The sequence below is a fragment of the Calliopsis andreniformis genome, unplaced genomic scaffold (genome assembly GCF_051401765.1).
Source record: "Calliopsis andreniformis isolate RMS-2024a unplaced genomic scaffold, iyCalAndr_principal scaffold0014, whole genome shotgun sequence".
Lineage (NCBI taxonomy): Eukaryota > Metazoa > Arthropoda > Insecta > Hymenoptera > Andrenidae > Calliopsis > Calliopsis andreniformis.
The window spans coordinates 13554368-14707800 of NW_027480427.1; positions in this window are offsets into that span (position 1 = coordinate 13554368).

Consider the following 1153433-nt stretch of genomic DNA (forward strand, 5'->3'; position numbering starts at 1 on the left):
AGTAGAAATGACCATAAGTTTCATACTGGTTGCAATTATTCGTTTTATACGATGGAAAAACTGTTGTATTTATATTGTATTTTATGCTTCTGGCGTTGACTTCTCCGGCCCTAATTATTCGATCTGGTGGAACAACGCCGTAGAGTGAAGCCTAGGTTGCCCGAATGTAGAAATGACCATTACTTTCACACTGTTTGCAATTATTCCTTTTATACGATGGAAAAGCTGTTGTATTTATATCGTATTTTATGCTTCTGGCGTTGACTTCTAAGGACGTAACTATTCGATCTGGTGGAGCAACGCCCTAGAGTGAAGCCTAGGTTGCTCGGAATGTAGAAATGACCATAACTTTCACACTGATTGCAATTATTCGTTTTATACGATTGAAAAACTGTTGCAACTTCATCGTATTTTATGCTTCTGGCGTTGACTTCTTAGGCCGTAACTATTCGATCCGGTGGAGCAACGCCCTGGAGTGAAACCTGGGTTGCCCGGAACGTAGAAATGACCACTACTATCACACTGGTTGCAAATTATTCCTGCTATACGATGGAAAAACTGTTGTATTTTTATTGCATTTTATGCTTCTGGCGTTCACTTCTTAGGCCCTAACTATTCGATTTGGTGGAACAACGGCCTAGGGTGAAGCCTGCGTTGCCCGGAACGTAGAAATGACCATTACTTTCACACTGTTTGCAATTATTCCTTTTATACGATGGAACAGCTGTTGTATCTATATCGTATTTTATGCTTCTGGCGCTGACTTCTAAGGTCCTAACTATTCGATCTGGTGGAACAACGCCCTAGGGTGAAGCCTAGGTTGCCCGGAACGTAGAAATGACCATAGCTTTTACACTCGTAGCAATTATTCGTTTTATACAATGGAAAAACCGTTCTATTTATTTTGTATTTTATGCTTCGGGCGTTGACTTCTAAGGCCCTAACTATTCGATCTTGTGGGACAACGCCCTAGAGTGAAGCCTAGGTTGCCCGAATGTAGAAATGACCATTACTTTCACACTGTTTGCAATTATTCCTTTTATACGATGGAAAAGCTGTTGTATTTATATCGTATTTTATGCTTCTGGCGTTGACTTCTAAGGACCTAACTATTCGATCTAGTGGAGCAACGCCCTAGAGTGAAGCCTAGGTTGCTCGGAATGTAGAAATGACCATAACTTTCACACTGATTGCAATTATTCGTTTTATACGATTGAAAAACTGTTGCATCTTCATCGTATTTTATGCTTCTGGCGTTGACTTCTTAGGCCGTAACTATTCGATCCGGTGGAGCAACGCCCTGGAGTGAAACCTGGGTGGCCCGGAACGTAGAAATGACCACTACTATCACACTGGTTGCAAATTATTCCTGCTATACGATGGAAAAACTGTTGTATTTTTATTGCATTTTATGCTTCGGGCGTTGACTTCTAAGGCCCTAACTATTCAATCTGTTGGAGCAAAGCCCTAGGGTGAAGCCGAGGTTGCTCGGAAAGTAGAAATGACCATAATTTCATACTGGTTGCAATTATTCGTTTTATACGATGGAAAAACTGTTGTATTTATATTGTATTTTATGCTTCTGGCGTTGACTTCTCCGGCCCTAATTATTCGATCTGGTGGAACAACGCCGTAGAGTGAAGCCTAGGTTGCCCGAATGTAGAAATGACCATTACTTTCACACTGTTTGCAATTATTCCTTTTATACGATGGAAAAGCTGTTGTATTTATATCGTATTTTATGCTTCTGGCGTTGACTTCTAAGGACGTAACTATTCGATCTGGTGGAGCAACGCCCTAGAGTGAAGCCTAGGTTGCTCGGAATGTAGAAATGACCATAACTTTCACACTGATTGCAATTATTCGTTTTATACGATTGAAAAACTGTTGCATCTTCATCGTATTTTATGCTTCTGGCGTTGACTTCTTAGGCCGTAACTATTCGATCCGGTGGAGCAACGCCCTGGAGTGAAACCTGGGTTGCCCGGAACGTAGAAATGACCACTACTATCACACTGGTTGCAAATTATTCCTGCTATACGATGGAAAAACTGTTGTATTTTTATTGCATTTTATGCTTCTGGCGTTCACTTCTTAGGCCCTAACTATTCGATTTGGTGGAACAACGGCCTAGGGTGAAGCCTGCGTTGCCCGGAACGTAGAAATGACCATTACTTTCACACTGTTTGCAATTATTCCTTTTATACGATGGAACAGCTGTTGTATCTATATCGTATTTTATGCTTCTGGCGCTGACTTCTAAGGTCCTAACTATTCGATCTGGTGGAACAACGCCCTAGGGTGAAGCCTAGGTTGCCCGGAACGTAGAAATGACCATAGCCTTTACACTCGTAGCAATTATTCGTTTTATACAATGGAAAAACCGTTCTATTTATTTTGTATTTTATGCTTCGGGCGTTGACTTCTAAGGCCCTAATTATTCGATCTGGTGGAACAACGCCGTGGAGTGAAGCCTAGGTTGCCCGAACGTAGAAATGACCATTATTTTCACACTGTTTGCAATTATTCCTTTTATACGATGGAACAGCTGTTGTATTTATATCGTATTTTATGCTTCTGGCGTTGACTTCTAAGGTCCAAACTATTCGATCTGGTGGAGCAACGCCCTAGAGTAAAGCCCAGGTTGCGCGGAACGTAGAAATGACCATAACTTTCACACTGGTAGCAATTATTCGTTTTATACATTGGAAAAACTGTTCTATTTATATTGTATTTTATGCCTCTGGCGTTGACTACTTAGGCCCTAACTATTCGATCTTGTGGGACAACGCCCTAGAGTGAAGCCTACGTTGCCCGAATGTAGAAATGACCATTACTTTCACACTGTTTGCAATTATTCCTTTTATACGATGGAAAAGCTGTTGTATTTATATCGTATTTTATGCTTCTGGCGTTGACTTCTAAGGACCTAACTATTCGATCTGGTGGAGCAACGCCCTAGAGTGAAGCCTAGGTTGCTCGGAATGTAGAAATGACCATAACTTTCACACTGATTGCAATTATTAGTTTTATACGATTGAAAAACTGTTGCATCTTCATCGTATTTTATGCTTCTGGCGTTGACTTCTTAGGCCGTAACTATTCGATCCGGTGGAGCAACGCCCTGGAGTGAAACCTGGGTTGCCCGGAACGTAGAAATGACCACTACTATCACACTGGTTGCAAATTATTTCTGCTATACGATGGAAAAACTGTTGTATATTTATTGTATTTTATGCCTCTGGCGTTGACTACTTAGGCCCTAACTATTCGATCTTGTGGGACAACGCCCTAGAGTGAAGCCTAGGTTGCCCGAATGTAGAAATGACCATTACTTTCACACTGTTTGCAATTATTCCTTTTATACGATGGAAAAGCTGTTGTATTTATATCGTATTTTATGCTTCGGGCGTTGACTTCTAAGGCCCTAACTATTCAATCTGTTGGAGCAAAGCCCTAGGGTGAAGCCTAGGTTGCTCGGAAAGTAGAAATGACCATAAGTCTCATACTGGTTGCAATTATTCGTTTTATACGATGGAAAAACTGTTGTATTTATATCGTATTTTATGCTTCTGGCGTTGACTTCTAAGGACCTAACTATTCGATCTGGTGGAGCAACGCCCTAGAGTGAAGCCTAGGTTGCTCGGAATGTAGAAATGACCATAACTTTCACACTGATTGCAATTATTCGTTTTATACGATTGAAAAACTGTTGCATCTTCATCGTATTTTATGCTTCTGGCGTTGACTTCTTAGGCCGTAACTATTCGATCCGGTGGAGCAACGCCCTGGAGTGAAACCTGGGTTGCCCGGAACGTAGAAATGACCACTACTATCACACTGGTTGCAAATTATTTCTGCTATACGATGGAAAAACTGTTGTATTTTTATTGCATTTTATGCTTCTGGCGTTCACTTCCTAGGCCCTAACTATTCTATCTGGTGGGACAACGACCTAGGGTGAAGCCTAGGTTGCCCGGAACGTAGAAATGACCATAACTTTCACACTGGTTGCAATTATTTGTTTTATACGATGGAAAAGCTGTTGTATTTATATCGTATTTTATGCCTCTGGCGTTGACTTCTAAGGACCTAGCTATTCGGTCTGGTGGAGCAACGCCCTAGAGTGATGCCTAGGTTGCTCGGAATGTAGAAATGACCATAACTTTCACACTGGTTGCAATTATTCGTTTTATACGATGGAAAAACTGTTGCATCTTTATCGTATTTTGTGCTTCTGGCGTTGACTTCTTAGGCCGTAACTATTCGATCTGGTGGAGCACCGCCCTGGAGTGAAGCCTAGGTTGCCCGGAACGTAGAAATGCCCACTACTATCACACTGGTTGCAAATTATTCCTGCTATACGATGGAAAGCTGTTGTATTTTTATTGCATTTTATGCTTCGGGCGTTGACTTCTAAGGCCCTAACTATTCAATCTGTTGGAGCAAAGCCCTAGGGTGAAGCCTAGGTTGCTCGGAAAGTAGAAATGACCATAAGTCTCATACTGGTTGCAATTATTCGTTTTATACGATGGAAAAACTGTTGTATTTATATTGTATTTTATGCTTCTGGCGTTGACTTCTCCGGCCCTAATTATTCGATCTGGTGGAACAACGCCGTAGAGTGAAGCCTAGGTTGCCCGAATGTAGAAATGACCATTACTTTCACACTGTTTGCAATTATTCCTTTTATACGATGGAAAAGCTGTTGTATTTATATCGTATTTTATGCTTCTGGCGTTGACTTCTAAGGACCTAACTATTCGATCTGGTGGAGCAACGCCTTAGAGTGAAGCCTAGGTTGCTCGGAATGTAGAAATGACCATAACTTTCACACTGATTGCAATTATTCGTTTTATACGATTGAAAAACTGTTGCATCTTCATCGTATTTTATGCTTCTGGCGTTGACTTCTTAGGCCGTAACTATTCGATCCGGTGGAGCAACGCCCTGGAGTGAAACCTGGGTTGCCCGGAACGTAGAAATGACCACTACTATCACACTGGTTGCAAATTATTCCTGCTATACGATGGAAAAACTGTTGTATTTATATTGCATTTTATGCTTCTGGCGTTCACTTCTTAGGCCCTAACTATTCGATTTGGTGGAACAACGGCCTAGGGTGAAGCCTGCGTTGCCCGGAACGTAGAAATGACCATTACTTTCACACTGTTTGCAATTATTCCTTTTATACGATGGAACAGCTGTTGTATCTATATCGTATTTTATGCTTCTGGCGCTGACTTCTAAGGTCCTAACTATTCGATCTGGTGGAACAACGCCCTAGGGTGAAGCCTAGGTTGCCCGGAACGTAGAAATGACCATAGCTTTTACACTCGTAGCAATTATTCGTTTTATACAATGGAAAAACCGTTCTATTTATTTTGTATTTTATGCTTCGGGCGTTGACTTCTAAGGCCCTAACTATTCGATCTTGTGGGACAACGCCCTAGAGTGAAGCCTAGGTTGCCCGAATGTAGAAATGACCATTACTTTCACACTGTTTGCAATTATTCCTTTTATACGATGGAAAAGCTGTTGTATTTATATCGTATTTTATGCTTCTGGCGTTGACTTCTAAGGACCTAACTATTCGACCTAGTGGAGCAACGCCCTAGAGTGAAGCCTAGGTTGCTCGGAATGTAGAAATGACCATAACTTTCACACTGATTGCAATTATTCGTTTTATACGATTGAAAAACTGTTGCATCTTCATCGTATTTTATGCTTCTGGCGTTGACTTCTTAGGCCGTAACTATTCGATCCGGTGGAGCAACGCCCTGGAGTGAAACCTGGGTGGCCCGGAACGTAGAAATGACCACTACTATCACACTGGTTGCAAATTATTCCTGCTATACGATGGAAAAACTGTTGTATTTTTATTGCATTTTATGCTTCGGGCGTTGACTTCTAAGGCCCTAACTATTCAATCTGTTGGAGCAAAGCCCTAGGGTGAAGCCTAGGTTGCTCGGAAAGTAGAAATGACCATAATTTCATACTGGTTGCAATTATTCGTTTTATACGATGGAAAAACTGTTGTATTTATATTGTATTTTATGCTTCTGGCGTTGACTTCTCCGGCCCTAATTATTCGATCTGGTGGAACAACGCCGTAGAGTGAAGCCTAGGTTGCCCGAATGTAGAAATGACCATTACTTTCACACTGTTTGCAATTATTCCTTTTATACGATGGAAAAGCTGTTGTATTTATATCGTATTTTATGCTTCTGGCGTTGACTTCTAAGGACGTAACTATTCGATCTGGTGGAGCAACGCCCTAGAGTGAAGCCTAGGTTGCTCGGAATGTAGAAATGACCATAACTTTCACACTGATTGCAATTATTCGTTTTATACGATTGAAAAACTGTTGCATCTTCATCGTATTTTATGCTTCTGGCGTTGACTTCTTAGGCCGTAACTATTCGATCCGGTGGAGCAACGCCCTGGAGTGAAACCTGGGTTGCCCGGAACGTAGAAATGACCACTACTATCACACTGGTTGCAAATTATTCCTGCTATACGATGGAAAAACTGTTGTATTTTTATTGCATTTTATGCTTCTGGCGTTCACTTCTTAGGCCCTAACTATTCGATTTGGTGGAACAACGGCCTAGGGTGAAGCCTGCGTTGCCCGGAACGTAGAAATGACCATTACTTTCACACTGTTTGCAATTATTCCTTTTATACGATGGAACAGCTGTTGTATCTATATCGTATTTTATGCTTCTGGCGCTGACCTCTAAGGTCCTAACTATTCGATCTGGTGGAACAACGCCCTAGGGTGAAGCCTAGGTTGCCCGGAACGTAGAAATGACCATAGCTTTTACACTCGTAGCAATTATTCGTTTTATACAATGGAAAAACCGTTCTATTTATTTTGTATTTTATGCTTCGGGCGTTGACTTCTAAGGCCCTAATTATTCGATCTGGTGGAACAACGCCGTGGAGTGAAGCCTAGGTTGCCCGAACGTAGAAATGACCATTATTTTCACACTGTTTGCAATTATTCCTTTTATACGATGGAACAGCTGTTGTATTTATATCGTATTTTATGCTTCTGGCGTTGACTTCTAAGGTCCAAACTATTCGATCTGGTGGAGCAACGCCCTAGAGTAAAGCCCAGGTTGCGCGGAACGTAGAAATGACCATAACTTTCACACTGGTAGCAATTATTCGTTTTATACATTGGAAAAACTGTTCTATTTATATTGTATTTTATGCCTCTGGCGTTGACTACTTAGGCCCTAACTATTCGATCTTGTGGGACAACGCCCTAGAGTGAAGCCTACGTTGCCCGAATGTAGAAATGACCATTACTTTCACACTGTTTGCAATTATTCCTTTTATACGATGGAAAAGCTGTTGTATTTATATCGTATTTTATGCTTCTGGCGTTGACTTCTAAGGACCTAACTATTCGATCTGGTGGAGCAACGCCCTAGAGTGAAGCCTAGGTTGCTCGGAATGTAGAAATGACCATAACTTTCACACTGATTGCAATTATTAGTTTTATACGATTGAAAAACTGTTGCATCTTCATCGTATTTTATGCTTCTGGCGTTGACTTCTTAGGCCGTAACTATTCGATCCGGTGGAGCAACGCCCTGGAGTGAAACCTGGGTTGCCCGGAACGTAGAAATGACCACTACTATCACACTGGTTGCAAATTATTTCTGCTATACGATGGAAAAACTGTTGTATTTTTATTGCATTTTATGCTTCTGGCGTTCACTTCCTAGGCCCTAACTATTCTATCTGGTGGGACAACGACCTAGGGTGAAGCCTAGGTTGCCCGGAACGTAGAAATGACCATAACTTTCACACTGGTTGCAATTATTTGTTTTATACGATGGAAAAGCTGTTGTATTTATATCGTATTTTATGCTTCTGGCGTTGACTTCTAAGGACCTAGCTATTCGGTCTGGTGGAGCAACGCCCTAGAGTGATGCCTAGGTTGCTCGGAATGTAGAAATGACCATAACTTTCACACTGGTTGCAATTATTCGTTTTATACGATGGAAAAACTGTTGCATCTTTATCGTATTTTGTGCTTCTGGCGTTGACTTCTTAGGCCGTAACTATTCGATCTGGTGGAGCACCGCCCTGGAGTGAAGCCTAGGTTGCCCGGAACGTAGAAATGCCCACTACTATCACACTGGTTGCAAATTATTCCTGCTATACGATGGAAAGCTGTTGTATTTTTATTGCATTTTATGCTTCGGGCGTTGACTTCTAAGGCCCTAACTATTCAATCTGTTGGAGCAAAGCCCTAGGGTGAAGCCTAGGTTGCTCGGAAAGTAGAAATGACCATAAGTCTCATACTGGTTGCAATTATTCGTTTTATACGATGGAAAAACTGTTGTATTTATATTGTATTTTATGCTTCTGGCGTTGACTTCTCCGGCCCTAATTATTCGATCTGGTGGAACAACGCCGTAGAGTGAAGCCTAGGTTGCCCGAATGTAGAAATGACCATTACTTTCACACTGTTTGCAATTATTCCTTTTATACGATGGAAAAGCTGTTGTATTTATATCGTATTTTATGCTTCTGGCGTTGACTTCTAAGGACCTAACTATTCGATCTGGTGGAGCAACGCCCTAGAGTGAAGCCTAGGTTGCTCGGAATGTAGAAATGACCATAACTTTCACACTGATTGCAATTATTCGTTTTATACGATTGAAAAACTGTTGCATCTTCATCGTATTTTATGCTTCTGGCGTTGACTTCTTAGGCCGTAACTATTCGATCCGGTGGAGCAACGCCCTGGAGTGAAACCTGGGTTGCCCGGAACGTAGAAATGACCACTACTATCACACTGGTTGCAAATTATTCCTGCTATACGATGGAAAAACTGTTGTATTTATATTGCATTTTATGCTTCTGGCGTTCACTTCTTAGGCCCTAACTATTCGATTTGGTGGAACAACGGCCTAGGGTGAAGCCTAGGTAGCCGGGCTCGTAGAAATGTCCATATCTTTCACACTGTTTGCAATTTTTCGTTTTATACGATGGAAAAACTGTTTTATTTATTTTGTATTTTATGCTTCGGTCGTTGACTTCTAAGGCCCTAACTATTCGATCTGGTGGAGCAACGCCCTAGAGTGCAGCCTAGATTGCCCGGAACGTAGAAATGACCATAACTTTCACACTGGTTGCTATCATTCGTTTTATATGATTGAAAAACTGTTGTATTTATATTGTATTTCATGCTTCTGGCGTTCACTTCTTAGGCCCTAACTATTCGATCTGGTGGAACAACGGCCTAGGGTGAAGTCTAGGTTGCCCGGAACGTAGAAATGACCATAACTTTTACACTGGTAGCAATTATTCGTTTTATACAATGGAAAAGCTGTTCTATTTATTTTGTATTTAATGCTTCGGGCGTTGACTTCTAAGGCCCTAACTGTTTGATCTGGTGGAGCAGCGCCCTAGAGTGAAGCCTAGGTTGCCTGGAACGTAGAAATGACCATCCCTTTCACACGGGTTGCAATTATTCCTGTTATAGGATGGAAAGACTGTTGTATTTTTATTGTATTTTATACTTCAGGCGTTGACTTCTCAGGCCGCAGCTATCCGGTGCGGTGGAAGAACGCCCTACAGTGAAGTCTAGGTTGCCCGGAACGTAGAAATGACCATAACTTTCACAGTGCTTGCAATTATTTGTTTTATACGATGGAAAAGCTGTAGTATTTTTATCGTATTTTATGCTTCTGGCGTTGACTTCTTAGGCCCTAACTATTCCATCTGGTGGAACAACGCCCTAGAGTAAAGACCAGGTTGCGCGGAACGCAGAAGTGACCATAACTTTCACACTGGTAGCAATTATTCGTTTGATACAATGGAAGAACTGTTCTATTTATTTTGTATTTAATGCTTCGGGCGTTGACTTCTAAGGCCCTAACTATTCGATCAGGTGGAACAACGCCGTAGAGTGAAGCCTAGGTTGCCCGGAACGTAGAAATGACCATTACTTTCACACTGTTTGCAATTGTTCGTTTTATACGATGGAAAAACTGTTGTATTTTTATTGCGTTTTATGCGTCTGGCGTTCACTTCTTAGGCCCTAACTATTGGATCTGGTGGAACAACGACCTAGGGTCAAGCCTAGATTGCCCGGAACGTAGAAATGACCATAGCTTTTACACTCGTAGCAATTATTCGTTTTATACAATGGAAAAACCGTTCTAATTATTTTGTATTTTATGCTTCGGGCGTTGACTTCTAAGGCCCTAACTATTCAATCTGTTGGAGCAAAGCCCTAGGGTGAAGCCTAGGTTGCTCGGAAAGGAGAAATGACCATAAGTTTCATACGGGTTGCAATTATTCGTTTTATACGATGGAAAAACTGTTGTATTTATATTGTATTTTATGCTTCTGGCGTTGACTTCTCAGGCCCTAATTATTCGATCTGGTGGAACAACGCCGTAGAGTGAAGCCTAGGTTGCTCGTAAAGTAGAAATGACCATAAGCTTCATACTGGTTGCAATTATTCGTTTTATACGATGGAAAAACTGTTGTATTTATATTGTATTTTATGCTTCTGGCGTTGACTACTTAGGCACTAACTATTCGATCTTGTGGAACAACGCCCTAGAGTGAAGCCTAGGTTGCCTGCAACGTAGAAATGATCATTACTTTCACGCTTGTTGCAATTACTCCTGTTATGCGATGAAAAGACTGTTGTATTTTTATTGTATTTTATGCTTCAGGCGTGGACTTCTGAGGCCGTAGCTATTCGATGTGGTGGAAGAACGCCATACAGTGAAGCCTAGGTTGCCCGGAACGTAGAAATGACCATTACTTTCACACTGTTTGCAATTATTCCTTTTATACGATGGAAAAGCTGTTGTATTTATATCGTATTTTATGCTTCTGGCGTTGACTTCTAAGGACCTAACTATTCGATCTGGTGGAGCAACGCCCTAGAGTGAAGCCTAGGTTGCTCGGAACGTAGAAATGACCATAGCTTTTACACTGGTAGCAATTATTCGTTTTATACGATGGAAAAGCTGTTGTATTTATATCGTATTTTATGCTTCTGGCGTTGACTTCTAAGGACCTAGCTATTCGGTCTGGTGGAGCAACGCCCTAGAGTGAAGCCTAGGTTGCTCGGAATGTAGAAATGACCATAACTTTCACACTGGTTGCAATTATTCGTTTTATACGATGGAAAAGCTGTAGTATTTTTATCGTATTTTATGCTTCTGGCGTTGACTTCTTAGGCCCTAACTATTCCATCTGGTGGAACAACGCCCTAGAGTAAAGACCAGGTTGCGCGGAACGTAGAAATGACCATAACTTTCACACTGGTAGCAATTATTCGTTTGATACAATGGAAGAACTGTTCTATTTATTTTGTATTTAATGCTTCGGGCGTTGACTTCTACGGCCCTAACTATTCGATCAGGTGGAGCAACGCCCTAGAGTGAAGCCTAGGTTGCTCGAAATGTAGAAATGACCATAACTTTCACACTGGTTGCTATCATTCGTTTTATATGAAGGAAAAACTGTTGTATTTATATTGTATTTTATGCTTCTGTCGTTCACTTCATAGGCCCTAACTATTCGATCTGGTGGAACAACGCCGTAGAGTGAAGCCTAGGTTGCCCGGAACGTAGAAATGACCATTACTTTCACACTGTTTGCAATTGTTCGTTTTATACGATGGAAAAACTGTTGTATTTTTATTGCGTTTTATGCGTCTGGCGTTCACTTCTTAGGCCCTAACTATTGGATCTGGTGGAACAACGACCTAGGGTCAAGCCTAGATTGCCCGGAACGTAGAAATGACCATAGCTTTTACACTCGTAGCAATTATTCGTTTTATACAATGGAAAAACCGTTCTAATTATTTTGTATTTTATGCTTCGGGCGTTGACTTCTAAGGCCCTAACTATTCAATCTGTTGGAGCAAATCCCTAGGGTGAAGCCTAGGTTGCTCGGAAAGGAGAAATGACCATAAGTTTCATACGGGTTGCAATTATTCGTTTTATACGATGGAAAAACTGTTGTATTTATATTGTATTTTATGCTTCTGGCGTTGACTTCTCAGGCCCTAATTATTCGATCTGGTGGAACAACGCCGTAGAGTGAAGCCTAGGTTGCTCGTAAAGTAGAAATGACCATAAGCTTCATACTGGTTGCAATTATTCGTTTTATACGATGGAAAAACTGTTGTATTTATATTGTATTTTATGCTTCTGGCGTTGACTACTTAGGCACTAACTATTCGATCTTGTGGAACAACGCCCTAGAGTGAAGCCTAGGTTGCCTGCAACGTAGAAATGATCATTACTTTCACGCTTGTTGCAATTACTCCTGTTATGCGATGAAAAGACTGTTGTATTTTTATTGTATTTTATGCTTCAGGCGTGGACTTCTGAGGCCGTAGCTATTCGATGTGGTGGAAGAACGCCATACAGTGAAGCCTAGGTTGCCCGGAACGTAGAAATGACCATTACTTTCACACTGTTTGCAATTATTCCTTTTATACGATGGAAAAGCTGTTGTATTTATATCGTATTTTATGCTTCTGGCGTTGACTTCTAAGGACCTAACTATTCGATCTGGTGGAGCAACGCCCTAGAGTGAAGCCTAGGTTGCTCGGAACGTAGAAATGACCATAGCTTTTACACTGGTAGCAATTATTCGTTTTATACGATGGAAAAGCTGTTGTATTTATATCGTATTTTATGCTTCTGGCGTTGACTTCTAAGGACCTAGCTATTCGGTCTGGTGGAGCAACGCCCTAGAGTGAAGCCTAGGTTGCTCGGAATGTAGAAATGACCATAACTTTCACACTGGTTGCAATTATTCGTTTTATACGATGGAAAAGCTGTTGCATCTTTATCCTATTTTGTGCTTCTGGCGTTGACTTCTTAGGCCGTAGCTATTCGATCTGGTGGAGCACCGCCCTGGAGTGAAGCCTAGGTTGCCCGGAACGTAGAAATGACCACTACTATCACACTGGTTGCAAATTATTCCTGCTATACGATGGAAAAGCTGTTGTATTTTTATTGCATTTTATGCTTCGGGCATTGACTTCTAAGGCCCTAACTATTCAATCTGTTGGAGCAACGCCCTAGGGTGAAGCCTAGGTTGCCCGGAACGTAGAAATTACCATAACTTTCACACTGTTTGCAATTATTCCATTTATACGATGGAAAAGCTGTTGTATTTATATCGTATTTTATTGTTCTGGCGTTGACTTCTTAGGCCCTAGCTATTCGATCTGGTGCAACAACGCCGTAGAGTGAAGCCTAGGTTGCCCGGAACGTAGAAATGACCATTACTTTCACACTGTTTCCAATTATTCTTTTTATACGATGGAAAAACTGTTGCATCTTCATCGTATTTTATGCTTCTGGCGTTGACTTCTTAGGCCGTAACTATTCGATCTGGTGGGACAACGGCCTAGGGTGAAGCCTAGGTTGCCCGGAACGTAGAAATGATCATAACTTTCACACTGGTTGCAATTATTTGTTTTATACGATGGAAAAGCTGTTGTATTTATATCGTATTTTATGCTTCTGGCGTTGACTTCTAAGGACCTAACTATTCGGTCTGGTGGAGCAACGCCCTAGAGTGAAGCCTAGGTTGCTCGGAATGTAGAAATGACCACAACTTTCATACTGGTTGGGATTATTCGTTTTATACGATGGAAAAACTGTTGTATTTATATCGTGTTTTATGCTTCTGGCGTTGACTTCTTAGGCCCTAACTATTCGATCTTGTGGAACAACGCCCTAGAGTGAAGCCTAGGTTGCCTCTAACGTAGAAATGACCATCACTTTCACACGGGTTGCAATTATTCGTGTTATAGAATGTTAAGACTGTTGTATTTTTATAGTATTTTATACTTCAGGCGTTGACTTCTGAGGCCGTAGCTATTCGATGTGGTGGAAGAACGCCATACACTGAAGCCTAGGTTGCCCGGAACGTAGAAATGACCATAAGTTTCATATTGGTTGCAATTATTCGGTTTATACGATGGAAAAACTGTTGTATTTATATTGTATTTTATGCTTCTGGCGTTCACTTCTTAGGCCCTAACTATTCGATCTGGTAGAACAACGCCCTAGGGTGAAGCCTAGGTCGCCCGGAACGTAGAAATGACCATAGCTTTTACACTGGTAGCATTTATTCATTTTATACAATGGAAAAACCGTTCTATTTATTTTGTATTTTATGCTTCTGGCGTTGACTACTTAGGCCCTAACTATTCGATCTTGTGGAACAACGCCCTAGAGTGAAGCCTAGGTTGCCCGGAACGTAGAAATGACCATTACTTTCACACTGTTTGCAATTATTCCTTTTATGCGATGGAACAGCTGTTGTATTTATATCGTATTTTATGCTTCTGGCGTTGACTTCTAAGGTCCTAACTATTCGATCTGGTGGAGCAACGCCCTAGAGTGAAGCCTAGGTTGCTCGGAATGTAGAAGTGACCATAACTTTCACACTGATTGCAATTATTCGTTTTATACGATTGAAAAAAAGTTGCATCTTCATCGTATTTTATGCTTCTGGCGTTGACTTCTTAGGCTGTAACTATTCGATCTGGTGGAGCAACGCCCTGGAGTGAAACCTGGGTTGCACGGAACGTAGAAATGACCACTACTATCACACTGGTTGCAAATTTTTCCTGCTATACGATGGAAAAGCTGTTGTATTTTTATTGCATTTTATGCTTCTGGCGTTCACTTCTTAGGCCCTAACTATTCGATCTGGTGGGACACCGGCCTAGGGTGAAGCCTAGGTTGCCCGGAACGTAGAAATGACCATAACTTTCACACTGGTTGCAATTATTTGTTTTATACGATGGAAAAACTGTTGTATTTATATTGTATTTTATGCTTCTGGCGTTCACTTCTTAGGCCCTAACTATTCGATCTGGTGGAACAACGCCCTAGGGTGAAGCCTAGGTCGCCCGGAACGTAGAAATGACCATAGCTTTTACACTGGTAGCAATTATTCGTTTTATACAATGGAAAAACCGTTCTATTTATTTTGTATTTTGTGCTTCTGGCGTTGACTTCTTAGGCCGTAACTATTCGATCTGGTGGAGCACCGCCCTGGAGTGAAGCCTAGGTTGCCCGGAACGTAGAAATGACCACTACTATCACACTGGTTGCAAATTATTCATGCTATACGATGGAAAAACTGTTGTATTTTTATTGCATTTTATGCTTCGGGCATTGACTTCTAAGGCCCTAACTATTCAATCTGTTGGAGCAACGCCCTAGAGTGAAGCCTAGGTTACCCGGAACGTAGAAATGACCATCACTTTCAAACTGGTTGCAATTATTCGTTTTATACGATGGAAAAACTGTTGTATTTATATTGTATTTTATGCTTCTGGCGTTGACTTGTAAGGACCTAACTATTCGATCTGGTGGAGCAACGCCCGACAGTGACGCCTAGGTTGCCCGGAACGTAGATATGACCATAACCTTCACACTGGTTGCAAATTATTCCTGCTATACGATGGAAAAACTGTTGCATCTTTATCGTATTTTGTGCTTCTGGCGTTGACTTCTTGGGCCCTAACTATTCCATCTGGTGGAACAACGCCCTAGGGTAAAGCCAAGATTGCGCGGAACGTAGAAATGACCATAACTTTCACACTGGTTGCTATCATTCGTTTTATATGATGGAAAAACTGTTGTATTTATATTCCGCCGGCGACGGCCCACCGCCGCTCGAGGAACTCCACGGGGCATTTTAGTTTATAATACACTTTATTTACACTTGAGTATACAGTTAGTTGGCCGATAGTTTCGCGTACAACCAATTCACTCGCGATCGCGGTCTCCACTGACAGCTTGACAGCTGTCACTCTAATCGATCTCTTTCGATTTTCGATTATTCTTCTCGCGAGCACCAGTTGGCCGTGGCTGTGTACCGGGTGCTCGCAACATTGCTCCCCTCCTTCTAGAGCGGGCGTCCCGACCGCTTCAAGTCAGTCCTCTGGAACGGTCGGCACTCGGAAACTGCTGCCTGGAAAAAGAGGTATACAAGAATAATACCTGCGTGGCCTTTCCAGACAGATGCCACCTTGGCATTCGCCCTTTGTCCCAAGGAAAACCACGCAAAAAACCTTGGGCAAGGTGGTGGTTCTCTGGGACCTGGTCCTGTTTCCATGGGAGTTTTCTTCTTTGGTTCCTCACCCTTCCTCTTGCTTCTTGTGACTTGCGTGCTTCTCTCTTGACGTTTTCTCGGGTCCTGTTCCCTACGGTCTCTCCCGACGAAGCAACCCCGCCGGACGCACCTCCTTGTTTCCCACCGAGGAATCATCATTCCTCGTATGGCAAGGGGATCTCTATATAGATCCATAGGTGCGCCGCAAATCCAGGGACCGGCCCCGGAGGCCCGCCTTCCCGGGAAAGCGAGACTTCTCCGGTGTGGGGAAGCAGACCCGCGTACGGTTAAGTCCCCCACCCGCTGTCGGCCGGCCCGCACTGCGGACCCCGGGCGGCACACGATGGTAGCCGTTGTGTCCCTGGACGGCGAAGCAGTACGAAGGGTAGAGAAGGGAAACTCACCCTAGTCTTCTTCGATGGCGCATCTTCTTCTTGGGTGAGGACGGTCCGAAGTTTCGTGAACTCCCATTCTTCCTTGATTGTCTCCAGGTCCCTCCTTCGACTTCCTGTCGGTATTGTGATTGATCTCTCTTCTTCGGCGGTGACCTTGGACGTGCGTTTGGCCAGAGAAAACCATCCGGCATCCCGCGGTGGCAGGCGACGCCCTCTCGTCTCTGCGTCCTGCCAGGAGCGCAAGACCTGGCTTCAGACGTCTTACGGAGACAGGCGTCCAGTCCTACGGGACCCACGATGACGTCCTCCACATTCTTGCTCGTCCAAGTGGGGATTCATGGCTGCTTCGTTCGTCCTCTCGTTGCTGACTGGGGAAACTATACTGTGAAGGGTTTTCCTCCGGCTTCCCTTAGCTCTCCTCTTGCCTCTTGATGTTTCTTGCGACCTTGTTTCTTCTCTTCTTTGCATGTTATCCTCTTGAAGTCATGCTTGCTAAGGGAATGGGTGTTCCTGCCCTTCATACTTCGCCAAACGGTTCACGTGCACGATCTTGCATTTGCACCTCGGCGAGCGTCGAATACGGTAGATGATGTCATTTAGTTTGTCTTCCACCGTGTACGGTCCTTCCCAGTCGGACTGGAGTTTTGGACATTTTCCTTTGGTCCTCCGTGGTTGGAACAACCAGACCTTTTCGCCTGGGACGAAGACGATTGCTCGGACGTGGCTATCGTACCAGGTTTTCATTTTTGTGCTGGTCAAGTCCAGGCAATGACGAACGAATCGATGGATCCTCTTCATCTTCTCTCTGATGCGAGTGGTGTATTCTGTCTCTGCATCGTCATGCTCCTCCTCTGGTGGGGATCCTCTCCAGAGATGAGCTGGGAGGCGTATCTCTTCTCCATAAAGCACCATTGACGGTGTCATCTGTGTCGACTCGTGTTTGGAGGACCGATACGCCAGTAGGAATAGCGGGATCCATTCGTCCCAGTCTCTTTGGTGTTCCGAAACGAACATGGCCAGGTACTGCAGCAATGTTCGATTCAGGCGTTCCACCATTCCATCTGACTGGGGGTGCAGCGGCGTAGTCCGAGTCTTCCGGATTCCCAGTATCCGCATCAACTCCTGGAACACAGCCGACTCGAAGTTTCTTCCTTGGTCCGAGTGTAGCTCCAAGGGGACTCCGTGTCGACTGATCACGTGCACCAGGAGGGCCCTGGCTACGGTCACGGCTTGCTGATTCGGCATGGGTATCGCCTCTGGCCACTTCGTGAAATAGTCGGCCACTACCAGCAAGTATTTGTTCCCTGCATTTGACTTTGGAAGTGGACCCACGACATCCAGTGCAATCCTTTCAAAGGGGGCTCCCACGTTATAAGTCTTCAGGGGTCCCGCTCCTTTCTGTCGTGGCCCTTTCTTCGCCGCGCATATCTTGCAGCGCTGGCACCACTCTTCCACGTCTCGGCGGCAGCTCGCCCAGTAGTACTGTTGCCGTGCCTTCGCAAGTGTTTTCTTGATGCCAAAGTGCCCTGCTATAGGGGATCCATGGCATTCTTGCAGGACCTGCGGTACTTTCCCTTGGGGCACAACCAAAAGCCACGTGGACGCTGTTTCATTCGCGGATTCCCACTTCCGGAATAGAAGCTCTTCTCTGACTTCCAGGGAATCCCACACCGTCCAATAGAATTTGGTCAGGGGCGAGTATTTTGCGATTTCCTGCCAGTCGGGTTTGTGCCTTTGCTGTTTCCAACGGAGGATATTCCCGACGTCTTCGTCTTCAGACTGCGCTTTCTTCCATTCTTCTGTCGTCGCAGTCTCGCATCGGGTTCTCAGGACTCTCGTTGCCTTGAGTTCCTCCTCGTTCTTTTCCATGCGTAAGCATCGCTTGCAAGCGGAAATCTCACACGGTCTCCGGGATAGTGCGTCGGCGTTCCCGTGTGCCTTTCCGTCTCGATGGCGAACTTCGAAATCATACTCCTGTAGTCGTTCGATCCATCGGGCCACTTGTCCTTCCGGATTCTTAAAGGACATCAGCCAACGCAGCGCTGCATGGTCCGTCCTTAGCAGGAATCTCCGACCGTACAAATAATGGTGAAAGTGCCCCACCGCCTTCACTACTGCGAGTAACTCTCTTCTGGTCACGCAGTAGTTGCGTTCTGGCTTTCCAAGGGTCTTGGAGAAATAGGCGATGACCTTTTCCTGTCCCTCCTGTATCTGAGAGAGAACCGCTCCAATGGCGAAAGCGGAGGCGTCCGTATCCAGCACGAAGTCAGCTCCTGGCACAGGATACGCCAGAACAGGGGACTCAGTCATTCGCCTCTTCAATTCTTCGAAGGCTCTTTGTGCCTCTCCTGTCCACTGGAATTGTTGCCTATCCTCAGTTAAGCGATGCAGGGGCTTTGCGATGTGAGAAAAGTTCTTTACGAATTTCCTGTAGTACGTGCACAGTCCCAGGAAACTTCTCAATTCGGTTATGTTTTGCGGGACTGGCCAATCTTGAATTGCTTTAATCTTCTCAGGATCCGTCTTCACTCCCATCTCCGTCACAACATGCCCCAAATACTTCACCTCCTTTTTGAAGAATGAACACTTCTTCGGTGACATCAGGAGCTTCGCTTTTCTTAATCGGGAGAACACCAATCGCAAGTTATCTAACTCCTCTTCGAAGCTTCTTCCGTGTACGATGACGTCGTCGAGATAGACCAGGCAGATCCGCCAATTCAGCCCCTGTAGCACGTTCTCCATCAACCGCTCAAACGTAGCCGGCGCGTTGCACAAACCAAAGGGCATGACTTTGAACTGCCATAGCCCTGCGCCTACGCAGAAAGCAGTCTTCTCGCGGTCTCTTTCGTCTACCAGGATCTGCCAATATCCGCTTTGCAGATCCAAGGTAGAGAACCAGGTTGAATCGACTAGGGCGTCCAACGTGTCCTCGATCCTGGGCAGGGGATAGGAGTCCTTCTTAGTTACATCGTTCAGCCGGCGGTAGTCCACGCAGAATCTCGTGGACCCGTCCTTTTTTTTCACGAGGACGATTGGCGACGACCATGGGCTCAGCGACTCTTCTATTACGCCTTGAGCCTTCATCTTCTTAAGCAAATCTTCGACTTCTTGTCGCCGGTTGAACGGTAGTCTCCTCGGCGCCTGTTTAATCGGGGAATGGTCGCCGGTGTCAATGCGGTGTTTAACTATTCCGCACCTGCCCACTTCATCTGGATCGCTAGCGAACACGTCCTGGTATTCGTTCAACATTTTCGCGAACTGCTGTCGCTGACTATTGGACAGCTCCGTGCAGCATCGCTCGTACAGCCCTGCCAAGTGTTTTGGTACCGCTTGGTCCGGCGCGTCCTCTTCTTTCCTCCTTGTGTCTTCTTTTCTTCCTCGTACCTCCTCTTCTGCCGTTCTTCTTAACGGTACCAGCCGATTATCGGGCAGGCGAACCAGATTCCGCAACAGGTCGATCTGGCAGCGATGCTTCCGTAGGAAGGTCATCCCAAGGATGCACGGTTCCAACATCTCGACGACGTAGAATTCTTCTTCGGTAACGAACTCCTGAATCTGTAGCTTCAGGAGTTTCGTACCGAGCACTGGCATTTCTTCTCCCACGCTGGAGCGAATCTTCAATGGAGCTTCTCGTAGCCCACCGGGCGGACACAAATTCTTGTTCAATAAATTTACTGGTGAGCCCGTGTCAAGGATCATCTCACATTCGACATTTCCGATTCGCCCATGGATCACCGCGTCTTCTGTCCCACGCTGAACCGCATCGCTCTCCGTCCCACGCTGTCCCGGTGTCCTCTTCGCTCGTCGAATGCGAGCCTCGTGATTTTCTGCCCAACGCTGTTTTTTAATCCTCTTCGCTCGTCGAATGCGAGCCCCATGATCCCTCGTTGGCGGAGGCAGAATTGCTGAGGACCGACGCTCCCCCGCTACGCAGTCCTCTTCGTGTTTTCCGCTAGTTTCCTCTTCTTCCTCGAACTGTTCCCGTCAGGACAGTTTCTGCTCAGGTGGCCGTTCTCTCCGCAGGTCCAGCACCCTCTGTCTCGTCCAGAGGGTGCGGTCATCCTCCTCTTGCGCCTTGTCAAGCTAACTCCTCGAAATTCAGAACATACAGTATTAATAGATGGTTCTTCACGCCGCGTCGGGGTACGCGACAGCGCCTCCACAGCCTCCACCTCGAGGGCCCTCGTCACCGCAGCCCCCAAGGTAGCGAACCCGCCGAGGCGCAGCACTTTCCGCATTTCGTCGCTGCGTAGCGCCGAAATAAATTGAGAGGCCGCCAGCTTGTCTCGCACTTCCGCAGGACAATCTGCGAAAGCAGCCCTGGCCAACCTCTCTACTTCGGCCGCAAGCGACGAAATCGACTCTCCCCCCCGCTGCCGGCAGTTTTGAAACAATACGTAATTCAAATTTGCCAAATTTCTAGCTCCAAAACGGAGCTCCAGGGCCGAAATAAGGGAGGGGTAATTTAGTAACTGGGCAGCAGAGGAAGAGGTTAAGATTCCCCTTGCCGTTCCGTCCAACGAAGCGATCAAAGCCGTAGCTTTGGCCGCCCCGTCCCAACCATTTGCCCGCGCCACCGCCTCGAACTGAATGAGGTACTCTTCCCAGGACGTTCTTCCGTCGTACCTCGCCGGCTTGACCGCGTATCCCAAGCTCAGGGGTACGCGGCGTTCACAATCCCCCGCGACAGGCAAACCCGGACACGGCAACGAGAAACAGGTCGGGGCAGCCGAGGGACCCGGAGCGATCGAAGGGGGTGCAACTACTTCGCTACTATTTACATTATTTACAGCAGCCCTCGCTCCGACCGACCCGAATCCCGCACTCCCCGCACCACATATCGCGCTATCTACAGCTGCAGGTATACACGTCACCTGCATCCGCCGTTCCAGGGCCTCAACGCGAGCACGCATAGCGGCTGCGGTCTCCTCCTGTACGGCTCGATCGGCGACTAGCAGGGCCTCAACGCGAGCTTGTAAGAAAGCCGCGGTCTCCGCCTGCCTCACCCGATCGGCGCTCCGTTGTTCCTCAATCATTCTCCGCTGTTCCTGTAGTTGATGCATCAGAGACTCGTTCAGTTCTCTGCAAAATACGCGGAGAGGGTCGCCGGAAGCGAGATCCATCCCGGGTGGAATCCCACTTCTGACACCACTGTTGCGACGGTAGGTCCGCCGGCGACGGCCCACCGCCGCTCGAGGAACTCCACGGGGCATTTTAGTTTATAATACACTTTATTTACACTTGAGTATACAGTTAGTTGGCCGATAGTTTCGCGTACAACCAATTCACTCGCGATCGCGGTCTCCACTGACAGCTTGACAGCTGTCACTCTAATCGATCTCTTTCGATTTTCGATTATTCTTCTCGCGAGCACCAGTTGGCCGTGGCTGTGTACCGGGTGCTCGCAACAATATTGTATTTTATGGTTCTGGCGTCGATTTCATAGGCCGTAACTATTCGATCTGGTGGAGCAACGCCCTGGAGTGAAACCTAGGTTGCCCGGAACGTAGAAATGACCATAACTTTCACACAGGTAGCAATTATTCGTTTTATACGATGGAAAAACAGTTCTATTTATTTTGTACTTTATGCTTCGGGCGTTGACTTCTAAGGCCCTAACTATTCCTTCTGGTGGAACAACGCCCTAGGGTGAAGTCTAGGTTGCCCGGAAAGTAGAAATGACCATAACTTTCACACTGGTAGCAATTATTCGTTTTATACGATGGAAAAACTGTTCTATTTATTTTATACTTTATGCCTCGGGCGTTGACTTCTAAGGCCCTAACTATTCGATCTGGTGGAGCAACGCCCTAGAGTGAAGCCTAGGTTGCCCGGTACGTAGAAATGACCATAACTTTCACACTGATTGCAATTATTTGTTATATACGATGGAAAAGCTGTTGCATTTATATCGTATTTTATGCTTCTGGCGTTGACTTCTAAGGACCTAGCTATTCGGTCTGGTGGAGCAACGCCCTAGAGTGAAGCCTAGGTTGCTCGGAATGTAGAAATGACCATAACTTTCACACTGGTTGCAATTATTCGTTTTATACGATGGAAAAGCTGTTGCATCTTTATCGTATTTTGTGCTTCTGGCGTTGACTTCTTAGGCCGTAACTATTCGATCTGGTGGAGCACCGCCCTGGAGTGAAGCCTAGGTTGCCCGGAACGTAGAAATGACCACTACTATCACACTGGTTGCAAATTATTCATGCTATACGATGGAAAAACTGTTGTATTTTTATTGCATTTTATGCTTCGGGCATTGACTTCTAAGGCCCTAACTATTCATTCTGTTGGAGCAACGCCCTAGGGTGAAGACTAGGTTGCCCGGAATGTAGAAATGACCATAACTTTCACACTGTTTGCAATTATTCCATTTATACGATGGAAAAGCTGTTGTATTTATATCGTATTTTATGGTTCTGGCGTTGACGTCTTAGGCCCTAGCTATTCGATCTGGTGGAACAACGCCGTAGAGTGAAGCCTAGGTTGCTCGGAAAGGAGAAATGACCATAAGTTTCATACTGGTTGCAATTATTCGTTTTATACGATGGAAAAACTGTTGTTATTATATTGTATTTTATGCTTCTGGCGTTGACTTCTCAGGCCCTAATTATTCGATCTGGTGGAACAACGCCGTAGAGTGAAGCCTAGGTTGCCCGAACGTAGAAATGACCATTACTTTCACACTGTTTGATATTATTCGTTTTATACGATGGAAAAACTGTTGTATTTTTATTGCATTTTATGCTTCTGGCGTTCACTTCTTAGGCCCTAAATATTCGATTTGGTGGAACAGCGGCCTAGGGTGAAGCCTAGGTTGCCCGGAACGTAGAAATGACCATTACTTTCACACTGTTTGCAATTATTCCTTTTATACGATGGAACAGCTGTTGTATTTATATCGTATTTTATGCTTCTGGCGCTGACTTCTAAGGTCCTAACTATTCGATCTGGTGGAGCAACGCCCTAGAGTGAAGCCTAGGTTGCTCGGAATGTAGAAATGTCCATAAGTTGCATACTGGTTGCAATTATTCGTTTTATACGATGGAAAAACTGTTGCATCTTTATCGTATTTTATGCTTCTGGCGTTGACTTCTTAGGCCGTAACTATCCGATCTGGTGGTGCAACGCCCTGGAGTTAAACCTGGGTTGCCCGGAACGTAGAAATGACCACTACTTTCACACTGTTTGCAATTATTCATTTAATACGATGGAAATGCTGTTGTATTTATATCGTATTTTATGCTTCGGGCGTAGACTTCTTAGGCCCTAACATTTCGATCAGGTGGAGCAACGCCCGACAGTGAAGCCTAGGTTGCCCGGAACGTAGATATGACCATAACCTTCACACAGGTTGCAATTATTCGTTTTATACGGTGTAAAGGCTGTTGTATTTATTTTGTATTTTATTCTTCTGGTGTTGACTTCTTAGGCCCTAACTATTCGATCTGGTGGAACAACGCCGTAGAGTGAAGCCTAGATTGCCCGGAACGTAGAAATGACCATTACTTTCACACTGTTTGCAATTATTCCTTTCATACGATGGAAAAGCTGTTGTATTTATATCGTATTTTATGCTTCTGGCGTTGACTTCTTAGGCCCCAACTATTGGATCTGGTGGAACAACGCCCTAGGGTCAAGCCTAGGTTGCCCGGAACGTAGAAATGACCATAGCTTTTACACTCGTAGCAATTATTCGTTTTATACAATGGAAAAACCGTTCTAATTATTTTGTATTTTATGCTTCGGGCGTTGACTTCTAAGGCCCTAACTATTCAATCTGTTGGAGCAAAGCCGTAGGGCGAAGCCTAGGTTGCCCGGAACGTAGAAATGACCATTACTTTCACACTGTTTGCAATTATTCCTTTTATACGATGGAAAAGCTGTTGTATTTATATCGTATTTTATGCTTCTGGCGATGTCTTCTTAGGCCGTATCTATTCGATCTGGTGGAGCAACGCCCAGGAGTGAAACCTGGGTTGCCCGGAACGTAGAAATGACCACTACTATCACACTGGTTGCAAATTATTCCTGCTATACGATGGAAAAACTGTTGTATTTTTATTGCATTTTATGCTTCTGGCGTTCACTTCTTAGGCCCTAACTATTCGATTTGGTGGAACAACGGCCTAGGGTGAAGCCTAGGTTGCCCGGAACGTAGAAATGACCATTACTTTCACACTGTTTGCAATTATTCCTTTTATACGATGGAACAGCTGTTGTATTTATATCGTATTTTATGCTTCTGGCGCTGACTTCTAAGGTCCTAACTATTCGATCTGGTGGAGCAACGCCCTAGAGTGAAGCCTAGCTTGCTCGGAATGTAGAAATGTACATAAGTTGCATACTGGTTGCAATTATTCGTTTTATACGATGGAAAAACTGTTGCATCTTTATCGTATTTTATGCTTCTGGCGTTGACTTCTTAGGCCGTAACTATCCGATCTGGTGGTGCAACGCCCTGGAGTTAAACCTGGGTTGCCCGGAACGTAGAAATGACCACTACTTTCACACTGTTTGCAATTATTCATTTAATACGATGGAAATGCTGTTGTATATATATCGTATTTTATGCTTCGGGCGTAGACTTCTTAGGCCCTAACATTTCGAACAGGTGGAGCAACGCCCGACAGTGAAGCCTAGGTTGCCCGGAACGTAGATATGACCATAACCTTCACACAGGTTGCAATTATTCGTTTTATACGGTGTAAAGGCTGTTGTATTTATTTTGTATTTTATTCTTCTGGTGTTGACTTCTTAGGCCCTAACTATTCGATCTGGTGGAAAAACGCCGTAGAGTGAAGCCTAGGTTGCCCGGAACGTAGAAATGACCACTACTTTCACACAGGTTGCAATTATTCGTTTTATACGGTGTAAAGGCTGTTGTATTTATTTTGTATTTTATTCTTCTGGTGTTGACTTCTTAGGCCCTAACTATTGGATCTGGTGGAACAACGCCCTAGGGTCAAGCCTAGGTTGCCCGGAACGTAGAAATGACCATAGCTTTTACACTCGTAGCAATTATTCGTTTTATACAATGGAAAAACCGTTCTAATTATTTTGTATTTTATGCTTCGGGCGTTGACTTCTAAGGCCCTAACTATTCAATCTGTTGGAGCAAAGCCCTAGGGTGAAGCCTAGGTTGCTCGGAAAGGAGAAATGACCATAAGTTTCATACTGGTTGCAATTATTCGTTTTATACGATGGAAAAACTGTTGTATTTATATTGTATTTTATGCTTCTGGCGTTGACTTCTCAGGCCCTAATTATTCGATCTGGTGGAACAACGCCGTAGAGTGAAGCCTAGGTTGCCCGAACGTAGAAATGACCATTACTTTCACACTGTTTGCTATTATTCGTTTTATACGATGGAAAAACTGTTATATTTATATTGTATTTTATGCTTCTGGCGTTGACTTCTTAGGCCCAAACTATTCCATCTGGTGGAACGACGCCCTAGGGTGAAGTCTAGGTTGCCCGGAAAGTAGAAATGACCATAACTTTCACACTGGTAGCAATTATTCGTTTTCTCCGATGGAAAAACTGTTCTATTTATTTTATATTTTATGCTTCGGGCGTTGACTTCTAAGGCCCTAACTATACGATCTGGTGGAGCAACGCCCTAGAGTGAAGCCTAGGCTGCCCGGTACGTAGAAATAACCATCACTATCAAACTGGTTGCAATTATTTGTTTTATACGATGGAAAAGCTGTTGTATATATATCGTATTTTATGCTTCTGGCGTTGACTTCTTAGGCCCTAACTATTCGATCTGGTGGAACACCGCCCTTGGGTGAAGCCTAGGTCGCCCGGAACGTAGAAATGACCATAGCTTTTACACTGGTAGCAATTATTCGTTTTATACATTGGAAAAACCGTTCTATTTATTTTGTATTTTATGCTTCGGGCGTTGACTTCTAAGGCCCTAACTATTCAATCTGTTGGAGCAAAGCCCTAGGGCGAAGCCTTGGTTGCCCGGAACGTAGAAATGACCATAACTTTCACACTGGTAGCAATTATTCGTTTTATACAGTGGAAAAACTGTTCTATTTATATTGTATTTTATGCTTCTGGCGTTGACTACTTAGGCCCTAACTATTCGATCTTGTGGGACAACGCCCTAGAGTGAAGCCTAGGTTGCCCGGAACGTAGAAATGACCATTACTTTCACACTGTTTGCAATTATTCCTTTTATACGATGGAACAGCTGTTGTATTTATATTGTATTTTATGCTTCTGGGGTTGACTTCTAAGGCCCTAAATATTCGATCTGGTGGAGCAATGCCTCAGAATTAAGTCTAGGATGCCCGAAACGCCGAAATGATCATTACTTTCACGCTTGTTGCAATTATTCCTGTTATACGATGAAAAGACTGTTGTATTTTTATTGTATTTTATGCTTCAGGCGTGGACTTCTGAGGCCGTAGCTATTCGATGTGGTGGAAGAACGCCATACAGTGAAGCCTAGGTTGCCCGGAACGTAGAAATGACCACTACTTTCACACTGTTTGCAATTATTCATTTAATACGATGGAAATGCTGTTGTATTTATACCGTATTTTATGCTTCGGGCGTTGACTTCTTAGGCCCTAACATTTCGATCTGGTGGAGCAACGCCCGACAGTGAAGCCTAGGTTGCCCGGAACGTAGATATGACAATAACCTTCACACAGGTTGCAATTATTCGTTTTATACGGTTTAAAGGCTGTTGTATTTATTTTGTATTTTATTCTTCTGGTATTGACTTCTTAGGCCCTGACTATTCGATCTGGTTTAACAACGCCGTAGAGTGAAGCCTAGGTTGCCCGAACGTAGAAATGACCATTACTTTCACCCCGTTTGCAATTATTCCTGTTATGCGATGAAAAGACTGTTGTATTTTTATTGTATTTTATGCTTCAGGCGTGGACTTCTGAGGCCGTAGCTATTCGATGTGGTGGAAGAACGCCATACAGTGAAGCCTAGGTTGCCCGGAGCGTAGAAATGACCACTACTTTCACACTGTTTGCAATTATTCCTTTTATACGATGGAAAAGCTGTTGTATTTATATCGTATTTTATGCTTCTGGCGGTGTCTTCCTAGGCCCTAACTATTCGATCTGGTGGAACAACGCCGTAGAGTGAAGCCTAGGTTGCCCGGAGCGTAGAAATGACCACTACTTTCACACTGATTGCAATTATTCTTTTTATACGATGGAAAAACTGTTGCATCTTCATCGTATTTTATGCTTCTGGCGTTGACTTCTTAGGCCGTAACTATTCGATCTGGTGGAGCAATGCCCTGGAGTGAAACCTGGGTTGCCCGGAACGTAGAAATGACCACTACTATCACACTGGTTGCAAATTATTCCTGCTATACGATGGAAAAACTGTTGTATTTTTATTGCATTTTATGCTTCTGGCGTTCACTTCTTAGGCCCTAACTATTCTATCTGGTGGGACAACGGCCTAGGGTGAAGCCTAGGTTGCCCGGAACGTAGAAATGACCATAACTTTCACACTGGTTGCAATTATTTGTTTTATACGATGGAAAAGCTGTTGTATTTATATCGTATTTTATGCTTCTGGCGTTGACTTCTAAGGACCTAGCTATTCGGTCTGGTCGAGCAACGCCGTAGAGTGAAGCCTAGGTTGCCCGGAACATAGAAATGACCATAACTTCCACACTGGTTGCAATTAATCGTTTTATACGATGTAAAAGCTGTTGTATTTATATCGTATTTTATGCTTCTGACGTTGACTTCTGAGGCCGTAGCTATTCGATGTGGTGGAAGAACGCCATACAGTGAAGCCTAGGTTGCCCGGAGCGTAGAAATGACCACTACTTTCACACTGTTTGCAATTATTCCTTTTATACGATGGAAAAGCTGTTGTATTTATATCGTATTTTATGCTTCTGGCGGTGTCTTCCTAGGCCCTAACTATTCGATCTGGTGGAACAACGCCGTAGAGTGAAGCCTAGGTTGCCCGGAGCGTAGAAATGACCACTACTTTCACACTGATTGCAATTATTCTTTTTATACGATGGAAAAACTGTTGCATCTTCATCGTATTTTATGCTTCTGGCGTTGACTTCTTAGGCCGTAACTATTCGATCTGGTGGAGCAATGCCCTGGAGTGAAACCTGGGTTGCCCGGAACGTAGAAATGACCACTACTATCACACTGGTTGCAAATTATTCCTGCTATACGATGGAAAAACTGTTGTATTTTTATTGCATTTTATGCTTCTGGCGTTCACTTCTTAGGCCCTAACTATTCTATCTGGTGGGACAACGGCCTAGGGTGAAGCCTAGGTTGCCCGGTACGTAGAAATGACCATCACTATCAAACTGGTTGCAATTATTTGTTTTATACGATGGAAAAGCTGTTGTATTCATATCGTATTTTATGCTTCTGGCGTTGACTTCTTAGGCCCTAACTATTCCATCTGGTGGAACAACGCCCTAGGGTGAAGCCTAGGTTGCCCGGAAAGTAGAAATGACCATAACTTTCACACTGGTAGCAATTATTCGTTTTATACGATGGAAAGACTGTTGTATTTATTTTGTCTTTTATGCTTCGGGCGTTGACTTCTAAGGCCCTAACTATTCGATCTGGTAGAGCAACGCCCTAGAGTGAAGCCTAGGTTGCCCGGTACGTAGAAATGACCATAAGTTTCATACTGGTTGCAATTATTCGTTTTATACAATGGAAAAACTGTTGTATTTATATTGTATTTTATGCTTCTGGCGTTGACTTCTCCGGCCCTAATTATTCGATCTGGTGGAACAACGCCGTAGAGTGAAGCCTAGGTTGCCCGAACGTAGAAATGACCATTATTTTCACACTGTTTGCAATTATTCCTTTTATACGATGGAACAGCTGTTGTATTTATATCGTATTTTATGCTTCTGGCGTTGACTTCTAAGGTCCTAACTATTCGATCTGGTGGAGCAACGCCCTAGAGTAAAGCCCAGGTTGCGCGGAACGTAGAAATGACCATAACTTTCACACTGGTAGCAATTATTCGTTTTATACATTGGAAAAACTGTTCTATTTATATTGTATTTTATGCTTCTGGCGTTGAATACTCAGGCCCTAACTATTCGATCTTGTGGGACAACGCCCTAGAGTGAAGCCTAGGTTGCTCGGAATGTAGAAATGACCATAAGTTGCATACTGGTTGCAATTATTCGTTTTATACGATGGAAAAACTGTTGTATTTATATTGTATTTTATGCTTCTGGGGTTGACTTCTAAGGCCCTAAATATTCGATCTGGTGGAGCAATGCCTCAGAATTAAGTCTAGGATGCCCGAAACGCCGAAATGATCATTACTTTCACGCTTGTTGCAATTATTCGTGTTATACGATGAAAAGACTGTTGTATTTTTATTGTATTTTATGCTTCAGGCGTGGACTTCTGAGGCCGTAGCTATTCGATGTGGTGGAAGAACGCCATACAGTGAAGCCTAGGTTGCCCGGAACGTAGAAATGACCACTACTTTCACACTGTTTGCAATTATTCATTTAATACCATGGAAATGCTGTTGTATTTATATCGTATTTTATGCTTCGGGCGTTGACTTCTTAGGCCCTAACATTTCGATCTGGTGGAGCACCGCCCGACAGTGAAGCCTAGGTTGCCCGGAACGTAGATATGACCATAACCTTCACACAGGTTGCAATTATTCGTTTTATACGGTGTAAAGGCTGTTGTATTTATTTTGTATTTTATTCTTCTGGTATTGACTTCTTAGGCCCTGACTATTCGATCTGGTTTAACAACGCCGTAGAGTGAAGCCTAGGTTGCCCGAACGTAGAAATGACCATTACTTTCACACTGTTTGCAATTATTCCTTTTATACGATGGAAAAGCTGTTGTATTTATATCGTATTTTATGCTTCTGGCGTTGACTTCTAAGGACCAAACTATTCGATCTGGTGGAGCAACGCCCTAGAGTGAAGCCTAGGTTGCTCGGAATGTAGAAATGACCATAACTTTCACACTGATTGCAATTATTCTTTTTATACGATGCAAAAACTGTTGCATCTTCATCGTATTTTATACTTCTGGCGTTGACTTCTTAGGCCGTAACTATTCGATCTGGTGGAGCAAGGCCCTGGAGTGAAACCTGGGTTGCCCGGAACGTAGAAATGACCACTACTATCACACTGGTTGCAAATTATTCCTGCTGTACGATGGACAAACTGTTGTATTTTTATTGCATTCTATGCTTCTGGCGTTCACTTCTTAGGCCCTAACTATTCTATCTGGTGGGACAACGGCCCAGGGTGAAGCCTAGGTTGCCCGGAACGTAGAAATGACCATAACTTTCACACTGGTTGCAATTATTTGTTTTATACGATGGAAAAGCTGTTGTATTTATATCGTATTTTATGCTTCTGGCGTTGACTTCTAAGGACCTAGCTATTCGGTCTGGTCGAGCAACGCCGTAGAGTGAAGCCTAGGTTGCCCGGAACGTAGAAATGACCATAACTTCCACACTGGTTGCAATTATTCGTTTTATACGATGGAAAAACTGTTGTATTTATATTGTATTTTATGCTTCTGGCGTTGACTACTTAGGCACTAACTATTCGATCTTGTGGAACAACGCCCTAGAGTGAAGCCTGCGTTGCCTGGAACGTAGAAATGATCATTACTTTCACGCTTGTTGCAATTATTCCTGTTATGCGATGAAAAGACTGTTGTATTTTTATTGTATTTTATGCTTCAGGCGTGGACTTCTGAGGCCGTAGCTATTCGATGTGGTGGAAGAACGCCATACAGTGAAGCCTAGGTTGCCCGGAACGTAGAAATGACCACTACTTTCACACTGTTTGCAATTATTCATTTAATACGATGGAAATGCTGTTGTATTTATATCGTATTTTATGCTTCGGGCGTTGACTTCTTAGGCCCTAACATTTCGATCTGGTGGAGCAACGCCCGACAGTGAAGCCTAGGTTGCCCGGAACGTAGATATGACCATAACCTTCACACAGGTTGCAATTATTCGTTTTATACGGTGTAAAGGCTGTTGTATTTATTTTGTATTTTATTCTTCTGGTGTTGACTTCTTAGGACCTAACTATTCGATCTGGTGGAACAACGCCGTAGAGTGAAGCCTAGGTTGCCCGAACGTAGAAATGACCATTACTTTCACACTGTTTGCAATTATTCCTTTTATACGATGGAAAAGCTGTTGTATTTATATCGTATTTTATGCTTCTGGCGATGACTTCTAAGGACCTAACTATTCGATCTGGCGGAGCAACGCCCTAGAGTGAAGCCTAGGTTGCTCGGAATGTAGAAATGACCATAACTTTCACACTGATTGCAATTATTCTTTTTATACGATGGAAAAGCTGTTGCATCTTTATCGTATTTTGTGCTTCTGGCGTTGACTTCTTAGGCCGTAACTATTCGATCTGGTGGAGCACCGCCCTGGAGTGAAGCCTAGGTTGCCCGGAACGTAGAAATGACCACTACTATCACACTGGTTGCAAATTATTCCTGCTATACGATGGAAAACCTGTTGTATCTTTATTGCATTTTATGCTTCTGGCATTGACTTCTAAGGCCCTAACTATTCTATCTGTTGGAGCAACGCTCTATGGTGAAGCCTAGGTTGCCCGGAACGTAGACATGACCATACAATTCACACTGGTTGCAATTATTCGTTTTATACGATGGAAAAGCTGTTGTATTTATATCGTACTTTATGCTTCTGGCGTTGACTTCTTAGGCCCAAACTATTCCATCTGGTGGAACGACGCCCTAGGGTGAAGCCTAGGTTGCCCGGAAAGTAGAAATGACCATTACTTTCACACTGTTTGCAATTATTCCTTTTATACGATGGAACAGCTGTTGTATTTATATCGTATTTTATGCTTCTGGCGTTGACTTCTAAGGTCCTAATTATTCGATCTGGTGGAGCAACGCCCTAGAGTAAAGCCTAGGTTGCCCGGAACGTAGAAATGACCATAACTTCCACACTGGTTGCAATTATTCGTTTTATACGATGGAAAAACTGTTGTATTTATATTGTATTTTATGCTTCTGGCGTTGACTACTTAGGCACTAACTATTCGATCTTGTGGAACAACGCCCTAGAGTGAAGCCTACGTTGCCTGGAACGTAGAAATGATCATTACTTTCACGCTTGTTGCAATTATTCCTGTTATGCGATGAAAAGACTGTTGTATTTTTATTGTATTTTATGCTTCAGACGTGGACTTCTGAGGCCGTAGCTATTCGATGTGGTGGAAGAACGCCATACAGTGAAGCCTAGGTTGCCCGGAACGTAGAAATGACCACTACTTTCACACTGTTTGCAATTATTCATTTAATACGATGGAAATGCTGTTGTATTTATATCGTATTTTATGCTTCTGGCGTTGACTTCTAAGGTCCTAATTATTCGATCTGGTGGAGCAACGCCCTAGAGTAAAGCCTAGGTTGCTCGGAATGTAGAAATGACCATAAGTTGCATACTGGTTGCAATTATTCGTTTTACATGATGGAAAAACTGTTGCATCTTCATCGTATTTTATGCTTCTGGCGTTGACTTCTTAGGCCGTAACTATTCGATCTGGTGGAGCAATGCCCTGGAGTGAAACCTGGGTTGCCCGGAACGTAGAAATGAGCACTACTATCACACTGGTTGCAAATTATTCCTGCTATACGATGGAAAAACTGTTGTATTTTTATTGCATTTTATGCTTCTGGCGTTCACTTCTTAGGCCCTAACTATTCTATCTGGTGGGACAACGGCCTAGGGTGAAGCATAGGTTGCCCGGAACGTAGAAATGACCATAACTTTCGCACTGGTTGCAATTATTTGTTTTATACGATGGAAAAGCTGTTGTATTTATATCGTATTTTATGCTTCTGGCGTTGACTTCTAAGGACCTAGCTATTCGGTCTGGTGGAGCAACGCCCTAGAGTGATGCCTAGGTTGCTCGGAATGTAGAAATAACCATAACTTTCACACTGGTTGCAATTATTCGTTTTATACGATGGAAAAACTGTTGCATCTTTATCGTATTTTGTGCTTCTGGCGTTGACTTCTTAGGCCGTAACTATTCGATCTGGTGGAGCACCGCCCTGGAGTGAAGCCTAGGTTGCCCGGAACGTAGAAATGACCACTACTATCACACTGGTTGCAAATTATTCCTGCTATACGATGGAAAAACTGTTGTATTTTTATTGCATTTTATGCTTCGGTCGTTGACTTCTAAGGCCCTAACTATTCAATCTGTTGGAGCAAAGCCCTAGGGTGAAGCCTAGGTTGCTCGGAAAGTAGAAATGACCATAAGTTTTATACTGGTTGCAATTATTCTCTTTTATACGATGGAAAAACTGTTGTATTTATATTGTATTTTATGCTTCTGGCGCTGACTTCTAAGGTCCTAACTATTCGATCTGGTGGAGCAACGCCCTAGAGTGAAGCCTAGGTTGGTCGGAATGTAGAAATGACCATAAGTTGCATACTGGTTGCAATTATTCGTTTTATACGATGGAAAAACTGTTGCATCTTTATCGTATTTTATGCTTCTGGCGTTGACTTCTTAGGCCGTAACTATCCGATCTGGTGGAGCAACGCCCTGGAGTTAAACCTGGGTTGCCCGGAACGTAGAAGTGACCACTACTTTCACACTGTTTGCAATTATTCATTTAATACGATGGAAATGCTGTTGTATTTATATCGTATTTTATGCTTCGGGCGTAGACTTCTTAGGCCCTAACATTTCGATCTGGTGGAGCAACGCCCGACAGTGAAGCCTAGGTTGCCCGGAACGTAGATATGACCATAACCTTCACACAGGTTGCAATTATTCGTTTTATACGGTGTAAAGGCTGTTGCATTTATTTTGTATTTTATTCTTCTGGTGTTGACTTCTTAGGCCCTCACTATTCGATCTGGTTTAACAACGCCGTAGAGTGAAGCCTAGGTTGCCCGGAACGTAGAAATGACCATTACTTTCACACTGTTTGCAATTATTCCTTTTATACGATGGAAAAGCTGTTGTATTTATATCGTATTTTATGCTTCTGGCATTGACTTCTTAGGCCCTAACTATTCGATGTGGTGGAACAACGCCGTAGAGTGAAGCCTAGGTTGCCCGGAACGTAGAAATGACCATTACTTTCACACTGCTTGCAATTATTCGTTTTATACGATGGAAAAACTGTTGCATCTTTATCGTATTTTATGCTTCTGGCGTTGACTTCTTAGGCCGTAACTATCCGATCTGGTGGAGCAACGCCCTGGAGTTAAACCTGGGTTGCCCGGAACGTAGAAATGACCACTACTATCACACTGGTTGCAAATTATTCCTGCTATACGATGGAAAAACTGTTGTATTTTTATTGCATTTTATGCGTCTGGCGTTCACTTCTTAGGCCCTAACTATTCTATCTGGTGGAACAACGAACTAGGGTGAAGCCTAGGTTGCCCGGAACGTAGAAATGACCATAGCTTTTACACTCGTAGCAATTATTCGTGTTATACAATGGAAAAACCGTTCTATTTATATTGTATTTTATGCTTCTGGCGTTGACTACTTAGGCCCTAACTATTCGATCTTGTGGAACAACGCCCTAGAGTGAAGCCTAGGTTGCCTGGAACGTAGAAATGACCATCACTTTCACACGGGTTGCAATTATTCGTTTTATACGATGGAAAAACTGTTGCATCTTCATCGTATTTTATGCTTCTGGCGTTGACTTCTTAGGCCCTAACTATTCGATCTTGTGGAACAACGCCCTAGAGTGAAGCCTAGGTTGCCCGGAACGTAGAAATGACCATAACTTTCACACTGGTTATAATTATTTGTTTTATACGATGGAAAAGCTGTTGTATTTATATCGTATTTTATGCTTCTGGCGTTGACTTCTTAGGCCCTAACTATTCCATCTGGTGGAACATCGCCCTAGAGTAAAGCCCAGGTTGCGCGGAACGTAGAAATGACCATAACTTTCACACTGGTAGCAATTATTCGTTTTATACATTGGAAAACCTGTTCTATTTATATTGTATTTTATGCTTCTGGCGTTGACTACTTAGGCCCTAACTATTCGATCTTGTGGAACAACGCCCTAGAGTGAAGCCTAGGTTGCCTGGAACGTAGAGATGACCATCACTTTCACACGGGTTGCAATTATTCCTGTTATAGCATGGAAAGACTGTTGTATTTTTATTGTATTTTATTCTCCTGGTGTTGACTTCTTAGGCCCTAAGTATTCGATTTGGTGGAACAACGCCGTAGAGTGAAGCCTAGGTTGCCCGGAACGTAGAAATGACCATTACTTTCACACTGTTTGCAATTATTCCTTTTATACGATGGAACAGCTGTTGTATTTATATCGTATTTTATGCTTCGGGCGTTGACGTCTAAGGCCCTAACTATTCAATCTGTTGGAGCAAAGCCCTAGGGTGAAGCCTAGGTTGTTCGGAAAGTAGAAATGACCATAAGTTTCATACTGGTTGCAATTATTCGTTTTATACGATAGAAAAACTGTTGTATTTATATTGTATTTTATGCTTCTGGCGTTGACTTCTCAGGCCCTAATTATTCGATCTGGTGGAGCAATGCCTCAGAGTTAAGTCTAGGTTGCCCGTAACGCCGAAATGATCATTACTTTCACGCTTGTTGCAATTATTCCTGTTGTGCGATGAAAAGACTGTTGTATTTTTATTGTATTTTATGCTTCAGGCGTGGACTTCTGAGGCCGTAGCTATTCGATGTGGTGGAAGAACGCCATACAGTGAAGCCTAGGTTGCCCGGAACGTAGAAATGACCACTACTTTCACACTGTTTGCAATTATTCATTTAATACGATGGAAATGCTGTTGTATTTATATCGTATTTTATGCTCGGGCGTTGACTTCTTAGGCCCTAACATTTCGATCTGGTGGAGCAACGCCCGACAGTGAAGCCTAGGTTGCCCGGAACGTAGATATGACCATAACTTTCACACTGGTTATAATTATTTGTTTTATACGATGGAAAAGCTGTTGTATTTATATCGTATTTTATGCTTCTGGCGTTGACTTCTTAGGCCCTAACTATTCCATCTGGTGGAACATCGCCCTAGAGTAAAGCCCAGGTTGCGCGGAACGTAGAAATGACCATAACTTTCACACTGGTAGCAATTATTCGTTTTATACATTGGAAAACCTGTTCTATTTATATTGTATTTTATGCTTCTGGCGTTGACTACTTAGGCCCTAACTATTCGATTTTGTGGAACAACGCCCTAGAGTGAAGCCTAGGTTGCCTGGAACGTAGAGATGACCATCACTTTCACACGGGTTGCAATTATTCCTGTTATAGCATGGAAAAACTGTTGTATTTATATTGTATTTTATGCTTCTGGCGTTGACTTCTCCGGCCCTAATTATTCGATCTGGTGGAACAACGCCGTAGAGTGAAGCCTAGGTTGCCCGAACGTAGAAATGACCATTATTTTCACACTGTTTGCAATTATTCCTTTTATACGATGGAACAGCTGTTGTATTTATATCGTATTTTATGCTTCTGGCGTTGACTTCTAAGGTCCTAACTATTCGATCTGGTGGAGCAACGCCCTAGAGTAAAGCCCAGGTTGCGCGGAACGTAGAAATGACCATAACTTTCACACTGGTAGCAATTATTCGTTTTATACATTGGAAAAACTGTTCTATTTATATTGTATTTTATGCTTCTGGCGTTGAATACTCAGGCCCTAACTATTCGATCTTGTGGGACAACGGCCTAGGGTGAAGCCTAGGTTGCCCGGAACGTAGAAATGACCATAACTTTCACACTGGTTGCAATTATTTGTTTTATACGATGGAAAAGCTGTTGTATTTATATCGTATTTTATGCTTCTGGCGTTGACTTCTAAGGACCTAGCTATTCGGTCTGGTCGAGCAACGCCGTAGAGTGAAGCCTAGGTTGCCCGGAACGTAGAAATGACCATAACTTCCACACTGGTTGCAATTATTCGTTTTATACGATGGAAAAACTGTTGTATTTATATTGTATTTTATGCTTCTGGCGTTGACTACTTAGGCACTAACTATTCGATCTTGTGGAACAACGCCCTAGAGTGAAGCCTACGTTGCCTGGAACGTAGAAATGATCATTACTTTCACGCTTGTTGCAATTATTCCTGTTATGCGATGAAAAGACTGTTGTATTTTTATTGTATTTTATGCTTCAGGCGTGGACTTCTGAGGCCGTAGCTATTCGATGTGGTGGAAGAACGCCATACAGTGAAGCCTAGGTTGCCCGGAACGTAGAAATGACCACTACTTTCACACTGTTTGCAATTATTCATTTAATACGATGGAAATGCTGTTGTATTTATATCGTATTTTATGCTTCGGGCGTTGACTTCTTAGGCCCTAACATTTCGATCTGGTGGAGCAACGCCCGACAGTGAAGCCTAGGTTGCCCGGAACGTAGATATGACCATAACCTTCACACAGGTTGCAATTATTCGTTTTATACGGTGTAAAGGCTGTTGTATTTATTTTGTATTTTATTCTTCTGGTGTTGACTTCTTAGGACCTAACTATTCGATCTGGTGGAACAACGCCGTAGAGTGAAGCCTAGGTTGCCCGAACGTAGAAATGACCATAACTTTCACACTGTTTGCAATTATTCCTTTTATACGATGGAAAAGCTGTTGTATTTATATCGTATTTTATGCTTCTGGCGATGACTTCTAAGGACCTAACTATTCGATCTGGCGGAGCAACGCCCTAGAGTGATGCCTAGGTTGCTCGGAATGTAGACATGACCATAACTTTCACACTGATTGCAATTATTCGTTTTATACGATGGAAAAACTGTTGCATCTTTATCGTATTTTGTGCTTCTGGCGTTGACTTCTTAGGCCGTAACTATTCGATCTGGTGGAGCACCGCCCTGGAGTGAAGCCTAGGTTGCCCGGAACGTAGAAGTGACCACTACTATCACACTGGTTGCAAATTATTCCTGCTATACGATGGAAAAACTGTTGTATCTTTATTGCATTTTATGCTTCTGGCCTTGACTTCTAAGGCCCTAACTATTCAATCTGTTGGAGCAAAGCCCTAGGGTGAAGCCTAGGTTGCTCGGAAAGTAGAAATGACCATAAGTTTCATACTGGTTGCAATTATTCTCTTTTATACGATGGAAAAACTGTTGTATTTATATTGTATTTTATGCTTCTGGCGCTGACTTCTAAGGTCCTAACTATTCGATCTGGTGGAGCAACGCCCTAGAGTGAAGCCTAGGTTGGTCGGAATGTAGAAATGACCATAAGTTGCATACTGGTTGCAATTATTCGTTTTATACGATGGAAAAACTGTTGCATCTTTATCGTATTTTATGCTTCTGGCGTTGACTTCTTAGGCCGTAACTATCCGATCTGGTGGAGCAACGCCCTGGAGTTAAACCTGGGTTGCCCGGAACGTAGAAGTGACCACTACTTTCACACTGTTTGCAATTATTCATTTAATACGATGGAAATGCTGTTGTATTTATATCGTATTTTATGCTTCGGGCGTAGACTTCTTAGGCCCTAACATTTCGATCTGGTGGAGCAACGCCCGACAGTGAAGCCTAGGTTGCCCGGAACGTAGATATGACCATAACCTTCACACAGGTTGCAATTATTCATTTTATACGGTGTAAAGGCTGTTGTATTTATTTTGTATTTTATTCTTCTGGTGTTGACTTCTTAGGCCCTCACTATTCGATCTGGTTTAACAACGCCGTAGAGTGAAGCCTAGGTTGCCCGGAACGTAGAAATGACCATTACTTTCACACTGTTTGCAATTATTCCTTTTATACGATGGAAGAGCTGTTGTATTTATATCGTATTTTATGCTTCTGGCGTTGACTTCTTAGGCCCTAACTATTCCATCTGGTGGAACATCGCCCTAGAGTGAAGCCTAGGTTGCCTGGAACGTAGAAATGACCATCACTTTCACACGGGTTGCAATTATTCGTTTTATACGATGGAAAAACTGTTGCATCTTCATCGTATTTTATGCTTCTGGCGTTGACTTCTTAGGCCCTAACTATTCGATCTTGTGGAACAACGCCCTAGAGTGAAGCCTAGGTTGCCCGGAACGTAGAAATGACCATAACTTTCACACTGGTTATAATTATTTGTTTTATACGATGGAAAAGCTGTTGTATTTATATCGTATTTTATGCTTCTGGCGTTGACTTCTTAGGCCCTAACTATTCCATCTGGTGGAACATCGCCCTAGAGTAAAGCCCAGGTTGCGCGGAACGTAGAAATGACCATAACTTTCACACTGGTAGCAATTATTCGTTTTATACATTGGAAAACCTGTTCTATTTATATTGTATTTTATGCTTCTGGCGTTGACTACTTAGGCCCTAACTATTCGATCTTGTGGAACAACGCCCTAGAGTGAAGCCTAGGTTGCCTGGAACGTAGAGATGACCATCACTTTCACACGGGTTGCAATTATTCCTGTTATAGCATGGAAAGACTGTTGTATTTTTATTGTATTTTATTCTCCTGGTGTTGACTTCTTAGGCCCTAAGTATTCGATTTGGTGGAACAACGCCGTAGAGTGAAGCCTAGGTTGCCCGGAACGTAGAAATGACCATTACTTTCACACTGTTTGCAATTATTCCTTTTATACAATGGAACAGCTGTTGTATTTATATCGTATTTTATGCTTCGGGCGTTGACTTCTAAGGCCCTAACTATTCAATCTGTTGGAGCAAAGCCCTAGGGTGAAGCCTAGGTTGTTCGGAAAGTAGAAATGACCATAGGTTTCATACTGGTTGCAATTATTCGTTTTATACGATAGAAAAACTGTTGTATTTATATTGTATTTTATGCTTCTGGCGTTGACTTCTCAGGCCCTAATTATTCGATCTGGTGGAGCAATGCCTCAGAGTTAAGTCTAGGTTGCCCGTAACGCCGAAATGATCATTACTTTCACGCTTGTTGCAATTATTCCTGTTGTGCGATGAAAAGACTGTTGTATTTTTATTGTATTTTATGTTTCAGGCGTGGACTTCTGAGGCCGTAGCTATTCGATGTGGTGGAAGAACGCCATACAGTGAAGCCTAGGTTGCCCGGAACGTAGAAATGACCACTACTTTCACACTGTTTGCAATTATTCATTTAATACGATGGAAATGCTGTTGTATTTATATCGTATTTTATGCTCGGGCGTTGACTTCTTAGGCCCTAACATTTCGATCTGGTGGAGCAACGCCCGACAGTGAAGCCTAGGTTGCCCGGAACGTAGATATGACCATAACCTTCACACAGGTTGCAATTATTCGTTTTATACGGTGTAAAGGCTGTTGTATTTATTTTGTATTTTATTCTTCTGGTGTTGACTTCTTAGGACCTAACTATTCGATCTGGTGGAACAACGCCGTAGAGTGAAGCCTAGGTTGCCCGAACGTAGAAATGACCATTACTTTCACACTGTTTGCAATTATTCCTTTTATACGATGGAAAAGCTGTTGTATTTATATCGTATTTTATGCTTCTGGCGTTGACTTCTAAGGACCTAACTATTCGATCTGGTGGAGCAACGCCCTAGACTGAAGCCTAGGTTGCTCGGAATGTAGAAATGACCATAACTTTCACACTGATTGCAATTATTCTTTTTATACGATGGAAAAACTGTTGCATCTTTATCGTATTTTGTGCTTCTGGCGTTGACTTCTTAGGCCGTAACTATTCGATCTGGTGGAGCACCGCCCTGGAGTGAAGCCTAGGTTGCCCGGAACGTAGAAATGACCACTACTATCACATTGGTTGCAAATTATTCCTGCTATACGATGGAAAACCTGTTGTATCTTTATTGCATTTTATGCTTCGGGCATTGACTTCTAAGGCACTAACTATTCAATCTGTTGGAGCAACGCTCTATGGTGAAGCCCAGGTTGCCCGGAACGTAGACATGACCATAACTTTCACACTGGTTGCAATTATTCGTTTTATACGATGGAAAAGCTGTTGTATTTATATCGTATTTTATGCTTCTGGCGTTGACTTCCTAGCCCCAAACTATTCCATCTGGTGGAACGACGCCCTAGGGTGAAGCCTAGGTTGCCCGGAAAGTAGAAATGACCATTACTTTCACACTGTTTGCAATTATTCCTTTTATACGATGGAACAGCTGTTGTATTTATATCGTATTTTATGCTTCTGGCGTTGACTTCTAAGGTCCTAACTATTCGATCTGGTGGAGCAACGCCCTAGAGTAAAGCCTAGGTTGCTCGGAATGTAGAAATGACCATAAGTTGCATACTGGTTGCAATTATTCGTTTTATATGATGGAAAAACTGTTGCATCTTCATCGTATTTTATGCTTCTGGCGTTGACTTCTTAGGCCGTAACTATTCGATCTGGTGGAGCAATGCCCTGGAGTGAAACCTGGGTTGCCCGGAACGTAGAAATGAGCACTACTATCACACTGGTTGCAAATTATTCCTGCTATACGATGGAAAAACTGTTGTATTTTTATTGCATTTTATGCTTCTGGCGTTCACTTCTTAGGCCCTAACTATTCTATCTGGTGGGACAACGGCCTAGGGTGAAGCCTAGGTTGCCCGGAACGTAGAAATGACCATAACTTTCGCACTGGTTGCAATTATTTGTTTTATACGATGGAAAAGCTGTTGTATTTATATCGTATTTTATGCTTCTGGCGTTGACTTCTAAGGACCTAGCTATTCGGTCTGGTGGAGCAACGCCCTAGACTGATGCCTAGGTTGCTCGGAATGTAGAAATGACCATAACTTTCACACTGGTTGCAATTATTCGTTTTATACGATGGAAAAACTGTTGCATCTTTATCGTATTTTGTGCTTCTGGCGTTGACTTCTTAGGCCGTAACTATTCGATCTGGTGGAGCACCGCCCTGGAGTGAAGCCTAGGTTGCCCGGAACGTAGAAATGACCACTACTATCACACTGGTTGCAAATTATTCCTGCTATACGATGGAAAAACTGATGTATTTTTATTGCATTTTATGCTTCGGGCGTTGACTTCTAAGGCCCTAACTATTCAATCTGTTGGAGCAAAGCCCTAGGGTGAAGCCTAGGTTGCTCGGAAAGTAGAAATGACCATAAGTTTCATACTGGTTGCAATTATTCGTTTTATACGATGGAAAAACTGTTGTATTTATATTGTATTTTATGCTTCTGGCGCGGACTTCTAAGGTCCTAACTATTCGATCTGGTGGAGCAACGCCCTAGAGTGAAGCCTAGGTTGGTCGGAATGTAGAAATGACCATAAGTTGCATACTGGTTGCGATTATTCGTTTTATACGATGGAAAAACTGTTGCATCTTTATCGTATTTTATGCTTCTGGCGTTGACTTCTTAGGCCGTAACTATCCGATCTGGTGGAGCAACACCCTGGAGTTAAACCTGGGTTGCCCGGAACGTAGAAGTGACCACTACTTTCACTCTGTTTGCAATTATTCATTTAATACGATGGAAATGCTGTTGTATTTATATCGTATTTTATGCTTCGGGCGTAGACTTCTTAGGCCCTAACATTTAGATCTGGTGGAGCAACGCCCGACAGTGAAGCCTAGGTTGCCCGGAACGTAGATATGACCATAACCTTCACACAGGTTGCAATTATTCGTTTTATACGGTGTGAAGGCTGTTGTATTTATTTTGTAGTTTATTCTTCTGGTGTTGACTTCTTAGGCCCTCACTATTCGATCTGGTTTAACAACGCCGTAGAGTGAAGCCTAGGTTGCCCGGAACGTAGAAATGACCATTACTTTCACACTGTTTGCAATTATTCCTTTTATACGATGGAAAAGCTGTTGTATTTATATCGTATTTTATGCTTCTGGCGTTGACTTCTTAGGCCCTAACTATTCGATGTGGTGGAACAACGCCGTAGAGTGAAGCCTAGGTTGCCCGGAACGTAGAAATGACCATTACTTTCACACCGCTTGCAATTATTCGTTTTATACGATGGAAAAACTGTTGCATCTTTATCGTATTTTATGCTTCTGGCGTTGACTTCTTAGGCCGTAACTATCCGATCTGGTGGAGCAACGCCCTGGAGTTAAACCTGGGTTGCCCGGAACGTAGAAATGACCACTACTATCACACTGGTTGCAAATTATTCCTGCTATACGATGGAAAAACTGTTGTATTTTTATTGCATTTTATGCGACTGGCGTTCACTTCTTAGGCCCTAACTATTCTATCTGGTGGAACAACGAACTAGGGTGAAGCCTAGGTTGCCCGGAACGTAGAAATGACCATAGCTTTTACACTCGTAGCAATTATTCGTGTTATACAATGGAAAAACCGTTCTATTTATTTTGTATTTTATGCTTCGGGCGTTGACTTCTAAGGCCCTAACTATTCAATCTGTTGGAGCAAAGCCCTAGGGTGAAGTCTAGGTTGCTCGGAAAGTAGAAATGACCATAAGTTTCATACTGGTTGCAATTATTCGTTTTATACGATAGAAAAACTGTTGTATTTATATTGTATTTTATGCTTCTGGCGTTGACTTCTCAGGGCCTAATTATTCGATCTGGTGGAACAACGCCGTAGAGTAAAGCCCAGGTTGCGCGGAACGTAGAAATGACCATAACTTTCACACTGGTAGCAATTATTCGTTTTATACATTGGAAAAACTGTTCTATTTATATTGTATTTTATGCTTCTGGCGTTGACTACTTAGGCCCTAACTATTCGATCTTGTGGAACAACGCCCTAGAGTGAAGCCTAGGTTGCCTGGAACGTAGAAATGACCATCACTTTCACACGGGTTGCAATTATTCGTTTTATACGATGGAAAAACTGTTGCATCTTCATCGTATTTTATGTTTCTGGCGTTGACTTCTTAGGCCCTAACTATTCGATCTTGTGGAACAACGCCCTAGAGTGAAGCCTAGGTTGCCCGGAACGTAGAAATGACCATAACTTTCACACTGGTTATAATTATTTGTTTTATACGATGGAAAAGCTGTTGTATTTATATCGTATTTTATGCTTCTGGCGTTGACTTCTTAGGCCCTAACTATTCCATCTGGTGGAACATCGCCCTAGAGTAAAGCCCAGGTTGCGCGGAACGTAGAAATGACCATAACTTTCACACTGGTAGCAATTATTCGTTTTATACATTGGAAAACCTGTTCTATTTATATTGTATTTTATGCTTCTGGCGTTGACTACTTAGGCCCTAAGTATTCGATCTTGTGGAACAACGCCCTAGAGTGAAGCCTAGGTTGCCTGGAACGTAGAGATGACCATCACTTTCACACGGGTTGCAATTATTCCTGTTATAGCATGGAAAGACTGTTGTATTTTTATTGTATTTTATTCTCCTGGTGTTGACTTCTTAGGCCCTAAGTATTCGATTTGGTGGAACAACGCCGCAGAGTGAAGCCTAGGTTGCCCGGAACGTAGAAATGACCATTACTTTCACACTGTTTGCAATTGTTCCTTTTATACGATGGAACAGCTGTTGTATTTATATCGTATTTTATGCTTCGGGCGTTGACTTCTAAGGCCCTAACTATTCAGTCTGTTGGAGCAAAGCCCTAGCGTGAAGCCTAGGTTGTTCGGAAAGTAGAAATGACCATAAGTTTCATACTGGTTGCAATTATTCGTTTTATACGATAGAAAAACTGTTGTATTTATATTGTATTTTATGCTTCTGGCGTTGACTTCTCAGGCCCTAATTATTCGATCTGGTGGAGCAATGCCTCAGAGTTAAGTCTAGGTTGCCCGTAACGCCGAAATGATCATTACTTTCACGCTTGTTGCAATTATTCCTGTTATGCGATGAAAAGACTGTTGTATTTTTATTGTATTTTATGCTTCAGGCGTGGACTTCTGAGGCCGTAGCTATTCGATGTGGTGGAAGAACGCCATACAGTGAAGCCTAGGTTGCCCGGAACGTAGAAATGACCACAACTTTCACACTGTTTGCAATTATTCATTTAACACGATGGAAATGCTGTTGTATTTATATCGTATTTTATGCTCGGGCGTTGACTTCTTAGGCCCTAACATTTCGATCTGGTGGAGCAACGCCCGAAGTGAAGCCTAGGTTGCCCGGAACGTAGATATGACCATAACCTTCACACAGGTTGCAATTATTCGTTTTATACGGTGTAAAGGCTGTTGTATTTATTTTGTATTTTATTCTTCTGGTGTTGACTTCTTAGGACCTAACTATTCGATCTGGTGGGACAACGCCGTAGAGTGAAGCCTAGGTTGCCCGAACGTAGAAATGACCATTACCTTCACACTGTTTGCAATTATTCCTTTTATACGATGGAAAAGCTGTTGTATTTATATCGTATTTTATGCTTCTGGCGTTGACTTCTAAGGACCTAACTATTCGATCTGGTGGAGCAACGCCCGTCAGTGAAGCCTAGGTTGCCCGAACGTAGAAATGACCATTACTTTCACACTGTTTGCAATTATTCCTTTTATACGATGGAAAGGCTGTTGTATTTATATCGTATTTTATGCTTCTGGCGTTGACTTCTAAGGACCTAACTATTCGATCTGGTGGAGCAACGCCCTAGACTGAAGCCTAGGTTGCTCGGAATGTAGAAATGACCATAACTTTCACACTGATTGCAATTATTCTTTTTATACGATGGAAAAACTGTTGCATCTTTATCGTATTTTGTGCTTCTGGCGTTGACTTCTTAGGCCGTAACTATTCGATCTGGTGGAGCACCGCCCTGGAGTGAAGCCTAGGTTGCCCGGAACGTAGAAATGACCACTACTATCACATTGGTTGCAAATTATTCCTGCTATACGATGGAAAACCTGTTGTATCTTTATTGCATTTTATGCTTCGGGCATTGACTTCTTAGGCCCAAACTATTCCATCTGGTGGAACGACGCCCTAAGGTGAAGTCTAGGTTGCCCGGAAAGTAGAAATGACCATAACTTTCACACTGGTAGCAATTATTCGTTTTATCCGATGGAAAAACTGTTCTATTTATTTTATATTTTATGCTTCGGGCGTTGACTTCTAAGGCCCTAACTATACGATCTGGTGGAGCAACGCCCTAGAGTGAAGCCTAGGTTGCCCGGTACGTAGAAATGACCATCACTATCAAACTGGTTGCAATTATTTGTTTTATACGATGGAAAAGCTGTTGTATTTATATCGTATTTTATGTTTATGGCGTTGACTTCTTAGGCCCTAACTATTCCATCTGGTGGAACAACGCCCTAGGGTGAAGTCTAGGTTGCCCGGAAAGTAGAAATGACCATAACTTTCACACTGGTAGCAATTATTCGTTTTATACGATGGAAAAACTGTTGTATTTATTTTGTATTTTATGCTTCGGGCGTTGACTTCTAAGGCCCTAACTATTCGATCTGGTAGAGCAACGCCCTAGAGTGAAGCCTAGGTTGCCCGGTACGTAGAAATGACCATAAGTTTCATACTGGTTGCAATTATTCGTTTTATACGATGGAAAAACTGTTGTATTTATATTGTATTTTACGCTTCTGGCGTTGACTTCTCCGGCCCTAATTATTCGATCTGGTGGAACAACGCCGTAGAGTGAAGCCTAGGTTGCCCGAACGTAGAAATGACCATTATTTTCACACTGTTTGCATTTATTCCTTTTATACGATGGAACAGCTGTTGTATTTATATCGTATTTTATGCTTCTGGCGTTGACTTCTAAGGTCCTAACTATTCGATCTGGTGGAGCAACGCCCTAGAGTAAAGCCCAGGTTGCGCGGAACGTAGAAATGACCATAACTTTCACACTGGTAGCAATTATTCGTTTTATACATTGGAAAAACTGTTCTATTTATATTGTATTTTATGCTTCTGGCGTTGACTACTTAGGCCCTAACTATTCGATCTTGTGGGACAACGCCCTAGAGTGAAGCCTAGATTGCCCGGAACGTAGAAATGACCATAACTATCACACTGGTTGCTATCATTCGTTTTATATGATTGAAAAACTGTTGTATTTATATTGTATTTCATGCTTCTGGCGTTCACTTCTTAGGCCCTAACTATTCGATCTGGTGGAACAACGGCCTAGGGTGATGTCTAGGTTGCCCGGAACGTAGAAATGACCGTAACTTTTACACTGGTAGCAATTATTCGTTTTATACAATGGAAAAACTGTTCTATTTATTTTGTATTTAATGCTTCGGGCGTTGACTTCTAAGGCCCTAACTGTTTGATCTGGTGGAGCAACGCCCTAGAGTGAAGCCTAGGTTGCCTGGAACGTAGAAATGACCATTACTTTCACACTGTTTGCAATTATTCCTTTTATACGATGGAACAGCTGTTGTATTTATATCGTATGTTATGCTTCTGGCGTTGACTTCTAAGGTCCTAACTATTCGATCTGGTGGAGCAACGCCCTAGAGTAAAGCCTAGGTTGCTCGGAATGTAGAAATGGCCATAAGTTGCATACTGGTTGCAATTATTCGTTTTATACGATGGAAAAACTGTTGTATTTATATTGTATTTTATGCTTCTGGGGTTGACTTCTAAGGCCCTAAATAGTCGATCTGGTGGAGCAATGCCTCAGAATTAAGTCTAGGATGCCCGAAACGCCGAAATGATCATTACTTTCACGCTTGTTGCAATTATTCCTGTCATACGATGAAAAGACTGTTGTATTTTTATTGTATTTTATGCTTCAGGCGTGGACTTCTGAGGCCGTAGCTATTCGATGTGGTGGAAGAACGCCATACGGTGAAGCCTAGGTTGCACGGAACGTAGAAATGACCACTACTTTCACACTGTTTGCAATTATTCATTTAATACGATGGAAATGCTGTTGTATTTATATCGTATTTTATGCTTCGGGCGTTGACTTCTTAGGCCCTAACATTTCGATCTGGTGGAGCAACGCCCGACAGTGAAGCCCAGGTTGCGCGGAACGTAGAAATGACCATAACTTTCACACTGGTAGCAATTATTCGTTTTATACATTGGAAAAACTGTTCTATTTATATTGTATTTTATGCTTCTGGCGTTGACTACTTAGGCCCTAACTATTCGATCTTGTGGGACAACGCCCTAGAGTGAAGCCTAGATTGCCCGGAACGTAGAAATGACCATAACTATCACACTGGTTGCTATCATTCGTTTTATATGATTGAAAAACTGTTGTATTTATATTGTATTTCGTGCTTCTGGCGTTCACTTCTTAGGCCCTAACTATTCGATCTGGTGGAACAACGGCCTAGGGTGATGTCTAGGTTGCCCGGAACGTAGAAATGACCGTAACTTTTACACTGGTAGCAATTATTCGTTTTATACAATGGAAAAACTGTTCTATTTATTTTGTATTTAATGCTTCGGGCGTTGACTTCTAAGGCCCTAACTATTCGATCTGGTGGAGCAACGCCCTAGAGTAAAGCCTAGGTTGCTCGGAATGTAGAAATGGCCATAAGTTGCATACTGGTTGCAATTATTCGTTTTATACGATGGAAAAACTGTTGTATTTATATTGTATTTTATGCTTCTGGGGTTGACTTCTAAGGCCCTAAATAGTCGATCTGGTGGAGCAATGCCTCAGAATTAAGTCTAGGATGCCCGAAACGCCGAAATGATCATTACTTTCACGCTTGTTGCAATTATTCCTGTCATACGATGAAAAGACTGTTGTATTTTTATTGTATTTTATGCTTCAGGCGTGGACTTCTGAGGCCGTAGCTATTCGATGTGGTGGAAGAACGCCATACAGTGAAGCCTAGGTTGCCCGGAACGTAGAAATGACCACTACTTTCACACTGTTTGCAATTATTCATTTAATACGATGGAAATGCTGTTGTATTTATATCGTATTTTATGCTTCGGGCGTTGACTTCTTAGGCCCTAACATTTCGATCTGGTGGAGCAACGCCCGACAGTGAAGCCTAGGTTGCCCGGAACGTAGATATGACCATAACCTTCACACAGGTTGCAATTATTCGTTTTATACGGTGTAAAGGCTGTTGTATTTATTTTGTATTTTATTCTTCTGGTATTGACTTCTTAGGCCCTGACTATTCGATCTGGTTTAACAACGCCGTAGAGTGAAGCCTAGGTTGTCCGAACGTAGAAATGACCATTACTTTCACACTGTTTGCAATTATTCCTTTTATACGATGGAAAAGCTGTTGTATTTATATCGTATTTTAAGCTTCTGGCGTTGACTTCTAAGGACCAAACTATTCGATCTGGTGGAGCAACGCCCTAGAGTGAAGCCTAGGTTGCTCGGAATGTAGAAATGACCATAACTTTCACACTGATTGCAATTATTCTTTTTATACGATGGAAAAACTGTTGCATCTTCATCGTATTTTATGCTTCTGGCGTTGACTTCTTAGGCCGTAACTATTCGATCTGGTGGAGCAATGCCCTGGAGTGAAACCTGGGTTGCCCGGAACGTAGAAATGACCACTACTATCACACTGGTTGCAAATTATTCCTGCTATACGATGGAAAAACTGTTGTATTTTTATTGCATTTTATGCTTATGGCGTTCACTTCTTAGGCCCTAACTATTCTATCTGGTGGGACAACGGCCTAGGGTGAAGCCTAGGTTGCCCGGAACGTAGAAATGACCATAACTTTCACACTGGTTGCAATTATTTGTTTTATACGATGGAAAAGTTATTGTATTTATATCGTATTTTATGCTTCTGGCGTTGACTTCTAAGGACCTAGCTATTCGGTCTGGTCGAGCAACGCCGTAGAGTGAAGCCTAGGTTGCCCGGAACGTAGAAATGGCCATAACTTCCACACTGGTTGCAATTATTCGTTTTATACGATGTAAAAGCTGTTGTATTTATATCGTATTTTATGCTTCTGACGTTGACTTCTTAGGCCCTAACTACTCGACCTGGAGAAGCAACGCCCTAGAGTGAAACCTAGGTTGCCCGGAACCTAGAAAAGACCATTACATTCACACTGGTTGCAATTATTCCTGTTATACGATGGAAAAACTGTTGTATTTTTATTGTATTCTATACTTCTGGCGTTTAATTCTAAGTCGCTAGCTATTTGATCTGGTGGAGCAACGACCTAGACTGAAGCCTAGGTGGCCCGAACGTAGAAATGACCATTACTTTCACCCTGTTTGCAATTATTCCTTTTACACGATGGAAAAGCTGTTGTATTTATATCGTATTTTATGCTTCTGGCGTTGACTTCTAAGGACCTAACTGTTCGATCTGGTGGAGCAACGCCCTAGAGTGAAGCCTAGGTTGCTCGGAATGTAGAAATGACCATAACTTTCACACTGATTGCAATTATTCGTTTTATACGATGGAAAAACTGTTGCATCTTCATCGTATTTTATGCTTCTGGCGTTGACTTCTTAGGCCGTAACTATTCCATCTGGTGGAGCAACGCCCTGGAGTGAAACATGGGTTGCCCGGAACGTAGAAATGACCACTACTATCACACTGGTTGCAAATTATTCCTGCTATACGATGGAAAAACTGTTGTATTTATATTGTATTTTATGCTTCTGGGGTTGACTTCTAAGGCCCTAAATAGTCGATCTGGTGGAGCAATGCCTCAGAATTAAGTCTAGGATGCCCGAAACGCCGAAATGATCATTACTTTCACGCTTGTTGCAATTATTCCTGTCATACGATGAAAAGACTGTTGTATTTTTATTGTATTTTATGCTTCAGGCGTGGACTTCTGAGGCCGTAGCTATTCGATGTGGTGGAAGAACGCCATACGGTGAAGCCTAGGTTGCACGGAACGTAGAAATGACCACTACTTTCACACTGTTTGCAATTATTCATTTAATACGATGGAAATGCTGTTGTATTTATATCGTATTTTATGCTTCGGGCGTTGACTTCTTAGGCCCTAACATTTCGATCTGGTGGAGCAACGCCCGACAGTGAAGCCCAGGTTGCGCGGAACGTAGAAATGACCATAACTTTCACACTGGTAGCAATTATTCGTTTTATACATTGGAAAAACTGTTCTATTTATATTGTATTTTATGCTTCTGGCGTTGACTACTTAGGCCCTAACTATTCGATCTTGTGGGACAACGCCCTAGAGTGAAGCCTAGATTGCCCGGAACGTAGAAATGACCATAACTATCACACTGGTTGCTATCATTCGTTTTATATGATTGAAAAACTGTTGTATTTATATTGTATTTCATGCTTCTGGCGTTCACTTCTTAGGCCCTAACTATTCGATCTGGTGGAACAACGGCCTAGGGTGATGTCTAGGTTGCCCGGAACGTAGAAATGACCGTAACTTTTACACTGGTAGCAATTATTCGTTTTATACAATGGAAAAACTGTTCTATTTATTTTGTATTTAATGCTTCGGGCGTTGACTTCTAAGGCCCTAACTATTCGATCTGGTGGAGCAACGCCCTAGAGTAAAGCCTAGGTTGCTCGGAATGTAGAAATGGCCATAAGTTGCATACTGGTTGCAATTATTCGTTTTATACGATGGAAAAACTGTTGTATTTATATTGTATTTTATGCTTCTGGGGTTGACTTCTAAGGCCCTAAATAGTCGATCTGGTGGAGCAATGCCTCAGAATTAAGTCTAGGATGCCCGAAACGCCGAAATGATCATTACTTTCACGCTTGTTGCAATTATTCCTGTCATACGATGAAAAGACTGTTGTATTTTTATTGTATTTTATGCTTCAGGCGTGGACTTCTGAGGCCGTAGCTATTCGATGTGGTGGAAGAACGCCATACAGTGAAGCCTAGGTTGCCCGGAACGTAGAAATGACCACTACTTTCACACTGTTTGCAATTATTCATTTAATACGATGGAAATGCTGTTGTATTTATATCGTATTTTATGCTTCGGGCGTTGACTTCTTAGGCCCTAACATTTCGATCTGGTGGAGCAACGCCCGACAGTGAAGCCTAGGTTGCCCGGAACGTAGATATGACCATAACCTTCACACAGGTTGCAATTATTCGTTTTATACGGTGTAAAGGCTGTTGTATTTATTTTGTATTTTATTCTTCTGGTATTGACTTCTTAGGCCCTGACTATTCGATCTGGTTTAACAACGCCGTAGAGTGAAGCCTAGGTTGTCCGAACGTAGAAATGACCATTACTTTCACACTGTTTGCAATTATTCCTTTTATACGATGGAAAAGCTGTTGTATTTATATCGTATTTTAAGCTTCTGGCGTTGACTTCTAAGGACCAAACTATTCGATCTGGTGGAGCAACGCCCTAGAGTGAAGCCTAGGTTGCTCGGAATGTAGAAATGACCATAACTTTCACACTGATTGCAATTATTCTTTTTATACGATAGAAAAACTGTTGCATCTTCATCGTATTTTATGCTTCTGGCGTTGACTTCTTAGGCCGTAACTATTCGATCTGGTGGAGCAATGCCCTGGAGTGAAACCTGGGTTGCCCGGAACGTAGAAATGACCACTACTATCACACTGGTTGCAAATTATTCCTGCTATACGATGGAAAAACTGTTGTATTTTTATTGCATTTTATGCTTATGGCGTTCACTTCTTAGGCCCTAACTATTCTATCTGGTGGGACAACGGCCTAGGGTGAAGCCTAGGTTGCCCGGAACGTAGAAATGACCATAACTTTCACACTGGTTGCAATTATTTGTTTTATACGATGGAAAAGTTATTGTATTTATATCGTATTTTATGCTTCTGGCGTTGACTTCTAAGGACCTAGCTATTCGGTCTGGTCGAGCAACGCCGTAGAGTGAAGCCTAGGTTGCCCGGAACGTAGAAATGGCCATAACTTCCACACTGGTTGCAATTATTCGTTTTATACGATGTAAAAGCTGTTGTATTTATATCGTATTTTATGCTTCTGACGTTGACTTCTTAGGCCCTAACTACTCGACCTGGAGAAGCAACGCCCTAGAGTGAAACCTAGGTTGCCCGGAACCTAGAAAAGACCATTACATTCACACTGGTTGCAATTATTCCTGTTATACGATGGAAAAACTGTTGTATTTTTATTGTATTCTATGCTTCTGGCGTTTAATTCTAAGTCGCTAGCTATTTGATCTGGTGGAGCAACGACCTAGACTGAAGCCTAGGTGGCCCGAACGTAGAAATGACCATTACTTTCACCCTGTTTGCAATTATTCCTTTTACACGATGGAAAAGCTGTTGTATTTATATCGTATTTTATGCTTCTGGCGTTGACTTCTAAGGACCTAACTGTTCGATCTAGTGGAGCAACGCCCTAGAGTGAAGCCTAGGTTGCTCGGAATGTAGAAATGACCATAACTTTCACACTGATTGCAATTATTCGTTTTATACGATGGAAAAACTGTTGCATCTTCATCGTATTTTATGCTTCTGGCGTTGACTTCTTAGGCCGTAACTATTCCATCTGGTGGAGCAACGCCCTGGAGTGAAACATGGGTTGCCCGGAACGTAGAAATGACCACTACTATCACACTGGTTGCAAATTATTCCTGCTATACGATGGAAAAACTGCTGTATTTTTATTGTATTTTATGCTTCAGGCGTGGACTTCTGAGGCCGTAGCTATTCGATGTGGTGGAAGAACGCCATACACTGAAGCCTAGGTTGCCCGGAACGTAGAAATGACCATAAGTTGAATACTGGTTGCAATTATTCGGTTTATACGATGGAAAAACTGTTGTATTTATATTGTATTTTATGCTTCTGGCGTTGACTACTTAGGCACTAACTATTCGATCTTGTGGAACAACGCCCTAGAGTGAAGCCTAGGTTGCCCGGAACGTAGAAATGACCATTACTTTCACACTGTTTGCAATTATTCCTCTTATGCGATGAAAAGACTGTTGTATTTTTATTGTATTTTATGCTTCGGGCGTGGACTTCTGAGGCCGTAGCTATTCGATGTGGTGGAAGAACGCCATACAGTGAAGCCTAGGTTGCCCGGAGCGTAGAAATGACCATCACTTTCACACGGGTTGCAATTATTCGCTTTATACGATGGAAAAACTGTTGCATCTTCACCATATTTTATGCTTCTGGCGTTGACTTCTTAGGCCCTAACTATTCCATCTGGTGGAACAACGGCCTAGGGTGAAGCCTAGGTTGCCCGGAAAGTAGAAATGACCATAAGTTTCACACTGGTAGCAATTATTCGTTTTATACGATGGAAAAACTGTTGTATTTATTTTGTATTTTATGCTTCGGGCGTTGACTTCTAAGGCCCTAACTATTCGATCTGGTAGAGCAACGCCCTAGAGTGAAACCTAGGTTGCCCGGTACGTAGAAATGACCATAAGTTTCATACTGGTTGCAATTATTCGTTTTATACGATGGAAAAACTGTTGTATTTATATTGTATTTTATGCTTCTGGCGTTGACTTCTCCGGCCCTAATTATTCGATCTGGTGGAACAACGCCGTAGAGTGAAGCCTAGGTTGCCCGAACGTAGAAATGACCATTATTTTCACACTGTTTGCAATTATTCCTTTTATACGATGGAACAGCTGTTGTATTTATATCGTATTTTATGCTTCTGGCGTTGACTTCTAAGGTCCTAACTATTCGATCTGGTGGAGCAACGCCCTAGAGTAAAGCCCAGGTTGCGCGGAACGTAGAAATGACCATAACTTTCACACTGGTAGCAATTATTCGTTTTATACATTGGAAAAACTGTTCTATTTATATTGTATTTTATGCCTCTGGCGTTGACTACTTAGGCCCTAACTATTCGATCTTGTGGGACAACGCCCTAGAGTGAAGCCAAGGTTGCCCGGAACGTAGAAATGACCATTACTTTCACACTGTTTGCAATTATTCCTTTTATACGATGGAACAGCTGTTCTATTTATATTGTATTTTATGCCTCTGGCGTTGACTACTTAGGCCCTAACTATTCGATCTTGTGGGACAACGCCCTAGAGTGAAGCCAAGGTTGCCCGGAACGTAGAAATGACCATTACTTTCACACTGTTTGCAATTATTCCTTTTATACGATGGAACAGCTGTTGTATTTATATCGTATTTTATGCTTCTGGCGTTGACTTCTAAGGTCCTAACTATTCGTTCTGGTGGAGCAACGCCCTAGAGTAAAGCCTAGGTTGCTCGGAATGTAGAAATGACCATAACTTTTACTCTGGTAGCAATTATTCGTTTTATACAATGGAAAAACTGTTCTATTTATTTTGTATTTAATGCTTCGGGCGTTGACTTCTAAGGCCCTAACTGTTTGATCTGGTGGAGGAACGCCCTAGAGTGAAGCCTAGGTTGCCTGGAACGTAGAAATGACCATCCCTTTCACACGGGTTGCAATTATTCCTGTTATAGGATGGAAAGACTGTTGTATTTTTATTGTATTTTATCCTTCAGGCGTTGACTTCTCAGGCCGCAGCTATCCGGAGTGGTGGAGGAACGCCCTACAGTGAAGCCTAGGTTGCCCGGAACGTAGAAATGACCATAACTTTCACAATGCTTGCAATTATTTGTTTTATACGATGGAAAAGCTGTAGTATTTTTATCGTATTTTATGCTTCTGGCGTTGACTTCCTAGGCCCTAGCTATTCGATCAGGTGGAGCAACGCCCTAGAGTGAAGCCTAGGTTGCTCGAAATGTAGAAATGACCATAACTTTCACACTGGTTGCTATAATTCGTTTTATATGAAGGAAAAACTGTTGTATTTATATTGTATTTTATGCTTCTGTCGTTCACTTCATAGGCCCTAACTATTCGATCTGATGGAACAACGGCCTAGGGTGAAGCCTAGGTTGACCAGAACGTAGAAATGACCATCCCTTTCACACGGGTTGCAATTATTCCTGTTATAGGATGGAAAGACTGTTGTATTTATATTGTATTTTATACTTCAGTCGTTGACTTCTGAGGCCGTAGCTATACGATGTGGTGGAAGAACGCCATACAGTGAAGCCTAGGTTGCCCGGAACGTACAAATGGCTATAACTTTTACACTGGTAGCAATTATTCGTTTTATACGATGGAAAAGCTGTTATATTTATATTGCATTTTATGCTTCGGGCGCTGACTTCTAAGGCCCTAACTATTCAATCTGTTGGAGCAACGCCCTAGGGTGAAGCCTAGGTTGCTCGGAATGTTGAAATGACCATAAGTTTCATACTGGTTGCAATTATTCGTTTTATACGATGGAAAAACTGTTGTATTTATATTGTATTTTATGCTTCTGGCGTTGACTTCTTAGGCCCTAACTATTCGATCTGGTGGAACAACGCCGTAGAGTGAAGCCTAGGTTGCTCGGAATGTAGAAATGACCATAACTTTCACACTGATTGCAATTATTCCTTTTATACGATGGAACAGCTGTTGTATTTATATCGTATTTTATGCTTCTGGCGCTGACTTCTAAGGTCCTAACTATTCGATCTGGTGGAACAACGCCCTAGGGTGAAGCCTAGGTTGCTCGGAATGTAGAAATGACCATAACTTTCACACTGATTGCAATTATTCGTTTTATACGATGGAAAAACTGTTGCATCTTCATCGTATTTTATGCTTCTGGCGTTGACTTCTTAGGCCGTAACTATTCCATCTGGTGGAGCAACGCCCTGGAGTGAAACATGGGTTGCCCGGAACGTAGAAATGACCACTACTATCACACTGGTTGCAAATTATTCCTGCTATACGATGGAAAAACTGCTGTATTTTTATTGTATTTTATGCTTCAGGCGTGGACTTCTGAGGCCGTAGCTATTCGATGTGGTGGAAGAACGCCATACACTGAAGCCTAGGTTGCCCGGAACGTAGAAATGACCATAAGTTGAATACTGGTTGCAATTATTCGGTTTATACGATGGAAAAACTGTTGTATTTATATTGTATTTTATGCTTCTGGCGTTGACTACTTAGGCACTAACTATTCGATCTTGTGGAACAACGCCCTAGAGTGAAGCCTAGGTTGCCCGGAACGTAGAAATGACCATTACTTTCACACTGTTTGCAATTATTCCTCTTATGCGATGAAAAGACTGTTGTATTTTTATTGTATTTTATGCTTCGGGCGTGGACTTCTGAGGCCGTAGCTATTCGATGTGGTGGAAGAACGCCATACAGTGAAGCCTAGGTTGCCCGGAGCGTAGAAATGACCATCACTTTCACACGGGTTGCAATTATTCGCTTTATACGATGGAAAAACTGTTGCATCTTCACCATATTTTATGCTTCTGGCGTTGACTTCTTAGGCCCTAACTATTCCATCTGGTGGAACAACGGCCTAGGGTGAAGCCTAGGTTGCCCGGAAAGTAGAAATGACCATAAGTTTCACACTGGTAGCAATTATTCGTTTTATACGATGGAAAAACTGTTGTATTTATTTTGTATTTTATGCTTCGGGCGTTGACTTCTAAGGCCCTAACTATTCGATCTGGTAGAGCAACGCCCTAGAGTGAAACCTAGGTTGCCCGGTACGTAGAAATGACCATAAGTTTCATACTGGTTGCAATTATTCGTTTTATACGATGGAAAAACTGTTGTATTTATATTGTATTTTATGCTTCTGGCGTTGACTTCTCCGGCCCTAATTATTCGATCTGGTGGAACAACGCCGTAGAGTGAAGCCTAGGTTGCCCGAACGTAGAAATGACCATTATTTTCACACTGTTTGCAATTATTCCTTTTATACGATGGAACAGCTGTTGTATTTATATCGTATTTTATGCTTCTGGCGTTGACTTCTAAGGTCCTAACTATTCGATCTGGTGGAGCAACGCCCTAGAGTAAAGCCCAGGTTGCGCGGAACGTAGAAATGACCATAACTTTCACACTGGTAGCAATTATTCGTTTTATACATTGGAAAAACTGTTCTATTTATATTGTATTTTATGCCTCTGGCGTTGACTACTTAGGCCCTAACTATTCGATCTTGTGGGACAACGCCCTAGAGTGAAGCCAAGGTTGCCCGGAACGTAGAAATGACCATTACTTTCACACTGTTTGCAATTATTCCTTTTATACGATGGAACAGCTGTTCTATTTATATTGTATTTTATGCCTCTGGCGTTGACTACTTAGGCCCTAACTATTCGATCTTGTGGGACAACGCCCTAGAGTGAAGCCAAGGTTGCCCGGAACGTAGAAATGACCATTACTTTCACACTGTTTGCAATTATTCCTTTTATACGATGGAACAGCTGTTGTATTTATATCGTATTTTATGCTTCTGGCGTTGACTTCTAAGGTCCTAACTATTCGTTCTGGTGGAGCAACGCCCTAGAGTAAAGCCTAGGTTGCTCGGAATGTAGAAATGACCATAACTTTTACTCTGGTAGCAATTATTCGTTTTATACAATGGAAAAACTGTTCTATTTATTTTGTATTTAATGCTTCGGGCGTTGACTTCTAAGGCCCTAACTGTTTGATCTGGTGGAGGAACGCCCTAGAGTGAAGCCTAGGTTGCCTGGAACGTAGAAATGACCATCCCTTTCACACGGGTTGCAATTATTCCTGTTATAGGATGGAAAGACTGTTGTATTTTTATTGTATTTTATCCTTCAGGCGTTGACTTCTCAGGCCGCAGCTATCCGGAGTGGTGGAGGAACGCCCTACAGTGAAGCCTAGGTTGCCCGGAACGTAGAAATGACCATAACTTTCACAATGCTTGCAATTATTTGTTTTATACGATGGAAAAGCTGTAGTATTTTTATCGTATTTTATGCTTCTGGCGTTGACTTCCTAGGCCCTAGCTATTCGATCAGGTGGAGCAACGCCCTAGAGTGAAGCCTAGGTTGCTCGAAATGTAGAAATGACCATAACTTTCACACTGGTTGCTATAATTCGTTTTATATGAAGGAAAAACTGTTGTATTTATATTGTATTTTATGCTTCTGTCGTTCACTTCATAGGCCCTAACTATTCGATCTGATGGAACAACGGCCTAGGGTGAAGCCTAGGTTGACCAGAACGTAGAAATGACCATCCCTTTCACACGGGTTGCAATTATTCCTGTTATAGGATGGAAAGACTGTTGTATTTATATTGTATTTTATACTTCAGTCGTTGACTTCTGAGGCCGTAGCTATACGATGTGGTGGAAGAACGCCATACAGTGAAGCCTAGGTTGCCCGGAACGTACAAATGGCTATAACTTTTACACTGGTAGCAATTATTCGTTTTATACGATGGAAAAGCTGTTATATTTATATTGCATTTTATGCTTCGGGCGCTGACTTCTAAGGCCCTAACTATTCAATCTGTTGGAGCAACGCCCTAGGGTGAAGCCTAGGTTGCTCGGAATGTTGAAATGACCATAAGTTTCATACTGGTTGCAATTATTCGTTTTATACGATGGAAAAACTGTTGTATTTATATTGTATTTTATGCTTCTGGCGTTGACTTCTTAGGCCCTAACTATTCGATCTGGTGGAACAACGCCGTAGAGTGAAGCCTAGGTTGCTCGGAATGTAGAAATGACCATAACTTTCACACTGATTGCAATTATTCCTTTTATACGATGGAACAGCTGTTGTATTTATATCGTATTTTATGCTTCTGGCGCTGACTTCTAAGGTCCTAACTATTCGATCTGGTGGAACAACGCCCTAGGGTGAAGCCTAGGTTGCCCGGAACGTAGAAATGACCATAGCTTTTACACTCGTAGCAATTATTCGTTTTATACAATGGAAAAACCGTTCTATTTATTTTGTATTTTATGCTTCGGGCGTTGACTTCTAAGGCCCTAACTATTCAATCTGTTGGAGCAAAGCCCTAGGGTGAAGCCTAGGTTGCTCGTAAAGTAGAAATGACCATAAGTTTCATACTGGTTGCAATTATTCGTTTTATACGATAGAAAAACTGTTGTATTTATATTGTATTTTATGCTTCTGGCGTTGACTTCTCAGGGCCTAGTTATTCGATCTGGTGGAGCAATGCCTCAGAGTTAAGTCTAGGATGCCCGTAACGCCGAAATGACCATCCCTTTCACACGGGTTGCAATTATTCCTGTTATAGGATGGAAAGACTGTTGTATTTTTATTGTATTTTATACTTCAGGCGTTGACTTCTCAGGCCGCAGCTATCCGGTGTGGTGGAAGAACGCCCTACAGTGAAGCCTAGGTTGCCCGGAACGTAGAAATGACCATAACTTTCACAGTGCTTGCAATTATTTGTTTTATACGATGGAAAAGCTGTAGTATTTTTATCGTATTTTATGCTTCTGGCGTTGACTTCTTAGGCCCTAACTATTCCATCTGGTGGAACAACGCCCTAGAGTAAAGACCATGTTGCGCGGAACGTAGAAATGACCATAACTTTCACACTGGTAGCAATTATTCGTTTGATAAAATGGAAGAACTGTTCTATTTATTTTGTATTTAATGCTTCGGGCGTTCACTTCTTAGGCCCTAACTATTCGATCTGGTGGAACAACGGCCTAGGGTGAAGCCTAGGTTGCCCAGAACGTAGAAATGACCATCCCTTTCACACGGGTTGCAATTACTCCTGTTATAGGATGGAAAGACTGTTGTATTTTTATTGTATTTTATACTTCAGTCGTTGACTTCTGAGGCCGTAGCTATACGATGTGGTGGAAGAACGCCATACAGTGAAGCCTAGGTTGCCCGGAACGTACAAATGGCTATAACTTTTACACTGGTAGCAATTATTCGTTTTATACGATGGAAAAGCTGTTATATTTATATTGTATTTTATGCTTCGGGCGTTGACTTCTAAGGCCCTAACTATTCAATCTGTTGGAGCAACGCCCTAGGGTGAAGCCTAGGTTGCTCGGAAAGTTGAAATGACCATAAGTTTCATACTGGTTGCAATTATTCGTTTTATACGATGGAAAAACTGTTGTATTTTTACTGCATTTTATGCATCTGGCGTTCACTTCTTAGGCCCTAACTATTGGATCTGGTGGAACAACGCCCTAGGGTCAAGCCTAGGTTGCCCGGAACGTAGAAATGACCATAGCTTTTACACTCGTAGCAATTATTCGTTTTATACAATGGAAAAACCGTTCTAATTATTTTGTATTTTATGCTTCGGGCGTTGACTTCTAAGGCCCTAACTATTCAATCTGTTGGAGCAAAGCCCTAGGGTGAAGCCTAGGTGGCTCGGAAAGGAGAAATGACCATAAGTTTCATACTGGTTGCAATTATTCGTTATATACGATGGAAAAACTGTTGTATTTATATTGTATTTTATGCTTCTGGCGTTGACTTCTCAGGCCCTAATTATTCGATCTGGTGGAACAACGCCGTAGAGTGAAGCCTAGGTTGCTCGTAAAGTAGAAATGACCATAAGCTTCATACTGGTTGCAATTATTCGTTTTATACGATGGAAAAACTGTTGTATTTATATTGTATTTTATGCTTCTGGCGTTGACTACTTAGGCACTAACTATTCGATCTTGTGGAACAACGCCCTAGAGTGAAGCCTAGGATGCTCGGAATGTAGAAATGACCATAACTTTCACACTGATTGCAATTATTCTTTTTATACGATGGAAAAACTGTTGCATCTTTATCGTATTTTGTGCTTCTGGCGTTGACTTCTTAGGCCGTAACTATTCGATCTGGTGGGGCACCGCCCTGGAGTGAAGCCTAGGTTGCCCGGAACGTAGAAATGACCACTACTATCACATTGGTTGCAAATTATTCCTGCTATACGATGGAAAACCTGTTGTATCTTTATTGCATTTTATGCTTCGGGCATTGACTTCTTAGGCCCAAACTATTCCATCTGGTGGAACGACGCCCTAAGGTGAAGTCTAGGTTGCCCGGAAAGTAGAAATGACCATAACTTTCACACTGGTAGCAATTATTCGTTTTATCCGATGGAAAAAATGTTCTATTTATTTTATATTTTATGCTTCGGGCGTTGACTTCTAAGGCCCTAACTATACGATCTGGTGGAGCAACGCCCTAGAGTGAAGCCTAGGTTGCCCGGTACGTAGAAATGACCATCACTATCAAACTGGTTGCAATTATTTGTTTTATACGATGGAAAAGCTGTTGTATTTATATCGTATTTTATGTTTATGGCGTTGACTTCTTAGGCCCTAATTATTCGATCTGGTGGAACAACGCCGTAGAGTGAAGCCTAGGTTGCCCGAACGTAGAAATGACCATTATTTTCACACTGTTTGCATTTATTCCTTTTATACGATGGAACAGCTGTTGTATTTATATCGTATTTTATGCTTCTGGCGTTGACTTCTAAGGTCCTAACTATTCGATCTGGTGGAGCAACGCCCTAGAGTAAAGCCCAGGTTGCGCGGAACGTAGAAATGACCATAACTTTCACACTGGTAGCAATTATTCGTTTTATACATTGGAAAAACTGTTCTATTTATATTGTATTTTATGCTTCTGGCGTTGACTACTTAGGCCCTAACTATTCGATCTTGTGGGACAACGCCCTAGAGTGAAGCCTAGATTGCCCGGAACGTAGAAATGACCATAACTATCACACTGGTTGCTATCATTCGTTTTATATGATTGAAAAACTGTTGTATTTATATTGTATTTCATGCTTCTGGCGTTCACTTCTTAGGCCCTAACTATTCGATCTGGTGGAACAACGGCCTAGGGTGATATCTAGGTTGCCCGGAACGTAGAAATGACCGTAACTTTTACACTGGTAGCAATTATTCGTTTTATACAATGGAAAAACTGTTCTATTTATTTTGTATTTAATGCTTCGGGCGTTGACTTCTAAGGCCCTAACTGTTTGATCTGGTGGAGCAACGCCCTAGAGTGAAGCCTAGGTTGCCTGGAACGTAGAAATGACCATTACTTTCACACTGTTTGCAATTATTCCTTTTATACGATGGAACAGCTGTTGTATTTATATCGTATGTTATGCTTCTGGCGTTGACTTCTAGGGTCCTAACTATTCGATCTGGTGGAGCAACGCCCTAGAGTAAAGCCTAGGTTGCTCGGAATGTAGAAATGGCCATAAGTTGCATACTGGTTGCAATTATTCGTTTTATACGATGGAAAAACTGTTGTATTTATATTGTATTTTATGCTTCTGGGGTTGACTTCTAAGGCCCTAAATAGTCGATCTGGTGGAGCAATGCCTCAGAATTAAGTCTAGGATGCCCGAAACGCCGAAATGACCATCCCTTTCACACGGGTTGCAATTATTCCTGTTATAGGATGGAAAGACTGTTGTATTTTTATTGTATTTTATACTTCAGGCGTTGACTTCTCAGGCCGCAGCTATCCGGTGTGGTGGAAGAACGCCCTACAGTGAAGCCTAGGTTGCCCGGAACGTAGAAATGACCATAACTTTCACAGTGCTTGCAATTATTTGTTTTATACGATGGAAAAGCTGTAGTATTTTTATCGTATTTTATGCTTCTGGCGTTGACTTCTTAGGCCCTAACTATTCCATCTGGTGGAACAACGCCCTAGAGTAAAGACCATGTTGCGCGGAACGTAGAAATGACCATAACTTTCACACTGGTAGCAATTATTCGTTTGATAAAATGGAAGAACTGTTCTATTTATTTTGTATTTAATGCTTCGGGCGTTCACTTCTTAGGCCCTAACTATTCGATCTGGTGGAACAACGGCCTAGGGTGAAGCCTAGGTTGCCCAGAACGTAGAAATGACCATCCCTTTCACACGGGTTGCAATTACTCCTGTTATAGGATGGAAAGACTGTTGTATTTTTATTGTATTTTATACTTCAGTCGTTGACTTCTGAGGCCGTAGCTATACGATGTGGTGGAAGAACGCCATACAGTGAAGCCTAGGTTGCCCGGAACGTACAAATGGCTATAACTTTTACACTGGTAGCAATTATTCGTTTTATACGATGGAAAAGCTGTTATATTTATATTGTATTTTATGCTTCGGGCGTTGACTTCTAAGGCCCTAACTATTCAATCTGTTGGAGCAACGCCCTAGGGTGAAGCCTAGGTTGCTCGGAAAGTTGAAATGACCATAAGTTTCATACTGGTTGCAATTATTCGTTTTATACGATGGAAAAACTGTTGTATTTTTACTGCATTTTATGCATCTGGCGTTCACTTCTTAGGCCCTAACTATTGGATCTGGTGGAACAACGCCCTAGGGTCAAGCCTAGGTTGCCCGGAACGTAGAAATGACCATAGCTTTTACACTCGTAGCAATTATTCGTTTTATACAATGGAAAAACCGTTCTAATTATTTTGTATTTTATGCTTCGGGCGTTGACTTCTAAGGCCCTAACTATTCAATCTGTTGGAGCAAAGCCCTAGGGTGAAGCCTAGGTGGCTCGGAAAGGAGAAATGACCATAAGTTTCATACTGGTTGCAATTATTCGTTATATACGATGGGAAAACTGTTGTATTTATATTGTATTTTATGCTTCTGGCGTTGACTTCTCAGGCCCTAATTATTCGATCTGGTGGAACAACGCCGTAGAGTGAAGCCTAGGTTGCTCGTAAAGTAGAAATGACCATAAGCTTCATACTGGTTGCAATTATTCGTTTTATACGATGGAAAAACTGTTGTATTTATATTGTATTTTATGCTTCTGGCGTTGACTACTTAGGCACTAACTATTCGATCTTGTGGAACAACGCCCTAGAGTGAAGCCTAGGATGCTCGGAATGTAGAAATGACCATAACTTTCACACTGATTGCAATTATTCTTTTTATACGATGGAAAAACTGTTGCATCTTTATCGTATTTTGTGCTTCTGGCGTTGACTTCTTAGGCCGTAACTATTCGATCTGGTGGGGCACCGCCCTGGAGTGAAGCCTAGGTTGCCCGGAACGTAGAAATGACCACTACTATCACATTGGTTGCAAATTATTCCTGCTATACGATGGAAAACCTGTTGTATCTTTATTGCATTTTATGCTTCGGGCATTGACTTCTTAGGCCCAAACTATTCCATCTGGTGGAACGACGCCCTAAGGTGAAGTCTAGGTTGCCCGGAAAGTAGAAATGACCATAACTTTCACACTGGTAGCAATTATTCGTTTTATCCGATGGAAAAAATGTTCTATTTATTTTATATTTTATGCTTCGGGCGTTGACTTCTAAGGCCCTAACTATACGATCTGGTGGAGCAACGCCCTAGAGTGAAGCCTAGGTTGCCCGGTACGTAGAAATGACCATCACTATCAAACTGGTTGCAATTATTTGTTTTATACGATGGAAAAGCTGTTGTATTTATATCGTATTTTATGTTTATGGCGTTGACTTCTTAGGCCCTAATTATTCGATCTGGTGGAACAACGCCGTAGAGTGAAGCCTAGGTTGCCCGAACGTAGAAATGACCATTATTTTCACACTGTTTGCATTTATTCCTTTTATACGATGGAACAGCTGTTGTATTTATATCGTATTTTATGCTTCTGGCGTTGACTTCTAAGGTCCTAACTATTCGATCTGGTGGAGCAACGCCCTAGAGTAAAGCCCAGGTTGCGCGGAACGTAGAAATGACCATAACTTTCACACTGGTAGCAATTATTCGTTTTATACATTGGAAAAACTGTTCTATTTATATTGTATTTTATGCTTCTGGCGTTGACTACTTAGGCCCTAACTATTCGATCTTGTGGGACAACGCCCTAGAGTGAAGCCTAGATTGCCCGGAACGTAGAAATGACCATAACTATCACACTGGTTGCTATCATTCGTTTTATATGATTGAAAAACTGTTGTATTTATATTGTATTTCATGCTTCTGGCGTTCACTTCTTAGGCCCTAACTATTCGATCTGGTGGAACAACGGCCTAGGGTGATATCTAGGTTGCCCGGAACGTAGAAATGACCGTAACTTTTACACTGGTAGCAATTATTCGTTTTATACAATGGAAAAACTGTTCTATTTATTTTGTATTTAATGCTTCGGGCGTTGACTTCTAAGGCCCTAACTGTTTGATCTGGTGGAGCAACGCCCTAGAGTGAAGCCTAGGTTGCCTGGAACGTAGAAATGACCATTACTTTCACACTGTTTGCAATTATTCCTTTTATACGATGGAACAGCTGTTGTATTTATATCGTATGTTATGCTTCTGGCGTTGACTTCTAAGGTCCTAACTATTCGATCTGGTGGAGCAACGCCCTAGAGTAAAGCCTAGGTTGCTCGGAATGTAGAAATGGCCATAAGTTGCATACTGGTTGCAATTATTCGTTTTATACGATGGAAAAACTGTTGTATTTATATTGTATTTTATGCTTCTGGGGTTGACTTCTAAGGCCCTAAATAGTCGATCTGGTGGAGCAATGCCTCAGAATTAAGTCTAGGATGCCCGAAACGCCGAAATGATCATTACTTTCACGCTTGTTGCAATTATTCCTGTCATACGATGAAAAGACTGTTGTATTTTTATTGTATTTTATGCTTCAGGCGTGGACTTCTGAGGCCGTAGCTATTCGATGTGGTGGAAGAACGCCATACAGTGAAGCCTAGGTTGCCCGGAACGTAGAAATGACCATAAGTTTCACACTGGTAGCAATTATTCGTTTTATACGATGGAAAAACTGTTGTATTTATTTTGTATTTTATGCTTCGGGCGTTGACTTCTAAGGCCCTAACTATTCGATCTGGTAGAGCAACGCCCTAGAGTGAAACCTAGGTTGCCCGGTACGTAGAAATGACCATAAGTTTCATACTGGTTGCAATTATTCGTTTTATACGATGGAAAAACTGTTGTATTTATATTGTATTTTATGCTTCTGGCGTTGACTTCTCCGGCCCTAATTATTCGATCTGGTGGAACAACGCCGTAGAGTGAAGCCTAGGTTGCCCGAACGTAGAAATGACCATTATTTTCACACTGTTTGCAATTATTCCTTTTATACGATGGAACAGCTGTTGTATTTATATCGTATTTTATGCTTCTGGCGTTGACTTCTAAGGTCCTAACTATTCGATCTGGTGGAGCAACGCCCTAGAGTAAAGCCCAGGTTGCGCGGAACGTAGAAATGACCATAACTTTCACACTGGTAGCAATTATTCGTTTTATACATTGGAAAAACTGTTCTATTTATATTGTATTTTATGCCTCTGGCGTTGACTACTTAGGCCCTAACTATTCGATCTTGTGGGACAACGCCCTAGAGTGAAGCCTAGGTTGCCCGGAACGTAGAAATGACCATTACTTTCACACTGTTTGCAATTATTCCTTTTATACGATGGAACAGCTGTTGTATTTATATCGTATTTTATGCTTCTGGCGTTGACTTCTAAGGTCCTAACTATTCGTTCTGGTGGAGCAACGCCCTAGAGTAAAGCCAAGGTTGCTCGGAATGTAGAAATGACCATAAATTGCATACTGGTTGCAATTATTCGTTTTATACGATGGAAAAACTGTTGTATTTATATTGTATTTTATGCTTCTGGGGTTGACTTCTAAGGCCCTAAATATTCGATCTGGTGGAGCAACGCCTCAGAATTAAGTCTAGGATGCCCGAAACGCCGAAATGATTATTACTTTCACGCTTGTTGCAATTATTCCTGTTATACGATGAAAAGACTGTTGTATTTTTATTGTACTTTATGCTTCAGGCGTGGACTTCTGAGGCCGTAGATATTCGATGTGGTGGAAGAACGCCATACAGTGAAGCCTAGGTTGCCCGGAACTTACAAATGACCATTACTTTCACACTGTTTGCAATTATTCATTTAATACGATGGAAATGCTGTTGTATTTATATCGTATTTTATGCTTCGGGAGTTGACTTCTTAGGCCCTCACATTTCGATCTGGTGGAGCAACGCCCGACAGTGAAGCCTAGGTTGCCCGGAACGTAGATATGACCATAACCTTCACACTGGTTGCAATTATTCGTTTTATACGGTGTAAAGGCTGTTGTATTTATTTTGTATTTTATTCTTCTGGTATTGACTTCTTAGGCCCTGACTATTCGATCTGGTTTAACAACGCCGTAGAGTGAAGCCTAGGTTGCCCGAACGTAGAAATGACCATTACTTTCACACTGTTTGCAATTATTCCTTTTATACGATGGAAAAGCTGTTGTATTTATATCGTATTTTATGCTTCTGGCGTTGGCTTCTAAGGACCAAACTATTCGATCTGGAGGAGCAACGCCCTAGAGTGAAGCCTAGGTTGCTCGGAATGAGGAAATGACCATAACTTTCACACTCATTGCAATTATTCTTTTTATACGATGGAAAAACTGTTGCATCTTCATCGTATTTTATGCTTCTGGCGTTGACTTCTTAGGCCGTAACTATTCGATCTGGTGGAGCAATGCCCTGGAGTGAAACCTGGGTTGCCCGGAACGTAGAAATGACCACTACTATCACACTGGTTGCAAATTATTTCTGCTATACGATGGAAAGACTGTTGTATTTTTATTGCATTTTATGCTTCTGGCGTTCACTTCCTAGGCCCTAACTATTCTATCTGGTGGGACAACGACCTAGGGTGAAGCCTAGGTTGCCCGGAACGTAGAAATGACCATAACTTTCACACTGGTTGCAATTATTTGTTTTATACGATGGAAAAGCTGTTGTATTTATATCGTATTTTATGCTTCTGGCGTTGACTTCTAAGGACCTAGCTATTCGGTCTGGTGGAGCAACGCCCTAGAGTGATGCCTAGGTTGCTCGGAATGTAGAAATGACCATAACTTTCACACTGGTTGCAATTATTCGTTTTATACGATGGAAAAACTGTTGCATCTTTATCGTATTTTGTGCTTCTGGCGTTGACTTCTTAGGCCGTAACTATTCGATCTGGTGGAGCACCGCCCTGGAGTGAAGCCTAGGTTGCCCGGAACGTAGAAATGACCACTACTATCACACTGGTTGCAAATTATTCCTGCTATACGATGGAAAAACTGTTGTATTTTTATTGCATTTTATGCTTCGGGCGTTGACTTCTAAGGCCCTAACTATTCAATCTGTTGGAGCAAAGCCCTAGGGTGAAGCCTAGGTTGCTCGGAATGTAGAAATGACCATAACTTTCACACTGATTGCAATTATTCCTTTTATACGATGGAACAGCTGTTGTATTTATATCGTATTTTATGCTTCTGGCGCTGACTTCTAAGGTCCTAACTATTCGATCTGGTGGAACAACGCCCTAGGGTGAAGCCTAGGTTGCCCGGAACGTAGAAATGACCATAGCTTTTACACTCGTAGCAATTATTCGTTTGATACAATGGAAGAACTGTTCTATTTATTTTGTATTTAATGCTTCGGGCGTTCACTTCTTAGGCCCTAACTATTCGATCTGGTGGAACAACGGCCTAGGGTGAAGCCTAGGTTGCCCAGAACGTAGAAATGACCATCCCTTTCACACGGGTTGCAATTATTCCTGTTACAGGATGGAAAGACTGTTGTATTTTTATTGTATTTTATACTTCAGGCGTTGACTTCTGAGGCCGTAGCTATACGATGTGGTGGAAGAACGCCATACAGTGAAGCCTAGGTTGCCCGGAACGTACAAATGGCTATAACTTTGACACTGGTAGCAATTATTCGTTTTATACGATGGAAAAGCTGTTATATTTATATTGTATTTTATGCTTCGGGCGTTGACTTCTATGGCCCTAACTATTCGATCTGGTGGAGCAACGCCCTAGAGTGCAGCCTAGATTGCCCGGAACGTAGAAATGACCATAACTTTCACACTGGTTGCTATCATTCGTTTTATATGATTGAAAAACTGTTGTATTTATATTGTATTTCATGCTTCTGGCGTTCACTTCTTAGGCCCTAACTATTCGATCTGGTGGAACAACGGCCTAGGGTGAAGTCTAGGTTGCCGGAACGTCGAAATGACCATAACTTTTACACTGGTAGCAATTATTCGTTTTATACAATGGAAAAACTGTTCTATTTATTTTGTATTTAATGCTTCGGGCGTTGACTTCTAAGGCCCTAACTGTTTGATCTGGTGGAGCAACGCCCTAGAGTGAAGCCTAGGTTGCCTGGAACGTAGAAATGTCCATCCCTTTCACACGGGTTGCAATTATTCCTGTTATAGGATGGAAAGACTGTTGTATTTTTATTGTATTTTATACCTCAGGCGTTGACTTCTGAGGCCGCAGCTGTCCGATGTGGTGGAAGAACGCCCTACAGTGAAGCCTAGGTTGCCCGGAACGTAGAAATGACCATAACTTTCACAGTGCTTGCAATTATTTGATTTATACGATGGAAAAGCTGTAGTATTTTTATCGTATTTTATGCTTCTGGCGTTGACTTCTTAGGCCCTAACTATTCCATCTGGTGGAACAACGCCCTAGAGTAAAGACCAGGTTGCGCGGAACGTAGAAATGACCATAACTTTCACACTGGTAGCAATTATTCGTTTGATACAATGGAAGAACTGTTCTATTTATTTTGTATTTAATGCTTCGGGCGTTGACTTCTAAGGCCCTAACTATTCGATCAGGTGGAGCAACGCCCTAGAGTGAAGCCTAGGTTGCTCGAAATGTAGAAATGACCATAACTTTCACACTGGTTGCTATCATTCGTTTTATATGAAGGAAAAACTGTTGTATTTATATTGTATTTTATGCTTCTGTCGTTCACTTCATAGGCCCTAACTATTCGATCTGGTGGAACAACGGCCTAGGGTGAAGCCTAGGTTGCCCAGACCGTAGAAATGACCATCCCTTTCACACGGGTTGCAATTACTCCTGTTATAGGATGGAAAGACTGTTGTATTTTTATTGTATTTTATACTTCAGTCGTTGACTTCTGAGGCCGTAGCTATACGATGTGGTGGAAGAACGCCATACAGTGAAGCCTAGGTTGCCCGGAACGTACAAATGGCTATAACTTTTACACTGGTAGCAATTATTCGTTTTATACGATGGAAAAGCTGTTATATTTATATTGTATTTTATGCTCCGGGCGTTGACTTCTAAGGCCCTAACTATTCAATCTGTTGGAGCAACGCCCTAGGGTGAAGCCTAGGTTGCTCGGAAAGTTGAAATGACCATAAGTTTCATACTGGTTGCAATTATTCGTTTTATACGATGGAAAAACTGTTGTATTTTTACTGCATTTTATGCATCTGGCGTTCACTTCTTAGGCCCTAACTATTGGATCTGGTGGAACAACGCCCTAGGGTCAAGCCTAGGTTGCCCGGAACGTAGAAATGACCATAGCTTTTACACTCGTAGCAATTATTCGTTTTATACAATGGAAAAACCGTTCTAATTATTTTGTATTTTATGCTTCGGGCGTTGACTTCTAAGGCCCTAACTATTCAATCTGTTGGAGCAAAGCCCTAGGGTGAAGCCTAGGTTGCTCGGAAAGGAGAAATGACCATAAGTTTCATACTGGTTGCAATTATTCGTTATATACGATGGAAAAACTGTTGTATTTATATTGTATTTTATGCTTCTGGCGTTGACTTCTCAGGCCCTAATTATTCGATCTGGTGGAACAACGCCGTAGAGTGAAGCCTAGGTTGCTCGTAAAGTAGAAATGACCATAAGCTTCATACTGGTTGCAATTATTCGTTTTATACGATGGAAAAACTGTTGTATTTATATTGTATTTTATGCTTCTGGCGTTGACTACTTAGGCACTAACTATTCGATCTTGTGGAACAACGTCCTAGCGTGAAGCCTAGGATGCTCGGAATGTAGAAATGACCATAACTTTCACACTGATTGCAATTATTCTTTTTATACGATGGAAAAACTGTTGCATCTTTATCGTATTTTGTGCTTCTGGCGTTGACTTCTTAGGCCGTAACTATTCGATCTGGTGGGGCACCGCCCTGGAGTGAAGCCTAGGTTGCCCGGAACGTAGAAATGACCACTACTATCACATTGGTTGCAAATTATTCCTGCTATACCATGGAAGACCTGTTGTATCTTTATTGCATTTTATGCTTCGGGCATTGACTTCTTAGGCCCAAACTATTCCATCTGGTGGAACGACGCCCTAAGGTGAAGTCTAGGTTGCCCGGAAAGTAGAAATGACCATAACTTTCACACTGGTAGCAATTATTCGTTTTATCCGATGGAAAAACTGTTGTATTTATTTTGTATTTTATGCTTCGGGCGTTGACTTCTAAGGCCCTAACTATTCGATCTGGTAGAGCAACGCCCTAGAGTGAAACCTAGGTTGCCCGGTACGTAGAAATGACCATAAGTTTCATACTGGTTGCAATTATTCGTTTTATACGATGGAAAAACTGTTGTATTTATATTGTATTTTATGCTTCTGGCGTTGACTTCTCCGGCCCTAATTATTCGATCTGGTGGAACAACGCCGTAGAGTGAAGCCTAGGTTGCCCGAACGTAGAAATGACCATTATTTTCACACTGTTTGCAATTATTCCTTTTATACGATGGAACAGCTGTTGTATTTATATCGTATTTTATGCTTCTGGCGTTGACTTCTAAGGTCCTAACTATTCGATCTGGTGGAGCAACGCCCTAGAGTAAAGCCCAAGTTGCGCGGAACGTAGAAATGACCATAACTTTCACACTGGTAGCAATTATTCGTTTTATACATTGGAAAAACTGTTCTATTTATATTGTATTTTATGCCTCTGGCGTTGACTACTTAGGCCCTAACTATTCGATCTTGTGGGACAACGCCCTAGAGTGAAGCCTAGGTTGCCCGGAACGTAGAAATGACCATTACTTTCACACTGTTTGCAATTATTCCTTTTATACGATGGAACAGCTGTTGTATTTATATCGTATTTTATGCTTCTGGCGTTGACTTCTAAGGTCCTAACTATTCGTTCTGGTGGAGCAACGCCCTAGAGTAAAGCCTAGGTTGCTCGGAATGTAGAAATGACCATAAATTGCATACTGGTTGCAATTATTCGTTTTATACGATGGAAAAACTGTTGTATTTATATTGTATTTTATGCTTCTGGGGTTGACTTCTAAGGCCCTAAATATTCGATCTGGTGGAGCAACGCCTCAGAATTAAGTCTAGGATGCCCGAAACGCCGAAATGATCATTACTTTCACGCTTGTTGCAATTATTCCTGTTATACGATGAAAAGACTGTTGTATTTTTATTGTACTTTATGCTTCAGGCGTGGACTTCTGAGGCCGTAGATATTCGATGTGGTGGAAGAACGCCATACAGTGAAGCCTAGGTTGCCCGGAACTTACAAATGACCATTACTTTCACACTGTTTGCAATTATTCATTTAATACGATGGAAATGCTGTTGTATTTATATCGTATTTTATGCTTCGGGAGTTGACTTCTTAGGCCCTAACATTTCGATCTGGTGGAGCAACGCCCGACAGTGAAGCCTAGGTTGCCCGGAACGTAGATATGACCATAACCTTCACACTGGTTGCAATTATTCGTTTTATACGGTGTAAAGGCTGTTGTATTTATTTTGTATTTTATTCTTCTGGTATTGACTTCTTAGGCCCTGACTATTCGATCTGGTTTAACAACGCCGTAGAGTGAAGCCTAGGTTGCCCGAACGTAGAAATGACCATTACTTTCACACTGTTTGCAATTATTCCTTTTATACGATGGAAAAGCTGTTGTATTTATATCGTATTTTATGCTTCTGGCGTTGGCTTCTAAGGACCAAACTATTCCATCTGGAGGAGCAACGCCCTAGAGTGAAGCCTAGGTTGCTCGGAATGAGGAAATGACCATAACTTTCACACTGATTGCAATTATTCTTTTTATACGATGGAAAAACTGTTGCATCTTCATCGTATTTTATGCTTCTGGCGTTGACTTCTTAGGCCGTAACTATTCGATCTGGTGGAGCAATGCCCTGGAGTGAAACCTGGGTTGCCCGGAACGTAGAAATGACCACTACTATCACACTGGTTGCAAATTATTTCTGCTATACGATGGAAAAACTGTTGTATTTTTATTGCATTTTATGCTTCTGGCGTTCACTTCCTAGGCCCTAACTATTCTATCTGGTGGGACGACGACCTAGGGTGAAGCCTAGGTTGCCCGGAACGTAGAAATGACCATAACTTTCACACTGGTTGCAATTATTCCTTTTATACGATGGAACAGCTGTTGTATTTATATCGTATTTTATGCTTCTGGCGCTGACTTCTAAGGTCCTAACTATTCGATCTGGTGGAACAACGCCCTAGGGTGAAGCCTAGGTTGCCCGGAACGTAGAAATGACCATAGCTTTTACACTCGTAGCAATTATTCGTTTGATACAATGGAAGAACTGTTCTATTTATTTTGTATTTAATGCTTCGGGCGTTCACTTCTTAGGCCCTAACTATTCGATCTGGTGGAACAACGGCCTAGGGTGAAGCCTAGGTTGCCCAGAACGTAGAAATGACCATCCCTTTCACACGGGTTGCAATTATTCCTGTTACAGGATGGAAAGACTGTTGTATTTTTATTGTATTTTATACTTCAGGCGTTGACTTCTGAGGCCGTAGCTATACGATGTGGTGGAAGAACGCCATACAGTGAAGCCTAGGTTGCCCGGAACGTACAAATGGCTATAACTTTTACACTGGTAGCAATTATTCGTTTTATACGATGGAAAAGCTGTTATATTTATATTGTATTTTATGCTTCGGGCGTTGACTTCTATGGCCCTAACTATTCGATCTGGTGGAGCAACGCCCTAGAGTGCAGCCTAGATTGCCCGGAACGTAGAAATGACCATAACTTTCACACTGGTTGCTATCATTCGTTTTATATGGTTGAAAAACTGTTGTATTTATATTGTATTTCATGCTTATGGCGTTCACTTCTTAGGCCCTAACTATTCGATCTGGTGGAACAACGGCCTAGGGTGAAGTCTAGGTTGCCGGAACGTCGAAATGACCATAACTTTTACACTGGTAGCAATTATTCGTTTTATACAATGGAAAAACTGTTCTATTTATTTTGTATTTAATGCTTCGGGCGTTGACTTCTAAGGCCCTAACTGTTTGATCTGGTGGAGCAACGCCCTAGAGTGAAGCCTAGGTTGCCTGGAACGTAGAAATGTCCATCCCTTTCACACGGGTTGCAATTATTCCTGTTATAGGATGGAAAGACTGTTGTATTTTTATTGTATTTTATACCTCAGGCGTTGACTTCTGAGGCCGCAGCTGTCCGATGTGGTGGAAGAACGCCCTACAGTGAAGCCTAGGTTGCCCGGAACGTAGAAATGACCATAACTTTCACAGTGCTTGCAATTATTTGTTTTATACGATGGAAAAGCTGTAGTATTTTTATCGTATTTTATGCTTCTGGCGTTGACTTCTTAGGCCCTAACTATTCCATCTGGTGGAACAACGCCCTAGAGTAAAGACCAGGTTGCGCGGAACGTAGAAATGACCATAACTTTCACACTGGTAGCAATTATTCGTTTGATACAATGGAAGAACTGTTCTATTTATTTTGTATTTAATGCTTCGGGCGTTGACTTCTAAGGCCCTAACTATTCGATCAGGTGGAGCAACGCCCTAGAGTGAAGCCTAGGTTGCTCGAAATGTAGAAATGACCATAACTTTCACACTGGTTGCTATCATTCGTTTTATATGAAGGAAAAACTGTTGTATTTATATTGTATTTTATGCTTCTGTCGTTCACTTCATAGGCCCTAACTATTCGATCTGGTGGAACAACGGCCTAGGGTGAAGCCTAGGTTGCCCAGACCGTAGAAATGACCATCCCTTTCACACGGGTTGCAATTACTCCTGTTATAGGATGGAAAGACTGTTGTATTTTTATTGTATTTTATACTTCAGTCGTTGACTTCTGAGGCCGTAGCTATACGATGTGGTGGAAGAACGCCATACAGTGAAGCCTAGGTTGCCCGGAACGTACAAATGGCTATAACTTTTACACTGGTAGCAATTATTCGTTTTATACGATGGAAAAGCTGTTATATTTATATTGTATTTTATGCTCCGGGCGTTGACTTCTAAGGCCCTAACTATTCAATCTGTTGGAGCAACGCCCTAGGGTGAAGCCTAGGTTGCTCGGAAAGTTGAAATGACCATAAGTTTCATACTGGTTGCAATTATTCGTTTTATACGATGGAAAAACTGTTGTATTTTTACTGCATTTTATGCATCTGGCGTTCACTTCTTAGGCCCTAACTATTGGATCTGGTGGAACAACGCCCTAGGGTCAAGCCTAGGTTGCCCGGAACGTAGAAATGACCATAGCTTTTACACTCGTAGCAATTATTCGTTTTATACAATGGAAAAACCGTTCTAATTATTTTGTATTTTATGCTTCGGGCGTTGACTTCTAAGGCCCTAACTATTCAATCTGTTGGAGCAAAGCCCTAGGGTGAAGCCTAGGTTGCTCGGAAAGGAGAAATGACCATAAGTTTCATACTGGTTGCAATTATTCGTTATATACGATGGAAAAACTGTTGTATTTATATTGTATTTTATGCTTCTGGCGTTGACTTCTCAGGCCCTAATTATTCGATCTGGTGGAACAACGCCGTAGAGTGAAGCCTAGGTTGCTCGTAAAGTAGAAATGACCATAAGCTTCATACTGGTTGCAATTATTCGTTTTATACGATGGAAAAACTGTTGTATTTATATTGTATTTTATGCTTCTGGCGTTGACTACTTAGGCACTAACTATTCGATCTTGTGGAACAACCCCCTAGAGTGAAGCCTAGGTTGCCTGGAACGTAGAAATGACCATAGCTTTTACACTGGTAGCAATTATTCGTTTTATACAATGGAAAAACCGTTCTATTTATTTTGTATTTTATGCTTGGGGCGTTGACTTCTAAGGCCCTAACTATTCAATCTGTTGGAGCAACGCCCTAGGGTGAAGCCTAGGTTGCTCGTAAAGTAGAAGTGACCATAAGTTTCATACTGGTTGCAATCATTCGTTTTATACGATGGAAAAACTGTTGTATTTATATTGTATTTTATGCTTCTGGCGTTGACTACTTAGGCACTAACTATTCGATCTTGTGGAACAACGCCCTAGAGTGAAGCCTAGGTTGCCTGGAACGTAGAAATGATCATTACTTTCACGCTTGTTGCATTTATTCCTGTTATGCGATGAAAAGACTGTTGTATTTTTATTGTATTTTATGCTTCAGGCGTGGACTTCTGAGGCCGTAGCTATTCGATGTGGTGGAAGAACGTCATACAGTGAAGCCTAGGTTGCCCGGAACGGAGAAATGACCACTACTTTCACACTGTTTGCAATTATTCATTTAATACGATGGAAATGCTGTTGTATTTATATCGTATTTTATGCTTCGGGCTTTGACTTCTTATGCCCTAACATTTCGATCTGGTGGAGCAACGCCCGACAGTGAAGCCTAGGTTGCCCGGAACGTAGAAATGACCATTACTTTCACACTGTTTGCAATTATTCCTTTTATACGATGGAAAAGCTGTTGTATTTATATCGTATTTTATGCTTCTGGCGTTGACTTCTTAGGCCCTAACTATTCGATCTGGTGGAGCAACGCCCTAGAGTGAAGCCTAGGTTGCTCGAAATGTAGAAATGACCATAACTTTCACACTGGTTGCTATCATTCGTTTTATATGAAGGAAAAACTGTTGTATTTATATTGTATTTTATGCTTCTGTCGTTCACTTCATAGGCCCTAACTATTCGATCTGGTGGAACAACGCCGTAGAGTGAAGCCTAGGTTGCCCGGAACGTAGAAATGACCATTACTTTCACACTGTTTGCAATTGTTCGTTTTATACGATGGAAAAACTGTTGTATTTTTATTGCATTTTATGCGTCTGGCGTTCACTTCTTAGGCCCTAACTATTGGATCTGGTGGAACAACGCCCTAGGGTCAAGCCTAGGTTGCCCGGAACGTAGAAATGACCATAGCTTTTACACTCGTAGCAATTATTCGTTTTATACAATGGAAAAACCGTTCTAATTATTTTGTATTTTATGCTTCGGGCGTTGACTTCTAAGGCCCTAACTATTCAATCTGTTGGAGCAAAGCCCTAGGGTGAAGCCTAGGTTGCTCGGAAAGGAGAAATGACCATAAGTTTCATACTGGTTGCAATTATTCGTTTTATACGATGGAAAAACTGTTGTATTTATATTGAATTTTATGCTTCTAGCGTTGACTTCTCAGGCCCTAATTATTCGATCTGGTGGAACATCGCCGTAGAGTGAAGCCTAGGTTGCTCGTAAAGTAGAAATGACCATAAGCTTCATACTGGTTGCAATTATTCGTTTTATACGATGGAAAAACTGTTGTATTTATATTGTATTTTATGCTTCTGGCGTTGACTACTTAGGCACTAACTATTCTATCTTGTGGAACAGCGCCCTAGAGTGAAGCCTAGGTTGCCTGGAACGTAGAAATGATCATTACTTTCACGCTTGTTGCAATTACTCCTGTTATGCGATGAAAAGACTGTTGTATTTTTATTGTATTTTATGCTTCAGGCGTGGACTTCTGAGGCCGTAGCTATTCGATGTGGTGGAAGAACGCCATACAGTGAAGCCTAGGTTGCCCGCAACGTAGAAATGACCATTACTTTCACACTGTTTGCAATTATTCCTTTTATACGATGGAAAAGCTGTTGTATTTATATCGTATTTTATGCTTCTGGCGTTGACTTCTAAGTACCTAACTATTCGATCTGGTGGAGCAACGCCCTAGAGTGAAGCCTAGGTTGCTCGGAACGTAGAAATGACCATAGCTTTTACACTGGTAGCAATTATTCGTTTTATACAATGGAAAAACCGTTCTATTTATTTTGTATTTTATGCTTGGGGCGTTGACTTCTAAGGCCCTAACTATTCAATCTGTTGGAGCAACGCCCTAGGGTGAAGCCTAGGTTGCTCGTAAAGTAGAAGTGACCATAAGTTTCATACTGGTTGCAATCATTCGTTTTATACGATGGAAAAACTGTTGTATTTATATTGTATTTTATGCTTCTGGCGTTGACTACTTAGGCACTAACTATTCGATCTTGTGGAACAACGCCCTAGAGTGAAGCCTAGGTTGCCTGGAACGTAGAAATGGTCATTACTTTCACGCTTGTTGCATTTATTCCTGTTATGCGATGAAAAGACTGTTGTATTTTTATTGTATTTTATGCTTCAGGCGTGGACTTCCGAGGCCGTAGCTATTCGATGTGGTGGAAGAACGCCATACAGTGAAGCCTAGGTTGCCCGGAACGGAGAAATGACCACTACTTTCACACTGTTTGCAATTATTCATTTAATACGATGGAAAAGCTGTAGTATTTTTATCGTATTTTATGCTTCTGGCGTTGACTTCTTAGGACCTAACTAGTCCATCTGGTGGAACAACGCCCTAGAGTAAAGACCAGGTTGCGCGGAACGTAGAAATGACCATAACTTTCACACTGGTAGCAATTATTCGTTTGATACAATGGAAGAACTGTTCTATTTATTTTGTATTTAATGCTTCGGGCGTTGACTTCTAATGCCCTATCTGTTAGATCTGGTGGAGCATTGCCGTAGAGTGAAGCCTAGGTTGCACGGAACGTAGAAATGGCCATAACTTTCACACTGGTTGCTATTATTCGTTTTATACGATGGAAAAAATGTTATATTTATATTGTATTTAAGCTTCTGACGTTGACTTCTGAGGCCGTTGCTATTCGATGTGGTGGAAGAACGCCACAGAGTGAAGCCTAGGTAGCCCGGATCGTAGAAATGTCCATATCTTTCACACTGTTTGCAATTTTCCGTTTTGTACGATGGAAAATCTGTTTTATTTATTTTGTATTTTATGCTTCGGGCGTTGACTTCTAAGGCCCTAACTATTCGATCTGGTGGAGCAACGCCGTAGAGTGAAGCCTACGTTGCCCGGAACGTAGAAATGACCATTACTTTCACACTGTTTGCAATTATTCGTTTTATACGATGGAAAAACTGTTGTATTTTTATTGCATTTTATGCGTCTGGCGTTCACTTCTTAGGCCCTAACTATTGGATCTGGTGGAACAACGCCCTAGGGTCAAGCCTAGGTTGCCCGGAACGTAGAAATGACCATAGCTTTTACACTCGTAGCAATTATTCGTTTTATACAATGGAAAAACCGTTCTAATTATTTTGTATTTTATGCTCCGGGCGTTGACTTCTAAGCCCCTAACTATTCAATCTGTTGGAGCAAAGCCCTAGGGTGATGCCTACGTTGCTCGGAAAGGAGAAATGACCATAAGTTTCATACTGGTTGCAATTATTCGTTTTATACGATGGAAAAACTGTTGTATTTATATTGTATTTTATGCTTCTGGCGTTGACTTCTCAGGCCCTAATTATTCGATCTGGTGGAACAACGCCGTAGAGTGAAGCCTAGGTTGCCCGAACGTAGAAATGTCCATTACCTTCACACTGTTTGCAATTATTCCTTTTATACGATGGAAAAGCTGTTGTATTTATATCGTATTTTATGCTTCTGGCGTTGACTTCTAAGGACCTAACTATTCGATCTGGTGGAGCAACGCCCTAGAGTGAAGCCTAGGTTGCTCGGAATGTAGAAATGACCATAACTTTCACACTGATTGCAATTATTCGGTTTATACGATGGAAAAACTGTTGCATCTTCATCGTATTTTATGCTTCTGGCGTTGACTTCTTAGGCCGTAACTATTCGATCTGGTGGAGCAACGCCCTGGAGTGAAACCTGGGTTGCCCGGAACGTAGAAATGACCACTACTATCACACTGGTTGCAAATTATTCCTGCTATACGATGGAAAAACTGTTGTATTTTTATTGCATTTTATGCTTCTGGCGTTCACTTCTTAGGCCCTAACTATTCGATCTGGTGGAACAACGGCCTAGGGTGAAGCCTACGTTGCCCGGAACGTAGAAATGACCATAACTTTCACACTGGTTGCAATTATTTGTTTTATACGATGGAAAAGCTGTTGTATTTATATCGTATTTTATGGTTCTGGCGTTGACTTCTTAGGCCCTAACTATTCCATCTGGTGGAACAACGCCCTAGAGTAAAGCCCAGGTTGCGCGGAACGTAGAAATGACCATAACTTTCACACTGGTAGCAATTATTCGTTTTATACATTGGAAAAACTGTTCTATTTATATTGTATTTTATGCTTCTGGCGTTGACTACTTAGGCCCTAACTATTCGATCTTGTGGAACAACGCCCTAGAGTGAAGCCTAGGTTGCCCGGAACGTAGAAATGACCATTACTTTCACACTGTTTGCAATTATTCCTTTTATACGATGGAACAGCTGTTGTATTTATATCGTATTTTATGCTTCTGGCGTTGACTTCTAAGGTCCTAACTATTCGATCTGGTGGAGCAACGCCCTAGAGTGAAGCCTAGGTTGCTCGGAATGTAGAAATGACCAGAAGTTGCATACTGGTTGCAATTACTCGTTTTATACGATGGAAAAACTGTTGTATTTATATTGTATTTTATGCTTCTGGGGTTGACTCCTAAGGCCCTAAATATTCGATCTGGTGGAGCAATGCCTCAGAGTTAAGTCTAGGATGCCCGAAACGCCGAAATGATCATTACTTTCACGCTTGTTGCAATTATTCCTGTTATACGATGAAAAGACTGTTGTATTTTTATTGTATTTTATGCTTCAGGCGTGGACTTCTGAGGCCGTAGCTATTCGATGTGGTGGAAGAACGCCATACAGTGAAGCCTAGGTTGCCCGGAACGTAGAAATGACCACTACTTTCACACTGTTTGCAATTATTCATTTAATACGATGGAAATGCTGTTGTATTTATGTCGTATTTTATGCATCGGGCGTTTAATTCTAAGTCGCTAGCTATTTGATCTGGTGGAGCAACGACCTAGAGTGAAGCCTAGGTTGCCCGGAACGTAGAAATGACAATTACTTTCACACTGTTTGCTATTATTCATTTTGTACGATGGAAAAGCTGTTGTATTTATATTGTATTTTATCCTTCTGGCGTTGACTTCTAAGGCCCTAACTATTCGTTCTGGTGGAACAACGCCCTAGGGTGAAGCCTAGGTTGGCCGGAATGTAGAAATGACCATAACTTTCACACTGGTTGCAATTATTCATTTTATACGATGGAAAAACTGTTGTACTTATATTGTATTTTATTCTTATGGCGTTGAATTCTAAGTCCCTAGCTATTCCATCTCGTGGAACAACGCCCTAGGGTAAAGCCCAGGTTGCGCGGAACGTAGAAATGACCATAACTTTCACACTGGTAGCAATTATTCGTTTTATACGATGGAAAAACTGTTTTATTTATTTTGTATTTTATGCTTCGGGCGTTGACTTCTGAGGCCGTTGCTATTCGATGTGGTGGAAGAACGCCACAGAGTGAAGCCTAGGTATCCCGGATCGTAGAAATGTCCATATCTTTCACACTGTTTGCAATTTTTCGTTTTGTACGATGGAAAATCTGTTTTATTTATTTTGTATTTTATGCTTCGGGCGTTGACTTCTAAGGCCCTAACTATTCGATCTGGTGGAGCAACGCCCAAGAGTGAAGCCTAGGTTGCCTAGAACGAAGAAATGATCATTACTTTCACGCTTGTTGCAATTATTCCTGTTATGCGATGAAAAGACTGTTGTATTTTTATTGTATTTTATGCTTCAGGCGTGGACTTCTGAGGCCGTAGCTATTCGATGTGGTGGAAGAACGCCATACAGTGAAGCCTAGGTTGCCCGGAACGTAGAAATGACCACTACTTTCACACTGTTTGCAATTATTCATTTAATACGATGGAAATGCTGTTGTATTTATATCGTATTTTATGCATCGGGCGTTGACTTCTAAGGCCCTAGCTATTCGATCTGGAGGAGCAACGCCCTAGAGTGAAACCTAGGTTGCCCGGAACCTAGAAATGACCATTACATTCACACTGGTTGCAATTATTCCTGTTATGCGATGGAAAAACTGTTGTACTTATGTTGTATTTTATTCTTATGGCGTTGAATTCTAAGTCCCTAGCTATTCCATCTCGTGGAACAACGCCCTAGGGTAAAGCCCAGGTTGCGCGGAACGTAGAAATGACCATAACTTTCACACTGGAAGCAATTATTCGTTTTATACGATGGAAAAACTGTTTTATTTATTTTGTATTTTATGCTGCGGGCGTTGACTTCTAAGGCCCTAACTATACGATCTGGTGGAGCAACGCCCTAGAGTGAAGCCTAGGTTGCCCGGGACGTAGAAATGACCATCACTATCAAACTGGTTGCAATTATTTGTTTTATACGATGGAAAAGCTGTTGTATTTATATCGTATTTTATGCTTCTGGCGTTGACTTCTTAGGCCTTAACTATTCCATCTGGTGGAACAACGCCCTAGGGTGAAGCCTAGGTTGCCCGGAAAGTAGAAATGACCATAACTTTCACACTGGTAGCAATTATTCGTTTTATACGATGGAAAAACTGTTGTATTTATTTTGAATTTTTGTGCTTCGGGCGTTGACTTCTAAGGCCCTAACTATTCGATCTGGCAGAGCAACGCCCTAGAGTGAAGCCTAGGTTGCCCGGTACGTAGAAATGACCATAAGTTTCATACTGGTTGCAATTATTCGTTTTATACGATGGAAAAACTGTTGTATTTATATTGTATTTTATGCTTCTGGCGTTCACTTCATAGGCCCTAACTATTCGATCTGGTGGTACAACGCCCTAGGGTGAAGCCTAGGTTGCCCGGAACGTAGAAATGACCATAACTTTTACACTGGCAGCAATTATTCGTTTCATACAATGGAAAAACCGTTCTATTTATTTCGTATTTTATGCTTCGGGCGTTGACTTCTAATGCCCTATCTGTTAGATCTGGTGGAGCATCGCCGTAGAGTGAAGCCTAGGTTGCCCGGAGCGTAGAAATGACCATAACTTTCACACTGGTTGCTATTATTCGTTTTATACGATGGAAAAAATGTTATATTTATATTGTATTTAAGCTTCTGGCGTTGACTTCTGAGGCCGTTGCTATTCGATGTGGTGGAAGAACGCCACAGAGTGAAGCCTAGGTATCCCGGATCGTAGAAATGTCCATATCTTTCACACTGTTTGCAATTTTTCGTTTTGTACGATGGAAAATCTGTTTTATTTATTTTGTATTTTATGCTTCGGGCGTTGACTTCTAAGGCCCTAACTATTCGATCTGGTGGAGCAACGCCCTAGAGTGAAGCCTAGGTTGCCTAGAACGAAGAAATGATCATTACTTTCACGCTTGTTGCAATTATTCCTGTTATGCGATGAAAAGACTGTTGTATTTTTATTGTATTTTATGCTTCAGGCGTGGACTTCTGAGGCCGTAGCTATTCGATGTGGTGGAAGAACGCCATACAGTGAAGCCTAGGTTGCCCGGAACGTAGAAATGACCACTACTTTCACACTGTTTGCAATTATTCATTTAATACGATGGAAATGCTGTTGTATTTATATCGTATTTTATGCATCGGGCGTTGACTTCTAAGGCCCTAGCTATTCGATCTGGAGGAGCAACGCCCTAGAGTGAAACCTAGGTTGCCCGGAACCTAGAAATGACCATTACATTCAATACTGGTTGCAATTATTCCTGTTATGCGATGGAAAAACTGTTGTATTTTTATTGTATTCTATGCTTCTGGCGTTTAATTCTAAGTCGCTAGCTATTTGATCTAGTGGAACAACGCCCTAGGGTAAAGCCCAGGTTGCGCGGAACGTAGAAATGACCATAACTTTCACACCGGGAGCAATTATTCGTTTGATACAATGGAAGAACTGTTCTATTTATTTTGTATTTAATGCTTCGGGCGTTGACTTCTAATGCCCTATCTGTTTGATCTGGTGGAGCAACGCCCTAGAGTGAAGCCTAGGTTGCCTGGAACGTAGAAATGTCCATCCCTTTCACACGGGTTGCAATTATTCCTGTTATAGGATGGAAAGACTGTTGTATTTTTATTGTATTTTATACCTCAGGCGTTGACTTCTGAGGCCGCAGCTGTCCGATGTGGTGGAAGAACGCCCTACAGTGAAGCCTAGGTTGCCCGGAACGTAGAAATGACCATAACTTTCACAGTGCTTGCAATTATTTGTTTTATACGATGGAAAAGCTGTAGTATTTTTATCGTATTTTATGCTTCTGGCGTTGACTTCTTAGGCCCTAACTATTCCATCTGGTGGAACAACGCCCTAGAGTAAAGACCAGGTTGCGCGGAACGTAGAAATGACCATAACTTTCACACTGGTAGCAATTATTCGTTTGATACAATGGAAGAACTGTTCTATTTATTTTGTATTTAATGCTTCGGGCGTTGACTTCTAAGGCCCTAACTATTCGATCAGGTGGAGCAACGCCCTAGAGTGAAGCCTAGGTTGCTCGAAATGTAGAAATGACCATAACTTTCACACTGGTTGCTATCATTCGTTTTATATGAAGGAAAAACTGTTGTATTTATATTGTATTTTATGCTTCTGTCGTTCACTTCATAGGCCCTAACTATTCGATCTGGTGGAACAACGGCCTAGGGTGAAGCCTAGGTTGCCCAGACCGTAGAAATGACCATCCCTTTCACACGGGTTGCAATTACTCCTGTTATAGGATGGAAAGACTGTTGTATTTTTATTGTATTTTATACTTCAGTCGTTGACTTCTGAGGCCGTAGCTATACGATGTGGTGGAAGAACGCCATACAGTGAAGCCTAGGTTGCCCGGAACGTACAAATGGCTATAACTTTTACACTGGTAGCAATTATTCGTTTTATACGATGGAAAAGCTGTTATATTTATATTGTATTTTATGCTCCGGGCGTTGACTTCTAAGGCCCTAACTATTCAATCTGTTGGGGCAACGCCCTAGGGTGAAGCCTAGGTTGCTCGGAAAGTTGAAATGACCATAAGTTTCATACTGGTTGCAATTATTCGTTTTATACGATGGAAAAACTGTTGTATTTTTACTGCATTTTATGCATCTGGCGTTCACTTCTTAGGCCCTAACTATTGGATCTGGTGGAACAACGCCCTAGGGTCAAGCCTAGGTTGCCCGGAACGTAGAAATGACCATAGCTTTTACACTCGTAGCAATTATTCGTTTTATACAATGGAAAAACCGTTCTAATTATTTTGTATTTTATGCTTCGGGCGTTGACTTCTAAGGCCCTAACTATTCAATCTGTTGGAGCAAAGCCCTAGGGTGAAGCCTAGGTTGCTCGGAAAGGAGAAATGACCATAAGTTTCATACTGGTTGCAATTATTCGTTATATACGATGGAAAAACTGTTGTATTTATATTGTATTTTATGCTTCTGGCGTTGACTTCTCAGGCCCTAATTATTCGATCTGGTGGAACAACGCCGTAGAGTGAAGCCTAGGTTGCTCGTAAAGTAGAAATGACCATAAGCTTCATACTGGTTGCAATTATTCGTTTTATACGATGGAAAAACTGTTGTATTTATATTGTATTTTATGCTTCTGGCGTTGACTACTTAGGCACTAACTATTCGATCTTGTGGAACAACCCCCTAGAGTGAAGCCTAGGTTGCCTGGAACGTAGAAATGACCATAGCTTTTACACTGGTAGCAATTATTCGTTTTATACAATGGAAAAACCGTTCTATTTATTTTGTATTTTATGCTTGGGGCGTTGACTTCTAAGGCCCTAACTATTCAATCTGTTGGAGCAATGCCCTAGGGTGAAGCCTAGGTTGCTCGTAAAGTAGAAGTGACCATAAGTTTCATACTGGTTGCAATCATTCGTTTTATACGATGGAAAAACTGTTGTATTTATATTGTATTTTATGCTTCTGGCGTTGACTACTTAGGCACTAACTATTCGATCTTGTGGAACAACGCCCTAGAGTGAAGCCTAGGTTGCCTGGAACGTAGAAATGATCATTACTTTCACGCTTGTTGCATTTATTCCTGTTATGCGATGAAAAGACTGTTGTATTTTTATTGTATTTTATGCTTCAGGCGTGGACTTCTGAGGCCGTAGCTATTCGATGTGGTGGAAGAACGTCATACAGTGAAGCCTAGGTTGCCCGGAACGGAGAAATGACCACTACTTTCACACTGTTTGCAATTATTCATTTAATACGATGGAAATGCTGTTGTATTTATATCGTATTTTATGCTTCGGGCTTTGACTTCTTATGCCCTAACATTTCGATCTGGTGGAGCAACGCCCGACAGTGAAGCCTAGGTTGCCCGGAACGTAGAAATGACCATTACTTTCACACTGTTTGCAATTATTCCTTTTATACGATGGAAAAGCTGTTGTATTTATATCGTATTTTATGCTTCTGGCGTTGACTTCTTAGGCCCTAACTATTCGATCTGGTGGAGCAACGCCCTAGAGTGAAGCCTAGGTTGCTCGAAATGTAGAAATGACCATAACTTTCACACTGGTTGCTATCATTCGTTTTATATGAAGGAAAAACTGTTGTATTTATATTGTATTTTATGCTTCTGTCGTTCACTTCATAGGCCCTAACTATTCGATCTGGTGGAACAACGCCGTAGAGTGAAGCCTAGGTTGCCCGGAACGTAGAAATGACCATTACTTTCACACTGTTTGCAATTGTTCGTTTTATACGATGGAAAAACTGTTGTATTTTTATTGCATTTTATGCGTCTGGCGTTCACTTCTTAGGCCCTAACTATTGGATCTGGTGGAACAACGCCCTAGGGTCAAGCCTAGGTTGCCCGGAACGTAGAAATGACCATAGCTTTTACACTCGTAGCAATTATTCGTTTTATACAATGGAAAAACCGTTCTAATTATTTTGTATTTTATGCTTCGGGCGTTGACTTCTAAGGCCCTAACTATTCAATCTGTTGGAGCAAAGCCCTAGGGTGAAGCCTAGGTTGCTCGGAAAGGAGAAATGACCATAAGTTTCATACTGGTTGCAATTATTCGTTTTATACGATGGAAAAACTGTTGTATTTATATTGAATTTTATGCTTCTAGCGTTGACTTCTCAGGCCCTAATTATTCGATCTGGTGGAACATCGCCGTAGAGTGAAGCCTAGGTTGCTCGTAAAGTAGAAATGACCATAAGCTTCATACTGGTTGCAATTATTCGTTTTATACGATGGAAAAACTGTTGTATTTATATTGTATTTTATGCTTCTGGCGTTGACTACTTAGGCACTAACTATTCTATCTTGTGGAACAGCGCCCTAGAGTGAAGCCTAGGTTGCCTGGAACGTAGAAATGATCATTACTTTCACGCTTGTTGCAATTACTCCTGTTATGCGATGAAAAGACTGTTGTATTTTTATTGTATTTTATGCTTCAGGCGTGGACTTCTGAGGCCGTAGCTATTCGATGTGGTGGAAGAACGCCATACAGTGAAGCCTAGGTTGCCCGCAACGTAGAAATGACCATTACTTTCACACTGTTTGCAATTATTCCTTTTATACGATGGAAAAGCTGTTGTATTTATATCGTATTTTATGCTTCTGGCGTTGACTTCTAAGTACCTAACTATTCGATCTGGTGGAGCAACGCCCTAGAGTGAAGCCTAGGTTGCTCGGAACGTAGAAATGACCATAGCTTTTACACTGGTAGCAATTATTCGTTTTATACAATGGAAAAACCGTTCTATTTATTTTGTATTTTATGCTTGGGGCGTTGACTTCTAAGGCCCTAACTATTCAATCTGTTGGAGCAACGCCCTAGGGTGAAGCCTAGGTTGCTCGTAAAGTAGAAGTGACCATAAGTTTCATACTGGTTGCAATCATTCGTTTTATACGATGGAAAAACTGTTGTATTTATATTGTATTTTATGCTTCTGGCGTTGACTACTTAGGCACTAACTATTCGATCTTGTGGAACAACGCCCTAGAGTGAAGCCTAGGTTGCCTGGAACGTAGAAATGGTCATTACTTTCACGCTTGTTGCATTTATTCCTGTTATGCGATGAAAAGACTGTTGTATTTTTATTGTATTTTATGCTTCAGGCGTGGACTTCCGAGGCCGTAGCTATTCGATGTGGTGGAAGAACGCCATACAGTGAAGCCTAGGTTGCCCGGAACGGAGAAATGACCACTACTTTCACACTGTTTGCAATTATTCATTTAATACGATGGAAAAGCTGTAGTATTTTTATCGTATTTTATGCTTCTGGCGTTGACTTCTTAGGACCTAACTAGTCCATCTGGTGGAACAACGCCCTAGAGTAAAGACCAGGTTGCGCGGAACGTAGAAATGACCATAACTTTCACACTGGTAGCAATTATTCGTTTGATACAATGGAAGAACTGTTCTATTTATTTTGTATTTAATGCTTCGGGCGTTGACTTCTAATGCCCTATCTGTTAGATCTGGTGGAGCATTGCCGTAGAGTGAAGCCTAGGTTGCACGGAACGTAGAAATGGCCATAACTTTCACACTGGTTGCTATTATTCGTTTTATACGATGGAAAAAATGTTATATTTATATTGTATTTAAGCTTCTGACGTTGACTTCTGAGGCCGTTGCTATTCGATGTGGTGGAAGAACGCCACAGAGTGAAGCCTAGGTAGCCCGGATCGTAGAAATGTCCATATCTTTCACACTGTTTGCAATTTTCCGTTTTGTACGATGGAAAATCTGTTTTATTTATTTTGTATTTTATGCTTCGGGCGTTGACTTCTAAGGCCCTAACTATTCGATCTGGTGGAGCAACGCCGTAGAGTGAAGCCTACGTTGCCCGGAACGTAGAAATGACCATTACTTTCACACTGTTTGCAATTATTCGTTTTATACGATGGAAAAACTGTTGTATTTTTATTGCATTTTATGCGTCTGGCGTTCACTTCTTAGGCCCTAACTATTGGATCTGGTGGAACAACGCCCTAGGGTCAAGCCTAGGTTGCCCGGAACGTAGAAATGACCATAGCTTTTACACTCGTAGCAATTATTCGTTTTATACAATGGAAAAACCGTTCTAATTATTTTGTATTTTATGCTCCGGGCGTTGACTTCTAAGCCCCTAACTATTCAATCTGTTGGAGCAAAGCCCTAGGGTGATGCCTACGTTGCTCGGAAAGGAGAAATGACCATAAGTTTCATACTGGTTGCAATTATTCGTTTTATACGATGGAAAAACTGTTGTATTTATATTGTATTTTATGCTTCTGGCGTTGACTTCTCAGGCCCTAATTATTCGATCTGGTGGAACAACGCCGTAGAGTGAAGCCTAGGTTGCCCGAACGTAGAAATGTCCATTACCTTCACACTGTTTGCAATTATTCCTTTTATACGATGGAAAAGCTGTTGTATTTATATCGTATTTTATGCTTCTGGCGTTGACTTCTAAGGACCTAACTATTCGATCTGGTGGAGCAACGCCCTAGAGTGAAGCCTAGGTTGCTCGGAATGTAGAAATGACCATAACTTTCACACTGATTGCAATTATTCGGTTTATACGATGGAAAAACTGTTGCATCTTCATCGTATTTTATGCTTCTGGCGTTGACTTCTTAGGCCGTAACTATTCGATCTGGTGGAGCAACGCCCTGGAGTGAAACCTGGGTTGCCCGGAACGTAGAAATGACCACTACTATCACACTGGTTGCAAATTATTCCTGCTATACGATGGAAAAACTGTTGTATTTTTATTGCATTTTATGCTTCTGGCGTTCACTTCTTAGGCCCTAACTATTCGATCTGGTGGAACAACGGCCTAGGGTGAAGCCTACGTTGCCCGGAACGTAGAAATGACCATAACTTTCACACTGGTTGCAATTATTTGTTTTATACGATGGAAAAGCTGTTGTATTTATATCGTATTTTATGGTTCTGGCGTTGACTTCTTAGGCCCTAACTATTCCATCTGGTGGAACAACGCCCTAGAGTAAAGCCCAGGTTGCGCGGAACGTAGAAATGACCATAACTTTCACACTGGTAGCAATTATTCGTTTTATACATTGGAAAAACTGTTCTATTTATATTGTATTTTATGCTTCTGGCGTTGACTACTTAGGCCCTAACTATTCGATCTTGTGGAACAACGCCCTAGAGTGAAGCCTAGGTTGCCCGGAACGTAGAAATGACCATTACTTTCACACTGCTTGCAATTATTCCTTTTATACGATGGAACAGCTGTTGTATTTATATCGTATTTTATGCTTCTGGCGTTGACTTCTAAGGTCCTAACTATTCGATCTGGTGGAGCAACGCCCTAGAGTGAAGCCTAGGTTGCTCGGAATGTAGAAATGACCAGAAGTTGCATACTGGTTGCAATTACTCGTTTTATACGATGGAAAAACTGTTGTATTTATATTGTATTTTATGCTTCTGGGGTTGACTCCTAAGGCCCTAAATATTCGATCTGGTGGAGCAATGCCTCAGAGTTAAGTCTAGGATGCCCGAAACGCCGAAATGATCATTACTTTCACGCTTGTTGCAATTATTCCTGTTATACGATGAAAAGACTGTTGTATTTTTATTGTATTTTATGCTTCAGGCGTGGACTTCTGAGGCCGTAGCTATTCGATGTGGTGGAAGAACGCCATACAGTGAAGCCTAGGTTGCCCGGAACGTAGAAATGACCACTACTTTCACACTGTTTGCAATTATTCATTTAATACGATGGAAATGCTGTTGTATTTATGTCGTATTTTATGCATCGGGCGTTTAATTCTAAGTCGCTAGCTATTTGATCTGGTGGAGCAACGACCTAGAGTGAAGCCTAGGTTGCCCGGAACGTAGAAATGACAATTACTTTCACACTGTTTGCTATTATTCATTTTGTACGATGGAAAAGCTGTTGTATTTATATTGTATTTTATCCTTCTGGCGTTGACTTCTAAGGCCCTAACTATTCGTTCTGGTGGAACAACGCCCTAGGGTGAAGCCTAGGTTGGCCGGAATGTAGAAATGACCATAACTTTCACACTGGTTGCAATTATTCATTTTATACGATGGAAAAACTGTTGTACTTATATTGTATTTTATTCTTATGGCGTTGAATTCTAAGTCCCTAGCTATTCCATCTCGTGGAACAACGCCCTAGGGTAAAGCCCAGGTTGCGCGGAACGTAGAAATGACCATAACTTTCACACTGGTAGCAATTATTCGTTTTATACGATGGAAAAACTGTTTTATTTATTTTGTATTTTATGCTTCGGGCGTTGACTTCTGAGGCCGTTGCTATTCGATGTGGTGGAAGAACGCCACAGAGTGAAGCCTAGGTATCCCGGATCGTAGAAATGTCCATATCTTTCACACTGTTTGCAATTTTTCGTTTTGTACGATGGAAAATCTGTTTTATTTATTTTGTATTTTATGCTTCGGGCGTTGACTTCTAAGGCCCTAACTATTCGATCTGGTGGAGCAACGCCCAAGAGTGAAGCCTAGGTTGCCTAGAACGAAGAAATGATCATTACTTTCACGCTTGTTGCAATTATTCCTGTTATGCGATGAAAAGACTGTTGTATTTTTATTGTATTTTATGCTTCAGGCGTGGACTTCTGAGGCCGTAGCTATTCGATGTGGTGGAAGAACGCCATACAGTGAAGCCTAGGTTGCCCGGAACGTAGAAATGACCACTACTTTCACACTGTTTGCAATTATTCATTTAATACGATGGAAATGCTGTTGTATTTATATCGTATTTTATGCATCGGGCGTTGACTTCTAAGGCCCTAGCTATTCGATCTGGAGGAGCAACGCCCTAGAGTGAAACCTAGGTTGCCCGGAACCTAGAAATGACCATTACATTCACACTGGTTGCAATTATTCCTGTTATGCGATGGAAAAACTGTTGTACTTATGTTGTATTTTATTCTTATGGCGTTGAATTCTAAGTCCCTAGCTATTCCATCTCGTGGAACAACGCCCTAGGGTAAAGCCCAGGTTGCGCGGAACGTAGAAATGACCATAACTTTCACACTGGAAGCAATTATTCGTTTTATACGATGGAAAAACTGTTTTATTTATTTTGTATTTTATGCTGCGGGCGTTGACTTCTAAGGCCCTAACTATACGATCTGGTGGAGCAACGCCCTAGAGTGAAGCCTAGGTTGCCCGGGACGTAGAAATGACCATCACTATCAAACTGGTTGCAATTATTCGTTTTATACGATGGAAAAGCTGTTGTATTTATATCGTATTTTATGCTTCTGGCGTTGACTTCTTAGGCCTTAACTATTCCATCTGGTGGAACAACGCCCTAGGGTGAAGCCTAGGTTGCCCGGAAAGTAGAAATGACCATAACTTTCACACTGGTAGCAATTATTCGTTTTATACGATGGAAAAACTGTTGTATTTATTTTGAATTTTTGTGCTTCGGGCGTTGACTTCTAAGGCCCTAACTATTCGATCTGGCAGAGCAACGCCCTAGAGTGAAGCCTAGGTTGCCCGGTACGTAGAAATGACCATAAGTTTCATACTGGTTGCAATTATTCGTTTTATACGATGGAAAAACTGTTGTATTTATATTGTATTTTATGCTTCTGGCGTTCACTTCATAGGCCCTAACTATTCGATCTGGTGGTACAACGCCCTAGGGTGAAGCCTAGGTTGCCCGGAACGTAGAAATGACCATAACTTTTACACTGGCAGCAATTATTCGTTTCATACAATGGAAAAACCGTTCTATTTATTTCGTATTTTATGCTTCGGGCGTTGACTTCTAATGCCCTATCTGTTAGATCTGGTGGAGCATCGCCGTAGAGTGAAGCCTAGGTTGCCCGGAGCGTAGAAATGACCATAACTTTCACACTGGTTGCTATTATTCGTTTTATACGATGGAAAAAATGTTATATTTATATTGTATTTAAGCTTCTGGCGTTGACTTCTGAGGCCGTTGCTATTCGATGTGGTGGAAGAACGCCACAGAGTGAAGCCTAGGTATCCCGGATCGTAGAAATGTCCATATCTTTCACACTGTTTGCAATTTTCCGTTTTGTACGATGGAAAATCTGTTTTATTTATTTTGTATTTTATGCTTCGGGCGTTGACTTCTAAGGCCCTAACTATGCGATCTGGTGGAGCAACGCCGTAGAGTGAAGCCTACGTTGCCCGGAACGTAGAAATGACCATTACTTTCACACTGTTTGCAATTATTCGTTTTATAAGATGGAAAAACTGTTGTATTTTTATTGCATTTTATGCGTCTGGCGTTCACTTCTTAGGCCCTAACTATTGGATCTGGTGGAACAACGCCCTAGGGTCAAGCCTAGGTTGCCCGGAACGTAGAAATGACCATAGCTTTTACACTCGTAGCAATTATTCGTTTTATACAATGGAAAAACCGTTCTAATTATTTTGTATTTTATGCTCCGGGCGTTGACTTCTAAGCCCCTAACTATTCAATCTGTTGGAGCAAAGCCCTAGGGTGATGCCTACGTTGCTCGGAAAGGAGAAATGACCATAAGTTTCATACTGGTTGCAATTATTCGTTTTATACGATGGAAAAACTGTTGTATTTATATTGTATTTTATGCTTCTGGCGTTGACTTCTCAGGCCCTAATTATTCGATCTGGTGGAACAACGCCGTAGAGTGAAGCCTAGGTTGCCCGAACGTAGAAATGTCCATTACCTTCACACTGTTTGCAATTATTCCTTTTATACGATGGAAAAGCTGTTGTATTTATATCGTATTTTATGCTTCTGGCGTTGACTTCTAAGGACCTAACTATTCGATCTGGTGGAGCAACGCCCTAGAGTGAAGCCTAGGTTGCTCGGAATGTAGAAATGACCATAACTTTCACACTGATTGCAATTATTCGGTTTATACGATGGAAAAACTGTTGCATCTCCATCGTATTTTATGCTTCTGGCGTTGACTTCTTAGGCCGTAACTATTCGATCTGGTGGAGCAACGCCCTGGAGTGAAACCTGTGTTGCCCGGAACGTAGAAATGACCACTACTATCACACTGGTTGCAAATTATTCCTGCTATACGATGGAAAAACTGTTGTATTTTTATTGCATTTTATGCTTCTGGCGTTCACTTCTTAGGCCCTAACTATTCGATCTGGTGGAACAACGGCCTAGGGTGAAGCCTACGTTGCCCGGAACGTAGAAATGACCATAACTTTCACACTGGTTGCAATTATTTGTTTTATACGATGGAAAAGCTGTTGTATTTATATCGTATTTTATGGTTCTGGCGTTGACTTCTTAGGCCCTAACTATTCCATCTGGTGGAACAACGCCCTAGAGTAAAGCCCAGGTTGCGCGGAACGTAGAAATGACCATAACTTTCACACTGGTAGCAATTATTCGTTTTATACATTGGAAAAACTGTTCTATTTATATTGTATTTTATGCTTCTGGCGTTGACTACTTAGGCCCTAACTATTCGATCTTGTGGAACAACGCCCTAGATTGAAGCCTAGGTTGCCCGGAACGTAGAAATGACCATTACTTTCACACTGTTTGCAATTATTCCTTTTATACGATGGAACAGCTGTTGTATTTATATCGTATTTTATGCTTCTGGCGTTGACTTCTAAGGTCCTAACTATTCGATCTGGTGGAGCAACGCCCTAGAGTGAAGCCTAGGTTGCTCGGAATGTAGAAATGACCAGAAGTTGCATACTGGTTGCAATTACTCGTTTTATACGATGGAAAAACTGTTGTATTTATATTGTATTTTATGCTTCTGGGGTTGACTCCTAAGGCCCTAAATATTCGATCTGGTGGAGCCATGCCTCAGAGTTAAGTCTAGGATGCCCGAAACGCCGAAATGATCATTACTTTCACGCTTGTTGCAATTATTCCTGTTATACGATGAAAAGACTGTTGTATTTTTATTGTATTTTATGCTTCAGGCGTGGACTTCTGAGGCCGTAGCTATTCGATGTGGTGGAAGAACGCCATACAGTGAAGCCTAGGTTGCCCGGAACGTAGAAATGACCACTACTTTCACACTGTTTGCAATTATTCATTTAATACGATGGAAATGCTGTTGTATTTATGTCGTATTTTATGCATCGGGCGTTTAATTCTAAGTCGCTAGCTATTTGATCTGGTGGAGCAACGACCTAGAGTGAAGCCTAGGTTGCCCGGAACGTAGAAATGACAATTACTTTCACACTGTTTGCTATTATTCATTTTGTACGATGGAAAAGCTGTTGTATTTATATTGTATTTTATCCTTCTGGCGTTGACTTCTAAGGCCCTAACTATTCGTTCTGGTGGAACAACGCCCTAGGGTGAAGCCTAGGTTGGCCGGAATGTAGAAATGACCATAACTTTCACACTGGTTGCAATTATTCATTTTATACGATGGAAAAACTGTTGTACTTATATTGTATTTTATTCTTATGGCGTTGAATTCTAAGTCCCTAGCTATTCCATCTCGTGGAACAACGCCCTAGGGTAAAGCCCAGGTTGCGCGGAACGTAGAAATGACCATAACTTTCACACTGGTAGCAATTATTCGTTTTATACGATGGAAAAACTGTTTTATATATTTTGTATTTTATGCTTCGGGCGTTGACTTCTGAGGCCGTTGCTATTCGATGTGGTGGAAGAACGCCACAGAGTGAAGCCTAGGTATCCCGGATCGTAGAAATGTCCATATCTTTCACACTGTTTGCAATTTTTCGTTTTGTACGATGGAAAATCTGTTTTATTTATTTTGTATTTTATGCTTCGGGCGTTGACTTCTAAGGCCCTAACTATACGATCTGGTGGAGCAACGCCCTAGAGTGAAGCCTAGGTTGCCCGGGACGTAGAAATGACCATCACTATCAAACTGGTTGCAATTATTTGTTTTATACGATGGAAAAGCTGTTGTATTTATATCGTATTTTATGCTTCTGGCGTTGACTTCTTAGGCCTTAACTATTCCATCTGGTGGAACAACGCCCTAGGGTGAAGCCTAGGTTGCCCGGAAAGTAGAAATGACCATAACTTTCACACTGGTAGCAATTATTCGTTTTATACGATGGAAAAACTGTTGTATTTATTTTGAATTTTTGTGCTTCGGGCGTTGACTTCTAAGGCCCTAACTATTCGATCTGGCAGAGCAACGCCCTAGAGTGAAGCCTAGGTTGCCCGGTACGTAGAAATGACCATAAGTTTCATACTGGTTGCAATTATTCGTTTTATACGATGGAAAAACTGTTGTATTTATATTGTATTTTATGCTTCTGGCGTTCACTTCATAGGCCCTAACTATTCGATCTGGTGGTACAACGCCCTAGGGTGAAGCCTAGGTTGCCCGGAACGTAGAAATGACCATAACTTTTACACTGGCAGCAATTATTCGTTTCATACAATGGAAAAACCGTTCTATTTATTTTGTATTTTATGCTTCGGGCGTTGACTTCTAATGCCCTATCTGTTAGATCTGGTGGAGCATCGCCGTAGAGTGAAGCCTAGGTTGCCCGGAGCGTAGAAATGACCATAACTTTCACACTGGTTGCTATTATTCGTTTTATACGATGGAAAAAATGTTATATTTATATTGTATTTAAGCTTCTGGCGTTGACTTCTGAGGCCGTTGCTATTCGATGTGGTGGAAGAACGCCACAGAGTGAAGCCTAGGTATCCCGGATCGTAGAAATGTCCATATCTTTCACACTGTTTGCAATTTTTCGTTTTGTACGATGGAAAATCTGTTTTATTTATTTTGTATTTTATGCTTCGGGCGTTGACTTCTAAGGCCCTAACTATTCGATCTGGTGGAGCAACGCCCTAGAGTGAAGCCTAGGTTGCCTAGAACGAAGAAATGATCATTACTTTCACGCTTGTTGCAATTATTCCTGTTATGCGATGAAAAGACTGTTGTATTTTTATTGTATTTTATGCTTCAGGCGTGGACTTCTGAGGCCGTAGCTATTCGATGTGGTGGAAGAACGCCATACAGTGAAGCCTAGGTTGCCCGGAACGTAGAAATGACCACTACTTTCACACTGTTTGCAATTATTCATTTAATACGATGGAAATGCTGTTGTATTTATATCGTATTTTATGCATCGGGCGTTGACTTCTAAGGCCCTAGCTATTCGATCTGGAGGAGCAACGCCCTAGAGTGAAACCTAGGTTGCCCGGAACCTAGAAATGACCATTACATTCACACTGGTTGCAATTATTCCTGTTATGCGATGGAAAAACTGTTGTATTTTTATTGTATTCTATGCTTCTGGCGTTTAATTCTAAGTCGCTAGCTATTTGATCTAGTGGAACAACGCCCTAGGGTAAAGCCCAGGTTGCGCGGAACGTAGAAATGACCATAACTTTCACACTGGGAGCAATTATTTGTTTGATACAATGGAAGAACTGTTCTATTTATTTTGTATTTAATGCTTCGGGCGTTGACTTCTAATGCCCTATCTGTTAGATCTGGTGGAGCATCGCCGTAGAGTGAAGCCTAGGTTGCCCGGAACGTAGAAATGACCATAACTTTCACACTGGTTGCTATTATTCGTTTTATACGATGGAAAAAATGTTATATTTATATTGTATTTAAGCTTCTGACGTTGACTTCTGAGGCCGTTGCTATTCGATGTGGTGGAAGAACGCCACAGAGTGAAGCCTAGGTAGCCCGGATCGTAGAAATCTCCATATCTTTCACACTGTTTGCAATTTTTCGTTTTGTACGATGGAAAATCTGTTTTATTTATTTTGTATTTTATGCTTCGGGCGTTGACTTCTAAGGCCCTAACTATTCGATCTGGTGGAGCAACGCCGTAGAGTGAAGCCTACGTTGCCCGGAACGTAGAAATGACCATTACTTTCACATTGTTTGCAATTATTCGTTTTATACGATGGAAAAACTGTTGTATTTATATCGTATTTTATGCTTCTGGCGTTGACTTCTTAGGCCCTAACTATTCCATCTGGTGGAACAACGCCCTAGAGTAAAGCCCAGGTTGCGCGGAACGTAGAAATGACCATAACTTTCACACTGGTAGCAATTATTCGTTTTATACATTGGAAAAACTGTTCTATTTATATTGTATTTTATGCTTCTGGCGTTGACTACTTAGGCCCTAACTATTCGATCTTGTGGAACAACGCCCTAGAGTGAAGCCTAGGTTGCCTGGAACGTAGAAATGACCATCACTTTCACACGGGTTGCAATTATTCCTGTTATAGGATGGAAAGACTGTTGTATTTTTATTGTATTTTATTCTCCTGGTGTTGACTTCTTAGGCCCTAACTATTCGATCTGGTGGAACAACGCCGTAGAGTGAAGCCTAGGTTGCCCGGAACCTAGAAATGACCATTACATTCACACTGGTTGCAATTATTCCTGTTATACGATGGAAAAACTGTTGTATTTTTATTGTATTCTATGCTTCTGGCGTTTAATTCTAAGTCGCTAGCTATTTGATCTGGTGGAGCAACGACCTAGAGTGAAGCCTAGGTTGCCCGGAACGTAGAAATGACAATTACTTTCACACTGTTTGCAATTATTCCTTTTATACGATGGAACAGCTGTTGTATTTATATCGTATTTTATGCTTCTGGCGTTGACTTCTAAGGTCCTAACTATTCGATCTGGTGGAGCAACGCCCTAGAGTGAAGCCTAGGTTGCTCGGAATGTAGAAATGACCAGAAGTTGCATACTGGTTGCAATTATTCGTTTTATACGATGGAAAAACTGTTATATTTACATTGTATTTTATACTTCTGGCGTTGACTTCTTAGGCCCTAACTGTTCGATCTGGTGGAACAACGCCCTAGAGTGAAGCCTAGGTTATCCGGAACGTAGAAATGACCAGTACATTCACACTGGTTGCAGTTATTCCTGTAAAACGATGGAAAAACTGTTGTATTTATATTGTATTTTATGCTTCTGGCGTTGACTTCTCAGGCCCTAATTATTCGATCTGGTGGAGCAATGCCTCAGAGTTAAGTCTAGGTTGCCCGTAACGCCGAAATGATCATTACTTTCACGCTTGTTGCAATTATTCCTGTTGTGCGATGAAAAGACTGTTGTATTTTTATTGTATTTTATGCTTCAGGCGTGGACTTCTGAGGCCGTAGCTATTCGATGTGGTGGAAGAACGCCATACAGTGAAGCCTAGGTTGCCCGGAACGTAGAAATGACCACTACTTTCACACTGTTTGCAATTATTCATTTAATACGATGGAAATGCTGTTGTATTTATATCGTATTTTATGCTCGGGCGTTGACTTCTTAGGCCCTAACATTTCGATCTGGTGGAGCAACGCCCGACAGTGAAGCCTAGGTTGCCCGGAACGTAGATATGACCATAACCTTCACACAGGTTGCAATTATTCGTTTTATACGGTGTAAAGGCTGTTGTATTTATTTTGTATTTTATTCTTCTGGTGTTGACTTCTTAGGACCTAACTATTCGATCTGGTGGAACAACGCCGTAGAGTGAAGCCTAGGTTGCCCGAACGTAGAAATGACCATTACTTTCACACTGTTTGCAATTATTCCTTTTATACGATGGAAAAGCTGTTGTATTTATATCGTATTTTATGCTTCTGGCGTTGACTTCTAAGGACCTAACTATTCGATCTGGTGGAGCAACGCCCTAGACTGAAGCCTAGGTTGCTCGGAATGTAGAAATGACCATAACTTTCACACTGATTGCAATTATTCTTTTTATACGATGGAAAAACTGTTGCATCTTTATCGTATTTTGTGCTTCTGGCGTTGACTTCTTAGGCCGTAACTATTCGATCTGGTGGAGCACCGCCCTGGAGTGAAGCCTAGGTTGCCCGGAACGTAGAAATGACCACTACTATCACATTGGTTGCAAATTATTCCTGCTATACGATGGAAAACCTGTTGTATCTTTATTGCATTTTATGCTTCGGGCATTGACTTCTAAGGCCCTAACTATTCAATCTGTTGGAGCAACGCTCTATGGTGAAGCCCAGGTTGCCCGGAACGTAGACATGACCATAACTTTCACACTGGTTGCAATTATTCGTTTTATACGATGGAAAAGCTGTTGTATTTATATCGTATTTTATGCTTCTGGCGTTGACTTCCTAGCCCCAAACTATTCCATCTGGTGGAACGACGCCCTAGGGTGAAGCCTAGGTTGCCCGGAAAGTAGAAATGACCATTACTTTCACACTGTTTGCAATTATTCCTTTTATACGATGGAACAGCTGTTGTATTTATATCGTATTTTATGCTTCTGGCGTTGACTTCTAAGGTCCTAACTATTCGATCTGGTGGAGCAACGCCCTAGAGTAAAGCCTAGGTTGCTCGGAATGTAGAAATGACCATAAGTTGCATACTGGTTGCAATTATTCGTTTTATATGATGGAAAAACTGTTGCATCTTCATCGTATTTTATGCTTCTGGCGTTGACTTCTTAGGCCGTAACTATTCGATCTGGTGGAGCAATGCCCTGGAGTGAAACCTGGGTTGCCCGGAACGTAGAAATGAGCACTACTATCACACTGGTTGCAAATTATTCCTGCTATACGATGGAAAAACTGTTGTATTTTTATTGCATTTTATGCTTCTGGCGTTCACTTCTTAGGCCCTAACTATTCTATCTGGTGGGACAACGGCCTAGGGTGAAGCCTAGGTTGCCCGGAACGTAGAAATGACCATAACTTTCGCACTGGTTGCAATTATTTGTTTTATACGATGGAAAAGCTGTTGTATTTATATCGTATTTTATGCTTCTGGCGTTGACTTCTAAGGACCTAGCTATTCGGTCTGGTGGAGCAACGCCCTAGAGTGATGCCTAGGTTGCTCGGAATGTAGAAATGACCATAACTTTCACACTGGTTGCAATTATTCGTTTTATACGATGGAAAAACTGTTGCATCTTTATCGTATTTTGTGCTTCTGGCGTTGACTTCTTAGGCCGTAACTATTCGATCTGGTGGAGCACCGCCCTGGAGTGAAGCCTAGGTTGCCCGGAACGTAGAAATGACCACTACTATCACACTGGTTGCAAATTATTCCTGCTATACGATGGAAAAACTGATGTATTTTTATTGCATTTTATGCTTCGGGCGTTGACTTCTAAGGCCCTAACTATTCAATCTGTTGGAGCAAAGCCCTAGGGTGAAGCCTAGGTTGCTCGGAAAGTAGAAATGACCATAAGTTTCATACTGGTTGCAATTATTCGTTTTATACGATGGAAAAACTGTTGTATTTATATTGTATTTTATGCTTCTGGCGCGGACTTCTAAGGTCCTAACTATTCGATCTGGTGGAGCAACGCCCTAGAGTGAAGCCTAGGTTGGTCGGAATGTAGAAATGACCATAAGTTGCATACTGGTTGCGATTATTCGTTTTATACGATGGAAAAACTGTTGCATCTTTATCGTATTTTATGCTTCTGGCGTTGACTTCTTAGGCCGTAACTATCCGATCTGGTGGAGCAACACCCTGGAGTTAAACCTGGGTTGCCCGGAACGTAGAAGTGACCACTACTTTCACTCTGTTTGCAATTATTCATTTAATACGATGGAAATGCTGTTGTATTTATATCGTATTTTATGCTTCGGGCGTAGACTTCTTAGGCCCTAACATTTAGATCTGGTGGAGCAACGCCCGACAGTGAAGCCTAGGTTGCCCGGAACGTAGATATGACCATAACCTTCACACAGGTTGCAATTATTCGTTTTATACGGTGTGAAGGCTGTTGTATTTATTTTGTAGTTTATTCTTCTGGTGTTGACTTCTTAGGCCCTCACTATTCGATCTGGTTTAACAACGCCGTAGAGTGAAGCCTAGGTTGCCCGGAACGTAGAAATGACCATTACTTTCACACTGTTTGCAATTATTCCTTTTATACGATGGAAAAGCTGTTGTATTTATATCGTATTTTATGCTTCTGGCGTTGACTTCTTAGGCCCTAACTATTCGATGTGGTGGAACAACGCCGTAGAGTGAAGCCTAGGTTGCCCGGAACGTAGAAATGACCATTACTTTCACACCGCTTGCAATTATTCGTTTTATACGATGGAAAAACTGTTGCATCTTTATCGTATTTTATGCTTCTGGCGTTGACTTCTTAGGCCGTAACTATCCGATCTGGTGGAGCAACGCCCTGGAGTTAAACCTCGGTTGCCCGGAACGTAGAAATGACCACTACTATCACACTGGTTGCAAATTATTCCTGCTATACGATGGAAAAACTGTTGTATTTTTATTGCATTTTATGCGTCTGGCGTTCACTTCTTAGGCCCTAACTATTCTATCTGGTGGAACAACGAACTAGGGTGAAGCCTAGGTTGCCCGGAACGTAGAAATGACCATAGCTTTTACACTCGTAGCAATTATTCGTGTTATACAATGGAAAAACCGTTCTATTTATTTTGTATTTTATGCTTCGGGCGTTGACTTCTAAGGCCCTAACTATTCAATCTGTTGGAGCAAAGCCCTAGGGTGAAGTCTAGGTTGCTCGGAAAGTAGAAATGACCATAAGTTTCATACTGGTTGCAATTATTCGTTTTATACGATAGAAAAACTGTTGTATTTATATTGTATTTTATGCTTCTGGCGTTGACTTCTCAGGGCCTAATTATTCGATCTGGTGGAACAACGCCGTAGAGTAAAGCCCAGGTTGCGCGGAACGTAGAAATGACCATAACTTTCACACTGGTAGCAATTATTCGTTTTATACATTGGAAAAACTGTTCTATTTATATTGTATTTTATGCTTCTGGCGTTGACTACTTAGGCCCTAACTATTCGATCTTGTGGAACAACGCCCTAGAGTGAAGCCTAGGTTGCCTGGAACGTAGAAATGACCATCACTTTCACACGGGTTGCAATTATTCGTTTTATACGATGGAAAAACTGTTGCATCTTCATCGTATTTTATGCTTCTGGCGTTGACTTCTTAGGCCCTAACTATTCGATCTTGTGGAACAACGCCCTAGAGTGAAGCCTAGGTTGCCCGGAACGTAGAAATGACCATAACTTTCACACTGGTTATAATTATTTGTTTTATACGATGGAAAAGCTGTTGTATTTATATCGTATTTTATGCTTCTGGCGTTGACTTCTTAGGCCCTAACTATTCCATCTGGTGGAACATCGCCCTAGAGTAAAGCCCAGGTTGCGCGGAACGTAGAAATGACCATAACTTTCACACTGGTAGCAATTATTCGTTTTATACATTGGAAAACCTGTTCTATTTATATTGTATTTTATGCTTCTGGCGTTGACTACTTAGGCCCTAAGTATTCGATCTTGTGGAACAACGCCCTAGAGTGAAGCCTAGGTTGCCTGGAACGTAGAGATGACCATCACTTTCACACGGGTTGCAATTATTCCTGTTATAGCATGGAAAGACTGTTGTATTTTTATTGTATTTTATTCTCCTGGTGTTGACTTCTTAGGCCCTAAGTATTCGATTTGGTGGAACAACGCCGCAGAGTGAAGCCTAGGTTGCCCGGAACGTAGAAATGACCATTACTTTCACACTGTTTGCAATTGTTCCTTTTATACGATGGAACAGCTGTTGTATTTATATCGTATTTTATGCTTCGGGCGTTGACTTCTAAGGCCCTATCTATTCAATCTGTTGGAGCAAAGCCCTAGGGTGAAGCCTAGGTTGTTCGGAAAGTAGAAATGACCATAAGTTTCATACTGGTTGCAATTATTCGTTTTATACGATAGAAAAACTGTTGTATTTATATTGTATTTTATGCTTCTGGCGTTGACTTCTCAGGCCCTAATTATTCGATCTGGTGGAGCAATGCCTCAGAGTTAAGTCTAGGTTGCCCGTAACGCCGAAATGATCATTACTTTCACGCTTGTTGCAATTATTCCTGTTATGCGATGAAAAGACTGTTGTATTTTTATTGTATTTTATGCTTCAGGCGTGGACTTCTGAGGCCGTAGCTATTCGATGTGGTGGAAGAACGCCATACAGTGAAGCCTAGGTTGCCCGGAACGTAGAAATGACCACTACTTTCACACTGTTTGCAATTATTCATTTAATACGATGGAAATGCTGTTGTATTTATATCGTATTTTATGCTCGGGCGTTGACTTCTTAGGCCCTAACATTTCGATCTGGTGGAGCAACGCCCGACAGTGAAGCCTAGGTTGCCCGGAACGTAGATATGACCATAACCTTCACACAGGTTGCAATTATTCGTTTTATACGGTGTAAAGGCTGTTGTATTTATTTTGTATTTTATTCTTCTGGTGTTGACTTCTTAGGACCTAACTATTCGATCTGGTGGAACAACGCCGTAGAGTGAAGCCTAGGTTGCCCGAACGTAGAAATGACCATTACTTTCACACTGTTTGCAATTATTCCTTTTATACGATGGAAAAGCTGTTGTATTTATATCGTATTTTATGCTTCTGGCGTTGACTTCTAAGGACCTAACTATTCGATCTGGTGGAGCAACGCCCGTCAGTGAAGCCTAGGTTGCCCGAACGTAGAAATGACCATTACTTTCACACTGTTTGCAATTATTCCTTTTATACGATGGAAAAGCTGTTGTATTTATATCGTATTTTATGCTTCTGGCGTTGACTTCTAAGGACCTAACTATTCGATCTGGTGGAGCAACGCCCTAGACTGAAGCCTAGGTTGCTCGGAATGTAGAAATGACCATAACTTTCACACTGATTGCAATTATTCTTTTTATACGATGGAAAAACTGTTGCATCTTTATCGTATTTTGTGCTTCTGGCGTTGACTTCTTAGGCCGTAACCATTCGATCTGGTGGAGCACCGCCCTGGAGTGAAGCCTAGGTTGCCCGGAACGTAGAAATGACCACTACTATCACATTGGTTGCAAATTATTCCTGCTATACGATGGAAAACCTGTTGTATCTTTATTGCATTTTATGCTTCGGGCATTGACTTCTAAGGCCCTAACTATTCAATCTGTTGGAGCAACGCTCTATGGTGAAGCCCAGGTTGCCCGGAACGTAGACATGACCATAACTTTCACACTGGTTGCAATTATTCGTTTTATACCATGGAAAAAGCTGTTGTATTTATATCGTATTTTATGCTTCTGGCGTTGACTTCTTAGGCCCAAACTATTCCATCTGGTGGAACGACGCCCTAAGGTGAAGTCTAGGTTGCCCGGAAAGTAGAAATGACCATAACTTTCACACTGGTAGCAATTATTCGTTTTATCCGATGGAAAAACTGTTCTATTTATTTTATATTTTACGCTTCGGGCGTTGACTTCTAAGGCCCTAACTATACGATCTGGTGGAGCAACGCCCTAGAGTGAAGCCGAGGTTGCCCGGTACGTAGAAATGACCATCACTATCAAACTGGTTGCAATTATTTGTTTTATACGATGGAAAAGCTGTTGTATTTATATTGTATTTTATGCTTCTGGGGTTGACTTCTAAGGCCCTAAATAGTCGATCTGGTGGAGCAATGCCTCAGAATTAAGTCTAGGATGCCCGAAACGCCGAAATGATCATTACTTTCACGCTTGTTGCAATTATTCCTGTCATACGATGAAAAGACTGTTGTATTTTTATTGTATTTTATGCTTCAGGCGTGGACTTCTGAGGCCGTAGCTATTCGATGTGGTGGAAGAACGCCATACAGTGAAGCCTAGGTTGCCCGGAACGTAGAAATGACCACTACTTTCACACTGTTTGCAATTATTCATTTAATACGATGGAAATGCTGTTGTATTTATATCGTATTTTATGCTTCGGGCGTTGACTTCTTAGGCCCTAACATTTCGATCTGGTGGAGCAACGCCCGACAGTGAAGCCTAGGTTGCCCGGAACGTAGATATGACCATAACCTTCACACAGGTTGCAATTATTCGTTTTATACGGTGTAAAGGCTGTTGTATGTATTTTGTATTTTATTCTTCTGGTATTGACTTCTTAGGCCCTGACTATTCGATCTGGTTTAACAACGCCGTAGAGTGAAGCCTAGGTTGTCCGAACGTAGAAATGACCATTACTTTCACACTGTTTGCAATTATTCCTTTTATACGATGGAAAAGCTGTTGTATTTATATCGTATTTTAAGCTTCTGGCGTTGACTTCTAAGGACCAAACTATTCGATCTGGTGGAGCAACGCCCTAGAGTGAAGCCTAGGTTGCTCGGAATGTAGAAATGACCATAACTTTCACACTGATTGCAATTATTCTTTTTATACGATGGAAAAACTGTTGCATCTTCATCGTATTTTATGCTTCTGGCGTTGACTTCTTAGGCCGTAACTATTCGATCTGGTGGAGCAATGCCCTGGAGTGAAACCTGGGTTGCCCGGAACGTAGAAATGACCACTACTATCACACTGGTTGCAAATTATTCCTGCTATACGATGGAAAAACTGTTGTATTTTTATTGCATTTTATGCTTATGGCGTTCACTTCTTAGGCCCTAACTATTCTATCTGGTGGGACAACGGCCTAGGGTGAAGCCTAGGTTGCCCGGAACGTAGAAATGACCATAACTTTCACACTGGTTGCAATTATTTGTTTTATACGATGGAAAAGTTATTGTATTTATATCGTATTTTATGCTTCTGGCGTTGACTTCTAAGGACCTAGCTATTCGGTCTGGTCGAGCAACGCCGTAGAGTGAAGCCTAGGTTGCCCGGAACGTAGAAATGGCCATAACTTCCACACTGGTTGCAATTATTCGTTTTATACGATGTAAAAGCTGTTGTATTTATATCGTATTTTATGCTTCTGACGTTGACTTCTTAGGCCCTAACTACTCGACCTGGAGAAGCAACGCCCTAGAGTGAAACCTAGGTTGCCCGGAACCTAGAAAAGACCATTACATTCACACTGGTTGCAATTATTCCTGTTATACGATGGAAAAACTGTTGTATTTTTATTGTATTCTACGCTTCTGGCGTTTAATTCTAAGTCGCTAGCTATTTGATCTGGTGGAGCAACGACCTAGACTGAAGCCTAGGTGGCCCGAACGTAGAAATGACCATTACTTTCACCCTGTTTGCAATTATTCCTTTTACACGATGGAAAAGCTGTTGTATTTATATCGCATTTTATGCTTCTGGCGTTGACTTCTAAGGACCTAACTGTTCGATCTGGTGGAGCAACGCCCTAGAGTGAAGCCTAGGTTGCTCGGAATGTAGAAATGACCATAACTTTCACACTGATTGCAATTATTCGTTTTATACGATGGAAAAACTGTTGCATCTTCATCGTATTTTATGCTTCTGGCGTTGACTTCTTAGGCCGTAACTATTCCATCTGGTGGAGCAACGCCCTGGAGTGAAACATGGGTTGCCCGGAACGTAGAAATGACCATAAGTTGAATACTGGTTGCAATTATTCGGTTTATACGATGGAAAAACTGTTGTATTTATATTGTATTTTATGCTTCTGGCGTTGACTACTTAGGCACTAACTATTCGATCTTGTGGAACAACGCCCTAGAGTGAAGCCTAGGTTGCCCGGAACGTAGAAATGACCATAGCTTTTACTCTCGTAGCAATTATTCGTTTTATACAATGGAAAAACCGTTCTATTTATTTTGTATTTTATGCTTCGGGCGTTGACTTCTAAGGCCCTAACTATTCAATCTGTTGGAGCAAAGCCCTAGGGTGAAGCCTAGGTTGCTCGTAAAGTAGAAATGACCATAAGTTTCATACTGGTTGCAATTATTCGTTTTATACGATGGAAAAACTGTTGTATTTATATTGTATTTTACGCTTCTGGCGTTGACTTCTCCGGCCCTAATTATTCGATCTGGTGGAACAACGCCGTAGAGTGAAGCCTAGGTTGCCCGAACGTAGAAATGACCATTATTTTCACACTGTTTGCATTTATTCCTTTTATACGATGGAACAGCTGTTGTATTTATATCGTATTTTATGCTTCTGGCGTTGACTTCTAAGGTCCTAACTATTCGATCTGGTGGAGCAACGCCCTAGAGTAAAGCCCAGGTTGCCCGGAACGTAGAAATGACCGTAACTTTTACACTGGTAGCAATTATTCGTTTTATACAATGGAAAAACTGTTCTATTTATTTTGTATTTAATGCTTCGGGCGTTGACTTCTAAGGCCCTAACTGTTTGATCTGGTGGAGCAACGCCCTAGAGTGAAGCCTAGGTTGCCTGGAACGTAGAAATGACCATTACTTTCACACTGTTTGCAATTATTCCTTTTATACGATGGAACAGCTGTTGTATTTATATCGTATGTTATGCTTCTGGCGTTGACTTCTAAGGTCCTAACTATTCGATCTGGTGGAGCAACGCCCTAGAGTAAAGCCTAGGTTGCTCGGAATGTAGAAATGGCCATAAGTTGCATACTGGTTGCAATTATTCGTTTTATACGATGGAAAAACTGTTGTATTTATATTGTATTTTATGCTTCTGGGGTTGACTTCTAAGGCCCTAAATAGTCGATCTGGTGGAGCAATGCCTCAGAATTAAGTCTAGGATGCCCGAAACGCCGAAATGATCATTACTTTCACGCTTGTTGCAATTATTCCTGTCATACGATGAAAAGACTGTTGTATTTTTATTGTATTTTATGCTTCAGGCGTGGACTTCTGAGGCCGTAGCTATTCGATGTGGTGGAAGAACGCCATACGGTGAAGCCTAGGTTGCACGGAACGTAGAAATGACCACTACTTTCACACTGTTTGCAATTATTCATTTAATACGATGGAAATGCTGTTGTATTTATATCGTATTTTATGCTTCGGGCGTTGACTTCTTAGGCCCTAACATTTCGATCTGGTGGAGCAACGCCCGACAGTGAAGCCCAGGTTGCGCGGAACGTAGAAATGACCATAACTTTCACACTGGTAGCAATTATTCGTTTTATACATTGGAAAAACTGTTCTATTTATATTGTATTTTATGCTTCTGGCGTTGACTACTTAGGCCCTAACTATTCGATCTTGTGGGACAACGCCCTAGAGTGAAGCCTAGATTGCCCGGAACGTAGAAATGACCATAACTATCACACTGGTTGCTATCATTCGTTTTATATGATTGAAAAACTGTTGTATTTATATTGTATTTCGTGCTTCTGGCGTTCACTTCTTAGGCCCTAACTATTCGATCTGGTGGAACAACGGCCTAGGGTGATGTCTAGGTTGCCCGGAACGTAGAAATGACCGTAACTTTTACACTGGTAGCAATTATTCGTTTTATACAATGGAAAAACTGTTCTATTTATTTTGTATTTAATGCTTCGGGCGTTGACTTCTAAGGCCCTAACTATTCGATCTGGTGGAGCAACGCCCTAGAGTAAAGCCTAGGTTGCTCGGAATGTAGAAATGGCCATAAGTTGCATACTGGTTCCAATTATTCGTTTTATACGATGGAAAAACTGTTGTATTTATATTGTATTTTATGCTTCTGGGGTTGACTTCTAAGGCCCTAAATAGTCGATCTGGTGGAGCAATGCCTCAGAATTAAGTCTAGGATGCCCGAAACGCCGAAATGATCATTACTTTCACGCTTGTTGCAATTATTCCTGTCATACGATGAAAAGACTGTTGTATTTTTATTGTATTTTATGCTTCAGGCGTGGACTTCTGAGGCCGTAGCTATTCGATGTGGTGGAAGAACGCCATACAGTGAAGCCTAGGTTGCCCGGAACGTAGAAATGACCACTACTTTCACACTGTTTGCAATTATTCATTTAATACGATGGAAATGCTGTTGTATTTATATCGTATTTTATGCTTCGGGCGTTGACTTCTTAGGCCCTAACATTTCGATCTGGTGGAGCAACGCCCGACAGTGAAGCCTAGGTTGCCCGGAACGTAGATATGACCATAACCTTCACACAGGTTGCAATTATTCGTTTTATACGGTGTAAAGGCTGTTGTATTTATTTTGTATTTTATTCTTCTGGTATTGACTTCTTAGGCCCTGACTATTCGATCTGGTTTAACAACGCCGTAGAGTGAAGCCTAGGTTGTCCGAACGTAGAAATGACCATTACTTTCACACTGTTTGCAATTATTCCTTTTATACGATGGAAAAGCTGTTGTATTTATATCGTATTTTAAGCTTCTGGCGTTGACTTCTAAGGACCAAACTATTCGATCTGGTGGAGCAACGCCCTAGAGTGAAGCCTAGGTTGCTCGGAATGTAGAAATGACCATAACTTTCACACTGATTGCAATTATTCTTTTTATACGATGGAAAAACTGTTGCATCTTCATCGTATTTTATGCTTCTGGCGTTGACTTCTTAGGCCGTAACTATTCGATCTGGTGGAGCAATGCCCTGGAGTGAAACCTGGGTTGCCCGGAACGTAGAAATGACCACTACTATCACACTGGTTGCAAATTATTCCTGCTATACGATGGAAAAACTGTTGTATTTTTATTGCATTTTATGCTTATGGCGTTCACTTCTTAGGCCCTAACTATTCTATCTGGTGGGACAACGGCCTAGGGTGAAGCCTAGGTTGCCCGGAACGTAGAAATGACCATAACTTTCACACTGGTTGCAATTATTTGTTTTATACGATGGAAAAGTTATTGTATTTATATCGTATTTTATGCTTCTGGCGTTGACTTCTAAGGACCTAGCTATTCGGTCTGGTCGAGCAACGCCGTAGAGTGAAGCCTAGGTTGCCCGGAACGTAGAAATGGCCATAACTTCCACACTGGTTGCAATTATTCGTTTTATACGATGTAAAAGCTGTTGTAATTATATCGTATTTTATGCTTCTGACGTTGACTTCTTAGGCCCTAACTACTCGACCTGGAGAAGCAACGCCCTAGAGTGAAACCTAGGTTGCCCGGAACCTAGAAAAGACCATTACATTCACACTGGTTGCAATTATTCCTGTTATACGATGGAAAAACTGTTGTATTTTTATTGTATTCTATACTTCTGGCGTTTAATTCTAAGTCGCTAGCTATTTGATCTGGTGGAGCAACGACCTAGACTGAAGCCTAGGTGGCCCGAACGTAGAAATGACCATTACTTTCACCCTGTTTGCAATTATTCCTTTTACACGATGGAAAAGCTGTTGTATTTATATCGTATTTTATGCTTCTGGCGTTGACTTCTAAGGACCTAACTGTTCGATCTGGTGGAGCAACGCCCTAGAGTGAAGCCTAGGTTGCTCGGAATGTAGAAATGACCATAACTTTCACACTGATTGCAATTATTCGTTTTATACGATGGAAAAACTGTTGCATCTTCATCGTATTTTATGCTTCTGGCGTTGACTTCTTAGGCCGTAACTATTCCATCTGGTGGAGCAACGCCCTGGAGTGAAACATGGGTTGCCCGGAACGTAGAAATGACCACTACTATCACACTGGTTGCAAATTATTCCTGCTATACGATGGAAAAACTGTTGTATTTATATTGTATTTTATGCTTCTGGGGTTGACTTCTAAGGCCCTAAATAGTCGATCTGGTGGAGCAATGCCTCAGAATTAAGTCTAGGATGCCCGAAACGCCGAAATGATCATTACTTTCACGCTTGTTGCAATTATTCCTGTCATACGATGAAAAGACTGTTGTATTTTTATTGTATTTTATGCTTCAGGCGTGGACTTCTGAGGCCGTAGCTATTCGATGTGGTGGAAGAACGCCATACGGTGAAGCCTAGGTTGCACGGAACGTAGAAATGACCACTACTTTCACACTGTTTGCAATTATTCATTTAATACGATGGAAATGCTGTTGTATTTATATCGTATTTTATGCTTCGGGCGTTGACTTCTTAGGCCCTAACATTTCGATCTGGTGGAGCAACGCCCGACAGTGAAGCCCAGGTTGCGCGGAACGTAGAAATGACCATAACTTTCACACTGGTAGCAATTATTCGTTTTATACATTGGAAAAACTGTTCTATTTATATTGTATTTTATGCTTCTGGCGTTGACTACTTAGGCCCTAACTATTCGATCTTGTGGGACAACGCCCTAGAGTGAAGCCTAGATTGCCCGGAACGTAGAAATGACCATAACTATCACACTGGTTGCTATCATTCGTTTTATATGATTGAAAAACTGTTGTATTTATATTGTATTTCGTGCTTCTGGCGTTCACTTCTTAGGCCCTAACTATTCGATCTGGTGGAACAACGGCCTAGGGTGATGTCTAGGTTGCCCGGAACGTAGAAATGACCGTAACTTTTACACTGGTAGCAATTATTCGTTTTATACAATGGAAAAACTGTTCTATTTATTTTGTATTTAATGCTTCGGGCGTTGACTTCTAAGGCCCTAACTATTCGATCTGGTGGAGCAACGCCCTAGAGTAAAGCCTAGGTTGCTCGGAATGTAGAAATGGCCATAAGTTGCATACTGGTTCCAATTATTCGTTTTATACGATGGAAAAACTGTTGTATTTATATTGTATTTTATGCTTCTGGGGTTGACTTCTAAGGCCCTAAATAGTCGATCTGGTGGAGCAATGCCTCAGAATTAAGTCTAGGATGCCCGAAACGCCGAAATGATCATTACTTTCACGCTTGTTGCAATTATTCCTGTCATACGATGAAAAGACTGTTGTATTTTTATTGTATTTTATGCTTCAGGCGTGGACTTCTGAGGCCGTAGCTATTCGATGTGGTGGAAGAACGCCATACAGTGAAGCCTAGGTTGCCCGGAACGTAGAAATGACCACTACTTTCACACTGTTTGCAATTATTCATTTAATACGATGGAAATGCTGTTGTATTTATATCGTATTTTATGCTTCGGGCGTTGACTTCTTAGGCCCTAACATTTCGATCTGGTGGAGCAACGCCCGACAGTGAAGCCTAGGTTGCCCGGAACGTAGATATGACCATAACCTTCACACAGGTTGCAATTATTCGTTTTATACGGTGTAAAGGCTGTTGTATTTATTTTGTATTTTATTCTTCTGGTATTGACTTCTTAGGCCCTGACTATTCGATCTGGTTTAACAACGCCGTAGAGTGAAGCCTAGGTTGTCCGAACGTAGAAATGACCATTACTTTCACACTGTTTGCAATTATTCCTTTTATACGATGGAAAAGCTGTTGTATTTATATCGTATTTTAAGCTTCTGGCGTTGACTTCTAAGGACCAAACTATTCGATCTGGTGGAGCAACGCCCTAGAGTGAAGCCTAGGTTGCTCGGAATGTAGAAATGACCATAACTTTCACACTGATTGCAATTATTCTTTTTATACGATGGAAAAACTGTTGCATCTTCATCGTATTTTATGCTTCTGGCGTTGACTTCTTAGGCCGTAACTATTCGATCTGGTGGAGCAATGCCCTGGAGTGAAACCTGGGTTGCCCGGAACGTAGAAATGACCACTACTATCACACTGGTTGCAAATTATTCCTGCTATACGATGGAAAAACTGTTGTATTTTTATTGCATTTTATGCTTATGGCGTTCACTTCTTAGGCCCTAACTATTCTATCTGGTGGGACAACGGCCTAGGGTGAAGCCTAGGTTGCCCGGAACGTAGAAATGACCATAACTTTCACACTGGTTGCAATTATTTGTTTTATACGATGGAAAAGTTATTGTATTTATATCGTATTTTATGCTTCTGGCGTTGACTTCTAAGGACCTAGCTATTCGGTCTGGTCGAGCAACGCCGTAGAGTGAAGCCTAGGTTGCCCGGAACGTAGAAATGGCCATAACTTCCACACTGGTTGCAATTATTCGTTTTATACGATGTAAAAGCTGTTGTAATTATATCGTATTTTATGCTTCTGACGTTGACTTCTTAGGCCCTAACTACTCGACCTGGAGAAGCAACGCCCTAGAGTGAAACCTAGGTTGCCCGGAACCTAGAAAAGACCATTACATTCACACTGGTTGCAATTATTCCTGTTATACGATGGAAAAACTGTTGTATTTTTATTGTATTCTATACTTCTGGCGTTTAATTCTAAGTCGCTAGCTATTTGATCTGGTGGAGCAACGACCTAGACTGAAGCCTAGGTGGCCCGAACGTAGAAATGACCATTACTTTCACCCTGTTTGCAATTATTCCTTTTACACGATGGAAAAGCTGTTGTATTTATATCGTATTTTATGCTTCTGGCGTTGACTTCTAAGGACCTAACTGTTCGATCTGGTGGAGCAACGCCCTAGAGTGAAGCCTAGGTTGCTCGGAATGTAGAAATGACCATAACTTTCACACTGATTGCAATTATTCGTTTTATACGATGGAAAAACTGTTGCATCTTCATCGTATTTTATGCTTCTGGCGTTGACTTCTTAGGCCGTAACTATTCCATCTGGTGGAGCAACGCCCTGGAGTGAAACATGGGTTGCCCGGAACGTAGAAATGACCACTACTATCACACTGGTTGCAAATTATTCCTGCTATACGATGGAAAAACTGTTGTATTTATATTGTATTTTATGCTTCTGGGGTTGACTTCTAAGGCCCTAAATAGTCGATCTGGTGGAGCAATGCCTCAGAATTAAGTCTAGGATGCCCGAAACGCCGAAATGATCATTACTTTCACGCTTGTTGCAATTATTCCTGTCATACGATGAAAAGACTGTTGTATTTTTATTGTATTTTATGCTTCAGGCGTGGACTTCTGAGGCCGTAGCTATTCGATGTGGTGGAAGAACGCCATACGGTGAAGCCTAGGTTGCACGGAACGTAGAAATGACCACTACTTTCACACTGTTTGCAATTATTCATTTAATACGATGGAAATGCTGTTGTATTTATATCGTATTTTATGCTTCGGGCGTTGACTTCTTAGGCCCTAACATTTCGATCTGGTGGAGCAACGCCCGACAGTGAAGCCCAGGTTGCGCGGAACGTAGAAATGACCATAACTTTCACACTGGTAGCAATTATTCGTTTTATACATTGGAAAAACTGTTCTATTTATATTGTATTTTATGCTTCTGGCGTTGACTACTTAGGCCCTAACTATTCGATCTTGTGGGACAACGCCCTAGAGTGAAGCCTAGATTGCCCGGAACGTAGAAATGACCATAACTATCACACTGGTTGCTATCATTCGTTTTATATGATTGAAAAACTGTTGTATTTATATTGTATTTCATGCTTCTGGCGTTCACTTCTTAGGCCCTAACTATTCGATCTGGTGGAACAACGGCCTAGGGTGATGTCTAGGTTGCCCGGAACGTAGAAATGACCGTAACTTTTACACTGGTAGCAATTATTCGTTTTATACAATGGAAAAACTGTTCTATTTATTTTGTATTTAATGCTTCGGGCGTTGACTTCTAAGGCCCTAACTATTCGATCTGGTGGAGCAACGCCCTAGAGTAAAGCCTAGGTTGCTCGGAATGTAGAAATGGCCATAAGTTGCATACTGGTTGCAATTATTCGTTTTATACGATGGAAAAACTGTTGTATTTATATTGTATTTTATGCTTCTGGGGTTGACTTCTAAGGCCCTAAATAGTCGATCTGGTGGAGCAATGCCTCAGAATTAAGTCTAGGATGCCCGAAACGCCGAAATGATCATTACTTTCACGCTTGTTGCAATTATTCCTGTCATACGATGAAAAGACTGTTGTATTTTTATTGTATTTTATGCTTCAGGCGTGGACTTCTGAGGCCGTAGCTATTCGATGTGGTGGAAGAACGCCATACAGTGAAGCCTAGGTTGCCCGGAACGTAGAAATGACCACTACTTTCACACTGTTTGCAATTATTCATTTAATACGATGGAAATGCTGTTGTATTTATATCGTATTTTATGCTTCGGGCGTTGACTTCTTAGGCCCTAACATTTCGATCTGGTGGAGCAACGCCCGACAGTGAAGCCTAGGTTGCCCGGAACGTAGATATGACCATAACCTTCACACAGGTTGCAATTATTCGTTTTATACGGTGTAAAGGCTGTTGTATTTATTTTGTATTTTATTCTTCTGGTATTGACTTCTTAGGCCCTGACTATTCGATCTGGTTTAACAACGCCGTAGAGTGAAGCCTAGGTTGTCCGAACGTAGAAATGACCATTACTTTCACACTGTTTGCAATTATTCCTTTTATACGATGGAAAAGCTGTTGTATTTATATCGTATTTTAAGCTTCTGGCGTTGACTTCTAAGGACCAAACTATTCGATCTGGTGGAGCAACGCCCTAGAGTGAAGCCTAGGTTGCTCGGAATGTAGAAATGACCATAACTTTCACACTGATTGCAATTATTCTTTTTATACGATGGAAAAACTGTTGCATCTTCATCGTATTTTATGCTTCTGGCGTTGACTTCTTAGGCCGTAACTATTCGATCTGGTGGAGCAACGCCCTAGAGTGAAGCCTAGGTTGCTCGGAATGTAGAAATGACCAGAAGTTGCATACTGGTTGCAATTACTCGTTTTATACGATTGAAAAACTGTTGTATTTATATTGTATTTTATGCTTCTGGGGTTGACTCCTAAGGCCCTAAATATTCGATCTGGTGGAGCAATGCCTCAGAGTTAAGTCTAGGATGCCCGAAACGCCGAAATGATCATTATTTTCACGCTTGTTGCAATTATTCCTGTTATACGATGAAAAGACTGTTGTATTTTTATTGTATTTTATGCTTCAGGCGTGGACTTCTGAGGCCGTAGCTATTCGATGTGGTGGAAGAACGCCATACAGTGAAGCCTAGGTTGCCCGGAACGTAGAAATGACCACTACTTTCACACTGTTTGCAATTATTCATTTAATACGATGGAAATGCTGTTGTATTTATATCGTATTTTATGCATCGGGCGTTGACTTCTAAGGCCCTAGCTATTCGATCTGGAGGAGCAACGCCCTAGAGTGAAACCTAGGTTGCCCGGAACCTAGAAATGACCATTACATTCACACTGGTTGCAATTATTCCTGTTATGCGATGGAAAAACTGTTGTATTTTTATTGTATTCTATGCTTCTGGCGTTTAATTCTAAGTCGCTAGCTATTTGATCTAGTGGAACAACGCCCTAGGGTAAAGCCCAGGTTGCGCGGAACGTAGAAATGACCATAACTTTCACACTGGGAGCAATTATTTGTTTGATACAATGGAAGAACTGTTCTATTTATTTTGTATTTAATGCTTCGGGCGTTGACTTCTAATGCCCTATCTGTTAGATCTGGTGGAGCATCGCCGTAGAGTGAAGCCTAGGTTGCCCGGAACGTAGAAATGACCATAACTTTCACACTGGTTGCTATTATTCGTTTTATACGATGGAAAAAATGTTATATTTATATTGTATTTAAGCTTCTGACGTTGACTTCTGAGGCCGTTGCTATTCGATGTGGTGGAAGAACGCCACAGAGTGAAGCCTAGGTAGCCCGGATCGTAGAAATCTCCATATCTTTCACACTGTTTGCAATTTTTCGTTTTGTACGATGGAAAATCTGTTTTATTTATTTTGTATTTTATGCTTCTGGCGTTGACTTCTTAGGCCCTAACTATTCCATCTGGTGGAACAACGCCCTAGAGTAAAGCCCAGGTTGCGCGGAACGTAGAAATGACCATAACTTTCACACTGGTAGCAATTATTCGTTTTATACATTGGAAAAACTGTTCTATTTATATTGTATTTTATGCTTCTGGCGTTGACTACTTAGGCCCTAACTATTCGATCTTGTGGAACAACGCCCTAGAGTGAAGCCTAGGTTGCCTGGAACGTAGAAATGACCATCACTTTCACACGGGTTGCAATTATTCCTGTTATAGGATGGAAAGACTGTTGTATTTTTATTGTATTTTATTCTCCTGGTGTTGACTTCTTAGGCCCTAACTATTCGATCTGGTGGAACAACGCCGTAGAGTGAAGCCTAGGTTGCCCGGAACGTAGAAATGACCATTACTTTCACACTGTTTGCAATTATTCCTTTTATACGATGGAACAGCTGTTGTATTTATATCGTATTTTATGCTTCTGGCGTTGACTTCTAAGGTCCTAACTATTCGATCTGGTGGAGCAACGCCCTAGAGTGAAGCCTAGGTTGCTCGGAATGTAGAAATGACCAGAAGTTGCATACTGGTTGCAATTATTCGTTTTATACGATGGAAAAACTGTTGTATTTATATTGTATTTTATGCTTCTGGGGTTGACTTCTAAGGCCCTAAATATTCGATCTGGTGGAGCAATGCCTCAGAGTTAAGTCTAGGCTGCCCGAAACGCCGAAATGATCATTACTTTCACGCTTGTTGCAATTATTCCTGTTATACGATGAAAAGACTGTTGTATTTTTATTGTATTTTATGCTTCAGGCGTGGACTTCTGAGGCCGTAGCTATTCGATGTGGTGGAAGAACGCCATACAGTGAAGCCTAGGTTGCCCGGAACGTAGAAATGACCACTACTTTCACACTGTTTGCAATTATTCATTTAATACGATGGAAATTCTGTTGTATTTATATCGTATTTTATGCTTCGGGCGTTGACTTCTTAGGCCCTAACATTTCGATCTGGTGGAGCAACGCCCGACAGTGAAGCCTAGGTTGCCCGGAACGTAGAAATGACCATTACTTTCACACTGTTTGCAATTATTCCTTTTATACGATAGAAAAGCTGTTGTATTTATATCGTATTTTATGCTTCTGGCGTTGACTTCTTAGGCCCTAACTATTCGATCTGGTGGAACAACGCCGTAGAGTGAAGCCTACGTTGCCCGGAACGTAGAAATGACCATTACTTTCACACTGTTTGCAATTATTCGTTTTATACGATGGAAAAACTGTTGAATTTTTATTGCATTTTATGCGTCTGGCGTTCACTTCTTAGGCCCTAACTATTGGATCTGGTGGAACAACGCCCTAGGGTCAAGCCTAGGTTGCCCGGAACGTAGAAATGACCATAGCTTTTACACTCGTAGCAATTATTCGTTTTATACAATGGAAAAACCGTTCTAATTATTTTGTATTTTATGCTTCGGGCGTTGACTTCTAAGCCCCTAACTATTCAATCTGTTGGAGCAAAGCCCTAGGGTGATGCCTAGGTTGCTCGGAAAGGAGAAATGACCATAAGTTTCATACTGGTTGCAATTATTCGTTTTATACGATGGAAAAACTGTTGTATTTATATTGTATTTTATGCTTCTGGCTTCGACTTCTCAGGCCCTAATTATTCGATCTGGTGGAACAACGCCGTAGAGTGAAGCCTAGGCTGCCCGAACGTAGAAATGTCCATTACCTTCACACTGTTTGCAATTATTCCTTTTATACGATGGAAAAGCTGTTGTATTTATATCGTATTTTATGCTTCTGGCGTTGACTTCTAAGGACCTAACTATTCGATCTGGTGGAGCAACGCCCTAGAGTGAAGCCTAGGTTGCTCGGAATGTAGAAATGACCATAACTTTCACACTGATTGCAATTATTCGTTTTATACGATGGAAAAACTGTTGCATCTTCATCGTATTTTATGCTTCTGGCGTTGACTTCTTAGGCCGTAACTATTCGATCTGGTGGAGCAACGCCCTGGAGTGAAACCTGGGTTGCCCGGAACGTAGAAATGACCACTACTATCACACTGGTTGCAAATTATTCCTGCTATACGATGGAAAAACTGTTGTATTTTTATTGCATTTTATGCTTATGGCGTTCACTTCTTAGGCACTAACTATTCGATCTGGTGGAACAACGGCCTAGGGTGAAGCCTACGTTGCCCGGAACGTAGAAATGACCATAACTTTCACACTGGTTGCAATTATTTGTTTTATACGATGGAAAAGCTGTTGTATTTATATCGTATTTTATGCTTCTGGCGTTGACTTCTTAGGCCCTAACTATTCGATCTGGTGGTACAACGCCCTAGGGTGAAGCCTAGGTTGCCCGGAACGTAGAAATGACCATAACTTTTACACTGGCAGCAATTATTCGTTTCATACAATGGAAAAACCGTTCTATTTATTTTGTATTTTATGCTTCGGGCATTGACTTCTAATGCCCTATCTGTTAGATCTGGTGGAGCAACGCCCTAGAGTGAAGCCTAGGTTGCCTAGAACGAAGAAATGATCATTACTTTCACGCTTGTTGCAATTATTCCTGTTATGCGATGAAAAGACTGTTGCATTTTTATTGTATTTTATGCTTCAGGCGTGGACTTCTGAGGCCGTAGCTATTCGATGTGGTGGAAGAACGCCATACAGTGAAGCCTAGGTTGCCCGGAACGTAGAAATGACCACTACTTTCACACTGTTTGCAATTATTCATTTAATACGATGGAAATGCTGTTGTATTTATATCGTATTTTATGCATCGGGCGTTGACTTCTAAGGCCCTAGCTATTCGATCTGGAGGAGCAACGCCCTAGAGTGAAACCTAGGTTGCCCGGAACCTAGAAATGACCATTACATTCACACTGGTTGCAATTATTCCTGTTATGCGATGGAAAAACTGTTGTATTTTTATTGTATTCTATGCTTCTGGCGTTTAATTCTAAGTCGCTAGCTATTTGATCTAGTGGAACAACGCCCTAGGGTAAAGCCCAGGTTGCGCGGAACGCAGAAATGACCATAACTTTCACACTGGTAGCAATTATTCGTTTGATACAATGGAAGAACTGTTCTATTTATTGTGTATTTAATGCTTCGGGCGTTGACTTCTAATGCCCTATCTGTTAGATCTGGTGGAGCATCGCCGTAGAGTGAAGCCTAGGTTGCCCGGAACGTAGAAATGACCATAACTTTCACACTGGTTGCTATTATTCGTTTTATACGATGGAAAAAATGTTATATTTATATTGTATTTAAGCTTCTGACGTTGACTTCTGAGGCCGTTGCTATTCGATGTGGTGGAAGAACGCCACAGAGTGAAGCCTAGGTAGCCCGGATCGTAGAAATGTCCATATCTTTCACACTGTTTGCAATTTTTCGTTTTGTACGATGGAAAATCTGTTTTATTTATTTTGTATTTTATGCTTCGGGCGTTGACTTCTAAGGCCCTAACTATTCGATCTGGTGGAGCAACGCCGTAGAGTGAAGCCTACGTTGCCCGGAACGTAGAAATGACCATTACTTTCACATTGTTTGCAATTATTCGTTTTATACGATGGAAAATCTGTTGTATTTATATCGTATTTTATGCTTCTGGCGTTGACTTCTTAGGCCCTAACTATTCCATCTGGTGGAACAACGCCCTAGAGTAAAGCCCAGGTTGCGCGGAACGTAGAAATGACCATAACTTTCACACTGGTAGCAATTATTCGTTTTATACATTGGAAAAACTGTTCTATTTATATTGTATTTTATGCTTCTGGCGTTGACAACTTAGGCCCTAACTATTCGATCTTGTGGAACAACGCCCTAGAGTGAAGCCTAGGTTGCCTGGAACGTAGAAATGACCATCACTTTCACACGGGTTGCAATTATTCCTGTTATAGGATGGAAAGACTGTTGTATTTTTATTGTATTTTATTCTCCTGGTGTTGACTTCTTAGGCCCTAACTATTCGATCTGGTGGAACAACGCCGTAGAGTGAAGCCTAGGTTGCCCGGAACGTAGAAATGACCATTACTTTCACACTGTTTGCAATTATTCCTTTTATACGATGGAACAGCTGTTGTATTTCTATCGTATTTTATGCTTCTGGCGTTGACTTCTAAGGTCCTAACTATTCGATCTGGTGGAGCAACGCCCTAGAGTGAAGCCTAGGTTGCTCGGAATGTAGAAATGACCAGAAGTTGCATACTGGTTGCAATTATTCGTTTTATACGATGGAAAAACTGTTGTATTTATATTGTATTTTATGCTTCTGGGGTTGACTTCTAAGGCCCTAAATATTCGATCTGGTGGAGCAATGCCTCAGAGTTAAGTCTAGGATGCCCGAAACGCCGAAATGATCATTACTTTCACGCTTGTTGCAATTATTCCTGTTATACGATGAAAAGACTGTTGTATTTTTATTGTATTTTATGCTTCAGGCGTGGACTTCTGAGGCCGTAGCTATTCGATGTGGTGGAAGAACGCCATACAGTGAAGCCTAGGTTGCCCGGAACGTAGAAATGACCACTACTTTCACACTGTTTGCAATTATTCATTTAATACGATGGAAATGCTGTTGTATTTATATCGTATTTTATGCATCGGGCGTTGACTTCTAAGGCCCTAGCTATTCGATCTGGAGGAGCAACGCCCTAGAGTGAAACCTAGGTTGCCCGGAACCTAGAAATGACCATTACATTCACACTGGTTGCAATTATTCCTGTTATACGATGGAAAAACTGTTGTCTTTTTATTGTATTCTATGCTTCTGGCGTTTAATTCTAAGTCGCTAGCTATTTGATCTGGTGGAGCAACGACCTAGAGTGAAGCCTAGGTTGCCCGGAACGTAGAAATGACAATTACTTTCACACTGTTTGCAATTATTCCTTTTATACGATGGAACAGCTGTTGTATTTATATCGTATTTTATGCTTCTGGCGTTGACTTCTAAGGTCCTAACTATTCGATCTGGTGGAGCAACGCCCTAGAGTGAAGCCTAGGTTGCTCGGAATGTAGAAATGACCAGAAGTTGCATACTGGTTGCAATTATTCGTTTTATACGATGGAAAAACTGTTATATTTACATTGTATTTTATACTTCTGGCGTTGACTTCTTAGGCCCTAACTGTTCGATCTGGTGGAACAACGCCCTAGAGTGAAGCCTAGGTTATCCACAACGTAGAAATGACCAGTACATTCACACTGGTTGCAGTTATTCCTGTAAAACGATGGAAAAACTGTTGCATCTTTATTGTATTTTAAGCTTCTGGCGTTGACTTCTAAGGCCCTAACTATTCGATCTGGTGGTACAACGCCCTAGGGTGAAGCCTAGGTTGCCCGGAACGTAGAAATGTCCATAACTTTTACACTGGCAGCAATTATTCGTTTCATACAATGGAAAAACCGTTCTATTTATTTTGTATTTTATGCTTCGGGCGTTGACTTCTAATGCCCTATCTGTTAGATCTGGTGGAGCATCGCCGTAGAGTGAAGCCTAGGTTGCCCGGAACGTAGAAATGACCATAACTTTCACACTGGTTGCTATTATTCGTTTTATACCATGGAAAAAATGTTATATTTATATTGTATTTAAGCTTCTGGCGTTGACTTCTGAGGCCGTTGCTATTCGATGTGGTGGAAGGACGCCACAGAGTGAAGCCTAGGTATCCCGGATCGTAGAAATGTCCATATCTTTCACACTGTTTGCAATTTTTCGTTTTTGTACGATGGAAAATCTGTTTTATTTATTTTGTATTTTATGCTTCGGGCGTTGACTTCTAAGGCCCTAACTATTCGATCTGGTGGAGCAACGCCCTAGAGTGAAGCCTAGGTTGCCTAGAACGAAGAAATGATCATTACTTTCACGCTTGTTGCAATTATTCCTGTTATGCGATGAAAAGACTGTTGTATTTTTATTGTATTTTATGCTTCAGGCGTGGACTTCTGAGGCCGTAGCTATTCGATGTGGTGGAAGAACGCCATACAGTGAAGCCTATGTTGCCCGGAACGTAGAAATGACCACTACTTTCACACTGTTTGCAATTATTCGTTTTATACGATGGAAAAACCGTTCTAATTATTTTGTATTTTATGCTTCGGGCGTTGACTTCTAAGCCCCTAACTATTCAATCTGTTGGAGCAAAGCCCTAGGGTGATGCCTAGGTTGCTCGTAAAGGAGAAATGACCATAAGTTTCATACTGGTTGCAATTATTCGTTTTATACGATGGAAAAACTGTTGTATTTATATTGTATTTTATGCTTCTGGCTTCGACTTCTCAGGCCCTAATTATTCGATCTGGTGGAACAACGCCGTAGAGTGAAGCCTAGGCTGCCCGAACGTAGAAATGTCCATTACCTTCACACTGTTTGCAATTATTCCTTTTATACGATGGAAAAGCTGTTGTATTTATATCGTATTTTATGCTTCTGGCGTTGACTTCTAAGGACCTAACTATTCGATCTGGTGGAGCAACGCCCTAGAGTGAAGCCTAGGTTGCTCGGAATGTAGAAATGACCATAACTTTCACACTGATTGCAATTATTCGTTTTATACGATGGAAAAACTGTTGCATCTTCATCGTATTTTATGCTTCTGGCGTTGACTTCTAGGCCGTAACTATTCGATCTGGTGGAGCAACGCCCTGGAGTGAAACCTGGGTTGCCCGGAACGTAGAAATGACCACTACTATCACACTGGTTGCAAATTATTCCTGCTATACGATGGAAAAACTGTTGTATTTTTATTGCATTTTATGCTTATGGCGTTCACTTCTTAGGCACTAACTATTCGATCTGGTGGAACAACGGCCTAGGGTGAAGCCTACGTTGCCCGGAACGTAGAAATGACCATAACTTTCACACTGGTTGCAATTATTTGCTTTATACGATGGAAAAGCTGTTGTATTTATATCGTATTTTATGCTTCTGGCGTTGACTTCTTAGGCCCTAGCTATTCGATCTGGTGGAGCAACGCCCTAGAGTGAAACCTAGGTTGCCCGGAACCTAGAAATGGCCATTACATTCACACTGGCAGCAATTATTCGTTTTATACAATGGAAAAACCGTTCTATTTATTTTGTATTTTATGCTCCGGGCGTTGACTTCTAATGCCCTATCTGTTTGATCTGGTGGAGCATCGCCGTAGAGTGAAGCCTAGGTTGCCCGGAACGTAGAAATGACAATTACTTTCACACTGTTTGCTATTATTCATTTTGTACGATGGAAAAGCTGTTGTATTTATATCGTATTTTATGCTTCTGGCGTTGACTTCTTAGGCCCTAACTATTCGATCTGGTGGAACAACGCCGTAGAGTGAAGCCTAGGTTGCCCGGAACGTAGAAATGACCATTACTTTCACACTGTTTGCAATTATTCGTTTTATACGATGGAAAAACTGTTGTATTTTTATAGCATTTTATGCGTCTGGCGTTCACTTCTTAGGCCCTAACTATTGGATCTGGTGGAACAACGCCCTAGGGTCAAGCCTAGGTTGCCCGGAACGTAGAAATGACCATAGCTTTTACACTCGTAGCAATTATTCGTTTTATACAATGGAAAAACCGTTCTAATTATTTTGTATTTTATGCTTCGGGCGTTGACTTCTAAGCCCCTAACTATTCAATCTGTTGGAGCAAAGCCCTAGGGTGATGCCTAGGTTGTTTGGAAAGGAGAAATGACCATAAGTTTCATACTGGTTGCAATTATTCGTTTTATACGATGGAAAAACTGTTGTATTTATATTGTATTTTATGCTTCTGGCGTTGACTTCTCAGGCCCTAATTATTCGATCTGGTGGAACAACGCCGTAGAGTGAAGCCTAGGTTGCCCGAACCTAGAAATGTCCATTAGCTTCACACTGTTTGCAGTTATTCCTTTTATACGATGGAAAAGCTGTTGTATTTATATCGTATTTTATGCTTCTGGCTTTGACTTCTTAGGCCCTAACTATTCGATCTGGTGGAACAACGCCGTAGAGTGAAGCCTAGGTTGCCCGGAACGTAGAAATGACCATTACTTTCACACTGTTTGCAATTATTCGTTTTATACGATGGAAAAACTGTTGTATTTTTATAGCATTTTATGCGTCTGGCGTTCACTTCTTAGGCCCTAACTATTGGATCTGGTGGAACAACGCCCTAGGGTCAAGCCTAGGTTGCCCGGAACGTAGAAATGACCATAGCTTTTACACTCGTAGCAATTATTCGTTTTACACAATGGAAAAACCGTTCTAATTATTTTGTATTTTATGCTTCGGGCGTTGACTTCTATGCCCCTAACTATTCAATCTGTTGGAGCAAAGCCCTAGGGTGATGCCTAGGTTGTTTGGAAAGGAGAAATGACCATAAGTTTCATACTGGTTGCAATTATTCGTTTTATACGATGGAAAAACTGTTGTATTTATATTGTATTTTATGCTTCTGGCGTTGACTTCTCAGGCCCTAATTATTCGATCTGGTGGAACAACGCCGTAGAGTGAAGCCTAGGTTGCCCGAACCTAGAAATGTCCATTAGCTTCGCACTGTTTGCAGTTATTCCTTTTATACGATGGAAAAGCTGTTGTATTTATATCGTATTTTATGCTCCTGGCGTTGACTTCTAAGGACCTAACTATTCGATCTGGTGGAGCAACGCCCTAGGGTGAAGCCTAGGTTGGCCGGAATGTAGAAATGACCATAACTTTCACACTGGTTGCTATTATTCGTTTTATACGATGGAAAAAATGTTATATTTATATTGTATTTAAGCTTCTGGCGTTGACTTCTGAGGCCGTTGCTATTCGATGTGGTGGAAGAACGCCACAGAGTGAAGCCTAGGTATCCCGGATCGCAGAAATGTCCATATCTTTCACACTGTTTGCAATTTTTCGTTTTGTACGATGGAAAATCTGTTTTATTTATTTTGTATTTTATGCTTCGGGCGTTGACTTCTAAGGCCCTAACTATTCGATCTGGTGGAGCAACGCCCTAGAGTGAAGCCTAGGTTGCCTAGAACGAAGAAATGATCATTACTTTCACGCTTGTTGCAATTATTCCTGTTATGCGATGAAAAGACTGTTGTATTTTTGTTGTATTTTATGCTTCAGGCGTGGACTTCTGAGGCCGTAGCTATTCGATGTGGTGGAAGAACGCCATACAGTGAAGCCTAGGTTGCCCGGAACGTAGAAATGACCACTACTTTCACACTGTTTGCAATTATTCATTTAATACGATGGAAATGCTGTTGTATTTATATCGTATTTTATGCATCGGGCGTTGACTTCTAAGGCCCTAGCTATTCGATCTGGAGGAGCAACGCCCTAGAGTGAAACCTAGGTTGCCCGGAACCTAGAAATGACCATTACATTCACACTGGTTGCAATTATTCCTGTTATGCGATGGAAAAACTGTTGTATTTTTATTGTATTCTATGCTTCTGGCGTTTTATTCTAAGTCGCTAGCTATTTGATCTAGTGGAACAACGCCTTAGAGTAAAGCCCAGGTTGCGCGGAACGTAGAAATGACCATAACTTTCACACTGGTAGCAATTATTCGTTTTATACATTGGAAAAACTGTTCTATTTATATTGTATTTTATGCTTCTGGCGTTGACTACTTAGGCCCTAACTATTCGATCTTGTGGAACAACGCTCTAGAGTGAAGCCTAGGTTGCCTGGAACGTAGAAATGACCATCACTTTCACACGGGTTGCAATTATTCCTGTTATAGGATGGAAAGACTGTTGTATTTTTATTGTATTTTATTCTCCTGGTGTTGACTTCTTAGGCCCTAACTATTCGATCTGGTGGAACAACGCCGTAGAGTGAAGCCTAGGTTGCCCGGAACGTAGAAATGACCATTACTTTCACACTGTTTGCAATTATTCCTTTTATACGATGGAACAGCTGTTGTATTTATATCGTATTTTATGCTTCTGGCGTTGACTTCTAAGGTCCTAACTATTCGATCTGGTGGAGCAACGCCCTAGAGTGAAGCCTAGGTTGCTCGGAATGTAGAAATGACCAGAAGTTGCATACTGGTTGCAATTATTCGTTTTATACGATGGAAAAACTGTTGTATTTATATTGTATTTTATGCTTCTGGGATTGACTTCTAAGGCCCTAAATATTCGATCTGGTGGAGCAATGCCTCAGAGTTAAGTCTAGGATGCCCGAAACGCCGAAATGATCATTACTTTCACGCTTGTTGCAATTATTCCTGTTATACGATGAAAAGACTGTTGTATTTTTATTGTATTATATGCTTCAGGCGTGGACTTCTGAGGCCGTAGCTATTCGATGTGGTGGAAGAACGCCATACAGTGAAGCCTAGGTTGCCCGGAACGTAGAAATGACCACTACTTTCACACTGTTTGCAATTATTCATTTAATACGATGGAAATGCTGTTGTATTTATATCGTATTTTATGCATCGGGCGTTGACTTCTAAGGCCCTAGCTATTCGATCTGGAGGAGCAACGCCCTAGAGTGAAACCTAGGTTGCCCGGAACCTAGAAATGACCATTACATTCACACTGGTTGCAATTATTCCTGTTATACGATGGAAAAACTGTTGTATTTTTATTGTATTCTATGCTTCTGGCGTTTAATTCTAAGTCGCTAGCTATTTGATCTGGTGGAGCAACGACCTAGAGTGAAGCCTAGGTTGCCCGGAACGTAGAAATGACAATTACTTTCACACTGTTTGCAATTATTCCTTTTATACGATGGAACAGCTGTTGTATTTATATCGTATTTTATGCTTCTGGCGTTGACTTCTAAGGTCCTAACTATTCGATCTGGTGGAGCAACGCCCTAGAGTGAAGCCTAGGTTGCTCGGAATGTAGAAATGACCAGAAGTTGCATACTGGTTGCAATTATTCGTTTTATACGATGGAAAAACTGTTATATTTACATTGTATTTTATACTTCTGGCGTTGACTTCTTAGGCCCTAACTGTTCGATCTGGTGGAACAACGCCCTAGAGTGAAGCCTAGGTTATCCGGAACGTAGAAATGACCAGTACATTCACACTGGTTGCAGTTATTCCTGTAAAACGATGGAAAAACTGTTGCATCTTTATTGTATTTTAAGCTTCTGGCGTTGACTTCTAAGGCCCTAACTATTCGATCTGGTGGTACAACGCCCTAGGGTGAAGCCTAGGTTGCCCGGAACGTAGAAATGTCCATAACTTTTACACTGGCAGCAATTATTCGTTTCATACAATGGAAAAACCGTTCTATTTATTTTGTATTTTATGCTTCGGGCGTTGACTTCTAATGCCCTATCTGTTAGATCTGGTGGAGCATCGCCGTAGAGTGAAGCCTAGGTTGCCCGGAACGTAGAAATGACCATAACTTTCACACTGGTTGCTATTATTCGTTTTATACGATGGAAAAAATGTTATATTTATATTGTATTTAAGCTTCTGGCGTTGACTTCTGAGGCCGTTGCTATTCGATGTGGTGGAAGAACGCCACAGAGTGAAGCCTAGGTATCCCGGATCGTAGAAATGTCCATATCTTTCACACTGTTTGCAATTTTTCGTTTTGTACGATGGAAAATCTGTTTTATTTATTTTGTATTTTATGCTTCGGGCGTTGACTTCTAAGGCCCTAACTATTCGATCTGGTGGAGCAACGCCCTAGAGTGAAGCCTAGGTTGCCTAGAACGAAGAAATGATCATTACTTTCACGCTTGTTGCAATTATTCCTGTTATGCGATGAAAAGACTGTTGTATTTTTATTGTATTTTATGCTTCAGGCGTGGACTTCTGAGGCCGTAGCTATTCGATGTGGTGGAAGAACGCCATACAGTGAAGCCTATGTTGCCCGGAACGTAGAAATGACCACTACTTTCACACTGTTTGCAATTATTCATTTAATACGATGGAAATTCTGTTGTATTTATATCGTATTTTATGCTTCGGGCGTTGACTTCTTAGGCCCTAACATTTCGATCTGGTGGAGCAACGCCCGACAGTGAAGCCTAGGTTGCCCGGAACGTAGAAATGACCATTACTTTCACACTGTTTGCAATTATTCCTTTTATACGATAGAAAAGCTGTTGTATTTATATCGTATTTTATGCTTCTGGCGTTGACTTCTTAGGCCCTAACTATTCGATCTGGTGGAACAACGCCGTAGAGTGAAGCCTACGTTGCCCGGAACGTAGAAATGACCATTACTTTCACACTGTTTGCAATTATTCGTTTTATACGATGGAAAAACTGTTGAATTTTTATTGCATTTTATGCGTCTGGCGTTCACTTCTTAGGCCCTAACTATTGGAACTGGTGGAACAACGCCCTAGGGTCAAGCCTAGGTTGCGCGGAACGTAGAAATGACCATAGCTTTTACACTCGTAGCAATTATTCGTTTTATACAATGGAAAAACCGTTCTAATTATTTTGTATTTTATGCTTCGGGCGTTGACTTCTAAGCCCCTAACTATTCAATCTGTTGGAGCAAAGCCCTAGGGTGATGCCTAGGTTGCTCGTAAAGGAGAAATGACCATAAGTTTCATACTGGTTGCAATTATTCGTTTTATACGATGGAAAAACTGTTGTATTTATATTGTATTTTATGCTTCTGGCTTCGACTTCTCAGGCCCTAATTATTCGATCTGGTGGAACAACGCCGTAGAGTGAAGCCTAGGCTGCCCGAACGTAGAAATGTCCATTACCTTCACACTGTTTGCAATTATTCCTTTTATACGATGGAAAAGCTGTTGTATTTATATCGTATTTTATGCTTCTGGCGTTGACTTCTAAGGACCTAACTATTCGATCTGGTGGAGCAACGCCCTAGAGTGAAGCCTAGGTTGCTCGGAATGTAGAAATGACCATAACTTTCACACTGATTGCAATTATTCGTTTTATACGATGGAAAAACTGTTGCATCTCCATCGTATTTTATGCTTCTGGCGTTGACTTCTAGGCCGTAACTATTCGATCTGGTGGAGCAACGCCCTGGAGTGAAACCTGGGTTGCCCGGAACGTAGAAATGACCACTACTATCACACTGGTTGCAAATTATTCCTGCTATACGATGGAAAAACTGTGGTATTTTTATTGCATTTTATGCTTATGGCGTTCACTTCTTAGGCACTAACTATTCGATCTGGTGGAACAACGGCCTAGGGTGAAGCCTACGTTGCCCGGAACGTAGAAATGACCATAACTTTCACACTGGTTGCAATTATTTGCTTTATACGATGGAAAAGCTGTTGTATTTATATCGTATTTTATGCTTCTGGCGTTGACTTCTTAGGCCCTAGCTATTCGATCTGGTGGAGCAACGCCCTAGAGTGAAACCTAGGTTGCCCGGAACCTAGAAATGGCCATTACATTCACACTGGCAGCAATTATTCGTTTTATACAATGGAAAAACCGTTCTATTTATTTTGTATTTTATGCTCCGGGCGTTGACTTCTAATGCCCTATCTGTTTGATCTGGTGGAGCATCGCCGTAGAGTGAAGCCTAGGTTGCCCGGAACGTAGAAATGACAATTACTTTCACACTGTTTGCTATTATTCATTTTGTACGATGGAAAAGCTGTTGTATTTATATCGTATTTTATGCTTCTGGCGTTGACTTCTTAGGCCCTAACTATTCGATCTGGTGGAACAACGCCGTAGAGTGAAGCCTAGGTTGCCCGGAACGTAGAAATGACCATTACTTTCACACTGTTTGCAATTATTCGTTTTATACGATGGAAAAACTGTTGTATTTTTATAGCATTTTATGCGTCTGGCGTTCACTTCTTAGGCCCTAACTATTGGATCTGGTGGAACAACGCCCTAGGGTCAAGCCTAGGTTGCCCGGAACGTAGAAATGACCATAGCTTTTACACTCGTAGCAATTATTCGTTTTATACAATGGAAAAACCGTTCTAATTATTTTGTATTTTATGCTTCGGGCGTTGACTTCTAAGCCCCTAACTATTCAATCTGTTGGAGCAAAGCCCTAGGGTGATGCCTAGGTTGTTTGGAAAGGAGAAATGACCATAAGTTTCATACTGGTTGCAATTATTCGTTTTATACGATGGAAAAACTGTTGTATTTATATTGTATTTTATGCTTCTGGCGTTGACTTCTCAGGCCCTAATTATTCGATCTGGTGGAACAACGCCGTAGAGTGAAGCCTAGGTTGCCCGAACCTAGAAATGTCCATTAGCTTCACACTGTTTGCAGTTATTCCTTTTATACGATGGAAAAGCTGTTGTATTTATATCGTATTTTATGCTCCTGGCGTTGACTTCTAAGGACCTAACTATTCGATCTGGTGGAGCAACGCCCTAGAGTGAAGCCTAGGTTGCTCGGAATGTAGAAATGACCATAACTTTCACACTGATTGCAATTATTCGTTTTATACGATGGAAAAACTGTTGCATCTTCATCGTATTTTATGCTTCTGGCGTTGACTTCTTAGGCCGTAACTATTCGATCTGGTGGAGCAACGCCCTGGAGTGAAACCTGGGTTGCCCGGAACGTAGAAATGACCACTACTATCACACTGGTTGCAAATTGTTCCTGCTATACGATGGAAAAACTGTTGTATTTTTATTGCATTTTATGCTTCTGGCGTTCACTTCTTAGGCCCTAACTATTCGATCTGGTGGAACAACGGCCTAGGGTGAAGCCTACGTTGCCCGGAACGTAGAAATGACCATAACTTTCACACTGGTTGCAATTATTTGTTTTATACGATGGAAAAGCTGTTGTATTTATGTCGTTTTTTATGCTCCTGGCGTTGACTTCTAAGGACCTAACTATTCGGTCTGGTGGAGCAACGCCCTAGAGTGAAGCCTAGGTTGCTCGGAATGTAGAAATGACCATAACTTTCACACTGGTTGCAATTATTCGTTTTATACGATGGAAAAACTGTTGCATCTTTATCGTATTTTGTGCTTCTGGCGTTGACTTCTTAGGCCGTAACTATTCGATCTGGTGGAGCACCGCCATGGAGTGAAGCCTGGGTTGCCCGGAACGTAGAAATGACCATAACTTTCACACTGGTTGCTATTATTCGTTTTATACGATGGAAAAACTGTTATATTTATATTGTATTTAAGCTTCTGGCGTTGACTTCTGAGGCCGTTGCTATTCGATGTGGTGGAAGAACGCCATAGAGTGAAACCTAGGTAGCCCGGCTCGTAGAAATGTCCATATCTTTCACACTGTTTGCAATTTTTCGTTTTATACGATGGAAAAACTGTTGCATCTTCATCGCATTTTATGCTTCTGGCGTTGACTTCTTAGGCCGTAACTATTCGATCTGGTGGAGCAACGCCCTGGAGTGAAACCTGGGTTGCCCGGAACGTAGAAATGACCACTACTATCACACTGGTTGCAAATTATTCCTGCTATACGATCGAAAAACTGTTGTATTTTTATTGCATTTTATGCTTCTGGCGTTCACTTCTTAGGCCCTAACTATTCGATCTGGTGGAACAACGGCCTAGGGTGAAGCCTACGTTGCCCGGAACGTAGAAATGACCATAACTTTCACACTGGTTGCAATTATTTGTTTTATACGATGGAAAAGCTGTTGTACTTATATCGTATTTTATGCTTCTGGCGTTGACTTCTTAGGCCCTAGCTATTCGATCTGGTGGAGCAACGCCCTAGAGTGAAACCTAGGTTGCCCGGAACCTAGAAATGGCCATTACATTCACACTGGTTGCAATTATTCCTGTTATACGATGGAAAAACTGTTGTATTTTTATTGTATTCTATGCTTCTGGCGTTTAATTCTAAGTCGCTAGCTATTTGATCTGGTGGAGGAACGACCTAGAGTGAAGCCTAGGTTGCCCGGAACGTAGAAATGACAATTACTTTCACACTGTTTGCTATTATTCATTTTGTACGATGGAAAAGCTGTTGTACTTATATTGTATTTTATCCTTCTGGCGTTGACTTCTAAGGCCGTAGCTATTAGATGTGGTGGAGCAACGCCCTAGAGTGACGCCTAGGTTGCCCGGAACGTAGAAATGACCATTACTTTTACAACGATTGCAACTATTCATTTTATACGATGGAAAAACTGTTGTACTTATATTGTATTTTATTCTTATGGCGTTGAATTCTAAGTCCCTAGCTATTACATCTCGTGGAACAACGCCCTACGGTAAAGCCCAGGTTGCGCGGAACGTAGAAATGACCATAACTTTCACACTGGTAGCAATTTTTCGTTTTATACGATGGAAAAACTGTTTTATTTATTTTGTATTTTATGCTTTGAGCGTTGACTTCTAAGGCCCTAACTATTCGATCTGGTGGAGCAACGCCCTAGAGTGAAGCCTAGGTTGCCTGGAACGAAGAAATGATCATTACTTTCACGCTTGTTGCAATTATTCCTGTTACGCGATGAAAAGACTGTTGTATTTTTATTGTATTTTATGCTTCAGGCGTGGACTTCTGAGGCCGTAGCTATTCGATGTGGTGGAAGAACGCCATGCAGTGAAGCCTAGGTTGACCGGAACGTAGAAATGACCATTATTTTCACACTGTTTGCAATTATTCCTTTTATACGATGGAAAAGCTGTTGTATTTATATCGTATTTTATGCTTCTGGCGTTGACTTCTAAGGACCTAACTATTCGGTCTGGTGGAGCAACGCCCTAGAGTGAAGCCGAGGTTGCTCGGAATGTAGAAATGACCATAACTTTCACACTGATTGCAATTATTCTTTTTATACGATGGAAAAACTGTTGCATCTTCATCGTATTTTATGCTTCTGGCGTTGACTTCTTAGGCCGCAACTATTCGATCTGGTGGGACAACGGCCTAGGGTGAAGCCTAGGTTGCCCGGAACGTAGAAATGATCATAACTTTCACACTGGTTGCAATTATTTGTTTTATACGATGGAAAAGCTGTTGTATTTATATCGTATTTTATGCTTCTGGCGTTGACTTCTAAGGACCTAACTATTCGGTCTGGTGGAGCAACGCCCTAGAGTGAAGCCTAGGTTGCTCGGAATGTAGAAATGACCATAACTTTCACACTGGTTGCAATTATTCGTTTTATACGATGGAAAAACTGTTGCATCTTTATCGTATTTTGTGCTTGTGGCGTTGACTTCTTAGGCCGTAACTATTCGATCTGGTGGAGCACCGCCATGGAGTGAAGCCTGGGTTGCCCGGAACGTAGAAATGACCATAACTTTCACACTGGTTGCTATTATTCGTTTTATACGATGGAAAAACTGTTATATTTATATTGCATTTAAGCTTCTGGCGTTGACTTCTGAGGCCGTTGCTATTCGATGTGGTGGAAGAACGCCATAGAGTGAAACCTAGGTAGCCCGGCTCGTAGAAATGTCCATATCTTTCACACTGTTTGCAATTTTTCGTTTTATACGATGGAAAAACTGTTTTATTTATTTTGTATTTTATGCTTCGGGCGTTGACTTCTAAGGCCCTAACTATTCGATCTGGTGGAGCAACGCCCTAGAGTGCAGCCTAGATTGCCCGGAACGTAGAAATGACCATGACTATCACACTGGTTGCTATCATTCGTTTTATATGATTGAAAAACTGTTGTATTTATATTGTATTTCATGCTTCTGGCGTTCACTTCTTAGGCCCTAACTATTCGATCTGGTGGTGCAACTCCCTAGGGTGAAGCCTAGGTTGCCTAGAACGAAGAAATGATCATTACTTTCACGCTTGTTGCAATTATTCCTGTTATGCGATGAAAAGACTGTTGCATTTTTATTGTATTTTATGCTTCAGGCGTGGACTTCTGAGGCCGTAGCTATTCGATGTGGTGGAAGAACGCCATACAGTGAAGCCTAGGTTGCCCGGAACGTAGAAATGACCACTACTTTCACACTGTTTGCAATTATTCATTTAATACGATGGAAATGCTGTTGTATTTATATCGTATTTTATGCATCGGGCGTTGACTTCTAAGGCCCTAGCTATTCGATCTGGAGGAGCAACGCCCTAGAGTGAAACCTAGGTTGCCCGGAACCTAGAAATGACCATTACATTCACACTGGTTGCAATTATTCCTGTTATGCGATGGAAAAACTGTTGTATTTTTATTGTATTCTATGCTTCTGGCGTTTAATTCTAAGTCGCTAGCTATTTGATCTAGTGGAACAACGCCCTAGGGTAAAGCCCAGGTTGCGCGGAACGCAGAAATGACCATAACTTTCACACTGGTAGCAATTATTCGTTTGATACAATGGAAGAACTGTTCTATTTATTGTGTATTTAATGCTTCGGGCGTTGACTTCTAATGCCCTATCTGTTAGATCTGGTGGAGCATCGCCGTAGAGTGAAGCCTAGGTTGCCCGGAACGTAGAAATGACCATAACTTTCACACTGGTTGCTATTATTCGTTTTATACGATGGAAAAAATGTTATATTTATATTGTATTTAAGCTTCTGACGTTGACTTCTGAGGCCGTTGCTATTCGATGTGGTGGAAGAACGCCACAGAGTGAAGCCTAGGTAGCCCGGATCGTAGAAATGTCCATATCTTTCACACTGTTTGCAATTTTTCGTTTTGTACGATGGAAAATCTGTTTTATTTATTTTGTATTTTATGCTTCGGGCGTTGACTTCTAAGGCCCTAACTATTCGATCTGGTGGAGCAACGCCGTAGAGTGAAGCCTACGTTGCCCGGAACGTAGAAATGACCATTACTTTCACATTGTTTGCAATTATTCGTTTTATACGATGGAAAATCTGTTGTATTTATATCGTATTTTATGCTTCTGGCGTTGACTTCTTAGGCCCTAACTATTCCATCTGGTGGAACAACGCCCTAGAGTAAAGCCCAGGTTGCGCGGAACGTAGAAATGACCATAACTTTCACACTGGTAGCAATTATTCGTTTTATACATTGGAAAAACTGTTCTATTTATATTGTATTTTATGCTTCTGGCGTTGACAACTTAGGCCCTAACTATTCGATCTTGTGGAACAACGCCCTAGAGTGAAGCCTAGGTTGCCTGGAACGTAGAAATGACCATCACTTTCACACGGGTTGCAATTATTCCTGTTATAGGATGGAAAGACTGTTGTATTTTTATTGTATTTTATTCTCCTGGTGTTGACTTCTTAGGCCCTAACTATTCGATCTGGTGGAACAACGCCGTAGAGTGAAGCCTAGGTTGCCCGGAACGTAGAAATGACCATTACTTTCACACTGTTTGCAATTATTCCTTTTATACGATGGAACAGCTGTTGTATTTCTATCGTATTTTATGCTTCTGGCGTTGACTTCTAAGGTCCTAACTATTCGATCTGGTGGAGCAACGCCCTAGAGTGAAGCCTAGGTTGCTCGGAATGTAGAAATGACCAGAAGTTGCATACTGGTTGCAATTATTCGTTTTATACGATGGAAAAACTGTTGTATTTATATTGTATTTTATGCTTCTGGGGTTGACTTCTAAGGCCCTAAATATTCGATCTGGTGGAGCAATGCCTCAGAGTTAAGTCTAGGATGCCCGAAACGCCGAAATGATCATTACTTTCACGCTTGTTGCAATTATTCCTGTTATACGATGAAAAGACTGTTGTATTTTTATTGTATTTTATGCTTCAGGCGTGGACTTCTGAGGCCGTAGCTATTCGATGTGGTGGAAGAACGCCATACAGTGAAGCCTAGGTTGCCCGGAACGTAGAAATGACCACTACTTTCACACTGTTTGCAATTATTCATTTAATACGATGGAAATGCTGTTGTATTTATATCGTATTTTATGCATCGGGCGTTGACTTCTAAGGCCCTAGCTATTCGATCTGGAGGAGCAACGCCCTAGAGTGAAACCTAGGTTGCCCGGAACCTAGAAATGACCATTACATTCACACTGGTTGCAATTATTCCTGTTATACGATGGAAAAACTGTTGTCTTTTTATTGTATTCTATGCTTCTGGCGTTTAATTCTAAGTCGCTAGCTATTTGATCTGGTGGAGCAACGACCTAGAGTGAAGCCTAGGTTGCCCGGAACGTAGAAATGACAATTACTTTCACACTGTTTGCAATTATTCCTTTTATACGATGGAACAGCTGTTGTATTTATATCGTATTTTATGCTTCTGGCGTTGACTTCTAAGGTCCTAACTATTCGATCTGGTGGAGCAACGCCCTAGAGTGAAGCCTAGGTTGCTCGGAATGTAGAAATGACCAGAAGTTGCATACTGGTTGCAATTATTCGTTTTATACGATGGAAAAACTGTTATATTTACATTGTATTTTATACTTCTGGCGTTGACTTCTTAGGCCCTAACTGTTCGATCTGGTGGAACAACGCCCTAGAGTGAAGCCTAGGTTATCCGCAACGTAGAAATGACCAGTACATTCACACTGGTTGCAGTTATTCCTGTAAAACGATGGAAAAACTGTTGCATCTTTATTGTATTTTAAGCTTCTGGCGTTGACTTCTAAGGCCCTAACTATTCGATCTGGTGGTACAACGCCCTAGGGTGAAGCCTAGGTTGCCCGGAACGTAGAAATGTCCATAACTTTTACACTGGCAGCAATTATTCGTTTCATACAATGGAAAAACCGTTCTATTTATTTTGTATTTTATGCTTCGGGCGTTGACTTCTAATGCCCTATCTGTTAGATCTGGTGGAGCATCGCCGTAGAGTGAAGCCTAGGTTGCCCGGAACGTAGAAATGACCATAACTTTCACACTGGTTGCTATTATTCGTTTTATACCATGGAAAAAATGTTATATTTATATTGTATTTAAGCTTCTGGCGTTGACTTCTGAGGCCGTTGCTATTCGATGTGGTGGAAGGACGCCACAGAGTGAAGCCTAGGTATCCCGGATCGTAGAAATGTCCATATCTTTCACACTGTTTGCAATTTTTCGTTTTTGTACGATGGAAAATCTGTTTTATTTATTTTGTATTTTATGCTTCGGGCGTTGACTTCTAAGGCCCTAACTATTCGATCTGGTGGAGCAACGCCCTAGAGTGAAGCCTAGGTTGCCTAGAACGAAGAAATGATCATTACTTTCACGCTTGTTGCAATTATTCCTGTTATGCGATGAAAAGACTGTTGTATTTTTATTGTATTTTATGCTTCAGGCGTGGACTTCTGAGGCCGTAGCTATTCGATGTGGTGGAAGAACGCCATACAGTGAAGCCTATGTTGCCCGGAACGTAGAAATGACCACTACTTTCACACTGTTTGCAATTATTCGTTTTATACGATGGAAAAACCGTTCTAATTATTTTGTATTTTATGCTTCGGGCGTTGACTTCTAAGCCCCTAACTATTCAATCTGTTGGAGCAAAGCCCTAGGGTGATGCCTAGGTTGCTCGTAAAGGAGAAATGACCATAAGTTTCATACTGGTTGCAATTATTCGTTTTATACGATGGAAAAACTGTTGTATTTATATTGTATTTTATGCTTCTGGCTTCGACTTCTCAGGCCCTAATTATTCGATCTGGTGGAACAACGCCGTAGAGTGAAGCCTAGGCTGCCCGAACGTAGAAATGTCCATTACCTTCACACTGTTTGCAATTATTCCTTTTATACGATGGAAAAGCTGTTGTATTTATATCGTATTTTATGCTTCTGGCGTTGACTTCTAAGGACCTAACTATTCGATCTGGTGGAGCAACGCCCTAGAGTGAAGCCTAGGTTGCTCGGAATGTAGAAATGACCATAACTTTCACACTGATTGCAATTATTCGTTTTATACGATGGAAAAACTGTTGCATCTTCATCGTATTTTATGCTTCTGGCGTTGACTTCTAGGCCGTAACTATTCGATCTGGTGGAGCAACGCCCTGGAGTGAAACCTGGGTTGCCCGGAACGTAGAAATGACCACTACTATCACACTGGTTGCAAATTATTCCTGCTATACGATGGAAAAACTGTTGTATTTTTATTGCATTTTATGCTTATGGCGTTCACTTCTTAGGCACTAACTATTCGATCTGGTGGAACAACGGCCTAGGGTGAAGCCTACGTTGCCCGGAACGTAGAAATGACCATAACTTTCACACTGGTTGCAATTATTTGCTTTATACGATGGAAAAGCTGTTGTATTTATATCGTATTTTATGCTTCTGGCGTTGACTTCTTAGGCCCTAGCTATTCGATCTGGTGGAGCAACGCCCTAGAGTGAAACCTAGGTTGCCCGGAACCTAGAAATGGCCATTACATTCACACTGGCAGCAATTATTCGTTTTATACAATGGAAAAACCGTTCTATTTATTTTGTATTTTATGCTCCGGGCGTTGACTTCTAATGCCCTATCTGTTTGATCTGGTGGAGCATCGCCGTAGAGTGAAGCCTAGGTTGCCCGGAACGTAGAAATGACAATTACTTTCACACTGTTTGCTATTATTCATTTTGTACGATGGAAAAGCTGTTGTATTTATATGGTATTTTATGCTTCTGGCGTTGACTTCTTAGGCCCTAACTATTCGATCTGGTGGAACAACGCCGTAGAGTGTAGCCTAGGTTGCCCGGAACGTAGAAATGACCATTACTTTCACACTGTTTGCAATTATTCGTTTTATACGATGGAAAAACTGTTGTATTTTTATAGCATTTTATGCGTCTGGCGTTCACTTCTTAGGCCCTAACTATTGGATCTGGTGGAACAACGCCCTAGGGTCAAGCCTAGGTTGCCCGGAACGTAGAAATGACCATAGCTTTTACACTCGTAGCAATTATTCGTTTTATACAATGGAAAAACCGTTCTAATTATTTTGTATTTTATGCTTCGGGCGTTGACTTCTAAGCCCCTAACTATTCAATCTGTTGGAGCAAAGCCCTAGGGTGATGCCTAGGTTGTTTGGAAAGGAGAAATGACCATAAGTTTCATACTGGTTGCAATTATTCGTTTTATACGATGGAAAAACTGTTGTATTTATATTGTATTTTATGCTTCTGGCGTTGACTTCTCAGGCCCTAATTATTCGATCTGGTGGAACAACGCCGTAGAGTGAAGCCTAGGTTGCCCGAACCTAGAAATGTCCATTAGCTTCACACTGTTTGCAGTTATTCCTTTTATACGATGGAAAAGCTGTTGTATTTATATCGTATTTTATGCTTCTGGCTTTGACTTCTTAGGCCCTAACTATTCGATCTGGTGGAACAACGCCGTAGAGTGAAGCCTAGGTTGCCCGGAACGTAGAAATGACCATTACTTTCACACTGTTTGCAATTATTCGTTTTATACGATGGAAAAACTGTTGTATTTTTATAGCATTTTATGCGTCTGGCGTTCACTTCTTAGGCCCTAACTATTGGATCTGGTGGAACAACGCCCTAGGGTCAAGCCTAGGTTGCCCGGAACGTAGAAATGACCATAGCTTTTACACTCGTAGCAATTATTCGTTTTACACAATGGAAAAACCGTTCTAATTATTTTGTATTTTATGCTTCGGGCGTTGACTTCTATGCCCCTAACTATTCAATCTGTTGGAGCAAAGCCCTAGGGTGATGCCTAGGTTGTTTGGAAAGGAGAAATGACCATAAGTTTCATACTGGTTGCAATTATTCGTTTTATACGATGGAAAAACTGTTGTATTTATATTGTATTTTATGCTTCTGGCGTTGACTTCTCAGGCCCTAATTATTCGATCTGGTGGAACAACGCCGTAGAGTGAAGCCTAGGTTGCCCGAACCTAGAAATGTCCATTAGCTTCGCACTGTTTGCAGTTATTCCTTTTATACGATGGAAAAGCTGTTGTATTTATATCGTATTTTATGCTCCTGGCGTTGACTTCTAAGGACCTAACTATTCGATCTGGTGGAGCAACGCCCTAGGGTGAAGCCTAGGTTGGCCGGAATGTAGAAATGACCATAACTTTCACACTGGTTGCTATTATTCGTTTTATACGATGGAAAAAATGTTATATTTATATTGTATTTAAGCTTCTGGCGTTGACTTCTGAGGCCGTTGCTATTCGATGTGGTGGAAGAACGCCACAGAGTGAAGCCTAGGTATCCCGGATCGCAGAAATGTCCATATCTTTCACACTGTTTGCAATTTTTCGTTTTGTACGATGGAAAATCTGTTTTATTTATTTTGTATTTTATGCTTCGGGCGTTGACTTCTAAGGCCCTAACTATTCGATCTGGTGGAGCAACGCCCTAGAGTGAAGCCTAGGTTGCCTAGAACGAAGAAATGATCATTACTTTCACGCTTGTTGCAATTATTCCTGTTATGCGATGAAAAGACTGTTGTATTTTTGTTGTATTTTATGCTTCAGGCGTGGACTTCTGAGGCCGTAGCTATTCGATGTGGTGGAAGAACGCCATACAGTGAAGCCTAGGTTGCCCGGAACGTAGAAATGACCACTACTTTCACACTGTTTGCAATTATTCATTTAATACGATGGAAATGCTGTTGTATTTATATCGTATTTTATGCATCGGGCGTTGACTTCTAAGGCCCTAGCTATTCGATCTGGAGGAGCAACGCCCTAGAGTGAAACCTAGGTTGCCCGGAACCTAGAAATGACCATTACATTCACACTGGTTGCAATTATTCCTGTTATGCGATGGAAAAACTGTTGTATTTTTATTGTATTCTATGCTTCTGGCGTTTTATTCTAAGTCGCTAGCTATTTGATCTAGTGGAACAACGCCTTAGAGTAAAGCCCAGGTTGCGCGGAACGTAGAAATGACCATAACTTTCACACTGGTAGCAATTATTCGTTTTATACATTGGAAAAACTGTTCTATTTATATTGTATTTTATGCTTCTGGCGTTGACTACTTAGGCCCTAACTATTCGATCTTGTGGAACAACGCTCTAGAGTGAAGCCTAGGTTGCCTGGAACGTAGAAATGACCATCACTTTCACACGGGTTGCAATTATTCCTGTTATAGGATGGAAAGACTGTTGTATTTTTATTGTATTTTATTCTCCTGGTGTTGACTTCTTAGGCCCTAACTATTCGATCTGGTGGAACAACGCCGTAGAGTGAAGCCTAGGTTGCCCGGAACGTAGAAATGACCATTACTTTCACACTGTTTGCAATTATTCCTTTTATACGATGGAACAGCTGTTGTATTTATATCGTATTTTATGCTTCTGGCGTTGACTTCTAAGGTCCTAACTATTCGATCTGGTGGAGCAACGCCCTAGAGTGAAGCCTAGGTTGCTCGGAATGTAGAAATGACCAGAAGTTGCATACTGGTTGCAATTATTCGTTTTATACGATGGAAAAACTGTTGTATTTATATTGTATTTTATGCTTCTGGGATTGACTTCTAAGGCCCTAAATATTCGATCTGGTGGAGCAATGCCTCAGAGTTAAGTCTAGGATGCCCGAAACGCCGAAATGATCATTACTTTCACGCTTGTTGCAATTATTCCTGTTATACGATGAAAAGACTGTTGTATTTTTATTGTATTATATGCTTCAGGCGTGGACTTCTGAGGCCGTAGCTATTCGATGTGGTGGAAGAACGCCATACAGTGAAGCCTAGGTTGCCCGGAACGTAGAAATGACCACTACTTTCACACTGTTTGCAATTATTCATTTAATACGATGGAAATGCTGTTGTATTTATATCGTATTTTATGCATCGGGCGTTGACTTCTAAGGCCCTAGCTATTCGATCTGGAGGAGCAACGCCCTAGAGTGAAACCTAGGTTGCCCGGAACCTAGAAATGACCATTACATTCACACTGGTTGCAATTATTCCTGTTATACGATGGAAAAACTGTTGTATTTTTATTGTATTCTATGCTTCTGGCGTTTAATTCTAAGTCGCTAGCTATTTGATCTGGTGGAGCAACGACCTAGAGTGAAGCCTAGGTTGCCCGGAACGTAGAAATGACAATTACTTTCACACTGTTTGCAATTATTCCTTTTATACGATGGAACAGCTGTTGTATTTATATCGTATTTTATGCTTCTGGCGTTGACTTCTAAGGTCCTAACTATTCGATCTGGTGGAGCAACGCCCTAGAGTGAAGCCTAGGTTGCTCGGAATGTAGAAATGACCAGAAGTTGCATACTGGTTGCAATTATTCGTTTTATACGATGGAAAAACTGTTATATTTACATTGTATTTTATACTTCTGGCGTTGACTTCTTAGGCCCTAACTGTTCGATCTGGTGGAACAACGCCCTAGAGTGAAGCCTAGGTTATCCGGAACGTAGAAATGACCAGTACATTCACACTGGTTGCAGTTATTCCTGTAAAACGATGGAAAAACTGTTGCATCTTTATTGTATTTTAAGCTTCTGGCGTTGACTTCTAAGGCCCTAACTATTCGATCTGGTGGTACAACGCCCTAGGGTGAAGCCTAGGTTGCCCGGAACGTAGAAATGTCCATAACTTTTACACTGGCAGCAATTATTCGTTTCATACAATGGAAAAACCGTTCTATTTATTTTGTATTTTATGCTTCGGGCGTTGACTTCTAATGCCCTATCTGTTAGATCTGGTGGAGCATCGCCGTAGAGTGAAGCCTAGGTTGCCCGGAACGTAGAAATGACCATAACTTTCACACTGGTTGCTATTATTCGTTTTATACGATGGAAAAAATGTTATATTTATATTGTATTTAAGCTTCTGGCGTTGACTTCTGAGGCCGTTGCTATTCGATGTGGTGGAAGAACGCCACAGAGTGAAGCCTAGGTATCCCGGATCGTAGAAATGTCCATATCTTTCACACTGTTTGCAATTTTTCGTTTTGTACGATGGAAAATCTGTTTTATTTATTTTGTATTTTATGCTTCGGGCGTTGACTTCTAAGGCCCTAACTATTCGATCTGGTGGAGCAACGCCCTAGAGTGAAGCCTAGGTTGCCTAGAACGAAGAAATGATCATTACTTTCACGCTTGTTGCAATTATTCCTGTTATGCGATGAAAAGACTGTTGTATTTTTATTGTATTTTATGCTTCAGGCGTGGACTTCTGAGGCCGTAGCTATTCGATGTGGTGGAAGAACGCCATACAGTGAAGCCTATGTTGCCCGGAACGTAGAAATGACCACTACTTTCACACTGTTTGCAATTATTCATTTAATACGATGGAAATTCTGTTGTATTTATATCGTATTTTATGCTTCGGGCGTTGACTTCTTAGGCCCTAACATTTCGATCTGGTGGAGCAACGCCCGACAGTGAAGCCTAGGTTGCCCGGAACGTAGAAATGACCATTACTTTCACACTGTTTGCAATTATTCCTTTTATACGATAGAAAAGCTGTTGTATTTATATCGTATTTTATGCTTCTGGCGTTGACTTCTTAGGCCCTAACTATTCGATCTGGTGGAACAACGCCGTAGAGTGAAGCCTACGTTGCCCGGAACGTAGAAATGACCATTACTTTCACACTGTTTGCAATTATTCGTTTTATACGATGGAAAAACTGTTGAATTTTTATTGCATTTTATGCGTCCGGCGTTCACTTCTTAGGCCCTAACTATTGGAACTGGTGGAACAACGCCCTAGGGTCAAGCCTAGGTTGCGCGGAACGTAGAAATGACCATAGCTTTTACACTCGTAGCAATTATTCGTTTTATACAATGGAAAAACCGTTCTAATTATTTTGTATTTTATGCTTCGGGCGTTGACTTCTAAGCCCCTAACTATTCAATCTGTTGGAGCAAAGCCCTAGGGTGATGCCTAGGTTGCTCGTAAAGGAGAAATGACCATAAGTTTCATACTGGTTGCAATTATTCGTTTTATACGATGGAAAAACTGTTGTATTTATATTGTATTTTATGCTTCTGGCTTCGACTTCTCAGGCCCTAATTATTCGATCTGGTGGAACAACGCCGTAGAGTGAAGCCTAGGCTGCCCGAACGTAGAAATGTCCATTACCTTCACACTGTTTGCAATTATTCCTTTTATACGATGGAAAAGCTGTTGTATTTATATCGTATTTTATGCTTCTGGCGTTGACTTCTAAGGACCTAACTATTCGATCTGGTGGAGCAACGCCCTAGAGTGAAGCCTAGGTTGCTCGGAATGTAGAAATGACCATAACTTTCACACTGATTGCAATTATTCGTTTTATACGATGGAAAAACTGTTGCATCTCCATCGTATTTTATGCTTCTGGCGTTGACTTCTTAGGCCGTAACTATTCGATCTGGTGGAGCAACGCCCTGGAGTGAAACCTGGGTTGCCCGGAACGTAGAAATGACCACTACTATCACACTGGTTGCAAATTATTCCTGCTATACGATGGAAAAACTGTTGTATTTTTATTGCATTTTATGCTTATGGCGTTCACTTCTTAGGCACTAACTATTCGATCTGGTGGAACAACGGCCTAGGGTGAAGCCTACGTTGCCCGGAACGTAGAAATGACCATAACTTTCACACTGGTTGCAATTATTTGCTTTATACGATGGAAAAGCTGTTGTATTTATATCGTATTTTATGCTTCTGGCGTTGACTTCTTAGGCCCTAGCTATTCGATCTGGTGGAGCAACGCCCTAGAGTGAAACCTAGGTTGCCCGGAACCTAGAAATGGCCATTACATTCACACTGGCAGCAATTATTCGTTTTATACAATGGAAAAACCGTTCTATTTATTTTGTATTTTATGCTCCGGGCGTTGACTTCTAATGCCCTATCTGTTTGATCTGGTGGAGCATCGCCGTAGAGTGAAGCCTAGGTTGCCCGGAACGTAGAAATGACAATTACTTTCACACTGTTTGCTATTATTCATTTTGTACGATGGAAAAGCTGTTGTATTTATATCGTATTTTATGCTTCTGGCGTTGACTTCTTAGGCCCTAACTATTCGATCTGGTGGAACAACGCCGTAGAGTGAAGCCTAGGTTGCCCGGAACGTAGAAATGACCATTACTTTCACACTGTTTGCAATTATTCGTTTTATACGATGGAAAAACTGTTGTATTTTTATAGCATTTTATGCGTCTGGCGTTCACTTCTTAGGCCCTAACTATTGGATCTGGTGGAACAACGCCCTAGGGTCAAGCCTAGGTTGCCCGGAACGTAGAAATGACCATAGCTTTTACACTCGTAGCAATTATTCGTTTTATACAATGGAAAAACCGTTCTAATTATTTTGTATTTTATGCTTCGGGCGTTGACTTCTAAGCCCCTAACTATTCAATCTGTTGGAGCAAAGCCCTAGGGTGATGCCTAGGTTGTTTGGAAAGGAGAAATGACCATAAGTTTCATACTGGTTGCAATTATTCGTTTTATACGATGGAAAAACTGTTGTATTTATATTGTATTTTATGCTTCTGGCGTTGACTTCTCAGGCCCTAATTATTCGATCTGGTGGAACAACGCCGTAGAGTGAAGCCTAGGTTGCCCGAACCTAGAAATGTCCATTAGCTTCACACTGTTTGCAGTTATTCCTTTTATACGATGGAAAAGCTGTTGTATTTATATCGTATTTTATGCTCCTGGCGTTGACTTCTAAGGACCTAACTATTCGATCTGGTGGAGCAACGCCCTAGAGTGAAGCCTAGGTTGCTCGGAATGTAGAAATGACCATAACTTTCACACTGATTGCAATTATTCGTTTTATACGATGGAAAAACTGTTGCATCTTCATCGTATTTTATGCTTCTGGCGTTGACTTCTTAGGCCGTAACTATTCGATCTGGTGGAGCAACGCCCTGGAGTGAAACCTGGGTTGCCCGGAACGTAGAAATGACCACTACTATCACACTGGTTGCAAATTGTTCCTGCTATACGATGGAAAAACTGTTGTATTTTTATTGCATTTTATGCTTCTGGCGTTCACTTCTTAGGCCCTAACTATTCGATCTGGTGGAACAACGGCCTAGGGTGAAGCCTACGTTGCCCGGAACGTAGAAATGACCATAACTTTCACACTGGTTGCAATTATTTGTTTTATACGATGGAAAAGCTGTTGTATTTATGTCGTTTTTTATGCTCCTGGCGTTGACTTCTAAGGACCTAACTATTCGGTCTGGTGGAGCAACGCCCTAGAGTGAAGCCTAGGTTGCTCGGAATGTAGAAATGACCATAACTTTCACACTGGTTGCAATTATTCGTTTTATACGATGGAAAAACTGTTGCATCTTTATCGTATTTTGTGCTTCTGGCGTTGACTTCTTAGGCCGTAACTATTCGATCTGGTGGAGCACCGCCATGGAGTGAAGCCTGGGTTGCCCGGAACGTAGAAATGACCATAACTTTCACACTGGTTGCTATTATTCGTTTTATACGATGGAAAAACTGTTATATTTATATTGTATTTAAGCTTCTGGCGTTGACTTCTGAGGCCGTTGCTATTCGATGTGGTGGAAGAACGCCATAGAGTGCAGCCTAGATTGCCCGGAACGTAGAAATGACCATGACTATCACACTGGTTGCTATCATTCGTTTTATATGATTGAAAAACTGTTGTATTTATATTGTATTTCATGCTTCTGGCGTTCACTTCTTAGGCCCTAACTATTCGATCTGGTGGTGCAACTCCCTAGGGTGAAGCCTAGGTTGCTCGGAAAGTAGAAATGACCATAACTTTCATACTGGTTGCGATTATTCGTTTTATACGATGGAAAAACTGTTGTATTTATATCGTGTTTTATGCTTCTGGCGTTGACTTCTTAGGCCCTAACTATTCCATCTGGTGGAACAACGCCCTAGGGTGAATCCTAGGTTGCCCGGAAAGTAGAAACGCCCATAACTTCCACACTGGTAGAAATTATTCGTTTTATGCGATGGAAAAACTGTACTATTTATTTTGTATTTTATGCTTCGGGCGTTGACTTCTAAGGCCCTAGCTGTTCGATCTGGTGCAGGAACGCCCTAGAGTGAAGCCTAGGTTGCCCGGAACATAGAAATGACCATCACTTTCAAACTGGTTGCAATTATTCCTGTTATATGATGGAAAAACTGTTGTATTTTTATTGCATTTTATGCTTCGGGCATTGACTTCTAAGGCCCTAACTATTCAATCTGTGGGAGCTACGCCCTAGGGTGAAGCCTAGGTTGCCCGGAAAGAAGAAATGACCATAACTTTCATACTGGTTGCAATTATTCGTTTTATACGATGAAAAAACTGTTGTATTTATATTCTATTTTATGCTTCTGGCGTTCTCTTCTTAGGCCCTAACTATTCGATCTGGTGGAACAACGCCGTATGGTGAAGCCTAGGTTGCCCGGAACTTAGAAATGACCATTACCTTCACGCTTGTTGCAATTATTCCTGTTATACGATGGAAAAACAGTTGTATCTTTATTGTATTTTATGCTTCTGGCGTTTAATTCTATGTCCCTAGCTGTTCGATCTGGTGGAGCAACGACCCAGAGTGAAGCCTAGGTTGCCCGGAACGTAGAAATGACCATTACATTCACACTGGTTGCAATTATTCCGGTTATACGATGGAAAAACTGTTGTATTTTTATTGCATTCTATGCTTCTGGCATTTAATTCTAAGTCGCTAGCTATTCGATCTGGTGGAGCAACGACCCAGAGTGAAGCCTAGGTTGCCCGGAACGTAGAAATGGCCATTACTTTCACACTGTTTGCAGTTATTCCTGTTAAACGATGGAAAAACTGTTGCATCTTTATTGTATTTTATGCTTCTGGCGCTGACTTCTAAGGCCGTAACTATCCGATCTGGTGGAGCAACGCCCTAGAGTGAAGCCTAGGTTGGCCGGAACGTAGAAATCACCATTACTTTCACACTGTTTGCAAATATACATTATATACGATGGAAAAGCTGTTGTATTTATATTGTATTTTATGCTTCTGGCGTTGACTTCTTACGCCCTAACTATTTAATCTGGTAGAGCACCGCCCTAGAGTGGAGCATAGGTTGCCCTGGACGTAGAACATACCATTACCTTCACACTGGTTGCAATTACTCCTGTTATACGATGGAAAAGCTGTTGCATCTTTATTGTATTTTCTGCTTCTGGCGTTGACTTCTAAGGCCCTAACTATTCGATCAGGTGGAGCAACGCCCTAGAGTGAAGCCTAGGTTGCTCGGAATGTAGAAGTGACCATAACTTTCACACTGGTTGCAATTATTCATTTTATACGATGGAAAAACTGTTGTACTCATATTGTATTTTATTCTTATGGCGTTGAATTCTAAGTCCCTAGCTATTCGATCTGGTGGAACAACGCCGTATGGTGAAGCCTAGGTTGCCCGGAACGTAGAAATGACCATTACCTTCACGCTTGTTGCAATTATTCCTGTTATACGATGGAAAAACTGTTGTATTTTTATAGCATTTTATGCGTCTGGCGTTCACTTCTTAGGCCCTAACTATTGGATCTGGTGGAACAACGCCCTAGGGTCAAGCCTAGGTTGCCCGGAACGTAGAAATGACCATAGCTTTTACACTCGTAGCAATTATTCGTTTTATACAATGGAAAAACCGTTCTAATTATTTTGTATTTTATGCTTCGGGCGTTGACTTCTAAGCCCCTAACTATTCAATCTGTTGGAGCAAAGCCCTAGGGTGATGCCTAGGTTGTTTGGAAAGGAGAAATGACCATAAGTTTCATACTGGTTGCAATTATTCGTTTTATACGATGGAAAAACTGTTGTATTTATATTGTATTTTATGCTTCTGGCGTTGACTTCTCAGGCCCTAATTATTCGATCTGGTGGAACAACGCCGTAGAGTGAAGCCTAGGTTGCCCGAACCTAGAAATGTCCATTAGCTTCACACTGTTTGCAGTTATTCCTTTTATACGATGGAAAAGCTGTTGTATTTATATCGTATTTTATGCTCCTGGCGTTGACTTCTAAGGACCTAACTATTCGATCTGGTGGAGCAACGCCCTAGAGTGAAGCCTAGGTTGCTCGGAATGTAGAAATGACCATAACTTTCACACTGATTGCAATTATTCGTTTTATACGATGGAAAAACTGTTGCATCTTCATCGTATTTTATGCTTCTGGCGTTGACTTCTTAGGCCGTAACTATTCGATCTGGTGGAGCAACGCCCTGGAGTGAAACCTGGGTTGCCCGGAACGTAGAAATGACCACTACTATCACACTGGTTGCAAATTGTTCCTGCTATACGATGGAAAAACTGTTGTATTTTTATTGCATTTTATGCTTCTGGCGTTCACTTCTTAGGCCCTAACTATTCGATCTGGTGGAACAACGGCCTAGGGTGAAGCCTACGTTGCCCGGAACGTAGAAATGACCATAACTTTCACACTGGTTGCAATTATTTGTTTTATACGATGGAAAAGCTGTTGTATTTATGTCGTTTTTTATGCTCCTGGCGTTGACTTCTAAGGACCTAACTATTCGGTCTGGTGGAGCAACGCCCTAGAGTGAAGCCTAGGTTGCTCGGAATGTAGAAATGACCATAACTTTCACACTGGTTGCAATTATTCGTTTTATACGATGGAAAAACTGTTGCATCTTTATCGTATTTTGTGCTTCTGGCGTTGACTTCTTAGGCCGTAACTATTCGATCTGGTGGAGCACCGCCATGGAGTGAAGCCTGGGTTGCCCGGAACGTAGAAATGACCATAACTTTCACACTGGTTGCTATTATTCGTTTTATACGATGGAAAAACTGTTATATTTATATTGTATTTAAGCTTCTGGCGTTGACTTCTGAGGCCGTTGCTATTCGATGTGGTGGAAGAACGCCATAGAGTGAAACCTAGGTAGCCCGGCTCGTAGAAATGTCCATATCTTTCACACTGTTTGCAATTTTTCGTTTTATACGATGGAAAAACTGTTGCATCTTCATCGTATTTTATGCTTCTGGCGTTGACTTCTTAGGCCGTAACTATTCGGTCTGGTGGAGCAACGCCCTGGAGTGAAACCTGGGTTGCCCGGAACGTAGAAATGACCACTACTATCACACTGGTTGCAAATTATTCCTGCTATACGATCGAAAAACTGTTGTATTTTTATTGCATTTTATGCTTCTGGCGTTCACTTCTTAGGCCCTAACTATTCGATCTGGTGGAACAACGGCCTAGGGTGAAGCCTACGTTGCCCGGAACGTAGAAATGACCATAACTTTCACACTGGTTGCAATTATTTGTTTTATACGATGGAAAAGCTGTTGTACTTATATCGTATTTTATGCTTCTGGCGTTGACTTCTTAGGCCCTAGCTATTCGATCTGGTGGAGCAACGCCCTAGAGTGAAACCTAGGTTGCCCGGAACCTAGAAATGGCCATTACATTCACACTGGTTGCAATTATTCCTGTTATACGATGGAAAAACTGTTGTATTTTTATTGTATTCTATGCTTCTGGCGTTTAATTCTAAGTCGCTAGCTATTTGATCTGGTGGAGGAACGACCTAGAGTGAAGCCTAGGTTGCCCGGAACGTAGAAATGACAATTACTTTCACACTGTTTGCTATTATTCATTTTGTACGATGGAAAAGCTGTTGTACTTATATTGTATTTTATCCTTCTGGCGTTGACTTCTAAGGCCGTAGCTATTAGATGTGGTGGAGCAACGCCCTAGAGTGACGCCTAGGTTGCCCGGAACGTAGAAATGACCATTACTTTTACAACGATTGCAACTATTCATTTTATACGATGGAAAAACTGTTGTACTTATATTGTATTTTATTCTTATGGCGTTGAATTCTAAGTCCCTAGCTATTACATCTCGTGGAACAACGCCCTACGGTAAAGCCCAGGTTGCGCGGAACGTAGAAATGACCATAACTTTCACACTGGTAGCAATTTTTCGTTTTATACGATGGAAAAACTGTTTTATTTATTTTGTATTTTATGCTTTGAGCGTTGACTTCTAAGGCCCTAACTATTCGATCTGGTGGAGCAACGCCCTAGAGTGAAGCCTAGGTTGCCTGGAACGAAGAAATGATCATTACTTTCACGCTTGTTGCAATTATTCCTGTTACGCGATGAAAAGACTGTTGTATTTTTATTGTATTTTATGCTTCAGGCGTGGACTTCTGAGGCCGTAGCTATTCGATGTGGTGGAAGAACGCCATGCAGTGAAGCCTAGGTTGACCGGAACGTAGAAATGACCATTATTTTCACACTGTTTGCAATTATTCCTTTTATACGATGGAAAAGCTGTTGTATTTATATCGTATTTTATGCTTCTGGCGTTGACTTCTAAGGACCTAACTATTCGGTCTGGTGGAGCAACGCCCTAGAGTGAAGCCGAGGTTGCTCGGAATGTAGAAATGACCATAACTTTCACACTGATTGCAATTATTCTTTTTATACGATGGAAAAACTGTTGCATCTTCATCGTATTTTATGCTTCTGGCGTTGACTTCTTAGGCCGCAACTATTCGATCTGGTGGGACAACGGCCTAGGGTGAAGCCTAGGTTGCCCGGAACGTAGAAATGATCATAACTTTCACACTGGTTGCAATTATTTGTTTTATACGATGGAAAAGCTGTTGTATTTATATCGTATTTTATGCTTCTGGCGTTGACTTCTAAGGACCTAACTATTCGGTCTGGTGGAGCAACGCCCTAGAGTGAAGCCTAGGTTGCTCGGAATGTAGAAATGACCATAACTTTCACACTGGTTGCAATTATTCGTTTTATACGATGGAAAAACTGTTGCATCTTTATCGTATTTTGTGCTTGTGGCGTTGACTTCTTAGGCCGTAACTATTCGATCTGGTGGAGCACCGCCATGGAGTGAAGCCTGGGTTGCCCGGAACGTAGAAATGACCATAACTTTCACACTGGTTGCTATTATTCGTTTTATACGATGGAAAAACTGTTATATTTATATTGCATTTAAGCTTCTGGCGTTGACTTCTGAGGCCGTTGCTATTCGATGTGGTGGAAGAACGCCATAGAGTGAAACCTAGGTAGCCCGGCTCGTAGAAATGTCCATATCTTTCACACTGTTTGCAATTTTTCGTTTTATACGATGGAAAAACTGTTTTATTTATTTTGTATTTTATGCTTCGGGCGTTGACTTCTATGGCCCTAACTATTCGATCTGGTGGAGCAACGCCCTAGAGTGCAGCCTAGATTGCCCGGAACGTAGAAATGACAATGACTATCACACTGGTTGCTATCATTCGTTTTATATGATTGAAAAACTGTTGTATTTATATTGTATTTCATGCTTCTGGCGTTCACTTCTTAGGCCCTAACTATTCGATCTGGTGGTGCAACTCCCTAGGGTGAAGCCTAGGTTGCTCGGAAAGTAGAAATGACCATAACTTTCATACTGGTTGCGATTATTCGTTTTATACGATGGAAAAACTGTTGTATTTATATTGTGTTTTATGCTTCTGGCGTTGACTTCTTAGGCCCTAACTATTCCATCTGGTGGAACAACGCCCTAGGGTGAATCCTAGGTTGCCCGGAAAGTAGAAACGCCCATAACTTCCACACTGGTAGAAATTATTCGTTTTATGCGATGGAAAAACTGTACTATTTATTTTGTATTTTATGCTTCGGGCGTTGACTTCTAAGGCCCTAGCTGTTCGATCTGGTGCAGGAACGCCCTAGAGTGAAGCCTAGGTTGCCCGGAACATAGAAATGACCATCACTTTCAAACTGGTTGCAATTATTCCTGTTATATGATGGAAAAACTGTTGTATTTTTATTGCATTTTATGCTTCGGGCATTGACTTCTAAGGCCCTAACTATTCAATCTGTGGGAGCTACGCCCTAGGGTGAAGCCTAGGTTGCCCGGAAAGAAGAAATGACCATAACTTTCATACTGGTTGCAATTATTCGTTTTATACGATGAAAAAACTGTTGTATTTATATTCTATTTTATGCTTCTGGCGTTCTCTTCTTAGGCCCTAACTATTCGATCTGGTGGAACAACGCCGTATGGTGAAGCCTAGGTTGCCCGGAACTTAGAAATGACCATTACCTTCACGCTTGTTGCAATTATTCCTGTTATACGATGGAAAAACAGTTGTATCTTTATTGTATTTTATGCTTCTGGCGTTTAATTCTATGTCCCTAGCTGTTCGATCTGGTGGAGCAACGACCCAGAGTGAAGCCTAGGTTGCCCGGAACGTAGAAATGACCATTACATTCACACTGGTTGCAATTATTCCGGTTATACGATGGAAAAACTGTTGTATTTTTATTGCATTCTATGCTTCTGGCATTTAATTCTAAGTCGCTAGCTATTCGATCTGGTGGAGCAACGACCCAGAGTGAAGCCTAGGTTGCCCGGAACGTAGAAATGGCCATTACTTTCACACTGTTTGCAGTTATTCCTGTTAAACGATGGAAAAACTGTTGCATCTTTATTGTATTTTATGCTTCTGGCGCTGACTTCTAAGGCCGTAACTATCCGATCTGGTGGAGCAACGCCCTAGAGTGAAGCCTAGGTTGGCCGGAACGTAGAAATCACCATTACTTTCACACTGTTTGCAAATATACATTATATACGATGGAAAAGCTGTTGTATTTATATTGTATTTTATGCTTCTGGCGTTGACTTCTTACGCCCTAACTATTTAATCTGGTAGAGCACCGCCCTAGAGTGGAGCATAGGTTGCCCTGGACGTAGAACATACCATTACCTTCACACTGGTTGCAATTACTCCTGTTATACGATGGAAAAGCTGTTGCATCTTTATTGTATTTTCTGCTTCTGGCGTTGACTTCTAAGGCCCTAACTATTCGATCAGGTGGAGCAACGCCCTAGAGTGAAGCCTAGGTTGCTCGGAATGTAGAAGTGACCATAACTTTCACACTGGTTGCAATTATTCATTTTATACGATGGAAAAACTGTTGTACTCATATTGTATTTTATTCTTATGGCGTTGAATTCTAAGTCCCTAGCTATTCGATCTGGTGGAACAACGCCGTATGGTGAAGCCTAGGTTGCCCGGAACGTAGAAATGACCATTACCTTCACGCTTGTTGCAAATATTCCTGTTATACGATGGAAAAACTGTTGTATTTTTATAGCATTTTATGCGTCTGGCGTTCACTTCTTAGGCCCTAACTATTGGATCTGGTGGAACAACGCCCTAGGGTCAAGCCTAGGTTGCCCGGAACGTAGAAATGACCATAGCTTTTACACTCGTAGCAATTATTCGTTTTATACAATGGAAAAACCGTTCTAATTATTTTGTATTTTATGCTTCGGGCGTTGACTTCTAAGCCCCTAACTATTCAATCTGTTGGAGCAAAGCCCTAGGGTGATGCCTAGGTTGTTTGGAAAGGAGAAATGACCATAAGTTTCATACTGGTTGCAATTATTCGTTTTATACGATGGAAAAACTGTTGTATTTATATTGTATTTTATGCTTCTGGCGTTGACTTCTCAGGCCCTAATTATTCGATCTGGTGGAACAACGCCGTAGAGTGAAGCCTAGGTTGCCCGAACCTAGAAATGTCCATTAGCTTCACACTGTTTGCAGTTATTCCTTTTATACGATGGAAAAGCTGTTGTATTTATATCGTATTTTATGCTCCTGGCGTTGACTTCTAAGGACCTAACTATTCGATCTGGTGGAGCAACGCCCTAGAGTGAAGCCTAGGTTGCTCGGAATGTAGAAATGACCATAACTTTCACACTGATTGCAATTATTCGTTTTATACGATGGAAAAACTGTTGCATCTTCATCGTATTTTATGCTTCTGGCGTTGACTTCTTAGGCCGTAACTATTCGATCTGGTGGAGCAACGCCCTGGAGTGAAACCTGGGTTGCCCGGAACGTAGAAATGACCACTACTATCACACTGGTTGCAAATTGTTCCTGCTATACGATGGAAAAACTGTTGTATTTTTATTGCATTCTATGCTTCTGGCATTTAATTCTAAGTCGCTAGCTATTCGATCTGGTGGAGCAACGACCCAGAGTGAAGCCTAGGTTGCCCGGAACGTAGAAATGGCCATTACTTTCACACTGTTTGCAGTTATTCCTGTTAAACGATGGAAAAACTGTTGCATCTTTATTGTATTTTATGCTTCTGGCGCTGACTTCTAAGGCCGTAACTATCCGATCTGGTGGAGCAACGCCCTAGAGTGAAGCCTAGGTTGGCCGGAACGTAGAAATCACCATTACTTTCACACTGTTTGCAAATATACATTATATACGATGGAAAAGCTGTTGTATTTATATTGTATTTTATGCTTCTGGCGTTGACTTCTTACGCCCTAACTATTTAATCTGGTAGAGCACCGCCCTAGAGTGGAGCATAGGTTGCCCTGGACGTAGAACATACCATTACCTTCACACTGGTTGCAATTACTCCTGTTATACGATGGAAAAGCTGTTGCATCTTTATTGTATTTTCTGCTTCTGGCGTTGACTTCTAAGGCCCTAACTATTCGATCAGGTGGAGCAACGCCCTAGAGTGAAGCCTAGGTTGCTCGGAATGTAGAAGTGACCATAACTTTCACACTGGTTGCAATTATTCATTTTATACGATGGAAAAACTGTTGTACTCATATTGTATTTTATTCTTATGGCGTTGAATTCTAAGTCCCTAGCTATTCGATCTGGTGGAACAACGCCGTATGGTGAAGCCTAGGTTGCCCGGAACGTAGAAATGACCATTACCTTCACGCTTGTTGCAATTATTCCTGTTATACGATGGAAAAACTGTTGTATTTTTATAGCATTTTATGCGTCTGGCGTTCACTTCTTAGGCCCTAACTATTGGATCTGGTGGAACAACGCCCTAGGGTCAAGCCTAGGTTGCCCGGAACGTAGAAATGACCATAGCTTTTACACTCGTAGCAATTATTCGTTTTATACAATGGAAAAACCGTTCTAATTATTTTGTATTTTATGCTTCGGGCGTTGACTTCTAAGCCCCTAACTATTCAATCTGTTGGAGCAAAGCCCTAGGGTGATGCCTAGGTTGTTTGGAAAGGAGAAATGACCATAAGTTTCATACTGGTTGCAATTATTCGTTTTATACGATGGAAAAACTGTTGTATTTATATTGTATTTTATGCTTCTGGCGTTGACTTCTCAGGCCCTAATTATTCGATCTGGTGGAACAACGCCGTAGAGTGAAGCCTAGGTTGCCCGAACCTAGAAATGTCCATTAGCTTCACACTGTTTGCAGTTATTCCTTTTATACGATGGAAAAGCTGTTGTATTTATATCGTATTTTATGCTCCTGGCGTTGACTTCTAAGGACCTAACTATTCGATCTGGTGGAGCAACGCCCTAGAGTGAAGCCTAGGTTGCTCGGAATGTAGAAATGACCATAACTTTCACACTGATTGCAATTATTCGTTTTATACGATGGAAAAACTGTTGCATCTTCATCGTATTTTATGCTTCTGGCGTTGACTTCTTAGGCCGTAACTATTCGATCTGGTGGAGCAACGCCCTGGAGTGAAACCTGGGTTGCCCGGAACGTAGAAATGACCACTACTATCACACTGGTTGCAAATTGTTCCTGCTATACGATGGAAAAACTGTTGTATTTTTATTGCATTTTATGCTTCTGGCGTTCACTTCTTAGGCCCTAACTATTCGATCTGGTGGAACAACGGCCTAGGGTGAAGCCTACGTTGCCCGGAACGTAGAAATGACCATAACTTTCACACTGGTTGCAATTATTTGTTTTATACGATGGAAAAGCTGTTGTATTTATGTCGTTTTTTATGCTCCTGGCGTTGACTTCTAAGGACCTAACTATTCGGTCTGGTGGAGCAACGCCCTAGAGTGAAGCCTAGGTTGCTCGGAATGTAGAAATGACCATAACTTTCACACTGGTTGCAATTATTCGTTTTATACGATGGAAAAACTGTTGCATCTTTATCGTATTTTGTGCTTCTGGCGTTGACTTCTTAGGCCGTAACTATTCGATCTGGTGGAGCACCGCCATGGAGTGAAGCCTGGGTTGCCCGGAACGTAGAAATGACCATAACTTTCACACTGGTTGCTATTATTCGTTTTATACGATGGAAAAACTGTTGTATTTTTGTTGCATTTTATGCTTCGGGCGTTGACTTCTAAGGCCCTAACTATTCAATCTGTTGGAGCAACGCCCTAGAGTGAAGCCTAGGTTGCTCGGAATGTAGAAATGACCATAACTTTCACACTGGTTGCAATTATTCGTTTTATACGATGGAAAAACTGTTGTATTTATATTGTATTTTATGCTTCTGGCGTTCACTTCTTAGGCCCTAAATATTCAATCTGGTGGAACAACGCCCTAGGGTGAAGCCTAGGTTGACCGGAACGTAGAAATGAACATAACTTTTACACTGGTAGCAATTATTCGTTTTATACAATGGAAGAACTGTTGTATTTATATGGTATTTTATGCTTCTGGCGTTGACTTATTAGGCGCTAACTATTCGATCTGGTGGAGCAATGCCTCAGAGTTAAGTCTAGGATGCCCGAAACGCTGAAATGATCATTACTTTCACGCTTGTTGCAATTATTCCTGTTATACGATGAAAAGACCGTTGTATTTTTATTGTATTTTATGCTTCAGGCGTAGGCTTCTAAGGCCGTAACTATTCAATCTGGTGGAACAACGCCCTAGAGTGCAGCCTAGATTGCCCGGAACGTAGAAATGACCATGACTATCACACTGGTTGCTATCATTCGTTTTATATGATTGAAAAACTGTTGTATTTATATTGTATTTCATGCTTCTGGCGTTCACTTCTTAGGCCCTAACTATTCGATCTGGTGGTGCAACTCCCTAGGGTGAAGCCTAGGTTGCTCGGAAAGTAGAAATGACCATAACTTTCATACTGGTTGCGATTATTCGTTTTATACGATGGAAAAACTGTTGTATTTATATCGTGTTTTATGCTTCTGGCGTTGACTTCTTAGGCCCTAACTATTCCATCTGGTGGAACAACGCCCTAGGGTGAATCCTAGGTTGCCCGGAAAGTAGAAACGCCCATAACTTCCACACTGGTAGAAATTATTCGTTTTATGCGATGGAAAAACTGTACTATTTATTTTGTATTTTATGCTTCGGGCGTTGACTTCTAAGGCCCTAGCTGTTCGATCTGGTGCAGGAACGCCCTAGAGTGAAGCCTAGGTTGCCCGGAACATAGAAATGACCATCACTTTCAAACTGGTTGCAATTATTCCTGTTATATGATGGAAAAACTGTTGTATTTTTATTGCATTTTATGCTTCGGGCATTGACTTCTAAGGCCCTAACTATTCAATCTGTGGGAGCTACGCCCTAGGGTGAAGCCTAGGTTGCCCGGAAAGAAGAAATGACCATAACTTTCATACTGGTTGCAATTATTCGTTTTATACGATGGAAAAACTGTTGTATTTATATTGTATTTTATGCTTCTGGCGTTGACTTCTCAGGCCCTAATTATTCGATCTGGTGGAACAACGCCGTAGAGTGAAGCCTAGGTTGCCCGAACCTAGAAATGTCCATTAGCTTCACACTGTTTGCAGTTATTCCTTTTATACGATGGAAAAGCTGTTGTATTTATATCGTATTTTATGCTTCTGGCTTTGACTTCTTAGGCCCTAACTATTCGATCTGGTGGAACAACGCCGTAGAGTGAAGCCTAGGTTGCCCGGAACGTAGAAATGACCATTACTTTCACACTGTTTGCAATTATTCGTTTTATACGATGGAAAAACTGTTGTATTTTTATAGCATTTTATGCGTCTGGCGTTCACTTCTTAGGCCCTAACTATAGGATCTGGTGGAACAACGCCCTAGGGTCAAGCCTAGGTTGCCCGGAACGTAGAAATGACCATAGCTTTTACACTCGTAGCAATTATTCGTTTTATACAATGGAAAAACCGTTCTAGTTATTTTGTATTTTATGCTTCGGGCGTTGACTTCTATGCCCCTAACTATTCAATCTGTTGGAGCAAAGCCCTAGGGTGATGCCTAGGTTGTTTGGAAAGGAGAAATGACCATAAGTTTCATACTGGTTGCAATTATTCGTTTTATACGATGGAAAAACTGTTGTATTTATATTGTATTTTATGCTTCTGGCGTTGACTTCTCAGGCCCTAATTATTCGATCTGGTGGAACAACGCCGTAGAGTGAAGCCTAGGTTGCCCGAACCTAGAAATGTCCATTAGCTTCGCACTGTTTGCAGTTATTCCTTTTATACGATGGAAAAGCTGTTGTATTTATATCGTATTTTATGCTCCTGGCGTTGACTTCTAAGGACCTAACTATTCGATCTGGTGGAGCAACGCCCTAGGGTGAAGCCTAGGTTGGCCGGAATGTAGAAATGACCATAAGTTTCATACTGGTTGCAGTTATTCGTTTTATACGATGGAAAAACTGTTGTATTTATATTGTATTTTATGCTTCTGGCGTTCACTTCATAGGCCCTAACTATTCGATCTGGTGGTACAACGCCCTAGGGTGAAGCCTAGGTTGCCCGGAACGTAGAAATGACCATAACTTTTACACTGGCAGCAATTATTCGTTTCATACAATGGAAAAACCGTTCTATTTATTTTGTATTTTATGCTTCGGGCATTGACTTCTAATGCCCTATCTGTTAGATCTGGTGGAGCATCGCCGTAGAGTGAAGCCTAGGTTGCCCGGAACGTAGAAATGACCATAACTTTCACACTGGTTGCTATTATTCGTTTTATACGATGGAAAAAATGTTATATTTATATTGTATTTAAGCTTCTGGCGTTGACTTCTGAGGCCGTTGCTATTCGATGTGGTGGAAGAACGCCACAGAGTGAAGCCTAGGTATCCCGGATCGCAGAAATGTCCATATCTTTCACACTGTTTGCAATTTTTCGTTTTGTACGATGGAAAATCTGTTTTATTTATTTTGTATTTTATGCTTCGGGCGTTGACTTCTAAGGCCCTAACTATTCGATCTGGTGGAGCAACGCCCTAGAGTGAAGCCTAGGTTGCCTAGAACGAAGAAATGATCATTACTTTCACGCTTGTTGCAATTATTCCTGTTATGCGATGAAAAGACTGTTGTATTTTTGTTGTATTTTATGCTTCAGGCGTGGACTTCTGAGGCCGTAGCTATTCGATGTGGTGGAAGAACGCCATACAGTGAAGCCTAGGTTGCCCGGAACGTAGAAATGACCACTACTTTCACACTGTTTGCAATTATTCATTTAATACGATGGAAATGCTGTTGTATTTATATCGTATTTTATGCATCGGGCGTTGACTTCTAAGGCCCTAGCTATTCGATCTGGAGGAGCAACGCCCTAGAGTGAAACCTAGGTTGCCCGGAACCTAGAAATGACCATTACATTCACACTGGTTGCAATTATTCCTGTTATGCGATGGAAAAACTGTTGTATTTTTATTGTATTCTATGCTTCTGGCGTTTTATTCTAAGTCGCTAGCTATTTGATCTAGTGGAACAACGCCTTAGAGTAAAGCCCAGGTTGCGCGGAACGTAGAAATGACCATAACTTCCACACTGGTAGCAATTATTCGTTTTATACATTGGAAAAACTGTTCTATTTATATTGTATTTTATGCTTCTGGCGTTGACTACTTAGGCCCTAACTATTCGATCTTGTGGAACAACGCTCTAGAGTGAAGCCTAGGTTGCCTGGAACGTAGAAATGACCATCACTTTCACACGGGTTGCAATTATTCCTGTTATAGGATGGAAAGACTGTTGTATTTTTATTGTATTTTATTCTCCTGGTGTTGACTTCTTAGGCCCTAACTATTCGATCTGGTGGAACAACGCCGTAGAGTGAAGCCTAGGTTGCCCGGAACGTAGAAATGACCATTACTTTCACACTGTTTGCAATTATTCCTTTTATACGATGGAACAGCTGTTGTATTTATATCGTGTTTTATGCTTCTGGCGTTGACTTCTAAGGTCCTAACTATTCGATCTGGTGGAGCAACGCCCTAGAGTGAAGCCTAGGTTGCTCGGAATGTAGAAATGACCAGAAGTTGCATACTGGTTGCAATTATTCGTTTTATACGATGGAAAAACTGTTGTATTTATATTGTATTTTATGCTTCTGGGATTGACTTCTAAGGCCCTAAATATTCGATCTGGTGGAGCAATGCCTCAGAGTTAAGTCTAGGATGCCCGAAACGCCGAAATGATCATTACTTTCACGCTTGTTGCAATTATTCCTGTTATACGATGAAAAGACTGTTGTATTTTTATTGTATTATATGCTTCAGGCGTGGACTTCTGAGGCCGTAGCTATTCGATGTGGTGGAAGAACGCCATACAGTGAAGCCTAGGTTGCCCGGAACGTAGAAATGACCACTACTTTCACACTGTTTGCAATTATTCATTTAATACGATGGAAATGCTGTTGTATTTATATCGTATTTTATGCATCGGGCGTTGACTTCTAAGGCCCTAGCTATTCGATCTGGAGGAGCAACGCCCTAGAGTGAAACCTAGGTTGCCCGGAACCTAGAAATGACCATTACATTCACACTGGTTGCAATTATTCCTGTTATACGATGGAAAAACTGTTGTATTTTTATTGTATTCTATGCTTCTGGCGTTTAATTCTAAGTCGCTAGCTATTTGATCTGGTGGAGCAACGACCTAGAGTGAAGCCTAGGTTGCCCGGAACGTAGAAATGACAATTACTTTCACACTGTTTGCAATTATTCCTTTTATACGATGGAACAGCTGTTGTATTTATATCGTATTTTATGCTTCTGGCGTTGACTTCTAAGGTCCTAACTATTCGATCTGGTGGAGCAACGCCCTAGAGTGAAGCCTAGGTTGCTCGGAATGTAGAAATGACCAGAAGTTGCATACTGGTTGCAATTATTCGTTTTATACGATGGAAAAACTGTTATATTTACATTGTATTTTATACTTCTGGCGTTGACTTCTTAGGCCCTAACTGTTCGATCTGGTGGAACAACGCCCTAGAGTGAAGCCTAGGTTATCCGGAACGTAGAAATGACCAGTACATTCACACTGGTTGCAGTTATTCCTGTAAAACGATGGAAAAACTGTTGCATCTTTATTGTATTTTAAGCTTCTGGCGTTGACTTCTAAGGCCCTAACTATTCGATCTGGTGGTACAACGCCCTAGGGTGAAGCCTAGGTTGCCCGGAACGTAGAAATGTCCATAACTTTTACACTGGCAGCAATTATTCGTTTCATACAATGGAAAAACCGTTCTATTTATTTTGTAGTTTATGCTTCGGGCGTTGACTTCTAAGCCCCTAACTATTCAATCTGTTGGAGCAAAGCCCTAGGGTGATGCCTAGGTTGCTCGTAAAGGAGAAATGACCATAAGTTTCATACTGGTTGCAATTATTCGTTTTATACGATGGAAAAACTGTTGTATTTATATTGTATTTTATGCTTCTGGCTTCGACTTCTCAGGCCCTAATTATTCGATCTGGTGGAACAACGCCGTAGAGTGAAGCCTAGGCTGCCCGAACGTAGAAATGTCCATTACCTTCACACTGTTTGCAATTATTCATTTTGTACGATGGAAAAGCTGTTGTATTTATATCGTATTTTATGCTTCTGGCGTTGACTTCTTAGGCCCTAACTATTCGATCTGGTGGAACAACGCCGTAGAGTGAAGCCTAGGTTGCCCGGAACGTAGAAATGACCATTACTTTCACACTGTTTGCAATTATTCGTTTTATACGATGGAAAAACTGTTGTATTTTTATAGCATTTTATGCGTCTGGCGTTCACTTCTTAGGCCCTAACTATTGGATCTGGTGGAACAACGCCCTAGGGTCAAGCCTAGGTTGCCCGGAACGTAGAAATGACCATAGCTTTTACACTCGTAGCAATTATTCGTTTTATACAATGGAAAAACCGTTCTAATTATTTTGTATTTTATGCTTCGGGCGTTGACTTCTAAGCCCCTAACTATTCAATCTGTTGGAGCAAAGCCCTAGGGTGATGCCTAGGTTGTTTGGAAAGGAGAAATGACCATAAGTTTCATACTGGTTGCAATTATTCGTTTTATACGATGGAAAAACTGTTGTATTTATATTGTATTTTATGCTTCTGGCGTTGACTTCTCAGGCCCTAATTATTCGATCTGGTGGAACAACGCCGTAGATTGAAGCCTAGGTTGCCCGAACCTAGAAATGTCCATTAGCTTCACACTGTTTGCAGTTATTCCTTTTATACGATGGAAAAGCTGTTGTATTTATATCGTATTTTATGCTCCTGGCGTTGACTTCTAAGGACCTAACTATTCGATCTGGTGGAGCAACGCCCTAGAGTGAAGCCTAGGTTGCTCGGAATGTAGAAATGACCATAACTTTCACACTGATTGCAATTATTCGTTTTATACGATGGAAAAACTGTTGCATCTTCATCGTATTTTATGCTTCTGGCGTTGACTTCTTAGGCCGTAACTATTCGATCTGGTGGAGCAACGCCCTGGAGTGAAACCTGGGTTGCCCGGAACGTAGAAATGACCACTACTATCACACTGGTTGCAAATTGTTCCTGCTATACGATGGAAAAACTGTTGTATTTTTATTGCATTTTATGCTTCTGGCGTTCACTTCTTAGGCCCTAACTATTCGATCTGGTGGAACAACGGCCTAGGGTGAAGCCTACGTTGCCCGGAACGTAGAAATGACCATAACTTTCACACTGGTTGCAATTATTTGTTTTATACGATGGAAAAGCTGTTGTACTTATATCGTATTTTATGCTTCTGGCGTTGACTTCTTAGGCCCTAGCTATTCGATCTGGTGGAGCAACGCCCTAGAGTGAAACCTAGGTTGCCCGGAACCTAGAAATGGCCATTACATTCACACTGGTTGCAATTATTCCTGTTATACGATGGAAAAACTGTTGTATTTTTATTGTATTCTATGCTTCTGGCGTTTAATTCTAAGTCGCTAGCTATTTGATCTGGTGGAGGAACGACCTAGAGTGAAGCCTAGGTTGCCCGGAACGTAGAAATGACAATTACTTTCACACTGTTTGCTATTATTCATTTTGTACGATGGAAAAGCTGTTGTACTTATATTGTATTTTATCCTTCTGGCGTTGACTTCTAAGGCCGTAGCTATTCGATGTGGTGGAGCAACGCCCTAGAGTGACGCCTACGTTGCCCGGAACGTAGAAATGACCATTACTTTTACAACGATTGCAACTATTCATTTTATACGATGGAAAAACTGTTGTACTTATATTGTATTTTATTCTTATGGCGTTGAATTCTAAGTCCCTAGCTATTACATCTCGTGGAACAACGCCCTACGGTAAAGCCCAGGTTGCGCGGAACGTAGAAATGACCATAACTTTCACACTGGTAGCAATTTTTCGTTTTATACGATGGAAAAACTGTTTTATTTATTTTGTATTTTATGCTTTGAGCGTTGACTTCTAAGGCCCTAACTATTCGATCTGGTGGAGCAACGCCCTAGAGTGAAGCCTAGGTTGCCTGGAACGAAGAAATGATCATTACTTTCACGCTTGTTGCAATTATTCCTGTTACGCGATGAAAAGACTGTTGTATTTTTATTGTATTTTATGCTTCAGGCGTGGACTTCTGAGGCCGTAGCTATTCGATGTGGTGGAAGAACGCCATGCAGTGAAGCCTAGGTTGACCGGAACGTAGAAATGACCATTATTTTCACACTGTTTGCAATTATTCCTTTTATACGATGGAAAAGCTGTTGTATTTATATCGTATTTTATGCTTCTGGCGTTGACTTCTAAGGACCTAACTATTCGGTCTGGTGGAGCAACGCCCTAGAGTGAAGCCGAGGTTGCTCGGAATGTAGAAATGACCATAACTTTCACACTGATTGCAATTATTCTTTTTATACGATGGAAAAACTGTTGCATCTTCATCGTATTTTATGCTTCTGGCGTTGACTTCTTAGGCCGCAACTATTCGATCTGGTGGGACAACGGCCTAGGGTGAAGCCTAGGTTGCCCGGAACGTAGAAATGATCATAACTTTCACACTGGTTGCAATTATTTGTTTTATACGATGGAAAAGCTGTTGTATTTATATCGTATTTTATGCTTCTGGCGTTGACTTCTAAGGACCTAACTATTCGGTCTGGTGGAGCAACGCCCTAGAGTGAAGCCTAGGTTGCTCGGAATGTAGAAATGACCATAACTTTCACACTGGTTGCAATTATTCGTTTTATACGATGGAAAAACTGTTGCATCTTTATCGTATTTTGTGCTTGTGGCGTTGACTTCTTAGGCCGTAACTATTCGATCTGGTGGAGCACCGCCATGGAGTGAAGCCTGGGTTGCCCGGAACGTAGAAATGACCATAACTTTCACACTGGTTGCTATTATTCGTTTTATACGATGGAAAAACTGTTATATTTATATTGCATTTAAGCTTCTGGCGTTGACTTCTGAGGCCGTTGCTATTCGATGTGGTGGAAGAACGCCATAGAGTGAAACCTAGGTAGCCCGGCTCGTAGAAATGTCCATATCTTTCACACTGTTTGCAATTTTTCGTTTTATACGATGGAAAAACTGTTTTATTTATTTTGTATTTTATGCTTCGGGCGTTGACTTCTAAGGCCCTAACTATTCGATCTGGTGGAGCAACGCCCTAGAGTGCAGCCTAGATTGCCCGGAACGTAGAAATGACCATGACTATCACACTGGTTGCTATCATTCGTTTTATATGATTGAAAAACTGTTGTATTTATATTGTATTTCATGCTTCTGGCGTTCACTTCTTAGGCCCTAACTATTCGATCTGGTGGTGCAACTCCCTAGGGTGAAGCCTAGGTTGCTCGGAAAGTAGAAATGACCATAACTTTCATACTGGTTGCGATTATTCGTTTTATACGATGGAAAAACTGTTGTATTTATATCGTGTTTTATGCTTCTGGCGTTGACTTCTTAGGCCCTAACTATTCCATCTGGTGGAACAACGCCCTAGGGTGAATCCTAGGTTGCCCGGAAAGTAGAAACGCCCATAACTTCCACACTGGTAGAAATTATTCGTTTTATGCGATGGAAAAACTGTACTATTTATTTTGTATTTTATGCTTCGGGCGTTGACTTCTAAGGCCCTAGCTGTTCGATCTGGTGCAGGAACGCCCTAGAGTGAAGCCTAGGTTGCCCGGAACATAGAAATGACCATCACTTTCAAACTGGTTGCAATTATTCCTGTTATATGATGGAAAAACTGTTGTATTTTTATTGCATTTTATGCTTCGGGCATTGACTTCTAAGGCCCTAACTATTCAATCTGTGGGAGCTACGCCCTAGGGTGAAGCCTAGGTTGCCCGGAAAGAAGAAATGACCATAACTTTCATACTGGTTGCAATTATTCGTTTTATACGATGAAAAAACTGTTGTATTTATATTCTATTTTATGCTTCTGGCGTTCTCTTCTTAGGCCCTAACTATTCGATCTGGTGGAACAACGCCGTATGGTGAAGCCTAGGTTGCCCGGAACTTAGAAATGACCATTACCTTCACGCTTGTTGCAATTATTCCTGTTATACGATGGAAAAACAGTTGTATCTTTATTGTATTTTATGCTTCTGGCGTGTAATTCTATGTCCCTAGCTGTTCGATCTGGTGGAGCAACGACCCAGAGTGAAGCCTAGGTTGCCCGGAACGTAGAAATGACCATTACATTCACACTGGTTGCAATTATTCCGGTTATACGATGGAAAAACTGTTGTATTTTTATTGCATTCTATGCTTCTGGCATTTAATTCTAAGTCGCTAGCTATTCGATCTGGTGGAGCAACGACCCAGAGTGAAGCCTAGGTTGCCCGGAACGTAGAAATGGCCATTACTTTCACACTGTTTGCAGTTATTCCTGTTAAACGATGGAAAAACTGTTGCATCTTTATTGTATTTTATGCTTCTGGCGCTGACTTCTAAGGCCGTAACTATCCGATCTGGTGGAGCAACGCCCTAGAGTGAAGCCTAGGTTGGCCGGAACGTAGAAATCACCATTACTTTCACACTGTTTGCAAATATACATTATATACGATGGAAAAGCTGTTGTATTTATATTGTATTTTATGCTTCTGGCGTTGACTTCTTACGCCCTAACTATTTAATCTGGTAGAGCACCGCCCTAGAGTGGAGCATAGGTTGCCCTGGACGTAGAACATACCATTACCTCCACACTGGTTGCAATTACTCCTGTTATACGATGGAAAAGCTGTTGCATCTTTATTGTATTTTCTGCTTCTGGCGTTGACTTCTAAGGCCCTAACTATTCGATCAGGTGGAGCAACGCCCTAGAGTGAAGCCTAGGTTGCTCGGAATGTAGAAGTGACCATAACTTTCACACTGGTTGCAATTATTCATTTTATACGATGGAAAAACTGTTGTACTCATATTGTATTTTATTCTTATGGCGTTGAATTCTAAGTCCCTAGCTATTCGATCTGGTGGAACAACGCCGTATGGTGAAGCCTAGGTTGCCCGGAACGTAGAAATGACCATTACCTTCACGCTTGTTGCAATTATTCCTGTTATACGATGGAAAAACTGTTATATTTATATTGTATTTAAGCTTCTGGCGTTGACTTCTGAGGCCGTTGCTATTCGATGTGGTGGAAGAACGCCATAGAGTGAAACCTGGGTAGCCCGGCTCGTAGAAATATCCATATCTTTCACACTGTTTGCAATTTTTCGTTTTATACGATGGAAAAACTGTTTTATTTATTTTGTATTTTATGCTTCGGGCGTTGATTTCTAAGGCCCTAACTATTCGATCTGGTGGAGCAACGCCCTAGAGTGCTGCCTAGATTGCCCGGAACGTAGAAATGACCATAACTTTCACACTGGTTGCAATTATTCGTTTTATACGATGGAAAAGCTGTGGCATCTTTATTGTATTTTATTCATCTGGGGCTGACTTCTAAGGCCGTAGCTATTAGACGTGGTGGAGCAACGCCCTAGAGTGACGCCTAGGTTGCCCGGAACGTAGAAATGACCATTACTTTCACAATGTTTGCAATTATTCATTTTATACGATGGAAAAACTTTTGTTCTTATATTGTATTTTATTCTTCTGGCGTTGACTTCTTAGGCCCTAACTATTCGATCTGGTGGAACAACGCCCTAGAGTGAAGACTAGGTTGCCCGGAACATGGAAATGACCATTACTTTCAGACTGTTTGCAAATATACATTATATACGATGGAACAGCTGTTGTATTTATATTGTATTTTATGTTTCTGGCGTTGACATCTTAGGCCCTAACTACTTAATCTGGTAGACCACCGCCCTAGAGTGAAGCATAGGTTGCCCGGAACGTAGAAATGACCATAACTTTCACACCGGTAGCAACTATTCGTTTTATACGATGGAAAAACTGTTCTATTTATTTTGTATTTTATGCTTCTGGCGTTGACTTCTAAGGCCCCAACTAGTCGATCTGGTGGAGCAACGCCCAAGAGTGAAGCCTAGGTTGCCGGAACGTAGAAATGACCAGTACCTTCACAATGTTAGCAATTATTCATTTTATACGATGGAAAAACTGTTGTACATATATTGTGTTTTATTCTTCTGGCGTTGACTTCTCAGGCCCTAACTATTCAATCTGGTGTAACAACGCCCTAGAGTGAAGCCTAGGTTGCCCGGAACGTAGAAATGACCATCACTTTCAAACTGGTTGGAATTATTCCCGTTATACGATCGAAAGACTGTTGTATTTTTATTGCATTCTATGCTTCGGGCGTTGACTTCTAAGGCCCTAACTATTCAATGTGGTGGAGCAACGCCCTAGGGTAAAGCCTAGGTTTCCCGGAAAATAGAAATGACCATAACTTTCACAATGTTTGCAATTATTCATTTTATACGATGAAAAAACTGTTGTACATATATTGTATTTTATCCTTCTTGCGTTGAATTCTAAGTCCCTAGCTATTCGATCTATTGGATCGACGCCCTAGAGTGAAACCTAGGTTGCCCGGAACGTAGAAATGACCATCACTTTCAAACTGGTTAGAATCATTCCTGTTATACGATGGAAAAACTGTTGTACTTTTATTGCATTTTATGCTTCTGGCGTTGACTTCCTAGGCCCTAAATATTCGAGCTGGTGGAGCAACGCCCTACAGTGAAACCTAGGTTGCCCGGAACGTAGAAATGACCATCACTTTCAAACTGGTTGGAATTATTCCCGTTATACAATCGAAAGACTGTTGTATTTTTATTGCATTCTATGCTTCTGGCGTTGACTTCTTAGGCCCTAACTATTCGATCTGGTGGAGCAATGCATCAGAGTTAAGTCTAGGATGCCCTAAACGCCGAAATGATCATTACTTTCACGCTTGTTGCAATTATTCCTGTTATACGATGAAAAGACCGTTGTATTTTTATTGTATTTTATGCTTCAGGCGTAGGCTTCTAAGGCCGTAGCTATTCGATATGGTGGAGCACCGCCCTAGAGTGAAGCCTAGGTTGCCCGGAACGTAGAAATGACCATTACTTTCACACTGTTTGCAATTATTCCTTTTATACGATGGAAAAGCTGTTGTATTTTTATTGCATTTTATGCTTCGGGCGTTGACTTCTAAGGCCCTAACTATTCAATGTGGTGGAGCAACGCCCTAGAGTGAAGCCTAGGTTGCTCGGAATGTAGAAATGACCATAACTTTCACACTGGTTGCAATTATTCATTTTATACGATGAAAAAACTGTTGTACATATATTGTATTTTATCCTTCTTGCGTTGAATTCTAAGTCCCTAGCTATTCGATCTATTGGATCGACGCCCTAGAGTGAAACCTAGGTTGCCCGGAACGTAGAAATGACCATCACTTTCAAACTGGTTAGAATCATTCCTGTTATACGATGGAAAAACTGTTGTACTTTTATTGCATTTTATGCTTCTGGCGTTGACTTCCTAGGCCCTAAATATTCGAGCTGGTGGAGCAACGCCCTACAGTGAAACCTAGGTTGCCCGGAACGTAGAAATGACCATCACTTTCAAACTGGTTGGAATTATTCCCGTTATACAATCGAAAGACTGTTGTATTTTTATTGCATTCTATGCTTCTGGCGTTGACTTCTTAGGCCCTAACTATTCGATCTGGTGGAGCAATGCATCAGAGTTAAGTCTAGGATGCCCTAAACGCCGAAATGATCATTACTTTCACGCTTGTTGCAATTATTCCTGTTATACGATGAAAAGACCGTTGTATTTTTATTGTATTTTATGCTTCAGGCGTAGGCTTCTAAGGCCGTAGCTATTCGATATGGTGGAGCACCGCCCTAGAGTGAAGCCTAGGTTGCCCGGAACGTAGAAATGACCATTACTTTCACACTGTTTGCAATTATTCCTTTTATACGATGGAAAAGCTGTTGTATTTTTATTGCATTTTATGCTTCGGGCGTTGACTTCTAAGGCCCTAACTATTCAATCTGTTGGAGCAACGCCCTGGAGTGAAGCCTAGGTTGCTCGGAATGTAGAAATGACCATAACTTTCACACTGGTTGCAATTATTCGTTTTATACGATGGCAAAACTGTTGTATTTATATTGTATTATATGCTTCTGGCGTTCACTTCTTAGGCCCTAACTATTCAATCTGGTGGAACAACGCCCTAGAGTGAAGCCTAGGTTGCCCGGAACGTAGAAAGGACCATTACTTTCATACTGTTTGCAATTATTCCTTTTATACGATGGAAAAGCTGTTGTATTTATATTGTATTTTATGCTTCTGGCGTTCACTTCTTAGGCCCTAACTATTCGATCTGGTGGAACAACGCCCTAGGGTGAAGCCAAGGTTGCCCGGAACGTAGAAATGACCATCACTTTCAACTGGTTGCAATTAATCCTGTTATACGGTGGAAAAACTGTTGTATTTTTATTGCATTTTATGCTTCGGGCGCTGACTTCTAAGGCCCTAACTATTCAATCTGTTGGAGCAACGCCCTAGAGTGAAGCCTAGATTACCCGGAACGTAGAAATGACCATCACTTTCAAACTGGTTGCAATTATTCGTTTTATACGATGGAAAAACTGTTGTATTTATATTGTACTTTATGCTTCTGGCGTTGACTTCTAAGGACCTAACTATTCGATCTGGTGGAGCAACGCCCTACAGTGATGCCTAGGTTGCCCGGAACGTAGATATGACCATAACCTTCACACTGGTTGCAAATTATACTTGGTATACGATGGAAAAACTGTTGTATTTTTATTGCATTTTATGCATCGGGCATTGACTTCTAAGGCCCTAGCTATGCAATCTGTTGGAGCATCGCCCTAGGGGGAAGCCTAGGTTGCCCGGAACGTAGAAATGTCCATAACTTTCACACTGGTTGCAATTATTCGTTTTATACGATGGAAAAGCTGTTGTATTTATATCGTATTTTATGCTTCTGGCGTTGACTTCTTAGGCCCTAACTATTCCATCTGGCGGAACAACGCCCTAGGGTGAAGTCTAGGTTCCCCGGAAAGTAGAAAGGACCATAACTTTCACACAGGTAGCAATTATTCGTTTTATACGATGGAAAAACTGTTGTATTTTTGTTGCATTTTATGCTTCTGGCGTTGTCTTCTTAGGCCCTAACTATTCGATCTGGTGGAACAACGCCGTAGAGTGAAGCCTAGGTTGCCCGGAACGTAGAAATGACCATAACTTTCACACTGATTGCAATTATTTGTTATATACGATGGAAAAGCTGTTGTATTTATATCGTATTTTATGCTTCTGGCGTTGACTTCTTAGGCCGTATCTATTCGATCTGGTGGAGCAACGCCCTGGAGTGAAACCTGGGTTGCCCGGAACGTAGAAATGACCACTACTATCACACTGGTTGCAAATTATTCCTGCTATACGATGGAAAAACTGTTGTATTTTTATTGCATTTTATGCTTCTGGCGTTCACTTCTTAGGCCCTAACTATTCGATTTGGTGGAACAACGGCCTAGGGTGAAGCCTAGGTTGCCCGGAACGTAGAAATGACCATTACTTTCACACTGTTTGCAATTATTCCTTTTATACGATGGAACAGCTGTTGTATTTATATCGTATTTTATGCTTCTGGCGCTGACTTCTAAGGTCCTAAATATTCGATCTGGTGGAGCAACGCCCTAGAGTGAAGCCTAGGTTGCTCGGAATGTAGAAATGTCCATAAGTTGCATACTGGTTGCAATTATTCGTTTTATACGATGGAAAAACTGTTGCATCTTTATCGTATTTTATGCTTCTGGCGTTGACTTCTTAGGCCGTAACTATCCGATCTGGTGGTGCAACGCCCCGGAGATAAACCTGGGTTGCCCGGAACGTAGAAATGACCATTACTTTCACACTGTTTGCAATTATTCGTTTTATACGATGGAAAAACTGTTGTATTTTTATTGCATTTTATGCGTCTGGCGTTCACTTCTTAGGCCCTAACTATTGGATCTGGTGGAACAACGCCCTAGGGTCAAGCCTAGGTTGCCCGGAACGTAGAAATGACCATAGCTTTTACACTCGTAGCAATTATTCGTTTTATACAATGGAAAAACCGTTCTAATTATTTTGTATTTTATGCTTCGGGCGTTGACTTCTAAGGCCCTAACTATTCAATCTGTTGGAGCAAAGCCCTAGGGTGAAGCCTAGGTTGCTCGGAAAGGAGAAATGACCATAAGTTTCATACTGGTTGCAATTATTCGTTTTATACGATGGAAAAACTGTTGTATTTATATTGTATTTTATGCTTCTGGCGTTGACTTCTCAGGCCCTAATTATTCGATCTGGTGGAACAACGCCGTAGAGTGAAGCCTAGGTTGCCCGGAACGTAGAAATGACCATCACTTTCAAACTGGTTAGAATCATTCCTGTTATACGATGGAAAAACTGTTGTACTTTTATTGCATTTTATGCTTCTGGCGTTGACTTCTTAGGCCCTAAATATTCGAGCTGGTGGAGCAACGCCCTACAGTGAAACCTAGGTTGCCCGGAACGTAGAAATGACCATCACTTTCAAACTGGTTGGAATTATTCCCGTTATACGATCGAAAGAATGTTGTATTTTTATTGCATTCTATGCTTCTGGCGTTGACTTCTTAGGCCCTAACTATTCGATCTGGTGGAGCAATGCCTCAGAGTTAAGTCTAGGATGCCCGAAACGCCGAAATGATCATTACTTTCACGCTTGTTGCAATTATTCCTGTTATACGATGAAAAGACCGTTGTATTTTTATTGTATTTTATGCTTCAGGCGTAGGCTTCTAAGGCCGTAGCTATTCGATATGGTGGAGCACCGCCCTAGAGTGAAGCCTAGGTTGCCCGGAACGTAGAAATGACCATAACTTTTACACTGGTAGCAATTATTCGTTTTATACGATGGAAAAGCTGTTGTATTTATATTGTATTTTATGCTTCTGGCGTTCACTTCTTAGGCCCTAACTGTTTGATCTGGTGGAGCAACGCCCTAGAGTGAAGCCTAGGTTGCCCGGAACGTAGAAATGACCATTACTTTCACACTGTTTGCAATTATTCCTTTTATACGATGGAAAAGCTGTTGTATTTTTATTGCATTTTATGCTTCGGGCGTTGACTTCTAAGGCCCTAACTATTCAATCTGGTGGAACAACGCCCTAGGGTGAAGCCTAGGTTGCCCGGAACGTAGAAATGACCATAACTTTTACACTGGTACCAATTATCCGTTTTATACAATGGAAAAACTCTTGTATTTATATGGTATTTTATGCTTCTGGCGTTGACTTCTTAGGCCCTAACTATTCGATCTGGTGGAGCAATGCCTCAGAGTTAAGTCTAGGATGCCCGAAACGCCGAAATGATCATTACTTTCACGCTTGTTGCAATTATTCCTGTTATACGATGAAAAGACCGTTGTATTTTTATTGTATTTTATGCTTCAGGCGTAGGCTTCTAAGGCCGTAGCTATTCGATATGGTGGAGCACCGCCCTGCAGTGTAGCCTAGGTTGCCCGGAACGTAGAAATGACCATAACTTTTACACTGGTAGCAATTATTCGTTTTATACGATGGAAAAACTGTTGTATTTATATTGTATTTTATGCTTCTGGCGTTCACTTCTTAGGCCCTAACTGTTTGATCTGGTGGAGCAACGCCCTAGAGTGAAGCCTAGGTTGCTCGGAACGTAGAAAGGACCATTACTTTCATACTGTTTGCAATTATTCCTTTTATACGATGGAAAAGCTGTTGTATTTATATTGTATTTTATGCTTCTGGCGTTCACTTCTTAGGCCCTAACTATTCGATCTGGTGGAACAACGCCCTAGGGTGAAGCCAAGGTTGCCCGGAACGTAGAAATGACCATCACTTTCCAACTGGTTGCAATTAATCCTGTTATACGGTGGAAAAACTGTTGTATTTTTATTGCATTTTATGCTTCGGGCGCTGACTTCTAAGGCCCTAACTATTCAATCTGTTGGAGCAACGCCCTAGAGTGAAGCCTAGATTACCCGGAACGTAGAAATGACCATCACTTTCAAACTGGTTGCAATTATTCGTTTTATACGATGGAAAAACTGTTGTATTTATATTGTACTTTATGCTTCTGGCGTTGACTTCTAAGGACCTAACTATTCGATCTGGTGGAGCAACGCCCTACAGTGATGCCTAGGTTGCCCGGAACGTAGATATGACCATAACCTTCACACTGGTTGCAAATTATACTTGGTATACGATGGAAAAACTGTTGTATTTTTATTGCATTTTATGCATCGGGCATTGACTTCTAAGGCCCTAGCTATGCAATCTGTTGGAGCATCGCCCTAGGGGGAAGCCTAGGTTGCCCGGAACGTAGAAATGACCATAACTTTCACACTGGTTGCAATTATTCGTTTTATACGATGGAAAAGCTGTTGTATTTATATCGTATTTTATGCTTCTGGCGTTGACTTCTTAGGCCCTAACTATTCCATCTGGCGGAACAACGCCCTAGGGTGAAGTCTAGGTTGCCCGGAAAGTAGAAAGGACCATAACTTTCACACAGGTAGCAATTATTCGTTTTATACGATGGAAAAACTGTTGTATTTTTGTTGCATTTTATGCTTCGGGCGTTGACTTCTAAGGCCCTAACTATTCAATCTGTTGGAGCAACGCCCTAGAGTGAAGCCTAGGTTGCTCGGAATGTAGAAATGACCATAACTTTCACACTGGTTGCAATTATTCGTTTTATACGATGGAAAAACTGTTGTATTTATATTGTATTTTATGCTTCTGGCGTTCACTTCTTAGGCCCTAAATATTCAATCTGGTGGAACAACGCCCTAGGGTGAAGCCTAGGTTGACCGGAACGTAGAAATGAACATAACTTTTACACTGGTAGCAATTATTCGTTTTATACAATGGAAGAACTGTTGTATTTATATGGTATTTTATGCTTCTGGCGTTGACTTCTTAGGCGCTAACTATTCGATCTGGTGGAGCAATGCCTCAGAGTTAAGTCTAGGATGACCGAAACGCTGAAATGATCATTACTTTCATGCTTGTTGCAATTATTCCTGTTATACGATGAAAAGACCGTTGTATTTTTATTGTATTTTATGCTTCAGGCGTAGGCTTCTAAGGCCGTAACTATTCGATATGGAGGAGCACCGCCCTAGAGTGAAGCCTAGGTTGCCCGGAACGTAGAAATGACCATAACTTTTACACTGGTAGCAATTACTCGTTTTATACGATGGAAAAGCTGTTGTATTTATATTGTATTTTATGCTTCTGGCGTTCACTTCTTAGGCCCTAACTGTTTGATCTGGTGGAGCAACGCCCTAGAGTGAAGCCTAGGTTGCTCGGAACGTAGAAAGGACCATTACTTTCATACTGTTTGCAATTATTCCTTTTATACGATGGAAAAGCTGTTGTATTTATATTGTATTTTATGCTTCTGGCGTTCACTTCTTAGGCCCTAGCTATTCGATCTGGTGGAACAACGCCCTAGGGTGAAGCCAAGGTTGCCCGGAACGCAGAAATGACCATCACTTTCCAACTGGTTGCAATTAATCCTGTTATACGGTGGAAAAACTGTTGTATTTTTATTGCATTTTATGCTTCGGGCGCTGACTTCTAAGGCCCTAACTATTCAATCTGTTGGAGCAACGCCCTAGAGTGAAGCCTAGATTACCCGGAACGTAGAAATGACCATCACTTTCAAACTGGTTGCAATTATTCGTTTTATACGATGGAAAAACTGTTGTATTTATATTGTACTTTATGCTTCTGGCGTTGACTTCTAAGGACCTAACTATTCGATCTGGTGGAGCAACGCCCTACAGTGATGCCTAGGTTGCCCGGAACGTAGATATGACCATAACCTTCACACTGGTTGCAAATTATACTTGGTATACGATGGAAAAACTGTTGTATTTTTATTGCATTTTATGCATCGGGCATTGACTTCTAAGGCCCTAGCTATGCAATCTGTTGGAGCATCGCCCTAGGGGGAAGCCTAGGTTGCCCGGAACGTAGAAATGACCATAACTTTCACACTGGTTGCAATTATTCGTTTTATACGATGGAAAAGCTGTTGTATTTATATCGTATTTTATGCTTCTGGCGTTGACTTCTTAGGCCCTAACTATTCCATCTGGCGGAACAACGCCCTAGGGTGAAGTCTAGGTTGCCCGGAAAGTAGAAAGGACCATAACTTTCACACTGGTAGCAATTATTCGTTTTATACGATGGAAAAACTGTTGTATTTTTGTTGCATTTTATGCTTCGGGCGTTGACTTCTAAGGCCCTAACTATTCAATCTGTTGGAGCAACGCCCTAGAGTGAAGCCTAGGTTGCTCGGAATGTAGAAATGACCATAACTTTCACACTGGTTGCAATTATTCGTTTTATACGATGGAAAAACTGTTGTATTTATATTGTATTTTATGCTTCTGGCGTTCACTTCTTAGGCCCTAAATATTCAATCTGGTGGAACAACGCCCTAGGGTGAAGCCTAGGTTGACCGGAACGTAGAAATGAACATAACTTTTACACTGGTAGCAATTATTCGTTTTATACAATGGAAGAACTGTTGTATTTATATGGTATTTTATGCTTCTGGCGTTGACTTCTTAGGCGCTAACTATTCGATCTGGTGGAGCAATGCCTCAGAGTTAAGTCTAGGATGACCGAAACGCTGAAATGATCATTACTTTCATGCTTGTTGCAATTATTCCTGTTATACGATGAAAAGACCGTTGTATTTTTATTGTATTTTATGCTTCAGGCGTAGGCTTCTAAGGCCGTAACTATTCGATATGGAGGAGCACCGCCCTAGAGTGAAGCCTAGGTTGCCCGGAACGTAGAAATGACCATAACTTTTACACTGGTAGCAATTACTCGTTTTATACGATGGAAAAGCTGTTGTATTTATATTGTATTTTATGCTTCTGGTGTTCACTTCTTAGGCCCTAACTGTTTGATCTGGTGGAGCAACGCCCTAGAGTGAAGCCTAGGTTACCCGGAACGTAGAAATGACCATCACTTTCAAACTGGTTGCAATTATTCGTTTTATACGATGGAAAAACTGTTGTATTTATATTGTATTTTATGCTTCTGGCGTTGACTTCTAAGGACCTAACTATTCGATCTGGTGGAGCAACGCCCGACAGTGACGCCTAGGTTGCCCGGAACGTAGATATGGCCATAACCTTCACACTGGTTGCAAATTACTCCTGCTATACGATGGAAAAACTGTTGTATCTTTATTGCATTTTATGCTTCGGGCATTGACTTCTAAGGCCCTAGCTATGCAATCTGTTGGAGCAACGCCCTAGGGGGAAGCCTAGGTTGCCCGGAACGTAGAAATGACCATAATTTTCACACTGGTTGCAATTATTCGTTTTATACGATGGAAAAGCTGTTGTTATTATATTGTATTTTATGCTTCTGGCGTTGACTTCTCAGGCCCTAATTATTCGATCTGGTGGAACAACGCCGTAGAGTGAAGCCTAGGTTGCCCGAACGTATAAATGACCATTACTTTCACACTGTTTGATATTATTCGTTTTATACGATGGAAAAACTGTTATATTTATATTGTATTTTTTGCTTCTGGCGTTGACTTCTTAGGCCCTAACTATTCGATCTTGTGGAACAACGCCCTAGAGTGAAGCCTAGGTTGCCTCGAACGTAGAAATGACCATCACTTTCACACGGGTTGCAATTATTCGTGTTATAGAATGTTAAGACTGTTGTATTTTTATTGTATTTTATACTTCAGGCGTTGACTTCTGAGGCCGTAGCTATTCGGTGTGGTGGAAGAACGCCATACACTGAAGCCTAGGTTGCCCGGAACGTAGAAATGACCATAAGTTTCATACTGGTTGCAATTATTCGGTTTATACGATGGAAAAACTGTTGTATTTATATTGTATTTTATGCTTCTGGCGTTCACTTGTTAGGCCCTAACTATTCGATCTGGTGGAACAACGCCGTAGAGTGAAGCCTAGGTTGCCCGGAACGTAGAAATGACCATAACTTTCACACTGATTGCAATTATTTGTTATATACGATGGAAAAGCTGTTGTATTTATATCGTATTTTATGCTTCTGGCGTTGACTTCTTAGGCCGTATCTATTCGATCTGGTGGAGCAACGCCCTGGAGTGAAACCTGGGTTGCCCGGAACGTAGAAATGACCACTACTATCACACTGGTTGCAAATTATTCCTGCTATACGATGGAAAAACTGTTGTATTTTTATTGCATTTTATGCTTCTGGCGTTCACTTCTTAGGCCCTAACTATTCGATTTGGTGGAACAACGGCCTAGGGTGAAGCCTAGGTTGCCCGGAACGTAGAAATGACCATTACTTTCACACTGTTTGCAATTATTCCTTTTATACGATGGAACAGCTGTTGTATTTATATCGTATTTTATGCTTCTGGCGCTGACTTCTAAGGTCCTAACTATTCGATCTGGTGGAGCAACGCCCTAGAGTGAAGCCTAGGTTGCTCGGAATGTAGAAATGTCCATAAGTTGCATACTGGTTGCAATTATTCGTTTTATACGATGGAAAAACTGTTGTATTTTTATTGCATTTTATGCGTCTGGCGTTCACTTCTTAGGCCCTAACTACTGGATCTGGTGGAACAACGCCCTAGGGTCAAGCCTAGGTTGCCCGGAACGTAGAAATGGCCATAGCTTTTACACTCGTAGCAATTATTCGTTTTATACAATGGAAAAACCGTTCTAATTATTTTGTATTTTATGCTTCGGGCGTTGACTTCTAAGGCCCTAACTATTCAATCTGTTGGAGCAAAGCCCTAGGGTGAAGCCTAGGTTGCTCGGAAAGGAGAAATGACCATAAGTTTCATACTGGTTGCAATTATTCGTTTTATACGATGGAAAAACTGTTGTATTTATATTGTATTTTATGCTTCTGGCGTTGACTTCTCAGGCCCTAATTATTCGATCTGGTGGAACAACGCCGTAGAGTGAAGCCTAGGTTGCCCGGAACGTAGAAATGACCATCACTTTCAAACTGGTTAGAATCATTCCTGTTATACGATGGAAAAACTGTTGTACTTTTATTGCATTTTATGCTTCTGGCGTTGACTTCTTAGGCCCTAAATATTCGAGCTGGTGGAGCAACGCCATACAGTGAAACCTAGGTTGCCCGGAACGTAGAAATGACCATCACTTTCAAACTGGTTGCAATTATTCGTTTTATACGATGGAAAAACTGTTGTATTTATATTGTATTTTATGCTTCTGGCGTTGACTTCTAAGGACCTAACTATTCGATCTGGTGGAGCAACGCCCGACAGTGACGCCTAGGTTGCCCGGAACGTAGATATGACCATAACCTTCACACTGGTTGCAAATTATTCCTGCTATACGATGGAAAAACTGTTGTATCTTTATTGCATTTTATGCTTCGGGCATTGACTTCTAAGGCCCTAGCTATGCAATCTGTTGGAGCAACGCCCTAGGGGGAAGCCTAGGTCGCCCGGAACGTAGAAATGACCATAGCTTTTACACTGGTAGCAATTATTCGTTTTATACAATGGAAAAACTCTTGTATTTATATGGTATTTTATGCTTCTGGCGTTGACTTCTTAGGCCCTAACTATTCGATCTGGTGGAGCAATGCCTCAGAGTTAAGTCTAGGATGCCCGAAACGCCGAAATGATCATTACTTTCACGCTTGTTGCAATTATTCCTGTTATACGATGAAAAGACCGTTGTATTTTTATTGTATTTTATGCTTCAGGCGTAGGCTTCTAAGGCCGTAGCTATTCGATATGGTGGAGCACCGCCCTGGAGTGTAGCCTAGGTTGCCCGGAACGTAGAAATGACCATAACTTTTACACTGGTAGCAATTATTCGTTTTATACGATGGAAAAACTGTTGTATTTATATTGTATTTTATGCTTCTGGCGTTCACTTCTTAGGCCCTAACTGTTTGATCTGGTGGAGCAACGCCCTAGAGTGAAGCCTAGGTTGCTCGGAACGTAGAAAGGACCATTACTTTCATACTGTTTGCAATTATTCCTTTTATACGATGGAAAAGCTGTTGTATTTATATTGTATTTTATGCTTCTGGCGTTCACTTCTTAGGCCCTAACTATTCGATCTGGTGGAACAACGCCCTAGGGTGAAGCCAAGGTTGCCCGGAACGTAGAAATGACCATCACTTTCCAACTGGTTGCAATTAATCCTGTTATACGGTGGAAAAACTGTTGTATTTTTATTGCATTTTATGCTTCGGGCGCTGACTTCTAAGGCCCTAACTATTCAATCTGTTGGAGCAACGCCCTAGAGTGAAGCCTGGATTACCCGGAACGTAGAAATGACCATCACTTTCAAACTGGTTGCAATTATTCGTTTTATACGATGGAAAAACTGTTGTATTTATATTGTACTTTATGCTTCTGGCGTTGACTTCTAAGGACCTAACTATTCGATCTGGTGGAGCAACGCCCTACAGTGATGCCTAGGTTGCCCGGAACGTAGATATGACCATAACCTTCACACTGGTTGCAAATTATACTTGGTATACGATGGAAAAACTGTTGTATTTTTATTGCATTTTATGCATCGGGCATTGACTTCTAAGGCCCTAGCTATGCAATCTGTTGGAGCATCGCCCTAGGGGGAAGCCTAGGTTGCCCGGAACGTAGAAATGACCATAACTTTCACACTGGTTGCAATTATTCGTTTTATACGATGGAAAAGCTGTTGTATTTATATCGTATTTTATGCTTCTGGCGTTGACTTCTTAGGCCCTAACTATTCCATCTGGCGGAACAACGCCCTAGGGTGAAGTCTAGGTTGCCCGGAAAGTAGAAACGAACATAACTTTTACACTGGTAGCAATTATTCGTTTTATACAATGGAAGAACTGTTGTATTTATATGGTATTTTATGCTTCTGGCGTTGACTTCTTAGGCGCTAACTATTCGATCTGGTGGAGCAATGCCTCAGAGTTAAGTCTAGGATGCCCGAAACGCTAAAATGATCATTACTTTCACGCTTGTTGCAATTATTCCTGTTATACGATGAAAAGACCGTTGTATTTTTATTGTATTTTATGCTTCAGGCGTAGGCTTCTAAGGCCGTAACTATTCGATATGGAGGAGCACCGCCCTAGAGTGAAGCCTAGGTTGCCCGGAACGTAGAAATGACCATAACTTTTACACTGGTAGCAATTACTCGTTTTATACGATGGAAAAGCTGTTGTATTTATATTGTATTTTATGCTTCTGGTGTTCACTTCTTAGGCCCTAACTGTTTGATCTGGTGGAGCAACGCCCTAGAGTGAAGCCTAGGTTACCCGGAACGTAGAAATGACCATCACTTTCAAACTGGTTGCAATTATTCGTTTTATACGATGGAAAAACTGTTGTATTTATATTGTATTTTATGCTTCTGGCGTTGACTTCTAAGGACCTAACTATTCGATCTGGTGGAGCAACGCCCGACAGTGACGCCTAGGTTGCCCGGAACGTAGATATGACCATAACCTTCACACTGGTTGCAAATTACTCCTGCTATACGATGGAAAAACTGTTGTATCTTTATTGCATTTTATGCTTCGGGCATTGACTTCTAAGGCCCTAGCTATGCAATCTGTTGGAGCAACGCCCTAGGGGGAAGCCTAGGTTGCCAGGAACGTAGAAATGACCATAATTTTCACACTGGTTGCAATTATTCGTTTTATACGATGGAAAAGCTGTTGTTATTATATTGTATTTTATGCTTCTGGTGTTCACTCCTTAGGCCCTAACTGTTTGATCTGGTGGAGCAACGCCCTAGAGTGAAGCCTAGGTTGCCCGGAACGTAGAAATGACCATCACTTTCAAACTGGTTGCAATTAATCCTGTTATACGATGGAAAAACTGTTGTATTTTTATTGCATTTTATGCTTCGGGCGCTGACTTCTAAGGCCCTAACTATTCAATCTGTTGGAGCAACGCCCTAGAGTGAAGCCTAGGTTACCCGGAACGTAGAAATGACCATCACTTTCAAACTGGTTGCAATTATTCGTTTTATACGATGGAAAAACTGTTGTATTTATATTGTATTTTATGCTTCTGGCGTTGACTTCTAAGGACCTAACTATTCGATCTGGTGGAGCAACGCCCGACAGTGACGCCTAGGTTGCCCGGAACGTAGATATGACCATAACCTTCACACTGGTTGCAAATTATTCCTGCTATACGATGGAAAAACTGTTGTATCTTTATTGCATTTTATGCTTCGGGCATTGACTTCTAAGGCCCTAGCTATGCAATCTGTTGGAGCAACGCCCTAGGGGGAAGCCTAGGTCGCCCGGAACGTAGAAATGACCATAGCTTTTACACTGGTAGCAATTATTCGTTTTATACAATGGAAAAACCGTTCTATTTATTTTGTATTTTATGATTCGGGCGTTGACTTCTAAGGCCCTAACTATTCAATCTGTTGGAGCAAAGCCCTAGGGTGAAGCCTAGGTTGCCCGGAACGTAGAAATGACCATTACTTTCACACTGTTTGCAATTATTCCTTTTAAACGATGGAAAAGCTGTTGTATTTATATCGTGTTTTATGCTTCTGGCGTTGTCTTCTTAGGCCCTAACTATTCGATCTGGTGGAACAACGCCGTAGAGTGAAGCCTAGGTTGCCCGGAACGTAGAAATGACCATAACTTTCACACTGATTGCAATTATTTGTTATATACGATGGAAAAGCTGTTGTATTTATATCGTATTTTATGCTTCTGGCGTTGACTTCTCCGGCCCTAATTATTCGATCTGGTGGAACAACGCCGTAGAGTGAAGCCTAGGTTGCCCGAACGTAGAAATGACCATTACTTTCACACTGTTTGCAATTATTTCTTTTTATACGATGGAAAAGCTGTTGTATTTATATCGTATTTTATGCTTCTGGCGCTGACTTCTAAGGACCTAACTATTCGATCTGGTGGAGCAACGCCCTAGAGTGAAGCCTAGGTTGCTCGGAATGTAGAAATGACCATAACTTTCACACTGATTGCAATTATACGTTTTATACGATTGAAAAACTGTTCCATCTTCATCGTATTTTATGCTTCTGGCGTTGACTTCTTAGGCCGTATCTATTCGATCTGGTGGAGCAACGCCCTGGAGTGAAACCTGGGTTGCCCGGAACGTAGAAATGACGGCTACTATCACACTGGTTGCAAATTATTCCTGCTATACGATGGAAAAACTGTTGTATTTTTATTGCATTTTATGCTTCTGGCGTTCACTTCTTAGGCCCTAACTATTCGATTTGGTGGAACAACGGCCTAGGGTGAAGCCTAGGTTGCCCGGAACGTAGAAATGACCATTACTTTCACACTGTTTGCAATTATTCCTTTTATACGATGGAACAGCTGTTGTATTTATATCGTATTTTATGCTTCTGGCGCTGACTTCTAAGGTCCTAACTATTCGATCTGGTGGAGCAACGCCCTAGAGTGAAGCCTAGGTTGCTCGGAATGTAGAAATGTCCATAAGTTGCATACTGGTTGCAATTATTCGTTTTATACGATGGAAAAACTGTTGCATCTTTATCGTATTTTATGCTTCTGGCGTTGACTTCTTAGGCCGTAACTATCCGATCTGGTGGTGCAACGCCCCGGAGTTAAACCTGGGTTGCCCGGAACGTAGAAATGACCACTACTTTCACACTGTTTGCAATTATTCATTTAATACGATGGAAATGCTGTTGTATTTATATCGTATTTTATGCTTCGGGTGTAGACTTCTTAGGCCCTAACATTTCGATCTGGTGGAGCAACGCCCGACAGTGAAGCCTAGGTTGCCCGGAACGTAGATATGACCATAACCTTCACACAGGTTGCAATTATACGTTTTATACGGTGTAAAGGCTGTTGTATTTATTTTGTATTTTATTCTTCTGGTGTTGACTTCTTAGGCCCTAACTATTCGATCTGGTGGAACAACGCCGTAGAGTGAAGCCTAGGTTGCCCGGAACGTAGAAATGACCATTACTTTCACACTGTTTGCAATTATTCCTTTCATACGATGGAAAAGCTGTTGTATTTATATCGCATTTTATGCTTCTGGCGTTGACTTCTTAGGCCCTAACTATTCGATCTGGTGGAACAACGCCGTAGAGTGAAGCCTAGGTTGCCCGGAACGTAGAAATGACCATTACTTTCACACTGTTTGCAATTATTCGTTTTATACGATGGAAAAACTGTTGTATTTTTATTGCATTTTATGCGTCTGGCGTTCACTTCTTAGGCCCTAACTATTGGATCTGATGGAACAACGCCCTAGGGTCAAGCCTAGGTTGCCCGGAACGTAGAAATGACCATAGCTTTTACACTCGTAGCAATTATTCGTTTTATACAATGGAAAAACCGTTCTAATTATTTTGTATTTTATGCTTCTGGCGTTGACTTCTAAGGCCCTAACTATTCAATCTGTTGGAGCAAAGCCCTAGGGTGAAGCCTAGGTTGCTCGGAAAGGAGAAATGACCATAAGTTTCATACTGGTTGCAATTATTCGTTTTATACGATGGAAAAACTGTTGTATTTATATTGTATTTTATGCTTCTGGCGTTGACTTCTCAGGCCCTAATTATTCGATCTGGTGGAACAACGCCGTAGAGTGAAGCCTAGGTTGCCCGAACGTAGAAATGACCATTACTTTCACACTGTTTGCTATTATTCGTTTTATACGATGGAAAAACTGTTATATTTATATTGTATTTTATGCTTCTGGCGTTGACTTCTTAGGCCCTAACTATTCGACCTTGTGGAACAACGCCCTAGAGTGAAGCCTAGGTTGCCTCTAACGTAGAAATGACCATCACTTTCACACGGGTTGCAATTATTCGTGTTATAGAATGTTAAGACTGTTGTATTTTTATAGTATTTTATACTTCAGGCGTTGACTTCTGACGCCGTAGCTATGCGATGTGGTGGAAGAACGCCATACACTGAAGCCTAGGTTGCCCGGAACGTAGAAATGACCATAAGTTTCATACTGGTTGCAATTATTCGGTTTATACGATGGAAAAACTGTTGTATTTATATTGTATTTTATGCTTCTGGCGTTCACTTCTTAGGCCCTAACTATTCGATCTGGTGGAACAACGCCCTAGGGTGAAGCCTAGGTCGCCCGGAACGTAGAAATGACCATAGCTTTTACACTGGTAGCAATTATTCATTTTATACAATGGAAAAACCGTTCTATTTATTTTGTATTTTATGCTTCGGGCGTTGACTTTTAAGGCCCCAACTATTCAATCTGTTGGAGCAAAGCCCTAGGGTGAAGCCTAGGTTGCCCGGAACGTAGAAATGACCATTACTTTCACACTGTTTGCAATTATTCCTTTTATACGATGGAAAAGCTGTTGTATTTATATCGTATTTTATGCTTCTGGCGTTGTCTTCTTAGGCCCTAACTATTCGATCTGGTGGAACAACGCCGTAGAGTGAAGCCTAGGTTGCCCGGAACGTAGAAATGACCATAACTTTCACACTGATTGCAATTATTTGTTATATACGATGGATAAGCTGTTGTATTTATATCGTATTTTATGCTTCTGGCGTTGACTTCTCCGGCCCTAATTATTCGATCTGGTCGAACAACGCCATAGAGTGAAGCCTAGGTTGCCCGAACGTAGAAATGACCATTACTTTCACACTGTTTGCAATTATTTCTTTTTATACGATGGAAAAGCTGTCGTATTTATATCGTATTTTATGCTTCTGGCGCTGACTTCTAAGGACCTAACTATTCGATCTGGTGGAGCAACGCCCTAGAGTGAAGCCTAGGTTGCTCGGAATGTAGAAATGACCATAACTTTCACACTGATTGCAATTATACGTTTTATACGATTGAAAAACTGTTGCATCTTCATCGTATTTTATGCTTCTGGCGTTGACTTCTTAGGCCGTATCTATTCGATATGGTGGAGCAACGCCCTGGAGTGAAACCTGGGTTGCCCGGAACGTAGAAATGACCACTACTATCACACTGGTTGCAAATTATTCCTGCTATACGATGGAAAAACTGTTGTATTTTTATTGCATTTTATGCTTCTGGCGTTCACTTCTTAGGCCCTAACTATTCGATTTGGTGGAACAACGGCCTAGGGTGAAGCCTAGGTTGCCCGGAACGTAGAAATGACCATTACTTTCACACTGTTTGCAATTATTCCTTTTATACGATGGAACAGCTGTTGTATTTATATCGTATTTTATGCTTCTGGCGCTGACTTCTAAGGTCCTAACTTTTCGATCTGGTGGAGCAACGCCCTAGAGTGAAGCCTAGGTTGCTCGGAATGTAGAAATGTCCATAAGTTGCATACTGGTTGCAATTATTCGTTTTATACGATGGAAAAACTGTTGCATCTTTATCGTATTTTATGCTTCTGGCGTTGACTTCTTAGGCCGTAACTATCTGATCTGGTGGTGCAACGCCCTGGAGTTAAACCTGGGTTGCCCGGAACGTAGAAATGACCACTACTTTCACACTGTTTGCAATTATTCATTTAATACGATGGAAATGCTGTTGTATTTATATCGTATTTTATGCTTCGGGCGTAGACTTCTTAGGCCCTAACATTTCGATCTGGTGGAGCAACACCCGACAGTGAAGCCTAGGTTGCCCGGAACGTAGATATGACCATAACCTTCACACAGGTTGCAATTATTCGTTTTATACGGTGTAAAGGCTGTTGTATTTATTTTGTATTTTATTCTTCTGGTGTTGACTTCTTAGGCCCTAACTATTCGATCTGGTGGAACAACGCCGTAGAGTGAAGCCTAGGTTGCCCGGAACGTAGAAATGACCATTACTTTCACACTGTTTGCAATTATTCCTTTCATACGATGGAAAGGCTGTTGTATTTATATCGTATTTTAAGCTTCTGGCGTTGACTTCTTAGGCCCTGACTATTCGATCTGGTGGAGCAACGCCCTACAGTGATGCCTACGTTGCCCGGAACGTAGATGTGACCATAACCTTCACACTGGTTGCAAATTATACTTGGTATACGATGGAAAAACTGTTGTATTTTTATTGCATTTTATGCATCGGGCATTGACTTCTAAGGCCCTAGCTATGCAATCTGTTGGAGCATCGCCCTAGGGGGAAGCCTAGGTTGCCCGGAACGTAGAAATGACCATAACTTTCACACTGGTTGCAATTATTCGTTTTATACGATGGAAAAGCTGTTGTATTTATATCGTATTTTATGCTTCTGGCGTTGACTTCTTAGGCCCTAACTATTCCATCTGGCGGAACAACGCCCTAGGGTGAAGTCTAGGTTGCCCGGAAAGTAGAAAGGACCATAACTTTCACACAGGTAGCAATTATTCGTTTTATACGATGGAAAAACTGTTGTATTTTTGTTGCATTTTATGCTTTGGGCGTTGACTTCTAAGGCCCTAACTATTCAATCTGTTGGAGCAACGCCCTAGAGTGAAGCCTAGGTTGCTCGGAATGTAGAAATGACCATAACTTTCACACTGGTTGCAATTATTCGTTTTATACGATGGAAAAACTGTTGTATTTATATTGTATTTTATGCTTCTGGCGTTCACTTCTTAGGCCCTAAATATTCAATCTGGTGGAACAACGCCCTAGGGTGAAGCCTAGGTTGACCGGAACGTAGAAATGAACATAACTTTTACACTGGTAGCAATTATTCGTTTTATACAATGGAAGAACTGTTGTATTTATATGGTATTTTATGCTTCTGGCGTTGACTTCTTAGGCGCTAACTATTCGATCTGGTGGAGCAATGCCTCAGAGTTAAGTCTAGGATGCCCGAAACGCTGAAATGATCATTACTTTCACGCTTGTTGCAATTATTCCTGTTATACGATGAAAAGACCGTTGTATTTTTATTGTATTTTATGCTTCAGGCGTAGGCTTCTAAGGCCGTAACTATTCGATATGGAGGAGCACCGCCCTAGAGTGAAGCCTAGGATGCCCGGAACGTAGAAATGACCATAACTTTTACACTGGTAGCAATTACTCGTTTTATACGATGGAAAAGCTGTTGTATTTATATTGTATTTTATGCTTCTGGCGTTGACTTCTCAGGCGCTAATTATTCGATCTGGTGGAACAACGCCGTAGAGTGAAGCCTAGGTTACCCGGAACGTAGAAATGACCATCACTTTCAAACTGGTTGCAATTATTCGTTTTATACGATGGAAAAACTGTTGTATTTATATTGTATTTTATGCTTCTGGCGTTGACTTCTAAGGACCTAACTATTCGATCTGGTGGAGCAACGCCCGACAGTGACGCCTAGGTTGCCCGGAACGTAGATATGACCATAACCTTCACACTGGTTGCAAATTACTCCTGCTATACGATGGAAAAACTGTTGTATCTTTATTGCATTTTATGCTTCGGGCATTGACTTCTAAGGCCCTAGCTATGCAATCTGTTGGAGCAACGCCCTAGGGGGAAGCCTAGGTTGCCCGGAACGTAGAAATGACCATAATTTTCACACTGGTTGCAATTATTCGTTTTATACGATGGAAAAGCTGTTGTTATTATATTGTATTTTATGCTTCTGGCGTTGACTTCTCAGGCGCTAATTATTCGATCTGGTGGAACAACGCCGTAGAGTGAAGCCTAGGTTGCCCGAACGTAGAAATGACCATTACTTTCACACTGTTTGATATTATTCGTTTTATACGATGGAAAAACTGTTATATTTATATTGTATTTTTTGCTTCTGGCGTTGACTTCTTAGGCCCTAACTATTCGATCTTGTGGAACAACGCCCTAGAGTGAAGCCTAGGTTGCCTCGAACGTAGAAATGACCATCACTTTCACACGGGTTGCAATTATTCGTGTTATAGAATGTTAAGACTGTTGTATTTTTATTGTATTTTATACTTCAGGCGTTGACTTCTGAGGCCGTAGCTATTCGATGTGGTGGAAGAACGCCATACACTGAAGCCTAGGTTGCCCGGAACGTAGAAATGACCATAAGTTTCATACTGGTTGCAATTATTCGGTTTATACGATGGAAAAACTGTTGTATTTATATTGTATTTTATGCTTCTGGCGTTCACTTCTTCGGCCCTAACTATTCGATCTGGTGGAACAACGCCGTAGAGTGAAGCCTAGGTTGCCCGGAACGTAGAAATGACCATAACTTTCACACTGATTGCAATTATTTGTTATATACGATGGAAAAGCTGTTGTATTTATATCGTATTTTATGCTTCTGGCGTTGACTTCTTAGGCCGTATCTATTCGATCTGGTGGAGCAACGCCCTGGAGTGAAACCTGGGTTGCCCGGAACGTAGAAATGACCACTACTATCACACTGGTTGCAAATTTTTCCTGCTATACGACGGAAAAACTGTTGTATTTTTATTGCATTTTATGCTTCTGGCGTTCACTTCTTAGGCCCTAACTATTCGATCTGGTGGAACAACGCCGTAGAGTGAAGCCTAGGTTGCCCGGAACGTAGAAATGACCATTACTTTCACACTGTTTGCAATTATTCGTTTTATACGATGGAAAAACTGTTGTATTTTTATTGCATTTTATGCGTCTGGCGTTCACTTCTTAGGCCCTAACTATTGGATCTGGTGGAACAACGCCCTAGGGTCAAGCCTAGGTTGCCCGGAACGTAGAAATGACCATAGCTTTTACACTCGTAGCAATTATTCGTTTTATACAATGGAAAAACCGTTCTAATTATTTTGTATTTTATGCTTCGGGCGTTGACTTCTAAGGCCCTAACTATTCAATCTGTTGGAGCAAAGCCCTAGGGTGAAGCCTAGGTTGCTCGGAAAGGAGAAATGACCATAAGTTTCATACTGGTTGCAATTATTCGTTTTATACGATGGAAAAACTGTTGTATTTATATTGTATTTTATGCTTCTGGCGTTGACTTCTCAGGCCCTAATTATTCGATCTGGTGGAACAACGCCGTAGAGTGAAGCCTAGGTTGCCCGAACGTAGAAATGACCATTACTTTCACACTGTTTGCTATTATTCGTTTTATACGATGGAAAAACTGTTATATTTATATTGTATTTTATGCTTCTGGCGTTGACTTCTTAGGCCCTAACTATTCGATCTTGTGGAACAACGCCCTAGAGTGAAGCCTAGGTTGCCTCTAACGTAGAAATGACCATCACTTTCACACGGGTTGCAATTATTCGTGTTATAGAATGTTAAGACTGTTGTATTTTTATAGTATTTTATACTTCAGGCGTTGACTTCTGAGGACGTAGCTATTCGATGTGGTGGAAGAACGCCATACACTGAAGCCTAGGTTGCCCGGAACGTAGAAATGACCATAAGTTTCACACGGGTTGCAATTATTCGTGTTATAGAATGTTAAGACTGTTGTATTTTTATAGTATTTTATACTTCAGGCGTTGACTTCTGAGGCCGTAGCTATTCGATGTGGTGGAAGAACGCCATACACTGAAGCCTAGGTTGCCCGGAACGTAGAAATGACCATAAGTTTCATACTGGTTGCAATTATTCGGTTTATACGATGGAAAAACTGTTGTATTTATATTGTATTTTATGCTTCTGGCGTTCACTTCTTAGGCCCTAACTATTCAATCTGGTGGAACAACGCCCTAGGGTGAAGCCTAGGTCGCCCGGAACGTAGAAATGACCATAGCTTTTACACTGGTAGCAATTATTCATTTTATACAATGGAAAAACCGTTCTATTTATTTTGTATTTTATGCTTCGGGCGTTGACTTCTAAGGCCCTAACTATTCAATCTGTTGGAGCAAAGCCCTAGGGTGAAGCCTAGGTTGCCCGGAACGTAGAAATGACCATTACTTTCACACTGTTTGCAATTATTCCTTTTATACGATGGAAAAGCTGTTGTATTTATATCGTATTTTATGCTTCTGGCGTTGTCTTCTTAGGCCCTAACTATACGATCTGGTGGAACAACGCCGTAGAGTGAAGCCTAGGTTGCCCGGAACGTAGAAATGACCATAACTTTCACACTGATTGCAATTATTTGTTATATACGATGGAAAAGCTGTTGTATTTATATCGTATTTTATGCTTCTGGCGTTGACTTCTAAGGACCTAACTATTCGATCTGGTGGAGCAACGCCCTAGAGTGAAGCCTAGGTTGCCCGGAACGTAGAAATGACCATAACTTTTACACTGGTAGCAATTATTCGTTTTATACGATGGAAAAGCTGTTGTATTTATATTGTATTTTATGCTTCTGGCGTTCACTTCTAAGGACCTAACTATTCGATCTGGTGGAGCAACGCCCGACAGTGACGCCTAGGTTGCCCGGAACGTAGATATGACCATAACCTTCACACTGGTTGCAAATTACTCCTGCTATACGATGGAAAAACTGTTGTATCTTTATTGCATTTTATGCTTCGGGCATTGACTTCTAAGGCCCTAGCTATGCAATCTGTTGGAGCAACGCCCTAGGGGGAAGCCTAGGTTGCCCGGAACGTAGAAATGACCATAATTTTCACACTGGTTGCAATTATTCGTTTTATACGATGGAAAAGCTGTTGTTATTATATTGTATTTTATGCTTCTGGCGTTGACTTCTCAGGCGCTAATTATTCGATCTGGTGGAACAACGCCGTAGAGTGAAGCCTAGGTTGCCCGAACGTAGAAATGACCATTACTTTCACACTGTTTGATATTATTCGTTTTATACGATGGAAAAACTGTTATATTTATATTGTATTTTTTGCTTCTGGCGTTGACTTCTTAGGCCCTAACTATTCGATCTTGTGGAACAACGCCCTAGAGTGAAGCCTAGGTTGCCTCGAACGTAGAAATGACCATCACTTTCACACGGGTTGCAATTATTCGTGTTATAGAATGTTAAGACTGTTGTATTTTTATTGTATTTTATACTTCAGGCGTTGACTTCTGAGGCCGTAGCTATTCGATGTGGTGGAAGAACGCCATACACTGAATCCTAGGTTGCCCGGAACGTAGAAATGACCATAAGTTTCATACTGGTTGCAATTATTCGGTTTATACGATGGAAAAACTGTTGTATTTATATTGTATTTTATGCTTCTGGCGTTCACTTCTTCGGCCCTAACTATTCGATCTGGTGGAACAACGCCGTAGAGTGAAGCCTAGGTTGCCCGGAACGTAGAAATGACCATAACTTTCACACTGATTGCAATTATTTGTTATATACGATGGAAAAGCTGTTGTATTTATATCGTATTTTATGCTTCTGGCGTTGACTTCTTAGGCCGTATCTATTCGATCTGGTGGAGCAACGCCCTGGAGTGAAACCTGGGTTGCCCGGAACGTAGAAATGACCACTACTATCACACTGGTTGCAAATTTTTCCTGCTATACGACGGAAAAACTGTTGTATTTTTATTGCATTTTATGCTTCTGGCGTTCACTTCTTAGGCCCTAACTATTCGATCTGGTGGAACAACGCCGTAGAGTGAAGCCTAGGTTGCCCGGAACGTAGAAATGACCATTACTTTCACACTGTTTGCAATTATTCGTTTTATACGATGGAAAAACTGTTGTATTTTTATTGCATTTTATGCGTCTGGCGTTCACTTCTTAGGCCCTAACTATTGGATCTGGTGGAACAACGCCCTAGGGTCAAGCCTAGGTTGCCCGGAACGTAGAAATGACCATAGCTTTTACACTCGTAGCAATTATTCGTTTTATACAATGGAAAAACCGTTCTAATTATTTTGTATTTTATGCTTCGGGCGTTGACTTCTAAGGCCCTAACTATTCAATCTGTTGGAGCAAAGCCCTAGGGTGAAGCCTAGGTTGCTCGGAAAGGAGAAATGACCATAAGTTTCATACTGGTTGCAATTATTCGTTTTATACGATGGAAAAACTGTTGTATTTATATTGTATTTTATGCTTCTGGCGTTGACTTCTCAGGCCCTAATTATTCGATCTGGTGGAACAACGCCGTAGAGTGAAGCCTAGGTTGCCCGAACGTAGAAATGACCATTACTTTCACACTGTTTGCTATTATTCGTTTTATACGATGGAAAAACTGTTATATTTATATTGTATTTTATGCTTCTGGCGTTGACTTCTTAGGCCCTAACTATTCGATCTTGTGGAACAACGCCCTAGAGTGAAGCCTAGGTTGCCTCTAACGTAGAAATGACCATCACTTTCACACGGGTTGCAATTATTCGTGTTATAGAATGTTAAGACTGTTGTATTTTTATAGTATTTTATACTTCAGGCGTTGACTTCTGAGGACGTAGCTATTCGATGTGGTGGAAGAACGCCATACACTGAAGCCTAGGTTGCCCGGAACGTAGAAATGACCATAAGTTTCACACGGGTTGCAATTATTCGTGTTATAGAATGTTAAGACTGTTGTATTTTTATAGTATTTTATACTTCAGGCGTTGACTTCTGAGGCCGTAGCTATTCGATGTGGTGGAAGAACGCCATACACTGAAGCCTAGGTTGCCCGGAACGTAGAAATGACCATAAGTTTCATACTGGTTGCAATTATTCGGTTTATACGATGGAAAAACTGTTGTATTTATATTGTATTTTATGCTTCTGGCGTTCACTTCTTAGGCCCTAACTATTCAATCTGGTGGAACAACGCCCTAGGGTGAAGCCTAGCTCGCCCGGAACGTAGAAATGACCATAGCTTTTACACTGGTAGCAATTATTCATTTTATACAATGGAAAAACCGTTCTATTTATTTTGTATTTTATGCTTCGGGCGTTGACTTCTAAGGCCCTAACTATTCAATCTGTTGGAGCAAAGCCCTAGGGTGAAGCCTAGGTTGCCCGGAACGTAGAAATGACCATTACTTTCACACTGTTTGCAATTATTCCTTTTATACGATGGAAAAGCTGTTGTATTTATATCGTATTTTATGCTTCTGGCGTTGTCTTCTTAGGCCCTAACTATACGATCTGGTGGAACAACGCCGTAGAGTGAAGCCTAGGTTGCCCGGAACGTAGAAATGACCATAACTTTCACACTGATTGCAATTATTTGTTATATACGGTGGAAAAGCTGTTGTATTTATATCGTATTTTATGCTTCTGGCGTTGACTTCTAAGGACCTAACTATTCGATCTGGTGGAGCAACGCCCTAGAGTGAAGCCTAGGTTGCCCGGAACGTAGAAATGACCATAACTTTTACACTGGTAGCAATTATTCGTTTTATACGATGGAAAAGCTGTTGTATTTATATTGTATTTTATGCTTCTGGCGTTCACTTCTAAGGACCTAACTATTCGATCTGGTGGAGCAACGCCCTACAGTGATGCCTAGGTTGCCCGGAACGTAGATATGACCATAACCTTCACACTGGTTGCAAATTATTCTTGGTATACGATGGAAAAACTGTTGTATTTTTATTGCATTTTATGCATCGGGCATTGACTTCTAAGGCCCTAGCTATGCAATCTGTTGGAGCATCGCCCTAGGGGGAAGCCTAGGTTGCCCGGAACGTAGAAATGACCATAACTTTCACACTGGTTGCAATTATTCGTTTTACACGATGGAAAAGCTGTTGTATTTATATCGTATTTTATGCTTCTGGCGTTGACTTCTTAGGCCCTAACTATTCCATCTGGCGGAACAACGCCCTAGGGTGAAGTCTAGGTTGCCCGGAAAGTAGAAAGGACCATAACCTTCACACAGGTAGCAATTATTCGTTTTATACGATGGAAAAACTGTTGTATTTATATCGTATTTTATGCTTCTGGCGTTGACTTCTCCGGCCCTAATTATTCGATCTGGTGGAACAACGCCGTAGAGTGAAGCCTAGGTTGCCCGAACGTAGAAATGACCATTACTTTCACACTGTTTGCAATTATTTCTTTTTATACGATGGAAAAGCTGTTGTATTTATATCGTATTTTATGCTTCTGGCGCTGACTTCTAAGGACCTAACTATTCGATCTGGTGGAGCAACGCCCTAGAGTGAAGCCTAGGTTGCTCGGAATGTAGAAATGACCATAACTTTCACACTGATTGCAATTATACGTTTTATACGATTGAAAAACTGTTCCATCTTCATCGTATTTTATGCTTCTGGCGTTGACTTCTTAGGCCGTATCTATTCGATCTGGTGGAGCAACGCCCTGGAGTGAAACCTGGGTTGCCCGGAACGTAGAAATGACGACTACTATCACACTGGTTGCAAATTATTCCTGCTATACGATGGAAAAACTGTTGTATTTTTATTGCATTTTATGCTTCTGGCGTTCACTTCTTAGGCCCTAACTATTCGATTTGGTGGAACAACGGCCTAGGGTGAAGCCTAGGTTGCCCGGAACGTAGAAATGACCATTACTTTCACACTGTTCGCAATTATTCCTTTTATACGATGGAACAGCTGTTGTATTTATATCGTATTTTATGCTTCTGGCGCTGACTTCTAAGGTCCTAACTATTCGATCTGGTGGAGCAACGCCCTAGAGTGAAGCCTAGGTTGCTCGGAATGTAGAAATGTCCATAAGTTGCATACTGGTTGCAATTATTCGTTTTATACGATGGAAAAACTGTTGCATCTTTATCGTATTTTATGCTTCTGGCGTTGACTTCTTAGGCCGTAACTATCCGATCTGGTGGTGCAACGCCCCGGAGTTAAACCTGGGTTGCCCGGAACGTAGAAATGACCACTACTTTCACACTGTTTGCAATTATTCATTTAATACGATGGAAATGCTGTTGTATTTATATCGTATTTTATGCTTCGGGCGTAGACTTCTTAGGCCCTAACATTTCGATCTGGTGGAGCAACGCCCGACAGTGAAGCCTAGGTTGCCCGGAACGTAGATATGACCATAACCTTCACACAGGTTGCAATTATACGTTTTATACGGTGTAAAGGCTGTTGTATTTATTTTGTATTTTATTCTTCTGGTGTTGACTTCTTAGGCCCTAACTATTCGATCTGGTGGAACAACGCCGTAGAGTGAAGCCTAGGTTGCCCGGAACGTAGAAATGACCATTACTTTCACACTGTTTGCAATTATTCCTTTCATACGATGGAAAAGCTGTTGTATTTATATCGCATTTTATGCTTCTGGCGTTGACTTCTTAGGCCCTAACTATTCGATCTGGTGGAACAACGCCGTAGAGTGAAGCCTAGGTTGCCCGGAACGTAGAAATGACCATTACTTTCACACTGTTTGCAATTATTCGTTTTATACGATGGAAAAACTGTTGTATTTTTATTGCATTTTATGCGTCTGGCGTTCACTTCTTAGGCCCTAACTATTGGATCTGATGGAACAACGCCCTAGGGTCAAGCCTAGGTTGCCCGGAACGTAGAAATGACCATAGCTTTTACACTCGTAGCAATTATTCGTTTTATACAATGGAAAAACCGTTCTAATTATTTTGTATTTTATGCTTCTGGCGTTGACTTCTAAGGCCCTAACTATTCAATCTGTTGGAGCAAAGCCCTAGGGTGAAGCCTAGGTTGCTCGGAAAGGAGAAATGACCATAAGTTTCATACTGGTTGCAATTATTCGTTTTATACGATGGAAAAACTGTTGTATTTATATTGTATTTTATGCTTCTGGCGTTGACTTCTCAGGCCCCAATTATTCGATCTGGTGGAACAACGCCGTAGAGTGAAGCCTAGGTTGCCCGAACGTAGAAATGACCATTACTTTCACACTGTTTGCTATTATTCGTTTTATACGATGGAAAAACTGTTATATTTATATTGTATTTTATGCTTCTGGCGTTGACTTCTTAGGCCCTAACTATTCGACCTTGTGGAACAACGCCCTAGAGTGAAGCCTAGGTTGCCTCTAACGTAGAAATGACCATCACTTTCACACGGGTTGCAATTATTCGTGTTATAGAATGTTAAGACTGTTGTATTTTTATAGTATTTTATACTTCAGGCGTTGACTTCTGAGGCCGTAGCTATTCGATGTGGTGGAAGAACGCCATACACTGAAGCCTAGGTTGCCCGGAACGTAGAAATGACCATAAGTTTCATACTGGTTGCAATTATTCGGTTTATACGATGGAAAAACTGTTGTATTTATATTGTATTTTATGCTTCTGGCGTTCACTTCTTAGGCCCTAACTATTCGATCTGGTGGAACAACGCCCTAGGGTGAAGCCTAGGTCGCCCGGAACGTAGAAATGACCATAGCTTTTACACTGGTAGCAATTATTCATTTTATACAATAGAAAAACCGTTCTATTTATTTTGTATTTTATGCTTCGGGCGTTGACTTCTAAGGCCCCAACTATTCAATCTGTTGGAGCAAAGCCCTAGGGTGAAGCCTAGGTTGCCCGGAACGTAGAAATGACCGTTACTTTCACACTGTTTGCAATTATTCCTTTTATACGATGGAAAAGCTGTTGTATTTATATCGTATTTTATGCTTCTGGCGTTGTCTTCTTAGGCCCTAACTATTCGATCTGGTGGAACAACGCCGTAGAGTGAAGCCTAGGTTGCCCGGAACGTAGAAATGACCATAACTTTCACACTGATTGCAATTATTTGTTATATACGATGGATAAGCTGTTGTATTTATATCGTATTTTATGCTTCTGGCGTTGACTTCTCCGGCCCTAATTATTCGATCTGGTCGAACAACGCCGTAGAGTGAAGCCTAGGTTGCCCGAACGTAGAAATGACCATTACTTTCACACTGTTTGCAATTATTTCTTTTTATACGATGGAAAAGCTGTTGTATTTATATCGTATTTTATGCTTCTGGCGCTGACTTCTAAGGACCTAACTATTCGATCTGGTGGAGCAACGCCCTAGAGTGAAGCCTAGGTTGCTCGGAATGTAGAAATGACCATAACTTTCACACTGATTGCAATTATACGTTTTATACGATTGAAAAACTGTTGCATCTTCATCGTATTTTATGCTTCTGGCGTTGACTTCTTAGGCCGTATCTATTCGATCTGGTGGAGCAACGCCCTGGAGTGAAACCTGGGTTGCCCGGAACGTAGAAATGACCACTACTATCACACTGGTTGCAAATTATTCCTGCTATACGATGGAAAAACTGTTGTATTTTTATTGCATTTTATGCTTCTGGCGTTCACTTCTTAGGCCCTAACTATTCGATTTGGTGGAACAACGGCCTAGGGTGAAGCCTAGGTTGCCCGGAACGTAGAAATGACCATTACTTTCACACTGTTTGCAATTATTCCTTTTATACGATGGAACAGCTGTTGTATTTATATCGTATTTTATGCTTCTGGCGCTGACTTCTAAGGTCCTAACTTTTCGATCTGGTGGAGCAACGCCCTAGAGTGAAGCCTAGGTTGCTCGGAATGTAGAAATGTCCATAAGTTGCATACTGGTTGCAATTATTCGTTTTATACGATGGAAAAACTGTTGCATCTTTATCGTATTTTATGCTTCTGGCGTTGACTTCTTAGGCCGTAACTATCTGATCTGGTGGTGCAACGCCCTGGAGTTAAACCTGGGTTGCCCGGAACGTAGAAATGACCACTACTTTCACACTGTTTGCAATTATTCATTTAATACGATGGAAATGCTGTTGTATTTATATCGTATTTTATGCTTCGGGCGTAGACTTCTTAGGCCCTAACATTTCGATCTGGTGGAGCAACGCCCGACAGTGAAGCCTAGGTTGCCCGGAACGTAGATATGACCATAACCTTCACACAGGTTGCAATTATTCGTTTTATACGGTGTAAAGGCTGTTGTATTTATTTTGTATTTTATTCTTCTGGTGTTGACTTCTTAGGCCCTAACTATTCGATCTGGTGGAACAACGCCGTAGAGTGAAGCCTAGGTTGCCCGGAACGTAGAAATGACCATTACTTTCACACTGTTTGCAATTATTCCTTTCATACGATGGAAAGGCTGTTGTATTTATATCGTATTTTAAGCTTCTGGCGTTGACTTCTTAGGCCCTGACTATTCGATCTGGTGGAACAACGCCGTAGAGTGAAGCCTAGGTTGCCCGGAACGTAGAAATGACCATTACTTTCACACTGTTTGCAATTATTCGTTTTATACGATGGAAAAACTGTTGTATTTTTATTGCATTTTATGCGTCTGGCGTTCACTTCTTAGGCCCTAACTATTGGATCTGGTGGAACAACGCCCTAGGGTCAAGCCTAGGTTGCCCGGAACGTAGAAATGACCATAGCTTTCACACTCGTAGCAATTATTCGTTTTATACAATGGAAAAACCGTTCTAATTATTTTGTATTTTATGCTTCGGGCGTTGACTTCTAAGGCCCTAACTATTCAATCTGTTGGAGCAAAGCCCTAGGGTGAAGCCTAGGTTGCTCGGAAAGGAGAAATGACCATAAGTTTCATACTGGTTGCAATTATTCGTTTTATACGATGGAAAAACTGTTGTTATTATATTGTATTTTATGCTTCTGGCGTTGACTTCTCAGGCCCTAATTATTCGATCTGGTGGAACAACGCCGTAGAGTGAAGCCTAGGTTGCCCGAACGTAGAAATGACCATTACTTTCACACTGGTAGCAATTATTCGTTTTATACAATGGAAAAACCGTTCTATTTATTTTGTATTTTATGCTTCGGGCGTTGACTTCTAAGGCCCTAACTATTCAATCTGTTGGGGCAAAGCCCTAGGGTGAAGCCTAGGTTGCCCGGAACGTAGAAATGACCATTACTTTCACACTGTTTGCAATTATTCCTTTTATACGATGGAAAAGCTGTTGTATTTATATCGTATTTTATACTTCTGGCGCTGAGTTCTAAGGACCTAACTATTCGATCTGGTGGAGCAACGCCCTAGAGTGAAGCCTAGGTTGCTCGGAATGTAGAAATGACCATAACTTTCACACTGATTGCAATTATACGTTTTATACGATTGAAAAACTGTTGCATCTTCATCGTATTTTATGCTTCTGGCGTTGACTTCTTAGGCCGTATCTATTCGATCTGGTGGAGCAACGCCCTGGAGTGAAACCTGGGTTGCCCGGAACGTAGAAATGACCACTACTATCACACTGGTTGCAAATTATTCCTGCTATACGATGGAAAAACTGTTGTATTTTTATTGCATTTTATGCTTCTGGCGTTCACTTCTTAGGCCCTAACTATTCGATTTGGTGGAACAACGGCCTAGGGTGAAGCCTAGGTTGCCCGGAACGTAGAAATGACCATTACTTTCACACTGTTTGCAATTATTCCTTTTATACGATGGAACAGCTGTTGTATTTATATCGTATTTTATGCTTCTGGCGCTGACTTCTAAGGTCCTAACTTTTCGATCTGGTGGAGCAACGCCCTAGAGTGAAGCCTAGGTTGCTCGGAATGTAGAAATGTCCATAAGTTGCATACTGGTTGCAATTATTCGTTTTATACGATGGAAAAACTGTTGCATCTTTATCGTATTTTATGCTTCTGGCGTTGACTTCTTAGGCCGTAACTATCTGATCTGGTGGTGCAACGCCCTGGAGTTAAACCTGGGTTGCCCGGAACGTAGAAATGACCACTACTTTCACACTGTTTGCAATTATTCATTTAATACGATGGAAATGCTGTTGTATTTATATCGTATTTTATGCTTCGGGCGTAGACTTCTTAGGCCCTAACATTTCGATCTGGTGGAGCAACGCCCGACAGTGAAGCCTAGGTTGCCCGGAACGTAGATATGACCATAACCTTCACACAGGTTGCAATTATTCGTTTTATACGGTGTAAAGGCTGTTGTATTTATTTTGTATTTTATTCTTCTGGTGTTGACTTCTTAGGCCCTAACTATTCGATCTGGTGGAACAACGCCGTAGAGTGAAGCCTAGGTTGCCCGGAACGTAGAAATGACCATTACTTTCACACTGTTTGCAATTATTCCTTTCATACGATGGAAAGGCTGTTGTATTTATATCGTATTTTAAGCTTCTGGCGTTGACTTCTTAGGCCCTGACTATTCGATCTGGTGGAACAACGCCGTAGAGTGAAGCCTAGGTTGCCCGGAACGTAGAAATGACCATTACTTTCACACTGTTTGCAATTATTCGTTTTATACGATGGAAAAACTGTTGTATTTTTATTGCATTTTATGCGTCTGGCGTTCACTTCTTAGGCCCTAACTATTGGATCTGGTGGAACAACGCCCTAGGGTCAAGCCTAGGTTGCCCGGAACGTAGAAATGACCATAGCTTTCACACTCGTAGCAATTATTCGTTTTATACAATGGAAAAACCGTTCTAATTATTTTGTATTTTATGCTTCGGGCGTTGACTTCTAAGGCCCTAACTATTCAATCTGTTGGAGCAAAGCCCTAGGGTGAAGCCTAGGTTGCTCGGAAAGGAGAAATGACCATAAGTTTCATACTGGTTGCAATTATTCGTTTTATACGATGGAAAAACTGTTGTTATTATATTGTATTTTATGCTTCTGGCGTTGACTTCTCAGGCCCTAATTATTCGATCTGGTGGAACAACGCCGTAGAGTGAAGCCTAGGTTGCCCGAACGTAGAAATGACCATTACTTTCACACTGGTAGCAATTATTCGTTTTATACAATGGAAAAACCGTTCTATTTATTTTGTATTTTATGCTTCGGGCGTTGACTTCTAAGGCCCTAACTATTCAATCTGTTGGGGCAAAGCCCTAGGGTGAAGCCTAGGTTGCCCGGAACGTAGAAATGACCATTACTTTCACACTGTTTGCAATTATTCCTTTTATACGATGGAAAAGCTGTTGTATTTATATCGTATTTTATACTTCTGGCGCTGAGTTCTAAGGACCTAACTATTCGATCTGGTGGAGCAACGCCCTAGAGTGAAGCCTAGGTTGCTCGGAATGTAGAAATGACCATAACTTTCACACTGATTGCAATTATACGTTTTATACGATTGAAAAACTGTTGCATCTTCATCGTATTTTATGCTTCTGGCGTTGACTTCTTAGGCCGTATCTATTCGATCTGGTGGAGCAACGCCCTGGAGTGAAACCTGGGTTGCCCGGAACGTAGAAATGACCACTACTATCACACTGGTTGCAAATTATTCCTGCTATACGATGGAAAAACTGTTGTATTTTTATTGCATTTTATGCTTCTGGCGTCCACTTCTTAGGCCCTAACTATTCGATTTGGTGGAACAACGGCCTAGGGTGAAGCCTAGGTTGCCCGGAACGTAGAAATGACCATTACTTTCACACTGGTTGCAATTATTCGTTTTATACGATGGAAAAACTGTTGCATCTTTATCGTATTTTATGCTTCTGGCGTTGACTTCTTAGGCCGTAACTATCCGATCTGGTGGTGCAACGCCCTGGAGTTAAACCTGGGTTGCCCGGAACGTAGAAATGACCACTACTTTCACACTGTTTGCAATTATTCATTTAATACGATGGAAATGCTGTTGTATTTATATCGTGTTTTATGCTTCGGGCGTAGACTTCTTAGGCCCTAACATTTCGATCAGGTGGAGCAACGCCCGACAGTGAAGCCTAGGTTGCCCGGAACGTAGATATGACCATAACCTTCACACAGGTTGCAATTATTCGTTTTATACGGTGTAAAGGCTGTTGTATTTATTTTGTATTTTATTCTTCTGGTGTTGACTTCTTAGGCCCTAACTATTCGATCTGGTGGAACAACGCCGTAGAGTGAAGCCTAGGTTGCCCGGAACGTAGAAATGACCATTACTTTCACACTGTTTGCAATTATTCCTTTCATACGATGGAAAAGCTGTTGTATTTATATTGTATTTTATGCTTCTGGCGTTGACTTCTTAGGCCCCAACTATTCGATCTGGTGGAACAACGCCGTAGAGTGAAGCCTAGGTTGCCCGGAACGTAGAAATGACCATTACTTTCACACTGTTTGCAATTATTCGCTTTATACGATGGAAAAACTGTTGTATTTTTATTGCATTTTATGCGTCTGGCGTTCACTTCTTAGGCCCTAACTATTGGATCTGGTGGAACAACGCCCTAGGGTCAAGCCTAGGTTGCCCGGAACGTAGAAATGACCATAGCTTTTACACTCGTAGCAATTATTCGTTTTATACAATGGAAAAACCGTTCTAATTATTTTGTATTTTATGCTTCGGGCGTTGACTTCTAAGGCCCTAACTATTCAATCTGTTGGAGCAAAGCCCTAGGGTGAAGCCTAGGTTGCTGGGAAAGGAGAAATGACCATAAGTTTCATACTGGTTGCAATTATTCGTTTTAAACGATGGAAAAGCTGTTGTATTTATATTGTATTTTATGCTTCTGGCGTTGTCTTCTTAGGCCCTAACTATTCGATCTGGTGGAACAACGCCGTAGAGTGAAGCCTAGGTTGCCCGGAACGTAGAAATGACCATAACTTTCACACTGATTGCAATTATTTGTTATATACGATGGAAAAGCTGTTGTATTTATATCGTATTTTATGCTTCTGGCGTTGACTTCTAAGGACCTAACTATTCGATCTGGTGGAGCAACGCCCTAGAGTGAAGCCTAGGTTGCTCGGAATGTAGAAATGACCATAACTTTCACACTGGTAGTAATTATTCGTTTTATACATTGGAAAAACTGTTCTATTTATATTGTATTTTATGCTTCTGGCGCTGACTATTTAGGCCCTAACTATTCGATCTTGTGGGACAACGCCCTAGACTGAAGCCTAGGTTGCCCGGAACGTAGAAATGACCATTACTTTCACACTGTTTGCAATTATTCCTTTTATACGGTGGAACAGCTGTTGTATTTATATCGTATTTTATGCTTCTGGCGTTGACTTCTAAGGTCCTAACTATTCGATCTGGTGGAGCAACGCCCTAGAGTAAAGCCTAGGTTGCTCGGAATGTAGAAATGACCATAAGTTGCATACTGGTTGCAATTATTCGTTTTATACGATGGAAAAACTGTTGTATTTATATTGTATTTTATGCTTCTGGGGTTGACTTCTAAGGCCCTAAATATTCGATCTGGTGGAGCAATGCCTCAGAATTAAGTCTAGGATGCCCGAAACGCCGAAATGATCATTACTTTCACGCTTGTTGCAATTATTCCTGTTATACGATGAAAAGACTGTTGTATTTTTATTGTATTTTATGCTTCAGGCGTGGACTTCTGAGGCCGTAGCTATTCGATGTGGTGGAAGAACGCCATACAGTGAAGCCTAGGTTGCCCGGAACGTAGAAATGACCACTACTTTCACACTGTTTGCAATTATTCATTTAATACGATGGAAATGCTGTTGTATTTATATCGTATTATATGCTTCGGGCGTTGACTTCTTAGTCCCTAACATTTCGATCTGGTGGAGCAACGCCCGACAGTGAAGCCTAGGTTGCCCGGAACGTAGAAATGACCATTACTTTCACACTGTTTGCAATTATTCCTGTTATGCGATGAAAAGACAGTTGTATTTTTATTGTATTTTATGCTTCAGGCGTGGACTTCTGAGGCCGTAGCTATTCGATGTGGTGGAAGAACGCCATACAGTGAAGCCTAGGTTGCCCGGAGCGTAGAAATGACCACTACTTTCACACTGTTTGCAATTATTCCTTTTATACGATGGAAAAGCTGTTGTATTTATATCGTATTTTATGCTTCTGGCGTTGACTTCTTAGGCCCTAACTATTCGATCTGGTGGAACAACGCCGTAGAGTGAAGCCTAGGTTGCCCGAACGTAGAAATGACCATTACTTTCACACTGTTTGCAATTATTCCTTTTATACGATGGAAAAGCTGTTGTATTTATATCGTATTTTATGCTTCTGGCGCTGACTTCTAAGGACCTAACTATTCGATCTGGTGGAGCAACGCCCTAGAGTGAAGCCTAGGTTGCTCGGAATGTAGAAATGACCATAACTTTCACACTGATTGCAATTATACGTTTTATACGATTGAAAAACTGTTGCATCTTCATCGTATTTTATGCTTCTGGCGTTGACTTCTTAGGCCGTATCTATTCGATCTGGTGGAGCAACGCCCTGGAGTGAAACCTGGGTTGCCCGGAACGTAGAAATGACCACTACTATCACACTGGTTGCAAATTATTCCTGCTATACGATGGAAAAACTGTTGTATTTTTATTGCATTTTATGCTTCTGGCGTTCACGTCTTAGGCCCTAACTATTCGATTTGGTGGAACAACGGCCTAGGGTGAAGCCTAGGTTGCCCGGAACGTAGAAATGACCATTACTTTCACACTGGTAGCAATTATTCGTTTTATCCGATGGAAAAACTGTTCTATTTATTTTATATTTTATGCTTCGGGCGTTGACTTCTAAGGCCCTAACTATACGATCTGGTGGAGCAACGCCCTAGAGTGAAGCGTAGGTTGCCCGGTACGTAGAAATGACCATCACTATCAAACTGGTTGGAATTATTTGTTTTATACGATGGAAAAGCTGTTGTATTTATATCGTATTTTATGCTTCTGGCGTTCACTTCTTAGGCCCTAACTATTCGATTTGGTGGAACAACGGCCTAGGGTGAAGCCTAGGTTGCCCGGAACGTAGAAATGACCATTACTTTCACACTGGTTGCAATTATTCGTTTTATACGATGGAAAAACTGTTGCATCTTTATCGTATTTTATGCTTCTGGCGTTGACTTCTTAGGCCGTAACTATCCGATCTGGTGGTGCAACGCCCTGGAGTTAAACCTGGGTTGCCCGGAACGTAGAAATGACCACTACTTTCACACTGTTTGCAATTATTCATTTAATACGATGGAAATGCTGTTGTATTTATATCGTGTTTTATGCTTCGGGCGTAGACTTCTTAGGCCCTAACATTTCGATCAGGTGGAGCAACGCCCGACAGTGAAGCCTAGGTTGCCCGGAACGTAGAAATGACCATTACTTTCACACTGTTTGCAATTATTCCTTTCATACGATGGAAAAGCTGTTGTATTTATATTGTATTTTATGCTTCTGGCGTTGACTTCTTAGGCCCCAACTATTCGATTTGGTGGAACAACGCCGTAGAGTGAAGCCTAGGTTGCCTGGAACGTAGAAATGACCATTACTTTCACACTGTTTGCAATTATTCGCTTTATACGATGGAAAAACTGTTGTATTTTTATTGCATTTTATGCGTCTGGCGTTCACTTCTTAGGCCCTAACTATTGGATCTGGTGGAACAACGCCCTAGGGTCAAGCCTTGGTTGCCCGGAACGTAGAAATGACCATTACTTTCACACTGTTTGCAATTATTCGTTTTATACGATGGAAAAACTGTTGTATTTTTATTGCATTTTATGCGTCTGGCGTTCACTTCTTAGGCCCTAACTATTGGATCTGGTGGAACAACGCCCTAGGGTCAAGCCTAGGTTGCCCGGAACGTAGAAATGACCATAGCTTTCACACTCGTAGCAATTATTCGTTTTATACAATGGAAAAACCGTTCTAATTATTTTGTATTTTATGCTTCGGGCGTTGACTTCTAAGGCCCTAACTATTCAATCTGTTGGAGCAAAGCCCTAGGGTGAAGCCTAGGTTGCTCGGAAAGGAGAAATGACCATAAGTTTCATACTGGTTGCAATTATTCGTTTTATACGATGGAAAAACTGTTGTTATTATATTGTATTTTATGCTTCTGGCGTTGACTTCTCAGGCCCTAATTATTCGATCTGGTGGAACAACGCCGTAGAGTGAAGCCTAGGTTGCCCGAACGTAGAAATGACCATTACTTTCACACTGTTTGCTATTATTCTTTTTATACGATGGATAAACTGTTATATTTATATTGTATTTTTTGCTTCTGGCGTTGACTTCTTAGGCCCTAACTATTCGATCTTGTGGAACAACGCCCTAGAGTGAAGCCTAGGTTGCCTCGAACGTAGAAATGACCATAAGTTTCATACTGGTTGCAATTATTCGGTTTATACGATGGAAAAACTGTTGTATTTATATTGTATTTTATGCTTCTGGCGTTCACTTCTTAGGCCCTAACTATTCGATCTGGTGGAACAACGCCCTAGGGTGAAGCCTAGGTCGCCCGGAACGTAGAAATGACCATAGCTTTTACACTGGTAGCAATTATTCGTTTTATACAATGGAAAAACCGTTCTATTTATTTTGTATTTTATGCTTCGGGCGTTGACTTCTAAGGCCCTAACTATTCAATCTGTTGGGGCAAAGCCCTAGGGTGAAGCCTAGGTTGCCCGGAACGTAGAAATGACCATTACTTTCACACTGTTTGCAATTATTCCTTTTATACGATGGAAAAGCTGTTGTATTTATATCGTATTTTATACTTCTGGCGCTGAGTTCTAAGGACCTAACTATTCGATCTGGTGGAGCAACGCCCTAGAGTGAAGCCTAGGTTGCTCGGAATGTAGAAATGACCATAACTTTCACACTGATTGCAATTATACGTTTTATACGATTGAAAAACTGTTGCATCTTCATCGTATTTTATGCTTCTGGCGTTGACTTCTTAGGCCGTATCTATTCGATCTGGTGGAGCAACGCCCTGGAGTGAAACCTGGGTTGCCCGGAACGTAGAAATGACCACTACTATCACACTGGTTGCAAATTATTCCTGCTATACGATGGAAAAACTGTTGTATTTTTATTGCATTTTATGCTTCTGGCGTTCACTTCTTAGGCCCTAACTATTCGATTTGGTGGAACAACGGCCTAGGGTGAAGCCTAGGTTGCCCGGAACGTAGAAATGACCATTACTTTCACACTGGTTGCAATTATTCGTTTTATACGATGGAAAAACTGTTGCATCTTTATCGTATTTTATGCTTCTGGCGTTGACTTCTTAGGCCGTAACTATCCGATCTGGTGGTGCAACGCCCTGGAGTTAAACCTGGGTTGCCCGGAACGTAGAAATGACCACTACTTTCACACTGTTTGCAATTATTCATTTAATACGATGGAAATGCTGTTGTATTTATATCGTGTTTTATGCTTCGGGCGTAGACTTCTTAGGCCCTAACATTTCGATCAGGTGGAGCAACGCCCGACAGTGAAGCCTAGGTTGCCCGGAACGTAGATATGACCATAACCTTCACACAGGTTGCAATTATTCGTTTTATACGGTGTAAAGGCTGTTGTATTTATTTTGTATTTTATTCTTCTGGTGTTGACTTCTTAGGCCCTAACTATTCGATCTGGTGGAACAACGCCGTAGAGTGAAGCCTAGGTTGCCCGGAACGTAGAAATGACCATTACTTTCACACTGTTTGCAATTATTCCTTTCATACGATGGAAAAGCTGTTGTATTTATATTGTATTTTATGCTTCTGGCGTTGACTTCTTAGGCCCCAACTATTCGATCTGGTGGAACAACGCCGTAGAGTGAAGCCTAGGTTGCCCGGAACGTAGAAATGACCATTACTTTCACACTGTTTGCAATTATTCGCTTTATACGATGGAAAAACTGTTGTATTTTTATTGCATTTTATGCGTCTGGCGTTCACTTCTTAGGCCCTAACTATTGGATCTGGTGGAACAACGCCCTAGGGTCAAGCCTAGGTTGCCCGGAACGTAGAAATGACCATAGCTTTTACACTCGTAGCAATTATTCGTTTTATACAATGGAAAAACCGTTCTAATTATTTTGTATTTTATGCTTCGGGCGTTGACTTCTAAGGCCCTAACTATTCAATCTGTTGGAGCAAAGCCCTAGGGTGAAGCCTAGGTTGCTGGGAAAGGAGAAATGACCATAAGTTTCATACTGGTTGCAATTATTCGTTTTAAACGATGGAAAAGCTGTTGTATTTATATTGTATTTTATGCTTCTGGCGTTGTCTTCTTAGGCCCTAACTATTCGATCTGGTGGAACAACGCCGTAGAGTGAAGCCTAGGTTGCCCGGAACGTAGAAATGACCATAACTTTCACACTGATTGCAATTATTTGTTATATACGATGGAAAAGCTGTTGTATTTATATCGTATTTTATGCTTCTGGCGTTGACTTCTAAGGACCTAACTATTCGATCTGGTGGAGCAACGCCCTAGAGTGAAGCCTAGGTTGCTCGGAATGTAGAAATGACCATAACTTTCACACTGGTAGTAATTATTCGTTTTATACATTGGAAAAACTGTTCTATTTATATTGTATTTTATGCTTCTGGCGCTGACTATTTAGGCCCTAACTATTCGATCTTGTGGGACAACGCCCTAGACTGAAGCCTAGGTTGCCCGGAACGTAGAAATGACCATTACTTTCACACTGTTTGCAATTATTCCTTTTATACGATGGAACAGCTGTTGTATTTATATCGTATTTTATGCTTCTGGCGTTGACTTCTAAGGTCCTAACTATTCGATCTGGTGGAGCAACGCCCTAGAGTAAAGCCTAGGTTGCTCGGAATGTAGAAATGACCATAAGTTGCATACTGGTTGCAATTATTCGTTTTATACGATGGAAAAACTGTTGTATTTATATTGTATTTTATGCTTCTGGGGTTGACTTCTAAGGCCCTAAATATTCGATCTGGTGGAGCAATGCCTCAGAATTAAGTCTAGGATGCCCGAAACGCCGAAATGATCATTACTTTCACGCTTGTTGCAATTATTCCTGTTATACGATGAAAAGACTGTTGTATTTTTATTGTATTTTATGCTTCAGGCGTGGACTTCTGAGGCCGTAGCTATTCGATGTGGTGGAAGAACGCCATACAGTGAAGCCTAGGTTGCCCGGAACGTAGAAATGACCACTACTTTCACACTGTTTGCAATTATTCATTTAATACGATGGAAATGCTGTTGTATTTATATCGTATTATATGCTTCGGGCGTTGACTTCTTAGTCCCTAACATTTCGATCTGGTGGAGCAACGCCCGACAGTGAAGCCTAGGTTGCCCGGAACGTAGAAATGACCATTACTTTCACACTGTTTGCAATTATTCCTGTTATGCGATGAAAAGACAGTTGTATTTTTATTGTATTTTATGCTTCAGGCGTGGACTTCTGAGGCCGTAGCTATTCGATGTGGTGGAAGAACGCCATACAGTGAAGCCTAGGTTGCCCGGAGCGTAGAAATGACCACTACTTTCACACTGTTTGCAATTATTCCTTTTATACGATGGAAAAGCTGTTGTATTTATATCGTATTTTATGCTTCTGGCGTTGACTTCTTAGGCCCTAACTATTCGATCTGGTGGAACAACGCCGTAGAGTGAAGCCTAGGTTGCCCGAACGTAGAAATGACCATTACTTTCACACTGTTTGCAATTATTCCTTTTATACGATGGAAAAGCTGTTGTATTTTTATTGCATTTTATGCTTCTGGCGTTCACGTCTTAGGCCCTAACTATTCGATTTGGTGGAACAACGGCCTAGGGTGAAGCCTAGGTTGCCCGGAACGTAGAAATGACCATTACTTTCACACTGGTAGCAATTATTCGTTTTATCCGATGGAAAAACTGTTCTATTTATTTTATATTTTATGCTTCGGGCGTTGACTTCTAAGGCCCTAACTATACGATCTGGTGGAGCAACGCCCTAGAGTGAAGCGTAGGTTGCCCGGTACGTAGAAATGACCATCACTATCAAACTGGTTGGAATTATTTGTTTTATACGATGGAAAAGCTGTTGTATTTATATCGTATTTTATGCTTCTGGCGTTCACTTCTTAGGCCCTAACTATTCGATTTGGTGGAACAACGGCCTAGGGTGAAGCCTAGGTTGCCCGGAACGTAGAAATGACCATTACTTTCACACTGGTTGCAATTATTCGTTTTATACGATTGAAAAACTGTTGCATCTTCATCGTGTTTTATGCTTCGGGCGTAGACTTCTTAGGCCCTAACATTTCGATCAGGTGGAGCAACGCCCGACAGTGAAGCCTAGGTTGCCCGGAACGTAGAAATGACCATTACTTTCACACTGTTTGCAATTATTCCTTTCATACGATGGAAAAGCTGTTGTATTTATATTGTATTTTATGCTTCTGGCGTTGACTTCTTAGGCCCCAACTATTCGATTTGGTGGAACAACGCCGTAGAGTGAAGCCTAGGTTGCCTGGAACGTAGAAATGACCATTACTTTCACACTGTTTGCAATTATTCGCTTTATACGATGGAAAAACTGTTGTATTTTTATTGCATTTTATGCGTCTGGCGTTCACTTCTTAGGCCCTAACTATTGGATCTGGTGGAACAACGCCCTAGGGTCAAGCCTTGGTTGCCCGGAACGTAGAAATGACCATAGCTTTTACACTCGTTAGAATTATTCGTTTTATACAATGGAAAAACCGTTCTAATTATTTTGTATTTTATGCTTCGGGCGTTGACTTCTAAGGCCCTAACTATTCAATCTGTTGGAGCAAAGCCCTAGGGTGAAGCCTAGGTTGCTCGGAAAGGAGAAATGACCATAAGTTTCATACTGGTTGCAATTATTCGCTTTATACGATGGAAAAACTGTTGTATTTATATTGTATTTTATGCTTCTGGCGTTGACTTCTAAGGCCCTAACTATTCAATCTGTTGGAGCAAAGCCCTAGGGTGAAGCCTAGGTTGCCCGGAACGTAGAAATGACCATTACTTTCACACTGTTTGCAATTATTCCTTTTATACGATGGAAAAGCTGTTGTATTTATATCGTATTTTATGCTTCTGGCGTTGTCTTCTTAGGCCCTAACTATTCGATCTGGTGGAACAACGCCGTAGAGTGAAGCCTAGGTTGCCCGGAACGTAGAAATGACCATAACTTTCACACTGATTGCAATTATTTGTTATATACGATGGAAAAGCTGTTGTATTTATATCGTATTTTATGCTTCTGGGGTTGACTTCTAAGGCCCTAAATATTCGATCTGGTGGAGCAATGCCTCAGAATTAAGTCTAGGATGCCCGAAACGCCGAAATGATCATTACTTTCACGCTTGTTGCAATTATTCCTGTTATACGATGAAAAGACTGTTGTATTTTTATTGTATTTTATGCTTCAGGCGTGGACTTCTGAGGCCGTAGCTATTCGATGTGGTGGAAGAACGCCATACAGTGAAGCCTAGGTTGCCCGGAACGTAGAAATGACCACTACTTTCACACTGTTTGCAATTATTCATTTAATACGATGGAAATGCTGTTGTATTTATATCGTATTTTATGCTTCGGGCGTTGACTTCTTAGGCCCTAACATTTCGATCTGGTGGAGCAACGCCCGACAGTGAAGCCTAGGTTGCCCGGAACGTAGATATGACAATAACCTTCACACAGGTTGCAATTATTCGTTTTATACGGTGTAAAGGCTGTTGTATTTATTTTGTATTTTATTCTTCTGGTATTGACTTCTTAGGCCCTGACTATTCGATCGGGTTTAACAACGCCGTAGAGTGAAGCCTAGGTTGCCCGAACGTAGAAATGACCATTACTTTCACACTGTTTGCAATTATTCCTTTTATACGATGGAAAAGCTGTTGTATTTATATCGTACTTTATGCTTCTGGCGTTGACTTCTAAGGACCAAACTATTCGATCTGGTGGAGCAACGCCCTAGAGTGAAGCCTAGGTTGTTCGGAATGTAGAAATGACCATAACTTTCACACTGATTGCAATTATTCTTTTTATACGATGGAAAAACTGTTGCATCTGCATCGTATTTTATGCTTCTGGCGTTGACTTCTTAGGCCGTAACTATTCGATCTGGTGGAGCAATGCCCTGGAGTGAAACCTGGGTTGCCTGAACGTAGAAATGACCACTACTATCAAACTGGTTGCAAATTATTCCTGCTATACGATGGAAAAGCTGTTGTATTTATATCGTATTTTATGCTTCTGGCGTTGACTTCTAAGGACCTAGCTATTCGGTCTGGTCGAGCAACGCCGTAGAGTGAAGCCTAGGTTGCCCGCAACGTAGAAACGACCATAACTTCCACACTGGTTGCAATTAATCGTTTTATACGATGTAAAAGCTGTTGTATTTATATCGTATTTTATGCTTCTGACGTTGACTTCTTAGGCCCTAACTACTCGACCTGGATGAGCAACGCCCTAGAGTGAAACCTAGGTTGCCCGGAACCTAGAAATGACCATTACATTCACACTGGTTGCAATTATTCCTGTTATACGATGGAAAAACTGTTGTATTTTTATTGTATTCTATGCTTCTGGCGTTTAATTCTAAGTCGCTAGCTATTTGATCTGGTGGAGCAACGACCTAGAGTGAAGCCTAGGTTGCCCGAACGTAGAAATGACCATTACTTTCACCCTGTTTGCAATTATTCCTGTTATGCGATGAAAAGACTGTTGTATTTTTATTGTATTTTATGCTTCTGGCGTTGACTTCTTAGGCCCTAACTATTCGATCTGGTGGAACAACGCCGTAGAGTGAAGCCTAGGTTGCCCGAACGTAGAAATGACCATTACTTTCACACTGTTTGCAATTATTCCTTTTATACGATTGAAAAGCTGTTGTATTTATATCGTATTTTATGCTTCTGGCGTTGACTTCTTAGGCCCTAACTATTCGATCTGGTGGAACAACGCCGTAGAGTGAAGCCTAGGTTGCCCGGAAAGTAGAAATGACCATAACTTTCACACTGTTTGCAATTATTCGTTTTATACGATGGAAAAACTTTTGTATTTATTTTGTATTTTATGCTTCGGGCGTTGACTTCTAAGGCCCTAACTATTCGATCTGGTAGAGCAACGCCCTAGAGTGAAGCCTAGGTTGCCCGGTACGTAGAAATGACCATAAGTTTCATACTGGTTGCAATTATTCGTTTTATACGATGGAAAAACTGTTGTATTTATATTGTATTTTATGCTTCTGGCGTTGACTTCTCCGGCCCTAATTATTCGATCTGGTGGAACAACGCCGTAGAATGAAGCCTAGGTTACCCGAACGTAGAAATGACCATTATTTTCACACTGTTTGCAATTATTCCTTTTATACGATGGAACAGCTGTTGTATTTATATCGTATTTTATGCTTCTGGCGTTGACTTCTAAGGTCCTAACTATTCGATCTGGTGGAGCAACGCCCTAGAGTAAAGCCCGGGTTGCGCGGAACGTAGAAATGACCATAACTTTCACACTGGTAGCAATTATTCGTTTTATACATTGGAAAAACTGTTCTATTTATATTGTATTTTATGCTTCTGGCGTTGACTACTTAGGCCCTAACTATTCGATCTTGTGGGACAACGCCCTAGAGTGAAGCCTAGGTTGCCCGGAACGTAGAAATGACCATTACTTTCACACTGTTTGCAATTATTCCTTTTATACGATGGAACAGCTGTTGTATTTATATCGTATTTGATGCTTCTGGCGTTGACTTCTAAGGTCCTAACTATTCGATCTGGTGGAGCAACGCCCTAGAGTAAAGCCTAGGTTGCTCGGAATGTAGAAATGACCATAAGTTGCATACTGGTTGCAATTATTCGTTTTATACGATGGAAAAACTGTTGTATTTATATTGTATTTTATGCTTCTGGGGTTGACTTCTAAGGCCCTAAATATTCGATCTGGTGGAGCAATGCCTCAGAATTAAGTCTAGGATGCCCGAAACGCCGAAATGATCATTACTTTCACGCTTGTTGCAATTATTCCTGTTATACGATGAAAAGACTGTTGTATTTTTATTGTATTTTATGCTTCAGGCGTGGACTTCTGAGGCCATAGCTATTCGACGTGGTGGAAGAACGCCATACAGTGAAGCCTAGGTTGCCCGGAACGTAGAAATGACCACTACTTTCACACTGTTTGCAATTATTCATTTAATACGATGGAAATGCTGTTGTATTTATATCGTATTTTATGCTTCGGGCGTTGACTTCTTAGGCCCTAACATTTCGATCTGGTGGAGCAACGCCCGACAGTGAGGCCTAGGTTGCCCGGAACGTAGATATGACCATAACCTTCACACAGGTTGCAATTATTCGTTTTATACGGTGTAAAGGCTGTTGTATCTATTTTGTATTTTATTCTTCTGGTATTGACTTCTTAGGCCCTGACTATTCGATCTGGTTTAACAACACCGTAGAGTGAATCCTAGGTTGTCCAAACGTAGAAATGACCATTACTTTCACACTGTTTGCAATTATTCCTTTTATACGATGGAAAAACTTTTGTATTTATTTTGTATTTTATGCTTCGGGCGTTGACTTCTAAGGCCCTAACTATTCGATCTGGTAGAGCAACGCCCTAGAGTGAAGCCTAGGTTGCCCGGTACGTAGAAATGACCATAAGTTTCATACTGGTTGCAATTATTCGTTTTATACGATGGAAAAACTGTTGTATTTATATTGTACTTTATGCTTCTGGCGTTGACTTCTCCGGCCCTAATTATTCGATCTGGTGGAACAACGCCGTAGAATGAAGCCTAGGTTGCCCGAACGTAGAAATGACCATTATTTTCACACTGTTTGCAATTATTCCTTTTATACGATGGAACAGCTGTTGTATTTATATCGTATTTTATGCTTCTGGCGTTGACTTCTAAGGTCCTAACTATTCGATCTGGTGGAGCAACGCCCTAGAGTAAAGCCCAGGTTGCGCGGAACGTAGAAATGACCATAACTTTCACACTGGTAGCAATTATTCGTTTTATACATTGGAAAAACTGTTCTATTTATATTGTATTTTATGCTTCTGGCGTTGACTACTTAGGCCCTAACTATTCGATCTTGTGGGACAACGCCCTAGAGTGAAGCCTAGGTTGCCCGGAACGTAGGAATGACCATTACTTTCACACTGTTTGCAATTATTCCTTTTATACGATGGAACAGCTGTTGTATTTATATCGTATTTTATGCTTCTGGCGTTGACTTCTAAGGTCCTAACTATTCGATCTGGTGGAGCAACGCCCTAGTGTAAAGCCTAGGTTGCTCGGAATGTAGAAATGACCATAAGTTGCATACTGGTTGCAATTATTCGTTTTATACGATGGAAAAACTGTTTTATTTATATTGTATTTTATGCTTCTGGGGTTGACTTCTAAGGCCCTAAATATTCGATCTGGTGGAGCAATGCCTCAGAATTAAGTCTAGGATGCCCGAAACGCCGAAATGATCATTACTTTCACGCTTGTTGCAATTATTCCTGTTATACGATGAAAAGACTGTTGTATTTTTATTGTATTTTATGCTTCAGGCGTGGACTTCTGAGGCCATAGCTATTCGATGTGGTGGAAGAACGCCATACAGTGAAGCCTAGGTTGCCCGGAACGTAGAAATGACCACTACTTTCACACTGTTTGCAATTATTCATTTAATACGATGGAAATGCTGTTGTATTTATATCGTATTTTATGCTTCGGGCGTTGACTTCTTAGGCCCTAACATTTCGATCTGGTGGAGCAACGCCCTATAGTGAAGCCTAGGTTGCTCGGAATGAAGAAGTGACCATAACTTTCACACTGATTGCAATTATTCTTTTTATATGTTGGAAAAACTGCTGCATCTTCATCGTATTTTATGCTTCTGGCGTTGACTTCTAAGGCCGTAACTATTCGATCTGGTGGAGCAATGCCCTGGAGTGAAACCTGGGTTGCCCGGAACGTAGAAATGACCACTACTATCACACTGGTTGCAAATTATTCCTGCTATACGATGGAAAAACTGTTGTATTTTTATTGCATTTTATGCTTCTGTCGTTCACTTCTTAGGCCCTAACTATTCGATCTGGTGGAACAACGGCCTAGGGTGAAGCCTAGGTTGCCCAGAACGTAGAAATGACCACTACTTTCACACTGTTTGCAATTATTCATTTAATACGATGGAAATGCTGTTGTATTTATATCGTATTTTATGCTTCGGGCGTTGACTTCTTAGGCCCTAACATTTCGATCTGGTGGAGCAACGCCCGATAGTGAGGCCTAGGTTGCCCGGAACGTAGATATGACCATAACCTTCACACAGGTTGCAATTATTCGTTTTATACGGTGTAAAGGCTGTTGTATCTATTTTGTATTTTATTCTTCTGGTATTGACTTCTTAGGCCCTGACTATTCGATCTGGTTTAACAACGCCGTAGAGTGAATCCTAGGTTGTCCGAACGTAGAAATGACCATTACTTTCACACTGTTTGCAATTATTCCTTTTATACGATGGAAAAGCTGTTGTATTTATATCGTATTTTATGCTTCTGGCGTTGACTTCTAAGGACCAAACTATTCGATCTGGTGGAGCAACGCCCTAGAGTGAAGCCTAGGTTGCTCGGAATGAAGAAGTGACCATAACTTTCACACTGATTGCAATTATTCTTTTTATATGTTGGAAAAACTGTTGCATCTTCATCGTATTTTATGCTTCTGGCGTTGACTTCTCCGGCCCTAATTATTCGATCTGGTGGAACAACGCCGTAGAGTGAAGCCTAGGTTGCCCGAACGTAGAAATGACCATTACTTTCACACTGTTTGCAATTATTCCTTTTATACGATGGAAAAGCTGTTGTATTTATATCGTATTTTATGCTTCTGGCGCTGACTTCTAAGGACCTAACTATTCGATCTGGTGGAGCAACGCCCTAGAGTGAAGCCTAGGTTGCTCGGAATGTAGAAATGACCATAACTTTCACACTGATTGCAATTATACGTTTTATACGATTGAAAAACTGTTGCATCTTCATCGTATTTTATGCTTCTGGCGTTGACTTCTTAGGCCGTATCTATTCGATCTGGTGGAGCAACGCCCTGGAGTGAAACCTGGGTTGCCCGGAACGTAGAAATGACCAGTACTATCACACTGGTTGCAAATTATTCCTGCTATACGATGGAAAAACTGTTGTATTTTTATTGCATTTTATGCTTCTGGCGTTCACTTCTTAGGCCCTAACTATTCGATTTGGTGGAACAACGGCCTAGGGTGAAGCCTAGGTTGCCCGGAACGTAGAACTGACCATTACTTTCACACTGGTAGCAATTATTCGTTTTATCCGATGGAAAAACTGTTCTATTTATTTTATATTTTATGCTTCGGGCGTTGACTTCTAAGGCCCTAACTATACGATCTGGTGGAGCAACGCCCTAGAGTGAAGCGTAGGTTGCCCGGTACGTAGAAATGACCATCACTATCAAACTGGTTGCAATTATTTGTTTTATACGATGGAAAAGCTGTTGTATTTATATCGTATTTTATCCTTCTGGCGTTGACTTCTTAGGCCCTAACTATTCCATCTGGTGGAACAACGCCCTAGGGTGAAGCCTAGGTTGCCCGGAAAGTAGAAATGACCATAACTTTCACACTGGTAGCAATTATTCGTTTTATACGATGGAAAAACTTTTGTATTTATTTTGTATTTTATGCTTCGGGCGTTGACTTCTAAGGCCCTAACTATTCGATCTGGTAGAGCAACGCCCTAGAGTGAAGCCTAGGTTGCCCGGTACGTAGAAATGACCATAAGTTTCATACTGGTTGCAATTATTCGTTTTATACGATGGAAAAACTGTTGTATTTATATTGTACTTTATGCTTCTGGCGTTGACTTCTCCGGCCCTAATTATTCGATCTGGTGGAACAACGCCGTAGAATGAAGCCTAGGTTGCCCGAACGTAGAAATGACCATTATTTTCACACTGTTTGCAATTATTCCTTTTATACGATGGAACAGCTGTTGTATTTATATCGTATTTTATGCTTCTGGCGTTGACTTCTAAGGTCCTAACTATTCGATCTGGTGGAGCAACGCCCTAGAGTAAAGCCCAGGTTGCGCGGAACGTAGAAATGACCATAACTTTCACACTGGTAGCAATTATTCGTTTTATACATTGGAAAAACTGTTCTATTTATATTGTATTTTATGCTTCTGGCGTTGACTACTTAGGCCCTAACTATTCGATCTTGTGGGACAACGCCCTAGAGTGAAGCCTAGGTTGCCCGGAACGTAGGAATGACCATTACTTTCACACTGTTTGCAATTATTCCTTTTATACGATGGAACAGCTGTTGTATTTATATCGTATTTTATGCTTCTGGCGTTGACTTCTAAGGTCCTAACTATTCGATCTGGTGGAGCAACGCCCTAGTGTAAAGCCTAGGTTGCTCGGAATGTAGAAATGACCATAAGTTGCATACTGGTTGCAATTATTCGTTTTATACGATGGAAAAACTGTTTTATTTATATTGTATTTTATGCTTCTGGGGTTGACTTCTAAGGCCCTAAATATTCGATCTGGTGGAGCAATGCCTCAGAATTAAGTCTAGGATGCCCGAAACGCCGAAATGATCATTACTTTCACGCTTGTTGCAATTATTCCTGTTATACGATGAAAAGACTGTTGTATTTTTATTGTATTTTATGCTTCAGGCGTGGACTTCTGAGGCCATAGCTATTCGATGTGGTGGAAGAACGCCATACAGTGAAGCCTAGGTTGCCCGGAACGTAGAAATGACCACTACTTTCACACTGTTTGCAATTATTCATTTAATACGATGGAAATGCTGTTGTATTTATATCGTATTTTATGCTTCGGGCGTTGACTTCTTAGGCCCTAACATTTCGATCTGGTGGAGCAACGCCCTAGAGTGAAGCCTAGGTTGCTCGGAATGAAGAAGTGACCATAACTTTCACACTGATTGCAATTATTCTTTTTATATGTTGGAAAAACTGCTGCATCTTCATCGTATTTTATGCTTCTGGCGTTGACTTCTAAGGCCGTAACTATTCGATCTGGTGGAGCAATGCCCTGGAGTGAAACCTGGGTTGCCCGGAACGTAGAAATGACCACTACTATCACACTGGTTGCAAATTATTCCTGCTATACGATGGAAAAACTGTTGTATTTTTATTGCATTTTATGCTTCTGTCGTTCACTTCTTAGGCCCTAACTATTCGATCTGGTGGAACAACGGCCTAGGGTGAAGCCTAGGTTGCCCAGAACGTAGAAATGACCACTACTTTCACACTGTTTGCAATTATTCATTTAATACGATGGAAATGCTGTTGTATTTATATCGTATTTTATGCTTCGGGCGTTGACTTCTTAGGCCCTAACATTTCGATCTGGTGGAGCAACGCCCGACAGTGAGGCCTAGGTTGCCCGGAACGTAGATATGACCATAACCTTCACACAGGTTGCAATTATTCGTTTTATACGGTGTAAAGGCTGTTGTATCTATTTTGTATTTTATTCTTCTGGTATTGACTTCTTAGGCCCTGACTATTCGATCTGGTTTAACAACGCCGTAGAGTGAATCCTAGGTTGTCCGAACGTAGAAATGACCATTACTTTCACACTGTTTGCAATTATTCCTTTTATACGATGGAAAAGCTGTTGTATTTATATCGTATTTTATGCTTCTGGCGTTGACTTCTAAGGACCAAACTATTCGATCTGGTGGAGCAACGCCCTAGAGTGAAGCCTAGGTTGCTCGGAATGAAGAAGTGACCATAACTTTCACACTGATTGCAATTATTCTTTTTATATGTTGGAAAAACTGTTGCATCTTCATCGTATTTTATGCTTCTGGCGTTGACTTCTCCGGCCCTAATTATTCGATCTGGTGGAACAACGCCGTAGAGTGAAGCCTAGGTTGCCCGAACGTAGAAATGACCATTACTTTCACACTGTTTGCAATTATTCCTTTTATACGATGGAAAAGCTGTTGTATTTATATCGTATTTTATGCTTCTGGCGCTGACTTCTAAGGACCTAACTATTCGATCTGGTGGAGCAACGCCCTAGAGTGAAGCCTAGGTTGCTCGGAATGTAGAAATGACCATAACTTTCACACTGATTGCAATTATACGTTTTATACGATTGAAAAACTGTTGCATCTTCATCGTATTTTATGCTTCTGGCGTTGACTTCTTAGGCCGTATCTATTCGATCTGGTGGAGCAACGCCCTGGAGTGAAACCTGGGTTGCCCGGAACGTAGAAATGACCACTACTATCACACTGGTTGCAAATTATTCCTGCTATACGATGGAAAAACTGTTGTATTTTTATTGCATTTTATGCTTCTGGCGTTCACTTCTTAGGCCCTAACTATTCGATTTGGTGGAACAACGGCCTAGGGTGAAGCCTAGGTTGCCCGGAACGTAGAACTGACCATTACTTTCACACTGGTAGCAATTATTCGTTTTATCCGATGGAAAAACTGTTCTATTTATTTTATATTTTATGCTTCGGGCGTTGACTTCTTAGGCCCTAACTATTCCATCTGGTGGAACAACGCCGTAGAGTGAGGCCTAGTTTGCCCGGAACGTAGAAATGACCATAACTTTCACACTGATTGCAATTATTTGTTATATACGATGGAAATGATGTTGTATTTATATCGTATTTTATGCTTCTGGCGTTGACTTCTAAGGACCTAACTATTCGATCTGGTGGAGCAACGCCCTAGAGTGAAGCCTAGGTTGCTCGGAATGTAGAAATGACCATAACTTTCACACTGATTGCAATTATTCGATTTATACGATGGAAAAACTGTTGCATCTTCATCGTATTTTATGCTTCTGGCGTTGACTTCTTAGGCCGTAACTATTCGATCTGGTGGAGCAACGCCCTGGAGTGAAACCTGGGTTGCCCGGAACGTAGAAATGACCACTACTATCACACTGGTTGCAAACTATTCCTGCTATACGATGGAGAAGCTGTTGTATTTTTATTGCATTTTATGCTTCTGGCGTTCACTTCTTAGGCCCTAACTATTCGATCTGGAGGAACAACGGCCTAGGGTGACGCCTACGTTGCCCGGAACGTAGAAATGACCATAACTTTCACACTGGTTGCGATTATTTGTTTTATACGATGGAAAAGCTGTTGTATTTATATCGTATTTTATGCTTCTGGCGTTGACATCTTAGACCCTAACTATTCCATCTGGTGGAACAACGCCCTAGAGTAAAGCCCAGGTTGCGCGGAACGTAGAAATGACCATATCTTTCACACTGGTAGCAATTATTTGTTTTATACGATGGAAAAATTGTTCTATTTATTTTGTATTTTATGCTTCGGGCGTTGACTTCTAAGGCCCTAGCTATTCGATCTGGTCGAGCAACGCCGTAGAGTGAAGCCTAGGTTGCCCGGAACGTAGAAACGACCATAACTTCCACACTGGTTGCAATTATTCGTTTTATACGATGTAAAAGCTGTTGTATTTATATCGTATTTTATGCTTCTGACGTTGACTTCTTAGGCCCTAACTACTCGACCTGGAGGAGCAACGCCCTAGAGTGAAACCTAGGTTGCCCGGAACCTAGAAATGACCATTACATTCACACTGGTTGAAATTATTCCTGTTATACGATGGAAAAACTGTTGTATTTTTATTGTATTCTATGCTTCTGGCGTTTAATTCTAAGTCGCTAGCTATTTGATCTGGTGGAGCAACGACCTAGAGTGAAGCCTAGGTTTCCCGAACGTAGAAATGACCATTACTTTCACACTGTTTGCAATTATTCCTTTTACACGATGGAAAAGCTGTTGTATTTATATCGTATTTTATGCTTCTGGCGTTGACTTCTAAGGACCTAACTATTCGATCTGGTGGAGCAACGCCCTAGAGTGAAGCCTAGGTTGTTCGGAATGTAGAAATGACCATAACTTTCACACTGGTAGCAATTATTCGTTTTATACATTGGAAAAACTGTTCTATTTATATTGTATTTTATGCTTCTGGCGTTGACTACTTAGGCCCTAACTATTCGATCTTGTGGAACAACGCCCTAGAGTGAAGCCTAGGTTTCCTGGAACGTAGAAATGACCATCACTTTCACATGGGTTGCAATTATTCCTGTTATAGGGTGGAAAGACTGTTGTATTTTTATTGTATTTTATTCTCCTGGTGTTGACTCCTCAGGCCCTAAGTATTCGATTTGGTGATACAACGCCGTAGAGTGAATCCTAGGTTGCCCGGAACGTAGAAATGACCATTACTTTCACACTGTTTGCAATTATTCCTTTTATACGATGGAACAGCTGTTGTATTAATATCGTATTTTATGCTTCTGGCGTTGACTTCTAAGGTCCTAACTATTCGATCTGGTGGAGCAACGCCCTAGAGTGAAGCATAGGTTGCTCGGAATGTAGAAATGACCATAAGTTGCATACTGGTTGCAATTATTCGTTTTATACGATGGAAAAACTGTTGCATCTTTATCGTATTTTATGCTTGTGGCGTTGACTTCTTAGGCCGTAACTATCCGATCTGGTGGAGCAACGCCCTGGAGTTAAACCTGGGTTGCCCGGAACGTAGAAATGACCACTACTATCACACTGGTTCCAAATTATTCCTGCTATACGATGGAAAAACTGTTGTATTTTTATTGCATTTTATGCGTCTGGCGTTCACTTCTTAGGCCCTAACTATTCGATCTGGTGGAACAACGCCCTAGGGTGAAGCCTAGGTTGCCCGGAACGTAGAAATGACCATAGCTTTTACACTCGTAGCAATTATTCGTTTTATACAATGGAAAAACCGTTCTATTTATTTTGCATTTTATGCTTCGGGCGTTGACTTCTAAGGCCCTAACTATTCAATCTGTTGGAGCAAAGCCCTAGGGTGAAGCCTAGGTTGCTCGGAAAGTAGAAATGACCATAAGTTTCATACTGGTTGCAATTATTCGTTTTATACGATAGAAAAACTGTTGTATTTATATTGTATTTTATGCTTCTGGCGTTGACTTCTCAGGCCCTAATTATTCGATCTGGTGGAACAACGCCCTAGGGTGAAGCCTAGGTTGCCCGGAACGTAGAAATGACCATAACTTTCACACTGGTTGCTATTATTCGTTTTATACGATGGAAAAACTGTTATATTTATATTGTATTTAAGCTTCTGGCGTTGACTTCTGAGGCCGTTGCTATTCGATGTGGTGGAAGAACGCCATAGAGTGAAACCTAGGTAGCCCGGCTCGTAGAAATGTCCATATCTTTCACACTGTTTGCAATTTTTCGTTTTATACGATGGAAAAACTGTTTTATTTATTTTGTATTTTATGCTTCGGGCGTTGACTTCTAAGGCCCTAACTATTCGATCTGGTGGAGCAACGCCCTAGAGTGCAGCCTTGATTGCCCGGAACGTAGAAATGACCATAACTATCACACTGGTTGCTATCATTCGTTTTATATGATTGAAAAACTGTTGTATTTATATTGTATTTCATGCTTCTGGCGTTCACTTGTTATGCCCTAACTATTCGATCTGGTGGAACAACGGCCTAGGGTGAAGTCTAGGTTGCCCGGAACGTAGAAATGACCATAACTTTTACACTGGTAGCAATTATTCGTTTTATACAATGGAAAAACTGTTGTATTTATTTTGTATTTAATGCTTCGGGCGTTGACTTCTAAGGCCCTAACTGTTTGATCTGGTGGAGCAACGCCCTAGAGTGAAGCCTAGGTTGCCTGGAACGTAGAAATGACCATAACTTTCACACTGCTTGCAATTATTTGTTTTATACGATGGAAAAGCTGTTGTATTTATATCGTATTTTATGCTTCTGGCGTTGACCTCTTAGGCCCTAACTATTCCATCTGGTGGAACAACGCCCTAGAGTAAGGACCAGGTTGCGCGGAACGTAGAAATGACCATAACTTTCACACTGGTAGCAATTATTCGTTTGATACAATGGAAAAACTGTTCTACTTATTTTGTATTTAATGCTTCGGGCGTTGACTTCTAAGGCCCTAACTATTCGATCAGGTGGAGCAACGCCCTAGAGTGAAGCCTAGGTTGCTCGAAATGTAGAAATGACCATAACTTTCACACTGGTTGCTATCATTCGTTTTATATGATGGAAAAACTGTTGTATTTATATTGTATTTTATTCTTCTGGCGTTCACTTCTTAGGCCCTAACTATTCGATCTGGTGGAGCAACGCCCTGGAGTGAAACCTGGGTTGCCCGGAACGTAGAAATGACCACTACTATCATACTGGTTGCAAATTATTCCTGCTATACGATGGAGAAACTGTTGTATTTTTGTTGCATTTTATGCTTCTGGCGTTCACTTCTTAGGCCCTAACTATTCGATCTGGAGGAACAACGGCCTAGGGTGAAGCCTACGTTGCCCGGTACGTAGAAATGACCATAACTTTCACACTGGTTGCAATTATTTGTTTTATACGATGGAAAAGCTGTTGTATTTATATCGTATTTTGTGCTTCTGGCGTTGACTTCTTAGGCCCTAACTATTCCATCTGGTGGAACAACGCCCTAGAGTAAAGCCCAGGTTGCGCGGAACGTAGAAATGACCATAACTTTCACACTGGTAGCAATTATTCGTTTTATACGATGGAAAAATTGTTCTATTTATTTTGTATTTTATGCTTCGGGCGTTGACTTCTGAGGCCCTAGCTATTCGATCTGGTCGAGCAACGCCGTAGAGTGAAGCCTAGGTTGCCCGGAACATAGAAATGACCATAACTTCCACACTGGTTGCAATTATTCGTTTTATACGATGTAAAAGCTGTTGTATTTATATCGTATTTTATGCTTCTGACGTTGACTTCTTAGGCCCTAACTACTCGACCTGGAGGAGCAACGCCCTAGAGTGAAACCTAGGTTGCCCGGAACCTAGAAATGACCATTACATTCACACTGGTTGCAATTATTCCTGTTATACGATGGAAAAACTGTTGTATTTTTATTGTATTCTATGCTTCTGGCGTTTAATTCTAAGTCGCTAGCTATTTGATCTGGTGGAGCAACGACCTAGAGTGAAGCCTAGGTTGCCCGAACGTAGAAATGACCATTATTTTCACACTGTTTGCAATTATTCCTTTTACACGATGGAAAAGCTGTTGTATTTATATCGTATTTTATGCTTCTGGCGTTGACTTCTAAGGACCTAACTATTCGATCTGGTGGAGCAACGCCCTAGAGTGAAGCCTAGGTTGCTCGGAATGTAGAAATGACCATAACTTTCACACTGATTGCAATTATTCGTTTTATACGATGGAAAAACTGTTGCATCTTCATCGTATTTTATGCTTCTGGCGTTGACTTCTTAGGCCGTAACTATTCGATCTGGTGGAGCAACGCCTTGGAGTGAAACATGGGTTGCCCGGAACGTAGAAATGACCACTACTATCACACTGGTTGCAAATTATTCCTGCTATACGATGGAAAAACTGTTGTATTTTTATTGTATTTTATGCTTCAGGCGTGGACTTCTGAGGCCGTAGCTATTCGATGTGGTGGAAGAACGCCATACACTGAAGCCTAGGTTGCCCGGAACGTAGAAATGACCATAAGTTTCATACTGGTTGCAATTATTCGGTTTATACGATGGAAAAACTGTTGTATTTATATTGTATTTTATGCTTCTGGCGTTCACTTCTTAGGCCCTAACTATTCGATCTGGTGGAACAACGCCCTAGGGTGAAGCCTAGGTTGCCCGGAACGTAGAAATGACCATAGCTTTTACCCTGGTAGCAATTATTCGTTTTATACAATGGAAAAACCGTTCTATTTATTTTGTATTTTATGCTTCGGGCGTTGACTTCTAAGGCCCTAACTATTCAATCTGTTGGAGCAACGCCCTAGGGTGAAGCCTAGGTTGCTCGTAAAGTAGAAATGACCATAAGTTTCATACTGGTTGCAATTATTCGTTTTATACGATGGAAAAACAGTTGTATTTTTATTGTATTTTATGCTTCAGGCGTGGACTTCTGAGGCCGTAGCTATTCGATGTGGTGGAAGAACGCCATACAGTGAAGCCTAGGTTGCCCGGAACGTAGAAATGACCACTACTTTCACACTGTTTGCAATTATTCATTTAATACGGTGGAAATGCTGTCGTATTTATATCGTATTTTATGCTTCGGGTGTTGACTTCCTAGGCCCTAACATTTCGATCTGGTGGAACAACGCCGTAGAGTGAAGCCTAGGTTGCCCGAACGTAGAAATGTCCATTACCTTCACACTGTTTGCAATTATTCCTTTTATACGATGGAAAAGCTGTTGTATTTATATCGTATTTTATGCTTCTGGCGTTGACTTCTTAGGCACTAACTATTCGATCTGGTGGAACAACGCCGTAGAGTGAAGCCTAGGTTGCCCGGAACGTAGAAATGACCATTACTTTCACACTGTTTGCAATTATTCGTTTTATACGATGGAAAATGTGTTTTATTTTTATTGCATTTTACGCGTCTGGCGTTCACTTCTTAGGCCCTAACTATTGGATCTGGTGGAACAACGCCCTAGGGTCAAGCCTAGGTTGCCCGGAACGTAGAAATGACCATAGCTTTTACACTCGCAGCAATTATTCGTTTTATACAATGGAAAAACCGTTCTAATTATTTTGTATTTCGTGCTTCGGGCGTTGACTTCTAAGCCCCTAACTATTCAATCTGTGGGAGCGAAGACCTAGGGTGATGCCTAGGTTGCTCGGAAAGGAGAAATGACCATAAGTTTCATACTGGTTGCAATTATTCGTTTTATACGATGGAAAAGCTGTTGTATTTATATTGTATTTTATGCTTCTGGCGTTGACTTCTCAGGCCCTAATTATTCGATCTGGTGGAACAACGCCGTAGAGTGAAGCCTAGGTTGCCCGGAACGTAGAAATGACCATTACTTTCACACTGTTTGCAATTATTCCTTTTATACGATGGAACAGCTGTTGTATTTATATCGTATTTTATGCTTCTGGCGTTGACTTCTAAGGTCCTAACTATTCGATCTGGTGGAGCAACGCCCTAGAGTAAAGCCTAGGTTGCTCGGAATGTAGAAATGACCATAAGTTGCATACTGGTTGCAATTATTCGTTCTATACGATGGAAAAACTGTTGTATTTATATTGTATTTTATGCTTCTGGGGTTGACTTCTAAGGCCCTAAATATTCGATCTGGTGGAGCAATGCCTCAGAATTAAGTCTAGGATGCCCGAAACGCCGAAATGATCATTACTTTCACGCTTGTTGCAATTATTCCTGTTATACGATGAAAAGACTGTTGTATTTTTATTGTATTTTATGCTTCAGGCGTGGACTTCTAAGGCCGTAGCTATTCGATGTGGTGGAAGAACGCCATACAGTGAAGCCTAGGTTGCCCGGAACGTAGAAATGACCACTACTTTCACACTGTTTGCAATTATTCATTTAATACGATGGAAATGCTGATGTATTTATATCGTATTTTATGCTTCGGGCGTTGACTTCTTAGGCCCTAACATTTCGATCTGGTGGAGCAACGCCCGACAGTGAAGCCTAGGTTGCCCGGAACGTAGATATGACAATAACCTTCACACAGGTTGCAATTATTCGTTTTATACGGTGTAAAGGCTGTTGTATTTATTTTGTATTTTATTCTTCTGGTATTGACTTCTTAGGCCCTGACTATTCGATCGGGTTTAACAACGCCGTAGAGTGAAGCCTAGGTTGCCCGAACGTAGAAATGACCATTACTTTCACACTGTTTGCAATTATTCCTTTTATACGATGGAAAAGCTGTTGTATTTATATCGTACTTTATGCTTCTGGCGTTGACTTCTAAGGACCAAACTATTCGATCTGGTGGAGCAACGCCCTAGAGTGAAGCCTAGGTTGTTCGGAATGTAGAAATGACCATAACTTTCACACTGATTGCAATTATTCTTTTTATACGATGGAAAAACTGTTGCATCTGCATCGTATTTTATGCTTCTGGCGTTGACTTCTTAGGCCGTAACTATTCGATCTGGTGGAGCAATGCCCTGGAGTGAAACCTGGGTTGCCCGGAACGTAGAAATGACCACTACTATCAAACTGGTTGCAAATTATTCCTGCTATACGATGGAAAAACTGTTGTATTTTTATTGCATTTTATGCTTCTGGCGATCACTTCTTAGGCCCTAACTATTCTATCTGGTGGGACAACGGCCTAGGGTGAAGCCTAGGTTGCCCGGAACGTAGAAATGACCATAACTTTCACACTGGTTGCAATTATTTGTTTTATACGATGGACAAGCTGTTGTATTTATATCGTATTTTATGCTTCTGGCGTTGACTTCTAAGGACCTAGCTATTCGGTCTGGTCGAGCAACGCCGTAGAGTGAAGCCTAGGTTGCCCGCAACGTAGAAACGACCATAACTTCCACACTGGTTGCAATTAATCGTTTTATACGATGTAAAAGCTGTTGTATTTATATCGTATTTTATGCTTCTGACGTTGACTTCTTAGGCCCTAACTACTCGACCTGGATGAGCAACGCCCTAGTGTGAAACCTAGGTTGCCCGGAACCTAGAAATGACCATTACATTCACACTGGTTGCAATTATTCCTGTTATACGATGGAAAAACTGTTGTATTTTTATTGTATTCTATGCTTCTGGCGTTTAATTCTAAGTCGCTAGCTATTTGATCTGGTGGAGCAACGACCTAGAGTGAAGCCTAGGATGCCCGAACGTAGAAATGACCATTACTTTCACCCTGTTTGCAATTATTCCTGTTATGCGATGAAAAGACTGTTGTATTTTTATTGTATTTTATGCTTCCGGCGTGGACTTCTGAGGCCGTAGCTATTCGATGTGGTGGAAGAACGCCATACAGTGAAGCCTAGGTTGCCCGGAACGTAGAAATGACCAGTACTTTCACACTGTTTGCAATTATTCATTTAATACGATGGAAATGCTGTTGTATTTATATCGTATTTTATGCTTCGGGCGTTGACTTCTTAGGCCCTAACATTTCGATCTGGTGGAGCAACGCCCGACAGTGAAGCCTAGGTTGCCCGGAACGTAGAAATGACCATTACTTTCACACTGTTTGCAATTATTCCTGTTATGCGATGAAAAGACTGTTGTATTTTTATTGTATTTTATGCTTCAGGCGTGGACTTCTGAGGCCGTAGCTATTCGATGTGGTGGAAGAACGCCATACAGTGAAGCCTAGGTTGCCCGGAGCGTAGAAATGACCACTACTTTCACACTGTTTGCAATTATTCCTTTTATACGATGGAAAAGCTGTTGTATTTATATCGTATTTTATGCTTCTGGCGTTGACTTCTTAGGCCCTAACTATTCGATCTGGTGGAACAACGCCGTAGAGTGAAGCCTAGGTTGCCCGGAACGTAGAAACGACCATAACTTCCACACTGGTTGCAATTATTCGTTTTATACGATGTAAAAGCTGTTGTATTTATATCGTATTTTATGCTTCTGACGTTGACTTCTTAGGCCCTAACTACTCGACCTGGAGGAGCAACGCCCTAGAGTGAAACCTAGGTTGCCCGGAACCTAGAAATGACCATTACATTCACACTGGTTGAAATTATTCCTGTTATACGATGGAAAAACTGTTGTATTTTTATTGTATTCTATGCTTCTGGCGTTTAATTCTAAGTCGCTAGCTATTTGATCTGGTGGAGCAACGACCTAGAGTGAAGCCTAGGTTTCCCGAACGTAGAAATGACCATTACTTTCACACTGTTTGCAATTATTCCTTTTACACGATGGAAAAGCTGTTGTATTTATATCGTATTTTATGCTTCTGGCGTTGACTTCTAAGGACCTAACTATTCGATCTGGTGGAGCAACGCCCTAGAGTGAAGCCTAGGTTGTTCGGAATGTAGAAATGACCATAACTTTCACACTGGTAGCAATTATTCGTTTTATACATTGGAAAAACTGTTCTATTTATATTGTATTTTATGCTTCTGGCGTTGACTACTTAGGCCCTAACTATTCGATCTTGTGGAACAACGCCCTAGAGTGAAGCCTAGGTTTCCTGGAACGTAGAAATGACCATCACTTTCACATGGGTTGCAATTATTCCTGTTATAGGGTGGAAAGACTGTTGTATTTTTATTGTATTTTATTCTCCTGGTGTTGACTCCTCAGGCCCTAAGTATTCGATTTGGTGATACAACGCCGTAGAGTGAATCCTAGGTTGCCCGGAACGTAGAAATGACCATTACTTTCACACTGTTTGCAATTATTCCTTTTATACGATGGAACAGCTGTTGTATTAATATCGTATTTTATGCTTCTGGCGTTGACTTCTAAGGTCCTAACTATTCGATCTGGTGGAGCAACGCCCTAGAGTGAAGCATAGGTTGCTCGGAATGTAGAAATGACCATAAGTTGCATACTGGTTGCAATTATTCGTTTTATACGATGGAAAAACTGTTGCATCTTTATCGTATTTTATGCTTGTGGCGTTGACTTCTTAGGCCGTAACTATCCGATCTGGTGGAGCAACGCCCTGGAGTTAAACCTGGGTTGCCCGGAACGTAGAAATGACCACTACTATCACACTGGTTCCAAATTATTCCTGCTATACGATGGAAAAACTGTTGTATTTTTATTGCATTTTATGCGTCTGGCGTTCACTTCTTAGGCCCTAACTATTCGATCTGGTGGAACAACGCCCTAGGGTGAAGCCTAGGTTGCCCGGAACGTAGAAATGACCATAGCTTTTACACTCGTAGCAATTATTCGTTTTATACAATGGAAAAACCGTTCTATTTATTTTGCATTTTATGCTTCGGGCGTTGACTTCTAAGGCCCTAACTATTCAATCTGTTGGAGCAAAGCCCTAGGGTGAAGCCTAGGTTGCTCGGAAAGTAGAAATGACCATAAGTTTCATACTGGTTGCAATTATTCGTTTTATACGATAGAAAAACTGTTGTATTTATATTGTATTTTATGCTTCTGGCGTTGACTTCTCAGGCCCTAATTATTCGATCTGGTGGAACAACGCCCTAGGGTGAAGCCTAGGTTGCCCGGAACGTAGAAATGACCATAACTTTCACACTGGTTGCTATTATTCGTTTTATACGATGGAAAAACTGTTATATTTATATTGTATTTAAGCTTCTGGCGTTGACTTCTGAGGCCGTTGCTATTCGATGTGGTGGAAGAACGCCATAGAGTGAAACCTAGGTAGCCCGGCTCGTAGAAATGTCCATATCTTTCACACTGTTTGCAATTTTTCGTTTTATACGATGGAAAAACTGTTTTATTTATTTTGTATTTTATGCTTCGGGCGTTGACTTCTAAGGCCCTAACTATTCGATCTGGTGGAGCAACGCCCTAGAGTGCAGCCTTGATTGCCCGGAACGTAGAAATGACCATAACTATCACACTGGTTGCTATCATTCGTTTTATATGATTGAAAAACTGTTGTATTTATATTGTATTTCATGCTTCTGGCGTTCACTTCTTATGCCCTAACTATTCGATCTGGTGGAACAACGGCCTAGGGTGAAGTCTAGGTTGCCCGGAACGTAGAAATGACCATAACTTTTACACTGGTAGCAATTATTCGTTTTATACAATGGAAAAACTGTTCTATTTATTTTGTATTTAATGCTTCGGGCGTTGACTTCTAAGGCCCTAACTGTTTGATCTGGTGGAGCAACGCCCTAGAGTGAAGCCTAGGTTGCCTGGAACGTAGAAATGACCATAACTTTCACACTGCTTGCAATTATTTGTTTTATACGATGGAAAAACTGTTGTATTTTTATTGCATTTTATGCTTCGGGCATTGACTTCTAAGGCCCTAACTATTCCATCTGGTGGAACAACGCCCTAGGGTGAATCCTAGGTTGCCCGGAAAGTAGAAATGCCCATAACTTCCACACTGGTAGAAATTATTCGTTTTATACGATTGAAAAACTGTACTATTTATTTTGTATTTTATGCTTCGGGCGTTGACTTCTAAGGCCCTAGCTGTTCGATCTGGTGGAGGAACGCCCTAGACTGAAGCCTAGGTTGCCCGGAACGTAGAAATGACCATCACTTTCAAACTGGTTGCAATTATTCCTGTTATATGATGGAAAAACTGTTGTATTTTTTTGCATTTTATGCTTCGGGCATTGACTTCTAAGGCCCTAACTATTCAATCTGTGGGAGCTACGCCCTAGGGTGAAGCCTAGGTTGCCCGGAAAGAAGAAATGACCATAACTTTCATACTGGTTGCAATTATTCGTTTTATACGATGAAAAAACTGTTGTATTTATATTCTATTTTATGCTTCTGGCGTTCACTTCTTAGGCCCTAACTATTCGATCTGGTGGAACAACGCCGTATGGTGAAGCCTAGGTTGCCCGGAACGTAGAAATGACCATTACCTTCACGCTTGTTGCAATTATTCCTGTTATACGATGGAAAAACAGTTGTATCTTTATTGTATTTTATGCTTCTGGCGTTTAATTCTAAGTCCCTAGCTGTTCGATCTGGTGGAGCAACGACCCAGAGTGAAGCCTAGGTTGCCCGGAACGTAGAAATGACCATTACATTCACACTGGTTGCAATTATTCCGGTTATACGATGGAAAAACTGTTGTATTTTGATTGCATTCTATGCTTCTGGCGTTTAATTCTAAGTCGCTAGCTATTCGATCTGGTGGAGCAACGACCCAGAGTGAAGCCTAGGTTGCCCGGAACGTAGAAATGGCCATTACTTTCACACTGTTTGCAGTTATTCCTGTTAAACGATGGAAAAACTGTTGCATCTTTATTGTATTTTATGCTTCTGGCGCTGACTTCTAAGGCCGTAACTATCCGATCTGGTGGAGCAACGCACTAGAGTGAAGCCTAGGTTGGCCGGAACATAGAAATCACCATTACTTTCACACTGTTTGCAAATATACATTATACACGATGGAAAAGCTGTTGTATTTATATTGTATTTTATGCTTCTGGCGTTGACTTCTTACGCCCTAACTATTTAATCTGGTAGAGCACCGCCCTAGAGTGGAGCATAGGTTGCCCTGGACGTAGAACATACCATTACCTTCACACTGGTTGCAATTATTCCTGTTATACGATGGAAAAGCTGTTGCATCTTTATTGCATTTTCTGCTTCTGGCGTTGACTTCTAAGGCCCTAACTATTCGATCAGGTGGAGCAACGCCCTAGAGTGAAGCCTAGGTTGTTCGGAATGTAGAAATGACCATAACTTTCACACTGGTTGCAATTATTCATTTCATACGATGGAAAAACTGTTGTACTCATATTGTATTTTATTCTTATGGCGTTGAATTCTAAGTCCCTAGCTATTCGATCTGGTGGAGCAACGCCCTAGAGTGAAACCTAGGCTACCCGGAACATAGAAATGACCAGTACTTTCATACTGTCTGCAGTTATTCCTGTTATATGATGGAAAAACTTTTGCATCTGCATTGTATTTCATGCTTCTGGCGTTGACTTCTAAGGCCCTAACTATTTGATCTGGTGGAGCACCGCCCTAGAGTGAAGCCTAGGTTGCCCGGAATGTAGAAATGACCATAACTTCCACACTGGTTGCAATTATTCGTTTTATAGGATGGAAAAGCTGTAGTATTTATATTGTATTTTAGGCTTCTGGCGTTGACTACTTAGGCCCTAACTATTCGATCTTGTGGAACAACGCCCTAGAGTGAAGCCTAGGTTGCCCGGAACGTAGAAATGACCATTACTTTCACACTGTTTGCAATTATTCCTTTTATACGATGGAACAGCTGTTGTATTTATATCGTATTTTATGCTTCTGGCGTTGACTTCTAAGGTCCTAACTATTCGATCTGGTGGAGCAACGCCCTAGAGTAAAGCCTAGGTTGCTCGGAATGTAGAAATGACCATAAGTTGCATACTGGTGGCAATTATTCGTTTTATACGATGGAAAAACTGTTGTATTTATATTGTATTTTATGCTTCTGGGGTTGACTTCTAAGGCCCTAAATATTCGGTCTGGTGGAGCAATGCCTCAGAATTAAGTCTAGGATGCCCGAAACGCCGAAATGATCATTACTTTCACGCTTGTTGCAATTATTCCTGTTATACGATGAAAAGACTGTTGTATTTTTATTGTATTTTATGCTTCAGGCGTGGACTTCTGAGGCCCTAGCTATTCGATGTGGTGGAAGAACGCCACACAGTGAAGCCTAGGTAGCCCGGAACGTAGAAATGACCACTACTTTCACACTGTTTGCAATTATTCATTTAATACGATGGAAATGCTGTTGTATTTATATCGTATTTTATGCTTCGGGCTTAGACTTCTTAGGCCCTAACATTTCGATCTGGTGGAGCAACGCCCGACAGTGGAGCCTAGGTTGCCCGGAACGTAGATATGTCCATAACCTTCACACAGGTTGCAATTATTCGTTTTATACGGTGTAAAGGCTGTTGTATTTATTTTGTATTTTATTCTTCTGGTGTTGACTTCTTAGGCCCTGACTATTCGATCTGGTTTAACAACGCCGTAGAGTGAAGCCTAGGTTGCCCGAACGTAGAAATGACCATTACTTTCACACTGTTTGCAATTATTCCTTTTATACGATGGAAAAGCTGTTGTATTTATATCGTATTTTATGCTTCTGGCGTTGACTTCTAAGGACCTAACTATTCGATCTGGTGGAGCAACGCCCTAGAGTGAAGCCTAGGTTGCTCGGAATGTAGAAATGACCATAACTTTCACACTGATTGCAATTATTCTTTTTATACGATGGAAAAACTGTTGCATCTTCATCGTATTTTATGCTTCTGGCGTTGCCTTCTTAGGCCGTAACTATTCGATCTGGTGGAGCAACGCCCTGGAGTGAAACCTGGGTTGCCCGGAACGTAGAAATGACCACTACTATCACACTGGTTGAAAATTATTCCTGCTATACGATGGAAAAACTGTTGTATTTTTATTGCATTTTATGCTTCGGGCATTGACTTCTAAGGCCCTAACTATTCAATCTGTTGGGGCAACGCCCTAGGGTGAAGCCTAGGTTGCCCTGAACGTAGAAATGACCATAGCTTTTACATTCGTAGCAATTATTCGTTTTATACAATGGAAAAACCGTTCTAATTATTTTGTATTTCATGCTTCGGGCGTTGACTTCTAAGCCCCTAACTATTCAATCTGTTGGAGCAAAGCCCTAGGGTGATGCCTAGGTTGCTCGGAAAGGAGAAATGACCATAAGTTTCATACTGGTTGCAATTATTCGTTTTATACGATGGAAAAACTGTTGTATTTATATTGTATTCTATGCTTCTGGCGTTGACTTCTTAGGCCCTAATTATTCGATCTGGTGGAACAACGCCGTAGAGTGAAGCCTAGGTTGCCCGAACGTAGAAATGTCCATTACCTTCACACTGTTTGCAATTATTCCTTTTATACGATGGAAAAGCTGTTGTATTTATATCGTATTTTATGCTTCTGGCGTTGACTTCTAATGACCTAACTATTCGATCTGGTGGAGCAACGCCCTAGAGTGAAGCCTAGGTTGCTCGGAATGTAGAAATGACCATAACTTTCACACTGATTGCAATTATTCGGTTTATACGATGGAAAAACTGTTGCATCTTCATCGTATATTATGCTTCTGGCGTTGACTTCTTAGGCCGTAACTATTCGATCTGGTGGAGCACCGCCCTGGAGTGAAGCCTAGGTTTCCCGGAACGTAGAAATGACCACTACTATCACACTGGTTTCAAATTATTCCTGCTATACGATGGAAAAACTGTTGTATTTTTATTGCATTTTATGCTTCGGGCATTGACTTCTAAGGCCCTAACTATTCAATCTGTTGGAGCAACGCCCTAGGGTGAAGCCTAGGTTGCCCGGAACGTAGAAATGTCCATTACCTTCACACTGTTTGCAATTATTCCTTTTATACGATGGAAAAGCTGTTGTATTTATATCGTATTTTATGCTTCTGGCGTTGACTTCTTAGGCACTAACTATTCGATCTGGTGGAACAACGCCGTAGAGTGAAGCCTAGGTTGCCCGGAACGTAGAAATGACCATTACTTTCACACTGTTTGCAATTATTCGTTTTATACGATGGAAAATGTGTTTTATTTTTATTGCATTTTACGCGTCTGGCGTTCACTTCTTAGGCCCTAACTATTGGATCTGGTGGAACAACGCCCTAGGGTCAAGCCTAGGTTGCCCGGAACGTAGAAATGACCATAGCTTTTACACTCGCAGCAATTATTCGTTTTATACAATGGAAAAACCGTTCTAATTATTTTGTATTTCGTGCTTCGGGCGTTGACTTCTAAGCCCCTAACTATTCAATCTGTTGGAGCGAAGACCTAGGGTGATGCCTAGGTTGCTCGGAAAGGAGAAATGACCATAAGTTTCATACTGGTTGCAATTATTCGTTTTATACGATGGAAAAGCTGTTGTATTTATATTGTATTTTATGCTTCTGGCGTTGACTTCTCAGGCCCTAATTATTCGATCTGGTGGAACAACGCCGTAGAGTGAAGCCTAGGTTGCCCGGAACGTAGAAATGACCATTACTTTCACACTGTTTGCAATTATTCCTTTTATACGATGGAACAGCTGTTGTATTTATATCGTATTTTATGCTTCTGGCGTTGACTTCTAAGGTCCTAACTATTCGATCTGGTGGAGCAACGCCCTAGAGTAAAGCCTAGGTTGCTCGGAATGTAGAAATGACCATAAGTTGCATACTGGTTGCAATTATTCGTTCTATACGATGGAAAAACTGTTGTATTTATATTGTATTTTATGCTTCTGGGGTTGACTTCTAAGGCCCTAAATATTCGATCTGGTGGAGCAATGCCTCAGAATTAAGTCTAGGATGCCCGAAACGCCGAAATGATCATTACTTTCACGCTTGTTGCAATTATTCCTGTTATACGATGAAAAGACTGTTGTATTTTTATTGTATTTTATGCTTCAGGCGTGGACTTCTAAGGCCGTAGCTATTCGATGTGGTGGAAGAACGCCATACAGTGAAGCCTAGGTTGCCCGGAACGTAGAAATGACCACTACTTTCACACTGTTTGCAATTATTCATTTAATACGATGGAAATGCTGATGTATTTATATCGTATTTTATGCTTCGGGCGTTGACTTCTTAGGCCCTAACATTTCGATCTGGTGGAGCAACGCCCGACAGTGAAGCCTAGGTTGCCCGGAACGTAGATATGACAATAACCTTCACACAGGTTGCAATTATTCGTTTTATACGGTGTAAAGGCTGTTGTATTTATTTTGTATTTTATTCTTCTGGTATTGACTTCTTAGGCCCTGACTATTCGATCGGGTTTAACAACGCCGTAGAGTGAAGCCTAGGTTGCCCGAACGTAGAAATGACCATTACTTTCACACTGTTTGCAATTATTCCTTTTATACGATGGAAAAGCTGTTGTATTTATATCGTACTTTATGCTTCTGGCGTTGACTTCTAAGGACCAAACTATTCGATCTGGTGGAGCAACGCCCTAGAGTGAAGCCTAGGTTGTTCGGAATGTAGAAATGACCATAACTTTCACACTGATTGCAATTATTCTTTTTATACGATGGAAAAACTGTTGCATCTGCATCGTATTTTATGCTTCTGGCGTTGACTTCTTAGGCCGTAACTATTCGATCTGGTGGAGCAATGCCCTGGAGTGAAACCTGGGTTGCCCGGAACGTAGAAATGACCACTACTATCAAACTGGTTGCAAATTATTCCTGCTATACGATGGAAAAACTGTTGTATTTTTATTGCATTTTATGCTTCTGGCGATCACTTCTTAGGCCCTAACTATTCTATCTGGTGGGACAACGGCCTAGGGTGAAGCCTAGGTTGCCCGGAACGTAGAAATGACCATAACTTTCACACTGGTTGCAATTATTTGTTTTATACGATGGACAAGCTGTTGTATTTATATCGTATTTTATGCTTCTGGCGTTGACTTCTAAGGACCTAGCTATTCGGTCTGGTCGAGCAACGCCGTAGAGTGAAGCCTAGGTTGCCCGCAACGTAGAAACGACCATAACTTCCACACTGGTTGCAATTAATCGTTTTATACGATGTAAAAGCTGTTGTATTTATATCGTATTTTATGCTTCTGACGTTGACTTCTTAGGCCCTAACTACTCGACCTGGATGAGCAACGCCCTAGTGTGAAACCTAGGTTGCCCGGAACCTAGAAATGACCATTACATTCACACTGGTTGCAATTATTCCTGTTATACGATGGAAAAACTGTTGTATTTTTATTGTATTCTATGCTTCTGGCGTTTAATTCTAAGTCGCTAGCTATTTGATCTGGTGGAGCAACGACCTAGAGTGAAGCCTAGGATGCCCGAACGTAGAAATGACCATTACTTTCACCCTGTTTGCAATTATTCCTGTTATGCGATGAAAAGACTGTTGTATTTTTATTGTATTTTATGCTTCCGGCGTGGACTTCTGAGGCCGTAGCTATTCGATGTGGTGGAAGAACGCCATACAGTGAAGCCTAGGTTGCCCGGAACGTAGAAATGACCAGTACTTTCACACTGTTTGCAATTATTCATTTAATACGATGGAAATGCTGTTGTATTTATATCGTATTTTATGCTTCGGGCGTTGACTTCTTAGGCCCTAACATTTCGATCTGGTGGAGCAACGCCCGACAGTGAAGCCTAGGTTGCCCGGAACGTAGAAATGACCATTACTTTCACACTGTTTGCAATTATTCCTGTTATGCGATGAAAAGACTGTTGTATTTTTATTGTATTTTATGCTTCAGGCGTGGACTTCTGAGGCCGTAGCTATTCGATGTGGTGGAAGAACGCCATACAGTGAAGCCTAGGTTGCCCGGAGCGTAGAAATGACCACTACTTTCACACTGTTTGCAATTATTCCTTTTATACGATGGAAAAGCTGTTGTATTTATATCGTATTTTATGCTTCTGGCGTTGACTTCTTAGGCCCTAACTATTCGATCTGGTGGAACAACGCCGTAGAGTGAAGCCTAGGTTGCCCGGAACGTAGAAACGACCATAACTTCCACACTGGTTGCAATTATTCGTTTTATACGATGTAAAAGCTGTTGTATTTATATCGTATTTTATGCTTCTGACGTTGACTTCTTAGGCCCTAACTACTCGACCTGGAGGAGCAACGCCCTAGAGTGAAACCTAGGTTGCCCGGAACCTAGAAATGACCATTACATTCACACTGGTTGAAATTATTCCTGTTATACGATGGAAAAACTGTTGTATTTTTATTGTATTCTATGCTTCTGGCGTTTAATTCTAAGTCGCTAGCTATTTGATCTGGTGGAGCAACGACCTAGAGTGAAGCCTAGGTTTCCCGAACGTAGAAATGACCATTACTTTCACACTGTTTGCAATTATTCCTTTTACACGATGGAAAAGCTGTTGTATTTATATCGTATTTTATGCTTCTGGCGTTGACTTCTAAGGACCTAACTATTCGATCTGGTGGAGCAACGCCCTAGAGTGAAGCCTAGGTTGTTCGGAATGTAGAAATGACCATAACTTTCACACTGGTAGCAATTATTCGTTTTATACATTGGAAAAACTGTTCTATTTATATTGTATTTTATGCTTCTGGCGTTGACTACTTAGGCCCTAACTATTCGATCTTGTGGAACAACGCCCTAGAGTGAAGCCTAGGTTTCCTGGAACGTAGAAATGACCATCACTTTCACATGGGTTGCAATTATTCCTGTTATAGGGTGGAAAGACTGTTGTATTTTTATTGTATTTTATTCTCCTGGTGTTGACTCCTCAGGCCCTAAGTATTCGATTTGGTGATACAACGCCGTAGAGTGAATCCTAGGTTGCCCGGAACGTAGAAATGACCATTACTTTCACACTGTTTGCAATTATTCCTTTTATACGATGGAACAGCTGTTGTATTAATATCGTATTTTATGCTTCTGGCGTTGACTTCTAAGGTCCTAACTATTCGATCTGGTGGAGCAACGCCCTAGAGTGAAGCATAGGTTGCTCGGAATGTAGAAATGACCATAAGTTGCATACTGGTTGCAATTATTCGTTTTATACGATGGAAAAACTGTTGCATCTTTATCGTATTTTATGCTTGTGGCGTTGACTTCTTAGGCCGTAACTATCCGATCTGGTGGAGCAACGCCCTGGAGTTAAACCTGGGTTGCCCGGAACGTAGAAATGACCACTACTATCACACTGGTTCCAAATTATTCCTGCTATACGATGGAAAAACTGTTGTATTTTTATTGCATTTTATGCGTCTGGCGTTCACTTCTTAGGCCCTAACTATTCGATCTGGTGGAACAACGCCCTAGGGTGAAGCCTAGGTTGCCCGGAACGTAGAAATGACCATAGCTTTTACACTCGTAGCAATTATTCGTTTTATACAATGGAAAAACCGTTCTATTTATTTTGCATTTTATGCTTCGGGCGTTGACTTCTAAGGCCCTAACTATTCAATCTGTTGGAGCAAAGCCCTAGGGTGAAGCCTAGGTTGCTCGGAAAGTAGAAATGACCATAAGTTTCATACTGGTTGCAATTATTCGTTTTATACGATAGAAAAACTGTTGTATTTATATTGTATTTTATGCTTCTGGCGTTGACTTCTCAGGCCCTAATTATTCGATCTGGTGGAACAACGCCCTAGGGTGAAGCCTAGGTTGCCCGGAACGTAGAAATGACCATAACTTTCACACTGGTTGCTATTATTCGTTTTATACGATGGAAAAACTGTTATATTTATATTGTATTTAAGCTTCTGGCGTTGACTTCTGAGGCCGTTGCTATTCGATGTGGTGGAAGAACGCCATAGAGTGAAACCTAGGTAGCCCGGCTCGTAGAAATGTCCATATCTTTCACACTGTTTGCAATTTTTCGTTTTATACGATGGAAAAACTGTTTTATTTATTTTGTATTTTATGCTTCGGGCGTTGACTTCTAAGGCCCTAACTATTCGATCTGGTGGAGCAACGCCCTAGAGTGCAGCCTTGATTGCCCGGAACGTAGAAATGACCATAACTATCACACTGGTTGCTATCATTCGTTTTATATGATTGAAAAACTGTTGTATTTATATTGTATTTCATGCTTCTGGCGTTCACTTCTTATGCCCTAACTATTCGATCTGGTGGAACAACGGCCTAGGGTGAAGTCTAGGTTGCCCGGAACGTAGAAATGACCATAACTTTTACACTGGTAGCAATTATTCGTTTTATACAATGGAAAAACTGTTCTATTTATTTTGTATTTAATGCTTCGGGCGTTGACTTCTAAGGCCCTAACTGTTTGATCTGGTGGAGCAACGCCCTAGAGTGAAGCCTAGGTTGCCTGGAACGTAGAAATGACCATAACTTTCACACTGCTTGCAATTATTTGTTTTATACGATGGAAAAACTGTTGTATTTTTATTGCATTTTATGCTTCGGGCATTGACTTCTAAGGCCCTAACTATTCCATCTGGTGGAACAACGCCCTAGGGTGAATCCTAGGTTGCCCGGAAAGTAGAAATGCCCATAACTTCCACACTGGTAGAAATTATTCGTTTTATACGATTGAAAAACTGTACTATTTATTTTGTATTTTATGCTTCGGGCGTTGACTTCTAAGGCCCTAGCTGTTCGATCTGGTGGAGGAACGCCCTAGACTGAAGCCTAGGTTGCCCGGAACGTAGAAATGACCATCACTTTCAAACTGGTTGCAATTATTCCTGTTATATGATGGAAAAACTGTTGTATTTTTTTGCATTTTATGCTTCGGGCATTGACTTCTAAGGCCCTAACTATTCAATCTGTGGGAGCTACGCCCTAGGGTGAAGCCTAGGTTGCCCGGAAAGAAGAAATGACCATAACTTTCATACTGGTTGCAATTATTCGTTTTATACGATGAAAAAACTGTTGTATTTATATTCTATTTTATGCTTCTGGCGTTCACTTCTTAGGCCCTAACTATTCGATCTGGTGGAACAACGCCGTATGGTGAAGCCTAGGTTGCCCGGAACGTAGAAATGACCATTACCTTCACGCTTGTTGCAATTATTCCTGTTATACGATGGAAAAACAGTTGTATCTTTATTGTATTTTATGCTTCTGGCGTTTAATTCTAAGTCCCTAGCTGTTCGATCTGGTGGAGCAACGACCCAGAGTGAAGCCTAGGTTGCCCGGAACGTAGAAATGACCATTACATTCACACTGGTTGCAATTATTCCGGTTATACGATGGAAAAACTGTTGTATTTTGATTGCATTCTATGCTTCTGGCGTTTAATTCTAAGTCGCTAGCTATTCGATCTGGTGGAGCAACGACCCAGAGTGAAGCCTAGGTTGCCCGGAACGTAGAAATGGCCATTACTTTCACACTGTTTGCAGTTATTCCTGTTAAACGATGGAAAAACTGTTGCATCTTTATTGTATTTTATGCTTCTGGCGCTGACTTCTAAGGCCGTAACTATCCGATCTGGTGGAGCAACGCACTAGAGTGAAGCCTAGGTTGGCCGGAACATAGAAATCACCATTACTTTCACACTGTTTGCAAATATACATTATACACGATGGAAAAGCTGTTGTATTTATATTGTATTTTATGCTTCTGGCGTTGACTTCTTACGCCCTAACTATTTAATCTGGTAGAGCACCGCCCTAGAGTGGAGCATAGGTTGCCCTGGACGTAGAACATACCATTACCTTCACACTGGTTGCAATTATTCCTGTTATACGATGGAAAAGCTGTTGCATCTTTATTGCATTTTCTGCTTCTGGCGTTGACTTCTAAGGCCCTAACTATTCGATCAGGTGGAGCAACGCCCTAGAGTGAAGCCTAGGTTGTTCGGAATGTAGAAATGACCATAACTTTCACACTGGTTGCAATTATTCATTTCATACGATGGAAAAACTGTTGTACTCATATTGTATTTTATTCTTATGGCGTTGAATTCTAAGTCCCTAGCTATTCGATCTGGTGGAGCAACGCCCTAGAGTGAAACCTAGGCTACCCGGAACATAGAAATGACCAGTACTTTCATACTGTCTGCAGTTATTCCTGTTATATGATGGAAAAACTTTTGCATCTGCATTGTATTTCATGCTTCTGGCGTTGACTTCTAAGGCCCTAACTATTTGATCTGGTGGAGCACCGCCCTAGAGTGAAGCCTAGGTTGCCCGGAATGTAGAAATGACCATAACTTCCACACTGGTTGCAATTATTCGTTTTATAGGATGGAAAAGCTGTAGTATTTATATTGTATTTTAGGCTTCTGGCGTTGACTACTTAGGCCCTAACTATTCGATCTTGTGGAACAACGCCCTAGAGTGAAGCCTAGGTTGCCCGGAACGTAGAAATGACCATTACTTTCACACTGTTTGCAATTATTCCTTTTATACGATGGAACAGCTGTTGTATTTATATCGTATTTTATGCTTCTGGCGTTGACTTCTAAGGTCCTAACTATTCGATCTGGTGGAGCAACGCCCTAGAGTAAAGCCTAGGTTGCTCGGAATGTAGAAATGACCATAAGTTGCATACTGGTGGCAATTATTCGTTTTATACGATGGAAAAACTGTTGTATTTATATTGTATTTTATGCTTCTGGGGTTGACTTCTAAGGCCCTAAATATTCGGTCTGGTGGAGCAATGCCTCAGAATTAAGTCTAGGATGCCCGAAACGCCGAAATGATCATTACTTTCACGCTTGTTGCAATTATTCCTGTTATACGATGAAAAGACTGTTGTATTTTTATTGTATTTTATGCTTCAGGCGTGGACTTCTGAGGCCCTAGCTATTCGATGTGGTGGAAGAACGCCACACAGTGAAGCCTAGGTAGCCCGGAACGTAGAAATGACCACTACTTTCACACTGTTTGCAATTATTCATTTAATACGATGGAAATGCTGTTGTATTTATATCGTATTTTATGCTTCGGGCTTAGACTTCTTAGGCCCTAACATTTCGATCTGGTGGAGCAACGCCCGACAGTGGAGCCTAGGTTGCCCGGAACGTAGATATGTCCATAACCTTCACACAGGTTGCAATTATTCGTTTTATACGGTGTAAAGGCTGTTGTATTTATTTTGTATTTTATTCTTCTGGTGTTGACTTCTTAGGCCCTGACTATTCGATCTGGTTTAACAACGCCGTAGAGTGAAGCCTAGGTTGCCCGAACGTAGAAATGACCATTACTTTCACACTGTTTGCAATTATTCCTTTTATACGATGGAAAAGCTGTTGTATTTATATCGTATTTTATGCTTCTGGCGTTGACTTCTAAGGACCTAACTATTCGATCTGGTGGAGCAACGCCCTAGAGTGAAGCCTAGGTTGCTCGGAATGTAGAAATGACCATAACTTTCACACTGATTGCAATTATTCTTTTTATACGATGGAAAAACTGTTGCATCTTCATCGTATTTTATGCTTCTGGCGTTGCCTTCTTAGGCCGTAACTATTCGATCTGGTGGAGCAACGCCCTGGAGTGAAACCTGGGTTGCCCGGAACGTAGAAATGACCACTACTATCACACTGGTTGAAAATTATTCCTGCTATACGATGGAAAAACTGTTGTATTTTTATTGCATTTTATGCTTCGGGCATTGACTTCTAAGGCCCTAACTATTCAATCTGTTGGGGCAACGCCCTAGGGTGAAGCCTAGGTTGCCCTGAACGTAGAAATGACCATAGCTTTTACATTCGTAGCAATTATTCGTTTTATACAATGGAAAAACCGTTCTAATTATTTTGTATTTCATGCTTCGGGCGTTGACTTCTAAGCCCCTAACTATTCAATCTGTTGGAGCAAAGCCCTAGGGTGATGCCTAGGTTGCTCGGAAAGGAGAAATGACCATAAGTTTCATACTGGTTGCAATTATTCGTTTTATACGATGGAAAAACTGTTGTATTTATATTGTATTCTATGCTTCTGGCGTTGACTTCTTAGGCCCTAATTATTCGATCTGGTGGAACAACGCCGTAGAGTGAAGCCTAGGTTGCCCGAACGTAGAAATGTCCATTACCTTCACACTGTTTGCAATTATTCCTTTTATACGATGGAAAAGCTGTTGTATTTATATCGTATTTTATGCTTCTGGCGTTGACTTCTAATGACCTAACTATTCGATCTGGTGGAGCAACGCCCTAGAGTGAAGCCTAGGTTGCTCGGAATGTAGAAATGACCATAACTTTCACACTGATTGCAATTATTCGGTTTATACGATGGAAAAACTGTTGCATCTTCATCGTATATTATGCTTCTGGCGTTGACTTCTTAGGCCGTAACTATTCGATCTGGTGGAGCACCGCCCTGGAGTGAAGCCTAGGTTTCCCGGAACGTAGAAATGACCACTACTATCACACTGGTTTCAAATTATTCCTGCTATACGATGGAAAAACTGTTGTATTTTTATTGCATTTTATGCTTCGGGCATTGACTTCTAAGGCCCTAACTATTCAATCTGTTGGAGCAACGCCCTAGGGTGAAGCCTAGGTTGCCCGGAACGTAGAAATGACCATAACTTTCACACTGTTTGCAATTATTCCATTTATACGATGGAAAAGCTGTTGTATTTATATCGTATTTTATGGTTCTGGCGTTGACTTCTTAGGCCCTAGCTATTCGATCTGGTGGAACAACGCCGTAGAGTGAAGCCTTGGTTGCCCGGAACGTAGAAATGACCATAACTTTCACACTGGTTGCAATTATTTGTTTTATACGATGGAAAAGCTGTTGTATTTATATCGTATTTTGTGCTTCTGGCGTTGACTTCTTAGGCCCTAACTATTCCATCTGGTGGAACAACGCCCTAGAGTAAAGCCCAGGTTGCGCGGAACGTAGAAATGACCATAACTTTCACACTGGTAGCAATTATTCGTTTTATACGATGGAAAAATTGTTCTATTTATTTTGTATTTTATGCTTCGGGCGTTGACTTCTGAGGCCCTAGCTATTCGATCTGGTCGAGCAACGCCGTAGAGTGAAGCCTAGGTTGCCCGGAACATAGAAATGACCATAACTTCCACACTGGTTGCAATTATTCGTTTTATACGATGTAAAAGCTGTTGTATTTATATCGTATTTTATGCTTCTGACGTTGACTTCTTAGGCCCTAACTACTCGACCTGGAGGAGCAAGGCCCTAGAGTGAAACCTAGGTTGCCCGGAACCTAGAAATGACCATTACATTCACACTGGTTGCAATTATTCCTGTTATACGATGGAAAAACTGTTGTATTTTTATTGTATTCTATGCTTCTGGCGTTTAATTCTAAGTCGCTAGCTATTTGATCTGGTGGAGCAACGACCTAGAGTGAAGCCTAGGTTGCCCGAACGTAGAAATGACCATTATTTTCACACTGTTTGCAATTATTCCTTTTACACGATGGAAAAGCTGTTGTATTTATATCGTATTTTATGCTTCTGGCGTTGACTTCTAAGGACCTAACTATTCGATCTGGTGGAGCAACGCCCTAGAGTGAAGCCTAGGTTGCTCGGAATGTAGAAATGACCATAACTTTCACACTGATTGCAATTATTCGTTTTATACGATGGAAAAGCTGTTGCATCTTCATCGTATTTTATGCTTCTGGCGTTGACTTCTTAGGCCGTAACTATTCGATCTGGTGGAGCAACGCCCTGGAGTGAAACATGGGTTGCCCGGAACGTAGAAATGACCACTACTATCACACTGGTTGCAAATTATTCCTGCTATACGATGGAAAAACTGTTGTATCTTTATTGTATTTTATGCTTCAGGCGTGGACTTCTGAGGCCGTAGCTATTCGATGTGGTGGAAGAACGCCATACACTGAAGCCGAGGTTGCCCGGAACGTAGAAATGACCATAAGTTTCATACTGGTTGCAATTATTCGGTTTATACGATGGAAAAACTGTTGTATTTATATTGTATTTTATGCTTCTGGCGTTCACTTCTTAGGCCCTAACTATTCGATCTGGTGGAACAACGCCCTAGGGTGAAGCCTAGGTTGCCCGGAACGTAGAAATGACCATAGCTTTTACCCTGGTAGCAATTATTCGTTTTATACAATGGAAAAACCGTTCTATTTATTTTGTATTTTATGCTTCGGGCGTTGACTTCTAAGGCCCTAACTATTCAATCTGTTGGAGCAACGCCCTAGGGTGAAGCCTAGGTTGCTCGTAAAGTAGAAATGACCATAAGTTTCATACTGGTTGCAATCATTCGTTTTATACGATGGAAAAACTGTTGTATTTTTATTGTATTTTATGCTTTAGGCGTGGACTTCTGAGGCCGTAGCTATTCGATGTGGTGGAAGAACGCCATACAGTCAAGCCTAGGTTGCCCGGAACGTAGAAATGACCATAACAATCACACTGGTTGCAATTATTCCTGTTACACGAAGGAAAAACTGCTGCACCTTTATTGTATTTTATGCTTCTGGCGTTGACTTCATAGGCCCTAACTATTCGATATGGTGGAGCAACGTCCTAGAGTGAAGCCTAGGTTCACCGGAACGTAGAAATGTCCATAACTTTCACACTGGTTACCATTATTCCTTTTATACGATGGAAAAGCTGTTGTGTTTATATCGTATTTTATGCTTCTGGCGTTGACTTCTTAGGCCCTAACTATTCCATCTGGTGGAACAACGCCCTAGGGTGAAGCCTAGGTTGCCCGGAACGTAGAAATGACCATAACTTTCACACTGGTAGCAATTATACGTTTTATACGATGGAATGGCTGTTGTATTTATATTGTATTTTATGCTCCTGGCGTTGACTTCTAAGGCCGTAGCAATTAGATGTGCTGGAGCAACGCCCTAGAGTGACGCCTAGGTTGACCGGAACGTAGAAATGACCATTACTTTCACAATGTCTGCAATTATTCATTTTATACGATGGAGAAACTGTTGTACTTATATTGCATTTTATTCTTCTGGCGTTGACTTCTTGGGCCCTAACTATTCGATCTGGTGGAACAACGCTCTAGAGTGAAGCCTAGGATGCCAGGAACGTAGAAATGACCATTACTTTCGTACTGTTTGCTAATATACATTATATACGATGGAAAGGCTGTTGTATTTATATTGTATTTTATGCTTCTGGCGTTGACTTCTTAGGCCCTAACTATTTAACCTCGTGGAGCACCGCACTAAAGTGAAGAGTGGCTTGCCCGGAACGTAGAACATACCATTACCTTCACACTGGTTGCAATTATTCCTGTTATACGATGGAAAAGCTGTTGCATCTTTATTGTGTTTTATGCTTCTGGCGTTGACTTCTTAGGCCCTAACCATTCGATCTGGAGGAACAACGCCCTAGGGTGAAGCCTAGGTTGCCCGGAACGTAGAAATGACCATAACTTTCACACTGGTAGCAATTATTCGTTTTATACGATGGAAAAACTGTTATATTTACATTGTATTTTATACTTCTGGCGTTGACTTCTTAGGCCCTAACTGTTCGATCTGGTGGAACAACGCCCTAGGGTAAAGCCTAGGTTGGCCGGAATGTAGAAATGACCATAACTTTCACACTGGTTGCAATTATTCCTTTTATACGATGGAAAAGCTGTTGTCTTTATATCGTATTTTATGCTTCTGGCGTTGACTTCTAAGGACCTAACTATTCTATCTGGTGGAGCAACGCCCTAGAGTGAAGCCTAGGTTGCTCGGAATGTAGAAATGACCATAACTTTCACACTGATTGCAATTATTCTTTTTATACGATGGAAAAACTGTTGCATCTTCGTCGTATTTTATGCTTCTGGCGTTGAATTCTAAGTCCCTAGCTATTCGATCTGGTGGAGCAACGCACTAGAGTGAAGCCTAGGTTACCCGGAACGTAGAAATGACCAGCCACTTCACACTGGTTGCAGTTATTCGTTTTATACAATGGAAAAACTGTTCTATTTATTTTGCAGTGTATGCTTCGTGCGCTGACTTCTAAGGCCCTAACTATTCGATCTGGTGGAGCAACGCCCTAGAGTGAATCCTAGGTTGCCCGGGAAGTAGAAATGACCATAACAATCACACTGGTTGCAATTATTCCTGTTACACGAAGGAAAAACTGTTGCACCTTTATTGTATTTTATGCTTCTGGCGTTGACTTCATAGGCCCTAACTATTCGATATGGTGGAGCAACGTCCTAGAGTGAAGCCTAGGTTCACCGGAACGTAGAAATGACCATAACTTTCACACTGGTTACCATTATTCGTTTTATACGATGGAAAAGCTGTTGTGTTTATATCGTATTTTATGCTTCTGGCGTTGACTTCTTAGGCCCTAACTATTCCATCTGGTGGAACAATGCGCTAGGGTGAAGCCTAGGTTGCCCGGAACGTAGAAATGACCATAACTTTCACACTGGTAGCAATTATACGTTTTATACGATGGAATGGCTGTTGTATTTATTTTGTAGTTTATGCTTATGGCGTTGACTTCTAAGGCCCTAACTCTTCAATCCGGTGGAGCAACGCCTCAGAGTTAAGCCTAGGATGCCCGGAACGTCGAAATGATCATTACATTCGCACTGGTTGCAATTAGTCATGCTATACGATGGAGAAACTGTTGCACTTCTATTGTAGTTTATGCTTCTGGCGTTGACTTCTAAGGTCGTAGCTATTAGCTGTGGTGGAGCAACGCCCTACAGTGACGTCTAGGTTGCCCGGAACGTAGAAATGACCAGTACTTTCACACTGGTTGCAGTTATTCGTTTTATACAATGGAACAACTGTTCTATTTATTTTGTATGTTATGCTTCGGGCGTTGACTTCTAAGGCCCTAACTATTCGATCTGGTGGAGCAACGTCCTAGAGTGAAGCCTAGGTTGCCCGGAACGTGGAAATGACCATAACTTTCACACTGGTAGCAATTATTCGTTTTATACATGGAAAAACTGTTCTATTTATTTTGTATTTTATGCTTCTGGCGTTGACTTCTAAGGCCCTACCTATTTGATCTGGCGGAGCAACACCCTACAGTGAAGCCTAGGTTGCTCGGAACGTAGAAATGACCATTACCTTCACACTGTTTGCAATAATTCATTTTATACGATGGCAAAGCTGTTGTATTTATATTGTATTTTATGCCTCTGGCGTTGACTTCTAAGGCCCTATCTCTTCGATTTGGTGGAGCAACGCCTCAGAGTTAAGTCTAGGATGCCCGAAACGTCGAAATGGTCATTACTTTCGCACTGGTTGCAACTAGTCATGCTATACGATGGAAAATCAGTTGCATTTTTATTGTATTTTATGCTTCGGGCGTTAGCTTCTAAGGCTGTAGCTTTTAGCTGTGGTGGCGCAACGCCGTAGAGTGACGCCTAGGTTGCCCGGCACGTAGAAATGACAATTACATTCACAATGTTTGCAGTTATTCATTTTATACGATGGAAGAACTGTTCTACTTATATTGCATTTTATTCTTCTGCCGTTGACTTCTAAGGCCCTAACTATTCGATCTGGTGGAGCAACGGCCTAGAGTGAAGCCTCGGTTGCCCGGAACGTAGAAATGACCATAACTTTCACACTGGAAACAATTATTCATTTTATACATGGCAAAGCTGTTGTATTTATTTTGTATTTTATGCATCGGGCGTTGACTTCTATGGCCCTACCTATTCGATCTGGTGGAGCAACACCCTACAGTGAAGCCTAGTTTGTCCGGAACGTAGATATGACCATAACCTTCACACAGGTTGCAATTATTCGTTTTATACGATTGAAAGACTGTTGTATTTATTTTGTAGTTTATGCTTCTGGCGTTGAATTCCAAGGCCCTAACACTTCGACCTGGTGGAGCAATGCCTCAGAGTTAAGTCTAGGATGCCCGAAACGTCGAAATGATCGTTACTTTCACACGGGTTGCAATTATTCATGCTATACGATGGAAGACCTGTTGCATTTTTATTGTATTTTCTGCTTCTGTATTTGGATTCTAAGGTCCTAGCTATTCGATCTGGTGGGGCAACGTCCAAGAGTGAAGCCTAGGTTGCCCGGAACGTAGTTATGACCATACCTTTCACACTGGTTGCAATTATTCCTGTTATGCGATGGAACAACTGTTGTATTTATATTGTATTTTATGCTTCTGGCGTTGACTTCCAAGGCCCTTGCTATTCGATCTGGTGGAGCAACGGCCTAGAGTGAAGCCTAGGTTGTCGGGAACGTAGAAATGACCATAACTTTCACACCGGTAGCAATTATTCGTTTTATACGATGGAAAAGCTGTAGTATTTATATCGTATTTTATGCTTCTGGCGTTGACTTCTAAGGCCCTGACTATTCGATCTGTTGGAGCAAAACTCTAGAGTGAAGCCTCGGTTGCCCGGAACGTAGAAATGACCATTACTTTCACACTGGCAGCAATTATTCATGCTATACGATGGAAGACCTGTTGTATTTTTATTGCATTTTATGCTTCTGGCGCTGACTTCTAAGGTCCGAGCTACTCGATCTCGTGGGGCAACGTCCAAGAGTGAAGCCTATGTTGCCCGGAACGTAGAAATGACCATAACTTTCACACTGGTTGCAATTATTCGTTTTATACGGTGGAAAAGCTGTTGTATTTATATCGTATTTTATGCTGCTGGCGTTGACTTCTTAGGCCCTAACTATTCCATCTGGTGGAGCAACGCCCTGGAGTGAAGCCTAGGTTGCCCGGAACGTGGAAATGACCACAACTTTCACACTGGTAGCAATTATTCGTTTTATACATGGAAAAACTGTTCTATTTATTTTGTATTTTATGCTTCTGGCGTTGACTTCTAAGGCCCTACCTATTCGATCTGGCGGAGCAACACCCTACAGTGAAGCCTAGGTTGCTCGGAACGTAGAAATGACCATTACCTTCACACTGTTTGCAATAATTCATTTTATACGATGGCAAAGCAGGTGTATTTATATTGTATTTTATGCTTCTGGCGTTGACTTCTAAGGCCTTATCTCTTCGATTTGGTGGAGCAACGCCTCAGAGTTAAGCCTAGGTTGCCCGGAACGTAGAAATGACCATTACTTTCGCAATGTATGCAATTATTCATTTTATACGATGGAAAAACTGTTGTACTTATATTGCATTTTATTCTTCTGTTGTTGACTTCGTAGGCCCTAACTATTCGATCTGGTGGATCAACGCCCTAGAGTGAAGCCTGCGATGCCAGGAACGTAGAAATGAACATTACCTTCACGCTAGTTGCAATTATTCCTGTTATAAGATGAAAAAACTGTTGTATTTTTATTGCATTTTTTGCTTCAGGCGATGACTTCTAAGATCGTAGCTATTCGATGTGGTGGAGCAACACCCTAGAGTGACGCCTAGGTTGCCTGGAACGTAGAAATGACCATTACTTTCACAATGTATGCAATTATTCATTTTATACGATGGAAAAACTGTTCTACTTATATTGCATTTTATTCTTCTGCCGTTGACTTCTAAGGCCCTAACTATTCGATCTGGTGGAGCAACGGCCTAGAGTGAAGCCTCGGTTGCCCGGAACGTAGAAATGACCATAACTTTCACACTGGAAACAATTATTCATTTTATACATGGAACAGCTGTTCTATTTATTTTGTATTTTATGCATCGGGCGTTGACTTCTATGGCCCTACCTATTCGATCTGGTGGAGCAACACCCTACAGTGAAGCCTAGTTTGTCCGGAACGTAGATATGACCATAACCTTCACACAGGTTGCAATTATTCGTTTTATACGATTGAAAGGCTGTTGTATTTATTTTGTAGTTTATGCTTCTGGCGTTGAATTCCAAGGCCCTAACACTTCGACCTGGTGGGGCAATGCCTCAGAGTTAAGTCTAGGATGCCCGAAACGTCGAAATGATCGTTACATTCACACGGGTTGCAATTATTCATGCTATACGATGGAAGACCTGTTGTATTTTTATTGTATTTTATGCTTCTGGCGCTGACTTCTAAGGTCCGAGCTACTCGATCTCGTGGGGCAACGTCCAAGAGTGAAGCCTATGTTGCCCGGAACGTAGAAATGACCATAACTTTCACACTGTTTGCAATGATTCCATTTATACGATCGAAAAGCTGTTGTATTTATATCGTATTTTATGCTTCTGGCGTTGACTTCTAAGGACCTAACTATTCGATCTGGTGGAGCAACGCCCTAGAGTGAAGCCTAGGTTGCCCGGAACGTAGAAATGACCATTACTTTCACACTCTTTGCAATTATTCCTTTTATACGATGGAAAAGCTGTTGTATTTATATCGTATTTTATGCTTCTGGCGTTGACTTCTAAGGACCTAACTATTCGATCTGGTGGAGCAACGCCCTAGAGTGAAGCCTAGGTTGCTCGGAATGTAGAAATGACCATAACTTTCACACTGGTTGCAATTATTCGTTTTATACGATGGAAAAACTGTTGCATCTTTATCGTATTTTATGCTTCTGGCGTTGACTTCTTAGGCCGTAACTATTCGATCTGGTGGAGCAACGCCCTTGAGAGAAACCTAGGTTGCCCGGAACGTAGAAATGACCACTACTATCACACTGGTTGCAAATTATTCCTGCTATACGATGGAAAAACTGTTGTATATTTATTGCATTTTATGCTTCGGGCATTGACTTCTAAGGCCCTAACTATTCAATCTGTTGGAGCGACGTCCTTGGGTGAAGTCTAGGTTGCCCGGAACGTAGAAATGACCATAACTTTCACACTGGTTGCAATTATTCGTTTTATACGACGGAAAAACTGTTGTATTTATATTATATTTTATGCTTCTGGCGTTGACTTCTTAGGCCCTAACTATTCGATCTGGTGGAGCAACGCCCTAGAGTGAAGCCTAGGTTGCACGGAACGTAGAAATGACCATAACTTTCACACTGGTTGCATTATTCGCTTTACGCAATGGAAAAACTGTTCCTTTATATTGTATTTTATGGTTCTGGCGTTGACTTCTTAGGCCCTAACTATTCGATATGGTGGAGCAACGACCTAGAGTGAAGCCTAGGTTACCCGGAACGTAGAAATGACCAGTACTTTCTCACTGGTTGCAATTATTCCTGTTATACGATGGAAAAATTGTTTTATTTTTATTTTATTTTATGCTTCGGGCGTTGACTTCTCAGGCTCTAACTGTTCGATCTGGTGGAACAACGCCCTAGGGTGAAACCTGGGTTGACCGGATCGTAGAAATGACCATCACTTTCACACTGCTTGCAATTATTCCTTTTATACGACGGAAAAACTGTTGTATTTATATTATATTTTATGCTTCTGGCGTTGACTTCTTAGGCCCTAACTATTCGATCTGGTGGAGCAACGCCCTAGAGTGAAGCCTAGGTTACCCCGAACGTAGAAATGACCAGTACTTTCACACTGGTTGCAATTATTCGCTTTATACGATGGAAAAACTGTTGTATTTATATTGTCTTTTATGCTTCTGGCGTTGACTTCTTAGGTCCAAACTATTCGGTCTGGTGGACCAACGCCCTAGAGTGAAGCCTAGGTTGCACGGAACGTAGAAATGACCTTAACTTTCACACTGGTTACATTATTCGCTTAATGGAATGGAAAAACAGTTCTATTTATATTGCATTTTATGGTTCTGGCGTTGACTTCTTAGGCTCTAACTATTTGATCTGGTGGAGCAACGCCCTAGTGCGAGTCCTAGGTTGCCAGAAACGTAGAAATGACCATAACTTTCACACTGGTTGCAATTATTCGCTTTATACGTTGGAAAAACTGTTGTATTTATATTGCCTTTTATGCTTCTGGCGTTGACTTCTTAGGTCCAAACGATTCGGTCTGGTGGACCAACGCCCTAGAGTGAAGCCTAGGTTGCACGGAACGTAGAAATGACCATAAGTTTCACACTGGTTGCATTATATGCTTTACGCAATGGAAAAACTGTTGAATTTTTATTGTATTTTATGCTTCTGGCGTTGAATTCTAAGTCCCTAACTATTCGATTCGGTGGAGCAACGCCCTAGACTGAAGCCTAGGTTGCCCGGAACGTAGAAATGACCATTACTTTCACACTGGTTGCAATTACTCGCTTTATACGATGGAAAACCTGTTGTGTTTATAATGTATTTTATGTTTCTGGCGTTGACTTCTTAGGTCCAAACTCTTCGGTCTGGTGGACCAACGCCCTAGAGTGAGGCCTAGGTTGCACGGAACGTAGAAATGACCATAACTTTCACACTGGTAGCATTATTCGCTTTATGCAATGGAAAAACTGTTCTATTTATATTGTATTTTATGCTTCTGGCGTAGAATTCTATGTCCCTAACTATTCGATCTGGTGGAACAACGCCCTAGAGTGAAACCTGGGTTGCCCGGAACGTAGTAATGACTATTGCTTTCACACTGGTTGCAATTATTCCTGTTATACGATTGAAGGACTGTTGTATTTTTATAGTATTTTATGCTTCTGTCGTTGAGTTCTTAGGCCCTAGCTATTCGATCTGGTGGCACAACGCACTAGAGTGAAGCCTAGGTTGCCCGCAACGTAGTAATGACCATTACATTCACACTGGTTGCAATTATTCCTGCTATACGATGGAAGGACTGTTGTATTTTTACTGTATCTTATGCGTCTGGAGTAGTTTTCTAAGGCCCTAGCCTGTTCGACCTGGTGGTGCAACGCCCTTGTGCGAATCCTAGGTTGCATGGAACGTAGAAATGCCCATTACTTTCACACTGGTTGCAATTATTCCTGTTATACGATGTAACAACTGTTGTATTTTTATTATATTTTACGCTTTAGGCGCTGACGTCTAAGTGCCTAGCTATTCGATCTGGTGGAGCAACACCCTAGAGCGAAACCTAGGTTGCCCGGAACGTAGAAATGACCAGTACTTTCACACTGGATGCAATTATTCCTGTTATACCATGGAAGGACTGTTGTATTTTTATACTATTTTATGCTTCTGGCGTTGACTTCTTAGGCCCTAACTATTCGATCTCGTGGCACAAAGCACTAGAGTGAAGCCTTGGTTGCACGGAACGTAGAAATGACCATAACTTTCACACTGGTTGCAATTATTCGCTTTATGCGATGGAAAAACTGTTGTATTTATATTGTATTTTATGCTTCTGGAGTTGACTTCTTAGGTCCTAACTATTCGATCTGGTGGAGCAACGCCCTAGAGTGAAGTCTAGGTTGCCCGGAACGTAGAAATGACCATAACTTTCACACGGTTTGCAATTATACATTTTATACGATGGAAAAGCTGCTGCATCTTTATTGTATTTTATGCTTCTCGCCTTGACTTCTAAGGCCGTAGCTATTCGATGTGGTGGAGGAACGCCCTAGAGTGAAGTCTAGGTTGCCCGGAACGTAGAAATGACCACAACATTCACACTGGTTGCAATTATTCGTTTTATACAATGGAAAAACTGTTGTATTTATATTGTACTTTATGCTTCAGGCGTTGACTTCTTAGGCCCTAGCTATTCGATCTGGCGGAGCAACGGCCTAAAGTGAAGCCTGGGTTGCCTGGAACGTAGAAATGCCCATTACCTTCACACTGGTTGTATTATTCCTGTTATACGATGGAACAACTGTTGTATTTTTATTGTATTTTATGTTTCTGGCGTTGACTTCTAAGGTCCTAGCTACTCGATCTCGTGGGGCAACGTCCAAGAGTGAAGCATATGTTGCTCGAAGCGTGGAAATGACCATTACATTCACACTGGTTGCAATTATTCTTTTTATACGATGGAAAAACTGTTGTATTTTTACTGTATTATATGCGTCTGGAGTTGTTTTCTAAAGCCCAAACTATTGGACCTGGTGGTGCAACGCCCTAGAGCGAAGCCTAGGTTGCACGGAACGTAGAAGTGCCCATTACTTACACACTTGTTGCAATCATTCCTGTTATACGATGGAAAAACTGTTGTATTTTTATTGTATTTTATGCTCTTGGCGTTGACCTCAATGTCCCTAGCTATTCGATCTGGTTGAGCAACGCCCTAGGGCGAAGCCTAGGTTGCCCGGAACGTAGAAGCGGCCATTACTTTCACACTGGTTGCAAGTATTCGTTTTATACGATGGAAAAACTGTTGTACTTATATCGTTCTTTATGCTTCTGGCGTTGACTTCTTAGGACCTAACTATTCGATCTGGTGGCACAACGCACTAGAGTGAAGCCTAGTGTGCCCGAAATGCAAAAATGACCATAACTTTCACACTGGTTGCAATTATTCGCTTTATACGATGGAAAAACTGTTGCATTTTTATTGTATTTTATGCTTCTGGCGTTGACTTCTTAGGACCTAACTATTCGATCTGGTGGCACAACGCACTAGAGTGGAGCCTAGGTTGCACGGAACGTGGAAATGACCATTACCTTCACACTGGTTGCAACTGTTCCTGTTATACGATGGAAGGACTGTTGTATTTTTATAGTATTTTATGCTTCTGGCGTTGACTTCTTAGGCCCTCACTATTCTATCTGGTGGATCAGCGCCCTAGAGTGAAGCCAAGGTTACCCGCAACGTAGGAATGGCCAGTACTTTCACACTGGTTGCAATTATTCGCTTTATACGATGGAAAAACGGTTGTATTTTTACTGTATCTTATGCGTCTGGTGTTGTTTTCTAAGGCCCTAGCTATTCGACCTGGTGGTGCAACGCCCTATTGCGAAGCCTAGGTTGCACGGAACGTAGAAGTGCCCATTACTTTCACGCTGGTTGCAATTATTCCTGTTACAAGATGGAAAAACTGTTGTATTTTCATTGTATTTTATGCTCTTGGCGTTGACCTGCAAGTCCCTAACTATTCGATCTGGTGGAGCAACGCCCTAGAGCGAAGCCTAGGTTGCCCGGAACGTGGAAATGACCATAACTTTCACACTGGTAGCAATTATTCGTTTTATACATGGAACAGCTGTTCTATTTATTTTGTATTTTATGCATCGGGCGTTGACTTCTATGGCCCTACCTATTCGATCTGGTGGCGCAACACCCTACAGTGAAGCCTAGTTTGTCCGGAACGTAGATATGACCATAACCTTCACACAGGTTGCAATTATTCGTTTTATACGATTGAAAGGCTGTTGTATTTATTTTGTAGTTTATGCTTCTGGCGTTGAATTCCAAGGCCCTAACACTTCGACCTGGTGGAGCAATGCCTCAGAGTTAAGTCTAGGATACCCGAAACGTCGAAATGATCGTTACCTTCACACGGGTTGCAATTATTCATGCTATACGATGGAAGACCTGTTGTATTTTTATTGTATTTTATGCTTCTGGCGCTGACTTCTAAGGTCCGAGCTACTCGATCTCGTGGGGCAACGTCCAAGAGTGAAGCCTATGTTGCCCGGAACGTAGAAATGACCATAACTTTCACACTGGTTGCAATTATTCGTTTTATACGATGGAAAAGCTGTTGTATTTGTATCGTATTTTATGCTGCTGGCGTTGACTTCTTAGGCCCTAACTATTCCATCTGGTGGAGCAACGCCCTAGGGTGAAGCCTAGGTTGCCCGGAACGTAGAAATGACCATTACCTTCACGCTGGTTGCAATTATTCCTGTTATACGATGGAAAAACTGTTGCATCTTTATTGTATTTTAAGCTTCTGGCGTTGAATTCTTAGGCCCCAACTATTCGATCTGGTGGAGCAACGTCCTAGAGCGAAGCCTAGGTTGCCCGGAACGTACAAATGATCATAACATTCACACTGGTTACCATTATTCGTTTTATACGATGGAAAAGCTGTTGTATTTATATCGTATTTTATGCTTCTGGCGCTGACTTCTTAGACCCTAACTATTCCATCTGGTGGAACAACGCCCTAGGGTGAAGCCTAGGTTGCCGGGAACGTAGAAATGACCATAACATTCACACTGGTTGCAATTATTCGTTTTATACGATGGAAAAGCTGTAGTATTTATATCGTATTTTATGCTTCTGGCGTTGACTTCATAGGCCCTAACTATTCCATCTGGTGGAACAACGCCCTGGAGTGAAGCCTAGGTTGCCCGGAACGTGGAAATGACCACAACTTTCACACTGGTAGCAATTATTCGTTTTATACATGGAAAAACTGTTCTATTTATTTTGTATTTTATGCTTCTAGCGTTGACTTCCAAGGCCCTACCTATTCGATCTGGCGGAGCAACACCCTACAGTGAAGCCTAGGTTGCTCGGAACGTAGAAATGACCATTACCTTCACACTGTTTGCAATAATTCATTTTATACGATGGCAAAGCTGTTGTATTTATATTGTATTTTATGCTTCTGGCGTTGACTTCTAAGGCCCTAACTATTCCATCTGGTGGAACAACGCCCTGGAGTGAAGCCTAGGTTGCCCGGAACGTGGAAATGACCATAACTTTCACACTGGTAGCAATTATTCGTTTTATACATGGAAAAACTGTTCTATTTATTTTGTATTTTATGCTTCTGGCGTTGACTTCTAAGTCCCTACCTATTCGATCTGGCGGAGCAACACCCTACAGTGACGCCTAGGTTGCTCGGAACGTAGAAATGACAATTACCTTCACACTGTTTGCAATAATTCATTTTATACGATGGCAAAGCTGTTGTATTTATATTGTATTTTATGCTTCTGGCGTTGACTTCTAAGCCCCTATCTCTTCGATTTGGTGGAGCAACGCCTCAGAGTTAAGCCTAGGATGCCCGAAACGTCGAAATGGTCATTACTTTCGCACTGGTTGCAATTAGTCATGCTATACGATGGAAAATCAGTTGCATTTTTATTGTATTTTATGCTTCGGGCGTTAGCTTCTAAGGCTGCAGCTTTTAGCTGTGGTGGAGCAACGCCGTAGAGTGACGCCTAGGTTGCCCGGCACGTAGAAATGACCATTACTTTCACAATGTTTGCAATTATTCATTTTATACGATGGTAATCTGTTGTACTTATATTGCATTTTATTCTTCTGGCATTGACTTCTTAGGCCCTAACTATTCGATCTGGTGGAACAACGCTCTAGAGTGAAGCCTAGGTTGCCAGGAACGTAGAAATGGCTATTACTTTCGCACTGTTTGCTAATATACATTATATACGATGGAAAGGCTGTTGTATTTATATTGTATTTTATGCTTCTGGCGTTGACTTCTTAGGCCCTAACTATTTAACCTCGTGGAGCACCGCACTAGAGTGAACAGTAGGTTGCCCGGAACGTAGAACATACCATTACCTTCACACTGGTTGCAATTATTCCTGTCATACGATGGAAAAACTGTTGCACCTTTGTTGTATTTTATGCTTCTGGCGTTGACTTCTTAGGCCCTAACTATTCGACCTGGTGGAGCAACGTCCTAGAGTGAAGCCTAGGTTGCCCGGAACGTAGAAATGACCATAACTTTCACACTGGTTACCATTATTCGTTTTATACGACGGAACAACTGTTGTATTTTTACTGTATTATATGCGTCTGGAGTTGTTTTCTAATGCCCAAACTATTCGACCTGGTGTTGCAACGCCCTAGTGCGAAGCCTAGGTTGCACGGAACGTAGAAATGCCCATTACTTTAACACTGGTTGCAATTATTCCTGTTATACGATGGAAAGACTGTTGCATTTTTATTGTATTTTATGTTTCTGGCGTTGACTTCTAAGGTCCTAGATATTCGATCTCGTGGGGCAACGTCTAAGAGGGAAGCATATGTTGCCCGAAGCGTGGAAATGACCATTACTTTCACACTGTTTGCAATTATTCTTTTTATACGATGGAAAAACTGTCGTATTTTTATTGTATTTTATGCGTCTGGAGTTGTTTTCTAAAGCCGAAACTATTCGACCTGGTGGTGCAACGCCCTAGTGCGAAGCCTAGGTTGCACGGAACGTAGAAATGCCCATTACTTTCACACTGGTTGCAATTATTCCTGTTATACGATGGAAAGACTGTTGTATTTTTATTGTATTTTATGCTTCTGGCGTTGAAATCTAAGTCCCTAACTATTCGATCTCGTTGAGCAACGCCCTAGAGTTAAGCCTAGTTTGCGCGGAACGTAGAAATGGCCATTACTTTCACACTGGTTGCAATTATTCCTGATGTACGATGGAAGAACTGTTGCATCTTTATTGTATTTTTTGTTCCGGGCGCTGACTTCTAAGGCCCTAACTATTCGATCTGGTGGAGCAACGCCCTAGAGTGAAGACTAGGTCGCCCGGAACGTACAAATGACCATACCTTTCACTCTGGTTGCAATAATTCCTGTTATACGATGGAAAAGCTGTTGTACTTTTATTGTATTTTATGCTTTGGGCGTTGACTTCTAAGGCCCTAGCTATTCGGTTTGGTGGAGCAACGCCCTAGAGTGAAGCCTAGGGTGCCCGAAACGTAGAAATGGCCAGTACTTTCACACTGGTTGCAGTAATTCCTGTTATACGACGGAAAAACTGTTGCATTTTTATTGTACTTTATGCTTCTGTCGTTGACTTCTAAGGCCCTACGTATTCGATCTGGTGGAGCAACGCCCTAGAGTGAAGCCTAGGTTGGTCGGAATGTAGAAATGACCATCACTTTCACACTGGTTGCAATTATTCGTTTTATACGATTGAAAAACTATTGCATCTTTACTGTATTTTATGCTTCTGGCGTTGACTTCTAAGGCCCTAATTATTCGATCTGGTGGAGCAACGCCCTAGATTCAATCCTAGGTTGCCCGGGACGTAGAAATGACCATTACTTTCACACTGGTTGCAATTATTCATGCTATACGATGGAGAAACTGTTGTATTTTTCTTGTATGTTATGTTTCAGGCGTTGACTTCTAAGGTCCTAGCTATTCGATCTTGTGAGGCAACGTCCAAGAGTGAAGCGCATGTTGCCCGCAGCGTAGGAATGACCATTACTTTCACAATGGTTGCAATTATTCTTTTTATACGATGGAAAAACGGTGGTATTTTTACTGTATCTTATGCGTCTGGAGTTGTTTTCTAAGGCCCTAACTATTCGACCTGGTGGTGCAACGCCCTAGTGCGAAGCCTAGGTTGCACGGAACGTAGGAATGCCCATTACTTCCACACTGGTTGCAATTATTCCTGTTATACGATGGAAGGACTGTTGTCTTTTTATCGTATTTTATGCTTCTGGCGTTGACTTCTTAGGCCCTAACTATTCCATCTGGTGGAGCAACGCCCTACAGAGAAGCCTAGGTTTCACAGAACGTAGAAATGGCCATTACTTTCAAACTGGATGCAATTATTCGTTTTATACGATGGAAAAACTGTTGTACTTATATCGTATTTTATATAACTATTCGATCTGGTGGCACAACGCACTAGAGTGAAGCCTAGTTTGCCGGCAGCGTAGAAATGAACACAACCTTCACACTGGTTGCAATTATTCGCTTTATACGATGGAAAAACTGTTGTATTTTTATAGTATTTTATGCTTCTGGCGTTGACTTCTTAGGCCCTCACTATTCTATCTGGTGGATCAGCGCCCTAGAGTGAAGCCAAGGTTGCACGGAACGTAGAAGTGCCCATTACTTTCACGCTGGTTGCAATTATTCCTGTTACAAGATGGAAAAACTGTTGTATTTTCATTGTATTTTATGCTCTTGGCGTTGACCTCCAAGTCCCTAGCTATTCGATCTGGTGGAGCAACCGCCTAGAGCGAAGCCTAGGTTGCCCGGAACGTAGAAATGACCATTACCTTCACACTGGTTGCAATTAATCCTGTTATACGATGGAAGGACTGTTGTATTTTTGTAGTATTTTATGCTTCTGGCGCTGACTTCTTAGGCCCTAACGATTCCATCTGGCGGCGCAACGCACTAGAGTGAAGCCTAGTTTGCCCGGATCGTAGAAATGACCATAACGTTCACACTGGTTGCATTTATTCGTGTTATACGATGGAAAAACATTTGTATTTATATTGTTTTTTATGCTTCTGGCGTTGACTTCTAAATCCCTAACTATTCGATCTGGTGGAGCAACGCCCTAGAGTGAAGCCTAGGTTGCCCGGAACGTAGAAGTACCATAACTTTCACACTGGTTGCAATTATTCGTTTTATACGATGGAGAAGCTGTTGTATTTATAACGTATTTTATGCTTCTGGCGTTGACTTCTTATACCCTAACTATTCGATCTGATCGAGCAACGCCATAGAGTGAAGCCTAGGTTGCCCGGAACGTAGAAATGACCATAACTTTGACACTAGATGCAATTATTCGTTTTATACGATGTAAAAGCTGTTGTATTTATATCGTATTTTATGGTTCTGGCGTTGACTTCTTAGGCCCTAGCTATTCGATCTGGTGGAACAACGCCGTAGAGTGAAGCCTAGGTTGCCCGGAACGTAGAAATGACCATTACTTTCACACTGTTTGCAATTATTCGTTTTATACGATGGAAAAACTGTTGTATTTTTATTGCATTTTATGCGTCTGGCGTTCACTTCTTGGGCCCTAACTATTGGATCTGGTGGAACAACGCCCTGGGGTCAGGCCTAGGTTGCCCTGAACGTAGAAATGACCATAGCTTTTACACTCGTAGCAATTATTCGTTTTATACAATGGAAAAACCGTTCTATTTATTTTGTATTTTATGCTTCGGGCGTTGACTTCTAAGGCCCTAACTATTCAATCTGTTGGAGCAAAGCCCTAGGGTGAAGCCTAGGTTGCTCGGAAAGTAGAAATGACCATAAGTTTCATACTGGTTGCAATTATTCGTTTTATACGTTGGAAAAACTGTTATATTTATATTGTATTTTATGCTTCTGGCGTTGACTTCTCAGGCCCTAACTATTCGATCTGGTGGAACAACGCCCTAGCTTGAAGCCTAGGTTGCCTGGAACGTAGAAATGACCATCACTTTCACACGGGTTGCAATTATTCCTGTTATAGGATGGAAAGACTGTTGCATTTTTATTGTATTTTATGCTTCATGCGTTGACTTCTGAGGCCGTAGCTATTAGATGTGGTGGAAGAACGCCATAGAGTGAAGCCTAGGTTGCCCGGAACGTAGAAATGACCATAGGTTTCATAATGGTTGCAATTATTCGATTTATACGATGGAAATACTGTTGTATTTCTATTGTATTTTATGCTTCGAGCGTTGACTTCTTAGGCCCTAACACTTCAATCTGGTGGAGCAACGCCCTACAGTGAAGCCTAGGTCGCCAGGAACGTAGATATGACCATAACCTTCACACAGGTTGCAATTATTCGTTTTATACGGTGTAAAGGCTGTTGTATTTATTTTGTATTTTATTCTTCTGGTGTTGACTTCTTAGGCCCTGACTATTCGATCTGGTGGAACAACTCCGTAGAGCGAAGCCTAGGTTGCCCGGAACGTAGAATTGACCATTACTTTCACACTGGTTGCAATTATTCGTTTTATACGATGGAAAAACTGTTGTATTTATGTTGTATTTTATGCTTCGGGCGTTGGCTTCTAAGGCCCTAACTATTCGATCTGGTGGAGCAACGCCCTAGAGTGAAGCCTAGGTTGCCCGGTACGTAGAAGTGACCATCACTATCAAACTCGTTGCAATTATTTGTTTCATACGATGGAAAAGCTGTTGTATTTATATCGTATTTTATGCTTCTGGCGTTGACTTCTTAGGCCCTAACTATACCATCTGGTGGAACAACGCCCTAGGGTGAAGCCTAGGTTGCCCGGGAAGTAGAAATGACCATAACTTTCACACTGGTAGCAATTATTCGTTTTATACGATGGAAAAACTGTTCTATTTATTTTGTATTTTATGCTTCGGGCGTTGACTTTTAAGGCCCTAACTATTCGATCTGGTGGAGCAACGCCCTAGAGTGACGTCTAGGTTGCCCGGTACGTAGAAATGACCATCACTATCAAACTGGTTGCAATTATTTGTTTTATACGATGGAAAAGCTGTTGTATTTATATCGTATTTTATGCTTCTGGCGTTCACTTCTTAGGCCCTAGCTATTCGATCTGGTGGTACAACGACCTAGGGTGAAGCCTAGGTTGCTCGGAAAGTAGAAATGACCATAGCTTTCACACTGGTCGCAATTATTCGTTTTATACTATGGAAAAACTGTTGTATTTTTATTGCATTTTATGCTTCGGGCGTTGACTTCTAAGTCCCTAACTATTCAATCTGTTGGAGCAACGCCCTAGAGTGAAGCCTAGGTTGCTCGGAATGTAGAAATGACCATAACTTTCACACTGGTTGCAATTATTCGTTTTATACGATGGAAAAACTGTTGTATTTATATTGTATTTTATGCTTCTGGCGTTCACTTCTTAGGCCCTAACTATTCAATCTGGTGGAGCAACGCCCTAGAGTGAAGCCTAGGCTGCCCGGAACGTAGAAATGACCATAACTTTCACACTGGTTGCTATTATTCGTTTTATACGTTGGAAAAACTGTTATATTTATATTGTATTTTATGCTTCTGGCGTTGACTTCTCAGGCCCTAACTATTCGATCTGGTGGAACAACGCCCTAGCTTGAAGCCTAGGTTGCCTGGAACGTAGAAATGACTATCACTTTCACACGGGTTGCAATTATTCCTGTTATAGGATGGAAAGACTGTTGCATTTTTATTGTATTTTATGCTTCAGGCGTTGACTTCTGAGGCCGTAGCTATTAGATGTGGTGGAAGAACGCCATAGAGTGAAGCCTAGGTTGCCCGGAACGTAGAAGTGACCATAGGTTTCATAATGGTTGCAATTATTCGTTTTATACGATGGAAAAACTGTTGTATTTATATTGTATTTTATGCTTCTGGCGTTGACTTCTTAGGCCCTAACTATTCGATCTGGTGGAGCAACGCCCTAGAGTGACGCCTAGGTTGCCCGGTTCGTAGAAATGACCATCACTATCAAACTCGTTGCAATTATTTGTTTTATACGATGGAAAAGCTGTTGTATTTATATCGTATTTTATGCTTCTGGCGTTCACTTCTTAGGCCCTAACTATTCGATCTGGTGGTACAACGACCTAGGGTGAAGCCTAGGTTGCTCGGAAAGTAGAAATGACCATAGCTTTCACACTGGTAGCAATTATTCGTTTTATACTATGGAAAAACTGTTGTATTTTTATTGCATTTTATGCTTCGGGCGTTGACTTTTAAGTTCCTAACTATTCAATCTGTTGGAGCAACGCCCTAGAGTGACGCCTAGGTTGCCCGGTACGTAGAAATGACCATCACTATCAAACTGGTTGCAATTATTTGTCTTATACGATGGAAAAGCTGTTGTATTTATATCGTATTTTATGCTTCTGGCGTTCACTTCTTAGGCCCTAACTATTCGATCTGGTGGTACAACGACCTAGGGTGAAGCCTAGGTTGCTCGGAAAGTAGAAATGACCATAGCTTTCACACTGGTAGCAATTATTCGTTTTATACTATGGAAAAACTGTTGTATTTTTATTGCATTTTATGCTTCGGGCGTTGACTTCTAAGTCCCTAACTATTCAATCTGTTGGAGCAACGCCCTAGAGTGAAGCCTAGGTTGCTCGGAATGTGGAAATGACCATAACTTTCACACTGGTTGCAATTATTCGTTTTATACGATGGAAAAACTGTTGTATTTATATTGTATTTTATGCTTCTGGCGTTGACTTCTTAGGCCCTAACTATTCGATCTGGTGGTACAACGACCTAGGGTGAAGCCTAGGTTGCTCGGAAAGTAGAAATGACCATAGCTTTCACACTGGTAGCAATTATTCGTTTTATACTATGGAAAAACTGTTGTATTTTTATTGCATTTTATGCTTCGGGCGTTGACTTTTAAGTCCCTAACTATTCAATCTGTTGGAGCAACGCCCTAGAGTGACGCCTAGGTTGCCCGGTACGTAGAAATGACCATCACTATCAAACTGGTTGCAATTATTTGTCTTATACGATGGAAAAGCTGTTGTATTTATATCGTATTTTATGCTTCTGGCGTTCACTTCTTAGGCCCTAACTATTCGATCTGGTGGTACAACGACCTAGGGTGAAGCCTAGGTTGCTCGGAAAGTAGAAATGACCATAGCTTTCACACTGGTAGCAATTATTCGTTTTATACTATGGAAAAACTGTTGTATTTTTATTGCATTTTATGCTTCGGGCGTTGACTTCTAAGTCCCTAACTATTCAATCTGTTGGAGCAACGCCCTAGAGTGAAGCCTAGGTTGCTCGGAATGTAGAAATGACCATAACTTTCACACTGGTTGCAATTATTCGTTTTATACGATGGAAAAACTGTTGTATTTATATTGTATTTTATGCTTCTGGCGTTGACTTCTTAGGCCCTAACTATTCGATCTGGTGGAGCAATGCCTCAGAGTTAAGTCTAGGATGCCCGAAACGCCGAAATGATCATTACTTTCACGCTTGTTGCAATTATTCCTGTTATACGATGAAAAGACCGTTGTATTTTTATTGTATTTTATGCTTCAGGCGTAGGCTTCTAAGGCCGTAGCTATTCGATATGGTGGAGCACCGCGCTAGAGTGAAGCCTAGGTTGCCCGGAACGTAGAAATGACCATAACTTTTACACTGGTAGCAATTATTCGTTTTATACGATGGAAAAGCTGTTGGATTTATATTGTATTTTATGCTTCTGGCGTTCACTTCTTAGGCCCAAACTGTTTGATCTGGTGGAGCAACGCCCTAGAGTGAAGCCTAGGTTGCCCGGAACGTAGAAAGGACCATTACTTTCATACTGTTTGCAATTATTCCTTTTATACGATGGAAAAGCTGTTGTATTTATATTGTATTTTATGCTTCTGGCGTTCACTTCTTAGGCCCTAACTATTCGATCTGGTGGAACAACGCCCTAGGGTGAAGCCAAGGTTGCCCGGAACGTAGAAATGACCATCACTTTCCAACTGGTTGCAATTAATCCTGTTATACGGTGGAAAAACTGTTGTATTTTTATTGCATTTTATGCTTCGGGCGCTGACTTCTAAGGCCCTAACTATTCAATCTGTTGGAGCAACGCCCTAGAGTGAAGCCTAGGTTACCCGGAACGTAGAAATGACCATCACTTTCAAACTGGTTGCAATTATTCGTTTTATACGATGGAAAAACTGTTGTATTTATATTGTACTTTATGCTTCTGGCGTTGACTTCTAAGGCCCTAACTATCCGATCTGGTGGTGCAACGCCCTACAGTGATGCCTAGGTTGCCCGGAACGTATATATGACCATAACCTTCACACTGGTTGCAAATTATTCCTGCTATACGATGGAAAAACTGTTGTATTTTTATTGCATTTTATGCTTCGGGCATTGACTTCTAAGGCCCGAGCTATGCAATCTGTTGGAGCAACGCCCTAGGGGGAAGCCTAGGTTGCCCGGAACGTAGAAATGACCATAACTTTCACACTGGTTGCAATTATTCGTTTTATACGATGGAAAAACTGTTCTATTTATTTTATATTTTATGCTTCTGGCGTTGACTTCTTAGGCCCTAACTATTCCATCTGGTGGAACAACGCCCTAGGGTGAAGTCTAGGTTGCCCGGAAAGTAGAAATGACCATAACTTTCACACTGGTAGCAATTATTCGTTTTATACGATGGAAAAACTGTTGCATTTATATCGTATTTTATGCTTCTGGCGTTGACCTCTTAGGCCCTAACTATTCCATCTGGTGGAACAACGCCCTAGGGTGAAGCCTAGGTTGTCCGGAAAGTAGAAATGACCATCACTTTCAAACTGGTTGCAATTAATCCTGTTATACGATGGAAAAACTGTTGTATCTTTATTGCATTTTATGCTTCGGGCGCTGACTTCTAAGGCCCTAACTATTCAATCTGTTGGAGCTACGCCCTAGAGTGGAGCCTAGGTTACCCGGAACGTAGAAATGACCATCACTTTCAAACTGGTTGCAATTATTCGTTTTATACGATGGAAAAACTGTTGTATTTATATTGTATTTTATGCTTCTGGCGTTGACTTCTAAGGACCTAACTATTCGATCTGGTGGAGCAACGCCCTAGGGTGAAGCCAAGGTTGCCCGGAACGTAGAAATGACCATCACTTTCCAACTGGTTGCAATTAATCGTGTTATACGGTGGAAAAACTGTTGTATTTTTATTGCATTTTATGCTTCGGGCGCTGACTTCTAAGGCCCTAACTATTCAATCTGTTGGAGCAACGCCCTAGAGTGAAGCCTAGGTTACCCGGAACGTAGAAATGACCATCACTTTCAAACTGGTTGCCATTATTCGTTTTATACGATGGAAAAACTGTTGTATTTATATTGTACTTTATGCTTCTGGCGTTGACTTCTAAGGACCTAACTATTCGATCTGGTGGAGCAACGCCCTACAGTGATGCCTTAGGTTGCCCGGAACGTAGATATGACCATAACCATCACACTGGTTGCAAATTATTCTTGGTATACGATGGAAAAACTGTTGTATTTTTATTGCATTTTATGCATCGGGCATTGACTTCTAAGGCCCTAGCTATGCAATTTGTTGGAGCATCGCCCTAGGGGGAAGCCTAGGTTGCCCGGAACGTAGAAATGACCATAACTTTCACACTGGTTGCAATTATTCGTTTTATACGATGGAAAAGCTGTTGTATTTATATCGTATTTTATGCTTCTGGCGTTGACTTCTTAGGCCCTAACTATTCCATCTGGCGGAACAACGCCCTAGGGTGAAGTCTAGGTTGCCCGGAAAGTAGAAAGGACCATAACTTTCACACTGGTTGCAATTACTCGTTTTATACGATGGAAAAGCTGTTGTATTTATATCGTATTTTATGCTTCTGGCGTTGACTTCTTAGGCTCTAACTATTCCATCTGGTGGAACATCGCCCTAGGGTAAAGCCAAGATTGCGCGGAACGTAGAAGTGACCATAACTTTCACACTGGATGCTATCATTCGTTTTATATGAAGGAAAAACTGTTGTATTTATATTGTATTTTATGCTTCTGGCGTTGACTTCATAGGCCGTAACTATTCGATCTGGCGGAGCAACGCCCTGGAGTGAAACCTAGGTTGCCCGGAACGTAGAAATGACCATAACTTTCACACAGGTAGCAATTATTCGTTTTATACGATGGAAAAACTGTTGTATTTTTATTGCATTTTATGCTTCGGGCGTTAACTTCTAAGGCCCTAACTATTCAATCTGTTGGAGCAACGCCCTAGAGTGAAGCCTAGGTTGCTCGGAATGTAGAAATGACCATAACTTTCACACTGGTAGCAATTATTCGTTTTATACGATGGAAAAACTGTTCTATTTATTTTGTATTTTATGCTTCGGGCGTTGACTTCTAAGGCCCTAACTATTCGATCTGGTGGAGCAACGCCCTAGAGTGAAGCCTAGGTTGCCCGGTACGTAGAAATGACCATCACTATCAAACTGGTTGCAATTATTTGTTTTATACGATGGAAAAGCTGTTGTATTTATATCGTATTTTATGCTTCTGGCGTTCACTTCTTAGGCCCTAACTATTCGATCTGGTGGTACAACGACCTAGGGTGAAGCCTAGGTTGCTCGGAAAGTAGAAATGACCATAGCTTTCACACTGGTAGCAATTATTCGTTCTATACTGTGGAAAAACTGTTATATTTATATTGTATTTTATGCTTCTGGCGTTGACTTCTCAGGCCCTAACTATTCGATCTGGTGGAACAACGCCCTAGCTTGAAGCCTAGGTTGCCTGGAACGTAGAAATGACTATCACTTTCACACGGGTTGCAATTATTCCTGTTATAGGATGGAAAGACTGTTGCATTTTTATTGTATTTTATGCTTCAGGCGTTGACTTCTGAGGCCGTAGCTATTAGATGTGGTGGAAGAACGCCATAGAGTGAAGCCTAGGTTGCCCGGAACGTAGAAATGACCATAGGTTTCATAATGGTTGCAATTATTCGTTTTATACGATGGAAAAACTGTTGTATTTATATTGTATTTTATGCTTCTGGCGTTGACTTCTTAGGCCCTAACTATTCGATCTGGTGGAGCAACGCCCTAGAGTGACGCCTAGGTTGCCCGGTTCGTAGAAATGACCATCACTATCAAACTCGTTGCAATTATTTGTTTTATACGATGGAAAAGCTGTTGTATTTATATCGTATTTTATGCTTCTGGCGTTCACTTCTTAGGCCCTAACTATTCGATCTGGTGGTACAACGACCTAGGGTGAAGCCTAGGTTGCTCGGAAAGTAGAAATGACCATAGCTTTCACACTGGTAGCAATTATTCGTTTTATACTATGGAAAAACTGTTGTATTTTTATTGCATTTTATGCTTCGGGCGTTGACTTTTAAGTCCCTAACTATTCAATCTGTTGGAGCAACGCCCTAGAGTGACGCCTAGGTTGCCCGGTACGTAGAAATGACCATCACTATCAAACTGGTTGCAATTATTTGTCTTATACGATGGAAAAGCTGTTGTATATATATCGTATTTTATGCTTCTGGCGTTCACTTCTTAGGCCCTAACTATTCGATCTGGTGGTACAACGACCTAGGGTGAAGCCTAGGTTGCTCGGAAAGTAGAAATGACCATAGCTTTCACACTGGTAGCAATTATTCGTTTTATACTATGGAAAAACTGTTGTATTTTTATTGCATTTTATGCTTCGGGCGTTGACTTCTAAGTCCCTAACTATTCAATCTGTTGGAGCAACGCCCTAGAGTGAAGCCTAGGTTGCTCGGAATGTGGAAATGACCATAACTTTCACACTGGTTGCAATTATTCGTTTTATACGATGGAAAAACTGTTGTATTTATATTGTATTTTATGCTTCTGGCGTTGACTTCTTAGGCCCTAACTATTCGATCTGGTGGTACAACGACCTAGGGTGAAGCCTAGGTTGCTCGGAAAGTAGAAATGACCATAGCTTTCACACTGGTAGCAATTATTCGTTTTATACTATGGAAAAACTGTTGTATTTTTATTGCATTTTATGCTTCGGGCGTTGACTTTTAAGTCCCTAACTATTCAATCTGTTGGAGCAACGCCCTAGAGTGACGCCTAGGTTGCCCGGTACGTAGAAATGACCATCACTATCAAACTGGTTGCAATTATTTGTCTTATACGATGGAAAAGCTGTTGTATTTATATCGTATTTTATGCTTCTGGCGTTCACTTCTTAGGCCCTAACTATTCGATCTGGTGGTACAACGACCTAGGGTGAAGCCTAGGTTGCTCGGAAAGTAGAAATGACCATAGCTTTCACACTGGTAGCAATTATTCGTTTTATACTATGGAAAAACTGTTGTATTTTTATTGCATTTTATGCTTCGGGCGTTGACTTCTAAGTCCCTAACTATTCAATCTGTTGGAGCAACGCCCTAGAGTGAAGCCTAGGTTGCTCGGAATGTAGAAATGACCATAACTTTCACACTGGTTGCAATTATTCGTTTTATACGATGGAAAAACTGTTGTATTTATATTGTATTTTATGCTTCTGGCGTTGACTTCTTAGGCCCTAACTATTTGATCTGGTGGAGCAATGCCTCAGAGTTAAGTCTAGGATGCCCGAAACGCCGAAATGATCATTACTTTCACGCTTGTTGCAATTATTCCTGTTATACGATGAAAAGACCGTTGTATTTTTATTGTATTTTATGCTTCAGGCGTAGGCTTCTAAGGCCGTAGCTATTCGATATGGTGGAGCACCGCCCTAGAGTGAAGCCTAGGTTGCCCGGAACGTAGAAATGACCATAACTTTTACACTGGTAGCAATTATTCGTTTTATACGATGGAAAAGCTGTTGTATTTATATTGTGTTTTATGCTTCTGGCGTTCACTTCTTAGGCCCTAACTGTTTGATCTGGTGGAGCAACGCCCTAGAGTGAAGCCTAGGTTGCCCGGAACGTAGAAAGGACCATTACTTTCATACTGTTTGCAATTATTCCTTTTATACGATGGAAAAGCTGTTGTATTTATATTGTATTTTATGCTTCTGGCGTTCACTTCTTAGGCCCTAACTATTCGATCTGGTGGAACAACGCCCTAGGGTGAAGCCAAGGTTGCCCGGAACGTAGAAATGACCATCACTTTCAAACTGGTTGCAATTAATCCTGTTATACGGTGGAAAAACTGTTGTATTTTTATTGCATTTTATGCTTCGGGCGCTGACTTCTAAGGCCCTAACTATTCAATCTGTTGGAGCAACGCCCTAGAGTGAAGCCTAGGTTACCCGGAACGTAGAAATGACCATCACTTTCAAACTGGTTGCAATTATTCGTTTTATACGATGGAAAAACTGTTGTATTTATATTGTACTTTATGCTTCTGGCGTTGACTTCTAAGGACCTAACTATTCGATCTGGTGGAGCAACGCCCTACAGTGATGCCTTAGGTTGCCCGGAACGTAGATATGACCATAACCTTCACACTGGTTGCAAATTATTCTTGGTATACGATGGAAAAACTGTTGTATTTTTATTGCATTTTTTGCATCGGGCATTGACTTCTAAGGCCCTAGCTATGCAATTTGTTGGAGCATCGCCCTAGGGGGAAGCCTAGGTTGCCCGGAACGTAGAAATGACCATAACTTTCACACTGGTTGCAATTATTCGTTTTATACGATGGAAAAGCTGTTGTATTTATATCGTATTTTATGCTTCTGGCGTTGACTTCTTAGGCCCTAACTATTCCATCTGGCGGAACAACGCCCTAGGGTGAAGTCTAGGTTGCCCGGAAAGTAGAAAGGACCATAACTTTCACACTGGTTGCAATTATTCGTTTTATACGATGGAAAAGCTGTTGTATTTATATCGTATTTTATGCTTCTGGCGTTGACTTCTGAGGCTCTAACTATTCCATCTGGTGGAACATCGCCCTAGGGTAAAGCCAAGATTGCGCGGAACGTAGAAGTGACCATAACTTTCACGCTGGTTGCTATCATTCGTTTTATATGATGGAAAAACTGTTGTATTTATATTGTATTTTATGCTTCTGGCGTTGACTTCATAGGCCGTAACTATTCGATCTGGTGGAGCAACGCCCTGGAGTGAAACCTAGGTTGCCCGGAACGTAGAAATGACCATAACTTTCACACAGGTAGCAATTATTCGTTTTATACGATGGAAAAACTGTTGTATTTTTATTGCATTTTATGCTTCGGGCGTTGACTTCTAAGGCCCTAACTATTCAATCTGTTGGAGCAACGCCCTAGAGTGAAGCCTAGGTTGCTCGGAATGTAGAAATGACCATAACTTTCACACTGGTAGCAATTATTCGTTTTATACGATGGAAAAACTGTTCTATTTATTTTGTATTTTATGCTTCGGGCGTTGACTTCTAAGGCCCTAACTATCCGATCTGGTGGTTCAACGCCCTACAGTGATGCCTAGGTTGCCCGGAACGTATATATGACCATAACCTTCACACTGGTTGCAAATTATTCCTGCTATACGATGGAATAACTGTTGTATTTTTATTGCATTTTATGCTTCGGGCATTGACTTCTAAGGCCCGAGCTATGCAATCTGTTGGAGCAACGCCCTAGGGGGAAGCCTAGGTTGCCCGGAACGTAGAAATGACCATAACTTTCACACTGGTTGCAATTATTCGTTTTATACGATGGAAAAACTGTTCTATTTATTTTATATTTTATGCTTCTGGCGTTGACTTCTTAGGCCCTAACTATTCCATCTGGTGGAACAACGCCCTAGGGTGAAGTCTAGGTTGCCCGGAAAGTAGAAATGACCATAACTTTCACACTGGTAGCAATTATTCGTTTTATACGATGGAAAAACTGTTGCATTTATATCGTATTTTATGCTTCTGGCGTTGACCTCTTAGGCCCTAACTATTCCATCTGGTGGAACAACGCCCTAGGGTGAAGCCTAGGTTGTCCGGAAAGTAGAAATGACCATAACTTTCACACTGGCAGCAATTATTCGTTTTATACAATGGAAAAACCGTTCTATTGATTTTGTATTTTATGCTTCGGGCGTTGACTTCCAAGGCCCTAACTGTTTGATCTGGTGGAGCATCGCCATATAGTGAAGCCTAGGTTGCCCGGAACGTAGAAATGACCATAACTTTTACACTGGTAGCAATTATTCGTTTTATACAATGGAAAAACTGTTCTATTTATTTTGTATTTAATGCTTCGGGCGTTGACTTCTAAGGCCCTAACTATTCGATCTGGTTGAACAACGCACTAGGGTGAAGCCAAGGTTGCCCGGAACGTAGAAATGACCATCACTTTCAAACTGGTTGCAATTAATCCTGTTATACGATGGAAAAACTGTTGTATTTTTATTGCATTTTATGCTTCGGGCGCTGACTTCTAAGGCCCTAACTATTCAATCTGTTGGAGCTACGCCCTAGAGTGGAGCCTAGGTTACCCGGAACGTAGAAATGACCATCACTTTCAAACTGGTTGCAATTATTCGTTTTATACGATGGAAAAACTGTTGTATTTATATTGTATTTTATGCTTCTGGCGTTGACTTCTAAGGACCTAACTATTCGATCTGGTGGAGCAACGCCCTAGGGTGAAGCCAAGGTTGCCCGGAACGTAGAAATGACCATCACTTTCCAACTGGTTGCAATTAATCATGTTATACGGTGGAAAAACTGTTGTATTTTTATTGCATTTTATGCTTCGGGCGCTGACTTCTAAGGCCCTAACTATTCAATCTGTTGGAGCAACGCCCTAGAGTGAAGCCTAGGTTACCCGGAACGTAGAAATGACCATCACTTTCAAACTGGTTGCAATTATTCGTTTTACACGATGGAAAAACTGTTGTATTTATATTGTATTTTATGCTTCTGGCGTTGACTTCTAAGGACCTAACTATTCGATCTGGTGGTGCAACGCCCTACAGTGATGCCTAGGTTGCCCGGAACGTATATATGACCATAACCTTCACACTGGTTGCAAATTATTCCTGCTATACGATGGAAAAACTGTTGTATTTTTATTGCATTTTATGCTTCGGGCATTGACTTCTAAGGCCCGAGCTATGCAATCTGTTGGAGCAACGCCCTAGGGGGAAGCCTAGGTTGCCCGGAACGTAGAAATGACCATAACTTTCACACTGGTTGCAATTATTCGTTTTATACGATGGAAAAGCTGTTGTATTTATATCGTATTTTATGCTTCTGGCGTTGACTTCTTAGGCCCTAACTATTCCATCTGGTGGAACAACGCCCTAGGGTGAAGTCTAGGTTGTCCGGAAAGTAGAAATGACCATAACTTTCACACTGGTAGCAATTATTCGTTTTATACGATGGAAAAACTGTTCTATTTATTTTATATTTTATGCTTCGGGCGTTGACTTCTAAGGCCCTAACTATTCAATCTGTTGGAGCAACGCCCTAGAGTGAAGCCTAGGTTGCTCGGAATGTAGAAATGACCATAACTTTCACACTGGTAGCAATTATTCGTTTCATACGATGGAAAAACTGTTCTATTTATTTTGTATTTTATGCTTCGGGCGTTGACTTCTAAGGCCCTAACTATCCGATCTGGTGGTGCAACGCCCTACAGTGATGCCTAGGTTGCCCGGAACGTATATATGACCATAACCTTCACACTGGTTGCAAATTATTCCTGCTATACGATGGAAAAACTGTTGTATTTTTATTGCATTTTATGCTTCGGGCATTGACTTCTAAGGCCCGAGCTATGCAATCTGTTGGAGCAACGCCCTAGGGGGAAGCCTAGGTTGCCCGGAACGTAGAAATGACCATAACTTTCACACTGGTTGCAATTATTCGTTTTATACGATGGAAAAACTGTTCTATTTATTTTATATTTTATGCTTCTGGCGTTGACTTCTTAGGCCCTAACTATTCCATCTGGTGGAACAACGCCCTAGGGTGAAGTCTAGGTTGCCCGGAAAGTAGAAATGACCATAACTTTCACACTGGTAGCAATTATTCGTTTTATACGATGGAAAAACTGTTGCATTTATATCGTATTTTATGCTTCTGGCGTTGACCTCTTAGGCCCTAACTATTCCATCTGGTGGAACAACGCCCTAGGGTGAAGCCTAGGTTGTCCGGAAAGTAGAAATGACCATAACTTTCACACTGGCAGCAATTATTCGTTTTATACAATGGAAAAACCGTTCTATTGATTTTGTATTTTATGCTTCGGGCGTTGACTTCCAAGGCCCTAACTGTTTGATCTGGTGGAGCATCGCCATATAGTGAAGCCTAGGTTGCCCGGAACGTAGAAATGACCATAACTTTTACACTGGTAGGAATTATTCGTTTTATACAATGGAAAAACTGTTCTATTTATTTTGTATTTAATGCTTCGGGCGTTGACTTCTAAGGCCCTGACTATTCGATCTGGTTGAACAACGCCCTAGGGTGAAGCCAAGGTTGCCCGGAACGTAGAAATGACCATCACTTTCAAACTGGTTGCAATTAATCCTGTTATACGATGGAAAAACTGTTGTATTTTTATTGCATTTTATGCTTCGGGCGCTGACTTCTAAGGCCCTAACTATTCAATCTGTTGGAGCTACGCCCTAGAGTGGAGCCTAGGTTACCCGGAACGTAGAAATGACCATCACTTTCAAACTGGTTGCAATTATTCGTTTTATACGATGGAAAAACTGTTGTATTTATATTGTATTTTATGCTTCTGGCGTTGACTTCTAAGGACCTAACTATTCGATCTGGTGGAGCAACGCCCTAGGGTGAAGCCAAGGTTGCCCGGAACGTAGAAATGACCATCACTTTCCAACTGGTTGCAATTAATCATGTTATACGGTGGAAAAACTGTTGTATTTTTATTGCATTTTATGCTTCGGGCGCTGACTTCTAAGGCCCTAACTATTCAATCTGTTGGAGCAACGCCCTAGAGTGAAGCCTAGGTTACCCGGAACGTAGAAATGACCATCACTTTCAAACTGGTTGCCATTATTCGTTTTATACGATGGAAAAACTGTTGTATTTAAATTGTACTTTATGCTTCTGGCGTTGACTTCTAAGGACCTAACTATTCGATCTGGTGGAGCAACGCCCTACAGTGATGCCTTAGGTTGCCCGGAACGTAGATATGACCATAACCATCACACTGGTTGCAAATTATTCTTGGTATACGATGGAAAAACTGTTGTATTTTTATTGCATTTTATGCATCGGGCATTGACTTCTAAGGCCCTAGCTATGCAATTTGTTGGAGCATCGCCCTAGGGGGAAGCCTAGGTTGCCCGGAACGTAGAAATGACCATAACTTTCACACTGGTTGCAATTATTCGTTTTATACGATGGAAAAGCTGTTGTATTTATATCGTATTTTATGCTTCTGGCGTTGACTTCTTAGGCCCTAACTATTCCATCTGGCGGAACAACGCCCTAGCATGAAGTCTAGGTTGCCCGGAAAGTAGAAAGGACCATAACTTACACACTGGTTGCAATTACTCGTTTTATACGATGGAAAAGCTGTTGTATTTATATCGTATTTTATGCTTCTGGCGTTGACTTCTTAGGCTCTAACTATTCCATCTGGTGGAACATCGCCCTAGGGTAAAGCCAAGATTGCGCGGAACGTAGAAGTGACCATAACTTTCACACTGGATGCTATCATTCGTTTTATATGAAGGAAAAACTGTTGTATTTATATTGTATTTTATGCTTCTGGCGTTGACTTCATAGGCCGTAACTATTCGATCTGGCGGAGCAACGCCCTGGAGTGAAACCTAGGTTGCCCGGAACGTAGAAATGACCATAACTTTCACACAGGTAGCAATTATTCGTTTTATACGATGGAAAAACTGTTGTATTTTTATTGCATTTTATGCTTCGGGCGTTAACTTCTAAGGCCCTAACTATTCAATCTGTTGGAGCAACGCCCTAGAGTGAAGCCTAGGTTGCTCGGAATGTAGAAATGACCATAACTTTCACACTGGTAGCAATTATTCGTTTTATACGATGGAAAAACTGTTGTATTTATATCGTATTTTATGCTTCTGGCGTTCACTTCTTAGGCCCTAACTATTCGATCTGGTGGTACAACGACCTAGGGTGAAGCCTAGGTTGCTCGGAAAGTAGAAATGACCATAGCTTTCACACTGGTAGCAATTATTCGTTCTATACTGTGGAAAAAATGTTCTATTTATATTGTATTTTATGCTTCTGTCGTTCACTTCTTAGGCCCTAACTGTTTGATCTGGTGGAGCAACGCCCTAGAGTGAAGCCTAGGTTGCACGGAACGTAGAAATGACCATTACTTTCATACTGTTTGCAATTATTCCTTTTATACGATGGAAAAGCTGTTGTATTTATATTGTATTTTATGCTTCTGGCGTTCACTTCTTAGGCCCTAACTATTCGATCTGGTGGAACAACGCCCTAGGGTGAAGCCAAGGTTGCCCGGAACGTAGAAATGACCATCACTTTCCAACTGGTTGCAATTAATCCTGTTATACGGTGGAAAAACTGTTGTATTTTTATTGCATTTTATGCTTCGGGCGCTGACTTCTAAGGCCCTAACTATTCAATCTGTTGGAGCAACGCCCTAGAGTGAAGCCTAGGTTACCCGGAACGTAGAAATGACCATCACTTTCAAACTGGTTGCAATTATTCGTTTTATACGATGGAAAAACTGTTGTATTTATATTGTACTTTATGCTTCTGGCGTTGACTTCTTAGGCCCTAACTATTCCATCTGGCGGAACAACGCCCTAGGGTGAAGTCTAGGTTGCCCGGAAAGTAGAAAGGACCATAACTTTCACACTGGTTGCAATTACTCGTTTTATACGATGGAAAAGCTGTTGTATTTATATCGTATTTTATGCTTCTGGCGTTGACTTCTTAGGCTCTAACTATTCCATCTGGTGGAACATCGCCCTAGGGTAAAGCCAAGATTGCGCGGAACGTAGAAGTGACCATAACTTTCACACTGGTTGCTATCATTCGTTTTATATGATGGAAAAACTGTTGTATTTATATTGTATTTTATGCTTCTGGCGTTGACTTCATAGGCCGTAACTATTCGATCTGGTGGAGCAACGCCCTGGAGTGAAACCTAGGTTGCCCGGAACGTAGAAATGACCATAACTTTCACACAGGTAGCAATTATTCGTTTTATACGATGGAAAAACTGTTGTATTTTTATTGCATTTTATGCTTCGGGCGTTGGCTTCTAAGGCCCTAACTATTCAATCTGTTGGAGCAACGCCCTAGAGTGAAGCCTAGGTTGCTCGGAATGTAGAAATGACCATAACTTTCACACTGGTAGCAATTATTCGTTTTATACGATGGAAAAACTGTTCTATTTATTTTGTATTTTATGCTTCGGGCGTTGACTTCTAAGGCCCTAACTATTCGATCTGGTGGAGCAACGCCCTAGAGTGAAGCCTAGGTTGCCCGGTACGTAGAAATGACCATCACTATCAAACTGGTTGCAATTATTTGTTTTATACGATGGAAAAGCTGTTGTATTTATATCGTATTTTATGCTTCTGGCGTTCACTTCTTAGGCCCTAACTATTCGATCTGGTGGTACAACGACCTAGGATGAAGCCTAGGTTGCTCGGAAAGTAGAAATGACCATAGCTTTCACACTGGTAGCAATTATTCGTTCTATACTGTGGAAAAAATGTTGTATTTTTATTGCATTTTATGCTTCGGGCGCTGACTTCTAAGGCCCTAACTATTCAATCTGTTGGAGCAACGCCCTAGAGTGAAGCCTAGGTTGCTCGGAATGTAGAAATGACCATAACTTTCACAGTGGTTGCAATTATTCGTTTTATACGATGGAAAAACTGTTGTATTTATATTGTATTTTATGCTTCTGGCGTTCACTTCTTAGGCCCTAACTATTCAATCTGGTGGAACAACGCCCTAGGGTGAAGCCTAGGTTGCCCGGAACGTATAAATGACCATAACCTTTACACTGGTAGCAATTATTCGTTTTATACAATGGAAAAGCTGTTGTATTTATATTGTATTTTATGCTTCTGGCGTTCACTTCTTAGGCCCTAACTGTTTGATCTGGTGGAGCAACGCCCCAGAGTGAAGCCTAGGTTACCCGGAACGTAGAAATGACCATCACTTTCAAACTGGTTGCAATTATTCGTTTTACACGATGGAAAAACTGTTGTATTTATATTGTATTTTATGCTTCTGGCGTTGACTTCTAAGGACCTAACTATTCGATCTGGTGGTGCAACGCCCTACAGTGATGCCTAGGTTGCCCGGAACGTATATATGACCATAACCTTCACACTGGTTGCAAATTATTTCTGCTATACGATGGAAAAACTGTTGTATTTTTATTGCATTTTATGCTTCGGGCATTGACTTCTAAGGCCCGAGCTATGCAATCTGTTGGAGCAACGCCCTAGGGGGAAGCCTAGGTTGCCCGGAACGTAGAAATGACCATAACTTTCACACTGGTTGCAATTATTCGTTTTATACGATGGAAAAGCTGTTGTATTTATATCGTATTTTATGCTTCTGGCGTTGACTTCTTAGGCCCTAACTATTCCATCTGGTGGAACAACGCCCTAGGGTGAAGTCTAGGTTGCCCGGAAAGTAGAAATGACCATAACTTTCACACTGGTAGCAATTATTCGTTTTATACGATGGAAAAACTGTTCTATTTATTTTATATTTTATGCTTCGGGCGAAGACTTCTAAGGCCCTAACTATTCGATCTGGTGGACCAACGCCCTAGAGTGAAGCCTAGGTTGCCCGGTACGTAGAAATGACCATCACTATCAAACTGGTTACAATTATTTGTTTTATACGATGGAAAAGCTGTTGCATTTATATCGTATTTTATGCTTCTGGCGTTGACCTCTTAGGACCTAACTATTCCATCTGGTGGAACAACGCCCTAGGGTGAAGCCTAGGTTGTCCGGAAAGTAGAAATGACCATAACTTTCACACTGGCATCAATTATTCGTTTTATACAATGGAAAAACCGTTCTATTGATTTTGTATTTTATGCTTCGGGCGTTGACTTCCAAGGCCCTATCTGTTTGATCTGGTGGAGCATCGCCATATAGTGAAGTCTAGGTTGCCCGGAACGTAGAAATGACCATAACTTTTACACTGGTAGCAATTATTCGTTTTATACAATGGAAAAACTGTTCTATTTATTTTGTATTTAATGCTTCGGGCGTTGACTTCTAAGGCCCTAACTATTCGATCTGGTTGAACAACGCCGTAGGGTGAAGCCAAGGTTGCCCGGAACGTAGAAATGACCATCACTTTCAAACTGGTTGCAATTAATCCTGTTATACGATGGAAAAGCTGTTGTATTTTTATTGCATTTTATGCTTCGGGCGCTGACTTCTAAGGCCCTAACTATTCAATCTGTTGGAGCTACGCCCTAGAGTGAAGCCTAGGTTACCCGGAACGTAGAAATGACTTTCACTTTCAAACTGGTTGCAATTATTCGTTTTATACGATGGAAAAACTGTTGTATTTATATTGTATTTTATGCTTCTGGCGTTGACTTCTAAGGACCTAACTATTCGATCTGGTGGAGCAACGCCCTACAGTGATGCCTAGGTTGCCCGGAACGTAGATATGACCATAACCTTCACTCTGGTTGCAAATTATTCCTGCTATACGATGGAAAAACTGTTGTATCTTTATTGCATTTTATGCTTCGGGCATTGACTTCTTAGGCCCTAACTATTCCATCTGGCGGAACAACGCCCTAGGGTGAAGTCTAGGTTGCCCGGAAAGTAGAAAGGACCATAACTTTCACACTGGTTGCAATTATTCGTTTTATACGATGGAAAAGCTGTTGTATTTATATCGTATTTTATGCTTCTGGCGTTGACTTCTTAGGCTCTAACTATTCCATCTGGTGGAACATCGCCCTAGGGTAAAGCCAAGATTGCGCGGAACGTAGAAGTGACCATAACTTTCACGCTGGTTGCTATCATTCGTTTTATATGATGGAAAAACTGTTGTATTTATATTGTATTTTATGCTTCTGGCGTTGACTTCATAGGCCGTAACTATTCGATCTGGTGGAGCAACGCCCTGGAGTGAAACCTAGGTTGCCCGGAACGTAGAAATGACCATAACTTTCACACAGGTAGCAATTATTCGTTTTATACGATGGAAAAACTGTTGTATTTTTATTGCATTTTACGCTTCGGGCGTTGACTTCTAAGGCCCTAACTATTCAATCTGTTGGAGCAACGCCCTAGAGTGAAGCCTAGGTTGCTCGGAATGTAGAAATGACCATAACTTTCACACTGGTAGCAATTATTCGTTTTACACGATGGAAAAACTGTTCTATTTATTTTGTATTTTATGCTTCGGGCGTTGACTTCTAAGGCGCTAACTATCCGATCTGGTGGTGCAACGCCCTACAGTGATGCCTAGGTTGCCCGGAACGTATATATGACCATAACCTTCACACTGGTTGCAAATTATTCCGGCTATACGATGGAAAAACTGTTGTATTTTTATTGCATTTTATGCTTCGGGCATTGACTTCTAAGGCCCGAGCTATGCAATCTGTTGGAGCAACGCCCTAGGGGGAAGCCTAGGTTGCCCGGAACGTAGAAATGACCATAACTTTCACACTGGTTGCAATTATTCGTTTTATACGATGGAAAAACTGTTCTATTTATTTTATATTTTATGCTTCTGGCGTTGACTTCTTAGGCCCTAACTATTCGATCTGGTGGAGCAACGCCCTAGGGTGAAGCCAAGGTTGCCCGGAACGTAGAAACGACCATCACTTTCCAACTGGTTGCAATTAATCATGTTATACGGTGGAAAAACTGTTGTATTTTTATTGCATTTTATGCTTCGGGCGCTGACTTCTAAGGCCCTAACTATTCAATCTGTTGGAGCAACGCCCTAGAGTGAAGCCTAGGTTACCCGGAACGTAGAAATGACCATCACTTTCAAACTGGTTGCAATTATTCGTTTTATACGATGGAAAAACTGTTGTATTTATATTGTACTTTATGCTTCTGGCGTTGACTTCTAAGGACCTAACTATTCGATCTGGTGGAGCAACGCCCTACAGTGATGCCTTAGGTTGCCCGGAACGTAGATATGACCATAACCTTCACACTGGTTGCAAATTATTCTTGGTATACGATGGAAAAACTGTTGTATTTTTATTGCATTTTATGCATCGGGCATTGACTTCTAAGGCCCTAGCTATGCAATTTGTTGGAGCATCGCCCTAGGGGGAAGCCTAGGTTGCCCGGAACGTAGAAATGACCATAACTTTCACACTGGTTGCAATTATTCGTTTTATACGATGGAAAAGCTGTTGTATTTATATCGTATTTTATGCTTCTGGCGTTGACTTCTTAGGCCCTAACTATTCCATCTGGCGGAACAACGCCCTAGGGTGAAGTCTAGGTTGCCCGGAAAGTAGAAAGGACCATAACTTTCACACTGGTTGCAATTACTCGTTTTATACGATGGAAAAGCAGTTGTATTTATATCGTATTTTATGCTTCTGGCGTTGACTTCTTAGGCTCTAACTATTCCATCTGGTGGAACATCGCCCTAGGGTAAAGCCAAGATTGCGCGGAACGTAGAAGTGACCATAACTTTCACACTGGTTGCTATCATTCGTTTTATATGATGGAAAAACTGTTGTATTTATATTGTATTTTATGCTTCTGGCGTTGAGTTCATAGGCCGTAACTATTCGATCTGGTGGAGCAACGCCCTGGAGTGAAACCTAGGTTGCCCGGCACGTAGAAATGACCATAACTTTCACACAGGTAGCAATTATTCGTTTTATACGATGGAAAAACTGTTGTATTTTTATTGCATTTTATGCTTCGGGGGTTGACTTCTAAGGCCCTAACTATTCAATCTGTTGGAGCAACGCCCTAGAGTGAAGCCTAGGTTGCTCGGAATGTAGAAATGACCATAACTTTCCCACTGGTAGCAATTATTCGTTTTATACGATGGAAAAACTGTTCTATTTATTTTGTATTTTATGCTTCGGGCGTTCACATCCTAGGCCCTAACTATTCAATCTGGTGGAACAACGCCCTAGGGTGAAGCCTAGGTTGCCCGGAACGTAGAAATGACCATAACCTTTACACTGGTAGCAATTATTCGTTTTATACAATGGAAAAGCTGTTGTATTTATATTGTATTTTATGCTTCTGGCGTTCACTTCTTAGGCCCTAACTGTTTGATCTGGTGGAGCAACGCCCTAGAGTGAAGCCTAGGTTGCACGGAACGTAGAAATGACCATTACTTTCACACTGTTTGCAGTTATTCCTTTTATAGGATGGAAAAGCTGTTGTATTTATATTGTATTTTATGCTTCTGGCGTTCACTTCTTAGGCCCTAACTATTCGATCTGGTGGAACAACGGCCTAGGGTGAAGCCAAGGTTGCCCGGAACGTAGAAATGACCATCACTTTCAAACTGGTTGCAATTAATCCTGTTATACGATGGAAAAAATATTGTATTTTTATTGCATTTTATGCTTCGGGCGCTGACGTCTAAGGCCCTAACTATTCAATCTGTTGGAGCAACGCCCCAAAGTGAAGCCTAGGTTACCCGGAACGTAGAAATGACCATAACTTTCACACTGGTTGCAATTATTCGTTTTATACGATGGAAAAGCTGTTGTATTTATATCGTATTTTATGCTTCTGGCGTTGACTTCTTAGGCCCTAACTATTCCATCTGGTGGAACAACGCCCTAGGGTGAAGTCTAGGTTGCCCGGAAAGTAGAAATGACCATAACTTTCACACTGGTAGCAATTATTCGTTTTATACGATGGAAAAACTGTTCTATTTATTTTATATTTTATGCTTCGGGCGTTGACTTCTAAGGCCCTAACTATTCGATCTGGTGGAGCAACGCCCTAGAGTGAAGCCTAGGTTGCTCGGAATGTAGAAATGACCATAACTTTCACACTGGTTACAATTATTTGTTTTATACGATGGAAAAACTGTTGTATTTATATTGTATTTTATGCTTCTGGCGTTCACTTCTTAGGCCCTAACTATTCAATCTGGTGGAACAACGCCCTAGGGTGTAGCCTAGGTTGCCCGGAACGTAGAAGTGACCATAACTTTTACACTGGTAGCAATTATTCGTTTTATACAATGGAAAATCTGTTGTATTTATATGGTATTTTATGCTTCTGGCGTTGACTTCTTAGGCCCTAACTATTCGATCTGGTGGAGCAATGCCTCAGAGTTAAGTCTAGGATGCCCGAAACGCCGAAATGATCATTACTTTCACGCTTGTTGCAATTATTCCTGTTATACGATGAAAAGACCGTTGTATTTTTATTGTATTTGATGCTTCAGGCGTAGGCTTCTAAGGCCGTAGCTATTCGATATGGTGGAACACCGCCCTAGAGTGAAGCCTAGGTTGCCCGGAACGTAGAAATGACCATAACTTTTACACTGGTAGCAATTATTCCTTTTATACGATGGAAAAGCTGTTGTATTTATATTGTATTTTACGCTTCTGGCGTTCACTTCTTAGGCCCTAACTATTCGATCTGGTGGAACAACGCCCTAGGGTGAAGCCAAGGTTGCCCGGAACGTAGAACTGACCATCACTTTCCAACTGGTTGCAATTAATCCTGTTATACGGTGGAAAAACTGTTGTATTTTTATTGCATTTTATGCTTCGGGCGCTGACTTCTAAGGCCCTAACTATTCAATCTGTTGGAGCAACGCCCTAGAGTGAAGCCTAGGTTACCCAGAACGTAGAAATGACCATCACTTTCAAACTGGTTGCAATTATTCGTTTTATACGATGGAAAAACTGTTGTATTTATATTGTACTTTATGCTTCTGGCGTTGACTTCTAAGGACCTAACTATTCGATCTGGTGGAGCAACGCCCTACAGTGATGCCTTAGGTTGCCCGGAACGTAGATATGACCATAACCTTCACACTGGTTGCAAATTATTCTTGGTATACGATGGAAAAACTGTTGTATTTTTATTGCATTTTATGCATCGGGCATTGACTTCTAAGGCCCTAGCTATGCAATTTGTTGGAGCATCGCCCTAGGGGGAAGCCTAGGTTGCCCGGAACGTAGAAATGACCATAACTTTCACACTGGTTGCAATTATTCGTTTTATACGATGGAAAAGCTGTTGTATTTATATCGTATTTTATGCTTCTGGCGTTGACTTCTTAGGCCCTAACTATTCCATCTGGCGGAACAACGCCCTAGGGTGAAGTCTAGGTTGCCCGGAAAGTAGAAAGGACCATAACTTTCACACTGGTTGCAATTACTCGTTTTATACGATGGAAAAGCTGTTGTATTTATATCGTATTTTATGCTTCTGGCGTTGACTTCTTAGGCTCTAACTATTCCATCTGGTGGAACATCGCCCTAGGGTAAAGCCAAGATTGCGCGGAACGTAGAAGTGACCATCACTTTCACACTGGATGCTATCATTCGTTTTATATGATGGAAAAACTGTTGTATTTATATTGTATTTTATGCTTCTGGCGTTGACTTCATAGGCCGTAACTATTCGATCTGGTGGAGCAACGCCCTGGAGTGAAACCTAGGTTGCCCGGAACGTAGAAATGACCATAACTTTCACACAGGTAGCAATTATTCGTTTTATACGATGGAAAAACTGTTGTATTTTTATTGCATTTTATGCTTCGGGCGTTAACTTCTAAGGCCCTAACTATTCAATCTGTTGGAGCAACGCCCTAGAGTGAAGCCTAGGTTGCTCGGAATGTAGAAATGACCATAACTTTCACACTGGTAGCAATTATTCGTTTTATACGATGGAAAAACTGTTCTATTTATTTTGTATTTTATGCTTCGGGCGTTGACTTCTAAGGACCTAACTATTCGATCTGGTGGAGCAACGCCCTAGAGTGAAGCCTAGGTTGCCCGGTACGTTGAAATGACCATCACTATCAAACTGGTTGCAATTATTTGTTTTATACGATGGAAAAGCTGTTGTATTTATATCGTGTTTTATGCTTCTGGCGTTCACTTCTTAGGCCCTAACTATTCGATCTGGTGGTACAACGACCTAGGGTGAAGCCTAGGTTGCTCGGAAAGTAGAAATGACCATAGCTTTCACACTGGTAGCAATTATTCGTTCTATACTGTGGAAAAAATGTTGTATTTTTATTGCATTTTATGCTTCGGGCGCTGACTTCTAAGGCCCTAACTATTTAATCTGTTGGAGCAACGCCCTAGAGTGAAGCCTAGGTTGCTCGGAATGTAGAAATGACCATAACTTTCACAGTGGTTGCAATTATTCGTTTTATACGATGGAAAAACTGTTGTATTTATATTGTATTTTATGCTTCTGGCGTTCACTTCTTAGGCCCTAACTATTCAATCTGGTGGAAAAACGCCCTAGGGTGAAGCCTAGGTTGCCCGGAACGTAGAAATGACCATAACCTTTACACTGGTAGCAATTATTCGTTTTATACAATGGAAAAGCTGTTCTATTTATATTGTATTTTATGCTTCTGGCATTCACTTCTTAGGCCCTAACTGTTTGATCTGGTGGAGCAACGCCCTAGAGTGAAGCCTAGGTTGCACGGAACGTAGAAATGACCATTACTTTCATACTGTTTGCAATTATTCCTTTTATACGATGGAAAAGCTGTTGTATTTATATTGTATTTTATGCTTCTGGCATTCACTTCTTAGGCCCTAACTATTCGATCTGGTGGAACAACGCCCTAGGGTGAAGCCAAGGTTGCCCGGAACGTAGAAATGACCATCACTTTCCAACTGGTTGCAATTAATCCTGTTATACGGTGGAAAAACTGTTGTATTTTTATTGCATTTTATGCTTCGGGCATTGACTTCTAAGGCCCGAGCTATGCAATCTGTTGGAGCAACGCCCTAGGGGGAAGCCTAGGTTGCCCGGAACGTAGAAATGAACATAACTTTCACACTGGTTGCAATTATTCGTTTTATACGATGGAAAAGCTGTTGTATTTATATCGTATTTTATGCTTCTGGCGTTGACGTCTTAGGCCCTAACTATTCCATCTGGTGGAACAACGCCCTAGGGTGAAGACTAGGTTGCCCGGAAAGTAGAAATGACCATAACTTTCACACTGGTAGCAATTATTCGTTTTATACGATGGAAAAACTGTTCTATTTATTTTATATTTTATGCTTCGGGCGTTGACTTCTAAGGCCCTAACTATTCGATCTGGTGGAGCAACGCCCTAGAGTGAAGCCTAGGTTGCGCGGTACGTAGAAATGACCATCACTATCAAACTGGTTACAATTATTTGTTTTATACGATGGAAAAGCTGTTGCATTTATATCGTATTTTATGCTTCTGGCGTTGACCTCTTAGGCCCTAACTATTCGATCTGGTTGAACAACGCCCTAGGGTGAAGCCAAGGTTGCCCGGAACGTAGAAATGACCATCACTTTCAAACTGGTTGCAATTAATCCTGTTATACGATGGAAAAACTGTTGTATTTTTATTGCACTTTATGCTTCGGGCGCTGACTTCTAAGGCCCTAGCTATGCAATTTGTTGGAGCATCGCCCTAGGGGGAAGCCTAGGTTGCCCGGAACGTAGAAATGACCATAACTTTCACACTGGTTGCAATTATTCGTTTTATACGATGGAAAAGCTGTTGTATTTATATCGTATTTTATGCTTCTGGCGTTGACTTCTTAGGCCCTAACTATTCCATCTGGCGGAACAACGCCCTAGGGTGAAGTCTAGGTTGCCCGGAAAGTAGAAAGGACCATAACTTTCACACTGGTTGCAATTACTCGTTTTATACGATGGAAAAGCTGTTGTATTTATATCGTATTTTATGCTTCTGGCGTTGACTTCTTAGGCTCTAACTATTCCATCTGGTGGAACATCGCCCTAGGGTAAAGCCAAGATTGCGCGGAACGTAGAAGTGACCATATCTTTCACACTGGATGCTATCATTCGTTTTATATGATGGAAAAACTGTTGTATTTATATTGTATTTTATGCTTCTGGCGTTGACTTCATAGGCCGTAACTATTCGATCTGGTGGAGCAACGCCCTGGAGTGAAACCTAGGTTGCCCGGAACGTAGAAATGACCATAACTTTCACACAGGTAGCAATTATTCGTTTTATACGATGGAAAAACTGTTGTATTTTTATTGCATTTTATGCTTCGGGCGTTAACTTCTAAGGCCCTAACTATTCAATCTGTTGGAGCAACGCCCTAGAGTGAAGCCTAGGTTGCTCGGAATGTAGAAATGACCATAACTTTCACACTGGTAGCAATTATTCGTTTTATACGATGGAAAAACTGTTCTATTTATTTTGTATTTTATGCTTCGGGCGTTGACTTCTAAGGCCCTAACTATTCGATCTGGTGGAGCAACGCCCTAGAGTGAAGCCTAGGTTGCCCGGTACGTAGAAATGACCATCACTATCAAACTGGTTGCAATTATTTGTTTTATACGATGGAAAAGCTGTTGTATTTATATCGTATTTTATGCTTCTGGCGTTCACTTCTTAGGCCCTAACTATTCGATCTGGTGGTACAACGACCTAGGGTGAAGCCTAGGTTGCTCGGAAAGTAGAAATGACCATAGCTTTCACACTGGTAGCAATTATTCGTTCTATACTGTGGGAAAAATGTTGTATTTTTATTGCATTTTATGCTTCGGGCGCTGACTTCTAAGGCCCTAACTATTCAATCTGTTGGAGCAACGCCCTAGAGTGAAGCCTAGGTTGCTCGGAATGTAGAAATGACCATAACTTTCACAGTGGTTGCAATTATTCGTTTTATACGATGGAAAAACTGTTGTATTTATATTGTATTTTATGCTTCTGGCGTTCACTTCTTAGGCCCTAACTATTCAATCTGGTGGAACAACGCCCTAGGGTGAAGCCTAGGTTGCCCGGAACGTAGAAATGACCATAACCTTTACACTGGTAGCAATTATTCGTTTTATACAATGGAAAAGCTGTTCTATTTATATTGTATTTTATGCTTCTGGCGTTCACTTCTTAGGCCCTAACTGTTTGATCTGGTTGAACAACGCCCTAGGGTGAAGCCAAGGTTGCCCGGAACGTAGAAATGACCATCACTTTCAAACTGGTTGCAATTAATCCTGTTATACGATGGAAAAGCTGTTGTATTTTTATTGCACTTTATGCTTCGGGCGCTGACTTCTAAGGCCCTAACTATTCAATCTGTTGGAGCTACGCCCTAGAGTGAAGCCTAGGTTACCCGGAACGTAGAAATGACCATCACTTTCAAACTGGTTGCAATTATTCGTTTTATACGATGGAAAAACTGTTGTATTTATATTGTATTTTATGCTTCTGGCGTTGACTTCTAAGGACCTAACTATTCGATCTGGTGGAGCAACGCCCTACAGTGATGCCTAGGTTGCGCGGAACGTAGATATGACCATAACCTTCACTCTGGTTGCAAATTATTCCTGCTATACGATGGAAAAACTGTTGTATCTTTATTGCATTTTATGCTTCGGGCATTGACTTCTAAGGCTCGAGCTATGCAATCTGTTGGAGCAACGCCCTAGGGGGAAGCCTAGGTTGCCCGGAACGTAGAAATGACCATAACTTTCACACTGGTTGCAATTATTCGTTTTATACGATGGAAAAGCTGTTGTATTTATATGGTATTTTATGCTTCTGGCGTTGACTTCTTAGGCCCTAACTATTCCATCTGGCGGAACAACGCCCTAGGGTGAAGTCTAGGTTGCCCGGAAAGTAGAAAGGACCATAACTTTCACACTGGTTGCAATTATTCGTTTTATACGATGGAAAAGCTGTTGTATTTATATTGTAGTTTATGCTTCTGGCGTTGACTTCTAAGGCCCTAACTATTCGATCTGGTGGAGCAACGCCCTAGAGTGAAGCCTAGGTTGCCCGGTACGTAGAAGTGACCATCACTATCAAACTCGTTGCAATTATTTGTTTCATACGATGGAAAAGCTGTTGTATTTATATCGTATTTTATGCTTCTGGCGTTGACTTCTTAGGCCCTAACTATTCGATCTGGTGGAACAACGCCCTAGGGTGAAGCCTAGGTTGCTCGGAAAGTAGAAATGACCATAGCTTTCACACTGGTAGCAATTATTCGTTTTATACTGTGGAAAAAATGTTGTATTTTTATTGCATTTTATGCTTCGGGCGCAGACTTCTAAGGCCCTAACTATTCAATCTGTTGGAGCAACGCCCTAGAGTGAAGCCTAGGTTGCTCGGAATGTAGAAATGACCATAACTTTCACAGTGGTTGCAATTATTCGTTTTATACGATGGAAAAACTGTTGTATTTATATTGTATTTTATGCTTCTGGCGTTCACTTCTTAGGCCCTAACTATTCAATCTGGTGGAACAACGCCCTAGGGTGACGCCTAGGTTGCCCGGAACGTAGAAATGACCATAACCTTTACACTGGTAGCAATTATTCGTTTTATACAATGGAAAAGCTGTTGTATTTATATTGTATTTTATGCTTCTGGCGTTCACTTCTTAGGCCCTAACTGTTTGATCTGGTGGAGCAACGCCCTAGAGTGAAGCCTAGGTTGCCCGGAACGTAGAAATGACCATTACTTTCACACTGTTTGCAATTATTCCTTTTATAGGATGGAAAAGCTGTTGTGTTTATATTGTATTTTATGCTTCTGGCGTTCACTTCTTACGCCCTAACTATTCGATCTGGTGGAACAACGCCCTAGGGTGAAGCCAAGGTTGCCCGGAACGTAGAAATGACCATCACTTTCAAACTGGTTGCAATTAATCCTGTTATACGATGGAAAAAATATTGTATTTTTATTGCATTTTATGCTTCGGGCGCTGACTTCTAAGGCCCTAACTGTTCAATCTGATGGAGCAACGCCCCAGAGTGAAGCCTAGGTTACCCGTAACGTAGAAATGACCATCACTTTCAAACTGGTTGCAATTATTCGTTTTACACGATGGAAAAACTGTTGTATTTATATTGTATTTTATGCTTCTGGCGTTGACTTCTAAGGACCTAACTATTCGATCTGGTGGTGCAACGACCTACAGTGATGCCTAGGTTGCCCGGAACGTATATATGACCATAACCTTCACACTGGTTGCAAATTATTCCTGCAATACGATGGAAAAACTGTTGTATTTTTATTGCATTTTATGCTTCGGCAATTGACTTCTAAGGCCCGAGCTATGCAATCTGTTGGAGCAACGCCCTAGGGGGAAGCCTAGGTTGCCCGGAACGTAGAAATGACCATAACTTTCACACTGGTTGCAATTATTCGTTTTATACGATGGAAAAGCTGTTGTATTTATATCGTATTTTATGCTTCTGGCGTTGACTTCTTAGGCCCTAACTATTCCATCTGGTGGAACAACGCCCTAGGGTGAAGTCTAGGTTGCCCGGAAAGTAGAAATGACCATAACTTTCACACTGGTAGCAATTATTCGTTTTATACGATGGAAAAACTGTTCTATTTATTTTATATTTTATGCTTCGGGCGTTGACTTCTAAGGCCCTAACCATTCGATCTGGTGGAGCAACGCCCTAGAGTGAAGCCTAGGTTGCCCGGTACGTAGAAATGACCATCACTAACAAACTGGTTACAATTATTTGTTTTATACGATGGAAAAGCTGTTGCATTTATATCGTATTTTATGCTTCTGGCGTTGACCTCTTAGGCCCTAACTATTCCATCTGGTGGAACAACGCCCTAGGGTGAAGCCTAGGTTGTCCGGAAAGTAGAAATGACCATAACTTTCACACTGGCAGCAATTATTCGTTTTATACAATGGAAAAACCGTTCTATTGATTTTGTATTTTATGCTTCGGGCGTTGACTTCCAAGGCCCTAACTGTTTGATCTGGTGGAGCATCGCCATATAGTGAAGCCTATGTTGCCCGGAATGTAGAAATGACCATAACTTTTACACTGGTAGCAATTATTCGTTTTATACAATGGAAAAACTGTTCTATTTATTTTGTATTTAATGCTTCGGGCGTTGACTTCTAAGGCCCTAACTATTCGATCTGGTTGAACAACGCCCTAGGGTGAAGCCAAGGTTGCCCGGAACGTAGAAATGGCCATCACTTTCAAACTGGTTGCAATTAATCCTGTTATACGATGGAAAAACTGTTGTATTTTTATTGCATTTTATGCTTCGGGCGCTGACTTCTAAGGCCCTAACTATTCAATCTGTTGGAGCTACGCCCTAGAGTGAAGCCTAGGTTACCCGGAACGTAGAAATGACCATCACTTTCAAACTGGTTGCAATTATTCGTTTTATACGATGGAAAAGCTGTTGTATTTATATCGTATTTTATGCTTCTGGCGTTGACTTCTTAGGCCCTAACTATTCCATCTGGCGGAACAACGCCCTAGGGAGAAGTCTAGGTTGCCCGGAAAGTAGAAAGGACCATAACTTTCACACTGGTTGCAATTATTCGTTTTATACGATGGAAAAGCTGTTGTATTTATATCGTATTTTATGCTTCTGGCGTTGACTTCTTAGGCTCTAACTATTCCATCTGGTGGAACATCGCCCTAGGGTAAAGCCAAGATTGCGCGTAACGTAGAAGTGACCATAACTTTCACACTGGTTGCTATCATTCGTTTTATATGATTGAAAAACTGTTGTATTTATATTGTATTTTATGCTTCTGGCGTTGACTTCTAAGGCCCTAACTATTCGATCTGGTGGAGCAACGCCCTAGAGTGAAGCCTAGGTTGCCCGGTACGTAGAAGTGACCATCACTATCAAACTCGTTGCAATTATTTGTTTCATACGATGGAAAAGCTGTTGTATTTATATCGTATTTTATGCTTCTGGCGTTGACTTCTTAGGCCCTAACTATTCCATCTGGTGGAACAACGCCCTATGGTGAAGCCTAGGTTGCCCGGGAAGTAGAAATGACCATAACTTTCACACTGGTAGCAATTATTCGTTTTATACGATGGAAAAACTGTTCTATTTATTTTGTATTTTATGCTTCGGGCGTTGACTTCTAAGGCCCTAACTATTCGATCTGGTGGAGCAACGCCCTAGAGTGAAGCCTAGGTTGCCCGGTACGTAGAAATGACCATCACTATCAAACTGGTTGCAATTATTTGTTTTATACGATGGAAAAGCTGTTGTATTTATATCGTATTTTATGCTTCTGGCGTTCACTTCTTAGGCCCTAACTATTCGATCTGGTGGTACAACGACCTACGGTGAAGCCTAGGTTGCTCAGAATGTAGAAATGACCATAACTTTCACACTGGTTGCAATTATTCGTTTTATACGATGGAAAAACTGTTGTATTTATATTGTATTTTATGCTTCTGGCGTTCACTTCTTAGGCCCTAACTATTCAATCTGGTGGAACAACGCCCTAGGGTGTAGCCTAGGTTGCCCGGAACGTAGAAATGACCATAACTTTTACACTGGTAGCAATTATTCGTTTTATACAATGGAAAATCTGTTGTATTTATATGGTATTTTATGCTTCTGGCGTTGACTTCTTAGGCCCTAACTATTCGATCTGGTGGAGCAATGCCTCAGAGTTAAGTCTAGGATGCCCGAAACGCCGAAATGATCATTACTTTCACGCTTGTTGCAATTATTCCTGTTATACGATGAAAAGACCGTTGTATTTTTATTGTATTTTATGCTTCAGGCGTAGGCTTCTAAGGCCGTAGCTATTCGATATGGTGGAGCACCGCCCTAGAGTGAAGCCTAGGTTGCCCGGAACGTAGATATGACCATAACCTTCACACTGGTTGCAAATTATTCTTGGTATACGATGGAAAAACTGTTGTATTTTTATTGCTTTTATGCATCGGGCATTGACTTCTAAGGCCCTAGCTATGCAATTTGTTGGAGCATCGCCCTAGGGGGAAGCCTAGGTTGCCCGGAACGTAGAAATGACCATAACTTTCACACTGGTTGCAATTATTCGTTTTATACGATGGAAAAGCTGTTGTATTTATATCGTATTTTATGCTTCTGGCGTTGACTTCTTAGGCCCTAACTATTCCATCTGGCGGAACAACGCCCTAGGGTGAAGTCTAGGTTGCCCGGAAAGTAGAAAGGACCATAACTTTCACACTGGTTGCAATTATTCGTTTTATACGATGGAAAAGCTGTTGTATTTATATCGTATTTTATGCTTCTGGCGTTGACTTCTTAGGCTCTAACTATTCCATCTGGTGGAACATCGCCCTAGGGTAAAGCCAAGATTGCGCGGAACGTAGAAGTGACCATAACTTTCACACTGGTTGCTATCATTCGTTTTATATGATGGAAAAACTGTTGTATTTATATTGTATTTTATGCTTCTGGCGTTGACTTCATAGGCCGTAACTATTCGATCTGGTGGAGCAACGCCCTGGAGTAAAACTAGGTTGCCCGGAACGTAGAAATGACCATAACTTTCACACAGGTAGCAATTATTCGTTTTATACGATGGAAAAACTGTTGTATTTTTATTGCATTTTATGCTTCGGGCGTTGACTTCTAAGGCCCTAACTATTCAATCTGTTGGAGCAACGCCCTAGAGTGAAGCCTAGGTTGCTCGGAATGTAGAAATGACCATAACTTTCACACTGGTAGCAATTATTCGTTTTATACGATGGAAAAACTGTTCTATTTATTTTGTATTTTATGCTTCGGGCGTTGACTTCTAAGGCCCTAACTATTCGATCTGGTGGAGCAACGCCCTAGAGTGAAGCCTAGGTTGCCCGGTACGTAGAAATGACCATCACTATCAAACTGGTTGCAATTATTTGTTTTATACGATGGAAATGCTGTTTTATTTATATCGTATTTTATGCTTCTGGCGTTCACTTCTTAGGCCCTAACTATTCGATCTGGTGGTACAACGACCTAGGGTGAAGCCTAGGTTGCTCGGAAAGTAGAAATGACCATAGCTTTCACACTGGTAGCAATTATTCGTTTTATACTGTGGAAAAAATGTTGTATTTTTATTGCATTTTATGCTTCGGGCGCTGACTTCTAAGGCCCTAACTATTCAATCTGTTGGAGCAACGCCCTAGAGTGAAGCCTAGGTTGCTCGGAATGTAGAAATGACCATAACTTTCACAGTGGTTGCAATTATTCGTTTTATACGATGGAAAAACTGTTGTATTTATATTGTATTTTATGCTTCTGGCGTTCACTTCTTAGGCCCTAACTATTCAATCTGGTGGAACAACGCCCTAGGGTGAAGCCTAGGTTGCCCGGAACGTAGAAATGACCATAACCTTTACACTGGTAGCAATTATTCGTTTTATACAATGGAAAAGCTGTTGTATTTATATTGTATTTTATGCTTCTGGCGTTGACTTCTTAGGCCCTAACTGTTTGATCTGGTGGAGCAACGCCCTAGAGTGAAGCCTATGTTGCACGGAACGTAGAAATGACCATTACTTTCACACTGATTGCAATTATTCCTTTTATAGGATGGAAAAGCTGTTGTATTTATATTGTATTTTATGCTTCTGGCGTTCACTTCTTAGGCCCTAACTATTCGATCTGGTGGAACAACGCCCTAGGGTGAAGCCAAGGTTGCCCGGAACGTAGAAATGACCATCACTTTCAAACTGGTTGCAATTAATCCTGTTATACGATGGAAAAAATATTGTATTTTTATTGCATTTTATGCTTCGGGCGCTGACTTCTAGGGCCCTAACTATTCAATCTGTTGGAGCAACGCCCCAGAGTGAAGCCTAGGTTACCCGGAACGTAGAAATGACCATCACTTTCAAACTGGTTGCAATTACTCGTTTTACACGATGGAAAAACTGTTGTATTTATATTGTATTTTATGATTCTGGCGTTGACTTCTAAGGACCTAACTATTCGATCTGGTGGTGCAAGCCCTACAGTGATGCCTAGGTTGCCCGGAACGTATATATGACCATAACCTTCACACTTGTTGCAAATTATTCCTGCTATACGATGGAAAAACTGTTGTATTTTTATTGCATTTTATGCTTCGGGCATTGACTTCTAAGGCCCGAGCTATGCAATCTGTTGGAGCAACGCCCTAGGGGGAAGCCTAGGTTGCCCGGAACGTAGAAATGACCATAACTTTCACACTGGTTGCAATTATTCGTTTTATACAATGGAAAAGCTGTTGTATTTATATTGTATTTTATGCTTCTGGCGTTGACTTCTTAGGCCCTAACTATTCCATCTGGTGGAACAACGCCCTAGGGTGAAGTCTAGGTTGCCCGGAAAGTAGAAATGACCATAACTTTCACACTGGTAGCAATTATTCGTTTTATACGATGGAAAAACTGTTCTATTTATTTTATATTTTATGCTTCGGGCGTTGACTTCTAAGGCCCTAACTATTCGATCTGGTGGAGCAACGCCCTAGAGTGAAGCCTAGGTTGCCCGGTACGTAGAAATGACCATCACTATCAAACTGGTTACAATTATTTGTTTTATACGATGGAAAAGCTGTTGCATTTATATCGTATTTTATGCTTCTGGCGTTGACCTCTTAGGCCCTAACTATTCCATCTGGTGGAACAACGCCCTAGGGTGAAGCCTAGGTTGTCCGGAAAGTAGAAATGACCATAACTTTCACACTGGCAGCAATTATTCGTTTTATACAATGGAAAAACCGTTCTATTGATTTTGTATTTTATGCTTCGGGCGTTGACTTCCAAGGCCCTAACTGTTTGATCTGTTGGAGCATCGCCATATAGTGAAGCCTAGATTGCCCGGAACGTAGAAATGACCATAACTTTTAGGCTGGTAGCAATTATTCGTTTTATACAATGGAAAAACTGTTCTATTTATTTTGTATTTAATGCTTCGGGCGTTGACTTCTAAGGCCCTAACTATTCGATCTGGTTGAACAACGCCCTAGGGTGAAGCCAAGGTTGCCCGGAACGTAGAAATGACCATCACTTTCAAACTGGTTGCAATTAATCCTGTTATACGATGGAAAAACTGTTGTATTTTTATTGCATTTTATGCTTCGGGCGCTGACTTCTAAGGCCCTAACTATTCAATCTGTTGGAGCTACGCCCTAGAGTGAAGCCTAGGTTACCCGGAACGTAGAAATGACCATCACTTTCAAACTGGTTGCAATTATTCGTTTTATACGATGGAAAAACTGTTGTATTTATATTGTATTTTATGCTTCTGGCGTTGACTTCTAAGGACCTAACTATTCGATCTGGTGGAGCAACGCCCTACAGTGATGCCTAGGTTGCCCGGAACGTAGATATGACCATAACCTTCACTCTGGTTGCAAATTATTCCTGCTATACGATGGAAAAACTGTTGTATCTTTATTGCATTTTATGCTTCGGGCATTGACTTCTAAGGTCCGAGCTATGCAATCTGTTGGAGCAACGCCCTAGGGGGAAGCCTAGGTTGCCCGGAACGTAGAAATGACCATAACTTTCACACTGGTTGCAATTATTCGTTTTATACGATGGAAAAGCTGTTGTATTTATATCGTATTTTATGCTTCTGGCGTTGACTTCTTAGGCCCTAACTATTCCATCTGGCGGAACAACGCCCTAGGGTGAAGTCTAGGTTGCCCGGAAAGTAGAAAGGACCATAACTTTCACACTGGTTGCAATTATTCGTTTTATACGATGGAAAAGCTGTTGTATTTATATCGTATTTTATGCTTCTGGCGTTGACTTCTTAGGCTCTAACTATTCGATCTGGTGGAGCAACGCCCAAGAGTGAAGCCTAGGTTGCCCGGTACGTAGAAATGACCATCACTATCAAACTGGTTGCAATTATTTGTTTTATACGATGGAAAAGCTGTTGTATTTATATCGTATTTTATGCTTCTGGCGTTCACTTCTTAGGCCCTAACTATTCGATCTGGTGGTACAACGACCTAGGGTGAAGCCTAGGTTGCTCGGAAAGTAGAAATGACCATAGCTTTCACACTGGTAGCAATTATTCGTTTTATACTATGGAAAAAATGTTGTATTTTTATTGCATTTTATGCTTCGGGCGTTGACTTCTAAGGCCCTAACTATTCAATCTGTTGGAGCAACGCCCTAGAGTGAAGCCTAGGTTGCTCGGAATGTAGAAATGACCATAACTTTCACAGTGGTTGCAATTATTCGTTTTATACGATGGAAAAACTGTTCTATTTATTTTGTATTTTATGCTTCGGGCGTTGACTTCTAAGGCCCTAACTATTCAATCTGGTGGAACAACGCCCTAGGGCGAAGCCTAGGTAGCCCGGAACGTAGAAATGACCATAACCTTTAAACTATTCGATCTGGTGGAGCAACGCCCTAGGGTGAAGCCTAGGTTTGTCCGGAAAGTAGAAATGACCATAACTTTCACACTGGCAGCAATTATTCGTTTTATACAATGGAAAAACCGTTCTATTGATTTTGTATTTTATGCTTCGGGCGTTGACTTCCAAGGCCCTAACTGTTTGATCTGGTGGAGCATCGCCGTATAGTGAAGCCTAGGTTGCCCGGAACGTAGAAATGACCATAACTTTTACACTGGTAGCAATTATTCGTTTTATACAATGGAAAAACTGTTCTATTTATTTTGTATTTAATGCTTCGGGCGTTGACTTCTAAGGCCCTAACTATTCGATCTGGTTGAACAACGCCCTAGGGTGAAGCCAAGGTTGCCCGGAACGTAGAAATGACCATCACTTTCAAACTGGTTGCAATTAATCCTGTTATACGATGGAAAAACTGTTGTATTTTTATTGCATTTTATACTTCGGGCGCTGACTTCTAAGGCCCTAACTATTCAATCTGTTGGAGCTACGCCCTAGAGTGAAGCCTAGGTTACCCGGAACGTAGAAATGACCATCACTTTCAAACTGGTTGCAATTATTCGTTTTATACGATGGAAAAACTGTTGTATTTATATTGTATTTTATGCTTCTGGCGTTGACTTCTAAGGACCTAACTATTCGATCTGGTGGAGCAACGCCCTACAGTGATGCCTAGGTTGCCCGGAACGTAGATATGACCATAACCTTCACTCTGGTTGCAAATTATTCCTGCTATACGATGGAAAAACTGTTGTATCTTTATTGCATTTTATGCTTCGGGCATTGACTTCTAAGGCCCTAGCTATGCAATCTGTTGGAGCAACGCCCTAGGGGGAAGCCTAGGTTGCCCGGAACGTAGAAATGACCATAACTTTCACACTGGTTGCGATTATTCGTTTTATACGATGGAAAAGCTGTTGTATTTATATCGTATTTTATGCTTCTAGCGTTGACTTCTTAGGCCCTAACTATTCCATCTGGTGGAACAACGCCCTAGGGTGAAGTCTAGGTTGCCCGGAAAGTAGAAATGACCATAACTTTCACACTGGTAGCAATTATTCGTTTTATACGATGGAAAAACTGTTCTATTTATCTTATACTTTATGCCTCGGGCGTTGACTTCTAAGGCCCTAACTATTCGATCTGGTGGAGCAACGCCCTAGAGTGAAGCCTAGGTTGCCCGGTACGTAGAAATGACCATCACTATCAAACTGGTTGCAATTATTCGTTTTATACGGTGTAAAGGCTGTTGTATTTATTTTGTATTTTATTCTTCTGGCGTTGACTTCTTAGGCCCTAACTATTCGATCTGGTTTAACAACGCCGCAGAGTGAAGCCTAGGTTGCCCGGAACGTAGAAATGACCATTACTTTCACACTGTTTGCATTTATTCTTTTTATACGATGGAAAAGCTGTTGTATTTATATCGTCTTTTATGCTTCTGGCGTTAACTTCTTAGGCCCTAACTATTCGATCTGGTGGAACAACGCCGTAGAGTGAAGCCTAGGTTGCCCGGAACGTAGAAATGACCATTACCTTCACACTGTTTGCAATTATTCGTTTTATACGATGGAAAAACTGTTGCATCTTTATCGTATTTTATGCTTCTGGCGTTGACTTCTTAGGCCGTAACTATCCGATCTGGTGGAGCAACGCCCTGGAGTGAAACCTGGGTTGCCCGGAACGTAGAAATGACCACTACTATCACACAGGTCGCAAATTATTCCTGCTATACGATGGAAAAACTGTTGTATTTTTATTGCATTTTATGCGTCTGGCGTTCACTTCTTAGGCCCTAACTATTCGATCTGGTGGAAAAACGCCCTAGGGTGAAGCCTAGGTTGCCCGGAACGTTCAAATGACCATAGCTTTTACACTCGTAGCAATTATTCGTTTTATACAATGGAAAAACCGTTCTATTTATTTTGTATTTCATGCTTCGGGCGTTGACTTCTAAGGCCCTAACTATTCAATCTGTTGGAGCAACGCCCTAGGGTGAAGCCTAGGTTGCCCGGAAAGTAGAAGTGACCATAACTTTCATACTGGTTGCAATTATTCGTTTTATACGATGAAAAAACTGTTGTATTTATATTGTATTTTATGCTTCTGGCGTTGACTTCTTAGGCCCTAACTATTCGATCTGGTGGAACAACGCCGTAGAGTGAAGCCTAGGTTGCCCGGAACGTAGTAATGACCATTACTTTCACACTGTTTGCAATTATTCGTTTTATACGATGGAAAAACTGTTGCATCTTTATCGTATTTTATGCTTCTGGCGTTGACTTCTTAGGCCGTAACTATCCGATCTGGTGGAGCAACGCCCTGGAGTGGAACCTGGGTTGCCCGGAACGTAGAAATGACCACTACTATCACACTGGTTGCAAATTATTCCTGCTATACGATGGAAAAGCTGTTGTATTTTTATTGCATTTTATGCGTCTGGCGTTCACTTCTTAGGCCCTAACTATTCGATCTGGTGGAACAACGCCTTAGGGTGAAGCCTAGGTTGCCCGGAACGTAGAAATGACCATAACTTTCACACTGGTTGCAATTATTCGTTTTATACGATGGAAAAGCTGTTGTATTTATATCGTATTTTATGCTTCTGGCGTTGACTTCTTAGGCCCTAACTATTCCATCTGGTGGAACAACGCCCTAGGGTGAAGTCTAGGTTGCCCGGAAAGTAGAAATGACCATAACTTTCACACTGGTAGCAATTATTCGTTTTATACGATGGAAAAACTGTTCTATTTATTTTATATTTTATGCTTCGGGCGTTGACTTCTAAGGCCCTAACTATTCGATCTGGTGGAGCAACGCCCTAGAGTGAAGCCTAGGTTGCCCGGTACGTAGAAATGACGATCACTATCAAACTGGTTACAATTATTTGTTTTATACGATGGAAAAGCTGTTGCATTTATATCGTATTTTATGCTTCTGGCGTTGACCTCTTAGGCCCTAACTATTCCATCTGGTGGAACAACGCCCTAGGGTGAAGCCTAGGTTGTCCGGAAAGTAGAAATGACCATAACTTTCACACTGGCAGCAATTATTCGTTTTATACAATGGAAAAACCGTTCTATTGATTTTGTATTTTATGCTTCGGGCGTTGACTCCCAAGGCCCTAACTGTTTGATCTGGTGGAGCATCGCCGTATAGTGAAGCCTAGGTTGCCCGGAACGTAGAAATGACCATAACTTTTACACTGGTAGCAATTATTTGTTTTATACAATGGAAAAACTGTTCTATTTATTTTGTATTTAATGCTTCGGGCGTTGACTTCTAAGGCCCTAACTATTCAATCTGGTTGAACAACGCCCTAGGGTGAAGCCAAGGTTGCCCGGAACGTAGAAATGACCATCACTTTCAAACTGGTTGCAATTAATCCTGTTATACGATGGAAAAACTGTTGTATTTTTATTGCATTTTATGCTTCTGGCGTTGACTTCTTAGGCCCTAACTATTCGATCTGGTGGAACAACGCCGTAGAGTGAAGCCTAGGTTGCCCGGAACGTAGAAATGACCATTACTTTCACACTGTTTGCAATTATTCGTTTTATACGATGGAAAAACTGTTGCATCTTTATCGTATTTTATGCTTCTGGCGTTGACTTCTTAGGCCGTAACTATCCGATCTGGTGGAGCAACGCCCTGGAGTGGAACCTGGGTTGCCCGGAACGTAGAAATGACCACTACTATCACACTGGTTGCAAATTATTCCTGCTATACGATGGAAAAGCTGTTGTATTTTTATTGCATTTTATGCGTCTGGCGTTCACTTCTTAGGCCCTAACTATTCGATCTGGTGGAACAACGCCTTAGGGTGAAGCCTAGGTTGCCCGGAACGTAGAAATGACCATAACTTTCACACTGGTTGCAATTATTCGTTTTATACGATGGAAAAGCTGTTGTATTTATATCGTATTTTATGCTTCTGGCGTTGACTTCTTAGGCCCTAACTATTCCATCTGGTGGAACAACGCCCTAGGGTGAAGTCTAGGTTGCCCGGAAAGTAGAAATGACCATAACTTTCACACTGGTAGCAATTATTCGTTTTATACGATGGAAAAACTGTTCTATTTATTTTATATTTTATGCTTCGGGCGTTGACTTCTAAGGCCCTAACTATTCGATCTGGTGGAGCAACGCCCTAGAGTGAAGCCTAGGTTGCCCGGTACGTAGAAATGACCATCACTATCAAACTGGTTACAATTATTTGTTTTATACGATGGAAAAGCTGTTGCATTTATATCGTATTTTATGCTTCTGGCGTTGACCTCTTAGGCCCTAACTATTCCATCTGGTGGAACAACGCCCTAGGGTGAAGCCTAGGTTGTCCGGAAAGTAGAAATGACCATAACTTTCACACTGGCAGCAATTATTCGTTTTATACAATGGAAAAACCGTTCTATTGATTTTGTATTTTATGCTTCGGGCGTTGACTCCCAAGGCCCTAACTGTTTGATCTGGTGGAGCATCGCCGTATAGTGAAGCCTAGGTTGCCCGGAACGTAGAAATGACCATAACTTTTACACTGGTAGCAATTATTTGTTTTATACAATGGAAAAACTGTTCTATTTATTTTGTATTTAATGCTTCGGGCGTTGACTTCTAAGGCCCTAACTATTCAATCTGGTTGAACAACGCCCTAGGGTGAAGCCAAGGTTGCCCGGAACGTAGAAATGACCATCACTTTCAAACTGGTTGCAATTAATCCTGTTATACGATGGAAAAACTGTTGTATTTTTATTGCATTTTATGCTTCGGGTGCTGACTTCTAAGGCCCTAACTATTCAATCTGTTGGAGCTACGCCCTAGAGTGAAGCCTAGGTTACCCGGAACGTAGAAATGACCATCACTTTCAAACTGGTTGCAATTATTCGTTTTATACGATGGAAAAACTGTTGTATTTATATTGTATTTTATGCTTCTGGCGTTGACTTCTAAGGACCTAACTATTCGATCTGGTGGAGCAACGCCCTACAGTGATGCCTAGGTTGCCCGGAACGTAGATATGACCATAACCTTCACTCTGGTTGCAAATTATTCCTGCTATACGATGGAAAAACTGTTGTATCTTTATTGCATTTTATGCTTCGGGCATTGACTTCTAAGGCCCTAGCTATGCAATCTGTTGGAGCAACGCCCTAGGGTGATGCCTAGGTTGCTCGGAAAGGAGAAATGACCATAAGTTTCATACTGGTTGCAATTATTCCTTTTATACGATGGAAAAGCTGTTGTATTAAATCGTATTTTATGCTTCTGGCGTTGACTTCTTAGGCCCTAACTATTCAATCTGTTGGAGCAAAGCCCTAGGGTGAAGCCTAGGTTGCTCGGAAAGTAGAAATGTCCATAAGTTTCATACTGGTTGCAATTATTCGTTTTATACGATGGAAAAACTGTTGTATTTTTATTGCATTTTATGCGTCTGGCGATCACTTCTTAGGCCCTAACTATTGGATCTGGTGGAACAACGCCCTAGGGTCAAGCCTAGGTTGCCCGGAACCTAGAAATGACCATAGCTTTTACACTCGTAGCAATTACTCGTTTTATACAATGGAAAAACCGTTCTAATTATTTTGTATTTTATGCTTCGGGCGTTGACTTCTAAGCCCCTAACTATTCAATCTGTTGGAGCAAAGGCCTAGGGTGATGCCTAGGTTGCTCGGAAAGGAGAAATGACCATAAGTTTCATACTGGTTGCAATTATTCGTTTTATACGATGGAAAAACTGTTGTATTTATATTGTATTTTATGCTTCTGGCGTTGACTTCTCAGGCCCTAATTATTCGATCTGGAGCAACAACGCCGTAGAGTGAACCCTAGGTCGCCCGAATGTAGAAATGTCCATTACCTTCACACTGTTTGCAATTATTCCTTTTATACGATGGAAAAGCTGTTGTATTTATAGCGTATTTTATGCTTCTGGCGTTGACGTCTAAGGACCTAACTATTCGATCTGGTGGAGCAACGCCCTAGAGTGAAGCCTAGGTTGCTCGGAACGTAGAAATGACCACTACTATCACACTGGTTAACAAACTATTCCTGCTATACGATGGAAAAGCTGTTGTATTTTTATTGCATTTTATGCTTCTGGCGTTCACTTCTTAGGCCCTAACTATTCGATCTGGTGGAACAACGGCCTAGGGTGAAGCCTACGTTGCTCGGAATGTAGAAATGACCATAACTTTCACACTGATTGCAATTATTCGGTTTATACGATGGAAAAACTGTTGCATCTTCATCGTATATTATGCTTCTGGCGTTGACTTCTTAGGCCGTAACTATTCGATCTGGTGGAGCAACGCCCTGGAGTGAAACCTGGGTTGCCCGGAACGTAGAAATGACCACTACTATCACACTGGTTGCAAATTATTCCTGCTATACGATGGAAAAACTGTTGTATATTTATTGCATTTTATGCTTCGGGCATTGACTTCTAAGGCCCTAACTATTCAATCTGTTGGAGCAACGCCCTTGGGTGAAGTCTAGGTTGCCCGGAACGTAGAAATGACCAGTACTTTCACACTGGTTGCAATTATTCCTGTTATACGATGGAAAAATTGTTTTATTTTTATTTTATTTTATGCTTCGGGCGTTGACTTCTAAGGCCCTAACTATTCGATCTGGTGGTGCAACTCCCTAGGGTGAAGCCTAGGTTGCTCGGAAAGTAGAAATGACCATAACTATCATACTGGTTGCGATTATTCGTTTTATACGATGGAAAAACTGTTGTATTTATATCGTGTTTTATGCTTCTGGCGTTGACTTCTTAGGCCCTAACTATTCCATCTGGTGGAACAACGCCCTAGGGTGAATCCTAGGTTACCCGGAAAGTAGAAATGCCCATAACTTCCACACTGGTAGAAATCATTCGTTTTATACGATTGAAAAACTGTACTATTTATTTTGTATTTTATGCTTCGGGCGTTGACTTCTATGGCCCTAGCTATTCGATCTGGAGGAGCAACGCCCTAGAGTGAAACCTAGGTTGCCCGGAACCTAGAAATGACCATTACATTCACACTGGTTGCAATTATTCCTGTTATACGATGGAAAAACTGTTGTATTTTTATTGTATTTTATGCTTCTGGCGTTGACTTCTAAGGTCCTAACTATTCGATCTGGTGGAGCAACGCCCTAGAGTAAAGCCTAGGTTGCTCGGAATGTAGAAATGACCATAAGTTGCATACTGGTGGCAATTATTCGTTTTATACGATGGAAAAACTGTTGTATTTATATTGTATTTTATGCTTCTGGGGTTGACTTCTAAGGCCCTAAATATTCGATCTGGTGGAGCAATGCCTCAGAATTAAGTCTAGGATGCCCGAAACGCCGAAATGATCATTACTTTCACGCTTGTTGCAATTATTCCTGTTATACGATGAAAAGATTGTTGTATTTTTATTGTATTTTATGCTTCAGGCGTGGACTTCTGAGGCCGTAGCTATTCGATGTGGTGGAAGAACGCCATACAGTAAAGCCTAGGTAGCCCGGAACGTAGAAATGACCAGTACTTTCACACTGTTTGCAATTATTCATTTAATACGATGGAAATGCTGTTGTATTTATATCGTATTTTATGCTTCGGGCTTAGACTTCTTAGGCCCTAACATTTCGATCTGGTGGAGCAACGCCCGACAGTGGAGCCTAGGTTGCCCGGAACGTAGATATGACCATAACCTTCACACAGGTTGCAATTATTCGTTTTATACGATGGAAAAACTGTTGTATTTATATTGTATTTTATGCTTCTGGCGTTGACTTCTCAGGCCCTAATTATTCGATCTGGAGCAACAACGCCGTAGAGTGAACCCTAGGTCGCCCGAATGTAGAAATGTCCATTACCTTCACACTGTTTGCAATTATTCCTTTTATACGATGGAAAAGCTGTTGTATTTATAGCGTATTTTATGCTTCTGGCGTTGACGTCTAAGGACCTAACTATTCGATCTGGTGGAGCAACGCCCTAGAGTGAAGCCTAGGTTGCTCGGAACGTAGAAATGACCACTACTATCACACTGGTTAACAAACTATTCCTGCTATACGATGGAAAAGCTGTTGTATTTTTATTGCATTTTATGCTTCTGGCGTTCACTTCTTAGGCCCTAACTATTCGATCTGGTGGAACAACGGCCTAGGGTGAAGCCTACGTTGCTCGGAATGTAGAAATGACCATAACTTTCACACTGATTGCAATTATTCGGTTTATACGATGGAAAAACTGTTGCATCTTCATCGTATATTATGCTTCTGGCGTTGACTTCTTAGGCCGTAACTATTCGATCTGGTGGAGCAACGCCCTGGAGTGAAACCTGGGTTGCCCGGAACGTAGAAATGACCACTACTATCACACTGGTTGCAAATTATTCCTGCTATACGATGGAAAAACTGTTGTATATTTATTGCATTTTATGCTTCGGGCATTGACTTCTAAGGCCCTAACTATTCAATCTGTTGGAGCAACGCCCTTGGGTGAAGTCTAGGTTGCCCGGAACGTAGAAATGACCAGTACTTTCACACTGGTTGCAATTATTCCTGTTATACGATGGAAAAATTGTTTTATTTTTATTTTATTTTATGCTTCGGGCGTTGACTTCTAAGGCCCTAACTATTCGATCTGGTGGTGCAACTCCCTAGGGTGAAGCCTAGGTTGCTCGGAAAGTAGAAATGACCATAACTATCATACTGGTTGCGATTATTCGTTTTATACGATGGAAAAACTGTTGTATTTATATCGTGTTTTATGCTTCTGGCGTTGACTTCTTAGGCCCTAACTATTCCATCTGGTGGAACAACGCCCTAGGGTGAATCCTAGGTTACCCGGAAAGTAGAAATGCCCATAACTTCCACACTGGTAGAAATCATTCGTTTTATACGATTGAAAAACTGTACTATTTATTTTGTATTTTATGCTTCGGGCGTTGACTTCTATGGCCCTAGCTATTCGATCTGGAGGAGCAACGCCCTAGAGTGAAACCTAGGTTGCCCGGAACCTAGAAATGACCATTACATTCACACTGGTTGCAATTATTCCTGTTATACGATGGAAAAACTGTTGTATTTTTATTGTATTTTATGCTTCTGGCGTTGACTTCTAAGGTCCTAACTATTCGATCTGGTGGAGCAACGCCCTAGAGTAAAGCCTAGGTTGCTCGGAATGTAGAAATGACCATAAGTTGCATACTGGTGGCAATTATTCGTTTTATACGATGGAAAAACTGTTGTATTTATATTGTATTTTATGCTTCTGGGGTTGACTTCTAAGGCCCTAAATATTCGATCTGGTGGAGCAATGCCTCAGAATTAAGTCTAGGATGCCCGAAACGCCGAAATGATCATTACTTTCACGCTTGTTGCAATTATTCCTGTTATACGATGAAAAGATTGTTGTATTTTTATTGTATTTTATGCTTCAGGCGTGGACTTCTGAGGCCGTAGCTATTCGATGTGGTGGAAGAACGCCATACAGTAAAGCCTAGGTAGCCCGGAACGTAGAAATGACCAGTACTTTCACACTGTTTGCAATTATTCATTTAATACGATGGAAATGCTGTTGTATTTATATCGTATTTTATGCTTCGGGCTTAGACTTCTTAGGCCCTAACATTTCGATCTGGTGGAGCAACGCCCGACAGTGGAGCCTAGGTTGCCCGGAACGTAGATATGACCATAACCTTCACACAGGTTGCAATTATTCGTTTTATACGGTGTAAAGGCTGTTGTATTTATTTTGTATTTTATGCCTCTGGCGTTGACTTCTAAGGACCTAACTATTCGATCTGGTGGAGCAACGCCCTAGAGTGAAGCCTAGGTTGCTCGGAATGTAGAAATGACCATAACTTTCACACTGATTGCAATTATTCTTTTTATACGATGGAAAAACTGTTGCATCTTCATCGTATTTTATGCTTCTGGCGTTGCCTTCTTAGGCCGTAACTATTCGATCTGGTGGAGCAACGCCCTGGAGTGAAACCTGGGTTGCCCGGAACGTAGAAATGACCACTACTATCACACTGGTTGCAAATTATTCCTGCTATACGATGGAAAAACTGTTGTATTTTTATTGCATTTTATGCTTCTGGCGTTCACTTCTTAGGCCCTAACTATTCTATCTGGTGGGACAACGGCCTAGGGTGAAGCCTAGGTTGCCCGGAACGTAGAAATGACCATAACTTTCACACTCGTAGCAATTATTCGTTTTACACAATGGAAAAACCGTTCTAATTATTTTGTATTTTATGCTTCGGGCGTTGACTTCTAAGCCCCTAACTATTCAATCTGTTGGAGCAAAGCCCTAGGGTGATGCCTAGGTTGCCCGGAACGTAGAAATGACCATTACTTTCACACTGTTTGCAATTATTCCTTTTATACGATGGAACAGCTGTTGTATTTATATCGTATTTTATGCTTCTGGCGTTGACTTCTAAGGTCCTAACTATTCGATATGGTGGAGCAACGCCCTAGAGTAAAGCCTAGGTTGCTCGGAATGTAGAAATGACCATAAGTGGCATACTGGTGGCAATTATTCGTTTTATACGATGGAAAAACTGTTGTATTTATATTGTATTTTATGCTTCTGGGGTTGACTTCTAAGACCCTAAATATTCGATCTGGTGGAGCAATGCCTCAGAATTATGTCTAGGATGCCCGAAACGCCGAAATGATCATTACTTTCACGCTTGTTGCAATTATTCCTGTTATACGATGAAAAGACTGTTGTATTTTTATTGTATTTTATGCTTCAGGCGTGGACTTCTGAGGCCGTAGCTATTCGATGTGGTGGAAGAACGCCATACAGTAAAGCCTAGGTAGCCCGGAACGTAGAAATGACCACTACTTTCACACTGTTTGCAATTATTCATTTAATACGATGGAAAAGCTGTTGTATTTATATCGTATTTTATGCTTCTGGCGTTGACTTCTAAGGACCTAGCTATTCGGTCTGGTGGAGCAACGCCCTAGAGTGAAGCCTAGGTTGCTCGGAATGTAGAAATGACCATAACTTTCACACTGGTTGCAATTATACGTTTTATACGATGGAAAAGCTGTTGCATCTTTATCGTATTTTGTGCTTCTGGCGTTGACTTCTAAGGCCCTAACTATTCAATCTGTTGGAGCAACGCCCTAGGGTGAAGCCTAGGTTGCCCGGAACGTAGAAATGACCATAACTTTCACACTGTTTGCAATTATTCCATTTATACGATGGAAAAGCTGTTGTATTTATATCGTATTTTATGGTTCTGGCGTTGACTTCTTAGGCCCTAGCTATTCGATCTGGTGGAACAACGCCGTAGAGTGAAGCTTAGGTTGCCCGAACGTAGAAATGACCATTACTTTCACACTGTTTGCAATTATTCCTTTTATACGATGGAAAAGCTGTTGTCTTTATATCGTATTTTATGCTTCTGGCGTTGACTTCTAAGGACCTAACTATTCTATCTGGTGGAGCAACGCCCTAGAGTGAAGCCTAGGTTGCTCGGAATGTAGAAATGACCATAACTTTCACACTGATTGCAATTATTCTTTTTATACGATGGAAAAGCTGTTGCATCTTCATCGTATTTTATGCTTCTGGCGTTGACTTCTTAGGCCGTAACTATTCGATCTGGTGGGACAACGGCCTAGGGTGAAGCCTAGGTTGCCCGGAACGTAGAAATGACCATAACTTTCACACTGGTTGCAATTATTTGTTTTATACGATGGAAAAGCTGTTGTATTTATATCGTATTTTATGCTTCTGGCGTTGACTTCTAAGGACCTAACTATTCGTTCTGGTGGAGCAACGCCCTAGAGTGCAGCCTAGATTGCCCGGAACGTAGAAATGACCATAACTATCACACTGGTTGCTATCATTCGTTTTATATGATCGAAAAACTGTTGTATTTATGTTGTATTTCATGCTTCTGGCGTTCACTTCTTAGGCCCTAACTATTCGATCTGGTGGTGCAACTCCCTATGGTGAAGCCTAGGTTGCTCGGAAAGTAGAAATGACCATAACTTTCATACTGGTTGCGATTATTCGTTTTATACGATGGAAAAACTGTTGTATTTATATCGTGTTTTATGCTTCTGGCGTTGACTTCTTAGGCCCTAACTATTCCATCTGGTGGAACAACGCCCTAGGGTGAATCCTAGGTTGCCCGGAAAGTAGAAATGCCCATAACTTCCACACTGGTAGAAATTATTCGTTTTATACGATTGAAAAACTGTACTATTTATTTTGTATTTTATGCTTCGGGCGTTGACTTCTAAGGCCCTAGCTGTTCGATCTGGTGGAGGAACGCCCTAGAGTGCAGCCTAGGTTGCCCGGAACGTAGAAATGACCATCACTTTCAAACTGGTTGCAATTATTCCTGTTATATGATGGAAAGACTGTTGTATTTTTATTGCATTTTATGCTTCGGGCATTGACTTCTAAGGCCCTAACTATTCAATCTGTGGGAGCTACGCCCTAGGGTGAAGCCTAGGTTGCCCGGAAAGAAGAAATGACCATAACTTTCATACTGATTGCAATTATTCGTTTTATACGATGAAAAAACTGTTGTATTTATATTCTATTTTATGCTTCTGGCGTTCACTTCTTAGGCCCTAACTATTCGATCTGGTGGAACAACGCCGTATGGTGAAGCCTAGGTTGCCCGGAACGTAGAAATGACCATTACCTTCACGCTTGTTGCAATTATTCCTGTTATACGATGGAAAAACTGTTGTATCTTTATTGTATTTTATGCTTCTGGCGTTTAATTCTAAGTCCCTAGCTGTTCGATCTGGTGGAGCAACGACCCACAGTGAAGCCTAGGTTGCCCGGAACGTAGAAATGACCATTACATTCACACTGGTTGCAATTATTCCGGTTATACGATGGAAAAACTGTTGTATTTTTATTGCATTCTATGCTTCTGGCGTTTAATTCTAAGTCGCTAGCTATTCGATCTGGTGGAGCAACGACCCAGGGTGAAGCCTAGGTTGCCCGGAACGTAGAAATGGCCATTACTTTCACACTGTTTGCAGTTATTCCTGTTAAACGATGGAAAAACTGTTGCATCTTTATTGTATTTTATGCTTCTGGCGCTGACTTCTAAGGCCGTAACTATCCGATCTGGTGGAGCAACGCCCTAGAGTGAAGCCTAGATTGGCCGGAACGTAGAAATCACCATTACTTTCACACTGTTTGCAAATATACTTTATATACGATGGAAAAGCTGTTGTATTTATATTGTATTTTCTGCTTCTGGCGTTGACTTCTAAGGCCCTAACTATTCCATCTGGTGGAACAACGCCCTAGGGTGAAGCCTAGATTGCTCGGAATGTAGAAATGACCATAACTTTCCCACTGGTTGCAATTATTCATTTTATACGATGGAAAAACAGTTGTACTCATATTGTATTTTATTCTTATGGCGTTGAATTCTAAGTCCCTAGCTATTCGATCTGGTGGAGCAACGCCCTAGAGTGAAACCTAGGCTACCCGGAACGTAGAAATGACCAGTACTTTCATACTGTCTGCAGTTATTCCTGTTATATGATGGAAAAACTTTTGCATCTGCATTGTATTTCATGCTTCTGGCGTTGACTTCTAAGGCCCTAACTATTTGATCTGGTGGAGCACCGCCCTAGAGTGAAGCCTAGGTTGCCCGGAATGTAGAAATGACAATAACTTCCACACTGGTTGCAATTATTCGTTTTATAGGATGGAAATGCTGTAGTATTTATATCGTATTTTATGCTTCTGGCGTTAACTTCTTAGGCCCTAACTATTCCATCTGGTGGAACAACGCCCTAGAGTGAAGACGAGGTTGCCCGGAACATGGAAATGACCATTACTTTCAGACTGTTTGCAAATATACATTATATACGATGGAACAGCTGTTGTATTTATATTGTATTTTATGTTTCTGGCGTTGACATCTTAGGCCCTAACTACTTAATCTGGTAGACCACCGCCCAAGAGTGAAGCCTAGGTTGCCGGATCGTAGAAATGACCAGTACCTTCACAATGTTAGCAATTATTCATTTTATACGATGGAAAAACTGTTGCACTTTTATTGCATTTTATGCTTCTGGCGTTGACTTCATAGGCCCTAACTATTCGATCTGGTGGAGCAATGTCCTAGGGTGAAGCCTAGGTTGACTGGAACATAGAAATGACCATAACTTTCACACTGTTTGCAATTATTCATTTTATACGATGGAAAAGCTGTTGTATTTATATTGTATTTTATGCTCCTGGCGTTGACTTCTGAGGCCGTAGCTATTAGATGTGCTGGAGCAACGCCCTAGAGTGACGCGTAGGTTGACCGGAACGTGGAAATGACCATTACTTTCACAATGTCTGCAATTATTCATTTTATACGATGGAAAAACTGTTGTACTTATATTGCATTTTATCCTTCTGGCTTTGAATTCGAAGTCCCTAGCTATTCGATCTGGTGGAGCAACGCACTAGAGTGAAGCCTAGGTTACCCGGAACGTAGAAATGACCAGCACTTTCACACTGGTTGCAGTTATTCGTTTTATACAGTGGAAAAACTGTTCTATTTATTTTGCATTTTATGCTTCGGGCGTTGACTTCTAAGGCCGTAACTATTCGATCTGGTGGAGCAACGCCCTAGAGTGAAGCCTAGGTTGCCCGGAACGTAGAAATGACCAGTCATTTCACACTGGTTGCAGTTATTCGTTTTATACAATGGAAAAACTGTTCTATTTATTTTGCAGTGTATGCTTCGGGCGCTGACTTCTAAGGCCCTAACTATTCGATCTGGTGGAGCAACGCCCTAGAGTGAAGCCTAGGTTGCCCGGGAAGTAGAAATGACCATAACAATCACACTGGTTGCAATTATTCCTGTTACACGAAGGAAAAACTGTTGCACCTTTATTGTATTTTATGCTTCTGTCGTTGACTCCATAGGCCCGAACTATTCGATATGGTGGAGTAACGTCCTAGAGTGAAGCCTAGGTTCACCGGAACGTAGAAATGACCATAACTTTCACACTGGTTACCATTATTCGTTTTTTACGATGGAAAAGCTGTTGTGTTTATATCGTATTTTATGCTTCTGGCGTTGATTTCTTAGGCCCTAACTATTCCATCTGGTGGAACAACGCCCTAGGGTGAAGCCTAGGCTGCCCGGAACGTAGAAATGACCAGTACTTTCAAACTGTTTGCAGTTATTCCTGTTGTACGATGGAAAACTGTTGCATCTTTATTGTATTTTATGCTTCTGGCGTTGACTTCTAAGGCCCTAGCTATTCGATCTGGTGGAGGAACGCCCTAGAGTGACGCCTAGGTTGCCCGGAACGTAGAAATGACCATAACTTTCACACTGGTTACCATTATTCGTTTTATACGATGGAAAAGCTGTTGTATTTATATCGTATTTTATGCTTCTGGCGTTGACTTCTAAGGCCCTAACTATTCCATCTGGTGGAACAACGCCCTAGGGTGAAGCCTAGGTTGCCCGGAACGTAGAAATGACCATAACTTTCACACTGGTAGCAATTATACGTTTTATACGATGGAATGGCTGTTGTATTTATTTTGTAGTTTATGCTTATGGCGTTGACTTCTAAGGCCCTAACTCTTCAATCCGGTGGATCAACGCCTCAGAGTTAAGCCTAGGATGCCCGAAACGTCGAAATGATCATTACATTCGCACTGGTTGCAATTTGTCATGCTATACGATGGAGAAACTGTTGCACTTCTATTGTAGTTTATGCTTCTGGCGTTGACTTCTAAGGTCGTAGCTATTAGCTGTGGTGGAGCAACGCCCTACAGTGACGTCTAGGTTGCCCGGAACGTAGAAATGACCAGTACTTTCACACTGGTTGCAGTTATTCGTTTTATACAATGGAACAACTGTTCTATTTATTTTGTATGTTATGCTTCGGGCGTTGACTTCTAAGGCCCTAACTATTTGATCTGGTGGAGCAGCGCCCTAGAGTGAAGCCTAGGTTGCCCGGAATGTAGAAATGACCATAACTTCCACACTGGTTGCAATTATTCGTTTTATAGAATGGAAAAGCTGTAGTATTTATATCGTATTTTATGCTTCTGGCGTTAACTTCTTAGGCCCTAACTATTCCATCTGGTGGAACAACGCCCTAGGGTAAAGCCCAGGTTTCGCGGAACGTAGAAATGACCATAACTTTCACACTGGTAGCAATTATTCGTTTTATACGATGGAAAAACTGTTTTATTTATTTTATATTTTATGCTTCGGGCGTTGACTTCTGATGCCCTAACTATTCGATCTGGTGGAACAACGCCCTAGGGTGAAGCCTACGTCGCCGGGAAAGTAGAAATGACCATAACTTTCACACTGGTTGCAATTATTCGTTTTATACGATGGAAAAGCTGTGTCATCTTTATTGTATTTTATTCATCTGGGGCTGACTTCTAAGGCCGTAGCTATTAGACGTGGTGGAGCAACGCCCTAGAGTGACGCCTAGGTTGCCCGGAACGTAGAAATGACCATTACTTTCACAATGTTTGCAATTATTCATTTTATACGATGGAAAAACTTTTGTACTTATATTGTATTTTATTCTTCTGGCGTTGACTTCTTAGGCCCTAACTATTCGATCTGGTGGAACAACGCCCTAGAGTGAAGACTAGGTTGCCCGGAACATGGAAATGACCATTACTTTCAGACTGTTTGCAAATATACATTATATACGATGGAACAGCTGTTGTATTTATATTGTATTTTATGTTTCTGGCGTTGACATCTTAGGCCCTAACTACTTAATCTGGTAGACCACCGCCCTAGAGTGAAGCATAGGTTGCCCGGAACGTAGAAATGACCATAACTTTCACACCGGTAGCAACTATTCGTTTTATACGATGGAAAAACTGTTCTATTTATTTTGTATTTTATGCTTCTGGCGTTGACTTCTAAGGCCCCAACTAGTCGATCTGGTGGAGCAACGCCCAAGAGTGAAGCCTAGGTTGCCGGAACGTAGAAATGACCAGTACCTTCCCAATGTTAGCAATTATTCATTTTATACGATGGAAAAACTGTTGCACCTTTATTGTATTTTATGCTTCTGGCGTTGACTTCATAGGTCCTAACTATTCGATCTGGTGGAGCAACGTCCTAGAGTGAAGCCTAGGTTGACTGGAACATAGAAATGACCATAACTTTCACACTGTTTGCAATTATTCATTTTATACGATGGAAAAGCTGTTGTATTTATACAGGGTGTAACAAAAATGTCGCAGTTCCTTAAAAGGGGTGATTTAGGGGGTGATTTGAAACAACATTTTCCTTAGCGAAAATGTAAGATGAGGCTTCGTTAACGAGTTATTAACGAAAAACACCGGCCAATGAGAGCGCGAGTTTGCCGCCCGAGCGATCGCGGTAGCGTTGGGTACGCGCGCTAGATGCTACAGTTGTACTCCGAACAAGAAAGTCGTCATACATCGAAGAAAATAGCATTAGTATGAAAACTGAAAGCGACATAATAAATAACACCGAGTCCTTTTTTTGTTTATCACTTGAAGTGAATAATTACTTAAAATCGAGGAAAACTACGTGCAACGTAAAAATACGAATATGTAAATCTCTTATTCGCATAACGTATAAACGAAAAAGTAATACAACGAAAAATAAAGGAAGAAGAGAACAAACTTCACCTGTAGTTTGTAAACCTGTGTCACTGGGTCACTGTACCGATCCTGGTCATCGACCGTCAAAATGGTTTATGCTAGGGCACGCGTTTAGGTAATTTATGGCTTTATTGCTTTGGTTTCGAAGGAGACATGATCTCGGAGTGTCCGAACAAAGAAGGTCTGAGGTGCTTAAACTACGTGGGGGGTACAAGGAACTTCTTTGGAAAAATTCTACCCTGCCATAAACCATTCCAGAGGTCGATGACCAGTATCGGTACAGTGACCCAGTGACACAGATTTGCAAACTACAGATGAATTGCATTTAATTCAGTAATGATTATTATTTTTTAAATCTAACGCAGACTACTTTCAACGTTTCTATCTTCAACGTTAATTCTCCAATTCTCCGTTCATTTCTTTTGTTGCATTGCTTTTTCGTTTATACGTTATGCAAATCTTTTCACACTAATGCTATTTCCTTCGACGCATGTCGACTTTCTTGTTCGGAGTACAACCGTAGCGCCCAGCGCGTACCCAACGCTACCGCAGTCGCTCGGACGGCAAACTCGCGCTCTCATTGGCCGGTGTTTTTCATTAATAACTCGTTAACGAAGCCTCATCTTACATTTTCGCTAAGGAAAAAGTTGTTTCAAATCACCCCCTGAATCACCCCTTTTAAGGAACTGCGACATTTTTGTTACACCCTGTATTGTATTTTATGCTCCTGGCGTTGACTTCTAAGGCCGTAGCTAGTAGATGTGCTGGAGCAACGCCCTAGAGTGACGCCTAGGTTGACCGGAACGTAGAAATGACCATTACTTTCACAATGTCTGCAATTATTCATTTTATACGATGGAAAAACTGTTGTACTTATATTGCATTTTATCCTTCTGGCGTTGAATTCTAAGTCCCTAGCTATTCGATCTGGTGGAGCAACGCACTAGAGTGAAGCCTAGGTTACCCGGAACGTAGAAATGACCAGCACTTTCACACTGGTTGCAGTTATTCGTTTTATACAGTGGAAAAACTGTTCTATTTATTTTGCATTTTATGCTTCGGGCGTTGACTTCTAAGGCCGTAACTATTCGATCTGGTGGAGCAACGCCCTAGAGTGAAGCCTAGGTTGCCCGGAACGTAGAAATGACCAGTCATTTCACACTGGTTGCAGTTATTCGTTTTATACAATGGAAAAACTGTTCTATTTATTTTGCAGTGTATGCTTCGGGCGCTAACTTCTAAGGCCCTAACTATTCGATCTGGTGGAGCAACGCCCTAGAGTGAAGCCTAGGTTGCCCGGGAAGTAGAAATGACCATAACAATCACACTGGTTGCAATTATTCCTGTTACACGAAGGAAAAACTGTTGCACCTTTATTGTATTTTATGCTTCTGGCGTTGACTTCATAGGCCCTAACTATTCGATATGGTGGAGCAACGTCCTAGAGTGAAGCCTAGGTTCACCGGAACGTAGAAATGGCCATATCTTTCACACTGGTTACCATTATTCGTTTTATACGATGGAAAAGCTGTTGTGTTTATATCGTATTTTATGCTTCTGGCGTTGACTTCTTAGGCCCTAACTATTCCATCTGGTGGAACAACGCCCTAGGGTGAAGCCTAGGCTGCCCGGAACGTAGAAATGACCAGTACTTTCACACTGTTTGCAGTTATTCCTGTTGTACGATGGAAAACTGTTGCATCTTTATTGTATTTTATGCTTCTAGCGTTGACTTCTAAGGCCCTAGCTATTCGATCTGGTGGAGGAACACCCTAGAGTGACGCCTAGGTTTCCCGGAACGTAGAAATGACCATAACTTTCACACTGGTTACCATTATTCGTTTTATACGATGGAAAAGCTGTTGTATTTATATCGTATTTTATGCTTCTGGCGTTGACTTCTAAGGCCCTAACTATTCCATCTGGTGGAACAACGCCCTAGGGTGAAGCCTAGGTTGCCCGGAAAGTAGAAATGACCATAACTTTCACACTGGTAGCAATTATACGTTTTATACGATGGAATGGCTGTTGTATTTATTTTGTAGTTTGTGCTTATGGCGTTGACTTCTAAGGCCCTAACTCTTCAATCCGGTGGAGCAACGCCTCAGAGTTAAGCCTAGGATGCCCGAAACGTCGAAATGATCATTACATTCGCACTGGTTGCAATTAGTCATGCTATACGATGGAGAAACTGTTGCACTTCTATTGTAGTTTAAGCTTCTGGCGTTGACTTCTAAGGTCGTAGCTATTAGCTGTGGTGGAGCAACGCCCTACAGTGACGTCTAGGTTGCCCGGAACGTAGAAATGACCAGTACTTTCACACTGGTTGCAGTTATTCGTTTTATACAATGGAACAACTGTTCTATTTATTTTGTATGTTATGCTTCGGGCGTTGACTTCTAAGGCCCTAACTATTCGATCTGGTGGAGCAACGTCCTAGAGTGAAGCCCAGGCTGCCCGGAACGTGGAAATGACCATAACTTTCACACTGGTAGCAATTATTCGTTTTATACATGGAAAAACTGTTCTATTTATTTTGTATTTTATGCTTCTGGCGTTGACTTCTAAGGCCCTACCTATTGGATCTGGCGGAGCAACACCCTACAGTGAAGCCTAGGTTGCTCGGAACGTAGAAATGCCCATTATCTTCACACTGTTTGCAATAATTCATTTTATACGATGGCAAAGCTGTTGTATTTATATTGTATTTTATGCTTCTGGCGTTGACTTCTAAGCCCCTATCTCTTCGATTTGGTGGAGCAACGCCTCAGAGTTAAGCCTAGGATGCCCGAAACGTCGAACTGGTCATTACTTTCGCACTGGTTGCAATTAGTCATGCTATACGATGGAAAATCAGTTGCATTTTTATTGTATTTTATGCTTCGGGCGTTAGCTTCAAAGGCTGCAGCTTTTAGCTGTGGTGGAGCAACGCCCTACAGTGACGACTAGGTTGCTCGGCACGTAGAAATGACCATTACTTTCACAATGTTTGCAATTATTCATTTTATACGATGGTAATCTGTTGTACTTATATTGCATTTTATTCTTCTGGCATTGACTTCTTAGGCCCTAACTATTCGATCTGGTGGAACAACGCTCTAGAGGGAAGCCTAGGTTGCCAGGAACGTAGAAATGACCATTACTTTCGCACTGTTTGCTAATATACATTATATACGATGGAAAGGCTGTTGTATTTATATTGTATTTTATGCTTCTGGCGTTGACTTCTTAGGCCCTAACTATTTAACGTCGTGGAGCACCGCACTAGAGTGAAGAGTAGGTTGCCCGGAACGTAGAACATACCATTACCTTCACACTGGTTGCAATTATTCCTGTTATACGATGGAAAAACTGTTGCACCTTTGTTGTATTTTATGCTTCTGGCGTTGACTTCTTAGGCCCCAACTATTGGACCTGGTGGAGCAACGTCCTAGAGTGAAGCCTAGGTTGCCCGGAACGTAGAAATGACCATAACTTTCACACTGGTTACCATTATTCGTTTTATACGATGGAAAAGCTGCTGTATTTATATCGTATTTTATGCTTCTGGCGTTGACTTCTTAGGCCCTAACTATTCCATCTGGTGGAACAACGCACTAGGGTGAAGCCTAGGTTGCCCGGAACGTAGAAATGACCATAACTTTCACACTGGTAGCAATTATTCGTTTTATACATGTAAGAACTGTTCTATTTATTTTGTATTTTATGCTTCTGGCGTTTACTTCTAAGGCCCCAACTATTCGATCTGGTGGTACAACGCCCTAGAGTGAAGCCTAGGTTGCCCGGAACGTAGAAATGACCATCACTTTCACACTGGTTGCAATTATTCCTGTTATACGATGGAAAAACTCTTTTATATTTATCGTAATTTTAGCTTCGGGCGTTGACTTCTATAGCCCTACCTATTCGATCTGGTGGAGCAACACCCTACAGTGAAGCCTAGGTTGTCCGGAACGTAGATATGACCATAACTTTCACACAGGTTGCAATTATTCGTTTTATACGATTGAATGACTGTTGTATTTATTTTGTAGTTTATGCTTCTGGCGTTGAATTCCAAGGCCCTAACACTTCGACCTGGTGGAGCAATGCCTCAGAGTTAAGTCTAGGATGCCCGAAACGTCGAAATGATCATTAATTTCTCACTGGTTGCAATTATTCCTGTTATACGATGGAAAAACTCTTGTATATTTACCGTATTTTATGCTCGGGCGTTGACTTCTATGGCCCTACCCATTCGATCTGGTGGAGCAACACCCTACAGTGAAGCCTAGTTTGTCAGGAACATAGATATGACCACAACCTTCACACAGGTTGCAATTATTCGTTTTATACGATTGAAAGACTGTTGCATTTATTTTGTAGTTTATGCTTCTGGCGTTGAATTCCAAGGCCCTAACACTTCGACCTGGTGGAGCAATGCCTCAGAGTTAAGTCTAGGATGCCCGAAACGTCGAAATGATCGTTACTTTCACACTGGTTGCAATTATTCATGCTATACGATTGAAGAACTGTTGCATTTTTATTGTATTTTCTGCTTCTGTATTTGAATTCTAAGGTCCTAGCTATACGATCTGGTGGGGCATCGTCCAAGAGTGAAGCCTAGGTTGCCCGGAACGTAGTTATGACCATATCTTTCACACTGGTTGCAATTATTCCTGTTATGCGATGGAACAATTGTTGTATTTATATTGTATTTTATGCTTCTGGCGTTGTCTTCTAAGGCCCTAACTAACCGATCTGGTGGAGCAACGCCCAAGAGCGATGCCTAGGATGCCCGGAACGTAGAAGTGACCATTACCTTCACGCTTGCTGCTATTATTCCTGTTACACGATGAGAAAACTGTTGTATTTTTATTGCATTTTATGCTTCAGGCGTTGACTTCTACGGCCGTAGCTATTCGATGTGGCGGAGTAACGCCCTAGAGTGAAACCTGGGTTACCCGGATCGTAGAAATGACCATCACTTTCACACTGGTTGCAATTATTCCTGTTATACGATGGTAAAACTGTTGTATTTATATCGTATTTTATGCTTCTGGCGTTGGCTTCTTACGCCCCAACTATTCCATCTGGTGGAACAACACCCTACGGTGAAACCTAGGTTGCCCGGAACGTAGAAATGATCATAACTTTCACACTGGAAACAATTATTAGTTGTATACGATGGAATAACTGTTATATTTATATTGTATTTTATGCTTCTGGCGTCGACTTCTTAGGCCCTAACTATTCGATCTGGTGGAACAACGCCCCAGAGTGAAGCCTAGGTTGCCCGGAACATAGAAATGACCATCACTTTCACACTGGTTGCATTAATTCCTGTTATACGATGGAAAAACTCTTGTATATTTATCGTATTTTATGCTCGGGCGTTGACTTCTATGGCCCTACCTATTCGATCTGGTGGAGCAACACCCTACAGTGAAGCCTAGTTTGTCAGGAACGTAGATATGACCATAACCTTCACACAGGTTGCAATTATTCGTTTTATACGATTGAAAGGCTGTTGTATTTATTTTGTAGTTTATGCTTCTGGCGTTGAATTCCAAGGCCCTAACACTTCGACCTGGTGGAGCAATGCCTCAGAGTTAAGTCTAGGATGCCCGAAACGTCGAAATGATCGTTACTTTCACACTGGTTGCAAGTATTCATGCTATACGATGGAAAAGCTGTTGTATTTATATACTATTTTATGCTTCTGGCGTTGACTTCTTAGGCCCTAACTATTCAAACTGTTGGAGCAACGCCCTAGGGTGAAGCCTAGGTTGCCCGGAACGTACAAAAGACCATAACTTTTACACTGGTAGCAATTATTCGTTTTATACAATGTAAAAACTGTTCTATTTATTTTGTATTTAATGCTTCGGGCGTTGACTTCTAAGGCCCTAACTGTTTGATATGGAGGAGCCCGCCCTAGAGTGAAGCCTAGGCCGCTCGGAACGTAGAAATGACCATAACTTTCACACTGGTTTCTATTATTCGTTTTATACGATGGAAAAACTGTTATATTTATATTGTATTTTATGCTTCTGGCGTTGATTTCTTAGGCCCGAACTATTCGATCTGGTGCAACAACGTCCAAGAGTGAAGCCTAGGTTGCCTGGAACGTAGAAATGACCATCATTTTCACACGGGTTGCAATTATTCCTGTTATAGGAAGGAAAGACTGTTGTATTTTTATTGTATTTAATACTTCAGGCGTTGACTTCTGTGGCCGTAGCTATTCGATGTCGTGGTAGAACGCCATAGAGTGAAGCCTAGGTTGCCCGGAAAGTAGAAATGACCATAAGTTTCATACTGGTTGCAATTATTCCTTTTATACGATCGAAAAGCTGTTGTATTTATATCGTATTTTATGCTTCTGGCGTTGACTTCTAAGGACCTAACTATTCGATCTGGTGGAGCAACGCCCTAGAGTGAAGCCTAGGTTGCCCGGAACGTAGAAATGACCATAACTTTCACACTGGTTACCATTATTCGTTTTATACGTTGGAAAAGCTGTTGTATTTATATCGTATTTTATGCTTCTGGCGTTGACTTCTAAGGCACTAACCATTCGATCTGGTGGAGCAACGCCCTAGGGTGAAGCCTAGGTTGCCCGGAACGTAGAAAGGACCATAACTTTCACACAGGTTGCAATTATTCGTTTTATACGATGGAAAAGCTGTTGTATTTATATCGTATTTTATGCTTCTGGCGTTGACTTCTTAGGCCCTAACTATTCAATCTGTTGGAGCAACGCCCTAGGGTGAAGCCTAGGTTGCCCGGAAAGTAGAAATGACGTTAACTTTCATACTGGTTGCAATTATTCGTTTTATACGATGGAAAAACTGTTGTATTTATATTGTATTTAATGCATCTGGCGTTGACTTCTAAGGCACTAACTATTCGATCTAGTGGATCAACGCCCTACAGTGAAGCCTAGGTTGCCCGGTACGTAGAAATGACCATCACTCTCAAACTGGTTGCAATTATTCCTGTCATATGATGGAAAAACTGTTGTATTTTTATTGCATTTTATGCTTCGGGCATTGAGTTCTAAGGCCCTAACTATTCAATCTGTTGGAGCAACGCCCTAGGGTGAAGCCTAGGTTGCCCGGAACGTAGAAATGACCACTACTATCACACTGGTTGCAAATTATTCCTGCTATACGATGGAAAAACTGTTGTATATTTATTGCATTTTATGCTTCGGGCATTGACTTCTAAGGCCCTAACTACTCAATCTGTTGGAGCAACGCCCTTGGGTGAAGTCTAGGTTGCCCGGAACGTAGAAATGACCATAACATACACACTGGTTGCAATTATTCGTTTTATACGACGGAAAAACTGATGTATTTATATTGTCTTCTATGGTTCTGGCGTTGACTTCTTAGGTCCAAACCATTCGGTCTGGTGGACCAACGCCCTAGGGTGAAGCCTAGGTTGCACGGAACGTAGAAATGACCAGTACTTTCACACTGGTTGCAATTACTCATGCTATACGAAGGAAAAATTGTTTTATTTTTATTTTATTTTATGCTTCGGGCGTTGACTTCTCAGGCTCTAACTGTTCGATCTGGTGGACCAACGCCCTAGGGTGAAACCTGGGTTGACCGGATCGTAGAAATGACCATCACTTTCACACTGGTGGCAATAATTCCTGTTATACGATGGAAGGACTGTTGTATTTTTATAGTATTTTATGCTTCGGGCGTTGAATTCTAAGTCCCTAACTATTCGATCTGGTGGCACAACGCACTAGAGTGAAGCCTAGTTTGCCCGGATCGTAGAAATGACCATAACCTTCACACTGGTTGCAATTATTCGCTTTATAGGATGGAAAAACTGTTGTATTTATACTGTATTTTATGCTTCTGGCGTCGACTTCTTAGGTCCAAACTATTCGGTCTGGTGGTCCAACGCCTTAGAGTGAAGCCTAGGTTGCACGGAACGTAGAAATGACCATAACTTTCACACTGGCTGCATTATTCGCTTTACGCAATGGAAAAACTGTTCCTTTATATTGTATTTTATGGTTCTGGCGTTGACTTCTTAGGCCCTAACTATTCGATCTGGTGGAGCAACGACCTAGAGTGAAGCCTAGGTTACCCGGAACGTAGAAATGACCAGTACTTTCACACTGGTTGCAATTATTCCTGTTATACGATGGAAAAATTGTTTTATTTTTATTTTATTTTATGCTTCGGGCGTTGACTTCTCAGGCTCTAACTGTTCGATCTGGTGGAACAACGCCCTAGGGTGAAACCTGGGTTGACCGGATCGTAGAAATGACCATCACTTTCACACTGCTTGCAATTATTCGTTTTATACGACGGAAAAACTGTTGTATTTATATCATATTTTATGCTTCTGGCGTTGACTTCTTAGGCCCTAACTATTCGATCTGGTGGAGCAACGACCTAGAGTGAAGCCTAGGTTACCCGGAACGTAGAAATGACCAGTACTTTCACACTGGTTGGAATTATTCCTGTTATACGATGGAAAAATTGTTTTATTTTTATTTTATTTTATGCTTCGGGCGTTGACTTCTCAGGCTCTAACTGTTCGATCTGGTGGAACAACGCCCTAGGGTGAAACCTGGGTTGACCGGATCGTAGAAATGACCATCACTTTCACACTGCTTGCAATTATTCGTTTTATACGACGGAAAAACTGTTGTATTTATATTATATTTTATGCTTCTGGCGTTGACTTCTTAGGCCTTAACTATTCGATCTGGTCGAGCAACGCCCTAGAGTGAAGCCTAGGTTACCCGGATCGTAGAAATGACCAGTACTTTCACACTGGCTGCAATTATTCCTGTTATACTATGGAAAGATTGTTGTATTTTTATTGTGTTTTTTGCTTCAGGGGGTTGACTTCTCAGGCGCTAACTATTCGATCTGGTGGAGCAACGCCCTAGGGTGAAGCCTAGGTTGCCCGGAAAGTAGAAATGACGTTAACTTTCATACTGGTTGCAATTATTCGTTTTATACGATGGAAAAACTGTTGTATTTATATTGTATTTTATGCATCTGGCGTTGACTTCTAAGGCACTAACTATTCGATCTAGTGGATCAACGCCCTACAGTGAAGCCTAGGTTGCCCGGTACGTAGAAATGACCATCTCTCTCAAACTGGTTGCAATTATTCCTGTCATATGATGGAAAAACTGTTGTATTTTTATTGCATTTTATGCTTCGGGCATTGAGTTCTAAGGCCCTTACTATTCAATCTGGTGGAGCAACGCCCTGGAGAGAAACCTAGGTTGCCCGGAACGTAGAAATGACCACTACTATCACACTGGTTGCAAATTATTCCTGCTATACGATGGAAAAACTGTTGTATATTTATCGCATTTTATGCTTCGGGCATTGACTTCTAAGGCCCTAACTATTCAATCTGTTGGAGCAACGCCCTTGGGTGAAGTCTAGGTTGCCCGGAACGTAGAAATGACCAGTACTTTCACACTGGTTGCAATTATTCCTGTTATACGATGGAAAAATTGTTTTATTTTTATTTTATTTTATGCTTCGGGCGTTGACTTCTCAGGCTCTAACTGTTCGATCTGGTGGAACAACGCCCTAGGGTGAAACCTGGTTTGACCGGATCGTAGAAATGACCATCACTTTCACACTGCTTGCAATTATTCGTTTTATACGACGGAAAAACTGTTGTATTTATATTATATTTTATGCTTCTGGCGTTGACTTCTTAGGCCCTAACTATTCGATCTGGTGGAGCAACGACCTAGAGTGAAGCCTAGGTTACCCGGAACGTAGAAATGACCAGTACTTTCACACTGGTTGCAATTATTCCTGTTATACGATGGAAAAATTGTTTTATTTTTATTTTATTTTATGCTCCGGGCGTTGACTTCTCAGGCTCTAACTGTTCGATCTGGTGGAACAACGCCCTAGAGTGAAGCCTAGGTTACCCCGAACGTAGAAATGACCAGTACTTTCACACTGCTTGCAATTATTCGTTTTATACGACGGAAAAACTGTTGTATTTATATTACATTTTATGCTTCTGGCGTTGACTTCTTAGGTCCAAACTATTCGGTCTGGTGGTCCAACGCCCTAGAGTGAAGCCTAGGTTGCACGGAACGTAGAAATGACCTTAACTTTCACACTGGTTACATTATTCGCTTAATGGAATGGAAAAACAGTTCTATTTATGTTGCATTTTATGCTTCTGTCGTTGACTTCTTAGGCCCTAGCTATTCGATCTGGTGGCACAACGAACTAGAGTGAAGCCTGGGTTGCACGGATCGTAGAAATGACCATAACTTTCACACTGGTTGCATTTATTCGTTTTATACAATGGAAAAACTGTTCTATTTATTTTGTATTTTATGCTTCGGGCGTCGACTACTAAATCCCTAACTACTCGATGTTGTGGAGCAACGCCCTAGAGTGAAGCCTAGGTTGCCCGGAACGTAGAAATGACCATAACTTTCATACTGGTTGCAATTATTCGCTTTATACGGTGGAAAAGCTGATGTATTTATATTGTATTTTATGCTTCAGGCGTTGACTTCTAAGGTCGTAGCTATTCGATGTGGCGGAGAAACACCCTAGAGTGAAGCCTAGGTTGCCCGGAACGTAGCAATGATCATTACTTTCACACCGGTTGCAATTATTCTTTTTATACGATGGAAAAACTGTTGCATTTTTACTGTATCTTATGTGTCTAGAGTTGTTTTCTTAGGCCCTAGCTATTCGACCTGCTGGTGCAACGCCCTAGTGCGAATCCTGGGTTGCCCGGAACGTAGAGATGCCCATTACTTTCACACTGGTTGCAATTATTCCTGTTATACGATGGAACAACTGTTGCATTTTTATTATATTTCATGCTTCTGGCGCTGACGTCTAAGTCCCTAGCTATTCGATCTGGTGCAGCAACGCCCTAGTGTGACGCCTAGGTTGCGCGGAACGTAGAAATGACAATAACTTTCACACTGGTTGCAATTGTTCGCTTTACACGTAGGAAAGACTGTTGTATTTATATTGTATTTTATACTTCTGGCGTTGAGTTCTAAGTCCCTAACTATTCGATCTGGTGGAGCAACGCCCTAGAGTCAAGCCTAGGTTGCCCGGAATGTAGAAATGGCCATTACCTACACACTGGTTGCAATTATTCCTGTTATACGATGGAAGGACTGTTGTATTTTTACTGTATCTTATGCGTCTGGAGTAGTTTTCTAAGGCCCTAGCTATTCGACCTGGTGGTGCAACGCCCTAGTGCGAATCCTAGGTTGCATGGAACGTAGAAATGCCCATTACTTTCACACTGGTTGCAATTATTCCTGTTATACGATGGAACAACTGTTGTATTTTTATTATATTTTACGCTTCTGGCGCTGACGTCTAAGTGCCTAGCTATTCGATCTGGTGGAGCAACACCCTAGAGCGAAACCTAGGTTGCCCGGAACGTAGAAATGACCATTACATTCACACTGGTTGCATTATTCGCTTTATGCAATGGAAAAACTGTTCTATTTATATTGTATTTTATGCTTCTGGCGTTGAATTCTATGTCCCTAACTATTCGATCTGGTGGAACAACGCCCTAGAGTGAAACCTGGGTTGCCCTGATCGTAGAAATGACCATCACTTTCACACTGGTTGCAATTATTCGCTTAATACGATGGAAAAACTGTTGTATTTATATTGTATTTTATGCTTCTGGCGTTGACTTCTTAGGCCCTAACTATTCGATCTGGTCGAGCAACGCCCTAGAGTGAAGCCTAGGTTACCCGGATCGTAGAAATGACCAGTACTTTCACACTGGCTGCAATTATTCCTGTTATACTATGGAAAGATTGTTGTATTTTTATTGTGTTTTTTGCTTCAGGGGGTTGACTTCTCAGGCGCTAACTATTCAATCTGTTGGAGCAACGCCCTTGGGTGAAGTCTAGGTTGCCCGGAACGTAGAAATGACCAGTACTTTCACACTGGTTGCAATTATTCCTGTTATACGATGGAAAAATTGTTTTATTTTTATTTTATTTTATGCTTCGGGCGTTGACTTCTCAGGCTCTAACTGTTCGATCTGGTGGAACGACGCCCTAGGGTGAAACCTGGGTTGACCGGATCGTAGAAATGACCATCACTTTCACACTGCTTGCAATTATTCGTTTTATACGACGGAAAAACTGTTGTATTTATATTATATTTTATGCTTCTGGCGTTGACTTCTTAGGCCCTAACTATTCGATCTGGTGGAGCAACGACCTAGAGTGAAGCCTGGGTTGACCGGATCGTAGAAATGACCAGTACTTTCACACTGCTTGCAATTATTCGTTTTATACGATGGAAAAATTGTTTTATTTTTATTTTATTTTATGCTTCGGGCGTTGACTTCTCAGGCTCTAACTGTTCGATCTGGTGGAACAACGCCCTAGGGTGAAACCTGGGTTGACCGGATCGTAGAAATGACCATCACTTTCACACTGCTTGCAATTATTCGTTTTATACGACGGAAAAACTGTTGTATTTATATTATATTTTATGCTTCTGGCGTTGACTTCTTAGGGCCTAACTATTCGATCTGGTGGAGCAACGCCCTAGAGTGAAGCCTAGGTTACCCCGAACGTAGAAATGACCAGTACTTTCACACTGCTTGCAATTATTCGTTTTATACGACGGAAAAACTGTTGTATTTATATTATATTTTATGCTTCTGGCGTTGACTTCTTAGGTCCAAACTATTCGGTCTGGGGGTCCAACGCCCTAGAGTGAAGCCTAGGTTGCACGGAACGTAGAAATGACCTTAACTTTCACACTGGTTACATTATTCGCTTAATGGAATGGAAAAACAGTTCTATTTATGTTGCATTTTATGCTTCTGTCGTTGACTTCTTAGGCCCTAGCTATTCGATCTGGTGGCACAACGAACTAGAGTGAAGCCTGGGTTGCACGGATCGTAGAAATGACCATAACTTTCACACTGGTTGCATTTATTCGTTTTATACAATGGAAAAACTGTTCTATTTATTTTGTATTTTATGCTTCGGGCGTCGACTACTAAATCCCTAACTACTCCATGTTGTGGAGCAACGCCCTAGAGTGAAGCCTAGGTTGCCCGGAACGTAGAAATGACCATAACTTTCATACTGGTTGCAATTATTCGTTTTATACGGTGGAAAGGCTGATGTATTTATATTGTATTTTATGCTTCAGGCGTTGACTTCTAAGGTCGTAGCTATTCGATGTGGTGGAGAAACACCCTAGAGTGAAGCCTAGGTTGCCCGGAACGTAGCAATGATCATTACTTTCACACTGGTTGCAATTATTCTTTTTATACGATGGAAAAACTGTTGCATTTTTACTGTATCTTATGTGTCTAGAGTTGTTTTCTTAGGCCCTAGCTATTCGACCTGCTGGTGCAACGCCCTAGTGCGAATCCTTGGTTGCCCGGAACGTAGAAGTGACCATTACTTTCACACTGGTTGCAATTATTCCTGTTATACGACGGAACAACTGTTGTATTTTTATTATATTTTATGCTTCTGAGGGTGACCTCCAAGTCCCTAGCTATTCGATCTGGTGGAGCGACACCCTAGAGCGAGGCCTAGGTTGCCCGGAACGTAGAAATGACCATTACTTTCACACTGGTTGGAATTATTCCTGTTATACGATGGAAGGACTGTTGTATTTTTATAGTTTTTTATGCGTCTGGAGTTGTTTTCTAAGGCCCTAGCTATTCGACCTGGTGGTGCAACGCCCTAGAGCGAAGCCTAGGTTGCCCGGAACGTAGAATTGGCCATCACTTTCAAACTGGTCGCAATTATTCCTGTTATATGATGGAAACACTGTTGTATTTTTTTTGCATTTTATGTTTCGGGCGTAGAGTTCTAAGGCCCTAACTATTCAATCTGTTGGAGCAACGCCCTAGGGTGAAGCCTCGGTTGCTAGGAAAGTAGAAATGACCATAAGTTTCATACTGGTTGCAATTATTCGTTTTATACGATGGAAAAACTGTTGTATTTATATCGTAATTTATGCTTCTGCCGTTTTCTTCTGAGGACCTAACTATTCGATCTGGTGGAGCAACGCCCTAGAGTCAAGCCTAGGTTGCTCGGAATGTGGAAATGACCATAACTTTCACACTGGTTGCAATTATTCTATTTATACGATGGAAAAGCTGTTGTATTTATATTGTATTTTATGCTTCTGGCGTTGACTTCTAAGGCGCTAACCATTCGGTCTGGTGGAGGAACGCCCTAGAGTGAAGCCTAGGTTGCCCGGAACGTAGAATTGGCCATCACTTTCAAAGTGGTCGCAATTACTCCTGTTATATGATGGAAACACTGTTGTATTTTTTTTGCATTTTATGGTTCGGGCGTAGGCTTCTAAGGCCCTAACTATTCAATCTGTTGGAGCAACGCCCTAGGGTGAAGCCTAGGTTGCTCGGAAAGTAGAAATGACCATAAGTTTCATACTGGTTGCAATTATTCTATTTATACGATGGAAAAGCTGTTGTATTTATATTGTATTTTATGCTTCTGGCGTTGACTTCTAAGGCACTAACTATTCAATCTGGTGAAGCAACGCCCTAGAGTAAAGCCTAGGTTGCCCGGAACGTAGAATTGGCCATCACTTTCAAACTGGTCGCAATTACTCCTGTTATATGATGGAAACACTGTTGTATTTTTTTTGCATTTTATGGTTCGGGCGTAGAGTTCTAAGGCCCTAACTATTCAATCTGTTGGAGCAACGCCCTAGGGTGAAGCCTAGGTTGCTCGGAAAGTAGAATTGACCATAAGTTTCAAACTGGTTGCAATTATTCGTTTTATACGATGGAAAAACTGTTGTATTTATATTGTATCTTATGCTTCTGGCGTTGACTTCCAAGGCCCTAGCTGTTCGATCTAGTGGAGCAACGCCCTAGAGTGAAGCCTAGGTTGCTCGGAAAGTAGAAATGACCATAAGTTTCATACTGGTTGCAATTATTCGTTTTATACGATGGAAAAGCTGTTGTATTTATATTGTATTTTATGCTTCTGGCGTTGACTTCTAAGGCACTAACTATTCGATCTGGTGGAGCAACGTCCTAGAGTGAAGCCTAGGTTGCCCGGAACGTAGAATTGGCCATCACTTTCCAAATTGGTTGCAATTATTCCTGTCATATGATGGAAACACTGTTGTATTTTTTTTGCATTTTATGGTTCGGGCGTTGACTTCTAAGGCCCTAACTATTCAATCTGTTGGAGCAAGGCCCTAGGGTGAAGCCTAGGTTGCCCGGAAAGGAGAAATGACCATCACGATCAAGCTGGTTGCAATTAATTCTTTTATACGATGGAAAAGCTCTTGTATTTATATCGTATTTTATGCTTCTGGCGTTTACTTCTAAGGACCTAACTATTCGATCTGGTGGAGCAACGCCCTAGAGTGACGCCTAGGGTGCTCGGAACGTAGAAATGACCATTACTTTCACACTGGTTGCAATTATTCGTTTTATACGATGGAAAAGCTGTTGTATTTATATCGTATTTTATGCTTCTGGCGTTGACTTCTTAGGCCGTAACTATTCGGTCTGGTGGAGCAACGCCCTGGTGTGAAACCTAGGTTGCCCGGAACGTAGAATTGGCCATCACTTTCAAACTGGTTGCAATTATTCTTGTTATATGATGGAAACACTGTTGTATTTTTTTTGCATTTTATGGTTCGGGCGTTGACTTCTAAGGCCCTAACTATTCAATCCGTTGTACGAACGCCCTAGGGTGTAGCCTAGGTTGCTCGGAAAGTAGAAATGACCATAAGTTTCTTACTGGTTGCAATTATTCGTTTTATACGATGGAAAAACTGTTGTATTTATATTGTATCTTATGCTTCTGGCGTTGACTTCTAAGGCCCTAGCTGTTCGATCTAGTAGAGCAACGCCCTAGAGTGAAGCCTAGGTTGCCCGGAAAGGAGAAATGACCATCACGTTCAAATTGGTTGCAATTAATCCTTTTATACGATGGATAAGCTGTTGTATTTATATCGTATTTTATGCTTCTGGCGTTTACTTCTAAGGACCTAACTATTCGATCTGGTGGAGCAACGCCCTAGAGTGGATCCTAGGTTGCTCGGAATGCAGAAATGACCATAACTTTCACACTGGTTGCAATTATTCGTTTTATACGATGGAAACGCTCTTGTATTTATATTGTACTTTATGCCTCTGGCGTTGACTTCTAAGGCCGTAGCTATTAGATGTGGAGGAGCAACGCCCTAGAGTGACGCCTAGGGTGCTCGGAACGTAGAAATGACCATTACTTTCACACTGGTTGCAATTATTCGTTTTATACGATGGAAAAGCTGTTGTATTTATATCGTATTTTATGCTTCTGGCGTTGACTTCTTAGGCCGTAACTATTCGGTCTGGTGGAGCAACGCCCTGGAGTGAAACCTAGGTTGCCCGGAACGTAGAATTGGCCATCACTTTCAAACTGGTCGAAATTATTCCTGTTATATGATGGAAACACTGTTGTATTTTTTTTGCATTTTATGGTTCGGGCGTAGGCTTCTAAGGCCCTGACTATTCAATCTGTTGGAGCAACGCCCTAGGGTGAAGCCTAGGTTGCTCGGAAAGTAGAAATGACCATAAGTTTCATACTGGTTGCAATTATTCGTTTTATACGATGGAAAAACTGTTGTATTTATATTGTATCTTATGCTTCTGGCGTTGACTTCTAAGGCCCTAGCTGTTCGACCTAGTGGAGCAACGCCCTGGAGTGAAGCCTAGGTTGCCCGGAAAGGAGAAATGACCATCACGTTCATAATGGTTGCAATTAATCCTTTTATACGATGGAAAGGCTGTTGTATTTATATCGTAATTTATGCTTCTGCCGTTTTCTTCTGAGGACCTAACTATTCGATCTGGTGGAGCAACGCCCTAGAGTAAAGCCTAGGTTGCTCGGAATGTGGAAATGACCATAACTTTCACACTGGTTGCAATTATTCTATTTATACGATGGAAAAGCTGTTGTATTTATATTGTATTTTATGCTTCTGGCGTTGACTTCTAAGGCGCTAACCATTCGGTCTGGTGGAGGAACGCCCTAGAGTGAAGCCTAGGTTGCCCGGAACGTAGAATTGGCCATCACTTTCAAAGTGGTCGCAATTACTCCTGTTATATGATGGAAACACTGTTGTATTTTTTTTGCATTTTATGGTTCGGGCGTAGGCTTCTAAGGCCCTAACTATTCAATCTGTTGGAGCAACGCCCTAGGGTGAAGCCTAGGTTGCTCGGAAAGTAGAAATGACCATAAGTTTCATACTGGTTGCAATTATTCTATTTATACGATGGAAAAGCTGTTGTATTTATATTGTATTTTATGCTTCTGGCGTTGACTTCTAAGGCACTAACTATTCAATCTGGTGAAGCAACGCCCTAGAGTAAAGCCTAGGTTGCCCGGAACGTAGAATTGGCCATCACTTTCAAACTGGTCGCAATTACTCCTGTTATATGATGGAAACACTGTTGTATTTTTTTTGCATTTTATGGTTCGGGCGTAGAGTTCTAAGGCCCTAACTATTCAATCTGTTGGAGCAACGCCCTAGGGTGAAGCCTAGGTTGCTCGGAAAGTAGAATTGACCATAAGTTTCAAACTGGTTGCAATTATTCGTTTTATACGATGGAAAAACTGTTGTATTTATATTGTATCTTATGCTTCTGGCGTTGACTTCCAAGGCCCTAGCTGTTCGATCTAGTGGAGCAACGCCCTAGAGTGAAGCCTAGGTTGCTCGGAAAGTAGAAATGACCATAAGTTTCATACTGGTTGCAATTATTCGTTTTATACGATGGAAAAGCTGTTGTATTTATATTGTATTTTATGCTTCTGGCGTTGACTTCTAAGGCACTAACTATTCGATCTGGTGGAGCAACGTCCTAGAGTGAAGCCTAGGTTGCCCGGAACGTAGAATTGGCCATCACTTTCCAAATTGGTTGCAATTATTCCTGTCATATGATGGAAACACTGTTGTATTTTTTTTGCATTTTATGGTTCGGGCGTTGACTTCTAAGGCCCTAACTATTCAATCTGTTGGAGCAAGGCCCTAGGGTGAAGCCTAGGTTGCCCGGAAAGGAGAAATGACCATCACGATCAAGCTGGTTGCAATTAATTCTTTTATACGATGGAAAAGCTCTTGTATTTATATCGTATTTTATGCTTCTGGCGTTTACTTCTAAGGACCTAACTATTCGATCTGGTGGAGCAACGCCCTAGAGTGACGCCTAGGGTGCTCGGAACGTAGAAATGACCATTACTTTCACACTGGTTGCAATTATTCGTTTTATACGATGGAAAAGCTGTTGTATTTATATCGTATTTTATGCTTCTGGCGTTGACTTCTTAGGCCGTAACTATTCGGTCTGGTGGAGCAACGCCCTGGTGTGAAACCTAGGTTGCCCGGAACGTAGAATTGGCCATCACTTTCAAACTGGTTGCAATTATTCTTGTTATATGATGGAAACACTGTTGTATTTTTTTTGCATTTTATGGTTCGGGCGTTGACTTCTAAGGCCCTAACTATTCAATCCGTTGTACGAACGCCCTAGGGTGTAGCCTAGGTTGCTCGGAAAGTAGAAATGACCATAAGTTTCTTACTGGTTGCAATTATTCGTTTTATACGATGGAAAAACTGTTGTATTTATATTGTATCTTATGCTTCTGGCGTTGACTTCTAAGGCCCTAGCTGTTCGATCTAGTAGAGCAACGCCCTAGAGTGAAGCCTAGGTTGCCCGGAAAGGAGAAATGACCATCACGTTCAAATTGGTTGCAATTAATCCTTTTATACGATGGATAAGCTGTTGTATTTATATCGTATTTTATGCTTCTGGCGTTTACTTCTAAGGACCTAACTATTCGATCTGGTGGAGCAACGCCCTAGAGTGGATCCTAGGTTGCTCGGAATGCAGAAATGACCATAACTTTCACACTGGTTGCAATTATTCGTTTTATACGATGGAAACGCTCTTGTATTTATATTGTACTTTATGCCTCTGGCGTTGACTTCTAAGGCCGTAGCTATTAGATGTGGAGGAGCAACGCCCTAGAGTGACGCCTAGGGTGCTCGGAACGTAGAAATGACCATTACTTTCACACTGGTTGCAATTATTCGTTTTATACGATGGAAAAGCTGTTGTATTTATATCGTATTTTATGCTTCTGGCGTTGACTTCTTAGGCCGTAACTATTCGGTCTGGTGGAGCAACGCCCTGGAGTGAAACCTAGGTTGCCCGGAACGTAGAATTGGCCATCACTTTCAAACTGGTCGAAATTATTCCTGTTATATGATGGAAACACTGTTGTATTTTTTTTGCATTTTATGGTTCGGGCGTAGGCTTCTAAGGCCCTGACTATTCAATCTGTTGGAGCAACGCCCTAGGGTGAAGCCTAGGTTGCTCGGAAAGTAGAAATGACCATAAGTTTCATACTGGTTGCAATTATTCGTTTTATACGATGGAAAAACTGTTGTATTTATATTGTATCTTATGCTTCTGGCGTTGACTTCTAAGGCCCTAGCTGTTCGACCTAGTGGAGCAACGCCCTGGAGTGAAGCCTAGGTTGCCCGGAAAGGAGAAATGACCATCACGTTCATAATGGTTGCAATTAATCCTTTTATACGATGGAAAGGCTGTTGTATTTATATCGTAATTTATGCTTCTGCCGTTTTCTTCTGAGGACCTAACTATTCGATCTGGTGGAGCAACGCCCTAGAGTAAAGCCTAGGTTGCTCGGAATGTGGAAATGACCATAACTTTCACACTGGTTGCAATTATTCTATTTATACGATGGAAAAGCTGTTGTATTTATATTGTATTTTATGCTTCTGGCGTTGACTTCTAAGGCGCTAACCATTCGGTCTGGTGGAGGAACGCCCTAGAGTGAAGCCTAGGTTGCCCGGAACGTAGAATTGGCCATCACTTTCAAAGTGGTCGCAATTACTCCTGTTATATGATGGAAACACTGTTGTATTTTTTTTGCATTTTATGGTTCGGGCGTAGGCTTCTAAGGCCCTAACTATTCAATCTGTTGGAGCAACGCCCTAGGGTGAAGCCTAGGTTGCTCGGAAAGTAGAAATGACCATAAGTTTCATACTGGTTGCAATTATTCTATTTATACGATGGAAAAGCTGTTGTATTTATATTGTATTTTATGCTTCTGGCGTTGACTTCTAAGGCACTAACTATTCAATCTGGTGAAGCAACGCCCTAGAGTAAAGCCTAGGTTGCCCGGAACGTAGAATTGGCCATCACTTTCAAACTGGTCGCAATTACTCCTGTTATATGATGGAAACACTGTTGTATTTTTTTTGCATTTTATGGTTCGGGCGTAGAGTTCTAAGGCCCTAACTATTCAATCTGTTGGAGCAACGCCCTAGGGTGAAGCCTAAGTTGCTCGGAAAGTAGAACTGACCATAAGTTTCAAACTGGTTGCAATTATTCGTTTTATACGATGGAAAAACTGTTGTATTTATATTGTATCTTATGCTTCTGGCGTTGACTTCCAAGGCCCTAGCTGTTCGATCTAGTGGAGCAACGCCCTAGAGTGAAGCCTAGGTTGCTCGGAAAGTAGAAATGACCATAAGTTTCATACTGGTTGCAATTATTCGTTTTATACGATGGAAAAGCTGTTGTATTTATATTGTATTTTATGCTTCTGGCGTTGACTTCTAAGGCACTAACTATTCGATCTGGTGGAGCAACGCCCTAGAGTGAAGCCTAGGTTGCCCGGAACGTAGAATTGGCCATCACTTTCCAAATTGGTTGCAATTATTCCTGTTATATGATGGAAACACTGTTGTATTTTTTTTGCATTTTATGGTTCGGGCGTTGACTTCTAAGGCCCTAACTATTCAATCTGTTGGAGCAAGGCCCTAGGGTGAAGCCTAGGTTGCCCGGAAAGGAGAAATGACCATCACGATCAAGCTGGTTGCAATTAATTCTTTTATACGATGGAAAAGCTGTTGTATTTATATCGTATTTTATGCTTCTGGCGTTTACTTCTAAGGACCTAACTATTCGATCTGGTGGAGCAACGCCCTAGAGTGACGCCTAGGGTGCTCGGAACGTAGAAATGACCATTACTTTCACACTGGTTGCAATTATTCGTTTTATACGATGGAAAAGCTGTTGTATTTATATCGTATTTTATGCTTCTGGCGTTGACTTCTTAGGCCGTAACTATTCGGTCTGGTGGAGCAACGCCCTGGTGTGAAACCTAGGTTGCCCGGAACGTAGAATTGGCCATCACTTTCAAACTGGTTGCAATTATTCTTGTTATATGATGGAAACACTGTTGTATTTTTTTTGCATTTTATGGTTCGGGCGTTGACTTCTAAGGCCCTAACTATTCAATCCGTTGTACGAACGCCCTAGGGTGAAGCCTAGGTTGCTCGGAAAGTGGAGATGACCATATGTTTCATACTGGTTGCAATTATTTGTTTCATACGATGGAAAAACTGTTGTATTTATATTGTATTTTATGCTTCTGGCGTTGGCTTCTAAGGCACTATCTATTCGATCTGGTGGAGCAACGCCCTAGATAGAAGCCTAGTTTGCCCGGAACGTAGAATTGGCCATCACTTTCAAACTGGTTGCAATTATTCCTGTTATATGATGGAAACACTGTTGTATTTTTTTTGCATTTTATGGTTCGGGCGTTGACTTCTAAGGCCCTAACTATTCAACCTGTTGGAGGAAGGCCCTAGGGTGAAGCCTAGGTTGCCCGGAACGTAGAAATGACCATTACTTTCACACTGTTTTGCAATTATTCCTTTTATACGATGGAAAAGCTGTTGTATTTATATTGTATTTTATGCTTCTGGCGTTTACTTCTAAGGACGTAACTATTCGATCTGGTGGAGCAACGCCCTAGAGTGAATCCTAGGTTGCTCGGAATGTAGAAATGACCATAACTTTCACACTGGTTCCAATTATTCGTTTTATACGATGGAAACGCTGTTGTATTTATATTGTACTTTATGCTTCTGGCGTTGACTTCTAAGGCCCTAGCTGTTCGACCTAGTGGAGCAACGCCCTAGAGTGAAGCCTAGGTTGCCCGGAAAGGAGAAATGACCATCACGTTCAAACTGGTTGCAATTAATCCTTTTATACGATGGAAAGGCTGTTGTATTTATATCGTATTTTATGCTTCTGGCGTTGACTTCTTAGGCCGTAACTATTCGGTCTGGTGGTGCAACGCCCTGGAGTGAAACCTAGGTTGCCCGGAACGTAGAATTGGCAATCACTTTCAAACTGGTTGCAATTATTCCTGTTATATAATGGAAACACTGTTGTATTTTTTTTGCATTTTATGGTTCGGGCATTGACTTCTAAGGCCCTAACTATTCAATCCGTTTGAGCAACGCCCTAGGGTGAAGCCTATGTTGCTCGGAACGTAGAAATGACCATAAGTTTCATACTGATTGCAATTATTTGTTTCATACGATGGAAAAACTGTTGCATTTATATTGTATTTTATGCATCTGGCGTTGACTTCTAAGGCCCAAGCTGTTCGACCTAGTGGAGCAACGCCCTAGAGTGAAGCCTAGGTTGCCCGGAACGTAGAATTGGCCATCACTTTCAAACTGGTCGAAATTATTCCTGGTATATGATGGAAACACTGTTGTATTTTTTTTGCATTTTATGGTTCGGGCGTAGACTTCTAAGGCCCTAACTATTCAATCTGTTGGAGCAACGCCCTAGGGTGAAGCCTAGGTTGCTCGGAAAGTAGAAATGACCATAAGTTTCATACTGGTTGCAATTATTCTATTTATGCGATGGAAAAGCTGTTGTATTTATATTGTATTTTATGCTTCTGGCGTTGACTTCTAAGGCACTAACCATTCGGTCTAGTGGAGCAACGCCCTAGAGTGAGGCCTAGGTTGCCCGGAACGTAGAATTGGCCATCACTTTCAAACTGGTCGCAATTATTCCTGTTATATGATGGAAACACTGTTGTATTTTTTTTGCATTTTATGGTTCGGGCGTAGGCTTCTAAGGCCCTGACTATTGAATCTGTTGGAGCAACGCCCTAGGGTGAAGCCTAGGTTGCTCGGAAAGTAGAAATGACCATAAGTTTCATACTGGTTGCAATTATTCGTTTTATACGATGGAAAAACTGTTGTATTTATATTGTATCTTATGCTTCTGGCGTTGACTTCTAAGGCCCTAGCTGTTCGACCTAGTGGAGCAACGCCCTAGAGTGAAGCCTAGGTTGCCCGGAAAGGAGAAATGACCATCACGTTCATAATGGTTGCAATTAATCCTTTTATACGATGGAAAGGCTGTTGTATTTATATCGTAATTTATGCTTTTGCCGTTTTCTTCTGAGGACCTAACTATTCGATCTGGTGGAGCAACGCCCTAGAGTAAAGCCTAGGTTGCTCGGAATGTGGAAATGACCATAACTTTCACACTGGTTGCAATTACTCTATTTATACGATGGAAAAGCTGTTGTATTTATATTGTATTTTATGCTTCTGGCGTTGACTTCTAAGGCGCTAACCATTCGGTCTGGTGGAGGAACGCCCTAGAGTGAAGCCTAGGGTGCCCGGAACGTAGAATTGGCCATCACTTTCAAAGTGGTCGCAATTACTCCTGTTATATGATGGAAACACTGTTGTATTTTTTTTGCATTTTATGGTTCGGGCGTAGGCTTCTAAGGCCCTAACTATTCAATCTGTTGGAGCAACGCCCTAGGGTGAAGCCTAGGTTGCTCGGAAAGTAGAAATGACCATAAGTTTCATACTGGTTGCAATTATTCGTTTTATACGATGGAAAAGCTGTTGTATTTATATTGTATTTTATGCTTCTGGCGTTGACTTCTAAGGCACTAACTATTCGATCTGGTGGAGCAACGTCCTAGAGTGAAGCCTAGGTTGCCCGGAACGTAGAATTGGCCATCACTTTCCAAATTGGTTGCAATTATTCCTGTCATATGATGGAAACACTGTTGTATTTTTTTTGCATTTTATGGTTCGGGCGTTGACTTCTAAGGCCCTAACTATTCAATCTGTTGGAGCAAGGCCCTAGGGTGAAGCCTAGGTTGCCCGGAAAGGAGAAATGACCATCACGATCAAGCTGGTTGCAATTAATTCTTTTATACGATGGAAAAGCTCTTGTATTTATATCGTATTTTATGCTTCTGGCGTTTACTTCTAAGGACCTAACTATTCGATCTGGTGGAGCAACGCCCTAGAGTGACGCCTAGGGTGCTCGGAACGTAGAAATGACCATTACTTTCACACTGGTTGCAATTATTCGTTTTATACGATGGAAAAGCTGTTGTATTTATATCGTATTTTATGCTTCTGGCGTTGACTTCTTAGGCCGTAACTATTCGGTCTGGTGGAGCAACGCCCTGGTGTGAAACCTAGGTTGCCCGGAACGTAGAATTGGCCATCACTTTCAAACTGGTTGCAATTATTCTTGTTATATGATGGAAACACTGTTGTATTTTTTTTGCATTTTATGGTTCGGGCGTTGACTTCTAAGGCCCTAACTATTCAATCCGTTGTACGAACGCCCTAGGGTGTAGCCTAGGTTGCTCGGAAAGTAGAAATGACCATAAGTTTCTTACTGGTTGCAATTATTCGTTTTATACGATGGAAAAACTGTTGTATTTATATTGTATCTTATGCTTCTGGCGTTGACTTCTAAGGCCCTAGCTGTTCGATCTAGTAGAGCAACGCCCTAGAGTGAAGCCTAGGTTGCCCGGAAAGGAGAAATGACCATCACGTTCAAATTGGTTGCAATTAATCCTTTTATACGATGGATAAGCTGTTGTATTTATATCGTATTTTATGCTTCTGGCGTTTACTTCTAAGGACCTAACTATTCGATCTGGTGGAGCAACGCCCTAGAGTGGATCCTAGGTTGCTCGGAATGCAGAAATGACCATAACTTTCACACTGGTTGCAATTATTCGTTTTATACGATGGAAACGCTCTTGTATTTATATTGTACTTTATGCCTCTGGCGTTGACTTCTAAGGCCGTAGCTATTAGATGTGGAGGAGCAACGCCCTAGAGTGACGCCTAGGGTGCTCGGAACGTAGAAATGACCATTACTTTCACACTGGTTGCAATTATTCGTTTTATACGATGGAAAAGCTGTTGTATTTATATCGTATTTTATGCTTCTGGCGTTGACTTCTTAGGCCGTAACTATTCGGTCTGGTGGAGCAACGCCCTGGAGTGAAACCTAGGTTGCCCGGAACGTAGAATTGGCCATCACTTTCAAACTGGTCGAAATTATTCCTGTTATATGATGGAAACACTGTTGTATTTTTTTTGCATTTTATGGTTCGGGCGTAGGCTTCTAAGGCCCTGACTATTCAATCTGTTGGAGCAACGCCCTAGGGTGAAGCCTAGGTTGCTCGGAAAGTAGAAATGACCATAAGTTTCATACTGGTTGCAATTATTCGTTTTATACGATGGAAAAACTGTTGTATTTATATTGTATCTTATGCTTCTGGCGTTGACTTCTAAGGCCCTAGCTGTTCGACCTAGTGGAGCAACGCCCTGGAGTGAAGCCTAGGTTGCCCGGAAAGGAGAAATGACCATCACGTTCATAATGGTTGCAATTAATCCTTTTATACGATGGAAAGGCTGTTGTATTTATATCGTAATTTATGCTTCTGCCGTTTTCTTCTGAGGACCTAACTATTCGATCTGGTGGAGCAACGCCCTAGAGTAAAGCCTAGGTTGCTCGGAATGTGGAAATGACCATAACTTTCACACTGGTTGCAATTATTCTATTTATACGATGGAAAAGCTGTTGTATTTATATTGTATTTTATGCTTCTGGCGTTGACTTCTAAGGCGCTAACCATTCGGTCTGGTGGAGGAACGCCCTAGAGTGAAGCCTAGGTTGCCCGGAACGTAGAATTGGCCATCACTTTCAAAGTGGTCGCAATTACTCCTGTTATATGATGGAAACACTGTTGTATTTTTTTTGCATTTTATGGTTCGGGCGTAGGCTTCTAAGGCCCTAACTATTCAATCTGTTGGAGCAACGCCCTAGGGTGAAGCCTAGGTTGCTCGGAAAGTAGAAATGACCATAAGTTTCATACTGGTTGCAATTATTCTATTTATACGATGGAAAAGCTGTTGTATTTATATTGTATTTTATGCTTCTGGCGTTGACTTCTAAGGCACTAACTATTCAATCTGGTGAAGCAACGCCCTAGAGTAAAGCCTAGGTTGCCCGGAACGTAGAATTGGCCATCACTTTCAAACTGGTCGCAATTACTCCTGTTATATGATGGAAACACTGTTGTATTTTTTTTGCATTTTATGGTTCGGGCGTAGAGTTCTAAGGCCCTAACTATTCAATCTGTTCGAGCAACGCCCTAGGGTGAAGCCTAAGTTGCTCGGAAAGTAGAACTGACCATAAGTTTCAAACTGGTTGCAATTATTCGTTTTATACGATGGAAAAACTGTTGTATTTATATTGTATCTTATGCTTCTGGCGTTGACTTCCAAGGCCCTAGCTGTTCGATCTAGTGGAGCAACGCCCTAGAGTGAAGCCTAGGTTGCTCGGAAAGTAGAAATGACCATAAGTTTCATACTGGTTGCAATTATTCGTTTTATACGATGGAAAAGCTGTTGTATTTATATTGTATTTTATGCTTCTGGCGTTGACTTCTAAGGCACTAACTATTCGATCTGGTGGAGCAACGCCCTAGAGTGAAGCCTAGGTTGCCCGGAACGTAGAATTGGCCATCACTTTCCAAATTGGTTGCAATTATTCCTGTTATATGATGGAAACACTGTTGTATTTTTTTTGCATTTTATGGTTCGGGCGTTGACTTCTAAGGCCCTAACTATTCAATCTGTTGGAACAAGGCCCTAGGGTGAAGCCTAGGTTGCCCGGAAAGGAGAAATGACCATCACGATCAAGCTGGTTGCAATTAATTCTTTTATACGATGGAAAAGCTGTTGTATTTATATCGTATTTTATGCTTCTGGCGTTTACTTCTAAGGACCTAACTATTCGATCTGGTGGAGCAACGCCCTAGAGTGACGCCTAGGGTGCTCGGAACGTAGAAATGACCATTACTTTCACACTGGTTGCAATTATTCGTTTTATACGATGGAAAAGCTGTTGTATTTATATCGTATTTTATGCTTCTGGCGTTGACTTCTTAGGCCGTAACTATTCGGTCTGGTGGAGCAACGCCCTGGTGTGAAACCTAGGTTGCCCGGAACGTAGAATTGGCCATCACTTTCAAACTGGTTGCAATTATTCTTGTTATATGATGGAAACACTGTTGTATTTTTTTTGCATTTTATGGTTCGGGCGTTGACTTCTAAGGCCCTAACTATTCAATCCGTTGTACGAACGCCCTAGGGTGAAGCCTAGGTTGCTCGGAAAGTGGAGATGACCATATGTTTCATACTGGTTGCAATTATTTGTTTCATACGATGGAAAAACTGATGTATTTATATTGTATTTTATGCTTCTGGCGTTGGCTTCTAAGGCACTATCTATTCGATCTGGTGGAGCAACGCCCTAGATAGAAGCCTAGTTTGCCCGGAACGTAGAATTGGCCATCACTTTCAAACTGGTTGCAATTATTCCTGTTATATGATGGAAACACTGTTGTATTTTTTTTGCATTTTATGGTTCGGGCGTTGACTTCTAAGGCCCTAACTATTCAACCTGTTGGAGGAAGGCCCTAGGGTGAAGCCTAGGTTGCCCGGAACGTAGAAATGACCATTACTTTCACACTGTTTTGCAATTATTCCTTTTATACGATGGAAAAGCTGTTGTATTTATATTGTATTTTATGCTTCTGGCGTTTACTTCTAAGGACGTAACTATTCGATCTGGTGGAGCAACGCCCTAGAGTGAATCCTAGGTTGCTCGGAATGTAGAAATGACCATAACTTTCACACTGGTTCCAATTATTCGTTTTATACGATGGAAACGCTGTTGTATTTATATCGTATTTTATGCTTCTGGCGTTCACTTCTTAGGCCCTAACTATTCGATCTGGTGGTACAACGACCTAGGGTGAAGCCTAGGTTGCTCGGAAAGTAGAAATGACCATTACTTTCACACTGGTTGCAATTATTCGTTTTATACGATGGAAAAGCTGTTGTATTTATATCGTATTTTATGCTTCTGGCGTTGACTTCTTAGGCCGTAACTATTCGGTCTGGTGGAGCAACGCCCTGGAGTGAAACCTAGGTTGCCCGGAACGTAGAATTGGCCATCACTTTCAAACTGGTCGAAATTATTCCTGTTATATGATGGAAACACTGTTGTATTTTTTTTGCATTTTATGGTTCGGGCGTAGGCTTCTAAGGCCCTGACTATTCAATCTGTTGGAGCAACGCCCTAGGGTGAAGCCTAGGTTGCTCGGAAAGTAGAAATGACCATAAGTTTCATACTGGTTGCAATTATTCGTTTTATACGATGGAAAAACTGTTGTATTTATATTGTATCTTATGCTTCTGGCGTTGACTTCTAAGGCCCTAGCTGTTCGACCTAGTGGAGCAACGCCCTAGAGTGAAGCCTAGGTTGCCCGGAAAGGAGAAATGACCATCACGTTCATAATGGTTGCAATTAATCCTTTTATACGATGGAAAGGCTGTTGTATTTATATCGTAATTTATGCTTCTGCCGTTTTCTTCTGAGGACCTAACTATTCGATCTGGTGGAGCAACGCCCTAGAGTAAAGCCTAGGTTGCTCGGAATGTGGAAATGACCATAACTTTCACACTGGTTGCAATTACTCTATTTATACGATGGAAAAGCTGTTGTATTTATATTGTATTTTATGCTTCTGGCGTTGACTTCTAAGGCGCTAACCATTCGGTCTGGTGGAGGAACGCCCTAGAGTGAAGCCTAGGTTGCCCGGAACGTAGAATTGGCCATCACTTTCAAACTGGTCGCAATTACTCCTGTTATATGATGGAAACACTGTTGTATTTTTTTTGCATTTTATGGTTCGGGCGTAGAGTTCTAAGGCCCTAACTATTCAATCTGTTGGAGCAACGCCCTAGGGTGAAGCCTAGGTTGCTCGGAAAGTAGAATTGACCATAAGTTTCAAACTGGTTGCAATTATTCGTTTTATACGATGGAAAAACTGTTGTATTTATATTGTATCTTATGCTTCTGGCGTTGACTTCCAAGGCCCTAGCTGTTCGATCTAGTGGAACAACGCCCTAGAGTGAAGCCTAGGTTGCTCGGAAAGTAGAAATGACCATAAGTTTCATACTGGTTGCAATTATTCGTTTTATACGATGGAAAAGCTGTTGTATTTATATTGTATTTTTTGCTTCTGGCGTTGACTTCTAAGGCACTAACTATTCGATCTGGTGGAGCAACGCCCTAGAGTGAAGCCTAGGTTGCCCGGAACGTAGAATTGGCCATCACTTTCCAAATTGGTTGCAATTATTCCTGTTATATGATGGAAACACTGTTGTATTTTTTTTGCATTTTATGGTTCGGGCGTTGACTTCTAAGGCCCTAACTATTCAATCTGTTGGAGCAAGGCCCTAGGGTGAAGCCTAGGTTGCCCGGAAAGGAGAAATGACCATCACGATCAAGCTGGTTGCAATTAATTCTTTTATACGATGGAAAAGCTGTTGTATTTATATCGTATTTTATGCTTCTGGCGTTTACTTCTAAGGACCTAACTATTCGATCTGGTGGAGCAACGCCCTAGAGTGACGCCTAGGGTGCTCGGAACGTAGAAATGACCATTACTTTCACACTGGTTGCAATTATTCGTTTTATACGATGGAAAAGCTGTTGTATTTATATCGTATTTTATGCTTCTGGCGTTGACTTCTTAGGCCGTAACTATTCGGTCTGGTGGAGCAACGCCCTGGTGTGAAACCTAGGTTGCCCGGAACGTAGAATTGGCCATCACTTTCAAACTGGTTGCAATTATTCTTGTTATATGATGGAAACACTGTTGTATTTTTTTTGCATTTTATGGTTCGGGCGTTGACTTCTAAGGCCCTAACTATTCAATCCGTTGTACGAACGCCCTAGGGTGAAGCCTAGGTTGCTCGGAAAGTGGAGATGACCATATGTTTCATACTGGTTGCAATTATTTGTTTCATACGATGGAAAAACTGTTGTATTTATATTGTATTTTATGCTTCTGGCGTTGGCTTCTAAGGCACTATCTATTCGATCTGGTGGAGCAACGCCCTAGATAGAAGCCTAGTTTGCCCGGAACGTAGAATTGGCCATCACTTTCAAACTGGTTGCAATTATTCCTGTTATATGATGGAAACACTGTTGTATTTTTTTTGCATTTTATGGTTCGGGCGTTGACTTCTAAGGCCCTAACTATTCAACCTGTTGGAGGAAGGCCCTAGGGTGAAGCCTAGGTTGCCCGGAACGTAGAAATGACCATTACTTTCACACTGTTTTGCAATTATTCCTTTTATACGATGGAAAAGCTGTTGTATTTATATCGTATTTTATGCTTCTGGCGTTTACTTCTAAGGACGTAACTATTCGATCTGGTGGAGCAACGCCCTAGAGTGAATCCTAGGTTGCTCGGAATGTAGAAATGACCATAACTTTCACACTGGTTGCAATTATTCGTTTTATGCGATGGAAACGCTGTTGTATTTATATCGTATTTTATGCTTCTGGCGTTGACTTCTAAGGCACTAACTATTCGATCTGGTGGAGCAACGCCCTAGAGTGAAGCCTAGGTTGCCCGGAACGCAGAATTGGCCATCACTTTCAATTTGGTCGAAATTATTCCAGTTATATGATGGAAACACTGTTGTATTTTTTTTGTATTTTATGGTTCGGGCGTAGACTTCTAAGGCCCTAACTATTCAATCTCTTGGAGCAACGCCCTAGGGTGAAGCCTAGGTTGCTCGGAATGTAGAAATGACCATAAGTTTCATACTGGTTGCAATTATTCGTTTTATACGATGGAAATGCTGTTGTATTTATATTGTATTTTATGCTTCTGGCGTTGTCTTCTAAGGCACTAACTATTCGATCTGGTGGAGCAACGCCCTAGAGTGAAGCCGAGGTTGCTCGGAATGTAGCAATGACCATAACTTTCACACTTGTTGCAATTATTCGTTTTATGCGATGGAAACGCTGTTGTATTTTTTTTGCATTTTATGCTTCTGGCGTTGTCTTCTAAGGCACTAACTATTCGACCTGGTGGAGCTACGCCCTAGAGTGAAGCCTAGGTTGCTCGGAATGTAGAAATGACCATAACTTTCACACTTGTTGCAATTATTCGTTTTATACGATGGAAACGCTGTTGTATTTTTTTTGCATTTTATGGTTCGGGCGTTGACTTCTAAGGCCCTAACTATTCAATCCGTTGGAGCAACGCCCTAGGGTGAATCCTAGGTTGCTCAGAAAGTAGAAATGACCATAAGTTTCATACTGGTTGCAATTATTCGTTTTATACGATGGAAAAGCTGTTGTATTTATATTGTATTTTTTGCTTCTGGCGTTGACTTCTAAGGCACTAACTATTCGATCTGGTGGAGCAACGCCCTAGAGTGAAGCCTAGGTTGCCCGGAACGTAGAATTGGCCATCACTTTCCAAATTGGTTGCAATTATTCCTGTTATATGATGGAAACACTGTTGTATTTTTTTTGCATTTTATGGTTCGGGCGTTGACTTCTAAGGCCCTAACTATTCAATCTGTTGGAGCAAGGCCCTAGGGTGAAGCCTAGGTTGCCCGGAAAGGAGAAATGACCATCACGATCAAGCTGGTTGCAATTAATTCTTTTATACGATGGAAAAGCTGTTGTATTTATATCGTATTTTATGCTTCTGGCGTTTACTTCTAAGGACCTAACTATTCGATCTGGTGGAGCAACGCCCTAGAGTGACGCCTAGGGTGCTCGGAACGTAGAAATGACCATTACTTTCACACTGGTTGCAATTATTCGTTTTATACGATGGAAAAGCTGTTGTATTTATATCGTATTTTATGCTTCTGGCGTTGACTTCTTAGGCCGTAACTATTCGGTCTGGTGGAGCAACGCCCTGGTGTGAAACCTAGGTTGCCCGGAACGTAGAATTGGCCATCACTTTCAAACTGGTTGCAATTATTCTTGTTATATGATGGAAACACTGTTGTATTTTTTTTGCATTTTATGGTTCGGGCGTTGACTTCTAAGGCCCTAACTATTCAATCCGTTGTACGAACGCCCTAGGGTGAAGCCTAGGTTGCTCGGAAAGTGGAGATGACCATATGTTTCATACTGGTTGCAATTATTTGTTTCATACGATGGAAAAACTGTTGTATTTATATTGTATTTTATGCTTCTGGCGTTGGCTTCTAAGGCACTATCTATTCGATCTGGTGGAGCAACGCCCTAGATAGAAGCCTAGTTTGCCCGGAACGTAGAATTGGCCATCACTTTCAAACTGGTTGCAATTATTCCTGTTATATGATGGAAACACTGTTGTATTTTTTTTGCATTTTATGGTTCGGGCGTTGACTTCTAAGGCCCTAACTATTCAACCTGTTGGAGGAAGGCCCTAGGGTGAAGCCTAGGTTGCCCGGAACGTAGAAATGACCATTACTTTCACACTGTTTTGCAATTATTCCTTTTATACGATGGAAAAGCTGTTGTATTTATATCGTATTTTATGCTTCTGGCGTTTACTTCTAAGGACGTAACTATTCGATCTGGTGGAGCAACGCCCTAGAGTGAATCCTAGGTTGCTCGGAATGTAGAAATGACCATAACTTTCACACTGGTTGCAATTATTCGTTTTATGCGATGGAAACGCTGTTGTATTTATATCGTATTTTATGCTTCTGGCGTTGACTTCTAAGGCACTAACTATTCGATCTGGTGGAGCAACGCCCTAGAGTGAAGCCTAGGTTGCCCGGAACGCAGAATTGGCCATCACTTTCAATTTGGTCGAAATTATTCCAGTTATATGATGGAAACACTGTTGTATTTTTTTTGTATTTTATGGTTCGGGCGTAGACTTCTAAGGCCCTAACTATTCAATCTCTTGGAGCAACGCCCTAGGGTGAAGCCTAGGTTGCTCGGAATGTAGAAATGACCATAAGTTTCATACTGGTTGCAATTATTCGTTTTATACGATGGAAATGCTGTTGTATTTATATTGTATTTTATGCTTCTGGCGTTGTCTTCTAAGGCACTAACTATTCGATCTGGTGGAGCAACGCCCTAGAGTGAAGCCGAGGTTGCTCGGAATGTAGCAATGACCATAACTTTCACACTTGTTGCAATTATTCGTTTTATGCGATGGAAACGCTGTTGTATTTTTTTTGCATTTTATGCTTCTGGCGTTGTCTTCTAAGGCACTAACTATTCGACCTGGTGGAGCTACGCCCTAGAGTGAAGCCTAGGTTGCTCGGAATGTAGAAATGACCATAACTTTCACACTTGTTGCAATTATTCGTTTTATACGATGGAAACGCTGTTGTATTTTTTTTGCATTTTATGGTTCGGGCGTTGACTTCTAAGGCCCTAACTATTCAATCCGTTGGAGCAACGCCCTAGGGTGAATCCTAGGTTTCTCAGAAAGTAGAAATGACCATAAGTTTCATACTGGTTGCAATTATTTGTTTTATACGATGGAAAAGCTGTTGTATTTATATTGTATTTTAAGCTTCTGGCGTTGACTTCTAAGGACCTAACTATTCGATCTGCTGGAGCAACGCCCTAGAGTAAATCCTAGGTTGCTCGGAATGTAGAAATAACCATTACTTTCACACTGTTTTGCAATTATTCCTTTTATACGATGGAAAAGCTGTTGTATTTATATCGTATTTTATGCTTCTGGCGTTTACTTCTAAGGACGTAACTATTCGATCTGGTGGAGCAACGCCCTAGAGTGAATCCTGGGTTGCTCGGAATGTAGAAATGACCATAACTCTCACACTTGTTGCAATTATTCGTTTTATACGATGGAAACGCTGTTGTATTTTTTTTGCATTTTATGGTTCGGACGTTGACTTCTAAGGACCTAACTATTCGATCTGGTGGAGCAACGCCCTAGAGTGAATCCTAGGTTGCTCGGAATGTAGAAATGACCATAACTTTCACACTGGTTGCAATTATTCGTTTTATACGATGGAAACGCTGTTGTATTTATATCGTATTTTATGATTGTGGCGTTTACTTCTAAGGACCTAACTATTCGATCTGGTGGAGCAACGCCCTAGAGTGAATCCTAGGTTGCTCGGAATGTAGAAATGACCATAACTTTCACACTTGTTCCAATTATTCGTTTTATACGATGGAAACGCTGTTGTATTTATATTGTACTTTATGCTTCTGGCGTTTACTTCTAAGGACCTAACTATTCGATCTGGTGGAGCAAGCCCTAGAGTGAATCCTAGGTTGCTCGGAACGTAGGAATGACCATTACTTTCACACTGGTTGCAATTATTCGTTTTATACGATGGAAAAGCTGTTGTATTAATACCGTATTTTATGCTTCTGGCGTTGACTTCTATGGCACTAACTATTCGATCTGGTGGAGCAACGCCCTAGAGTGAAGCCTAGGTTGCCCGGAACGTAGAATTGGCCATCACTTTCAAACTGGTCGAAATTATTCCTGTTATATGATGGAAACACTGTTGTATTTTTTTTGCATTTTATGGTTCGGGCGTTGACTTCTAAGGCCCTAACTGTTCAATCCGTTTGAGCATCGCCCAAGGGTGAAGCCTAGGTTGCTCGGAAAGTAGAAATGACCATAAGTTTCATACAGGTTGCAATTATTCTATTTATGCGATGGAAAAGCTGTTGTATTTATATTGTATTTTATGCTTCTGGCGTTGACTTCTAAGGCACTAACCATTCGGTCTAGTGGAGCAACGCCCTAGAGTGAGGCCTAGGTTGCCCGGAACGTAGAATTGGCCATCACCTTCAAACTGGTCGCAATTATTCCTGTTATATGATGGAAATACTGTTGTATTTTTTTTTGCATTTTATGGTTCGGGCGTAGAGTTCTAAGGCCCTAGCTATTCAATCTGTTGGAGCAACGCCCTAGGGTGTAGCCTAGGTTGCTCGGAAAGTAGAAATGACCATAAGTTTCTTACTGGTTGCAATTATTCGTTTTATACGATGGAAAAACTGTTGTATTTATATTGTATCTTATGCTTCTGGCGTTGACTTCTAAGGCCCTAGCTGTTCGATCTAGTAGAGCAACGCCCTAGAGTGAAGCCTAGGTTGCCCGGAAAGGAGAAATGACCATCACGTTCAAATTGGTTGCAATTAATCCTTTTATACGATGGATAAGCTGTTGTATTTATATCGTATTTTATGCTTCTGGCGTTTACTTCTAAGGACCTAACTATTCGATCTGGTGGAGCAACGCCCTAGAGTGGATCCTAGGTTGCTCGGAATGCAGAAATGACCATAACTTTCACACTGGTTGCAATTATTCGTTTTATACGATGGAAACGCTCTTGTATTTATATTGTACTTTATGCCTCTGGCGTTGACTTCTAAGGCCGTAGCTATTAGATGTGGAGGAGCAACGCCCTAGAGTGACGCCTAGGGTGCTCGGAACGTAGAAATGACCATTACTTTCACACTGGTTGCAATTATTCGTTTTATACGATGGAAAAGCTGTTGTATTTATATCGTATTTTATGCTTCTGGCGTTGACTTCTTAGGCCGTAACGATTCGGTCTGGTGGAGCAACGCCCTGGAGTGAAACCTAGGTTGCCCGGAACGTAGAATTGGCCATCACTTTCAAACTGGTCGAAATTATTCCTGTTATATGATGGAAACACTGTTGTATTTTTTTTGCATTTTATGGTTCGGGCGTAGGCTTCTAAGGCCCTGACTATTCAATCTGTTGGAGCAACGCCCTAGGGTGAAGCCTAGGTTGCTCGGAAAGTAGAAATGACCATAAGTTTCATACTGGTTGCAATTATTCGTTTTATACGATGGAAAAACTGTTGTATTTATATTGTATCTTATGCTTCTGGCGTTGACTTCTAAGGCCCTAGCTGTTCGACCTAGTGGAGCAACGCCCTAGAGTGAAGCCTAGGTTGCCCGGAAAGGAGAAATGACCATCACGTTCATAATGGTTGCAATTAATCCTTTTATACGATGGAAAGGCTGTTGTATTTATATCGTAATTTATGCTTCTGCCGTTTTCTTCTGAGGACCTAACTATTCGATCTGGTGGAGCAACGCCCTAGAGTAAAGCCTAGGTTGCTCGGAATGTGGAAATGACCATAACTTTCACACTGGTTGCAATTATTCTATTTATACGATGGAAAAGCTGTTGTATTTATATTGTATTTTATGCTTCTGGCGTTGACTTCTAAGGCGCTAACCATTCGGTCTGGTGGAGGAACGCCCTAGAGTGAAGCCTAGGTTGCCCGGAACGTAGAATTGGCCATCACTTTCAAAGTGGTCGCAATTACTCCTGTTATATGATGGAAACACTGTTGTATTTTTTTTGCATTTTATAGTTCGGGCGTAGGCTTCTAAGGCCCTAACTATTCAATCTGTTGGAGCAACGCCCTAGGGTGAAGCCTAGGTTGCTCGGAAAGTAGAAATGACCATAAGTTTCATACTGGTTGCAATTATTCTATTTATACGATGGAAAAGCTGTTGTATTTATATTGTATTTTATGCTTCTGGCGTTGACTTCTAAGGCACTAACTATTCAATCTGGTGAAGCAACGCCCTAGAGTAAAGCCTAGGTTGCCCGGAACGTAGAATTGGCCATCACTTTCAAACTGGTCGCAATTACTCCTGTTATATGATGGAAACACTGTTGTATTTTTTTTGCATTTTATGGTTCGGGCGTAGAGTTCTAAGGCCCTAACTATTCAATCTGTTGGAGCAACGCCCTAGGGTGAAGCCTAGGTTGCTCGGAAAGTAGAATTGACCATAAGTTTCAAACTGGTTGCAATTATTCGTTTTATACGATGGAAAAACTGTTGTATTTATATTGTATCTTATGCTTCTGGCGTTGACTTCCAAGGCCCTAGCTGTTCGATCTAGTGGAGCAACGCCCTAGAGTGAAGCCTAGGTTGCTCGGAAAGTAGAAATGACCATAAGTTTCATACTGGTTGCAATTATTCGTTTTATACGATGGAAAAGCTGTTGTATTTATATTGTATTTTATGCTTCTGGCGTTGACTTCTAAGGCACTAACTATTCGATCTGGTGGAGCAACGCCCTAGAGTGAAGCCTAGGTTGCCCGGAACGTAGAATTGGCCATCACTTTCCAAATTGGTTGCAATTATTCCTGTTATATGATGGAAACACTGTTGTATTTTTTTTGCATTTTATGGTTCGGGCGTTGACTTCTAAGGCCCTAACTATTCAATCTGTTGGAGCAAGGCCCTAGGGTGAAGCCTAGGTTGCCCGGAAAGGAGAAATGACCATCACGATCAAGCTGGTTGCAATTAATTCTTTTATACGATGGAAAAGCTGTTGTATTTATATCGTATTTTATGCTTCTGGCGTTTACTTCTAAGGACCTAACTATTCGATCTGGTGGAGCAACGCCCTAGAGTGACGCCTAGGGTGCTCGGAACGTAGAAATGACCATTACTTTCACACTGGTTGCAATTATTCGTTTTATACGATGGAAACGCTGTTGTATTTTTTTTGCATTTTATGGTTCGGGCGTTGACTTCTAAGGACCTAACTATTCGATCTGGTGGAGCAACGCCCTAGAGTGAATCCTAGGTTGCTCGGAATGTAGAAATGACCATAACTTTCACACTGGTTGCAATTATTCGTTTTATACGATGGAAACGCTGTTGTATTTATATCGTATTTTATGATTGTGGCGTTTACTTCTAAGGACCTAACTATTCGATCTGGTGGAGCAACGCCCTAGAGTGAATCCTAGGTTGCTCGGAATGTAGAAATGACCATAACTTTCACACTTGTTCCAATTATTCGTTTTATACGATGGAAACGCTGTTGTATTTATATTGTACTTTATGCTTCTGGCGTTTACTTCTAAGGACCTAACTATTCGATCTGGTGGAGCAAGCCCTAGAGTGAATCCTAGGTTGCTCGGAACGTAGGAATGACCATTACTTTCACACTGGTTGCAATTATTCGTTTTATACGATGGAAAAGCTGTTGTATTAATACCGTATTTTATGCTTCTGGCGTTGACTTCTATGGCACTAACTATTCGATCTGGTGGAGCAACGCCCTAGAGTGAAGCCTAGGTTGCCCGGAACGTAGAATTGGCCATCACTTTCAAACTGGTCGAAATTATTCCTGTTATATGATGGAAACACTGTTGTATTTTTTTTTGCATTTTATGGTTCGGGCGTTGACTTCTAAGGCCCTAACTGTTCAATCCGTTTGAGCATCGCCCAAGGGTGAAGCCTAGGTTCCTCGGAAAGTAGAAATGACCATAAGTTTCATACTGGTTGCAATTATTCGTTTTATACGATGGAAAAACTGTTGTATTTATATTGTATTTTATGCTTCTGGCGTTGACTTCTAAGGCCCTAGCTGTTCGATCTAGTGGAGCAACGCCCTAGAGTGAAGCCTAGGTTGCCCGGAAAGGAGAAATGACCATCACGTTCAAACTGGTTGGAATTAATCCTTTTATACGATGGAAAAGCTGTTGTATTTATATCGTATTTTATGCTTCTGGCGTTTACTTCTAAGGACCTAACTATTCGATCTGGTGGAGCAACGCCCTAGAGCGAAGCGTAGGTTGCCCGGAACGTAGAATTGGCCATCAGTTTCATACTGGTTGCAATTATTCGTTTTATACGATGGAAAAACTGTTGTATTTTCATTGCATTTTATGCTTCGGGCGTAGACTTCTAAGGCACTAACTATTAAATCTGTTGGACCAACGCCCTAGGGTGAAGCCTAGCTTGCTCGGAAAGTAGAAATGACCATAAGTTTCATACTGGTTGCAATTATTCGTTTTATGCGATGGAAAAACTGTTGTATTTATATTGTATTTTATGCTTCTGGCGTTGACTTCTACGGCACTAACTATTCGATCTGGTGGAGCAACGCCCTAGAGTGAAGTCTAGGTTGCCCGGAACGTAGAATTGGCCACCACTTTCAAACTGGTTGCAATTGTTCCTGTTATATTATGGAAACACTGTTGTATTTTTATTGCATTTTATGCTTCGGGCGTTGACTTCTAAGGCCCTAACTATTCAATCTGCTGGAGCAACGCCCTAGGGTGAAGCCTAGGTTGCTCGGAAAGTAGAAATGACCATAAGTTTCATACTGGTTGCAATTATTCGTTTTATACGATGGAAAAACTGTTGCATTTATATTGTATTTTATGCTTCTGGCGTTGACTTCTAAGGCCCTAGCTGTTCGATCTAGTGGAGCAACGCCCTAGAGTGAAGCCTAGGTTGCCCGGAAAGGAGAAATGACAATCACGTTCAAACTGGTTGCAATTAATCCTCTTATACGATGGAGAAGCTGTTGTATTTATATCGTATTTTATGCTTCTGGCGTTTACTTCTAAGGACCTAACTATTCGATCTGGTGGAGCAACGCCCTAGAGTGAAGCCTAGGTTCCTCGGATTGTGGAAATGACCATAACTTTCACATTGGTTGCAATTATTCGTTTTATACGATGGAAACGCTGTTGTATTTATATTGTATTTTATGCCTTTGTCGTTGACTTCTAAGGCCGTAGCTATTAGATGTGGTGGAGCAACGCCCTAGAGTGACGCCTAGGGTGCTTGGAACGTAGAAATGACCATTACTTTCACACTGGTTGCAATTATTCGATTTATACGATGGAAAAGCTGTTGTATTTATATCGTATTTTATGCTTCTGGAGTTGACTGCTTAGGCCGTAACTATTCGGTCTGGTGGAGCAACGCGCTGGAGTGAAACCTAGGTTGCCTGGAACGTAGAATTGGCCATCACTTTCAAACTGGTTGCAATTATTCCTGATATATGATGGAAACACTGTCGTATTTTTTTTGCATTTTATGGTTCGGGCGTTGACTTCTAAGGCCCTAACTATTCAATCTGTTGGAGCAACGCCCTAGGGTGAAGCCTAGGTTGCTCGGAAAGTAGAAATGACCATAAGTTTCATACTGGTTGCAATTATTCGTTTTATACGATGGAAAAGCTGTTGTATTTATATCGTATTTTATGCTTCTGGCTTTGACTGCTTAGGCTGTAACTATTCGGTCTGGTGGAGCAACGCCCTAGAGTGAAACCTAGGTTGCCCGGAACGTAGAATTGGCCATCACCTTCAAACTGGTCGCAATTATTCCTGTTATATGATGGAAATACTGTTGTATTTTTTTTGCATTTTATGGTTCGGGCGTAGAGTTCTAAGGCCCTAGCTATTCAATCTGTTGGAGCAACGCCCTAGGGTGTAGCCTAGGTTGCTCGGAAAGTAGAAATGACCATAAGTTTCTTACTGGTTGCAATTATTCGTTTTATACGATGGAAAAACTGTTGTATTTATATTGTATCTTATGCTTCTGGCGTTGACTTCTAAGGCCCTAGCTGTTCGATCTAGTAGAGCAACGCCCTAGAGTGAAGCCTAGGTTGCCCGGAAAGGAGAAATGACCATCACGTTCAAATTGGTTGCAATTAATCCTTTTATACGATGGATAAGCTGTTGTATTTATATCGTATTTTATGCTTCTGGCGTTTACTTCTAAGGACCTAACTATTCGATCTGGTGGAGCAACGCCCTGGAGTGGATCCTAGGTTGCTCGGAATGCAGAAATGACCATAACTTTCACACTGGTTGCAATTATTCGTTTTATACGATGGAAACGCTCTTGTACTTATATTGTACTTAATGCCTCTGGCGTTGACTTCTAAGGCCGTAGCTATTAGATGTGGAGGAGCAACGCCCTAGAGTGACGCCTAGGGTGCTCGGAACGTAGAAATGACCATTACTTTCACACTGGTTGCAATTATTCGTTTTATACGATGGAAAAGCTGTTGTATTTATATCGTATTTTATGCTTCTGGCGTTGACTTCTTAGGCCGTAACTATTCGGTCTGGTGGAGCAACGCCCTGGAGTGAAACCTAGGTTGCCCGGAACGTAGAATTGGCCATCACTTTCAAACTGGTCGAAATTATTCCTGTTATATGATGGAAACACTGTTGTATTTTTTTTGCATTTTATGGTTCGGGCGCAGGCTTCTAAGGCCCTGACTATTCAATCTGTTGGAGCAACGCCCTAGGGTGAAGCCTAGGTTGCTCGGAAAGTAGAAATGACCATAAGTTTCATACTGGTTGCAATTATTCGTTTTATACGATGGAAAAACTGTTGTATTTATATTGTATCTTATGCTTCTGGCGTTGACTTCTAAGGCCCTAGCTGTTCGACCTAGTGGAGCAACGCCCTAGGGTGAAGCCTAGGTTGCCCGGAAAGGAGAAATGACCATCACGTTCATAATGGTTACAATTAATCCTTTTATACGAAGGAAAGGCTGTTGTATTTATATCGTAATTTATGCTTCTGCCGTTTTCTTCTGAGGACCTAACTATTCGATCTGGTGGAGCAACGCCCTAGAGTAAAGCCTAGGTTGCTCGGAATGTGGAAATGACCATAACTTTCACACTGGTTGCAATTATTCTATTTATACGATGGAAAAGCTGTTGTATTTATATTGTATTTTATGCTTCTGGCGTTGACTTCTAAGGCGCTAACCATTCGGTCTGGTGGAGGAACGCCCTAGAGTGAGGCCTAGGTTGCCCGGAACGTAGAATTGGCCATCACTTTCAAACTGGTCGCAATTATTCCTGTTATATGATGGAAATACTGTTGTATTTTTTTTGCATTTTATGGTTCGGGCGTAGAGTTCTAAGGCCCTAACTATTCAATCTGTTGGAGCAACACCCTAGGGTGAAGCCTAGGTTGCTAGGAAAGTAGAAATGACCATAAGTTTCATACTGGTTGCAATTATTCGTTTTATACGATGGAAAAGCTGTTGTATTTATATCGTATTTTATGCTTCTGGCGTTGACTTCTAAGGCTCTAACTATTCGATATGGTGGAGCAACGCCCTAGAGTGAAGCCTAGGTTGCCCGGAACGTAGAATTGTCCATCACTTTCAAACTGGTCGAAATTATTCCAGTTATATGATGGAAACACTGTTGTATTTTTTTTGCATTCTATGGTTGGGGCGTAGACTTCTAAGGCCCTAGCTATTGAATCTGTTGGAGCAACGCCCTAGGGTGAAGACTAGATTGCTCGGAAAGTAGAAATGACCATAAGTTTCATACTGGTTGCAATTATTCTATTTATACGATGGAAAAGCTGTTGTATTTATATTGTATTTTATGCTTCTGGCGTTGACTTCTAAGGCTCTAACTATTCGATCTGGTGGAGCAACGCCCTAGAGTGAAGCCTAGGTTGCCCGCAACGTAGAATTGGCCATCACCTTCAAAGTGGTCGCAATTACTCCTGTTATATGATGGAAACACTGTTGTATTTTTTTTGCATTTTATGGTTCGGGCGTTGACTTCTAAGGCCCTAACTATTCAATCTGTTGGAGCAAGGCCCTAGGGTGAAGCCTAGGTTGCCCGGAAAGGAGAAATGACCATCACGATCAAGCTGGTTGCAATTAATTCTTTTATACGATGGAAAAGCTGTTGTATTTATATCGTATTTTATGCTTCTAGCGTTTACTTCTAAGGCACTAACTATTCGATCTGGTGGAGCAACGCCCTAGAGTGAAGCCTAGGTTGCCCGGAACGTAGAATTGGCCATCACTTTCCAAATTGGTTGCAATTATTCCTGTTATATGATGGAAACACTGTTGTATTTTTTTTGTATTTTATGGTTCGGGCGTAGACTTCTAAGGCCCTAACTATTCAATCTCTTGGAGCAACGCCCTAGGGTGAAGCCTAGGTTGCTCGGAATGTAGAAATGACCATAAGTTTCATACTGGTTGCAATTATTCGTTTTATACGATGGAAATGCTGTTGTATTTATATTGTATTTTATGCTTCTGGCGTTGTCTTCTAAGGCACTAACTATTCGATCTGGTGGAGCAACGCCCTAGAGTGAAGCCGAGGTTGCTCGGAATGTAGCAATGACCATAACTTTCACACTTGTTGCAATTATTCGTTTTATGCGATGGAAACGCTGTTGTATTTTTTTTGCATTTTATGCTTCTGGCGTTGTCTTCTAAGGCACTAACTATTCGACCTGGTGGAGCTACGCCCTAGAGTGAAGCCTAGGTTGCTCGGAATGTAGAAATGACCATAACTTTCACACTTGTTGCAATTATTCGTTTTATACGATGGAAACGCTGTTGTATTTTTTTTGCATTTTATGGTTCGGGCGTTGACTTCTAAGGCCCTAACTATTCAATCCGTTGGAGCAACGCCCTAGGGTGAATCCTAGGTTGCTCAGAAAGTAGAAATGACCATAAGTTTCATACTGGTTGCAATTATTTGTTTTATACGATGGAAAAGCTGTTGTATTTATATTGTATTTTAAGCTTCTTGCGTTGACTTCTAAGGACCTAACTATTCGATCTGCTGGAGCAACGCCCTAGAGTAAATCCTAGGTTGCTCGGAATGTAGAAATGACCATTACTTTCACACTGTTTTGCAATTATTCCTTTTATACGATGGAAAAGCTGTTGTATTTATATCGTATTTTATGCTTCTGGCGTTTACTTCTAAGGACGTAACTATTCGATCTGGTGGAGCAACGCCCTAGAGTGAATCCTGGGTTGCTCGGAATGTAGAAATGACCATAACTCTCACACTTGTTGCAATTATTCGTTTTATACGATGGAAACGCTGTTGTATTTTTTTTGCATTTTATGGTTCGGGCGTTGACTTCTAAGGACCTAACTATTCGATCTGGTGGAGCAACGCCCTAGGGTGAAGCCTAGGTTGCTCGGAAAGTAGAAATGACCATAAGTTTCATACTGGTTGCAATTATTCGTTTTATACGATGGAAAAGCTGTTGTATTTATATCGTATTTTATGCTTCTGGCTTTGACTGCTTAGGCCGTAACTATTCGGTCTGGTGGAGCAACGCCCTAAAGTGAAACCTAGGTTGCCCGGAACGTAGAATTGGCCATCACCTTCAAACTGGTCGCAATTATTCCTGTTATATGATGGAAATACTGTTGTATTTTTTTTGCATTTTATGGTTCGGGCGTAGAGTTCTAAGGCCCTAGCTATTCAATCTGTTGGAGCAACGCCCTAGGGTGTAGCCTAGGTTGCTCGGAAAGTAGAAATGACCATAAGTTTCTTACTGGTTGCAATTATTCGTTTTATACGATGGAAAAACTGTTGTATTTATATTGTATCTTATGCTTCTGGCGTTGACTTCTAAGGCCCTAGCTGTTCGATCTAGTAGAGCAACGCCCTAGAGTGAAGCCTAGGTTGCCCGGAAAGGAGAAATGACCATCACGTTCAAATTGGTTGCAATTAATCCTTTTATACGATGGATAAGCTGTTGTATTTATATCGTATTTTATGCTTCTGGCGTTTACTTCTAAGGACCTAACTATTCGATCTGGTGGAGCAACGCCCTAGAGTGGATCCTAGGTTGCTCGGAATGCAGAAATGACCATAACTTTCACACTGGTTGCAATTATTCGTTTTATACGATGGAAACGCTCTTGTACTTATATTGTACTTAATGCCTCTGGCGTTGACTTCTAAGGCCGTAGCTATTAGATGTGGAGGAGCAACGCCCTAGAGTGACGCCTAGGGTGCTCGGAACGTAGAAATGACCATTACTTTCACACTGGTTGCAATTATTCGTTTTATACGATGGAAAAGCTGTTGTATTTATATCGTATTTTATGCTTCTGGCGTTGACTTCTTAGGCCGTAACTATTCGGTCTGGTGGAGCAACGCCCTGGAGTGAAACCTAGGTTGCCCGGAACGTAGAATTGGCCATCACTTTCAAACTGGTCGAAATTATTCCTGTTATATGATGGAAACACTGTTGTATTTTTTTTGCATTTTATGGTTCGGGCGCAGGCTTCTAAGGCCCTGACTATTCAATCTGTTGGAGCAACGCCCTAGGGTGAAGCCTAGGTTGCTCGGAAAGTAGAAATGACCATAAGTTTCATACTGGTTGCAATTATTCGTTTTATACGATGGAAAAACTGTTGTATTTATATTGTATCTTATGCTTCTGGCGTTGACTTCTAAGGCCCTAGCTGTTCGACCTAGTGGAGCAACGCCCTAGGGTGAAGCCTAGGTTGCCCGGAAAGGAGAAATGACCATCACGTTCATAATGGTTACAATTAATCCTTTTATACGAAGGAAAGGCTGTTGTATTTATATCGTAATTTATGCTTCTGCCGTTTTCTTCTGAGGACCTAACTATTCGATCTGGTGGAGCAACGCCCTAGAGTAAAGCCTAGGTTGCTCGGAATGTGGAAATGACCATAACTTTCACACTGGTTGCAATTATTCTATTTATACGATGGAAAAGCTGTTGTATTTATATTGTATTTTATGCTTCTGGCGTTGACTTCTAAGGCGCTAACCATTCGGTCTGGTGGAGGAACGCCCTAGAGTGAGGCCTAGGTTGCCCGGAACGTAGAATTGGCCATCACTTTCAAACTGGTCGCAATTATTCCTGTTATATGATGGAAATACTGTTGTATTTTTTTTGCATTTTATGGTTCGGGCGTAGAGTTCTAAGGCCCTAACTATTCAATCTGTTGGAGCAACACCCTAGGGTGAAGCCTAGGTTGCTAGGAAAGTAGAAATGACCATAAGTTTCATACTGGTTGCAATTATTCGTTTTATACGATGGAAAAGCTGTTGTATTTATATCGTATTTTATGCTTCTGGCGTTGACTTCTAAGGCTCTAACTATTCGATATGGTGGAGCAACGCCCTAGAGTGAAGCCTAGGTTGCCCGGAACGTAGAATTGTCCATCACTTTCAAACTGGTCGAAATTATTCCAGTTATATGATGGAAACACTGTTGTATTTTTTTTGCATTCTATGGTTGGGGCGTAGACTTCTAAGGCCCTAGCTATTGAATCTGTTGGAGCAACGCCCTAGGGTGAAGACTAGATTGCTCGGAAAGTAGAAATGACCATAAGTTTCATACTGGTTGCAATTATTCTATTTATACGATGGAAAAGCTGTTGTATTTATATTGTATTTTATGCTTCTGGCGTTGACTTCTAAGGCTCTAACTATTCGATCTGGTGGAGCAACGCCCTAGAGTGAAGCCTAGGTTGCCCGCAACGTAGAATTGGCCATCACCTTCAAAGTGGTCGCAATTACTCCTGTTATATGATGGAAACACTGTTGTATTTTTTTTGCATTTTATGGTTCGGGCGTTGACTTCTAAGGCCCTAACTATTCAATCTGTTGGAGCAAGGCCCTAGGGTGAAGCCTAGGTTGCCCGGAAAGGAGAAATGACCATCACGATCAAGCTGGTTGCAATTAATTCTTTTATACGATGGAAAAGCTGTTGTATTTATATCGTATTTTATGCTTCTAGCGTTTACTTCTAAGGCACTAACTATTCGATCTGGTGGAGCAACGCCCTAGAGTGAAGCCTAGGTTGCCCGGAACGTAGAATTGGCCATCACTTTCCAAATTGGTTGCAATTATTCCTGTTATATGATGGAAACACTGTTGTATTTTTTTTGTATTTTATGGTTCGGGCGTAGACTTCTAAGGCCCTAACTATTCAATCTCTTGGAGCAACGCCCTAGGGTGAAGCCTAGGTTGCTCGGAATGTAGAAATGACCATAAGTTTCATACTGGTTGCAATTATTCGTTTTATACGATGGAAATGCTGTTGTATTTATATTGTATTTTATGCTTCTGGCGTTGTCTTCTAAGGCACTAACTATTCGATCTGGTGGAGCAACGCCCTAGAGTGAAGCCGAGGTTGCTCGGAATGTAGCAATGACCATAACTTTCACACTTGTTGCAATTATTCGTTTTATGCGATGGAAACGCTGTTGTATTTTTTTTGCATTTTATGCTTCTGGCGTTGTCTTCTAAGGCACTAACTATTCGACCTGGTGGAGCTACGGCCTAGAGTGAAGCCTAGGTTGCTCGGAATGTAGAAATGACCATAACTTTCACACTTGTTGCAATTATTCGTTTTATACGATGGAAACGCTGTTGTATTTTTTTTGCATTTTATGGTTCGGGCGTTGACTTCTAAGGCCCTAACTATTCAATCCGTTGGAGCAACGCCCTAGGGTGAATCCTAGGTTGCTCAGAAAGTAGAAATGACCATAAGTTTCATACTGGTTGCAATTATTTGTTTTATACGATGGAAAAGCTGTTGTATTTATATTGTATTTTAAGCTTCTGGCGTTGACTTCTAAGGACCTAACTATTCGATCTGCTGGAGCAACGCCCTAGAGTAAATCCTAGGTTGCTCGGAATGTAGAAATGACCATTACTTTCACACTGTTTTGCAATTATTCCTTTTATACGATGGAAAAGCTGTTGTATTTATATCGTATTTTATGCTTCTGGCGTTTACTTCTAAGGACGTAACTATTCGATCTGGTGGAGCAACGCCCTAGAGTGAATCCTGGGTTGCTCGGAATGTAGAAATGACCATAACTCTCACACTTGTTGCAATTATTCGTTTTATACGATGGAAACGCTGTTGTATTTTTTTTGCATTTTATGGTTCGGGCGTTGACTTCTAAGGACCTAACTATTCGATCTGGTGGAGCAACGACCTAGAGTGAATCCTAGGTTGCTCGGAATGTAGAAATGACCATAACTTTCACACTGGTTGCAATTATTCGTTTTATACGATGGAAACGCTGTTGTATTTATATCGTATTTTATGATTGTGGCGTTTACTTCTAAGGACCTAACTATTCGATCTGGTGGAGCAACGCCCTAGAGTGAATCCTAGGTTGCTCGGAATGTAGAAATGACCATAACTTTCACACTTGTTCCAATTATTCGTTTTATACGATGGAAACGCTGTTGTATTTATATTGTACTTTATGCTTCTGGCGTTTACTTCTAAGGACCTAACTATTCGATCTGGTGGAGCAAGCCCTAGAGTGAATCCTAGGTTGCTCGGAACGTAGGAATGACCATTACTTTCACACTGGTTGCAATTATTCGTTTTATACGATGGAAAAGCTGTTGTATTAATACCGTATTTTATGCTTCTGGCGTTGACTTCTATGGCACTAACTATTCGATCTGGTGGAGCAACGCCCTAGAGTGAAGCCTAGGTTGCCCGGAACGTAGAATTGGCCATCACTTTCAAACTGGTCGAAATTATTCCTGTTATATGATGGAAACACTGTTGTATTTTTTTTGCATTTTATGGTTCGGGCGTTGACTTCTAAGGCCCTAACTGTTCAATCCGTTTGAGCATCGCCCAAGGGTGAAGCCTAGGTTCCTCGGAAAGTAGAAATGACCATAAGTTTCATACTGGTTGCAATTATTCGTTTTATACGATGGAAAAACTGTTGTATTTATATTGTATTTTATGCTTCTGGCGTTGACTTCTAAGGCCCTAGCTGTTCGATCTAGTGGAGCAACGCCCTAGAGTGAAGCCTAGGTTGCCCGGAAAGGAGAAATGACCATCACGTTCAAACTGGTTGGAATTAATCCTTTTATACGATGGAAAAGCTGTTGTATTTATATCGTATTTTATGCTTCTGGCGTTTACTTCTAAGGACCTAACTATTCGATCTGGTGGAGCAACGCCCTAGAGCGAAGCGTAGGTTGCCCGGAACGTAGAATTGGCCATCAGTTTCATACTGGTTGCAATTATTCGTTTTATACGATGGAAAAACTGTTGTATTTTCATTGCATTTTATGCTTCGGGCGTAGACTTCTAAGGCACTAACTATTAAATCTGTTGGACCAACGCCCTAGGGTGAAGCCTAGCTTGCTCGGAAAGTAGAAATGACCATAAGTTTCATACTGGTTGCAATTATTCGTTTTATGCGATGGAAAAACTGTTGTATTTATATTGTATTTTATGCTTCTGGCGTTGACTTCTACGGCACTAACTATTCGATCTGGTGGAGCAACGCCCTAGAGTGAAGTCTAGGTTGCCCGGAACGTAGAATTGGCCACCACTTTCAAACTGGTTGCAATTGTTCCTGTTATATTATGGAAACACTGTTGTATTTTTATTGCATTTTATGCTTCGGGCGTTGATCTAAGGCCCTAACTATTCAATCTGCTGGAGCAACGCCCTAGGGTGAAGCCTAGGTTGCTCGGAAAGTAGAAATGACCATAAGTTTCATACTGGTTGCAATTATTCGTTTTATACGATGGAAAAACTGTTGCATTTATATTGTATTTTATGCTTCTGGCGTTGACTTCTAAGGCCCTAGCTGTTCGATCTAGTGGAGCAACGCCCTAGAGTGAAGCCTATGTTGCCCGGAAAGGAGAAATGACAATCACGTTCAAACTGGTTGCAATTAATCCTCTTATACGATGGAGAAGCTGTTGTATTTATATCGTATTTTATGCTTCTGGCGTTTACTTCTAAGGACCTAACTATTCGATCTGGTGGAGCAACGCCCTAGAGTGAAGCCTAGGTTCCTCGGATTGTGGAAATGACCATAACTTTCACACTGGTTGCAATTATTCGTTTTATACGATGGAAACGCTGTTGTATTTATATTGTATTTTATGCCTTTGTCGTTGACTTCTAAGGCCGTAGCTATTAGATGTGGTGGAGCAACGCCCTAGAGTGACGCCTAGGGTGCTTGGAACGTAGAAATGACCATTACTTTCACACTGGTTGCAATTATTCGTTTTATACGATGGAAAATCTGTTGTATTTATATCGTATTTTATGCTTCTGGAGTTGACTGCTTAGGCCGTAACTATTCGGTCTGGTGGAGCAACGCGCTGGAGTGAAACCTAGGTTGCCCGGAACGTAGAATTGGCCATCACTTTCAAACTGGTTGCAATTATTCCTGATATATGATGGAAACACTGTCGTATTTTTTTTGCATTTTATGGTTCGGGCGTTGACTTCTAAGGCCCTAACTATTCAATCTGTTGGAGCAACGCCCTAGGGTGAAGCCTAGGTTGCTCGGAAAGTAGAAATGACCATAAGTTTCATACTGGTTGCAATTATTCGTTTTATACGATGGAAAAGCTGTTGTATTTATATCGTATTTTATGCTTCTGGCTTTGACTGCTTAGGCCGTAACTATTCGGTCTGGTGGAGCAACGCCCTAGAGTGAAACCTAGGTTGCCCGGAACGTAGAATTGGCCATCACCTTCAAACTGGTCGCAATTATTCCTGTTATATGATGGAAATACTGTTGTTTTTTTTTTGCATTTTATGGTTCGGGCGTAGAGTTCTAAGGCCCTAGCTATTCAATCTGTTGGAGGAACGCCCTAGGGTGTAGCCTAGGTTGCTCGGAAAGTAGAAATGACCATAAGTTTCTTACTGGTTGCAATTGTTCGTTTTATACGATGGAAAAACTGTTGTATTTATATTGTATCTTATGCTTCTGGCGTTGACTTCTAAGGCCCTAGCTGTTCGATCTAGTAGAGCAACGCCCTAGAGTGAAGCCTAGGTTGCCCGGAAAGGAGAAATGACCAACACGTTCAAATTGGTTGCAATTCATCCTTTTATACGATGGATAAGCTGTTGTATTTATATCTTATTTTATGCTTCTGGCGTTTACTTCTAAGGACCTAACTATTCGATCTGGTGGAGCAACGCCCTAGAGTGGATCCTAGGTTGCTCGGAATGCAGAAATGACCATAACTTTCACACTGGTTGCAATTATTCGTTTTATACGATGGAAACGCTCTTGTATTTATATTGTACTTTATGCCTCTGGCGTTGACTTCTAAGGCCGTAGCTATTAGATGTGGAGGAGCAACGCCCTAGAGTGACGCCTAGGGTGCTCGGAACGTAGAAATGACCATTACTTTCACACTGGTTGCAATTATTCGTTTTATACGATGGAAAAGCTGTTGTATTTATATCGTATTTTATGCTTCTGGTGTTGACTTCTTAGGCCGTAACTATTCGGTCTGGTGGAGCAACGCCCTGGAGTGAAACCTAGGTTGCCCGGAACGTAGAATTGGCCATCACTTTCAAACTGGTCGAAATTATTCCTGTTATATGATGGAAACACTGTTGTATTTTTTTTGCATTTTATGGTTCGGGCGCAGGCTTCTAAGGCCCCGACTATTCAATCTGTTGGAGCAACGCCCTAGGGTGAAGCCTAGGTTGCTCGGAAAGTAGAAATGACCATAAGTTTCATACTGGTTGCAATTATTCGTTTTATACGATGGAAAAACTGTTGTATTTATATTGTATCTTATGCTTCTGGCGTTGACTTCTAAGGCCCTAGCTGTTCGACCTAGTGGAGCAACGCCCTAGAGTGAAGCCTAGGTTGCCCGGAAAGGAGAAATGACCATCACGTTCATAATGGTTGCAATTAATCCTTTTATACGATGGAAAGGCTGTTGTATTTATATCGTAATTTATGCTTCTGCCGTTTTCTTCTGAGGACCTAACTATTCGATCTGGTGGAGCAACGCCCTAGAGTAAAGCCTAGGTTGCTCGGAATGTGGAAATGACCATAACTTTCACACTGGTTGCAATTATTCTATTTATACGATGGAAAAGCTGTTGTATTTATATTGTATTTTATGCTTCTGGCGTTGACTTCTAAGGCGCTAACCATTCGGTCTGGTGGAGGAACGCCCTAGAGTGTGGCCTAGGTTGCCCGGAACGTAGAATTGGCCATCACTTTCAAACTGGTCGCAATTATTCCTGTTATATGATGGAAATACTGTTGTATTTTTTTTGCATTTTATGGTTCGGGCGTAGAGTTCTAAGGCCCTAACTATTCAATCTGTTGGAGCAACACCCTAGGGTGAAGCCTAGGTTGCTAGGAAAGTAGAAATGACCATAAGTTTCATACTGGTTGCAATTATTCGTTTTATACGATGGAAAAGCTGTTGTATTTATATCGTATTTTATGCTTCTGGCGTTGACTTCTAAGGCTCTAACTATTCGATATGGTGGAGCAACGCCCTAGAGTGAAGCCTAGGTTGCCCGGAACGTAGAATTGTCCATCACTTTCAAACTGGTCGAAATTATTCCAGTTATATGATGGAAACACTGTTGTATTTTTTTTGCATTCTATGGTTGGGGCGTAGACTTCTAAGGCCCTAACTATTGAATCTGTTGGAGCAACGCCCTAGGGTGAAGACTAGGTTGCTCGGAAAGTAGAAATGATCATAAGTTTCATACTGGTTGCAATTATTCTATTTATACGATGGAAAAGCTGTTGTATTTATATCGTATTTTATGCTTCTGGCGTTGACTTCTTATGCTCTAACTATTCCATCTGGCGGAATAACGCCCTAGGGTGAAGCCTAGGTTGCCCGCAAAGTAGAAATGACCATAACTTTCACACTGGTAGCAATTACTCGTTTTATACGATGGAAAAACTGTTGTATTTTTTTTGTATTTTATGGTTCGGGCGTAGACTTCTAAGGCCCTAACTATTCAATCTCTTGGAGCAACGCCCTAGGGTGAAGCCTAGGTTGCTCGGAATGTAGAAATGACCATAAGTTTCATACTGGTTGCAATTATCCGTTTTATACGATGGAAATGCTGTTGTATTTATATTGTATTTTATGCTTCTGGCGTTGTCTTCTAAGGCACTAACTATTCGATCTGGTGGAGCAACGCCCTAGAGTGAAGCCTAGGTTGCTCGGAATGTAGCAATGACCATAACTTTCACACTTGTTGCAATTATTCGTTTTATGCGATGGAAACGCTGTTGTATTTTTTTTGCATTTTATGCTTCTGGCGTTGTCTTCTAAGGCCCTAGCTATTCGATCTAATGGAGCAACAACCTAGTGTGAAGCCTAGGTGGCCCGGAACGTAGAAATGACCATCACTTTCAAACTGGTTGCAATTAATCCTGTTATACGATGGAAAAACTCTTGTATTATTATTGCATTATATGCTTCGGGCATTTACTTCTAAGGCCCTAACTATTCAATCTGTTGGAGCAACGCCCTAGGGTGAAGCCTAGGTTGCCCGGAAAGTAGAAATGACCATAAGTTTCATACTGGTTGCACTTACCCGTTTTATACGGTGGAAAAACTGTTGTATTTATATAGTATTTTATGCATCTGGCGTTGACTTCTAAGGCCCTAGCTATTCGATCGAGTGGAGCAACGCCCTAGAGTGAAGCCTGGGTTGCCCGGAAAGGAGAAATGACCATCACTTTCAAACTGGTTGCAATTAATCCTGTTATACGATGGAAAAACTGTTGTATTTTTATTGCATTTTATGCTTCTGGCGTTCCCTTCTTAGGACCTAACTATTCGATCTGGTGGAACAACGGCCTAGGGTGAAGCCTAGGTTGCGCGGAACGTAGAAATGACCATAAGTTTCTCACTGGTTGCAATTATTCGTTCTATACGATGGAAAAACTGTTGCATCTTCATCGTATTTTATGCTTCTGGCGTTGACTTCTTAGGCCGTAACTATTCGATCTGGTGGAGTAACGCCCTGGAGCGACACCTAGGTTGCCCGGAACGTAGAAATGACCACTGCTGTCACAGTGGTTGCAAATTATTCCTGCTATACGATGGAAAAACTGTTGTATTTTGATTGCATTTTATGCATCGGGCATTGACTTCTAAGGCCCTAACTATTCAGTCTGTTGGAGCAACGCCCTAGGGAGAAGCCTAGGTTGCCCGGAACGTAGAAATAACCATAACTTTCACACTGGTTGCAATAATTCGTTTTATACGATGGAAAAGCTGTTGTATTTACATCGTATTTTATGCTTCTGGCGTTGACTGCTTATGCTCTAACTATTCCATCTGACGGTATAACGCCCTAGGGTGAAGCCTAGGTTGCCCGCAAAGTAGAAATGACCATAACTTTCATACTGGTTGCTATCATTCGTTGTATACGATGGAAAAACTGTTATATTTATATTGTATGCTTCTTGCGTTGACTTCTGAGGCCGTAGCTATTCGATGTGGTGGACGAACGCCATAGAGTGAAGCCTGGGTTGCCCGGCACGTTGAAATGACCATAACTTTCATACTGGTTGCAATTATTCGTTTTATATGATGGAAGAACTGTTGTACTTATATTGTATTTTATGCTGCTGGCGTTCACTTCTTAGCCGCTAACTATTCGATCAGGTGGAACAACGCCCTAGAGTGAAGCCTAGGTTGCCTATAACGTAGAAATGACCATCACCTTCACAAGGGTTGCAATTATTCCTGTTATAGGATGGAAAGAGGGTAGTATTTTTATTGTATTTTATACTTCAGGCGTTGACTTCTGAGGCCGTAGCTATTCGATGTGGTGGAAGAACGCCATAGAGTGAAGCTTAGATTGCACGGAACGTAGAAATGGCCATAAGTTTCATACTGGTTGCAATTATTCGTTTTATACCTGCAATTATTCCTGTTATAGGATGGAAAGACTGTTGTATTTTTATTGTATTTTATGCCTCAGGCGTTGACTTCTGAGGACGTAGCTTTATTCGATGTGGTGGAAGAACGCCATAGATTGAAACCTGGGTTGCCCGGCACGTAGAAATGACCATAACTTTCATACTGGTTGTAATTATTCGTTTTATATGATGGAAGAACTGTTGTATTTATATTGTATTTTATGCTTCTAGCGTTCACTTCTTAGGCCCTAACTATTCAGTCTGTTGGAGCAACGCCCTAGGGTGAAGCCTAGGTTGCCCGGAACGTACAAATGACCATAACTTTCACACTGGTTGCAATAATTCGTTTTATACGATGGAAAAGCTGTTGTATTTACATCGTATTTTTTGCTTCTGGCGTTGACTTCTTATGCTCTAACTATTCCATCTGGCGGAATAACGCCCTAGGGTGAAGCCTAGGTTGCCCGCAAAGTAGAAATGACCATAACTTTCATACTGGTTGCTATCATTCGTTGTATACGATGGAAAAACTCTTATATTTATATTGTATTTTATGCTTCTGGCGTTGACTTCTTAGGCCCCAACTGTTCGATCTGGTGGAACAACTCCCTAGAGTGAAGCCTAGGTTGCCCGGAACGTAGAATTGGCCATCACTTTCAAACTGGTTGCAATTATTCGTTTTATACGATGGAAAAACTGTTGTGTTTATATTGTATCTTATGCTTCTGGCGTTGACTTCTAAGGCACTAACTATTCGATCTGTTGGAGCAACGCCCTAGAGTGAAGCCTAGGTTGCCCGGAACGTAGAAATGACCATCACTTTCAAACTGGTTGCAATTATTCCTGTTATAGGATGGAAAGACTGTTGTATTTTTATTGTATTTTATGCTTCAGGCGTTGACTTCTGAGGCCGTAGCTATTCGATGTGGTGGAAGAACGCCATAGAGTGAAGCCTGGGTTGCCCGGCACGTTGAAATGACCATAACTTTCATACTGGTTGCAATTATTCGTTTTATATGATGGAAGAACTGTTGTACTTATATTGTATTTTATGCTGCTGGCGTTCACTTCTTAGCCGCTAACTATTCGATCTGGTGGAACAACGCCCTAGAGTGAAGCCTAGGTTGCCTATAACGTAGAAATGACCATCACCTTCACAAGGGTTGCAATTATTCCTCTTATAGGATGGAAAGAGGGTAGTATTTTTATTGTATTTTATACTTCAGGCGTTGACTTCTGAGGCCGTAGCTATTCGATGTGGTGGAAGAACGCCATAGAGTGAAGCCTGGGTTGCCCGGCACGTTGAAATGACCATAGCTTTCATACTGGTTGCAATTATTCGTTTTATACGATGGAAAAACTGTTGTATTTATATTGTATTTTATGCTTCTGGCGTTCACTTCTTAGGCCCTAACCATTCGATCTGGTGGAATAACGCCCTATGGTGAAGCCTAGGTTGACCGGAACGTAGAAATGGCCATCAATTTCAAACTGGTAGCAATTATTCGTTTTATACGATGGAAAAACTGTTGTGTTTATATTGTATTTTATGCTTCTGGAGTTGACTTCTAAGGCACTAACTATTGGATCTGTTGGAGCAACGCCCTAGAGTGAAGCCTATGTTGCCCGGAACCTAGAAATGACCATCACTTTCAAACTGGTTGCAATTATTCCTGTTATAGGATGGAAAGACTGTTGTATTTTTATTGTATTTTATGCCTCAGGCGTTGACTTCTGAGGACATAGCTATTCGATGTGGTGGAAGAACGCCATAGATTGAAACCTGGGTTGCCCGGCACGTAGAAATGACCATAACTTTCATACTGGTTGTAATTATTCGTTTTATATGATGGAAGAACTGTTGTATTTATATTGTATTTTATGCTTCTAGCGTTCACTCCTTAGGCCCTAACTATTCAGTCTGTTGGAGCAACGCCCTAGGGTGAAGCCTAGGTTGCCCGGAACGTAGAAATGACCATAACTTTCACACTGGTTGCAATAATTCGTTTTATACGATGGAAAAGCTGTTGTATTTATATCGTATTTTATGCTTCTGGCGTTGACTTCTTATGCTCTAACTATTCCATCTGGCGGAATAACGCCCTAGGGTGAAGCCTAGCTTGCCCGCAAAGTAGAAATGACCATAACTTTCACACTGGTAGCAATTACTCGTTTTATACGATGGAAAAACTGTTGTATTTATTTTGTATTTTATGCTTTGGGCGTTGACTTCTAGGGCCCTAACTATTCGATCTAGTGGAGCAACGCCCTAGAGTGAAGCCTAGGTTGCCCGGTACGTAGAAATGACCATCACTTCCACACTGGTAGCAATTATTCGTTTTATACGATGGAAAAACTGTTGTGTTTATATTGTATTGTATGCTTCTGGCGTTGACTTCTAAGGCACTAACTATTCGATCTGGTGGAGCAACGCCCTAGAGTGAAGCCTAGGTTGCCCGGAACGTAGAAATGACCATCACTTTCAAACTGGTTGCAATTATTCCTGTTATAGGATGGAAAGACTGTTGTATTTTTATTGTATTTTATGCTTCAGGCGTTGACTTCTGAGGCCGTAACTAGTCGATGTGGTGGAACAACGCCATAGAGTGAAGCCTGGGTTGCCCGGAACGTAGAAATGACCATAGCTTTCATACTGGTTGCTATCATTCGTTGTATACGATGGAAAAACTGTTATATTTATATTGTATTTTATGCTTCTGGCGTTGACTTCTTAGGCCCCAACTGTTCGATCTGGTGGAACAACTCCCTAGAGTGAAGCCTAGGTCGCCCGGAACGTAGAATTGGCCATCACTTTCACACTGGTTGCTATTATTCGTTTTATACGATGGAAAAACTGTTACATTTATATTGTATTTTAGGCTTCTGGCAATGACTTCTTAGGCCCTAACTATTCGATCTGGTGGAACAACGTCGTAAAGTGAAGCCTAGGTTGCCCGGAACGTAGAAATGACCATAACTTTCACACTGGTTGCTATTATTCGTTCTATACGATGGAAAAGCTGTTGTATTTATACCGTATTTTATGCTTCTGGCGATGACTTCTTATGCCCTAACTATTCCATCTGGTGGAACAACGCCCTAGGGTGAAGCCTAGGTTGCCCGGAACGTAGAAATGACCATCACTTTCAAACTGGTTGCAATTAATCCTTTTATACGATGGAAAAACTGTTGCATTTCTATTGCATTTTATGCGTCGGGCGTTGACTTCTAAGGCCCTAACTATTCAATCTGTTGGAGCAACGCCCTAGGGTGAAGACTAGGTTGCCCGGAACGTGGAAATGACCATAACTTTCACACTGTTTGCCATTATTCGTTTTATACGATGGAAAAGCTGTTGTATTTATATCATATTTTATGCTTCGGGCGTTGACTTCTATGGCCCTACCTATTCGATCTGGTGGAGCAACACCCTACAGTGAAGCCTAGGTTGTCCGGAACGTAGATATGACCATAACTTTCACACAGGTTGCAATTATTCGTTTTATACGATTGAATGACTGTTCTATTTATTTTGTATTTAATGCTTCGGGCGTTGACTTCTAAGGCCCTAACTGTTTGATCTGGAGGAGCCCGCCCTAGAGTGAAGCCTAGGCCGCTCGGAACGTAGAAATGACCATAACTTTCACACTGGTTTCTATTATTCGTTTTATACGATGGAAAAACTGTTGTACTTATATCGTATTTTATATAACTATTCGATCTGGTGGCACAACGCACTAGAGTGAAGCCTAGTTTGCCGGCAGCGTAGAAATGAACACAACTTTCACACTGGTTGCAATTATTCGCTTTATACGATGGAAAAACTGTTGTATTTTTATAGTATTTTATGCTTCTGGCGTTGACTTCTTAGGCCCTAACTATTCGATCTGGTGGATCAACGCCCTAGAGTGAAGCCAATGTTACCCGGAACGTGGAAATGACCATTACCATCACACTAGTTACAATTATTCTTTTTATACGATGGAAGAACTGTTGAATTTTTATTGTATTTTATGCGTCTGGAGTTGTTTTCTAAGGCCCTAACTATTCGACCTGGTGGTGCAACGCCCTAGAGTGAAGCCTAGGTTGCACGGAACGTAGAAGTGCCCATTACTTACACACTTGTTGCAATCATTCCTGTTATACGATGGAAAAACTGTTGTATTTTTATTGTATTTTATGCTCTTGGCGTTGACCTCAATGTCCCTAGCTATTCGATCTGGTTGAGCATCGCCCTAGGGCGAAGCATAGGTTGCCCGGAACGTAGAAGCGGCCATTACTTTCACACTGGTTGCAAGTATTTGTTTTATACGATGGAAAAACTGTTGTACTTATATCGTTCTTTATGCTTCTGGCGTTGACTTCTTAGGACCTAACTATTCGATCTGGTGGCACAACGCACTAGAGTGAAGCCTAGTGTGCCCGAAATGCAAAAATGACCATAACTTTCACACTGGTTGCAATTATTCGCTTTATACGATGGAAAAACTGTTGCATTTTTATTGTATTTTATGCTTCTGGCGTTGACTTCTTAGGACCTAACTATTCGATCTGGTGGCACAACACACTAGAGTGGAGCCTAGGTTGCACGGAACGTGGAAATGACCATTACCTTCACACTGGTTGCAACTGTTCCTGTTATACGATGGAAGGACTGTTGTATTTTTATAGTATTTTATGCTTCTGGCGTTGACTTCTTAGGCCCTCACTATTCTATCTGGTGGATCAGCGCCCTAGAGTGAAGCCAAGGTTACCCGGAACGTAGAAATGGCCAGTACTTTCACACTGGTTGCAATTATTCGCTTTATACGATGGAAAAACGGTTGTATTTTTACTGTATCTTATGCGTCTGGTGTTGTTTTCTAAGGCCCTAGCTATTCGACCTGGTGGTGCAACGCCCTATTGCGAAGCCTAGGTTGCACGGAACGTAGAAGTGCCCATTACTTTCACGCTGGTTGCAATTATTCCTGTTACAAGATGGAAAAACTGTTGTATTTTCATTGTATTTTATGCTCTTGGCGTTGACCTCCAAGTCCCTAGCTATTCGATCTGGTGGAGCAACGCCCTAGAGCGAAGCCTAGGTTGCCCGGAACGTAGAAATGACCATTACCTTCACACTGGTTGCAATTAATCCTGTTATGCGATGGAAGGACTGTTGTATTTTTGTAGTATTTTATGCTTCTGGCGCTGACTTCTTAGGCCCTAACGATTCCATCTGGCGGCGCAACGCACTAGAGTGAAGCCTAGTTTGCCCGGATCGTAGAAATGACCATAACGTTCACACTGGTTGCATTTATTCGTGTTATACGATGGAAAAACATTTGTATTTATATTGTATTTTATGCTTCTGGCGTTGACTTCTAAATCCCTAACTATTCGATCTGGTGGAGCAACGCCCTAGAGTGAAGCCTAGGTTGCCCGGAACGTAGAAGTGCCATAACTTTCACACTGGTTGCAATTATTCGTTTTATACGATGGAGAAGCTGTTGTATTTATAACGTATTTTATGCTTCTGGCGTTGACTTCTTATACCCTAACTATTCGATCTGATCGAGCAACGCCATAGAGTGAAGCCTAGGTTGCCCGGAACGTAGAAATGACCATAACTTTGACACTAGATGCAATTATTCGTTTTATACGATGTAAAAGCTGTTGTATTTATATCGTATTTTATGGTTCTGGCGTTGACTTCTTAGGCCCTAGCTATTCGATCTGGTGGAACAACGCCGTAGAGTGAAGCCTAGGTTGCCCGGAACGTAGAAATGACCATTACTTTCACACTGTTTGCAATTATTCGTTTTATACGATGGAAAAACTGTTGTATTTTTATTGCATTTTATGCGTCTGGCGTTCACTTCTTGGGCCCTAACTATTGGATCTGGTGGAACAACGCCCTAGGGTCAGGCCTAGGTTGCCCTGAACGTAGAAATGACCATAGCTTTTACACTCGTAGCAATTATTCGTTTTATACAATGGAAAAACCGTTCTATTTATTTTGTATTTTATGCTTCGGGCGTTGACTTCTAAGGCCCTAACTATTCAATCTGTTGGAGCAAAGCCCTAGGGTGAAGCCTAGGTTGCTCGGAAAGTAGAAATGACCATAAGTTTCATACTGGTTGCAATTATTCGTTTTATACGATGGAAAAACTGTTGTATCTATATTGTATTTTATGCTTCTGGCGTTGACTTCTCCGGCCCTAATTATTCGATCTGGTGGAACAACGTCGTAGAGTGAAGCCTAGGTTGCCCGAACGTAGAAATGACCATTACTTTCACGCTGATTGCAATTATTCTTTTTATACGATGGAAAAACTGTTGCATCTTCATCGTATTTTATGCTTCTGGCGTTGACTTCTTAGGCCGTAACTATTCGATCTGGTGGGACAACGGCCTAGGGTGAAGCCTAGGTTGCCCGGAACGTAGAAATGACCATAACTTTCACACTGGTTGCAATTATTTGTTTTATACGATGGAAAAGCTGTTGCATTTATATCGTAATTTATGCTTCTGGCGTTGACTTCTAAGGACCTAACTATCCGGTCTGGTGGAGCGACGCCCTAGAGTGAAGCCTAGGTTGCTCGGAATGTAGAAATGACCATAACTTTCACACTGGTTGCAATTATTCGTTTTATACGATGGAAAAACTGTTGCATCTTTATCGTATTTTGTGCTTCTGGCGTTGACTTCTTAGGCCGTAACTATTCGATCTGGTGGAGCACCGCCATGGAGTGAAGCTTGGGTTGCCCGGAACGTAGAAATGACCATAACTTTCACACTGGTTGCTATTATTCGTTTTATACGATGGAAAAACTGTTATATTTATATTGTATTTAAGCTTCTGGCGTTGACTTCTGAGGCCGTTGCTATTCGATGTGGTGGAAGAACGCCATAGAGTGAAACCTAGGTAGGCCGGCTCGTAGAAATGTCCATATCTTTCACACTGTTTGCAATTTTTCGTTTTATACGATGGAAAAACTGTTTTATTTATTTTGTATTTTATGCTTCGGGCGTTGACTTCTAAGGCCCTAACTATTCGATCTGGTGGAGCAACGCCCTAGAGTGCAGCCTAGATTGCCCGGAACGTAGAAATGACCATAACTATCACACTGGTTGCTATCATTCGTTTTATATGATTGAAAAACTGTTGTATTTATATTGTATTTCATGCTTCTGGCGTTCACTTCTTAGGCCCTAACTATTCGATCTGGTGGTGCAACTCCTTAGGGTGAAGCCTAGGTTGCTCGGAAAGTAGAAATGACCATAACTTTCATACTGGTTGCGATTATTCGTTTTATACGATGGAAAAACTGTTGTATTTATATCGTGTTTTATGCTTCTGGCGTTGACTTCTTAGGCCCTAACTATTCCATCTGGTGTAACAACGCCCTAGGGTGAATCCTAGGTTGCCCGGAAAGTAGAAATGCCCATAACTTCCACACTGGTAGAAATTATTCGTTTTATACGATTGAAAAACTGTACTATTTATTTTGTATTTTATGCTTCGGGCGTTGACTGCTAAGGCCCTAGCTGTTCGATCTGGTGGAGGAACGCCCTAGAGTGAAGCCTAGGTTGCCCGGAACGTAGAAATGACCATGACTTTCAAACTGGTTGCAATTATTCCTGTTATATGATGGAAAAACTGTTGTATTTTTATTGCATTTTATGCTTCGGGCATTGGCTTCTAAGGCCCTAACTATTCAATCTGTGGGAGCTACGCCCTAGGGTGAAGCCTAGGTTGCCCGGAAAGAAGAAATGGCCATAACTTTCATACTGGTTGCAATTATTCGTTTTATACGATGAAAAAACTGATGTATTTATATTCTATTTTATGCTTCTGGCGTTCACTTCTTAGGCCCTAACTATTCGATCTGGTGGAACAACGCCGTATGGTGAAGCCTAGGTTGCCCGGAACGTAGAAATGACCATTACCTTCACGCTTGTTACATTTATTCCTGTTATACGATGGAAAAACAGTTGTATCTTTATTGTATTTTATGCTTCTGGCGTTTAATTCTAAGTCCCTAGCTGTTCGATCTGGTGGAGCAACGACCCAGAGTGAAGCCTAGGTTGCCCGGAACGTAGAAATGACCATTACATTCACACTGGTTGCAATTATTCCGGTTATACGATGGAAAAACTGTTGTATTTTTATTCCATTCTATGCTTCTGGCGTTTAATTCTAAGTCGCTAGCTATTCGATCTGGTGGTGCAACGACCCAGAGTGAAGCCTAGGTTGCCCGGAACGTAGAAATGGCCATTACTTGCACACTGTTTGCAGTTATTCCTGTTAAACGATGGAAAAACTGTTGCATCTTTATTGTATTTTATGCTTCTGGCGCTGACTTCTAAGGCCGTAACTATCCGATCTGGTGGAGCAACGCCCTAGAGTGAAGCCTAGGTTGGCCGGAACGTAGAAATGACCATCACTTTCAAACTGGTTGCAATTATTCCTGTTATAGGATGGAAAGACTGTTGTATTTTTATCGTATTTTATGCTCCAGGCGTTGACCTCTGAGGCCGTAGCTATTCGATGTGGTGGAAGAACGCCATAGAGTGAAACCTGGGTTGCCCGGCACGTAGAAATGACCATAAGTTTCATACTGGTTGCAATTATTCGTTTTACACGATGGAAAAACTGTTGTATTTATATTGTATTTTATGCTTCTGGCGTTCACTTCTTAGGCCCTAACTATTCGATCAGGTGGAACAACGGCCTAGGGTGAAGCCTAGGTTGCCCGGAACGTAGAAATGACCATAACTTTCACACTGGTTGCTATTATTCGTTTTATACGATGGAAAAACTGTTACATTTATATTGTATTTTAGGCTTCTGGCAATGACTTCTTAGGCCCTAACTATTCGATCTGGTGGAACAACGTCGTAAAGTGAAGCCTAGGTTGCCCGGAACGTAGAAATGACCATAACTTTCACACTGGTTGCTATTATTCGTTCTATACGATGGAAAAGCTGTTGTATTTATACCGTATTTTATGCTTCTGGCGATGACTTCTTATGCCCTAACTATTCCATCTGGTGGAACAACGCCCTAGGGTGAAGCCTAGGTTGCCCGGAACGTAGAAATGACCATCACTTTCAAACTGGTTGCAATTAATCCTTTTATACGATGGAAAAACTGTTGCATTTCTATTGCATTTTATGCGTCGGGCGTTGACTTCTAAGGCCCTAACTATTCAATCTGTTGGAGCAACGCCCTAGGGTGAAGACTAGGTTGCCCGGAACGTGGAAATGACCATAACTTTCACACTGTTTGCCATTATTCGTTTTATACGATGGAAAAGCTGTTGTATTTATATCATATTTTATGCTTCGGGCGTTGACTTCTATGGCCCTACCTATTCGATCTGGTGGAGCAACACCCTACAGTGAAGCCTAGGTTGTCCGGAACGTAGATATGACCATAACTTTCACACAGGTTGCAATTATTCGTTTTATACGATTGAATGACTGTTCTATTTATTTTGTATTTAATGCTTCGGGCGTTGACTTCTAAGGCCCTAACTGTTTGATCTGGAGGAGCCCGCCCTAGAGTGAAGCCTAGGCCGCTCGGAACGTAGAAATGACCATAACTTTCACACTGGTTTCTATTATTCGTTTTATACGATGGAAAAACTGTTATATTTATATTGTATTTTATGCTTCTGGCGTTGATTTCTTAGGCCCGAACTATTCGATCTGGTGCAACAACGTCCTAGAGTGAAGCCTAGGTTGCCTGGAACGTAGAAATGACCATTACTTTCACACTGGTTGCAATTATTCATGCTATACGATGGAGAAACTGTTGTATTTTTATTGTATGTTATGTTTCAGGCGTTGACTTCTAAGGTCCTAGCTATTCGATCTTGTGAGGCAACGTCCAAGAGTGAAGCGTATGTTGCCCGCAGCGTAGGAATGACCATTACTTTCACAATGGTTGCAATTATTCTTTTTATACGATGGAAAAACGGTGGTATTTTTACTGTATCTTATGCGTCTGGAGTTGTTTTCTAAGGCCCTAACTATTCGACCTGGTGGTGCAACGCCCTAGTGCGAAGCCTAGGTTGCACGGAACGTAGGAATGCCCATTACTTCCACACTGGTTGCAATTATTCCTGTTATACGATGGAAGGACTGTTGTCTTTTTATCGTATTTTATGCTTCTGGCGTTGACTTCTTAGGCCCTAACTATTCCATCTGGTGGAGCAACGCCCTACAGAGAAGCCTAGGTTTCACAGAACGTAGAAATGGCCATTACTTTCAAACTGGATGCAATTATTCGTTTTATACGATGGAAAAACTGTTGTACTTATATCGTATTTTATATAACTATTCGATCTGGTGGCACAACGCACTAGAGTGAAGCCTAGTTTGCCGGCAGCGTAGAAATGAACACAACTTTCACACTGGTTGCAATTATTCGCTTTATACGATGGAAAAACTGTTGTATTTTTATAGTATTTTATGCTTCTGGCGTTGACTTCTTAGGCCCTAACTATTCGATCTGGTGGATCAACGCCCTAGAGTGAAGCCAATGTTACCCGGAACGTGGAAATGACCATTACCATCACACTAGTTACAATTATTCTTTTTATACGATGGAAGAACTGTTGAATTTTTATTGTATTTTATGCGTCTGGAGTTGTTTTCTAAGGCCCTAACTATTCGACCTGGTGGTGCAACGCCCTAGAGTGAAGCCTAGGTTGCACGGAACGTAGAAGTGCCCATTACTTACACACTTGTTGCAATCATTCCTGTTATACGATGGAAAAACTGTTGTATTTTTATTGTATTTTATGCTCTTGGCGTTGACCTCAATGTCCCTAGCTATTCGATCTGGTTGAGCATCGCCCTAGGGCGAAGCATAGGTTGCCCGGAACGTAGAAGCGGCCATTACTTTCACACTGGTTGCAAGTATTTGTTTTATACGATGGAAAAACTGTTGTACTTATATCGTTCTTTATGCTTCTGGCGTTGACTTCTTAGGACCTAACTATTCGATCTGGTGGCACAACGCACTAGAGTGAAGCCTAGTGTGCCCGAAATGCAAAAATGACCATAACTTTCACACTGGTTGCAATTATTCGCTTTATACGATGGAAAAACTGTTGCATTTTTATTGTATTTTATGCTTCTGGCGTTGACTTCTTAGGACCTAACTATTCGATCTGGTGGCACAACACACTAGAGTGGAGCCTAGGTTGCACGGAACGTGGAAATGACCATTACCTTCACACTGGTTGCAACTGTTCCTGTTATACGATGGAAGGACTGTTGTATTTTTATAGTATTTTATGCTTCTGGCGTTGACTTCTTAGGCCCTCACTATTCTATCTGGTGGATCAGCGCCCTAGAGTGAAGCCAAGGTTACCCGGAACGTAGAAATGGCCAGTACTTTCACACTGGTTGCAATTATTCGCTTTATACGATGGAAAAACGGTTGTATTTTTACTGTATCTTATGCGTCTGGTGTTGTTTTCTAAGGCCCTAGCTATTCGACCTGGTGGTGCAACGCCCTATTGCGAAGCCTAGGTTGCACGGAACGTAGAAGTGCCCATTACTTTCACGCTGGTTGCAATTATTCCTGTTACAAGATGGAAAAACTGTTGTATTTTCATTGTATTTTATGCTCTTGGCGTTGACCTCCAAGTCCCTAGCTATTCGATCTGGTGGAGCAACGCCCTAGAGCGAAGCCTAGGTTGCCCGGAACGTAGAAATGACCATTACCTTCACACTGGTTGCAATTAATCCTGTTATGCGATGGAAGTACTGTTGTATTTTTGTAGTATTTTATGCTTCTGGCGCTGACTTCTTAGGCCCTAACGATTCCATCTGGCGGCGCAACGCACTAGAGTGAAGCCTAGTTTGCCCGGATCGTAGAAATGACCATAACGTTCACACTGGTTGCATTTATTCGTGTTATACGATGGAAAAACATTTGTATTTATATTGTATTTTATGCTTCTGGCGTTGACTTCTAAATCCCTAACTATTCGATCTGGTGGAGCAACGCCCTAGAGTGAAACCTAGGTTGCCCGGAACGTAGAAGTACCATAACTTTCACACTGGTTGCAATTATTCGTTTTATACGATGGAGAAGGTGTTGTATTTATAACGTATTTTATGCTTCTGGCGTTGACTTCTTATACCCTAACTATTCGATCTGATCGAGCAACGCCATAGAGTGAAGCCTAGGTTGCCCGGAACGTAGAAATGACCATAACTTTGACACTAGATGCAATTATTCGTTTTATACGATGTAAAAGCTGTTGTATTTATATCGTATTTTATGGTTCTGGCGTTGACTTCTTAGGCCCTAGCTATTCGATCTGGTGGAACAACGCCGTAGAGTGAAGCCTAGGTTGCCCGGAACGTAGAAATGACCATTACTTTCACACTGTTTGCAATTATTCGTTTTATACGATGGAAAAACTGTTGTATTTTTATTGCATTTTATGCGTCTGGCGTTCACTTCTTGGGCCCTAACTATTGGATCTGGTGGAACAACGCCCTAGGGTCAGGCCTAGGTTGCCCTGAACGTAGAAATGACCATAGCTTTTACACTCGTAGCAATTATTCGTTTTATACAATGGAAAAACCGTTCTATTTATTTTGTATTTTATGCTTCGGGCGTTGACTTCTAAGGCCCTAACTATTCAATCTGTTGGAGCAAAGCCCTAGGGTGAAGCCTAGGTTGCTCGGAAAGTAGAAATGACCATAAGTTTCATACTGGTTGCAATTATTCGTTTTATACGATGGAAAAACTGTTGTATCTATATTGTATTTTATGCTTCTGGCGTTGACTTCTCCGGCCCTAATTATTCGATCTGGTGGAACAACGTCGTAGAGTGAAGCCTAGGTTGCCCGAACGTAGAAATGACCATTACTTTCACGCTGATTGCAATTATTCTTTTTATACGATGGAAAAACTGTTGCATCTTCATCGTATTTTATGCTTCTGGCGTTGACTTCTTAGGCCGTAACTATTCGATCTGGTGGGACAACGGCCTAGGGTGAAGCCTAGGTTGCCCGGAACGTAGAAATGACCATAACTTTCACACTGGTTGCAATTATTTGTTTTATACGATGGAAAAGCTGTTGCATTTATATCGTAATTTATGCTTCTGGCGTTGACTTCTAAGGACCTAACTATCCGGTCTGGTGGAGCAACGCCCTAGAGTGAAGCCTAGGTTGCTCGGAATGTAGAAATGACCATAACTTTCACACTGGTTGCAATTATTCGTTTTATACGATGGAAAAACTGTTGCATCTTTATCGTATTTTGTGCTTCTGGCGTTGACTTCTTAGGCCGTAACTATTCGATCTGGTGGAGCACCGCCATGGAGTGAAGCTTGGGTTGCCCGGAACGTAGAAATGACCATAACTTTCACACTGGTTGCTATTATTCGTTTTATACGATGGAAAAACTGTTATATTTATATTGTATTTAAGCTTCTGGCGTTGACTTCTGAGGCCGTTGCTATTCGATGTGGTGGAAGAACGCCATAGAGTGAAACCTAGGTAGGCCGGCTCGTAGAAATGTCCATATCTTTCACACTGTTTGCAATTTTTCGTTTTATACGATGGAAAAACTGTTTTATTTATTTTGTATTTTATGCTTCGGGCGTTGACTTCTAAGGCCCTAACTATTCGATCTGGTGGAGCAACGCCCTAGAGTGCAGCCTAGATTGCCCGGAACGTAGAAATGACCATAACTATCACACTGGTTGCTATCATTCGTTTTATATGATTGAAAAACTGTTGTATTTATATTGTATTTCATGCTTCTGGCGTTCACTTCTTAGGCCCTAACTATTCGATCTGGTGGTGCAACTCCTTAGGGTGAAGCCTAGGTTGCTCGGAAAGTAGAAATGACCATAACTTTCATACTGGTTGCTATTATTCGTTTTATACGATGGAAAAACTCTTATATCTATTCTGTATTTTCTGCTTCGGGCGTTGACTTCTAAGGCCCTAACTGTTTGATGTGGTGGAGCAACGCCCTAGAGTGAAGCCTAGGTTGCCTGGAACGTAGAAATGACCATCACTTTCCCACTGGTTGCAATTATTCCTGTTATAGGATGGAAAGACTGTTGTATTTTTGTTGTATTTTATGCTTCAGGCGTTGACTTCTGAGGCCGTAGCTATTCGATGTGGTGGAACAACGCCCTAGGGTGAATCCTAGGTTGCCCGGAACGTAGAAATGACCATAACTTTCACACTGGTTGCAATTATTCGTTTTATACGATGGATAAGCTGTTGTATTTATATCGTATTTTATGCTTCTGGCGTTGACTTCTTAGGCCGCAACTATTCCATCTGGTGGAACAACGCCCTAGGGTGAAGCGTAGGTTGCCCGGAAAGTAAAAATGACCATAACTTTCACACTGGTAGCAATTATTCGTTTTATACGATGGAAAAACTGTTCTATTTATTTTGTATTTTATGCTTCGGGCGTTGACTTCTAAGACCCTAACTATTCGATCTGGTGGAGCAACGACCTATAGTTAAGTCTAAGTTGCCCGGAACGTAGAAATGACCATCACTTTCAAACTGGTTGCAATTAATCCTTTTATACGATGGAAAAACTGTTATATTTTTATTGCCTTTTATGCATCGGGCGTTGACTTCTAAGGCCCTAACTATTCAATCTGTTGGAGCAACGCCCTAGGGTGAAGCCTAGGTTGCGCGGAAAGCAGAAATGACGTTAACTTTCATATTGGTTGCAATTATTCGTTTTATACGATGGAAAAACTGTTGTATTTATATTGTATTTTATGCATCCGGCGTTGACTTCTAAGGCACTAACTATTCCGTCTAGTGGATCAACGCCCTAGAGTGAAGCCTAGGTTGCCCGGAACGTAGAAATGACCATCACTTTCAAACTGGTTGCAATTATTCCTGTTATATGACGGAAATACTGTTGTATTTTTATCGCATTTTATGCTTCGGGCATTGACTTCTAATGCCCTAACTATTCAATCTGTTGGAGCAACGCCCTAGGGTGAAGCCTAGCTTGCCCGGAACGTAGAAATGACCATTACTTTCACACTGGTTGCAATTATTCATTTTATACGATGGAAAAACTGTTGTACTTATATGGTATTTTATTCTTATTGCGTTGAATTCTAAGTCCCTAGCTATTCAATCTGGTGGAGCGACGCCCTAGAGTGAAACCTAGGTTACCCAGAACGTAGAAATGACCAGTACTTTCAAACTGTTTGCAGTTATCCCTGTAATACGATGGAAAAACTTTTGCATCTTTATTGCATTTTATGCTTCTGGCGTTGACGTCTAAGGCCCTAACTATTCCATTTGGTGGAGCAACGCCCTAGAGTAGAGCCTAGGTTGCCCGGAACGTAGAAATGACCATAACTTTCACACTGGTAGCAATTATTCGTTTGTTACGATGGAAAGACTGTTTTATTTATTTTGTATTTTATGCTTCGGGCGTTGACATCTAAGGCCCTAACTGTTCGATCTGGTAGAGCAACGCCCTAGAGTGAAGCCTAGGTTGCTCGGAAAGTAGAAATGACCATAAGTTTCATACTGGTTGTACTTATTCGTTTTATACGATGGAAAAGCTGTTGTATTTATATTGTATTTTATGCATCTGGCGTTGACTTCTAAGGCACTAACTATTCGATCTAGTTGATCAACGCCCTAGAGTGCAGCCTAGGTTGCCCGGTACGTAGAAATGACCATCACTCTCAAACTGGTTGCAATTATTCCTGTTATATGATGGAAAAACTGTTGTATTTATATTGTATTTTATGCTTCTGGCGTTCACTTCTTAGGCCCGAACTATTCGATCTGGTGGAACAACGGCCGAGGGTGAAGCCTAGGTTGCCCGGAACGTATAAATGACCATAACTTTTACACTGGTAGCAATTATTCGTTTTATACAATGGAAAAACTGTTCTATTTATTTTGTATTTAATGCTTCGGGCGTTGGCTTCTAAGTCCCTAGCTATTCGATTTGGTGGAGCAACGCCCTAGAGTGGGGCCTAGGGTGCCCGGTACGTAGAAATGTCCATTACTTTCACACTGTTTACAAATATACATTATATACGATGGAAAATCTGTTGTATTTATGTTGCATTTTATGCTTCTGGCGCTGACTTCTTAGGCCCAAACTATTTGATCTGGTGGAGCAACGCCCTAAAGTGAAGCCTAGGTTGCCCGGAACGTAGAAATGACCACAACTTTTACACTGGTAGCAATTATTCGTTTTATACAATGGAAAAACTGTTCTATTTATTTTGTATTTAATGCTTCGGGCGTTGACTTCTTAGGCCCTAACTATTCGATCTGGTGGAAGAACGCCCTAGGGTGAAGCCTAGGTTGTCCGGAACGTAGAAATGACCATAACTTTTACACTGGTAGCAATTGTTCGTTTTATACAATGGAAAAACTGTTCTATTTATTTTGCATTTTATGCTTCGGGCGTTGACTTCTAAGGCCCTAACTGATTGATCTGGAGGAGCAACGACCTAGCGTGAAGCCCAGATTGCCCGGAACGTTGAAATGACCATAACTTTCACTCTGGTTGCTAATATTCGTTTTATACGATGGAAAAACTGTTATATTTATATTGCGTTTTATTCTTATGGCATTGAATTCTATGTCCCTAGCTATTCGATCTGGTGGAGCAACGCCCTAGAGTGAAACCTAGGTTACCCGGAACGCAGAAATGAGAAGTACTTTCACACTGTTTGCAGTTATTCCTGTTATACGATGGAAAAACTGTTGCATCTTTATTGTATTTTATGCTTCTGGCGTTGACTTCTAAGTCCCTAACCATTCGATCAGGTGGAGCAACGCCCTAGAGTGAAGCCTAGGTTGCTCGAAATATAGAAATGACCATAACTTTCACACTGGTTGCAATTATTCATTTTATACGATGGAAAAACGGTTGGACTTATATTGTATTTTATTCTTATGGCGTTGAATTCTAATTCCCTAGCTATTCGATCTGGTGGAGCAACGCCCTAGAGTGAAACCTAGGTTACCCGGAACGCAGAAATGACCAGTACTTTCATACTGTTTGCAGTTATTCGTGTTATACGATGGAAAAACTTTTGCATCTTTATTGTATTTTATGCTTCTGACGTTGACTTCTAAGGCCCTAGCTATTCGATTTGGTGGAGCAACGCCCTAGAGTGGAGCCTAGGTTGCCCGGTACGTAGAAATGACCATTACTTTCACACTGTTTGCAAATATACATTATATACGATGGAAAGTCTGTTGTATTTATGTTGTATTTTATGCTCCTGGCGTTGACTTCTTAGGCCCTAACTATTTGATCTGCTGGAGCACCGCCCTAGCGTGAAGCCTAGGTTGCCCGGAACGTAGAAATGACCATTCATTTCACACTGGTAGCAATTATTCGTTTTATACGATGGAAAAACTGTTTTATTTATTTTGTATTTTATGCCTCGGGCGTTGACTTCTAAGGCCCTAGCTATTCGATTTGGTGGAGCAACGCCCTAGAGTGGGGCCTAGGTTGCCCGGTACGTAGAAATGTCCATTACTTTCACACTGGTTGCTATCATTCGTTTTATATGATGGAAAAACTGTTGTACTTATATTGTATTTTATGCTTCCGGCGTTGACTTCTAAGGCCCTAACTATTCGATATGGTGGAGCAACGCCCTAGAGTGAAACCTAGGTTACCCGGAACTCAGAAATGACCAGTACTTTCATACTGTTTGCAGTTATTCGTGTTATACGATGGAAAAACTTTTGCATCTTTATTGTATTTTATGCTTCTGACGTTGACTTCTAAGGCCCTAGCTATTCGATTTGGTGGAGCAACGCCCTAGAGTGGAGCCTAGGTTGCCCGGTACGTAGACATGACCATTACTTTCACACTGTTTGCAAATATACATTATATACGATGGAAAGTCTGTTGTATTTATGTTGTATTTTATGCTCCTGGCGTTGACTTCTTAGGCCCTAACTATTTGATCTGGTGGAGCACCGCCCTAGCGTGAAGCCTAGGTTGCCCGGAACGTAGAAATGACCATTCATTTCACACTGGTAGCAATTATTCGTTTTATACGATGAAAAAACTGTTTTATTTGTTTTGTATTTTATGCTTCGGGCGTTGACTTCTAAGGCCCTAACTACTCGATCTGGTGGAGCAACGCCCTAGAGTGAAGCCTAGGTTACCCGGAACGTAGAAATGACCAGTACTTTCATACTGTTTGCAGTTATTCCTGTTATACGATGGAAAAACTTTTGCATCTATATTGTATTTTATGCTTCTGGCGTTGACTTCTAAGGCCCTAGCTATTCGATTTGGTGGAGCAACGCCCTAGAGTGGGGCCTAGGTTGCCCGGTACGTAGAAATGTCCATTACTTTCACACTGTTTGCAAATATACATTATATACGATGGAAAATCTGTTGTATTTATGTTGCATTTTATGCTTCTGGCGTTCACTTCTTAGGCCCTAACTACTCGACCAGGTGGAACACCGCCCTAGAGTGAAGCCTAGGTTGCTCGGAACGTAGAAATGACCACTTCTTTCACACTGTTTGCAATTATTCATTTAATATGATGGAAAAGCTGTTGTATTTATATCGTATTTTATGCTTCGGGCGTTGACTTCTTAGGCCCTAACATTTCGATCTGGTGGAGCAACGCCCTAGAGTGTAGCCTAGGTTGCTCGGAATGTAGAAATGACCATAACATTCACACTGGTTGCAATTATTCGTTTTATACGATGGAAAAACTGTTGCATCTTTATCGTATTTTATGCTTCTGGCGTTGACTTCTTAGGCCGTAACTATTCGATCTGGTGGAGCAACGCCCTGGAGTGAAACCTAGGTTACCCAGAACGTAGAAATGACCAGTACTTTCAAACTGTTTGCAGTTATCCCTGTAATACGATGGAAAAACTTTTGCATCTTTATTGCATTTTATGCTTCTGGCGTTGACGTCTAAGGCCCTAACTATTCCATTTGGTGGAGCAACGCCCTAGAGTGGAGCCTAGGTTGCCCGGAACGTAGAAATGACCATAACTTTCACACTGGTAGCAATTATTCGTTTGTTACGATGGAAAGACTGTTTTATTTATTTTGTATTTTATGCTTCGGGCGTTGACATCTAAGGCCCTAACTGTTCGATCTGGTAGAGCAACGCCCTAGAGTGAAGCCTAGGTTGCTCGGAAAGTAGAAATGACCATAAGTTTCATACTGGTTGTAATTATTCGTTTTATACTATGGAAAAGCTGTTGTATTTATATTGTATTTTATGCTTCTGGCGTTCACTTCTAAGGCACTAACCATTCGATCTGGTGGAGCAACGCCCTAGAGTGAAGCCTAGGTTGCCCGGAACGTAGAATTGGCCATCACTTTCAAAGTGGTTGCAATGAATCCGGCTATACGATGGAAAAACTGTTGTATTTTTATTGCCTTTTATGCTTCGGGCGTTGACTTCTAAGGCCCTAGCTATTCAATCTGTTGGAGCAACGCCCTAGGGTGAGGCCTAGGTTGCCCGGAAAGTAGAAATTACGTTAACTCTCATAGTGGTTGCAATTATTCGTTTTATACGATGGAAAAACTGTTGTATTTATATTGTATTTTATGCATCTGGCGTTGACTTCTAAGGCACTAACTATTCGATCTAGTTGATCAACGCCCTAGAGTGCAGCCTAGGTTGCCCGGTACGTAGAAATGACCATCACTCTCAAACTGGTTGCAATGATTCCTGTTATATGATGGAAAAACTGTTGTATTTATATTGTATTTTATGCTTCTGGCGTTCACTTCTTAGGCCCGAACTGTTCGATCTGGTGGAACAACGGCCGAGGGTGAAGCCTAGGTTGCCCGGAACGTATAAATGACCATAACTTTTACACTGGTAGCAATTATTCGTTTTATACAATGGAAAAACTGTTCTATTTATTTTGTATTTAATGCTTCGGGCGTTGGCTTCTAAGGCCCTAGCTATTCGATTTGGTGGAGCAACGCCCTAGAGTGGGGCCTAGGGTGCCCGGTACGTAGAAATGTCCATTACTTTCACATTGTTTACAAATATACATTATATACAATGGAAAATCTGTTGTATTTATGTTGCATTTTATGCTTCTGGCGCTGACTTCTTAGGCCCTAACTATTTGATCTGGTGGAGCAACGCCCTAAAGTGAAGCCTAGGTTGCCCGGAACGTAGAAGTGACCATAACTTTCACACTGGTTGCTATTATTCGTTTTATACGATGGAAAAACTCTTATATCTATTCTGTATTTTCTGCTTCGGGCGTTGACTTCTAAGGCCCTAACTGTTTGATGTGGTGGAGCAACGCCCTAGAGTGAAGCCTAGGTTGCCTGGAACGTAGAAATGACCATCACTTTCCCACTGGTTGCAATTATTCCTGTTATAGGATGGAAAGACTGTTGTATTTTTGTTGTATTTTATGCTTCAGGCGTTGACTTCTGAGGCCGTAGCTATTCGATGTGGTGGAACAACGCCCTAGGGTGAATCCTAGGTTGCCCGGAACGTAGAAATGACCATAAATTTCACACTGGTTGCAATTATTCGTTTTATACGATGGATAAGCTGTTGTATTTATATCGTATTTTATGCTTCTGGCGTTGACTTCTTAGGCCGCAACTATTCCATCTGGTGGAACAACGCCCTAGGGTGAAGCGTAGGTTGCCCGGAAAGTAAAAATGACCATAACTTTCACACTGGTAGCAATTATTCGTTTTATACGATGGAAAAACTGTTCTATTTATTTTGTATTTTATGCTTCGGGCGTTGACTTCTAAGACCCTACCTATTCGATCTGGTGGAGCAACGACCTAGAGTTAAGTCTAAGTTGCCCGGAACGTAGAAATGACCATCACTTTCAAACTGGTTGCAATTAATCTTTTTATACGATGGAAAAACTGTTATATTTTTATTGCCTTTTATGCATCGGGCGTTGACTTCTAAGGCCCTAACTATTCAATCTGTTGGAGCAACGCCCTAGGGTGAAGCCTAGGTTGCGCGGAAAGCAGAAATGACGTTAACTTTCATATTGGTTGCATTTATTCGTTTTATACGATGGAAAAACTGTTGTATTTATATTGTATTTTATGCATCCGTTGTTGACTTCTAAGGCACTAACTATTCCGTCTAGTGGATCAACGCCCTAGAGTGAAGCCTAGGTTGCCCGGAACGTAGAAATGACCATCACTTTCAAACTGGTTGCAATTATTCCTGCTATATGACGGAAATACTGTTGTATTTTTATCGCATTTTATGCTTCGGGCATTGACTTCTAATGCCCTAACTATTCAATCTGTTGGAGCAACGCCCTAGGGTGAAGCCTAGCTTGCCCGGAACGTAGAAATGACCATTACTTTCACACTGGTTGCAATTATTCATTTTATACGATGGAAAAACTGTTGTACTTATATGGTATTTTATTCTTATTGCGTTGAATTCTAAGTCCCTAGCTATTCAATCTGGTGGAGCAACGCCCTAGAGTGAAACCTAGGTTACCCAGAACGTAGAAATGACCAGTACTTTCAAACTGTTTGCAGTTATCCCTGTAATACGATGGAAAAACTTTTGCATCTTTATTGCATTTTATGCTTCTGGCGTTGACGTCTAAGGCCCTAACTATTCCATTTGGTGGAGCAACGCCCTAGAGTGGAGCCTAGGTTGCCCGGAACGTAGAAATGACCATAACTTTCACACTGGTAGCAATTATTCGTTTGTTACGATGGAAAGACTGTTTTATTTATTTTGTATTTTATGCTTCGGGCGTTGACATCTAAGGCCCTAACTGTTCGATCTGGTAGAGCAACGCCCTAGAGTGAAGCCTAGGTTGCTCGGAAAGTAGAAATGACCATAAGTTTCATACTGGTTGTAATTATTCGTTTTATACGATGGAAAAGCTGTTGTATTTATATTGTATTTTATGCTTCTGGCGTTGACTTCTAAGGCACTAACCATTCGATCTGGTGGAGCAACGCCCTAGAGTGAAGCCTAGGTTGCCCGGAACGTAGAATTGGCCATCACTTTCAAAGTGGTTGCAATGAATCCGGCTATACGATGGAAAAACTGTTGTATTTTTATTGCCTTTTATGCTTCGGGCGTTGACTTCTAAGGCCCTAGCTATTCAATCTGTTGGAGCAACGCCCTAGGGTGAGGCCTAGCTTGCCCGGAAAGTAGAAATGACGTTAACTCTCATAGTGGTTGCAATTATTCGTTTTATACGATGGAAAAACTGTTGTATTTATATTGTATTTTATGCATCTGGCGTTGACTTCTAAGGCACTAACTATTCAATCTAGTTGATCAACGCCCTAGAGTGCAGCCTAGGTTGCCCGGTACGTAGAAATGACCATCACTCTCAAACTGGTTGCAATTATTCCTGTTATATGATGGAAAAACTGTTGTATTTATATTGTATTTTATGCTTCTGGCGTTCACTTCTTAGGCCCGAACTATTCGATCTGGTGGAACAACGGCCGAGGGTGAAGCCTAGGTTGCCCGGAACGTATAAATGACCATAACTTTCACACTGGTTGCTATTATTCGTTTTATACGATGGAAAAACTCTTATATCTATTCTGTATTTTCTGCTTCGGGCGTTGACTTCTAAGGCCCTAACTGTTTGATGTGGTGGAGCAACGCCCTAGAGTGAAGCCTAGGTTGCCTGGAACGTAGAAATGACCATCACTTTCCCACTGGTTGCAATTATTCCTGTTATAGGATGGAAAGACTGTTGTATTTTTGTTGTATTTTATGCTTCAGGCGTTGACTTCTGAGGCCGTAGCTATTCGATGTGGTGGAACAACGCCCTAGGGTGAATCCTAGGTTGCCCGGAACGTAGAAATGACCATAACTTTCACACTGGTTGCAATTATTCGTTTTATACGATGGATAAGCTGTTGTATTTATATCGTATTTTATGCTTCTGGCGTTGACTTCTTAGGCCGCAACTATTCCATCTGGTGGAACAACGCCCTAGGGTGAAGCGTAGGTTGCCCGGAAAGTAAAAATGACCATAACTTTCACACTGGTAGCAATTATTCGTTTTATACGATGGAAAAACTGTTCTATTTATTTTGTATTTTATGCTTCGGGCGTTGACTTCTAAGACCCTACCTATTCGATCTGGTGGAGCAACGACCTAGAGTTAAGTCTAAGTTGCCCGGAACGTAGAAATGACCATCACTTTCAAACTGGTTGCAATTAATCCTTTTATACGATGGAAAAACTGTTATATTTTTATTGCCTTTTATGCATCGGGCGTTGACTTCTAAGGCCCTAACTATTCAATCTGTTGGAGCAACGCCCTAGGGTGAAGCCTAGGTTGCGCGGAAAGCAGAAATGACGTTAACTTTCATATTGGTTGCATTTATTCGTTTTATACGATGGAAAAACTGTTGTATCTATATTGTATTTTATGCATCCGTTGTTGACTTCTAAGGCACTAACTATTCCGTCTAGTGGATCAACGCCCTAGAGTGAAGCCTAGGTTGCCCGGAACGTAGAAATGACCATCACTTTCAAACTGGTTGCAATTATTCCTGCTATATGACGGAAATACTGTTGTATTTTTATCGCATTTTATGCTTCGGGCATTGACTTCTAATGCCCTAACTATTCAATCTGTTGGAGCAACGCCCTAGGGTGAAGCCTAGCTTGCCCGGAACGTAGAAATGACCATTACTTTCACACTGGTTGCAATTATTCATTTTATACGATGGAAAAACTGTTGTACTTATATGGTATTTTATTCTTATTGCGTTGAATTCTAAGTCCCTAGCTATTCAATCTGGTGGAGCAACGCCCTAGAGTGAAACCTAGGTTACCCAGAACGTAGAAATGACCAGTACTTTCAAACTGTTTGCAGTTATCCCTGTAATACGATGGAAAAACTTTTGCATCTTTATTGCATTTTATGCTTCTGGCGTTGACGTCTAAGGCCCTAACTATTCCATTTGGTGGAGCAACGCCCTAGAGTGGAGCCTAGGTTGCCCGGAACGTAGAAATGACCATAACTTTCACACTGGTAGCAATTATTCGTTTGTTACGATGGAAAGACTGTTTTATTTATTTTGTATTTTATGCTTCGGGCGTTGACATCTAAGGCCCTAACTGTTCGATCTGGTAGAGCAACGCCCTAGAGTGAAGCCTAGGTTGCTCGGAAAGTAGAAATGACCATAAGTTTCATACTGGTTGTAATTATTCGTTTTATACGATGGAAAAGCTGTTGTATTTATATTGTATTTTATGCTTCTGGCGTTGACTTCTAAGGCACTAACCATTCGATCTGGTGGAGCAACGCCCTAGAGTGAAGCCTAGGTTGCCCGGAACGTAGAATTGGCCATCACTTTCAAAGTGGTTGCAATGAATCCGGCTATACGATGGAAAAACTGTTGTATTTTTATTGCCTTTTATGCTTCGGGCGTTGACTTCTAAGGCCCTAGCTATTCAATCTGTTGGAGCAACGCCCTAGGGTGAGGCCTAGCTTGCCCGGAAAGTAGAAATGACGTTAACTCTCATAGTGGTTGCAATTATTCGTTTTATACGATGGAAAAACTGTTGTATTTATATTGTATTTTATGCATCTGGCGTTGACTTCTAAGGCACTAACTATTCAATCTAGTTGATCAACGCCCTAGAGTGCAGCCTAGGTTGCCCGGTACGTAGAAATGACCATCACTCTCAAACTGGTTGCAATTATTCCTGTTATATGATGGAAAAACTGTTGTATTTATATTGTATTTTATGCTTCTGGCGTTCACTTCTTAGGCCCGAACTATTCGATCTGGTGGAACAACGGCCGAGGGTGAAGCCTAGGTTGCCCGGAACGTATAAATGACCATAACTTTTACACTGGTAGCAATTATTCGTTTTATACAATGGAAAAACTGTTCTATTTATTTTGTATTTAATGCTTCGGGCGTTGGCTTCTAAGGCCCTAGCTATTCGATTTGGTGGAGCAACGCCCTAGAGTGGGGCCTAGGGTGCCCGGTACGTAGAAATGTCCATTACTTTCACACTGTTTACAAATATACATTATATACGATGGAAAATCTGTTGTATTTATGTTGCATTTTATGCTTCTGGCGCTGACTTCTTAGGCCCTAACTATTTGATCTGGTGGAGCAACGCCCTAGAGTGGGGCCTAGGGTGCCCGGAACGCAGAAATGACCAGTACTTTCATACTGTTTGCAGTTATTCCTGTTATACGATGGAAAAACCTTTGCATCTTTATTGTATTTTATGCTTCTGGCGTTGACTTCTAAGGCCCTAGCTATTCGATTTGGTGGAGCAACGCCCTAGAGTGGGGCCTAGGTTGCCCGGTACGTAGAAATGTCCATTACTTTCACACTGGTTGCTATCATTCGTTTTATATGATGGAAAAACTGTTGTACTTATATTGTATTTTATGCTTCCGGCGTTGACTTCTAAGGCCCTAACTATTCGATATGGTGGAGCAACGCCCTAGAGTGAAACCTAGGTTACCCGGAACTCAGAAATGACCAGTACTTTCATACTGTTTGCAGTTATTCGTGTTATACGATGGAAAAACATTTGCATCTTTATTGTATTTTATGCTTCTGACGTTGACTTCTAAGGCCCTAGCTATTCGATTTGGTGGAGCAACGCCCTAGAGTGGAGCCTAGGTTGCCCGGTACGTAGACATGACCATTACTTTCACACTGTTTGCAAATATACATTATATACGATGGAAAGTCTGTTGTATTTATGTTGTATTTTATGCTCCTGGCGTTGACTTCTTAGGCCCTAACTATTTGATCTGGTGGAGCACCGCCCTAGCGTGAAGCCTAGGTTGCCCGGAACGTAGAAATGACCATTCATTTCACACTGGTAGCAATTATTCGTTTTATACGATGAAAAAACTGTTTTATTTGTTTTGTATTTTATGCTTCGGGCGTTGACTTCTAAGGCCCTAACTACTCGATCTGGTGGAGCAACGCCCTAGAGTGAAGCCTAGGTTACCCGGAACGTAGAAATGACCAGTACTTTCATACTGTTTGCAGTTATTCATTTAATATGATGGAAAAGCTGTTGTATTTATATCGTATTTTATGCTTCGGGCGTTGACTTCTTAGGCCCTAACATTTCGATCTGGTGGAGCAACGCCCTAGAGTGTACCCTAGGTTGCTCGGAATGTAGAAATGACCATAACATTCACACTGGTTGCAATTATTCGTTTTATACGATGGAAAAACTGTTGCATCTTTATCGTATTTTATGCTTCTGGCGTTGACTTCTTAGGCCGTAACTATTCGATCTGGTGGAGCAACGCCCTGGAGTGAAACCTAGGTTGCCCGGAACGTAGAAATGACAACTACTATCACACTGGTTGCAAATTATTCCTGCTATACGATGGAAAAACTGTTGTATCTGTATTGCATTTTATGCTTCAGGCTTTGACTTCTAAGGCCCTAACTATTCAATCTGTTGGAGCAACGCCCTAGGGTGAAGCCTGGGTTGCCCGGATCGTAGAAATGACCATAACTTTCACATTGGTTGCAATTATTCGTTTTATACGATGGAAAAGCTGTTGTATTTATATCGTATTTTATGCCTCTGGCGCTGACTTCTTAGGCCCTAACTATTCCATCTGGTGGAACAACGCCCTAGGGAGAAGCGTAGGTTGCCCGGAACGTAGAAATGACCACAACTTTTACACTGGTAGCAATTATTCGTTTTATACAATGGAAAAACTGTTCTATTTATTTTGTATTTAATGCTTCGGGCGTTGACTTCTTAGGCCCTAACTATTCGATCTGGAGGAAGAACGCCCTAGGGTGAAGCCTAGGTTGCCCGGTACGTAGAAATGACCATTACTTTCACACTGTTTGCAAATATACATTATATACGATGGAAAGTCTGTTGTATTTATGTTGTATTTTATGCTCCTGGCGTTGACTTCTTAGGCCCTAACTATTTGATCTGGTGGAGCACCGCCCTAGCGTGAAGCCTAGGTTGCCCGGAACGTAGAAATGAACATAACTTTCACACTGGTAGCAATTATTCGTTTTATACAATGGAAAAACTGTTCTATTTGTTTTGTATTTTTTGCTTCGGGCGTGGACTTCTAAGGCCCTAACTATTCGATATGGTGGAGCACCGCCCTAGAGTGAAGCCTAGGTTGCTCGGAACGTAGAAATGACCACTTCTTTCACACTGTTTGCAATTATTCATTTAATATGATGGAAAAGCTGCTGTATTTATATCGTATTTTATGCTTCGGGCGTTGACTTCTTAGGCCCTAACATTTCGATCTGGTGGAGCAACGCCCTAGAGTGTAGCCTAGGTTGCTCCGAATGTAGAAATGACCATAACATTCACACTGGTTGCAATTATTCGTTTTATACGATGGAAAAACTGTTGCATCTTTATCGTATTTTATGCTTCTGGCGTTGACTTCTTAGGCCGTAACTATTCGATCTGGTGGAGCAACGCCCTGGAGTGAAACCTAGGTTGCCCGGAAGGTAGAAATGACCACTACCATCACACTGGTTGCAAATTATTCCTGCTATACGATGGAAAAACTGTTGTATCTTTATTGCATTTTATGCTTCTGGCGTTGACTTCTAAGTCCCTCACTATTCGATCTGGTGGAGCGACGCACTAGCGTGAAGCCTAGGTTGCTCGGAATGTAGAAATGTCCATAACTTTCACACTGGTTGCAATTATTCGTTTTATACGATGGAAAAGCTGTTGTATTTTTATTGCATTTCATACTTCGGGCGCTGACTTCTAAGGCCCTAACTATTCAACCTGTTGGGCCAACGCCCTAGCGTGAAGCCTAGGTTGCCCGGAAAGTAGAAATGACCATAACTTTCACACCGGTAGCAATTATTCGTTTTATGCGATAGAAAAACTGTTGTATTAATTATGCATTTTATGCTTCTGGCTACGACTTCTAAGGTCCTAGCTATTCGATCTGGTGGAGCAACGCCCTAGAGTGAAGCCTAGGTTCCCGGAACGTAGAATTGACCATAACTTTCACACTGGTTGCTATTATTCGTTCTACACGATGGAAAAGCTGTTATACTTATATTGTATCTTATGCTTCTGGCGTTGACTTCTTAGGCCCTAACAATTCGATCTGGTGGAGCAACGACCTAGCGTGAGGCCTAGGTAGCCCGGAACGTAGAAATGACCATCACTTCCATACTGGTAGCAATCATTCGTTTTATACGATGGAAAAACTGTTGTATTTATATTGTATTTTATGCCTCTGGCGTTGACTTCTAAGGCCCTAACTATTCGATCTGGTGGTGCAACGCCCTAGAGTGAGGCCTAGGTTGCGCGGAACGTAGAAATGACCATAACTTTCACACTGGATGCTATTATTCGTTTTATACAATGGAAAAACTGTTCTATTTATTTTGTATTTTATGCTTCGGGCGTTGACTTCTAAGGCCCTAACTATTCGATCTGGTTTAGCAACACCCTAGGGTGAAGCCAAGCTTGCTCGGAACGTAGGACATACCATTACCTTCACACTGGTTGCAATTATTCCTGTTATACGATGGAAAAACTGTTGTATCTTTATTGTATTTTATGCTCCTGGCGTTGACTTCTAACGCCCTATCTATTCGATCTGGTGGAGCAACGCCCCAGAGTGAAGCCTAGGTTGCCCGCAACGTAGAAATGACCATAACTTTCACACTGGTTGCAATTACTCCTGTTATATGATGGAAAAACTGTTGTATTTTTATTGTATTTTATGCTTCGGGCATTGACTTCTAAGGTCCTAACTATTCAATCTGTTGGAGCAACGCCCTAGGGTGAAGCCTAGGTTGCCCGGAAGGTAGAAGTGACAATAACTTTCGCAATGTTTGCAATTATTCATTTTATACGTTGGAAAAACTGTTGTACTTATATTGTATTTTATGCTTCTGGCGTTGACCTCTTATGCCATAACTATTCCATCTGGTGGAACAACGCCCTAGGGTGAAGCCTAGGTTGCCCGGAACGTAGAAATGGAAATAACTTTCACACCGGTAGCAATTATTCGATTTATACGATGGAAAAACAGTTCTATTTATTTTGTATTTTATGCTTCGGCCGTTGACTTCTAAGGCCCTAACTATTCGATCTGTTGGAGCAACGCCCTAGGGTGAAGCCTAGGTTGCCGGGAAGTAGAAATGACCATAACTTTCATACTGGTTGCAATTACTCGTTTTATACAATGGAAAAGCTGTTGCATCTTTATTGTATTTTATGCTTCTTGCGTTGACTTCTAAGGCCCTAACTATTCGATCTGGTGGAGCAACGCCCTAGAGTGAAGCCTAGGTTGCCCGGAACGTAGAAATGACGTTAACTTTCATACTGGTTGCAATTATTCGTTTTATACGATGAAAGACTGTTGTATTTATATTGTATTTTATGCTTCTGGCGTTCACTTCTTAGGCCCTGACTATTCGATCTGGTGGAACGACACCCTATGGTGAAGCCTAGGTTGACCGGAACGTAGAAATGACCATAACTTTCACACCGGTAGCAATTATTCGTTTTACACGATGGAAAAACTGTTCCATTTATTTTGTATCTTATGCTTCTGGCGTTGACTTCTAAGGCACTAACTATTCGATCTGGTGGAGCAACGCCCTAGAGTGAATCCTAAGTTGCCCGGAACGTAGAAATTACCATCACTTTCAAACTGGTTGCAAATATTCCTGTTATATGATGGAAAAACTGTAGTATTTTTATTGCATTTTATGCTTCGGGCAATGACTTCTAAGGCCCTAACTATTCAATCTGTAGGAGCAACGCCCTAGGGTGTAGCCTAGGATGCCCGTAAAGTAGAAATGACCATAGCTTTCATACTGGTTGCTTTTATTCGTTTTATATGATGGAAAAACTGTTGTATTTATATTGTATTTTATGCTTCTGGCGTTCACTTCTCAGGCCCTAACTATTCGAACTGGTGGAACAACGCCTTGGTGTGAAGCCTAGGTTGCCGGGAACGTAGAAATGACCATAACTTTCACACTGGTCGCTATTATTCGTTTTATACGATGGAAAAACTGTTGTATTTATATTGTATTTTATGCTTCTGGCGTTGACTTCTAAGGCACAAACTATTCGATCTGGTGGAGCAATGCCATAGAGTTAAGCCTAGGTTGCCCGGAACATAGAAATGACAATAACTTTCATACTGGTTGCAATTATTCGTTTTATATGATGGACGAACTGTTGTATTTATATTGTATTTTATGCCTCTGGCGTTGACTTCTAAGGCCCTAACTATTCGATCTGGTGGTGCAACGCCCTAGAGTGAGGCCTAGGTTGCCCGGAACGTAGAAATGACCATAACTTTCACACTGGTTGCTATTATTCGTTTTATACAATGGAAAAACTGTTCTATTTATTTTGTATTTTATGCTTCGGGCGTTGACTTCTAAGGCCCTAACTATTCGATCTGGTTTAGCAACACCCTAGGGTGAAGCCAAGCTTGCTCGGAACGTAGGACATACCATTACCTTCACACTGGTTGCAATTATTCCTGTTATACGATGGAAAAACTGTTGCATCTTTATTGTATTTTATGCTCCTGGCGTTGACTTCTAAGGCCCTATCTATTCGATCTGGTGGAGCAACGCCCCAGAGTGAAGCCTAGGTTGCCCGGAACGTAGAAATGACCATAGCTTTCACACTGGTTGCAATTATTCGTTTTATACGATGGAAAAGCTGCTGTATATTTATTGCATTTTATGCTTCGGGCGTTGACTTCTAAGGCCCTAACTATTGAATCTGTTGGAGCAACGCCCTAGGGTGAAGCCCAGGTTGCCCGGAACGTAGAAATGACGTTAACTTTCTTACTGGTTGCAATTACTCGTTTCATGCGTTTGAAAAGCTGTTGTATTTATATTGTATTTTATGCTTCTGTTGTTGACTTCTTATGCCCTAACTATTCCATCTGGTGGAACAACGCCCTATGGTGAAGCCTAGGTTGCCGGGAACGTAGAAATGACAATAACTTTCACACCGGTCGCAATTATTCGTTTTATACGGTGGAAAAACTGTTCTATTTATTTTGTATTTTATGCTTCGGGCGTTGACTTCTAAGGCCCTAACTATTCAATCTGTTGAAGCAACGCCCTAGGGTGAAGCCTAGGTTGACCGGAACGTAGAAATGACCAGAACTTTCACACTGTTTGCTATTATTCGTTTTATACGATGGAAAAACTGTTGTATTTATATTGTATTTTATGCTTCTGGCGTTAACTTCTTAGGCCCTAACTATTGGATCTGGTGGAACAACGCCCTAGGGTGAAGCCTAGGTTGCCGGAACGTAGAAATGACCATAACTTTCACACTGGTAGCAATTATTCGTTATATACCATGGAAAAACTGTTCTATTTATTTTGTATTTTATGCTTCGGGCGTTGACTTCTAAGGCCCTAACTATTCGATCTGGTGGAGCAACGCCCTAGAGTGAAGCCTAGGTTGACCGGAACGTAGAAATGACCAGAACTTTCACACTGTTTGCTATTATTCGTTTTATACGATGGAAAAACTGTTGTATTTATATTGTATTTTATGCTTCTTGCGTTGACTTCTAAGGCCCTAACTATTCGATCTGGTGGAGCAACGCCCTAGAGTGAAGCCTAGGTTGCCCGGAACGTAGAAATGACGTTAACTTTCATACTGGTTGCAATTATTCGTTTTATACGATGAAAGACTGTTGTATTTATATTGTATTTTATGCTTCTGGCGTTCACTTCTTAGGCCCTGACTATTCGATCTGGTGGAACGACACCCTATGGTGAAGCCTAGGTTGACCGGAACGTAGAAATGACCATAACTTTCACACCGGTAGCAATTATTCGTTTTACACGATGGAAAAACTGTTCCATTTATTTTGTATCTTATGCTTCTGGCGTTGACTTCTAAGGCACTAACTATTCGATCTGGTGGAGCAACGCCCTAGAGTGAAGCCTAAGTTGCCCGGAACGTAGAAATTACCATCACTTTCAAACTGGTTGCAAATATTCCTGTTATATGATGGAAAAACTGTTGTATTTTTATTGCATTTTATGCTTCGGGCAATGACTTCTAAGGCCCTAACTATTCAATCTGTAGGAGCAACGCCCTAGGGTGTAGCCTAGGATGCCCGTAAAGTAGAAATGACCATAGCTTTCATACTGGTTGCTTTTATTCGTTTTATATGATGGAAAAACTGTTGTATTTATATTGTATTTTATGCTTCTGGCGTTCACTTCTCAGGCCCTAACTATTCGAACTGGTGGAACAACGCCTTGGTGTGAAGCCTAGGTTGCCGGGAACGTAGAAATGACCATAACTTTCACACTGGTCGCTATTATTCGTTTTATACGATGGAAAAACTGTTGTATTTATATTGTATTTTATGCTTCTGGCGTTGACTTCTAAGGCACAAACTATTCGATCTGGTGGAGCAATGCCATAGAGTGAAGCCTAGGTTGCCCGGAACATAGAAATGACAATAACTTTCATACTGGTTGCAATTATTCGTTTTATATGATGGAAGAACTGTTGTATTTATATTGTATTTTATGCCTCTGGCGTTGACTTCTAAGGCCCTAACTATTCGATCTGGTGGTGCAACGCCCTAGAGTGAGGCCTAGGTTGCCCGGAACGTAGAAATGACCATAACTTTCACACTGGTTGCTATTATTCGTTTTATACAATGGAAAAACTGTTCTATTTATTTTGTATTTTATGCTTCGGGCGTTGACTTCTAAGGCCCTAACTATTCGATCTGGTTTAGCAACACCCTAGGGTGAAGCCAAGCTTGCTCGGAACGTAGGACATACCATTACCTTCACACTGGTTGCAATTATTCCTGTTATACGATGGAAAAACTGTTGCATCTTTATTGTATTTTATGCTCCTGGCGTTGACTTCTAAGGCCCTATCTATCCGATCTGGTGGAGCAACGCCCCAGAGTGAAGCCTAGGTTGCCCGGAACGTAGAAATGACCATAGCTTTCACACTGGTAGCAATTATTCGTTTTATACGATGGAAAAGCTGCTGTATATTTATTGCATTTTATGCTTCGGGCGTTGACTTCTAAGGCCCTAACTATTCAACCTGTTGGGCCAACGCCCTAGCGTGAAGCCTAGGTTGCCCGGAAAGTAGAAATGACCATAACTTTCTTACTGGTCGCAATTATTCGTTTTATAGGATGGAAAAACTGTTGTATTTATATTGTATTTTATGCTTCTGGCGTTACCTTCTTAGGCCCTAACTATTGGATCTGGTTGAACAACGCCCTAGGGTGAAGCCTAGGTTGCCCGGAACGTAGAAATGACCATCACTTCCATACTCGTAGCAATTAATCCTTTTATACGATGGAAAAACTGTTGTATTTTTATTGCATTTTATGCTTCCGGCGTTGACTTCTAAGGCCCTAACTATTGAATCTGTTGGAGCAACGCCCTAGGGTGAAGCCCAGGTTGCCCGGAACGTAGAAATGACGTTAACTTTCTTACTGGTTGCAATTACTCGTTTCATGCGTTTGAAAAGCTGTTGTATTTATATTGTATTTTATGCTTCTGTTGTTGACTTCTTATGCCCTAACTATTCCATCTGGTGGAACAACGCCCTATGGTGAAGCCTAGGTTGCCGGGAACGTAGAAATGACAATAACTTTCACACCGGTCGCAATTATTCGTTTTATACGGTGGAAAAACTGTTCTATTTATTTTGTATTTTATGCTTCGGGCGTTGACTTCTAAGGCCCTAACTATTCAATCTGTTGAAGCAACGCCCTAGGGTGAAGCCTAGGTTGCCCGGAAAGCAGAAATAACCATAGCTTTCATACTGGTTGCAATTATTCGTTTTATGCGATGGAAAAACTGTTGTTTTTATATTGTATTTTATGCTTCTGGCGTTAACTTCTTAGGCCCTAACTATTGGATCTGGTGGAACAACGCCCTAGGGTGAAGCCTAGGTTGCCGGAACGTAGAAATGACCATAACTTTCACACTGGTAGCAATTATTCGTTATATACCATGGAAAAACTGTTCTATTTATTTTGTATTTTATGCTCCGGGCGTTGACTTCTAAGGCCCTAACTATTCGATCTGGTGGAGCAACGCCCTAGAGTGAAGCCTAGGTTGACCGGAACGTAGAAATGACCAGAACTTTCACACTGTTTGCTATTATTCGTTTTATACGATGGAAAAACTGTTATATTTATATTGTATTTTATGCTTCTGGCGTTGATTTCTTAGGCCCTAACTTGTGATCTGGTGGAACAACGCCCTAGAGTGAAGCCTAGGTTGCCCGGAACGTAGAAATGACCATCACTTTCACACTGGTTGCAATTATTCGTTTTATACGACGGAAAAGCTGTGGTATTTATATCGTATTTTATGTTTCCGGCGTTGACTTCTTAGGCCCTAACTATTCGATCTGGTGGAGCAACGCCCTAGAGTGAAACCTAGTTTGTCCGGAACGTAGAACTGACCATTACTTTCACACTGGTTGCAATTATTCCTGTTATACTTTGGAAAAACTGCTGCATCTTTATTGTATTTTATGCTTCTGGCGTTGACTTCTAAGTCCCTAACTATTCGATCTGGTGGAGCAACGCACTAGAGTGAAGCCGAGGTTGCTCGGAATGTAGAAATGTCCATAACTTTCACACTGGTTGCAATTATTCGTTTTATACGATGGAAAAGCTGTTATATTTTTATTGCATTTCATACTTCGGGCGCTGACTTCTAAGGCCCTAACTATTCAACCTGTTGGGCCAACGCCCTAGCGTGAAGCCTAGGTTGCCCGGAAAGTAGAAATGACCATAACTTTCACACCGGTAGCAATTATTCGTTTTATGCGATATAAAAACTGTTCTATTTATTTTGTATTTTATGCTTCGGGCGTTGACTTCTAAGGCCCTAACTATTCAAGCTGTTGAAGCAACGCCCTAGGGTGAAGCCTAGGTTGCCCGGAACGTAGAATTGACCATAACTTTCACACTGGTTGCTATTATTCGTTCTACACGATGGAAAAGCTGTTATACTTATATTGTATCTTATGCTTCTGGCGTTGACTTCTTAGGCCCTAACAATTCGATCTGGTGGAACAACGACCTAGAGTGAGGCCTAGGTAGCCCGGATCGTAGAAATGACCATCACTTCCATACTCGTAGCAATTAATCCTTTTATACGATGGAAAAACTGTTGTATTTTTATTGCATTTTATGCTTCCGGCGTTGACTTCTAAGGCCCTAACTATTGAATCTGTTGGAGCAACGCCCTAGGGTGAAGCCCAGGTTGCCCGGAACGTAGAAATGACGTTAACTTTCTTACTGGTTGCAATTACTCGTTTCATACGATTGAAAAGCTGTTGTATTTATATTGTATTTTATGCTTCTGTTGTTGACTTCTTATGCCCTAACTATTCCATCTGGTGGAACAACGCCCTATGGTGAAGCCTAGGTTGCCGGGAACGTAGAAATGACAATAACTTTCACACCGGTCGCAATTATTCGTTTTATACGGTGGAAAAACTGTTCTATTTATTTTGTATTTTATGCTTCGGGCGTTGACTTCTAAGGCCCTAACTATTCAATCTGTTGAAGCAACGCCCTAGGGTGAAGCCTAGGTTGCCCGGAAAGTAGAAATGACCATAGCTTTCATACTGGTTGCAATTATTCGTTTTATGCGATGGAAAAACTGTTGTATTTATATTGTATTTTATGCTTCTGGCGTTGACTTCTAAGGCCCTAACTATTCAATCTGTTGGAGCAACGCCCTAGGTTCAAGCCTCGGTTGCCCGGAAAGTAGAAATGACGTTAACTTTCATACTGGTTGCAATTATACGCTTTATACGATGGAAAAACTGTTGTATTTATATTGTATTTTATGCTTCTGGTGTTCACTTCTTAGGCCGTGACTATTCGATCTGGTGGAACAACGCCCTATGGTGAAGCCTAGGTTGGTCGCAACGTAGAAATGACCATAACTTTCACACCGGTAGCAATTATTCGTTTTACACGATGGAAAAACTGTTCCATTTATTTTGTATCTTATGCTGCTGGCGTTGACTTCTAAGGCACTAACTATTCGATCTGGTCGAGCAACGCCCTAGAGTGAAGCCTAAGTTGCCCGGAACGTAGAAATTACCATCACTTTCAAACTGGTTGCAAATATTCCTGTTTATATGATGGAAAAACTGTTGTATTTTTATTGCATTTTATGCTTCGGGCAATGACTTCTAAGGCCCTAACTATTCAACCTGTTGGGCCAACGCCCTAGCGTGAAGCCTAGGTTGCCCGGAAAGTAGAAATGACCATAACTTTCACACCGGTAGCAATTATTCGTTTTATGCGATAGAAAAACTGTTGTATTAATTATACATTTTATGCTTCTGGCTACGACTTCTAAGGTCCTAGCTATTCGATCTGGTGGAGCAACGCCCTAGAGTGAAGCCTAGGTTGCCCGGAACGTAGAATTGACCATAACTTTCACACTGGTTGCTATTATTCGTTCTACACGATGGAAAAGCTGTTATACTTATATTGTATCTTATGCTTCTGGCGTTGACTTCTTAGGCCCTAACAATTCGATCTGGTGGAACAACGACCTAGAGTGAGGCCTAGGTAGCCCGGAACGTAGAAATGACCATCACTTCCATACTCGTAGCAATTAATCCTTTTATACGATGGAAAAACTGTTGTATTTTTATTGCATTTTATGCTTCCGGCGTTGACTTCTAAGGCCCTAACTATTGAATCTGTTGGAGCAACGCCCTAGGGTGAAGCCCAGGTTGCCCGGAACGTAGAAATGACGTTAACTTTCTTACTGGTTGCAATTACTCGTTTCATACGATTGAAAAGCTGTTGTATTTATATTGTATTTTATGCTTCTGTTGTTGACTTCTTATGCCCTAACTATTCCATCTGGTGGAACAACGCCCTATGGTGAAGCCTAGGCTGCCGGAAACATAGAAATGACAATAACTTTCACACCGGTCGCAATTATTCGTTTTATACGGTGGAAAAACTGTTCTATTTATTTTGTATTTTATGCTTCGGGCGTTGACTTCTAAGGCCCTAACTATTCAATCTGTTGAAGCAACGCCCTAGGGTGAAGCCTAGGTTGCCCGGAAAGTAGAAATGACCATAGCTCTCATACTGGTTGCAATTATTCGTTTTATACGATGGAAAAACTGTTGTATTTATATTGTATTTTATGCTTCTGGCGTTGACTTCTAAGGCCCTAACTATTCAATCTGTTGGAGCAACGCCCTAGGGCCAAGCCAAGGTTGCCCGTAAAGTAGAAATGACGCTAACTTTCATACTGGTTGCAATTATTCGTTTTATACGATGGAAAAACTGTTGTATTTATATTGTATTTTATGCTTCGGGCGTTGACTTCTAAGGCCCTAACTATTCAATCTGTTGGGTCAACGCCCTAGAGTGAAGCCTAGGTTGCTCGGAATGTAGAAATGACCATAACATTCACACTGGTTGAAATTATTCGTTTTATACAATGGAAAAGCTGTTGCATCTTTATTGTATTTTATGCTTCTTGCGTTGACTTCTAAGGCCCTAACTATTCGATCTGGTGGTGCAACGCCCTAGAGTGAGGCCTAGGTTGCCCGGAACGTAGAAATGACCATAACTTTCACACTGGTTGCTATTATTCCTTTTATACAATGGAAAAACTGTTCTATTTATTTTGTATTTTAAGCTTCGGGCGTTGACTTCTAAGGCCCTAACTATTCGATCTGGTTTAGCAACACCCTAGGGTGAAGCCAAGCTTGCTCGGAACGTAGGACATACCATTACCTTCACACTGGTTGCAATTATTCCTGTTATACGATGGAAAGACTGTTGCATCTTTATTGTATTTTATGCTCCTGGCGTTGACTTCTAACGCCCTATCTATTCGATCTGGTGGAGCAACGCCCCAGAGTGAAGCCTAGGTTGCCCGGAACGTAGAAATGACCATAACTTTCACACTGGTTGCAATTATTCGTTTTATACGACGGAAAAGCTGTGGTATTTATATCGTATTTTATGTTTCTGGCGTTGACTTCTTAGGCCCTAACTATTCGAACTGGTGGAGCAACGCCCTAGGATGAAACCTAGTTTGCCCGGAACGTAAAACTGACCATTACTTTCACACTGGTTGCAATTATTCCTGTTATACGATGGAAAAACTGCTGCATCTTTATTGTATTTTATGCTTCTGGCGTTGAATTCTAAGTCCCTAACTATTCGATCTGGTGGAGCAACGCACTAGAGTGAAGCCTAGGTTGCTCGGAATGTAGAAATGTCCATAACTTTCACACTGGTTGCAATTATTCGTTTTATACGATGGAAAAGCTGCTGTATTTTTATTGCATTTTATGCTTCGGGCGTTGACTTCTAAGGCCCTAACTATTCAACCTGTTGGGCCAACGCCCTAGCGTGAAGCCTAGGTTGCCCGGAAAGTAGAAATGACCATAACTTTCTTACTGGTCGCAATTATTCGTTTTATAGGATGGAAAAACTGTTGTATTTATATTGTATTTTATGCTTCTGGCGTTAACTTCTTAGGCCCTAACTATTCGATCTGTTGGAGCAACGCCCTAGGGTGAAGCCTAGGTTGCCCGGAAAGTAGAAATGACCATAGCTCTCATACTGGTTGCAATTATTCGTTTTATACGATGGAAAAACTGTTGTATTTATATTGTATTTTATGCTTCTGGCGTTGACTTCTAAGGCCCTAACTATTCAATCTGTTGGAGCAACGCCCTAGGGCCAAGCCAAGGTTGCCCGTAAAGTAGAAATGACGCTAACTTTCATACTGGTTGCAATTATACGCTTTATACGATGGAAAAACTGTTGTATTTATATTGTATTTTATGCTTCTGGCGTTCACTTCTTAGGCCGTGACTATTCGATCTGGTGGAACAACGTCCTATGGTGAAGCCTGGGTTGGTCGCAACGTAGAAATGACCATAACTTTCACACCGGTAGCAATTATTCGTTTTACACGATGGAAAAACTGTTCCATTTATTTTGTATTTTATGCTTCTGGCGTTGCCTTCTTAGGCCCTAGCTGTTCGATCTGGTGGAACAACGCCCTAGAGTGAAGCCTAGGGTGCCCGGAACGTAGAAATGACCATATATTTCACACTGGTTGCTATTATTCGTTCTATACGATGGAAAAACTGTTATATTTATATTGTATCTGATGCTTCTGGCGTTGACTTCTTAGGCCCTAACAATTCGATATGGTGGAACAACGCCCTAGAGTGAAGCCTAGGTTGCCTGGAACGTACAAATGACCATCACTTTCACATGGGTTGCAATCATTCCTATTATAGGATGGAAAGACTGTTGTACTTTTACTGTATTTTATGCTTCAGGCGTTGAGTTCTGAGGCAGTAGCTATTCGATGTGGTGGAAGAACGCCATAGAGTGAAGCCTAGGTTGCCCCGAACGTAGAAATGACCATAACTTACATACTGGTGGCAATTATTCGTTTTATATGATGGAAAAACTGTTATATTTATATTGTATTTTATGCTTCTGTCGTTGACGTCTAAGGCCGTAGCCATTAGATGTGGTGGAGCAACGCACTAGAGTGACGCCTAGGTTGCCCGGAACGTAGAAATGACCATTACCTTCGCAATGTTTGCATTTATTCATTTTATACGTTGGAAAAACTGTTGTACTTATATTGTATTTTATGCTTCTGGCGTTGACTTCTAAGGCCCTAGCTATTCGATCTGGTGGAGCAACGCCCTAGAGTGAAGCCTAGGTTGCCTGGAACGTAGAAATGACCATAACTTTCACACTGGTAGCAATTATTCGTTATATACCATGGAAAAACTGTTCCATTTATTTTGTATTTTATGCTTCGGGCGTTGACTTCTAAGGCCCTAACTATTCGATCTGGTGGAGCAACGCCCTAGAGTGAAGCCTAGGTTGACCGGAACGTAGAAATGACCAGAACTTTCACACTGTTTGCTATTATTCGTTTTATACGATGGAAAAACTGTTATATTTATATTGTATTTTATGCTTCTGGCGTTGATTTCTTAGGCCCTAACTTTTCGATCTGGTGGAACAACGCCCTAGAGTGAAGTCTAGGTTGCCCGGAACGTAGAAATGACCATCACTTTCACACTGGTTGCAATTATTCATTTTATACGTTGGAAAAACTGTTGTACTTATATTCTATTTTATGCTTCTGGCGTTGACCTCTTATGCCATAACTATTCCATCTGGTGGAACAACGCCCTAGGGTGAAGCCTAGGTTGCCGGAAAGTAGAAATGACCATCACTTTCACACGGGTTGCAATTATTCCTGTTATAGGATGGAAAGACTGTTGTATTTTTATTGTATTTTATGCTTCAGGCGTTGACTTCTGAGGCCGTAGCTATTCGATGTGGTGGAAGAACGCCATAGAGTGAAGCCTAGGTTGCTCGGAATGTAGAAATGACTTTAACTTTCATACTGGTTGCAACTACTCGTTTTATATGATGGAAAAACTGTTGTATTTATATTGTATTTTATGCTTCTGGCGTTCACTTCTTAGGCCCTAACTATTCGATCTGGTGGAACAACGCCCTAGGGTGAAGCCTAGGTTGCCCGGAACGTAGAAATGACCATAACTTTTACACTGGTAGCAATTATTCGTTTTATACGATGGAAAAACTGTTCTATTTATTTTGTGTTTTATGCTTCGGGCGTTGACTTCTAAGGCCCTAACTGTTTGATCTGGTGGAGCAACGCCGCTGAGTGAAGCCTAGGTTGCCCGGAACGTAGAAATGACCAGAACTTTCACACTGTTTGCTATTATTCGTTTTATACGATGGAAAAACTGTTATATTTATATTGTATTTTATGCTTCTGGCGTTGATTTCTTAGGCCCTAACTTTTCGATCTGGTGGAACAACGCCCTAGAGTGAAGTCTAGGTTGCCCGGAACGTAGAAATGACCATCACTTTCACACTGGTAGCAATTATTCGTTTTATACGATGGAAAAACTGTTCTATTTATTTTGTGTTTTATGCTTCGGGCGTTGACTTCTAAGGCCCTAACTGTTTGATCTGGTGGAGCAACGCCCCTGAGTGAAGCCTAGGTTGCCCGGAACGTAGAAATGACCATAACTTTCACACTGGATGCTATTATTCGTTCCATACGATGGAAAAACTCTTATATTTATATTGTATCTTATGCTTCTGGCGTTGACTTCTTAGGCCCTAACAATTCGATCTGGTGGAACAACGCCCTAGAGTGAAGCCTAGGTTGCTCGGAACGTAGAAATGACCATAACTTTCACACTGGATGCTATTATTCGTTCTATACGATGGAAAAACTGTTATATTTATATTGTATCTTATGCTTCTGGCGCTGACTTCTTAGGCCCTAACAATTCGAACTGGTGGAACAACGCCCTAGAGTGAAGCCTAGGTTGCCTGGAACGTACAAATGACCATCACTCTCACACGGGATGCAATTATTCCTGTTAAAGGATGGAAAGACTATTGTATTTTTATTGTATTTTATGCTTCAGGCGTTGACTTCTGAGGCCGTAGCTATTCGATGTGGTGGAAGAACGCCATAGAGTGAAGCCTATGTTGCCGGGAACGTAGAAATGACCATAACTTTCATACTGGTTGCAATTATTCGTTTTATATGATGGAAGAACTGTTGTATTTATATTGCATTTTATGCTGCTGGCGTTCTCTTCTTAGGCCCTAACTATGCGATCTGGTGGAGCAACGTCCTAGAATGAAGCCTAGGTTGCCGGGAACGTAGAAATGACCATAACTTTCACACTGGTCGCTATTATTCGTTTTATACGATGGAGAAACTGTTATATTTATATTGTATTTTATGATTCTGGCGTTGCCTTCTTAGGCCCTAGCTGTTCGATCTGGTGCAACAACGCCCTAGAGTGAAGCGTAGGTTGCCCGGAACGTAGAAATGACCATATATTTCACACTGGTTGCTATTATTCGTTCTATACGATGGAAAAACTGTTATATTTATATTGTATCTGATGCTTCTGGCGTTGACTTCTTAGGCCCTAACAATTCGATATGGTGGAACAACGCCCTAGAGTGAAGCCTAGGTTGCCTGGAACGTACAAATGACCATCACTTTCACACGGGTTGCAATCATTCCTATTATAGGATGGAAAGACTGTTGTACTTTTATTGTATTTTATGTTCCAGGCGTTGAGTTCTGAGGCAGTAGCTATTCGATGTGGTGGAAGAACGCCATAGAGTGAAGCCTAGGTTGCCCCGAACGTAGAAATGACCATAACTTACATACTGGTGGCAATTATTCGTTTTATATGATGGAAAAACTGTTATATTTATATTGTATTTTATGCTTCTGTCGTTGACGTCTCAGGCCGTAGCCATTAGATCTGGTGGAGCAACGCACTAGAGTGACGCCTAGGTTGCCCGGAACGTAGAAATGACCATTACCTTCGCAATGTTTGCATTTATTCATTTTGTACGTTGGAAAAACTGTTGTACTTATATTGTATTTTATGCTTCTGGCGTTGACCTCTTATGCCATAACTATTCCATGTGGTGGAACAACGCCCTAGGGTGAAGCCTAGGTTGCCCGGAACGTAGAAATGGAAATAACTTTCACACCGGTAGCAATTATTCGTTTTATACGATGGAAAAACAGTTCTATTTATTTTGTATTTTATGCTTCGGCCGTTGACTTCTAAGGCCCTAACTATTCGATCTGATGGAGCAACGCCCTAGGGTGAAGCCTAGGATGCCGGAAAGTAGAAATGACCATAACTTTCATACTGGTTGCAATTATTCGTTTTATACGATGGAAAAACTGTTGTATTTATATTGTATTTTATGCTTCGGGCGTTGACTTCTAAGGCCCTAACTATTCAATCTGTTGGGTCAACGCCCTAGAGTGAAGCCTAGGTTGCTCGGAATGTAGAAATGACTTTAACTTTCATACTGGTTGCAATTACTCGTTTTATATGATGGAAAAACTGTTGTATTTATATTGTATTTTATGCCTCTGGCGTTCACTTCTTAGTCCCTAACTATTCGATCTGGTGGAGCAACGCCCTAGAGTGAAGCCGATGTTGCCCGGAACGTAGAAATGACCATCACTTTCAAACTGGTTGCAATTATTCCGTTTATATGATGGAAAAACTGTTGTATTTTTATTGCATTTTATGCTTCGGGCATTGACATCTAAGGCCCTAACTATTCAATCTGTTGGAGTAACGCCCTAGGGTGTAGCCTAGTTTGCCCGGAAAGTAGAAATGACCACAACTTTCATACTGGTTGCAACTACTCGTTTTATATGATGGAAAAACTGTTGTATTTATATTGTATTTTATGCTTCTGGCGTTCACTTCTTAGGCCCTAACTATTCGATCTGGTGGAACAACGCCCTAGGGTGAAGCCTAGGTTGCCCGGAACATAGAAATGACCATAACATTTACACTGGTAGCAATTATTCGTTTTATACGATGGAAAAACTGTTCTATTTATTTTGTGTTTTATGCTTCGGGCGTTGACTTCTAAGGCCCTAACTGTTTGATCTGGTGGAACAACGCCCCTGAGTGAAGCCTAGGTTGCCGGGAACGTAGAAATGACCATAACTTTCACACTGGTCGCTATTATTCGTTTTATACGATGGAAAAATTGTTGTATTTATATTGTATTTTATGCTTCGGGCGTTGACTTCTAAGGCCCTAACTATTCAATCTGTTGGGTCAACGCCCTAGAGTGAAGCCTAGGTTGCTCGGAATGTAGAAATGACTTTAACTTTCACACTGGTCCCAATTATTCGTTTTATACGATGGAAAAGCTGTTGTATTTTGTATCGTATTTTATGCTTCGGGGGTTTACTTCTAAGGCCCTCAGTATTCGATCTGGTGGAGCAACGCCCTAGAGTGAAACCTAGGTTGCCCGGAACGTAGAAATAACCACAACTTTCATACTTGTTGCAATTATTCGTTTTATACGATGGAAAAACTGCGGTATTTATATTGTTTTTTATGCTTCTGGCGGTGTCTTCTAAGGCCCTAACTATTCAATCTGTTGGAGCAACGCCCTAGGGTGTAGCCTAGTTTGCCCGGAAGGTAGAAATGACCACAACTTTCATACTGGTTGCAATTACTCGTTTTATATGATGGAAAAACTGTTGTATTTATATTGTATTTTATGCCTCTGGCGTTCACTTCTTAGTCCCTAACTATTCGATCTGGTGGAGCAACGCCCTAGAGTGAAGCCGATGTTGCCCGGAACGTAGAAATGACCATCACTTTCAAACTGGTTGCAATTATTCCGTTTATATGATGGAAAAACTGTTGTATTTTTATTGCATTTTATGCTTCGGGCATTGACATCTAAGGCCCTAACTATTCAATCTGTTGGAGTAACGCCCTAGGGTGTAGCCTAGTTTGCCCGGAAAGTAGAAATGACCACAACTTTCATACTGGTTGCAACTACTCGTTTTATATGATGGAAAAACTGTTGTATTTATATTGTATTTTATGCTTCTGGCGATCACTTCTTAGGCCCTAACTATTCGATCTGGTGGAATAACGCCCTAGGGTGAAGCCTAGGTTGCCCGGAACGTAGAAATGACCATAACTTTTACACTGGGAGCAATTATTCGTTTTATACGATGGAAAAACTGTTCTATTTATTTTGTGTTTTATGCTTCGGGTGTTGACTTCTAAGGCCCTAACTGTTTGATCTGGTGGAACAACGCCCCTGAGTGAAGCCTAGGTTGCCCGGAACGTAGAAATGACCATAACTTTCACACTGGATGCTATTATTCGTTCTATACGATGGAAAAACTCTTATATTTATATTGTATCTTATGCTTCTGGCGTTGACTTCTTAGGCCCTAACAATTCGATCTGGTGGAACAACGCCCTAGAGTGAAGCCTAGGTTGCTCGGAATGTAGAAATGACCATAACATTCACACTGGTTGAAATTATTCGTTTTATACGATGGAAAAGCTGTTGCATCTTTATTGTATTTTATGCTTCTGGCGTTGACTTCTAAGGCCCTAGCTATTCGATCTGGTGGAGCAACGCCCTAGAGTGAAGCCGAGGTTGCCCAGAACGTAGAAATGGCAATCTCTTTCAAACTGGTTGCAATTATTCCGGTCATATGATGGAAAAACTGTTGTATTTATATTGTATTTTATGCTTCGGGCGTTGACTTCTAAGGCCCTAACTATTCGATCTGGTGGAACAACGCCCTAGGGTGTAGCCTAGTTTGCCCGGAAAGTAGAAATGACCACAACTTTCATACTGGTTGCAACTACTCGTTTTATATGATGGAAAAACTGTTGTATTTATATTGTATTTTATGCTTCTGGCGTTCACTTCTTAGGCCCTAACTATTCGATCTGGTGGAACAACGCCCTAGGGTGAAGCCTAGGTTGCCCGGAACATAGAAATGACCATAACATTTACACTGGTAGCAATTATTCGTTTTATACGGTGGAAAAACTGTTCTATTTATTTTGTGTTTTATGCTTCGGGCGTTGACTTCTAAGGCCCTAACTGTTTGATCTGGTGGAACAACGCCCCTGAGTGAAGCCTAGGTTGCCGGGAACGTAGAAATGACCATAACTTTCACACTGGTCGCTATTATTCGTTTTATACGATGGAAAAATTGTTGTATTTATATTGTATTTTATGCTTCGGGCGTTGACTTCTAAGGCCCTAACTATTCAATCTGTTGGGTCAACGCCCTAGAGTGAAGCCTAGGTTGCTCGGAATGTAGAAATGACTTTAACTTTCACACTGGTCCCAATTATTCGTTTTATACGATGGAAAAGCTGTTGTATTTTGTATCGTATTTTATGCTTCGGGCGTTTACTTCTAAGGCCCTCAGTATTCGATCTGGTGGAGCAACGCCCTAGAGTGAAACCTAGGTTGCCCGGAACGTAGAAATAACCACAACTTTCATACTTGTTGCAATTATTCGTTTTATACGATGGAAAAACTGCGGTATTTATATTGTTTTTTATGCTTCTGGCGGTGTCTTCTAAGGCCCTAACTATTCAATCTGTTGGAGCAACGCCCTAGGGTGTAGCCTAGGTTGCCCGGAAGGTAGAAATGACCACAACTTTCATACTGGTTGCAATTACTCGTTTTATATGATGGAAAAACTGTTGTATTTATATTGTATTTTATGCCTCTGGCGTTCACTTCTTAGTCCCTAACTATTCGATCTGGTGGAGCAACGCCCTAGAGTGAAGCCGATGTTGCCCGGAACGTAGAAATGACCATCACTTTCAAACTGGTTGCAATTATTCCGTTTATATGATGGAAAAACTGTTGTATTTTTATTGCATTTTATGCTTCGGGCATTGACATCTAAGGCCCTAACTATTCAATCTGTTGGAGTAACGCCCTAGGGTGTAGCCTAGTTTGCCCGGAAAGTAGAAATGACCACAACTTTCATACTGGTTGCAACTACTCGTTTTATATGATGGAAAAACTGTTGTATTTATATTGTATTTTATGCTTCTGGCGATCACTTCTTAGGCCCTAACTATTCGATCTGGTGGAATAACGCCCTAGGGTGAAGCCTAGGTTGCCCGGAACGTAGAAATGACCATAACTTTTACACTGGGAGCAATTATTCGTTTTATACGATGGAAAAACTGTTCTATTTATTTTGTGTTTTATGCTTCGGGTGTTGACTTCTAAGGCCCTAACTGTTTGATCTGGTGGAACAACGCCCCTGAGTGAAGCCTAGGTTGCCCGGAACGTAGAAATGACCATAACTTTCACACTGGATGCTATTATTCGTTCTATACGATGGAAAAACTCTTATATTTATATTGTATCTTATGCTTCTGGCGTTGACTTCTTAGGCCCTAACAATTCGATCTGGTGGAACAACGCCCTAGAGTGAAGCCTAGGTTGCTCGGAATGTAGAAATGACCATAACATTCACACTGGTTGAAATTATTCGTTTTATACGATGGAAAAGCTGTTGCATCTTTATTGTATTTTATGCTTCTGGCGTTGACTTCTAAGGCCCTAGCTATTCGATCTGGTGGAGCAACGCCCTAGAGTGAAGCCGAGGTTGCCCAGAACGTAGAAATGGCAATCTCTTTCAAACTGGTTGCAATTATTCCGGTCATATGATGGAAAAACTGTTGTATTTATATTGTATTTTATGCTTCGGGCGTTGACTTCTAAGGCCCTAACTATTCAATCTGTTGGGTCAGCGCCCTAGAGTGAAGCCTAGGTTGCTCGGAATGTAGAAATGACTTTAACTTTCATACTGGTTGCAACTACTCGTTTTATATGATGGAAAAACTGTTGTATTTATATTGTATTTTATGCTTCTGGCGTTCACTTCTTAGGCCCTAACTATTCGATCTGGTGGAACAACGCCCTAGGGTGAAGCCTAGGTTGCCCGGAACGTAGAAATGACCATAACTTTTACACTGGTAGCAATTATTCGTTTTATACGATGGAAAAACTGTTCTATTTATTTTGTGTTTTATGCTTCGGGCGTTGACTTCTAAGGCCCTAACTGTTTGATCTGGTGGAGCAACGCCCCTGAGTGAAGCCTAGGTTGCCCGGAACGTAGAAATGACCATAACTTTCACACTGGATGCTATTATTCGTTCCATACGATGGAAAAACTCTTATATTTATATTGTATCTTATGCTTCTGGCGTTGACTTCTTAGGCCCTAACAATTCGATCTGGTGGAACAACGCCCTAGAGTGAAGCCTAGGTTGCTCGGAACGTAGAAATGACCATAACTTTCACACTGGATGCTATTATTCGTTCTATACGATGGAAAAACTGTTATATTTATATTGTATCTTATGCTTCTGGCGCTGACTTCTTAGGCCCTAACAATTCGAACTGGTGGAACAACGCCCTAGAGTGAAGCCTAGGTTGCCTGGAACGTACACATGACCATCACTCTCACACGGGATGCAATTATTCCTGTTAAAGGATGGAAAGACTGTTGTATTTTTATTGTATTTTATGCTTCAGGCGTTGGCTTCTGAGGCCGTAGCTATTCGATGTGGTGGAAGAACGCCATAGAGTGAAGCCTAGGTTGCCGGGAACGTAGAAATGACCATAAATTTCATACTGGTTGCAATTATTCGTTTTATATGATGGAAGAACTGTTGTATTTATATTGCATTTTATGCTGCTGGCGTTCTCTTCTTAGGCCCTAACTATTCGATCTGGTGGAGCAACGTCCTAGAGTGAAGCCTAGGTTGCCGGGAACGTAGAAATGACCATAACTTTCACACTGGTCGCTATTATTCGTTTTATACGATGGAGAAGCTGTTATATTTATATTGTATTTTATGATTCTGGCGTTGCCTTCTTAGGCCCTAGCTGTTCGATCTGGTGCAACAACGCCCTAGAGTGAAGCCTAGGTTGCCCGGAACGTAGAAATGACCATATATTTCACACTGGTTGCTATTATTCGTTCTATACTATGGAAAAACTGTTATATTTATATTGTATCTGATGCTTCTGGCGTTGACTTCTTAGGCCCTAACAATTCGATATGGTGGAACAACGCCCTAGAGTGAAGCCTAGGTTGCCTGGAACGTACAAATGACCATCACTTTCACACGGGTTGCAATCATTCCTATTATAGGATGGAAAGACTGTTGTACTTTTATTGTATTTTATGTTCCAGGCGTTGAGTTCTGAGGCAGTAGCTATTCGCTGTGGTGGAAGAACGCCATAGAGTGAAGCCTAGGTTGCCCCGAACGTAGAAATGACCATAACTTACATACTGGTGGCAATTATTCGTTTTATATGATGGAAAAACTGTTATATTTATATTGTATTTTATGCTTCTGTCGTTGACGTCTCAGGCCGTAGCCATTAGATCTGGTGGAGCAACGCACTAGAGTGACGCCTAGGTTGCCCGGAACGTAGAAATGACCATTACCTTCGCAATGTTTGCATTTATTCATTTTGTACGTTGGAAAAACTGTTGTACTTATATTGTATTTTATGCTTCTGGCGTTGACCTCTTATGCCATAACTATTCCATGTGGTGGAACAACGCCCTAGGGTGAAGCCTAGGTTGCCCGGAACGTAGAAATGGAAATAACTTTCACACAGGTAGCAATTATTCGTTTTATACGATGGAAAAACAGTTCTATTTATTTTGTATTTTATGCTTCGGGCGTTGACTTCTAAGGCCCTAACTATTCAATCTGTTGGGTCAACGCCCTAGAGTGAAGCCTAGGTTGCTCGGAATGTAGAAATGACTTTAACTTTCATACTGGTTGCAACTACTCGTTTTATATGATGGAAAAACTGTTGTATTTATATTGTATTTTATGCTTCTGGCGTTCACTTCTTAGGCCCTAACTATTCGATCTGGTGGAACAACGCCCTAGGGTGAAGCCTAGGTTGCCCGGAACATAGAAATGACCATAACTTTTACACTGGTAGCAATTATTCGTTTTATACGATGGAAAAACTGTTCTATTTATTTTGTGTTTTATGCTTCGGGCGTTGACTTCTAAGGCCCTAACTGTTTGATCTGGTGGAGCAACGCCCCTGAGTGAAGCCTAGGTTGCCCGGAATGTAGAAATGACCATAACTTTCACACTGGATGCTATTATTCGTTCTATACGATGGAAAAACTCTTATATTTATATTGTATCTTATGCTTCTGGCGCTGACTTCTAAGGCACTATCTATTCGATCTGGTGGAGCAACGCCCTAGAGTGAATCCTAGGTTGCTCGGAATGTAGAAATGACCATAACTTTCACACTGGTTGCTACTATTCGTTTTATACGATGGAAAAACTGTTGTATTTATATTGTATTATATGCTGCTGGCGTTCACTTCTTAGGCCCTAACTATTCGATCTGGTGGAACAACGCCCTAGAGTGAGGCCAAGGTTACCCGGAACGTAGAAATGACCAGTACTTTCACACTATTTGCAGTTACTCCTGTTATACGATGGAAAAACTGTTGCAGCTTTATTGAATTTTATGCTTCTGGCGTTGACTTCTAAGGCCCTAACTATTCTATCTGGTGGATCAACGCCCTAGAGTGAGGCCTAGGTTCCTCGGAATGTAAAAATGACCATAACATTCACACTGGTTGTAATTATTCGTTTTATACGATGGGAAAACTGTTATATTTTTATTGTATTTTATGCTTCTGGCGTTGATTTCTTAGGCCCTAACTATTCAATCTCGTGGACCAACACCCTACAGTGAGGCCTAGGTTGCCCGGAACGTAGAAATGACCATAACTTTCACACTGGTAGCAATTATTCGTTTTATACAATGGAAAAACTGTTCTGTTTATATTGTATTTTATGCTTCGGGCGTTGACTTCTAAGGCCCTAACTGTTTGATCTGGTGGAGCAACGCCCTAGAGTGAAGCCTAGGTTGCCCGGAACGCAGAAATGACCATAACTTTCACACTGGTTGCCATTATTCGATCTATACGATGGAAAAACTGTTATATTTATATTGTACCTTATGCTTCTGGCGTTGACTTCTTAGGCCCTAACAATTCGATCTGGTGTAACAACGCCCTAGAGTGAAGCCTAGGTTGCCTGGAACGTACAAATGACCATCACGTTCAAACTGGTTGCAATTATTCCGGTTATATGGTGGAAAAACTGTTGTATTTTTATTGCATTTTATGCTTCGGGCATTCACTTCTAAGGCCCTAACTATTCGATCTGGTGGAACAACGCCCTATGGTGAAGCCTAGGTTGACCGGAGCGTAGAAATGACCATAACTTTCACACCGGTAGCAATTATTCGTTTTACACGATGGAAAAACTGTTCTATTTATTTTGTATTTTATGTATCGTGCGTTGACTTCTAAGGCCCTAACTATTCAATCTGTTGGAGCAACGCACTAGAGTGAAGCCTAGGTTGCCCGGAACGTAGAATTGGCCATCACTTTCAAACTGGTTGCAATTATGCCTGTTATATTATGGAAACACTGTTGTATTTTTATTGCATTTTATGCTTCGGGCGTTGACTTCTAAGGCCCTAACTATTCAATCTGTTGGAGCAACGCCCTAGGGTGAAGAATAGGTTGCTCGGAAAGTAGAAATTACCATCACTTTCACACGGGTTGCAATTATTCCTGTTATAGAATGGAAATACTGTTGTATTTTTATAGTATTTTATACTTCAGGCGTTGACTTCTGAGGCCGTAGCTTTTCGATGTGGTGGAAGAACGCCATACAGTGAAGCCTAGGTTGCCCGGAAGGTAGAAATGACCATTACTTTCACACTGTTTGCAATTATTCCTTTTATACGATGGAAAAGCTGTTGTATTTATATCGTTTTTTATGCTTCTGGCGTTGACTTCTTAGGCCCTAACTGTTTGATCTGCTAGAGCAACGCCCTGGAGTGAAGCCTAGGTTGCCTGGAACGTAGAAATGACCATCACTTTCACACGGGTTGCAATTATTCCTGTTATAGGATGGAAAGATTGTTGTATTTTTATTGTATTTTATACTTCAGGCGTTGACTTCTGACGCCGTAGCTATTCGATGTGGTGGAAGAACGCCATACAGTGAAGCCTAGGTTGCCCGCAACGTACAAATGACCATAACTTTTACACTGGTAGCAATTATTCGTTTTATACGATTGAAAAGCTGTTATATTTATATTGTATTTTATGCTTCTGGCGTTGACTTCTGAGGCCGTTGCTATTCGATGTGGTGGATGAACGCCATAGAGTGAAGCCTAGGTAGCCCGGAACGTAGAAATGTCCATATCTTTCACTGTTTGCAATTATACATTTTATACGGTGGAAAAACTGTTGCATCTTTATCGTATTTTATGCTTCTGGCGTTGACTTCTTAGGCCGTAACTATTCTATCTGGTGGAGCAACGCCCTGGAGTGAAACCTAGGTTGCCCGAAACGTATAAATGACCACTACTATCACACTGGTTGCAAATTATTCCTGCTATACGATGGAAAAACTGTTGTATTTTTATTGCATTTTATGCTTCTGGCGTTCACTTCTTAGGCCCTAACTATTCGATCTGATGGAAACGGCCTAGGGTGATGCCTAGGTTGCCCGAAACGTAGAAATTACCATCACTTTCACACGGGTTGCAATTATTCCTGTTATAGAATGGAAATACTGTTGTATTTTTATTGTATTTTATACTTCAGGCGTTGACTTCTGAGGCCGTAGCTTTTCGATGTGGTGGAAGAACGCCATACAGGGAAGCCTAGGTTGCCCGGAACGTAGAAATGACCATTACTTTCACACTGTTTGCAATTGTTCCTTTTATACGATGGAAAAGCTGTTGTATTTATATCGTATTTTATGCTCCTGGCGTTGACTTCTAAGGACATAACTATTCGATCTGGTGGAGCAACGCCCTAGAGTGAAGCCTAGGTTGCGCGGAATGTAGAAATGACCATAACTTTCACACTAACTGCAATAATTCGTTTTATACGATGGAAAAACTGTTGCATCTTTATCGTATTTTATGCTTCTGGCGTTGACTTCTTAGGCCGTAACTATTCGATCTGGTGGAGCAACGCCCTGGAGTGTAACCTGGGTTGCCCGGAACGTAGAAATGACCACTACTATCACACTGGTTGCAAATTATTCCTGCTATACGATGGAAAAACCGTTGTATTTTTATTGCATTTTATGCTTCTGGCGTTCACTTCTTAGGCCCTAACTATTCGATCTGGTGGAACAACGGCCTAGGGTGAAGCCTAGGTTGCCCGGAACGTAGAAATGACCATAACTTTCACACTGGTTGCAATTATTTGTTTTATGCGATGGAATAGCTGTTGTATTTATATCGTATTTTATGCTTCTGGCGTTGACTTCTTAGGCCCTAACTATTCCATCTGGTTGAACAACGCCCTGGAGTGAAGCCTATGTTGCCCGGAAGGTAGAAATGACCATAACTTCCACACTGGTTGCAATTATTCGTTTTATACGATGGAAAAGCTGTTGTATTTATATCGTTTTTTATGCTTCTGGCGTTGACTTCTTAGGCCCTAACTGTTTGATCTGCTAGAGCAACGCCCTGGAGTGAAGCCTAGTTTGCCTGGAACGTAGAAATGACCATCACTTTCACACGGGTTGCAATTACTCCTGTTATAGGATGGAAAGACTGTTGTATTTTTATTGTATTTTATACTTCAGGCGTTGACTTCTGACGCCGTAGCTATTCGATGTGGTGGAAGAACGCCATACAGTGAAGCCTAGGTTGCCCGCAACGTACAAATGACCATAACTTTTACACTGGTAGCAATTATTCGTTTTATACGATGGAAAAGCTGTTATATTTATATTGTATTTTATGCTTCTGGCGTTGACTTCTGAGGCCGTTGCTATTCGATGTGGTGGAAGAACGCCATAGAGTGAAGCCTAGGTAGCCCGGAACGTAGAAATGTCCATATCTTTCACTGTTTGCAATTATTCATTTTATACGCTGGAAAAAGTGTTGCATCTTCATCGTATTTTATGCTTCTGGCGTTGACTTCTTAGACCGTAACTATTCTATCTGGTGGAGCAACGCCCTGGAGTGAAACCTAGGTTGCCCGAAACGTAGAAATGACCACTACTATCACACTGGTTGCAAATTATTCCTGTGTACGATGGAAAAACTGTTGTATTTTTATTGCATTTTATGCTTCTGGCGTTCACTTCTTAGGCCCTAACTATTCGATCTGATGGAACAACGGCCTAGGGTGATGCCTAGGTTGCCCGAAACGTAGAAATTACCATCACTTTCACACGGGTTGCAATTATTCCTGTTATAGAATGGAAATACTGTTGTATTTTTATTGTATTTTATACTTCAGGCGTTGACTTCTGAGGCCGTAGCTTTTCGATGTGGTGGAAGAACACCATACAGTGAAGCCTAGGTTGCCCGGAACGTAGAAATGACCATTACTTTCACACTGTTTGCAATTATTCCTTTTATACGATGGAAAAGCTGTTGTATTTATATCGTATTTTATGCTCCTGGCGTTGACTTCTAAGGACATAACTATTCGATCTGGTGGAGCAACGCCCTAGAGTGAAGCCTAGGTTGCGCGGAATGTAGAAATGACCATAACTTTCACACTGACTGCTTTAATTCGTTTTATATGATGGAAAAACTGTTGCATCTTTATCGTATTTTATGCTTCTGGCGTTGACTTCTTAGGCCGTAACTATTCGATCTGGTGGACCAAAGCCCTGGAGTGTAACCTGGGTTGCCCGCAACGTAGAAATGACCACTACTATCACACTGGTTGCAAATTATTCCTGCTATACGATGGAAAAACCGTTGTATTTTTATTGCATTTTATGCTTCTGGCGTTCACTTCTTAGGCCCTAACTATTCGATCTGGTGGAACAACGGCCTAGGGTGAAGCCTAGGTTGCCCGGAACGTAGAAATGACCATAACTTTCACACTGGTTGCAATTATTCGTTTTATACGATAGAAACACTGTTGTATTTTTATTGCATTTTATGCTTCGGGCGTTGACTTCTAAGGCCCTAACTATTCAATCTGTTGGAGCAACGCCCTAGGGTGAAGCCTAGGTTGCTCGCAAAGTAGAAAAGACCATAAGTTTCATACTGATTGCAATTATTCGTTTTATACAATGGAAAAACTGTTGTATTTATATTGTATTTTATGCTTCTGGCGTTGACTTCTAAGGCACTATCTATTCGATCTGGTGGAGCAACGCCCTAGAGTGAATCCTAGGTTGCTCGGAATGTAGAAATGACCATAACTTTCACACAGGTTGCAATCATTCGTTTTACACGATGGAAACGCTGTTGTATTTATATTGTACTTTATGCCTCTGGCGTTGACTTCTAAGGCCGTAGCTATTAGATGTGGTGGAGCAACGCCCAGGAGTGACGCCTAGGGTGGTCGGAACGTAGAAATGACCATTACTTTCACACTGGTTGCAATTACTCGTTTTATACGATGGAAAAGCTGTTGTATTTATATCGTATTTTATGCTTCTGGCGTTGACTTCTTAGGCCGTAACTATTCGGTCTGGCGGAGCAACGCCCTGGAGTGAAACCTAGGTTGCCCGGAACGTAGAATTGGCCATCACTTTCAAACTGGTTGCAATTATTCCTGTTATAAGATGGAAAAACTGTTGTACTCATAGTGAATTTTATTCTTATGGCGTTGAATTCTAAATCCCTAGCTATTCGATCTGGTGGAGCAACGCCCTAGAGTGAAACCTAGGCTACCCGGAACGTAGAAATGACCAGTACTTTCATACTGTCTGCAGTTATTCCTGTTATACGATGGAAATACTTTTGCATCTTTATTGTATTTTATGCTTCTGGCGTTGACTTCTAAGGCCCTAGCTATGCGGTCTGGTGGAGCAACGCCCTTGAGTGGAGCCTAGGTTGCCCGGTACGTAGGAGTGGCCATTACTTTCAAAATGTTTGCAAATATATATTATATACGATGGAAAATCTGTTGCATTTATGTTGTATTTTATGCTTCTGTCGTTGACTTCTTAAGCCCTAACTATTTGATCTGGCGGAGCACCGCCCTAGAGTGAAGCCTAGGTTGCCCGGAACGTAGAAATGGCCATATCTTCCACCCTGGTTGCAATTATTCGTTTTATACGATGGAAAAGCTGTTGTATTTATATCGTATTTTATGCTTCTGGCGTTGACTTCTTAGGCCCTAACTATTCCATCTGGTGGAACAACGCCCTAGGGTAAAGCCCAGGTTGCGCGGAACGTAGATATGTCCATAACCATCACACAGGTTGCAATTATTCGTTTTATACGATGGAAAGACTGTTGTATTTATTTTGTAGTTTATGCTCCTGGCGTTGACTTCTAAGGGCCTAACTCTTGGATCTGGTGCAGCAACGCCTCAGAGTTAAGTCTAGGATGCCCGAAATGTCGATATGAGCATTACTTTCGCACTGGTTGCAATTAGTCATGCTATACGATGGAAAAACTGCTGCATTTTTATTGTATTTTGTGCTTCTGGCGTTGACTTCTAAGGCCGTAGCTACTAGATATGGTAGAGCAACGCCCTAGAGTGACGCCTAGGTTCCCCGGAACGTAGAAATGACCATATATTTCACACTCGTTGCTATTATTCGTTCTATACGATGGAAAAACTGTTATATTTATATTGTATCTGATGCTTCTGGCGTTGACTCCTTAGGCCCTAACAATTCGATCTGGTGGAACAACGGCCTAGAGTGAAGCCTAGGTTGCCCGGAACGTAGAAATGACCATTACATTCACAATGTTCGCAATCATTCATTTTATACGATGGAAAAGCTGTTGCATTTATATTGTATTTTATGCTCCTGGCGTTGACTTCTAAGGCCGTAGCTATTAGATGTGGTGGAGCAACGCCATAGAGTGACGCCTAGGTTGACCGGAACGTAGAAATGACCATTACTTTCACAATCTCTGCAATTATTCATTTTATACGATGGAAAAACTGTTGTACTTATATTGTATTTTATCCTTCTGGCGTTGAATTCTAAGTCCCTAGCTATTCGATCTGGTGGAGCAACGCACTAGAGTGAAGCCTAGATTACCCGGAACGTAGAAATGACCAGTACTTTCACACTGGTTGCAGTTATTCGTTTTATACAGTGGAAAAACTGTTCTATTTATTTTGCATTTTATGCTTCGGGCGTTGACTTCTAAGGCCCTAACTATTCGATCTGGTGGAGCAACGCCCTAGAGTGAAGCCTAGGTTGCCCTGAACGTAGAAATGACAAGTACTTTCACACTGGTTGCAGTTATTCGTTTTATACAATGGAACAACTGTTCTATTTATTTTGCATTTTATGCTTCGGGCGTTGACTTCTAAGGCCCTAACTATTCGATCTGGTGGAGCAACGCCCTAGAGTGAAGCCCAGGTTGCCCGGGAAGTAGAAATGACCATAAATTTCACACTGGTTGCTATTATTCGTTTTATACGATGGAAAAGCTGTTATATTTATATTGAATTTTATGCTTCTGGCATTGAATTCTAAGTCCCTAGCAATCCCATCTGGTGGAGCAACACCCTAGAGTGAAGCCTAGGTTGCCCGGAACGTAGAAGTGACCATTACTTCCACACTGTTTGCAAATATACATTATATACGATGGAAAATCTGTTGTACTTATATTGTAATTTATGCTACTGGCGTTGACTTCTTAGGCCCTAACTATTTGATCTGGTGGAGCACTGCCCTAGAGTGAAGCCTAGGTTGCCCGGAACGTAGAACATGCCATTACCTTCACACTGGATGCAATTATTCCTGTTATACGATGGAAAAACTGTTGCACCTTTATTGTATTTTATGCTTCTGGCGTTGACTTCATAGGCCCTAACTATCCGATCTGGAGGAACAACGTCCTAGAGTGAAGCCTAGGTTGACTGGAACGTAGAAATGAACATAACTTTCACACTGGTTACCATTATTCGTTTTATACGATGGAAAAGCTGTTGTATTTATATCGTATTTTATGCATCTGGCGTTGACTTTTAAGGCCGTAGCTATTAGATGTGGTGGAGCAACGCCCTTGAGTGTCGCATAGGTTGCCCGGAACGTAGAAATGACCATTACTTTCACAATTTTTGCAAATATACATTTTATACGATGGAAAAACTGTTGTACTTGTATTGTATTTTATTCTTCTGGCGTTGAATTATAAGTGCCTAGCTATTCTATCTGGTGGAGCAACGCCCTAGAGTGAAACCTAGGTTACCCGGAACGTAGAAATGACCAGTACTTTCACACTGGTTGCAGTTATTCCTGTTATACGATGGAAACACTGTTGCACCTTTATTGTATTTTATGCATGTGGCGTTGACATCTAAGGCCCTAACTGTTCGATCTGGTGGAGCAAGGCCCTAGAGTGAAGCCTAGGTTGCTCGGAACGTAGAAATGACCATAACTTTCACACTGGTTGCCATTATTCGTTTTCTACGATGGAAAAGCTGTTGTACTTATATTGTATTTTATGCTTCGGGCGTTGGCTTCTAAGGCCCTAACTATTCGATTTGGTGGAGCAACGCCCTACAGTGAAGCCTAGGTTGCCCGGAACGTAGATATGTCCATAACCATCACACGGGTTGCAATTATTCGTTTTATACGATGGAAAGACTGTTGTATTTATTTTGTAGTTTATGCTCCTGGCGTTGACTTCTAAGGCCCTAACTCTTCGATCTGGTGGAGCAACGCCTCAGAGTTAAGTCTGGGATGCCCGAAATGTCGATATGAGCATTACTTTCGCACTGGTTGCAATTAGTCATGCTATACGATGGAAAAACTGCTGCATTTTTATTGTATTTTGTGCTTCTGGCGTTGACTTCTAAGGCCGTAGCTACTAGATATGGTGGAGCAACGCCCTAGAGTAACGCTTAGGTTCCCCGGAACGTAGAAATGACCATTACTTTCACACTGTTTGCAATTATTCATTTTATACGATGGAAAAGCTGTTGTATTTATATTGTATTTTATGCCCCTGGCGTTGACTTCTAAGGCCGTAGCTATTAGATGTGGTGGAGCAACGCCCTAGAGTGTCGCCTAGGTTGACCGGAACGTAGAAATGACCATTACTTTCACAATGTCTGCAATTACTCATTTTATACGATGGAAAAACTGTTGTACTTATATTGTATTTTATCCTTCTGGCGTTGAATTCTAAGTCCCTAGCTATTCGATCTGGTGGAGCAACGCCCTAGGGTCAAGCCTAGGTTGCCCGGAACGTAGAAATGACCATAACGTTCACACTGGTAGCAATTATTCGTTTTACACATGGAAAAACTGTTCTATTTTTTTGTATTTTATGCTTCGGGCGTTGACTTCTAAGGCCCTAGCTATTCGATCTGGTGGAGCAACGCCCTAGAGTGAAACATAGGTTACCCGGAACGTAGAAATGACCAGTACTTTCACACTGTTTGCAGTTATTCCAGTTGTACGGTGGAAAAACTGTTGCATCTTTATTGTATTTTATGCTTCTGGCGTTGACTTCTAAGGCCCTAACTATTCGATCTGGTGGAGCTACGCCCTAGAGTGAAGCCTAGGTTGCCCGGAACGTAGAAATGACCAGTACTTTCACACTGGTTGCAGTTATTCGTTTTATACAATGAAAAACTGTTCTATTTATTTTGCATTTTATGCTTCGGGCGCTGACTTCTAAGGCCCTAACCATTCGATCTGGTGGAACAACGCCCTAGGGCGAAGCGCAGGTTGCCCGGAAAGTAGAAATGACCATAACTTTCACACTGGTAGCAATTATTCGTTTTATACGATGGAATAACTGTTCTATTTATTTTGTAATTTTATGCTTCGGGCGTTGACTTCTAAGGCCCTAACTATTCGATCTGGTGGAGCAACGCCCTAGAGTGAAGCCTAGGTTGCGCGGAACGTAGAAATGACCATAACTTTCACACTGGTAGCAATTATTCGTTTTATACAATGGAAAAACTGTTTTATTTATTTTGTATTTTATGCTTCGGGCGTTGACTTCTAAGGCCCTAACTATTCGATCTGGTGGAGCAACGCCCTAGAGTGAAGCCTAGGTTGCCCGGCACGTAGATATGACCATAACTTTCACACTGGTTGCAAATATTCGTTTTATACGATGGAAACACTGTTGTATTTTTATTGCATTTTATGCTTCGGGCGTTGACTTCTAAGGCCCTAACTATTCAATCTGTTGGAGCAACGCCCTAGGGTGAAGCCTAGGTTGCTCGGAAAGTAGAAATGACCATAAGTTTCATACTGGTTGCAATTATTCGTTTTATACGATGGAAAAACTGTTGTATTTATATTGTATTTTATGCTTCTGGCGTTTACTTCTAAGGACCTAACTCTTCGATCTGGTGGAGCAACGACCTAGAGTGAAGCCTAGGTTGCCCGGAACGTAGAAAAGACCATAACTTTTACACTGGTAGCAATTATTCGTTTTATACAATGGAAAAACCGTTCTATTTATTTTGTATTTTATGCTTCGGGCGTTGACGTCTAAGGCCCTAACTGTTTGATCTGGTGGAGCAACGCCCTAGATTGAAGCCTAGGTTGCCCGGAACGCAGAAATGACCATACCTTTCACACGGGTTGCAATTATTCCTGTTATAGGATGGAAAGACTGTTGTAGTTTTATTGTATTTTATACTTCAGGCATTGACTTCTGTGGCCGTAGCTATTCGATGTGGTGGCAGAACGCCATAGAGTGAAGCCTAGGTTGCCCGGAACGTAGAAATGTCCATAACTTTCACACTGGTTGCTATTATTCGTTTTATACGATGGAAAAACTGTTATATTTATATTGTATTTTATGCTTCTGGCGTTGACTTCTTAGGCGCTAACTATTCGATCTGGTGGAACAACACCCTAGAGTGAAGCCTAGGTTGCCTGGAACGTAGAAATGACCATCACTTTCACACGGGTTGCAATTATTCCTGTTATAGGATGGAAAGACTGTTGTATTTTTATTGTATTTTGTGCTTCAGGCGTAGGCTTCTAAGGCCGTAGCTATTCGATGTGGTGGAGCACCGCCCTAGAGTGAAGCCTAGGTTGCTCGGAACGTAGAAATGACCACTTCTTTCACACTGTTTGCAATTATTCATTTAATATGATGGAAAAGCTGTTGTATTTATATCGTATTTTACGCTTCGGGCGTTGACCTCTAAGGACCTAACTAATCGGTCTGGTGGAGCAACGCCCTAGAGTGAAGCCTAGGTTGCGCGGAACGTAGAAATGACCATAACTTTCACACTGGTAGCAATTATTCGTTTTATACGATGGAAAAACTGTTTTATTTATTTTGTATTTTATGCTTCGGGCGTTGACTTCTAAGGCCCTAACTATTCGATCTGGTGGAGCAACGCCCTAGAGTGAAGCCTAGGTTGCCCGGCACGTAGATATGACCATAACTTTCACACTGGTTGCTATCATTCCTTTTATATGATGGAAAAACTGTTGTATTTATATTGTGTTTTATGCTTCTGGCTTTCACTTCTTAGGCCCTAACTATTCGATCTGGTGGAACAACGGCCTAGAGTGAAGCCTAGGTTGCCCGCAACGTAGAAATGACCATAGCTTTCACACTGGTTGCTATCATTCGTTTTATATGATGGTTAAACTGTTGTATTTGTATTGTATTTTATGCTTCTGGCGTTCACTTCTTAGGCCCTAACTATTCGATCTGGTGGAACAACGCCCTAGGGTGAAGCCTAGGTTTCGCGGAACGTAGAAATGACCATAACTTTTACACTGGTAGCAATTATTCGTTTTATACAATGGAAAAACTGTTCTATTTATTTTGCATTTTATGCTTCGGGCGTTGACTTCTAAGGCCCTAACAGATTGACCTGGAGGAGCAACGCCCTAGTGTGAAGCCTAGGTTGCCCGGAACGTAGAAAAGACCATAACTTTTACACTGGTAGCAATTATTCGTTTTATACAATGGAAAAACCGTTCTATTTATTTTGTATTTTATGCTTCGGGCGTTGACGTCTAAGGCCCTAACTGTTTGATCTGGTGGAGCAACGCCCTAGATTGAAGCCTAGGTTGCCCGGAACGCAGAAATGACCATAACTTTCACACTTGGTTGCTATTATTCGTTTTATACGATTCAAAAGCTGTTGTATTTATATCGTATTTTATGCTTCTGGCGTTGACTTCTAAGGCCCTGAACTATTCGATCTGGAGGAGCAACGCCCTAGAGCGAAGCATAGGTTGCCCGGAACGTAGAAATGACCATCACTTTCACACGGGTTGCAGTTATTCCTGTTATACGATGGAAAACTGTTGCACCTTTATTGTATTTTATGCTTCTGGCGTTGACATCTAAGGCCCTAACTGTTTGATCTGGTGGAGCAACGCCCTAGAGTGAAGCCTAGGTTGCCCGGAACGTAGAAATGACCATAACTTTCACACTGGTTGCTATTATTCGTTTTATACGATGGAAAAACTGTTATATTTATATTGTATTTTATGCTTCTGGCGTTGACTTCTTAGGCCCTAACTATTCGATCTGGTGGAACAACGCCCTAGGGTGATGCCTAGGTTGCCCGGAACGTAGAAATGACCATAACTTTTACACTGGTAGCAATTATTCGTTTTATGCAATGGAAAAACTGTTCTATTTATTTTGCATTTTATGCTTCGGGCGTTGACTTCTAAGGCCCTAACTGATTGATCTGGAGGAGCAACGCCCTAGTGTGAAACCTAGGTTGCCCGGAACGTAGAAAAGACCATAACTTTTACACTCGTAGCAATTATTCGTTTTATGCAATGGAAAAACCGTTGTATTTATTTTGTATTTTATGCTTCGGGCTTTGACTTCTAAGGCCCTAACTGTTTGATCTGGTGGAGCAACGCCCTAGATTGAAGCCTAGGTTGCCTGGAACGTAGAAATGACCATCACTTTCACACGGGTTGCAATTATTCCTGTTATAGGATGGCAAGACTGTTGTATTTTAATGTATTTTATGCTTCACGCGTTGACTTCTGAGGCCGTAGCTATTCGATGTGGTGGATGAACGCCATAGAGTGAAGCCTAGGTTGCCCGGAATGTAGAAATGTCCATATCTTTCACACTGTTTGCAATTATTCATTTTATACGATGGCAATGCTGTTGTATTTAAATTGTATTTTATGCTTCTGGCGTTGACTTCTTAGGCCCTAACTATTCGATCTGGTGGAGCAATGCCTCAGAGTTAAGTCTAGGATGCCCGAAACGTAGAAAAGAGCATAACTTTTACACTGGTAGCAATTATTCGTTTTATACAATGGAAAAACCGTTCTATTTATTTTGTATTTTATGCTTCGGGCGTTGACGTCTAAGGCCCTAACTGTTTGATCTGGTGGAGCAACGCCCTAGATTGAAGCCTAGGTTGCCCGGAACGCAGAAATGACCATAACTTTCACACTTGGTTGCTATTATTTATATACGATTCAAAAGCTGTTGTATTTATATTGTGTTTTATGCTTCTGGCGTTCACTTCTTAGGCCCTAACTATTCGATCTGGTGGAGCAACGGCCTAGAGTGAAGCCTAGGTTGCCCGGAACGTAGAAATGACCATAGCTTTCACACTGGTTGCTATCATTCGTTTTATATGATGGTTAAACTGTTGTATTTATATTGTATTTTATGCTTCTGGCGTTCACTTCTTAGGCCCTAACTATTCGATCTGGTGGAACAACGCCCTATGGTGAAGCCTAGGTTTCCCGGAACGTAGAAATGACCATAACTTTTACACTGGTAGCAATTATTCGTTTTATACAATGGAAAAACTGTTCTATTTATTTTGCATTTTATGCTTCGGGCGTTGACTTCTAAGGCCCTAACAGATTGACCTGGAGGAGCAACGCCCTAGTGTGAAGCCTAGGTTGCCCGGAACGTAGAAAAGACCATAACTTTTACACTGGTAGCAATTATTCGTTTTATACAATGGAAAAACCGTTCTATTTATTTTGTATTTTATGCTTCGGGCGTTGACGTCTAAGGCCCTAACTGTTTGATCTGGTCGAGCAACGCCCTAGATTGAAGCCTAGGTTGCCCGGAACGCAGAAATGACCATAACTTTCACACTTGGTTGCTATTATTCGTTTTATACGATTCAAAAGCTGTTGTATTTATATCGTATTTTATGCTTCTGGCGTTGACTCCTAAGGCCCTCAACTATTCGATCTGGAGGAGCAACGCCCTAGAGCGAAGCATAGGTTGCCCGGAACGTAGAAATGACCATCACTTTCACACGGGTTGCTATTATTCGTTTTATACGGTGGAAAAACTGTTATATTTATATTGTATTTTATGCTTCTGGCGTTGACTTCTTAGGCCCTAACTATTCGATCTGGTGGAACAACGCCCTAGGGTGAAGCCTATGTTGCCCGGAACGTAGAAATGACCATAACTTTTACACTGGTAGCAATTATTCGTTTTATACAATGGAAAAACTGTTCTATTTATTTTGCATTTTATGCTTCGGGCGTTGACTTCTAAGGCCATAACTGATTGATCTGGAGGAGCAACGCCCTAGTGTGAAACCTAGGTTGCCCGGAACGTAGAAAAGACCATAACTTTTACACTCGTAGCAATTATTTGTTTTATGCAATGGAAAAACCGTTGTATTTATTTTGTATTTTATGCTTCGGGCGTTGACTTCTAAGGCCCTAACTGTTTGATCTGGTGGAGCAACGCCCTAGATTGAAGCCTAGGTTGCCTGGAACGTAGAAATGACTATCACTTTCTCACGGGTTGCAATTATTCCTGTTATAGGATGGCAAGACTGTTGTATTTTTATTGTATTTTATGCTTCACGCGTTGACTTCTGAGGCCGTAGCTATTCGATGTGGTGGATGAACGCCATAGAGTGAAGCCTAGGTTGCCCGGAATGTAGAAATGTCCATATCTTTCACACTGTTTGCAATTATTCATTTTATACGATGGCAATGCTGTTGTATTTATATTGTATTTTATGCTTCTGGCGTTGACTTCTTAGGCCCTAACTATTCGATCTGGTGGAGCAATGCCTCAGAGTTAAGTCTAGGATGCCCGAAACGTAGAAAAGAGCATAACTTTTACACTGGTAGCAATTATTCGTTTTATACAATGGAAAAACCGTTCTATTTATTTTGTATTTTATGCTTCGGGCGTTGACGTCTAAGGCCCTAACTGTTTGATCTGGTGGGGCAACGCCCTAGATTGAAGCCAAGGTTGCCCGGAACGCAGAAATGACCATAACTTTCACACTTGGTTGCTATTATTCGTTATATACGATTCAAAAGCTGTTGTATTTATATTGTGTTTTATGCTTCTGGCGTTCACTTCTTAGGCCCTAACTATTCGATCTGGTGGAACAACGGCCTAGAGTGAAGCCTAGGTTGCCCGGAACGTAGAAATGACCATAGCTTTCACACTGGTTGCTATCATTCGTTTTATATGATGGTTAAACTGTTGTATTTATATTGTATTTTATGCTTCTGGCGTTCACTTCTTAGGCACTAACTATTCGATCTGGTGGAACAACGCCCTATGGTGAAGCCTAGGTTTCCCGGAACGTAGAAATGACCATAACTTTTACACTGGTAGCAATTATTCGTTTTATACAATGGAAAAATTGTTCTATTTATTTTGCATTTTATGCTTCGGGCGTTGACTTCTAAGGCCCTAACAGATTGATCTGGAGGGGCAACGCCCTAGTGTGAAGCCTAGGTTGCCCGGAACGTAGAAAAGACCATAACTTTTACACTGGTAGCAATTATTCGTTTTATACAATGGAAAAACCGTTCTATTTATTTTGTATTTTATGCTTCGGGCGTTGACGTCTAAGGCCCTAACTGTTTGATCTGGTGGAGCAACGCCCTAGATTGAAGCCTAGGTTGCCCGGAACGCAGAAATGACCATAACTTTCACACTTGGTTGCTATTATTCGTTTTATACGATTCAAAAGCTGTTGTATTTATATCGTATTTTATGCTTCTGGCGTTGACTTCTAAGGCCCTCAACTATTCGATCTGGAGGAGCAACGCCCTAGAGCGAAGCATAGGTTGCCCGGAATGTAGAAATGTCCATATCTTTCACACTGTTTGCAATTATTCATTTTATACGATGGCAATGCTGTTGTATTTATATTGTATTTTATGCTTCTGGCGTTGACTTCTTAGGCCCTAACTATTCGATCTGGTGGAGCAATGCCTCAGAGTTAAGTCTAGGATGCCCGAAACGTAGAAAAGAGCATAACTTTTACACTGGTAGCAATTATTCGTTTTATACAATGGAAAAACCGTTCTATTTATTTTGTATTTTATGCTTCGGGCGTTGACGTCTAAGGCCCTAACTGTTTGATCTGGTGGGGCAACGCCCTAGATTGAAGCCAAGGTTGCCCGGAACGCAGAAATGACCATAACTTTCACACTTGGTTGCTATTATTCGTTATATACGATTCAAAAGCTGTTGTATTTATATTGTGTTTTATGCTTCTGGCGTTCACTTCTTAGGCCCTAACTATTCGATCTGGTGGAACAACGGCCTAGAGTGAAGCCTAGGTTGCCCGGAACGTAGAAATGACCATAGCTTTCACACTGGTTGCTATCATTCGTTTTATATGATGGTTAAACTGTTGTATTTATATTGTATTTTATGCTTCTGGCGTTCACTTCTTAGGCACTAACTATTCGATCTGGTGGAACAACGCCCTATGGTGAAGCCTAGGTTTCCCGGAACGTAGAAATGACCATAACTTTTACACTGGTAGCAATTATTCGTTTTATACAATGGAAAAATTGTTCTATTTATTTTGCATTTTATGCTTCGGGCGTTGACTTCTAAGGCCCTAACAGATTGATCTGGAGGGGCAACGCCCTAGTGTGAAGCCTAGGTTGCCCGGAACGTAGAAAAGACCATAACTTTTACACTGGTAGCAATTATTCGTTTTATACAATGGAAAAACCGTTCTATTTATTTTGTATTTTATGCTTCGGGCGTTGACGTCTAAGGCCCTAACTGTTTGATCTGGTGGAGCAACGCCCTAGATTGAAGCCTAGGTTGCCCGGAACGCAGAAATGACCATAACTTTCACACTTGGTTGCTATTATTCGTTTTATACGATTCAAAAGCTGTTGTATTTATATCGTATTTTATGCTTCTGGCGTTGACTTCTAAGGCCCTCAACTATTCGATCTGGAGGAGCAACGCCCTAGAGCGAAGCATAGGTTGCCCGGAACGTAGAAATGACCATAACTTTCACACTGGTTGCTATTATTCGTTTTATACGATGGAAAAGCTGTTGTTTTTATATCGTACTTTATACTTCTGGCGTTGACTTCTAAGGCCCTCAACTATTCGATCTGGTGGAGCAACGCCCTGGAGTGAAGCCTAGGTTGCCCGGAACGTACAAATGACCATTACTTTCACACTGTTTGCAATTATTCATTTTATACGATGGAAAAGCTGTTGTATTTATATTGCATTTTATTCTTCTGGCGATGACTTTTAAGGCCGTAGCTATTAGATGTGGTGGAGCAACGCTCTAGAGTGTCGCATAGGTTGCCCGGAACGTAGAAATGACCATTACTTTCACAATGTTTGCAAATATTCAATTTGTACGATGGAAAAACTGTTGTACTTATATTGTATTTTATTCTTCTGGCGTTGAATTCTAAGTACCTAGCTATTCGATCTCGTGGAGCAACGCCCTAGAGTGAAACCTAGGTTACCCGGAACGTAGAAATGACCAGTACTTTCACACTGGTTGCAGTTATTCCTGTTATACGATGGAAAAACTGTTGCACATTTATTGTATTTTATGCTTCTGGCGTTGACATCTAAGGCCCTAACTGTTTGATCTGGTGGAGCAACGCCCTAGAGTGAAGCCTAGGTTGCCCGGAACGTAGAAATGACCATAACTTTCACACTGGTTGCTATTATTCGTTTTATACAGTGGAAAAACTGTTATATTTATATTGTATTTTATGCTTCTGGCGTTGACTTCTTAGGCCCTAACTATTCGATCTGGTGGAGCAACGCCCTAGTGTGAAACCTAGGTTGCCCGGAACGTAGAAAAGACCATAACTTTTACACTCGTAGCAATTATTCGTTTTATACAATGGAAAAACTGTTCTATTTATTTTGCATTTTATGCTTCGGGCGTTGACTTCTAAGGCCCTAACTGATTGATCTGGAGGAGCAACGCCCTAGTGTGAAACCTAGGTTGCCCGGAACGTAGAAAAGACCATAACTTTTACACTCGTACCAATTATTCGTTTTATGCAATGGAAAAACCGTTGTATTTATTTTGTAGTTTATGCTTCGGGCGTTGACTTCTAAGGCCCTAACTGTTTGATATGGTGGAGCAACGCCCTAGATTGAAGCCTAGGTTGCCTGGAACGTAGAAATGACCATCACTTTCACACTGTTTGCAATTATTCCTTTTATACGATGGAAAAGCTGTTGTATTTACATCGTATTTTATGCTTCTGGCTTTGACATCTAAGGCCCTAGCTATTATATTTGGTGGAGCAACGCCCTAGAGTGGAGCCTAGGTTGCCCGGTACGTAGAAATGACCATTACTTTCACAATGTTTGCAAATATACATTATATACGATGGAAAGTCTGTTGTATTTATGTTGTATTTTATGCTCCTGGCGTTGACTTGTTAGGCCCTAACTATTTGATCTGGTTGTACAACGCCCTAGAGTGAAACCTAGGTTGCCTGGAACGTAGAAATGACCATCACTTTCACACTGGTTGTTATCATTCGTTTTATATGATGGAAAAACTGTTTTATTTATATTGCATTTTATGCTTCGGGCGTTGACTTCTAAGGCCCTAACTGATTGATCTGGAGGAGCAACGCCCTAGTGTGAAACCTAGGTTGCCCGGAACGTAGAAAAGACCATAACTTTTACACTCGTAGCAATTATTCGTTTTATGCAATGGAAAAACCGTTGTATTTATTTTGTAGTTTATGCTTCGGGCGTTGACTTCTAAGGCCCTAACTGTTTGATATGGTGGAGCAACGCCCTAGATTGAAGCCTAGGTTGCCTGGAACGTAGAAATGACCATCACTTTCACACTGTTTGCAATTATTCCTTTTATACGATGGAAAAGCTGTTGTATTTACATCGTATTTTATGCTTCTGGCTTTGACATCTAAGGCCCTAGCTATTGGATTTGGTGGAGCAACGCCCTAGAGTGGAGCCTAGGTTGCCCGGTACGTAGAAATGACCATTACTTTCACAATGTTTGCAAATATACATTATATACGATGGAAAGTCTGTTGTATTTATGTTGTATTTTATGCTCCTGGCGTTGACTTGTTAGGCCCTAACTATTTGATCTGGTTGTACAACGCCCTAGAGTGAAACCTAGGTTGCCTGGAACGTAGAAATGACCATCACTTTCACACTGGTTGTTATCATTCGTTTTATATGATGGAAAAACTGTTTTATTTATATTGTATTTTATGCTTCTGGCGTTCACTTCTTAGGCCCTAACTATTCGATCTGGTGGAACAACGCCCTATGGTGAAGCCTAGGTTTCCCGGAACGTAGAAATGACCATAACTTTTACACTGGTAGCAATTATTCGTTTTATACAATGGAAAAATTGTTCTATTTATTTTGCATTTTATGCTTCGGGCGTTGACTTCTAAGGCCCTAACAGATTGATCTGGAGGGGCAACGCCCTAGTGTGAAGCCTAGGTTGCCCGGAACGTAGAAAAGACCATAACTTTTACACTGGTAGCAATTATTCGTTTTATACAATGGAAAAACCGTTCTATTTATTTTGTATTTTATGCTTCGGGCGTTGACGTCTAAGGCCCTAACTGTTTGATCTGGTGGAGCAACGCCCTAGATTGAAGCCTAGGTTGCCCGGAACGCAGAAATGACCATAACTTTCACACTTGGTTGCTATTATTCGTTTTATACGATTCAAAAGCTGTTGTATTTATATCGTATTTTATGCTTCTGGCGTTGACTTCTAAGGCCCTCAACTATTCGATCTGGAGGAGCAACGCCCTAGAGCGAAGCATAGGTTGCCCGGAACGTAGAAATGACCATAACTTTCACACTGGTTGCTATTATTCGTTTTATACGATGGAAAAGCTGTTGTTTTTATATCGTACTTTATACTTCTGGCGTTGACTTCTAAGGCCCTCAACTATTCGATCTGGTGGAGCAACGCCCTGGAGTGAAGCCTAGGTTGCCCGGAACGTACAAATGACCATTACTTTCACACTGTTTGCAATTATTCATTTTATACGATGGAAAAGCTGTTGTATTTATATTGCATTTTATTCTTCTGGCGATGACTTTTAAGGCCGTAGCTATTAGATGTGGTGGAGCAACGCTCTAGAGTGTCGCATAGGTTGCCCGGAACGTAGAAATGACCATTACTTTCACAATGTTTGCAAATATTCAATTTGTACGATGGAAAAACTGTTGTACTTATATTGTATTTTATTCTTCTGGCGTTGAATTCTAAGTACCTAGCTATTCGATCTCGTGGAGCAACGCCCTAGAGTGAAACCTAGGTTACCCGGAACGTAGAAATGACCAGTACTTTCACACTGGTTGCAGTTATTCCTGTTATACGATGGAAAAACTGTTGCACATTTATTGTATTTTATGCTTCTGGCGTTGACATCTAAGGCCCTAACTGTTTGATCTGGTGGAGCAACGCCCTAGAGTGAAGCCTAGGTTGCCCGGAACGTAGAAATGACCATAACTTTCACACTGGTTGCTATTATTCGTTTTATACAGTGGAAAAACTGTTATATTTATATTGTATTTTATGCTTCTGGCGTTGACTTCTTAGGCCCTAACTATTCGATCTGGTGGAGCAACGCCCTAGTGTGAAACCTAGGTTGCCCGGAACGTAGAAAAGACCATAACTTTTACACTCGTAGCAATTATTCGTTTTATGCAATGATAAAACCGTTGTATTTATTTTGTATTTTATGCTTCGGGCGTTGACTTCTAAGGCCCTAACTGTTTGATCTGGTGGAGCAACGCCCTAGATTGAAGCCTAGGTTGCCTGGAACGTAGAAATGGCCATCACTTTCACACGGGTTGCAATTATTCCTGTTATAGGATGGCAAGACTGTTGTATTTTTATTGTATTTTATGCTTCACGCGTTGACTTCTGAGGCCGTAGCTATTCGATGTGGTGGATGAACGCCATAGAGTGAAGCCTAGGTTGCCCGGAATGTAGAAATGTCCATATCTTTCACACTGTTTGCAATTATTCATTTTATACGATGGCAATGCTGTTGTATTTATATTGTATTTTATGCTTCTGGCGTTGACTTCTTAGGCCGTAACTATTCGATCTGGTGGAGCAATGCCTCAGAGTTTAAGTCTAGGATGCCCGAAACGTAGAAAAGACCATAACTTTTACACTGGTAGCACTTATTCGTTTTATACAATGGAAAAACCGTTCAATTTATTTTGTATTTTATGCTTCGGGCGATGACTTCTAAGTCCCTAACTGTTTGATCTGGTGGAGCAACGCCCTAGATTGAAGCCAAGGTTGCCCGGAACGTAGAAATGACCATAACTTTCACACTGGTTGCTATTATTCGTTTTATAGGATTCAAAAGCTGTTGTATTTATATCGTATTTTATGCTTCTGGCGTTGACTTCTAAGGCCCTCAACTATTCGATCTGGTGGAGCAACGCCCTAGAGCGAAGCATGGGTTGCCCGGAACGTAGAAATGACCATTACTTTCACACTGTTTGTAATTATTCATTTTACACGATGGAAAAGCTGTTGTATTTATATTGCATTTTATTCTTCTGGCGTTGACTTTTAAGGCCGTAGCTATTAGATGTGGTGGAGCAACGCACTAAAGTGTCGCATAGGTTGCCCGGAACGTAGAAATGACCATTACTTTCACAATGTTTGCAAATATTCAATTTATACGATGGAAAAACTGTTGTACTTATATTGTATTTTATTCTTCTGGCGTTGAATTCTAAGTACCTAGCTTTTCGATCTCGTGGAGCAACGCCCTAGAGTGAAACCTAGGTTACCCTGAACGTAGAAATGACCAGTACTTTCACACTGGTTGCAGTTATTCCTCTTATACGATGGAAAAACTGTTGCACCTTTATTGTATTTTATGCTTCTGGCGTTGACATCTAAGGCCCTAACTGTTTGATCTGGTGGAGCAACGCCCTAGAGTGAAGCCTAGGTTGCCCGGAACGTAGAAATGACCATAACTTTCACACTGGTTGCTATTATTCGTTTTATACGATGGAAAAACTGTTATATTTATATTGTATTTTATGCTTCTGGCGTTGACTTCTTAGGCCCTAACTATTCGATCTGTGGAACAACGCCCTAGGGTGAAGCCTAGGTTGCCCGGAACGTAGAAATGACCATAACTTTTACACTGGTAGCAATTATTCGTTTTATACAATGGAAAAACTGTTCTATTTATTTTGCATTTTATGCTTCGGGCGTTGACTTCTAAGGCCCTAACTGATTGATCTGGAGGAGCAACGCCCTAGTGTGAAACCTAGGTTGCCCGGAACGTAGAAAAGACCATAACTTTTACACTCGTACCAATTATTCGTTTTATGCAATGGAAAAACCGTTGTATTTATTTTGTAGTTTATGCTTCGGGCGTTGACTTCTAAGGCCCTAACTGTTTGATATGGTGGAGCAACGCCCTAGATTGAAGCCTAGGTTGCCTGGAACGTAGAAATGACCATCACTTTCACACTGTTTGCAATTATTCCTTTTATACGATGGAAAAGCTGTTGTATTTACATCGTATTTTATGCTTCTGGCTTTGACATCTAAGGCCCTAGCTATTATATTTGGTGGAGCAACGCCCTAGAGTGGAGCCTAGGTTGCCCGGTACGTAGAAATGACCATTACTTTCACAATGTTTGCAAATATACATTATATACGATGGAAAGTCTGTTGTATTTATGTTGTATTTTATGCTCCTGGCGTTGACTTGTTAGGCCCTAACTATTTGATCTGGTTGTACAACGCCCTAGAGTGAAACCTAGGTTGCCTGGAACGTAGAAATGACCATCACTTTCACACTGGTTGTTATCATTCGTTTTATATGATGGAAAAACTGTTTTATTTATATTGCATTTTATGCTTCGGGCGTTGACTTCTAAGGCCCTAACTGATTGATCTGGAGGAGCAACGCCCTAGTGTGAAACCTAGGTTGCCCGGAACGTAGAAAAGACCATAACTTTTACACTCGTAGCAATTATTCGTTTTATGCAATGGAAAAACCGTTGTATTTATTTTGTAGTTTATGCTTCGGGCGTTGACTTCTAAGGCCCTAACTGTTTGATATGGTGGAGCAACGCCCTAGATTGAAGCCTAGGTTGCCTGGAACGTAGAAATGACCATCACTTTCACACTGTTTGCAATTATTCCTTTTATACGATGGAAAAGCTGTTGTATTTACATCGTATTTTATGCTTCTGGCTTTGACATCTAAGGCCCTAGCTATTGGATTTGGTGGAGCAACGCCCTAGAGTGGAGCCTAGGTTGCCCGGTACGTAGAAATGACCATTACTTTCACAATGTTTGCAAATATACATTATATACGATGGAAAGTCTGTTGTATTTATGTTGTATTTTATGCTCCTGGCGTTGACTTGTTAGGCCCTAACTATTTGACCTGGTTGTACAACGCCCTAGAGTGAAACCTAGGTTGCCTGGAACGTAGAAATGACCATCACTTTCACACTGGTTGTTATCATTCGTTTTATATGATGGAAAAACTGTTTTATTTATATTGTATTTTATGCTTCTGGCGTTCACTTCTTAGGCCCTAACTATTCGATCTGGTGGATCAACGGCCTAGAGTGAAGCCTAGGTTGCCCGGAACGTAGAAATGACCATAACTTTCACACTGCTTGCTATCATTCGTTTTATATGATGTATAAACTGTTGTATTTATATTGTATTTTATGCTTCTGGCGTTCACTTCTTAGGCCCTAACTATTCGATCTGGTGGAACAACGCCCTAGGGTGAAGCCTAGGTTGCCCGGAACGTAGAAATGACCATATCTTTTACACTGGTAGCAATTATTCGTTTTATACAATGAAAAAACTGTTCTATTTATTTTGCATTTTATGCTTCGGGCGTTGACTTCTAAGGCCCTAACTATTCAATCTGTTGGAGCAACGCCCTAGAGTGAAGCCTAGGTTGCCCGAAACGTAGAAGTGACCATAACTTCCACACTGGTTGCTATCATTCGTTCTATATGATGGAAGAACTGTTGTATTTATATTGTATTTTATGCTTCTGGCGTTCACTTCTTAGGCCCTAACTATTCGATCTGGTGGAGCAACGCCCTAGAGTGAAGCCTAGGTTGCCCGGAACGTAGAAATGACCATTACTTTCACACTGTTTGCAATTATTCATTTTATATGATGGCAATGCTGTTGTATTTATATTGTATTTTATGCTTCGGGCGTTGACTTCTTAGGCCCTAACATTTCGATCTGGTGGAGGAACGCTCTACAGTGAAGCCTATGTTGCCCGGAACGTAGATATGACCATAACCTTCACACAGGTTGCAATTACTCGTTTTATACGGTGTAAAGGCTGTTGTGTTTATTTTGTATTTTATTATTCTGGTGTTGACTTCTTAGGCCCTAACTATTCGATCTGGTGGAACAACGCCTTAGCGTGAAGCCTAGGTTGCGCGGAACGTAGAAATGACCATTACTTTCACACTGTTTGCAATTATTCCTTTTATACGATGGAAAAGCTGTTCTATTTATATCGTATTTTATGCTTCTGGCTTTGACATCTAAGGCCCTAGCTATTCGATTTGGTGGAGCAACGCCCTAGAGTGGAGCCTAGGTTGCCCGGTACGTAGAAATGACCATTACTTTCACAATGTTTGCAAATATACATTATATACGATGGAAAGTCTGTTGTATTTATGTTGTATTTTATGCTCCTGGCGTTGACTTCTTAGGCCCTAACTATTTGATCTGGTGGTACAACGCCCTAGAGTGAAACCTAGGTTGCCTGGAACGTAGAAATGGCCATCACTTTCACACTGGTTGCAATTATTCCTGTTATACGATGGAAAAACTCTCGTATATTTATCGTATTTTATGCTTCGGGCGTTGACTTCTATGGCCCTACCTATTCGATCTGGTGGAGCAACACCCTACAGTGAAGCCTAGTTTGTCCGGAACGTAGATATGACCATAACCTTCACACAGGTTGCAATTATTCGTCTTATACGATTGAAAGACTGTTGTATTTATTTTGTAGTTTATGCTTCGGGCGTTGACTTCTATGGTCCTAACTATTCGATCTGGTGGAGCAACGCCCTAGAGTGAAGCCTAGGTTGCCCGGCACGTAGAAATGACCATAACTTTCACACTGGTTGTTATCATTCGTTTTATATGATGGAAAAACTGTTGTATTTATATTGTATTTTATGCTTCTGGCGTTCACTTCTTAGGCCCTAACTATTCGATCTGGTGGAACAACGGCTTAGAGTGAAGCCTAGGTTGCCCGGAACGTAGAAATGACCATAACTTTCACACTGGTTGCTATCATTCGTTTTATATGATGGATAAACTGTTGTATTTATATTGTATTTTATGCTTCTGGCGTTCACTTCTTAGGCCCTAACTATTCGATCTGGTGGAACAACGCCCTAGGGTGAAGCCTCGGTTGCCCGGAACGTAGAAATGATCATAACTTTTACACTGGTAGCAATTATTCGTTTTATACAATGGAAAAACTGTTCTATTTATTTTGTATTTTATGCTTCGGCCGTTGACTTCTAAGGCCCTAACTGTTTGATCTGGTGGAGCAACGCCCTAGATTGAAGCCTAGGTTGCCCGGAACGTACAAATGACCATTACTTTCACACTGTTTGCAACTATTCATTTTATACGATGGAACAGCTGTTGTACTTATATTGTATTTTATTCTTCTGGCGTTGAATTCTAAGTCCCTAGCTTTTCAATCTCGTGGAGCAACGCCCTAGAGTGAAACCTAGGTTACCCGGAACGTAGAAATGACCAGTACTTTCACACTGGTTGCAGTTATTCCTGTTATACGATGGAAAAACTGTTGCACCTTTATTGTATTTTATGCTTCTGGTGTTGACATCTAAGGCCCTAACTGTTTGGTCTGGTGGAGCAACGCCCTAGAGTGAAGCCTCGGTTGCCCGGAACGTAGAAATGACCATAACTTTCACACTGGTTGCTATTATTCCTTTTATACGATGGAAAAGCTGTTCTATTTATATCGTATCTTATGCTTCTGGCGTTGACTTCTAAGGCCCTCAACTATTCGATCTGGTGGAGCAACGCCATAGAGCGAAGCATAGGTTGCCCGGAACGTAGAAATGACCATTACTTTCACACTGTTTGTAATTATTCATTTTATACGATGGAAAAGCTGTTGTATTTATATTGCATTTTATTCTTCTGGCGTTGACTTTTAAGGCCGTAGCTATTAGATGTGGTGGAGCAACGCCCTAAAGTGTCGCATAGGTTGCCCGGAACGTAGAAATGACCATAACTTTCACAATGTTTGCAAATATTCATTTTATACGATGGAAAAACTGTTGTACTTATATTGTATTTTATTCTTATGGCGTTGAATTCTAAGTACCTAGCTTTTCGATCTCGTGGAGCAACGCCCTAGAGTGAAACCTAGGATACCCGGAACGTAGAAATGACCAGTACTTTCACACTGGTTTTAGATATTCCTGTTATACGATGGAAAAACTGTTGTACTTATATTGTATTTTATTCTTCTGGCGTTGAATTCTAAGTCCCTAGCTTTTCGATCTCGTGGAGCGACGCCCTAGAGTGAAACCTAGGTTACCCGGAACGTAGAAATGACCAGTACTTTGACACTGGTTGCAGTTATTCCTGTTATACGATGGAAAAACTGTTGTATTTTTATTTGCATTTTATGCTTCGGGCATTGACTTCTAAGGCCCTAACTATTCAATCTGTTGGAGCAACGTCCTAGGGTGAAGCCTAGGTTGCCCGGACCGTAGAAATGACCATAACTTTCACACAGGTTGCAATTATTCGTTTTATACGATGGAAAAGCTGTTGTATTTATATCGCATTTTATGCTTCTGGCGTTGACTTCTTAGGCCCTAACTATTCAATCTGTTGGAGTAACGCCCTAGGGTGAAGCCTAGGTTGCCCGGAACGTAGAAATGACCACAACTTTCACACTGGTTGCAATTATTCGTTTTATACGATGGAAAAGCTGTTGTATTTATATTGCATTTTATTCTTCTGGCGTTGACTTTTAAGGCCGTAGCTATTAGATGTGGTGGAGCAACGCCCTAAAGTGTCGCATAGGTTGCCCGGAACGTAGAAATGACCATAACTTTCACAATGTTTGCAAATATTCATTTTATACGATGGAAAAACTGTTGTACTTATATTGTATTTTATTCTTATGGCGTTGAATTCTAAGTACCTAGCTTTTCGATCTCGTGGAGCAACGCCCTAGAGTGAAACCTAGGATACCCGGAACGTAGAAATGACCAGTACTTTCACACTGGTTTTAGATATTCCTGTTATACGATGGAAAAACTGTTGTACTTATATTGTATTTTATCCTTCTGGCGTTGAATTCTAAGTCCCTAGCTTTTCGATCTCGTGGAGCGACGCCCTAGAGTGAAACCTAGGTTACCCGGAACGTAGAAATGACCAGTACTTTGACACTGGTTGCAGTTATTCCTGTTATACGATGGAAAAACTGTTGTATTTTTATTGCATTTTATGCTTCGGGCATTGACTTCTAAGGCCCTAACTATTCAATCTGTTGGAGCAACGTCCTAGGTTGAAGCCTAGGTTGCCCGGAACGTAGAAATGACCATAACTTTGACACAGGTTGCAATTATTCGTTTTATACGATGGAAAAGCTGTTGTATTTATATCGCATTTTATGCTTCTGGCGTTGACTTCTTAGGCCCTAACTATTCAATCTGTTGGAGCAACGCCCTAGGGTGAAGCCTAGGTTGCCCGGAACGTAGAAATGACCACAACTTTCACACTGGTTGCAATTATTCGTTTTATACGATGGAAAAGCTGTTGTATTTATATCGTATTTTATGCTTCTGGCGTTGACTTCTTAGGCCCTAACTATTCCATCTGATGGAACAACGCCCTAGGGCGAAGCCTAGATTGCCCGGAACGTTGAAATGACCAAAACTTTCACTCTGGTTGCTAATATTCGTTTTATACGATGGAAAAACTGTTATATTTATATTGTATTTTATTCTTATGGCGTTGAATTCTAAGTCCCTAGCTATTCGATCTGGTGGAGCAACGCCCTAGAGCGAAACCTAGGTTACCCGGAACGTAGAAATGACCAGTACTTTCACACTGTTTGCAGTTATTCCTGTTATACGATGGAAAAACTGTTGCATCTTTATTGTATTTTATGCTTCTGGCGTTGACTTCCAAGGCCCTAATCATTCGATCAGGTGGAGCAACGCCCTAGAGTGAAACCTAGGTTACCCGGAACGTAGAAATGACCTGTACTTTCATACTCTTTGCAAATATACATTATATACGATGGAAAATCTGTTGCATCTATGTTGCATTTTATGCTTGTGGCGTTGACTTCTTGGGCCCTAACTATTTGATCTGGTGGAGCAACGCCCCAGAGTGAAGACTAGGTTGCCCGAAACGTAGAAGTGACCATAACTTCCACACTGGTTGCTATCATTCGTTCTATATGATGGAAAAACTGTTGTATTTATATTGTATTTTATGCTTCTGGCGTTCACTTCTTAGGCCCTAACTATTCGATCTGGTGGAACAACGCCCTAGGGTGAAGCCTAGGTTGCCCGGAACGTAGAAATGACCAGAACTTTTACACTGCAAGCATTTATTCGTTTTATACAATGGAAAAACTGTTCTATTTATTTTGCATTTTATGCTTCGGGCGTTGACTTCTAAGGCCCTAACTGATTGATCTGGCGGAGCAACGCCCTAGAGTGAAGCCTAGATTGCCCGGAACGTTGAAATGACGATAACTTTCAAACTGGTTGCTAATATTCGTTTTATACGATGGAAAAACTGTTATATTTCTATTGTATTTTATACGTATGGCGTTGAATTCTATGTCCCTAGCTATTTGATCTGGTGGAGCAACGCCCTAGAGTGAAACCTAGGTTACCCGGAACGTAGAAATGACCAGTACTTTCACACTGTTTGCAGTTATTCCTGTTATACGATGGAAAAACTGTTGCATCTTTATTGTATTTTATGCTTCTGGCGTTGACTTCTAAGGCCCTAACTATTCGATCAGGTGGAGCAACGCCCCAGAGTGAAACCTAGGTTGCTCGAAATGTAGAAATGGCCATAACTTTCACACTGGTTGCAATTATTCATTTTATACGATGGAAAAACTGTTGTACTTTTATTGTATTTTATTCTTATGGCGTTGAATTCTAAGTCCCTAGCTATTCGATATGGTGGAGCAACGACCTAGAGTGAAACCTAGGTTTCCCGGAACGTAGAAATGACCAGTAATTTCATACTGTTTGCAGTTATTCCTGTTATACAGATGGAAAAACTTTTGCATCTATATTGTATTTTATGCTTCTGGCGTTGACTTCTAAGGGCCTAGCTATTCGATTTGGTGGAGCAACGCCCTAGAGTGGGGCCTAGGTTGCCCGGTACGTAGAAATGTCCATTACTTTCACACTGTTTGGAAATATACATTACATACGATGGAAAATCTGTTGTATTTATGTTGCATTTTATGCTTCTGGCGTTGACTTCTTAGGCCCTAACTATGTGATCTGGTGGAGCAACGCCCTAAAGTGAAGCCTAGGTTGCCCGGAACGTAGAAGTGACCATAACTTCCACACTGGTTGCTATCACTCGTTTTATATGATGGAAAAACTGTTCTATTTATATCGTATTTTATGCTTCTGGCGTTGACTACTAAGGCCCTCAACTATCCGATCTGGTGGAGCAACGCCCTAGAGTGAAGCCTAGGTTGCCAGGAACGTAGAAATGACCATTACTTTCAAACTGGTTGCAATTATTCCTGTTATATGATGGAAACACTGTTGTATCTTTTTTGCATTATATGGTTCGGGCGTTGACTTCTAAGGCCCTAACTATTCAATCTGTTGGAGCAACGCCCTAGGGTGAAGCCTAGGTTGCTCGGAAAGTAGAAATGACCATAAGTTTCATACTGGTTGCAAGTATTCGTTTTATACGATGGAAAAACTCTTGTATTTATATTGTGTTTTATGTTTCTGGCGTTGACTTCTAAGGCCCTAGCTATTCGATCTAGTGGAGCAACGCCCTAGAGTGAAGCCTAGGTTGCCTGGAACGTAGAAATGACCATCACTTTCACACGGGTTGCAATTATTCCCGTTATAGGATGGAAAGACTGTTGTATTTTTATTGTATTTTATGCTTCACGCGTTGACTTCTGAGGCCGTAGCTATTCGATGTGGTGGATGAACGCCATAGAGTGAAGCCTAGGTTGCCCGGAACGTAGAAATGTCCATATCTTTCACACTGTTTGCAATTATTCCTTTTATACGATGGAATAGCTGTTGTATTTATATCGTATTTTATGCTTCTGGCGTCGACTTCTAAGGACCTAACTATTCGATCTGGTGGAGCAACGCCCTAGAGTGAAGCCTAGGTTGCTCGGAATGTAGAAATGACCATATCTTCCACACTGGTTGCAATTATTCGTTTTATACGAAGGAAAAACTGTTGCATCTTTATCGAATTTTATGCTTCTGGCGTTGACTTCTTAGGCCGTACCTATTCGATCTGGTGGAGCAACGCCCTGGAGTGAAACCTAGGTTGCCCGGAACGCAGAAATGACCACTACTATCACACTGGTTATAAATTATTCCTGCTATACGATGGAAAAACTGTTGTATTTTTATTGCATTTTATGCTTCGGGCATTGACTTCTAAGGCCCTAACTATTCAATCTGTTGGAGCAACGCCCTAGAGTGAAGCCTAGGTTGCCCGGAACATAGAAATGACCATAACTTTGACACTGGTTGCAGTTATTCGTCTTATACGATGGAAAAGCTGTTGTATTTATATCGTATTTTATGCTTCTGGCGTTGACTTCTTAGGCCCTAACTATTCCATCTGGTGGAGCAACGCCCTAGGGCGAAGCCTAGGTTGCCCGTTACGTAGAAATGACCATCACTTTCATACTGGTTGCAATTATTCGTTTCATATGATGGAAAATCTGTTGTATTTATGTTGCATTTTATGCTTCTGGCGTTGACTTCTTAGGCCCTAACTATTTGGTCTGGTGGAGCAACGCCCTAGAGTGAAGCCTAGGTTGCCCGGAACGTAGAAATGACCATAACTTTCACACTGGTTGCTATCATTCGTTTTATATGATGGATAAACTGTTGTATTTATATTGAATTTTATGCTTCTGGCGTTCACTTCTTACGCCCTAACTGATTGATCTGGAGGAGCAACGCCCTAGTGTGGAGCCTAGGTTGCCCGGAACGTAGAAAAGACCATAACTTTTACACTGGTAGCAATTATTCGTTTTATACAATGGAAAAACCGTTCTATTTATTTTGTATTTTATGCTTCGGGCGTTGACGTCTAAGGCCCTAACTGTTTGATCTGGTGGAGCAACGCCCTAGATTGAAGCCTAGGTTGCCCGGAACGTAGAAATGACCATAACTTTCACACTGGTTGCTATTATTCGTTTTATAGGATTCAAAAGCTGTTGTATTTATATTGTATTTTATGCTTCTGGCGTTGACTTCTAAGGCCCTCAACTATTCGATCTGGTGGAGCAACGCCCTAGAGCGAAGCATAGGTTGCCCGGAACGTAGAAATGACCATCACTTTCACACTGGTTGCAATTATTCCTGTTATACGATGGAAGAGCTCTTGTATATTTAATGTATTTTATGCTTTGGGCGTTGACTTCTATGGCCCTACCTATTCGATCTGGTGGAGCAACGCCCTACAGTCAAGCCTAGGTTGCGCGGAACGTAGAAATGACCATAACTTTCACACTGGTAGCAATTATTCGTTTTATACGATGGAAAAACTGTTTTATTTATTTTGTATTTTATGCTTCGGGCGTTGACTTCTAAGGCCCTAACTATTCGATCTGGTGGAGCAACGCCCTAGAGTGAAGCCTAGGTTGCCCGGCACGTAGATATGACCATAACTTTCACACTGGTAGCAATTATTCGTTTTATACGATGGAAAAACTGTTCTATTTATTTTGTATTTTATGCTTCGGGCGTTGACTTCTAAGGCCCTAACTATTCGATCTGGTGGAGCAACGCCCTAGAGTGAAGCCTAGGTTGCCCGGCACGTAGATATGACCATAACTTTCACACTGGTTGCTATCATTCCTTTTATATGATGGAAAAACTGTTGTATTTATATTGCGTTTTATGCTTCTGGCGTTCACTTCTTAGGCCCTAACTATTCGATCTGGTGGAACAACGGCCTAGAGCGAAGCCTAGGTTGCTAGGAACGTAGAAATGACCATAGTTTTCACACTGGTTGCTATCATTCGTTTTATATGATGGTTAAACTGTTGTATTTATATTGTATTTTATGCTTCTGGTGTTCACTTCTTAGGCCCTAACTATTCGATCTGGTGGAACAACGCCCTAGGGTGAAGCCTAGGTTGCCCGGAACGTAGAAATGACCATAACTTTCACACTGGTAGCAATTATTCGTTTTATACGATGGAAAAACTGTTCTATTTATTTTGTATTTTATGCTTCGGGCGTTGACTTCTAAGGCCCTAACCATTCGATCTGGTGCAGCAACGCCCTAGAGTGAAGCCTAGGTTGCGCGGAACGTAGAAATGACCATGACTTTCACACTGGTAGCAATTATTCGTTTTATACGATGGAAAAACTGTTTTATTTCTTTTGTATTTTATGCTTCGGGCGTTGACTTCTACGGCCCTAACTATTCGATCTGGTGGAGCAACGCCCTAGAGTGAAGCCTAGGTGGCCCGGCACGTAGATATGACCATAACTTTCACACTGGTTGCTATCATTCCTTTTATATAATGGAAAAACTGTTGTATTTATATTGTATTTTATGCTTCTGGCGTTCACTTCTTAGGCCCTAACTATTCGATCTGGTGGAACAACGGCCTAGAGTGAAGCCTAGGTTGCCCGGAACGTAGAAATGACCATAACTTTCACACTGGTTGCTATCATTCGTTTTATATGATGGATAAACTGTTGTATTTATATTGAATTTTATGCTTCTGGCGTTCACTTCTTACGCCCTAACTGATTGATCTGGAGGAGCAACGCCCTAGTGTGAAGCCTAGGTTGCCCGGAACGTAGAAAAGACCATAACTTTTACACTGGTAGCAATTATTCGTTTTATACAATGGAAAAACCGTTCTATTTATTTTGTATTGTATGCTTCGGGCGTTGACTTCTAAGGCCCTAACTGTTTGATCTGGTGGAGCAACGCCCTAGATTGAAGCCTAGGTTGCCCGGAACGTAGAAATGACCATAACTTTCACACTGGTTGCTATTATTCGTTTTATAGGATTCTAAAGCTGTTGTATTTATATCGTATTTTATGCTTCTGGCGTTGACTTCTAATCCCCTCAACTATTCGATCTGGTGGAGCAACGCCCTAAAGCGAAGCATAGGTTGCCCGGAACGTAGAAATGACCATTACTTTCACACTGTTTGTACTTATTCATTTTATACGATGGAAAAGCTGTTGTATTTATATTGCATTTTATGCTTCTAGCGTTGACTGCTAAGGCCGTAGCTATTAGATGTGGTGGAGTAACGCCCTAGAGTGACGCCTACGTTGCCTGGAACGTAGAAATGACCATTACTTTCACAATGTTTCCAATTATCCATTTTATACGATGGAAAAACTGTTGTACTTATATTGTATTTTATACCTATGGCGTTGAATTGTAAGTCCCTAGCTATGCGATCTGGTGGAGCAACGACCTAGAGTGAAACCTAGGTTGCCCGGAACGTAGAAATTACCATAACTTTCACACTGGTAGGAATTATTCGTTTTATACGATGGAACAACTGTTCTATTTATTTTGTATTTCATGCTTCGGGCGTTGACTTCTAAGGCCCTAGCTATTCAATCTGTTGGAACAACGCCCCAGGGTGAAGCCTAGGTTGCCCGGAAAGTAGAAATGACCATAACTTTCATACTGGTTGCAATTATTCGTTTTATACGATGGAAAAACTGTTGTATTTATATTGTATTTTATGCTTCTGGCGCTGACTTCTAGGGCACTAACTATTCGATCCAGTGGAGCAGCGCCCTAGGGTGAAGCCTAGGTTGCCCGGCACGTAGTAATGACCATTACTTTTACACTGGTTTCAATTAATCGTTTTATACGATGGAATGACTGTTGCATCTTTATTGTATTTTATGCTTCGGGCGTTGACTTCTAAGGCCCTAACTATTCCATCTGGTGGAGCAACGCCCTAGAGTGAAGCCTAGGTTGCCCGGAACAATGATATGCCATTACTTTCACACTGGTTGCAATAATACCTGATATACGATGGAAAAACTGTTGCATCTTTATTGTATTTTATGCTTCTGGCGTTGACTTCTAAGGCCCTAACCATTCGATCTGGTGGAGCAACGCCCTAGAGTGAAGCCTAGGTTGCCCGGAAAGTAGAAATGACTATAACTTTCACACTGGTTGCAATTATTCGTTTTATACGATGGAAAAGCTGTTGTATTTATACCGTATTTTATGCTTCTGGCGTTGACTTCTTATGCCCTCACTATTCCATCTGGTGGAACAACACCCTAGGGTGAAGCCTAGGTTGCCCGGAACCTAGAAATGACCATAACTCTTACTCTGGTAGCAATTATTCGTTTTATACAATGGAAAAACTGTTCTATTTATTTTGTATTTTATGCTTCGGGCGTTGACTTCTAAGGCCCTAACTGATGGATCTGGTGGAGCAACGCCCTAGAGTGAAGCCTAGGTTGCCCGGAACGTAGAAATGACCATAACTTTCACACTGATTGCTATTATTCGTTCTATACGATGGAAAAACTGTTCTATTTATATTGTATCCTATGCTTCTGGCGTTGACTTCTTAGGCCCTAACAATTCGACCTGGTGGAACAACGCCCTAGAGTGAAGCCTAGTTTGCCTGGAACGTACAAATGACCATCACTTTCACAAGGATTGCAATTGTTCCTGTTATAGGATGGAAAGACTGTTGTATTTTTATTGTATTTTATGCTTCGGGCGTTGACTTCTTAGACCCTAACTTTTCGATCTGGTGGAACAATGCCCTAGAGTGAAGCCTAGGTTGCCCGGAACGTAGAAATGACCATCACTTTCACACTGGTTGCAATTATTCCTGTTATACGATGGAAGAGCTCTTGTATATTTAATGTATTTTATGCTTTGGGCGTTGACTTCTATGGCCCTACCTATTCGATCTGGTGGAGCAACGCCCTACAGTCAAGCCTAGGTTGCCCGGAACGTAGAAATGAACATAACTTTCACACTGGTTGCTATTATTCGTTTTATACGATGGAATAACTGTTGTATTTATATTGTATTTTATGCTGCTGGCGTTCACTTCTTAGGCCCTATCTAGTCGATCTGGTGGAACAACGCCCTGGGGTGAAGCCTAGGTTCCCGGAACGTAGAAATGACCATAACCTTCACACTGGTTGCTATTATTCGTTTTATGCGATGGAAAAACTGTTATATTTATATTGTATTTTATGCTTCTGGCGTTGCCTTCTTAGGCCCTAACTGTTCGATCTGGTGCAACAACGCCCTAGAGTGAAGCCTAGGTAACCCGGAACGTAGAAATGACCAGTGCTTTCACACTGTTTGCAATTATTCATTTTATACGATGGAAAAGCTGTTGTATTTATATTGTATTTTATGCTTCTGGCGTTCACTTCTTAGGCCCTAGCTATTCGATCTGGTGGAGCAACGCCCTAGAGTGAAGCCTAGGTTGCCCGGAACGTAGAAATGACCATAACTTTCACACTGGTTGCTATTATTCGTTTTATGCGATGGAAAAACTGTTATATTTATATTGTATTTTATGCTTCTGGCGTTGCCTTCTTAGGCCCTAACTGTTCGAACTGGTGCAACAACGCCCTAGAGTGAAGCCTAGGTTGCCCGGAACGTAGAAATGACCATAACTTTCACACTGTTTGCAGTGGCTCCTGTTATACGTGGAAAAACTCTTGCATCTTTATTGAATTTTATGCTTCTGGCGTTGACTTCTAAGGCCCTAACTATTCTATCTGGTGTATCAATGCCCTAGCGTGAAGCCTAGGTTGCCCGGATCGTAGAAATGACCATAACTTTGACACTGGTTGCTATTATTCGTTTTATACGATGGAAAAACTGTTCTATTTATTTTGTGTTTTATGCTTCGGGCGTTGACTTCTAAGGCCCTAACTGTTTGATCTGGTGGAGCAACGCCCTAGAGTGAAGCCTAGTTTGCCCGGAACGTAGAAATGACCATAACTTTCACACTGGATGCTATTATTCGTTCTATACGATGGAAAGACTGTTATATTTATATTGTATCTTATGCTTCTGGCGTTGACTTCTTAGGCCCTAACAATTCGATCTGGTGGAACAACGCCCTAGAGTGAAGCCTAGGTTGCCTGGAACGTACAATAGACCATCACTTTCACACGGGTTGCAATTATTCCTGTTATAGGTTGGAAAGACTGTTGCATTTTTATTGTATTTTATGCTTCAGGCGTTGACTTCTGAGGCCGTAGCTATTCGATGTGGTGGAAGAACGCCATAGAGTAAAGCCTATGTTGCCCGGAACGTAGAAATGACCATAACTTTCACACTGGTTGCTATTATTCGTTTTATACAATGGTAAAACTGTTATATTTATATTGTATTTTATGTTTCTGGCGTTGCCTTCTTAGGACCTAACAGTTCTATCTGGTGCAACAACGCCCTAGAGTGAAGCCTAGGTTACCCGGAACGTAGAAATGACCAGTACTTTCACACTGGTTGCAATTATTAGTTTTATACGATGGAAAGACTGTTGTATTTATATTGTATTTTATGCTTCTGGCGTTGACTTCTAAGGCCCTAACTGTTGGATCTGGTGGAGCAACGCCCTAGAGTGAAGCCTAGGTTGCCCGGAACGTAGAAATGACCATAACTTTCACACTGGATGCTATTATTCGTTCTATACGATGGAAAGACTGTTATATTTATATTGTATCTTATGCTTCTGGCGTTGACTTCTTAGGCCCTAACAATTCGATCTGGTGGAACAACGCCCTAGAGTGAAGCCTAGGTTGCCTGGAACGTACAATAGACCATCACTTTCACACGGGTTGCAATTATTCCTGTTATAGGTTGGAAAGACTGTTGCATTTTTATTGTATTTTATGCTTCAGGCGTTGACTTCTGAGGCCGTAGCTATTCGATGTGGTGGAAGAACGCCATAGAGTAATGCCTATGTTGCCCGGAACGTAGAAAAGACCATAACTTTCACACTGGTTGCTATTATTCGTTTTATACGATGGAAAAACTGTTATATTTATATTGTATTTTATGTTTCTGGCGTTGCCTTCTTAGGACCTAACAGTTCTATCTGGTGCAACAACGCCCTAGAGTGAAGCCTAGGTTACCCGGAACGTAGAAATGACCAGTACTTTCACACTGTTTGCAATTATTCATTTTATACGATGGAAAAGCTGTTGTATTGATATTGTATTTTATGCTTCTGGCGTTGACTTCTAAGGCCGTAGCTATTAGCTGTGGTGGAGCAACGCCCTACAGTGATGCCTAGGTTATCCGGAACGTAGAAATGACCATTAATTTCACAATGTTTGCAATTATTCATTTTATACAATGGAAAAACGGTTGTACTTATATTGTGTTTTATTCTTCTGGCGTTGAATTCCAAGTCCCTAGCTATTCGATCTGGTGGAGCAACGCCCTAGAGTGAAACCTAGGTTGCCCGGAACGTACAAATGACCATCACTTTCACACGCGTTGCAATTATTCCTGTTATAGGATGGAAAGAATGTTTTATTTTTATTGTATTTTGTGCTTCAGGCGTTGACTTCTGAGGCCGCAGCTATTCGATGTGGTGGAAGAACGACATAGAGTGAAGCCTAGGTTGCCCGGAACGTAGAAATGACCATAACTTTCATACTGGTTGCAATTATTCGTTTTATATGATGGAAGAACTGTTGTATTTATATTGTATTTTATGCTGCTGGCGTTCACTTCTTAGGCCCTAACTATTCGATCTGGTGGAACAACGCCCTGGTATGAAGCCTAGGTTGCCCGGAACGTAGAAATGACCATAACTTTCACACCGGTAGCAATAGTTCGTTTTATACGATGGAAAAACTGTTGTATTAATATTGCATTTTATGCTTCTGGCGTTGACTTCTAAGGCCCTAACTATTCGATCTGGTGGAGCAACGCCCTAGAGTGGAGCCTAGGTTACCCGGAACGTAGAAATGACCAGTACTTTCAAACTGGTTGCAATTATTCCTGTTATATGATGGAAAAACTGTTGCATTTATATTGAAATTTATGCTTCTGGCGTTGACTTCTAAGGCCCTAACTATTCTATCTGGTGGATCAACGCCCTAGAGTGAAGCCTAGGTTGCTCGGAATGTAAAAATTAGCATAACATTCACACTGGTTGAAATTATTCGTTTTATACGATGGAAAATCTGTTGCATCTTTATTGTATTTTATGCTTCTGGCGTTGACTTCTAAGGCCCTAACTATTCGATCTGGTGGAGCAACGCCCTAGAGTGAAGCCTAGGTTGCCCGGAACGTTGAAATGACCATCACTTTCAAACTGGTTGCAATTATTCCGTTTATATGATGGAAAAACTGTAGTATTTTTATTGCATTTTATGCTTCGGGCATTGACTTCTAAGGCCCTAACTATTCGATCTGGTGGAGCAACGCCCTAGAGTGAAGCCTAGGTTGCGCGGAACGTAGAAATGACCATCACTTTCAAACTGGTTGCAATTATTCCTGTTATATGATGGAAAAACTGTTGCATTTATATTGTATTTTATGCTTCGGGCGTTGACTGCTAAGGCCCTAACTATTCGATCTGTTGGAACAACGTCCTAGAGTGAAGCCTAGGTTGCCCGGAACGTAGAAATGACCATAACTTTTACACTGGTAGCAATTATTCGTTTTATACAATGGAAAAACTGTTCTGTTTATTTTGTATTTTATGCTTCGGGCGTTGACTTCTAAGGCCCTAACTATTCAACCTGTTGGAGCAACGCCCTCGGGTGAAGCCTAGGTTGCTCGGAAAGTAGAAATGACCATAACTTTCATACTGGCTGCAATTATTCGTTTTATATCATGGAAAAACTGTTGTATTCATATTGTATATTATGCTGCTGGCGTTCACTTCTTAGGCCCTAACTATTCGATCTGGTGGAACAACGCCCTGTGGTGAAGTCTAGGTTGCCCGGAACGTAGAAATGACCATAACTTTCACACTTGTTGCTATTATTCGCTTTATACGATTGAAAAACTGTTATATTTATATTGTATTTTATGCTTCTGGCGTTGCCTTCTTAGACCCTAACTGTTCGATCTGGTGGATCAACGCCCTAGAGTGAAGCCTAGGTGACCCGGAACGTAGAAATGACCAGTACTTTCACACTGTTTGCAGTTACTCCTGTTATACGATGGAAAAACTGTTGCATCTTTATTGAATTTTATGCATCTGGCGTTGACTTCTAAGGCCCTAACTATTCGATCTGGTGGAGCAACGCCCTAGAGTGAAGCCTAGGTTGCCCGGAACGTAGAAATGACCATCACTTTCAAACTGGTTGCAATTATTCCTGTTATATGATGGAAAAACTGTTGCATTTATATTGTATTTTATGCTTCGGGCGTTGACTGCTAAGGCCCTAACTATTCAATCTGTTGGAACAACGTCCTAGAGTGAAGCCTAGGTTGCTCGGAATGTAGAAAGGACCATAACATTCACACTGGTTGAAATTATTCGTTTAATACGGTGGAAAAGCTGTTACATCTTTATTGTATTTTATGCTTCAGGCGTTGACTTCTGAGGCCGCCGCTATTCGATGTGGTGGAAGAACGCCATAGAGTGAAGCCTAGGTTGCCCGGAACGTAGAAATGACCATAACTTTCATACTGGTTGCAATTATTCGTTTTATATGATGGAAGAACTATTGTATTTATATTGTATTTTATGCTGCTGGCGTACACTTCTTAGGCCCTAACTATTCGATCTTGTGGAACAACCCCTGGGGTGAAGCCTAGGTTGCCGAAACGTAGAAATGACCATAACTTTCACACTGGTTGCTATTATTCGTTTTGTACGATGGAAAAACTGTTCTATTTATATTGTATCTTATGCTTCTGGCGTTGACTTCTTAGGCCCTAACAATTCGATCTGGTGGAAAAACGACCTAGAGTGAGGCCTAGGTTGCCAGGAACGTAGAAATGACCATCACCTCCATACTGGTAGCAATTATTCGTTTTATGCGATGGAAAAACTGTTGTGTTTATATTGTATTTTATGCATCTGGCGTTGACTTCTAAGGCACTAACTAATCGATCTGGTGGAGCAACGCCCTAGAGTGAAGCCTAGGTTGCCCGGAACGTAGAAATGACCACAACTTTCATACTGGTTGCAATTACTCGTTTTATATGATGGAAAAACTGTTGTATTTATATTGTATTTTATGCTGCTGGCGTTCACTTCTTAGGCCCTAACTATTCGATCTGGTGGAACAACGCCCTGGTGTGAAGACTAGGTTGCCCGGAACGTAGAAATGACCATAACTTTCACACCGGTAGCAATAGTTCGTTTTATACGATGGAAAAACTGTTGTATTAATATTGCATTTTATGCTTCTGGCGTTGACTTCTAAGGCCGTAGCTATTCGATGTGGTGGAGCAACGCCCTAGAGTGAAGCCTAGGTTGCCCGGAACGTAGAAATGCCCATTACTTTCACACTGGTTGCAATTATTAGTTTTATACGATGGAAAGACTGTTGTATTTATATTGTATTTTATGCTTCTGGCGTTGACTTCTAAGGCCCTAACTGTTGGATCTGGTGGAGCAACGCCCTAGAGTGAAGCCTAGGTTGCCCGGAACAATGATATGCCATTACTTTCACACTGGTTGCAATTATTCCTGATATACGATGGAAAAACTGTTGTATCTTTAATGTATTTTATGCTTCTGGCGTTGACTTCTAAGGCCCTAACTATTCGATATGGTGGAGCAACGCCCTAGAGTGGAGCCTAGGTTACCCGGAACGTAGAAATGACCAGTACTTTCACACTGCTTGCAGTTATTCCTGTTATACGATGGAAAAACTGTTGCATCTTTATTGAATTTTATGCTTCTGGCGTTGACTTCTAAGGCCCTAACTATTCTATCTGGTGGATCAACGCCCTAGAGTGAAGCCTAGGTTGCTCGGAATGTAAAAATTAGCATAACATTCACACTGGTTGAAATTATTCGTTTTATACGATGGAAAATCTGTTGCATCTTTATTGTATTTTATGCTTCTGGCGTTGACTTCTAAGGCCCTAACTATTCGATCTGGTGGAGCAACGCCCTAGAGTGAAGCCTAGGTTGCCCGGAACGTTGAAATGACCATCACTTTCAAACTGGTTGCAATTATTCCGTTTATATGATGGAAAAACTGTAGTATTGTTATTGCATTTTATGCTTCGGGCATTGACTTCTAAGGCCCTAACTATCCGATCTGGTGGAGCAACGCCCTAGAGTGAAGCCTAGGTTGCCCGGAACGTAGAAATGACCATCACTTTCAAACTGGTTGCAATTATTCCTGTTATATGATGGAAAAACTGTTGCATTTATATTGTATTTTATGCTTCGGGCGTTGACTGCTAAGGCCCTAACTATTCGATCTGTTGGAACAACGTCCTAGAGTGAAGCCTAGGTTGCCCGGAACGTAGAAATGACCATAACTTTTACACTGGTAGCAATTATTCGTTTTATACAATGGAAATGCTGTTCTGTTTATTTTGTATTTTATGCTTCGGGCGTTGACTTCTAAGGCCCTAACTGTTTGATCTGGTGGAGCAACGCCCTAGAGTGAAGCCTAGGTTGCCCGGAACGTAGAAATGACCATAACTATCACACTGGATGCTATTATGCGTTCTATACGATGGAAAAGCTGTTATATTTATTATGTATCTTATGCTTCTGGCGTTGACTTCTTAGGCCCCAACAATTCGATCTGGTGGAACAACGCCCTAGAGTGAAGCCTAGGTTGCCTGGAACGTACAAATCACCATCACTTTCACACGGGTTGCAATTATTCCTGTTATAGGATGGAAAGACTATTGTATTTTTATTGTATTTTATGCTTCAGGCGCTGACTTCTGAGGCCGTAGCTATTCGATGTGGTGGAAGAACGCCATAGAGTGAAGCCTAGGTTGCCCGGAACGTAGAAATGACCATAACTTTCATACAGGGTGCAATTATTCGTTTTATATGATGGAAGAACTGTTGTATTTATAATGTATTTTATGCTGCTGGCGTTCACTTCTTAGGCCCTAACTATTCGACCTGGTGGAACAACGCCCTGGGGTGAGGCCTAGGTTGCTCGGAATGTAGAAATGACCATAACATTCGCACTGCTTGAAATTATTCGTTTTATACGATGGAAAAACTTTTATATTTATATTGTATTTTATGCTTCTGGCGTTGATTTCTTAGGGCCTAACTATTCAATCTGGTGGAACAACGTCATAGAGTGAGGCCTAGGTTGCCCGGAACGTAGAAATGACCATCACCTCCATACTGGTAGCAATTATTCGTTTTATGCGATGGAAAAACTGTTGTGTTTATATTGTATTTTATGCATCTGGCGTTGACTTCTAAGGCACTAACTAATCGATCTGGTGGAGCAACGCCCTAGAGTGAAGCCTAGGTTGCCCGGAACGTAGAAATGACCACAACTTTCATACTGGTTGCAATTACTCGTTTTATATGATGGAAAAACTGTTGCATTTATATTGTATTTTATGCTTCTGGCGTTCACTTCTTAGGCCCTAACCATTCGATCTGGTGGAACAACGCCCTAGGCTGAAGCCTAGGTTGCCCGGAACGTAGAAATGACCATAACTTTTACACTGGTAGCAATTATTCGTTTTATACAATGGAAAAACTGTTCTGTTTATTTTGTATTTTATGCTTCGGGCGTTGACTTCTAAGGCCCTAACTGTTTGATCTGGTGGAGCAACGCCCTAGAGTGAAGCCTAGGTTGCCCGGAACGTAGAAATGACCATAACTACCACACTGGATGCTATTATTCGTTCTATACGATGGAAAAGCTGTTATATTTATTATGTATCTTATGCTTCTGGCGTTGACTTCTTAGGCCCTAACAATTCGATCTGGTGGAACAACGCCCTAGAGTGAAGCCTAGGTTGCCTGGAACGTACAAATGACCATCACTTTCACACGGGTTGCAATTATTCCTGTTATAGGATGGAAAGACTGTTGCATTTTTATTGTATTTTATGCTTCAGGCGTTGACTTCTGAGGCCGTAGCTATTCGGTGTGGTGGAAGAACGCCATAGAGTGAAGCCTAGGTTGCCCGGAACGTAGAAATGACCATAACTTTCATACAGGGTGCAATTATTCGTTTTATATGATGGAAGAACTGTTGTATTTATATTGTATTTTATGCTGCTGGCGTTCACTTCTTAGGCCCTAACTATTCGACCTGGTGGAACAACGCCCTGGGGTGAGGCCTAGGTTGCGCGGAATGTAGAAATGACCATAACATTCACACTGCTTGAAATTATTCGTTTTATACGATGGAAAAACTGTTGTATTCATATTGTATTTTATGCTGCTGGCGTTCACTTCTTAGGCCCTAACTATTCGATCTGGTGGAACAACGCCCTGTGGTGAAGCCTAGGTTGCGCGGAACGTAGAAATGACCATAACTTTCACACTGGTTGCTATTATTCGTTCTATACGATGGAAAAACTGTTATATTTATACTGTATTTTATGCTTCTGGCGTTGCCTTCTTAGACCCTAACTGTTCGATCTGGTGGATCAACGCCATAGGGTGTAGCCTAGGTTGACCGGAAATTAGAAATGACCACAACTTTCATACTGGTTGCTAATATTCGCTTTATACGATGGAAAAACTGTTCTATTTATATTGTACCTTATGCTTCTGGCGTTGACTTCTCAGGCCCTAACAATTCGATCTGGTGGAAAAACGACCTAGAGTGAGGCCTAGGTTGCCCGGAACGTAGAACTGACCATAACTTTAAACTGGTAGCAATTATTCGTTTTATACAATGGAAAAACTGTTCTATTTATTTTGTATTTTATGCTTCGGGCGTTGACTTCTAAGGCCCTAGCTGTTTGATCTGGTGGAGCAACGCCCTAGAGTGAAGCTTAGGTTGCCCGGAACGTAGAAATGACCATAACTTTCACACTGGTTGCTATTATTCGTTCTATACGATGGAAAAACTGTTATATTTATATTGTATCTTATGCTTCTGGCGTTGACTTGTTAGGCCCTAACAATTCGATCAGGTGGAACAACTTCCTAGAGTGAGGCCTAGGTAGCCCGGAACGTCGAAATGACCATCACTTCCATACTGGTAGCAATTATTCGTTTTATACGATGGAAAAACTGTTTTATTTTTATTGCATTTTATGCTTCGGGCGTTGACTTCTAAGGCCCTAACTATTCAATCTGTTGGAGCAACGCCCTAGGGTGAAGCCTAGGTTACCCGGAACGTAGAAATGACCAGTACTTTCACACTGATTGCAGTTATTCCTGCTATACGATGGAAAAACTGTTGCATCTTTATTGAATTTTATTCTTCTGGCGCTGACTTCTGAGGCCCTAACTATTCTATCTGGTGGATCAACGCCCTAGAGTGAAGCCTAGGTTGCTCGGAATGTAGAAATGATCATAACATTCACACTGGTTGAAATTATTCGTTTTATAGGATGGAAAAACTGTTATATTTATATTGAATTTTATGCTTCTGGCGTTGATTTCTTAGGCCCTGACTGTTCGATCTGGTGGAACAACGCCCTAGAGTGAGGCCTAGGTTGCCAGGAACGTAGAAATGACCATCACCTCCATACTGGTAGCAATTATTCGTTTTATGCGATGGAAAAACTGTTGCATTTATATTGTATTTTATGCTTCTGGCGTTCACTTCTTAGGCCCTAACCATTCGATCTGGTGGAACAACGCCCTAGGCTGAAGCCTAGGTTGCCCGGAACGTAGAAATGACCATAACTTTTACACTGGTAGCAATTATTCGTTTTATACAATGGAAAAACTGTTCTGTTTATTTTGTATTTTATGCTTCGGGCGTTGACTTCTAAGGCCCTAACTGTTTGATCTGGTGGAGCAACGCCCTAGAGTGAAGCCTAGGTTGCCCGGAACGTAGAAATGACCATAACTACCACACTGGATGCTATTATTCGTTCTATACGATGGAAAAGCTGTTATATTTATTATGTATCTTATGCTTCTGGCGTTGACTTCTTAGGCCCTAACAATTCGATCTGGTGGAACAACGCCCTAGAGTGAAGCCTAGGTTGCCTGGAACGTACAAATGACCATCACTTTCACACGGGTTGCAATTATTCCTGTTATAGGATGGAAAGACTGTTGCATTTTTATTGTATTTTATGCTTCAGGCGTTGACTTCTGAGGCCGTAGCTATTCGGTGTGGTGGAAGAACGCCATAGAGTGAAGCCTAGGTTGCCCGGAACGTAGAAATGACCATAACTTTCATACAGGGTGCAATTATTCGTTTTATATGATGGAAGAACTGTTGTATTTATATTGTATTTTATGCTGCTGGCGTTCACTTCTTAGGCCCTAACTATTCGACCTGGTGGAACAACGCCCTGGGGTGAGGCCTAGGTTGCGCGGAATGTAGAAATGACCATAACATTCACACTGCTTGAAATTATTCGTTTTATACGATGGAAAAACTGTTGTATTCATATTGTATTTTATGCTGCTGGCGTTCACTTCTTAGGCCCTAACTATTCGATCTGGTGGAACAACGCCCTGTGGTGAAGCCTAGGTTGCGCGGAACGTAGAAATGACCATAACTTTCACACTGGTTGCTATTATTCGTTCTATACGATGGAAAAACTGTTATATTTATACTGTATTTTATGCTTCTGGCGTTGCCTTCTTAGACCCTAACTGTTCGATCTGGTGGATCAACGCCATAGGGTGTAGCCTAGGTTGACCGGAAATTAGAAATGACCACAACTTTCATACTGGTTGCTAATATTCGCTTTATACGATGGAAAAACTGTTCTATTTATATTGTACCTTATGCTTCTGGCGTTGACTTCTCAGGCCCTAACAATTCGATCTGGTGGAAAAACGACCTAGAGTGAGGCCTAGGTTGCCCGGAACGTAGAACTGACCATAACTTTAAACTGGTAGCAATTATTCGTTTTATACAATGGAAAAACTGTTCTATTTATTTTGTATTTTATGCTTCGGGCGTTGACTTCTAAGGCCCTAGCTGTTTGATCTGGTGGAGCAACGCCCTAGAGTGAAGCTTAGGTTGCCCGGAACGTAGAAATGACCATAACTTTCACACTGGTTGCTATTATTCGTTCTATACGATGGAAAAACTGTTATATTTATATTGTATCTTATGCTTCTGGCGTTGACTTGTTAGGCCCTAACAATTCGATCAGGTGGAACAACTTCCTAGAGTGAGGCCTAGGTAGCCCGGAACGTCGAAATGACCATCACTTCCATACTGGTAGCAATTATTCGTTTTATACGATGGAAAAACTGTTTTATTTTTATTGCATTTTATGCTTCGGGCGTTGACTTCTAAGGCCCTAACTATTCAATCTGTTGGAGCAACGCCCTAGGGTGAAGCCTAGGTTACCCGGAACGTAGAAATGACCAGTACTTTCACACTGATTGCAGTTATTCCTGCTATACGATGGAAAAACTGTTGCATCTTTATTGAATTTTATTCTTCTGGCGCTGACTTCTGAGGCCCTAACTATTCTATCTGGTGGATCAACGCCCTAGAGTGAAGCCTAGGTTGCTCGGAATGTAGAAATGATCATAACATTCACACTGGTTGAAATTATTCGTTTTATAGGATGGAAAAACTGTTATATTTATATTGAATTTTATGCTTCTGGCGTTGATTTCTTAGGCCCTGACTGTTCGATCTGGTGGAACAACGCCCTAGAGTGAGGCCTAGGTTGCCAGGAACGTAGAAATGACCATCACCTCCATACTGGTAGCAATTATTCGTTTTATGCGATGGAAAAACTGTTGTGTTTATATTGTATTTTATGCATCTGGCGTTGACTTCTAAGGCACTAACTAATCGATCTGGTGGAGCAACGCCCTAGAGTGAAGCCTAGGTTGCCCGGAACGTAGAAATGACCATCACTTTCAAACTGGTTGCAATTATTCCTGTTATAGGATGGAAAGACTGTTGAATTTTTATTGTATTTTATGCTTCAGGCGTTGACTTCATGAATCCGTAGCTATTCGATGTGGTGGAAGAACGACATAGAGTGAAGCCTGGGTTGCACGGAACGTAGAAATGACCATAACTTTCACACCGGTAGCAATTATTCGTTTTACACGATGGAAAAACTGTTATATTTATTTTGTATTTTATGCGTCGGGCGTTGACTTCTAAGGCCCTAACTATTCAATCTGTTGGAGCAACGCCCAAGGGTGAAGCCTAGGTTGCCCGGAAAGTAGAAATGACGTTAACTTTCACACTGGTTGCTATTATTCGTTCTATACGATCGAAAAACTGTTATATTTATATTGTATTTTATGCTTCTGGCGTTGCCTTCTTAGGCCCTAGCTGTTCGATCTGGTGGATCAACGCCCTAGAGTGAAGCCTAGGTGACCCGGAACGTAGAAATGACCAGTACTTTCACACTGTTTGCAGTTACTCCTGTTATACGATGGAAAAACTGTTGCATCTTTATTGAATTTTATGCTTCTGGCGTTGACTTCTACGGCCCTAACTATTCGATCTGGTGGAGCAACGCCCTAGAGTGAAGCCTAGGTTGCCCGGAACGTAGAAATGACCATCACTTTCAAACTGGTTGCAATTATTCCTGTTATATGATGGAAAAACTGTTGCATTTATATTGTATTTTATGCTTCGGGCGTTGACTGCTAAGGCCCTAACTATTCGATCTTGTGGAACAACGCCCTAGGGTAAAGCCTAGGTTGCCCGGAACGTAGAAATGACCATAACTTTTACACTGGTAGCAATTATTCGTTTTATACAATGGAAAGACTGTTCTGTTTATTTTGTATTTTATGCTTCGGGCGTTGACTTCTAAGGCCCTAACTGTTTGATCTGGTGGAGCAACGCCCTAGAGTGAAGCCTAGGTTGCCCGGAACGTACAAATGACCATCACTTTCACACGGGTTGCAATTATTCCTGTTATAGGATGGAAAGACTGTTGTATTTTTATTGTATTTTATGCTTCAGGCATTGACTTCTGAGGCCGTAGCTATTCGATGTGGTGGAAGAACGCCATAGAGTGAAGCCTAGGTTGCCCGGAACGTAGAAATGACCATAACTTTTACACTGGTAGCAATTATTCGTTTTATACAATGGAAAAACTGTTCTGTTTATTTTGTATTTTATGCTTCGGGCGTTGACTTCTAAGGCCCTAACTGTTTGATCTGGTGGAGCAACGCCCTAGAGTGAAGCCTAGGTTGCCCGGAACGTACAAATGACCATCACTTTCACACGGGTTGCAATTATTCCTGTTATAGGATGGAAAGACTGTTGTATTTTTATTGTATTTTATGCTTCAGGCATTGACTTCTGAGGCCGTAGCTATTCGATGTGGTGGAAGAACGCCATAGAGTGAAGCCTAGGTTGCCCGGAACGTAGAAATGACCATAACTTTCATACAGGGTGCAATTATTCGTTTTATATGATGGAAGAACTGTTGTATTTATATTGTATTTTATGCTGCTGGCGTTCACTTCTTAGGCCCTAACTATTCGACCTGGTGGAACAACGCCCTGGGGTGAGGCCTAGGTTGCACGGAATGTAGAAATGACCATACCATTCACACTGCTTGAAATTATTCGTTTTATACGATGGAAAAACTGTTATATTTATATTGTATTTTATGCTTCTGGCGTTGATTTCTTAGGGCCTAACTATTCAATCTGGTGGAACAACGTCATAGAGTGAGGCCTAGTTTGCCCGGAACGTAGAAATGACCATCACTTCCATACTGGTAGCAATTATTCGTTTTATACGATGGAAAAACTGTTGTATTTATATTGTATTTTATACTTCGGGCGTTGACTTCTACGGCCCTAACTATTCAACCTGTTGGAGCAACGCCCTCGGGTGAAGCCTAGGTTGCTCGGAAAGTAGAAATGACCATAACTTTCATACTGGTTGCAATTATTCGTTTTATATCATGGAAAAACTGTTGTATTCATATTGTATTTTATGCTGCTGGCGTTCACTTCTTAGGCCCTAACTATTCGATCTGGTGGAACAACGCCCTGTGGTGAAGTCTAGGTTGCCCGGAACGTAGAAATGACCATAACTTTCACACTGGTTGCTATTACTCGCTTTATACGATTGAAAAACTGTTATATTTATATTGTATTTTATGCTTCTGGCGCTGCCTTCTTAGGCCCTAACTGTTCGATCTGGTGGATCAACGCCCTAGGGTGTAGCCTAGGTTGACCGGAAAGTAGAAATGACCACAACTTTCATACTGGTTGCAATTATTCGTTTTATATCATGGAAAAACTGTTGTATTCATATTGTATATTATACTGCTGGCGTTCACTTCTTAGGCCCTAACTACTCGATCTGGTGGAACAACGCCCTGTGGTGAAGTCTAGGTTGCCCGGAACGTAGAAATGACCATAACTTTCACACTGGTTGCTATTATCCGCTTTATACGATTGAAAAACTGTTATATTTATATTGTATTTTATGCTTCTGGCGTTGCCTTCTTAGACCCTAACTGTTCGATCTGGTGGATCAACGCCCTAGAGTGAAGCCTAGGTGACCCGGAACGTAGAAATGACCAGTACTATCACACTGTTTGCAGTTACTCCTGTTATACGATGGAAAAACTGTTGCATCTTTATTGAATTTTATGCTTCTGGCGTTGACTTCTAAGGCCCTAACTATTCGATCTGGTGGAGCAACTCCCTAGAGTGAAGCCTAGGTTGCCCGGAACGTAGAAATGACCATCACTTTCAAACTGGTTGCAATTATTCCTGTTATATGATGGAAAAACTGTTGCATTTATATTGTATTTTATGCTTCGGGCGTTGACTGCTGAGGTCCTAACTATTCAATCTGTTGGATCAACGTCCTAGAGTGAAGCCTAGGTTGCTCGGAATGTAGCAATGACCATAACATACACACTGGTTGAAATTATTCGTTTAATACGGTGGAAAAGCTGTTGCATCTTTATTGTATTGTATGCTTCAGGCTTTGACTTCTGAGGCCGTAGCTATTTCGATGTGGTGGAAGAACGACATAGAGTGAAGCCTGGGTTGCCCGGAACGTAGAAATGAACATAACTTTCACACTGGTTGCAATTATTCGTTTTATATGATGGAAAAACTGTTGTATTTATATTGTATTTTATGCTTCTGGCGTTCACTTCTTAGGCCCTAACTATTCGATCTGGTGGAACAACGCCCTATGGTGAAGCCTAGGTTGACCGGAACGTAGAAATGACCATAACTTTCACACCGGTAGCAATTATTCGTTTTACACGATGGAAAAACAGTTATATCTATTTTGTGTTTTATGCGTCGGGCGTTGACTTCTAAGGCCCTAACTATTCAATCTGTTGGAGCAACGCCCAAGGGTGAAGCCTTGGTTGCCCGGAAAGTAGAAATGACGTTAACTTTCACACTGGTTGCTATTATTCGTTCTATACGATCGAAAAACTGTTATATTTATATTGTATTTTATGCTTCTGGCGTTGCCTTCTTAGGCCCTAGCTGTTCGATCTGGTGGAACAACGCCGTAGAGTGGAGCCTAGGTTACCCGGAACGTAGAAATGACCAGTACTTTCACACTGCTTGCAGTTATTCCTGTTATACGATGGAAAAACTGTTGCATCTTTATTGAATTTTATGCTTCTGGCGTTGACTTCTAAGGCCCTAACTATTCTATCTGGTGGATCAACGCCCTAGAGTGAAGCCTAGGTTGCTCGGAATGTAAAAATTACCATAACATTCACACTGGTTGAAATTATTCGTTTTATACGATGGAAAATCTGTTGCATCTTTATTGTATTTTATGCTTCTGGCGTTGACTTCTAAGGCCCTAACTATTCGATCTGGTGGAGCAACGCCCTAGAGTGAAGCCTAGGTTGCCCGGAACGTTGAAATGACCATCACTTTCAAACTGGTTGCAATTATTCCGTTTATATGATGGAAAAACTGTAGTATTTTTATTGCATTTTATGCTTCGGGCATTGACTTCTAAGGCCCTAACTATTCAATCTGTTGGAGCAACGCCCTAGGGTGTAGCCTAGGTTGCCCGGAAAGTAGAAATGACCACAACTTTCATACTGGTTGCAATTACTCGTTTTATATGATGGAAAAACTGTTGTATTTATATTGTATTTTATGCTTCTGGCGTTCACTTCTTAGGCCCTAACTATTCGATCTGGTGGAACAACGCCCTAGGCTGAAGCCTAGGTTGCCCGGAACGTAGAAATGACCATAACTTTTACACTGGTAGCAATTATTCGTTTTATACAATGGAAAAACTGTTCTGTTTATTTTGTATTTTATGCTTCGGGCGTTGACTTCTAAGGCCCTAACTGTTTGATCTGGTGGAGCAACGCCCTAGAGTGAAGCCTAGGTTGCCCGGAACGTAGAAATGACCATAACTATCACACTGGATGCTATTATTCGTTCTATACGATGGAAAAGCTGTTATATTTATTATGTATCTTATGCTTCTGGCGTTGACTTCTTAGGCCCTAACAATTCGATCTGGTGGAACAACGCCAAGGAGTGAAGCCTAGGTTGCATGGAACGTACAAATGACCATCACTTTCACACGGGTTGCAATTATTCCTGTTATAGGATGGAAAGACTGTTGTATTTTTATTGTATTTTATGCTTCAGGCGTTGAATTCTGAGGCCGTAGCTATTCGATGTGGTGGAAGAACGCCATAGAGTGAAGCCTAGGTTGCCCGGAACGTAGAAATGACCATAACTTTCATACAGGGTGCAATTATTCGTTTTATATGATGGAAGAACTGTTGTATTTATATTGTATTTTATGCTGCTGGCGTTCACTTCTTAGGCCCTAACTATTCGACCTGGTGGAACAACGCCCCGGGGTGAGGCCTAGGTTGCTCGGAATGTAGAAATGACCATAACATTCACACTGCTTGAAATTATTCGTTTTATACGATGGAAAAACTGTTATATTTATATTGTATTTTATGCTTCTGGCGCTGCCTTCTTAGGCCCTAACTGTTCGATCTGGTGGATCAACGCCCTAGGGTGTAGCCTAGGTTGACCGGAAAGTAGAAATGACCACAACTTTCATACTGGTTGCAATTATTCGTTTTATATCATGGAAAAACTGTTGTATTCATATTGTATATTATACTGCTGGCGTTCACTTCTTAGGCCCTAACTACTCGATCTGGTGGAACAACGCCCTGTGGTGAAGTCTAGGTTGCCCGGAACGTAGAAATGACCATAACTTTCACACTGGTTGCTATTATCCGCTTTATACGATTGAAAAACTGTTATATTTATATTGTATTTTATGCTTCTGGCGTTGCCTTCTTAGACCCTAACTGTTCGATCTGGTGGATCAACGCCCTAGAGTGAAGCCTAGGTGACCCGGAACGTAGAAATGACCAGTACTATCACACTGTTTGCAGTTACTCCTGTTATACGATGGAAAAACTGTTGCATCTTTATTGAATTTTATGCTTCTGGCGTTGACTTCTAAGGCCCTAACTATTCGATCTGGTGGAGCAACTCCCTAGAGTGAAGCCTAGGTTGCCCGGAACGTAGAAATGACCATCACTTTCAAACTGGTTGCAATTATTCCTGTTATATGATGGAAAAACTGTTGCATTTATATTGTATTTTATGCTTCGGGCGTTGACTGCTGAGGTCCTAACTATTCAATCTGTTGGATCAACGTCCTAGAGTGAAGCCTAGGTTGCTCGGAATGTAGCAATGACCATAACATACACACTGGTTGAAATTATTCGTTTAATACGGCGGAAAAGCTGTTGCATCTTTATTGTATTGTATGCTTCAGGCTTTGACTTCTGAGGCCGTAGCTATTTCGATGTGGTGGAAGAACGACATAGAGTGAAGCCTGGGTTGCCCGGAACGTAGAAATGAACATAACTTTCACACTGGTTGCAATTATTCGTTTTATATGATGGAAAAACTGTTGTATTTATATTGTATTTTATGCTTCTGGCGTTCACTTCTTAGGCCCTAACTATTCGATCTGGTGGAACAACGCCCTATGGTGAAGCCTAGGTTGACCGGAACGTAGAAATGACCATAACTTTCACACCGGTAGCAATTATTCGTTTTACACGATGGAAAAACAGTTATATCTATTTTGTGTTTTATGCGTCGGGCGTTGACTTCTAAGGCCCTAACTATTCAATCTGTTGGAGCAACGCCCAAGGGTGAAGCCTTGGTTGCCCGGAAAGTAGAAATGACGTTAACTTTCACACTGGTTGCTATTATTCGTTCTATACGATCGAAAAACTGTTATATTTATATTGTATTTTATGCTTCTGGCGTTGCCTTCTTAGGCCCTAGCTGTTCGATCTGGTGGAACAACGCCGTAGAGTGGAGCCTAGGTTACCCGGAACGTAGAAATGACCAGTACTTTCACACTGCTTGCAGTTATTCCTGTTATACGATGGAAAAACTGTTGCATCTTTATTGAATTTTATGCTTCTGGCGTTGACTTCTAAGGCCCTAACTATTCTATCTGGTGGGTCAACGCCCTAGAGTGAAGCCTAGGTTGCTCGGAATGTAAAAATTACCATAACATTCACACTGGTTGAAATTATTCGTTTTATACGATGGAAAATCTGTTGCATCTTTATTGTATTTTATGCTTCTGGCGTTGACTTCTAAGGCCCTAACTATTCGATCTGGTGGAGCAACGCCCTAGAGTGAAGCCTAGGTTGCCCGGAACGTTGAAATGACCATCACTTTCAAACTGGTTGCAATTATTCCGTTTATATGATGGAAAAACTGTAGTATTTTTATTGCATTTTATGCTTCGGGCATTGACTTCTAAGGCCCTAACTATTCAATCTGTTGGAGCAACGCCCTAGGGTGTAGCCTAGGTTGCCCGGAAAGTAGAAATGACCACAACTTTCATACTGGTTGCAATTACTCGTTTTATATGATGGAAAAACTGTTGTATTTATATTGTATTTTATGCTTCTGGCGTTCACTTCTTAGGCCCTAACTATTCGATCTGGTGGAACAACGCCCTAGGCTGAAGCCTAGGTTGCCCGGAACGTAGAAATGACCATAACTTTTACACTGGTAGCAATTATTCGTTTTATACAATGGAAAAACTGTTCTGTTTATTTTGTATTTTATGCTTCGGGCGTTGACTTCTAAGGCCCTAACTGTTTGATCTGGTGGAGCAACGCCCTAGAGTGAAGCCTAGGTTGCCCGGAACGTAGAAATGACCATAACTATCACACTGGATGCTATTATTCGTTCTATACGATGGAAAAGCTGTTATATTTATTATGTATCTTATGCTTCTGGCGTTGACTTCTTAGGCCCTAACAATTCGATCTGGTGGAACAACGCCAAGGAGTGAAGCCTAGGTTGCATGGAACGTACAAATGACCATCACTTTCACACGGGTTGCAATTATTCCTGTTATAGGATGGAAAGACTGTTGTATTTTTATTGTATTTTATGCTTCAGGCGTTGAATTCTGAGGCCGTAGCTATTCGATGTGGTGGAAGAACGCCATAGAGTGAAGCCTAGGTTGCCCGGAACGTAGAAATGACCATAACTTTCATACAGGGTGCAATTATTCGTTTTATATGATGGAAGAACTGTTGTATTTATATTGTATTTTATGCTGCTGGCGTTCACTTCTTAGGCCCTAACTATTCGACCTGGTGGAACAACGCCCCGGGGTGAGGCCTAGGTTGCTCGGAATGTAGAAATGACCATAACATTCACACTGCTTGAAATTATTCGTTTTATACGATGGAAAAACTGTTATATTTATATTGTATTTTATGCTTCTGGCGTTGATTTCTTAGGGCCTAACTATTCAATCTGGTGGAACAACGTCATAGAGTGAGGCCTAGGTTGCCCGGAACGTAGAAATGACCATCACTTCCATACTGGTAGCAATTATTCGTTTTATACGATGGAAAAACTGTTGTATTTATATTGTATTTTATACTTCGGACGTTGACTTCTACGGCCCTAACTATTCAACCTGTTGGAGCAACGCCCTCGGCTGAAGCCTAGGTTGCTCGGAAAGTAGAAATGACCATAGCTTTCATACTGGTTGCAATTATACGTTTTATATCATGGAAAAACTGTTGTATTCATATTGTATTTTATGCTGCTGGCGTTCACTTCTTAGGCCCTAACTATTCGATCTGGTGGAACAACGCCCTGTGATGAAGTCTAGGTTGCCCGGAACGTAGAAATGACCATAACTTTCACACTGGTTGCTATTATCGCTTTATACGATTGAAAAACTGTTATAATTATATTGTATTTTATGTTTCTGGCGTTGACTTCATAGGCCCTAACTGTTCGATCTGGTGGATCAACGCCATAGGGTGTAGCCTAGGTTGACCGGAAATTAGAAATGACCACAACTTTCATACTGGTTGCAATTATTCGTTTTATATCATGGAAAAACTGTTGTATTCATATTGTATATTATGCTGCTGGCGTTCACTTCTTAGGAACTAGCTATTCGATCTGGTGGAACAACGCCCTGTGGTGAAGTCTAGGTTACCCGGAACGTAGAAATGACCATAACTTTCACACTGGTTGCTATTATTCGCTTTATACGATTGAAAAACTGTTACATTTATATTGTATTTTATGCTTCTGGCGTTGCCTTCTTAGACCCTAACTGTTCGATCTGGTGGATCAACGCTCTAGAGTGAAGCCTAGGTGACCCGGAACGTAGAAATGACCAGTACTTTCACACCGTTTGCAGTTACTCCTGTTATACGCTGGAAAAACTGTTGCATCTTTATTGAATTTTATGCTTCTGGCGTTGACTTCTAAGGCCCTAACTATTCGATCTGGTGGAGCAACGCCCTAGAGTGAAGCATAGGTTGCCCGGAACGTAGAAATGACCATCACTTTCAAACTGGTTGCAATTATTCCTGTTATATGATGGAAAAACTGTTGCATTTATATTGTATCTTATGCTTCTGGCGTTGACTTCTTAGGCCCTAACAATTCGATCTGGTGGAAAAACGACCTAGAGTGAGGCCTAGGTTGCCAGGAACGTAGAAATGACCATCACTTTCAAACTGGTTGCAATTATTCCTGTTATATGATGGAAAAACTGTTGCATTTATATTGTATTTTATGCTTCGGGCGTTGACTGCTAAGGCCCTAACTATTCAATCTGTTGGATCAACGTCCTAGAGTGAAGCCTAGGTTGCTCGGAATGTAGAAATGACCATAACAATCACACTGGTTGAAATTATACGTTTAATACGGTGGAAAAGCTGTTGCATCTTTATTGTATTGTATGATTCTGGCGTTGACTTCTAAGGCCTTAACTATTCGATCTGGTGGAGCAACGCCCTAGAGTGAAGCCTAGGTTGCGCGGAACGTAGAAATGACCATCACCTTCAAACTGGTTGCAATTAATCCTTTTATACGATGGAAAGACTGTTGTATTTTTATTGTATTTTATGCTTCTGGCGTTGACTTCTAATGCACTAACTATTCGATCTGGCGGAGCAACGCCCTAGAGTGAAGCCGAGGTTTCCCGGAACGTAGAAATGACCATCACTTTCAAACTGGTTGCAATTATTCCTGTTATATGACGGAAAAACTGTTGTATTTATATTGGATTTTATGCTGCTGGCGTACACTTCTTAGGCCCTGACACTTCGATCTGGTGGAGCAACGCCCTACAGTGAAGCCTAGGTTGCCCGGAACGTAGAAATGACCATAACTATCACACTGGATGCTATTATTCGTTCTATACGATGGAAAAGCTGTTATATTTATTATGTATCTTATGCTTCTGGCGTTGACTTCTTAGGCCCTAACAATTCGATCTGGTGGAACAACGCCCTAGAGTGAAGCCTAGGTTGCCTGGAACGTACAAATGACCATCACTTTCACACGGGTTGCAATTATTCCTGTTATAGGATGGAAAGACTGTTGTATTTTTATTGTATTTTATGCTTCAGGCGCTGACTTCTGAGGCCGTAGCTATTCGATGTGGTGAAAGAACGCCATAGAGTGAAGCCTAGGTTGCCCGGAACGTAGAAATGACCATAACTTTCATACAGGGTGCAATTATTCGTTTTATATGATGGAAGAACTGTTGTATTTATATTGCATTTTATGCTTCTGGCGTTGATTTCTTAGGGCCTAACTATTCAATCTGGTGGAACAACGCCCTGTGGTGAAGTCTAGGTTGCCCGGAACGTAGAAATGACCATAACTTTCACACTGGTTGCTATTATTCGCTTTATACGATTGAAAAACTGTTATATTTATATTGTACTTTATGCTTCTGGCGTTGCCTTCTTAGACCCTAACTGTTCGATCTGGTGGATCAACGCCCTAGAGTGAAGCCTAGGTGACCCGGAACGTAGAAATGACCAGTACTTTCACACTGTTTGCAGTTACTCCTGTTATACGATGGAAAAACTGTTGCATCTTTATTGAATTTTATGCTTCTGGCGTTGACTTCTAAGGCCCTAACTATTCGATCTGGTGGAGCAACGCCCTAGAGTGAAGCCTAGGTTGCCCGGAACGTAGAAATGACCATCACTTTCAAACTGGTTGCAATTATTCCTGTTATATGATGGAAAAACTGTTGCATTTATATTGTATTTTATGCTTCGGGCGTTGACTGCTAAGGCCCTAACTATTCAATCTGTTGGATCAACGTCCTAGAGTGAAGCCTAGGTTGCTCGGAATGTAGAAATGACCATAACATTCACACTGGTTGAAATTATTCGTTTAATACGGTGGAAAAGCTGTTGCATCTTTATTGTATTGTATGATTCTGGCGTTGACTTCTAAGGCCCTAACTATTCGATCTGGTGGAGCAACGCCCTAGAGTGAAGCCTAGGTTGCGCGGAACGTAGAAATGACCATCACCTTCAAACTGGTTGCAATTAATCCTTTTATACGATGGAAAAACTGTTGTATTTTTATTGTATTTTATGCTTCTGGCGTTGACTTCTAATGCACTAACTATTCGATCTGGCGGAGCAACGCCCTAGAGTGAAGCCGAGGTTTCCCGGAACGTAGAAATGACCATCACTTTCAAACTGGTTGCAATTATTCCTGTTATATGACGGAAAAACTGTTGTATTTTTATTGCATTTTATGCTTCGGGCATTGACTTCTAAGGCCCTAACTATTCAATCTGTTGGAGCAACGCCATAGGGTGTAGCCTAGGTTGCCCGGAAAGTAGAAATGACCATAAGTTTCATACTGGTTGCAATTATTCGTTTTATATGATGGAAGAACTATTGTATTTATATTGTATTTTATGCTGCTGGCGTACACTTCTTAGGCCCTAACTATTCGATCTGGTGGAACAACGCCCTAGAGTGAAGCCTAGGTTGCCTGGAACGTACAAATGACCATCACTATCACAAGGGTTGCATTTATTCCTGTTAGAGGATGGAAAGACTGTTGTATTTTTATTGTATTTTATGCTTCAGGCGTAGGCTTCTAAGGCCGTAGCTATTCGATATGGTGGAGCACCGCCCTAGAGTGAAGCCTAGGTTGCTCGGAACGCAGAAATGACCACGACTTTCACACAGTTTGCAATTATTCATTTAATACGATGGAAAAGCTGTTGTATTTATATCGTATTTTATGCTGCGGGCGTTGACTTCTTAGGCCCTGACACTTCGATCTGGCGGAGCATCGCCCTAGGGTGAAGCCTAGGTTGCCCGGAACGTAGAAGTGACCATTACTTTCACACTGTTTGCAATTATTCCTTTTATACGATAGCAAAGCTGTTGTATTTATATCGTATTTTATGCTTCTGGCGTTGACTTCTAAGGACCTAACTATTCGATCTGGTGGAGCAACGCCCTAGAGTGAAGCCTAGGTTTCTCGGAATGTAGAAATAACCATAACTTTCATACCGGTTGCAATTATTCGTTCTTTACGATAGAAAAACTGTTCTATTTATTTTGCATTTTATGCTTCGGGCGTTGACTTCTAAGGCGCTAACTATTCAATCTGTTGGAGCAACGCCCTAGGGTGTATCCTAGGTTGCCCGGAAAGTAGAAATGACCATAACTTTCATACTGGTTGCAATTATTCGTTTTATATGATGGAAAAGCTGTTGTATTTATATTGTATTTTATGCTTCTGGCGTTCACTTCTTAGGCCCTAACTATTCGATCTGGCGGAACAACGGCCTAAGGTGAAGCCTAGGTTGCCCGCAACGTAGAAATGGCCATAACTTTTAGACTGGTAGCAATTATTCGTTTTATACAATGGAAAAACTGTTCCATTTATTTTGTATTTAATGCTTCGGGCGTTGGCTTCTAAGGCCCTAACTGTTTGATCTGGTGGAGCAACGCCCTAGAGTGAAGCCTAGGTTGCCCGGAACGTACAAATGACCATCACTTTCACACGGGTTGCAATTATTCCTGTTATAGGATGGAAAGACTGTTGTATTTTTATTGCATTTTATGCTTCTGGCGTTCACTTCTTAGGCCCTGACTATTCGATCTGGTGGAACAACGCCCTAGGGTGAAGCCTAGGTTGCCCGGAACGTAGAAATGACCATAACTTTTACACTGGTAGCAATTATTCGTTTTATACAATGGAAAAACAGTTCTATTTATTTTGTATTTTATGCTTCGGGCGTTGACTTCTAAGGCCCTAACTGTTTGATCTGGTGGAGCAACGACCTAGACTGAAGCCTAGGTTGCCCGGAACGTAGAAATGACAATTACTTTCACACTGTTTGCAATTATTCCTTTTATACGATGCAAAAGATGTTGTATTTAAATCGTATTTTATGCTTCTGGCGTTGACTTCTAAGGACCTAACTATTCGATCTGGTGGAGCAACGCCCTAGAGTGAAGCCTAGGTTGCTCGGAATGTAGAAATAACCATAACTTTCACACTGGTTGCAATTATTCGTTTTTTACGATGGAAAAGCTGCTCTATTTATATTGTATTTTATGACTCTGGCGCTGACTTCTAAGGCCCTAGCTATTCGATCTAGTGGAGCAACGCCCTAGAGTGAAGCCTAGGTTGCCTGGAACGTACAAATGACCATCACTTTCACACGGGTTGCAATTATTCCTGTTATAGGATGGAAAGACTGTTGTATTTTTATTGTATTTTATGCTTCAGGCGTTGACTTCTGAGGCCGTAGCTATTCGATGTGGTGGAAGAACGCCACAGAGTGAAGCCTAGGTTGCCCGGAACGTAGAAATGACCATAACTTTCATACAGGGTGCAATTATTCGTTTTATATGATGGAAGAACTGTTGTATTTATATTGTATTTTATGCTGCTGGCGTTCACTTCTTAGGCCCTAACTATTCGACCTGGTGGAACAACGCCCTGGGGTGAGGCCTAGGTTGCTCGGAATGTAGAAATGACCATAACATTCACACTGCTTGAAATTATTCGTTTTATCCGATGGACAAACTGTTATATTTATATTGTATTTTATGCTTCTGGCGTTGATTTCTTAGGGCCTAACTATTCAATCTGGTGGAACAACGTCATAGAGTGAGGCCTAGGTTGCCCGGAACCTAGAAATGACCATCACTTTCAAACTGGTTGCAATTATTCCTGTTATAGGATGGAAAGACTGTTGTATTTTTATTGTATTTTATGCTTCAGGCGTTGACTTCTGAGGCCGTAGCTATTCGATGTGGTGGAAGAACGACATAGAGTGAAGCCTGGGTTGCCCGGAACGTAGAAATGACCATCACTTTCAAACTGGTTGCAATTAATCCTTTTATACGATGGAAAAACTGATGCATTTTTATTGCATTTTATGCTTCGGGCGTTGACTTCTAAGGCCCTAACTATTCAATCTGTTGGAGCAACGCCCTAGGGTGAAGCCTAGGTTGCCCGGAACTTAGAAATGACCATAACTTTCACACTGATTGCTATTATTCGTTTTATACGATGGAAAAACTGTTATATTTATATTGTATTTTATGCTTCTGGCGTTCACTTCTTAGGCCCTAACTATTCAATCTGTTGGAGCAACGCCCAAGTGTGAAGCCTAGGTTGCCCGGAAAGTAGAAATGACGTTAACTTTCACACTGGTTGCTATTATTCGTTCTATACGATCGAAAAACTGTTATATTTATATTGTATTTTATGCTTCTGGCGTTGCCTTCTTAGGCCCTAGCTGTTCGATCTGGTGGAACAACGCCCTAGAGTGGAGCCTAGGTTACCCGGAACGTAGAAATGACCAGTACTTTCACACTGCTTGCAGTTATTCCTGTTATACGATGGAAAAACTGTTGCATCTTTATTGAATTTTATGATTCTGGCGTTGACTTCTAAGGCGCTAACTATTCAATCTGTTGGAGCAACGCCATACGGTGAAGCCTAGGTTGCCCGGAAAGTAGAAATGACGTTAACTTTCATACTGGTTGCAATTATTCGTTTTATACGATGGAAAAACTGTTGTATTTATAGTGTATTTTATGCTTCTGGCGTTGACTTCTAAGGCACTAACTATTCGATCTGGTGGAGCAACGCCCTAGAGTGAAGCCGATGTTGCCCGGAACGTAGAAATGACCATCACTTTCAAACTGGTTGCAATTATTCCGTTTATATGATGGAAAAACTGTAGTATTTTTATTGAATTTTATGCTTCGGGCATTGACTTCTAAGGCCCTAACTATTCAATCTGTTGGAGCAACGCCCTAGGGTGTAGACTAGGTTGCCCGGAAAGTAGAAATGACCACAACTTTCATACTGGTTGCAATTACTCGTTTTATATGATGGAAAAACTGTTGTATTTATATTGTATTTTATGCTTCTGGCGTTCACTTCTTTGGCCCTAACTATTCGATCTGGTGGAACAACGCCCCAGGGTGAAGCCTAGGTTGCCCGGAACGTAGAAATGACCATAACTTTTACACTGGTAGCAATTATTCGTTTTATACAATGGAAAAACTGTTCTGTTTATTTTGTATTTTATGCTTCGGGCGTTGACTTCTAAGGCCCTAACTGTTTGATCTGGTGGAGCAACGCCCTAGAGTGAAGCCTAGGTTGCCCGGAACGTAGAAATGACCATCACTTTCAAACTGGTTGCAATTATTCCTGTTATATGACGGAAAAACTGTTGTATTTTTATTGCATTTTATGCTTCGGGCATTGACTTCTAAGGCCCTAACTATTCAATCTGTTGGAGCAACGCCATAGGGTGTAGCCTAGGTTGCCCGGAAAGTAGAAATGACCATAAGTTTCATACTGGTTGCAATTATTCGTTTTATATGATGGAAGAACTATTGTATTTATATTGTATTTTATGCTGCTGGCGTACACTTCTTAGGCCCTAACTATTCGATCTGGTGGAACAACGCCCTAGAGTGAAGCCTAGGTTGCCTGGAACGTACAAATGACCATCACTATCACAAGGGTTGCATTTATTCCTGTTAGAGGATGGAAAGACTGTTGTATTTTTATTGTATTTTATGCTTCAGGCGTAGGCTTCTAAGGCCGTAGCTATTCGATATGGTGGAGCACCGCCCTAGAGTGAAGCCTAGGTTGCTCGGAACGCAGAAATGACCACGACTTTCACACAGTTTGCAATTATTCATTTAATACGATGGAAAAGCTGTTGTATTTATATCGTATTTTATGCTGCGGGCGTTCACTTCTTAGGCCCTAACTATTCGACCTGGTGGAACAACGCCCTGGGGTGAGGCCTAGGTTGCCCGGAACGTAGAAATGACCATAACTTTCACACTGGTTGCAATTACTCGCTTTATACGATTGAAAAACTGTTATATTTATATTGTATTTTATGCTTCTGGCGTTGCCTTCTTAGACCCTAACTGTTCGATCTGGTGGATCAACGCCCTAGGGTGTAGCCTAGGTTGACTGGAAAGTAGAAATGACCACAACTTTCATACTGGTTGCAATTATTCGTTTTATATCATGGAAAAACTGTTGTATTCATATTGTATATTATGCTGCTGGCGTTCACTTCTTAGGCCCTAACTACTCGATCTGGTGGAACAACGCCCTGTGGTGAAGTCTAGGTTGCCCGGAACGTAGAAATGACCATAACTTTCACACTGGTTGCTATTATTCGCTTTATACGATTGAAAAACTGTTATATTTATATTGTATTTTATGCTTCTGGCGTTGCCTTCTTAGACCCTAACTGTTCGATCTGGTGGATCAACGCCCTAGAGTGAAGCCTACGTGACCCGGAACGTAGGAATGACCAGTACTTTCACACTGTTTGCAGTTACTCCTGTTACACGATGGAAAAACTGTTGCATCTTTATTGAATTTTATGCTTCTGGCGTTGACTTCTAAGGCCCTAACTATTCGATCTGGAGGAGCAACGCCCTAGATTGAAGCCTAGGTTGCCCGGAACGTAGAAATGACCATCACTTTCAAACTGGTTGCAATTATTCCTGTTATATGATGGAAAAACTGTTGCATTTATATTGTATTTTATGCTTCGGGCGTTGACTGCTAAGGCCCTAACTATTCAATCTGTTGGAGCAACGCCCTAGGGTGTAGAGTAGGTTGCCCGGAAAGTAGAAATGACCACAACTTTCATACTGGTTGCAATTACTCGTTTTATATGATGGAAAAACTGTTGTATTTATATTGTATTTTATGCTTCTGGCGTTCACTTCTTTGGCCCTAACTATTCGATCTGGTGGAACAACGCCCCAGGGTGAAGCCTAGGTTGCCCGGAACGTAGAAATGACCATAACCTTTACACTGGTAGCAATTATTCGTTTTTTACGATGGAAAAGCTGCTCTATTTATATTGTATTTTATGACTCTGGCGCTGACTTCTAAGGCCCTAGCTATTCGATCTAGTGGAGCAACGCCCTAGAGTGAAGCCTCGGTTGCCTGGAACGTACAAATGACCATCACTTTCACACGGGTTGCAATTATTCCTGTTATAGGATGGAAAGACTGTTGTATTTTTATTGTATTTTATGCTTCAGGCGTTGACTTCTGAGGCCGTAGCTATTCGATGTGGTGGAAGAACGACATAGAGTGAAGCCTGGGTTGCCCGGAACGTAGAAATGACCATCACTTTCAAACTGGTTGCAATTATTCCTGTTATATGATGGAAAAACTGTTGCATTTATATTGTATTTTATGCTTCGGGCGTTGACTGCTAAGGCCCTAACTATTCAATCTGTTGGAGCAACGCCCTAGGGTGTAGACTAGGTTGCCCGGAAAGTAGAAATGACCACAACTTTCATACTGGTTGCAATTACTCGTTTTATATGATGGAAAAACTGTTGTATTTATATTGTATTTTATGCTTCTGGCGTTCACTTCTTTGGCCCTAACTATTCGATCTGGTGGAACAACGCCCCAGGGTGAAGCCTAGGTTGCCCGGAACGTAGAAATGACCATAACTTTTACACTGGTAGCAATTATTCGTTTTTTACGATGGAAAAGCTGCTCTATTTATATTGTATTTTATGACTCTGGCGCTGACTTCTAAGGCCCTAGCTATTCGATCTAGTGGAGCAACGCCCTAGAGTGAAGCCTCGGTTGCCTGGAACGTACAAATGACCATCACTTTCACACGGGTTGCAATTATTCCTGTTATAGGATGGAAAGACTGTTGTATTTTTATTGTATTTTATGCTTCAGGCGTTGACTTCTGAGGCCGTAGCTATTCGATGTGGTGGAAGAACGACATAGAGTGAAGCCTGGGTTGCCCGGAACGTAGAAATGACCATCACTTTCTAACTGGTTGCAATTAATCCTTTTATACGATGGAAAAACTGATGCATTTTTATTGCATTTTATGCTTCGGGCGTTGACTTCTAAGGCCCTAACTATTCAATCTGTTGGAGCAACGCCCTAGGGTGAAGCCTAGGTTGCCCGGAACTTAGAAATGACCATAACTTTCACACTGATTGCTATTATTCGTTCTATACGATGGAAAAACTGTTATATTTATATTGTATTTTATGCTTCTGGCGTTCACTTCTTAGGCCCTAACTATTCGATCTGGTGGAACAACGCCCTAGAGTGAAGCCTAGGTTACCCGGAACGTAGAAATGACCAGTACTTTCACACTGATTGCAGTTATTCCTGCTATACGATGGAAAAGCTGTTGCATCTTTATTGAACTTTATGCTTCTGGCGCTGACTTCTAAGGCCCTAACTATTCTATCTGGTGGATCAACGCCCTAGAGTGAAGCCTAGGTTGCTCGGAATGTAGAAATGACCATAACATTCACACTGGTTGAAATTATTCGTTTTATACGATGGAAAAACTGTTATATTTATATTTAATGTTATGCTTCTGGCGCTGATTTCTTAGGCCCTAACTATTCAATCTGTTGGAGCAACGCCCAAGTGTGAAGCCTAGGTTGCCCGGAAAGTAGAAATGACGTTAACTTTCACACTGGTTGCTATTATTCGTTCTATACGATCGAAAAACTGTTATATTTATATTGTATTTTATGCTTCTGGCGTTGCCTTCTTAGGCCCTAGCTGTTCGATCTGGTGGAACAACGCCCTAGAGTGGAGCCTAGGTTACCCGGAACGTAGAAATGACCAGTACTTTCACACTGCTTGCAGTTATTCCTGTTATACGATGGAAAAACTGTTGCATCTTTATTGAATTTTATGCTTCTGGCGTTGACTTCTAAGGCTCTAACTATTCGATCTGGAGGAGCAACGCCCTAGATTGAAGCCTGGGTTGCCCGGAACGTAGAAATGACCATCACTTTCAAACTGGTTGCAATTATTCCTGTTATATGATGGAAAAACTGTTGCATTTATATTGTATTTTATGCTTCGGGCGTTGACTGCTAAGGCCCTAACTATTCAATCTGTTGGATCAACGTCCTAGAGTGAAGCCTAGGTTGCTCGGAATGTAGAAATGACCATAACATTCACACTGGTTGAAATTATTCGTTTAACACGGTGGAAAAGCTGTTGCATCTTTATTGTATTGTATGCTTCAGGCGTTGACTTCTGAGGCCGTAGCTATTCGATGTGGAGGAAGAACGACATAGAGTGAAGCCTGGGTTGCCCGGAACGTAGAAATGACCATAACTTTCATACTGGTTGCAATTATTCGTTTTATATGATGGAAGAACTGTTGTATTTATATTGTAATTTATGCTGCTGGCGTTCACTTCTTAGGCCCTAACTATTCGATCTGGTAGAACAACGACATGGGGTGAAGCCTAGGTTGCCCGGAACGTAGAAATGACCAGTACTTTCACACTGTTTGCAGTTACTCCTGTTATACGATGGAAAAACTGTTGCATCTTTATTGAATTTTATGCTTCTGGCGTTGCCTTCTTAGGCCCTAGCTGTTCGATCTGGTGGAGCAACGCCCTAGAGTGGAGCCTAGGTTACCCGGAACGTAGAAATGACCAGTACTTTCACACTGCTTGCAGTTATTCCTGTTATACGATGGAAAAACTGTTGCATCTTTATTGAATTTTATGCTTCTGGCGTTGACTTCTAAGGCCCTAACTATTCTATCTGGTGGATCAACGCCCTAGAGTGAAGCCTAGGTTGCTCCGAATGTAAAAATTACCATAACATTCACACTGGTTGAAATTATTCGTTTTATACGATGGAAAATCTGTTGCATCTTTATTGTATTTTATGCTTCTGGCGTTGACTTCTAAGGCCCTAACTATTCGATCTGGTGGAGCAACGCCCTAGAGTGAAGCCTAGGTTGCCCGGAACGTTGAAATGACCATCACTTTCAAACTGGTTGCAATTATTCCGTTTATATGATGGAAAAACTGTAGTATTTTTATTGCATTTTATGCTTCGGGCATTGACTTCTAAGGTCCTAAGTATTCAATCTGTTGGAGCAACGCCCTAGGGTGTTGCCTAGGTTGCCCGGAAAGTAGAAATGACCACAACTTTCACACTGGATGCTATTATTCGTTCTATACGATGGAAAAGCTGTTATATTTATTATGTATCTTATGCTTCTGGCGTTGACTTCTTAGGCCCTAACAATTCGATCTGGTGGAACAACGCCCTAGAGTGAAGCCTAGGTTGCCTGGAACGTACAAATGACCATCACTTTCACACGGGTTGCAATTATTCCTGTTATAGGATGGAAAGACTGTTGTATTTTTATTGTATTTTATGCCTCAGGCGTTGACTTCTGAGGCCGTAGCTATTCGATGTGGTGGAAGAACGCCATAGAGTGAAGCCTAGGTTGCCCGGAACGTAGAAATGACCATAACTTTCATACAGGGTGCAATTATTCGTTTTATATGATGGAAGAGCTGTTGTATTTATATTGTATTTTATGCTGCTGGCGTTCACTTCTTAGGCCCTAACTATTCGACCTGGTGGAACAACGCCCTGGGGTGAGGCCTAGGTTGCTCGGAATGTAGAAATAACCATAACATTCACACTGCTTGAAATTAATCGTTTTATACGATGGAAAAACTGTTATATTTATATTGTATTTTATGCTTCTGGCGTTGATTTCTTAGGGCCTAACTATTCGATCTGGTGGAACAACGCCCTGTGGTGAAGTCTAGGTTGCCCGGAACGTAGAAATGACCATAACTTTCACACTGGTTGCTATTATTCGCTTTATACGATTGAAAAACTGTTATATTTATATTGTATTTTATGCTTCTGGCGTTGCCTTCTGAGGCCCTAACTGTTCGATCTGGTTGATCAACGCCCTAGGGTGTAGCCTAGGTTGACTGGAAAGTAGAAATAACCACAACTTTCATACTGGTTGCAATTATTCGTTTTATATCATGGAAAAACTGTTGTATTCATATTGTATATTATGCTGCTGGCGTTCACTTCTTAGGCCCTAACTATTCGATCTGGTGGAACAACGCCCTGTGGTGAAGTCTAGGTTGCCCGGAACGTAGAAATGACCATAACTTTCACACTGGTTGCTATTATTCGCTTTATACGATTGAAAAACTGTTATATTTATATCGTATTTTATGCTTCTGGCGTTGCCTTCTTAGACCCTAACTGTTCTATCTGGTGGATCACCGCCCTAGACTGAAGCCTAGGTGACCCGGAACGTAGAAATGACCAGTACTTTCACACTGTTTGCAGTTACTCCTGTTATACGATGGAAAAACTGTTGCATCTTTATTGAATTTTATGCTTCTGGCGTTGACTTCTAAGGCCCTAACTATTCGATCTGGTGGAGCAATGCCCTAGAGTGAAGCCTAGGTTGCCCGGAACGTAGAAATGACCATCACTTTCAAACTGGTTGCAATTATTCCTGTTATATGATGGAAAAACTGTTGCATTTATATTGTATTTTATGCTTCGGGCGTTGACTGCTAAGGCCCTAACTATTCAATCTGTTGGACCAACGTCCTAGAGTGAAGCCTAGGTTGCTCGGAATGTAGAAATGACCATAACATTCACACTGGTTGAAATTATTCGTTTAATACGGTGGAAAAGCTGTTGCATCTTTATTGTATTGTATGATTCTGGCGTTGACTTCTAAGGCCCTAACTATTCGATCTGGTGGAGCAACGCCCTAGAGTGAAGCCTAGGTTGCGCGGAACGTAGAAATGACCATCACCTTCAAACTGGTTGCAATTAATCCTTTTATACGATGGAAAAACTGTTGTATTTTTATTGTATTTTATGCTTCTGGCGTTGACTTCTAATGCACTAACTATTCGATCTGGCGGAGCAACGCCCTAGAGTGAAGCCGAGGTTTCCCGGAACGTAGAAATGACCATCACTTTCAAACTGGTTGCAATTATTCCTGTTATATGACGGAAAAACTGTTGTATTTTTATTGCATTTTATGCTTCGGGCATTGACTTCTAAGGCCCTAACTATTCAATCTGTTGGAGCAACGCCATAGGGTGTAGCCTAGGTTGCCCGGAAAGTAGAAATGACCATAAGTTTCATACTGGTTGCAATTATTCGTTTTATATGACGGAAGAACTATTGTATTTATATTGTATTTTATGCTGCTGGCGTACACTTCTTAGGCCCTAACTATTCGATCTGGTGGAACAACGCCCTAGAGTGAAGCCTAGGTTGCCTGGAACGTACAAATGACCATCACTATCACAAGGGTTGCATTTATTCCTGTTATAGGATGGAAAGACTGTTGTATTTCTATTGTATTTTATGCTTCAGGCGTTGACTTCTGAGGCCGCCGCTATTCGATGTGGTGGAAGAACGCCATAGAGTGAAGCCTAGGTTGCCCGGAACGTAGAAATGACCATAACTTTTATACTGGTTGCAATTATTCGTTTTATATGATGGAAGAACTATTGTATTTATATTGTATTTTATGCTGCTGGCGTACACTTCTTAGGCCCTAACTATTCGACCTTGTGGAACAACGCCCTGGGGTGAAGCCTAGGTTGCCGAAACGTAGAAATGACCATAACTTTCACACTGGTTGCTATTATTCGTTTTATACGATGGAAAAACTGTTCTATTTATATTGTATCTTATGCTTCTGGCGTTGACTTCTTAGGCCCTAACAATTCGATCTGGTGGAAAAACGACCTAGAGTGAGGCCTAGGTTGCCCGGAACGTAGAACTGACCATAACTTTTACACTGGTAGCAATTATTCGTTTTATACAATGGAAAAACTGTTCTATTTATTTTGCATTTTATGCTTCAGGCGTAGGCTTCTAAGGCCGTAGCTATTCGTTATGGTGGAGCACCGCCCTAGAGTGAAGCCTAGGTTGCTCGGAACGCAGAAATGACCACTACTTTCACACAGTTTGCAATTATTCATTTAATACAATGGAAAAGCTGTTGTATTTATATCGTATTTTATGCTTCGGGCGTTGACTTCTTGGGCCCTAACACTTCGATCTGGTGGAGCAACGACCTACAGTGAAGCCTAGGTTGCCCGGAACGTAGATATGACCATAAAATTCACACAGGTTGCAATTATTCGTTTTATACGGTGTAAAGGCTGTTGTATTTATTTTGTATTTTATGCTTCCGGCGTTAACTTCTAAGGCCCTAACTGTTTGATCTGGTGTAGCGACGCCCTAGAGTGTAGCCTAGGTTGCCCGGAACGTAGAAATGACAATTACTTTCACACTGTTTGCAATTATTCCTTTTATACGATGCAAAAGCTGTTGTATTTATATCGTATTTTAAGCTTCTGGCGTTGACTTCTAAGGACCTAACTATTCGATCTGGTGGAGCAACGCCCAAGAGTGAAGCCTAGGTTGCTCGGAATGTAGAAATAACCATAACTTTCACACTGGCTGCAATTATTCGTTCTTTACGATGGAAAAGCTGTTGAATTTATTTTGTATTTTATGCCTCTGGCGTTGACTTCTAAGGCCCTAGCTATTCGATCTAGTGGAGCAACGCCCAAGAGTGAAGCCTAGGTTTCTCGGAATGTAGAAATAACCATAACTTTCACACCGGTTGCAATTATTCGTTCTTCACGATAGAAAAACTGTTCTGTTTATTTTGCATTTTATGCTTCGGGCGTTGACTTCTAAGGCGCTAACTATTCAATCTGTTGGAGCAACGCCCTAGGGTGTATCCTAGGTTGTCCGGAAAGTAGAAATGACCATAACTTTCATACTGGTTGCAATTATTCGTTTTATATGATGGAAAAACTGTTGTATTTATATTGTATTTTATGCTTCTGGCGTTCACTTCTTAGGCCCTAACTATTCGATCTGGCGGAACGGCGGCCTAAGGTGAAGCCTAGGTTGCCCGCAACGTAGAAATGGCCATAACTTTTAGACTGGTAGCAATTATTCGTTTTATACAATGGAAAAACTGTTCCATTTATTTTGTATTTAATGCTTCGGGCGTTGGCTTCTAAGGCCCTAACTGTTTGATCCGGTGGAGCAACGCCCTAGAGTGAAGCCTAGGTTGCCCGGAACGTAGAAATGACCATAACTTTCACACTGGTTGCTATTATTCGTTTTATACGATGGAAAAGCTGTTGTATTTATATCGTATTTTATGCTGCGGGCGTTGACTTCTTAGGCCCTAACACTTCGATCTGGTGGAGCAACGCCCTACATTGAAGCCTAGGTTGCGCGGAACGTAGATATGACCATAACCTTCACACAGGCTGCAATTATTCGTTTTATATGATGGAAAATCTGTTGTATTTATATTGTATTTTATGCTTCTGGCGTTCACATCTTAGGCCCTAACTATTCGATCTGGTGGAACAACGGCCTAAGGTGAAGCCTAGGTTGCCCGCAACGTAGAAATGGCCATAACTTTTACACTGGTAGCAATTATTCGTTTTATACAATGGAAAAACTGTTCTATTTATTTTGTACTTAATGCTTCGGGCGTTGGCTTCTAAGGCCCTAACTGTTTGATCTGGTGGAGCAACGCCCTAAAGTGAAGCCTAGGTTGCCCGGAGCGTAGAAATGACAATTACTTTCACACTGTTTGCAATTATTCCTTTTATACGATGCAAAAGCTGTTGTATTTATATCGTATTTTATGCTTCTGGCGTTGACTTCTAAGGACCTAACTATTCGATCTGGTGGAGCAACGCCCTAGAGTGAAGCCTAGGTTTCTCGGAATGTAGAAATAACCATAACTTTCACACCGGTTGCAATTATTCGTTCTTTACGATAGAAAAACTGTTCTATTTATATTGCATTTTATGCTTCGGGCGTTGACTTCTAAGGCGCTAACTATTCAATCTGTTGGAGCAACGCCCTAGCGTGTATCCTAGGTTGCCCGGAAAGTAGAAATGACCATAACTTTCATACTGGTTGCAATTATTCGTTTTATATGATGGAAAAACTGTTGTATTTATATTGTATTTTATGCTTCTGGCGTTCACTTCGTAAGCCCTAACTATTCGATCTGGTGGAACAACGGCCTAAGGTGAAGCCTAGGTTGCCCGCAACGTAGAAATGGCCATAACTTTTACACTGGTAGCAGTTATTCGTTTTATACAATGGAAAAACTGTTCTATTTATTTTGTATTTAATGCTTCGGGCGTTGGCTTCTAAGGCCCTAACTGTTTGATCTGGTGGAGCAACGCCCTAGAGTGAAGCCTAGGTTGCCCGGAGCGTAGAAATGACAATTACTTTCACACTGTTTGCAATTATTCCTTTTATACGATGCAAAAGCTGTTGTATTTATATCGTATTTTATGCTTCGGGCGTTGACTTCTTGGGCCCTAACACTTCGATCTGGTGGAGCAACGCCCTACAGTGAAGCCTAGGTTGCCCGGAACGTAGATATGACCATAAAATTCACACAAGTTGCAATTATTCGTTTTATACGGTGTAAAGGCTGTTGTATTTATTTTGTATTTTATGCTTCCGGCGTTAACTTCTAAGGCCCTAACTGTTTGATCTGGTGTAGCGACGCCCTAGAGTGTAGCCTAGGTTGCCCGGAACGTAGAAATGACAATTACTTGCACACTGTTTGCAATTATTCCTTTTATACGATGCAAAAGCTGTTGTATTTATATCGTATTTTAAGCTTCTGGCGTTGACTTCTAAGGACCTAACTATTCGATCTGGTGGAGCAACGCCCAAGAGTGAAGCCTAGGTTGCTCGGAATGTAGAAATAACCATAACTTTCACACTGGTTGCAATTATTCGTTCTTTACGATGGAAAAGCTGTTGAATTTATTTTGTATTTTATGCCTCTGGCGTTGACTTCTAAGGCCCTAGCTATTCGATCTAGTGGAGCAACGCCCTAGAGTGAAGCCTAGGTTTCTCGGAATGTAGAAATAACCATAACTTTCACACCGGTTGCAATTATTCGTTCTTCACGATAGAAAAACTGTTCTGTTTATTTTGCATTTTATGCTTCGGGCGTTGACTTCTAAGGCGCTAACTATTCAATCTGTTGGAGCAACGCCCTAGGGTGTATCCTAGGTTGCCCGGAGCGTAGAAATGACAATTACTTTCACACTGTTTGCAATTATTCCTTTTATACGATGCAAAAGCTGTTGTATTTATATCGTATTTTATGCTTCTGGCGTTCACTTCTTAGGCCCTAACTATTCGATCTGGCGGAACAACGGCCTAAGGTGAAGCCTAGGTTGCCCGCAACGTAGAAATGGCCATAACTTTTAGACTGGTAGCAATTATTCGTTTTATACAATGGAAAAACTGTTCCATTTATTTTGTATTTAATGCTTCGGGCGTTGGCTTCTAAGGCCCTAACTGTTTGATCCGGTGGAGCAACGCCCTAGAGTGAAGCCTAGGTTGCCCGGAACGTAGAAATGACCATAACTTTCACACTGGTTGCTATTATTCGTTTTATACGATGGAAAAGCTGTTGTATTTATATCGTATTTTATGCTGCGGGCGTTGACTTCTTAGGCCCTAACACTTCGATCTGGTGGAGCAACGCCCTACATTGAAGCCTAGGTTGCGCGGAACGTAGATATGACCATAACCTTCACACAGGCTGCAATTATTCGTTTTATATGATGGAAAATCTGTTGTATTTATATTGTATTTTATGCTTCTGGCGTTCACATCTTAGGCCCTAACTATTCGATCTGGTGGAACAACGGCCTAAGGTGAAGCCTAGGTTGCCCGCAACGTAGAAATGGCCATAACTTTTACACTGGTAGCAATTATTCGTTTTATACAATGGAAAAACTGTTCTATTTATTTTGTACTTAATGCTTCGGGCGTTGGCTTCTAAGGCCCTAACTGTTTGATCTGGTGGAGCAACGCCCTAGAGTGAAGCCTAGGTTGCCCGGAGCGTAGAAATGACAATTACTTTCACACTGTTTGCAATTATTCCTTTTATACGATGCAAAAGCTGTTGTATTTATATCGTATTTTATGCTTCTGGCGTTGACTTCTAAGGACCTAACTATTCGATCTGGTGGAGCAACGCCCTAGAGTGAAGCCTAGGTTTCTCGGAATGTAGAAATAACCATAACTTTCACACCGGTTGCAATTATTCGTTCTTTACGATAGAAAAACTGTTCTATTTATATTGCATTTTATGCTTCGGGCGTTGACTTCTAAGGCGCTAACTATTCAATCTGTTGGAGCAACGCCCTAGGGTGTATCCTAGGTTGCCCGGAAAGTAGAAATGACCATAACTTTCATACTGGTTGCAATTATTCGTTTTATATGATGGAAAAACTGTTGTATTTATATTGTATTTTATGCTTCTGGCGTTCACTTCTTAAGCCCTAACTATTCGATCTGGTGGAACAACGGCCTAAGGTGAAGCCTAGGTTGCCCGCAACGTAGAAATGGCCATAACTTTTACACTGGTAGCAGTTATTCGTTTTATACAATGGAAAACCTGTTGTATTTATTTTGTATTTTATGCTTCGGGCGTTGACTTCTTTGGCCCTAACAATTCGATCTGGTGGAGCTACGCCCTAGAGTGAAGCCTAGGTTCCCTGGAACGTACAAATGACCATCACTTTCACACGCGTTGCAATTATTCCTGTTATAGGATGGAAAGACTGTTGTATTTTTATTGCATTTTATGCTTCTGGCGTTCACTCCTTAGGCCCTGACTATTCGGTCTGGTGGAACAACGCCCTAGGGTGAAGCCTAGGTTGCCCGGAACGTAGAAATGACCATAACTTTCATACAGGGTGCAATTATTCGTTTTATATGATGGAAGAGCTGTTGTATTTATATTGTATTTTATGCTGCTGGCGTTCACTTCTTAGGCCCTAACTATTCGACCTGGTGGAACAACGCCCTGGGGTGAGGCCTAGGTTGCTCGGAATGTAGAAATGACCATAACATTCACACTGCTTGAAATTATTCGTTTTATACGATGGAAAAACTGTTATATTTATATTGTATTTTATGCTTCTGGCGTTGATTTCTTAGGGCCTAACTATTCGATCTGGTGGAACAACGCCCTGTGGTGAAGTCTAGGTTGCCCGGAACGTAGAAATGACCATAACTTTCACACTGGTTGCTATTATTCGCATTATACGATTGAAAAACTGTTATATTTATATTGTATTTTATGCTTCTGGCGTTGCCTTCTGAGGCCCTAACTGTTCGATCTGGTGGATCAACGCCCTAGGGTGTAGCCTAGGTTGACCGGAAAGTAGAAATAACCACAACTTTCATACTGGTTGCAATTATTCGTTTTATATCATGGAAAAACTGTTGTATTCATATTGTATATTATGCTGCTGGCGTTCACTTCTTAGGCCCTAACTATTCGATCTGGTGGAACAACGCCCTGTGGTGAAGTCTAGGTTGCCCGGAACGTAGAAATGACCATAACTTTCACACTGGTTGCTATTATTCGCTTTATACGATTGAAAAACTGTTATATTTATATCGCATTTTATGCTTCTAGCGTTGCCTTCTTAGACCCTAACTGTTCGATCTGGTGGATCAACGCCCTAGACTGAAGCCTATGTGACCCGGAACGTAGAAATGACCAGTACTTTCACACTGTTTGCAGTTATTCCTGTTATACGATGGAAAAACTGTTGCATCTTTATTGAATTTTATGCTTCTGGCGTTGACTTCTAAGGCCCTAACTATTCGATCTGGTGGAGCAACGCCCTAGAGTGAAGCCTAGGTTGCCCGGAACGTAGAAATGACCATCACTTTCAAACTGGTTGCAATTATTCCTGTTATATGATGGAAAAACTGTTGCATTTATATTGTATTTTATGCTTCGGGCGTTGACTGCTAAGGCCCTAACTATTCAATCTGTTGGATCAACGTCCTAGAGTGAAGCCTAGGTTGCTCGGAATGTAGAAATGACCATAACATTCACACTGGTTGAAATTATTCGTTTAATACGGTGGAAAAGCTGTTGCATCTTTATTGTATTGTATGATTCTGGCGTTGACTTCTAAGGCCCTAACTATTCGATCTGGTGGAGCAACGCCCTAGAGTGAAGCCTAGGTTGCGCGGAACGTAGAAATGACCATCACCTTCAAACTGGTTGCAATTAATCCTTTTATACGATGGAAAAACTGTTGTATTTTTATTGTATTTTATGCTTCTGGCGTTGACTTCTAATGCACTAACTATTCGATCTGGCGGAGCAACGCCCTAGAGTGAAGCCGAGGTTTCCCGGAACGTAGAAATGACCATCACTTTCAAACTGGTTGCAATTATTCCTGTTATATGACGGAAAAACTGTTGTATTTTTATTGCATTTTATGCTTCGGGCATTGACTTCTAAGGCCCTAACTATTCAATCTGTTGGAGCAACGCCATAGGGTGTAGCCTAGGTTGCCCGGAAAGTAGAAATGACCATAAGTTTCATACTGGTTGCAATTATTCGTTTTATATGACGGAAGAACTATTGTATTTATATTGTATTTTATGCTGCTGGCGTACACTTCTTAGGCCCTAACTATTCGATATCGTGGAACAACGCCCTAGAGTGAAGCCTAGGTTGCCTGGAACATACAAATGACCATCACTATCACAAGGGTTGCATTTATTCCTGTTATAGGATGGAAAGACTGTTGTATTTCTATTGTATTTTATGCTTCAGGCGTTGACTTCTGAGGCCGCCGCTATTCGATGTGGTGGAAGAACGCCATAGAGTGAAGCCTAGGTTGCCCGGAACGTAGAAATGACCATAACTTTTATACTGGTTGCAATTATTCGTTTTATATGATGGAAGAACTATTGTATTTATATTGTATTTTATGCTGCTGGCGTACACTTCTTAGGCCCTAACTATTCGACCTTGTGGAACAACGCCCTGGCGTGAAGCCTAGGTTGCCGAAACGTAGAAATGACCATAACTTTCACACTGGTTGCTATTATTCGTTTTATACGATGGAAAAACTGTTCTATTTATATTGTGTCTTATGCTTCTGGCGTTGACTTCTTGGGCCCTAACACTTCGATCTGGTGGAGCAACGACCTACAGTGAAGCCTAGGTTGCCCGGAACGTAGATATGACCATAAAATTCACACAGGTTGCAATTATTCGTTTTATACGGTGTAAAGGCTGTTGTATTTATTTTGTATTTTATGCTTCCGGCGTTAACCTCTAAGGCCCTAACTGTTTGATCTGGTGTAGCGACGCCCTAGAGCGTAGCCTAGGTTGCCCGGAACGTAGAAATGACAATTACTTTCACACTGTTTGCAATTATTCCTTTTATACGATGCAAAAGCTGTTGTATTTATATCGTATTTTAAGCTTCTGGCGTTGACTTCTAAGGACCTAACTATTCGATCTGGTGGAGCAACGCCCTAGAGTGAAGCCTAGGTTTCTCGGAATGTAGAAATAACCATAACTTTCACACCGGTTGCAATTATTCGTTCTTCACGATAGAAAAACTGTTCTGTTTATTTTGCATTTTATGCTTCGGGCGTTGACTTCTAAGGCGCTAACTATTCAATCTGTTGGAGCAACGCCCTAGAGTGAAGCCTACGTTGCTCGGAATGTAGAAATGACCATAACTTTCACACTGGTTGCAATTATTCGTTTTATACGATGGAAAAACTGTTGTATTTATATTGTATTTTATGCTGCTGGCGTTCACTTCTTAGGCCCTAACTATTCGACCTGGTGGAACAACGCCCTGGGGTGAGGCCTAGGTTGCTCGGAATGTAGAAATGACCATAACATTCACACTGCTTGAAATTATTCGTTTTATACGATGGAAAAACTGTTATATTTATATTGTATTTTATGCTTCTGGCGTTGATTTCTTAGGGCCTAACTATTCGATCTGGTGGAACAACGCCCTGTGGTGAAGTCTAGGTTGCCCGGAACGTAGAAATGACCATAACTTTCACACTGGTTGCTATTATTCGCTTTATACGATTGAAAAACTGTTATATTTATATTGTATTTTATGCTTCTGGCGTTGCCTTCTGAGGCCCTAACTGTTCGATCTGGTGGATCAACGCCCTAGGGTGTAGCCTAGGTTGACCGGAAAGTAGAAATAACCACAACTTTCATACTGGTTGCAATTATTCGTTTTATACGATGGAAAAACTGTTGTATTTATATTGTATTTTATGCTTCTGGCGTTCACTTCTTAGGCCCTAACTATTCGACCTTGTGGAACAACGCCCTGGGGTGAAGCCTAGGTTGCCGAAACGTAGAAATGACCATAACTTTCACACTGGTTGCTATTATTCGTTTTATACGATGGAAAAACTGTTCTATTTATATTGTATCTTATGCTTCTGGCGTTGACTTCTTAGGCCCTAACAATTCGATCTGGTGGAAAAACGACCTAGAGTGAGGCCTAGGTTGCCCGGAACGTAGAACTGACCATAACTTTTACACTGGTAGCAATTATTCGTTTTATACAATGGAAAAACTGTTCTATTTATTTTGCATTTTATGCTTCAGGCGTAGGCTTCTAAGGCCGTAGCTATTCGTTATGGTGTAGCACCGCCCTAGAGTGAAGCCTAGGTTGCTCGGAACGCAGAAATGACCACTACTTTCACACAGTTTGCAATTATTCATTTAATACGATGGAAAAGCTGTTGTATTTATATCGTATTTTATGCTTCGGGCGTTGACTTCTTGGGCCCTAACACTTCGATCTGGTGGAGCAACGCCCTACAGTGAAGCCTAGGTTGCCCGGAACGTAGATATGACCATAAAATTCACACAGGTTGCAATTATTCGTTTTATACGGTGTAAAGGCTGTTGTATTTATTTTGTATTTTATGCTTCCGGCGTTAACTTCTAAGGCCCTAACTGTTTGATCTGGTGTAGCGACGCCCTAGAGTGTAGCCTAGGTTGCCCGGAACGTAGAAATGACAATTACTTTCACACTGTTTGCAATTATTCCTTTTATACGATGCAAAAGCTGTTGTATTTATATCGTATTTTATGCTTCTGGCGTTGACTTCTAAGGACCTAACTATTCGATCTGGTGGGGCAACGCCCTAGAGTGAAGCCTACGTTGCTCGGAATGTAGAAATGACCATAACTTTCACACTGGTTGCAATTATTCGTTTTATACGATGGAAAAACTGTTGTATTTATATTGTATTTTATGCTTCTGGCGTTCACTTCTTAGGCCCTAACTATTCGATCTGGTGGAACAACGCCCTAGGGTGAAGCGTAGGTTGCCCGGAACGTAGAAATGACCATAACTTTTACACTGGTAGCAATTATTCGTTTTATCAAATAGAAAAACTGTTCTATTTATTATGTATTTTATGCTTCGGGCGTTGACTTCTAAGGCCCTAACTGTTTCATCTGGTGGAGCATCGCCCTAGGGTGAAGCCTAGTTTGCCCGGAACGTAGAAATGACCATTACTTTCACACTGTTTGCAATTATTCCTTTTATACGATGGAAAACCTGTTGTATTTATATCGTATTTTATGCTTCTGGCGTTGACTTCTAAGGACCTAACTATTCGATCTGGTGGAGCAACGCCCTGTGGTGAAGTCTAGGTTGCCCGGAACGTAGAAATGACCATAACTTTCATACAGGGTGCAATTATTCGTTTTATACGATGGAAAAACTGTTATATTTATATTGTATTTTATGCTTCTGGCGTTGATTTCTTAGGGCCTAACTATTCGATCTGGTGGAACAACGCCCTGTGGTGAAGTCTAGGTTGCCCGGAACGTAGAAATGACCATAACTTTCACACTGGTTGCTATTATTCGCTTTATACGATTGAATAACTGTTATATTTATATTGTATTTTATGCTTCTGGCGTTGCCTTCTGAGGCCCTAACTGTTCGATCTGGTGGATCAACGCCCTAGGGTGTAGCCTAGGTTGACCGGAAAGTAGAAATAACCACAACTTTCATACTGGTTGCAATTATTCGTTTTATATCATGGAAAAACTGTTGTATTCATATTGTATATTATGCTGCTGGCGTTCACTTCTTAGGCCCTAACTATTCGATCTGGTGGAACAACGCCCTGTGGTGAAGTCTAGGTTGCCCGGAACGTAGAAATGACCATAACTTTCACACTGGTTGCTATTATTCGCTTTATACGATTGAAAAACTGTTATATTTGTATCGTATTTTATGCTTCTGGCGTTGCCTTCTTAGACCCTAACTGTTCGATCTGGTGGATCAACGCCCTAGACTGAAGCCTAGGTGACCCGGAACGTAGAAATGACCAGTACTTTCACACTGTTTGCAGTTACTCCTGTTATACGATGGAAAAACTGTTGCATCTTTATTGAATTTTATGCTTCTGGCGTTGACTTCTAAGGCCCTAACTATTCGATCTGGTGGAGCAACGCCCTAGAGTGAAGCCTAGGTTGCCCGGAACGTAGAAATGACCATCACTTTCAAACTGGTTGCAATTATTCCTGTTATATGATGGAAAAACTGTTGCATTTATATTGTATTTTATGCTTCGGGCGTTGACTGCTAAGGCCCTAACTATTCAATCTGTTGGATCAACGTCCTAGAGTGAAGCCTAGGTTGCTCGGAATGTAGAAATGACCATAACATTCACACTGGTTGAAATTATTCGTTTAATACGGTGGAAAAGCTGTTGCATCTTTATTGTATTGTATGATTCTGGCGTTGACTTCTAAGGCCCTAACTATTCGATCTGGTGGAGCAACGCCCTAGAGTGAAGCCTAGGTTGCGCGGAACGTAGAAATGACCATCACCTTCAAACTGGTTGCAATTAATCCTTTTATACGATGGAAAAACTGTTGTATTTTTATTGTATTTTATGCTTCTGGCGTTGACTTCTAATGCACTAACTATTCGATCTGGCGGAGCAACGCCCTAGAGTGAAGCCGAGGTTTCCCGGAACGTAGAAATGACCATCACTTTCAAACTGGTTGCAATTATTCCTGTTATATGACGGAAAAACTGTTGTATTTTTATTGCATTTTATGCTTCGGGCATTGACTTCTAAGGCCCTAACTATTCAATCTGTTGGAGCAACGCCATAGGGTGTAGCCTAGGTTGCCCGGAAAGTAGAAATGACCATAAGTTTCATACTGGTTGCAATTATTCGTTTTATATGACGGAAGAACTATTGTATTTATATTGTATTTTATGCTGCTGGCGTACACTTCTTAGGCCCTAACTATTCGATCTGGTGGAACAACGCCCTAGAGTGAAGCCTAGGTTGCCTGGAACGTACAAATGACCATCACTATCACAAGGGTTGCATTTATTCCTGTTATAGGATGGAAAGACTGTTGTATTTCTATTGTATTTTGTGCTTCAGGCGTTGACTTCTGAGGCCGCCGCTATTCGATGTGGTGGAAGAACGCCATAGAGTGAAGCCTAGGTTGCTCGGAACGTAGAAATGACCATAACTTTTATACTTGTTGCAATTATTCGTTTTATATGATGGAAGAACTATTGTATTTATATTGTATTTTATGCTGCTGGCGTACACTTCTTAGGCCCTAACTATTCGACCTTGTGGAACAACGCCCTGGGGTGAAGCCTAGGTTGCCGAAACGTAGAAATGACCATAACTTTCACACTGGTTGCTATTATTCGTTTTATACGATGGAAAAACTGTTCTATTTATATTGTATCTTATGCTTCTGGCGTTGACTTCTTAGGCCCTAACAATTCGATCTGGTGGAAAAACGACCTAGAGTGAGGCCTAGGTTGCCCGGAACGTAGAACTGACCATAACTTTTACACTGGTAGCAATTATTCGTTTTATACAATGGAAAAACTGTTCTATTTATTTTGCATTTTATGCTTCAGGCGTAGGCTTCTAAGGCCGTAGCTATTCGTTACGGTGGAGCACCGCCCTAGAGTGAAGCCTAGGTTGCTCGGAACGCAGAAATGACCACTACTTTCACACAGTTTGCAATTATTCATTTAATGCGATGGAAAAGCTGTTGTATTTATATCGTATTTTATGCTTCAGGCGTTGACTTCTTGGGCCCTAACACTTCGATCTGGTGGAGCAACGCCCTACAGTGAAGCCTAGGTTGCCCGCAACGTAGAAATGGCCATAACTTTTACACTGGTAGCAGTTATTCGTTTTATACAATGGAAAAACTGTTCTATTTATTTTGTATTTAATGCTTCGGGCGTTGGCTTCTAAGGCCCTAACTGTTTGATCTGGTGGAGCAACGCCCTAGAGTGAAGCCTAGGTTGCCCGGAACGTAGAAATGACCATTACTTTCACACTGTTTGCAATTATTCCTTTTATACCATGGAAAAGCTGTTGTATTTATATCGTATTTTATGCTTCTGGCGTTGACTTCTAAGGACCTAACTATTCGATCTGGTGGAGCAAGGCCCTAGAGTGAAGCCTAGGTTGCCCGTAACGAAGAAATGACAATTACTTTCACACTGTTTGCAATTACTCGTTTTTTACGATGGAAAAGCTGTTGTATTTATATTGTACTTTATGCCTCTGGCGTTGACTTCTAAGGCCCTAGCTATTCGATCTGGTGGAGCAACGCCCTAGAGTGTAGCCTAGGTTTCTCGGAATGTAGAAATAACCATAACTTTCACACCGGTTGCAATTATTCGTTCTTTACGATAGAAAAACTGTTCTATTTATTTTGCATTTTATGCTTCGGGCGTTGACTTCTAAGGCGCTAACTATTCAATCTGTTGGAGCAACGCCCTAGGGTGTATCCTAGGTTGCCCGGAAAGTAGAAATGACCATAACTTTCATACTGGTTGCAATTATTCGTTTTATATGATGGAAAAACTGTTGTATTTATATCGTATTTTATGCTTCTGGCGTTCACTTCTTAGGCCCTAACTATTCGATCTGGTGGAACAACGGCCTAAGGTGAAGCCTCGGTTGCCCGCAACGTATAAATGGCCATAACTTTTACACTGGTAGCAGTTATTCGTTTTATACAATGGAAAAACTGTTCTATTTATTTTGTATTGAATGCTTCGGGCGTTGGCTTCTAAGGCCCTAACTGTTTGATCTGGTGGAGCAACGCCCTAGTGTGAAGCCTAGGTTGCCCGGAACGTAGAAATGACCATTACCTTCACACTGGTTGCTATTATTCGTTTTATACGATGGAAAAGCTGTTGTATTTATATCGTTTTTTATGCTTCGGGCGTTGACTTCTTAGGCCCTAACACTTCGATCTGGTGGAGCAACGCCCTACAGTGAAACCTAGGTTGCCCGGAACGTAGATATGACTACAACCTTCACACAGGTTGCAATTGTTCGTTTTATACGGTGTAAAGGCTGTTGTATTTATTTTGTATTTTATTCTTCTGGTGTTGACTTCTTAGGCCCTAACTATTCGATCTGGTGGAACAACGCCGTAGAGTGAAGACTAGGTTGCCCGGAACGTAGGAATGACCATTACTTTCACACTGTTTGCAATTATTCCTTTTATACCATGGAAAAGCTGTTGTATTTATATCGTATTTTATGCTTCTGGCGTTGACTTCTAAGGACCTAACTATTCGATCTGGTGGGGCAACGCCCTAGAGTGAAGCCTAGGTTGCTCGGAATGTAGAAATGACCATAACTTTCACACTGGTTGCAATTATTCGTTTTATACGATGGAAAAACTGTTGTATTTATATTGTATTTTATGCTTCTGGCGTTCACTTCTTAGGCCCTAACTACTCGATCTAGTGGAGCAACGCCCTAGAGTGAAGCCTAGGTTGCCGGGAACGTAGAAGTGACCATCACTTTCAAACTGGTTGCAATTAATCCTGTTATACGATGGAAAAACTGTTGTATTTTTATTGTATTTAATGCTTCTGGCGTTCACTTCTTAGGCCCTAACTATTCAATCTGTTGGAGCAACGCCCTAGAGTGAAGCCTAGGTTGCTCGGAATGTAGAAATGACCATAACTTTCACACTGGTTGCAATTATTCGTTTTATACGACGGAAAAACTGTTGTATTTATATTGTATTTTATGCTTCTGGCGTTCACTTCTTAGGCCCTAACTATTCAATCTGGTGGAGCAACGCCCTAGGGTGAAGCCTAGGTTGCCCGGAACGTAGAAATGACCATAACTTTTACACTGGTAACAATTATTCGTTTTATACGATGGAAAAGCTGTTGTATTTATATTCTATTTTATGCTTCTGGCGTTCACTTCTTAGGCCCTAACTGTTTGATCTGGTGAAGCAACGCCCTAGAGTGAAGCCTAGATTGCCCGGGACGTAGAAATGACCATTACTTTCACACTGTTTGCAATTATTCCTTTTATACGATGGAAAAGCTGTTGTATTTAGATTGTATTTCATGCTTCTGGCGTTCACTTTTTAGGCCCTAACTATTCGATCTGGTGGAACAACGACCTAGGGCGAAGCCTAGGTTGCCCGGAACGTAGAAGTGTCCATCACTGTCAAACTGGTTGCAATTAATCCTGTTATACGATGGAAAAACTGTTGTATTTTTATTGCATTTTATGCTTCGGGCGTTGACTTCTAAGGCCCTAACTATTCAATCTGTTGGAGCAACACCCTAGAGTGAAGCCTAGGTTGCCCGGAACGCAGAAATGACCATAACCTTTACACTGGTAGCAATTATTCGTTTTATACAATGGAAAAACTGTTCTATTTATTTTGTATTTTATGTTTCGGGCGTTGACTTCTAAGGCCCTAACTGTTTAATCTGGTGGAGCAACGCCGTAGGGTGAAGCCTAGGTTGCCCGGAACGTAGAAATGACCATTACTTTCACACTGTTTGCAATTATTCCTTCTTATACGATGGAAAAGCTGTTGTATTTATATCGTATTTTATGCTTCTGGCGTTGACTTCTATGGCCCTACCTATTCGATCTAGTGGAGCAACGCCCTAGAGTGAAGCCTAGGTTGCCCGGAACGTAGAAATGACCATCACTTTCAAACTGGTTGCAATTAATCCTGTTATACGATGGAAAAACTGTTGTATTTTTATTGCATTTTATGCTTCGGGCGTTGACTTCTAAGGCCCTAACTATTCAATCTGTTGGAGCAACGCCCTAGAGTGAAGCCTAGGTTGCTCGGAATGTAGAAATGACCATAACTTTCACACTGGTTGCAATTATTCGTTTTATACGATGGAAAAACTGTTGTATTTATATTGTATTTTATGCTTCTGGCGTTCACTTCTTAGGCCCTAACTATTCGATCTGGTGGAACAACGGCCTAAGGTGAAGCCTAGGTTGCCCGCAACGTATAAATGGCCATAACTTTTACACTGGTAGCAGTTATTTGTTTTATACAATGGAAAAACTGTTCTATTTATTTTGTATTTAATGCTTCGGGCGTTGGCTTCTAAGGCCCTAACTGTTTGATCTGGTGGAGCAACGCCCTAGTGTGAAGCCTAGGTTGCCCGGAACGTAGAAATGACCATTACTTTCACACTGGTTGCTATTATTCGTTTTATACGATGGAAAAGCTGTTGTATTTATATCGTATTTTATGCTGCGGGCGTTGACTTCTTAGGCCCTAACACTTCGATCTGGTGGAGCAACGCCCTACATTGAAGCCTATGTTGCCCGGAACGTAGGTATGACCATAACCTTCACACAGGCTGCAATTATTCGTTTTATATGATGGAAAATCTGTTGTATTTATATTGTATTTTATGCTTCTGGCGTTCACGTCTTAGGCCCTAACTATACGATCTGGTTGAACAACGGCCTAAGGTGAAGCCTAGGTTGCCCGCAACGTAGAAATGGCCATAACTTTTACGCTGGTAGCAATTATTCGTTTTATACAATGGAAAAACTGTTCTATTTATTTTGTATTTAATGCTTCGGGCGTTGGCTTCTAAGGCCCTAACTGTTTGATCTGGTGGAGCAACGCCCTAGAGTGAAGCCTAGATTGCCCGGAACGTAGAAATGACAATTACTTTCACACTGTTTGCAATTATTCATTTAATACGATGGAAAAGCTGTTGTATTTATATCGTTTTTTATGCTTCGGGCGTTGACTTCTTAGGCCCTAACACTTCGATCTGGTGGAGCAACGCCCTACAGTGAAACCTAGGTTGCCCGGAACGTAGATATGACTACAACCTTCACACAGGTTGCAATTGTTCGTTTTATACGGTGTAAAGGCTGTTGTATTTATTTTGTATTTTATTCTTCTGGTGTTGACTTCTTAGGCCCTAACTATTCGATCTGGTGGAACAACGCCGTAGAGTGAAGACTAGGTTGCCCGGAACGTAGAAATGACCATTACTTTCACACTGTTTGCAATTATTCCTTTTATACCATGGAAAAGCTGTTGTATTTATATCGTATTTTATGCTTCTGGCGTTGACTTCTAAGGACCTAACTATTCGATCTGGTGGGGCAACGCCCTAGAGTGAAGCCTAGGTTGCTCGGAATGTAGAAATGACCATAACTTTCACACTGGTTGCAATTATTCGTTTTATACGATGGAAAAACTGTTGTATTTATATTGTATTTTATGCTTCTGGCGTTCACTTCTTAGGCCCTAACTATTCAATCTGGTGGAGCAACGCCCTAGGGTGAAGCCTAGGTTGCCCGGAACGTAGAAATGACCATAACTTTTACACTGGTAACAATTATTCGTTTTATACGATGGAAAAGCTGTTGTATTTATATTCTATTTTATGCTTCTGGCGTTCACTTCTTAGGCCCTAACTGTTTGATCTGGTGAAGCAACGCCCTAGAGTGAAGCCTAGATTGCCCGGGACGTAGAAATGACCATTACTTTCACACTGTTTGCCATTATTCCTTTTATACGATGGAAAAGCTGTTGTATTTAGATTGTATTTCATGCTTCTGGCGTTCACTTTTTAGGCCCTAACTATTCGATCTGGTGGAACAACGACCTAGGGCGAAGCCTAGGTTGCCCGGAACGTAGAAGTGTCCATCACTGTCAAACTGGTTGCAATTAATCCTGTTATACGATGGAAAAACTGTTGTATTTTTATTGCATTTTATGCTTCGGGCGTTGACTTCTAAGGCCCTAACTATTCAATCTGTTGGAGCAACACCCTAGAGTGAAGCCTAGGTTGCCCGGAACGCAGAAATGACCATAACCTTTACACTGGTAGCAATTATTCGTTTTATACAATGGAAAAACTGTTCTATTTATTTTGTATTTTATGTTTCGGGCGTTGACTTCTAAGGCCCTGACTGTTTAATCTGGTGGAGCAACGCCCTAGGGTGAAGCCTAGGTTGCCCGGAACGTAGAAATGACCATTACTTTCACACTGTTTGCAATTATTCCTTCTTATACGATGGAAAAGCTGTTGTATGTATATCGTATTTTATGCTTCTGGCGTTGACTTCTATGGCCCTAACTATTCGATCTAGTGGAGCAACGCCCTAGAGTGAAGCCTAGGTTGCCCGGAACGTAGAAATGACCATCACTTTCAAACTGGTTGCAATTAATCCTGTTATACGATGGAAAAACTGTTGTATTTTTATTGCATTTTATGCTTCGGGCGTTGACTTCAAAGGCCCTAACTATTCAATCTGTTGGAGCAACGCCCTAGAGTGAAGCCTAGGTTGCTCGGAATGTAGAAATGACCATAACTTTCACACTGGTTGCAATTATTCGTTTTATACGATGGAAAAACTGTTGTATTTATATTGTATTTAATGCTTCTGGCGTTCACTTCTTAGGCCCTAACTATTCGATCTGGTGGAACAACGGCCTAAGGTGAAGCCTAGGTTGCCCGCAACGTATAAATGGCCATAACTTTTACACTGGTAGCAGTTATTTGTTTTATACAATGGAAAAACTGTTCTATTTATTTTGTATTTAATGCTTCGGGCGTTGGCTTCTAAGGCCCTAACTGTTTGATCTGGTGGAGCAACGCCCTAGTGTGAAGCCTAGGTTGCCCGGAACGTAGAAATGACCATTACTTTCACACTGGTTGCTATTATTCGTTTTATACGATGGAAAAGCTGTTGTATTTATATCGTATTTTATGCTGCGGGCGTTGACTTCTTAGGCCCTAACACTTCGATCTGGTGGAGCAACGCCCTACATTGAAGCCTATGTTGCCCGGAACGTAGGTATGACCATAACCTTCACACAGGCTGCAATTATTCGTTTTATATGATGGAAAATCTGTTGTATTTATATTGTATTTTATGCTTCTGGCGTTCACGTCTTAGGCCCTAACTATTCGATCTGGTTGAACAACGGCCTAAGGTGAAGCCTAGGTTGCCCGCAACGTAGAAATGGCCATAACTTTTACGCTGGTAGCAATTATTCGTTTTATACAATGGAAAAACTGTTCTATTTATTTTGTATTTAATGCTTCGGGCGTTGGCTTCTAAGGCCGTAACTGTTTGATCTGGTGGAGCAACGCCCTAGAGTGAAGCCTAGATTGCCCGGAACGTAGAAATGACAATTACTTTCACACTGTTTGCAATTATTCATTTAATACGATGGAAAAGCTGTTGTATTTATATCGTTTTTTATGCTTCGGGCGTTGACTTCTTAGGCCCTAACACTTCGATCTGGTGGAGCAACGCCCTACAGTGAAACCTAGGTTGCCCGGAACGTAGATATGACTACAACCTTCACACAGGTTGCAATTGTTCGTTTTATACGGTGTAAAGGCTGTTGTATTTATTTTGTATTTTATTCTTCTGGTGTTGACTTCTTAGGCCCTAACTATTCGATCTGGTGGAACAACGCCGTAGAGTGAAGACTAGGTTGCCCGGAACGTAGAAATGACCATTACTTTCACACTGTTTGCAATTATTCCTTTTATACCATGGAAAAGCTGTTGTATTTATATCGTATTTTATGCTTCTGGCGTTGACTTCTAAGGACCTAACTATTCGATCTGGTGGGGCAACGCCCTAGAGTGAAGCCTAGGTTGCTCGGAATGTAGAAATGACCATAACTTTCACACTGGTTGCAATTATTCGTTTTATACGATGGAAAAACTGTTGTATTTATATTGTATTTTATGCTTCTGGCGTTCACTTCTTAGGCCCTAACTACTCGATCTAGTGGAGCAACGCCCTAGAGTGAAGCCTAGGTTGCCCGGAACGTAGAAGTGACCATCACTTTCAAACTGGTTGCAATTAATCCTGTTATACGATGGAAAAACTGTTGTATTTTTATTGTATTTAATGCTTCTGGCGTTCACTTCTTAGGCCCTAACTATTCAATCTGTTGGAGCAACGCCCTAGAGTGAAGCCTAGGTTGCTCGGAATGTAGAAATGACCATAACTTTCACACTGGATGCAATTATTCGTTTTATACGACGGAAAAACTGTTGTATTTATATTGTATTTTATGCTTCTGGCGTTCACTTCTTAGGCCCTAACTATTCAATCTGGTGGAGCAACGCCCTAGGGTGAAGCCTAGGTTGCCCGGAACGTAGAAATGACCATAACTTTTACACTGGTAACAATTATTCGTTTTATACGATGGAAAAGCTGTTGTATTTATATTCTATTTTATGCTTCTGGCGTTCACTTCTTAGGCCCTAACTGTTTGATCTGGTGAAGCAACGCCCTAGAGTGAAGCCTAGATTGCCCGGGACGTAGAAATGACCATTACTTTCACACTGTTTGCAATTATTCCTTTTATACGATGGAAAAGCTGTTGTATTTAGATTGTATTTCATGCTTCTGGCGTTCACTTTTTAGGCCCTAACTATTCGATCTGGTGGAACAACGACCTAGGGCGAAGCCTAGGTTGCCCGGAACGTAGAAGTGTCCATCACTGTCAAACTGGTTGCAATTAATCCTGTTATACGATGGAAAAACTGTTGTATTTTTATTGCATTTTATGCTTCGGGCGTTGACTTCTAAGGCCCTAACTATTCAATCTGTTGGAGCAACACCCTAGAGTGAAGCCTAGGTTGCCCGGAACGCAGAAATGACCATAACCTTTACACTGGTAGCAATTATTCGTTTTATACAATGGAAAAACTGTTCTATTTATTTTGTATTTTATGTTTCGGGCGTTGACTTCTAAGGCCCTAACTGTTTAATCTGGTGGAGCAACGCCCTAGGGTGAAGCCTAGGTTGCCCGGAACGTAGAAATGACCATTACTTTCACACTGTTTGCAATTATTCCTTCTTATACGATGGAAAAGCTGTTGTATTTATATCGTATTTTATGCTTCTGGCGTTGACTTCTATGGCCCTAACTATTCGATCTAGTGGAGCAACGCCCTAGAGTGAAGCCTAGGTTGCCCGGAACGTAGAAATGACCATCACTTTCAAACTGGTTGCAATTAATCCTGTTATACGATGGAAAAACTGTTGTATTTTTATTGCATTTTATGCTTCGGGCGTTGACTTCTAAGGCCCTAACTATTCAATCTGTTGGAGCAACGCCCTAGAGTGAAGCCTAGGTTGCTCGGAATGTAGAAATGACCATAACTTTCACACTGGTTGCAATTATTCGTTTTATACGATGGAAAAACTGTTGTATTTATATTGTATTTTATGCTTCTGGCGTTCACTTCTTAGGCCCTAACTATTCGATCTGGTGGAACAACGGCCTAAGGTGAAGCCTAGGTTGCCCGCAACGTATAAATGGCCATAACTTTTACACTGGTAGCAGTTATTTGTTTTATACAATGGAAAAACTGTTCTATTTATTTTGTATTTAATGCTTCGGGCGTTGGCTTCTAAGGCCCTAACTGTTTGATCTGGTGGAGCAACGCCCTAGTGTGAAGCCTAGGTTGCCCGGAACGTAGAAATGACCATTACTTTCACACTGGTTGCTATTATTCGTTTTATACGATGGAAAAGCTGTTGTATTTATATCGTATTTTATGCTGCGGGCGTTGACTTCTTAGGCCCTAACACTTCGATCTGGTGGAGCAACGCCCTACATTGAAGCCTATGTTGCCCGGAACGTAGGTATGACCATAACCTTCACACAGGCTGCAATTATTCGTTTTATATGATGGAAAATCTGTTGTATTTATATTGTATTTTATGCTTCTGGCGTTCACGTCTTAGGCCCTAACTATTCGATCTGGTTGAACAACGGCCTAAGGTGAAGCCTAGGTTGCCCGCAACGTAGAAATGGCCATAACTTTTACGCTGGTAGCAATTATTCGTTTTATACAATGGAAAAACTGTTCTATTTATTTTGTATTTAATGCTTCGGGCGTTGGCTTCTAAGGCCCTAACTGTTTGATCTGGTGGAGCAACGCCCTAGAGTGAAGCCTAGATTGCCCGGAACGTAGAAATGACAATTACTTTCACACTGTTGCAATTATTCATTTAATACGATGGAAAAGCTGTTGTATTTATATCGTTTTTTATGCTTCGGGCGTTGACTTCTTAGGCCCTAACACTTCGATCTGGTGGAGCAACGCCCTACAGTGAAACCTAGGTTGCCCGGAACGTAGATATGACTACAACCTTCACACAGGTTGCAATTGTTCGTTTTATACGGTGTAAAGGCTGTTGTATTTATTTTGTATTTTATTCTTCTGGTGTCGACTTCTTAGGCCCTAACTATTCGATCTGGTGGAACAACGCCGTAGAGTGAAGACTAGGTTGCCCGGAACGTAGAAATGACCATTACTTTCACACTGTTTGCAATTATTCCTTTTATACCATGGAAAAGCTGTTGTATTTATATCGTATTTTATGCTTCTGGCGTTGACTTCTATGGCCCTAACTATTCGATCTAGTGGAGCAACGCCCTAGAGTGAAGCCTAGGTTGCCCGGAACGTAGAAATGACCATCACTTTCAAACTGGTTGCAATTAATCCTGTTATACGATGGAAAAACTGTTGTATTTTTATTGCATTTTATGCTTCGGGCGTTGACTTCTAAGGCCCTAACTATTCAATCTGTTGGAGCAACGCCCTAGAGTGAAGCCTAGGTTGCTCGGAATGTAGAAATGACCATTACTTTCACACTGGTTGCTATTATTCGTTTTATACGATGGAAAAGCTGTTGTATTTATATCGTATTTTATGCTGCGGGCGTTGACTTCTTAGGCCCTAACACTTCGATCTGGTGGAGCAACGCCCTACATTGAAGCCTATGTTGCCCGGAACGTAGGTATGACCATAACCTTCACACAGGCTGCAATTATTCGTTTTATATGATGGAAAATCTGTTGTATTTATATTGTATTTTATGCTTCTGGCGTTCACGTCTTAGGCCCTAACTATTCGATCTGGTTGAACAACGGCCTAAGGTGAAGCCTACGTTGCCCGCAACGTAGAAATGGCCATAACTTTTACGCTGGTAGCAATTATTCGTTTTATACAATGGAAAAACTGTTCTATTTATTTTGTATTTAATGCTTCGGGCGTTGGCTTCTAAGGCCCTAACTGTTTGATCTGGTGGAGCAACGCCCTAGAGTGAAGCCTAGATTGCCCGGAACGTAGAAATGACAATTACTTTCACACTGTTTGCAATTATTCATTTAATACGATGGAAAAGCTGTTGTATTTATATCGTTTTTTATGCTTCGGGCGTTGACTTCTTAGGCCCTAACACTTCGATCTGGTGGAGCAACGCCCTACAGTGAAACCTAGGTTGCCCGGAACGTAGATATGACTACAACCTTCACACAGGTTGCAATTGTTCGTTTTATACGGTGTAAAGGCTGTTGTATTTATTTTGTATTTTATTCTTCTGGTGTTGACTTCTTAGGCCCTAACTATTCGATCTGGTGGAACAACGCCGTAGAGTGAAGACTAGGTTGCCCGGAACGTAGAAATGACCATTACTTTCACACTGTTTGCAATTATTCCTTTTATACCATGGAAAAGCTGTTGTATTTATATCGTATTTTATGCTTCTGGCGTTGACTTCTAAGGACCTAACTATTCGATCTGGTGGGGCAACGCCCTAGAGTGAAGCCTAGGTTGCTCGGAATGTAGAAATGACCATAACTTTAACACTGGTTGCAATTATTCGTTTTATACGATGGAAAAACTGTTGTATTTATATTGTATTTCATGCTTCTGGCGTTCACTTCTTAGGCCCTGACTACTCGATCTAGTGGAGCAACGCCCTAGAGTGAAGCCTAGGTTGCCCGGAACGTAGAAGTGACCATCACTTTCAAACTGGTTGCAATTAATCCTGTTATACGATGGAAAAACTGTTGTATTTTTATTGTATTTAATGCTTCTGGCGTTCACTTCTTAGGCCCTAACTATTCAATCTGTTGGAGCAACGCCCTAGAGTGAAGCCTAGGTTGCTCGGAATGTAGAAATGACCATAACTTTCACACTGGTTGCAATTATTCGTTTTATACGACGGAAAAACTGTTGTATTTTTATTGTATTTTATGCTTCTGGCGTTCACTTCTTAGGCCCTAACTATTCAATCTGGTGGAGCAACGCCCTAGGGTGAAGCCTAGGTTGCCCGGAACGTAGAAATGACCATAACTTTTACACTGGTAACAATTATTCGTTTTATACGATGGAAAAGCTGTTGTATTTATATTCTATTTTATGCTTCTGGCGTTCACTTCTTAGGCCCTAACTGTTTGATCTGGTGAAGCAACGCCCTAGAGTGAAGCCTAGATTGCCCGGGACGTAGAAATGACCATTACTTTCACACTGTTTGCAATTATTCCTTTTATACGATGGAAAAGCTGTTGTATTTAGATTGTATTTCATGCTTCTGGCGTTCACTTTTTAGGCCCTAACTATTCGATCTGGTGGAACAACGACCTAGGGTGAAGCCTAGGTTGCCCGGAACGTAGAAGTGTCCATCACTTTCAAACTGGTTGCAATTAATCCTGTTATACGATGGAAAAACTGTTGTATTTTTATTGCATTTTATGCTTCGGGCGTTGACTTCTAAGGCCCTAACTATTCAATCTGTTGGAGCAACACCCTAGAGTGAAGCCTAGGTTGCCCGGAACGCAGAAATGACCATAACCTTTACACTGGTAGCAATTATTCGTTTTATACAATGGAAAAACTGTTCTATTTATTTTGTATTTTATGTTTCGGGCGTTGACTTCTAAGGCCCTAACTGTTTAATCTGGTGGAGCAACGCCCTAGGGTGAAGCCTAGGTTGCCCGGAACGTAGAAATGACCATTACTTTCACACTGTTTGCTATTATTCCTTTTATACGATGGAAAAGCTGTTGTATTTATATCGTATTTTATGCTTCTGGCGTTGACTTCTATGGCCCTAACTATTCGATCTAGTGGAGCAACGCCCTAGAGTGAAGCCTAGGTTGCCCGGAACGTAGAAATGACCATCACTTTCAAACTGGTTGCAATTAATCCTGTTATACGATGGAAAAACTGTTGTATTTTTATTGCATTTTATGCTTCGGGCGTTGACTTCTAAGGCCCTAACTATTCAATCTGTTGGAGCAACGCCCTAGAGTGAAGCCTAGGTTGCTCGGAATGTAGAAATGACCATTACTTTCACACTGGTTGCTATTATTCGTTTTATACGATGGAAAAGCTGTTGTATTTATATCGTATTTTATGCTGCGGGCGTTGACTTCTTAGGCCCTAACACTTCGATCTGGTGGAGCAACGCCCTACATTGAAGCCTATGTTGCCCGGAACGTAGGTATGACCATAACCTTCACACAGGCTGCAATTATTCGTTTTATATGATGGAAAATCTGTTGTATTTATATTGTATTTTATGCTTCTGGCGTTCACGTCTTAGGCCCTAACTATTCGATCTGGTTGAACAACGGCCTAAGGTGAAGCCTAGGTTGCCCGGAACGTAGAAATGACCATAACTTTTACACTGGTAACAATTATTCGTTTTATACGATGGAAAAGCTGTTGTATTTATATTCTATTTTATGCTTCTGGCGTTCACTTCTTAGGCCCTAACTGTTTGATCTGGTGAAGCAACGCCCTAGAGTGAAGCCTAGATTGCCCGGGACGTAGAAATGACCATTACTTTCACACTGTTTGCAATTATTCCTTTTATACGATGGAAAAGCTGTTGTATTTAGATTGTATTTCATGCTTCTGGCGTTCACTTTTTAGGCCCTAACTATTCGATCTGGTGGAACAACGACCTAGGGTGAAGCCTAGGTTGCCCGGAACGTAGAAGTGTCCATCACTTTCAAACTGGTTGCAATTAATCCTGTTATACGATGGAAAAACTGTTGTATTTTTATTGCATTTTATGCTTCGGGCGTTGACTTCTAAGGCCCTAACTATTCAATCTGTTGGAGCAACACCCTAGAGTGAAGCCTAGGTTGCCCGGAACGCAGAAATGACCATAACCTTTACACTGGTAGCAATTATTCGTTTTATACAATGGAAAAACTGTTCTATTTATTTTGTATTTTATGTTTCGGGCGTTGACTTCTAAGGCCCTAACTGTTTAATCTGGTGGAGCAACGCCCTAGGGTGAAGCCTAGGTTGCCCGGAACGTAGAAATGACCATTACTTTCACACTGTTTGCTATTATTCCTTTTATACGATGGAAAAGCTGTTGTATTTATATCGTATTTTATGCTTCTGGCGTTGACTTCTATGGCCCTAACTATTCGATCTAGTGGAGCAACGCCCTAGAGTGAAGCCTAGGTTGCCCGGAACGTAGAAATGACCATCACTTTCAAACTGGTTGCAATTAATCCTGTTATACGATGGAAAAACTGTTGTGTTTTTATTGCATTTTATGCTTCGGGCGTTGACTTCTAAGGCCCTAACTATTCAATCTGTTGGAGCAACGCCCTAGAGTGAAGCCTAGGTTGCTCGGAATGTAGAAATGACCATAACTTTCACACTGGTTGCAATTATTCGTTTTATACGATGGAAAAACTGTTGTATTTATATCGTTTTTTATGCTTCGGGCGTTGACTTCTTAGGGCCTAACACTTCGATCTGGTGGAGCAACGCCCTACAGTGAAACCTAGGTTGCCCGGAACGTAGATATGACTATAACCTTCACACAGGTTGCAATTATTCGTTTTATACGGTGTAAAGGCTGTTGTATTTATTTTGTATTTTATTCTTCTGGTGTTGACTTCTTAGGCCCTAACTATTCGATCTGGTGGAACAACGCCGTAGAGTGAAGACTAGGTTGCCCGGAACGTAGAAATGACCATTACTTTCACACTGTTTGCAATTATTCCTTTTATACCATGGAAAAGCTGTTGTATTTATATCGTATTTTATGCTTCTGGCGTTGACTTCTAAGGACCTAACTATTCGATCTGGTGGGGCAACGCCCTAGAGTGAAGCCTAGGTTGCTCGGAATGTAGAAATGACCATAACTTTCACACTGGTTGCAATTATTCGTTTTATACGATGGAAAAACTGTTGTATTTATATTGTATTTTAGGCTTCTGGCGTTCACTTCTTAGGCCCTAACTACTCGATCTGGTGGAACAACGCCCTAGGGTGAAGCGTAGGTTGCCGGAACGTAGAAATGACCATAACTTTTACACTGGTAGCAATTATTCGTTTTATCAAATAGAAAAACTGTTCTATTTATTATGTATTTTATGCTTCGGGCGTTGACTTCTAAGGCCCTAACTGTTTCATCTGGTGGAGCATCGCCCTAGGGTGAAGCCTAGTTTGCCCGGAACGTAGAAATGACCATTACTTTCACACTGTTTGCAATTATTCCTTTTATACGACGGAAAAGCTGTTGTATTTATATCGTATTTTATGCTTCTGGCGTTGACTTCTAAGGACCTAACTATTCGATCTGGTGGAGCAACGCCCTAGAGTGAAGCCTAGGTTGCTCGGAATGTAGAAATAACCATAACTTTCACACTGGTTGCAATTATTCGTTTTTTACGATGGAAAAGCTGCTCTATTTATATTGTATTTTATGACTCTGGCGTTGACTTCTAAGGCCCTAGCTATTCGATCTGGTGGAACAACGCCCTAGTGTGAAGCCTAGGTTTCCCGAAACGTAAAAGTGACCATATCTTTTACACTGGTAGCAATTATTCGTTTTATACAATGGAAAAACTGTTGTATTTATATTGTATTTTATGCTTCTGGCGTTGACTTCTTAGGCCCTAACTATTCGATCTGGTGGAGCAACGCCCTAGAGTGATCCCCAGCTTGCCTGGAACGTACAAATGACCATCACTTTCACACGGATTGCAATTATTCCTGTTATAGGATGGAAAGACTGTTGTATTTTTATTGCATTTTATGCTTCTGGCGTTCACTTCTTAGGCCCTAACTATTCGATCTGGTGGAACAACGCCCTAGGGTGAAGCCTAGGTTGCCCGGAACGTAGAAATGATCATAACTTTTACACTGGTAGCAATTATCCGTTTTATACAATGGAAAAACTGTTCTATTTATTTTGTATTTTATGCTTCGGGCGTTGACTTCTAAGGCCCTAACTGTTTGATCTGGTGGAGCAACGCCCTAGAGTGAAGCCTAGGTTGCCCGGAACGTAGAAATGACCGTAACTTTCACACTGGTTGCAATTATTCGTTTTATACGATGGAAAAACTGTTGTATTTATATTGTATTTTATGCTTCTGGCGTTCACTTCTTAGGCCCTAACTATTCAATCTGGTGGAGCAACGCCCTAGGGTGAAGCCTAGGTTGCCCGGAACGTAGAAATGACCATAACTTTTACACTGGTAGCAATTATTCGTTTTATACAATGGAAAAACTGTTGTATATATATGGTATTTTATGCTTCTGGCGTTGACTTCTTAGGCCCCAACTATTCGATCTGGTGGACCAATGCCTCACAGTTAAGTATAGGATGCCCGAAACGCCGAAATGATCATTACTTTCACGCTTGTTGCAATTATTCCTGTTATACGATGAAAAGACCGTTGTATTTTTATTGTATTTTATGCTTCAGGCGTAGGCTTCTAAGGCCGTAGCTATTCCATATGGTGGAGCACAGCCCTAGAGTGAAGCCTAGGTTGCCCGGAACGTAGAAATGACCATAACTTTTACACTGGTAACAATTATTCGTTTTATACGATGGAAAAGCTGTTGTATTTATATTCTATTTTATGCTTCTGGCGTTCACTTCTTAGGCCCTAACTGTTTTATCTGGTGGAGCAACGCCCTAGAGTGAAGCCTAGGTTGCCCGGAACGTAGAAATGACCGTAACTTTCACACTGGTTGCAATTATTCGTTTTATACGATGGAAAAACTGTTGTATTTATATTGTATTTTATGCTTCTGGCGTTCACTTCTTAGGCCTTAACTATTCAATCTGGTGGAGCAACGCCCTAGGGTGAAGCCTAGGTTGCCCGGAACGTAGAAATGACCATAACTTTTACACTGGTAGCAATTATTCGTTTTATACAATGGAAAAACTGTTGTATTTATATGGTATTTTATGCTTCTGGCGTTGACTTCTTAGGCCCTAACTATTCGATCTGGTGGACCAATGCCTCACAGTTAAGTATAGGATGCCCGAAACGCCGAAATGATCATTACTTTCACGCTTGTTGCAATTATTCCTGTTATACGATGAAAAGACCGTTGTATTTTTATTGTATTTTATGCTTCAGGCGTAGGCTTCTAAGGCCGTAGCTATTCGATATGGTGGAGCACAGCCCTAGAGTGAAGCCTAGGTTGCCCGGAACGTAGAAATGACCATAACTTTTACACTGGTAACAATTATTCGTTTTATACGATGGAAAAGCTGTTGTATTTATATTCTATTTTATGCTTCTGGCGTTCACTTCTTAGGCCCTAACTGTTTGATCTGGTGGAGCAACGCCCTACAGTGAAACCTAGGTTGCCCGGAACGTAGAAATGACCATTACTTTCACACTGTTTGCAATTATTCCTTTTATACCATGGAAAAGCTGTTGTATTTATATCGTATTTTATGCTTCTGGCGTTGACTTCTAAGGACCTAACTATTCGATCTGGTGGGGCAACGCCCTAGATTGAAGCCTAGGTTGCTCGGAATGTAGAAATGACCATAACTTTCACACTGGTTGCAATTATTCGTTTTATACGATGGAAAAACTGTTGTATTTATATTGTATTTTATGCTTCTGGCGTTCACTTCTTAGGCCCTAACTACTCGATCTGGTGGAACAACGCCCTAGGGTGAAGCGTAGGTTGCCCGGAACGTAGAAATGACCATAACTTTTACACTGGTAGCAATTATTCGTTTTATCAAATAGAAAAACTGTTCTATTTATTATGTATTTTATGCTTCGGGCGTTGACTTCTAAGGCCCTAACTGTTTCATCTGGTGGAGCATCGCCCTAGGGTGAAGCCTAGTTTGCCCGGATCGTAGAAATGACCATTACTTTCACACTGTTTGCAATTATTCCTTTTATACGACGGAAAAGCTGTTGTATTTATATCGTATTTTATGCTTCTGGCGTTGACTTCTAAGGACCTAACTATTCGATCTGGTGGAGCAACGCCCTAGAGTGAAGCCTAGGTTGCTCGGAATGTAGAAATAACCATAACTTTCACACTGGTTGCAATTATTCGTTTTTTACGATGGAAAAGCTGCTCTATCTATATTGTATTTTATGACTCTGGCGTTGACTTCTAAGGCCCTAGCTATTCGATCTAGTGGAGCAACGCCCTAGAGTGAAGCCTAGGTTGCCCGGAACGTAGAAGTGACCATCACTTTCAAACTGGTTGCAATTAATCCTGTTATACGATGGAAAAACTGTTGTATTTTTATTGTATTTAATGCTTCTGGCGTTCACTTCTTAGGCCCTAACTACTCGATCTAGTGGAGCAACGCCCTAGAGTGAAGCCTAGGTTGCTCGGAATGTAGAAATGACCATAACTTTCACACTGGTTGCAATTATTCGTTTTATACGACGGAAAAACTGTTGTATTTATATTGTATTTTATGCTTCTGGCGTTCACTTCTTAGGCCCTAACTATTCAATCTGGTGGAGCAACGCCCTAGGGTGAAGCCTAGGTTGCCCGGAACGTAGAAATGACCATAACTTTTACACTGGTAACAATTATTTGTTTTATACGATGGAAAAGCTGTTGTATTTATATTCTATTTTATGCTTCTGGCGTTCACTTCTTAGGCCCTAACTGTTTGATCTGGTGATGCAACGCCCTAGAGTGAAGCCTAGATTGCCCGGGACGTAGAAATGACCATTACTTTCACACTGTTTGCAATTATTCCTTTTATACGATGGAAAAGCTGTTGTATTTAGATTGTATTTCATGCTTCTGGCGTTCACTTTTTAGGCCCTAACTATTCGATCTGGTGGAACAACGACCTAGGGTGAAGCCTAGGTTGCCCGGAACGTAGAAGTGTCCATCACTTTCACACTGTTTGCAATTATTCCTTTTATACGACGGAAATGCTGTTGTATTTATATCGTATTTTATGCTTCTGGCGTTGACTTCTAAGGACCTAACTATTCGATCTGGTGGAGCAACGCCCTAGAGTGAAGCCTAGGTTGCTCGGAATGTAGAAATAACCATAACTTTCACACTGGTTGCAATTATTCGTTTTTTACGATGGAAAAGCTGCTCTATTTATATTGTATTTTATGACTCTGGCGTTGACTTCTAAGGCCCTAGCTATTCGATCTGGTGGAACAACGCCCTAGTGTGAAGCCTAGGTTTCCCGAAACGTAAAAGTGACCATATCTTTTACACTGGTAGCAATTATTCGTTTTATACAATGGAAAAACTGTTGTATTTATATTGTATTTTATGCTTCTGGCGTTGACTTCTTAGGCCCTAACTATTCGATCTGGAGGAGCAACGCCCTAGAGTGATCCCCAGCTTGCCTGGAACGTACAAATGACCATCACTTTCACACGGATTGCAATTATTCCTGTTATAGGATGGAAAGACTGTTGTATTTTTATTGCATTTTATGCTTCTGGCGTTCACTTCTTAGGCCCTAACTATTCGATCTGGTGGAACAACGCCCTAGGGTGAAGCCTAGGTTGCCCGGAACGTAGAAATGATCATAACTTTTACACTGGTAGCAATTATCCGTTTTATACAATGGAAAAACTGTTCTATTTATTTTGTATTTTATGCTTCGGGCGTTGACTTCTAAGGCCCTAACTGTTTGATCTGGTGGAGCAACGCCCTAGAGTGAAGCCTAGGTTGCCCGGAACGTAGAAATGACCGTAACTTTCACACTGGTTGCAATTATTCGTTTTATACGATGGAAAAACTGTTGTATTTATATTGTATTTTATGCTTCTGGCGTTCACTTCTTAGGCCCTAACTATTCAATCTGGTGGAGCAACGCCCTAGGGTGAAGCCTAGGTTGCCCGGAACGTAGAAATGACCATAACTTTTACACTGGTAGCAATTATTCGTTTTATACAATGGAAAAACTGTTGTATATATATGGTATTTTATGCTTCTGGCGTTGACTTCTTAGGCCCCAACTATTCGATCTGGTGGACCAATGCCTCACAGTTAAGTATAGGATGCCCGAAACGCCGAAATGATCATTACTTTCACGCTTGTTGCAATTATTCCTGTTATACGATGAAAAGACCGTTGTATTTTTATTGTATTTTATGCTTCAGGCGTAGGCTTCTAAGGCCGTAGCTATTCGATATGGTGGAGCACAGCCCTAGAGTGAAGCCTAGGTTGCCCGGAACGTAGAAATGACCATAACTTTTACACTGGTAACAATTATTCGTTTTATACGATGGAAAAGCTGTTGTATTTATATTCTATTTTATGCTTCTGGCGTTCACTTCTTAGGCCCTAACTGTTTTATCTGGTGGAGCAAGGCCCTAGAGTGAAGCCTAGGTTGCCCGGAACGTAGAAATGACCGTGACTTTCACACTGGTTGCAATTATTCGTTTTATACGATGGAAAAACTGTTGAATTTATATTGTATTTTATGCTTCTGGCGTTCACTTCTTAGGCCCTAACTATTCAATCTGGTGGAGCAACGCCCTAGGGTGAAGCCTAGGTTGCCCGGAACGTAGAAATGACCATAACTTTTACACTGGTAGCAATTATTCGTTTTATACAATGGAAAAACTGTTGTATTTATATGGTATTTTATGCTTCTGGCGTTGACTTCTTAGGCCCTAACTATTCGATCTGGTGGACCAATGCCTCACAGTTAAGTATAGGATGCCCGAAACGCCGAAATGATCATTACTTTCACGCTTGTTGCAATTATTCCTGTTATACGATGAAAAGACCGTTGTATTTTTATTGTATTTTATGCTTCAGGCGTAGGCTTCTAAGGCCGTAGCTATTCGATATGGTGGAGCACAGCCCTAGAGTGAAGCCTAGGTTGCCCGGAACGTAGAAATGACCATAACTTTTACACTGGTAGCAATTATTCGTTTTATACGATGGAAAAGCTGTTGTATTTATATTCTATTTTATGCTTCTGGCGTTCACTTCTTAGGCCCTAACTGTTTGATCTGGTGGAGCAACGCCCTACAGTGAAACCTAGGTTGCCCGGAACGTAGAAATGACCATAACTTTCACACTGGTTGCAATTATTCGTTTTATACGATGGAAAAACTGTTGTATTTATATTGTATTTTATGCTTCTGGCGTTCACTTCTTAGGCCCTAACTACTCGATCTGGTGGAACAACGCCCTAGGGTGAAGCGTAGGTTGCCCGGAACGTAGAAATGACCATAACTTTTACACTGGTAGCAATTATTCGTTTTATCAAATAGAAAAACTGTTCTATTTATTATGTATTTTATGCTTCGGGCGTTGACTTCTAAGGCCCTAACTGTTTCATCTGGTGGAGCATCGCCCTAGGGTGAAGCCTAGTTTGCCCGGATCGTAGAAATGACCATTACTTTCACACTGTTTGCAATTATTCCTTTTATACGACGGAAAAGCTGTTGTATTTATATCGTATTTTATGCTTCTGGCGTTGACTTCTAAGGACCTAACTATTCGATCTGGTGGAGCAACGCCCTAGAGTGAAGCCTAGGTTGCTCGGAATGTAGAAATAACCATAACTTTCACACTGGTTGCAATTATTCGTTTTTTACGATGGAAAAGCTGCTCTATCTATATTGTATTTTATGACTCTGGCGTTGACTTCTAAGGCCCTAGCTATTCGATCTAGTGGAGCAACGCCCTAGAGTGAAGCCTAGGTTGCCCGGAACGTAGAAGTGACCATCACTTTCAAACTGGTTGCAATTAATCCTGTTATACGATGGAAAAACTGTTGTATTTTTATTGTATTTAATGCTTCTGGCGTTCACTTCTTAGGCCCTAACTACTCGATCTAGTGGAGCAACGCCCTAGAGTGAAGCCTAGGTTGCTCGGAATGTAGAAATGACCATAACTTTCACACTGGTTGCAATTATTCGTTTTATACGACGGAAAAACTGTTGTATTTATATTGTATTTTATGCTTCTGGCGTTCACTTCTTAGGCCCTAACTATTCAATCTGGTGGAGCAACGCCCTAGGGTGAAGCCTAGGTTGCCCGGAACGTAGAAATGACCATAACTTTTACACTGGTAACAATTATTCGTTTTATACGATGGAAAAGCTGTTGTATTTATATTCTATTTTATGCTTCTGGCGTTCACTTCTTAGGCCCTAACTGTTTGATCTGGTGATGCAACGCCCTAGAGTGAAGCCTAGATTGCCCGGGAAGTAGAAATGACCATTACTTTCACACTGTTTGCAATTATTCCTTTTATACGATGGAAAAGCTGTTGTATTTAGATTGTATTTCATGCTTCTGGCGTTCACTTTTTAGGCCCTAACTATTCGATCTGGTGGAACAACGACCTAGGGTGAAGCCTAGGTTGCCCGGAACGTAGAAGTGTCCATCACTTTCAAACTGGTTGCAATTAATCCTGTTATACGATGGAAAAACTGTTGTATTTTTATTGCATTTTATGCTTCGGGCGTTGACTTCTAAGGCCCTAACTATTCAATCTGTTGGACCAACACCCTAGAGTGAAGCCTAGGTTGCCCGGAACGCAGAAATGACCATAACCTTTACACTGGCAGCAATTATTCGTTTTATACAATGGAAAAACTGTTCTATTTATTTTGTATTTTATGTTTCGGGCGTTGACTTCTAAGGCCCTAACTGTTTAATCTGGTGGAGCAACGCCCTAGGGTGAAGCCTAGGTTGCCCGGAACGTAGAAATGGCCATTACTTTCACACTGTTTGCAATTATTCCTTTTATACGATGGAAAAGCTGTTGTATTTATATCGTATTTTATGCTTCTGGCGTTGACTTCTATGGCCCTAACTATTCGATCTAGTGGAGCAACGCCCTAGAGTGAAGCCTAGGTTGCCCGGAACGTAGAAATGACCATAACTTTTACACTGGTAACAATTATTCGTTTTATACGATGGAAAAGCTGTTGTATTTATATTCTATTTTATGCTTCTGGCGTTCACTTCTTAGGCCCTAACTGTTTGATCTGGTGATGCAACGCCCTAGAGTGAAGCCTAGATTGCCCGGGACGTAGAAATGACCATTACTTTCACACTGTTTGCAATTATTCCTTTTATACGATGGAAAAGCTGTTGTATTTAGATTGTATTTCATGCTTCTGGCGTTCACTTTTTAGGCCCTAACTATTCGATCTGGTGGAACAACGACCTAGGGTGAAGCCTAGGTTGCCCGGAACGTAGAAGTGTCCATCACTTTCAAACTGGTTGCAATTAATCCTGTTATACGATGGAAAAACTGTAGTATTTTTATTGCATTTTATGCTTCGGGCGTTGACTTCTAAGGCCCTAACTATTCAATCTGTTGGAGCAACACCCTAGAGTGAAGCCTAGGTTGCCCGGAACGCAGAAATGACCATAACCTTTACACTGGCAGCAATTATTCGTTTTATACAATGGAAAAACTGTTCTATTTATTTTGTATTTTATGTTTCGGGCGTTGACTTCTAAGGCCCTAACTGTTTAATCTGGTGGAGCAACGCCCTAGGGTGAAGCCTAGGTTGCCCGGAACGTAGAAATGACCATTACTTTCACACTGTTTGCAATTATTCCTTTTATACGATGGAAAAGCTGTTGTATTTATATCGTATTTTATGCTTCTGGCGTTGACTTCTATGGCCCTAACTATTCGATCTAGTGGAGCAACGCCCTAGAGTGAAGCCTAGGTTGCCCGGAACGTAGAAATGACCATCACTTTCAAACTGGTTGCAATTAATCCTGTTATACGATGGAAAAACTGTTGTATTTTTATTGCATTTTATGCTTCGGGCGTTGACTTCTAAGGCCCTAACTATTCAATCTGTTGGAGCAACGCCCTAGAGTGAAGCCTAGGTTGCTCGGAATGTAGAAATGACCATAACTTTCACACTGGTTGCAATTATTCGTTTTATACGATGGAAAAACTGTTGTATTTATATTGTATTTAATGCTTCTGGCGTTGACTTCTTAGGCCCTAACACTTCGATCTGGTGGAGCAACGCCCTACAGTGAAGCCTAGGTTGCCCGGAACGTAGATATGACCATAACCTTCACACAGGTTGCAATTATTCGTTTTATACGGAGTAAAGGCTGTTGTATTTATTTTGTATTTTATTCTTCTGGTGTTGACTTCTTAGGCCCTAACTATTCGATCTGGTGCAACAACGCCGTAGAGTGAAGCCTAGGTTGCACGGAACGTAGAAATTACCATTACTTTCACACTGTTTGCAATTATCCCTTTTATACGATGGAAAAGCTGCTGTATTTATATCGTATTTTATGCTTCTGGCGTTGACTTCTAAGGCCCTAACTGTTTGATCTGGTGGAGCAAGGCCCTAGAGTGAAGCCTAGGTTGCCCGTAACGAAGAAATGACAATTACTTTCACACTGTTTGCAATTACTCGTTTTTTACGATGGAAAAGCTGTTGTATTTATATTGTACTTTATGCCTCTGGCGTTGACTTCTAAGGCCCTAGCTATTCGATCTGGTGGAGCAACGCCCTAGAGTGTAGCCTAGGTTTCTCGGAATGTAGAAATAACCATAACTTTCACACCGTTTGCAATTATTCGTTCTTTACGATAGAAAAACTGTTCTATTTATTTTGCATTTTATGCTTCGGGCGTTGACTTCTAAGGCGCTAACTATTCAATCTGTTGGAGCAACGCCCTAGGGTGTATCCTAGGTTGCCCGGCAAGTAGAAATGACCATAACTTTCATACTGGTTGCAATTATTCGTTTTACATGATGGAAAAACTGTTGTATTTATATTGTATTTTATGCTTCTGGCGTTCACGTCTTAGGCCCTAACTATTCGATCTGGTTGAACAACGGCCTAAGGTGAAGTCTAGGTTGCCCGCAACGTAGAAATGACAATTACTTTCACACTGTTTGCAATTATTCATTTAATACGATGGAAAAGCTGTTGTATTTATATCGTTTTTTATGCTTCGGGCGTTGGCTTCTTAGGGCCTAACACTTCGATCTGGTGGAGCAACGCCCTACAGTGAAACCTAGGTTGCCCGGAACGTAGAAATGACCATTACTTTCACACTGTTTGCAATTATTCCTTTTATACCATGGAAAAGCTGTTGTATTTATATCGTATTTTATGCTTCTGGCGTTGACTTCTAAGGACCTAACTATTCGATCTGGTGGGGCAACGCCCTAGAGTGAAGCCTAGGTGACCCGGAACGTAGAAATGACCAGTACTTTCACACTGTTTGCAGTTACTCCTGTTATACGATGGAAAAACTGTTGCATCTTTATTGAATTTTATGCTTCTGGCGTTGACTTCTAAGGCCCTAACTATTCGATCTGGTGGAGCAACGCCCTAGAGTGAAGCCTAGGTTGCCCGGAACGTAGAAATGACCATCACTTTCAAACTGGTTGCAATTATTCCTGTTATATGATGGAAAAACTGTTGCATTTATATTGTATTTTATGCTTCGGGCGTTGACTGCTAAGGCCCTAACTATTCAATCTGTTGGATCAACGTCCTAGAGTGAAGCCTAGGTTGCTCGGAATGTAGAAATGACCATAACATTCACACTGGTTGAAATTATTCGTTTAATACGGTGGAAAAGCTGTTGCATCTTTATTGTATTGTATGATTCTGGCGTTGACTTCTAAGGCCCTAACTATTCGATCTGGTGGAGCAACGCCCTAGAGTGAAGCCTAGGTTGCGCGGAACGTAGAAATGACCATCACCTTCAAACTGGTTGCAATTAATCCTTTTATACGATGGAAAAACTGTTGTATTTTTATTGTATTTTATGCTTCTGGCGTTGACTTCTAATGCACTAACTATTCGATCTGGCGGAGCAACGCCCTAGAGTGAAGCCGAGGTTTCCCGGAACGTAGAAATGACCATCACTTTCAAACTGGTTGCAATTATTCCTGTTATATGACGGAAAAACTGTTGTATTTTTATTGCATTTTATGCTTCGGGCATTGACTTCTAAGGCCCTAACTATTCAATCTGTTGGAGCAACGCCATAGGGTGTAGCCTAGGTTGCCCGGAAAGTAGAAATGACCATAAGTTTCATACTGGTTGCAATTATTCGTTTTATATGACGGAAGAACTATTGTATTTATATTGTATTTTATGCTGCTGGCGTACACTTCTTAGGCCCTAACTATTCGATCTGGTGGAACAACGCCCTAGAGTGAAGCCTAGGTTGCCTGGAACGTACAAATGACCATCACAATCACAAGGGTTGCATTTATTCCTGTTATAGGATGGAAAGACTGTTGTATTTCTATTGTATTTTATGCTTCAGGCGTTGACTTCTGAGGCCGCCGCTATTCGATGTGGTGGAAGAACGCCATAGAGTGAAGCCTAGGTTGCTCGGAACGTAGAAATGACCATAACTTTTATACTTGTTGCAATTATTCGTTTTATATGATGGAAGAACTATTGTATTTATATTGTATTTTATGCTGCTGGCGTACACTTCTTAGGCCCTAACTATTCGACCTTGTGGAACAACGCCCTGGGGTGAAGCCTAGGTTGCCGAAACGTAGAAATGACCATAACTTTCACACTGGTTGCTATTATTCGTTTTATACGATGGAAAAACTGTTCTATTTATATTGTATCTTATGCTTCTGGCGTTGACTTCTTAGGCCCTAACAATTCGATCTGGTGGAAAAACGACCTAGAGTGAGGCCTAGGTTGCCCGGAACGTAGAACTGACCATAACTTTTACACTGGTAGCAATTATTCGTTTTATACAATGGAAAAACTGTTCTATTTATTTTGCATTTTATGCTTCAGGCGTAGGCTTCTAAGGCCGTAGCTATTCGTTACGGTGGAGCACCGCCCTAGAGTGAAGCCTAGGTTGCTCGGAACGCAGAAATGACCACTACTTTCACACAGTTTGCAATTATTCATTTAATGCGATGGAAAAGCTGTTGTATTTATATCGTATTTTATGCTTCAGGCGTTGACTTCTTGGGCCCTAACACTTCGATCTGGTGGAGCAACGCCCTACAGTGAAGCCTAGGTTGCCCGCAACGTAGAAATGGCCATAACTTTTACACTGGTAGCAGTTATTCGTTTTATACAATGGAAAAACTGTTCTATTTATTTTGTATTTAATGCTTCGGGCGTTGGCTTCTAAGGCCCTAACTGTTTGATCTGGTGGAGCAACGCCCTAGAGTGAAGCCTAGGTTGCCCGGAACGTAGAAATGACCATTACTTTCACACTGTTTGCAATTATTCCTTTTATACCATGGAAAAGCTGTTGTATTTATATCGTATTTTATGCTTCTGGCGTTGACTTCTAAGGACCTAACTATTCGATCTGGTGGAGCAAGGCCCTAGAGTGAAGCCTAGGTTGCCCGTAACGAAGAAATGACAATTACTTTCACACTGTTTGCAATTACTCGTTTTTTACGATGGAAAAGCTGTTGTATTTATATTGTACTTTATGCCTCTGGCGTTGACTTCTAAGGCCCTAGCTATTCGATCTGGTGGAGCAACGCCCTAGAGTGTAGCCTAGGTTTCTCGGAATGTAGAAATAACCATAACTTTCACACCGGTTGCAATTATTCGTTCTTTACGATAGAAAAACTGTTCTATTTATTTTGCATTTTATGCTTCGGGCGTTGACTTCTAAGGCGCTAACTATTCAATCTGTTGGAGCAACGCCCTAGGGTGTATCCTAGGTTGCCCGGAAAGTAGAAATGACCATAACTTTCATACTGGTTGCAATTATTCGTTTTATATGATGGAAAAACTGTTGTATTTATATCGTATTTTATGCTTCTGGCGTTCACTTCTTAGGCCCTAACTATTCGATCTGGTGGAACAACGGCCTAAGGTGAAGCCTCGGTTGCCCGCAACGTATAAATGGCCATAACTTTTACACTGGTAGCAGTTATTCGTTTTATACAATGGAAAAACTGTTCTATTTATTTTGTATTTAATGCTTCGGGCGTTGGCTTCTAAGGCCCTAACTGTTTGATCTGGTGGAGCAACGCCCTAGTGTGAAGCCTAGGTTGCCCGGAACGTAGAAATGACCATTACTTTCACACTGGTTGCTATTATTCGTTTTATACGATGGAAAAGCTGTTGTATTTATATCGTTTTTTATGCTTCGGGCGTTGACTTCTTAGGCCCTAACACTTCGATCTGGTGGAGCAACGCCCTACAGTGAAACCTAGGTTGCCCGGAACGTAGATATGACTACAACCTTCACACAGGTTGCAATTGTTCGTTTTATACGGTGTAAAGGCTGTTGTATTTATTTTGTATTTTATTCTTCTGGTGTTGACTTCTTAGGCCCTAACTATTCGATCTGGTGGAACAACGCCGTAGAGTGAAGACTAGGTTGCCCGGAACGTAGGAATGACCATTACTTTCACACTGTTTGCAATTATTCCTTTTATACCATGGAAAAGCTGTTGTATTTATATCGTATTTTATGCTTCTGGCGTTGACTTCTAAGGACCTAACTATTCGATCTGGTGGGGCAACGCCCTAGAGTGAAGCCTAGGTTGCTCGGAATGTAGAAATGACCATAACTTTCACACTGGTTGCAATTATTCGTTTTATACGATGGAAAAACTGTTGTATTTATATTGTATTTTATGCTTCTGGCGTTCACTTCTTAGGCCCTAACTACTCGATCTAGTGGAGCAACGCCCTAGAGTGAAGCCTAGGTTGCCGGGAACGTAGAAGTGACCATCACTTTCAAACTGGTTGCAATTAATCCTGTTATACGATGGAAAAACTGTTGTATTTTTATTGTATTTAATGCTTCTGGCGTTCACTTCTTAGGCCCTAACTATTCAATCTGTTGGAGCAACGCCCTAGAGTGAAGCCTAGGTTGCTCGGAATGTAGAAATGACCATAACTTTCACACTGGTTGCAATTATTCGTTTTATACGACGGAAAAACTGTTGTATTTATATTGTATTTTATGCTTCTGGCGTTCACTTCTTAGGCCCTAACTATTCAATCTGGTGGAGCAACGCCCTAGGGTGAAGCCTAGGTTGCCCGGAACGTAGAAATGACCATAACTTTTACACTGGTAACAATTATTCGTTTTATACGATGGAAAAGCTGTTGTATTTATATTCTATTTTATGCTTCTGGCGTTCACTTCTTAGGCCCTAACTGTTTGATCTGGTGAAGCAACGCCCTAGAGTGAAGCCTAGATTGCCCGGGACGTAGAAATGACCATTACTTTCACACTGTTTGCAATTATTCCTTTTATACGATGGAAAAGCTGTTGTATTTAGATTGTATTTCATGCTTCTGGCGTTCACTTTTTAGGCCCTAACTATTCGATCTGGTGGAACAACGACCTAGGGCGAAGCCTAGGTTGCCCGGAACGTAGAAGTGTCCATCACTGTCAAACTGGTTGCAATTAATCCTGTTATACGATGGAAAAACTGTTGTATTTTTATTGCATTTTATGCTTCGGGCGTTGACTTCTAAGGCCCTAACTATTCAATCTGTTGGAGCAACACCCTAGAGTGAAGCCTAGGTTGCCCGGAACGCAGAAATGACCATAACCTTTACACTGGTAGCAATTATTCGTTTTATACAATGGAAAAACTGTTCTATTTATTTTGTATTTTATGTTTCGGGCGTTGACTTCTAAGGCCCTAACTGTTTAATCTGGTGGAGCAACGCCGTAGGGTGAAGCCTAGGTTGCCCGGAACGTAGAAATGACCATTACTTTCACACTGTTTGCAATTATTCCTTCTTATACGATGGAAAAGCTGTTGTATTTATATCGTATTTTATGCTTCTGGCGTTGACTTCTATGGCCCTACCTATTCGATCTAGTGGAGCAACGCCCTAGAGTGAAGCCTAGGTTGCCCGGAACGTAGAAATGACCATCACTTTCAAACTGGTTGCAATTAATCCTGTTATACGATGGAAAAACTGTTGTATTTTTATTGCATTTTATGCTTCGGGCGTTGACTTCTAAGGCCCTAACTATTCAATCTGTTGGAGCAACGCCCTAGAGTGAAGCCTAGGTTGCTCGGAATGTAGAAATGACCATAACTTTCACACTGGTTGCAATTATTCGTTTTATACGATGGAAAAACTGTTGTATTTATATTGTATTTTATGCTTCTGGCGTTCACTTCTTAGGCCCTAACTATTCGATCTGGTGGAACAACGGCCTAAGGTGAAGCCTAGGTTGCCCGCAACGTATAAATGGCCATAACTTTTACACTGGTAGCAGTTATTTGTTTTATACAATGGAAAAACTGTTCTATTTATTTTGTATTTAATGCTTCGGGCGTTGGCTTCTAAGGCCCTAACTGTTTGATCTGGTGGAGCAACGCCCTAGTGTGAAGCCTAGGTTGCCCGGAACGTAGAAATGACCATTACTTTCACACTGGTTGCTATTATTCGTTTTATACGATGGAAAAGCTGTTGTATTTATATCGTATTTTATGCTGCGGGCGTTGACTTCTTAGGCCCTAACACTTCGATCTGGTGGAGCAACGCCCTACATTGAAGCCTATGTTGCCCGGAACGTAGGTATGACCATAACCTTCACACAGGCTGCAATTATTCGTTTTATATGATGGAAAATCTGTTGTATTTATATTGTATTTTATGCTTCTGGCGTTCACGTCTTAGGCCCTAACTATACGATCTGGTTGAACAACGGCCTAAGGTGAAGCCTAGGTTGCCCGCAACGTAGAAATGGCCATAACTTTTACGCTGGTAGCAATTATTCGTTTTATACAATGGAAAAACTGTTCTATTTATTTTGTATTTAATGCTTCGGGCGTTGGCTTCTAAGGCCCTAACTGTTTGATCTGGTGGAGCAACGCCCTAGAGTGAAGCCTAGATTGCCCGGAACGTAGAAATGACAATTACTTTCACACTGTTTGCAATTATTCATTTAATACGATGGAAAAGCTGTTGTATTTATATCGTTTTTTATGCTTCGGGCGTTGACTTCTTAGGCCCTAACACTTCGATCTGGTGGAGCAACGCCCTACAGTGAAACCTAGGTTGCCCGGAACGTAGATATGACTACAACCTTCACACAGGTTGCAATTGTTCGTTTTATACGGTGTAAAGGCTGTTGTATTTATTTTGTATTTTATTCTTCTGGTGTTGACTTCTTAGGCCCTAACTATTCGATCTGGTGGAACAACGCCGTAGAGTGAAGACTAGGTTGCCCGGAACGTAGAAATGACCATTACTTTCACACTGTTTGCAATTATTCCTTTTATACCATGGAAAAGCTGTTGTATTTATATCGTATTTTATGCTTCTGGCGTTGACTTCTAAGGACCTAACTATTCGATCTGGTGGGGCAACGCCCTAGAGTGAAGCCTAGGTTGCTCGGAATGTAGAAATGACCATAACTTTCACACTGGTTGCAATTATTCGTTTTATACGATGGAAAAACTGTTGTATTTATATTGTATTTTATGCTTCTGGCGTTCACTTCTTAGGCCCTAACTATTCAATCTGGTGGAGCAACGCCCTAGGGTGAAGCCTAGGTTGCCCGGAACGTAGAAATGACCATAACTTTTACACTGGTAACAATTATTCGTTTTATACGATGGAAAAGCTGTTGTATTTATATTCTATTTTATGCTTCTGGCGTTCACTTCTTAGGCCCTAACTGTTTGATCTGGTGAAGCAACGCCCTAGAGTGAAGCCTAGATTGCCCGGGACGTAGAAATGACCATTACTTTCACACTGTTTGCCATTATTCCTTTTATACGATGGAAAAGCTGTTGTATTTAGATTGTATTTCATGCTTCTGGCGTTCACTTTTTAGGCCCTAACTATTCGATCTGGTGGAACAACGACCTAGGGCGAAGCCTAGGTTGCCCGGAACGTAGAAGTGTCCATCACTGTCAAACTGGTTGCAATTAATCCTGTTATACGATGGAAAAACTGTTGTATTTTTATTGCATTTTATGCTTCGGGCGTTGACTTCTAAGGCCCTAACTATTCAATCTGTTGGAGCAACACCCTAGAGTGAAGCCTAGGTTGCCCGGAACGCAGAAATGACCATAACCTTTACACTGGTAGCAATTATTCGTTTTATACAATGGAAAAACTGTTCTATTTATTTTGTATTTTATGTTTCGGGCGTTGACTTCTAAGGCCCTGACTGTTTAATCTGGTGGAGCAACGCCCTAGGGTGAAGCCTAGGTTGCCCGGAACGTAGAAATGACCATTACTTTCACACTGTTTGCAATTATTCCTTCTTATACGATGGAAAAGCTGTTGTATTTATATCGTATTTTATGCTTCTGGCGTTGACTTCTATGGCCCTAACTATTCGATCTAGTGGAGCAACGCCCTAGAGTGAAGCCTAGGTTGCCCGGAACGTAGAAATGACCATCACTTTCAAACTGGTTGCAATTAATCCTGTTATACGATGGAAAAACTGTTGTATTTTTATTGCATTTTATGCTTCGGGCGTTGACTTCAAAGGCCCTAACTATTCAATCTGTTGGAGCAACGCCCTAGAGTGAAGCCTAGGTTGCTCGGAATGTAGAAATGACCATAACTTTCACACTGGTTGCAATTATTCGTTTTATACGATGGAAAAACTGTTGTATTTATATTGTATTTAATGCTTCTGGCGTTCACTTCTTAGGCCCTAACTATTCGATCTGGTGGAACAACGGCCTAAGGTGAAGCCTAGGTTGCCCGCAACGTATAAATGGCCATAACTTTTACACTGGTAGCAGTTATTTGTTTTATACAATGGAAAAACTGTTCTATTTATTTTGTATTTAATGCTTCGGGCGTTGGCTTCTAAGGCCCTAACTGTTTGATCTGGTGGAGCAACGCCCTAGTGTGAAGCCTAGGTTGCCCGGAACGTAGAAATGACCATTACTTTCACACTGGTTGCTATTATTCGTTTTATACGATGGAAAAGCTGTTGTATTTATATCGTATTTTATGCTGCGGGCGTTGACTTCTTAGGCCCTAACACTTCGATCTGGTGGAGCAACGCCCTACATTGAAGCCTATGTTGCCCGGAACGTAGGTATGACCATAACCTTCACACAGGCTGCAATTATTCGTTTTATATGATGGAAAATCTGTTGTATTTATATTGTATTTTATGCTTCTGGCGTTCACGTCTTAGGCCCTAACTATTCGATCTGGTTGAACAACGGCCTAAGGTGAAGCCTAGGTTGCCCGCAACGTAGAAATGGCCATAACTTTTACGCTGGTAGCAATTATTCGTTTTATACAATGGAAAAACTGTTCTATTTATTTTGTATTTAATGCTTCGGGCGTTGGCTTCTAAGGCCGTAACTGTTTGATCTGGTGGAGCAACGCCCTAGAGTGAAGCCTAGATTGCCCGGAACGTAGAAATGACAATTACTTTCACACTGTTTGCAATTATTCATTTAATACGATGGAAAAGCTGTTGTATTTATATCGTTTTTTATGCTTCGGGCGTTGACTTCTTAGGCCCTAACACTTCGATCTGGTGGAGCAACGCCCTACAGTGAAACCTAGGTTGCCCGGAACGTAGATATGACTACAACCTTCACACAGGTTGCAATTGTTCGTTTTATACGGTGTAAAGGCTGTTGTATTTATTTTGTATTTTATTCTTCTGGTGTTGACTTCTTAGGCCCTAACTATTCGATCTGGTGGAACAACGCCGTAGAGTGAAGACTAGGTTGCCCGGAACGTAGAAATGACCATTACTTTCACACTGTTTGCAATTATTCCTTTTATACCATGGAAAAGCTGTTGTATTTATATCGTATTTTATGCTTCTGGCGTTGACTTCTAAGGACCTAACTATTCGATCTGGTGGGGCAACGCCCTAGAGTGAAGCCTAGGTTGCTCGGAATGTAGAAATGACCATAACTTTCACACTGGTTGCAATTATTCGTTTTATACGATGGAAAAACTGTTGTATTTATATTGTATTTTATGCTTCTGGCGTTCACTTCTTAGGCCCTAACTACTCGATCTAGTGGAGCAACGCCCTAGAGTGAAGCCTAGGTTGCCCGGAACGTAGAAGTGACCATCACTTTCAAACTGGTTGCAATTAATCCTGTTATACGATGGAAAAACTGTTGTATTTTTATTGTATTTAATGCTTCTGGCGTTCACTTCTTAGGCCCTAACTATTCAATCTGTTGGAGCAACGCCCTAGAGTGAAGCCTAGGTTGCTCGGAATGTAGAAATGACCATAACTTTCACACTGGATGCAATTATTCGTTTTATACGACGGAAAAACTGTTGTATTTATATTGTATTTTATGCTTCTGGCGTTCACTTCTTAGGCCCTAACTATTCAATCTGGTGGAGCAACGCCCTAGGGTGAAGCCTAGGTTGCCCGGAACGTAGAAATGACCATAACTTTTACACTGGTAACAATTATTCGTTTTATACGATGGAAAAGCTGTTGTATTTATATTCTATTTTATGCTTCTGGCGTTCACTTCTTAGGCCCTAACTGTTTGATCTGGTGAAGCAACGCCCTAGAGTGAAGCCTAGATTGCCCGGGACGTAGAAATGACCATTACTTTCACACTGTTTGCAATTATTCCTTTTATACGATGGAAAAGCTGTTGTATTTAGATTGTATTTCATGCTTCTGGCGTTCACTTTTTAGGCCCTAACTATTCGATCTGGTGGAACAACGACCTAGGGCGAAGCCTTGGTTGCCCGGAACGTAGAAGTGTCCATCACTGTCAAACTGGTTGCAATTAATCCTGTTATACGATGGAAAAACTGTTGTATTTTTATTGCATTTTATGCTTCGGGCGTTGACTTCTAAGGCCCTAACTATTCAATCTGTTGGAGCAACACCCTAGAGTGAAGCCTAGGTTGCCCGGAACGCAGAAATGACCATAACCTTTACACTGGTAGCAATTATTCGTTTTATACAATGGAAAAACTGTTCTATTTATTTTGTATTTTATGTTTCGGGCGTTGACTTCTAAGGCCCTAACTGTTTAATCTGGTGGAGCAACGCCCTAGGGTGAAGCCTAGGTTGCCCGGAACGTAGAAATGACCATTACTTTCACACTGTTTGCAATTATTCCTTCTTATACGATGGAAAAGCTGTTGTATTTATATCGTATTTTATGCTTCTGGCGTTGACTTCTATGGCCCTAACTATTCGATCTAGTGGAGCAACGCCCTAGAGTGAAGCCTAGGTTGCCCGGAACGTAGAAATGACCATCACTTTCAAACTGGTTGCAATTAATCCTGTTATACGATGGAAAAACTGTTGTATTTTTATTGCATTTTATGCTTCGGGCGTTGACTTCTAAGGCCCTAACTATTCAATCTGTTGGAGCAACGCCCTAGAGTGAAGCCTAGGTTGCTCGGAATGTAGAAATGACCATAACTTTCACACTGGTTGCAATTATTCGTTTTATACGATGGAAAAACTGTTGTATTTATATTGTATTTTATGCTTCTGGCGTTCACTTCTTAGGCCCTAACTATTCGATCTGGTGGAACAACGGCCTAAGGTGAAGCCTAGGTTGCCCGCAACGTATAAATGGCCATAACTTTTACACTGGTAGCAGTTATTTGTTTTATACAATGGAAAAACTGTTCTATTTATTTTGTATTTAATGCTTCGGGCGTTGGCTTCTAAGGCCCTAACTGTTTGATCTGGTGGAGCAACGCCCTAGTGTGAAGCCTAGGTTGCCCGGAACGTAGAAATGACCATTACTTTCACACTGGTTGCTATTATTCGTTTTATACGATGGAAAAGCTGTTGTATTTATATCGTATTTTATGCTGCGGGCGTTGACTTCTTAGGCCCTAACACTTCGATCTGGTGGAGCAACGCCCTACATTGAAGCCTATGTTGCCCGGAACGTAGGTATGACCATAACCTTCACACAGGCTGCAATTATTCGTTTTATATGATGGAAAATCTGTTGTATTTATATTGTATTTTATGCTTCTGGCGTTCACGTCTTAGGCCCTAACTATTCGATCTGGTTGAACAACGGCCTAAGGTGAAGCCTAGGTTGCCCGCAACGTAGAAATGGCCATAACTTTTACGCTGGTAGCAATTATTCGTTTTATACAATGGAAAAACTGTTCTATTTATTTTGTATTTAATGCTTCGGGCGTTGGCTTCTAAGGCCCTAACTGTTTGATCTGGTGGAGCAACGCCCTAGAGTGAAGCCTAGATTGCCCGGAACGTAGAAATGACAATTACTTTCACACTGTTGCAATTATTCATTTAATACGATGGAAAAGCTGTTGTATTTATATCGTTTTTTATGCTTCGGGCGTTGACTTCTTAGGCCCTAACACTTCGATCTGGTGGAGCAACGCCCTACAGTGAAACCTAGGTTGCCCGGAACGTAGATATGACTACAACCTTCACACAGGTTGCAATTGTTCGTTTTATACGGTGTAAAGGCTGTTGTATTTATTTTGTATTTTATTCTTCTGGTGTCGACTTCTTAGGCCCTAACTATTCGATCTGGTGGAACAACGCCGTAGAGTGAAGACTAGGTTGCCCGGAACGTAGAAATGACCATTACTTTCACACTGTTTGCAATTATTCCTTTTATACCATGGAAAAGCTGTTGTATTTATATCGTATTTTATGCTTCTGGCGTTGACTTCTATGGCCCTAACTATTCGATCTAGTGGAGCAACGCCCTAGAGTGAAGCCTAGGTTGCCCGGAACGTAGAAATGACCATCACTTTCAAACTGGTTGCAATTAATCCTGTTATACGATGGAAAAACTGTTGTATTTTTATTGCATTTTATGCTTCGGGCGTTGACTTCTAAGGCCCTAACTATTCAATCTGTTGGAGCAACGCCCTAGAGTGAAGCCTAGGTTGCTCGGAATGTAGAAATGACCATTACTTTCACACTGGTTGCTATTATTCGTTTTATACGATGGAAAAGCTGTTGTATTTATATCGTATTTTATGCTGCGGGCGTTGACTTCTTAGGCCCTAACACTTCGATCTGGTGGAGCAACGCCCTACATTGAAGCCTATGTTGCCCGGAACGTAGGTATGACCATAACCTTCACACAGGCTGCAATTATTCGTTTTATATGATGGAAAATCTGTTGTATTTATATTGTATTTTATGCTTCTGGCGTTCACGTCTTAGGCCCTAACTATTCGATCTGGTTGAACAACGGCCTAAGGTGAAGCCTACGTTGCCCGCAACGTAGAAATGGCCATAACTTTTACGCTGGTAGCAATTATTCGTTTTATACAATGGAAAAACTGTTCTATTTATTTTGTATTTAATGCTTCGGGCGTTGGCTTCTAAGGCCCTAACTGTTTGATCTGGTGGAGCAACGCCCTAGAGTGAAGCCTAGATTGCCCGGAACGTAGAAATGACAATTACTTTCACACTGTTTGCAATTATTCATTTAATACGATGGAAAAGCTGTTGTATTTATATCGTTTTTTATGCTTCGGGCGTTGACTTCTTAGGCCCTAACACTTCGATCTGGTGGAGCAACGCCCTACAGTGAAACCTAGGTTGCCCGGAACGTAGATATGACTACAACCTTCACACAGGTTGCAATTGTTCGTTTTATACGGTGTAAAGGCTGTTGTATTTATTTTGTATTTTATTCTTCTGGTGTTGACTTCTTAGGCCCTAACTATTCGATCTGGTGGAACAACGCCGTAGAGTGAAGACTAGGTTGCCCGGAACGTAGAAATGACCATTACTTTCACACTGTTTGCAATTATTCCTTTTATACCATGGAAAAGCTGTTGTATTTATATCGTATTTTATGCTTCTGGCGTTGACTTCTAAGGACCTAACTATTCGATCTGGTGGGGCAACGCCCTAGAGTGAAGCCTAGGTTGCTCGGAATGTAGAAATGACCATAACTTTAACACTGGTTGCAATTATTCGTTTTATACGATGGAAAAACTGTTGTATTTATATTGTATTTCATGCTTCTGGCGTTCACTTCTTAGGCCCTAACTGTTTGATCTGGTGGAGCAACGCCCTACAGTGAAACCTAGGTTGCCCGGAACGTAGAAATGACCATTACTTTCACACTGTTTGCAATTATTCCTTTTATACCATGGAAAAGCTGTTGTATTTATATCGTATTTTATGCTTCTGGCGTTGACTTCTAAGGACCTAACTATTCGATCTGGTGGGGCAACGCCCTAGAGTGAAGCCTAGGTTGCTCGGAATGTAGAAATGACCATAACTTTAACACTGGTTGCAATTATTCGTTTTATACGATGGAAAAACTGTTGTATTTATATGGTATTTTATGCTTCTGGCGTTGACTTCTTAGGCCCTAACTATTCGATCTGGTGGACCAATGCCTCACAGTTAAGTATAGGATGCCCGAAACGCCGAAATGATCATTACTTTCACGCTTGTTGCAATTATTCCTGTTATACGATGAAAAGACCGTTGTATTTTTATTGTATTTTATGCTTCAGGCGTAGGCTTCTAAGGCCGTAGCTATTCGATATGGTGGAGCACAGCCCTAGAGTGAAGCCTAGGTTGCCCGGAACGTAGAAATGACCATAACTTTTACACTGGTAACAATTATTCGTTTTATACGATGGAAAAGCTGTTGTATTTATATTCTATTTTATGCTTCTGGCGTTCACTTCTTAGGCCCTAACTGTTTGATCTGGTGGAGCAACGCCCTACAGTGAAACCTAGGTTGCCCGGAACGTAGAAATGACCATTACTTTCACACTGTTTGCAATTATTCCTTTTATACCATGGAAAAGCTGTTGTATTTATATCGTATTTTATGCTTCTGGCGTTGACTTCTAAGGACCTAACTATTCGATCTGGTGGGGCAACGCCCTAGATTGAAGCCTAGGTTGCTCGGAATGTAGAAATGACCATAACTTTCACACTGGTTGCAATTATTCGTTTTATACGATGGAAAAACTGTTGTATTTATATTGTATTTTATGCTTCTGGCGTTCACTTCTTAGGCCCTAACTACTCGATCTGGTGGAACAACGCCCTAGGGTGAAGCGTAGGTTGCCCGGAACGTAGAAATGACCATAACTTTTACACTGGTAGCAATTATTCGTTTTATCAAATAGAAAAACTGTTCTATTTATTATGTATTTTATGCTTCGGGCGTTGACTTCTAAGGCCCTAACTGTTTCATCTGGTGGAGCATCGCCCTAGGGTGAAGCCTAGTTTGCCCGGATCGTAGAAATGACCATTACTTTCACACTGTTTGCAATTATTCCTTTTATACGACGGAAAAGCTGTTGTATTTATATCGTATTTTATGCTTCTGGCGTTGACTTCTAAGGACCTAACTATTCGATCTGGTGGAGCAACGCCCTAGAGTGAAGCCTAGGTTGCTCGGAATGTAGAAATAACCATAACTTTCACACTGGTTGCAATTATTCGTTTTTTACGATGGAAAAGCTGCTCTATCTATATTGTATTTTATGACTCTGGCGTTGACTTCTAAGGCCCTAGCTATTCGATCTAGTGGAGCAACGCCCTAGAGTGAAGCCTAGGTTGCCCGGAACGTAGAAGTGACCATCACTTTCAAACTGGTTGCAATTAATCCTGTTATACGATGGAAAAACTGTTGTATTTTTATTGTATTTAATGCTTCTGGCGTTCACTTCTTAGGCCCTAACTACTCGATCTAGTGGAGCAACGCCCTAGAGTGAAGCCTAGGTTGCTCGGAATGTAGAAATGACCATAACTTTCACACTGGTTGCAATTATTCGTTTTATACGACGGAAAAACTGTTGTATTTATATTGTATTTTATGCTTCTGGCGTTCACTTCTTAGGCCCTAACTATTCAATCTGGTGGAGCAACGCCCTAGGGTGAAGCCTAGGTTGCCCGGAACGTAGAAATGACCATAACTTTTACACTGGTAACAATTATTTGTTTTATACGATGGAAAAGCTGTTGTATTTATATTCTATTTTATGCTTCTGGCGTTCACTTCTTAGGCCCTAACTGTTTGATCTGGTGATGCAACGCCCTAGAGTGAAGCCTAGATTGCCCGGGACGTAGAAATGACCATTACTTTCACACTGTTTGCAATTATTCCTTTTATACGATGGAAAAGCTGTTGTATTTAGATTGTATTTCATGCTTCTGGCGTTCACTTTTTAGGCCCTAACTATTCGATCTGGTGGAACAACGACCTAGGGTGAAGCCTAGGTTGCCCGGAACGTAGAAGTGTCCATCACTTTCACACTGTTTGCAATTATTCCTTTTATACGACGGAAAAGCTGTTGTATTTATATCGTATTTTATGCTTCTGGCGTTGACTTCTAAGGACCTAACTATTCGATCTGGTGGAGCAACGCCCTAGAGTGAAGCCTAGGTTGCTCGGAATGTAGAAATAACCATAACTTTCACACTGGTTGCAATTATTCGTTTTTTACGATGGAAAAGCTGCTCTATTTATATTGTATTTTATGACTCTGGCGTTGACTTCTAAGGCCCTAGCTATTCGATCTGGTGGAACAACGCCCTAGTGTGAAGCCTAGGTTTCCCGAAACGTAAAAGTGACCATATCTTTTACACTGGTAGCAATTATTCGTTTTATACAATGGAAAAACTGTTGTATTTATATTGTATTTTATGCTTCTGGCGTTGACTTCTTAGGCCCTAACTATTCGATCTGGAGGAGCAACGCCCTAGAGTGATCCCCAGCTTGCCTGGAACGTACAAATGACCATCACTTTCACACGGATTGCAATTATTCCTGTTATAGGATGGAAAGACTGTTGTATTTTTATTGCATTTTATGCTTCTGGCGTTCACTTCTTAGGCCCTAACTATTCGATCTGGTGGAACAACGCCCTAGGGTGAAGCCTAGGTTGCCCGGAACGTAGAAATGATCATAACTTTTACACTGGTAGCAATTATCCGTTTTATACAATGGAAAAACTGTTCTATTTATTTTGTATTTTATGCTTCGGGCGTTGACTTCTAAGGCCCTAACTGTTTGATCTGGTGGAGCAACGCCCTAGAGTGAAGCCTAGGTTGCCCGGAACGTAGAAATGACCGTAACTTTCACACTGGTTGCAATTATTCGTTTTATACGATGGAAAAACTGTTGTATTTATATTGTATTTTATGCTTCTGGCGTTCACTTCTTAGGCCCTAACTATTCAATCTGGTGGAGCAACGCCCTAGGGTGAAGCCTAGGTTGCCCGGAACGTAGAAATGACCATAACTTTTACACTGGTAGCAATTATTCGTTTTATACAATGGAAAAACTGTTGTATATATATGGTATTTTATGCTTCTGGCGTTGACTTCTTAGGCCCCAACTATTCGATCTGGTGGACCAATGCCTCACAGTTAAGTATAGGATGCCCGAAACGCCGAAATGATCATTACTTTCACGCTTGTTGCAATTATTCCTGTTATACGATGAAAAGACCGTTGTATTTTTATTGTATTTTATGCTTCAGGCGTAGGCTTCTAAGGCCGTAGCTATTCGATATGGTGGAGCACAGCCCTAGAGTGAAGCCTAGGTTGCCCGGAACGTAGAAATGACCATAACTTTTACACTGGTAACAATTATTCGTTTTATACGATGGAAAAGCTGTTGTATTTATATTCTATTTTATGCTTCTGGCGTTCACTTCTTAGGCCCTAACTGTTTTATCTGGTGGAGCAAGGCCCTAGAGTGAAGCCTAGGTTGCCCGGAACGTAGAAATGACCGTGACTTTCACACTGGTTGCAATTATTCGTTTTATACGATGGAAAAACTGTTGAATTTATATTGTATTTTATGCTTCTGGCGTTCACTTCTTAGGCCCTAACTATTCAATCTGGTGGAGCAACGCCCTAGGGTGAAGCCTAGGTTGCCCGGAACGTAGAAATGACCATAACTTTTACACTGGTAGCAATTATTCGTTTTATACAATGGAAAAACTGTTGTATTTATATGGTATTTTATGCTTCTGGCGTTGACTTCTTAGGCCCTAACTATTCGATCTGGTGGACCAATGCCTCACAGTTAAGTATAGGATGCCCGAAACGCCGAAATGATCATTACTTTCACGCTTGTTGCAATTATTCCTGTTATACGATGAAAAGACCGTTGTATTTTTATTGTATTTTATGCTTCAGGCGTAGGCTTCTAAGGCCGTAGCTATTCGATATGGTGGAGCACAGCCCTAGAGTGAAGCCTAGGTTGCCCGGAACGTAGAAATGACCATAACTTTTACACTGGTAGCAATTATTCGTTTTATACGATGGAAAAGCTGTTGTATTTATATTCTATTTTATGCTTCTGGCGTTCACTTCTTAGGCCCTAACTGTTTGATCTGGTGGAGCAACGCCCTACAGTGAAACCTAGGTTGCCCGGAACGTAGAAATGACCATTACTTTCACACTGTTTGCAATTATTCCTTTTATACCATGGAAAAGCTGTTGTATTTATATCGTATTTTATGCTTCTGGCGTTGACTTCTAAGGACCTAACTATTCGATCTGGTGGGGCAACGCCCTAGATTGAAGCCTAGGTTGCTCGGAATGTAGAAATGACCATAACTTTCACACTGGTTGCAATTATTCGTTTTATACGATGGAAAAACTGTTGTATTTATATTGTATTTTATGCTTCTGGCGTTCACTTCTTAGGCCCTAACTACTCGATCTGGTGGAACAACGCCCTAGGGTGAAGCGTAGGTTGCCCGGAACGTAGAAATCACCATAACTTTTACACTGGTAGCAATTATTCGTTTTATCAAATAGAAAAACTGTTCTATTTATTATGTATTTTATGCTTCGGGCGTTGACTTCTAAGGCCCTAACTGTTTCATCTGGTGGAGCATCGCCCTAGGGTGAAGCCTAGTTTGCCCGGATCGTAGAAATGACCATTACTTTCACACTGTTTGCAATTATTCCTTTTATACGACGGAAAAGCTGTTGTATTTATATCGTATTTTATGCTTCTGGCGTTGACTTCTAAGGACCTAACTATTCGATCTGGTGGAGCAACGCCCTAGAGTGAAGCCTAGGTTGCTCGGAATGTAGAAATAACCATAACTTTCACACTGGTTGCAATTATTCGTTTTTTACGATGGAAAAGCTGCTCTATCTATATTGTATTTTATGACTCTGGCGTTGACTTCTAAGGCCCTAGCTATTCGATCTAGTGGAGCAACGCCCTAGAGTGAAGCCTAGGTTGCCCGGAACGTAGAAGTGACCATCACTTTCAAACTGGTTGCAATTAATCCTGTTATACGATGGAAAAACTGTTGTATTTTTATTGTATTTAATGCTTCTGGCGTTCACTTCTTAGGCCCTAACTACTCGATCTAGTGGAGCAACGCCCTAGAGTGAAGCCTAGGTTGCTCGGAATGTAGAAATGACCATAACTTTCACACTGGTTGCAATTATTCGTTTTATACGACGGAAAAACTGTTGTATTTATATTGTATTTTATGCTTCTGGCGTTCACTTCTTAGGCCCTAACTATTCAATCTGGTGGAGCAACGCCCTAGGGTGAAGCCTAGGTTGCCCGGAACGTAGAAATGACCATAACTTTTACACTGGTAACAATTATTCGTTTTATACGATGGAAAAGCTGTTGTATTTATATTCTATTTTATGCTTCTGGCGTTCACTTCTTAGGCCCTAACTGTTTGATCTGGTGATGCAACGCCCTAGAGTGAAGCCTAGATTGCCCGGGAAGTAGAAATGACCATTACTTTCACACTGTTTGCAATTATTCCTTTTATACGATGGAAAAGCTGTTGTATTTAGATTGTATTTCATGCTTCTGGCGTTCACTTTTTAGGCCCTAACTATTCGATCTGGTGGAACAACGACCTAGGGTGAAGCCTAGGTTGCCCGGAACGTAGAAGTGTCCATCACTTTCAAACTGGTTGCAATTAATCCTGTTATACGATGGAAAAACTGTTGTATTTTTATTGCATTTTATGCTTCGGGCGTTGACTTCTAAGGCCCTAACTATTCAATCTGTTGGACCAACACCCTAGAGTGAAGCCTAGGTTGCCCGGAACGCAGAAATGACCATAACCTTTACACTGGCAGCAATTATTCGTTTTATACAATGGAAAAACTGTTCTATTTATTTTGTATTTTATGTTTCGGGCGTTGACTTCTAAGGCCCTAACTGTTTAATCTGGTGGAGCAACGCCCTAGGGTGAAGCCTAGGTTGCCCGGAACGTAGAAATGGCCATTACTTTCACACTGTTTGCAATTATTCCTTTTATACGATGGAAAAGCTGTTGTATTTATATCGTATTTTATGCTTCTGGCGTTGACTTCTATGGCCCTATCTATTCGATCTAGTGGAGCAACGCCCTAGAGTGAAGCCTAGGTTGCCCGGAACGTAGAAATGACCATAACTTTTACACTGGTAACAATTATTCGTTTTATACGATGGAAAAGCTGTTGTATTTATATTCTATTTTATGCTTCTGGCGTTCACTTCTTAGGCCCTAACTGTTTGATCTGGTGATGCAACGCCCTAGAGTGAAGCCTAGATTGCCCGGGACGTAGAAATGACCATTACTTTCACACTGTTTGCAATTATTCCTTTTATACGATGGAAAAGCTGTTGTATTTAGATTGTATTTCATGCTTCTGGCGTTCACTTTTTAGGCCCTAACTATTCGATCTGGTGGAACAACGACCTAGGGTGAAGCCTAGGTTGCCCGGAACGTAGAAGTGTCCATCACTTTCAAACTGGTTGCAATTAATCCTGTTATACGATGGAAAAACTGTAGTATTTTTATTGCATTTTATGCTTCGGGCGTTGACTTCTAAGGCCCTAACTATTCAATCTGTTGGAGCAACACCCTAGAGTGAAGCCTAGGTTGCCCGGAACGCAGAAATGACCATAACCTTTACACTGGCAGCAATTATTCGTTTTATACAATGGAAAAACTGTTCTATTTATTTTGTATTTTATGTTTCGGGCGTTGACTTCTAAGGCCCTAACTGTTTAATCTGGTGGAGCAACGCCCTAGGGTGAAGCCTAGGTTGCCCGGAACGTAGAAATGACCATTACTTTCACACTGTTTGCAATTATTCCTTTTATACGATGGAAAAGCTGTTGTATTTATATCGTATTTTATGCTTCTGGCGTTGACTTCTATGGCCCTAACTATTCGATCTAGTGGAGCAACGCCCTAGAGTGAAGCCTAGGTTGCCCGGAACGTAGAAATGACCATCACTTTCAAACTGGTTGCAATTAATCCTGTTATACGATGGAAAAACTGTTGTATTTTTATTGCATTTTATGCTTCGGGCGTTGACTTCTAAGGCCCTAACTATTCAATCTGTTGGAGCAACGCCCTAGAGTGAAGCCTAGGTTGCTCGGAATGTAGAAATGACCATAACTTTCACACTGGTTGCAATTATTCGTTTTATACGATGGAAAAACTGTTGTATTTATATTGTATTTAATGCTTCTGGCGTTGACTTCTTAGGCCCTAACACTTCGATCTGGTGGAGCAACGCCCTACAGTGAAGCCTAGGTTGCCCGGAACGTAGATATGACCATAACCTTCACACAGGTTGCAATGATTCGTTTTATACGGAGTAAAGGCTGTTGTATTTATTTTGTATTTTATTCTTCTGGTGTTGACTTCTTAGGCCCTAACTATTCGATCTGGTGCAACAACGCCGTAGAGTGAAGCCTAGGTTGCACGGAACGTAGAAATTACCATTACTTTCACACTGTTTGCAATTATCCCTTTTATACGATGGAAAAGCTGCTGTATTTATATCGTATTTTATGCTTCTGGCGTTGACTTCTAAGGCCCTAACTGTTTGATCTGGTGGAGCAAGGCCCTAGAGTGAAGCCTAGGTTGCCCGTAACGAAGAAATGACAATTACTTTCACACTGTTTGCAATTACTCGTTTTTTACGATGGAAAAGCTGTTGTATTTATATTGTACTTTATGCCTCTGGCGTTGACTTCTAAGGCCCTAGCTATTCGATCTGGTGGAGCAACGCCCTAGAGTGTAGCCTAGGTTTCTCGGAATGTAGAAATAACCATAACTTTCACACCGTTTGCAATTATTCGTTCTTTACGATAGAAAAACTGTTCTATTTATTTTGCATTTTATGCTTCGGGCGTTGACTTCTAAGGCGCTAACTATTCAATCTGTTGGAGCAACGCCCTAGGGTGTATCCTAGGTTGCCCGGCAAGTAGAAATGACCATAACTTTCATACTGGTTGCAATTATTCGTTTTACATGATGGAAAAACTGTTGTATTTATATTGTATTTTATGCTTCTGGCGTTCACGTCTTAGGCCCTAACTATTCGATCTGGTTGAACAACGGCCTAAGGTGAAGTCTAGGTTGCCCGCAACGTAAAAATGACAATTACTTTCACACTGTTTGCAATTATTCATTTAATACGATGGAAAAGCTGTTGTATTTATATCGTTTTTTATGCTTCGGGCGTTGGCTTCTTAGGGCCTAACACTTCGATCTGGTGGAGCAACGCCCTACAGTGAAACCTAGGTTGCCCGGAACGTAGAAATGACCATTACTTTCACACTGTTTGCAATTATTCCTTTTATACCATGGAAAAGCTGTTGTATTTATATCGTATTTTATGCTTCTGGCGTTGACTTCTAAGGACCTAACTATTCGATCTGGTGGGGCAACGCCCTAGAGTGAAGCCTAGGTGACCCGGAACGTAGAAATGACCAGTACTTTCACACTGTTTGCAGTTACTCCTGTTATACGATGGAAAAACTGTTGCATCTTTATTGAATTTTATGCTTCTGGCGTTGACTTCTAAGGCCCTAACTATTCGATCTGGTGGAGCAACGCCCTAGAGTGAAGCCTAGGTTGCCCGGAACGTAGAAATGACCATCACTTTCAAACTGGTTGCAATTATTCCTGTTATATGATGGAAAAACTGTTGCATTTATATTGTATTTTATGCTTCGGGCGTTGACTGCTAAGGCCCTAACTATTCAATCTGTTGGATCAACGTCCTAGAGTGAAGCCTAGGTTGCTCGGAATGTAGAAATGACCATAACATTCACACTGGTTGAAATTATTCGTTTAATACGGTGGAAAAGCTGTTGCATCTTTATTGTATTGTATGATTCTGGCGTTGACTTCTAAGGCCCTAACTATTCGATCTGGTGGAGCAACGCCCTAGAGTGAAGCCTAGGTTGCGCGGAACGTAGAAATGACCATCACCTTCAAACTGGTTGCAATTAATCCTTTTATACGATGGAAAAACTGTTGTATTTTTATTGTATTTTATGCTTCTGGCGTTGACTTCTAATGCACTAACTATTCGATCTGGCGGAGCAACGCCCTAGAGTGAAGCCGAGGTTTCCCGGAACGTAGAAATGACCATCACTTTCAAACTGGTTGCAATTATTCCTGTTATATGACGGAAAAACTGTTGTATTTTTATTGCATTTTATGCTTCGGGCATTGACTTCTAAGGCCCTAACTATTCAATCTGTTGGAGCAACGCCATAGGGTGTAGCCTAGGTTGCCCGGAAAGTAGAAATGACCATAAGTTTCATACTGGTTGCAATTATTCGTTTTATATGACGGAAGAACTATTGTATTTATATTGTATTTTATGCTGCTGGCGTACACTTCTTAGGCCCTAACTATTCGATCTGGTGGAACAACGCCCTAGAGTGAAGCCTAGGTTGCCTGGAACGTACAAATGACCATCACTATCACAAGGGTTGCATTTATTCCTGTTATAGGATGGAAAGACTGTTGTATTTCTATTGTATTTTATGCTTCAGGCGTTGACTTCTGAGGCCGCCGCTATTCGATGTGGTGGAAGAACGCCATAGAGTGAAGCCTAGGTTGCTCGGAACGTAGAAATGACCATAACTTTTATACTTGTTGCAATTATTCGTTTTATATGATGGAAGAACTATTGTATTTATATTGTATTTTATGCTGCTGGCGTACACTTCTTAGGCCCTAACTATTCGACCTTGTGGAACAACGCCCTGGGGTGAAGCCTAGGTTGCCGAAACGTAGAAATGACCATAACTTTCACACTGGTTGCTATTATTCGTTTTATACGATGGAAAAACTGTTCTATTTATATTGTATCTTATGCTTCTGGCGTTGACTTCTTAGGCCCTAACAATTCGATCTGGTGGAAAAACGACCTAGAGTGAGGCCTAGGTTGCCCGGAACGTAGAACTGACCATAACTTTTACACTGGTAGCAATTATTCGTTTTATACAATGGAAAAACTGTTCTATTTATTTTGCATTTTATGCTTCAGGCGTAGGCTTCTAAGGCCGTAGCTATTCGTTACGGTGGAGCACCGCCCTAGAGTGAAGCCTAGGTTGCTCGGAACGCAGAAATGACCACTACTTTCACACAGTTTGCAATTATTCATTTAATGCGATGGAAAAGCTGTTGTATTTATATCGTATTTTATGCTTCAGGCGTTGACTTCTTGGGCCCTAACACTTCGATCTGGTGGAGCAACGCCCTACAGTGAAGCCTAGGTTGCCCGCAACGTAGAAATGGCCATAACTTTTACACTGGTAGCAGTTATTCGTTTTATACAATGGAAAAACTGTTCTATTTATTTTGTATTTAATGCTTCGGGCGTTGGCTTCTAAGGCCCTAACTGTTTGATCTGGTGGAGCAACGCCCTAGAGTGAAGCCTAGGTTGCCCGGAACGTAGAAATGACCATTACTTTCACACTGTTTGCAATTATTCCTTTTATACCATGGAAAAGCTGTTGTATTTATATCGTATTTTATGCTTCTGGCGTTGACTTCTAAGGACCTAACTATTCGATCTGGTGGAGCAAGGCCCTAGAGTGAAGCCTAGGTTGCCCGTAACGAAGAAATGACAATTACTTTCACACTGTTTGCAATTACTCGTTTTTTACGATGGAAAAGCTGTTGTATTTATATTGTACTTTATGCCTCTGGCGTTGACTTCTAAGGCCCTAGCTATTCGATCTGGTGGAGCAACGCCCTAGAGTGTAGCCTAGGTTTCTCGGAATGTAGAAATAACCATAACTTTCACACCGGTTGCAATTATTCGTTCTTTACGATAGAAAAACTGTTCTATTTATTTTGCATTTTATGCTTCGGGCGTTGACTTCTAAGGCGCTAACTATTCAATCTGTTGGAGCAACGCCCTAGGGTGTATCCTAGGTTGCCCGGAAAGTAGAAATGACCATAACTTTCATACTGGTTGCAATTATTCGTTTTATATGATGGAAAAACTGTTGTATTTATATCGTATTTTATGCTTCTGGCGTTCACTTCTTAGGCCCTAACTATTCGATCTGGTGGAACAACGGCCTAAGGTGAAGCCTCGGTTGCCCGCAACGTATAAATGGCCATAACTTTTACACTGGTAGCAGTTATTCGTTTTATACAATGGAAAAACTGTTCTATTTATTTTGTATTTAATGCTTCGGGCGTTGGCTTCTAAGGCCCTAACTGTTTGATCTGGTGGAGCAACGCCCTAGTGTGAAGCCTAGGTTGCCCGGAACGTAGAAATGACCATTACTTTCACACTGGTTGCTATTATTCGTTTTATACGATGGAAAAGCTGTTGTATTTATATCGTTTTTTATGCTTCGGGCGTTGACTTCTTAGGCCCTAACACTTCGATCTGGTGGAGCAACGCCCTACAGTGAAACCTAGGTTGCCCGGAGCGTAGATATGACTACAACCTTCACACAGGTTGCAATTGTTCGTTTTATACGGTGTAAAGGCTGTTGTATTTATTTTGTATTTTATTCTTCTGGTGTTGACTTCTTAGGCCCTAACTATTCGATCTGGTGGAACAACGCCGTAGAGTGAAGACTAGGTTGCCCGGAACGTAGGAATGACCATTACTTTCACACTGTTTGCAATTATTCCTTTTATACCATGGAAAAGCTGTTGTATTTATATCGTATTTTATGCTTCTGGCGTTGACTTCTAAGGACCTAACTATTCGATCTGGTGGGGCAACGCCCTAGAGTGAAGCCTAGGTTGCTCGGAATGTAGAAATGACCATAACTTTCACACTGGTTGCAATTATTCGTTTTATACGATGGAAAAACTGTTGTATTTATATTGTATTTTATGCTTCTGGCGTTCACTTCTTAGGCCCTAACTATTCAATCTGGTGGAGCAACGCCCTAGGGTGAAGCCTAGGTTGCCCGGAACGTAGAAATGACCATAACTTTTACACTGGTAACAATTATTCGTTTTATACGATGGAAAAGCTGTTGTATTTATATTCTATTTTATGCTTCTGGCGTTCACTTCTTAGGCCCTAACTGTTTGATCTGGTGAAGCAACGCCCTAGAGTGAAGCCTAGATTGCCCGGGACGTAGAAATGACCATTACTTTCACACTGTTTGCCATTATTCCTTTTATACGATGGAAAAGCTGTTGTATTTAGATTGTATTTCATGCTTCTGGCGTTCACTTTTTAGGCCCTAACTATTCGATCTGGTGGAACAACGACCTAGGGCGAAGCCTAGGTTGCCCGGAACGTAGAAGTGTCCATCACTGTCAAACTGGTTGCAATTAATCCTGTTATACGATGGAAAAACTGTTGTATTTTTATTGCATTTTATGCTTCGGGCGTTGACTTCTAAGGCCCTAACTATTCAATCTGTTGGAGCAACACCCTAGAGTGAAGCCTAGGTTGCCCGGAACGCAGAAATGACCATAACCTTTACACTGGTAGCAATTATTCGTTTTATACAATGGAAAAACTGTTCTATTTATTTTGTATTTTATGTTTCGGGCGTTGACTTCTAAGGCCCTGACTGTTTAATCTGGTGGAGCAACGCCCTAGGGTGAAGCCTAGGTTGCCCGGAACGTAGAAATGACCATTACTTTCACACTGTTTGCAATTATTCCTTCTTATACGATGGAAAAGCTGTTGTATTTATATCGTATTTTATGCTTCTGGCGTTGACTTCTATGGCCCTAACTATTCGATCTAGTGGAGCAACGCCCTAGAGTGAAGCCTAGGTTGCCCGGAACGTAGAAATGACCATCACTTTCAAACTGGTTGCAATTAATCCTGTTATACGATGGAAAAACTGTTGTATTTTTATTGCATTTTATGCTTCGGGCGTTGACTTCAAAGGCCCTAACTATTCAATCTGTTGGAGCAACGCCCTAGAGTGAAGCCTAGGTTGCTCGGAATGTAGAAATGACCATAACTTTCACACTGGTTGCAATTATTCGTTTTATACGATGGAAAAACTGTTGTATTTATATTGTATTTAATGCTTCTGGCGTTCACTTCTTAGGCCCTAACTATTCGATCTGGTGGAACAACGGCCTAAGGTGAAGCCTAGGTTGCCCGCAACGTATAAATGGCCATAACTTTTACACTGGTAGCAGTTATTTGTTTTATACAATGGAAAAACTGTTCTATTTATTTTGTATTTAATGCTTCGGGCGTTGGCTTCTAAGGCCCTAACTGTTTGATCTGGTGGAGCAACGCCCTAGTGTGAAGCCTAGGTTGCCCGGAACGTAGAAATGACCATTACTTTCACACTGGTTGCTATTATTCGTTTTATACGATGGAAAAGCTGTTGTATTTATATCGTATTTTATGCTGCGGGCGTTGACTTCTTAGGCCCTAACACTTCGATCTGGTGGAGCAACGCCCTACATTGAAGCCTATGTTGCCCGGAACGTAGGTATGACCATAACCTTCACACAGGCTGCAATTATTCGTTTTATATGATGGAAAATCTGTTGTATTTATATTGTATTTTATGCTTCTGGCGTTCACGTCTTAGGCCCTAACTATTCGATCTGGTTGAACAACGGCCTAAGGTGAAGCCTAGGTTGCCCGCAACGTAGAAATGGCCATAACTTTTACGCTGGTAGCAATTATTCGTTTTATACAATGGAAAAACTGTTCTATTTATTTTGTATTTAATGCTTCGGGCGTTGGCTTCTAAGGCCGTAACTGTTTGATCTGGTGGAGCAACGCCCTAGAGTGAAGCCTAGATTGCCCGGAACGTAGAAATGACAATTACTTTCACACTGTTTGCAATTATTCATTTAATACGATGGAAAAGCTGTTGTATTTATATCGTTTTTTATGCTTCGGGCGTTGACTTCTTAGGCCCTAACACTTCGATCTGGTGGAGCAACGCCCTACAGTGAAACCTAGGTTGCCCGGAACGTAGATATGACTACAACCTTCACACAGGTTGCAATTGTTCGTTTTATACGGTGTAAAGGCTGTTGTATTTATTTTGTATTTTATTCTTCTGGTGTTGACTTCTTAGGCCCTAACTATTCGGTCTGGTGGAACAACGCCGTAGAGTGAAGACTAGGTTGCCCGGAACGTAGAAATGACCATTACTTTCACACTGTTTGCAATTATTCCTTTTATACCATGGAAAAGCTGTTGTATTTATATCGTATTTTATGCTTCTGGCGTTGACTTCTAAGGACCTAACTATTCGATCTGGTGGGGCAACGCCCTAGAGTGAAGCCTAGGTTGCTCGGAATGTAGAAATGACCATAACTTTCACACTGGTTGCAATTATTCGTTTTATACAATGGAAAAACTGTTCTATTTATTTTGTATTTTATGTTTCGGGCGTTGACTTCTAAGGCCCTAACTGTTTAATCTGGTGGAGCAACGCCCTAGGGTGAAGCCTAGGTTGCCCGGAACGTAGAAATGACCATTACTTTCACACTGTTTGCAATTATTCCTTCTTATACGATGGAAAAGCTGTTGTATTTATATCGTATTTTATGCTTCTGGCGTTGACTTCTTAGGCCCTAACTACTCGATCTAGTGGAGCAACGCCCTAGAGTGAAGCCTAGGTTGCCCGGAACGTAGAAGTGACCATCACTTTCAAACTGGTTGCAATTAATCCTGTTATACGATGGAAAAACTGTTGTATTTTTATTGTATTTAATGCTTCTGGCGTTCACTTCTTAGGCCCTAACTATTCAATCTGTTGGAGCAACGCCCTAGAGTGAAGCCTAGGTTGCTCGGAATGTAGAAATGACCATAACTTTCACACTGGATGCAATTATTCGTTTTATACGACGGAAAAACTGTTGTATTTATATTGTATTTTATGCTTCTGGCGTTCACTTCTTAGGCCCTAACTATTCAATCTGGTGGAGCAACGCCCTAGGGTGAAGCCTAGGTTGCCCGGAACGTAGAAATGACCATAACTTTTACACTGGTAACAATTATTCGTTTTATACGATGGAAAAGCTGTTGTATTTATATTCTATTTTATGCTTCTGGCGTTCACTTCTTAGGCCCTAACTGTTTGATCTGGTGAAGCAACGCCCTAGAGTGAAGCCTAGATTGCCCGGGACGTAGAAATGACCATTACTTTCACACTGTTTGCAATTATTCCTTTTATACGATGGAAAAGCTGTTGTATTTAGATTGTATTTCATGCTTCTGGCGTTCACTTTTTAGGCCCTAACTATTCGATCTGGTGGAACAACGACCTAGGGCGAAGCCTAGGTTGCCCGGAACGTAGAAGTGTCCATCACTGTCAAACTGGTTGCAATTAATCCTGTTATACGATGGAAAAACTGTTGTATTTTTATTGCATTTTATGCTTCGGGCGTTGACTTCTAAGGCCCTAACTATTCAATCTGTTGGAGCAACACCCTAGAGTGAAGCCTAGGTTGCCCGGAACGCAGAAATGACCATAACCTTTACACTGGTAGCAATTATTCGTTTTATACAATGGAAAAACTGTTCTATTTATTTTGTATTTTATGTTTCGGGCGTTGACTTCTAAGGCCCTAACTGTTTAATCTGGTGGAGCAACGCCCTAGGGTGAAGCCTAGGTTGCCCGGAACGTAGAAATGACCATTACTTTCACACTGTTTGCAATTATTCCTTCTTATACGATGGAAAAGCTGTTGTATTTATATCGTATTTTATGCTTCTGGCGTTGACTTCTATGGCCCTAACTATTCGATCTAGTGGAGCAACGCCCTAGAGTGAAGCCTAGGTTGCCCGGAACGTAGAAATGACCATCACTTTCAAACTGGTTGCAATTAATCCTGTTATACGATGGAAAAACTGTTGTATTTTTATTGCATTTTATGCTTCGGGCGTTGACTTCTAAGGCCCTAACTATTCAATCTGTTGGAGCAACGCCCTAGAGTGAAGCCTAGGTTGCTCGGAATGTAGAAATGACCATAACTTTCACACTGGTTGCAATTATTCGTTTTATACGATGGAAAAACTGTTGTATTTATATTGTATTTTATGCTTCTGGCGTTCACTTCTTAGGCCCTAACTATTCGATCTGGTGGAACAACGGCCTAAGGTGAAGCCTAGGTTGCCCGCAACGTATAAATGGCCATAACTTTTACACTGGTAGCAGTTATTTGTTTTATACAATGGAAAAACTGTTCTATTTATTTTGTATTTAATGCTTCGGGCGTTGGCTTCTAAGGCCCTAACTGTTTGATCTGGTGGAGCAACGCCCTAGTGTGAAGCCTAGGTTGCCCGGAACGTAGAAATGACCATTACTTTCACACTGGTTGCTATTATTCGTTTTATACGATGGAAAAGCTGTTGTATTTATATCGTATTTTATGCTGCGGGCGTTGACTTCTTAGGCCCTAACACTTCGATCTGGTGGAGCAACGCCCTACATTGAAGCCTATGTTGCCCGGAACGTAGGTATGACCATAACCTTCACACAGGCTGCAATTATTCGTTTTATATGATGGAAAATCTGTTGTATTTATATTGTATTTTATGCTTCTGGCGTTCACGTCTTAGGCCCTAACTATTCGATCTGGTTGAACAACGGCCTAAGGTGAAGCCTAGGTTGCCCGCAACGTAGAAATGGCCATAACTTTTACGCTGGTAGCAATTATTCGTTTTATACAATGGAAAAACTGTTCTATTTATTTTGTATTTAATGCTTCGGGCGTTGGCTTCTAAGGCCCTAACTGTTTGATCTGGTGGAGCAACGCCCTAGAGTGAAGCCTAGATTGCCCGGAACGTAGAAATGACAATTACTTTCACACTGTTGCAATTATTCATTTAATACGATGGAAAAGCTGTTGTATTTATATCGTTTTTTATGCTTCGGGCGTTGACTTCTTAGGCCCTAACACTTCGATCTGGTGGAGCAACGCCCTACAGTGAAACCTAGGTTGCCCGGAACGTAGATATGACTACAACCTTCACACAGGTTGCAATTGTTCGTTTTATACGGTGTAAAGGCTGTTGTATTTATTTTGTATTTTATTCTTCTGGTGTCGACTTCTTAGGCCCTAACTATTCGATCTGGTGGAACAACGCCGTAGAGTGAAGACTAGGTTGCCCGGAACGTAGAAATGACCATTACTTTCACACTGTTTGCAATTATTCCTTTTATACCATGGAAAAGCTGTTGTATTTATATCGTATTTTATTCTTCTGGCGTTGACTTCTATGGCCCTAACTATTCGATCTAGTGGAGCAACGCCCTAGAGTGAAGCCTAGGTTGCCCGGAACGTAGAAATGACCATCACTTTCAAACTGGTTGCAATTAATCCTGTTATACGATGGAAAAACTGTTGTATTTTTATTGCATTTTATGCTTCGGGCGTTGACTTCTAAGGCCCTAACTATTCAATCTGTTGGAGCAACGCCCTAGAGTGAAGCCTAGGTTGCTCGGAATGTAGAAATGACCATTACTTTCACACTGGTTGCTATTATTCGTTTTATACGATGGAAAAGCTGTTGTATTTATATCGTATTTTATGCTGCGGGCGTTGACTTCTTAGGCCCTAACACTTCGATCTGGTGGAGCAACGCCCTACATTGAAGCCTATGTTGCCCGGAACGTAGGTATGACCATAACCTTCACACAGGCTGCAATTATTCGTTTTATATGATGGAAAATCTGTTGTATTTATATTGTATTTTATGCTTCTGGCGTTCACGTCTTAGGCCCTAACTATTCGATCTGGTTGAACAACGGCCTAAGGTGAAGCCTACGTTGCCCGCAACGTAGAAATGGCCATAACTTTTACGCTGGTAGCAATTATTCGTTTTATACAATGGAAAAACTGTTCTATTTATTTTGTATTTAATGCTTCGGGCGTTGGCTTCTAAGGCCCTAACTGTTTGATCTGGTGGAGCAACGCCCTAGAGTGAAGCCTAGATTGCCCGGAACGTAGAAATGACAATTACTTTCACACTGTTTGCAATTATTCATTTAATACGATGGAAAAGCTGTTGTATTTATATCGTTTTTTATGCTTCGGGCGTTGACTTCTTAGGCCCTAACACTTCGATCTGGTGGAGCAACGCCCTACAGTGAAACCTAGGTTGCCCGGAACGTAGATATGACTACAACCTTCACACAGGTTGCAATTGTTCGTTTTATACGGTGTAAAGGCTGTTGTATTTATTTTGTATTTTATTCTTCTGGTGTTGACTTCTTAGGCCCTAACTATTCGATCTGGTGGAACAACGCCGTAGAGTGAAGACTAGGTTGCCCGGAACGTAGAAATGACCATTACTTTCACACTGTTTGCAATTATTCCTTTTATACCATGGAAAAGCTGTTGTATTTATATCGTATTTTATGCTTCTGGCGTTGACTTCTAAGGACCTAACTATTCGATCTGGTGGGGCAACGCCCTAGAGTGAAGCCTAGGTTGCTCGGAATGTAGAAATGACCATAACTTTAACACTGGTTGCAATTATTCGTTTTATACGATGGAAAAACTGTTGTATTTATATTGTATTTCATGCTTCTGGCGTTCACTTCTTAGGCCCTGACTACTCGATCTAGTGGAGCAACGCCCTAGAGTGAAGCCTAGGTTGCCCGGAACGTAGAAGTGACCATCACTTTCAAACTGGTTGCAATTAATCCTGTTATACGATGGAAAAACTGTTGTATTTTTATTGTATTTAATGCTTCTGGCGTTCACTTCTTAGGCCCTAACTATTCAATCTGTTGGAGCAACGCCCTAGAGTGAAGCCTAGGTTGCTCGGAATGTAGAAATGACCATAACTTTCACACTGGTTGCAATTATTCGTTTTATACGACGGAAAAACTGTTGTATTTTTATTGTATTTTATGCTTCTGGCGTTCACTTCTTAGGCCCTAACTATTCAATCTGGTGGAGCAACGCCCTAGGGTGAAGCCTAGGTTGCCCGGAACGTAGAAATGACCATAACTTTTACACTGGTAACAATTATTCGTTTTATACGATGGAAAAGCTGTTGTATTTATATTCTATTTTATGCTTCTGGCGTTCACTTCTTAGGCCCTAACTGTTTGATCTGGTGAAGCAACGCCCTAGAGTGAAGCCTAGATTGCCCGGGACGTAGAAATGACCATTACTTTCACACTGTTTGCCATTATTCCTTTTATACGATGGAAAAGCTGTTGTATTTAGATTGTATTTCATGCTTCTGGCGTTCACTTTTTAGGCCCTAACTATTCGATCTGGTGGAACAACGACCTAGGGCGAAGCCTAGGTTGCCCGGAACGTAGAAGTGTCCATCACTGTCAAACTGGTTGCAATTAATCCTGTTATACGATGGAAAAACTGTTGTATTTTTATTGCATTTTATGCTTCGGGCGTTGACTTCTAAGGCCCTAACTATTCAATCTGTTGGAGCAACACCCTAGAGTGAAGCCTAGGTTGCCCGGAACGCAGAAATGACCATAACCTTTACACTGGTAGCAATTATTCGTTTTATACAATGGAAAAACTGTTCTATTTATTTTGTATTTTATGTTTCGGGCGTTGACTTCTAAGGCCCTGACTGTTTAATCTGGTGGAGCAACGCCCTAGGGTGAAGCCTAGGTTGCCCGGAACGTAGAAATGACCATTACTTTCACACTGTTTGCAATTATTCCTTCTTATACGATGGAAAAGCTGTTGTATTTATATCGTATTTTATGCTTCTGGCGTTGACTTCTATGGCCCTAACTATTCGATCTAGTGGAGCAACGCCCTAGAGTGAAGCCTAGGTTGCCCGGAACGTAGAAATGACCATCACTTTCAAACTGGTTGCAATTAATCCTGTTATACGATGGAAAAACTGTTGTATTTTTATTGCATTTTATGCTTCGGGCGTTGACTTCAAAGGCCCTAACTATTCAATCTGTTGGAGCAACGCCCTAGAGTGAAGCCTAGGTTGCTCGGAATGTAGAAATGACCATAACTTTCACACTGGTTGCAATTATTCGTTTTATACGATGGAAAAACTGTTGTATTTATATTGTATTTAATGCTTCTGGCGTTCACTTCTTAGGCCCTAACTATTCGATCTGGTGGAACAACGGCCTAAGGTGAAGCCTAGGTTGCCCGCAACGTATAAATGGCCATAACTTTTACACTGGTAGCAGTTATTTGTTTTATACAATGGAAAAACTGTTCTATTTATTTTGTATTTAATGCTTCGGGCGTTGGCTTCTAAGGCCCTAACTGTTTGATCTGGTGGAGCAACGCCCTAGTGTGAAGCCTAGGTTGCCCGGAACGTAGAAATGACCATTACTTTCACACTGGTTGCTATTATTCGTTTTATACGATGGAAAAGCTGTTGTATTTATATCGTATTTTATGCTGCGGGCGTTGACTTCTTAGGCCCTAACACTTCGATCTGGTGGAGCAACGCCCTACATTGAAGCCTATGTTGCCCGGAACGTAGGTATGACCATAACCTTCACACAGGCTGCAATTATTCGTTTTATATGATGGAAAATCTGTTGTATTTATATTGTATTTTATGCTTCTGGCGTTCACGTCTTAGGCCCTAACTATTCGATCTGGTTGAACAACGGCCTAAGGTGAAGCCTAGGTTGCCCGCAACGTAGAAATGGCCATAACTTTTACGCTGGTAGCAATTATTCGTTTTATACAATGGAAAAACTGTTCTATTTATTTTGTATTTAATGCTTCGGGCGTTGGCTTCTAAGGCCGTAACTGTTTGATCTGGTGGAGCAACGCCCTAGAGTGAAGCCTAGATTGCCCGGAACGTAGAAATGACAATTACTTTCACACTGTTTGCAATTATTCATTTAATACGATGGAAAAGCTGTTGTATTTATATCGTTTTTTATGCTTCGGGCGTTGACTTCTTAGGCCCTAACACTTCGATCTGGTGGAGCAACGCCCTACAGTGAAACCTAGGTTGCCCGGAACGTAGATATGACTACAACCTTCACACAGGTTGCAATTGTTCGTTTTATACGGTGTAAAGGCTGTTGTATTTATTTTGTATTTTATTCTTCTGGTGTTGACTTCTTAGGCCCTAACTATTCGATCTGGTGGAACAACGCCGTAGAGTGAAGACTAGGTTGCCCGGAACGTAGAAATGACCATTACTTTCACACTGTTTGCAATTATTCCTTTTATACCATGGAAAAGCTGTTGTATTTATATCGTATTTTATGCTTCTGGCGTTGACTTCTAAGGACCTAACTATTCGATCTGGTGGGGCAACGCCCTAGAGTGAAGCCTAGGTTGCTCGGAATGTAGAAATGACCATAACTTTCACACTGGTTGCAATTATTCGTTTTATACGATGGAAAAACTGTTGTATTTATATTGTATTTTATGCTTCTGGCGTTCACTTCTTAGGCCCTAACTACTCGATCTAGTGGAGCAACGCCCTAGAGTGAAGCCTAGGTTGCCCGGAACGTAGAAGTGACCATCACTTTCAAACTGGTTGCAATTAATCCTGTTATACGATGGAAAAACTGTTGTATTTTTATTGTATTTAATGCTTCTGGCGTTCACTTCTTAGGCCCTAACTATTCAATCTGTTGGAGCAACGCCCTAGAGTGAAGCCTAGGTTGCTCGGAATGTAGAAATGACCATAACTTTCACACTGGATGCAATTATTCGTTTTATACGACGGAAAAACTGTTGTATTTATATTGTATTTTATGCTTCTGGCGTTCACTTCTTAGGCCCTAACTATTCAATCTGGTGGAGCAACGCCCTAGGGTGAAGCCTAGGTTGCCCGGAACGTAGAAATGACCATAACTTTTACACTGGTAACAATTATTCGTTTTATACGATGGAAAAGCTGTTGTATTTATATTCTATTTTATGCTTCTGGCGTTCACTTCTTAGGCCCTAACTGTTTGATCTGGTGAAGCAACGCCCTAGAGTGAAGCCTAGATTGCCCGGGACGTAGAAATGACCATTACTTTCACACTGTTTGCAATTATTCCTTTTATACGATGGAAAAGCTGTTGTATTTAGATTGTATTTCATGCTTCTGGCGTTCACTTTTTAGGCCCTAACTATTCGATCTGGTGGAACAACGACCTAGGGCGAAGCCTAGGTTGCCCGGAACGTAGAAGTGTCCATCACTGTCAAACTGGTTGCAATTAATCCTGTTATACGATGGAAAAACTGTTGTATTTTTATTGCATTTTATGCTTCGGGCGTTGACTTCTAAGGCCCTAACTATTCAATCTGTTGGAGCAACACCCTAGAGTGAAGCCTAGGTTGCCCGGAACGCAGAAATGACCATAACCTTTACACTGGTAGCAATTATTCGTTTTATACAATGGAAAAACTGTTCTATTTATTTTGTATTTTATGTTTCGGGCGTTGACTTCTAAGGCCCTAACTGTTTAATCTGGTGGAGCAACGCCCTAGGGTGAAGCCTAGGTTGCCCGGAACGTAGAAATGACCATTACTTTCACACTGTTTGCAATTATTCCTTCTTATACGATGGAAAAGCTGTTGTATTTATATCGTATTTTATGCTTCTGGCGTTGACTTCTATGGCCCTAACTATTCGATCTAGTGGAGCAACGCCCTAGAGTGAAGCCTAGGTTGCCCGGAACGTAGAAATGACCATCACTTTCAAACTGGTTGCAATTAATCCTGTTATACGATGGAAAAACTGTTGTATTTTTATTGCATTTTATGCTTCGGGCGTTGACTTCTAAGGCCCTAACTATTCAATCTGTTGGAGCAACGCCCTAGAGTGAAGCCTAGGTTGCTCGGAATGTAGAAATGACCATAACTTTCACACTGGTTGCAATTATTCGTTTTATACGATGGAAAAACTGTTGTATTTATATTGTATTTTATGCTTCTGGCGTTCACTTCTTAGGCCCTAACTATTCGATCTGGTGGAACAACGGCCTAAGGTGAAGCCTAGGTTGCCCGCAACGTATAAATGGCCATAACTTTTACACTGGTAGCAGTTATTTGTTTTATACAATGGAAAAACTGTTCTATTTATTTTGTATTTAATGCTTCGGGCGTTGGCTTCTAAGGCCCTAACTGTTTGATCTGGTGGAGCAACGCCCTAGTGTGAAGCCTAGGTTGCCCGGAACGTAGAAATGACCATTACTTTCACACTGGTTGCTATTATTCGTTTTATACGATGGAAAAGCTGTTGTATTTATATCGTATTTTATGCTGCGGGCGTTGACTTCTTAGGCCCTAACACTTCGATCTGGTGGAGCAACGCCCTACATTGAAGCCTATGTTGCCCGGAACGTAGGTATGACCATAACCTTCACACAGGCTGCAATTATTCGTTTTATATGATGGAAAATCTGTTGTATTTATATTGTATTTTATGCTTCTGGCGTTCACGTCTTAGGCCCTAACTATTCGATCTGGTTGAACAACGGCCTAAGGTGAAGCCTAGGTTGCCCGCAACGTAGAAATGGCCATAACTTTTACGCTGGTAGCAATTATTCGTTTTATACAATGGAAAAACTGTTCTATTTATTTTGTATTTAATGCTTCGGGCGTTGGCTTCTAAGGCCCTAACTGTTTGATCTGGTGGAGCAACGCCCTAGAGTGAAGCCTAGATTGCCCGGAACGTAGAAATGACAATTACTTTCACACTGTTGCAATTATTCATTTAATACGATGGAAAAGCTGTTGTATTTATATCGTTTTTTATGCTTCGGGCGTTGACTTCTTAGGCCCTAACACTTCGATCTGGTGGAGCAACGCCCTACAGTGAAACCTAGGTTGCCCGGAACGTAGATATGACTACAACCTTCACACAGGTTGCAATTGTTCGTTTTATACGGTGTAAAGGCTGTTGTATTTATTTTGTATTTTATTCTTCTGGTGTTGACTTCTTAGGCCCTAACTATTCGATCTGGTGGAACAACGCCGTAGAGTGAAGACTAGGTTGCCCGGAACGTAGAAATGACCATTACTTTCACACTGTTTGCAATTATTCCTTTTATACCATGGAAAAGCTGTTGTATTTATATCGTATTTTATGCTTCTGGCGTTGACTTCTAAGGACCTAACTATTCGATCTGGTGGGGCAACGCCCTAGAGTGAAGCCTAGGTTGCTCGGAATGTAGAAATGACCATAACTTTAACACTGGTTGCAATTATTCGTTTTATACGATGGAAAAACTGTTGTATTTATATTGTATTTCATGCTTCTGGCGTTCACTTCTTAGGCCCTGACTACTCGATCTAGTGGAGCAACGCCCTAGAGTGAAGCCTAGGTTGCCCGGAACGTAGAAGTGACCATCACTTTCAAACTGGTTGCAATTAATCCTGTTATACGATGGAAAAACTGTTGTATTTTTATTGTATTTAATGCTTCTGGCGTTCACTTCTTAGGCCCTAACTATTCAATCTGTTGGAGCAACGCCCTAGAGTGAAGCCTAGGTTGCTCGGAATGTAGAAATGACCATAACTTTCACACTGGTTGCAATTATTCGTTTTATACGACGGAAAAACTGTTGTATTTTTATTGTATTTTATGCTTCTGGCGTTCACTTCTTAGGCCCTAACTATTCAATCTGGTGGAGCAACGCCCTAGGGTGAAGCCTAGGTTGCCCGGAACGTAGAAATGACCATAACTTTTACACTGGTAACAATTATTCGTTTTATACGATGGAAAAGCTGTTGTATTTATATTCTATTTTATGCTTCTGGCGTTCACTTCTTAGGCCCTAACTGTTTGATCTGGTGAAGCAACGCCCTAGAGTGAAGCCTAGATTGCCCGGGACGTAGAAATGACCATTACTTTCACACTGTTTGCAATTATTCCTTTTATACGATGGAAAAGCTGTTGTATTTAGATTGTATTTCATGCTTCTGGCGTTCACTTTTTAGGCCCTAACTATTCGATCTGGTGGAACAACGACCTAGGGTGAAGCCTAGGTTGCCCGGAACGTAGAAGTGTCCATCACTTTCAAACTGGTTGCAATTAATCCTGTTATACGATGGAAAAACTGTTGTATTTTTATTGCATTTTATGCTTCGGGCGTTGACTTCTAAGGCCCTAACTATTCAATCTGTTGGAGCAACACCCTAGAGTGAAGCCTAGGTTGCCCGGAACGCAGAAATGACCATAACCTTTACACTGGTAGCAATTATTCGTTTTATACAATGGAAAAACTGTTCTATTTATTTTGTATTTTATGTTTCGGGCGTTGACTTCTAAGGCCCTAACTGTTTAATCTGGTGGAGCAACGCCCTAGGGTGAAGCCTAGGTTGCCCGGAACGTAGAAATGACCATTACTTTCACACTGTTTGCTATTATTCCTTTTATACGATGGAAAAGCTGTTGTATTTATATCGTATTTTATGCTTCTGGCGTTGACTTCTATGGCCCTAACTATTCGATCTAGTGGAGCAACGCCCTAGAGTGAAGCCTAGGTTGCCCGGAACGTAGAAATGACCATCACTTTCAAACTGGTTGCAATTAATCCTGTTATACGATGGAAAAACTGTTGTATTTTTATTGCATTTTATGCTTCGGGCGTTGACTTCTAAGGCCCTAACTATTCAATCTGTTGGAGCAACGCCCTAGAGTGAAGCCTAGGTTGCTCGGAATGTAGAAATGACCATTACTTTCACACTGGTTGCTATTATTCGTTTTATACGATGGAAAAGCTGTTGTATTTATATCGTATTTTATGCTGCGGGCGTTGACTTCTTAGGCCCTAACACTTCGATCTGGTGGAGCAACGCCCTACATTGAAGCCTATGTTGCCCGGAACGTAGGTATGACCATAACCTTCACACAGGCTGCAATTATTCGTTTTATATGATGGAAAATCTGTTGTATTTATATTGTATTTTATGCTTCTGGCGTTCACGTCTTAGGCCCTAACTATTCGATCTGGTTGAACAACGGCCTAAGGTGAAGCCTAGGTTGCCCGGAACGTAGAAATGACCATAACTTTTACACTGGTAACAATTATTCGTTTTATACGATGGAAAAGCTGTTGTATTTATATTCTATTTTATGCTTCTGGCGTTCACTTCTTAGGCCCTAACTGTTTGATCTGGTGAAGCAACGCCCTAGAGTGAAGCCTAGATTGCCCGGGACGTAGAAATGACCATTACTTTCACACTGTTTGCAATTATTCCTTTTATACGATGGAAAAGCTGTTGTATTTAGATTGTATTTCATGCTTCTGGCGTTCACTTTTTAGGCCCTAACTATTCGATCTGGTGGAACAACGACCTAGGGTGAAGCCTAGGTTGCCCGGAACGTAGAAGTGTCCATCACTTTCAAACTGGTTGCAATTAATCCTGTTATACGATGGAAAAACTGTTGTATTTTTATTGCATTTTATGCTTCGGGCGTTGACTTCTAAGGCCCTAACTATTCAATCTGTTGGAGCAACACCCTAGAGTGAAGCCTAGGTTGCCCGGAACGCAGAAATGACCATAACCTTTACACTGGTAGCAATTATTCGTTTTATACAATGGAAAAACTGTTCTATTTATTTTGTATTTTATGTTTCGGGCGTTGACTTCTAAGGCCCTAACTGTTTAATCTGGTGGAGCAACGCCCTAGGGTGAAGCCTAGGTTGCCCGGAACGTAGAAATGACCATTACTTTCACACTGTTTGCTATTATTCCTTTTATCCGATGGAAAAGCTGTTGTATTTATATCGTATTTTATGCTTCTGGCGTTGACTTCTATGGCCCTAACTATTCGATCTAGTGGAGCAACGCCCTAGAGTGAAGCCTAGGTTGCCCGGAACGTAGAAATGACCATCACTTTCAAACTGGTTGCAATTAATCCTGTTATACGATGGAAAAACTGTTGTGTTTTTATTGCATTTTATGCTTCGGGCGTTGACTTCTAAGGCCCTAACTATTCAATCTGTTGGAGCAACGCCCTAGAGTGAAGCCTAGGTTGCTCGGAATGTAGAAATGACCATAACTTTCACACTGGTTGCAATTATTCGTTTTATACGATGGAAAAACTGTTGTATTTATATCGTTTTTTATGCTTCGGGCGTTGACTTCTTAGGGCCTAACACTTCGATCTGGTGGAGCAATGCCCTACAGTGAAACCTAGGTTGCCCGGAACGTAGATATGACTATAACCTTCACACAGGTTGCAATTATTCGTTTTATACGGTGTAAAGGCTGTTGTATTTATTTTGTATTTTATTCTTCTGGTGTTGACTTCTTAGGCCCTAACTATTCGATCTGGTGGAACAACGCCGTAGAGTGAAGACTAGGTTGCCCGGAACGTAGAAATGACCATTACTTTCACACTGTTTGCAATTATTCCTTTTATACCATGGAAAAGCTGTTGTATTTATATCGTATTTTATGCTTCTGGCGTTGACTTCTAAGGACCTAACTATTCGATCTGGTGGGGCAACGCCCTAGAGTGAAGCCTAGGTTGCTCGGAATGTAGAAATGACCATAACTTTCACACTGGTTGCAATTATTCGTTTTATACGATGGAAAAACTGTTGTATTTATATTGTATTTTAGGCTTCTGGCGTTCACTTCTTAGGCCCTAACTACTCGATCTGGTGGAACAACGCCCTAGGGTGAAGCGTAGGTTGCCGGAACGTAGAAATGACCATAACTTTTACACTGGTAGCAATTATTCGTTTTATCAAATAGAAAAACTGTTCTATTTATTATGTATTTTATGCTTCGGGCGTTGACTTCTAAGGCCCTAACTGTTTCATCTGGTGGAGCATCGCCCTAGGGTGAAGCCTAGTTTGCCCGGAACGTAGAAATGACCATTACTTTCACACTGTTTGCAATTATTCCTTTTATACGACGGAAAAGCTGTTGTATTTATATCGTATTTTATGCTTCTGGCGTTGACTTCTAAGGACCTAACTATTCGATCTGGTGGAGCAACGCCCTAGAGTGAAGCCTAGGTTGCTCGGAATGTAGAAATAACCATAACTTTCACACTGGTTGCAATTATTCGTTTTTTACGATGGAAAAGCTGCTCTATTTATATTGTATTTTATGACTCTGGCGTTGACTTCTAAGGCCCTAGCTATTCGATCTAGTGGAACAACGCCCTAGTGTGAAGCCTAGGTTTCCCGCAACGTATAAATGGCCATAACTTTTACACTGGTAGCAGTTATTTGTTTTATACAATGGAAAAACTGTTCTATTTATTTTGTATTTAATGCTTCGGGCGTTGGCTTCTAAGGCCCTAACTGTTTGATCTGGTGGAGCAACGCCCTAGTGTGAAGCCTAGGTTGCCCGGAACGTAGAAATGACCATTACTTTCACACTGGTTGCTATTATTCGTTTTATACGATGGAAAAGCTGTTGTATTTATATCGTATTTTATGCTGCGGGCGTTGACTTCTTAGGCCCTAACACTTCGATCTGGTGGAGCAACGCCCTACATTGAAGCCTATGTTGCCCGGAACGTAGGTATGACCATAACCTTCACACAGGCTGCAATTATTCGTTTTATATGATGGAAAATCTGTTGTATTTATATTGTATTTTATGCTTCTGGCGTTCACGTCTTAGGCCCTAACTATTCGATCTGGTTGAACAACGGCCTAAGGTGAAGCCTAGGTTGCCCGCAACGTAGAAATGGCCATAACTTTTACGCTGGTAGCAATTATTCGTTTTATACAATGGAAAAACTGTTCTATTTATTTTGTATTTAATGCTTCGGGCGTTGGCTTCTAAGGCCCTAACTGTTTGATCTGGTGGAGCAACGCCCTAGAGTGAAGCCTAGATTGCCCGGAACGTAGAAATGACAATTACTTTCACACTGTTGCAATTATTCATTTAATACGATGGAAAAGCTGTTGTATTTATATCGTTTTTTATGCTTCGGGCGTTGACTTCTTAGGCCCTAACACTTCGATCTGGTGGAGCAACGCCCTACAGTGAAACCTAGGTTGCCCGGAACGTAGATATGACTACAACCTTCACACAGGTTGCAATTGTTCGTTTTATACGGTGTAAAGGCTGTTGTATTTATTTTGTATTTTATTCTTCTGGTGTCGACTTCTTAGGCCCTAACTATTCGATCTGGTGGAACAACGCCGTAGAGTGAAGACTAGGTTGCCCGGAACGTAGAAATGACCATTACTTTCACACTGTTTGCAATTATTCCTTTTATACCATGGAAAAGCTGTTGTATTTATATCGTATTTTATGCTTCTGGCGTTGACTTCTATGGCCCTAACTATTCGATCTAGTGGAGCAACGCCCTAGAGTGAAGCCTAGGTTGCCCGGAACGTAGAAATGACCATCACTTTCAAACTGGTTGCAATTAATCCTGTTATACGATGGAAAAACTGTTGTATTTTTATTGCATTTTATGCTTCGGGCGTTGACTTCTAAGGCCCTAACTATTCAATCTGTTGGAGCAACGCCCTAGAGTGAAGCCTAGGTTGCTCGGAATGTAGAAATGACCATTACTTTCACACTGGTTGCTATTATTCGTTTTATACGATGGAAAAGCTGTTGTATTTATATCGTATTTTATGCTGCGGGCGTTGACTTCTTAGGCCCTAACACTTCGATCTGGTGGAGCAACGCCCTACATTGAAGCCTATGTTGCCCGGAACGTAGGTATGACCATAACCTTCACACAGGCTGCAATTATTCGTTTTATATGATGGAAAATCTGTTGTATTTATATTGTATTTTATGCTTCTGGCGTTCACGTCTTAGGCCCTAACTATTCGATCTGGTTGAACAACGGCCTAAGGTGAAGCCTACGTTGCCCGCAACGTAGAAATGGCCATAACTTTTACGCTGGTAGCAATTATTCGTTTTATACAATGGAAAAACTGTTCTATTTATTTTGTATTTAATGCTTCGGGCGTTGGCTTCTAAGGCCCTAACTGTTTGATCTGGTGGAGCAACGCCCTAGAGTGAAGCCTAGATTGCCCGGAACGTAGAAATGACAATTACTTTCACACTGTTTGCAATTATTCATTTAATACGATGGAAAAGCTGTTGTATTTATATCGTTTTTTATGCTTCGGGCGTTGACTTCTTAGGCCCTAACACTTCGATCTGGTGGAGCAACGCCCTACAGTGAAACCTAGGTTGCCCGGAACGTAGATATGACTACAACCTTCACACAGGTTGCAATTGTTCGTTTTATACGGTGTAAAGGCTGTTGTATTTATTTTGTATTTTATTCTTCTGGTGTTGACTTCTTAGGCCCTAACTATTCGATCTGGTGGAACAACGCCGTAGAGTGAAGACTAGGTTGCCCGGAACGTAGAAATGACCATTACTTTCACACTGTTTGCAATTATTCCTTTTATACCATGGAAAAGCTGTTGTATTTATATCGTATTTTATGCTTCTGGCGTTGACTTCTAAGGACCTAACTATTCGATCTGGTGGGGCAACGCCCTAGAGTGAAGCCTAGGTTGCTCGGAATGTAGAAATGACCATAACTTTAACACTGGTTGCAATTATTCGTTTTATACGATGGAAAAACTGTTGTATTTATATTGTATTTCATGCTTCTGGCGTTCACTTCTTAGGCCCTGACTACTCGATCTAGTGGAGCAACGCCCTAGAGTGAAGCCTAGGTTGCCCGGAACGTAGAAGTGACCATCACTTTCAAACTGGTTGCAATTAATCCTGTTATACGATGGAAAAACTGTTGTATTTTTATTGTATTTAATGCTTCTGGCGTTCACTTCTTAGGCCCTAACTATTCAATCTGTTGGAGCAACGCCCTAGAGTGAAGCCTAGGTTGCTCGGAATGTAGAAATGACCATAACTTTCACACTGGTTGCAATTATTCGTTTTATACGACGGAAAAACTGTTGTATTTTTATTGTATTTTATGCTTCTGGCGTTCACTTCTTAGGCCCTAACTATTCAATCTGGTGGAGCAACGCCCTAGGGTGAAGCCTAGGTTGCCCGGAACGTAGAAATGACCATAACTTTTACACTGGTAACAATTATTCGTTTTATACGATGGAAAAGCTGTTGTATTTATATTCTATTTTATGCTTCTGGCGTTCACTTCTTAGGCCCTAACTGTTTGATCTGGTGAAGCAACGCCCTAGAGTGAAGCCTAGATTGCCCGGGACGTAGAAATGACCATTACTTTCACACTGTTTGCAATTATTCCTTTTATACGATGGAAAAGCTGTTGTATTTAGATTGTATTTCATGCTTCTGGCGTTCACTTTTTAGGCCCTAACTATTCGATCTGGTGGAACAACGACCTAGGGTGAAGCCTAGGTTGCCCGGAACGTAGAAGTGTCCATCACTTTCAAACTGGTTGCAATTAATCCTGTTATACGATGGAAAAACTGTTGTATTTTTATTGCATTTTATGCTTCGGGCGTTGACTTCTAAGGCCCTAACTATTCAATCTGTTGGAGCAACACCCTAGAGTGAAGCCTAGGTTGCCCGGAACGCAGAAATGACCATAACCTTTACACTGGTAGCAATTATTCGTTTTATACAATGGAAAAACTGTTCTATTTATTTTGTATTTTATGTTTCGGGCGTTGACTTCTAAGGCCCTAACTGTTTAATCTGGTGGAGCAACGCCCTAGGGTGAAGCCTAGGTTGCCCGGAACGTAGAAATGACCATTACTTTCACACTGTTTGCTATTATTCCTTTTATACGATGGAAAAGCTGTTGTATTTATATCGTATTTTATGCTTCTGGCGTTGACTTCTATGGCCCTAACTATTCGATCTAGTGGAGCAACGCCCTAGAGTGAAGCCTAGGTTGCCCGGAACGTAGAAATGACCATCACTTTCAAACTGGTTGCAATTAATCCTGTTATACGATGGAAAAACTGTTGTATTTTTATTGCATTTTATGCTTCGGGCGTTGACTTCTAAGGCCCTAACTATTCAATCTGTTGGAGCAACGCCCTAGAGTGAAGCCTAGGTTGCTCGGAATGTAGAAATGACCATTACTTTCACACTGGTTGCTATTATTCGTTTTATACGATGGAAAAGCTGTTGTATTTATATCGTATTTTATGCTGCGGGCGTTGACTTCTTAGGCCCTAACACTTCGATCTGGTGGAGCAACGCCCTACATTGAAGCCTATGTTGCCCGGAACGTAGGTATGACCATAACCTTCACACAGGCTGCAATTATTCGTTTTATATGATGGAAAATCTGTTGTATTTATATTGTATTTTATGCTTCTGGCGTTCACGTCTTAGGCCCTAACTATTCGATCTGGTTGAACAACGGCCTAAGGTGAAGCCTAGGTTGCCCGGAACGTAGAAATGACCATAACTTTTACACTGGTAACAATTATTCGTTTTATACGATGGAAAAGCTGTTGTATTTATATTCTATTTTATGCTTCTGGCGTTCACTTCTTAGGCCCTAACTGTTTGATCTGGTGAAGCAACGCCCTAGAGTGAAGCCTAGATTGCCCGGGACGTAGAAATGACCATTACTTTCACACTGTTTGCAATTATTCCTTTTATACGATGGAAAAGCTGTTGTATTTAGATTGTATTTCATGCTTCTGGCGTTCACTTTTTAGGCCCTAACTATTCGATCTGGTGGAACAACGACCTAGGGTGAAGCCTAGGTTGCCCGGAACGTAGAAGTGTCCATCACTTTCAAACTGGTTGCAATTAATCCTGTTATACGATGGAAAAACTGTTGTATTTTTATTGCATTTTATGCTTCGGGCGTTGACTTCTAAGGCCCTAACTATTCAATCTGTTGGAGCAACACCCTAGAGTGAAGCCTAGGTTGCCCGGAACGCAGAAATGACCATAACCTTTACACTGGTAGCAATTATTCGTTTTATACAATGGAAAAACTGTTCTATTTATTTTGTATTTTATGTTTCGGGCGTTGACTTCTAAGGCCCTAACTGTTTAATCTGGTGGAGCAACGCCCTAGGGTGAAGCCTAGGTTGCCCGGAACGTAGAAATGACCATTACTTTCACACTGTTTGCTATTATTCCTTTTATCCGATGGAAAAGCTGTTGTATTTATATCGTATTTTATGCTTCTGGCGTTGACTTCTATGGCCCTAACTATTCGATCTAGTGGAGCAACGCCCTAGAGTGAAGCCTAGGTTGCCCGGAACGTAGAAATGACCATCACTTTCAAACTGGTTGCAATTAATCCTGTTATACGATGGAAAAACTGTTGTGTTTTTATTGCATTTTATGCTTCGGGCGTTGACTTCTAAGGCCCTAACTATTCAATCTGTTGGAGCAACGCCCTAGAGTGAAGCCTAGGTTGCTCGGAATGTAGAAATGACCATAACTTTCACACTGGTTGCAATTATTCGTTTTATACGATGGAAAAACTGTTGTATTTATATCGTTTTTTATGCTTCGGGCGTTGACTTCTTAGGGCCTAACACTTCGATCTGGTGGAGCAACGCCCTACAGTGAAACCTAGGTTGCCCGGAACGTAGATATGACTATAACCTTCACACAGGTTGCAATTATTCGTTTTATACGGTGTAAAGGCTGTTGTATTTATTTTGTATTTTATTCTTCTGGTGTTGACTTCTTAGGCCCTAACTATTCGATCTGGTGGAACAACGCCGTAGAGTGAAGACTAGGTTGCCCGGAACGTAGAAATGACCATTACTTTCACACTGTTTGCAATTATTCCTTTTATACCATGGAAAAGCTGTTGTATTTATATCGTATTTTATGCTTCTGGCGTTGACTTCTAAGGACCTAACTATTCGATCTGGTGGGGCAACGCCCTAGAGTGAAGCCTAGGTTGCTCGGAATGTAGAAATGACCATAACTTTCACACTGGTTGCAATTATTCGTTTTATACGATGGAAAAACTGTTGTATTTATATTGTATTTTAGGCTTCTGGCGTTCACTTCTTAGGCCCTAACTACTCGATCTGGTGGAACAACGCCCTAGGGTGAAGCGTAGGTTGCCGGAACGTAGAAATGACCATAACTTTTACACTGGTAGCAATTATTCGTTTTATCAAATAGAAAAACTGTTCTATTTATTATGTATTTTATGCTTCGGGCGTTGACTTCTAAGGCCCTAACTGTTTCATCTGGTGGAGCATCGACCTAGGGTGAAGCCTAGTTTGCCCGGAACGTAGAAATGACCATTACTTTCACACTGTTTGCAATTATTCCTTTTATACGACGGAAAAGCTGTTGTATTTATATCGTATTTTATGCTTCTGGCGTTGACTTCTAAGGACCTAACTATTCGATCTGGTGGAGCAACGCCCTAGAGTGAAGCCTAGGTTGCTCGGAATGTAGAAATAACCATAACTTTCACACTGGTTGCAATTATTCGTTTTTTACGATGGAAAAGCTGCTCTATTTATATTGTATTTTATGACTCTGGCGTTGACTTCTAAGGCCCTAGCTATTCGATCTAGTGGAACAACGCCCTAGTGTGAAGCCTAGGTTTCCCGAAACGTAAAAGTGACCATATCTTTTACACTGGTAGCAATTATTCGTTTTATACAATGGAAAAACTGTTGTATTTATATTGTATTTTATGCTTCTGGCGTTGACTTCTTAGGCCCTAACTATTCGATCTGGTGGAGCAACGCCCTAGAGTGATCCCCAGCTTGCCTGGAACGTACAAATGACCATCACTTTCACACGGATTGCAATTATTCCTGTTATAGGATGGAAAGACTGTTGTATTTTTATTGCATTTTATGCTTCTGGCGTTCACTTCTTAGGCCCTAACTATTCGATCTGGTGGAACAACGCCCTAGGGTGAAGCCTAGGTTGCCCGGAACGTAGAAATGATCATAACTTTTACACTGGTAGCAATTATCCGTTTTATACAATGGAAAAACTGTTCTATTTATTTTGTATTTTATGCTTCGGGCGTTGACTTCTAAGGCCCTAACTGTTTGATCTGGTGGAGCAACGCCCTAGAGTGAAGCCTAGGTTGCCCGGAACGTAGAAATGACCGTAACTTTCACACTGGTTGCAATTATTCGTTTTATACGATGGAAAAACTGTTGTATTTATATTGTATTTTATGCTTCTGGCGTTCACTTCTTAGGCCCTAACTATTCAATCTGGTGGAGCAACGCCCTAGGGTGAAGCCTAGGTTGCCCGGAACGTAGAAATGACCATAACTTTTACACTGGTAGCAATTATTCGTTTTATACAATGGAAAAACTGTTGTATATATATGGTATTTTATGCTTCTGGCGTTGACTTCTTAGGCCCCAACTATTCGATCTGGTGGACCAATGCCTCACAGTTAAGTATAGGATGCCCGAAACGCCGAAATGATCATTACCTTCACGCTTGTTGCAATTATTCCTGTTATACGATGAAAAGACCGTTGTATTTTTATTGTATTTTATGCTTCAGGCGTAGGCTTCTAAGGCCGTAGCTATTCCATATGGTGGAGCACAGCCCTAGAGTGAAGCCTAGGTTGCCCGGAACGTAGAAATGACCATAACTTTTACACTGGTAACAATTATTCGTTTTATACGATGGAAAAGCTGTTGTATTTATATTCTATTTTATGCTTCTGGCGTTCACTTCTTAGGCCCTAACTGTTTTATCTGGTGGAGCAACGCCCTAGAGTGAAGCCTAGGTTGCCCGGAACGTAGAAATGACCGTAACTTTCACACTGGTTGCAATTATTCGTTTTATACGATGGAAAAACTGTTGTATTTATATTGTATTTTATGCTTCTGGCGTTCACTTCTTAGGCCTTAACTATTCAATCTGGTGGAGCAACGCCCTAGGGTGAAGCCTAGGTTGCCCGGAACGTAGAAATGACCATAACTTTTACACTGGTAGCAATTATTCGTTTTATACAATGGAAAAACTGTTGTATTTATATGGTATTTTATGCTTCTGGCGTTGACTTCTTAGGCCCTAACTATTCGATCTGGTGGACCAATGCCTCACAGTTAAGTATAGGATGCCCGAAACGCCGAAATGATCATTACTTTCACGCTTGTTGCAATTATTCCTGTTATACGATGAAAAGACCGTTGTATTTTTATTGTATTTTATGCTTCAGGCGTAGGCTTCTAAGGCCGTAGCTATTCGATATGGTGGAGCACAGCCCTAGAGTGAAGCCTAGGTTGCCCGGAACGTAGAAATGACCATAACTTTTACACTGGTAACAATTATTCGTTTTATACGATGGAAAAGCTGTTGTATTTATATTCTATTTTATGCTTCTGGCGTTCACTTCTTAGGCCCTAACTGTTTGATCTGGTGGAGCAACGCCCTACAGTGAAACCTAGGTTGCCCGGAACGTAGAAATGACCATTACTTTCACACTGTTTGCAATTATTCCTTTTATACCATGGAAAAGCTGTTGTATTTATATCGTATTTTATGCTTCTGGCGTTGACTTCTAAGGACCTAACTATTCGATCTGGTGGGGCAACGCCCTAGATTGAAGCCTAGGTTGCTCGGAATGTAGAAATGACCATAACTTTCACACTGGTTGCAATTATTCGTTTTATACGATGGAAAAACTGTTGTATTTATATTGTATTTTATGCTTCTGGCGTTCACTTCTTAGGCCCTAACTACTCGATCTGGTGGAACAACGCCCTAGGGTGAAGCGTAGGTTGCCCGGAACGTAGAAATGACCATAACTTTTACACTGGTAGCAATTATTCGTTTTATCATCTAGAAAAACTGTTCTATTTATTATGTATTTTATGCTTCGGGCGTTGACTTCTAAGGCCCTAACTGTTTCATCTGGTGGAGCATCGCCCTAGGGTGAAGCCTAGTTTGCCCGGATCGTAGAAATGACCATTACTTTCACACTGTTTGCAATTATTCCTTTTATACGACGGAAAAGCTGTTGTATTTATATCGTATTTTATGCTTCTGGCGTTGACTTCTAAGGACCTAACTATTCGATCTGGTGGAGCAACGCCCTAGAGTGAAGCCTAGGTTGCTCGGAATGTAGAAATAACCATAACTTTCACACTGGTTGCAATTATTCGTTTTTTACGATGGAAAAGCTGCTCTATCTATATTGTATTTTATGACTCTGGCGTTGACTTCTAAGGCCCTAGCTATTCGATCTAGTGGAGCAACGCCCTAGAGTGAAGCCTAGGTTGCCCGGAACGTAGAAGTGACCATCACTTTCAAACTGGTTGCAATTAATCCTGTTATACGATGGAAAAACTGTTGTATTTTTATTGTATTTAATGCTTCTGGCGTTCACTTCTTAGGCCCTAACTACTCGATCTAGTGGAGCAACGCCCTAGAGTAAAGCCTAGGTTGCTCGGAATGTAGAAATGACCATAACTTTCACACTGGTTGCAATTATTCGTTTTATACGACGGAAAAACTGTTGTATTTATATTGTATTTTATGCTTCTGGCGTTCACTTCTTAGGCCCTAACTATTCAATCTGGTGGAGCAACGCCCTAGGGTGAAGCCTAGGTTGCCCGGAACGTAGAAATGACCATAACTTTTACACTGGTAACAATTATTTGTTTTATACGATGGAAAAGCTGTTGTATTTATATTCTATTTTATGCTTCTGGCGTTCACTTCTTAGGCCCTAACTGTTTGATCTGGTGATGCAACGCCCTAGAGTGAAGCCTAGATTGCCCGGGACGTAGAAATGACCATTACTTTCACACTGTTTGCAATTATTCCTTTTATACGATGGAAAAGCTGTTGTATTTAGATTGTATTTCATGCTTCTGGCGTTCACTTTTTAGGCCCTAACTATTCGATCTGGTGGAACAACGACCTAGGGTGAAGCCTAGGTTGCCCGGAACGTAGAAGTGTCCATCACTTTCACACTGTTTGCAATTATTCCTTTTATACGACGGAAAAGCTGTTGTATTTATATCGTATTTTATGCTTCTGGCGTTGACTTCTAAGGACCTAACTATTCGATCTGGTGGAGCAACGCCCTAGAGTGAAGCCTAGGTTGCTCGGAATGTAGAAATAACCATAACTTTCACACTGGTTGCAATTATTCGTTTTTTACGATGGAAAAGCTGCTCTATTTATATTGTATTTTATGACTCTGGCGTTGACTTCTAAGGCCCTAGCTATTCGATCTGGTGGAACAACGCCCTAGTGTGAAGCCTAGGTTTCCCGAAACGTAAAAGTGACCATACCTTTAACACTGGTAGCAATTATTCGTTTTATACAATGGAAAAACTGTTGTATTTATATTGTATTTTATGCTTCTGGCGTTCACTTCTTAGGCCCTAACTGTTTGATCTGGTGAAGCAACGCCCTAGAGTGAAGCCTAGATTGCCCGGGACGTAGAAATGACCATTACTTTCACACTGTTTGCAATTATTCCTTTTATACGATGGAAAAGCTGTTGTATTTAGATTGTATTTCATGCTTCTGGCGTTCACTTTTTAGGCCCTAACTATTCGATCTGGTGGAACAACGACCTAGGGTGAAGCCTAGGTTGCCCGGAACGTAGAAGTGTCCATCACTTTCAAACTGGTTGCAATTAATCCTGTTATACGATGGAAAAACTGTTGTATTTTTATTGCATTTTATGCTTCGGGCGTTGACTTCTAAGGCCCTAACTATTCAATCTGTTGGAGCAACACCCTAGAGTGAAGCCTAGGTTGCCCGGAACGCAGAAATGACCATAACCTTTACACTGGTAGCAATTATTCGTTTTATACAATGGAAAAACTGTTCTATTTATTTTGTATTTTATGTTTCGGGCGTTGACTTCTAAGGCCCTAACTGTTTAATCTGGTGGAGCAACGCCCTAGGGTGAAGCCTAGGTTGCCCGGAACGTAGAAATGACCATTACTTTCACACTGTTTGCTATTATTCCTTTTATACGATGGAAAAGCTGTTGTATTTATATCGTATTTTATGCTTCTGGCGTTGACTTCTATGGCCCTAACTATTCGATCTAGTGGAGCAACGCCCTAGAGTGAAGCCTAGGTTGCCCGGAACGTAGAAATGACCATCACTTTCAAACTGGTTGCAATTAATCCTGTTATACGATGGAAAAACTGTTGTATTTTTATTGCATTTTATGCTTCGGGCGTTGACTTCTAAGGCCCTAACTATTCAATCTGTTGGAGCAACGCCCTAGAGTGAAGCCTAGGTTGCTCGGAATGTAGAAATGACCATTACTTTCACACTGGTTGCTATTATTCGTTTTATACGATGGAAAAGCTGTTGTATTTATATCGTATTTTATGCTGCGGGCGTTGACTTCTTAGGCCCTAACACTTCGATCTGGTGGAGCAACGCCCTACATTGAAGCCTATGTTGCCCGGAACGTAGGTATGACCATAACCTTCACACAGGCTGCAATTATTCGTTTTATATGATGGAAAATCTGTTGTATTTATATTGTATTTTATGCTTCTGGCGTTCACGTCTTAGGCCCTAACTATTCGATCTGGTTGAACAACGGCCTAAGGTGAAGCCTAGGTTGCCCGGAACGTAGAAATGACCATAACTTTTACACTGGTAACAATTATTCGTTTTATACGATGGAAAAGCTGTTGTATTTATATTCTATTTTATGCTTCTGGCGTTCACTTCTTAGGCCCTAACTGTTTGATCTGGTGAAGCAACGCCCTAGAGTGAAGCCTAGATTGCCCGGGACGTAGAAATGACCATTACTTTCACACTGTTTGCAATTATTCCTTTTATACGATGGAAAAGCTGTTGTATTTAGATTGTATTTCATGCTTCTGGCGTTCACTTTTTAGGCCCTAACTATTCGATCTGGTGGAACAACGACCTAGGGTGAAGCCTAGGTTGCCCGGAACGTAGAAGTGTCCATCACTTTCAAACTGGTTGCAATTAATCCTGTTATACGATGGAAAAACTGTTGTATTTTTATTGCATTTTATGCTTCGGGCGTTGACTTCTAAGGCCCTAACTATTCAATCTGTTGGAGCAACACCCTAGAGTGAAGCCTAGGTTGCCCGGAACGCAGAAATGACCATAACCTTTACACTGGTAGCAATTATTCGTTTTATACAATGGAAAAACTGTTCTATTTATTTTGTATTTTATGTTTCGGGCGTTGACTTCTAAGGCCCTAACTGTTTAATCTGGTGGAGCAACGCCCTAGGGTGAAGCCTAGGTTGCCCGGAACGTAGAAATGACCATTACTTTCACACTGTTTGCTATTATTCCTTTTATCCGATGGAAAAGCTGTTGTATTTATATCGTATTTTATGCTTCTGGCGTTGACTTCTATGGCCCTAACTATTCGATCTAGTGGAGCAACGCCCTAGAGTGAAGCCTAGGTTGCCCGGAACGTAGAAATGACCATCACTTTCAAACTGGTTGCAATTAATCCTGTTATACGATGGAAAAACTGTTGTGTTTTTATTGCATTTTATGCTTCGGGCGTTGACTTCTAAGGCCCTAACTATTCAATCTGTTGGAGCAACGCCCTAGAGTGAAGCCTAGGTTGCTCGGAATGTAGAAATGACCATAACTTTCACACTGGTTGCAATTATTCGTTTTATACGATGGAAAAACTGTTGTATTTATATCGTTTTTTATGCTTCGGGCGTTGACTTCTTAGGGCCTAACACTTCGATCTGGTGGAGCAACGCCCTACAGTGAAACCTAGGTTGCCCGGAACGTAGATATGACTATAACCTTCACACAGGTTGCAATTATTCGTTTTATACGGTGTAAAGGCTGTTGTATTTATTTTGTATTTTATTCTTCTGGTGTTGACTTCTTAGGCCCTAACTATTCGATCTGGTGGAACAACGCCGTAGAGTGAAGACTAGGTTGCCCGGAACGTAGAAATGACCATTACTTTCACACTGTTTGCAATTATTCCTTTTATACCATGGAAAAGCTGTTGTATTTATATCGTATTTTATGCTTCTGGCGTTGACTTCTAAGGACCTAACTATTCGATCTGGTGGGGCAACGCCCTAGAGTGAAGCCTAGGTTGCTCGGAATGTAGAAATGACCATAACTTTCACACTGGTTGCAATTATTCGTTTTATACGATGGAAAAACTGTTGTATTTATATTGTATTTTAGGCTTCTGGCGTTCACTTCTTAGGCCCTAACTACTCGATCTGGTGGAACAACGCCCTAGGGTGAAGCGTAGGTTGCCGGAACGTAGAAATGACCATAACTTTTACACTGGTAGCAATTATTCGTTTTATCAAATAGAAAAACTGTTCTATTTATTATGTATTTTATGCTTCGGGCGTTGACTTCTAAGGCCCTAACTGTTTCATCTGGTGGAGCATCGCCCTAGGGTGAAGCCTAGTTTGCCCGGAACGTAGAAATGACCATTACTTTCACACTGTTTGCAATTATTCCTTTTATACGACGGAAAAGCTGTTGTATTTATATCGTATTTTATGCTTCTGGCGTTGACTTCTAAGGACCTAACTATTCGATCTGGTGGAGCAACGCCCTAGAGTGAAGCCTAGGTTGCTCGGAATGTAGAAATAACCATAACTTTCACACTGGTTGCAATTATTCGTTTTTTACGATGGAAAAGCTGCTCTATTTATATTGTATTTTATGACTCTGGCGTTGACTTCTAAGGCCCTAGCTATTCGATCTAGTGGAACAACGCCCTAGTGTGAAGCCTAGGTTTCCCGAAACGTAAAAGTGACCATATCTTTTACACTGGTAGCAATTATTCGTTTTATACAATGGAAAAACTGTTGTATTTATATTGTATTTTATGCTTCTGGCGTTGACTTCTTAGGCCCTAACTATTCGATCTGGTGGAGCAACGCCCTAGAGTGATCCCCAGCTTGCCTGGAACGTACAAATGACCATCACTTTCACACGGATTGCAATTATTCCTGTTATAGGATGGAAAGACTGTTGTATTTTTATTGCATTTTATGCTTCTGGCGTTCACTTCTTAGGCCCTAACTATTCGATCTGGTGGAACAACGCCCTAGGGTGAAGCCTAGGTTGCCCGGAACGTAGAAATGATCATAACTTTTACACTGGTAGCAATTATCCGTTTTATACAATGGAAAAACTGTTCTATTTATTTTGTATTTTATGCTTCGGGCGTTGACTTCTAAGGCCCTAACTGTTTGATCTGGTGGAGCAACGCCCTAGAGTGAAGCCTAGGTTGCCCGGAACGTAGAAATGACCGTAACTTTCACACTGGTTGCAATTATTCGTTTTATACGATGGAAAAACTGTTGTATTTATATTGTATTTTATGCTTCTGGCGTTCACTTCTTAGGCCCTAACTATTCAATCTGGTGGAGCAACGCCCTAGGGTGAAGCCTAGGTTGCCCGGAACGTAGAAATGACCATAACTTTTACACTGGTAGCAATTATTCGTTTTATACAATGGAAAAACTGTTGTATATATATGGTATTTTATGCTTCTGGCGTTGACTTCTTAGGCCCCAACTATTCGATCTGGTGGACCAATGCCTCACAGTTAAGTATAGGATGCCCGAAACGCCGAAATGATCATTACTTTCACGCTTGTTGCAATTATTCCTGTTATACGATGAAAAGACCGTTGTATTTTTATTGTATTTTATGCTTCAGGCGTAGGCTTCTAAGGCCGTAGCTATTCGATATGGTGGAGCACAGCCCTAGAGTGAAGCCTAGGTTGCCCGGAACGTAGAAATGACCATAACTTTTACACTGGTAACAATTATTCGTTTTATACGATGGAAAAGCTGTTGTATTTATATTCTATTTTATGCTTCTGGCGTTCACTTCTTAGGCCCTAACTGTTTTATCTGGTGGAGCAAGGCCCTAGAGTGAAGCCTAGGTTGCCCGGAACGTAGAAATGACCGTGACTTTCACACTGGTTGCAATTATTCGTTTTATACGATGGAAAAACTGTTGAATTTATATTGTATTTTATGCTTCTGGCGTTCACTTCTTAGGCCCTAACTATTCAATCTGGTGGAGCAACGCCCTAGGGTGAAGCCTAGGTTGCCCGGAACGTAGAAATGACCATAACTTTTACACTGGTAGCAATTATTCGTTTTATACAATGGAAAAACTGTTGTATTTATATGGTATTTTATGCTTCTGGCGTTGACTTCTTAGGCCCTAACTATTCGATCTGGTGGACCAATGCCTCACAGTTAAGTATAGGATGCCCGAAACGCCGAAATGATCATTACTTTCACGCTTGTTGCAATTATTCCTGTTATACGATGAAAAGACCGTTGTATTTTTATTGTATTTTATGCTTCAGGCGTAGGCTTCTAAGGCCGTAGCTATTCGATATGGTGGAGCACAGCCCTAGAGTGAAGCCTAGGTTGCCCGGAACGTAGAAATGACCATAACTTTTACACTGGTAGCAATTATTCGTTTTATACGATGGAAAAGCTGTTGTATTTATATTCTATTTTATGCTTCTGGCGTTCACTTCTTAGGCCCTAACTGTTTGATCTGGTGGAGCAACGCCCTACAGTGAAACCTAGGTTGCCCGGAACGTAGAAATGACCATTACTTTCACACTGTTTGCAATTATTCCTTTTATACCATGGAAAAGCTGTTGTATTTATATCGTATTTTATGCTTCTGGCGTTGACTTCTAAGGACCTAACTATTCGATCTGGTGGGGCAACGCCCTAGATTGAAGCCTAGGTTGCTCGGAATGTAGAAATGACCATAACTTTCACACTGGTTGCAATTATTCGTTTTATACGATGGAAAAACTGTTGTATTTATATTGTATTTTATGCTTCTGGCGTTCACTTCTTAGGCCCTAACTACTCGATCTGGTGGAACAACGCCCTAGGGTGAAGCGTAGGTTGCCCGGAACGTAGAAATGACCATAACTTTTACACTAGTAGCAATTATTCGTTTTATCAAATAGAAAAACTGTTCTATTTATTATGTATTTTATGCTTCGGGCGTTGACTTCTAAGGCCCTAACTGTTTCATCTGGTGGAGCATCGCCCTAGGGTGAAGCCTAGTTTGCCCGGATCGTAGAAATGACCATTACTTTCACACTGTTTGCAATTATTCCTTTTATACGACGGAAAAGCTGTTGTATTTATATCGTATTTTATGCTTCTGGCGTTGACTTCTAAGGACCTAACTATTCGATCTGGTGGAGCAACGCCCTAGAGTGAAGCCTAGGTTGCTCGGAATGTAGAAATAACCATAACTTTCACACTGGTTGCAATTATTCGTTTTTTACGATGGAAAAGCTGCTCTATCTATATTGTATTTTATGACTCTGGCGTTGACTTCTAAGGCCCTAGCTATTCGATCTAGTGGAGCAACGCCCTAGAGTGAAGCCTAGGTTGCCCGGAACGTAGAAGTGACCATCACTTTCAAACTGGTTGCAATTAATCCTGTTATACGATGGAAAAACTGTTGTATTTTTATTGTATTTAATGCTTCTGGCGTTCACTTCTTAGGCCCTAACTACTCGATCTAGTGGAGCAACGCCCTAGAGTGAAGCCTAGGTTGCTCGGAATGTACAAATGACCATAACTTTCACACTGGTTGCAATTATTCGTTTTATACGACGGAAAAACTGTTGTATTTATATTGTATTTTATGCTTCTGGCGTTCACTTCTTAGGCCCTAACTATTCAATCTGGTGGAGCAACGCCCTAGGGTGAAGCCTAGGTTGCCCGGAACGTAGAAATGACCATAACTTTTACACTGGTAACAATTATTCGTTTTATACGATGGAAAAGCTGTTGTATTTATATTCTATTTTATGCTTCTGGCGTTCACTTCTTAGGCCCTAACTGTTTGATCTGGTGATGCAACGCCCTAGAGTGAAGCCTAGATTGCCCGGGAAGTAGAAATGACCATTACTTTCACACTGTTTGCAATTATTCCTTTTATACGATGGAAAAGCTGTTGTATTTAGATTGTATTTCATGCTTCTGGCGTTCACTTTTTAGGCCCTAACTATTCGATCTGGTGGAACAACGACCTAGGGTGAAGCCTAGGTTGCCCGGAACGTAGAAGTGTCCATCACTTTCAAACTGGTTGCAATTAATCCTGTTATACGATGGAAAAACTGTTGTATTTTTATTGCATTTTATGCTTCGGGCGTTGACTTCTAAGGCCCTAACTATTCAATCTGTTGGACCAACACCCTAGAGTGAAGCCTAGGTTGCCCGGAACGCAGAAATGACCATAACCTTTACACTGGCAGCAATTATTCGTTTTATACAATGGAAAAACTGTTCTATTTATTTTGTATTTTATGTTTCGGGCGTTGACTTCTAAGGCCCTAACTGTTTAATCTGGTGGAGCAACGCCCTAGGGTGAAGCCTAGGTTGCCCGGAACGTAGAAATGGCCATTACTTTCACACTGTTTGCAATTATTCCTTTTATACGATGGAAAAGCTGTTGTATTTATATCGTATTTTATGCTTCTGGCGTTGACTTCTATGGCCCTAACTATTCGATCTAGTGGAGCAACGCCCTAGAGTGAAGCCTAGGTTGCCCGGAACGTAGAAATGACCATAACTTTTACACTGGTAACAATTATTCGTTTTATACGATGGAAAAGCTGTTGTATTTATATTCTATTTTATGCTTCTGGCGTTCACTTCTTAGGCCCTAACTGTTTGATCTGGTGATGCAACGCCCTAGAGTGAAGCCTAGATTGCCCGGGACGTAGAAATGACCATTACTTTCACACTGTTTGCAATTATTCCTTTTATACGATGGAAAAGCTGTTGTATTTAGATTGTATTTCATGCTTCTGGCGTTCACTTTTTAGGCCCTAACTATTCGATCTGGTGGAACAACGACCTAGGGTGAAGCCTAGGTTGCCCGGAACGTAGAAGTGTCCATCACTTTCAAACTGGTTGCAATTAATCCTGTTATACGATGGAAAAACTGTAGTATTTTTATTGCATTTTATGCTTCGGGCGTTGACTTCTAAGGCCCTAACTATTCAATCTGTTGGAGCAACACCCTAGAGTGAAGCCTAGGTTGCCCGGAACGCAGAAATGACCATAACCTTTACACTGGCAGCAATTATTCGTTTTATACAATGGAAAAACTGTTCTATTTATTTTGTATTTTATGTTTCGGGCGTTGACTTCTAAGGCCCTAACTGTTTAATCTGGTGGAGCAACGCCCTAGGGTGAAGCCTAGGTTGCCCGGAACGTAGAAATGACCATTACTTTCACACTGTTTGCAATTATTCCTTTTATACGATGGAAAAGCTGTTGTATTTATATCGTATTTTATGCTTCTGGCGTTGACTTCTATGGCCCTAACTATTCGATCTAGTGGAGCAACGCCCTAGAGTGAAGCCTAGGTTGCCCGGAACGTAGAAATGACCATCACTTTCAAACTGGTTGCAATTAATCCTGTTATACGATGGAAAAACTGTTGTATTTTTATTGCATTTTATGCTTCGGGCGTTGACTTCTAAGGCCCTAACTATTCAATCTGTTGGAGCAACGCCCTAGAGTGAAGCCTAGGTTGCTCGGAATGTAGAAATGACCATAACTTTCACACTGGTTGCAATTATTCGTTTTATACGATGGAAAAACTGTTGTATTTATATTGTATTTAATGCTTCTGGCGTTGACTTCTTAGGCCCTAACACTTCGATCTGGTGGAGCAACGCCCTACAGTGAAGCCTAGGTTGCCCGGAACGTAGATATGACCATAACCTTCACACAGGTTGCAATTATTCGTTTTATACGGAGTAAAGGCTGTTGTATTTATTTTGTATTTTATTCTTCTGGTGTTGACTTCTTAGGCCCTAACTATTCGATCTGGTGCAACAACGCCGTAGAGTGAAGCCTAGGTTGCACGGAACGTAGAAATTACCATTACTTTCACACTGTTTGCAATTATCCCTTTTATACGATGGAAAAGCTGCTGTATTTATATCGTATTTTATGCTTCTGGCGTTGACTTCTAAGGCCCTAACTGTTTGATCTGGTGGAGCAAGGCCCTAGAGTGAAGCCTAGGTTGCCCGTAACGAAGAAATGACAATTACTTTCACACTGTTTGCAATTACTCGTTTTTTACGATGGAAAAGCTGTTGTATTTATATTGTACTTTATGCCTCTGGCGTTGACTTCTAAGGCCCTAGCTATTCGATCTGGTGGAGCAACGCCCTAGAGTGTAGCCTAGGTTTCTCGGAATGTAGAAATAACCATAACTTTCACACCGTTTGCAATTATTCGTTCTTTACGATAGAAAAACTGTTCTATTTATTTTGCATTTTATGCTTCGGGCGTTGACTTCTAAGGCGCTAACTATTCAATCTGTTGGAGCAACGCCCTAGGGTGTATCCTAGGTTGCCCGGCAAGTAGAAATGACCATAACTTTCATACTGGTTGCAATTATTCGTTTTACATGATGGAAAAACTGTTGTATTTATATTGTATTTTATGCTTCTGGCGTTCACGTCTTAGGCCCTAACTATTCGATCTGGTTGAACAACGGCCTAAGGTGAAGTCTAGGTTGCCCGCAACGTAGAAATGACAATTACTTTCACACTGTTTGCAATTATTCATTTAATACGATGGAAAAGCTGTTGTATTTATATCGTTTTTTATGCTTCGGGCGTTGGCTTCTTAGGGCCTAACACTTCGATCTGGTGGAGCAACGCCCTACAGTGAAACCTAGGTTGCCCGGAACGTAGAAATGACCATTACTTTCACACTGTTTGCAATTATTCCTTTTATACCATGGAAAAGCTGTTGTATTTATATCGTATTTTATGCTTCTGGCGTTGACTTCTAAGGACCTAACTATTCGATCTGGTGGGGCAACGCCCTAGAGTGAAGCCTAGGTTGCTCGGAATGTAGAAATGACCATAACTTTCACACTGGTTGCAATTATTCGTTTTATACGATGGAAAAACTGTTGTATTTATATTGTATTTTATGCTTCTGGCGTTCACTTCTTAGGCCCTAACTACTCGATCTGGTGGAACAACGCCCTAGGGTGAAGCGTAGGTTGCCCGGAACGTAGAAATGACCATAACTTTTACACTGGTAGCAATTATTCGTTTTATCAAATAGAAAAACTGTTCTATTTATTATGTATTTTATGCTTCGGGCGTTGACTTCTAAGGCCCTAACTGTTTCATCTGGTGGAGCATCGCCCTAGGGTGAAGCCTAGTTTGCCCGGATCGTAGAAATGACCATTACTTTCACACTGTTTGCAATTATTCCTTTTATACGACGGAAAAGCTGTTGTATTTATATCGTATTTTATGCTTCTGGCGTTGACTTCTAAGGACCTAACTATTCGATCTGGTGGAGCAACGCCCTAGAGTGAAGCCTAGGTTGCTCGGAATGTAGAAATAACCATAACTTTCACACTGGTTGCAATTATTCGTTTTTTACGATGGAAAAGCTGCTCTATCTATATTGTATTTTATGACTCTGGCGTTGACTTCTAAGGCCCTAGCTATTCGATCTAGTGGAGCAACGCCCTAGAGTGAAGCCTAGGTTGCCCGGAACGTAGAAGTGACCATCACTTTCAAACTGGTTGCAATTAATCCTGTTATACGATGGAAAAACTGTTGTATTTTTATTGTATTTAATGCTTCTGGCGTTCACTTCTTAGGCCCTAACTACTCGATCTAGTGGAGCAACGCCCTAGAGTGAAGCCTAGGTTGCCCGGAACGTAGAAGTGACCATCACTTTCAAACTGGTTGCAATTGATCCTGTTATACGATGGAAAAACTGTTGTATTTTTATTGTATTTAATGCTTCTGGCGTTCACTTCTTAGGCCCTAACTATTCAATCTGTTGGAGCAACGCCCTAGAGTGAAGCCTAGGTTGCTCGGAATGTAGAAATGACCATAACTTTCACACTGGTTGCAATTATTCGTTTTATACGACGGAAAAACTGTTGTATTTATATTGTATTTTATGCTTCTGGCGTTCACTTCTTAGGCCCTAACTATTCAATCTGGTGGAGCAACGCGCTAGGGTGAAGCCTAGGTTGCCCGGAACGTAGAAATGACCATAACTTTTACACTGGTAACAATTATTCGTTTTATACGATGGAAAAGCTGTTGTATTTATATTCTATTTTATGCTTCTGGCGTTCACTTCTTAGGCCCTAACTGTTTGATCTGGTGATGCAACGCCCTAGAGTGAAGCCTAGATTGCCCGGGACGTAGAAATGACCATTACTTTCACACTGTTTGCAATTATTCCTTTTATACGATGGAAAAGCTGTTGTATTTAGATTGTATTTCATGCTTCTGGCGTTCACTTTTTAGGCCCTAACTATTCGATCTGGTGGAACAACGACCTAGGGTGAAGCCTAGGTTGCCCGGAACGTAGAAGTGTCCATCACTTTCAAACTGGTTGCAATTATTCGTTTTATACAATGGAAAAACTGTTGTATTTATATTGTATTTTATGCTTCTGGCGTTGACTTCTAAGGCCCTAGCTATTCGATCTAGTGGAGCAACGCCCTAGAGTGAAGCCTAGGTTGCCCGGAACGTAGAAATGACCATCACTTTCAAACTGGTTGCAAATTATTCCTGCTATACGATGGAAAAGCTGTTGTATTTTTATTGCATTTTATGCTTCGGGCATTGACTTCTCAGGCCCTAACTATGCAATCTGTTGGAGCAACGCTCTAGGGGGAAGCCTAGGTTGCCCGGAACGTAGAAATGACCATAACATTCACACTGGTTGCAATTATTCGTTTTATACGATGGAAAAACTGTTGTATTTATATTGTATTTTATGCTTCTGGCGTTCACTTCTTAGGCCCTAACTATTCAAGCTGGTGGAACAACGCCCTCGGGTGAAGCCTAGGTTTCCCGGAACGTAGAAATGACCATAACTTTTACACTGGTAGCAATTATTCGTTTTATACAATGGAAAAACTGTTGTATTTATATTGTATTTTATGCTTCTGGCGTTGACTTCTTAGGCCCTAACTATTCGATCTGGTGGAGCAACGCCCTAGGGGGAAGCCTAGGTTGCCCGGAACGTAGAAGTGACCATAACTTTCACACTTGTTGCAATTATTCGTTTTATACGATGGAAAAACTGTTGTATCTATATTGTATTTTATGCTTCTGGCGTTCACTTCTTAGGCCCTAACTATTCAAGCTGGTGGAACAACGCCCTAGGGTGAAGCCTAGGTTTCCCGGAACGTAGAAATGACCATAACTTTTACACTGGTAGCAATTATTCGTTTTATACAATGGAAAAACTGTTGTATTTATATTGTATTTTATGCTCCTGGCGTTGACTTCTTAGGCCCTAACTATTCGATCTGGTGGAGCAACGCCCTAGAGTGAAGCCTAGGTTGCCTGGAACATACAAATGACCATAACTTTTATACTGGTAGCAATTATTCGTTTTATACAATGGAAAAACTGTTCTATTTATTTTGTATTTTATGCTTCGGGCGTTGACTTCTAAGGCCCTAACTGTTTGATCTGGTGGAGCAACGCCCTAGAGTGAAGCCTAGGTTGCCCGGAGCGTAGAAATGACCATAACTTTCACACTGGTTGCTATTATTCGTTTTATACGATGGAAAAACTGTTATATTTATATTGTATTTTATGCTTCTGGCGTTGACTTCTTAGGCCCTAACACTTCAATCTGGTGGAGCAACGCCCTACAGTGAAGCCTAGGTTGCCCGGAACGTAGATATGACCATAACCTTCACACAGGTTGCAATTATTCGTTTTATATGGTGTAAAGGCTGTTGTATTTATTTTGTATTTTATTCTTCTGGTGTTGACTTCTTAGGCCCTAACTATTGGATCTGGTGGAACAACGCCGTAGAGTAAACCCTAGGTTGCCCGGAACGTAGAAATGACCATTACTTTCACACTGTTTGCAATTATTCCTTTTATACGATGAAAAGACCGTTGTATTTTTATTGTATTTTATGCTTCAGGCGTAGGCTTCTAAGGCCGTAGCTATTCGATATGGTGGAGCACAGCCCTAGAGTGAAGCCTAGGTTGCCCGGAACGTAGAAATGACCATAACTTTTACACTGGTAACAATTATTCGTTTTATACGATGGAAAAGCTGTTGTATTTATATTCTATTTTATGCTTCTGGCGTTCACTTCTTAGGCCCTAACTGTTTGATCTGGTGGAGCAACGCCCTAGAGTGAAGCCTAGATTGCCCGGAACGTAGAAATGACCATTACTTTCACACTGTTTGCAATTATTCCTTTTATACGATGGAAAAGCTGTTGTATTTAGATTGTATTTCATGCTTCTGGCGTTGACTTCTAAGGACCTAACTATTCGATCTGGTGGAGCAACGCCCTACAGTGATCCCTAGGTGGCCCGGAACGTAGATATGACCATAACCTTCACACTGGTTGCAAATTATTCCTGCTATACGATGGAAAAGCTGTTGTATTTTTATTGCATTTTATGCTTCGGGCATTGACTTCTAAGGCCCTAACTATGCAATCTGTTGGAGCAACGCCCTAGGGGGAAGCCTAGGTTGCCCGGAACGTAGAAATGACCATAACTTTCACACTGGTTGTAATGATTCGTTTCATACGATGGAAAAGCTGATGTATTTATATCGTATTTTATGCTTCTGGCGTTGACTTCTTAGGCCCTAACTATTCCATCTAGAGGGACAACGCCCTAGGGTGAACCCTAGGTTGCCCGGAAAGCAGAAATGACCATAACTTTTACACTGGTAGCAATTATTCGTTTTATACGATGGAAAAACTGTTCTATTTAGTTTATACTTTATGCTTCGGGCGTTGACTTCTAAGGCCCAAACTATTCGATCTGGTGGAGCAACTCCCTAGAGTGAAGCCTAGGTTGCCCGGTACGTAGAAATGACCATCACTATCAGACTGGTTGCAATTATTTGTTTTATACGATGGAAAAGCTGTTGTATTTATATCGTATTTTATGCTTCTGGCGTTGACTTCTTAGGCCCTAACTGTTCCATCTGGTGGAACAACGCCCTAGGGTAAAGCCAACATTGCGCGGAACGTAGAAATGACCATAACTTTCACACTGGTTGCTGTCATTCGTTTTATATGATGGAAAAACAGTTGTATTTATATTGTATTTTATGCTTCTGGCGTTGATTTCTTATGCCGTAACTTTTCGATGTGGAGGAGCAACGCCCTGGAGTGAAACCTAGGTTGCCCGGAACGTAGAAGTGACCATAACTTTCACACTGGTAGCAATTATTCGTTTTATACCATGGAAAAACTGTTCTATTTATTTTGTATTTTATGCTTCAGGCGTTGACTTCTAACGCCCTAACTGTTTGATCTGGTGGAGCAACGCCCTAGAGTGAAGCCTAGGTTGCCCGGAACTTAGAAATGACCAATACTTTCACACTGTTTGCAATTATTCCTTTTATACGATGGAAAAGCTGTTGTATTTATATTGTATTTTATGCTTCTGGCGTTCACTTCTTAGGCCCTAACCATTCGATCTGGTGGAACAACGCCCTAGGAGGAAGCCTAGGTTGCCCGGAACGTAGAAATGACCATAACTTTCACACTGGTTGCAATTATTCGTTTTATACGATGGAAAAGCTGTTGTATTTATATCGTATTTTATGCTTCTGGCGTAGACTTCTTAGGCCCTAACTATTCCATCTGGTGGAACAACGCCCTAGGGTGAAGTCTAGGTTGCACGGAAAGTAGAAATGACCTTAACTTTCACACTGGTAGCAAGTATTCGTTTTTTACGATCGAAAAACTGTTCTATTTATTTTATAGTTTATGCTTCGGGCGTTGACTTCTAAGGCCCTAACTATTCGATCTGGTGGAGCAACGCCCTAGAGTGAAGCCTAGGTTGCCCGGTACGTAGAAATGACCATCACTATCAAACTGGTTGCAATTATTTGTTTTATACGATGGAAAAGCTGTTGTATTTATATCGTATTTTATGCTCCTGGCGTTGACTTCTTAGGCCCTAACTATTCCATCTGGTGGAACAACGCCCTAGGGTGAAGCCTAGGTTGCACGGAAAGCAGAAATGACCATAACCTTCACACTGGTTGCAAATTATACCTGCTATACGATGGAAAAACTGTTGTATTTTTATTGCATTTTATGCTTCGGGCATTGACTTCTAAGGCCCTAACTATGCAATCTGTTGGAGCAACGCCCTAGGGGGAAGCCTAGGTTGCCCGGAACGTAGAAATGACCATAACTTTCACACTGGTTGCAATTATTCGTTTTATACGATGGAAAAGCTGTTGTATTTATATCGTATTTTATGCTTCTGGCGTTGACTTCTTAGGCCCTAACTATTCCATCTGGTGGAACAACGCCCTAGGGTGAAGTCTAGGTTGCCCGGAAAGTAGAAATTACCTTAACTTTCACACTGGTAGCAATTATTCGTTTTATACGATGGAAAAACTGTTCTATTTAGTTTATACTTTATGCTTCGGGCGTTGACTTCTAAGGCCCAAACTATTCGATCTGGTGGAGCAACTCCCTAGAGTGAAGCCTAGGTTGCCCGGTACGTAGAAATGACCATCACTATCAGACTGGTTGCAATTATTTGTTTTATACGATGGAAAAGCTGTTGTATTTATATCGTATTTTATGCTTCTGGCGTTGACTTCTTAGGCCCTAACTATTCCATCTGGTGGAACAACGCCCTAGGGTAAAGCCAACATTGCGCGGAACGTAGAAATGACCATAACTTTCACACTGGTTGCTGTCATTCGTTTTATATGATGGAAAAACAGTTGTATTTATATTGTATTTTATGCTTCTGGCGTTGATTTCTTATGCCGTAACTTTTCGATGTGGAGGAGCAACGCCCTGGAGTGAAACCTAGGTTGCCCGGAACGTAGAAGTGACCATAACTTTCACACTGGTAGCAATTATTCGTTTTATACCATGGAAAAACTGTTCTATTTATTTTGTATTTTATGCTTCAGGCGTTGACTTCTAACGCCCTAACTGTTTGATCTGGTGGAGCAACGCACTAGAGTGAAGCCTAGGTTGCCCGGAACTTAGAAATGACCAATACTTTCACACTGTTTGCAATTATTCCTTTTATACGATGGAAAAGCTGTTGTATTTATATTGTATTTTATGCTTCTGGCGTTCACTTCTTAGGCCCTAACCATTCGATCTGGTGGAACAACGCCCTAGGGTGAAGCCTAGGTTGCCCGGAACGTAGAAATGATCATAACTTTTACACTGGTTGCAATTATTCGTTTTATACGATGGAAAAGCTGTTGTATTTATATCGTATTTTATGCTTCTGGCGTTGACTTCTTAGGCCCTAACTATTCCATCTGGTGGAACAACGCCCTAGGGTGAAGTCGAGGTTGCCCGGAAAGTAGAAATGACCTTAACTTTCACACTGGTAGCAATTATTCGTTTTATACGATGGAAAAACTGTTCTATTTATTTTATAGTTAATGCTTCGGGCGTTGACTTCTAAGGCCCTAACTATTCGATCTGGAGGAGCAACGCCCTAGAGTGAAGCCTAGGTTGCCCGGTACGTAGAAATGACCATCACTATCAAACTGGTTGCAATTATTTGTTTTATACGATGGAAAAGCTGTTGTATTTAAATTGTATTTTATGCTTCTGGCGTTGACTTCTAAGGACCTAACTATTCGATCTGGTGGAGCAACGCCCTACAGTGATGCCTAGGTTGCCCGGAACGTAGATATGACCATAACCTTCACCCTGGTTGCAAATTATTCCTGCTATACGATGGAAAAACTGTTGTATTTTTATTGCATTTTATGCTTCGGTCGTTGACTTCTTAGGCCCTAACATTTCGATCTGGTGGAGCAACGCCCTACAGTGAAGCCTAGGTTGCCCGTAACGTAGATGTGACCATAACCTTCACACAGGTTGCAATTATTCGTTTTATACGGTGTAAAGGCTGTTGTACTTATTTTGTATTTTATTCTTCTGGCGTTGACTTCTAAGGAACTAACTATTCGATCTGGTGGAGCAACGCCCTACAGTGATGCCTAGGTTGCCCGGAACGTAGATATGACCATAACCTTCACACTGGTTGCAAATTATTCCTGCTATACGATGGAAAAGCTGTTGTATTTTTATTGCATTTTATGCTTCGGGCATTGACTTCTAAGGCCCTAACTATGCAATCTGTTGGAGCAACGCCCTAGGGGGAAGCCTAGGTTGCCCGGAACGTAGAAATGACCATAACTTTCACACTGTTTGCAATTATTCCTGTTATAAGATGGAAAAACTGTTGTATTTTTATTGCATTTTATGCTTCGGTCGTTGACTTCTTAGGCCCTAACATTTCGATCTGGTGGAGCAACGCCCTACAGTGAAGCCTAGGTTGCCCGTAACGTAGATGTGACCATAACCTTCACACAGGTTGCAATTATTCGTTTTATACGGTGTAAAGGCTGTTGTACTTATTTTGTATTTTATTCTTCTGGTGTTGACTTCTTAGGCCCTAACTATTCGATCTGGTGCAACAACGCCGTAGAGTGAAGCCTAGGTTGCACGGAACGTAGAAATTACCATTACTTTCACACTGTTTGCAATTATCCCTTTTATACGATGGAAAAGCTGCTGTATTTATATCGTATTTTATGCTTCTGGCGTTGACTTCTAAGGCCCTAACTGTTTGATCTGGTGGAGCAAGGCCCTAGAGTGAAGCCTAGGTTGCCCGTAACGAAGAAATGACAATTACTTTCACACTGTTTGCAATTACTCGTTTTTTACGATGGAAAAGCTGTTGTATTTATATTGTACTTTATGCCTCTGGCGTTGACTTCTAAGGCCCTAGCTATTCGATCTGGTGGAGCAACGCCCTAGAGTGTAGCCTAGGTTTCTCGGAATGTAGAAATAACCATAACTTTCACACCGTTTGCAATTATTCGTTCTTTACGATAGAAAAACTGTTCTATTTATTTTGCATTTTATGCTTCGGGCGTTGACTTCTAAGGCGCTAACTATTCAATCTGTTGGAGCAACGCCCTAGGGTGTATCCTAGGTTGCCCGGCAAGTAGAAATGACCATAACTTTCATACTGGTTGCAATTATTCGTTTTACATGATGGAAAAACTGTTGTATTTATATTGTATTTTATGCTTCTGGCGTTCACGTCTTAGGCCCTAACTATTCGATCTGGTTGAACAACGGCCTAAGGTGAAGTCTAGGTTGCCCGCAACGTAGAAATGACAATTACTTTCACACTGTTTGCAATTATTCATTTAATACGATGGAAAAGCTGTTGTATTTATATCGTTTTTTATGCTTCGGGCGTTGGCTTCTTAGGGCCTAACACTTCGATCTGGTGGAGCAACGCCCTACAGTGAAACCTAGGTTGCCCGGAACGTAGAAATGACCATTACTTTCACACTGTTTGCAATTATTCCTTTTATACCATGGAAAAGCTGTTGTATTTATATCGTATTTTATGCTTCTGGCGTTGACTTCTAAGGACCTAACTATTCGATCTGGTGGGGCAACGCCCTAGAGTGAAGCCTAGGTTGCTCGGAATGTAGAAATGACCATAACTTTCACACTGGTTGCAATTATTCGTTTTATACGATGGAAAAACTGTTGTATTTATATTGTATTTTATGCTTCTGGCGTTCACTTCTTAGGCCCTAACTACTCGATCTGGTGGAACAACGCCCTAGGGTGAAGCGTAGGTTGCCCGGAACGTAGAAATGACCATAACTTTTACACTGGTAGCAATTATTCGTTTTATCAAATAGAAAAACTGTTCTATTTATTATGTATTTTATGCTTCGGGCGTTGACTTCTAAGGCCCTAACTGTTCCATCTGGTGGAGCATCGCCCTAGGGTGAAGCCTAGTTTGCCCGGATCGTAGAAATGACCATTACTTTCACACTGTTTGCAATTATTCCTTTTATACGACGGAAAAGCTGTTGTATTTATATCGTATTTTATGCTTCTGGCGTTGACTTCTAAGGACCTAACTATTCGATCTGGTGGAGCAACGCCCTAGAGTGAAGCCTAGGTTGCTCGGAATGTAGAAATAACCATAACTTTCACACTGGTTGCAATTATTCGTTTTTTACGATGGAAAAGCTGCTCTATCTATATTGTATTTTATGACTCTGGCGTTGACTTCTAAGGCCCTAGCTATTCGATCTAGTGGAGCAACGCCCTAGAGTGAAGCCTAGGTTGCCCGGAACGTAGAAGTGACCATCACTTTCAAACTGGTTGCAATTAATCCTGTTATACGATGGAAAAACTGTTGTATTTTTATTGTATTTAATGCTTCTGGCGTTCACTTCTTAGGCCCTAACTACTCGATCTAGTGGAGCAACGCCCTAGAGTGAAGCCTAGGTTGCCCGGAACGTAGAAGTGACCATCACTTTCAAACTGGTTGCAATTGATCCTGTTATACGATGGAAAAACTGTTGTATTTTTATTGTATTTAATGCTTCTGGCGTTCACTTCTTAGGCCCTAACTATTCAATCTGTTGGAGCAACGCCCTAGAGTGAAGCCTAGGTTGCTCGGAATGTAGAAATGACCATAACTTTCACACTGGTTGCAATTATTCGTTTTATACGACGGAAAAACTGTTGTATTTATATTGTATTTTATGCTTCTGGCGTTCACTTCTTAGGCCCTAACTATTCAATCTGGTGGAGCAACGCGCTAGGGTGAAGCCTAGGTTGCCCGGAACGTAGAAATGACCATAACTTTTACACTGGTAACAATTATTCGTTTTATACGATGGAAAAGCTGTTGTATTTATATTCTATTTTATGCTTCTGGCGTTCACTTCTTAGGCCCTAACTGTTTGATCTGGTGATGCAACGCCCTAGAGTGAAGCCTAGATTGCCCGGGACGTAGAAATGACCATTACTTTCACACTGTTTGCAATTATTCCTTTTATACGATGGAAAAGCTGTTGTATTTAGATTGTATTTCATGCTTCTGGCGTTCACTTTTTAGGCCCTAACTATTCGATCTGGTGGAACAACGACCTAGGGTGAAGCCTAGGTTGCCCGGAACGTAGAAGTGTCCATCACTTTCAAACTGGTTGCAATTATTCGTTTTATACAATGGAAAAACTGTTGTATTTATATTGTATTTTATGCTTCTGGCGTTGACTTCTAAGGCCCTAGCTATTCGATCTAGTGGAGCAACGCCCTAGAGTGAAGCCTAGGTTGCCCGGAACGTAGAAATGACCATCACTTTCAAACTGGTTGCAAATTATTCCTGCTATACGATGGAAAAGCTGTTGTATTTTTATTGCATTTTATGCTTCGGGCATTGACTTCTCAGGCCCTAACTATGCAATCTGTTGGAGCAACGCTCTAGGGGGAAGCCTAGGTTGCCCGGAACGTAGAAATGACCATAACATTCACACTGGTTGCAATTATTCGTTTTATACGATGGAAAAACTGTTGTATTTATATTGTATTTTATGCTTCTGGCGTTCACTTCTTAGGCCCTAACTATTCAAGCTGGTGGAACAACGCCCTCGGGTGAAGCCTAGGTTTCCCGGAACGTAGAAATGACCATAACTTTTACACTGGTAGCAATTATTCGTTTTATACAATGGAAAAACTGTTGTATTTATATTGTATTTTATGCTTCTGGCGTTGACTTCTTAGGCCCTAACTATTCGATCTGGTGGAGCAACGCCCTAGGGGGAAGCCTAGGTTGCCCGGAACGTAGAAGTGACCATAACTTTCACACTTGTTGCAATTATTCGTTTTATACGATGGAAAAACTGTTGTATCTATATTGTATTTTATGCTTCTGGCGTTCACTTCTTAGGCCCTAACTATTCAAGCTGGTGGAACAACGCCCTAGGGTGAAGCCTAGGTTTCCCGGAACGTAGAAATGACCATAACTTTTACACTGGTAGCAATTATTCGTTTTATACAATGGAAAAACTGTTGTATTTATATTGTATTTTATGCTCCTGGCGTTGACTTCTTAGGCCCTAACTATTCGATCTGGTGGAGCAACGCCCTAGAGTGAAGCCTAGGTTGCCTGGAACATACAAATGACCATAACTTTTATACTGGTAGCAATTATTCGTTTTATACAATGGAAAAACTGTTCTATTTATTTTGTATTTTATGCTTCGGGCGTTGACTTCTAAGGCCCTAACTGTTTGATCTGGTGGAGCAACGCCCTAGAGTGAAGCCTAGGTTGCCCGGAGCGTAGAAATGACCATAACTTTCACACTGGTTGCTATTATTCGTTTTATACGATGGAAAAACTGTTATATTTATATTGTATTTTATGCTTCTGGCGTTGACTTCTTAGGCCCTAACACTTCAATCTGGTGGAGCAACGCCCTACAGTGAAGCCTAGGTTGCCCGGAACGTAGATATGACCATAACCTTCACACAGGTTGCAATTATTCGTTTTATATGGTGTAAAGGCTGTTGTATTTATTTTGTATTTTATTCTTCTGGTGTTGACTTCTTAGGCCCTAACTATTGGATCTGGTGGAACAACGCCGTAGAGTAAACCCTAGGTTGCCCGGAACGTAGAAATGACCATTACTTTCACACTGTTTGCAATTATTCCTTTTATACGATGAAAAGACCGTTGTATTTTTATTGTATTTTATGCTTCAGGCGTAGGCTTCTAAGGCCGTAGCTATTCGATATGGTGGAGCACAGCCCTAGAGTGAAGCCTAGGTTGCCCGGAACGTAGAAATGACCATAACTTTTACACTGGTAACAATTATTCGTTTTATACGATGGAAAAGCTGTTGTATTTATATTCTATTTTATGCTTCTGGCGTTCACTTCTTAGGCCCTAACTGTTTGATCTGGTGGAGCAACGCCCTAGAGTGAAGCCTAGATTGCCCGGAACGTAGAAATGACCATTACTTTCACACTGTTTGCAATTATTCCTTTTATACGATGGAAAAGCTGTTGTATTTAGATTGTATTTCATGCTTCTGGCGTTGACTTCTAAGGACCTAACTATTCGATCTGGTGGAGCAACGCCCTACAGTGATCCCTAGGTGGCCCGGAACGTAGATATGACCATAACCTTCACACTGGTTGCAAATTATTCCTGCTATACAATGGAAAAATTGTTGTATTTTTATTGCATTTTATGCTTCGGGCATTGACTTCTAAGGCCCTAACTATGCAATCTGTTGGAGCAACGCCCTAGGAGGAAGCCTAGGTTGCCCGGAACGTAGAAATGACCATAACTTTCACACTGGTTGCAATTATTCGTTTTATACGATGTAAAAGCTGTTGTATTTATATCGTATTTTATGCTTCTGGCGTAGACTTCTTAGGCCCTAACTATTCCATCTGGTGGAACAACGCCCTAGGGTGAAGTCTAGGTTGCACGGAAAGTAGAAATGACCTTAACTTTCACACTGGTAGCAAGTATTCGTTTTTTACGATCGAAAAACTGTTCTATTTATTTTATAGTTTATGCTTCGGGCGTTGACTTCTAAGGCCCTAACTATTCGATCTGGTGGAGCAACGCCCTAGAGTGAAGCCTAGGTTGCCCGGTACGTAGAAATGACCATCACTATCAAACTGGTTGCAATTATTTGTTTTATACGATGGAAAAGCTGTTGTATTTATATCGTATTTTATGCTCCTGGCGTTGACTTCTTAGGCCCTAACTATTCCATCTGGTGGAACAACGCCCTAGGGTGAAGCCTAGGTTGCACGGAAAGCAGAAATGACCATAACCTTCACACTGGTTGCAAATTATACCTGCTATACGATGGAAAAACTGTTGTATTTTTATTGCATTTTATGCTTCGGGCATTGACTTCTAAGGCCCTAACTATGCAATCTGTTGGAGCAACGCCCTAGGGGGAAGCCTAGGTTGCCCGGAACGTAGAAATGACCATAACTTTCACACTGGTTGCAATTATTCGTTTTATACGATGGAAAAGCTGTTGTATTTATATCGTATTTTATACTTCTGGCGTTGACTTCTTAGGCCCTAACTATTCCATCTGGTGGAACAACGCCCTAGGGTGAAGTCTAGGTTGCCCGGAAAGTAGAAATTACCTTAACTTTCACACTGGTAGCAATTATTCGTTTTATACGATGGAAAAACTGTTCTATTTAGTTTATACTTTATGCTTCGGGCGTTGACTTCTAAGGCCCAAACTATTCGACCTGGTGGAGCAACTCCCTAGAGTGAAGCCTAGGTTGCCCGGTACGTAGAAATGACCATCACTATCAGACTGGTTGCAATTATTTGTTTTATACGATGGAAAAGCTGTTGTATTTATATCGTATTTTATGCTTCTGGCGTTGACTTCTTAGGCCCTAACTATTCCATCTGGTGGAACAACGCCCTAGGGTAAAGCCAACATTGCGCGGAACGTAGAAATGACCATAACTTTCACACTGGTTGCTGTCATTCGTTTTATATGATGGAAAAACAGTTGTATTTATATTGTATTTTATGCTTCTGGCGTTGATTTCTTATGCCGTAACTTTTCGATGTGGAGGAGCAACGCCCTGGAGTGAAACCTAGGTTGCCCGGAACGTAGAAGTGACCATAACTTTCACACTGGTAGCAATTATTCGTTTTATACCATGGAAAAACTGTTCTATTTATTTTGTATTTTATGCTTCAGGCGTTGACTTCTAACGCCCTAACTGTTTGATCTGGTGGAGCAACGCACTAGAGTGAAGCCTAGGTTGCCCGGAACTTAGAAATGACCAATACTTTCACACTGTTTGCAATTATTCCTTTTATACGATGGAAAAGCTGTTGTATTTATATTGTATTTTATGCTTCTGGCGTTCACTTCTTAGGCCCTAACCATTCGATCTGGTGGAACAACGCCCTAGGGTGAAGCCTAGGTTGCCCGGAACGTAGAAATGATCATAACTTTTACACTGGTTGCAATTATTCGTTTTATACGATGGAAAAGCTGTTGTATTTATATCGTATTTTATGCTTCTGGCGTTGACTTCTTAGGCCCTAACTATTCCATCTGGTGGAACAACGCCCTAGGGTGAAGTCGAGGTTGCCCGGAAAGTAGAAATGACCTTAACTTTCACACTGGTAGCAATTATTCGTTTTATACGATGGAAAAACTGTTCTATTTATTTTATAGTTAATGCTTCGGGCGTTGACTTCTAAGGCCCTAACTATTCGATCTGGAGGAGCAACGCCCTAGAGTGAAGCCTAGGTTGCCCGGTACGTAGAAATGACCATCACTATCAAACTGGTTGCAATTATTTGTTTTATACGATGGAAAAGCTGTTGTATTTAAATTGTATTTTATGCTTCTGGCGTTGACTTCTAAGGACCTAACTATTCGATCTGGTGGAGCAACGCCCTACAGTGATGCCTAGGTTGCCCGGAACGTAGATATGACCATAACCTTCACCCTGGTTGCAAATTATTCCTGCTATACGATGGAAAAACTGTTGTATTTTTATTGCATTTTATGCTTCGGTCGTTGACTTCTTAGGCCCTAACATTTCGATCTGGTGGAGCAACGCCCTACAGTGAAGCCTAGGTTGCCCGTAACGTAGATGTGACCATAACCTTCACACAGGTTGCAATTATTCGTTTTATACGGTGTAAAGGCTGTTGTACTTATTTTGTATTTTATTCTTCTGGTGTTGATTTCTTAGGCCCTAACTATTCGATGTGGTTGAACAACGCCGTAGCGAGATGCCTAGGTTGCCCGGAACGTAGGAATGACCATTACTTTCACACTGTTTGCAATTATTCCTTTTATATGATGGAAAAGCTGTTGTATTTATAACGTATTTTATGCTTCTGGCGTTGACTTCTAAGGAACTAACTATTCGATCTGGTGGAGCAACGCCCTACAGTGATGCCTAGGTTGCCCGGAACGTAGATATGACCATAACCTTCACACTGGTTGCAAATTATTCCTGCTATACGATGGAAAAGCTGTTGTATTTTTATTGCATTTTATGCTTCGGGCATTGACTTCTAAGGCCCTAACTATGCAATCTGTTGGAGCAACGCCCTAGGGGGAAGCCTAGGTTGCCCGGAACGTAGAAATGACCATAACTTTCACACTGGTTGTAATGATTCGTTTCATACGATGGAAAAGCTGTTGTATTTATATCGTATTTTATGCTTCTGGCGTTGACTTCTTAGGCCCTAACTATTCCATCTAGAGGGACAACGCCCTAGGGTGAACCCTAGGTTGCCCGGAAAGCAGAAATGACCATAACTTTTACACTGGTAGCAATTATTCGTTTTATACGATGGAAAAACTGTTCTATTTAGTTTATACTTTATGCTTCGGGCGTTGACTTCTAAGGCCCAAACTATTCGATCTGGTGGAGCAACTCCCTAGAGTGAAGCCTAGGTTGCCCGGTACGTAGAAATGACCATCACTATCAGACTGGTTGCAATTATTTGTTTTATACGATGGAAAAGCTGTTGTATTTATATCGTATTTTATGCTTCTGGCGTTGACTTCTTAGGCCCTAACTGTTCCATCTGGTGGAACAACGCCCTAGGGTAAAGCCAACATTGCGCGGAACGTAGAAATGACCATAACTTTCACACTGGTTGCTGTCATTCGTTTTATATGATGGAAAAACAGTTGTATTTATATTGTATTTTATGCTTCTGGCGTTGATTTCTTATGCCGTAACTTTTCGATGTGGAGGAGCAACGCCCTGGAGTGAAACCTAGGTTGCCCGGAACGTAGAAGTGACCATAACTTTCACACTGGTAGCAATTATTCGTTTTATACCATGGAAAAACTGTTCTATTTATTTTGTATTTTATGCTTCAGGCGTTGACTTCTAACGCCCTAACTGTTTGATCTGGTGGAGCAACGCCCTAGAGTGAAGCCTAGGTTGCCCGGAACTTAGAAATGACCAATACTTTCACACTGTTTGCAATTATTCCTTTTATACGATGGAAAAGCTGTTGTATTTATATTGTATTTTATGCTTCTGGCGTTCACTTCTTAGGCCCTAACCATTCGATCTGGTGGAACAACGCCCTAGGAGGAAGCCTAGGTTGCCCGGAACGTAGAAATGACCATAACTTTCACACTGGTTGCAATTATTCGTTTTATACGATGGAAAAGCTGTTGTATTTATATCGTATTTTATGCTTCTGGCGTAGACTTCTTAGGCCCTAACTATTCCATCTGGTGGAACAACGCCCTAGGGTGAAGTCTAGGTTGCACGGAAAGTAGAAATGACCTTAACTTTCACACTGGTAGCAAGTATTCGTTTTTTACGATCGAAAAACTGTTCTATTTATTTTATAGTTTATGCTTCGGGCGTTGACTTCTAAGGCCCTAACTATTCGATCTGGTGGAGCAACGCCCTAGAGTGAAGCCTAGGTTGCCCGGTACGTAGAAATGACCATCACTATCAAACTGGTTGCAATTATTTGTTTTATACGATGGAAAAGCTGTTGTATTTATATCGTATTTTATGCTCCTGGCGTTGACTTCTTAGGCCCTAACTATTCCATCTGGTGGAACAACGCCCTAGGGTGAAGCCTAGGTTGCACGGAAAGCAGAAATGACCATAACCTTCACACTGGTTGCAAATTATACCTGCTATACGATGGAAAAACTGTTGTATTTTTATTGCATTTTATGCTTCGGGCATTGACTTCTAAGGCCCTAACTATGCAATCTGTTGGAGCAACGCCCTAGGGGGAAGCCTAGGTTGCCCGGAACGTAGAAATGACCATAACTTTCACACTGGTTGCAATTATTCGTTTTATACGATGGAAAAGCTGTTGTATTTATATCGTATTTTATGCTTCTGGCGTTGACTTCTTAGGCCCTAACTATTCCATCTGGTGGAACAACGCCCTAGGGTGAAGTCTAGGTTGCCCGGAAAGTAGAAATTACCTTAACTTTCACACTGGTAGCAATTATTCGTTTTATACGATGGAAAAACTGTTCTATTTAGTTTATACTTTATGCTTCGGGCGTTGACTTCTAAGGCCCAAACTATTCGATCTGGTGGAGCAACTCCCTAGAGTGAAGCCTAGGTTGCCCGGTACGTAGAAATGACCATCACTATCAGACTGGTTGCAATTATTTGTTTTATACGATGGAAAAGCTGTTGTATTTATATCGTATTTTATGCTTCTGGCGTTGACTTCTTAGGCCCTAACTATTCCATCTGGTGGAACAACGCCCTAGGGTAAAGCCAACATTGCGCGGAACGTAGAAATGACCATAACTTTCACACTGGTTGCTGTCATTCGTTTTATATGATGGAAAAACAGTTGTATTTATATTGTATTTTATGCTTCTGGCGTTGATTTCTTATGCCGTAACTTTTCGATGTGGAGGAGCAACGCCCTGGAGTGAAACCTAGGTTGCCCGGAACGTAGAAGTGACCATAACTTTCACACTGGTAGCAATTATTCGTTTTATACCATGGAAAAACTGTTCTATTTATTTTGTATTTTATGCTTCAGGCGTTGACTTCTAACGCCCTAACTGTTTGATCTGGTGGAGCAACGCACTAGAGTGAAGCCTAGGTTGCCCGGAACTTAGAAATGACCAATACTTTCACACTGTTTGCAATTATTCCTTTTATACGATGGAAAAGCTGTTGTATTTATATTGTATTTTATGCTTCTGGCGTTCACTTCTTAGGCCCTAACCATTCGATCTGGTGGAACAACGCCCTAGGGTGAAGCCTAGGTTGCCCGGAACGTAGAAATGATCATAACTTTTACACTGGTTGCAATTATTCGTTTTATACGATGGAAAAGCTGTTGTATTTATATCGTATTTTATGCTTCTGGCGTTGACTTCTTAGGCCCTAACTATTCCATCTGGTGGAACAACGCCCTAGGGTGAAGTCGAGGTTGCCCGGAAAGTAGAAATGACCTTAACTTTCACACTGGTAGCAATTATTCGTTTTATACGATGGAAAAACTGTTCTATTTATTTTATAGTTAATGCTTCGGGCGTTGACTTCTAAGGCCCTAACTATTCGATCTGGAGGAGCAACGCCCTAGAGTGAAGCCTAGGTTGCCCGGTACGTAGAAATGACCATCACTATCAAACTGGTTGCAATTATTTGTTTTATACGATGGAAAAGCTGTTGTATTTAAATTGTATTTTATGCTTCTGGCGTTGACTTCTAAGGACCTAACTATTCGATCTGGTGGAGCAACGCCCTACAGTGATGCCTAGGTTGCCCGGAACGTAGATATGACCATAACCTTCACCCTGGTTGCAAATTATTCCTGCTATACGATGGAAAAACTGTTGTATTTTTATTGCATTTTATGCTTCGGTCGTTGACTTCTTAGGCCCTAACATTTCGATCTGGTGGAGCAACGCCCTACAGTGAAGCCTAGGTTGCCCGTAACGTAGATGTGACCATAACCTTCACACAGGTTGCAATTATTCGTTTTATACGGTGTAAAGGCTGTTGTACTTATTTTGTATTTTATTCTTCTGGTGTTGATTTCTTAGGCCCTAACTATTCGATGTGGTTGAACAACGCCGTAGCGAGATGCCTAGGTTGCCCGGAACGTAGGAATGACCATTACTTTCACACTGTTTGCAATTATTCCTTTTATATGATGGAAAAGCTGTTGTATTTATAACGTATTTTATGCTTCTGGCGTTGACTTCTAAGGAACTAACTATTCGATCTGGTGGAGCAACGCCCTACAGTGATGCCTAGGTTGCCCGGAACGTAGATATGACCATAACCTTCACACTGGTTGCAAATTATTCCTGCTATACGATGGAAAAGCTGTTGTATTTTTATTGCATTTTATGCTTCGGGCATTGACTTCTAAGGCCCTAACTATGCAATCTGTTGGAGCAACGCCCTAGGGGGAAGCCTAGGTTGCCCGGAACGTAGAAATGACCATAACTTTCACACTGTTTGCAATTATTCCTGTTATAAGATGGAAAAACTGTTGTATTTTTATTGCATTTTATGCTTCGGTCGTTGACTTCTTAGGCCCTAACATTTCGATCTGGTGGAGCAACGCCCTACAGTGAAGCCTAGGTTGCCCGTAACGTAGATGTGACCATAACCTTCACACAGGTTGCAATTATTCGTTTTATACGGTGTAAAGGCTGTTGTACTTATTTTGTATTTTATTCTTCTGGTGTTGATTTCTTAGGCCCTAACTATTCGATGTGGTTGAACAACGCCGTAGCGAGATGCCTAGGTTGCCCGGAACGTAGGAATGACCATTACTTTCACACTGTTTGCAATTATTCCTTTTATATGATGGAAAAGCTGTTGTATTTATAACGTATTTTATGCTTCTGGCGTTGACTTCTAAGGAACTAACTATTCGATCTGGTGGAGCAACGCCCTACAGTGATGCCTAGGTTGCCCGGAACGTAGATATGACCATAACCTTCACACTGGTTGCAAATTATTCCTGCTATACGATGGAAAAGCTGTTGTATTTTTATTGCATTTTATGCTTCGGGCATTGACTTCTAAGGCCCTAACTATGCAATCTGTTGGAGCAACGCCCTAGGGGGAAGCCTAGGTTGCCCGGAACGTAGAAATGACCATAACTTTCACACTGGTTGTAATGATTCGTTTCATACGATGGAAAAGCTGTTGTATTTATATCGTATTTTATGCTTCTGGCGTTGACTTCTTAGGCCCTAACTATTCCATCTAGAGGGACAACGCCCTAGGGTGAACCCTAGGTTGCCCGGAAAGCAGAAATGACCATAACTTTTACACTGGTAGCAATTATTCGTTTTATACGATGGAAAAACTGTTCTATTTAGTTTATACTTTATGCTTCGGGCGTTGACTTCTAAGGCCCAAACTATTCGATCTGGTGGAGCAACTCCCTAGAGTGAAGCCTAGGTTGCCCGGTACGTAGAAATGACCATCACTATCAGACTGGTTGCAATTATTTGTTTTATACGATGGAAAAGCTGTTGTATTTATATCGTATTTTATGCTTCTGGCGTTGACTTCTTAGGCCCTAACTGTTCCATCTGGTGGAACAACGCCCTAGGGTAAAGCCAACATTGCGCGGAACGTAGAAATGACCATAACTTTCACACTGGTTGCTGTCATTCGTTTTATATGATGGAAAAACAGTTGTATTTATATTGTATTTTATGCTTCTGGCGTTGATTTCTTATGCCGTAACTTTTCGATGTGGAGGAGCAACGCCCTGGAGTGAAACCTAGGTTGCCCGGAACGTAGAAGTGACCATAACTTTCACACTGGTAGCAATTATTCGTTTTATACCATGGAAAAACTGTTCTATTTATTTTGTATTTTATGCTTCAGGCGTTGACTTCTAACGCCCTAACTGTTTGATCTGGTGGAGCAACGCCCTAGAGTGAAGCCTAGGTTGCCCGGAACTTAGAAATGACCAATACTTTCACACTGTTTGCAATTATTCCTTTTATACGATGGAAAAGCTGTTGTATTTATATTGTATTTTATGCTTCTGGCGTTCACTTCTTAGGCCCTAACCATTCGATCTGGTGGAACAACGCCCTAGGAGGAAGCCTAGGTTGCCCGGAACGTAGAAATGACCATAACTTTCACACTGGTTGCAATTATTCGTTTTATACGATGGAAAAGCTGTTGTATTTATATCGTATTTTATGCTTCTGGCGTAGACTTCTTAGGCCCTAACTATTCCATCTGGTGGAACAACGCCCTAGGGTGAAGTCTAGGTTGCACGGAAAGTAGAAATGACCTTAACTTTCACACTGGTAGCAAGTATTCGTTTTTTACGATCGAAAAACTGTTCTATTTATTTTATAGTTTATGCTTCGGGCGTTGACTTCTAAGGCCCTAACTATTCGATCTGGTGGAGCAACGCCCTAGAGTGAAGCCTAGGTTGCCCGGTACGTAGAAATGACCATCACTATCAAACTGGTTGCAATTATTTGTTTTATACGATGGAAAAGCTGTTGTATTTATATCGTATTTTATGCTCCTGGCGTTGACTTCTTAGGCCCTAACTATTCCATCTGGTGGAACAACGCCCTAGGGTGAAGCCTAGGTTGCACGGAAAGCAGAAATGACCATAACCTTCACACTGGTTGCAAATTATACCTGCTATACGATGGAAAAACTGTTGTATTTTTATTGCATTTTATGCTTCGGGCATTGACTTCTAAGGCCCTAACTATGCAATCTGTTGGAGCAACGCCCTAGGGGGAAGCCTAGGTTGCCCGGAACGTAGAAATGACCATAACTTTCACACTGGTTGCAATTATTCGTTTTATACGATGGAAAAGCTGTTGTATTTATATCGTATTTTATGCTTCTGGCGTTGACTTCTTAGGCCCTAACTATTCCATCTGGTGGAACAACGCCCTAGGGTGAAGTCTAGGTTGCCCGGAAAGTAGAAATTACCTTAACTTTCACACTGGTAGCAATTATTCGTTTTATACGATGGAAAAACTGTTCTATTTAGTTTATACTTTATGCTTCGGGCGTTGACTTCTAAGGCCCAAACTATTCGATCTGGTGGAGCAACTCCCTAGAGTGAAGCCTAGGTTGCCCGGTACGTAGAAATGACCATCACTATCAGACTGGTTGCAATTATTTGTTTTATACGATGGAAAAGCTGTTGTATTTATATCGTATTTTATGCTTCTGGCGTTGACTTCTTAGGCCCTAACTATTCCATCTGGTGGAACAACGCCCTAGGGTAAAGCCAACATTGCGCGGAACGTAGAAATGACCATAACTTTCACACTGGTTGCTGTCATTCGTTTTATATGATGGAAAAACAGTTGTATTTATATTGTATTTTATGCTTCTGGCGTTGATTTCTTATTCCGTAACTTTTCGATGTGGAGGAGCAACGCCCTGGAGTGAAACCTAGGTTGCCCGGAACGTAGAAGTGACCATAACTTTCACACTGGTAGCAATTATTCGTTTTATACCATGGAAAAACTGTTCTATTTATTTTGTATTTTATGCTTCAGGCGTTGACTTCTAACGCCCTAACTGTTTGATCTGGTGGAGCAACGCACTAGAGTGAAGCCTAGGTTGCCCGGAACTTAGAAATGACCAATACTTTCACACTGTTTGCAATTATTCCTTTTATACGATGGAAAAGCTGTTCTATTTATATTGTATTTTATGCTTCTGGCGTTCACTTCTTAGGCCCTAACCATTCGATCTGGTGGAACAACGCCCTAGGGTGAAGCCTAGGTTGCCCGGAACGTAGAAATGATCATAACTTTTACACTGGTTGCAATTATTCGTTTTATACGATGGAAAAGCTGTTGTATTTATATCGTATTTTATGCTTCTGGCGTTGACTTCTTAGGCCCTAACTATTCCATCTGGTGGAACAACGCCCTAGGGTGAAGTCGAGGTTGCCCGGAAAGTAGAAATGACCTTAACTTTCACACTGGTAGCAATTATTCGTTTTATACGATGGAAAAACTGTTCTATTTATTTTATAGTTAATGCTTCGGGCGTTGACTTCTAAGGCCCTAACTATTCGATCTGGAGGAGCAACGGCCTAGAGTGAAGCCTAGGTTGCCCGGTACGTAGAAATGACCATCACTATCAAACTGGTTGCAATTATTTGTTTTATACGATGGAAAAGCTGTTGTATTTAAATTGTATTTTATGCTTCTGGCGTTGACTTCTAAGGACCTAACTATTCGATCTGGTGGAGCAACGCCCTACAGTGATGCCTAGGTTGCCCGGAACGTAGATATGACCATAACCTTCACCCTGGTTGCAAATTATTCCTGCTATACGATGGAAAAACTGTTGTATTTTTATTGCATTTTATGCTTCGGTCGTTGACTTCTTAGGCCCTAACATTTCGATCTGGTGGAGCAACGCCCTACAGTGAAGCCTAGGTTGCCCGTAACGTAGATGTGACCATAACCTTCACACAGGTTGCAATTATTCGTTTTATACGGTGTAAAGGCTGTTGTACTTATTTTGTATTTTATTCTTCTGGTGTTGATTTCTTAGGCCCTAACTATTCGATGTGGTTGAACAACGCCGTAGCGAGATGCCTAGGTTGCCCGGAACGTAGGAATGACCATTACTTTCACACTGTTTGCAATTATTCCTTTTATATGATGGAAAAGCTGTTGTATTTATAACGTATTTTATGCTTCTGGCGTTGACTTCTAAGGAACTAACTATTCGATCTGGTGGAGCAACGCCCTACAGTGATGCCTAGGTTGCCCGGAACGTAGATATGACCATAACCTTCACACTGGTTGCAAATTATTCCTGCTATACGATGGAAAAGCTGTTGTATTTTTATTGCATTTTATGCTTCGGGCATTGACTTCTAAGGCCCTAACTATGCAATCTGTTGGAGCAACGCCCTAGGGGGAAGCCTAGGTTGCCCGGAACGTAGAAATGACCATAACTTTCACACTGGTTGTAATGATTCGTTTCATACGATGGAAAAGCTGTTGTATTTATATCGTATTTTATGCTTCTGGCGTTGACTTCTTAGGCCCTAACTATTCCATCTAGAGGGACAACGCCCTAGGGTGAACCCTAGGTTGCCCGGAAAGCAGAAATGACCATAACTTTTACACTGGTAGCAATTATTCGTTTTATACAATGGAAAGCTGTTCTATTTATTTTGTATTTTATGCTTCGGGCGTGGACTTCTTTGGCACTAACAATTCGATCTGGTGGAGCAACGCCCTAGTGGGAAGCCTAGAATTCCTGGAACGTAGAAATGACCATCACTTTCACACGGGTTGCAATTATTCCTGTTATAGGATGGAAAGGCTGTTGTATTTTTATTGCATTTTATGCTTCTGGTGTTCACTTCTTAGGCCCTAACTATTCGATATGGTGGAACAACGCCCTAGGGTGAAGCCTAGGTTGCCCTGAACGTAGAAATGACCATAAGTTTCATAATGGTTGCAATTATTCGTTTTATACGATGGAAAAACTGTTGTATTTCTATTGTATTTTACGCTTCGGGCGTTGACTTCTTAGGCCCTAACACTTGGATCTGGTGGAGCAACGCCCTACAGTGAAGCCCAGGTTGCCCGGAACGTAGATATGACCATAACCTTCACACAGGTTGCAATTACTCGTTTTATACGGTGTAAAGGCTGTTGTATTTATTTTGTATTTTATTCTTCTGGTGTTGACTTCTTAGGCCCTAGCTATTCGATCTAGTGGAGCAACGCCCTAGAGTGAAGCCTAGGTTGCCCGGAACGTAGAAATGACCATTACTTTCTCAATGTCTGCAATTATTCATTTTATACGATGGAAAAACTGTTGTACTTATATTGTATTTTATCCTTCTGGCGTTAAATTCTAAGTCCCTAGCTGTTCGATCTGGTGGAGCAACGCCCTAGAGTGAAGCCAAGGTTGCCCGGAACGTAGAAATGACCATTACTTTCACACTGTTTGCAATTATTCCTTTTATACGATGGAAAAGCTGTTGTATTTATATTGTATTTTATGCTTCTGGCGTTCACTTCTTAGGCCCTAACTATTCGATCTGGTGGAACAACTCACTAGGGTGAAGCCTAGGTTGCCCGGAACGTAGAAATGACCATCACTTTCAAACTGGTTGCAATTAATCCTGTTATACGGTGGAAAAACTGTTGTATTTTTATTGCATTTTATGCTTCGGGCGTTGACTTCTAAGGCCCTAACTATTCAATCTGTTGGAGCAACGCCCTAGAGTGAAGCCTAGGTTGCTCGGAATGTAGAAATGACCATAACTTTCACACTGGTTGCAATTATTCGTTTTATACGATGGAAAAACTGTTCTATCTATTTTGTATTTTATGCTTCGGGCGTTGACTTCTAAGGCCCTAACTGTTTGATCTGGTGGAGCAACGCCCTAGAGCGAAGCCTAGGTTGCCCGGAACGTAGAAATGACCATTACTTTCACACTGTGTGCAATTATTCCTTTTATACGATGGAAAGGCTGTTGTATTTATATTGTACTTTATGCTTCGGGCGTTGACTTCTTAGGCCCTAACATTTCGATCTGGTGGAGCAACGCCCTACAGTGAAGCCTAGGTTGCCCGTAACGTAGATATGACCATAACCTTCACACAGGTTGCAATTATTCGTTTTATACGGTGTAAAGGCTGTTGTACTTATTTTGTATTTTATTCTTCTGGTGTTGATTTATTAGGCCCTAACTATTCGATCTGGTTGAACAACGCAGTAGAGAGATGCCTAGTTTGCCCGGAACGTAGGAATGACCAATACTTTCACACTGTTTGCAATTATTCCTTTTATGTGATGGAAAAGCTGTTGTATTTATAACGTATTTTATGCTTCTGGCGTTGACTTCTAAGGACGTAACTATTCGATCTGGTGGAGCAACGCCCTACAGTGATGCCTAGGTTGCCCGGAACGTAGATATGACCATAACCTTCACACTGGTTGCAAATTATTCCTGCTATACGATGGAAAAGCTGTTGTATTTTTATTGCATTTTATGCTTCGGGCATTGACTGCTAAGGCCCTAACTATGCAATCTGTTGGAGCAACGCCCTAGGGGGAAGCCTAGGTTGCCCGGAACGTAGAAATGACCATAACTTTCACACTGGTTGCAATTATTCGTTTCATACGATGGAAAAGCTGCTGCATTTATATCGTATTTTATGCTTCTGGCGTTGACTTCTAAGGCCCTAACTGTTTGATCTGGTGGAGCAACGCCCTAGGGTGAAGCCTAGGTTGCCCGGAACGTAGAAATGACCAGTACTTTCACACTGGTTGCAGTTATTCGTTTCATACAATGGAAAAGCGGTTCTATTTATTTTGCATTTTATGCTTCGGGCGATGACTTCTAAGACCCTAACTATTCCATCTGGTGGAGCAACACCCTAGCGTGAAGCCGAGGTTGCCCGGAACGTAGCACATACCATTACCTTCACACTGTTTGCAATTATTCCTGTTATAAGATGGAAAAACTGTTGCATCTTTATTGTATTTTATGCTTCTGGCGTTGACTTCTAAGGCCCTAACTATTCGATCTGGTGGAGCAACACCCTAGAGTGTCGCATGGGTTGCCCGGAACGTAGAAATGACCATTACTTTCTCAATGTCTGCAATTATTCATTTTATACGATGGAAAAACTGTTGTACTTATATTGTATTTTATCCTTCTGGCGTTAAATTCTAAGTCCCTAGCTGTTCGATCTGGTGGAGCAACGCCCTAGAGTGAAACATAGGTTACCCGGGACGTAGATATGACCAGTACTTTCACACTGGCTGCAGTTATTCGTTTTATACAATGGAAAAACTGTTCTATTTATTTTGCATTTTATGCTTCGGGCGTTGACTTCTAAGGCCCTAGCTATTCCATCTGGTGGAGCAACACCCTAGCGTGAAGCCTAGGTTGCCCGGAACGTAGAAATGACAATTACTTCCACACTGTTTGCAAATATACATTATATAGGATGGAAAAGCTGTTGTACTTATATTTTAATTTATGCTTCTTGCGTTGACTTCTTAGGCCGTAACTGTTTGATCTGGTGGAGCACCGCCATAGAGTGAAGCCTAGGTTGCCCGGAACGTAGAACATACCATTACCTTCACACTGGTTACAATTATTCCTGTTATTCGATGGAAAAACTGTTGCACCTTTATTGTATTTTATGCTTCTGGCGTTGACTTCATAGGCCCTAACTATTCGATCTGGTGGAGCAACGTCCTAGGGTGAAGCCTAGGTTGACCGGAACGTAGAAATGACCACAACTTTCACACTGGTTACAATTACTCGTTTTATACGATGGAAAAGCTGTTGAATTTATATCGTATTTTATGCTTCTGGCGTTGACTTCTTAGGCCCTAACTATTCGATCTGGTGGAGCAACGCCCTAGAGTGAAGCCTAGGTTGCTCGGAATGTAGAAATGACCATAACTTTCACACTGGTTGCAATTATTCGTTTTATACGATGGAAAAGCTGTTGTATTTATATTGTATTTTATGCTTCTGGCGTTCACCTCATAGGCCCTAACTGTTTGATCTGGTGGAGCAACGCCCTAGAGTGAAGCCTAGGTTGCCCGGAACTTAGAAATGACCAATACTTTCACACTGTTTGCAATTATTCCTTTTATACGATGGAAAAGCTGTTGTATTTATATTGTATTTTATGCTTCTGGCGTTCACTTCTTAGGCCCTAACCATTCGATCTGGTGGAACAACGCCCTAGGGTGAAGCCTAGGTTGCCCGGAACGTAGAAATGATCATAACTTTTACACTGGTTGCAATTATTCGTTTTATACGATGGAAAAGCTGTTGTATTTATATCGTATTTTATGCTTCTGGCGTTGACTTCTTAGGCCCTAACCATTCGATCTGGTGGAACAACGCCCTAGGGTGAAGCCTAGGTTGCCCGGAACGTAGAAATGATCATAACTTTTACACTGGTTGCAATTATTCGTTTTATACGATGGAAAAGCTGTTGTATTTATATCGTATTTTATGCTTCTGGCGTTGACTTCTTAGGCCCGAACTATTCCATCTAGAGGGACAACGCCCTAGGGTGAACCCTAGGTTGCCCGGAAAGCAGAAATGACCATAACTTTTACACTGGTAGCAATTATTCGTTTTATACAATGGAAAGCTGTTCTATTTATTTTGTATTTTATGCTTCGGGCGTGGACTTCTTTGGCACTAACAATTCGATCTGGTGGAGCAACGCCCTAGTGGGAAGCCTAGAATTCCTGGAACGTAGAAATGACCATCACTTTCACACGGGTTGCAATTATTCCTGTTATAGGATGGAAAGGCTGTTGTATTTTTATTGCATTTTATGCTTCTGGTGTTCACTTCTTAGGCCCTAACTATTCGATATGGTGGAACAACGCCCTAGGGTGAAGCCTAGGTTGCCCTGAACGTAGAAATGACCATAAGTTTCATAATGGTTGCAATTATTCGTTTTATACGATGGAAAAACTGTTGTATTTCTATTGTATTTTACGCTTCGGGCGTTGACTTCTTAGGCCCTAACACTTGGATCTGGTGGAGCAACGCCCTACAGTGAAGCCCAGGTTGCCCGGAACGTAGATATGACCATAACCTTCACACAGGTTGCAATTACTCGTTTTATACGGTGTAAAGGCTGTTGTATTTATTTTGTATTTTATTCTTCTGGTGTTGACTTCTTAGGCCCTAGCTATTCGATCTAGTGGAGCAACGCCCTAGAGTGAAGCCTAGGTTGCCCGGAACGTAGAAATGACCATTACTTTCTCAATGTCTGCAATTATTCATTTTATACGATGGAAAAACTGTTGTACTTATATTGTATTTTATCCTTCTGGCGTTAAATTCTAAGTCCCTAGCTGTTCGATCTGGTGGAGCAACGCCCTAGAGTGAAGCCAAGGTTGCCCGGAACGTAGAAATGACCATTACTTTCACACTGTTTGCAATTATTCCTTTTATACGATGGAAAAGCTGTTGTATTTATATTGTATTTTATGCTTCTGGCGTTCACTTCTTAGGCCCTAACTATTCGATCTGGTGGAACAACTCACTAGGGTGAAGCCTAGGTTGCCCGGAACGTAGAAATGACCATCACTTTCAAACTGGTTGCAATTAATCCTGTTATACGGTGGAAAAACTGTTGTATTTTTATTGCATTTTATGCTTCGGGCGTTGACTTCTAAGGCCCTAACTATTCAATCTGTTGGAGCAACGCCCTAGAGTGAAGCCTAGGTTGCTCGGAATGTAGAAATGACCATAACTTTCACACTGGTTGCAATTATTCGTTTTATACGATGGAAAAACTGTTCTATCTATTTTGTATTTTATGCTTCGGGCGTTGACTTCTAAGGCCCTAACTGTTTGATCTGGTGGAGCAACGCCCTAGAGCGAAGCCTAGGTTGCCCGGAACGTAGAAATGACCATTACTTTCACACTGTGTGCAATTATTCCTTTTATACGATGGAAAGGCTGTTGTATTTATATTGTACTTTATGCTTCGGGCGTTGACTTCTTAGGCCCTAACATTTCGATCTGGTGGAGCAACGCCCTACAGTGAAGCCTAGGTTGCCCGTAACGTAGATATGACCATAACCTTCACACAGGTTGCAATTATTCGTTTTATACGGTGTAAAGGCTGTTGTACTTATTTTGTATTTTATTCCTCTGGTGTTGATTTATTAGGCCCTAACTATTCGATCTGGTTGAACAACGCAGTAGAGAGATGCCTAGTTTGCCCGGAACGTAGGAATGACCAATACTTTCACACTGTTTGCAATTATTCCTTTTATGTGATGGAAAAGCTGTTGTATTTATAACGTATTTTATGCTTCTGGCGTTGACTTCTAAGGACGTAACTATTCGATCTGGTGGAGCAACGCCCTACAGTGATGCCTAGGTTGCCCGGAACGTAGATATGACCATAACCTTCACACTGGTTGCAAATTATTCCTGCTATACGATGGAAAAGCTGTTGTATTTTTATTGCATTTTATGCTTCGGGCATTGACTGCTAAGGCCCTAACTATGCAATCTGTTGGAGCAACGCCCTAGGGGGAAGCCTAGGTTGCCCGGAACGTAGAAATGACCATAACTTTCACACTGGTTGCAATTATTCGTTTCATACGATGGAAAAGCTGCTGCATTTATATCGTATTTTATGCTTCTGGCGTTGACTTCTAAGGCCCTAACTGTTTGATCTGGTGGAGCAACTCCCTAGGGTGAAGCCTAGGTTGCCCGGAACGTAGAAATGACCAGTACTTTCACACTGGTTGCAGTTATTCGTTTCATACAATGGAAAAGCGGTTCTATTTATTTTGCATTTTATGCTTCGGGCGATGACTTCTAAGACCCTAACTATTCCATCTGGTGGAGCAACACCCTAGCGTGAAGCCGAGGTTGCCCGGAACGTAGCACATACCATTACCTTCACACTGTTTGCAATTATTCCTGTTATAAGATGGAAAAACTGTTGCATCTTTATTGTATTTTATGCTTCTGGCGTTGACTTCTAAGGCCCTAACTATTCGATCTGGTGGAGCAACGCCCTAGAGTGTCGCATGGGTTGCCCGGAACGTAGAAATGACCATTACTTTCTCAATGTCTGCAATTATTCATTTTATACGATGGAAAAACTGTTGTACTTATATTGTATTTTATCCTTCTGGCGTTAAATTCTAAGTCCCTAGCTGTTCGATCTGGTGGAGCAACGCCCTAGAGTGAAACATAGGTTACCCGGGACGTAGAAATGACCAGTACTTTCACACTGGCTGCAGTTATTCGTTTTATACAATGGAAAAACTGTTCTATTTATTTTGCATTTTATGCTTCGGGCGTTGACTTCTAAGGCCCTAGCTATTCCATCTGGTGGAGCAACACCCTAGCGTGAAGCCTAGGTTGCCCGGAACGTAGAAATGACAATTACTTCCACACTGTTTGCAAATATACATTATATAGGATGGAAAAGCTGTTGTACTTATATTTTAATTTATGCTTCTTGCGTTGACTTCTTAGGCCGTAACTGTTTGATCTGGTGGAGCACCGCCATAGAGTGAAGCCTAGGTTGCCCGGAACGTAGAACATACCATTACCTTCACACTGGTTACAATTATTCCTGTTATTCGATGGAAAAACTGTTGCACCTTTATTGTATTTTATGCTTCTGGCGTTGACTTCATAGGCCCTAACTATTCGATCTGGTGGAGCAACGTCCTAGGGTGAAGCCTAGGTTGACCGGAACGTAGAAATGACCACAACTTTCACACTGGTTACAATTACTCGTTTTATACGATGGAAAAGCTGTTGAATTTATATCGTATTTTATGCTTCTGGCGTTGACTTCTTAGGCCCTAACTATTCGATCTGGTGGAGCAACGCCCTAGAGTGAAGCCTAGGTTGCTCGGAATGTAGAAATGACCATAACTTTCACACTGGTTGCAATTATTCGTTTTATACGATGGAAAAGCTGTTGTATTTATATTGTATTTTATGCTTCTGGCGTTCACCTCATAGGCCCTAACTGTTTGATCTGGTGGAGCAACGCCCTAGAGTGAAGCCAAGGTTGCCCGGAACGTAGAAATGACCATTACTTTCACACTGTTTGCAATTATTCCTTTTATACGATGGAAAAGCTGTTGTATTTATATTGTATTTTATGCTTCTGGCGTTCACTTCTTAGGCCCTAACTATTCGATCTGGTGGAACAACTCACTAGGGTGAAGCCTAGGTTGCCCGGAACGTAGAAATGACCATCACTTTCAAACTGGTTGCAATTAATCCTGTTATACGGTGGAAAAACTGTTGTATTTTTATTGCATTTTATGCTTCGGGCGTTGACTTCTAAGGCCCTAACTATTCAATCTGTTGGAGCAACGCCCTAGAGTGAAGCCTAGGTTGCTCGGAATGTAGAAATGACCATAACTTTCACACTGGTTGCAATTATTCGTTTTATACGATGGAAAAACTGTTCTATCTATTTTGTATTTTATGCTTCGGGCGTTGACTTCTAAGGCCCTAACTGTTTGATCTGGTGGAGCAACGCCCTAGAGCGAAGCCTAGGTTGCCCGGAACGTAGAAATGACCATTACTTTCACACTGTGTGCAATTATTCCTTTTATACGATGGAAAGGCTGTTGTATTTATATTGTACTTTATGCTTCGGGCGTTGACTTCTTAGGCCCTAACATTTCGATCTGGTGGAGCAACGCCCTACAGTGAAGCCTAGGTTGCCCGTAACGTAGATATGACCATAACCTTCACACAGGTTGCAATTATTCGTTTTATACGGTGTAAAGGCTGTTGTACTTATTTTGTATTTTATTCTTCTGGTGTTGATTTATTAGGCCCTAACTATTCGATCCGGTTGAACAACGCAGTAGAGAGATGCCTAGTTTGCCCGGAACGTAGGAATGACCAATACTTTCACACTGTTTGCAATTATTCCTTTTATGTGATGGAAAAGCTGTTGTATTTATAACGTATTTTATGCTTCTGGCGTTGACTTCTAAGGACGTAACTATTCGATCTGGTGGAGCAACGCCCTACAGTGATGCCTAGGTTGCCCGGAACGTAGATATGACCATAACCTTCACACTGGTTGCAAATTATTCCTGCTATACGATGGAAAAGCTGTTGTATTTTTATTGCATTTTATGCTTCGGGCATTGACTGCTAAGGCCCTAACTATGCAATCTGTTGGAGCAACGCCCTAGGGGGAAGCCTAGGTTGCCCGGAACGTAGAAATGACCATAACTTTCACACTGGTTGCAATTATTCGTTTCATACGATGGAAAAGCTGCTGCATTTATATCGTATTTTATGCTTCTGGCGTTGACTTCTAAGGCCCTAACTGTTTGATCTGCTGGAGCAACGCCCTAGGGTGAAGCCTAGGATGCCCGGAACGTAGAAATGACCAGTACTTTCACACTGGTTGCAGTTATTCGTTTCATACAATGGAAAAGCGGTTCTATTTATTTTGCATTTTATGCTTCGGGCGATGACTTCTAAGACCCTAACTATTCCATCTGGTGGAGCAACACCCTAGCGTGAAGCCGAGGTTGCCCGGAACGTAGCACATACCATTACCTTCACACTGTTTGCAATTATTCCTGTTATAAGATGGAAAAACTGTTGCATCTTTATTGTATTTTATACTTCTGGCGTTGACTTCTAAGGCCCTAACTATTCGATCTGGTGGAGCAACGCCCTAGAGTGTCGCATGGGTTGCCCGGAACGTAGAAATGACCATTACTTTCACAATGTTTGCAAATATTCATTTTATACGATGAAAAAAATGTTGTACTTATATTGTATTTTATTCTTCTCGCGTTGAATTCTAAGTCCCTAGCTATTCGACCAGGTGGAGCAACGCCCTAGAGTGAAACCTAGGTTACCCGGAACGTAGAAATGACCAGTACTTTCACACTGGTTGCAGTTATTCGTTTTATACAATGGAAAAACTGTTCTATTTATTTTGTATTTTATGCTTCGGGCGTTGACTTCTAAGGCCCTAACTGTTTGATCTGGTGGAGCAACGCCCTAGCGTGAAGCCTAGGTTGCCCGGAACGTAGAAATGACCATTACTTTCACACTGTTTGCAATTATTCCTTTTATACGATGCAAAAGCTGTTGTATTTATATCGTATTTTATGCTTCTGGCGTTGACTTCTAAGGCCCTAGCTATTCGATCTAGTGGAGCAACGCCCTAGAGTGAAGCCTCGGTTGCGCGGAACGTAGAAATGAACATCACTTTCAAACTGGTTGCAATTATTCGTTTTATACGATGGAAAAACTGTTGTATTTATATTGTATTTTATGCTTCTGGCGTTGACTTCTAAGGACCTAACTATTCGATCTGGTGGAGCAACGCCCTACAGTGAACCCTAGGTGGCCCGGAACGTAGAAATGACCATAACTTTTATACTGGTAGCAATAATTCGTTTTATACAATGGAAAAACTGTTCTATTTATTTTGTATTTTATGCTTCGGGCGTTGACTTCTAAGGCCCTAACTGTTTGATCTGGTGGAGCAACGCCCTAGAGTGAAGCCTAGGTTGCCCGGAACGTACAAATGACCATAACTTTCACACTGGTTGCTATTATTCGTTTTATACGATGGAAAAACTGTTATATTTATATTGTATTTTATGCTTCTGGCGTTGACTTCTTAGGGCCTAACTATTCGATCTGGTGGACAACGCCCTACAGTGAAGCCTAGGCTGCCTGGAACGTAGAAATGACCATCACTTTCACACGGGTTGCAATTATTCCTGTTATAGGATGGAAAGACTGTTGCATTTTTATTGTATTTTATGCTTCAGGCGTTGACTACTGAGGCCGTAGCTGTTCGATGTGGTGGAAGAACGCCATAGAGTGAAGCCAAGGTTGCCGGGAACCTAGAAATGACCATAAGTTTCATAATGGTTGCAATTATTCGTTTTATACGATGGAAAAACTGTTGTATTTCTATTGTATTTTATGCTTCGGGTGTTGACTTCTTAGGACCTAACACTTCAATCTGGTGGAGCAACGCCCTACAGTGAAGCCTAGGTTGCCCGGAACGTAGATATGACCATAACCTTCACACAGGTTGCAATTATTCGTTTTATACGGTGTAAATGCTGTTGTATTTATTTTGTATTTTATTCTTCTGGTGTTGACTTCTTAGGCCCTAACTATTCGATCTGGTGGAACAACGCCCTAGAGTGAAGCCTAGGTTGCCCGGAACGTAGAAATGACCATCACTTTCAAACTGGTTGCAATTAATCCTGTTATACGATGGAAAAACTGTTGTATTTTTATTGCATTTTATGCTTCTGGCGTTGACTTCTAAGGCCCTAACTGTTTGATCTGGCGGAGCAACGCCCTAGAGTGAAACCTAGGTTGCCCGGAACGTAGAAATGACCAGTACTTTCACACTGGTTGCAGTTATTCGTTTTATACAATGGAAAAACGGTTCTATTTATTTTGCATTTTATGCTTCGGGCGATGACTTCTAAGACCCTAACTATTCCATCTGGTGGAGCAACACCCTAGCGTGAAGCCGAGGTTGCCCGGAACGTAGCACATACCATTACCTTCACACTGTTTGCAATTATTCCTGTTATAAGATGGAAAAACAGTTGCATCTTTATTGTATTTTATGCTTCTGGCGTTGACTTCTAAGGCCCTAGCTATTCGATCTGGTGGAGCAACGCCCTAGAGTGTCGCATGGGTTGCCCGGAACGTAGAAATGACCATTACTTTCACAATGTTTGCAAATATTCATTTTATACGATGAAAAAAATGTTGTACTTATATTGTATTTTATTCTTCTCGCGTTGAATTCTAAGTCCCTAGCTATTCGACCAGGTGGAGCAACGCGCTAGAGTGAAACCTAGGTTACCCGGAACGTAGAAATGACCAGTACTTTCACACTGGTTGCAGTTATTCGTTTTATACAATGGAAGAACGGTTCTATTTATTTTGCATTTTATGCTTCGGGCGATGACTTCTAAGACCCTAACTATTCCATCTGGTGGAGCAACACCCTAGCGTGAAGCCGAGGTTGCCCGGAACGTAGCACATACCATTACCTTCACACTGTTTGCAATTATTCCTGTTATAAGATGGAAAAACTGTTGCATCTTTATTGTATTTTATGCTTCTGGCGTTGACTTCTAAGGACCTAACTATTCGATCTGGTGGAGCAACGCCCTACAGTGAACCCTAGGTGGCCCGGAACGTAGAAATGACCATAACTTTTATACTGGTAGCAATAATTCGTTTTATACAATGGAAAAACTGTTCTATTTATTTTGTATTTTATGCTTCGGGCGTTGACTTCTAAGGCCCTAACTGTTTGATCTGGTGGAGCAACGCCCTAGAGTGAAGCCTAGGTTGCCCGGAACGTAGAAATGACCATAACTTTCACACTAGTTGCTATTATTCGTTTTATACGATGGAAAAACTGTTATATTTATATTATATTTTATGCTTCTGGCGTTGACTTCTTAGGGCCTAAATATTCGATCTGGTGGACAACGCCCTAGAGTGAAGCCTAGGCTGCCTGGAACGTAGACATGACCATCACTTTCACACGGGTTGCAATTATTCCTGTTATAGGATGGAAAGACTGTTGCATTTTTATTGTATTTTATGCTTCAGGCGCTGACAACTGAGGCCGTAGCTGTTCGATGTGGTGGAAGAACGCCATAGAGTGAAGCCAAGGTTGCCGGGAACCTAGAAATGACCATAAGTTTCATAATGGTTGCAATTATTCGTTTTATACGATGGAAAAACTGTTGTATTTCTATTGTATTTTATGCTTCGGGCGTTGACTTCTTAGGACCTAACACTTCAATCTGGTGGAGCAACGCCCTACAGTGAAGCCTAGGTTGCCCGGAACGTAGATATGACCATAACCTTCACACAGGTTGCAATTATTCGTTTTATACGGTGTAAAGGCTGTTGTATTTATTTTGTATTTTATTCTTCTGGTGTTGACTTCTTAGGCCCTAACTATTCGATCTGGTGGAACAACGCCCTAGAGTGGAGCCTAGGTTGCCCGGAACGTAGAAATGACCATCACTTTCAAACTGGTTGCAATTAATCCTGTTATACGATGGAAAAACTGTTGTATTTTTATTGCATTTTATGCTTCTGGCGTTGACTTCTAAGGCCCTAACTGTTTGATCTGGCGGAGCAACGCCCTAGAGTGAAACCTAGGTTGCCCGGAACGTAGAAATGACCAGTACTTTCACACTGGTTGCAGTTATTCGTTTTATACAATGGAAGAACGGTTCTATTTATTTTGCATTTTATGCTTCGGGCGATGACTTCTAAGACCCTAACTATTCCATCTGGTGGAGCAACACCCTAGCGTGAAGCCGAGGTTGCCCGGAACGTAGCACATACCATTACCTTCACACTGTTTGCAATTATTCCTGTTATAAGATGGAAAAACTGTTGCATCTTTATTGTATTTTATGCTTCTGGCGTTGACTTCTAAGGCCCTAACTATTCGATCTGGTGGAGCAACGCCCTAGAGCGAAGCCTAGGTTGCTCGGAACGTAGAAATGACCATTACCTTCACACAGTTTGCAATTGTTCATTTTATACGACGGCGAAGCGGTTGTATTTATATTGTATTTTATGCTTCCGGCGTTAACTTCTAAGGCCGTAGCTATCAGATGTGGAGCAGCGACGCCCTAGAGTGACGCGTAGGTTACCAGGCACGAAGAAATGACCATTACTTTCACAATGGTCGCAATCATTCATTTTATACGATGGAAAAACTGTTGCACTTATATTGTATTTTATTCTTCTGGCGTTGACTTCTTAGGCCCTAACTATTTGATCTGGTGGAGTACCGCCCTAGAGTGAAGCCTAGGTTGCCCGGAACGTAGACCATACCATTACCTTCACACTGGTGGTAATTATTCCTGTTATGCGATGGAAAAACTCTTGCATCTTTATTGCATTTTATGCTTCGGGCGTTGACTTCTAAGGCCCTAACTATTCGATCTGGTGGAGCAACGCCCTAGAGTGAAGCCTAGGTTGCCCGGAACGTAGAAATGACCATCACTATCAAACTGGTTGCAATTATTTGTTTTAGACGATGGAAAAGCTGTTGTATTTATATCGTATTTTATGCTTCTGGCGTTGACTTCTTAGGCCCTAACTATTCCATCTGGTGGAACAACGCCCTAGGGTGAAGCCTAGGTTGCCTGGAAAGCAGAAATGACCATAACTTTCATACTGGTTGCAATTATTCGTTTTATACGATGGAAAAACTGTTGTATTTATATTGTATTTTATGCTTCTGGCGTTCACTTCTTAGGCCCTAACTATTCGAGCTGGTGGAACAACGCCCTAGGGTGAAGCCTAGGTTTCCCGGAACGTAGAAGTGACCATAACTTTTACACTGGTAGCAATTATTCGTTTTATACAATGGAAAAACTGTTGTATTTATATTGTATTTTATGCTTCTGGCGTTGACTTCTTAGTCCCTAACTATTCGATCTGGTGGAGCAACGCCCTAGAGTGATGCCTAGGTTGCCTGGAACGTACAAATGACCATCACTTTCACACGGATTGCAATTATTCCTGTTATAGGATGGAAAGACTGTTGTATTTTTATTGCATTTTATGCTTCTGGCGTTCACCTCTTAGGCCCTAACTATTCGATCTGGTGGAACAACGCCCTAGGGTGAAGCCTAGGTTGCCCGGAACGTAGAAATGACCATAACTTTTATACTGGTAGCAATTATTCGTTTTATACAATGGAAAAACTGTTCTATTTATTTTGTATTTTATGCTTCGGGCGTTGACTTCTAAGGCCCTAACTGTTTGATCTGGTGGAGCAACGCCCTAGAGTGAAGTCTAGGTTGCCCGGAACGTAGAAATGACCATAACTTTCACATTGGTTGCTATTATTCGTTTTATACGATGGAAAAACTGTTACATTTATATTGTATTTTATGCTTCTGGCGTTGACTTCTTAGGCCCTAACTATTCGATCTGGTGGACAACGCCCTAGAGTGAAGCCTAGGCTGCCTGGAACGTAGAAATGACTATCACTTTCACACGGGTTGCAATTATTCCTGTTATAGGATGGAAAGACTGTTGCATTTTTATTGTATTTTATGCTTCAGGCGTTGACTTCTGAGGCCGTAGCTGTTCGATGTGGTGGAAGAACGCCATAGAGTGAAGCCAAGGTTGCCGGGAACCTAGAAATGACCATAAGTTTCATAATGGTTGCAATTATTCGTTTTATACGATGGAAAAACTGTTGTATTTCTATTGTATTTTATGCTTCGGGCGTTGACTTCTTAGGCCCTAACACTTCAATCTGGTGGAGCAACGCCCTACAGTGAAGCCTAGGTTGCCCGGAACGTAGATATGACCATAACCTTCACACAGGTTGCAATTATTCGTTTTATACGGTGTAAAGGCTGTTGTATTTATTTTGTATTTTATTCTTCTGGTGTTGACTTCTTAGGCCCTAACTATTCGATCTGGTGGAACAACGCCCTAGAGTGGAGCCTAGGTTGCCCGGAACGTAGAAATGACCATCACTTTCAAACTGGTTGCAATTAATCCTGTTATACGATGGAAAAACTGTTGTATTTTTATTGCATCTTATGCTTCTGGCGTTGACTTCTAAGGCCCTAACTGCTTGATCTGGCGGAGCAACGCCCTAGAGTGAAACCTAGGTTGCCCGGAACGTAGAAATGACCAGTACTTTCACACTGGTTGCAGTTATTCGTTTTATACAATGGAAGAACGGTTCTATTTATTTTGCATTTTATGCTTCGGGCGATGACTTCTAAGACCCTAACTATTCCATCTGGTGGAGCAACACCTTAGCGTGAAGCCGAGGTTGCCCGGAACGTAGCACATACCATTACCTTCACACTGTTTGCAATTATTCCTGTTATAAGATGGAAAAACTGTTGCATCTTTATTGTATTTTATGCTTCTGGCGTTGACTTCTAAGGCCCTAGCTATTCGATCTGGTGGAGCAACGCCCTAGAGTGTCGCATGGGTTGCCCGGAACGTAGAAATGACCATTACTTTCACAATGTTTGCAAATATTCATTTTATACGATGAAAAAAATGTTGTACTTATATTGTATTTTATTCTTCACGCGTTGAATTCTAAGTCCCTAGCTATTCGACCAGGTGGAGCGACGCCCTAGAGTGAAACCTAGGTTACCCGGAACGTAGAAATGACCAGTACTTTCACACTGGTTGCAGTTACTCGTTTTATACAATGGAAAAACGGTTCTATTTATTTTGCATTTTATGCTTCGGGCGATGACTTCTAAGACCCTAACTATTCCATCTGGTGGAGCAACACCCTAGCGTGAAGCCTAGGTTGCCCGGAACGTAGACCATACCATTACCTTCACACTGGTGGTAATTATTCCTGTTATGCGATGGAAAAACTCTTGCATCTTTATTGCATTTTATGCTTCGGGCGTTGACTTCTAAGGCCCTAACTATTCGATCTGGTGGAGCAACGCCCTAGAGTGAAGCCTAGGTTGCCCGGAACGTAGAAATGACCATCACTATCAAACTGGTTGCAATTATTTGTTTTAGACGATGGAAAAGCTGTTGTATTTATATCGTATTTTATGCTTCTGGCGTTGACTTCTTAGGCCCTAACTATTCCATCTGGTGGAACAACGCCCTAGGGTGAAGCCTAGGTTGCCCGGAAAGCAGAAATGACCATAACTTTCATACTGGTTGCAATTATTCGTTTTATACGATGGAAAAACTGTTGTATTTATATTGTATTTTATGCTTCTGGCGTTCACTTCTTAGGCCCTAACTATTCGAGCTGGTGGAACAACGCCCTAGGGTGAAGCCTAGGTTTCCCGGAACGTAGAAGTGACCATAACTTTTACACTGGTAGCAATTATTCGTTTTATACAGTGGAAAAACTGTTGTATTTATATTGTATTTTATGCTTCTGGCGTTGACTTCTTAGGCCCTAACTATTCGATCTGGTGGAGCAACGCCCTAGAGTGATGCCTAGGTTGCCTGGAACGTAGAAATGACCATTACTTTCACACTGTTTGCAATTATTCCTTTTATACGATGGAAACGCTGTTGTATTTATATCGTATTTTATGCTTCTGGCGTTGACTTCTAAGGCCCTAGCTATTCGATCTAGTGGAGCAACGCCCTAGAGTGAAGCCTAGGTTGCCCGGAACGTAGAAATGACCATCACTTTCAAACTGGTTGCAATTAATCCTGTTATACGATGGAAAAACTGTTGTATTTTTATTGCATTTTATGATTCGGGCGTTGACTTCTAAGGCCCTAACTATTCAATCTGTTGGAGCAACGCCCTAGAGTGAAGCCTAGGTTGCTCGGAATGTAGAAATGACCATAACTTTCACACTGGTTGCAATTATTCGTTTTATACGATGGAAAAACTGTTGTATTTATATTGTATTTTATGCTTCTGGCGTTCACTTCTTAGGCCCTAACTATTCAATCTGGTGGAGCAACGCCCTAGGGTGAAGCCTAGGTTGCCCGGAACGTAGAAATGACCATAACTTTTACACTGGTAGCAATTATTCGTTTTATACAATGGAAAAACTGTTGCATTTATATGGTATTTTATGCTTCTGACGTTGACTTCTTAGGCCCCAACTATTCGATCTGGTGGACCAATGCCTCAGAGTTAAGTCTAGGATGCCCGAAACGCCGAAATGATCATTACTTTCACGCTTGTTGCAATTATTCCTATTATACGATGAAAAGACCGTTGTATTTTTATTGTATTTTATGCTTCAGGCGTAGGCTTCTAAGGCCGTAGCTATTCGATATGGTGGAGCACAGCCCTAGAGTGAAGCCTAGGTTGCCCGGAACGTATAAATGACCATAACTTTTACACTGGTAACAATTATTCGTTTTATACGATGGAAAAGCTGTTGTATTTATATTCTATTTTATGCTTCTGGCGTTCACTTCTTAGGCCCTAACTGTTTGATCTGGTGGAGCAACGCCCTAGAGTGAAGCCTAGATTGCCCGGAACGTAGAAATGACCATAACTTTTATACTGGTAGCAATAATTCGTTATATACAATGGAGAAACTGTTCTATTTATTTCGTATTTTATGCTTCGGGCGTTGACTTCTAAGGCCCTAACTGTTTGATCTGGTGGAGCAACGCCCTAGAGTGAAGCCTAGGTTGCCCGGAACGTAGAAATGACCATTACTTTCACACTGTTTGCAATTATTCCTTTTATACGATGCAAAAGCTGTTGTATTTATATCGTATTTTATGCTTCTGGCGTTGACTTCTAAGGCCCTAGCTATTCGATCTAGTGGAGCAACGCCCTAGAGTGAAGCCTCGGTTGCGCGGAACGTAGAAATGAACATCACTTTCAAACTGGTTGCAATTATTCGTTTTATACGATGGAAAAACTGTTGTATTTATATTGTATTTTATGCTTCTGGCGTTGACTTCTAAGGACCTAACTATTCGATCTGGTGGAGCAACGCCCTACAGTGAACCCTAGGTGGCCCGGAACGTAGAAATGACCATAACTTTTATACTGGTAGCAATAATTCGTTTTATACAATGGAAAAACTGTTCTATTTATTTTGTATTTTATGCTTCGGGCGTTGACTTCTAAGGCCCTAACTGTTTGATCTGGTGGAGCAACGCCCTAGAGTGAAGCCTAGGTTGCCCGGAACGTAGAAATGACCATAACTTTCACACTGGTTGCTATTATTCGTTTTATACGATGGAAAAACTGTTATATTTATATTGTATTTTATGCTTCTGGCGTTGACTTCTTAGGGCCTAACTATTCGATCTGGTGGACAACGCCCTACAGTGAAGCCTAGGCTACCTGGAACGTAGAAATGACCATCACTTTCACACGGGTTGCAATTATTCCTGTTATAGGATGGAAAGACTGTTGCATTTTTATTGTATTTTATGCTTCAGGCGTTGACTACTGAGGCCGTAGCTGTTCGATGTGGTGGAAGAACGCCATAGAGTGAAGCCAAGGTTGCCGGGAACCTAGAAATGACCATAAGTTTCATAATGGTTGCAATTATTCGTTTTATACGATGGAAAAACTGTTGTATTTCTATTGTATTTTATGCTTCGGGCGTTGACTTCTTAGGACCTAACACTTCAATCTGGTGGAGCAACGCCCTACAGTGAAGCCTAGGTTGCCCGGAACGTAGATATGACCATAACCTTCACACAGGTTGCAATTATTCGTTTTATACGGTGTAAAGGCTGTTGTATTTATTTTGTATTTTATTCTTCTGGTGTTGACTTCTTAGGCCCTAACTATTCGATCTGGTGGAACAACGCCCTAGAGTGAAGCCTAGGTTGCCCGGAACGTAGAAATGACCATCACTTTCAAACTGGTTGCAATTAATCCTGTTATACGATGGAAAAACTGTTGTATTTTTATTGCATTTTATGCTTCTGGCGTTGACTTCTAAGGCCCTAACTGTTTGATCTGGCGGAGCAACGCCCTAGAGTGAAACCTAGGTTGCCCGGAACGCAGAAATGACCAGTACTTTCACACTGGTTGCAGTTATTCGTTTTATACAATGGAAAAACGGTTCTATTTATTTTGCATTTTATGCTTCGGGCGATGACTTCTAAGACCCTAACTATTCCATCTGGTGGAGCAACACCCTAGCGTGAAGCCGAGGTTGCCCGGAACGTAGCACATACCATTACCTTCACACTGTTTGCAATTATTCCTGTTATAAGATGGAAAAACAGTTGCATCTTTATTGTATTTTATGCTTCTGGCGTTGACTTCTAAGGCCCTAGCTATTCGATCTGGTGGAGCAACGCCCTAGAGTGTCGCATGGGTTGCCCGGAACGTAGAAATGACCATTACTTTCACAATGTTTGCAAATATTCATTTTATACGATGAAAAAAATGTTGTACTTATATTGTATTTTATTCTTCTCGCGTTGAATTCTAAGTCCCTAGCTATTCGACCAGGTGGAGCAACGCGCTAGAGTGAAACCTAGGTTACCCGGAACGTAGAAATGACCAGTACTTTCACACTGGTTGCAGTTATTCGTTTTATACAATGGAAGAACGGTTCTATTTATTTTGCATTTTATGCTTCGGGCGATGACTTCTAAGACCCTAACTATTCCATCTGGTGGAGCAACACCCTAGCGTGAAGCCGAGGTTGCCCGGAACGTAGCACATACCATTACCTTCACACTGTTTGCAATTATTCCTGTTATAAGATGGAAAAACTGTTGCATCTTTATTGTATTTTATGCTTCTGGCGTTGACTTCTAAGGCCCTAACTATTCGATCTGGTGGAGCAACGCCCTAGAGCGAAGCCTAGGTTGCTCGGAACGTAGAAATGACCATTACCTTCACACAGTTTGCAATTGTTCATTTTATACGATGGCGAAGCGGTTGTATTTATATTGTATTTTATGCTTCCGGCGTTAACTTCTAAGGCCGTAGCTATCAGATGTGGAGCAGCGACGCCCTAGAGTGACGCGTAGGTTACCAGGCACGAAGAAATGACCATTACTTTCACAATGGTCGCAATCATTCATTTTATACGATGGAAAAACTGTTGTACTTATATCGTATTTTATTCTTCTGGCGTTGACTTCTTAGGCCCTAACTATTTGATCTGGTGGAGTACCGCCCTAGCGTGAAGCCTAGGTTGCCCGGAACGTAGACCATACCATTACCTTCACACTGGTGGTAATTATTCCTGTTATGCGATGGAAAAACTCTTGCATCTTTATTGCATTTTATGCTTCGGGCGTTGACTTCTAAGGCCCTAACTATTCGATCTGGTGGAGCAACGCCCTAGAGTGAAGCCTCGGTTGCGCGGAACGTAGAAATGAACATCACTTTCAAACTGGTTGCAATTATTCGTTTTATACGATGGAAAAACTGTTGTATTTATATTGTATTTTATGCTTCTGGCGTTGACTTCTAAGGACCTAACTATTCGATCTGGTGGAGCAACGCCCTACAGTGAACCCTAGGTGGCCCGGAACGTAGAAATGACCATAACTTTTATACTGGTAGCAATAATTCGTTTTATACAATGGAAAAACTGTTCTATTTATTTTGTATTTTATGCTTCGGGCGTTGACTTCTAAGGCCCTAACTGTTTGATCTGGTGGAGCAACGCCCTAGAGTGAAGCCTAGGTTGCCCGGAACGTAGAAATGACCATAACTTTCACACTGGTTGCTATTATTCGTTTTATACGATGGAAAAACTGTTATATTTATATTGTATTTTATGCTTCTGGCGTTGACTTCTTAGGGCCTAACTATTCGATCTGGTGGACAACGCCCTAGAGTGAAGCCTAGGCTGCCTGGAACGTAGAAATGACCATCACTTTCACACGGGTTGCAATTATTCCTGTTATAGGATGGAAAGACTGTTGCATTTTTATTGTATTTTATGCTTCAGGCGTTGACTACTGAGGCCGTAGCTGTTCGATGTGGTGGAAGAACGCCATAGAGTGAAGCCAAGGTTGCCGGGAACCTAGAAATGACCATAAGTTTCATAATGGTTGCAATTATTCGTTTTATACGATGGAAAAACTGTTGTATTTCTATTGTATTTTATGCTTCGGGCGTTGACTTCTTAGGACCTAACACTTCAATCTGGTGGAGCAACGCCCTACAGTGAAGCCTAGGTTGCCCGGAACGTAGATATGACCATAACCTTCACACAGGTTGCAATTACTCGTTTTATACGGTGTAAAGGCTGTTGTATTTATTTTGTATTTTATTCTTCTGGTGTTGACTTCTTAGGCCCTAACTATTCGATCTGGTGGAACAACGCCCTAGAGTGAAGCCTAGGTTGCCCAGGAACGTAGAAATGACCATCACTTTCAAACTGGTTGCAATTAATCCTGTTATACGATGGAAAAACCGTTGTATTTTTATTGCATTTTATGCTTCTGGCGTTGACTTCTAAGGCCCTAACTGTTTGATCTGGCGGAGCAACGCCCTAGAGTGAAACCTAGGTTGCCCGGAACGTAGAAATGACCAGTACTTTCACACTGGTTGCAGTTATTCGTTTTATACAATGGAAAAACGGTTCTATTTATTTTGCATTTTATGCTTCGGGCGATGACTTCTAAGACCCTAACTATTCCATCTGGTGGAGCAACACCCTAGCGTGAAGCCGAGGTTGCCCGGAACGTAGCACATACCATTACCTTCACACTGTTTGCAATTATTCCTGTTATAAGATGGAAAAACAGTTGCATCTTTATTGTATTTTATGCTTCTGGCGTTGACTTCTAAGGCCCTAGCTATTCGATCTGGTGGAGCAACGCCCTAGAGTGTCGCATGGGTTGCCCGGAACGTAGAAATGACCATTACTTTCACAATGTTTGCAAATATTCATTTTATACGATGAAAAAAATGTTGTACTTATATTGTGTTTTATTCTTCTCGCGTTGAATTCTAAGTCCCTAGCTATTCGACCAGGTGGAGCAACGCGCTAGAGTGAAACCTAGGTTACCCGGAACGTAGAAATGACAAGTACTTTCACACTGGTTGCAGTTATTCGTTTTATACAATGGAAGAACGGTTCTATTTATTTTGCATTTTATGCTTCGGGCGATGACTTCTAAGACCCTAACTATTCCATCTGGTGGAGCAACACCCTAGCGTGAAGCCGAGGTTGCCCGGAACGTAGCACATACCATTACCTTCACACTGTTTGCAATTATTCCTGTTATAAGATGGAAAAACTGTTGCATCTTTATTGTATTTTATGCTTCTGGCGTTGACTTCTAAGGCCCTAACTATTCGATCTGGTGGAGCAACGCCCTAGAGCGAAGCCTAGGTTGCTCGGAACGTAGAAATGACCATTACCTTCACACAGTTTGCAATTGTTCATTTTATACGATGGCGAAGCGGTTGTATTTATATTGTATTTTATGCTTCCGGCGTTAACTTCTAAGGCCGTAGCTATCAGATGTGGAGCAGCGACGCCCTAGAGTGACGCGTAGGTTACCAGGCACGAAGAAATGACCATAACTTTCATACTGGTTGCAATTATTCGTTTTATACGATGGAAAAACTGTTGTATTTATATTGTATTTTATGCTTCTGGCGTTAACTTCTTAGGCCCTAACTATTCGAGCTGGTGGAACAACGCCCTAGGGTGAAGCCTAGGTTTCCCGGAACGTAGAAGTGACCATAACTTTTACACTGGTAGCAATTATTCGTTTTATACAATGGAAAAACTGTTGTATTTATATTGTATTTTATGCTTCTGGCGTTGACTTCTTAGTCCCTAACTATTCGATCTGGTGGAGCAACGCCCTAGAGTGATGCCTAGGTTGCCTGGAACGTACAAATGACCATCACTTTCACACGGATTGCAATTATTCCTGTTATAGGATGGAAAGACTGTTGTATTTTTATTGCATTTTATGCTTCTGGCGTTCACTTCTTAGGCCCTAACTATTCGATCTGGTGGAACAACGCCCTAGGGTGAAGCCTAGGTTGCCCGGAACGTAGAAATGACCATAACTTTTATACTGGTAGCAATTATTCGTTTTATACAATGGAAAAGCTGTTCTATTTATTTTGTATTTTATGCTTCGGGCGTTGACTTCTAAGGCCCTAACTGTTTGATCTGGTGGAGCAACGCCCTAGAGTGAAGTCTAGGTTGCCCGGAACGTAGAAATGACCATAACTTTCACATTGGTTGCTATTATTCGTTTTATACGATGGAAAAACTGTTACATTTATATTGTATTTTATGCTTCTGGCGTTGACTTCTTAGGCCCTAACTATTCGATCTGGTGGACAACGCCCTAGAGTGAAGCCTAGGCTGCCTGGAACGTAGAAATGACTATCACTTTCACACGGGTTGCAATTATTCCTGTTATAGGATGGAAAGACTGTTGCATTTTTATTGTATTTTATGCTTCAGGCGTTGACTACTGAGGCCGTAGCTGTTCGATGTGGTGGAAGAACGCCCTAGAGTGAAACCTAGGTTGCCCGGAACGTAGAAATGACCAGTACTTTCACACTGGTTGCAGTTATTCGTTTTATACAATGGAAAAACGGTTCTATTTATTTTGCATTTTATGCTTCGGGCGATGACTTCTAAGACCCTAACTATTCCATCTGGTGGAGCAACACCCTAGCGTGAAGCCGAGGTTGCCCGGAACGTAGCACATACCATTACCTTCACACTGTTTGCAATTATTCCTGTTATAAGATGGAAAAACTGTTGCATCTTTATTGTATTTTATGCTTCTGGCGTTGACTTCTAAGGCCCTAACTATTCGATCTGGTGGAGCAACGCCCTAGAGCGAAGCCTAGGTTGCTCGGAACGTAGAAATGACCATTACCTTCACACAGTTTGCAATTGTTCATTTTATACGATGGCGAAGCGGTTGTATTTATATTGTATTTTATGCTTCCGGCGTTAACTTCTAAGGCCGTAGCTATCAGATGTGGAGCAGCGACGCCCTAGAGTGACGCGTAGGTTACCAGGCACGAAGAAATGACCATTACTTTCACAATGGTCGCAATCACTCATTTTATACGATGGAAAAACTGTTGTACTTATATCGTATTTTATTCTTCTGGCGTTGACTTCTTAGGCCCTAACTATTTGATCTGGTGGAGTACCGCCCTAGAGTGAAGCCTAGGTTGCCCGGAACGTAGACCATACCATTACCTTCACACTGGTGGTAATTATTCCTGTTATGCGATGGAAAAACTCTTGCATCTTTATTGCATTTTATGCTTCGGGCGTTGACTTCTAAGGCCCTAACTATTCGATCTGGTGGAGCAACGCCCTAGAGTGAAGCCTAGGTTGCCCGGAACGTAGAAATGACCATCACTATCAGACTGGTTGCAATTATTTGTTTCAGACGATGGAAAAGCTGTTGTATTTATATCGTATTTTATGCTTCTGGCGTTGACTTCTTAGGCCCTAACTATTCCATCTGGTGGAACAACGCCCTAGGGTGAAGCCTAGGTTGCCCGGAAAGCAGAAATAACCATAACTTTCATACTGGTTGCAATTATTCGTTTTATACGATGGAAAAACTGTTGTATTTATATTGTATTTTATGCTTCTGGCGTTCACTTCTTAGGCCCTAACTATTCGAGCTGGTGGAACAACACCCTAGGGTGAAGCCTAGGTTTCCCGGAACGTAGAAGTGACCATAACTTTTACACTGGTAGCAATTATTCGTTTTATACAATGGAAAAACTGTTGTATTTATATTGTATTTTATGCTTCTGGCGTTGACTTCTTAGTCCCTAACTATTCGATCTGGTGGAGCAACGCCCTAGAGTGATGCCTAGGTTGCCTGGAACGTACAAATGACCATCACTTTCACACGGATTGCAATTATTCCTGTTATAGGATGGAAAGACTGTTGTATTTTTATTGCATTTTATGCTTCTGGCGTTCACTTCTTAGGCCCTAACTATTCGATCTGGTGGAACAACGCCCTAGGGTGAAGCCTAGGTTGCCCGGAACGTAGAAATGACCATAACTTTTATACTGGTAGCAATTATTCGTTTTATACAATGGAAAAACTGTTCTATTTATTTTGTATTTTATGCTTCGGGCGTTGACTTCAAAGGCCCTAACTGTTTGATCTGGTGGAGCAACGCCCTAGAGTGAAGTCTAGGTTGCCCGGAACGTAGAAATGACCATAACTTTCACATTGGTTGCTATTATTCGTTTTATACGATGGAAAAACTGTTACATTTATATTGTATTTTATGCTTCTGGCGTTGACTTCTTAGGCCCTAACTATTCGATCTGGTGGACAACGCCCTAGAGTGAAGCCTAGGCTGCCTGGAACGTAGAAATGACTATCACTTTCACACGGGTTGCAATTATTCCTGTTATAGGATGGAAAGACTGTTGCATTTTTATTGTATTTTATGCTTCAGGCGTTGACTTCTGAGGCCGTAGCTGTTCGATGTGGTGGAAGAACGCCATAGAGTGAAGCCAAGGTTGCCGGGAACCTAGAAATGACCATAAGTTTCATAATGGTTGCAATTATTCGTTTTATACGATGGAAAAACTGTTGTATTTCTATTGTATTTTATGCTTCGGGCGTTGACTTCTTAGGCCCTAACACTTCAATCTGGTGGAGCAACGCCCTACAGTGAAGCCTAGGTTGCCCGGAACGTAGATATGACCATAACCTTCATACTGTTTGCAATTATTCCTTTTATACGATGGAAAAGCTGCTGTATTTATATCGTATTTTATGCTTCTGGCGTTGACTTCTAAGGCCCTAACTGTTTGATCTGGTGGAGCAACGCCCTAGGGTGAAGCCTAGGTTGCCCGGAACGTAGAAATGACCAGTACTTTCACACTGGTTGCAGTTATTCGTTTTATACAATGGAAAAACGGTTCTATTTATTTTGCATTTTATGCTTCGGGCGATGACTTCTAAGACCCTAACTATTCCATCTGGTGGAGCAACACCCTAGCGTGAAGCCTAGGTTGCCCGGAACGTAGTCCATACCATTACCTTCACACTGGTGGTAATTATTCCTGTTATGCGATGGAAAAACTCTTGCATCTTTATTGCATTTTATGCTTCGGGCGTTGACTTCTAAGGCCCTAACTATTCGATCTGGTGGAGCAGCGCCCTAGAGTGAAGCCTAGGTTGCCCGGAACGTAGAAATGACCATCACTATCAAACTGGTTGCAATTATTTGTTTTAGACGATGGAAAAGCTGTTGTATTTATATCGTATTTTATGCTTCTGGCGTTGACTTCTTAGGCCCTAACTATTCGATCTGGTGGAGCAACGCCCTAGAGTGATGCCTAGGTTGCCTGGAACGTAGAAATGACCATTACTTTCACACTGTTTGCAATTATTCCTTTTATACGATGGAAACGCTGTTGTATTTATATCGTATTTTATGCTTCTGGCGTTGACTTCTAAGGCCCTAGCTATTCGATCTAGTGGATCAACGCCCTAGAGTGAAGCCTAGGTTGCCCGGAACGTAGAAATGACCATCACTTTCAAACTGGTTGCAATTAAACCTGTTATACGATGGAAAAACTGTTGTATTTTTCTTGCATTTTATGATTCGGGCGTTGACTTCTAAGGCCCTAACTATTCAATCTGTTGGAGCAACGCCCTAGAGTGAAGCCTAGGTTGCTCGGAATGTAGAAATGACCATAACTTTCACACTGGTTGCAATTATTCGTTTTATACGATGGAAAAACTGTTGTATTTATATTGTATTTTATGCTTCTGGCGTTCACTTCATAGGCCCTAACTATTCAATCTGGTGGAGCAACGCCCTAGGGTGAAGCCTAGGTTGCCCGGAACGTAGAAATGACCATAACTTTTACACTGGTAGCAATTATTCGTTTTATACAATGGAAAAACTGTTGCATTTATATGGTATTTTATGCTTCTGACGTTGACTTCTTAGGCCCCAACTATTCGATCTGGTGGACCAATGCCTCAGAGTTAAGTCTAGGATGCCCGAAACGCCGAAATGATCATTACTTTCACGCTTGTTGCAATTATTCCTATTATACGATGAAAAGACCGTTGTATTTTTATTGTATTTTATGCTTCAGGCGTAGGCTTCTAAGGCCGTAGCTATTCGATATGGTGGAGCACAGCCCTAGAGTGAAGCCTAGGTTGCCCGGAACGTATAAATGACCATAACTTTTACACTGGTAACAATTATTCGTTTTAAACGATGGAAAAGCTGTTGTATTTATATTCTATTTTATGCTTCTGGCGTTCACTTCTTAGGCCCTAACTGTTTGATCTGGTGGAGCAACGCCCTAGAGTGAAGCCTAGGTTGCCCGGAACGTAGAAATGACCATAACTTTCACACTGGTTGCTATTATTCGTTTTATACGATGGAAAAACTGTTATATTTATATTGTATTTTATGCTTCTGGCGTTGACTTCTTAGGGCCTAACTATTCGATCTGGTGGACAACGCCCTAGAGTGAAGCCTAGGCTGCCTGGAACGTAGAAATGACCATCACTTTCACACGGGTTGCAATTATTCCTGTTATAGGATGGAAAGACTGTTGCATTTTTATTGTATTTTATGCTTCAGGCGTTGACTACTGAGGCCGTAGCTGTTCGATGTGGTGGAAGAACGCCATAGAGTGAAGCCAAGGTTGCCGGGAACCTAGAAATGACCATAAGTTTCATAATGGTTGCAATTATTCGTTTTATACGATGGAAAAACTGTTGTATTTCTATTGTATTTTATGCTTCGGGCGTTGACTTCTTAGGACCTAACACTTCAATCTGGTGGAGCAACGCCCTACAGTGAAGCCTAGGTTGCCCGGAACGTAGATATGACCATAACCTTCACACAGGTTGCAATTATTCGTTTTATACGGTGTAAAGGCTGTTGTATTTATTTTGTATTTTATTCTTCTTGTGTTGACTTCTTAGGCCCTAACTATTCGATCTGGTGGAACAACGCCCTAGAGTGAAGCCTAGGTTGCCCGGAACGTAGAAATGACCATCACTTTCAAACTGGTTGCAATTAATCCTGTTATACGATGGAAAAACTGTTGTATTTTTATTGCATTTTATGCTTCTGGCGTTGACTTCTAAGGCCCCAACTGTTTGATCTGGTGGAGCAACGCCCTAGAGTCAAACCTAGGTTGCCCGGAACGTAGAAATGACCAGTACTTTCACACTGGTTGCAGTTATTCGTTTTATACAATGGAAAAACGGTTCTATTTATTTTGCATTTTATGCTTCGGGCGATGACTTCTAAGACCCTAACTATTCCATCTGGTGGAGCAACACCCTAGCGTGAAGCCTAGGTTGCCCGGAACGTAGAAATGACCATCACTATCAGACTGGTTGCAATTATTTGTTTCAGACGATGGAAAAGCTGTTGTATTTATATCGTATTTTATGCTTCTGGCGTTGACTTCTTAGGCCCTAACTATTCCATCTGGTGGAACAACGCCCTAGGGTGAAGCCTAGGTTGCCCGGAAAGCAGAAATGACCATAACTTTCATACTGGTTGCAATTATTCGTTTTATACGATGGAAAAACTGTTGTACTTATATCGTATTTTATTCTTCTGGCGTTGACTTCTTAGGCCCTAACTATTTGATCTGGTGGAGTACCGCCCTAGAGTGAAGCCTAGGTTGCCCGGAACGTAGACCATACCATTACCTTCACACTGGTGGTAATTATTCCTGTTATGCGATGGAAAAACTCTTGCATCTTTATTGCATTTTATGCTTCGGGCGTTGACTTCTAAGGCCCTAACTATTCGATCTGGTGGAGCAACGCCCTAGAGTGAAGCCTAGGTTGCCCGGAACGTAGAAATGACCATCACTATCAGACTGGTTGCAATTATTTGTTTCAGACGATGGAAAAGCTGTTGTATTTATATCGTATTTTATGCTTCTGGCGTTGACTTCTTAGGCCCTAACTATTCCATCTGGTGGAACAACGCCCTAGGGTGAAGCCTAGGTTGCCCGGAAAGCAGAAATGACCATAACTTTCATACTGGTTGCAATTATTCGTTTTATACGATGGAAAAACTGTTGTATTTATATTGTATTTTATGCTTCTGGCGTTCACTTCTTAGGCCCTAACTATTCGAGCTGGTGGAACAACGCCCTAGGGTGAAGCCTAGGTTTCCCGGAACGTAGAAGTGACCATAACTTTTACACTGGTAGCAATTATTCGTTTTATACAATGGAAAAACTGTTGTATTTATATTGTATTTTATGCTTCTGGCGTTGACTTCTTAGTCCCTAACTATTCGATCTGGTGGAGCAACGCCCTAGAGTGATGCCTAGGTTGCCTGGAACGTACAAATGACCATCACTTTCACACGGATTGCAATTATTCCTGTTATAGGATGGAAAGACTGTTGTATTTTTATTGCATTTTATGCTTCTGGCGTTCACTTCTTAGGCCCTAACTATTCGATCTGGTGGAACAACGCCCTAGGGTGAAGCCTAGGTTGCCCGGAACGTAGAAATGACCATAACTTTTATACTGGTAGCAATTATTCGTTTTATACAATGGAAAAACTGTTCTATTTATTTTGTATTTTATGCTTCTGGCGTTCACTTCTTAGGCCCTAACTATTCAATCTGGTGGAGCAACGCCCTAGGGTGAAGCCTAGGTTGCCCGGAACGTAGAAATGACCATAACTTTTACACTGGTAGCAATTATTCGTTTTATACAATGGAAAAACTGTTGCATTTATATGGTATTTTATGCTTCTGACGTTGACTTCTTAGGCCCCAACTATTCGATCTGGTGGACCAATGCCTCAGAGTTAAGTCTAGGATGCCCGAAACGCCGAAATGATCATTACTTTCACGCTTGTTGCCATTATTCCTATTATACGATGAAAAGACCGTTGTATTTTTATTGTATTTTATGCTTCAGGCGTAGGCTTCTAAGGCCGTAGCTATTCGATATGGTGGAGCACAGCCCTAGAGTGAAGCCTAGGTTGCCCGGAACGTATAAATGACCATAACTTTTACACTGGTAACAATTATTCGTTTTATACGATGGAAAAGCTGTTGCATTTAGATTGTATTTCATGCTTCTGGCGTTCACTTCTTAGGCCCTAACTATTCGATCTGGTGGAACAACGACCTAGGGTGAAGCCTAGGTTGCCCGGAACGTAGAAATGACCATAACTTTTATACTGGTAGCAATAATTCGTTATATACAATGGAAAAACTGTTCTATTTATTTTGTATTTTATGCTTCGGGCGTTGACTTCTAAGGCCCTAACTGTTTGATCTGGTGGAGCAACGCCCTAGAGTGAAGCCTAGGTTGCCCGGAACGTAGAAATGACCATTACTTTCACACTGTTTGCAATTATTCCTTTTATACGATGCAAAAGCTGTTGTATTTATATCGTATTTTATGCTTCTGGCGTTGACTTCTAAGGCCCTAGCTATTCGATCTAGTGGAGCAACGCCCTAGAGTGAAGCCTCGGGTGCGCGGAACGTAGAAATGAACATCACTTTCAAACTGGTTGCAATTATTCGTTTTATACGATGGAAAAACTGTTGTATTTATATTGTATTTTATGCTTCTGGCGTTGACTTCTAAGGACCTAACTATTCGATCTGGTGCAGCAACGCCCTACAGTGAACCCTAGGTGGCCCGGGACGTAGAAATGACCATAACTTTTATACTGGTAGCAATAATTCGTTTTATACAATGGAAAAACTGTTCTATTTATTTTGTATTTTATGCTTCGGGCGTTGACTTCTAAGGCCCTAACTGTTTGATCTGGTGGAGCAACGCCCTAGAGTGAAGCCTAGGTTGCCCGGAACGTAGAAATGACCAAAACTTTCACACTGGTTGCTATTATTCGTTTTATACGATGGAAAAACTGTTATATTTATATTGTATTTTATGCTTCTGGCGTTGACTTCTTAGGGCCTAACTATTCGATCTGGTGGACAACGCCCTAGAGTGAAGCCTAGGCTGCCTGGAACGTAGAAATGACCATCACTTTCACACGGGTTGCAATTATTCCTGTTATAGGATGGAAAGACTGTTGCATTTTTATTGTATTTTATGCTTCAGGCGTTGACTACTGAGGCCGTAGCTGTTCGATGTGGTGGAAGAACGCCATAGAGTGAAGCCAAGGTTGCCGGGAACCTAGAAATGACCATAAGTTTCATAATGGTTGCAATTATTCGTTCTATACGATGGAAAAACTGGTGTATTTCTATTGTATTTTATGCTTCGGGCGTTGACTTCTTAGGACCTAACACTTCAATCTGGTGGAGCAACGCCCTACAGTGAAGCCTAGGTTGCCCGGAACGTAGATATGACCATAACCTTCACACAGGTTGCAATTATTCGTTTTATACGGTGTAAAGGCTGCTGTATTTATATCGTATTTTATGCTTCTGGCGTTGACTTCTAAGGCCCTAACTGTTTGATCTGGTGGAGCAACGCCCTAGGGTGAAGCCTAGGTTTCCCGGAACGTAGAAATGACCATTACCTTCACACTGTTTGCAATTATTCCTTTTGTACGATGGAAAAGCTGTTGTATTTATATCGTATTTTATGCTTCTGGCGTTGACTTCTAAGGCCCTAGCTATTCGATCTAGTGGAGCAACGCCCTAGAGTGAAGCCTAGTTTGCCCGGAACGTAGAAATGACCATCACTTTCAAACTGGTTGCAATTAATCCTGTTATACGATGGAAAAACTGTTGTATTTTTATTGCATTTTATGCTTCGGGCGTTGACTTCTAAGGCCCTAACTATTCAATCTGTTGGAGCAACGCCCTAGAGTGAAGTCTAGGTTGCTCGGAATGTAGAAATGACCATAACTTTCACACTGGTTGCAATTATTCGTTTTATACGATGGAAAAACTGTTGTATTTATATTGTATTTTATGCTTCTGGCGTTCACTTCTTAGGCCCTAACTATTCCATCTGGTGAAACAACGCCATAGGGTGAAGCCTAGGTTGCCCGGAGAGCAGAAATGACCATAACTTTCATACTGGTTGCAATTATTCGTTTTATATGGTGGAAAAACTGTAGTATTTATATTGTATTTTATGCTTCTGGCGTTGACTTCCTAGGCCCTAACTATTCGATCTGGTGGAGCAACGCCCTAGAGTGAAGCCTAGGTTGCCTGGAACGTACAAATGACCATCACTTTCACACGGATTGCAATTATTCCTGTTATAGGATGGAAAGACTGTTGTATTTTTATTGCATTTTATGCTTCTGGCGTTCACTTCTTAGGCCCTAACTATTCGATCTGGTGGAACAACGCCCTAGGGTGAAGCCTAGGTTGCCCGGAACGTAGAAATGACCATAACTTTTACACTGGTAGCAATTATTCGTTTTATACAATGGAAAAACTGTTCTACTTATTTTGTATTTTATGCTTCGGGCGTTGACTTCTAAGGTCCTAACTGTTTGATCTGGTGGTGCAACGCCCTAGGGTGAAGCCTAGGTTGCCCGGAACGTAGAAATGACCATAACATTCACACTGGTTGCTATTATTAGTTTTATACGATGGAAAAACTTTTATATTTATATTGTTTTTTATGCTTCTGGCGTTGACTTCTTAGGCCCTAACTATTCGATCTGGTGGAACAACGCCCTAGAGTGAAGCCTAGGTTGCCTGGAACGTAGAAATGACCATCACTTTCACACGGGTTGCAATTATTCCTGTTATAGGATGGAAAGGCTGTTGCATTTTTATTGTATTTTATGCTTCAGGCGTTGACTTCTGAGGCCGTAGCTATTCGATATGGTGGAAGAACGCCATAGAGCGAAGCCTAGGTTGCCCGGAACGTAGAAATGACCATAGGTTTCATAATGGTTGCAATTATTCGTTTTATACGATGGAAAAACTGTTGTATTTCTATTGTATTTTATGCTTCGGGCGTTGACTTCTTAGGCCCTAACACTTCAATCTGGTGGAGCAACGCCCTACAGTGAAGCCTAGGTTTCCCGGAACGTAGATATGACCATAACCTTCACACAGGTTGCAATTATTCGTTTTATACGGTGTAAAGGCTGATGTATTTATTTTGTATTTTATTCTTCTGGTGTTGACTCCTTAGGCCCTAACTATTCGATCTGGTGGAACAACGCCGTAGCGTGCAGCATAGCTTGCCCGGAACGTAGAAATGACCATTACTTTCACACTATTTGCAATTATTCCTTTTATACGATGGAAAAGCTGCTGTATTTATATCGTATTTTATGCTTCTGGCGTTGACTTCTAAGGCCCTAACTGTTTGATCTGGTGGAGCAACGCCCTAGGGTGAAGCCTAGGTTGTCCGCAACGTAGAAATGACCATTACTTTCACACTGTTTGCAATTATTCCTTTTGTACGATGGAAAAGCTGTTGTATTTATTTCGTATTTTATGCTTCTGGCGTTGACTTCTAAGGCCCTAGCTATTCGATCTAGTGGAGCAAAGCCCTAGAGTGAAGCCTAGGTTGCCCGGAACGTAGAAATGACCATCACTTTCAAACTGGTTGCAATTAATCCTGTTATACGATGGAAAAACTGTTGTATTTTTATTGCATTTTATGCTTCGGGCGTTGAAATCTAAGTCCCTAGCTATTCGACCAGGTGGAGCAACGCCCTAGAGTGAAACCTAGGTTACCCGGAACGTAGAAATGACCAGTACTTTCACACTGGTTGCAGTTATTCGTTTTATACAATGGAAAAACGGTTCTATTTATTTTGCATTTTATGCTTCGGGCGATGACTTCTAAGACCCTAACTATTCCATCTGGTGGAGCAACACCCTAGCGTGAAGCCGAGGTTGCCCGGAACGTAGCACATACCATTACCTTCACACTGTTTGCAATTATTCCTGTTATAAGATGGAAAAACTGTTGCATCTTTATTGTATTTTATGCTTCTGGCGTTGACTTCTAAGGCCCTAACTATTCGATCTGGTGGAGCAACGCCCTAGAGCGAAGCCTAGGTTGCTCGGAACGTAGAAATGACCATTACCTTCACACAGTTTGCAATTATTCATTTTATACGATGGCGAAGCGGTTGTATTTATATTGTATTTTATGCTTCCGGCGTTAACTTCTAAGGCCGTAGCTATCAGATGTGGAGCAGCGACGCCCTAGAGTGACGCGTAGGTTACCAGGCCCGAAGAAATGACCATTACTTTCACAATGGTCGCAATCATTCATTTTATACGATGGAAAAACTGTTGTACTTATATCGTATTTTATTCTTCTGGCGTTGACTTCTTAGGCCCTAACTATTTGATCTGGTGGAGTACCGCCCTAGCGTGAAGCCTAGGTTGCCCGGAACGTAGACCATACCATTACCTTCACACTGTTTGCAATTATTCCTGTTATAAGATGGAAAAACTGTTGCATCTTTATTGTATTTTATGCTTCTGGCGTTGACTTCTAAGGCCCTAACTATTCGATCTGGTGGAGCAACGCCCTAGAGTGAAGCCTAGGTTGCCCGGAACGTAGAAATGACCATCACTATCAAACTGGTTGCAATTATTTGTTTTAGACGATGGAAAAGCTGTTGTATTTATATCGTATTTTATGCTTCTGCCGTTGACTTCTTAGGCCCTAACTATTCCATCTGGTGGAACAACGCCCTAGGGTGAAGCCTAGGTTGCCCGGAAAGCAGAAACGACCATAACTTTCATACTGGTTGCAATTATTCGTTTTATACGATGGAAAAACTGTTGTATTTATATTGTATTTTATGCTTCTGGCGTTCACTTCTTAGGCCCTAACTATTCGAGCTGGTGGAACAACGCCCTAGGGTGAAGCGTAGGTTTCCCGGAACGTAGAAGTGACCATAACTTTTACACTGGTAGCAATTATTCGTTTTATACAATGGAAAAACTGTTGTATTTATATTGTATTTTATGCTTCTGGCGTTCACTTCTTAGGCCCTAACTATTCAATCTGGTGGAGCAACGCCCTAGGGTGAAGCCTAGGTTGCCCGGAACGTAGAAATGACCATAACTTTTACACTGGTAGCAATTATTCGTTTTATACAATGGAAAAACTGTTGCATTTATATGGTATTTTATGCTACTGACGTTGACTTCTTAGGCCCCAACTATTCGATCTGGATGACCAATGCCTCAGAGTTAAGTCTAGGATGCCCGAAACGCCGAAATGATCATTACTTTCACGCTTGTTGCAATTATTCCTATTATACGATGAAAAGACCGTTGTATTTTTATTGTATTTTATGCTTCAGGCGTAGGCTTCTAAGGCCGTAGCTATTCGATATGGTGGAGCACAGCCCTAGAGTGAAGCCTAGGTTGCCCGGAACGTATAAATGACCATAACTTTTACACTGGTAACAATTATTCGTTTTATACGATGGAAAAGCTGTTGTATTTATATTCTATTTTATGCTTCTGGCGTTCACTTCTTAGGCCCTAACTGTTTGATCTGGTGGAGCAACGCCCTAGAGTGAAGCCTAGATTGCCCGGAACGTAGAAATGACCATTACTTTCACACTGTTTGCAATTATTCCTTTTATACGATGGAAAAGCTGTTGCATTTAGATTGTATTTCATGCTTCTGGCGTTCACTTCTTAGGCCCTAACTATTCGATCTGGTGGAACAACGACCTAGGGTGAAGCCTAGGTTGCCCGGAACGTAGAAATGACCATAACTTTTATACTGGTAGCAATAATTCGTTATATACAATGGAAAAACTGTTCTATTTATTTTGTATTTTATGCTTCGGGCGTTGACTTCTAAGGCCCTAACTGTTTGATCTGGTGGAGCAACGCCCTAGAGTGAAGCCTAGGTTGCCCGGAACATAGAAATGACCATTACTTTCACACTGTTTGCAATTATTCCTTTTATACGATGCAAAAGCTGTTGTATTTATATCGTATTTTATGCATCTGGCGTTGACTTCTAAGGCCCTAGCTATTCGATCTAGTGGAGCAACGCCCTAGAGTGAAGCCTCGGTTGCGCGGAACGTAGAAATGAACATCACTTTCAAACTGGTTGCAATTATTCGTTTTATACGATGGAAAAACTGTTGTATTTATATTGTATTTTATGCTTCTGGCGTTGACTTCTAAGGACCTAACTATTCGATCTGGTGGAGCAACGCCCTACAGTGAACCCTAGGTGGCCCGGAACGTAGAAATGACCATAACTTTTATACTGGTAGCAATAATTCGTTTTATACAATGGAAAAACTGTTCTATTTATTTTGTATTTTATGCTTCGGGCGTTGACTTCTAAGGCCCTAACTGTTTGATCTGGTGGAGCAACGCCCTAGAGTGAAGCCTAGGTTGCCCGAAACGTAGAAATGACCATAACTTTCACACTGGTTGCTATTATTCGTTTTATACGATGGAAAAACTGTTATATTTATATTGTATTTTATGCTTCTGGCGTTGACTTCTTAGGGCCTAACTATTCGATCTGGTGGACAACGCCCTAGAGTGAAGCCTAGGTTGCCTGGAACGTAGAAATGACCATCACTTTCACACGGGTTGCAATTATTCCTGTTATAGGATGGAAAGACTGTTGCATTTTTATTGTATTTTATGCTTCAGGCGTTGACTACTGAGGCCGTAGCTGTTCGATGTGGTGGAAGAACGCCATAGAGTGAAGCCAAGGTTGCCGGGAACCTAGAAATGACCATAAGTTTCATAATGGTTGCAATTATTCGTTTTATACGATGGAAAAACTGTTGTATTTCTATTGTATTTTATGCTTCGGGCGTTGACTTCTTAGGACCTGACACTTCAATCTGGTGGAGCAACGCCCTACAGTGAAGCCTAGGTTGCCCGGAACGTAGATATGACCATAACCTTCACACAGGTTGCAATTATTCGTTTTATACGGTGTAAAGGCTGTTGTATTTATTTTGTATTTTATTCTTCTGGTGTTGACTTCTTAGGCCCTAACTATTCGATCTGGTGGAACAACGCCGTAGAGTAAAGCCTAGGTTGCCCGGAACGTAGAAATGACCATTACTTTCACACTGTTTGCAATTATTCCTTTTATACGATGGAAAAGCTGCTGTATTTATATCGTATTTTATGCTTCTGGCGTTGACTTCTAAGGCCCTAACTGTTTGATCTGGTGGAGCAACGCCCTAGGGTGAAGCCTAGGTTTCCCGGAACGTAGAAATGACCATTACTTTCACACTGTTTGCAATTATTCCTTTTGTACGATGGAAAAGCTGTTGTATTTATATCGTATTTTATGCTTCTGGCGTTGACTTCTAAGGCCCTAGCTATTCGATCTAGTGGAGCAACGCCCTAGAGTGAAGCCTAGTTTGCCCGGAACGTAGAAATGACCATCACTTTCAAACTGGTTGCAATTAATCCTGTTATACGATGGAAAAACTGTTGTATTTTTATTGCATTTTATGCTTCGGGCGTTGACTTCTAAGGCCCTAACTATTCAATCTGTTGGAGCAACGCCCTAGAGTGAAGCCTAGGTTGCTCGGAATGTAGAAATGACCATAACTTTCACACTGGTTGCAATTATTCGTTTTATACGATGGAAAAACTGTTGTATTTATATTGTATTTTATGCTTCTGGCGTTGACTTCTTAGGCCCTAACTATTCGATCTGGTGGAACAACGCCCTAGAGTGAAGCCTAGGTTGCCTGGAACGTAGAAATGACCATCACTTTCACACGGGTTGCAATTATTCCTGTTATAGGATGGAAAGACTGTTGCATTTTTATTGTATTTTATGCTTCAGGCGTTGACTTCTGAGGCCGTAGCTATTCGATATGGTGGAAGAACGCCATAGAGTGAAGCCTAGGTTGCCCGGAACGTAGAAATGACCATAGGTTTCATAATGGTTGCAATTATTCGTTTTATACGATGGAATAACTGTTGTATTTCTATTGTATTTTATGCTTCGGGCGTTGACTTCTTAGGCCCTAACACTTCAATCTGGTGGAGCAACGCCCTACAGTGAATCCTAGGTTTCCCGGAACGTAGATATGACCATAACCTTCACACAGGTTGCAATTATTCGTTTTATACGGTGTAAAGGCCGATGTATTTATTTTGTATTTTATTCTTCTGGTGTTGACTTCTTAGGCCCTAACTATTCGATCTGGTGGAACAACGCCGTAGCGTGCAGCATAGGTTGCCCGGAACGTAGAAATGACCATTACTTTCACACTATTTGCTATTATTCCTTTTATACGATGGAAAAGCTGCTGTATTTATATCGTATTTTATGCTTCTGGCGTTGACTTCTAAGGCCCTAACTGTTTGATCTGGTGGAGAAACGCCCTAGGGTGAAGCCTAGGTTGCCCGCAACGTAGAAATGACCATTACTTTCACACTGTTTGCAATTATTCCTTTTGTACGATGGAAAAGCTGTTGTATTTATATCGTATTTTATGCTTCTGGCGTTGACTTCTTAGGCCCTAACTATTCCATCTGGTGGAACAACGCCCTAGGGTGAAGCCTAGGTTGCCCGGAAAGCAGAAATGACCATAACTTTCATACTGGTTGCAATTATTCGTTTTATACGATGGAAAAACTGTTGTATTTATATTGTATTTTATGCTTCTGGCGTTCACTTCTTAGGCCCTAACTATTCGAGCTGGTGGAACAACGCCCTAGGGTGAAGCCTAGGTTTCCCGGAACGTAGAAGTGACCATAACTTTTACACTGGTAGCAATTATTCGTTTTATACAATGGAAAAACTGTTGTATTTATATTGTATTTTATGCTTCTGGCGTTGACTTCTTAGGCCCTAACTATTCGATCTGGTGGAGCAACGCCCTAGAGTGAAGCCTAGGTTGCCCGGAACGTAGAAATGACCATAACTTTCACACTGGTTGCTATTATTCGTTTTATACGATGGAAAAACTGTTATATTTATATTGTATTTTATGCTTCTGGCGTTGACTTCTTAGGGCCTAACTATTCGATCTGGTGGACAACGCCCTAGAGTGAAGCCTAGGCTGCCTGGAACGTAGAAATGACCATCACTTTCACACGGGTTGCAATTATTCCTGTTATAGGATGGAAAGACTGTTGCATTTTTATTGTATTTTATGCTTCAGGCGTTGACTACTGAGGCCGTAGCTGTTCGATGTGGTGGAAGAACGCCATAGAGTGAAGCCAAGGTTGCCGGGAACCTAGAAATGACCATAAGTTTCATAATGGTTGCAATTATTCGTTTTATACGATGGAAAAACTGTTGTATTTCTATTGTATTTTATGCTTCGGGCGTTGACTTCTTAGGACCTAACACTTCAATCTGGTGGAGCAACGCCCTACAGTGAAGCCTAGGTTGCCGGGAACGTAGATATGACCATAACCTTCACACAGGTTGCAATTATTCGTTTTATACGGTGTAAAGGCTGTTGTATTTATTTTGTATTTTATTCTTCTGGTGTTGACTTCTTAGGCCCTAACTATTCGATCTGGTGGAACAACGCCGTAGAGTAAAGCCTAGGTTGCCCGGAACGTAGAAATGACCATTACTTTCACACTGTTTGCAATTATTCCTTTTATACGATGGAAAAGCTGCTGTATTTATATCGTATTTTATGCTTCTGGCGTTGACTTCTAAGGCCCTAACTGTTTGATCTGGTGGAGCAACGCCCTAGGGTGAAGCCTAGGTTTCCCGGAACGTAGAAATGACCATTACTTTCACACTGTTTGCAATTATTCCTTTTGTACGATGGAAAAGCTGTTGTATTTATATCGTATTTTATGCTTCTGGCGTTGACTTCTAAGGCCCTAGCTATTCGATCTAGTGGAGCAACGCCCTAGAGTGAAGCCTAGTTTGCCCGGAACGTAGAAATGACCATCACTTTCAAACTGGTTGCAATTAATCCTGTTATACGATGGAAAAACTGTTGTATTTTTATTGCATTTTATGCTTCGGGCGTTGACTTCTTAGGGCCTAACTATTCGATCTGGTGGACAACGCCCTAGAGTGAAGCCTAGGCTGCCTGGAACGTAGAAATGACCATCACTTTCACACGGGTTGCAATTATTCCTGTTATAGGATGGAAAGACTGTTGCATTTTTATTGTATTTTATGCTTCAGGCGTTGACTACTGAGGCCGTAGCTGTTCGATGTGGTGGAAGAACGCCATAGAGTGAAGCCAAGGTTGCCGGGAACCTAGAAATGACCATAAGTTTCATAATGGTTGCAATTATTCGTTTTATACGATGGAAAAACTGTTGTATTTCTATTGTATTTTATGCTTCGGGCGTTGACTTCTTAGGACCTAACACTTCAATCTGGTGGAGCAACGCCCTACAGTGAAGCCTAGGTTGCCGGGAACGTAGATATGACCATAACCTTCACACAGGTTGCAATTATTCGTTTTATACGGTGTAAAGGCTGTTGTATTTATTTTGTATTTTATTCTTCTGGTGTTGACTTCTTAGGCCCTAACTATTCGATCTGGTGGAACAACGCCGTAGAGTAAAGCCTAGGTTGCCCGGAACGTAGAAATGACCATTACTTTCACACTGTTTGCAATTATTCCTTTTATACGATGGAAAAGCTGCTGTATTTATATCGTATTTTATGCTTCTGGCGTTGACTTCTAAGGCCCTAACTGTTTGATCTGGTGGAGCAACGCCCTAGGGTGAAGCCTAGGTTTCCCGGAACGTAGAAATGACCATTACTTTCACACTGTTTGCAATTATTCCTTTTGTACGATGGAAAAGCTGTTGTATTTATATCGTATTTTATGCTTCTGGCGTTGACTTCTAAGGCCCTAGCTATTCGATCTAGTGGAGCAACGCCCTAGAGTGAAGCCTAGTTTGCCCGGAACGTAGAAATGACCATCACTTTCAAACTGGTTGCAATTAATCCTGTTATACGATGGAAAAACTGTTGTATTTTTATTGCATTTTATGCTTCGGGCGTTGACTTCTAAGGCCCTAACTATTCAATCTGTTGGAGCAACGCCCTAGAGTGAAGCCTAGGTTGCTCGGAATGTAGAAATGACCATAACTTTCACACTGGTTGCAATTATTCGTTTTATACGATGGAAAAACTGTTGTATTTATATTGTATTTTATGCTTCTGGCGTTGACTTCTTAGGCCCTAACTATTCGATCTGGTGGAACAACGCCCTAGAGTGAAGCCTAGGTTGCCTGGAACGTAGAAATGACCATCACTTTCACACGGGTTGCAATTATTCCTGTTATAGGATGGAAAGACTGTTGCATTTTTATTGTATTTTATGCTTCAGGCGTTGACTTCTGAGGCCGTAGCTATTCGATATGGTGGAAGAATGCCATAGAGTGAAGCCTAGGTTGCCCGGAACGTAGAAATGACCATAGGTTTCATAATGGTTGCAATTATTCGTTTTATACGATGGAAAAACTGTTGTATTTCTATTGTATTTTATGCTTCGGGCGTTGACATCTTAGGCCCTAACACTTCAATCTGGTGGAGCAACGCCCTACAGTGAAGCCTAGGTTTCCCGGAACGTAGATATGACCATAACCTTCACACAGGTTGCAATTATTCGTTTTATACGGTGTAAAGGCTGATGTATTTATTTTGTATTTTATTCTTCTGGTGTTGACTTCTTAGGCCCTAACTATTCGATCTGGTGGAACAACGCCGTAGCGTGCAGCATAGGTTGCCCGGAACGTAGAAATGACCATTACTTTCACACTATTTGCAATTATTCCTTTTATACGATGGAAAAGCTGCTGTATTTATATCGTATTTTATGCTTCTGGCGTTCACTTCTAAGGCCCTAACTGTTTGATCTGGTGGAGCAACGCCCTAGGGTGAAGCCTAGGTTGCCCGCAACGTAGAAATGACCATTACTTTCACACTGTTTGCAATTATTCCTTTTGTACGATGGAAAAGCTGTTGTATTTATTTCGTATTTTATGCTTCTGGCGTTGACTTCTAAGGCCCTAGCTATTCGATCTAGTGGAGCAAAGCCCTAGAGTGAAGCCTAGGTTGCCCGGAACGTAGAAATGACCATCACTTTCAAACTGGTTGCAATTAATCCTGTTATACGATGGAAAAACTGTTGTATTTTTATTTCATTTTATGCTTCGGGCGTTGAAATCTAAGGCCCTAACTATTCAATCTGTTGGAGCAACGCCCTAGAGTGAAGCCTAGGTTGCTCGGAATGTAGAAATGACCATAACTTTCACACTGGTTGCAATTATTCGTTTTATACGATGGAAAAACTGTTGTATTTATATTGTATTTTATGCTTCTGGCGTTCACTTCTTAGGCCCTAACTATTCAATCTGGTGGAACAACGCCCTAGGGTGAAGCCTAGGTTGCCCGGAACGTAGAAATGACCATAACTTTTACACTGGTAGCAATTATTCGTTTTATACAATGGAAAAACTGTTGTATTTATATGGTATTTTATGCTTCTGGCGTTGACTTCTTAGGCCCTAACTATTCGATCTGGTGGAGCAATGCCCCAGAGTTATGTCTAGTATGCCCGAAACGCCGAAATGATCATTACCTTCACGCTTGTTGCAATTATACCTGTTATACGTTGATAAGACCGTTGTATTTTTATTGTATTTTATGCTTCAGGCGTAGGCTTCTAAGGCCGTAGCTATTCGATATGGTGGAGCACAGCCCTAGAGTGAAGCCTAGGTTGCCCGGAACGTAGAAATGACCATAACTTTTACACTGGTAGCAATTATTCGTTTTATACGATGGAAAAACGGTTCTATTTATTTTGTATTTTATGCTTCTGGCGTTCACTTCTTAGGCCCTAACTATTCAATCTGGTGGAACAACGCCCTAGGGTGAAGCCTAGGTTGCCCGGAACGTAGAAATGACCATAACTTTTACACTGGTAGCAATTATTCGTTTTATACAATGGAAAAACTGTTGTATTTAGATTGTATTTCATGCTTCTGGCGTTCACTTCTTAGGCCCTAACTATTCGATCTGGTGGAACAACGACCTAGGGTGAAGCCTAGGTTGCCCGGAACGTAGAAGTGTCCATCACTTTCAAACTGGTTGCAATTAATCCTGTTATACGATGGAAAAACTATGGTATTTATATTGTATTTTATGCTTCTGGCGTTGACTTCCTAGGCCCTAACTATTCGATCTGGTGGAGCAACGCCCTAGAGTGAAGCCTAGGTTGCCTGGAACGTACAAATGACCATCACTTTCACACGGATTACAATTATTCCTGTTATAGGATGGAAAGACTGTTGTATTTTTATTGCATTTTATGCTTCTGGCGTTCACTTCTTAGGCCCTAACTATTCGATCTGGCGGAACAACGCCCTAGGGTGAAGCCTAGGTTGCCCGGAACGTAGAAATGACCATATCTTTAACACTGGTAGCAATTATTCGTTTTATACAATGGAAAAACTGTTCTACTTATTTTGTATTTTATGCTTCGGGCGTTGACTTCTAAGGCCCTAACTGTTTGATCTGGTGGAGCAACGCCCTAGGGTGAAGCCTAGGTTGCCCGGAACGTAGAAATGACCATAACATTCACACTGGTTGCTATTATTCGTTTTATACGATGGAAAAACTTTTATATTTATATTGTATTTTATGCTTCTGGCGTTGACTTCTTAGGCCCTAACTATTCGATCTGGTGGAACAACGCCCTAGAGTGAAGCATAAGTTGCCGGAACGTAGAAATGACCATTACACTCACACTGTTTGCAATTATTCCTTTTATACGATGGAAAAGCTGCTGTATTTATATCGTATATTATGCTTCTGGCGTTGACTTCTAAGGCCCTAACTGTTTGATCTGGTGGAGCAACGCCCTAGGGTGAAGCCTAGGTTGCCCACAACGTAGAAATGACCATTACTTTCACACTGTTTGCAATTATTCCTTTTGTACGATGGAAAAGCTGTTGTATTTATGTCGTATTTTATGCTTCTGGCGTTGACTTCTAGGGCCCTAGCTATTCGATCTAGTGGAGCAAAGCCCTAGAGTGAAGCCTAGGTTGCCCGGAACGTAGAAATGACCATCACTTTCAAACTGGTTGCAATTAATCCTGTTGTACGATGGAAAAACTATTGTATTTTTATTGCATTTTATGCTTCGGGCGTTGAAATCTAAGGCCCTAACTATTCAATCTGTTGGAGCAACGCCCTAGAGTGAAGCCTAGGTTGCTCGGAATGTAGAAATGACCATAACTTTCACACTGGTTGCAATTATTCGTTTTATACGATGGAAAAACTGTTGTATTTATATTGTATTTTATGCTTCTGGCGTTGACTTCTAAGGACCTAACTATTCGATCTGGTGGAACAACGCCCTAGGGTGAAGCCTAGGTTGCCCGGAAAGCAGAAATGACCATGACTTTCATACTGGTTGCAATTATTCGTTTTATATGGTGGAAAAACTGTAGTATTTATATCGCATTTTATGCTTCGGGCGTTGACATCTAAGGCCCTAACTATTCGGTCTGGTGGAGCAACGCCCTAGAGTGAAGCCTAGGTTGCTCGGAATGTAGAAATGACCATAACTTTTACACTGGTAGCAATTATTCGTTTTATACGATGGAAAAACTGTTCTATTTATTTTGTATTTTATGCTTCAGGCGTAGGCTTCTAAGGCCGTAGCTATTCGATATGGTGGAGCACCGCCCTAGAGTGAAGCCTAGGTTGCCCGGAACGTAGAAATGACCATAACTTTTACACTGGTAGCAATTATCCGTTTTATACGATGGAAAAGCTGTTGTATTTAGATTGTATTTTATGCTTCTGGCGTTCACTTCTTAGGCCCTAACTGTTTGATCTGGTGGAGCAACGCCCTAGAGTGAAGCCTAGGTTGCCCGGAACGTAGAAATGACCATTACTTTCACACTGTTTGCAATTATTCCTTTTATACGATGGAAAAACTGTTCTATTTATTTTGTACTTTATGCTTCGGGCGTTGACTTCTAAGGCCCTAACTATTCGATCTGGTGGAGCAACGCCCTAGAGTGAAGCCTAGGTTGCCCGGTACGTAGAAATGACCATCACTATCAAACTGGTTGCAATTATTTGTTTTATACGATGGAAAAGCTGTTGTATTTATATCGTATTTTATGCTTCTGGCGTTCACTTCTTAGGCCCTAACTATTCGATCTGGTGGTACAACGCCCTAGGGTGAAGCCTAGGTTGCTCGGAAAGTAGAAATGACCATAACTTTCACACTGGTAGCAATTATTCGTTTTATACGATGGAAAAACTGTTGTATTTTTATTGCATTTTATGCTTCGGGCGTTGACTTCTTAGGCCCTAACACTTCAATCTGGTGGAGCAACGCCCTACAGTGAAGCCTAGGTTGCCCGGAACGTAGATATGACCATAACCTTCACACAGGTTGCAATTATTCGTTTTATACGGTGTAAAGGCTGTTGTATTTATTTTGTATTTTATTCTTCTGGTGTTGACTTCTTAGGCCCTAACTATTCGATCTGGTGGAACAACGCCGTAGAGTATATCCTAGGTTGCCTGGAACGTAGAAATGACCATCACTTTCACACGGGTTGCAATTATTCCTGTTAAAGTATGGAAAGACTGTTGCATTTTTATTGTATTTTATGCTTCAGGCGTTGACTTCTGAGGCCGTAGCTATTCGATATGGTGGAAGAACGCCATAGAGTGAAGCCTAGGTTGCCCGGAACGTAGAAATGACCATAGGTTTCATAATGGTTGCAATTATTCGTTTTATACGATGGAAAAACTGTTGTATTTCTATTGTATTTTATGCTTCGGGCGTTGACTTCTTAGGCCCTAACACTTCAATCTGGTGGAGTAACGCCCTACAGTGAAACCTAGGTTTCCCGGAACGTAGATATGACCATAACCTTCACACAGGTTGCAATTATTCGTTTTATACGGTGTAAAGGCTGATGTATTTATTTTGTATTTTATTCTTCTGGTGTTGACTTCTTAGGCCCTAACTATTCGATCTGGTGGAACAACGCCGTAGCGTGAAGCATAGGTTGCCCGGAAAGCAGAAATGACCATTACTTTCACACTGTTTGCAATTATTCCTTTTATACGATGGAAAAGCTGCTGTATTTATATCGTATTTTATGCTTCTGGCGTTGACTTCTAAGGCCCTAACTGTTTGATCTGGTGGAGCAACGCCCTAGGGTGAAGCCTAGGTTGCCCGCAACGTAGAAATGACCATTCCTTTCACACTGTTTGCAATTATTCCTTTTGTACGATGGAAAAGCTGTTGTATTTATTTCGTATTTTATGCTTCTGGCGTTGACTTCTAAGGCCCTAGCTATTCGATCTAGTGGAGCAAAGCCCTAGAGTGAAGCCTAGGTTGCCCGGAACGTAGAAATGACCATCACTTTCAAACTGGTTGCAATGAATCCTGTTATACGATGGAAAAACTGTTGTATTTTTATTGCATTTTATGCTTCGGGCGTTGAAATCTAAGGCCCTAACTATTCAATCTGTTGGAGCAACGCCCTAGAGTGAAGCCTAGGTTGCTCGGAATGTAGAAATGACCATAACTTTCACACTGGTTGCAATTATTCGTTTTATACGATGGAAAAACTGTTGTATTTATATTGTATTTTATGCTTCTGGCGTTCACTTCTAAGGCCCTAACTATTCAATCTGTTGGAGCAACACCCTAGAGTGAAGCCTAGGTTGCCCGGAACGTAGAAATGACCATCACTTACAAACTGGTTGCAATTATTCGTTTTATACGATGGAAAAACTGTTGTATTTATATTGTATTTTATGCTTCTGGCGTTGACTTCTAAGGACCTATCTATTCGATCTGGTGGAACAACGCCCTAGGGTGAAGCCTAGGTTGCCCGGAAAGCAGAAATGACCATGACTTTCATACTGGTTGCAATTATTCGTTTTATATGGTGGAAAAGCTGTAGTATTTATATTGTATTTTATGCTTCTGGCGTTGACTTCTAAGGCCCTAACTATTCGATCAGGTGGAGCAACGACCTAGAGTGAAGCCTAGGTTGCTTGAAATGTAGAAAGGACCATAACTTTCACACTGGTTGCAATTATTCGTTTTATACGATGGAAGAGCTGTTGTATTTATATCGTATTTTATGCTTCTGGCGTTGACTTCTTAGGCCCTAGCTATTCCATCTGGTGGAACAACGCCCTAGGGTAAAGCCAAGATTGCGCGGAACGTAGAAATGACCATAACTTTCACACTGGTTGCTATCATTCGTTTTATATGATGGAAAAACTGTTGTATTTATATTGTATTTTATGCTTCTGGCGTTGACTTCTTATGCCGTAACTATTCGATCTGGCGGTGCAACGCCCTGGAGTGAAACCTAGGTTGCCCGGAACGTAGAAGTGACCATAACTTTCACACTGGTAGCAATTATTCGTTTTATACGATGGAAAAACGGTTCTATTTATTTTGTATTTTATGCTTCTGGCGTTGACTTCTTATGCCGTAACTATTCGATCTGGCGGTGCAACGCCCTGGAGTGAAACCTAGGTTGCCCGGAACGTAGAAGTGACCATAACTTTCACACTGGTAGCAATTATTCGTTTTATACGATGGAAAAACGGTTCTATTTATTTTGTATTTTATGCTTCGGGCGTTGACATCTAAGGCCCTAACTATACGATCTGGTGGAGCAACGCCCTAGAGTGAAGCCTAGGTTGCTCGGAATGTAGAAATGACCATAACTTTTACACTGGTAGCAATTATTCGTTTTATACGATGGAAAAACTGTTCTATTTATTTTGTATTTTATGCTTCAGGCGTAGGCTTCTAAGGCCATAGCTATTCGATGTGGTGGAGCACCGCCCTAGAGTGAAGCCTAGGTTGCCCGGAACGTAGAAATGACCATAACTTTTACACTGGTAGCAATTATCCGTTTTATACGATGGAAAAGCTGTTGTATTTAGATTGTATTTTATGCTTCTGGCGTTCACTTCTTAGGCCCTAACTGTTTGATCTGGTGGAGCAACGCCCTAGAGTGAAGCCTAGGTTGCCCGGAACGTAGAAATGACCATTACTTTCACACTGTTTGCAATTATTCCTTTTATACGATGGAAAAGCTGTTGTATTTATATTGTATTTCATGCTTCTGGCGTTCACTTCTTAGGCCCTAACTATTCGATCTGGTGGAACAACGCCCTAGGGTGAAGCCTAGGTTGCCCGGAACGTAGAAGTGACCATCACTTTCAAACTGGTTGCAATTAATCCTGTTATACGATGGAAAAACTGTTGTATTTTTATTGCATTTTATGCTTCGGGCGTTGACTTCTAAGGCCCTAACTATTCAATCTGTTGGAGCAACACCCTAGAGTGAAGCCTAGGTTGCCCGGAACGTAGAAATGACCATCACTTTCATACTGGTTGCAATTATTCGTTTTATATGGTGGAAAAACTGTAGTATTTATATTGTATTCTATGCTTCTGGCGTTGACTTCTAAGGCCCTAACTATTCGATCAGGTGGAGCAACGCCCTAGAGTGAAGCCTAGGTTGCTCGAAATGTAGAAAGGACCATAACTTTCACACTGGTTGCTATTATTCGTTTTATACGATGGAAAAGCTGTTGTATTTATATCGTATTTTATGCTTCTGGCGTTGACTTCTTAGGCCCTAACTATTCCATCTGGTGGAACAACGCCCTAGGGTAAAGCCAAGATTGCGCGGAACGAAGAAATGACCATAACTTTCACACTGGTTGCTATCATTCGTTTTATATGATGGAAAAACTGTTGTATTTATATTGTATTTTATGCTTCTGGCGTTGACTTCTTATGCCGTAACTATTCGTTCTGGTGGTGCAACGCCCTGGAGTGAAACCTAGGTTGCCCGGAACGTAGAAGTGACCATAACTTTTACACTGGTAGCAATTATTCGTTTTATACGATGGAAAAGCTGTTGTATTTACATTGTGTTTTATGCTTCTGGCGTTCACTTCTTAGGCCCTAACTATTCGATCTGGTGGTACAACGCCCTAGGGTGAAGCCTAGGTTGCTCGGAAAGTAGAAATGACCATAACTTTCACACTGGTAGCAATTATTCGTTTTATACGATGGAAAAACTGTTGTATTTTTATTGCATTTTATGCTTCGGGCGTTGACTTCTTAGGCCCTAACACTTCAATCTGGTGGAGCAACGCCCTACAGTGAAGCCTAGGTTGCCCGGAACGTAGATATGACCATAACCTTCACACAGGTTGCAATTATTCGTTTTATACGGTGTAAAGGCTGTTGTATTTATTTTGTATTTTATTCTTCTGGTGTTGACTTCTTAGGCCCTAACTATTCGATCTGGTGGAACAACGCCGTAGAGTATATCCTAGGTTGCCTGGAACGTAGAAATGACCATCACTTTCACACGGGTTGCAATTATTCCTGTTATAGTATGGAAAGACTGTTGCATTTTTATTGTATTTTATGCTTCAGGCGTTGACTTCTGAGGCCGTAGCTATTCGATATGGTGGAAGAACGCCATAGAGTGAAGCCTAGGTTGCCCGGAACGTAGAAATGACCATAGGTTTCATAATGGTTGCAATTATTCGTTTTATACGATGGAAAAACTGTTGTATTTCTATTGTATTTTATGCTTCGGGCGTTGACTTCTTAGGCCCTAACACTTCAATCTGGTGGAGTAACGCCCTACAGTGAAACCTAGGTTTCCCGGAACGTAGATATGACCATAACCTTCACACAGGTTGCAATTATTCGTTTTATACGGTGTAAAGGCTGATGTATTTATTTTGTATTTTATTCTTCTGGTGTTGACTTCTTAGGCCCTAACTATTCGATCTGGTGGAACAACGCCGTAGCGTGAAGCATAGGTTGCCCGGAAAGCAGAAATGACCATTACTTTCACACTGTTTGCAATTATTCCTTTTATACGATGGAAAAGCTGCTGTATTTATATCGTATTTTATGCTTCTGGCGTTGACTTCTAAGGCCCTAACTGTTTGATCTGGTGGAGCAACGCCCTAGAGTGAAGCCTAGGTTGCTCGAAATGTAGAAAGGACCATAACTTTCACACTGGTTGCTATTATTCGTTTTATACGATGGAAAAGCTGTTGTATTTATATCGTATTTTATGCTTCTGGCGTTGACTTCTTAGGCCCTAACTATTCCATCTGGTGGAACAACGCCCTAGGGTAAAGCCAAGATTGCGCGGAACGAAGAAATGACCATAACTTTCACACTGGTTGCTATCATTCGTTTTATATGATGGAAAAACTGTTGTATTTATATTGTATTTTATGCTTCTGGCGTTGACTTCTTATGCCGTAACTATTCGTTCTGGTGGTGCAACGCCCTGGAGTGAAACCTAGGTTGCCCGGAACGTAGAAGTGACCATAACTTTTACACTGGTAGCAATTATTCGTTTTATACGATGGAAAAGCTGTTGTATTTACATTGTGTTTTATGCTTCTGGCGTTCACTTCTTAGGCCCTAACTGTTTGATCTGGTGGAGCAACGCCCTAGAGTGAAGCCTAGGTTGCCCGGAACCCAGAAATGACCATTACTTTCACACAGTTTGCAATTATTCCTTTTATACGATGGAAAAACTGTTCTTTTTATTTTGTATTTTATGCTCCGGGCGTTGACTTCTAAGGCCCTAGCTATGCAATCTGTTGGAGCAACGCCCTAGGGGGAAGCCTAGGTTGCCCGGAACGTAGAAATGACCATAACTTTCATACTGGTTGCAATTATTCGTTTTATACGATCGAAAAACTGTAGTATTTATATTGTATTTTATGCTTATGGCGTTGACTTCTTAGGCACTAACTATTCGATCTGGTGGAACAACGCACTAGGGTGAAGCCCAGGTTGCCCGGAACGTAGAAATGACCATAACTTTCACACTGTTAGCAATTATTCGTTTTATACAATGGAAAAACTGTTCTATCTATTTTGTAGTTTATGCTTCGGGCATTGACTTATAAGGCCCTAACTATTCGATCTGGTGGAGCAACTCCTCAGAGTTAAGTCTAGGATGTCCGAAACGTCGAAATGATCATTACTTTCGCACTGGATGCAGTTAGTCATGCTATACCATGGAATAACTGTTGCATCTTTATTGTATTTTATGCTTCTGTCGTTGGCGTCTAAGGCCGTAGCTATTAGATGTGGTGGAGCAACGCACTAGAGTGACGCCTAGGTTGCCCGAACGTGGAATGACCATTACTTTCGCAATGTTTGCAATTATTCATTTTATACGATGGAAAAACTGTTGTACTTATATTGTATTTTATGCTTCTGGCGTTGACTTCTTATGCCCTAACTATTCCATCTGGTGGAACAACGCCCTAGGGTGAAGCCTAGGTTGCCCGAAACGTAGAAATGGAAATAACTTTCACACCGGTAGCAATTATTCGTTTTATACGATAGAAAAACAGTTCTATTTATTTTGCATTTTATGCTTCGGTCGTTGACTTCTAAGGCCCTAACTATTCGATCTGGTTGAGCAATGCCCTAGGGTGAAGCCTATGTTGCCCGGAACGTAGAAATGACCATAACTTTCACACTGGATGCTCTTATTCGTTCTATACGATGGAAAAACTGTTATATTTATATTGTATCTTATGCTTCTGGCGTTGACTTGTTGGGCCCTAACAATTCGATCTGGTGGAACACCGACCTAGAGTGAGGCCTAGGTAGCCCGGAACGTAGAAATGACCATCACTTCCATACTGGTAGCAATTATTCGTTTTATACGATGGAAAAACTGTTTTATTTATATTGTATTTTATACTTCGGGTGTTGACTTCTAAGGCTCTAACTATTCAATCTGTTGGATCAACGCCCTAGAGTGAAGCCTAGGTTGCTCGGAATGTAGAAATGACCATAATATTCACACTGGTTGAAATTATTCGTTTTATACGATGGAAAAGCTATTGTATTTATATTGTGTTTTATGCTGCTGGCGTTCACTTCTTAGGCCCTAACTATTCGATCTGGTGGAGCGACGCCCTGGGGTGAAGCCTAGGTTGCCGGGAACGTAGAAATGACCATAACCATCACACTGGTCGCTATTATTCGTTTTATACGATGGAGAAACTGTTATATTTATATTGTATTTTATGCTTCCGTCGTTGACTTCTAAGGCCCTAACTATTCAATCTGTTGGAGCAACGCCCTAGGGTGAAGCCTAGGTTGCCCGGAACGTAGAAATGACCATCACTTCCATACTGGTAGCAATTATTCGTTTTATACGATGGAAAAACTGTTGTATTTATATTGTATGTTATGCTTCTGGCGTTGACTTCTAAGGCACTAACTATTCGATCTGGTGGAGCAACGCCCTAGAGTGAAGCCTAGGTTGCCGGGAACGAAGAAATGACCATAACTTTCACACTGGTTGCTATTATTCGTTTTATACGATGGAAAAACTGTTGTATTTATATTGTATATTATGCTTCTGGCGTTGACTTCTAAGGCACTATCCATTCGATCTGTTGGAGCAACGCCCTAGAGTGAAGCCTAGGTTGCCCGGAACGTAGAAATGACCATCGCTTTCAAACTGGTTGCAATTATTCCTGTTATATGATGGATAACTGTTGTATTTTTATTGCATTTTATGCTTCGGGCACTGACTTCTAAGGTTCTACCTATTCAATCTGTTGGAGCAACGCCCTAGGGTGAAGCCTAGGTTGCCCGGAACGTAGAAATGACCATCACTTTCAAACTGGTTGCAATTATTCCGGTTATACGATGGAAAAACTGTTGTATCTATTTTGTATCTTATGCTTCTGGCGTTGACTTCTTAGGCCCTAACAATTCGATCTGGTGGCACAACGCCCTAGAGTGAAGCCTAGGTTGCCTGGAACGTACAAATGACCATCACTTTCACAAGGGTTGCAATTATTCCTGTTATAGGATGGAAATACTGTTGTATTTCTATTGTATTTTATGCTTCAGGCGTTGACTTCTGAGGCCGCAGCTATTCGACGTGGTGGAAGAACGCCATAGAGTGAAGCCTAGGTTGCCCGGAACGTAGAAATGACCATAGCTTTCACACCGGTAGCAATTATTCGTTTTACACGATGGAAAAACTGTTCTATTTATTTTGTATTTTATGCATCGGGCGTTGACTTCTAAGGCCCTAACTATACAATCTGTTGGAGCAACGCCCTAGGGTGTAGCCTAGGTTGCCCGGAAAGTAGAAATGACCACAACTTTCATACTGGTTGCAATTACTCGTTTTATATGATGGAAAAACTGTTGTATTTATATTGTATTTTATGCTTCTGGCGTTGACTTCTTAGGCCCTAACAATTCGATCTGGTGGAAAAACGACCTAGAGTGCGGCGTAGGTTGCCCGGAACGTAGAACTGACCATAACTTTTACACTGGTAGCAATTATTCGTTTTATACCATGGAAAAACTGTTCTATTTATTTTGTATTTTATGCTTCGGGCGTTGACTTCTAAGGCCCTAGCTGTTTGATCTGGTGGAGCAGCGCCCTAGAGTGAGGCCTAGGTAGCCCGGAACGTAGAAATGACCATCACTTCCATACTGGTAGCAATTATTCGTTTTATACGATGGAAAAACTGTTTTATTTATATTGTATTTTATGCTTCTTGCGTTGACTTCTAAGGCTCTAACTATTCGATCTGGTGGAGCAACGCCCAAGAGTGAAGCCTAGGTTGCCCGGAACGTAGAAATGACCATCACTTTCAAACTGGTTGCAATTATTCCCGTTATATGATGGAAAAACTGTTGTATTTTTATTGCATTTTATGCTTCGGGCATTGACTTCTAAGGTCCTAACTATTCATTCTGTTGGAGCAACGCCCTAGGGTGAAGCCTAGGTTGCGCGGAAAGTAGAAACGACAATAACTTTCACACTGCGTGCAATTATTCGTTTTATACGATGGAAAAGCTGTTGCATCTTTATTGTATTTTATGCTTCTGTCGTTGACGTCTAAGGCCGTAGCTATTAGATGTGGTGGAGCAACGCACTAGAGTGACGCCTAGGTTGCCCGGAACGTGGAATGACCATTACTTTCGCAATGTTTGCAATTATTCATTTTATACGATGGAAAAACTGTTGTACTTATATTGTATTTTATGCTTCTGGCGTTGACTTCTTAGGCCCTAACAATTCGATCTGGTGGAGCAACGCCCTAGAGTGATGCCTAGGTTGCCCGGAACGTAGAAATGACCATCACTTTCAAACTGGTTGCAATTAATCCTTTTATACGATGGAAAAACTGTTGTATTTTTATTGCATTTTATGCTTCCGGCGTTGACTTCTAAGGCCCTAACTATTCAATCTGTTGGAGCAACGCCCAAGGGTGAAGCCTAGGTTGCCCGGAAAGAAGAAATGACGTTAACTTTCATACTGGTTGCAATTATTCGTTTTATACGATGGAAAAACTGTTGTATTTATATTGTATTTTATGCTTCTGGCGTTGACTTCTAATGCCCTAACTATTCAATCTGTTGGAGCAACGCCCTAGGGTGTAGCCTAGGTTGCCCGGAAAGTAGAAATGACCACAACTTTCATACTTGTTGCAATTACTCGTTTTATATGATGGAAAAACTGTTGTATTTATATTGTATTTTATGCTTCTGGCGTTGACTTCTAAGGACCTAACTATTCGGTCTGGTGGAAGAACGCCATAGAGTGAAGCCTAGGTTGCCCGGAACGTAGAAATGACCATAGCTTTCACACCGGTAGCAATTATTCGTTTTACACGATGGAAAAACTGTTCTATTTATTTTGTATTTTATGCATCGGGCGTTGACTTCTAAGGCCCTAACTATTCAATCTGTTGGAGCAACGTCCTAGGGTGTAGCCTAGGTTGCCCGGAAAGTAGAAATGACCACAACCTTCATACTGGTTGCAATTACTCATTTTATATGATGGAAAAACTGTTGTATTTATATTGTATTTTATGCTTCTGGCGTTCACTTCTTAGGCCCTAACTATTCGATCTGGTGGAACAGCGCCCTAGGGTGAAGCCTAGGCTGCCCGGAACGTAGAAATGACCATAAATTTTACACTGGTAGCAATTATTCGTTTTATACAATGGAAAAACTGTTCTATTTATTTTGTATTTTATGCTTCGGGCGTTGACTTCTAAGGCCCTAACTGTTTGATCTGGTGGAGCAACGCCCTAGAGTGAAGCCTAGGTTGCCCGGAACGTAGAAATGACCATAACTTTCACACTGGTTGCTATTATTCGTTCTATACGATGGAAAAACTGTTATATTTATATTGTATCTTATGCTTCTGGCGTTGACTTCTTAGGCCCTAACAATTCGATCTGGTGGCACAACGCCATAGAGTGAAGCCTAGGTTGCCTGGAACGTAGAAATGACCATAACTTTTGCACTGGTAGAAATTATTCGTTTTATACAATGGAAAAACTGTTCTATTTATTTTGTATTTTATGCTTCGGGCGTTGACTTCTAAGGCCCTAACTGTTTGATCTGGTGGAGCAACGCCCTAGAGTGAAGCCTAGGTTGCCCGGAACGTAGAAATGACAATCACTTTCAAACTGGTTGCAATTAATCCTTTTATACGATGGAAAAACTGTTGTATTTTTATTGCACTTTATGCTTCCGGCGTTGACTTCTATGGCCCTAACTATTCAATCTGTTGGAGCAACGTCCAAGGGTGAAACCTAGGTTGCCCGGAAAGAAGAAATGACGTTAACTTTCATTCTGGTCGCAATTATTCGTTTTATACGATGGAAAAACTGTTCTATTTATTTTGTATTTTATGCTTCGGGCGTTGACTTCTAAGGCCCTAACTGTTTGATCTGGTGGAGCAACGCCCTAGAGTGAAGCCTAGGTTGCCCGGAACGTAGAAATGACCATAACTTTCACACTGGTTGCTATTATTCGTTCTATACGATGGAAAAGCTGTTATATTTATATTGTATCTTCTGCTTCTGGCGTTGACTTGGTAGGCCCTAACAATTCGATCTGGTGGAACAACGCCCTAGAGTGAAGCCTAGGTTGCCTGGAACGTACAAATGACCATCACTTTCACAAGGGTTGCAATTATTCCTGTTATAGGATGGAAATACTGTTGTATTTCTATTGTATTTTATGCTTCAGGCGTTGAATTCTGAGGCCGCAGCTATTCGATGTGGTGGACGAACGCCATTGAGTGAATCCTAGGTTGCCCGGAACGTAGAAATGGCCACAGCTTTCTCACCGGTAGCAATTATGCGTTTTACACGATGGAAAAACTGTTCTATTTATTTTGTATTTTATGCATCGGGCGTTGACTTCTAAGGCCCTAACTATTCAATCTGTTGGAGCAACGCCCGACGGTGAAGCCTATGTTGCCCGGAAAGTAGAAATGACGTTAACTTTCACACTGGTTGCAATTATTCGTTCTATACGATGGAAAAACTGTTATATTTATATTGTATCTTATGCTTCTGGCGTTGACTTCTTAGGCCCTAACAATTCGATCTGGTGGAAAAACGACCTAGAGTGAGGCCTAGGTTGCCCGGAACGTAGAACTGACCATAACTTTTACACTGGTAGCAATTATTCGTTTTATACGATGGAAAAACTGTTTTATTTATATTGTGTTTTATGCTTCTGGCGCTGACTTCTAAGGCTCTAACTATTCGATCTGGTGGAGCAATGCCCTAGAGTGAAGGCTAGGTTGCCCGGAACGTAGAAATGACCATCACTTTCAAACTGGTTGCAATTATTCCTGTTGTATGATGGAAAAACTGTTTTATTTTTAATGCATTTTATGCTTCGGGCATTGACTTTTAAGGTCCTAACTATTCAATATGTTGGAGCAACGCCCTAGGGTGAAGCCTAGGTTGCGCGGAAAGTAGAAATGACAATAACTTTCACACTGGGTGCAATTATTCGTTTTATACGATGGAAAAGCTGTTGCATCTTTATTGTATTTTATGATTCTGTCTTTGACGTCTAAGGCCGTAGCTATTAGATGTGGTGGAGCAACGCACTAGAGTGACGCCTAGGTTGCCCGGAACGTGGAATGACCATTACTTTCGCAATGTTTGCAATTATTCATTTTATACGATGGAAAAACTGTTGTACTTATATTGTATTTTATGCTTCTGACGTTGACTTCTTAGACCCTAACAATTCGTTCTGGTGGAACAACGCCCTAGAGTGAAGCCTAGGTTGCCTGGAACGTACAAATGACCATCACTTTCACACGGGTTACAATTATTCCTGTTATAGGACGGAAAAACTGTTGTATTTTTATTGCATTTTATGCTTCGGGCATTGACTTCTAAGGTCGTAGCTATTCGATCTGGTGGAACAACGCCCTAGGGTGAAGCCTAGGTTGCCCGGAACGTTGAAATGACAATAACTTTCACACGCGTAGCACTTATTCGTTTTATACAACGGAAAAACGGTTATATTTATATTGTATTTTATGCTTCTGGCGTTGACTTCTTAGGACCTAACTTTTCGATCTGGTGGAACAACGCCCTAGAGTGAAGCCTAGGTTGCCCGGAACATAGAAATGACCATCACTTTCACACTGGTTGCAATTATTCCTGTTATACGATGGAAAAGCTCTTGTATATTTAATGTACTTTATGCTTCGGGCGTTGACTTCTATGGCCCTACCTATTCGATCTGGTGGAGCAACGCCCTAGAGTGAAACATAGGTTGCCCGGAATGTAGAAAGTACCATAACTTTCACACTGGTAGCAATTGTTCGTTTTATACGATGGAACAACTGTTCTATTTATTTTGTATTTCATGCTTCGGGCGTTGACTTCTAAGGCCCTAACTATTCAAGCTGTTGGAGCAACGCCCTAGGGTGAAGCCTAGGTTGCCCGGAACGTAGGACATACCATTGCCTTCACACTGGTTGCAATTATTCCTGTTATACGATGGAAAAGCTGTTGCATCTTTATTGTACTTTATGCTTCTGGCGTTAACTTCTAAGGCCCTAACTCTTCGATCTGGTGGAGCAGCGCCCTAGGGTGAAGCCTAGGTTGCCTGTAACGTACAAATGACCATCACTTTCAAACTGGTTGCAATTATTCCTGTTATATGATGGAAAAACTGTTTTATTTTTATTGCATTTTATGCTTCGGGCATTGACTTTTAAGGTCCTAACTATTCAATCTGTTGGAGCGACGCCCAAGGGTGAAGCCTAGGTTGCGCGGAATGTAGAACTGACAATAACTTTCACACTGGGAGCAATTATTCGTTTTATACGATGGAAAAGCTGTTGCATCTTTATTGTGTTTTATGATTCTGTCTTTGACGTCTAAGGCCGTAGCTATTAGATGTGGTGGAGCAACGCACTAGAGTGACGCCTAGGTTGCCCGGAACGTGGAATGACCATTACTTTCGCAATGTTTGCAATTATTCATTTTATACGATGGAAAAGCTGTTGTACTTATATTGTATTTTATGCTTCTGGCGTTGACTTCTTAGGCCCTAACAATTCGATCTGGTGGAAAAACGACCTAGAGTGAGGCCTAGGTTGCCCGGAATGTAGAACTGACCATAACTTTTACACTGGTAGCAATTATTCGTTTTATACAATGGAAAAACTGTTCTATTTATTTTGTATTTTATGCTTCGGGCGTTGACTTCTAAGGCCCTAGCTGTTTGATCTGGCGGAGCAACGCCCTAGAGTGAAGCCTAGGCTGCCCGGAACGTAGAAATGACCATAACTTTCACACTGGTTGCTATTATTCGTTCTATACGATGGAAAAACTGTTATATTTATATTGTATCTTATGCTTCTGGCGTTGACTTGTTGGGCCCTAACAATTCGATCTGGTGGAACACCGACCTAGAGTGAGGCCTAGGTAGCCCGGAACGTAGAAATGACCATCACTTCCATACTGGTAGCAATTATTCGTTTTATACGATGGAAAAACTGTTTTATTTATATTGTATTTTATACTTCGGGTGTTGACTTCTAAGGCTCTAACTATTCAATCTGTTGGATCAACGCCCTAGAGTGAAGCCTAGGTTGCTCGGAATGTAGAAATGACCATAATATTCACACTGGTTGAAATTATTCGTTTTATACGATGGAAAAGCTATTGTATTTATATTGTGTTTTATGCTGCTGGCGTTCACTTCTTAGGCCCTAACTATTCGATCTGGTGGAGCGACGCCCTGGGGTGAAGCCTAGGTTGCCGGGAACGTAGAAATGACCATAACCATCACACTGGTCGCTATTATTCGTTTTATACGATGGAGAAACTGTTATATTTATATTGTATTTTATGCTTCCGTCGTTGACTTCTAAGGCCCTAACTATTCAATCTGTTGGAGCAACGCCCTAGGGTGAAGCCTAGGTTGCCCGGAACGTAGAAATGACCATCACTTCCATACTGGTAGCAATTATTCGTTTTATACGATGGAAAAACTGTTGTATTTATATTGTATGTTATGCTTCTGGCGTTGACTTCTAAGGCACTAACTATTGGATCTGGTGGAGCAACGCCCTAGAGTGAAGCCTAGGTTGCCGGAACGAAGAAATGACCATAACTTTCACACTGGTTGCTATTATTCGTTTTATACGATGGAAAAACTGTTGTATTTATATTGTATATTATGCTTCTGGCGTTGACTTCTAAGGCACTATCTATTCGATCTGTTGGAGCAACGCCCTAGAGTGAAGCCTAGGTTGCCCGGAACGTAGAAATGACCATCGCTTTCAAACTGGTTGCAATTATTCCTGTTATATGATGGATAACTGTTGTATTTTTATTGCATTTTATGCTTCGGGCACTGACTTCTAAGGTTCTACCTATTCAATCTGTTGGAGCAACGCCCTAGGGTGAAGCCTAGGTTGCGCGGGAAGTAGAAATGACAATAACTTTCACACTGGTTGCAATTATTCGTTTTATACGATGGAAAAGCTGTTGCATCTTTATTGTATTTTATGCTTCTGTCGTTGGCGTCTAAGGCCGTAGCTATTAGATGTGGTGGAGCAACGCACTAGAGTGACGCCTAGGTTGCCCGGAACGTAGAAATGACCATCACTTCCATACTGGTAGCAATTATTCGTTTTATACGATGGAAAAACTGTTGTATTTATATTGTATGTTATGCTTCTGGCGTTGACTTCTAAGGCACTATCTATTCGATCTGTTGGACCAACGCCCTAGAGTGAAGCCTAGGTTGCCCGGAACGTAGAAATGACCATCACTTTCAAACTGGTTGCAATTAATCCTTTTATACGATGGAAAAACTGTTGTATTTTTATTGCACTGTATGCTTCCGGCGTTGACTTCTAAGGCCCTAACTATTCAATCTGTTGGAGCAACGCCCAATGGTGAAGCCTAGGTTGCCCGGAAAGAAGAAATGGCGTTAACTTTCATACTGGTTGCAATTATTCGTTTTATACGATGGAAAAACTGTTGTATTTATATTGTATTTTATGCATCTGGCGTTGACTTGTAATGCACTAACTATTCGATCTGGCAGAGCAACGCCCTAGAGTGAAGCCGAGGTTTCCGGAACGTAGAAATGACCATCACTTTCAAACTGGTTGCAATTATTCCTGTTATATGACGGAAAAACTGTTGTATTTTTATTGCATTTTATGCTTCGGGCATTGACTTCTAAGGCCCTAACTATTCAATCTGTTGGAGCAACGCCCTAGGGTGTAGCCTAGGTTGCCCGGAACGTAGAAATGACCATAGCTTTCACACCGGTAGCAATTATTTGTTTTACACGATGGAAAAACTGTTCTATTTATTTTGTATTTTATGCATCGGGCGTTGACTTCTAAGGCCCTAACTATACAATCTGTTGGAGCAACGCCCTAGGGTGTAGCCTAGGTTGCCCGGAAAGTAGAAATGACCACAACTTTCATACTGGTTGCAATTACTCGTTTTATATGATGGAAAAACTGTTGTATTTATATTGTATTTTATACTTCTGGCGTTGACTTCTTAGGCCCTAACAATTCGATCTGGTGGAAAAACGACCTAGAGTGAGGCGTAGGTTGCCCGGAACGTAGAACTGACCATAACTTTTACACTGGTAGCAATTATTCGTTTTATACCATGGAAAAACTGTTCTATTTATTTTGTATTTTATGCTTCGGGCGTTGACTTCTAAGGCCCTAGCTGTTTGATCTGGTGGAGCAGCGCCCTAGAGTGAAGCCTAGGCTGCCCGGAACGTAGAAATGACCATAACTTTCACACTGGTTGCTATTATTCGTTCTATACGATGGAAAAACTGTTATATTTATATTGTATCTTATGCTTCTGGCGCTGACTTCTAAGGCTCTAACTATTCGATCTGGTGGAGCAACACCCTAGAGTGAAGCCTAGGTTGCCCGGAACGTAGAAATGACCATCACTTTCAAACTGGTTGCAATTATTCCTGTTATATGATGGAAAAACTGTTTTATTTTTATTGCATTTTATGCTTCGGGCATTGACTTTTAAGGTCCTAACTATTCAATCTGTTGGAGCAACGCCCTAGGGTGAAGCCTAGGTTGCGCGGAAAGTAGAAATGACAATAACTTTCACACTGGGTGCAATTATTCGTTTTATACGATGGAAAAGCTGTTGCATCTTTATTGTATTTTATGATTCTGTCTTTGACGTCTAAGGCCCTAGCTATTAGATGTGGTGGAGCAACGCACTAGAGTGACGCCTAGGTTGCCCGGAACGTGGAATGACCATTACTTTCGCAATGTTTGCAATTATTCATTTTATACGATGGAAAAACTGTTGTACTTATATTGTATTTTATGCTTCTGGCGTTGACTTCTTAGGCCCTAACAATTCGATCTGGTGGAACAACGCCCTAGAGTGAAGCCTAGGTTGCCTGGAACGTACAAATGACCATCACTTTCACACGGGTTACAATTATTCCTGTTATAGGACGGAAAGACTGTTGTATTTTTATTGTATTTTATGCTTCTGGCGTTGTCTTCTGAGGCCGTTGCTATTCGATGTAGTGGAAGAACGCCACAGAGTGAAGCCTAGGTTGCCCGGAACGTAGAAATGACCATAACTTTCATACTGGTTGCAATTATTCGTTTTATACGATGGAAAAACTGTTATATTTATATTGTATTTTATGCTTCTGGCGTTGACTTATAAGGCACTAACTATTCGATCTGGTGGAGCAACGCCCTAGAGTGAAGCCTAGGTTGCCCGGAACGTAGAAATGACCATAGCTTTCACACCGGTAGCAATTATTCGTTTTACACGATGGAAAAACTGTTGTATTTATATTGTATTTTATGCTTCGGGCGTTGACTGCTAAGGCCCTAACTACTCAATCTGTTGGCTCAACGCCCTAGAGTGAAGCCTAGGTTGCTCGGAATGTAGAAATGACCATAACATTCACACTGGTTGAAATTATTCGTTTAATACGGTGGAAAAGCTGTTGCATCTTTTTTGTATTTTATGATTCTGGCGTTGACTTCTAAGGCCCTAACTATTCGATCTGCTGGAGCAACGCCCTAGAGTGAAGCCTAGGTTGCCCGGAACGTAGAAATGACCATCACTTTCAAACTGGTTGCAATTAATCCTTTTATACGATGGAAAAACTGTTGTATTTTTATTGCACTGTATGCTTCCGGCGTTGACTTCTAAGGCCCTAACTATTCAATCTGTTGGAGCAACGCCCAATGGTGTAGCCTAGGTTGCCCGGAAAGAAGAAATGGCGTTAACTTTCATACTGGTTGCAATTATTCGTTTTATACGATGGAAAAACTGTTGTATTTATATTGTATTCTATGCATCTGGCGTTGACTTCTAATGCACTAACTATTCGATCTGGCAGAGCAACGCCCTAGAGTGAAGCCGAGGTTTCCGGAACGTAGAAATGACCATCACTTTCAAACTGGTTGCAATTATTCCTGTTATATGACGGAAAAACTGTTGTATTTTTATTGCATTTTATGCTTCGGGCATTGACTTCTAAGGCCCTAACTATTCAATCTGTTGGAGCAACGCCCTAGGGTGTAGCCTAGGTTGCCCGGAACGTAGAAATGACCATCACTTTCAAACTGGTTGCAATTATTCCGGTTATACGATGGAAAAACTGTTATATCTATTTTGTATCTTATGCTTCTGGCGTTGACTTCTTAGGCCCTAACAATTCGATCTGGTGGAACAACGCCCTAGAGTGAAGCCTAGGTTGCCTGGAACGTACAAATGACCATCACTTTCACACGGGTTACAATTATTCCTGTTATAGGACGGAAAGACTGTTGTACTTTTATTGTATTTTATGCTTCTGGCGTTGTCTTCTGAGGCCGTTGCTATTCCATGTAGTGGAAGAACGCCATAGAGTGAAGCCTAGGTTGCCCGGAACGTAGAAATGACCATAGCTTTCACACCGGTAGCAATTATTCGTTTTACACGATGGAAAAACTGTTCTATTTATTTTGTATTTTATGCATCGGGCGTTGACTTCTAAGGCACTATCTATTCGATCTGTTGGAGCAACGCCCTAGAGTGAAGCCTAGGTTGCCCGGAACGTAGAAATGACCATCACTTTCAAACTGGTTGCAATTAATCCTTTTATACGATGGAAAAACTGTTGTATTTTTATTGCACTGTATGCTTCCGGCGTTGACTTCTAAGGCCCTAACTATTCAATCTGTTGGAGCAACGCCCAATGGTGAAGCCTAGGTTGCCCGGAAAGAAGAAATGGCGTTAACTTTCATACTGGTTGCAATTATTCGTTCTATACGATGGAAAAACTGTTGTATTTATATTGTATTTTATGCATCTGGCGTTGACTTCTAATGCACTAACTATTCGATCTGGCAGAGCAACGCCCTAGAGTGAAGCCGAGGTTTCCGGAACGTAGAAATGACCATCACTTTCAAACTGGTTGCAATTATTCCTGTTATATGACGGAAAAACTGTTGTATTTTTATTGCATTTTATGCTTCGGGCATTGACTTCTAAGGCCCTAACTATTCAATCTGTTGGAGCAACGCCCTAGGGTGTAGCCTAGGTTGCCCGGAACGTAGAAATGACCATCACTTTCAAACTGGTTGCAATTATTCCGGATATACGATGGAAAAACTGTTGTACCTATTTTGTATCTTATGCTTCTGGCGTTGACTTCTTAGGCCCTAACAATTCGATCTGGTGGCACAACGCCCTAGAGTGAAGCCTAGGTTGCCTGGAACGTACAAATGACCATCACTTTCACAAGGGTTGCAATTATTCCTGTTATAGGATGGAAATACTGTTGTATTTCTATTGTATTTTATGCTTCAGGCGTTGACTTCTGAGGCCGCAGCTATTCGACGTGGTGGAAGAACGCCATAGAGTGAAGCCTAGGTTGCCCGGAACGTAGAAATGACCATAGCTTTCACACCGGTAGCAATTATTCGTTTTACACGATGGAAAAACTGTTCTATTTATTTTGTATTTTATGCATCGGGCGTTGACTTCTAAGGCCCTAACTATACAATCTGTTGGAGCAACGCCCTAGGGTGTAGCCTAGGTTGCCCGGAAAGTAGAAATGACCACAACTTTCATACTGGTTGCAATTACTCGTTTTATATGATTAAAAAACTGTTGTATTTATATTGTATTTTATGCTTCTGGCGTTGACTTCTTAGGCCCTAACAATTCGATCTGGTGGAAAAACGACCTAGAGTGAGGCGTAGGTTGCCCGGAACGTAGAACTGACCATAACTTTTACACTGGTAGCAATTATTCGTTTTATACCATGGAAAAACTGTTCTATTTATTTTGTATTTTATGCTTCGGGCGTTGACTTCTAAGGCCCTAGCTGTTTGATCTGGTGGAGCAGCGCCCTAGAGTGAAGCCTAGGCTGCCCGGAACGTAGAAATGACCATAACTTTCACACTGGTTGCTATTATTCGTTCTATACGATGGAAAAACTGTTATATTTATATTGTATCTTATGCTTCTGGCGCTGACTTCTAAGGCTCTAACTATTCGATCTGGTGGAGCAACACCCTAGAGTGAAGCCTAGGTTGCCCGGAACGTAGAAATGACCATCACTTTCAAACTGGTTGCAATTATTCCTGTTATATGATGGAAAAACTGTTTTATTTTTATTGCATTTTATGCTTCGGGCATTGACTTTTAAGGTCCTAACTATTCAATCTGTTGGAGCAACGCCCTAGGGTGAAGCCTAGGTTGCGCGGAAAGTAGAAATGACAATAACTTTCACACTGGGTGCAATTATTCGTTTTATACGATGGAAAAGCTGTTGCATCTTTATTGTATTTTATGATTCTGTCTTTGACGTCTAAGGCCGTAGCTATTAGATGTGGTGGAGCAACGCACTAGAGTGACGCCTAGGTTGCCCGGAACGTGGAATGACCATTACTTTCGCAATGTTTGCAATTATTCATTTTATACGATGGAAAAACTGTTGTACTTATATTGTATTTTATGCTTCTGGCGTTGACTTCTTAGGCCCTAACAATTCGATCTGGTGGAACAACGCCCTAGAGTGAAGCCTAGGTTGCCTGGAACGTACAAATGACCATCACTTTCACACGGGTTACAATTATTCCTGTTATAGGACGGAAAGACTGTTGTATTTTTATTGTATTTTATGCTTCTGGCGTTGTCTTCTAAGGCCGTTGCTATTCGATGTAGTGGAAGAACGCCACAGAGTGAAGCCTAGGTTGCCCGGAACGTAGAAATGACCATAACTTTCATACTGGTTGCAATTATTCGTTTTATACGATGGAAAAACTGTTATATTTATATTGTATTTTATGCTTCTGGCGTTGACTTATAAGGCACTAACTATTCGATCTGGTGGAGCAACGCCCTAGAGTGAAGCCTAGGTTGCCCGGAACGTAGAAATGACCATAGCTTTCACACCGGTAGCAATTATTCGTTTTACACGATGGAAAAACTGTTGTATTTATATTGTATTTTATGCTTCGGGCGTTGACTGCTAAGGCCCTAACTACTCAATCTGTTGGCTCAACGCCCTAGAGTGAAGCCTAGGTTGCTCGGAATGTAGAAATGACCATAACATTCACACTGGTTGAAATTATTCGTTTAATACGGTGGAAAAGCTGTTGCATCTTTATTGTATTTTATGATTCTGGCGTTGACTTCTAAGGCCCTAACTATTCGATCTGCTGGAGCAACGCCCTAGAGTGAAGCCTAGGTTGCCCGGAACGTAGAAATGACCATCACTTTCAAACTGGTTGCAATTAATCCTTTTATACGATGGAAAAACTGTTGTATTTTTATTGCACTGTATGCTTCCGGCGTTGACTTCTAAGGCCCTAACTATTCAATCTGTTGGAGCAACGCCCAATGGTGAAGCCTAGGTTGCCCGGAAAGAAGAAATGGCGTTAACTTTCATACTGGTTGCAATTATTCGTTTTATACGATGGAAAAACTGTTGTATTTATATTGTATTCTATGCATCTGGCGTTGACTTCTAATGCACTAACTATTCGATCTGGCAGAGCAACGCCCTAGAGTGAAGCCGAGGTTTCCGGAACGTAGAAATGACCATCACTTTCAAACTGGTTGCAATTATTCCTGTTATATGACGGAAAAACTGTTGTATTTTTATTGCATTTTATGCTTCGGGCATTGACTTCTAAGGCCCTAACTATTCAATCTGTTGGAGCAACGCCCTAGGGTGTAGCCTAGGTTGCCCGGAACGTAGAAATGACCATCACTTTCAAACTGGTTGCAATTATTCCGGTTATACGATGGAAAAACTGTTATATCTATTTTGTATCTTATGCTTCTGGCGTTGACTTCTTAGGCCCTAACAATTCGATCTGGTGGAACAACGCCCTAGAGTGAAGCCTAGGTTGCCTGGAACGTACAAATGACCATCACTTTCACACGGGTTACAATTATTCCTGTTATAGGACGGAAAGACTGTTGTATTTTTATTGTATTTTATGCTTCTGGCGTTGTCTTCTGAGGCCGTTGCTATTCCATGTAGTGGAAGAACGCCATAGAGTGAAGCCTAGGTTGCCCGGAACGTAGAAATGACCATAGCTTTCACACCGGTAGCAATTATTCGTTTTACACGATGGAAAAACTGTTCTATTTATTTTGTATTTTATGCATCGGGCGTTGACTTCTAAGGCCCTAACTATTCAATCTGTTGGAGCAACGCCCTAGGGTGTAGCCTAGGTTGCCCGGAAAGTAGAAATGACCACAACCTTCATACTGGTTGCAATTACTCATTTTATATGATGGAAAAACTGTTGTATTTATATTGTATTTTATGCTTCTGGCGTTCACATCTTAGGCCCTAACTATTCGATCTGGTGGAACAACGCCCTATGGTGAAGCCTAGGTTGACCGGAACGTAGAAATGACCATAACTTTCACACCGGTAGCAATTATTCGTTTTACACGATGGAAAAACTGTACTATTTATTTTGTATTTTATGCATCGCGCGTTGACTTCTAAGGCCCTAACTATTCAATCTGTTGGAGCAACGCCCGAGGGTGAAGCCTAGGTTGCCCGGAAAGTAGAAATGACGTTAACTTTCACACTGGTTGCTATTATTCGTTCTATACGATGGAAAAACTGTTATATTTATATAGTATCTTATGCTTCTGGCGTTGACTTCTTAGGCCCTAACACTTCGATCTGGTGGAAAAACGACCTAGAGTGAAGTCTCGGTTGCCTGGAACGTAGAACTGACCATAACTTTTACACTGGTAGCAATTATTCGTTTTATACAATGGAAAAACTGTTCTATTTATTTTGTATTTTATGCATCGTGCGTTGACTTCTAAGGCCCTAACTATTCAATCTGTTGGAGCAACGACCGAGGGTGAAGTCTACGTTGCCTGGAACGTAGAAATGACCATAACTTTCACACTGGTTGCTATTATTCGTTCTATACGATGGAAAAACTGTTATATTTATATTGTATCTTATGCTTCTGGCGTTGACTTGTTAGGCTCTAACAATTCGATCTGGTGGAACAACGACCTAGAGTGAGGCCTAGGTAGCCCGGAACGTAGAAATGACCATCACTTCCATACTGGTAGCAATTATTCGTTTTATACGATGGAAAAACTGTTTTATTTATATTGTATTTTATGCTCCTGGCGTTGACTTCTAAGAACCTAACTATTCGATCTGGTGGAGCAACGCCCTAGAGTGAAGCCTAGGTTGCCGGAAACGTAGAAATGACCATTACTTTCACAATGTTTGCGATTATTCATTTTATACGATGGAAAAACTGCTGTACTTATATTGTATTTTATCCATCTGGCGTTGATTTCTAAGGCCGTAGCTGTTAGATGTGATGGAGCATCGCCCTAGAGTGACGCCTAGGTTGCTCGGAACGTAGAAATGACCATTACTTTCACACTGTTTGCAATTATTCATTTTATACGATGGAAAAGCTGTTCTATTTATTTTGTATTTTATGCTTCGGGCGTTGACTTCTAAGCCCCTAACTATTCGATCTGGTGGTGCAACGCACTAGAGTGAAGCCTAGATTGCCTGGAACGGAGAAATAACCATAACTTTCACACTGATTGCTATTATTCGTTTTATACGATGGAAAATCTGTTATATTTATATTGTATTTTATGCTTCTGGCGTTGACTTCTAAGGCCCTAACTATATGATCTGGTGGAGCAACGCCCTAGAGTGAAGCCTTGGTTGCCCGGAACGTAGAAATGATCATCACTTTCACACTGGTTGCAATTATTCCTGTTATACGATGGAAACACACTTGTATATTTATTGTATTTTATGCTCCGGGCGTTGACTTCTATGGCCCTACCAATTCGATCTGTTGGAGCAACACCCTACAGTTAAGCCTAGGTTGCCTGGAACGCAGAAGTGTCCATTACTTTCACACTGGTTGCTATTACTCGTTTTATACGATGGAAAAACTGTTATACTTATATTGTATTTTATGCTTCTGGCGTTGACTTCTTGGGCTCTAACTATTCGATCTGGTGGAACAACGCCCTAGAGTGAAGTCTAGGTTGCCCGGAACGTTGGACATATCATTACATTCACACTTTCTGCAATTACTCCTGTTATACGATGGAAAAACTGTTGTACTTTTATTGTATTTTATGCTTCTGGCGTTTAATTCTAAGTCCCTAGCTATTCGATCTGGTGGAGCAACGCCCCGGAGTGAAGCCTAGGTTGCCCGGAACGTAGAAATGACCATAACTTTCACACTGGTTGCTATTATTCGTTTTATACGATGGAAAAGCTGTTGTATTTATATCGTACTTTATGCTTCTGGCGTTGACTTCTAAGGCCCTCAACTATTCGATCTTTTGGAGCAACGCCCTAGAGTGAAGCCTAGGTTGCCCGGAACGTAGAAGTGACCATAACTTTCATACTGGTTGCAATTATTCGTTTTATACGATGGAAAAACTGTTGTATTTATATTGTATTTTATGCATCTGACGTTGACTTCTAAGGCGCTAACTATTCGATCTAGTGGATCAACGCCCTAGAGTGAAGCCTAGGTTGCCCGGTACGTAGAAATGACCATCACTCTCAAACTGGTTGCAATCATTCCTGTTATATGATGGAAAAACTGTTGTATTTATATCGTATTTTATGCTTCTGGCGTTGACTTCTTAGGCCCTAACTATTCCATCTGGTGGAACAACGCCCTGTGGTGAAGCCTAGGTTGCCCGGAACGTAGAAATGACCATAACTTTCACACTGGTAGCAATTATTCGTTTTATACATGGAAAAACTGTTCTATTTATTTTGTATTTTATGCTTCTGGCGTTGACTTCTAAGGCCCTACCTATTCGATCTGGCGGAGCAACACCCTACAGTGAAGCCTAGGTTGCTCGGAACGTAGAAATGACCATTACTTTCACAATGTTTGCAATTATTCATTTTATACGATGGTAAACTGTTGTACTTATATTGCATTTTATACTCCTGGCGTTGACTTCTTAGGCCCTAACTATTCGATCTGGTGGAACGACGCCCTAGAGTGAAACCTAGGCTCCCAGGAACGTAGAAATAACCATTACTTTCACACTGTTTGCAAATATACATTATATACGATGGAAAGGCTGTTGTATTTATATTGTATTTTATGCTTGTGGCGTTGACTTCTTAGGCCCTAACTATTTAACCTGGTGGAGCACCGCCCTAGAGTGAAGCCTACGTTGCCCGGAACGTAGAACATACCATTACCTTCACACTGGTTGCAATTATTCCTGTTATACGATGGAAAAACTGTTGCATCCTTATTGTATTTTATGCTTCTGGCGTTGACTTCTTAGGCCATAGTTCTTCGATCTGGTGGAGCAACGCCCTAGAGTGAAACCTGGATTACCCGGAACGTAGAAATGACCTGTACTTTCACACTGTTTGCAGTTATTCCTGTTATACGAGGGAACAACTGTTGCATCTTTATTGTATTTTATGCTTCTGGCGTTGACTTCTTAGGCCCTAACTATTCGATCTCGTGGAGCATCGTCCTAGAGTGAAGCCTAGGTTGCCCGGAACGTAGAAATGACCATAACTTTCACACTGGTTACCATTATTCGTTTTATACGATGGAAAAGCTGTTGTACTTATTTTGTATTTTATGCTTCGGGCGTTGACTTCTACGGCCGTAGCTATTCTATGTGGTGGAGTAATGCCCTAGAGTGAAACCTGGGTTACCCGGATTGTAGAAATGACCATCACTTTCACACTGGGAACAATTATTCGTTTTATACATGGAACAGCTGTTCTATTTATTTTATATTTTATGCTTCGGGCGTTGACCTCTAAGGCCCTAACTATTCGATCTGGTGGAACAACGCCCAAGAGTGATGCCTAGGGTGCCAGGAACGTAGAAATGACCATAACTTTCACACTGGTTGCTAATATTCGTTTTATACGATGTAAAAACTGCTATATTTATACTGTATTTTATACTTATGGCGTTGAATTCTAAGTCCCTAGCTATTTGATCCGGTGGAGCAACGCCCTAGAGTAAAACCTAGGTTACCCGGAACGTAGAAATGACCAGTACTTTCACACTGTTTGCAGTTATTCCTGTTATCCGATGGAAAAACTGTTGCATCTTTATTGTATTTTATGCTTCTGGCGTTGACTTCTAAGGCCCTAACTATTCGATCAGGCGGAGCAATGCCCTAGAGTGAAACCTAGGTTGCTCGAAATGCAGAAATGACCATAACTTTCACACTGGTTGCAATTATTCATTTTATACGATGGAAAAACTGTTGTACTTATATTGTATTTTATTCTTATGGCGTTGAATTCTAAGACCCTAGCTATTCGATATGGTGGAGCAACGCCCTAGAGTGAAACCTAGGTTGCCCGGAACGTAGAAATGATCATAACTTTCACACAGGTTGCTATTATTCGTTTTATACGATGGAAAAACTGTTATACTTATATTTTATTTTATGCTTCTGGCGTTGACTTCTTAGGCCCTGACTATTCGATCTGGAGGAACAACACCCTAGAGTGAAGCCTAGGTTGCCTGGAACGTAGAAATGACCATCACTTTTACACGGGTTGCAATTATTCCTGTTATAGGATGGAAAGACTGTTGTATTTTTATTGTATTTTATGCTTCACGCGTTGACTTCTTAGGCCCCAACTATTCCATCTGGTGGAACAACGCCCTACGGTGAAGCCTAGGTTGCGCGGAGCGTAGAAATGACCATAACTTTCATACTGGTTGCAATTATTCGTTTTATACGATGGAAAAACTGTTGTATTTATATTGTATTTTATGCATCTGGCGTTGACTTCTAAGGCACTAACTATTCGATCTAGTGGATCAACGCCCTAGAGTGAAGCCTAGGTTGCCCGGTACGTAGAAATGACCATCACTCTCAAACTGGTTGCAATCATTCCTGTTATATGATGGAAAAACTGTTGTATTTATATCGTATTTTATGCTTCTGGCGTTGACTTCTTAGGCCCTAACTATTCCATCTGGTGGAACAACGCCCAAGAGTGATGCCTAGGGTGCCAGGAACGTAGAAATGACCATTACCTTCACGCTTGCTGCAATTATTCCTGTTATACGATGAAAAAACTGTTGTATTTTTATTGCATTTTATGCTTCAGGCGTTCACTTCTACGGCCGTAGCTATTCGATGTGGTGGAGTAATGCTCTAGAGTGAAACCTGGGTTACCCGGATCGTAGAAATGACCATCACTTTCACACTGGTTGCAATTATTCCTGTTATACAATGGAAAAGCTGTTGTATTTTTATTTCATTTTATGCTTCGGGCGTTGACTTCTAAGGGCCTAGCTATTCGATCTGGTGGAGCAACAGCCTAGAGTGAAGCCTAGGCTGCCCGGAACGTAGAAATGACCATAACTTTCACACTGGTTGCCATTATTCGTATTATACGATGGAAAAGCTGTTGTATTTATATTGTATTTTATGCATCTGGCGGTGACTTCTAAGGCACTATCTATTCGATCTAGTGGATCAACGCCCTAGAGTGAAGCCTAGGTTGCCCGGTACGTAGAAATGACCATCACTCTCAAACTGGTTGCAATTATTCCTGTTATATGATGGAAAAACTGTTGTATTTTTATTGCATTTTATGCTTCGGGCATTGACTTCTAAGGCCCTAACTATTCAATCTGTTGGAGCAATGCCCTAGGGTGAAGCCTAGGTTGCCCGGAAAATATAAATGACCATAAGTTTCATACTGGTTGCAATTATTCGTTTTACACGATGGAAAAACTGTTGTATTTGTATTGTATTTTATGCTTCTGGCGTTCACTTCTTAGGCCCGAACTATTCGATCTGGTGGAACAACGGCCGAGGGTGAAGCCTAGGTTGCCCGGAACGTAGAAATGATCATAACTTTCACACTGGTAGCAATTATTCGTTTTATACGATGGAAAAGCTGTAGCATTTATATCGTATTTTATGCTTCTGGCTTTGACTTCTTAGGCCCTAACTATTCCATCTGGTGGAACAACGCTCTGTGGTGAAGCCTAGGTTGCCCGGAACGTAGAAATGACCATAACTTTCACACTGGTAGCAATTATTCGTTTTATACATGGAAAAACTGTTCTATTTATTTTGTATTTTATGCTTCTGGCGTTGACTTCTAAGGCCCTACCTATTCGATCTGGCGGAGCAACACCCTACAGTGAAGCCTAGGTTGCTCGGAACGTAGAAATGACCATTAGTTTCACAATGTTTGCAATTATTCATTTTATACGATGGTAAACTGTTGTATTTATATTGCATTTTATTCTTCTGGCGCTGACTTCTTAGGCCCTAACTATTCGATCTGGTGGAACAACGCCCTAGAGTGAAGCCTAGGTTACCAGGAACGTAGAAATGACCATTACTTTCACACTGTTTGCAAATATACATTATATACGACGGAAAGGCTGTTCCATCTTTATTGTATTTTATGCTTCTGGCGTTGACTTCTTAGGCCCTAACTGTTTAACCTGGTGGAGCACCGCCCTAGAGTGAAGCCTAGGTTGTCCGGAACGTAGAACACACCATTACCTTCACACTGGTTGCAATTATTCCTGTTATACGATGGAAAAACTGTTCCATCTTTATTGTATTTTATGCTTCTGGCGTTGACTTCTTAGGCCCTAACTATTCCATCTGGTGGAACAACGCCCAAGAGTGATGCCTAGGGTGCCCGGAACGTAGAAATGACCATTACCCTCACGCTTGCTGCAATTATTCCTGTTATACAATGAAAAAACTGTTGTATTTTTATTGCATTTTATGCTTCAGGCGTTGACTTCTACGGCCGTAGCTATTCGATGTGGTGGAGTAATGCCCTAGAGTGCAACCTGGGTTACCCGGATCGTAGAAATGACCATCACTTTCACACTGGCTGCAATTATTCCTGTTATACGATGGAAAAATTGTTGTGTTTTATTGTATTTTATGCTTCGGGCGATGACTTCTAAGGCCCTAACTATTCGATCTCGTGTAGCAATGCACTAGGGTGAAGCCTATGTTGCCCGGAACGTGGAAATGAACATAACTTTCACACGGTTTGCCATTATTCGTTTTATACGATGGAAAAGCTGTTGTATTTATATCTTATTTTATGCTCTGGCGTCGACATCTTAGGTCCCAGCAATTCCATCTGGTAGAACAACGCCCTCTGGTGAAGCCTAGGTTGCCCGGAACGTAGAAATGACCATAACTTTCACACAGGAAGCAATTATTCGTTTTATACATGGAAATGCTGTCCTTTTTATTTTGTATTTTATGCTTCGGGCGTTGACTTCTAAGGCCCTAGCTATTCGATCTGGTGGAGCAACAGCCTAGAGTGAAGCCTAGGTTGCCCGGAACGTAGAAATGACCAACTCTTTCACACTGGTAGCAGTTATTCGTTTTATACATGGAAAAGCTGTTATATATATATTGCATTTTATGCTTCTGGCATTGAATTCTAAGTCCCTAGCTATTCGATCTGGTGTAGCAACGCCCTAGAGTGAAACCTGGATTACCCGGAACGTAGAAATGACCTGTACTTTCACACTGGTTGCAATTATTCCTGTTATACGATGGAAAAATTGTTGTATTTTATTGTATTTTATGCTTCGGGCGATGACTTCTAAGGCGCTAACTATTCGATCTCGTGCAGCAATGCTCTAGGGTGAAGCCTATGTTGCCCGGAACGTGGAAATGACCATAACTTTCACACGGTTTGCCATTTTTCGTTTTATACGATGGAAAAGCTGTTGTATTTATATCTTATTTTATGCTTCTGGCGTCGACTTCTTAGGTCCCAGCAATTCCATCTGGTAGAACAACGCCCTCTGGTGAAGCCTAGGTTGCCCGGAGCGTAGAAATGACCATAACTTTCATACTGGTTGCAATTATTCGTTTTATACGATGGAAAAACTGTTGTATTTATATTGTATTTTATGCATCTGGCGTTGACTTCTAAGGCACTAACTATTCGATCTAGTGGATCAACGCCCTAGAGTGAAGCCTAGGTTGCCCGGTACGTAGAAATGACCATCACTTTCACACTGGTTGCAATTATTCCTGTTATACGATGAAAAGTTGTTGTATTTTTATTGTATTTTATGCTTCGGGCGATGACTTCTAAGGCCCTAACTATTCGATCTCGTGTAGCAATGCACTAGGGTGAAGCCTATGTTGCCCGGAACGTGGAAATGACCATAACTTTCACACGGTTTGCCATTATTCGTTTTATACGATGGAAAAGCTGTTGTATTTATATCTTATTTTATGCTTCTGGCGTCGACTTCTTAGGTCCCAGCAATTCCATCTGGTAGAACAACCCCCTATGGTGAAGCCTAGGTTGCCCGGAACGTAGAAATGACCATAACTTTCACACTGGAAGCAATTATTCGTTTTATACATGGAACAGCTGTTCTATTTATTTTATATTTTATGCTTCGGGCGTTGACCTCTAACGCCCTAACTATTCGATCTGGTGGAGCAACGGCCTAGAGTGAGGCCTAGATTGCCCGGAACGTAGAAATGACTATAGCTTTCACACTGGTTGCTATTATTCGTTTTATACGATGGAAAAACTGTTATATTTATATTGTATTTTATGCTTCTGCCGTTGACTTCTTAGGCCCTAACTATTCGATCTGGTGGAACAACGCCCCAGCGTGAAGCCTAGGTTGCCCGGAACGTAGAAATGACCATAACTTTCACACTGGGTACCATTATCCGTTTTATACGATTGAAAGACTGTTGTATTTATTTTGTAGTTTATGCTTCTGGCGTTGAATTCCAAGGCCCTAACACTTCGACCTGGTGGAGCAATGCCTCAGAGTTAAGTCTAGGATGCCCGAAACGTCGAAATGATCATTAATTTCTCACTGGTTGCAACTATTCATGCTGTAAGATGGAAAAACTGTTGCATATTTATTGTTTTTTCTGCTTCTGGCTTTGACTTCTAAGGTCCTAGCTATTCGATCAGGTGAGGCAACGTCCAAGAGGGAAGCCTATGTTGCCCGGAACGTAGAAATGGTCATAACTTTCACACTGGGTGCAATTATTCGTCTTATACGATGGAAAAACTGTTGCATTTTTATTGTTTTTTCTGCTTCTGGCTTTGACTTCTAGGGTCCTAGCTATTCGATCAGGTGAGGCAACGTCCAAGAGGTAAGCCTATGTTGCCCGGAACGTAGAAATGACCATAACTTTCACACTGGGTGCAATTATTCGTTTTATACGATGGAAATGGTATTGTATTTATATTGTATTTTATGCTTCTGGCGTTGACTTCTTAGGCCCTAACTATTCGATCTTGTGGAGCAATGCCTCAGAGTTAAGTCTAGGATGCCCGAAACGTCGAAATGATCGTTATTTCACACTGGTTGCAATTATTCATGCTATACGATTGAAGAACTGTTGCATTTTTATTGTATTTTCTGCTTCTGTATTTGAATTCTAAGGTCCTAGCTATTCGATCTGGTGGGGCAACGCCTCAGTGTTTTGCCTAGGATGCCCGAAACGTCGAAATGGTCATTACTTTCGCACTGGTTGCAATTATTCCTGTTATACGATGGTAAAACTGTTGTATGTTAATTGTATTGTATGCTTCAGGCGATGACTTCTAAGGCCGTAACTATTCGATCTGGTGTAGCAACGCACTAGGGTGAAGCCTAGGTTGCCTGGAACGTGGAAATGACCATAACTTTCACACTGTTTGCCATTATTCGTTTTATACGATGGAAAAGCTGATGTATTTATATCATATTTTATGCTTCTGGCGTTGACTTCTTAGGTCCCAACTATTCCATCTGGTGGAACGACTCCCTCGGGTGAAGCCTAGGTTGCCGGGAACGTAGAAATGACCATAACTTTCACACAGGAAGCGATCATTCGTTTTATACATGGAAAAGCTGTTCTATTTATTTTGTATTTTATGCTTCGGGCGTTGACTTCTAAGGCCCTAGCTATTCGATCTGGTGGAGCAACGGCCTAGAGTGAAGCCTAGGTTGCCCGGAACGTAGAAATGACCATAACTTTCACACTGGTTGCCATTATTCGTATTATACGACGGAAAAGCTGTTGTATTTATATCATATTTTATGCTTCTGGCGTTGACTTCTTAGGCCCTAACTATTCCATCTGGTGGAACAACGCCCAAGAGTGATGCCTAGGGTGCCCGGAACGTAGAAATGACCATTACCTTCACGCTTGCTGCAATTATTCCTGTTATACGATGAAAAAACTGTTGTATTTTTATTGCATTTTATGCTTCAGGCGTTGACTTCTACGGCCGTAGCTATTCGATGTGGTGGAGTAATGCCCTAGAGTGCAACCTGGGTTACCCGGATCGTAGAAATGACCATCACTCTCACACTGGTTGCAATTATTCCTGTTATACGATGAAAAGTTGTTGTATTTTTATTGTATTTTATGCTTCGGGCGATGACTTCTAAGGCCCTAACTATTCGATCTCGTGTAGCAATGCACTAGGGTGAAGCCTATGTTGCCCGGAACGTGGAAATGACCATAACTTTCACACGGTTTGCCATTATTCGTTTTATACGATGGAAAAGCTGTTGTATTTATATCTTATTTTATGCTTCTGGCGTCGACTTCTGAGGTCCCAGCAATTCCATCTGGTAGAACAACCCCGTATGGTGAAGCCTAGGTTGCCCGGAACGTAGAAATGACCATAACTTTCACACTGGAAGCAATTATTCGTTTTATACATGGAACAGCTGTTCTATTTATTTTATATTTTATGCTTCGGGCGTTGTCCTCTAACGCCCTAACTATTCGATCTGGTGGAGCAACGGCCTAGAGTGAGGCCTAGATTGCCCGGAACGTAGAAATGACCATAGCTTTCGCACTGGTTGCTATTATTCGTTTTATACGATGGAAAAACTGTTATATTTATATTGTATTTTATGCTTCTGCCGTTGACTTCTTAGGCCCTAACTATTCGATCTGGTGGAACAACGCGCCAGCGTGAAGCCTAGGTTGCCCGGAACGAAGAAATGACCATCACTTTCACACTGGTTGCAATTATTCCTGTTATACGATGGAAAAACTGTTATATTTATATTGTATTTTATGCTTCTGCCGTTGACTTCTTAGGCCCTAACTATTCGATCTGGTGGAACAACGCCCCAGCGTGAAGCCTAGGTTGCCCGGAACGTAGAAATGACCATAACTTTCACACTGGTTACCATTATTCGCTTTATACGATTGAAAGACTGTTGTATTTATTTTGTAGTTTATGCTTCTGGCGTTGAATTCCAAGGCCCTAACACTTCGACCTGGTGGAGCAATGCCTCAGAGTTAAGTCTAGGGTGCCCGAAACGTCGAAATGATCATTAATTTCTCACTGGTTGCAACTATTCATGCTATAAGATGGAAAAACTGTTGCATATTTATTGTTTTTTCTGCTTCTGGCTTTGACTTCTAAGGTCCTAGCTATTCGATCAGGTGAGGCAACGTCCAAGAGGGAAGCCTATGTTGCCCGGAACGTAGAAATGGTCATAACTTTCACACTGGGTGCAATTATTCGTCTTATACGATGGAAAAACTGTTGCATTTTTATTGTTTTTTCTGCTTCTGGCTTTGACTTCTAGGGTCCTAGCTATTCGATTAGGTGAGGCAACGTCCAAGAGGTAAGCCTATGTTGCCCGGAACGTAGAAATGACCATAACTTTCACACTGGGTGCAATTATTCGTTTTATACGATGGAAATGGTATTGTATTTATATTGTATTTTATGCTTCTGGCGTTGACTTCTTAGGCCCTAACTATTCGATCTTGTGGAGCAATGCCTCAGAGTTAAGTCTAGGATGCCCGAAACGTCGAAATGATCGTTATTTCACACTGGTTGCAATTATTCATGCTATACGATTGAAGAACTGTTGCATTTTTATTGTATTTTCTGCTTCTGTATTTGAATTCTAAGGTCCTAGCTATTCGATCTGGTGGGGCAACGCCTCAGTGTTTTGCCTAGGATGCCCGAAACGTCGAAATGGTCATTACTTTCGCACTGGTTGCAATTATTCCTGTTATACGATGGTAAAACTGTTGTATGTTAATTGTATTGTATGCTTCAGGCGATGACTTCTAAGGCCGTAACTATTCGATCTGGTGTAGCAACGCACTAGGGTGAAGCCTAGGTTGCCTGGAACGTGGAAATGACCATAACTTTCACACTGTTTGCCATTATTCGTTTTATACGATGGAAAAGCTGATGTATTTATATCATATTTTATGCTTCTGGCGTTGACTTCTTAGGTCCCAACTGTTCCATCTGGTGGAACGACTCCCTCGGGTGAAGCCTAGGTTGCCCGGAACGTAGAAATGACCATAACTTTCACACAGGAAGCAATCATTCGTTTTATACATGGAAAAGCTGTTCTATTTATTTTGTATTTTATGCTTCGGGCGTTGACTTCTAAGGCCCTAGCTATTCGATCTGGTGGAGCAACGGCCTAGAGTGAAGCCTAGGTTGCCCGGAACGTAGAAATGACCATAACTTTCACACTGGTTGCCATTATTCGTTTTATACGATGGAAAATCTGTTGTATCTATATCGTATTTTATGCTTCTGGCGTTGACATCTTAGGCCACAACTATTCCATCTGGTGGAACAACGCCCTATGGTGTAGCCTAGGTTGCCCGGAACGTAGAAATGATCATAACTTTCACACTGGAAACAATTATTCGTTTTATACATGGAACAGCTGTTCCATTTATTTTGTATTTTATCCTTCGGGCGTTGACTTCTAAGGCCCTAGCTATCCGATCTGGTGGAGCGACGCCCAAGAGCGATGCCTAGGATGCCCGGAACGTAGAAATGACCATTACCTTCACGCTTGCTGCAATTATTCCTGTTATACGATGAAAAAACTGTTGTATTTTTATTGCATTTTATGCTTCAGGCGTTGGCTTCTACGGCTGTAGCTATTCGATGTGGTGGAGTAACGCCCTAGAGTGAAACCTGGGTTACCCGGATCGTAGAAATGACCATCACTTTCACACTGGTTGCAATTATTCCTGTTATACGATGGTAAAACTGTTGTATTTTTATTGTATTGTATGCTTCAGGCGATGACTTCTAAGGCCCTATCTATTCGATCTGGTGTAGCAACGCACTAGGGTGAAGCCTAGGTTGCCCGGAACGTAGAAATGACCATAACTTTGACACTGGTTGCCATTATTCGTTTTATAGGATGGAAAAGCTGTTGTATTTATATCGTATTTTATGCTTCTGGCATAGACTTCTTAGGCCCCAGCTATTCCATCTGGTGGAACAACGCCCTACGGTGAAGCCTAGGTTGCCCGGAACGTAGAAATGACCATCACTCTCAAACTGGTTGCAATCATTCCTGTTATATGATGGAAAAACTGTTGTATTTATATCGTATTTTATGCATCTGGCGTTGACTTCTTAGGCCCTAACTATTCGATCTGGTGGAACAACGGCCGAGGGTGAAGCCTAGGTTGCCCGGAACGTAGAAATGATCATAACTTTCACACTGGTAGCAATTATTCGTTTTATACGATGGAAAAGCTGTAGCATTTATATCGTATTTTATGCTTCTGGCTTTGACTTCTTAGGCCCTAACTATTCCATCTGGTGGAACAACGCCCTGTGGTGAAGCCTAGGTTGCCCAGAACGTAGAAATGACCATAACTTTCACACTGGTAGCAATTATTCGTTTTATACATGGAAAAACTGTTCTATTTATTTTGTATTTTATGCTTCTGGCGTTGACTTCTAAGGCCCTACCTATTCGATCTGGCGGAGCAACACCCTGCAGTGAAGCCTAGGTTGCTCGGAACGTAGAAATGACCATTAGTTTCACAATGTTTGCAATTATTCATTTTATACGATGGTAAACTGTTGTACTTATATTGCATTTTATTCTTCTGGCGCTGACTTCTTAGGCCCTAACTATTCGATCTGGTGGAACAACGCCCTAGAGTGAAGCCTAGGTTACCAGGAACGTAGAAATGACCATTACTTTCACACTGTTTGCAAATATACATTATATACGATGGAAAGGCTGTTGTATTTATATTGTATTTTATGCTTCTGGCGTTGACTTCTTAGGCCCTAACTGTTTAACCTGGTGGAGCACCGCCCTAGAGTGAAGCCTAGGTTGTCCGGAACGTAGAACACACCATTACCTTCACACTGGTTGCAATTATTCCTGTTATACGATGGAAAAACTGTTGCATCTTTATTGTATTTTATGCTTCTGGCGTTGACTTCTTAGGCCCTAACTGTTCCATCTGGTGGAACAACGCGCCAGCGTGAAGCCTAGGTTGCCCGGAACGTAGAAATGACCATCACTTTCACACTGGTTGCAATTATTCCTGTTATACGATGGAAAAACTGTTATATTTATATTGTATTTTATGCTTCTGCCGTTGACTTCTTAGGCCCTAACTATTCGATCTGGTGGAACAACGCCCCAGCGTGAAGCCTAGGTTGCCCGGAACGTAGAAATGACCATAACTTTCACACTGGTTACCATTATTCGTTTTATACGATTGAAAGACTGTTGTATTTATTTTGTAGTTTATGCTTCTGGCGTTGAATTCCAAGGCCCTAACACTTCGACCTGGTGGAGCAATGCCTCAGAGTTAAGTCTAGGGTGCCCGAAACGTCGAAATGATCATTAATTTCTCACTGGTTGCAACTATTCATGCTATAAGATGGAAAAACTGTTGCATATTTATTGTTTTTTCTGCTTCTGGCTTTGACTTCTAAGGTCCTAGCTATTCGATCAGGTGAGGCAACGTCCAAGAGGGAAGCCTATGTTGCCCGGAACGTAGAAATGGTCATAACTTTCACACTGGGTGCAATTATTCGTCTTATACGATGGAAAAACTGTTGCATTTTTATTGTTTTTTCTGCTTCTGGCTTTGACTTCTAGGGTCCTAGCTATTCGATCAGGTGAGGCAACGTCCAAGAGGTAAGCCTATGTTGCCCGGAACGTAGAAATGACCATAACTTTCACACTGGGTGCAATTATTCGTTTTATACGATGGAAATGGTATTGTATTTATATTGTATTTTATGCTTCTGGCGTTGACTTCTTAGGCCCTAACTATTCGATCTTGTGGAGCAATGCCTCAGAGTTAAGTCTAGGATGCCCGAAACGTCGAAATGATCGTTATTTCACACTGGTTGCAATTATTCATGCTATACGATTGAAGAACTGTTGCATTTTTATTGTATTTTCTGCTTCTGTATTTGAATTCTAAGGTCCTAGCTATTCGATCTGGTGGGGCAACGCCTCAGTGTTTTGCCTAGGATGCCCGAAACGTCGAAATGGTCATTACTTTCGCACTGGTTGCAATTATTCCTGTTATACGATGGTAAAACTGTTGTATGTTAATTGTATTGTATGCTTCAGGCGATGACTTCTAAGGCCGTAACTATTCGATCTGGTGTAGCAACGCACTAGGGTGAAGCCTAGGTTGCCTGGAACGTGGAAATGACCATAACTTTCACACTGTTTGCCATTATTCGTTTTATACGATGGAAAAGCTGATGTATTTATATCATATTTTATGCTTCTGGCGTTGACTTCTTAGGTCCCAACTGTTCCATCTGGTGGAACGACTCCCTCGGGTGAAGCCTAGGTTGCCCGGAACGTAGAAATGACCATAACTTTCACACAGGAAGCAATCATTCGTTTTATACATGGAAAAGCTGTTCTATTTATTTTGTATTTTATGCTTCGGGCGTTGACTTCTAAGGCCCTAGCTATTCGATCTGGTGGAGCAACGGCCTAGAGTGAAGCCTAGGTTGCCCGGAACGTAGAAATGACCATAACTTTCACACTGGTTGCCATTATTCGTTTTATACGATGGAAAATCTGTTGTATCTATATCGTATTTTATGCTTCTGGCGTTGACATCTTAGGCCACAACTATTCCATCTGGTGGAACAACGCCCTATGGTGTAGCCTAGGTTGCCCGGAACGTAGAAATGATCATAACTTTCACACTGGAAACAATTATTCGTTTTATACATGGAACAGCTGTTCCATTTATTTTGTATTTTATCCTTCGGGCGTTGACTTCTAAGGCCCTAGCTATCCGATCTGGTGGAGCGACGCCCAAGAGCGATGCCTAGGATGCCCGGAACGTAGAAATGACCATTACCTCCACGCTTGCTGCAATTATTCCTGTTATACGATGAAAAAACTGTTGTATTTTTATTGCATTTTATGCTTCAGGCGTTGGCTTCTACGGCTGTAGCTATTCGATGTGGTGGAGTAACGCCCTAGAGTGAAACCTGGGTTACCCGGATCGTAGAAATGACCATCACTTTCACACTGGTTGCAATTATTCCTGTTATACGATGGTAAAACTGTTGTATTTTTATTGTATTGTATGCTTCAGGCGATGACTTCTAAGGCCCTATCTATTCGATCTGGTGTAGCAACGCACTAGGGTGAAGCCTAGGTTGCCCGGAACGTAGAAATGACCATAACTTTGACACTGGTTGCCATTATTCGTTTTATAGGATGGAAAAGCTGTTGTATTTATATCGTATTTTATGCTTCTGGCATAGACTTCTTAGGCCCCAGCTATTCCATCTGGTGGAACAACGCCCTACGGTGAAGCCTAGGTTGCCCGGAACGTAGAAATGACCATCACTCTCAAACTGGTTGCAATCATTCCTGTTATATGATGGAAAAACTGTTGTATTTATATCGTATTTTATGCATCTGGCGTTGACTTCTTAGGCCCTAACTATTCGATCTGGTGGAACAACGGCCGAGGGTGAAGCCTAGGTTGCCCGGAACGTAGAAATGACCAACTCTTTCACACTGGTAGCAATTATACGTTTTATACACGGAAAAGCTGTTATATATATATTGCATTTTATGCTTCTGGCATTGAATTCTAAGTCCCTAGCTATTCGATCTGGTGGAGCAACGCCATAGAGTGAAGCCTAGGCTGCCCGGAACGTAGTAATGACCATTGCTTTCACAATGTATGCAATTATTCATTTTAGTCGGTGGAAAAGCTGTTGTACTTAGATTGTATTTTATTCTTCTGGCGTTGAATTCTAAGTCCCTAGCTATTCGATCTGGTGGAGCAACGCCCTAGAGTGAAACCTGGATTACCCGGAACGTAGAAATGACCTGTACTTTCACACTGTTTGCAGTTATTCCTGTTATACGATGGAACAACTGTTGCACCTTTATTGTATTTTATGCTTCTGGCGTTGACTTCTTAGGCCCTAACTATTCGATATGGTGGAGCATCGTCCTGGAGTGAAGCCTAGGTTGCCCGGAACGTAGAAATGACCATAACTTTCACACCGGTTACCATTATTCGTTTTATACGATGGAAAAGCTGTTGTATTTATATCGTATTTTATGCTTCTGGCGCTGACTTCTTAGGCCCTAACTATTCCATCTGGTGGAACAACGCCCTAGGGTGAAGCCTAGGTTGCCCGGAACGTAGAAATGACCATCACTTTCACACTGGTAGCAATTATTCGTTATATACGATGGAAAAGCTGTAGTATTTATATCGTATTTTATGCTTCTGGCGTTGACTTCTTAGGCCCTAACTATTCCATCTGGTGGAGCAACGCCCTGGAGTGAAGCCTAGGTTGCCCGGAACGTAGAAATGACCATAACTTTCACACTGGTAGCAATTATTCGTTTTATACATGGAAAAGCTGTTATATATATATTGCATTTTAAGCTTCTGGCATTGAATTCTAAGTCCCTAGCTATTCGATCTGGTGGAGCAACGCCATCGAGTGAAGCCTAGGCTGCCCGGAACGTAGTAATGACCATTGCTTTCACAATGTATGCAATTATTCATTTTATTCGGTGGAAAAGCTGTTGTATTTATATTGTATTTTATGCTTCTGGCGTTGACTTCTACGGCCGTAGCTATTCGATGTGGTGGAGTAATGCCCTAGAGTGCAACCTGGGTTACCCGGATCGTAGAAATGACCATCACTTTCACACTGGCTGCAATTATTCCTGTTATACGATGGAAAAATTGTTGTGTTTTATTGTATTTTATGCTTCGGGCGATGACTTCTAAGGCCCTAACTATTCGATCTCGTGTAGCAATGCACTAGGGTGAAGCCTATGTTGCCCGGAACGTGGAAATGACCATAACTTTCACACGCTTTGCCATTATTCGTTTTATACGATGGAAAAGCTGTTGTATTTATATCTTATTTTATGCTCTGGCGTCGACATCTTAGGTCCCAGCAATTCCATCTGGTAGAACAACGCCCTCTGGTGAAGCCTAGGTTGCCCGGAACGTAGAAATGACCATAACTTTCAGACAGGAAGCAATTATTCGTTTTATACATGGAAAAGCTGTCCTTTTTATTTTGTATTTTATGCTTCGGGCGTTGACTTCTAAGGCCCTAGCTATTCGATCTGGCGGAGCAACGGCCTAGAGTGAAGCCTAGGTTGCCCGGAACGTAGAAATGACCATAGCTTTCACACTGGTTGCTATTATTCGTTTTATACGATGGAGAAACTGTTATATTTATATTGTATTTTATGCTTCTGCCGTTGACTTCTTAGGCCCTAACTATTCGATCTGGTGGAACAACGCCCCAGAGTGAAGCCTAGGTTGCCCGGAACGTAGAAATGACCATAACTTTCACACAGGTTGCAATTATTCGTTTTATACGATGGAAAAGCTGTTTTATTTATATCGTATTTTATGCTTCTGGCGTTGACTTCTTAGGCCCTAACTATTCAATCTGTTGGAGCAACGCCCTAGGGTGAAGCCTAGGTTGCCCGGAACATACAAATGACCATAACTTTTACACTGATAGCAATTATTCGTTTTACACAATGGAAAAACTGTTCTATTTATTTTGTATTTAATGCTTCGGGCGTTGACTTCTAGGGCCCTAACTGTTTGATCTGGAGGAGCCCGCCCTAGAGTGAGGCCTAGGCCGCTGGGAACGTAGAAATGACCATAACTTTCACACTGGTTTATATTATTCGTTTTATACGATGGAAAAATTGTTATATTTATATTGTATTTTATGCTTCTGGCGTTGACTTCTTAGGCCCGAACTATTCGATCTGGTGCAACAACGCCCTAGAGTGAAGCCTAGGTTGCCTGCATCGTAGAAATGACCATCACTTTCACACGGGTTGCAATTATTCCTGTTATAGGATGGAAAGACTGTTGTATTTTTATTGTATTTTATACTTCAGGCGTTGACTTCTGTGGCCGTAGCTATTCTATGTGGTGGACCAACGCCCTAGGGTGAAGCCTAGGTTGTCCGGAACGTAGAAATGACCATAACTTTTACACAGGCAGCAATTTTTCGTTTTATACGATGGAAAAACTGTTGTATTTATATTTTATTTTATGCTTCTGGCGTTGACTTCTAAGGCACTAACTATTCGATCTGGTGGAACAACGCCCTAGGGTGAAGCCTAGGTTGCCCGGAACGTAGAAATGACCATAACATTCACACTGGTTGCAATTATTCGTTTTATACGATGGAAAAGCTGTTATATTTATATTGTATTTTATACTTCTGGCGTTGACATCTTACGCCCTAACTATTCGATCTGGTGGAACGACGCCCTAGAGTGAAGCCTAGGTTGCCCGGGACGTAGGACATACCCTTACCTTCACACTGGTTGCAATTATACGTTTTATACGATGGAAAGACTGTTGCATTTATTTTGTAGTTTATGCTTCTCGCGTTGACTTCTAAGGCCCTAACTCTTCGATCTGGTGGAGCATCGCCTGAGAGTTAAGTCTAGGATGCCCGGAACGTCGAAATGATCATTACTTTCGCACTGGTTGTAATTAGTCATGCTATACGATGGAAAAACTGTTGCATTTTAATTGTATTTTCTGCTACTGGCTTTGACTTCTAAGGTCGTAGCTATTCGATCTGGTGGAGCAACGCCCTAGAGTGAAGCCTAGATTGCCCGGAACGTATAACTGACCATAACATTCACACTGGTTGAAATTATTCCTGTTATACGATGGAAAAACTGTTGTATTTTTATTGTATTTTATGATTCGGCGTTGACTTCTAAGGCCCTAACTATTCGATCTGGTGGAGCAACGCCCTGGAGTGAAGCCTAGGTTGCCCGGAAAGTAGAAATAACCATAACTTTCATACTGGTAGCAATTATTCGTTTTATATGATGGAAAAACTGTTGTATTTATATTGTATTTTATTCTTCTGGCGTTGAATTCTATGTCCCTAGCTATTCGATCTGGTGGAGCTACGTCCTAGAATGAAACCTAGGTTACCCGGAACGTAGAAATCACCAGTACTTTCACACTGTTTGCAGTTATTCCTGTTATTCGATAGAAAGACTGTTGCATCTTTATTGTATTTTATGCTTCTGGCGTTGACTTCTAAGGCCGTAGCTATTAGATGTGGTGGAGCTACGCCGTAGAGTGACGCCCAGGTTGCAGGAACGTGGAAATGTCCATTACTTTCACACTGGTTGCTATTATTCGTTTTATACGATGGAAAAACTGTTGTATTTTTATTGTATTTTGTGCTTCTGGCGTTTAATTCTAAGTCCCTAGCTATTCGACATGGTGGAGCAGTGCCCTAGAGTGAAGCCTAGGTTGCCCGGATCGTAGAAATGACCATTACTTTCACACTGGTTGCAATTATTCATTTTATACGATGGAAAAGCTGTTGTATTTATATTGTACTTTATGCTTCTGGCGTTGACTTCTAAGGCCGCAGCTATTAGATGTGGTGGAGCAACGTCCTAGAGTGACGGCTAGGTTGCCGGGAACGTAGAAATGACCATTACTTTCACAATGTTTGCAATCATTCATTTTATACGATGGAAAGCTGTTATATTTATATTGTATTTTATGCTTCTGGCGTTGACTTCTTAGGCCCTAACTATTCGATCTGGTGGAACAACGCCCTAGGGTGAAGCCTAGGTTGCCTGGAACGTAGAAATGACCATCACTTTCACACGGATTGCCATTATTCCTGTTATAGGATGGAAAGACGGTTGTATTTTTATTGTATTTTATACTTCAGGCGTCGACTTCTGAGGCTGTAGCTATTCGATGCGGTGAAAGAACGCCACAGAGTGAAGCCTAGGTTGCCCGGAACGTAGAAATGACCATATGTTTCATACTGGTTGCAATTATTCGTTTTATACGATGGAAAAACTGTTGTATTTATATTGCATTTTATGCTTCTGGCGTTCACTTCTTAGGCCCTAACTATTCGATCTGGTGGAACAACGCCCTAGGGTGAAGCCTAGGTTGCCCGGAACGTAGAAATGACCATAACTTTTACACTGGTAGCAATTATTCGTTTTATACGATGGAAGAGCTGTTGTATTTATATTGTATTTTATGCCCCTGGCGTTGACTTCTAAGGCGGTAGCTATTAGATGAGGTGGAGCAACTCCCTAGAGTGACGCCTAGGGTAATCGGAACGTAGAAGTGACCATAACTTCCACACTGGTTGCAATTACTCATTTAATATGATGGAAAAGCTGTTGTATTTATATCGTATTTTATGCTTCGGGCGTTGACTTCTTAGGCCCTAACATTTCGATCTGGTGGAGCAACGCCCTACAGTGAAGCCTAGGTTGCCCGGAACGTAGATATGACCATAACCTTCACACAGGTTGCAAGTATTCGCTTTATACGGTGTAAAGGCTTTTGTTTTTATTTTGTATTTTATTTTTCTGGTGTTGACTTCTTAGGCCCTAACTATTCGATCTGGAGGAACAACGCCGTAGAGTGAAGCCTAGGTTGCCCGGAACGTAGAAATGACCATTACTTTCACACTGTTTGCAATTACTCCTTTTATACGATGGAAACGCTGTTGTATTTATATCGTATTTTATGCTCCTGCCGTTGACTGCAAAGGACCTAACTATTCGATCTGGTGGAGCAACGCCCTAGAGTGAAGCCTCGGTTGTCCGGAACGTAGAAATGACCATTACTTTCACACTGTTTGCTATTATTCATTTTATACGATGGAAAAGGTGTTATATTTATATTGTATTTTATGCTTCTGGCGTTGACTTCTAAGGCCGTAGCTATTAGATGTGGTGGAGTAACGCCCTAGATTGACGCCTAGGTTGCCCGGAACGTAGAAATGACCATTACTTTCACAATGTTTCCAATTATTCATTTTATACGATGGAAAAACTGTTGTACTTATATTGTATTTAATTCTTATGGCGTTGAATTCTAAGTCCCTAGCTATGCGATCTGGTGGAGCAACGCACTAGAGTGAAAACTAGGTTGCCCGGAACGTAGAAATTACCATAACTTTCACACTGGTAGCAATTATTCGTTTTATACGATGGAGCAACTGTTGTATTTATTTTGTATTTCATGCTTCGGGCGTTGACTTCTAGGGCACTAACTATTCGATCTGGTGGAGCAGCGCCCTAGGGTGAAGCCTAGGTTGCCCGGAACGTAGAAATGATCATTACCTTTCCACTGGTTTCAATTATTCGTTTTATACGATGGAAAATCTGTTGCATCTTTATTGTATTTTATGCCTCTGGCGTTGACTTCTAAGGCCCTAACTATTCGATCTGGTGGAGCAACGCCCTAGAGTGAAGTCTAGGCTGCCCGGAACGTAGAAATGACCATAACTTTCATACTGGTTGCTATTATTCGTTTTATACAATGGAAAAACTGTTCTATTCATTTTGTATTTTATGCTTCGGGCGTTGACTTCTAACGCCCTAACTATTCGATCTGGTTTAGCAACACCCTAGGGTGAAGCCAAGCTTGCTCGGAACGTAGGACATACCATTACCTTCACACTGGTTGCAATTATTCCTGTTATACGATGGAAAAACTGTTGCATCTTTATTGTATTTTATGCTACTGGCGTTGACTTCTAAGGCCCTATCTAGTCGATCTGGTGGAGCAACGCCCCAGAGTGAAACCTAGGTTGCCCGGAACGTAGAAATGACCATAACTTTCACACTGGTTGCAATTATTCGTTTTATACGACGGAAAAGCTGTGGCATTTATATAGTATTTTATGTTTCTGGCGATGACTTCTTAGGCCCTAACTATTCGATCTGGTGGAGCAACGCCCTAGAGTGAAACCTAGTTTGCCCGGAACGTAGAACTGACCATTAGTTTCTCACTGGTTGCAATTATTCCTGTTATACGATGGAAAAACTGCTGCATCTTTATTGTATTTTGTGCTTCTGGCGTTGACATCTAAGTCCCTAACTATTCGATCTGGTGTAGCAACGCACTAGAGTGAAGCCTAGGGTGCTCGGAATGTAGAAATGTCCATAACTTTCACACTGGTTGCAATTAATCGTTTTATACGATGGAAAAACTGTTATATTTATATTGTATTTTATGCTTCTGGCGTTGATTTCTTAGGCCCTAACTTTTCGATCTGGTGGAACAACGCCCTAGAGTGAAGCCTAGGTTGCCCGGAACGTAGAAATGACCATCACTTTCACACTGGTTGCAATTATTCCTGTTATACGATGGAAAAGCTCTTGTATATTTAATGTATTTTATGCTTCGGGCGTTGGCTTCTATGGCCCTACCTATTCGATTTGGTGGAGCAGCACCCTACAGTGAGGCCTAGGTTGTCAGGAACGTAGAAATGAACATAACTTTCACACTGGTAGCAATTATTCGTTTTATACAATGGAAAAACTGTTCTATTTATTTTGTATTTTATGCTTCGGGCGTTGACTTCTATGGCCCTACCTATTCGATCTGGTGGAGCAACACCATACAGTCTGGCCTAGGTTGCCCGGAACGTAGAAATTAAAATAACATTCACACCGGTTGCAATTATTCAAGCTATACGATGGAAAAACTGTTCTATTTATTTTGTATTTCATGCTTCGGGCGTTGACTTCTAAGGCCCTAACTGTTCAATCTGTTGGAACAACGCCCTAGGGTGAAGCCTAGGTTGCCCGGAAAGTAGAAATGACCGTAACTTTCATACTTGTTGCAATTATTCGTTTTATACGATGGAAAAACTGTTGTATTTATATTGTATTTTATGAGTCTGGCGCTGACTTCTAGGGCACTAACTATTCGGTCTGGTGGAGCAGCGCCCTATGGTGAAGCCTAGGTTGCCGAGAACGTAGAAATGACCATCACCTTCACACTGGTTGCAATTATTCCTGTTATACGATGGAAATACTCTTATATATTTATTGTATTTTATGCTTCGGGCGTTGACTTCTAAGGCCCTAACTATTCAATCTGTTGGAGCAACGCCCTAGGGTGAAGCCTAGGTTGCCCTGAACGTAGTAATGACGTTAACTTTCATACTGGTTGCAATTACTCGTTTTATACGATTGAAAAGCTGTTGTATTTATATTGAATTTTATGCTTCTGGCGTTGACTTCTTATGCCCTAACTATTCCATCTGGCGTAACAACGCCCTATGGTGAAGCCTAGGTTGCCCGGAACGTAGAAATGACCATAACTTTCACACCGGTAGCAATTATTCGTTTTATACGATGGAAAAACTGTTGTATTTATTTTGTGTTTTATGCTTCGGGCGTTGACTTCTATGGTCCTAACTATTCAATCTGTTGAAGCAACGCCCTAGGGTGAAGCCTAGGTTGCCCGGAAAGTAGAAATGGCCATAACATTCACACTGGTTGAAATTATTCGTTTTATACGATGGAAAAGCTGATGTATTTATATTGTATATTATGCTGCTGGCGTTCACTTCTTAGGCCCTAACTATTCGATCTGGTGGAACAACGCCCTGGGGTGAAGCCTAGGTTGCCGGGAACGTAGAAATGACCATAACTTTCTCACTGGTCGCTATTATTCGTTTCATACGATGGAGAAACTGTTATATTTATATTGTATTTTATGCGTCTGGCGTTGCCTTCTTGGGCCCTAGCTGTTCGATCTGGTGGAACAACGCCCTAGAGTGAAGCCTAGGTTGCCCGGAACGTAGAAATGACCATAACTTTCATACTGGTTGCAATTATTCGTTTTATATGATGGAAGAACTGTAGTATTTATATTGTATTTTATGCTGCTGGCGTTCACTTCTTAGGCCCTAACTATTCGATCTGGTGGAACAACGCCCTGGGGTGAAGCCTAGGTTGCCGGAACGTAGAAATGACCATAACTTTCACACTGGTTGCTATTATTCGTTTTATACGATGGAAAAACTGTTGTATTTATATTGTATTATATGCTTCTGGCGTTGACTTTTAATGCACTAACTATTCGATCTGGCGGATCCACGCCCTAGAGTGAAGCGGAGGTTTCCCGGAACGTAGAAATGACCATCACTTTCAAACTGGTTGCAATTATTACTGTTATATGATGGAAAAACTGTTGTATTTTTAATGCATTTTATGCTTCGGGCATTGACTTCTAAGGCCCTAAATATTCAATCTGTTGGAGCAACGCCCTAGGGTGTAGCCTAGCTTGCACGGAAAGTAGAAATGACCACAACTTTCATACTGGTTGCAATTACACGTTTTATATGATGGAAAGACTGTTGTATTTATATTGTATTTTATGCTTCTGGCGTTCACTTCTTAGGCCCTAACTATTCGATCTGGTGGAACAACGCCCTAGGGTGAATCCTAGGTTGCCCGGAACGTAGAAATTACCATAACTTTTACACTGGTAGCAATTATTCGTTTTATACAATGGAAAAACTGTTGTGTTTATTTTGTATTTTATGCTTCGGGCGTTGACTTCTAAGTCCCTAACTGTTTGATCTGGTGGAGAAACGCCCTAGAGTGAAGCCTAGGTTGCCCGGAACGTAGAAATGACCATAACTTTCACACTGGATGCTATCATTCGTTCTATACGATGGAAAAACTGTTATATTTATTATGTATCTTATGCTTCTGGCGTTGACTTCTTAGGCCCTAACAATTCGATCTGGTGGAACAACGCCCTGGGGTGAAGCCTAGGTTGCTCGGAATGTAGAAATGACCATAACATTCACACTGGTTGAAATTATTCGTTTTATACGATGGAAAAACTGTAGTACTTGTATCGTATTTTATGCTTCTGGCGTTGACTTCTTATGCCCTAACTATTCCATCTGGTGGAACAACGCCCTAGGGTGGAGCCTAGGTAGCCCGGAACGTAGAAATGACCATCACTTCCATACTGGTAGCAATTATTCGTTTTATACGATAGAAAAACTGTTGTATTTATATTGTATTTTATGCTTCTTGCGCTGACTTCTAAGGCTCTAACTATTCGATATGGTGGAGTAACGCCCTAGAGTGAAGCCTAGGTTGCCCTGAACGTAGTAATGACGTTAACTTTCATACTGGTTGCAATTACTCGTTTTATACGATGGAAAAGCTGTTGTATTTATATTGTATATTATGCTGCTGGCGTTCACTTCTTAGGCCCTAACTATTCGACCTGGTGGAACAACGCCCTGGGGTGAAGCCTAGGTTGCCGGGAACGTAGAAATGACTATAACTTTCTCACTGGTCGCTATTATTCGTTTCATACGATGGAGAAACTGTTATATTTATATTGTATTTTATGCGTCTGGCGTTGCCTTCTTAGGCCCTAGCTGTTCGATCTGGTGGAACAACGCCCTAGAGTGAAGCCTAGGTTGCCCGGAACGTAGAAATGACCATATCTTTCACACTGGTTGCTATTATTCGTTCTATACGATGGAAAAACTGTTATATTTAAATTGTATTTTATGCTTCTGGCGTTGATTTCTTAGGCCCTAACTATTCAATCTGGTGGAACAACACCCTAGAGTGTTGCCTAGGTTGCCTGGAACGTACAAATGACCATCACTTTCACAAGGGTTGCAATTATTCCTGTTATAGGATGGAAATACTGTTGTATTTCTATTGTATTTTATGCTTCAGGCGTTGACTTCTGGGGCCGCAGCTATTCGATGTGGTGGAAGAACGCCATAGAGTGAAGCCTAGGTTGCCCGGAACGTAGGAATGACCATAACTTTCATACTGGTTGCAATTATTCGTTTTATATGATGCAAGAACTGTAGTATTTATATTGTATTTTATGCTGCTGGCGTTCACTTCTTAGGCCCTAACTATTCGATCTGGTGGAACAACGCACTGGGGTGAAGCCTAGGTTGCCGGAACGTAGAAATGACGTTAACTTTCGCACTGGTTGCAATTATTCGTTTTATACGATGGAAAAACTGTTGTATTTATATTGTATTTTATGCTTCTGGCGTTGACTTCTAATGCACTAACTATTCGATCTGGCGGAGCAACTCCCTAGAGTGAAGCCGAGGTTTCCCGGAACGTAGAAATGACCATCACTTTCAAACTGGTTGCAATTATTCCTGTTATATGACGGAAAAACTGTTGTATTTTTATTGCATTTTATGCTTCGGGCATTGACTTCTAAGGCTCTAACTATTCAATCTGTTGGAGCAACGCCCTAGGGTGTAGCCTAGGTTGCCCGGAACGTAGAAATGACCATCACTTTCAAACTGCTTGCAATTATTCCGGTTATATGACGGAAAAACTGTTGTATTTTTATTGCATTTTATGCTTCGGGCATTGACTTCTAAGGCCCTAACTATCCAATCTGTTGGAGCAACGCCCTAGGGTGAAGCCTAGGTTGCCCGGAAAGTAGAAATGACGTTAACTTTCATACTGGTTGCAATTATTCGTTTTATACGATGGAAAAACTGTAGTACTTATATCGTATTTTATGCTTCTGGCGTTGACTTCTTATGCCCTAACTATTCCATCTGGTGGAACAACGCCCTAGGGTGGAGCCTAGGTTGCCCGGAACGTAGAAATTACCATAACTTTTACACTGGTAGCAATTATTCGTTTTATACAATGGAAAAACTGTTGTGTTTATTTTGTATTTTATGCTTCGGGCGTTGACTTCTAAGTCCCTAACTGTTTGATCTGGTGGAGCAACGCCCTAGAGTCAAGCCTAGGTTGCCCGGAACGTAGAAATAACAATAACTTTAACACTGGATGCTATCATTCGTTCTATACGATGGAAAAACTGTTATATTTATTATGTATCTTATGCTTCTGGCGTTGACTTCTTAGGCCCTAACAATTCGATCTGGTGGAACAACGCCCTGGGGTGAAGCCTAGGTTGCTCGGAATGTAGAAATGACCATAACATTCACACTGGTTGAAATTATTCGTTTTATACGATGGAAAAACTGTAGTACTTATATCGTATTTTATGCTTCTGGCGTTGACTTCTTATGCCCTAACTATTCCATCTGGTGGAACAACGCCCTAGGGTGGAGCCTAGGTAGCCCGGAACGTAGAAATGACCATCACTTCCATACTGGTAGCAATTATTCGTTTTATACGATAGAAAAACTGTTGTATTTATATTGTATTTTATGCTTCTTGCGCTGACTTCTAAGGCTCTAACTATTCGATATGGTGGAGTAACGCCCTAGAGTGAAGCCTAGGTTGCCCGGAACGTAGAAATGACGTTAACTTTCGCACTGGTTGCAATTATCCGTTTTATACGATGCAAAAACTGTTCTATTTATTATGTATTTTATGCTTCGGGCGTTGACTTCTAAGGCCCCAACTGTTTGATCTGGTGGAGCAACGCCCTAGAGTGAAGCCTAGGTTGCCCGGAACGTAGAAATGACCATAACTTTCACACTGGTTGCTATTATTCGTTCTATACGATGGAAAAACTGTTATATTTATATTGTATCTTATGCTTCTGGCGTTGGCTTCTTAGGCCCTAACAATTCGATCTGGTGGAACAACGCCCTAGAGTGAAGCCTAGGTTGCCTGGAACGTACAAATGACCATCACTTTCACAAGGGTTGCAATTATTCCTGTTATAGGATGGAAATACTGTTGTATTTCTATTGTATTTTATGCTTCAGGCGTTGACTTCTGAGGCCGCAGCTATTCGATGTGGTGGAAGAACGCCATAGAGTGAAGCCTAGGTTGCCCGGAACGTAGAAATGACCATAACTTTCATACTGGTTGCAATTATTCGTTTTATATGATGGAAGAACTGTAGTATTTATATTGTATTTTATGCTGCTGGCGTTCACTTCTTAGGCCCTAACTATTCGATCTGGTGGAACAACGCCCTGGGGTGAAGCCTAGGTTGCCGGAACGTAGAAATGACCATAACTTTCACACTGGTTGCTATTATTCGTTTTATACGATGGAAAAACTGTTGTATTTATATTGTATTATATGCTTCTGGCGTTGACTTTTAATGCACTAACTATTCGATCTGGCGGAGCAACGCCCTAGAGTGAAGCCGAGGTTTCCCGGAACGTAGAAATGACCATCACTTTCAAACTGGTTGCAATTATTCCTGTTATATGATGGAAAAACTGTTGTATTTTTAATGCATTTTATGCTTCGGGCATTGACTTCTAAGGCCCTAACTATTCAATCTCTTGGAGCAACGCCCTAGGGTGTAGCCTAGGTTGCCCGGAAAGTAGAAATGACCATAACTTTCACACTGGTAGCAATTATTCGTTTTATACGATGGAAAAACTGTTGTATTTATATCGTATTTTATGCTTCTGGCGTTGGCATATTAGGCCCTAACTATTCCATCTGGTGGAACAACGCCCGAGGGTGAAGCCTAGGTTGCCCGGAAAGTAGAAATGACCATAACTTTCACACTGGTTGCAATTATTCGTTTTATATGATGGAAAAACTGTTGTATTTATATTGCATTTTATGCTTCTGGCGTTGACTTCTAATGCACTAACTATTCGATCTGGCGGAGCAACGCCCTACAGTGAAGCCGAGGTTTCCCGGAACGTAGAAATGACCATCACTTTCAAACTGGTTGCAATTATTCCTGCTATGTGACGGAAAAACTGTTGTATTTTTATTGCATTTTATGCTTCGGGCATTGACTTCTAAGGCCCTAACTATTCAATCTGTTGGAGCAACGCCCTATGGTGTAGCCTAGGTTGCCCGGAACGTAGAAATGACCATCACTTTCAAACTGGTTGCAATTATTCCTGTTATATGATGGAAAAACTGTTGTATTTTTATTGCATTTTATGCTTCGGGCGTTGACTTCTAAGGCCCTAACTATTCAATCTGTTGGAGCAACGCCCTAGGGTGTAGCCTAGTTTGACCGGAAAGTAGAAATGACCATCACTTTCAAACTGGTTGCAATTATTCCTGTTATACTTTGGAAATACTGTTGCATTTTTATTGTATTCTGTGCTTCTGGCGTTTAATTCTAAGTCGCTAGCTATTCGATCTGGTGGAGCAACGCCCTAGAGTGACGCCTAGCTGGTTCGGAACGTAGAAATGACCATTACTTTCACACTGGTTGCAATTATTCGTTTTATACGATGGAAAAGCTGTTGTATTTATATCGTATTTTATGCTTCTGGCGTTGACTTCTTATGACCTAACTATGCGAACTGGTGGAGCAACGCCCTGGAGTGAAACCTAGGTCGCCCGGAACGTAGAAATGACCATAACCTTCACACTCGTTTGCATTATTCGTTTTATACGATACAAAAACTGTTATATTTATATTGTATTTTATGCTTCTGGCGTTGACTTCTTAGGCCCTAACTATTCCATCTGGTGGAACAACGCCCTAGGGTGAAGCCTAGGTTGCCCGGAACGTAGAAATGACCATAACTTTCACACCGGTAGCAACTATTCGGTTTATACGATGGAAAAACTGTTCTATTTATTTTGTATTTTATGCTTCGGGCGTTGACTTCTGAGGCCCTAACTATTCAATCTGTTGGAGCAACGCCCTAGGGTGAAGCCTAGGTTGCCCGGAACGTAGAAATGACCATAAGTTTCATACTGGTTGCAATTATTCGTTTTATACGATGGAAAAACTGTTGTATTTATATTGTATTTTATGATTCTGGCATTCACTCCTGTGGCCCTAACTATTCGATCCGGTGGAACAACGCCCTAGGGTGAAGCCTAGGTTGCCCGGAACGTTGAACTGTCCATAACTTTCACACTGGTTGCTATTATTCGTTTTATACGATGGAAAAACTGTTACGTTTATATTGTATTTTATTCTTATGGCGTTGAATTCTAAGTCCCTAGCTATTCGATCTGGTGAAGCAACGCCCTAGAGTGAAACCTAGGTTACCCGGAACGTAGATATGACCAGTACTTTCACACTGTTTGCAGTTATTCCTGTTATACGATGGAAAAACTGTTACATCATTATTGTATTTTATGCTTCTGGCGTTGACTTCTAAGGCGCTAACTATTCGATCAGGTGGAGCAACGCTTTTGGAATCGCTTAAAATAAGGGATACAACGGAGATCCGGATGAGGTGAGATGAAGGGAATTCGAAAGAAACGAAAACACAAGTTTTATATTTTGTCGGCCCTGAAAAGGGCTTTTAAGCGACGTTTATTTAACTTTTGTGTAGGGGGCTGGGTGCTGCTCCGGTCCTCGTCGGCTCGGGTGGACGGTGGATCGGAGGCCCTGTGGTCGTGGCTGGTGACGCCGGCGCTCCTCTTAGCGACGTTGCCGTCTGAAAAAGAGATAGCGGCTGAACCGCGGCGGTAAGCAAGAGTGTAAGTCTGGCTATACCAAAGATTCCCAACTCCAGGCTGCGCTCGCGAGCCTATTTGGAGGGGATAGCAAAACCTTGCCAGTAACGAAAAGGTAATGCAGTGGACTGTATTATCGACTCTTCTTCTGGCGCGAAGAAGAAGTCGATGAACGAGTGGCTTGAGAGGAGGAGGGACCTCTTCTCTTCGCCTTGCACCTTTTGGAAAGGTTCGTTCCGTACGAATCCAAGTAATTTAGGGATTCGTGAGCGGAGGGACACGCTATAACCAGCGAATTTCTGGTCCTGGAGGCTGAGGACGGCCAGAGGCTCCGCGACTCCGTTCACCTTACCGTGTGCTTCTATTCGTCACACGGGGGTTGCTACTAAACGGGGTGGCAGAGCACGAGTAACGCAGAGGTGATAGGCACGTACGTTATCTCTCTCTGTTGTAACCCGTCTCTCATGGATCCAACAGGCAGCGGCCTTTGTTGCTCCGAGACGAAACGAGACTCAGAGAATCAGGGCAGGCCCCGATTCCAAGAGTGCAAATCTCGATCAATTGTCTCCTAAAACAAACCAGGTGCTCTTTCGTACGTATTATACGTACGAATCGAGCAGAGCTTCCTAGTCTGTCGGCGACAGAGGTTCAGCTTTTGAGAGCTAGTGAGATTTCAAGTGTCTGGTAACCAAACTACTTGAAATCTGGAAACTGGCGAGCTGAGATGCGCTTGACGAACGGTCGCACTGACTGCGTCAAGCTTGATTGTCGTAAGACGACTGGGGCGAGAGCCGCGCGTGTCTCCGCGAAGCGGAAGACGTGCCAAATTTTACCACTACGCGGCGCTCACAAATTATCTTTTGTCTCGTGCTAATGTAGTACGATGTACTCTCTCTCTCCTTCAGGCTCCGATGTCCCCACTCGACATCGAGCCTGGAGTTCAAAACCGTTTCTCGACAACGCTTACTTTGTTTGAACTTTAATTTTGACGACAAAAACTAGTCATACGACAGCTGATCGTGTTTTGCTGCTAGGACAACGTATGCTCCAACCGAAGGCCACCTTCGGTCGGTCACGTATACCAACAAATTACGAATCTCGCGGACGAGCCAAATGCCCGTTATATAACCGCTTTTTAAACAAACGCCCTAGAGTGAAGCCTAGGTTCCTCGGAATGTAGAAATGACCATACCTTTCACACTGGTTGCAATTATTCATTTTATACGATGGAAAAACTGTTGTACTTATATTGTATTTTGTTCTTATGGCGTTGAATTCTAAGTCCCTAGCTATTCCATCTCGTGGAACAACGCCCTAGGGTAAAGCCCAGGTTGCGCGGAACGTAGAAATGACCATAACTTTCACACTGGTTGCTATCATTCGATTTATACGATGGAAAAACTGTTATATTTACATTGTATTTTATACTTCTGGCGTTGACTTCTTAGGCCCTAACTGTTCTATCTGGTGGAACAACGCCCTAGAGTGAAGCCTAGGTTATCCGGAACGTAGAAATGTCCAGTACATTCACACTGGTTGCAGTTATTCCTGTAAAACGATGGAAAATCTGTTGTATTTATATTGCATTTCATTCTTCTGGCGCTGACTTCTATGGCCCTAACTATTCGATCTGGTGGAGCAACGCCCTAGAGTGAAGCCTAGGTTGCCCGGAACGTAGAAATGACCATAACTTTCACACTGGTTGCAATTATTCGTTTTATAGGATGGAAAAACTGTTGTATTTATATTGTATTATATGCTTCTGGCGTTCACTTCTTAGGCCGTAACTATTCGATCGGGTGGAACAACGCCCTAGGGTGAAGCCTATGTTGCCCGGAAAGTAGAAATGACCATAACTTTCAAACTGGTTGCAATTATTCATTTTATACGATGGAAAAGCTGTTGCATTTATATTGTATTTTATGCTTCTGGCGTTGACTTCTTAGGCCCTAACTATTCGATCTGGTGGAGCAACGCCCTAGGGTGAAGCCTAGGTTGCCCGGAACGTAGAAATGACCATCACTTTCACACTGGTTGCAATTATTCGTTTTATACGATGGAAAAACTGTTGTATTTATATTGTATTTTAAGCTTCTGACGTTGACTTCTAAGGCACCAACCATTCGAGCTGGTGGAGCAACGCCCTAGAGTGAAGCCTAGGTTGCCCGGATAGTAGAAATGTGCATAACTTTCATAGTGGTTGCAATTATTCGTTTTATACGGTGGAAAAACTGTTGTATTTATATTGTATTTTATGCTTCTGGCGTTGACTTCTGAGGCCCTAACTATTCGATCTGTTGGAGCAGCGCCCTAGAGTGAAGCCTTGGTTTCCCGGAACGTAGAAATGACCATCACTTTCATACTGGTTGCAATTATTCGTTTTATACGATGGAAAAACTGTTGTATTTTTATTGCATTTGACGCTTCGGGCGTTGACTTCTAAGGCACTAACTATTCAATCTGTTGGAGCAACGCCCTAGCGTGAATCCTAGGTTGCCCGGAAAGTAGAAATGAAAATAACTTTCTAACCGGTCGCAATTATCCGGTTTATACGATGGAAAAACTGTTGTATTTATATTGTATTTAATGCTTCTGGCGTTGACTTCTTAGGCACTAACTTTTCAATCTGTTGGAGCAACGCCCTAGGGTGAATCCTAGGTTGCCCGGGAAGTAGATATGACCATTACTTTCATACTGGTTGCAATTATCCGTTTTATACGATGGAAAAGCTGTTGTATTTATATTGTATTTTATGCTTCTGGCGTTCACTTCTTAGGCCTTAACTAGTCGATCTGGTGGAACAACGCACTAGGGTGAAGCCTAGGCTGCCCGGAACGTAGGAATGACCATAACTTTCACACTGGTAGGAATTATTCGATTTATACAATGGAAAAACTGTTCTATTTATTTTGTGTTTTATGTTTCGCGCGTTGACTTCTAAGGCACTAACTATTCGATCTGTTGGAGCAACGCCCTAGAGTGAAACCTAGGTTGCCCGGAACGTAGAAATGACCATTACTTTCAAACTCTTTGCAATTATTCATTTTATACGATGGAAAAGCTGTTGCATTTATATTGTATTTTATGCTTCTGAAGTTGACTTCTAAGGCACCAACAATTCGATCTGTTGGAGCAACGCCCTAGAGTGAAGCCTAGGTTGCCCGGAACGAAGAAATGACCATCACTTTCACACTGGTTGCAATTATTCATATTATAGGATGGAAAACCTGTTGTATTTATATTGTATTTTATGCTCCTGGTGTTGACTTCTAAGGCCCTAACTATTCAATCTGTTGGAGCAACGCCCTAGGGTGAAGCCTAGGCTGTCCGGAAAGAAGAAATGTCCATAACTTTCATACTGGTTGCAATTATTCGTTTTATACGATGGAAAAACTGTTGTATTTATATTGTATTTTATGCTTCTGGCGTTGACTTCTTAGGCCCTTACTATTCGATCTGGTGTAGCAACGCCCTAGGGTGAAGCCTTGGTTGCCCGGAACGTAGAAATGACCATCACTTTCACACTGGTTGCAATTATTCGTTTTATACGATGGAAAAACTGTTGTATTTATATTGTATTTTAAGCTTCTGACGTTGACTTCTAAGGCACCAACCATTCGAGCTGGTGGAGCAACGCCCTAGAGTGAAGCCTAGGTTGCCCGGAACGTAGAAATGACCATCACTTTCACACTGGTTGCAATTATTCGTTTTATACGATGGAAAAACTGTTGTATTTATATTGTATTTTATGCTTCTGACGTTGACTTCTAAGGCACCAACTATTCGATCAGTTGGAGTAACGCCCTAGAGTGAAGCCTAGGTTGCCCGGAACGTAGAAATGACCATAACTTTCACACTGGTTGCAATTATTCGTTTTATACGATGGAAAAACTGTTGTATTTATATTGTATTTTATGCTTCTGACGTTGACTTCTAAGGCACCAACTATTCGATCAGTTGGAGTAACGCCCTAGAGTGAAGCCTAGGTTGCCCGGAACGTAGAAATGACCATAACTTTCACACTGGTTGCAATTATTCGTTTTATACGATGGAAAAACTGTTGTATTTATATTGTATTATATGCTTCTGGCGTTCACTTCTTAGGCCGTAACTATTCGATCGGGTGGAACATCGCCCTAGGGTGAAGCCTAGGTTGCCCGGAAAGTAGAAATGACCATAACTTTCAAACTGGTTGCAATTATTCATTTTATACGATGGAAAAGCTGTTGTATTTATATTGTATTTTAAGCTTCTGACGTTGACTTCTAAGGCACCAACCATTCGAGCTGGTGGAGCAACGCCCTAGAGTGAAGCCTAGGTTGCCCGGAACGTAGAAATGACCATAACTTTCACACTGGTTGCAATTATTCGTTTTATACGTTGGAAAAACTGTTGTATTTATACTGTATTTTATGCTTCTGACGTTGACTTCTAAGGTACTAACTATTCGATCTGGTGGAGCAACGCCCTAGAGTGAAACCTAGGTTGCCCGGATAGTAGAAATGACCATAACTTTCATAGTGGTTGCAATTATTCGTTTTATACGATGGAAAAACTGTTGTATTTATATTGTATTTTATGCTTCTGGCGTTGACTTCTGAGGCCCTAACTATTCGATCTGTTGGAGCAACGCCCTAGAGTGAAGCCTTCGTTTCCCGGAACGTAGAAATGACCATCACTTTCATACTGGTTGTAATTATTCGTTTTATACGATGGAAAAACTGTTGTATTTTTATTGCATTTGATGCTTCGGGCGTTGACTTCTAAGGCACTAACTATTTAATCTGTTGGAGCAACGCCCTAGCGTGAATCCTAGGTCGCCCGGAAAGTAGAAATGAAAATAGCTTTCATACTGGTTGCAATTATCCGGTTTATACGATGGAAAAACTGTTGTATTTATATTGTATTTAACGCTTCTGGCGTTGACTTCTTAGGCACTAACTTTTCCATCTGTTGGAGCAACGCCCTAGGGTGAATCCTAGGTTGCCCGGGAAGTAGATATGACCATTACTTTCATACTGGTTGCAATTATCCGTTTTATACGATGGAAAAGCTGTTGTATTTATATTGTATTTTATGCTTCTGGCGTTCACTTCTTAGGCCTTAACTATTCGATCTGGTGGAACAACGCACTAGGGTGAAGCCTAGGCTGCCCGGAGCGTAGGTATGACCATAACTTTCACACTGGTTGCAATTATTCGTTTTATAGGATGGAAAAACTGTTGTATTTATATTGTATTATATGCTTCTGGCGTTCACTTCTGAGGCCGTAACTATTCGATCGGGTGGAACAACGCCCTAGGGTGAAGCCTAGGTTGCCCGGAAAGTAGAAATGACCATAACCTTCAATCTGGTTGCAATTATTCATTTTATACGATGGAAAAGCTGTTGCATTTATATTGTATTTTGTGCTTCTGGCGTTGACTTCTTAGGCCCTAACTATTCGATCTGGTGGAGCAGCGCCCTAGGGTGAAGCCTAGGTTGCCCGGATAGTAGAAATGACCATAACTTTCACACTGGTTGCAATTATTCGTTTTATACGATGGAAAAACTGTTGTATTTATACTGTATTTTATGCGTCTGACGTTGACTTCTAAGGCACTAACTATTCGATCTGGTGGAGCAACGCCCTAGAGTGAAACCTAGGTTGCCCGGAACGTAGAAATGACCATATCTTTCACACTGGTTGCTATTGTTCCTGTTATACGATGGAAAAGCTGTTGTATTTATATTGTACCTTATGCTTCTGGTGTTGACTTCTAAGGCCCTAACTATTCGATCTGGTGGAGCAACGCCCTAGGGTGAAGCCTAGGTTGCCCGGATAGTAGAAATGACCATAACTTTCATAGTGGTTGCAATTATTCGTTTTATACGATGGAAAAACTGTTGTATTTATATTGTATTTTATGCTTCTGGCGTTGACTTCTGAGGCCCTAACTATTCGATCTGTTGGAGCAACGCCCTAGAGTGAAGCCTTGGTTTCCCGGAACGTAGAAATGACCATCACTTTCATACTGGTTGTAATTATTCGTTTTATACGATGGAAAAACTGTTGTATTTTTATTGCATTTGATGCTTCGGGCGTTGACTTCTAAGGCACCAACTATTCGATCTGTTGGAGCAACGCCCTAGAGTGAAGCCTAGGTTGCCCGGAACGTAGAAATGACCATAACTTTCACACTGGTTGCAATTATTCGTTTTATACGATGGAAAAAATGTTGTATTTATATTGTATTATATGCTTCTGGCGTTCACTTCTTAGGCCGTTACTATTCGATCGGGTGGAACAACGCCCTATGGTGAAGCCTAGGTTGCCCGGAAAGCAGAAATGACCATAACTTTCAAACTGGTTGCAATTATTCATTTTATACGATGGAAAAGCTGTTGCATTTATATTGTATTTTATGCTTCTGGCGTTGACTTCTTAGGCCCTAACTATTCGATCTGGTGGAGCAACGCCCTAGGGTGAAGCCTAGGTTGCCCGGAACGTAGAAATGACCATCACTTTCACACTGGTTGCAATTATTCGTTTTATACGATGGAAAAACTGTTGTATTTATATTGTATTTTAAGCTTCTCACGTTGATTTCTAGGGCACCAACCATTGGAGCTGGTGGAGCAACGCCCTAGAGTGAAGCCTAGGTTGCCCGGAACGTAGAAATGACCATAACTTTCACACTGGTTGCAATTATTCGTTTTATACGATGGAAAAACTTTTGTATTTATACTGTATTTTATGCTTCTGACGTTGACTTCTAAGGCACTAACTATTCGATCTGGTGGAGCAACGCCCTAGAGTGAAACCTAGGTTGCCCGGAACGTAGAAATGACCATATCTTTCACACTGGTTGCTATTGTTCCTGCTATACGATGGAAAAGCTGTTGTATTTATATTGTACCTTATGCTTCTAGTGTTGACTTCTAAGGCCCTAACTATTCGATCTGGTGGAGCAACGCCCTAGGGTGAAGCCTAGGTTGCCCGGATAGTAGAAATGACCATAACTTTCATAGTGGTTGCAATTATTCGTTTTATACGATGGAAAAACTGTTGTATTTATATTGTATTTTATGCTTCTGGCGTTGACTTCTGATGGCCTAACTATTCAGTCTGTTGGAGCAACTCCCAAGGGTGAAGCCTAGGTTGTCCGGAAAGTAGAAATGTCCATAACTTTCATACTGGTTGCAATTATTCGTTTTATACGATGGAAAAACTGTTGTATTTATATTGTATTTTAAGCTTCTGACGTTGACTTCTAAGGCACCAACTATTCGATCTGGTGGAGCAACGCCCTAGAGTGAAGCCTAGGTTGCCCGGAACGTAGAAATGACCATAACTTTCACACTGGTTGCAATTATTCGTTTTATACGATGGAAAAACTGTTGTATTTATATTGTATTTTATGCTTCTGGCGTTCATTTCTTAGGCCTTAACTATTCGATCTGATGGAGCAATGCCCTAGAGTGAAGCCTAGGGTGCCCGGAACGTAGAAATGACCATCACTTTCAAACTGGTTGCAACTATCCCTGTTATATGATGGAAAAACTGTTGCATTTTTATTGCATTTTATGCTTCGGGCGTTGACTTCTAAGGCCCTAACTATTCAGTCTGTTGGAGCAACGCCCTAGGATGAAGCCTAGGTTGCCCGGAAAGTAGAAATGTCCATAACTTTCATACTGGTTGCAATTATTCGTTTTATACGATGGAAAAGCTGTTGTATTTATATTGTATTTTATGCTTCTGGCGTTGACTTCCAAGGCACTAAGTATTCGATATGGTGGAGCAACACCCTAGAATGAAACCTAGGGTGCCCGGAACGTAGAAATGACCATCACTTTGAAACTGGTTGCAATTACTCCTGTTATATGATGGAAAAACTGTTGTATTTTTATTGCATTTGATGCTTCGGGCGTTGACTTCTCAGGCACTAACTATTCAATCTGTTGGAGCAACGCCCTAGGGTGAATCCTAGGTCGCCCGGAAAGTAGAAATGACCATAACTTTCATACTGGTTGCAATTATCCGGTTTATACGATGGAAGAACTGTTGTATTTATATTGTATTTTATGCTTCTGGCGTTCACTTCTTAGGCACTAACTTTTCAATCTGTTGCAGCAACGCCATACCGTGAATCGTAGGTTGCCCGGTAAGTAGAAATGACCATAACTTTCATACTGGTTGCAATTATCCGTTTTATACGATGGAAAAACTGTTGCATTTATATTGCATTTTATGCTTCTGGCGTTCACTTCTTAGGCCTTAACCATTCGATCTGGTGGAACAACGCACTAGAGTGAAGTCTAGGTTTCGCTGAACGAAGAAATGACCATCACTTTCACACTGGTTGCAATTATTCATATTATAGGATGGAAAACCTGTTGTATTTATATTGTATTTTATGCTCCTGGTGTTGACTTCTAAGGACCTAACTATTCAATCTGTTGGAGCAACGCCCTAGGGTGAAGCCTAGGCTGCCCGGAAAGTAGAAATGTCCATAACTTTCATACTGGTTGCAATTATTCGTTTTATACGATGGAAAAACTGTTGTATTTATATTGTATTTTATGCTTCTGACGTTGACTTCTAAGGCACCAACTATTCGATCTGTTGGAGCAACGCCCTAGAGTGAAGCCCAGGTTGCCCGGAACGTAGAAATGACCATAACTTTCACACTGGTTGCCATTATTCGTTTTATACGATGGAAAAACTGTTGTATTTATATTGTATTATATGCTTCTGGCGTTCACTTCTTAGGCCCTAACTATTCGATCGGGTGGAACAACGCCCTAGGGTGAAGCCTAGGTTGCACGGAACGTAGAAATGACCATTACTTTCACACTCTTTGCAATTATTCATTTTATACGATGGAAAAGCTGTTGCATTTTTATTGCATTTTATGCTTCGGGCGTTGACTTCTAAGGCCCTAACTATTCAGTCTGTTGGAGCAACGCCATAGGGTGAAGCCTAGGTTGCCCGGAAAGTAGAAATGTCCATAACTTTCATACTGGTTGCAATTATTCGTTTTATACGATCGAAAAGCTGTTGTATTTATATTGTATTTTATGCTTCTGGTGTTGACTTCTAAGGCACTAAGTATTCGATATGGTGGAGCAACGCCCTAGAGTGAAGCCTAGGGTACACGGAACGTAGAAATGACCATCACTTTCAAGCTGGTTGCAATTACTCCTGTTATATGATGGAAAAACTGTTGTATTTTTATTGCATTTGATGCTTCGGGCGTTGACATCTCAGGCACTAACTATTCAATCTGTTGGAGCAACGCCCTAGGGTGAATCGTAGGTTGCCCGGAAAGTAGAAATGGCCATAACTTTCATACTGGTTGCAATTATCCGGTTTATACGATGGAAAAACTGTTGTATTTATATTGTATTTTATGCTTCCGGCGTTTACTTCTTAGGCACTAACTTTTCAATCTGTTGGAGCAACGCCCTAGCGTGAATCCTAGGTTGCCCGGGAAGTAGAAATGACCATAACTTTCATACTGGTTGCAATTATCCGTTTTATACGATGGAAAAACTGTTGTATTTATATTGTATTTTATGGTTCTGGCGTTCACTTCTTAGGCCTTAACCATTCGATCTGGTGGAACAACGCACTAGAGTGAAGTCTAGGTTGACCGGAACGAAGAAATGACCATCACTTTCACACTGGTTGCAATTATTCATATTATAGGATGGAAAACCTGTTGTATTTATATTGTATTTTATGCTTCTGGCGTTGGCTTCTTAGGCCCTAACTATTCGATCTGGTGGACCAACGCCTTAGAGTGAAGCCTTGGTTTCCCGGAACGTAGAAATGACCATCACTTTCATACTGGTTGCAATTATTCGTTTTATACGATGGAAAAACTGTTGTGCTTATATTGTATTTTATGCTTGTGGCGTTGAATTCTAAGGCACTAGCTATTCGATCTGGTGGAGCAACGCCCTAGAGTGAAGCCTAGGGTGCCCGGAACGTAGAAATGACCATCACTTTCAAACTGGTTGCAACTATCCCTGTTATATGATGGAAAAACTGTAGCATTTTTATTGCATTTTATGCTTCGGGCGTTGACTTCTAAGGCCCTATATATTCGATCTGGTGGAGCAACGCCCTAGGGTGAAGCCTAGGTTGCACGGATAGTAGAAATGACCATAACTTTCATAGTGGTTGCAATTATTCGTTTTATACGACGGAAAAACTGTTGTATTTATATTGTATTTTATGCTTCTGGAGTTGACTTCTGAGGCCCTAACTATTCGATCTGTTGGAGCAACGCCCTAGAGTGAAGCCTAGGTTGCCCGGAACGTAGAAATGACCATCACTTTCAAACTGGTTACAATTATTCCTGTTATACGATGGAAAAACTGTTGTATTTATATTGTATTTTATGCTTCTGGCGTTCACTTCTTAGGCCTTAACTACCCGATCTGGTGGAACAACGCACTAGGGTGAAGCCTAGGTTTCCCGGAACGTAGAAATTGCCATAACTTTCACACTGGTAGCAATTATTCGATTTATACAATGGAAAAACTGTTCTATTTATTTTGTGTTTTATGTTTCGCGCGTTGACTTCTAAGGCCATAACTATTCGATCTAGTGGAGCAACGCCCTAGAGTGAAGCCTAGGTTGCCCGGAAAGTAGAAATGTCCATAACTTTCATACTGGTTGCAATTATTCGTTTTATACGATGGAAAAACTGTTGTATTTATATTGTATTTTATTCTTCTGACGTTGACCCGTAAGGCACCAACTATTCGATCTGTTGGAGCAACGCCCTAGAGTGAAGCCTATGTTGCCCGGAACGTAGAAATGACCATAACGTTAACACTGGTTGAATTATTCGTTTTATACGATGGAAAAACTGTTGTATTTATATTGTATTTTATGCTTCTGGCGTTCACTTCTTAGGCCTTAACTATTCGATCTGGTGGAACAACACACTAGGGTGAAGCCTAGGTTGCCCGGAACGTAGAAGTCACCATAACTTTCACACTGGTATCAATTATTCGATTTATACAATGGAAAAACTGTTCTATTTATTTTGTGTTTTATATTTCGCGCGTTGACTTCTAAGGCCCTAACTATTCGATCTGGTGGAGCATCGCCCTAGGGTGAAGCCTAGGTTGCCGGAAAGTAGAAATGTCCATAACTTTCATACTGGTTGCAATTATTCGTTTTATACGATGGAAAAGCTGTTGTATTTATACTGCATTTTATGCTTCTGACGTTGACTTCTAACGCACTGACTATTCGATCTGGTGGAGCAATACCCTAGAGTGAAACCTAGGTTGCCCGGAACGTAGAAATGACCATTACTTTCACACTCTTTGCAATTATTCATTTTATACGATGGAAAAGCTGTTGTATTTTTATTGCATTTTATGCTTCGGGCGTTGACTTCTAAGGCCCTAACTATTCGATCTGGTGGAGCAACGCCCTAGGGTGAAGCCTAGGTTGCCCGGAAAGTAGAAATGTCCATAACTTTCATACTGGTTGCAATTATTCGTTTTATACGATGGAAGAACTGTTGTATTTATACTGTATTTTATGCTTCTGACGTTGACTTCTAAGGCACTAACTATTCGATCTGGTGGAGCTACGCCCTAGAGTGAAGCCTAGGTTGCCCGGAACGTAGAAATGACCATAACTTTCACACTGGTTGCAACTATCCCTGTTATATGATGGAAAAACTGTTGCATTTTTATTGCATTTTATGCTTCGGGCGTTGACTTCCAAGGCCCTAACTGTCCAATCTGTTGGAGCAACGCCCTAGGGTGAAGCCTAGGTTGCCCGGAAAGAAGAAATGACCATAACTTTCATACTCGTTGCAATTATACGTTTTATACGATGGAAAAGCTGTTGTATTTATATTGTACTTTATGCTTCTTGAGCTCACTTCTTAGGCCCTAACTATTCGATCTGGTGGAACATCGCCCTAGGGTGAAGCCTAGGTTTCCCGGAACGTAGAGATGACCATAACTTTCACAGTTGTAGCAATTATTCGATTTACACAATGGAAAAACAGTTCTATTAATTCTGTTTTTTATGTTTCGGGCGTTGACTTCTAAGGCACTAACTATTCGATCTGGTGGAGCCACGCCCTAGAGTGAAGCCTAAGATGCCCGGAACATAGAAATGACCATAACCTTCACACTAGTGGCTATTATTCGTTTTATTCGATGGAAAAGCTGTTATGTTTATATTGTATTTTATGCTTCTGGCGCTGACTTCTTAGGCCCTAACTATTCGATCGGGTGGAACAGCGCCCTAGGGTGAAGCCTAGGTTGCCCGGAAAGTAGAAATGACCATAACTTTCAAACTGGTTGCAATTATTCCTGTTATACGATGGAAAAACTGTTGTATTTATATTGTATTTTATGCTTCTGGCGTTGACTGCTAAGGCACTAAGTATTCGATATGGTGGAGCAACGCCCTAGAGTGAAGCCTAGGGTGCCCGGAACGTAGAAATGACCATCACTTTCACACTCTTTGCAATTATTCATTTTATACGATGGAAAAGCTGTTGCATTTATATTGTATTTTATGCTAAGGGCGTTGACTTCTAAGGCCCTAACTATTCGATCTGGTGGAGCAACGCCCTAGGGTGAAGCCTAGGTTGCCCGGAAAGTAGAAATGTCCATAACTTTCAAACTGGTTACAATTATTCCTGTTATACGATGGAAAAACTGTTGTATTTTTATTGCATTTTATGCTTCGGGCGTTGACTTCTAAGGCCCTAACTATTCAATCTGTTGGAGCGATGCCCTAGGGTGAAGCCTAGGTTACCCGGAAAGTAGAAATGTCAATAACTTTCATACTGGTTGCAATTATTCCTGTTATACGATGGAAAAACTGTTGTATTTATATTGTATTTTATGCTTCTGGCGTTGACTGCTAAGGCACTAAGTATTCGATATGGTGGAGCATCGCCCAAGAGTGAAGCCTAGGGTGCCCGGAACGTAGAACTGACCATCACTTTCATACTGGTTGCAATTATTCATATTATAGGATGGAAAACCTGTTGTATTTATATTGTATTTTATGCTCCTGGTGTTGACTTCTTAGGACCTAACTATTCGATCTGTTGGAGCAACGCCCTAGAGTGAAGCCTACGTTGCCCGGAACGTAGAAATGCCCATAACTTTCACACTAGTTGCAATTATTCGTTTTATACGATGGAAAAACTGTTGTATTTATATTGTATTTTATGCTTCTGGCGTTCACTTCTTATGCCCTAACTATTCAATCTGTTGGAGCGACGCCCTAGGGTGAAGCCTAGGTTACCCGGAAAGTAGAAATGTCCATAACTTTCATACTGGTTGCAATTATTCCTGTTATACGATGGAAAAACTGTTGTATTTATATTGTATTTTATGCTTCTGGCGTTGACTGCTAAGGCACTAAGTATTCGATATGGTGGAGCAACGCCCTAGAGTGAAGCCTAGGGTGCCCGGAACGTAGAAATGACCATCACTTTCATACTGGTTGCAATTATTCATATTATAGGATGGAAAACCTGTTGTATTTATATTGTATTTTATGCTCCTGGTGTTGACTTCTTAGGACCTAACTATTCGATCTGTTGGAGCAACGCCCTAGAGTGAAGCCTACGTTGCCCGGAACGTAGAAATGCCCATAACTTTCACACTAGTTGCAATTATTCGTTTTATACGATGGAAAAACTGTTGTATTTATATTGTATTTTATGCTTCTGGCGTTCACTTCGTATGCCCTAACTATTCGATCGGGTGGAACAACGCCCTAGGGTGAAGCCTAGGTTGCGCGGAAAGTAGAAATGACCATAACTTTCATACTGGTTGCAATTATTCCTGTTATACGATGTAAATGCTGTTGTATTTATATTGTATTTTATGCTTCTGGCATTTAACTTTTAAGGCACTAAGTATTCTATATGGTGGAGAAACGCCCTAGAGTGAAGCCTAGGGTGCCCGGGACGTAGAAATGACCATCACTTTCATAGTGGTTGCAATTATCCGGTTTATACGATGGAAAAACTGTTGTATTTATATTGTATTTTATGCTTCTGGCGTTGACTTCTGATGGCCTAACTATTCAGTCTGTTGGAGCAACTCCCAAGGGTGAAGCCTAGGTTGCCCGGAAAGTAGAAATGTCCATAACTTTCATACTGGTTGCAATTATTCGTTTTATACGATGGAAAAACTGTTGTATTTATATTGTATTTTATTCTTCTGACGTTGACCCGTAAGGCACCAACTATTCGATCTGTTGGAGCAACGCCCTAGAGTGAAGCCTATGTTGCCCGGAACGTAGAAATGACCATAACGTTAACACTGGTTGAATTATTCGTTTTATACGATGGAAAAACTGTTGTATTTATATTGTATTTTATGCTTCTGGCGTTCACTTCTTAGGCCTTAACTATTCGATCTGGTGGAACAACACACTAGGGTGAAGCCTAGGTTGCCCGGAACGTAGAAGTCACCATAACTTTCACACTGGTATCAATTATTCGATTTATACAATGGAAAAACTGTTCTATTTATTTTGTGTTTTATATTTCGCGCGTTGACTTCTAAGGCCCTAACTATTCGATCTGGTGGAGCAACGCCCTAGGGTGAAGCCTAGGTTGCCCGGATAGTAGAAATGACCATAACTTTCATAGTGGTTGCAATTATTCGTTTTATACGATGGAAAAACTGTTGTATTTATATTGTATTTTATGCTTCTGGCGTTGACTTCTGATGGCCTAACTATTCAGTCTGTTGGAGCAACTCCCAAGGGTGAAGCCTAGGTTGCCCGGAAAGTAGAAATGTCCATAACTTTCATACTGGTTGCAATTATTCGTTTTATACGATGGAAAAACTGTTGTATTTATATTGTATTTTAAGCTTCTGACGTTGACTTCTAAGGCACCAACTATTCGATCTGGTGGAGCAACGCCCTAGAGTGAAGCCTAGGTTGCCCGGAACGTAGAAATGACCATAACTTTCACACTGGTTGCAATTATTCGTTTTATACGATGGAAAAACTGTTGTATTTATATTGTATTTTATGCTTCTGGCGTTCATTTCTTAGGCCTTAACTATTCGATCTGATGGAGCAATGCCCTAGAGTGAAGCCTAGGGTGCCCGGAACGTAGAAATGACCATCACTTTCAAACTGGTTGCAACTATCCCTGTTATATGATGGAAAAACTGTTGCATTTTTATTGCATTTTATGCTTCGGGCGTTGACTTCTAAGGCCCTAACTATTCAGTCTGTTGGAGCAACGCCCTAGGATGAAGCCTAGGTTGCCCGGAAAGTAGAAATGTCCATAACTTTCATACTGGTTGCAATTATTCGTTTTATACGATGGAAAAGCTGTTGTATTTATATTGTATTTTATGCTTCTGGCGTTGACTTCCAAGGCACTAAGTATTCGATATGGTGGAGCAACACCCTAGAGTGAAACCTAGGGTGCCCGGAACGTAGAAATGACCATCACTTTGAAACTGGTTGCAATTACTCCTGTTATATGATGGAAAAACTGTTGTATTTTTATTGCATTTGATGCTTCGGGCGTTGACTTCTCAGGCACTAACTATTCAATCTGTTGGAGCAACGCCCTAGGGTGAATCCTAGGTCGCCCGGAAAGTAGAAATGACCATAACTTTCATACTGGTTGCAATTATCCGGTTTATACGATGGAAGAACTGTTGTATTTATATTGTATTTTATGCTTCTGGCGTTCACTTCTTAGGCACTAACTTTTCAATCTGTTGCAGCAACGCCATACCGTGAATCGTAGGTTGCCCGGTAAGTAGAAATGACCATAACTTTCATACTGGTTGCAATTATCCGTTTTATACGATGGAAAAACTGTTGCATTTATATTGCATTTTATGCTTCTGGCGTTCACTTCTTAGGCCTTAACCATTCGATCTGGTGGAACAACGCACTAGAGTGAAGTCTAGGTTTCGCTGAACGAAGAAATGACCATCACTTTCACACTGGTTGCAATTATTCATATTATAGGATGGAAAACCTGTTGTATTTATATTGTATTTTATGCTCCTGGTGTTGACTTCTAAGGACCTAACTATTCAATCTGTTGGAGCAACGCCCTAGGGTGAAGCCTAGGCTGCCCGGAAAGTAGAAATGTCCATAACTTTCATACTGGTTGCAATTATTCGTTTTATACGATGGAAAAACTGTTGTATTTATATTGTATTTTATGCTTCTGACGTTGACTTCTAAGGCACCAACTATTCGATCTGTTGGAGCAACGCCCTAGAGTGAAGCCCAGGTTGCGCGGAAAGTAGAAATGACCATAACTTTCACACTGGTTGCCATTATTCGTTTTATACGATGGAAAAACTGTTGTATTTATATTGTATTATATGCTTCTGGCGTTCACTTCTTAGGCCCTAACTATTCGATCGGGTGGAACAACGCCCTAGGGTGAAGCCTAGGTTGCACGGAACGTAGAAATGACCATTACTTTCACACTCTTTGCAATTATTCATTTTATACGATGGAAAAGCTGTTGCACTTATATTGTATTTTATGCTTCTGGCGTTGACTTCTTAGGCCCTAACTATTCGATCTGGTGGACCAACGCCTTAGAGTGAAGCCTTGGTTTCCCGGAACGTAGAAATGACCATCACTTTCATACTGGTTGCAATTATTCGTTTTATACGATGGAAAAACTGTTGTGCTTATATTGTATTTTATGCTTGTGGCGTTGAATTCTAAGGCACTAGCTATTCGATCTGGTGGAGCAACGCCCTAGAGTGAAGCCTAGGGTGCCCGGAACGTAGAAATGACCATCACTTTCAAACTGGTTGCAACTATCCCTGTTATGTGATGGAAAAACTGTTGCATTTTTATTGCATTTTATGCTTCGGGCGTTGACTTCTAAGGCCCTAACTATTCAGTCTGTTGGAGCAACGCCATAGGGTGAAGCCTAGGTTGCCCGGAAAGTAGAAATGTCCATAACTTTCATACTGGTTGCAGTTATTCGTTTTATACGATCGAAAAGCTGTTGTATTTATATTGTATTTTATGCTTCTGGTGTTGACTTCTAAGGCACTAAGTATTCGATATGGTGGAGCAACGCCCTAGAGTGAAGCCTAGGGTACACGGAACGTAGAAATGACCATCACTTTCAAGCTGGTTGCAATTACTCCTGTTATATGATGGAAAAACTGTTGTATTTTTATTGCATTTGATGCTTCGGGCGTTGACATCTCAGGCACTAACTATTCAATCTGTTGGAGCAACGCCCTAGGGTGAATCGTAGGTTGCCCGGAAAGTAGAAATGGCCATAACTTTCATACTGGTTGCAATTATCCGGTTTATACGATGGAAAAACTGTTGTATTTATATTGTATTTTATGCTTCCGGCGTTTACTTCTTAGGCACTAACTTTTCAATCTGTTGGAGCAACGCCCTAGCGTGAATCCTAGGTTGCCCGGGAAGTAGAAATGACCATAACTTTCATACTGGTTGCAATTATCCGTTTTATACGATGGAAAAACTGTTGTATTTATATTGTATTTTATGGTTCTGGCGTTCACTTCTTAGGCCTTAACCATTCGATCTGGTGGAACAACGCACTAGAGTGAAGTCTAGGTTGACCGGAACGAAGAAATGACCATCACTTTCACACTGGTTGCAATTATTCATATTATAGGATGGAAAACCTGTTGTATTTATATTGTATTTTATGCTTCTGGCGTTGGCTTCTTAGGCCCTAACTATTCGATCTGGTGGACCAACGCCTTAGAGTGAAGCCTTGGTTTCCCGGAACGTAGAAATGACCATCACTTTCATACTGGTTGCAATTATTCGTTTTATACGATGGAAAAACTGTTGTGCTTATATTGTATTTTATGCTTGTGGCGTTGAATTCTAAGGCACTAGCTATTCGATCTGGTGGAGCAACGCCCTAGAGTGAAGCCTAGGGTGCCCGGAACGTAGAAATGACCATCACTTTCAAACTGGTTGCAACTATCCCTGTTATATGATGGAAAAACTGTAGCATTTTTATTGCATTTTATGCTTCGGGCGTTGACTTCTAAGGCCCTATCTATTCGATCTGGTGGAGCAACGCCCTAGGGTGAAGCCTAGGTTGCACGGATAGTAGAAATGACCATAACTTTCATAGTGGTTGCAATTATTCGTTTTATACGACGGAAAAACTGTTGTATTTATATTGTATTTTATGCTTCTGGCGTTGACTGCTAAGGCACTAAGTATTCGATATGGTGGAGCAACGCCCTAGAGTGAAGCCTAGGGTGCCCGGAACGTAGAAATGACCATCACTTTCACACTCTTTGCAATTATTCATTTTATACGATGGAAAAGCTGTTGCATTTATATTGTATTTTATGCTAAGGGCGTTGACTTCTAAGGCCCTAACTATTCGATCTGGTGGAGCAACGCCCTAGGGTGAAGCCTAGGTTGCCCGGAAAGTAGAAATGTCCATAACTTTCAAACTGGTTACAATTATTCCTGTTATACGATGGAAAAACTGTTGTATTTTTATTGCATTTTATGCTTCGGGCGTTGACTTCTAAGGCCCTAACTATTCAATCTGTTGGAGCGATGCCCTAGGGTGAAGCCTAGGTTACCCGGAAAGTAGAAATGTCAATAACTTTCATACTGGTTGCAATTATTCCTGTTATACGATGGAAAAACTGTTGTATTTATATTGTATTTTATGCTTCTGGCGTTGACTGCTAAGGCACTAAGTATTCGATATGGTGGAGCATCGCCCAAGAGTGAAGCCTAGGGTGCCCGGAACGTAGAACTGACCATCACTTTCATACTGGTTGCAATTATTCATATTATAGGATGGAAAACCTGTTGTATTTATATTGTATTTTATGCTCCTGGTGTTGACTTCTTAGGACCTAACTATTCGATCTGTTGGAGCAACGCCCTAGAGTGAAGCCTACGTTGCCCGGAACGTAGAAATGCCCATAACTTTCACACTAGTTGCAATTATTCGTTTTATACGATGGAAAAACTGTTGTATTTATATTGTATTTTATGCTTCTGGCGTTCACTTCTTATGCCCTAACTATTCAATCTGTTGGAGCGACGCCCTAGGGTGAAGCCTAGGTTACCCGGAAAGTAGAAATGTCCATAACTTTCATACTGGTTGCAATTATTCCTGTTATACGATGGAAAAACTGTTGTATTTATATTGTATTTTATGCTTCTGGCGTTGACTGCTAAGGCACTAAGTATTCGATATGGTGGAGCAACGCCCTAGAGTGAAGCCTAGGGTGCCCGGAACGTAGAAATGACCATCACTTTCATACTGGTTGCAATTATTCATATTATAGGATGGAAAACCTGTTGTATTTATATTGTATTTTATGCTCCTGGTGTTGACTTCTTAGGACCTAACTATTCGATCTGTTGGAGCAACGCCCTAGAGTGAAGCCTAGGTTACCCGGAAAGTAGAAATGTCCATAACTTTCATACTGGTTGCAATTATTCCTGTTATACGATGGAAAAACTGTTGTATTTATATTGTATTTTATGCTTCTGGCGTTGACTGCTAAGGCACTAAGTATTCGATATGGTGGAGCAACGCCCTAGAGTGAAGCCTAGGGTGCCCGGAACGTAGAAATGACCATCACTTTCATACTGGTTGCAATTATTCATATTATAGGATGGAAAACCTGTTGTATTTATATTGTATTTTATGCTCCTGGTGTTGACTTCTTAGGACCTAACTATTCGATCTGTTGGAGCAACGCCCTAGAGTGAAGCCTACGTTGCCCGGAACGTAGAAATGCCCATAACTTTCACACTAGTTGCAATTATTCGTTTTATACGATGGAAAAACTGTTGTATTTATATTGTATTTTATGCTTCTGGCGTTCACTTCTTATGCCCTAACTATTCGATCGGGTGGAACAACGCCCTAGGGTGAAGCCTAGGTTGCGCGGAAAGTAGAAATGACCATAACTTTCATACTGGTTGCAATTATTCCTGTTATACGATGTAAATGCTGTTGTATTTATATTGTATTTTATGCTTCTGGCATTTAACTTTTAAGGCACTAAGTATTCTATATGGTGGAGAAACGCCCTAGAGTGAAGCCTAGGGTGCCCGGGACGTAGAAATGACCATCACTTTCATAGTGGTTGCAATTATCCGGTTTATACGATGGAAAAACTGTTGTATTTATATTGTATTTTATGCTTCTGGCGTTCACTTCTTAAGCACTAACTTTTCAATCTGTTGGAGCAACGCCCTAGGGTGAATCCTAGGTTGCCCGGGAAGTAGAAATCACCATTACTTTCATACTGGATGCAATTATCCGTTTTATACGATGGAAAAACTGTTGTATTTATATTGTATTTTATGCTTCTGGCGTTCACTTCTTAGGCCTTAACTATTCGATCTGGTGGAACAACGCACTAGGGTGAAGCCTAGGTTGCCCGGAACGTAGAAATGACCATAACTTTCACACTGGTAGCAATTATTCGATTTATACAACGGAAAAACTGTTCTATTTATTTTGTGTTTTATGTTTCGCGCGTTGACTTCTAAGGCCGTGCAACCTGGGCTTCACCCTAGGGCGTTCCTCCACTAGGTCGAATAGTTGCGGCCTTAGAAAACAACTCCAGACGCATAAAGTACAATAAAAATACAACAGTTTTTCCATCGTATAAAAAGAATAATTGCAACCAGTGTGAAAGTATTGGTCATTTCTACGCTTCGGGCAACATACGCTTCACTCTTGGTCGTTGCCCAACGAGATAGAGTACCTAGGACCTTATAAGTCAACGCCAGAAGCTTAAAGTACAATAAAAATCCAACAGTTTGTCCATCGTATAACCGGAGTAATTGCAACCAGTGTGAAAGTGATGGTCATTTCTACGCTCCGGGCAAACAAGGCTTCACTCTAGGGCGTTTTTTCACCAGATAGAATGGTTAGGGCATAAGAAGTCAACGCCAGAAGCATATAGTACAATATAAATACAACAGTTTTTCAATCGTATATCAGGAATAATTGCCACAAGTGTGAAATATATGGTCATTTCTACGTTCCGGACAACCTAGGCTTCACTCTAGGGCGTTTGTCCACCAGATCCAATAGTTTGGGCCTAAGACGTCAACGCCAGAAGCATAAAATACAAAATAAATGCAACAGTTTTTCCATCGTATAATAGGAATAATTGGAACCAGTGTGAAAGTAATGGTCATTTCTGCGTTCCGCGCACCCTAGGCTTCGCTCTAGGGCGTTGCTCCACCACATCGAGTTGTTACGGCCTTAGAAGTCATCGCCAGATGCATAAAATACAATATAGATGCAACAGTTTTTCCATCGTATAACAGGAATAATTGCAGCCAGTGTGAAAGTAATGGTCATTTCTACGTTCCGCGCAACCTAGGCTTCGCTCTAGGGTGTTGCTCCACCAGATCGAATAGCTAGGACCTTAGAAGTCAAAGCCAGAAGCATAAAATACAATAAAAGATCAACAGATTTTCCATCGTATAGCAGGAATAATAGCAACCAGTTTGAAAGTGATGGTCATTTCTACGTTCCGAGCAACCTAGGCTTCACTCTGGGCTGTTGCTCCACCACATCGAATAGCAACGGCCTTAGAAGTCAACGCCTGAATCATAAAATGCAATATAAATGCTACAGTCTTTCCATCGTATAAAACGAATAATTGCAACCAGTGTGAAAGCGCTGGTCACTTCTACTTTCCGGGCAACCTAGCCTTCGCTCTAGGGCGTTGTTCCACCAGATCGAATAGTTTGGGCCTAAGAAGTGAACGCCAGAAGCATAAAATGCAGTAAAAATACAACAGTTTTTCCATCGTATAGCAGGAATAATTTGCAACCAGTGTGATAGCAGTGGTCATTTCTACGTTCCGGGCAACCCAGGTTTCACTTCAGGGCGTTGCTCCACCAGATCGAATAGTTACGGCCTAAGAAGTCAACGCCAGAAGCATAAAATACGATAAAGATGCAACAGTTTTTCCATCGTATAAAACGAATAATTGCAACCAGTGTGAAAGTTATGGTCATTTCTACGTTCCGGGCAACCTAGGCTTCACTCTAGGGCGTTGCTCCACCAGATCGAATAGTTAGGTCCTTAGAAGTCAACGCCAGAAGCATAAAATACGACATAAATACAACAGCTGTTCCATCGTATAAAAGGAATAATTGCAAACAGTGTGAAAGTAATGGTCATTTCTACGTTCCGGGCAACCTAGGCTTCACTCTACGGCGTTCTTCCACCACATCGAATAGCTACGGCCACAGAAGTCAAAGCCTGAAGTATAAAGTACAATAAAAATACAACAGTCTTTCCTTCCTATAACAGGAATAATTGCAACCCGTGTGAAAGTGATGGTCATTTCTACGTTCCAGGTAACCTAGGCTTCACTCCAGGGCGTTGCTCCACCAGATCAAACAGTTAGGGCCTTAGAAGTCAACGCCCGAAGCATTAAATACAAAATAAATAGAACAGCTTTTCCATTGTATAAAACGAATAATTGCTACCCGTGTAAAAGTTATGGTCATTTCTACGTTCCGGGTAACCTAGGCTGCACTCTAGGGCGTTGCTCCACCAGATGGAATAGTTAGGGCCTTAGAAGTCAACGCCCGAAGCATAAAATACAAAATAAATAAAACAGTTTTTCCATCGTATAAAACGAAAAATTGCTACCAGTGTGAAAGTTATGGTCATTTCTACGTTCAGCGCAATCTGGGCTTTACCCTAGGGCGTTGTTCCACCAGATGGAATAGTTAGGGCCTAAGAAGTCAACGCCAGAAGCATGAAAAGCGATATAAATACGACAGCTTTTCCATGGTATAAAACGAATAATTGCAACCAGTGTGGAAGTTATGGTCATTCCTACCTTCCGGGCAACCTAGGCTTCACTCTAGGGCGGTGCTCCACCAAATCGAATAGCTAGGGCCTTAGAAGTCAATGCCCGAAACATAAAATAAAAATAAATAGAACAGTTTTTCCATCGTATAAAACGAATAATTGCTACCAGTGTGAAAGTTATGTTCATTTCTACATTCCGAGCAACCTAGGCTTCACTCTAGGGCGTTGCTCCACCAGATCGAATAGTTAGGTCCTTAGAAGTCAACGCCAGAAGCATAAAATACGATATAAATAAAACAGCTGTTCCATCGTATAAAAGGAATAATTGCAAACAGTGTGAAAGTAATGGTCATTTCTATGTTCCGGGCAACCTAGGCTTCGCTCTAGGGCGTTGTTCCACCAGATCGAATGGTTAGGGCCTAAGAAGTGAACGCCAGAAGCATAAAATACGATAAAGATGCAACAGTTTTTCCATCGTATAAAACGAATAATTGCAACCAGTGTGAAAGTTATGGTCATTTCTACGTTCCGTGCAACCTAGGCTTCACTCTAGGGCGTTCTTCCACAACATCGAATAGCTACGGCCTCACAAGTCAACGCCTGATGTACAAAATACAATAAAAATACAACAGTCTTTCCATCCTATAACAGGAATAATTGCAACCCGTGTGAAAGTGATAGTCATTTCTACGTTCCAGGCAACCTAGGCTTCACTCCAGGGCGTTGTTCCACAAGATCGAATAGCTAGGGCCTAAGAAGTCAACGCCAGAAGCATAAAATACAATATAAGTATAACAGTTTTTCCATCGTATAAAACGAATAATAGCAACCAGTGTGAAAGTTATGGTCATTTCTACGTTCCGTGCAACCTAGGTTTCACTCTAGGGCGTTGCTCCACCAGATCGAATAGTTAGGTCCTTAGAAGTCAACGCCAGAAGCATAAAATACGATATAAATACAACAGCTGTTCCATCGTATAAAAGGAATAATTGCAAACAGTGTGAAAGTAATGGTCATTTCTATGTTCCGGGCAACCTAGGCTTCGCTCTATGGCGTTGTTCCACCAGATCGAATAGTTTGGGCCTAAGAAGTGAACGCCAGAAGCATAAAATGCAGTAAAAATACAACAGTTTTTCCATCGCATAGCAGGAATAATTTGCAACCAGTGTGATAGTAGTGGTCATTTCTACGTTCCGGGCAACCGAGGTTTCACTCCAGGGCGTTGCTCCACCACATCGAATAGCTACGGCCTCAGAAGCCAACGCCAGAAGCAAAAAATACAATTTAAATACAACAGTTTTTCCATCCTATAGAACAAATAATTGCATCCAGTGTGAAAGCAATGGCCACTTCTACGATCCGGGCAGCCTAGGCTTCACTCTAGTGCGTTGCTCCAACAGATCGAATAGTTAGGGCCTTAGAAGTCAACGCCCGAAGCATAAAATACTATAAAGGTACACAGTTTTTCCATCGTATAACAGGAGTAATTGTAACCAGTGTGAAATGGATGGTCATTTCTACGTTCCGAGCAACCTAGGCATCACTCTATGGCGTTGCTCCACCAGATCGAATTGTTAGGGCCTTAGAAGTCCACGCCAGAAGCATAAAATACAATAAAAGTACCACCGTTTTTCCATCGTATAACAGGAATAATTGCATCAAATGTGAAGGTAATGGTCATTTCTACGTTCCGGGCAACCTAGGCTTCACTCTACGGCGTTGTTCCACCAGATCGAATAGTTAGGGCCTAAGAAGTGAACACCAGAAGAATAAAATACAATAAAAATACAACAGCCTTTCCATCCTATAACAGGAATAATTGCAACCCGTGTGAAAGTGATGGTCATTTCTACGTTCCAGGCAACCTAGGCTTCACTCTAGGGCGTTGTTCCACAAGATCGAATAGTTAGGGCCTAAGAAGTCAACGCCAGAAGCATAAAATACAATATAAATAGAACAGTTTTTCCATTGTATAAAACGAATAATTGCTACCAGTGTGAAAGTTATGGTCATTTCTACGTTCCGCGCAACCTGGGCATTACTCTAGGGCGTTGTTCCACCAGATGGAATAGTTCGGGCCTTAGAAGTCAACGCCAGAAGCATAAAATACGATATAAATACAACAGCTTTTCCATCGTATAAAACAAATAATTGCAACCAGTGTGAAGGTTATGGTCATTCCTACGTTCCGGGCAACCTAGGCTTCACCCTAGGCCGTTGTTCCACCAGATCGAATAGTTAGGGCCTAAGAAGTGAACGCCAGAAGCATAAAATGCCATAAAAATACAACAGTTTTTCCATCGTATAGCAGGAATAATTTGCAGCCAGTGTGATAGTAGTGGTCATGTCTACGTTCCGGGCAACCCAAGTTTCACTTCAGGGCGTTGCTCCACCAGATCGAATAGTTACGGCCTAAGAAATCAACGCCAGAAGCATAAAAAGCGATTAAATACGACAGCTTTTCCATCGTATAAAACGAATAATTGCAACCAGTGTGGAAGTTATGGTCATTTCTACCTTCCGGGCAACCTAGGCTTCACTCTAGGGCGGTGCTCCACCAAATCGAATAGCTAGGGCCTTAGAAGTCAATGCCCGAAGCATAAAATACAAAATAAATAGAACAGTTTTTCCATCGTATAAAACGAATAATTGCTACCAGTGTGAAAGTTATGGTCATTTCTACATTCCGAGCAACCTAGGCTTCACTCTAGGGCGTTGCTCCACCAGATCGAATAGTTAGGTCCTTAGAAGTCAACGCCAGAAGCATAAAATACGATATAAATACAACAGCTTTTCCATCGTATAAAACAAATAATTGCAACCAGTGTGAAGGTTATGGTCATTCCTACGTTCCGGGCAACCTAGGCTTCACCCTAGGCCGTTGTTCCACCAGATCGAATAGTTAGGGCCTAAGAAGTGAACGCCAGAAGCATAAAATGCCATAAAAATACAACAGTTTTTCCATCGTATAGCAGGAATAATTTGCAGCCAGTGTGATAGTAGTGGTCATGTCTACGTTCCGGGCAACCCAAGTTTCACTTCAGGGCGTTGCTCCACCAGATCGAATAGTTACGGCCTAAGAAATCAACGCCAGAAGCATAAAAAGCGATTAAATACGACAGCTTTTCCATCGTATAAAACGAATAATTGCAACCAGTGTGGAAGTTATGGTCATTTCTACCTTCCGGGCAACCTAGGCTTCACTCTAGGGCGGTGCTCCACCAAATCGAATAGCTAGGGCCTTAGAAGTCAATGCCCGAAGCATAAAATACAAAATAAATAGAACAGTTTTTCCATCGTATAAAACGAATAATTGCTACCAGTGTGAAAGTTATGGTCATTTCTACATTCCGAGCAACCTAGGCTTCACTCTAGGGCGTTGCTCCACCAGATCGAATAGTTAGGTCCTTAGAAGTCAACGCCAGAAGCATAAAATATGATATAAATACAACAGCTGTTCCATCGTATAAAAGGAATAATTGCAAACAGTGTGAAAGTAATGGTCATTTCTATGTTCCGGGCAACCTAGGCTTCGCTCTAGGGCGTTGTTCCACCAGATCGAGTAGTTAGGGCCTAAGAAGTCAACACCAGAAGAATAAAATACAATAAAGATACAACAGTCTTTCCATCCTATAACAGGAATAATTGCAACCCTTGTGAAAGTGATGGTCATTTCTACGTTCCAGGCAACCTAGGCTTCACTCTAGGGCGTTGTTCCTCAAGATCGAATAGTTAGGGCCTAAGAAGTCAACGCCAGAAGCATAAAATGCAATAAAAATACAACAGTTTTTCCATCGTACAGCAGGAATAATTTGCAACCAGTGTTATAGTAGTGGTCATTTCTACGTTCCGGGCAACCCAGGTTTCACTCCAGGGCGTTCCTCCACCAGATCGAATAGTTACGGCCTAAGAAGTCAAAGCCAGAAGCATAAAATACGATAAAGATGCAACAGCTTTTCCATCGTATAAAACGAATAATTGCAATCAGTGTGAAGGTTATGGTCATTTCTACATTCCGAGCAACCTAGGATTCACTCTAGGGCGTTGCTCCACCAGATCGAATAGTTAGGTCCTTAGAAGTCAACGCCAGAAGCATAAAATAGGATATAAGTACAACAGCTTTTCCATCGTATAAAAGGAATAATTGCAAACAGTGTGAAAGTAATGGTCCTTTCTACGTTCCGGGCAACCTAGGCTTCACTCTACGGCGTTGTTCCACCAGATCGAATAGTTAGGGCCTTAGAAGTCAACGCCCGAAGCATAAAATACAAAATAAATAGAACGGTTTTTCCATTGTATAAAACGAAGAATTGCTACGAGTGTAAAAGCTATGGTCATTTCTACGTTCCGGGCAACCTAGGCTTCACCCTAGGGCGTTGTTCCACCAGATCGAATAGTTAGGGCCTAAGAAGTGAACGCCAGAAGCATACAATGCAATAAAAATACAACAGTTTTTCCATCGTATAGCAGGAATAATTTGCAACCAGTGTGATAGCAGTGGTCATTTCTACGTTCCGGGCAACCCAGGTTTCACTTCAGGGCGTTGCTCCACCAGATCGAATAGTTACGGCCTAAGAAGTCAACGCCAGAAGCATAAAATACGATAAAGATGCAACAGTTTTTCCATCGTATAAAACGAATAATTGCAATCAGTGTGAAAGTTATGGTCATTTCTACATTCCGAGCAACCTAGGCTTCACTCTAGGGCGTTGCTCCACCAGATCGAATAGTTAGGTCCTTAGAAGTCAACGCCAGAAGCATAAAATACGACATAAATACAACAGCTGTTCCATCGTATAAAAGGAATAATTGCAAACAGTGTGAAAGTAATGGTCATTTCTACGTTCCGGGCAACCTAGGCTTCACTCTACGGCGTTCTTCCACCACATCGAATAGCTACGGCCACAGAAGTCAACGCCTGAAGTATAAAGTACAATAAAAATACAACAGTCTTTCCTTCCTATAACAGGAATAATTGCAACCCGTGTGAAAGTGATGGTCATTTCTACGTTCCAGGTAACCTAGGCTTCACTCCAGGGCGTTGCTCCACCAGATCAAACAGTTAGGGCCTTAGAAGTCAACGCCCGAAGCATTAAATACAAAATAAATAGAACAGCTTTTCCATTGTATAAAACGAATAATTGCTACCCGTGTAAAAGTTATGGTCATTTCTACGTTCCGGGTAACCTAGGCTGCACTCTAGGGCGTTGCTCCACCAGATGGAATAGTTAGGGCCTTAGAAGTCAACGCCCGAAGCATAAAATACAAAATAAATAAAACAGTTTTTCCATCGTATAAAACGAAAAATTGCTACCAGTGTGAAAGTTATGGTCATTTCTACGTTCAGCGCAATCTGGGCTTTACCCTAGGGCGTTGTTCCACCAGATGGAATAGTTAGGGCCTAAGAAGTCAACGCCAGAAGCATAAAAAGCGATATAAATACGACAGTTTTTCCATGGTATAAAACGAATAATTGCAACCAGTGTGGAAGTTATGGTCATTCCTACCTTCCGGGCAACCTAGGCTTCACTCTAGGGCGGTGCTCCACCAAATCGAATAGCTAGGGCCTTAGAAGTCAATGCCCGAAGCATAAAATAAAAATAAATAGAACAGTTTTTCCATCGTATAAAACGAATAATTGCTACCAGTGTGAAAGTTATGTTCATTTCTACATTCCGAGCAACCTAGGCTTCACTCTAGGGCGTTGCTCCACCAGATCGAATAGTTAGGTCCTTAGATGTCAACGCCAGAAGCATAAAATACGATATAAATAAAACAGCTGTTCCATCGTATAAAAGGAATAATTGCAAACAGTGTGAAAGTAATGGTCATTTCTATGTTCCGGGCAACCTAGGCTTCGCTCTAGGGCGTTGTTCCACCAGATCGAATGGTTAGGGCCTAAGAAGTGAACGCCAGAAGCATAAAATACGATAAAGATGCAACAGTTTTTCCATCGTATAAAACGAATAATTGCAACCAGTGTGAAAGTTATGGTCATTTCTACGTTCCGTGCAACCTAGGCTTCACTCTAGGGCGTTGCTCCACTAGATCGAATAGTTAGGGCCTAAGAAGTCAACGCCAGAAGCATAAAATACAATATAAATACAACAGCTTTGCCATCGTATAAAATGAATAATTGCAAACAGTGTGAAAGATATGGACATTTCTACGTTCCGGGCTACCTAGGCTTCACTCTATGGCGTTCTTCCACAACATCGAACAGCTACGGCCTCACAAGTCAACGCCTGATGTACAAAATACAATAAAAATACAACAGTCTTTCCATCCTATAACAGGAATAATTGCAACCCGTGTGAAAGTGATGGTCATTTCTACGTTCCAGGCAACCTAGGCTTCACTCCAGGGCGTTGTTCCACAAGATCGAATAGCTAGGGCCTAAGAAGTCAACGCCAGAAGCATAAAATACAATATAAGTATAACAGTTTTTCCATCGTATAAAACGAATAATAGCAACCAGTGTGAAAGTTATGGTCATTTCTACGTTCCGTGCAACCTAGGTTTCACTCTAGGGCGTTGCTCCACCAGATCGAATAGTTAGGTCCTTAGAAGTCAACGCCAGAAGCATAAAATACGATATAAATACAACAGCTGTTCCATCGTATAAAAGGAATAATTGCAAACAGTGTGAAAGTAATGGTCATTTCTATGTTCCGGGCAACCTAGGCTTCGCTCTATGGCGTTGTTCCACCAGATCGAATAGTTTGGGCCTAAGAAGTGAACGCCAGAAGCATAAAATGCAGTAAAAATACAACAGTTTTTCCATCGTATAGCAGGAATAATTTGCAACCAGTGTGATAGTAGTGGTCATTTCTACGTTCCGGGCAACCGAGGTTTCACTCCAGGGCGTTGCTCCACCAGATCGAATAGTTACGGCCTAAGAAGTCAACGCCAGAAGCATAAAATACGATAAAGATGCAACAGTTTTTCCATCGTATAAAACGAATAATTGCAACCAGTGTGAAAGTTATGGTCATTTCTACGTTCCGGGCAACCTAGGCTTCACTATAGGGCGTTGCTCCACCACATCGAATAGCTACGGCCTTAGAAGCCAACGCCAGAAGAAAAAAATACAATTTAAATACAACAGCATTTCCTTCGTATTAAATGAATCATTGCATCCAGTGTGAAAGCAATGGCCACTTCTACGATCCGGGCAGCCTAGGCTTCACTCTAGTGCGTTGCTCCAACAGATCGAATAGTTAGGGCCTTAGAAGTCAACGCCCGAAGCATAAAATACTATAAAGATACACAGTTTTTCCATCGTATAACAGGAGTAATTGCAACCAGTGTGAAATGGATGGTCATATCTACGTTCCGAGCAACCTAGGCATCACTCTATGGCGTTGCTCCACCAGATCGAATTGTTAGGGCCTTAGAAGTCCACGCCAGAAGCATAAAATACAATAAAAGTACCACAGTTCTTCCATCGTATAACAGGAATAATTGCATCAAATGTGAAGGTAATGGTCATTTCTACGTTCCGGGCAACCTAGGCTTCACTCTACGGCGTTGTTCCACCAGATCGAATAGTTAGGGCCTAAGGAGTCAACACCAGAAGAATAAAATACAATAAAAATACAACAGCCTTTCCATCCTATAATAGGAATAATTGCAACCCGTGTGAAAGTGATGGTCATTTCTACGTTCCAGGCAACCTAGGCTTCACTCTAGGGCGTTGTTCCACAAGATCGAATAGTTAGGGCCTAAGAAGTCAACGCCAGAAGCATAAAATACAATATAAATAGAACAGTTTTTCCATTGTATAAAACGAATAATTGCTACCAGTGTGAAAGTTATGGTCATTTCTACGTTCCGCGCAACCTGGGCATTACTCTAGGTCGTTGTTCCACCAGATGGAATAGTTCGGGCCTTAGAAGTCAACGCCAGAAGCATAAAATACGATATAAATACAACAGCTTTTCCATCGTATAAAACAAATAATTGCAACCAGTGTGAAAGTTACGGTCATTCCTACGTTCCGGGCAACCTAGGCTTCACCCTAGGCCGTTGTTCCACCAGATCGAATAGTTAGGGCCTAAGAAGTGAACGCCAGAAGCATAAAATGCCATAAAAATACAACAGTTTTTCCATCGTATAGCAGGAATAATTTGCAGCCAGTGTGATTGTAGTGGTCATTTCTACGTTCCGGGCAACCCAAGTTTCACTTCAGGGTGTTGCTCCACCAGATCGAATAGTTACGGCCTAAGAAGTCATCGCCAGAAGCATAAAAAGCGATATAAATACGACAGCTTTTCCATCGTATAAAACGAATAATTGCAACCAGTGTGGAAGTTATAGTCATTTCTACCTTCCGGGCAACCTAGGCTTCACTCTAGGGCGGTGCTCCACCAAATCGAATAGCTAGGGCCTTAGAAGTCAATGCCCGAAGCATAAAATACAAAATAAAAAGAACAGTTTTTCCATCGTATAAAACGAATAATTGCTACCAGTGTGAAAGTTATGGTCATTTCTACATTCCGAGCAACCTAGGCTTCACTCTAGGGCGTTGCTCCACCAGATCGAATAGTTAGGTCCTTAGAAGTCAACGCCAGAAGCATAAAATACGATATAAATACAACAGCTGTTCCATCGTATAAAAGGAATAATTGCAAACAGTGTGAAAGTAATGGTCATTTCTATGTTCCGGGCAACCTAGGCTTCGCTCTAGGGCGTTGTTCCACCAGATCGAGTAGTTAGGGCCTAAGAAGTCAACACCAGAAGAATAAAATACAATAAAGATACAACAGTCTTTCCATCCTATAACAGGAATAATTGCAACCCTTGTGAAAGTGATGGTCATTTCTACGTTCCAGGCAACCTAGGATTCACTCTAGGTCGTTGCTCCACCAGATCGAATAGTTAGGTCCTTAGAAGTCAACGCCAGAAGCATAAAATAGGATATAAGTACAACAGCTTTTCCATCGTATAAAAGGAATAATTGCAAACAGTGTGAAAGTAATGGTCCTTTCTACGTTCCGGGCAACCTAGGCTTCACTCTACGGCGTTGTTCCACCAGATCGAATAGTTAGGGCCTTAGAAGTCAACGCCCGAAGCATAAAATACAAAATAAGTAGAACGGTTTTTCCATTGTATAAAACGAATAATTGCTACGAGTGTAAAAGCTATGGTCATTTCTACGTTCCGGGCAACCTAGGCTTCACCCTAGGGCGTTGTTCCACCAGATCGAATAGTTAGGGCCTAAGAAGTGAACGCCAGAAGCATACAATGCAATAAAAATACAACAGTTTTTCCATCGTATAGCAGGAATAATTTGCAACCAGTGTGATAGCAGTGGTCATTTCTACGTTCCGGGCAACCCAGGTTTCACTTCAGGGCGTTGCTCCACCAGATCGAATAGTTACGGCCTAAGAAGTCAACGCCAGAAGCATAAAATACGATAAAGATGCAACAGTTTTTCCATCGTATAAAACGAATAATTGCTACCAGTGTAAAAGTAATGGTCATTTCTACGTTCCGGGTAACCTAGGCTGCACTCTAGGGCGTAGCTCCACCAGATGGAATAGTTAGGGCCTTAGAAGTCAACGCCCGAAGCATAAAATACAAAATAAATAAAACAGTTTTTCCATCGTATAAAACGAAAAATTGCTACCAGTGTGAAAGTTATGGTCATTTCTACGTTCAGCGCAATCTGGGCTTTACCCTAGGGCGTTGTTCCACCAGATGGAATAGTTAGGGCCTAAGAAGTCAACGCCAGAAGCATAAAAAGCGATATAAATACGACAGCTTTTCCATGGTATAAAACGAATAATTGCAACCAGTGTGGAAGTTATGGTCATTCCTACCTTCCGGGCAACCTAGGCTTCACTCTAGGGCGGTGCTCCACCAAATCGAATAGCTAGGGCCTTAGAAGTCAATGCCCGAAGCATAAAATAAAAATAAATAGAACAGTTTTTCCATCGTATAAAACGAATAATTGCTACCAGTGTGAAAGTTATGTTCATTTCTACATTCCGAGCAACCTAGGCTTCACTCTAGGGCGTTGCTCCACCAGATCGAATAGTTAGGTCCTTAGAAGTCAACGCCAGAAGCATAAAATACGATATAAATAAAACAGCTGTTCCATCGTATAAAAGGAATAATTGCAAACAGTGTGAAAGTAATGGTCATTTCTATGTTCCGGGCAACCTAGGCTTCGCTCTAGGGCGTTGTTCCACCAGATCGAATGGCTAGGGCCTAAGAAGTGAACGCCAGAAGCATAAAATACGATAAAGATGCAACAGTTTTTCCATCGTATAAAACGAATAATTGCAACCAGTGTGAAAGTTATGGTCATTCCTACGTTCCGTGCAACCTAGGCTTCACTCTAGGGCGTTGCTCCACCAGATCGAATAGTTAGGGCCTAAGAAGTCAACGCCAGAAGCATAAAATACAATATAAATACAACAGCTTCGCCATCGTATAAAATGAATAATTGCAAACAGTGTGAAAGATATGGACATTTCTACGTTCCGGGCTACCTAGGCTTCACTCTATGGCGTTCTTCCACAACATCGAATAGCTACGGCCTCACAAGTCAACGCCTGATGTACAAAATACAATAAAAATACAACAGTCTTTCCATCCTATAACAGGAATAATTGCAACCCGTGTGAAAGTGATGGTCATTTCTACGTTCCAGGCAACCTAGGCTTCACTCTAGGGCGTTGTTCCACAAGATCGAATAGCTAGGGCCTAAGAAGTCAACGCCAGAAGCATAAAATACAATATAAGTATAACAGTTTTTCCATCGTATAAAACGAATAATAGCAACCAGTGTGAAAGTTATGGTCATTTCTACGTTCCGTGCAACCTAGGTTTCACTCTAGGGCGTTGCTCCACCAGATCGAACAGTTAGGTCCTTAGAAGTCAACGCCAGAAGCATAAAATACGATATAAATACAACAGCCTTTCCATCCTATAACAGGAATAATTGCAACCCGTGTGAAAGTGATGGTCATTTCTACGTTCCAGGCAGCCTAGGCTTCACTCTAGGGCGTTGTTCCACAAGATCGAATAGTTAGGGCCTAAGAAGTCAACGCCAGAAGCATAAAATAGGATATAAGTACAACAGCTTTTCCATCGTATAAAAGGAATAATTGCAAACAGTGTGAAAGTAATGGTCCTTTCTACGTTCCGGGCAACCTAGGCTTCACTCTACGGCGTTGTTCCACCAGATCGAATAGTTAGGGCCTTAGAAGTCAACGCCCGAAGCATAAAATACAAAATAAGTAGAACGGTTTTTCCATTGTATAAAACGAATAATTGCTACGAGTGTAAAAGCTATGGTCATTTCTACGTTCCGGGCAACCTAGGCTTCACCCTAGGGCGTTGTTCCACCAGATCGAATAGTTAGGGCCTAAGAAGTGAACGCCAGAAGCATACAATGCAATAAAAATACAACAGTTTTTCCATCGTATAGCAGGAATAATTTGCAACCAGTGTGATAGCAGTGGTCATTTCTACGTTCCGGGCAACCCAGGTTTCACTTCAGGGCGTTGCTCCACCAGATCGAATAGTTACGGCCTAAGAAGTCAACGCCAGAAGCATAAAATACGATAAAGATGCAACAGTTTTTCCATCGTATAAAACGAATAATTGCAATCAGTGTGAAAGTTATGGTCATTTCTACATTCCGAGCAACCTAGGCTTTCACTCTAGGGCGTTGCTCCACCAGATCGAATAGTTAGGTCCTTAGAAGTCAACGCCAGGAGCATAAAATACGACATAAATACAACAGCTGTTCCATCGTATAAAAGGAATAATTGCAAACAGTGTGAAAGTAATGGTCATTTCTACGTTCCGGGCAACCTAGTCTTCACTCTACGGCGTTCTTCCACCACATCGAATAGCTACGGCCACAGAAGTCAATGCCTGAAGTATAAAGTACAATAAAAATACAACAGTCTTTCCTTCCTATAACAGGAATAATTGCAACCCGTGTGAATGTGATGGTCATTTCTACGTTCCAGGTAACCTAGGCTTCACTCCAGGGCGTTGCTCCACCAGATCAAACAGTTAGGGCCTTAGAAGTCAACGCCCGAAGCATTAAATACAAAATAAATAGAACAGTTTTTCCATTGTATAAAACGAATAATTGCTACCAGTGTAAATGTTATGGTCATTTCTACGTTCCGGGTAACCTAGGCTGCACTCTAGGGCGTAGCTCCACCAGATGGAATAGTTAGGGCCTTAGAAGTCAACGCCCGAAGCATAAAATACAAAATAAATAAAACAGTTTTTCCATCGTATAAAACGAAAAATTGCTACCAGTGTGAAAGTTATGGTCATTTCTACGTTCAGCGCAATCTGGGCTTTACCCTAGGGCGTTGTTCCACCAGATGGAATAGTTAGGGCCTAAGAAGTCAACGCCAGAAGCATAAAAAGCGATATAAATACGACAGCTTTTCCATGGTATAAAACGAATAATTGCAACCAGTGTGGAAGTTATGGTCATTCCTACCTTCCGGGCAACCTAGGCTTCACTCTAGGGCGGTGCTCCACCAAATCGAATAGCTAGGGCCTTAGAAGTCAATGCCCGAAGCATAAAATAAAAATAAATAGAACAGTTTTTCCATCGTATAAAACGAATAATTGCTACCAGTGTGAAAGTTATGTTCATTTCTACATTCCGAGCAACCTAGGCTTCACTCTAGGGCGTTGCTCCACCAGATCGAATAGTTAGGTCCTTAGAAGTCAACGCCAGAAGCATAAAATACGATATAAATAAAACAGCTGTTCCATCGTATAAAAGGAATAATTGCAAACAGTGTGAAAGTAATGGTCATTTCTATGTTCCGGGCAACCTAGGCTTCGCTCTAGGGCGTTGTTCCACCAGATCGAATGGCTAGGGCCTAAGAAGTGAACGCCAGAAGCATAAAATACGATAAAGATGCAACAGTTTTTCCATCGTATAAAACGAATAATTGCAACCAGTGTGAAAGTTATGGTCATTCCTACGTTCCGTGCAACCTAGGCTTCACTCTAGGGCGTTGCTCCACCAGATCGAATAGTTAGGGCCTAAGAAGTCAACGCCAGAAGCATAAAATACAATATAAATACAACAGCTTCGCCATCGTATAAAATGAATAATTGCAAACAGTGTGAAAGATATGGACATTTCTACGTTCCGGGCTACCTAGGCTTCACTCTATGGCGTTCTTCCACAACATCGAATAGCTACGGCCTCACAAGTCAACGCCTGATGTACAAAATACAATAAAAATACAACAGTCTTTCCATCCTATAACAGGAATAATTGCAACCCGTGTGAAAGTGATGGTCATTTCTACGTTCCAGGCAACCTAGGCTTCACTCTAGGGCGTTGTTCCACAAGATCGAATAGCTAGGGCCTAAGAAGTCAACGCCAGAAGCATAAAATACAATATAAGTATAACAGTTTTTCCATCGTATAAAACGAATAATAGCAACCAGTGTGAAAGTTATGGTCATTTCTACGTTCCGTGCAACCTAGGTTTCACTCTAGGGCGTTGCTCCACCAGATCGAACAGTTAGGTCCTTAGAAGTCAACGCCAGAAGCATAAAATACGATATAAATACAACAGCCTTTCCATCCTATAACAGGAATAATTGCAACCCGTGTGAAAGTGATGGTCATTTCTACGTTCCAGGCAACCTAGGCTTCACTCTAGGGCGTTGTTCCACAAGATCGAATAGTTAGGGCCTAAGAAGTCAACGCCAGAAGCATAAAATACAATATAAATAGAACAGTTTTTCCATTGTATAAAACGAATAATTGCTACCAGTGTGAAAGTTATGGTCATTTCTACGTTCCGCGCAACCTAGGCTTCACTCTACGGCGTTGTTCCACCAGATCGAATAGTTAGGGCCTAAGAAGTCAACGCCAGAAGCATAAAATACGATATAAATACAACAGCTTTTCCATCGTATAAAACAAATAATTGCAACCAGTGTGAAAGTTATGGTCATTCCTACGTTCCGTGCAACCTAGGCTTCACTCTAGGGCGTTGCTCCACCAGATCGAATAGTTAGGGCCTAAGAAGTCAACGCCCGAAGCATAAAATACGATATAAATACAACAGCTTTTCCATCGTATAAAATGAATAATTGCAAACAGTGTGAAAGTTATGGTCATTTCTACGTTCCGGGCAACCTAGGCTTCACCCTAGGGCGTTGTTCCACCAGATCGAAGAGTTAGGGCCTAAGAAGTGAACGCCAGAAGCATAAAATACCATATAAATACAACAGTTTTTCCATCGTATAAAACGAATAATTGCAACCAATGTGAAAGTTATGGTCATTTCTACACTTCGAGCAACCTAGGCTTCACTCTAGGGCGTTGCTCCACCTGATCGAATAGTTAGGGCCTTAGAGGTCAACGCCAGAATAATAAAATACAATATAAATACAACAGTTTTTCCACCATATAAAACGAATAATTGCAACCAGTATGAAAGTTACGGTCATTTCTACTTTCCGGGCAACCTAGGCCTCACCCTAGGGCGTTGCTCCAACAGAGTGAATAGTTAGGGCCTTAGAAGACAATGCCCGAAGCATAAAATGCAATAAAAATGCAACAGTTTTTCCATCATATAACAGGAATAATTGCAACCAGTTGGAAAGTGATGGTCATTTCTACGTACAGGGCAACCTAGGCTTCACTCTAGGGCGTTGCTCCACCAGATCGAATAGTTAGGGCGTTAGAAGTCAACGCCCGAAGCATAAAATACAAAATAAATAGAACAGTTTTTCCATCGTATAAAACGAATAATTGCTACGAGTGTGAAAGTTATGGCCATTTCTACTTTCCGGGCAACCTACGCTTCCCGCTAGGGCGTTGATCCACCAGATGGAATAGTTAGGATCTAAGAAGTCAACGCCAGAAGCAAAAAATACGATATAAATTCAACAGCTTTTCCATCGTATAAAATGAATAATTGCAACCAGTGTGAAAGTTATGGTCATTTCTACGTTCCGGGCAACCTAGGCTTCCCCCTAGGGCGTTGCTCCAACAGATTGCATAGTTAGGGCCTTAGAAGTCAATGCCCGAAGCATAAAATGCAGTAAAAATACAACAGCTTTCCATCGTATAGCAGGAATAATTTGCAACCAGTGTGAAGGTTATGGTCGTATCTACGTTCCGGGCAACCTAGGCATCACTGTAGGGTGTTGCTCCACCAGATCGAATAGTTAGGTCCTTAGAAGTCAACGCCCGAAGCATAAAATACGATATAAATACAACAGCTTTTCCATCGTATAAAATGAATAATTGCAAACAGTGTGAAAGTTATGGTCATTTCTACGTTCCGGGCAACCTAGGCTTCACCCTAGGGCGTTGTTCCACCAGATCGAATAGCTAGGGCCTTAGAAGTCATCGCCAGAAGCATAAAATACGATATAAATACAACAGCTTTTCCATCGTATAAAAGGAATAATTGTAGACAGTGTGAAAGTAATGGTCATTTCTACGTTCCGGGCAACCTAGGCTTCACCCTAGGGCGTTGTTCCACCAGATCGAATAGCTAGGGCCTTAGAAGTCATCGCCAGAAGCATAAAATACGATATAAATACAACAGCTTTTCCATCGTATAAAAGGAATAATTGTAGACAGTGTGAAAGTAATGGTCATTTCTACGTTCCGGGCAACCTAGGCTTCACCTTAGGGCGTTGCTCCACCAGATCAAACAGTTAGGGCCTAAGAAGTCAACGCCCGAAGCATAAAATACGATATAAATACAACAGTTTTTCCATCGTATAAAACGAATAATTGCAACCAGTGTGAAAGTTATGGTCATTTCTACATTCCGAGCAACCTAGGCTTCACTCTAGGGCGTTGCTCCAACAGATTGAATTGTTAGGGCCTTAGAAGTCAACGCCAGAAGCATAAAATGCAATAAAAATACAACAGTTTTTCCATCGTATAACAGGATTAATTGCAACCAGTTTGAAAGTGATGGTCATTTCTACGTTCCGGGCAACCTAGGCTTCACTCTAGGGCGTTGCTCCACTAGATCCAATAGCTAGTGCCTTAGAAGTCAACGCCAGAGGCATAAAATACAATATAAATACAACAGCTTTTCCATCGTAAAAAACGAATAATTGCAACCAGTGTGAAAGTTATGGTTACTTCTACATTCCGAGCAACCTAGGCTTCACTCTAGGGCGCTGCTCCACCAGATGGAATAGTTAGGTCCTTCGAAGTCAACGCCAGAAGCATATAATATGATATAAATACAACAGCTTTTGCATCGTATAAAAGGAATAATTGCAAACAGTGTGAAAGTAATTGTCATTTCTACGGTCCGGGCAACCTAGGCTTCACTCTAGGGCGTTGCTGCACCAGATCAAACGGTTAGGGCCTTAGAAGTCAACGCCCGAAGCATAAAATACAAAATAAAAAGAACAGTTTTTCCTTTGTATAAAACGAATAATTGCTACCAGTGTAAAAGTAATGGTCATTTCTACGTTCCGGTCAACCTAGGCGTCACTCTAATGCGTTGCTCCACAACATCTAATAGCTACGGCCTTAGAAGTTAACGCCAGGAGCATAAAATACAATATAAATACAACAGCTTTTCCATCGTATAAAATGAATAATTGCAAACAGTGTGAAAGTAATGGTCATGTCAACGTTCCGGGTAACCTAGGTTTCACTCTAGGGCGTTGCTCGACCAGATAGAATAGCTAGGGACTTAGAATTCAACGCCAGAAGAATAAAATACAATATAAGTACAACAGTTTTTCCACCGTATAAAATGAATATTTGCAAACATTGTGAAAGTAATGGTCATTTCTACGTTCCGGGCAACACATACGACACTCTAGGGCGTTGCTCCACCACATCCAATAGCTACGGCCTTCAAGGTCAACGCCAGAAGCATAAAATACGATATAAATACAACAGCTCTTCCATCATATAAAACGAATAATGGTAACCAGTGTGAAAGTTATGGTCATTTCTACGTTCCGGTCAACCTAGGCTTCACTCTAGGACGTTGATCCACCAGATCGAATAGTATGGGCCTATGAAGTCAACGCCAGAAGCATAAAATACAATATAAATAGAACAGTTCTTCCATCATATAAAACGAATGATAGCAACCAGTATGAAAGTTATGGTCATTTCTACGTTCCGGTCAAACTAGGCTTCACACTATGGTGTTCTTCCACCACATCGAAAGCTACGGCCTCAGAAGTCAACGCCCGAAGCATAAAATGCAATAAAAGTACAACAGTGTTTCCATCATATAACAGGAATAATTGCAACCAGTTTGAAAGTGATGGCCGATTCTACGTTCCGGGCAACCTAGGCTTCACTCTAGGGCGTTGCTCCACCACATCTAATAGCTACGGGCTTAGACGTCAACGACAGAAGCATAAAATACAATAAAGATGCAACAGCTTTTCCATCGTATAAAACGAATAATTGCAACCAGTGTGAAAGTTATTGTCATTTCTACTTTCCGGGCAACCTACGCTTCACCCTAGGGCGCTGCTCCAACAGATTGAATAGTTAGGACCTTAGAAGTCAATGCCCGAAGAATAAAATGCAATAAAAATACAACAGTTTTTCCATCATATGACAGGAATAATTGCAACCAGTTTGAAAGTGATGGTCATTTCTACGTTCCGGGCTACCTAGGCTTCACTCTAGGGCGTTGCTCCACCAGATCGAATAGTTAGTGCCTTAGAAGTCAACGCCAGAAGCATAAAATTCAATAAAGATGCAACAGTTTTTCCATCGTATAGCAGGAGTAACTGCAAACAGTGTGAAAGTACTGGTCATTTCTACGTTCCGGGTAACCTAGGCTTCACTCTAGGGCGTTGTTCCTCCAGGTCGAACTGTTAGGGCCTGAGAAGGCAACGCCAGGAGCATAAAATACAATATAAATACAACAGCTTTTCCATCGTATAAAATGAATAATTGCAAACAGTGTGAAAGTAATGGTCATTTCTACTTTCCGGGCAACCTAGGCTGCACTCTAGGCTGTTGTTCCTCCAGATGGAATAGCTAGGGCCTTAGAAGTCAACGCCCGAAGCATAAAATGCAAAATAAATATAACAGCTTTTCCATCGTGTGAAACGGATAACAGCAACCAGTCTGAAAGTACTGGTCATTTCTACGTTCCGGGTAACCTAGGTTTCACACTAGGGCGCTGCTCCACCAGATCGAATAGCTAGGGACTTAGAATTCAACGCCAGAAGGATAAAATACAATATAAGTACAACAGTTTTTCTATCGTATAAAATGAATAATTGCTACCAGTGTGAAAGTTATGGTCATTTCTACGTCCCGGGCAACCTAGGCTTCACTGTAGAGTGATGCTCCACCAGATCGAATAGGTAGTGCCTTAGAAGGAAACGCCAGAAGCATAACATACAACATAAATATAACAGTCTTTCCATCGTATAAAACGAATAATAGCAATCAGTGTGAATGTTGTGGTCATTTCTACGTTCCGGGCTACCTAGGCTGCACTCTAGGGTGTCGCTCCACCAGATCGAATAGGTAGGGCCATAGAAGTCAACGCCAGAAGCATAAAACACAATAAAAATGCAACAGTTTTTCCATCGTATGGCATGACTAATTGCAATCAGTGCGAAAGTAATGATCATTTCTACGTTCCGGGCAACCTAGGCTTCACTCCAGGGCGTTGCTCCACCAGATCAAACAGTTAGGGCCTAAGAAATGAACGCAAGCAGCATAAAATACAATATAAATACAACAGTATTTCCATCATATAACAGGAATAATTGCAACCAGTTTGAAAGTGATGGCCGATTCTACGTTCCGGGCAACCTAGGCTTCACTCTAGGGCGTTGCTCCACCAGATCGAATAGTTAGTGCCTTAGAAGTCAACGCTAGAAGGATAAAATACAATATAAGTACAACAGTTTTTCCATCGCATAAAATGAATAATTGCATACATTGTGAACGCTATGGTCATTTCTACGTTCCGGGCAACCTAGGTTTCACTCTAGGGCGTCTCTCCACCACATCTAATAACTACGGCCTTAGAAGTCACAGCCAGGAGCATAAAATACAATATAAATACAACAGCTTTGCCATCGTAGATAATGTGTATTTGCAAACAGTGTGAAAGTAATGGACATTTCTACATTCCGGGCAACCTAGGCGTCACTCTAGGGCGTTGCTCCACAACATCTAATCGCTACGGCCTTAGAAGTCAACGCCAGAAGCATAAAATACAAAAAATGCAACAGTTTTTCCATCGTATAAAACGACTAATTGCAAACAGTCTGAAAGTAGTGGCCATTTCTACGTTCCAGGAAGCCTAGGCTTCACTCTATGGCGTTGTTCCACCAGATCGAATAGTTAGGGCCTAAGAAGTCAACGCCATAAGAAAAAAATACAATATAAACATAACACTTTTTCCATCGTATAGCACGAATAATAGCAACCAGTGTGAAAGTTATGATCATTTCAACGTTCCGGGCAATCTAGGCTTCACACTAGGGCGTTGCTCCACCAGATCAATCAGTTTGGGCCTTAGAAGTCTGCGCCCGAAACATAAAACACAAAATAGATAGAACAGGTTTTCCATTGTATAAAACGAATAATTGCAACCAGTGTGAAAGTAATGGTCATTTCTACGTTCCGAGCACCCTAGGCGTCACTCTAGGGCGTTGCTCCACCAGATCGAATAGTTAGTGCCTTAGAAGTCAACGCCAGAAGCATAAAATACAATATAAGTACAACAGTTTTTCCATCGTATAAAATGAATAATTTTAAACATTGCGAAAGTAATGGTCATTTCTACGTTCCGGGCAACCTAGGCGTCACTCTAGTGCGTTGCTCCACCACATCTAATAGCTACGGCCTTAGACGTCAACGACAGAAGCATAAAATACAATAAAGATGCAACAGCTTTTCCATCGTATAAAACGAATAATTGCAACCAGTGTGAAAGTTATTGTCATTTCTACTTTCCGGGCAACCTAGGCTTCACCCTAGGGCGTTGCTCCAACAGATTGAATAGTTAGGACCTTAGAAGTCAATGCCCGAAGCATAAAATGCAATAAAAATACAACAGTTTTTCCATCATATAACAGGAATAATTGCAACCAGTTTGAAAGTGATGCTCATTTCTACGTTCCGGGCAACCTAGGCTTCACTCTAGGGCGTTGCTCCAACAGATCGAATAGTTAGTGCCTTAGAAGTCAACGCCAGAAGCATAAAATTCAATAAAGATGCAACAGTTTTTCCATCGTATAGCAGGGGTATCTGCAAACAGTGTGAAAGTACTGGTCATTTCTACGTTCCGGGTAACCTAGGCTTCACTCTAGGGCGTTGTTCCACCAAATCGAACTGTTAGGGCCTAAGAAGGCAACGCCAGGAGCATAAAATGCAATATAAATACAACAGCTTTTCCATCGTATAAAATGAATAATTGCAAACAGTGTGAAAGTAATGGTCATTTCTACTTTCCGGGCAACCTAGGCTGCACTCTAGGGTGTTGTTCCTCCAGATGGAATAGCTAGGGCCTTAGAAGTCAACGCCCGAAGCATAAAATGCAAAATAAATATAACAGCTTTTCCATCGTGTGAAACGGATAACAGCAACCAGTCTGAAAGTACTGATCATTTCTACGTTCCGGGTAACCTAGGTTTCACACTAGGGCGCTGCTCCACCAGATCGAATAGCTAGGGACTTAGAATTCAACGCCAGAAGGATAAAATACAATATAAGTACAACAGTTTTTCTATCGTATAAAATGAATAATTGCTACCAGTGTGAGAGTTATGGTCATTTCTACGTCCCGGGCAACCTAGGCTTCACTGTAGAGTGATGCTCCACCAGATCGAATAGGAAGTGCCTTAGAAGGCAACGCCAGAAGCATAACATACAACATAAATATAACAGTCTTTCCATCGTATAAAACGAATAATAGCAATCAGTGTGAAAGTTGTGGTCATTTCTACGTTCCGGGCTACCTAGGCTGCACTCTAGGGTGTCGCTCCACCAGATCGAATAGGTAGGGCCATAGAAGTCAACGCCAGAAGCATAAAACACAATAAAAATGCAACAGTTTTTCCATCGTATGGCATGACTAATTGCAACCAGTGCGAAAGTAATGATCATCTCTACGTTCCGGGCAACCTAGGCTTCACTCCAGGGCGTTGCTCCACCAGATCAAACAGTTAGGGCCTTAGAAGTTAACGCCCGAAACATAAAATACAAAATAAATAAAACAGTTTTTCCATCGTATAAAACGAATAATAGCAACCAGTGTGAAAGTTATGGTCATTTCTACGTTCCGGGCAACCTAGGCTTCACCCCAGGGCGTTGTTCCACCAGATCGAATAGTTAGGGCCTAAGAAATGAACGCCAGCAGCATAAAATACAATATAAATACAACAGTTCTCCCATCATATAAAACGAATGATTGCAACCAGTATGAAAGTTATGGCCATTTCTACGTTCCGGGCAACCTAGGCTTCACTCTATGGCGTTCTTCCACCACATCGAATAGCTACGGCCTCAGAAGTCAACGCCCGAAGCATAAAATGCAATAAAAGTACAACAGTATTTCCATCATATAACAGGAATAATTGCAACCAGTTTGAAAGTGATGGCCGATTCTACGTTCCGGGCAACCTAGGCTTCACTCTAGGGCGTTGCTCCACCACATCGAATAGTTAGTGCCTTAGAAGTCAACGCTAGAAGGATAAAATACAATATAAGTACAACAGTTTTTCCATCGCATAAAATGAATAATTGCATACATTGTGAACGCTATGGTCATTTCTACGTTCCGGGCAACCTAGGTTTCACTCTAGGGCGTCTCTCCACCACATCTAATAACTACGGCCTTAGAAGTCACAGCCAGGAGCATAAAATACAATATAAATACAACAGCTTTGCCATCGTAGATAATCTGTATTTGCAAACAGTGTGAAAGTAATGGACATTTCTACATTCCGGGCAACCTAGGCGTCACTCTAGGGCGTTGCTCCACAACATCTAATCGCTACGGCCTTAGAAGTCAACGCCAGAAGCATAAAATACAAAAAATGCAACAGTTTTTCCATCGTATAAAACGACTAATTGCAAACAGTCTGAAAGTAGTGGCCATTTCTACGTTCCAGGCAACCTAGGCTTCACTCTATGGCGTTGTTCCACCAGATCGAATAGTTAGGGCCTAAGAAGTCAACGCCATAAGAAAAAAATACAATATAAACATAACACTTTTTCCATCGTATAGCACGAATAATAGCAACCAGTGTGAAAGTTATGATCATTTCAACGTTCCGGGCAATCTAGGCTTCACATTAGGGCGTTGCTCCACCAGATCGAATAGTTAGTGCCTTAGAAGTCAACGCCAGAAGCATAAAATACAATATAAGTACAACAGTTTTTCCATCGTATAAAATGAATAATTTTAAACATTGCGAAAGTAATGGTCATTTCTACGTTCCGGGCAACCTAGGCGTCACTCTAGTGCGTTGCTCCACCACATCTAATAGCTACGGCCTTAGGCGTCAACGACAGAAGCAAAGAATACAATAAAGATGCAACAGCTTTTCCATCGTATAAAACGAATAATTGCAACCAGTGTGAAAGTTATTGTCATTTCTACTTTCCGGGCAACCTAGGCTTCACCCTAGGGCGTTGCTCCAACAGATTGAATAGTTAGGACCTTAGAAGTCAATGCCCGAAGCATAAAATGCAATAAAAACACAACAGTTTTTCCATCATATAACAGGAATAATTGCAACCAGTTTGAAAGTGATGGCCAATTCTACGATCCGGGCAACCTAGGTTTCACTCCAGCGCGTTGCTCCACCAGACCGAATAGTTACGGCCTAAGAAGTCAACGCCAGAAGCATAAAATACGATATAAATACAACAGCTTTTCCATCGTATAAAACGAATAATTGCAACCAGCGTGAAAGTAATGGTCATTTCTACGTTCCGAGCACCCTAGGCGTCACTCTAGGGCGTTGCTCCACTAGATCGAACAGCTAGGGCCTTAGAAGCCAACGCCAGAAGCATAAAATACAGTATAAATGCAACAGATTTTCCATCGTATAAAACGAATAATTGCAACCAGTATGAAACTTATGGTCATTTCTACTTTCCGAGCAACCTAGGCTTCACCCTAGGGCGTTGCTCCAACAGGTTGAATAGTTAGGGCCTTAGAAGTCAACGCCCGAACCATCAAATGCAAAAAAAATACAACAGTGTTTCCATCATATAACAGGAATAATTGCAACCAGTTTGAAAGTGATGGCCAATTCTACGTTCCGGGCAACCTAAGCTTCACTCTATTGCGTTGCTCCACCAGATCGAATAGCTAGTGCCTTAGAAGTCAACGACAGAAGCATAAAACACAGTATAAATACAACAGTTTTTCCATCGCATAAAACTAATAATTGCAAGCAGTATGAATCTTATGGAGATTTCTACTTTCCGAGCAACCTAGGCTTCACCCTAGGGCGTTGCTCCAACAGATTGAATAGTTAGGACCTTAGAAGTCAATGCCCGAAGCATAAAATGCAATAAAAACACAACAGTTTTTCCATCATATAACAGGAATAATTGGAACCAGTTTGAAAGTGATGGCCAATTCTACGTTCCGGGCAACCTAGGTTACACTGCAGGGCGTTGCTCCTCCAGACCGAATAGTTACGGCCTAAGAAGTCAACGCCAGAAGCATAAAATACGATATAAATACAACTGCTTTTCCATCGTATATAACGAATAATTGCAACCAGTGTGAAAGTAATGGTCATTTCTACGTTCCGAGAACCGTAGGCGTCACTCTAGGGCGTTGCTCCACCACATCTAATAGCTACGGCCTTAGAAGTCAGCGCCAGGGGCATAAAATACAATATAAATACAACAGCGTTTCCATCGTATAAAACGAATAATTGCAACCAGTGTGAAAGTTATGGTCATTTCTACATTCCGAGCAACCTAGGCTTCACTCTAGGGCGTTGCTCCACCAGGTCGAATAGTTAGGTCCTTAGAAGTAAACGCCAGAAGCATAAAATACGATATAAACACAACAGCTTTTCCATCGTATAAAAGGAATAATTGCAAACAGTGTGAAACTAATGGTCATTTCTACGTTCAGGGCAACCTAGGCTTCACGCTAGGCCGTTGTTCCACCAGATCGAATAGTTAGGGCCTAAGAAGTGAACGCCAGAACCATAAAATGCAACAAAAATACATCAGTTTTTCCATCGTATAACAGGATTAATTGCAACCGGTTTGAAAGTTATGGTCACTTCTACGTTCCGGGCAACCTAGACTTCACTCTAGGGCGTTGCTCGACCAGATCGAATAGCTAGGTCCTATGAAGTCAACGCCAGAAGCATAAAATACGATATAAATACAACAGCTTTTCCATCGTATAAGACGAATAATTGCAACCAGTGTGAATGTAATGGTCATTTCTACGTTCCGGCCAACCTAGGCTTCACTCTAGGGCGTTGCTCCACCTGATCGAATAATTAGGGCCTAAGAAGTCAACGCCAGAAGCATAAAATACAACATAAATACAACAGATTTTCCATCGTATATAATGTATATTTGCAAACAGTGTGAATGCAATGGTCATTTCTACGTACCGGGCAACCTAGGCTCCACTCTCGGGCGTTGCACCACCAAATCGAATAGCTAGGCCCGTAGAAGTCAACGCCAGAAGCATAAAATACAATAAAGATGCAAAAGTTTTTCCATCGTATAACAGGAATAACTGCAAACAGTGTGAAAGTAATGGTCATTTCCATGTTCCGGGCAACCTAGGCTTCACTCTACCGCGTTGTTCCGCCAGATCGAATAGTTAGGGCCTAAGAAGTCAACACCAGAAGAATAAAATGCAAAATAAATACAACAGCCTTTACACCGTATAAAACGAATAATTGCAACCTGTGTGAAGGTTATGGTCATATCTACGTTCCGGGCAACCTAGGCTTCACTGTAGGGCGTTGCTCCACTAGATCGAAATGTTAGGGCCTAAGAAGTCGACGCCCGAAGCATAAAATACGATATAAATACAACAGCTTTTCCAACATATTAAATGAATAATTGCAAACAGTGTGAAAGTAGTGGTCATTTCTACGTTCCGAGCAACCTAGGCTTCACTCTAGGGCGGTGCTCCACCAGATCGAATAGCTACGGCCTTAGAAGTCAACGCCAGAGGCATAAAATACAATATAAATACAACAGCTTTTCCATCGTATAAAACGAATAATTGCAACCAGTGTGAAAGTTATGGTCATTTCTACGTTCCGGGCAACCTAGGCGTCACTCTATGGCGTTCATCCACCACATCGAATAGCTACGGCCGAAGAAGTCAACGCCAGAAGCATAAAATACGATATAAATACAACAGCTTTTCCGTCGTATAAAACGAATAATTACAACCAGTGTGAAAGTTATGGTCATTCCTACGTTCCGGGCAACCTAGGCTTCAGCCTAGGGCATTGCTCCAACAGATTGAATAGTTAGGGCCTTAGAAGTCAACGCCAGAAGCATAAAATACAATAAAGATGCAACAGTTTTTCCATCGTATAACAGGAATAATTGCAACCAGTTTGAAAGTGATGGCCAATTCTACGTTCGGGGCAACCTACGTTTCACTCCAGGGCGTTGCTCCACCAGACCGAATAGTTACGGCCTAAGAAGTCAACGCCAGAAGCATAAAATACGATATAAATACAACAGCTTTTCCATCGTATAAAACGAATAATTGCAACCAGTTTGAAAGTAATGGTCATTTCTACGTTCTGAGCACCCTAGGCGTCACTCTAGGGCGTTGCTCCACTAGATCGAATAGCTAGGGCCTTAGAAGTCAACGCCAGAAGCATAATATACAATATAAATACAACAGTTTTTCCATCGTATAAAACGAATAATTGCAACCAGTATGAAACCTATGGTCATTTCTACTTTCCGAGCAACCTAGGCTTCACCCTAGGGCGTCGCTCCAACACATTGAATAGTTAGGGCCTTAGAAGTCAACGCCCGAACCATAAAATGCAAACAAAATACAGCAGTGTTTCCATCATATAACAAGAATAATTGCTACCAGTTTGAAAGTGATGGCCAATTCTACGTTCCGGGCAACCTAGGCTTCAGTCTAGGGCGTTGCTCCACCAGATCGAATAGATAGTGCCTTAGAAGTCAACGCCAGAAGCATAAAATACAATATAAATACAACAGTTTTTCCATCGTATAAAACGAATAATTGCAACCAGGATGAAACTTATGGTCATTTCTACTTTCCGAGCAACCTTGGCTTCACTCTAGGGCGTTGCTCCACCAGATCGAATAGTTGGGTCCTTAGAAGTCAACGCCAGAAGCATAAAATACAATATAAATACAACAGTATTTCCATCGTATAAAACGAATAATTGCAACCAGTATGAAACCTATGGTCATTTCTACTTTCCGAGCAACCTAAGCTTCACCCTAGGGCGTTGCTCCAACGGATTGAATAGTTAGGGCCTTAGAAGTCAACGCCCGAACCATAAAATGCAAAAAAAATACAACAGTGTTTCCAACATATAACAGGAATAATTGCAACCATTTTGAAAGTGATGGCCAATTCTACGTTCCGGGCAACCTAGGCTTCACTCTATTGCGTTGCTCCACCAGATCGAATAGTTAGTGCCTTAGAAGTCAACGCCAGAAGCATAAAATATAATATAAATACAACAGTTTTTCCATCGCATAAAACGAATAATTGCAACCAGTATGAAACTTATGGACGTTTCTACTTTCCGAGCAACCTAGGCTTCACCCTAGGGCGTTGCTCCAACAGATTGAATAGTTAGGGCCTTACAAGTCAACGCCCGAACCATAAAATGCAAAAAAAATACAACAGTGATTACATCATATAACAGGAACAATTGCAACCAGTTTGAAAGTGATGGCCAATTCTACGTTCCGGGCAACCTAGGTTTCACTCCAGGGCGTTGCTCCACCAGATCGAATAGTTACGGCCTAAGAAGTCAACGCCAGAAGCATAAAATACGATATAAATACAACAGCTTTTCCATCGTATAAAACGAATAATTGCTACCAGTGTGAAAGTAATGGTCATTTCTACGTTCCGAGCACCCTATGCGTCACTCTAGGGCGTTGCTCCACCACATCTAATAGCTACGGCCTTAGAAGTCAACGCCAGAGGCATAAAATACAATATAAATACAACAGCTTTTCCATCGTATAAAACGAATAATTGCAACCAGTGTGAAAGTTATGGTCATTTCTACGTTCCGGGCAACCTAGGCGTCACTCTATGGCGTTCATCCACCACATCGAATAGCTACGGCCTAAGAAGTCAACGCCAGAAGCATAAAATACAATATAAATATAACAGTTTTTCCATCGCATAAAACGAATAATAGCAACCAGTGTGAAAGTTATGGTCATTTCTACGTTCCAGGCAACCTAGGCTTCACTCTAGGGCGTTGTTCCACCAGATCGAATAGTTAGGGCCTAAGAAGTCAACGCCAGAAGCATAAAATACGATATAAATACAACAGCTTTTCCGTCGTATAAAACGAATAATTGCAACCAGTGTGAAAGTTATGGTCATTTCTACGTTCCGGGCAACCTAGGCTTCAGCCTAGGGCATTGCTCCAACAGATTGAATAGTTAGGGCCTTAGAAGTCTACGCCAGAAGCATAAAATACAATAAAGATGCAACTGTTTTTCCATCGTATAACAGGAATAATTGCAACCAGTTTGAAAGTGATGGCCAATTCTACGTTCCGGGCAACCTAGGTTTCACTCCAGGGGGTTGCTCCACCAGACCGAATAGTTACGGCCTAAGAAGTCAACGCCAGAGGCATAAAATACAATATAAATACAACAGCTTTTCCATCGTATAAAACGAATAATTGCAACCAGTTTGAAAGTAATGGTCATTTCTACGTTCTGAGCACCCTAGGCGTCACTCTAGGGCGTTGCTCCACTAGATCGAATAGCTAGGGCCTTAGAAGTCAACGCCCGAACCATAAAATGCAAACAAAATACAGCAGTGTTTCCATCATATAACAGGAATAATTGCTACCAGTTTGAAAGTGATGGCCAATTCTACGTTCCGGGCAACCTAGGCTTCAGTCTAGGGCGTTGCTCCACCAGATCGAATAGATAGTGCCTTAGAAGTCAACGCCAGAAGCATAAAATACAATATAAATACAACAGTTTTTCCATCGTATAAAACGAATAATTGCAACCAGGATGAAACTTATGGTCATTTCTACTTTCCGAGCAACCTTGGCTTCACTCTAGGGCGTTGCTCCACCAGATCGAATAGTTAGGTCCTTAGAAGTCAACGCCAGAAGCATAAAATACAATATAAATACAACAGTATTTCCATCGTATAAAACGAATAATTGAAACCAGTATGAAACCTATGGTCATTTCTACTTTCCGAGCAACCTAAGCTTCACCCTAGGGCGTTGCTCCAACGGATTGAATAGTTAGGGCCTTAGAAGTCAACGCCCGAACCATAAAATGCAAAAAAAATACAACAGTGTTTCCAACATATAACAGGAATAATTGCAACCATTTTGAAAGTGATGGCCAATTCTACGTTCCGGGCAACCTAGGCTTCACTCTATTGCGTTGCTCCACCAGATCGAATAGTTAGTGCCTTAGAAGTCAACGCCAGAAGCATAAAATATAATATAAATACAACAGTTTTTCCATCGCATAAAACGAATAATTGCAACCAGTATGAAACTTATGGACGTTTCTACTTTCCGAGCAACCTAGGCTTCACCCTAGGGCGTTGCTCCAACAGATTGAATAGTTAGGGCCTTACAAGTCAACGCCCGAACCATAAAATGCAAAAAAAATACAACAGTGATTACATCATATAACAGGAACAATTGCAACCAGTTTGAAAGTGATGGCCTATTCTACGTTCCGGGCAACCTAGGTTTCACTCCAGGGCGTTGCTCCACCAGATCGAATAGTTACGGCCTAAGAAGTCAACGCCAGAAGCATAAAATACGATATAAATACAACAGCTTTTCCATCGTATAAAACGAATAATTGCAACCAGCGTGAAAGTAATGGTCATTTCTACGTTCCGAGCACCCTATGCGTCACTCTAGGGCGTTGCTCCACCACATCTAATAGCTACGGCCTTAGAAGTCAACGCCAGAGGCATAAAATACAATATAAATACAACAGTTTTTCCATCGTATAAAACGAATAATTGCAACCAGTATGAAACCTATGGTCATTTCTACTTTCCGAGCAACCTAGGCTTCACCGTAGGGCGTTGCTCCAACAGATTGAATAGTTAGGGCCTTAGATGTCAATGCCAGAAGCATAAAATACAATATAAATACAACAGTTTTTCCATCGCATAAAACGAATAATTGCAACCAGTATGAAACTTATGGACATTTCTACTTTCCGAGCAACCTAGGCTTCACCCTAGGACGTTGCTCCAACAGATTAAATAGTTAGGGCCTTAGAAGTCAACGCCCGAACCATAAAATGCAAACAAAATACAACAGTGTTTCCATCATATAACAGGAATAATTGCTACCAGTTTGAAAGTGATGGCCAATTCTACGTTCCGGGCAACCTAGGCTTCAGTCTAGGGCGTTGCTCCACCAGATCGAATAGATAGTGCCTTAGAAGTCAACGCCAGAAGCATAAAATACAATATAAATACAACAGTATTTCCATCGTATAAAACGAATAATTGCAACCAGTATGAAACTTTTGGTCATTTCTACTTTCCGAGCAACCTAAGCTTCACCCCAGGGCGTTGCTCCAACGGATTGAATAGTTAGGGCCTTAGAGGTCAACGCCCGAACCATAAAATGCAAAAAAAATACAACAGTGTTTCCAACATATAACAGGAATAATTGCAACCATTTTGAAAGTGATGGCCAATTCTACGTTCCGGGCAACCTAGGCTTCAATCTATTGCGTTGCTCCACCAGATCGAATAGTTAGTGCCTTAGAAGTCAACACCAGAAGCATTAAATACAATATAAATACAACAGTTTTTCCATCGCATAAAACGAATAATTGCAACCAGTATGAAACTTATGGACGTTTCTACTTTCCGAGCAACCTAGGCTTCACCCTAGGGCGTTGCTCCAACAGATTGAATAGTTAGGGCCTTACGAGTCAACGCCCGAACCATAAAATGCAAAAAAAATACAACAGTGATTACATCATATAACAGGAACAATTGCAACCAGTTTGAAAGTGATGGCCAATTCTACGTTCCGGGCAACCTAGGCTTCACTCTATTGCGTTGCTCCACCAGATCGAATAGTTAGTGCCTTAGAAGTCAACGCCAGAAGCATAAAATATAATATAAATACAACAGTTTTTCCATCGCATAAAACGAATAATTGCAACCAGTATGAAACTTATGGACGTTTCTACTTTCCGAGCAACCTAGGCTTCACCCTAGGGCGTTGCTCCAACAGATTGAATAGTTAGGGCCTTACAAGTCAACGCCCGAACCATAAAATGCAAAAAAAATACAACAGTGATTACATCATATAACAGGAACAATTGCAACCAGTTTGAAAGTGATGGCCAATTCTACGTTCCGGGCAACCTAGGTTTCACTCCAGGGCGTTGCTCCACCAGATCGAATAGTTACGGCCTAAGAAGTCAACGCCAGAAGCATAAAATACGATATAAATACAACAGCTTTTCCATCGTATAAAACGAATAATTGCAACCAGTGTGAAAGTAATGGTCATTTCTACGTTCCGAGCACCCTATGCGTCACTCTAGGGCGTTGCTCCACCACATCTAATAGCTACGGCCTTAGAAGTCAACGCCAGAGGCATAAAATACAATATAAATACAACAGCTTTTCCATCGTATAAAACGAATAATTTCAACCAGTGTGAAAGTTATGGTCATTTCTACGTTCCGGGCAACCTAGGCTTCAGCCTAGGGCATTGCTTCAACAGATTGAATAGTTAGGGCCTTAGAAGTCAACGCCAGAAGCATAGAATACAATATAAATACAACAGTTTTTCCATCGTATAAAACGAATAATTGCAACCAGGATGAAACTTATGGTCATTTCTACTTTCCGAGCAACCTTGGCTTCACTCTAGGGCGTTGCTCCACCAGATCGAATAGTTAGGGCCTTAGAAGTCAACGCCCGAACCATAAAATGCAAAAAAAATACAACAGTGTTTCCAACATATAACAGGAATAATTGCAACCATTTTGAAAGTGATGGCCAATTCTACGTTCCGGGCAACCTAGGCTTCACTCTATTTCGTTGCTCCACCAGATCGAATAGTTAGTGCCGTAGAAGTCAACGCCAGAAGCATAAAATACAATATAAATACAACAGTTTTTCCATCGCATAAAACGAATAATTGCAACCAGTATGAAACTTATGGACGTTTCTACTTTCCGAGCAACCTAGGCTTCACCCTAGGGCGTTGCTCCAACAGATTGAATAGTTAGGGCCTTACAAGTCAACGCCCGAACCATAAAATGCAAAAAAAATACAACAGTGATTACATCATATAACAGGAACAATTGCAACCAGTTTGAAAGTGATGGCCAATTCTACGTTCCGGGCAACCTAGGTTTCGCTCCAGGGCGTTGCTCCACCAGATCGAATAGTTACGGCCTAAGAAGTCAACGCCAGAAGCATAAAATACGATATAAATACAACAGCTTTTCCATCGTATAAAACGAATAATTGCAACCAGTGTGAAAGTAATGGTCATTTCTATGTTCCGAGCACCCTATGCGTCACTCTACGGCGTTGCTCCACCACATCTAATAGCTACGGCCTTAGAAGTCAACGCCAGAGGCATAAAATACAGTATAAATACAACAGCTTTTCCATCGTATAAAACGAATAATTGCAACCAGTGTGAAAGTTATGGTCATTTCTAGGTTCCGGGCAACCTAGGCGTCACTCTATGGCGTTCATCCACCACATCGAATAGCTACGGCCTAAGAAGTCAACGCCAGAAGCATAAAATACAATATAAATATAACAGTTTTTCCATCGCATAAAACGAATAATAGCAACCAGTGTGAAAGTTATGGTCATTTCTACGTTCCAGGCAACCTAGGCTTCACTCTAGGGCGTTGTTCCACCAGATCGAATAGTTAGGGCCTAAGAAGTCAACGCCAGAAGCATAAAATACGATATAAATACAACAGCTTTTCCGTCGTATAAAACGAATAATTGCAACCAGTGTGAAAGTTATGGTCATTTCTACGTTCCGGGCAACCTAGGCTTCAGCCTAGGGCATTGCTCCAACAGATTGAATAGTTAGGGCCTTAGAAGTCTACGCCAGAAGCATAAAATACAATAAAGATGCAACAGTTTTTCCATCGTATAACAGGAATAATTGCAACCAGTTTGAAAGTGATGGCCAATTCTACGTTCCGGGCAACCTAGGTTTCACTCCAGGGGGTTGCTCCACCAGACCGAATAGTTACGGCCTAAGAAGTCAACGCCAGAGGCATAAAATACAATATAAATACAACAGCTTTTCCATCGTATAAAACGAATAATTGCAACCAGTGTGAAAGTTATGGTCATTTCTACGTTCCGGGCAACCTAGGCGTCACTCTATGGCGTTCATCCACCACATCGAATAGCTACAGCCTAAGAAGTCAACGCCAGAAGCATAAAATACGATATAAATACAACAGCTTTTCCGTCGTATAAAACGAATAATTACAACCAGTGTGAAAGTTATGGTCATTCCTACGTTCCGGGCAACCTAGGCTCCAGCCTAGGGCATTGCTCCAACAGATTGAATAGTTAGGGCCTTAGAAGTCAACGCCAGAAGCATAAAATACAATAAAGATGCAACAGTTTTTCCATCGTATAACAGGAATAATTGCAACCAGTTTGAAAGTGATGGCCAATTCTACGTTCGGGGCAACCTACGTTTCACTCCAGGGCGTTGCTCCACCAGACCGAATAGTTACGGCCTAAGAAGTCAACGCCAGGAGCATAAAATACGATATAAATACAACAGCTTTTCCATCGTATAAAACGAATAATTGCAACCAGTTTGAAAGTAATGGTCATTTCTACGTTCTGAGCACCCTAGGCGTCACTCTAGGGCGTTGCTCCACTAGATCGAATAGCTAGGGCCTTAGAAGTCAACGCCCGAACCATAAAATGCAAACAAAATACAGCAGTGTTTCCATCATATAACAGGAATAATTGCTACCAGTTTGAAAGTGATGGCCAATTCTACGTTCCGGGCAACCTAGGCTTCAGTCTAGGGCGTTGCTCCACCAGATCGAATAGATAGTGCCTTAGAAGTCAACGCCAGAAGCATAAAATACAATATAAATACAACAGTTTTTCCATCGTATAAAACGAATAATTGCAACCAGGATGAAACTTATGGTCATTTCTACTTTCCGAGCAACCTTGGCTTCACTCTAGGGCGTTGCTCCACCAGATCGAATAGTTAGGTCCTTAGAAGTCAACGCCAGAAGCATAAAATACAATATAAATACAACAGTATTTCCATCGTATAAAACGAATAATTGCAACCAGTATGAAACCTATGGTCATTTCTACTTTCCGAGCAACCTAAGCTTCACCCTAGGGCGTTGCTCCAACGGATTGAATAGTTAGGGCCTTAGAAGTCAACGCCCGAACCATAAAATGCAAAAAAAATACAACAGTGTTTCCAACATATAACAGGAATAATTGCAACCATTTTGAAAGTGATGGCCAATTCTACGTTCCGGGCAACCTAGGCTTCACTCTATTGCGTTGCTCCACCAGATCGAATAGTTAGTGCCTTAGAAGTCAACGCCAGAAGCATAAAATATAATATAAATACAACAGTTTTTCCATCGCATAAAACGAATAATTGCAACCAGTATGAAACTTATGGACGTTTCTACTTTCCGAGCAACCTAGGCTTCACCCTAGGGCGTTGCTCCTACAGATTGAATAGTTAGGCCCTTACAAGTCAACGCCCGAACCATAAAATGCAAAAAAAATACAACAGTGATTACATCATATAACAGGAAAAATTGCAACCAGTTTGAAAGTGATGGCCTATTCTACGTTCCGGGCAACCTAGGTTTCACTCCAGGGCGTTGCTCCACCAGATCGAATAGTTACGGCCTAAGAAGTCAACGCCAGAAGCATAAAATACGATATAAATACAACAGCTTTTCCATCGTATAAAACGAATAATTGCAACCAGCGTGAAAGTAATGGTCATTTCTACGTTCCGAGCACCCTATGCGTCACTCTAGGGCGTTGCTCCACCACATCTAATAGCTACGGCCTTAGAAGTCAACGCCAGAGGCATAAAATACAATATAAATACAACAGTTTTTCCATCGTATAAAACGAATAATTGCAACCAGTATGAAACCTATGGTCATTTCTACTTTCCGAGCAACCTAGGCTTCACCCTAGGGCGTTGCTCCAACAGGTTGAATAGTTAGGGCCTTAGAAGTCAACGCCCGAACCATCAAATGCAAAAAAAATACAACAGTGTTTCCATCATATAACAGGAATAATTGCAACCAGTTTGAAAGTGATGGCCAATTCTACGTTCCGGGCAACCTAAGCTTCACTCTATTGCGTTGCTCCACCAGATCGAATAGCTAGTGCCTTAGAAGTCAACGACAGAAGCATAAAACACAGTATAAATACAACAGTTTTTCCATCGCATAAAACTAATAATTGCAAGCAGTATGAATCTTATGGAGATTTCTACTTTCCGAGCAACCTAGGCTTCACCCTAGGGCGTTGCTCCAACAGATTGAATAGTTAGGACCTTAGAAGTCAATGCCCGAAGCATAAAATGCAATAAAAACACAACAGTTTTTCCATCATATAACAGGAATAATTGGAACCAGTTTGAAAGTGATGGCCAATTCTACGTTCCGGGCAACCTAGGTTACACTGCAGGGCGTTGCTCCTCCAGACCGAATAGTTACGGCCTAAGAAGTCAACGCCAGAAGCATAAAATACGATATAAATACAACTGCTTTTCCATCGTATATAACGAATAATTGCAACCAGTGTGAAAGTAATGGTCATTTCTACGTTCCGAGAACCGTAGGCGTCACTCTAGGGCGTTGCTCCACCACATCTAATAGCTACGGCCTTAGAAGTCAGCGCCAGGGGCATAAAATACAATATAAATACAACAGCGTTTCCATCGTATAAAACGAATAATTGCAACCAGTGTGAAAGTTATGGTCATTTCTACATTCCGAGCAACCTAGGCTTCACTCTAGGGCGTTGCTCCACCAGGTCGAATAGTTAGGTCCTTAGAAGTAAACGCCAGAAGCATAAAATACGATATAAACACAACAGCTTTTCCATCGTATAAAAGGAATAATTGCAAACAGTGTGAAACTAATGGTCATTTCTACGTTCAGGGCAACCTAGGCTTCACGCTAGGCCGTTGTTCCACCAGATCGAATAGTTAGGGCCTAAGAAGTGAACGCCAGAACCATAAAATGCAACAAAAATACATCAGTTTTTCCATCGTATAACAGGATTAATTGCAACCGGTTTGAAAGTTATGGTCACTTCTACGTTCCGGGCAACCTAGACTTCACTCTAGGGCGTTGCTCGACCAGATCGAATAGCTAGGTCCTATGAAGTCAACGCCAGAAGCATAAAATACGATATAAATACAACAGCTTTTCCATCGTATAAGACGAATAATTGCAACCAGTGTGAATGTAATGGTCATTTCTACGTTCCGGCCAACCTAGGCTTCACTCTAGGGCGTTGCTCCACCTGATCGAATAATTAGGGCCTAAGAAGTCAACGCCAGAAGCATAAAATACAACATAAATACAACAGTTTTTCCATCGTATAAAACGAATAATTGCAACCAGTATGAAACCTACGGTCATTTCTACTTTCCGAGCAACCTAGGCTTCACCCTAGGGCGTCGCTCCAACACATTGAATAGTTAGGGCCTTAGAAGTCTACGCCAGAAGCATAAAATACAATAAAGATGCAACTGTTTTTCCATCGTATAACAGGAATAATTGCAACCAGTTTGAAAGTGATGGCCAATTCTACGTTCCGGGCAACCTAGGTTTCACTCCAGGGGGTTGCTCCACCAGACCGAATAGTTACGGCCTAAGAAGTCAACGCCAGAGGCATAAAATACAATATAAATACAACAGCTTTTCCATCGTATAAAACGAATAATTGCAACCAGTTTGAAAGTAATGGTCATTTCTACGTTCTGAGCACCCTAGGCGTCACTCTAGGGCGTTGCTCCACTAGATCGAATAGCTAGGGCCTTAGAAGTCAACGCCCGAACCATAAAATGCAAACAAAATACAGCAGTGTTTCCATCATATAACAGGAATAATTGCTACCAGTTTGAAAGTGATGGCCAATTCTACGTTCCGGGCAACCTAGGCTTCAGTCTAGGGCGTTGCTCCACCAGATCGAATAGATAGTGCCTTAGAAGTCAACGCCAGAAGCATAAAATACAATATAAATACAACAGTTTTTCCATCGTATAAAACGAATAATTGCAACCAGGATGAAACTTATGGTCATTTCTACTTTCCGAGCAACCTTGGCTTCACTCTAGGGCGTTGCTCCACCAGATCGAATAGTTAGGTCCTTAGAAGTCAACGCCAGAAGCATAAAATACAATATAAATACAACAGTATTTCCATCGTATAAAACGAATAATTGCAACCAGTATGAAACCTATGGTCATTTCTACTTTCCGAGCAACCTAAGCTTCACCCTAGGGCGTTGCTCCAACGGATTGAATAGTTAGGGCCTTAGAAGTCAACGCCCGAACCATAAAATGCAAAAAAAATACAACAGTGTTTCCAACATATAACAGGAATAATTGCAACCATTTTGAAAGTGATGGCCAATTCTACGTTCCGGGCAACCTAGGCTTCACTCTATTGCGTTGCTCCACCAGATCGAATAGTTAGTGCCTTAGAAGTCAACGCCAGAAGCATAAAATATAATATAAATACAACAGTTTTTCCATCGCATAAAACGAATAATTGCAACCAGTATGAAACTTATGGACGTTTCTACTTTCCGAGCAACCTAGGCTTCACCCTAGGGCGTTGCTCCAACAGATTGAATAGTTAGGGCCTTACAAGTCAACGCCCGAACCATAAAATGCAAAAAAAATACAACAGTGATTACATCATATAACAGGAACAATTGCAACCAGTTTGAAAGTGATGGCCTATTCTACGTTCCGGGCAACCTAGGTTTCACTCCAGGGCGTTGCTCCACCAGATCGAATAGTTACGGCCTAAGAAGTCAACGCCAGAAGCATAAAATACGATATAAATACAACAGCTTTTCCATCGTATAAAACGAATAATTGCAACCAGCGTGAAAGTAATGGTCATTTCTACGTTCCGAGCACCCTATGCGTCACTCTAGGGCGTTGCTCCACCACATCTAATAGCTACGGCCTTAGAAGTCAACGCCAGAGGCATAAAATACAATATAAATACAACAGTTTTTCCATCGTATAAAACGAATAATTGCAACCAGTATGAAACCTATGGTCATTTCTACTTTCCGAGCAACCTAGGCTTCACCGTAGGGCGTTGCTCCAACAGATTGAATAGTTAGGGCCTTAGATGTCAATGCCAGAAGCATAAAATACAATATAAATACAACAGTTTTTCCATCGCATAAAACGAATAATTGCAACCAGTATGAAACTTATGGACATTTCTACTTTCCGAGCAACCTAGGCTTCACCCTAGGACGTTGCTCCAACAGATTAAATAGTTAGGGCCTTAGAAGTCAACGCCCGAACCATAAAATGCAAACAAAATACAACAGTGTTTCCATCATATAACAGGAATAATTGCTACCAGTTTGAAAGTGATGGCCAATTCTACGTTCCGGGCAACCTAGGCTTCAGTCTAGGGCGTTGCTCCACCAGATCGAATAGATAGTGCCTTAGAAGTCAACGCCAGAAGCATAAAATACAATATAAATACAACAGTATTTCCATCGTATAAAACGAATAATTGCAACCAGTATGAAACTTTTGGTCATTTCTACTTTCCGAGCAACCTAAGCTTCACCCCAGGGCGTTGCTCCAACGGATTGAATAGTTAGGGCCTTAGAGGTCAACGCCCGAACCATAAAATGCAAAAAAAATACAACAGTGTTTCCAACATATAACAGGAATAATTGCAACCATTTTGAAAGTGATGGCCAATTCTACGTTCCGGGCAACCTAGGCTTCAATCTATTGCGTTGCTCCACCAGATCGAATAGTTAGTGCCTTAGAAGTCAACACCAGAAGCATTAAATACAATATAAATACAACAGTTTTTCCATCGCATAAAACGAATAATTGCAACCAGTATGAAACTTATGGACGTTTCTACTTTCCGAGCAACCTAGGCTTCACCCTAGGGCGTTGCTCCAACAGATTGAATAGTTAGGGCCTTACGAGTCAACGCCCGAACCATAAAATGCAAAAAAAATACAACAGTGATTACATCATATAACAGGAACAATTGCAACCAGTTTGAAAGTGATGGCCAATTCTACGTTCCGGGCAACCTAGGCTTCACTCTATTGCGTTGCTCCACCAGATCGAATAGTTAGTGCCTTAGAAGTCAACGCCAGAAGCATAAAATATAATATAAATACAACAGTTTTTCCATCGCATAAAACGAATAATTGCAACCAGTATGAAACTTATGGACGTTTCTACTTTCCGAGCAACCTAGGCTTCACCCTAGGGCGTTGCTCCAACAGATTGAATAGTTAGGGCCTTACAAGTCAACGCCCGAACCATAAAATGCAAAAAAAATACAACAGTGATTACATCATATAACAGGAACAATTGCAACCAGTTTGAAAGTGATGGCCAATTCTACGTTCCGGGCAACCTAGGTTTCACTCCAGGGCGTTGCTCCACCAGATCGAATAGTTACGGCCTAAGAAGTCAACGCCAGAAGCATAAAATACGATATAAATACAACAGCTTTTCCATCGTATAAAACGAATAATTGCAACCAGTGTGAAAGTAATGGTCATTTCTACGTTCCGAGCACCCTATGCGTCACTCTAGGGCGTTGCTCCACCACATCTAATAGCTACGGCCTTAGAAGTCAACGCCAGAGGCATAAAATACAATATAAATACAACAGCTTTTCCATCGTATAAAACGAATAATTTCAACCAGTGTGAAAGTTATGGTCATTTCTACGTTCCGGGCAACCTAGGCTTCAGCCTAGGGCATTGCTTCAACAGATTGAATAGTTAGGGCCTTAGAAGTCAACGCCAGAAGCATAAAATACAATAAATATGCAACAGCTTTTCCATCGTATAACAGGAATTATTGCAACCAGTTTGAAAATGATGGCCAATTCTACGTTCCGGGCAACCTAGGTTTCACTCCAGGGGGTTGCTCCACCAGACCGAATAGTTACGGCCTAAGAAGTCAACGCCAGAAGCATAAAGTACGATATAAATACAACAGCTTTTCCATCGTATAAAACGAATAATTGCAACCAGTTTGAAAGTAATTGTCATTTCTACGTTCCGAGCACCCTAGGCGTCACTCTAGGGCGTTGCTCCACTAGATCGAATAGCTAGGGCCTTAGAAGTCAACGCCAGAAGCATAAAATACAATATAAATACAACAGTTTTTCCATCGTATAAAACGAATAATTGCAACCAGTATGAAACCTATGGTCATTTCTACTTTCCGAGCAACCTAGGCTTCACCCTAGGGCGTTGCTCCAACAGATTGAATAGTTAGAGCCTTAGATGTCAATGCCAGAAGCATAAAATACAATATAAATACAACAGTTTTTCCATCGCATAAAACGAATAATTGCAACCAGTATGAAACTTATGGACATTTCTACTTTCCGAGCAACCTAGGCTTCACCCTAGGGCGTTGCTCCAACAGATTGAATAGTTGGGGCCCTAGAAGTCTACGCCCGAACCATAAAATGCAAACAAAATACAACAGTGTTTCCATCATATAACAGGAATAATTGCTACCAGTTTGAAAGTGATGGCCAATTCTACGTTCCGGGCAACCTAGGCTTCAGTCTAGGGCGTTGCTCCACCAGATCGAATAGATAGTGCCTTAGAAGTCAACGCCAGAAGCATAGAATACAATATAAATACAACAGTTTTTCCATCGTATAAAACGAATAATTGCAACCAGGATGAAACTTATGGTCATTTCTACTTTCCGAGCAACCTTGGCTTCACTCTAGGGCGTTGCTCCACCAGATCGAATAGTTAGGGCCTTAGAAGTCAACGCCCGAACCATAAAATGCAAAAAAAATACAACAGTGTTTCCAACATATAACAGGAATAATTGCAACCATTTTGAAAGTGATGGCCAATTCTACGTTCCGGGCAACCTAGGCTTCACTCTATTTCGTTGCTCCACCAGATCGAATAGTTAGTGCCGTAGAAGTCAACGCCAGAAGCATAAAATACAATATAAATACAACAGTTTTTCCATCGCATAAAACGAATAATTGCAACCAGTATGAAACTTATGGACGTTTCTACTTTCCGAGCAACCTAGGCTTCACCCTAGGGCGTTGCTCCAACAGATTGAATAGTTAGGGCCTTACAAGTCAACGCCCGAACCATAAAATGCAAAAAAAATACAACAGTGATTACATCATATAACAGGAACAATTGCAACCAGTTTGAAAGTGATGGCCAATTCTACGTTCCGGGCAACCTAGGTTTCGCTCCAGGGCGTTGCTCCACCAGATCGAATAGTTACGGCCTAAGAAGTCAACGCCAGAAGCATAAAATACGATATAAATACAACAGCTTTTCCATCGTATAAAACGAATAATTGCAACCAGTGTGAAAGTAATGGTCATTTCTATGTTCCGAGCACCCTATGCGTCACTCTACGGCGTTGCTCCACCACATCTAATAGCTACGGCCTTAGAAGTCAACGCCAGAGGCATAAAATACAGTATAAATACAACAGCTTTTCCATCGTATAAAACGAATAATTGCAACCAGTGTGAAAGTTATGGTCATTTCTAGGTTCCGGGCAACCTAGGCGTCACTCTATGGCGTTCATCCACCACATCGAATAGCTACGGCCTAAGAAGTCAACGCCAGAAGCATAAAATACAATATAAATATAACAGTTTTTCCATCGCATAAAACGAATAATAGCAACCAGTGTGAAAGTTATGGTCATTTCTACGTTCCAGGCAACCTAGGCTTCACTCTAGGGCGTTGTTCCACCAGATCGAATAGTTAGGGCCTAAGAAGTCAACGCCAGAAGCATAAAATACGATATAAATACAACAGCTTTTCCGTCGTATAAAACGAATAATTGCAACCAGTGTGAAAGTTATGGTCATTTCTACGTTCCGGGCAACCTAGGCTTCAGCCTAGGGCATTGCTCCAACAGATTGAATAGTTAGGGCCTTAGAAGTCTACGCCAGAAGCATAAAATACAATAAAGATGCAACAGTTTTTCCATCGTATAACAGGAATAATTGCAACCAGTTTGAAAGTGATGGCCAATTCTACGTTCCGGGCAACCTAGGTTTCACTCCAGGGGGTTGCTCCACCAGACCGAATAGTTACGGCCTAAGAAGTCAACGCCAGAGGCATAAAATACAATATAAATACAACAGCTTTTCCATCGTATAAAACGAATAATTGCAACCAGTGTGAAAGTTATGGTCATTTCTACGTTCCGGGCAACCTAGGCGTCACTCTATGGCGTTCATCCACCACATCGAATAGCTACAGCCTAAGAAGTCAACGCCAGAAGCATAAAATACGATATAAATACAACAGCTTTTCCGTCGTATAAAACGAATAATTACAACCAGTGTGAAAGTTATGGTCATTCCTACGTTCCGGGCAACCTAGGCTCCAGCCTAGGGCATTGCTCCAACAGATTGAATAGTTAGGGCCTTAGAAGTCAACGCCAGAAGCATAAAATACAATAAAGATGCAACAGTTTTTCCATCGTATAACAGGAATAATTGCAACCAGTTTGAAAGTGATGGCCAATTCTACGTTCGGGGCAACCTACGTTTCACTCCAGGGCGTTGCTCCACCAGACCGAATAGTTACGGCCTAAGAAGTCAACGCCAGGAGCATAAAATACGATATAAATACAACAGCTTTTCCATCGTATAAAACGAATAATTGCAACCAGTTTGAAAGTAATGGTCATTTCTACGTTCTGAGCACCCTAGGCGTCACTCTAGGGCGTTGCTCCACTAGATCGAATAGCTAGGGCCTTAGAAGTCAACGCCCGAACCATAAAATGCAAACAAAATACAGCAGTGTTTCCATCATATAACAGGAATAATTGCTACCAGTTTGAAAGTGATGGCCAATTCTACGTTCCGGGCAACCTAGGCTTCAGTCTAGGGCGTTGCTCCACCAGATCGAATAGATAGTGCCTTAGAAGTCAACGCCAGAAGCATAAAATACAATATAAATACAACAGTTTTTCCATCGTATAAAACGAATAATTGCAACCAGGATGAAACTTATGGTCATTTCTACTTTCCGAGCAACCTTGGCTTCACTCTAGGGCGTTGCTCCACCAGATCGAATAGTTAGGTCCTTAGAAGTCAACGCCAGAAGCATAAAATACAATATAAATACAACAGTATTTCCATCGTATAAAACGAATAATTGCAACCAGTATGAAACCTATGGTCATTTCTACTTTCCGAGCAACCTAAGCTTCACCCTAGGGCGTTGCTCCAACGGATTGAATAGTTAGGGCCTTAGAAGTCAACGCCCGAACCATAAAATGCAAAAAAAATACAACAGTGTTTCCAACATATAACAGGAATAATTGCAACCATTTTGAAAGTGATGGCCAATTCTACGTTCCGGGCAACCTAGGCTTCACTCTATTGCGTTGCTCCACCAGATCGAATAGTTAGTGCCTTAGAAGTCAACGCCAGAAGCATAAAATATAATATAAATACAACAGTTTTTCCATCGCATAAAACGAATAATTGCAACCAGTATGAAACTTATGGACGTTTCTACTTTCCGAGCAACCTAGGCTTCACCCTAGGGCGTTGCTCCTACAGATTGAATAGTTAGGCCCTTACAAGTCAACGCCCGAACCATAAAATGCAAAAAAAATACAACAGTGATTACATCATATAACAGGAAAAATTGCAACCAGTTTGAAAGTGATGGCCTATTCTACGTTCCGGGCAACCTAGGTTTCACTCCAGGGCGTTGCTCCACCAGATCGAATAGTTACGGCCTAAGAAGTCAACGCCAGAAGCATAAAATACGATATAAATACAACAGCTTTTCCATCGTATAAAACGAATAATTGCAACCAGCGTGAAAGTAATGGTCATTTCTACGTTCCGAGCACCCTATGCGTCACTCTAGGGCGTTGCTCCACCACATCTAATAGCTACGGCCTTAGAAGTCAACGCCAGAGGCATAAAATACAATATAAATACAACAGTTTTTCCATCGTATAAAACGAATAATTGCAACCAGTATGAAACCTATGGTCATTTCTACTTTCCGAGCAACCTAGGCTTCACCCTAGGGCGTTGCTCCAACAGATTGAATAGTTAGGGCCTTAGATGTCAATGCCAGAAGCATAAAATACAATATAAATACAACAGTTTTTCCATCGCATAAAACGAATAATTGCAACCAGTATGAAACTTATGGACATTTCTACTTTCCGAGCAACCTAGGCTTCACCCTAGGGCGTTGCTCCAACAGATTAAATAGTTAGGGCCTTAGAAGCCAACGCCCGAACCATAAAATGCAAACAAAATACAACAGTGTTTCCATCATATAACAGGAATAATTGCTACCAGTTTGAAAGTGATGGCCAATTCTACGTTCCGGGCAACCTAGGCTTCAGTCTAGGGCGTTGCTCCACCAGATCGAATAGATAGTGCCTTAGAAGTCAACGCCAGAAGCATAAAATACAATATAAATACAACAGTATTTCCATCGTATAAAACGAATAATTGCAACCAGTATGAAACTTTTGGTCATTTCTACTTTCCGAGCAACCTAAGCTTCACCCCAGGGCGTTGCTCCAACGGATTGAATAGTTAGGGCCTTAGAGGTCAACGCCCGAACCATAAAATGCAAAAAAAATACAACAGTGTTTCCAACATATAACAGGAATAATTGCAACCATTTTGAAAGTGATGGCCAATTCTACGTTCCGGGCAACCTAGGCTTCAATCTATTGCGTTGCTCCACCAGATCGAATAGTTAGTGCCTTAGAAGTCAACACCAGAAGCATTAAATACAATATAAATACAACAGTTTTTCCATCGCATAAAACGAATAATTGCAACCAGTATGAAACTTATGGACGTTTCTACTTTCCGAGCAACCTAGGCTTCACCCTAGGGCGTTGCTCCAACAGATTGAATAGTTAGGGCCTTACGAGTCAACGCCCGAACCATAAAATGCAAAAAAAATACAACAGTGATTACATCATATAACAGGAACAATTGCAACCAGTTTGAAAGTGATGGCCAATTCTACGTTCCGGGCAACCTAGGCTTCACTCTATTGCGTTGCTCCACCAGATCGAATAGTTAGTGCCTTAGAAGTCAACGCCAGAAGCATAAAATATAATATAAATACAACAGTTTTTCCATCGCATAAAACGAATAATTGCAACCAGTATGAAACTTATGGACGTTTCTACTTTCCGAGCAACCTAGGCTTCACCCTAGGGCGTTGCTCCAACAGATTGAATAGTTAGGGCCTTACAAGTCAACGCCCGAACCATAAAATGCAAAAAAAATAGAACAGTGATTACATCATATAACAGGAACAATTGCAACCAGTTTGAAAGTGATGGCCAATTCTACGTTCCGGGCAACCTAGGTTTCACTCCAGGGCGTTGCTCCACCAGATCGAATAGTTACGGCCTAAGAAGTCAACGCCAGAAGCATAAAATACGATATAAATACAACAGCTTTTCCATCGTATAAAACGAATAATTGCAACCAGTGTGAAAGTAATGGTCATTTCTACGTTCCGAGCACCCTATGCGTCACTCTAGGGCGTTGCTCCACCACATCTAATAGCTACGGCCTTAGAAGTCAACGCCAGAGGCATAAAATACAATATAAATACAACAGCTTTTCCATCGTATAAAACGAATAATTTCAACCAGTGTGAAAGTTATGGTCATTTCTACGTTCCGGGCAACCTAGGCTTCAGCCTAGGGCATTGCTCCAACAGATTGAATAGTTAGGGCCTTAGAAGTCAACGCCAGAAGCATAAAATACAATAAATATGCAACAGCTTTTCCATCGTATAGCAGGAATTATTGCAACCAGTTTGAAAATGATGGCCAATTCTACGTTCCGGGCAACCTAGGTTTCACTCCAGGGGGTTGCTCCACCAGACCGAATAGTTACGGCCTAAGAAGTCAACGCCAGAAGCATAAAGTACGATATAAATACAACAGCTTTTCCATCGTATAAAACGAATAATTGCAACCAGTTTGAAAGTAATTGTCATTTCTACGTTCCGAGCACCCTAGGCTTCACTCTAGGGCGTTGCTCCACTAGATCGAATAGCTAGGGCCTTAGAAGTCAACGCCAGAAGCATAAAATACAATATAAATACAACAGTTTTTCCATCGTATAAAACGAATAATTGCAACCAGTATGAAACCTATGGTCATTTCTACTTTCCGAGCAACCTAGGCTTCACCCTAGGGCGTTGCTCCAACAGATTGAATAGTTAGAGCCTTAGATGTCAATGCCAGAAGCATAAAATACAATATAAATACAACAGTTTTTCCATCGCATAAAACGAATAATTGCAACCAGTATGAAACTTATGGACATTTCTACTTTCCGAGCAACCTAGGCTTCACCCTAGGGCGTTGCTCCAACAGATTGAATAGTTAGGGCCTTAGAAGTCTACGCCCGAACCATAAAATGCAAAAAAAATACAACAGTGATTACATCATATAACAGGAACAATTGCAACCAGTTTGAAAGTGATGGCCAATTCTACGTTCCGGGCAACCTAGGTTTCACTCCAGGGCGTTGCTCCACCAGATCGAATAGTTACGGCCTAAGAAGTCAACGCCAGAAGCATAAAATACGATATAAATACAACAGCTTTTCCATCGTATAAAACGAATAATTGCAACCAGTGTGAAAGTAATGGTCATTTCTACGTTCCGAGCACCCTATGCGTCACTCTCGGGCGTTGCTCCACCACATCTAATAGCTACGGCCTTAGAAGTCAACGCCAGAGGCATAAAATACAATATAAATACAACAGCTTTTCCATCGTATAAAACGAATAATTTCAACCAGTGTGAAAGTTATGGTCATTTCTACGTTCCGGGCAACCTAGGCTTCAGCCTAGGGCATTGCTCCAACAGATTGAATAGTTAGGGCCTTAGAAGTCAACGCCAGAAGCATAAAATACAATAAATATGCAACAGTTTTTCCATCGTATAACAGGAATTATTGCAACCAGTTTGAAAATGATGGCCAATTCTACGTTCCGGGCAACCTAGGTTTCACTCCAGGGGGTTGCTCCACCAGACCGAATAGTTACGGCCTAAGAAGTCAACGCCAGAAGCATAAAGTACGATATAAATACAACAGCTTTTCCATCGTATAAAACGAATAATTGCAACCAGTTTGAAAGTAATGGTCATTTCTACGTTCCGAGCACCCTATGCGTCACTCTCGGGCGTTGCTCCACCACATCTAATAGCTACGGCCTTAGAAGTCAACGCCAGAGGCATAAAATACAATATAAATACAACAGCTTTTCCATCGTATAAAACGAATAATTTCAACCAGTGTGAAAGTTATGGTCATTTCTACGTTCCGGGCAACCTAGGCTTCACCCTAGGGCGTCGCTCCAACAGATTGAATAGTTAGGGCCTTAGAAGTCAACGCCCGAACCATAAAATGCAAACAAAATACAGCAGTGTTTCCATCATATAACAGGAATAATTGCTACCAGTTTGAAAGTGATGGCCAATTCTACGTTCCGGGCAACCTAGGCTTCAGTCTAGGGCGTTGCTCCACCAGATCGAATAGATAGTGCCTTAGAAGTCAACGCCAGAAGCATAAAATATAATATAAATACAACAGTTTTTCCATCGTATAAAACGAATAATTGCAACCAGTATGAAACCTATGGTCATTTCTACTTTCCGAGCAACCTAGGCTTCACCCTAGGGCGTTGCTCCAACAGATTGAATAGTTAGGGCCTTAGATGTCAATGCCAGAAGCATAAAATACAATATAAATACTACAGTTTTTCCATCGCATAAAACGAATAATTGCAACCAGTATGAAACTTATGGACATTTCTACTTTCCGAGCAACCTAGGCTTCACCCTAGGGCGTTGCTCCAACAGATTGAATAGTTAGGGCCGTAGAAGTCAACGCCCGAACCATAAAATGCAAACAAAATACAACAGTGTTTCCATCATATAACAGGAATAATTGCTACCAGTTTGAAAGTGATGGCCAATTCTACGTTCCGGGCAACCTAGGCTTCAGTCTAGGGCGTTGCTCCACCAGATCGAATAGATAGTGCCTTAGAAGTCAACGCCAGAAGCATAAAATACAATATAAATACAACAGTATTTCCATCGTATAAAACGAATTATTGCAACCAGTATGAAACTTTTGGTCATTTCTACTTTCCGAGCAACCTAAGCTTCACACTAGGGCGTTGCTCCAACGGATTGAATAGTTAGGGCCTTAGAAGTCAACGCCCGAACCATAAAATGCAAAAAAAATACAACAGTGTTTCCAACATATAACAGGAATAATTGCAACCATTTTGAAAGTGATGGCCAATTCTACGTTCCGGGCAACCTAGGCTTCACTCTATTGCGTTGCTCCACCAGATCGAATAGTTAGTGCCTTAGAAGTCAACACCAGAAGCATAAAATACAATATAAATACAACAGTTTTTCCATCGCATAAAACGAATAATTGCAACCAGTATGAAACTTATGGACGTTTCTACTTTCCGAGCAACCTAGGCTTCACCCTAGGGCGTTGCTCCAACAGATTGAATAGGTAGGGCCTTACGAGTCAACGCCCGAACCATAAAATGCAAAAAAAATACAACAGTGATTACATCATATAACAGGAACAATTGCAACCAGTTTGAAAGTGATGGCCAATTCTACGTTCCGGGCAACCTAGGTTTCACTCCAGGACGTTGCTCCACCAGATCGAATAGTTACGGCCTAAGAAGTCAACGCCAGAAGCATAAAATACGATATAAATACAACAGCTTTTCCATCGTATAAAACGAATAATTGCAACCAGTGTGAAAGTAATGGTCATTTCTACGTTCCGAGCACCCTATGCGTCACTCTCGGGCGTTGCTCCACCACATCTAATAGCTACGGCCTTAGAAGTCAACGCCAGAGGCATAAAATACAATATGAATACAACAGCTTTTCCATCGTATAAAACGAATAATTTCAACCAGTGTGAAAGTTATGGTCATTTCTACGTTCCGGGCAACCTAGGCTTCAGCCTAGGGCATTGCTCCAACAGATTGAATAGTTAGGGCCTTAGAAGTCAACGCCAGAAGCATAAAATACAATAAATATGCAACAGTTTTTCCATCGTATAACAGGAATTATTGCAACCAGTTTGAAAATGATGGCCAATTCTACGTTCCGGGCAACCTAGGTTTCACTCCAGGGGGTTGCTCCACCAGACCGAATAGTTACGGCCTAAGAAGTCAACGCCAGAAGCATAAAGTACGATATAAATACAACAGCTTTTCCATCGTATAAAACGAATAATTGCAACCAGTTTGAAAGTAATGGTCATTTCTACGTTCCGAGCACCCTATGCGTCACTCTCGGGCGTTGCTCCACCACATCTAATAGCTACGGCCTTAGAAGTCAACGCCAGAGGCATAAAATACAATATAAATACAACAGCTTTTCCATCGTATTAAACGAATAATTTCAACCAGTGTGAAAGTTATGGTCATTTCTACGTTCCGGGCAACCTAGGCTTCACCCTAGGGCGTCGCTCCAACAGATTGAATAGTTAGGGCCTTAGAAGTCAACGCCCGAACCATAAAATGCAAACAAAATACAGCAGTGTTTCCATCATATAACAGGAATAATTGCTACCAGTTTGAAAGTGATGGCCAATTCTACGTTCCGGGCAACCTAGGCTTCAGTCTAGGGCGTTGCTCCACCAGATCGAATAGATAGTGCCTTAGAAGTCAACGCCAGAAGCATAAAATATAATATAAATACAACAGTTTTTCCATCGCATAAAACGAATAATTGCAACCAGTATGAAGCTTATGGACGTTTCTACTTTCCGAGCAACCTAGGCTTCACCCTAGGGCGTTGCTCCAACAGATTGAATAGTTAGGGCCTTACAAGTCAACGCCCGAACCATAAAATGCAAAAAAAATACAACAGTGATTACATCATATAATAGGAACAATTGCAACCAGTTTGAAAGTGATGGCCAATTCTACGTTCCGGGCAACCTAGGTTTCACTCCAGGGCGTTGCTCGACCAGACCGAATAGTTACGGCCTAAGAAGGCAACGCCAGAAGCATAAAATACGATATAAATACAACAGCTTATCCATCGTATAAAGCGAATAATTGCAACCAGTATGAAAGTTATGGTCATTTCTACATTCCGAACAACCTAGGCTTCACTCTAGGGCGTTGCTCCGCCAGATCGAATAGTTAGTTCCGTAGAAGTCAACGCCAGAAGCATAAAATACGATATAAATACAACAGTTTTCCATCGTATAGAAGGAATAATTGCAAACAGTGTGAAAGAAATGGTCATTTCTACGTTCCGGGCAACCTAGGCTTCACTCTACGGCGTTGTTCCACCAGATCGAATAGTTAGGGCCTAAGAAGACAACACCAGAAGAATAAAATACAAAATAAATACAACAGCCTTTACACCGTATAAAACGAATAATTGCAACCTGTGTGAAGATTATGGTCATATCTACGTTCCGGGCAACCTAGGCTTCACTGTAGGGCGTTGCTCCAACAGATTGAATAGTTAGGGCCTTAGAAGTCTACGCCCGAACCATAAAATGCAAACAAAATACAACAGTGTTTCCATCATATAACAGGAATAATTGCTACCAGTTTGAAAGTGATGGCCAATTCTACGTTCCGGGCAACCTAGGCTTCAGTCTAGGGCGTTGCTCCACCAGATCGAATAGATAGTGCCTTAGAAGTCAACGCCAGAAGCATAATATACAATATAAATACAACAGTTTTTCCATCGTATAAAACGAATAATTGCAACCAGTATGAAACCTATGGTCATTTCTACTTTCCGAGCAACCTAGGCTTCACCCTAGGGCGTTGCTCCAACGGATTGAATAGTTAGGGCCTTAGAAGTCAACGCCAGAAGCATAAAATACAATAAATATGCAACAGTTTTTCCATCGTATAACAGGAATTATTGCAACCAGTTTGAAAATGATGGCCAATTCTACGTTCCGGGCAACCTAGGTTTCACTCCAGGGGGTTGCTCCACCAGACCGAATAGTTACGGCCTAAGAAGTCAACGCCAGAAGCATAAAGTACGATATAAATACAACAGCTTTTCCATCGTATAAAACGAATAATTGCAACCAGTTTGAAAGTAATGGTCATTTCTACGTTCCGAGCACCCTATGCGTCACTCTCGGGCGTTGCTCCACCACATCTAATAGCTACGGCCTTAGAAGTCAACGCCAGAGGCATAAAATACAATATAAATACAACAGCTTTTCCATCGTATAAAACGATTAATTTCAACCAGTGTGAAAGTTATGGTCATTTCTACGTTCCGGGCAACCTAGGCTTCACCCTAGGGCGTCGCTCCAACAGATTGAATAGTTAGGGCCTTAGAAGTCAACGCCCGAACCATAAAATGCAAACAAAATACAGCAGTGTTTCCATCATATAACAGGAATAATTGCTACCAGTTTGAAAGTGATGGCCAATTCTACGTTCCGGGCAACCTAGGCTTCAGTCTAGGGCGTTGCTCCACCAGATCGAATAGATAGTGCCTTAGAAGTCAACGCCAGAAGCATAAAATATAATATAAATACAACAGTTTTTCCATCGTATAAAACGAATAATTGCAACCAGTATGAAACCTATGGTCATTTCTACTTTCCGAGCAACCTAGGCTTCACCCTAGGGCGTTGCTCCAACAGATTGAATAGTTAGGGCCTTAGATGTCAATGCCAGAAGCATAAAATACAATATAAATACTACAGTTTTTCCATCGCATAAAACGAATAATTGCAACCAGTATGAAACTTATGGACATTTCTACTTTCCGAGCAACCTAGGCTTCACCCTAGGGCGTTGCTCCAACAGATTGAATAGTTAGGGCCTTAGAAGTCAACGCCCGAACCATAAAATGCAAACAAAATACAACAGTGTTTCCATCATATAACAGGAATAATTGCTACCAGTTTGAAAGTGATGGCCAATTCTACGTTCCGGGCAACCTAGGCTTCAGTCTAGGGCGTTGCTCCACCAGATCGAATAGATAGTGCCTTAGAAGTCAACGCCAGAAGCATAAAATACAATATAAATACAACAGTATTTCCATCGTATAAAACGAATTATTGCAACCAGTATGAAACTTTTGGTCATTTCTACTTTCCGAGCAACCTAAGCTTCACACTAGGGCGTTGCTCCAACGGATTGAATAGTTAGGGCCTTAGAAGTCAACGCCCGAACCATAAAATGCAAAAAAAATACAACAGTGTTTCCAACATATAACAGGAATAATTGCAACCATTTTGAAAGTGATGGCCAATTCTACGTTCCGGGCAACCTAGGCTTCACTCTATTGCGTTGCTCCACCAGATCGAATAGTTAGTGCCTTAGAAGTCAACACCAGAAGCATAAAATACAATATAAATACAACAGTTTTTCCATCGCATAAAACGAATAATTGCAACCAGTATGAAACTTATGGACGTTTCTACTTTCCGAGCAACCTAGGCTTCACCCTAGGGCGTTGCTCCAACAGATTGAATAGTTAGGGCCTTACGAGTCAACGCCCGAACCATAAAATGCAAAAAAAATACAACAGTGATTACATCATATAACAGGAACAATTGCAACCAGTTTGAAAGTGATGGCCAATTCTACGTTCCGGGCAACCTAGGTTTCACTCCAGGACGTTGCTCCACCAGATCGAATAGTTACGGCCTAAGAAGTCAACGCCAGAAGAATAAAATACGATATAAATACAACAGCTTTTCCATCGTATAAAACGAATAATTGCAACCAGTGTGAAAGTAATGGTCATTTCTACGTTCCGAGCACCCTATGCGTCACTCTCGGGCGTTGCTCCACCACATCTAATAGCTACGGCCTTAGAAGTCAACGCCAGAGGCATAAAATACAATATAAATACAACAGCTTTTCCATCGTATAAAACGAATAATTTCAACCAGTGTGAAAGTTATGGTCATTTCTACGTTCCGGGCAACCTAGGCTTCAGCCTAGGGCATTGCTCCAACAGATTGAATAGTTAGGGCCTTAGAAGTCAACGCCAGAAGCATAAAATACAATAAATATGCAACAGTTTTTCCATCGTATAACAGGAATTATTGCAACCAGTTTGAAAATGATGGCCAATTCTACGTTCCGGGCAACCTAGGTTTCACTCCAGGGGGTTGCTCCACCAGACCGAATAGTTACGGCCTAAGAAGTCAACGCCAGAAGCATAAAGTACGATATAAATACAACAGCTTTTCCATCGTATAAAACGAATAATTGCAACCAGTTTGAAAGTAATGGTCATTTCTACGTTCCGAGCACCCTATGCGTCACTCTCGGGCGTTGCTCCACCACATCTAATAGCTACGGCCTTAGAAGTCAACGCCAGAGGCATAAAATACAATATAAATACAACAGCTTTTCCATCGTATTAAACGAATAATTTCAACCAGTGTGAAAGTTATGGTCATTTCTACGTTCCGGGCAACCTAGGCTTCACCCTAGGGCGCCGCTCCAACAGATTGAATAGTTAGGGCCTTAGAAGTCAACGCCCGAACCATAAAATGCAAACAAAATACAGCAGTGTTTCCATCATATAACAGGAATAATTGCTACCAGTTTGAAAGTGATGGCCAATTCTACGTTCCGGGCAACCTAGGCTTCAGTCTAGGGCGTTGCTCCACCAGATCGAATAGATAGTGCCTTAGAAGTCAACGCCAGAAGCATAAAATATAATATAAATACAACAGTTTTTCCATCGCATAAAACGAATAATTGCAACCAGTATGAAACTTATGGACGTTTCTACTTTCCGAGCAACCTAGGCTTCACCCTAGGGCGTTGCTCCAACAGATTGAATAGTTAGGGCCTTACAAGTCAACGCCCGAACCATAAAATGCAAAAAAAATACAACAGTGATTACATCATATAATAGGAACAATTGCAACCAGTTTGAAAGTGATGGCCAATTCTACGTTCCGGGCAACCTAGGTTTCACTCCAGGGCGTTGCTCGACCAGACCGAATAGTTACGGCCTAAGAAGGCAACGCCAGAAGCATAAAATACGATATAAATACAACAGCTTATCCATCGTATAAAGCGAATAATTGCAACCAGTATGAAAGTTATGGTCATTTCTACATTCCGAACAACCTAGGCTTCACTCTAGGGCGTTGCTCCGCCAGATCGAATAGTTAGTTCCGTAGAAGTCAACGCCAGAAGCATAAAATACGATATAAATACAACAGTTTTCCATCGTATAGAAGGAATAATTGCAAACAGTGTGAAAGAAATGGTCATTTCTACGTTCCGGGCAACCTAGGCTTCACTCTACGGCGTTGTTCCACCAGATCGAATAGTTAGGGCCTAAGAAGACAACACCAGAAGAATAAAATACAAAATAAATGCAACAGCCTTTACACCGTATAAAACGAATAATTGCAACCTGTGTGAAGATTATGGTCATATCTACGTTCCGGGCAACCTAGGCTTCACTGTAGGGCGTTGCTCCAACAGATTGAATAGTTAGGGCCTTAGAAGTCTACGCCCGAACCATAAAATGCAAACAAAATACAACAGTGTTTCCATCATATAACAGGAATAATTGCTACCAGTTTGAAAGTGATGGCCAATTCTACGTTCCGGGCAACCTAGGCTTCAGTCTAGGGCGTTGCTCCACCAGATCGAATAGATAGTGCCTTAGAAGTCAACGCCAGAAGCATAATATACAATATAAATACAACAGTTTTTCCATCGTATAAAACGAATAATTGCAACCAGTATGAAACCTATGGTCATTTCTACTTTCCGAGCAACCTAGGCTTCACCCTAGGGCGTTGCTCCAACAGATTGAATAGTTAGGGCATTAGATGTCAATGCCAGGAGCATAAAATACAATATAAATACAACAGTTTTTCCATCGCATAAAACGAATAATTGCAACCAGTATGAAACTTATGGACATTTCTACTTTCCGAGCAAACTAGGCTTCACCCTAGGGCGTCGCTCCAACAGATTGAATAGTTAGGGCCTTAGAAGTCAACGCCCGAACCATAAAATGCAAACAAAATACAACAGTGTTTCCATCATATAACAGGAATAATTGCTACCAGTTTGAAAGTGATGGCCAATTCTACGTTCCGGGCAACCTAGGCTTCAGTCTAGGGCGTTGCTCCACCAGATCGAATAGATAGTGCCTTAGAAGTCAACGCCAGAAGCATAAAATACAATATAAATACAACATTTTTTCCATCGTATAAAACGAATAATTGCAACCAGGATGAAACTTATGGTCATTTCTACTTTCCGAGCAACCTTGGCTTCACTCTAGGGCGTTGCTCCACCAGATCGAATAGTTAGGTCCTTAGAAGTCAACGCCAGAAGCATAAAATACAATATAAATACAACAGTATTTCCATCGTATAAAACGAATAATTGCAACCAGTATGAAACCTATGGTCATTTCTACTTTCCGAGCAACCTAAGCTTCACCCTAGGGCGTTGCTCCAACGGATTGAATAGTTAGGGCCTTAGAAGTCAACGCCCGAACCATAAAATGCAAAAAAAATACAACAGTGTTTCCAACATATAACAGGAATAATTGCAACCATTTTGAAAGTGATGGCCAATTCTACGTTCCGGGCAACCTAGGCTTCACTCTATTGCGTTGCTCCACCAGATCGAATAGTTAGTGCCTTAGAAGTCAACGCCAGAAGCATAAAATACAATATAAATACAACAGTTTTTCCATCGCATAAAACGAATAATTGCAACCAGTATGAAACTTATGGACGTTTCTACGTTCCGGGCAACCTAGGTTTCACTCCAGGGCGTTGCTCCACCAGATCGAATAGTTACGGCCTAAGAAGTCAACGCCAGAAGCATAAAATACGATATAAATACAACAGCTCTTCCATCGTATAAAACGAATAATTGCAACCAGTGTGAAAGTAATGGTCATTTCTACGTTCCGAGCACCCTATGCGTCACTCTCGGGCGTTGCTCCACCACATCTAATAGCTACGGCCTTAGAAGTCAACGCCAGAGGCATAAAATACAATATAAATACAACAGCTTTTCCATCGTATTAAACGAATAATTTCAACCAGTGTGAAAGTTATGGTCATTTCTACGTTCCGGGCAACCTAGGCTTCACCCTAGGGCGCCGCTCCAACAGATTGAATAGTTAGGGCCTTAGAAGTCAACGCCCGAACCATAAAATGCAAACAAAATACAGCAGTGTTTCCATCATATAACAGGAATAATTGCTACCAGTTTGAAAGTGATGGCCAATTCTACGTTCCGGGCAACCTAGGCTTCAGTCTAGGGCGTTGCTCCACCAGATCGAATAGATAGTGCCTTAGAAGTCAACGCCAGAAGCATAAAATATAATATAAATACAACAGTTTTTCCATCGCATAAAACGAATAATTGCAACCAGTATGAAACTTATGGACGTTTCTACTTTCCGAGCAACCTAGGCTTCACCCTAGGGCGTTGCTCCAACAGATTGAATAGTTAGGGCCTTACAAGTCAACGCCCGAACCATAAAATGCAAAAAAAATACAACAGTGATTACATCATATAATAGGAACAATTGCAACCAGTTTGAAAGTGATGGCCAATTCTACGTTCCGGGCAACCTAGGTTTCACTCCAGGGCGTTGCTCGACCAGACCGAATAGTTACGGCCTAAGAAGGCAACGCCAGAAGCATAAAATACGATATAAATACAACAGCTTATCCATCGTATAAAGCGAATAATTGCAACCAGTATGAAAGTTATGGTCATTTCTACATTCCGAACAACCTAGGCTTCACTCTAGGGCGTTGCTCCGCCAGATCGAATAGTTAGTTCCGTAGAAGTCAACGCCAGAAGCATAAAATACGATATAAATACAACAGTTTTCCATCGTATAGAAGGAATAATTGCAAACAGTGTGAAAGAAATGGTCATTTCTACGTTCCGGGCAACCTAGGCTTCACTCTACGGCGTTGTTCCACCAGATCGAATAGTTAGGGCCTAAGAAGACAACACCAGAAGAATAAAATACAAAATAAATACAACAGCCTTTACACCGTATAAAACGAATAATTGCAACCTGTGTGAAGATTATGGTCATATCTACGTTCCGGGCAACCTAGGCTTCACTGTAGGGCGTTGCTCCAACAGATTGAATAGTTAGGGCCTTAGAAGTCTACGCCCGAACCATAAAATGCAAACAAAATACAACAGTGTTTCCATCATATAACAGGAATAATTGCTACCAGTTTGAAAGTGATGGCCAATTCTACGTTCCGGGCAACCTAGGCTTCAGTCTAGGGCGTTGCTCCACCAGATCGAATAGATAGTGCCTTAGAAGTCAACGCCAGAAGCATAATATACAATATAAATACAACAGTTTTTCCATCGTATAAAACGAATAATTGCAACCAGTATGAAACCTATGGTCATTTCTACTTTCCGAGCAACCTAGGCTTCACCCTAGGGCGTTGCTCCAACAGATTGAATAGTTAGGGCATTAGATGTCAATGCCAGGAGCATAAAATACAATATAAATACAACAGTTTTTCCATCGCATAAAACGAATAATTGCAACCAGTATGAAACTTATGGACATTTCTACTTTCCGAGCAACCTAGGTTTCACTCCAGGGCGTTGCTCCACCAGATCGAATAGTTACGGCCTAAGAAGTCAACGCCAGAAGCATAAAATACGATATAAATACTACAGCTTTTCCATCGTATAAAACGAATAATTTCAACCAGTGTGAAAGTTATGGTCATTTCTACGTTCCGGGCAACCTATGCTTCAGCCTAGGGCATTGCTCCAACAGATTGAATAGTTAGGGCCTTAGAAGTCAACGCCAGAAGCATAAAATACAATAAATATGCAACAGTTTTTCCATCGTATAACAGGAATTATTGCAACCAGTTTGAAAATGATGGCCAATTGTACGTTCCGGGCAACCTAGGTTTCACTCCAGGGGGTTGCTCCACCAGACCGAATAGTTACAGCCTAAGAAGTCAACGCCAGAAGCATAAAGTACGATATAAATACAACAGCTTTTCCATCGTATAAAACGAATAATTGCAACCAGTTTGAAAGTAATGGTCATTTCTACGTTCCGAGCACCCTAGGCGTCACTCTAGGGCGTTGCTCCACTAGATCGAATAGCTAGGGCCTTAGAAGTCAACGCCAGAAGCATAAAATACAATATAAATGCAACAGTTTTTCCATCGTATAAAACGAATAATTGCAACCAGTATGAAACCTATGGTCATTTCTACTTTCCGAGCAACCTAGGCTTCACCCTAGGGCGTTGCTCCAACAGATTGAATAGTTAGGGCCTTAGATGTCAATGCCAGAAGCATAAAATACAATATAAATACAACAGTTTTTCCATCGCATAAAACGAATAATTGCAACCAGTATGAAACTTATGGACATTTCTACTTTCCGAGCAACCTAGGCTTCACCCTAGGGCGTTGCTCCAACAGATTGAATAGTTAGGGCCTTAGAAGTCTACGCCCGAACCATAAAATGCAAACAAAATACAACAGTGTTTCCATCATATAACAGGAATAATTGCTACCAGTTTGAAAGTGATGGCCAATTCTACGTTCCGGGCAACCTAGGCTTCAGTCTAGGGCGTTGCTCCACCAGATCGAATAGATAGTGCCTTATAAGTCAACGCCAGAAGCATAGAATACAATATAAATACAACAGTTTTTCCATCGTATAAAACGAATAATTGCAACCAGGATGAAACTTATGGTCATTTCTACTTTCCGAGCAACCTTGGCTTCACTCTAGGGCGTTGCTCCACCAGATCGAATAGTTAGGTCCTTAGAAGTCAACGCCAGAAGCATAAAATACAATATAAATACAACAGTATTTCCATCGTATAAAACGAATAATTGCAACCAGTATGAAACTTTTGGTCATTTCTACTTTCCGAGCAACCTAAGCTTCACCCTAGGGCGTTGCTCCAACAGATTGAATAGTTAGGGCCTTAGAAGTCAACGCCCGAAGCATAAAATGCAAAAAAAATACAACAGTGTTTCCATCATATAACAGGAATAATTGCAACCAGTTTGAAAGTGATGGCCAATTCTACGTTCCGGGCAACCTAGGTTTCACTCCAGGGCGTTGCTCGACCAGACCGAATAGTTACGGCCTAAGAAGTCAACGCCAGAAGCATAAAATACGATATAAATACAACAGCTTATCCATCGTATAAAGCGAATAATTGCAACCAGTATGAAAGTTATGGTCATTTCTACATTCCGAGCAACCTAGGCTTCACTCTAGGGCGTTGCTCCGCCAGATCGAATAGTTAGTTCCTTAGAACTCAACGCCAGAAGCATAAAATACGATATAAATACAACAGTTTTCCATCGTATAGAAGGAATAATTGCAAACAGTGTGAAAGAAATGGTCATTTCTACGTTCCGGGCAACCTAGGCTTCACTCTACGGCGTTGTTCCACCAGATCGAATAGTTAGGGCCTAAGAAGACAACACCAGAAGAATAAAATACAAAATAAATACAACAGCCTTTACACCGTATAAAACGAATAATTGCAACCTGTATGAAGATTATGGTCATATCTACGTTCCGGGCAACCTACGCTTCACTGTAGGGCGTTGCTCCAACAGATTGAATAGTTAGGGCCTTAGAAGTCTACGCCCGATCCATAAAATGCAAACAAAATACAACAGTGTTTCCATCATATAACAGGAATAATTGCTACCAGTTTGAAAGTGATGGCCAATTCTACGTTCCGGGCAACCTAGGCTTCAGTCTAGGGCGTTGCTCGACCAGACCGAATAGTTACGGCCTAAGAAGTCAACGCCAGAAGCATAAAATACGATATAAATACAACAGCTTATCCATCGTATAAAACGAATAATTGCAACCAGTATGAAACCTATGGTCATTTCTACTTTCCGAGCAACCTAGGCTTCACCCTAGGGCGTTGCTCCAACAGATTGAATAGTTAGGGCCTTAGATGTCAATGCCAGAAGCATAAAATACAATATAAATACAACAGTTTTTCCATCGCATAAAACGAATAATTGCAACCAGTATGAAACATATGGACATTTCTACTTTCCGAGCAACCTAGGCTTCACCCTAGGGCGTTGCTCCAACAGATTGAATAGTTAGGGCCTTAGAAGTCTACGCCCGAACCATAAAATGCAAACAAAATACAACAGTGTTTCCATCATATAACAGGAATAATTGCTACCAGTTTGAAAGTGATGGCCAATTCTACGTTCCGGGCAACCTAGGCTTCAGTCTAGGGCGTTGCTCCACCAGATCGAATAGATAGTGCCTTAGAAGTCAACGCCAGAAGCATAGAATACAATATAAATACAACAGTTTTTCCATCGTATAAAACGAATAATTGCAACCAGGATGAAACTTATGGTCATTTCTACTTTCCGAGCAACCTTGGCTTCACTCTAGGGCGTTGCTCCACCAGATCGAATAGTTAGGTCCTTAGAAGTCAACGCCAGAAGCATAAAATACAATATAAATACAACAGTATTTCCATCGTATAAAACGAATAATTGCAACCAGTATCAAACTTTTGGTCATTTCTACTTTCCGAGCAACCTAAGCTTCACCCTAGGGCGTTGCTCCAACAGATTGAATAGTTAGGGCCTTAGAAGTCAACGCCCGAAGCATAAAATGCAAAAAAAATACAACAGTGTTTCCATCATATAACAGGAATAATTGCAACCAGTTTGAAAGTGATGGCCAATTCTACGTTCCGGGCAACCTAGGTTTCACTCCAGGGCGTTGCTCGACCAGACCGAATAGTTACGGCCTAAGAAGTCAACGCCAGAAGCATAAAATACGATATAAATACAACAGCTTATCCATCGTATAAAGCGAATAATTGCAACCAGTATGAAAGTTATGGTCATTTCTACATTCCGAGCAACCTAGGCTTCACTCTAGGGCGTTGCTCCGCCAGATCGAATAGTTAGTTCCTTAGAACTCAACGCCAGAAGCATAAAATACGATATAAATACAACAGTTTTCCATCGTATAGAAGGAATAATTGCAAACAGTGTGAAAGAAATGGTCATTTCTACGTTCCGGGCAACCTAGGCTTCACTCTACGGCGTTGTTCCACCAGATCGAATAGTTAGGGCCTAAGAAGACAACACCAGAAGAATAAAATACAAAATAAATACAACAGCCTTTACACCGTATAAAACGAATAATTGCAACCTGTGTGAAGATTATGGTCATATCTACGTTCCGGGCAACCTACGCTTCACTGTAGGGCGTTGCTCCAACAGATTGAATAGTTAGGGCCTTAGAAGTCTACGCCCGATCCATAAAATGCAAACAAAATACAACAGTGTTTCCATCATATAACAGGAATAATTGCTACCAGTTTGAAAGTGATGGCCAATTCTACGTTCCGGGCAACCTAGGCTTCAGTCTAGGGCGTTGCTCCACCAGATCGAATAGATAGTGCCTTAGAAGTCAACGCCAGAAGCATAGAATACAATATAAATACAACAGTTTTTCCATCGTATAAAACGAATAATTGCAACCAGGATGAAACTTATGGTCATTTCTACTTTCCGAGCAACCTTGGCTTCACTCTAGGGCGTTGCTCCACCAGATCGAATAGTTAGGTCCTTAGAAGTCAACGCCAGAAGCATAAAATACGATATAAATACAACAGTTTTCCATCGTATAAAAGGAATAATTGCAAACAGTGTGAAAGAAATGGTCATTTCTACGTTCCGGGCAGTCTAGGCTTCACTCTACGGCGTTGTTCCACCAGATCGAATAGTTAGGGCCTAAGAAGACAACACCAGAAGAATAAAATACAAAATAAATACAACAGCCTTTACACCGTATAAAACGAATAATTGCAACCTGTGTGAAGATTATGGTCATATCTACGTTCCGGGCAACCTAGGCTTCACTGTAGGGCGTTGCTCCACTAGATCGAAATGTTAGGGCCTAAGAAGTCAACGCCCGAAGCATAAAATACGATACAAATACAACAGCTTTTCCATCGTATTAAATGAATAATTGCAAACAGTGTGAAAGTAGTGGTCATTTCTACGTTCCGAGCAACCTAGGCTTCACTCTAGGGCGGTGCTCCACCATATCGAATAGCTACGGATTAAGAAGCCTACGCCTGAAGCATAAAATACAATAAAAATACAACAGTGTTTCCATCATATAACAGGAATAATTGCAACCAGTTTGAAAGTGATGGCCAATTCTACGTTCCGGGCAACCTAGGCTTCACCCTAGGGCGTGGCTCCACCAGACCGAATAGTTACGGCCTTAGAAGTGAACGCCAGAAGCATAAAATACAATATAAATGTAACAGTTTTTCCATCGTATAAAACGAATATTAGCAACCAGTGTGAAAGTTATGGTCATTTCTACGTTACGGGCAACCTAGGCTTCGCTCTAGGGTGTTGCTCCACCAGATCAAACAGTTAGGGCCTCAGAAGTCAACGCCCGAAGCATTAAATACAAAATAAATAGAACAGTTTTTCCATTGTATAAAACGAATAATTGCTACCAGTGTTAAAGTTATGGTCATTTCTACGTTCCGGTCAACCTAGGCTTCACCCTTGGCCGTTGTTCCACCAGATCAAATAGTTAGGGCGTAGGAAGTGAACGCCAGAAGCATAAAATACAATATAAATACAACAGTTTTTCCATCATATAAAACGAATGATAGCAACCAGTGTGAAAGTTATGGTCATTTCTACTTTCCGAGCAACCTAGACTTCACTCTAGGGAGTTGCTCCACCAGATCGAATAGTTAGGTCTGTCAGAAATAAACGCCAGAAGCATAAAATACGATATAAATACAACAGTTTTTCCATTGTATAAAACGAATAATTGCTACCAGTGTAAAAGTTATGGTCATTTCTACGTTCCGGGCAGCCTAGGATACACTCCAGGGCGTTGCTACTCCAGATCGAATCGTTACGGCCTAAGAAGTCAACGTCATAAGCATAAAATACGATAAAGATGCAACAGTTTTTCCATCGTATAAAACGAATAATTGCAACCAGTGTGAAAGTTATGGTCATTTCTACATTCCGAGCAACCTAGGCTTCACTCTAGGGCGTTGCTCCTCCAGATCGAATAGTTAGGTCCTTAGAAGTCCACGCCAGAAGCATAAAATACGATATAAATACAACAATTTTCCATCGTATAAAACGAATAATTGCAACCAGTGTGAAAGTTATGGTCATTTCTACTTTCCGAGCAACGTAGACTTCACTCTAGGGAGTTGCTCCGCGAGATCGAATAGTTAGGTCTGTTAGAAGTAAACGCCAGAAGCATAAAATACGATATAAATACAACAGCTTTTCCATCGTATAAAAGGAATAATTGCGAACAGTGTGAAAGTAATGGTCATTTCTACGTTCCGGTCAACCTAGGCTTCACTCTAGGGCGATGCTCCACCAGATCATACAGTTAGGGCCTTAGAAGTCAACGCCCGAAGCGTAAAACACAAAATAAATAGAACGGTTTTTCCATTGTATAAAACGAATAATTGCTACCAGTGTAAAAGATATGGTCATTCCTACGTTCCGGGCAACCCAGCCTTCACACTAGGGCGTTGGACCACCAGACCGAATAGTTTGGACCTAAGAAGTCAACGCCAGAAGCATAAAATACAATATAAATACAACAGTTTTTCCATCGCATAAAACGAATAATTGCAACCAGTGTTAAAGTTATGGTCATTTCTACGTTCCGGGCAACCTAGGCTTCACTCTAGGGCGTTGCTCCACCAGGTCGAATAGATAGTGCCTTAGAAGTCAACGCCAGGAACATAAAATAGAATATAAATACAACAGTTTTTCCATCGCATAAAACGAATAATTGCAACCAGTATGAAACTTATGGTCATTTCTACTTTCCGAGCAACCTAGACTTCACTCTAGGGAGTTGCTCCACCAGATCGAATAGTTAGGTCTGTCAGAAATAAACGCCAGAAGCATAAAATACGATATAAATACAACAGTTTTTCCATTGTATAAAACGAATAATTGCTACCAGTGTAAAAGTTATGGTCATTTCTACGTTCCGGGCAACCTAGGTTACACTCCAGGGCGTTGCTACTCCAGATCGAATCGTTACGGCCTAAGAAGTCAACGTCAGAAGCATAAAATACGATAAAGATGCAACAGTTTTTCCATCGTATAAAACGAATAATTGCAACCAGTGTGAAAGTTATGGTCTTTTCTACATTCCGAGCAACCTAGGCTTCACTCTAGGGCGTTGCTCCACCAGACCGAATAGTTACGGCCTAAGAAGTCAACGCCAGAAGCATAAAATACCATATAAATACAACAGCTTTTCCATCGTATAAAACGAATAATTGCAACCAGCAAGAAACTAATGGTCATTTCAACTTTCCGAGCAACCTAGGCTTCACCCTAGGGCATTGCTCCAACAGATCGAATAGCTAGTGCCTTAGAAGTCAACGCCAGAAGCATAAAATACAATATAAATACAACAGTTTTTCCATCGTATAAAACGAATAATTGCAACCAGTATGAAACTTATGGTCATTTCTACTTTCCTAGCAACCTAGGCTTCACTCTAGGGCGTTGCTCCACCAGATCAAACAGTTAGGGCCTCAGAAGTCAACGCCCGAAGCATTAAATACAAAATAAATAGAACAGTTTTTCCATTGTATAAAACGAATAATTGATACCAGTGTTAAAGTTATGGTCATTTCTACGTTCCGGGCAACCTAGGCTTCACCATTGGCCGTTGTTCCACCAGATCGAATAGTTAGGGCCTAGGAAGTGAACGCCAGAAGCATAAAATACAATATAAATACAACAGTTTTTCCATCATATAAAACGAATGATAGCAACCAGTGTGAAAGTTATGGTCATTTCTACGTTCCGGGCAACCTAGGCTTCACTCTATTGCGTCGCTCCACCAGATCGAATAGCTAGCGCCTTAGAAGTCAACGCCAGAAACATAAAATACAATATAAATACAACAGTTTTTCCATCGCATAAAACGAATAATTGCAACCAGTATGAAACTTATGGTCATTTCTACTTTCCGAGCAACCTAGACTTCACTCTAGGGAGTTGCTCCACCAGATCGAATAGTTAGGTCTGTCAGAAATAAACGCCAGAAGCATAAAATACGATATAAATACAACAGTTCTTCCATTGTATAAAACGAATAATTGCTACCAGTGTAAAAGTTATGGTCATTTCTACGTTCCGGGCAACCTAGGTTACACTCCAGGGCGTTGCTACTCCAGATCGAATCGTTACGGCCTAAGAAGTCAACGTCAGAAGCATAAAATACGATAAAGATGCAACAGTTTCTCCATCGTATAAAACGAATAATTGCAACCAGTGTGAAAGTTATGGTCATTTCTACATTCCGAGCAACCTAGGCTTCACTCTAGGGCGTTGCTCCGCCAGATCGAATAGTTAGGTCCTTAGAAGTCAACGCCAGAAGCATAAAATACGATATAAATACAACAGTTTTCCATCGTATAAAAGGAATAATTGCAAACAGTGTGAAAGTAATGGTCATTTCTACGTTCTGGGCAACCTAGGCTTCACCCTAGGGCGTTGCTCCACCAGATCGAATAGTTAGGGCCTAAGAAGTGAACGCCAGAAGCATAAAATACAATATAAATACAACAGTCTTTCCATCGTATAAAACGAATAATTGCAACCAGTAAGAAACTTATGGACATATCTACTTTCCGAGCAACCTAGGCTTCACCCTAGGGCGATGCTCCAACAGATTGAATAGTTAGGGCCTTAGAAGTCAACGCCCGAACCATAAAATGCAAAAAAAATACAACAGTGTTTCCATCATATAACAGGAATAATTGCAACCAGTTTGAAAGTGATGGCCAATTCTACGTTCCGGGCAACCTAGGTTTCACTCCAGGGCGTTGCTCCACCAGACCGAATAGTTACGGCCTAAGAAGTCAACGCCCGAAGCATAAAATACGATATAAATACAACAGCTTTTCCATCGTATAAAACGAATAATTGCAACCAGCAAGAAACTAATGGTCATTTCTACTTTCCGAGCAACCTAGGCTTCACCCTAGGGCGTTGCTCCAACAGATCGAATAGCTAGTGCCTTAGAAGTCAACGCCAGAAGCATAAAATACAATATAAATACAACAGTTTTTCCATCGTATAAAACGAATAATTGCAACCAGTATGAAACTTATGGTCATTTCTACTTTCCTAGCAACCTAGACTTCACTCTAGGGAGTTGCTCCACCAGATCGAATAGTTAGGTCTGTCAGAAATAAACGCCAGAAGCATAAAATACGATATAAATACAACAGTTTTTCCATTGTATAAAACGAATAATTGCTACCAGTGTGAAAGTTATGGTCATTTCTACGTTCCGGGCAAGCTAGGTTACACTCCAGGGCGTTGCTACTCCAGATCGAATCGTTACGGCCTAAGAAGTCAACGTCAGAAGCATAAAATACGATAAAGATGCAACAGTTTTTCCATCGTATAAAACGAATAATTGCAACCAGTGTGAAAGTTATGGTCATTTCTACATTCCGAGCAACCTAGGCTTCACTCTAGGGCGTTGCTCCGCCACATCTAATAGCTACGGCCTTAGAAGTCAACGCCAGAGACATAAAATACAATATAAATACAACAGCGTTTCCATCGTATAAAACGAATAATTGCAAGCAGTGTGAAAGTTATGGTCATTTCTACATTCCGAGCAACCTAGGCTTCACTCTAGGGAGTTGCTCCACCAGATCGAATAGTTAGGTCTGTCAGAAATAAACGCCAGAAGCATAAAATACGATATAAATACAACAGTTCTTCCATTGTATAAAACGAATAATTGCTACCAGTGTAAAGGTTATGGTCATTTCTACGTTCCGGGCAACCTAGGTTACACTCCAGGGCGTTGCTACTCCAGATCGAATCGTTACGGCCGAAGAAGTCAACGTCAGAAGCATAAAATACGATAAAGATGCAACAGTTTCTCCATCGTATAAAACGAATAATTGCAACCAGTGTGAAAGTTATGGTCATTTCTACATTCCGAGCAACCTAGGCTTCACTCTAGGGCGTTGCTCCGCCAGATCGAATAGTTAGGTCCTTAGAAGTCAACGCCAGAAGCATAAAATACGATATAAATACAACAGTTTTCCACCGTATAAAAGGAATAATTGCAAACAGTGTGAAAGTAATGGTCATTTCTACGTTCCGGGCAACCTAGGCTTCACCCTAGGGCGTTGCTCCACCAGATCGAATAGTTAGGGCCTAAGAAGTGAACGCCAGAAGCATAAAATACAATATAAATACAACAGTTTTTCCATCGTATAAAACGAATAATTGCAACCAGTATGAAACTTATGGTCATTTCTACTTTCCTAGCAACCTAGACTTCACTCTAGGGAGTTGCTCCACCAGATCGAATCGTTACGGCCTAAGAAGTCAACGTCAGAAGCATAAAATACGATAAAGATGCAACAGTTTTTCCATCGTATAAAACGAATAATTGCAACCAGTGTGAAAGTTATGGTCATTTCTACATTCCGAGCAACCTAGGCTTCACTCTAGGGCGTTGCTCCACCAGATCGAATAGTTAGTGCCTTAGAAGTCAGCGCCAGAAGCATAAAATACAATATAAATACAACAGCTTTTCCATCGTATAAAACGAATAATTGCAACCAGTATGAAACTTATGGTCATTTCTACTTTCCGAGCAACCTAGGCATCACCCTAGGGCGTGGCTCCAACAGATTGAATAGTTAGGGCCTTAGAAGTCAACGCCCGAACCATAAAATGCAAAAAAAATACAACAGTGTTTCCATCATATAACAGGAATAATTGCAACCAGTTTGAAAGTGATGGCCAATTCTACGTTGCGGGCAACCTAGGCTTCACTCTATTGCGTTGCTCCACCAGATCGAATGGTTAGTGCCTTAGAAGTCGACGCCAGAAGCATGAAATACAATATAAATACAACAGTTTTTCCATCGTATAAAACGAATAATTGCAACCAGTAAGAAACTTATGGTCATTTCTACTTTCCGAGCAACCTAGGCTTCACCCTAGGGCGTTGCTCCAACGGATTGAATAGTTAGGGCCTTAGAAGTCAACGCCCGAACCATAAAATGCAAAAAAAAATGCGACAGTGTTTCCATCATATATCAGGAATAATTGCAACCAGTTTGAAAGTGATGGCCAATTCTACGTTCCGGGCAACCTAGGTTTCACTCCAGGGCGTTGCTCCACCAGACCGAATAGTTACGGCCTAAGAAGTCAACGCCAGAAGCATAAAATACGATATAAATACAACAGCTTTTCCATCGTATAAAACGAATAATTGCAACCAGTACGGAACTTATGGTCATTTCTACTTTCCGAGCAAGCTAGCCTTCACCCTAGGGCGTTGCTCCAACGGATTGAATAGTTAGGGCCTTAGAAGTCAACGCCCGAACCATAAAATGCAAAAAAAATACAGCAGTGTTTCCATCATATAACAGGTATAATTGCAACCAGATTGAAATTGATGGCCAATTCTACGTTCCGGGCAACCTAGACATCACTCTATTGCGTTGCTCCACCAGATCGAATAGTTAGTGCCTTAGAAGTCAACGCCAGAAGCATAAAATACAATATAAATACAACAGTTTTTCCATCGTATAAAACGAATAATTGCAACCAGTATGAAACTTATGGTCATTTCTACTTTCCGAGCAACCTAGGCTTCACCCTAGGGCGTTGCTCCAACGGAGTGAAGAGTTAGGGCCTTAGAAGTCAACGCCCGAACCATAAAATGCAAAAAAAATACAGCAGTGTTTCCATCATATAACAGGTATAATTGCAACCAGTTTGAAACTGATGGCCAATTCTACGTTCCGGGAACCTAGGCATCACTATATTGCGTCGCTCCACCAGATCGAATAGTTAGTGCCTTAGAAGTCAACGCCAGAAGCATAAAATACAATATAAATACAACAGTTTTTCCATCGTATAAAACGAATAATTGCAACCAGTATGAAACTTATGGACATTTCTACTTTCCGGGCAACCTAGGCTTCACCCTAGGGCGTTGCTCCAACAGATTGAATAGTTAGGACCTTAGAAGTCAACGCCCGATCCATAAAATGCAAAAAAAATACAGCAGTGTTTCCATCATATAACTGGTATAATTGCAACCAGTTTGAAATTGATGGCCAATTCTACGTTCCGGGCAAACTAGGTTTCACTCCAGGGCGTTGCTCCACCAGACCGAATAGTTACGGCCTAAGAAGTCAACGCCAGAAGCATAAAATACGATATAAATACAACAGCTTTTCCAGCGTATAAAACGAATAATTGCAACCAGTATGAAACTTATGGTCATTTCTACTTTCCGAGCAAGCTAGGCTTCACCCTAGGGCGTTGGTCCAACAGACTGAATAGTTAGGGCCTTAGAAGTCAACGCCCGAACCATAAAATGCAAAAAAAATACAACAGTGTTTCCATCATATAACAGGAATAATTGCAACCAGTTTGAAAGTGATGGCCAATTCTACGTTCCGGGCAACCTAGGTTTCACTCCAGGGCGTTGCTCCACCAGACCGAATGGTTACGGCCTAAGAAGTCAACGCCAGAAGCATAAAAAACGATATAAATACAACAGCTTTTCCATCGTATAAAACGAATAATTGCAAGCAGTGTGAAAGATATGGTCATTTCTACATTCCGAGCAACCTAGGCTTCACTCTAGGGCGTTGCTCCACCAGATCGAATAGATAGTGCCTCAGAAGTCAACGCCAGAAGCATAAAATACAATATAAATACAACAGTTTTTCCATCGTATAAAACGAATAATTGCAACCAGTATGAAACTTATGGTCATTTCTACTTTTCGAGCAACCTAGGCTTCACCCTAGGGCGTTGCCCCAACATATTGAATAGTTAGGGCCTTAGAAGTCAACGCCCGAAGCATAAAATGCAATAAAAATACAACAGTGTTTCCATCATATAACAGGAATAATTGCAACCAGTTTGAAAGTGACGGCCAATTCTACGTTCCGGGCAACCTAGGCTCCACTCTAGGGCGTTGCTCCACCAGATCGAATAGTTCGTGCCTTAGAAGTCAGCGCCAGAAGCATAAAATACAATATACATACAACAGCTTTTCCATCGTATAAAACGAATAATTGCAACCAGTATGAAACTTATGGTCATTTCTACTTTCCGAGCAACCTAGGCTTCACCCTAGGGCGTTGCTCCAACAGATTGAATAGTTAGGGCCTTAGAAGTCAACGCCCGAACCATAAAATGCAAAAAAAATACAACAGTGTTTCCATCATATAACAGGAATAATTGCAAACAGTTTGAAATTGATGGCCAATTCTACGTTCCGGGCAACCTAGGCATCACTCTATTGCGTTGCTCCACCAGATCGAATAGTTAGTGCCTTAGAAGTCAACGCCTGAAGCATAAAATACAATATGAATACAACAGTTTTTCCATCGTATAAAATGAATAATTGCAAACATTGTGAAAGTAATGGTCATTTCTACGTTCCGGGCAACCTAGGCGTCACTCTAGGGCGTTGCTCCACCACATCTAATAGTTACGGCCTTAGATGTCAACGCCAGAAGAATAAAATACAATATAAGTATAACATTTTTTCCATTGTATAAAACGAATAATAGCAACCAGTGTGAAAGTTATGGTCATTTCTACTTTCCGGGCAACCTAGGCTTCACCCTAGGTCGCTGCTCCAACAGATTGAATAGTTACGACCTTAGAAGTCAGTGCCCGAAGCATAAAATGCAATAAAAATACAACAGTATTTCCATCATATAACAGGAATAATTGCAACCATTTTGAAAGTGATGGTCATTTCTTCGTTCCGTGCACCCTAGGCTTCACTCTAGGGCGTTGTTCCACTATATCGGACAGTTAGGGCCAAAGAAGTCAACGCCAGAAGCATAAAATACAATATAAGTATAACATTTTTTCCATTGTATAAAACGAATAATAGCAACCAGTGTGAATGTACTGGTCATTTCTACGTTCCGGATAACCTAGGTTTCATTCTAGGGCGTTGCTCCACCAGATCGAATAGTTAGGGCCTTAGAAGTGCACGCCAGAAGCATAAAATACGATAAAGATGCAACAGTTTTTCCATCGTATAAAACGAATAATTGCAACCAGTGTGAAATTTATGGTCATTTCTGCGTTTCGGGCAACCTAGGCTTCACTCTAGGGCGTTGCTCCACCAGTTCGAATAGTCAGGGCCTTAGAAGTGCACGCCAGAAGCATAAAGTACGATAAAGATGCAACAGTTTTTCCATCGTATAAAACGAATAATTGCAACCAGTGTGAATGTAATGGTCATTTCTACGTTCCGGGCAACCTAGGATTCACTCTAGGGCGTTGCTCCACCAGATCGAATAGTTAGGGCCTAAGAAGTCAACGCCATAAGAATAAAATACAATATAAATATAACAGTTTTTCCATCGTATAAAACGAATAATAGCAACCAGTGTGAAGGTTACGGTCATTTCAACGTTCCGGGCAATCTAGGCTTCACTCTAGGGCGTCACTCCACCAGATCAATCAGTTAGGGCGTTAGAAGTCAACGCCCGAAGCATAAAATACAAGATAAATAGAACAGTTTTTCCATTGTATAAAACGAATAATTGCAACCAGTGTGAAATTTATGGTCATTCCTACATTCCGAGCAACCTAGACATCACTCTAGAGCGTTGCTCCACCAGATCGAATAGTTAGGTCCTTAGAAGTCAACGCCAGAACGCATAAAATACGATATAAATACAACAGTTTGTCCATCGTAGAACAGGAATATTTGCAACCAGTGCGAAAGTTATGGTCATTTCTGTGTTCCGGGCAACCTAGGCTTCACTCTATGGCGTTGCTCCACCAGATTCAACAGTTAGGGCCTTAGAAGTCAACGCCCGAAGCATAAAATGCAAAATAAATAGTACAGTTTTTCCATCGTATAAAACGAATAGTTGCTACCAGTGTGGAAGTTATGGTCATTTCTACGTTCAGGGCAGCCTAGGCTTCACTCTAGGGCGTTGCTCCACCAGATGGAATAGTTAGGGTCTTAGACGTCAACGCCAGATGCATAAAATACAATAAAGACGCAACAGTTTTCCCATCGTATAACAGGAATAATTGCAACCAGTGTGAAAGTTATGGTCATTTCTACGTTCCGGGCAACCTAGTCTTCACTCTAGGGCGTTGCTCCACCAGGTCAAACAGTTAGGGCCTTAGAAGTCAACGCCCGAAGCATAAAATACAAAATAAATAGAACAGTTTTTCCATTGTATAAAACGAATAATTGCTGCCAGTGTAAAAGTTATAGTCATTTCTACGTTCCGGGCAACCTAGGCTTCACCCTAGGGCGTTGTTCCACCTGATGGAATAGTTAGTGCCTTAGAAGTCAACGCCTGAAGCATAAAATACAATATGAATACAACAGTTTTTCCATCGTATAAAATGAATAATTGCAAACATTGTGAAAGTAATGTTCATTTCTACGTTCCGGGCAACCTAGGCGTCACTCTAGGGCGTTGCTCCACCACATCGAATAGCTACGGCCTTAGAAGTCAACGCCAGAAGCATAAAATACAATGTAAATACAGCAGTTTTTCCATCGTATAAAACGAATAATTGCAACCAGTAAGAAACTTATGGTCATTTCTACTTTCCGAGCAACCTAGGCTTCACCCTAGGGCGTTGCTCCAACGGATTGAATAGTTAGGGCCTTAGAAGTCAACGCCCGAACCATAAAATGCAAAAAAAATACAGCATTGTTTCCATCATATAACAGGAATAATTGCAACCAGTTTGAAATTGATGGCCAATTCTACGTTCCGGGCAACCTAGGCATCACTCTATTGCGTCGCTCCACCAGATCGAATAGTTAGTGCCTTAGAAGTCAACGCCAGAAGCATAAAATACAATATAAATACAACAGTTTTTCCATCGTATAAAACGAATAATTGCAACCAGTATGAAACTTATGGTCATTTCTACTTTCCGAGCAACCTAGGCTTCACCCTACGGCGTTGCTCCAACAGATTGAATAGTTAGGGCCTTAGAAGTCAACGCCCGAACCATAAAATGCAAAAAAAATACAACAGTGTTTCCATCATATATCAGGAATAATTGCAACCAGTTTAAAAGTGATGGCCAATTCTACGTTCCGGGCAACCTAGGCTGCACTCTAGGGCGTTGCTCCACCAGATCGAATAGTCAGTGCCTTAGAAGTCAACGCCAGAAGCATAAAATACATTATAAATACAACAGCTTTTCCATCGTATAAAACGAATAATTGCAACCAGTACGAAACTTATGGTCATTTCTACTTTCCGAGCAAGCTAGCCTTCACCCTAGGGCATTGCTCCAACGGATTGAATAGTTAGGGTCTTTGAAGTCAACGCCCGAACCATAAAATGCAAAAAAAATACAGCAGTGTTTCCATCATATAACAGGTATAATTGCAACCAGTTTGAAATTGATGGCCAATTCTACGTTCCGGGCAACCTAGACATCACTCTATTGCGTTGCTCCACCAGATCGAATAGTTAGTGCCTTAGAAGTCAACGCCAGAAGCATAAAATACAATATAAATACAACAGTTTTTCCATTGTATAAAACGAATAATTGCAACCAGTATGAAACTTATGGACATTTCTACTTTCCGGGCAACCTAGGCTTCACCCTAGGGCGTTGCTCCAACAGATTGAATAGATAGGACCTTAGAAGTCAACGCCCGATCCATAAAACGCAAAAAAAATACAGCAGTGTTTCCATCATATAACAGGTATAATTGCAACCAGTTTGAAATTGATGGCCAATTCTACGTTCCGGGCAACCTAGGTTTCACTCCAGGGCGTTGCTCCACCAGACCGAATAGTTACGGCCTAAGAAGTCAACGCCAGAAGCATAAAATACGATATAAATACAACAGCTTTTCCAGCGTATAAAACGAATAATTGCAACCAGTATGAAACTTATGGTCATTTCTACTTTCCGAGCAAGCTAGGCTTCACCCTAGGGCGTTGGTCCAACAGATTGAATAGTTAGGGCCTTAGAAGTCAACGCCCGAACCATAAAATGCAAGAAAAATTCAACAGTGTTTCCATCACATATCAGGAATAATTGCAACGAGTTTGGAAGTGATGGCCAATTCTACGTTCCGGGCAACCTAGGCTTCACTCTAGGGCGTTGCTCCACCAGATCGAATAGTTAGTGCCTTAGAAGTCAACGCCAGAAGCATAAAATACAATATAAATACAACAGTTTTTCCATCGTATAAAACGAATAATTGCAACCAGTATGAAACTTATGGTCATTTCTACTTTCCGAGCAACCTAGGCTTCACCCTACGGCGTTGCTCCAACAGATTGAATAGTTAGGGCCTTAGAAGTCAACGCCCGAACCATAAAATGCAAAAAAAATACAACAGTGTTTCCATCATATATCAGGAATAATTGCAACCAGTTTAAAAGTGATGGCCAATTCTACGTTCCGGGCAACCTAGGCTGCACTCTAGGGCGTTGCTCCACCAGATCGAATAGTCAGTGCCTTAGAAGTCAACGCCAGAAGCATAAAATACATTATAAATACAACAGTTTTTCCATCGTATAAAACGAATAATTGCAACCAGTACGAAACTTATGGTCATTTCTACTTTCCGAGCAAGCTAGCCTTCACCCTAGGGCATTGCTCCAACGGATTGAATAGTTAGGGTCTTTGAAGTCAACGCCCGAACCATAAAATGCAAAAAAAATACAGCAGTGTTTCCATCATATAACAGGTATAATTGCAACCAGTTTGAAATTGATGGCCAATTCTACGTTCCGGGCAACCTAGACATCACTCTATTGCGTTGCTCCACCAGATCGAATAGTTAGTGCCTTAGAAGTCAACGCCAGAAGCATAAAATACAATATAAATACAACAGTTTTTCCATTGTATAAAACGAATAATTGCAACCAGTATGAAACTTATGGACATTTCTACTTTCCGGGCAACCTAGGCTTCACCCTAGGGCGTTGCTCCAACAGATTGAATAGTTAGGACCTTAGAAGTCAACGCCCGATCCATAAAACGCAAAAAAAATACAGCAGTGTTTCCATCATATAACAGGTATAATTGCAACCAGTTTGAAATTGATGGCCAATTCTACGTTCCGGGCAACCTAGGTTTCACTCCAGGGCGTTGCTCCACCAGACCGAATAGTTACGGCCTAAGAAGTCAACGCCAGAAGCATAAAATACGATATAAATACAACAGCTTTTCCAGCGTATAAAACGAATAATTGCAACCAGTATGAAACTTATGGTCATTTCTACTTTCCGAGCAAGCTAGGCTTCACCCTAGGGCGTTGGTCCAACAGATTGAATAGTTAGGGCCTTAGAAGTCAACGCCCGAACCATAAAATGCAAGAAAAATTCAACAGTGTTTCCATCACATATCAGGAATAATTGCAACGAGTTTGGAAGTGATGGCCAATTCTACGTTCCGGGCAACCTAGGCTTCACTCTAGGGCGTTGCTCCACCAGATCGAATAGTTAGTGCCTTAGAAGTCAACGCCAGAAGCATAAAATACAATATAAATACAACAGTTTTTCCATCGTATAAAACGAATAATTGCAACCAGTATGAAACTTATGGTCATTTCTACTTTCCGAGCAACCTAGGCTTCACCCTAGGGCGTTGCTCCAACGGATTCAATAGTTAGGGCATTAGAAGTCAACGCCCGATCCATAAAATGCAAAAAAAATTCAGCAGTGTTTCCATCATATAACAGGTATAATTGCAACCAGTTTGAAATTGATGGCCAATTTTACGTTCCGGGCAACCTAGGCATCACTCTATTGCGTTGCTCCACCAGATCGAATAGTTAGTGCCTTAGAAGTCAACGCCTGAAGCATAAAATACAATATGAATACAACAGTTTTTCCATCGTATAAAATGAATAATTGCAAACATTGTGAAAGTAATGTTCATTTCTACGTTCCGGGCAACCTAGGCGTCACTCTAGGGCGTTGCTCCACCACATCGAATAGCTACGGCCTTAGAAGTCAACGCCAGAAGCATAAAATACAATGTAAATACAGCAGTTTTTCCATCGTATAAAACGAATAATTGCAACCAGTAAGAAACTTATGGTCATTTCTACTTTCCGAGCAACCTAGGCTTCACCCTAGGGCGTTGCTCCAACGGATTGAATAGTTAGGGCCTTAGAAGTCAACGCCCGAACCATAAAATGCAAAAAAAATACAGCATTGTTTCCATCATATAACAGGAATAATTGCAACCAGTTTGAAATTGATGGCCAATTCTACGTTCCGGGCAACCTAGGCATCACTCTATTGCGTCGCTCCACCAGACCGAATAGTTACGGCCTAAGAAGTCAACGCCAGAAGCATAAAATACGATATAAATACAACAGCTTTTCCAGCGTATAAAACGAATAATTGCAACCAGTATGAAACTTATGGTCATTTCTACTTTCCGAGCAAGCTAGGCTTCACCCTAGGGCGTTGGTCCAACAGATTGAATAGTTAGGGCCTTAGAAGTCAACGCCCGAACCATAAAATGCAAGAAAAATTCAACAGTGTTTCCATCACATATCAGGAATAATTGCAACGAGTTTGGAAGTGATGGCCAATTCTACGTTCCGGGCAACCTAGGCTTCACTCTAGGGCGTTGCTCCACCAGATCGAATAGTTAGTGCCTTAGAAGTCAACGCCAGAAGCATAAAATACAATATAAATACAACAGTTTTTCCATCGTATAAAACGAATAATTGCAACCAGTATGAAACTTATGGTCATTTCTACTTTCCGAGCAACCTAGGCTTCACCCTAGGGCGTTGCTCCAACGGATTCAATAGTTAGGGCATTAGAAGTCAACGCCCGATCCATAAAATGCAAAAAAAATTCAGCAGTGATTCCATCATATAACAGGTATAATTGCAACCAGTTTGAAATTGATGGCCAATTTTACGTTCCGGGCAACCTAGGCATCACTCTATTGCGTTGCTCCACCAGATCGAATAGTTAGTGCCTTAGAAGTCAACGCCTGAAGCATAAAATACAATATGAATACAACAGTTTTTCCATCGTATAAAATGAATAATTGCAAACATTGTGAAAGTAATGTTCATTTCTACGTTCCGGGCAACCTAGGCGTCACTCTAGGGCGTTGCTCCACCACATCGAATAGCTACGGCCTTAGAAGTCAACGCCAGAAGCATAAAATACAATGTAAATACAGCAGTTTTTCCATCGTATAAAACGAATAATTGCAACCAGTAAGAAACTTATGGTCATTTCTACTTTCCGAGCAACCTAGGCTTCACCCTAGGGCGTTGCTCCAACGGATTGAATAGTTAGGGCCTTAGAAGTCAACGCCCGAACCATAAAATGCAAAAAAAATACAGCAGTGTTTCCATCATATAACAGGAATAATTGCAACCAGTTTGAAATTGATGGCCATTTCTACGTTCCGGGCAACCTAGGCATCACTCTATTGCGTCGCTCCACCAGATCGAATAGTTAGTGCCTTAGAAGTCAACGCCAGAAGCATAAAATACCATATAAATACAACAGTTTTTCCATCGTATAAAACGAATAATTGCAACCAGTGTGAAAATAATGGTCATTTCTACGTTCCGAGCACCCTAGGCGTCACTCTAGGGCGTTGCTCCACCACATCTAGTAGCTACGGCCTTAGAAGTCAACGCCACAGGCATAAAATACATTATAAATACAACAGCGTTTCCATCGTATAAAACGAATAATTGCAACCAGTTTAAAAGTGATGGCCAATTCTACGTTCCGGGCAACCTAGGCTGCACTCTAGGGCGTTGCTCCACCAGATCGAATAGTCAGTGCCTTAGAAGTCAACGCCAGAAGCATAAAATACATTATAAATACAACAGCTTTTCCATCGTATAAAACGAATAATTGCAACCAGTACGAAACTTATGGTCATTTCTACTTTCCGAGCAAGCTAGGCTTCACCCTAGGGCGTTGGTCCAACAGATTGAATAGTTAGGGCCTTAGAAGTCAACGCCCGAACCATAAAATGCAAGAAAAATTCAACAGTGTTTCCATCATATATCAGGAATAATTGCAACGAGTTTGGAAGTGATGGCCAATTCTACGTTCCGGGCAACCTAGGCTTCACTCTAGGGCGTTGCTCCACCAGATCGAATAGTTAGTGCCTTAGAAGTCAACGCCAGAAGCATAAAATACAATATAAATACAACAGTTTTTCCATCGTATAAAACGAATAATTGCAACCAGTATGAAACTTATGGTCATTTCTACTTTCCGAGCAACCTAGGCTTCACCCTAGGGCGTTGCTCCAACGGATTCAATAGTTAGGGCATTAGAAGTCAACGCCCGATCCATAAAATGCAAAAAAAATTCAGCAGTGTTTCCATCATATAACAGGTATAATTGCAACCAGTTTGAAATTGATGGCCAATTTTACGTTCCGGGCAACCTAGGCATCACTCTATTGCGTTGCTCCACCAGATCGAATAGTTAGTGCCTTAGAAGTCAACGCCTGAAGCATAAAATACATTATGAATACAACAGTTTTTCCATCGTATAAAATGAATAATTGCAAACATTGTGAATGTAATGGTCATTTCTACGTTCCGGGCAACCTAGGCGTCACTCTAGGGCGTTGCTCCACCACATCTAATAGTTACGGCCTTAGATGTCAACGCCAGAAGAATAAAATACAATATAAGTATAACATTTTTTCCATTGTATAAAACGAATAATAGCAACCAGTGTGAAAGTTATGGTCATTTCTACTTTCCGGGCAACCTAGGCTTCACCCTAGGTCGCTGCTCCAACAGATTGAATAGTTACGACCTTAGAAGTCAATGCCCGAAGCATAAAATGCAATAAAAATACAACAGTATTTCCATCATATAACAGGAATAATTGCAACCATTTTGAAAGTGATGGTCATTTCTTCGTTCCGTGCACCCTAGGCTTCACTCTAGGGCGTTGTTCCACCATATCGGACAGTTAGCGCCAAAGAAGTCAACGCCAGAAGCATAAAATACAATATAAGTATAACATTTTTTCCATTGTATAAAACGAATAATAGCAACCAGTGTGAATGTACTGGTCATTTCTACGTTCCGGATAACCTAGGTTTCATTCTAGGGCGTTGCTCCACCAGATCGAATAGTTAGGGCCTTAGAAGTGCACGCCAGAAGCATAAAATACGATAAAGATGCAACAGTTTTTCCATCGTATAAATCGAATAATTGCAACCAGTGTGAAATTTATGGTCATTTCTGCGTTTCGGGCAACCTAGGCTTCACTCTAGGCCGTTGCTCCACCAGTTCGAATAGTTAGGGCCTTAGAAGTCCACGCCAGAAGCATAAAGTACGATAAAGATGCAACAGTTTTTCCATCGTATAAAACGAATAATTGCAACCAGTGTGAATGTAATGGTCATTTCTACGTTCCGGGCAACCTAGGATTCACTCTAGGGCGTTGCTCCACCAGATCGAATAGTTAGGGCCTAAGAAGTCAACGCCATAAGAATAAAATACAATATAAATATAACAGTTTTTCCATCGTATAAAACGAATAATAGCAACCAGTGTGAAGGTTACGGTCATTTCAGCGTTCCGGGCAATCTAGGCTTCACTCTAGGGCGTCACTCCACCAGATCAATCAGTTAGGGCGTTAGAAGTCAACGCCCGAAGCATAAAATACAAAATAAATAGAACAGTTTTTCCATTGTATAAAACGAATAATTGCAACCAGTGTGAAATTTATGGTCATTCCTACATTCCGAGCAACCTAGACATCACTCTAGAGCGTTGCTCCACCAGATCGAATAGTTAGGTCCTTAGAAGTCAACGCCAGAACGCATAAAATACGATATAAATACAACAGTTTGTCCATCGTAGAACAGGAATATTTGCAACCAGTGCGAAAGTTATGGTCATTTTTGTGTTCCGGGCAACCTAGGCTTCACTCTATGGCGTTGCTCCACCAGATTCAACAGTTAGGGCCTTAGAAGTCAACGCCCGAAGCATAAAATGCAAAATAAATAGTACAGTTTTTCCATCGTATAAAACGAATAGTTGCTACCAGTGTGGAAGTTATGGTCATTTCTACGTTCCTGGCAGCCTAGGCTTCACTCTAGGGCGTTGCTCCACCAGATGGAATAGTTAGGGTCTTAGACGTCAACGCCAGATGCATAAAATACAATAAAGACGCAACAGTTTTCCCATCGTATAACAGGAATAATTGCAACCAGTGTGAAAGTTATGGTCATTTCTACGTTCCGGGCAACCTAGTCTTCACTCTAGGGCGTTGCTCCACCAGGTCAAACAGTTAGGGCCTTAGAAGTCAACGCCCGAAGCATAAAATACAAAATAAATAGAACAGTTTTTCGATTGTATAAAACGAACAATTGCTGCCAGTGTAAAAGTTATAGTCATTTCTACGTTCCGGGCAACCTAGGCTTCACCCTAGGGCGTTGTTCCACCTGATGGAATAGTTAGGGCCTAAGAAGTCAACGCCAGAAGCATAAAATACGATATAAATACAACAGCTTTTCCATCGTATAAAACGAATAATTGCAACCAGTATGAAAGTTAACGTCATTTCTTCTTTCCGGGCAACATAGGCTTCACCCTTGGGCGTTGCTCCAACAGATTGAAAAGTTAGGGGCTTAGAAGTCAACGCCGGAAGCATGCAATGCAATAAAAATACAACAGTTTTTTCATCGTATAAAAGGATTAATTGCAACCAGTTTGAAAGTGATGGTCATTTCTACGTTCCGGGCAACGTAGGAATCACTCTAGGGCGTTGTTCCACCAGATCGAACGCTTAGGGCCTAAGAAGGCACCGCCAGAAGCATAAAATACAATATAAATGTAACAGTTTTTCCATCGTATAAAACGAATAATAGCAATCAGTGTGTAAGTTATGGTCATTTCTAAGTGCCGGGCAACCTAGGCTTCACCCTAGGGCGTTGCTCCAACAGATTGAATAGTTAGGGCCTTAGAAGTCATCGCCCGACGCATAAAATGCAATAAAAATGCAACAGTTTTTCCATCGTATAAAAGGATTAATTGCAACCAGTTTGAAAGTGATGGTCATTTCTACGTTCCGGGCAACCTAGGCTTCACCCTAGGCCGTTGTTCCACCAGATCGAATAGTTAGGGCATAAGAAGTCAACGCCAGAAGCATAAAATTCGGTATAAATACAACAGCTTTTCCATCGAATAGAACGAATAATTGCAACCAGTATGAAACTTATGTTCATTTCTACGTTCCGGGCAATCTAGGCTTCACTCTATGGCGTTCTTCCACCACATCGAATAGCTACGGCCTCAGAAGTCAAGGCCTGAAGTATAAAATACAATAAAAATACAACCGTCTTTCCATCCTATAACAGGAATAATTGCAACCAGTTTGAAAGTGATGGTCATTTCTCCTTTCCGGGCAACCTAGGCTTCACTCTAGGGCGTTCCTCCACCAGATCGAATAGCTAGGGCCTTAGACGTCAACGCCCGAAGCATAAAATACAAAATAAATAGTACAGTTTTTCCATCGTAGAAAACGAATAATTGCAACCTGTGTGAAGGTTATGGTCATATCTACGTTCCGGGCAACCTTGGCTTCACTGTAGGCTGTTGCTCCACCAGATCGAATAGGTAGGGCCATAGAAGTCAACGCCGTAAGCATAAAATGCAATAAAAATACAACAGTTTTTCCATCGTATAAAAGGATTAATTGCAACCAGTTTGAAAGTGATGGTCATTTCTACGTTCCGGGCAACGTAGGAATCACTCTAGGGCGTTGTTCCACCAGATCGAACGCTTAGGGCCTAAGAAGGCACCGCCAGAAGCATAAAATACAATATAAATGTAACAGTTTTTCCATCGTATAAAACGAATAATAGCAATCAGTGTGTAAGTTATAGTCATTTCTAAGTGCCGGGCAACCTAGGCTTCACCCTAGGGCGTTGCTCCAACAGATTGAATAGTTAGGGCCTTAGAAGTCATCGCCCGACGCATAAAATGCAATAAAAATGCAACAGTTTTTCCATCGTATAAAAGGATTAATTGCAACCAGTTTGAAAGTGATGGTCATTTCTACGTTCCGGGCAACCTAGGCTTCACCCTAGGCCGTTGTTCCACCAGATCGAATAGTTAGGGCATAAGAAGTCAACGCCAGAAGCATAAAATACGGTATAAATACAACAGCTTTTCCATCGAATAGAACGAATAATTGCAACCAGTATGAAACTTATGGTCATTTCTACGTTCCGGGCAATCTAGGCTTCACTCTATGGCGTTCTTCCACCACATCGAATAGCTACGGCCTCAGAAGTCAACGCCTGAAGTATAAAATACAATAAAAATACAACCGTCTTTCCATCCTATAACAGGAATAATTGCAACCAGTTTGAAAGTGATGGTCATTTCTCCTTTCCGGGCAACCTAGGCTTCACTCTAGGGCGTTCCTCCACCAGATCGAATAGCTACGGCCTTAGACGTCAACGCCCGAAGCATAAAATACAAAATAAATAGTACAGTTTTTCCATCGTAGAAAACGAATAATTGCAACCTGTGTGAAGGTTATGGTCATATCTACGTTCCGGGCAACCTTGGCTTCACTGTAGGCTGTTGCTCCACCAGATCGAATAGGTAGGGCCATAGAAGTCTACGCCCGAAGCATAAAATACAATAAATATGCAAAAGTTTTTCCATCGTATATCAGGAATAATTGCAACCGGTGTGAAAGTGATGGTCATTTCTACGTTCCGGGCAATGTAGGAATCACTCTAGGGCGTTGTTCCACCAGGTCGAACGCTTAGGGCCTAAGAAGGCACCGCCAGAAGCATAAAATACAATATAAATATAACAGTTTTTCCATCGTATAAAACGAATAATAACAATCAGTGTGTAAGTGATGGCCATTTCTACGTTCCGGGCAACCTAGGCTTCACCCTAGGGCGTTGTTCCACCAGATGGAATAGTTAGGGCATAAGAAGTCAACGCAAGAAGCATAAAATACAAAATAAATAGAACAGTTTTTCCATCGTATAAAACGAGTAATTGCTACCGGTGTGAAAGCTATGGTCATTTCTACGTTCCGTTCAACCTAGGCTTCACGACAGGGCGTTGGTCCACCAGATCGAATAGTTAGGGCCTTAGAAGTCATCGCCCGACGCATAAAATGCAATAAAAATGCAACAGTTTTTCCAGCGTATAAAAGGATTAATTGCAACCAGTTTGAAAGTGATGGTCATTTCTACGTTCCGTGCAACCTAGGCTTCACCCTGGGCCGTTGTTCCACCAGATCGAATAGTTAGGGCATAAGAAGTCAACGCCAGAAGCATAAAATGCAATAAAAATACAACAGTTTTTCCATCATATAACAGGAATAATTGCAGCCAGTTTGAAAGTGATGGTCGTTTCTACGTTCCGGGAAACCTCGGCTTCACTTTAGGGCGTTGCTCCACCAGATCGAATAACTAGGGCCTTAGAGGTCTACGCCCGAAGCATAAAATATAATACAAATACAACAGTTTTTCCATCGTATAAAACGAATAATTGCAACCAGTATGAAAGTTATGGTCATTTCTACTTTCCGGGCAACCTAGGCTTCACCCTAGGGCGTTGCTTCAACAGATTGAATAGTTAGTGCCTTAGAAGTCAACACCCGATGCATAAAATACAAAACAAATAGAACAGTTCTTCCATCGTATATAACGAATAATTGCTACCGGTCTGAAAGTTATGGTCATTTCTACGTTCCGAGCAAACTAGGCTTCACCATAGGGCGTTGTTCCACCAGATGGAATAGTTAGGGCATAAGAAGTCAGCGCCAGAAACATAAAATACAATATAAATTCAAAACAGTTTTTCAATCGTATAAAACGAGTAATTGCAACCAGTATGAAAGTTAACGTCATTTCTACGTTCCGGGCAATCTAGGCTTCACCCTAGGGCGTCGCTCCAACAGATTGAATAGTTAGGGCCTTAGAAGTCAACGCCGTAAGCATAAAATGCAATAAAAATACAACAGTTTTTCCATCGTATAAAAGGATTAATTGCAACCAGTTTGAAGGTGATGGTCACTTCTACGTTCCGGTCAACCTAGGCTTCACTCTAGGGCGTGGCTCCACCAGATCGAATAGCTAGGGCCTTAGAAGTCAACGCCCTAAGCATAAAATACAAAATAAATAGTACAGTTTTTCCATCGTAGAAAACGAATAACTGCAACCTGTGTGAAGGTTATGGTCATATCTACGTTCCGGGCAACCTAGGCTTCACTCTAGGGCGTTGCTCCAACAGATTGAATAGTTAGGGCCTTAGAAGTCAACGCCGGAAGCATAAAATGCAATAAAAATACAACAGTTTTTCCATCGTATAAAAGGATTAATTGCAACCAGTTTGAAAGTGATGGTCACTTCTACGTTCCGGGCAACCTAGCCTTCACTCTAGGGCGTTGCTCCACCAGATCGAATAGCTAGGGCCTTAGAAGTCAACGCCCGAAGCATAAAAAACAAAATAAATAGTACAGTTTTTCCATTGTATAAAACGTATAATTGCTACCGGTGTGAAAGTTATGGTCATTTCTACGTCCCGGGCAACCTAGGCTTCACCCTAGCTCGTTGTTCCACCAGATGGAATAGTTAGGGCCATAGAAGTCAACGCCCGAAGTATAAAATACAAAATAAATAGAACAGTTTTTCCATCGTATAAAACTAATAATTGCAACCAGTGTGAAAGTAATGGGCATTTCTACGTTCCGGGCAACCTGGGCTTCACTCTAGGGCGTTGCTCCACCACATCGAATAGCTACGGCCTTAGAAGTCAACGCCAGAAGCATAAAATACAGTATAAGTACAACAGTTTTCCCATTGTATAGCATGACCAATTGCAACCAGTGCGAAACTAACGATCATTTCGACGTTTCGGGCATCCTAGACATAACTCTGAGGCGCTGCTCCACCAGATGGAAGAGTTAGGGTCTAAGAAGTCAACACAGGAAGCATAAAATACAATATAAATACAACAGCTTTTCCATCGTAGAAAACGAATAATTGCAACCTGTGTGAAGGTTATGGTCATATCTACGTTCCGGGCAACCTTGGCTTCACTGTAGGGTGTTGCTCCACCAGATCGAATAGGTAGGGCCTTAGAAGTCTACGCCCGAAGCATAAAATACAATAAATATACAAAAGTTTTTCCATCGTATATCAGGTATAATTGCAACCAGTGTGAAAGTGATGGTCATTTCTACGTTCCGGGCAACGTAGGATTCACTCTAGGGTGTTGTTCCACCAGATCGAACGCTTAGGGCCTAAGAAGGCACCGCCAGAAGCATAAAATACAATATAAATATAACAGTTTTTCCATCGTATAAAACGAATAATAGCAATCAGTGTGAAAGTTATGGTCATTTCTAAGTTCCGGGCATCCTAGGCTTCACCCTAGGGCGTTGCTCCAACAGATTGAATAGTTAGGGCCTTAGAAGTCATCGCCCGACGCATAAAATGCAATAAAAATGCAACAGTTTTTCCATCGTATAAAAGGATTAATTGCAACCAGTTTGAAAGTGATGGTCATTTCTACGTTCCGGGCAACGTAGGAATCACTCTAGGGCGTTGTTCCACCAGATCGAACGCTTAGGGCCTAAGAAGGCACCGCCAGAAGCATAAAATACAATATAAATGTAACAGTTTTTCCATCGTATAAAACGAATAATAGCAATCAGTGTGTAAGTTATGGTCATTTCTAAGTGCCGGGCAACCTAGGCTTCACCCTAGGGCGTTGCTCCAACAGATTGAATAGTTAGGGCCTTAGAAGTCATCGCCCGACGCATAAAATGCAATAAAAATGCAACAGTTTTTCCATCGTATAAAAGGATTAATTGCAACCAGTTTGAAAGTGATGGTCATTTCTACGTTCCGGGCAACCTAGGCTTCACCCTAGGCCGTTGTTCCACCAGATCGAATAGTTAGGGCATAAGAAGTCAACGCCAGAAGCATAAAATACGGTATAAATACAACAGCTTTTCCATCGTATAGAACGAATAATTGCAACCAGTATGAAACTTATGGTCATTTCTACGTTCCGGGCAATCTAGGCTTCACTCTATAGCGTTCTTCCACCACATCGAATAGCTACGGCCTCAGAAGTCAACACCTGAAGTATAAAATACAATAAAAATACAACCGTCTTTCCATCCTATAACAGGAATAATTGCAACCAGTTTGAAAGTGATGGTCATTTCTTCTTTCCGGGCAACCTAGGCTTCACTCTAGGGCGTTCCTCCACTAGATCGAATAGCTAGGGCCTTAGAAGTCAACGCCAGAAGCATAGAATACAATATAAATACAACAGTTTATCCATTGTATAAAACGAATAATTGCAACCAGTATGAAACTTGTGGTCGTTTCTACTTTCCGAGCAATCTAGGCTTCACCCTAGGGCGTCGCTCCAACAGATTGAATAGTTAGGGCCTTAGAAGTCAACGCCCGACGCATAAAATGCAATAAAAATGCAACAGTTTTTCCATCGTATAAAAGGATTAATTGCAACCAGTTTGAAAGTGATGGTCATTTCTACGTTCCGGGCAACCTAGACTTCACCCTAGGGCGTTGTTCCACCAGATGGAATAGTTAGGGCATAAGAAGTCAACGCAAGAAGCATAAAATGCAAAATAAATAGAACAGTTTTTCCATCGTATAGAACGAGTAATTGCTACCGGTGTGAAAGCTATGGTCATTTCTACGTTCCGTTCAACCTGGGCTTCACGACAGGGCGTTGTTCCACCAGATCGAATAGTTAGGGCCTAAGGAGTGAACGCCAGCAGCATAAAATACAATATAAATACAACAGTTTTTCCATCATATAAAACGAATAATTATAACCAGTATGAAAGTTATGGTCATTTCTACTATCCGGGCAACCTAGGCTACACCCTAGGGCGTTGCTCGAACAGATTGAATAGTTAGGGCCTTAGAAGTCAATGCCCGAAGTATAAAATGCAATAAAAATACAACAGTTTTTCCATCATATAACAGGAATAATTGCAGCCAGTTTGAAAGTGATGGTCGTTTCTACGTTCCGGGAAACCTCGGCTTCACTCTAGGGCGTTGCTCCACCAGATCGAATAACTAGGGCCTTAGAAGTCTACGCCCGAAGCATAAAATATAATACAAATACAACAATTTTTCCATCGTATAAAACGAATAATTGCAAGCAGTACGAAAGTTATGGTCATTTCTACTTTCCGGGCAACCTAGGCTTCACCCTAGGGCGTTGCTTCAACAGATTGTATAGTTAGTGCCTTAGAAGTCAACACCCGATGCATAAAATACAAAATAAATAGAACAGTTTTTCCATCGTATAAAACGAATAATTGCTACCGGTGTGAAAGTTATGGTCATTTCTACGTTCCGAGCAACCTAGGCTTCACCATAGGGCGTTGTTCCACCAGATGGAATAGTTAGGGCATAAGAAGTCAACGCCAGAAGCATAAAATACAATATAAATTCAAAACAGTTTTTCAATCGTATAAAACGAGTAATTGCAACCAGTATGAAAGTTAACGTCATTTCTACGTTCCGGGCAATCTAGGCTTCACCCTAGGGCGTCGCTCCAACAGATTGAATAGTTAGGGCCTCAGAAGTCAACGCCGTAAGCATAAAATGCAATAAAAATACAACAGTTTTTCCATCGTATAAAAGGATTAATTGCAACCAGTTTGAAGGTGATGGTCACTTCTACGTTCCGGTCAACCTAGGCTTCACTCTAGGGCGTTGCTCCACCAGATCGAATAGCTAGGGCCTTAGAAGTCAACGCCCTAAGCATAAAATACAAAATAAATAGTACAGTTTTTCCATCGTAGAAAACGAATAACTGCAACCTGTGTGAAGGTTATGGTCATATCTACGTTCCGGGCAACCTAGGCTTCACTCTAGGGCGTTGCTCCAACAGATTGAATAGTTAGGGCCTTAGAAGTCAACGCCGGAAGCATAAAATGCAATAAAAATACAACAGTTTTTCCATCGTATAAAAGGATTAATTGCAACCAGTTTGAAAGTGATGGTCACTTCTACGTTCCGGGCAACCTAGCCTTCACTCTAGGGCGTTGTTCCACCAGATCGAACGCTTAGGGCCTAAGAAGGCACCGCCAGAAGCATAAAATACAATATAAATATAACAGATTTTCCATCGTATAAAACGAATAATAGCAATCAGTGTGTAAGTTATGGTCATTTCTAAGTTCCGGGCAACCTAGGCTTCACCCTAGGGCGTTGCTCCAACAGATTGAATAGTTAGGGCCTTAGAAGTCATCGACCGACGCATAAAATTCAATAGAAATGCAACAGTTTTTCCATCGTATAAAAGGATTAATTGCAACCAGTTTGAAAGTGATGGTCATTTCTACGTTCCGGGCAACCTAGGCTTCACCCTAGGCCGTTGTTCCACCAGATCGAATAGTTAGGGCATAAGAAGTCAACGCCAGAAGCATAAAATACGGTAGAAATACAACAGCTTTTCCATCGTATAGAATGAATAATTGCAACCAGTATGAAACTTATGGTCATTTCTACGTTCCGGGCAATCTAGGCTTCACTCTATGGCGTTCTTCCACAACATCGAATAGCTACGGCCTCAGAAGTCAACGCCTGAAGTATAAAATACAATAAAAATACAACCGTCTTTCCACCCTATAACAGGAATAATTGCAACCAGTTTGAAAGTGATGGTCATTTCTCCTTTCCGGGCAACCTAGGCTTCACTCTAGGGCGTTGCTCCAACAGATTGAATAGTTAGGGCCTTAGAAGTCAATGTCCGAAGCATAAAATGCAATAAAAATACAACAGTTTGTCCATCATATAACAGCAATAATTGCAACCAGTTTGAAAGTGATGGTCATTTCTACGTTCCGGGAAACCTAGGCTTCACTCTAGGGCGTTCCTCCACCAGATCGAATAGCTAGGGCCTTAGACGTCAACGCCCGAAGCATAAAATACAAAATAAATAGTACAGTTTTTCCATCGCAGAAAACGAATAATTGCAACCTGTGTGAAGGTTATGGTCATATCTACGTTCCGAGCAACCTTGGCTTCACTGTAGGCTGTTGCTCCACCAGATCGAATAGGTAGGGCCATAGAAGTCTACGCCCGAAGCATAAAATACAATAAATATGCAAAAGTTTTTCCATCGTATATCAGGAATAATTGCAACCGGTGTGAAAGTGATGGTCATTTCTACGTTCCGGGCAACGTAGGAATCACTCTAGGGCGTTGTTCCACCAGATCGAACGCTTAGGGCCTAAGAAGGCACCGCCAGAAGCATAAAATACAATATAAATATAACAGTTTTTCCATCGTATAAAACGAATAATAGCAATCAGTGTGTAAGTTATGGTCATTTCTAAGTTCCGGGCAACCTAGGCTACACCCTAGGGCGTTGCTCCAACAGATTGAATAGCTAGGGACTTAGAAGTCATCGCCCGACGCATAAAATTCAATAAAAATACAACAGTTTTTCCATCATATAACAGGAATAATTGCAGCCAGTTTGAAAGTGATGGTCGTTTCTACGTTCCGGGAAACCTCGGCTTCACTCTAGGGCGTTGCTCCACCAGATCGAATAACTAGGGCCTTAGAAGTTTACGCCCGAAGCATAAAATATAATACAAATACAACAGTTTTTCCATCGTATAAAACGAATAATTGCAACCAGTATGAAAGTTATGGTCATTTCTACTTTCCGGGCAACCTAGGCTTCACCCTAGGGCGTTGCTTCAACGGATTGAATAGTTAGTGCCTTAGAAGTCAACACCCGATGCATAAAATACAAAATAAATAGAACAGTTCTTCCATCGTATAAAACGAATAATTGCTACCGGTGTGAAAGTTATGGTCATTTCTACGTTCCGAGCAACCTAGGCTTCACCATAGGGCGTTGCTCCAACAGATTGAACAGTTCGGGCCTTAGAAGTCATCGCCCGACGCATAAAATGCAATAAAAATGCAACAGATTTTCCATCGTATAAAAGGATTAATTGCAACCAGTTTGAAAGTGATGGTCATTTCTACGTTCCGTGCAACCTAGGCTTCACCCTAGGCCGTTGTTCCACCAGATCGAATAGTTAGGGCATAAGAAGTCAACGCCAGAAGCATAAAATACGGTATAAATACAACAGCTTTTCCATCGTATAGAACGAATAATTGCAACCAGTATGAAACTTATGGTCATTTCTACGTTCCGGGCAATCTAGGCTTCACTCTATGGCGTTCTTCCACCACATCGAATAGCTACGGCCTCAGAAGTCAACGCCTGAAGTATAAAATACAATAAAAATACAACCGTCTTTCCATCCTATAACAGGAATAATTGCAACCAGTTTGAAAGTGATGGTCATTTCTCCTTTCCGGGCAACCTAGGCTTCACTCTAGGGCGTTCCTCCACTAGATCGAATAGCTAGGGCCTTAGAAGTCAACGCCAGAAGCATAAAATACAATATAAATACAACAGTTTTTCCATTGTATAAAACGAATAATTGCAACCAGTATGAAACTTATGGTCATTTCTACTTTCCGAGCAATCTAGGCTTCACCCTAGGGCGTCGCTCCAACAGATTGAATAGTTAGGGCCTTAGAAGTCAACGCCCGACGCATAAAATGCAATAAAAATGCAACAGTTTTTCCATCGTATAAAAGGATTACTTGCAACCAGTTTGAAAGTGATGGCCATTTCTACATTCCGGGCAACCTAGGCTTCACCCTAGGGCGTTGTTCCACCAGATGGAATAGTTAGGGCATAAGAAGTCAACGCAAGAAGCATAAAATACAAAATAAATAGAACAGTTTTTCCATCGTATAAAACGAGTAATTGCTACCGGTGTGAAAGCTATGGTCATTTCTACGTTCCGTTCAACCTAGGCTTCACGACAGGGCGTTGTTCCACCAGATCGAATAGTTAGGCCCTAAGGAGTGAACGCCAGCAGCATAAAATACAATATAAATACAACAGTTTTTCCATCATATAAAACGAATAATTGCAACCAGTATGAAAGTTATGGTCATTTCTACTATCCGGGCAACCTAGCCTACACCCTAGGGCGTTGCTCGAACAGACTGAATAGTTAGGGCCTTATAAGTCAATGCCCGAAGCATAAAATGCAATAAAAATACAACAGTTTTTCCATCATATAGCAGGAATAATTGCAACCAGTTTGAAAGTGATGGTCATTTCTACGTTCCGGGAAACCTCGGCGTCACTCTAGGGCGTTGCTCCACCAGATCGAATAACTAGGGCCTTAGAAGTCTACGCCCGAAGCATAAAATATAATACAAATACAACAGTCTTTCCATCGTATAAAACGAATAATTGCAACCAGTATGAAAGTTATGGTCATTTCTACTTTCCGGGCAACCTAGGCTTCACCCTAGGGCGTTGCTTCAACAGATTGAATAGTTAGTGCCTTAGAAGTCAACGCCAGAAGCATAAAATACAGTATAAAAACAACAGTTTTCCCATTGTATAGCATGACCAATTGCAACCAGTGCGAAAGTAACGATCATTTCGACGTTTCGGGCATCCTAGACTTAACTCTGAGGCGTTGCTCCACCAGATGGAAGAGTTAGGGTCTAAGAAGACAACATAGGAAGCATAAAATACAATATAAATACAACAGCTTTTCCATCGTAGAAAACGAATAATTGCAACCTGTGTGAAGGTTATGGTCATATCTACGTTCCGGGCAACCTTGGCTTCACAGTAGGGTGTTGTTCCACCAGATCGAATAGGTAGGGCCATAGAAGTCTACGCCCGAATCATAAAATACAATAAATATACAAAAGTTTTTCCATCGTATATCAGGGATAATTGCAACCAGTGTGAAAGTGATGGTCATTTCTACGTTCCGGGCAACGTAGGTTTCACTCTAGGGCGTTGTTCCACCAGATCGAACGCTTAGGGCCTAAGAAGGCACCGCCAGAAGCATAAAATACAATATAAATATAACAGTTTTTCCATCGTATAAAACGAATAAAAGCAATCAGTGTGAAAGTTATGGTCATTTCTAAGTTCCGGGCAACCTAGTCTTCACCCTAGGGCGTTGCTCCAACAGATTGAATAGTTAGGGCCTTAGAAGTCAACGCCCGACGCATAAAATGCAATAGAAATGCAACAGTTTTTCCATCGTATAAAAGGATTAATTGCAACCAGTTTGAAAGTGATGGTCATTTCTACGTTCCGGGCAACCTAGGCTTCACCCTAGGGCGTTGTTCCACCGGATGGAATAGTTAGGGCATAAGAAGTCATCGCCAGAAGCATAAAATACGGTATAAATACAACAGCTTATCCATCGTATAGAACGAATAATAGCAACCAGTGTGAAAGTTATGGTCATTTCTACGTTCCGGGCAACCTAGGCTTCACTTTACGACGTTGTTCCACCAGATCGAATAGTTAGGGCCTAAGAAGTCATTGCCAGAAGCATAAAATACAATATAAATGTTACAGTTTTTCCATCGTATAAAACGAATAATAGCAACCAGTGTGAAAGTTATGGTCATTTCTACGTTCCGGGCAACCTAGGCTTCACCCTAGGCCGTTGTTCCACCTGATCGAATAGTTAGGGCCTAAGAAGTGAACGCCAGAAGCATAAAATACAATATAAATACAACAGTTTTTCCATCGTGTAAAACGAATAATTGCAACCAGTATGAAACTTATGGTCATTTCTACGTGCCGGGCAACCCAGGTTTCACTCTATGGCGTTCTTCCACCACATCGAATAGCTACGGCCTCAGAGGTCAACGCCTGAAGCATAAAATACGATAAAAATACAACAGTCTTTCCATCCTATAACAGGAATAATTGCAACCAGTTTGAAAGTGATGGTCATTTCTACGTTCCGGGCAACCTAGGCTTCACTCTAGGGCGTTCCTCCACTAGATCGAATAGCTAGGGCCTTAGAAGTCAACGCCAGAAGCATAAAATACAATAAAGGTGCAACAGTTTTTCCATCGTATAACAGGAATAATTGCAACCAGTGTGAAGGTAATATTATGTTCTACGTTCCGGGCAACCTAGGCATCACTCTAGGGCGGTGCTCCAACAGATCGAATAGTTAGTGCCTTAGAAGTCAACGCCAGAAGCATAAAATACAACATAAACACAACAGTTTTTCCATCGTATAAAACGAATAATTGCAACCAGTTTGAAAGTGATGGCCAATTCTACGTTCCGGGCGACCTAGGCTTCACTCTAGGGAGTTGTTCCACCAGATCGAACAGTTGTGGCCTAAGAAGTCAACGCCAGAAGCATAAAATACAATATAAATATAACAGTTTTTCCATCGTATACAACGAATGATAGCAACCAGTATGAAAGCTATGGTCATTTCTACGTTCCGGGCAACCCAGGCTTCACCCTAGGGCGTTATTCCGCCAGATGGAATAGTTAGAGCATAAGAAGTCAACGCCAGAAGCAAAAAATACGATGTAAATACAACAGCTTTTCCATCGTATAAAACGAATTATTGCAACCAGTGTGAAAGTTATGGTCATTTCTACGTTCCGGGCAACCTAGGCTTCACCCTAGGGCGTTGCTCCAACAGACTGAATAGTTAGGGCCTAAGAAGTGAACGCTAGAAGCATAAAATACAATATAAATACAACAGTTCTTCCATCATATAAAACGAATAATTACAACCAGTATGAAAGTTATGGTCATTTCTACGTGCCGGGCAACCCAGGTTTCAATCTATGGCGTTCTTCCACCACATCGAATAAAGCTACGTCCTCAGAAGTCAACGCCTGAGGCATAAAATACAATAAAAATACAACAGTCTTTCCATCCTATAACAGGAATAATTGCAGCCAGTTTGAAAGTGATGGTCATTTCTAGGTTCCGGGCAACCTAGGCTTCACTCTAGGGCGTTGCTCCAACAGATCGAATAGTTAGTGCCTTAGAAGTCAGCGCCAGAAGCATAAAATACAATATAAACACAACAGTTTTTCCATCGTATAAAACGAATAATTGCTACCAGTTTGAAATTGATGGCCATTTCTACGTTCCGGTCAACCTAGGCTTCACCATAGGGCGTTATTCCACCAGATCGAATGGTTAGGGCCTAAGAAGTGCACGCCAGAAGCATAAAATACAATATAAGTACAACAGTTCTTCCATCATATAAAACGAATAATTGCAACCAGTATGAAAGTTATGGTCATTTCAACGTGCCGGGCAACCCAGGCTTCACTCTATGGCGTTCGTCCACCACATCGAATAGCTACGGCCTCAGAAGTCAACGCAAGAAGCATAAAATACAATATAAATATAACAGTTTTTCCATCGTATACAACGAATGATAGCAACCAGTATGAAAGTTATGGTCATTTCTACTTTGCGGGCAACCTAGGCTTCACCCTAGGGCGTTATTCCGTCAGATGGAATAGTTAGAGCATAAGAAGTCAACGCCAGAAGCATAAAATACGATGTAAATACAACAGCTTTTCCATCGTATAAAACGAATTATTGCAACCAGTGTGAAAGTTATGGTTATTTCTACGTTCCGGGCAACCTAGGCTTCACCCTAGGGCGTTGCTCCAACAGACTGAATAGTTAGGGCCTTAGAAGTCAATGCCCGATGCATAAAATGCAATAAAAATACAACAGTTTTTCCATCGTATAGCAGGAATAATTTGCAACCAGTGTGACAGTAGTGGTCATTTCTACGTTCCGGGCAACCTAGGTGTCGCTCCAGGGCGTTACTCCACCAGATCGAATAGTTACGGCCTAAGAAGTCAACGCCAGAAGCATAAAATACGATGAAGATGCAACAGTTTTTCCATCGTATAGAACGAATAATTGCAACCAGTGAGAAACTTATGGTCATTTCTACGTTCCGGGCAACCTAGGCTTCACCCTAGGCCGTTGTTCCACCAGATCGAATAGTTAGGGCCTAAGAAGGGAACGCCAGAAGCATAAAATGCAATAAAAATACAACAGTTTTTCCATCGTATAACAGGATTAATTGCAACCAGTTTGAAAGTGATGGTCATTTTTCCTTTCCGGGCAACCCAGGCTTCACTCTAGGGCGTTGCTCCACTCGATCGAATAGCTAGGGCCTTAGAAGTCAACGCCAGAAGCATAAAATACAATATAAATACAACAGTTTTTCCATTGTATAAAACGAATAATTGCAACCAGTGTGAACGTAATGGTCATTTCTACGTTCCGAGCACCCTAGGCGTCACTCTAGGGCGTTGCTCCACCACATCTAATAGCTACGGCCTTAGAAGTCAACGCCAAAGGCATAAAATACAATATAAATACAACAGCGTTTCCATCGTATAAAACGAATAATTGCAACCAGTGTGAAAGTTATGGTCATTTCCACATTCCGAGGAACCTAGGCTTCACTCTAGGGCGTTGCTCCACCAGATCGAATAGTTAGGTCCTTAGAAGTAAACGCCAGAAGCATAAAATACGATATAAATACAACAGCTTTTCCATCGTATAAAAGGATTAATTGCAACCAGTTTGAACGTGATTGTCATTTCTCCTTTCCGGGCAACCTAGGCTTCACTCTAGGGCGTTGCTCCACTAGATCGAACAGCTAGGGCCTTAGAAGTCAACGCCAGAAGCATAAAATACAATATAAATACAACAGTTTTTCCATCGTATAAAACGAATAATTGCAACCAGTGTGAAACTTATGGACATTTCTACTTTCCGAGCAACCTAGGCTTCACCCTAGGGCGTTGCTCCAACAGATTGTATAGTTAGGGCCTTAGAAGTCAACGCCAGAACCATAAAATGCAGAAAAAATACAACAGTGTTTCCATCATATAACAGGAATAATTGCAACCAGTTTGAAAGCGATGGCCAATTCTACGTTCCGGGCAACCTAGGTTTCACTCTAGGGCGTTGCTCCACCAGACCGAATAGTTACGGCCTAAGCAGTCAAAGCCAGAAGCATAAAATACGATATAAATACAACAGCTTTTCCATCGTATAAAACGAATAATTGCAACCAGTATGAAACTTATGGTCATTTCTACTTTCCGAGCAACCTAGGCTTCACCCTAGGGCGTTGCTACAACAGATTGAATAGTTAGGGCCTTAGAAGTCAACGCCCGAACCATAAAATGCAAAAAAAATACGACAGTGTTTCCATCATATATCAGGAATAATTGCAACCAGTTTGAAAGTGATGGCCAATTCTACGGTCCGGGCAACGTAGGTTTCACTCCAGCGCGTTGCTCCACCAGACCGAATAGTTACGGCCTAAGCAGTCAACTCCAGAAGCATAAAATACGATATAAATACAACAGCTTTTCCATCGTATAAAACGAATAATTGCAACCAGTGTGAAAGTAATGGTCATTTCTACGTTCCAAGCACCCTAGGCGTCACTCTAGGGCGTTGCTCCACCACATCTAATAGCTACGGCCTTAGAAGTCAACGCCAGAAGCATAAAATACAATATAAATACAACAGTTTTTCCATCGCAAAAAACGAATAATTGCAACCAGTATGAAACTTATGGTCATTTCTACTTTCCGAGCAAGCTAGGCTTCACCCTAGGGCGTTGGTCCAACAGATTTAATAGTTAGTGCCTTAGAAGTCAACGCCCGAAGCATAAAATGCAATGAAAATACAACAGTTTTTCCATCGTATAAAACGAATGATTGCAACCAGTGTGAAACTGATGGCCAATTCTACGTTCCGGGCAACCTACGCTTCGCTCTAGGGCGTTGCTCCACCAGATCGAATAGTTAGGTCCTTAGAAGTAAACGCCAGAAGCATAAAATACGATATAAATACAACAGCTTTTCCATCGTATAAAAGGATTAATTCCAACCAGTTTGAACGTGATGGTCATTTCTCCTTTCCGGGCAACCTAGGCTTCACTCTAGGGCGTTGCTCCACTAGATCGAACAGCTAGGGCCTTAGAAGTCAACGCCAGAAGCATAAAATACAATATAAATACAACAGTTTTTCCATCGTATAAAACGAATAATTGCAACCAGTATGAAACTTATGGTCATTTCTACTTTCCGAGCAACCTAGGCTTCACCCTAGGGCGATGCTCAAACGGATTGAACAGTTAGGGCCTTAGAAGTCAACGCCCGAACCATAAAATGCAAAAAAAATACAACAGTGTTTCCATCATATAACAGGAATAATTTCGACCAGTTTGAAAGTGATGGCCAATTCTACGTTCCGGGCAACCTAGGCTTCACTCTAGGGCGTTGCTCCACCAGATCGAATAGTTAGTGCCATAGAAGTCAACGCCAGAAGCATAAAATACGGTATAAATACAACAGCGTTTCCATCGCATAAAACGAATAATTGCAACCAGTGTGAAAGTTATGGTCATTTCTACATTCCGAGCAACCTAGGACTCACTCTAGGGCGTTGCTCCACCAGATCGAATAGTTACGTCCTTAGAAGTAAACGCCAGAAGCATAAAATACGATATAAATACAACAGCTTTTCCATCGTATGAAAGGAATAATTGCAAAACAGTGTGAAAGTAATGGTCATTTCTACGTTCCGGGCAACCTAGGCTTCACTTTACGACGTTGTTCCACCAGATCGAATAGTTAGGGCCTAAGAAGTCATTGCCAGAAGCATAAAATACAATATAAATGTAACAGTTTTTCCATCGTATAAAACGAATAATAGCAACCAGTGTGAAAGTTATGGTCATTTCTACGTTCCGGGCAACCTAGGCTTCACCCTAGGCCGTTGTTCCACCTGATCGAATAGTTAGGGCCTAAGAAGTGAACGCCAGAAGCATAAAATACAATATAAATACAACAGTTTTTCCATCGTGTAAAACGAATAATTGCAACCAGTATGAAACTTATGGTCATTTCTACGTGCCGGGCAACCCAGGTTTCACTCTATGGCGTTCTTCCACCACATCGAATAGCTACGGCCTCAGAGGTCAACGCCTGAAGCATAAAATACGATAAAAATACAACAGTCTTTCCATCCTATAACAGGAATAATTGCAACCAGTTTGAAAGTGATGGTCATTTCTACGTTCCGGGCAACCTAGGCTTCACTCTAGGGCGTTGCTCCAACAGATCGAATAGTTAGTGCCTTAGAAGTCAACGCCAGAAGCATAAAATACAACATAAACACAACAGTTTTTCCATCGTATAAAACGAATAATTGCAACCAGTTTGAAAGTGATGGCCAATTCTACGTTCCGGGCGACCTAGGCTTCACTCTAGGGAGTTGTTCCACCTGATCGAACAGTTGTGGCCTAAGAAGTCAACGCCAGAAGCATAAAATACAATATAAATATAACAGTTTTTCCATCGTATACAACGAATGATAGCAACCAGTATGAAAGCTATGGTCATTTCTACGTTCCGGGCAACCCAGGCTTCACCCTAGGGCGTTATTCCGCCAGATGGAATAGTTAGAGCATAAGAAGTCAACGCCAGAAGCAAAAAATACGATGTAAATACAACAGCTTTTCCATCGTATAAAACGAATTATTGCAACCAGTGTGAAAGTTATGGTCATTTCTACGTTCCGGGCAACCTAGGCTTCACCCTAGGGCGTTGCTCCAACAGACTGAATAGTTAGGGCCTAAGAAGTGAACGCTAGAAGCATAAAATACAATATAAATACAACAGTTCTTCCATCATATAAAACGAATAATTACAACCAGTATGAAAGTTATGGTCATTTCTACGTGCCGGGCAACCCAGGTTTCAATCTATGGCGTTCTTCCACCACATCGAATAAAGCTACGTCCTCAGAAGTCAACGCCTGAGGCATAAAATACAATAAAAATACAACAGTCTTTCCATCCTATAACAGGAATAATTGCAGCCAGTTTGAAAGTGATGGTCATTTCTAGGTTCCGGGCAACCTAGGCTTCACTCTAGGGCGTTGCTCCAACAGATCGAATAGTTAGTGCCTTAGAAGTCAGCGCCAGAAGCATAAAATACAATATAAACACAACAGTTTTTCCATCGTATAAAACGAATAATTGCTACCAGTTTGAAATTGATGGCCATTTCTACGTTCCGGTCAACCTAGGCTTCACCATAGGGCGTTATTCCACCAGATCGAATGGTTAGGGCCTAAGAAGTGCACGCCAGAAGCATAAAATACAATATAAGTACAACAGTTCTTCCATCATATAAAACGAATAATTGCAACCAGTATGAAAGTTATGGTCATTTCAACGTGCCGGGCAACCCAGGCTTCACTCTATGGCGTTCGTCCACCACATCGAATAGCTACGGCCTCAGAAGTCAACGCAAGAAGCATAAAATACAATATAAATATAACAGTTTTTCCATCGTATACAACGAATGATAGCAACCAGTATGAAAGTTATGGTCATTTCTACTTTGCGGGCAACCTAGGCTTCACCCTAGGGCGTTATTCCGTCAGATGGAATAGTTAGAGCATAAGAAGTCAACGCCAGAAGCATAAAATACGATGTAAATACAACAGCTTTTCCATCGTATAAAACGAATTATTGCAACCAGTGTGAAAGTTATGGTTATTTCTACGTTCCGGGCAACCTAGGCTTCACCCTAGGGCGTTGCTCCAACAGACTGAATAGTTAGGGCCTTAGAAGTCAATGCCCGATGCATAAAATGCAATAAAAATACAACAGTTTTTCCATCGTATAGCAGGAATAATTTGCAACCAGTGTGACAGTAGTGGTCATTTCTACGTTCCGGGCAACCTAGGTGTCGCTCCAGGGCGTTACTCCACCAGATCGAATAGTTACGGCCTAAGAAGTCAACGCCAGAAGCATAAAATACGATGAAGATGCAACAGTTTTTCCATCGTATAGAACGAATAATTGCAACCAGTGAGAAACTTATGGTCATTTCTACGTTCCGGGCAACCTAGGCTTCACCCTAGGCCGTTGTTCCACCAGATCGAATAGTTAGGGCCTAAGAAGGGAACGCCAGAAGCATAAAATGCAATAAAAATACAACAGTTTTTCCATCGTATAACAGGATTAATTGCAACCAGTTTGAAAGTGATGGTCATTTTTCCTTTCCGGGCAACCCAGGCTTCACTCTAGGGCGTTGCTCCACTCGATCGAATAGCTAGGGCCTTAGAAGTCAACGCCAGAAGCATAAAATACTATATAAATACAACAGTTTTTCCACCGTATAAAACGGGTAAGTGCAACCAGTATGAAACTTATGGTCATTTCTACTTTCCGGGCAACCTAGGCTTCACCCTAGGGCGTTGCTCCAACAGATTGAATAGTTAGGGCCTTAGAAGTAAATGCCCGAAGCATATAATGCAATAATAATACAAGAGTTTTTCCATCGTATAACAGGATTAATTGCAACCAGTTTGAAAGTGATGGTCATTTCTACGTTCCGGGCCACCTAGGCTTCACACTAGGTTGTTGCTCCATTAGATCGAATAGCTAGGGCCTTAGAAGTCAACGCCAGAAGCATAAAATACAATATAAATACAACAGTTTTTCCATTGTATAAAACGAATAATTGCAACCAGTGTGAACGTAATGGTCATTTCTACGTTCCGAGCACCCCAGGCGTCACTCTAGGGCGTTCCTCCTCCACATCTAATAGCTACGGCCTATGAAATCAACGCTAGAAGCATAAAATACAATATAAATATAACAGTTTTTCCATCGTATAAAACGAAGAATAGCAGCCAGTGTGAAAGTTATGATCATTTCTACGTTCCGGGCAACCTAGGCTTCACTCTATGGCGTTCTTCCGCCACATCGAATAGCTACGACCTCAGAACTCAACGCCAGAAGCATAAAATACGATATAAATACAACAGCTTTTCCATCGTATAAAAGGAATAATTGCAAACAGTGTGAAAGTAATGGTCATTTCTACGTTCCGGCCAACCTAGGCTTCACTCTACGGCGCTGTTCCACCAGATCGAATAGTTAGGGCCTAAGAAGTCAACGCCAGAAGCATAAAATACAATATAAATACAACAGTTTTTCCATCGTATAAAACGAATAATTGCAACCAGTATGAAACTTATGGTCATTTCTACTTTCCGAGCAACCTAGGCTTCACCCTAGGGCGTTGCCCCAACAGATTGAATAGTTAGGGTCTTAGAAGTCATCGCCCGAACCATAAAATGCAAAAAAAATACAACAGTGCTTCCATCATATAACAGGAATAATTGCAACCAGTTTGAAAGTGATGGCCAATTCTACGTTCCGGGCAACCTAGGCTTCACTCTATTGCGTTGCTCCACCAGACCGAATAGTTACGGCCTAAGCAGTCAACGCCAGAAGCATAAAATACGATATAAATACAACAGCTTTTCCATCGTATAAAACGAATAATTGCAACCAGTGTGAAAGTAATGGTCATTTCTACGTTCCAAGCACCCTAGGCGTCACTCTAGGGCGTTGCTCCACCACATCTAATAGCTACGGCCTTAGAAGTCAACGCCAAAGGCATAAAATACAATATAAATACAACAGCGTTTCCATCGTATAAAACGAATAATTGCAACCAGTGTGAAAGTTATGGTCATTTCCACATTCCGAGGAACCTAGGCTTCACTCTAGGGCGTTGCTCCACCAGATCGAATAGTTAGGTCCTTAGAAGTAAACGCCAGAAGCATAAAATGCGATATAAATACAACAGCTTTTCCATCGTATAAAAGGATTAATTGCAACCAGTTTGAACGTGATTGTCATTTCTCCTTTCCGGGCAACCTAGGCTTCACTCTAGGGCGTTGCTCCACTAGATCGAACAGCTAGGGCCTTAGAAGTCAACGCCAGAAGCATAAAATACAATATAAATACAACAGTTTTTCCATCGTATAAAACGAATAATTGCAACCAGTATGAAACTTATGGTCATTTCTACTTTCCGAGCAACCTAGGCTCCACCCTGGGGCGTTGCTCCAACTGATTGAATAGTTAGGGCCTTAGAAGTCAACGCCCGAAGCATAAAATGCAATAAAAATGCAACAGTGTTTCCATAATATAACAGGAACAATTGCAACCAGTTTGAAAGTGGTGGCCAATTCTACGTTCCGGGCAACCTAGGCTTCAGTCTAGGGCGTTGCTCCACCAGATCCAATAGTTAGTGCCGTAGAAGTCAACGCCAGAACCATAAAATACAATATAAATACAACAGTTTTTCCATCGTATAAAACGAATAATTGCAACCAGTGTGAAACTTATGGACATTTCTACTTTCCGAGCAACCTAGGCTTCACCCTAGGGCGTTGCTCCAACAGATTGTATAGTTAGGGCCTTAGAAGTCAACGCCAGAACCATAAAATGCAGAAAAAATACAACAGTGTTTCCATCATATAACAGGAATAATTGCAACCAGTTTGAAAGCGATGGCCAATTCTACGTTCCGGGCAACCTAGGTTTCACTCTAGGGCGTTGCTCCACCAGACCGAATAGTTACGGCCTAAGCAGTCAAAGCCAGAAGCATAAAATACGATATAAATACAACAGCTTTTCCATCGTATAAAACGAATAATTGCAACCAGTATGAAACTTATGGTCATTTCTACTTTCCGAGCAACCTAGGCTTCACCCTAGGGCGTTGCTACAACAGATTGAATAGTTAGGGCCTTAGAAGTCAACGCCCGAACCATAAAATGCAAAAAAAATACGACAGTGTTTCCATCATATATCAGGAATAATTGCAACCAGTTTGAAAGTGATGGCCAATTCTACGGTCCGGGCAACGTAGGTTTCACTCCAGCGCGTTGCTCCACCAGACCGAATAGTTACGGCCTAAGCAGTCAACTCCAGAAGCATAAAATACGATATAAATACAACAGCTTTTCCATCGTATAAAACGAATAATTGCAACCAGTGTGAAAGTAATGGTCATTTCTACGTTTCAAGCACCCTAGGCGTCACTCTAGGGCGTTGCTCCACCACATCTAATAGCTACGGCCTTAGAAGTCAACGCCAGAAGCATAAAATACAATATAAATACAACAGTTTTTCCATCGCAAGAAACGAATAATTGCAACCAGTATGAAACTTATGGTCATTTCTACTTTCCGAGCAAGCTAGGCTTCACCCTAGGGCGTTGGTCCAACAGATTTAATAGTTAGTGCCTTAGAAGTCAACGCCCGAAGCATAAAATGCAATGAAAATACAACAGTTTTTCCATCGTATAAAACGAATAATTGCAACCAGTATGAAACTGATGGCCAATTCTACGTTCCGGGCAACCTACGCTTCGCTCTAGGGCGTTGCTCCACCAGATCGAATAGTTAGGTCCTTAGAAGTAAACGCCAGAAGCATAAAATACGATATAAATACAACAGCTTTTCCATCGTATAAAAGGATTAATTCCAACCAGTTTGAACGTGATGGTCATTTCTCCTTTCCGGGCAGCCTAGGCTTCACTCTAGGGCGTTGCTCCACTAGATCGAACAGCTAGGGCCTTAGAAGTCAACGCCAGAAGCATAAAATACAATATAAATACAACAGTTTTTCCATCGTATAAAACGAATAATTGCAACCAGTATGAAACTTATGGTCATTTCTACTTTCCGAGCAACCTAGGCTTCACCCTAGGTCGATGCTCAAACGGATTGAACAGTTAGGCCCTTAGAAGTCAACGCCCGAACCATAAAATGCAAAAAAAATACAACAGTGTTTCCATCATATAACAGGAATAATTTCGACCAGTTTGAAAGTGATGGCCAATTCTACGTTCCGGGCAACCTAGGCTTCACTCTAGGGCGTTGCTCCACCAGATCGAATAGTTAGTGCCATAGAAGTCAACGCCAGAAGCATAAAATACGGTATAAATACAACAGCTTTTCCATCGTATAAAACGAGTAATTGCAACCAGTGTGAAAGTAATGGTCATTTCTACGTTCCGGGCAACCTAGGCTCCACTCTAGGGCGTTGTTCCACGAGATCGAACAGTTAGGGCCTAAAAAGTTAACGCCAGAAGCATAGAATACGATAAAAATGAAACAGTTTTTCCATCGTATAGCATGAATAATTACAACCAGTGTGAAAGTAATGGTCATTTCAACGTTTCGGACAACCTAGGCTTCACTCTTGGGCATTGCTCCGCCAGATCGAATAGTTGGGGAATAAGAAGTTAACGCCAGAAGCATAAAATACAATACAAATACAACAGTTTTTCCATCGTATAAAGGGAATATTTGCAACCAGTGTGAAAGTAATGGTCATTTCTACGGTCCGGGCAACCTGGGCTTCACTATAGGGCGTTGCTCCACCAGATCGAATAGTTAGCGCCTGAGAAGTCAACCCCCTGAAGCAAAAAACACAATAAAAATACAACAATCTTTCCATAGTATAACAGGAATAATTGCAGCCAGTGTGAAAGTACTGGTCATTTCTACGATCCGGGTAACCTAGGCTTCACTCTAGGGCGTTGCTCGACCAGATCGAATAGTTAGGGCCTAAGAAGTCAACGCCAGAAGCATAAAATACAATATAATTACAACAGTTTTTCCATCGTATTAAGCGAATAATTGCAACCAGTGTGAAAGTGATGGTCATTTCTACGATCAGGGCAACCCAGGTTTCACTCTAGGGCGTTGTTCCACCAGATCGAATAGTTAGGGACATAGAATTCAACGCCAGAAGCATAAAATACAATATAAATAGAACAGTTTTTCCATTGCATAAAGCGAATAATGCAACCAGTGTGAATGTAATGGTCATTTCTACGTTCCGGGCAACCTAGGTTTCGCTCTAGGGTGTTGCTCCACCAGATCGAATAGCTAGGCACTTAGACGTCAGCGCCAGAAGCGTAAAATATAATAAAAATACAACAGTTGTTCCATCGTATAACAGGAATAATTGCAACCAGTGTGAAAGTAATGGGCATTTCTACGTTCCATGCAACCTAGGATTCGCACTAGGGCGTTGCACCACCAGGTCGAATAGCTAGGGCCTTAGAAAACTACTCCAGACGCATAAGATACAGTAAAAATACAACAGTCCTTCCATCGTATAACAGGAATAATTGCAACCAGTGTGTAGGTAATGGCCATTTCTACATTCCGGGCAACCTAGGCTTGACTCTAGGGCGTTGCTCCACCAGATCGAATAGTTAGGGACTTAGAACTCAACGCCAGAAGTATAAAATACAATATAAATACAACAGTTTTTCCTACGTGTAAAGCGAACAATTGCAACCAGTGTGAAAGTTATTGTCATTTCTACGTTCCGCGCAACCTAGGCGTCACACTAGGGCGTTGCTGCACCAGATCGAATAGCTAGGGACTTAGGCGTCAGCGCCAGAAGCATGAAATATAATAAAAATGCAACAGTTGTTCCATCGTATAACAGGAATAATTGCAACCAGTGTGAAAGTAATGGGCATCTCTACGTTCCGGGCAACCCAGGATTCGCACTAGGGTGTTGCACCAGCAGGTCGAATAGCTAGGGCCTAAGAAAACAACTCTAGACACATAAGATACAGTAAAAATGCAACAGTTTTTCCATCGTATAAAAAGAATAATTGCAACCAGTGTGAAAGTAATGATCATTGCTACGTTCCGGGCAACCTAGGCTTCACTCTAGGGTGTTTCTCCACCACATCGAATAGCTACGACCTTAGAAGTCAACGCCTGAAGCATAAAATACAATATAAATACATCAGCCTTTCCACCGTATAAAACGAATAATTGCAACCAGTATGAAAGTTATGGTCATTTCTACGTTCCGGGCAACCTAGGCTTCACTCTAGGGCGTTGCTCCACAACATCGAGTAGTTAGGGATTTAGTAGTCGACGCCCGAAGCATAAAATACAAAATAAATAGAACAGTTTTTCCATTGTATAAAACGAATAAATGCAACCAGTGTGGAAGTTATGGTCATTTCTACGATCCGTGCAACCCAGGCTTCACTCTAGTTCGTTGTGCCACCAGATCGAATAGCTAGGGCCTAAGAAGTCAACGACAGAAGCATAAAATGCAACATAAATAGAACTGTTTTTCCATTCCATTAAGCGAATAATGTAACCAGTGTGAAAGTTAAGGTCATTTCTACGTTCCGTGCAACCTAGGCTTCACTCTAGGGCGTTGGACCACCAGACCGAATAGTTTGGACCTAAGAAGTCAACGCCAGAAACATAAAATATAATATAAATACAACAGTTTTTCCGTCGTATAAAACGAATAATTGCAAGCAGTGTGAAAGTACTGGTCATTTCTACGTTCGGGGTAACCTAGGCTTCACTCTAGGGCGTTGCTCCACCAGATCGAATAGTTAGGCCCTAAGAAGTCAACGCCAGAAGCATAAAATATAATATAAGTACAACAGTTTTTCCGTCGTATAAAACGAATAATTGCAAGCAGTGTGAAAGTGATGGTCATTTCTACGATCCGGTCAACCCAGGTTTCACCCTAGGGCGTTGTTCCACCAGATCGAACAGTTAGAGCCTGAGAAGTCAACGCCCGAAGCATAAAATAAAATAAAAATAAAACAATTTTTCCATCGTATAAAACGAATAATTGCAAGCAGTGTGAAAGTACTGGTCATTTCTGCGATCCGGTCAACCCAGGCTTCACTCTAGGTCGTTGCTCCACCAGATCGAATAGTTAGGGCCTAAGAAGTCAACGCCAGAAGCATAAAATATAATATAAATACAACAGTTTTTCCGTCGTATAAAACGAATAATTGCAAGCAGTGTGAAAGTGATGGTCATTTCTACGATCCGGTCAACCCAGGTTTCACCCTAGGGCGTTGTTCCACCAGATCGAACAGTTAGAGCCTGAGAAGTCAACGCCCGAAGCATAAAATAAAATAAAAATAAAACAATTTTTCCATCGTATAACAGGAATAATTGCAACCAGTGTGAAAGTACTGGTCATTTCTACGTTCCGGGCAACCTAGACTTCACCCAAGGGCGTTGCTCCAACAGATTGAATAGTTAGCGCCTGAGAAGTCAACCCCCTGAAGCAAAAAACACAATAAAAATACAACAATCTTTCCATAGTATAACAGGAATAATTGCAGCTAGTGTGAAAGTACTGGTCATTTCTACGATCCGGGTAACCTAGGCTTCACTCTAGGGCGTTGCTCGACCAGATCGAATAGTTTGGACCTAAGAAGTCAACGCCAGAAGCATAAAATATAATATAAATACAACAGTTTTTCCGTCGTATAAAACGAATAATTGCAAGCAGTGTGAAAGTACTGGTCATTTCTACGTTCGGGGTAACCTAGGCTTCACTCTAGGGCGTTGCTCCACCAGATCGAATAGTTAGGGCATAAGAAGTCAACGCCAGAAGCATAAAATATAATATAAATACAACAGTTTTTCCGTCGTATAAAACGAATAATTGCAAGCAGTGTGAAAGTGATGGTCATTTCTACGATCCGGTCAACCCAGGTTTCACCCTAGGGCGTTGTTCCACCAGATCGAACAGTTAGAGCCTGAGAAGTCAACGCCCGAAGCATAAAATAAAATAAAAATAAAACAATTTTTCCATCGTATAACAGGAATAATTGCAACCAGTGTGAAAGTACTGGTCATTTCTACGTTCCGGGTAACCTAGGCTTCACTCTAGGTCGTTGCTCCACCAGATCGAATAGTTAGGGCCTAAGAAGTCAACGCCAGAAGCATAAAATATAATATAAATACAACAGTTTTTCCGTCGTATAAAACGAATAATTGCAAGCAGTGTGAAAGTGATGGTCATTTCTACGATCCGGTCAACCCAGGTTTCACCCTAGGGCGTTGTTCCACCAGATCGAACAGTTAGAGCCTGAGAAGTCAACGCCGGAAGCATAAAATAAAATAAAAATAAAACAATTTTTCCATCGTATAACAGGAATAATTGCAACCAGTGTGAAAGTACTGGTCATTTCTACGTTCCGGGCAACCTAGACTTCACCCAAGGGCGTTGCTCCAACAGATTGAATAGTTAGGGCCTTAGAAGTCAATGCCCGAAGCATAAAATGCAATAAATATACAACAGTTTTTCCATCGTATAGCAGGAATAATTTGCAACCAGTGTGATAGTAGTGGTCATTTCTACGTTCCGGGCAACCTAGGTTTCTCTCCAGGGCGTTGCTCCACCAGATTGAATAGTAAGGGCCTTAGAACTCAATGCCCGAAGCATAAAATGCAATAAAAATACAACAGTTTTTCCATCATATGACAGGAATAATTGCAACCAGTTTGAGAGAGATGGTCATTTCTACGTACCGGGCAACCTAGGCTTCACTGTAGGGCGTTGATCCACTAGATCGAATAGTTAGTGCCTTAGAAGTCAACGCCAGATGCATAAAATACAATATAAATACAACAGTTTTTCCATCGTATAAAACGAATAATTACAACCAGTATGAAAGTTAACGTCATTTCTACTTTCCGGGCAATCTAGGCTTCACCCTAGGGCGTTGCTCCAACAGATTGAATAGTAAGGGCCTTAGAAGTCAACGCCCGAAGCATAAAAGGCAATAAAAATACAACAGTTTTTCCATCGTATAACAGGATTAATTGCAACCAGTTTGAAAGTGATGGCCAATTCTACGTTCCGGGCAACCTAGGCTTCACTCTAGGGCGTGGCTCCACCAGATCGAATGGTTAGTGCCTTAGAAGTCAACGCCAGAAGCATAAAATACGATATAAATACAACAGCTTTTCCAACGTATAAAGCGAATAATGGTAACCAGTGTGAAAGTTACGGTCATTTCTACGTTCCGCGCAACCTAGGCTTCACTCTAGGGCGTTGCTCCACCAGATCGAATAGTTAGGGCCTAAGAAGTGAACGCCAGAAGCATAAAATATAATATAAATACAACAGTTTTTCCATCGTATAAAACGAATAATTGCAACCAGTATGAAACTTATGGTCATTTCTACTTTCCGGGCAACCTAGGCTCCACTCTATGGCGTTCTACCACCACATCGAATAGCTACGGCCACAGAAGTCAACGCCTGAAGTATTAAATACAATAAAAATACAACAGTCTTTCCATCCTATAACAGGAATAATTGCAACCCGTGTGAAAGTGATGGTCATTTCTACGTTCCAGGCAACCTAGGCTTCACTCTAGGACGTTGTTGCACCAGATCGAATAGTTCGGGCCTAAGAAATCAACGCCAGAAGCATAAAATACAATATAAATATAACAGTTTTTCCATCGTATAAAACGAATAATAGAAACCAGTGTGAAAGTTATGGTCATTTCTACGTTCCGAGCGGCCTAGGCTTCACTCTAGGGCGGGCTCCTCCAGATCAAACAGTTAGGGCCTTAGAAGTCAACGCCCGAAGCATTAAATGCAAAATAAATAGAACAGTTTTTACATTGTATAAAACGAATAATTGCTACCAGTGTAAAAGTTATGGTCTTTTGTACGTTCCGGGCAACCTAGGCTTCACCCTAGGGCGTTGTTCCAACAGATTGAATAGTTAGGGCCTAAGAAGTCAACGCCAGAAGCATAAAATGCGATATAAATACAACAGCTTTTCCATCGTATAAAACGAATAATTGCAACCTGTGTGAAAGTTATGGTCATTTCTACGTTCCGGGCAACCTAGGCTTCACCCTAGGGCGTTGCTCAAACAGATTGAATAGTTAGGGCCTTAGAAGTCAATGCCCGAAGCATAAATTGCAATAAAAATACAACAGTTTTTCCATCATATGACAGGAATGATTGCAACCAGTTTGAGAGTGATGGTCATTTCTACGTACCGGGCAATCTAGGCTTCACTGTAGGGCGTTGATCCACTAGATCGAATAGTTAGTGCCTTAGAAGTCAACGCCAGAAGCATAAAATACGATATAAATACAACAGCCTTTCCATCGTATAAAAGGATTAATTGCAACCAGTTTGAACGTGATGGTCATTTCTCCTTTCCGGGCAACCTAGGCTTCACCCTAGGGCGTTGCTCCAACAGATTGAATAGTTAGGCCCTTAGAAGTCAACGCCCGAAGCATAAAAGGCAATAAAAATACAACAGTTTTTCCATCGTATAACAGGATTAATTGCAACTAGTTTGAAAGTGATGGCCAATTCTACGTTCCGGGCAACCTAGGCTTCACTCTAGGGCGTTGCTCCACCAGATCGAATGGTTAATGCCTTAGAAGTCAACGCCAGAAGCATAAAATACAATATAAATACAACAGCTTTTCCAACGTATAAAACGAATAATGGTAACCAGTGTGAAAGTTATGGTCATTTCTACGTTCCGGGCAACCTAGGCTTCACTCTAGGACGATGCTCCACCAGATCGAATAGTTAGGGCCTAAGAAGTCAACGCCAGAAGCATAAAATACAATAAAGATGCAACAGTTGTTCCATCGTTTAACAGGAATAATTGCAAACAGTGTGAAAGTACAGGTCATTTCTACGTTCCGGGTAATCCAGGTTTCACTCTAGGGCGTTGCTGCACCAGATCGAATAGCTAGGGACTTAGAATTCAACGCCAGAAGAATAAAATACAATCCAAGTACAACAGTTTTTCCACCGAATAAAATGAATAATTGCATACATTGTGAAAGCAATGGTCATTTCTACGTTCCGGGCAACCTAGGCTTCACTCTAGGGCGTTGCTCCACCAGATCGAATAGCTATGGACTTAGAATTCAATGCCAGAAGCATAAAATGCAATATATATATAGCAGCTTTTCCATGTATAAAACGAATAATTGCTACCAGTGTGAAAGAGTTGGTCATTTCTACGTTCCGGGCCACCTAGGCTTCACCCTAGGGCGTTGTTCCACCAGATGGAACAGTTAGGGCCTAAGAAGTCAACGCCAGAAGCATAAAATACAATAAAGATGCAACAGTTTTTCCATCGTATAACAGGAATAATTGCAACCAGTGTGAAGGTAATGGTATGTTCTACGTTCCGGACAACCTAGGCATCACTCTTGGGCGTTGCTCCACCAGATCGAATAGGTAGGGCCATAGAAGTCAACGCCCGAGCATAAAATACGATAAATATACAAGAGTTTTTCCATTGTATAACAGGAATTATTGCAACCAGTGTGAAAGTGATGGTCATTTCTACGTTCCGGGCAACATAGGCTTCACTCTGGGGCGTTGTTCCACCAGATCGAATAGTTAGGGCCTAAGAAGTCGACGCCAGAAGCATAAAATACAATATAAATATAACAGTTATTCCATCGTATAAAACGAATAATTGTTTCCAGTGTGAAAGTTATGATCATTTCTACGTTCCGGGCAACCTAGGCTTCACCATAGGGCGTTGTGCCACCAGATCGAATAGTTCGGGCCTAAGAAATCAACGCCAGAAGCATAAAATACAATATAAATATAACAGTTTTTCCATCGTATAAAACGAATAATAGAAACCAGTGTGAAAGTTATGGTCATTTCTACGTTCCGAGCGGCCTAGGCTTCACTCTAGGGCGGGCTCCTCCAGATCAAACAGTTAGGGCCTTAGAAGTCAACGCCCGAAGCATTAAATACAAAATAAATAGAACAGTTTTTACATTGTATAAAACGAATAATTGCTACCAGTGTAAAAGTTATGGTCTTTTGTACGTTCCGGGCAACCTAGGCTTCACCCTAGGGCGTTGCTCCAACAGATTGAATAGTTAGGCCCTTAGAAGTCAACGCCCGAAGCATAAAAGGCAATAAAAATACAACAGTTTTTCCATCGTATAACAGGATTAATTGCAACTAGTTTGAAAGTGATGGCCAATTCTACGTTCCGGGCAACCTAGGCTTCACTCTAGGGCGTTGCTCCACCAGATCGAATGGTTAATGCCTTAGAAGTCAACGCCAGAAGCATAAAATACAATATAAATACAACAGCTTTTCCAACGTATAAAACGAATAATGGTAACCAGTGTGAAAGTTATGGTCATTTCTACGTTCCGGGCAACCTAGGCTTCACTCTAGGACGATGCTCCACCAGATCGAATAGTTAGGGCCTAAGAAGTCAACGCCAGAAGCATAAAATACAATAAAGATGCAACAGTTGTTCCATCGTTTAACAGGAATAATTGCAAACAGTGTGAAAGTACAGGTCATTTCTACGTTCCGGGTAATCCAGGTTTCACTCTAGGGCGTTGCTGCACCAGATCGAATAGCTAGGGACTTAGAATTCAACGCCAGAAGAATAAAATACAATCCAAGTACAACAGTTTTTCCACCGAATAAAATGAATAATTGCATACATTGTGAAAGCAATGGTCATTTCTACGTTCCGGGCAACCTAGGCTTCACTCTAGGGCGTTGCTCCACCAGATCGAATAGCTATGGACTTAGAATTCAATGCCAGAAGCATAAAATGCAATATATATATAACAGCTTTTCCATGTATAAAACGAATAATTGCTACCAGTGTGAAAGAGTTGGTCATTTCTACGTTCCGGGCCACCTAGGCTTCACCCTAGGGCGTTGTTCCACCAGATGGAACAGTTAGGGCCTAAGAAGTCAACGCCAGAAGCATAAAATACAATAAAGATGCAACAGTTTTTCCATCGTATAACAGGAATAATTGCAACCAGTGTGAAGGTAATGGTATGTTCTACGTTCCGGACAACCTAGGCATCACTCTTGGGCGTTGCTCCACCAGATCGAATAGGTAGGGCCATAGAAGTCAACGCCCGAGCATAAAATACGATAAATATACAAGAGTTTTTCCATTGTATAACAGGAATTATTGCAACCAGTGTGAAAGTGATGGTCATTTCTACGTTCCGAGCGGCCTAGGCTTCACTCTAGGGCGGGCTCCTCCAGATCAAACAGTTAGGGCCTTAGAAGTCAACGCCCGAAGCATTAAATACAAAATAAATAGAACAGTTTTTACATTGTATAAAACGAATAATTGCTACCAGTGTAAAAGTTATGGTCTTTTGTACGTTCCGGGCAACCTAGGCTTCACCCTAGGGCGTTGCTCCAACAGATGGAATAGTTAGGGCCTAAGAAGTCAACGCCAGAAGCATAAAATACGGAAAAAATGAAACAGTTTTTCCATCGTATAGCATGAATAATTACAACCAGTGTGAAAGTAATGGTCATTTCAACGTTTCGGGCAACCTAGGCTTCACTCTTGGGCATTGCTCCGCCAGATCGAATAGTTGGGCAATAAGAAGTTAACGCCAGAAGCATGAAATACAATACAAATACAACAGTTTTTCCATCGTATAAAGGGAATAATTGCAACCAGTGTGAAAGTAATGGTCATTTCTACGGTCCGGGCAACCTGGGCTTCACTATAGGGCGTTGCTCCACCAGATCGAATAGTTAGCGCCTGAGAAGTCAACCCCCTGAAGCAAAAAACACAATAAAAATACAACAATCTTTCCATAGTATAACAGGAATAATTGCAGCCAGTGTGAAAGTACTGGTCATTTCTACGATCCGGGTAACCTAGGCTTCACTCTAGGGCGTTGCTCGACCAGATCGAATAGTTAAGGCCTAAGAAGTCAACGCCAGAAGCATAAAATACAATATAAATACAACAGTTTTTCCATCGTATTAAGCGAATAATTGCAACCAGTGTGAAAGTGATGGTCATTTCTACGATCAGGGCAACCCAGGTTTCACTCTAGGGCGTTGTTCCACCAGATCGAATAGTTAGGGACATAGAATTCAACGCCAGAAGCATAAAATACAATATAAATAGAACAGTTTTTCCATTGCATAAAGCGAATAATGCAACCAGTGTGAATGTAATGGTCATTTCTACGTTCCGGGCAACCTAGGTTTCGCTCTAGGGTGTTGCTCCACCAGATCGAATAGCTAGGCACTTAGACGTCAGCGCCAGAAGCGTAAAATATAATAAAAATACAACAGTTGTTCCATCGTATAACAGGAATAATTGCAACCAGTGTGAAAGTAATGGGCATTTCTACGTTCCATGCAACCTAGGATTCGCACTAGGGCGTTGCACCTCCAGGTCGAATAGCTAGGGCCTTAGAAAACTACTCCAGACGCATAAGATACAGTAAAAATACAACAGTCCTTCCATCGTATAACAGGAATAATTGCAACCAGTGTGAAAGTAATGGTCATTTCTACGTTTCGGGCAACCTAGGCTTCACTCTGGGGCGTTGCTAGACTAAATCGAATAGCTAGGGCATTAGAAGTCAACGCACGAAGCATAAAATACAATAAAAATACAACAGCTTTTCCATCGTATAACAGGAATAATTGCAACCAGTGTGAAGGTACTGGTCATTTCTACGTTCCGGGTAAATTAGGCTTCACTCTAGGGCGTTGCTCCACCAGATCGAATAGTTAGGGCCTAAGAAGTCAACGCCAGAAGCATAAAATAGTATAAAATTACAACAGTCCTTCCATGGTATAACAGGAATAATTGCAACTAGTGTGTAGGTAATGGCCATTTCTACATTCCGGGCAACCTAGGCTTGACTCTAGGGCGTTGGACCACCAGACCGAATAGTTTGGACCTAAGAAGTCAACGCCAGAAGCATAAAATATAATATAAATACAACAGTTTTTCCGTCGTATAAAACGAATAATTGCAAGCAGTGTGAAAGTACTGGTCATTTCTACGTTCGGGGTAACCTAGGCTTCACTCTAGGGCGTTGCTCCACCAGATCGAATAGTTAGGGCCTAAGAAGTCAACGCCAGAAGCATAAAATATAATATAAATACAACAGTTTTTCCGTCGTATAAAACGAATAATTGCAAGCAGTGTGAAAGTGATGGTCATTTCTACGATCCGGTCAACCCAAGTTTCACCCTAGGGCGTTGTTCCACCAGATCGAATAGTTAGAGCCTGAGAAGTCAACGCCCGAAGCATAAAATAAAATAAAAATAAAACAATTTTTCCATCGTATAACAGGAATAATTGCAACCAGTGTGAAAGTACTGGTCATTTCTACGTTCCGGGTAACCTAGGCTTCACTCTAGGTCGTTGCTCCACCAGATCGAATAGTTAGGGCCTAAGAAGTCAACGCCAAAAGCATAAAATATGATATAAATACAACAGTTTTTCCGTCGTATAAAACGAATAATTGCAAGCAGTGTGAAAGTGATGGTCATTTCTACGATCCGGTCAACCCAGGTTTCACCCTAGGGCGTTGTTCCACCAGATCGAACAGTTAGAGCTTGAGAAGTCAACGCCCGAAGCATAAAATAAAATAAAAATAAAACAATTTTTCCATCGTATAACAGGAATAATTGCAACCAGTGTGAAAGTACTGGTCATTTCTACGTTCCGGGTAACCTAGGCTTCACTCTAGGTCGTTGCTCCACCAGATCGAATAGTTAGGGCCTAAGAAGTCAACGCCAGAACCATAAAATACAATATAAAGGAACAGTTTTTCCATTGCGTAAAGCGAATAATGCAGCCAGTGTGAAAATTATGGTCATTTCTACGTTCCGTGCAACCTAGGCTTCACTCTAGGGCGTTGGACCACCAGACCGAATAGTTTGGACCTAAGAAGTCGACGCCAGAAGCATAAAATACAGTATAAATACAACAGTTTTTCCATCCTATAAAGCGAATAATTGCAACCAGTGTGAAGGTTATGGTCATTTCTACGATCCGGGCAAACTAGGCTTCACTCTAGTGCGTTGTGCCACCAGATCGAATAGTTAGGGACTTAGAATTCAACGCCCGAAGCATAAAATACTATAAAAATACAACAGTCCTTCCATCGTATAACAGGAATTATTGCCACCAGTGTGAAAGTGATGGTCATTTCTACGATCCGGTCATCCCAGGTTTCACCCTAGGGCGTTGGTCCGCCAGATCGAACAGTTAGAGCCTGAGAAGTCAACGCCCGAAGCATAAAATAAAATAAAAATAAAACAATTTTTCCATCGTATAGCATGAGTAATTGCAACCAGTGTGAAAGTACTGGTCATTTCTACGTTCCGTGCAACCTAGGCTTCACTCTAGGGCGTTGGTCCACCAGACCGAATAGTTTGGACCTAAGAAGTCAACGCCAGAACCATAAAAGACAATATAAATACAACAGTTTTTCCGTCGTATAAAACGAATAATTGCAACCAGTGTGTATGTTATGGTCATTTCTACGTTCCGGGCAACCTAGACTTCACCCAAGGGCGTTGCTCCAACAGATTGAGTAGTTAGGGCCTTAGAAGTCAATGCCCGAAGCATAAAATGCAATAAATATACAACAGTTTTTCCATCGTATAGCAGGAATAATTTGCAACCAGTGTGATAGTAGTGGTCATTTCTACGTTCCGGGCAACCTAGGTTTCTCTCCAGGGCGTTGCTCCACCAGATTGAATAGTTAGGGCCTTAGAACTCAATGCCCGAAGCATAAAATGCAATAAAAATACAACAGTTTTTCCATCATATGACAGGAATAATTGCAACCAGTTTGAGAGAGATGGTCATTTCTACGTACCGGGCAACCTAGGCTTCACTGTAGGGCCTTGATCCACTAGATCGAATAGTTAGTGCCTTAGAAGTCAACGCCAGATGCATAAAATACAATATAAATACAACAGTTTTTCCATCGTATAAAACGAATAATTGCAACCAGTATGAAAGTTAACGTCATTTCTACTTTCCGGCCAACCTAGGCTTCACCCTAGGGCGTTGCTCCAACAGATTGAATAGTAAGGGCCTTAGAAGTCAACGCCCGAAGCATAAAAGGCAATAAAAATACAACAGTTTTTCCATCGTATAACAGGATTAATTGCAACCAGTTTGAAAGTGATGGCCAATTCTACGTTCCGGGCAACCTAGGCTTCACTCTAGGGCGTTGCTCCACCAGATCGAATTGTTAGTGCCTTAGAAGTCAACGCCAGAAGCATAAAATACGATATAAATACAACAGCTTTTCCAACGTAGAAAACGAATAATGGTAACCAGTGTGGAAGTTATGGTCATTTCTATGTTCCGGGCAACCTAGGCTTCACTCTAGGGCGTTGCTCCACCAGATCGAATAGTTAGGGCCTAAGAAGTGAACGCCAGAAGCATAAAATACAATATAAATACAACAGTTTTTCCATCGTATAAAACGAATAATTGCAACCAGTATGAAACTTATGGTCATTTCTACTTTCCGGGCAACCTAGGCTTCACTCTATGGCGTTCTATCACCACATCGAATAGCTACGGCCACAGAAGTCAACGCCTGAAGTATTAAATACAATAAAAATACAACAGTCTTTCCATCCTATAACAGGAATAATTGCAACCCGTGTGAAAGTGATGGTCATTTCTACGTTCCAGGCAACCTAGGCTTCACTCTAGGACGTTGTTGCACCAGATCGAATAGTTCGGGCCTAAGAAATCAACGCCAGAAGCATAAAATACAATATAAATATAACAGTTTTTCCATCGTATAAAACGAATAATAGAAACCAGTGTGAAAGTTATGGTCATTTCTACGTTCCGAGCGGCCTAGGCTTCACTCTAGGGCGGGCTCCTCCAGATCAAACAGTTAGGGCGTCAGAAGTCAACGCCCGAAGCATTAAATGGAAAATAAATAGAACAGTTTTTACATTGTATAAAACGAATAATTGCTACCAGTGTAAAAGTTATGGTCTTTTGTACGTTCCGGGCAACCTAGGCTTCACCCTAGGGCGTTGTTCCAACAGATTGAATAGTTAGGGCCTAAGAAGTCAACGCCAGAAGCATAAAATACGATATAAATACAACAGCTTTTCCATCGTATAAAACGAATAATTGCAACCTGTGTGAAAGTTATGGTCATTTCTACGTTCCGGGCAACCTAGGCTTCACCCTAGGGCGTTGCTCCAACAGATTGAATAGTTAGGGCCTTAGAAGTCAATGCCCGAAGCATAAAATGCAATAAAAATACAACAGTTTTTCCATCATATGACAGGAATAACTGCAACCAGTTTGAGAGTGATGGTCATTTCTACGTACCGGGCAACCTAGGCTTCACTGTAGGGCGTTGATCCACTAGATCGAATAGTTAGTGCCTTAGAAGTCAACGCCAGATGCATTAAATACAATATAAATACAACAGTTTTTCCATCGTATAAAACGAATAATTGCAACCAGTATGAAAGTTAACGTCATTTCTACTTTCCGGGCAACCTAGGCTTCACCCTAGGGCGTTGCTCCAACAGATTGAATAGTTAGGGCCTAAGAAGTCGACGCCAGAAGCATAAAATACAATATAAATACAACAGCCTTTCCATCGTATATAATGTATATTAGCAAACAGTGCGAAAGTAATGGTCATTTCTACGTTCCTGGCAACCTAGGCTTCCCTCTAGAGCGTTGTTCCACCAGATCGAATAGTTAGGGCCTAAGAAGTCAATGCCAGAAGAATAAAATGCAATATAAGTACAACAGATTACCATCGTATAAAATGAATAATTGCAAACATTGTGAAAGTAATGGTCATTTCTACGTGCCGAGCAACCTAGGCGTCACTCTACGGCGTTGCTCCACCACAGCTAAAAGCTGCAGCCTTTGAAGCTAACGCCCGAAGCATAAAATACAATAAAAATGCAACTGATTTTCCATCGTATAGCATGACTAATTGCAACCAGTGCGAAAGTAATGACCAGTTCGACGTTTCGGGCATCCTAGGCTTAACTCTGAGGCGTTGCTCCACCAAATCGAAGAGATAGGGGCTTAGAAGTCAACGCCAGAAGCATAAAATACAATATAAATACAACAGCTTTGCCATCGTATAAAATGAATTATTGCAAACAGTGTGAAGGTAATGGGCATTTCTACGTTCCGAGCAACCTAGGCTTCACTGTAGGGTGTTGCTCCGCCAGATCCAATAGGTAGGGCCTTAGAAGTCAACGCCAGAAGCATAAAATACAAAATAAATAGAACAGTTTTTCCATGTATAAAACGAATAATTGCTACCAGTGTGAAAGTTATGGTCATTTCCACGTTCCGGGCAACCTGGGCTTCACTCTAGGACGTTGCTCCACCAGATCGAATAGTTAGGGCCTTAGAAGTCAACGCCCGAAGCATAACATACAAAATAAATAGAACAGTTGTTCCATTGTATAAAACGAATAACTGCAACCAGTGTGAAAGTACTGGTCATTTCTACGTTCCGGGCGACCTAGACGTCACTGTAGGGCGTTGCTCCACCACAGCTAATAGCTACGACCTTAGAAGTCAACGCCAGAAGCTTAAACTACAATAGAAGTGCAACAGTTTCTCCATCGTATAGCATGACTCATTGCAACCAGTGCGAATGTAATGATCATTTCGACGTTTCGGGCATCCTAGGCTTAACTCTGAGGCGTTGCTCCACCGGATTGAAGAGTTAGGGCCTTAGAAGTCAACGCCATAAGCACAAACTACAAAATAAATACAACAGCCATTCCATCGTATAAAACGTATAATTGCTACCAGTGTGAAAGTTATGGTCATTTCTACTTTCCGGGCAACCTAGGCTTCACCCTAGGGCGTTGTTCCACCAGATGGAATAGTTAGGGCCTTAGAAGTCAACGCCAGAAGCATAAAATACGATATAAACACAACAGCTTTTCCATCGTATAAAACGAATAATGGTAACCAGTGTGAAAGATATGGTCATTTCTACGTTCCGGTGAACCTAGGCTTCACTCTAGGACGTTGCTCCACCATATCGAATAGTTAGGGCCTATGAAGTCAACGCCAGAAGCATAAAATACAATAAAGGTGCAACAGTTTTTCCTTCGTGTAACAGGAATAATTGCAACCAGTGTGATTGTTATGGTCATTTCTACTTCCCGGGCAACCTAGGCTTCACTCTAGGGCGTTGCTCCACCAGATCGAATAGTTAGGGCCTTAGAAGTCAGCGCCCGAAGCATACACTGCAAAATAAATAGAACAGTTTTTCCATTGTATAAAACGAATAACTGCAACCAGTGTGAAATGACTGGTCATTTCTACGTTCCGGGCAACCTAGGCTTCACTCTAGGGCGTTGCTCCACCAGATCGAATAGTTACGGCCTTAGAAGTCAACGCCCGAAGCATAAAATGCAAAATAAATAGAACAGTTTTTCCACTGTATGAAACGAATAACTGCAACCAGTGTGAAAGTGCTGGTCATTTCTACGTTCCGGGTAACCTAGGCTTCACTCTAGTGCGTTGCTCCACCAGATCGAATAGTTACGGCCTTAGAAGTCAACGCCCGAAGCATAAAATGCAAAATAAATAGAACAGTTTTTCCACTGTATGAAACGAATAACTGCAACCAGTGTGAAAGTGCTGGTCATTTCTACGTTCCGGGCAACCTAGGCTTCACTCTAGGGCGTTGCTCCACCAGATCGAATAGTTACGGCCTTAGAAGTCAACGCCCGAAGCATAAAATGCAAAATAAATAGAACAGTTTTTCCACTGTATGAAACGAATAACTGCAACCAGTGTGAAAGTGCTGGTCATTTCTACGTTCCGGGTAACCTAGGCTTCACCCTAGGGCGTTGCTCCACCAGATCGAATGGTTAGTGCCTTAGAAGTCAACGCCAGAAGCATAAAATACGATATAAATACAACAGCTTTTCCAACGTATAAAACGAATAATGGTAACCAGTGTGAAAGTTATGGTCATTTCTACGTTCCGGGCAACCTAGGCTTCACTCTAGGGCGTTGCTCCACCAGATCGAATAGTTAGGTCCTTAGAAGTCAACGCCAGAAGCATAAAATACGATATAAATACAACAGCTTTTCGATCGTATAAAAGGAATAATTGCAACCAGTATGAAACTTATGGTCATTTCTACTTTCCGGGCAACCTAGGCTTCACTCTATGGCGTTCTACCACGACATCGAATAGCTACGGCCACAGAAGTCAACGCCTGAAGTATTAAATACAACAAAAATACAACAGTCTTTCCATCCTATAACAGGAATAATTGCAACCCGTGTGAAAGTGATGGTCATTTCTACGTTCCAGGCAACCTAGGCTTCACTCTTGGACGTTGTTGCACCAGATCGAATAGTTCGGGCCTAAGAAATCAACGCCAGAAGCATAAAATACAATATAAATATAACAGTTTTTCCATCGTATAAAACGAATAATAGAAACCAGTGTGAAAGTGATGGTCATTTCTACGATCCGGGTAACCCAGGTTTCACTCTAGGGCGTTACTCCGCCACATCGAATAGCTACGGCCGTAGAAGTCAACGCCTGAAGCATAAAATGCAATAAAAATACAACAGTTTTCTCATCGTATAACAGGAATAATAGCAGCAAGCGTGAAGGTAATGGTCACTTCTACGTTCCGGGCATCCTAGGCATCGCTCTTGGGCGTTGCTCCACCAGATCGGTTAGTTAGGGCCTTAGAAGACAACGCCAGAAGCATAAAATACAATATAAATACAACAATTGTTCCATCGCATAACAGGAATAATTGCAACCAGTGTGAAGGATATGGTCATAACTACGTTCCGGGCAACCTAGGCTTCACTCTTGGACGATGCCCCACCAGATCGTATAGCTAGGACCTTAGAATTCAAATACAGAAGCAGAAAATACAATAAAAATGCAACAGTTCTTCAATCGTATAGCATGAATAATTGCAACCAGTGTGAAAGTAACGATCATTTCGACGTTTCGGGCATCCTAGACTTAACTCTGAGGCATTGCTCCACCAGGTCGAAGTGTTAGGGCCTTGGAATTCAACGCCAGAAGCATAAACTACAAAATAAATGCAACAGTCTTTCAATCGTATAAAACGAATAATTGCAACCTGTGTGAAGGTTGTGGTCATATCTATGTTCCTGACAAACTAGGCTTCACTGTAGGGTGTTGCTCCACCAGATCGAATGGGTAGGGCCATAGAAGTCAACGCCCGAGCATAAAATACGGTAAATATACAAGAGTTTTTCCATCGTATAACAGGAATAATTGCAACCAGTGAGAAATTAATGATCATTTCGACGTTTCGGGCATCCTAGACTTAACTCTGAGGCATTGCTCCACCAGGTCGAAGTGTTAGGGCCTTGGAATTCAACGCCAGAAGCATAAACTACAAAATAAATACAACAGTCATTCTATCGTATAAAACGAATAATTGCAACCTGTGTGAAAGTTATGGTCATATCTACGTTCCGGACAACCTAGGCTTCACTGTAGGGTGTTGCTACACCAGATCGAATAGGTAGGGCCATAGAAGTCAACGCCCGAAGCTAAAATTACGATAAATATAAAAGAGTTTTTCCATCGTATAACAGGAATAATTGCAACCAGTGTGAAAGTGATGGTCATTTCTACGTTCCGGGCAACCTAGGCTTCACTCTAGGGCGTTGTACCACCAGATCGAATAGTTAGGGCCTTAGAAGTCAACGCCAGAAGCATAAAATACAAAATAAATAGAACAGTTCTTACATGTATAAAACGAATAATTACTACCAGTGTGAAAGTTATGGTCATTTCTACGTTCCGGGCAACCTAGGCTTCACCCTAGTGCGTTGTTCCACCAGATGGAATAGTTAGGGCCTAAGAAGTCAACGCCAGATGCATAAAATACGATATAAATACAGCAGCTTTTCCATCGTATAAAACGAATAATGGCAACCAGTGTGAAAGTTATGGTCATTTCTACGTTCCGGGCAACCTAGGCTTCACTCTAGGACGTTGCTCCACCAGGTCCAATAGTTGGGGCCTAAGAAGTCAACGCCAGAAGCATAAAATACAACAAAGGTGCAACAGTTTTTCCATCGTATAACAGGAATAATTGCAACCAGTGTGAAGGTAATGGTATGTTCTACGTTCCGGGCAACCTACTCTTCACTCTAGTGCGGTGCTCCACGAGGTTAAATAGTTAGGGCCTAAGAAGTCAACGCCAGAAGCATAAAATACAATATAAATACAACAGCCTTTCGATCGTATATAATGTATATTAGCAAACAGTGCGAAAGTAATGGTCATTTCTACGTTCCTGGCAACCTAGGCTTCCCTCTAGAGCGTTTTTCCACCAGATCGAATAGTTAGGGCCTAAGAAGTCAATGCCAGAAGAATAAAATGCAATCTAAGTACAACAGATTACCATCGTATAAAATGAATAATTGCAAACATTGTGAAAGTAATGGTCATTTCTACGTGCCGAGCAACCTAGGCGTCACTCTACGGCGTTGCTCCACCACAGCTAAAAGCTGCAGCCTTTGAAGCTAACGCCCGAAGCATAAAATACAATAAAAATGCAACTGATTTTCCATCGTATAGCATGACTAATTGCAACCAGTGCGAAAGTAATGACCAGTTCGACGTTTCGGGCATCCTAGGCTTAACTCTGAGGCGTTGCTCCACCAAATCGAAGAGATAGGGGCTTAGAAGTCAACGCCAGAAGCATAAAATACAATATAAATACAACAGCTTTGCCATCGTATAAAATGAATTATTGCAAACAGTGTGAAGGTAATGGGCATTTCTACGTTCCGAGCAACCTAGGCTTCACTGTAGGGTGTTGCTCCGCCAGATCCAATAGGTAGGGCCTTAGAAGTCAACGCCAGAAGCATAAAATACAAAATAAATAGAACAGTTTTTCCATGTATAAAACGAATAATTGCTACCAGTGTGAAAGTTATGGTCATTTCCACGTTCCGGGCAACCTGGGCTTCACTCTAGGACGTTGCTCCACCAGATCGAATAGTTAGGGCCTTAGAAGTCAACGCCCGAAGCATAACATACAAAATAAATAGAACAGTTGTTCCATTGTATAAAACGAATAACTGCAACCAGTGTGAAAGTACTGGTCATTTCTACGTTCCGGGCAACCTAGACGTCACTGTAGGGCGTTGCTCCACCACAGCTAATAGCTACGACCTTAGAAGTCAACGCCAGAAGCTTAAACTACAATAGAAGTGCAACAGTTTCTCCATCGTATAGCATGACTAATTGCAACCAGTGCGAATGTAATGATCATTTCGACGTTTCGGGCATCCTAGGCTTAACTCTGAGGCGTTGCTCCACCGGATTGAAGAGTTAGGGCCTTAGAAGTCAACGCCATAAGCACAAACTACAAAATAAATACAACAGCCATTCCATCGTATAAAACGTATAATTGCTACCAGTGTGAAAGTTATGGTCATTTCTACTTTCCGGGCAACCTAGGCTTCACCCTAGGGCGTTGTTCCACCAGATGGAATAGTTAGGGCCTTAGAAGTCAACGCCAGAAGCATAAAATACGATATAAACACAACAGCTTTTCCATCGTATAAACCGAATAATGGTAACCAGTGTGAAAGATATGGTCATTTCTACGTTCCGGTGAACCTAGGCTTCACTCTAGGACGTTGCTCCACCATATCGAATAGTTAGGGCCTATGAAGTCAACGCCAGAAGCATAAAATACAATAAAGGTGCAACAGTTTTTCCTTCGTGTAACAGGAATAATTGCAACCAGTGTGATTGTTATGGTCATTTCTACTTCCCGGGCAACCTAGGCTTCACTCTAGGGCGTTGCTCCACCAGATCGAATAGTTAGGGCCTTAGAAGTCAGCGCCCGAAGCATACACTGCAAAATAAATAGAACAGTTTTTCCATTGTATAAAACGAATAACTGCAACCAGTGTGAAATGACTGGTCATTTCTACGTTCCGGGCAACCTAGGCTTCACTCTAGGGCGTTGCTCCACCAGATCGAATAGTTACGGCCTTAGAAGTCAACGCCCGAAGCATAAAATGCAAAATAAATAGAACAGTTTTTCCACTGTATGAAACGAATAACTGCAACCAGTGTGAAAGTGCTGGTCATTTCTACGTTCCGGGTAACCTAGGCTTCACTCTAGTGCGTTGCTCCACCAGATCGAATAGCTAGGGACTTAGAATTCAACGCCAGAAGGATAAAATGCAATATAAGTACAACAGTTTTTCCATCGTATAAAATGAATAATTGCAGACATTGTGAAAGTAATGGTCATTTCTACGTTCCGGTCAACCTAGGCGTCACTCTAGGGCGTTGCTCCAGCACATCTACTAGCTACGGCCTTAGAAGTCAACGCCAGGAGCATAAAATACAATACAGGGTGTAACAAAAATGTCGCAGTTCCTTAAAAGGGGTGATTCAGGGGGTGATTTGAAACAACTTTTTCCTTAGCGAAAATGTAAGATGAGGCTTCGTTAACGAGTTATTAATGAAAAACACCGGCCAATGAGAGCGCGAGTTTGCCGTCCGAGCGACTGCAGTAGCGTTGGGTACGCGCTGGGCGCTACGGTTGTACTCCGAACAAGAAAGTCGACATGCGTCGAAGGAAATAGCATTAGTGTGAAAATATTTGCATAACGTATAAACGAAAAAGCAATGCAACAAAAGAAATGAACGGAGAATTGGAGAATTAACGTTGAAGATAGAAACGTTGAAAGTAGTCTGCGTTAGATTTAAAAAATAATAATCATTACTGAATTAAATGCAATTCATCTGTAGTTTGCAAATCTGTGTCACTGGGTCACTGTACCGATACTGGTCATCGACCTCTGGAATGGTTTATGGCAGGGTAGGATTTTTCCAAAGAAGTTCCTTGTACCCCCCACGTAGTTTAAGCACCTCAGACCTTCTTTGTTCGGACACTCCGAGATCATGTCTCCTTCGAAACCAAAGCAATAAAGCCATAAATTACCTAAACGCGTGCCCTAGCATAAACCATTTTGACGGTCGATAACCAGGATCGGTACAGTGACCCAGTGACACAGGTTTACAAACTACAGGTGAAGTTTGTTCTCTTCTTCCTTTATTTTTCGTTGTATTACTTTTTCGTTTATACGTTATGCGAATAAGAGATTTACATATTCGTATTTTTACGTTGCACGTAGTTTTCCTCGATTTTAAGTAATTATTCACTTCAAGTGATAAACAAAAAAAGGACTCGGTGTTATTTATTATGTCGCTTTCAGTTTTCATACTAATGCTATTTTCTTCGATGTATGACGACTTTCTTGTTCGGAGTACAACTGTAGCATCTAGCGCGCGTACCCAACGCTACCGCGATCGCTCGGGCGGCAAACTCGCGCTCTCATTGGCCGGTGTTTTTCGTTAATAACTCGTTAACGAAGCCTCATCTTACATTTTCGCTAAGGAAAATGTTGTTTCAAATCACCCCCTAAATCACCCCTTTTAAGGAACTGCGACATTTTTGTTACACCCTGTATAAATACAACAGCTTTTCCATCGTATAAAATGAATAATTGCAAACAGTGTGAAAGTTATGGTCATTTCTATGTTCCAGTCAACCTAGGCTTCACTCTAGGACGTTGCTCCACCAGATCGAATAGTTAGGACCTATGAAGTCAACGCCAGAAGCATAAAATACAATAAAGGTGCAACAGTTTTTCCATCGTATAAAATGAATAATTGCTAACATTGTGAAGGTACTGGTCATTTCTACGTTCCGGCAACCTAGGCTTCACTCTTGGGCGTTGCTCCACCAGATCGACTAGTTGGGGCCTTAGAAGTCAACGCCAGAAGCATAAAATACAAAATAAATAGAACAGTTTTTCCATCGTATAAAACGAATAGTTGCTACCGGTGTGAAAGTTATGGTCATTTCTACGTTCCGGGCAACCTCTGCTTCACTCTAGGGCGGTGGTCTACCAGATTAAGTAGTTAGGGCCTAAGATGTCAACGCCAGAAACATAAAATACAATATAAATACAACAGCTGTTCCATCGTATATAATGTATATTTGCAAACAGTCTGAAAGTAATGGTCATTTCCATGTTCCGGGCAACCTAGTCTTCACTCTAGGGCGTTGTTCCACCAGATCGAATAGTTAGGGCCTAAGAAGTCAACGCCAGAAGAATAAAATACAATATAAGTACAAAAGTTTTTCCATCGTATAAAATGAATAATTGCAACCAGTGTGAATGTTATGGTCATTTCTACTTTCCCGGCGACGTAGGCTTCACCCTAGGGCGTTGTTCCACCAGATCGAATAGTTAGGGCATCAGAAGTCAACGCCCGAAGCATAAAATATAAAATAAATAAAACAGTTTTTCCATCGTATAAAACGAATAATTGCTACCAGTGTGAAAGTTATGGTCATTTCTACGTTCCGCGAAACCTGGGCTTTACCCTAGGGCGTCGTTCCACCAGATGGAATAGTTAGGGCCTAAGAAGTTAACGCCAGAAGCATAAAATACGATATAAATACTACAGCTTTTCCATTCTATAAAACGAATAATTGCAAGCAGTGTGGAAGTTATGGTCATTTCTACATTCCGCGAAACCTGGGCTTTACCCTAGGGCGTCGTTCCACCAGATGGAATAGTTACGGCCTAAGAAGTCAACGCCAGAAGCATAAAATACGATATAAACACAACAGCTTTTCCATCGTAAAAAACGAATAATGGTAACCAGTGTGAAAGTTATGGTCATTTCTACGTTCCGGTGAACCTAGGCTTCACTCTAGGACGTTGCTCCACCATATCGAATAGTTAGGGCCTATGAAGTCAACGACAGAAGCATAAAATACAATAAAGGTGCAACAGTTTTTCCTTCGTGTAACAGGAATAATTGCAACCAGTGTGATTGTTATGGTCATTTCTACTTCCCGGGCAACCTAGGCTTCACTCTAGGGCGTTGCTCCACCAGATCGAATAGTTAGGGCCTTAGAAGTCAGCGCCCGAAGCATACACTGCAAAATAAATAGAACAGTTTTTCCATTGTATAAAACGAATAACTGCAACCAGTGTGAAATGACTGGTCATTTCTACGTTCCGGGCAACCTAGGCTTCACTCTAGGGCGTTGCTCCACCAGATCGAATAGTTACGGCCTTAGAAGTCAACGCCCGAAGCATAAAATGCAAAATAAATAGAACAGTTTTTCCACTGTATAAAACGAATAACTGCAACCAGTGTGAAAGTGCTGGTCATTTCTACGTTCCGGGTAACCTAGGCTTCACTCTAGTGCGTTGCTCCACCAGATCGAATAGCTAGGGACTTAGAATTGAAAGCCAGAAGGATAAAATGCAATATAAGTACAACAGTTTTTCCATCGTATAAAATGAATAATTGCAGACATTGTGAAAGTAATGGTCATTTCCACGTTCCGGTCAACCTACGCGTCACTCTAGGGCGTTGCTCCAGCACATCTAATAGCTACGGCCTTAGAAGTCAACGCCAGGAGCATAAAATACAATATAAATACAACAGCTTTTCCATCGTATAAAATGAATAATTGCAAACAGTGTGAAAGTTATGGTCATTTCTATGTTCCAGTCAACCTAGGCTTCACCCTAGGACATTGCTCCACCAGATCGAATAGTTAGGGCCTATGAAGTCAACGCCAGAAGCATAAAATACAATAAAGGTGCAACAGTTTTTCCATCGTATAAAATGAATAATTGCTAACATTGTGAAGGTACTGGTCATTTCTACGATCCGGCAACCTAGGCTTCACTCTTGGGCGGTGGTCTACCAGATTAAGTAGTTAGGGCCTAAGATGTCAACGCCAGAAACATAAAATACAATATAAACACAACAGCTGTTCCATCGTATATAATGTATATTTGCAAACAGTCTGAAAGTAATGGTCATTTCCATGTTCCGGGCAACCTAGTCTTCACTCTAGGGCGTTGTTCCACCAGATGGAATAGTTAGGGCCTAAGAAGTTAACGCCAGAAGCATAAAATACGATATAAATACTACAGCATTTCCATCCTATAAAACGAATAATTGCAACCAGTGTGGAAGTTATTGTCATTTCTACATTCCGGGCAACCTAGGCTTCACTCTAGGGCGGTGCTCCACCAGATCAAATAGTTAGGGCCTTAGAAGTCAACGCCAGAAGCATGAAATACAATGCAGATGCAAAAGTTTTTCCATCATATAACAGGAATAACTGCAGACAGTATGAAAGTACTGGTCATTTCTACGTTCCGGGTAGCCTAGGTTTCACTCTAGGGCGTTGCTCCACCAGATCGAATAGCTAGGGACTTAGAATTCAACGCCATAAGAATAAAATACAATATGAGTACAACAGTTTTTCCATCGTATAAAATGAATAATTGCAACCAGTGGGAAAGTTATGGTCATTTCTACATTCCGAGCAATCTAGGCTTCACCCTAGGGCGTTATTCCACCAGATGGAATAGTTAGGGCCTTAGAAGTCAACGCCAGAAGCAGAAAATACAATAAAGATGCAACAGCTTTTCCATCGTATAACAGGAATAATTGCAACCAGTGTGAAGGTAATGGTATGTTCTAAGTCCAGGGCAACCTATGCTCCACTCTAGGGCGGTGCTCTACCAGATTAAATAGTTAGGGCGTACGAAGTCAACGCCAGAAGCATAAAATACAATATAAATACAACAGCTTTTCCATCGTATATAAAGTATATTTGCAAACAGTGTGAAAGTAATGGTGATTTCTACGTTCCGGCCAACCTAGGCTTCACTCTAGGGCGTTGCTCCACCAGATCGGATAGTTACGGCCTTAGAAGTCAGCGCCAGAAGCATAAAATACAATAAAGATGCAACAGTTTTTCCATCATATAACAGGAATAATTGCAACCAGTTTGAAAGTGATGGTCATTTCTACGTTCCGGGCAACCTAGGCTGCACTCTAGGGCGTTCCTCCACCAGATCGAACAGCTAGGGCCTTAGAAGTCAACGCCCGAAGCATAAAATACAAAATAAATAGTACAGTTTTTCAATCGTATAAAACGAATAATTTCTACCAGTGTGGAAGTTATGGGCATTTCTACTTTCCGGGCAACCTAGGCTTCACCACAGGGAGTTGCACCACCAGATCGAATAGTTAGGGCCTAAGAAGTGAACGCCAGAAGCATGAAATACAACATAAATACAACAGTTTTTCGATCATATAAAACGAATTATAGCAACCAGTGTGATAGTTATGGTCATTTCTACGTTCCGGGCAATCTAGGCTGCACTCTAGGGCGTTGCTCCACCAGATCGAATAGTTAGGGCCTTAGAAGTCAACGCCCGAAGCATAAAATACAAAATAAATAAAACAGTCTTTCCATCGTATAAAACGAAAAATTGCAAACAGTGTGAAAGATATGGACATTTCTACGAGCCGGGCTACCTAGGTTTCACTCTATGGCGTTCTTCCACCACATTGAATACCAACGGTCTCAGAAGTCAACGCCAGAAGCTTAAATACAATATAAATATAACAGTTTTTCCATCGTATAAAACGAATAATGGCAACCAGTGTGAAAGTTATGGTCATTTCTACGTTCCGGGCAACCCAGGCTTCACTCCATGGCGGTGCTCCACCAGATAGAATAGTTACGGGCTAAGAAGTCAACGCCAGAAGCATAAAATACGATGAAGATGCAACAGCTTTTCCATCGTATAAAAAGAATAATTGCAATCAGTGTGAAAGTTATGGTCATTTCTACATTCCGAGCAACCTAGGCTTCACTCTAGGGCGTTGCTCCACCAGAACGAATAGTTAGGTCCTTAGAAGTCAACGCCAGAAGCATAAAATACGATATAAATACAACAGCTTTTCCATCGTATAAAACAAATAATTGCAACCAGTGTGAAAGTTATGGTCATTTCTACGTTCCGGGCAACCTAGGCTTCACCCTGGGCCGTTGTCCCACCAGATCGAATAGTTACGGCCTAAGAAGTCAACGCCAGAAGCATAAAATACGATGAAGATGCAACAGCTTTTCCATCGTATAAAAAGAATAATTGCAATCAGTGTGAAAGTTATGGTCATTTCTACATTCCGAGCAACCTAGGCTTCACTCTAGGGCGTTGCTCCACCAGATAGAATAGTTAGGTCCTTAGAAGTCAACGCCAGAAGCATAAAATACGATATAAAGACAACAGCTTTTCCATCGTATAAAAGGAATAATTGCAAACAGTGTGAAAGTAATGGTCATTTCTACGTTCGGGCAACCTAGGCTTCACTCTACGGCGTTGTTCCACCAGATCGAATAATTAGGGCCGGAGAAGTCAACGCCAGAAGCATAAAATACAATATAAATACAACAGTTTTTCCATCGTATAAAACGAATAATTGCAACCAGTATGAAACTTATGGTCATTTCTACTTTCCCAGCAACCTAGGCTTCACCCTAGGGCTTTGCTCCCACAGATTGATTAGTTAGGGCCTTAGAAGTCAACGCCCGAAGCATAAAATACAAAATAAATAGAACGGTTTTTCCATTGTATAAAACGCATAATTGCTACGAGTGTAAAAGCTATGGTCATTTCTACGTTCAGGGCAACCTAGGCCTGACCCTAGGGCGTTGTTCCATCAGATCCAATAGTTAGGGCCTAAGAAGTGAACGCCAGACGCATAAAATGCAATAAAAATACAACAGTTTTTCCATCGTATAAAACGAATAATTGCAAACAGTGTGAAAGTAATGGTCATTTCTACGTTCCGGGCAACCTAGGCTTCACTCTACGGCGTTGTTCCACCAGATCGAATAGCTAGGGCCTAAGAAGTCAACGCCAGAACCATAAAATACGATAGAAATACAACAGCTTTTCCATCGTATAAATGGAATAATTGCAAACAGTGTGAAAGTTATGGTCATTTCTACGTTCCGGGCAACCTAGGCTTCACCCTAGGGCGTTGCTCCAACAGATTGAATAGTTAGGGCCTTAGAAGTCAACGCCAGAAGCACAAAATACGATAAAGATGCAACAGCTTTTCCATCGTATAAAACGAATAATTGCAACCAGTGTGAAAGTTATGGTCATTTCTACATTCCGAGCAACCTAGGCTTCACTCTAGGGCGTTGCTCCACCAGACCGAATAGCTAGGTCCTTAGAAGTCAACGCCAGAAGCATAAAATACGATATAAATACAACAGCTTTTCCATCGTATAAAACAAATAATTGCAACCAGTGTGAAAGTTATGGTCATTTCTACGTTCCGGGCAACCTAGGCTTCACCCTAGGCCGTTGTCCCACCAGATAGAATAGTTAGGGCCTAAGAAGTGAACGCCAGAAGCATAAAATGCAATAAAAATACAACAGTTTTTCCATCGTATAGCAGGAATAATTTGCAACCAGTGTGATAGTAGTGGTCATTTCTACGTTCCGGGCAACCCAGGTTTCACTCCAGGGCGTTGCTCCACCAGATCGAATAGTTACGGCCTAAGAAGGCAACGCCAGAAGCATAAAATACGATGAAGATGCAACAGTTTTTCCATCGTATAAAAAGAATAATTGCAATCAGTGTGAAAGTTATGGTCATTTCTACATTCCGAGCAACCTAGGCTTCACTCTAGGGCGTTGCTCCACCAGATAGAATAGTTAGGTCCTTAGAAGTCAACGCCAGAAGCATAAAATACGATATAAAGACAACAGCTTTTCCATCGTATAAAAGGAATAATTGCAAACAGTGTGAAAGTAATGGTCATTTCTACGTTCGGGCAACCTAGGCTACACTCTACGGCGTTGTTCCACCAGATCGAATAATTAGGGCCGGAGAAGTCAACGCCAGAAGCATAAAATACGATATAAAGACAACAGCTTTTCCATCGTATAAAAGGAATAATTGCAAACAGTGTGAAAGTAATGGTCATTTCTACGTTCGGGCAACCTAGGCTTCACTCTACGGCGTTGTTAAACCAGATCGAATAGTCAGGGCCTAAGAAGTCAACACCAGAAGAATAAAATACAAAATAAATACAACAGCCTTTACACCGTATAAAACGAATAATTGCAACCAGTGTGAAAGTTATGGTCATTTCTACGTTCCGGGCAACCTAGGCTTCACCCTGGGCCGTTGTCCCACCAGATCGAATAGTTACGGCCTAAGAAGTCAACGCCAGAAGCATAAAATACGATGAAGATGCAACAGCTTTTCCATCGTATAAAAAGAATAATTGCAATCAGTGTGAAAGTTATGGTCATTTCTACATTCCGAGCAACCTAGGCTTCACTCTAGGGCGTTGCTCCACCAGATAGAATAGTTAGGTCCTTAGAAGTCAACGCCAGAAGCATAAAATACGATATAAAGACAACAGCTTTTCCATCGTATAAAAGGAATAATTGCAAACAGTGTGAAAGTAATGGTCATTTCTACGTTCGGGCAACCTAGGCTTCACTCTACGGCGTTGTTCCACCAGATCGAATAATTAGGGCCGGAGAAGTCAACGCCAGAAGCATAAAATACAATATAAATACAACAGTTTTTCCATCGTATAAAACGAATAATTGCAACCAGTATGAAACTTATGGTCATTTCTACTTTCCCAGCAACCTAGGCTTCACCCTAGGGCTTTGCTCCCACAGATTGATTAGTTAGGGCCTTAGAAGTCAACGCCCGAAGCATAAAATACAAAATAAATAGAACGGTTTTTCCATTGTATAAAACGCATAATTGCTACGAGTGTAAAAGCTATGGTCATTTCTACGTTCAGGGCAACCTAGGCCTGACCCTAGGGCGTTGTTCCATCAGATCCAATAGTTAGGGCCTAAGAAGTGAACGCCAGACGCATAAAATGCAATAAAAATACAACAGTTTTTCCATCGTATAAAACGAATAATTGCAAACAGTGTGAAAGTAATGGTCATTTCTACGTTCCGGGCAACCTAGGCTTCACTCTACGGCGTTGTTCCACCAGATCGAATAGCTAGGGCCTAAGAAGTCAACGCCAGAACCATAAAATACGATAGAAATACAACAGCTTTTCCATCGTATAAATGGAATAATTGCAAACAGTGTGAAAGTTATGGTCATTTCTACGTTCCGGGCAACCTAGGCTTCACCCTAGGGCGTTGCTCCAACAGATTGAATAGTTAGGGCCTTAGAAGTCAACGCCAGAAGCACAAAATACGATAAAGATGCAACAGCTTTTCCATCGTATAAAACGAATAATTGCAACCAGTGTGAAAGTTATGGTCATTTCTACATTCCGAGCAACCTAGGCTTCACTCTAGGGCGTTGCTCCACCAGACCGAATAGCTAGGTCCTTAGAAGTCAACGCCAGAAGCATAAAATACGATATAAATACAACAGCTTTTCCATCGTATAAAACAAATAATTGCAACCAGTGTGAAAGTTATGGTCATTTCTACGTTCCGGGCAACCTAGGCTTCACCCTAGGCCGTTGTCCCACCAGATAGAATAGTTAGGGCCTAAGAAGTGAACGCCAGAAGCATAAAATGCAATAAAAATACAACAGTTTTTCCATCGTATAGCAGGAATAATTTGCAACCAGTGTGATAGTAGTGGTCATTTCTACGTTCCGGGCAACCCAGGTTTCACTCCAGGGCGTTGCTCCACCAGATCGAATAGTTACGGCCTAAGAAGGCAACGCCAGAAGCATAAAATACGATGAAGATGCAACAGTTTTTCCATCGTATAAAAAGAATAATTGCAATCAGTGTGAAAGTTATGGTCATTTCTACATTCCGAGCAACCTAGGCTTCACTCTAGGGCGTTGCTCCACCAGATAGAATAGTTAGGTCCTTAGAAGTCAACGCCAGAAGCATAAAATACGATATAAAGACAACAGCTTTTCCATCGTATAAAAGGAATAATTGCAAACAGTGTGAAAGTAATGGTCATTTCTACGTTCGGGCAACCTAGGCTACACTCTACGGCGTTGTTCCACCAGATCGAATAATTAGGGCCGGAGAAGTCAACGCCAGAAGCATAAAATACGATATAAAGACAACAGCTTTTCCATCGTATAAAAGGAATAATTGCAAACAGTGTGAAAGTAATGGTCATTTCTACGTTCGGGCAACCTAGGCTTCACTCTACGGCGTTGTTAAACCAGATCGAATAGTCAGGGCCTAAGAAGTCAACACCAGAAGAATAAAATACAAAATAAATACAACAGCCTTTACACCGTATAAAACGAATAATTGCAACCTGTGTGAAGGTTATGGTCATATCTACGTTCCGGGCAACCTAGGCTCCACTGTCGGGCGTTGCTCCACCAGATCGAAATGTTAGGGCCTAAGAAGTCTAAGCCCGAAGCATAAAATACGATATAAATACAACAGCATTTCCATCGTATTAAATGAATAATTGCAAACAGTGTGAAAGTAGTGGTCATTTCTACGTTCCGGGCTACCTAGGCTTTACTGTATGGCGTTCTTCCACCACATCGAATAGCTACGGCCTCAGAAGTCCACGCCTGAAGCATAAAATACAATAAAAATACAACAGTCTTTTCATCGTATAACAGGAATAATTGCAACAAGCGTGAAAGTAATGATCATTTCGGCGTTTCGGGCATCCTAGACATAATTCTGAGGCATTGCTCCACCAGATCGAATATTTAGGGTCTTAGAAGTCAACCCCAGAAGCATAAAATACAATATAAATACAACAGTTTTTCCATCGTATAAAACGAATAATTGCCACCAGTATGCAACTTATGGTCATTTCTACATTCCGAGCAACCTAGGCTTTACTCTAGGGCGTTGCTCCACCAGATCGAATAGTTAGGACCTTAGAAGTCAACGCCAGAAGCATAAAATACGATATAAATACAACAGCTGTTCCATCGTATAAAAGGAATAATTGCAAACAGTGTGAAAGTAATGGTCATTTCTACGTTCCGGGCAACCTAGGCATCACCCTAGGGCTTTGCTCCAACAGATTGAATAGTTAGGGGCTTAGAAGTCAACGCCCGAAGCATAAAATACAAAATAATTAGAACGGTTTTTCCATTGTATAAAACGAATAATTGCTACGAGTGTGAAAGTTATGGTCATTTCTACGTTCCGGGCAACCTAGGCTTCACCCTAGGCCGTTGTCCCACCAGATAGAATAGTTAGGGCCTAAGAAGTGAACGCCAGAAGCATAAAATGCAATAAAAATACAACAGTTTTTCCATCGTATAGCAGGAATAATTTGCACCCAGTGTGATAGTAGTGGTCATTTCTACGTTCCGGGCAACCCAGGTTTCACTCCAGGGCGTTGCTCCACCAGATCGAATAGTTACGGCCTAAGAAGGCAACGCCAGAAGCATAAAATACGATGAAGATGCAACAGTTTTTCCATCGTATAAAAAGAATAATTGCAATCAGTGTGAAAGTTATGGTCATTTCTACATTCCGAGCAACCTAGGTTTCACTCTAGGGCGTTGCTCCACCAGATCGAATAGTTAGGTCCTTAGAAGTCAACGCCAGAGGCATAAAATACGATATAAATACAACAGCTTTTCCATCGTATAAAAGGAATAATTGCAAACAGTGTGAAAGTAATTGTCATTTCTACGTTCGGGCAATCTAGGCTTCACTCTACGGCGTTGTTAAACCAGATCGAATAGTCAGGGCCTAAGAAGTCAACACCAGAAGAATAAAATACAAAATAAATACAACAGCCTTTACACCGTATAAAACGAATAATTGCAACCTGTGTGAAGGTTATGGTCATATCTACGTTCCGGGCAACCTAGGCTCCACTGTCGGGCGTTGCTCCACCAGATCGAAATGTTAGGGCCTAAGAAGTCTAAGCCCGAAGCATAAAATACGATATAAATACAACAGCATTTCCATCGTATTAAATGAATAATTGCAAACAGTGTGAAAGTAGTGGTCATTTCTACGTTCCGGGCTACCTAGGCTTTACTGTATGGCGTTCTTCCACCACATCGAATAGCTACGGCCTCAGAAGTCCACGCCTGAAGCATAAAATACAATAAAAATACAACAATCTTTTCATCGTATAACAGGAATAATTGCAACAAGCGTGAAAGTAATGATCATTTCGGCGTTTCGGGCATCCTAGACTTAATTCTGAGGCATTGCTCCACCAGATCGAATATTTAGGGCCTTAGAAGTCAACCCCAGAAGCATAAAATACAATATAAATACAACAGTTTTTCCATCGTATAAAACGAATAATTGCCACCAGTATGCAACTTATGGTCATTTCTACATTCCGAGCAACCTAGGCTTTACTCTAGGGCGTTGCTCCACCAGATCGAATAGTTAGGACCTTAGAAGTCAACGCCAGAAGCATAAAATACGATATAAATACAACAGCTGTTCCATCGTATAAAAGGAATAATTGCAAACAGTGTGAAAGTAATGGTCATTTCTACGTTCCGGGCAACCTAGGCTTCACTCTAGGTCGTTGCTCCACCAGATCAAATAGCTAGCGACTTAGAATTAAACGCCAGAAGCATAGAATACAATAAAAATACAACAGTTTTTCCATCGTATAACAGGAATAATTGCAACCAGTGTGAATGTAATGGTCATTTCTAGGTTCCGGGCAACCTAGGTTTCACTCTAGGGCGTTGCTCCTCCAGATCGAATAGCTAGGGCCATAGAAGTCAACGCCCGAAGCATAAAATACAAAATAAATAGTACAGTTTTTCAATCGTATAAAACGAATGATTTCTACCAGTGTGGAAGTTATGGGCATTTCTACTTTCCGGGCAACCTAGGATTCACCCTAGGGCGTTGTTCCACCAGATGGAATAGTTAGGGCCTAAGAAGTCAACGCCAGAAGCATAAAACACGATATAAATACAACAGTTTTTCCATCGTATAAAACGAATAATCGCAACCAGTATGATAGTTATGGTCATTTCTACTTTCCGAGCAACCTAGGCTTCACCCTAGGGAGTTGCACCACCAGATCGAATAGCTAGGGCCTTAGAAGTCAACGCCCGAAGCATAAAATAAAATAAAAATAAAACAATTTTTCCATCGTATAACAGGAATAATTGCAACCAGTGTGAAAGTACTGGTCATTTCTACGTTCCGGGTAACCTAGGCTTCACTCTAGGTCGTTGCTCCACCAGATCGAAAAGTTAGGGCCTAAGAAGTCAACGCCAGAAGCATAAAGTATAATATAAATACAACAGTTTTTCCGTCATATAAAACGAATAATTGCAAGCAGTGTGAAAGTGATGGTCATTTCTACGATCCGGTCAACCCAGGTTTCACCCTAGGGCGTTGTTCCACCAGATCGAACAGTTAGAGCCTGAGAAGTCAACGCCCGAAGAATAAAATAAAATAAAAATAAAATAATTTTTCCATCGTATAACAGGAATAATTGCAACCAATGTGAAAGTACTGGTCATTTCTACGTTCCGGGCAACCTAGACTTCACCCAAGGGCGTTGCTCCAACAGATTGAATAGTTAGGGCCTTAGAAGTCTAAGCCCGAAGCATAAAATACGATATAAATACAACAGCATTTCCATCGTATTAAATGAATAATTGCAAACAGTGTGAAAGTAGTGGTCATTTCTACGTTCCGGGCTACCTAGGCTTTACTGTATGGCGTTCTTCCACCACATCGAATAGCTACGGCCTCAGAAGTCCACGACTGAAGCATAAAATACAATAAAAATACAACAATCTTTTCATCGTATAACAGGAATAATTGCAACAAGCGTGAAAGTAATGATCATTTCGGCGTTTCGGGCATCCTAGACTTAATTCTGAGGCATTGCTCCACCAGATCGAATATTTAGGGCCTTAGAAGTCAACCCCAGAAGCATAAAATACAATATAAATACAACAGTTTTTCCATCGTATAAAACGAATAATTGCCACCAGTATGCAACTTATGGTCATTTCTACATTCCGAGCAACCTAGGCTTTACTCTAGGGCGTTGCTCCACCAGATCGAATAGTTAGGACCTTAGAAGTCAACGCCAGAAGCATAAAATACGATATAAATACAACAGCTGTTCCATCGTATAAAAGGAATAATTGCAAACAGTGTGAAAGTAATGGTCATTTCTACGTTCCGGGCAACCTAGGCTTCACTCTAGGTCGTTGCTCCACCAGATCAAATAGCTAGCGACTTAGAATTAAACGCCAGAAGCATAGAATACAATAAAAATACAACAGTTTTTCCATCGTATAACAGGAATAATTGCAACCAGTGTGAATGTAATGGTCATTTCTAGGTTCCGGGCAACCTAGGTTTCACTCTAGGGCGTTGCTCCTCCAGATCGAATAGCTAGGGCCATAGAAGTCAACGCCCGAAGCATAAAATACAAAATAAATAGTACAGTTTTTCAATCGTATAAAACGAATGATTTCTACCAGTGTGGAAGTTATGGGCATTTCTACTTTCCGGGCAACCTAGGATTCACCCTAGGGCGTTGTTCCACCAGATGGAATAGTTAGGGCCTAAGAAGTCAACGCCAGAAGCATAAAACACGATGAAGATGCAACAGTTTTTCCATCGTATAAAAAGAATAATTGCAATCAGTGTGAAAGTTATGGTCATTTCTACTTTCCGGGCAACCTAGGCTTCACCCTAGGGCGTTGCTCCAACAGATTGAATAGTTAGGGCCTAAGAAGTCAACGCCAGAGGCATAAAATACGATATAAACACAACAGCTTTTCCATCGTATAAAACGAATAATCGCAACCTGTGTGAAAGTTATGGTCCTTTCTACGTTCCGGGCAACCTAGGCTTCACCCTAGGGCGTTGCTCCAACAGATTGAATAGTTAGGGCCTTAGAACTCAATGCCCGAAGCATAAAATGCAATAAAAATACAACAGTTTTTCCATCATATGACAGGAATAATTGCAACCAGTTTGAGAGTGATGGTCATTTCTACGTACCGGGCAACCTAGGCTTCACTGTAGGGCGTTGATCCACTAGATCGAATAGTTAGTGCCTTAGAAGTCAACGCCAGAAGCATAAAATACGATTTAATACAACAGCTTTTCCATCGTATAAAAGGAATAATTGCAAACAGTGTGAAAGTAATGGTCATTTCTACGTTCCGGGCAACCTAGGCTTTACTCTACGGCGTTGTTAAACCAGATCGAATAGTGAGGACCTAAGAAGTCAACACCAGAAGAATAAAATACAAAATAAATACAACAGCCTTTACACTGTATAAAACGAATAATTGCAACCTGTGTGAAGGTTATGGTCATATCTACGTTCCGGGCAACCTAGGCTTCACTGTCGGGCGTTACTCCACCAGATCGAATAGTTAGGGCCTTAGAAGTCTAAGCCCGAAGCATAAAATACGATATAAATACAACAGCATTTCCATCGTATTAAATGAATAATTGCAAACAGTGTGAAAGTTATGGTCATTTCTACATTCCGGCCAACCTAGGCTTCACCCTAGGGCGTTGCTCCACCAGATCGAATAGTTAGGGCCTTAGAAGTCAACGCCAGAAGCTTAAAATACAATAAAGATGCAACAGTTTTTCCATCGTTTTACAGGAATAACTGCAACCAGTGTGAATGTACTGGTCATTTCTACGTTCCGGATAACCTAGGCTTCACTCTAGGGCGTTGTTCCACCAGATCGAACAGTTAGGGCCTAAGAAGTCAACGCCAGAAGTATAAAATACAATGTAAATATAACAGTTTTTCCATCGTATAAATCGAATGATAGCAACCAGTGTGAAAGTTATGGTCATTTCTACGTTCCGGGCAACCTAGGCTTCACTCTAGGGCGTTGCTCCACCAGATCGAATAGTTAGGGCCTTAGAAGTCAACGCTCAAAGCATAAAATACAAAATAAATAAAACAGTTTTTCCATCGTATAAAACGAAAAATTGCTACCAGTGTGAAAGTTATGGTCATTTCTACGTTCCGCGCAACCTGGGCTTTACCGTAGGGCGTTGTCCCACGAGATGTAATAGCTAGGGACTTAGAATTCAACGCCATAAGAATAAAATACAATATAAGTACAACCGTTTTTCCATCGTATAAAATGAATAGTTGCAAACATTGTAAAAGTAATGGTCATTTCTACGTTCCGGGCAACCTAGGCGTCACTCTAGGGCGTTGCACCACCACATCTAATAGCTACGGCCTTAGAAGTCAACGCCAGAAGGATAAAATACAATATAAATACAACAGCTTTTCCATCGTACAAAATGAATAATAGCAAACAGTGTGAAAGTAATTGTCATTTCTACGTTCCGGGCAACCTAGGCTTCACTCTAGGTCGTTGCTCCACCAGATCAAATAGCTGGCGACTTAGAATTAAACGCCAGAAGCATAGAATACAATAAAAATACAACAGTTTTTCCATCGGATAACAGGAATAATTGCAACCAGTGTGAATGTAATGGTCATTTCTAGGTTCCGGGCAACCTAGGTTTCACTCTAGGGCGTTGCTCCTCCAGATCGAATAGCTAGGGCCTAAGAAGTCAACGCCAGAAGCATAAAATACGATATAAATACAACAACTTTTCCATCGTATAAAACAAATAATTGCAACCAGTGTGAAAGTTATGGTCATTTCTACGTTCCGGGCAACCTAGGCTTCACCCTAGGCCGTTGTCCCACCAGATCGAATAGTTACGGCCTAAGAAGTCAACGCCAGAAGCATAAAATACGATATAAAGACAACAGCTTTTCCATCGTATAAAAGGAATAATTGCAAACAGTGTGAAAGTAATGGTCATTTCTACGTTCGGGCAACCTAGGCTTCACTCTACGGCGTTGTTCCACCAGATCGAAAAATTAGGGCCGGAGAAGTCAACGCCAGAAGCATAAAATACAATATAAATACAACAGTTTTTCCATCGTATAAAACGAATAATTGCAACCAGTATGAAACTTATGGTCATTTCTACTTTCCCAGCAACCTAGGCTTCACCCTAGGGCGTTGCTCCAACAGATTGAATAGTTAGGGCCTTAGAAGTCAACGCCAGAAGCACAAAATACGATAAAGATGCAACAGCTTTTCCATCGTATAAAACGAATAATTGCAACCAGTGTGAAAGTTATGGTCATTTCTACATTCCGAGCAACCTAGGCTTCACTCTAGGGCGTTGCTCCACCAGACCGAATAGCTAGGTCCTTAGAAGTCAACGCCAGAAGCATAAAATACGATATAAATACAACAGCTTTTCCATCGTATAAAACAAATAATTGCAACCAGTGTGAAAGTTATGGTCATTTCTACGTTCCGGGCAACCTAGGCTTCACCCTAGGCCGTTGTCCCACCAGATAGAATAGTTAGGGCCTAAGAAGTGAACGCCAGAAGCATAAAATGCAATAAAAATACAACAGTTTTTCCATCGTATAGCAGGAATAATTTGCAACCAGTGTGATAGTAGTGGTCATTTCTACGTTCCGGGCAACCCAGGTTTCACTCCAGGGCGTTGCTCCACCAGATCGAATAGTTACGGCCTAAGAAGGCAACGCCAGAAGCATAAAATACGATGAAGATGCAACAGTTTTTCCATCGTATAAAAAGAATAATTGCAATCAGTGTGAAAGTTATGGTCATTTCTACATTCCGAGCAACCTAGGCTTCACTCTAGGGCGTTGCTCCACCAGATAGAATAGTTAGGTCCTTAGAAGTCAACGCCAGAAGCATAAAATACGATATAAAGACAACAGCTTTTCCATCGTATAAAAGGAATAATTGCAAACAGTGTGAAAGTAATGGTCATTTCTACGTTCGGGCAACCTAGGCTTCACTCTACGGCGTTGTTCCACCAGATCGAATAATTAGGGCCGGAGAAGTCAACGCCAGAAGCATAAAATACGATATAAAGGCAACAGCTTTTCCATCGTATAAAAGGAATAATTGCAAACAGTGTGAAAGTAATGGTCATTTCTACGTTCGGGCAACCTAGGCTTCACTCTACGGCGTTGTTAAACCAGATCGAATAGTCAGGGCCTAAGAAGTCAACACCAGAAGAATAAAATACAAAATAAATACAACAGCCTTTACACCGTATAAAACGAATAATTGCAACCTGTGTGAAGGTTATGGTCATATCTACGTTCCGGGCAACCTAGGCTCCACTGTCGGGCGTTGCTCCACCAGATCGAAATGTTAGGGCCTAAGAAGTCTAAGCCCGAAGCATAAAATACGATATAAATACAACAGCATTTCCATCGTATTAAATGAATAATTGCAAACAGTGTGAAAGTAGTGGTCATTTCTACGTTCCGGGCTACCTAGGCTTTACTGTATGGCGTTCTTCCACCACATCGAATAGCTACGGCCTCAGAAGTCCACGCCTGAAGCATAAAATACAATAAAAATACAACAGTCTTTTCATCGTATAACAGGAATAATTGCAACAAGCGTGAAAGTAATGATCATTTCGGCGTTTCGGGCATCCTAGACATAATTCTGAGGCATTGCTCCACCAGATCGAATATTTAGGGTCTTAGAAGTCAACCCCAGAAGCATAAAATACAATATAAATACAACAGTTTTTCCATCGTATAAAACGAATAATTGCCACCAGTATGCAACTTATGGTCATTTCTACATTCCGAGCAACCTAGGCTTTACTCTAGGGCGTTGCTCCACCAGATCGAATAGTTAGGACATTAGAAGTCAACGCCAGAAGCATAAAATACGATATAAATACAACAGCTGTTCCATCGTATAAAAGGAATAATTGCAAACAGTGTGAAAGTAATGGTCATTTCTACGTTCCGGGCAACCTAGGCATCACCCTAGGGCTTTGCTCCAACAGATTGAATAGTTAGGGGCTTAGAAGTCAACGCCCGAAGCATAAAATACAAAATAATTAGAACGGTTTTTCCATTGTATAAAACGAATAATTGCTACGAGTGTGAAAGTTATGGTCATTTCTACGTTCCGGGCAACCTAGGCTTCACCCTAGGCCGTTGTCCCACCAGATAGAATAGTTAGGGCCTAAGAAGTGAACGCCAGAAGCATAAAATGCAATAAAAATACAACAGTTTTTCCATCGTATAGCAGGAATAATTTGCAACCAGTGTGATAGTAGTGGTCATTTCTACGTTCCGGGCAACCCAGGTTTCACTCCAGGGCGTTGCTCCTCCATATCGAATAGCTAGGGCCATAGAAGTCAACGCCCGAAGCATAAAATACAAAATAAATAGTACAGTTTTTCAATCGTATAAAACGAATGATTTCTACCAGTGTGGAAGTTATGGGCATTTCTACTTTCCGGGCAACCTAGGATTCACCCTAGGGCGTTGTTCCACCAGATGGAATAGTTAGGGCCTAAGAAGTCAACGCCAGAAGCATAAAACACGATATAAATACAACAGTTTTTCCATCGTATAAAACGAATAATCGCAACCAGTATGATAGTTATGGTCATTTCTACTTTCCGAGCAACCTAGGCTTCACCCTAGGGAGTTGCACCACCAGATCGAATAGCTAGGGCCTTAGAAGTCAACGCCCGAAGCATAAAATAAAATAAAAATAAAACAATTTTTCCATCGTATAACAGGAATAATTGCAACCAGTGTGAAAGTACTGGTCATTTCTACGTTCCGGGTAACCTAGGTTTCACTCTAGGTCGTTGCTCCACCAGATCGGAAAGTTAGGGCCTAAGAAGTCAACGCCAGAAGCATAAAGTATAATATAAATACAACAGTTTTTCCGTCGTATAAAACGAATAATTGCAAGCAGTGTGAAAGTGATGGTCATTTCTACGATCCGGTCAACCCAGGTTTCACCCTAGGGCGTTGTTCCACCAGATCGAACAGTTAGAGCCTGAGAAGTCAACGCCCGAAGAATAAAATAAAATAAAAATAAAACAATTTTTCCATCGTATAACAGGAATAATTGCAACCAATGTGAAAGTACTGGTCATTTCTACGTTCCGGGCAACCTAGACTTCACCCAAGGGCGTTGCTCCAACAGATTGAATAGTTAGGGCCTTAGAAGTCTAAGCCCGAAGCATAAAATACGATATAAATACAACAGCATTTCCATCGTATTAAATGAATAATTGCAAACAGTGTGAAAGTAGTGGTCATTTCTACGTTCCGGGCTACCTAGGCTTTACTGTATGGCGTTCTTCCACCACATCGAATAGCTACGGCCTCAGAAGTCCACGCCTGAAGCATAAAATACAATAAAAATACAACAATCTTTTCATCGTATAACAGGAATAATTGCAACAAGCGTGAAAGTAATGATCATTTCGGCGTTTCGGGCATCCTAGACTTAATTCTGAGGCATTGCTCCACCAGATCGAATATTTAGGGCCTTAGAAGTCAACCCCAGAAGCATAAAATACAATATAAATACAACAGTTTTTCCATCGTATAAAACGAATAATTGCCACCAGTATGCAACTTATGGTCATTTCTACATTCCGAGCAACCTAGGCTTTACTCTAGGGCATTGCTCCACCAGATCGAATAGTTAGGACCTTAGAAGTCAACGCCAGAAGCATAAAATACGATATAAATACAACAGCTGTTCCATCGTATAAAAGGAATAATTGCAAACAGTGTGAAAGTAATGGTCATTTCTACGTTCCGGGCAACCTAGGCTTCACTCTAGGTCGTTGCTCCACCAGATCAAATAGCTAGCGACTTAGAATTAAACGCCAGAAGCATAGAATACAATAAAAATACAACAGTTTTTCCATCGTATAACAGGAATAATTGCAACCAGTGTGAATGTAATGGTCATTTCTAGGTTCCGGGCAACCTAGGTTTCACTCTAGGGCGTTGCTCCTCCAGATCGAATAGCTAGGCCCATAGAAGTCAACGCCCGAAGCATAATATACAAAATAAATAGTACAGTTTTTCAATCGTATAAAACGAATGATTTCTACCAGTGTGGAAGTTATGGGCATTTCTACTTTCCGGGCAACCTAGGATTCACCCTAGGGCGTTGTTCCACCAGATGGAATAGTTAGGGCCTAAGAAGTCAACGCCAGAAGCATAAAACACGATGAAGATGCAACAGTTTTTCCATCGTATAAAAAGAATAATTGCAATCAGTGTGAAAGTTATGGTCATTTCTACTTTCCGGGCAACCTAGGCTTCACCCTAGGGCGTTGCTCCAACAGATTGAATAGTTAGGGCCTAAGAAGTCAACGCCAGAGGCATAAAATACGATATAAATACAACAGCTTTTCCATCGTATAAAACGAATAATTGCAACCTGTGTGAAAGTTATGGTTCTTTCTACGTTCCGGGCAACCTAGGCTTCACCCTAGGGCGTTGCTCCAACAGATTGAATAGTTAGGGCCTTAGAACTCAATGCCCGAAGCATAAAATGCAATAAAAATACAACAGTTTTTCCATCATATGACAGGAATAATTGCAACCAGTTTGAGAGTGATGGTCATTTCTACGTACCGGGCAACCTAGGCTTCACTGTAGGGCGTTGATCCACTAGATCGAATAGTTAGTGCCTTAGAAGTCAACGCCAGAAGCATAAAATACGATTTAATACAACAGCTTTTCCATCGTATAAAAGGAATAATTGCAAACAGTGTGAAAGTAATGGTCATTTCTACGTTCCGGGCAACCTAGGCTTTACTCTACGGCGTTGTTAAACCAGATCGAATAGTGAGGACCTAAGAAGTCAACACCAGAAGAATAAAATACAAAATAAATACAACAGCCTTTACACTGTATAAAACGAATAATTGCAACCTGTGTGAAGGTTATGGTCATATCTACGTTCCGGGCAACCTAGGCTTCACTGTCGGGCGTTGCTCCACCAGATCGAATAGTTAGGGCCTTAGAAGTCTAAGCCCGAAGCATAAAATACGATATAAATACAACAGCATTTCCATCGTATTAAATGAATAATTGCAAACAGTGTGAAAGTTATGGTCATTTCTACATTCCGGCCAACCTAGGCTTCACCCTAGGGCGTTGCTCCACCAGATCGAATAGTTAGGGCCTTAGAAGTCAACGCCAGAAGCTTAAAATACAATAAAGATGCAACAGTTTTTCCATCGTTTTACAGGAATAACTGCAACCAGTGTGAATGTACTGGTCATTTCTACGTTCCGGATAACCTAGGCTTCACTCTAGGGCGTTGTTCCACCAGATCGAACAGTTAGGGCCTAAGAAGTCAACGCCAGAAGTATAAAATACAATGTAAATATAACAGTTTTTCCATCGTATAAATCGAATGATAGCAACCAGTGTGAAAGTTATGGTCATTTCTACGTTCCGGGCAACCTAGGCTTCACTCTAGGGCGTTGCTCCACCAGATCGAATAGTTAGGGCCTTAGAAGTCAACGCTCAAAGCATAAAATACAAAATAAATAAAACAGTTTTTCCATCGTATAAAACGAAAAATTGCTACCAGTGTGAAAGTTATGGTCATTTCTACGTTCCGCGCAACCTGGGCTTTACCGTAGGGCGTTGTCCCACGAGATGTAATAGCTAGGGACTTAGAATTCAACGCCATAAGAATAAAATACAATATAAGTACAACCGTTTTTCCATCGTATAAAATGAATAGTTGCAAACATTGTAAAAGTAATGGTCATTTCTACGTTCCGGGCAACCTAGGCGTCACTCTAGGGCGTTGCACCACCACATCTAATAGCTACGGCCTTAGAAGTCAACGCCAGAAGGATAAAATACAATATAAATACAACAGCTTTTCCATCGTACAAAATGAATAATAGCAAACAGTGTGAAAGTAATTGTCATTTCTACGTTCCGGGCAACCTAGGCTTCACTCTAGGTCGTTGCTCCACCAGATCAAATAGCTGGCGACTTAGAATTAAACGCCAGAAGCATAGAATACAATAAAAATACAACAGTTTTTCCATCGGATAACAGGAATAATTGCAACCAGTGTGAATGTAATGGTCATTTCTAGGTTCCGGGCAACCTAGGTTTCACTCTAGGGCGTTGCTCCTCCAGATCGAATAGCTAGGGCCTAAGAAGTCAACGCCAGAAGCATAAAATACGATATAAATACAACAACTTTTCCATCGTATAAAACAAGTAATTGCAACCAGTGTGAAAGTTATGGTCATTTCTACGTTCCGGGCAACCTAGGCTTCACCCTAGGCCGTTGTCCCACCAGATCGAATAGTTACGGCCTAAGAAGTCAACGCCAGAAGCATAAAATACGATATAAAGACAACAGCTTTTCCATCGTATAAAAGGAATAATTGCAAACAGTGTGAAAGTAATGGTCATTTCTACGTTCGGGCAACCTAGGCTTCACTCTACGGCGTTGTTCCACCAGATCGAAAAATTAGGGCCGGAGAAGTCAACGCCAGAAGCATAAAATACAATATAAATACAACAGTTTTTCCATCGTATAAAACGAATAATTGCAACCAGTATGAAACTTATGGTCATTTCTACTTTCCCAGCAACCTAGGCTTCACCCTAGGGCTTTGCTCCAACATATTGATTAGTTAGGGCCTTAGAAGTCAACGCCCGAAGCATAAAATACAAAATAAATAGAACGGTTTTTCCATTGTATAAAACGCATAATTGCTACGAGTGTAAAAGCTATGGTCATTTCTACGTTCAGGGCAACCTAGGCCTGACCCTAGGGCGTTGCTCCATCAGATCCAATAGTTAGGGCCTAAGAAGTGAACGCCAGACGCATAAAATGCAATAAAAATACAACAGTTTTTCCATCGTATAAAACGAATAATTGCAAACAGTGTGAAAGTAATGGTCATTTCTACGTTCCGGGCAACCTAGGCTTCACTCTACGGCGTTGTTCCACAAGATCGAATAGTTAGGGCCTAAGTATTCAACGCCAGAAGCATAAAATACAATATAAATACAACAGTTTTTCCATCGTATAAAACGAATAATTGCAACCAGTATGAAACTTATGGTCATTTCTCCTTTCCGAGCAACCTAGGCATCACCCTAGGGCTTTGCTCCAACAGATTGAATAGTTAGGGGCTTAGAAGTCAACGCCCGAAGCATAAAATACAAAATAATTAGAACGGTTTTTCCATTGTATAAAACGAATAATTGCTACGAGTGTAAAAGCTATGGTCATTTCTACGTTCCGGGCAACCTAGACTTCACTGTCGGGCGTTGCTCCACCAGATCGAAATGTTAGGGCCTAAGAAGTCAACGCCCGAAGCATAAAATACGATATAAATACAACAGCATTTCCATCGTGTTAAATGAATAATTGCAAACAGTGTGAAAGTAGTGGTCATTTCTACGTTCCGGTCAACCTAGGCTTCACTGCATGGCGTTCTTCCACCACACCGAATAGCTACGGCCTCAGAAGTCCACGCCTGAAGCATAAAATACAACAAAAATACAACAGTCTTTTCATCGCATAACAGGAATAATTGCAACAAGCGTGAAAGTAATGATCATTTCTTCGTTCCAGGCAACCTAGGCTTCACTCTAGGGCGTTGCTCCACCAGATCGAATAGTTAGGGCCTTAGAAGTCAACGCCCGAAGCATAAAGTACAAAATAAATAAAACAGATTTTCCATCGTACAAAACGAAAAATTGCAAACAGTGTGAAAGATATGGACATTTCTACGATCCGGGCTACCTAGGCTTCACTCTATGGCGTTCTTCCACCACATCGAATAGCAACGGCCTCAGAAGTCAACGCCAGAAGCTTAAATACAATATAAATATAACAGTTTTTCCATCGTATAAAACGAATAATAGCAACCAGTGTGAAAGTTATGGTCATTTCTACGTTCCGGGCAACCTAGGCTTCACTCTAGGGCGTTGCTCCACCAGATCGAATAGTTAGGGCCTTAGAAGTCAACGCTCAAAGCATAAAATACAAAATAAATAAAACAGTTTTTCCATCGTATAAAACGAAAAATTGCTACCAGTGTGAAAGTTATGGTCATTTCTACGTTCCGCGCAACCTGGGCTTTACCCTAGGGCGTTGTTCCACGAGATGTAATAGCTAGGGACTTAGAATTCAACGCCATAAGAATAAAATACAATATAAGTACAACAGTTTTTCCATCGTAAAAAATGAATAGTTGCAAACATTGTAAAAGTAATGGTCATTTCTACGTTCCGGGCAACCTAGGCGTCACTCTAGGGCGTTGCTCCACCACATCTAATAGCTACGGCCTTAGAAGTCAACGCCAGAAGGATAAAATACAATATAAATACAACAGCTTTTCCATCGTACAAAATGAATAATAGCAAACAGTGTGAAAGTAATTGTCATTTCTACGTTCCGGGCAACCTAGCCTTCACTCTAGGTCGTTGCTCCACCAGATCAAATAGCTAGCGACTTAGAATTAAACGCCAGAAGCATAGAATACAATAAAAATACAACAGTTTTTCCATCGTATAACAGGAATAATTGCAACCAGTGTGATAGTACTGGTCATTTCTACGTTCCGAGCAACCCATGTTTCACTCCAGGGCGTTGCTCCACCAGATCGAATAGTTACGGCCTAAGAAGTCAACGCCAGAAGCATAAAATACGATGAAGATGCAACAGTTTTTCCATCGTATAAAACGAATAATTGCAATCAGTGTGAAAGTTATGGTCATTTCTACATTCCGAGCAACCTAGGCTTCACTCTAGGGCGTTGCTCCACCAGATCGAATAGTTAGGGCCTAAGAAGTCAACGCCAGAAGCATAAAATACGATTTAATACAACAGCTTTTCCATCGTATAAAAGGAATAATTGCAAACAGTGTGAAAGTAATGGTCATTTCTACGTTCCGGGCAACCTAGGCTTTACTCTACGGCGTTGTTAAACCAGATCGAATAGTGAGGGCCTAAGAAGTCAACACCAGAAGAATAAAATACAAAATAAATACAACAGCCTTTACACTGTATAAAACGAATAATTGCAACCTGTGTGAAGGTTATGGTCATATCTACGTTCCGGGCAACCTAGGCTTCACTGTCGGGCGTTGCTCCACCAGATCGAATAGTTAGGGCCTTAGAAGTCTAAGCCCGAAGCATAAAATACGATATAAATACAACAGCATTTCCATCGTATTAAATGAATAATTGCAAACAGTGTGAAAGTTATGGTCATTTCTACATTCCGGCCAACCTAGGCTTCACCCTAGGGCGTTGCTCCACCAGATCGAATAGTTAGGGCCTTAGAAGTCAACGCCAGAAGCTTAAAATACAATAAAGATGCAACAGTTTTTCCATCGTTTTACAGGAATAACTGCAACCAGTGTGAATGTACTGGTCATTTCTACGTTCCGGGCAACCTAGGCGTCACTCTAGGGCGTTGCACCACCACATCTAATAGCTACGGCCTTAGAAGTCAACGCCAGAAGGATAAAATACAATATAAATACAACAGCTTTTCCATCGTACAAAATGAATAATAGCAAACAGTGTGAAAGTAATTGTCATTTCTACGTTCCGGGCAACCTAGGCTTCACTCTAGGTCGTTGCTCCACCAGATCAAATAGCTAGCGACTTAGAATTAAACGCCAGAAGCATAGAATACAATAAAAATACAACAGTTTTTCCATCGGATAACAGGAATAATTGCAACCAGTGTGAATGTAATGGTCATTTCTAGGTTCCGGGCAACCTAGGTTTCACCTTAGGGCGTTGCTCCTCCAGATCGAATAGCTAGGGCCTAAGAAGTCAACGCCAGAAGCATAAAATACGATATAAATACAACAACTTTTCCATCGTATAAAACAAATAATTGCAACCAGTGTGAAAGTTATGGTCATTTCTACGTTCCGGGCAACCTAGGCTTCACCCTAGGCCGTTGTCCCACCAGATCGAATAGTTACGGCCTAAGAAGTCAACGCCAGAAGCATAAAATACGATGAAGATGCAACAGCTTTTCCATCGTATAAAAAGAATAATTGCAATCAGTGTGAAAGTTATGGTCATTTCTACATTCCGAGCAACCTAGGCTTCACTCTAGGGCGTTGCTCCACCAGATAGAATAGCTAGATCCTTAGAAGTCAACGCCAGAAGCATAAAATACGATATAAAGACAACAGCTTTTCCATCGTATAAAAGGAATAATTGCAAACAGTGTGAAAGTAATGGTCATTTCTACGTTCGGGCAACCTAGGCTTCACTCTACGGCGTTGTTCCACCAGATCGAATAATTAGGGCCGGAGAAGTCAACGCCAGAAGCATAAAATACAATATAAATACAACAGTTTTTCCATCGTATAAAACGAATAATTGCAACCAGTATGAAACTTATGGTCATTTCTACTTTCCCAGCAACCTAGGCTTCACCCTAGGGCGTTGTTCCACCAGATGGAATAGTTAGGGCCTGAGAAGTCAACGCCAGAAGCATAAAATACGATATAAATACAACAGCTTTTCCATCGTATAAAACAAATAATTGCAACCAGTTTGATAGTGATGGTCATTTCTACGTACCGGGCAACCTAGGCTTCACTCTAGGGCGTTGCTCCACCAGATCGTATAGTTGGGGCCTAAGAAGTCAACGCCAGAAGCATAAAATACGATATAAATACAACAACTTTTCCATCGTATAAAACAAATAATTGCAACCAGTGTGAAAGTTATGGTCATTTCTACGTTCCGGGCAACCTAGGCTTCACCCTAGGCCGTTGTCCCACCAGATCGAATAGTTACGGCCTAAGAAGTCAACGCCAGAAGCATAAAATACGATGAAGATGCAACAGCTTTTCCATCGTATAAAAAGAATAATTGCAATCAGTGTGAAAGTTATGGTCATTTCTACATTCCGAGCAACCTAGGCTTCACTCTAGGGCGTTGCTCCACCAGATAGAATAGCTAGATCCTTAGAAGTCAACGCCAGAAGCATAAAATACGATATAAAGACAACAGCTTTTCCATCGTATAAAAGGAATAATTGCAAACAGTGTGAAAGTAATGGTCATTTCTACGTTCGGGCAACCTAGGCTTCACTCTACGGCGTTGTTCCACCAGATCGAATAATTAGGGCCGGAGAAGTCAACGCCAGAAGCACAAAATACAATATAAATACAACAGTTTTTCCATCGTATAAAACGAATAATTGCAACCAGTATGAAACTTATGGTCATTTCTACTTTCCCAGCAACCTAGGCTTCACCCTAGGGCGTTGTTCCACCAGATGGAATAGTTAGGGCCTGAGAAGTCAACGCCAGAAGCATAAAATACGATATAAATACAACAGCTTTTCCATCGTATAAAACAAATAATTGCAACCAGTTTGATAGTGATGGTCATTTCTACGTACCGGGCAACCTAGGCTTCACTCTAGGGCGTTGCTCCACCAGATCGTATAGTTGGGGCCTTAGAAGTCAACGCCCGAAGCATAAAATACAAAATAAATAAAACAGTTTTTCCATCGTATAAAACGAATAATTGCTACCAGTGTGAAAGTTATGGTCATTTCTACGTTCCGCGCAACCTGGGCTTTACCCTAGGGCGTTGATCCACGAGATGGAATAGCTAGGGACTTAGAATTCAACGCCATAAGAATAAAATACAATATAAGTACAACAGTTTTTCCATCGTATAAAATGAATAATTGCAACCAGTGTGAAAGTTATGGTCATTTCTACATTCCGGCCAACCTAGGCTTCACCCTAGGGCGTTGCTCCACCAGATCGAATTGTTAGGGCCTTAGAAGTCAACGCCAGAAGCTTAAAATACAATAAAGATGCAACAGTTTTTCCATCGTTTTACAGGAATAACTGCAACCAGTGTGAATGTACTGGTCATTTCTACGTTCCGGATAACCTAGGCTTCACTCTAGGGCGTTGTTCCACCAGATCGAACAGTTGGGGCCTAAGAAGTCAACGCCAGAAGTATAAAATACAATGTAAATATAACAGTTTTTCCATCGTATAAATCGAATGATAGCAACCAGTGTGAAAGTTATGGTCATTTCTACGTTCCGGCCAACCTAGGCTTCACTCTAGGGCGTTGCTCCACCAGATCGAATAGTTAGGGCCTTAGAAGTCAACGCTCAAAGCATAAAATACAAAATAAATAAAACAGTTTTTCCATCGTATAAAACGAAAAATTGCTACCAGTGTGAAAGTTATGGTCATTTCTACGTTCCGCGCAACCTGGGCTTTACCCTAGGGCGTTGTTCCACGAGATGTAATAGCTAGGGACTTAGAATTCAACGCCATAAGAATAAAATACAATATAAGTACAACAGTTTTTCCATCGTAAAAAATGAATAGTTGCAAACATTGTAAAAGTAATGGTCATTTCTACGTTCCGGGCAACCTAGGCGTCACTCTAGGGCGTTGCTCCACCACATCTAATAGCTACGGCCTTAGAAGTCAACGCCAGAAGGATAAAATACAATATAAATACAACAGCTTTTCCATCGTACAAAATGAATAATAGCAAACAGTGTGAAAGTAATTGTCATTTCTACGTTCCGGGCAACCTAGCCTTCACTCTAGGTCGTTGCTCCACCAGATCAAATAGCTAGCGACTTAGAATTAAACGCCAGAAGCATAGAATACAATAAAAATACAACAGTTTTTCCATCGTATAACAGGAATAATTGCAACCAGTGTGATAGTACTGGTCATTTCTACGTTCCGAGCAACCCATGTTTCACTCCAGGGCGTTGCTCCACCAGATCGAATAGTTACGGCCTAAGAAGTCAACGCCAGAAGCATAAAATACGATGAAGATGCAACAGTTTTTCCATCGTATAAAACGAATAATTGCAATCAGTGTGAAAGTTATGGTCATTTCTACATTCCGAGCAACCTAGGCTTCACTCTAGGGCGTTGCTCCACCAGATCGAATAGTTAGGTCCTTAGAAGTCAAGGCCAGAAGCATAAAATACGATATAAATACAACAGCTTTTCCATCGTGTAAAAGGAATAATTGCAAACAGTGTGAAAGTAATGGTCATTTCTACGTTCGGGCAACCTAGGCTTCACTCTACGGCGTTGTTCCACCAGATCGAATAGTTAGGTCCTAAGAAGTCAACACCAGAAGAATAAAATACAAAATAAATACAACAGCCTTTACACCGTATAAAACGAATAATTGCAACCTGTGTGAAGGTTATGGTCATATCTACGATCCGTGCAACCTAGGCTTCACTGTCGGGCGTTGCTCCACCAGATCGAAATGTTAGGGCCTAAGAAGTCAACGCCCGAAGCACAAAATACAATATAAATACAACAGTTTTTCCATCGTATAAAACGAATAATTGCAACCAGTATGAAACTTATGGTCATTTCTACTTTCCCAGCAACCTAGGCTTCACCCTAGGGCGTTGTTCCACCAGATGGAATAGTTAGGGCCTGAGAAGTCAACGCCAGAAGCATAAAATACGATATAAATACAACAGCTTTTCCATCGTATAAAACAAATAATTGCAACCAGTTTGATAGTGATGGTCATTTCTACGTACCGGGCAACCTAGGCTTCACTCTAGGGCGTTGCTCCACCAGATCGTATAGTTGGGGCCTTAGAAGTCAACGCCCGAAGCATAAAATACAAAATAAATAAAACAGTTTTTCCATCGTATAAAACGAATAATTGCTACCAGTGTGAAAGTTATGGTCATTTCTACGTTCCGCGCAACCTGGGCTTTACCCTAGGGCGTTGATCCACGAGATGGAATAGCTAGGGACTTAGAATTCAACGCCATAAGAATAAAATACAATATAAGTACAACAGTTTTTCCATCGTATAAAATGAATAATTGCAACCAGTGTGAAAGTTATGGTCATTTCTACATTCCGGCCAACCTAGGCTTCACCCTAGGGCGTTGCTCCACCAGATCGAATTGTTAGGGCCTTAGAAGTCAACGCCAGAAGCTTAAAATACAATAAAGATGCAACAGTTTTTCCATCGTTTTACAGGAATAACTGCAACCAGTGTGAATGTACTGGTCATTTCTACGTTCCGGATAACCTAGGCTTCACTCTAGGGCGTTGTTCCACCAGATCGAACAGTTGGGGCCTAAGAAGTCAACGCCAGAAGTATAAAATACAATGTAAATATAACAGTTTTTCCATCGTATAAATCGAATGATAGCAACCAGTGTGAAAGTTATGGTCATTTCTACGTTCCGGCCAACCTAGGCTTCACTCTAGGGCGTTGCTCCACCAGATCGAATAGTTAGGGCCTTAGAAGTCAACGCTCAAAGCATAAAATACAAAATAAATAAAACAGTTTTTCCATCGTATAAAACGAAAAATTGCTACCAGTGTGAAAGTTATGGTCATTTCTACGTTCCGCGCAACCTGGGCTTTACCCTAGGGCGTTGTTCCACGAGATGTAATAGCTAGGGACTTAGAATTCAACGCCATAAGAATAAAATACAATATAAGTACAACAGTTTTTCCATCGTAAAAAATGAATAGTTGCAAACATTGTAAAAGTAATGGTCATTTCTACGTTCCGGGCAACCTAGGCGTCACTCTAGGGCGTTGCTCCACCACATCTAATAGCTACGGCCTTAGAAGTCAACGCCAGAAGGATAAAATACAATATAAATACAACAGCTTTTCCATCGTACAAAATGAATAATAGCAAACAGTGTGAAAGTAATTGTCATTTCTACGTTCCGGGCAACCTAGCCTTCACTCTAGGTCGTTGCTCCACCAGATCAAATAGCTAGCGACTTAGAATTAAACGCCAGAAGCATAGAATACAATAAAAATACAACAGTTTTTCCATCGTATAACAGGAATAATTGCAACCAGTGTGATAGTACTGGTCATTTCTACGTTCCGAGCAACCCATGTTTCACTCCAGGGCGTTGCTCCACCAGATCGAATAGTTACGGCCTAAGAAGTCAACGCCAGAAGCATAAAATACGATGAAGATGCAACAGTTTTTCCATCGTATAAAACGAATAATTGCAATCAGTGTGAAAGTTATGGTCATTTCTACATTCCGAGCAACCTAGGCTTCACTCTAGGGCGTTGCTCCACCAGATCGAATAGTTAGGTCCTTAGAAGTCAAGGCCAGAAGCATAAAATACGATATAAATACAACAGCTTTTCCATCGTGTAAAAGGAATAATTGCAAACAGTGTGAAAGTAATGGTCATTTCTACGTTCGGGCAACCTAGGCTTCACTCTACGGCGTTGTTCCACCAGATCGAATAGTTAGGTCCTAAGAAGTCAACACCAGAAGAATAAAATACAAAATAAATACAACAGCCTTTACACCGTATAAAACGAATAATTGCAACCTGTGTGAAGGTTATGGTCATATCTACGATCCGTGCAACCTAGGCTTCACTGTCGGGCGTTGCTCCACCAGATCGAAATGTTAGGGCCTAAGAAGTCAACGCCCGAAGCATAAAATACGATATAAATACAACAGCATTTCCATCGTATTAAATGAATAATTGCAAACAGTGTGAATGTAGTGGTCATTTCTACGTTCCGGGCAACCTAGGCTTCACTGTATGGCGTTCTTCCACCACATCGAATAGCTACGGCCTCAGAAGTCCACGCCTGAAGCATAAAAAACAATAAAAATACAACAGTCTTTTCATCGCATAACAGGAATAATTGCAACAAGCGTGAAAGTAATGATCATTTCGGCGTTACGGGCATCCTAGACTTAACTCTGAGGCATTGCTCCACCAGATCGAATAATTAGGTCCGGAGAAGTCAACGCCAGAAGCATAAAATACAATATAAATACAACAGTTTTTCTATCGTATAAAACGAATAATTGCAACCAGTATGAAACTTATGGACATTTCTACTTTCCGAGCAACCTAGGCTTCACCCTAGGGCTTTGCTCCAACAGATTGAATAGTTAGGGCCTAAGAAGTCAACGCCAGAAGCATAAAATACGATTTAATACAACAGCTTTTCCATCGTATAAAAGGAATAATTGCAAACAGTGTGAAAGTAATGGTCATTTCTACGTTCCGGGCAACCTAGGCTTTACTCTACGGCGTTGTTAAACCAGATCGAATAGTGAGGGCCTAAGAAGTCAACACCAGAAGAATAAAATACAAAATAAATACAACAGCCTTTACACTGTATAAAACGAATAATTGCAACCTGTGTGAAGGTTATGGTCATATCTACGTTCCGGGCAACCTAGGCTTCACTGTCGGGCGTTGCTCCACCAGATCGAATAGTTAGGGCCTTAGAAGTCTAAGCCCGAAGCATAAAATACGATATAAATACAACAGCATTTCCATCGTATTAAATGAATAATTGCAAACAGTGTGAAAGTTATGGTCATTTCTACATTCCGGCCAACCTAGGCTTCACCCTAGGGCGTTGCTCCACCAGATCGAATAGTTAGGGCCTTAGAAGTCAACGCCAGAAGCTTAAAATACAATAAAGATGCAACAGTTTTTCCATCGTTTTACAGGAATAACTGCAACCAGTGTGAATGTACTGGTCATTTCTACGTTCCGGGCAACCTAGGCGTCACTCTAGGGCGTTGCACCACCACATCTAATAGCTACGGCCTTAGAAGTCAACGCCAGAAGGATAAAATACAATATAAATACAACAGCTTTTCCATCGTACAAAATGAATAATAGCAAACAGTGTGAAAGTAATTGTCATTTCTACGTTCCGGGCAACCTAGGCTTCACTCTAGGTCGTTGCTCCACCAGATCAAATAGCTAGCGACTTAGAATTAAACGCCAGAAGCATAGAATACAATAAAAATACAACAGTTTTTCCATCGGATAACAGGAATAATTGCAACCAGTGTGAATGTAATGGTCATTTCTAGGTTCCGGGCAACCTAGGTTTCACCTTAGGGCGTTGCTCCTCCAGATCGAATAGCTAGGGCCTAAGAAGTCAACGCCAGAAGCATAAAATACGATATAAATACAACAACTTTTCCATCGTATAAAACAAATAATTGCAACCAGTGTGAAAGTTATGGTCATTTCTACGTTCCGGGCAACCTAGGCTTCACCCTAGGCCGTTGTCCCACCAGATCGAATAGTTACGGCCTAAGAAGTCAACGCCAGAAGCATAAAATACGATGAAGATGCAACAGCTTTTCCATCGTATAAAAAGAATAATTGCAATCAGTGTGAAAGTTATGGTCATTTCTACATTCCGAGCAACCTAGGCTTCACTCTAGGGCGTTGCTCCACCAGATAGAATAGCTAGATCCTTAGAAGTCAACGCCAGAAGCATAAAATACGATATAAAGACAACAGCTTTTCCATCGTATAAAAGGAATAATTGCAAACAGTGTGAAAGTAATGGTCATTTCTACGTTCGGGCAACCTAGGCTTCACTCTACGGCGTTGTTCCACCAGATCGAATAATTAGGGCCGGAGAAGTCAACGCCAGAAGCATAAAATACAATATAAATACAACAGTTTTTCCATCGTATAAAACGAATAATTGCAACCAGTATGAAACTTATGGTCATTTCTACTTTCCCAGCAACCTAGGCTTCACCCTAGGGCGTTGTTCCACCAGATGGAATAGTTAGGGCCTGAGAAGTCAACGCCAGAAGCATAAAATACGATATAAATACAACAGCTTTTCCATCGTATAAAACAAATAATTGCAACCAGTTTGATAGTGATGGTCATTTCTACGTACCGGGCAACCTAGGCTTCACTCTAGGGCGTTGCTCCACCAGATCGTATAGTTGGGGCCTAAGAAGTCAACGCCAGAAGCATAAAATACGATATAAATACAACAACTTTTCCATCGTATAAAACAAATAATTGCAACCAGTGTGAAAGTTATGGTCATTTCTACGTTCCGGGCAACCTAGGCTTCACCCTAGGCCGTTGTCCCACCAGATCGAATAGTTACGGCCTAAGAAGTCAACGCCAGAAGCATAAAATACGATGAAGATGCAACAGCTTTTCCATCGTATAAAAAGAATAATTGCAATCAGTGTGAAAGTTATGGTCATTTCTACATTCCGAGCAACCTAGGCTTCACTCTAGGGCGTTGCTCCACCAGATAGAATAGCTAGATCCTTAGAAGTCAACGCCAGAAGCATAAAATACGATATAAAGACAACAGCTTTTCCATCGTATAAAAGGAATAATTGCAAACAGTGTGAAAGTAATGGTCATTTCTACGTTCGGGCAACCTAGGCTTCACTCTACGGCGTTGTTCCACCAGATCGAATAATTAGGGCCGGAGAAGTCAACGCCAGAAGCACAAAATACAATATAAATACAACAGTTTTTCCATCGTATAAAACGAATAATTGCAACCAGTATGAAACTTATGGTCATTTCTACTTTCCCAGCAACCTAGGCTTCACCCTAGGGCGTTGTTCCACCAGATGGAATAGTTAGGGCCTGAGAAGTCAACGCCAGAAGCATAAAATACGATATAAATACAACAGCTTTTCCATCGTATAAAACAAATAATTGCAACCAGTTTGATAGTGATGGTCATTTCTACGTACCGGGCAACCTAGGCTTCACTCTAGGGCGTTGCTCCACCAGATCGTATAGTTGGGGCCTTAGAAGTCAACGCCCGAAGCATAAAATACAAAATAAATAAAACAGTTTTTCCATCGTATAAAACGAATAATTGCTACCAGTGTGAAAGTTATGGTCATTTCTACGTTCCGCGCAACCTGGGCTTTACCCTAGGGCGTTGATCCACGAGATGGAATAGCTAGGGACTTAGAATTCAACGCCATAAGAATAAAATACAATATAAGTACAACAGTTTTTCCATCGTATAAAATGAATAATTGCAACCAGTGTGAAAGTTATGGTCATTTCTACATTCCGGCCAACCTAGGCTTCACCCTAGGGCGTTGCTCCACCAGATCGAATTGTTAGGGCCTTAGAAGTCAACGCCAGAAGCTTAAAATACAATAAAGATGCAACAGTTTTTCCATCGTTTTACAGGAATAACTGCAACCAGTGTGAATGTACTGGTCATTTCTACGTTCCGGATAACCTAGGCTTCACTCTAGGGCGTTGTTCCACCAGATCGAACAGTTGGGGCCTAAGAAGTCAACGCCAGAAGTATAAAATACAATGTAAATATAACAGTTTTTCCATCGTATAAATCGAATGATAGCAACCAGTGTGAAAGTTATGGTCATTTCTACGTTCCGGCCAACCTAGGCTTCACTCTAGGGCGTTGCTCCACCAGATCGAATAGTTAGGGCCTTAGAAGTCAACGCTCAAAGCATAAAATACAAAATAAATAAAACAGTTTTTCCATCGTATAAAACGAAAAATTGCTACCAGTGTGAAAGTTATGGTCATTTCTACGTTCCGCGCAACCTGGGCTTTACCCTAGGGCGTTGTTCCACCAGATCCAATAGTTAGGGCCTAAGAAGTGAACGCCAGACGCATAAAATGCAATAAAAATACAACAGTTTTTCCATCGTATAAAACGAATAATTGCAAACAGTGTGAAAGTAAAGGTCATTTCTACGTTCCGGGCAACCTAGGCTTCACTCTACGGCGTTGTTCCACCAGATCGAATAGTTAGGGCCTAAGAAGTCAACGCCAGAAGCATAAAATACGATATAAATACAACAGCTTTTCCATCGTATAAAAGGAATAATTGCAAACAGTGTGAAAGTAATGGTCATTTCTACGTTCCGGGCAACCTAGGCTTCACTGTCGGGCGTTGCTCCACCAGATCGAAATGTTAGGGCATAAGAAGTCAACGCCCGAAGCATAAAATACGATATAAATACAACAGCATTTCCATCGTATTAAATGAATAATTGCAAACAGTGTGAAAGTAGTGGTCATTTCTCCGTTCCGGGCAACCTAGGCTTCACTGTATGGCGTTCTTCCACCACATCGAATAGCTACGGCCTCAGAAGTCCACGCCTGAAGCATAAAATGCAATAAAAATACAACAGCCTTTTCATCGCATAACAGGAATAAATGCAACAAGCGTGAAAGTAATGATCATTTCTACGTTCCAGGCAACCTAGGCTTCACTCTAGGGCGTTGTTCCACAAGATCGTATAGTTAGTGCCTAAGTAGTCAACGCCAGAAGCATAAAATACAATATAAATACAACAGTTTTTCCATCGTATAAAACGAATAATTGCAACCAGTATGAAACTTATGGTCATTTCTACTTTACGAGCAACCTAGGCTTCACCCTAGGGCGTTGCTCCAACAGATTGAATAGATAGGGCCTTAGAAGTCAACGCCCCAAGCATAAAATACAAAATAAATAGAACGGTTTTTCCATTGTATAAAACGAATAATTGCAACCAGTGTAAAAGCTATGGTCATTTCTACGTTCCGGGCAACCCAGGCTTCACTCCATGGCGGTGCTCCACCAGATCGAATAGTTACGGCCTAAGAAGTCAACGCCAGAAGCACAAAATACGATAAAGATGCAACAGTTTTTCCATCGCATAAAACGAGTAATTGCAACCAGTGTGAAAGTTATGGTCATTTCTACATTCCGAGCAACCTAGGCTTCACTCTAGGGCGTTGCTCCACCAGACCGAATAGTTAGGTCCTTAGAAGTCAACGCCAGAAGCATAAAATACGATATAAATACAACAGCTTTTCCCTCGTATAAAACAAATAATTGCAACCAGTGTAAAAGTTATGGTCATTTCTACGTTCCGGGCAACCTAGGCTTCACTGTATGGCGTTCTTCCACCACATCGAATAGCTACGGCCTCAGAAGTCCACGCCTGAAGCATAAAATACAATAAAAATACAACAGTCTTTTCATCGCATAACAGGAATAATTGCAACAAGCGTGAAAGTAATGATCATTTCGGCGTTACGGGCAACCTAGGCTTCACTCTAGGGCGTTGCTCTACCAGATCGAATAGTTAGGGCCTTAGAAGTCAACGCCCGAAGCATAAAATACAAAATAAATACAACAGTTTTTCCATCGTATAAAACGAATAATTGCTACCAGTGTGAAAGTTATGGTCATTTCTACTTTCCGGGCAACCTAGGCTTCACCCTAGGGCGTTGTTCCACCAGATGGAATAGTTAGGGCCTAAGAAGTCAACGCCAGAAGCATAAAATACGAAATAAATACAACAGCTTTTCCATCGTATAGCAGGAATAATTTGCAACCAGTGTGATAGTAGTGGTCATTTCTACGTTCCGGGCAACCCAGGTTTCACTCCAGGGCGTTGCTCCACCAGATCGGATAGTTACGGCCTAAGAAGTCAACGCCAGAAGCATAAAATACGATAAAGATGCAACAGTTTTTCCATCGTATAAAACGACTAATTGCAAACAGTGTGAAAGTAATGGTCATTTCTACTTTCCGGGCAACCTAGGCTTCACCCTAGGGCGTTGCTCCAACAGATTGAATAGATAAGGCCTTAGAAGTCAACGCCCGAAGCATGAAATACAAAATAAATAGAACGGTTTTTCCATTGTATAAAACGAATAATTGCTACGAGTGTAAAAGCTATGGTCATTTGAACGTTCCGGGCAACCTAGGCTTCACCCTAGGGCGTTTTTCCACCAGATCGAATAGTTAGGGCCTAAGAAGTGAACGCCAGACGCATAAAATGCAATAAAAATACAACAGTTTTTCCATCGTATAGCAGGAATAATTTGCAACCTGTGTGATAGTAGTGGTCATTTCTACGTTCCGGGCAACCCAGGTTTCACTCCAGGGCGTTGCTCCACCGGACCGGATAGTTACGGCCTAAGAAGTCAACGCCAGAAGCATAAAATACGATAAAGATGCAACAGTTTTTCCATCGTATTTAACGAATAATTGCAAACAGTGTGAAGGTAATGGTCATTTCTACGTTCCGGGCAACCTAGGCTTCACTCTACGGCGTTGTTCCACCAGATCGAATAGTTAGGGCCTAAGAAGTCAACGCCAGAAGCATAAAATACGATATAAATACAACAGCTTTTCCATCGTATAAAAGGAATAATTGCAAACAGTGTGAAAGTAGTGGTCATTTCTACGTTCCGGGCAACCTAGGCTTCACTGTATGGCGCTCTTCCACCACATCGAATAGCTACGGCCTCAGAAGTCCACGCCTGAAGCATAAAATACAATAAAAATACAACAGTCTTTTCATCGTATAACAGGAATAATTGCAACAAGCGTGAAAGTAATGATCATTTCGGCGTTTCGGGCATCCTAGACTTAATTCTGAGGCATTGCTCCACCAGATCGAATATCTAGTGCCTTAGAAGTCAACCCCAGAAGCATAAAATACAATGTAAATACAACAGTTTTTCCATCGTATAAAACGAATAATTGCAACCAGTATGCAACTTATGGTCATTTCTACATTCCGAGCAACCTAGGCTTCACTCTAGGGCGTTGTTCCACACGACCGAATAGTTAGGGCTTAAGAAGTCAACGCCAGAAGCATAAAATACGATGAAGATGCAACAGTTTTTCCATCGTATAAAACGAATAATTGCAACCCGTGTGAAGGTGATGGTCATTTCTACGTTCCAGGCAACCTAGGCTTCACTCTAGGGCGTTGTTCCACAAGATCGAATAGTTAGGGCCTAAGTAGTAAACGCCAGAAGCATAAAATACAATATAAATAGAACAGTTTTTCCAATGTATAAAACGAATAATTGCTACCAGTGTGAAAGTTATGGTCATTTCTACGTTCCGCGCAACCTGGGCTTTACTCTACGGCGTTGTTCCACCAGATCGAATAATTAGGGCCTAAGAAGTCAACGCCAGAAGCATAAAATACAATATAAATACAACAGTTTTTCCATCGTATAAAACGAATAATTGCAACCAGTATGAAACTTATGGTCATTTCTACTTTCCGAGCAACCTAGGCTTCACCCTAGGGCTTTGCTCCAACAGATTGAATAGTTAGGGCCTTAGAAGTCAACGCCCGAAGCATAAAATACAAAATAAATAGAACGGTTTTTCCATTGTATAAAACGAATAATTGCTACGAGTGTAAAAGCTATGGTCATTTCTACGTTCCGGGCAACCTAGGCTTCACCCTAGGGCGTTGTTCCACCAGATCGAATAGTTAGGGCCTAAGAAGTGAACGCCAGACGCATAAAATGCAATAAAAATACAACAGCTTTTCCATCGTATAGCAGGAATAATTTGCAACCAGTGTGATAGTAGTGGTCATTTCTACGTTCCGGGCAACCCAGGTTCCACTCCAGGGCGTTGCTCCACCAGATCGGATAGTTACGGCCTAAGAAGTTAACGCCAGAAGCATAAAATACGATAAAGATGCAACAGTTTTTCCATCGTATAAAACGAATAATTGCAAACAGTGTGAAAGTAATGGTCATTTCTACGTTCCGGGCAACCTAGGCTTCACTCTACGGCGTTGTTCCACCAGATCGATTAGTTAGGGCCTAAGAAGTCAACGCCAGAAGCATAAAATACAATATAAATACAACAGTTTTTTCATCGTATAAAACGAATAATTGCAACCAGTATGAAAGTTATGGTCACTTCTACTTTCCGGGCAACCTAGGCTTCACCCTAGAGCGTTGCTCCAACAGATTCAATAGTTAGGGCCTTAGAAGTCAACGCCCGAAGCATGAAATACAAAATAAATAGAACGGTTTATCCATTGTATAAAACGAATAATTGCTACGAGTGTAAAAGCTATGGTCATTTGAACGTTCCGGGCAACCTAGGCTTCACCCTAGGGCGTTTTTCCACCAGATCGAATAGTTAGGGCCTAAGAAGTGAACGCCAGACGCATAAAATGCAATAAAAATACAACAGCTTTTCCATCGTATAGCAGGAATAATTTGCAACCTGTGTGATAGTAGTGGTCATTTCTACGTTCCGGGCAACCTAGGCTTCACTCTACGGCGTTGTTCCACCAGATCGAATAGTTAGGGCCTTAGAAGTCATCGCCTGAAGCATACAATACAATAAAAATACAACAGGTGTACCATCGTATAACAGGAATAACTGCAACCATTGTGAAAGTGATGGTCATTTCTACGATCCGGGTAACCCAGGTTTCACTCCAGGGCGTTGCTCCACCGGATCGGATAGTTACGGCCTAAGAAGTCAACGCCAGAAGCATAAAATACGATAAAGATGCAACAGTTTTTCCATCGTATAAAACGAATAATTGCAAACAGTGTGAAGGTAATGGTCATTTCTACGTTCCGGGCAACCTAGGCTTCACTCTACGGCGTTGTTCCACCAGATCGAATAGTTAGGGCCTAAGAAGTTAACGCCAGAAGCATAAAAGACGATATAAATACAACAGCTTTTCCATCGTATAAAAGGAATAATTGCAAACAGTGTGAAAGTAATGGTCATTTCTACGTTCCGGGCAACCTAGGCTTCACTCTGCGGCGTTGTTAAACCAGATCGAATAGTTAGGGCTTAAGAAGTCAACGCCAGAAGAATAAAATACAAAATAAATACAACAGCCTTTACACCGTATAAAACGAATAATTGCAACCTGTGTGAAGGTTATGGTCATATCTACGTTCCGGGCAACCTAGGCTTCACTGTCGGGCGTTGCTCCACCAGATCGAAATGTTAGGGCCTAAGAAGTCAACGCCAGAACCATAAAATACAATATAAATACAACAGTTTTTCCATCATATAAAACGAATGATAGCAACCAGTGTGAAAGTTATGGTCATTTCTACGTTCCGCGCAATCTTGGCTTTACCCTAGGGCGTTGTTCCACCAGATGGAATAGTTAGGGCCCATGAAGTCAACGCCAGAAGCATAAAATACGATATAAATACAACAGCTTTTCCATCGTATAAAACAAATAATTGCAACCAGTTTGATAGTGATGGTCATTTCTACGTACCGGGCAACCTAGGCTTCACTCTAGGGCGTTGCTCCACCAGATCGAATAGTTAGGGTCTTAGAAGTCAACGCCCGAGGCATAAAGTATAAAATAAATAGAACAGTTTTTCCATCGTATAAAACGAATAATTGCTACCAGTGTGAAAGTTATGGTCATTTCTACTTTCCGGGCAACCTAGACTTCACCCTAGGGCGTTGTTCCACCAGATGGAATAGTTAGGGCCTAAGAAGTCAACGCCAGAAGCATAAAATGCGATATAAATACAACAGCTTTTCCATCGTATAAAACGAATAATCGCAACCAGTGTGAAAGTTATGGTCATTTCTACGTTCCGGGCAACCTAGGCTTCCCCCTAGGGCGTTGCTCCAACAGATTGCATAGCTAGGGCCTTAGAAGTCAATGCCCGAAGCATAAAATGCAATAAAGATACAACAGTTTTTCCATCGTATAGCAGGAATAATTGCAACCAGTTTGATAGTGATGGTCATTTCTACGTACCGGGCAACCTAGGCTTCACTGTAGGGCTTGCTCCACCAGATCGAATAGTTAGGTCCTTAGAAGTCAACGCCAGAAGCATAAAATACAATATAAACACAACAGTTTTTCCATCGTGTAAAACGAGTAATTGCAACCAGTTTGAAAGTGATGGTCATTTCTACGTTCCGGGTAACCTAGGCTTCACTCTGGGGCGTTGCTCCAACAGATTGAATAGTTAGGGCCCTAGAAGTCAGCGCCCGAAGCATAAAATGCAATAAAAATACAATATTTTTTCCATCGTATAACAGGATTAATTGCAACCAGTTTGAAAGTGATGGTCATTTCTACGTTCCGGGCAACCTTGGCTTCACCCTAGGGCGTTGTTCCACCAGATCGAATAGTTAGGGCCTAAGAAGTGAACGCCAGAAGCATAAAATACAATATAAATACAACAGCTTTTCCATCCTATAAAAGGAATAATTGCAATCAGTGTGAAAGTAATGGTCATTTCTACGTTCCGTGCAACCTAGGCTTCACTCTAGGGCGTTGCTCCACCAGATCAAACAGTTAGGGCCTAAGAAGTCAACGCCAGAAGCATAAAATACAATATAAATACAACAGCTTTTCCATTGTATAAAACGAATAATTGCTACCAGTGTAAAGGTTATGGTCATTTCTACGTTCCGGGCAACCTAGGCTTAACCCTAGGGCGTTGTTCCACCAGATTGAATAGTTAGGGCCTAAGAAGTGAACGCCAGAAGCATTAAATACAATATAAATACAACAGTTTTTCCATCGTATAAAACGAATAATTGCAACCACTGTGAAAGTTATGGTCATTTCTACATTCCGAGCAACCTAGGCTTCACTCTAGGGCGTTGCTCCAACAGATTGAATAGTTAGGGCCTTAGAAGTCAACCCCCGAAGCATAAAATGCAATAAAAATACAACAGTTTTTCCATCGTATAAAACGAATAATTGCTACCTGTGTGAAAGTTATGGTCATTTCTACGTTCCGGGCAACCTAGGTTTCACTCCAGGGCGTTGCTCCACCAGATCGAATAGTTACGGCCTATGAAGTCAACGCCAGAAGCATAAAATACAATATAAATACAACAGTTTTTCCATCATATAAAACGAATGATAGCAACCAGTGTGAAAGTTATGGTCACTTCTACGTTCCGCGCAATCTTGGCTTTACCCTAGGGCGATGTTCCACCAGATGGAATAGTTAGAGCCTAAGAAGTCAACGCCAGAAGCATAAAATACGATATAAATACAACAGCTTTTCCATCGTATAAAACGAATAATTGCAACCAGTGTGAAAGTTATGGTCCTTTCTACTTTCCGGGCAACCTAGACTTCACCCTAGGGCGTTGTTCCGCCAGATGGAATAGCTAGGGCCTAAGAAGTCAACGCCAGAAGCATAAAATACGATATAAATACAACAGCTTTTCCATCGTATAAAACGAATAATTGCAACCAGTGTGAAAGTTATGGTCATTTCTACGTTCCGGGCAACCTAGGCTTCCCCCTAGGGCGATGCTCCAACAAATTGCATAGCTAGGGCCTTAGAAGTCAATGCCCGATGCATAAAATGCAATAAAAATACAACAGTTTTTCCATCGTATACCAAGAATAATTTGCAACCAGTGTGAAGGTTATGGTCATATCTACGTTCCGGGCAACCTAGGCTTCACTCTAGGGCGGTGCTCCACCATATCGAATAGCTACGGCCTTAGAAGCCTACGCCTGAAGCATAAAATACAATAAAAATACAACGGTCTTTTCATCGTATAACAGGAATAATTGCAACAAGCGTGAAAGTAATGATCATTTCGGCGTTTCGGGCATCCTAGACTTAACTCTGAGGCATTGCTCCACCAGATCGAATAGTTAGGGCCTAAGAAGTCAACACCAGAAGCATAAAATACCATATAAATACAACAGATTTTCCATTGTATAAAACGAATAATTGCTACCAGTGTAAAGGTTATGGTCATTTCTACGTTCCGGGCAACCTAGGCTACACCCTAGGACGTTGTTCCACCAGATTGAATAGTTAGGGCCTAAGAAGTGAACGCCAGGAGCGTAAAATACAATATAAATACAACAGTTTTTCCATCGTATAAAACGAATAATTGCAACCAGTGTGAAAGTTATGGTCATTTCTACATTCCGAGCAACCTAGGCTTCACCGTAGGTCGTTGTACCACCAGATCGAATAGTTAGGGCCTAAGAAGTGAACGCCAGAAGCATAAAATACGATATAAATACAACAGCTTTTCCATCGTATAAAACAAATAATTGCAACCAGTTTGATAGTGATGGTCATTTCTACGTACCGGGCAACCTAGGCTTCACTCTAGGGCGCTGCTCCACCAGATCGAATAGTTAGGGCCTTAGAAGTCAACGCCCGAAGCATAAAATACAAAATAAATAGAACAGTTTTTCCATCGTATAAAACGAATAATTGCTACCAGTGTGAAAGTTATGGTCATTTCTACTTCCCGGGCAACCTAGGCTTCACCCTAGGGCGTTCTTCCACCAGATGGAATAGTTAGGGCCTAAGAAGTCAACGCCAGAAGCATAAAATACGATATAAATACAACAGCTTTTCCATCGTATGAAACAAATAATTGCAACGAGTTTGATAGTGATGGTCACTTCTACGTACCGGGCAACCTAGGCTTCACTCTAGGGCGTTGCTCCACCAGATCGAATAGTTAGGGCCTTAGAAGTCAACGCCAGAAGCATAAAATACAATATAAATACAACAGTTTTTCAATCATATAAAACGAATGATAGCAACCAGTGTGAAAGTTATGGTCACTTCTACGTTCCGCGCAATCTTGGCTTTACCCTAGGGCGATGTTCCACCAGATGGAATAGTTAGAGCCTAAGAAGTCAACGCCAGAAGCATAAAATACGATATAAATACAACAGCTTTTCCATCGTATAAAACGAATAATTGCAACCAGTGTGAAAGTTATGGTCCTTTCTACTTTCCGGGCAACCTAGACTTCACCCTAGGGCGTTGTTCCGCCAGATGGAATAGTTAGGGCCTAAGAAGTCAACGCCAGAAGCATAAAATACGATATAAATACAACAGCTTTTCCATCGTATAAAACGAATAATTGCAACCAGTTTGAAAGTGATGGTCATTTCTACGTTCCGGACAACCTAGGCTTCACCCTAGGGCGTTGTTCCACCAGATGGAATAGTTAGGGCCTAAGAGGTCAACGCCAGAAGCATAAAATACGATATAAATGCAACAGCTTTTCCATCGTATAAAACAAATAATTGCAACCAGTTTGATAGTGATGGTCATTTCTACGTACCGGGCAACCTAGGCTTCACTCTAGGGCGTTGCTCCACCATATCGAATAGTTAGGGCCTTAGAAGTCAACGCCCGAAGCATAAAATACAAAATAAATAGAACAGTTTTTCCATCGTATAAAACGAATAATTGCTACCAGTGTGAAAGTTATGGTCATTTCTACTTCCCGGGCAACCTAGGCTTCACCCTAGGGCGTTGTTCCACCAGATGGAATAGTTAGGGCCTAAGAAGTCAACGCCAGAAGCATAAAATACGATATAAATACAACAGCTTTTCCATCGTATGAAACAAATAATTGCAACGAGTTTGATAGTGATGGTCACTTCTACGTACCGGGCAACCTAGGCTTCACTCTAGGGCGTTGCTCCACCAGATCGAATAGTTAGGGCCTTCGAAGTCAACGCCAGAAGCATAAAATACAATATAAATACAACAGTTTTTCAATCATATAAAACGAATGATAGCAACCAGTGTGAAAGTTATGGTCACTTCTACGTTCCGCGCAATCTTGGCTTTACCCTAGGGCGATGTTCCACCAGATGGAATAGTTAGATCCTAAGAAGTCAACGCCAGAAGCATAAAATACGATATAAATACAACAGCTTTTCCATCGTATAAAACGAATAATTGCAACCAGTGTGAAAGTTATGGTCCTTTCTACTTTCCGGGCAACCTAGACTTCACCCTAGGGCGTTGTTCCGCCAGATGGAATAGTTAGGGCCTAAGAAGTCAACGCCAGAAGCATAACATACGATATAAATACAACAGCTTTTCCATCGTATAAAACGAATAATTGCAACCAGTTTGAAAGTGATGGTCATTTCTACGTTCCGGACAACCTAGGCTTCACCCTAGGGCGTTGTTCCACCAGATGGAATAGTTAGGGCCTAAGAGGTCAACGCCAGAAGCATAAAATACGATATAAATGCAACAGCTTTTCCATCGTATAAAACAAATAATTGTAACCAGTTTGTTAGTGATGGTCATTTCTACGTACCGGGCAACCTAGGCTTCACTCTAGGGCGTTGCTCCACCAGATCGAATAGTTAGGGCCTTAGAAGTCAACGCCCGAAGCATAAAATATAAAATAAATAGAACAGTTTTTCCATCGTATAAAACGAATAATTGCTACCAGTGTGAAAGTTATGGTCATTTCTACTTTCCGGGCAACCTAGACTTCACCCTAGGGCGTTGTTCCACCAGATGGAATAGTTAGTTCCAAAGAAGTCAACGCCAGAAGCATAAAATACGATATAAATACAACAGCTTTTCCATCGTATAAAACGAATAATTGCAACCAGTGTGAAAGTTATGGTCATTTCTACGTTCCGGGCAACCTAGGCTTCCCCCTAGGGCGTTGCTCCAACAGATTGCATAGCTCGGGCCTTAGAAGTCAATGCCCGAAGCATAAAATGCAATAAAAATACAACAGTTTTTCCATCGTATTGCAGGAATAATTTGCAACCAGTGTGAAGGTTATGGTCATATATACGTTCCGGGCAACCTAGGCATCACTGTAGGGCGTTGCAGCACCAGATCGAATAGTTAGGTCCTTAGAAGTCAACGCCAGAAGCATAAAATACAATATAAATACAACAGTTTTTCCATCGTGTAAAACGAATAATTACAACCAGTTTGAAAGTGATGGTCATTTCTACGTTCCGGGTAACCTAGGCTTCACTCTGGGGCGTTGCTCCAACAGATTGAATAGTTAGGGCCTTAGAAGTCAGCGCCCGAAGCATAAAATGCAATAAAAATACAATATTTTTTCCATCGTATAACAGGATTAATTGCAACCAGTTTGAAAGTGATGGTCATTTCTACGTTCCGGGCAACCTTGGCTTCACCCTAGGGCGTTGTTCCACCAGATCGAATAGTTAGGGCCTAAGAAGTGAACGCCAGAAGCATAAAATACAATATAAACACAACAGCTTTTCCATCCTATAAAAGGAATAATTGCAAACCGTGTGAAAGTAATGGTCATTTCTACGTTCCGGGCAACCTAGGCTTCACTCTAGGGCGTTGCTCCACCAGATCAAACAGTTAGGGCCTAAGAAGTGAACGCCAGAAGCATAAAATACAATATAAATACAACAGCTTTTCCATTGTATAAAACGAATAATTGCTACCAGTGTAAAGGTTATGGTCATTTCTACGTTCCGGGCAACCTAGGCGTCACCCTAGGGCGTTGTTCCACCAGATTGAATAGTTAGGGCCTAAGAAGTGAACGCCAGAAGCATAAAATACAATATAAATACAACAGTTTTTCCATCGTATAAAACGAATAATTGCAACCACTGTGAAAGTTATGGTCATTTCTACATTCCGAGCAACCTAGGCTTCACTCTAGGGCGTTGCTCCAACAGATTGAATAGTTAGGGCCTTAGAAGTCTGCGCCCGAAGCATAAAATGCAATAAAAATACAACATTTTTTCCACAGTATAAAACGAATAATTGCTACCAGTGTGAAAGCTATGGTCATTTCTACTTTCCGAGCAACCTAGGATTCACCCTAGGTCGTTGTACCACCAGATCGAATAGCTAGGGCCTAAGAAGTGAACGCCAGAAGCATAAAATACGATATAAATACAACCGCTTTTCCATCGTATAAAACGAATAATTGCTACCTGTGTGAAAGTTATGGTCATTTCTACGTTCCGGGCAACCTAGGTTTCACTCCAGGGCGTTGCTCCACCAGATCGAATAGTTAGGGCCTTAGAAGTCAACGCCCGAAGCATAAAATATAAAACAAAATGGAACAGTTCTTCCATCGTATAAAACGAATAATTGCTACCAGTGTGAAAGTTATGGTCATTTCTACGTTCCGGGCAACCTAGGCTTCCCCCTAGGGCGTTGCTCCAACAGATTGCATAGCTCGGGCCTTAGAAGTCAATGCCCGAAGCATAAAATGCAATAAAAATACAACAGTTTTTCCATCGTATAGCAGGAATAATTTGCAACCAGTGTGAAGGTTATGGTCATATATACGTTCCGGGCAACCTAGGCATCACTGTAGGGCGTTGCACCACCAGATCGAATAGTTAGGTCCTTAGAAGTCAACGCCAGAAGCATAAAATACAATATAAATACAACAGTTTTTCCATCGTGTAAAACGAATAATTGCAACCAGTTTGAAAGTGATGGTCATTTCTACGTTCCGGGTAACCTAGGCTTCACTCTGGGGCGTTGCTCCACCAGATCAAACAGTTAGGTCCTAAGAAGTGAACGCCAGAAGCATAAAATACAATATAAATACAACAGCTTTTCCATTGTATAAAACGAATAATTGCTACCAGTGTAAAGGTTATGGTCATTTCTACGTTCCGGGCAACCTAGGCTTCACCCTACGGCGTTGTTCCACCAGATTGAATAGTTAGGGCCTAAGAAGTGAACGCCAGAAGCATAAAATACAATATAAATACAACAGTTTTTCCATCGTATAAAACGAATAATTGCAACCACTGTGAAAGTTATGGTCATTTCTACATTCCGAGCAACCTAGGCTTCACTCTAGGGCGTTGCTCCAACAGATTGAATAGTTAGGGCCTTAGAAGTCAGCGCCCGAAGCATAAAATGCAATAAAAATACAACATTTTTTCCACAGTATAGAACGAATAATTGCTACCAGTGTGAAAGCTATGGTCATTTCTACTTTCCGAGCAACCTAGGCTTCACCCTAGGTCGTTGTACCACCAGATCGAATAGTTAGGGCCTAAGAAGTGAACGCCAGAAGCATAAAATACGATATAAATACAACAGCTTTTCCATCGTATAAAACAAATAATTGCAACCAGTTTGATAGTGATGGTCATTTCTACGTACCGGGCAACCTAGGCTTCACTCTAGGGCGTTGCTCCACCAGATCGAATAGTTAGGGCCTTAGAAGTCAACGCCCGAAGCATAAAATACAAAATAAATAGAACTGTTTTTCCATCGTATAAAACGAATAATTGCTACCAGTGTGAAAGTTATGGTCATTTCTACATTCCGAGCAACCTAGGCTTCACTCTAGGGCGTTGCTCCAACAGATTGAATAGTTAGGGCCTTAGAAGTCAACGCCCGAAGCATAAAATGCAATAAAAATACAACAGTTTTTCCATCGTATAGCAGGAATAATTTGCAACCAGTGTGAAGGTTATGGTCATATATACGTTCCGGGCAACCTAGGCATCACTGTAGGGCGTTGCACCACCAGATCGAATAGTTAGGTCCTTAGAAGTCAACGCCAGAAGCATAAAATACAATATAAATACAACAGTTTTTCCATCGTGTAAAACGAATAATTGCAACCAGTTTGAAAGTGATGGTCATTTCTACGTTCCGGGTAACCTAGGCTTCACTCTGGGGCGTTGCTCCACCAGATCAAACAGTTAGGGCCTAAGAAGTGAACGCCAGAAGCATAAAATACAATATAAATACAACAGCTGTTCCATTGTATAAAACGAATAATTGCTACCAGTGTAAAGGTTATGGTCATTTCTACGTTCCGGGCAACCTAGGCTTCACCCTAGGGCGTTGTTCCACCAGATTGAATAGTTAGGGCCTAAGAAGTGAACGCCAGAAGCATAAAATACAATATAAATACAACAGTTTTTCCATCGTATAAAACGAATAATTGCAACCACTGTGAAAGCTATGGTCATTTCTACTTTCCGAGCAACCTAGGCTTCACCCTAGGTCGTTGTACCACCAGATCGAATAGTTAGGGCCTAAGAAGTGAACGCCAGAAGCATAAAATACAATATAAATACAACAGTTTTTCCATCGTATAAAACGAATAATTGCAACCACTGTGAAAGTTATGGTCATTTCTACATTCCGAGCAACCTAGGCTTCACTCTAGGGCGTTGCTCCAACAGATTGAATAGTTAGGGCCTTAGAAGTCAGCGCCCGAAGCATAAAATGCAATAAAAATACAACATTTTTTCCACAGTATAGAACGAATAATTGCTACCAGTGTGAAAGCTATGGTCATTTCTACTTTCCGAGCAACCTAGGCTTCACCCTAGGTCGTTGTACCACCAGATCGAATAGTTAGGGCCTAAGAAGTGAACGCCAGAAGCATAAAATACGATATAAATACAACAGCTTTTCCATCGTATAAAACAAATAATTGCAACCAGTTTGATAGTGATGGTCATTTCTACGTACCGGGCAACCTAGGCTTCACTCTAGGGCGTTGCTCCACCAGATCGAATAGTTAGGGCCTTAGAAGTCAACGCCCGAAGCATAAAATACAAAATAAATAGAACAGTTTTTCCATCGTATAAAACGAATAATTGCTACCAGTGTGAAAGTTATGGTCATTTCTACATTCCGAGCAACCTAGGCTTCACTCTAGGGCGTTGCTCCAACAGATTGAATAGTTAGGGCCTTAGAAGTTAACGCCCGAAGCATAAAATGCAATAAAAATACAACAGTTTTTCCGTCGTATAAAACGAATAATTGCTACCTGTGTGAAAGTTATGGTCATTTCTACGTTCCGGGCAACCTAGGTTTCACTCCAGGGCGTTGCTCCACCAGATCGAATAGTTACGGCCTATGAAGTCAACGCCAGAAGCATAAAATACAATATAAATACAACAGTTTTTCCATCATATAAAACGAATGATAGCATCCAGTGTGAAAGTTATGGTCACTTCTACGTTCCGCGCAATCTTGGCTTTACCCTAGGGCGATGTTCCACCAGATGGAATAGTTAGAGCCTAAGAAGTCAACGCCAGAAGCATAAAATACGATATAAATACAACAGCTTTTCCATCGTATAAAACGAGTAATTGCAACCAGTGTGAAAGTTATGGTCCTTTCTACTTTCCGGGCAACCTAGACTTCACCCTAGGGCGTTGTTCCGCCAGATGGAATAGTTAGGGCCTAAGAAGTCAACGCCAGAAGCATAAAATACGATATAAATACAACAGCTTTTCCATCGTATAAAACGAATAATTGCAACCAGTGTAAAAGTTATGGTCATTTCTACGTTCCGGGCAACCTAGGCTTCCCCCTAGGGCGATGCTCCAACAAATTGCATAGCTAGGGCCTTAGAAGTCAATGCCCGATGCATAAAATGCAATAAAAATACAACAGTTTTTCCATCGTATACCAAGAATAATTTGCAACCAGTGTGAAGGTTATGGTCATATCTACGTTCCGGGCAACCTGAGGCATCACTGTAGGGCGTTGCTCCACCAGATCGAATAGTTAGGTCCTTAGAAGTCAACGCCAGAAGCATAAAGTACAATATAAATACAACAGTTTTTCCATCGTATAAAACGAATAATTGCAACCAGTTTGAAAGTGATGGTCATTTCTACGTTCCGGGTAACCTAGGCTTCACTCTAGGGCGTTGCTCCAACAGATTGAATAGTTAGGGCCTTAGAAGTCAGCGCCCGAAGCATAAAATGCAATAAAAATACAACAGTTTTTCCATAGTATAAAACGAATAATTGCTACCAGTGTGAAAGCTATGGTCATTTCTACTTTCCGAGCAACCTAGGCTTCCCCCTAGGTCGTTGTACCACCAGATCGAATAGTTAGGGCCTAAGAAGTGAACGCCAGAAGCATAAAATACGATATAAATGCAACAGCTTTTCCATCGTATAAAACAAATAATTGTAACCAGTTTGATAGTGATGGTCATTTCTACGTACCGGGCAACCTAGGCTTCACTCTAGGGCGTTGCTCCATCAGATCGAATAGTTAGGGCCTTAGAAGTCAACGCCCGAAGCATAAAATATAAAATAAATAGAACAGTTTTTCCATCGTATAAAACGAATAATTGCTACCAGTGTGAAAGTTATGGTCATTTCTACTTTCCGGGCAACCTAGACTTCACCCTAGGGCGTTGTTCCACCAGATGGAATAGTTAGGGCCTAAGAAGTCAACGCCAGAAGCATAAAATACGATATAAATACAACAGCTTTTCCATCGTATAAAACGAATAATTGCAACCAGTGTGAAAGTTATGGTCATTTCTACGTTCCGGGCAACCTAGGCTTCCCCCTAGGGCGTTGCTCCAACAGATTGCATAGCTCGGGCCTTAGAAGTCAATGCCCGAAGCATAAAATGCAATAAAAATACAACAGTTTTTCCATCGTATAGCAGGAATAATTTGCAACCAGTGTGAAGGTTATGGTCATATATACGTTCCGGGCAACCTAGGCATCACTGTAGGGCGTTGCACCACCAGATCGAATAGTTAGGTCCTTAGAAGTCAACGCCAGAAGCATAAAATACAATATAAATACAACAGTTTTTCCATCGTGTAAAACGAATAATTGCAACCAGTTTGAAAGTGATGGTCATTTCTACGTTCCGGGTAACCTAGGCTTCACTCTGGGGCGTTGCTCCACCAGATCAAACAGTTAGGGCCTAAGAAGTGAACGCCAGAAGCATAAAATACAATATAAATACAACAGCTTTTCCATTGTATATAACGAATAATTGCTACCAGTGTAAAGGTTATGGTCATTTCTACTTTCCGTGCAACCTAGGCTTCACCCTAGGGCGTTGTTCCACCAGATTGAATAGTTAGGGCCTAAGAAGTGAACGCCAGAAGCATAAAATACAATATAAATACAACAGTTTTTCCATCGTATAAAACGAATAATTGCAACCACTGTGAAAGTTATGGTCATTTCTACATTCCGAGCAACCTAGGCTTCACTCTAGGGCGTTGCTCCAACGGATTGAATAGTTAGGGCCTTAGAAGTCAGCGCCCGAAGCATAAAATGCAATAAAAATACAACATTTTTTCCACAGTATAGAACGAATAATTTGCAACCAGTGTGAAGGTTATGGTCATATATACGTTCCGGGCAACCTAGGCATCACTGTAGGGCGTTGCACCACCAGATCGAATAGTTAGGTCCTTAGAAGTCAACGCCAGAAGCATAAAATACAATATAAATACAACAGTTTTTCCATCGTGTAAAACGAATAATTGCAACCAGTTTGAAAGTGATGGTCATTTCTACGTTCCGGGTAACCTAGGCTTCACTCTGGGGCGTTGCTCCACCAGATCAAACAGTTAGGGCCTAAGAAGTGAACGCCAGAAGCATAAAATACAATATAAATACAACAGCTTTTCCATTGTATAAAACGAATAATTGCTACCAGTGTAAAGGTTATGGTCATTTCTACGTTCCGGGCAACCTAGGCTTCACCCTAGGGCGTTGTTCCACCAGATTGAATAGTTAGGGCCTAAGAAGTGAACGCCAGAAGCATAAAATACAATATAAATACAACAGTTTTTCCATCGTATAAAACGAATAATTGCAACCACTGTGAAAGTTATGGTCATTTCTACATTCCGAGCAACCTAGGCTTCACTCTAGGGCGTTGCTCCAACAGATTGAATAGTTAGGGCCTTAGAAGTCAGCGCCCGAAGCATAAAATGCAATAAAAATACAACATTTTTTCCACAGTATAGAACGAATAATTGCTACCAGTGTGAAAGCTATGGTCATTTCTACTTTCCGAGCAACCTAGGCTTCACCCTAGGTCGTTGTACCACCAGATCGAATAGTTAGGGCCTAAGAAGTGAACGCCAGAAGCATAAAATACGATATAAATACAACAGCTTTTCCATCGTATAAAACAAATAATTGCAACCAGTTTGATAGTGATGGTCATTTCTACGTACCGGGCAACCTAGGCTTCACTCTAGGGCGTTGCTCCACCAGATCGAATAGTTAGGGCCTTAGAAGTCAACGCCCGAAGCATAAAATACAAAATAAATAGAACAGTTTTTCCATCGTATAAAACGAATAATTGCTACCAGTGTGAAAGTTATGGTCATTTCTACATTCCGAGCAACCTAGGCTTCACTCTAGGGCGTTGCTCCAACAGATTGAATAGTTAGGGCCTTAGAAGTTAACGCCCGAAGCATAAAATGCAATAAAAATACAACAGTTTTTCCGTCGTATAAAACGAATAATTGCTACCTGTGTGAAAGTTATGGTCATTTCTACGTTCCGGGCAACCTAGGTTTCACTCCAGGGCGTTGCTCCACCAGATCGAATAGTTACGGCCTATGAAGTCAACGCCAGAAGCATAAAATACAATATAAATACAACAGTTTTTCCATCATATAAAACGAATGATAGCATCCAGTGTGAAAGTTATGGTCACTTCTACGTTCCGCGCAATCTTGGCTTTACCCTAGGGCGATGTTCCACCAGATGGAATAGTTAGAGCCTAAGAAGTCAACGCCAGAAGCATAAAATACGATATAAATACAACAGCTTTTCCATCGTATAAAACGAGTAATTGCAACCAGTGTGAAAGTTATGGTCCTTTCTACTTTCCGGGCAACCTAGACTTCACCCTAGGGCGTTGTTCCGCCAGATGGAATAGTTAGGGCCTAAGAAGTCAACGCCAGAAGCATAAAATACGATATAAATACAACAGCTTTTCCATCGTATAAAACGAATAATTGCAACCAGTGTAAAAGTTATGGTCATTTCTACGTTCCGGGCAACCTAGGCTTCCCCCTAGGGCGATGCTCCAACAAATTGCATAGCTAGGGCCTTAGAAGTCAATGCCCGATGCATAAAATGCAATAAAAATACAACAGTTTTTCCATCGTATACCAAGAATAATTTGCAACCAGTGTGAAGGTTATGGTCATATCTACGTTCCGGGCAACCTGAGGCATCACTGTAGGGCGTTGCTCCACCAGATCGAATAGTTAGGTCCTTAGAAGTCAACGCCAGAAGCATAAAGTACAATATAAATACAACAGTTTTTCCATCGTATAAAACGAATAATTGCAACCAGTTTGAAAGTGATGGTCATTTCTACGTTCCGGGTAACCTAGGCTTCACTCTAGGGCGTTGCTCCAACAGATTGAATAGTTAGGGCCTTAGAAGTCAGCGCCCGAAGCATAAAATGCAATAAAAATACAACAGTTTTTCCATAGTATAAAACGAATAATTGCTACCAGTGTGAAAGCTATGGTCATTTCTACTTTCCGAGCAACCTAGGCTTCCCCCTAGGTCGTTGTACCACCAGATCGAATAGTTAGGGCCTAAGAAGTGAACGCCAGAAGCATAAAATACGATATAAATGCAACAGCTTTTCCATCGTATAAAACAAATAATTGTAACCAGTTTGATAGTGATGGTCATTTCTACGTAACGGGCAACCTAGGCTTCACTCTAGGGCGTTGCTCCATCAGATCGAATAGTTAGGGCCTTAGAAGTCAACGCCCGAAGCATAAAATATAAAATAAATAGAACAGTTTTTCCATCGTATAAAACGAATAATTGCTACCAGTGTGAAAGTTATGGTCATTTCTACTTTCCGGGCAACCTAGACTTCACCCTAGGGCGTTGTTCCACCAGATGGAATAGTTAGGGCCTAAGAAGTCAACGCCAGAAGCATAAAATACGATATAAATACAACAGCTTTTCCATCGTATAAAACGAATAATTGCAACCAGTGTGAAAGTTATGGTCATTTCTACGTTCCGGGCAACCTAGGCTTCCCCCTAGGGCGTTGCTCCAACAGATTGCATAGCTCGGGCCTTAGAAGTCAATGCCCGAAGCATAAAATGCAATAAAAATACAACAGTTTTTCCATCGTATAGCAGGAATAATTTGCAACCAGTGTGAAGGTTATGGTCATATATACGTTCCGGGCAACCTAGGCATCACTGTAGGGCGTTGCACCACCAGATCGAATAGTTAGGTCCTTAGAAGTCAACGCCAGAAGCATAAAATACAATATAAATACAACAGTTTTTCCATCGTGTAAAACGAATAATTGCAACCAGTTTGAAAGTGATGGTCATTTCTACGTTCCGGGTAACCTAGGCTTCACTCTGGGGCGTTGCTCCACCAGATCAAACAGTTAGGGCCTAAGAAGTGAACGCCAGAAGCATAAAATACAATATAAATACAACAGCTTTTCCATTGTATATAACGAATAATTGCTACCAGTGTAAAGGTTATGGTCATTTCTACTTTCCGTGCAACCTAGGCTTCACCCTAGGGCGTTGTTCCACCAGATTGAATAGTTAGGGCCTAAGAAGTGAACGCCAGAAGCATAAAATACAATATAAATACAACAGTTTTTCCATCGTATAAAACGAATAATTGCAACCACTGTGAAAGTTATGGTCATTTCTACATTCCGAGCAACCTAGGCTTCACTCTAGGGCGTTGCTCCAACGGATTGAATAGTTAGGGCCTTAGAAGTCAGCGCCCGAAGCATAAAATGCAATAAAAATACAACATTTTTTCCACAGTATAGAACGAATAATTGCTACCAGTGTGAAAGCTATGGTCATTTCTACTTTCCGAGCAACCTAGGCTTCACCCTAAGTCGTTGTACCACCAGATCGAATAGTTAGGGCCTAAGAAGTGAACGCCAGAAGCATAAAATACGATATAAATACAACAGCTTTTCCATCGTATAAAACAAATAATTGCAACCAGTTTGATAGTGATGGTCATTTCTACGTACCGGGCAACCTAGGCTTCACTCTAGGGCGTTGCTCCACCAGATCGAATAGTTAGGGCCTTAGAAGTCAACGCCCGAAGCATAAAATACAAAATAAATAGAACAGTTTTTCCATCGTATAAAACGAATAATTGCTACCAGTGTGAAAGTTATGGTCATTTCTACATTCCGAGCAACCTAGGCTTCACTCTAGGGCGTTGCTCCAACAGATTGAATAGTTAGGGCCTTAGAAGTTAACGCCCGAAGCATAAAATGGAATAAAAATACAACAGTTTTTCCATCGTATAAAACGAATAATTGCTACCTGTGTGAAAGTTATGGTCATTTCTACGTTCCGGGCAACCTAGGTTTCACTCCAGGGCGTTGCTCCACCAGATCGAATAGTTACGGCCTATGAAGTCAACGCCAGAAGCATAAAATACAATATAAATACAACAGTTTTTCCATCATATAAAACGAATGATAGCATCCAGTGTGAAAGTTATGGTCACTTCTACGTTCCGCGCAATCTTGGCTTTACCCTAGGGCGATGTTCCACCAGATGGAATAGTTAGAGCCTAAGAAGTCAACGCCAGAAGCATAAAATACGATATAAATACAACAGCTTTTCCATCGTATAAAACGAGTAATTGCAACCAGTGTGAAAGTTATGGTCCTTTCTACTTTCCGGGCAACCTAGGCTACACCCTAGGGCGTTGTTCCACCAGATTGAATAGTTAGGGCCTAAGAAGTCAACGCCAGAAGCATAAAATACGATATAAATACAACAGTTTTTCCATCGTATAAAACGAATAATTGCAACCAGTGTGAAAGTTATGGTCATTTCTACGTTCCGAGCAACCTAGGCTTCACTCTAGGGCGTTGCTCCAACAGATTGAATAGTTAGGGACTTAGAAGTCAACGCCCGAAGCATAAAATGCAATAAAAATACAACAGTTTTTCCATAGTATAAAACGAATAATTGCTACCAGTGTGAAAGCTATGGTCATTTCTACTTTCCGAGCAACCTAGGCTTCACCCTAGGTCGTTGTACCACCAGATCGAATAGTTAGGGCCTAAGAAGTGAACGCCAGAAGCATAAAATACGATATAAATGCAACAGCTTTTCCATCGTATAAAACAAATAATTGTAACCAGTTTGATAGTGATGGTCATTTCTACGTACCGGGCAACCTAGGCTTCACTCTAGGGCGTTGCTCCACCAGATCGAATAGTTAGGGCCTTAGAAGTCAACGCCCGAAGCATAAAATATAAAATAAATAGAACAGTTTTTCCATCGTATAAAACGAATAATTGCTACCAGTGTGAAAGTTATGGTCATTTCTACGTTCCGGGCAACCTAGGCTTCCCCCTAGGGCGTTGCTCCAACAGATTGCATAACTCGGGCCATAGAAGTCAATGCCCGAAGCATAAAATGCAATAAAAATACAACAGTTTTTCCATCGTATAGCAGGAATAATTTGCAACCAGTGTGAAGGTTATGGTCATATATACGTTCCGGGCAACCTAGGCATCACTGTAGGGCGTTGCACCACCAGATCGGATAGTTAGGGCCTTAGAAGTCAACGCCCGAAGCATAAAATACAAAATAAATAGAACAGTTTTTCCATCGTATAAAACGAATAATTGCTACCAGTGTGAAAGTTATGGTCATTTCTACATTCCGAGCAACCTAGGCTTCACTCTAGGGCGTTGCTCCAACAGATTGAATAGTTAGGGCCTTAAAAGTCAACGCCCGAAGCATAAAATATAAAATAAATAGAACAGTTTTTCCATCGTATAAAACGAATAATTGCTACCAGTGTGAAAGTTATGGTCATTTCTACTTTCCGGGCAACCTAGACTTCACCCTAGGGCGTTGTTCCACCAGATGGAATAGTTAGGGCCTAAGAAGTCAACGCCAGAAGCATAAAATACGATATAAATACAACAGCTTTTCCATCGTATAAAACGAATAATTGCAACCAGTGTGAAAGTTATGGTCATTTCTACGTTCCGGGCAACCTAGGCTTCCCCCTAGGGCGTTGCTCCAACAGATTGCATAGCTCGGGCCTTAGAAGTCAATGCCCGAAGCATAAAATGCAATAAAAATACAACAGTTTTTCCATCGTATAGCAGGAATAATTTGCAACCAGTGTGAAGGTTATGGTCATATATACGTTCCGGGCAACCTAGGCATCACTGTAGGGCGTTGCACCACCAGATCGAATAGTTAGGTCCTTAGAAGTCAACGCAAGAAGCATAAAATACAATATAAATACAACAGTTTTTCCATCGTGTAAAACGAATAATTGCAACCAGTTTGAAAGTGATGGTCATTTCTACGTTCCGGGTAAGCTAGGCTTCACTCTGGGGCGTTGCTCCAACAGATTGAATAGTTAGGGCCTTAGACGTCAGCGCCCGAAGCATAAAATGCAATAAAAATACAATATTTTTTCCATCGTATAACAGGATTAATTGCAACCAGTTTGAAAGTGATGGTCATTTCTACGTTCCGGGCAACCTTGGCTTCACCCTAGGGCGTTGTTCCACCAGATCGAATAGTTAGGGCCTAAGAAGTGAACGCCAGAAGCATAAAATACAATATAAATACAACAGCTTTTCCATCCTATAAAAGGAATAATTGCAAACAGTGTGAAAGTAATGGTCATTTCTACGTTCCGTGCAACCTAGGCTTCACTCTAGGGCGTTGCTCCACCAGATCAAACAGTTAGGGCCTAAGAAGTGAACGCCAGAAGCATAAAATACAATATAAATACAACAGCTTTTCCATCGTATAAAACGAATAATTGCTACCAGTGTAAAGGTTATGGTCATTTCTACGTTCCGGGCAACCTAGGCTTCACCCTAGGGCGTTGTTCCACCAGATTGAATAGTTAGAGCCTAAGAAGTGAACGCCAGAAGCATAAAATACAATATAAATACAACAGTTTTTCCTTCGTATAAAACGAATAATTGCAACCACTGTGAAAGTTATGGTCATTTCTACATTCCGAGCAACCTAGGCTTCACTCTAGGGCGTTGCTCCAACAGATTGAATAGTTAGGGCCTTAGAAGTCAGCGCCCGAAGCATAAAATGCAATAAAAATACAACATTTTTTCCACAGTATAGAACGAATAATTGCTACCAGTGTGAAAGCTATGGTCATTTCTACTTTCCGAGCAACCTAGGCTTCACCCTAGGTCGTTGTACCACCAGATCGAATAGTTAGGGCCTAAGAAGTGAACGCCAGAAGCATAAAATACGATATAAATACAACAGCTTTTCCATCGTATAAAACAAATAATTGCAACCAGTTTGATAGTGATGGTCATTTCTACGTACCGGGCAACCTAGGCTTCACTCTAGGGCGTTGCTCCACCAGATCGAATAGTTAGGGCCTTAGAAGTCAGCGCCCGAAGCATAAAATGCAATAAAAATACAACAGTTTTTCCACCGTATAACATGATTAATTGCAACCAGTTGGAAAGTGATGGTCATTTCTACGTTCCGGGCAACCTTGGCTTCACCCTAGGGCGTTGCTCCACCAGATCGAATAGTTAGGTCCTTAGAAGTCAACGCCAGAAGCATAAAATACAATATAAATACAACAGTTTTTCCATTGTATAAAACGAATAATTGCAACCAGTTTGAAAGTGATGGTCATTTCTACATTCCGGGTAACCTAGGCTCCACTCTAGGGCGTAGCTCCAACAGATTGAATAGTTAGGGCCTTAGAAGTCAGCGCCCGAAGCATAAAATGCAATAAAAATACAACAGTTTTTCCATCGTATAACAGGATTAATTGCAACCAGTTTGAAAGTGATGGTCATTTCTACGTTCCGGGCAACCTTGGCTTCACCCTAGGGCGTTGTTCAACCAGATCGAATAGTTAGGGCCTTAGAAGTCAACGCCCGAAGCATTAAATACAAAATAAATAGAACAGTTTTTCCATTGTATAAAACGAATAATTGCTACCAGTGTAAAAGTTATGGTCATTTCTACGTTCCGGGCAACCTAGGCTTCACTATATGGCGATGCTCCACCAGATCAAACAGTTAGGGCCTTGGAAGTCAACGCCCGAAGCATAAAATACAAAATCAATAGAACGGTTTTTCCATTGTATAAAACGAATAATTGCTGCCAGTGTGAAAGTTATGGTCATTTCTACTTTCCGGACAACCTAGGCTTCACCCTAGGGCGTTGATCCACCAGATGGAATAGTTAGGGCCTAAGAGGTCAACGCCAGAAGCATAAAATACGATATAAATGCAACAGTTTTTCCATCGTATAAAACGAATAATTGCTACCAGTGTGAAAGTTATGGTCATTTCTACTTTCCGGGCAACCTAGACTTCACCCTAGGGCGTTGTTCCACCAGATGGAATAGTTAGGGCCTAAGAAGTCAACGCCAGAAGCATAAAATATAAAATAAATAGAACAGTTTTTCCATCGTATAAAACGAATAATTGCAACCAGTGTGAAAGTTATGGTCATTTCTACGTTCCGGGCAACCTAGGCTTCCCCCTAGGGCGTTGCTCCAACAGATTGCATAGCTCGGGCCTTAGAAGTCAATGCCCGAAGCATAAAATGCAATAAAAATACAACAGTTTTTCCATCGTATAGCAGGAATAATTGCAACAAGCGTGAAAGTAATGATCATTTCGGCGTTTCGGGCATCCTAGACTTAACTCTGAGGCATTGCTCCACCAGATCGAATAGTTAGGGCCTAAGAAGTCAACGCCGGAAGCATAAAATACCATATAAATACAACAGATTTTCCATTGTATAAAACGAATAATTGCTACCAGTGTAAAAGTTATGGTCATTTCTACGTTCCGGGCAACCTAGGCTACACCCTAGGGCGTTGTTCCACCAGATTGAATAGTTAGGGCCTAAGAAGTGAACGCCAGAAGCATAAAATACAATATAAATACAACAGTTTTTCCATCGTATAAAACGCATAATTGCAACCAGTGTGAAAGTTATGGTCATTTCTACATTCCGAGCAACCTAGGCTTCACTCTAGGGCGTTGCTCCAACAGATTGAATAGTTAGGGACTTAGAAGTCAACGCCCGAAGCATAAAATGCAATAAAAATACAACAGTTTTTCCATAGTATAAAACGAATAATTGCTACCAGTGTGAAAGCTATGGTCATTTCTACTTTCCGAGCAACCTAGGCTTCACCCTAGGTCGTTGTACCACCAGATCGAATAGTTAGGGCCTAAGAAGTGAACGCCAGAAGCATAAAATACGATATAAATGCAACAGCTTTTCCATCGTATAAAACAAATAATTGTAACCAGTTTGATAGTGATGGTCATTTCTACGTACCGGGCAACCTAGGCTTCACTCTAGGGCGTTGCTCCATCAGATCGAATAGTTAGGGCCTTAGAAGTCAACGCCCGAAGCATAAAATATAAAATAAATAGAACAGTTTTTCCATCGTATAAAACGAATAATTGCTACCAGTGTGAAAGTTATGGTCATTTCTACTTTCCGGGCAACCTAGACTTCACCCTAGGGCGTTGTTCCACCAGATGGAATAGTTAGGGCCTAAGAAGTCAACGCCAGAAGCATAAAATACGATATAAATACAACAGCTTTTCCATCGTATAAAACGAATAATTGCAACCAGTGTGAAAGTTATGGTCATTTCTACGTTCCGGGCAACCTAGGCTTCCCCCTAGGGCGTTGCTCCAACAGATTGCATAGCTCGGGCCTTAGAAGTCAATGCCCGAAGCATAAAATGCAATAAAAATACAACAGTTTTTCCATCGTATAGCAGGAATAATTTGCAACCAGTGTGAAGGTTATGGTCATATATACGTTCCGGGCAACCTAGGCATCACTGTAGGGCGTTGCACCACCAGATCGAATAGTTAGGTCCTTAGAAGTCAACGCCAGAAGCATAAAATACAATATAAATACAACAGTTTTTCCATCGTGTAAAACGAATAATTGCAACCAGTTTGAAAGTGATGGTCATTTCTACGTTCCGGGTAACCTAGGCTTCACTCTGGGGCGTTGCTCCACCAGATCAAACAGTTAGGGCCTAAGAAGTGAACGCCAGAAGCATAAAATACAATATAAATACAACAGCTTTTCCATTGTATAAAACGAATAATTGCTACCAGTGTAAAGGTTATGGTCATTTCTACTTTCCGAGCAACCTAGGCTTCACCCTAGGGCGTTGTTCCACCAGATTGAATAGTTAGGGCCTAAGAAGTGAACGCCAGAAGCATAAAATACAATATAAATACAACAGTTTTTCCATCGTATAAAACGAATAATTGCAACCACTGTGAAAGTTATGGTCATTTCTACATTCCGAGCAACCTAGGCTTCACTCTAGGGCGTTGCTCCAACGGATTGAATAGTTAGGGCCTTAGAAGTCAGCGCCCGAAGCATAAAATGCAATAAAAATACAACATTTTTTCCACAGTATAGAACGAATAATTGCTACCAGTGTGAAAGCTATGGTCATTTCTACTTTCCGAGCAACCTAGGCTTCACCCTAAGTCGTTGTACCACCAGATCGAATAGTTAGGGCCTAAGAAGTGAACGCCAGAAGCATAAAACACGATATAAATACAACAGCTTTTCCATCGTATAAAACAAATAATTGCAACCAGTTTGATAGTGATGGTCATTTCTACGTACCGGGCAACCTAGGCTTCACTCTAGGGCGTTGCTCCACCAGATCGAATAGTTAGGGCCTTAGAAGTCAACGCCCGAAGCATAAAATACAAAATAAATAGAACAGTTTTTCCATCGTATAAAACGAATAATTGCTACCAGTGTGAAAGTTATGGTCATTTCTACATTCCGAGCAACCTAGGCTTCACTCTAGGGCGTTGCTCCAACAGATTGAATAGTTAGGGCCTTAGAAGTTAACGCCCGAAGCATAAAATGCAATAAAAATACAACAGTTTTTCCATCGTATAAAACGAATAATTGCTACCTGTGTGAAAGTTATGGTCATTTCTACGTTCCGGGCAACCTAGGTTTCACTCCAGGGCGTTGCTCCACCAGATCGAATAGTTACGGCCTATGAAGTCAACGCCAGAAGCATAAAATACAATATAAATACAACAGTTTTTCCATCATATAAAACGAATGATAGCATCCAGTGTGAAAGTTATGGTCACTTCTACGTTCCGCGCAATCTTGGCTTTACCCTAGGGCGATGTTCCACCAGATGGAATAGTTAGAGCCTAAGAAGTCAACGCCAGAAGCATAAAATACGATATAAATACAACAGCTTTTCCATCGTATAAAACGAGTAATTGCAACCAGTGTGAAAGTTATGGTCCTTTCTACTTTCCGGGCAACCTAGGCTACACCCTAGGGCGTTGTTCCACCAGATTGAATAGTTAGGGCCTAAGAAGTCAACGCCAGAAGCATAAAATACGATATAAATACAACAGTTTTTCCATCGTATAAAACGAATAATTGCAACCAGTGTGAAAGTTATGGTCATTTCTACGTTCCGAGCAACCTAGGCTTCACTCTAGGGCGTTGCTCCAACAGATTGAATAGTTAGGGACTTAGAAGTCAACGCCCGAAGCATAAAATGCAATAAAAATACAACAGTTTTTCCATAGTATAAAACGAATAATTGCTACCAGTGTGAAAGCTATGGTCATTTCTACTTTCCGAGCAACCTAGGCTTCACCCTAGGTCGTTGTACCACCAGATCGAATAGTTAGGGCCTAAGAAGTGAACGCCAGAAGCATAAAATACGATATAAATGCAACAGCTTTTCCATCGTATAAAACAAATAATTGTAACCAGTTTGATAGTGATGGTCATTTCTACGTACCGGGCAACCTAGGCTTCACTCTAGGGCGTTGCTCCACCAGGTCGAATAGTTAGGGCCTTAGAAGTCAACGCCCGAAGCATAAAATATAAAATAAATAGAACAGTTTTTCCATCGTATAAAACGAATAATTGCTACCAGTGTGAAAGTTATGGTCATTTCTACGTTCCGGGCAACCTAGGCTTCCCCCTAGGGCGTTGCTCCAACAGATTGCATAACTCGGGCCATAGAAGTCAATGCCCGAAGCATAAAATGCAATAAAAATACAACAGTTTTTCCATCGTATAGCAGGAATAATTTGCAACCAGTGTGAAGGTTATGGTCATATATACGTTCCGGGCAACCTAGGCATCACTGTAGGGCGTTGCACCACCAGATCGGATAGTTAGGGCCTTAGAAGTCAACGCCCGAAGCATAAAATACAAAATAAATAGAACAGTTTTTCCATCGTATAAAACGAATAATTGCTACCAGTGTGAAAGTTATGGTCATTTCTACATTCCGAGCAACCTAGGCTTCACTCTAGGGCGTTGCTCCAACAGATTGAATAGTTAGGGCCTTAAAAGTCAACGCCCGAAGCATAAAATATAAAATAAATAGAACAGTTTTTCCATCGTATAAAACGAATAATTGCTACCAGTGTGAAAGTTATGGTCATTTCTACTTTCCGGGCAACCTAGACTTCACCCTAGGGCGTTGTTCCACCAGATGGAATAGTTAGGGCCTAAGAAGTCAACGCCAGAAGCATAAAATACGATATAAATACAACAGCTTTTCCATCGTATAAAACGAATAATTGCAACCAGTGTGAAAGTTATGGTCATTTCTACGTTCCGGGCAACCTAGGCTTCCCCCTAGGGCGTTGCTCCAACAGATTGCATAGCTCGGGCCTTAGAAGTCAATGCCCGAAGCATAAAATGCAATAAAAATACAACAGTTTTTCCATCGTATAACAGGAATAATTTGCAACCAGTGTGAAGGTTATGGTCATATATACGTTCCGGGCAACCTAGGCATCACTGTAGGGCGTTGCACCACCAGATCGAATAGTTAGGTCCTTAGAAGTCAACGCAAGAAGCATAAAATACAATATAAATACAACAGTTTTTCCATCGTGTAAAACGAATAATTGCAACCAGTTTGAAAGTGATGGTCATTTCTACGTTCCGGGTAAGCTAGGCTTCACTCTGGGGCGTTGCTCCAACAGATTGAATAGTTAGGGCCTTAGACGTCAGCGCCCGAAGCATAAAATGCAATAAAAATACAATATTTTTTCCATCGTATAACAGGATTAATTGCAACCAGTTTGAAAGTGATGGTCATTTCTACGTTCCGGGCAACCTTGGCTTCACCCTAGGGCGTTGTTCCACCAGATCGAATAGTTAGGGCCTAAGAAGTGAACGCCAGAAGCATAAAATACAATATAAATACAACAGCTTTTCCATCCTATAAAAGGAATAATTGCAAACAGTGTGAAAGTAATGGTCATTTCTACGTTCCGTGCAACCTAGGCTTCACTCTAGGGCGTTGCTCCACCAGATCAAACAGTTAGGGCCTAAGAAGTGAACGCCAGAAGCATAAAATACAATATAAATACAACAGCTTTTCCATCGTATAAAACGAATAATTGCTACCAGTGTAAAGGTTATGGTCATTTCTACGTTCCGGGCAACCTAGGCTTCACCCTAGGGCGTTGTTCCACCAGATTGAATAGTTAGAGCCTAAGAAGTGAACGCCAGAAGCATAAAATACAATATAAATACAACAGTTTTTCCTTCGTATAAAACGAATAATTGCAACCACTGTGAAAGTTATGGTCATTTCTACATTCCGAGCAACCTAGGCTTCACTCTAGGGCGTTGCTCCAACAGATTGAATGGTTAGGGCCTTAGAAGTCAGCGCCCGAAGCATAAAATGCAATAAAAATACGACATTTTTTCCACAGTATAGAACGAATAATTGCTACCAGTGTGAAAGCTATGGTCATTTCTACTTTCCGAGCAACCTAGGCTTCACCCTAGGTCGTTGTACCACCAGATCGAATAGTTAGGGCCTAAGAAGTGAACGCCAGAAGCATAAAATACGATATAAATACAACAGCTTTTCCATCGTATAAAACAAATAATTGCAACCAGTTTGATAGTGATGGTCATTTCTACGTACCGGGCAACCTAGGCTTCACTCTAGGGCGTTGCTCCACCAGATCGAATAGTTAGGGCCTTAGAAGTCAGCGCCCGAAGCATAAAATGCAATAAAAATACAACAGTTTTTCCACCGTATAACATGATTAATTGCAACCAGTTGGAAAGTGATGGTCATTTCTACGTTCCGGGCAACCTTGGCTTCACCCTAGGGCGTTGCTCCACCAGATCGAATAGTTAGGTCCTTAGAAGTCAACGCCAGAAGCATAAAATACAATATAAATACAACAGTTTTTCCATTGTATAAAACGAATAATTGCAACCAGTTTGAAAGTGATGGTCATTTCTACATTCCGGGTAACCTAGGCTCCACTCTAGGGCGTAGCTCCAACAGATTGAATAGTTAGGGCCTTAGAAGTCAGCGCCCGAAGCATAAAATGCAATAAAAATACAACAGTTTTTCCATCGTATAACAGGATTAATTGCAACCAGTTTGAAAGTGATGGTCATTTCTACGTTCCGGGCAACCTTGGCTTCACCCTAGGGCGTTGTTCAACCAGATCGAATAGTTAGGGCCTTAGAAGTCAACGCCCGAAGCATTAAATACAAAATAAATAGAACAGTTTTTCCATTGTATAAAACGAATAATTGCTACCAGTGTAAAAGTTATGGTCATTTCTACGTTCCGGGCAACCTAGGCTTCACTATATGGCGATGCTCCACCAGATCAAACAGTTAGGGCCTTGGAAGTCAACGCCCGAAGCATAAAATACAAAATCAATAGAACGGTTTTTCCATTGTATAAAACGAATAATTGCTGCCAGTGTGAAAGTTATGGTCATTTCTACTTTCCGGACAACCTAGGCTTCACCCTAGGGCGTTGTTCCACCAGATGGAATAGTTAGGGCCTAAGAGGTCAACGCCAGAAGCATAAAATACGATATAAATGCAACAGTTTTTCCATCGTATAAAACGAATAATTGCTACCAGTGTGAAAGTTATGGTCATTTCTACTTTCCGGGCAACCTAGACTTCACCCTAGGGCGTTGTTCCACCAGATGGAATAGTTAGGGCCTAAGAAGTCAACGCCAGAAGCATAAAATATAAAATAAATAGAACAGTTTTTCCATCGTATAAAACGAATAATTGCAACCAGTGTGAAAGTTATGGTCATTTCTACGTTCCGGGCAACCTAGGCTTCCCCCTAGGGCGTTGCTCCAACAGATTGCATAGCTCGGGCCTTAGAAGTCAATGCCCGAAGCATAAAATGCAATAAAAATACAACAGTTTTTCCATCGTATAGCAGGAATAATTTGCAACCAGTGTGAAGGTTATGGTCATATATACGTTCCGGGCAACCTAGGCATCACTGTAGGGCGTTGCACCACCAGATCGGATAGTTAGGGCCTTAGAAGTCAACGCCCGAAGCATAAAATACAAAATAAATAGAACAGTTTTTCCATCGTATAAAACGAATAATTGCTACCAGTGTGAAAGTTATGGTCATTTCTACATTCCGAGCAACCTAGGCTTCACTCTAGGGCGTTGCTCCAACAGATTGAATAGTTAGGGCCTTAGAAGTCAGCGCCCGAAGCATAAAATGCAATAAAAATACAACAGTTTTTCCACCGTATAACAGGATTAATTGCAACCAGTTGGAAAGTGATGGTCATTTCTACGTTCCGGGCAACCTTGGCTTCACCCTAGGGCGTTGTTCCACCAGATCGAATAGTTAGGGCCTAAGAAGTGAACGCCAGAAGCATAAAATACAATATAAATACAACAGCTTTTCCATCGTATAAAAGGAATAATTGCAAACAGTATGAAAGTAATGGTCCTTTCTACGTTCCGGGCAACCTAGGCTTCACTCTAGGGCGTTGCTCCACCAGATCAAACAGTTAGGGCCTAAGAAGTGAACGCCAGAAGCATAAAATACAATATAAATACAACAGCTTTTCCATCGTATAAAACGAATAATTGCTACCAGTGTAAAAGTTATGGTCATTTCTACGTTCCGGGCAACCTAGGCTTCACTCTAGGGCGGTGCTCCACCATATCGAATAGCTACGGCCTTAGAAGCCTACGCCTGAAGCATAAAATACAATAAAAATACAACGGTCTTTTCATCGTATAACAGGAATAATTGCAACAAGCGTGAAAGTAATGATCATTTCGGCGTTTCGGGCATCCTAGACTTAACTCTGAGGCATTGCTCCACCAGATCGAATAGTTAGGGCCTAAGAAGTCAACGCCAGAAGCATAAAATACCATAAAAATACAACAGATTTTCCATTGTATAAAACGAATAATTGCTACCAGTGTAAAAGTTATGGTCATTTCTACGTTCCGGGCAACCTAGGCTACACCCTAGGGCGTTGCTCCACCAGATTGAATAGTTAGGGCCTAAGAAGTGAACGCCAGAAGCATAAAATACAATATAAATACAACAGTTTTTCCATCGTATAAAACGAATAATTGCAACCAGTGTGAAAGTTATGGTCATTTCTACGTTCCGGGCAACCTAGGCTTCACCCTAGGGCGTTGTTCCACCAGATTGAATAGTTAGGGCCTATGAAGTGAACGCCAGAAGCATAAAATACAATATAAATACAACAGTTTTTCCATCGTATAAAACGAATAATTGCAACCACTGTGAAAGTTATGGTCATTTCTACATTCCGAGCAACCTAGGCTTCACTCTAGGGCGTTGCTCCAACAGATTGAATAGTTAGGGCCTTAGAAGTCAGCGCCCGAAGCATAAAATGCAATAAAAATACAACATTTTTTCCACAGTATAGAACGAATAATTGCTACCAGTGTGAAAGCTATGGTCATTTCTACTTTCCGAGCAACCTAGGCTTCACCCTAGGTCGTTGTACCACCAGATCGAATAGTTAGGGCCTAAGAAGTGAACGCCAGAAGCATAAAATACGATATAAATACAACAGCTTTTCCATCGTATAAAACAAATAATTGCAACCAGTTTGATAGTGTGGTCATTTCTACGTACCGGGCAACCTAGGCTTCACTCTAGGGCGTTGCTCCACCAGATCGAATAGTTAGGGCCTTAGAAGTCAACGCCCGAAGCATAAAATACAAAATAAATAGAACAGTTTTTCCATCGTATAAAACGAATAATTGCTACCAGTGTGAAAGTTATGGTCATTTCTACATTCCGAGCAACCTAGGCTTCACTCTAGGGCGTTGCTCCAACAGATTGAATAGTTAGGGCCTTAGAAGTCAACGCCCGAAGCATAAAATGCAATAAAAATACAACAGTTTTTCCATCGTATAAAACGAATAATTGCTACCTGTGTGAAAGTTATGGTCATTTCTACGTTCCGGGCAACCTAGGTTTCACTCCAGGGCGTTGCTCCACCAGATCGAATAGTTACGGCCTATGAACTCAACGCCAGAAGCATAAAATACAATATAAATACAACAGTTTTTCCATCATATAAAACGAATGATAGCATCCAGTGTGAAAGTTATGGTCACTTCTACGTTCCGCGCAATCTTGGCTTTACCCTAGGGCGATGTTCCACCAGATGGAATAGTTAGAGCCTAAGAAGTCAACGCCAGAAGCATAAAATACGATATAAATACAACAGCTTTTCCATCGTATAAAACGAGTAATTGCAACCAGTGTGAAAGTTATGGTCCTTTCTACTTTCCGGGCAACCTAGGCTTCACCCTAGGGCGTTGTTCCGCCAGATGGAATAGTTAGGTCCTTAGAAGTCAACGCCAGAAGCATAAAGTACAATATAAATACAACAGTTTTTCCATCGTATAAAACGAATAATTGCAACCAGTTTGAAAGTGATGGTCATTTCTACGTTCCGGGTAACCTAGGCTTCACTCTAGGGCGTTGCTCCAACAGATTGAATAGTTAGGGCCTTAGAAGTCAGCGCCCGAAGCATAAAATGCAATAAAAATACAACAGTTTTTCCACCGTATAACATGATTAATTGCAACCAGTTGGAAGGTGATGGTCATTTCTACGTTCCGGGCAACCTTGGCTTCACCCTAGGGCGTTGCTCCACCAGATCGAATAGTTAGGTCCTTAGAAGTCAACGCCAGAAGCATAAAATACAATATAAATACAACAGTTTTTCCATCGTATAAAACGAATAATTGCAACCAGTTTGAAAGTGATGGTCATTTCTACGTTCCGGGTAACCTAGGCTCCACTCTAGGGCGTAGCTCCAACAGATTGAATAGTTAGGGCCTTAGAAGTCAGCGCCCGAAGCATAAAATGCAATAAAAATACAACAGTTTTTCCATCGTATAACAGGATTAATTGCAACCAGTTTGAAAGTGATGGTCATTTCTACGTTCCGGGCAACCTTGGCTTCACCCTAGGGCGTTGTTCAACCAGATCGAATAGTTAGGGCCTTAGAAGTCAACGCCCGAAGCATTAAATACAAAATAAATAGAACAGTTTTTCCACTGTATAAAACGAATAATTGCTACCAGTGTAAAAGTTATGGTCATTTCTACGTTCCGGGCAACCTAGGCTTCACTATATGGCGATGCTCCACCAGATCAAACAGTTAGGGCCTTGGAAGTCAACGCCCGAAGCATAAAATACAAAATCAATAGAACGGTTTTTCCATTGTATAAAACGAATAATTGCTGCCAGTGTGAAAGTTATGGTCATTTCTACTTTCCGGACAACCTAGGCTTCACCCTAGGGCGTTGTTCCACCAGATGGAATAGTTAGGGCCTAAGAGGTCAACGCCAGAAGCATAAAATACGATATAAATGCAACAGTTTTTCCATCGTATAAAACGAATAATTGCTACCAGTGTGAAAGTTATGGTCATTTCTACTTTCCGGGCAACCTAGACTTCACCCTAGGGCGTTGTTCCACCAGATGGAATAGTTAGGGCCTAAGAAGTCAACGCCAGAAGCATAAAATATAAAATAAATAGAACAGTTTTTCCATCGTATAAAACGAATAATTGCAACCAGTGTGAAAGTTATGGTCATTTCTACGTTCCGGGCAACCTAGGCTTCCCCCTAGGGCGTTGCTCCAACAGATTGCATAGCTCGGGCCTTAGAAGTCAATGCCCGAAGCATAAAATGCAATAAAAATACAACAGTTTTTCCATCGTATAGCAGGAATAATTTGCAACCAGTGTGAAGGTTATGGTCATATCTACGTTCCGGGCAACCTAAGGCATCACTGTAGGGCGTTGCTCCACCAGATCGAATAGTTAGGTCCTTAGAAGTCAACGCCAGAAGCATAAAGTACAATATAAATACAACAGCTTTTCCATCGTATGAAACAAATTATTGCAACGAGTTTGATAGTGATGGTCACTTCTACGTACCGGGCAACCTAGGCTTCACTCTAGGGCGTTGCTCCACCAGATCGAATAGTTAGGGCCTTAGAAGTCAACGCCCGAAGCATAAAATACAATATAAATACAACAGTTTTTCCATCGTATAAAACGAATAATTGCAACCAGTGTGAAAGTAATGGTTAATTCTACGTTCCGGGCAACCTAGGCTTCACTCTACGGCGTTGTTCCACCAGATCGAATAGTCAGGGCCTAAGAAGTCAACACCAGAAGAATAAAATACAAAATAAATACAACAGCCTTTACACCGTATAAAACGAATAATTGCAACCTGTGTGAAGGTTATGGTCATATCTACGTTCCTGGCGACCTAGGCTTCACTGTAGGGCGTTGCTCCACCAGATTGAAGTGTTAGGGCCTAAGAAGTCAACGCTCGAAGCATAAAATACAATAGAAATACAACAGTATTTCCATCGTATAAATCGAATAATTGCAACCATTATGAAACCTATGGTCATTTCTACGTTCCGGGCAACCTAGGCTTCACTCTATGGCGTTCTTCCACCACATCTAATAGCTACGGCCTCAGAAGTCAACGCCTGAAGCATAAAATACAATAAAAATGCAACAGTCTTTCCATCCTATAACAGGAATAATTGCAACCCGTGTGAAAGTGATGGTCATTTCTACGTTCCAGGCAACCTAGGCTTCAAGCTAGGGCGTTGTTCCACCAGATCGAATAGTTAGGGCCTGAGAAGTCAACGCCAGAAGCATAAAATACAATATAAATATAACAGTTTTTCCAACGTATAAAACGAATAATAGCAACCAGTGTGAAAGTTATGGTCATTTCTACGTTCCGGGCAGCCTAGGCTTCACTCTAGGGCGTTGCTCCACCAGATTGAATAGTTAGGGCCTAAGAAGTGAACGCCAGAAGCATAAAATACAATATAAATACAACAGTTTTTCCATCGTATAAAACGAATAATTGCAACCAGTGTGAAAGTTATGGTCATTTCTACATTCCGAGCAACCTAGGCTTCACTCTAGGGCGTTGCTCCAACAGATTGAATAGTTAGGGACTTAGAAGTCAACGCCCGAAGCATAAAATGCAATAAAAATACAACAGTTTTTCCATAGTATAAAACGAATAATTGCTACCAGTGTGAAAGCTATGGTCATTTCTACTTTCCGAGCAACCTAGGCTTCACCCTAGGTCGTTGTACCACCAGATCGAATAGTTAGGGCCTAAGAAGTGAACGCCAGAAGCATAAAATACGATATAAATACAACAGCTTTTCCATCGTATAAAACAAATAATTGCAACCAGTTTGATAGTGATGGTCATTTCTACGTACCGGGCAACCTAGGCGTCACTCTAGGGCGTTGCTCCACCAGATCGAATAGTTAGGGCCTTAAAAGTCAACGCCCGAAGCATAAAATACAAAATAAATAGAACAGTTTTTCCATCGTATAAAACGAATAATTGCAACCAGTGTGAAAGTAATGGTCAATTCTACGTTCCGGGCAACCTAGGCTTCACTCTACGGCGTTGTTCCACCAGATCGAATAGTCAGGGCCTAAGAAGTCAACACCAGAAGAATAAAATACAAAATAAATACAACAGCCTTTACACCGTATAAAACGAATAATTGCAACCTGTGTGAAGGTTATGGTCATATCTACGTTCCTGGCGACCTAGGCTTCACTGTAGGGCGTTGCTCCACCAGATTGAAGTGTTAGGGCCTAAGAAGTCAACGCTCGAAGCATAAAATACAATAGAAATACAACAGTATTTCCATCGTATAAATCGAATAATTGTAACCATTATGAAACCTATGGTCATTTCTACGTTCCGGGCAACCTAGGCTTCACTCTATGGCGTTCTTCCACCACATCTAATAGCTACGGCCTCAGAAGTCAACGCCTGAAGCATAAAATACAATAAAAATGCAACAGTCTTTCCATCCTATAACAGGAATAATTGCAACCCGTGTGAAAGTGATGGTCATTTCTACGTTCCAGGCAACCTAGGCTTCAAGCTAGGGCGTTGTTCCACCAGATCGAATAGTTAGGGCCTGAGAAGTCAACGCCAGAAGCATAAAATACAATATAAATATAACAGTTTTTCCAACGTATAAAACGAATAATAGCAACCAGTGTGAAAGTTATGGTCATTTCTACGTTCCGGGCAGCCTAGGCTTCACTCTAGGGCGTTGCTCCACCAGATCAAACTCTTAGGGCCTTAGAAGTCGACGCCCGAAGCATAAAATACAAAATAAATACAACAGTTTTTCCATTGTATAAAACGAATAACTGCTACCAGCGTAAAAGTTATGGTCATTTCTACGTTCCCGGCAACCTAGGCTTCACCCTAAGGCGTTGTTCCACCAGATCGGATAGTTAGGGCCTAAGAAGTGAACGCCAGAAGCATAAAATGCAATAAAAATACAACAGTCTTTACACCGTATAAAACGAATAATTGCAACCTGTGTGAAGGTTATGGTCATAGCTACGTTCCGGGCAACCTAGGCTTCACTGTAGGGCGTTGCTCCACCAGATCGAAGTGTTAGGGCCTAAGAAGTCAACGCCCGAAGCATAAAATACGATATAAATACAACAGCTTTTCCATCGTATTAAATGAATAATTGCAAACAGTGTGAAAGTAGTGGTCATTTCTGCGTTCCGAGCAACCTAGGCTTCACTCTAGGGCGGTGCTCCACCATATCGAATAGCTACGGCCTTAGAAGCCTACGCCTGATGCATAAAATACAATAAAAATACAACAGTCTTTTCATCGTATAACAGGAATAATTGCAACATGCGTGAAAGTAATGATCATTTCGGCGTTTCGGGCATCCTAGACTTAACTCTGAGGCATTGCTCCACCAGATCGAATAGCTAGGGCCTAAGGAGTCAACGCCAGAAGAATAAAATACAATATAAATGCAACAGCTTTGCCACCGTATAAAATGAATAATTGCAAACAGTGTGAAAGTTATGGTCATTTCTACTTTCCGGGAACCTAGGATATACCCTAGTGCGTTTCTCCAACAGATTGAATAGTTAGCGCCTTAGAAGTCAACGCCCGAAGCATAAAATGCAAAATAAATAGAACAGTTTTTCCATCGTATAAAACGAATAACTGCAACCAGTGTGAAGGTACTGGTCATTTCTACGTTCCGGGTAACCTAGGTTTCACTCTAGGGCGTTGCGCCACCAGATAGAATAGCTAGGGACTTATAATTCAACGCCAGAAGAATAAAATACAATACAAGTACAACAGTTTTTCCATCGTATAAAATGTATATTTGCAAAAATTGTGAAAGTAATGGACATTTCTACGTTCCGGGCAACCTATGCGACACTCAAGGGCGTTGCTCCACCACATCTAATAGCTACGGCCTTAAAAGTCAACGCCAGAAGCATAAAATACAATAAAAATGCCACAGTTTTTCCATCGTATAGCATGACTAATTGCAAAGTAATGATCATTTCGACTTTTCTGGCATCCTAGGCTTAACTCTGAGGCGTTGCTGCACCAGACCTAAGAGTTAGGGCCTTAGAAGTTAACGCCATAAGCATAAACTACAAAATAAATGCAACAGTCTTTCCATCGTATAAAACGTATAATTGCAACCTGTGTGAAGGTTATGGTCATATCTACGTTCCGGGCAACCTAGGCTTCACTGTAGGGTGTTGTTCCACCAGATCGAATAGGTAGGGCCATAGAAGTCAACGCCCGAAGCATAACATATAATAAATATACAAGAGTTTTTCAATCGTATAACAGGAATAATTGCAACCAGTGTGAAAGTGATGGACATTTCTACGTTCCGGGCAACCTAGGCTTCACTCTAGGGCGTTGTTCCACCAGATCGAAATGTTAGGGCCTAAGAAGTCAACGCAAGAAGCATAATATACAATATAAATATAACAGTTTTTCCATCGTATAAAACGAATAATAGCAATCAGTGTGAAAGTTATGGTCACTTCTACGTTCCGGGCTACCTAGGCTGCACTCTAGGGTGTTGCTCCACCAGATCGCATAGTTAGGGCCTTAGAGGTCAACGCCCGAAGCATAAAATACAATAAAGATGCAACAGTTTTTCCATCGTATAACAGGAATAATTGCAACCAGTGTGAATGTAATGGTCATTTCTACGTTCCGGGCAACCTAGGTTTCACTGTAGGGCGTTGCTCCACCAGCTCGAATATTTAGGGCCTAAGAAGTCAACGCCAGAAGCATAAAATGCAATAAAAGTACAACAGTTTTTCCATCGTATAACCGGAATAATTGCAACCAGTGTGAATGTAATGGTCATTTCTACGTTCCGGGCAACCTAGGCTTCACTCTGGGTCGTTGCTCCACCAGATCGAACAGCTAGGGACTTAGAATTAAACGCCAGAAGCATAAAATACAATAAAGATACAACTGTTTTTCCATCGTATAACAGGAATAATTGTAACAAGCGTGAAGGTAATGGTCATTTCTACGTTCCGGGCAACCTAGGCTTCACCATACGGCGTTGTTCCACCAGATCGAATAGTTAGGGCCTAAGAAGTGAACGCCAGAAGCATAAAATAGAATATAAATACATCAGTTTTTTCATCGTATAAAACGAATAATTGCAACCAGTATGAAAGTTATGGCCATTTCTTCTTTCCGGGCAACCTAGGCTTCACCCTAGGGCGTAGCTCCCACAGATTGAATAGTTAGGGCCTTAGAAGCCAATGCCCGAAGCATAAAATGCAATAAAAATACAACAGTTTTTCCATCATATAACAGGAATAATTGCAACCAGTTTGAAAGTCATGGTCATTTCTACGTTCCGGGCAACCTAGGCTTCACTCTAGGGCGTTCCTCCACCAGATCGAACAGCTAGGGCCTTAGAAGTCAACGCCCGAAGCATAAAATACAAAATAAATAGTACAGTTTTTCAATCGTATAAAACGAATAATTTCTACCAGTGTGGAAGTTATGGGCATTTCTACTTTCCGGGCAACCTAGGATTCACCCTAGGGCGTTGTTCCACCAGATGGAATAGTTAGGGCCTAAGAAGTCAACGCCAGAAGCATAAAACACGATATAAATACAACAGTTTTTCCATCGTATAAAACGAATAATCGCAACCAGTATGAAAGTTATGGTCATTTCTACTTTCCGAGCAACCTAGGCTTCACCCTAAGGAGTTGCACCACCAGATCGAATAGTTAGGGCCTAAGAAGTGAACGCCAGAAGCATGAAATACAATATAAATACAACAGTTTTTCAATCATATAAAACGAATGATAGCAACCAGTGTGATAGTTATGGTCATTTCTACGTTCCGGGCAATCTAGGCTGCACTCTAGGGCGTTGCTCCACCAGATCGAATAGTTAGGGCCTTAGAAGTCAACGCCCGAAGCATAAAATACAAAATAAATAAAACAGTTTTTCCATCGTATAAAACGAAAAATTGCAAACAGTGTGAAAGATATGGACATTTCTACGAGCCGGCCTACCTAGGTTTCACTCTATGGCGTTCTTCCACCACATCGAATAGCAACGGCCTCAGAAGTCAACGCCAGAAGCTTAAATACAATATAAATATAACAGTTTTTCCATCGTATAAAACGAATAATAGCAACCAGTGTGAAAGTTATGGTCATTTCTACGTTCCGGGCAACCCAAGCTTCACTCCATGGCGGTGCTCCACCAGATCGAATAGTTACGGCCTAAGAAGTCAACGCCAGAAGCACAAAATACGATAAAGATGCAACAGTTTTTCCATCGTATAAAACGAATAATTGCAACCAGTGTGAAAGTTATGGTCATTTCTACATTCCGAGCAACCTAGGCTTCACTCTAGGGCGTTGCTCCACCAGACCGGATAGTTAGGTCCTTAGAAGTCAACGCCAGAAGCATAAATTACGATATAAATACAACAGCTTTTCCATCGTATAAAACAAATAATTGCAACCAGTGTGAAAGTTATGGTCATTTCTACGTTCCGGGCAACCTAGGCTTCACCCTAGGCCGTTGTCCCACCAGATCGAATAGTTACGGCCTAAGAAGTCAACGCCAGAAGCATAAAATACGATGAAGATGCAACAGTTTTTCCATCGTATAAAAAGAATAATTGCAATCAGCGTGAAAGTAATGGTCATTTCTACGTTCGGGCAACCTAGGCTTCACTCTACGACGTTGTTCCACCAGATCGAATAATTAGGGCCGGAGAAGTCAACGCCAGAAGCATAAAATACAATATAGATACAACAGTTTTTCCATCGTATAAAACGAATAATTGCAAACAGTGTGAAAGTAATGGTCATTTCTACGTTCCGGGCAACCTAGGCTTCACTCTACGGCGTTGTTCCACCAGATCGAATAGCTAGGGCCTAAGAAGTCAACGCCAGAGCCATAAAATACGATATAAATACAACAGCTTTTACATCGTATAAAACGAATAATTGCATCTAGTGTCAAAGTTATGGTCATTTCTACGTTCCGGGCAACCTAGGCTTCACTCTATGGCGTTGCTCGATCAGATCGAATAGTTAGGGTATAAGAAGTCAACGCCAGAAGCATAAAATACGTTATAAATACAACAGCTTCTCCATCGTATAAAACGAATAATTGCAACCAGTGTGAAAGTTATGGTACTTCTACGTTCCGGGCAACCTAGGCTTCACTCTAGGGCGTTGCTCCACCAGATCGAATAGTTAGGGATTTAGAAGTCAACGCCAGAAGCATAAAATACAATATAAATACAAATGTTTTTCCATCGTATAACACGAATAAATGCAACCAGTGTGAACGTTATGGTCATTTCTACGATCCGGGCAAACTAGGCTTCACTCTAGTGCGTTGCGCCGCCAGATGGAATCGTTAGGGCCTAAGAAGTCAGCGCCAGAAGCATAAAATACTACAAAAATACAACAGTCCTTCCATCGCATAACAGGATTAATTGCAACCAGTGTGAAGGTAATGGTCATTTCTACGTTCCGGGCAACCTAGGCTTCGCTCTAGGGCGTTGCTCCACCAGATCGAATAGCTAGGGAATTGGAGGTCAACGCCAAGAGCATAAAATACAATGAAAATACAACAGTTTTTCCATCTTGTAACAGGAATAATTGCAACCAGCGTGAAAGTAATGGGCACTTCTACGTTCCGTGCAACCTAGGCTTCGCAATAGGGCGTTGCACCACCAGGTCGAATAGGTAGGGCCTTAGAAAACAACACCAGACGCATAAGATACAGTAAAAATACAACCGTTTTTCCATCGTATAAAGCGAATAATTGCAACCAGTGTGAAAGTTATGGTCATTTCTACGTTCCGGGCAACCCAAGCTTCACTCCATGGCGGTGCTCCAACTGATCGAATAGTTACGGCCTAAGAAGTCAACGCCAGAAGCACAAAATACGATAAAGATGCAATAGTTTTTCCATCGTATAAAACGAATAATTGCAACCAGTGTGAAAGTTATGGTCATTTCTACATTCCGAGCAACCTAGGCTTCACTCTAGGGCGTTGCTCCACCAGACCAAATAGTTAGGTCCTTAGAAGTCAACGCCAGAAGCATAAAATACGACATAAATACAACAGCTTTTCCATCGTATAAAACAAATAATTGCAACCAGTGTGAAAGTTATGGTCATTTCTACTTTCCGAGCAACCTAGGCTTCACCCTAGGGCTTTGCTCCAACAGATTGAATAGTTAGGGCCTTAGAAGTCAACGCCCGAAGCATAAAATACAAAATAAATAGAACGGTTTTTCCATTGTATAAAACGAATAATTGCTACGAGTGTAAAAGCTATGGTCATTTCTACGTTGAGGGCAACCTAGGCCTGACCCTAGGGCGTTGTTCCACCAGATCCAATAGTTAGGGCCTAAGAAGTGAACGCCAGACGCATAAAATGCAATAAAAATACAACAGTTTTTCCATCGTATAAAACGAATAATTGCAAACAGTGTGAAAGTAATGGTCATTTCTCCCTTCCCGGCAACCTAGGCTTCACTCTACGGCGTTGTTCCACCAGATCGAATAGCTAGGGCCTAAGAAGTCAACGCCAGAACCATAAAATACGATATAAATACAACAGCTTTTCCATCGTATAAATGGAATAATTGCAAACAGTGTGAAAGTTATGGTCATTTCTACGTTCCGGGCAACCTAGGCTTCACCCTAGGGCGTTGCTCCACCACATCGAATAGCTACGGCCTAAGAAGTAAACGCCAGAAGGATAAAATACAATAAAAATACAACAGTTTTTCCATCCTGCAACAGGAATAATTGCAACCAGTGTGAAAGTAATGGCCATTTCTACGTTCCGGTCAACCTAGACTTAACTCCGGGGCGTTGCTCCACCAGATCGAATAGTTAGGGCCAGAGAGGTCCACACAAGGAGCATAAAATACAATATAAATACAACAGCTTTTCCATCGTATATAATGTATATTTGCAACCAGTGTGAATGTTATGTTGATTTCTACGTTCCGGGCAACCTAGGCTCCACTCCATGGCGTTGCTCCACCAGATCGAATAGTTAGGGCCTAAGAAGTCAACGCCAGAAGCATAAAATACAAAATAAATACAACAGTGTTTGCATCGTATAACAGGAATAATTGCAAACAGTGTGAAGGTAATGGCCATTTCTGCTCTCCGGGCAACCTAGGCTTCACTCTAGGACGTTGCTCCACCAGATCGAATAGCTAGGGACTTAGAATTCTACGTCAGAAACGTACAATAAAATAATAATACAACAGTTTTTCATCGTATAACAGGAATAATTACAACCAGTGTGAAAGTTATGGTCATTTCTCCGTTTCGGGCAACCTAGGCTTCACTCTAGGGCGTTGCTCCACCACATCAAACAGTTAGGGCCTTAGAAGTCAACGCCCGAAGCAGAAAATACAGAATAGATATAAGAGTTTTTCCATCGTATAAAACGAATAATAGCAACCAGTGTGAAAGTTATGGTCACTTCTACGTTCCGGCCAACCCAGGCTTCACTCTAGGGCGTTGCTCCACCAGATCTAACAGTTAGGGCCTTAGAAGTCAACGCCCGAAGCATAAAATACAAAATAAATAGAACAGTTTTTCCACCGTATAAAACGAATAATTGCTACCGGTGTGAAACTTATTGTCATTTCTACGTTCCCGGCAACCTAGGCTTCACCATAGGGCGTTGTTCCACCAGATGGAATAGTTAGGGCATAAGAAGTCAACAACAGGAGCATAAAATACAATATAAATACAACAGATTTTCAATCGTATGAAACGAGTAATTGCAACCAGTAAGAAAGTTAACGTCATTTCTACGTTCCGGGCAACCTAGGCTTCACCCTAGGGCGTTCCTCCACCAGATCGAATTGTTAGGGCCTAAGAAGTCAACGCCAGAAGCATAAGATACAATATAAGTATAACAGCTTTTCCATCGTGTAGAACGAATAATAGCAACCAGTGTGAAAGTTATGGTCAATTCTATGTTCCGGGAACCTAGGCTTCACTCTAGGGCGTTGCTCCACCAGATCGAATAGCTAGGACCTTAGAAGTCGTAGCCAGAAGCATAAAATGCATAATTATACAACAGTTTTTCTATCGCATAAAACGAATAATTGCTACCGGTGTGAAAGTTATGGTCATTTCTACTTTCCGGGCAACCTAGGCTTCACGCTAGGGCGTTGGCCCAACAGGTTGAATAGTTAGGGGCTTAGAAGTCAGCGCCCGAAGTATGAAATGCAATAAAAATACAACAGCTTTTCCATCGTATAAAACGAATAATTGCAACCAGTGTGAAAGTTATGGACATTTCTACATTCCGAGCAACCTAGGCTTCACGCTAGTGCGTTGCTCCACCAGATCGAATAGTTAGGGACTTAGAAGTCAACGCCAGAAGCATAAAATACAATAAAGATGCAGCAGTTTTTCCAAAGTATAACAGGAATAATTGCAACCAGTGTGAAAGTAATGGTCAGTTCTACGTTCCGGACAAACTAGGTTTCACTCTAGGGCGTTGCTCCACCAGATCGAATAGTTAGGGCCTAAGAAGTCAACGCCAGAAACATAAAATACGATATAAATACCACAGCTTTTCCGTCGTATAAAACGAATGATAGCAACCAGTGTGGAAGTTATGGTCACTTCTACGTTCCGGGCAACCTAGGCTTCACTTTAGGGCGTTGCTCCACCAGATCAAATAGTTAGGGCCTAAGAAGTCTACGCTAGAAGCATAAAATGCAACATAAATACAACAGATTTTCCATCGTATATAATGTATATTTGCAAACAGTGTGAAAGTAATGGACATTTCTACGTACCGGGCAACCTAGGCCCCACTCTACGGCGTTGCTCCACCAAATCGAAGAGCTAGGGCCTTAGAAGTCCACGCCCGAAGCAAAAAATACAAAACAAATAGAACAGTTTTTCCATTGTATAAAACGAATAATTGCTACCAGTGTGAAAGTTATGTTCATTTCTACGTTCCGGGCAACCTAGGCTTCACGCTAGGGCGGTGCTCCACCAGATCAAATAGTTAGGGCCTAAGATGTCAACGCCAGGAGCATAAAATACAACATAAATACAACAGACTTTCCATCGTATAAAACGAATAATTGCAACCAGTGTGAAAGTTATGGTCATTTGTACGTTCCGGGCAACCTAGGATTCACCCTAGGGCGTTGTTCCACCACATCGAATAGCTACGGCCTCAGAAGTCAACGCCTGAAGCATAAAATACAATAAAAATACAACAGTCTTTCCATCCTATAACAGGAATAATTGCAACCCGTGTGAAAGTGATGGTCATTTCTACGTTCCAGGCAACCTAGGCTTCACTCTAGGGCGTTGTTCCACCAGATCGAATAGTTAGGGCCTAAGATGTCAACGACAGAAGCATAAAATACAATATAAATATAACAGTTTTTCCATCGTATATAACGAATAATAGCAACCAGTGGGAAAGTTATGGTCATTTCTACGTTCCGGGCAACCTAGGCTTCACTCTAGGGCGTTGCTCCACCACATCAAACAGTTAGGGCCTTAGAAGTCAACGCCCGAAGCAGAAAATACAGAATAGATATAAGAGTTTTTCCATCGTATAAAACGAATAATAGCAACCAGTGTGAAAGTTATGGTCACTTCTACGTTCCGGCCAACCCAGGCTTCACTCTAGGGCGTTGCTCCACCAGATCTAACAGTTAGGGCCTTAGAAGCCAACGCCCGAAGCATTAAATACAAATAAATAGAACAGTTTTTCCATTGTATAAAACGAATAATTGCTGCCAGTGTAAAAGTTATGGTCATTTCTACGTTCCGGGCAACCTAGGCTTCACCCTCGGCCGTTGTTCCACCAGATCGAATAGTTCGGGCCTAAGAAGTGAACGCCAGAAGCATAAAATACAATATAAATACAACAGTTTTTCCATCGTATAAAACGAATAATTGCAACCACTATGAAAGTTAACGTCATTTCCACTTTCCGGGCAACCTAGGCTTCACCCTAGGGCGTTGCTCCACCAGATTGAATAGTTAGGACCTTAGAAGTCAACGCCCGAAGCATAAAAGGCAATAAAAATACAACAGTTTTTCCATCGTATAACAGGATTAATTGCAACCAGTTTGAAAGTGATGGCCAATTCTACGTTTCGGGCAACCTAGGCTTCACTCTAGGGCGTTGCTCCACCAGATCGAATGGTTAGTGCCTTAGAAGTCAACGCCAGAAGCATAAAATACAATATAAATACAACAGTTTTTCCATCGTATAAAACGAATAATTGCAACCAGTATGAAACTTATGGTCATTTCTACTTTCCGAGCAACCTAGGCTTCACCATAGGGCGTTGCACCAACAGATTGAATAGTTAGGGCCTTAGAAGTCAATGCCCGAAGCATAAAATACGATATAAATACAACAGCTTTTCCATCGTATAAAACGAATAATTGCAACCAGTGTGAAAGTTATGGTCATTTCTACGTTCCGGGCAACCTAGGATTCAACCTAGGGCGTTGGTCCACCACATCGAATAGCTACGGCCTCAGAAGTCAACGCCTGAAGCATAAAATACAATAAAAATACAATAGTCTTTCCATCCTATAACAGGAATAATTGCAGCCCGTGTGAAAGTGATGGTCATTTCTACGTTCCAGGCAACCTAGGCTTCACTCTAGGGCGTAGTTCCACCAGATCCAATAGTTAGGGCCTAAAAAGTCAACGACAGAAGCATAAAATACAATATAAATATAACAGTTTTTCCATCGTATATAACGAATAATAGCAACCAGTGTGAAAGTTATGGTCATTTCTACGTTCCGGGCAACCTAGGCTTCACTCTAGGGCGTTGCTCCACCACATCAAACAGTTTGGGCCTTAGAAGCCAACGCCCGAAGCATTACATACAAAATAAATAGAACAGTTTTTCCATTGTATAAAACGAATAATTGCTACCAGTGTAAAAGTTATGGTCATTTATACGTTCCGGGCAACCTAGGCTTCACCCTCGGCCGTTGTTCCACCAGATCGAATAGTTCGGGCCTAAGAAGTGAACGCCAGAAGCATAAAATACAATATAAATACAACAGTTTTTCCATCGTATAAAACGAATAATTGCAACCAGTATGAAACTTATGCTCATTTATATTTTCCGGGCAACCTAGGCTTCACCCTAGGGCATTGCTCCAACAGATTGAATAGTTAGGGCCATAGAAGTCAATGCCCGAAGCATAAAATGCAATAAAAATACAACAGTTTTTCCATCATATAACAGGAATAATTGCAACCAGTTTGAGAGTGATGGTCATTTCTACGTACCGGGCAACCTAGGCTTCACTCTAGGGCGTTGATCCACTAGATGGAATAGTTAGTTCCTTAGAAGTCAGCGCCAGATGCATAAAATACAATATAAATACAACAGTTTTTCCATCGTATACAACGAATAATTGCAACCACTATGAAAGTTAACGTCATTTCTACTTTCCGGGCAACCTAGGCTTCACCCTAGGGCGTTGCTCCAACAGATTGAATAGTTAGGGCCTTAGAAGTCAACGCCCGAAGCATAAAAGGCAATAAAAATACAACAGTTTTTCCATCGTATAACAGGATTAATTGCAACCAGTTTGAAAGTGATGGCCAATTCTACGTTCCGGGCAACCTAGGCTTCACTCTCGGGCGTTGCTCCACCAGATCGAATGGTTAGTGCCTTAGAAGTCAACGCCAGAAGCATAAAATACAATATAAATATAACAGTTTTTCCATCGTATAAAACGAATAATTGCAACCAGTATGAAACTTATAGTCATTTCTACTTTCCGAGCAACCTAGGCTTCACCATAGGGCGTTGCACCAACAGATTGAATAGTTAGGGCCTTAGAGGTCAATGCCCGAAGCATAAAATACGATATAAATACAACAGCTTTTCCATCGTATAAAACGAATAATTGCAACCAGTGTGAAAGTTATGGTCATTTCTACGTTCCGGGCAACCTAGAGTTCAACCTAGGGCGTTGGTCCACCACATCGAATAGCTACGGCCTCAGAAGTCAACGCCTGAAGCATAAAATACAATAAAAATACAATAGTCTTTCCATCCTATAACAGGAATAATTGCAGCCCATGTGAAAGTGATGGTCATTTCTACGTTCCCGGCAACCTAGGCTTCACTCTAGGGCGTTGTTCCACCAGATCCAATAGTTAGGGCCTAAAAAGTCAACGACAGAAGCATAAAGTACAATATAAATATAACAGTTTTTCCATCGTATATAACGAATAATAGCAACCAGTGTGAAAGCTATGGTCATTTCTACGTTCCGGGCAACCTAGGCTTCACTCTAGGGCGTTGCTCCACCACATCAAACAGTTTGGGCCTTAGAAGTCAACGCCCGAAGCATAAAATACAAGATAAATATAACAGTTTTTCCATCGTATAAAACGAATAATAGCAACCAGTGTGAAAGTTATGGTCACTTCTACGTTCCGGGCAACCTAGGCTTCACCCTAGGGCGTTGCTCCACCAGATCAAACAGTTAGGGCCTTAGAAGCCAACGCCCGAAGCATTACATACAAAATAAATAGAACAGTTTTTCCATTGTATAAAACGAATAATTGCTACCAGTGTAAAAGTTATAGTCATTTATACGTTCCGGGCAACCTAGGCTTCACCCTCGGCCGTTGTTCCACCAGATCGAATAGTTCGGGCCTAAGAAGTGAACGCCAGAAGCATAAAATACAATATAAATGCAACAGTTTTTCCATCGTATAAAACGAATAATTGCAACCAGTATGAAACTTATGCTCATTTATATTTTCCGGGCAACCTAGGCTTCACCCTAGGGCATTGCTCCAACAGATTGAATAGTTAGGGCCTTAGAAGTCAATGCCCGAAGCATAAAATGCAATAAAAATACAACAGTTTTTCCATCATATAACAGGAATAATTGCAACCAGTTTGAGAGTGATGGTCATTTCTACGTACCGGGCAACCTAGGCTTCACTCTAGGGCGTTGATCCACTAGATGGAATAGTTAGTGCCTTAGAAGTCAGCGCCAGATGCATAAAATGCAATATAAATACAACAGTTTTTCCATCGTATAAAACGAATAATTGCTACCAGTGTGAAAGTTATGGTCATTTCTACGTTCCGGGCAACCTAGGCTCCACTCTAGGGCGTTGCTCCACCAAATGGAATAGTTAGGGCCTTAGACGTCAACGCCAGAAGCATAAAATGCAATAAAGGTGCAAAAGTTTTTCCATCGTATTACAGGGATAACTGCAAACAGTTTGAAAGTACTGGTCATTTCTACGTTCTGGGTAACCTAGGTTTCACTCTAGGGCGTTGCTCCACCAGATTGAATAGCTAGGGACTTAGAATTCAACGCAATAGGAATAAAATACCATATAAGTACAACAGTTTTTCCATCGTATAAAATGAATAATTGCAACCAGTGTGAAAGTAATGGTCATTTCTACGTTCCGGGCAAGCTAGGCTTCACCCTAGGGCGTTGCTCCAACAGACTGAATAGTTAGGGCATTAGAAGTCAATGCCCGAAGCATAAAATGCGATAAAAATACAACAGTTTTTCCATCATATAACAGGAATAATTGCAACCAGTTTGAAAGTGATGGTCATTTCTACGTTCCGGGCAACCTAGGCTTCACTCTAGGGCGTTGATCCACTAGACGGAATAGTTGGTGCCTTAGAAGTCAACGCCGGATGCATAAAATACAATATAAATACAACAGTTTTTCCATCGTATAAAACGAATAATTGCAACCAATATGAAAGTTAACGTCATTTCTGCTTTCCGGACAACCTAGGCTTCACCCTAGGGCGTTGCTCCAACAGATTGAATAGTTAGGGCCTTAGAAGTCAACGCCCGATGCATAAAAGGCAATAAAAATATAACAGTTTTTCCATCGTATAAAAGGATTAATTGCAACCAGTTTGAAAGTGATGGTCATTTCTACGTTCCGGGCAACCTAGACTTAACTCTAGGTCGTTGCTCCACCAGATCGAATAGTTAGGGTCTTAGAAGTCAACGCCCGAAGCATAAAATACAAAATAAATAGAACAGTTTTTCCATCGTATAAACGAATAATTGCAACCAGTATGAAACTTATGGTCATTTCTACTTTCCGAGCAACCTAGGCTTCACCCTAGGGCGTTGCTCCAACAGATTGAATAGTTAGGGCCTTAGAAGTCAATGCCCGAAGCATAAAATACGATATAAATACAACAGCTTTTCCATCGTATAAAACGAATAATTGCAACCAGTGTGAAAGTAATGGTCATTTCTACGTTCCGGGCAGCCTAGGCTTCACCCTAGGGCGTTGCTCCAACAGATTGAATAGTTAGGGCCTTAGAAGTCAATGCCCGAAGCATAAAATGCGATAAAAATACAACAGTTTTTCCATCATATAACAGGAATAATTGCAACCAGTTTGAAAGTGATGGTCATTTCTACGTTCCGGGCAACCTAGGCTTCACTGTAGGGCGTTGATCCACTAGACGGAATAGTTAGTGCCTTAGAAGTCAACGCCGGATGCATAAAATACAATATAAATACAACAGTTTTTCCATCGTATAAAACGAATAATTGCAACCAATATGAAAGTTAACGTCATGTCTGCTTTCCGGGCAACCTAGGGTTCACCCTAGGGCGTTGCTCCAACAGATTGAATAGTTAGGGCCTTAGAAGTCAACGCCCGAAGCATAAAAGGCAATAAAAATACAACAGTTTTTCCATCGTATAACAGGATTAATTGCAACCAGTTTGAAAGTGATGGTCATTTCTACGTTCCGGGCAACCTAGGCTTCACTCTAGGTCGTTGCTCCACCAGATCGAATAGTTAGGGTCTTAGAAGTCAACGCCCGAAGCATAAAATACAAAATAAATAGAACAGTTTTTCCATCGTATAAAACGAATAATTGCTACCAGTGTGAAAGTTATGGTCATTTCTACTTTCCGGGCAACCTACGCTTCACCCTAGGGCGTTGTTCCACCAGATGGAATAGTTGCGGCCTAAGAAGTCACGCCAGAAGCATAAAATACGATATAAATACAACAGCTTATCCATCGTATAAAACGAATAATTGCAACCAGTGTGAAAGTTATGGTCATTTCTACGTTCCGGGCAACCTAGGATTCACCCTAGGGCGTTGTTCCACCACATCGAATAGCTACGGCCTCAGAAGTCAACGCCTGAAGCATAAAATACAATAAAAATACAACAGTCTTTCCATCCTATAACAGGAATAATTGCAACCCGTGTGAAAGTGATGGTCATTTCTACGTTCCAGGCAACCTAGGCTTCACTCTAGGGCGTTGTTCCACCAGATCGAATAGTTAGGGCCTAAGATGTCAACGACAGAAGCATAAAATACAATATAAATATAACAGTTTTTCCATCGTATATAACGAATAATAGCAACCAGTGGGAAAGTTATGGTCATTTCTACGTTCCGGGCAACCTAGGCTTCACTCTGGGGCGTTGTTCCACCCGATCGAATAGTTAGGGCCTAAGAAGTCAACGGCAGAAGCATAAAATACAATATAAATATAACAGTTTTTCCATCGTATAAAATGAATAATAGCAACCAGTGTGAAAGCTATGGCCATTTCTACGTTCCGGGCAACCTAGGCTTCACTCTAGGCCGTTGCTCCACCAGATCGAATAGGTAGGGCCTTAGAGGTCAACGCCCGAAGCATAAAATATAAAATAAATAGAACAGCTGTTCCATGTATAAAACGAATAATTGTTTCCAGTGTGAAAGTAATGGTCATTTCTACGTTCCGGGCAACCTAGGCTTCACCAGAGGGCGTTGTTCTACCAGATGGAATAGCTGGGACCTAAGAAGTCAACGCCAGAAGCATAAAATAAGATATAAATACAACAGCTTTTCCATCGTATAAAACAAATAATGGCAAACCGTGTGAAAGTTATGGTCATTTCCACGTTCCGGGCAACCTAGGCTTCACCCTAGTGCATTGCTACACGAGATCGAATAGTTAGGGCCTTAGAAGTCATTGCCCGAAGCATAAAATACAATAAAAATACAACAATTTTTCCTTCGTATAACAGGAATAATTGCAACCGGTGTGAAACTGATGGTCATTTCTACGATCCGGGTAACCCAGGTTTCACTCTAGGGCATTACTCCACCACATCGAATAGCTACGGCCGTAGAAGTCAACGCCTGAAGCATAAAATGCAATAAAAATACAACAGTTTTTTCATCGTATAACAGGAATAATTGCAGCAAGCGTGAAGGTAATGGTCATTTCTACGTTCCGCGCACCCTAGGCATCACTCTTGGGCGTTGTTCCACCTGATCGAATAGTTAGCGCCTTAGAAGTCAACGCCAGAAGCATAAAATACAATAATGATGCAACTGTTTTTCCATCGTATAACAGGTATAACTGCAAACAGTGTGAAAGTACTGGGCATATCTACGTTCCGGGTAACCTAGGTTTCACTCTAGGGCGTTGCTCCACCAGATCGAATAGCTAGGGACTTAGAATTCAACGCCATAAGAATAAAATACAATATAAACATAACAGTTTTTCCAACGTATAAAACGAATAATAGCAACCAGTGTGAAAGTTATGGTCAGTTCAACGTTCCGGGCAACCTAGGCTTCACCCTAGGGCGTTGTTCCACCAGATCGAATAGTTAGGGTCACTGAAGTGAACGCCAGAAGCATTAAATACAAATAAATAGAACAGTTTTTCCATTGTATAAAACGAATAATTGCTGCCAGTGTAAAAGTTATGGTCATTTCTACGTTCCGGGCAACCTAGGCTTCACCCTCGGCCGTTGTTCCACCAGATCGAATAGTTCGGGCCTAAGAAGTGAACGCCAGAAGCATAAAATACAATATAAATACAACAGTTTTTCCATCGTATAAAACGAATAATTGCAACCACTATGAAAGTTAACGTCATTTCCACTTTCCGGGCAACCTAGGCTTCACCCTAGGGCGTTGCTCCACCAGATTGAATAGTTAGGACCTTAGAAGTCAACGCCCGAAGCATAAAAGGCAATAAAAATACAACAGTTTTTCCATCGTATAACAGGATTAATTGCAACCAGTTTGAAAGTGATGGTCAATTCTACGTTCCGGGCAACCTAGGCTTCACCAGAGGGCGTTGTTCTACCAGATGGAATAGCTGGGACCTTAGAAGTCAACGCCAGAAGCATAAAATAAGATATAAATACAACAGCTTTTCCATCGTATAAAACAAATAATGGGAAACCGTGTGAAAGTTATGGTCATTTCCACGTTCCGGGCAACCTAGGCTTCACCCTAGTGCATTGCTACACGAGATCGAATAGTTAGGGCCTTAGAAATCATTGCCCGAGGCATAAAATACAATAAAAATACAACAATTTTTCCATCGTATAGCAGGAATAATTGCAACCGGTGTGAAACTGATGGTCATTTCTACGATCCGGGTAACCCAGGTTTCACTCTAGGGCATTACTCCACCACATCGAAAAGCTACGGCCGTAGAAGTCAACGCCTGAAGCATAAAATGCAATAAAAATACAACAGTTTTTTCATCGTATAACAGGAATAATTGCAGCAAGCGTGAAGGTAATGGTCATTTCTACGTTCCGCGCACCGTAGGCATCACTCTTGGGCGTTGTTCCACCTGATCGAATAGTTAGCGCCTTAGAAGTCAACGCCAGAAGCATAAAATACAATAATGATGCAACTGTTTTTCCATCGTATAACAGGTATAACTGCAAACAGTGTGAAAGTACTGGGCATATCTACGTTCCGGGTAACCTAGGTTTCACTCTAGGGCGTTGCTCCACCAGATCGAATAGCTAGGGACTTAGAATTCAACGCCATAAGAATAAAATACAATATAAACATAACAGTTTTTCCATCGTATAAAACGAATAATAGCAACCAGTGTGAAAGTTATGGTCAGTTCAACGTTCCGGGCAACCTAGGCTTCACCCTAGGGCGTTGTTCCACCAGATCGAATAGTTAGGGTCACTGAAGTGAACGCCAGAAGCATAAAATACAATATAAATACAACAGTCTTTCCATCGTATAAAACGAATAATTGCAACCAGTATGAAACTTATGGTCATTTCTACGTTCCGGGCAACCTAGAATTCACTCTATGGCGTTCTTCCTCCACATCGAATAGGTACGGCCTCAGAAGTCAACGCCTGAAGTATAAAATACAATAAAAATACAACAGTCTTTCCATCCTATAACAGGAATAATTGCAACCCGTGTGAAAGTTATGGTCATTTCTACGTTCCAGGCAACGTAGGCTTCACCCTAGGGCGTTGTTCCACCACATCGAATAGGTACGGCCTAAGAAGTCAACGCCAGAAGCATAAAATACAATATAAATATAACAGTTTTTCCATCGTATAAAACGAATAATACAAACCAGTGTGAAGGTTATGGTCATTTCTACCTTCCTGGCAACCTAGGCTACACCCTAGGGCTTTGCACCAACAGATTGAATAGTTAGAGCCTCAGAAGTCAACGCCCGAAGCATAAAATACAAAATAAATAGAACAGTTATTCCATCGTATAAAACGGATAGTTGCTACCGGTGTGAAAGTTATGGTCGTTTCTACGTTCCCGGCAACCTAGGTTTCACTCCAGGGCGTTGCTCCACCAGTTCGAATAGTTAGGTCATAAGAAGTCAACGCCAGAAGCATAAAATGCGATATAAATACAACAGCTTTTCCATCGTATAAAACGAATAATTGCAACCAGTGTGAAAGTAATGGTCATTTCTACGTTCCGAGCAAGCTAGGCGTCACTCTAGGGCGTTGCTCCACCAGATCGAATAGCTAGGGACTTAGAATTCATCGCTAAAAGCATAAAATACAATTAAAATACAACAGTTTTTTTATTGTTTTACAGGAAGAACTGCAACCAGTGTGAATGTACTGGTCATTTCTACGTTCCGAATAACCTAGGCGTCACTCTAGGGCGTTGCTCCACCAGATCGAATAGTTAGGGCCTTAGAAGTCAACGCCAGAAGCATAAAATACAATAAAGATGCAGCAGTTTTTCCATCGTACAACAGGAGTAACTGCAAACAGTGTGAAAGTACTGGTCATTTCTACGTTCCGGGTAACCTAGGTTTCACTCTAGGGCGTTGTTCCACCAGATCGAAATGTTAGGGCCTAAGAAGTCAACGCAAAAAGCATAAAATACAATATAAATACAACAGTTTTTCCATCGTATAAAACGAATAATTGCAACCAGTATGAAACTTATGGTCATTTCTACTTTCCGAGCAACCTAGGCTTCACCCTAGTGCGTTGCTACACCAGATCGAATAGTTAGGGCCTTAGAAGTCATCGCCTGAAGCATATAATACAATAAAAATACAACAGGTGTACCATCGTATAACAGGAATAACTGCAACCATTGTGAAAGTGATGGTCATTTCTACGATCCGGGTAACCCAGGTTTCACTCTAGGGCGTTACTCCGCCACATCGAATAGCTACGGCCGTAGAAGTCAACGCCTGAAGCATAAAATGCAATAAAAATACAACAGTTTTTTCATCGTATAACAGGAATAATTGCAGCAAGCGTGAAGGTAATGGTCATTTCTACGTTCCGGGCTACCTAGGCATCACTCTTGGGCGTTGCTCCACCAGATCGGATAGTTAGGGCCTTAGAAGTCAACGCCAGAAGCATAAAATACAATATAAATACAACAGTTGATCCATCGCATAACAGGAACAATTGCAACCAGTGTGAAAGATATGGTCATAACTACGTTCCGGGCAACCTAGGCTTCACTCTTGGACGTTGCCCCACCAGATCGAATAGCTAGGACCTTTGAATTCAAATACAGAAGCAGAAAATACAATAAAAATGCAACAGTTCTTCAATCGTATAGCATGAATAATTGCAACCAGTGTGAAAGTAACGATCATTTCGACGTTTCGGGCATCCTAGACTTAACTCTGAGGCATTGCTCCACCAGGTCGAAGTGTTAGGGCCTTGGAATTCAACGCCAGAAACATAAACTACAAAATAAATACAACAGTCTTTCAATCGTATGAAACGAATAATAGCAACCAGTGTGAAGTTATGGTCATTTCTACGTTCCGGGCAACCTAGGCTTCACTCGAGGGCGTTGCTGCACCAGAACGAATGGTTAGGGCCTTAGAAGTCAACGCCAGATGCATAAAATACAAAATAAATAGAACAGTCTTTCCATCGTATAAAATGAATAATGGCAACCTGTGTGAAGGTTATGGTCATATCTACGTTCCGGACAAACAAGGCTTCACTGTAGGGTGTTGCTCCACCAGATCGAATAGGTAGGGCCATAGAAGTCAACGCCCGAAGCATAAAATACGATACATATACAAGAGTTTTGCCATCGTATAACAGGAATAATTGCAACCAGTGTGAAAGTAACGACCATTTCGACGTTTCGGGCATCCTAGACTTAACTCTGAGGCATTGCTCCACCAGGTCGAAGTGTTAGTGCCTTGGAATTCAACGCCAGAAACATAAACTACAAAATAAATACAACAGTCTTTCAATCGTATAAAACGAATAATTGCAACCTGTGTGAAGGTTATGGTCATATCTACGTTCCGGACAAACTAGGCTTCACTCTGGGGCGTTGTTCCACCAGATCAAATAGTTAGGGCCTAAGAAGTCAACGGCAGAAGCATAAAATACAATATAAATGTAACAGTTTTTCCATCGTATAAAATGAATAATAGCAACCAGTGTGAAAGCTATGGCCATTTCTACGTTCCGGGCAACCTAGGCTTCACTCTAGGCCGTTGCTCCACCAGATCGAATAGGTAGGGCCTTAGAGGTCAACGCCCGAAGCATAAAATATAAAATAAATAGAACAGCTGTTCCATCTATAAAACGAATAATTGTTTCCAGTGTGAAAGTAATGGTCATTTCTACGTTCCGGGCAACCTAGGCTTCACCAGAGGGCGTTGTTCTACCAGATGGAATAGCTGGGACCTAAGAAGTCAACGCCAGAAGCATAAAATAAGATATAAATACAACAGCTTTTCCATCGTATAAAACAAATAATGGCAAACCGTGTGAAAGTTATGGTCATTTCCACGTTCCGGGCAACCTAGGCTTCACCCTAGTGCATTGCTACACGAGATCGAATAGTTAGGGCCTTAGAAGTCATTGCCCGAAGCATAAAATACAATAAAAATACAACAATTTTTCCTTCGTATAACAGGAATAATTGCAACCGGTGTGAAACTGATGGTCATTTCTACGATCCGGGTAACCCAGGTTTCACTCTAGGGCATTACTCCACCACATCGAATAGCTACGGCCGTAGAAGTCAACGCCTGAAGCATAAAATGCAATAAAAATACAACAGTTTTTTCATCGTATAACAGGAATAATTGCAGCAAGCGTGAAGGTAATGGTCATTTCTACGTTCCGCGCACCCTAGGCATCACTCTTGGGCGTTGTTCCACCTGATCGAACAGTTAGCGCCTTAGAAGTCAACGCCAGAAGCATAAAATACAATAATGATGCAACTGTTTTTCCATCGTATAACAGGTATAACTGCAAACAGTGTGAAAGTACTGGGCATATCTACGTTCCGGGTAACCTAGGTTTCACTCTAGGGCGTTGCTCCACCAGATCGAATAGCTAGGGACTTAGAATTCAACGCCATAAGAATAAAATACAATATAAACATAACAGTTTTTCCATCGTATAAAACGAATAATAGCAACCAGTGTGAAAGTTATGGTCAGTTCAACGTTCCGGGCAACCTAGGCTTCACCCTAGGGCGTTGTTCCACCAGATCGAATAGTTAGGGTCACTGAAGTGAACGCCAGAAGCATAAAATACAATATAAATACAACAGTCTTTCCATCGTATAAAACGAATAATTGCAACCAGTATGAAACTTATGGTCATTTCTACGTTCCGGGCAACCTAGAATTCACTCTATGGCGTTCTTCCACCACATCGAATAGGTACGGCCTCAGAAGTCAACGCCTGAAGTATAAAATACAATAAAAATACAACAGTCTTTCCATCCTATAACAGGAATAATTGCAACCCGTGTGAAAGTTATGGTCATTTCTACGTTCCAGGCAACGTAGGCTTCACCCTAGGGCGTTGTTCCACCACATCGAATAGGTACGGCCTAAGAAGTCAACGCCAGAAGCATTAAATACAATATAAATATAACAGTTTTTCCATCGTATAAAACGAATAATACAAACCAGTGTGAAGGTTATGGTCATTTCTACCTTCCTGGCAACCTAGGCTACACCCTAGGGCTTTGCACCAACAGATTGAATAGTTAGAGCCTCAGAAGTCAACGCCCGAAGCATAAAATACAAAATAAATAGAACAGTTATTCCATCGTATAAAACGGATAGTTGCTACCAGTGTGAAAGTTATGGTCATTTCTACGTTCCGGGCAACCTAGGATTCACCCTAGGGCGTTGTTCCACCACATCGAATAGCTACGGCCTCAGAAGTCAACGCCTGAAGCATAAAATACAATAAAAATACAACAGTCTTTCCGTCCTATAACAGGAATAATTGCAACCCGTGTGAAAGTGATGGTCATTTCTACGTTCCAGGCAACCTAGGCTTCACTCTAGGGCGTTGTTCCACCAGATCGAATAGTTAGGGCCTAAGATGTCAACGACAGAAGCATAAAATACAATATAAATATAACAGTTTTTCCATCGTATATAACGAATAATAGCAACCAGTGGGAAGGTTATGGTCATTTCTACGTTCCGGGCAACCTAGGCTTCACTCTAGGGCGTTGCTCCACCACATCAAACAGTTAGGGCCTTAGAAGTCAACGCCCGAAGCAGAAAATACAGAATAGATATAAGAGTTTTTCCATCGTATAAAACGAATAATAGCAACCAGTGTGAAAGTTATGGTCACTTCTACGTTCCGGCCAACCCAGGGTTCACTCTAGGGCGTTGCTCCACCAGATCTAACAGTTAGGGCCTTAGAAGCCAACGCCCGAAGCATTAAATACAAATAAATAGAACAGTTTTTCCATTGTATAAAACGAATAATTGCTGCCAGTGTAAAAGTTATGGTCATTTCTACGTTCCGGGCAACCTAGGCTTCACCCTCGGCCGTTGTTCCACCAGATCGAATAGTTCGGGCCTAAGAAGTGAACGCCAGAAGCATAAAATACAATATAAATACAACAGTTTTTCCATCGTATAAAACGAATAATTGCAACCACTATGAAAGTTAACGTCATTTCCACTTTCCGGGCAACCTAGGCTTCACCCTAGGGCGTTGCTCCACCAGATTGAATAGTTAGGACCTTAGAAGTCAACGCCCGAAGCATAAAAGGCAATAAAAATACAACAGTTTTTCCATCGTATAACAGGATTAATTGCAACCAGTTTGAAAGTGATGGTCAATTCTACGTTCCGGGCAACCTAGGCTTCACCAGAGGGCGTTGTTCTACCAGATGGAATAGCTGGGACCTTAGAAGTCAACGCCAGAAGCATAAAATAAGATATAAATACAACAGCTTTTCCATCGTATAAAACAAATAATGGCAAACCGTGTGAAAGTTATGGTCATTTCCACGTTCCGGGCAACCTAGGCTTCACCCTAGTGCATTGCTACACGAGATCGAATAGTTAGGGCCTTAGAAGTCATTGCCCGAGGCATAAAATACAATAAAAATACAACAATTTTTCCATCGTATAACAGGAATAATTGCAACCGGTGTGAAACTGATGGTCATTTCTACGATCCGGGTAACCCAGGTTTCACTCTAGGGCATTACTCCACCACATCGAATAGCTACGGCCGTAGAAGTCAACGCCTGAAGCATAAAATGCAATAAAAATACAACAGTTTTTTCATCGTATAACAGGAATAATTGCAGCAAGCGTGAAGGTAATGGTCATTTCTACGTTCCGCGCACCCTAGGCATCACTCTTGGGCGTTGTTCCACCTGATCGAATAGTTAGCGCCTTAGAAGTCAACGCCAGAAGCATAAAATACAATAATGATGCAACTGTTTTTCCATCGTATAACAGGTATAACTGCAAACAGTGTGAAAGTACTGGGCATATCTACGTTCCGGGTAACCTAGGTTTCACTCTAGGGCGTTGCTCCACCAGATCGAATAGCTAGGGACTTAGAATTCAACGCCATAAGAATAAAATACAATATAAACATAACAGTTTTTCCATCGTATAAAACGAATAATAGCAACCAGTGTGAAAGTTATGGTCAGTTCAACGTTCCGGGCAACCTAGGCTTCACCCTAGGGCGTTGTTCCACCAGATCGAATAGTTAGGGTCACTGAAGTGAACGCCAGAAGCATAAAATACAATATAAATACAACAGTCTTTCCATCGTATAAAACGAATAATTGCAACCAGTATGAAACTTATGGTCATTTTTACGTTCCGGGCAACCTAGAATTCACTCTATGGCGTTCTTCCTCCACATCGAATAGGTACGGCCTCAGAAGTCAACGCCTGAAGTATAAAATACAATAAAAATACAACAGCCTTTCCATCCTATAACAGGAATAATTGCAACCCGTGTGAAAGTTATGGTCATTTCTACGTTCCAGGCAACGTAGGCTTCACCCTAGGGCGTTGTTCCACCACATCGAATAGGTACGGCCTAAGAAGTCAACGCCAGAAGCATAAAATACAATATAAATATAACAGTTTTTCCATCGTATAAAACGAATAATACAAACCAGTGTGAAGGTTATGGTCATTTCTACCTTCCTGGCAACCTAGGCTACACCCTAGGGCTTTGCACCAACAGATTGAATAGTTAGAGCCTCAGAAGTCAACGCCCGAAGCATAAAATACAAAATAAATAGAACAGTTATTCCATCGTATAAAACGGATAGTTGCTACCGGTGTGAAAGTTATGGTCGTTTCTACGTTCCCGGCAACCTAGGTTTCACTCCAGGGCGTTGCTCCACCAGTTCGAATAGTTAGGTCATAAGAAGTCAACGCCAGAAGCATAAAGTGCGATATAAATACAACAGCTTTTCCATCGTATAAAACGAATAATTGCAACCAGTGTGAAAGTAATGGTCATTTCTACGTTCCGAGCAAGCTAGGCGTCACTCTAGGGCGTTGCTCCACCAGATCGAATAGCTAGGGACTTAGAATTCATCGCTAAAAGCATAAAATACAATTAAAATACAACAGTTTTTTTATTGTTTTACAGGAAGAACTGCAACCAGTGTGAATGTACTGGTCATTTCTACGTTCCGAATAACCTAGGCGTCACTCTAGGGCGTTGCTCCACCAGATCGAATAGTTAGGGCCTTAGAAGTCAACGCCAGAAGCATAAAATACAATAAAGATGCAACAGTTTTTCCATCGTACAACAGGAGTAACTGCAAACAGTGTGAAAGTACTGGTCATTTCTACGTTCCGGGTAACCTAGGTTTCACTCTAGGGCGTTGTTCCACCAGATCGAAATGTTAGGGCCTAAGAAGTCAACGCAAGAAGCATAATACACAATATAAATATAACAGTTTTTCCATCGTATAAAACGAATAATAGCAGTCAGTGTGAAAGTTATGGTCATTTCTACGTTCCGGGCTACCTAGGCTGCCCTCTAGGGCGTTACTCCACCAGATCGCATAGTTAGGGCCTTAGAAGTCAACGCCCGAAGCATAAAATACAATAAAGGTGCAACAGTTTTTCCATCGTATAACAGGAATAATTGCAACCAGTGTGAATGTAATGGTCATTTCTACGTTCCGGGCAACCTAGTTTTCACTCTAGGGCGTTGCTCCACCAGCTCGAATATTTAGGGCCTAAGAAGTCAACGCCCGAAGCATAAAATACAAAATAAATAGTACAGTTTTTCAATCGTATAAAACGAATAATTTCTACCAGTGTGGAAGTTATGTGCATTTCTACTTTCCGGGCAACCTAGGCTTCACCCTAGGGAGTTGATCCACCAGATGGAATAGTTAGGGCCAAAGAAGTCAACGCCAGAAGCATAAAACACGATATAAATACAACAGTTTTTCCATCGCATAAAACGAATAATCGCAACCAGTATGAAAGTTATGGTCATTTCTACTTTCCGAGCAACCTAGGCTTCACCCTAGGGAGTTGCAGCACCAGATCGAATAGTTAGATCCTTAGAAGTCAACGCCCGAAGCATAAAATACAAAATATATAGAACAGTTTTTCCATCGTATAAAACGAATAATTGCAACCAGTGTGAAAGTTATGGTCAGTTCAACGTTCCGGGCAACCTAGGCTTCACCCTAGGCCGTTGTTCCACCAGATCGAATAGTTAGGGTCACAGAAGTGAACGCCAGAAGCATAAAATACAATATAAATACAACAGTTTTTCCATCGTATAAAACGAATAATTGCAACCATTATGAAACTTATGGTCATTTCTACGTTCCGGGCAACCTAGGCTTCACTCTATGGCGTTCTTCCACCACATCGAATAGCTACGGCCTCAGAAGTCAACGCCTGAAGTATAAAATACAATAAAAATACAACAGTCTTTCCACCCTATAACAGGAATAATTGCAACCCGTGTGAAAGTTATGGTCATTTCTACGTTCCAGGCAACGTAGGCTTCACCCTAGGGCGCTGTTCCACCAGATGGAATAGTTAGGGCCTAAGTAGTCAACGCCAGAAGCATAAAATACAATATAAATATAACAGTTTTTCCATCGTATAAAACGAATAATACAAATCAGTGTGAAGGTTATGGTCATTTCTACCTTGCGGGCAACCTAGGCTTCACCCTAGGGCGTTGCACCAACAGATTGAATAGTTAGGGCCTCAGAAGTCAACGCCCGAAGCATAAAATACAAAATAAATAGAACAGTTATTCCATCGTATAAAACGGATAGTTGCTACCGGTGTGAAAGTTATGGTCATTTCTACGTTCCCCGCAACCCAGGTTTCACTCCAGGGAGTTGCTCCACCAGTTCGAATAGTTAGGTCATAAGAAGTCAACGCCAGAAGCATAAAATACGATATAAATACAACAGCTTTTCCATCGTATAAAGCGAATAATTGCAACCAGTGTGAATGTACTGGTCATTTCTACGTTCCGAATAACCTAGGCTTCACTCTAGGGCGTTGTTCCACCAGATCGAACAGTTAGGGCCTATGAAGTCAACGCCAGAAGCATAAAATACAGTATAAATATAACAGTTTTTCCATCGTATAGAACGAATGATAGCAACCAGAGTGAAAGTTATGTTCATTTCTACGTTCCGGGCAACCTAGGCGTCACTCTAGGGCGTTGCTCCACCGCATCTAATAGCTACGGCCTTAGAAGTCAACGCCAGAGGCATAAAATACAATATAAATACAACAGCTGTTCCATCGTACAAAATGAGTCATACCAAACAGTGTGAAAGTAATTGTCATTTCTACGTTCCGGACAACCTAGGCTTCACTCTAGGTCGTTGCTCCACCAGATCAAATAGCTAGCGACTTAGAATTAAACGCCAGAAGCATAGATACAATAAAAATACAACAGTCTTTTCATCGTATTACAGGAACAATTGCAATAAGCGTGAAAGTAATGATCATTTCGGCGTTTCGGGCATCCTAGACTTAACTCTGATGCGTTGTTCCTCCAAATAGAATAGTTGGGGCCTAAGAAGTCAATGCCAGAAGCATAAAATACAATATAAATACAACAGCTTTGGCATCGAATAAATTAATAATTGCAAAGAGTGTGAAAGATATGGTCATTTCTACGTTCCGTGCAACCTAGGCTTCATTCTAGGGCGTTGGTCTACCAGATCAAACAGTTAGGGCCTTAGAAGTCAACGCCCGAAACATAAAATACAAAATAAATCGAACAGGTTTTCCATTGTATAAAACGAATAATTGCTACCAGTGTGAAAGTTATGGTCATTTCTACGTCACGGGCAACCTAGGCTTCACCCTAGGGCGTTGCTCCAACAGATCGAATAGTTAGGGCCTAAGAAGTCAACGCCCGAAACAGAAAATACAGAATAGATATAAGAGTTTTTCCATCGTATAAAACGAATAATAGCAACCAGTGTGAAAGTTATGGTCACTTCTACGTTCCGGCCAACCCAGGCTTCACTCTAGGGCGTTGCTCCACCAGATCTAACAGTTAGGGCCTTAGAAGCCAACGCCCGAAGCATTAAATACAAATAAATAGAACAGTTTTTCCATTGTATAAAACGAATAATTGCTGCCAGTGTAAGAGTTATGGGCATTTCTACGTTCCGGGCAACCAAGGCTTCACCCTCGGCCGTTGTTTCACCAGATCGAATAGTTCGGGCCTAAGAAGTGAACGCCAGAAGCATAAAATACAATATAAATACAACAGTTTTTCCATCGTATAAAACGAATAATTGCAACCACTATGAAAGTTAACGTCATTTCCACTTTCCGGGCAACCTAGGCTTCACCCTAGGGCGTTGCTCCACCAGATTGAATAGTTAGGACCTTAGAAGTCAACGCCCGAAGCATAAAAGGCAATAAAAATACAACAGTTTTTCCATCGTATAACAGGATTAATTGCAACCAGTTTGAAAGTGATGGCCAATTCTACGTTCCGGGCAACCTAGGCTTCACTCTAGGGCGTTGATCCACTAGATGGAATAGTTAGTTCCTTAGAAGTCAGCGCCAGATGCATAAAATACAATATAAATACAACAGTTTTTCCATCGTATAAAACGAATAATTGCAACCACTATGAAAGTCAACGTCATTTCTACTTTCCGGGCAACCTAGGCTTCACCCTAGGGCGTTGCTCCAACAGATTGAATAGTTAGGGCCTTAGAAGTCAACGCCCGAAGCATAAAAGGCAATAAAAATACAACAGTTTTTCCATCGTATAACAGGATTAATTGCAACCAGTTTGAAAGTGATGGCCAATTCTACGTTCCGGGCAACCTAGGCTTCACTCTAGGGCGTTGCTCCACCAGATCGAATGGTTAGTGCCATAGAAGTCAACGCCAGAAGCATAAAATACAATATAAATACAACAGTTTTTCCATCGTATAAAACGAATAATTGCAACCAGTATGAAACTTATGGTCATTTCTACTTTCCGAGCAACCTAGGCTTCACCATAGGGCGTTGCACCAACAGATTGAATAGCTAGGGCCTTAGAAGTCAATGCCCGAAGCATAAAATACGATATAAATACAACAGCTTTTCCATCGTATAAAACGAATAATTGCAACCAGTGTGAAAGTTATGGTCATTTCTACGTTCCGGGCAACCTAGGATTCAACCTAGGGCGTTGGTCCACCACATCGAATAGCTACGGCCTCAGAAGTCAACGCCTGAAGCATAAAATACAATAAAAATACAATAGTCTTTCCATCCTATAACAGGAATAATTGCAGCCCGTGTGAAACTGATGGTCATTTCTACGTTCCAGGCAACCTAGGCTTCACTCAAGGGCGTTGTTCCACCAGATCCAATAGTTAGGGCCTAAAAAGTCAACGACAGAAGCATAAAATACAATATAAATATAACAGTTTTTCCATCGTATATAACGAATAATAGCAACCAGTGTGAAAGTTATGGTCATTTGTACGTTCCGGGCAACCTAGGCTACACTCTAGGACGTTGCTCCACCGGATCGAATAGTTGGGGCCTAAGAAGTCAATGCCAGAAGCATAAAGTGCAATATATATATAACAGTTTTTCCATGTATAAAATTAATAATTGCTACAAGTGTGAAAGAGTTGGTCATTTCTACGTTCCGGGCAACCTAGGCTTCACCCTAGGGCGTTGTTCCACCAGATGGAATAGTTAGGGTCTAAGAAGTCAACGCCCGAAGCATAAAATACAATATAAATAGAACAGCCTTTCCATCGTATATAATGTATATTTGCAAACAGTGTGAAAGTAATGGTCATTTCTACGATCCTGGCAACCTAGGCTTCACTCTAGGGAGTTGCTCCACCACATCGAATAGTTAGGGCCTAAGAAGTCAACGCCAGAAGGATAAAATGCAATATACCTACAACAGTTTACCATCGTATAAAATGAATAATTGCAAACATTGTGAAAGTAATGGTCATTTCTACGTGCCGGGCAACCAAGGCGTCACTCTAGGGCGTTGCTCCACCAGATCGAATAGCTAGGGACTTAGAATTCAACGCCAGAAGAATAAAATACAATCTAAGTACAACAGTTTTTCCACCGAATAAAATGAATAATTGCATACATTGTGAAAGCAATGGTCATTTCTACGTTCCGGGCAACCTAGGCTTCACTCCAGGGCGTTGCTCCAGCAGATCGAATAGCTAGGGACTTATAATTCAATGCCAGAAGCATAAAATGCAATATATATATAACAGCTTTTCCATGTATAAAACGAATAATTGCTACCAGTGTGAAAGAGTTGGTCATTTCTACGTTCCGGACAACCCAGGCTTCACCCTAGGGCGTAGTTCCACAAGGTGGAATCGTTAGGGCCTAAGAAGTCAACGCCAGAAGCATAAAATACAATAAAGATGCAACAGTTTTTCCATCGTATAACAGGAATAATTGTAACCAGTGTGAAAGTAATGGTATGTTCTACGTTCCGGGCAACCTAGGCTTCACTCTAGGGCGGTGCTCCACCAGGTTAAATAGTTAGGGCCTAAGAAGTCTACGCCAGAAGCATAAAATGCAATATAAGTACAACAGTTTACCATCGTATAAAATGAATAATTGCAACCAGTGTGAAAGCTATGGTCATTTCTACGTTCCGGGCAACCTATGCTTCACTCTAGGCCGTTTTTCCACCCGATCGAATAGTTAGGGCCTTAGAAGTCAAGGCCCGAAGCATAAAATACAAAATAAATAGAACAGCTGTTCCATGTATAAAACGAATAATTGCTTCCAGTGTGAAAGTTATGATCATTTCTACGTTCCGGGCAACCTAGGCTTCACCGTCGGGCGTTGTTCCACCAGATGGAATAGTTGGGGCCTAAGAAGTCAACGCCAGAAGCATAAAATACGATATAAATGCAACAGCTTTTCCATCCTATAATACGGATAATGGCAACCAGTGTGAAAGTTATGGTCATTTCTACGCTCCGGGCAACCTAGGCTTCACCCTAGTGCGTTGCTACACCAGATCGAATAGTTAGGGCCTTAGAAGTCATCGCCTGAAGCATATAATACAATAAAAATACAACAGGTGTACCATCGTATAACAGGAATAACTGCAACCATTGTGAAAGTGATGGTCATTTCTACGATCCGGGTAACCCAGGTTTCACTCTAGGGCGTTACTCCGCCACATCGAATAGCTACGGCCGTAGAAGTCAACGCCTGAAGCATAAAATGCAATAAAAATACAACAGTTTTTTCATCGTATAACAGGAATAATTGCAGCAAGCGTGAAGGTAATGGTCATTTCTACGTTCCGGGCTACCTAGGCATCACCCTTGGGCGTTGCTCCACCAGATCGGATAGTTAGGGCCTTAGAAGTCAACGCCAGAAGCATAAAATACAATATAAATACAACAGTTGATCCATCGCATAACAGGAACAATTGCAACCAGTGCGAAAGATATGGTCATAACTACGTTCCGGGCAACCTAGGCTTCACTCTTGGACGTTGCCCCACCAGATCGAATAGCTAGGACCTTTGAATTCAAATACAGAAGCAGAAAATACAATAAAAATGCAACAGTTCTTCAATCGTATAGCATGAATAATTGCAACCAGTGTGAAAGTAACGATCATTTCGACGTTTCGGGCATCCTAGACTTAACTCTGAGGCATTGCTCCACCAGGTCAGAGTGTTAGGGCCTTGGAATTCAACGCCAGAAACATAAACTACAAAATAAATACAACAGTCTTTCAATCGTATGAAACGAATAATAGCAACCAGTGTGAAGTTATGGTCATTTCTACGTTCCGGGCACCCTAGGCTTCACTCGATGGCGTTGCGGCACCAGAACGAATGGTTAGGGCCTTAGAAGTCAACGCCAGATGCATAAAATACAAAATAAATAGAACAGTCTTTCCATCGTATAAAATGAATAATGGCAACCTGTGTGAAGGTTATGGTCATATCTACGTTCCGGACAAACTAGGCTTCACTGTAGGGTGTTGCTCCACCAGATCGAATAGGTAGGGCCATAGAAGTCAACGCCCGAAGCATAAAATACGATAAATATACAAGAGTTTTGCCATCGTATAACAGGAATAATTGCAACCAGTGTGAAAGTGATGCTCATTTCTACGATCCGGGTAACCCAGGTTTCACTCTATGGCATTACTCCACCACATCGAATAGCTACGGCCGTAGAAGTCAACGCCTGAAGCATAAAATGCAATAAAAATACAACAGTTTTTTCATCGTATAACAGGAATAATTGCAGCAAGCGTGAAGGTAATGGTCATTTCTACGTTCCGCGCACCCTAGGCATCACTCTTGGGCGTTGTTCCACCAGATGGAATAGTTAGGGCCTAAGAAGTCAACGCCAGAAGCATAAAATACGATATAAATACAACAGCTTTTCCATCGTATAATACGAACAATGGCAACCAGTGTGAAAGTTATGGTCATTTCTACGTTCCGGGCAACCTAGGCTTCACTCTAGGCTGTTGCTCCACCAGATCGAATAGCTAGGGCCTCAGAAGTCAGCGCCCGAAGCATAAGATACAATAAAGAAGCAACAGTTTTTCCATCGTTTTACAGGAATAACTGCAACCAGTGTGAATGTACTGGTCATTTCTACCTTCCGTATAACCTAGGCTTCACTCTAGGGCGTTGCTCCACCAGATCGAATAGTTAGGGCCTTAGAAGTCAACGCCAGAAGCATAAAATACAATAAAGATGCAACAGTTTTTCCATCGTACAACAGGAGTAACTGCAAACAGTGTGAAAGTACTGGTCATTTCTACGTTCCGGGTAACCTAGGTTTCACTCTAGGGCGTTGTTCCACCAGATCGAAATGTTAGGGCCTAAGAAGTCAACGCAAGAAGCATAATATACAATATAAATATAACAGTTTTTCCATCGTATAAAACGAATAATAGCAACCAGTGTGAAAGTTAAGGTCATTTCTACGTTCCGGGCAACCTAGGCTTCACTCTAGGGCGTTGCTCCACCACATCAAACAGTTTGGGCCTTAGAAGTCAACGCCCGGAGCATAAAATACAAAATAAATATAACAGTTTTTCCATCGTATAAAACGAATAATAGCAACCAGTGTGAAAGTTATGGTCACTTCTACGTTCCGGGCAACCTAGGCTTCACTCTAGGGCGTTGCTCCACCAGATCAAACAGTTAGGGCCTTAGAAGCCAACGCCCGAAGCATTACATACAAAATAAATAGAACAGTTTTTCCATTGTATAAAACGAATAATTGCTACCAGTGTAAAAGTTATAGTCATTTATACGTTCCGGGCAACCTAGGCTTCACCCTCGGCCGTTGTTCCACCAGATCGAATAGTTCGGGCCTAAGAAGTGAACGCCAGAAGCATAAAATACAATATAAATACAACAGTTTTTCCATCGTATAAAACGAATAATTGCAACCAGTATGAAACTTATGCTCATTTATATTTTCCGGGCAACCTAGGCTTCACCCTAGGGCATTGCTCCAACAGATTGAATAGTTAGGGCCTTAGAAGTCAATGCCCGAAGCATAAAATGCAATAAACATACAACAGTTTTTCCATCTTATAACAGGATTAATTGCAACCAGTTTGAAAGTGATGGCCAATTCTACGTTCCGGGCAACCTTGGCTACACTCTAGGACGTTGCTCCACCGGATCGAATAGTTGGGGCCTAAGAAGTCAATGCCAGAAGCATAAAGTGCAATATATATATAACAGTTTTTCCATGTATAAAATTAATAATTGCTACAAGTGTGAAAGAGTTGGTCATTTCTACGTTCCGGGCAACCTAGGCTTCACCCTAGGGCGTTGTTCCACCAGATGGAATAGTTAGGGTCTAAGAAGTCAACGCCCGAAGCATAAAATACAATATAAATAGAACAGCCTTTCCATCGTATATAAAGTATATTTGCAAACAGTGTGAAAGTAATGGTCATTTCTACGATCCTGGCAACCTAGGCTTCACTCTAGGGAGTTGCTCCACCACATCGAATAGTTAGGGCCTAAGAAGTCAACGCCAGAAGGATAAAATGCAATATACCTACAACAGTTTACCATCGTATAAAATGAATAATTGCAAACATTGTGAAAGTAATGGTCATTTCTACGTGCCGGGCAACCAAGGCGTCACTCTAGGGCGTTGCTCCACCAGATCGAATAGCTAGGGACTTAGAATTCAACGCCAGAAGAATAAAATACAATCTAAGTACAACAGTTTTTCCACCGAATAAAATGAATAATTGCATACATTGTGAAAGCAATGGTCATTTCTACGTTCCGGGCAACCTAGGCTTCACTCCAGGGCGTTGCTCCAGCAGATCGAATAGCTAGGGACTTATAATTCAATGCCAGAAGCATAAAATGCAATATATATATAACAGCTTTTCCATGTATAAAACGAATAATTGCTACCAGTGTGAAAGAGTTGGTCATTTCTACGTTCCGGACAACCCAGGCTTCACCCTAGGGCGTAGTTCCACAAGGTGGAATCGTTAGGGCCTAAGAAGTCAACGCCAGAAGCATAAAATACAATAAAGATGCAACAGTTTTTCCATCGTATAACAGGAATAATTGCAACCAGTGTGAAAGTAATGGTATGTTCTACGTTCCGGGCAACCTAGGCTTCACTCTAGGGCGGTGCTCCACCAGGTTAAATAGTTAGGGCCTAAGAAGTCTACGCCAGAAGCATAAAATGCAATATAAGTACAACAGTTTACCATCGTATAAAATGAATAATTGCAACCAGTGTGAAAGCTATGGTCATTTCTACGTTCCGGGCAACCTATGCTTCACTCTAGGCCGTTGTTCCACCCGATCGAATAGTTAGGGCCTTAGAAGTCAAGGCCCGAAGCATAAAATACAAAATAAATAGAACAGCTGTTCCATGTATAAAACGAATAATTGCTTCCAGTGTGAAAGTTATGATCATTTCTACGTTCCGGGCAACCTAGGCTTCACCGTCGGGCGTTGTTCCACCAGATGGAATAGTTGGGGCCTAAGATGTCAACGCCAGAAGCATAAAATACGATATAAATGCAACAGCTTTTCCATCCTATAATACGGATAATGGCAACCAGTGTGAAAGTTATGGTCATTTCTACGCTCCGGGCAACCTAGGCTTCACCCTAGTGCGTTGCTACACCAGATCGAATAGTTAGGGCCTTAGAAGTCATCGCCTGAAGCATATAATACAATAAAAATACAACAGGTGTACCATCGTATAACAGGAATAACTGCAACCATTGTGAAAGTGATGGTCATTTCTACGATCCGGGTAACCCAGGTTTCACTCTAGGGCGTTACTCCGCCACATCGAATAGCTACGGCCGTAGAAGTCAACGCCTGAAGCATAAAATGCAATAAAAATACAACAGTTTTTTCATCGTATAACAGGAATAATTGCAGCAAGCGTGAAGGTAATGGTCATTTCTACGTTCCGGGCTACCTAGGCATCACCCTTGGGCGTTGCTCCACCAGATCGGATAGTTAGGGCCTTAGAAGTCAACGCCAGAAGCATAAAATACAATATAAATACAACAGTTGATCCATCGCATAACAGGAACAATTGCAACCAGTGCGAAAGATATGGTCATAACTACGTTCCGGGCAACCTAGGCTTCACTCTTGGACGTTGCCCCACCAGATCGAATAGCTAGGACCTTTGAATTCAAATACAGAAGCAGAAAATACAATAAAAATGCAACAGTTCTTCAATCGTATAGCATGAATAATTGCAACCAGTGTGAAAGTAACGATCATTTCGACGTTTCGGGCATCCTAGACTTAACTCTGAGGCATTGCTCCACCAGGTCAGAGTGTTAGGGCCTTGGAATTCAACGCCAGAAACATAAACTACAAAATAAATACAACAGTCTTTCAATCGTATGAAACGAATAATAGCAACCAGTGTGAAGTTATGGTCATTTCTACGTTCCGGGCACCCTAGGCTTCACTCGATGGCGTTGCGGCACCAGAACGAATGGTTAGGGCCTTAGAAGTCAACGCCAGATGCATAAAATACAAAATAAATAGAACAGTCTTTCCATCGTATAAAATGAATAATGGCAACCTGTGTGAAGGTTATGGTCATATCTACGTTCCGGACAAACTAGGCTTCACTGTAGGGTGTTGTTCCACCAGATCGAATAGGTAGGGCCATAGAAGTCAACGCCCGAAGCATAAAATACGATAAATATACAAGAGTTTTGCCATCGTATAACAGGAATAATTGCAACCAGTGTGAAAGTGATGCTCATTTCTACGATCCGGGTAACCCAGGTTTCACTCTAGGGCGTTACTCCGCCACATCGAATAGCTACGGCCGTAGAAGTCAACGCCTGAAGCATAAAATGCAATAAAAATACAACAGTTTTTTCATCGTATAACAGGAATAATTGCAGCAAGCGTGAAGGTAATGGTCATTTCTACGTTCCGGGCTACCTAGGCATCACTCTTGGGCGTTGCTCCACCAGATCGGATAGTTAGGGCCTTAGAAGTCAACGCCAGGAGCATAAAATACAATATAAATACAACAGTTGATCCATCGCATAACAGGAACAATTGCAACCAGTGTGAAAGATATGGTCATAACTACGTTCCGGGCAACCTAGGCTTCACTCTTGGACGTTGCCCCACCAGATCGAATATCTAGGACCTTTGAATTCAAATACAGAAGCAGAAAATACAATAAAAATGCAACAGTTCTTTAATCGTATAGCATGAATAATTGCAACCAGTGTGAAAGTAACGACCATTTCGACGTTTCGGGCATCCTAGACTTAACTCTGAGGCATTGCTTCACCAGGTCGAAGTGTTAGTGCCGTGGAATTCAACGCCAGAAACATAAACTACAAAATAAATACAACAGTCTTTCAATCGTATAAAACGAATAATTGCAACCTGTGTGAAGGTTATGGTCATATCTACGTTCCGGACAAACTAGGCTTCACTCTGGGGCGTTGTTCCACCCGATCGAATAGTTAGGGCCTAAGAAGTCAACGGCAGAAGCATAAAATACAATATAAATATAACAGTTTTTCCATCGTATAAAATGAATAATAGCAACCAGTGTGAAAGCTATGGCCATTTCTACATTCCGGGCAACCTAGGCTTCACTCTAGGCCGTTGCTCCACCAGATCGAATAGGTAGGGCCTTAGAGGTCAACGCCCGAAGCATAAAATACAATAAAAATACAACAATTTTTCCATCGTATAACAGGAATAATTGCAACCGGTGTGAAACTGATGGTCATTTCTACGATCCGGGTAACCCAGGTTTCACTCTATGGCATTACTCCACCACATCGAATAGCTACGGCCGTAGAAGTCAACGCCTGAAGCATAAAATACAATAATGATGCAACTGTTTTTCCATCGTATAACAGGTATAACTGCAAACAGTGTGAAAGTACTGGGCATATCTACGTTCCGGGTAACCTAGGTTTCACTCCAGGGCGTTGCTCCACCAGATCGAATAGCTAGGGACTTAGAATTCAACGCCATAAGAATAAAATACAATATAAACATAACAGTTTTTCCATCGTATAAAACGAATAATAGCAACCAGTGTGAAAGTTATAGTCAGTTCAACGTTCCGGGCAACCTAGACTTCACTCTATGGCGTTCTTCCACCACATCGAATAGGTACGGCCTCAGAAGTCAACGCCTGAAGTATAAAATACAATAAAAATACAACAGTCTTTCCATCCTATAACAGGAATAATTGCAACCCGTGTGAAAGTTATGGTCATTTCTACGTTCCAGGCAACGCAGGCTTCACCCTAGGGCGTTGTTCCACCACATCGAATAGGTACGGCCTAAGAAGTCAACGCCAGAAGCATAAAATACAATATAAATATAACAGTTTTTCCATCGTATAAAACGAATGATACAAACCAGTGTGAAGGTTATGGTCATTTCTACCTTCCTGGCAACCTAGGCTACACCCTAGGGCTTTGCACCAGCAGATTGAATAGTTAGGGCCTCAGAAGTCAACGCCCAAAGCATAAAATACAAAATAAATAGAACAGTTATTCCATCGTATAAAACGGATAGTTGCTACCGGTGTGAAAGTTATGGTCGTTTCTACGTTCCCGGCAACCTAGGTTTCACTCCAGGGCGTTGCTCCAACAGTTCGAATAGTTAGGTCATAAGAAGTCAACGCCAGAAGCATAAAATGCGATATAAATACAACAGCTTTTCCATCGTATAAAACGAATAATTGCAACCAGTGTGAAAGTAATGGTCATTTCTACGTTCCGAGCAAGCTAGGCGTCACTCTAGGGCGTTGCTCCACCAGATCGAATAGCTAGGGACTTAGAATTCATCGCTAAAAGCATAAAATACAATTAAAATACACCAGTTTTTCCATTGTTTTACAGGAAGAACTGCAACCAGTGTGAATGTACTGGTCATTTCTACGTTCCGAATAACCTAGGCGTCACTCTAGGGCGTTGCTCCACCAGATCGAATAGTTAGGGCCTTAGAAGTCAACGCCAGAAGCATAAAATACAATAAAGATGCAACAGTTTTTCCATCGTACAACAGGAGTAACTGCAAACAGTGTGAAAGTACTGGTCATTTCTACGTTCCGGGTAACCTAGGTTTCACTCTAGGGCGTTGTTCCACCAGATCGAAATGTTAGGGCCTAAGAAGTCAACGCAAGAAGCATAATATACAATATAAATATAACAGTTTTTCCATCGTATAAAACGAATAATAGCAACCAGTGTGAAAGTTAAGGTCATTTCTACGTTCCGGGCAACCTAGGCTTCACTCTAGGGCGTTGCTCCACCACATCAAACAGTTTGGGCCTTAGAAGTCAACGCCCGAAGCATAAAATACAAAATAAATATAACAGTTTTTCCATCGTATAAAACGAATAATAGCAACCAGTGTGAAAGTTATGGTCACTTCTACGTTCCGGGCAACCTAGGCTTCACTCTAGGGCGTTGCTCCACCAGATCAAACAGTTAGGGCCTTAGAAGCCAACGCCCGAAGCATTACATACAAAATAAATAGAACAGTTTTTCCATTGTATAAAACGAATAATTGCTACCAGTGTAAAAGTTATAGTCATTTATACGTTCCGGGCAACCTAGGCTTCACCCTCGGCCGTTGTTCCACCAGATCGAATAGTTCGGGCCTAAGAAGTGAACGCCAGAAGCATAAAATACAATATAAATACAACAGTTTTTCCATCGTATAAAACGAATAATTGCAACCAGTATGAAACTTATGCTCATTTATATTTTCCGGGCAACCTAGGCTTCACCCTAGGGCATTGCTCCAACAGATTGAATAGTTAGGGCCTTAGAAGTCAATGCCCGAAGCATAAAATGCAATAAACATACAACAGTTTTTCCATCTTATAACAGGATTAATTGCAACCAGTTTGAAAGTGATGGCCAATTCTACGTTCCGGGCAACCTTGGCTTCACTCTAGGGCGTTGCTCCACCAGATCGAATAGCTAGGGCCTCAGAAGTCAGCGCCCAAAGCATAAAATACAATAAAGAAGCAACAGTTTTTCCATCGTTTTAAAGGAATATCTGCAACCAGTGTGAATGTACTGGTCATTTCTACGTTCCGTATAACCTAGGCTTCACTCTAGGGCGTTGCTCCACCTGATCGAATAGTTAGCGCCTTAGAAGTCAACGCCAGAAGCATAAAATACAATAATGATGCAACTGTTTTTCCATCGTATAACAGGTATAACTGCAAACAGTGTGAAAGTACTGGGCATATCTACGTTCCGGGTAACCTAGGTTTCACTCCAGGGCGTTGCTCCACCAGATCGAATAGCTAGGGACTTAGAATTCAACGCCATAAGAATAAAATACAATATAAACATAACAGATTTTCCATCGTATAAAACGAATAATAGCAACCAGTGTGAAAGTTATGGTCAGTTCAACGTTCCAGGCATCCTAGGCTTCACCCTAGGGCTTTGTTCCACCAGATCGAATAGTTAGGGTCACTGAAGTGAACGCCAGAAGCATAAAATACAATATAAATACAACAGTCTTTCCATCGTATAAAACGAATAATTGCAACCAGTATGAAACTTATGGTCATTTCTACGTTCCGGGCAACCTAGACTTCACTCTATGGCGTTCTTCCACCACATCGAATAGGTACGGCCTCAGAAGTCAACGCCTGAAGTATAAAATACAATAAAAATACAACAGTCTTTCCAACCTATAACAGGAATAATTGCAACCCGTGTGAAAGTTATGGTCATTTCTACGTTCCAGGCAACGTAGGCTTCACCCTAGGGCGTTGTTCCACCACATCGAATAGGTACGGCCTAAGAAGTCAACGCCAGAAGCATAAAATACAATATAAATATAACAGTTTTTCCATCGTATAAAACGAATAATACAAACCAGTGTGAAGGTTATGGTCATTTCTACCTTCCTGGCAACCTAGGCTACACCCTAGGGCTTTGCACCAACAGATTGAATAGTTCGGGCCTCAGAAGTCAACGCCCGAAGCATAAAATACAGAATAAATAGAACAGTTATTCCATCGTATAAAACGGATAGTTGCTACCGGTGTGAAAGTTATGGTCGTTTCTACGTTCCCGGCAACCTAGGCTTCACCCTAGGGCGTTGCTCCAACAGATTGAATAGTTAGGGCCTTAGAAGTCAACGCCCGAAGCATAAAGGGCAATAAAAATACAACAGTTTTTCCATCTTATAACAGGATTAATTGCAACCAGTTTGAAAGTGATGGCCAATTCTACGTTCCGGGCAACCTAGGCTTCACTCTAGGGCGTTGCTCCACCAGATCGAATGTTTAGTGCCTTAGAAGTCAACGCCAGAAGCATAAAATACAATATAAATACAACAGTTTTTCCATCGTATAAAACGAATAATCACAACCAGTATGAAACTTATGGTCATTTCTACTTTCCGAGCAACCTAGGCTTCACTCGAGGGCGTTGCTCCACTAGATCGAATAGTTAGGGCCTTAGATGTCAACGCCCGAAGCATAAAATACGATATAAATACAACAGCTTTTCCATCGTATAAAACGAATAATGGTAACCAGTGTGAAAGTTATGGTCATTTGTACGTTCCGGGCAACCTAGGCTCCACTCTAGGACGTTGCTCCACCGGATCGAATAGTTGGGGCCTAAGAAGTCAATGCCAGAAGCATAAAGTGCAATATATATATAACAGTTTTTCCATGTATAAAACGAATAATTGCTACAAGTGTGAAAGAGTTGGTCATTTCTACGTTCCGGGCAACCTAGGCTTCACCCTAGGGCGTTGTTCCACCAGATGGAATAGTTAGGGTCTAAGAAGTCAACGCCCGAAGCATAAAATACAATATAAATAGAACAGCCTTTCCATCGCATATAATGTATATTTGCAAACAGTGTGAAAGTAATGATCATTTCTACGATCCTGGCAACCTAGGCTTCACTCTACGGAGTTGCTCCACCACATCGAATAGTTAGGGCCTAAGAAGTCAACGCCAGAAGGATAAAATGCAATATAAGTACAACAGTTTACCATCGTATAAAATGAATAATTGCAAACATTGTGAAAGTAATGGTCATTTCTACGCGCCGGGCAACCAAGGCGTCACTCTAGGGCGTTGCTCCACCAGATCGAATAGCTAGGGACTTAGAATTCAACGCCAGAAGAATAAAATACAATCTAAGTACAACAGTTTTTCCACCGAATAAAATGAATAATTGCATACATTGTGAAAGAGTTGGTCATTTCTACGTTCCGGACAACCTAGGCTTCACCCTAGGGCGTAGTTCCACAAGGTGGAATCGTTAGGGCCTAAGAAGTCAACGCCAGAAGCATAAAATACAATAAAGATGCAACAGTTTTTCCATCGTATAACAGGAATAATTGCAACCAGTGTGAAGGTAATGGTATGTTCTACGTTCCGGGCAACCTAGGCTTCACTCTAGGGCGGTGCTCCACCAGGTTAGATAGTTAGGGCCTAAGAAGTCTACGCCAGAAGCATAAAATGCAATATAAGTACAACAGTTTACCATCGTATAAAATGAATAATTGCAACCAGTGTGAAAGCTATGGTCATTTCTGCGTTCCGGGCAACCTATGCTTCACTCTAGGCCGTTGTTCCACCCGATCGAATAGTTAGGGCCTTAGAAGTCAACGCCCGAAGCATAAAATACAAAATAAATAGAACAGCTGTTCCATGTATAAAACGAATAATTGCTTCCAGTGTGAAAGTTATGATCATTTCTACGTTCCGGGCAACCTAGGCTTCACCGTCGGGCGTTGTTCCACCAGATGGAATAGTTGGGGCCTAAGATGTCAACGCCAGAAGCATAAAATACGATATAAATGCAACAGCTTTTCCATCCTATAATACGGATAATGGCAACCAGTGTGAAAGTTATGGTCATTTCTACGCTCCGGGCAACCTAGGCTTCACCCTAGTGCGTTGCTACACCAGATCGAATAGTTAGGGCCTTAGAAGTCATCGCCTGAAGCATATAATACAATAAAAATACAACAGGTGTACCATCGTATAACAGGAATAACTGCAACCATTGTGAAAGTGATGGTCATTTCTACGATCCGGGTAACCCAGGTTTCACTCTAGGGCGTTACTCCGCCACATCGAATAGCTACGGCCGTAGAAGTCAACGCCTGAAGCATAAAATGCAATAAAAATACAACAGTTTTTTCATCGTATAACAGGAATAATTGCAGCAAGCGTGAAGGTAATGGTCATTTCTACGTTCCGGGCTACCTAGGCATCACCCTTGGGCGTTGCTCCACCAGATCGGATAGTTAGGGCCTTAGAAGTCAACGCCAGAAGCATAAAATACAATATAAATACAACAGTTGATCCATCGCATAACAGGAACAATTGCAACCAGTGCGAAAGATATGGTCATAACTACGTTCCGGGCAACCTAGGCTTCACTCTTGGACGTTGCCCCACCAGATCGAATAGCTAGGACCTTTGAATTCAAATACAGGAGCAGAAAATACAATAAAAATGCAACAGTTCTTCAATCGTATAGCATGAATAATTGCAACCAGTGTGAAAGTAACGATCATTTCGACGTTTCGGGCATCCTAGACTTAACTCTGAGGCATTGCTCCACCAGGTCAGAGTGTTAGGGCCTTGGAATTCAACGCCAGAAACATAAACTACAAAATAAATACAACAGTCTTTCAATCGTATGAAACGAATAATAGCAACCAGTGTGAAGTTATGGTCATTTCTACGTTCCGGGCACCCTAGGCTTCACTCGATGGCGTTGCGGCACCAGAACGAATGGTTAGGGCCTTAGAAGTCAACGCCAGATGCATAAAATACAAAATAAATAGAACAGTCTTTCCATCGTATAAAATGAATAATGGCAACCTGTGTGAAGGTTATGGTCATATCTACGTTCCGGACAAACTAGGCTTCACTGTAGGGTGTTGTTCCACCAGATCGAATAGGTAGGGCCATAGAAGTCAACGCCCGAAGCATAAAATACGATAAATATACAAGAGTTTTGCCATCGTATAACAGGAATAATTGCAACCAGTGTGAAAGTGATGCTCATTTCTACGATCCGGGTAACCCAGGTTTCACTCTAGGGCGTTACTCCGCCACATCGAATAGCTACGGCCGTAGAAGTCAACGCCTGAAGCATAAAATGCAATAAAAATACAACAGTTTTTTCATCGTATAACAGGAATAATTGCAGCAAGCGTGAAGGTAATGGTCATTTCTACGTTCCGGGCTACCTAGGCATCACTCTTGGGCGTTGCTCCACCAGATCGGATAGTTAGGGCCTTAGAAGTCAACGCCAGGAGCATAAAATACAATATAAATACAACAGTTGATCCATCGCATAACAGGAACAATTGCAACCAGTGTGAAAGATATGGTCATAACTACGTTCCGGGCAACCTAGGCTTCACTCTTGGACGTTGCCCCACCAGATCGAATATCTAGGACCTTTGAATTCAAATACAGAAGCAGAAAATACAATAAAAATGCAACAGTTCTTTAATCGTATAGCATGAATAATTGCAACCAGTGTGAAAGTAACGACCATTTCGACGTTTCGGGCATCCTAGACTTAACTCTGAGGCATTGCTTCACCAGGTCGAAGTGTTAGTGCCGTGGAATTCAACGCCAGAAACATAAACTACAAAATAAATACAACAGTCTTTCAATCGTATAAAACGAATAATTGCAACCTGTGTGAAGGTTATGGTCATATCTACGTTCCGGACAAACTAGGCTTCACTCTGGGGCGTTGTTCCACCCGATCGAATAGTTAGGGCCTAAGAAGTCAACGGCAGAAGCATAAAATACAATATAAATATAACAGTTTTTCCATCGTATAAAATGAATAATAGCAACCAGTGTGAAAGCTATGGCCATTTCTACATTCCGGGCAACCTAGGCTTCACTCTAGGCCGTTGCTCCACCAGATCGAATAGGTAGGGCCTTAGAGGTCAACGCCCGAAGCATAAAATACAATAAAAATACAACAATTTTTCCATCGTATAACAGGAATAATTGCAACCGGTGTGAAACTGATGGTCATTTCTACGATCCGGGTAACCCAGGTTTCACTCTATGGCATTACTCCACCACATCGAATAGCTACGGCCGTAGAAGTCAACGCCTGAAGCATAAAATACAATAATGATGCAACTGTTTTTCCATCGTATAACAGGTATAACTGCAAACAGTGTGAAAGTACTGGGCATATCTACGTTCCGGGTAACCTAGGTTTCACTCCAGGGCGTTGCTCCACCAGATCGAATAGCTAGGGACTTAGAATTCAACGCCATAAGAATAAAATACAATATAAACATAACAGTTTTTCCATCGTATAAAACGAATAATAGCAACCAGTGTGAAAGTTATAGTCAGTTCAACGTTCCGGGCAACCTAGACTTCACTCTATGGCGTTCTTCCACCACATCGAATAGGTACGGCCTCAGAAGTCAACGCCTGAAGTATAAAATACAATAAAAATACAACAGTCTTTCCATCCTATAACAGGAATAATTGCAACCCGTGTGAAAGTTATGGTCATTTCTACGTTCCAGGCAACGCAGGCTTCACCCTAGGGCGTTGTTCCACCACATCGAATAGGTACGGCCTAAGAAGTCAACGCCAGAAGCATAAAATACAATATAAATATAACAGTTTTTCCATCGTATAAAACGAATGATACAAACCAGTGTGAAGGTTATGGTCATTTCTACCTTCCTGGCAACCTAGGCTACACCCTAGGGCTTTGCACCAGCAGATTGAATAGTTAGGGCCTCAGAAGTCAACGCCCAAAGCATAAAATACAAAATAAATAGAACAGTTATTCCATCGTATAAAACGGATAGTTGCTACCGGTGTGAAAGTTATGGTCGTTTCTACGTTCCCGGCAACCTAGGTTTCACTCCAGGGCGTTGCTCCAACAGTTCGAATAGTTAGGTCATAAGAAGTCAACGCCAGAAGCATAAAATGCGATATAAATACAACAGCTTTTCCATCGTATAAAACGAATAATTGCAACCAGTGTGAAAGTAATGGTCATTTCTACGTTCCGAGCAAGCTAGGCGTCACTCTAGGGCGTTGCTCCACCAGATCGAATAGCTAGGGACTTAGAATTCATCGCTAAAAGCATAAAATACAATTAAAATACACCAGTTTTTCCATTGTTTTACAGGAAGAACTGCAACCAGTGTGAATGTACTGGTCATTTCTACGTTCCGAATAACCTAGGCGTCACTCTAGGGCGTTGCTCCACCAGATCGAATAGTTAGGGCCTTAGAAGTCAACGCCAGAAGCATAAAATACAATAAAGATGCAACAGTTTTTCCATCGTACAACAGGAGTAACTGCAAACAGTGTGAAAGTACTGGTCATTTCTACGTTCCGGGTAACCTAGGTTTCACTCTAGGGCGTTGTTCCACCAGATCGAAATGTTAGGGCCTAAGAAGTCAACGCAAGAAGCATAATATACAATATAAATATAACAGTTTTTCCATCGTATAAAACGAATAATAGCAACCAGTGTGAAAGTTAAGGTCATTTCTACGTTCCGGGCAACCTAGGCTTCACTCTAGGGCGTTGCTCCACCACATCAAACAGTTTGGGCCTTAGAAGTCAGCGCCCGAAGCATAAAATACAAAATAAATATAACAGTTTTTCCATCGTATAAAACGAATAATAGCAACCAGTGTGAAAGTTATGGTCACTTCTACGTTCCGGGCAACCTAGGCTTCACTCTAGGGCGTTGCTCCACCAGATCAAACAGTTAGGGCCTTAGAAGACAACGCCCGAAGCATTACATACAAAATAAATAGAACAGTTTTTCCATTGTATAAAACGAATAATTGCTACCAGTGTAAAAGTTATAGTCATTTATACGTTCCGGGCAACCTAGGCTTCACCCTCGGCCGTTGTTCCACCAGATCGAATAGTTCGGGCCTAAGAAGTGAACGCCAGAAGCATAAAATACAATATAAATACAACAGTTTTTCCATCGTATAAAACGAATAATTGCAACCAGTATGAAACTTATGCTCATTTATATTTTCCGGGCAACCTAGGCTTCACCCTAGGGCATTGCTCCAACAGATTGAATAGTTAGGGCCTTAGAAGTCAATGCCCGAAGCATAAAATGCAATAAACATACAACAGTTTTTCCATCTTATAACAGGATTAATTGCAACCAGTTTGAAAGTGATGGCCAATTCTACGTTCCGGGCAACCTTGGCTTCACTCTAGGGCGTTGCTCCACCAGATCGAATAGCTAGGGCCTCAGAAGTCAGCGCCCAAAGCATAAAATACAATAAAGAAGCAACAGTTTTTCCATCGTTTTAAAGGAATATCTGCAACCAGTGTGAATGTACTGGTCATTTCTACGTTCCGTATAACCTAGGCTTCACTCTAGGGCGTTGCTCCACCTGATCGAATAGTTAGCGCCTTAGAAGTCAACGCCAGAAGCATAAAATACAATAATGATGCAACTGTTTTTCCATCGTATAACAGGTATAACTGCAAACAGTGTGAAAGTACTGGGCATATCTACGTTCCGGGTAACCTAGGTTTCACTCCAGGGCGTTGCTCCACCAGATCGAATAGCTAGGGACTTAGAATTCAACGCGATAAGAATAAAATACAATATAAACATAACAGATTTTCCATCGTATAAAACGAATAATAGCAACCAGTGTGAAAGTTATGGTCAGTTCAACGTTCCAGGCATCCTAGGCTTCACCCTAGGGCTTTGTTCCACCAGATCGAATAGTTAGGGTCACTGAAGTGAACGCCAGAAGCATAAAATACAATATAAATACAACAGTCTTTCCATCGTATAAAACGAATAATTGCAACCAGTATGAAACTTATGGTCATTTCTACGTTCCGGGCAACCTAGACTTCACTCTATGGCGTTCTTCCACCACATCGAATAGGTACGGCCTCAGAAGTCAACGCCTGAAGTATAAAATACAATAAAAATACAACAGTCTTTCCAACCTATAACAGGAATAATTGCAACCCGTGTGAAAGTTATGGTCATTTCTACGTTCCAGGCAACGTAGGCTTCACCCTAGGGCGTTGTTCCACCACATCGAATAGGTACGGCCTAAGAAGTCAACGCCAGAAGCATAAAATACAATATAAATATAACAGTTTTTCCATCGTATAAAACGAATAATACAAACCAGTGTGAAGGTTATGGTCATTTCTACCTTCCTGGCAACCTAGGCTACACCCTAGGGCTTTGCACCAACAGATTGAATAGTTCGGGCCTCAGAAGTCAACGCCCGAAGCATAAAATACAAAATAAATAGAACAGTTATTCCATCGTATAAAACGGATAGTTGCTACCGGTGTGAAAGTTATGGTCGTTTCTACGTTCCCGGCAACCTAGGCTTCACCCTAGGGCGTTGCTCCAACAGATTGAATAGTTAGGGCCTTAGAAGTCAACGCCCGAAGCATAAAGGGCAATAAAAATACAACAGTTTTTCCATCTTATAACAGGATTAATTGCAACCAGTTTGAAAGTGATGGCCAATTCTACGTTCCGGGCAACCTAGGCTTCACTCTAGGGCGTTGCTCCACCAGATCGAATGTTTAGTGCCTTAGAAGTCAACGCCAGAAGCATAAAATACAATATAAATACAACAGTTTTTCCATCGTATAAAACGAATAATCACAACCAGTATGAAACTTATGGTCATTTCTACTTTCCGAGCAACCTAGGCTTCACTCGAGGGCGTTGCTCCACTAGATCGAATAGTTAGGGCCTTAGATGTCAACGCCCGAAGCATAAAATACGATATAAATACAACAGCTTTTCCATCGTATAAAACGAATAATGGTAACCAGTGTGAAAGTTATGGTCATTTGTACGTTCCGGGCAACCTAGGCTCCACTCTAGGACGTTGCTCCACCGGATCGAATAGTTGGGGCCTAAGAAGTCAATGCCAGAAGCATAAAGTGCAATATATATATAACAGTTTTTCCATGTATAAAACGAATAATTGCTACAAGTGTGAAAGAGTTGGTCATTTCTACGTTCCGGGCAACCTAGGCTTCACCCTAGGGCGTTGTTCCACCAGATGGAATAGTTAGGGTCTAAGAAGTCAACGCCCGAAGCATAAAATACAATATAAATAGAACAGCCTTTCCATCGCATATAATGTATATTTGCAAACAGTGTGAAAGTAATGATCATTTCTACGATCCTGGCAACCTAGGCTTCACTCTACGGAGTTGCTCCACCACATCGAATAGTTAGGGCCTAAGAAGTCAACGCCAGAAGGATAAAATGCAATATAAGTACAACAGTTTACCATCGTATAAAATGAATAATTGCAAACATTGTGAAAGTAATGGTCATTTCTACGCGCCGGGCAACCAAGGCGTCACTCTAGGGCGTTGCTCCACCAGATCGAATAGCTAGGGACTTAGAATTCAACGCCAGAAGAATAAAATACAATCTAAGTACAACAGTTTTTCCACCGAATAAAATGAATAATTGCATACATTGTGAAAGAGTTGGTCATTTCTACGTTCCGGACAACCTAGGCTTCACCCTAGGGCGTAGTTCCACAAGGTGGAATCGTTAGGGCCTAAGAAGTCAACGCCAGAAGCATAAAATATAATAAAGATGCAACAGTTTTTCCATCGTATAACAGGAATAATTGCAACCAGTGTGAAGGTAATGGTATGTTCTACGTTCCGGGCAACCTAGGCTTCACTCTAGGGCGGTGCTCCACCAGGTTAGATAGTTAGGGCCTAAGAAGTCTACGCCAGAAGCATAAAATGCAATATAAGTACAACAGTTTACCATCGTATAAAATGAATAATTGCAACCAGTGTGAAAGCTATGGTCATTTCTGCGTTCCGGGCAACCTATGCTTCACTCTAGGCCGTTGTTCCACCCGATCGAATAGTTAGGGCCTTAGAAGTCAACGCCCGAAGCATAAAATACAAAATAAATAGAACAGCTGTTCCATGTATAAAACGAATAATTGCTTCCAGTGTGAAAGTTATGATCATTTCTACGTTCCGGGCAACCTAGGCTTCACCGTCGGGCGTTGTTCCACCAGATGGAATAGTTGGGGCCTAAGAAGTCAACGCCAGAAGCATAAAATACGATATAAATGCAACAGCTTTTCCATCCTATAATACGAATAATGGCAACCAGTGTGAAAGTTATGGTCATTTCTACGCTCCGGGCAACCTAGGCTTCACCCTAGTGCGTTGCTACACCAGATCGAATAGTTAGGGCCTTAGAAGTCATCGCCTGAAGCATATAATACAATAAAAATACAACAGGTGTACCATCGTATAACAGGAATAACTGCAACCATTGTGAAAGTGAAGGTCATTTCTACGATCCGGGTAACCCAGGTTTCACTCTAGGGCGTTACTCCGCCACATCGAATAGCTACGGCCGTAGAAGTCATCGCCTGAAGCATAAAATGCAATAAAAATACAACAGTTTTTTCATCGTATAACAGGAATAATTGCAGCAAGCGTGAAGGTAATGGTCATTTCTACGTTCCGGGCTACCTAGGCATCACTCTTGGGCGTTGCTCCACCAGATCGGATAGTTAGGGCCTTAGAAGTCAACGCCAGAAGCATAAAATACAATATAAATACAACAGTTGATCCATCGCATAACAGGAACAATTGCAACCAGTGTGAAAGATATGGTCATAACTACGTTCCGGGCAACCTAGGCTTCACTCTTGGACGTTGCCCCACCAGATCGAATAGCTAGGACCTTTGAATTCAAATACAGAAGCAGAAAATACAATAAAAATGCAACAGTTCTTCAATCGTATAGCATGAATAATTGCAACCAGTGTGAAAGTAACGATCATTTCGACGTTTCGGGCATCCTAGACTTAACTCTGAGGCATTGCTCCACCAGGTCGAAGTGTTAGGGCCTTGGAATTCAACGCCAGAAACATAAACTACAAAATAAATACAACAGTCTTTCAATCGTATGAAACGAATAATAGCAACCAGTGTGAAGTTATGGTCATTTCTACGTTCCGGGCAACCTAGGCTTCACTCGAGGGCGTTGCGGCACCAGAACGAATGGTTAGGGCCTTAGAAGTCAACGCCAGATGCATAAAATACAAAATAAATAGAACAGTCTTTCCATCGTATAAAATGAATAATGGCAACCTGTGTGAAGGTTATGGTCATATCTACGTTCCGGACAAACTAGGCTTCACTGTAGGGTGTTGCTCCACCAGATCGAATAGGTAGGGCCATAGAAGTCAACGCCCGAAGCATAAAATACGATAAATATACAAGAGTTTTGCCATCGGATAACCGGAATAATTGCAACCAGTGTGAAAGTGATGCTCATTTCCACGTTCCGGGCAACCTAGGCTTCACTCTGGGGCGTTGTTCCACCAGATCGAATAGTTAGGGCCAAAGAAGTCAACGGCAGAAGCATAAAATACAATATAAATATAACAGTTTTTCCATCGTTTAAAACGAATAATAGCAACCAGTGTGAAAGCTATGGGTATTTCTACGTTCCGGGCAACCTAGGCTTCACTCTAGGCCGTTGCTCCACCAGATCGAATAGTTAGGCCCTTAGAGGTCAACGCCCGAAGCATAAAATATAAAATAAATAGAACAGCTGTTCCATGTATAAAACGAATAATTGTTTCCAGTGTGAAAGTTATGGTAATTTCTACGTTCCGGGCAACCTAGGCTTCACCATATGGGGTTGCTCCACCAGATGGAATAGTTGGGGCCTAAGAAGTCAACGGCAGAAGCATAAAATGCGATATAAATACAACAGCTTTTCCATCGTATGAAACGAATAATGGCAAACCGTGTGAAAGTTATGGTCATTTCCACGTTCCGGGCAACATAGGCTTCACCCTAGTGCATTGCTACACCAGATCGAATAGTTAGGGCCTAAGAAGTCAACGCCAGAAGCATAAAATACAACATAAATACAACAGCTTTTCCATCGTATAAAACGAATAATGGTAACCAGTGTGAAAGTTATGGTCATTTGTACGTTCCGGGCAACCTAGGCTCCACTCTAGGACGTTGCTCCACCGGATCGAATAGTTGGGGCCTAAGAAGTCAATGCCAGAAGCATAAAGTGCAATATATATATAACAGTTTTTCCATGTATAAAACGAATAATTGCTACAAGTGTGAAAGAGTTGGTCATTTCTACGTTCCGGGCAACCTAGGCTTCACCCTAGGGCGTTGTTCCACCAGATGGAATAGTTAGGGTCTAAGAAGTCAACGCCCGAAGCATAAAATACAATATAAATAGAACAGCCTTTCCATCGTATATAATGTATATTTGCAAACAGTGTGAAAGTAATGGTCATTTCTACGATCCTGGCAACCTAGGCTTCACTCTATGGAGTTGCTCCACCACATCGAATAGTTAGGGCCTAAGACGTCAACGCCAGAAGGATAAAATGCAATATAAGTACAACAGTTTACCATCGTATAAAATGAATAATTGCAAACATTGTGAAAGTAATGGTCATTTCTACTTGCCGGGCAACCAAGGCGTCACTCTAGGGCGTTGCTCCACCAGATCGAATAGCTAGGGACTTAGAATTCAACGCCAGAAGAATAAAATACAATCTAAGTACAACAGTTTTTCCACCGAATAAAATGAATAATTGCATACATTGTGAAAGCAATGGTCATTTCTACGTTCCGGGCAACCTAGGCTTCACTTTAGGGCGTTGCTCCAGCAGATCGAATAGCTAGGGACTTATAATTCAATGCCAGAAGCATAAAATGCAATATATATATAACAGCTTTTCCATGTATAAAACGAATAATTGCTACCAGTGTGAAAGAGTTGGTCATTTCTACGTTCCGGACAACCTAGGCTTCACTGTCGGCCGTTGTTCCACCAGATGGAATAGTTGGGGCCTAAGAAGTCAACGCCAGAAGCATAAAATACGATATAAATACAACAGCTTTTCCATCCTATAATACGAATAATGGCAACCAGTGTGAAAGTTATGGTCATTTCTACGCTCCGGGCAACCTAGGCTTCACCCTAGTGCGTCGCTACACCAGATCGAATAGTTAGGGCCTTAGAAGTCATCGCGTGAAGCATATAATACAATAAAAATACAACAGGTGTACCATCGTATAACAGGAATAACTGCAACCATTGTGAAAGTGATGGTCATTTCTACGATCCGGGTAACCCAGGTTTCACTCTAGGGCGTTACTCCGCCACATCGAATAGCTACGGCCGTAGAAGTCAACGCCTGAAGCATAAAATGCAATAAAAATACAACAGTTTTTTCATCGTATAACAGGAATAATTGCAGCAAGCGTGAAGGTAATGGTCATTTCTACGTTCCGGGCTACCTAGGTATCACTCTTGGGCGTTGCTCCACCAGATCGGATAGTTAGGGCCTTAGAAGTCAACGCCAGAAGCATAAAATACAATATAAATACAACAGTTGATCCATCGCATAACAGGAACAATTGCAACCAGTGTGAAAGATATGGTCATAACTACGTTCCGGGCAACCTAGGCTTCACTCTTGGACGTTGCCCCACCAGATCGAATAGCTAGGACCGTTGAATTCAAATACAGAAGCAGAAAATACAATAAAAATGCAACAGTTCTTCAATCGTATAGCATGAATAATTGCAACCAGTGTGAAAGTAACGATCATTTCGACGTTTCGGGCATCCTAGACTTAACTCTGAGGCATTGCTCCACCAGGTCGAAGTGTTAGGGCCTTGGAATTCAACGCCAGAAACATAAACTACAAAATAAATACAACAGTCTTTCAATCGTATGAAACGAATAATAGCAACCAGTGTGAAGTTATGGTCATTTCTACGTTCCGGGCAACCTAGGCTTCACTCGAGGGCGTTGCTGCACCAGAACGAATGGTTAGGGCCTTAGAAGTCAACGCCAGATGCATAAAATACAAAATATATATAACAGTCTTTCCATCGTATAAAATGAATAATGGCAACCTGTGTGAAGGTTATGGTCATATCTACGTTCCGGACAAACTAGGCTTCACTGTAGGGTGTTGCTCCACCAGATCGAATATGTAGGGCCATAGAAGTCAACGCCCGAAGCAGAAAATACGATAAATATACAAGAGTTTTGCCATCGTATAACAGGAATAATTGCAACCAGTGTGAAAGTGATGCTCATTTCCACGTTCAGGGCAACCTAGGCTTCACTCTGGGGCGTTGTTCCATCAGATCGAATAGTTAGGGCCAAAGAAGTCAACGGCAGAAGCATAAAATACAATATAAATATAACAGTTTTTCCATCGTATAAAACGAATAATAGCAACCAGTGTGAAACCTATGGGTATTTCTACGTTCCGGGCAACCTAGGCTTCACTCTAGGCCGTTGCTCCACCAGATCGAATAGTTAGGCCCTTAGAGGTCAACGCCCGGAGCATAAAATATAAAATAAATAGAACAGCTGTTCCATGTATAAAACGAATAATTGTTTCCAGTGTGAAAGTTATGGTAATTTCTACGTTCGGGGCAACCTAGGCTTCACCATATGGGGTTGCTCCACCAGATGGAATAGTTGGGGCCTAAGAAGTCAACGGCAGAAGCATAAAATACGATATAAATACAACAGCTTTTCCATCGTATGAAACGAATAATGGCAAACCGTGTGAAAGTTATGGTCATTTCCACGTTCCGGCAACATAGGCTTCACCCTAGTGCATTGCTACACCAGATCGAATAGTTAGGGCCTTAGAAGTCATCGCCCGAAGCATAAAATACAATAAAAATACAACAATTTTTCCATCGTATGACAGCAATAATTGCAACCAGTGTGAAAGTGATGGTCATTTCTACGATCCGGGTAACCCAGGTTTCAGTCTAGGGCATTACTCCACCACATCGAATAGCTACGGCCGTAGAAGTCAACGCCCGAAGCATAAAATACAAAATAAGTATAACAGTTTTTCCATCGTATAAAACGAATAATAGCAACCAGTGTGAAAGCTATGGTCATATCTACGTTCCGGGCAACCTATGCTTCACTCTAGGCCGTTGTTCCACCCGATCGAATAGTTAGGGCCTTAGAAGTCAACGCCCGAAGCATAAAATACAAAATAAATAGAACAGCTGTTCCATGTATAAAACGAATAATTGCTTCCAGCGTGAAAGTTATGGTCATTTCTACGTTCCAGGCAACCTAGGCTTCACCCTAGTGCGTTGCTACACCAGATCGAATAGTTAGGGCCTTAGAAGTCATCGCCTGAAGCATACAATACAATAAAAATACAACAGGTTTACCATCGTATAACAGGAATAACTGCAACCAGTGTGAAAGTGATGGTCATTTCTACGATCCGGGTAACCCAGGTTTCACTCTAGGGCGTTACTCCGCCACATCGAATAGCTACGGCCGTAGAAGTCAACGCCTGAAGCATAAAATGCAATAAAAATACAACAGTTTTTTCATCGTATAACAGGAATAATTGCAGCAAGCGTGAAGGTAATGGTCATTTCTACGTTCCGGGCTACCTAGGCATCACTCTTGGGCGTTGCTCCACCAGATCGGATAGTTAGGGCCTTAGAAGTCAACGCCAGGAGCATAAAATACAATATAAATACAACAGTTGATCCATCGCATAACAGGAACAATTGCAACCAGTGTGAAAGATATGGTCATAACTACGTTCCGGGCAACCTAGGCTTCACTCTTGGACGTTGCCCCACCAGATCGAATATCTAGGACCTTTGAATTCAAATACAGAAGCAGAAAATACAATAAAAATGCAACAGTTCTTCAATCGTATAGCATGAATAATTGCAACCAGTGTGAAAGTAACGACCATTTCGACGTTTCGGGCATCCTAGACCTAACTCTGAGGCATTGCTCCACCAGGTCGAAGTGTTAGTGCCGTGGAATTCAACGCCAGAAACATAAACTACAAAATAAATACAACAGTCTTTCAATCGTATAAAACGAATAATTGCAACCTGTGTGAAGGTTATGGTCATATCTACGTTCCGGACAAACTAGGCTTCACTGTGGGGCGTTGTTCCACCCGATCGAATAGTTAGGGCCTAAGAAGTCAACGGCAGAAGCATAAAATACAATATAAATATAACAGTTTTTCCATCGTATAAAATGAATAATAGCAACCAGTGTGAAAGCTATGGCCATTTCTACGTTCCGGGCAACATAGGCTTCACTCTAGGCCGTTGCTCCACCAGATCGAATAGGTAGGGCCTTAGAGGTCAACGCCCGAAGCATAAAATACAATAAAAATACAACAATTTTTCCATCGTATAACAGGAATAATTGCAACCGGTGTGAAACTGATGGTCATTTCTACGATCCGGGTAACCCAGGTTTCACTCTATGGCATTACTCCACCACATCGAATAGCTACGGCCGTAGAAGTCAACGCCTGAAGCATAAAATGCAATAAAAATACAACAGTTTTTTCATCGTATAACAGGAATAATTGCAGCAAGCGTGAAGGTAATGGTCATTTCTACGTTCCGCGCACCCTAGGCATCACTCTTGGGCGTTGTTCCACCAGATGGAATAGTTAGGGCCTAAGAAGTCAACGCCAGAAGCATAAAATACGATATAAATACAACAGCCTTTCCATCGTATAAAACGAATAATTGCAACCAGTGTGAAAGTAATGCTCATTTCTACGTTCCGAGCAAGCTAGGCGTCACTCTAGGGCGTTGCTCCACCAGATCGAATAGCTAGGGACTTAGAATTCATCGCTAAAAGCATAAAATACAATTAAAATACAACAGTTTTTCCATTGTTTTACAGGAAGAACTGCAACCAGTGTGAATGTACTGGTCATTTCTACGTTCCGAATAACCTAGGCGTCACTCTAGGGCGTTGCTCCACCAGATCGAATAGTTAGGGCCTTAGAAGTCAACGCCAGAAGCATAAAATACAATAAAGATGCAACAGTTTTTCCATCGTACAACAGGAGTAACTGCAAACAGTGTGAAAGTTATGGTCATTTCTACGTTCCGGGCTACCTAGGCTGCCCTCTAGGGCGTTACTCCACCAGATCGCATAGTTAGGGCCTTAGAAGTCAACGCCCGAAGCATAAAATACAATAAAGGTGCAACAGTTTTTCCATCGTATAACAGGAATAATTGCAACCAGTGTGAATGTAATGGTCATTTCTACGTTCCGGGCAACCTAGTTTTCACTCTAGTGCGTTGCTCCACCAGCTCGAATATTTAGGGCCGAAGAAGTCAACGCCCGAAGCATAAAATACAAAATAAATAGTACAGTTTTTCAATCGTATAAAACGAATAATTTCTACCAGTGTGGAAGTTATGTGCATTTCTACTTTCCGGGCAACCTAGGCTTCACCCTAGGGAGTTGTTCCACCAGATGGAATAGTTAGGGCCTAAGAAGTCAACGCCAGAAGCATAAAACACGATATAAATACAACAGTTTTTCCATCGCATAAAACGAATAATCGCAACCAGTATGAAAGTTATGGTCATTTCTACTTTCCGAGCAACCTAGGCTTCACCCTAGGGAGTTGCAGCACCACATCGAATAGTTAGATCCTTAGAAGTCAACGCCCGAAGCATAAAATACAAAATATATAGAACAGTTTTTCCATCGTATAAAACGAATAATTGCAACCAGTGTGAAAGTTATGGTCAGTTCAACGTTCCGGGCAACCTAGGCTTCACCCTAGGCCGTTGTTCCACCAGATCGAATAGTTAGGGTCACAGAAGTGAACGCCAGAAGCATAAAATACAATATAAATACAACAGTTTTTCCATCGCATAAAACGAATAATTGCAACCGGTATGAAACGTATGGTCATTTCTACGTTCCGGGCAACCTAGGCTTCACTCTATGGCGTTCTTCCACCACATCGAATAGCTACGGCCTCAGAAGTCAACGCCTGAAGTATAAAATACAATAAAAATACAACAGTCTTTCCACCCTATAACAGGAATAATTGCAACCCGTGTGAAAGTTATGGTCATTTCTAGGTTCCAGGCAACGTAGGCTTCACCCTAGGGCGTTTTTCCACCAGATGGAATAGTTAGGGCCTAAGAAGTCAACGCCAGAAGCATAAAATATAATATAAATATAACCTGTTGTTCCATCGTATAAAACGAATAATACAAACCAGTGAGAAGGTTATGGTCATTTGTACCTTCCGGGCAACCTAGGCTTCACCCTAGGGCGTTGCACCAACAGATTGAATAGTTAGGGCCTCAGAAGTCAACGCCCGAAGCATAAAATACAAAATAAATAGAACAGTTATTCCATCGTATAAAACGGATAGTTGCTACCGGTGTGAAAGTTATGGTCATTTCTACGTTACCCGCAACCTAGGTTTCACTCCAGGGAGTTGCTCCACCAGTTCGAATAGTTAGGTCATAAGAAGTCAACGCCAGAAGCATAAAATACGATATAAATACAACAGCTTTTCCATCGTATAAAGCGAATAATTGCAACCAGTGTGAATGTACTGGTCATTTCTACGTTCCGAATAACCTAGGCTCCACTCTAGGGCGTTGTTCCACCAGGTCGAACAGTTAGGGCCTATGAAGTCAACGCCAGAAGCATAAAATACAGTATAAATATAACAGTTTTTCCATCGTATAGAACGAATGATAGCAACCAGTGTGAAAGTTATGTTCATTTCTACGTTCCGGGCAACCTAGGCGTCACTCTAGGGCGTTGCTCCACCGCATCTAATAGCTACGGCCTTAGAAGTCAACGCCAGAGACATAAAATACAATATAAATACAACAGCTGTTCCATCGTACAAAATGAATCATACCAAACAGTGTGAAAGTAATTGTCATTTCTACGTTCCGGGCAACCTAGGCTTCACTCTATGTCGTTGCTCCACCAGATCAAATAGCTAGCGACTTAGAATTAAACGCCAGAAGCATAGATACAATAAAAATACAACAGTCTTTTCATCGTATTACAGGAACAATTGCAATAAGCGTGAAAGTAATGATCATTTCGGCGTTTCGGGAATCCTAGACTTAACTCTGATGCATTGTTCCTCCAAATAGAATAGTTGGGGCCTAAGAAGTCAATGCCAGAAGCATAAAATACAATATAAATACAACAGCTTTGGCATCGAATAAATTAATAATTGCAAACAGTGTGAAAGATATGGTCATTTCTACGTTCCGGGCAACCTAGGCTTCATTCTAGGGCGTTGGTCTACCAGATCAAACAGTTAGGGCCTTAGAAGTCAACGCCCGAAACATAAAATACAAAATAAATCAAACAGGTTTTCCATTGTATAAAACGAATAATTGCTACCAGTGTGAAAGTTATGGTCATTTCTACGTCCCGGGCAACCTAGACTTCACCCTAGGGCGTTGCTCCAACAGATCGAATAGTTAGGGCCTAAGAAGTCAACGCCAGAAGCATAAAATACAATATAAATATAACAGTTTTTCCATCGTATAAAACGAATAATAGCAACCAGTGTGAAAGTTATGGTCATTTCTACGTTCCGGGCAACCTAGGCTTCACCCTAGGGCTTTGTACCAACAGATTGAATAGTTAGGGCCTCAGAAGTCAACGCCCGAAGCATAAAATACAAAATAAATAGAACAGTTTTTCCATCGTATAAAACGAATAGTTGCTACCGGTGTGAAAGTTATGGTCATTTCTACGTTCCGGGCAACCTAGGCGTCACTCTAGGGCGTTGCTCCACCACATCTAATAGCTAAGGCCTTAGAAGTCAGCCCCAGATGAATAAAATACAATAAAGATGCCACAGCTTTTCCATCGTATAAAACGAATAATAGCAACCAGTGTGAAAGTTATGGCCATTTCTACGATCCGGGCAACCTAGGCTTCACCCTAGGGCGTTGCACCAACAGATTGAATAGTTAGGGCCTCAGAAGTCAACGCCCGAAGCATAAAATACAAAATAAATATAACAGCCTTTCCATCGTATAAAACGAAAGATAGCAACCAGTGTGAAAGTTATGGTCATTTCTACGTTCCGGGCAACCTAGGCTTCACTCTAGGGCGTTGCCTCCACCAGATCGAATAGTTAGGGCCTCAGAAGTCAACGCCCGAAGCATAAAATACAAAATAAATAAAACAGTTTTTCCATCGTATAAAACGAATAATTGCTACCAGTGTGAAAGTTATGGTCATTTCTACGTTCCGCGCAACCTGGGCTTTACCCTAGGGCGTGGTTCCGCCAGATGGAACAGTTAGGGCCTAAGAAGTCAACGCCAGAAGCATAAAATACGATATAAATACAACAGCTTTTCCATCGTATAACAGGAATAACTGCAACCAGTGTGAATGTACTGGTCATTTCTACGTTCCGGATAACCTAGGCGTCACTCTAGGGCGTTGCTCCACCAGGTCGAATAGTTAGGGCCTAAGAAGTCAACGCCAGAAGCATAAAATACGATATAAATACAACAGCTTTTACATCCTATAAAACGAATAATTGCTACCAGTGTGAAAGTTATGGTCATTTCTACGTTCCGCGCAACCTGGGCTTTACCCTAGGGCGTTGTTCCACCAGATGGAATAGTTAGAGCCTAAGAAGTCAACAACAGAAGCATAAAATACGATATAAATACAACAGCTTTTCCATCGTATAAAACGAATAATTGCTACCAGAGTGGAAGTTATGGTCATTTCTACGTTCCGGGCAACCTAGGCTTCACTCTAGGGCGTTGCTCGACCAGATCGAATAGCTAGGGCCTTAGAAGTCAACGCCCGAAGCATAAAATACAATATAAATAGAACAGTTTTTCCATCGTATAAATCGAATAATTGCTACCAGTGTGAAAGTAATGGTCATTTCTACGATCCGGGCAACCTAGTCTTCACTCTACGGCGTTGTTCCACCAGATCGAATAGTTAGGACCTTTGAAGTCAACGCCAGAAGAACAAAATACAGTATAAATACAACAGTTTTTCCATCATATAACAGGAATAATTGCAACCAGTGTGAAAGTACTTGTCATTTCTACGTTCCGGGCAACCTAGGCTTCGCTCTAGGGCGTTGCTCCACCAGATCGAATAGCTACGGCCTTAGAAGTAAACGCCAGAAGCATAAAATACAATATAAATACAACAGCTTTTCCATCATATAACAGGAATAATTGCATCCAGTGTGAAAGTACTGGTCATTTCTACGGTTCGGGCAACCTAGGCTTCACTCTAGGGCGTTGATCCACCAGATCGAATAGTTAGGGCCTAAGAAGTCAACGCCAGAAGCACAAAATACAATATATACAACATTCTTTACATCGTATAAAATGAATAATTGCACACAGTGTGAAAGTTATGGTCATTTCTACGTTCACAGCGACCTAGGCTTCAATCTAGAGCGCTGATCCACCAGATGGAATAGTTAGGGCCTAAGAAGTCAACACCAGGAGCGTGAAAAGCAATATAAATACAACAGTTTTTCCATCGTCTAACAGGAATAATTGTAACAAGTGTGTGGGTAATGGTCATTTCTACATTAGGGCCAACCTTGGCTTCACTCTAGGGCGCTGCAGCACCAGATCGAATAGTTAGGGCCTTAGAAGTCAACGCCAGAGGCACAAAATACAATATAAATACAACAGCTTTTCCATCATATAACAGGAATAATTGCATCCAGTGTGAAAGTACTGGTCATTTCTACGTTTCGGGCAACCTAGGCTACACTCTAGGGCGTTGGTACAGCACATCCAATAGTTAGGGCCTAAGAAGTAAACACCAGGAGCATAAAATACAATATAAATGCAACAGCTTTTCCATCGTATAAAACGAATGATTGCAACCAGTGTGAAAGTAATGGTCATTGCTACGATCCGGGCAACCTAGGCTTCACTCTACGGCGTTGTTCCACCAGATCGAATAGTTAGGGCCTAAGAAGTCAACGCCAGAAGCAGAAAATACAATATAAATATAACAGTTTTTCCATCGTATAAAACGAATAATAGCAACCAGTGGGAAAGTTATGGTCATTTCTGCGTTCCGGGCAACCTAGGCTTCACTCTAGGGCGTTGCTCCACCAGATCAAACAGTTAGGGCCTTAGAAGTCAACGCCCGATGCATAAAATACAAAATAAATACAACAGTTTTTCCATCGTGTAAAACGAATAATTGCTACCGGTGTGAAAGTTATGGTCATTTCTACGTTCCGGTCAACCTAGGCTTCACCATAGGGCGTTGCTCCAACAGATTGAATAGATAGGGCCTTAGAAGTCAACGCCGGAAGCATAAAATGCAATAAAAATACAACAGTTTTTCCATCGTATAAAGGGATTAATTGCAATCAGTTTGAAAGTGATGGTCATTTCTACGTTCCGGGCAACCTAGGCTTCACTCTAGGGCGTTGCTCCACCAGATCGAATAGTTAGAGCCTTAGAAGTCAACGCCAGTAGCATAAAATACAATATAAATAAAACAGTTTTTCCATCGTATAAAACGAATAATTGCTACCAGTATGGAAGTGATGGTCATTTCTATGTTCCGGGCTACCTAGGCCTCACTCTAGGTCGTTGTTCCACCAGGTCGAATAGTTAGGGCCTAAGAAGTCAACGCCAGAAGCATAAAATACGATATAAATAGAACAGTTTTTCCATCGTATAAATCGAATAATTGCTACCAGTGTGAAAGTAATGGTCATTTCTATGATCCGGGCAACCTAGTCTTCACTCTACGGCGTTGTTCCACCAGATCGAATAGTTAGGACCTTTGAAGTCAACGCCAGAAGAACAAAATACAGTATAAATACAACAGTTTTTCCATCATATAACAGGAATAATTGCAACCAGTGTGAAAGTACTTGTCATTTCTACGTTCCGGGCAACCTAGGCTTCGCTCTAGGGCGTTGCTCCACCAGATCGAATAGCTACGGCCTTAGAAGTAAACGCCAGAAGCATAAAATACAATATAAATACAACAGCTTTTCCATCATATAACAGGAATAATTGCATCCAGTGTGAAAGTACTGGTCATTTCTACGGTTCGGGCAACCTAGGCTTCACTCTAGGGCGTTGATCCACCAGATCGAATAGTTAGGGCCTAAGAAGTCAACGCCAGAAGCACAAAATACAATATATACAACATTCTTTACATCGTATAAAATGAATAATTGCACACAGTGTGAAAGTTATGGTCATTTCTACGTTCACAGCGACCTAGGCTTCAATCTAGAGCGCTGATCCACCAGATGGAATAGTTAGGGCCTAAGAAGTCAACACCAGGAGCGTGAAAAACAATATAAATACAACAGTTTTTCCATCGTCTAACAGGAATAATTGTAACAAGTGTGTGGGTAATGGTCATTTCTACATTAGGGCCAACCTTGGCTTCACTCTAGGGCGCTGCAGCACCAGATCGAATAGTTAGGGCCTTAGAAGTCAACGCCAGAGGCACAAAATACAATATAAATACAACAGCTTTTCCATCATATAACAGGAATAATTGCATCCAGTGTGAAAGTACTGGTCATTTCTACGTTTCGGGCAACCTAGGCTACACTCTAGGGCGTTGGTACAGCACATCCAATAGTTAGGGCCTAAGAAGTAAACACCAGGAGCATAAAATACAATATAAATGCAACAGCTTTTCCATCGTATAAAACGAATGATTGCAACCAGTGTGAAAGTAATGGTCATTGCTACGATCCGAGCAACCTAGGCTTCACTCTACGGCGTTGTTCCACCAGATCGAATAGTTAGGGCCTAAGAAGTCAACGCCAGAAGCAGAAAATACAATATAAATATAACAGTTTTTCCATCGTATAAAACGAATAATAGCAACCAGTGGGAAAGTTATGGTCATTTCTGCGTTCCGGGCAACCTAGGCTTCACTCTAGGGCGTTGCTCCACCAGATCAAACAGTTAGGGCCTTAGAAGTCAACGCCCGATGCATAAAATACAAAATAAATACAACAGTTTTTCCATCGTGTAAAACGAATAATTGCTACCGGTGTGAAAGTTATGGTCATTTCTACGTTCCGGTCAACCTAGGCTTCACCATAGGGCGTTGCTCCAACAGATTGAATAGATAGGGCCTTAGAAGTCAACGCCGGAAGCATAAAATGCAATAAAAATACAACAGTTTTTCCATCGTATAAAGGGATTAATTGCAATCAGTTTGAAAGTGATGGTCATTTCTACGTTCCGGGCAACCTAGGCTTCACTCTAGGGCGTTGCTCCACCAGATCGAATAGTTAGAGCCTTAGAAGTCAACGCCAGTAGCATAAAATACAATATAAATAAAACAGTTTTTCCATCGTATAAAACGAATAATTGCTACCAGTATGGAAGTGATGGTCATTTCTATGTTCCGGGCTACCTAGGCCTCACTCTAGGTCGTTGTTCCACCAGATCGAATAGTTAGGGCCTAAGAAGTGAACGCCAGAAGCATAAAATACAATATAAATATAACAGTTTTTCCATCGTATAAAACGAATAATAGCAACCAGTGTGAAAGTTATGGTCATTTCTATGTTCCGGGCAACCTAGGCTTCACTCTAGGGCGTTGCTCCACCAGATCAAACAGTTAGGGCCTTAGAAGTCAACGCCCGATGCATAAAATACAAAGTAAATTCAAGAGTTTTTCCATCGTATAAAATGAATAATTGCAACCAGTGTGAAAGTAATGGTCATTTCTACGTTCAGGGCAACCTAGGCTTCACTCTAAGGCGTTGCTCCACCAAATCGAATGGCTACAGCCTTAGAAGTAAACGCCAGAAGCAAAGATACAATATAAATACAACAGCTTTTCCATCGTAAGAACTGAATAATTGCAAACAGTGTAAAAGTAATGGTCATTTCTACGTTCCGCGCAACCTGGGCTTTACCCTAGGGCGTTGTTCCACCAGATGGAATAGTTAGAGCCTAAGAAGTCAACAACAGAAGCATAAAATACGATATAAATACAACAGCTTTTCCATCGTATAAAACGAATAATTGCTACCAGAGTGGAAGTTATGGTCATTTCTACGTTCCGGGCAACCTAGGCTTCACTCTAGGGCGTTGCTCGACCAGATCGAATAGCTAGGGCCTTAGAAGTCAACGCCAGAAGCATAAAATACAATATAAATAGAACAGTTTTTCCATCGTATAAATCGAATAATTGCTACCAGTGTGAAAGTAATGGTCATTTCTACGATCCGGGCAACCTAGGCTTCACTCTACGGCGTTGTTCCACCAGATCGAATAGTTAGGACCTTTGAAGTCAACGCCAGAAGAACAAAATACAGTATAAATACAACAGTTTTTCCATCATATAACAGGAATAATTGCAACCAGTGTGAAAGTACTTGTCATTTCTACGTTCCGGGCAACCTAGGCTTCGCTCTAGGGCGTTGCTCCACCAGATCGAATAGCTACGGCCTTAGAAGTAAACGCCAGAAGCATAAAATACAATATAAATACAACAGCTTTTCCATCATATAACAGGAATAATTGCATCCAGTGTGAAAGTACTGGTCATTTCTACGGTTCGGGCAACCTAGGCTTCACTCTAGGGCGTTGATCCACCAGATCGAATAGTTAGGGCCTAAGAAGTCAACGCCAGAAGCACAAAATACAATATATACAACATTCTTTCCATCGTATAAAATGAATAATTGCACACAGTGTGAAAGTTATGGTCATTTCTACGTTCACAGCGACCTAGGCTTCAATCTAGAGCGCTGATCCACCAGATGGAATAGTTAGGGCCTAAGAAGTCAACACCAGGAGCGTGAAAAACAATATAAATACAACAGTTTTTCCATCGTCTAACAGGAATAATTGTAACAAGTGTGTGGGTAATGGTCATTTCTACATTAGGGCCAACCTTGGCTTCACTCCAGGGCGCTGCAGCACCAGATCGAATAGTTAGGGCCTTAGAAGTCAACGCCAGAGGCACAAAATACAATATAAATACAACAGCTTTTCCATCATATAACAGGAATAATTGCATCCAGTGTGAAAGTACTGGTCATTTCTACGTTTCGGGCAACCTAGGCTACACTCTAGGGCGTTGGTACAGCACATCCAATAGTTAGGGCCTAAGAAGTAAACACCAGGAGCATAAAATACAATATAAATGCAACAGCTTTTCCATCGTATAAAACGAATGATTGCAACCAGTGTGAAAGTAATGGTCATTGCTACGATCCGGGCAACCTAGGCTTCACTCTACGGCGTTGTTCCACCAGATCGAATAGTTAGGGCCTAAGAAGTCAACGCCAGAAGCAGAAAATACAATATAAATATAACAGTTTTTCCATCGTATAAAACGAATAATAGCAACCAGTGGGAAAGTTATGGTCATTTCTGCGTTCCGGGCAACCTAGGCTTCACTCTAGGGCGTTGCTCCACCAGATCAAACAGTTAGGGCCTTAGAAGTCAACGCCCGATGCATAAAATACAAAATAAATACAACAGTTTTTCCATCGTGTAAAACGAATAATTGCTACCGGTGTGAAAGTTATGGTCATTTCTACGTTCCGGTCAACCTAGGCTTCACCATAGGGCGTTGCTCCAACAGATTGAATAGATAGGGCCTTAGAAGTCAACGCCGGAAGCATAAAATGCAATAAAAATACAACAGTTTTTCCATCGTATAAAGGGATTAATTGCAATCAGTTTGAACGTGATGGTCATTTCTACGTTCCGGGCAACCTAGGCTTCACTCTAGGGCGTTGCTCCACCAGATCGAATAGTTAGAGCCTTAGAAGTCAACGCCAGTAGCATAAAATACAATATAAATAAAACAGTTTTTCCATCGTATAAAACGAATAATTGCTACCAGTATGGAAGTGATGGTCATTTCTACGTTCCGGGCTACCTAGGCCTCACTCTAGGTCGTTGTTCCACCAGATCGAATAGTTAGGGCCTAAGAAGTGAACGCCAGAAGCATAAAATACAATATAAATATAACAGTTTTTCCATCGTATAAAACGAATAATAGCAACCAGTGTGAAAGTTATGGTCATTTCTATGTTCCGGGCAACCTAGGCTTCACTCTAGGGCGTTGCTCCACCAGATCAAACAGTTAGGGCCTTAGAAGTCAACGCCCGATGCATAAAATACAAAGTAAATTCAAGAGTTTTTCCATCGTATAAAATGAATAATTGCAACCAGTGTGAAAGTAATGGTCATTTCTACGTTCAGGGCAACCTAGGCTTCACTCTAAGGCGTTGCTCCACCAAATCGAATGGCTACAGCCTTAGAAGTAAACGCCAGAAGCAAAGATACAGTATAAATACAACAGCTTTTCCATCGTAAGAACTGAATAATTGCAAACAGTGTAAAAGTAATGGTCATTTCCACGCTTCCGGCAACCTAGGCTTCACTCTAGGGCGCTGTTCCACCAGATGGAATAGTTAGGGCCTAAGATGTCAACACCAGGAGAATAAAAAACAATATAAATACAACAGTTTTTCCATTGTAGAACAGGAGTAATTGCAACAAGTGTGAGGGTAATGATCATTTCTACGTTCCGGTCAACCTTGGCTTCACTCTAGGGCGCTGCTGCACCAGATCGAATAGTTACGGACCAAGAAGTCACCACCAGGAGCATAAAATACTATATAAATACAACAGCTTTTCCATCGTATAAAATGAATAATTGCAACCAGTGTGAAAGTAATGGTCATTTCTATGTTCCGGGCAACCTAGGCTTCACTCTGAGGCGTTCCTCTACCAAATCGAATAGCTACGGCCTTACAGGTGAACGCCTGAAGCATAAAATACAATAAAAATACAACAGTTTTTCCATCGTATAACAGGAATAATTGCAACAAGTGTGAGGGTAATGGTCATTTCTACGTTCCGGGCAACCTAGGCTTCACTCTAGGTCGCTGCTCCATCAGATTGAATAGTTAGGGCCTAAGAAGTAAACACCAGGAGCATAAAATGCAATATAAATACAACAGCTTTTCCATCGTATAAAACGAATGATTGCAACCAGTGTGAAAGTAATGGTCATTTCTACATTCCGAGCAAACTAGGCTTCACTCTAGGGCGCTGCTCCACCAGATCGAATAGTTAGGTCCTTAGATGTCAACGCCAGAAGCATAAAATACGATATAAATACAACAGCTTTTCCATCGTATAAAAGGAATAATTGCAAACAGTGTGAAAGTAATGGTCATTTCTACGATCCGGGCAACCTAGGCTTCACTCTACGGCGTTATTCCACCAGATCGAATAGTTAGGGCCTAAGAAGTCAACGCCAGAAGCATAAAACACAATATAAATATAACAGTTTTTCTATCGTATAAAACGAGTAATAGCAACCAGTGTGAAAGTTATGGTCATTTCTACGTTCCGGGCAACCTAGGCTTCACTCTAGGGCGTTGCTCCAACAGATTGAATAGTTAGGGCCTTAGAAGTCAACGCCCGATGCATAAAATACAAAATAAATACAACAGTTTTTCCATCGTGTAAAACGAATAATTGCTGCCGGTGTGAAAGTTATGGTCATTTCTACGTTCCGGTCAACCTAGGCTTCACCATAGGGCGTTGCTCCAACATATTGAATAGATAGGGCCTTAGAAGTCAACGCCGGAAGCATAAAGTGCAATAAAAATACAACAGTTTTTCCATCGTATAACAGGAATAATTGCAACAAGTGTGAGGGTAATGGTCATTTCTACGTTCCGGGCAACCTAGGCTTCACTCTAGGTCGCTGCTCCATCAGATTGAATAGCTAGGGCCTAAGAAGTAAACACCAGGAGCATAAAATGCAATATAAATACAACAGTTTTTCCATTGTATAAAACGAATAATTGCAACCAGTGTGAAAGTAATGGTCATTTCTACGTTCCGAGCACCCTAGGCGTCACTCTAGGGCGTTGCTCCACCACATCTAATAGCTACGGCCTTAGAAGTCAACGCCAGAGGCATAAAATACAATATAAATACAACAGCTTTTCCATCGTATAAAACGAATGATTGCTACCAGTGTGAAAGTAATGGTCATTTCTACATTCCGAGCAACCTAGGCTTCGCTCTAGGGCGCTGCTCCACCAGATCGAATAGTTAGGTCCTTAGATTTCAACGCCAGAAGCATAAAATACGATACAAATACAACAGCTTTTCCGTCGTATAAAAGGAATAATTGCAAACAGTGTGAAAGTAATGGTCATTTCTACGATCCGGGCAACCTAGGCTTCACTCTACGGCATTGTTCCACCAGATCGAATAGTTAGGGCCTAAGAAGTCAACGCCAGAAGCATAAAATACAATATAAATATAACAGTTTTTCCATCGTATAAAACGAATAATAGCAACCAGTGTGAAAGTTATGGTCATTTCTACGTTCCTGGCAACCTAGGCTTCACTCTAGGGCGTTGCTCCACCAGATCAAACAGTTAGGGCCTTAGAAGTAAACGCCCGATGCATAAGATACAATATAAATACAACAGCTTTTCCATCGTAAGAACTGAATAATTGCAAACAGTGTGAAAGTAATGGTCATTTCCACGCTGCAGGCAACCTAGGCTTCACTCTAGGGCGCTGTTCCACCAGATGGAATAGTTAGGGCCTAAGATGTCAACACCAGGAGAATAAAAAACAATATAAATACAACAGTTTTTCCATCGTATAACAGGAATAATTGCAACAAGTGTGAGGGTAATGGTCATTTCTACGTTCCGGGCAACCTAGGCTTCACTCTAGGTCGCTGCTCCATCAGATTGAATAGTTAGGGCCTAAGAAGTAAACACCAGGAGCATAAAATGCAATATAAATACAACAGCTTTTCCATCGTATAAAACGAATGATTGCAACCAGTGTGAAAGTAATGGTCATTTCTACATTCCGAGCAAACTAGGCTTCACTCTAGGGCGCTGCTCCACCAGATCGAATAGTTAGGTCCTTAGATGTCAACGCCAGAAGCATAAAATACGATATAAATACAACAGCTTTTCCATCGTATAAAAGGAATAATTGCAAACAGTGTGAAAGTAATGGTCATTTCTACGATCCGGGCAACCTAGGCTTCACTCTACGGCGTTATTCCACCAGATCGAATAGTTAGGGCCTAAGAAGTCAACGCCAGAAGCATAAAACACAATATAAATATAACAGTTTTTCTATCGTATAAAACGAGTAATAGCAACCAGTGTGAAAGTTATGGTCATTTCTACGTTCCGGGCAACCTAGGCTTCACTCTAGGGCGTTGCTCCAACAGATTGAATAGTTAGGGCCTTAGAAGTCAACGCCCGATGCATAAAATACAAAATAAATACAACAGTTTTTCCATCGTGTAAAACGAATAATTGCTGCCGGTGTGAAAGTTATGGTCATTTCTACGTTCCGGTCAACCTAGGCTTCACCATAGGGCGTTGCTCCAACATATTGAATAGATAGGGCCTTAGAAGTCAACGCCGGAAGCATAAAGTGCAATAAAAATACAACAGTTTTTCCATCGTATAACAGGAATAATTGCAACAAGTGTGAGGGTAATGGTCATTTCTACGTTCCGGGCAACCTAGGCTTCACTCTAGGTCGCTGCTCCATCAGATTGAATAGCTAGGGCCTAAGAAGTAAACACCAGGAGCATAAAATGCAATATAAATACAACAGTTTTTCCATTGTATAAAACGAATAATTGCAACCAGTGTGAAAGTAATGGTCATTTCTACGTTCCGAGCACCCTAGGCGTCACTCTAGGGCGTTGCTCCACCACATCTAATAGCTACGGCCTTAGAAGTCAACGCCAGAGGCATAAAATACAATATAAATACAACAGCTTTTCCATCGTATAAAACGAATGATTGCTACCAGTGTGAAAGTAATGGTCATTTCTACATTCCGAGCAACCTAGGCTTCGCTCTAGGGCGCTGCTCCACCAGATCGAATAGTTAGGTCCTTAGATTTCAACGCCAGAAGCATAAAATACGATACAAATACAACAGCTTTTCCGTCGTATAAAAGGAATAATTGCAAACAGTGTGAAAGTAATGGTCATTTCTACGATCCGGGCAACCTAGGCTTCACTCTACGGCATTGTTCCACCAGATCGAATAGTTAGGGCCTAAGAAGTCAACGCCAGAAGCATAAAATACAATATAAATATAACAGTTTTTCCATCGTATAAAACGAATAATAGCAACCAGTGTGAAAGTTATGGTCATTTCTACGTTCCTGGCAACCTAGGCTTCACTCTAGGGCGTTGCTCCACCAGATCAAACAGTTAGGGCCTTAGAAGTAAACGCCCGATGCATAAGATACAATATAAATACAACAGCTTTTCCATCGTAAGAACTGAATAATTGCAAACAGTGTGAAAGTAATGGTCATTTCCACGCTGCAGGCAACCTAGGCTTCACTCTAGGGCGCTGTTCCACCAGATGGAATAGTTAGGGCCTAAGATGTCAACACCAGGAGAATAAAAAACAATATAAATACAACAGTTTTTCCATCGTAGAACAGGAGTAATTGCAACAAGTGTGAGGGTAATGATCATTTCTACGTTCCGGTCAACCTTGGCTTCACTCTAGGGCGCTGCTGCACCAGATCGAATAGTTAGGGACCAAGAAGTCACCACCAGGAGCATAAAATACTATATAAATACAACAGCTTTTCCATCGTATAAAATGAATAATTGCAACCAGTGTGAAAGTAATGGCCATTTCCACGCTTCCGGCAACCTAGGCTTCACTCTAGGTCGCTGCTCCATCAGATCGAATAGTTAGGGCCTAAGAAGTAAACACCAGGAGCATAAAATACAATATAAATGCAACAGCTTTTCCATCGTATAACAGGAATAATTGCAAACAGTGTGAAAGTAATGGCCATTTCCACGCTTCCGGCAACCTAGGCTTCACTCTAGGGCGCTGTTCCACCAGATCGAATAGTTAGGACCTTTGAAGTCAACATCAGAAGAACAAAATACAGTATAAATACAACAGTTTTTCCATCGTATAACAGGAATAATTGCAACCTGTGTGAAAGTACTTGTCATTTCTACGTTCCGGGCAACCTAGGCTTCGCTCTAGGGCGTTGCTCCACCAGATCGAATAGCTACGGCCTTAGAAGTGAACGCCAGAAGCATAAAATACAATATAAATACAACAGCTTTTCCATCATATAACAGGAATAATTGCATCCAGTGTGAAAGTACTGGTCATTTCTACGTTTCGGGCAACCTAGGCTTCACTCTAGGGCGTTGATCCACCAGATCGAATAGTTAGGGCCTAAGAAGTCAACGCCAGAAGCACAAAATACAATATATACAACAGTCTTTCCATCGTATAAAATGAATAATTGCACACACTGTGAAAGTTATGGTCATTTCTACGTTCCCGGCGACCTAGGCTTCAATCTAGAGCGCTGCTCCACCAGATGGAATAGTTAGGGCCTAAGAAGTCAACACCAGGAGCGTGAAAAACAGTATAAATACAACAGTTTTTCCATCGTCTAACAGGAATAATTGTAACAAGTGTGTGGGTAATGGTCATTTCTACGTTTCGGGCAACCTAGGCTTCACTCTAGGGCGTTGGTACAGCACATCCAATAGTTAGGGCCTAAGAAGTAAACACCAGGAGCATAAAATGCAATATAAATACAACAGCTTTTCCATCGTATAAAACGAATGATTGCAACCAGTGTGAAAGGAATGGTCATTTCTACATTCGGAGCAAGCTAGGCTTCACTCTAGGGTGCTGCTCCACCAGATCGAATAGTTAGGTCCTTAGATGTCAACGCCAGAAGCATAAAATACGATATAAATACAACAGCTTTTCCATCGTATAAAAGGAATAATTGCAAACAGTGTGAAAGTAATGGTCATTTATACGATCCGGGCAACCTAGGCTTCACTCTACGGCGTTGTTCCACCAGATCGAATAGTTAGGGCCTAAGAAGTCAACACCAGAAGCATAAAATACAATATAAATATAACAGTTTTTCCATCGTATAAAACGAATAATAGCAACCAGTGTGAAAGTTATGGTCATTTCTACGTTCCGGGCAACCTAGGCTTCACTCTAGGGCGTTGCTCCACCAGATCAAACAGTTAGGGCCTTAGAAGTCAACGCCCGATGCATAAAATACAAAATAAATACAACAGTTTTTCCATCGTGTAAAACGAATAATTGCTACCGGTGTGAAAGTTATGGTCATTTCTACGTTCCGGTCAACCTAGACTTGACCATAGGGCGTTGCTCCAACAGATTGAATAGATAGGGCCTTAGAAGTCAACGCCGGAAGCATAAAATGCAATAAAAATACAACAGTTTTTCCATCGTATAAAGGGATTAATTGCAATCAGTTTGAAAGTGATGGTCATTTCTACGTTCCGGGCAACCTAGGCTTCACTCTAGGGCGTTGCTCCACCAGGTCCAATAGATAGGGCCTTAGAAGTCAACGCCAGAAGCATAAAATACAATATAAGTACAACAGTTTTTCCATCGTATAAAATGAACATATCGCAAACATTGCGAAAGTAATGGTCATTCCACGTTCCCGGCAACCTAGGCGTCACTCTAGTGCGTTGCTCCACCACATCTAATAGCTACGGCGTTAGACGTCAACGACAGAAGCATAAAATACAATAAGGATGCAACAGCTTTTCCATCGTATAAAACGAATAATTGCACCCAGAGTGAAAGTTATTGTCATTTCTACTTTCCGCACAACCTAGGCTTCACCCTAGGGCGTTGCTCCAGCAGATTGAATAGTTAGGACCTTGGAAGTTAATGCCCGAAGCATAAAATGCAATAAAAATACAACAGTTTTTCCATCATATAGCAGGTATAATTGCAACCAGTTTGAAAGTGATGGTCATTTCTACGTTCCGGGCAACCTAGGCTTCACTCTAGGGCGTTGCTCCACCAGATCGAATAGTTAGGGCCTTAGAAGTCAACGCCAGTAGCATAAAATACAATATAAATAAAACAGTTTTTCCATCGTATAAAACGAATAATTGCTACCAGTATGGAAGTGATGGTCATTTCCACGTTCCGGGCTACCTAGGCCTCACTCTAGGTCGTTGTTCCACCAGATCGAATAGTTCGGGCCTAAGAAGTGAACGCCAGATGCATAAAATACAATATAAATACAACAGTTTTTCCACCGTATAAAACGAATAATAGCAACCAGTGTGAAAGTTATGGTCATTTCTACGTTCCGGGCAACCTACTCTTCACTCTAAGGCGTTGCTCCACCAGATCAAACAGTTAGGGCTTTAGAAGTCAACGCCCGAAGCATAAAATACAAAATAAATAGAGCAGTTTTTCCATTGTATAAAACGAATAATTGCTGCCAGTGTAAAAGTTATAGCCATTTCTACGTTCCGGGCAACCTAGGCTTCACCCTAAGGCGTTGTTCCACCTGATGGAATAGTTAGGGCCTAAGAAGTCAACGCCAGAAGCATAAAATACGATATAAATACAACAGCTTTTCCATCGTATAAAACGAATAATTGCAACCAGTTTGAAAGTGATGGTCATTTCTACGTACCGGGCAACCTAGGCTTCATTCTAGGGCGTTGCTCCACCAGATCAAACCGTTAGGGCCTTAGAAGTCAATGGCCGAAGTATAAAATGTAATAAAAATACAACAGTTTTTCCATCATATAACCGGAATAATTGCAACCAGTTTGAAAGTGATGGTCATTTCTACGTTCCGGGCAACCTAGGCTACACCCTGGGGCGTTGCTCCAACAGATTGAATAGTTAGGGCCTTAGACGTCAATGCCCGAAGCATAAAATGCAATAAAAATACAACAGTTTTTCCGTCATATAACAGGAATAATTGCAACCAGTTTGAAAGTGATGGCCATTTCTACGTTCCGGGAAACCTCGGCTTCACTCTAGGGCGTTGCTCCGCCAGATCGAATAGTTAGTGCATTAGAAGTCAACGCCAGAAGCATAAAATACAATATAAATACAACAGTTTTTCCACCATATAACAGGTATAATTGCAACCAGTTTGAAAGTGATGGTCATTTCTACGTTCCGGGCAACCTAGGCTTCACGCTAGGGCGTTGCTCCACCAGATGGAATAGTTAGAGCCTTAGAAGTCAACGCCAGAAGCATAAAATACAATATAAATAAAACAGTTTTTCCATCGTATAAAACGAATAATTGCTACCAGTATGGAAGTGATGGTCATTTATACGTTCCGGGCTACCTAGGCCTCACTCTAGGTCGTTGTTCCACCGGATCGAATAGTTAGGGCCTAAGAAGTGAACGCCAGAAGCATAAAATACAATATAAATATAACAGTTTTTCCATCGTATAAAACGAATAATAGCAACCAGTGTGAAAGTTATGGTCATTTCTACGTTCCGGACAACCTAGGCTTCACTCTAAGGCGTTGCTCCACCAGATCAAACAGTTAGGGCTTTAGAAGTCAACGCCCGAAGCATAAAATATAAAATAAATAGAACAGTGTTTCCATTGTATAAAACGAATAATAGCTACCAGTGTAAAAGTTATGATCATTTCTACGTTCCGAGCAACCTAGGCTTCACTCTAGGTCGCTGCTCCATCAGATCGAATTGTTAGGGCCTAAGAAGTAAACACCAGGAGCATAAAATACAATATAAATACAACAGCTTTTCCATCGTATAAAACGAATAATAGCAACCAGTGTGAAAGTAATGGTCATTTCTACGTTCCGAGCACCCTAGGCGTCACTCTAGGGCGTTGCTCCACCACATCTAATAGCTACGGCCTTAGAAGTCAACGCCAGAGGCATAAAATACAATATAAATACAACAGCGTTTCCATCGTATAAAACGAATAATTGCAACCAGTGTGAAAGTTATGGTCATTTCCACATTCCGAGCAACATAGGCTTCACTCTAGGGCGTTGCTCCACCAGACCGAATAGTTATGGCCTAAGAAGTCAACGCCAGAAGCATAAAATACGATATAAATACAACAGCTTTTCCATAGTATAAAACGAATAATTGCAAACAGTGTGCAAGTAATGGTCATTTCTACTTTCCGAGCAACCTAGGCTTCACCCTAGGGCGTTGCTCCAACAGATTGAATAGTTAGGGCCTTAGAAGTCAACGCCCGAACCATACAATGCAAAAAAAATACAACAGCTTTTCCATCGTATAAAACGAATAATTGCAACCAGTGTGAAAGTAATGGTCATTTCTACGTTCCGAGCACCCTAGGCGTCACTCTAGGGCGTTGCTCCACCACATCTAATAGCTACGGCCTTAGAAGTCAACGCCAGAGGCATAAAATACAATATAAATACAACAGCGTTTCCATCGTATAAGACGAATAATTGCAACCAGTGTGAAAGTTATGGACATTTCTACATTCCGAGCAACCTAGGCTTCACTCTAGGGCGTTGCTCCACCAGATCGAATAGCTAGGGCCTTAGAAGTCAACGCCCGAACCACACAATGCAAAAAAAATACAACAGCTTTTTCATCGTATAAAACGAATAATTGCAAGCAGTGTGAAAGTAAGGGTCATTTCTACGTTCCGGGCACCCTAGGCGTCACTCTAGGGCGTTGCTCCACCAGATCGAATAGTTAGGTCATTTGAAGTAAACGCCAGAAGCATAAAATACGATATAAATACAACAGCTTTTCCATCGTATAAAAGGAATAATTGCAAACAGTGTGAAAGTAATGGTCATTTCTACGTTCCGGGCAACCTAGGCTTCACTCTACGGTGTTGTTCCACCAGATCGAATAGTTGGGGCCTAAGAAGTGAACGCCAGAAGCATAAAATACAATATAAATATAACAGTTTTTCCATCGTATAAAACGAATAATAGCAACCAGTGTTAAAGTTATGGTCATTTCTACGTTCCGGGCAACCTAGGCTTCACTCTAGGGCGTTGCTGCACCAGATCAAACAGTTAGGGCCTTAGATGTCAACGCCCGAAGCATAAAACACAAAATAAATAGAACAGTTTTTCCATTGTATAAAACGAATAATTGCTACCAGTGTAAAAGTTATGGTCATTTCTACGATCCGGGCAACCTAGGCTTCACTCTAGGGCGTTGTTCCACCAGATCGAATAGTTAGGGCCTAAGAAGTCAACGCCAGAAGCATAAAATACAATATAAATACAACAGTTTTTCCATCATATAACAGGAATAATTGCAACCAGTTTGAAAGTGATGGTCATTTCTTCGTACCGGGCAACCTAGGCTTCACTCTAGGGCGTTGCTCCACCAGACCGAATAGTTAGGGCCTTAGAAGTCAACGCCCGAAGGATAAAATACAAAATAAATAGAACAGTTTTTCCATCGTATAAAACGAATAATTGTTACCAGTGTGAAAGTTATGGTCATTTCTACTTTCCGGGCAACCTAGGCATCACCCTAGGGCGTTATTCCACCAGATGGCATAGTTAGGGTCTAAGAGCTCAACGCCAGAAGCATAAAATACAATATAAATACAACAGCTTTTCCATCGTATAAAACGAATAATTGCAACCAGTGTGAAAGTAATGGTCATTTCTACGTTCCGAGCACCCTAGACGTCACTCTAGGGCGTTGCTCCACCACATCTAATACCTACGGCGTTAGAAGTCAACGGCAGAGCCATAAAATACAATATAAATACAACAGCGTTCCCATCGTATAAAACGAATAATTGCAACCAGTGTGAAGGTTATGGTCATTTCTACATTCCGAGCAACATAGGCTTCACTTTTGGGCGTTGCTCCACCAGACCGAATAGATACGGCCTAAGAAGTCAACGCCAGAAGCATAAAATACGATATAAATACAACAGCTTTTCCATCGTATAAAACGAATAATTGCAAACAGTGTGAAAGTAATGGTCATTTCTACGTTCCGGGCAACCTAGGCTTCACTCTACGGCGCTGTTCCTCCAGATCGAATAGTTAGGGCCTAAGAAGTCAGCACCAGAAGAATAAAATACAAAATAAATACAACAGCCCTTACACCGTATAAAACGAATAATTGCAACCTGTGTGAAGGTTATGGTCATATCTACGTTCCGGGCAACCTAGGCTCCACTGTAGGGCGTTGCTCCACTAGATCGAATAGCTAGGGCCTTAGAAGTCAACGCCAGAAGCATAAAATACAATAAAAATACAACAGTTTTTCCATCGTATAACAGGAATAATTGCAACAAGTGTGAGGGTAATGGTCATTTCTACGTTCCGAGCAAACTAGGCTTCACTCTAGGGCGCTGCTCCACCAGATCGAATAGTTAGGTCCTTAGATGTCAACGCCAGAAGCATAAAATACGATATAAATACAACAGCTTTTCCATCGTATAAAAGGAATAATTGCAAACAGTGTGAAAGTAATGGTCATTTCTACGATCCGGGCAACCTAGGCTTCACTCTACGGCGTTATTCCACCAGATCGAATAGTTAGGGCCTAAGAAGTCAACCCCAGAAGCATAAAATACAATATAAATATAACAGTTTTTCTATCGTATAAAACGAATAATAGCAACCAGTGTGAAAGTTATGGTCATTTCTACGTTCCGGGCAACCTAGGCTTCACTCTAGGGCGTTGCTCCAACAGATTGAATAGTTAGGGCCTTAGAAGTCAACGCCCGATGCATAAAATACAAAATAAATACAACAGTTTTTCCATCGTGTAAAACGAATAATTGCTACCGGTGTGAAACTTATGGTCATTTCTACGTTCCGGTCAACCTAGGCTTCACCATAGGGCGTTGCTCCAACAGATTGAATAGATAGGGCCTTAGAAGTCAACGCCGGAAGCATAAACTGCAATAACAATACAACAGTTTTTCCATCGTATAACAGGAATAATTGCAACAAGTGTGAGGGTAATGGTCATTTCTACGTTCCGGGCAACCTAGGCTTCACTCTAGGGCGTTGCTCCACCAGATCGAATAGTTAGTGCCTTAGGAGTCAACGCCAGAAGCATAAAATACAATATAAATACAACAGTTTTTCCATCGTATAAAACGAATAATTGCAACCAGTATGAAACTTATGGTCATTTCTACTTTCCGAGCAACCTAGGCTTCACCCTAGGGCGTTGCTCCAACAGATTGAATAGTTAGGGCCTTAGAAGTCAACGCCCGAACCACACAATGCAAAAAAAATACAACAGCTTTTTCATCGTATAAAACGAATAATTGCAAGCAGTGTGAAAGTATGGTTCATTTCTACGTTCCGGGCACCCTAGGCGTCACTCTAGGGCGTTGCTCCACCAGATCGAATAGTTAGGTCATTTGAAGTAAACGCCAGAAGCATAAAATACGATATAAATACAACAGCTTTTCCATCGTATAAAAGGAATAATTGCAAACAGTGTGAAAGTAATGGTCATTTCTACGTTCCGGGCAACCTAGGCTTCACTCTAGGGCGTTGTTCCACCAGATCGAATAGTTAGGGCCTAAGAAGTCAACGCCAGAAGCATAAAATACAATATAAATACAACAATTTTTCCATCATATAACAGGAATAATTGCAACCAGTTTGAAAGTGATGGTCATTTCTTCGTACCGGGCAACCTAGGCTTCACTCTAGGGCGTTGCTCCACCAGACCGAATAGATACGGCCTAAGAAGTCAACGCCAGAAGCATAAAATACGATATAAATACAACAGCTTTTCCATCGTATAAAACGAATAATTGCAACCAGTGTGAAAGTAATGGTCATTTCTACGTTCCGAGCACCCTAGGCGTCACTCTAGGGCGTTGCTCCACCACATCTAATAGCTACGGCCTTAGAAGCCTACGCCTGAAGCATAAAATACAATAAAAATACAACAGTCTTTTCATCGTATAACAGGAATAATTGCAACAAGCGTGAAAGTAATGATCATTTCGGCGTTTCGGGCATCCTAGACCTAACTCTGAGGCATTGCTCCACCAGATCGAATAGTTAGGTCCTTAGAAGTAAACGCCAGAAGCATAAAATACGATATAAATACAACAGCTATTCCATCGTATAAAAGGAATAATTGCAAACAGTGTGAAGGTAATGGTCATTTCTACGTCGCGGGCAACCTAGGCTTGACTCTACGGTGTTGTTCCACCAGATCGAATAGTTGGGGCCTAAGAAGTGAACGCCAGAAGCATAAAATACAATATAAATATAACAGTTTTTCCATCGTATAAAACGAATAATAGCAACCAGTGTTAAAGTTATGGTCATTTCTACGTTCCGCGCAACCTAGGCTTCACTCTAGGGCGTTGCTGCACCAGATCAAACAGTTAGGGCCTTAGATGTCAACGCCCGAAGCATAAAATACAATAAAAATACAACAGTTTTTCCATCGTATAACAGGAATAATTGCAACAAGTGTGAGGGTAATGGTCATTTCTACGTTCCGGGCAACCTGGGCTTCACTCTATGTCGCTGCTCCATCAGATTGAATAGTTAGGGCCTAAGAAGTAAACACCAGGAGCATAAAATGCAATATAAATACAACAGCTTTTCCATCGTATAAAACGAATGATTGCAACCAGTGTGAAAGTAATGGTCATTTCTACATTCCGAGCAAACTAGGCTTCACTCTAGGGCGCTGCTCCACCAGATCGAATAGTTAGGTCCTTAGATGTCAACGCCAGAAGCATAAGATACGATATAAATACAACAGCTTTTCCATCGTATAAAAGGAATAATTGCAAACAGTGTGAAAGTAATGGTCATTTCTACGATCCGGGCAACCTAGGCTTCACTCTACGGCGTTGCTCCACCAGATCGAATAGTCAGGGCCTAAGAAGTGAACGCCAGAAGCATAAAATACAATATAAATACAACAGCTTTTCCATCGTATAAAACGAATAATTGCAACCAGTGTGAAAGTAATGGTCATTTCTACGTTCCGAGCACCCTAGGCGTCACCCTAGGGCGTTGCTCCACCAGATCGAATAGTCAGGGCCTAAGAAGTGAACGCCAGAAGCATAAAATACAATATAAATACAACAGTTTTTCCAACGTATAAAACGAATAATTGCAACCAGTATGAAACTTATGGACATTTCTACTTTCCGAGCAACCTAGGCTTCACCCTAAGGCGTTGCTCCAACAGATTGAATAGTTAGGGCCTTAGAAGTCAACGCCCGAACCATAAAATGCAAAAAATATACAACAGTGTTTCCATCATATAACAGGAATAATTGCATCCAGTTTGAAAGTGATGGTCATTTCTCCTTTCCGGGCAACCTAGGCTTCACTCTAGGGCGTTGCTCCACTAGATCGAATAGCTAGGGCCTTAGAAGTCAACGCCAGAAGCATAAAATACGATATAAATACAACAGCTTTTCCATCGTATAAAAGGAATAATTGCAAACAGTGTGAAAGTAATGGTCATTTCTACGTTCCGGGCAACCTAGGCTTCACTCTACGGCGCTGTTCCACCAGATCGAATAGTTAGGGCCTAAGAAGTCAGCACCAGAAGAATAAAATACAAAATAAATACAACAGCCCTTACACCGTATAAAACGAATAATTGCAACCTGTGTGAAGGTTATGGTCATATCTACGTTCCGGGCAACCTAGGCTCCACTGTAGGGCGTTGCTCCACTAGATCGAATAGCTAGGGCCTTAGAAGTCAACGCCAGAAGCATAAAATACAATAAAAATACAACAGTTTTTCCATCGTATAACAGGAATAATTGCAACAAGTGTGAGGGTAATGGTCATTTCTACGTTCCGGGCAACCTAGGCTTCACTCTAGGTCGCTGCTCCATCAGATTGAATAGTTAGGGCCTAAGAAGTAAACACCAGGAGCATAAAATGCAGTATAAATACAACAGCTTTTCCATCGTATAAAACGAATGATTGCAACCAGTGTGAAAGTAATGGTCATTTCTACATTCCGAGCAAACTAGGCTTCACTCTACGGCGCTGTTCCACCAGATCGAATAGTTAGGGCCTAAGAAGTCAGCACCAGAAGAATAAAATACGATATAAATACAACAGCTTTTCCATCGTATAAAAGGAATAATTGCAAACAGTGTGAAAGTAATGGTCATTTCTACGATCCGGGCAACCTAGGCTTCACTCTACGGCGTTATTCCACCAGATCGAATAGTTAGGGCCTAAGAAGTCAACGCCAGAAGCATAAAATACAATATAAATATAACAGTTTTTCTATCGTATAAAACGAATAATAGCAACCAGTGTGAAAGTTATGGTCATTTCTACGTTCCGGGCAACCTAGGCTTCACTCTAGGGCGTTGCTCCAACAGATTGAATAGTTAGGGCCTTAGAAGTCAACGCCCGATGCATAAAATACAAAATAAATACAACAGTTTTTCCATCGTGTAAAACGAATAATTGCTACCGGTGTGAAAGTTATGGTCATTTCTACGTTCCGGTCAACCTAGGCTTCACCATAGGGCGTTGCTCCAACAGTTTGAATAGATAGGGCCTTAGAAGTCAACGCCGGAAGCATAAAATGCAATAAAAATACAACCGTTTTTCCATCATATAACAGGAATAATTGCAACAAGTGTGAGGTTAATGGTCATTTCTACGTTCCGAGCACCCTAGAAGTCACTCTAGGGAGTTGCTCCACCACATCTAATACCTACGGCGTTAGAAGTCAACGGCAGAGCCATAAAATACAATATAAATACAACAGCGTTCCCATCGTATAAAACGAATAATTGCAACCAGTGTGAAGGTTATGGTCATTTCTACATTCCGAGCAACATAGGCTTCACTCTAGGGCGTTGCTCCACCAGACCGAATAGATACGGCCTAAGAAGTCAACGCCAGAAGCATAAAATACGATATAAATACAACAGCTTTTCCATCGTATAAAACGAATAATTGCAACCAGTGTGAAAGTAATGGTCATTTCTACGTTCCGAGCACCCTAGGCGTCACTCTAGGGCGTTGCTCCACCACATCTAATAGCTACGGCCTTAGAAGCCTACGCCTGAAGCATAAAATACAATAAAAATACAACAGTCTTTTCATCGTATAACAGGAGTAATTGCAACAAGCGTGAAAGTAATGATCATTTCGGCGTTTCGGGCATCCTAGACCTAACTCTGAGGCATTGCTCCACCAGATGGAATAGTTAGGTCCTTAGAAGTAAACGCCAGAAGCATAAAATACGATATAAATACAACAGTTTTTCCAACGTATAAAACGAATAATAGCAACCAGTGTGAAAGTTATGGTCATTTCTACGTTTCGGGCAACCAAGGCTTCACTCTAGGGCGTTGCTCCAAAAGATTGAATAGTTAGGGCCTTAGAAGTCAACGCCCGATGCATAAAATACAAAATAAATACAACAGTTTTTCCATCGTGTAAAACGAATAATTGCTACCGGTGTGAAAGTTATGGTCATTTCTACGTTCCGGTCAACCTAGGGTTCACCATAGGGCGTTGCTCCAACAGTTTGAATAGATAGGGCCTTAGAAGTCAACGCCGGAAGCATAAAATGCAATAAAAATACAACAGTTTTTCCATCATATAACAGGAATGATTGCAACAAGTGTGAGGTTAATGGTCATTTCTACGTTCCGGGCAACCTAGGCTTCACTCTAGGTCGCTGCTCCATCAGATTGAATAGCTAGGGCCTAAGAAGTAAACACCAGGAGCATAAAATGCAATATAAATACAACAGTTTTTCCATTGTATAAAACGAATAATTGCAACCAGTGTGAAAGTAATGGTCATTTCTACGTTCCGAGCACCCTAGGCGTCACTCTAGGGCGTGGCTCCACCACGTCTAATAGCTACGGCCTTAGAAGTCAACGCCAGAGGCATAAAATACAATATAAATACAACAGCTTTTCCATCGTATAAAATGAATGATTGCAACCAGTGTGAAAGTAATGGTCATTTCTACGTTCCGAGCAACCTAGGCTTCACTCTAGGTCGCTGCTCCATCAGATCGAATAGTTAGGGCCTAAGAAGTAAACACCAGGAGCATAAAATACAATATAAATGCAACAGCTTTTCCATCGTATAACAGGAATAATTGCAAACAGTGTGAAAGTAATGGCCATTTCCACGCTTCCGGCAACCTAGGCTTCACTCTAGGGCGCTGTTCCACCAGATCGAATAGTTAGGACCTTTGAAGTCAACGCCAGAAGAACAAAATACAGTATAAATACAACAGTTTTTCCATCGTATAACAGGAATAATTGCAACCTGTGTGAAAGTACTTGTCATTTCTACGTTCCGGGCAACCTAGGCTTCGCTCTAGGGCGTTGCTCCACCAGATCGAATAGCTACGGCCTTAGAAGTGAACGCCAGAAGCATAAAATACAATATAAATACAACACCTTTTCCATCATATAACAGGAATAATTGCATCCATTGTGTAAGTACTGGTCATTTCTACGTTTCGGGCAACCTAGGCTTCACTCTAGGGCGTTGATCCACCAGATCGAATAGTTAGGGCCTAAGAAGTCAACGCCAGAAGCACAAAATACAGTATATACAACAGTCTTTCCATCGTATAAAATGAATAATTGCACACACTGTGAAAGTTATGGTCATTTCTATGTTCCCGGCGACCTAGGCTTCAATCTAGAGCGCTGCTCCACCAGATGGTATAGGTAGGGCCTAAGAAGTCAACACCAGGAGCGTGAAAAACAATATAAATACAACAGTTTTTCCATCGTCTAACAGGAATAATTGTAACAAGTGTGTGGGTAATGGTCATTTCTACGTTTCGGGCAACCTAGGCTTCACTCTAGGGCGTTGGTACAGCACATCCAATAGTTAGGGCCTAAGAAGTAAACACCAGGAGCATAAAATGCAATATAAATACAACAGCTTTTCCATCGTATAAAACGAATGATTGCAACCAGTGTGAAAGTAATGGTCATTTCTACATTCGGAGCAAGCTAGGCTTCACTCTAGGGCGCTGCTCCACCAGATCGAATAGTTAGGTCCTTAGATGTCAACGCCAGAAGCATAAAATACGATATAAATACAACAGCTTTTCCATCGTATAAAAGGAATAATTGCAAACAGTGTGAAAGTAATGGTCATTTCTACGATCCGGGCAACCTAGGCTTCACTCTACGGCGTTGTTCCACCAGATCGAATAGTTAGGGCCTAAGAAGTCAACGCCAGAAGCATAAAATACAATATAAATATAACAGTTTTTCCATCGTATAAAACGAATAATAGCAACCAGTGTGAAAGTTATGGTCATTTCTACGTTCCGGGCAACCTAGGCTTCACTCTAGGGCGTTGCTCCACCAGATCAAACAGCTAGGGCCTTAGAAGTCAGCACCCGAAGCATAAAATACAAAATAAATAGAACAGTTTTTCCATTGTATGAAACGAATAATTGCTGCCAGTGTAAAAGTTATAGTCATTTCTACGTTCCGGGCAACCTAGGCTTCACGCTAGGGCGTTGTTCCACCTGATGGAATAGTTAGGGCCTAAGAAGTCAAGGCCAGAAGCATAAAATACGACATAAATACAACAGCTTTTCCATCGTATAAAACGAATAATTGCAACCAGTTTGAAAGTGATGGTCATTTCTACGTATCGGGCAACCTAGGCTTCATTCTAGGGCGTTGCTCCACCAGATCAAACAGTTAGGGCCTTAGAAGTCAATGCCCGAAGTATAAAATGCAATAAAAATACAATAGTTTTTCCATCATATAACCGGAATAATTGCAACCAGTTTGAAACTGATGGTCATTTCTACGTTCCGGGCAACCTAGGCTACACCCTGGGGCGTTGCTTCAACAGATTGAATAGTTAGGGCCTTAGAAGTCAATGCCCGAAGCATAAAATGCAATAAAAATACAACAGTTTTTCCGTCATATAACAGGAATAATTGCAACCAGTTTGAAAGTGATGGTTATTTCTACGTTCCGGGAAACCTCGGCTTCACTCTAGGACGTTGATCCGCCAGATCGAATAGTTAGTGCATTAGAAGTCAACGCCAGAAGCATAAAATACAATATAAATATAACAGTTTTTCCACCATATAACAGGAATAATTGCAACCAGTTTGAAAGTGATGGTCATTTCTACGTTCCGGGCAACCTAGGCTTCACTCTAGGGCGTTGCTCCACCAGATCGAATAGTTAGAGCCTTAGAAGTCAACGCCAGAAGCATAAAATGCAATATAAATAAAACAGTTTTTCCATCGTATAAAACGAATAATTGCTACCAGTATGGAAGTGATGGTCATTTCCACGTTCCGGGCTACCTAGGCCTCACTCTAGGTCGTTGTTCCACCAGATCGAATAGTTCGGGCCTAAGAAGTGAACGCCAGATGCATAAAATACAATATAAATACAACAGTTTTTCCACCGTATAAAACGAATAATAGCAACCAGTGTGAAAGTTATGGTCATTTCTACGTTCCGGGCAACCTACTCTTCACTCTAAGGCGTTGCTCCACCAGATCAAACAGTTAGGGCTTTAGAAGTCAACGCCCGAAGCATAAAATACAAAATAAATAGAGCAGTTTTTCCATTGTATAAAACGAATAATTGCTGCCAGTGTAAAAGTTATAGTCATTTCTACGTTCCGGGCAACCTAGGCTTCACCCTAAGGCGTTGTTCCACCTGATGGAATAGTTAGGGCCTAAGAAGTCAACGCCAGAAGCATAAAATACGATATAAATACAACAGCTTTTCCATCGTATAAAACGAATAATTGCAACCAGTTTGAAAGTGATGGTCATTTCTACGTACCGGGCAACCTAGGCTTCATTCTAGGGCGTTGCTCCACCAGATCAAACAGTTAGGGCCTTAGAAGTCAATGGCCGAAGCATAAAATGTAATAAAAATACAACAGTTTTTCCATCATATAACCGGAATAATTGCAACCAGTTTGAAAGTGATGGTCATTTCTACGTTCCGGGCAACCTAGGCTACACCCTGGGGCGTTGCTACGCCAGATCGAATAGTTAGTGCATTAGAAGTCAACGCCAGAAGCATAAAATACAATATAAATACAACAGTTTTTCCACCATATAACAGGTATAATTGCAACCAGTTTGAAAGTGATGGTCATTTCTACGTTCCGGGCAACCTAGGCTTCACTCTAAGGCGTTGCTCCACCAGATCGAATAGTTAGGGCTTTAGAAGTCAACGCCCGAAGCATAAAATACAAAATAAATAGAACAGTTTTTCCATTGTATAAAACGAATAATTGCTGCCAGTGTAAAAGTTATAGTCATTTCTACGTTCCGGGCAACCTAGGCTTCACGCTAGGGCGTTGTTCCACCTGATGGAATAGTTAGGGCCTAAGAAGTCAAGGCCAGAAGCATAAAATACGACATAAATACAACAGCTTTTCCATCGTATAAAACGAATAATTGCAACCAGTTTGAAAGTGATGGTCATTTCTACGTATCGGGCAACCTAGGCTTCATTCTAGGGCGTTGCTCCACCAGATCAAACAGTTAGGGCCTTAGAAGTCAATGCCCGAAGTATAAAATGCAATAAAAATACAACAGTTTTTCCATCATATAACCGGAATAATTGCAACCAGTTTGAAAGTGATGGTCATTTCTACGTTCCGGGCAACCTAGGCTACACCCTGGGGCGTTGCTCCAACAGATTGAATAGTTAGGGCCTTAGAAGTCAATGCCCGAAGCATAAAATGCAATAAAAATACAACAGTTTTTCCGTCATATAACAGGAATAATTGCAACCAGTTTGAAAGTGATGGTTATTTCTACGTTCCGGGAAACCTCGGCTTCACTCTAGGACGTTGCTCCGTCAGATCGAATAGTTAGTGCATTAGAAGTCAACGCCAGAAGCATAAAATACAATATAAATATAACAGTTTTTCCACCATATAACAGGAATAATTGCAACCAGTTTGAAAGTGATGGTCATTTCTACGTTCCGGGCAACCTAGGCTTCACTCTAGGGCGTTGCTCCACCAGATCGAATAGTTAGAGCCTAAGAAGTCAACGCCAGAAGCATAAAATGCAATATAAATAAAACAGTTTTTCCATCGTATAAAACGAATAATTGCTACCAGTATGGAAGTGATGGTCATTTCCACGTTCCGGGCTACCTAGGCCTCACTCTAGGTCGTTGTTCCACCAGATCGAATAGTTCGGGCCTAAGAAGTGAACGCCAGATGCATAAAATACAATATAAGTACAACAGTTTTTCCACCGTATAAAACGAATAATAGCAACCAGTGTGAAAGTTATGGTCATTTCTACGTTCCGGGCAACCTACTCTTCACTCTAAGGCGTTGCTCCACCAGATCAAACAGTTAGGGCTTTAGAAGTCAACGCCCGAAGCATAAAATACAAAATAAATAGAGCAGTTTTTCCATTGTATAAAACGAATAATTGCTGCCAGTGTAAAAGTTATAGTCATTTCTACGTTCCGGGCAACCTAGGCTTCACCCTAAGGCGTTGTTCCACCTGATGGAATAGTTAGGGCCTAAGAAGTCAACGCCAGAAGCATAAAATACGATATAAATACAACAGCTTTTCCATCGTATAAAACGAACAATTGCAACCAGTTTGAAAGTGATGGTCATTTCTACGTACCGGGCAACCTAGGCTTCATTCTAGGGCGTTGCTCCACCAGATCAAACAGTTAGGGCCTTAGAAGTCAATGGCCGAAGTATAAAATGTAATAAAAATACAACAGTTTTTCCATCATATAACCGGAATAATTGCAACCAGTTTGAAAGTGATGGTCATTTCTACGTTCCGGGCAACCTAGGCTACACCCTGGGGCGTTGCTCCAACAGATTGAATAGTTAGGGCCTTAGAAGTCAATGCCAGATGCATAAAATACAATATAAGTACAACAGTTTTTCCACCGTATAAAACGAATAATAGCAACCAGTGTGAAAGTTATGGTCATTTCTACGTTCCGGGCAACCTACTCTTCACTCTAAGGCGTTGCTCCACCAGATCAAACAGTTAGGGCTTTAGAAGTCAACGCCCGAAGCATAAAATACAAAATAAATAGAGCAGTTTTTCCATTGTATAAAACGAATAATTGCTGCCAGTGTAAAAGTTATAGTCATTTCTACGTTCCGGGCAACCTAGGCTTCACCCTAAGGCGTTGTTCCACCTGATGGAATAGTTAGGGCCTAAGAAGTCAACGCCAGAAGCATAAAATACGATATAAATACAACAGCTTTTCCATCGTATAAAACGAATAATTGCAACCAGTTTGAAAGTGATGGTCATTTCTACGTACCGGGCAACCTAGGCTTCATTCTAGGGCGTTGCTCCACCAGATGAAACAGTTAGGGCCTTAGAAGTCAATGGCCGAAGTATAAAATGTAATAAAAATACAACAGTTTTTCCATCATATAACCGGAATAATTGCAACCAGTTTGAAAGTGATGGTCATTTCTACGTTCCGGGCAACCTAGGCTACACCCTGGGGCGTTGCTCCAACAGATTGAATAGTTAGGGCCTTAGAAGTCAATGCCCGAAGCATAAAATGCTATAAAAATACAACAGTTTTTCCGTCATATAACAGGAATAATTGCAACCAGTTTGAAAGTGATGGCCATTTCTACGTTCCGGGAAACCTCGGCATCACTCTAGGGCGTTGCTACGCCAGATCGAATAGTTAGTGCATTAGAAGTCAACGCCAGAAGCATAAAATACAATATAAATACAACAGTTTTTCCACCATATAACAGGTATAATTGCAACCAGTTTGAAAGTGATGGTCATTTCTACGTTCCGGGCAACCTAGGCTTCACGCTAGGGCGTTGCTCCACCAGATCGAATAGTTAGAGCCTTAGAAGTCAACGCCAGAAGCATAAAATACAATATAAATAAAACAGTTTTTCCATCGTATAAAACGAATAATTGCTACCAGTATGGAAGTGATGGTCATTTATACGTTCCGGGCTACCTAGGCCTCACTCTAGGTCGTTGTTCCACCGGATCGAATAGTTAGGGCCTAAGAAGTGAACGCCAGAAGCATAAAATACAATATAAATATAACAGTTTTTCCATCGTATAAAACGAATAATAGCAACCAGTGTGAAAGTTATGGTCATTTCTACGTTCCGGGCAACCTAGGCTTCACTCTACGGTGTTGTTCCACCAGATCGAATAGTTGGGGCCTAAGAAGTGAACGCCAGAAGCATAAAATACAATATAAATATAACAGTTTTTCCATCGTATAAAACGAATAATAGCAACCAGTGTTAAAGTTATGGTCATTTCTACGTTCCGGGCAACCTAGGCTTCACCCTAAGGCGTTGTTCCACCTGATGGAATAGTTAGGGCCTAAGAAGTCAACGCCAGAAGCATAAAATACGATATAAATACAAAAGCTTTTCCATCGTATAAAACGAATAATTGCAACCAGTTTGAAAGTGATGGTCATTTCTACGTACCGGGCAACCTAGGCTTCATTCTAGGGCGTTGCTCCACCAGATCAAACAGTTAGGGCCTTAGAAGTCAATGGCCGAAGTATAAAATGTAATAAAAATACAACAGTTTTTCCATCATATAACCGGAATAATTGCAACCAGTTTGAAAGTGATGGTCATTTCTACGTTCCGGGCAACCTAGGCTACACCCTGGGGCGTTGCTCCAACAGATTGAATAGTTAGGGCCTTAGAAGTCAATGCCCGAAGCATAAAATGCTATAAAAATACAACAGTTTTTCCGTCATATAACAGGAATAATTGCAACCAGTTTGAAAGTGATGGCCATTTCTACGTTCCGGGAAACCTCGGCATCACTCTAGGGCGTTGCTACGCCAGATCGAATAGTTAGTGCATTAGAAGTCAACGCCAGAAGCATAAAATACAATATAAATACAACAGTTTTTCCACCATATAACAGGTATAATTGCAACCAGTTTGAAAGTGATGGTCATTTCTACGTTCCGGGCAACCTAGGCTTCACGCTAGGGCGTTGCTCCACCAGATCGAATAGTTAGAGCCTTAGAAGTCAACGCCAGAAGCATAAAATACAATATAAATAAAACAGTTTTTCCATCGTAAAAAACGAATAATTGCTACCAGTATGGAAGTGATGGTCATTTATACGTTCCGGGCTACCTAGGCCTCACTCTAGGTCGTTGTTCCACCGGATCGAATAGTTAGGGCCTAAGAAGTGAACGCCAGAAGCATAAAATACAATATAAATATAACAGTTTTTCCATCGTATAAAACGAATAATAGCAACCAGTGTGAAAGTTATGGTCATTTCTACGTTCCGGGCAACCTAGGCTTCACTCTACGGTGTTGTTCCACCAGATCGAATTGTTGGGGCCTAAGAAGTGAACGCCAGAAGCATAAAATACAATATAAATATAACAGTTTTTCCATCGTATAAAACGAATAATAGCAACCAGTGTTAAAGTTATGGTCATTTCTACGTTCCGGGCAACCTAGGCTTCACCCTAAGGCGTTGTTCCACCTGATGGAATAGTTAGGGCCTAAGAAGTCAACGCCAGAAGCATAAAATACGATATAAATACAAAAGCTTTTCCATCGTATAAAACGAATAATTGCAACCAGTTTGAAAGTGATGGTCATTTCTACGTACCGGGCAACCTAGGCTTCATTCTAGGGCGTTGCTCCACCAGATCAAACAGTTAGGGCCTTAGAAGTCAATGGCCGAAGTATAAAATGTAATAAAAATACAACAGTTTTTCCATCATATAACCGGAATAATTGCAACCAGTTTGAAAGTGATGGTCATTTCAACGTTCCGGGCAACCTAGGCTACACCCTGGGGCGTTGCTCCAACAGATTGAATAGTTAGGGCCTTAGAAGTCAATGCCCGAAGCATAAAATGCTATAAAAATACAACAGTTTTTCCGTCATATAACAGGAATAATTGCAACCAGTTTGAAAGTGATGGCCATTTCTACGTTCCGGGAAACCTCGGCATCACTCTAGGGCGTTGCTACGCCAGATCGAATAGTTAGTGCATTAGAAGTCAACGCCAGAAGCATAAAATACAATATAAATACAACAGTTTTTCCACCATATAACAGGTATAATTGCAACCAGTTTGAAAGTGATGGTCATTTCTACGTTCCGGGCAACCTAGGCTTCACGCTAGGGCGTTGCTCCACCAGATCGAATAGTTAGAGCCTTAGAAGTCAACGCCAGAAGCATAAAATACAATATAAATAAAACAGTTTTTCCATCGTATAAAACGAATAATTGCTACCAGTATGGAAGTGATGGTCATTTATACGTTCCGGGCTACCTAGGCCTCACTCTAGGTCGTTGTTCCACCGGATCGAATAGTTAGGGCCTAAGAAGTGAACGCCAGAAGCATAAAATACAATATAAATATAACAGTTTTTCCATCGTATAAAACGAATAATAGCAACCAGTGTGAAAGTTATGGTCATTTCTACGTTCCGGGCAACCTAGGCTTCACTCTACGGTGTTGTTCCACCAGATCGAATAGTTGGGGCCTAAGAAGTGAACGCCAGAAGCATAAAATACAATATAAATATAACAGTTTCTCCATCGTATAAAACGAATAATAGCAACCAGTGTTAAAGTTATGGTCATTTCTACGTTCCGGGCAACCTAGGCTTCACCCTAAGGCGTTGTTCCACCTGATGGAATAGTTAGGGCCTAAGAAGTCAACGCCAGAAGCATAAAATACGATATAAATACAATAGCTTTTCCATCGTATAAAACGAATAATTGCAACCAGTTTGAAAGTGATGGTCATTTCTACGTACCGGGCAACCTAGGCTTCATTCTAGGGCGTTGCTCCACCAGATCAAACAGTTAGGGCCTTAGAAGTCAATGGCCGAAGTATAAAATGTAATAAAAATACAACAGTTTTTCCATCATATAACCGGAATAATTGCAACCAGTTTGAAAGTGATGGTCATTTCTACGTTCCGGGCAACCTAGGCTACACCCTGGGGCGTTGCTCCAACAGATTGAATAGTTAGGGCCTTAGAAGTCAATGCCCGAAGCATAAAATGCTATAAAAATACAACAGTTTTTCCGTCATATAACAGGAATAATTGCAACCAGTTTGAAAGTGATGGCCATTTCTACGTTCCGGGAAACCTCGGCATCACTCTAGGGCGTTGCTACGCCAGATCGAATAGTTAGTGCATTAGAAGTCAACGCCAGAAGCATAAAATACAATATAAATACAACAGTTTTTCCACCATATAACAGGTATAATTGCAACCAGTTTGAAAGTGATGGTCATTTCTACGTTCCGGGCAACCTAGGCTTCACGCTAGGGCGTTGCTCCACCAGATCGAATAGTTAGAGCCTTAGAAGTCAACGCCAGAAGCATAAAATACAATATAAATAAAACAGTTTTTCCATCGTATAAAACGAATAATTGCTACCAGTATGGAAGTGATGGTCATTTATACGTTCTGGGCTACCTAGGCCTCACTCTAGGTCGTTGTTCCACAGGATCGAATAGTTAGGGCCTAAGAAGTGAACGCCAGAAGCATAAAATACAATATAAATATAACAGTTTTTCCATCGTATAAAACGAATAATAGCAACCAGTGTGAAAGTTATGGTCATTTCTACGTTCCGGGCAACCTAGGCTTCACTCTACGGTGTTGTTCCACCAGATCGAATAGTTGGGGCCTAAGAAGTGAACGCCAGAAGCATAAAATACAATATAAATATAACAGTTTTTCCATCGTATAAAACGAATAATAGTAACCAGTGTTAAAGTTATGGTCATTTCTACGTTCCGGGCAACCTAGGCTTCACTCTAGGGCGTTGCTCCACCAGACCGAATAGTTAGGGCCTTAGAAGTCAACGCCCGAAGGATAAAATACAAAATAAATAGAACAGTTTCTCCATCGTATAAAACGAATAATTGTTACCAGTGTGAAAGTTATGGTCATTTCTACTTTCCGGGCAACCTAGGCATCACCCTAGGGCGTTGTTCCACCAGATGGCATAGTTATGGTCTAAGAGCTCAGCGCCAGAAGCATAAAATACAATATAAATACAACAGCTTTTCCATCGTATAAAACGAATAATTGCAACCAGTGTGAAAGTAATGGTCATTTCTACGTTCCGAGCACCCTAGACGTCACTCTAGGGCGTTGCTCCACCACATCTAATACCTACGGCGTTAGAAGTCAACGGCAGAGCCATAAAATACAATATAAATACAACAGCGTTCCCATCGTATAAAACGAATAATTGCAACCAGTGTGAAGGTTATGGTCATTTCTACATTCCGAGCAACATAGGCTTCACTCTAGGGCGTTGCTCCACCAGACCGAATAGATACGGCCTAAGAAGTCAACGCCAGAAGCATAAAATACGATATAAATACAACAGCTTTTCCATCGTATAAAACGAATAATTGCAACCAGTGTGAAAGTAATGGTCATTTCTACGTTCCGAGCACCCTAGGCGTCACTCTAGGGCGTTGCTCCACCACATCTAATAGCTACGGCCTTAGAAGCCTACGCCTGAAGCATAAAATACAATAAAAATACAGCAGTCTTTTCATCGTATAACAGGAATAATTGCAACAAGCGTGAAAGTAATGATCATTTCGGCGTTTCGGGCATCCTAGACCTAACTCTGAGGCATTGCTCCACCAGATCGAATAGCTAGGTCCTTAGAAGTAAACGCCAGAAGCATAAAATACGATATAAATACAACAGCTATTCCATCGTATAAAAGGAATAATTGCAAACAGTGTGAAAGTAATGGTCATTTCTACGTCGCGGGCAACCTAGGCTTCACTCTACGGTGTTGTTCCACCAGATCGAACAGTTGCGGCCTAAGAAGTGAACGCCAGAAGCATAAAATACAATATAAATATAACAGTTTTTCCATCGTATAAAACGAATAATAGCAACCAGTGTTAAAGTTATGGTCATTTCTACGTTCCGGGCAACCTAGGCTTCACCCTAGGGCGTTGCTCCACCAGATCGAATGGTTAGGGCCTAAGAAGTGAACGCCAGAAGCATAAAATACAATATAAATACAACAGTTTTTCCAACGTATAAAACGAATAATTGCAACCAGTATGAAACTTATGGACATTTCCACTTTCCGAGCAACCTAGGCTTCACCCTAGGGCGTTGCTCCAACAGATTGAATAGTTAGGGCCTTAGAAGTCAACGCCCGAACCATAAAATGCAAAAAAAATACAACAGTGTTTCCATCATATAACAGGAATAATGCAACCAGTTTGAAATTGATGGCCAATTCTACGTTTCGGGCAACCTAGGCTTCACTCTAGGGCGTTGCTCCACCAGATCGAATAGTTAGTGCCTTAGGAGTCAACGCCAGAAGCATAAAATACAATATAAATACAACAGTTTTTCCATCGTATAAAACGAATAATTGCAACCAGTATGAAACTTATGGACATTTCCACTTTCCGAGCAACCTAGGCTTCACCCTAGGGCGTTGCTCCAACAGATTGAATAGTTAGGGCCTTAGAAGTCAACGCCCGAACCATAAAATGCAAAAAAAATACAACAGTGTTTCCATCATATAACAGGAATAATGCAACCAGTTTGAAATTGATGGCCAATTCTACGTTTCGGGCAACCTAGGCTTCACTCTAGGGCGTTGCTCCACCAGATCGAATAGTTAGTGCCTTAGGAGTCAACGCCAGAAGCATAAAATACAATATAAATACAACAGTTTTTCCATCGTATAAAACGAATAATTGCAACCAGTATGAAACTTATGGTCATTTCTACTTTCCGAGCAACCTAGGCTTCACCCTAGGGCGTTGCTCCAACAGATTGAATAGTTAGGGCCTTAGAAGTCAACGCCCGAACCACACAATGCAAAAAAAATACAACAGCTTTTTCATCGTATAAAACGAATAATTGCAAGCAGTGTGAAAGTAAGGGTCATTTCTACGTTCCGGGCACCCTAGGCGTCACTCTAGGGCGTTGCTCCACCAGATGGAATAGTTAGGTCATTTGAAGTAAACGCCAGAAGCATAAAATACGATATAAATACAACAGCTTTTCCATCGTATAAAAGGAATAATTGCAAACAGTGTGAAAGTAATGGTCATTTCTACGTTCCGGGCAACCTAGGCTTCACTCTACGGTGTTGTTCCACCAGATCGAATAGTTGGGGCCTAAGAAGTGAACGCCAGAAGCATAAAATACAATAAAAATACAACAGTCTTTTCATCGTATAACAGGAATAATTGCAACAAGCGTGAAAGTAATGATCATTTCGGCGTTTCGGGCATCCTAGACCTAACTCTGAGGCATTGCTCCACCAGATCGAATAGTTAGGTCCTTAGAAGTAAACGCCAGAAGCATAAAATACGATATAAATACAACAGCTATTCCATCGTATAAAAGGAATAATTGCAAACAGTGTGAAAGTAATGGTCATTTCTACGTCGCGGGCAACCTAGGCTTCACTCTACGGTGTTGTTCCACCAGATCGAATAGTTGGGGCCTAAGAAGTGAACGCCAGAAGCATAAAATACAATATAAATATAACAGTTTTTCCATCGTATAAAACGAATAATAGCAACCAGTGTTAAAGTTATGGTCATTTCTACGTTCCGGGCAACCTAGGCTACACCCTGGGGCGTTGCTCCAACAGATTGAATAGTTAGGGCCTTAGAAGTCAATGCCCGAAGCATAAAATGCAATAAAAATACAACAGTTTTTCCGTCATATAACAGGAATAATTGCAACCAGTTTGAAAGTGATGGTTATTTCTACGTTCCGGGAAACCTCGGCTTCACTCTAGGACGTTGCTCCGCCAGATCGAATAGTTAGTGCATTAGAAGTCAACGCCAGAAGCATAAAATACAATATAAATATAACAGTTTTTCCACCATATAACAGGAATAATTGCAACCAGTTTGAAAGTGATGGTCATTTCTACGTTCCGGGCAACCTAGGCTTCACTCTAGGGCGTTGCTCCACCAGATCGAATAGTTAGAGCCTTAGAAGTCAACGCCAGAAGCATAAAATGCAATATAAATAAAACAGTTTTTCCATCGTATAAAACGAATAATTGCTACCAGTATGGAAGTGATGGTCATTTCCACGTTCCGGGCTACCTAGGCCTCACTCTAGGTCGTTGTTCCACCAGATCGAATAGTTCGGGCCTAAGAAGTGAACGCCAGATGCATAAAATACAATATAAATACAACAGTTTTTCCACCGTATAAAACGAATAATAGCAACCAGTGTGAAAGTTATGGTCATTTCTACGTTCCGGGCAACCTACTCTTCACTCTAAGGCGTTGCTCCACCAGATCAAACAGTTAGGGCTTTAGAAGTCAACGCCCGAAGCATAAAATACAATATAAATAGAGCAGTTTTTCCATTGTATAAAACGAATAATTGCTGCCAGTGTAAAAGTTATAGTCATTTCTACGTTCCGGGCAACCTAGGCTTCACCCTAAGGCGTTGTTCCACCTGATGGAATAGTTAGGGCCTAAGAAGTCAACGCCAGAAGCATAAAATACGATATAAATACAACAGCTTTTCCATCGTATAAAACGAATAATTGCAACCAGTTTGAAAGTGATGGTCATTTCTACGTACCGGGCAACCTAGGCTTCATTCTAGGGCGTTGCTCCACCAGATCAAACAGTTAGGGCCTTAGAAGTCAATGGCCGAAGTATAAAATGTAATAAAAATACAACAGTTTTTCCATCATATAACCGGAATAATTGCAACCAGTTTGAAAGTGATGGTCATTTCTACGTTCCGGGCAACCTAGGCTTCACGCTAGGGCGTTGCTCCACCAGATCGAATAGTTAGAGCCTTAGAAGTCAACGCCAGAAGCATAAAATACAATATAAATAAAACAGTTTTTCCATCGTATAAAACGAATAATTGCTACCAGTATGGAAGTGATGGTCATTTATACGTTCCGGGCTACCTAGGCCTCACTCTAGGTCGTTGTTCCACCGGATCGAACAGTTAGGGCCTAAGAAGTGAACGCCAGAAGCATAAAATACAATATAAATATAACAGTTTTTCCATCGTATAAAACGAATAATAGCAACCAGTGTGAAAGTTATGGTCATTTCTACGTTCCGGACAACCTAGGCTTCACTCTAAGGCGTTGCTCCACCAGATCAAACAGTTAGGGCCTTAGAAGTCAACGCCAGAAGCATAAAATGCAATATAAATAAAACAGTTTTTCCATCGTATAAAACGAATAATTGCTACCAGTATGGAAGTGATGGTCATTTCCACGTTCCGGGCTACCTAGGCCTCACTCTAGGTCGTTGTTCCACCAGATCGAATAGTTCGGGCCTAAGAAGTGAACGCCAGATGCATAAAATGCAATATAAATACAACAGTTTTTCCACCGTATAAAACGAATAATAGCAACCAGTGTGAAAGTTATGGTCATTTCTACGTTCCGGGCAACCTACTCTTCACTCTAAGGCGTTGCTCCACCAGATCAAACAGTTAGGGCTTTAGAAGTCAACGCCCGAAGCATAAAATACAATATAAATAGAGCAGTTTTTCCATTGTATAAAACGAATAATTGCTGCCAGTGTAAAAGTTATAGTCATTTCTACGTTCCGGGCAACCTAGGCTTCACCCTAAGGCGTTGTTCCACCTGATGGAATAGTTAGGGCCTAAGAAGTCAACGCCAGAAGCATAAAATACGATATAAATACAACAGCTTTTCCATCGTATAAAACGAATAATTGCAACCAGTTTGAAAGTGATGGTCATTTCTACGTACCGGGCAACCTAGGATTCATTCTAGGGCGTTGCTCCACCAGATCAAACAGTTAGGGCCTTAGAAGTCAATGGCCGAAGTATAAAATGTAATAAAAATACAACAGTTTTTCCATCATATAACCGGAATAATTGCAACCAGTTTGAAAGTGATGGTCATTTCTACGTTCCGGGCAACCTAGGCTTCACGCTAGGGCGTTGCTCCACCAGATCGAATAGTTAGAGCCTTAGAAGTCAACGCCAGAAGCATAAAATACAATATAAATAAAACAGTTTTTCCATCGTATAAAACGAATAATTGCTACCAGTATGGAAGTGATGGTCATTTATACGTTCCGGGCTACCTAGGCCTCACTCTAGGTCGTTGTTCCACCGGATCGAACAGTTAGGGCCTAAGAAGTGAACGCCAGAAGCATAAAATACAATATAAATATAACAGTTTTTCCATCGTATAAAACGAATAATAGCAACCAGTGTGAAAGTTATGGTCATTTCTACGTTCCGGACAACCTAGGCTTCACTCTAAGGCGTTGCTCCACCAGATCAAACAGTTAGGGCCTTAGAAGTCAACGCCAGAAGCATAAAATGCAATATAAATAAAACAGTTTTTCCATCGTATAAAACGAATAATTGCTACCAGTATGGAAGTGATGGTCATTTCCACGTTCCGGGCTACCTAGGCCTCACTCTAGGTCGTTGTTCCACCAGATCGAATAGTTCGGGCCTAAGAAGTGAACGCCAGATGCATAAAATGCAATATAAATACAACAGTTTTTCCACCGTATAAAACGAATAATAGCAACCAGTGTGAAAGTTATGGTCATTTCTACGTTCCGGGCAACCTACTCTTCACTCTAAGGCGTTGCTCCACCAGATCAAACAGTTAGGGCTTTAGAAGTCAACGCCCGAAGCATAAAATACAATATAAATAGAGCAGTTTTTCCATTGTATAAAACGAATAATTGCTGCCAGTGTAAAAGTTATAGTCATTTCTACGTTCCGGGCAACCTAGGCTTCACCCTAAGGCGTTGTTCCACCTGATGGAATAGTTAGGGCCTAAGAAGTCAACGCCAGAAGCATAAAATACGATATAAATACAACAGCTTTTCCATCGTATAAAACGAATAATTGCAACCAGTTTGAAAGTGATGGTCATTTCTACGTACCGGGCAACCTAGGATTCATTCTAGGGCGTTGCTCCACCAGATCAAACAGTTAGGGCCTTAGAAGTCAATGGCCGAAGTATAAAATGTAATAAAAATACAACAGTTTTTCCATCATATAACCGGAATAATTGCAACCAGTTTGAAAGTGATGGTCATTTCTACGTTCCGGGCAACCTAGGCTTCACGCTAGGGCGTTGCTCCACCAGATCGAATAGTTAGAGCCTTAGAAGTCAACGCCAGAAGCATAAAATACAATATAAATAAAACAGTTTTTCCATCGTATAAAACGAATAATTGCTACCAGTATGGAAGTGATGGTCATTTATACGTTCCGGGCTACCTAGGCCTCACTCTAGGTCGTTGTTCCACCGGATCGAACAGTTAGGGCCTAAGAAGTGAACGCCAGAAGCATAAAATACAATATAAATATAACAGTTTTTCCATCGTATAAAACGAATAATAGCAACCAGTGTGAAAGTTATGGTCATTTCTACGTTCCGGACAACCTAGGCTTCACTCTAAGGCGTTGCTCCACCAGATCAAACAGTTAGGGCTTTAGAAGTCAACGCCCGAAGCATAAAATATAGAATAAATAGAACAGTGTTTCCATTGTATAAAACGAATAATAGCTACCAGTGTAAAAGTTATGATCATTTCTACGTTCCGAGCAACCTAGGCTTCACTCCAGGTCGCTGCTCCATCAGATCGAATAGTTAGGGCCTAAGAAGTAAACACCAGGAGCATAAAATACAATATAAATACAACAGCTTTTACATCGTATAAAACGAATAATTGCAACCAGTGTGAAAGTAATGGTCATTTCTACGTTCCGAGCACCCTAGGCGTCACTCTAGGGCGTTGCTCCACCACATCTAATAGCTACGGCCTTAGAAGTCAACGCCAGAGGCATAAAATACAATATAAATACAACAGCGTTTCCATCGTATAAAACGAATAATTGCAACCAGTGTGAAAGTTATGGTCATTTCTACATTCCGAGCAACATAGGCTTCACTCTAGGGCGTTGCTCCACCAGACCGAATAGTTATGGCCTAAGAAGTCAACGCCAGAAGCATAAAATACGATATAAATACAACAGCTTTTCCATAGTATAAAACGAATAATTGCAACCAGTGTGAAAGTAATGGTCATTTCTACGTTCCGAGCTCCCTAGGCGTCACTCTAGGGCGTTGCTCCGCCACATCTAATAGCTACGGCCTTAGAAGTCAACGCCAGAGGCATAAAATACAATATAAATACAACAGCTTTTCCATCGTATTAAATGAATAATTGCAAACAGTGTGCAAGTAATGGTCATTTCTACTTTCCGAGCAACCTAGGCTTCACCCTAGGGCGTTGCTCCAACAGATTGAATAGTTAGGGCCTTAGAAGTCAACGCCCGAACCATACAATGCAAAAAAAATACAACAGCTTTTCCATCGTATAAAACGAATAATTGCAACCAGTGTGAAAGTAATGGTCATTTCTACGTTCCGGGCAACCTAGGCTTCACCCTAGGGCGTTGCTCCACCAGATCGAATGGTTAGGGCCTAAGAAGTGAACGCCAGAAGCATAAAATACAATATAAATACAACAGTTTTTCCAACGTATAAAACGAATAATTGCAACCAGTATGAAACTTATGGACATTTCTACTTTCCGAGCAACCTAGGCTTCACCCTAGGGCGTTGCTCCAACAGATTGAATAGTTAGGGCCTTAGAAGTCAACGCCCGAGCCATAAAATGCAAAAAAAATACAACAGTGTTTCCATCATATAACAGGAATAATGCAACCAGTTTGAAATTGATGGCCAATTCTACGTTTCGGGCAACCTAGGCTTCACTCTAGGGCGTTGCTCCACCAGATCGAATAGTTAGTGCCTTAGGAGTCAACGCCAGAAGCATAAAATACAATATAAATACAACAGTTTTTCCATCGTATAAAACGAATAATTGCAACCAGTATGAAACTTATGGTCATTTCTACTTTCCGAGCAACCTAGGCTTCACCCTAGGGCGTTGCTCCAACAGATTGAATAGTTAGGGCCTTAGAAGTCAACGCCCGAACCACACAATGCAAAAAAAATACAACAGCTTTTTCATCGTATAAAACGAATAATTGCAAGCAGTGTGAAAGTAAGGGTCATTTCTACGTTCCGGGCACCCTAGGCGTCACTCTAGGGCGTTGCTCCACCAGATCGAATAGTTAGGTCATTTGAAGTAAACGCCAGAAGCATAAAATACGATATAAATACAACAGCTTTTCCATCGTATAAAAGGAATAATTGCAATCAGTGTGAAAGTAATGGTCATTTCTACGTTCCGGGCAACCTAGGCTTCACTCTACGGTGTTGTTCCACCAGATCGAATAGTTGGGGCCTAAGAAGTGAACGCCAGAAGCATAAAATACAATATAAATATAACAGTTTTTCCATCGTATAAAACGAATAATAGCAACCAGTGTTAAAGTTATGGTCATTTCTACGTTCCGGGCAACCTAGGCTTCACTCTAGGGCGTTGCTCCACCAGGCCGAATAGTTAGGGCCTTAGAAGTCAACGCCCGAAGGATAAAATACAAAATAAATAGAACAGTTTTTCCATCGTATAAAACGAATAATTGTTACCAGTGTGAAAGTTATGGTCATTTCTACTTTCCGGGCAACCTAGGCATCACCCTAGGGCGTTGTTCCACCAGATGGCATAGTTAGGGTCTAAGAGCTCAACGCCAGAAGCATAAAATACAATATAAATACAACAGCTTTTCCATCGTATAAAACGAATAATTGCAACCAGTGTGAAAGTAATGGTCATTTCTACGTTCCGAGCACCCTAGACGTCACTCTAGGGCGTTGCTCCACCACATCTAATACCTACGGCGTTAGAAGTCAACGGCAGAGCCATAAAATACAATATAAATACAACAGCGTTCCCATCGTATAAAACGAATAATTGCAACCAGTGTGAAGGTTATGGTCATTTCTACATTCCGAGCAACATAGGCTTCACTCTAGGGCGTTGCTCCACCGGACCGAATAGATACGGCCTAAGAAGTCAACGCCAGAAGCATAAAATACGATATAAATACAACAGCTTTTCCATCGTATAAAACGAATAATTGCAACCAGTGTGAAAGTAATGGTCATTTCTACGTTCCGAGCACCCTAGGCGTCACTCTAGGGCGTTGCTCCACCACATCTAATAGCTACGGCCTTAGAAGCCTACGCCTGAAGCATAAAATACAATAAAAATACAACAGTCTTTTCATCGTATAACAGGAATAATTGCAACAAGCGTGAAAGTAATGATCATTTCGGCGTTTCGGGCATCCTAGACCTAACTCTGAGGCATTGCTCCACCAGATCGAATAGTTAGGTCCTTAGAAGTAAACGCCAGAAGCATAAAATACGATATAAATACAACAGCTATTCCATCGTATAAAAGGAATAATTGCAAACAGTGTGAAAGTAATGGTCATTTCTACGTCGCGGGCAACCTAGGCTTCACTCTACGGTGTTGTTCCACCAGATCGAATAGTTGGGGCCTAAGAAGTGAACGCCAGAAGCATAAAATACAATATAAATATAACAGTTTTTCCATCGTATAAAACGAATAATAGCAACCAGTGTTAAAGTTATGGTCATTTCTACGTTCCGCGCAACCTAGGCTTCACTCTAGGGCGTTGCTGCACCAGATCAAACAGTTAGGGCCTTAGATGTCAACGCCCGAAGCATAAAATACAAAATAAATAGAACAGTTTTTCCATTGTATAAAACGAATAATTGCTACCAGTGTAAAAGTTATGGTCATTTCTACGTTCCGGGCAACCTAGGCTTCACCCTAGGGCGTTGCTCCAACAGATTGAATAGTTAGGGCCTTAGAAGTCAACGCCCGAACCATAAAATGCAAAAAATATACAACAGTGTTTCCATCATATAACAGGAATAATTGCATCCAGTTTGAAAGTGATGGTCATTTCTCCTTTCCGGGCAACCTAGGCTTCACTCTAGAGCGTTGCTCCACTAGATCGAATAGCTAGGGCCTTAGAAGTCAACGCCAGAAGCATAAAATACGATATAAATACAACAGCTTTTCCATCGTATAAAAGGAATAATTGCAAACAGTGTGAAAGTAATGGTCATTTCTACGTTCCGGGCAACCTAGGCTACACTCTACGGTGTTGTTCCACCAGATCGAATAGTTGGGGCCTAAGAAGTGAACGCCCGAAGCATAAAATACAAAATAAATAGAACAGTTTTTCCATTGTAAAAACGAATAATTGCTACCAGTGTAAAAGTTATGGTCATTTCTACGTTCCGGGCAACCTAGGCTTCACCCTAGGGCGTTGCTCCACCAGATCGAATGGTTAGGGCCTAAGAAGTGAACGCCAGAAGCATAAAATACAATATAAATACAACAGTTTTTCCAACGTATAAAACGAATAATTGCAACCAGTATGAAACTTATGGACATTTCTACTTTCCGAGCAACCTAGGCTTCACCCTAGGGCGTTGCTCCAACAGATTGAATAGTTAGGGCCTTAGAAGTCAACGCCCGAACCATAAAATGCAAAAAAAATACAACAGTGTTTCCATCATATAACAGGAATAATGCAACCAGTTTGAAATTGATGGCCAATTCTACGTTTCGGGCAACCTAGGCTTCACTCTAGGGCGTTGCTCCACCAGATCGAATAGTTAGTGCCTTAGGAGTCAACGCCAGAAGCATAAAATACAATATAAATACAACAGTTTTTCCATCGTATAAAACGAATAATTGCAACCAGTATGAAACTTATGGTCATTTCTACTTTCCGAGCAACCTAGGCTTCACCCTAGGGCGTTGCTCCAACAGATTGAATAGTTAGGGCCTTAGAAGTCAACGCCCGAACCACACAATGCAAAAAAAATACAACAGCTTTTTCATCGTATAAAACGAATAATTGCAAGCAGTGTGAAAGTAAGGGTCATTTCTACGTTCCGGGCACCCTAGGCGTCACTCTAGGGCGTTGCTCCACCAGATCGAATAGTTAGGTCATTTGAAGTAAACGCCAGAAGCATAAAATACGATATAAATACAACAGCTTTTCCATCGTATAAAAGGAATAATTGCAAACAGTGTGAAAGTAATGGTCATTTCTACGTTCCGGGCAACCTAGGCTTCACTCTACGGTGTTGTTCCACCAGATCGAATAGTTGGGGCCTAAGAAGTGAACGCCAGAAGCATAAAATACAATATAAATATAACAGTTTTTCCATCGTATAAAACGAATAATAGCAACCAGTGTTAAAGTTATGGTCATTTCTACGTTCCGGGCAACCTAGGCTTCACTCTAGGGCGTTGCTCCACCAGACCGACTAGTTAGGGCCTTAGAAGTCAACGCCCGAAGGATAAAATACAAAATAAATAGAACAGTTTTTCCATCGTATAAAACGAATAATTGTTACCAGTGTGAAAGTTATGGTCATTTCTACTTTCCGGGCAACCTAGGCATCACCCTAGGGCGTTGTTCCACCAGATGGCATAGTTAGGGTCTAAGAGCTCAACGCCAGAAGCATAAAATACAATATAAATACAACAGCTTTTCCATCGTATAAAACGAATAATTGCAACCAGTGTGAAAGTAATGGTCATTTCTACGTTCCGAGCACCCTAGACGTCACTCTAGGGCGTTGCTCCACCACATCTAATACCTGCGGCGTTAGAAGTCAACGGCAGAGCCATAAAATACAATATAAATACAACAGCGTTCCCATCGTATAAAACGAATAATTGCAACCAGTGTGAAGGTTATGGTCATTTCTACATTCCGAGCAACATAGGCTTCACTCTAGGGCGTTGCTCCACCAGACCGAATAGATACGGCCTAAGAAGTCAACGCCAGACGCATAAAATACGATATAAATACAACAGCTTTTCCATCGTATAAAACGAATAATTGCAACCAGTGTGAAAGTAATGGTCATTTCTACGTTCCGAGCACCCTAGGCGTCACTCTAGGGCGTTGCTCCACCACATCTAATAGCTACGGCCTTAGAAGCCTACGCCTGAAGCATAAAATACAATAAAAATACAACAGTCTTTTCATCGTGTAACAGGAATAATTGCAACAAGCGCGAAAGTAATGATCATTTCGGCGTTTCGGGCATCCTAGACCTAACTCTGAGGCATTGCTCCACCAGATCGAATAGTTAGGTCCTTAGAAGTAAACGCCAGAAGCATAAAATACGATATAAATACAACAGCTATTCCATCGTATAAAAGGAATAATTGCAAACAGTGTGAAAGTAATGGTCATTTCTACGTCGCGGGCAACCTAGGCTTCACCCTACGGTGTTGTTCCACCAGACTGAATAGTTGGGGCCTAAGAAGTGAACGCCAGAAGCATAAAATACAATATAAATATAACAGTTTTTCCATCGTATAAAACGAATAATAGCAACCAGTGTTAAAGTTATGGTCATTTCTACGTTCCGCGCAACCTAGGCTTCACTCTAGGGCGTTGCTGCACCAGATCAAACAGTTAGGGCCTTAGATGTCAACGCCCGAAGCATAAAATACAAAATAAATAGAACAGTTTTTCCATTGTATAAAACGAATAATTGCTACCAGTGTAAAAGTTATGGTCATTTCTACGTTCCGGGCAACCTAGGCTTCACCCTAGGGCGTTGCTCCACCAGATCGAATAGTTAGGGCCTAAGAAGTGAACGCCAGAAGCATAAAATACAATATAAATACAACAGTTTTTCCAACGTATAAAACGAATAATTGCAACCAGTATGAAATTTATGGACATTTCTAATTTCCGAGAAACCTAGGCTTCACCCTAAGGCGTTGCTCCAACAGATTGAATAGTTAGGGCCTTAGAAGTCAACGCCCGAACCATAAAATGCAAAAAATATACAACAGTGTTTCCATCATATAACAGGAATAATTGCATCCAGTTTGAAAGTGATGGTCATTTCTCCTTTCCGGGCAACCTAGGCTTCACTCTAGAGCGTTGCTCCACTAGATCGAATAGCTAGGGCCTTAGAAGTCAACGCCAGAAGCATAAAATACGATATAAATACAACAGCTTTTCCATCGTATAAAAGGAATAATTGCAAACAGTGTGAAAGTAATGGTCATTTCTACGTTCCGGGCAACCTAGGCTACACTCTACGGTGTTGTTCCACCAGATCGAATAGTTGGGGCCTAAGAAGTGAACGCCCGAAGCATAAAATACAAAATAAATAGAACAGTTTTTCCATTGTAAAAACGAATAATTGCTACCAGTGTAAAAGTTATGGTCATTTCTACGTTCCGGGCAACCTAGGCTTCACCCTAGGGCGTTGCTCCACCAGATCGAATGGTTAGGGCCTAAGAAGTGAACGCCAGAAGCATAAAATACAATATAAATACAACAGTTTTTCCAACGTATAAAACGAATAATTGCAACCAGTATGAAACTTATGGACATTTCTACTTTCCGAGCAACCTAGGCTTCACCCTAGGGCGTTGCTCCAACAGATTGAATAGTTAGGGCCTTAGAAGTCAACGCCCGAACCATAAAATGCAAAAAAAATACAACAGTGTTTCCATCATATAACAGGAATAATGCAACCAGTTTGAAGTTGATGGTCATTTCTACGTTTCGGGCAGCCTAGGCTTCACTCTAGGGCGTTGCTCCACGAGATCGAATAGTTAGTGCCTTAGGAGTCAACGCCAGAAGCATAAAATACAATATAAATACAACAGTTTTTCCATCGTATAAAACGAATAATTGCAACCAGTATGAAACTTATGGTCATTTCTACTTTCCGAGCAACCTAGGCTTCACCCTAGGGCGTTGCTCCAACAGATTGAATAGTTAGGGCCTTAGAAGTCAACGCCCGAACCACACAATGCAAAAAAAATACTACAGCTTTTTCATCGTATAAAACGAATAATTGCAAGCAGTGTGAAAGTAAGGGTCATTTCTACGTTCCGGGCACCCTAGGCGTCACTCTAGGGCGTTGCTCCACCAGATCGAATAGTTAGGTCATTTGAAGTAAACGCCAGAAGCATAAAATACGATATAAATACAACAGCTTTTCCATCGTATAAAACGAATAATTGCAACCAGTGTGAAAGTAATGGTCATTTCTACGTTCCGAGCACCCTAGACGTCACTCTAGGGCGTTGCTCCACCACATCTAATACCTGCGGCGTTAGAAGTCAACGGCAGAGCCATAAAATACAATATAAATACAACAGCGTTCCCATCGTATAAAACGAATAATTGCAACCAGTGTGAAGGTTATGGTCATTTCTACATTCCGAGCAACATAGGCTTCACTCTAGGGCGTTGCTCCACCAGACCGAATAGATACGGCCTAAGAAGTCAACGCCAGACGCATAAAATACGATATAAATACAACAGCTTTTCCATCGTATAAAACGAATAATTGCAACCAGTGTGAAAGTAATGGTCATTTCTACGTACCGGGCAACCTAGGCTTCATTCTAGGGCGTTGCTCCACCAGATCAAACAGTTAGGGCCTTAGAAGTCAATGGCCGAAGTATAAAATGTAATAAAAATACAACAGTTTTTCCATCATATAACCGGAATAATTGCAACCAGTTTGAAAGTGATGGTCATTTCTACGTTCCGGGCAACATAGGCTACACCCTGGGGCGTTGCTCCAACAGATTGAATAGTTAGGGCCTTAGAAGTCAATGCCCGAAGCATAAAATGCAATAAAAATACAACAGTTTTTCCGTCATATAACAGGAATAATTGCAACCAGTTTGAAAGTGATGGCCATTTCTACGTTCCGGGAAACCTCGGCTTCACTCTAGGGCGTTGCTACGCCAGATCGAATAGTTAGTGCATTAGAAGTCAACGCCAGAAGCATAAAATACAATATAAATACAACAGTTTTTCCACCATATAACAGGTATAATTGCAACCAGTTTGAAAGTGATGGTCATTTCTACGTTCCGGGCAACCTAGGCTTCACGCTAGGGCGTTGCTCCACCAGATCGAATAGTTAGAGCCTTAGAAGTCAACGCCAGAAGCATAAAATACAAAATAAATAAAACAGTTTTTCCATCGTATAAAACGAATAATTGCTACCAGTATGGAAGTGATGGTCATTTATACGTTCCGGGCTACCTAGGCCTCACTCTAGGTCGTTGTTCCACCGGATCGAACAGTTAGGGCCTAAGAAGTGAACGCCAGAAGCATAAAATACAATATAAATATAACAGTTTTTCCATCGTATAAAACGAATAATAGCAACCAGTGTGAAAGTTATGGTCATTTCTACGTTCCGGACAACCTAGGCTTCACTCTAAGGCGTTGCTCCACCAGATCAAACAGTTAGGGCTTTAGAAGTCAACGCCCGAAGCATAAAATATAAAATAAATAGAACAGTGTTTCCATTGTATAAAACGAATAATAGCTACCAGTGTAAAAGTTATGATCATTTCTACTTTCCGGGCAACCTAGGCATCACCCTAGGGCGTTGTTCCACCAGATGGCATAGTTAGGGTCTAAGAGCTCAACGCCAGAAGCATAAAATACAATATAAATACAACAGCTTTTCCATCGTATAAAACGAATAATTGCAACCAGTGTGAAAGTAATGGTCATTTCTACGTTCCGAGCACCCTAGACGTCACTCTAGGGCGTTGCTCCACCACATCTAATACCTACGGCGTTAGAAGTCAACGGCAGAGCCATAAAATACAATATAAATACAACAGCGTTCCCATCGTATAAAACGAATAATTGCAACCAGTGTGAAGGTTATGGTCATTTCTACATTCCGAGCAACATAGGCTTCACTCTAGGGCGTTGCTCCACCGGACCGAATAGATACGGCCTAAGAAGTCAACGCCAGAAGCATAAAATACGATATAAATACAACAGCTTTTCCATCGTATAAAACGAATAATTGCAACCAGTGTGAAAGTAATGGTCATTTCTACGTTCCGAGCACCCTAGGCGTCACTCTAGGGCGTTGCTCCACCACATCTAATAGCTACGGCCTTAGAAGCCTACGCCTGAAGCATAAAATACAATAAAAATACAACAGTCTTTTCATCGTATAACAGGAATAATTGCAACAAGCGTGAAAGTAATGATCATTTCGGCGTTTCGGGCATCCTAGACCTAACTCTGAGGCATTGCTCCACCAGATCGAATAGTTAGGTCCTTAGAAGTAAACGCCAGAAGCATAAAATACGATATAAATACAACAGCTATTCCATCGTATAAAAGGAATAATTGCAAACAGTGTGAAAGTAATGGTCATTTCTACGTCGCGGGCAACCTAGGCTTCACTCTACGGTGTTGTTCCACCAGATCGAATAGTTGGGGCCTAAGAAGTGAACGCCAGAAGCATAAAATACAATATAAATATAACAGTTTTTCCATCGTATAAAACGAATAATAGCAACCAGTGTTAAAGTTATGGTCATTTCTACGTTCCGCGCAACCTAGGCTTCACTCTAGGGCGTTGCTGCACCAGATCAAACAGTTAGGGCCTTAGATGTCAACGCCCGAAGCATAAAATACAAAATAAATAGAACAGTTTTTCCATTGTATAAAACGAATAATTGCTACCAGTGTAAAAGTTATGGTCATTTCTACGTTCCGGGCAACCTAGGCTTCACCCTAGGGCGTTGCTCCACCAGATCGAATAGTTAGGGCCTAAGAAGTGAACGCCAGAAGCATAAAATACAATATAAATACAACAGTTTTTCCAACGTATAAAACGAATAATTGCAACCAGTATGAAACTTATGGACATTTCTAATTTCCGAGCAACCTAGGCTTCACCCTAAGGCGTTGCTCCAACAGATTGAATAGTTAGGGCCTTAGAAGTCAACGCCCGAACCATAAAATGCAAAAAATATACAACAGTGTTTCCATCATATAACAGGAATAATTGCATCCAGTTTGAAAGTGATGGTCATTTCTCCTTTCCGGGCAACCTAGGCTTCACTCTAGAGCGTTGCTCCACTAGATCGAATAGCTAGGGCCTTAGAAGTCAACGCCAGAAGCATAAAATACGATATAAATACAACAGCTTTTCCATCGTATAAAAGGAATAATTGCAAACAGTGTGAAAGTAATGGTCATTTCTACGTTCCGGGCAACCTAGGCTACACTCTACGGTGTTGTTCCACCAGATCGAATAGTTGGGGCCTAAGAAGTGAACGCCCGAAGCATAAAATACAAAATAAATAGAACAGTTTTTCCATTGTAAAAACGAATAATTGCTACCAGTGTAAAAGTTATGGTCATTTCTACGTTCCGGGCAACCTAGGCTTCACCCTAGGGCGTTGCTCCACCAGATCGAATGGTTAGGGCCTAAGAAGTGAACGCCAGAAGCATAAAATACAATATAAATACAACAGTTTTTCCAACGTATAAAACGAATAATTGCAACCAGTATGAAACTTATGGACATTTCTACTTTCCGAGCAACCTAGGCTTCACCCTAGGGCGTTGCTCCAACAGATTGAATAGTTAGGGCCTTAGAAGTCAACGCCCGAACCATAAAATGCAAAAAAAATACAACAGTGTTTCCATCATATAACAGGAATAATGCAACCAGTTTGAAATTGATGGCCAATTCTACGTTTCGGGCAACCTAGGCTTCACTCTAGGGCGTTGCTCCACCAGATCGAATAGTTAGTGCCTTAGGAGTCAACGCCAGAAGCATAAAATACAATATAAATACAACAGTTTTTCCATCGTATAAAACGAATAATTGCAACCAGTATGAAACTTATGGTCATTTCTACTTTCCGAGCAACCTAGGCTTCACCCTAGGGCGTTGCTCCAACAGATTGAATAGTTAGGGCCTTAGAAGTCAACGCCCGAACCACACAATGCAAAAAAAATACAACAGCTTTTTCATCGTATAAAACGAATAATTGCAAGCAGTGTGAAAGTAAGGGTCATTTCTACGTTCCGGGCACCCTAGGCGTCACTCTAGGGCGTTGCTCCACCAGATCGAATAGTTAGGTCATTTGAAGTAAACGCCAGAAGCATAAAATACGATATAAATACAACAGCTTTTCCATCGTATAAAAGGAATAATTGCAAACAGTGTGAAAGTAATGGTCATTTCTACGTTCCGGGCAACCTAGGCTTCACTCTACGGTGTTGTTCCACCAGATCGAATAGTTGGGGCCTAAGAAGTGAACGCCAGAAGCATAAAATACAATATAAATATAACAGTTTTTCCATCGTATAAAACGAATAATAGCAACCAGTGTTAAAGTTATGGTCATTTCTACGTTCCGGGCAACCTAGGCTTCACTCTAGGGCGTTGCTCCACCAGACCGACTAGTTAGGGCCTTAGAAGTCAACGCCCGAAGGATAAAATACAAAATAAATAGAACAGTTTTTCCATCGTATAAAACGAATAATTGTTACCAGTGTGAAAGTTATGGTCATTTCTACTTTCCGGGCAACCTAGGCATCACCCTAGGGCGTTGTTCCACCAGATGGCATAGTTAGGGTCTAAGAGCTCAACGCCAGAAGCATAAAATACAATATAAATACAACAGCTTTTCCATCGTATAAAACGAATAATTGCAACCAGTGTGAAAGTAATGGTCATTTCTACGTTCCGAGCACCCTAGACGTCACTCTAGGGCGTTGCTCCACCACATCTAATACCTGCGGCGTTAGAAGTCAACGGCAGAGCCATAAAATACAATATAAATACAACAGCGTTCCCATCGTATAAAACGAATAATTGCAACCAGTGTGAAGGTTATGGTCATTTCTACATTCCGAGCAACATAGGCTTCACTCTAGGGCGTTGCTCCACCAGACCGAATAGATACGGCCTAAGAAGTCAACGCCAGACGCATAAAATACGATATAAATACAACAGCTTTTCCATCGTATAAAACGAATAATTGCAACCAGTGTGAAAGTAATGGTCATTTCTACGTTCCGAGCACCCTAGGCGTCACTCTAGGGCGTTGCTCCACCACATCTAATAGCTACGGCCTTAGAAGCCTACGCCTGAAGCATAAAATACAATAAAAATACAACAGTCTTTTCATCGTGTAACAGGAATAATTGCAACAAGCGCGAAAGTAATGATCATTTCGGCGTTTCGGGCATCCTAGACCTAACTCTGAGGCATTGCTCCACCAGATCGAATAGTTAGGTCCTTAGAAGTAAACGCCAGAAGCATAAAATACGATATAAATACAACAGCTATTCCATCGTATAAAAGGAATAATTGCAAACAGTGTGAAAGTAATGGTCATTTCTACGTCGCGGGCAACCTAGGCTTCACCCTACGGTGTTGTTCCACCAGACTGAATAGTTGGGGCCTAAGAAGTGAACGCCAGAAGCATAAAATACAATATAAATATAACAGTTTTTCCATCGTATAAAACGAATAATAGCACCCAGTGTTAAAGTTATGGTCATTTCTACGTTCCGCGCAACCTAGGCTTCACTCTAGGGCGTTGCTGCACCAGATCAAACAGTTAGGGCCTTAGATGTCAACGCCCGAAGCATAAAATACAAAATAAATAGAACAGTTTTTCCATTGTATAAAACGAATAATTGCTACCAGTGTAAAAGTTATGGTCATTTCTACGTTCCGGGCAACCTAGGCTTCACCCTAGGGCGTTGCTCCACCAGATCGAATAGTTAGGGCCTAAGAAGTGAACGCCAGAAGCATAAAATACAATATAAATACAACAGTTTTTCCAACGTATAAAACGAATAATTGCAACCAGTATGAAATTTATGGACATTTCTAATTTCCGAGAAACCTAGGCTTCACCCTAAGGCGTTGCTCCAACAGATTGAATAGTTAGGGCCTTAGAAGTCAACGCCCGAACCATAAAATGCAAAAAATATACAACAGTGTTTCCATCATATAACAGGAATAATTGCATCCAGTTTGAAAGTGATGGTCATTTCTCCTTTCCGGGCAACCTAGGCTTCACTCTAGAGCGTTGCTCCACTAGATCGAATAGCTAGGGCCTTAGAAGTCAACGCCAGAAGCATAAAATACGATATAAATACAACAGCTTTTCCATCGTATAAAAGGAATAATTGCAAACAGTGTGAAAGTAATGGTCATTTCTACGTTCCGGGCAACCTAGGCTACACTCTACGGTGTTGTTCCACCAGATCGAATAGTTGGGGCCTAAGAAGTGAACGCCCGAAGCATAAAATACAAAATAAATAGAACAGTTTTTCCATTGTAAAAACGAATAATTGCTACCAGTGTAAAAGTTATGGTCATTTCTACGTTCCGGCAACCTAGGCTTCACCCTAGGGCGTTGCTCCACCAGATCGAATGGTTAGGGCCTAAGAAGTGAACGCCAGAAGCATAAAATACAATATAAATACAACAGTTTTTCCAACGTATAAAACGAATAATTGCAACCAGTATGAAACTTATGGACATTTCTACTTTCCGAGCAACCTAGGCTTCACCCTAGGGCGTTGCTCCAACAGATTGAATAGTTAGGGCCTTAGAAGTCAACGCCCGAACCATAAAATGCAAAAAAAATACAACAGTGTTTCCATCATATAACAGGAATAATGCAACCAGTTTGAAGTTGATGGTCATTTCTACGTTTCGGGCAACCTAGGCTTCACTCTAGGGCGTTGCTCCACGAGATCGAATAGTTAGTGCCTTAGGAGTCAACGCCAGAAGCATAAAATACAATAAAAATACAACAGTTTTTCCATCGTATAAAACGAATAATTGCAACCAGTATGAAACTTATGGTCATTTCTACTTTCCGAGCAACCTAGGCTTCACCCTAGGGCGTTGCTCCAACAGATTGAATAGTTAGGGCCTTAGAAGTCAACGCCCGAACCACACAATGCAAAAAAAATACTACAGCTTTTTCATCGTATAAAACGAATAATTGCAAGCAGTGTGAAAGTAAGGGTCATTTCTACGTTCCGGGCACCCTAGGCGTCACTCTAGGGCGTTGCTCCACCAGATCGAATAGTTAGGTCATTTGAAGTAAACGCCAGAAGCATAAAATACGATATAAATACAACAGCTTTTCCATCGTATAAAACGAATAATTGCAACCAGTGTGAAAGTAATGGTCATTTCTACGTTCCGAGCACCCTAGACGTCACTCTAGGGCGTTGCTCCACCACATCTAATACCTGCGGCGTTAGAAGTCAACGGCAGAGCCATAAAATACAATATAAATACAACAGCGTTCCCATCGTATAAAACGAATAATTGCAACCAGTGTGAAGGTTATGGTCATTTCTACATTCCGAGCAACATAGGCTTCACTCTAGGGCGTTGCTCCACCAGACCGAATAGATACGGCCTAAGAAGTCAACGCCAGACGCATAAAATACGATATAAATACAACAGCTTTTCCATCGTATAAAACGAATAATTGCAACCAGTGTGAAAGTAATGGTCATTTCTACGTACCGGGCAACCTAGGCTTCATTCTAGGGCGTTGCTCCACCAGATCAAACAGTTAGGGCCTTAGAAGTCAATGGCCGAAGTATAAAATGTAATAAAAATACAACAGTTTTTCCATCATATAACCGGAATAATTGCAACCAGTTTGAAAGTGATGGTCATTTCTACGTTCCGGGCAACATAGGCTACACCCTGGGGCGTTGCTCCAACAGATTGAATAGTTAGGGCCTTAGAAGTCAATGCCCGAAGCATAAAATGCAATAAAAATACAACAGTTTTTCCGTCATATAACAGGAATAATTGCAACCAGTTTGAAAGTGATGGCCATTTCTACGTTCCGGGAAACCTCGGCTTCACTCTAGGGCGTTGCTACGCCAGATCGAATAGTTAGTGCATTAGAAGTCAACGCCAGAAGCATAAAATACAATATAAATACAACAGTTTTTCCACCATATAACAGGTATAATTGCAACCAGTTTGAAAGGGATGGTCATTTCTACGTTCCGGGCAACCTAGGCTTCACGCTAGGGCGTTGCTCCACCAGATCGAATAGTTAGAGCCTTAGAAGTCAACGCCAGAAGCATAAAATACAAAATAAATAAAACAGTTTTTCCATCGTATAAAACGAATAATTGCTACCAGTATGGAAGTGATGGTCATTTATACGTTCCGGGCTACCTAGGCCTCACTCTAGGTCGTTGTTCCACCGGATCGAACAGTTAGGGCCTAAGAAGTGAACGCCAGAAGCATAAAATACAATATAAATATAACAGTTTTTCCATCGTATAAAACGAATAATAGCAACCAGTGTGAAAGTTATGGTCATTTCTACGTTCCGGACAACCTAGGCTTCACTCTAAGGCGTTGCTCCACCAGATCAAACAGTTAGGGCTTTAGAAGTCAACGCCCGAAGCATAAAATATAAAATAAATAGAACAGTGTTTCCATTGTATAAAACGAATAATAGCTACCAGTGTAAAAGTTATGATCATTTCTACGTTCCGAGCAACCTAGGCTTCACTCTAGGTCGCTGCTCCATCAGATCGAATAGTTAGGGCCTAAGAAGTAAACACCAGGAGCATAAAATACAATATAAATACAACAGCTTTTACATCGTATAAAACGAATAATTGCAACCAGTGTGAAAGTAATGGTCATTTCTACGTTCCGAGCACCCTAGGCGTCACTCTAGGGCGTTGCTCCACCACATCTAATAGCTACGGCCTTAGAAGTCAACGCCAGAGGCATAAAATACAATATAAATACAACAGCGTTTCCATCGTATAAAACGAATAATTGCAACCAGTGTGAAAGTTATGGTCATTTCTACATTCCGAGCAACATAGGCTTCACTCTAGGGCGTTGCTCCACCAGACCGAATAGTTATGGCCTAAGAAGTCAACGCCAGAAGCATAAAATACGATATAAATACAACAGCTTTTCCATAGTATAAAACGAATAATTGCAACCAGTGTGAAAGTAATGGTCATTTCTACGTTCCGAGCTCCCTAGGCGTCACTCTAGGGCGTTGCTCCGCCACATCTAATAGTTACGGCCTTAGAAGTCAACGCCAGAGGCATAAAATACAATATAAATACAACAGCTTTTCCATCGTATTAAATGAATAATTGCAAACAGTGTTAAAGTTATGGTCATTTCTACGTTCCGGGCAACCTAGGCTTCACTCTAGGGCGTTGCTCCACCAGACCGAATAGTTAGGGCCTTAGAAGTCAACGCTGAAGGATAAAATACAAAATAAATAGAACAGTTTTTCCATCGTATAAAACGAATAATTGTTACCAGTGTGAAAGTTATGGTCATTTCTACTTTCCGGGCAACCTAGGCATCACCCTAGGGCGTTGTTCCACCAGATGGCATAGTTAGGGTCTAAGAGCTCAACGCCAGAAGCATAAAATACAATATAAATACAACAGCTTTTCCATCGTATAAAACGAATAATTGCAACCAGTGTGAAAGTAATGGTCATTTCTACGTTCCGAGCACCCTAGACGTCACTCTAGGGCGTTGCTCCACCACATCTAATACCTACGGCGTTAGAAGTCAACGGCAGAGCTATAAAATACAACATAAATACAACAGCGTTCCCATCGTATAAAACGAATAATTGCAACCAGTGTGAAGGTTATGGTCATTTCTACATTCCGAGCAACATAGGCTTCACTGTAGGGCGTTGCTCCACCGGACCGAATAGATACGGCCTAAGAAGTCAACGCCAGAAGCATAAAATACGATATAAATACAACAGCTTTTCCATCGTATAAAAGGAATAATTGCAACCAGTGTGAAAGTAATGGTCATTTCTACGTTCCGAGCACCCTAGGCGTCACTCTAGGGCGTTGCTCCACCACATCTAATAGCTACGGCCTTAGAAGCCTACGCCTGAAGCATAAAATACAATAAAAATACAACAGTCTTTTCATCGTATAACAGGAATAATTGCAACAAGCGTGAAAGTAATGATCATTTCGGCGTTTCGGGCATCCTAGACCTAACTCTGAGGCATTGCTCCACCAGATCGAATAGTTAGGTCCTTAGAACTAAACGCCAGAAGCATAAAATACGATATAAATACAACAGCTATTCCATCGTATAAAAGGAATAATTGCAAACAGTGTGAAAGTAATGGTCATTTCTACGTCGCGGGCAACCTAGGCTTCACTCTACGGTGTTGTTCCACCAGATCGAATAGTTGGGGCCTAAGAAGTGAACGCCAGAAGCATAAAATACAATATAAATATAACAGTTTTTCCATCGTATAAAACGAATAATAGCAACCAGTGTTAAAGTTATGGTCATTTCTACGTTCCGCGCAACCTAGGCTTCACTCTAGGGCGTTGCTGCACCAGATCAAACAGTTAGGGCCTTAGATGTCAACGCCCGAAGCATAAAATACAAAATAAATAGAACAGTTTTTCCATTGTATAAAACGAATAATTGCTACCAGTGTAAAAGTTATGGTCATTTCTACGTTCCGGGCAACCTAGGCTTCACCCTAGGGCGTTGCTCCACCAGATCGAATAGTTAGGGCCTAAGAAGTGAACGCCAGAACCATAAAATACAATATAAATACAACAGTTTTTCCAACGTATAAAACGAATAATTGCAACCAGTATGAAACTTATGGACATTTCTAATTTCCGAGCAACCTAGGCTTCACCCTAAGGCGTTGCTCCAACAGATTGAATAGTTAGGGCCTTAGAAGTCAACGCCCGAACCATAAAATGCAAAAAATATACAACAGTGTTTCCATCATATAACAGGAATAATTGCATCCAGTTTGAAAGTGATGGTCATTTCTCCTTTCCGGGCAACCTAGGCTTCACTCTAGAGCGTTGCTCCACTAGATCGAATAGCTAGGGCCTTAGAAGTCAACGCCAGAAGCATAAAATACGATATAAATACAACAGCTTTTCCATCGTATAAAAGGAATAATTGCAAACAGTGTGAAAGTAATGGTCATTTCTACGTTCCGGGCAACCTAGGCTACACTCTACGGTGTTGTTCCACCAGATCGAATAGTTGGGGCCTAAGAAGTGAACGCCCGAAGCATAAAATACAAAATAAATAGAAGAGTTTTTCCATTGTAAAAACGAATAATTGCTACCAGTGTAAAAGTTATGGTCATTTCTACGTTCCGGGCAACCTAGGCTTCACCCTAGGGCGTTGCTCCACCAGATCGAATGGTTAGGGCCTAAGAAGTGAACGCCAGAAGCATAAAATACAATATAAATACAACAGTTTTTCCAACGTATAAAACGAATAATTGCAACCAGTATGAAACTTATGGACATTTCTACTTTCCGAGCAACCTAGGCTTCACCCTAGGGCGTTGCTCCAACAGATTGAATAGTTAGGGCCTTAGAAGTCAACGCCCGAACCATAAAATGCAAAAAAAATACAACAGTGTTTCCATCATATAACAGGAATAATGCAACCAGTTTGAAATTGATGGCCAATTCTACGTTTCGGGCAACCTAGGCTTCACTCTAGGGCGTTGCTCCACCAGATCGAATAGTTAGTGCCTTAGGAGTCAACGCCAGAAGCATAAAATACAATATAAATACAACAGTTTTTCCATCGTATAAAACGAATAATTGCAACCAGTATGAAACTTATGGTCATTTCTACTTTCCGAGCAACCTAGGCTTCACCCTAGGGCGTTGCTCCAACAGATTGAATAGTTAGGGCCTTAGAAGTCAACGCCCGAACCATAAAATGCAAAAAAAATACAACAGTGTTTCCATCATATAACAGGAATAATGCAACCAGTTTGAAGTTGATGGTCATTTCTACGTTTCGGGCAACCTAGGCTTCACTCTAGGGCGTTGCTCCGCGAGATCGAATAGTTAGTGCCTTAGGAGTCAACGCCAGAAGCATAAAATACAATATAAATACAACAGTTTTTCCATCGTATAAAACGAATAATTGCAACCAGTATGAAACTTATGGTCATTTCTACTTTCCGAGCAACCTAGGCTTCACCCTAGGGCGTTGCTCCAACAGATTGAATAGTTAGGGCCTTAGAAGTCAACGCCCGAACCACACAATGCAAAAAAAATACAACAGCTTTTTCATCGTATAAAACGAATAATTGCAAGCAGTGTGAAAGTAAGGGTCATTTCTACGTTCCGGGCACCCTAGGCGTCACTCTAGGGCGTTGCTCCACCAGATCGAATAGTTAGGTCATTTGAAGTAAACGCCAGAAGCATAAAATACGATATAAATACAACAGCTTTTCCATCGTATAAAAGGAATAATTGCAAACAGTGTGAAAGTAATGGTCATTTCTACGTTCCGGGCAACCTAGGCTTCACTCTACGGTGTTGTTCCACCAGATCGAATAGTTGGGGCCTAAGAAGTGAACGCCAGAAGCATAAAATACAATATAAATATAACAGTTTTTCCATCGTATAAAACGAATAATAGCAACCAGTGTTAAAGTTATGGTCATTTCTACGTTCCGGGCAACCTAGGCTTCACTCTAGGGCGTTGCTCCACCAGAACGAATAGTTAGGGCCTTAGAAGTCAACGCCCGAAGGATAAAATACAAAATAAATAGAACAGTTTTTCCATCGTATAAAACGAATAATTGTTACCAGTGTGAAAGTTATGGTCATTTCTACTTTCCGGGCAACCTAGGCATCACCCTAGGGCGTTGTTCCACCAGATGGCATAGTTAGGGTCTAAGAGCTCAACGCCAGAAGCATAAAATACAATATAAATACAACAGCTTTTCCATCGTATAAAACGAATAATTGCAACCAGTGTGAAAGTAATGGTCATTTCTACGTTCCGAGCACCCTAGACGTCACTCTAGGGCGTTGCTCCACCACATCTAATACCTGCGGCGTTAGAAGTCAACGGCAGAGCCATAAAATACAATATAAATACAACAGCGTTCCCATCGTATAAAACGAATAATTGCAACCAGTGTGAAGGTTATGGTCATTTCTACATTCCGAGCAACATAGGCTTCACTCTAGGGCGTTGCTCCACCAGACCGAATAGATACGGCCTAAGAAGTCAACGCCAGACGCATAAAATACGATATAAATACAACAGCTTTTCCATCGTATAAAACGAATAATTGCAACCAGTGTGAAAGTAATGGTCATTTCTACGTTCCGAGCACCCTAGGCGTCACTCTAGGGCGTTGCTCCACCACATCTAATAGCTACGGCCTTAGAAGCCTACGCCTGAAGCATAAAATACAATAAAAATACAACAGTCTTTTCATCGTGTAACAGGAATAATTGCAACAAGCGCGAAAGTAATGATCATTTCGGCGTTTCGGGCATCCTAGACCTAACTCTGAGGCATTGCTCCACCAGATCGAATAGTTAGGTCCTTAGAAGTAAACGCCAGAAGCATAAAATACGATATAAATACAACAGCTATTCCATCGTATAAAAGGAATAATTGCAAACAGTGTGAAAGTAATGGTCATTTCTACGTCGCGGGCAACCTAGGCTTCACTCTACGGTGTTGTTCCACCAGATCGAATAGTTGGGGCCTAAGAAGTGAACGCCAGAAGCATAAAATACAATATAAATATAACAGTTTTTCCATCGTATAAAACGAATAATAGCAACCAGTGTTAAAGTTATGGTCATTTCTACGTTCCGCGCAACCTAGGCTTCACTCTAGGGCGTTGCTGCACCAGATCAAACAGTTAGGGCCTTAGATGTCAACGCCCGAAGCATAAAATACAAAATAAATAGAACAGTTTTTCCATTGTATAAAACGAATAATTGCTACCAGTGTAAAAGTTATGGTCATTTCTACGTTCCGGGCAACCTAGGCTTCACCCTAGGGCGTTGCTCCACCAGATCGAATAGTTAGGGCCTAAGAAGTGAACGCCAGAAGCATAAAATACAATATAAATTCAACAGTTTTTCCAACGTATAAAACGAATAATTGCAACCAGTATGAAACTTATGGACATTTCTAATTTCCGAGCAACCTAGGCTTCACCCTAAGGCGTTGCTCCAACAGATTGAATAGTTAGGGCCTTAGAAGTCAACGCCCGAACCATAAAATGCAAAAAATATACAACAGTGTTTCCATCATATAACAGGAATAATTGCATCCAGTTTGAAAGTGATGGTCATTTCTCCTTTCCGGGCAACCTAGGCTTCACTCTAGAGCGTTGCTCCACTAGATCGAATAGCTAGGGCCTTAGAAGTCAACGCCCGAAGCATAAAATACAAAATAAATAGAACAGTTTTTCCATTGTAAAAACGAATAGTTGCTACCAGTGTAAAAGTTATGGTCATTTCTACGTTCCGGGCAACCTAGGCTTCACCCTAGGGCGTTGCTCCACCAGATCGAATGGTTAGGGCCTAAGAAGTGAACGCCAGAAGCATAAAATACAATATAAATACAACAGTTTTTCCAACGTATAAAACGAATAATTGCAACCAGTATGAAACTTATGGACATTTCTACTTTCCGAGCAACCTAGGCTTCACCCTAGGGCGTTGCTCCAACAGATTGAATAGTTAGGGCCTTAGAAGTCAACGCCCGAACCATAAAATGCAAAAAAAATACAACAGTGTTTCCATCATATAACAGGAATAATGCAACCAGTTTGAAATTGATGGTCATTTCTACGTTTCGGGCAACCTAGGCTTCACTCTAGGGCGTTGCTCCACCAGATCGAATAGTTAGTGCCTTAGGAGTCAACGCCAGAAGCATAAAATACAATATAAATACAACAGTTTTTCCATCGTATAAAACGAATAATTGCAACCAGTATGAAACTTATGGTCATTTCTACTTTCCGAGCAACCTAGGCTTCACCCTAGGGCGTTGCTCCAACAGATTGAATAGTTAGGGCCTTAGAAGTCAACGCCCGAACCACACAATGCAAAAAAAATACAACAGCTTTTTCATCGTATAAAACGAATAATTGCAAGCAGTGTGAAAGTAAGGGTCATTTCTACGTTCCGGGCACCCTAGGCGTCACTCTAGGGCGTTGCTCCACCAGATCGAATAGTTAGGTCATTTGAAGTAAACGCCAGAAGCATAAAATACGATATAAATACAACAGCTTTTCCATCGTATAAAAGGAATAATTGCAAACAGTGTGAAAGTAATGGTCATTTCTACGTTCCGGGCAACCTAGGCTTCACTCTGCGGTGTTGTTCCACCAGATCGAATAGTTGGGGCCTAAGAAGTGAACGCCAGAAGCATAAAATACAATATAAATATAACAGTTTTTCCATCGTATAAAACGAATAATAGCAACCAGTGTTAAAGTTATGGTCATTTCTACGTTCCGGGCAACCTAGGCTTCACTCTAGGGCGTTGCTCCACCAGACCGAATAGTTAGGGCCTTAGAAGTCAACGCCCGAAGGATAAAATACAAAATAAATAGAACAGTTTTTCCATCGTATAAAACGAATAATTGTTACCAGTGTGAAAGTTATGGTCATTTCTACTTTCCGGGCAACCTAGGCATCACCCTAGGGCGTTGTTCCACCAGATGGCATAGTTAGGGTCTAAGAGCTCAACGCCAGAAGCATAAAATACAATATAAATACAACAGCTTTTCCATCGTATAAAACGAATAATTGCAACCAGTGTGAAAGTAATGGTCATTTCTACGTTCCGAGCACCCTAGACGTCACTCTAGGGCGTTGCTCCACCACATCTAATACCTGCGGCGTTAGAAGTCAACGGCAGAGCCATAAAATACAATATAAATACAACAGCGTTCCCATCGTATAAAACGAATAATTGCAACCAGTGTGAAGGTTATGGTCATTTCTACATTCCGAGCAACATAGGCTTCACTCTAGGGCGTTGCTCCACCAGACCGAATAGATACGGCCTAAGAAGTCAACGCCAGACGCATAAAATACGATATAAATACAACAGCTTTTCCATCGTATAAAACGAATAATTGCAACCAGTGTGAAAGTAATGGTCATTTCTACGTTCCGAGCACCCTAGGCGTCACTCTAGGGCGTTGCTCCACCACATCTAATAGCTACGGCCTTAGAAGCCTACGCCTGAAGCATAAAATACAATAAAAATACAACAGTCTTTTCATCGTGTAACAGGAATAATTGCAACAAGCGCGAAAGTAATGATCATTTCGGCGTTTCGGGCATCCTAGACCTAACTCTGAGGCATTGCTCCACCAGATCGAATAGTTAGGTCCTTAGAAGTAAACGCCAGAAGCATAAAATACGATATAAATACAACAGCTATTCCATCGTATAAAAGGAATAATTGCAAACAGTGTGAAAGTAATGGTCATTTCTACGTCGCGGGCAACCTAGGCTTCACTCTAGGGCGTTGCTGCACCAGATCAAACAGTTAGGGCCTTAGATGTCAACGCCCGAAGCATAAAATACAAAATAAATAGAACAGTTTTTCCATTGTATAAAACGAATAATTGCTACCAGTGTAAAAGTTATGGTCATTTCTACGTTCCGGGCAACCTAGGCTTCACCCTAGGGCGTTGCTCCACCAGATCGAATTGTTAGGGCCTAAGAAGTGAACGCCAGAAGCATAAAATACAATATAAATACAACAGTTTTTCCAACGTATAAAACGAATAATTGCAACCAGTATGAAACTTATGGACATTTCTACATTCCGAGCAACCTAGGCTTCACCCTAGGGCGTTGCTCCAACAGATTGAATAGTTAGGGCCTTAGAAGTCAACGCCCGAGCCATAAAATGCAAAAAAAATACAACAGTGTTTCCATCATATAACAGGAATAATGCAACCAGTTTGAAATTGATGGCCAATTCTACGTTTCGGGCAACCTAGGCTTCACTCTAGGGCGTTGCTCCACCAGATCGAATAGTTAGAGCCTTAGGAGTCAACGCCAGAAGCATAAAATACAATATAAATACAACAGTTTTTCCATCGTATAAAACGAATAATTGCAACCAGTATGAAACTTATGGTCATTTCTACTTTCCGAGCAACCTAGGCTTCACCCTAGGGCGTTGCTCCAACAGATTGAATAGTTAGGGCCTTAGAAATCAACGCCCGAACCACACAATGCAAAAAAAATACAACAGCTTTTTCATCGTATAAAACGAATAATTGCAAGCAGTGTGAAAGTAAGGGTCATTTCTACGTTCCGGGCACCCTAGGCGTCACTCTAGGGCGTTGCTCCACCAGATCGAATAGTTAGGTCATTTGAAGTAAACGCCAGAAGCATAAAATACGATATAAATACAACAGCTTTTCCATCGTATAAAAGGAATAATTGCAAACAGTGTGAAAGTAATGGTCATTTCTACGTTCCGGGCAACCTAGGCTTCACTCTACGGTGTTGTTCCAGCAGATCGAATAGTTGGGGCCTAAGAAGTGAACGCCAGAAGCATAAAATACAATATAAATATAACAGTTTTTCCATCGTATAAAACGAATAATAGCAACCAGTGTTAAAGTTATGGTCATTTCTACGTTCCGGGCAACCTAGGCTTCACTCTAGGGCGTTGCTCCACCAGACCGAATAGTTAGTGCCTTAGAAGTCAACGCCCGAAGGATAAAATACAAAATAAATAGAACAGTTTTTCCATCGTATAAAACGAATAATTGTTACCAGTGTGAAAGTTATGGTCATTTCTACTTTCCGGGCAACCTAGGCATCACCCTAGGGCGTTGTTCCACCAGATGGCATAGTTAGGGTCTAAGAGCTCAACGCCAGAAGCATAAAATACAATATAAATACAACAGCTTTTCCATCGTATAAAACGAATAATTGCAACCAGTGTGAAAGTAATGGTCATTTCTACGTTCCGAGCACCCTAGACGTCACTCTAGGGCGTTGCTCCACCACATCTAATACCTACGGCGTTAGAAGTCAACGGCAGAGCCATAAAATACAATATAAATACAACAGCGTTCCCATCGTATAAAACGAATAATTGCAACCAGTGTGAAGGTTATGGTCATTTCTACATTCCGAGCAACATAGGCTTCACTCTAGGGCGTTGCTCCACCAGACCGAATAGATACGGCCTAAGAAGTCAACGCCAGAAGCATAAAATACGATATAAATACAACAGCTTTTCCATCGTATAAAACGAATAATTGCAACCAGTGTGAAAGTAATGGTCATTTCTACGTTCCGAGCACCCTAGGCGTCACTCTAGGGCGTTGCTCCACCACATCTAATAGCTACGGCCTTAGAAGCCTACGCCTGAAGCATAAAATACAATAAAAATACAACAGTCTTTTCATCGTATAACAGGAATAATTGCAACAAGCGTGAAAGTAATGATCATTTCGGCGTTTCGGGCATCCTAGACCTAACTCTGAGGCATTGCTCCACCAGATCGAATAGTTAGGTCCTTAGAAGTAAACGCCAGAAGCATAAAATACGATATAAATACAACAGCTATTCCATCGTATAAAAGGAATAATTGCAAACAGTGTGAAAGTAATGGTCATTTCTACGTCGCGGGCAACCTAGCTTCACTCTACGGTGTTGTTCCACCAGATCGAATAGTTGGGGCCTAAGAAGTGAACGCCAGAAGCATAAAATACAATATAAATATAACAGTTTTTCCATCGTATAAAACGAATAATTGCTACCAGTGTAAAAGTTATGGTCATTTCTACGTTCCGGGCAACCTAGGCTTGACCCTAGGGCGTTGCTCCACCAGATCGAATAGTTAGGGCCTAAGAAGTGAACGCCAGAAGCATAAAATACAATATAAATACAACAGTTTTTCCAACGTATAAAACGAATAATTGCAACCAGTATGAAACTTATGGACATTTCTAATTTCCGAGCAACCTAGGCTTCACCCTAAGGCGTTGCTCCAACAGATTGAATAGTTAGGGCCTTAGAAGTCAACGCCCGAACCATAAAATGCAAAAAATATACAACAGTGTTTCCATCATATAACAGGAATAATTGCATCCAGTTTGAAAGTGATGGTGATTTCTCCTTTCCGGGCAACCTAGGCTTCACTCTAGAGCGTTGCTCCACTAGATCGAATAGCTAGGGCCTTAGAAGTCAACGCCAGAAGCATAAAATACGATATAAATACAACAGCTTTTCCATCGTATAAAAGGAATAATTGCAAACAGTGTGAAAGTAATGGTCATTTCTACGTTCCGAGCACCCTAGGCGTCACTCTAGGGCGTTGCTCCACCACATCTAATAGCTACGGCCTTAGAAGCCTACGCCTGAAGCATAAAATACAATAAAAATACAACAGTCTTTTCATCGTGTAACAGGAATAATTGCAACAAGCGCGAAAGTAATGATCATTTCGGCGTTTCGGGCATCCTAGACCTAACTCTGAGGCATTGCTCCACCAGATCGAATAGTTAGGTCCTTAGAAGTAAACGCCAGAAGCATAAAATACGATATAAATACAACAGCTATTCCATCGTATAAAAGGAATAATTGCAAACAGTGTGAAAGTAATGGTCATTTCTACGTCGCGGGCAACCTAGGCTTCACCCTACGGTGTTGTTCCACCAGATCGAATAGTTGGGGCCTAAGAAGTGAACGCCAGAAGCATAAAATACAATATAAATATAACAGTTTTTCCATCGTATAAAACGAATAATAGCAACCAGTGTTAAAGTTATGGTCATTTCTACGTTCCGCGCAACCTAGGCTTCACTCTAGGGCGTTGCTGCACCAGATCAAACAGTTAGGGCCTTAGATGTCAACGCCCGAAGCATAAAATACAAAATAAATAGAACAGTTTTTCCATTGTATAAAACGAATAATTGCTACCAGTGTAAAAGTTATGGTCATTTCTACGTTCCGGGCAACCTAGGCTTCACCCTAGGGCGTTGCTCCACCAGATCGAATAGTTAGGGCCTAAGAAGTGAACGCCAGAAGCATAAAATACAATATAAATTCAACAGTTTTTCCAACGTATAAAACGAATAATTGCAACCAGTATGAAACTTATGGACATTTCTAATTTCCGAGCAACCTAGGCTTCACCCTAAGGCGTTGCTCCAACAGATTGAATAGTTAGGGCCTTAGAAGTCAACGCCCGAACCATAAAATGCAAAAAATATACAACAGTGTTTCCATCATATAACAGGAATAATTGCATCCAGTTTGAAAGTGATGGTCATTTCTCCTTTCCGGGCAACCTAGGCTTCACTCTAGAGCGTTGCTCCACTAGATCGAATAGCTAGGGCCTTAGAAGTCAACGCCCGAAGCATAAAATACAAAATAAATAGAACAGTTTTTCCATTGTAAAAACGAATAGTTGCTACCAGTGTAAAAGTTATGGTCATTTCTACGTTCCGGGCAACCTAGGCTTCACCCTAGGGCGTTGCTCCACCAGATCGAATGGTTAGGGCCTAAGAAGTGAACGCCAGAAGCATAAAATACAATATAAATACAACAGTTTTTCCAACGTATAAAACGAATAATTGCAACCAGTATGAAACTTATGGACATTTCTACTTTCCGAGCAACCTAGGCTTCACCCTAGGGCGTTGCTCCAACAGATTGAATAGTTAGGGCCTTAGAAGTCAACGCCCGAACCATAAAATGCAAAAAAAATACAACAGTGTTTCCATCATATAAGAGGAATAATGCAACCAGTTTGAAATTGATGGTCATTTCTACGTTTCGGGCAACCTAGGCTTCACTCTAGGGCGTTGCTCCACCAGATCGAATAGTTAGTGCCTTAGGAGTCAACGCCAGAAGCATAAAATACAATATAAATACAACAGTTTTTCCATCGTATAAAACGAATAATTGCAACCAGTGTGAAAGTAATGGTCATTTCTACGTTCCGAGCACCCTAGACGTCACTCTAGGGCGTTGCTCCACCACATCTAATACCTGCGGCGTTAGAAGTCAACGGCAGAGCCATAAAATACAATATAAATACAACAGCGTTCCCATCGTATAAAACGAATAGTTGCAACCAGTGCGAAGGTTATGGTCATTTCTACATTCCGAGCAACATAGGCTTCACTCTAGGGCGTTGGTCCACCAGACCGAATAGATACGGCCTAAGAAGTCAACGCCAGACGCATAAAATACGATATAAATACAACAGCTTTTCCATCGTATAAAACGAATAATTGCAACCAGTGTGAAAGTAATGGTCATTTCTACGTTCCGAGCACCCTAGGCGTCACTCTAGGGCGTTGCTCCACCACATCTAATAGCTACGGCCTTAGAAGCCTACGCCTGAAGCATAAAATACAATAAAAATACAACAGTCTTTTCATCGTGTAACAGGAATAATTGCAACAAGCGCGAAAGTAATGATCATTTCGGCGTTTCAGGCATCCTAGACCTAACTCTGAGGCATTGCTCCACCAGATCGAATAGTTAGGTCCTTAGAAGTAAGCGCCAGAAGCATAAAATACGATATAAATACAACAGCTATTCCATCGTATAAAAGGAATAATTGCAAACAGTGTGAAAGTAATGGTCATTTCTACGTCGCGGGCAACCTAGGCTTCACTCTACGGTGTTGTTCCACCAGATCGAATAGTTGGGGCCTAAGAAGTGAACGCCAGAAGCATAAAATACAATATAAATATAACAGTTTTTCCATCGTATAAAACGAATAATAGCAACCAGTGTTAAAGTTATGGTCATTTCTACGTTCCGCGCAACCTAGGCTTCACTCTAGGGCGTTGCTGCACCAGATCAAACAGTTAGGGCCTTAGATGTCAACGCCCGAAGCATAAAATACAAAATAAATAGAACAGTTTTTCCATTGTATAAAACGAATAATTGCTACCAGTGTAAAAGTTATGGTCATTTCTACGTTCCGGGCAACCTAGGCTTCACCCTAGGGCGTTGCTCCACCAGATCGAATAGTTAGGGCCTAAGAAGTGAACGCCAGAAGCATAAAATACAATATAAATACAACAGTTTTTCCAACGTATAAAACGAATAATTGCAACCAGTATGAAACTTATGGACATTTCTAATTTCCGAGCAACCTAGGCTTCACCCTAAGGCGTTGCTCCAACAGATTGAATAGTTAGGGCCTTAGAAGTCAACGCCCGAACCATAAAATGCAAAAAATATACAACAGTGTTTCCATCATATAACAGGAATAATTGCATCCAGTTTGAAAGTGATGGTCATTTCTCCTTTCCGGGCAACCTAGGCTTCACTCTAGGGCGTTGCTCCACTAGGTCGAATAGCTAGGGCCTTAGAAGTCAACGCCAGAAGCATAAAATACGATATAAATACAACAGCTTTTCCATCGTATAAAGGAATAATTGCAAACAGTGTGAAAGTAATGGTCATTTCTACGTTCCGGGCAACCTAGGCTTCACTCTACGGCGCTGTTCCACCAGATCGAATAGTTAGGGCCTAAGAAGTCAGCACCAGAAGAATAAAATACAAAATAAATACAACAGCCCTTACACCATATAAAACGAATAATTGCAACCTGTGTGAAGGTTATGGTCATATCTACGTTCCGGGCAACCTAGGCTCCACTGTAGGGCGTTGCTCCACTAGATCGAATAGCTAGGGCCTTAGCAGTCAACGCCAGAAGCATAAAATACAATAAAAATACAACAGTCCTTCCATCGTATAACAGGAATAATTGCAACCAGTGTGAAGGTAATGGTCGTTTCTACGTTCCGGGCAACCTAGGCTTCACTCTAGGGCGTTCCTCCGCCAGATCGAATAGCTAGGGCCTTAGAAGTCGACGCCCGAAGCATAAAATACACTAAAAATCCAATAGCTTTTCCATCGTATAACAGGAATAATTGCAAACAGTGTGAAAGTAATGGTCATTTCCACGTTCCGGGCAACCTGGGCTTCACTCTAGGGCGTTGCTCCACCAGATCGAGTAGTTAGGGCCTTAGGAGACAACGACCGATGCTTAAAATACATAAAAATACAGCAGCTTTTCCATCGTATAAAAGGAATAATTGCAACCAGTGTGAAGCTAATGGTCATTTCTGCGTTCCGGGCAACCTAGGCTTCACTCTAGGGCGGTGCTCCACCAGATCAAATAGTTAGGTCCTAAGAAGTCAACGCCAGAAGCATAAAATACAACATAAATACAACAGATTTTCCATCGTATATAATATATATTTGCAAACAGTGTGAAAGTCATGGTCACTTCTACGTACCGGGCAGCCTAGGCTCCACTCAAGGGCGTTGCTCCACCTGACCGAATAGCTAGGGCCTTAGAAGTCAACGCCAAAAGCATAAAATACAATAAAGATGCAAAAGTTTTTCCATCGTATAACAGGAATAACTGCAGACAGTATGAAAGTACTGGTCATCTCTACGTTCCGGGTAGCCTAGGTTTCACTCTAGGGCGTTGCTCCACCAGATCGAATAGCTAGGGACTTAGAATTCAACGCCATAAGAATAAAATACAATATGAGTACAACAGTTTTTACATCGTATATAATGTATATTTGCAAACAGTGTGAAAGTAATGGTCATTTCTACGGTCCGGCCAACCTAGGCTTCACTCTAGGCCGTTGCTCCACCAGATCGGATAGTTACGGCCTTAGAAGTCAGCGCCAGAAGCATAATATACAATAAAGATGCAACAGTTTTTCCACCGTTTAACAGGAATAATTGCCGCAAGCGTGAAGGTAATGGTCATTTCTACGTTCTAGGAAACCTAGGCTTCACTCTAGGGCGTTGCTCCACCAGATCAAACATTTAGGGCCTTAGAAGCCAACGCCCGAAGCATTAAATACAAAATAAATAGAACAGTTTTTCCATTGTATAAAACGAATAATTGCTACCAGTGTGAAAGACATTGTCATTTCTACGTTCCGGGCATCCTAGGTTTCACTCTAGGGCGTTGCTCAGCCAGATCGAATAGTTAGGGCCTAAGAAGTCAAAGCCAGAAGCATAAAATACAACATAAATACAACAGCCTTTCCATCGTATATAATGTATATTTGCAAACAGTGTGAAAGTAATGGTCATTTCTACGTACCGGGCAACCTAGGCTCCACTCTAGGGCGTTGCTCCACCAAATGGAATAGTTAGGGCCTTAGAAGTCAACGCCAGAAGCATAAAATACAATAAAGATGCAAAAGTTTTTCCATCGTATTACAGGAATAACTGCAAACAGTTTGAAAGGACTGGTCATTTCTACGTTCCGGGTAACCTAGGTTTCACTCTAGGGCGTTGCTCCACCAGATTGAATAGCTAGGGACTTAGAATTCAACGCCATAAGAATAAAATACAATATAAGTACAACAGTTTTTCCATCGTATAAAATGAATAATTGCAACCAGTGTGAAAGTTATGGTCATTTCTACGTTCCGGGCAACCTAGGCTTCACCAGAGGGCGTTGTTCTACCAGATGGAATAGCTGGGACCTAAGAAGTCAACGCCAGAAGCATAAAATAAGATATAAATACAACAGCTTTTCCATCGTATAAAACGAATAATGGTAACCAGTGTGAAAGTTATGGTCATTTCTACGTGCCTGGGCAATCTAGGCTTCACCCTAGGGCGTTGCTCCACCACATCGAATAGATACGGCCTTAGAAGTCAACGCCAGAAGCATAAAACACAATATAAATACAACAGTTTTTCCATCGTATATCATGAATAATTGCAACCAGTATGAAAGTTATGGTCATTTCTACGTTCCGGGCTACCTAGGCTGCACTCTAGGGCGTTGTTCCACCAGACCGAGCAGTTAGGGCCTTAGAAGACGACGCCCGAAGCATAAAACACAATATAAATACAACAGCTTTTCCATCGTATAAAACGAATAATTGCAACCAGTGTGAAAGTTATGGTCATTTCTACGTTCCGGGCAACCTGGGCTTCACTCTAGGGCGTTGCTCCACCAGATCGAGTAGTTAGGGCCTTAGGAGACAACGACCGAAGCTTAAAATACAATAAAAATACAGCAGCTTTTCCACCGTATAAAAGGAATAATTGCAACCAGTGTGAAGCTAATGGTCATTTCTGCGTTCCGGGCAACCTAGGCTTCACTCTAGGGCGTTGCTGCACCAGATCAAACAGTTAGGGCCTTAGATGTCAACGCCCGAAGCATAAAACACAAAATAAATAGAACAGTTTTTCCATTGTATAAAACGAATAATTGCTACCAGTGTAAAAGTTATGGTCATTTCTACGTTCCGGGCAACGTAGGCTTCACTCTAGGGCGTTGTTCCACCAGATCGAATAGTTAGGGCCTAAGAAGTCAACGCCAGAAGCATAAAATACAATATAAATACAACAGTTTTTCCATCATATAACAGGAATAATTGCAACCAGTTTGAAAGTGATGGTCATTTCTTCGTACCGGGCAACCTAGGCTTCACTCTAGGGCGTTGCTCCACCAGACCAAATAGTTAGGGCCTTAGAAGTCAACGCCCTGTGGATAAAATACAAAATAAATAGAACAGTTTTTCCATTGTATAAAACGAATAATTGTTACCAGTGTGAAAGTTATGGTCATTTCTACTTTCCGGGCAACCTAGGCATCACCCTAGGGCGTTGTTCCACCAGATGGCATAGTTAGGGTCTAAGAGCTCAACGCCAGAAGCATAAAATACAATATAAATACAACAGCTTTTCCATCGTATAAAACGAATAATTGCAACCAGTGTGAAAGTAATGGTCATTTCTACGTCCCGAGCACCCTAGACGTCACCCTAGGGCGTTGCTCCACCACATCTAATACCTACGGCGTTAGAAGTCAACGGCAGAGCCATAAAATACAATATAAATACAACAGCGTTCCCATCGTATAAAACGAATAATTGCAACCAGTGTGAAGGTTATGGTCATTTCTACATTCCGAGCAACATAGGCTTCACTCTAGGGCGTTGCTCCACCAGACCGAATAGATACGGCCTAAGAAGTCAACGCCAGAAGCATAAAATACGATATAAATACAACAGCTTTTCCATCGTATAAAACGAATAATTGCAACCAGTGTGAAAGTAATGGTCATTTCTACGTTCCGAGCACCCTAGGCGTCACTCTAGGGCGTTGATCCACCACATCTAATAGCTACGGCCTTAGAAGCCTACGCCTGAAGCATAAAATACAATAAAAATACAACAGTCTTTTCATCGTATAACAGGAATAATTGCAACAAGCGTGAAAGTAATGATCATTTCGGCGTTTCGGGCATCCTGGACCTAACTCTGAGGCATTGCTCCACCAGATCGAATAGTTAGGTCCTTAGAAGTAAACGCCAGAAGCACAAAATACGATATAAATACAACAGCTATTCCATCGTATAAAAGGAATAATTGCAAACAGTGTGAAAGTAATGGTCATTTCTACGTCGCGGGCAACCTAGGCTTCACTCTACGGTGTTGTTCCACCAGATCGAATAGTTGGGGCCTAAGAAGTGAACGCCAGAAGCATAAAATACAATATAAATATAACAGTTTTTCCATCGTATAAAACGAATAATAGCAACCAGTGTTAAAGTTATGGTCATTTCTACGTTCCGGGCAACCTAGGCTTCACTCTAGGGCGTTGCTGCACCAGATCAAACAGTTAGGGCCTTAGATGTCAACGCCCGAAGCATAAAACACAAAATAAATAGAACAGTTTTTCCATTGTATAAAACGAATAATTGCTACCAGTGTAAAAGTTATGGTCATTTCTACGTTCCGGGCAACGTAGGCTTCACTCTAGGGCGTTGTTCCACCAGATCGAATAGTTAGGGCCTAAGAAGTCAACGCCAGAAGCATAAAATACAATATAAATACAACAGTTTTTCCATCATATAACAGGAATAATTGCAACCAGTTTGAAAGTGATGGTCATTTCTTCGTACCGGGCAACCTAGGCTTCACTCTAGGGCGTTGCTCCACCAGACCAAATAGTTAGGGCCTTAGAAGTCAACGCCCTGTGGATAAAATACAAAATAAATAGAACAGTTTTTCCATCGTATAAAACGAATAATTGTTACCAGTGTGAAAGTTATGGTCATTTCTACTTTCCGGGCAACCTAGGCATCACCCTAGGGCGTTGTTCCACCAGATGGCATAGTTAGGGTCTAAGAGCTCAACGCCAGAAGCATAAAATACAATATAAATACAACAGCTTTTCCATCGTATAAAACGAATAATTGCAACCAGTGTGAAAGTAATGGTCATTTCTACGTCCCGAGCACCCTAGACGTCACCCTAGGGCGTTGCTCCACCACATCTAATACCTACGGCGTTAGAAGTCAACGGCAGAGCCATAAAATACAATATAAATACAACAGCGTTCCCATCGTATAAAACGAATAATTGCAACCAGTGTGAAGGTTATGGTCATTTCTACATTCCGAGCAACATAGGCTTCACTCTAGGGCGTTGCTCCACCAGACCGAATAGATACGGCCTAAGAAGTCAACGCCAGAAGCATAAAATACGATATAAATACAACAGCTTTTCCATCGTATAAAACGAATAATTGCAACCAGTGTGAAAGTAATGGTCATTTCTACGTTCCGAGCACCCTAGGCGTCACTCTAGGGCGTTGCTCCACCACATCTAATAGCTACGGCCTTAGAAGCCTACGCCTGAAGCATAAAATACAATAAAAATACAACAGTCTTTTCATCGTATAACAGGAATAATTGCAACAAGCGTGAAAGTAATGATCATTTCGGCGTTTCGGGCATCCTAGACCTAACTCTGAGGCATTGCTCCACCAGATGGAATAGTTAAGTCCTTAGAAGTAAACGCCAGAAGCATAAAATACGATATAAATACAACAGCTATTCCATCGTATAAAAGGAATAATTGCAAACAGTGTGAAAGTAATGGTCATTTCTACGTCGCGGGCAACCTAGGCTTCACTCTACGGTGTTGTTCCACCAGATCGAATAGTTGGGGCCTAAGAAGTGAACGCCAGAAGCATAAAATACAATATAAATATAACAGTTTTTCCATCGTATAAAACGAATAATAGCAACCAGTGTTAAAGTTATGGTCATTTCTACGTTCCGCGCAACCTAGGCTTCACTCTAGGGCGTTGCTGCACCAGATCAAACAGTTAGGGCCTTAGATGTCAACGCCCGAAGCATAAAACACAAAATAAATAGAACAGTTTTTCCATTGTATAAAACGAATAATTGCTACCAGTGTAAAAGTTATTGTCATTTCTACGTACCGGGCAACGTAGGCTTCACTCTAGGGCGTTGTTCCACCAGATCGAATAGTTAGGGCCTAAGAAGTCAACGCCAGAAGCATAAAATACAATATAAATACTACAGTTTTTCCATCATATAACAGGAATAATTGCAACCACTTTGAAAGTGATGGTCATTTCTTCGTACCGGGCAACCTAGGCTTCACTCTAGGGCGTTGCTCCACCAGACCAAATAGTTAGGGCCTTAGAAGTCAACGCCCTGTGGATAAAATACAAAATAAATAGAACAGTTTTTCCATCGTATAAAACGAATAATTGTTACCAGTGTGAAAGTTATGGTCATTTCTACTTTCCGGGCAACCTAGGCATCACCCTAGGGCGTTGTTCCACCAGATGGCATAGTTAGGGTCTAAGAGCTCAACGCCAGAAACATAAAATACAATATAAATACAACAGCTTTTCCATCGTATAAAACGAATAATTGCAACCAGTGTGAAAGTAATGGTCATTTCTACGTCCCGAGCACCCCAGACGTCACCCTAGGGCGATGCTCCACCACATCTAATACCTACGGCGTTAGAAGTCAACGGCAGAGCCATAAAATACAATATAAATACAACAGCGTTCCCATCGTATAAAACGAATAATTGCAACCAGTGTGAAGGTTATGGTCATTTCTACATTCCGAGCAACATAGGCTTCACTCTAGGGCGTTGCTCCACCAGACCGAATAGATACGGCCTAAGAAGTCAACGCCAGAAGCATAAAATACGATATAAATACAACAGCTTTTCCATCGTATAAAACGAATAATTGCAACCAGTGTGAAAGTAATGGTCATTTCTACGTTCCGAGCACCCTAGGCGTCACTCTGGGGCGTTGCTCCACCACATCTAATAGCTACGGCCTTAGAAGCCTACGCCTGAAGCATAAAATACAATAAAAATACAACAGTCTTTTCATCGTATAACAGGAATAATTGCAACAAGCGTGAAAGTAATGATCATTTCGGCGTTTCGGGCATCCTAGACCTAACTCTGAGGCATTGCTCCACCAGATCGAATAGTTAGGTCCTTAGAAGTAAACGCCAGAAGCATAAAATACGATATAAATACAACAGCTATTCCATCGTATAAAAGGAATAATTGCAACCAGTGTGAAGCTAATGGTCATTTCTGCGTTCCGGGCAACCTAGGCTTCACTCTAGGGCGGTGCTCCACGAGATCAAATAGTTAGGGCCTAAGAAGTCAACGCCAGAAGCATAAAATACAACATAAATACAACAGATTTTCAATCGTATATAATATATATTTGCAAACAGTGTGAAAGTCATGGTCACTTCTACGTACCGGGCAGCCTAGGCTCCACTCAAGGGCGTTGCTCCACCAGACCGAATAGCTAGGGCCTTAGAAGTCAACGCCAAAAGCATAAAATACAATAAAGATGCAAAAGTTTTTCCATCGTATAACAGGAATAACTGCAGACAGTATGAAAGTACTGTTCATTTCTACGTTCCGGGTAGCCTAGGTTTCACTCTAGGGCGTTGCTCCACCAGATCGAATAGCTAGGGACTTAGAATTCAACGCCATAAGAATAAAATACAATATGAGTACAACAGTTCTTCCATCGTATATAATGTATATTTGCAAACAGTGTGAAAGTAATGGGCATTTCTACGTTCCGGGCAACCTAGGCTTCACTCTAGGGCGTTGCTCCACCACATCGAATAGCTACGGCCTTAGAAGTCAACGCCAGAAGCATAAAATGCAATATTAATACAACAGTTTTTCCATCGTATAAAACGAACAATTGCTACCGGTGTGAAAGTTATGGTCATTTCTACGTTCCGGGCAACCTAGGCTTCACCCTAGGGCGCTGCTCCACCAGATCGAATCGTTAGTGCCCTAGAAGTCAGCGCCAGAAGCATAAAACACAATATAAATACAACAGTTTTTCCATCGTATAAAACGTATAATTGCAACCAGTGTGAAAGTTATAGTCATTTCTACTTTCCGGGCAACCTAGGCATCACTCTAGGGCGTTGCTCCACCAGATGGAATAGTTAGGGCCTAAGAAGTCAACGCTAGGAGCATAAGATACAATATAAATATAACAGTTTTTCCATCGTATAGAACGAATAATAGCATCCAGTGTGAAAGTTATGGTCATTTCAACGTTCCGGGCACCTAGGCTTCACACCAGGGCGTTGTTCCCCTAGATCGAATAGTTAGGGCCTAAGAAGTGAACGCCAGCAGCATAAAATACAATATAAATACAACAGTTCTTCCATCATATAAAACGAATAATTGCAACCAGTATGAAAGTTATGGTCATTTCTACGTTCCGGGCAACCTAGGCTTCACTCTATGGCGTTCTTCCACCACATCGAATAGCTGCGGCCTCAGAAGTCAACGCCTGAAGCATAAAATACAATAAAAATAAAACAGTCTTTCCATCCTATAACAGGAATAATTGCAACGCGTGTGAAAGTGATGGTCATTTCTACGTTCCGGGCAAACTAGGCTTCACTCTAGGGCGTTGCTCCACCAGATCAAACAGTTAGGGCCTTAGAAGTCAACGCCCGAAGCATAAAACACAAAATAAATAGAACAGTTTTTCCATCGTATAAAACGAATAATAGCAACCAGTGTCAAAGTTATGGTCATTCCTACGTTCCGGGTAACCTAGGCTTCACTCTAGGGCGTTGCTCCACCAGATCGAATAGTTAGGCCTTAGAAGTCAACGCCAGAAGCATAAAATACAATAAAGATGCAACAGTTTTTCCATCGTATATCAGGAATTATGGCAACCAGTGTGAAAGTAATGGCACATCATTGTTCCGGGCAACCTAGGCCTCACTGTAGGGCGTTGCTCCACCAGATGGAATACTTAGGGCCTTAGAAGTCAACGCCCGAAGCATGAAATACAAAATAAATAGAACAGTTGTTCCATCGTATAAAACGAATAATTCCTACGAGTGTGAAAGTTATGGTAATTTCTACGTTCCGGGCAACCTAGGTTTCACTCTAGGGCGTTGCTCCACCAGATCGCATAGCTAGGGACTTAGAATTCAACGCCATAAGAATAAAATACAATATAAGTACAACAGTTTTTCCATCGTATAAAATAAATAATTGGAAACATTGTGAAAGTAATGGTCATTCCTACGTTCCGGACAACCTAGGATTCACTCTAGGGCGTTGCTCCACCACATCGAATAGCTACGACCTTTGAAGTCAACGCTAGAAGCATAAAGTACAATAAAAATGCAACAGTTTTTCCAACGTATCGCATGAATAATTGCAACCTGTGTAAATGTTATGGTCATTTCTACGTTCCGGGCAACCTAGGCTTGACTGTAGGGTGTTGCTCCTCCAGATCGAATAGGTCGGGCCATAGAAGTCAACGCGCGAAGCATAAAATACAATTTAAATATAACAGCTTTTCCATCGTATAAAACGAATAATAGCAACCAGTGTGAAAGTTATGTTCATTTCTACGTTCCGGGCAACCTAGGCTTCACTCTATGGCGTTCTTCCACCACATCGAATAGCTGCGGCCTCAGAAGTCAACGCCTGAAGCATAAAATACAATAAAAATAAAACAGTCTTTCCATCCTATAACAGGAATAATTGCAACGCGTGTGAAAGTGATGGTCATTTGTACGTTCCGGGCAACCTAGGTTTCACTCTAGGGCGTTGCTCCACCAGATCGAATAGCTAGGGACTTGGAATTCAACGCCAGAAGAATAAAACACAATATAAGTACAACCGTTTTTCCATTGTATAAAATGAATAATTGCAAACATTGTGAAATTAATGGTCATTTCTACGTTCCGGATAACCTAGGCGTCACTGTAGGGCGTTGCTCCACCACAGCTAATAGCTACGGCCTTAGAAGTCAACGCCAGAAGCATAAAATACAATATCAATACAACAGCTTTTCCGTCGTATAAAATGAATAATTGCAAACAGTGTGAAAGTACTGGTCATTTCCACGTTCCGGGTAACCTAGGCTTCACTCTAGGGCGTTGCTCCACCAGATCGAATAGTTAGGCCTTAGAAGTCAACGCCAGAAGCATAAAATACAATAAAGATGCAACAGTTTTTCCATCGTATATCAGGAATTATGGCAACCAGTGTGAAAGTAATGGCACATAATTGTTCCGGGCAACCTAGGCCTCACTGTAGGGCGTTGCTCCACCAGATGGAATACTTAGGGCCTTAGAAGTCAACGCCCGAAGCATGAAATACAAAATAAATAGAACAGTTGTTCCATCGTATAAAACGAATAATTCCTACGAGTGTGAAAGTTATGGTAATTTCTACGTTCCGGGCAGCCTAGGTTTCACTCTAGGGCGTTGCTCCACCAGATCGCATAGCTAGGGACTTAGAATTCAACGCCATAAGAATAAAATACAATATAAGTACAACAGTTTTTCCATCGTATAAAATGAATAATTGGAAACATTGTGAAAGTAATGGTCATTTCTACGTTCCAGGCAACGTAGGCGTCACTCTAGGGCGTTACTCCACCACATCTAATAGCTACGATCTTAGCAGTCAACGCTAGAAGCATAAAATACAATATAAATACAACACATTTTTCATCGTATAAAATGAATAATAGCAAACAGTGTGAAAGTAATGGTCATTCCTACGTTCAGGACAACCTAGGATTCACTCTAGGGCGTTGCTCCACCAGATCTAACAGTTATGGCCTTAGAAGTCAACGCCCGAAGCATAAAACACAAAATAAATAGAACAGTTTTTCCATCGTATAAAACGAATAATAGCAACCAGTGTCAAAGTTATGGTCATTTCTACGTTCCGGGCAACCTAGGCTTCACTCTAGGGCGTTGATACACCAGATAGAATAGTTAGGGCCTTAGAAGTCAACGCCAGAAGCATAAAACTCAATAAAGATGCAAGAGTTTTTCCACGTATGACAGGAGCCACTGCAAACAGTGTGAAAGCTATGGTCATTTCTACGTTCCGGGCAACCTAGGCTACACCCTAGGGCGTTGCTTCAACAGATTGAATAGTTAGGGCCTTAGAAGTCAATGCCCGAAGCACAAAATGCAATAAAAATACAACAGTTTTTCCATCATATAACAGGAATAATTGCAACCAGTTTGAAAGTGATGGTCATTTCTACGTTCCGGGCAACCTCGGCTTCACTCTAGGGCGTTGCTCCACCAGATCGAATAGCTAGGGCCTAAGAAGTGAACGCCAGAAGCATAAAATACAATAAAAATAAAACAGTCTTTCCATCCTATAACAGGAATAATTGCAACGCGTGTGAAAGTGATGGTCATTTGTACGTTCCGGGCAACCTAGGTTTCACTCTAGGGCGTTGCTCCACCAGATCGAATAGCTAGGGACTTGGAATTCAACGCCAGAAGAATAAAACACAATATAAGTACAACCGTTTTTCCATTGTATAAAATGAATAATTGCAAACATTGTGAAATTAATGGTCATTTCTACGTTCCGGATAACCTAGGCGTCACTGTAGGGCGTTGCTCCACCACAGCTAATAGCTACGGCCTTAGAAGTCAACGCCAGAAGCATAAAATACAATATCAATACAACAGCTTTTCCGTCGTATAAAATGAATAATTGCAAACAGTGTGAAAGTACTGGTCATTTCCACGTTCCGGGTAACCTAGGCTTCACTCTAGGGCGTTGCTCCACCAGATCGAATAGTTAGGCCTTAGAAGTCAACGCCAGAAGCATAAAATACAATAAAGATGCAACAGTTTTTCCATCGTATATCAGGAATTATGGCAACCAGTGTGAAAGTAATGGCACATAATTGTTCCGGGCAACCTAGGCCTCACTGTAGGGCGTTGCTCCACCAGATGGAATACTTAGGGCCTTAGAAGTCAACGCCCGAAGCATGAAATACAAAATAAATAGAACAGTTGTTCCATCGTATAAAACGAATAATTCCTACGAGTGTGAAAGTTATGGTAATTTCTACGTTCCGGGCAGCCTAGGTTTCACTCTAGGGCGTTGCTCCACCAGATCGCATAGCTAGGGACTTAGAATTCAACGCCATAAAAATAAAATACAATATAAGTACAACAGTTTTTCCATCGTATAAAATGAATAATTGGAAACATTGTGAAAGTAATGATCATTTCTACGTTCCAGGCAACGTAGGCGTCACTCTAGGGCGTTACTCCACCACATCTAATAGCTACGATCTTAGCAGTCAACGCTAGAAGCATAAAATACAATATAAATACAACACATTTTTCATCGTATAAAATGAATAATAGCAAACAGTGTGAAAGTAATGGTCATTCCTACGTTCCGGACAACCTAGGATTCACTCTAGGGCGTTGCTCCACCAGATCTAACAGTTATGGCCTTAGAAGTCAACGCCCGAAGCATAAAATACAAAATAAATAGAACAGTTTTTCCATTGTATAAAACGAATAATTGCTACCAGTGTAAAAGTTATGGTCATTTCTACGTTCCGGGCAACCTAGGCTTCACTCTAGGGCGTTGCTCCACCAGATCCATCAGTTAGGGCCTTAGAAGTCAACGCCCGAAGCATAAAATACAAAATAAATAGAACAGTTTTTCCATTGTATAAAACGAATAATTGCTACCAGAGTAAAAGTTATGGTCATTTCTACGTTCCGGGCAACCTAGGCTTCACCCTAGGGCGTTGTTCCACCAGATCGAATAGCTAGGGCCTTACAAGTCAACGCCAGAAACATAAAACACAATATAAATACAACAGTTTTTCCATCGTATAAAACGAATACTTGCAACCAGTATGAAACTTATGGTCATTTCTACTTTCCGAGCAACCTAGGCTTCACCCTAGGGCGTTGCTCCAACAGATTGAATAGTTAGGGCCTTAGAAGTCAACGCCCGAACCATATAATGCAAAAAAAATACAACAGTGTTTCCATCATATAACAGGAATAATTGCAACCAGTTTGAAAGTGATGGACAATTCTACGTTCCGGGCAACCTAGGCTTCACTCTAGGGCGTTGCTCCACCAGATCGAATAGTTAGGGCCTAAGAAGTCAACGCCAGAAGCATAAAATACGATATAAATACAACAGCTTTTCCATCGTATAAAACGAATAATTGCAACCAGTGTGGAAGTTATGGTCACTTCTACGTTCCGGGCAACCTAGGCTTCGCCCTAGGGCGTTGCTCCACCACATCGAGTAGTTACGGCCTAAGAAGTCAACGCCAGAAGCATAAAATACGATACAGACGCAACAGTTTTTCCATCGTATAAAACGAATAATTGCAACCAGTGTGAAAGTTATGGTCATTTCTACATTCCGAGCAACCTAGGCTACACTCTAGGGCGTTGCTCCACCAGATCGAAATGTTAGGGCCTAAGAAGTCAACGCCCGAAGCATAAAATATGATATAAATACGACAGGTTTTCCATCATATTAAATGAATAATTGCAAACAGTGTGAAAGAAGTGGTCATTTCTACGTTCCGAGCAACCTAGGCTTCACTCTAGGGCGGTGCTCCACCATATCGAATAGCTACGGCCTTAGAAGCCTACGCCGGAGGCACAAAATACAATAAAAATACAACAGTCTTTTCATGGTATGACAGGAATAGTTGCAACAAGCGTGAAAGTAATGATCATTTCGGCGTTTCGGGCATCCTAGACTTAACTCTGAGGCATTGCTCCACCAGATCGAATAGTTAGGGCCTAAGAAGTCAACGCCAGAAGCATAAAATACAATATAAATGCAACAGCATTGCCATCGTATAAAATGAATAATTGCAAACAGTGTGAAAGATATGTACATTTCTACGTTCCGGGCAACCTAGGCTTCACTGTATGGCGTTCATCCACCACATCGAATAGCTACGGCCTCAGATGTCAACGCGTGAAGCATAAAATACAAGAAAAATACAACAGTCTTTCCATCCTATAACAGGCATAATTGCAACCCGTGTAAAAGTGATGGTCATTTCTACGTTCCGGGCAACCTAGGCTTCACTCTATGATGTTGTTCCACCAGATCGAATAGTTAGGGCCTAAGAAGTCAACGCCAGAAGCATAAAATAAAATATAAATATAACAGTTTTTCCATCGTATAAAACGAATAATAGCAACCAGTGTGAAAGTTATGGTCATTTCTACGTTCCGGGCAACCTAGGCCTCACTCTAGGGCGTTGCTCCACCAGATCAAACAGTTAGGGCCTTAGATGTCAACGCCAGAAGCATAAAATGCAACATAAGTACAACAAATTTTCCATCGTATATAATGTATATTTGCAAACAGTGTGAATATAATGGACATTTCTACGTACCGGGCAACCTAGGCCCCACTCTAGGGCGTTGCTCCACCAAATCGAATAGCTAGGGCCCTAGAAGTCAACGCCGGAAGCATAAAACACAATATAGATGCAAAAGTTTTTCCATCGTATAACAGGAATAACTGCAAACGGTATGAAAGTACTGGTCATTTCTACGTTCCGGGTAACCTAGGTTTCACTCTAGGGCGTTGCTGCACCATATCGAATAGCTAGGGACTTAGAATTCAACGCCATAAGAATAAAATACAATATAAGTACAACAGTTTTTCCATCGTATAAAATGAATAATTGCAACCAGTGTGAAAGTTATGGTCATTTCTACATTTCGAGCAACCTAGGTTTCACTCTAGGGCGTTGCTCCACCTGATCGAATAGTTAGGGCCTTAGAAGTCAACGCCAGAAGCATAAAATACAATAAAGATGCAACAGTTTTTCCATCGTATAACAGGAATAACCGCAAACAGTGTGAAAGTACTGGTCATTTCTACGTTCCGGGTAACCTAGGTTTCAATCTAGGGCGTTGCTCCACCAGGTCAAATAGCTAGGGACTTAGAATTCAACGCCATAAGTATAAAATACAATATAAATATAACAGTTTTTCCATCCTATAAAACAAATATTAGCAACCAGTGTGAAAGTTATGGTCATTTCAACGTTCCGGGCAATCTAGGCTTCACACTAGGGCGTTGCTCCTCCAGATCAATCAGTTAGGGCCTTAGAAGTCAACGCCCGGAGCATAAAATGCAAAATAAATAGAACAGTTTTTCCATTGTATAAAACGAATAATTGCTACCTGTGTAAAAGTTATGGTCATTTCTACGTTTCGGACAACCTAGGCCTCACCCTAGGGCGTTGTTCCACCAGTTCCAATAGTTAGGGCCTAAGAAGTCAACGCCCGAAGCATTAAATACAGCATAAATAGAACAGTTTTTCCATTGTATAAAACGAATAATTGCTACCAGTGTAAAAGTTATGGTCATTTCGGCGTTTCGGGCATCCTAGACTTAACTCTGAGGCATTGCTCCACCAGATCGAATAGATAGGGCCTAAGAAGTCAACCCCAGAAGCATAAAATACAATATAAATGCAACAGCATTGCCGTCGTATAGAAGGAATAATTGCAAACAGTGTGAAAGATATGTACATTTCTACGTTCCGGGCAACCTAGGCTTCACCCTAGGGCGTTGCTCCACCACTTCTAATAGCTACGGCCTTAGAAGTCAACGCCAGATGGATAAAATACAATATAAGTACAACAGTTTTTCCATCGTATAAAATGAATAATTGCAAACATTGTGAAGGTAATGGTCATTTCTACGTTTCCGGCAACCTAGGCTTCACTCTAGGGCGTTGCTCCACCAGATCGAATAGTAAGGTCCTTAGAAGTCAACGCCAGGAGCATCAAATACGATATAAATACAACAGTTTTTCCATCATATAAAACGAATGATAGCAACCAGTGTGGAAGTTATGGTCACTTCTACGTTCCGAGCAACCTAGGCTTCGCCCTAGGGCGTTGCTCCACCAGATCGAGTAGTTACGGCCTAAGAAGTCAACGCCAGAAGCATAAAATACGATAAAGATGCAACAGTTTTTCCATCGTATAAAACGAATAATTGCAACCAGTGTGAAAGATATGGACATTTCTACGTTCCGGGCAACCTAGGCTTCACTCTATGGCGTTCATCCACCACATCGAATAGCTACGGCCTCAGAAGTCAACGCGTGAAGCATAAAATACAATAAAAATACAACAGTCTTTCCATCCTATAACGGGAATAATTGCAACCCGTGTGAAAGTGATGGTCATTTCTACGTTCCAGGCAACCTAGGCTTCACTCTAGGGCGTTGCTCCACTAGATCGAATAGCTAGGGCCTTACAAGTCAACGCCAGAAACATAAAACACAATATAAATACAACAGTTTTTCCATCGTATAAAACGAATACTTGCAACCAGTATGAAACTTATGGTCATTTCTACTTTCCGAGCAACCTAGGCTTCACCCTAGGGCGTTGCTCCAACAGATTGAATAGTTAGGGCCTTAGAAGTCAACGCCCGAACCATATAATGCAAAAAAAATACAACAGTGTTTCCATCATATAACAGGAATAATTGCAACCAGTTTGAAAGTGATGGACAATTCTACGTTCCGGGCAACCTAGGCTTCACTCTAGGGCGTTGCTCCACCAGATCGAATAGTTAGGGCCTAAGAAGTCAACGCCAGAAGCATAAAATACGATATAAATACAACAGCTTTTCCATCGTATAAAACGAATAATTGCTTCCAGTGTGGAAGTTATGGTCACTTCTACGTTCCGGGCAACCTAGGCTTCGCCCTAGGGCGTTGCTCCACCACATCGAGTAGTTACGGCCTAAGAAGTCAACGCCAGAAGCATAAAATACGATACAGATGCAACAGTTTTTCCATCGTATAAAACGAATAATTGCAACCAGTGTGAAAGTTATGGTCATTTCTACATTCCGAGCAACCTAGGCTACACTCTAGGGCGTTGCTCCACCAGATCGAAATGTTAGGGCCTAAGAAGTCAACGCCCGAAGCATAAAATATGATATAAATACGACAGGTTTTCCATCATATTAAATGAATAATTGCAAACAGTGTGAAAGAAGTGGTCATTTCTACGTTCCGAGCAACCTAGGCTTCACTCTAGGGCGGTGCTCCACCATATCGAATAGCTACGGCCTTAGAAGCCTACGCCGGAGGCACAAAATACAATAAAAATACAACAGTCTTTTCATGGTATGACAGGAATAGTTGCAACAAGCGTGAAAGTAATGATCATTTCGGCGTTTCGGGCATCCTAGACTTAACTCTGAGGCATTGCTCCACCAGATCGAATAGTTAGGGCCTAAGAAGTCAACGCCAGAAGCATAAAATACAATATAAATGCAACAGCATTGCCATCGTATAAAATGAATAATTGCAAACAGTGTGAAAGATATGTACATTTCTACGTTCCGGGCAACCTAGGCTTCACTGTATGGCGTTCATCCACCACATCGAATAGCTACGGCCTCAGATGTCAACGCGTGAAGCATAAAATACAAGAAAAATACAACAGTCTTTCCATCCTATAACAGGCATAATTGCAACCCGTGTAAAAGTGATGGTCATTTCTACGTTCCGGGCAACCTAGGCTTCACTCTATGATGTTGTTCCACCAGATCGAATAGTTAGGGCCTAAGAAGTCAACGCCAGAAGCATAAAATAAAATATAAATATAACAGTTTTTCCATCGTATAAAACGAATAATAGCAACCAGTGTGAAAGTTATGGTCATTTCTACGTTCCGGGCAACCTAGGCCTCACTCTAGGGCGTTGCTCCACCAGATCAAACAGTTAGGGCCTTAGATGTCAACGCCAGAAGCATAAAATGCAACATAAGTACAACAAATTTTCCATCGTATATAATGTATATTTGCAAACAGTGTGAATATAATGGACATTTCTACGTACCGGGCAACCTAGGCCCCACTCTAGGGCGTTGCTCCACCAAATCGAATAGCTAGGGCCCTAGAAGTCAACGCCGGAAGCATAAAACACAATATAGATGCAAAAGTTTTTCCATCGTATAACAGGAATAACTGCAAACGGTATGAAAGTACTGGTCATTTCTACGTTCCGGGTAACCTAGGTTTCACTCTAGGGCGTTGCTGCACCATATCGAATAGCTAGGGACTTAGAATTCAACGCCATAAGAATAAAATACAATATAAGTACAACAGTTTTTCCATCGTATAAAATGAATAATTGCAACCAGTGTGAAAGTTATGGTCATTTCTACATTTCGAGCAACCTAGGTTTCACTCTAGGGCGTTGCTCCACCTGATCGAATAGTTAGGGCCTTAGAAGTCAACGCCAGAAGCATAAAATACAATAAAGATGCAACAGTTTTTCCATCGTATAACAGGAATAACCGCAAACAGTGTGAAAGTACTGGTCATTTCTACGTTCCGGGTAACCTAGGTTTCAATCTAGGGCGTTGCTCCACCAGGTCAAATAGCTAGGGACTTAGAATTCAACGCCATAAGTATAAAATACAATATAAATATAACAGTTTTTCCATCCTATAAAACAAATATTAGCAACCAGTGTGAAAGTTATGGTCATTTCAACGTTCCGGGCAATCTAGGCTTCACACTAGGGCGTTGCTCCTCCAGATCAATCAGTTAGGGCCTTAGAAGTCAACGCCCGGAGCATAAAATGCAAAATAAATAGAACAGTTTTTCCATTGTATAAAACGAATAATTGCTACCTGTGTAAAAGTTATGGTCATTTCTACGTTTCGGACAACCTAGGCCTCACCCTAGGGCGTTGTTCCACCAGTTCCAATAGTTAGGGCCTAAGAAGTCAACGCCCGAAGCATTAAATACAGCATAAATAGAACAGTTTTTCCATTGTATAAAACGAATAATTGCTGCCAGTGTAAAAGTTATGGTCATTTCGGCGTTTCGGGCATCCTAGACTTAACTCTGAGGCATTGCTCCACCAGATCGAATAGTTAGGGCCTAAGAAGTCAACGCCAGAAGCATAAAATACAATATAAATGCAACAGCATTGCCATCGTATAAAATGAATAATTGCAAACAGTGTGAAAGATATGTACATTTCTACGTTCCGGGCAACCTAGGCTTCACTGTATGGCGTTCATCCACCACATCGAATAGCTACGGCCTCAGATGTCAACGCGTGAAGCATAAAATACAAGAAAAATACAACAGTCTTTCCATCCTATAACAGGCATAATTGCAACCCGTGTAAAAGTGATGGTCATTTCTACGTTCCGGGCAACCTAGGCTTCACTCTATGATGTTGTTCCACCAGATCGAATAGTTAGGGCCTAAGAAGTCAACGCCAGAAGCATAAAATAAAATATAAATATAACAGTTTTTCCATCGTATAAAACGAATAATAGCAACCAGTGTGAAAGTTATGGTCATTTCTACGTTCCGGGCAACCTAGGCCTCACTCTGGGGCGTTGCTCCACCAGATCAAACAGTTAGGGCCTTAGATGTCAACGCCAGAAGCATAAAATGCAACATAAGTACAACAAATTTTCCATCGTATATAATGTATATTTGCAAACAGTGTGAATATAATGGACATTTCTACGTACCGGGCAACCTAGGCCCCACTCTAGGGCGTTGCTCCACCAAATCGAATAGCTAGGGCCCTAGAAGTCAACGCCGGAAGCATAAAACACAATATAGATGCAAAAGTTTTTCCATCGTATAACAGGAATAACTGCAAACGGTATGAAAGTACTGGTCATTTCTACGTTCCGGGTAACCTAGGTTTCACTCTAGGGCGTTGCTGCACCATATCGAATAGCTAGGGACTTAGAATTCAACGCCATAAGAATAAAATACAATATAAGTACAACAGTTTTTCCATCGTATAAAATGAATAATTGCAACCAGTGTGAAAGTTATGGTCATTTCTACATTTCGAGCAACCTAGGTTTCACTCTAGGGCGTTGCTCCACCTGATCGAATAGTTAGGGCCTTAGAAGTCAACGCCAGAAGCATAAAATACAATAAAGATGCAACAGTTTTTCCATCGTATAACAGGAATAACCGCAAACAGTGTGAAAGTACTGGTCATTTCTACGTTCCGGGTAACCTAGGTTTCAATCTAGGGCGTTGCTCCACCAGGTCAAATAGCTAGGGACTTAGAATTCAACGCCATAAGTATAAAATACAATATAAATATAACAGTTTTTCCATCCTATAAAACAAATATTAGCAACCAGTGTGAAAGTTATGGTCATTTCAACGTTCCGGGCAATCTAGGCTTCACACTAGGGCGTTGCTCCTCCAGATCAATCAGTTAGGGCCTTAGAAGTCAACGCCCGGAGCATAAAATGCAAAATAAATAGAACAGTTTTTCCATTGTATAAAACGAATAATTGCTACCTGTGTAAAAGTTATGGTCATTTCTACGTTTCGGACAACCTAGGCCTCACCCTAGGGCGTTGTTCCACCAGTTCCAATAGTTAGGGCCTAAGAAGTCAACGCCCGAAGCATTAAATACAGCATAAATAGAACAGTTTTTCCATTGTATAAAACGAATAATTGCTACCAGTGTAAAAGTTATGGTCATTTCGGCGTTTCGGGCATCCTAGACTTAACTCTGAGGCATTGCTCCACCAGATCGAATAGATAGGGCCTAAGAAGTCAACCCCAGAAGCATAAAATACAATATAAATGCAACAGCATTGCCGTCGTATAGAAGGAATAATTGCAAACAGTGTGAAAGATATGTACATTTCTACGTTCCGGGCAACCTAGGCTTCACCCTAGGGCGTTGCTCCACCACTTCTAATAGCTACGGCCTTAGAAGTCAACGCCAGATGGATAAAATACAATATAAGTACAACAGTTTTTCCATCGTATAAAATGAATAATTGCAAACATTGTGAAGGTAATGGTCATTTCTACGTTTCCGGCAACCTAGGCTTCACTCTAGGGCGTTGCTCCACCAGATCGAATAGTAAGGTCCTTAGAAGTCAACGCCAGGAGCATCAAATACGATATAAATACAACAGTTTTTCCATTGTATAAAACGAATAATTGCTACCAGTGTAAAAGTTATGGTCATTTCTACTTTCCGAGCAACCTAGGCTTCACCCTAGGGCGTTGCTCCAACAGATTGAATAGTTAGGGCCTTAGAAGTCAACGCCCGAACCATATAATGCAAAAAAAATACAACAGTGTTTCCATCATATAACAGGAATAATTGCAACCAGTTTGAAAGTGATGGACAATTCTACGTTCCGGGCAACCTAGGCTTCACTCTAGGGCGTTGCTCCACCAGATCGAATAGTTAGGGCCTAAGAAGTGAACGCCAGAAGCATAAAATACAATATAAATACAACAGTTTTTCCATCATATAAAACGAATGATAGCAACCAGTGTGGAAGTTATGGTCACTTCTACGTTCCGGGCAACCTAGGCTTCACTTTAGGGCGTTGCTCCACCAGATCAAATAGTTAGGGCCTAAGAAGTCAACGCCAGAAGCATAAAATGCAACATAAATACAACAGTGTTTCCATCATATAACAGGAATAATTGCAACCAGTTTGAAAGAGAAGGACAATTCTACGTTCCGAGCAACCTAGGCTTCACTCTAGGGCGTTGCTCGACCAGATCGAATAGTTAGTGCCTTAGAAGTCAACGCCAGAAGCACAAAATACAATATAAATGCAACAGTTTTTCCATCGTATAAAACGAGTAATTGCAACCAGAATGAAACTTATGGTCATTTCTACTTTCCGAGCAACATAGGCTTCACCCTAGGGCGTTGCTCCAACAGATTGAAGAGTTAGGGCCTTAGAAGTCAACGCCGGAACCATATAATGCAAAAAAAATACAACAGTGTTTCCATCATATAACAGGAATAATTGCAACCAGTTTGAAAGTGATGGACAATTCTACGTTCCGGGCAACCTAGGCTTCACTCTAGGGAGTTGCTCCACCAGATCGAATAGTTAGTGCCTTAGAAGTCAACGCCAGAAGCATAAAATACAATTTAAATACAACAGTTTTTCCATCGTATAAAACGAATAATTCTAACCAGTATGAAACTTATGGTCATTTCTACTTTCCGGGCAACCTACGCTTCAGCCTAGGGCGTTGTTCCACCAGATGGAATAGTCAGGGCCTAAGAAGTCAACGCCAGAAGCATAAAATACGATATAAATACAACAGCTTTTCCATCGTATAGCAGGAATAATTTATAACCAGTGTGATAGTAGTGGTCATTTCTGCGTTCCGGGCAACCTAGGTTTCACTCCAAGGCGTTGCTCCACCAGATCGAATAGGTACAGCCTTAGAAGTCAACGCCAGATGGATAAAATACAATATAAGTACAACAGTTTTTCCATCGTATAAAATGAATAATTGCAAACATTGTGAAGGTAATGGTCATTTCTACGTTTCCGGCAACCTAGGCTTCACTCTAGGGCGTTGCTCCACCAGATCGAATAGTAAGGTCCTTAGAAGTCAACGCCAGGAGCATCAAATACGATATAAATACAACAGTTTTTCCATTGTATAAAACGAATAATTGCTACCAGTGTAAAAGTTATGGTCATTTCTACTTTCCGAGCAACCTAGGCCTCACCCTAGGGCGTTGCTCCAACAGATTGAATAGTTAGGGCCTTAGAAGTCAACGCCCGAACCATATAATGCAAAAAAAATACAACAGTGTTTCCATCATATAACAGGAATAATTGCAACCAGTTTGAAAGTGATGGACAATTCTACGTTCCGGGCAACCTAGGCTTCACTCTAGGGCGTTGCTCCACCAGATCGAATAGTTAGGGCCTAAGAAGTGAACGCCAGAAGCATAAAATACAATATAAATACAACAGTTTTTCCATCATATAAAACGAATGATAGCAACCAGTGTGGAAGTTATGGTCACTTCTACGTTCCGGGCAACCTAGGCTTCACTTTAGGGCGTTGCTCCACCAGATCAAATAGTTAGGGCCTAAGAAGTCAACGCCAGAAGCATAAAATGCAACATAAATACAACAGATTTTCCATCATATGAAACGAATAATTGCAACCAGTATGAAAGTGATGGTCATTTATACGTACCGGGCAACCTAGGCTTCGCTCTAGGGCGTTGCTCCACCAGATGGAATAGTTAGGGCCTAAGAAGTCAACGCCAGAAGCATAAAATACGATATAAATACAACAGCTTTTCCATCGTATAAGACGAATAATTCCAACCAGTATGAAACTTATGGTCATTTCTACTTTCCGGGCAACCTACGCTTCAGCCTAGGGCGTTGTTCCACCAGATGGAATAGTCAGGGCCTAAGAAGTCAACGCCAGAAGCATAAAATACGATATAAATACAACAGCTTTTCCATCGTATAGCAGGAATAATTTATGACCAGTGTGATAGTAGTGGTCATTTCTGCGTTCCGGGCAACCTAGGTTTCACTCCAGGGCGTTGCTCCACCAGATCGAATAGGTACAGCCTAAGAAGTCAACGCCAGAAGCATAAAATACGATAAAGATGCAACAGTTTTTCCTTCGTATAAAACGAATAATTGCAACCAGTGTGGAAGATATGGACATTTCTACGTTCCGGGCAACCTAGGCTTCACTCTATGGCGTTCATCCACCACATCGAATAGCTACGGCCTCAGAAGTCAACGCGTGAAGCATAAAATACAATAAAAATACAACAGTCTTTCCATCCTATAATGGCAATAATTGCAACCCGTGTGAAAGTGATGGTCATTTCTACGTTCCAGGCAACCTAGGCTTCACTCTAGGGCGTTACTCCACTAGATCGAATAGCTAGGGCCTTAGAAGTCAACGCCAGAAACATAAAACACAATATAAATACAACAGCTTTTCCATCGTATAAGACGAATAATTGCAACCAGTGTCAAAGTTATGGTCATTTCTATGTTCCGGGCAACCTAGGCTTCACCCTAGGGCGTTGCTCCAACAGATTGAATAGTTAGGGCCTTAGAAGTCAATGCCCGAAGCATAAAATGCAATTTAAATACAACAGTTTTTCCATCGTATAAAACGAATAATTCCAACCAGTATGAAACTTATGGTCATTTCTACTTTCCGGGCAACCTACGCTTCAGCCTAGGGCGTTGTTCCACCAGATGGAATAGTCAGGGCCTAAGAAGTCAACGCCAGAAGCATAAAATACGATATAAATACAACAGCTTTTCCATCGTATAGCAGGAATAATTTATAACCAGTGTGATAGTACTGGTCATTTCTACGTTCCGGGTAACCTTGGCTTCACTCTAGGGCGTTGTTCCACCAGATCGAACAGTTAGCGCCTAAGAAGGCAATGCCAGAAGCATAAAATACAATACAGATATAACAGTTTTTCCATCGTATAAAACGAGTAATTGCAACCAGAATGAAACTTATGGTCATTTCTACTTTCCGAGCAACATAGGCTTCACCCTAGGGCGTTGCTCCAACAGATTGAATAGTTAGGGCCTTAGAAGTCAACGCCGGAACCATATAATGCAAAAAAAATACAACAGTGTTTCCATCATATAACAGGAATAATTGCAACCAGTTTGAAAGTGATGGACAATTCTACGTTCCGGGCAACCTAGGCTTCACTCTAGGGAGTTGCTCCACCAGATCGAATAGTTAGTGCCTTAGAAGTCAACGCCAGAAGCATAAAATACAATTTAAATACAACAGTTTTTCCATCGTATAAAACGAATAATTCCAACCAGTATGAAACTTATGGTCATTTCTACTTTCCGGGCAACCTACGCTTCAGCCTAGGGCGTTGTTCCACCAGATGGAATAGTCAGGGCCTAAGAAGTCAACGCCAGAAGCATAAAATACGATATAAATACAACAGCTTTTCCATCGTATAGCAGGAATAATTTATAACCAGTGTGATAGTAGTGGTCATTTCTGCGTTCCGGGCAACCTAGGTTTCACTCCAAGGCGTTGCTCCACCAGATCGAATAGGTACAGCCTTAGAAGTCAACGCCAGATGGATAAAATACAATATAAGTACAACAGTTTTTCCATCGGATAAAATGAATAATTGCAAACATTGTGAAGGTAATGGTCATTTCTACGTTTCCGGCAACCTAGGCTTCACTCTAGGGCGTTGCTCCACCAGATCGAATAGTAAGGTCCTTAGAAGTCAACGCCAGGAGCATCAAATACGATATAAATACAACAGTTTTTCCATTGTATAAAACGAATAATTGCTACCAGTGTAAAAGTTATGGTCATTTCTACTTTCCGAGCAACCTAGGCCTCACCCTAGGGCGTTGCTCCAACAGATTGAATAGTTAGGGCCTTAGAAGTCAACGCCCGAACCATATAATGCAAAAAAAATACAACAGTGTTTCCATCATATAACAGGAATAATTGCAACCAGTTTGAAAGTGATGGACAATTCTACGTTCCGGGCAACCTAGGCTTCACTCTAGGGCGTTGCTCCACCAGATCGAATAGTTAGGGCCTAAGAAGTGAACGCCAGAAGCATAAAATACAATATAAATACAACAGTTTTTCCATCATATAAAACGAATGATAGCAACCAGTGTGGAAGTTATGGTCACTTCTACGTTCCGGGCAACCTAGGCTTCACTTTAGGGCGTTGCTCCACCAGATCAAATAGTTAGGGCCTAAGAAGTCAACGCCAGAAGCATAAAATGCAACATAAATACAACAGTGTTTCCATCATATAACAGGAATAATTGCAACCAGTTTGAAAGAGAAGGACAATTCTACGTTCCGAGCAACCTAGGCTTCACTCTAGGGCGTTGCTCGACCAGATCGAATAGTTAGTGCCTTAGAAGTCAACGCCAGAAGCACAAAATACAATATAAATGCAACAGTTTTTCCATCGTATAAAACGAGTAATTGCAACCAGAATGAAACTTATGGTCATTTCTACTTTCCGAGCAACATAGGCTTCACCCTAGGGCGTTGCTCCAACAGATTGAAGAGTTAGGGCCTTAGAAGTCAACGCCGGAACCATATAATGCAAAAAAAATACAACAGTGTTTCCATCATATAACAGGAATAATTGCAACCAGTTTGAAAGTGATGGACAATTCTACGTTCCGGGCAACCTAGGCTTCACTCTAGGGAGTTGCTCCACCAGATCGAATAGTTAGTGCCTTAGAAGTCAACGCCAGAAGCATAAAATACAATTTAAATACAACAGTTTTTCCATCGTATAAAACGAATAATTCTAACCAGTATGAAACTTATGGTCATTTCTACTTTCCGGGCAACCTACGCTTCAGCCTAGGGCGTTGTTCCACCAGATGGAATAGTCAGGGCCTAAGAAGTCAACGCCAGAAGCATAAAATACGATATAAATACAACAGCTTTTCCATCGTATAGCAGGAATAATTTATAACCAGTGTGATAGTAGTGGTCATTTCTGCGTTCCGGGCAACCTAGGTTTCACTCCAAGGCGTTGCTCCACCAGATCGAATAGGTACAGCCTTAGAAGTCAACGCCAGATGGATAAAATACAATATAAGTACAACAGTTTTTCCATCGTATAAAATGAATAATTGCAAACATTGTGAAGGTAATGGTCATTTCTACGTTTCCGGCAACCTAGGCTTCACTCTAGGGCGTTGCTCCACCAGATCGAATAGTAAGGTCCTTAGAAGTCAACGCCAGGAGCATCAAATACGATATAAATACAACAGTTTTTCCATTGTATAAAACGAATAATTGCTACCAGTGTAAAAGTTATGGTCATTTCTACTTTCCGAGCAACCTAGGCCTCACCCTAGGGCGTTGCTCCAACAGATTGAATAGTTAGGGCCTTAGAAGTCAACGCCCGAACCATATAATGCAAAAAAAATACAACAGTGTTTCCATCATATAACAGGAATAATTGCAACCAGTTTGAAAGTGATGGACAATTCTACGTTCCGGGCAACCTAGGCTTCACTCTAGGGCGTTGCTCCACCAGATCGAATAGTTAGGGCCTAAGAAGTGAACGCCAGAAGCATAAAATACAATATAAATACAACAGTTTTTCCATCATATAAAACGAATGATAGCAACCAGTGTGGAGGTTATGGTCACTTCTACGTTCCGGGCAACCTAGGCTTCACTTTAGGGCGTTGCTCCACCAGATCAAATAGTTAGGGCCTAAGAAGTCAACGCCAGAAGCATAAAATGCAACATAAATACAACAGATTTTCCATCATATGAAACGAATAATTGCAACCAGTATGAAAGTGATGGTCATTTATACGTACCGGGCAACCTAGGCTTCGCTCTAGGGCGTTGCTCCACCAGATGGAATAGTTAGGGCCTAAGAAGTCAACGCCAGAAGCATAAAATACGATATAAATACAACAGCTTTTCCATCGTATAAGACGAATAATTCCAACCAGTATGAAACTTATGGTCATTTCTACTTTCCGGGCAACCTACGCTTCAGCCTAGGGCGTTGTTCCACCAGATGGAATAGTCAGGGCCTAAGAAGTCAACGCCAGAAGCATAAAATACGATATAAATACAACAGCTTTTCCATCGTATAGCAGGAATAATTTATGACCAGTGTGATAGTAGTGGTCATTTCTGCGTTCCGGGCAACCTAGGTTTCACTCCAGGGCGTTGCTCCACCAGATCGAATAGGTACAGCCTAAGAAGTCAACGCCAGAAGCATAAAATACGATAAAGATGCAACAGTTTTTCCTTCGTATAAAACGAATAATTGCAACCAGTGTGGAAGATATGGACATTTCTACGTTCCGGGCAACCTAGGCTTCACTCTATGGCGTTCATCCACCACATCGAATAGCTACGGCCTCAGAAGTCAACGCGTGAAGCATAAAATACAATAAAAATACAACAGTCTTTCCATCCTATAATGGCAATAATTGCAACCCGTGTGAAAGTGATGGTCATTTCTACGTTCCAGGCAACCTAGGCTTCACTCTAGGGCGTTACTCCACTAGATCGAATAGCTAGGGCCTTAGAAGTCAACGCCAGAAACATAAAACACAATATAAATACAACAGCTTTTCCATCGTATAAGACGAATAATTGCAACCAGTGTCAAAGTTATGGTCATTTCTATGTTCCGGGCAACCTAGGCTTCACCCTAGGGCGTTGCTCCAACAGATTGAATAGTTAGGGCCTTAGAAGTCAATGCCCGAAGCATAAAATGCAATTTAAATACAACAGTTTTTCCATCGTATAAAACGAATAATTCCAACCAGTATGAAACTTATGGTCATTTCTACTTTCCGGGCAACCTACGCTTCAGCCTAGGGCGTTGTTCCACCAGATGGAATAGTCAGGGCCTAAGAAGTCAACGCCAGAAGCATAAAATACGATATAAATACAACAGCTTTTCCATCGTATAGCAGGAATAATTTATAACCAGTGTGATAGTACTGGTCATTTCTACGTTCCGGGTAACCTTGGCTTCACTCTAGGGCGTTGTTCCACCAGATCGAACAGTTAGCGCCTAAGAAGGCAATGCCAGAAGCATAAAATACAATACAGATATAACAGTTTTTCCATCGTATAAAACGAGTAATTGCAACCAGAATGAAACTTATGGTCATTTCTACTTTCCGAGCAACATAGGCTTCACCCTAGGGCGTTGCTCCAACAGATTGAATAGTTAGGGCCTTAGAAGTCAACGCCGGAACCATATAATGCAAAAAAAATACAACAGTGTTTCCATCATATAACAGGAATAATTGCAACCAGTTTGAAAGTGATGGACAATTCTACGTTCCGGGCAACCTAGGCTTCACTCTAGGGAGTTGCTCCACCAGATCGAATAGTTAGTGCCTTAGAAGTCAACGCCAGAAGCATAAAATACAATTTAAATACAACAGTTTTTCCATCGTATAAAACGAATAATTCCAACCAGTATGAAACTTATGGTCATTTCTACTTTCCGGGCAACCTACGCTTCAGCCTAGGGCGTTGTTCCACCAGATGGAATAGTCAGGGCCTAAGAAGTCAACGCCAGAAGCATAAAATACGATATAAATACAACAGCTTTTCCATCGTATAGCAGGAATAATTTATAACCAGTGTGATAGTAGTGGTCATTTCTGCGTTCCGGGCAACCTAGGTTTCACTCCAAGGCGTTGCTCCACCAGATCGAATAGGTACAGCCTTAGAAGTCAACGCCAGATGGATAAAATACAATATAAGTACAACAGTTTTTCCATCGGATAAAATGAATAATTGCAAACATTGTGAAGGTAATGGTCATTTCTACGTTTCCGGCAACCTAGGCTTCACTCTAGGGCGTTGCTCCACCAGATCGAATAGTAAGGTCCTTAGAAGTCAACGCCAGGAGCATCAAATACGATATAAATACAACAGTTTTTCCATTGTATAAAACGAATAATTGCTACCAGTGTAAAAGTTATGGTCATTTCTACTTTCCGAGCAACCTAGGCCTCACCCTAGGGCGTTGCTCCAACAGATTGAATAGTTAGGGCCTTAGAAGTCAACGCCCGAACCATATAATGCAAAAAAAATACAACAGTGTTTCCATCATATAACAGGAATAATTGCAACCAGTTTGAAAGTGATGGACAATTCTACGTTCCGGGCAACCTAGGCTTCACTCTAGGGCGTTGCTCCACCAGATCGAATAGTTAGGGCCTAAGAAGTGAACGCCAGAAGCATAAAATACAATATAAATACAACAGTTTTTCCATCATATAAAACGAATGATAGCAACCAGTGTGGAAGTTATGGTCACTTCTACGTTCCGGGCAACCTAGGCTTCACTTTAGGGCGTTGCTCCACCAGATCAAATAGTTAGGGCCTAAGAAGTCAACGCCAGAAGCATAAAATGCAACATAAATACAACAGATTTTCCATCATATGAAACGAATAATTGCAACCAGTATGAAAGTGATGGTCATTTATACGTACCGGGCAACCTAGGCTTCGCTCTAGGGCGTTGCTCCACCAGATGGAATAGTTAGGGCCTAAGAAGTCAACGCCAGAAGCATAAAATACGATATAAATACAACAGCTTTTCCATCGTATAAGACGAATAATTGCAACCAGTGTCAAAGTTATGGTAATTTCTATGTTCCGGGCAACCTAGGCTTCACCCTAGGGCGTTGCTCCAACAGATTGAATAGTTAGGGCCTTAGAAGTCAATGCCCGAAGCATAAAATGCAATAAAAATACAACAGTTTTTCCATCGTATAGCAGGAATAATTTATGACCAGTGTGATAGTAGCGGTCATTTCTGCGTTCCGGGCAACCTAGGTTTCACTCCAGGGCGTTGCTCCACCAGATCGAATAGGTACAGCCTAAGAAGTCAACGCCAGAAGCATAAAATACGATAAAGATGCAACAGTTTTTCCTTCGTATAAAACGAATAATTGCAACCAGTGTGGAAGATATGGACATTTCTACGTTCCGGGCAACCTAGGCTTCACTCTATGGCGTTCATCCACCACATCGAATAGCTACGGCCTCAGAAGTCAACGCGTGAAGCATAAAATACAATAAAAATACAACAGTCTTTCCATCCTATAATGGCAATAATTGCAACCCGTGTGAAAGTGATGGTCATTTCTACGTTCCAGGCAACCTAGGCTTCACTCTAGGGCGTTACTCCACTAGATCGAATAGCTAGGGCCTTAGAAGTCAACGCCAGAAACATAAAACACAATATAAATACAACAGCTTTTCCATCGTATAAGACGAATAATTGCAACCAGTGTCAAAGTTATGGTCATTTCTATGTTCCGGGCAACCTAGGCTTCACCCTAGGGCGTTGCTCCAACAGATTGAATAGTTAGGGCCTTAGAAGTCAATGCCCGAAGCATAAAATGCAATAAAAATACAACAGTTTTTCCATCGTATAGCAGGAATAATTTATGACCAGTGTGATAGTAGTGGTCATTTCTGCGTTCCGGGCAATCTAGGTTTCACTCCAGGGCGTTGCTGCACCAGATCGAATAGGTACAGCCTAAGAAGTCAACGCCAGAAGCATAAAATCCGATAAAGATGCAACAGTTTTTCGTTCGTATAAAACGAATAATTGCAACCAGTGTGGAAGATATGGTCATTTCTACATTCCGAGCAACCTAGGCTTCACTCTAGGGCGTTGCTCCACCAGATCGAATAGTTAGGTCCTTAGAAGTCGACGCCAGAAGCATAAAATACGATATAAATACAACAGCTTTTCCATCGTATAAAAGGAATAATTGCAAACAGTGTGAAAGATATGGACATTTCTACGTTCCGGGCAACCTAGGCTTCACTCTATGGCGTTCATCCACCACATCGAATAGCTACGGCCTCAGAAGTCAACGCGTGAAGCATAAAATACAATAAAAATACAACAGTCTTTCCATTCTATAACGGGAATAATTGCAACCCGTGTGAAAGTGATGGTCATTTCTACGTTCCAGGCAACCTAGGCTTCACTCTAGGGCGTTGTGCCACTAGATCGAATAGCTAGGGCCTTACAAGTCAACGCCAGAAACATAAAACACAATATAAATCCAACAGTTTTTCCATCGTATAAAACGAATACTTGCAACCAGTATGAAACTTATGGTCATTTCTACTTTCCGAGCAACCTAGGCTTCACCCTAGGGCGTTGCTCCAACAGATTGAATAGTTAGGGCCTTAGAAGTCAATGCCCGAAGCATAAAATGCAATAAAAATACAACAGTTTTTCCATCGTATAGCAGGAATAATTTATGACCAGTGTGATAGTAGTGGTCATTTCTGCGTTCCGGGCAACCTAGGTTTCACTCCAGGGCGTTGCTCCACCAGATCGAATAGGTACAGCCTAAGAAGTCAACGCCAGAAGCATAAAATCCGATAAAGATGCAACAGTTTTTCCTTCGTATAAAACGAATAATTGCAACCAGTGTGGAAGATATGGTCATTTCTACATTCCGAGCAACCTAGGCTTCACTCTAGGGCGTTGCTCCACCAGATCGAATAGTTAGGTCCTTAGAAGTCGACGCCAGAAGCATAAAATACGATATAAATACAACAGCTATTCCATCGTATAAAAGGAATAATTGCAAACAGTGTGAAAGATATGGACATTTCTACGTTCCGGGCAACCTAGGCTTCACTCTATGGCGTTCATCCACCACATCGAATAGCTACGGCCTCAGAAGTCAACGCGTGAAGCATAAAATACAATAAAAATACAACAGTCTTTCCATCCTATAACGGCAATAATTGCAACCCGTGTGAAAGTGATGGTCATTTCTACGTTCCAGGCAACCTAGGCTTCACTCTAGGGCGTTGCTCCACTAGATCGAATAGCTAGGGCCTTAGAAGTCAACGCCAGAAACATAAAACACAATATAAATACAACAGTTTTTCCATCGTATAAAACGAATACTTGCAACCAGTATGAAACTTATGTTCATTTCTACTTTCCGAGCAACCTAGGCTTCACCCTAGGGCGTTGCTCCAGCAGAGTGAATAGTTAGGGCCTTAGAAGTCAACGCCCGAACCATACAATGCAAAAAAAAGACAACAGTGTTTCCATCATATAACAGGAATAATTGCAACCAGTTTGAAAGTGAAGGACAATTCTACGTTCCGAGCAACCTAGGCTTCACTCTAGGGCGTTGCTCCACCAGATCGAATAGTTAGTGCCTTAGAAGTCAACGCCAGAAGCACAAAATACAATATAAATGCAACAGTTTTTCCATCGTATAAAACGAGTAAATGCAACCAGAATGAAACTTATGGTCATTTCTACTTTCCGAGCAACATAGGCTTCACCCTAGGGCGTTGCTCCAACAGATTGAATAGTTAGGGCCTTAGAAGTCAACGCCCGAACCATATAATGCAAAAAAAATACAACAGTGTTTCCATCATATAACAGGAATAATTGCAACCAGTTTGAAAGTGATGGACAATTCTACGTTCCGGGCAACCTAGGCTTCACTCTAGGGAGTTGCTCCACCAGATCGAATAGTTAGTGCCTTAGAAGTCAACGCCAGAAGCATAAAATACAATTTAAATACAACAGTTTTTCCATCGTATAAAACGAATAATTCCAACCAGTATGAAACTTACGGTCATTTCTATATTCCGAGCAACCTAGGCTTCACTCTAGGGCGTTGCTCCACCAGATCGAATAGTTAGGTCCTTAGAAGTCGACGCCAGAAGCATAAAATACGATATAAATACAACAGCTTTTCCATCGTATAAAAGGAATAATTGCAAACAGTGTGAAAGATATGGACATTTCTACGTTCCGGGCAACCTAGGCTTCACTCTATGGCGTTCATCCACCACATCGAATAGCTACGGCCTCAGAAGTCAACGCGTGAAGCATAAAATACAATAAAAATACAACAGTCTTTCCATTCTATAACGGGAATAATTGCAACCCGTGTGAAAGTGATGGTCATTTCTACGTTCCAGGCAACCTAGGCTTCACTCTAGGGCGTTGCGCCACTAGATCGAATAGCTAGGGCCTTACAAGTCAACGCCAGAAACATAAAACACAATATAAATCCAACAGTTTTTCCATCGTATAAAACGAATACTTGCAACCAGTATGAAACTTATGGTCATTTCTACTTTCCGAGCAACCTAGGCTTCACCCTAGGGCGTTGCTCCAACAGATTGAATAGTTAGGGCCTTAGAAGTCAATGCCCGAAGCATAAAATGCAATAAAAATACAACAGTTTTTCCATCGTATAGCAGGAATAATTTATGACCAGTGTGATAGTAGTGGTCATTTCTGCGTTCCGGGCAACCTAGGTTTCACTCCAGGGCGTTGCTCCACCAGATCGAATAGGTACAGCCTAAGAAGTCAACGCCAGAAGCATAAAATCCGATAAAGATGCAACAGTTTTTCCTTCGTATAAAACGAATAATTGCAACCAGTGTGGAAGATATGGTCATTTCTACATTCCGAGCAACCTAGGCTTCACTCTAGGGCGTTGCTCCACCAGATCGAATAGTTAGGTCCTTAGAAGTCGACGCCAGAAGCATAAAATACGATATAAATACAACAGCTATTCCATCGTATAAAAGGAATAATTGCAAACAGTGTGAAAGATATGGACATTTCTACGTTCCGGGCAACATAGGCTTCACCCTAGGGCGTTGCTCCAACAGATTGAATAGTTAGGGCCTTAGAAGTCAACGCCCGAACCATATAATGCAAAAAAAATACAACAGTGTTTCCATCATATAACAGGAATAATTGCAACCAGTTTGAAAGTGATGGACAATTCTACGTTCCGGGCAACCTAGGCTTCACTCTAGGGAGTTGCTCCACCAGATCGAATAGTTAGTGCCTTAGAAGTCAACGCCAGAAGCATAAAATACAATTTAAATACAACAGTTTTTCCATCGTATAAAACGAATAATTCCAACCAGTATGAAACTTACGGTCATTTCTACTTTCCGGGCAACCTACGCTTCAGCCTAGGGCGTTGTTCCACCAGATGGAATAGTCAGGGCCTAAGAAGTCAACGCCAGAAGCATAAAATACGATATAAATACAACAGCTTTTCCATCGTATAAAAGGAATAATTGCAAACAGTGTGAAAGATATGGACATTTCTACGTTCCGGGCAACCTAGGCTTCACTCTATGGCGTTCATCCACCACATCGAATAGCTACGGCCTCAGAATTCAACGCGTGAAGCATAAAATACAATAAAAATACAACAGTCTTTCCATCCTATAACGGGAATAATTGCAACCCGTGTGAAAGTTATGGTCATTTCTACGTTCCGGGCAACCTAGGCTTCACCCTAGGCCGTTGTTCCACCAGATCGAAAAGTTAGGGCCTAAGAAGTGAACGCCAGAAGCATAAAATACAACATAAATACAACAGTTTTTCCATGATATAAAACGAATGATAGCAACCAGTGTGGAAGTTAAGGTCACTTCTACCTTCCGGGCAACCTAGGCTTCACCCTAGGGCGTTGCTCCACCAGATCGAATAGTTACGGCCTAAGAAGTCAACGCCAGAAGCATAAAATACGATAAAGATGCAACAGTTTTTCCATCGTATAAAACGAATAATTGCAACCAGTATGAAAGTTATGGTCATTTCTACATTCCGAGCAGCCTAGGCTACACTCTAGGGCGTTGCTCCACCATACCGAATAGCTACGGCCTTAGAAGCCTACGCCTGAGGCACAAAATACAATAAAAATACAACAGTCTTTTCATGGTATGACTGGAATAGTTGCAACAAGCGTGAAAGTAATGATCATTTCGGCGTTTCGGGCATCCTAGACTTAACTCTGAGGCATTGCTCCACCAGATCGAATAGTTAGGGCCTAAGAAGTCAACGCCAGAAGCATAAAATACAATATAAATGCAACAGCATTGCCATCGTATAAAATGAATAATTGCAAACAGTGTGAAAGATATGTACATTTCTACGTTCCGGGCATCCTAGGCTTCACTCTATGGCGTTCATCCACCACATCGAATAGCTACGGCCTCAGATGTCAACGCGTGAAGCATAAAATGCAACATAACTACAACAAATTTTCCATCGTATATAATGTATATTTGCAAACAGTGTGAATATAATGGACATTTCTACGTACCGGGCAACCTAGGCCCCACTCTAGGGCGTTGCTCCACCAAATCGAATAGCTAGGGCCCTAGAAGTCAACGCCGGAAGCATAAAACACAATATAGATGCAAAAGTTTTTCCATCGTATAACAGGAATAACTGCAAACGGTATGAAAGTACTGGTCATTTCTACGTTCCGGGTAACCTAGGTTTCACTCTAGGGCGTTGCTCCACCATATCGAATAGCTAGGGACTTAGAATTCAACGCCATAAGAATAAAATACAATATAAGTACAACAGTTTTTCCATCGTATAAAATGAATAATTGCAACCAGTGTGAAAGTTATGGTCATTTCTACATTTCTAGCAACCTAGGTTTCACTCTAGGGCGTTGCTCCACCTGATCGAATAGTTAGGGCCTTAGAAGTCAACGCCAGAAGCATAAAATACAATAAAGATGCAACAGTTTTTCCATCGTATAACAGGAATAACTGCAAACAGTGTGAAAGTACTGGTCATTTCTACGTTCCGGGTAACCTAGGTTTCACTCTAGGGCGTTGCTCCACCATATCGAATAGCTAGGGACTTAGAATTCAACGCCATAAGAATAAAATACAATATAAGTACAACAGTTTTTCCATCGTATAAAATGAATAATAGCAACCAGTGTGGAAGTTATGGTCACTTCTACGTTCCGGGCAACCTAGGCTTCACTTTAGGGCGTTGCTCCACCAGATCAAATAGTTAGGGCCTAAGAAGTCAACGCCAGAAGCATAAAATGCAACATAAATACAACAGATTTTCCATCATATGAAACGAATAATTGCAACCAGTATGAAAGTGATGGTCATTTCCACGTCCCGGGCAACCTAGGCTTCGCTCTAGGGCGTTGCTCCACCAGATCGAATAGTTAGGGCCTTAGAAGTCAACGCCCGAAGCATAAAATATAAAATAAATAGAACAGTTTTTCCATCGTATAAAACGAATAATTGCTACCAATGTGAAAGTTATGGTCATTTCTACTTTCCGGGCAACCTGGGCTTCACCCTAGGGCGTTGTTGCACCAGATGGAATAGTTAGGGCCTAAGAAGTCAACGGCAGAAGCATAAAATACGATATAAATACAACAGCTTTTCCATCGTATAAGACGATTAATTGCAACCAGTGCCAAAGTTATGGTCATTTCTATGTTCCGGGCAACCTAGGCTTCACCCTAGGGCGTTGCTCCAACAGATTGAATAGTTAGGGCCTTAGAAGTCAATGCGCGAAGCATAAAATGCAATAAAAATACAGCAGTTTTTCCATCGTATAGCAGGAATAATTTATAACCAGTGTGATAGTAGTGGTCATTTCTGCGTTCCGGGCAACCTAGGTTTCACTCCAGGGCGTTGCTCCAGCAGATCGAATAGGTACGGCCTAAGAAGTCAACGCCAGAAGCATAAAATACGATAAAGATGCAACAGTTTTTCCTTCGTATAAAACGAATAATTGCAACCAGTGTGGAAGATATGGTCATTTCTATATTCCGAGCAACCTAGGCTTCACTCTAGGGCGTTGCTCCACCAGATCGAATAGTTAGGTCCTTAGAAGTCGACGCCAGAAGCATAAAATACGATATAAATACAACAGCTTTTCCATCGTATAAAACGAATGATAGCAACCAGTGTGGAAGTTATTGTCACTTCTACGTTCCGGGCAACCTAGGCTTCGCCCTAGGGCGTTGCTCCACCAGATCGAGTAGTTACGGCCTAAGAAGTCAACGCCAGAAGCATAAAATACGATAAAGATGCAACAGTTTTTCCATCGTATAAAACGAATAATTGCAACCAGTGTGAAAGTTATGGTCATTTCTACATTCCGAGCAACCTAGGTTACACTCTAGGGCGTTGCTCCACCAGATCGAAATGTTAGGGCCTAAGAAGTCAACGCCCGAAGCATAAAATATGATATAAACACGACAGGTTTTCCATCATATTAAATGAATAATTGCAAACAGTGTGAAAGAAGTGGTCATTTCTACGTTCCGGGCAACCTAGGCTTCACTCTATGGCGTTCATCCACCACATCGAATAGCTACGGCCTCAGAAGTCAACGCGTGAAGCATAAAATACAAGAAAAATACAACAGTCTTTCCATCACATAACAGGAATAATTGCAACCCGTGTAAAAGTGATGGTCATTTCTACGTTCCAGGCAACATAGGCTTCACTCTATGGTGTTGTTCCATCAGATCGAATAGTTAGGGCCTAAGAAGTCAACGCCAGAAGCATAAAATAAAATATAAATATAACAGTTTTTCCATCGTATAAAACGAATAATAGCAACCAGTGTGAAAGTTATGGTCATTTCTACGTTCTGGGCAACCTAGGCTTCACTCTAGGGCGTTGCTCCACCAGATCAAACAGTTAGGGCCTTAGATGTCAACGCCAGAAGCATAAAATGCAACATAACTACAACAAATTTTCCATCGTATATAATGTATATTTGCAAACAGTGTGAAAGTAATGGACATTTCTACGTACAGGGCAACCTAGGCCCCACTCTAGGTCGTTGCTCCACCAAATCGAATAGCTAGGGCATTAGAAGTCAACGCCAGAAGCATAAAATACAATATAGATGCAAAAGTTTTTCCATCGTATAACAGGAATAACTGCAAACAGTATGAAAGTACTGGTCATTTCTACGTTCCGGGAAACCTAGGTTTCACTCTAGGTCGTTGCTCCACCATATCGAATAGCTAGGGACTTAGAATTCAACGCCATAAGAATAAAATACAATATAAGTACAACAGTTTTTCCATCGTATAAAATGAATAATTGCAACCAGTGAGAAAGTTATGGTCATTTCTACATTTCGAGCAACCTAGGTTTCACTCTGGGGCGTTGCTCCACCTGATCGAATAGTTAGGGCCTTAGAAGTCAACGCCAGAAGCATAAAATACAATAAAGATGCAACAGTTTTTCCATCGTATAACAGGAATAACTGCAAACAGTGTGAAAGTACTGGTCATTTCTACGTTCCGGGTGACCTAGGTTTCACTCTAGGGCGTTGCTCCACCAGATCAAATAGCTAGGGACTTAGAATTCAACGCCATAAGTATAAAATACAATATAAATATAACAGTTTTTCCATCGTATAACAGGAATAACTGCAAACAGTGTGAAGGTACTGGTCATTTCTACGTTCCGGGTAACCTAGGTTTCACTCTAGGGCGTTGCTCCACGAGATCGAAAAGCTAGGGACTTAGAATTCAACGGCAGAAGAATAAAATACAATATAAGTACAACAGTTTTGCCATCCTATAAAATGAATATTTACAAACATTGTCATAGGAATGGTCATTTCTACGTTTCGGGCAACCTATGCGACACTCTAGGGCGTTGTTCCACCACATCTAATAGCTACGGCCTTAAAATTCAACGCGAGAAGAATAAAATGCAATATAAATACAACAGCTTTTCCATCGTATAAAATGAATAATTGCAAACAGTGTGAAAGTAATGGTCACTTCTACGTTCCTGGCAACCTAGGCTTCACTCTAGGGCGTTGCTCCACCAGATCGGATAGTTGAGAGCCTTAGTAGTCAACGCCAGAAGCATAAAATACGATATAAATAGAACAGTTTTTCCATCATATAAAACGAGTGATAGCAACCAGTGTGGAAGTTATGGTCACTTCTACGTTCCGGGCAACCTAGGCTTCACTTTAGGGCGTTGCTCCACCAGATCACATAGTTAGGGCCTATGAAGTCAACGCCAGAAGCATAAAATGCAACATAAATACAACAGATTTTCCATCGTATATAATGTATATTTGCAAACAGTGTGAAAGTAATGGACATTTCTACGTACAGGGCAACCTAGGCCCCACTCTAGGTCGTTCCTCCACCAAATCGAATAGCTAGGGCATTAGAAGTCAACGCCAGAAGCATAAAATACAATATAGATGCAAAAGTTTTTCCATCGTATAACAGGAATAACTGCAAACAGTATGAAAGTACTGGTCATTTCTACGTTCCGGGAAACCTAGGTTTCACTCTAGGTCGTTGCTCCACCATATCGAATAGCTAGGGACTTAGAATTCAACGCCATAAGAATAAAATACAATATAAGTACAACAGTTTTTCATCGTATAAAATGAATAATTGCAACCAGTGTGAAAGTTATGGTCATTTCTACATTTCGAGCAACCTAGGTTTCACTCTGGGGCGTTGCTCCACCTGATCGAATAGTTAGGGCCTTAGAAGTCAACGCCAGAAGCATAAAATACAATAAAGATGCAACAGTTTTTCCATCGTATAACAGGAATAACTGCAAACAGTGTGAAAGTACTGGTCATTTCTACGTTCCGGGTAACCTAGGTTTCACTCTAGGGCGTTGCTCCACCAGATTGAATAGCTAGGGACTTAGAATTCAACGCCATAAGAATAAAATACAATATAAATATAACAGTTTTTCCATCGTATAAAACGAATATTAGCAACCAGAGTGAAAGTTATGGTCATTTCAACGTTCCGGGCAATCTAGGCTTCACCCTAGGGCGTTGCTCCATCAGATGGAATAGTTAGGGCCTAAGAAGTCGACGCCAGAAGCATAAAATACGATATAAATACAACAGCTTTTCCATCGTATAAAACGAATAATTGCAACCAGTGTGAAAGTTATGGTCATTTCTACGTTCCGGGCAACCTAGGCTTCACCCTAGGGCGTTGCTCCAACAGATTGAATAGTTAGGGCCTAAGAAGTCAACGCCAGAAGCATAAAATACGATATAAATACAACAGCTTTTCCATCGTTTAAAACGAATAATTGCAACCTGTGTGAAAGTTATGGTCATTTCTACGTTCCGGGCAACCTAGGCTTCACCCTAGGACGTTGCTCCAACAGGTTGAATAGTTAGGGCCTTAGAAGTCAATGCCCGAAGCATAAAATGCAATAAAAATACAACAGCTTTTCCATCGTATAAAAGGAATAATAGCAACCAGTGTGAAAGTTATGGTCATTTCTACGTTCCGGGCAACCTAGGCTTCACTCTAGGGCGTTGCTCCAACAGATTGAATAGTTAGGGCCTTAGAAGTCAACGCCCGAAGCATAAAATGCAAAATAAATAGAACAGTTTTTTCATTGTATAAAACGAATAATTGCTACCAGTGTAAAAGATATGGTCATTTCTACGTTCCGGGCAACCTAGGCTTCACCCTAGGGCGTTGTTCCACCAGATCGAATAGTTAGGGCCTAAGAAGTGAACGCCAGAAGCATAAAATACAATATAAATACAACAGTTTATACATCATATAAAACGAATGATAACAACCAGTGTGAAAGTTATGGTCATTTCTACGTTCCGGGTGACCTAGGTTTCATTCTAGGGCGTTGCTCCACCAGATCAAATAGCTAGGGACTTAGAATTCAACGCCATAAGTATAAAATACAATGTAAATATAACATTTTTTCCATCGTATAACAGGAATAACTGCAAACAGTGTGAAGGTACTGGTCATTTCTACGTTCCGGGTAACCTAGGTTTCACTCCAGGGCGTTGCTCCAGCACATCTAATAGATACGGCCTTAGAATTCAACGCGAGAAGAATAAAATGCAATATAAATACAACCGCTCTTCCATCGTATAAAATGAATAATTGCAAACAGGGTGAAAGTAATGGTCATTTCCACGTTCCTGGCAACCTAGGCTTCACTCTAGGGCGTTGCTCCACCAGATCGGATAGTTGTGGGCCTTAGTAGTCAACGCCAGAAGCATAAAATACGATATAAATAGAACAGTTTTTCCATCATATAAAACGAGTGATAGCAACCAGTGTGGAAGTTATGGTCACTTCTACGTTCCGGGCAACCTAGGCTTCACTTTAGGGCGTTGCTCCACCAGATCACATAGTTAGGGCCTAAGAAGTCAACGCCAGAAGCATAAAATGCAACATAAATACAACAGATTTTCCATCGTATATAATGTATATTTGCAAACAGTGTGAAAGTAATGGACATTTCTACGTACCGGGCAACCTAGGCCCCACTCTAGGGCGTTGCTCCACCAAATCGAATAGCTAGGGCCTTAGAAGTCAACGCCAGAAGCATAAAATACAATATAGATGCAAAAGTTTTTCCATCGTATAACAGGAATAACTGCGAACAGTATGAAAGTACTGGTCATTTCTACGTTCCGGGAAACCTAGGTTTCACTCTAGGTCGTTGCTCCACCATATCGAATAGCTAGGGACTTAGAATTCAACGCCATAAGAATAAAATACAATATAAGTACAACAGTTTTTCCATCGTATAAAATGAATAATTGCAACCAGTGTGAAAGTTATGGTCATTTCTACATTTCGAGCAACCTAGGTTTCACTCTGGGGTGTTGCTCCACCTGATCGAATAGTCAGGGCCTTAGAAGTCAACGCCAGAAGCATAAAATACAATAAAGATGCAACAGTTTTTCCATCGTATAACAGGAATAACTGCAAACAGTGTGAAAGTACTGGTCATTTCTACGTTCCGGGTAACCTAGGTTTCACTCTAGGGCGTTGCTCCACCAGATCAAATAGCTAGCGACATAGAATTCAACGCCATACGTATAAAATACAATAGAAATATAACAGTTTTTCCATCGTATAAAACGAATATTAGCAACCAGTGTGAAAGTTATGGTCATTTCAACGTTCCGGGCAATCTAGGCTTCACTCTAGGGCGTTGCTCCGCCAGATCAATCAGTTAGGGCCTTAGAAGTCAACGCCCGAAGCATAAAATGCAAAATAAATAGAACAGTTTTTCTATTGTATAAAACGTATAAATGCTTGCAGTGTAAAAGTTATGGTCATTTCTACTTTCCGGGCAACCTAGGCTTCACCCTAGGGCGTTGTTCCACCAGATCGAATAGTTAGGGCCTAAGAAGTGAACGCCCGAAGCATAAAATGCAATAAAAATACAACAGTTTTTCCATCGTATAACAGGAATAACTGCAACCAGTGTCAAAGTACTGGTCATTTCTACGTTCCGGGTAACCTAGGTTTCACTCTAGGGCGTTGCTCCACCAGATTGAATAGTTAGGTACTTAGAATTCAACGCCATAAGAATAAAATACAATATAAATATAACAGTTTTTCCATCGTATAAAACGAATATTAGCAACCAGAGTGAAAGTTATGGTCATTTCAACGTTACGGGCAATCTAGGCTTCACCCTAGGGCGTTGTTCCATCAGATGGAATAGTTAGGGCCTAAGAAGTCAACGCCAGAAGCATAAAATACGATATAATTACAACAGCTTTTCCATCGTATAAAACGAATAATTGCAACCAGTGTGAAAGTTATGGTCATTTCTACAATCCGGGCAACCTAGGCTTCACCCTAGGGCGTTGCTCCAACAGATTGAATAGTTAGGGCCTAAGAAGTCAACGCCAGAAGCATAAAATACGATATAAATACAACAGCTTTTCCATCGTATAAAACGAATAATTGCAACCTGTGTGAAAGTTATGGTCATTTCTACGTTCCGGGCAACCTAGGCTTCACCCTAGGACGTTGCTCCAACAGATTGAATAGTTAGGGCCTTAGAAGTCAATGCCCGAAGCATAAAATGCAATAAAAATACAACAGCTTTTCCATCGTATAAAAGGAATAATAGCAACCAGTGTGAAAGTTATGGTCATTTCTACGTTCCGGGCAACCTAGGCTTCACTCTAGGGCGTTGCTCCAACAGATTGAATAGTTAGGGCCTTAGAAGTCAACGCCCGATGCATAAAATGCAAAATAAATAGAACAGTTTTTTCATTGTATAAAACGAATAATTGCTACCAGTGTAAAAGATATGGTCATTTCTACGTTCCGGGCAACCTAGGCTTCACCCTAGGGCGTTGTTCCACCAGATCGAATAGTTAGGGCCTAAGAAGGGAACGCCAGAAGCATAAAATACAATATAAATACAACAGTTTATACATCATATAAAACGAATGATAGCAAGCAGTGTGAAAGTTATGGTCATTTCTACGTTCCGGGCAACCTAGGCTTCACTCTAGGCCGTTGTTCCACCAGATCGAATAGTTAGGGCCTAAGAAGACAACGCCAGAAGCATGAAATAGAATATAAATATAACAGTTTTTCCATCGTATAAAACGAATAATAGCAACCAGTGTGAAAGTTATGGTCATTTCTACGTTCCGGGCAACCTAGGCTTCACTCTAGGGCGTTGCTCCAACAGATCAAACAGTTAGGGCCTTAGATGTCAACGCCAGAAGCATAAAATACAATAAAGGTGCAACAGTTTTTCCATCGTATAACAGGAATATCTGCAACCAGTGTGAAAGTACTGGTCATTTCTACGTTCCGGCTATCCTAGGTTTCACTCTAGGGCGTTGCTCTACGAGATCGAAAAGCTAGGTACTTAGAATTCAACGCGAGAAGAATAAAATACAATATAAGTACAACAGTTTTTCCATCGTATAAAATGAATATTTGCAAACATTGTGAAAGTTATGGTCATTTCTACGTTCCGGGCAACCTATGCGACACTTTAGGGCGTTGCTCCACCACATCTAATAGCTACGGCCTTAAAAGTCAACGCCAGAAGAATAAAATGCAATATAAATACAACAGCTTTTCCATCGTGTAAAATGAATAATTACAAACAGTGTGAAAGTAATGGTCATTTCTACGTTCCGGGCAACCTATGCTTCGCTCTAGGGCGTTGCTCCACCAGATCGAATAGTTGAGGGCCTTAGAAGTCAACGCCAGAAGCATAAAATACGATATAAATACAACAGCTTTTGAATCCTATAAAACGAATAATAGCAACCAGTGTGAAAGTTATGGTCATTTCTAGGTTCCGGGCAACCTAGGCTTCAATCTAGGGCGTTCCTCCACCCGATCAAACAGTTAGGGCCTTAGAAGTCATCGCCCGAAGCATAAAATACAAAATAAATAGAACGGTTTTTCCATTGTATAAAACGAATAATTGCCACCAGTGTAAAAGTTATGGTCTTTTCTACGTTCCGGGCAACCTAGGCTTCACACTAGGGCGTTGCTCCTCCAGATCAATCAGTTAGGGCCTAAGAAGTGAACGCCAGAAGCATAAAATACAATATAAGTACAACAGTTCATCCATCATATAAAACGAATGATAGCAACCAGTGTGAAAGTTATGGTCATTTCTACGTTCCGGGCAACCTAGGCTTCACTCTAGGCCGTTGTTCCACCAGATCGAATAGTTAGGGCCTAAGAAGGGAACGCCAGAAGCATAAAATACAACATAAATACAACAGTTTTTCCATCATATAACAGGAATAATTGCAACCCGTGTGAAAGTGATGGTCATTTCTACGTTCCAGGCAACCTAGGCTTCAATCTAGGGCGTTGCTCCACCAGATCAAACAGTTAGGGCCTTAGAAGTCAACGCCCGAAGCATAAAATACAAAATAAATACAACGGTTTTTCCATTGCATAAAACGAATAATTGCTACGAGTGTAAAAGTTATGGTCTTTTCTACGTTCCGGGCAACCTAGGTTTCACACTAGGGCGTTGCTCCTCCAGATCAATCAGTTAGGGCCTTAGAAGTCAACGCCCGAAGCATAAAATGCAAAATAAATAGAACAGTTTTTCCATTGTATAAAACGAATAATTGCTACCAGTGTAAAAGTTATGGTCATTTCTACGTTCCGGGCAACCTAGGCTTCACCCTAGGGCGTTGTTCCACCAGATCGAATAGTTAGGGCCTAAGAAGTCAACGCCAGAAGCATAAAATACAATATAAATATAACAGTTTTTCCATCGTATAAAACGAATAATAGCAACCAGTGCGAAAGTCATGGTCATTTCTACGTTCCGGGCAACCTAGGCTTCACTCTAGGGCGTTGCTCCACCAGATCAAACAGTTAGGGCCTTAGATGTCAACGCCAGAAGCATAAAATACAATAAAGGTGCAACAGTTTTTCCATCGTATAACAGGAATAACTGCAACCAGTGTGAAAGTACTGGTCATTTCTACGTTCCGGGTAACCTAGGTTTCACTCTAGGGCGTTGCTCCACGAGATCGAAAAGCTAGGTACTTAGAATTCAACGCCAGAAGAATAAAATACAATATAAGTACAACAGTTTTTCCATCGTATAAATTGAATATTTGCAAACATTGTGAAAGTAATGGTCATTTCTACGTTCCGGACAACCTATGCGACACTTTAGGGCGTTGCTCCACCACATCTAATAGCTACGGCCTTAAAAGTCAACGCCAGAAGAATAAAATGCAATATAAATACAACAGCTTTTCCATCGTGTAAACTGAATAATTACAAACAGTGTGAAAGTAATGGTCATTTCTACGTTCCGGGCAACCTATGCTTCGCTCTAGGCCGTTGCTCCACCAGATCGAATAGTTGAGGGCCTTAGAAGTCAACGCCAGAAGTATAAAATACGATATAAATACAACAGCTTTTGAATCCTATAAAACGAATAATAGCAACCAGTGTGAAAGTTATGGACATTTCTACGTTCCGGGCAACCTAGGCTTCAATATAGGGCGTTGCTCCACCAGATCAAACAGTTAGGGACTTAGAAGTCATCGCCCGAAGCATAAAATACAAAATAAATAGAACGGTTTTTCCACTGTATAAAACGAATAATTGCTACCAGTGTAAAAGTTATGGTCTTTTCTACGTTTCGGGCATCCTAGACTTAACTCTGAGGCATTGCTCCACCAGATCGAATAGTTAGGGCCTAAGAAGTCAACGCCAGAAGCATAAAATACAATATAAATACAACAGCATTGCCATCGTATAAAATGAATAATTGCAAACAGTGTGAAAGATATGGACATTTCTACATTCCGGGCAACCTAGGCTTCACTCTGTGGCGTTCATCCACCACATCGAATAGCTACGGCTTCAGAAGTCAACGCGTGAAGCATAAAATACAATAAAAATACAACAGTCTTGCCATCCTATAACAGGAATAATTGCAACCCGTGTGAAAATGATGGTCATTTCTACGTTCCAGGCAACCTAGGCTTCAATCTAGGGCGTTGCTCCATCAGATCAAACAGCTAGGGCCTTAGAAGTCAACGGCCGAAGCATAAAATACAAAATAAATAGAACGGTTTTTCCATTGTATAAAACGAATAATTGTTACCAGTGTAAAAGTTACGGTCTTTTCTACGTTCCGGGCAAGCTAGGCTTCACACTAGGGCATTGCTCCTCCAGATCAATCAGTTAGGGCCTTAGAAGTCAACGCCCGAAGCATAAAATGCAAAATAAATAGAACAGTTTTTCCATTGTATAAAACGAATAATTGCTACCAGTTTAAAAGTTATGGTCATTTCTACGTTCCGGGCAACCTAGGCTTCACCCTAGGGCGTTGTTCCACCAGATCGAATAGTTAGGGCCTAAGAAGTGAACGCCAGAAGCATAAAATACAATATAAATACAACAGTTTATCCATCATATAAAACGAATGATAGCAACCAGTGTGAAAGTTATGGTCATTTCTACGTTCCGGGCAACCTAGGCTTCACTCTAAGCCGTTGATCCACCAGATCGAATAGTTAGGGCCTAAGAAGTGAACGCCAGAAGCATAAAATACAATATAAATACAACAGTTTTTCCATCATATAAAACGAATGATAACAACCAGTGTGAAAGTTATGGTCATTTCTACGTGCCGGGCAACCTAGGCTTCACTCTAGGGCGTTGCTCCACCAGATCGAATAGTTAGGGCCTTAGAAGTCAACGCCCGAAGCATAAACTACAAAATAAATACAACAGTCTTTCAATCGTATAAGACGAATAATTGCAACCTGTGTGAAGGTTATGGTCATATCTACGTTCCGGACAAACTAGGCTTCACTGTAGGGTGTTGCTCCACCAGATCGAATAGGTAGGGCCATAGAAGTCAACGCCCGAAGCATAAAATACGATAAATATACGAGAGTTTTTCCATCGTATAACAGGAATAATTGCAACCAGTGTGAAAGTGACGGCCATTTCTACGTTCCAGGCAACCTAGGTTTCACTCTTGGGCGTTGTACCACCAGATCAAATAGTTAGGGCCTAAGAAGTCAACGCCAGGAGCATAAAATACAACATAAATACAACAGACTTTCCATCGTATATAATGTATATTTGCAAACATTGTGAAAGTAATGGTCATTTCTACGTACCGGGCAACCTAGGCTCCACTCTAGGGCGTTGCTCCACCAAATCGAATAGCTAGGGCCTTAGATGTCAAAGCCAGAAGCATAAAATACGATATAAATAGAACAGCTTTTCCATCGTATAAAAGGAATAATTGCAAACAGTGTGAAAGTAATGGTCATTTCTACGTTCCGCGCAACCTAGGCTTCACGCTAAGGCGTTGTTCCACCAGATCGAATAGTTAGGGCCTAAGAAGTCAACACCAGAATAATAAAATACAAAATAAACACAACAGCCTTTACACCGTATAAAACGAGTAATTGCAACCTGTGTGAAGGTTATGGTCATATCTACGTTCCGGGCAACATAGGCTTCACTGTAGAGCGTTCCTCCACCAGATCGAAATGTTAGGGCCTAAGAAGTCAACGCCCGAAGCATAAAATACGATATAAATACAACAGCATTGCCATCGTATAAAATGAATAATTGCAAACAGTGTGAATGATATGGACATTTCTACGTTCCGGGCAACCTAGGCTTCACTCTATGGCGTTCATCCACCACATCGAATAGCTACGGCCTCAGAAGTCAACGCGTGAAGCATAAAATACAATAAAAATACAACAGTCTTTCCATCCTATAACAGGAATAATTGCATCCCGTGTAAAAGTGATGGTCATTTCTACGTTCGAGGCAACCTAGGCTTCAGTCTAGGGTGTTGTTCCACCAGATCGAATAGCTAGGGCCTAAGAAGTCAACGCCAGAAGCATAAAATACAATATAAATATAACAGTTTTTCCATCGTATAAAACGAATAATAGCAACCAGTGTGAATGTTATGGTCATTTCTACGTTCCGGGCAACCTAGGCTTCACTCTAGGGCGTTGCTCCACCAGATCAAACAGTTAGGGCCTTAGATGTCAACGCCAGAAGCATAAAATACAATAAAGGTGCAACAGTTTTTCCATCGTATAACAGGAATATCTGCAACCAGTGTGAAAGTAATGGTCATTTCTACGTTCCGGGTATCCTAGGTTTCACTCTAGGGCGTTGCTCCACGAGATCGAAAAGCTAGGTACTTAGAATTCAACGCGAGAAGAATAAAATACAATATAAGTACAACAGTTTTTCCATCGTATAAAATGAATATTTGCAAACATTGTGAAAGTTATGGTCATTTCTACGTTCCGGGCAACCTATGCGACACTTTAGGGCGTTGCTCCACCACATCTAATAGCTACGGCCTTAAAAGTCAACGCCAGAAGAATAAAATGCAATATAAATACAACAGCTTTTCCATCGTGTAAAATGAATAATTACAAACAGTGTGAAAGTAATGGTCATTTCTACGTTCCGGGTAACCTAGGTTTCACTCTAGGGCGTTGCTCCACCAGATTGAATAGCTAGGGACTTAGAATTCAACGCCATAAGAATAAAATACAATATAAATATAACAGTTTTTCCATCGTATAAAACGAATATTAGCAACCAGAGTGAAAGTTATGGTCATTTCAACGTTCCGGGCAATCTAGGCTTCACCCTAGGGCGTTGCTCCATCAGATGGAATAGTTAGGGCCTAAGAAGTCGACGCCAGAAGCATAAAATACGATATAAATACAACAGCTTTTCCATCGTATAAAACGAATAATTGCAACCAGTGTGAAAGTTATGGTCATTTCTACGTTCCGGGCAACCTAGGCTTCACCCTAGGGCGTTGCTCCAACAGATTGAATAGTTAGGGCCTAAGAAGTCAACGCCAGAAGCATAAAATACGATATAAATACAACAGCTTTTCCATCGTTTAAAACGAATAATTGCAACCTGTGTGAAAGTTATGGTCATTTCTACGTTCCGGGCAACCTAGGCTTCACCCTAGGACGTTGCTCCAACAGGTTGAATAGTTAGGGCCTTAGAAGTCAATGCCCGAAGCATAAAATGCAATAAAAATACAACAGCTTTTCCATCGTATAAAAGGAATAATAGCAACCAGTGTGAAAGTTATGGTCATTTCTACGTTCCGGGCAACCTAGGCTTCACTCTAGGGCGTTGCTCCAACAGATTGAATAGTTAGGGCCTTAGAAGTCAACGCCCGAAGCATAAAATGCAAAATAAATAGAACAGTTTTTTCATTGTATAAAACGAATAATTGCTACCAGTGTAAAAGATATGGTCATTTCTACGTTCCGGGCAACCTAGGCTTCACCCTAGGGCGTTGTTCCACCAGATCGAATAGTTAGGGCCTAAGAAGTGAACGCCAGAAGCATAAAATACAATATAAATACAACAGTTTATACATCATATAAAACGAATGATAACAACCAGTGTGAAAGTTATGGTCATTTCTACGTTCCGGGTGACCTAGGTTTCATTCTAGGGCGTTGCTCCACCAGATCAAATAGCTAGGGACTTAGAATTCAACGCCATAAGTATAAAATACAATATAAATATAACATTTTTTCCATCGTATAACAGGAATAACTGCAAACAGTGTGAAGGTACTGGTCATTTCTACGTTCCGGGTAACCTAGGTTTCACTCCAGGGCGTTGCTCCAGCACATCTAATAGATACGGCCTTAGAATTCAACGCGAGAAGAATAAAATGCAATATAAATACAACCGCTCTTCCATCGTATAAAATGAATAATTGCAAACAGGGTGAAAGTAATGGTCATTTCCACGTTCCTGGCAACCTAGGCTTCACTCTAGGGCGTTGCTCCACCAGATCGGATAGTTGTGGGCCTTAGTAGTCAACGCCAGAAGCATAAAATACGATATAAATAGAACAGTTTTTCCATCATATAAAACGAGTGATAGCAACCAGTGTGGAAGTTATGGTCACTTCTACGTTCCGGGCAACCTAGGCTTCACTTTAGGGCGTTGCTCCACCAGATCACATAGTTAGGGCCTAAGAAGTCAACGCCAGAAGCATAAAATGCAACATAAATACAACAGATTTTCCATCGTATATAATGTATATTTGCAAACAGTGTGAAAGTAATGGACATTTCTACGTACCGGGCAACCTAGGCCCCACTCTAGGGCGTTGCTCCACCAAATCGAATAGCTAGGGCCTTAGAAGTCAACGCCAGAAGCATAAAATACAATATAGATGCAAAAGTTTTTCCATCGTATAACAGGAATAACTGCGAACAGTATGAAAGTACTGGTCATTTCTACGTTCCGGGAAACCTAGGTTTCACTCTAGGTCGTTGCTCCACCATATCGAATAGCTAGGGACTTAGAATTCAACGCCATAAGAATAAAATACAATATAAGTACAACAGTTTTTCCATCGTATAAAATGAATAATTGCAACCAGTGTGAAAGTTATGGTCATTTCTACATTTCGAGCAACCTAGGTTTCACTCTGGGGTGTTGCTCCACCTGATCGAATAGTCAGGGCCTTAGAAGTCAACGCCAGAAGCATAAAATACAATAAAGATGCAACAGTTTTTCCATCGTATAACAGGAATAACTGCAAACAGTGTGAAAGTACTGGTCATTTCTACGTTCCGGGTAACCTAGGTTTCACTCTAGGGCGTTGCTCCACCATATCAAATAGCTAGCGACATAGAATTCAACGCCATACGTATAAAATACAATAGAAATATAACAGTTTTTCCATCGTATAAAACGAATATTAGCAACCAGTGTGAAAGTTATGGTCATTTCAACGTTCCGGGCAATCTAGGCTTCACTCTAGGGCGTTGCTCCGCCAGATCAATCAGTTAGGGCCTTAGAAGTCAACGCCCGAAGCATAAAATGCAAAATAAATAGAACAGTTTTTCTATTGTATAAAACGTATAAATGCTTGCAGTGTAAAAGTTATGGTCATTTCTACTTTCCGGGCAACCTAGGCTTCACCCTAGGGCGTTGTTCCACCAGATCGAATAGTTAGGGCCTAAGAAGTGAACGCCCGAAGCATAAAATGCAATAAAAATACAACAGTTTTTCCATCGTATAACAGGAATAACTGCAACCAGTGTCAAAGTACTGGTCATTTCTACGTTCCGGGTAACCTAGGTTTCACTCTAGGGCGTTGCTCCACCAGATTGAATAGTTAGGTACTTAGAATTCAACGCCATAAGAATAAAATACAATATAAATATAACAGTTTTTCCATCGTATAAAACGAATATTAGCAACCAGAGTGAAAGTTATGGTCATTTCAACGTTACGGGCAATCTAGGCTTCACCCTAGGGCGTTGTTCCATCAGATGGAATAGTTAGGGCCTAAGAAGTCAACGCCAGAAGCATAAAATACGATATAATTACAACAGCTTTTCCATCGTATAAAACGAATAATTGCAACCAGTGTGAAAGTTATGGTCATTTCTACAATCCGGGCAACCTAGGCTTCACCCTAGGGCGTTGCTCCAACAGATTGAATAGTTAGGGCCTAAGAAGTCAACGCCAGAAGCATAAAATACGATATAAATACAACAGCTTTTCCATCGTATAAAACGAATAATTGCAACCTGTGTGAAAGTTATGGTCATTTCTACGTTCCGGGCAACCTAGGCTTCACCCTAGGACGTTGCTCCAACAGATTGAATAGTTAGGGCCTTAGAAGTCAATGCCCGAAGCATAAAATGCAATAAAAATACAACAGCTTTTCCATCGTATAAAAGGAATAATAGCAACCAGTGTGAAAGTTATGGTCATTTCTACGTTCCGGGCAACCTAGGCTTCACTCTAGGGCGTTGCTCCAACAGATTGAATAGTTAGGGCCTTAGAAGTCAACGCCCGATGCATAAAATGCAAAATAAATAGAACAGTTTTTTCATTGTATAAAACGAATAATTGCTACCAGTGTAAAAGATATGGTCATTTCTACGTTCCGGGCAACCTAGGCTTCACCCTAGGGCGTTGTTCCACCAGATCGAATAGTTAGGGCCTAAGAAGGGAACGCCAGAAGCATAAAATACAATATAAATACAACAGTTTATACATCATATAAAACGAATGATAGCAAGCAGTGTGAAAGTTATGGTCATTTCTACGTTCCGGGCAACCTAGGCTTCACTCTAGGCCGTTGTTCCACCAGATCGAATAGTTAGGGCCTAAGAAGACAACGCCAGAAGCATGAAATAGAATATAAATATAACAGTTTTTCCATCGTATAAAACGAATAATAGCAACCAGTGTGAAAGTTATGGTCATTTCTACGTTCCGGGCAACCTAGGCTTCACTCTAGGGCGTTGCTCCAACAGATCAAACAGTTAGGGCCTTAGATGTCAACGCCAGAAGCATAAAATACAATAAAGGTGCAACAGTTTTTCCATCGTATAACAGGAATATCTGCAACCAGTGTGAAAGTACTGGTCATTTCTACGTTCCGGCTATCCTAGGTTTCACTCTAGGGCGTTGCTCTACGAGATCGAAAAGCTAGGTACTTAGAATTCAACGCGAGAAGAATAAAATACAATATAAGTACAACAGTTTTTCCATCGTATAAAATGAATATTTGCAAACATTGTGAAAGTTATGGTCATTTCTACGTTCCGGGCAACCTATGCGACACTTTAGGGCGTTGCTCCACCACATCTAATAGCTACGGCCTTAAAAGTCAACGCCAGAAGAATAAAATGCAATATAAATACAACAGCTTTTCCATCGTGTAAAATGAATAATTACAAACAGTGTGAAAGTAATGGTCATTTCTACGTTCCGGGCAACCTATGCTTCGCTCTAGGGCGTTGCTCCACCAGATCGAATAGTTGAGGGCCTTAGAAGTCAACGCCAGAAGCATAAAATACGATATAAATACAACAGCTTTTGAATCCTATAAAACGAATAATAGCAACCAGTGTGAAAGTTATGGTCATTTCTAGGTTCCGGGCAACCTAGGCTTCAATCTAGGGCGTTCCTCCACCAGATCAAACAGTTAGGGCCTTAGAAGTCATCGCCCGAAGCATAAAATACAAAATAAATAGAACGGTTTTTCCATTGTATAAAACGAATAATTGCCACCAGTGTAAAAGTTATGGTCTTTTCTACGTTCCGGGCAACCTAGGCTTCACACTAGGGCGTTGCTCCTCCAGATCAATCAGTTAGGGCCTAAGAAGTGAACGCCAGAAGCATAAAATACAATATAAGTACAACAGTTCATCCATCATATAAAACGAATGATAGCAACCAGTGTGAAAGTTATGGTCATTTCTACGTTCCGGGCAACCTAGGCTTCACTCTAGGCCGTTGTTCCACCAGATCGAATAGTTAGGGCCTAAGAAGGGAACGCCAGAAGCATAAAATACAACATAAATACAACAGTTTTTCCATCATATAACAGGAATAATTGCAACCCGTGTGAAAGTGATGGTCATTTCTACGTTCCAGGCAACCTAGGCTTCAATCTAGGGCGTTGCTCCACCAGATCAAACAGTTAGGGCCTTAGAAGTCAACGCCCGAAGCATAAAATACAAAATAAATACAACGGTTTTTCCATTGCATAAAACGAATAATTGCTACGAGTGTAAAAGTTATGGTCTTTTCTACGTTCCGGGCAACCTAGGTTTCACACTAGGGCGTTGCTCCTCCAGATCAATCAGTTAGGGCCTTAGAAGTCAACGCCCGAAGCATAAAATGCAAAATAAATAGAACAGTTTTTCCATTGTATAAAACGAATAATTGCTACCAGTGTAAAAGTTATGGTCATTTCTACGTTCCGGGCAACCTAGGCTTCACCCTAGGGCGTTGTTCCACCAGATCGAATAGTTAGGGCCTAAGAAGTCAACGCCAGAAGCATAAAATACAATATAAATATAACAGTTTTTCCATCGTATAAAACGAATAATAGCAACCAGTGCGAAAGTCATGGTCATTTCTACGTTCCGGGCAACCTAGGCTTCACTCTAGGGCGTTGCTCCACCAGATCAAACAGTTAGGGCCTTAGATGTCAACGCCAGAAGCATAAAATACAATAAAGGTGCAACAGTTTTTCCATCGTATAACAGGAATAACTGCAACCAGTGTGAAAGTACTGGTCATTTCTACGTTCCGGGTAACCTAGGTTTCACTCTAGGGCGTTGCTCCACGAGATCGAAAAGCTAGGTACTTAGAATTCAACGCCAGAAGAATAAAATACAATATAAGTACAACAGTTTTTCCATCGTATAAATTGAATATTTGCAAACATTGTGAAAGTAATGGTCATTTCTACGTTCCGGACAACCTATGCGACACTTTAGGGCGTTGCTCCACCACATCTAATAGCTACGGCCTTAAAAGTCAACGCCAGAAGAATAAAATGCAATATAAATACAACAGCTTTTCCATCGTGTAAACTGAATAATTACAAACAGTGTGAAAGTAATGGTCATTTCTACGTTCCGGGCAACCTATGCTTCGCTCTAGGCCGTTGCTCCACCAGATCGAATAGTTGAGGGCCTTAGAAGTCAACGCCAGAAGTATAAAATACGATATAAATACAACAGCTTTTGAATCCTATAAAACGAATAATAGCAACCAGTGTGAAAGTTATGGACATTTCTACGTTCCGGGCAACCTAGGCTTCAATATAGGGCGTTGCTCCACCAGATCAAACAGTTAGGGACTTAGAAGTCATCGCCCGAAGCATAAAATACAAAATAAATAGAACGGTTTTTCCACTGTATAAAACGAATAATTGCTACCAGTGTAAAAGTTATGGTCTTTTCTACGTTTCGGGCATCCTAGACTTAACTCTGAGGCATTGCTCCACCAGATCGAATAGTTAGGGCCTAAGAAGTCAACGCCAGAAGCATAAAATACAATATAAATACAACAGCATTGCCATCGTATAAAATGAATAATTGCAAACAGTGTGAAAGATATGGACATTTCTACATTCCGGGCAACCTAGGCTTCACTCTGTGGCGTTCATCCACCACATCGAATAGCTACGGCTTCAGAAGTCAACGCGTGAAGCATAAAATACAATAAAAATACAACAGTCTTGCCATCCTATAACAGGAATAATTGCAACCCGTGTGAAAATGATGGTCATTTCTACGTTCCAGGCAACCTAGGCTTCAATCTAGGGCGTTGCTCCATCAGATCAAACAGCTAGGGCCTTAGAAGTCAACGGCCGAAGCATAAAATACAAAATAAATAGAACGGTTTTTCCATTGTATAAAACGAATAATTGTTACCAGTGTAAAAGTTACGGTCTTTTCTACGTTCCGGGCAAGCTAGGCTTCACACTAGGGCATTGCTCCTCCAGATCAATCAGTTAGGGCCTTAGAAGTCAACGCCCGAAGCATAAAATGCAAAATAAATAGAACAGTTTTTCCATTGTATAAAACGAATAATTGCTACCAGTTTAAAAGTTATGGTCATTTCTACGTTCCGGGCAACCTAGGCTTCACCCTAGGGCGTTGTTCCACCAGATCGAATAGTTAGGGCCTAAGAAGTGAACGCCAGAAGCATAAAATACAATATAAATACAACAGTTTATCCATCATATAAAACGAATGATAGCAACCAGTGTGAAAGTTATGGTCATTTCTACGTTCCGGGCAACCTAGGCTTCACTCTAAGCCGTTGATCCACCAGATCGAATAGTTAGGGCCTAAGAAGTGAACGCCAGAAGCATAAAATACAATATAAATACAACAGTTTTTCCATCATATAAAACGAATGATAACAACCAGTGTGAAAGTTATGGTCATTTCTACGTGCCGGGCAACCTAGGCTTCACTCTAGGGCGTTGCTCCACCAGATCGAATAGTTAGGGCCTTAGAAGTCAACGCCCGAAGCATAAACTACAAAATAAATACAACAGTCTTTCAATCGTATAAGACGAATAATTGCAACCTGTGTGAAGGTTATGGTCATATCTACGTTCCGGACAAACTAGGCTTCACTGTAGGGTGTTGCTCCACCAGATCGAATAGGTAGGGCCATAGAAGTCAACGCCCGAAGCATAAAATACGATAAATATACGAGAGTTTTTCCATCGTATAACAGGAATAATTGCAACCAGTGTGAAAGTGACGGCCATTTCTACGTTCCAGGCAACCTAGGTTTCACTCTTGGGCGTTGTACCACCAGATCAAATAGTTAGGGCCTAAGAAGTCAACGCCAGGAGCATAAAATACAACATAAATACAACAGACTTTCCATCGTATATAATGTATATTTGCAAACATTGTGAAAGTAATGGTCATTTCTACGTACCGGGCAACCTAGGCTCCACTCTAGGGCGTTGCTCCACCAAATCGAATAGCTAGGGCCTTAGATGTCAAAGCCAGAAGCATAAAATACGATATAAATAGAACAGCTTTTCCATCGTATAAAAGGAATAATTGCAAACAGTGTGAAAGTAATGGTCATTTCTACGTTCCGCGCAACCTAGGCTTCACGCTAAGGCGTTGTTCCACCAGATCGAATAGTTAGGGCCTAAGAAGTCAACACCAGAATAATAAAATACAAAATAAACACAACAGCCTTTACACCGTATAAAACGAGTAATTGCAACCTGTGTGAAGGTTATGGTCATATCTACGTTCCGGGCAACATAGGCTTCACTGTAGAGCGTTCCTCCACCAGATCGAAATGTTAGGGCCTAAGAAGTCAACGCCCGAAGCATAAAATACGATATAAATACAACAGCATTGCCATCGTATAAAATGAATAATTGCAAACAGTGTGAATGATATGGACATTTCTACGTTCCGGGCAACCTAGGCTTCACTCTATGGCGTTCATCCACCACATCGAATAGCTACGGCCTCAGAAGTCAACGCGTGAAGCATAAAATACAATAAAAATACAACAGTCTTTCCATCCTATAACAGGAATAATTGCATCCCGTGTAAAAGTGATGGTCATTTCTACGTTCGAGGCAACCTAGGCTTCAGTCTAGGGTGTTGTTCCACCAGATCGAATAGCTAGGGCCTAAGAAGTCAACGCCAGAAGCATAAAATACAATATAAATATAACAGTTTTTCCATCGTATAAAACGAATAATAGCAACCAGTGTGAATGTTATGGTCATTTCTACGTTCCGGGCAACCTAGGCTTCACTCTAGGGCGTTGCTCCACCAGATCAAACAGTTAGGGCCTTAGATGTCAACGCCAGAAGCATAAAATACAATAAAGGTGCAACAGTTTTTCCATCGTATAACAGGAATATCTGCAACCAGTGTGAAAGTAATGGTCATTTCTACGTTCCGGGTATCCTAGGTTTCACTCTAGGGCGTTGCTCCACGAGATCGAAAAGCTAGGTACTTAGAATTCAACGCGAGAAGAATAAAATACAATATAAGTACAACAGTTTTTCCATCGTATAAAATGAATATTTGCAAACATTGTGAAAGTTATGGTCATTTCTACGTTCCGGGCAACCTATGCGACACTTTAGGGCGTTGCTCCACCACATCTAATAGCTACGGCCTTAAAAGTCAACGCCAGAAGAATAAAATGCAATATAAATACAACAGCTTTTCCATCGTGTAAAATGAATAATTACAAACAGTGTGAAAGTAATGGTCATTTCTACGTTCCGGGCAACCTATGCTTCGCTCTAGGGCGTTGCTCCACCAGATCGAATAGTTGACGGCCTTAGAAGTCAACGCCAGAAGCATAAAATACGATATAAATACAACAGCTTTTGAATCCTATAAAACGAATAATAGCAACCAGTGTGAAAGTTATGGTCATTTCTACGTTCCGGGCAACCTAGGCTTCAATCTAGGGCGTTGCTCCACCAGATCGCATAGTTAGGGCCTAAGAAGTGAACGCCAGAAGCATAAAATACAATATAAATACAACAGTTTATACATCATATAAAACGAATGATAGCAAGCAGTGTGAAAGTTATGGTCATTTCTACGCTCCGGGCAACCTAGGCTTCACTCTAGGCCGTTGTTCCACCAGATCGAATAGTTAGGGCCTAAGAAGTGAACGCCAGAAGCATAAAATACAATATAAATAAAACAGTTTTTCCATCATATAAAACGAATGATAACAACCAGTGTGAAAGTGATGGTCATTTCTACGTTCCAGGCAACCTAGGTTTCACTCTAGGGCGTTGTACAACCAGATCAAATAGTTAGGGCCTAACAAGTCAACGCCAGGAGCATAAAATACAACATAAATACAACAGACTTTCCATCGTATATAATGTATATTTGCAAACATTGTGAAAGTAATGGTCATTTCTACGTACAGGGCAACCTAGGCTCCACTCTAGGGCGTTGCTCCACCAAATCGAATAGCTAGGGCCTTAGATGTCAAAGCCAGAAGCATAAAATACGTTGTAAATAGAACAGCTTTTCCATCGTATAAAAGGAATAATTGCAAACAGTGTGAAAGTAATGGTCATTTCTACGTTCCGCGCAACCTAGGCTTCACGCTAAGGCGTTGTTCCACCAGATCGAATAGTTTGGGCCTAAGACGTCAACAGCAGAATAATAAAATACAAAATAAACACAACAGCCTTTACACCGTATAAAACGAGTAATTGCAACCTGTGTGAAGGTTATGGTCATATCTACGTTCCGGGCAACATAGGCTTCTCTCTAGTGCGTTGCTCCACCAGATCGAATAGCTGGGGACTTAGAATTCAACGCCAGAAGGATAAAATACAATATAAGTACAACAGTTTTTCCATCGTATAAAATGAATAATTGCAGATATTGTGAAAGTAATGGTCATTTCTACGTGCCGGGCAACCTAGGCTTCACTCTAGGGCGTTGCTCCACCAGATCGAATAGTTAGGGCCTTAGAAGTCAACGCCCGAAGCATAAAATACAATATAAGTACAACAGCTTTTCCATCGTAGAAAACGAATAATGGCAACCAGTGTGAAAGTTATGGTCATTTCTACGTTCCGAGCAACCTAGGCTTCACTCTAGGGCCTTGCTCCACCAGATCGAACAGTTAGGGCCTTAGATGTCAACGCCACATGCATAAAATACAATAAAGGTGCAACAGTTTTTCCATCGTATAACAGGAATAACTGCAACCAGTGTGAAAGTACTGGTCATTTCTACGTTCCGGGTAATCTAGGTTTCACTCTAGGGCGTTGCACCACCAGGTAGAATAGCTAGGGACTTATAATTCAACGCCAGAAGAATAAAATACAATACAAGTACAACAGTTTTTCCATCGTATAAAATGTATATTTGCAAAAATTGTGAAAGTAATGGTCATTTCTACGTTCCGGGCAACCTATGCGACACTCAAGGGCGTTGCTCCACCACATCTAATAGCTACGGCCTTAAAAGTCAACGCCAAATGCATAAAATACGATATAAATACAACAGCTATTCCATCGTATAAAACGAATAATGGTAACCAGTGTGAAAGTTATGGTCATTTCTACGTTCCAGTCAACCTAGGCTTCACTCTAGGACGTTGTTCCTCCAGATCGAATAGTTAGGGCCTATGAAGTCAACGCCAGAAGCATAAAATACAATAAAGGTGCAACAGTTTTTCCATCGTATAACAGGAATAATTGCATCCAGTGTGAAGGTAATGGCATGTTCTACGTTCCGGGCAACATAGGCTTCACTCTAGGGCAGTGCTCCACCAGATCAAATAGTTAGGGCCTAAGAAGTCAACGCCAGTAGCATAAATTACAATATAAGTACAACAGATTTTCCATCGTATATAATGTATATTTGCAAACAGTGTGGAAGTAATGGTCACTTCTACGTTCCGGGCAACCTAGGCTTCACTCTAGGGTGTTGCTCCACCAGATGGGATTGCAAGGGACTTAGAATTCAATGCCAGAAGCATAAAATTCAATATAAATATAACAGCTTTTCCATCGTATAAAACGAATAATAGCAACCAGTGTGAAATTTATGGTCATTTCTACTTCCCGGGCAACCTGGGCTTCACTCTAGGGCGTTGCTCCACCAGATCGAATAGTTAGGGCCTTAGAAGTCAACGCCCGAAGCATAAAATGCAAAATAAATAGAACAGTTGTTCCATTGTATAAAACGAATAACTGCAACCAGTGTGAAAGTACTGGTCATTTCTACGTTCCGGGCAACCTAGGCTTCACTCTAGGGCGTTGCTCCACCAAATCGAATAGTTAGGGCCTTAGAAGTCAACGCCCGAAGCATAAAATGCAAAATAAATAGAACAGTTGTTCCATTGTATAAAACGAATAACTGCAACCAGTGTGGAAGTTCTGGTCATTTCTACGTTCCGGGCAACCTAGGCTTCACTCTAGGGCGTTGCTCCACCAGATCGTATAGTTAGGGCCTTAGAAGTCAACGCCCGAAGTATAAAATGCAAAATAAATAGAACAGTTTTTCCACTGGATAAAACGAATAACTGCAACGAGTGAGAAAGTACTGGTCATTTCTACGTTCCGGGTAATCTAGGCTTCACTCTAGTGCGCTGCTCCACCAGATCGAATAGCTGGGGACTTAGAATTCAACGCCAGAAGGATAAAATACAATATAAGTACAACAGTTTTTCCATCGTATAAGACGAATAATTGCAACCTGTGTGAAGGTTATGGTCATATCTACGTTCCGGACAAACTAGGCTTCACTGTAGGGTGTTGCTCCACCAGATCGAATAGGTAGGGCCATAGAAGTCAACGCCCGAAGCATAAAATACGATAAATATACGAGAGTTTTTCCATCGTATAACAGGAATAATTGCAACCAGTGTGAAAGTGATGGCCATTTCTACGTTCCAGGCAACCTAAGTTTCACTCTAGGGCGTTGTACCACCAGATCAAATAGTTAGGGCCTAAGAAGCCAACGCCAGGAGCATAAAATACAACATAAATACAACAGACTTTCCATCGTATATAATGTATATTTGCAAACATTGTGAAAGTAATGGTCATTTCTACGTACCGGGCAACCTAGGCTCCACTCTAGGGCGTTGCTCCACCAAATCGAATAGCTACGGCCTTAAAAGTCAACGCCAGATGCATAAAATACGATATAAATACAACAGCTTTTCCATCGTATAAAACGAATAATGGTAACCAGTGTGAAAGTTATGGTCATTTCTACGTTCCAGTCAACCTAGGCTTCACTCTAGGACGTTGTTCCTCCAGATCGAATAGTTAGGGCCTATGAAGTCAACGCCAGAAGCATAAAATACAATAAAGGTGCAACAGTTTTTCCATCGTATAACAGGAATAATTGCATCCAGTGTGAAGGTAATGGCATGTTCTACGTTCCGGGCAACATAGGCTTCACTCTAGGGCAGTGCTCCACCAGATCAAATAGTTAGGGCCTAAGAAGTCAACGCCAGTAGCATAAATTACAATATAAGTACAACAGATTTTCCATCTTATATAATGTATATTTGCAAACAGTGTGGAAGTAATGGTCACTTCTACGTTCCGGGCAACCTAGGCTTCACTCTAGGGTGTTGCTCCACCAGATGGGATTGCTAGGGATTTAGAATTCAATGCCAGAAGCATAAAATTCAATATAAATATAACAGCTTTTCCATCGTATAAAACGAATAATAGCAACCAGTGTGAAATTTATGGTCATTTCTACTTCCCCGGCAACCTGGGCTTCACTCTAGGGCGTTGCTCCACCAGATCGAATAGTTAGGGCCTTAGAAGTCAACGCCCGAAGCATAAAATGCAAAATAAATAGAACAGTTGTTCCATTGTATAAAACGAATAACTGCAACCAGTGTGAAAGTACTGGTCATTTCTACGTTCCGGGCAACCTAGGCTTCACTCTAGGGCGTTGCTCCACCAAATCGAATAGTTAGGGCATTAGAAGCCAACGCCCGAAGCATAAAATACAATATAAGTACAACAGTTTTTTCATCGTATAAAATGAATGATTGCGAACATTGTGAAAGTAATGGTCATTTCTACGTTCCGGGCAACCTAGGCTTGACCCTAGGGCGTTGTTCCACCGGATAGAATAGTTAGGGCCTAAGAAGTCAACGCCAGAAGCATAAAATACGATACAAATACAACAGCTTTTCCATCGTAGAAAACGAATAATTTCAGGCATTGTGAAAGTAATGATCGTTTCTACGTTCCGAGCAACCTAGGCTTCACTCTAGGGCGTTGCTCCACCAGATCGAATAGTTAGGGCCTTAGAAGTCAACGCCCGAAGCATAAAATGCAAAATAAATAGAACAGTTGTTCCATTGTATAAAACGAATAACTGCAACCAGTGTGGAAGTACTGGTCATTTCTACGTTCCGGGCAACCTAGGCTTCACTCTAGGGCGTTGCTCCACCAGATCGTATAGTTAGGGCCTTAGAAGTCAACGCCCGAAGTATAAAATGCAAAATAAATAGAACAGTTTTTCCACTGGATAAAACGAATAACTGCAACCAGTGTGAAAGTACTGGTCATTTCTACGTTCCGGGTAATCTAGGCTTCACTCTAGTGCGTTGCTCCACCAGATCGAATAGCTGGGGACTTAGAATTCAACGCCAGAAGGATAAAATACAATATAAGTACAACAGTTTTTCCATCGTGTAAAATGAATAATTGCAGACATTGTGAAAGTAATGGTCATTTCTACGTGCCGGGCAACCTAGGCTTCACTCTAGGGCGTTGCTCCACCAGATCGAAGAGTTAGGGCCTTAGAAGTCAACGCCCGAAGCATAAAATACAATATAAGTACAACAGCTTTTCCATCGTAGAAAACGAATAATGGCAACCAGTGTGAAAGTTATGGTCATTTCTACGCTCCGAGCAACCTAGGCTTCACTCTAGGGCCTTGCTCCACCAGATCGAACAGTTAGGGCCTTAGATGTCAACGCCACATGCATAAAATACAATAAAGGTGCAACAGTTTTTCCATCGTATAACAGGAATAACTGCAACCAGTGTGAAAGTACTGGTCATTTCTACGTTCCGGGTAATCTAGGTTTCACTCTAGGGCGTTGCTCCACCAGGTAGAATAGCTAGGGACTTATAATTCAACGCCAGAAGAATAAAATACAATACAAGTACAACAGTTTTTCCATCGTATAAAATGTATATTTGCAAAAATTGTGAAAGTAATGGTCATTTCTACGTTCCGGGCAACCTATGCGACACTCAAGGGCGTTGCTCCACCACATCTAATAGCTACGGCCTTAAAAGTCAACGCCAAATGCATAAAATACGATATAAATACAACAGCTATTCCATCGTATAAAACGAATAATGGTAACCAGTGTGAAAGTTATGGTCATTTCTACGTTCCAGTCAACCTAGGCTTCACTCTAGGACGTTGTTCCTCCAGATCGAATAGTTAGGGCCTATGAAGTCAACGCCAGAAGCATAAAATACAATAAAGGTGCAACAGTTTTTCCATCGTATAACAGGAATAATTGCATCCAGTGTGAAGGTAATGGCATGTTCTACGTTCCGGGCAACATAGGCTTCACTCTAGGGCAGTGCTCCACCAGATCAAATAGTTAGGGCCTAAGAAGTCAACGCCAGTAGCATAAATTACAAAATAAGTACAACAGATTTTCCATCGTATATAATGTATATTTGCAAACAGTGTGGAAGTAATGGTCACTTCTACGTTCCGGGCAACCTAGGCTTCACTCTAGGGTGTTGCTCCACCAGATGGGATTGCAAGGGACTTAGAATTCAATGCCAGAAGCATAAAATTCAATATAAATATAACAGCTTTTCCATCGTATAAAACGAATAATAGCAACCAGTGTGAAATTTATGGTCATTTCTACTTCCCGGGCAACCTGGGCTTCACTCTAGGGCGTTGCTCCACCAGATGGGATTGCAAGGGACTTAGAATTCAATGCCAGAAGCATAAAATTCAATATAAATATAACAGCTTTTCCATCGTATAAAACGAATAATAGCAACCAGTGTGAAATTTATGGTCATTTCTACTTCCCGGGCAACCTGGGCTTCACTCTAGGGCGTTGCTCCACCAGATCGAATAGTTAGGGCCTTAGAAGTCAACGCCCGAAGCATAAAATGCAAAATAAATAGAACAGTTGTTCCATTGTATAAAACGAATAACTGCAACCAGTGTGAAAGTACTGGTCATTTCTACGTTCCGGGCAACCTAGGCTTCACTCTAGGGCGTTGCTCCACCAAATCGAATAGTTAGGGCCTTAGAAGTCAACGCCCGAAGCATAAAATGCAAAATAAATAGAACAGTTGTTCCATTGTATAAAACGAATAACTGCAACCAGTGTGGAAGTTCTGGTCATTTCTACGTTCCGGGCAACCTAGGCTTCACTCTAGGGCGTTGCTCCACCAGATCGTATAGTTAGGGCCTTAGAAGTCAACGCCCGAAGTATAAAATGCAAAATAAATAGAACAGTTTTTCCACAGGATAAAACGAATAACTGCAACGAGTGAGAAAGTACTGGTCATTTCTACGTTCCGGGTAATCTAGGCTTCACTCTAGTGCGTTGCTCCACCAGATCGAATAGCTGGGGACTTAGAATTCAACGCCAGAAGGATAAAATACAATATAAGTACAACAGTTTTTCCATCGTATAAAATGAATAATTGCAGACATTGTGAAAGTAATGGTCATTTCTACGTGCCGGGCAACCTAGGCTTCACTCTAGGGCGTTGCTCCACCAGATCGAATAGTTAGGGCCTTAGAAGTCAACGCCCGAAGCATAAACTACAAAATAAATACAACAGTCTTTCAATCGTATAAGACGAATAATTGCAACCTGTGTGAAGGTTATGGTCATATCTACGTTCCGGACAAACTAGGCTTCACTGTAGGGTGTTGCTCCACCAGATCGAATAGGTAGGGCCATAGAAGTCAACGCACGAAGCATAAAATACGATAAATATACGAGAGTTTTTCCATCGTATAACAGGAATAATTGCAACCAGTGTGAAAGTGATGGCCATTTCTACGTTCCAGGCAACCTAAGTTTCACTCTAGGGCGTTGTACCACCAGATCAAATAGTTAGGGCCTAAGAAGCCAACGCCAGGAGCATAAAATACAACATAAATACAACAGACTTTCCATCGTATATAATGTATATTTGCAAACATTGTGAAAGTAATGGTCATTTCTACGTACCGGGCAACCTAGGCTCCACTCTAGGGCGTTGCTCCACCAAATCGAATAGCTAGGGCCTTAGATGTCAAAGCCAGAAGCATAAAATACGATATAAATAGAACAGCTTTTCCATCGTATAAAAGGAATAATTGCAAACAGTGTGAAAGTAATGGTCATTTCTACGTTCCGCGCAACCTAGGCTTCACGCTAAGGCGTTGTTCCACCAGATCGAATAGTTAGGGCCTAAGAAGTCAACACCAGAATAATAAAATACAAAATAAACACAACAGCCTTTACACCGTATAAAACGAGTAATTGCAACCTGTGTGAAGGTTATGGTCATATCTACGTTCCGGGCAACATAGGCTTCACTGTAGAGCGTTCCTCCACCAGATCGAAATGTTAGGGCCTAAGAAGTCAACGCCCGAAGCATAAAATACGATATAAATACAACAGCATTGCCATCGTATAAAAAGAATAATTGCAAACGGTGTGAAAGTAATGGTCATTTCTACGTTCCGGGCAACCTAGGCTTCACTCTAGGGCGTTGCTCCACCAGATCGGATAGTTGAGGGCCTTAGTAGTCAACGCCAGAAGCATGAAATACGATATAAATAGAACAGTTTTTCCATCATATAAAACGAGTGATAGCAACCAGTGTGAAAGTTATGGTCACTTCTACGTTCCGGGCAACCTAGGCTTCACTTTAGGGCGTTGCTCCACCAGATCACATAGTTAGGGCCTAAGAAGTCAACGCCAGAAGCGTAAAATGCAACATAAATACAACAGATTTTCCATCGTATATAATGTATATTTGCAAACAGTGTGAAAGTAATGGACATTTCTACGTACAGGGCAACCTAGGCCCCACTCTAGGTCGTTGCTCCACCAAATCGAATAGCTAGGGCATTAGAAGTCAACGCCAGAAGCATAAAATACAATATAGATGCAAAAGTTTTTCCATCGTATAACAGGAATAACTGCAAACAGTATGAAAGTACTGGTCATTTCTACGTTCCGGGAAACCTAGGTTTCACTCTAGGTCGTTGCTCCACCATATCGAATAGCTAGGGACTTAGAATTCAACGCCATAAGAATAAAATACAATATAAGTACAACAGTTTTTCATCGTATAAAATGAATAATTGCAACCAGTGTGAAAGTTATGGTCATTTCTACATTTCGAGCAACCTAGGTTTCACTCTGGGGCGTTGCTCCACCTGATCGAATAGTTAGGGCCTTAGAAGTCAACGCCAGAAGCATAAAATACAATAGAGATGCAACAGTTTTTCCATCGTATAACAGGAATAACTGTAAACAGTGTGAAAGTACTGGTCATTTCTACGTTCCGGGTAACCTAGGTTTCACTCTAGGGCGTTGCTCCACCAGATTGAATAGCTAGGGACTTAGAATTCAACGCCATAAGAATAAAATACAATATAAATATAACAGTTTTTCCATCGTATAGAACGAATATTAGCAACCAGAGTGAAAGTTATGGTCATTTCAACGTTACGGGCAATCTAGGCTTCACCCTAGGGCGTTGTTCCATCACATGGAATAGTTAGGGCCTAAGAAGTAAACGCCAGAAGCATAAAATACGATATAAATACAACGGCTTTTCCATCGTATAAAACGAATAATTGCAACCAGTGTGAAAGTTATGGTCATTTCTACGTTCCGGGCAACCTAGGCTTCACCCTAGGGCGTTGCTCCAACAGATTGAATAGTTAGGGCCTAAGAAGTCAACGCCAGAAGCATAAAATGCAATAAAAATACAACAGCTTTTCCATCGTATAAAAGGAATAATAGCAACCAGTGAGAAAGTTATGGTCATTTCTACGTTCCGGGCAACCTAGGCTTCACTCTAGGGCGTTGCTCCAACAGATTGAATAGTTAGGGCCTTAGAAGTCAACGCCCGAAGCATAAAATGCAAAATAAATACAACAGTTTATACATCATATAAAACGAATGATAGCATGCAGTGTGAAAGTTATGGTCATTTCTACGCTCCGGGCAACCTAGGCTTCACTCTAGGCCGTTGTTCCACCAGATCGAATAGTTAGGGCCTAAGAAGTGAACGCCAGAAGCATAAAATACAATATAAATAAAACAGTTTTTCCATCATATAAAACGAATGATAGCAAGCAGTGTGAAAGTTATGGTCATTTCTACGTTCCAGGCAACCTAGGTTTCACTCTAGGGCGTTGTACAACCAGATCAAATAGTTAGGGCCTAACAAGTCAACGCCAGGAGCATAAAATACAACATAAATACAACAGACTTTCCATCGCATATAATGTATATTTGCAATCATTCTGAAAGTAATGGTCATTTCTACGTACCGGGCAACCTAGGCTCCACTCTAGGGCGTTGCTCCACCAAATCGAATAGCTAGGGCCTTAGATGTCAAAGCCAGAAGCATAAAATACGATGTAAATAGAACAGCTTTTCCATCGTATAAAAGGAATAATTGCAAACAGTGTGAAAGTAATGGTCATTTCTACGTTCCGCGCAACCTAGGCTTCACGCTAAGGCGTTGTTCCACCAGATCGAATAGTTTGGGACTAAGACGTCAACAGCAGAATAATAAAATACAAAATAAACACAACAGCCTTTACACCGTATAAAACGAGTAATTGCAACCTGTGTGAAGGTTATGGTCATATCTACGTTCCGGGAAAAAGGCTTCACTGTAGAGCGTTCCTCCACCATATCGAAATGTTAGGGCCTAAGAAGTCAACGCCCGAAGCATAAAATACAATAAAAATACAACAGTCTTTCCATCCTATAACAGGAATAATTGCATCCCGTGTAAAAGTGATGGTCATTTCTACGTTCGAGGCAACCTAGGCTTCACTCTAGGGCGTTGTACAACCAGATCAAATAGTTAGGGCCTAACAAGTCAACGCCAGGAGCATAAAATACAACATAAATACAACAGACTTTCCATTGTATATAATGTATATTTGCAACCAGTGTGAAAGTTATGGTCATTTCTACGTTCCGGGTAATCTAGGCTTCACTCTAGTGCGTTGCTCCACCAGATCGAATAGCTGGGGACTTAGAATTCAACGCCAGAAGGATAAAATACAATATAAGTACAACAGTTTTTCCATCGTATAAAATGAATAATTGCAGACATTGTGAAAGTAATGGTCATTTCTACGTGCCGGGCAACCTAGGCTTCACTCTAGGGCGTTGCTCCACCAGATCGAATAGTTAGGGCCTTAGAAGTCAACGCCCGAAGCATAAAATACAATATAAGTACAACAGCTTTTCCATCGTAGAAAACGAATAATGGCAACCAGTGTGAAAGTTATGGTCATTTCTACGTTCCGAGCAACCTAGGCTTCACTCTAGGGCCTTGCTCCACCAGATCGAACAGTTAGGGCCTTAGATGTCAACGCCACATGCATAAAATACAATAAAGGTGCAACAGTTTTTCCATCGTATAACAGGAATAACTGCAACCAGTGTGAAAGTACTGGTCATTTCTACGTTCCGGGTAATCTAGGTTTCACTCTAGGGCGTTGCTCCACCAGATAGAATAGCTAGGGACTTATAATTCAACGCCAGAAGAATAAAATACAATACAAGTACAACAGTTTTTCCATCGTATAAAATGTATATTTGCAAAAATTGTGAAAGTAATGGTCATTTCTACGTTCCGGGCAACCTATGCGACACTCAAGGGCGTTGCTCCACCACATCTAATAGCTACGGCCTTAAAAGTCAACGCCAGATGCATAAAATACGATATAAATACAACAGCTTTTCCATCGTATAAAACGAATAATGGTAACCAGTGTGAAAGTTATGGTCATTTCTACGTTCCAGTCAACCTAGGCTTCACTCTAGGACGTTGTTCCTCCAGATCGAATAGTTAGGGCCTATGAAGTCAACGCCAGAAGCATAAAACACAATAAAGGTGCAACAGTTTTTCCATCGTATAACAGGAATAATTGCATCCAGTGTGAAGGTAATGGCATGTTCTACGTTCCGGGCAACATAGGCTTCACTCTAGGGCAGTGCTCCACCAGATCAAATAGTTAGGGCCTAAGAAGTCAACGCCAGTAGCATAAATTACAATATAAGTACAACAGATTTCCCATCGTATATAATGTATATTTGCAAACAGTGTGGAAGTAATGGTCACTTCTACGTTCCGGGCAACCTAGGCTTCACTCTAGGGTGTTGCTCCACCAGATGGGATTGCAAGGGACTTAGAATTCAATGCCAGAAGCATAAAATTCAATATAAATATAACAGCTTTTCCATCGTATAAAACGAATAATAGCAACCAGTGTGAAATTTATGGTCATTTCTACTTCCCGGGCAACCTGGGCTTCACTCTAGGGCGTTGCTCCACCAGATCGAATAGTTAGGGCCTTAGAAGTCAACGCCCGAAGCATAAAATGCAAAATAAATAGAACAGTTGTTCCATTGTATAAAACGAATAACTGCAACCAGTGTGAAAGTACTGGTCATTTCTACGTTCCGGGCAACCTAGGCTTCACTCTAGGGCGTTGCTCCACCAAATCGAATAGTTAGGGCCTTAGAAGTCAACGCCCGAAGCATAAAATGCAAAATAAATAGAACAGTTGTTCCATTGTATAAAACGAATAACTGCAACCAGTGTGGAAGTTCTGGTCATTTCTACGTTCCGGGCAACCTAGGCTTCACTCTAGGGCGTTGCTCCACCAGATCGTATAGTTAGGGCCTTAGAAGTCAACGCCTGAAGTATAAAATGCAAAATAAATAGAACAGTTTTTCCACTGGATAAAACGAATAACTGCAACGAGTGTGAAAGTACTGGTCATTTCTACGTTCCGGGTAATCTAGGCTTCACTCTAGTGCGTTGCTCCACCAGATCGAATAGCTGGGGACTTAGAATTCAACGCCAGAAGGATAAAATACAATATAAGTACAACAGTTTTTCCATCGTATAAAATGAATAATTGCAGACATTGTGAAAGTAATGGTCATTTCTACGTGCCGGGCAACCTAGGCTTCACTCTAGGGCGTTGCTCCACCAGATCGAATAGTTAGGGCCTTAGAAGTCAACGCCCGAAGCATAAACTACAAAATAAATACAACAGTCTTTCAATCGTATAAGACGAATAATTGCAACCTGTGTGAAGGTTATGGTCATATCTACGTTCCGGACAAACTAGGCTTCACTGTAGGGTGTTGCTCCACCAGATCGAATAGGTAGGGCCATAGAAGTCAACGCCCGAAGCATAAAATACGATAAATATACGAGAGTTTTTCCATCGTATAACAGGAATAATTGCAACCAGTGTGAAAGTGATGGCCATTTCTACGTTCCAGGCAACCTAAGTTTCACTCTAGGGCGTTGTACCACCAGATCAAATAGTTAGGGCCTAAGAAGCCAACGCCAGGAGCATAAAATACAACATAAATACAACAGACTTTCCATCGTATATAATGTATATTTGCAAACATTGTGAAAGTAATGGTCATTTCTACGTACCGGGCAACCTAGGCTCCACTCTAGGGCGTTGCTCCACCAAATCGAATAGCTACGGCCTTAAAAGTCAACGCCAGATGCATAAAATACGATATAAATACAACAGCTTTTCCATCGTATAAAACGAATAATGGTAACCAGTGTGAAAGTTATGGTCATTTCTACGTTCCAGTCAACCTAGGCTTCACTCTAGGACGTTGTTCCTCCAGATCGAATAGTTAGGGCCTATGAAGTCAACGCCAGAAGCATAAAATACAATAAAGGTGCAACAGTTTTTCCATCGTATAACAGGAATAATTGCATCCAGTGTGAAGGTAATGGCATGTTCTACGTTCCGGGCAACATAGGCTTCACTCTAGGGCAGTGCTCCACCAGATCAAACAGTTAGGGCCTAAGAAGTCAACGCCAGTAGCATAAATTACAATATAAGTACAACAGATTTTCCATCTTATATAATGTATATTTGCAAACAGTGTGGAAGTAATGGTCACTTCTACGTTCCGGGCAACCTAGGCTTCACTCTAGGGTGTTGCTCCACCAGATGGGATTGCTAGGGATTTAGAATTCAATGCCAGAAGCATAAAATTCAATATAAATATAACAGCTTTTCCATCGTATAAAACGAATAATAGCAACCAGTGTGAAATTTATGGTCATTTCTACTTCCCCGGCAACCTGGGCTTCACTCTAGGGCGTTGCTCCACCAGATCGAATAGTTAGGGCCTTAGAAGTCAACGCCCGAAGCATAAAATGCAAAATAAATAGAACAGTTGTTCCATTGTATAAAACGAATAACTGCAACCAGTGTGAAAGTACTGGTCATTTCTACGTTCCGGGCAACCTAGGCTTCACTCTAGGGCGTTGCTCCACCAAATCGAATAGTTAGGGCATTAGAAGCCAACGCCCGAAGCATAAAATACAATATAAGTACAACAGTTTTTTCATCGTATAAAATGAATGATTGCGAACATTGTGAAAGTAATGGTCATTTCTACGTTCCGGGCAACCTAGGCTTGACCCTAGGGCGTTGTTCCACCGGATAGAATAGTTAGGGCCTAAGAAGTCAACGCCAGAAGCATAAAATACGATACAAATACAACAGCTTTTCCATCGTAGAAAACGAATAATTTCAGGCATTGTGAAAGTAATGATCGTTTCTACGTTCCGAGCAACCTAGGCTTCACTCTAGGGCGTTGCTCCACCAGATCGAATAGTTAGGGCCTTAGAAGTCAACGCCCGAAGCATAAAATGCAAAATAAATAGAACAGTTGTTCCATTGTATAAAACGAATAACTGCAACCAGTGTGGAAGTACTGGTCATTTCTACGTTCCGGGCAACCTAGGCTTCACTCTAGGGCGTTGCTCCACCAGATCGTAGAGTTAGGGCCTTAGAAGTCAACGCCCGAAGTATAAAATGCAAAATAAATAGAACAGTTTTTCCACTGGATAAAACGAATAACTGCAACCAGTGTGAAAGTACTGGTCATTTCTACGTTCCGGGTAATCTAGGCTTCACTCTAGTGCGTTGCTCCACCAGATCGAATAGCTGGGGACTTAGAATTCAACGCCAGAAGGATAAAATACAATATAAGTACAACAGTTTTTCCATCGTAGAAAACGAATAATGGCAACCAGTGTGAAAGTTATGGTCATTTCTACGCTCCGAGCAACCTAGGCTTCACTCTAGGGCCTTGCTCCACCAGATCGAACAGTTAGGGCCTTAGATGTCAACGCCACATGCATAAAATACAATAAAGGTGCAACAGTTTTTCCATCGTATAACAGGAATAACTGCAACCAGTGTGAAAGTACTGGTCATTTCTACGTTCCGGGTAATCTAGGTTTCACTCTAGGGCGTTGCTCCACCAGGTAGAATAGCTAGGGACTTATAATTCAACGCCAGAAGAATAAAATACAATACAAGTACAACAGTTTTTCCATCGTATAAAATGTATATTTGCAAAAATTGTGAAAGTAATGGTCATTTCTACGTTCCGGGCAACCTATGCGACACTCAAGGGCGTTGCTCCACCACATCTAATAGCTACGGCCTTAAAAGTCAACGCCAAATGCATAAAATACGATATAAATACAACAGCTATTCCATCGTATAAAACGAATAATGGTAACCAGTGTGAAAGTTATGGTCATTTCTACGTTCCAGTCAACCTAGGCTTCACTCTAGGACGTTGTTCCTCCAGATCGAATAGTTAGGGCCTATGAAGTCAACGCCAGAAGCATAAAATACAATAAAGGTGCAACAGTTTTTCCATCGTATAACAGGAATAATTGCATCCAGTGTGAAGGTAATGGCATGTTCTACGTTCCGGGCAACATAGGCTTCACTCTAGGGCAGTGCTCCACCAGATCAAATAGTTAGGGCCTAAGAAGTCAACGCCAGTAGCATAAATTACAAAATAAGTACAACAGATTTTCCATCGTATATAATGTATATTTGCAAACAGTGTGGAAGTAATGGTCACTTCTACGTTCCGGGCAACCTAGGCTTCACTCTAGGGTGTTGCTCCACCAGATGGGATTGCAAGGGACTTAGAATTCAATGCCAGAAGCATAAAATTCAATATAAATATAACAGCTTTTCCATCGTATAAAACGAATAATAGCAACCAGTGTGAAATTTATGGTCATTTCTACTTCCCGGGCAACCTGGGCTTCACTCTAGGGCGTTGCTCCACCAGATGGGATTGCAAGGGACTTAGAATTCAATGCCAGAAGCATAAAATTCAATATAAATATAACAGCTTTTCCATCGTATAAAACGAATAATAGCAACCAGTGTGAAATTTATGGTCATTTCTACTTCCCGGGCAACCTGGGCTTCACTCTAGGGCGTTGCTCCACCAGATCGAATAGTTAGGGCCTTAGAAGTCAACGCCCGAAGCATAAAATGCAAAATAAATAGAACAGTTGTTCCATTGTATAAAACGAATAACTGCAACCAGTGTGAAAGTACTGGTCATTTCTACGTTCCGGGCAACCTAGGCTTCACTCTAGGGCGTTGCTCCACCAAATCGAATAGTTAGGGCCTTAGAAGTCAACGCCCGAAGCATAAAATGCAAAATAAATAGAACAGTTGTTCCATTGTATAAAACGAATAACTGCAACCAGTGTGGAAGTTCTGGTCATTTCTACGTTCCGGGCAACCTAGGCTTCACTCTAGGGCGTTGCTCCACCAGATCGTATAGTTAGGGCCTTAGAAGTCAACGCCCGAAGTATAAAATGCAAAATAAATAGAACAGTTTTTCCACAGGATAAAACGAATAACTGCAACGAGTGAGAAAGTACTGGTCATTTCTACGTTCCGGGTAATCTAGGCTTCACTCTAGTGCGTTGCTCCACCAGATCGAATAGCTGGGGACTTAGAATTCAACGCCAGAAGGATAAAATACAATATAAGTACAACAGTTTTTCCATCGTATAAAATGAATAATTGCAGACATTGTGAAAGTAATGGTCATTTCTACGTGCCGGGCAACCTAGGCTTCACTCTAGGGCGTTGCTCCACCAGATCGAATAGTTAGGGCCTTAGAAGTCAACGCCCGAAGCATAAACTACAAAATAAATACAACAGTCTTTCAATCGTATAAGACGAATAATTGCAACCTGTGTGAAGGTTATGGTCATATCTACGTTCCGGACAAACTAGGCTTCACTGTAGGGTGTTGCTCCACCAGATCGAATAGGTAGGGCCATAGAAGTCAACGCACGAAGCATAAAATACGATAAATATACGAGAGTTTTTCCATCGTATAACAGGAATAATTGCAACCAGTGTGAAAGTGATGGCCATTTCTACGTTCCAGGCAACCTAAGTTTCACTCTAGGGCGTTGTACCACCAGATCAAATAGTTAGGGCCTAAGAAGCCAACGCCAGGAGCATAAAATACAACATAAATACAACAGACTTTCCATCGTATATAATGTATATTTGCAAACATTGTGAAAGTAATGGTCATTTCTACGTACCGGGCAACCTAGGCTCCACTCTAGGGCGTTGCTCCACCAAATCGAATAGCTAGGGCCTTAGATGTCAAAGCCAGAAGCATAAAATACGATATAAATAGAACAGCTTTTCCATCGTATAAAAGGAATAATTGCAAACAGTGTGAAAGTAATGGTCATTTCTACGTTCCGCGCAACCTAGGCTTCACGCTAAGGCGTTGTTCCACCAGATCGAATAGTTAGGGCCCAAGAAGTCAACACCAGAATAATAAAATACAAAATAAACACAACAGCCTTTACACCGTATAAAACGAGTAATTGCAACCTGTGTGAAGGTTATGGTCATATCTACGTTCCGGGCAACATAGGCTTCACTGTAGAGCGTTCCTCCACCAGATCGAAATGTTAGGGCCTAAGAAGTCAACGCCCGAAGCATAAAATACGATATAAATACAACAGCATTGCCATCGTATAAAAAGAATAATTGCAAACGGTGTGAAAGTAATGGTCATTTCTACGTTCCGGGCAACCTAGGCTTCACTCTAGGGCGTTGCTCCACCAGATCGGATAGTTGAGGGCCTTAGTAGTCAACGCCAGAAGCATGAAATACGATATAAATAGAACAGTTTTTCCATCATATAAAACGAGTGATAGCAACCAGTGTGAAAGTTATGGTCACTTCTACGTTCCGGGCAACCTAGGCTTCACTTTAGGGCGTTGCTCCACCAGATCACATAGTTAGGGCCTAAGAAGTCAACGCCAGAAGCGTAAAATGCAACATAAATACAACAGATTTTCCATCGTATATAATGTATATTTGCAAACAGTGTGAAAGTAATGGACATTTCTACGTACAGGGCAACCTAGGCCCCACTCTAGGTCGTTGCTCCACCAAATCGAATAGCTAGGGCATTAGAAGTCAACGCCAGAAGCATAAAATACAATATAGATGCAAAAGTTTTTCCATCGTATAACAGGAATAACTGCAAACAGTATGAAAGTACTGGTCATTTCTACGTTCCGGGAAACCTAGGTTTCACTCTAGGTCGTTGCTCCACCATATCGAATAGCTAGGGACTTAGAATTCAACGCCATAAGAATAAAATACAATATAAGTACAACAGTTTTTCATCGTATAAAATGAATAATTGCAACCAGTGTGAAAGTTATGGTCATTTCTACATTTCGAGCAACCTAGGTTTCACTCTGGGGCGTTGCTCCACCTGATCGAATAGTTAGGGCCTTAGAAGTCAACGCCAGAAGCATAAAATACAATAGAGATGCAACAGTTTTTCCATCGTATAACAGGAATAACTGCAAACAGTGTGAAAGTACTGGTCATTTCTACGTTCCGGGTAACCTAGGTTTCACTCTAGGGCGTTGCTCCACCAGATTGAATAGCTAGGGACTTAGAATTCAACGCCATAAGAATAAAATACAATATAAATATAACAGTTTTTCCATCGTATAGAACGAATATTAGCAACCAGAGTGAAAGTTATGGTCATTTCAACGTTACGGGCAATCTAGGCTTCACCCTAGGGCGTTGTTCCATCACATGGAATAGTTAGGGCCTAAGAAGTAAACGCCAGAAGCATAAAATACGATATAAATACAACGGCTTTTCCATCGTATAAAACGAATAATTGCAACCAGTGTGAAAGTTATGGTCATTTCTACGTTCCGGGCAACCTAGGCTTCACCCTAGGGCGTTGCTCCAACAGATTGAATAGTTAGGGCCTAAGAAGTCAACGCCAGAAGCATAAAATGCAATAAAAATACAACAGCTTTTCCATCGTATAAAAGGAATAATAGCAACCAGTGAGAAAGTTATGGTCATTTCTACGTTCCGGGCAACCTAGGCTTCACTCTAGGGCGTTGCTCCAACAGATTGAATAGTTAGGGCCTTAGAAGTCAACGCCCGAAGCATAAAATGCAAAATAAATACAACAGTTTATACATCATATAAAACGAATGATAGCAAGCAGTGTGAAAGTTATGGTCATTTCTACGCTCCGGGCAACCTAGGCTTCACTCTAGGCCGTTGTTCCACCAGATCGAATAGTTAGGGCCTAAGAAGTGAACGCCAGAAGCATAAAATACAATATAAATAAAACAGTTTTTCCATCATATAAAACGAATGATAGCAAGCAGTGTGAAAGTTATGGTCATTTCTACGTTCCAGGCAACCTAGGTTTCACTCTAGGGCGTTGTACAACCAGATCAAATAGTTAGGGCCTAACAAGTCAACGCCAGGAGCATAAAATACAACATAAATACAACAGACTTTCCATCGCATATAATGTATATTTGCAATCATTCTGAAAGTAATGGTCATTTCTACGTACCGGGCAACCTAGGCTCCACTCTAGGGCGTTGCTCCACCAAATCGAATAGCTAGGGCCTTAGATGTCAAAGCCAGAAGCATAAAATACGATGTAAATAGAACAGCTTTTCCATCGTATAAAAGGAATAATTGCAAACAGTGTGAAAGTAATGGTCATTTCTACGTTCCGCGCAACCTAGGCTTCACGCTAAGGCGTTGTTCCACCAGATCGAATAGTTTGGGACTAAGACGTCAACAGCAGAATAATAAAATACAAAATAAACACAACAGCCTTTACACCGTATAAAACGAGTAATTGCAACCTGTGTGAAGGTTATGGTCATATCTACGTTCCGGGAAAAAGGCTTCACTGTAGAGCGTTCCTCCACCATATCGAAATGTTAGGGCCTAAGAAGTCAACGCCCGAAGCATAAAATACAATAAAAATACAACAGTCTTTCCATCCTATAACAGGAATAATTGCATCCCGTGTAAAAGTGATGGTCATTTCTACGTTCGAGGCAACCTAGGCTTCACTCTAGGGCGTTGTACAACCAGATCAAATAGTTAGGGCCTAACAAGTCAACGCCAGGAGCATAAAATACAACATAAATACAACAGACTTTCCATTGTATATAATGTATATTTGCAACCAGTGTGAAAGTTATGGTCATTTCTACGTTCCGGGTAATCTAGGCTTCACTCTAGTGCGTTGCTCCACCAGATCGAATAGCTGGGGACTTAGAATTCAACGCCAGAAGGATAAAATACAATATAAGTACAACAGTTTTTCCATCGTATAAAATGAATAATTGCAGACATTGTGAAAGTAATGGTCATTTCTACGTGCCGGGCAACCTAGGCTTCACTCTAGGGCGTTGCTCCACCAGATCGAATAGTTAGGGCCTTAGAAGTCAACGCCCGAAGCATAAAATACAATATAAGTACAACAGCTTTTCCATCGTAGAAAACGAATAATGGCAACCAGTGTGAAAGTTATGGTCATTTCTACGTTCCGAGCAACCTAGGCTTCACTCTAGGGCCTTGCTCCACCAGATCGAACAGTTAGGGCCTTAGATGTCAACGCCACATGCATAAAATACAATAAAGGTGCAACAGTTTTTCCATCGTATAACAGGAATAACTGCAACCAGTGTGAAAGTACTGGTCATTTCTACGTTCCGGGTAATCTAGGTTTCACTCTAGGGCGTTGCTCCACCAGATAGAATAGCTAGGGACTTATAATTCAACGCCAGAAGAATAAAATACAATACAAGTACAACAGTTTTTCCATCGTATAAAATGTATATTTGCAAAAATTGTGAAAGTAATGGTCATTTCTACGTTCCGGGCAACCTATGCGACACTCAAGGGCGTTGCTCCACCACATCTAATAGCTACGGCCTTAAAAGTCAACGCCAGATGCATAAAATACGATATAAATACAACAGCTTTTCCATCGTATAAAACGAATAATGGTAACCAGTGTGAAAGTTATGGTCATTTCTACGTTCCAGTCAACCTAGGCTTCACTCTAGGACGTTGTTCCTCCAGATCGAATAGTTAGGGCCTATGAAGTCAACGCCAGAAGCATAAAACACAATAAAGGTGCAACAGTTTTTCCATCGTATAACAGGAATAATTGCATCCAGTGTGAAGGTAATGGCATGTTCTACTTCCCGGGCAACCTGGGCTTCACTCTAGGGCGTTGCTCCACCAGATCGAATAGTTAGGGCCTTAGAAGTCAACGCCCGAAGCATAAAATGCAAAATAAATAGAACAGTTGTTCCATTGTATAAAACGAATAACTGCAACCAGTGTGAAAGTACTGGTCATTTCTACGTTCCGGGCAACCTAGGCTTCACTCTAGGGCGTTGCTCCACCAAATCGAATAGTTAGGGCCTTAGAAGTCAACGCCCGAAGCATAAAATGCAAAATAAATAGAACAGTTGTTCCATTGTATAAAACGAATAACTGCAACCAGTGTGGAAGTTCTGGTCATTTCTACGTTCCGGGCAACCTAGGCTTCACTCTAGGGCGTTGCTCCACCAGATCGTATAGTTAGGGCCTTAGAAGTCAACGCCTGAAGTATAAAATGCAAAATAAATAGAACAGTTTTTCCACTGGATAAAACGAATAACTGCAACGAGTGTGAAAGTACTGGTCATTTCTACGTTCCGGGTAATCTAGGCTTCACTCTAGTGCGTTGCTCCACCAGATCGAATAGCTGGGGACTTAGAATTCAACGCCAGAAGGATAAAATACAATATAAGTACAACAGTTTTTCCATCGTATAAAATGAATAATTGCAGACATTGTGAAAGTAATGGTCATTTCTACGTGCCGGGCAACCTAGGCTTCACTCTAGGGCGTTGCTCCACCAGATCGAATAGTTAGGGCCTTAGAAGTCAACGCCCGAAGCATAAACTACAAAATAAATACAACAGTCTTTCAATCGTATAAGACGAATAATTGCAACCTGTGTGAAGGTTATGGTCATATCTACGTTCCGGACAAACTAGGCTTCACTGTAGGGTGTTGCTCCACCAGATCGAATAGGTAGGGCCATAGAAGTCAACGCCCGAAGCATAAAATACGATAAATATACGAGAGTTTTTCCATCGTATAACAGGAATAATTGCAACCAGTGTGAAAGTGATGGCCATTTCTACGTTCCGGGCAACCTAGGTTTCACTCTAGGGCGTTGTACCACCAGATCAAATAGTTAGGGCCTAAGAAGTCAACGCCAGGAGCATAAAATACAACATAAATACAACAGACTTTCCATCGTATATAATGTATATTTGCAAACATTGTGAAAGTAATGGTCATTTCTACGTTCCGGGCAACCTAGGCTTCACTCTAGGGCGTTGCTCCACCAGATCAAACAGTTAGGGCCTTAGATGTCAACGCCAGAAGCATAAAATACAATAAAGGTGCAACAGTTTTTCCATCGTATAACAGGAATATCTGCAACCAGTGTGAAAGTACTGGTCATTTGTACGTTCCGGTTATCCTAGGTTTCACTCTAGGTCGTTGCTCCACCATATCGAATAGCTAGGGACTTAGAATTCAACGCCATAAGGATAAAATACAATATAAGTACAACAGTTTTTCATCGTATAAAATGAATAATTGCAACCAGTGTGAATGTTATGGTCATTTCTACATTTCGAGCAACCTAGGTTTCACTCTGGGGCGTTGCTCCACCTGATCGAATAGTTAGGGCCTTAGAAGTCAACGCCAGAAGCATAAAATGCAATAAAGATGCAACAGTTTTTCCATCGTATAACAGGAATAACTGCAAACAGTGTGAAAGTACTGGTCATTTCTACGTTCCGGGTAACCTAGGTTTCACTCTAGGGCGTTGCTCCACCAGATTGAATAGCTAGGGACTTAGAATTCAACGCCATAAGAATAAAATACAATATAAATACAACAGTTTTTCCATCGTATAAAACGAATATTAGCAACCAGAGTGAAAGTTATGGTCATTTCAACGTTACGGGCAATCTAGGCTTCACCCTAGGGCGTTGTTCCATCAGATGGAATAGTTAGGGCCTAAGAAGTCAACGCCAGAAGCATAAAATACGATATAAATACAACAGCTTTTCCATCGTATAAAACGAATAATTGCAACCAGTGTGAAAGTTATGGTCATTTCTACGTTCCGGTCAACCTAGGCTTCACCCGAGGGCGTTGGTCCAACAGATTGAATAGTTAGGGCCTAAGAAGTCAACGCCAGAAGCATAAAATACGATATAAATACAACAGCTTTTCCATCGTATAAAACGAATAATTGCAACCTGTGTGAAAGTTATGGTCATTTCTACGTTCCGGGCGACCTAGGCTTCACCCTAGGACGTTGCTCCAACAGATTGAATAGTTAGGGCCTTAGAAGTCAATGCCCGAAGCATAAAATGCAATAAAAATACAACAGCTTTTCCATCGCATAAAAGGAATAATAGCAACCAGTGAGAAAGTTATGGTCATTTCTACGTTCCGGGCAACCTAGGCTTCACCCTAGGGCGTTGTTCCACCAGATCGAATAGTTAGGGCCTAAGAAGTGAACGCCAGAAGCATAAAATACAATATAAATACAACAGTTTATACATCATATAAAACGAATGATAGCAAGCAGTGTGAAAGTTATGGTCATTTCTACGCTCCGGGCAACCTAGGCTTCACTCTAGGCCGTTGTTCCACCAGATCGAATAGTTAGGGCCTAAGAAGTGAACGCCAGAAGCATAAAATACAATATAAATAAAACAGTTTTTCCATCATATAAAACGAATGATAGCAAGCAGTGTGAAAGTTATGGTCATTTCTACGTTCCAGGCAACCGAGGTTTCACTCTAGGGCGTTGTACAACCAGATCAAATAGTTAGGGCCTAACAAGTCAACGCCAGGAGCATAAAATACAACATAAATACAACAGACTTTCCATCGTATATAATGTATATTTGCAATCATTTTGAAAGTAATGGTCATTTCTACGTACCGGGCAACCTAGGCTCCACTCTAGGGCGTTGCTCCACCAAATCGAATAGCTAGGGCCTTAGATGTCAAAGCCAGAAGCATAAAATACGATGTAAATAGAACAGCTTTTCCATCGTATAAAAGGAATAATTGCAAACAGTGTGAAAGTAATGGTCATTTCTACGTTCCGCGCAACCTAGGCTTCACGCTAAGGCGTTGTTCCACCAGATCGAATAGTTTGGGACTAAGACGTCAACAGCAGAATAATAAAATACAAAATAAACACAACAGCCTTTACACCGTATAAAACGAGTAATTGCAACCTGTGTGAAGGTTATGGTCATATCTACGTTCCGGGAAAAAGGCTTCACTGTAGAGCGTTCCTCCACCATATCGAAATGTTAGGGCCTAAGAAGTCAACGCCCGAAGCATAAAATACGATATAAATACAACAGCATTGCCATTGTATAAAATGAATAATTGCAAACAGTGTGAATGATATGGACATTTCTACGTTCCGGGCAACCTAGGCTTCACTCTATGGCGTTCATCCACCACATCGAATAGCTACGGCCTCAGAAGTCAACGCGTGAAGCATAAAATACAATAAAAATACAACAGTCTTTCCATCCTATAACAGGAATAATTGCATCCCGTGTAAAAGTGATGGTCATTTCTACGTTCGAGGCAACCTAGGCTTCACTCTAGGGCGTTGTACAACCAGATCAAATAGTTAGGGCCTAACAAGTCAACGCCAGGAGCATAAAATACAACATAAATACAACAGACTTTCCATCGTATATAATGTATATTTGCAACCAGTGTGAAAGTTATGGTCATTTCTACGTTCCGGGCAACCTAGGCTTCACTCTAGGGCGTTGCTCCACCAGATCAAACAGTTAGGGCCTTAGATGTCAACGCTAGAAGCATAAAATACAATAAAGGTGCAACAGTTTTTCCATCGTATAACAGGAATAACTGCAACCAGTGTGAAAGTACTGGTCATTTCTACGTTCCGGGTAACCTAGGTTTCACTCTAGGGCGTTGCTCCACGAGATCGAAAAGCTAGGTACTTAGAATTCAAGGCCAGAAGAATAAAATACAATATAAGTACAACAGTTTTTCCATCTTATAAATTGAATATTTGCAAACATTGTGAAAGTAATGGTCATTTCTAGGTTCCGGGCAACCTATGCGACACTTTAGGGCGTTGCTCCACCACATCTGATAGCTACGGCCTTAAAAGTCAACGCCAGAAGAATAAAATGCAATATAAATACAACAGCTTTTCCATCGTGTAAAATGAATAATTACAAACAGTGTGAAAGTAATGGTCATTTCTACGTTCCGGGCAACCTATGCTTCGCTCTAGGGCGTTGCTCCACCAGATCGAATAGTTGAGGGCCTTAGAAGTCAACGCCAGAAGCATAAAGTACGATATAAATACAACAGCTTTTGAATCCTATAAAACGAATAATAGCAACCAGTGTGAAAGTTATGGTCATTTCTACGTTCCGGGCAACCTAGGCTTCAATCTAGGGCGTTGCTCCACCAGATCAAACAGTTAGGGACTTAGAAGTCATCGCCCGAAGCATAAAATACAAAATAAATAGAACGGTTTTTCCATTGTATAAAACGAATAAATGCTACCAGTGTAAAAGTTATGCTCTTTTCTACGTTTCGGGCATCCTAGACTTAACTCTGAGGCATTGCTCCACCAGATCGAATAGTTAGGGCCTAAGAAGTCAACGCCAGAAGCATAAAATACAATATAAATACAACAGCATTGCCATCGTATAAAATGAATAATTGCAAACAGTGTGAAAGATATGGACATTTCTACATTCCGGGCAACCTAGGCTTCACTCTATGGCGTTCATCCACCACATCGAATAGATACGGCCTCAGAAGTCAACGCGTGAAGCATAAAATACAATAAAAGTACAACAGTCTTGCCATCCTATAACAGGAACAATTGCAACCCGTGTGAAAGTGATGGTCATTTCTACGTTCCAGGCAACCTAGGCTTCAGCTAGGGCGTTGCTCCACCAGATCAAACAGTTAGGGCCTTAGAAGTCAACGCCCGAAGCATAAAATACAAAATAAATACAACGGTTTTTCCATTGCATAAAACGAATAATTGCTACGAGTGTAAAAGTTATGGTCTTTTCTACGTTCCGGGCAACCTAGGTTTCACACTAGGGCGTTGCTCCTCCAGATCAGTCAGTTAGGGCCTTAGAAGTCAACGCCCGAAGCATAAAATGCAAAATAAATAGAACAGTTTTTCCATTGTATAAAACGAATAATTGCTACCAGTGTAAAAGTTATGGTCATTTCTACGTTCCGGGCAACCTAGGCTTCACCCTAGGGCGTTGTTCCACCAGATCGAATAGTTAGGGCCTAAGAAGTCAACGCCAGAAGCATAAAATACAATATAAATATAACAGTTTTTCCATCGTATAAAACGAATAATAGCAACCAGTGTGAAAGTTATGGTCATTTCTACGTTCCGGGTAACCTAGGTTTCACTCTAGGGCGTTGCTCCACGAGATCGAAAAGCTAGGGACTTAGAATTCAACGCCAGAAGAATAAAATACAATATAAGTACAACAGTTTTTCCATCGTATAAGAGGAATATCTGCAACCAGTGTGAAAGTACTGGTCATTTCTACGTTCCGGGTATCCTAGGTTTCACTCTAGGGCGTTGCTCCACGAGATCGAAAAGCTAGGTACTTAGAATTCAACGCGAGAAGAATAAAATACAATATAAGTACAACAGTTTTTCCATCGTATAAAATGAATATTTGCAAACATTGTGAAAGTTATGGTCATTTCTACGTTCCGGGCAACCTATGCGACACTTTAGGGCGTTGCTCCACCACATCTAATAGCTACGGCCTTAAAAGTCAACGCCAGAAGAATAAAATGCAATATAAATACAACAGCTTTTCCATCGTGTAAAATGAATAATTACAAACAGTGTGAAAGTAATGGTCATTTCTACGTTCCGGGCAACCTATGCTTCGCTCTAGGGCGTTGCTCCACCAGATCGAATAGTTGAGGGCCTTAGAAGTCAACGCCAGAAGCAAAAAATACGATATAAATACAACAGCTTTTGAATCCTATAAAACGAATAATAGCAACCAGTGTGAAAGTTATGGTCATTTCTACGTTCCGGGCAACCTAGGCTTCAATCTAGGGCGTTGCTCCACCAGATCAAACAGTTAGGGACTTAGAAGTCATCGCCCGAAGCATAAAATACAAAATAAATAGAACGGTTTTTCCATTGTATAAAACGAATAATTGCTACCAGTGTAAAAGTTATGGTCTTTTCTACGTTTCGGGCATCCTAGACTTAACTCTGAGGCATTGCTCCACCAGATCGAATAGTTAGGGCCTTAGATGTCAACGCCACATGCATAAAATACAATAAAGGTGCAACAGTTTTTCCATCGTATAACAGGAATAACTGCAACCAGTGTGAAAGTACTGGTCATTTCTACGTTCCGGGTAATCTAGGTTTCACTCTAGGGCGTTGCTCCACCAGATAGAATAGCTAGGGACTTATAATTCAACGCCAGAAGAATAAAATACAATACAAGTACAACAGTTTTTCCATCGTATAAAATGTATATTTGCAAAAATTGTGAAAGTAATGGTCATTTCTACGTTCCGGGCAACCTATGCGACACTCAAGGGCGTTGCTCCACCACATCTAATAGCTACGGCCTTAAAAGTCAACGCCAGATGCATAAAATACGATATAAATACAACAGCTTTTCCATCGTATAAAACGAATAATGGTAACCAGTGTGAAAGTTATGGTCATTTCTACGTTCCAGTCAACCTAGGCTTCACTCTAGGACGTTGTTCCTCCAGATCGAATAGTTAGGGCCTATGAAGTCAACGCCAGAAGCATAAAACACAATAAAGGTGCAACAGTTTTTCCATCGTATAACAGGAATAATTGCATCCAGTGTGAAGGTAATGGCATGTTCTACGTTCCGGGCAACATAGGCTTCACTCTAGGGCAGTGCTCCACCAGATCAAATAGTTAGGGCCTAAGAAGTCAACGCCAGTAGCATAAATTACAATATAAGTACAACAGATTTCCCATCGTATATAATGTATATTTGCAAACAGTGTGGAAGTAATGGTCACTTCTACGTTCCGGGCAACCTAGGCTTCACTCTAGGGTGTTGCTCCACCAGATGGGATTGCAAGGGACTTAGAATTCAATGCCAGAAGCATAAAATTCAATATAAATATAACAGCTTTTCCATCGTATAAAACGAATAATAGCAACCAGTGTGAAATTTATGGTCATTTCTACTTCCCGGGCAACCTGGGCTTCACTCTAGGGCGTTGCTCCACCAGATCGAATAGTTAGGGCCTTAGAAGTCAACGCCCGAAGCATAAAATGCAAAATAAATAGAACAGTTGTTCCATTGTATAAAACGAATAACTGCAACCAGTGTGAAAGTACTGGTCATTTCTACGTTCCGGGCAACCTAGGCTTCACTCTAGGGCGTTGCTCCACCAAATCGAATAGTTAGGGCCTTAGAAGTCAACGCCCGAAGCATAAAATGCAAAATAAATAGAACAGTTGTTCCATTGTATAAAACGAATAACTGCAACCAGTGTGGAAGTTCTGGTCATTTCTACGTTCCGGGCAACCTAGGCTTCACTCTAGGGCGTTGCTCCACCAGATCGTATAGTTAGGGCCTTAGAAGTCAACGCCCGAAGTATAAAATGCAAAATAAATAGAACAGTTTTTCCACTGGATAAAACGAATAACTGCAACGAGTGTGAAAGTACTGGTCATTTCTACGTTCCGGGTAATCTAGGCTTCACTCTAGTGCGTTGCTCCACCAGATCGAATAGCTGGGGACTTAGAATTCAACGCCAGAAGGATAAAATACAATATAAGTACAACAGTTTTTCCATCGTATAAAATGAATAATTGCAGACATTGTGAAAGTAATGGTCATTTCTACGTGCCGGGCAACCTAGGCTTCACTCTAGGGCGTTGCTCCACCAGATCGAATAGTTAGGGCCTTAGAAGTCAACGCCCGAAGCATAAACTACAAAATAAATACAACAGTCTTTCAATCGTATAAGACGAATAATTGCAACCTGTGTGAAGGTTATGGTCATATCTACGTTCCGGACAAACTAGGCTTCACTGTAGGGTGTTGCTCCACCAGATCGAATAGGTAGGGCCATAGAAGTCAACGCCCGAAGCATAAAATACGATAAATATACGAGAGTTTTTCCATCGTATAACAGGAATAATTGCAACCAGTGTGAAAGTGATGGCCATTTCTACGTTCCGGGCAACCTAGGTTTCACTCTAGGGCGTTGTACCACCAGATCAAATAGTTAGGGCCTAAGAAGTCAACGCCAGGAGCATAAAATACAATAAAGGTGCAACAGTTTCTCCATCGTATAACAGGAATATCTGCAACCAGTGTGAAAGTACTGGTCATTTGTACGTTCCGGTTATCCTAGGTTTCACTCTAGGTCGTTGCTCCACCATATCGAATAGCTAGGGACTTAGAATTCAACGCCATAAGGATAAAATACAATATAAGTACAACAGTTTTTCATCGTATAAAATGAATAATTGCAACCAGTGTGAATGTTATGGTCATTTCTACATTTCGAGCAACCTAGGTTTCACTCTGGGGCGTTGCTCCACCTGATCGAATAGTTAGGGCCTTAGAAGTCAACGCCAGAAGCATAAAATGCAATAAAGATGCAACAGTTTTTCCATCGTATAACAGGAATAACTGCAAACAGTGTGAAAGTACTGGTCATTTCTACGTTCCGGGTAACCTAGGTTTCACTCTAGGGCGTTGCTCCACCAGATTGAATAGCTAGGGACTTAGAATTCAACGCCATAAGAATAAAATACAATATAAATACAACAGTTTTTCCATCGTATAAAACGAATATTAGCAACCAGAGTGAAAGTTATGGTCATTTCAACGTTACGGGCAATCTAGGCTTCACCCTAGGGCGTTGTTCCATCAGATGGAATAGTTAGGGCCTAAGAAGTCAACGCCAGAAGCATAAAATACGATATAAATACAACAGCTTTTCCATCGTATAAAACGAATAATTGCAACCAGTGTGAAAGTTATGGTCATTTCTACGTTCCGGTCAACCTAGGCTTCACCCGAGGGCGTTGGTCCAACAGATTGAATAGTTAGGGCCTAAGAAGTCAACGCCAGAAGCATAAAATACGATATAAATACAACAGCTTTTCCATCGTATAAAACGAATAATTGCAACCTGTGTGAAAGTTATGGTCATTTCTACGTTCCGGGCGACCTAGGCTTCACCCTAGGACGTTGCTCCAACAGATTGAATAGTTAGGGCCTTAGAAGTCAATGCCCGAAGCATAAAATGCAATAAAAATACAACAGCTTTTCCATCGCATAAAAGGAATAATAGCAACCAGTGAGAAAGTTATGGTCATTTCTACGTTCCGGGCAACCTAGGCTTCACTCTAGGGCGTTGTTCCACCAGATCGAATAGTTAGGGCCTAAGAAGTGAACGCCAGAAGCAGAAAATACAATATAAATACAACAGTTTATACATCATATAAAACGAATGATAGCAAGCAGTGTGAAAGTTATGGTCATTTCTACGCTCCGGGCAACCTAGGCTTCACTCTAGGCCGTTGTTCCACCAGATCGAATAGTTAGGGCCTAAGAAGTGAACGCCAGAAGCATAAAATACAATATAAATAAAACAGTTTTTCCATCATATAAAACGAATGATAGCAAGCAGTGTGAAAGTTATGGTCATTTCTACGTTCCAGGCAACCGAGGTTTCACTCTAGGGCGTTGTACAACCAGATCAAATAGTTAGGGCCTAACAAGTCAACGCCAGGAGCATAAAATACAACATAAATACAACAGACTTTCCATCGTATATAATGTATATTTGCAATCATTTTGAAAGTAATGGTCATTTCTACGTACCGGGCAACCTAGGCTCCACTCTAGGGCGTTGCTCCACCAAATCGAATAGCTAGGGCCTTAGATGTCAAAGCCAGAAGCATAAAATACGATGTAAATAGAACAGCTTTTCCATCGTATAAAAGGAATAATTGCAAACAGTGTGAAAGTAATGGTCATTTCTACGTTCCGCGCAACCTAGGCTTCACGCTAAGGCGTTGTTCCACCAGATCGAATAGTTTGGGACTAAGACGTCAACAGCAGAATAATAAAATACAAAATAAACACAACAGCCTTTACACCGTATAAAACGAGTAATTGCAACCTGTGTGAAGGTTATGGTCATATCTACGTTCCGGGAAAAAGGCTTCACTGTAGAGCGTTCCTCCACCATATCGAAATGTTAGGGCCTAAGAAGTCAACGCCCGAAGCATAAAATACGATATAAATACAACAGCATTGCCATTGTATAAAATGAATAATTGCAAACAGTGTGAATGATATGGACATTTCTACGTTCCGGGCAACCTAGGCTTCACTCTATGGCGTTCATCCACCACATCGAATAGCTACGGCCTCAGAAGTCAACGCGTGAAGCATAAAATACAATAAAAATACAACAGTCTTTCCATCCTATAACAGGAATAATTGCATCCCGTGTAAAAGTGATGGTCATTTCTACGTTCGAGGCAACCTAGGCTTCACTCTAGGGCGTTGTACAACCAGATCAAATAGTTAGGGCCTAACAAGTCAACGCCAGGAGCATAAAATACAACATAAATACAACAGACTTTCCATCGTATATAATGTATATTTGCAACCAGTGTGAAAGTTATGGTCATTTCTACGTTCCGGGCAACCTAGGCTTCACTCTAGGGCGTTGCTCCACCAGATCAAACAGTTACGGCCTTAGATGTCAACGCTAGAAGCATAAAATACAATAAAGGTGCAACAGTTTTTCCATCGTATAACAGGAATAACTGCAACCAGTGTGAAAGTACTGGTCATTTCTACGTTCCGGGTAACCTAGGTTTCACTCTAGGGCGTTGCTCCACGAGATCGAAAAGCTAGGTACTTAGAATTCAAGGCCAGAAGAATAAAATACAATATAAGTACAACAGTTTTTCCATCTTATAAATTGAATATTTGCAAACATTGTGAAAGTAATGGTCATTTCTAGGTTCCGGGCAACCTATGCGACACTTTAGGGCGTTGCTCCACCACATCTGATAGCTACGGCCTTAAAAGTCAACGCCAGAAGAATAAAATGCAATATAAATACAACAGCTTTTCCATCGTGTAAAATGAATAATTACAAACAGTGTGAAAGTAATGGTCATTTCTACGTTCCGGGCAACCTATGCTTCGCTCTAGGGCGTTGCTCCACCAGATCGAATAGTTGAGGGCCTTAGAAGTCAACGCCAGAAGCATAAAGTACGATATAAATACAACAGCTTTTGAATCCTATAAAACGAATAATAGCAACCAGTGTGAAAGTTATGGTCATTTCTACGTTCCGGGCAACCTAGGCTTCAATCTAGGGCGTTGCTCCACCAGATCAAACAGTTAGGGACTTAGAAGTCATCGCCCGAAGCATAAAATGCAAAATAAATAGAACAGCTTTTCCATTGTATAAAACGAATAATTGCTACCAGTGTAAAAGTTATGGTCATTTCTACGTTCCGGGCAACCTAGGCTTCACCCTAGGGCGTTCTTCCACCAGATCGAATAGTTAGGGCCTAAGAAGTCAACGCCAGAAGCATAAAATACAATATAAATATAACAGTTTTTCCATCGTATAAA